The sequence below is a fragment of the Mesoplodon bidens genome (assembly GCF_964165515.1).
Source record: "Mesoplodon bidens genome assembly, chromosome: 5".
NCBI classification, from domain to species: domain Eukaryota; kingdom Metazoa; phylum Chordata; class Mammalia; order Artiodactyla; family Ziphiidae; genus Mesoplodon; species Mesoplodon bidens.
In genome coordinates this window covers 71062128-72060312 of record NC_138161.1, presented here as the reverse complement: position 1 = coordinate 72060312, position 998185 = coordinate 71062128, and the positions used below count along the sequence as shown (strand labels likewise).

At 40.4% G+C, this 998185-nt stretch overlaps 2 protein-coding genes across 2 annotated transcripts in view; both read right to left on the bottom strand.

The window, feature by feature from the left end:
* The window catches only part of MRPL3 (mitochondrial ribosomal protein L3), a 43225-nt gene extending 40279 nt beyond the window's left edge, over window positions 1-2946 (bottom strand). Inside the window, exons 1-3 of the mRNA XM_081234394.1 lie at window positions 2696-2946; window positions 1499-1683; window positions 385-476 (exon numbers count right to left, since the gene is read on the bottom strand). Coding sequence (XP_081090520.1) covers window positions 385-476; window positions 1499-1683; window positions 2696-2787 — 369 coding nt within the window. The 5' untranslated portion in view covers window positions 2788-2946. The remainder of the gene's footprint in view (window positions 1-384; window positions 477-1498; window positions 1684-2695) is intronic.
* Window positions 2947-23612: 20666 nt separating this feature from the next.
* CPNE4 (copine 4) lies at window positions 23613-636465 on the bottom strand (the record flags this gene model as incomplete). Its single annotated transcript, XM_081235787.1, has 16 exons — window positions 636128-636465; window positions 465210-465390; window positions 238110-238289; window positions 201760-201831; window positions 193035-193109; window positions 183259-183342; window positions 179946-180035; window positions 64585-64683; window positions 60341-60427; window positions 57524-57583; window positions 45123-45256; window positions 37703-37757; window positions 34650-34701; window positions 31960-32093; window positions 28416-28652; window positions 23613-23747 (listed from the first exon to the last, which is right to left on the bottom strand). Exons 2-16 carry the CDS (start codon window positions 465387-465389, stop codon window positions 23613-23615), a joined length of 1674 nt encoding a protein of 557 aa, XP_081091913.1. The 5' UTR covers window position 465390; window positions 636128-636465.
* Window positions 636466-998185: the final 361720 nt, after the last annotated feature.

The following is a 998185-nucleotide window of genomic DNA, read 5'->3' as shown; positions in this document are numbered from 1 at the left end:
ATTTCTGAGTTAGTAAAGAGAATCAAAAATTACAATTTTTGCAATTGAAAGAACTCCATAAATGAAAATAAGATGGGACTGAGATTTTTTCTGATTATGAATTAAACTAGTAGATCTGTAAGAAGCTAGGTTACAATTTTTTTAAAAAATTAATTGCCCCAGTTATCCCAATGCCAGTATAAAGAAAGCCACCACGCAGGCATGAGAGAGGAACATTCACTGACACCATCAGAAGTAAAGCTCTCTTTTACAGTATCTATGCTCGACTTTACCTCTTCTCCTCACCACACAGTCAAATGTTTCAGGATACAAATATTGCCCATTTAGGTTTGCACAAATAGATCTCAGCACACACATAGATTTGTTACATCTTCTGTTTCTTACCTGAAGTAATGTGACCACATGCTTCTGACCATCTTTGGTCCATAAGGGCATCATGCCTAACTTCAGTGCAATAAGGCCTACTCTAGAGGAACCTGGCAATTAAAAACAAATCAATATTCACACAGACTTTTCAACATTTGTCAACATGATACAACGGTATTTCCTAAATTTTGCTTTCATATAAGGAGCAAGCAGATAAGAAACATGCTGATATATTCATACAGTAAAATACAACTGTTCCTTACAGATATAAATGCCTTCAGCCATGCCTGACATAATATACTGGTACTCAATAAATCTCTGTAAAATAAAAAATATAAGAAAACCATACAAAATAAAGAAAATAGTTACACTGATATATTCTGGTATTTAAAATAGTGGTATTAATAGAGGGCATGATAAATTCATCATTATGCTTTGCTTTCCTAATATCAATTCATATCCAACCTCATTAATTAGGAAACAAGTACTACTCAAATTCTAAGAAGTTAGCTGGAGTTACTGAGATGACACAAGTGGTCATGTTGCTAAAATATGTCAGCATCCACCATGACACTTATGGTTGCATAAATTGATAAAGTTGCTCCACTAAGATAGCCATTAAACAATTCAACAGCCACAATAACCCCCAACCAACGACAACTCCATGAACAGGAAAGGCCTTATGCTTTTTGGTCTGGCCGCACATGGATTTAGCACTCTACCAGGCACATAGAGGGGTTATGCTTGGCAGGCGTGGAGTGGCAGAATACCCCAGCTACAAACGTCTGTATGATACATTACAGTTTAGATCACACTATTCCAGCTTTTCTTCCCTGATTTATTTTATATTATTTTTCATCTGAAGAAAACAAGAAAACGTTTGCAGAACAATTCTCTTTTCACCTACAAAGCAGTTTCTTGAGGAAGTCTTGATGATCATCAGACATCTACTAACAGTAGACTAGGATGCTGGAAATATACTTGCAAAGCAAACCACAATGAAACAGACACACTTAAGACATGAAAAATAAATTAAAGAGATGATAAATTGATTCAGAAGTCACTACGATTTTAAACGTGCCAGCCAGACAGTAATTAGGCGATGAGAACACAACATATACAAAATAACCACCTGGTTCCCAAGGATGTATAGGCCACGGCTCATCTTTCAGAGGACAGAGTTTACTTGCTAATTGGGCTTTATTTTCATCAGAGACCAACTGCTTAACAAAGGGAACATTTTCTTCAGAAAGATGCTCATCCCACCAAGTACCACTTTTGCCATGGAGACTTCTAACCAAAAGCCAGATGTCTGTTCTGTAAAAATAAAAATTAGAAAACAAAGCACAATTCAAAAGGTTCCCCACTTAATGTACAGAAGGGAGGTCACATGAGTTGGAAAGTGTAGTCAGGGCCTTTGGAAAGGGTCTGGATTCTGTTCTAGTTTTTTCCCTGACATTCCTCATGATAATAATGGGGCTCATATTTCAACTGTTAATAGTTACCCTGGAGGAAAAGTTCTTCCTCTTCTCCTCTGGGATAAACAGATTTCTAACAGAGTAGTCCTATGTAGACAAAAGAAGCCGCAGGTCCACTAGAACACGTACGTTAACAGTTTACATCCAGTAGAGGTGACAACATGTGGTGTTACTGATCTTTCTCTGATAAACCCCTGTAATGACATGGCCTTGGCTCTGAGTGGTGAAGAAACTGGGTGTGCAAATTCTAAAATCCATAAAAGACATGACCTGTGACTAGCTGAACACACCAAGATAGACCTTACGGGATGGAGGTCAGGAAAGAGATGTGTAATTCTTGCCAGGAGGGTCAGAAAAGAAGTAAATCTTCCTGCGATCTATCTCTTTTGTAGGCAGGTAGATACATCCAGGCTAGAGTCCCAATTTTTCACTTATTAGTTAAGTGACCTTGGGCAAATCACTTTTCTCTAAGCTTCCCTTTTACCTGCAAAACGGAATAATGATAGGACGGGAAAATGATGGTATCTGTAAAACGGATGATAGCAGCTCTAACGTGAGGCTACATGACCTAAGGAGCCTAATGTTCCTAAAAGAACATTTATTACAGAGTAAACGCTCACTAATTGGCAGATGATATTATTGCTATTGGTAATGCTTGTTTTAATGCTCATCACCATTAAAAGGCAAAAAACCCCACCCCTCCAATCCTTCAAAGGGCACGTCCTTAGAGCAATGACTCTTACTCTTCAGGCCTGGACGGAACCCCCTCCTACCCCGCGCCGGGCCAGGCCACAGCCCGAGGCCACAGGTGCAGGGACCACCCCGCACCCTCGTCTCTCCTCCGCACCCACCTGTTCTCCGAGCCCCGGGCAGCGCCCAGGCCGCCCGCGCCGCGGTCCAGCACCCGGGCGCCGGTCCAAGCCAGCAGCCTCCAACCGGGCATGACTAGGCCGGGAAGGCGCAACCCCTTCACCTCCGGGCGCCCCGCCGCTCCGCTATCAGGGCGTCCCAGCGGCGGCGACCCAGTCCGCCGAGCCCTCCCGAACCGTCCAGCCGGCCGCCCCCCACTACCCTTCCGGACGAAGAAGAGTTGGAGTAGCCACTTCCGGTCCGCTCGCAAAGCGCGCCGGTGCCGAGGTGAGCCCCGAGAACTAGAGTTCCGCCTCCTGAATAGTCCTACGTCGGGATCGAGTCGGCTACGGAGGGTGGGGTCTGACTGACTCGGCTCTCCAGGAGTGGAAAAAAAAAGGATGCTCGGAGTTTAAACTTTAGGAGAATGAGGCGAACTAGGGACAGGGTTCCAAAGGAAACGAAATCACTTCTAAGTAATGCCTGTTGTGAGGCAGCTCATTGTACTAAGCAGCGCTTGATAATCTTATATTGACTTACGTTCAAAACAGCCCTGAAGGGAGGTTGTTATTTTTATATTATAAATGAGGGCACACAGACTTAGAGTTTTGGTGCTGGTCCAAAATAGCACATCCGGCAGATGGGCAGAGTCAGCACTGAAACAGGGTTGGCATGTACTAGTAGAATATGGCCAAGTTAATGATGTGTGACTTCCAGGGGTGGATCATAAAAGATATTGCTACTGTGTCTTGGGCTCTTGGACGGCTCCCTATGGGGAAAGCCAGCGGTCATGTCCTGCAGACACTCAAACAGCCCTGTGGAGAGGCCCATGTGAAAAGGAACCAATTTTCCAGCTAGGAGTGAACCACCTAGGAAGGGGATCCTCTGGTCCCAGGCAACCTTTCAGATGATTGCAATTCATGAAAGACTTTGAGCCTGAACCACCCAGCCAAGGAACTCATGGGTTCCTGACCAGAAGAAACTGCCACAGAGAATAAATGATTACTCTCATTTTGAGGCACTAAATAGATACCTAATACACCTTAGGTGCAAATAAACCTAATCACCATGGATGTATCTTGGGCATTCATTCTATTACTCCAAAAGTTTGTTTCCTTCTTTGTCAAATGTGTGTTTGTAGAAATTCAGAAATAAAAACTTAAAAGTTTAGCTATTTCAAGACCCTCTTTTATTCAAGATCTGGCTACCCTAGCTTAAAAAGTCCAGGCAATGGTCAATTCCTGGTAACTACTTGGACTGTTCTCTAAAAATAAAAATTAGAAAACAAAGCACAGTCTCTAAATGTTTGCTTTGTTTTCTCATCTTAGCCTGGCTTCCCAGTTATTTGAGAATAGCCCTTTATTGAACAAGCATGTCTTGAGGTGTGCTGTATGCAAGAAGCTGGGAATAAAAAGACATGCCTACTACTGCCAGTGGCTAGCATTTCTTGTGCATATAGTATGCTCTTATATGTGCTGAGTATTGTGGAAGCCCATTAGTCAGAGACCACCAGGGGCACGCCCAAACTCAAACAAGGTTAAGTTTAGTTAGCTTGCTGCAGCAAGAGAGAGCATACACCTGAGGATGTCTCTATACAAACGAGTTATAAGATTTGGACTTATGCTGGGTGGCATCAGGAAAACAGGGACTTGTTTTGGAATGGATGCTATCAAGGACAATTGAGCATTTGGGCATCTCAATAATTTTGTTCTGGAGGAACGAAGGTCAAAGTGAGACTAGGGATGATGATGATGAGGGAGCAGAAATCACTCAGATGAAGGAACAGTTAGTCATTTTGTAGCTGGGGTGTGACCTTGGGTGTGTTCTGTTAGAAGTATTGTGTTGACATTCCATTATAAATTAAACACCAAAGTATGATTCCTAACGGGATTCATGTTCACTCTTTCAGTGTATTTCCTCACTTGATCTTTATGATAACCCCATGTGATAATACTATAATTATCTCCATTTTACAATTGAGAAAATAAACACAGAGAGTTTACACAACACAAGTTCACTCAACTAGTAAGGGCCAAGATTTAAATCTCAGCAGTGTGCCCACAGAGCCTGTGCTCTCAGCCATTCTGTTTCTTTGATTCTGTAAGACAAATGTGTTATTACTCTTCTGCTGGAATTCCTCTATCGCTAAGAGGAAAATTGGTAAGTGATCCTATCACACACTGTGGTCTGTGAGGCCTGAGGAGTCAGCCATTCAGTCTAACTTTGCCCCTAGTGCCAAAACTCTCCTGGTCCATAATGGCAACCTTGAGTCAATGAAATCCTTAGCAGACGCTACTGCTGAACCGAATCAAAGCAAAACATGCTTTGTCTGCTGTCACACAGCACACATCTCCTGATTGCCAGCTGGGTCTGGGAGGTATCATCTTACTTGATTTAGTCACTACGGAGTGCTGCTAATTCACAAGGACCAGTCCAGTTCTCAAGCGACCCAGCCAGGTCTCCTTCAGGGAGCTGAGCTCAAGCTTCCCAGCATTTCTAATGTCATCCTTCAGAGACCACCCTGGACCCTGGGACCCTGATATCAGCCTCTCTGGGACTTCCGTTTCTCACTGGAGCAAAGATAGCCCCCATTATCTCCCTTTAGTGCTACCATTCTGTAATCCTTGCTCCTCTAATTCAGACCAAAGCTGATGTAATAAATGTTCACTTCTGAATTTCTAAAGCCACGGCCAACAAAAGAGAACCATCTTAGAAGGAGTAGGTTTCAAACCAAGGATTTATTGGAAAGTATCTTTTTCATGTGTTCCTGCCTTTAGGCCCTTCAATTAGTTCTTACACTGTTTGTGATATGTCCTGTTTGGTTGGCTGCTTGCAGAATGATACATTTTTCATTGCTGATTAGTTTATATTTTACATTCCTTTATGCTATCTCTTAGCTCATAACATGCCTTATATTTGAAATTAAAAATTGTTTTGAGTTTAAACTTCTAATTAAATTATCCTTGGCTTTCTTCCATTTTTCTAAAGTTGTGAGAATTTAGCATATTTTAAAATTGGTAGAGATTTTATGAAAGTTCATTGAGCATTAGATGGGGAATAGATTAAATGAACTTTAGGAAATTTTGAACTTTGAAATCCCATTGCTAATTAGAATAAAAAATTTAAATGGCCATATTGCAGAATCAGTAAGAAGACGAATTCTGCCTCAATGTCCTCCAGTAAGACTAAATTACAATTTTCAATTTCAGTATAAAGCTTTTAAAAACACAGTTTTTTATTTATAAATCCTAATTCTTCCACAGATTTTAGGGTTTCAAGAACTGATCAGCATGGAAGCACATTTGTCTTGAAACCTAAAAAGGAAGAAGAAAAAGAGGAGGAGGAGGAGGGGGAAGAAGAAGCAGCACCAGCATCAGTGTGACCATGTGGTGATGTGGGTTACAGTTTCCCAGCAGTCTGTCCTTATACTCAGAATGGTTCTGAAACTTAATGTAATTAAACCCATATACATTTCTTTACAGTTCTCTGATGGCTGAACAAAAATGTTGGTGGCAGACAGTGGAGCATCACACACCCAAGGACCAGATGCTTTCAGTCAAGGGCGTCTCCTTCCCCCTGGTCTTCTCCAGATGCTGTGTAGTTCTGATGGCTGAAATGTAGCTCTAGACCAATGAATACTCTTGTTATCTGGAGCCATGGTCATGGTCCTGTCTGAGCCCAGAAGATACAGAGTCTTGAGAAATTCTAGAGAATGAGTTCATTTGGGAGTTTGATTATAGTTGGAAAGGGTCCCATAAGAATGAGACATAACCAACACTTAAATTGTGCTAAGTGGAAAGCACTGCTCTAAGTGCTTTTCAACTCACTCCTCACCTATGAAGTATGTACTACTATTCTCATCCTCATTTACAGATATGGAAATTGAGGCACAGGGAGAATAAGCAGCTCATCCAAGGTCACAAACCATAAGTTTATCAAGTAAGTCATGGAGCCAGGAGTTGAACCCAGGCAGGCTGACTCCAGAGTCCAGTGCTTTACTGCTCTGTTGCACTGTCTCTCACCCAAGAGAAGAAAAATGTGCATCTGAAGGGTAACAGTTGAATTATTCCTTGAGGGGAGGGTAAGAGTCCCCAGGAGCAGAATAGAGAAAGGACAGCCTAGGAAGAAAATGTAGTTCCAGTTACTGTTGCTGGGTAATAAATCACCACAAACTTTTTGGCATAGAACAACCACTATTTAATTTTTTGTATGCCTCCTGTTGGTTGAGAATTCAGAAAGGGCACTGTGGGGACAGCTTGTTTCTGCTTCATGTTCCATGAGATGTCTCAAAGACCAGGTGTGATGTCAGCTGTGGGGCTGAAATCATTTGAAGGTGCCTTCACTTCATGTCTGGTGTTTGATACTGCCTGTCAGTCAGGACCTCAACTAGGCTGTTCTCTGGAACACCTATATGTGGTCCCTCCATGTGGCTGCTTGGGGTTCCTCACAACATGAGGGTTGGATCCCAAGAGCAAGCATCCCAAGAGAACCAGATATAAGCTGTGTTACCTTTTATGACCTAACCTCAGAAATCACATGTCATTACTTCGCTTCAGACACAGCTGGCCCAGGTTCAAGGAATAGAAACCCATGCCTCAATGTGAGCATTGAGTCACATTGTCACATGGGATGGGAGACATGGTTACCACCATCTTTAGAAAGTATAGTCTGCCACAAACACCATGAGTGTGTCCATGTGAAAGGATAGAATTGCATCTAGGCAGTTGCAGGGATTGATCAATTGCTGATTGACCAATACTGTGACAGGTCTCCCTTGTGAAAATGTTTCAGATTATGTCTGGCTGGAAAGGAAATAAGATTTATTCCAGATTTTATTCTGCTTCCTAGTACAACTTTTTGGTAAATATCTAGTATTTCCTCTATTCAGAGAGACAAAGGCCAGGCTTGAAGGACTGTGGGTGTCCAGGAAGAGTTGAATATGACCCAGCATGAACAGCACATTCTGGGACAGAAGAGGAGATTGACCATCAAACGGTTGAGCCACTGACCCTAAATGCCCTTCAAGTGGTGCCTGTGCCCCCTAGTTGCAAGGACTGGGCAGCTGAGGTGGGTCCAGGAGGGGTGGCCGGCTGCAGGGGCAGGGAGGGCACTGCCAAGCTGCTCAGGGGTCAGGTAGTGACAGTGGTTCCTCCCTCTGTGGTATTTAGACTCCAACCAGACCTAGCAGGATTGTCATGGCAACTCGCCTGTCTGCACCGCTGAGCTGAAACAGGATTCCCTTAGTAACCAAGGAGCCCAGAAGATGATGCTTAAAATAATCTTTTATGCCCAGGCAGAAATGCCTTTGCAGTTTTAACCATGAAACATCATGAGGCATGACTTTCACTTCCACTTTATTTCAAAATGGAACAAAATGGCTTTTAAAAGCAGGAATTTCCACCATGGGCCAAATGCTGTCTTTGCTCCGCAAAGCATGCATCCTGCTGAAACCAATGAGCATCACACCCAAGTTACTGAGAGGAGACACTGGTCACTATTATATAAATTACCTTCAAATAGGGCAGGCCATCTCTGGCTGAAATCACTGGGCTTCATCTGATCTGTTTTGTATTTCCTATTGAAGTCCCAACAAGTCTCTCAGTAGGGCAAATAGTTATGTTTGGCAAGAGTTTAACACTTGGGCTGTTTAGCCTGACAGCTTCTTGCATCTGATGCCCTCCCAACGCACACCACCTCTCCAATTTTTCCTCATCTCCAAGGCCTACCTCCCCACTGAGGACTCCCTCATCATCACTAGACCTGCCTGTTAATTCCTCTCTCTTAGCATTTACTGCATATATTACATTCTTGTATGGTATTATTCTCTTTTATTATAAGTAGTGAGGAGCCTTAAGTTTATAAACCATGTGTTCCTGACAAGACTGCAAACTCTTTCAAGGCAGGGTAATATTAATGTATTTCTTCAGTTCTCCCAGAAATCCTACATTTATAATAAGAGCTCCAGGGGAATTCCCTGGTGGTCCAGTGGTTAGGACTCCACACTTCCACTGCCAAGGGTGTGGGTTCAATCCCTGGTCAGGGAACTAAGGATCCTGCAAACCATGTGTTACCCACCCCCACGAAAAAAAAATATTATATATATATATATATATAATAAGAGCTCCAGAAATACTTGAAAATTTTAGTGGTGATGGTGGCACAACTTTGTGAATATACTAAAAACCACTGAGATGTACATTTTGAAAGGGAGGATTTGAGGTAAGTGAATTATACTTCAGTAAAAAATATACGAATCTGATGTGAAATATCAAGAGTAGTCAGAATTATCACACCAACAGGAGTCAAGGCAACCCCAGAACCATAGCTTGGGTGAAAGGGCCTGAACTTGGGTTACCAAATGACTAACGAGAACAAAAGACTCTGTTTTGCTCACCAACATGCTCCTTTTGCCTCATCCACCAACATCAGGAACAAATGACTTGATCTACTCATATAATAGCTAGGAGCAGAATTTTTTTAGAAGTGGGAAAGTCTAGGTTCAGATCCTGTGTCTGCTACTATTTCCATGCACCTGGGGGAAATCACTTAGTTTCTCTGAGCTTCCTCATCTACAAAAGTCATTAAAATAAACCCTCTTAAGGCAACAGTACAGAGGAAATGAAATGATGCATACAAAGTGCTTAACACAGTAGTTGGCACATAGTAAGAACTAAAAAAAGTGTCGACTACTATCACTATTAATAATATTTACATTCACTTTCTGTTAGATATTGCAGTAATTGTGAAAAATCTTGACTTATCCTTTTCTAACTTTCTCACTGGTATTTTGTACATGAACAAGTTCATCTTGATGCACTCATGCAAGTTTCCTAACAGGTGTTAGGACATCTGTTTGTCATTGTTTTGCCTCTAGTGTCCTTTATCTCCATGTCTTCTGATCTCCTTCCAATACTACAGAAATACAGAATATGAAAGAATAGTGTTTTCATTGTTTAAGAACATCACCATTATCATCACCATCATCATCATCGTCACCATCATTTTATCATCACCAGCACCACCATCATCATCATCAGCTTTATCACCATCACCACCACCTTCATCATCAGCTTTATCATCACCATCACCATCATCACCATCATCATCTTTATCATCATCATCATCACACTAACATCAAGGAGACTGGGCTCCTTTCTGGACAAGGTATAATATGCTAAGCCTACTCTTCTCTCTTCCTTCTGTTTCTTTCTTTACCCTTGGAATCCACACTCTCCAGTCCAGGAGCAGTGCAGAGAATGCCAGGTGTGGGTAGGCAAACTTTGCCTTAAAGTTTCCTTCAAGTGAATAGTCATTATGGGAACAGTAATTTGTCTGAGAGAATATGAGTTTTCTGGAAAAAGAACCGCTGCTATATCATAGCAGTAGCAATAGTAGTAATGAAAAGACTCATAATAATTTTTTGAGCCACTTATATAGTGTTGGGTGTAATGGTAAATGTTTTGCAAATATTATTATTTAATCCCCACAACAATCTATGAGGAAAGTATTGTGGCTGGAGAGGTTAGATAAATTTTACAAGATGGATATTTAGTAAACATCCGTAGGAAAGCCATGTACCTAGTCCAGCCTGCTTTAGAACCCAGGTCTCCTAATTCCCGTTCTATTTTTCCACTTTACATGATGCTGAGCCCTTGGGTTTGCTGTTTTGGGTGACTGAAAGTAGAAGTTATTTATAAAACAGCTCCTTGCTTAAGTTATGACCAGTAGAAAAGGTGGGGAATGATCTTTAAAGTGAAATATCAGCTAGATTGGAACTGTCTAAATGTAAAATGTCATTCTGAGGCAAGGCCTTCTGCGAAAGGGAGTTTGGGACTTGGTCAAACAACAAAATAAAATATATCAGAAATTGATTCTTGGGGAAATTGACTTTGCCACTGAAATCTGGCTCTTCCTCCCATAAACACAGGGAAGCATCCCAGGACTGGAAATTGGAGGTCTCAGGCAGCAGAAAGATGCTGGTCCTGATAGATGCTTTCTTGGACTCTAAAGCAGAGTCCAAGGAGGAAAAAGACACTAGCCCATGGACAAGGAGCCATTCTCCCTGAAACTTCTCTCAGTTTTTCCCCTTAAACTTCTAGCAAGTTTGGAGAACACCTTAATTAGAATGTCCTTCCTGCTTCCAAGAATGTGAGAAAGATTTGATTTTAATCTCTCCTTTGTTTCTGAATTATTCCAAATCCTGAAATGAAAAATGTAATGGGTCATCATATGGGAAATAGTAAGAAGTGGTAGATATAGAATATCAAGAAGGAATAGGGTGGGTTTCCCTCAGGCAGAAGAGAGGAGAACTTTCCTTTTGCCCTTTACCTGCAATGGCAACTCATATGATTTGATCCATTCCAGAAATAAATTGCCTGTATCTCCTCTGTCTCTTTTCCATCTCACACAAGGAAAAATTGGTGAATGGGCAACATGTTTGTTTCATTCAATGAATATGCAAAGACTTTCTACGTTCCAAATCCCACCTGCTATCTCTACCCTAAATCCTACAGGGAAATCAAAGATGAGCCTGTTCTCCAAAGTCTTAATGTGGAAGACTTACAACCAAATATTAATAGATGAGTAATTTATATTAATTTAGATAGTTCTCAGCCCCACAAGGGTTCAGTAACCAGAAAGAAGTGAGGGGAATGGGTTCCCTTCATAGCTGGTGAGAGAAGGAACAGCCATGCAGCACCACCTCTCTCCACCCCTGCCCTGCCATCTTTCTTCTCTGCCCAAGGTCAAGCTACATTAGTCAAAAATCTCTGGCTGTGAGCAACAGAAGTCCAACTTCAACTGGATTAAGTGAAAGGATAACTACAGGCTTTGGTGGTGGTGAATTCCAGGGGTGAGGCTGGATCCAGAGCCTGGCTAAGGTCATCAGGATGCTGCCTTCCCTTTTCCCTTTTTACCTCTTCATTCTGCACTGGCCTCATTCCCATGAGGTGCCAGCGAAGTCTTCCCCCACCTGCAGGTTCATGTCCTCACAGGGCAGCAATGTCAGGGCACAGTTACTCTCTCCTGGGAGCTCCAGCCAAAGTCCTGAGTTTGGATTTTCTGGCCTGGCTGAGGTCACATGTTTATCTGTGAGCCAGCCACTGTGACAAGGGTCATCAAATGCTACAGTTTTGTGCATTTTTCATTTTACTTATTATTTTTTTAGCCATCTTTTTTTTTCTTCCAGGCTATACACCTTGCCCATTATGCTACAAATAAAGACTTAGAGACTGCTTATTATATGCCACACAATTAAGCTCAACATTTTAATGATATTATCTCCTGAAGTCCTCACAAGGACTCTAAGAGGCAGATAGTATCATTTCCATTTTGCAGATGAGAAATCTGAGGGTCAGAGAAGGTAACTAAATTTATGTTCTCTAGGAAACATATTTGTGCCTGACACCAAAACTCTTGCTTATAACCATGTTGAGTCAGCCTTCTTCAAGAGTGTAGGACCAGCTTGTTAACTACTCTCACTAGAATGGATAAATGCACATTCTAGAATGAACTGAGACGTGCAGGATGGCAGCTCAGCTAAGTTCATTCTGATCCTGAGGCTATTAAATAAAAAGACACAAACAGAACATGATGGTAATTTCTCGACTGTGGCTATATTTAATGGTATTTTTAATCACTTTCAATTCATATTTAACTCTAAATGAATTAGATTATGAAATTATTTTCTTAGCCTAATCCAGTCCCTGTGGGTGTACATATTTTTCATATCCCACACTCCAGTCCACCTGGGTTTGACATTTGGTGCTCTGATCGTTTTCCATAATGCAGGGATTGTGGTCCCAGCGGATCCCAGCTGGTTGCCAACGATTTACCTGTGGATTGTTAATGAAGGCAGGTGGTACTCCTTAGCATTTTGTGTCACTTAGAAAAATCATTCAATATGCAAGAGGGAAGAAAAGATCTTTCTTTTGAAATACACTATGCCTTTTAATCACCTGTGAAAGAAATTCCTTTCTTAGAAATCTCACCTGGTCATCAGGATGGGGCAATAATGAGGGAAATCCTGTCTGTTCACCTTAGAGGGAACCCTGCCAACCTTCAGCTCTGCTTTCAATTTTACAAAGTGAAAGCTAATGAATATATGTGCATATATGTACATAGATGTATAAAAGAACAGGGCACTCCATATACTATAAGAAACCAATGTATGTTTGAATCTATTTTATTTTTCTTTCAGAAGTTTCTGGGCAAGACTAGAGAAATGATTCATGATGCCAGAACTTGAAGCTGTGTTTATGTTCTGGAGAAAAGTATTCTTTGTTCCATTAGCAAGGCTGCAGTTTTAGGATCCTTTTATGTTCTCAGGAGCCACAGAAACATGCAGGAATGGAATGGCCGACTGGTGTTCCTTTGTGAATCCACACTGGCTTTTAAAATTAGAAACCACTGTAAGTTTCATCAAATTGGAAACACATACAAAACCTCAGTGTTCTTGGGTAAATGTCAGAATTATATTATCTGCCCTAAAAATCCCAAAAGGTCAAGGTCCCAAGCAGTTACAAATCCCATCATTTATATGTGATGCTCTGCTTATGTGTAAATGGTAGAAGCACGTTTAAAGTCACAACATGAAGAAGGCTTAGATGAATTTTGACTCTAAAGAAGAAAGAAGAATGGGATTTGGGGGATAAATGTGTGCTTTATTGGCAAATGTGAAATTCTTGTAAATATTTTATGGTGTTTCTTTTTCTCTTAGGGGTTATGATATGAATGGTGCATCTTATAATCCACAAGTTCTTAGAGCAAATACGGCATCCCCTTTTACATGCATCTCCATCACATTAAAAATGTTCTTTGTTCAGTTCAAACATTCAGGAAAGCTTTGTTGAGCTCTACTGTCTGTTCTTGGCTGTACTTTGGGGAATTAAGCATGGGGACTGTGTCCATGGTGGTGGTGGTGATGGATGGGGGGAGGTGGGGTGGAGTATGATTGAGAGAAGATGCAGCAGCCCAGAAATGTGCTAATGTGGAAGGAGGGTGATTAGCAGAAGAACCTGGAGCCACATCCAAGGTGAGAAGTGAGGGTGGGTCCGGGAGGAAACCTGGTGAATGACTGGACTGTCTGCTCATCAAATAAGCTGGGGTATGTATTTTTTTTTCTAAAATTGAGGTGAAATTCATGTAAGATAACATACATAAGATAAAATTAGTCATTTTGAAGTGAGCAATTCAATGACAGTTCATACATTCACAGTGTTTTGAACCTCTGTTTCTAGTTCCCAAACATTTTCATCCCTCTATTCTGTTGGTGTTTTTAATGAAAGGCAGGAGAAGTTTTGGAAACATCTGGATTATGTAATTGTATCACATCAACCTTAAGATACTGGTCACATTCTCTTATAAGTTTGTTATACTTCATCCTGTTGGTCTGGAAATCTTTGTGTTAAACAGTGACTTGTGGTGGAATGGAAGTTAATGCACCAGAATCTGATTTGTGTGTGGCAGCTGCATTTCTCAGAAGACTGTGGGGAGGTCTGTCACTGACCAGAAGGGCACCTCCTCTTACTGGTTTAGCCCTGCATGCTCTGATATTGTATCTGTGCTGATTGTACAATAGGACCTGAGGACTCTGCTCTCTGGGAGAAACTCAGGTCCTAGTTGGAAGGACTTCTGACATAAGTATGCCCAGATGAAAAGGGAAATGATAAGAAGAATACCAATACTTGGCCATGTCTTGGTTTGGGGGGGTGGGGGCTTCTGAGAGCAGTTACCACCTGAGCTGAGACCTCAAAGATAAGCAGAAACCAACAGAGTGAAGAGGTGGGTTGGGGGAAACTTCAACAAATGCAGTGTGAAGAGGTTGTCAAATAGCAGTGGGGTGGCCGGGGTGGGGGGCGGTGAAAGTGGGCAAGGATCAGATGGGAAAGTCAGGTATATGTTATGTTCAAGGTCACTTTAAAGTGAACTTTTTTTTATTCTGAAGTTTGTGGGGAGCCACTGGAGGATTTTAAGCAGGGCAGTGAGAGGCTTAGATTTTAACCATCACTCTGGCAATGGTATGGAGAACAGATCTGAGGAAGACAATGTAGATTAGGAAAATAGGAAAACCAGTTAGGAGGCTCTTTTATATCCCAGACAAGAGATGATGAAGACTTAAACTAAGTCAGGGCAGTGGCTATAAAAAGAAGGATAAAAATGATGCTGACAATTATAATAGAAAGTGTTACAATGTGTTAAGTACTTGCCATATGCCAGGTGTCATGCATGTTGTGCTGTGAAATCCAGATCTCCCCTTCAGGACTGAAGGACTTATTCACTCCAAACCACCCCTCTTTTTTTTTTTTTAACATCCTTATTGGAGTATAATTGCTTTACAATGGTGTGTTAAGTTTCTGCTTTATAACAAAGTAAATGAGTTATACATATACATATGTTCCCATATCTCTTCCCTCTTGCATCTCCCTCCCTCCCATCCTCCCTATCCCACCCCTTTAGGTGGTCACAAAGCACCGAGCTGATATCCCTGTGCTATGTGGCTGCTTCCCACTAGTTATTTTGCATTTGGTAGTGTATATATGTCCATGCCACTCTCTCACTTTGTCACAGCTTACACTTCCCCCTCCCCATATCCTCAAGTCCATTCTCTAGTAGGTCTGTGTCTTTATTCCCGTCTTACCCCTAGGTTCTTCATGACCTTTTTTTTTTTTCTTAGATTCCATATATATGTGTTAGCATACGGTATTTATTTTTCTCTTTCTGACTTACTTCACTCTGTATGACAGACTCTAGGTCCATCCACCTCACTACAAATAACTCAATTTCGTTTCTTTTGATGGCTGAGTAATATTCCATTGTATATATGTGCCACATCTTCTTTATCCATTCATCCGATGATGGACACTTAGGTTGCTTCCATGTCCTGGCTATTGTAAATAGAGCTGCAATGAACATTTTGGTACATGACTCTTTTTCAATTATGGTTTTCTCAGGGTATATGCCCAGTAGTCACCCCTCTTCTTGAGGCAGCTTACATCACTGGCTGGTCTATGAGGGAGTATAAAGGCATGGCCACCTTGCCCCAACTCGGGGTAACTTGGAAGGATTATGCTGCAACCCAACATCTCCTCTGCCCAGTAGTACCTCCTTCCCTCTCCTTCCACAGCTCATAATCCCAAGAATATTCCCTTAATAATGTTCTCTTAATAATCTACCTGCACAATAATCTCAGTCTTAGAGTTTGCTTCTTGGGAAACCCAACCTGCAACCCTAGACAGGGTTACGCATATTATCTCACATCCTCAAGGAAACCTGTCAAAGTAGAAATTATTCTCCCCATTCCACAGATGGGAAAGTTGAGGATCAGGGATATCATACAACTCTGAAGTAGCAAAGATTGGATTTGTATCCAGGTTGTTCTGGCTGAAAAATACTAGGTATTTCCACTGAACTGTGCTCAGTAGGAGGGCAGAGTGTCTAGATGTATTGAGAAAGTAGAATTTTTTCAGGACTGATTTGAAGGTCAGTCTCATGTAGGGGGCAGCAAGGAGGAGGATGAGAATGGTTGGCAGGCTTGCTGTTTCTTCTCACGTGTCCCTACCTCTTTCCCTGCACCACGCTTCTTTCAATATTTAAGAGCATCTTCATGAGAAAGTCCTTAAATCTTGTGTGTCTTAATGTTAAGGCATGCATGGTATGTCTAACAGGATTCCAAAGTCCTAGAATCAGAGAGCAGCTCTGGGCTCGGAGCTCCTCTGGACTCAGAGACCATGTGTCCTCTGCTTCCTTCACTCCTAACTCCCCCCTACATCCTCATCCCCACCCTCAAGCTTAGTGCAGGTTGGTATTTAGCAAGTGATGGAAAGACTGAAGAAACAAGATATTCAAACAGATTTAGAGGATGCTTTCCTGGGCAGCGATTTGGAATCAGCAGGTATTTTTACCATCACTCCTTGGCCTTGTTTGTATTCTCCTTCTGTCTCCGTGGGCAACCTTTTTACACTTCTTGAATACTCCATGTTTCCTTTTAGAATCATCTGGCAATATCCTGCATTCCCTCTGGGGTAGGCAGAATGGCCACTCAAACATGTCCAAGCCCTAATCCCTGGAAGCTATAAACATGTTATATTCCATGACATCAGGGATGTTGCAGATGTCATTAAGGTTACAGATCTTTGGATAGTAAGTCCTGGATCACCTGGGTGGTTCAGTGTGGTCACATGAACCTTGAAGGCAGAGAACTTTCTCTTGCTGGAGTCAGAGAGATGCTGCAGAAGAAGTAAGGGAGAGTCAATGTCTGAGAGGTGCTTGACCCAGCAGTGCTGGAGGGGCCATATGGAAAGCAGGGAAGGGAGGCTGGAGGCCTCTAGGAGTAAAGACCACTCCCTCCCGACCTCCCAGCTGACAGCCAATGAGGAAACAGGACCTCAGCCTGAAGGAGCGGGGAAGCAGATTCTTTCCCAGGGCATTCCTCAAGGAATGCAGTCCCAATGACATCTTGATTTCAGCCTTATGAGGCTGAGAGGACCCAGCTGAGTCTCCCTAGACTTCTGACTTCAGGGAACTGTGCAGTAATAAATGTGTGCTGTTTTAAGCCACGGAGCTTGTGGTAATTTATTACGGAGAAATAACGAAACAATAGACCTATTGTCAGGAGGTCTAGAGTAAGCAGTTCTCAAAGTGTGGTTCCCGAAGGTCCCTCAGACCCTTTCAGGAAGACTGTGAGGTGAAAACTTTTTTTTTACAATAACACTAAGATGTTATTTGCCTTTTCCACGTTGTCGACATTTGCACCAATAGTGCAAAAACATCAGTGGGGAAAATTGTTTGTGTCTTGGCTCATGTCAAGGTGGCATCACTTTACCAGTGGTCATTCTATTTTCACCAGCACAACCTTGCAGGAAAGAACATGCAGTTTCACTTAAAGATGGTCTTAAGGAGAGAAAAATTATTAGTTTTATTAAATCTCAACCCTTGAGCCCATGTCTTTTTCATACGCTGGGTGATCAAATCAAAGCACCAGAAAGCCCTTCTACCTCGAAGAAAAGCACGTGTGCCCTTTCCCCTCATGGAACACCATTTTTACTCAACAAAAGGCTGATACAGAAATTGGAGTTATTCACACATGGGTATTTGGGAGATATTTTCTTGAAAATGAATGAAGTGAGCCTGCCACTTCAAGAAAAACAACTGACAGTACATGTTTCCAATGATAGCATTTGAGCTTTCTAGCAAAGAATAGAATTTTGGAAAACATGAGTCTGCCACTGGAATTTGACAGATTCTCAATACTTAGACTGTCTGATGAGATCAGCTGTGATATTATACATCAGAAGAATATGATTTTATTTATGCTGTAAACTGTGGAAGTATTTGGAACATGTGAATAACTGAGTGGGTCATCATTTTCTGAATGACCAATGCATGATGTTGTAGAATCATGCATGGGTAAAGGAACTATGGAAAATGCCAGGAAGCATTTATTGATATGCTTCCATATTCCAAATTGCAACTAACCTTCAAGAAACTACCATTGGTTGAATTTTGTCGTGGTAAAAAGAAGAATTAGCACAATTATCTTAAAAATATTCCTCCCCTTACCAATTACATAGCCACGTAAGACTAGATTTTCTTCATTGTACTTCAACCAAGACACCATTTCACAACAGGTTGAATGCAGAAGCAGATATAAGAATCCAGCTGGCTTTTGTTAAGCAAGGCACAATGCAGCTTGTCTCACTGACTGTTTTATGGTTTTGAAAATATAGGTTTTTCTAAAAATATTCTTATGTTAATATGTAATTTGACATAAATGAATTAATAAATATATTATAGCTTCAGTTTCAATTTAAAATACAGCAAATATCAATAGATGTAAACCACAGAAATAATCTCTCTTTGGGGTCCTCAGGAATTATCTACTGAGGTCTGTTGGAGGGCAGGCCACACATGCATATAACTCAGTGGTTCCGAATTTGCACTCCAGCACCAACGGGAACCCAGAAGTATTTTTCATTTGATGCAGGCACTTTAGGCCTTTTAGTGTTTAAAACAATTGTTGAATTTTGAATGAGTTTTTTCTATTTACAAACTGGCAGGTTTTATGTGAAATATCATATTTTTCAATGGTCTTGAAAAACTGAACGGCCTGGCTGCACTGGGGCCATGGTCCTGCCTGACCCCTGGAGCTGGGCAGAGCAGCCCTCCTCTGCACACTTGCCTTCCAGTTTTCCTCCATCCTCACCACACCCCTTACTTTACATCCCTCCCTTTAAACCTGTTCCTCCTCAGTTGTTCATATGGTGTCTCGGCTCCTGGAAGCATCTGTGTTTGAAATGCCTCATCTACATGATCTCCTTGGTAGCAAGAAGCTGGGAAGACCTGGGTGTGTCTCGAGACTCTTCCGCTGCTCCCAGCGGGATATTATACATCACGAGATGCCAAAAGCCCACGAAAAGAAGACGAGATCACCAGATGTGACAGAGATTTCTGAAACAGAGGCAAAGGCCATATTTTAAGGCTCATTCTCTCAAATATCTTAATAATCTGCTGCTGAATATGGCAAGTAGATGGGTAAGGTGCCAGGAGGGTAGCTGAAATGGGAATAAAATGAGTTTGTGCTCAAGAGCTAGAGTATCTGGTTCAAATCCTGGCTATGTCTTTTAATAGCTGTCTGACCTTGGGTTAGTCACCCAAACTCTGTGTGTTTAAGTTCCTTATCTGCAAAATGAGACTCATAATACTATCTAACTTCTGGGGCTGTTGGGAGAATTAAATGAGGTAGCCTGTGACAAGCATTTAGAACAGTGGCTGGTACAATGACTGTTAGTTATTATTTTTATTATTCTTTTGAGCTGGACTCTGTCCTTAGCACCCTATCATCCAGACCCCAGGCATCCTGGCATGAATGTAGTGGATCCCAACAGATATTTGAGAATGACATGGTGTCTCATTTTGATTGACAGCTACAGCCATTCAATCCACACCTGTTAAATCTACAATCGATTTGGCAGGAGACCTAAATAGACATTTCTCCAAGGAAGACACGCAGATCCCCAACAGGCACATGAAAAAATGTACAACATCACTAATCATTAGAGAAATGCAAATCAAAACTACAATGAGGTATCACCTCACTCTGGTCAGAATGGCCATCACCAAAAAGTCTACAAACAATAAATGCTGGAGAGGGTGTGGAGAAAACACGAACCCTCCTACACTGTTGGTGGGAATGGAAATTGGTGCAGCCACTATGGAGAACAGTGTGGAGGTTCCTCAATAAACTAAAAACAGAATTACCATATGATCCAACAATCCCACTCCTGGGCATATATCCAGAGAAAACCATTAAAACCATTAAAAGATACATACACACGAATTTCATTGCAGCACTATTTACGATAGCCAAGTCATGGAAGCAACCTAAGTGTCCATCAACAGACGAATGCATAAAGAAGATGTGGTGCATATATACACAATGGAATATTACTCAGCCATAGAAAGGAATGAAATAATGCCATTTGCAGCAACATGGATGCACCTAGAGATTATCATACTAAGTAAAGTAAGCCAGACAAAGAGAAATATCATATGATATCGCTTATATGTGGAATCTAAAATATGATACAAATGAACTTATTTACAAAACACAAATGGACTCACAGACATAGAAAGAAAATTTCTGGTCACCAAAGGGGAAAGGGGGGCATGGAGGGATAAATTAGGAGGTTGGGATTAGCAGATACACACTATTATATATAAAATAACCATGTTCTTGGATTGGAAGAATCAACACTGTGAAAATGACTCTACTACCCAAAGCAATCTACAGATTCAATGCAATCCCTATCAAACTACCACTGGCATTTTTCACAGAACTAGAACAAAAAATTTCACAATTTGTATGGAAACACAGAAGACCCTGAATAGCCAAAGCAATCTTGAGAATGAAAAATGGAGCTGGAGGAATCAGGTTCCCTGACTTCAGACTATACTACAAAGCTACAGTAATCAAGACAGTATGGTACTGGCACAAAGACAGAATCATAGATCAATGGAACAGGATAGAAAGCCCAGAGATAAACCCATGCACATATGGTCACCTTATCTTTGATAAAGGAGGCAGGAATGTACAGTGGAGAAAGAACAGCCTCTTCAATAAGTGGTGTTGGGAAAACTGGACAGGGACATGTAAAAGTATGAGATCAGAACACCCCCTAAAACCATACAAAAAATAAGCTCAAAATGGATTAAAGACCTAAATGTAAGGCCAGAAACTATCAAACTCTTAGAGGAAAACATAGGCAGAACACTCTATGACATAAATCACAGCAAGATCCTTTTGGACCCACCTCCTAGAGAAATGGAAATAAAAACAAAAATAAACAAATGGGACCTAATGAAACTTAAAAGCTTTTGCACAGCAAAGGAAACCACAAACAACACCAAAAGACAACCCTCAGAATGGGAGAAAATATTTGCAAATGAAGCAACTGACAAAGGATTAATCTCCAAAATTTACAAGCAGCTCATGCAGCTCAATAACAAAAAAACAAACAACCCAATCCAAAAATGGGCAGAAGACCTAAATAGACATTTCTCCAAAGAAGATAAACAGATTGCCAGCGAACACATGAAAGAATGCTCAACATCATTAATCATTAGAGAAATGCAAATCAAAACTACAATGAGATATCATCTCACACCAGTCAGAATGGCCATCATCAAAAAATCTAGAAACAATAAATGCTGGAGAGGGTGTAGAGAAAAGGGAACCCTCTTGCACTGCTGGTGGGAATGTGAATTGGTACAGCCACTATGGAGAACAGTATGGAGGTTCCTTAAAAAACTACAAATAGAACTACCATATGACCACTACTGGGCATATACTCTGAGAAAACCATAATTGAAAAAGAGTCACGTACCAAAATGTTCATTGCAGCTCTATTTACAATAGCCAGGACATGGAAGCAACCTAAGTGTCCATCATCGGATGAATGGATAAAGAAGATGTGGCACATATATACAATGGAATATTACTCAGCCATCAAAAGAAACGAAATTGAGTTATTTGTAGTGAGGTGGATGGACCTAGAGTCTGTCATACAGAGTGAAGTAAGTCAGAAAGAGAAAGACAAATACTGTATGCTAACACATATATATGGAATCTAAGGGAAAAAAATGTCATGAAGAACCTAGGGGTAAGACGGGAATAAAGACACAGACCTACTAGAGAATGGACTTGAGGATATGGGGAGGTGGAAGGGTAAGCTGTGACAAAGTGAGAGAGTGGCATGGACATATATACACTACCAAATGCAAAATAGCTAGTGGGAAGCAGCCACATAGCACAGGGATATCAGCTCGGTGCTTTGTGACCACCTAGAGGGGTGGGATAGAGAGGATGGGAAGGAGGGAGATGCAAGAGGAAAGAGATATGGGAACATATGTATATGTATAACTGAGTCACTTTGTTATAAAACAGAAACTAACATACCATTGTAAAGCAATTATACTCCAATAAATATGTAAAAAAATAAAATAGATAAACAACAAGTACCTACTGTACAGCACAGGGGACCATATTCAATTTCCTGTAATAAACCATAATGGAAAAGAACATGAAAAAGGATATGTGTGTGTGTATATATATATATATATATAGCTCACACACTTTGTTGTACACCTAATAGTACAACATTGTAAATCAACTATACTTCAATAAAAATGTACAAAAAAATATCTACAGTGGATTTGATGTTGATCATGAAGCCCATTAAGAAGTCCATTCATTCATTCTTTCATGCATTCACTCATTTGAGTAGTATTCCATTTATTCATTAACTATCTATCTATTGAATAGTTATCTATTCATTACACATATTGCTTACTATGGCCCTGGCACATAGACATTGAAGCTCATGTCCTTGTTTTGGGTTAGAAAAAACCACCAGCTATTTCTGGTGAAGAGGGTCTAAGTATTTTAATTCCTTGTCTGTTAAAAACCATGATCCACATGTTTCTATGGGACTGTGAAAGAGCTATTCCTAACCTGAAGCCAAGTCACTTACATGAACACTGTTCAGAAATTGCCTTGAAAAGAGAAATAAGAGTCTAAGTCTTAGAAAAAATCCCATTAAATACCAAATTTATTCATAAAATACATGGTTATTTGCTGTGGACAAGTTTCCACTGTCATGGGTCTATTGAAGACTCTTTGTGGTCATTCCTAGGGAGTGACATAAACATGGGGCCTGAAGTGGCATCATCTGGGACTCAGAGCTGTCGGATCTTGGGCCCATGCAGACCTATTGCATCACAGTAAAAATTTAAACAAGATTCTCTGGTGATTTGTATACACAGGGAAGTCTGAGAGGTGTTGGATTGGGTGCCCCAGACCCGCTTCAGGAAGACCACCTCTAGGTGGATAAGTCCCTTTTTCAGTGGAGGGACCATTCTCAGCAGGGAGGAATTATGGATGACAACTGCAAAAACAACATGGTTTTTTTTTTTTATTTTAAACATGCAAAATACAGTCCATGCATCTGCCATTTTAAAAAGTCTCTCATCCTGTAGCAGATAAAACCAAATATGTTTTGGCTATCAACATTCAAGAAATGTTTCAAAATGCTTTACAGTGTAAAGATAATAAGAAATTTAGCAAAATTTCAACAAACCTGTATAAAAAACAGATACAGATAACATTTTATATCAAGGCGACATGCTGTAATGTAAAGAGTAAGTTATAATTATCTGTGTTTCTTTGTAAAAAGTCTTTAACAATACAAGGGCTTAGCAGATCCAGGCCTCAGGGCTACACATGCAAAAAAAATTGTTAGTTAAAAATCACCAAAACGTGCTATTTTTAAATGTGTACCTTTGTGTCTTTTTAGGTACAGGATAATAGAAGTATTAAGTATCAGCAGGAATAGTATTTGAGGACTCTGTAAAAGTGTGTAGACTTCATGGAGCCAGTGTCCGGGAAGAGTCATACATTTCTGATGAACATTTTGGCTTAATCCCTTTGCCATTGTAATAGTCCACGACTTGGTTTGGGACTTCAGCCAACACGCTCTTTGCCAGGGCAGCTGGAGATGCCTACAGGGAAGAAGAAATCACAGTGACTTTGGCCAAGGGAATCTGACCCAAATCAGCCCAAAAGACTTGAGTCCTGCTCTAAGCAGCTGGTCCCATTCATTCATTCATTCATTCATTCATTCATCATTCATTCTGTACTTGTCAGCGTCTACTCCAAGCAAGAGTTGTCAGATTGTTGGAAAATGAACCTTTAATTTCATAATTACATTTTTTCATGTCTGTCTCAAAATATAAAACTATTCACACCTGAGGATGGGTGAACACTGGATGGCAGAGAGAATTGCCTTGCAGTTTTGTGTCTGATTTACATTCAAATCCATACACCTATTTATGTTCCAGGTACTATGCTAGCGTTTATAGGGTCTATGATTCTTGCCATTAGGAAGTTATAGTCATGTGAGGGGAGCCTGGTGGGGCCGAAATTAACCCTCCTATGAGGCAGAACATGATACATCCCACAGACCAGCAGATCACATCAATGGGAGCTTGTTAGAAATGTAAAATCTTAGACCTATCCCAGAGCTAATGAATCAGAATCTGTATTTTAACTTGATGCCTAGGTGATTCCTGTGCATATTGAAATTTGAGAAACACTGCTTTAGGGAGTCACAGACACTGTGTGACCAGAGCACAAAAAACCAAGACTAAGCCATCTTGGAGGAAATCACAGCAGGCTTCCAAGAAGAGATGGCATTTACATTGGGCATATTTTAAAACAGGGAGAAGGAGAGGATTGGCATTTGATCATTCTAGGGACAGTGATTCATCTGATGGGGCTCTAAAGGAAGTGCGTGTGTGTGTGTGTGTGTGTGTGTGTGTGTGTGTTGGGGATGCAGGATTGGTGGGGCATTCAGTTGGAAAATGAGCTTGTGGCCAGGTGACGGAGAGTCTTGAATACTGTGCTAATTTATGTAGCCTTTCTTGTATCAGCATTATGGACTCACTGCGGGCCTTGGGGCAGAGGAAGGTAGAGGTTGATATTCTGCATGGACTCTGGACTCATGCAGAGCTGGGCCTGACCTGTGACCCTGGCACTCACTACTAACTCCCCAGCCACTGGGCAAGTAAGATTGCCTGAACCTCATTGTTAGCAATTACTGAAGAGGTTGAAAATTTGAAGCAGAGAGAAATGTTTGAGGTCCCTCTGGAGAAGTCCTGAAGGAAAGGGGGCTGGTCTACATGCCAGATGACCAGGTTTCTAACTCTTTCTTTCCTATGTGGCTTGTCACTCAGCCATTCAACTTTGCTAAGCCCCGATATTCTGAGACAAGAAAGGAAAGAACAGGAATTCATTCTATCTCAGAGTTTTTTGGAGGCTCAAAATGTAAGAGACACGTACCTTAAAAACAATCTGAAAACACTGTGAGGAGTGTTTCTAAAGCGACTGCTCACATTTTGAAGGTGCCATAGTATGTTGGACATTGGTATCCATGAATGCTCTTTTAATTTATAAATAACTGTTCAGGGTCATGTGTTAGATCACGGTCCACTTTTACACTGGGGAAGACACAATAGTCATTTCCTCCCTTTTCTCTCTGGTCATTGCTCACACACAGTTTAGAAAGATAAAGACTTGACTTCCCAGTCTCCCTGGCATCTAGGGATGGCCATGTGATCCAATTTCATTGTATGAGACCCAAGTGAGAGTTTCCTGAGGGGTGTTTCTTGGAGCTCTTTAACGGACATCACTGGCTCTGTTTCTCTTTCTTCTTCTTTTTTTTCCTTTAACTAGAATATGATTCCTAGGGCTATGGCAACCATTTTATCATTGTGAGGGAATAACAAAAAGAATCTCTAAGTGCTGGTCCTGACACTATTGAATCATTGAAAAAACTAATGTCAGCAGCCACCAGCCCCTAACATCTAGCTACACGAGAAAAGTATATTTGTACTTATATAATCCAGGGTTTCTCAATTTTGGCACTATTGCTATTTTGATATATTGGATATATTTGATAATTCTTTGTGTGGGGACTGCCCTCTGCATCATAGGATGCTTACTAGCATCCCTGGCCTTTACCCACTGGATGCAAGTAGCCATCAAAAATGTCTCTAGGGCTTCCCTGGTGGCGCAGTGGTTGAGAGTCTGCCTGCCAATGCAGGGGACACGGGTTCGAGCCCTGGTCTGGGAGGATCCCCCATGCCGTGGAGCGGCTGGGCCCGTGGGCCACAACTGCTGAGCCTGCACGTCTGGAGCCTGTGCTCCGCAACGGGAGAGGCCGCGACAGTGAGAGGCCTGTGCACCGCGATGAAGAGTGGTCCCCACTTGCCACAACTAGAGAAAGCCCTCGCACAGAAACGAAGACCCAACACAGCTAAAAATAAATAAATTAATTTAAAAAAATGTCTCTAGACATTGCCAAATGTCCCCTGGGGAGAAAAATCATCCTTGGTTAAGAACCACTCATGTAATCCACTGTGAGATGGATTTGCTGTTATTCGAAGACAAAAATATTCCTGAACAGTATGTCAAGCAGAACTTGCTCGGATGATAAAAGTATTCTGTATTTACACTGTCCAATGTGGTAGTCACCAGACACTTGCTGTCACTGAGCCCTTGCAATGTGGTTAGTGTGACAAAAAACTGATTTTTAAATTTAATTTTAATGAATTTAAATTTAAATAACAACATGTGGCTCTTTGTTACTGTGTTGGACAGCACAGTTCCCAATGATGCTCCCGCCCTTTGCATATCTGTGCTGGTGGTTCTGGGGAGCAGAGAGGGCCTGGAGTTCCATTAACTTGGAATAAGGCAGAAAAAATATGAAAGTAGCTGGCAAGAACAGTAATAAAGGTCACATTTATTAACTACCTACATGTCCCAGGCGCTGTGCTGAGCGTTATATAAGCCCCACCTCTAATCTTCCAATGTGTGTGTTATTTGCCCCGTTTTACAGATGAAAGTCTGTGACACAGAGAGGTTAAGTAACTTGCCCCAAGCCACACAGTTCAGAGCCTCTGCCCTGTCCGAAGCTCTGAGTTACCATGCAGAGCAGAAAAAGAGAGGCGATTCCTGGGTTCCTGGCTGTATGAAATGATATCAGTGCCTCACCTTGAGTTTTGTTTATGGTTTATTGAATTCAGAATAGATTAGTTTGGAGAATGAAACGGTTCTCAGTATCTAATTTGAGGTTCAGGAAGCTGAGGCGGGTGCTAAACCACAGGGAGCCGGGAGCCTAGAGCAGAGAGGCAGTGAGTGCGCCCCCTTCCTCGCCCTGATCAGGCACTTCTTTGTTGCGGGTGCCCCTCACCTCCCTGCCCACACCCCAAGGTCTGTCCTCCTCATGTCCCAGCTCCAGCCGCTTCTCTGAAGTTTTGTAGCCACAGGGTGGCCTACCTCAGTCGCCCACAGATCGCTTGGTGTGAGAGTTTTCTGCGGACACCTGTGTCCCAACCGGGCAGTTCTCCAGTAAATTCCTGGAGGCTGGGCCCCATGGCTCCTCCTCTCACTGTGGTGCAAGTGCTAGCACACAGCAGGCACTCTGGGTGTGTGAGGGGGAGCAGGGGCTGGGTGGAGGCTGCAACAGTGCATGGCCCCATGGCACGTGTGTGTGTGTGTGTGTGTAGGGGGCGGGGAGAGGGTGGTTTGGAGAAGCTCTTGGACCCCTCTTCACTCAGGCAATGCTGTGGGTGGTGGTCAGTCCTGTGGTACTTCTGTCCAGCTGACAAGACGGGGCGCGACATCACAGTCTGGAAGAACACCCTCCCCCCACCTTGGGCACCATGTGAGCAAGTGGTTTCACTGATGAACACAACTGTGGGCGATTCAGCTCCAGAGCACCCCAACTTGAAGAGGATGCCCCACCTTGCTGTCCTGTGCAGACAACTTGGGGGCTTGGAAACCTCTCCTTGGACAAGTTGAAGATGGGTTATGGTAGCAGAGTTGCCTGCTGTGAGTCACCCAGGCTCACTGCCCACACACTTGTGGGAGCTTTCACTGGGGCATGGAATGAAAGAATACAGGAGGCTGTCTGTGACACAGTGGGGGAGGCTCTGCAGGGCTCTTCAGGGCCACCACCAACCCAGAGGGAAACTTTGTATGAATCAGAAAAGATTTTTTTTTTTAAACCCTGTGGGTCATGAACCAGTTTTGATTCTGCCTTAGCAAACTTATTCCAGCATTTTCTCCTACTGACCACAAACAACTGTTTAAAATCATCCTTTAAACTAACTTTGTTATCTTGCTGGTTCCCTCATTAATGAATTGAATAAATCTTTGATGCTACTTACTGTACATTTATACAGGATTTAAGTCCCTATAATTTTGAAAATATACTTTGCCAAGGCAAACACAGACCTCTGCCAGGGCACATGGCTTGACAAGGAGAACGAAGGACGAATTTCAGCTCCTCTTTGCTACTTCAGCCAGGCAACCTTGAGCAGGGAACAACCTGCCCAACTGTACATGGCAGTCCTGGGTACACTGGAGACCCTAAATTCTGTGGATGAGGCCAAGCTCCAATGAAATGTTGGCTACATAGTTAGCATGACTCCTCATCAATGACTCAGGTTATACTTCTTTCTCCAGCAAGTCAAGCTCTACATGTCCTGGGTGGGAGTCGGCCTGGCCCAGGCAGGGACAGCTGGCATTGCTTCACTATGAACACTGGTGGAAAAATGGGGGGGGGGCTTCTGCTCTCCCAGGGGAAGCCCTCGAGATATACGTACGTGTTTGAAGTTCCTGAAGGGCACGAACTGGACGATGTCGCGAAGGACGGGCTCTCCCTTGGGCGACCTCAGAATCCCGTCGTCGCCGTCCAGCATCTGCATGTCACTGAAGTCTGCGTTGCCCACTCCCACGATGATGACCGACATGGGGAGGTGGGAGGCATGGACGATGGCCTCCCTCGTGTCGGCCATGTCTGTGATGACCCCGTCAGTCAGGATCAGCAGGATGAAGTATTGCTGCCATCGGTGGGATACCAGCAGACGATGGGGATGGAGAGGTGGGAGAGACAAGGACAAAGCCAGTTACACACTCCGGCAGTTCCGGTGCATAATGACCACAGCAAGTGACAACTGACTTTTCCTGAGTGCCCGTGTTGACAACCCTGAACACTGAAGACTTAGGTTGAATGGAGCTTAAACGCAGGCACAGTAATTGCAGGTTAATTCTAATAATCACCTTAGTGATGGTTACAAGGCACAGGGTGTAGACAGAGCAGCAGAAGAGTCAGGGGGGCTGGCTTTGAAGGCTCTTGCTCTGAGATGCTGGGCATTTTTTTTTTTTTTTTTTTTTTTTTTGCGGTACATGGGCCTCTCACTGCTGTGGCCTCTTCCGTTGCGGAGCACAGGCTTCGGACGTGCAGGCTCAGCGGCCATGGCCCACAGGCCCAGCCGCTCTGCGGCATGTGGGATCTTCCCGGACCGGGGCACGAACCCGTGTCCCCTGCATCGGCAGGCGGACTCTCAACCACTGCGCCACCAGGGAAGCCCTGAATGTCATATAATTTTTGTGTGCTATGAAATATTATTCTCCTTTTGATTTTTTCCAACCATTTAAAAATGAAAAAGCCATTCTCACCTAGCAAGCCACTGAGAAACAGGTTGCAGAATGTGGCTGGCTTTTCATTTAGAGCAGGGGTTCTTAACCTAGGCTTGTGGACTGTTGCGTTGAAAGAATTCAGGCAGTCTGTGCAGCTAGGGTAAATTAAAGTTTTATTTTCACTAACCTCTATCTAAAACTTATCATTTTTTTCAATTCTAAACATAATCAACAAATAAAATTAGTTTTAACTGTACTTGTGACTGTGTCACTAATAGAAATCACAGAATACTTTCTTGTTATCTTACAGTGTTTGCAAATATCTCAATGTGTCATTTACATTCAACACTGCTTAGAAATTACAGAATTATTAGGCCAGCCACAAATTCTCATAATTTAATTTTATTACTATATTTATGATGCTTCTATGTCATATTTAAAGATATTTTGCTAACTGCATTTCAATATAATTGGTTTATTTTATAACATATATTTTATTTTGTGCATTTAAAGGTCCTTCTGAGGAGGTGTCCATGGGCTTCACCAGCTGCTAATGGTGTCCATGGAACAAAAATGGTTAAGAAGCTCTGGTCTGAAGAGACTGTCAAGATTCTAGAACCTGATCCTTCCAGGTTTAATCTAGCTAAAGGTAATAGGCTTCAGACTGTTGGATCAAAACCCTGATGGAAATTTCCAATAAAGGCCGCAGTAACAGTTGCTTCCAAAGTCAGGCTAGGAAAGTGCTCATGGGTGAAATATTATAGTCTTTGAATGTACTTGAGGTCCTGCTTACATAAGGAGAGGACTTTTTTTCTTTCTAGAAGAGTTCCACAAAACTGAGGAGAAAATCCTACAGCCACAGACTTCCTGGCACCACTTGCGTTCAAGGTTCAAGGTTAGGACCCTTAGCAATCAGTGATAACAAGGGGCCCTGGACCACACACTGTTCAAAAGATAATGGAAACTGCTGGGGGAAAGCATCAGTGCTCCTGGCCTATAGGAGTGAGTTTATTTGGGGAGATGTGGATTAGATGCTTCCGGTACTGTTTCCTGACCTGTCCTTTCAGAGCAGACCCATCTGTCCCTGGAGGAGTGAGTAATAGCCAAAACTTCATGCTGGTTTGTATTACTCCAGAACTCAGACCTATGTCAGATTCTCTTTACTCCTATGAGTCCTGGTACCCCAGATGATTCAAATTGGGCTCCGGGGAGCCCTAGGGATGTCTTGGATGCTCTTGGGGATAAAGGGAGTCAAGGAGAATAGACAAGTTTGGACCCCATCCTTCAGCCCATATTTAGCAAAAATAGTCTGTTTTCTTAAAATCTATTTTATGCCTTTGGTTTCTGAGCAAGGTATTATTTGAAGTATTTGAACTTGAAGCCCTGGTGATGAAAAAAAAAAAGGTTAAAAATAAAATGAAATACTGATCCTGTCCAACCCTATGCCTAAATCTTGCATCTGAGAGGATTCAGATTTGCTTCAAGGCCTCTGTGGGTTTGGCAAGATGGAGATGCTATTGACTTTTACAGATGTGGTCTTCACAGGGGTGTTGGGGAGCAAAGTTTGGGTGGTACAGGTGGAAGGGCCAATGGGAGGAGAGATGGAGGCAGTGAATATGGGCAGTTCTTTCAATGAATTTTGCTGTAAAAGAGAGTAAAATAAGGGACAGTACCTAAAGGGTAAAGTGGTGTTGAGAGAGAGTTTTGAACCTAAACAAGAGATATTGTAACATGCTTTATTTGCTAATAGGAATGAGTCTTCAGTAGAAAGGGAAAAATAGGTGATGAGGAGAGAAAGGGAATATAAGTATGAGGTCAGTGTCCCTAATAGTTGGGAGGTGTGTGCTGCAGTGCACAGAGCAGAGGTTGCCATGAGACAGGAGTGTGGTCCAGCCCATCCTAACGTGAGAGAAGCTGAGAACACAGGCACAGGGCAAGGGGGTCAGATGAGATCACATAAGAAGGTGAGGGAGCAGCATATCATGTTCTTCATGCAAATTCAGTGCCTTGGAACCCAGGATAAAGTCACAGAGAAAATTTCAGACATAGCAATATTCTGCTAAATCTGAGAAAAGGTCATAAAGCTAAAAAAGGATATAGGACAAAATGACGGTATTGAAAAATGATGCATAGAAAATCTATTACAGCAATATATTTAAGTCTAATATATTAGGGGAAAAAAACAAACTCTATTTGGCCTTGTAACCTTGGTTTGCATTTTTCTTAAGAAAACCACTAATAGGACCTGAAATAAACCTTCACTGTGATGTTGTGTGTTACTTCACTTGACCACCAGGCGGAAGAATAACCCATTGTTTTACTTCACTTCCATCTGTAGTCTGGGTACACTGGAAAGCAAGCTTAGTTTTGGACAGTTGTTTTTTTTTTCCTTCCTAGGAACTGAAGGAGAGTATGAGTATTATGAGGATGACCTACACTCCAGTGAATATAGTGGCTTTCCCTGTTGAAAGCCTTCTGTGTTCAGGTAACATTGCAGACATTTGAGTTGTGTCATCTCTAAACCTCATATTAATCCAGCAGAGATAGGCATGATTATCCCCATTTTTCAGGTGAGGAGACTGAGGACAGGGGGAAGGTTAAGTCACTTCTTCAAACTCACACTGGTAGAAATGCAAATTTATTGTCAGATTGGGATGGGTGCTATAGCCAGTATCCAGGTGAGGATAGGTAAATGCCCATTAGCAGGCAGACCACCCCTCTCCTTACCGATGCCTCCTTAGTGTTGGTCTCCTCTGATGCTGACTTGGCGACCTTCTGGATGATGGGAGCGATGTTGGTGGGGCCATAGAGCTGGAGTTTGGGAAGGCAGCTCTGGTAGGCTTCCACAACTCCTTGAATCCCTGAGGAATTGACAAAGATCAATAGCTAAATAGTCCCCCTAAATATATTTATAATCAAACACACACACACAAATGAAGCATTAACTTCCCCCAAATAGTCCTTATCAATAGCACATTTATGTTCTTAAGATAAAAAAGAAAATACCACATCTGGGCTGGTATTTCTGCCTCCACTCCCACTAAAATCATTTTCTTTATTCATTTTACTTATTTTTTTTTTTGAAATTGACTTGGGAAGAATTTATTAATGAATAATTGTGTTTGCGACAGGATACAAACAAGCTTTTTATGACAAAGAGAATATTCTAGACCCATTAAAAAATGTCAGTTACAAACCTGTGTATTCCCAAATCTTCTTCTACACTTTCAAAAATAAGGGATTCATATTGGGAATATTTTGCAACCCTACAACTTAAAACTCAGAGAGAAATCATTTTGCTCTAAAATCATTTTCTTTAAAGGTTCAAATCAAAAGCGATCATTTCCACCAATGTCTCCCTTATGTCTCACCTTACACAATAGATTTCATTAGATCCTCCTATTGTAATGAAGCCAACATTGTACCCATTTTACAGTTAAGAAACTGAGACCCAGAGAGGTTTGCTGCAGACTCAGGATTCACACCCAGGTGTGTCTGGCTCTAAGGGCCATGCTCACAGCTTTAACATCCCTCTCATTTTCACACCATTTCACACCATCCTATTGACTCCAGTATAACCACCCCGGGCCACCTATGTGAGTGATGTGTACCCACAACCGTCTCTCCAGATGTTAAAGTCCTTGTGGGTAGGAATTGTGACTTTCTTTCTCATGAGCTCGAGGCAGGTCGGGCACATGGTAGCTGCTCCCCAAATGTGTGATGAATGAGCAAAATGACAGTCACAGTCATCTGACGGGGACTGTAGTACAAGTGAGTGACGCCCATCACCACGGGCACCCCTCATTTAAGGGGGACTTCCATCCAAGAGATCATGACGGGTGGGCTCTGCTGGAAGAGGCAGCCCTGCTAGTGTAGCTCCTCCCAGCATAAGTCTTGGCTGCACACTGAATGTTCTAACTGTGATCCCACAGAGACAGTCCCATTACCAATGATTTTTGTTCAAATGGTCCCCTCTGTGTCTGTGCCTGTGTTACCTCTCTCTTCCCGTTTCATCTCATCCTCCTGCACCCCTTTCTACCCTGAAACAGCACACTGGTCCTGTTTTAAGCCAGAGAGACCCACAAAGCCCCTCCTGTGATTGTTTTCCTGTCACATCCGGCCAACCAGATTTTGGGCATCTTGGATGAGCAAGTTGTGTTCTGTTCTGCCTTTATACACATGCATGTAACAAAATGTGTATGAAAGTGACTGAAAATGCTTCATTCTCTTTGTCCTGCCCCAAAGTCTGCCATTCTAAAGACAGGTGCCAAAAATCATTACATAGCCTGGTTTTGAAGTTAAGTGATGTGGAACAGAAGCTCTTTATCTGTTTTGGTTTTTGAGGTTTTGCCTAAGATAAGCAAGTCTGAGTTCTCTTCCAAAAATACCAGGCAGGTGAATTCTAAGATGTGAAATGGGTTAACACTGGATATGTCCTTCATTCTGCTTTGATGGAAAACCATTCTTACAGTTGAAGAGTGGGAATGGTTTGAGATGAGGGAAGCCTAAACTGTAATAAACTTGGCGTGAGGGATGGTGAGAGGGAATAAGGGCAGAATGGAGATCTGGTCTCATAGGTTGTTGCGTGCAGACCCGGGGATATTGATGTCATGTTCCTGGACAGTTAGTGCCAAATTTGTGAAAGAAACTGCGGGATGTGCTACATCACCCACAGGATCTGAATTAACCCTGTTCAGCCCCTTCCTCCTCTACAGGAAGGAGGAGAGACACAGACATTTCCACCAGCCCACTGCAAAAATGTCTTACCATTTTCATAGCAACAGGTGTACTTGGCTCTATTTATTATTTAGAAATCAGGAAAAATGATTCTAAGATACAATTTATCATCATAGTCATCATCATTATTTTGTGGAATGTCTTGGGGAATTTCTAGCTGGAAATAACATAATACAGACCAAAGCCTTTGAGAAGGCGCTTTCTGGTACAATACCATTAAGTGACTTGTTTGAAGTTGCTGCGGGCATATCCTTTGCCAACATGCTGAAAGTGTCACATGATCTCCACGCTTCCCCCTTTCCTTATTACTTCACAGAGAGGAAGTTGTGCAAAATAAATATTTGATGACAACTTGGAAAGCAGAAAGAGGGGTACCTCATCACTGCCCATCAGGTGACCCTTCCCTCAAATTTTTTTTTTTTTGGCCAGAAGAATCCAGAATTGGAATCAATATTCTTGCTCTAAGCTCAAGGTCTCTTCTGCATTCTGTCTTTTCCAGCTCTTACATCTCTGCTCTGTTGTGGCCTTCAGAGTAGTGTGTTTATTTGGGTCCAGCCAGCCTACTTCTCCTCTGTGGACAATCATCACTGACATACTGCATCAGGAGAGAGAAACTAAAATGGGAAAAGTACGAAGGGAAGGGCTGTGAAACACTGACTTCCTTTCACGTTGTGATTTACCTGCACATTCTGGGTTGTCTTCATTAAAGTTGATTGCGAAGTCGTGAGATACCTGGACACCAATTAAAATTTACAAAAGGAAAAAAGGAGAATGAGAACATTAATCCAGTAAGGAGGCACTGGGGCTTAGAGTTTGCCAACAGATGCTCATTACATTCATTATGTGTCAAGCAGCAGGAACCATTTTAAGCCTTTACACAATCACTCTGAGATGGAGGGTGGATTCTAAGCTCCCTGTGGAGCTTAGACAGGGAGATTTTTCTAGAATCAGATAAATGCTGGCAGGAGGGGGAGAATAAGGCATATGAAAAAAAAATCCAAGAAAATATTTCATAAAAATGTAACTCCAAATAGCTTCCTGATAGAAGTGGCCACAGACCAGAGACTTAGATTTGGTTGAGTTCTATTTGGACCCAGTGATTAAAAAATGATAACTCAATAACCTAAGCTGTCTGCTTGACATGGCCATGGTTACAAAGGCTCCAGCAAAGCTGTTGACATTTAAGACTCATTCTAACATAATATACAGAGCTGCCAGGCAGGAGGATTTTCACATACATACAGGTAAAAATAGACTCTTGCTTTTGGAAAAGTAATAATTACAACACAAATTCCTCTACCTGGCAGGACATATGTACAAGGTCAAATAATATGTGGTTTATTTTTTTCTTTCTAAAACCTGATAAAATAAGAGGGGTGTCCTGGCATCTAGACATTTTTATTGGGTCACTTGGAATTTTACTGAGACTTCCATTTCAAACACTGTTTCCCACAGGACTGACTCTCTGGGGCCTAGAAAATAGGTCATTGTGTTAAAAGACCCCTCTTTTCTCAGTGGGGGTCAGAGCTGATGCTGTTGGTGCCTCGCTCACACTCCCTTGCCCTTGGCTTTTCCAGGCAACTCAACTGACTGCCAACCATCCTGCGTGCTTTATTTACCTTAAGTTTTTCTTGGGCTTCCAGAGCCTGCTTTGCCTGCCCAAGTGACAGGCTAAACATGGTGGGGAATTAATGTCCCCTGGGAGTAATGTCCCCAGGGAGTAGCTCTTCATCATGGGCTGATGGGAGGTGGTGTGTCAATATCCCAGGTCTCTTACCCCTTGGGGTCTGTGTGTGCTCTGCATTGTCTCCCGGGATACAGCTCTGGCTGTCCATGCTGGTAATGGCTTGTTAGTAAACCCTATGTTGACTTCTCTCCATTTCCCCACTCCCTACTGAGGTTTCCTCCACCTCTCAAATAAACTGCTTGCCTCCAAATCCTTGTCGCAAGGTCCCAGGAGAGCACAAACTAAGGCGGAGGTGCTTGTGGCTCAGTTTCAATGCAAACTGAGATTTTATCCTCAAGAAGTAAGTCATGGTAATTTTGTAAACACTCTAGGGGGCACCTGAGTTGCTGAGACCATCAGGGCCTGTCTAGGGCAGAGGGGAGATGAGGCGTGGAAAAGGGTATTTGAATGGCTTTGGGGGAGCAGAGTGAGAATACGTAAGGGGTGACTGTTAGGGCAGCAGTAATAAGTTAGCTGCCAGTCAGAGTGGAGCCAGGGGATCAGGACTTTAGCAAACAGCAAGAAGAAGAAGTTGCTTCAGGAGGGTGACCAGGCAGATGTCAGGCATGAGGACAGGAAGGCCTGGAGCCAGGTATGCTGCACACCTTTGTCCTCAGCCCCACTGGGTCAAGCTGAGACCGGAAGGCTGTCTGGGGGGATGTGAGGAGGACACTCAAGCATCTCAGGGCAGCTGGACTGGTGGTTGTCCAGGTGCATTCCAGGCTCGAGACTCAGCACCTCTGTGAGGAAGGTGGGCACCCACTCGCCCACATTCTGGAACTGATATCCCATCTGAAGGGGACTGAATCTCCTGAGCTCTGGCTAATACTTTTATGTGTAATCTTTTAATTATAGTGTTATCAGGCCTTTCAGTTTTTCCAGAGAAGCCAGAAATCTGACATTTTGTATGAAATTGTCTAATTCTTAAAAAAAAAAAAAACTGTGTGTCAAATAGAATGTGGCCTGACTAATGTCTACAGGCAACCAGTCGACAGCTCTTGCTCTATATTCTTCCCCCACAATGTACTCATTTCTGACAAATGCTTCTAGAATTCTGTAGCATGGTCGGCAGGAAGGCCAGTGTGGGCTGCAAAGCAAACAAGGAGGAGGACAGGTCAGGGAGACAGGCTACTCCATCATCTCTCACTCCAGCAGGAAAAGGGAGGTGAACTCCCTCTTTCACTGAAGGCCCTTGGTCTGATGGCTCTGGGGTGGAAGCAAAAGTTGGCACCTGCCTCCTGCTGTGCAGCTCAGACAAGGTCAGTAAAAGAGAAATTGATGACTGGGTGGTATTGCTTGCACTTAGCTGGGACCTCAGAAGCTTCCTGAGGCTGCAGCAGGAGCCCTGCTCCTCTCCAAGGTTCTCCCACCTGGGAGGCTGAGTCCCCTGTGGAGAGTGTCCCACAGGGCCATCTGGTATACCATGGGAGAATGCCTCAGTTCCACTGCAGCACAAATCTCTCCACGTACAGTCTCTGCCTTCTTTGTGAGAAATCGGCATCGAGACCAAATAGGATTCCAGTGTATTTACATGAGCCTTTCAGCTCCAGATTCTCTGAGCTCGAGCAGTGCTTTCTTCAGGATTTTTCTCTGTCTCCCACAAAAGACTGGTGCTTAGGGACTTGGGATGAAAGAGTCTGTAGACCTCACTGTCATGGACTTTCACTGTCAACATGGTCAATAGGGTCTTTCTCCAGGGGAGATCTGAATACATGGGTTCTGAGCCACTGGAGGTCAACTTCTAAGTGTTTCCACAGTCTCTGACTATGTTTATAAGAAGCTAAACAATGGAACACTTCATTTGGAAATGACTCTGAGAAGGCCAATACAGAATACCAGGAGATTGGCTGTCATCAAAACAGAGGCTCCGAGGAGCTAATCTCACTGGTTCTGAAGACCACTTCTGCCTCTTTGGGCCCTTACATAATTATTTCAAAGGTCGAAAGAGTGAGACTCCTGTGAGGGAAACCCAACTCATCCTTTGTTTATAGCAAAACACTCACTCACCGTGTACTCTGGGGGTATCCTGGCACCGAACCCAAAGGCTGGGAACATTTTGTCACTGAAATTAAAAAAAAGAAGTTGCTACATTTGTCCATTTAATGAGGAAGAAAAACACGAACTTGCATTACCTTGCTAGAATAGGTCATTTTGCCAAATAATGACTCGTGCTTCTTGATTACCTGTGGTAACAGGGGATAGCAATAGTGTGAGCAACTAAAATCAAGAAATAATCCCCAAAGTTCATCATTTTACTGCTTTCCTATACTATAGGTGAGACGATGGGCAGGAGAAGAATAAACACTGATTGGCACTACAATATGCCAGATATGATGCTAGGCCATATACATACTTAGTTAATTTTCACACAATGTTTGAAGGTCCACCTACTTATTATTCTTGTTTTACTGATGAATAAACTGAGTCTCAGAAAGGCTAAGAAAATGACCTAAGATGTTTACCAGCAAGCACTGTGTGATTCCAAAGCCCATGCCTTTTCTATTATACCATCATAACTTACTGATTATGTACAGCATTAAATGTGATTTCCTCTTGCACGTCCCATAACTGGGCCTCTTGACCAGATCACAAATAAGACTCTTCTTAAGCAAAATTTGTGCTGTCAGGGGATTGTTGCAGTGGGGCTCTGGAGTACTGCTATTGGAAGAAGACATGCCCCCCTCAGGCTATCTACCTTTTACTTTCTCTCCCATTAAAAACACAACTGAGATTTGTTCTTGGAACAGTTCCTCCATTTCGCAGTTCTTGCAGAGCCAGCCAAGGAGAAAAGGAAACTCAGATAAGGGCTCACTGTCCCAGAATGTCTCTGGATGCAAAAGGGGAGCCCCAAGCTGAGAAGTCAAAGGATCAAAGCCAGACCGTCACCCAACACTATCTAACTGATTTAGAGGTCATCAGTAGCCAATGATGGCTTTGATAGAACTTCACCAAAATACAGCCCATTTGACCAAATTTGGGGTAGGGGTTGAGAGGTACAGGGAAACCAGAATTCTCTGAAATCAATGTCTAAATTTGCCAGAAAATCACCAGTTCCCTCTTTCCCTTTCTGTTGTGTGAATATGGGCTTCGTGGGGCATTGCATCTAGCAGGTATTAGAAAAGGTATTAATGATGATAACTAAGAAATCATAAAATCTTACAAAGGATTAGCCACAGCTCTGAGAAAAAAAAATACTTCTGGTCCTTGGAAATATTGAAATACTTTGTCTCAGAAATTCCTTCTTAGCCAAGACAAAGGTGAGCAAATGTGGGGAGGAATCAGCAAGGGAGATTTTAGAGGTACTTTCTAGTTAAGTCTGGAAGAAAACTGTTCTGGGTGGAGGATGGGTCTTGCTTCTTCCAACTTGGATGGCTCAGAAGTCAAAGCAGAGAAACCTAGAAGGCTCTACACTTTTTAATTTCTTTGATAAGTTTAGGAGGGGTGAGATTTAATATTCCACCCATTTCTAATCACAAAACCAGTGTTCCAGACATAATGATATTCCTTTTAACCCTTCAAGCCACCCTTGCGAATTTAAGCTTGCTGAGCATGATGCACTGTTATATAACTGAGTTTCAAGAGTAGGGAGGTAGGGAAAATGCTTCACCTACAAGGGGAAAAATTAATGAGTCAGGAGAGCATCAGTTCTCTGTAGTCACAAAGACTCTAATAAACATACTAAAGAAAAATATTCAAGCCTAAGCACAATAGATTTAAGCATTCATTTTCCCTGATTAGAAATAAAACTAGGAAGAGAGGAGTCTTATTATGCAAGAGTCAAGGGAATGCAAGCTGAGCACACAAGCAAGCATTAGCATGCCAAAACATCAGGGAACTTAAGATAGGATCCAGCAGCACTGAGTAAAGGGGTCATTTAGCAATTATTGAGGACTTGATTGGTAGAAACTTCCAACCTGGAAAGTTCAGGGCAGATCACCACATTGCTGAAGGCAGTATTTCTTACTATTGGAATAAAATAATATAAAATACTATCTAAGAGCCCAGGGTCTTCAGTGGCAATGAGCTTGCTGTCTTGAACTTCTTAGGGAAAGACCTTGATCAGATGATCTGCAGATGGAAGATGCATTTTTACCCTCCCTGGTAAGGAAAAGTGGGCTAAAGCAAGAGATTAATAAAAGAAAAGACAAACGACTGCATCCATAAGGAAATGGAGATGAATTCAGAGCAAAATAGCATTTCAGAACAACTAGACATTTAATAAAGGCTGTTCTCTAAAGCAGTGGTCTTAAAGCTAGGGTACATGGAAATGCAAAGCTCTTCGAGGGATATGAGAGCATGGCTTCTTTGTTTTTAAAAGAAATCAGTATTCAGTTCCTCTACCTCCCCACTGAAATTACTGAAATTCATCTTCTGGGAACATCTCTGATGGAAATACCTGCTCCTCATTCACACCTCCCCTCTCCCAATTAACCTCCGCTCACCCACTAGGAATTTCAGCCACCATGGTGCGTTGCTCCCGAGTGGAAAAGCTCCACAGAAGAAAATAAAGAGATACTTCCTGATGTGAATGACTCACTAGCAAATAAATCCTTTTGTAAGTCAGGTACTTGCTCATTTTTGCTTTAAAAAAATTGTAGAAAGTGCTGGTGTCAGGCGGTAGATCATTAAAAATACCTTTTGATGATAGATATGTAATTTTTTGGTATAAAACTTAGAATTGAAAGAATTACATAATGCTCATAGGCAAAATCTTTCCATTACCATGGACTTATAAAAACAAGCTTTCTTAGTATTTACATTGATAAAAACAAAAAATTGGATTAGAATTGATGCTAGATTTTCCCATTCTGGTCATAGGTAGCAGTCATCCACAGATATGTAAACTAATTGGGAAAATAACCTACTATCTGTTTCATTAAGATTTTTTCATTTCTATTTTTTATAGACAATAATCAGGTGTTGAAATTTCACAAATATTTATGATCAATTACACACTAATAAGGATTATAATAAAAACTAAACCAGAAGATATTTTTTAAATACTTTGAATCTTTTCATTACAGTGAATTTTAGAGATTGGAAACTTAAAAATTTATATTCATATTTTAATTAGAGACATGTGTGATACAGTGATCAATAAAGGAATTTCAAACCAAATTTTTAAAGATACATTGGAATGAAGTTCTATGGGGGAAGGGAATGTAAATATGAGTTCAAGAAAAAGAAGAAACAAAATTCTCAGCTCAAACTGATGAAAGTGTTCGCGCATTTTTTAAATGGACGATGGTGGGTATCAAATAGCTATGGCATTTAGATTCTGCTGGATGCATTTGCAAGAGTTAGGTAAGAGTTTTATTTTTAAATGTCCATATTTACATTACACTAGAATTTTCATTCTTTGTCACTATTTAAACTCTTGATGGAACATGTTAGATTGCAATGCAAAAGTGTGTGAGGGCTATATGTTTTAACACTATTTTTAGGAGTATGTCAGCCAAAACATTTTAAAGGTCATTGGTCCAAAATAACTTTTAAGTCTGACACTATGGTCCTTTTCCCTTTTGTGTAAGAGTATTAAAGAAAATAGCCTCTATCACTTATCAAGTATGTACAAAAGGCAAAACTTTTGTATCTGATCCTTACAACCACTCTGCAGGGGAAGTTAGATAAATCTCTCATTTGCAGTCAAGGAAACCAAAGCCCAGTATAACCTCAGGAGAATAAAGGGAGCTGAGCTGGGATCTGAACCCCAGCCCTCCTGTCACCAGGACCCTGTTGACTCTGCCCTTCATAGGAGGTTGGTCTGGTCTAATGATTCAGAATAGTGTGCTAATAACAACAAAGAAGAGAATTAGCAGAACTCACCACCCCCAGGAGGCCCTCCTCGACTGTCAATCTCTCTTCCCACAAAGGATAGAGTTAATCCTTCCTTCCTCATGCATCCCCATCCTTACCTAGGCCATGTAGGGCTGTGATTCATTTATGTGCCTTTCTCTCCCATGAGACTGTGAGCCACTTGAGGGGAAACCGTACTTATTAATCTCTCTGTGCCTTTACAGCACTGCGTGAAGGGCCTGGCACCCAGTAGGTCCTCAGCTGCTCCATCTCACCTATCTCTCCCAATTTGACTCTGGGTCTCAACCCTGGATGCCCACTGGAATTAAAAAACTCTGATCCTCAGGATGTGCACCAGACTAATTAAATCAGGGTGTCTGGGGGTAGGGCCCAGGTACCAGCTTGTTTTAAGGCTTCCTGAGTGGTTCCAATGTGGAGCCAAGGTTGAGAACAATGGACTGGTGTCAGCAGAGTGGAAAAGGTAGCACTGTGATGTGACCCTGCCTTCCGACTTCTAACCCAACCCTCTGCACTCGAACTGCACTGTGTCAGTTCTAACCTTGCCTCTGCACTGCTCTGAGCACACCTCAGAGGAGATGCCTGCCTCAGTGGTTTCCAGTACCCCTGCCTTATTCTGGGGTGGCCAAGCCTATCAAACGTCAGTATGTATTTGCGAGAAATGTACCGTATTTATACTCTCTTGGTAGCAGCTAGACCAGCCTTTCTGTGAGGGACATGGCAGCTGGTCAGAGACTCACATCTCTGCTGAGCCCAAGGAATGGATACCATCTTGGCCTTGAGCAGCCTAAAGAGACCAGGTTGTTCGTAGGAGCTGGGGAAGGGCTATAACCAACCGGGAACAGATGAGTTCGTTTGTGAGCGCACGTTCTTGGGGAGCTGGAGGGGAGAGAGGGCAGGGGTCTCTCTCTCAGAGGTGCAGAGAAAATTAGCTGGTAGGGCTGCCTTCCGGGCTCAGGACCTGAGTCTGGCCTCCCCTCAAGGCCACCCTGAGAACTCCGAGCTTCACGCGTCTCTCAAGCTGTTCAGCTTCACGGATCAGCTCATCATGTCCCGTGAATAGTGACTGTACAAGGCAGGAAGAAAACCCTTGGCTGTCAGAGGCTGGGAGGAATTTCCAAGCCTCCTGGGGATTAAAAACCTCCGTGTCGCTGCAGGAGGGGGAAAGGCGCCTTCTGTCAGTTTTTACTGAAGTGTTTCTTTTTGAGCAACAACCTCACTGACTTTGATGCAAGAATAAATTAATTCCAAAACCCCGACTTGAAACGTCCTGAATTCCTGTCTATTGTCTTTCCACCCACACAGAGGAGAAGCGGTGGAACCTTGTCAGTTTTCAAGAAGCGATTAGTGTGCCCATTTCAATGCTGAGGTGCCTTCTTTATATGAAAAATAAAAAAGCTCCACTGAGCTGAAGAAACCTGATTTTCTTGGCCAGTTGGGGCTGACAACTTTGGTATTTTATTTTTAAATTTTTAAAAGAATCATTTGCAATGATTCTTCATGTAACCCCAAAAGTGTCATCTCTTACTTTTAGAATGAATCGGTATTTTTGAGGGAATACAAAATCCTCCCCAGGCTTTGTCTGGCTCACGATATAAAGGGATAACAGCTCTAAAAGATGTGCAGGTCCCTCTGACTGTTGTATCTGCATCTTTCATGCAAGGTAATCAGGAAACAGAAGTTCTGCCGCTTGTCCAGTAAATCTGCTGCAGAACCGCAGCAAGGACTCTGGGTGTTAGCATCTTAATTTCTGGCCAGGCCACCAAATCTCCTCTTTGGAATTCATTATACACTGCCTTGTGCCTTGCAGAGTCGGTCAGAGTCAACTTTATTACTAAGCAGCTATTGTGTTGTATTAAGTGCTTTTACCTACTTTATCTCTTTTATGAGAATTTCAACATTTAAAAGTTATTAAGAATCCAGATGTTCCCTCTCTTCCTTCTTCTCTCATATGGACACACTTGTGTGTGTGTGTGTGTGTGTGTGTGTGTGTGTGAGTGTATGTGAGAGTGAGAGAGAGAGAAAGGAGAGAATTACTGTGTTGTTGTTTTGGGGATGTTTGGAGAAGTTTCTGACAGTGAGGATGCAATATATGTCCATCTTTTCCCTCCTTGGTAGAAATCTCCATATGACACGAGCCTCTCTAAGAACCTCCCTGAATTGGGGCCTAAAGAAATCAGAGCTGAGATTCAAGTTGTCTTCACAGACAATATTTCAAGGTTAAGTACAAGTATCATTTCAACAAGGTAATTAAAAATGTTATTATTGCCCTCTGTTCCAAACATGGAAAAGAGGAAGCGTTAGCAGGGGTCTTGTGTTTAGAAATGTCAGATTTGACTGTACGTGTTCATTCATCCCCAACTGGCTTCACACCCATCTGAATTATTGGTGATGAACAATATGAATCCAGAGACTCGCCAGTGGGAAGTCCACTGCTGGAAGCTTTCCTATTACCTGTCCTTTTCGTTTCTCTGCCCTTTCTGGTCACTAGGTTGTGTCACTCCCTGTGGTGTCTGGGTATCAGGTTATCATGGTTTATAACCAATTATGAGACTAGAAAGAACAGAAATCAGGCTATTCCATGAAATCTCCCTGAAACCGGAGGACAGAGTCACTTTCTTTATTTTCCTGGTTTAATAGGTCAATTAGTTGCTGCTCATTACTAACTAGTCCTATATTACAATCAGACCAGGCTGTCAACTGAGATTTACCCATATTTATATTTACACTGGTTCTACTTCAAAGAGCCTTCTTGATCAAACATGTGAACAACTTCACCTCAATCTGGAAATAATAGAAAGGCAGAATAAATTCAGTTCAATGTAATTTATGTAAATCACGTCTTACAGGGAATTCTCTTGGTGGGCAAGGTCAATATTTATTATCAAGTAAAAATAAATGTAATACTGATCTGATCTCAAAATCGTGTTTTCTATACAGACTTACAAACACATACACACATTGTCGTGGGCACACACACACCTTCTGTTAAAGTTACCAACAGCTTTTGAGGTCCATGAAACCCCACTCTTACGAGCTTATGCTGTGGAATGAGCTGGATCTGGGTTTAACTCCTGCCCCTGGGCGTGGAGCAGAGCACAGGTCACTTCACCTCCCTGCACAGTTTTCCTCTTCTGTTAAACAACACCCGTGACAGGATGTTTAATGTGAGGATCAGATAGAACAGTGCCCAATAAACCAGTGCTTCTCAAACTCCAAAGTGCACACGAATCCTCTGGGAATCTTGTTACAATGCAGATGCTGATTCAGATTCTCAAGTGGGACTTGATGAAGTTCCTAGGTGACGCTATGCTGCTGGTCCATGAACCAAACTTTCAGTAGCAAGGCACATACTGAAATTACAAAAGGGAAACCAAAATTGCTATCCAGTGGTCCTGCCAGCCAAGTAAGAGAAGAAAGCTAAGAAAGGATTGTTTTGGTGGTCAATGTGAGCTTGGCATGAACTCAGTTTCTCTAGGTGTGGAGAGGATAACACATTTGGGACAAAGCTTTATTCTGTCCCCTCATGAGCCTCAGCATAACTTCATTTCCATTCTTTGGCCCAGGGTCAGGCAAGGGCCACAGGAACCCACAGAGATGAGGAGTCTCATACCTGTCATAGTCTTGGCAAATCTCCCCCACAGCCACCAAGGCCTTCAGGTACTCATTGGGCTGGTAGGGGTGGATGTAGTGCAGGGAACAGCTGTTCCTGGGGTCCCCATTCGAGGCCGTGAAATCTATAGCTACCTGGAAGAGAAGATAGGCAAATGGGTGGATTTAAAATGAACACATTTCGTAGGAATTGTGATTAGCCCTGAGAGAGACACAGCCAGAGGGTGGGGTGGGGGGGGGAAAGCAGTATGTTACACACCTGCCAATAAGCAGAGTTAGAGAAGAAATTCATCAGCTTTAAAAACTAGTTATTCAAATAATGGAGAGGATGTGGAGAAAAGGGAACCCTCCTGCACTGTTGGTGGGAATGTAAATTGGTGCAGCCAGTATGGAAAACAGTATGGAGGTTCCTCAAAAAACTAAAAATTGAATTACCATATAACCTAGCAGTCCCACTTTTGGACATATATCCAGACAAACTCTATTCTAAAAAGATACATGCACCCCTATGTTCATAGCAGCACTATTCATCATAGCCAAGACGTGGAAACAACCTAAATGTCCATCCACAGATGAATGGATAAAGAAGATGTGGTATATTTATACAATGGAATACTATTCAGCCATAAAAATGAATGAAATAATGCCATTTGCAGCAACATGGATGCAACTAGAGATGATCATACTAAGTGAAGTAAGTCAGAAAGAGAAACACAAATACCATAGGATATCACTTACATGTGGAATCTAAAATATGACACAAATGAACTTATCTACGAAACAGACTCACAGACATAGAGAACAGACCTGTGGTTGCCAAGGGTGAAGGGGTATTGGGGAGGGATGGAGTGGGAGTTTGGGATTAGCAGATGTAAACTATTATTTATAGGATGGATCAACAACAAGGTCCTACTGTATAGCACAGGGAACTATATTTAATATCTTGTGATAAATCATAATGGAAAAGAATATAAAAAATAATGTATATATATGTATAACTCAGTCACTTTGCTGTACAGCAGAAATTAACACAACATTGTGAATCAATTATACTTCAGTAAAAAAACTAGTTATTAATTTGGTTGAGGCCATTTCTATAGTCTTCAACCTCCCTCTCCCCTATGCCCTCTCTTCTCCTTGTCCAAAACGGAACTTGAGATTAAAGTTCAGGTCAGAAAACCCAGCATCTGATCCATGACGTCACCAGACAGCAAGTGTAAGGGTGGAATATTGCAATTCACTAAAAAGAGTCCTTAGTGCTCTCTGGGCAGGATGATTCCATCTCTGAGGCCTAGCTAAACTCCCTCAAAACTAAATTCTGTGTTAAAGATGTGGTCTGTATAACAAAGCCACTGTTATTTTCATGAGTGACCAGTTGCAGAGAGAGATGCTGAAGTGGTTATAATAAAATTTCTGCCAGAAGCAGCTCTGTGTAATGCTCATTCATGTAAAAACTCCCACCCACAACAGAGAAGATGCCTGAAGTCTACAGCATTGTCAGTGGCAAGTGGAGAAGAGAAACCTCTGTCTGGCTACCTAGTTGGCATTATCTTTGAACTTAAGTTTTTTCTGACACCCTACATCATCATCATCATCTAAATAAAAGTTGACTCACAGGACATTTTTTTTTTTTAACTTTGGCTGTGTTGGGTCTTCATTGCAGTGCATGGGCTTCTCTCTAGTTGTGGCGTGTGGGCTCCAGAGCGCGTGAGCTAGTAGTTGTGGTGCGCAGGCTTGGTTGCCCAGAGGCATGTGGGATCTTAGCTCCCCATCAGGGATGGAACCTGTATCCCCTGCATTGGAAGGTGGATTCTTAACCACTGGACCACCAGGGAAGTCCCACACAGGACACTTCTTAACAACAACAACAACAAAATTATTTAACCTGGGGTGGTGCTAAAACGGGAAGGTGTTCTGATTTCTAATATCTGATTTCTGATTTCTAATATCATCACCAATTCAATGAAAGTTAACCTAGCAAACACCTCTCCAAAGAAATGCTTAATCTTGGAGGTGGAGAGTGGGGAGAGAGGGATTAAAATGAAAGGAGTTGTAGGGAAATAAAGGAATGTTCATGGTGCATCCAGCTCAGCAGAATCCATTCACTGGCTGACTGATGATAGAAAGGCTCTATTTTCTCTTATGATCTTGTGAAAGACAAATGCTATTTGCATAATATTTGGCAAAATTGCATTATAACAAACCACTGGAATATCTCATTGGATTTAAGGTGGGATGTCAGTTCTGGAAGAACAGAGGAAAGAGGCTATGTGCTCTGTGTCTGCTTCTGAAAGACCAGACTCAGAGTAACATTGATGGAAAAAAATGTCACCTCCTCGTATATTGTAAGCCTGCAATCAAATCAAAGTAACTAGAAGAGAAAAAGCATTGACTAACAGTAATTCACTAAAAACCTCTCTCATTTTCCTTTATAAAGTTATTCTTTCATCACTGAATTTTCCCCTTTTCTTCCTCACCCCTCCACAGGACTATGTTGAAAATAAATTTAAGCAGGATTCAAATTCTATTTTCAGAACCTCCAGATGTTTTCAATAAGGGAGTACAAACTGTTAAAACACTAATATAATACTAAGTATTTCAAAAGAAAAGTCATATGAGTATTCCCCCAACGCTTAGATGCCCTTACTTTGGACAACAAAGGGAAGAAGGGAGGGGTAACCTCTGTTGAAACCCTACTATGTGTCAGACACCTACACTGGCAGCTTTACAGGCATTGTGTTATTTCATTCTCAAAAAAAACTCTGGGAGGCAGAGATTATTATTCCTTTTTATTGATGAATCTGATGCCTAAAGGTGATGAAGGTCACAAAGTCATAGGGGATGGAGCTGGGTTTAAACCCAAAGACTCTGCTCCTTCATCATATCATTATATACCCAAGAGAATGAGTAAGTCTGTGACCCGCATGTGCAGACATCTCGTGGGCATGTTTTATTCTTACGAAGGATGAGGAGGTTTGGCCTGGAGGTAGGGATACTAACCAGGAGGCAACTACATTAATGTAGAAGAGAAGAAATACCTTGAATGAACAACACTTTATGACCAAAGCAACTGTAAAAGGTAGGAAAACGGCAACTAAAGTGTGTGTATGTGTGTGTGTGTGTGTGTGCGTGTATGAAGAACAGTGGGAGTTAATTTCTTCTGTACAGCAAAGTGACTCAGTTATACATATATATATTTTTTCATATATTTTCCATTATGGTTTGTCACAGGATATTGAAAATATAGTTCTCTGTGCTATACAGTAGGACCTTGTTATTTATCCATTCTATATACAATAATAGTTTGCCTCTGCTAATCCCAGACTCCCATTCCTCCCCTCCCTTACCCCCCCACCTATGTCTGTGAGTTTTTGTTTTGCAGATATGTTGATTTGTATCGTATTTTAGATTCCACATATAAGTGATATCATACAGTATAATCAAGTATACTTCAATAAAATAAAAAAACAGAATGGATAAACAACAAAGTCCTACTGTAGAGCACAGGGAACTATATTCAATATCCTGTGATAAACCATAATGGAAAAAAGTACGAAAAAGAAAGTATGTATAACTGAATCACTCTGCTATACAGCAAAAATTAATACAACATTGCAAATCAACTACACTTCACTAAAAACATTAAAAAAATTTAAAAAGAAAAAACAAAACAAAACAGTGGGAGAATGGGTTACTGAGGACAACTGGGGGTGGCCTAAAAGGACCAGTGAAATCCAGTATCTTCTGAGATTTCATCCTGAAGGTGAAACCCAAGCCACTGAAGAAAAGAGAGGAAGACAACACGAACTGTGGTGAAAAGCTAGTTGAAGCAGCAGGAGTGGTGTTGGGGAGCCTACATGCATTTTGTGAACGAGAAGGAGGTGTAAAGCATTCCAGGTCTCACCCATGGGGCCCCAACCAGACAGAGGTCCAGATACATGCAGACAATCCCTGGAAAACTTCTCCAAGGAGGACACTCGAGAGGTACCTGAGAGACAGTGTCTGGAGAAATCAAACATCTCAGGGACTCTTGGATGTACTAAGCTCCAACACACTCACCATTCTCTGCCTTTTTGTCCTGATGAAACACACTTAAGAGACCATGGAACCTCACATGTGTACATAGTGTTTAGAAGGTAAAAATAGTGCTGGGAAGGCTAGAAGTAAAGCCACCTCCTTCTCTTCTACTGAGGAAAGCACTTTAGAGCTGTAGAAAATTCTAGAGGATCCAAGGATGTTATTATGGAGACAACCTTGATTCTGCTCTGATTTATTAATATCATTGCAAGTATTGCAAATCACTGGCAGGTTTGATATTTTATTATTAATAATGAGTACCTGTGGCTCCCCTCACTTGTGTTTATGATGCCCCTCTTCATGGAGCATCCCAATCTACCTGTGTTTCTTTTTTTTTTTTTGCGGTATGCGGGCCTTTCACTGTTGTGGCCTATCCCATTGTGGAGCACAGGCTCCGGACGCGCAGGCCCCGGATGCGCAGGCCCAGCGGCCATGGCTCACGGGCCCAGCTGCTCCGCGGCATGTGGGATCCTCCCGGACTGGGGCACGAACCTGTCTCCCCTGCATCGGCAGGCAGACTTTCAACAACTGCGCCACCAGGGAAGCCCTACCTGTGTTTCTTAATACTGCAACTGACAACCTGTACCATGTGTTGATTACCTGATTGTCAAGGGTATCCTGTGATGGCAAAAAATACGCTGGTGTCTTGATGTAAAACCAGAGAATGAAATCAGATAATATAAAGAACAGAGGGAAAAATCTCCATAAAGAAAAATGGCAACTCAAGAAACATAATTGAACATCTTATCTTCCCAGGCATAGGCAAGATCCTCCAAGCATGCAGGCACCAAGTGGCAGCATCTGAGCCCAGGTGTATCACCTGGATGAGTACCTGTAGTATGGGGAGAAGTGGACGTAACATCTGGATGAGCTTAACAGAGTTTGGCAACAATCTATACTAAAATTAAAAAAAAAATCATAGGGCTGGGATTAGGGTAAAATAAGAGAGGTGACTAGGGCATAAGCTCAGGAAGGCACTCATCTGAGCTGACCCTACACTTGCCTGATCTGAGAGTGATGCCTCCTTAAATTCTGCATCCTAGGTGCCTCTCTTTCTTTACTCTGGTCCCAGTGCTGCTATATCTTTTCATTTCTATCAACTCTTCATCCTCAGGCTTGGAATAATTCCCCTACACTTAACAAACTAGGGTGGGGCAGAGATGGTGGTGAGAAGAGGATTGTGATTGAAGATATTAAGCATAGAAAACAAATAGGATTCGGTGACTGAATGTGAAGTTGGATGCCAGTTAGGGAAAGGGAGCGGCCAGATCTCCTTGGGGATGGAGGAGATTATGTAGTGGGGCAACCTGAATTTCAAGGTTAGAAGGAGGTATTGTGCTGCCTGTTCCTGGTGGTCCTGTAGGGACATACAAACATGCCCAATGGAAACTGCTTTTTTTCTGCAGGCAGGCCTCTAGGGTTTCCACTCTTCCCATGGGGATGGCTCCCATGTTTGTGACAACCACAGAGGCTATTCCAGCTCAGGAGATGCTGATGTAACTCTGGGGAAGGGTGTGAACTTAAAAATTACCTGATGAAAAAGGAAATAAACCAATGACCTTTATCACCTACTACTTTCTGTAATTCCCACAGCTCATAAAAATATTTTATCGTTTGACTAGACAGTAAATGGACAGTCTCAGGTACAAGGCAGCTAAAAGATTTTTTTTTTTCCTGGCAACTGATGGTTTCTGGTCTCCTTGATGAGGCTGGAGATAAAATCTCTGTCTTCAGGAGGTGGCCTTCTACCAAGAATTCTCTGCGCTCTTTAAGTTAGCATGAGTGCAAAGAGAACAGAGAGAAAGGTTAAGTTTATTTTAAAAAGCAACAGGGAGGCTGTGAAAGATGGAATTAAGTTGAGAAATAAAAGCAGGAAAATGACCGAAAAATGCCAGTTTGCGGAGGAGGCTCCCGGCTCCTGGCTTCCTTAATGTGGCGGGCTTGCAGAGCTGCCGTTTTCATCTTCTGCTATGAAGCATTCAGGAAAGCCTGCGGTTCCGATGTGCGCTCCCATCTTCCCAGCGGGCAGCCCAGGAACAGGCCTCCTTTGTTTCCCCTTCTGCCCAGGAGGTCTCGCTCTTCATTAAGCAGAGCCATGGAGCAGTTTTGCAAAACCTTGTAAAGTAAGAAAGCAAAATCCTTGCTTCCTCCACGCTGCCAAATCCCCAGTGTGGGGAACTGCTTCCAGAAAAGGCTGGACGCTAAAGGTGAGTATCCTTCCTTGGACATTTTTAGCTTCTTACCTGAAACGAGCCCAGGCCTCATATCCCTTCCCTGACGGTGAAAACATGCGCCCTTTGAGAACCTCCCAGATGTTTTCTGGGGAAAGCTGCTGTGAACCCATCTCTGGTTAGCTGCCTGATCTCTCTGCAACCTTTGTGATATCACCTGCTATAGGGCAGCTTTGTTTGTTTGTTTGTTTGTTTGTTTTTTAGATTTGTATACAATTTGGACCTATAAAACGAGACTTGTAGGTGGAGATACTCTTTAGTCTGGACTATTTCTTAAGTAATAGGTTTAATTATTGTGCTTTTCTGTTTCCTCAAAACCCTATAGCAGGCAAAGAAAGGAGAACCTAGGCCAGATGGGAAAACCCCCAGAGGTTGACTGGTTCATTTCCTGGAAAGTGAGAAGCATTCTCCTCTTCATCCCAGGATTCATCCTCATTTCTCAGGGTTCTACGCCAGAATCCGTCAGTGTTTAGTCTGGGATATAAATCAGGATTTAAAACTTAAACTGAGACACAGCTTGGGCATAGGATGTCTCAAGTTCGTTAGGGTCAGAAAAGATGACATGAGAGGACCTTTAAGAGGTGCTCTTTTCTTAGGCTTCAAGGTTAATCTGGGAGAAGCCACATTCAGCTTATTATATCATATTATATTATTAAAATGTAGACTATAAAATCAGAGATAAAGGAAAGCAATACCCTCTAAATTTTTTAAAATTTATTTATTTACTTATTTATTTGGGGCTGTGTTTGGTCTTTGTTGCTGTGTGTGGGCTTTCTCTAATTGCCGCGAGCAGGGGCTAATCTTCCTTGCGGTGTGCGGGCTTCTCGTTGCGGTGGTCTCTCTTGCTGCAGAGCACAGGCTCCAGGCGCGCGGGCTTCAGCAGTTGTGGCATGAGGGCTCAGCAGCTCTGGCTTGTGGGGTCTAGAGTGCAGGCTCAGTAGTTGTGGTGCACGGGCCCAGTTGCTCCTCGGCATGTGGGATCTTCCTGGACCAGGGCTCGAACCCGTGTCCCCTGCATTGGCAGGTGGATTCCCAACCACTGCACCACCAGGGAAGCCCAATACCCTCTTTAATTTAAAAAAAATTACAGATAATAAAAAGGGCCGTCTGAATATAATAAGAAAGAAATGACGACTCAGGATTCTGCTAGTCTGATAAATCATATTTTTTCTTTTTAGTTATATACAATATATATATATCCAAAATATTTTTAAAATTTATATATAAAACATACAATATAGTTATATATAAACATTTAACATAGTTGTAATCATAGGGTAGCTTCGCTTTATGTTCTTTTTTTCTTCACTTAACACTATGACATAAACATATCCTCATGTTATTACCAATCATTATAATTACCACTTAAAATGGCTTTATCATAGTCCACCTAAATGAGGAACTGCGATTTATATAGCTATTACCTTATTGTTGGACATTTGTGTTGCTTACAACCTGTCTCTGTGAAAATTCATTTTACAATGAATATTTTTTTGCATCTGGAAAGGCAATAACTTTCAAAAGAAACGTTGAATTCTACCATTTTCTCTTCAAATGTCTTATGGAGTGGGCCTCGTCTATGTTGTCTGGAGTTGTGTACTTTGTATATGAAATTCTGGTATCTGGTTTTCCTTTCAGCTGCTGTGCCATGTGCCAAACACATGGAACCCAATCTCTCTCCCTCAAGTCTCTGCTTCACCTCTGCTCAGGTCCTCCAAGACCACAACACGACTGTTGCCCCGGAGTCCTTACGACTCAAAGATTCACACAAGGAAAAAAAGTTGTCCTCAGGGGTGCCCTTGACATCCTGAAATGGTGTGCAGAATTGGGTGTGTGCACTTTCCAGTGAGAGGATATAGATCTTGTATCAGATTTCAAATGGTCCATGTAACCAAAAAAGAGGAAGAATCATCGACTGGGTATTTTTTGAGCATCCTTTATGTCCTTCCCTCCCCGGGGCCTTCTCTGCTTATTTCATAGCCTAAAACTCCCCTCTTCTCATCCTCAGGTTGCCACTCTCCTTTCCACCTCTTGTCTTCCCTTCACTGTCGGCCTTCTTGAACGAGTAGTTACACCCACTGTGTTCACCTCCTCACCGTATGTTACACCCCACCTCCTGGGTCTCCTGTCTCATTCTGCTGACGTTGCTCTTCTGAAGATGATTTGTGCCTACTCATCACGTGGCCCAGTCACCGTTTTTCATTCTTCACCTTCTATCTTCTCTTTAGCATATGAGATTATTGCCCCTGATCCTGTAACACTTCCTCCTGATCATCTGAGTTACTGTCTCCTCTGGGACCTCCCCCTCTGGCATCTCTTTACTGTTTGCCCCTCTTTCCCCTGCTGACAAATGCAGATCTTCCACAATATTCTGTCACCAGGCCCCCTGTCTTTCTGTATTTTTCTCTTTAGCCATCTCCTCCAGACACATGTATGTGCAGTTTCCACCTCTCTCCTGAAACTGAGGTCCGTACTTATAAATGCTATCTCCATTGGGATACTTGAAAATACTTCCACCGCATCCATGAGGAAGTTCATCTTGTTGTCTGGCAGCTCCTCTTGATTTCCATATTTCTGTGAATGGGACTGCTATGCTTTGTCTTCAGGCACAAAAGATTTGATTCATCCTGGACTCATCATTCTCCTGTGCCTTCCGTCTCCTCCTGTATCATAAGTCAAGGCTAGTAGACTCTCTTTCCACAGTGCCCCTTCCTACTGCTGCCCCTCTAGTTACCTCTTACTACCCATCACCAGGACGGCTACAGTGGGTTTTAATGTCTTCTTTCAGAGTCCCTTTCATGAAGCCCTCCCAGATTTACTTCCCTAAAGCCTGTGCCTGATTGCTCCCGAGTCCTGCCCAAGAGTCTTCTGGACATTCCCACATCCACCTAATTACCTCAAACTTCAAAGCCCTTCAAATTCTCAATCTAAACCATTTCCCCAACAATCCCCTAAATATATCCTGCATATTCACATTAACCCATGTAAGCTTTCAGTATTTATCATCAGAATATATGGATGCATAAATATTTAAGTTCACAGGGGTGCTTTTTAAAGCAAAAACATAGTATCACATTTATTTATCCAATTTCTTCTTTTCCCTAAACCTTATCTCTTCTTGAAGATTTACGCTTTGATCCACCACCATTCAACAGAAGTATTCTGAGCAACTTATATCAGCCTACTGCCTGAAGGGAAAGATGCTCTGCTCTTGATATTCTTAAGGTGGAACCAGGAGGTCCAGGCGTCAGTGGAAGGTGCAAAAGCTTTCTTCTCACCACTGTTTGTAGTGTGTATTGGTCAGAGTCTTGACAGGAAGAAAATGGTCCACTCAAAAGGGATGATTGAGAAGAATTTAATAAAAGGACACTTCTAAAATATTAAGGGAGGCTGAGTAGAAAGGGTCAAGAGGGGCAGCTAGTAGAACCGAGTAAGAGTAGTGTTTGCAGGGCAGGCCACCTGAAGGGAACTGTGTCCTTCTGTAGAGGAACGTGGTCACTGCCAAACAGCAGCCTGGTGGGTAGAGAGTGGGGAAGAAGTGCCCCAACTTCATTCTCCTCCTATTGTTTGACCTCTGGCTGCTGCCTACCATTGGTCAAATCCAACCAAAATCCATGAGCAGGGGAGTCCGGCCGATGCACCCGAAGAGGAAGTCCTCCTGGGCACAGGGGCAGGGCCGAGAAGCCTGAGGAGGGGAGGAAACATGCAGAACTGTATTCCACTGCTGGCTCCTGAAGGTCTGTCTCCAGGGAGATGGAGGCTTATCCTGGATGAAGCTCCGGGGCCTGCTTAGGAATCTCGGGCCATCCTCTGCACCAGTGGGAGATTTCAACTCTGGAGAGCTCAGGGGTGGGGTGACTGCAACGGAACCTCGTTCCTCCCTCCCTCTGCTCTGCCTGTCTCTACGCCAGGAAGCCCTCTTCTCATTTCTCATCCCTCTGCCACATTCCCTTCATTTTTCCAGATGGCCTCAATAAAATGATTGAGCATATAATAAATACCAAATTTATTAAGACATGTTAATTATTAATAGTTTGTATTACAGCTTACCATTTACATTAGATGGCACTGCTTGAGTAATAAGAAATTAATAATGGGAAAGCTGACTTAATTTTAGAGGAACATGACAATGAGGTGGCTGGTATGTTTTCTTTAATAGAAAGCTCATAATAGAACACCTAGCAACCTTCTCCTGCGTCCTCGGCCTGGAGCCCTCCAGGAGGAAGGGCTTTGTTGCAGGCACTGCTGATGGTCTGGTCTCCTCGGCATTTATCTGCACATGCTCCCCCTGTTCACGTGCCTTACTCCAGACTTGCTCCAGACCTCCCGCAGGTCGGTCCATGGACCCTGGATGGCTGAGAAGCTGGGGCTGGGAAAGTGGTAGTGAGAACCACTGAGGTGGTCCCTTCCAGCTGGGGAGCGTCAGCAAAAGTGAGAAGGAGGGGAAAACAAAGCCAGGAGAGCAATAGTCCTGTCAGGTGAGCCACACGATCTCCCCTCCCCTCCCCTTCATGAGTCAGGGTGTAGAGCTGGAAACATTCTGGGGTCAAACTTCAGTTTTCCCTGGGGCCAATTCTTTGTAGCCCAACTCCAAGGGCAAAGCAAGTCCCTGAAGGTTGAATAAAGAGTTGTTCAAAAGCATGGGATCTATAGAATCTAAAACAGACCCAAATTGATAGAGCTTTCCCTTGAAGAATCTATAAATAGTTTTCTGCATCATTCCTTTGCCTAAGATCATGGGACACTTTCTCCTCTGTGACACTGCTGGCTCCTCCACCTCCATTTGCCCCGGACAGCTGGAGGCAGGGGTGTGTGCCCACAATGCACATGTTTGCTACCTTCTAAACATGCCAGTGTGTATATGGTGGGGGGGGGGGAGGAAGGGGTGGGTGCTGTGTGGGTGTTGTGTGGGTGTGTCTTTAGAGAAACTTAGACTTCAAAGAAATGACCAAAATCTATAATTAACTCCTGTAAGTATTCAGGGGCAAATGAACAATGGCCTGAGCTTAGGCAGGACATAGATAGACTCCTCTGAGGTTATAGCAGAGGACAAGCCTCTATCTAGGGAGATGCCTTATCTCAACCCCTCGGGGAACCCCCTTCTAGTCCTTTGGGTACCACTATCCCTAGTCTCAGGAATACATTGCTCCTGTCTACTTTCTTGGGCTCAAATCAATTTCCTTGCCTTCCTCACATGACTGAGCCTGTCTAGGGAGTTAAACAGGGCTGAATTTCACGAGTACACTTTTGCAAGATGAGGAAAAAGTGCTGCACAAATTGGGCTCCTCTTGTTTACATCCACGTTGATTTTCCATAGGTTTTAGCAGATCTATTCCTTGTCATCTGGGTATTCTCTTTCTGCAGGTCATGTCTGCCTAAACCTAGTAGGATTTTGAATATGAAGCCACTGAAAGCAAATTGTTCCAGGGCAGGATGGACTCACAACCTTGGCCCACCCAGGCACTTAAGAAAGACCCAGTCCACCCCGACCCGCCAATATGTATTAGGAGTGTGCAAATCCCATGGGCTTACAGATTCCATGTAGGAGATGATCCTCAATCCACTCACTCATTCTATTTTTCAACCTTGCGAGACTGGTTCCCCAATCTTTTGGAATTCGCTTTCTTATTGACCGATGAACCATTTGGATGGTTTACTCTTGGCACTAACCATTGGGCATGACATGGATGCTGGTGGTCTGGCCACACGAAAACAACCAAGACGTCTGCAGTTGTCCAGTGGGATGAGCAAGCGTGGCTCACTTCCCCCACCCTTTTCAAGCATTGATGGGAACTGGCAACCCACCCACTGCCTCCTGCCTCACATAGTCATGGAAAGAACGGAAAGCATTAGGCTGGTTGCCCGAACCACTTGAGGTTGAATGGCAGGAATTTCCTGACATGACGCTGAAAACCATACTCACTGAGGAAAACAGAAGTATGACCTCCTTGTATGTTACTGTATGATATTTCAGTGGTGAGACGTGAGCAAAGCTGACCCAGGGTCTTAACAGACTTTTGTTTCCTTGTGCCCCACACCCAGCACCACTCCCCAACCTTATTCCTGAACAAGGACAAATATGGAAACAACTCACTGTAAACTGGATTTGGCAGCCACCCATGATGTAGTCCAAGAAAGAATGCATCTTGTGGATCTGCACGGGAGGAAGAGAGGAAACTGTATTAGAAACAGTATGATCTGTGTACCTATAGATTAGAGGCCTAGACTTTGGGGTTATGCTGATGTGGAGGAAAAAGCAGAGAAAGATCTGTGGGAAAAAGATGGGTCAGCTGATCTTGTTCCATGAAAGGAGAGAAAGAAAGTAATGCTGAATTTAGATGGGCCTGTAAGGGCTGCAGCCATCCATCCCCTGCTACCCTCTCTTTTCGTTTACACATGATTTTAATCAGCCTCTGCCTCTGAGGTGAGACTAATACTGTGTTTTCAAGGGTCACCACTGGTTTGAAATGAATGAAGTCTCACACTTGGCTTCAGTCTTGCTGCCCATGTCTAAGTCCCAGTTCTGGTAACATTCCTAACACCACAGTAATCAAGATGGGCAGCTTCAAGATCACAATTACCTGAGAAGGTCTTTACTGTTAGCTGCCAGCTAGTGAGATTCCTTCCATGCCATGAGCAACAAGGATTAACATTTATTGAGCACGTACTGTATGCCAAGCACTTAACATACATTACCTCATTTAATTCTTAGAACAAGCCTGTGAATGTGATGCTATTGTTATTATTGTGCCCATTTTATAGATGAGGAAACTGAGGCTAAAATGATGGAGGTGGAACTCAAATGATGGCGGTCTTGACTGCACAGTCCATCCTTTCAAAATCTAGGCTGGAAGTCAGCAGGGTCCCTGCTTTTTTCCCAACCCCTGGCATCTGTGTTCTCACACACCTTACTGATTTCTAGTCTTAATTTCTGCTTCATTATGATTCTGATGCTTGAGTCTTGGTGACATTCATCTACTTATTTATTCAACAAGGATTTATTAAGCCCCCACCATGCACTGGATGCTAGGGATACAGGGATGTGAGAAACAGGCATGGTACCTGCAGCCACTGAGCTCACAATCTGGATACTTTTACCAGGACAACTACTAGCTGATTTTTGACCCTCACTTCTCAGACTCCATTTGACGCTCAGGGCAGCTTCTCAGAGACTGAGCCATAAAACCCCACGGTAGTGTTTCCAGGCACCACCTCCAGGTGGCACACATCTATTGGCAGACTTGTCTCAGGGCTGATATTTACTGGGCTCCCAGAATAGTGCCTGCTCCTGGCTTCCTTATGGCGATGCTTTGCCTGATAGCTGGGATACCCTATTACTGTCTGTACACCAAAAAAATGAGTTCAATCACCATGGCCTCTGAGTGCCAGACTCTTAGATCAAAACAGATATGTACACAATCACCTTACAGAGATGGACAGTTGACCTGGCTCATCTAGATCTTCTTTTCTCCTGCTGCTATGGGCACGGAGATGGTCACAGGTCTATTCTGAATGTACCAGGATTTGGTCTGTACAGGTAGGTAAGATGACCAGAGACAACTGCCTTTGAAAGAAGAGCTTATTACTCACAGCTCCCCAAGGGACAGGAGGCATGTCCTGCCACACAAGGGGGCCACACGGGGAAGCACTAGGGTCAGTCAGGAGGCAAGAGGAATGAGGAGAAATCACAGGCAAATTCTTTATCATGGTTTTTGTGGGAAGGAATGCATGAAGCAAGGTAAGCAGTTAAGCAGGTTTAGGATTCAAAAGTTTGAGTAACTTACGAGGCTCTGGGTGATATGGGATGGTCTCTGATTGTCTGAAACCTGGCTCTGGGGTGATACAGGGCAGGCAGAATATTGGCTTGGTGTGTGAGAGTTCAGGAAAGGGGGTGGCTGGGGGTATAGGCTCTGGATGGATTGGTCTGCATGTCAAAGACAGGCTCACAGGCAAGTTGATTGCTACCTTTAGGAATTAGGTAACCCTGGGAGGGGCAGTTCCTCCCTAGTATGCAAGGCCCCAAGATGTCAAAGCATCATAAAATACAGAAAAAAAGCCATTATTAAAACAGTGACCCCAGACGGCCAATCATAAGCCTTATCTCCTAGTTCCAGTGATTGTTTCAAGGGGTGGGCATGTGACCTAAGCCAGACCCATCAGTCTTTTCCTTTACTCTCTTGTTATGTAAGGATGAGCTCCTGCAGCTCCTGGCAGCCAGGAAAGGCCAACTCTAAGTGAAGGAACCTGATATATATAGAGAGAAACTGGATGGCACATAAGTCTTATGTTACGGAGTCAGACAAAACGGAGACTAAAATCTCAGCTCTTAAACTTACCATGTGTGTGACGAACTGGTTACACAATCTCATTTGAAAGTAGAAATCTCAGGGTTGTGGTAAGAGTAAACAGAACGTATTATAGTTATTTTCACATAGTAAGTACTCAACCAGTGGCAAAATTATTCCCAGATGGGATTTTCTGCGAAGTTAGACCCCTCTGGGAGGAATTTTTAGGCCCTTTAACCTTCCCCCACTGTCTTATTTTCATGGTACCCTCTCAGCATGGGGGAGGTGCCACATATAAAGCACCAAACTCTGGGATAGGCACAGAGTAGGTGCTTTAGAAATGTTGGTGACCCGCTCTGGGGACCTCCCTCTGGTGCTGCCCTGGGCAGACCAGGACTCTCCTATCTTTGGGGGCAGGACTGTCCTTGTGGAGGGGATGGTGACATTGGCCTACCACAGCTCCAAGACAATCCATGCTTACAGTGTATGTCCATTAATACCTTGACCTTCTGATTTTTGTTTAAAAAAGATCATATCTCTTTGACACTCTCTCCTTCTGTCCACACAACCTTCCTCCCAGACAGCCTTAGCTTCATACCCCTGGAAGACAAGGACTATGTATATACCTTACACTGATTCAAAATCACAATGCCCGAGTTCTTATAATTCTTCTTCTTGGCTTTGTACTTGGGGTTGATGCACTCCCACTGCACCTGAAACAAGAAAGGTTATAGCATGATTGCCAGCTCAGGAAGAAGTGGAGTCATTTGTGACGAGGCCCCTGAGGACTGTTGCAGATGGACTTGAGGGCTGACCCATGGTCTCTAGCTGATCCCCTCACATCTGGAGGGGCAGTAAGGAGGAGTGGTGCAGTGGGAGACTCTGACATTACTCTGCCTGGTTTGAATCCCAGCTCCTCCATTTTCCAGCTGTGTGATTTTGGGCAAATTACTTGATTCCTCTATCCCTTGCATGTCTCCTCTGTAAAATGGAGCTTATAATTGTAGTTATCTCATAGGGTTACTGTGAGGATTGAATGATTAACCCCTGTAATACATTTAGAACAGTGCCTGACACTTATAAATGCTTGCTATTAATGGGATCAAACTAAGCAGCAGAAGGAAGGAGAGATCTGGGGACACACAGCTGAGTAACCCAAATGCTGAGTCTTAGTGTCTGGGAATTGACTTAAGAGGTAGGAAAACTGAGGGACATTGAATACTGGCTACAGGAAGCTGGTGGGGATGATGATAAGTTTGCTTAACTTCACAGAGAACTAAAATAATGGATTGACACAGTCACAACGGTGGCACATTAGATTGCCAGAGAGGCTTCTGTGAGGGGTAGAATCAGAACTGAGGAGGTAGCTGGGAGCTAAAGGGTGAACAGATCTCAACCCTTCTAGCCTACAGAAGGTTTCAGGGGACAAAGCCAACTGCATCTTGACCACTGACAAAGTCAAACATCCAAGAGTCATGGAATGCTCCTGCCCACTATCCTATGGGAGTAGATCCTTGGATTTCTACTCAGAAGACAAATTTTCACTCTCTGACAATTGGAAGTATCTGAAAATGAAGCAATTTCTGAGGCAGATGTGAGTGGGTAGACTGATAGAGCATTGGTGCCAATGACCCATTCCTCCCAGTGCACAATGACTCTGAGCTTAGGTGACTTGTTTTGACTGATGGGACGTTAGCAAAAGTGATATGAGCAGAGACTTGACAAGCCCCTGTGCACTGGGGCTTGCCCTCCTCTTGCTGCTGGGACATTTTCACCATGTATTAGCTTAAGCTTGTGTCCTGGAGGATGAAAGAGCACGTGGAGAAACATCTCAGCTACCTCAGATGTGTAGGCACAAGTGCAAGAGTGAGTCCCATTTGGAACAGAGAGAAGTTTCCCAGGGGAACTCAGCCCAGATTGCCGACCTCCTGTCCTGCCTATGGTAGTAGCCTCCTAACAGATCTCCCTGCCTCACTCTCTTGTCTCTCTCTGTAATTGATTATCTACACAGTAGCCAGAGTAATCTTTAAAAAATTAATGTCATTCTCCAGCCTAGACCCCTTTGCAGCACTGCCCAATAGAACTTTCTACAATGATGGGAATATTTCATGTCTGCACCGATCAATGTGGAAGACACTAGCCACACGAGCACTTGGGGCATGTGTGTGTGTGTGTGTGTGTGTGAGAGAGAGAGAGAGAGAGAGAGAGAGAAAGAGGTGGAGGAATTGAAATTTTAACTTAATTTAACTTAAACTTACTAAAATTGAAATTGAAATAGGTGTATGTAGCCAGTAGCTACTAAATTGGAGACTGTGGATTCAGTGTGCTCTCAGCACATTTATAGGAAAATTGAAACTCTTTTCTCCGAGCTATCAGAATCTGCTTTTCCTGGCCTCAGCCTCTGTCCTTGACCACATCTCATGCATGGCTCCCTCACCTTCTCTGATCCAGATACACTGGTCTCTTTCCAGATCCTTAATCACACCAAGGTCTTTCCTGACTCAGTACTTTGCAATGTTGTTCCCTCAGCCTGAAATACTGTTCCCTTGCTTGTTACATGGTTGGCTTCACTTCATCTTTAAGGGCCCTCAAGTTAAATGTCACTTTTTCAGCTGATCTCTTCTATGTTATACCTTTATAACTAAACTGTTTCAGTTTTTTTATAGCATTTGTCACAATGTATAATTACATACTTTGTTTACTTGATTCATATTTATATTTTACTCTGATGCGCACTCATGTCACACCTAGAGCCTGACACTTAGCAGGTGCTCCTCAGTAAATGTTAGTAGAGTCAATAAATAATAGAACAGTTCCCTGGGTGCAAACGTGCCAGAATAGGGACTGAGTGGTTGTACCAAAATCTTTCTGGTGTCTCAGTGATACAGAAAAGTACAGTAACATATCATCCATTTCCTCAGAGGGACTTCAAGATTCACTTCTGTTTGTTTGAAAGCATCAGACTTCAGCATGCTTCAATTGTGATGTATGCTATAATATCCTCCTAGGATTCTAAAGATGAAGTGTTTCCCATGTTTATTGGTTTGGCTATTTCTATTTGTAAAGCAGAACAAGGCAAAACTTCATAAAACTCTTTAGAACTCTACTGGGTGGTATGGATAACTGTCATTGGTTTATTAGCTCAACAGAGCCTGGTCTTGTACTTTCAAAGAAGCAACAACATCTCTGGATAAATTCCTAGTTATTTGGGTAGTGACTTTATTTATAGTTTAGTGTTCGTTTTCATTGTACCCCTGAAACTCTGCAAGCCTGCTCGTGGGTGAAGGTCTCTGTGTGTCTGACAAGTTTCCTGAAATGCTGGGTATGTAACAGTGTATATAGCAGGTTGTGGGAGCTATGCAGAAAGCTGCCCTTGACTTTTCAGGCCAAAGGGAGGTATTCAACAAATGGTCTGATTCAGATTAAGCCTCTGGTTCTAAAGAATATTAGTTTATTTCCATCCAGTCTGGCTACATCTTGACTTCATGTGAAAGGAGAAACTTGAACAGTGAGTTGGGACAATCTTCCCCAAACAGCACTTCTGAGCAGGCCAGGCACAGGGTCTTTAGGGGAAAAAGTCTTTCTCTGCTGTCACTCCTTTTTGTTCTATGGGGACAGTGGCTCCCAGAGTAAGGATGGCAGGTAGCTTGGTTTGACTTCCTCCAGAAGCTAAAGCCGAGGCAAGGATTTAAGTCCAAGTAATTCATCTTAGAGGTAATACCAGGAAGGAACAATAAAAGAGTGGGGAATTGAAATAGGGAAGCAGCCAAAAAGGGGTACGTGATCCATTCAGGTAACCCTATGGGCAACCAGGGCTGCTTCCTGCTGGGGAACTCTGGGCAACTTCACAGAGCATGCCTCAGAGTTTTGCCGCCGAAGGGCAAGAGAGCTGGGGTATTTATATCCCATCTCCCACTAGCAGTTTGTTGAGGGCTGGTCCCTGAAATGTGTATGAATCCCCCGACATGTCCAGCCTGCAGTAGGCGTGGGTAGAGCAGGCTCCAGCAGCCACAGAAATCCCTCGGCCAAAGAGATTCAGGTTCTGCAGCTGACACTGGGTGGGTGAATCCTGAACAGATCAGAGAAGAAGTTACATGATCAGGGTCCAGACGACAGCAACTGACCAATAGATGTATGTATGTATCCATCAGAGTATGGGTGTCTGAGAGATACACAGAGGAGGTGTAGGCTTCTGTGTGATGCAATGAAATCCCTTATGTACCCCTGTGGTATGTGGTAGTGTTTGGGTTTATGTCTTGGTATCAAGAGTGTAAGAGTGAAATGGTGAGACTAGATGAAAATCTGGTGCCCAAAATAAAAATTTGGAGTAATCAAATAATTTGCCCAAAGCATTAAATGTGTAATTAATGCCACAAGGTCATGGAAATGTAGATCTAGAAAGAATACTGTAACATGATAATAACACCAGCACATATTTTGGAAGTTCCAGACACCCTGCCAAGTGCGTATCATGAATTATCTCATTTACTCTTCACTGAATGCTACTGGGTAGGTACCATTATCACCTTCATTTTTTTTTAGGTGAGAAAGCTGAGGCACACAGAGATTAAGTCACTTGTCCAAGGCTACACAGCTAAAGGAAATTAGAAACTTTCTCATCTGACTTCTCCATTTTGCCAGTGGAGAAACTGTACCACCTTGGAGCAGGGTCCTGTCCAAAGTCACAACCAATTGCTATGAGCTGGGTTGGCAGTAGAACCCAGATTTCAGTTCCCACCATGCTCCCTCCTGGCCACATTTAATCATGTATTAATGTCTCACCTCTAGCTGCTCGGTGTATAGCTGGGTGCTAAGGAGGCATTGTGAGAGGCGAGTCTGGGGGAACTGCCATGAAGGGCTTACCACGTACCTGTTTTCCTTCCATTACTCCTCTCATCTCCTTGAATGTTGAGGTAAATTCTCCAATGAAGTCATGTTTGCCATTGGAGTCCCAGTCCCATACTATGCACTGCAAGAGAAAATAAGTATTTTTTTTTAAACTTAAGAATTCATCCACAGCAGCTGAAGGCAATGCAAACTTTATGAGGAAGACTTGATGAACGACAGTTGGTCTGGATCAAAATTCTAGGATGACAGCATGTGGGAAGAGGTATCCCTTTGGTTTATATTGGTTTTACTTAGACTTTTTGTCATAATCTTCAAGCAGCCCTGTGATGCAGCAGTGACTAATAATTTGCCCATTTTTCGGGTAAGGCCAGTAAGACCAAAAGGAGATAAGTCACTTGACAAAGGGATCATCCAGTGAATGAAAAACCTGGGATTTGAAGGCAGGTATCCTGACTCTAATTCCAGTGCTGTTTCTCCCGCAGCAGAGAGCCTCTGTGGTTTACAGCTGGAATCAGGTGCCTGAGTCCATGCCTGTAGCTTCCACAGTGGCAGCTTATGTTTAATGATTTGATCATATGAATCACATTTTCTTTTCTTTTTTTCTGAAGGCAAAAGAGCGATGCTAAGAAAAACAAGTAAGAGAGCAAAAAGTGAGATCTTTAATTGTACCCACAGGAAAAATCGGCGAAGAACAGTGAGAGGTGGGTTACACTGGTAAAAAGCAGGTGTCCATCACACGTAAGATACGACCTTCCAACAAGAGGGCTCCATCTAACACCGCTAAGGCTAACTTCTGGGCTTGCAAGTAACACTTTGCAGTGTGATGCAGATTAAATCAGTAGCCATCCCTCTGCTTGGTCACACGTCTTTAGATGAAGAGGGAGTCCCCATTTTTTCTAGGGTGGAGGTTAGACTAGGGTTTCAAGCACTTCAGATATCACTTCTACATCTAAAACCAGGGATCTGCAGCCAGGAACCCCAGAAGTCAGATAAGATCGAAGCAGCAAGGAGACATTTACTCAGAGGTTTTCCCTAGAATATTGGGGTTCAAGGGGCAGTCTAGTTCTTTCTTGGGATGAAGACCCCACTGGCCAGTCCGGCCTGGAAAACCTGGTTTGTAAATCTATTTTCTGACCTGTGGGATACCACACAGACCTAAAATGAAATATGCCCCAAATGAAACATAATCCACCCCCCCCCAAACTTATTCCTACTCATTTATTTTCTGTCACAGTGGATTGTATCAACATCCACCCAGTGGGAAACATCACTCAGGATGTGCACTGTGAACATCACACTGTCAAACACTTGTCTACTGATCTCAGTTACTCACAACAGGGGTTTTTCTCTCTATTTGTCAGCCTCTCCTTACTGACCCTGACACTCACACAGTCATTACCTGGAGCCAGAAGCAAAAGAAAGCTTGCCCGGCCTGGGCACAGAAAGAGAAGGAAGTGTGTTTCTGGGACCTTGCCTCTCAGGCTCTTAACTGTGCCCAGTAGTGAACACAGCCCTGGGACATCTGAGTCTGACACTTAGATACTCAGTCTTCTATCTTGGGGGGAAGCAGATAAAAAGGCAAAGGGGCCAAAACAGTCTTTTCAACACTCCCTTGTGTTTCTTTTAATCTCTTCATTAGAATATAGGAAAAGCTAGAGGGAATGTATGTAGTACTTTGGTTTGTCACCAAATCTCAAGCAAAACCACCTGTCATCTCTGCCTTCTCTTAGATTTCCCATCATGCTTCGGTTAGTTACTGCCCTCCTTCCACCTGCCACCATAACACTCAGGACGTTTGTTCTCTCTGGGGCAGAATCCCCCTGGGCTGGATGATGAGGCAGGCCCAACAGGGCTCCAGGCCTGGCCTCCTGGGGGGCAGGCACCGCTGTTTACACGGGCCCTGCTTCTTAAATCGGTGGCATTTCTCATCATGGCAGTTGCAGAATTCTGTTTGGACCTTTCTCAGAAGGGTCCCAGAGGAAAGAAGACACGGTGAGGCAGAAAAATAAAACCACGGTCTTTCTCTCCCTGCCATGAAGCTGGCTTATGATAGCTCTGATACAGCTGACAGAGGAACATGTCATGGTGAAAAGTAAACAGATCAACTGCCCTGCAGAAAAGCTGAGACCGAGGCAGGTTCTTGGTGTGAATCAATAAGGAAACTTTGACAGATTGGTGACAGAGCGGCAGCTCAAAACCGTCTACAAGTCAGGAGGCCTTCCACATTCCCACAGCTCACAGTGTAGTTTAGGTATATCATCTTAAAATGTCTGAGCTCGACAGATGGTCTTGTCAACTCCCTCATTTTACAGAGAAGGAAATTAATGGAAGAGAAAGGAAGTGACTCCTGCAAGTTCACCCAGTGCAGACGAAAGTCCAGGTTTCCTGCCTACTTAATTCCCTCTGCCAACCACAAAACAGCAAATTATAATAATTACAACATATATAGTGCTTACTATGTACCAGAAACTGTTCTGAACACCTTACATATGTAAATTCACTTAATACCCAGAACAATTTTTCATTATGCTCATTTTACAGATGAGGAAACTGAGACACAGAGAGGTGAAGTAAGTTTTCCAACATCACACAGTTAACAATAGGTAATCTTTGAACTAAAAGAAGTTAAATTTTGGAGCTTGTCCTAAATGATCATCTCTTATGAACCCAGGCCATTTGTGTTTATGGTCTCTAATCCTGTATGATAACCCTGAAATGACAATATTATTATTGCCATTCATAGGTATCAGTCACAGGCTTAGAGAGGTCAAGTGACTTGACTAGACATCTAGAAAGTGACAAAGATGGAGTTTATTTCTTTTTCTTGTCTAATTGCTCTGACTAGGACTTTCAGCACTATGTTGAAAAGAAGTGGCAAGAGAGGGCATTCTTGTCTTATTCTTAATCTTAGAGAAAAAGCTTTAACAGTTTTACCATTGAGTAATATATTAGCTGTGGACTTGTCATATATGGCCTTTATTATGTTGAGGTAATTCCTAGTTTGTTGAGCATTTTTATCATGAAAAAGTGTTGAATTTTGTCAACACAGAATTGCTAAAGCAATCTTGAGAAAAAGAACAAAGCTGAAGACATCACTTCAAAATATATTACAAAGCCATAGGAATTAAAACATCATGGTACTCCCATAAAGACAGATCTATAGGCCAATGGAACAGAATAGATAGCCCAGAAATAACCACACATATATGGTCAATTGATACTTGACAAGGGTGCCAAGAATACATCATGGGGAAAAGGGAGTCTCTTCAACAAATGATGTTGGGAAAATTGAATATCCACAAGCAAAAAAATGAAATTGGATCCCTACCTTACACCATACACAAAAATCAACTCAAAATGGATAGAAGACTTAAACATAAGACTTGAAACTGTAAAACTGTTAGAAAAAAAAACACAGAGGAAAATATTCTTGACATTCACCTTGGCAATGATTTCTTGGATATGATACTAAAAGCACAAGCAACAAAAGCAAAAATAGACAAGTGGGACTATATCAGACTCCTACAGGAGCTATAAAAATCTGCTGCACAGCAAAGGAAACCATCAATAAAATGAAAAGGCATCCTACAGAATGGGAGAAAATATTTGCAAACTGTATATCTGATAAGGGATTAATTTCCAAAATGTATAAGGAACTCTTACAACTCAATAGAAAAAAAACCCCCAATAACCTGATTAAAAAATGGTAAAAGGACTTGAACAGATGTCTCTCCAAAAAAGATATACAAATGGCAAACAGGTATATGAAAAGATACTCAACATCATTAATTATCAGGAAATGCAAATCAAAATGACAATGAGATATCATCTCATATCTATTAGGATGACAATTATTAAAAAAACCCACAAAAGATAAAAATTGTTGGCAAAGATATGGAGAAATTGGAGCCCTTGTAACCGTTGGTGGGAATATAAAACAGTGCAGCAGCTATGGAAAACAGTATAGTGCTTTCTCAAAAAATTAAAAATAGAACTACTATATGATCCAGCAATCTCATTTTTGAGTATACATCCAAAGAACTGAAGCCAGGATATCGAAGAGATATCTTCATTCCCATGTTAACTTCAGCAGCATTATTCACGATAGCCAAGATATGAAAATAACCCAAGTGTATGACTAAAAAACATGTGGTATATACATACAATAGAATATTATTGAGCCTTAAAGAAGAAAATCTTGCCATTTGTGACTTGGATGGACATTATGCTAACTGAAATAAGCCAGTCACTGACGGACAACTAGTGCCTGATTCCACTTTTATGAGGCATCTATAACAGTCAAACTCATAGAGGCAGAGAATATAATAGAGGTTGCTGAGGGGTGGGGCCATTGGGGTCTTTTTGTTCAATGGGTGTAAGGTTTCAGTCATGCAAGATGTGTAAGTTCTAGAGACCTGCTGTACAACATTGTGCCTATAGTTTGTAATATGGTGTTGTGCACTTCAAAACTTGTTAAGAGTGTAGATCTCAAGTTATGTGTTTTTATCACAAAACAAGTCAAAAGGACATAAGAAAATGTTGGGACATGTGGGATCTGTCTGTTACTTTGATTCTGGTGACAGTTTCACAGGTGCAAACTCATATGCATATGAGTTTGCATATGTCCAAACTCATCAAATTATATGCATTAAATACGTACAGTTCTTTATGTAATCAATTAAATAAAGCTGTTAAGAAATCTCAAAGTAAAGGAGATTTCCTTAATAATCTGAGTAGGTCTGATACAATCCACTGAAAGCCTTAAGAGCAGAATGAGGCTTCCCTGAGGAAGGAGAAATTTTGCCTTTGGACCATAACTTAACTTCAGTTAGCCTGAGAGTTCCAGCCTGCCTTTCCTGAGGGTATGCTCTAGGGATTTCAGACTTGTCCAGCAAGCCCGCACACTAGCATAAGCCAATTCCTTGCAACAAATCTCTTAATGTCTATCTTCCACTGGTTCTGTTTCTCTGGTTAACCCTGGCTGACGCACCTTCCCTCATCTTCTCCCTTGGCATTCATACCTTCATATTAAGAAGTGAGTTTTCAGTGACAATCGGTCTTCTCATACTGATATGCCAAAGTTTATTGAACATTTACTTTGTCCCGGGCATTGTTCTAAGCCCTTGACATGCTCTGATAGTTAATCTTCACAGCAACCCCATCAGTGGGACACTATTATTGTCATCTCCACTTCACAGATGAGGAAACTGAGACACAGAGAAGTGAATGATCTCCTGCTATTATGGAATATTTTGGGTTTTAAAGTACAATTGGCTTTAACATCAGAGTTCTCGGGATCTGAATGTGATCCAGGTCCTGGAAGGCCAGGGTGAGCTACCCAAACTGTGGTTATAAAATTACATAACTGCAGCTCATCACTGCAGAATTCTCATGTTTAAAGGAAATCTGTTCTTCCCTTGACTTTTAAATTTTTATATATGTTTTAACATTGTAACCTGTCATTTGTCCAGGTGAAGTAGGGTTCACTGTCCACTTTCTCTTGGCTCCTTGGTAACCAAGGTTACACCTTGGTTTGGGGGTGTAACACCACCCCCAAAGTTTCCATTGCAATCTGTTTACATCTGCTTTAACATGTCTCCAGCTATGTGGTCACCACTGGTCTCTATCAACTACTTGAAGGAAACTTCTGAGTACTCAGCTTTCTAACGGGTTTAGCACAGTTCTTGGGCACAAGTAAGAACTCAGACAAATCTGTGATGAGTTCATGAAAAAGGTCTTTCTCCTTGAGTTGAGTGGATGGCAGTCCTCAGATTGGCCCTGTTTCCACACTGCAAAGGGAAGGTACTGCAATCAACTGGTTAATTTTTATTAAAGGAGATGATCAAACTCGGTAATATGTTTGGTGGTGGTAGACATAGGCACAGGCAAAGGATTGTCTGCATGGGATTGTGGACACAGTTTAATTTTTGTAGACACAGGGGCCAGGGCCTGGGAAGCAGCAGGCCAAGTTCTGTCCTCGCTCTGCAGATAGCACTGTGAGACCTTAGGGTGTCTTCTCAGTATCTCTGTGTTTCAGTTTCCTTCTCTATGAAATGGGTGTCTGGGGAATGGGAGCTGGAGTGTGTTCTCTGAGGTCCTTTCAGATCCAGAATTCCCTAGTTACATGGCATTTCATCTTTATTCCTTTTTCAACTTTCTGTTCCAAAGTCTGAGATAATTATATTAAAGTCATAAAATTCTTAATTATTTATCAATAACTGATTAATATAACACTACTCCCTTTATTTTCTTTTTTTAAATTAATTTCTATTGGAGTATAGTTGCTTTACAATGTTGTGTTAGTTTCTACTGTACAGCAAAGTGAATCAGCTATACATATGCATGTATCTCCTCTCTTTTTGGATTTCCTTCCCATTTAGATCATCACAGAGCATTGAGTAGAGTTCCCTGAGTTATACATAGGTTCTAATTAGTTACTTATTTTATACATAGTATCAATAATGTATATATGTCAATCCCAATATCCCAATTCATCCCACCCACCCCTTCCCTCCTTGGTGTCCATACATTTGTTTTCTATGTCTGTGTCTCTATTTCTGCTTTGCCAATAAGATCACCTATACCATTTTCTAGATTCCACATATATGTGGTAATATATGATATTTGTTTTTCTCTTTCTGACTTACTTCACCCTGTATGACAGTCTCTAGGTCCATCCATGTCTCTACAAATGACCCAATTTCATTCCTTTTTATGGTTGAGTAATATTCCATTGTGTATATGTACCATATCCTCTTTATCCATTCCTCTGTTGATGGACATTTAGGTTGCTTCTATGTCCTGGCTATTGTAAATAGTGCTGCAATGAACATTGGGATGCATGTGTCTTTTTGAATTATGGTTTTCTCTGGGTATATGCCCAGTAGGGAGATTGTTGGGTCATATGGTAGTTGTATTTTTAGTTTTTTAAGGAACCTCCATACTGTTCTCCATAGTGGCTGTATCAATTTACATTCCCACCAACAGTGCAAGAGGGCTCCCTTTTCTCTACACCCTCTCCAGCATTTATTGTTTGTAGATTTTTTAATGATGGCCATTTTGACTGGTGTGAGGTGATACCTCATTGTAGTTTTGATTTGCATTTCTCTAATAATTAATGATGTTGTATTTCTATTCACTACTCTCCCTGTTAAAGGAGATAATGATAGTGATTTGCATTTCTCTAACAATTAGTGATGTTGTTTAATCTTTTCATGTGTTTGTTGGCCATCTGTATGTCTTCTTTGGAGAAATGTCTATTTAGGCCTTCTACCCATTTTTTGATTGGGTTGTTTGTTTTTTGATATGGAGCTGCATGAGCTGTTTGTATATTTTGGAGATTAATTCTTTGTCAGTTGCTTCATTTGCAATTATTTTCTCCCATTATGAGGGTTGTCTTTTCTATGGTCACCTAATCTATGACAAAGGAGGCAAGACTATACAATGGAGAAAAATAGCCTCTTCAATAAGTGGTGCTGGGAAACCTGTTCAGCTACATGTAAAAGAATGAAATTAGAACACTCCCTAACACTACACACAAAAAATAAACTCAAAATGGATTAAAGACCTGAATGTCAGGCCAGACACTATAAAACTCTTAGAAGAAATATAGGCAGAACATTCTTTGACATAAAACGCGAGATCTTTTTTGACCCACCTCCTAGAGTAACAAAAATAAAAGCAAATAAACAAATGGGACTTAATTAAGCTTAAAGGCTCTTGCACAGCAAAGGAAACCATGAACAAGACAAGAAGACAATTTCCTTTGTTTTCTTTCACTAGATATATTTATACCCCTTGGACAACTGAAAGTCAGTTGTTCATCTTCTCATGGTGATTCTCACAAGAGCACCATGAGATGGCAGGTCCCTTTTCATGGATGGTGATCTTAAAATTCAATAGAGCAACTGAAGGTGGCTTATTCCCAAGGAGCACAGAGATAGCAAGAGTTGAATTAGGCTGTGGACCTGGATTTATTTCTCCATACTCAGGACCCTTTTCATTATTCCACATAGCTTCATAACATACTCATGCCATGTGCCTTTTCAATGGTAGGCCTTTTTTCTTTTCCTTTTTTTTAACTAACCAACTAAATCATGGATATCTGACCTCTCTCAGGGAAGAATATACTTATATACATCTTTAATGTTCTTTTTGATAATAAGCACTCTAAGACTGCCCAGAATGATTAATCTAGGTGGGGCCTTACTGAGCTCATTTAAAGGTAGAATTTTAAATTGAGACCATCAAAATTAAATGCTAACAGAATAAGTAACATAGGAACCAAACTGTGTCCTCACATCACTTAGTCTAGACCAGTCTCCTAACTGCAGCTTTTGGGAAATCAGGCAATCTGATTTCTATCATTTTAAGGAGTTTTAGGCAAATACATAAAATTATATTTCAGGATGGCTATGATTAGGGATTTGGGACAATTTCATTCATAATTTAGTACTCGGAATGGCTTCTTTTTTGTTAAAATTTAATGACAACCCTTAACACAAATCGGTTTAATGGTTTACACAGGACTGTAAACATCTAAAAAAAAGTATTAAATGTATATTTGCTATTCTGGTGCTTGTGTGTGTCCATGGGAAGAGGGTCCACGTCCCTTTGATTATTTTCTCATCACTTGATTGCTTTTACTCACTGCAGACTTGGCAATAACCTTCGAACATCAACTCAGCTAGTTGGATGGGAATTTAAAGTAGCTCCCCGATTTGTAACATGAACACTCTGATTTGGACCTCTGAGGTTTGGCAGAGCAGGATGCCACAGGGAGCGAAGACAGAAATCTCCACAGTAGAGCAGGGATGAAGCTGGGTACAGCTCCAGAAATGGTGGGCAGGGCTGGGGCCTCAGCCATGTGCATCTCTGGCAGTCATCTTTGCTGGGCTGGTGGGCAGGACTAGCAGACGTCTGTCTGTATGAGAGCCTGAGTATCTTCTGGGGACTGAACCTAAGGTGAGGAGAGAGTGGGGCAACAAGATGGGCCCAAGAACAAAGAACCGCATCTTAGAGGAGTGGGGCAACGCTGAGTAGAGTCTGGTGACAGTCGCTCAGAATTTTCCACAGGTCTAACCCCTATGGATTCATGTCTGAGTTCTGGGGAGGGAGCTGTAAGTAGAAAAGTAGCTTGAAAGAAAAGTTTTCACAAAATAGCAGGGTCTATGTAGGTCAGGAGAACAGAGGGGTTAGATGCACTAAGAGGCCCAGATTTGAGCATCCTGAGGGCTCAGTGTTTCTCCATGCAGGGGAGGTGTTGCTGGGGGCTGAGGGCAGAAGGACGGCAGCGGTAGCAGCAGCATCAGCAGCAGCAGGCATGTCTGGCAGCCTCTTAGAGGGCGCAGCCTTGACATCCATACACTCAAGCACACATGTACCAAGGCAGCAGCAGCAATGGAGAGAAAATGGTGCTGAAATCTTTCGTATCTGTGGAAGGTGACTCCCCTTGGCCTGGGGGTTAATACTTCACATGAGCTTCTGATACAATGAGAGTGGGGAAGGGCCCTCAGTGAACTTCAGGGGAGGCAGAAACGGGAGGCGATGCACAGGAAGAGGATGGGGGCATGGCCCATGCCAGAGGTAGCTGAAATGACATGTGGGTGAGCATGTGCAAGAACCTGCTTGATATTTTCAAAGAAATAATTGAAAAGTGAACTTTAAAGCGGAGGGGAGGTCAGAGGCCCTGCTTTAGTTGATGGAGCAAGACCAAGTGAAATGTAGGCTCTACCACCAGTCTTTATTTTCAAATCCATACTAAACATTGGGTACAACAGCTTGCCTTAACTCCAGGTGCAGACCCCTACCTGAGTCTGTGCGTAGTCATCCACCACCTGTTTTCCCTGCCCGGCCTGCCCTCACTCACTGACTCCACCTCAAGAGGAAACACTGAGCATCTGGGACATGCAGTCCAGCGGCAGTGATGGGTGGGTGCTCTGTGCTCATCCTGGGGGTGCATCACCTTCATCATCAGCACCCTATGTCCAGACTGATGGGGCTCCTTCTAATCCTGAAACTCAAACCAGGTGCTCAGTGGGAGAAGCATCTCGAAGCACGAGTTCACCTTGCAGACTTGGGTCAGCGCCATTTACCTCACTCTGCTCCTTACATCTTTTTTTTTTTTCTAAATGATGGGGACTTTTTATTGTAAAAGGCAAACTGAAGTTTATTGAACGTTTGTTCCTATATGCCTAATAATATTTTTTTTTCATTTAATCAACTGTTGAAGTATAAATCATATACACAATAAAATTTCATGATGTTACCCACAAGCTTCTGGCTTGGGTGATGCAGTCAGTGTACCATTCACCTGGGTAGGAATCACAGGAAGAATAGGCTTGAGGCCCAAGGGATAGTTTAGTATTTGGTCATGTCAAATGTTGAATCCCACATTCTTGACCTCTAATAAACACCGTGAATCTCCAGATTCATGACAGGTAATCACTGTTTCTTCCAGAAGAATGCCTGTGTCTTTATTCCTAAATGAGCCATGCTGTTCGTGGTTTATTGATTGCTGTACTTTGATGCCTGGAGGCAACCTCCATTGGTCCCTGAGGAGGAAAAGGCGCTTGAAGACCAGAAAATAACAGATGACTCGATTCGTATGGCTTAATCAGTCTGAAAACCACAAACTGGCAATGTGGCGCTCGCGGCAGCCAGGAGGGAGCCCCGGTGCAGCCAGGCAGCTTGATTACAGTGTGTTTCCGACATAAGCTCATTTACTTGCTTCTCTTGTTTAATTATTGCCCATGGAACCATCATAGGTGTTCAAGACTTGGAGGTTTTAAAACAAGGGAACAAAACAGATCCTAAAAGCATGGAGAAACATGGAGCCATTCCTAACCAATCTCATGAAATGATTTATGGAAAACAGATTTGTTGCTGCCACGCCCAAGCCAATTCTGGGAGTTTAAACTGGACTAACCCTCTATCAATAGACAGTATAAAATAACTGAAGCATTCCAGTCACAAACATTTTTCTGGATCCTCCTGCCTCATCACCACCACAGACTGGTCCCTGCTCTGTTCCCGTGTTTACAACGTTTCTTTGGCTTGCTGGGGCATCCAGCTTATCCTTTGGGCACGAGGGGACCTTGCATGCTCATGCTCTTCAGGGCCTGGCTACTCCTTGGGACCCTCTCACCCATGTCTCTTGTGGGCTGACATCACTTCTGACCCTGGTCTGGATCCTGAGTCTTCATCCAGGAACTGGCTTCTGACTGAAGTCTTGTGTAGATTTACCCCAGCCACACTTGAAACCAAGCTTCCGGTAGTCCAATACTTTTTATTAATTTCATTTAGTTCCTTGTGATGGGGTCCCTCTGTCACTTAGCCTTTCTACATAGAACCAGCCCTTCCTGGTCAATCTATACCTCCCTGAGCTATGCTGCTTACTTAGTGAGTGTGAGGAAGAGTCTACACAGTTCCTACATGAAACAAGAAAACCCAACAATAGTACTAAGTTATTACCCTAAAATTGCTACTGGTGAAACTCTCCTTGTCAGAGAGAATCATTTCTCCTCTTCTAAACAATAATTATTATAGACAGACTTTTGAGTCGAACACTTTCGTGCGAGATAGGAGGGCTTGGTTCTGAGTCATCCAGGAAGATACCTTATTCTTTACATCCGGATGGAGTCAGACACACATTTGCAAGATGGACAAGCAGAGAGCTGAGATTTTGACAGTATAAAGCAGGGGCACTGACCTAGCTTATCAGACTTATTACCCAAGTAATTGAACCTTTCTTCTCATTCCATTTTTATCACTGTACAGAGCAATAGCTTTATTTGTCTCTGGGGAGATGACACAGATCTTCTTTACCCATGGATGGGTGGGTGTAAACCCATCCATTCACTGATAGGAAGGCCCTCCTAGTAACGGGCTCATCAATAACTATTTTAAAAGGCAGCAAAAGTAGTGGAAAAAAATTAAAAATTTCTTTCTGGCTTTCATAATAGTCAATGTATTTTCAATGGTGGTTTATGATAAATGGACCCAAGTTTCCATCTAAATTGCATTCTCCACATCAAGGTTATCATTTTAAAGGGCAGAAATCAAAATCCATATGGTAGCAAAGCATTTTAAAAGTTCATTTCATAGAGCACCAGGTTTATGGGAGGTTAATAGGGTATTAATAAAAAATAAAAAAGGGCTGAATTCTCAAATAAGCTTGGGTTACGCTGAGATAATAGAAGTTAAACAGTTTTCTCTATTGCAGACTTTGAAATGCCAACGTGAGGCCAACCAGCCATCAAGGGCACAAAATTTAAGGAGGCATTTGTTCTTAGGGCACCACAAGCACAGGGTTGCCACTTGCATAAAGCTGAGAGTGACAGCTTCCTTAAATTTTGTGCCAATACTCCTTTTGCCTTCCCCTACTCCAGGTCCTGCTAATGTGTATTGTGAATAATTTCCAAGATTAGGGCATAATAAACAGTATATAATACACAGCTTACTTGGTCAAGGAACTTGGCTGTGTATTTGTAGAGTGAGTGGAAAAGAAGGATGCCCTAGGCAGGTGGACAGTACATTCTGGAGAAGCTGTGCTTGGATGCAAATTCTTTCTCCTGAATCCATCTTATTTTTCTGTTTTGGCAAGTTTTATGGTGAGCTCACATTTTCCTTAAGCTCTGTGTCAGCGATACAAAAATCCCTGTTTCCTTATGATCAGCATTTATCAGGGGATTAAAAAAAACTACAAAACAAAATATGTTTGTTCCTCCTTTATTGATGGATTCATTGCCTGTATCAGTATGAATGATGCCTTGGCAAAAATGGGAGCAGAATAGCCCATTATGCTAAGGGATATAAATTATCTTTGATGGAGAAGATCCCTGTTCATCGATACTGATGTAGCTGTGCCATCAATTTAATAGCTGAACACTAAGGACCATTAAACCTAGCACTGTTTGCCATACCATTATTTATAATAGTGCCCAAGAGTAACATGTAATTAACTACATGACTGACTGACAAAGCAAACTGCAGGGTGATCAATCATATTGTGTAAACACTTGTCACCAGGCTACATGTGGGATGAGAAGGTTGACTTGTGATGTTTCAGTGCTACCCTGTCTAGACTGTTGCTCTGGGCTGGTGTGAGGCCCACCACTGATGGGGACTTTATTCTCAGATCCAGATTTAAAGTTGGTGGCTGTACCTTGATATTCAGTCTCATCTTGCCATCTAGCTTGATCTTTGGGAGGGTGACCAGTATGAAGAATCTGTCAGTTCCTCTTTATCTAGAATGGCTTCCTCTTTTTAGGTCCCCCCAGACTCATGATTTTTTCCTTTGCCTAGTCCCTGCTTTCACTAAGTTTTCCTACTGCCACTTGCCTTTAAAGCAATCAATTTCCCCTCTTCTTCAGGTTTCCCCTCACTACAGCTATTTTGTAACTTGTCTTCCTCTTTGAGCCGATCAGGGATGACTTCACCACAAGCAAGCAGAGATGAGGCACAGTCAGATTTTCCCTCTCATGCAGGGACTGTTTTGTAAAGTTTACTGTCACCCCACAGGGTTAGCCTTTTGCCTGTGACAGCTACTTGTAACTTCAGAAACTCCAGGTCCCGTGTGGCCAAAAGGAAGACTGAGACTGTTATGGAGATTCATTCCAGAGAGAAAAATGGCTGATGGAAAGATATGCTTCCCCCATCAGCATGAGTTTCTTCTGTGTGAATACTGAGGCTAATATGCAAGAGTCTAACACGGCTGCCTGTAGAAATTGGATGCTGTTCTTAGGTGGGGTCTTCCCTGAAATGGGGAGGCATTATTTCAAGTATTAATCATAGAGGAAGAGTAAGGTCCTTAGGGTAGAGAAAGAGAGAATTCTGTACCTCTGTCTTGGTATCTCTTTCTTAGGTCTAGACCAGGATGCCAAATACCTGGCACAGGCATAGTCATTTCCCCACTACTTCCTGTCCATCCTCTTATCCTTGTCCATTGCAGACATCACCAGTCAATCATACTTTCCTCACTTAGACTCCTCCTCAATCCAGCATCCCAGGCAGTCATTACTTATTGTTCAGAGTTGGAATATAAGATTAAAACCTGTTTCCTACTGTCAGTCTCAAGTCTGATGAGTCAGGATGCATGTTTGTAGGGTGAGTGCTAGGAGGAAAAGAACTACCTGAATGTCATTGCCTTACCCATTGGGGAAGGGAAGGGATATAAGCCCTGAAGGTGAGCATTATCTTATAAACCACATATTTTCACTTAAGACTACTCCCTGGGTTTACTTTCTATTTGCTCTTACCTGTCTGTTAGCAACATTTGGTTTGAGTAATTTGGCTTTGTCATAGCTAGACCTCACAGCACTCAGAGGAGAACCATATGCCCATGTTTGGGTCAGAGTTAAGTGGGAAGCGGGTTACCTTGAGACTGCTAATTAATAAACACTCCTAGGAAGCCTAGGTCCCATAGTTCAGCTGCCTTTTCTTACTCTGAGATTCTTCCTCCTACTGACAACTTTAGTGATCCTGAGTGCTCTATTTTACTTAAAACGGTAGCTTTCATTTTTGTCACCTTGCCAAGACTGTCAAGAATCATAATTAGGCAGCAAAAAATTATTTCATTCACAGAAATTACCATCCCATCCATTTTCTTCCCACCTCTCCTATTCACAAAGTCATGTGTTTTCCATGACGAGTCCTTCTAATTTTATGTCACTAAAGCCACATATTCAGGTAGCAAATCAGAAAGTTTCCTGATGACTCAAGCCCCAACATCCCATGATGATGATGATTTCCCTGGTATGAGTTTCTAAGAGAGCCACAGGAAACTTGTCTTCTTCTCCTTCTGTCCTTACTTAGAAGCTTAAATTTTCTTTTAAAGATCTTTATTGGAGTACAATTGCTTTACAATGTTGTGTTAGTTTCTGCTGTATAACAAAGTGAATCAGCTATACATATACATATACATATATATCCCCATATCCCCTCCCTCTTGTGTCTCCCTTCCACCCTCCCTATCCCACTCCTCTAGGTGGCCACAAAGCACCTAGCTGATCTCCCTGTGCTATGCAGCTGAGAAGCTTAACCTTTAAGATGCTCTCTGGAGCTTTGATCTATGAAGAGCTGAACAAATTGGCAAACATGGACTTTGTAATATCTTATTTTTCATATTGCCAACAGTTACCTTGGCAAGCAGGTATGTGCTCTATAAACCTAAGTACTGACTTGACATGTGGATCAAAAGAGAGTTTGTAAGCAACCTGCAGGCAGCTGCTCTTGGAGGATTCAGCTTGGCACGTAATCTAATTCAGCTGAAAGACGTGGACATATAACAACTACTACACAGACCATCATTCTCCTCTGTGTCTCTCTGGTCAGGTACAAATCATTCATTTGGCAGGTTCTTTGTAATTCCACTAATTAAGGGAAAACTATTGGTCTTTTTGGTCCTAAGTCAGGATTCTACAAAATTTTTCTTCAAAACCCAAACATCATCCCAACCAAAAGCAGGGGGTAGAATTAAGGTACAGATTTAAGATTTATTTTTAAACTTTTAATTGGCATTTGACCTGGTGGCTGGCCTGGCATTTGTTGTGATTCCCCTGGCCCAGCATGGAGAAACATGAATCCACTTTTTTTTCAAGCAAGTTGTCTTTGTGATTTTATTGGTTTCATAACCCAGGTAAGTGGGTAAGAGTGACTCAAAGGGCAGAGGAAGAAAAGACAGAGAGGCTTACCATGAAGGTACTGAATCCATTCTGTGCACATCTATACTACTGTTTCAACCATTACCTCATTCATTCAACCCAACAACATTCCCCCAACATCCTCTGCAGGCTGCCAGGAAACACGCAATATACAAAAGGAGTTTAAAAATGTGGTCACTGCCCTCAAGGAGCTTGCCATCTAGTAGGGAAGATAAACATATATTGGAAGTAACCTAAAACCAGAGCAAAGTTGTCTGGCAATTTATTAGGAACTGTAGAGAAAGGTTTGAGTGAAAGCAAAAAAGGAGCATCATCTGTTGTGTGTCCTCATTGCACGGGAGAACAGGGACAGAGTCTTATTTGTCTTTGTAACTTGTGCCAGGGAAAAAGTAGGTGTTCAATAAATGCTTGATGAATGCAGCTGAGAGAAAACATGGAAAATTCTTGGAAGAAGTCCCTTTTGAAGCAGAACTGGAAGGAAACATGGAGTTTAGGTTAACAAAGAGGAAGGAGGAGGAAATACTATGCAGGAAACAGAAGGAACTAAGACATGGTGAGGGACAGCCTGCTGGAGCAGAAGGGAAGGACAGAGAATAGAGAAAGAGAACAAATGTACATTGATGACATTCATCCTTAGTCTGGGCTTCCTCCCAGATCTGACCCCAGTCAGAAATACTTAGAGAAATAATACACGCTCTTGTTCCTAACCAAGTGATGGGGATACTGCATTGTTCTTATGGAAATAGAGTCTTCCTGGGGTCTTCTGAAGCTCACAAAAGTCTTAGTTCAGCATTCTTAAACTTTAGTATACACAAGATTCTTTTGGAAGGCTTGTTAAAATACAGATTTCTGGGCCCCATCAGCAAACTTTCTGATTCAGGAGATTTGGGGTAAGGCGTGAGGATTTGTACTTCTAACAAGTCCTCTGGTGATGCTGATATGCTAGTTCTGTGATCACAGTTTGAGAACCACTGTCTTAGATAAATATACAGTTACCTCCCCTCATATTTACACCATTTCCCAAGACATGGAGAGAATCAAATGCCATAAGATGGCTGTGATGATCAGAGATTTTAAAAATGTCTGCTGAAGGTGGCTGTTTCAAAGATGCTTGGTTTCAGGTGATATAAGATTTCTGCATTAATTTCCAATTTATAAATGACTATAACTCTGGAAGTTCTTACTGTTAACTGGATGTTGAGAACTCAGAACAACAAAGTTGTAAATAGTGTTTAGGTCTCCAGTTCACCACAAAAGCCCAGGTCACCTGAAATATATCTAATGCACTCAATTCTGCAATAGATAATCACAGAAAATAACACCACGGCCATACCACTAGTTAAATCAAACACAACCTTGAACATGTGTGCTTCACTCTGTCCAACAGATGATACTTAGAAGTTATATGACAACTGTATTTTGATAAGTTTATTTAGTACATTAGGAACTTCACTAATTGAATGATCTTTAACCAAAGAATAGCAGAGGAGCATGGAATAAAAATAATGAAATGGTGCATAAAGGAGTTCTTAAAACCTTTGTGCTTTTTAAGTTGGATTTTCTTTTAATATACCACAGTTACTTGTAGGAAAGAAGATCTGGTTCAGATAGGCATCACAGCCCATTATGGCCCTGACTTTGAATGTGTTACTGGAGGCTGGGCTTCAGAACATCTGCTCCTCGCACATCCCTCTTCTGAGGGTTTCTGTCCACACAAGCTGCCACAATGGTGACTTTTGCCTGTGCTCCCCTGAAGTGGGCACTTTGTCTAAGGACAGCCCACCTGTAGGTTGGCCAGGAGTCTATGAGATGACCTGGTGTGGAAGTTTTGTTCATCATGGACAACGGGAACTAATTAGACCAATCAGAACTTGAGACAGAGAGAAAGAATGAAGCAGCTGGTTTTGGGAAGAGTAGTTGAAGGACACAGGGAGACTAGCCAAGTTGCCACAATGGTAGAGCATGAGAATAGATATTTGTAAACTCCTGTTGCTTAGGAGGTTGACCAGATGACCCAGTCACTTGTGCTGCTCTGAATTCTGTATGATTTATTGAGTCGAACTACTTAGTAAGCTCTGTGAGACCTGGTGGTTTAGCAGTTCCCAGAATCCTGAGGCCGTAGCAAAACCCCCATATCTTCTTCCTTTTTTTCAGGTGAGTTCTTAATTAACTCACCCAAACTAAAGGCCATCAAAATTCCTTTTAACAAAAATAGCCTAACCAAAATAAACTCCTATGGAAATCCCCTAGCGACAGATTAGCTGAAGAATTGGGATGGTATTTCTCTCCTCTCCCTCCTGATCACTCCCAACTGATGGATTAGGAAGTTAAAATCCTCATAGCTTTGAATTCATTAGAACTGAAGGCACATCAAAATGCAAGGAATTAAGGAACAGACAGTACATAAAAGAGAAAGGAAGAATGGGAGTCAGCAGATCAGCCCTTCATTTGTGTTGACAAATGAAGGTGCAAAGTCTTTGATGAGCTGCATCTATAAATAATTAGCTCTGCCATTTTCTATGAGGCTTTGGCCAATTGGTACAGGCCCACTAGGGATAATAAGGGCTAGAAATGTTTCCAACAAGCTCAGCTATAACACGAGCCAGAGGACAATGTGCTTCAGATACTCACGCTGCACTCATGTGATGTAGATTTATAGGGTCTAAGCACTGTTCTGAGGAGTGCTGGTATTCTTAGATTCATTAAATGGGAACTTATTCACCATGCCTTGTCTCAAGCATGTCACTGACATCTTAATATCTTAGTTCAATAGTAATTTGGGGATCATTCCAGTAGGACTCTCTAATTTTAAGGATAAGAAAACTGAGGGCAAACTTCACAAAATTTATTCATGATACTATTGCTTTTAAAGTCTTGCTCTACTTGCTCTTAGCTCAGAGGCAGTAAAAACTTCATCTTACTGACCTATTCAGTCACTTATTTTGTGGAATCATTTATAATAGATCCCCAGACTCACTTTCCCACCCCAGCAGCTATGCCTGTAAGTTTTAAAATAGCCATCACATATCTTATCTCATTTGATCCTCTCAACAACCCTTTGAGATGGGCATATATGTATCATTTCCATTTTGCAAATGAAGAGGCTAAAGCTCAGAAAGGTTAGGCCACTTTTTGGAAACCCAAATTCTCTGATGTCTAATCCAGATGTCTTTCCAGTGAATAACATATTTGAAAACAATTTGTAAACTAAAATTTGAAATAGAAGCACTAGTCCTCATCATAACCCTCACCTTAATTTCCATGCCATATTCCCTGGAATATAGCAAAGGTCCATCCTTGAGGACAGTGTCTTCTTCGTACCTTTGGTTCTCTGAACACATTGCAATTGCAGCAATTTTCCCCAAATTAAATCAGAATCTCCACTGGATTATAAACAGGATCCTTTAGAATGCTGGTAACTTTAAAAAATTCCCCCCAAAAAACATTCTGACCATTTTCTTCAGAGGCTTCTGTTTGACCAACATTAATCTACCACCACCCAAACCATTAATTCATTCATTCACCATTTTTTGGGCAGCTACTATGTGCCAGACACTGTGTTAAAGGCTAAAGATATACAGATGAAAAGGCGGGTACCTGTTTTCCCAGGAGCTTATAATTTAGTGTGTGTAGGGAGGTGAGGTACTAGGCAGAGAAGGGGGAAATAGGAAAGACAGGCAAACGCACCAACAAATGACATATCTTTGTTATATTAGAGATGAGGACAGGATACTGTAAAACCACAGAAGAAGGTTCTAAGTCAGAAGGAGGGGTCAGGGAAGGCATTTTGGAGGAGATGATATGCATCTCAGGAACCCTCCCTCTGTAAGGACCACATGCCCTTCTGAATCTACAGGAGAGCTCTTGGTGCCAGTCAAGATGGCTACAGATGGAGATTGGTTCAAGATGGCAGAGTGGAAAGACGTGATCTCACTCCCTCTTGCGAGAACACCAGAATCACAACTAACTGCTGAACAATCATTGGCAGGAAGACACTGGAATTCACCAAAAAGATACTCCACATCCTTGGGCGTCCCTGGTGGTGCAGTGGTTGAGAGTCTGCCTGCCAATGCAGGGGACGCGGGTTCGTGCCCTGGTCTGGGAAGAACCCACATGCCGCGGAGCGGCTGGGCCTGTGAGCCATGGCCACTGAACCTGCGCGTCCAGAGCCCATGCTCCACAACAGGAGAGGCCACAACAGTGAGAGGCCTGTGTACCACAAAAAAAAAAAAAAAAGATACCCCACGTCCAAAGACAAAGGAGAAGCCACAATGAGACAGTAGGAGGGGCGTCATTACAAGAAAACCAAATCGCTTAACTGCTGGGTGGGTGACTCACAAACTGGAGAACACTTACACCACAGAAGTCCACCCACTGAAGTGAAGGTTCTGAGTCCAACATCAGGCTTCCCAATATGGGGACCTGGCAATGGGAGGACAAATTCCTAGAGAATCAGACTTTGAAGCCTAGCGGGATTTGATTGCAGGACTTCGACATGACTGGGGGAAACAGAGATTCCACTCTCGAGGGCACACACAAAGTAGTGTGTGCATCGGGACCCACGGGAAGGAGCAGTGACCCCATAGGAGACTGAAGCAGACGTACCTGCTAGTGTTGGAGGGTCTCCTGCAGAGACAGGTGGTGGGTGTGTCTCACCGTGAGGACAGAAACACTGGCAGCAGAAGTTCTGGGAAGTACTCCTTGGTGTGAGGCCTCATAGAGTCCACCATTAGCCCCAACAAAGAGCAAGGTAGGCTCCAGTGTTGGGTCACCACAGGCCAAACAAACAACAAGGAGGGAATTCAGCTCCACCAATCAGCAGTCAAGTGGATTAAAGTTTCACTGAGCTCTACCCACCAGAGCAACAGTCAGCTCTACACACCACCAGTCCCTACCATCAGGAAACTTGCACAAGTCTCTTAGATAGCCTCATAAACCAGAGGACAGAAAAGAGAAGCAAGAAGAACTATAATCCTGCAGCCTGTGGAACAAAATCCACATTCACGGAAAGTAAGCCAAATGAAAAGGGAGAGGGCTAAGTACCAGATGAAAGAACAAGATAAAACCCCAGAAAAACAACTAAATGAAGTGTAGGTAGGCAACCTTCCAGAAAAAGAATTCAGAATAATGATAGTGAAGATGATCAAGGACCTTGGAAAAAGAATGAAGGCAAAAATGGAGAAGATGTAAGAAATGTTTAACAAAGACCTAGAAGAATTAAAGAACAAACACCTAAAAGTATTAAAGAACAAAAAACAGAGATGAACAATACAATAACTGAAATGAAAAAGACACTAGAAGGAATCAATAGCAGAATACGGATAAGCGTATTCTGAGGCAGAAGAATGGATAACTGACCTGGAAGACAGAATGGTGGAATTCACTGCCATGGAACAGAATAAAGAGAAAATAATGAAAAGAAGTGAAGACAGCCTAAGAGACTTCTGGGACAACATTAAATGCAACAACATTCGCATTATAGGGGTCCCAGAAGGAGAAGATAGAGAGAAAGGACCCAAAAATATTTGAAGAGATTATAGTCAAAAACTTCCCTAACATGGGAATGGAAATAGCCACCCAAGTCCAGGAAGCGCAGAGAGTCCCAGGCAGGATAAACCCAAGGAGAAACACGTCAAGACACATAGTAATCAAATTGATAAAAATTAAAGACAAAGAAAAATTATTGAAAGCAACAAGGGAAAAACGACAAATAACATTAAAGGGAACTCCCATAAGGTTAACAGCTGATTTCACAGTGGAAATTCTACAAGCCAGAAGGGAGTGGCATGATATATTTAAAGTGATGAAAGAGAAGAACCTACAACCAAGATTACTCTACCAAGCAAGGATCTCTTTCAGATTCGATGGAGAAATCAAAAGCTTTACAGACAAGCAAAAGCTAAGAGAATTCAGCACCACCAAACCATCTCTACAACAAATGCTAAAGGAACTTCGCTAAGTGGGAAACACAAGAGAAGAAAAGACCTACAAAAAAAAAAACCCCATAGCAATTAAGAAAATGGTAATAGGAACATACATATTGATATTTACCTTAAATGTGAAAGAATTAAATGCTCCAACCAAAAGACACAGACTCGCTGAATAGATACAAAAACAAAACACATATATATGCTTTCTACAAGAGACCCACTTCAAACCTAGGGACACATACAGAATGGAAGTGAGGGGATGGAAAAAGATATTCCATGCAAATGGAAATCAAAAGAAAGCTGGAGTAGCAATACTCATACCAGATAAAATAGACTTTAAAATAAAGAATGTTACAAGAGACAAGGAAGGACACTACATAATGATGAAGGGATCAATCCAAGAAGAAGATTTAACAATTATAAATATATATGCACCTAACATAGGAACACCTCAACACATAAGGCAACTGCTAACAGCTATAAAACAGGAAATAGACAGTAACACAATAATAGTGGGGGACTTTAAAACCTCACTTACACCAATGAACTGATCACCGAAACAGAAACTTAATAAGGAAACAGAAGCTTTAAATGACACAATAGATCAGATAGATTTAATTGATATTTATAGGACGTTCCATCCAAAAACAGCAGATTACACTTTCTTCTCAAGTGTGCACGGAACATGCTCCAGGGTAGATCACTTTTTGGGTCAAAAATCAAGCCTCAGTAAATTTAAGAAAATTGAAATCATATCAGGCATCTTTTCTGAAGACAATGCTATGAGATTAGAAATCAATTACAGGGGAAAAAACGTAAAAAACACAAACACATGAAAGCTAAACAATACGTTACTAAATAACCAAGAGATCATTGAAGAAATCAAAGACGAAATAAAAAAATACCTAGAGACAAATGACAATGAAAACACCATGACACAAAAGCTATGGGATGCATCAAAAACAGTTCTAAGAAAGAAGTTTATCGCAATACAAGCCTACCTTAAGAAACAAGAAAAATCTCAAATAAACAATCTAACGTTACACCTAAAGGAACTAGAGAGAGAAGGACAAACAAAACCCAAAGTTGGTAGAAGGAAAGAAATCATAAAGATCGGAGCAGAAATAAATGAAATAGAAAAAAAGAAAACAATAGCAAAAATCAATAAAACTAAAAGCTGGTTCTTTGAGAAGATAAATGAAATTGATAAACAATTAGCCAGACTCATCAAGAAAAAGAAGGAGAGGACTCAAATCAATAAAATTAGAAATGATAAAGGAGAAGTTACAACAGACACCGCAGAAATACAAAGAATCAAAAGAGACTACTACAAGCAACTCTATGCCAATAAAATGGACAACCTGGAAGAAATGTTCAAATTCTTACAAAAGCATAATCTTCCAAGACTGAACCAGGAAGAAATAGAAAATATGAACAGACCAATCACAGGTAATGAATTTGAAACTGTGATTAAAAATCTTCCAACAAACAAAATCCCAGGACCAGTTGGTTTCCAGGTGAATTCTATCAAACTTTTAGAGAAGAGCTAACACCCATCCTTCTGAAACTCTTCCAAAAACTTGCAGAAGAAGGAACACTCTCAAACACATTCTATGAGGCCACCATCACCCTGATGCCAAAACCAGACAAAGATACTACAAAAAAAAGAAAATTACAAACAAATATCACTGATGAATACAGATGCATAAATCCTGAACAAAATACTAGCAAACAGAATCCAACAACACATTAAAAGGATCATACACCATGATCAAGTGGGATTTATCCCAGGGATGCAAGGATTCTTCAATACATGCAAATCAATCAATGTGATACACCCTACTAACAAATTGAAGAATAAAAACCATATGATCATCTCAACAGATGCAGAAAAAGTTTTTCACAATATTCAACACCAATTTATGATAAAACTCTCCAGAATGTGGGCATAGAGGGAACCTACCTGAACATAATAAAGGCCATATATGACAAACCCACAGCAAACATCATTCTCGATGGTGAAAAACTGAAAGCAATTCCTCTAAGATCAGGAACAAGACAAGGATATCCACTCTCACCACTATTTTTCAATGTAGTTTTGAAAGTCCTAACCATGGCAATCAGAGAAGAAAAAGAAATAAAAGGAATCCAAATTGGAAAAGAGGTAAAACTGTCACTGCTTGCAGATGACATGATACTCTACATAGAGAATCATAAAGATGCTGACAGAAAACTATTAGAGCTAATCAATGAATTTGGTAAAGTTCCAGGATACAAAATTAATGCACAGAAATCTCTTGCATTCCTATACACTAATGATGAAAACTCTGAAAGTGAAATTAAGGAAACACTCCCATTTACCACTGCAACAAAAAGAATAAAATACCTAGGAATAAACCTACATAGGGAGACAAAAGACTTGTATGCAAAAAACTATAAGACATTGATGAAAAGAATTAAAGATGATACCAACAGATGGAGAGATGTACCATGTTCTTGGATTGGAATTAACAATATTGTGAAAATGACTATATTACCCAAAGCAATCTACAGATTCAATGCAAGCCCTATCAAATTACCAATGGCATATTTTACAGAACTAGAACAAAAAATATTAAAATTTGTATGGAGACACAAAAGACTCCAAATAGCCAAAGCAGTCTTGAGGGAGAAAAACGGAGCTGGAGGAATCAGGCTCCCTGACTTCAGACTATACTACAAAGCTACAGTAATTAAGAGAGTATGATAGTGGCACAAAAACAGATATATAGATCAATGGATCAGGATAGAAAGCCTAGAGATAAGTCCGTGCACCTGTGGTGAACTAATATATGACAAAGGAGGCAAGGATATACAATGGAGAAAAGACAGTCTCTTCAATAAGAGGTGCTGGGAAAACGATAGCTACATGTAAAAGAATGAAATTAGAACACTCCCTTACACCATACACAAAAATAAACTCAAAATGGATTAAAGACCTAAATGTAAGACCAGACACTATAAAACTCTTAGAAGAAAACATAGGAAGAACACTCTTCCACATAAATCATAGCATGATTTTTACTGATCCACCTTCTAGAGAAATGGAAATAAAAACAAAAATAAACAAATGAGACATAATGAAACTTAAAAGCGTTTGTGAAGTAAAGAAAACTACAAACAAGATGAGAAGGCAACCCTCAGAATGGGAGAAAATATTTGCAAACGAATCATTGGACAAAGGATTAATCTCCAAAATATATAAACAGCTCATGGAGCTCAATATTAAAAAAATAAACAACCCAATCCAAAAATGGGCAGAAGACCTAAATAGACATTTCTCCAAAGAAGTCATAAAGATGGATAAGAAGAACACGAAAAGCTGCTCAACATCACTAATTATTAGAGAAATGCAAATCAAAACTACAATGAGGTATCACCTCACACCAGTGAGAATGGGCATCATCAGAAAATCTACAAACAACAAATGCTGGAGGGGGTGTGGCAACAAGGGAAGCCTCTTGCACTGTTGGTGGGAATGTAAATTGATAGAGCCACTATGGAGAACAGTATGGAGGTTTCTTAAAAAACTAAAAATAGAATTACCATATCACCTAGCAATCCCACTGCTGGGCATATACCCAGAGAAAACCATAATTCAAAAAGACACATGCAGGGAGGAGCTTCAAGATGTCGGAGGAGTAAGACGTAGAGATCACCTTCCTTCTCACAGATATATCAGAAATATATCTACATGTGGAACAACTCCTACAGAACACCTACTGAAAGCTGGCAGAAGACCTCAGACCTCCCAAAAGGCAAGAAACAACCCACGTACCTGGGTAGGGAAAAAGAAAAAAGAAAAAACAGAGACAAAAGAATAGGGACGGGACCTGCACCAGTGGGAGGTCGCTGTGAAGGAGGAAAGGTTTCCACACACTAGGAAGGCCCTTCATGGGTGAAGACTGCGGGTGGCAGAGGGGGGAAGCTTCAGAGCCATGGAGGAGAGTGCAGCAACAGGGGTACGGAGGGCAAAGCAGAGAGATTTCCGCATAGAGGATTGGTGCCTACCAGCACTCACCAGCTCGAGAGGCTTCTCTGCTCACCCTCCATGACGGGTGGGGGCTGGGAGTGAGGCTCGGGCTTTGGTCGGATCCCAGGGAGAGGACTGCGGTTGGCTGCGTGAACACAGCCTGAAGCGACTAGTGCATTACAGCTAGCCGGGAGGGAGTCTGGGAAAGTCTGGAGCTGCCGAAGAGGCAACAGACATTTTCTTGCCTCTTTGTTTCCTGGTGTTCGAGGAGAGGGGATTAAGGGCACCACTTAAAGGAGCTCCAGATATGGGTGTGAGCTGGGGCTATCAGCATGGTCCCCAGAGACAGGCACCAAGTAGCCTGTGTGCAAGCACAGGTGACTATCCACACCTCCCCTTCTGGGACCCTGTGCAGCCCGCTACTGCCAGGGTCTGGTGATCCAGGGACAATTTCCCTGGGAGAATGCAGGGAGCGCCTCAGGCTGGTGCAAAGTCATGCCGGCCTCTGTGGCCGCAGGTTTGCCCCTCATCAGTACTCCTTCCTTGCCCTGGCCTGAAAGAGCCAGAGCCCCTGAATCAGCTGCTCCTTTAACACCATCCTGTCTGAGTGTAGAACAGATGCCCTCAGGAGGCCTACACACAGAGGTGGGTCCAAATCCAAAGCTGAACCCCGGGAGCTGTGCAAACAAAGAAGGGAAAAGGAAATTTCTCCCAGCAGCCACAGGGGCAGTGGATTAAATCTCCGTATTCAACTTGGTGTACCCTGAATCTGTGGAATACCTGAATAGACAACGAATCACCCCAAACTGAGGAGGAGGATTTTGGGAGCAACGATATATATATATATATATTTTTCCCTTTTTCTCTTTTTGTGAGTGTGTAAGTGTATGCTTCTGTGTGTGATTTTGTCTGTATAGCTTTGCTTTTACCATTTGTCCTAGGGTTCTGTCTGTCCTTTTTTTTTTTTTACTTAAATTTTTTTTCCTTCATAATTTTTTTTTGTTTTTATAAATTTAATTTATATTATTTTATTTTACTTTATTATATTTTATTTTATCTTCTTCTTTCTTTGTTTTTCTCCCTTTTTTTTGTGAGCCATGTGGAGGACTGGCTCTTGGTGCTCCAGCAAGGCATCAGGGCTGGGCCACTGAGGTGGGAGAGCCAAGTTCAGGACACTGGTCCACAAGAGACCTCCCAACTCCATGTAATATCAAATGCGAAAATCTCCCAGAGATCTGAATCTCAATGCCAAAACCCAGCTCCACTCAATGAACAGCAAGCTACAGTGCAGGACACCCTATGCCAAACAACTAGCAAGACAGGGACACAAAAGCATTCATTAGCACAGAGGCTGCCTAAAATCATAATAAGGCCACAGACACCTCAAAACACACCACCAGATGTGGACCTTCCCAACAGAAAGACAAGATCCAGCCTCATCCACCAGAACACAGGCACTAGTCCCCTGCACCAGGAAGCCTACCAACCCACTGAACCAACCTTAGCCACTGGGGACAGACACCAAAAACAATGGAAACTACGAACTTGCAGCCTGCAAAAATGAGACCCCAAACACAGTAAGTTAAGCAAAATGAGAAGACAGAGAAACACATAGCAGATGAAGGAGCAAGATAAAAACTCACCAGACCTAAAAAATGAGGAGGAAATAGGCAGTCTACCTGAAAAAGAATTCAGAATAATGATAGTAAAGATGATTCAAAAACTTTGAAATAGAATGGAAAAAATACAAGAAATGTTTAACAAGGACCTAGAAGAACTAAAGAGCAAACAAACTATGATGAAGAACACAATAAAGGAAATTAAAAATTCTCTAGAAGGGACCAATAGCAGAATAACTGAGGCAGAAGAACGGAGAAGTGACGTGGAAGATAAAATAGTGGAAATAACTACTGCAGAGCAGAATAAAGAAAAAAGAATGAAAAGAATTGAGGACAGTCTCAGAGACCTCTGGGGCAACATTAAACACACCAACATTCAAATCATAGGGGTCCCAGAAGAAGGGAAAAAGAAAGGGACTGAGAAAATATTTGAAGAGGTTATAATAGAAAATTTCCTTAATATGGGAAAGGAAATAGTTAATGAAGTCCAGGAAGCACAGAGAGTCCCATACAGGATAAATCCAAGGAGAAACATGCCAAGACACATATTAATCAAACTATCAAAAATTAAATACAAAAAACAAATATTAAAAGCAGCAGGGGAAAAACAACAAATAATACATAAGCGAATCCCCATAAGGTTAACAGCTGAACTTTCAGCAGAAACTCTGCAAGTCAGAAGGGAGTGGCAGGACATATTTAAAGTGATGAAGGAGAAAAACATACAACGAAGATTACTCTACCCAGCAAGGATCTCATTCAGATTTGATGGAGAAATTAAAAGCTTTAGAGACAAGCAAAAGCTAGGAGAATTCAGCACCAGCAAACCAGCTTTACAACAAATGCTAAAGGAACTTCTATGGGCAGGAAACACAAGAGAAAGAAAAGACCTACAATAATAAACCCAAAACAATTAAGAAAATGGGAATAAGAATATACATTTCGATAATTACCTTAAACATGAATGGATTAAATGCTCCAACCAAGAGACTTAGACTGACTGAATGTATACAAAAACGAGACCGGTATATAGGCTGTCTACAAGAGGTGCACTTCAGACCTAGGGACATATACAGAGTGAAAGTGAGGGGATAGAAAAAGATATTCCATGCAAATGGAAATCAAAAGAAAGCTGGAATAGCAATTCTTATATCAGACAAAACACACATTAAAACAAGGATTATTACAAGAGACAAAGAAGGACACTACATAATGATCAAGGGATCAATCCAAGAAGAATATATAACAATTGTAAATATTTATGCACCCAACATAGGAGCACCCCAATACATAAGGCAAATACTAACAGCCATAAAAGGGGAAATCAAGAGTACCACAATCATAGTAGGTGACTTTAACACCCCACTTTCACCAATGGACAGATCATCCAAAATGAAAATAAATAAGGAAACACAAGTTTTAAATGATACATTAAACAAGATGGACTTAATTGATATGTATAGGATATTCCATCTGAAAACAACAGAATACACATTCTTCTCAAGTGCTCATGGAACATTCTCCAAGATAGCTCATATCTTGGGTCAAAAATCAAGCCTTGGTAAATTTAAGAAAGTTGAAATCGTATCAAGTATCTTTTCCGACCACAATGCTATGAGACTAGATATCAATTAAAGGAAAAAATCTGTAAGAAATACAAACACATGGAAGCTAAACAATACACTACTTAATAACAATGAGATCACTGAAGGAATCAAAGAGAAAATCAAAAAATACCTAGAAACAAATGACAATGAAAACACAATGACCCAAAACCTATGGGATGCAGCAAAAACAGTTCTAAAAGGGAAGTTTATAGCAATACAATTCTACCTTAAGAAAGAAGAAACATCTCAAATAAACAACCTAAACTTACACCTAAAGCAATTAGAGAAAGAAGAACAATAACAACAACAAAAACCCCCAAAGTTAGCAGAAGGAAAGAAATCGTAAAGATCAGATCAGAAATAAATGAAAAAGAAATGAAGGTAATGATAGCAAAGGTCAATAAAATGAAAAGCTGGTTCTTTGAGAAGATAAACAAAACTGATACACCATTAGCCAGACTTAGAAAAAAGGGAGAAAAAAAGGAAGAAGACTCAAATCAATAGAATTAGAAATGAAAAAGGAGAAGTAACAACTGACACTTCAAAAATACAAAGGATCATGAGAGATTACTACAAACAACTGTATGCCAATAAAATGGACAACCTGGAAGAAATGGACAAATTCTTAGAATGCACAACCTTCTGAAACTGAACCAAGAAGAAATATAATATATGAGCAGACCAATCACAAGCCCTGAAAATGAAAGTGTGATTTAAAATCTTCCAACAAACAAAAGCCCAGGACCAGATGGCTTCACAGGAGAATTCTCTCATTTAGAGAAGAGCTAACACCTATACTTCTCAAACTCTTACAAAGTATAGCAGAGGGAGGAACAATCCCAAACTCATTCTATGAGGCCACTGTCACTCTGATACCAAAACCAGACAAAGATGTCACAAAGACAGAAAACTACAGGCCAATATCACTGATGAACATAGATGCAAAAATCCTCAACAAAACACTAGCAAACAGAATCCAACAGCACATTAAATGGATCATACAGCATGATCAAGTGGGGCTTATCCAAGGAATGCAAGGATTCTTCAATATATGCAAATCAAGCAACGTGACACACCATATTAACAAACTGAAGGAGAAAAACCATATGATCATCTCAATAGATGCAGAGAAAGCTTGTGACAAAATTCAACACTCACTTATGATAAAAATCCACCAGAAAGTAGGCATAGAGGGAAATATCCTCCACATAATAAAGGCCACATATGACAAACCCACAGCCAACATCACCCTCAATGGTGAAAAACTGAAACTATTTCCACTAAGATCAGGAACAAGAAAAGGTTGTCCACTCATCACTATTATTCAACATAGTTTTGGAATTTTTAGCCATAGCAATCAGAGAAGAAAAAGAAATAAAAGGAATATAAATTGGAAAAGAAGAAGCAGAGCTGTCACTGTTTGCAGATGACATGATACTATACACAGAGAATCCAAAAGATGCTACCAGAAAACTACTAGAGCTAATCAATGAATCTGATAAAGAAGCAGGACACCAAATTAATGCACAGAAATCTCTTGTGTTCCTATAAATTAATGATGAAAAATCAGAAAGTGAAATTAAGAAAACACTTCCACTTACCATTGCAACAAAAAGAATAAAATATCTAGGAATAAACCTACCTAAGGAGACAAAAGACCTGTATGCAGAAAATTATAAGACACTGATGAAAGAAATTAAAGATGATACAGATAGTTGGAGAGATATACCATGTTCTTGGATTGGAAGAATCAACGCTGTGAAAATGACTCTACTACACAAAGCAATCTACAGAGTCAATGCAATCCCTATCAAACTATCACTGGCATTTTTCACAGAATTACAACAAAAAATTTCACAATTTGTATGGAAACACAAAAGACCCCAAATAGCCAAAGCAATCTTGGGAACGAAAAACGGAGCTGGAGGAATCAGGCTCCCTGACTTCAGATTATACTACAAAGCTACAGTAATCAAGACAGTATGGTACTGGCACAAAAACAGAAATATAGATCAATGGAACAGGATAGAAAGCCCAGAGATAAACCCACGCACATATGGTCAGCTTATCTTTGATAAAGGAGGCAAGAATATACAGTGGAGAAAAGACAGCCTCTTTAATAAATAGTGCTGAGAAAACTTGACAGCTACATGTAAAAGAATGAAATTAGAACACTCCCTAACACCATACACAAAAATAAACTCAAAACGAATTAAAGACCTAAATGTAAGGCCAGACACCATCAAACTCTTAGAGTAAAACATAGGCTGAACATTATATGACATAAATCACAGCAAGATCCTTTTGGACCCACCTCCTAGAGAAATGGAAATAAAAACAAAAATAAACAAATGGTACTTAATGAAACTTAAAAGCTTTTGCACAGCAATGGAAACCATAAACAAGACCAAAAGACAACTCTCAGAATGGGAGAAAATATTTGCAAATGAAGCAACTGACAAAGGATTAATCTCCAAAACATACAAGCAACTCATGCAGCTCAATATCCAAAAGCAAACAACCCAATCCAAAAATGGGCAGAAGACCTAAATAGACATTTCTCCAAAGAAGATATACAGATTGCCAACAAACACATGAAAGAATGCCCGATATCATTGATCATTAGAGAAATGCAAATCAAAACTACAATGAGATATCATCTCACACCGGTCAGAATGGCCATCATCAAAAAATCTACAAACATTAAGTGCTGGAGAGGGTGTGGATAAAAGGGAACCCTGTTGCACTGTTTGTGGGGATGTAAATTGATACAGCCACTATGGAGAACAGTATGGAGTTTCCTTAGACAACTAAAAATATAACTGCCATACGACCCAGCAATCCCACTACTGGGCATATATACTGAGAAAACCATAATTGAAAAAGAGTCATGTACCAAAATGTTCATTGTAGTTCTATTTTCAATAGCCAGGACATGGGAGCAACCTAAGTGTCCATCAACAGATGAATGGCTTAAGAAGATGTGGCACATATATACAATGGAATATTACTGAACCAGAAAAAAGAACAAAACTGAGTTATTTGTAGTGAGGTGGATGGACCTAGAGACTGTCATACAGAGAGAAGTAAGTCAGAAAGAGAAAAATAAATACCGTATGCTAACACATATATATGGAATCTAAAAAAAAGGAAATAAAATGGTCAGAAGAACCTAGGGGCAAGACGGGAATAAAGATTGAGACCTTCTAGAGAATGGACTTGAGGATACGGGGAGGGAGAAGGGTAAGCTGCGACAAAGTGAGAGAGTGGCATGGACATATATGCAGTACCAAACGTAAAATAGATAGCTAGTGGGAATCAGCCGTTTAGCACAGGGAGATTAGCTTGGTGCTCTGTGACCACCCAGAGGGTTGGGATAGGGAGGGTGGGAGGGAGGGAGATGCAAGATGGAAGAGATATGGGGACATATGTATATGTATAACTGTTTAACTTTGTTATAAAGCAGAAACTAACACACCATTGTAAAGCATTATACTCTAATAAAGATGCTAAAAAAAAAGACACATGCACCCCAATGTTCATTGCAGCACTATTTACAGTAGCCAGCTCATGCAAGCCACTTAAATGCCCATCGATAGACCAAGGGATAAAGAAGGTGTGGTACATATATACAGTGGAATATTACTCAGCCATCAAAAGGAACGAAATTGGGTCATTTGTAGAGACGTGGATGGATCTAGAGACTGTCGTACAGAGTGAGGTAAGTCAGAAAGAGAAAAACAAATATCGTATATTAACACATATATGTGAAACCTAGAGAAATAGTACAGATGAACTGGTTTGCAGGGCAGAAATAGACACAGATATAGAGAACAAACGTATTGACACCAAGGGGGGAAAGTGGTGGGGTGGTGGTGGTGGTGTGATGAATTGGGAGGTTGGGATTGACATATATACACTAACATGTATAAGATGGATAACTAATAAGAGCCTGCAGTATAAAAAATAAATAAAATAAAATTCTAAAATTCAAAAAAAAAAAGATGGCTACAGATTGCAGAGAATGCTTCTTTCTCTTTCTATATTCTGCTATCCCAAATCAGTGGAACTTCTATGGCAAAAAGGAAATATCACGAAGGAATAATAATGAAACCTTGCTAACATCTAAGCCTAAACCTATATTAAGCTAGGGCACAGCGTTTCTTAAAAGTATCTTACCCAAGGATCCACTTTATAAATAAGCAGAGACTCAGTGAAATTAAGTGAGTATTCCAAAGACAGGCAGTCATTGCTTGGGATAACTGAAACCCAAGTCTCCTGAGCACAGCTGCCCTCTCCCTCAATATGTTTCCCTTTAAATTAGAAATAGGCTCTTTTGTCTTTGTTTTCTGTGTGCACTGACAGGAATAAGGCTGGGCTTCGTACAGTCCTGAGCTGTTTAGTTTCACAATAATTTGAGAGGATAAGGATATTTATTGTCTTACATAAATATAGAGAAGGCCTGTCTAATAGGATTTGAAGGAGCATGCCCCAAAGATATCTCTGCCCCTAAAATATTTATCTCTCAGGGGCCAGAGTGTCCATCATAAGTGGGGCAAAGCTGGATGTCAGAGCCTTCTGGGAAGAAAGCACAGTCTATCATCGCAACCTTAGAGTTCATTACTTTATCAACTATGAGCAGCTTTGTCACCACAAATCTGTGAGGGAACTGAGACATCACTTTGGAGTTGGGTATAGTCTCAAGTCCCCGCAATGGCATACAGGACCCTACACAACGTGTCCCACCATCAATTCCTTAGTTAAATCTCCTAGCACCTTCCCCTTTGTTCATTCTGCCCCATATATGGTGTCCTCCTATCCCTCCTCAAATTTGTCTGGAATGTGCTTGTCTCATGGACTTTGTGCTCGTGTTTGCTTGCCCTAACACACATTTCTCACAGATTGTGACATGGTGTGTTCCCTTCCCTCCTGGTTTGTGTTAACCTGTCACCTCCTTTGAGGTCTTCTCTGACCATCCTAATGACAACAGTTTTCTTCTCTGCTCCTCATATTTCTCTTGCCTATTTAATTTTTCTCCGTAAGACTTATCACCGTCTGACATGCCATATATTCTGCCACGTATTATTTGTTTTCTGTCTATCTTCCTTACTAGAATTCAAAGACCATGAGGGCAGGATTTTTTGGTCTGTTAACTGCTGTATCCTCAGAGCTTATAAAAGTGCCTGGATTTAGTATGTGCCCAACAAAAAGATGTTGATGGAAGGAAGCAAGAAGGAGAGAAAGAAGGAAAGAAAAAGGAAGAAAGGCATGTTCACTTTCACGTGGTAAGAGAGTTTGATGAGGGAGACCTGCAGCACATTTTATGGAGCAATTGGTTTCCACCTGCCCTCTCTCCAAGACTCCTCAGTAAAAAGGAGCTCAGTTTGTTGATTTGCCCCCCCCCCCATTTCCTTTACTCATTTGTGGTAGTCATGTTAATGATGAGCAGAAAGTCTACAAGGGTGATGGAGAGCCAAGAGAAGGAGAAATGTGGAAAAGGAGGGAGAGCAAAGGGAAAGAACATGAGTCTTGTGAGAAGAGTATTGAATATAATTCATGGTTTCAAGAGGCATCTCCACCACTCACTAGCTGTGTGACTTTACATAAGTCACTTCCTTTCCCCGGGCCTCATGGTAAAACTTGTGCAGGGCACTTTGCTGCTACTTTCCATTTCAGCACCTGTCAGCTTTTACTCATTGAACTTGAACATGACCTCAGAATACCACTCAACATGACAGTCCAGGTCTCACAACTGAAATAACACCACTACCACATTTGGCTTAGACTATGTCTCAGGTGATTTCCAGTTTAGCTTATTATGCTTTAAATTTTGGAAAGGGGGCTGTGGAGAATGAGATAGTGGCTCCATGTTCATGGAGTGGGGGAAGAAAATCTGAGGGAAAAGAGAATTAAAATGAGGTCAGTTGGGATGGTGGGGAGGATTCCTAAGCATTCTATGGACAGCTTGGTGGTATTCCAAGCTACTAACAATTGAATTGTGAGTGTGCTTTCAGGAGATGGCTGATAGAGAGGAAGTTGCTATAGTGCGATGAACCTCAAAATAAAGTACATCTGAATCACCTAAGGCTTTTAAAGCACAGATCTCTGGACCTCTTTCTCAGAATTTCTGACTCAGCAGATCTGGGGTGGAGCCCAAGAATTTCCATTTCTTACAAGTGCTCAGGTGATGCTGCTGCTCTAGAGGTCTCACTTTGACACTTTGTTATAGTGTCAGTAGTGGGAAGTATAGAGAGAAAGAGATGTAAATGGTTTGGGCAAGAATTCCTCAAAAAACTAAAAACAGAACTACCATATGACCCAGCAATTCCACTCCTGGGTATATATTGAGAAAAAACAAAAACACTAATTCAAAAACATACATGCACCTCAATGTACAATAGCCAAGGTATGGAAGCAACCTAAGTGTCCATCAACAGATGAATGGATAAAGAAGATATGGTATATATATACAATGGAATCCTACTCAGCCATACAAAAGAATTAAATTTTGCCATTTGCAACAACATGGATGGACTTGGAGTGTATTATGTTAACTGAAACAAGTCAGACAGAGAAAGAGAAATACTGTATGATATCACTTATATGTGGAACCTATAAATACAACAAACTAGTGAATATAACAAAAAAGAAGCAGACTCACAGTTACAGAGAACAAACTAGTAGTTACCAGTGGGGAGAAGGGAGGGGCAACATAGGGGTAGGGGATTAATAGGTATAAACTACTATAAGAGCATGATCATCACTCTGCACCCACTGCCATCACCTTAAGAAGAAAAAGAGGATTGAGACTTGAGACAAGTGGTAAAGAGAGAGAATAAAATAGGGCATCAGTCATAATATACTCCCAAGATTCTTTGGAAAACTAAAATGTCAAGCCTAAAATTGCCGAAAATAAAATGGGGATGGTAATTAAAATCGAGCTGATTCCACAGCACATGCTAAACGTATATATCATAATAGCATGTAGCCTGTAGCATGTGACACATATTCCTGCTGCAGGGAGACATGAGACTTTGAGACTGGTGAAGAAACTCTCTAGCCAGCAGGGGCCCCTGTCTAGGGTAGTAAAACTGCCATGATTCTTTCTCTTGTATAATAAAAGTCAAGCACTTCCTGGAGGCACTTCCTAGAACTATGAAGTTGGTTGACACAGCTGTGGGGGAAGATTAGATTACTTTGGGTGCTGTGAAGAAAGGAGAACCTGTGTGGACAGTTCCTTGCATACGAGAGGAAGCTGTGTGGCAGGGAGGCCTCTGAAAGCCCATGTAATTACACAATAAAGTTGATGACTGGGTAGGTAAGGAAGGTCCTGGCAGAAAGATTAACCAAGTGTTGCTGGTTGTCATTTTATGGCATGTGCAGTCAGTCAGTACCCGCCAGGTATGAAAACCACAATACGGCAGGTACTATGGGGAGAGGCATGAAGGGCAGGGAGAGAAGATAATTCACAATCTGTGTACAGTGAAAAGTGCAGACAATCCTATTAAATTCTCCAAACAACCTATGAGCTCTTCATTGTACAGTTTCCGGGAAGCTAAGTAACTTGTCCAAGTTCACCAGCTCGAAAAATATTGAAGAAGTGTGAAAAAGTGTGCATGATTTCTCGGCCCGGCTTGGAAATATGTCTTGCCCATCCTTGCCAGATAATAGAATTGCTTGGCTCCTTCAAATTCCAAGGCCCCTGCAAGACTTAGAATCAGAATTTCTAAGTGGGGTGCCTGGGATGTTTTATACACATCCTAGGCGGTTAGTAGGATCAGGTCATTTTGGGGAAGTCTTGCAATGTAAATATCACCCTGTCTTGATGAGTAGCATGAGATTGGAGAGGAAGGGGGTGGTGTAGAGAGAGATTAAGAAGGTAGAATTGTCCGACTTGACAGTGACTACAGGAAAATAAAGTCTCCAGTCCCTGATCAGCACTTTCTGTCCAGAGTTCTGTGGCTCTAAACCCCTGCCTCACAATCACATCCTCCTCTAACCAGGACAAAAGCAGCGATTGGCCCTGTGGCCACATTCCCTTGGGTGTGAGCCCCCCAAGAGAGCTTCAGCCAGAGCATATCAATATGCAGCTCTACTCATCTGGAGATGATTTTCATAATACTCATATGTGGAAAGAAATGTAAAAGGGTTTCTGGGAGAGCAGCCAACTATCATGTCTCTGTTTTCAGAACACAAAAATTACTGTAATTGGTTGATTTAAAAAATAATGATGATGATGTATTGTAATGAGATGACTTAAAGAGAGAGTTTCTTGGAGCAAGAAGTTATGCTAGTTTTAAAAGGTTTTAAATTGACCAAATTGTACCAGGATAAATCCTTTTCTTTTTAGTATAGCAGGCCATTTTCCCTGAGCCCTTGGGTCCAGAGTTACCGGCTACCTGAAGGTCAGATTAACATTTGTTAATTTTTTGGCCTTCAGTGAAAATACCACCTATGATAGGCAAAATAATGGTTCTTCAAAGATGTCCACATCCTAATCTCTAGAACCTGTGAATATGTTACTTTATAAGGCAATAGGGACTTTGCAGATGTGATTAAAATAAGAATCTTGAGATAGGAAGATCACCCTGGATTATCCAGGTGGGACCAATGTAACCTAAAGGGTCCTTATAAAAGGGAGGCAACAAGGTCAGAACCAAAGAAGAAGTGGTGATGGAAGCAGAGGTCAGAGTGATTGATTGCTGGAAAGAGGTCATGAGTCAAGGAATGCAGGCAGCCTCCAGAAGCTTGAAAACACAAGGAAGTTGATTCTCCCCCTGAGCATCCGTAAGGAATGTAGCTCTCCTGACACTTATTTTAGGCTAGAGAGAGACTCATTTTGGATTTCAGATCCCCAGAACTGTAAGATAATAAATTTGTGTTGTGTTAAGCCACCAAGTTTGTAGTAATTTGTTACAGAAGAAATAGGAAATTAATACACCATCATTGAGTGACTTCTGTCTGTTATTTCCATGTTGACTAGGAAGGCTCTTGAAGCCAAGAGGGACACTTAGGAAAAGCCAGCATATGGAGTCAAATTAAGACCTAAGTTCAAAGTCTATGGTGTTGACTCTGACTTGGAACCACCATTGGGCAAAAAGCCCTAATTTCCTCCCTTGACTACAAGATCCATGGAGTATTTATTCTTTATGGATACTAGTAACAGGGCCCCATCTCAGTGTTTTTCCTATGGCCATCTGCTCTTACTTCTCCTGCTGCTGCCACTTCAGGTGTCCCCTAGGCCATTATCCCTTAGAATTGTAGTGCTCATGGCCAGCTTCAGAGAATCTTCCCCTTTGACCATTTCAGCCTGCAAATCTCATTCTGAGGAAATTAAAATAAATGTTTGCTAGAAACGAGGCCATTTGTTTCTGGGTATCTCATTCCAATGTGTCCTTTCCTAATTATAATCAACTGGCTCTCTTGGCTGAGACCTATGCTTCATGACTCTCTGTAACTCAGAGAAAGTTTCTTATATGTAGTCATCAGCCCTGATTTTGGTTTTTGTCTTCTGCCTGGTTTCACCCCTCTCAGGAACCTTCCTTTTTTAAAAAAATTTTATTTATTTATTTATGGCTGTGTTGGGTCTTCGTTTCTGTGCGAGGGCTTTCTCTAGTTGTGGCAAGTGGGGGCCACTCCTCATCGTGGTGAGCGGGCCTCTCACTATCGCGGCCTCTCTTGTTGTGGAGCACAGGCTCCAGACACGCAGGCTCAGTAATTGTGGCTCATGGGGCCAGCTGCTTCGTGGCATGTGGGATCTTCCCAGACCAGGGCTCGAACCCGTGTCCCCTGCATTGGCAGGCGGACTCTCAACCACTGCGCCACCAGGGAAGCCCCTCAGGAACCTTCTTTAACTTCACTTCCTTACTACAGTTTTGGTCTTAGGGTGTGCAGTTAATCCCCTACTGCAAAGGGGATGTCACATGCTATACTATACTAGGAAGAGCGGCAGCTTGATTTTGTTCAGCTTGTCAATAACTTAGAATATCTGAGTACCCCACACATGACCTTAAGATTGTTGTGCTATGACATGTATCACTGATTCTTGTCATAAAGTGTGCCTCATGTAGAAGTTTTGAAGATCACCTCCTACTCCAATGTGCATGAGGAGATGTCATCTGACAGCCATTAGCTGAGAGATACACACCAAAGCAGAGTAGAAAATCAGTATGAAACAGTCTAGGAGCTAACAATGCATCCTGGAGAACTTGTTTGATATATGGGTGCCTAGTTCCAGTAATGAAAATGGCAAAGCCTGCCCATGGGAAAAGGAGTATGTTGTCCTGTATGCATAAGCACAGCAGGAAACAGTCTTGTAATACAAAGGATGGAGGCATAATTGGCAGGAAAGGTGGGCACTTGATAGGGCATGTCACAAATGACTGTCCTCTGCACAGTGGTGAGAGGGGGGGAGATGCCCTGCAAGGCTCATACTGAAGCCAGAGTTGTGTGTCCACAGGGATTTACCTCTGTCCCCGGTGCTGAAGTTGCTGATCTCAGAACACAGAATGTCATTACGGTAAATGTGGGGTTGATTCTGCATCACTGCTTGGGACTGTTGCTTGGAAGCCATATCTAGGGTCATCTATAAGAGATGAAGGTATTTTCCAAGTTCTCTTTAAACCCAGACCACATACTATAGTTCATAGAGGACAATAGATACAAGGTAAAGGAGGGGTCAGTTAATGGGAGGCTACAAAGTGTTCATGTGATAATTATCTGTCTGCAATGTCTACAGTTTCCTATTTCTACCCTTTTGTGACACACAACTCTATTTTTATATCAGCTTTCTATGTCACTAAGCTCCACTGTAGTGATATACCCAAACTAAAAAAATAAGCCTGAAGTTTTATTTTTATTCAATAAGATAGATGGGGCATGCTGAAATGAAGTCCATCATTGGATGAGTTTTGTTCAGGTTATGAAAAATTGTAACGGCTCCGGTGGATAAACCATTTTACACATGTTGCTCTCCCCCAGTTCTGCATGTATAATTCTGGGCCACTGTGGTCTCCTCTTTCTGGGCACAGGGCTGTTGGCAGCCACTGTCCCAGGAAAGTTCCCCAAATCATTCTTCTCAAGAACTGTCATTTTGCCCAAGCTTGACTTCCTTACTCTTGAAAGATACTTTCCTTATTTCCACTCTCAGTCCTTCTTCTTGTAATAGATTTCTGCCTTAACAAAAAGCTAATACAAGATGCTGAGTTGAGTCAAGGCCCTTATTACTCAAATTAAGGGGTGAATCAGTGTATCTGTGGTAGTCACAGGTACGTTAGAAATGCACACTCTCAGGTCCCATCCCAGACCTACTGAACTAGAACCTGCATTTAAACAAGATCTCCGAGTGATTTGTATGCACATTAAAGTTTGAGAAGCATTGGTTTAGGTTATCCGTTGGCTGAATTAGAAGAGTCAGTTTTCAATATCCTAAATCTGTTTGCTGGGTTTATGTATTCATTCAATAGTTACTTTATATTAGGCATGTCCTTAGGTTCTGTGGATAAAAGGTAAAGAGGATACAGTTCCTTTTCTTTCTATTTGTCATGGCATTTGTTCACCACGTTGCCATGCCATTTAGCTCTGACAGGTCTTCCCCTTTCTCACCATTCTTCTTAACTTTGAATGCCTGACTTGGCTCTATTCTCTGCTACATGTGTTTTTCTAAACTTTTCCTGATAATTTGGCTGTTTTCTTTTGTGCTGCCATGAATCCATCTGGATTTTCTGATTATAATTTGAGACATCTTTCTGACCATCAATTTCTGGCTTATTTACCAAGTTTCCTGAGACTCTTTTCCCTGTGGCCATGTCCCCTTGTTACATCTGCCTTTGGAACATAGCTTTCTCATTTTAACTATGGAACACATACTATCCTAGCTGCTGCTGAGATCTGTGTACAGGTTCTAGGAAATTTGGCTGTCCCTAGAGACTTCCAGCAACATACCATAGGGAGAAGTAACCTGCCCTTGACAGGAAAACAAAAGGCCTTATTTTCCAACTACACAAGGTAGATACTTCCTCCAGAAGCTCCTTTTTGTCCCTTCCCCAATTTAAGTGTTTCTTTTCAATATCAGAGTAATGAGTAATATCAGAGTAATAAGCCACAGTCGGAATAGCAAATGGGTCTAGTTTTTAGACAGCCTGTTAACTTTCTGTCTTCTTTTCATCCCCTTTTATTGCTGACAGAACTTACTATACATTCAATTCAACCCCAAATACAAGTAGATTCAATTAAGTTGAGAGAGCTGGACTGGTACCTACAGATCTTAATTTGGAGTAATATTTTTAGGTGAGCATGATTTGTGCTTTTTACTCTCTTCAACGGAATAACATTTCACTGTAGATTGGCCCTATTTAAACATGCTCTTTCCTTCTACATTCATATAGCACTTTACTGGGTTTCTTTTATCTCATTTGATGATACAAAAACTCTGTGAGGTCTCATGGGGGTGTATCATATCCTATTTTCAGATAAGGATCTCATAGTTAGCAGGTTAAGTGAATTCACTGTACTTTTGGCAGAACTGACTCAAACACAAGTCGACCCAAGGCTGGTGCTCTCTGTCTACAGTGCCTAATTCGCCCCTAGGGGGGACAGAGGATGGCCATTTTGATGCCCAACAACCCAGAGGCCAAAAGTGGACTCTGCACAAATCCCAGCCTATGCCTTGGGCCCAATAGGCTTACGCCTTTCCAGAAATCCTCAAACGGGTTTCCCAGTTTTTGCATCTTCTGGATAAAATCTGAATGGATCAGACAGAAAGGAATATAAAAAATATTTCCTCTGCAATTTCAGTTTCAGTCTCAGGAATAACTAAATACTCTTCTTCCTTTATTTTTCTTCTTCTCTCATGATCTATCTCAATTCTCACCCTGTCCTCAACTGAAGTAAGGTCCCAGAAATGTTATTAATTAAAATCTTTCTAGCAATGAGCCACACATGTTCAAGCAGAAATGATGGTCATTTGCAGAGTTTCATAGTCACCCTCTTACCCCAAGTATCTTAAGCAGTCTCCAGTTAGACCCAGAAACCAACCTGTCTAGCTGCATCCCCATGGGGCATGGTCATGTTTCTTCCTTTCCTGCTCAGCCTCTTGCTTAGCCTCTTAAGGTTGCCTTATGACTGCAGCTGCCATTGGCATCCAGAATGATGCCTCCATCAAGGAAAGTGGCCCTCAAAGTTCTCAAAGCTCCAAGATGTGGGAGGCCCAGCACCCAGAGGGCTGGGTTTTACAGAAGTGAAGAGAGAGACCCTCTGCTTGCACCCTGCATCATTACCTGGACCCTAAACCTGCACTTCTTGTACACGGAAGCTCATAAAGATGCTCATTAAACAGTGTCTTTAGCTTTCAGTCTCCCACTGTGCAAACAGGGCTACATCTTAGCCATAAAAAGAAATGAAATTGAGTTATTTGTAGTGAGCTGGATGGACCTAAATTCTGTCATACAGAGTGAAGTAAGTCAGAAAGAGAAAAACAAATACTGTATGCTAACACATATATATGGAATCTAAAAAAAAAAGAAAAGAAAGAAAAAGGTTCTGAAGAACCTAGGGGCAAGACAGGAATAAAGACACAGACCTACTAGAGAATGGACTTGAGAATACAGAGAGGGGGAAGAGTAAGCTGGGACGAAGAGGGAGAGTGGCATGGCCTTATATATACTACCAAATGTAAAATAGATAGCTAGTGGGAAGCAGCCGCATAGCATAGGGAGATCAGCTCAGTGCTTTGTGACCACCTAGAGGGGTGGGATAGGGAGGGTGGGAGGGAGAAGCAAGAGGGAGGAGATATGGGGATATATGTATATGTATAGCTGATTCACTTTGTTATAAAGCAGAAACTAACACACCATTGTAAAGCAATTATACTCCAATAAAGATGTTAAAAAAAAAAAAAGAAGCCAGACCAGGGTGATGCTGTCCCACCCATCTTAGTTATTACTGGTTGAAGGAAGCATCATTATTTTTGGTTTCAATATGAAACTAAAAAACATCCATGAAGAGGAGATTAATAGGAAATTATTTCTGCATGTTGGAACTCAAGGGCCACCCTCTGAGAGTAAGAGCAGGTGAGGAAAAAAAAAGTCTACATGCAGGAAGGGATGGCAGGAAAATTTACATATCTCAATATTGACACTGGTTAAAGGGAGGAAAAGAAAAATCTCTTCTGAGAATTTGAGCCAAAGCTGGTATTCATTCAGGGCCATGATCTGAAATCACACTACCAGAGCAGTGCAAAAAAGCCTCAAACAGAGAATTTAAAGGAGTCTCAAGTTGATCATTCCTCAAGTGTGTGGAAGGAACAAATGAAAATACTTTCTGAAAGAATTCAACTGGTACTTGTGTTGTCCAATATGGTGGCCACTAGCCACATGTGGCTATTTAAATTTAAAACAATGAAAATTAAATAAAATTAAAAATTCAGTTATTCTATTGCATGAGCTGCATTTCAAGTGTTCAAAGCCATAGGTGGCTAGTGGAGACCATATTGGACAGAACATACCAACAGCATTTCAACATTTCCAACAAAACAAAGTGTTCTTTTGAATGGCACTTACCAACAGCAACAGTAACAAGCCATTGATTGTATGATGTGGTCTGATTTCTGAGATAAGAATTTGAGAAAAATGTGTGTCTTAAGACTCAGTGAAATATAGTAGATGCAGAAGTAGAGAGATGAATGAAAGCTTTGCTTTGAGGAATTGGAAGATGTGAAAATCAGGTTGCCTCAGAATCACTTGGAACTGAGTCATGACATGAAGTTCCAAATCATGGAGAATTCCTCTTCAGCCTTCTGAGTTTCTAGAGCAGTCAGGAGCCACTTGGGCTGAGAGCTCATAGTGTGTGACTGACGGGAATTAGCACAAAATCTCATTACTTGGATGACCTTCCAGGGCCCTTAGTTCTGTGAAAATTAGAATTGAATGCCAAATGACATATTTTCAGGTAGCTTTTCCCCCACAATATAGCTACCTTTGACCTTTTGAAACTCAATTAATTTTATAAAGTTACTGTGCAATCATTATAGTAATATAATCATTTTATAAGTCTCAAGAGAAGACATCAGTGGGAGACTCCAGAGTAAAAGGTTTTAAGGAGTGAATGTCCACCTCTCTAGATTTTTCCCAATCTCCATCCTTTGACATCCCTTTGAGGATTTTTGATTTTGATTGAGAGGTTGAAATAGAGGAGTTTTATGTGAAGAAAATATGTAGAGCTACAGTAGATCTAGTACATGGGACAACTATTTCAGGCTTGCACAATTCCAAAACTGTAGAAAGACTTCATACATAATGCAGCTTAACAAGAGATACTTAAATTAATGAGAAATTACTCTGTGATTCTGTATATTTTTAAATTGCTACCTGGTTCTCTCCCAGTACAATTTATCACCTCATACAGAAAAACTCAAGTTATTAACACATTTCTTTTTCTTCAGTTCATAATAAGGGATAATTCAAATATGGTTCCCATCTTAAAGTGTGTTTAAATGAAAGAACTGCCTCATCTGATACTAAATAGTACCTACAGTGTGATAAGGCACTGAAGCAGCAGGTTTGTATGTGAGTGTAGGGTGTGCAGGAGGAGAGAAGTTGGAAATGATGGAATAGTTGTGGAAGGAGATCTTACATTTATTGAGTGCCTACTACGTGCCTGTTCTGATCTGGTGCTCTACATACCTTGTTTTCATTATCTCATGCAACTCTATGATATAGGTTATTATCTTCATCTTATGAGTGAGGAAACTAAAACTCAGAGAGGCTAAGTAGCTTGCCTAAGGTCACTCAATGACCTTTTGCCAACACCACTCTGTTAAAACTGCTCTTGTCAAAGTGGGGGTCTTTTCAATGATTCCATGATGAAAAATCCAATGGTCAATTTTCAGTCCTCATATTTCTTGACCTATCTTCAGTATTTGACATAGCTGATCACTTCTGCTCCTTAATAGACTTTCTAGGCATGACTTCTAGTGTATGATACTCTCTTGGTTTCCTTCCAGTGTCACTGGACATACACCCTCCAATTCCTTACACCCTCCAATTCCTTTGATTGTTTATCACCTCCTTGAACTCCTAGGAAGGAGTGCCCAGAGCTGAGTCTCTGAGTAGCTTCTCTTCTCCAGCCTCTCTCATGCCCGCATGCCCCAGGGTCAGATTTTACCAACCTTGGCACTGTTGACATCTGGGCCAGATAATTCCTTGTTATGATGAGATAATCCTCTGCATTACAGGATGTTTAGCAGCATCTCTGACCTCTAATCATTACATGCCAGTAGCAACCACCCCAGTCACTCCCAGTTGAGAACAATTACCCTAGGTATTCTCATCTACTTTTATGGCTTTAAAAACCACCAGCAAGCCAAAAATACCCAAGTTTATGTCCCAAGTTTGTATCTTCAGTTCAGACTTTTCCTCTGCCTCCTTGACCTCTCCATTTGGGTGTCTAACACAAATTCTCCATTTGAGTCTTTGCCCCCAAGCCTGCTCCACCTATAGTCCCACCCATCTCAGCTGCTTAGGCAAGACTTCTCTCTCTCCTACATTCAATCCTTTAGGAAATCCTGTTGGTTTTACTTTGAAAATACATCCATAACCCAATTGTATCTCATCACTTCCACTACTACCTTCCTGATCCCAGGCACCATCTCTTGCCTAAATCGTCACAATAGCTTCCTAACTGGTCTCTTTGCCCCCACTCTTGCCCCTTTCTAATTCCATTCACCTCCCCACCCTCATTCCCACCCTGCCATAGGAGTCCCTTCCATGTAGAGGAAACATACTTTTCTCAAGCATACATGAAATCTTTAGGAAATTAACCTCTGGCTCAAAAAAGTCAAAGAATCAGTATAAGACAGACCATGTTCTGTGATTACTACTAAGTTAAAAATCGATTTTAAAACACAACTACATCTCCATATATCTAATTTTAAAAAAACACAATGGAATATTACTCAGCCATAAAAAGGGATGAAATTGGGTCATTTGTAGAGACATGGAGGGAACTAGAGACTGTCAAAAAGAGTGAACTAAGTCAGAAAGAGAAAAACAAACATTGTATATTAATGTATATATGTGGAATCTGAAAAAATTGGTATAGACGATCTCATTTACAAAGCAGAAACAGAGACACAGACATAGAGAACAAACGTATGGATACTAAGGGAGAAAGGGGTGGGTGGGATGAATTGGGAGATTTTGACTGACATATATACACTATTGATACTATGTATAAAATAGATAACTAATGAGAACCTACTGTATAGCACAGGGAACCCTACTCAGTGCTCTGTGGTGCCCTAAATGAGAAGGAAATCCAAAAAAGAGGGGATATATGTATATGCATAGCTGATTCACTTTGCTGTACAGTATAAACTAACACAATATTGTAAAGCAATGATACTCCAATAAAAAAATAACTCATGAAAAAAGAAGTAATAATGGAAACTGAAAATAACTTGAAACTAGATAACAGTGAAGATACAAAATATCAGGTTTTGTATAATGTGGTTAAAGTGATCCTTCAATTAAAATTTAAAGCCTTATATATTTACAATAGTGATGAAGAAAGGTTAAAAATTGATGAGCCAAATGTTCAAATTAAATAAATTAAAAAAGAACAGAATAAACCAAAAATCATTAGAAAGAAGGAAAAAAATTTGCAGATGATTTTAGCTCAAACTCTACCCCACCACATGTCATATTTTTTGGTAACATTATTTTTAAAGGATGCATAAAATTCTGTTATGCAGATTGTTCTATTGTAAATATTACCTTTCATCTTATGCTGAGCATTTCATTTTAAAATATAAAATCCATAATGATTTCCATAGAATAAGCTTTTAAAAATAGAACTGTGAGGCTAACAGATGTGTATATGCTTAACATACTACATATATTTGGAGATGTTATGGTTAGCCATATTCACCTCAATTAATGTTGGAGATTATACCACAACCTTGGTACATTTAATAACAACCTACTTCCCCTGTTATTAATCTTGCACCTTGTGTGATGTAACAATGCATCCCCAGAGGGCAGACAGCAGAAGTAAGAAGAACTACAACCCTGCAGCCTGTGGAACAAGAAAAAACACTCATAGAAAGATAGAGAAGATGAAAGGCAGATGGCTATGTACGGGAAGAAGGAAAAAGATAAAACACCAGAAAAAAAACTAAATGAAGTGGAGATAGGCAACCTTCAAGAAAAAGAATTCAGAATACTGATAGTGAAGATGATCCAAGACCTTGGAAAAAGAATGGAGGCAAAGATCAAGCAGATGCAAGAAATGTTTAACAAAGATCTAGAAGAATTAAAGAACAAACAAACAGAGATGAACAATACAATAACTGAAGTGAACAATACACTAGAAGGAATCAATAGCACAATAACTGAGGCAGAACAATGGATAAGTGACCTGGAAGACAGAATGGTGGGATTCACTGCTGTGGAACAGAATAAAGAGAAAATAATGGAAAGAAATAAAGACAGCCTAAGAGACCTCTGGAACAACATTAAAGGCAACAGAATTTGCATTATAGGGGTCCCAGAAGGAGAAGAGAGAAGTAAAGGACTCAAGAAAATATTTGAAGAGATTATAGTTGAAAACTTCCCTAACATGGGAAACGAAATAGCCACCCAAGTATAGGAAGTGCAGAGAGTCCCATACAGGATAAACCCAAGGAGAAACATGCTGAGACAGACAGTATTAAACTGGCAAAAATTAAAGACAAAGAAACATTATTGAAAGAAGTAAGGGAAAAACAACAAATAACATACAAGGGAACTCCAATAAGGTTAACAGCTGATTTCTTAGCAGAAACTCTACAAGCCAGAAGGGAGTGGCATGATATACTTAAAGTGATGAAAGGAAAGAACCAAGATTACTGTACCTGGCAAGGATCTCATTCAGATTCGATGGAGAAATCAAATGCTTTACAGACAAGCCAAACTAAGAGAATTCAACACCACCAAACCAGCTCTACAACAAATGCTAAAGGAATTTTCCTAAGAGGGAAACACAAGAGAAGAAAAGGACCTACAAAACAAACCCAAAACAATTAAGAAAATGGTAATAGGAACATTCATATTGATAATTACCTTAAATGTGAATGGATTAAATGCTCTAACCAAAAGACACAGGCTTGCTGAATGGATACAAAAACAAGACCCATATATACGCTCCCTAAAAGAGACCCACATCAGACCTAGGGACACATAAAGACTGAAAGTGAGGTGATGGATAAAGATATTCCATGCATATGGAAATCAAAAGAAAGCTCGAGTAGCAATACTGATATCAGATAAAATGGACATTAAAATAAAGAATGCTTAAGAGACAAGGAAGGACACTACATAATGATCAAGGGATCAATCCAAGAAGAAGATATAACAATTACAAATATATATGCACCCAACATAGGAGCACCTCAATACATAAGGCAGCTGCTAACAGCTATAAAAGGGGAAAATGACAGCAACACAATAATAGTGGGGGACTTTAACACCTCACTTACGCCAATGGACAGATTACTGAAACAGATACTTAATAAGGAAACACAAGCTTTAAATGACACAATAGACCAGATAGATTTAATTGATATTTATAGGACAGTCCATCCAAAAATAGCAGATTACACTTTCTTCTCAAGTGCGCACAGAACATTCTCCAGGATACATCACATCTTGGGTCACAAATCAAGCCTCAGCAAATTTAAGAAAATTGAAATCATATCAAGCATCTTTTCTGACAACAATGCTGAGACTAGAAAGCAATTACAGGGAAAAAAACGTAAAAAGCACAAACACATGGAGGCTAAACATTATGTTATTAAATAACCAAGAGTTCACTGAAGAAATCAAAGAGGAAATAAAAAAATACCTAGAGACAAATGACAATGAAAACACAACGATCCAAAACCTACGGGATATGGCAAAAGCAGTTCTAAGAGGGAAGATTATAGCTATACAACCCTACGTCAAGAAACAAGAAAAATCTCAAATAAACAATATAACCTTACACCTAAAGGAACTAGAGAAAGAAGAACAAACAAAACCCAAAGTTAGCATAAGGAAAGAAATAAAGATTAAAGCAAAAATAAATGAAATAGAAACAAAGAAAACAACAGCATAGAGCAATAAGACTAAAAGCTGGTTCTTTGAGAAAATAAACAAAATTGATAAACCATTAGCCAGACTCATCAAGAAAAATAGGGAGAGGACTCAAATCAATAAAATTAGAAATGAAAAAGGAGAAGTTACAAAGGACACCTCAGAAATACAAAGCATCCTAAGAGACTACTGCAAGCAACTGTATGCCAAAAAAATGGTCAAACTGGAAGAAATGGACAAATTCTTAGAAAGGTATAACCTTCCAAGACTGAACCAGGAAGAAATAGAAAATATGAACACACTGATCACAAGTAATGAAATTGAACCTGTGATTAAAAATCTTCCGACAAACAAAAGTCTAGGACCAGATGGCTTCACAGGTGAATTCTATCAATCATTTAGAGAAGAGCTAACACCGATCCTTCTCAAAATCTTCCTGAAAATTTCAGAGGAAGGAATACTCCCAAACTCATTCTATGAGGCTACCATCACCCTGATGCCAAAACCAGAGAAAGATACTACAAAAAAAGAAAATTACAGACCAATATCACTGATGAATATGGATGCAAAAATCCTCAACAAAATACTAGCAAACAGAATCCAACAACACATTAAAAGGATCATACACCATGATCAAGTGGGATTTATCCCAGGGATACAAGGATTCTTCAGTATACACAAATCAATCAATGTGATACACCATTTTAACAAATTGAAGAATAAAAACCATATGATCATCTCAACAGATGCAGAAAAAGCTCTTCACAAAATACAACACCGATTTATGATAAAAACTCTCCAGAAAGTGGGCATAGAGGGAAAAAACTACCTCAACACAATAAAGGACATATACGACAAAACCACAGCAAACATCATTCTCAATGGTGAAAAACTGAAAGCATTTCGTCTAAGATCAGGAACAAGACAAGGATATCCACTCTCGCCACTATTATTCAACATAGTTTTGGAAGTCCTAGCCATAGCAATCAGAGAAGAAAAAGAAATAAAAGGAATACAAATTAGAAAAGAAGACGTAAAACTGTCACTGTTTGCAGATGACATGATACTCTACATAGAGAATCCTAAAGATGCTTCCAGAAAACTACTAGAGCTAATCAGTGAATTTGGTAAAGTTGCAGGATACAAAATTAATGCACAGAAATCTCTTGCATTCCTATACACTAATCATGAAAAATATGAAAGAGAAATTAAGGAAACACTCCCATTTATGATTGGAACAAAAAGAATAAACTACCTAGGAATAAACCTACCTAAGGATACAAAGACCTGTATGCAGAAAACTATAAGACACTGAAGAAAGAAATTAAAGATGATACCAACAGATGGAGAGATGTACCATGTTCTAGGATTGGAAGAATCAATATTGTGAAAATGACCCTACTACCCAAAGCAATCTACAGATTCAATGCAATCCCTATCAAATTGCCAATGACATTTTTTGCGGAACTAGAACAAAAAATATTAAAATTTTTTTGGAAACACAGAAGACCCCGAATAGCCAAAGCTGTCCTGAGGGAAAAAAATGGAGTTGCAGGAATCAGACTCCCTGACTTCAGACTATACTACAAAGCCACAGTAATCAAGACAATATGGTACTGGCACAAAAACAGAAATATAGATCAATGGAGCAAGATAGAAAGCCCAGAGATAAACCCACACGCCTATGATCAACTAATCTGTGACAAAGGAGGCAAGGATATACAATGGAGAAAAGACAGTCTCTTCAATAAGAGGTGCTGGGAAAACTGGACAGTGGACAGCTACATGTAAAAGAATGAAATTAGAACACTCCCTAACACCATACACAAAAATAAACTCAAAATGGATTAAAGACCTAAATATAAGACCAGACACTATAAAGCTCTTAGAGGAAAATATAGGAAGAACACACTTTGACATAAATCACAGCAACATCTTTTTTGATCCACCTCCTAGAGTAATGGAAATAAAAATAAACAAATGGCACCTAATGAAACTTAAAAGCTTGTGCACAGCAAAGGAAACCATAAACAAGACGAAAATACAACCTTCAAAATGGGAGAAAATATTTGCTAACAAATCAAAGGACAAAAGATTAATCTCCAAAATATATAAACAGTTCATGCAGCTCAATATTAAAAAAAATAAACAACCCAATCCAAAAATGGGAAGAACTAAATAGACATTTCTTCAAAGAAGACACACAGATGGCCAAGAAGCACATGAAACTCAACATCACTAATTATTAGAGAAATGCAAATCAAAACTACAATGAGGTATCACCTCACACCAGTTAGAATGGGCATCATCAGAAAATCTACAAACAACAAGTGCTGGAGGGGGTGTGGAGAAAAGGGAACCCTCTTACACTGTTGGTGGGAATGTAATTTGATACAGCCACTATGGAGAACAGTATGGAGGTTCCTTCAAAAACTAAAAATAGAATTACCATATGACCCAGCAGTCCCACTACTGGGCATATACCCTGAGAAAACCATAATTCAAAAAGATACATGTACCCCAATGTTCATTGCAGCACTATTTACAATAGCCAGGTCATGGAAGCAACCTAAATGCTCATCGACAGATGATTGGATAAAGAAGTTGTGTTACATATATACAATGGAATATTATACAACCATAAAAAGGAATGAGGGGCTTCCCTAGTGGTGCAGTTGTTGAGAGTCCGCCTGCCGATGCGGGGGACACGGGTTTGTGCCCCTGTCTGGGAAGATCCCGCATGCCGCGAATCGGCTGGGCCTGTGAGCCATGACTGCTGAGCCTGCGCATCCGGAGCCTGTGCTCCGCAACGGGAGAGGCCACAACAGTGAAGAGGCCCGCGTACCACAAAAAAAAAAGGAACGAAATTGGGTCATTTGTAGAGACGTGGATGGCTCTACAGACTGTCATACAGAGTGAAGTAAGTCAGAAAGAGAAAAAGAAATATCGTATATAAATGTATATATGTGAAACCTAGAAAAATGGTACAGATGAACCTGTTTTCAGGGCAGAAATTGAGACACAGATGTAGAGAACAAATGTATGGACACCAAGAGGGGAAAGTGGTGGGGGTTGGGAGTGGTAACAAAAAAGAAAAAATAAACAAACAAACAAAAACCAATGCATCCTCCCTACCAACAGGTATGTTTATCCCTCAGATACTGGAAACACATCCAATAGTCTCCTGAACTTTACATACTCTGAACCTCCATTAACTCAATATGTTTAGAAGACATGAATGTCAAGGTTAGCAAATGTTTTGCCAAAGCCTTATCCGTAGGAAATGTAGATTAGAAAGAGTGATTCACTTTGGATCATTTCCCCAGGTAGAGCTGTCAGAACCAATGAAGAAAGTAAATAATCAAACTCACATATTATCACAATCCAATTTGGCTGAACTTCAGCCAGCAAAGCAATTCTAGGGACAATTAAACCTGGGTCTCCAATGAAGGGGCCAGGTCAATAATTATAGTCAATTATTTCATAGTCAGCCTTTTTTTGCTCATCTCCATTCTTGAGGTGAATGTTTCAGATTGGGTAAATATGATTACTTCTACCTGAAACCTACTCTGGCCTTCAGGATTGTTGTTCTTGAGCCTGACAATATGTTATAACTGGAAGGGAGATGAGAGGATAGGAAGATTATGTGGAAGCAATGTCCTTTCTGAACAGATGTGAGAAACTTAAGTTTAAAGAATCTCTAGCTATGTTTTAAGAGAGACTATTCCTTGGTTTTTTATCATTATTTTGTAAACTGAAATCATCCTAAGTGTAAAATGAAGGGAGCAGGCATTGTTCCTCTTGGCCAAGAAAATTACTGGACACTTAAAAACATCTGGCACCATCAACTTGACAATACATCAAATATTACTCAGATACAGTCACATATGAACTTCTAAACTTCAAATTCTTTTATTGAGAGCTTATTCTTTTGCAAAATCTGATAATCACAACCTTTTAATGGGTGACATCACTCAGGATAAAAAGTGAATTCACATTTTTGGAACAATTTTTGTATGGTTTCTGTTGAAGAACTGTTATTGCACATTCTATGATTTCTTTCAAAGTTGGATCCAGCAACCTTTTGTCATTTAAAATAGACATCAAATAAGTGAAGTTATAAAAAGTCTCAGAAAACCCACTGGTCCTAGAATTATTAAAACCCATCATGAATGGAAGGCTCCTAACTTTGTCTAACTATACTAATAAACGATTAGACATAATCACTTTTGGATTGACCCTAAAAGCTGTCCACTTATTTAAGAAAAGACTGTCTTAGATTATCAATTTGTCAGTTTTCTAAATAATCTAATTATACATGTCTACTCGCTACCCTACTGGACAACACTGATACTGAACACAGAATAGAACAGTCCAGAAAGTCCTACTGGACAGTGCTAGCTGAGACACATTTATCTGATATCCTGCATAAAGCGTAAATAGGAAAACCATAATTTGAAAAGATACATGTGTTCCAATGTTCATTGCAGCACTATTTACAATAGCCAAGACATGGAAGCAACCTAAATGTCCATTGACAGATGAATGGATAAAGAAGATATAATATAATGGAATATTACTCAGCCATAAAAAGAATGAAACAATGCCATTTGCAGCAACATGGATGGACCTAGAGATTATCATAATAAGTGAAGTAAGCCAGACAGAGAAAGAAAAATATCATATGATATTTTTTACATGTGGAATCTAAAAAAAATGATACAATGAACTTATTTCCAAAACAGAAAAAGATGCACAGACATGAAAACAAACTTATCGTTACCAAGGGGAAAAGTGGGTGGTGGGAGGGAAAAATTAGGAGGTTGGGATTAACATATACACACTACTATATATAAAATAGACAACCAACAAGGACCTACAGTGTAGCACAGGGAAATATACTCGATATTTTGTAATAACCTATAAGGGAAAAGAATCTGAAGAATATATACCTGTGTGTATGTAAAACTGAATCGCTGTGCTGTACATCTGACACTAACAGGATATTTAAAATCAACTATACTTCAATTTTTTAAAAAAAGAGTAAATAGCGCTTAGGCTGAGTAGTAAACTCAAATGTCTTCAGAGACCAGGAAGGTAAAATATGTGGGTAGAGCAACATAGTGTAAGACTAGAGAGAGATTTAATATCTCTGTTGAATTGGACAGTGCAGAGTACATGTTCTATTCAGAGAAATAACTGCTTGCATCTAGCAGTGTCTACCCTGGATCCTGATTTTTTTCAGCCACGTCTGTGATCCCACAGGGCCCTGAAAACACTTCCGCTAATTTCAGTAAAACTTTGGACCTTGAAATGTATTAGTTTATCTTGTCTTTCAGGTAAAATTACAGACTTGAAATTCAAACATACCTCTGAAATCCAAACACAATTTTCATGCATCAGTGGCCATTTAATGGCCTTATGTGATCAAGGTATATGATTTTGACACAGCCTGTACCATAGGTTCTCAAACTTTAGCATGCATCAGAATCACCTGCAGGGCCTGAATTTCTGCTTCTGTAGGTGTTGAGTGGAGCCTGAGATTCTGAATTTCTAACAAGTTCCCCCAGTGATGCTGGTGCTGCTGGTTAGAGGATCACACTTTGAGAAATACTAGTTTAAGTATTTGCTAATCATTCTTTTAAGCTTAGGCCATTTTCCACGTCCAGTTTGTAGCTCTGAGTCACATTTATGTTTATGGGAGAAGAGCTCATCCATATAGAAAGTAAAACAATTCTATAATGAAGAGTTAGGAGACCTTGCTTCTTGTCTCAGCCTGTGGATTGGATCTGCAACTTCAAGCAAGTCATACAACCCTCTGGGCCTTAGGAGAATGGGAAAGGTCTAAGGATGATATGGACTCCAGATAAAATTAGCAGGAATATAAGAGGGGCATAATCAAGGAAAGTCAAGAAAAGTTGGGCACAATTTAAAGTTTAAATGGCTTTCTAGTAGTGGACAGAAGCAAAAAAAACAGCAAACAATTTATTCTAGCTTTAGATAATCCAAGAGCAGCTCAATAAAAAAACAGGTTTCAGATAAGGAGGGAAGAGATGGAGAGTGATATTGCACTAACAATTCGCCTCTGATGAACCAGGACTGGGAATCTATTGCCAAGAGAGATGCTCGAGATACCAAACCATCATCACTGCCTGGAAGAGGAAACAGGTAAAAGCTGGAAGGCTGAAATCACCTTGGGGAAAAGTTCTCCAAACCAAAAGGACACAGATGTCTTAAATCACACTGCTGTGTTGCTATCCATCCACTGTCCATCTATGATGTCCAAACTAATACTGCACATACCTTGCGATGAAATGAGGCCTTCACCACTAAAACCTGGAGTTATCTACGCAGACACCCTCTTGGTTACCAATTACAGATAGTATCTCCACATCTTTCAGGTTTAGCCATTTTTTTCTGGAAATCCTGACACTGTATATCGTGGTGGCTGGTGTCTCAGGGAACACATGTACATTTGATTTCATTTGGTCCCTGGCCAATAAAACATCTCAATGAATGATCTATTATAGCCTCTAAGAAAGGTAACGTAGCCCATGCTTTCTGAGCACTTATTATATGCTGAACGAGTTGTTTGCACTTCTTCCTTTAATCCTAACAACAGCTCTATAAAGTAGGTACTAGTTATGCCCATGATGGAGGTCGAGCGAAGTATCTCACCTAATCATAAATTTAAAAAGTCCAAAGTTTCAAGTATAGAGTTTGGATAAAGTGAACTATGAGCTGGGTTTTCATTCTTTGAAGTCTCAGCATTCAAAGCCTTTGTGGCATCTGTCTGGTTGTCCTGACTGCTAAGAAGGCATTTCTAAAATAACAGGTCCTGTAGAGCAATCCAAGTGCTTTTCAGACATTCTCATTGACTCAAAACATGTCACTGGGAAGTGGGTGGGGGCAGACATTACCATCTTTATTTTGTAGGTGATGCAATTTAAAAACAAGAAGGTTATTTATCTGAAGTCAGTAAGGAGTGTTTCAGAATCATGAGTGGAACTCAGACCTTGAGCTTAGAGAGGAATCAGGAAGCTGAAGAACCAGCCCATAAAAGACCTCTCTTTTCAACAGCTGCAGAATATCCAACTTCTAACGTAGGAGGTTACTTTGTGCAGAAAGCAGTCAGAATCTCATTCTTTGTGATTGACTAAGAACACAAACTCTGCTGCAAAAAGGTGACGAAGTATACACAGATAGAAGGAAGATAACAGAAAATCGTTCATTGCATATCAGGCTAAGATACTGAAGAGTTCGGGTTATGTTTCTCTTAAAACATACAATGCCCCAAGAATTGAGTCAGGTCAAAGTGTTTTTCCCCCATCCACAGCAACATATTTCTTATTATAAAATGAAATGAAATTATCTAAATGCTTTAGATAATTTTATTGATAACTTTCACTGAAATCACCTCTTCTGTGAAACAAGGAAAATTCTTCCCCTACATATTATGATAGCAGAACTCACGAGGCAGAATTCTGTATTCAGGAAATCTCGTCATAAAACCTCTCCCAGGTCTCCAAGGCCCACAAATGTCACAGGGTAAATTCGGAGAGTGAGTCCTGCTGAGGACAGCTACAGTGTGTAGTATTAAGAAACCATCTCAACTCTGGGCTATTAGCATTCTTTGACATTTTCTTTGGCCATCTGGAGCAGCAGGAAATAGTCAAGTTGAAGAAGAAGAGAAATGCAAGCACATCAGGATGAGGAAAAGGGCTGGGGAGCCAGTGATGACAGCTAGGTATCATCTCTGGGCTCCACTGCTGCTAGGTAACATCTTTGCTACCTTGGAGATCATTACTGATACAGAACTTTGGTCCACAGATGGCACCATTCTGTCATCGGAACCACTAACCACCAGTCTTTGGGAGCAGAGCCTCAAGGAAAAGATGGGGGAAGAGGGGCTTTCTACTCTACCCCCAGCTGTCTTAAGACTGCTGTGCAGATCCAGAGGAAACTCTGAATGGTAAGATAGCTCCCCCCACTGTCAAGATACTGCTTTGGCCAGAAAGAAAGTTCTGCCTTGCAAATGACAGCTGGAATGAGGATGCAGCCTGAGAATGCTGGTAAGCAAACAGCAAATTAGAGTTTCCTGATCCTCATCTGTTAAACGATTCCCTTTTGGAGCACATTGGATATATCCCCAAACCTGGAGATGCTGTGAGAAATCCCAGAAAATGTGACTGCCAGGAGCCACTGCAGAGACTGCCTGTGCTAATTCCTATAGACAGGACCAGGTTATGAGGAGGGCCCTGAGCCCCTAGAACCATGCACCTGATGGTGGAGAAGAGAGGTGGGGAAGGGATGCAGATGATGGAAGAGAGAGAATACTGTTTAGCAGACTCACCCTTTTCCTGCCCTCCATCATCTCCAATCCTGCCGTACCCTTTCTTTTCCCTTGTCCCATCTAATGGTCCAGGAAACAGATTTTTGAATCTAAGAAGAGGGGTTTAGGACTTCCCTGGTGGCACAGTGGTTAAGAATCCGCCTGCCAATGCAGGGGACACGGGTTCAATCCCTGGTCCAGGAAGACCCCACATGCCGCAGAGCAACTAAGCCCGTGCACCACAGCTACCGAGCCTGCACTGTACAGGCCGTGTGCCACAACCACTGAAATCTGCGTGCCCTAGAGCCCGTGCACCACAACTACTAAGCCCATGGGCCACAACTATTGAAGCCTGTGTAGTCTAGGGCCCGTGTTATGTAACTACTGAGCCCGCGGGCTGCAACTACTGAAACCCGTGCACCTAGAGCCCATGCTCTGCAACAAGAGAAACCACCACAGTGAGAAGGCCGTGCACTGAAATGAAGAGTAGCCCCCGCTCACGGCAACTAGAGAAAGCCCGCACGCAGCATCAAAGACCCAATGCAGCCAAAAAGGAAAAAAAGAAAAAGAAAAAAAGAAGAGGGGTCCATAGAAAGACTAATATGAAGATCCTGGAGGGGGCTGGGTTTGTAGTAGAAAAGCATGGGCTTTGGAATCAGACTGTGGGTGTGAATCTTGGCCTTGACCTTACTAGCTACTTGATCTTGAGGCTCTGAGTAAAATGTCAATAACAATACCTACCCTGCAGGGCTGACCAGGGGAATTAAGATTACTTAAGCGAGAAATTGGAGAGGAATATTAATCCCCCGTTCCTTTCTCCTCTTCTCCATCTGATTTCTAGGCCATCACTATTTCCTGTAAAACGTACTGCCTAAATAGTCTCCGTACGACTCCTTTGCTCTCTTACACTCAATGTCACTGCACTTCAGGACATTATTATCTCTTGTCTGGACCACAGAAGCACCTTAATTGCTTTTTTTCTTGTTCAAGTTCAGGGAGTCAGATTAACTCTCAGAAATGCAAGTCTGACCATAGCTTTCATGTCTCATAGCCCAGGATGGGTGTCCTATAGATTTTTCTTTCCCTGGTATTTCTGCACTTTAAAAAATATCTGTCTGCTTACACATTGAGATCAGGTTTCCTCATCACACTTTGAATGTCCTGATGGTGGAGACATTCATCTCTGTACCTCCAGAAACTAGCATGGTGCTTCACAGACAGTAGGCCTTATATTTTTAATTGAAGTATAATTAATTTGCAATGTTGTGTTAGTTTCAGGTTTACAGCGAAGTGATTCAGTTATAGTACATATATATATTCTTTTTCAGATTATTTTCCATTATAGGTTATTACAAAATATTGAGTATAGTTCCCTGTGCTATACAGTTGGTCCTTGTTGGTTATCTATTTTATATATAGTAGTGTGTATATGTTAATCCCAAACCCCTAATTTATCCATCCCTCCACCCTTTCCCTTTGGTAACCATAAGTTTGTTTTCTGTGCCTCTGGGTCTATTTCTCTTTTGTATATAAGTTCATTTGTATCATTTTTTTTAAGATTCCACATATAAGTAATATCATATGATATTTGTCTTTATTAGGTTTACTACACTTATGATAATCTCTAGGTCCATCCATGTTGCTGAAAATGGCAATATTTCATTCCTTTTATGGCTGAGTAATATTCCATTGTGTGTGTGTGTGTGTGTGTGTGTGTGTGTGTGTGGTGTACATATACACCACACTTCTTTATAGGTCTTTTTTTTTTTGAAAGGGAGGAATTGCCCTTTATTTTATTTTATTTATTTTTTTACATATTTATTGGAGTATAATTGCTTCACAATGGTGTGTTAGTTGCTGCTTTATAACAAAATGAATCAGTTATACACACACATATGCTCCCATATCCCCTCCCTCTTGTGTCTCCCTCCCACCCTCCCTATCCCATCCCTTCAGGCGGTCACAAAGCACCGAGCTGATCTCCCTGTGCTATGCGGCTGCTTCCCACTAGCTATCTACCTTACGTTTGGTAGTGTATATATGTCCATGCCTCTCTTTCGCTTTGTCACAGCTTACCCTTCCCCCTCCCCATATCCTCAAGTCCATTCTCTAGTAGGTCTGTGTCTTTATTCCTGTCTTATCCCTAGGTTCCTCATGACACTTTTTTTCTTAAATTCCATATATATGTGTCAGCATACAGTATTTGTCTTTCTCTTTCTGACTTACTTCACTCTGTATGACAGACTCCAGGTCTATCCACCTCATTACAAATAGCTCAATTTTGTTTCTTTTTATGGCTGAGTAATATTCCATTGTATGTATGTGCCACATCTTCTTTATCCATTCATCCGATGATGGACACTTAGGTTGTTTCCATCTCCGGGCTATTGTAAATAGGCCTGCTATGAACATTTTGGTACATGACTCTTTTTGAATTATGGTTTTCTCAGGGTATATGCCCAGTAGTGGGATTGATGGGTCATATGGTAGTTCTATTTGTAGTTTTTTAAGGAACCTCCATACTGTTCTCCATAGTGGCTGTACCAATTCACATTCCCACCAGCAGTGCAAGAGGGTTCCCTTTTTTCCACACCCTCTCCAGCATTTATTGTTTCTAGATTTTTTGATGATGGCCATTCTGACTGGTGTGAGATGATATCTCATTGTGAGTAAAGATGAGTAAAGATGTTGAGCATCCTTTCATGTGTTTGTTGGCAGTCGGTATATCTTCTGTGGAGAAATGTCTATTTAGGTCATCTGCCCATTTTTGGATTCCGTTGTTTGTTTTTTTGTTATTGAGCTGCATGAGCTGCTTATAAATTTTGGAGATTAATCCTTTGTCAGTTGCTTCATTGGCAAATATTTTCTCCCATTCTGAGGGTTGTCTTTTGGTCTTGTTTATGGTTTCCTTTGCTGTGCAAAAGCTTTTAAGTTTCATTAGGTCCCATGTGTTTATTTTTGTCTTTATTTCCATTTCTCTAGGAGGTGGGTCAAAAAGGATCTTGCTGTGATTTATGTCATAGAGTGTTCTGCCTATGTTTTCCTCTAAGAGGTTGATAGTGTCTGGCCTTACATTTAGGTCTTTAATCCATTTTGAGCTTATTTTTGTGTGTGGTGTTAGGGAGTGATCTACTCTCATACTTTTACATGGACCTGTCCAGTTTCCCCAGCACCACTTATTGAAGAGACTGTCCTTTCTCCACTGTACATTCCTGCCTCCTTTATCAAAGATAAGGTGACCATATGTGCGTGGGTTTAACTCTGGGCTTTCTATCCTGTTCCATTGATCTATATTTCTGTTTTTGTGCCAGTACCATACTGTCTTGATTACTGTAGCTTTGTAGTATAGTCTGAAGTCAGGGAGCCTGATTCTTCCAGCTCCATTTGTCTTTATTAAGATTGCTTTGGCTATTCGGGGTCTTTTGTGTTCCCATACAAATTGTGAAATTTTTTGTTCTAGTTCTGTGAAAAATGCAAGTGGTAGTTTGATAGGGATTGCATTGAATCTGTAGATTGCTTTGGGTAGTAGAGTCATTTTCACAATGTTGATTCTTCCAATCCAAGAACATGGCCTACCACTTCATCTATTTGTATCATCTTTAATTTCTTTCATCAGTGTCTTATAATTTTCTGCATACAGGTCTTTTGTCTCCTTAGGTAGGTTTATTCCTAGATACTTTATTCTTTTTGTTGCAATGGTAAATGGGAGTGTTTTATTGATTTCACCTTCAGATTTTTCATCATTAGTATATAGGAATGCCAGAGATTTCTGTGCATTAATTTTGTATCCTGCTACTTTACCAAATTCATTGATTAGCTCTAGTAGTTTTCTGGTAGTGTCTCTAGGATTCTCTATGTATAGTATCATGTCATCTGCAAACAGTGACAGCTTTCCTTCTTCTTTTCCGATTTGGATTCTTTTTATTTCCTTCTCTTCTCTGATTGCTGTGGCTAAAACTTCCAAAACTATGTTGAATAAGAGTGGTGACAGTGGGCAACCTTGTCTTGTTCCTGATCTTAGTGGAAATGGTTTCAGTTTTTCACCATTGAGGACGATGCTGGCTGTGGGTTTGTCATATATGGCCTTTATTATGTTGAGGAAAGTTCCCTCTATGCCTACTTTCTGCAGGGTTTTTATCATAAATCGGTGTTGAATTTTGTCGAAAGCTTTCTCTGCATCTATTGAGATGATCATATGGTTTTTCTCCTTCAATTTGTTAATATGGTGTATCACGTTGATTGATTTGTGTATATTGAAGAATGCTTGCATTCCTGGAATAAACCCCACTTGATCATGGTGTATGATCCTTTTAATGTGCTGTTGGATTCTGTTTGCTAGTGTTTTGTTGAGGATTTTTGCATCTATGTTCATCAGTGATATTGGCCTGTCGTTTTCTTTCTTTGTGACATCCTTGTCTGGTTTTAGTATCAAGGTGATGGTGGCCTCGTAGAATGAGTTTGGGAGTGTTCCTCCCTCTGCTATATTTTGGAAGAGTTTGAGAAGGATAGGTGTTAGCGCTTCTCTAAATGCTTGATAGAATTCACCTGTGAAGCCATCTGGTCCTGGGCTTTTGTTTGTTGGAAGATTTTTTATCACAGTTTCAATTTCAGTGCTTGTGATTGGTCTGTTCATATTTTCTATTTCTTCCTGATTCAGTCTTGGCAGGTTGTGCATTTCTAAGAATTTGTCCATTTCTTCCAGGTTGTCCATTTTATTGGCATAGAGTTGCTTGTAGTAATCTCTCATGATCTTTTGTATTTCTGCAGTGTCCATTGTTACTTCTCCTTTTTCATTTCTAATTCTATTGATTTGAGTCTTCTCCCTTTTTTTCTTGATAAGTCTGGCTAATGGTTTATCAATTCTGTTTATCTTCTCAAAGAACCAGCTTTTAGTTTTATTGATCTTTGCTATCCTTCATTTCTTTTTCATTTATTTTTGATCTGATTTTTATGATTTCTTTCCTTCTGCTAACTTTGGGGTGTTTTTGTTCTTCTTTCTCTGATTGCTTTAGGTGCAAGGTTAGGTTGTTTATTCGAGATGTTTCCTGTTTCTTAAGGTGGGATTGTATTGCTATAAACTTCCCTCTTAGAACTGCTTTTGCTGCATCCCATAGGTTTTGGGTCGTCGTGTCTCCATTGTCATTTGTTTCTAGGTATTTTTTAATTTCCTCTTTGATTTCTTCAGTTATCACTTCGTTATTAAGTAGTGTATTGTTTAGCCTCCATGTGTTTGTATTTTTTACAGCTCTTTTCCTGTAATTGATATCTAGTCTCATAGCATTGTGGTCAGAAAAGATACTTGATACAATTTCAATTTTCTTAAATTTACCAAGGCTTGATTTGTGACCCAAGATATGATCTATCCTGGAGAATGTTCCATGAGCACTTGAGAAAAATGTGTATTCTGTTGTTTTTGGATGGAATGTCCTATAAATATCAATTAAGTCCATCTTGTTTAATGTATCATTTAAAGCTTGTGTTTCCTTATTTATTTTCATTTTGGATGATCTGTCCATTGGTGAAAGTGGGGTGTTAAAGTCCCCTACTATGATTGTGTTACTGTCGATTTCCCCTTTTATGACTGTTAGTATTTGCCTTATGTATTGAGGTGCTCCTATGTTGGGTGCATAAATATTTACAATTGTTATATCTTCTTCTTGGATTGATCCCTTGATCATTATGTCGTGTCCTTCTTCGTCTCTTCTAATAGTCTTTATTTTAAAGTCTATTTTGTCTGATATGAGAATTGCTACATCAGCTTTCTTTTGGTTTCCATTTGCATGGAATATCTTTTTCTGTCCCTTTACTTTCAGTCTGTATGTGTCTCTAGGTCTGAAGTGGGTCCCTTGTAGACAGCCTATATATGGGTCTTGTTTTTGTATCCATTCAGCCAATCTGTGTCTTTTGGTGGGAGCATGTAATCCATTTACATTTAAGGTAATTATTAATATGTATGTTCCTATTCCCATTTTCTTAATTGTTTTGGGTTAGTTATTGTAGGTGTTTTCCTTCTGTTGTGTTTCTTGCCTAGAGAAGTTCCTTTAGCATTTGTTGTAAAGCTGGTTTGGTAGTGCTGAACTCTCTCAGCTTTTGCTTGTCTGTAAACATTTTAATTTCTCTATCAAATCTGAATGAGATCCTTGCTGGTAGAGTAATCTTAGTTGCAGCTTTTTCTCCTTCATCACTTTAAATATGTCCTGCCAGTCCCTTCTGGCTTGCAGAGTTTCTGTTGAAAGATCAGCTGTTAACCTGATGGGGAGTCCCTTGTGTGTTATTTGTTGTTTTTGCCTTGCTGCTTTTAATATGTTTTCTTTGTGTTTAATTTTTGACAGTTTGATTAATATGTGTCTTGGCGTATTTCCACTTGGATTTATCTTGTATGGGACTCTTTGTGCCTCCTAGACTTGACTGACTATTTCCATTCCCATATTAGGGAAGTTTTCAACTATAATCTCTTCAAATATTTTCTCAGTCCCTTTCTTTTTCTCTTCTTCTTCTGGAACCCCTATAATTCGAATGTTGGTGCGTTTAATGTTGTCCCAGAGGTCTCTGAGACTGTCCTCAGTTCTTTTCATTCTTTTTTCTTTCTTCTGCTCTGCAGTAGTTATTTCCACTATTTTATCTTCCCGTCACTTATCCATTCTTCTGCCTCAGTTATTCTGCTATTGATCCCATCTAGAGAATTTTTCATTTCATTTATTTTGTTTTTAATCATTGCTTGATTCATCTTTAGTTCTTCTAGGTCCTTGTTAACTGTTTCTTGCATTTTGTCTATTCTATTTCAACGATTTTGGATCATCTTTATTATCATTATTCTGAATTCTTTTTCAGGTAGACTGCCTATTACCTCTTCATTTTTTAGGTCTGGTGGGTTTTTATCTTGCTCCTTCTCCTGCTGTGTGTTTTTCTGTCTTCTCATTTTGCTTATCTTACTGTGCTTGGGGTCTCCTTTTTGCAGGTTGCAGGTTTGTAGTTCCCGTTGTTTTTGGTGTCTGTCCCCAGTGGCTAAGCTTGGTTCAGTGGGTTGTGTAAGCTTCCTGGTGGAGGGGACTGGTGCCTGTGTTCTGGTGGATGAGGCTGGATCTTGTCTTTCTGGTGGGCAGGTCCACGTCTGGTGGTGTGTTTTGGGTTGTCTATGTCCTTATTATGATTTTAGGCAGCCTCTCTGCTAATGGGTGGTGTTGTGTTCCTGTCTTGCTAGTTGTTTGGCATAGGGTGTCCAGCACTGTAGCTTGCTGGTCGTTGAGTGAAGCTGGGTGCTGGTGTTGAGATGGAGATCTCTGAAAGATTTTCGCCATTTGATATTATGTGGAGCAGGGAGGTCTCTTGTGGACCAGTGTCCTGAAGTTGGCTCTCCCACCTCAGAGGCCCAGCACTGACTCCTGGCTCCTCAATTTGGGATGATTCGTTGTCTATTCATGTATTCCACAGATGCAGGGTACATCAAGTTGATTGTGGAGCTTTAATCCACTGCTTCTGAGGCTGCTGGGAGATATTTCCCTTTCTCTTCTTTGTTCTCACAGCTCCCGCGTCTCAGCTTTGGATTTGGCCCTGCCTCTCCATGTAGGTCGCTGGAGGGCGTCTGTTCTTTGCTCAGACAGGACAGGGTTAAAGGAGCAGTCGCTTTGGGGACTCTGGCTCACTCAGGCCGGGCGGGAGGGAGGGGCACGGAGTGCGGGGCCAGCCTGCAGCAGCAGAGGCCGGCGTGACGTTGCACCAGCCCGAGGCGCGCCGTGCGTTCTCCCAGGGAAGCTGTCCCTGGATCCTGGGACCCCGGCAGTGACGGGCTGCACAGGCTCCCGGAAGGGGGGCATGGACAGTGACCTGTGCTCGCTTAAAGACCTCGAGGCGGCGGCAGTAGCCCCAGCATCCCACGCCCGTCTCTGGGGTCTGCGCTTTCAGCCGCGGCTCGCGCCCATCTCTGGAGCTCCTTTAAGCAGTGCTCTTAATCCCCTCTCCTCGCACACCAGGAAACAAAGAGGGAAGAAAAAGTCTCTTGCCTTTTCGGCAGCTCCAGACGTTTTCCCGGACTCCCTCCCGGCTAGCTGTGGTGCATTAGCCCCTTCAGGCTGTGTTCACGCCACCAGCCCCAGTCCTCTCCCTGTGCTCCAACTGAAGCCCGAGCCTCAGCTCCCAGTGCCGCCTGCCCTGGCGGACGAGCAGACAAGCCTCTCGGGCTGCTGAGTGCCAGTTGGCACTGATCCTCTGTGCGGGAATCTCTCCGCTTTGCCCTACCCAGGTACGTGGGGAGTTTCTTGCCTTTTGGGAGGTCTGAGGTCTTCTGCCAGCATTCAGTAGGTGTTCTGTAGGAGTTGTTCCACATGTAGCTGTATTTCTGGTGTATCTGTGGGGAGGAAGGTTATCTCCGCGTCTTACTCTTCCGCCATCTTCCGAATTGCCCTGAACTGGAAGAAGCCGAAGGAGAGCTGGTGGGAGCAGGAGCCGCCATATTCACAGCTGAGGCTTGATTCCAGTGAAGTCAAAACCTCTTTATAGGTCTTGAATGGAGATTTATATATAATTGAGTGAATGATTACATATTTAATGTAATAAGGAAGCTGGCACTTAAAAGATATTCAGCAAATGATTATCAGTTTCAAGGAATAAATGGTTTAAATATTTGAAATTGAGATGGTTATGAAAATTCTCGTTTTATTACTTGATGACATGTTTTTTGGTGTGGATTGTTACGGCTGTCTTGGTATATAGTAGGTGATCCAAGATTTGTTGACCAAATGAATGAATGGATGAATGAATGAATCCTATAGAATAAGGCAGGTACTATTATCTCCATTTGACTAAGGAAGAAAATAAGGCTTAGAGAAGTTGCTACTAAGCTCTGGGACATGCCCAAGGAGGTCCAATCACCTGGAAGTAGGTGGCAGGGCCAGAAGTAAGGGCTGGTGGTTTGCCTGCCATATCGGTTCTGCAAAAGTCCTTCCTCACCAGAACACAATGCAACCAGCTGGGCAAGTGTGGAAACCAAGAATTTTTCCTACTTTGCTCTATTTTCTTAGGGTTGATTAGTGATGGATTTGCAAGGCTGGGAACATGGAAATGCAGGAACAGCAGCTGCTAGAATAGCTGTTGCCAGGTGAAAAGCTGATTTACAAAAAGCAGCAGTTGGGGACACATTGTTCTACTTTATTAGCACATCACAGTAGAATGAAAGGAAGGTCATATCAAATTGCTTCCAAGAGCTCCAAGCTCCACTGATACTGAATCATTCAACTGTTTGAACTCTCCAGCCCAATACACAATATATTTTTTGGCCCTGATAGATGGTTCTCACATAGACTACTTCTCATGTGTAACTACAGAACCCACTGTTGTCACTTAAGAGATACAGGCCATAAGATGCATCAGCGCTAAAGTAAATGCATTCAGGACAGTGTGAATAGCATAAATGGAAACTCAGTAGAAAGGCTAGTTAAGGGCTGACTTCCTTCCTATTATAGGAAGAACCAGAAGGAGAGGGGAGCATCAGGTTATCTACCTCTGCTCCCTCCCTGCCATGCTGAGGTTCTGGCAGTACTTGTGTTCCTTTGTCACCACAGCTCCTGGGGGAAAAAGATGGGTTCTACAGCTTTACTCTCTGGTAACATAATTCCTTGTCTTGTTCCTTTCGACATTGGTGGTAAAAGCTTCCTGCTATTGTTATTCCTGGGCTCTTAACCATCTCTCATTTTACATCTGTAAAACAGTCCTTCATTAAATGCCCTGCCAGGATCCTGACTGGTATAGAGGAGAAAATAATTTATCAACTTTCTCCTTAAGAGAGCAGGTTGTTAGCTGTCCTAGAAAAATGTGGGAAGAAAACACACTGCCAGAGACTTGGTATTAAAACATAGTGTGGACTAGATTCCCTTAAGCAGAGGATATTTGTTGTCATTCTCTTAGCCAAATTGCTTGCAAGAGTAGGGCAGCCTGATATGTGTTACTTTTTAAGACTTATCAGAATACATTGTACATAGTCAGTAAGCATTTCACGAGTACACAAAGGCATGGGGAATGTTTCCTGTTGTATTCTATAAGGTCATCTGGATCCAACAGAGGAAGTGAAGAAAGTAACTGGCTTTATTCTCAGCTCCAAGCTGAGGGTCAAGACCCTTGCCTTTCATTTCTGACTGTGGGGCCTGTAGAAAGTTGCTTAATCTTGCTGATCTCAGTTTTATTACCTCCAAATAGGTACAAAAATACCAACACCATAAAGTAGGGATGACTAAATGACATCTTACAGGTAAAGTGCTGAGCAGAGTGCCTAGTACTTAGTGCTCAGATTTTTGACTAGAAAATAAGGTCTGCAAAACCAAAGGGGTGCAGAGACCACCCTCTGGTGTATTCATTTTATTTTATTTATTTATAAATTTATTTATTTATTTTTGGCTGCATTGGGTCTTCTTTGCTGCACGAGGGTTTTCTTTTCTTTCTTTTTTTTTTATAGAACTCCGGGATGGGCATGCTTTTATTTTTTTAATTTTTTAATTTTTTAATTTTTATTTTTTTATTTTTTGCTTTATAACAAACTAAATCAGTTATACACATACATATGTTCCCAAATCCCCTCCCTTTTGCGTCTCCCTCCCACCCTCCCTATCCCACCCCTCCAGGCGGTCACAAAGCACCGAGCTGATCTCCCTGTGCTATGCGGCTGCTTCCCACTAGCTATCTACCTTACGTTTGGTAGTGTATATATGTCCATGCCGCTCTTTCACTTTGTCACAGCTTACCCTTCCCCCTCCCCATATCCTCAACTCCATTCTCTAGTAGGTCTGTGTCTTTATTCCTGTCTTATCCCTAGGTTCTTCATGACATTTTTTTTTCTTAAATTCCATATATATGTGTCAGCATACAGTATTTGTCTTTCTCTTTCTGACTTACTTCACTCTGTATGACAGACTCTAGGTCCATCCACCTCATTACAAATAGCTCAATTTCATTTCTTTTTATGGCTGAGTAATATTCCATTGTATATATGTGCCACATCTTCTTTACCCATTCATCCGATGATGGACACTTAGGTTGTTTCCAGCTCCGGGCTATTGTAAATAGGCCTGCTATGAACATTTGGGTACATGACTCTTTTTGAATTATGGTTTTCTCAGGGTATATGCCCAGTAGTGGGATTGCTGGGTCATATGGTAGTTCTATTTGTAGTTTTTTAAGGAACCTCCATACCGTTCTCCATAGTGGCTGTACCAATTCACATTCCCACCAACAGTGCAAGAGTGTTCCCTTTTTTCCACACCCTCTCCAGCATTTATTGTTTCTAGATTTTTTGATGATGGCCATTCTGACTGGTGTGAGATGATATCTCATTGTAGTTTTGATTTGCATTTCTCTAATGAGTAAAGATGTTGAGCATCCTTTCATGTGTTTGTTGGCAGTCTGTATATCTTCTGTGGAGAAATGTCTATTTAGGTCTTCTGCCCATTTTTGGATTGGGTTGTTTGTTTTTTTGTTATTGAGCTGCATGCGCTGCTTATAAATTTTGGAGATTAATCCTTTGTCAGTTGCTTCATTTGCAAATATTTTCTCCCATCCTGAGGGTTGTCTTTTGGTCTAGTTTATGGTTTCCTTTGCTGTGCAAGAGCTTTTAAGTTTCATTAGGTCCCATGTGTTTATTTTTGTCTTTATTTCCATTTCTCTAGGAGGTGGGTCAAAAAGGATCTTGCTGTGATTTATGTCATAGTGTTCTGCCTATGTTTTCCTCTAAGAGTTTTATAGTGTCTGGTCTTACATTTAGGTCTTTAATCCATTTTGAGCTTATTTTTGTGTATGGTGTTAGGGAGTGATCTAATCTCATACTTTTACATGTCCCTATCCAGTTTTCTCAGCACCACTTATTGAAGAGACTGTCCTTTCTCCACTGTACATTCCTGCCTCCTTTATCAAAGATAAGGTGACCATATGTCCGTGGGTTTATCTCTGGGCTTTCTATCCTGTTCCATTGATCTATCTTTCTGTTTTTGTGCCAGTACCATACTGTCTTGATTACTGTAGCTTTGTAGTATAGCCTGAAGTCAGGGAGCCTGATTCCTCCAGCTCCATTTTTCGTTCTCAAGATTGCTTTGGCTATTCGGGGTCTTTTGTGTTTCCATACAAATTGTGAAATTTTTTGCTCTAGTTCTGTGAAAAATGCCAGTGGTAGTTTGATAGGGATTGCATTGAATCTGTAGATTGCTTTGGGTAGTAGAGTCATTTTCACAATGTTGATTCTTCCAATCCAAGAACATGGTACATCTCTCCATCTATTTGTATCATCTTTAATTTCTTTCATCAGTGTCTTATAATTTTCTGCATACAGGTCTTTTGTCTCCTTAGGTAGGTTTATTCCTAGATTTTTTATTCTTTTTGTTGCAATGGTAAATGGGAGTGTTTTCTTGATTTCACTTTCAGATTTTTCATCATTAGTGTACAGGAATACCAGAGATTTCTGTGCATTAATTTTGCATCCTGCTACTTTACCAAATTCATTGATTAGATCTAGTAGTTTTCTGGCAGCATCTTTAGGATTTTCTATGTATAGTATCATGTCATCTGCAAACAGTGACAGCTTTACTTCTTCTTTTCTGATTTGGATTCCTTTTATTTCCTTTTCTTCTCTGATTGCTGTGGCTAAAGCTTCCAAAACTATGTTGAATAAGAGTGGTGAGAGTGGGCAGCCTTGTCTTGTTCCTGATCTTAGTGGCAATGGTTTCAGTTTTTCACCATTGAGGACGATGTTGGCTGTGGGTTTGTCATATATGGCCTTTATTATGTTGAGGAAAGTTCCCTCTATGCTTACTTTCTGCAGGGTTTTTATCATAAATCGGTGTTGAATTTTGTCGAAAGCTTTCTCTGCATCTATTGAGATGATCATATGGTTGTTCTCCTTCAATTTGTTAATATGGTGTATCACGTTGATTGATTTGCGTATATTGAAGAATCCTTGCATTCCTGGAATAAACCCCACTTGATCATGGTGTATGATCCTTTTAATGTGCTGTTGGATTCTGTTTGCTAGTATTTTGTTGAGGATTTTTGCATCTATGTTCATCAGTGATATTGGCCTGTCGTTTTCTTTCTTTGTGACATCCCTGTCTGGTTTTGGTATCAAGGTGATGGTGGTCTTGTAGAATGAGTTTGGGAGTGTTCCCCCCTCTGCTATATTTTGGAAGAGTTTGAGAAGGATAGGTGTTAGCGCTTCTCTAAATGCTTGATAGAATTCACCTGTGAAGCCATCTGGTCCTGGGCTTTTGTTTGTTGGAAGATTTTTTATCACAGTTTCAATTTCAGTGCTTGTGATTGGTCTGTTCATATTTTCTATTTCTTCCTGATTCAGTCTTGGCAGGTTGTGCATTTCTAAGAATTTGTCCATTTCTTCCAGGTTGTCCATTTTATTGGCATAGAGTTGCTTGTAGTAATCTCTCATGATCTTTTGTATTTCTGCAGTGTCAGTTGTTACTTCCCCTTTTTCATTTCTAATTCTATTGATTTCAGTCTTCTCCCTTTTTTCCTTGATGAGTCCGGCTAATGGTTTATCAATTTTGTTTATCTTCTCAAAGAACCAGCTTTTAGTTTTATTGATCTTTGCTATCGTTTCCTTCATTTCTTTTTCATCTATTTCTGATCTGATTTTTATGATTTCTTTCCTTCTGCTAACTTTGGGATGTTTTTGTTCTTCTTTCTCTAATTGCTTTAGGTGCAAGGTTAGGTTGTTTATTCGAGATGTTTCCTGTTTCTTAAGGTGGGATCGTATTGCTATAAACTTCCCTCTTAGAACTGCTTTTGCTGCATCCCATAGGTTTTGGGTCGTCGTGTCTCCATTGTCATTTGTTTCTAGGTATTTTTTAATTTCCTCTTTGATTTCTTCAGTTATCACTTCGTTATTAAGTAGTGTATTGTTTAGCCTCCATGTGTTTGTATTTTTTACAGCTCTTTTCCTGTAATCGATATCTAGTCTCATAGCATTGTGGTCAGAAAAGATACTTGATACAATTTCAATTTTCTTAAATTTACCAAGGCTTGATTTGTGACCCAAGATATGATCTATCCTGGAGAATGTTCCATGAGCACTTGAGAAAAATGTGTATTCTGTTGTTTTTGGATGGAATGTCCTATAAATATCAATTAAGTCCATCTTGTTTAATGTATCATTTAAAGCTTGTGTTTCCTTATTTATTTTCATTTTGGATGATCTGTCCATTGGTGAAAGTGGGGTATTAAAGTCCCCTACTATGATTGTGTTACTGTCGATTTCTCCTTTTATGGCTGTTAGTATTTGCCTTATGTATTGAGGTGCTCCTATGTTGGGTGCATAAATATTTACAATTGTTATATCTTCTTCTTGGATCGATCCCTTGATCATTATGTAGTGTCCTTCTTTGTCTCTTCTAGTAGTCTTTATTTTAAAGTCTATTTTGTCTGATATGAGAATTGCTACTCCAGCTTTCTTTTGGTTTCCATTTGCATGGAATATCTTTTTCCATCCCCTTACTTTCAGTCTGTATGTGTCTCCAGGTCTGAAGTGGGTCTCTTGTAGACAGCCTATATATGGGTCTTGTTTTTGTATCCATTCAGCCAATCTGTGTCTTTTGGTGGGAGCATTTAGTCCATTTACATTTAAGGTAATTATCGATATGTATGTTCCTATTCCCATTTTCTTAATTGTTTTGGGTTCGTTATTGTAGGTCTTTTCCTTCTGTTGTGTTTCTTGCCTAGAGAAGTTCCTTTAGCATTTGTTGTAAAGCTGGTTTGGTAGTGCTGAACTCTCTCAGCTTTTGCTTGTCTGTAAACGTTTTAATTTCTCCATCAAATCTGAATGAGATCCTTGCTGGGTAGAGTAATCTTGGTTGCAGGTTTTTCTCTTTCATCACTTTAATTATGTCCTGCCACTCCCTTCTGGCTTGTAGAGTTTCTGCTGAGAGATCAGCTGTTATCCTGATGGGGATTCCCTTGTGTGTTATTTGTTGTTTTTGCCTTGCTGCTTTTAATATGATTTCTTTGTGTTTAATTTTTGACAGTTTGATTAATATGTGTCTTGGCGTATTTCTCCTTGGATTTATTCTGTATGGGACTCTCTGTGCCTCCTGGACTTGATTAACTATTTCCTTTCCCATATTAGGGAAGTTTTCAACTATAATCTCTTCAAATATTTTCTCAGTCCCTTTCTTTTTCTCTTCTTCTTCTGGAACCCCTATAATTTGAATGTTGGTGCGTTTAATGTTGTCCCAGAGGTCTCTGAGACTGTCCTCTGTTCTTTTCATTCTTTTTTCTTTATTTTGCTCTGCAGCAGTTATTTCCACTATTTTATCTTCCACCTCACTTATCCGTTCTTTTGCCTCAGTTATTCTGCTATTGATCCCATCTAGAGTATTTTTTATTTCGTTTATTGTGTTTTTAATCGATGCTTGATTCATCTTTAGTTCTTCTAGGTCCTTGTTAACTGTTTCTTGCATTTTGTCTATTCTATTTCCAAGATTTTGGATCTGGGAAATAGAATCTTGGATCATCTTTACCATCATTATTCTGAATTCTTTTTCAGGTAGACTGCCTATTACCTCTTCATTTGTTAGGTCTGGTGGGTTTTTATCTTGCTCCTTCTCCTGCTGTGTGTTTTTCTGTCTTCTCATTTTGCTTATGTTACTGTGTTTGGGGTCTCCTTTTTGCAGGCTGCAGGTTCGTAGTTCCCGTTGTTTTTGGTGTCTGTCCCCAGTGGCTAAGGTTGGTTTAGTGGGTTGTGTAGGCTTCCTGGTGGAGGGTACTAGTGCCTGTGTTCTGGTGGATGAGGCTGGATCTTGTCTTTCCGGTGGGCAGGTCCACGTCTGGTGGTGTGTTTTGGGGTGTCTGCGGACTTTTTATGATTTTAGGCCACCTCTGTGCTAATGGGTGGCGTTGTGTTCCTGTCTTGCTAGTTGTTTGGCATAGGGTGTCCAGCACTGTAGCTTGCTGGTCGTTGAGTGAAGCTGGGTGTTGGTGTTGAGATGGAGATCTCTGGAAGATTTTCGCCGTTTGATATTATGTGGAGCTGGGAGGTCTCTTGTGGACCAGTGTCCTGAAGTTGGCTCTCCCACCTCAGAGGCCCAGCACTGACTCCTGGCTCCTCAATTTGGGATGATTTGTTGTCTATTCATGTATTCCACAGATGCAGGGTACATCAAGTTGATTGTGGAGCTTTAATCCGCTGCTTCTGAGGCTGCTGGGAGAGGTTTCCCTTTCTCTTCTTTGTTCTCACAGCTCCTGGGTCTCAGCTTTGGATTTGGCCCCGCCTCTGCGTGTAGGTCGCCGCAGGGCGTCTGTTCTTCGCTCAGACAGGACAGGGTTAAAGGAGCAGCCTCTTCGGGGACTCTGGCTCACTCAGGCCGGGCGGGAGGGAGGGGCACGGAGTGCGGGGCGAGCCTGCAGCGGCAGAGTTCGGCGTGACGTTGCACCAGCCCGAGGCGCGCCGTGCGTTCTCCCAGGGAAGCCGCCCCTGGATCCCGGGACCCCGGCAGTGGCGGGCTGCACAGGCTCCCGGAAGGGCGGTGTGGACAGTGACCTGCGCTCGCACACAGGCTTCTTGGCGGCGGCAGCAGCAGCCCCAGCGTCCCACGCCCGTCACTGGGCTCCGCGCTTTCAGTCGTGACTCGCGCCCGTCTGTGGAGCCCCTTTAAGCAGCGCTCTTAATCCCCTCTCCTCGCGCACCAGGAAACCAAGAGGGAAGAAAAACTCTCTTGCCTCTTCGGCAGCTCCAGAGTTTTCCCGGACTCCCTGCCGGCTAGCTGTGGCACATCAGCCCCCTTCAGGCTGAGTTCTCGCCGCCAGCCCCAGTCCTCTCCCTGCGCTCTGACCGAAGCCCGAGCTTCAGCTTCCAGTGCCGCCCGCCACGGCGGGCGAGCAGACAAGCCTCTCGGGCTGGTGAGTGCCACTCAGCACCGATCCTCTGTGCGGGAATCTCTCCGCTTTGCCCTACCCAGGTATGTGGGGAGTTTCTTGCCTTTTGGGAGGTCTGGGGTCTTCTGCCAGCATTCAGTAGGTGTTCTGTAGGAGTTGTTCCACGTGTAGCTGTATTTCTGGTGTATCCGTGGGGAGGAAGGTGATCTCCCCGTCTTACGCTTCCGCCATCTTACCTGGAAGTCTCTTGTTTCTTAATATAGGATTGTATTGCTGTAAAGTTCCCTCTTAGATCTGCTTTTGCTCCATCACGTAGGTTTTGGGTCATTATGTTTTCATTGCCATTTTTTTCTAGGTATTTTTTTATCTCCTCTTTGATTTCCTCAGTTATCTCTCGGTTATTAAGTAGTGTATTGTTTAGCCTCTCTGTGTTTGTATTTTTACAGATATTTTCCTGTAATTGATATCTAGTCTCATAGCATTGTGGTTGGAAAAGATACTTGATATGATTTCAATTTTCTTAAATTTACCAAGCCTGATTTGTGCCTGAAGATATGATCTATCCTAGAGAATGTTCCATGAGCACTTGAGAAAAATGTGTATTCTGTTGTTTTTGGATCAATGTCCTATAAATATCAATCAAGTCTATCTTGTCAATGTATCATTTAAAGCTCGTGTTTTCTTATTTTTTTTCAGTTTGGATGATCTGTCCATTGGTGAGAGTGGGGTATTAAAGTCCCTTACTATGGTTGTGTTACTGTCAATTTCCCCTTTTATGGCTGTTAGTATTTGCCTTATGTATTGAGGTGCTCCTCTGTTGGGTGCATAAATATTTACAATTGTTATATCCTCTTCTTGGATTGATCCCCTAATCATTATGTAGTGTCCTTCTTTGTCTCTTTTAATAGTCTTTGTTTTACAGTCTATTTTGTGTGATATGAGAATTAATACTCCAGCTTTATTTTTATTTCCATTTGCATGGAATAGCTTTTTCCATCCCCTCACTTTCAGTCTGTATGTGTCCCTAGGTCTGAAGTGGGTCTCTTGTAGCCAGCATATATACGGGTCTTGTTTTTGTATCCATTCAGCCAGTGTGTGTCTTTTGGTGGGAGCATTTAATCCATTTACATTTAAGGTAATTATCGATATGTATGTTCCTATTCCCATTTTCTTAATTGTTTTGCATTTGTTATTGTAGATCTTTTCCTTCTCTGGTGTTTCCTGCCTAGAGAAGTTCCTTTAGCATTTGTTGTAATGCTGGTTTGGTGGTGCTGAACTCTCTCAGCTTTTGCTTGTCTGTAAACGTTTTAATTCCTCCATCAAATCTGAATGAGATCCTTGCTGGGTAGAGTAATCTTGGTTGTAGGTTTTTCTCCATCATCACTTTAAATATGTCCTGCCATTCCCTTCTGGCTTGCAGAGCTTCTGCTGAAAAATGAGGTGTTAACCTTATGGGGAGTCCCCTGTATGTTATTTTTTGGTTTTCCCTTGCTGCTTTTTATATTTTTTCTTTGTATTTAATTTTTGACAGTTTGATTAAATGTATCTTGGCATATTTCTCCTTGGACTTGTTCTGTATGGGACTCTCTGCACTTCCTGGCCTTGATTAACTACTTAGGGAAGTTTTCAACTATAATCTCTTCACATATTTTCTCAGTCCATTTCTTTTTCTCTTCTTTTTCTTGGACCCCTATAATTCGAATGTTGGTGTGTTTAATGTTCTCCCAGAGGTCTCTGAGACTGTCCTCATTTGTTTTTATTCTTTTTTCTTTATTCAGCTCTGCAGCAGTTATTTCCACTATTTTATCTTGCAGGTCACTTATCCATTCTTCTGCTTCAGTTATTCTGCTATTGATTCCTTCTAGAGAATTTTAAATTTCATTTATTGTGTTTTCCATCACTGTTTGTTTCCTCTTTAGTTCTTCTAGGTCTTTGTTAAAGGTTTCTTGTATATTCTCTATTCTATTTCCAAGATTTTGGATCATCTTTCCTATCATTATCCTGAATTCTTTTTAGGTAGACTGCCTATTTCCTCTTCATTAGTTAGGTCTGGTGGGTTTTTACCTTGCTCCTTCATCTGTTGAATGTTTCTCTGTCTTCTCATTTAGCTTAACTTACTGTGTTTGGGGTCTCCTTCTCGTAGGCTGCATGTTCATAGTTCCCGTTGTTTTTGGTGTCTGCCTCCAGTGGTTAAGGTTGGTTCAGTGGGTTGTGTAGGCTTCCTGGTGGAGGGGACTAGTGCCTGTGTTCTGGTGCATGATGCTGGATCTTGTCTTTCTGGTGGGCAGGTCCACATCTGGTGTTGTGGTTTGTGGCATCTGTAACCTTATTATGATTTTAGGCAGTCTCTCTGCTAATGGATGGGGTTGTGTTCCTGTTTTTCTAATTCTTTGGCATAGGGTGTCCAGCACTGTACTTTGCTGGTCGTTGAGTGGAGCTGGGTCTTAGCATTGACATGGAGATATCTGGGAGATTTTCGCCGTTTGATATTACATGGAGCTGGGAGGTCTCTGGTGGACCAATATGCTGAACTTGGCTCTCCCACGTCAGAGGCACAGCCCTGACGCCCAGCTGGAGCACCAAGACCCTGTCATCCACATGGCTCAGAATAAAAGGGAGATAAAAAGAAAGAAAGAAAGAAAAATAAATAAATAAAATAAAATAAACTTATTAAAATAAAAAATAATTATTAAAATAAGATAAAATATTTAAAAAGTAATAAAAAATGAAAGAAGGAAAGAAAGAAAGCAGAGAGTAACCAAACCAAAAAACAAATCCACCCATTATAACAACCACTGAAAACTATCCTAAAAAAAAAAAAAAATGTGGACAAACAGAACCCTAGAACAAATGGTAAAAGCAAAGCTATACAGACAAAATCACACACTGAATCATCCACATACACATTCACAAAATGATAAAAAGGGAAAAATATATATGTATCGTTGATCCCAAAGTCCACTGCCTCAATTTGGGATGATTCCTTGTCTATTCAGGTATTCCACAGATGCAGGATACATCAAGTTGATTGTGGAGATTTAATCCGCTGTCCCTGAGGCTGCTGGGAGAGATTTCTCTTTCTCTACTTTGTTTGGACAGCTCCTGGCATTCAGCTTTGGATTTGGCCCCACCTCTGAGTGTAGGTCGCCTGAGGGCGTCCAGGCACGTGGGGAGTTTCTTGCCTTTTGGGAGGTCTGACGTCTTCTGCCAGCCTTCAGTAGGTGTTCTGTAGGGGTTGTGCCACATGTAGATGTATTTCTGATGTATTTGTGTGGAGGAAAGTGATCTTCGCTTCTCAGTCTCCCACCATCTTGAAGCTCCTCCACAAGTACTTTTTAAATTTATTTTATTGAAGTACAGTTGATTTACAATGTTCTGTTAATTTCTGGTGTACAGTGAAGTGATTCAGTTATACAAATATATACATTCTTTTTCATATTCTTTTCCACTATGGTTTATCACAGGATACTGAATATACTTCCCTGTGCTCTACAGTAGGACCTTGTTGTTTATCCATTCTATATACAGTAGTTTGCATCTGCTAACCCCAAGCTCCCAATCCACCCCTCCCCCACCCCCTCCCCTTTGGCAACCACAAGTCTGTTCTCTATGTCTGTAAGTCTGTTCCTGTTTCGTAGATAAGTCCATTTGTATTATATTTTAGATTCACATATAAGTGATATCATATGGTCTTTCTCTGTCTGACTTCACTTAGTATGATAATCTCTAGGTCCATTCATGTTGCTGCAAATGGCATTATTTCATTCTTTTCTATGGCTGAGTAATATTCTATCATATATATATATATATATATATATATATATATATATATATATATATATATATATATATATATAATATCACATCTTTTTCATCCATTCATCTGTTGATGGACATTTAGGTTGGTTCCATGTCTTGGCTATATTAAATAGTTCTGCTATGAACATAGGGGTGCATGTATTTTTTTTAACATCTTTATTGGAGTATAATTGCTTTACAATTGTGTGTTAGTTTCTGCTTTATAACAAAGTGATTCAGCTATACATATACATAAATCCCCATGTCTCCTCCCTCTTGTGTCTCCCTTCCACCCTCCCCATCCCACCCCTCTATGTGGTCACAAAGTCCAGAGCTGATCTTTTTGAATTATAGTTTTGTCTATATATATGCCCAGTAATGGGATTACTGGATCATATGGCAACTCTATTTTCAGTTTTTTGAGGGACCTGCATACGGTTTTACATAGTGGCTTCACCAATTTGATGCAAGTATTTGAAAGCTAGAAAGAAGCTTTGGAGTCATCTCATCTATCAATCAGGGGTTCTCAACTTTAACACTACTGACATTTGGAGCCAAATAAATCTTCACTGTAGGGGGCTGACCTGTGCATTGTATATTTAGCAGTATCCCTAGCCTGTATCAACTAGATGCCAGTAATATACTCCCCATTGTGACAACCAAAACCATCTCCAGACATTGCCAAATGTCCCCTGAGGGACAAAATTATCCCAGTTGAGAACCACTCCTCTAGTCAATTGTATCTTTACTCTCTTCCTCTCTGTTGGGGTTTAAGGGTGAAAATGCATTGCATCCCTTCCTGAGTTTGTTCCAATTGAGCAATTAGGACAGATTTCAGAAGGATGGAGATCAAAATATCACTTCATTGTTGCTAAAACTGACTCCTGCTAGAGAGGTTTGTAAGTAACAATAGGCAAGGAAGCCCATAGTTAAACTCAGGATGAGCAGAAAATAATTGTGTGGCTACACCAGGGGACACTGCAGTGGCATGACTAAGGCAGTGGTTCTCAACCTTGGATACATACTGGAATCACCTGGAGACCTTTAAAAAGAATTCATCCCACTTCAGACCAATTAAAAAATTTCTGGGTATGAGCCCAAAACATCAGAAGTTTTGAAAAGCTGCCAAAGTGATTCTAATGTGCACCCAAGGTGGAGAACCTCTACTTTAACCAAATAGACAAAGGAAAATTAGTCCTTGGTTGGATATTTCTTAAGGGTACTGAGGAGACAACAGTCTGATACAAGATCTCTCAGGAAGTTTTGTAAGTCTTTTTCAGTCAACTCCTCTTCAAAATTCTGCTGACATGTAACTTAAATTAATTATAAAGAATATAAAATATTTACAGCCTTCAGAGCAGGCTTCCTGTGAAAATAGAGCATCTAAGTGGAGATATGTAAAAAGGCCCAGAAGTTCATGATTAATAGGCCCAGTGCTGCAGGCTTTTAATGTGTTGGGGAAGAGGCCCCAGGGGTGGATTAGGGGTGGGTAAACAGAACCCTGTGGGCCACTTTAAGGAATTTGGATTTTTATCCTGAGAACAATGGGAGGCACTGGAGTTTCTATGCAGGAGAGTGACATGGTCATACTTGAATTTTTGGGATCAATACTCTGCCTATTTGTGGAAGTTGGATTGAAGGAGGGCAAGGCTTGAAGTGGGAGATATGATTAGAAGTCAGGGCAGTCATCCAGGTAAGGGTTACTTACCAGACAGGGATGATGAGACTTGTTACCAGATTGACTGTTGGATGGAGAGACAGGAAGAGAAATGCCTCAAGCATCAGTCCCTAACTCGTGACTTGGTCACATGGGTGGAAAATGGTACCATTCCTTAAGACCAGACCATCAAAGGGGCAGGAGTTTTGGGGCGAGAATGATGAGTTCAGTTTTGTACCTGCTAAGTTGAATGTGTGTGGGTCATCCAGTGGCAGTTGGCCCAGGGTTGTCTCAGTTTTAGCACAGAAAGTCCTGCATCCCAGGAAACCATCAGTCTTGGGCAAACCAGGACACTAGTCTGACTCTCAGAAGAGAGAGCTGGGCTGGAGCATGAATGTAAGCGTTGTCAATGAATAGATGGCATGTGTGTGTTTGTGTGTTTGAACATGTGTGCATGAGATTAGAAGGAAACACACCAAAATGATGTTAACAGTACACATTTCTCAGTGGCTAAGCAATAAAACTATTTTTTAAGAATTTAAAAAAATGTTCTACCTTAAGAATGTGTTACTTTTGCAAAAAGGAAAAAGAAAAGACCAGTTTAAAATACACATACAATTTTTAGTATCCATGCCAACAGTCTCTATTTGCTTAGTCCTTTTTAGTGCCTATTGAAAAAGTAAAAATTGAAGTAATTATTTTTTAAAGTCCCTGTGGGTTTTCCTGGTGATAGGCAAACATACCTTATTTTTGTATCCAAAAAAATTTTTGGATACAAAAATTATTTTTGGATACATACCTTATTTTGTTATAATTTTGTATACCTTATACAAAATTAGGAAATAGACTATAGATCAATTTGGCTTACCTCCTCTTAAATTCCAGTGTCTTAAAGGCTTAAAGTAACTTTAGGCTTAAAGTAACCTGGCAATAGAGTGATTGTCTGGTGATAACAAACTACACAAGTAGAAGTACTGTCCTATACTTATGTTAGTTTTCTGAAATGGATTTGTCTTTTACCCCATTTCTGCATTGTTCATTCTTGATCACAACCTATTATACACAGAGCTGTGTGTATATTTGAGACTGTAGCTGCAGCATCTAACTTCTTTACAAAACATGTGACCACAGATTTAATCAACTGTTCTTTAAAATCAGTGGGCTGAGAATGACGACACTGGAATGAGGAGGACAACATGGAGGACACTTCTGTGACTTGTCCCAGGTCCCGTGGGATCTTGTGCAGCAGTGCTGGGGTTTGAACCTAGGGGTCCTTAGAATCGTGGAATAGACACCCAGAGAGGAGAAAGGACTGGCTCTGGACCACATGGCTCATTAGAAACCAAATCATGACTTGAACCTGGACTTACAGAAGGGAAAAGAGCATTAAGCCCCTACTATTCACCTACGGTATGCCAGGTACTTTGCCATCTTCCGTCCCCTCTAATCCACACAGCAAAGTTGCAGGGCTAACAAAGAAGGAAACTGAAGCTTAGAGAGTTGAATAAACCCCTAAAAAATCACAGACCTCTTAAGGACAGAACCTGAGCCTAGGCCTGGTTGACTCCGAAGTCCATCTGATACCTCCTGAAGGTTTCTGGAGGCCCTTCTTTATATCTCGAAGTCTGATGCCTGGGGGAAATGGGAGAATGGGTTCAATTGCTGTCTCCAAGGTAGGAGAAAAAACAAAATAGCAGGTTTGTTTATCCATCATTGTCAATGATTGAAGGATGAGGGAAGAGGAGAAATACCAAGGACTTTCCTGAAACTTAATATCACCCATCACATTTCAGGTGAAGTGCCCTTAGCAGTGAACAGCCAGGAAATAAGAACCTCAAGCGTTATTGTAAGTTTGTAAAATCCCAGAGAGCCCTATAGTATTTTAAATCTCTTGGGAGGAGCTTGCATATATGTTGGAGAAATCAAGTATAGGCAGAAAGGAGATGGCACCTTGAACAATTCTCTATCACTTTTCTTAGTGTAAAATCAGAGATGATAATCTCTCCTTTGATTTTCTGCCTACTTTGTATGTATTGTGTCTATTTCCAAATGCTTCCCAACATTTTCTCTTTAGAACCTCATCTAGGAGGTAGACAGGGCAGGAATTATTATTCCCATTTTTGCAGATAAAAAAGCTGAGTCATAGATTAAATCATTTGCACAAGATATCACAGATAATTAGCAAAAGTGAGAAGAGAAAGTAGGGGAAAGAGCTGTTGCTTGAAATCACAATTTTTTATGATGCATTTCTATCAATAAAAGCACTTTCAACATATACATATTTTATGAATTATACACCTTTAATCTTGTACTAATACAGTATGTATATTTTAAATTTTATACAATAATAAAATTTTCAGGGCTGTGATAAAAATAAATATAAATGCAAGTGCTAATATTCCCCTTTCACCCCAGTTGTTCACACACCCAGGGTGTGGTGATTCCCACCCCCTAGTATCCATGTCTTTGTGTATTTTCCTCCCCTTTAGTGTGGGCAGGACCTGTGACCTTTTAACCAGTAGATACATGAAAAGTGGTGGCACATATTCTTGTGGTTATGTTACATTATATGGCAAAGGTGAAGAAGTCATTAAGAGCCCTAATCAGTTGACATTTAATTGCTCAAAGGGAGATTATCCTGGTGGACCTGACCTAACTATAGGCCCTTTAAGAGAGGACCTATGCCTTCCCTGAAGTCAGAGACTTCAAGGAGCAGAGACCCTGTCTCTCTGTTTCTGGCTTTCAAGAAAAAAGCTGCCATGAATTCTACAGCCACAAATTCTGCCAACAACCTGAGGGAGGTTGGAAGCAGATCCTTCCTTAATCCAGCAACCAGATGATAATTCAGCCCAGCCCACACCTAGATCTCAGCCTGTGAGAGCCTGAGCAAGGATGCAGCTAAGGTGTGTCTGAATTCCTGACTCATGGAAATTGTGAGATAACAAGTGTGTGTTCTTCTAAGCCACTCTGTTGTAGTAACTTTTTACACAACAACATAAAATGAATACACCAGAGCCTTCCCTGGTTGCACAGTGGTTAAGAACCCACCTGCCAATGCAGGGGACATGGGATTAAACCCTGGTCCTGGAAGATCCCACAGGCTGTGGAGCAAGTAAGCCCGTGTGCCACAACTACTGAATCTGTGCTCTAGAGCCCACGAGCCACAACTACTGAGCCCACATGCCACAACTATTGAAGCCTGCATGCCTAGAGCCCGTGCTCTGCAACAAGAGAAGCCACCACAATAAGCTTGCACACCACAATGAAGAGTAATCCCCACTCATCACAACTAGAGAAAACCCTCGGGACTTCCGGGTAAGATGGCGGAAGCGTAAGACGGGGAGATCACCTTCCTCCCCACGGATACACCAGAAATACAGCTACACGTGGAACAACTCCTACAGAACACCTACTGAATGCTGGCAGAAGACCCCAGACCTCCCAAAAGGCAAGAAACTCCCCACATACCTGGGTAGGGCAAAGCGGAGAGATTCCCGCACAGAGGATCGGTGCTGAGCGGCACTCACCAGCCCGAGAGGCTTGTCTGCTCGCCCGCCGTGGCGGGCGGCACTGGAAGCTGAAGCTCGGGCTTCGGTCAGAGCGCAGGGAGAGGACTGGGGCTGGCGGCGAGAACTCAGCCTGAAGGGGGCTGATGTGCCACAGCTAGCCGGCAGGGAGTCCGGGAAAACTCTGGAGCTGCCGAAGAGGCAAGAGAGTTTTTCTTCCCTCTTGGTTTCCTGGTGCGCGAGGAGAGGGGATTAAGAGCGCTGCTTAAAGGGGCTCCACAGACGGGCGCGAGTCACGACTGAAAGCGCGGAGCCCAGTGACGGGCGTGGGACGCTGGGGCTGCTGCTGCCGCCGCCAAGAAGCCTGTGTGCGAGCGCAGGTCACTGTCCACACCGCCCTTCCGGGAGCCTGTGCAGCCCGCCACTGCCGGGGTCCCGGGATCCAGGGGCGGCTTCCCTGGGAGAACGCACGGCGCGCCTCGGGCTGGTGCAACGTCACGCCGAACTCTGCCGCTGCAGGCTCGCCCCGCACTCCGTGCCCCTCCCTCCCGCCCGGCCTGAGTGAGCCAGAGTCCCCGAAGAGGCTGCTCCTTTAACCCTGTCCTGTCTGAGCGAAGAACAGACGCCCTGCAGCGACCTACACGCAGAGGCGGGGCCAAATCCAAAGCTGAGACCCAGGAGCTGTGAGAACAAAGAAGAGAAAGGGAAACCTCTCCCAGCAGCCTCAGAAGCAGCGGATTAAAGCTCCACAATCAACTTGATGTACCCTGCATCTGTGGAATACATGAATAGACAACAAATCATCCCAAATTGAGGAGCCAGGAGTCAGTGCTGGGCCTCTGAGGTGGGAGAGCCAACTTCAGGACACTGGTCCACAAGAGACCTCCCAGCTCCACATAATATCAAACGGCGAAAATCTTCCAGAGATCTCCATCTCAACACCAACACCCAGCTTCACTCAACGACCAGCAAGCTACAGTGCTGGACACCCTATGCCAAACAACTAGCAAGACAGGAACACAACGCCACCCATTAGCACAGAGGTGGCCTAAAATCATAAAAAGTCCGCAGACACCCCAAAACACACCACCAGACGTGGACCTGCCCACCGGAAAGACAAGATCCAGCCTCATCCACCAGAACACAGGCACTAGTACCCTCCACCAGGAAGCCTACACAACCCACTAAACCAACCTTAGCCACTGGGGACAGACACCAAAAACAACGGGAACTACGAACCTGCAGCCTGCAAAAAGGAGACCCCAAACACAGTAACATAAGCAAAATGAGAAGACAGAAAAACACACAGCAGGAGAAGGAGCAAGATAAAAACCCACCAGACCTAACAAATGAAGAGGTAATAGGCAGTCTACCTGAAAAAGAATTCAGAATAATGATGGTAAAGATGATCCAAGATTCTATTTCCCAGATCCAAAATCTTGGAAATAGAATAGACAAAATGCAAGAAACAGTTAACAAGGACCTAGAAGAACTAAAGATGAATCAAGCATCGATTAAAAACACAATAAACGAAATAAAAAATACTCTAGATGGGATCAATAGCAGAATAACTGAGGCAAAAGAACGGATAAGTGAGGTGGAAGATAAAATAGTGGAAATAACTGCTGCAGAGCAAAATAAAGAAAAAAGAATGAAAAGAACAGAGGACAGTCTCAGAGACCTCTGGGACAACATTAAACGCACCAACATTCAAATTATAGGGGTTCCAGAAGAAGAAGAGAAAAAGAAAGGGACTGAGAAAATATTTGAAGAGATTATAGTTGAAAACTTCCCTAATATGGGAAAGGAAATAGTTAATCAAGTCCAGGAGGCACAGAGAGTCCCATACAGAATAAATCCAAGGAGAAATACGCCAAGACACATATTAATCAAACTGTCAAAAATTAAACACAAAGAAATCATATTAAAAGCAGCAAGGCAAAAACAACAAATAACACACAAGGGAATCCCCATCAGGATAACAGCTGATCTCTCAGCAGAAACTCTACAAGCCAGAAGGGAGTGGCAGGACATAATTAAAGTGATGAAAGAGAAAAACCTGCAACCAAGATTACTCTACCTAGCAAGGATCTCATTCAGATTTGATGGAGAAATTAAAACGTTTACAGACAAGCAAAAGCTGAGAGAGTTCAGCACTACCAAACCAGCTTTACAACAAATGCTAAAGGAACTTCTCTAGGCAAGAAACACAACAGAAGGAAAAGACCTACAATAACGAACCCAAAACAATTAAGAAAATGGGAATAGGAACATACATATCGATAATTACCTTAAATGTAAATGGACTAAATGCTCCCACCAAAAGACACAGATTGGCTGAATGGATACAAAAACAAGACCCATATATAGGCTGTCTACAAGAGACCCACTTCAGACCTGGAGACACATACAGACTGAAAGTAAGGGGATGGAAAAAGATATTCCATGCAAATGGAAACCAAAAGAAAGCTGGAGTAGCAATTCTCATATCAGACAAAATAGACTTTAAAATAAAGACTACTAGAAGAGACAAAGAAGGACACTACATAATGATCAAGGGATCGATCCAAGAAGAAGATATAACAATTGTAAATATTTATGCACCCAACATAGGAGCACCTCAATACATAAGGCAAATACTAACAGCCATAAAAGGAGAAATCGACAGTAACACAATCATAGTAGGGGACTTTAATACCCCACTTTCACCAATGGACAGATCATCCAAAATGAAAATAAATAAGGAAACACAAGCTTTAAATGATACATTAAACAAGATGGACTTAATTGATATTTATAGGACATTCCATCCAAAAACAACAGAATACACATTTTTCTCAAGTGCTCATGGAACATTCTCCAGGATAGATCATATCTTGGGTCACAAATCAAGCCTTGGTAAATTTAAGAAAATTGAAATTGTATCAAGTATCTTTTCTGACCACAATGCTATGAGACTAGATATCGATTACAGGAAAAGAGCTGTAAAAAATACAAACACATGGAGGCTAAACAATACACTACTTAATAACGAAGTGATAACTGAAGAAATCAAAGAGGAAATTAAAAAATACCTAGAAACAAATGACAATGGAGACACGACGACCCAAAACCTATGGGATGCAGCAAAAGCAGTTCTAAGAGGGAAGTTTATAGCAATACGATCCCACCTTAAGAAACAGGAAACATCTCGAATAAACAACCTAACCTTGCACCTAAAGCAATTAGAGAAAGAAGAACAAAAACATCCCAAAGTTAGCAGAAGGAAAGAAATCATAAAAATCAGATCAGAAATAGATGAAAAAGAAATGAAGGAAACGATAGCAAAGATCAATAAAACTAAAAGCTGGTTCTTTGAGAAGATAAACAAAATTGATAAACCATTAGCCGGACTCATCAAGGAAAAAAGGGAGAAGACTGAAATCAATAGAATTAGAAATGAAAAAGGGGAAGTAACAACTGACACTGCAGAAATACAAAAGATCATGAGAGATTACTACAAGCAACTCTATGCCAATAAAATGGACAACCTGGAAGAAATGGACAAATTCTTAGAAATGCACAACCTGCCAAGACTGAATCAGGAAGAAATAGAAAATATGAACAGACCAATCACAAGCACTGAAATTGAAACTGTGATAAAAAATCTTCCAACAAACAAAAGCCCAGGACCAGATGGCTTCACAGGTGAATTCTATCAAGCATTTAGAGAAGCGCTAACACCTATCCTTCTCAAACTCTTCCAAAATATAGCAGAGGGGGGAACACTCCCAAACTCATTCTACAAGACCACCATCACCTTGATACCAAAACCAGACAGGGATGTCACAAAGAAAGAAAACGACAGGCCAATATCACTGATGAACATAGATGCAAAAATCCTCAACAAAATACTAGCAAACAGAATCCAACAGCACATTAAAAGGATCATACACCATGATCAAGTGGGGTTTATTCCAGGAATGCAAGGATTCTTCAATATACGCAAATCAATCAACGTGATACACCATATTAACAAATTGAAGGAGAACAACCATATGATCATCTCAATAGATGCAGAGAAAGCTTTCGACAAAATTCAACACCGATTTATGATAAAAACCCTGCAGAAAGTAAGCATAGAGGGAACTTTCCTCAACATAATAAAGGCCATATATGACAAACCCACAGCCAACATCGTCCTCAATGGTGAAAAACTGAAACCATTGCCACTAAGATCAGGAACAAGACAAGGCTGCCCACTCTCACCACTCTTATTCAACATAGTTTTGGAAGCTTTAGCCACAGCAATCAGAGAAGAAAAGGAAATAAAAGGAATCCAAATCAGAAAAGAAGAAGTAAAGCTGTCACTGTTTGCAGATGACATGATACTATACATAGAAAATCCTAAAGATGCTGCCAGAAAACTACTAGATCTAATCAATGAATTTGGTAAAGTAGCAGGATGCAAAATTAATGCACAGAAATCTCTGGTATTCCTGTACACTAATGATGAAAAATCTGAAAGTGAAATCAAGAAAACACTCCCATTTACCATTGCAACAAAAAGAATAAAAAATCTAGGAATAAACCTACCTAAGGAGACAAAAGACCTGTATGCAGAAAATTATAAGACACTGATGAAAGAAATTAAAGATGATACAAATAGATGGAGAGATGTACCATGTTCTTGGATTGGAAGAATCAACATTGTGAAAATGACTCTACTACCCAAAGCAATCTACAGATTCAATGCAATCCCTATCAAACTACCACTGGCATTTTTCACAGAACTAGAGCAAAAAATTTCACAATTTGTATGGAAACACAAAAGACCCCGAATAGCCAAAGCAATCTTGAGAACGAAAAATGGAGCTGGAGGAATCAGGCTCCCTGACTTCAGGCTATACTACAAAGCTACAGTAATCAAGACAGTATGGTACTGGCACAAAAACAGAAAGATAGATCAATGGAACAGGATAGAAAGCCCAGAGATAAACCCACGGACATATGGTCACCTTATCTTTGATAAAGGAGGCAGGAATGTACAGTGGAGAAAGGACAGTCTCTTCAATAAGTGGTGCTGAGAAAACTGGATAGGGACATGTAAAAGTATGAGATTAGATCACTCCCTAACACCATACACAAAAATAAGCTCAAAATGGATTAAAGACCTAAATGTAAGACCAGACACTATAAAACTCTTAGAGGAAAACATAGGCAGAACACTCTATGACATAAATCACAGCAAGATCCTTTTTGACCCACCTCCTAGAGAAATGGAAATAAAGACAAAAATAAACACATGGGACCTAATGAAACTTAAAAGCTCTTGCACAGCAAAGGAAACCATAAACTAGACCAAAAGACAACCCTCAGGATGGGAGAAAATATTTGCAAATGAAGCAACTGACAAAGGATTAATCTCCAAAATTTATAAGCAGCGCATGCAGCTCAATAACAAAAAAACAAACAACCCAATCCAAAAATGGGCAGAAGACCTAAATAGACATTTCTCCACAGAAGATATACAGACTGCCAACAAACACATGAAAGGATGCTCAACATCTTTACTCATTAGAGAAATGCAAATCAAAACTACAATGAGATATCATCTCACACCAGTCAGAATGGCCATCATCAAAAAATCTAGAAACAATAAATGCTGGAGAGGGTGTGGAAAAAAGGGAACACTCTTGCACTGTTGGTGGGAATGTGAATTGGTACAGCCACTATGGAGAACGGTATGGAGGTTCCTTAAAAAACTACAAATAGAACTACCATATGACCCAGCAATCCCACTACTGGGCATATACCCTGAGAAAACCATAATTCAAAAAGAGACATGTACCCAAATGTTCATAGCAGGCCTATTTACAATAGCCCGGAGCTGGAAACAACCTAAGTGTCCATCATCGGATGAATGGGTAAAGAAGATGTGGCACATATATACAATGGAATATTACTCAGCCATAAAAAGAAATGAAATTGAGCTATTTGTAATGAGGTGGATGGACCTAGAGTCTGTCATACAGAGTGAAGTAAGTCAGAAAGAGAAAGACAAATACTGTATGCTGACACATATATATGGAATTTAAGAAAAAAAAATGTCATGAAGAACCTAGGGATAAGACAGGAATAAAGACACAGACCTACTAGAGAATGGAGTTGAGGATATGGGGAGGGGGAAGGGTAAGCTGTGACAAAGTGAAAGAGCGGCATGGACATATATACACTACCAAACGTAAGGTAGATAGCTAGTGGGAAGCAGCCGCATAGCACAGGGAGATCAGCTCGGTGCTTTGTGACCGCCTGGAGGGGTGGGATAGGGAGGGTGGGAGGGAGACGCAAAAGGGAGCGGATTTGGGAACATATGTATGTGTATAACTGATTTAATTTGTTATAAAGCAAAAAAAAAAAAAAAAAGAATCTTTCGCCCTCCACCACCCGCAGTCTCCGCCCGCGAAGGGGCTTCTAGTGTGTGGAAACCTTTCCTCCTTCATGGCTCCCTCCCACTGCTGCAGGTCCCATCCCTATCCTTTTGTCTCTGTTTATTCTTTGTTCTTTTGCCCTACCCAGGTATGTGGGGAGTTTCTTGCCTTTTGGGGGGTCTGAGGTCTTCTGTCAGCGTTCAGTAGGTGTTTTGTAGGAGTTGCTCCACGTGTAGATCAATTTCTGATGTATTGCAATGCAGAACACCCGATCCTTACTGGAGCTCCCAGCCCACGGTACTTCCGGTGAAAGACGCAGTTGCACTTTCCCAAAGAGAGTGCCACTGATATCTTAAAGAGAACATTTACTGGCTATCTTGTGCCCTAGACCTTAGCCTACCACCACTTGGCCAGGTACTGCTCCTCAAGCCAAGAATTCTTCCTTTCCATTTAATCTCTCTTTTCCTAGTTCCTGAAACACCTATCCTCTTTGTCCAGATTGCTTCCTGGAAAAAAAATCCAAGTTCTTCTTTTTATATGCAAAGAAATCTAATTCTCAGTCCTCATCCCAGACTAGACTCTGGCTGGACCCATCTTGCCTTTCACATAAGGTTACTGTTGGGGAACTTTTCTAAACAAAAAAGCCATGCACCCCTGATCTACACCCTCAGTTAAGCAAAGAGACAGCATAAGAAATGTCATGATTTTCCCTTAATTGGAAATTTGTTGATAATATCTGGAAAGGAAGAAAATTCATATTCTTTGATGTGCTCAATTTTAACCAGTGCAAAATCTAGTAATTTTTTGTCTGTCTGTCACAGATATATTTTCCAAATGTTTTACAATGAGCATGTATTCTTAATAAAATAAAATACAGCAAATATTATAAAAATAAAAAATAAAAAAAAGAAACAAGAAACATCTCAAATAAACAGCCTAACCTTACACCTAAAGCAATTAGAGAAAGAAAAACAAAAAAAACCCTCAAAATTAGCAGATGGAAAGAAATCATAAAGATCACATCAGAAATAAATGAAAAAGAAATGAAGGAAGCCAGAGCAAAGATCAATAAAACTAAAAGCTGTTTCTTTGAGAAGATAAACAAAATTGATAAACCATTAGGCAGACTTACCATGAAAAACAGGGAGAAGACTCAAATCAATAGAATTAGAAATGAATAAGAAGTAACAACTGACACTGCAGAAATACAAAGGATCATGAAAGATTACTACATATAACTATATGCCAATAAAATGGACAACCTGGAAGAAAGTGACACATTCTTAGAAAAGCACAACCTTCTGAGACTGAACCAGAAAGAAATAGAAAATATAAACAGATGAATCATAAGCACTGCAATTAAAATTGTGATTAAAAATCTTCCAACAATCAAAAGCTCAGGACCAGATGGCTTCACAGGAGAATTATATCAAACATTTAGAGAAGAGCTAACAGCTATCCTTCTAAAATTCTTCCAAAATATAGCAGAGGGAGGAACACTCCCAAACTCATTCTACAAGATCACCATCACCCTGATACCAAAAGCAGACAAAGATGTTACAAAGAAAGAAAACTACAGGCCAATATCACTGATGAACATAGATGCAAAAATCCTCAACAAAATACTAGCAAAAAGAATCCAACAACACATTAAAAGGATCATACACTATGATCAAGTGGGGTTTATCCCAGGAATGCAAGGATTCTTCAATATACACTAATCAATCAATGTGATACACCATACTAGCAAATTGAAGAATAAAAACTATATGATCATTTCAATAGATGCAGAAAAAGCTTTCGAGAAATTCATCACCTATTTATGATAAAAACCCTCCAGAAACTAGGCATAGTGGGAACTTACCTCACCATAATAAAGGCCATATATGACAAACTCTCAGCCAACATTGCCCTCAATGGTGAAAAACTGAAACCCTTCCCACGAAGAACTGGAAGACGACAAGGTTGCCCACTCTCACCACTCTTATTCAACATTGTTTTGGAAGTTTTAGCCACAGCAATCAGAGAAGAAAAAGAGATAAAAGTAATCCAAATCAGAAAGAAGAAGTAAAGCTGTCACTGTTTGCAGATGACATGATACTATACATAGAGAATCCTAAAGATGCTACCAGAAAACCACTAGAGCTAATCAATGCATTTGGTAAAGTAGCAGGATACAAAATCAATGCACAAAAATCTCTTGCATTCCTATACACTCATGTTAAAAAATCTGAAAGTGAAATTAAGGAAACACTCCCATTTACCATTGCAACAAAAAGAATAAAATACCTAGGAATAAAACTACCTAAAGAGACAAAAGACCTGTATGCAGAAAAGTATAAGACACTGATGAAAGAAATTAAAGGTGATACAAATAGATGGAGAGATATACCATGTTTTTGGATTGGAAGAATCAATATTGTGAAAATGAGTATACTACCCAAAGCCATCTACAGATTCAATGCAATCCTTATCAAACTACCACTGGCATTTTTCAGAGAACTAGATCAAAATATTTCACAATTTGTTTGGAAACACAAAAGACCCGATTAGCCAAAGCAATCTTGAGAAAGAAAAACGGAGCTGGAGGAATCAAGCTCCCTGACTTCAGATTATACTACAAAGCTACAGTAATCAAGACAGTATGGTACTGTCACAAACACAGAAATATAGATCAATGGAGCAGGATAGAAAGCCCAGAGATAAACCCACGTACATATGGTCACCTTATCTTTGATAAAGGAGGCATGAATATACAATGGAGAAAAGACAGCCTCTTCAATAAGTGGTGCTGGGAAAACTGGACAGGTACCTGTAAAAGAATAAAATTAGAATACTCCCTCACACCCTACACGTAAGTAAACTCAAAATGGATTAAAGACCTAAATTTAAGGCCAGATAATATAAAACTTTTAGAGGAAAACATAGGCAGAACACTCTTTGACATAAATCACAGCAAGATCTTTTTTTTATCCACCTCCTGGAGTAATGGAAATAAAAACAAAAATTAAAAAATGGGACTTAATGAAACTTCGAAGCTTTTGTGCAGCACAGGAAACCATAAAGAAGATGAAAAGATAACCCTAAGAATGGGAGAAATTATTTGCAAATGAAGCAACTGACAAAGGATTAATCTCCAAAACCTAAACACAACTAATGCAGCTCAATATCAAAAAAACTAAGAACCCAATCCAAAAATGGGCAGAAGATCTAAATAGACATTTCTCCAAGAAGATATACAGATTGCCAACAAAGACATGAAAGAATGCTCAACGTCACTAATCATTAGAGAAATGCAAATCAAAACTACAATGAGATATCATCTCACACCGGTCAGAATGGCCATCAAAAAAATCTACAAAAAATAAATGCTGGAGAGGGTGTGGAGAAAAGGGAACTCTCTTGCACTTTCAGTGGGAATATAAATTGATACAGCCACTATGGAGAACAGTATGGCGGTTCCTTAAAAAACTAAAAATAGAACTACCATACCACCCAGCAATCCCACTACTGGGCATATATCCTGAGAAAACCATAATTCAAAAAGAATCATGTAGCACAATGTTCATTGCAGCTCTATTTTCAATAACCAGGACATGGAAGCAATCTAATGTCCATTGACAGATGAATGGAAAAAGAAGATGTGGCACATATATTCAATGGAATATTACTTAGCCATAAAAAATGAAATTGAGTTATTTTTATTGAGGTGGATGGACCTAGAGTCTGTCATACAGAGTGATGTAAGTCAGAAAGAAGAAAAACAAATACTGTATGCTAACACATATGTGGAATCTAAAAAAAAAAAATGGTCATGAAGAACCTAGGGGCAAGATGGGAATAAAGACGCAGACCTGCCATAGAATCGACTTGAGGACACAGGGAGGGAGAAGAGTAAGCTGGGACGAAGTGAGCGAGTGACATGCACATATATACACTACCAAACATAAAATAGATAGCTAGTGGGAAGCAGCTGCATAGCGCAGGGAGATCAGCTTGGTGCTTTGTGACCACCTAGAGGGGTGGGATAGGGAGGGTGGGAGGGAGGGAAGAGATATGGGGATATATGTATATGTATAGCTGATTCACTTTGTTATAAAGCAGAAACTAACACACCATTGTAAAGCAATTATACTCCAATAAAGATGTTAAAAAAAAAGTACTTGTATCAGTGACTAGCCATGGAAGAGTCTGAGTATTATAAGCAACTGGAGTGAATGAATGAGTTACTTAGTTTTGGCAAGAAGGAAACAATGTATGCAGATACTGAGATATTTTAAGGTGGAGATGGGTGAATTGAAGGAAAGATGTTGTTGAGGTCGTCTCTTGACTGCTTCTTCGGTATCAGTGATTCTCTGCATGTGAACTCTGGACCAGCAGCATCAGCATCCCATGGCAACTGTGAGAAATGGAAATTCTCCGGCTCTACCCTGTACCGACTGAATCAGAAACTCTGGGGTTAGAGCCCATATATGTGTGTTTTAACAATCCCTCCAGGAGATTCTGATGCATGCTCAAGTTTGACAACATTGTTCTAGATATGTTGACCTATCTATCACATATCACATATGTTGATATGTGAAAAGGTCTGTTGAGGTATGGTACGTTGTACACCTCCAAGAGTTGGTTTCATTATTGGGAGCAGCAGGGATAAGTGAATTTTAAGAGAGTGTAGGAAGAGGGCCAGCTGGTCTCCAGGGGAGATGAGCTGGAGGTAATACTTCCTGACAAGTCCATTTAGTGGTTTTACTCTTTCGTGAGATAGCTGTCATAACATATTTTAAATGAGAGTGCAACCAGGCATGCTGGATGGTCAACAGCAATAAAATTTGGGTAGATGTTTAATTGCCAAGGGAAAGACAAGAACAAAAAGACAAGGAAATTATAGAAAACGTTCTGAGGATCAGAATATAGAAAATAGTCCTTTCTTTTCTCACCCACTCTGGGACTTAATTGAATCCTGCTTGTCTTACTCACCCTACCTCCGTCTCCTGATTTTTTCCATTGAAAATCTCACAGCTTACAGGTGAGCTAGAATTTATCATTCTTAGTCCTAGCCTTGGTTCTAGCTATTTCAGAGATTGTCTGAAGGAGGTAAATACCTGACCAGGAAATATGCTGTGAAATGAGATCCCTGACATTTGGAAAATCCTTAAGGCTGCTTTCCTTCCCTTTTCTGAGAGGAATTTAGGCCCCTTTGGCCTCCAAAAAGTATGATGTGAGATCCAGGTGAGGCCAAGATCTTGTTTATTGTCTTTGTAGCTTTCATTCCAGGCCCTCATTCTGAAGAAGTGTCTTTCCCTATTGTTTTCTCCCTCATCCAGACTCCTCCCTTCCTTTCTTTCCTTCTTGCAACCCTACAGGGCTGGTGGAAGGAAAGATGTGCTTTAATTCGAGGGAGAAAACTATTAGGAGAGAGTATGATTGTAAATGGGCTGTAGTGGGGTGTTCTCCAAGACACTGACAATGAGGAAGGAACATTTCTATAAAGCATTTACCTTTGCCTTACATAAAGGTAGTACCCTAGGTCAAAAGTGATGAGGTGGCAATAATAAGTTAATCAGCAGTGTCAATATATGTGAGGGTAAGAATAAGTAGATGAGAGGAGTGTTTTTCTTGGAGACTTTAAAAGGGCAGACCAAATAGCAAAAATTTGGCAGGAAGTCTTCCAAAAGATGTCACTAATGTAACTAGGCATGCATACATACCATCCATCCATGCACCCATGCATGCATGCATGCATGCATCCATCCATGTACCCATGCATGCATCCATCCATTAGGCAGATATTTATCAAGCATTCACTATATGCCCAGCACTGTTTTAGGAGCTGAGGATATAGAGGTGAATTAGATAGGCTAATTCCTTTCCCCTGGACCTTGGTACTTGCATCTCAGTATAGCAGACAGACAATAAACATGTAAAGAAATAAACATGATGATGACAGATGATGGTAAGTGCCATCAGAGAGATTAATGGGGTGATGAGTTGGAGAGTACTTGGAGGAAGGTATGCATGAACCATGAGCTCTGGGAAGGCATCTCTGAGCAGCTGGGTTCTGAGCTGACATCTGAAATTTAACAATGTGCCAGCCATTCAGAGATGGAGAGGGAGCAAAGGAGGACAGATAGGAATTTCAGGCATGTATCACTTTCTAGAAATATGAACTAGGGGGCCAATGAGTTTAAGAAAAATTATCCATAACCTGGAAACAAGTCAAGCATGTGACTGCAAGTCCTTTCAATGGCATACTGAAGCTTTGGTTAACAGGCCCAAGGATGATTGATTTCCCTACAAGAATGTACCATTGCATGATTTTGCTCTTTATTATTTATTAATTAAGAGCTCAGACTCTGTGAAGTTATATATGTTAAAATTACATACGATGCAATGATTTCTATCTAGTAGCAAAGATAACCCTGAAGTTTATGATTTATTGCTGTGAAGGACACTGATCAATTTTGTGTTAGAAATCTTAGTCATGTTTAAAGAAAAAGACTGTGTAAAACCTATCCCTCTTGGAAAATAGTTTATCCTCGTATTGGTTTCCTCATTCATGAATGAGCTGATTAAAATCTTTGACACATGATCATTGATAGTTGGATGGGTTATGCTTTTAACTTTTTGGAAATTATATTTTGACAGGACTCACCATGGCTCATCCCAGGGCTCTGGAGTCCAGAGATCAGCCTTAATGAGTTCATGTATTCTGCCTTTTAAAAGGCAAATATCCTATTAACTTAATCAAACTCTCCAAAGGGTCTTTGTGTCTAACTGCTGACCACAGTACAGTCTCTCAAGACCCCTCGTATGCCCTGGCCTTGATTTTTCCATGCTCACCAAGCAATGTTCTGATGGCTAACTCTGCTTCACAAAAGTTTAGACATCAGGGAAGGAGTATGGTGGAGCATGCTTATAGTTTTTATTAAGTAAATAATAAATTGTATTAAAAATTTTATAAATTCATATATTGGCCTCCTGATGTATGCATCTGACTCTTACATGAGTCACTTTTTCCAGGACCCATCAAGTGTGAGTGGCTGTCTAAGCAAAGAAGCTGGAGACCACAGCTGGTGGACAGGGCCTGGGCTGGATCTGTCTAGCTGAGCGGCCACGCTAGGCAGCACAAGAAGGCATCTCACTTGTTTCTAACTCATTGGGCAGAGGCCAGGGTAATGATCATTCTAGCTTTCTTCTCCTTATTGGGATGGCTCAAAGGCATCTGTATCCTCTGTCGTGAGTTTAAGGTCACAGGAAGGAAGGTCCTCACATGCTCCCAGGGGACAAATACTTTATTTCTTATAATGTCAGTCAGTCTGTTCTCCTCTGACAGTGGTTTCATGTGGTCCCCAGAGACAAAATCTTGGCCTTTCCAAACCCATTTTGGAAGTCTGAGCACCTTATAGCAGCTGGGGTTTCATTAGCACCGTGGCCTCCTCCTGAGGAGGAGGGCCTGTGGGACTGTTCTGCCCAGCACCTAAGAAAGGGTCATTTCTCTTGGCCTCAAGAACTCTATAAAAGCTGTCCTTCTTCCTAAGAGAGAGCTCTCTTAATGCTTTATTTGAAAATTCTATTGAAAAGAAAGTCTATTGAAAAGACTTTCCACAAGAAATGCCCAGGATGGCTGCAGATTGCAATACTTTTTTCAAAAAACCTACATTCCTCTTTAATGTTTAAAATGTGGGAGAGTAGCTGAATTCCCTATAGAAACGGACTCAGTACAATGGCCTCTCGGGATGTCAACCCAATTTGTAAAAACCTTCCTATTGACAAGGCTACATTTCAAAACATTTCCAAAAGGGCAAAAATGAAAATTGAGATCTTGAGGCAACATTTGCAGCTTCAACATTAACAAAGTGGTGCAATGAATGATGAAAAGTGGCCTAAATAAACACAAACACACAAGCAAACAAGAGCAACCGGCATAAGAGAATGTCCATGTTGCCCACACACAGCATTATTCAGACGGGACAGGGAGCCTCATCGGGTTGAATTATGCCTCAAGGATGCACAGAGCATCCTCATACTTTCCTTAGAACATTCCCTCCCCATCATCATTCAGCAACTTGGTCCAGCTGCCTAGTTCTCCCCAAGCATCTTCCCAGAAGCTGGTTAGCTATCTTAATTTTCAGTGCACATGCAGGCATACAAGGGTTAAATAATGTGAGGCAATTGCTTCTCCTCACAGCAATAAATCACGATTTATTGGAATAGATGTTCTCTCTAGCAGGAAAATGTCCACCTTGGAAGACAACACGGCTCCCTCTTCACTTTACACGAGAGATCTCACCAGGACACGGATTAGTGTTTATTTGGTTCTCTTAGTTCAGAATTTCAAAGTATTTTCCAAAGGTAATTTCTTCAAAAATCTTTTTTGAGTTAATCAGACAGAGCTTGACCAGACAGAGAGTGACCGTTTTCTCCACAAAACAGTTGTACCAGATCATGCCAACTCTTCTATGCTTTTCACTCATAATGGTGCAATGAAGGACCTCCCCTGTACCACACAAGGGTTTCTGAGAGGGAGAGGGAGGAGTCTGGGCATCTGCAGAGCTGCCACACCCTCATCCCAGGCTGCAGTGAGAGCAGGAGCCATCCTAGGTGAGGTTTGCCAGGTACGAGCAGCACTCGAACGCTCCTTAGTACAGTAACGCCAAGCAGGTGTTCCACGAGGGGCAAGTTCAAAGTCACATCAACAGGAAGAAGATTCTTTTTTCACACACTTTTTTTTTTGTGTGGAAAAAGATACATAACATAAAATCTACTTTTAACAATTTTAAGTGCACAGCTCTGTGGTATTAAGTGCATTCACATTACTGTGCACACATCACCACCATCCATATCTGGAACTTTCTTATCTTCCCCACTGAAAATGTATACCCATCAAGCACTAACTTGCAAAGTTCTTTTTTTTTGTGTGTGTGTAAGACCCGATTATATAGTTTCCTGGGGAGAAAAAAAACATAGCACTTGCTTTGACAGGGTGTTCTCTCTTCTTAGGTACTGAGGAAATCAGACTTGATTCTCACTGATGAAAAGATTATCTCTGCATGGCAGTACCTACTTTTGACCTCATTTTCAGGACACCCATTCCTCCCCCTTTGGAACTTGGCAGAGGAGGGCTCCCATGAGCTGTGGAGGCTTGACACATGAAGGGGTGAAATTTTCTCCTGGGATGGTGTTTATTGGAGAAGAAGGAATGTGTTCCCAGCATGGGATGAATGAAAATAGGAAGGCTTCCTGAAGAGAAAGAGAGGAGAGTGTGGGCAAGGATGACTTTGGCCACATATGGGCAGTGGGTTACTCTCTTGAACATCACAGGTACAGAATATTCCACCAGCACAGAGAGTTTTACTGGATAGAGTCAGACAGACCTGAATCTGGTTATGTCACATGCAAGTTCCATGAATTTAGTCAAGTGATTTCAGTTTTCTCATCTGCAAAATGGGATATTAACAGTGTCTCCCCATGGAAAAGCCAGCTCAATAGTCACCAAAAACCACCCCAAATCCAACTAGACCACATTTCTCAGCTGCTCTTGCAGTTCAGTGTGGCTGTATGACTGAGTTCTAGTCGTTGTAATATAGGCAGCAATGTCAAGTGCTGTTTCCAGCTGAAACTTCTAGAGAGAACACTCTTCACATTCTTTTTTGACGTCTTTATTGGAGTATAATTATTTTACATTGTTGTGTTACTTGCCATTGTAAAACAAAGTGAATCAGCTACTCATATACATATATCCCCATATACCCTCCCTCTTGTGTCTCCCTCTCACTCTCCCTATCCCACTCCTCTCGGTGGTCACAAAGCACCGAGCTGACCTACCTGTGCTATGCGGCTGCTTCCCACTAGCTATTTTATATTTGGTAGTGTATATATGTCCATGCCACTCTCTCACTTCATCTCAGCTTATCCTTTCCCAACACCATGTCCTCCAGTCCATTCTCTAAGTCTGTGTCTTTATTCTTGCCCTGCCCCTAGATTCTTCAGAACCATTTTCTTTTAGATAGCATATACATGTGTTAGCATACACTATTTGTTTTTCTCTTTCTGACTTACTTCACTCTGTATGACAGACTCTAAGTCCATCCACCTCACTACAAAAACCTCAATTTTTGTTTCCTTTTATGGCTGAGTAATAATCCATTGTATATATGTGCCACATCTTCTTTATCTGTTCATCTGTTGGCGGACACTTAGGTTTTTCCATGTTCTAGCTATTGTAAACAGTGCTGCAAAGAACATTGTGGTACATGACTCTTTTTGAATTATGGTTTTCTCAGGGTATATGCCCAGTGGTGGGATTACTGGGTTGTATAGTAGTTCTATTTTTAGTTTCTTAAGGAATGTCCATACTGTCCTCCATAGTGGCTGTATCAATTTACAATCCCAAAAACAGTGCAAGAAGGTTCTGTTTTCTCCACACCTTCTCCAGCATTTATTGTTTGTAGATTTTTGGATGATGGACACTCTGACCAGTGTGAGGTGATACCACATTGTAGTTTTGATTTGCATTTCTCTAATGATTAGTGATGTTGAGCATCCTTTCATGTGTTTGTTGGCAATCTGTATATCTTCTTTGGAGAAATGTCTATTTAGATCTTCTGCCCATTTTTGGATTGGGTTGTCTGTTTTTTTGATATGGAGATGCATGAGCTCCTTGTATATTTTGGAGATTAATCCTTTGTCTGTTGATTAATTTGCAAATATTTTCTCCCATTCTGAGGGTTGTCTTTTTGTCTTGTTTATGGTTTCCTTTGCTGTGCAAAAGCTTTTAAGTTTCACTAGGTCCCATTTGTTTATTTTTATTTCCATTTCTCTATGAGGTGGGTCAAAAAGGATCTTGCTGTGATTTATGTCAAAGAGTGTTCTGCCTATGTTTTCCTCTAAGAGTTTTATAGTGTCTGACCTTACATTTAAGTCTTTAATCCATTTTGATTTTATTTTTGTGTATGGTGTTAGGGAGTGTTCTAATTTCATTCTTTTACATGTAGCTGCCCAGTTTTCCCAGCACCACTTATTGAAGAGACTGTCTTTTCTCCATTGTATATTCATGCCTCCTTTATCACAGATAAGCTGACCATATGTGTGTGGGTATATCTCTGGGCTTTCTATCCTGCTCCATTGATCTATATTTCTGTTTTTGTGCCAGTACCATACTGTCTTGATTACTGTAGCTTTGTACTATAGTCTGAAGTCCAGGAGCCTGATTCCTCCAGCTCCATTTTTCTTTCTCAAGATTGCTTTGGCTACTCGAGGTCTTTTGTGTTTCCATACAAACTGTGAAATTTTTTAATCTAGTTCTGTGAAAAATGCCATTGCTAATTTGATAGGGATTGCATTGAATCTGTAGATATCTTTGGGTAGTATACTCATTTTCACAATATTGATTCTTCCAGTCCAAGAACATGGTATATCTCTCCATCTGTTGGTATCATCTTTAATTCTTTCATTAGTGTCTTATAGTTTTCTGCATAGAAGTCTTTTGTCACCCTAAGTAGGTTTATTCCTAGGTATTTTATTGTTTTTGTTGCAATGGTAAATGGGAGTGTTTCCATAATTTCTCCTCCAAACTTTTCATCATTAGTCTATAGGAATGCAAGAGATTTCTGTGCATTAATTTTGTGTCCTGCAACTTTACCAAATTCATTGATTAGCTCTTGTAGTTTTCTGGTGGCATTTTAGGATCTCTATGTATAGTATCATGTCATCTGCAAACAGTGACAGTTTTACCGCTTCTTTTCCAAATTCTATTCCTTTTATTTCTTTTTCCTCTCTGATTGCCATGGCTAGGACTTCCAAAACTATGTTGAATAATAGTAGTGAGAGTGGACATCCTTGTCTCGTTCCTGATGTTTGAGGAAATGCTTTCAGTTTTCCACCTTTGAGAATGATGTTTCCTGTGGCTTTGTGTTACATGGCCTTTATTATGTTGAGGTAGGTTCACTCTATGCCCACTTTCTGGAGAGTTTTTATCATAAATGGGTGTTGAATTTTATCAAAAGCTTTTTGCTCCATCTATTGATATGATCATATGGTTTTATTCTTCAATTTGTTAATATGGTGTATCACATTGATTGATTTGCATATATTGAAGAATCCTTGCATCCCTGTGATAAATCCCTCTTGATCATGGTGTATGATCCTTTTAATGTGTTTAATGTGTGTTTAATGGATTCTGTTTGCTAGTATTTTTGCACCCATATTCATCAGTGATATTGGTTTGTAATTTTCTTTTTTTTGTAGTATCTTTGTCTGCTTTTGGTATCAGGGAGATTGTGGCCTCATAGAATGAGTTTGGGAGTGTTCCTTCCTCTGCAATTTTTTGGAAGTGTTTGAGTAGGATGGGTGTTAGCTCTTCTCTAAATGTTTGACAAAATTCACCTGTGAAGCCATCTGGTCCTGGACTTTTGTTTGTTGGAAGATTTTAAATCACAGTTTCAATTCCATTGCTTGTGATTGGTTTGTTCATATTTTCTGTTTCTTCTTGGTTCAGTCTTGTAAGGTTATACCTTTCTAAGAATTTGTCCATTTCTTCCACGTTGTTCATTTTATTGGCCTAGAGTTGCTTGTCATTGTCTCTTAGGATGCTTTGTATTTCTGCAGTGTCTGTTGTAACCTCTCCTTTTTCATTTCTAATTTAATTGATTTGAGTCCTCTCCCTATTTTTCTTGATGAGTCTGGCTAATGGTTTATCAATTTTGTTTATCTTCTCAAAGAACCAGCTTTTAGTTTTATTGATCTTTGCTATTGTTTTCTTTGTTTCTATTTCATTTATTTCTGCTCTGATCTTTATGATTTCTTTCCTTATACTAACTTTGGGTTTTGTTTGTTCTTCTTTCTCTAGGTCCTTTAGGTGTAAAGTTAGATTGTTTACTTGAGATTTTTCTTGTTTCTTGAGGTAGGCTTGTATAGCTATAAACCTCCCTCTTAGAACTGCTTTTGCTGTATCCCATAGGTTTTGGATCATCGTGTTTTCATTGTCATTTGTCTCTAGGTATTTTTTATTTCCTCTTTGATTTCTTCAGTGATCTCTTGCTTATTTAGCAACGTATTGTTTAGCTTCCATGTGTTTGTATTTTTTACATTTTTTCCCTGTAATTCATTTCTAACCTCATAGCATTGTGGTCAGAAAAGATGCTTGATATGATTTCAATTTTCTTAAATTTATCATGGCTTGATTTGTGACCCAAGGTGTGATGTATCCTGGAGAATGTTCTGTGCGTACTTTAGAAGAAAGTGTAATCTGCTGTTTTTGGATGGAATGTCCTATAAATATCAATTAAATTTATCTGGTCTATTGTGTCATTTAAAGCTTCTGTTTCCTCCTTTATTTTCATTTTGGATGATCTGTCCATTGTTGTAAGTGAGGTGTTAAAATCCCCCACTGTGTTACTGTCGATTTCCTCTTTTATAGCTGTTAGTAGTTGCCTTATGTATTGAGGTGCTCCTATGTTGGGTGCATATATATTTATAATTGTTATATCTTCTTCTTGGATTGATCCCTTTATCATTATGTAGTGTACTTCCTTGTCTCTTGTAACATTCTTTATTTTAAAGTCTATTTTATCTGATATGAGTATAGCTACTACAGCTTTCTTTTGATTTCCATTTGCATGGAATATCTTTTTCCATCCCCTCACTTTCAGTCTGTATGTGTCCCTACGTCTGAAGTGGGTCTCTTGTAGACAGCATATATATGGGTCTTGTTTTTGTATCCAGTCAGCAAGCCTTTGTCTTTTAGTTGGAGCACTTAATCCATTCACGTTTAATGTAATTATCAATATGTATGTTCCTATGACCATTTTCTTAATTGTTTTGGGTTTGTTTTTGTAGGTCCTTTTCTTTCTCTAAGTGTTTCTTACTTAGAGAAGTTCCTTTAGCATTTCTTGTAGAGCTGGTTGGTGGTGCTGAATTCTCTTAGCTTTTGCTTGTCTGTAAAGCTTTTGATTTTTCCATCGAATCTGAATGAGATCCTTGCTGGGTAGAGTAATCTTGGTTGTAGGTTGTTCCCTTTCGTCACTTTAATTATATCATGCCTCTCCCTTCTGGCTTGTAGAGTTTTTTCTGAGAAATCAGCTGTTAAATTATGGGAGTTCCCTTGTATGTTATCTGTCATTTTTCCCTTGTTGCTTTCAATAATTTTTCTTTGTCTTTAATTTTTGACAATTTGATTACTATGTGTCTCAGTGTGTTTCTCCTTGGGTTTATCCTGTATGGCACTCGCTACACTTCCTGGACTTGGGTGGCTATTTCCTTTCCCATATTAGGGAAGTTTTCGACTATAATCTCTTCAAATATTTTCTCTGGTCCTTTCTCTCTCTGTACTCCTTCTGGGACCCCTATAATGCGAATGTTGTTGCATTTAATGTTGTCCCATAGGTCTGTTAGGCTCTCTTCATTTCTTTTCATTCTTTTTTTCATTAGTCTGTTCTGCAGCAGTGAATTCCACCATTCTGTCTTCCAGGTCACTTATCCGTTTTTCTGCCTCGATTATTCTGCTATTGATTCCTTCTAGTGTAGTTTTCATTTCAGTTATTGTATTGTTCATCTCTGTTTGTGTCTTCTTTAATTCTTCTAGGTCTTTGTTAAGCATTTCTTGCATGTTCTCAATCTTTGCCTCCATTCTTTTTCCGAGGTCCTGGATCCTCTTCACTATCATTATTCTGAATTCTTTTTCTGGGAGGTTGCCTATCTCCATTTCATTTAGTTGTTTTTCTGGGGTTTCATCTTGTTCCTTCATCTGGTATATAGCCCTCTGCCTTTTCATTTTGTCTATCTTTCTGTGAATGTTGTTTGTGTTCCACAGGCTGCAGGATTGTAGTTCTTCTTGTTTCTGCTGTCTGCCCTCTGGTGGATGAGGGCATCTCTGTATTTAATTTTTGATAGTTAGACTTATATATGTTTTGGCATGTTTCTCCTTGGATTTATCCTGTATGGGATTCTCTGCACTTCTGGAGTTGATGGACTATTTCCTTTCCCATATTAGGGATGTGTTCAACTATAATCTCTTCAAATATTTTCTCAGTCCCTTTGTTTTTCTCTTCTTCTTCTGGGACCCCTATGATTCACATGTTAGTGCATTTAATGTTGTCCCAGAGGTCTCTGAGACTGCCCTCAATTATTTTCATTCTTTTTTTCTTTATTCTGCTCTGTGGTAGTTATTTCCAGTGTTTTATCCTCCAGGTCTCTTATCCTTTCTTCTACCTCAGTTATTGTGCTTCTAATTCCTTCTAGAGAATTTTTAATTTCATTTATTTTTTTCATCATTTTTTGTTTGCTGTTTAGCTCTTCTAGTTCCTTGCTAAACGTTTCTTGTACTTTCTCCATTCTATTTCCAAGATTTTGTATCATCTTTACTATCATTACTCTGAATTCTTTTCCAGGTAGACTGTCTATTTCCTCTTCATTTGTTTGGTCTGGTGGGTTTTTACTGTGCTCCTTCATCTGCTGCATATTTCTGTCTTCTCATTTTGCTTAACTTACTGTGTTTGAGGTCTCCTTTTTGCAGGCTGCAGGTTCATAGTTCCCATTGTTTTTTGTGTCTACCCCCAGTGGGTAAGGTTAGTTCAGTGGGTTGTGTAGGCTTCCTGGTTGAGGGGACTGGTGCCTGTGTTCTGGTCTCTGAGGCTGGATCTTGTCTTTGTGTGGGCAGGACCACATCTGGTGGTGTGTTTTGGGGTGTCTGTGAATTCAGTATGATTTTAGGCAGCCTCTCTGCTAATGGATGGGGTTGTGTTCCTGTCTTGCTAGTTATTTGGCATGGGGTTTCTAGCTCTGGAGCTTCCTGGTCGTTGAGTGGAGCTGGGTCTTCTTGTTTAGACGGAGATATCTCGGAGAGCTCTCACCGATTGGTATTATGTGGACAGGAGGTCTCTGGTGATCCAATGTCCTGAGCTCGGCTCTCCCACCTTAGAGGTTCAGGTCTGACACCCAGCTGGAGCAGTAAGACCCTGTCAGTCATATAGCTGCTAGTGTTGGAGGGTCTCCTGCAAAAGTGGGGGGTGGCCGTGACTCACCACAGGGATAAGGACACTGGCAGTGGAAGTCTGGGAAGGACTCCTTGGCCTGAGCCCTCCCAGAGTCTGCCATTAGCCTCACTCAAACCTCTATGTAATATTGGATGTCAGACAACGTTGAAAAAAATTCTACAGTTAAATCCATTGCCTTTTACCTGTAGAGCCTTCAGTAGATTTTCTTTGATTATACAGGGCCTCAGCAAATACACCTCTTATGTACCCTAGGTCGAGGCATCAAACGAGCCTTCTTAGAGAGGTAAGAACCAGGTGGAATCTTGAAGGACAAGCCGTGATTGGCCAGGTTGCAGCAAGCCAGAACTTGTGATGCAAAGTTTGCATCAGAGAAAGGCTTTATTCATGAGGCAGCCAAGTGAGGAGACGGGTGAGCAAATCTCAAATCCCTGTTAGCAAAGTTGAAGGGCTTGGGATGTTTATGGGATAAAGCTTGGGTGTGGGGAAAGTGGGGAAAGGTGATTGGAGATAAGAAAAAGCTGAGGCACTCCTAGTTCTGCACAGGCACAACTAAGCTACTGGCTTCTTCATGGGCCTCGCATCCCTCTCCACATTTTTTACCCTTCTTCCTGTGGATACAAATAACAGTGAGGCTCTAAGGTATGGAGGAGCCACAAGATAGAAGCAACTTGGGTTCTGAATCACTGCACGCAGGAGAGGCAGACACTGATTAGAAAGCTTTAGTTCTGATTGTTATGTGAGTGAGAAACTTATATTTCATGGGGGCACTTTGTTACCACAGCATTGTATAACCTAGGGTAATTATAGGGTTAAATGAAGTCACTTAAGCAGTGTCCAGTGAAGCAACTGGGAGCTGGTGGGTGAATGTTCGGTAAATGTTAGCTGTCCTTCAATAGTTAAGGACAAGAACGATGGAGCATGAGAGAGCTGGGTTTAAACTAAGGCTGCACTATTTCACTGTGTAATCTTCAGCAATTTCCTTAAACAAAGAGTTTTGAATTCCTCGTCTGTAAAAAGGGGGATAATATTAATGAAAAGGAAAAATATTATTAAAATTAAGAGAATATGTAGTTTTTCTCTCATTCAGAAGTTTCTCTATTCCTGCACGATTTAACAGTATTTAAGCTGGCTGTTGCTTTTCCTTGCTGCAGTACTGTATAGATTACAGATCTCAGTAGACGCAGCCTGCTGGGCTCAGGTGCCATTTACTTAAATGGCATTGAGAATTCCTGTGTCAGGGCTGATCTAACACAGAGACACCTTGGTGAGTCTGCAGTCCTCTGGTAATTGCAGGGCATCTAGGCTGAGTGGGCTATCGACAGGCATAAAACCAGCAACCCTCGAGTCCAGAGGCCATCAAGAAAGCACTTACATTTTAACAGATCTCAAGAAAGCTTCATAGGACCATGAGCCACCCCCAAATTTTCCCTTTCCATTACAAGGTAGGTAGAGAAGGAAGTAAACTTGCTTCCACACACCTGGGAATGTCAGATTCTTTACTACAGGTGTTTCCAGCCACACTGAACATAGCAATGAACCCCTAAATTCCAAATTCCCATGTTTTGTAGCAAGAATAGGGAAATGCTAGTGTAAGCCATGGGCTATCTAATGATTGAAGCCCCTTCTATGAATTTGGGGGAACTATGGGGCTGAATTGGGGCCGCTGTCAAGGATTGAGATCTGGGGGTTGGAACTAGGGTGGGGTTCCTTCCTTTCTAAGCAGTAAGAGCCAGAGGTTTGTTAGAGAAAATCAGCATGAAACAAGTATGGAACTAAGTCCAAAGGATCAGAGGCCAAATAAGAGGTACTTAGGGGTCCAGGATTTAGGAGTCATATGGGGTTGGGAATAAAGGGGGAATGTCCAGGGCAAATTCCAAGAACACACTCCAGGAGTCCAATCCGTTTGGCAGTTGTGAGCCAGTCTGGCTCAGAGAATAAGCAAAGACAGTGAATTTGTGGAGAAGATGGCTTGGTCACACCTGAGAAGGGAGGATGGGAATAGCTGGATAGAAGCCAAGGACGAACGAATGTTAGGATTTCATAGAGAAGGAAGAGCAAATATATACACACATTAGATTTGCAGTGAGGTGGCAGGAAAAACACTGAGCTACCTAAGAGAGGTGCCAAGAAGTCAGCTAGGTTTGCAGAATCAGTGGGAAGACACTGCTTCTCCATGTGCTCTTGGCAAATGGCCTGCACAAGAATTGTTTAGGAAAACCATTAAACTGAAGATTCCAGGACCACTGGGATTCTGATTCAACAGAGCACTTTTCTGACCTGCCAGGAATCCAACTTTGGGGTGTCAGGAGGGAGCTTGTGAACATGCTGTTTTAAATCACCCAGGCACTGCTACAGAGGAAGGGAGGGCATGAAGAATGAGCAAGATATTAGGTGGGTAAAAATGCCATTTATGGTTGCTTTAGACTTGTGTCCGGGCCTCCTCTCAACCCTCATGGCCTCCTGAGTTTCATCACCTCTGCTTTGATTTTGGGGACTTGCTTCTCCTTCTTTTCTGCTGCTTCCTTCTCCTGGTTCTGTCTTGCTTGTGTCCACCCCACTAAGACCTTAGTTAATAACCTGGGCCTCTCTCCAGAATAAGGCCTGGGGGCAGTTGATACAGAAACAACTGGTCCTCCTCACCCTAAAGCCCTCTTCAAAGCAAGTGGCTTCTATCAATTATCCTCAGAGGATGTCCGATAAACTCTAGGGGAAAGTCTCCAAGTTACCTGTGCAGTTTGAGCACCAGAGAGAGGGACAGGAAATGACCTCAGGGTGCTTACATGGTATTTGTCTCGATTGTTCTGGCATGACCTTTACCCCAGTACTAGGCACAGTTAGGGTGTTAATAATACTTGCTGGTGGTCCCTTCTCCTTCTCTTTCTAAGACCACCATCTGGAAGAATCTATTCTGAATATCAGCACTGTCTCCTAACAAATACATACTAGGTATTAATAATGTGTTGATAAAATCAAAGGAAATGATTAATATCATATTTCATAGAATCAAAGAGGCACATATTTATTTTCTTAACAACCACAAATTGATAGAAAAGCACTGTGTTATAGTTTCATTGAGAGTGTTTTTTCCCCTTTAGTGGTATGGTGAATAGTTGATAGTTTCTCAGACTTTATGAAATATGTTACATAGAGACAAGTCTTCTTTCTGTTAAATGTTTGAATGATGATAAGCATTTTAGTTGAGTGAGAGTAATGGGATAAATCATCCTTTATCAGGATGATTTATTTTCTAAGAATACAACAAAATAGAGGCAGCACAATTCAACAAAAAGCATGAAATTTGGCATTTGACTGCATGGCGTTTTGAGCCTCAGTTTCTTCATCTGTAAAATGAACACAATGGAATCTACCTCACAGTATGGCTAGAAGTAAATGAAGTTGTGATTTTGATAAGGACTCTAATATGCCATAGAAATCATGGATAATTTCATTCAATAGCTAAATATTAAATATATTTCATTAAGTAGCTAGTATTAAATATTAAATATATATTTCATTAAATAGCTAACAGTAAATATTAAATATATGTCATTAAACAGCTAGTATTAAATATTAAATACATATATTTCTTTAAATAGTTAATATTAAATGTAACCCTAAATCTACTTAGGAAGTAGTGCAATGTCTTTTACATAGTTCAGAAGACATTTCAGCTTGTCGCAGGGTTTTCTCTTGAGTTACTGAGAGAGAATCCTCTCTGAGTCCGACTGTAGGTATTTAAGGCTCAGTAGATGTGGCTGAGAAAACTCTAAGCCTCTGACACCTTCACAATTACTTTAAAAAATTAACCTCTGTCAGAATTAATGGGGAAACACCAGAGCATTTTCCACCATACTGGTGAATAAGACCAGAGGATGCCCTCCAACTCTGCTACTATTTAACATTGTGTTGGGAGCACTGGTACACACAAATAAAGAAAAGAAATAAGGAGAACGACTAGTTAAGTAAGGAGGGGCAAAACTGTCTCTATTTCCATATGATCTATATTTTAAAAACTCCACAGAAAATTAGTATAAACAACAATAAAACTTAATAAAATAGTTATTTAAGAAAACAATTCAATAGCTTTTATGTATACAAACAATAGTCACTTAGAAGGTGTAATGGAAGAGAAAGACAGAAACAAACTAGGCATAAACTTAAAAACAAACATTCCAAACCTCTAAGAGGAACAGTAAGTGCTCCTGCAAACACAAAAGGAGACTTGAATGAACTGAAAGACGAACCATGTTCTGGGCTGGGAAGACAACATTAGAAGAGATTTCCGCAAGAGGGAAGGGATATGGGAACATATGTATATGTATAACTGATTCACTTTGTTATAAAGCAGAAACTAACACACCATTGTAAAGCAATTATACTCCAATAAAGATGTTAAAAAAAAAGAGATTTCCTTTGCAATCTCAATAAAAATACTATCACTTTTTTTTTTATTCTGGTACTAGTTGCTTATAAAGCTTAATGGAAAGAACAAGCAAAATATCCAAGCAGACCTGAAGACCCTTAAAAATACAAAGAATACAGAAGTGAGAGAGGCTGGTTCTATCAGGTATTAAAATGTGCTACAAAATGATTACCTGTAAGGGAAGAGAGTAAAAACTAGAGAAACAGGAATGGGAGTTAAACTTTTCTGAATATACTTTGTTTTGTAGTTTTGATTTTAGAATCATGTAAACATTTTATATAATTATAAGACAAAATTAAACTTGAAAAAATAAATTCTAAATGCTGAAAGCAAAATGAAACAAAGGAACCCAACTGTTCTATGGGTTAAAGTTTCAACTATAGAGAGGAATTGTCTCTAGACTTTAAAATATGAGTTAGCATCTATAGAGAGATACATATCTTACAGAAAAAAATAATTTCAAAATTTCAAAATTCATGAATTAAAAAAATTCATACCAGAAAGCAAGGAAACTATTAAGAACTCAAGAGCCAACTTGAAGGGGTTTTAACTGGTTAAACAAGGGACGATACAAGATTTCAAAGGAATAATTATAACTGAAATAGATTGAAACACTGGGATATATTAAAAACTCCATGAATTCTTAATAATAGTGAGGGACCCCATTAGTCACCTATGAAGGATGCTAGAGAAGTAACTTGTTATACTGAAAATTGTTTGAAAAAAAGAAAGAATAAAGCATTTTCTGGCCTTTCTTGTACAAATCACACCTCAGGGAACCAAACAGCTGTTAAAGGGAGCTCTTCTTTATAGAAGAACTCTAAATAATAGATAAAGAAGGAGTAATAGAATTAGAAAATTACCATTTTGGAAATTCTAATGAAATAATGAATCTAGGCAATGCTCCTCAATAACTGTTAAGACCATAAAAGAACACCACCCCTTGTAAAACGTTCTTGCTACAAAACAGCCACTGAATCTGATCAAGTGCCAGCTAGCTGTTTATAGAGAACACAGAGTGGGGGAAATGTGACAGAACAAACCAGCCTGGTTTCTTCAAGTAAAAGAAGTTTCTTTAATTAAATTGCAAGAAAAAAAAAAAAAAAAAGAGGGAGAGAGAACTAACAGATTGAAAGAGACTTCAGAGACATTTCAGTCAAATGCAATGCTTGGACCTTGTTTAGATTCCAATTTGAAAAAAAAAACTATTAAATAAATTAGATGGTCACATATGAATAGTGGCAGAACACTTGCTGGTATTAAGGCAGCTTAGATAATATTCTAGGTATAAAAATAGGTTCGTGGTTATGTTTATAGAAAGATTCCTTGTCCTTTAGAGATACATATTGCAGTATTTTCAGATGAAATGGTATGGTGTTTGGGAGAGGACCCCATAGTGACTTACATTGACCCCAGGCCCTTTTGCCTTCATGGACCCCCTCTCACCATAATAGATTTTGGGGATCCTAAAAATGTTATTGTTTTCTGATGTGAGAAAAAAAACGGAAACAGTTTATTCAACCTTATAAGTTCATTTTTCCTTCTCACTTTAAAATAAATTAAAACGTTCTTGTAGGTTCTTAAAAGTATCATGTGTTCTGCCACTATGCTTGCTTTCCCTAATGAATGAGTGAGCCCTGGTCCGAGATTGGCTTCAAAACGATCTAGTGGTGGTTGGGGGCGGGGGGGGGGCGGGGTGACAGAAAATGAGTATTGGGAGTATGGATGAAATAAAATTGGCCACAAGTTAATAATGGTTGAGGCTGTGTAATGGGTGTGGGGAGAGGGGTGGGTTATCATAACCCACTACTTTTATGGATGTTTAAAATTTTTCATAATAAATAAATTAAAGTATCAATTTCCGAAAAATACTTATTTGAATGCTTTAAAAAATTTTTCCCATAGAGGAGGAAAAAAATAAATAAAACCAAAAGAAAAACCTGGTTTTATTTAAACTTGGTGTTAGTGTGGACCCTGAATAAATGAGATTTAAAGATATCAAGTCTCATTTGGGACAAAGACCTCATTATTAGAGTTTTGCCAAGACTGAGAATCTAAATGGACAGAGGGTTTTAAAATGTTTTCTTTTTTGGTCTTTTTTTTGATGTGGACCGTTTTTAAAGTCTTTATTGAATTTGTTACAATATTGTTTTTGTTTTATGTTTTGGTTTTTTGGCCGCGAGCCATGTGGGATCTTAGCTCCTTGAGCAGGGATCAAACCCATACCCCCTGCATTGGAAGGCAGATTCTTAACCACTGGACCACCAGGAAAGTCCCCAAAGTTTTTAATTTAAAAGTTCACTTTCTGGGTTTTTTTTTTTTTTGGTGGTGAGGAGATGCTACCTGCCAATATGGTACCATTTTATTTCAGAGAAAGCTGAATGGGAACAACATTATGAGCATTTCTCAGTGGCCTTTGTGATGAAATAATCAATACAAATAAAGGGCAATACAGGAAGTCTCTCCAGCTTTTCAGAAAAGCTGCATTTGGTGATTGTGAGCAGGTGAGTGATGATATTGGGTTTGTCACCTAGTGAGCTCAGCCCACCCCCCCCCACCCCACCAGTGACGCACTGCTGACCTCTTAGCACCTCCCTGCTCTTCTGTCCATTCACTCCAGAAACAGTTACTGAGCATCTGCTCTGTGCTGCGCGCTGGGCTGGATGCCTGGATACACAGGGGAAAAAACATGGTTCTCACCCTGAAGGGGCAAACTGGGAAGAAAGAGTCACCTGCTGGGGAAAGAGATGGAAACAGAAATGTTCCAAACAAGTGGAGAAGTATCTCTATGAGGTGGGTACAGAGGGCTAGAGGGCACCCATAGAAGCTAAAGAGATCAGGGAAGGTTTCTGGAAGTGGAGGGATATTGGAGAGACCCGGAGGAAAGTAGCAGATGATGATAATCTAAGAAAAGCAGAAGAATGAAGAAGGCATCAGGCAGAGAGAGGCATGTGCCAAGCCCTGAAGGCTTGGAGAGGGCAGGGTGGGTATGAGTGCTGGACAGAGAAAAGGTGGTGGAGGGGAGGTTGGGTGGTGGAAAGTGGTGGGGGGCACTGAGCCGCGGAAGGACTGTAATGAAGAAGCAAATGTCTGTACCAGGGGTTCTCAGTGTGGGCTGGGACCAGCAGCATTAGCGTCACTCAGGAATTGTAGAATGTAAATTCTCAGGCTCACTCCAGACCCACCGAATCAGAAACCCTGGGGATAACACCTAACAATCTGTGTTTTAACAAGCCTTCTAGGTGATTCCGATGCATTGGTCTAAATGATTTTACCCTCTAGGGAACATTTTATGTCTGAATACACTTTTGGCTGTAAGACTGATGGGGGTGAAGTATCACTACGAGTGTTTAGTAGCCTGGGATGCTGCTAAACATCCTGCAATGCACAGGACAGGCCCCCACAACAAAGTCCAAATGTCAATGGTGCAGCTGTTGAGAAATCCTTATCCTCCCTTTCTCTGTCTCTCTCTCCTTCCTTCCTTCATTCCTTTCCTTTTCCTTCCTCCCTCTCTCCCTCTCTCTCTGTCTCTCTCTCTCCTTTATTCCCACTTGTCCTCTACAGACAGCAGAGCACTCAAAAGGCCACAAAATGCTCCTTTTCTGCATTTTTATTTATTCAATTACAGATAACCCTCCCCTTTTATCTGATAACTCCCCATGACTTAAGTTGACCTATGGCTAATGTAGGCATTATGTTTTTTCTGCCCCAAAGGGTCCATTTATCTCCCTGGGAGTGGGATGGGGTGGCTCAGAGTATAGGTGACAATCCCCAACCCAGGCCTGAAGCTGTAGGTCTTGGCCATTGTGCATATGAGCTTATACACGAGACCCAAACAGCCAGAGTCCTGATTTTGGCATGAAAGACAATTCCAGTGGAAGTGGAGCCTCCCACAGGAGATATTAGGGACAACTCTGAGCAGCTCCTCCAGACCACAGAAGTAAGCATGTCCACAGATAGTACAAAGTCCAAACAAAATGGTTTTAAACAAAGATGTAAAGTCACGTTAAGAGTTTGGGACTAACCAATGGATAGGATTCTAAACTGATGGATGACATTGACAAATGCAAATAATTATATCCATTAGAAGAAGGTTTACAGGGCAAAAAGAGTGAGGAAAGTGTAAAGTTACAAAGACAAATATTGGCAGTGCCCATCTAATACTTTCCAGGGGAGTCAGTGCCCCCAACATGAATGTTTAGTCTGCCTAACAGACCTATAATCCCATTGGGGTGGTAGGTGTCCCAGGCTTTTAAAGTCTCAAGCTATTAACCACCTCCATTATCCAGCTTCCCTGGCTCTGCTTTTAGGCTGTCACACAACCTTCTGACAAGTGTCCTCCCCATGGTTTGCCCACATGGAGAAAATGCTCTGGTAAAGCTGATATGAATGTTGAGTTGGCTTGAGGGTCATGTTTCTCACTGAACATGAACCTGTCGGCCTTTTGATTTATAGCTCTGGCCTCTATTGAATTTACTCAGTTGTCCTGAGTTGGTAGAGTCACCTCTGGGACACTGACAACATGGAGCTTCTGGACTTCCAAGGTAGAGAGAGAGACAGACCAGGGACCATAAGGAATGACTCTGGGAGTCTGCTTCGGGCACTTAGCCTATTGTCCTCCTTTGGTTGTCCTGACTCTTATAATGAGTCTTTTCTTCCAACTTCTACATTCCCATGATACTCAAAACGCATGTGTGGTAGACTGAAAAAAGTGGCCACCATACTCTGCAGCTCCTCCTGCCAAGAGGTAGAGTCCATGTCCTATTTCCTCATCCCTGAATCTGGGATGGCTGTGTGACTGGCCAATAGAATGCAGAGGAAATGACCTCATGTGAGTCTGAGACTGGGCCTCGAGATGTGCATGTTTTGTCCTGGCTCTTTTGGACCCTAAGGTTGCTGAGTGTGTAAGTCAAGCTAGCCTGCTGATCGATGAGAGACAAATGGCCCCGCCACCCTGATCATTCCAGATGACAGACAGACAAACCCCAGAAGCAGAGGTGTCCTGCTCAGGTACAGCTGACAGCAAATACATAAGGAAGTCCATGCAAGACCAAGAAAAGAGCCTCCTAGATGAACTCAACTTGACAATGTACAGAATCATAAGCTAAATAAATGGCTATTGTTTTAAGTATTAAATTTTGGAGTAGTCTGTCATGCAGCAGTAGATAACTGATAACAACAGTATTTGTGTTTTTAATAACTCCCAAATATACCCTGAACTTATTGCCACAGTTTCTCTCCTAGAGGCCATGGGATTTGCCACTTAATGTAACATGATTGAGATTTATCTCATGTTATCTCAGGAGCCTCAATGGCTCCAGCAGAAAGGAGAGCCCTTGTTTCTTCCATCAAGATGCTAAGAGATTTGGGTAAATGATAAAGAAAATTTTGGGTTTGCCAACATTCACTTGAAGAGAAAGAGGAGGGGTAAATATGTAAAATTACATTTCTCAGACATAGACAGAGTTCTGACCTTCAGCCGGCGGTCGGGATCTCCACTGCATAGAGAATTTACTGATACTTTGAATGATTTCCAGGCTGGGCTTAAGTTATTCATCACAACCTGAGGAAAAAAAGAGAGGAGTGGTGGGTGGGAGAGGAAGTGCTTGACATTTTCACATTTCAACATAAAAACTGCTTGAGAAACACTGTGGTGCTTATGAAAAGGACAATTGTCTGGAACAGGTGCCTTAATGAAAACTTGGAGTAGTAAACCTTTCAAGGGTGCCCACTAGGTGGATCGTTATAGGCAGAACTCTTGCGGTCACTGGCCTGGCTGTTATTTCATGAATAATGACAATAATATTGTCCAGTATGTGGATGCTGGAGATGACCCCTTCTACATCAAAAGAGATTGGGATTAAGGAGATGGGCTACCTCTGCCTCTGATAAAGTATCCCCAGTTCTGTAGGACTGTCAGTCCTATGGCATAAATTCTCTTCTACTGAGGTCAGCATACGTAAAGCCTATTGGTGTGTGTGTGTGTATGTGGCAGGACAATTCTGCTGCTGAAGAACTGAGCGGTCTTTGGTGACTTGTGACCTTGGTTAGATCAGATTGCAAGTCAGAAGAAAAGTTTCTAGAAGAAAAATCCCAGGAATACATTTATACTAGGTATGCGCAGGAGGCATAAGAGGGCAGGTCTTCAGAACTTCAGGATCACAAACTAAGACTGCAATATCGTGAAACCCTTTTTTTTTTTTTTTTTTTTTTTTGCGGTATGCGGGCCTCTCACTGTTGTGGCCTCTCCCGTTGCGGAGCACAGGCTCCGGACGCGCAGGCCCAGCGGCCATGGCTCACGGGCCCAGCCGCTCCGCGGCATATGGGATCCTCCCAGACCGGGGCACGAACCCGTATCCCCTGCATCGGCAGGCGGACTCTCAACCACTGCGCCACCAGGGAGGCCCATGAAACCCTTTTAAAAGCAGTTTACTAATCATGAACTTGGCTAAATCCTGCCTGAGAGTCTATTCAAGTTAAGTCTTATTCTGCCCATCAGATGATTCAGTAATTCAATTTGGTTTAGCTTATGAGTATTTGCTCTGTGCCTAAGGTTGTACTGTGTACTCTAGGGCAGGGGCTCCCAAAGTGTGGTTCCTGGACCAGCAGGAACTTGTTAAAAATGCAAATGTCTAGATTCCACCGAGACCTACTGACAGAAACTCTTGAGGTGGGCCGCTATGTGATTCTGATGCATGATATTTGAGAACCACTGCTCTAGGGGACATACAAACGAAGTTAAATGGAGTTCTGTCATATTGACTTTTCTTTCTATGAAGGTTTTAGTTAGCAGAGCCTTAGAATTGTAAAAAAAAAAATTCTCTATCTACATAACAATTATTTTATAAGTGATTCCCTCTTCTCCTGAATTCCTTAATATAATGATGAATTATTGAGTATACTGTAGGCTCATTATTAAATTTCCTTTAATGCATTAAAAAGTAGAAAAATAATGTTCCTGTGTGACTGCTTTTTGCTCTCATTCCCTGAATGAGCAAAGTGATAGTGAGAAGAAAAGTTAGATAAAATTGTTTTGGTTAATTTAAATTTCTCACCTTTGTATAGAAATACTAAAAAGTGAATATGTTTCATTATAACAGCTTCATAAAACTCAATAGCAGATCAAAATTTCAACTAGAAATTTCCTCTGAAATTAAAATCTGTGTGTGTGTGTGTGTGTGTGTATGCACACACACATGTGCTTACCCAGAGAGAAAGGTATTGCCTGGTATTTATTTTGTATCTATTGAGTAAGAAAGAGGAAAAATCAATGCTATGTTGATTGACTCATTGGAAAACTTTACAATCACAATTCTTATGAGATTCCAGGAGCCCCTCGCAATGGGGTATGGGGAAGAGTTAGAGGAGAACAGGGAGATTTACCAAGAAGAGGGAGGGATGCCGTCAGGAGTGAATAAGAGCTCTAACAATATGCCACCCCTCTTCTTTCTACCTGCACATTCAAGTCTCTGTGCACTGGCTGGAGCAAAGGCATGAATGGGTACCACTTCTGATTCTCCCCAACATTTAGTTACTTCTCCTGAGAGAACTTTGTTCCACCAAAGGAATCTTTATGTGGGAAAAGTTCTATTTGGTGATGGTGATGGGGTGCCACTCAGGGAAACCATCGCAGTTGCATTTGAAACTATTCCCCAGGGAATAGTTTGTGACTGTCCAAAGAATCACATTATACTATCACAGGGAGTGGACATACTATCAATATTCAACTCCATTCATGTATTCATTCTTTAGTAGACACACTTTATTAAATGCTAACCATGTACCAGATGACATCCACAGAACTAGCCCGTCCAAGACTATTCGATTCTTGTTTACCTTAAATATGATGTGAAAAGTTCCCCTAATGCTACCTGCAACTCTGCTACTTCAGGAAAAAGGAAATGGATTTCCAGTGTGGGGTATGGGAACACAGCACCCCACTATCATCCTGAGAGAGTCATGAGAGTTCCTTCGTCCTTTACCCCACACTGGAAGCACATTTTTCTCCCAGCTCCAAGCCATTCCTCCTCATCAATGCACTTCTCACCCCCACACAGTCTCTCTTTAACTGGCTTGTATATAAAATAAAATTAAAAGTGGAGACTAGGGTTGATTGTTAAGTGGGTGTGTGGTGGTGGGTAGTGGGGGGTGGGATAGTGAAGGATACGGTTTGGAGTCACGTGGAGAGAATGTAGGAGGGTGAGAGGGAGATGCAGCCAGACCAAGTGCCTGCTGATACAGGACAGCCGTTCGTACGACAGATCTGACATCAGTCCCGTGTATGGACTTTCCCTGGGGAGGCAGTTGGCTTCTCAAATCGCAGCAAAACTCAGGGTCAAACTCAATTCAAACCTCAGCTCTACCTCTTGCTCACTGGGAAGGTGACTTGACCTCCTCAAAGTTCAGTTTCTTCAACTGTAAAATGGGGTAATAATAATCATGTCAATGCATAGTTGTCAGAAGTAAATAAAATGATGCATATGAGATCAGTCAGTCAAATGCTTGGTACCTAGTCATGTTTATTAAATATTAGCTAGTATTCATCTTTTTATTATTAATAAGTTGCTGGCTTTCTGCATTAAAGGTCAATAATGGAAAATCTGGGTGAGAAAGGTTCTCCTCTTATAACACCCACACTGAGAATAAAGAGCCCTCTTAAAGACTGGGAAGACTTCAGGAATTGAGGGATAGCTACAGACATTAAGAAAGGGAAGGGGTTTCTCAAAACAGGTCAGTGTTTCATCTTAAAGAGATGAGATGGCACAGCTGTAGACGGCTCTTCTCACCTCAGTTCGGTGCACAAGTTGCTGAGTTGCATCATCATTCATTCGAAAAATTTCCAGAAATGGGTCAGACTTACTGAAGAAATCCTACAATAAATAAGCAGAAATGAGTTGTTTCCCTGCCCCCTGCACAAACACATTTGATCCAGCCCTGGATAAAATACCCCTGAATTTGACCCTTCCTTGCTTTATTCTTCATCCCTGAGACCCACCTTTGGCTAGAATGAGCTGTATCTTAACGCCGAGTCCTTTGAGAAGTAAGGATTGGTTGACTGAAATCCCAAGTAGTCTTCAAAGATCCACCCAAATGCTGGTTCTCTAAGAAGCAGTCTTAACATCTGCTATCTTAAAATGTTAATTCTAGTTATTGTAAAGCCTATGTCTGATGACTACAGTATCTGGAACACTGTGGGTCTGTTTTTATTATCTGTTTCTACATTCTGCCTCTTGTTATGTTTTTTAATTGTTGATTAAATACTAGACACTGTGTAAAAAAAATTATAAAGGCTATAGATGAGTCTTCAGCTTCTGGCAAGCAATTAAAATGGGAGCAGTCACCTGAATCCAATTAGGATTGAGCTCTTTAGAGACTGGTTTCTTCAAAAGTCTTTAAAGGCCCAATCTATTTCTGATTCCTTTATTCCTTAGGTATAATCCTTAAAGGGCTCTCACTCAAAAACTCACTGTTTATGAGGGCTGTTCCTTCTTGACAAGCCTTCAAGGCTCATTTCTGTTTGTGAGATTCTGAAAGACTCTGTTTACTTCCATAATCTCTTGGTTCTATAGTTATTGGTTCAGTTTCTCTCTATGCTGCTATTTGCTAATTAGTGAATGCCTTGAGGGGATAAGTCACTCCAACGGTTGGGCTGATTCCCTTCTCTGAAGCCTCTACAAGTAACCTAAGCTTTCCCTGAAGTCCTGAACTCCAGTTTTACTTCCCCAATTCCATGAGGCTATTAATATCACTGCTCAGTTTCTCTGTTTCTTAGTAGCTATTTTCTGCTAGGCTTCCCAGCTTCTCTATCCCTGGGTTTTATGAATCAGCCTTATGGAATTGCCTTGAGTGGAAAATCTGCATAGAATGTCTGAATCACCTCAATGGATTTCTCTTCTCTCCAACTTCTCTGACCCTGAATCTTGACTGTCTTAAGACCCTCAAACAGATGTCTCTTGTATCTTGTCCAGTGTTTATAGTTGTTTTCAGTAGTAGAGTAATGTAAAACAAACAGGCACCTTAATACTGGAAGCAGACCTGTCCATATCCTTCTTTTAAACTTGGCTTTTACACTGATAGATTATAAACTCTCAGACAGGAGCAATTATGTCTTATTTTCCTTTATATTTCTACCATAGCATCTTCCATAGCACCTAGCTTTTAGTGGCACACAGTGTTTACTGAATGTATGAATGAATACATAAATGAATGAGCAAGTGACAAGAAAACCAGGTACAGAATAGGAGGTTGTCTGAGCAACAGCTTTGGTCATCACATTCTTACTATGTATTTCACTAGGTAATTCCCCGCCCCAGAAATCTAGACAGCAGCAAAGCAGAATAAAGCCTACAGCCATCCTAGTCTTTAGCTAGACAAAATACTCTCAGGGGATATGCTGATCATGGAGCCCTTGTGCTTGATATTAAGATACAAGGAAGGATAAAACCTTTTCTCATCCCTCCAAAGGGCCATAAACATAACAAAGGGCTGAGTATTAATGAATGAATGAATGAATGAATAACAGAGAAGAGGGAAAGTCAATGGATTTTGACTGCAAAATATGGTTGTGAGGAGGATGTTTCTAGGGAGGGAATGGAGTGAGTGAAGGTGTAAAAAAGTAAACATAGAAAGGACACACCAAGTAGCTGAATTACCCTGCAGCCTCAGGATGTGTAGGGGAGGAATCTGAGGCAGTACTGGTGGAGGTGGCTCCATGAGGTGAAGGGCCTTAAATGAACCAGAACCTCCCTCCCCAATTCCTAGTGTGGGCACTTTAGCTTGTTCTGCGTGCCCTTGGGGCCCTTCTCCAGGAGCCGCAGGCTTTGACCCCTGAGATAGATTGTTGGTCCCTCAGGGAATATATATGTCAATTGTACTTAAGAATTGCTCAACACACTGGAGGAACGCTATCAGTTATTTTTCTTTTTCCTTTTATTGATAATTTTAAATGTTTGCTATTGTTTTTTCAAAAAATAGAAAATATAGAAAGAAGGAAAAAATAGCCCATAATCCCACCCATAATACCACAACTATCAATAACATTTTGATAATTTTTTTCTAGAATCTAGACATAATTTTCTTTCTTTCTTTTAAAAAATATTTGTGGGGCTTCCCGGGTGGCGCAGTGGTTGAGAGTCCACCTGCCGATGCAGGCGACACGGGTTCGTGCCCCGGTCCAGGAAGATCCCACATGCTGCAGAGCGGCTAGGCCCATGAGCCATGGCCGCTGAGCCTGCACGTCTAGAGCCTGTGCTCTGCAACGGGAGAGGCCACAACAGTGAGAGACCTGCGTACCACAAAAAAAAAAAAAAAAATTGTAATAGTACACTATATACACTTTGGTACCCTATTTTTTTCTCTTGGAAGTATATTACAATGTTTTTTCTGCTTTATTTCACATGATTTTTAGGATTGGCATGGAGTTGTTGTCAGGAGGATGTATTGTAACAGGGAAGAGCAAAATCTGACTCCATGTTGGATCTGTTTCTTTGACTTTAACCTTTGCTTTTCATTGCTTTTGTTACTATAATCATACATAATGGTCTGCCTCAGGGAACCCTGCCCCTCTGCCTGAATGTTAAACTAATGGGCTTTTGTTCAGCTCACAGGGAGAAAATCTGACCCTGCCCACCTATGAATGGCTGTAGAAAGGAAGAAATTCTCACATACCCTCCTCGATGCTGGCCAAGCCAGGCAAAACTAACAGCCCTTTTACTTTACTTCCTCACCTCCTCCCCCTCTCTGTTCTATAAAAGAAACTGGCATCCAGACCCCGGTAAGATGGTTTTGGGGACACTAGTCTGCCATCTTCTTGGTCTTCCAGCTTTCTGAATAAAGTCGCTATTCCTTGCCTCAACATCTCATCTCCCAATTTATTGGTCTGTTGTGTGGTGAGCAGAGTAAGCTTGGACTTGGTAACAGTACTATAAATCAAAAAAAGAAAGATCATGATATAATCTTCATCTTCAAGTAAATAAAAAATCGAACATGTAGCACACTGGCTTTTAAATCCTGATTCCACCATATACAGTCTGGGTGATCTGGGACACGATATTTAATTTTTCCACGTCTCAGTTTCTTTATCCATAAATGGAGAGGGTATCACCCTTTTCTCATAGCAATGCAGAAGGATTATAGTTGCTGATACACCTAAGTGTTGAGTCCAGTGCCTGGCACATGGTCAGCACTCAGAAAGCACTACTGCTATTAAGTATTACCAATAAAAGAGAGAATGCTTGAGGACACTTAGTAAAGCACTATACAAATATCAGGGATGATTACTATTTTTTTTTAATGTTAGCAAGAGCTCTTTTTTTAAAATAAATTTATTTATTTTTGGCTGCATTGGGTCTTCATTGCTGCATGTGGGCTTTCTCTGGGGCTACTCAGAGAAAGCAGGGGCTACTCCTTGTTGTGGTGCACAGGCTTCTCATTGCAGTGGCTTCTCTTGTTGTGGAGCACAGGCTCTAGGCACGTGGGTTTCAGTAGTTGTGGCATGTGGGCTCAGTAGTTGTGGCCCGTGGGCTCTAGAGCACAGGCTCAGGAGTTGTGGTGCATGGGTTTATTTGGTCCACGGCATGGGGGATCTTCCTGGACCAGGGCTTGAATCTGTGTCCCCTGCATTGGCAAGTGGATTCTTAACCACTGTGCCACCAGGGAAGCCCCAGGGATGATTAATATTAAGAAGGCATCTGATTTCTGAAAATAAAACAACTCATAAGCAGCTCAAATACATCTAAAATGTACACTCAGAGATTCATAGTTAAAAACAACAAATCTGTGTCTAATTGTACGGTTACTTGACCACAATCTGGAATTTTCAGCTTCCTTTGCTTGACCATCAGCATTAAGATGGCCCTTGGGACAGTTCAGTACAATGAAAATTAATGATATAGGCATTTTACTGAAGTTTTGTTATGGTAAAATGTTTTAATAACTTGGAGGCTATGTCCCTGCTCTTTTAGTCCAATATGAAAGAAATTTAGTCAAGTGAGAGGTCAGTAAGCAATCAGCTGAGGTTTGAAAGAGAAAAGGAAGCAGTGCATAGCCATGACAGTGATCATGAAAACAGAATATTGGAACTAGAAAAGATTGTTTGAATGATATGGGGTCATATCCAGACTCTATAGCTTCCTCGCCTTGCGACTTTGGGCAAATTCTTTGACCTCACTATGCATCATCTGTAGACTGGAAATAATAAGACCCATTTTTAAGAATATGGTGAGTTTGTGGGGGTAATGTAGTTAGACACCTGATACCTGGTACATTGTAGATGCTCATGAATGATAATTTGCTTTCATTAATGCAGGCTGGATTAGTTTTCAGGCAGGCATACTTGAACATAGTAAAATCACAGCACAGCATGAGAGAGTTAATGTTGCTGTAGAACAGGGGTCAGCAAAGTATGGTAGGTGGCCCAAATTCAGCCCACTGCCTGTTCATTTCGGGTTTTTTTTTTAGTTTTTTTTCTTTTTTTAAAATTTATTTATTTACTTTTTGGCTGTGTTGGGTCTTTGTTGTTGCATGTGGGCTTTCTCTAGTTGCAGGGAGTGAGGGTTACTCTTTATTGCGGTGCATGGGCTTCTCATTGTGGTGGCTTCTCTTGTTGCAAAGCATGGGCCCTAGAGCATGCAGAGTTCAGTAGTTGCGGTGTGTGGGCTCAGTAGTTGTGGCTTGCAGGCTCTAGAGCGCAGGCTCGGTAGTTGTAGTGCATGGGTTTTGTTGCTCTGTGGCATGTGGGATCTTCCTGGACCAGGGCTTGAACCCATGTCCCCTGCATTAGCAGGCAGATTCTTAACCACTGCGCTAGCAGGGAAGTCCCCCACTGCCTGTTTTTGTGAATAGAGTTTTATTGGAACATTGCTATGCTCATTCATTTACATATTGTCTATGGCTGTTTTCATGCTGCAAAGGCAAAGATGCATAGTTGGGACAGAGACCATACAACCTGCAAGTCTAAACTATTCACCATCTGACCTTTATAGGAAATGTTTGCCAACCTCTCCTTCAGAGACAGATTCAACTGCTTATACAGCACCCCATCGAACTAGCATCATGGCAATATTAAAAAATACAGCTTATAATGATCATGATTACATATATGAAGAGCACCAGCGTGAGAATCAGTTCCAACACACCATCGTGAATACTTTCTCAGGAAAGGGAGGAGAAAGAACACTTTGTCAGCTTGAATGTTCCAAAGGGATTACATTCATATCTCTACTTGTTAGATTAATCACCAACTAGCTGCTAATGTAATAAATGTGATTTAGGAGTTAAAAAGCCTATCTTTCCGCAAAGTGAATTGCATTAACAGTAGACAAATAAGTTATTTCTTGCAAGCCTCGTCTATTTTATATGCGGCTCTCATGAAGCCTACTTCTCAGATTTCAAAGACTCTGGGTTTCCGTCCTGAATAGATAGCTGCTGGTTTCCTGGACAGCATTGGAAAGGGGAGTTTAAAATGACAGAAAATGACCAAAAAGGGACATTATCTGTCATTGTGGTTTGCAAAAGTACTATTATACTCCACAATAGCAGTTCTCAAACTTTTTGGTCTCAGGACACTTTTACACTTAAAAATTATTGAGGACACCAAGGAACTTTTGTTTATGTGGATTATATCTGTCAATATTTTACCATATTATAAATTAAAACTGAGAAATTTAAAAAATATTCATTTGCTATATCATTTTAAAAGTAGTAAAGATAAACCTATGACATCATAATAAAAATAACATTTTAATGGAAAATAATTATATTTTCAAAATGTATAAAATTGTCAGGAGAATGATATCATTTTACATCTTTATAAATCAGTTTAATGACTGAATCAATAGAAAGCAGCCGGATTCTCTTATCTCTTGTTGCATTCAATCTGTTGTGATACTAGGCATCATGTAGCTTCTGGAAAACCACTGTACACATGTGACAGAATGAGAGTGAAGAAAGAAAATAATGTCCTAGTATTACTATGAAAATGGTTTTGACCTCATGCATTCTTCTGAAAGGGTCTTGGGACCTGGGACCACACCTTGAGGACTGCTGCCTTGTAGCATATGCACCCTCACCTTCCTCTTCTCTGGCTCCCCACTTCCCCAAAATACATGGGAACATAACCAAGTTCTCCACAGCCCAAGACCAGTCCAACTTGTATTCATTAACCCTCTGCCCTGAAGAATATTTAGATTGTAGTTAGGCAACCTGATTGAGTCCCTCTCTGTTACTGATTATCTGTGAGTGTGTGTGTGTGTGTGTGTGTGTGTGTGTGTGTGTGTGGCCTTTGGTAAGTCATTTGACATCTCTGAACCTCGATGTTCTCATACGTAAAAGAAGGCAATTGTATTAGGCAGAGCTTTCTACCAGAGGTATGTGGATACCTGGAGGTTACCAGAGTTACTTCAAGGGGAGTGGGGTTCAAGATCTCCATAACTATTGTCTGAATTGGATATAGTGTATTTTCCCCACATATCCATACTGCAATTTTTCAAATGTATATAGAAATTAGTTGCTTTCATGATACTAATTGGCAAAATGTTTTAAATTAAGAGATTTTTTTATTTCAGTGGCTTTTAGTCATGGTCTATTTTCTCAATTAATATAAGATTAACTGTTAACATGCAGGTAGCTACATCCTCATTTAGTGCTAAAGGCTAGAAGGAGGTCCTCCTTGAGAACCTTTGGGAATGCTTTTTCCAGTTGTGACATGAAATAATTGTCCTCTATTATTCTGATTCTATCACAAAAATACTGTGGCAGGTTGACTTTCCACTACAATGTCCACTGTCCACACACTTTTCTACATTATGACTCCCCCATCAAGGCATGGAGTGGCTCTCCTCCCCTCGACTCTGGGCTGCCTTATGACTCACTTGCATGACTTTGAAGGCTAGGTCAGAAAAGGCCACACAGCTTTTCTCTGCTTCTCTTGGGATGTTCTCTTTGGGAAAAGCCAGCCACAATGTAGAAAGTGTGACAAACCTAAGACCACCATGAAGGCAGTCTAGCTGACCGAGCTGGTGGAGCCCAGCCTTCCAGCTATCCCATGTGCCAGGCATGTGAGTAAAGCTCCTCCACCAGCTGAGTATAACTGAAGAATTGCCCAGTTGAAACCTGCCTGAATTTCTAACCTCAAAATTATGACATATAATAAAGTAGTTGTTAGTATAATTTGCCCGGTTTTGAGGTGGTTTGTGATGCAGCAATAGATAACCGGGCAGCAGTGTCCTTGTGTAAGTCATCCGGCCTTACTGAGCCTCTGTTTCCCAAAGAGGTTGTGTGAGATGATCTTCATAGTACCATCTTGCTCCTCAGCTCTACAACTTTGCCCTCTCTCCACTTGAGACCATTCACCCCCCAGTCCACTGGTCTCAGCAATGAGCAATTGAGGACCCTGGGCAATCAGCACAGCCGAGGGTGGGAACGGCCATCGAGAACCATGGTAAGTGCTGCATGGGGCTCTTTCAGTTCTGTGAGCAAGCAATCACTCACTTGGATGAAGGGAAACTGCTCAAACATCTTAGAGCCAATGGACCCACTAACAAACCCCCATAGCCCCTTGCATTATAAAATAAGTCAGCTAGAGGACATGACTAAGTGGAAAGAAGCCATTATAAGCCATTAAGTGAGTAGCTTAAAACTGAAACACACTGACCCAATGGCTTATAACTGTCACCAGGAAAGATGCCACAAAGCAGTCTGGTGAGTTATTCTGAAACTTGAAGATGACGGGAGAGAAAGAGCACGATGATCACAGGAAGTGAGGGATAAGAGCTTACACCCCACAGACATCAACGCACTCTACAGCTCCCAGCACCTCGCTCACCTAATGTCAAAAGGTAGCAATTTGTGAAAGTGTCACACAATCCCCTCAGGACAAAAAAATCCAAATATAATTCTCTCTTAAGAGCAAAGTATTTCCTAATGTCCCCAGGCAGAATGGATTACCCTTTTCAGGATTCTCTGATTGTGTATCATCCTCTTATGGCTCTAGTATCATTATATCACTTGTTGTTTAAATCGATGTGTCACTTAGATGGTGAATTCCAGGTTGTGGGTGTAAGAGTTGTTCAAAGTGTGCCCTTTTCCTGCCAACTGATGCATAACAAGCATACAACAAAGGTTTGGTAAATGAATGATGAATGAGTGGATAAATGAACAAATAAGAGAGTGAATTAATGAATGCATAAATTGACTGAGTACTTTTTGTAGGTGAAAATGAACTATGCCAGGATATAAACTGCTGCTTAAGGCTATGGGGAATTGCTTGAGTGCTTTACCTTTTTCAGCCTAATGCCTGTAAGCAATTGTTTGAAAAAGCAGTCCCACATCCCCTTATCACCTCTTCCTTAGTTGTACGCTTGGAAAATGGAGTCCTTTGTGAATACATTTATGGATATGATGTGCTTTTTGACTCAAGGATATGATTGGAGGGAAATAATAAATATATGGTGAAGTTGGAGAGGAAACTTTTTTTTAAAGGGGTGGAGACTGTAGAACTTTTTCTGTATATACAAGACTAATAAGGCCCGTGATAGTGTGGAAGTTGTGAGATACAACAGAAAGAGTACAGATGGGAGTCAGATTGACATGGGACTAAGTCCTCAGCTTTACCACCAACTAGCAGGGTATGGTGGCCATGAGCACATGCTTGGCAGACCTCGCACTCCAGGGTGTGTAACCTACCATGGACCCCAGCTGCTGTGCTCCGAAATCCAGCCCTGCCCTCACTCCGAGGCCAGGCTGCCTGTGGGCTGCTCCCAGCCAGCGCTGTGTGTGTAGGGGATATAAAGGCACTCTTGGGAGACACAGGACTCTCTTGCTGGCTCATTTTTGCTCTAAGGCTCCTTGATGGCCTTGTGGAAACTTCCTTAGACTACATGGCGTTGCAGGAGCTGCCACTTCTCTCCTGCTCTCCTTTACTTATATTCAGACTTATATTGTGGTCTGTCAGCTCTCCCAGATTTCCTCCCAATGTTCCCTACACAGGCATTTCTTCTAATAAAATCCTTGCATTGTTAACCCTATCTTGTTGTCTCTTTCTTGGACTATCTGGATAACACATGGAGTGACCTTAGACAATTACTTCATCTTTGAATCTGTTTCTTCACCAAGGTCTAAACAGGGTTAATAATACCTGTTACATGGGTGCTATAAGAATGACTAACTGTGATCATACTTGAAAGGCCCTTAACCAGGTACCTGGCAAATATAGATGCTTAATAAATGTCACTTTTCTTCCCTTTCACATCTCCTCTTTTCCTTTGAAAAGTTCCTAGCACTGGGGTTAAATTGCATTTACTTATGCACATATGACCTGTGGCATTTGGGAAGAAATGAAGTCTTAGTGTAATAAAGTGGTCCTGTTTTAATTATAGTCCCTCCCACTTCTCATTAACTGCTTCTTAATTTGGGGGAAGCCTAACTTTGCAGACCTCTCTGAAATCTTTGATGTGTTTAATAATGTGAGTTGAAAGGGAAAAAATAGCTGTGAGGGAGAACCTTATTAAGCTTTGTGTGCTAGTTTTATTACTACCTTCAATAAAGCTGATGCCAAACACTTTACCTTGTCATCCAGTTTCCGTGCGTTGAAGGCAAGTTCAACGTAGTCATCATTGCCAGATAATTCCTCAGCAATCACCTAAAGGAAAAAGGACACATCAGGTGCAGTGGCAGTTGGACAACTAAGCCCAGGAATTCATGAACAATTTAGCTCACGTTTGATCCAAAAATCAACAAAGACTGACATTTGGCATGGAGTTTCCCACAACACAGTAAAGATGGCACAGCATCTCCAGGTGTACAGGGAACTCCCTAGAACAGACCACAGAAGATAACTAGATCTCATCTGTGCTGAGCATGAGAACATGAGATATGGGGGGAAAGCTAAGGGAAGAGGTTTTGGAGGAGCAATTAGGAAGAGCTTTTCCTTCAAAGGTCACACAGCACTGAATGGCACGTCCATATAATTATATACATTTTCTTCTTTGGGAAGTGACAAAAAAGGAGGAGCAAGCCAATATTTCTTCACTGTTTTGAATCACACCAATAAGGGGCGGGGAATAAACTGGTTTCTACATCCCTTCCAGACCAATGATTACCAGGTTATCAAATAAATGTTCTAATTCCAGTGTTTCAAAAAAGACTGTCCTTGGGCTTTGAGAGAGAGAGAGAGAGAGAGAGAGAGAGAGAGACAGAATAAGGAACTAAACATTTAAATCTCAAGAACAGAGAATTCCTGACAAAGACTTTGACAAAAGTGAAGAGATAATAACCTAAAACCCTTTTTCATAAAAGATCACTTCCCAATATTGAATACCAACTCTCAAAACCTTGGAACAGAAACTGGTGGAAAAGAAGTGAGGACACAGGCCTGAGGAGCAGGGGTGGGAGCATCAAGACTAAGGTGGCATGAGAGCCATGTGGAGGACAGGCTCCTTGGGCTCTAGCCAGGTGTCAGGGCTGTGCCACTGAGGTGGAAGAGCCAAGTTCAGGACACTGGCCCACAAGAAACCTACCAGCTTCATGTAATATCAAATGGCAAAAATCTCCCAGAGATCTCCATCTCAATGCCAAGACCCAGCTCCACTCAATGATCAGCAAGTTATAGTGCTGGACACCCTATGCCAAGAAACTAGCAAGACAGGAACACAACCCCTCCATTAACACAGAGACTGCCTAAAATTATAATAAGGCCAGAGATACCTCAAAACACACTACCACACGTGGACTTGCCCACTAGAAAGACAAGAACCGGCATCATCCACCAGAACACAGGCACTAGTTCCCTCCATGAGGAAGCCTACACAACCCACTGAACGAACTTTAGCCACTGAGAACAGACACCAAAAACAATGGAAACTACGAACCTGAAGCCTGCGAAAAGGAAATCCAAAAAACATTAGGTTAAGCAAAATGAGAAGACAGAGAAACACACAGCAGATGAAGGAGCAAGGCAAAAACCCACCAGACTTAACAAATGAAGAGGAAATAGGCAGTCTACCTGAAAAAGAATTCAGAATAATGATAGCAAAGGTGATCCAAAATCTTGGAAATAGAATAGAGAATATACAAGAAACCTTTAACAAGGACCCAGAAGAACTAAAGAGCAAACAAACAGTAATGAACAACACAATAAATGAAATTAAAAATTTTCTAGAAGGGATCAAGAGCAGAATAACTGAGGCAGAAGAACGGAAAAGTGACTTGGAAGATAGAATAGTGGAAATAACTACTGCAAAACAGAATAAAGAAAAAAGAATGAAAAGAATTGAGGACAGTCTCAGAGACCACTGGGACAACATTAAACACACCAACATTTGAAATATAGGGGTCCCAGAAGAAGAAGAGAAAAAAAAAAAGGGACTGAGAACATATTTGAAGAGAGTATAGTTGAAAACTTCCCTAATATGAGAAAGGAAATAGTTAATCAAGTCCAGGAAGCACAAAGAATCTCATACAGGATAAATCCAAGGAGAAACACACAAAGAAACATATTAATCAAACTATCAAAAATTAAATACAAAGAACACATATTAAAAGCAGCAAGGGAAAAACAATAAGTAACACATAAGGGAATCCCCATAAGGTTAACAGCTGATCTTTCAGCAGAAACTCTGCAAGCTAGAAGGGACTGGCAGGACATATTTAAAGTGATGAAGGAGAAAAACCTGCAACCAAGATTACTCTACCCAGCAAGGATCCCATTCAGATTTGATGGAGAAATTAAAACATTTACAGACAAGCAAAAGTAAGAGAATTCAGCACCACCAAAGCAGCTTTACAACAAATGCTAAAGGAACTTCTATAGGCAGGAAACACAAGAGAAAGAAAAGACCTATAATAACAAACCCCCCAAAATTAAGAAAATGGTAATGGGAACATACATATCAATAACTACCTTGAATGTAACTGGATTAAATGCTCCAACCAAAACACATAGACTGGCTGAGGGGATACAAAAACAAGACCCGTACATATGCTGCCTACAAGAGACCCATTTCAGACCTAGGGATACATACAGACTGAAAGTGAGGGGATGGAAAAAGATATTCCATGCAAATGGAAATCAAAACAAAGCTGGAGTAGCAATTCTCATATCACACAAAATAGACTTTAAAACAAAGACTAGTACAAGAGACAAAGAAGGACACTACATAATGATCAAGGGATCAATCCAAAAAGATAGAGCAATTGTAAATATTTATGCATCCAACATAGGAGCACCTCAATACATAAGGCAAATACTAACAGCCATAAAAGGGGAAATTGACAGTAACACAATCATTGTAGGGAACATTAACACCCCACTTTCACCAATGGACAGATCATCCAAAATGAAAATAAATAAGGAAACACAAGCTTTAAATGATACATTAAACAAGATGGACTTAATTGATATTTATAGGACATTGATCCAAAAACAACAGAGTACACATTCATTTCAAGTGCCCATGGAACATTCTCCAGGATAGATCATATCTTGGGTTACAAATCAAGCTTTGGTAAATTTAACAAAATTGAAATTGTATCAAGTATGTTTTACGACCGCAATGCGATGAGACTAGATATCAATTATAGGAAAAAATCTGTAAAAAATACAAGAACACGGAGGCTAAACAATATGTTTAAATAACCAAGAGATGACTGAAGAAATCAAAGAGGAAATCAAAAAATACCTAGAAACAAATGACAATGGAGACACGATGACCCAAAACCTATGGGATGCAGCAAAAGCAGTTCTAAGAGGGAAGTTTACAGCAATACAATCCTACCTTAAGAAACAAGAAACAACTCAAATAAACAATGTAACTTTACACCTAAAGCCATTAGAGAAAGAAGAACAAAAATACCCTAGAGTTCGCAGAAGGAAAGAAACCATAAAGATCAGATCAGAAATAAATGAAAAGGAAATGATGGAAATGATAGCAAAGATCAATAAAATGAAAAGCTGGTTCTTTGAGAAGATAAACAAAATGGATAAACCATTAGCCAGAGTCATCAAGAAAAAAGGAAGAACACTCAAATCAATAGAATTAGAAATGAAAAAGGAGAAGTAACAACTGACACTGCAGAAATACAAAGGATCATGAGAGATTACTACAAGCAACTGTATGCCAATAAAATGGACAGCTTGGAAGAAATCGACAAATTCTTAGAAATACACAACCTTCCGAGACTGAACCAAGGAGAAATAGAAAACCTAAACATACCAATCACAAGCACTGAAATTGAAACTGTGATTAAAAATCTTCCAACAAACAAAAGCCCAGGACCAGGTGGCTTCACAGGCCAATTCTATCAAACATTTAGCAAAGGGTTAACACCTGTCTTTCTCAAACTCTTCCAAAATATAGCAGAGGGAGAAACACTCCCAAACTCATTCTACGAGGTCACCATCACTCTGATACCAAAACCAAAGATATCAAAAAGAAAGAAAACTACAGGCCAATATCACTGATGAACATAGATACAAAAATCCTCAACAAAATACTAGCAAACAGAATCCAACAGCACATTACAAGGATCATACACTATGATCAAGTGGGGTTTATCCCAGGAATGCAAGCATTCTTCAGTATATGCAAATCAATCAACATGATATACCATACTAAAAAATTGAAGGAGAAAAACCATATGCTCATCTAAATAGATGCAGAGAAAGCTTTTGACAAAATTCAACACCAACTTATAATGAAAACCCACCAGAAAGTAGGCATAGAGGGAACTTTCCTCAACATAATAAAGGCCATATATGACAAACCCACAGCCAGCATCGTCCTCAATGGTGAAAAACCAAAATCATTTCCACTAAGATCAGGAACAAGACAAGGTTGCACACTCTCACCACTATTATTCAACATTGTTTTGGAAGTTTTAGCCACAGCAATCAGAGAAGAAAATGAAATAAAAGGAATCCAATTTGGAAAAGAAGAAGTAAAGCTGTCACTGTTTGCAGATGACATGATACTATACATACAGAATCCTGAAGGTGCTACCAGAAAACTACTAGAGCTAATCAATGAAGTTGATATAGTAGCAGGATACAAAATTAATGCACAGAAATCTGTTGCATTCATATACACTAATGATGAAAAATCTGAAATTGAATTAGGAAAACACTCTTATTTACCATTGCAACAAAAAGAATAAAATATCTAGGAATAAACCTACCTAAGAAGACAAAAGACCTATATGCAGAAAATTATAAGACACTGATGAAAGAAATTAAAGGTGATACAAATAGATGGAGAGATAGACCATATTCTTGGATTGGAAGAATCAGCATTGTGAAATAACTCTATTACCCAAAGCAATCTACAGATTCAATGCAATCCCTATCAAATTAGCAATGGCATTTTTCACAGAACTAGAACAAAAAATTTCACAGTTTGTATGGAAACACAAAAGACCCTGAATAGCCAAAGTAATCCTGAGAAAGAAAAACAGGGCTGGAGGAATCAGGCTCCCTGACTTCAGATTATATTACAAAGCCACAGTAATCAAGACAGTATGATAGTGGCACAAAGACAGAAACAGAGATCAATGGAACAGGATAGAAAGCCCAGAGATAAACCCACACACATATGGTCACCTTATCTTTGATAAAGGAGGCAAGAATATACAGTGGAGAAAAGACAGTCTCTTCAGTAAGTGGTGCTGGGAAAACTGAACAGCTACATGTAAAAGAATGAAATTCGAACACTCCCTAACACCATACACAAAAATAAACTCAAAATGGATTAAAGACCTAAATGTAAGGCCAGACACTATCAAACTCATATAGGAAAACATAGGCAGAACACTTTATGACATAAATCACAGCAAGATCCTTTTTGACCCACCTCCTAGAGAAATGGAAATAAAAACAAAAATATACAAATGGGACCTAATGAAAGTTAAAAGCTTTTGCACAGCAAAGGAAACCATAAACAAGACGAAAAGACAACTCTCAGAATGGGAGAAAGTATTTGCAAATGACGCAACTGACAAAGGATTAATCACCAAAACATACAAGTAACGTCTGCAGCTCAATATCAAAAAAAAACAAACAACCCAATCCAAAAATGGGCTGAAGACCTAAATAGACATTTCTCCAAAGAAGATATACAGATTGCCAACAAACACATGAAAGAACGCTCAACATCATTAATCATTAGAGAAATGAAAATCAAAATTACAATGCGATATCATCTCACACCAGTCAGAATGGCCATCATCAAAAAATCTACAAACAATAAATGCTGGAGTGGGTGTGGAGAAAAGGCAACCCTCTTGCACTGTTGCTGGGAAAGTAAATTGATACAGCCACTATGGAGAACAGTATGGAGATTCTTTAAAAAACTAAAAATAGAACTACCATACGACCCAGCAATCCCACTACTGGGCATATACCCCGAGAAAACCAGAATTCAAAAAGATTCATGTACCAAAATGTTCACTGCAGCTCTATTTACAATAGCCAGGACATGGAAGCAACATAAGTGTCCATCAACAGATGAATGGATAAAGAAGATGTGGCACATATATACAATGGAATATTACTCATCCTTAAAAAGGAACGAAACTGAGTTATTTGTAGTGAGGTGGATGGACCTGGAGACTGTCATACAGAGTGAAGTAAGTCAGAAAGAGAGAAACAAATACCATATGCTAACACATATATATGGAATCTAAAAAGAAAATGAAGAAAAATGGTCAGAAGAACCTAGGGGCCAGACGGGAATAAAGATGCAGACCTACTAGAGGATGGACTTGAGGATACGGGGAGGGGGAGGGATAAGTTGGGAAGGAGTGGGAGAGTTGCATGGACATATGTGCACTACCAAGCATATGATGGCTGGCTGGTGGGAAGCAGCTGCATAGCACAGAGAGATCAGCTTGGTGCTTTGTGACCACCTAGAGGGGTGGGATAGGGAAGGTGGGAGGGACAGATATGCAAGAGGGAGTAGATATGGGGATGTATATGTATGTATAGCTGATTCACTTTGTTATAGAGCAGAAACTGACACACCATTGTACAGCAATTATACTCCAATAAAGATGTTAAAAAAAAGTCAGTAGAAAAACAATAACAACAACAAAAATATAGGGACCAATGTAGCTGCATATAGGTTAAACCACTTCTAAATCATGTTAGGACTTCACCATGCATTTGGAGGCCATAATGTGTGGACACCCTTATCAAATTTGTTATGTGGAGACACTGAGCTTTAATTCAATTTCATCTCCATTCTATCTGAGATCAAATTTTCCATTATGAGTTGGGTTCATCTGTTCTGAGTACACATTGGTAGCCTCTGGAAATATTTATTTTATGCATAATATTAAAGCTAAAAGAGTTGTCTAAAGAAGGAAGGATCCCTCCAAACGTGTGAGCACCTGAAGAGTAGGGAACATGGGTCCAGATACATAGTGAAAACTGAAGAACTACTTGATAAACCAGAAATCATCATATTTACATTTTTCATTCAATTCTCTTTTGTCCCATGTCATCTTAATGCCTCTTACACTCCACTTGAGCTGTGGTCTTTAACTATTTTGTGGTTACAGACACCTTTGGAAAGATGATGAAAGTTATGACCTCCATTTGCAAAGCCTAGAAAATTTTGCACATACTTTCAAGTGTTTTCCAGAAGCTATGGAAGCCATTGTTCTGATCCAAGGACATAGGATTAAGAGGAGTATTTTTTTTTTTTTTTTTTTTTTTTTTTTTTTTTTTTGCGGTAGGCGGGCCTCTCACTGTTGTGGCCTCTCCCCTTGCAGAGCACAGGCTCCGGATGCGCAGGCTCAGCAGCCATGGCTCACGGGCCTAGCCGCTCTGCGGCATGTGGGATCTTCCCAGACCGGGGCACGAACCCGTGTCCCCTGCATCGGCAGGCGGACTCTCAACCACTGCGCCACCAGGGAAGCCCTAAGAGGAGTATTTAAATATTTAAAATTAGGAAGGAGGTTAAGTTTTTCTGGGCTGTGTAGAGAAAGGAAATTCCCAAGGAGTCTTAGAGAAAAGTGACAAGATGAGCTTTTGTTCACCTGGGAAAGAACCGTGGCAGATCTCACACCTGGGCTCACCCTCCCAAGTCTTATCTAGGATTGTGGGCTTTGGTAGGGAGCCCATGGGTCCATGGAATTTTAGAGTACCAATGGCTTCTTTAAAGACTGTTTGAACCATTTGTTCATGATTGAACCTGGCAGTCAAGAATAAACTCTGACATGACTGCGTCATTTTAATATTTAATATTCAAGCCAACAAACTCAGCTAAGTGCTTGTGAGAATGGTCCTAACTTTCACCAGTGGAAATAAAATATTTTTGAATTTTTCCTTTAAAAATGGCTTAAATTTTAAAAAATGAATCAGTCACTTTCAAGTTAAAAAGGCATGTTCAGAGGAACTTAGGAGGTTTTCCTCCCAAGACAATCTGCCTTGCAATCAATTCAGATTCTCCTGGTACTTTTTTCTACCTATTACTATTATTTTTTGTCCACACAGCTAAATGGTTAGACTATCTTTCTTAAGGGCACTAATACAAGATGCCAAAGTTTCAAATACTGGAGTTCTACTTGAACATTTAATATTTTATTTAGAAATACTTCCAGTATTGCCTTATAGAACATTCTGCAATGTTACAGAACAGAAATGTTCTGTAATCTGCACCGTTCAATATAGCAGTGGCCAGCCGCATGGAACTACTGAGCACTTGATACGTGGATAGTGGAAGGAATGACTCTTTGCTTTTATTTAATTTTAAATAATTTTAAGTTCAAATAGTCACATGGCTACCAAACAGAACAGTGTGGTTCCAAACTATTATATTAAAGAGGAGAGTTAAATGCTGGGCTCTCTCATCCTTAGGCAACAGACCAAACCTTGGACTAAATGCTATTAGAACATTTTTTTTTCTCAAGAAACTGAGAAACAGGGACAGGTAGCTTTTTTTGGTGGGGGGTGAGGGGGATAGGTAGCTCTGATGATTTGAAAACTCCAGGCAATTCTGTATTCTTACTGTGCTCAATAACTCCATCTTTGTCCCCTGCTAAAACCTACATTTAATTACAGAAGTGCTTATTTGAAGTGAATGGCCTCACTTTCAAATCCTTTTTCCTAGAATGGAAAGGTCAAAATTGTATTGTCAGGAAGGAGAAAGATGGAAAAAAGAAAGGGCGACTGGGACAGTTGAGCAGTTATGGGTTCAACTCCCAACATCCAGAGGGTCAGCTTCCCATGTGGCTGGGTCGGACCAGCCAGCTCCATTTTGGGCGCCTGGGCAGGTGGCTGCTTAGGGAGGGCTCACCGTGATGGAGGATTTCCCTGCCGTGTTCCCGTGCTTCAACAAGGATTTGGACAGCTTTCTCTGGGAAACAATCTGTACAAAAGGAAACACAAGGTGGACATATTAGTCATATACTTGCAGGTATACTCTTTAGTATTTCCCTTACAAAATTTTGCACTTACAGCTCTCCTTGAAATTATGACATCAATGTTCATTTATTTTCCAAGGTTCTTCCACAAACCTCTCCTAAATACAGGTCATTCCCTTCTTTCCTGTGTTGTAAGTGTGTGTGTGTAAGGGATTACAGACAATTCAGTACTAATGGAGGTGGCTTAATCGTTGCTGAGACATTTATATTAAAATTAGACAAAACATGTTGGATATGTACATTAACATAAAGGAGATGAAGTTTCAGAATGATCTCAAATTAGCACTAAAACCTCTGTGCAGAGTGGAGGATGGGGTGAAGGGAGGAAAGAAACTCAAGGTATAAATATACACTTCCTGTATCGATAACCTCTAGAGTTCTATTTTTAATATATTCAGTAGGAAGCAATAAAGTAAGTCATGAGGAGACTGATGCTCAGACAAGCCAAAAGGAGTAACTGGGGTCATCTCCACTGGGAGCTATTCTCAGCAGAACCTACCCCATCCTCTCTTGTTTTCTTTTCTGAAAGGGAAAGGTGGCAAGGCAGTGAGGCCCTGATGGGCCTGCACCCCATGATCCCCCAGGATTCCCAGAGGAGACAAGACTTAAAAGACTCGAGTGAAAGCCGTTCTCTGCTCTTGGCAGAGGGAGAGCATAGTCCTCTGCCGTGGGTGGCAGCTTCTATCTGGATGGCCCCAGTGATCCCCGCTTCCTGATATTCTTGCCATTGTGTAATTCCCTCCCCTTGAGTGTTGGGTGGATCCAGTGATTTGCTTCCAATGAACAGAATACTACAAAAGTGATGGGATATAACTTCAGGGATTAGGTTCCAAAATCACTGGCTTCCTTCTTGCTCATCATCTCTCATTGTCTCTCTTAGAGCCTTTGCTCTGGGGGAAGCAGGCTGCTAGGTTTTGAACAGTCCTGTAGGGGCAGCCCACATGGCCAGGAATTGATGTCCCCACTCAACAGCCAGTGAGAACCAGAGGCTATCCAGCAGCCACACAACAGCCTGGAGCAGGTCCTCGCACAAGGTGAGCCTTGAGATAACTGCACCTCAACAGCAGCCTTGTGAGAGACCCTGGTCCAGAAGACCCAGCCACACTGCCGCAACTCCTGACACACAGAAGTTGTGAGATAATAAGTGTTTTTAAGCTTTCAACTTTTGCAGTAATTTTTAATGCAGCAATCGGTAAAAGTACACATAAGAAAGGGAAGGAGATCACTGTGACGAGTGGGGACATAAACCCATTCTCTGAAATCCTTATATATTTTGTCTCTGTGTTAGAGCAATAAAAATATTAGGAGTGTGCTAATATCAAATGCAAAAAGTTCAGAGACCTTCCCTAGGCCAAGCAGATTAAAGATCCTAATGTTCAGTCTGCTGTCATCTGAAGGAGTGTTTCTATAAAGAATCACCAGGTGATGATGATGATGTTGATGACATCAGTGAGAGCAATGGGAACTCCCATGTAAGTATACAGATTATGTGGGAGATGCCTTATTCATTCCAAAAATAATTATCTAGTCCCCAAAATATGACAAACTTGGTGCTGGCACTAAGAATAGAGTGGTAAGCAAAGTCAGAAGCAATAGCTGACCTCATGGAGCTTACATTTTAGTGGGGGAGATAGTAATAAACCAAATGGTCAAACAAATATAACTCATCACAAAGGAGAGATGTGCTGGCCATGGTGGGGATGATGAAGGGGGTGACTGAGAGTGGACCACTTATGAATCTCTGGCAGCAGTACAGGTGAGAGGTAATAGTGGCTATGGAGATGGAGAGAAAAGACCAGATTTATGGGCCTCCCTGGTGGCGCAGTGGTTGAGAGTCCGCCTGCCGATGCAGGGGATACGGGTTCGTGCCCCGGTCTGGGAGGATCCCATATGCCGCGGAGCGGCTGGGCCCGTGGGCCATGGCCGCTGGGCCTGCGCGTCCGGAGCCTGTGCTCCGCGACGGGAGGGGCCGCAACAGTGAGAGGCCCGCATACCGCAAAAAGAAAAAAAAAAAAAAAAAAAAAAGACCAGATTTATGAGATAGTTAGGTGTAAAATAGTCAGAATTTGGAAATGGATTGAATACGAAGAGAGTGGGAGGCATCTTAAATGTATCACTGGATCAGAGAATTATGCCCTTCAGTGAGTTAAGAGTCACAAGAAGGAGACATTAAATTGGAAGGCAAAGAACAAAGTTTGGGGCAGAAAACAGACTGCAGTGGGTTGAAGAGGAGAGAAAGAGGAAGTAAATGGACAAGAAGAAAATTCTTTCAATGAGTTTGGCTATGTAGTGGGGAAGAGAGAATAGACCCTGAGGGGAAGGAGAAATTCAGTAAGGTTTTTGTCTTAGTGGTCATTTTGTTGCTAAATTTACAGCCCCACAAATTTGGTATTATTAATTTCCTTTTATAGAGGAGCAAAGTTGGACACAGAGAGTTTAAGTAACTTTCCTAAGGCCATAGAGCTAGAAGGGAGTATGGCTGGGATTTGAACATAGGCCTGACTCCAGAAACTGATCTCCAGTTACATTATGACTGGTAAGTGAACTCCTAAAACAGGTTCAGAAAATGTGCACAGCTGGATTTGTACTACATGTGTTTGCTTTTAAGCCCTAGATCTCATGTTAGTGCTTAAGCCTCAATGTGTAAGCATGGTAAATGATGGTAAAGAAATAATCAAGTTAAAGCTTAAGAATGAAGTAATCTGGAGACACTGGCTTTGGTTAAGTGCAGTGTAGCATAATGATTAAGAACATAGGTTTTTTATTTATAGTTGACTATCAATAAAATGACATGAAAAAATTCAGGTGATAAAGGAATTGGCTTTCCTTTCCATAGTTAATTCTGAATTCAAACTCACCTTTCCCACCCTACTCATTAAGAATGTTCCAGTGCTTTTAGTCCTATCGGCAAAATCATTATTCCCCCCCTCCCCCAATTCTCAGATTGTCACTTGTTCTAGAAAAGCTACCATTTCCTAGAATAATGTAGACATTATTTTTTAACTTGAGATAAACCAAAACACAGGAAACACAAACAAACACAGAAGACTTTGTGGTTTCTCTCCAAGGGTTTTTCAGTGGGAAGTGGAAGGGAAGACACATGAATAGATGACAAAACAAGGGTCACTGATAAGCAGTAGCCAGGTCAGTATCTCTCTAAAGAAAGGTAACAGATTTATTTGGGAACATTATACCCTGTTCCCAAATAAATCTGGTATCAGAAATACTTTGGTCCACTGTCACTGCGTTTCATCCACATTGGTTACCTACCCCAATAACTCCAAGTGACCCCAACAAACTTGTCAGCCCTGAGATGATCCATGCATTGGATTACCAGGTATTGGTAGACTGTCTTTACACACTGTGTCTTCCAAGATCCACATTCTCTTTCTTCAAGGAAGACCAAGGATGGTACCAGGTCTTTCTCACTCTTTTTTAGAAATGCCAACATTTCCATTTGTAGGGTCTGAAGAGAATGCTACCACTACCACCTCCTGCCTTTTACAAATGATAGGAAGACAAGCAATTTCCCAGGAAATATTCCTTCTTAAGAAATGGTCATATGGGTAAACAAGTGGCTAATCAAGCAGGGATTAAAACAAACTTTCTACAGCCCCAGGCCTCCAACTCAGCTCCAAAGAATGAGTAATAATTAAGGCTTCAAACCTTTAATTGTAATAATGATTGACAATGAGTTGCCATTGGCATTGCCATTCTTAGGACTTCGGGCAAAAATAGTAGGATGCCCAGCTGAAACAGCGATCTCTAGAGAAAAGTCTATTTGTTGCCAATTCCCTTTTCACTCAGGCTTTGTTGCAGCTGAAGCAACTGCATCATACTCAAAAACAGCCTTAGGTCATGTCAGAGGATGAGGGGTTTAGAGTGACAAGGACTTACACTTGTCCCAGCTGATACTGAGGCCAACAAATAGGCAGCATTTAGCACTGGGCTAAAGGGGATGCACTTGTCAGAAGTCCTCTAATTTGATTCTTCTCACCCTATAGTGGGGTCACAGTTGCAATCCTTAGACTTCAACGGAAGGACGAAATATAGGGGGAGGAAACACTCTTACTAGCAAAGTCGAATCAGAGGGACATTAGTACCATCAAGTCCCTGATCTGCATTCACACATGGATCTGGGGAGGAAGTTCTTCTCTCCCTGTGAAGTGGGAGGTATTCTAACAGCAGGGATCCTCATTTTCAGGGAAGACCACTGTTTCATTTAGATAAATGGGAACAAAACCAGGAGAATAAAAAACATTTTGGTCAATATTTCAACAAGTGTTTTTTCGTCTGGATTTGCTTACAAAGACTTTCAAAGCAGTCATTTTGGGAACTAGACAGTCGTGTTTCATGAGATCTCTTTTACTGAAAATATCTTCAGATTATTTCTGGAAATTGCTTTAAGACTCTATTGCAAAAACAAACATTTATTGAACATCTTTTCTGTGCCAGGCACTCTTCTGAGATAACAGTGGTGGACAGGTGAAAACATAATTACAATACTTGACATTCGTACCTCTGTTAGCCAGGATTGATAATTCCCAAAACATGTGTCAGAGAACTTTCATTTCTTAAAAGGTAAGTAAATATTGTATGAAAAAGTCTTTTGTAGATAAGTCTGGAAATCACATGATTAGAAAAAGTTTGACATCTTTAACTGCAGGATATTAACAGAGCTTTAGTTGTGAATGCTCCATGGAAGGAGCATTCTTTACACTTTTTTTTTTTTTTTTTTTTGCGGTACATGGGCCTCTCACTGTTGGTGGCCTCTCCTGTTGCGGAGCACAGGCTCTGGATGCACAGGCTCAGTGGCCGTGGCTCACGGGCCCAGCCGCTCCGCGGCATGTGGGATCTTCCTGGACCGGGGCACGAACCCACGTCCCCTGCATTGGCAGGCAGACTCTCAACCACTGCACCACCTGGGAAGCCCTCTTTACACTTTTTTGACCCCAGAACCTTTTGTCAAGGAGCATCCCTGGTGTTCTGCAAACTAGCAATTACTACTCCCATCACTACAGGGTACAACCAAGGGCTCCTGATGACTCCTGTAGCAACAGGGGGGGACCGGTGCAGGTCCTCTCAGGCCTGACTCTTGCAGAGCTGGCTGGGCTCCCAACAGCCAGCATTGGCATTTCTTTGCCTACAGGTTCTTCTGGAGTCTGTGCCCACTGTCCACAGGAACAGTAAACTGAAAGTGGGGGGGATTAACACCCTTGGGAGCGGAGTCAACCAACCGATGGGCTTTGGCACAGAAATCTCTCAGCTCCTTTGGCCCAGGGATGGGGGTAACTCTGCGGTGTTTGTTCTGCACAGAAGCTGAGTTTTCCCAGTGGATGGAGCTCCAGTTACTTCCAGTGGTGATTCCTTAGACATCACAGCCTTTGCTTTATTGGCCACTCCCCCTTTCCTGCCACTTCTCCACTCCCTTTCTAGTGTTTCCTTCACTTTCCAAATAATCTACTTTCCAGGAGACACTACCAAAATTCAACTCTGTGTCAGATAATGTATTGAGCATTTCACATATATTATCTCATTTACTGTCATTTAACGAGCAAAACTCTCTCTTGCCCCAAGCAACTGGGATGAGAGAAGCAAGGCTTTGAGAAATTGAGTTTATCCAAGGTCACATAGCATTATGGACTGAATTGTGAACCTTCCCACCCCTCCTCCCCTTCATATCTTGAAGCTCTGACCCACAATGTGACTGTATTTGGAGACAGGGTCTATAATGGAGATAACTGAAGTTAAATGAAGTCATAAGGGTGGGACCCTAATCCAACAGGACTAGTGTTCTTATAAAAAAAAGGAAGATCCATCAGAAGTCTCTCTCTCTCTCTCTCTCTCTCTGCATATGTACACCGAGGAAAGGGTATGTGAGGACACCATGAGAAGGTAGCTGTCTGCAAGCCAGCAGGAGAGGTCTCACCACAAACTAACCCCACTGTCACCTTGATCTTGGAATTCCAGCTTCCAGAACTATGATAAAATTGCCATTGTTTAAGACACTAGTGTGTGATATTTTGTTATGGCGGCCCTAACAGGTTAATACATATAGCTTATAAGAGTTGAAGCCAGGATTCATTCCTTCACTGAGTATCATATTTATTGAGCATCTATTATGTGCTGGGTATTGAGAATAAAATGATGGCACAAGACAGGCACACAATTGCCCTTTCAGAGGTAGCTACACAAAACCCATGTCAAATTCTAACTCTGCAAGGAGAAGTAATGTCTTGCCATGAGAGGGGGGCTCACCAGATCCAAGAGGTCAGGTAAGGCATTTCTGAAGAAACTGCCCCTGACCTGAAGGCTCATGGATGATAACTGAGTAGTCAAAGAGGAGAGGGAATAGTAGGTACCACGGGTATATATGAGTATGAGGAGCAGGCTGAATATGAGGGACAGAAAAGAAGACTTTTAATTTATCCCCAGATACCAGGTTCTTGGCCATGTTGTCCTCTGATTGACGCTAGGTACTTTAGCAACGTTGGCTATGGTAGGTAAAAAATGACTCCCTAAAGATATCCATACCCTAAATCACTTGAATCTGTGTGTATTACCTTATATGGCAAAAAGAAAAAAAAAGTCTTCACAGTATAATTAAGCTAAGGATCTTAAAATAGAGAATTTGTCCTGGATTATTTGGGTAGACCCTAAATGTAATCTCAAGTGTCCTTATAAGAGGGAATCAACCACTTAGAGGGGTGGGATAGGGAGGGTGGGAGGGAGGGAGATGCAAGAGGGAAGAGATATGGGAACATATGTATATGTATAGCTGATTCACTTTGTTATAAAGCAGAAGCTAACACACCATTGTAAAGCAATTATACTCCAATAAAGATGTAAAAAAAAAGAGGGAATCAGAGGGAGATATAATTTATGACATACACTCAGAAAGGATGAAAATATGAAGACAGAGCAGAGAAATACTTGAAGATGTTGGACATGGCAAGGAATGGATTCTTCCCTAGAGCCTCCAGAGGGAGCACAGCCCTGCTGACATCTTGATCTCAGACTTCTGCCCCCAGAACTATGAGAGAATAAATCTGTGTTGTTTCAAGCCACCAAGTTTGTGATAATTTGTAACAGTTAATACAGGAAACTAATAGACTGACTTAGCTCATGACCAGGTTCAAAATTCCAGGAAAAGATGTCATGATGGCTTCAGTGATGACTGATTTTAGGGAAATCCCTACCTTCCCATTTCCCTCCCAAGACTGCTGGGCAATATTACTTCACCTGATAGAAGTCAGACCCTCTCAAGATAAATATGCTTGAAGACCCCGGCCTTGACACTCTTCCTCCCTCTCCTGGTCATCTTGCTCCCACCACTGACCCAAAGGAGCCACAATCCTATCTGAGCACAGAATAACCGCTAGGAACCTTGGCATCTTGTGTGCACTACCAATAAATGGAAGCCTTAAAATGGTTTTAAACATCATTAAAAAATAGCCTTTAAGAGCTATGCTTTTTCTTATGCTGTTCCCTCTGCCTAGGATGACTCATACCTTCTCCCTTCAATTGGAAAATTTATTCATTTTTAAGACCTTCATTAGAAGTTTGGGATGGTTGCTGTGGTAGAAGGGATGTGAAGTCACCTGTGGGATGGAGAACTATTTCTTCTCCCCTCACGCGTGTCCTCCCCTTCTCATCCTAGCTGGTTCCCTTCAGCAGCAGCAGCAGCCGCAGCCGCAGCAGCAGCAGCATGGCCTGGGTTTCTAGAAATGCAGGCTTTCAGGGCCCGCTGCAGACCTGCTGAATCAGAATCTGCATTTTAATGAGGTCCCCAGGTGACCTGCATGTACATTAAAAGTGAGAAGCACTGAGCTAAAAAGAACTGTACATTGACAATTTCAGTACAATATGATCAGATTTAAAGGATTTCTAGAAAAGGGCTTTAAAATGAATCTGTTCTGCTGATTCAGACTTTCATTAAAGGTAAAGCTGTAGGAGCTAAGAAGCTTTCTCAGTCATTCGGGGGAGAGAACGGTGACACGCGTGTGTACGTATGTTTTATGTAAACTCAGTCTGGCCCTCAGATCCCCAGTGGAGACCTACAGAAGGACCAGCCTAGAGAGAATGATTCCAAGTGACAGGGGTGATGGGTAATCTGCTTGCTTGGGCTTCCTGTCTTGAGATTTCTATTAAGCAGGGTTCTAATTACTTCAAGTGTAATTACAGGCTTTTACCCTTTCTCTGACTTCATTAGTAAGGGAGGGAGAGTTTCGGAGAGAGATTTAAGGACTACTTGTGTATTAATTATGCACCTTTGCCTCCTCATCACAAATAACCTGGTCCAGAGACCACCTCCCCACCCTCACCTAAGCTGCACCACATGGCGATCAGGAGAAAGAGAAAGAGCTGCGTCTCCAAGCAGCTGCTGCCTAGGGTAGGGCACTGTGTCAGGTCAAGGGCACAAGGCAGCTTTTCAACCATTGCCTTGGCAGGCGGTGACTCGTCTTCAGTGAGGCTGGCAACCAAACACTTGTAGTCCACAGGACAAAGGAGGATGGGAGAAAGCCCTTGACCATTTTTAAGCCAAGTATGCAAATTCCAGCTTTCAGGTTGTTAGATTAGGTTAACTAGGTTGTTAACAGGTGAAGAGACCAGAAGCTCGAAGATAACTAAGGTAATAAAGCTACTGAAGAGTCATGATACTACTGCAGGAAGAGCACTTACTGTGTGCCAGCTACTGCTCTGAAGTGCCTTATGTGTACTGATTAATTTAATTCCCATGACAGCCCTATGGAGTAAGTATTATGCCCACTTACAGATAAGAGAACGAAGTATAGAGAGTGTATTGGTTTGCTAGGGCTGCCATAACAAATTACCACAAATTTACATAAAACAACAGAACCATATTCTTTCATGGCTGCAGAGGGCAGAGTTTGAAATCAAGGCATCTGTGGGGGTCGTGCTCCCTCTGGAGGCTCTAAGGGCGATTTCCATATCTAGTCTTTTCAGTGTCTGGTGCCTGCCACTGTCCCCTGGCCTGTGGCTGCATCACTCGGCCTCCTTCACAAGGCCCTCTCCTGTCTGCATCCCTCCTCTGTGGTTCCTTTATAAGGAGAGTTGTCGCTGGATTTACCCCACATGGATAATCCAGGATGAGCTCTTCATCTTGAGATCCTTAATTAGATCTGCAGAGACTTTTTGTCCAAATAAGGTCACATTCACAGATTGTGGGGCTGAGGATGTAGACATATTTTGTGGGGCCACCATTAGGTACACTACAGAGAGGCTAGGTGACTTGCTCAAGGTTCCACAGCCAGGAAGTAGCAGAGTTGAGATTTGAACCCAGTCAGTCCAGCCCAGAATCCATCCTCTCTCTGCTGCCTCCCATAAATGACAGAGGCTGGACTTCATCCTGTGCTAAACCCTGCCAGATGTGTGCAGTGATTCACACTCACTCCTCGCCCTGGGGGAGCTGACCTCAGAGGGTCATTCCCTCTCCCTCAGACCACTGCAGGGGCCACTTAACTGGTCCCCTAGATTCACTCTTGCTACATAATGTAGAGTAAGAGCCACACATGATGATAAAGAAGACGTGGTGTGTGTGTGTGTGTATAATGGAATATCACTCAGCCATGAAAAAAATGAAATAATGTAATTTGCAACAACATGGAGGGACCTAGAGATTATCATACTAACTGAAGCAAGTCAGACAGAGAAAGACAAATACCATATGACATCACTTATATGTGGAATCTTAAAAAATGATACAAATGAACTTATTTACAAAACAGAAATAGACTTACAGACATAAAAAAACAAACTAATGGGAGACATCCCTGGTGGTCCAGTGGTTAAGAATCTGCCTTCCAATGCAGGGGATGCAGATTTGATCCCTGGTTGGGAACTAAGATCCCACATGCCATGGGGCAACTAAGCCCACGTGCTCTGGAGCCTGCATGCCACAACTAGAGAGAAGCCCACGCACTGCAATGAAGAGCCCGCTCACCTCAATGAAAGATCTCACATGCCGCAATGAATATCCTGTGTGCTGCAACTAAGACCTGACACAGCCAAATAAATTAAAACAAAACAAAACAAAACAAAAAACTTACGGTTACCAAAGGGGAAAGGGAGGGCAGGGATAAATTAGGAGTTTGAGATTAACATATACACACTACTATATATAAAATAGATAACCAACAAGATCCTACTGTATAGCACAGGGAGCTATATTCAATATCTTGCAATAATCTATAAGGGAAAAGAATCTGAAAAAGAATAGATACATAATGTATCACTTTGCTGTATAACTGAAGCTAACACAACAGTCTTAATCAACTATATTTCAATTAAAAAATTAAAATAAATAAATTAATAGAAAGAAAAAGGTCATACATGAGGGTCCAAATGCTGAGCATGGTGTGGGACCAGGCAGGGTAACCTCTCCAAGCCTCAGTTTTGTCTTCTCTGAAATGGTGATGATACTATCCATCCCACTGGTTTATCATGTGCATAATGAGTAGCAACAAAATCCCAGTATCAGGCCCATAGAGATGCTTAGGAAATGCTCCTTCCTCTTCTCTTCTCTCTTGTCTAGTCAATTCCCACAAAGAGATGATCATAGTCATTGATTGGCTTGGACTGGGGTTCTGGCAGTGGAGTGGAAAGAGAGGTAGAGAGTAAAGATATTTAAGACACTGAGTTGATGGGGCTTTGGGAAAGGCTGATGGGTGGGCTGTGGGGCAGAGGGAGGGAGTGAGTGGTACAAGGGAAGGCTCCTCGGTTTTGGGTCTCTGCATCTGGGAGGACAGAGGTGTCATTCCCTGAATGGGGCAGATGGAGGCTGTGGGCAGGGAGAGCAAGAGGACACGGTGAGCTTGATGTGGGGCTGTTGAGTCTGAGGTGCCTGTGGTCATCTGAGTGGAGTCAGTATCTAGATACTGTTGGATACATGAATCTGGGGCATGGAGGAGAGGCCTGAGCTGGGAGCCTCCAACATGTGGATGATGAATGGAAAGGCAGGAGCTGAGGAGGAAATATATGAAGGAAAGAAAGGAGCGGTCTGAGAGTGAGGCAACCTTCCCAGACTGAGAACCACAGCAATGTCTTCTCACTACCTGCAGCCTCTGAACACACCCTGTAGGGGCCCAGCCTCCTCCATCCCATGGGTGAGGGCCTGAGGGATCACAGGCTGTGTCCTCCCTGCTCAGGCTGGGGCTATGCTCTGTGGGGGGCAGCCAATTCAGGGCAGGGGCTGTCTTCTTTTCTGTGTGCTGATGGAGGCTTCAAAAGGAAGAATATTAAAAGTGCAAAGCATACACTAACAGTGAAATATCAGAAAGAGAAATTAAGGAAACAATCCCATTTACCATTGCATAAAAAGAAGAAAATATCTAGGAATAAACTTATCTAATGGGGCAAAAGACCTGTAATCTGTAAATTATAAGATGCTGATGAAAGAAATTGAACAGGACACAGTTGGAAAGATATACCATGTTCTTGGATTGGAAGAATCAATATTGTTAAAATGACTATACTACCCAAGGCAATCTACAGATTCAATGCATTCCCTATCAAATTACCAATCACATTTTTTCCCAGATCTGGAAAAAAATTTAAATATTTATGGAAATACAAAAAAACACTGAATAACCAAAACAACCTTGAGAAAAAAGAATGGAGCTTGAGGAATCACTCTCTTTGACTTCAGACTATACTACAAAACTACAGTAATCAAAACACTATGGTACTGGCATGGAAACAGACACATAGATCAATGGAACAGGATAGAAAGCCCAGAGATAAACCCATGCACTTATGGTCAATTAATCTACAATCAGGGAGGTGAAAATATACAGTGGAGAAAAGATAGTCTCTTCAATAAGTGGTGCTGGGAAAACTGGACAGCTACATGTAAAAGAATGAAATTAGAACATTCTCTAACACCATATACAAAAATAAGCTCAAAGTGGACTAAAGATCTAAATGTAAGACAGGATACAATACAACTCCTAGAGGAAAACATAGGCAGGACACTTGACATAACTCGCAGCAATACTTTTTTGAATCCATCTCCCAGAGTAATGGAAACAAAAGTAAAAATAAACAAATGGGACCTAATTAAACTTAAAAACTTTTGCACAGCAAAAGAAACCATAAACAAGTGAAGTAAGTCAGAAAGAGAAAAAGAAATACCGTATGCTAACACATATATATGGAATCTAAAAAAAAAAAAAGGTTCTAAAGAACCTAGGGGCAGGACAGGAATAAAGACACAGAAGTAGAGAATGGACTTGAGGACATGGGGAGGGGAAGGGTAAGCTGGGATGAAGTGAGAGAGTGGCACGGACATATATACACCACCAAATGTAAAATAGATAGCTAGTGGGAAGCAGCCGCATAGCACAGGGAGATCAGCTCAGTGCTTTGTGACCACCTAGAGGGGTGGGATAGGTAGGATGGGAGGGAGACACAAGAGGGAGGGGATATGGGGATATATGTATATGTATAGCTGATTCACCTTGTTATAAAGCAGAAACTAACACATCATTGTAAAGCAATTATGCTCCAATAAAGAAGTTAAAAAAAAAAGAAACCATAAGCAAAATGAAAAGACAACCTATGGAATGGAAGAGAATATTTACATATGGTGCAAGCAACAAGAGATTAATTTCCAAAATATACAAACAGCTCATACTGCTCAATATCCAAAAACAAAATACAGCACTAAACAACCCAATAGAATAAATGGGCAGAAGACTTAAACAAATAGATATTTCTTCAAAGAAGACATACAGATGGCTAACAGGTACATGAAAAGATGCTCAACATCGCTAATTACTAGAGAAATGCAAATCAAAACTACAGTGAGGTATCACCTCACACCAGTCAGAATGGCAATCATTAAAAAGTCTACAAATAAATGTTGGAGAGGGTTGCATTAACATGGGAAGAAATATTTTTATGTGAAAAAAGCAAGTTACAAAAAGCATGTATAAGTCACCAGATGGTTGTTTTTTTAAAAAAGAACTGTATGTATATGCATACATCAAAAAAAAATCTAGAATAACATGCACTAGAATATTTAAAAGCTATCTGTCAATATTGGGATGTGGGCCTCATGGTCCTCCAGCAGAGCAGAGGGAGGGTCTGGGGGTCAAAGACCTCCAGCAGTTGTCACAGACCAATATCCGCTGAGTGGTCCCATTTCCACTGGGGCTGTTGTCTTGTTCTGCACATGTACTGTCTCAGAACCCACTCACCCGATTGTGGTGTGCTCCTTCCTATCCCACTTACTCCAGGCCTGGGCCCAGATCGAGGATCCCTGCTTGCCTGTGGCTTGATTGGTGAACTCTGGGACACAGAGATTTAAACTTCCCATCCTCATGGGCCCGTGAGGGTTCTTAACTTATTGATTATTAGTGCTCCAAGCCCTCTCAGGTCTCTTCTGTAATCAAAAATAATGTTACAAAATGTCAGAACCAGATGCAGAACAGGATGGGTGATGAAGGCTTTATAGAGGTCGTTTCCTAGTCGTCCTCTAAATCTTGTGTTGAAAGTGCTGGTGCTTGTTACCCACAGGCCAAGGCACAGAAGTGCACAGGAGCTGCAGTGGAGACATCATCTGGGAGTCGGGAGGCCTGGGTTTAACTCCCCGACTTGAAAATGGCTTGCACTTAAGCAAGTCACTTCAAGGTTCAGGTGCTTCGCAGGAAATGTGGAAATATGGTACTTTCCCCTCAGGGGTTCTGTGAGAATGAGGTGAGATGTTTGGTGCAGTTTTCAGCATAAGGTCTGGCAGTATATAAGAGCAGTCACTCTGCCCTCTGTCTAGACTGCTTTCCTGGATTTCTCTGCATGGCTCATGCCCACACTTTTTTTCTGGTCTCTGCTCAGAAAGGGCCTCCCAGACACTCCTATCTAAATGAGCACCTACTCGCTTCCTATCACTCTCTATCCCTTACCCCATTGGGATTTTCCTTCACAGGACTATCACTGTCATTATTTTATGTAGGAACAGGTAAGCTCCATGATAACAGGGCTTTGTCCCCTTTTTTCACAGCTGATGCCCCAGGGTCTAGAAGAGTGTCTGGCATACAGTAAGTGCTCAATAAATGAATGAGTACATACATATTTATTTGAATGAGTGAATAAATGTATATTAGCTTTTTATTATCATTGTTGGCATTGATGTGTTTTTCACTGAATGAATGAATAAATGAATGAGTACATGTCAGTTATTTTTATCTGATTGTTATCCTTAACTGGTACATAAGCAATAGGTCCGTGCCCATCGAAGGATGAGGCCTGAATACTGTAAGCTGTTCAGACTCTGTTGTCCAGGAGTATTGCAGATAAACATTCACAAATGAGTTGTCTATTTGAAGATGGCTGCCATAGGTCTTCCTGAGCTGGGAGAAAGATACAGAAGTCAATTTATCAACGTGTGGAAAAGGTCACTTCCTTCTTGACCTCATTGAGCAGTTTACAGTGATAGCACTTAGGGAGAATTACTCTCCAATTTTTCCAATCTGTAAAGAGTTGTAGAAGTGGGGGTGATACTGGCCTTGGGTAACTCAGCACCTGGGATACAAAAAGGCCCCCAAATATTAGTCTCCTCCCTTCAACTGAGCACTTATAAGAAAGTCAGTAGGGGGAGATTTGTAAACGGATATGGATCTTTTTCTTATTAGGTATATGAAACAGAGGTCCAGAGATAGTGCAGCTTGGAGGTGAGGGAGGAAGAGAAGTGTACTCTGACTCTGAATCCAAATGCCTGTTGTTGCATCTTGGCTCTGCCACTTAGGAGGCGTGGATCTTGGTCTGGTGTTGATGATTATGATAATTGTGATGATGATATTGATAGAACCAAGCTCACAAATGTCTGGCATATGATCAGCACTTGGTAAATGTCAGCTATGAAAATGATTTATTATCATAAAGGGACTGTAAAAAATATTGTCCTAATTGGGACACTTGAAAATGAAAGGGAACAGTGTTAATAATTAAACCATGACAACATGTGTGAACTGGGGCAAATGGAGTCTAGGTTACAGTATCTTTAGGAGGGTACCTCACATGCAAGGATGAATTCTCCCCCCTTGGAAGTATTTAAGCAGGGGCTGGGAGCACAGAAAGCTGACTCCTGCACTGTGCTGGCTGAACTCAGCTGGACTTTTGTCTTCCTCCCCATTTCAAGCTTTTCTGATTCCACTGGAACCCTGTCTGCAAGTTCACTGTAATATTAGTTTTCCTGGTTCGAGTCTCATTGTGGGGAGAGAGGTCTGGAGGAGTTCCATTCCTTTGTTGCTGATAACTGCATTGGGAGTGTGTGCTGACCTCAGCCCCCTGGTGGGCAGACACCAGGGAAGAGTGGGTGAGCACTATAATCAGCTCACTCTGGGCCTTGCCCGACCTGCCCAGGTGGACAGAGGAGCCTCAAAGGCTCACCTTCCATCCAAAACAAAGTTAATGAATTCACACTCGGCCTCATTTTGCCCTTGAATCTGAAACCAAGACTCTTGGGAATGATTTTGTAACCCAAGCAGTTATTGTTTTTTCTCCTTTTAAACTTCATTAGTTTAATTCAAAATAAAAATATTCTCTTTCTCAAATTAGACTTGAACTGGAGATTCTGGACTTTGGAGGAATGTCAGAACCTCTTTGCTGTTCCAGTGAAGTTTCCTTAACTTATTCGTATTAGTGCTCCAAGATCTCCAGGGTATCTTCTGTAATCAAAACAGTATAACAAAAGATCAGAATAGGATTACCCAAGGAAAACCTCCTTCCTGTGGGCAGTGAGGTGGGAATCAAGGCTTTACCTGCAGCATCTGCAAAGTTCTTTCTCAAAAACCTAACAGAAAGCACAGCCTCATCATCAAAAAGTTCACAAATAATAAATGCTGGAGAGGGTGTGGAGAAAAAGGAACCCTCTTACACTGTTGGTGGGAATGTAAATTGGTGCAGTCACTATGGAGAACTGTATGGAAGTCCCCTAAAAAACTAAAAATAGAATTACCATATGATCCTGCAATCACACTCCTGGGTATATATCTGGAGAAAACTCTAATTTGAAAAGATACACGCACTTAAATGTTCATAGCAGCACTATTTACAATAGCCAAGACATGGAAGCAACCTAAATGTCCATTGAGAGATGGATGGATAAAGAAGATGTGGTACATATATACAAATGGAATACTACTCAGCTGTAAAAAAGAATGAAATAATGCCATTTGCAGCAACATGGATGGACCTAAAGATTATCATACTAAGTGAAGTAAACCAGAGAAAGACAAATATCATATGATATTGCTTATATGTGGAATCTAAATTAAAAAGGTACAAATGAACTTAATTGCAAAACAGAAATAGAGGGCTTCCCTGGTGGTGCAGTGGTTAAGTATCCACCTGCCAATGCAGGGGACACAGGTTTGAGCCCTGGTCTGGGAAGATCACACATGCCGTGGAGCAACTAAGCCTGTGTGCCACAACTATTGAGCCTGTGCTCTAGAGCCCGTGAGCCACAACTACTGAAGCCCACGCACCTAGAGCCTGTGCTCCACAAGAAGAGAAGCCACCATGATGAGAAGCCTGTGCACCACAACGAAGAGTAGCTCCCACTCACTGTAACTAGAGAAAGCCCGCGGGCAGCAATGAAGACCCAACACAGCCAAAAATAAAAATAAACAAAATAAATAAATTTATATATATATAAAAACAGAAATAGACCCTCAGACATAGAAAACAAACTTATGGTTACCAAAGGGGAAAGGGGTGAGGGAAGGACAAATCAGGAGATTGGGATTAATATATACACACTACTATATATAAAATAGATAACCAACAAAGACCTATGCATAGCACAGGGCACTATACTCAATATTTTATAATAACTTATAAGGGAAAAGAATATGAAAAAGATTATATATATACGTGTGTGTGTATATACACTGAATCGTGCTATATACCTGAAGTTAACACAACATTGTAAACCAACTATACTTCAATAAAAAATATATATCTGTATATATCTACATATCTATATATAGATATATATAAAGAAAGCACAGCCACAGCAGATACCTCACTCAAAAGCATTTCTCACTAATTCCCCAAATTAGACATCTTTACATGTTTTAAAGTTCTTCAAAAGCTTAAGATCTGTACAATACTAGGTATCATACTCTTCTATGTGAATATGAGTTCTTCTAAGTCAGGATACAGGCCTGATTTTTTCAAAAAAAATATGATGTTTTTACTAACATTCATAGTAACTTTTTCCTGATTATAGAGGTGATATATATTCCTTTTAGAAAATATAGAAAAACATGGAGGTGACACAAAAAAATCACCCATAACCCCACACTCTACATGTCTTCATTCTTGTCATTTAAAAATATTTCCTCCTAGTCCTTTGGCCTACTAAGAAATGAATACTTGAAGAGCTAGTAATATTTTTTCCCCAACTTTGGGAGAGAAGACCAAGAAGAGGTTAGTTTCTGATGGTTACATTGATATTCAGAAAATTGTATGGTAATTGGTAACTAAATTTCATAAGTTGCCAAGCTAAAAAAATGCAGTAATCTTCTCAGGTTTTAAAATAATGGCAGTAAAACATAAATACATTTAAAAAATTATTTTTGGTAAGTAAAAATATTTGGTAGAGAATTAGTTTGGGGCTACTATATTATTTGGTGAATTGACTTTCTGGTCATTTGACTGCAGCAAATCGGCCATTTGACATAGTGAGGATTTGGTTCACGGTGTTGTAGTGTCTCATGCTTAAGGGCTGAGACAAGCCTAGGACATTTTTGTTTAAGGCACTCAGAATGCTGATAATTGAGAAGGTATAACCAGATGAGGCTGAGAATAGGCCAGGACCAGATGGTGGAGAGAGCCTTTGTGAACCCCAAGAAGACAGGATTAGGGTGGGTTTTTACAGCCAGTAGTTCTTTGTTGGGTGGAAGAGTGATTGGAATGAAGGCTGGCTGACAACAAGCAAAAGTGGTAGATCTGGTAGAGGTACCAGTAGCTGCCTTCAAACCCAGCTGGCACATGTGTCTCTCCATATGGGTAGACAGGTCCAGGGTGCCCTGGCCAGGTAGGCTGAAGGCTGAGTGCCTGCACCAGCCTGCCTTAAAGAGTTGACCAGGTCAAACACCTAGAGCTGTTTTTCAGTAGTGACATGTCAGTCCTTGCAAATTCTCACCCAGTTTCAGGTCACTTGCCCTCCTCCCTTGTACACATATGGAGCTAGGAGAGGTACCATATTCCTGTGAATGTATGTGGAACAGGGCCTGTAAAAACAGGCCCATTTTCACACGGGTTCGAGTCCTGGTCTGGGAAGATCCCACATGCCACGGAGCAGCTGGCCCCGTGAGCCACAATTACTGAGCCTGCGCGTCTGGAGCCTGTGCTCCGCAACAAGAGAGGCCGCAATAGTGAGAGGCCCGCGCACCGCGATGAGGAGTGGCCCCCACTTGCCACAACTAGAGAAAGCCCTCGCACAGAAATGAAGACCCAACACAGCCATAAATAGATAAAAATAAATAAATAAAAAAAAAAAAAAAAAAAAAAAACAGGCCCATTTTAATTGCCACTAAATATATCTTTTGAAAACTATCTTTGAAATTAAGTAGACATGAGGAGCTGCTTTCCCAGGGGGCACCTCAGGCGGGAGGTACAATCTGTGGCTGAATGACATTTATGATTGGTAGGCTCAGTCTTGGATAAGAAGAGAAGGGGTGGGGTGGGGGAGTTGAGGGGAGGTGGGCAGAGAACATCCTGCAAAGGGATGAGGATGAGGGGAGGGATGCTTTACTTTCAGAGACAAGGGGAAGGAAAGAGATGAGTGAGAATCATTGACTATTAGATTTGGAAGGAACTTGGAGATTAATCAATACAAAACCTTCCCTCTACAGATGAGGTCACTACATCACCAAGATCCCACAGGGACTTGGTGGCAGATCCAGGCCCCAGGGCTCTTGACGTCAGTCTAGGACACCATAGAGGAGAGTTAAAGGTACAAAAGGAGACTCTAGAGGAAGCAGAGGGGTTCCCCTAGTCCCCAAATGTAAGAAGATTACTTGCTGGACAAAGATAGCAAAGAAAAAGGCAATAATTAATTTTCTTCTCCTTGGAGAGTTGAGGTGTGCTCACCCACAATTGCCCTGTGTGAATCCCACCTGCCTATGAGCAGAACAGTCAACATGGAAGCAGCACTGCTTCCCAGGATTTCTCAGCCAGTCCATGGCAGCTGAGATGATGACATTTATTGATGACATCATTCATCACTCATGTGGCTTCTGCCTGCAGTAATTCTGCAAAGTTAGGGAAAGTTTTTCATGTGAGTAGCAGGAGGAAAATGAGTTGCTTGCTATAATGTGTAAATTTGACTCCCCTGGGCCATCAATTTTATCCATGAGGATACTGGACGTTATGCAACAAAAAACCAACCTTGGGAATCTCACTGTGGGCTTTTTATTGAGTTTGGATAGCACCCTCTGCACCATCAAAGCCCCAGTCCCCACTGATTGGGTCCATCCCAGCCTGAGACCGAATGCACATAGGTCACTGAAAGCTTGTGGTCAGCCATCCTTTCAGGGGTCACTGTGGCTTATCTAACACTAACATTCACCTGTGTCAGCAGAAGAACCAACAGTCTAGGTAATAGGTCCATTCAACTATATTGAGTGGATGGGAGAAACAAACTTTGGAAGTCAAGATCCTCACCGAGAATATAAACTCAAAGCCATGTGCGTGGTCCTTTGTGGGACTGTAAACTTTATGAAGCAATTTATATTTCCTGATCTCCAGATGTTTTTGTTGTCCTCCTTAATTTCTCTAGATAATTACCCCCAAACATTTGTTCTTTTGTTATTAAAACTAGTGATACACTGTCTAAGATTCATTGGCATTCCTCTCCTAAGACTCTGTGACAGTGGTTCTCAAAGTGTGTCCAGCAGCATCTCCATCACCTGGGAACTCAGAAATGCAAATTATCTGTGTTCTCACTAAATCTTCTGAATCAGAAACTCTGGGGGTGGGGTCTGTACTACATGTTTTAATAAGCCTCCACCTGGCTTTGTTAAGTTCAAGTTTGAGAACCTCTTCTCTGTGGGAAGATGGCACATGATTCTTCTCTCATGAATGAGAGTCAGAGCCCCCCAGAGAGCCTTGAAATCCTTTGAGGTGTTAAAGATTTCCCTGATCACTTATGATGACAGGAAGCAGGAGGTTCTTGGTTATAACACATATCTTCTGACTTTTGGGGGAAGAAATACATTGAAGAGCAGCCACATGACAGAGAGGAGAGGACTTCACACAGTGTAACAGTCCTCCAAGCCACGGAGGAGAGAAAATGCCTGCAAGAAAAGCAATGATGAAACCCAGGGTAACCATGAATTTGGATAATGGGTTTATGCAGCATGGTTTATGGTGAAAAGACCAGGAGAGAACACCTTCTGGATGGTGGATTTGTAAGGTTCTTGTTTGGGGAGGTTAACACACTATTTAAGAAGCTGTGTTATATTTCAAGTGAATTCAGTGTGCAAACCTTAAGGAGAGATAACCAAAGCTATTTTTTTCCCCAAGAGAATTCCTATGTTGCCTCTATCAGCTTTGTACAAGACAAACTTAAGAAAAAACCAACTAGCAAGGTAAACTACAACCCGGATTTGCATTAATAGCTGCTACATCATAATTTACACTAGTTAGTGATAAACTATTAGAGCAAAAGGAAAAGAGCATGAGAGGCTTAGGAGCCTAAGAGCTCTGTACTGAAGATCCAGCTCGACCCCTCACCAGCTACGTGACCTTGAGGAAGCTACCTAGCCTTATTCAGTCTCAGTTTTCTCAAAAGTAAGTAAAGATAATGGTAGTGCTTGGCTTGCAGGGATGCTGTGCTTATTAAATGAGTTGAGATCTAGTGAGTGTCCAGCCCAGTGGCTGGTAAATAAAAGTGCCTAGCGAAAAGTAGATGTTATATTTATTATTTTTATTATTTCGGACTCACTGTCCACTAGATTGGTGCATGAAGGAGTGGAAAAATATGGGGATGAATGAATGAGTTAATAAGCAGTGACAGAAAATGAAGGCATCACATTAAAGAAGGTCTGCTTGCTGTTCAAGATAGTAAGGGGTCGCATTTCTCCCTGGCATGCCCTCTGTTGGGTGCAGCAGGAATGGGGTTTAGTTCCTGGTCTTCTTTCAGCCAACAGAAACCCAAGGATGGTCTCCACAGTCACCGAGAAGGCTTACACAGCTTTCCGAGCACCCTGCATCTCTGTGATTCGCCCCCCTCATCCATCTGCCGAGAACACACAGTTCTGCCTTTAGTGCTCTTGGAGGATGTGAGCCTTCATCTGGCATCACCACTCAGTGGTAAGTCACTTGCTGTGCTGGTACCCAACGTCATGGGCAATGACAGTTTCTAGCATGCTGAGGGCTGCTATTTTCCCTTCCGAAAGGCCATGAGTCCTGCTGGTTCACATGGCAGAATGAGAATGTGACAAACTCAGATGGGTAGAGCAAGTACCTGTAGACAGCCTTGAGGAGAGAGGCTCTGAATGTGTGACTTTCTGGATGGGTTTTGGGAAGTCATTTTATCTTTCCCTTTGGGCTTCAGTTGTGGAAGATAAGAATCGGAACATCTGTCCCAAATTATTTCAGAGATCTTACTTGAAACTATTTTTACTAAAAATAGCCCCATAAGAGTAAATATTATACACAAACTGAATCTTTGACTGTATAAAGCATGCAAAAATCCTAAGGCAAAATTGTAAGTTCAGTTTTACTAATTGCCCAGGACATGGGTTCTATCATAAGGTTTTCACCCGTTTTCCTTCCACATTCACTTCTGAAACAATGTTGGTCCCTACAAGTGTCTGTAGTGGTATCTCCTCAACAACAGGTTCTAGACCCTGAGTGTTCTTTCTGTGCCAGAGACCTGCTAAGCACCTTGTAAGTATTTTCTCACTTGATCGTCACATTCTTTCTTTCTTTCTTTCTTTTTTTAACAAACATCTTTATTGGAGTATAATTGCTTTAAAATGGTGTGTTAGTTTCTGCTTTATAACAAAGTGAATAAGTTATACATACGTCCCCATATCTCTTCCCTCTTGCATCTCCCTCCCTACCACCGTCCCTATCCTACCCCTCGAGGTGGTCACAAAGCACTGAGCTGATCTCCCTGTACTATGCGGCTGCTTCCCACAATCTATTTTACATTTGGTAGTGTATATATGTCCATGCCACTCTCTCACTTTGTCCCAGCTTATCCTTCCCCCTCCCCATGTCCTCAAGCCCATTCCCTAGTAGATCTGCATCTTTATTCCCATCTTGCCCCTGGGTTCTTCTGACCATTTTTTTTTCTTTTTCTTTTTTTTTAGATTCCATATATTTGCATTAGCATACGGTATTTGTTTTTCACTTTCTGACTTACTTCACTCTGTATGACAGTCTCTAGGTCCATCCACCTCACTACAAATAATTCAGTTTTGTTCCTTTTTATGGCTAATATTCCATTGTATATATGTGCCACATCTTCTTTATCCATTCATCTGTTGACGGAAACTTACGTTGCTTCCATGTCCCGGCTATTGTAAATAGAGCTGCAGTGAACATTCAGGTACATGATTCTTTATGAATTATGGTTTTCTCAGGGTATATGCCCAGTAGTGGGATTGCTGGGTCATATGGTAGTTCTATTTGTAGTTTTTTAAGGAACATCCATACTCTTCTCCATAGTGGATGTATCAATTTACATTCCCACCAATAGTGCAAGAGGGTTGACTTTTCTCCACACCCTCTCCAGCATTTATTGTTTGTAGATTTTTTGATGATGGCCATTCTGACTGGTGTGAGATGATATCTCATTGTAGTTTTGATTTGCATTTCTCTAATGATTAATGGTGTTGAGCATTCTTTCATGTGTTTGTTGGCAATCTGTATATCTTCTTTGGAGAAATGTCTATTTAGGTCTTCGGCCCATTTTTGGATTAGGTTGTTTGTTTTTTTGATATTGAGCTGCATGTGTGGCTTGTATGATTTGGAGATTAATCCTTTGTCAGTTGCTTCATTTGCAAATATTTTCTCCCATTCTGAGGGTTGTCTTTTCATCTTATTTATGGTTTCCTTTGCTGTGCAAAAGCTTTTAAATTTCATTAGGTCCCATTTGTTTATTTTTGTTTTTATTTCCATTTCTCTAGGAGGTGGGTCAAAAGGGATCTTGCTGTGATTTATGCCATAGAGTGTTCTGCCTATGTTTTCCTCTAAGAGTTTGATGGTGTCTGGCCTTACATTTAGGTTGTTAATCCATTTTGAGTTTATTTTTGGGTATGGTGTTAGGGAGTGTTTTAAATTCATTCTTTTACATGTAGCTTTCCAGTTTTCTCAGCACCACTTATTGAGGAGGCTGTGGTTTCTCCACTGTATATTCTTGCCTTCTTTATCAAAAATAAGGTGACCATATGTGTGTGGGTTTATCTCTGGGCTTTCTATCCTGCTCCATTGATCTATATTTCTGTTTTTGTGCCAGTACCACACTGTCTTGATTACTGTAGCTTTGTAGTATAGTCTGAAGTCAGGGAGCCTGATTCCTCCAGCTCCATTTTTCCTTCTCAAGATTGCTTTGGCTATTAGGGGTCTTTTGTGTTTCCATATAAATTGTGAATTTTTTTTTCTAGTTCTGTGAAAACTGCCAGTGGTAGTTTGATAGGGATTGCATTGACTCTGTAGATTGCTTTGGGTAGCAGAGTCATTTTCACAATGTCTGTTCTTCCAATACAAAACATGGTATATCTCTCCATCTATTTGTATCATCTTTAATTTCTTTCATCAGTGTCTTCTAATTTTCTGCATACAGGTCTTTTGTCTCCTTAGGTAGCTTTATTCCTAGGTATTTTATTCTTTTTGTTGCAATGGTAAATGGGTCCGTTTTCTTAATTTCACTTTCAGATTTATCATCATTAGTGTATAGTAATGCAAGAGATTTCTGTGCATTAATTTTGTATCCTGCTACTATATCAAATTCATTGATTAGCTCTAGTAGTTTTCTGGTAGCACCTTCAGGATTCTGTATGTATAGTATCATGTCATCTGCAAACAGTGACAGCTTTACTTCTTCTTTTCCAAATTGGATTCCTTTTATTTCATTTTCTTCTCTGATTGCTGTAGCTAAAACTTGCAAGACTATGTTGAATAATAGTGGTTAGAATGGGCAACCTTGTCTTATTCCTGATCTTAGTGGAAATGGTTTCAGTTTTTCACCACTGAGGACGATGTTGGCTGGGGGTTTGTCATATATGACCTTTATTATGTTGAGTAACGTTCTTCTATGCCTACGTTCTGGAGGGTTTTTATCATAAATATGTGTTGAATTTTGTCAAAAGCTTTCTCTGCATCTATTTAGATGATCATATGGTTTTTCTCCTTCAATTTGTTAATATGGTGTATCACGTTGATTGATTTATGTATGCTGAAGAATCCTTGCATTCCTGGGATAAACCCCACTTCATCATAGTGTATGATCCTTTTAATGTGCTGTTGGATTCTGTTTGCTACTATTTGGTTGAGGAGTTTTGCATCTATGTTCATCAGTGATATTGGCCTGTAGTTTTCTTTCTTTGTGACACCTTTGTCTGGTTTTGGTATCAGGGTGATGGTGGCCTCGTAGAATGAGTTAGGGAGTTTTCTCCCTCTGCTCTGTTTTGGAATAGTTTGAGAAAGATAGGTGTTAGCTCTTCTCTAAATATTTGATAGAATTCACCTGTGAAGTCATCTGATCCTGAGCTTTTGTTTGTTAGATGATTTTTAATCACAGTTTCAATTTCAGTGCTTGTGATTGGTCTGTTCACTTTTTCTATTTCTTCCTGGTTCTGCCTTGGAAGGTTGTGTGTTTCTAAGAATTTGTCCATTTCTTCCAGGCTGTCCATTTTATTGGCATAGAATTGCTTGTAGTAATCTCTCATGAACCTTTGTATATCTGCAGTGTCAGTTGTTACTTTTCCTTTTTCATTTCTAATTCTATTGATTTGAGTCTTCTCCTCTTTTTTCTTGATAAGTCTGGCTAATGGCTTATTAATTTTGTTTATCTTCTCAAGAACCAGCTTTAAGTTTAATTGATATTTGCTATCATTTCCTTCCTTTCTTTTTCATTTATTTCTGATCTGATCTTTATGATTTCTTTCCTTCTGCTAACTTTGGGTTTTTCTTTCTCTAGTTGCTCTAGGTGTAAGGTTAGGTTGTTTATTTGAGATGTTTCTTGTTTCTTGGGTTTTTTTAAAATAAATTTATGTATTTATTTATTTATTTATTTTTGGCTGTGTTAGGTCTTCGTTTCTGTGCAAGGGCTTTCTCCAGTTGTGGCGAGTAGGGAGCAAGTCTTCATCACGTTGCACGGGCCTCTCACTGTCACAGCCTCTCCCGCTGTGGAGCACAGGCTCCAGATGCACAGGCTCAGTAGTTGTGGCTCATGGGCCTAGTGGCTCCACAGCATGTGGGACCTTCCTGGTCCCGGGCTAGAACCCGGTCCCCTTCATTGGCAGGCAGATTCTTAACCACTGCACCTCCAGGGAAGCCCCTCTTGTTTCTTGAGGTAGGATTGTATTGCTATAAACTTCCCTCTTAGAACTGCTTTTGCTGCATCCCATAGGATTTGGGTCATTGTGTTTTCATTGTCATTTGTTTCTAGGTATTTTTTTAAGTTCCTCTTTGATTTCTTCAGTCTTCTCTTCGTTATTAAATACTGTGTTGTTTAGCCTCCATGTGTTTCTATTTCTTACAGATCTTTTCCTGTAATTGATATGTAGTCTCATAGCGTTGTGGTCGGAAAAGATACTTGATACAATTTCAATTTTCTTAAATTTACCAAGGCTTGATTTGTGACCCAAGATAGGATCTATCCTGCAGAATGTTCCATGAGCACTTGAGAAGAATGTGTATTCTGTTGTTTTTGGATGGAATGTCCTATAAATATCAATTAAGTCCATATTGTTTAATGTATCATTTAAAGCTTGTGTTTCCTTATTTATTTACATTTTGGATGATCTGTCCATTGGTGAGAGTGGGGTGTTAAAGTCCCCTACTCTGATTGTGTTACTGTCAATTTCCCCTTTTATGGCTGTTAGTATTTGCCTTATGTATTGAGGTGCTCCTATGTTGGATGCATAAATATTTACAATTGTTATATCTTCTTCTTGGATCGATCCCTTGATCATTATGTAGTGTCCTTCTTTGTCTCTTGTACTAGTCTTTGTTTCAAAGTCCATTTTGGCTGATATGAGAATTGCTACTCCAGCTTTCTTTTGATTTCCATTTGCATGGAATATCTTTTTCCATCCCCTCACTTTCAGTCTGTATGTGTCTTTAGGTCTGAAGTGGGTCTCTTGTAGACAGCATATATACGGGTCTTGTTTTTGTACCCATTCAGCCAGTCTATGTCTTTTGGTTGGAGCATTTAGTCCATTTACATTTAAGGTAACTATCAATATGTATGTTCCTATTCCCATTTCCTTAATTGTTTTGGGTTCGTTATTGTACGTGTTTTCCTTCTGTTGTGTTTCTTGCCTAGAGAAGTTCCTTTAGAATTTGTTGTAAAGCTGGTTTGGTGGTGCTGAATTCTCCTAGCTTTTGCTTGTCTGTAAACTTTTAATTTTTCTGTGAAATGTGAATGAGATCCTTGCTGGGTAGAGTAATCTTTGTTGTAGGTTTTTATCCTTCATCACTTTAATTATGTCCTGCCACTCCCTTCTGGCTTGCAGAGTTTCTGCTGGAAGATCAGCTGTTAACCTTATGGGGATTGCCTTATGTGTTATTTTGTTTTACCCTCGCTGCTTTTAATATTTGTTCTTTGTATTTAATTTTTGATAGTTTGATTAATATGTGTCTTCGTGTGTTTCTCCTTGGATTTGTCCTGTATGGGACTCTCTCTGCTTCCTGGACTTGATTATCTATTTCCTTTCCCATATTAGCAAAGTTTTCAACTATAATCTCTTCAAATATTGTCTCAGTCCCTTTGTTTTTCTCTTCTTCTTCTCCAACCCCTATAATTCAAATGTTGGTGCATTTAATGTTGTCCCAGGGGTCTCTGAGACTGTCCTCAATTTTTTACATTCTTTTTTCTTTCTTCTGCTCTGCAGTAGTTATTTCCACTATTTTATCTTCCAGGTCACTTATCCGTTCTTCTGCATCAGTTATTCTGCTATTCATCCCCTCGAGAGAATTTTAAATTTCATTTCTTGTGTTGTTCATCATTGTTTGCTTGCTCTTTAGTTCTTCTAGGTCCTTGTTAAACATTTCTTGCATTTTCTCCATTCTATTTCCACGTTTTTGGATCATCTTTACTATCATTATTCTGAATTCTTTTTCAGTTAGACTGCCTGTTTCCCCTTCATTTTTTAGGTCTGGTGGGTTTTTGCCTTGCTCCTTCATCTGCTGTGTGTCTCTCTGTCTTCTCATTTTGCTTAACTTACTGTGTTTTGGGTCTCCTTTTTGCAGGCTGCCAGTTCATAGTTTCCGTTGTTTTTGGTGTCTGTCCCCAATGGCTAAGTTTGCTTCAGTGGGTTGTGTAGGCTTCCTGGTGGAGGGGACTAGTGTCAGTGGATGAGGCTCGATCTTGTCTTTCTGGTGGGCAGGTGCACGTCTGGTGGTGTGTTTTGAGGTGTCTGTGGCCTTATTATGATTTTAGGCAGCCTCTGTGCTAATGGATGGGGTTGTGTTCCTGTCTTGCTAGTTGTTTGGCATAGGGTGTCCAGCACTGTAGCTTTCTGGTCATTTAGTGGAGCTGGGTCTTGGCGTTGAGATGGAGATCTCTGGGAGATTTTCTCCATTTGATATTACGTGGAGCTGGGAGGTCTCTTGTGGACCAGTGTCCTGAACTTCGCTCTCCCACCTCAGTGGCACCATCCTGATGCCTGGCTGAAGCACCAAGAGACTCTCTTCCACACGGCTCATAATGAAAGGGAGAAAAGAAGAAAGAAAGAAAGAAGAAAGAAAGAATGAAAGAAAGAAAGAAAGAAAGAAAGAGAGAAAGAAGCTAAAATAAAATAAAATAAAGTAAAATAAAATAAAGTTATTAAAATAAAAGATAATTATTAAGAAAAAAATATTTTTAAGTAATACAAAAAACAAAAAACAAAAAATGGAGAGATAGGACCCTAGGACAAATGTTAAAAGCAAAGCTATACAGACAAAATCACACACAGAAGCATACACATACACACTCACAAAAAGAGAAAAAGGGGAAAAAATACATATTTTTGCTCCCAAAGTCCACCTCCTCAATTTGGGATGATTCTATGTCTATTCAGGTATTCCACAGATGCAGGGTACATGAAGTTGATTGTGGAGATTTAATCCGCTGCTCCGGAGGCTGCTGGGAGAAATTTCCCTTTCTTTTTTTTCTTCACACAGCTCCCGGGGTTCAGCTTTGGATTTGGACTCACTCTGCGTATAGGTCGCCTGAGGTCGTCTGTTCTCCGCTCAGACAGGAAAGGGTTAAAGGAGCAGCTGATTCGGGGGCTCTGACTCACTCAGGCCACGGGGGAGGGAGGGGTACGGATGCGGGGCGAGCCTGTGGCAGCAGAGACTGGCGTGATGTTGCACCAGCCTGAGGGGCGCCATGCGTTCTCCCGGGGAAGTTGTCCCTGGATCACGGGACCCTGGCAGTGGCCGGCTGCACAGGCTCCCAGGAGAGGAGGTGTGAACAGTGACCTGTGCTTGCACACAGGCTTCTTGGCGGCTGCAGCTGCAGCCTTAGATTCTCATGCTCATCTCTGGGGTCCATGCTGATAGCCACGGCTCGCGCCCGTCTCTGGAGCTCCTTTTAAGCAGCGCTCTTAATCCCCTCTCCTTGCGCACCAGGAAACAAAGAGGCAAGAAAAAGTCTCTTGTCTCTTTGGCAGCTCCAGACATTTTCCCGGACTCCCTCCCAGCTACCTGTGGTGCACTAACCCCTTCAGGCTGTGTTCACGCCACCAACCCCAGTCCTCTCCCTGCGCTCCGACCGAAGCCCGAGCCTCAGCTCCCAGCCCCGCCCGCCCCGGCAGGTGAGCAGACAAGCCTCTTGGGCTGGTGAGTGCCGGTCGGCTCTGATCATCTGTGCCGGAATCTCTCTGCTTTGCCCGCCGCACCCCCGTTGCTGCGCTTTCTTCCGTGGCTCCAAAGCTTCCCGCCTCCGGCACCCACAGTCTCCGCCCACGAAGGCCCTTCCTAGTGTGTGGAAACCTCTCCTCCTTCACGGCTCCCTCCCACTGGTGCAGGTCCCGTCCCTATTCTTTTGTCTCTGTTTTTTCTTTTTTTTTCCCTACCCAGGTACGTGGGGGAGTTTCTTGCCTTTTGGGAGGTCTAAGTTCTTCTGCCAGCGTTCAGTAGGTGTTCTGTAGGAGTTGTTTCACATGTAGATGTATTTCTGGGGAGGAAGGTCATCTCCGTGTCTTACTCTTCCGCCATCTTGAAGCTCCTCCCCCGTCACACTATTTCTTGAGTCCAGCATTATTATATCCATTTTGCAAATGAAGAGACTGAGGTTTAAGTAGCTGCAGGAATTTGCCTCCGGGCATATACCTGAGCACAGCTGAGCTGGGATATGACCCTAATCTACCCAGCTTCATGGTGTAGCATCATGAAACAGCGCCTCGGACCCGATCATGACATTCCTACAGCTCCCACGTCCACCATCCCCTGCCCAACTGAACAGTGCAAGGAAAAGGAATCTTCTTTCATTGCTGAAGTTAATGAAGAAGAAAAATGATTTTTTTTGCTTGATCATAGTAGAGAGAAAAATTTGAAAAAAACAAGAAAAACTTCCATCCTCGCCAAAGGGTAACAACTTGTCAAACTATGGAGTGAAGAAGTCTGCCCCCCTTCACAGAGCTCTCATGACAACCGCATTTGTCTGTGTGTTACTCTACACATAGAAAAGGATTTTGATTTCAAGGCATTAAGTTCACACTTTCACCTAAGAAAATGAAATGTTCTTACATACTCAGCGATTTTTAAAAAATACCCTTTATGAGTTGTTCATATGTGGCATGTTCAAAGAATTTTCTTCCAAAAGTAAAAATAAAACAGTCACTTTGAGAGATCTCATCACTTTCCTGCTACCAACTACCATCTATAGGGAGTCAGCTCCCGAATCTGTGTCATTGTCAGATCCACGTGGTCAAGCCACCAAGTGGCAATCTCCTCTGGGCTCTTCCCAGACATCCTGAGCTTAAGGCATCAGCATTACATCCTACTCCCCATCCCACACCCCAGTCCAATTCCCCTCAAGACAGCCAAGTCACTCCTCCAGTAACCTAAGCCAGATGCCAGTGGACCTCTCATCTCACACCCAGTCTCTAAGACTTGCTGGTTGTTCTCTTGAACAAACTTCCCTCTGCATCTCCTCTTCTCAACTTTCATCACCACTGCTCTCCTCAGCTGTTTTCTATTATTTTGACAACCTCCTAACTGGTTTCCCTGCCTCCACATCCGTCCTCACCCATCCACCATTTACAGGAATGCCCAAGTGATCTTTCTAATACACACATCCAGTCTTGGCCCTGCCCTTGTTAAAGCCCCTCAGGGCCTTCAGTGCATCAAGTCCGAGCTCTCCAAACCTTAGTGAAAGGCTCATAAAACCACATGGTCAGCTCCCCCTCTCCTGCCTAGCCTCATTTATCCCTTTCCCCACTCACTTGCCCATCCCTCCATGCTGGGTTACTTGGAGTTCTCTAACGTTCTCATGCTGCTGTGCCTTGGTGTGTACCAGTCATTTTGCTTGGAGAGTCATTTATTTTCTCTGCTTGTGAATCCCTATCCACTCTTTGAGATTCAGGTCCAGAGTGAGACACTTTTCTTATGAGACCTCCTCAATGCTTAACTCTAGGCAGAGGCAAGTCTTTCCACCATAGCCCTTGGAACACAACTCATTATAGCACATAGTAATATGCATTTTGATGATTTATTTACTGGTCTGTGTCTCTTGGCTAATTATAAGCTCTTCTGGTGCAGGGCTCCTTTCTTTTTCATCTTTGTGCCTCTAGCACCTAGCACAGTATTTGGTGTACCCAGGGCACTTGCTAAATGCTTGTTGAAAAAACGAATAAATGAAAGAATGAAACTTATAATGTCAAAATAAAAGTCCATACTGATCTGAAATTTTCAAAATTAACTAATCAATAAATTTGACTTGAGCATGTGTGATATATAAAGGATGACGTTGCCTTAGACACAAAGAAGTGCTGAATGTGGCCTCTGGTTTCAGAAACTTGTAATCTGGGAACCAGATAAATATAAAAATAAGCGCTAACTATAGAGAGAAATTATTTTAATGAACTGATAAAAAGGAACTTCTCAAGGCAATGTAGCTGCATGAATGAAATGGAGATGGGTTACAGGAGCTTGGAATTTAAAGAAGTCTCTATGGTCTGGAAAAGGGGTTCTATGGAGTATGATTCAGTCAGTTAGACTTCATGTTACAAGTAGCAAAAAGAATTAGCCTAAGGCTTCCCTGGTGGCGCAATGGTTGAGAGTCTGTCTGCCGATGCAGGGGACACAGGTTCATGTCCTGGTCTGGGAAGATCCCACATGCCATGGAGCAGCTGGGCCCATGAGCCATGGCCGCTAAGCCTGCACGTCTGGAGTCTGTGCTCCGCAACGGGAGAGGCCACAGAAGTGAGAGGCCCGTGTAACGAAAAAAAAAAATTAGCCTATAGTGGTTTAAACAACAAAAGGAAGCTATTTATAAAAATTAATTAATTTATTTATTTTTGGCTGTGTCATGTCTTAGTTGTGGCATGCGGGCTCAGTAGTTGTGGCACACAGGCTTAGTTGCCCCAAGGCATGTGGGATCTTAGTTCCCTGACCAGGGATCAAACTGGCATCCCCTATATTGCAAGACAGATTCTTAACCACTGGACCACCAGGGAAATCCAAAGGGAAGTTATTGGCTGAAATTTCCAGGACAGGCTGGCTTCAGACAAGAGTCTATCTAGAGTGTAAAGAACATCACTCAATTTCTCTCTTTTTCCCCAGTAGCTCCACATTCTTCTCTTGCAGGATCCATTTCCACCTCACAGCCCTAACCTTTCTTTCCCAGAAGGCTCCAGCAAACATATATTTACATCTCATTATACCTGAATAGTTACATACCTTCCTTGAATCAATCACTGTTGCCACAAAATTAAGACATCCTGATTGATTTAAGCCAATGAGTGGTGCCCCAAAGTGTGGGAAAGGTCAATGGCAGCAGTCACATGGCCTATACTATGAGAGGGTAGTTGTCTAAGTATATGCAGGATACCCAGTAATGCCAGCAAGTCACCCGGGGGTGAAGTAGTGTGGCTCGGGAAGCATTGCTGACTTGCTGCTCATGTCTTTACCCCCCCAAGCCACAATGTCAAAAAAATTTCTCACAACAGGGGGCCTCCCCACATTATCTTTTCCTAAATAATGGCAGAAGAAAGAGTTCTGAATTAAAGATCAAGAACTCTTGACTTCTGTCTTGGCTCTGTCAAGGCATTGAATCTTTCTGTTTCTCAGTTTTTTTTACTATGAAATGTGGATAATGACACCTGTCCTCCCAGTGTCATCAGGAAAGTCAAGTGAAATGGGAGTTTGCAATTAACAGGTGCAAACTAGCATATGTGAGATGGATAAACAACAAGGTCCTACTGTATATCACAGGGAACTATATTCAATATCCTGTGATAAACTATAATGGAAAAGAATATGAAAAAAATGTATATATGTATAACTGAGTCACTTTGCTGTACAGCAGAAATTAACACATTATAAATCAACTATACTTCAAAAAATAAATTAAAAAAAAAGCCAGGTGAAATGATCAGTTTGAAAGCCCTTTCAAAAGCATCAAAATATACTTAGGAAGGACTATTGGTAATTCACCCTCAGTGCTCACATCTACATATTCCTCATCTTGAGAGATTAAGACGATTATGCCAATGCACCCCTCAGTTTCTCTGTTCCCTCCACTCCAGGCCGTCTGGCCATCTCTCAGTTCCTCGTTACTCCATATCAACCCTGATGCTTCACACTTGAGTAATGGGAAACCTCACCCCAAAGGGCTTTGACAGCAGGACACCTTACTCCCTCCTAATGAGGAGTGCACAGGTAGGTGGGCTCCAGGTATGGGGTGTCAGGACTGTCCTGCCATATCTCTTGGCTCTGATCTCCCCAAGGGCTGCTCTCATCCACAGTCTCCTGCAAGACAACTGCGGTGGTTCCAGGAATCTTCATGTGTGTCTCTTTTTCTAAGGCTAGGAAACCTTTCCAAGAAAATTTCTTATGTCTTATTGGTTAAAACTGCTCACAAGCCCACCCCTAAACCAATGTCTGGCAAAGGGGGATGGGATTCATATGACTGGTGGAGATTCCTCAGGATTCACTTTTTGAGCTAGGGATAGAGCTATTTTCTACATGGCCACATGGTGGAAAATGGTCTGAAAATGATCAGGGTCTGGCAGCTGAAAGAGGGAGGAGATTGGCTACTGGGTGGGGGACAACCAGAGTCTATATAGCAGATGCTCTCAGTGACCTGCTCTTATCCCCAGGCCCTATGACCTGAGTGCACAGCACTGACTTCTGACCACTAGCACTTGTGTTTCTTTGCTTGAAAACTTCTTCTGGTCTTTCCCACCCATGCAATAAGCCAAAAATGCTAGGGGATTACTATTTCCATGCTGGGAACAGCCCTCAATGACTGTTGAGAGTATATACACTCCCACATGTATAAAAGCTCCAGTTCCCTCATCCCAAGGGTGGGATCACTCTGTGGTGTTTGCTCTGCACTGGCCTCCAGAATGTCGTAGCCCAGTTACATTCCAGCTACCCATGTCCAGTAGCTGGCTGGACAACACACCCTCCCAGGCTGCCCTCCTGTTCCTGCCTCACTTCTCCACTCCACATGGTGCTTCCTACACCTCCTTTGACTTCCTATCTCAGAGTCGGCTTCTTGGGAAGTCCAAATGAAGATACCATATGCCAAACTCCTTCCTGAATCCAGAGACTCTGTACACAGCATTCCCATCTGCTCAGAATGTGTTTCCTCTCCCTGCTCATGCTCACGCTCCCTTCCAGTTTCAGTGGAAATGTCACTTCCCTCTGGAAGCCTTGTTTGAGCCCTTGTCCACCTGAGGCCATCCTCTCATTGTTTGCGCTCCTCTTCTGTATTTCTCCTTAAGAATGGTTGTGATTTAATTAGTTGTTTGTTTAATTATTTTTTTTACATCTTTATCCCAAACTAGATTGTGAGCTGCTTGAGGGCAAGGACAATGCTTCTGGCCTCCCACTCTATCATTGGCTCCTGGCACACTGCCTGGCACAAAGTAGAGGGTCAAGGACTGGCTGAATATGGGAAGATGAACATTATGAAAGTTTGAGGGTCATTCACACAGAAAAAAATTATGAAAGCTTTAGATAAAAGATATTTTATTTACATGACTCTTAATGGATCTACATTTATTTCTTGGGACAGAATATAACTTTTATACATAGAACGGATGCCCATTGTCTAAGGGAGAATCTTAGAATGGTTCCTTTATATCTATAAAACTGCCATTTTAGTCACCTTTTAATTTTATTTATACATTGCAGAATTCCATCGCAAATCCACTACCCTTTCATTCATTCATTCATTCATTCAATGCTTACTTATAGGACACTGTACCTGGCAAGACTCTAGAACTATCTGCTCTTGACTCTTTCCAAAAGCCATGAGAGAGACATATAATGACCATCATATAATATATGAGGGAGAACATCCCAGGTTCTCTGTCTGCCTCCCCTCAGCTCTACTTCCGCAGTAGCCTTTTGGCTTTTACTGAAGGAGCAAGGAACAATCTTATGAAACCAATCACTATATTTGCCGGAAAAGGGTAACTGAGGGCTCGTCTATTTTGTCAGTGCTCACATGGGAGAAATTTCCTTTAGTGACAAGTGGCATGAGGCAGGGTGAAAACAGCAAACAAACATGCATCCTTGCCATCTCTCTGCCAGGCAGACTCTTTCTTACTAATCCCTAAACAAGACCCTTACCTCTGCGTGGGATTAATTCAGGTTTTGTGAGGTTTATATAATTTGGAATCCTTCTTTGTGAAAAAAGTACAAAACTACAAATAAAAATGTGACACAGAGCTTTGGAAGTGTCCACACAAGTGAGGGGCTCTGAATTTTAAGCTGCACTGGTTTCCTAGTAAATCAGCATCTGACCCTGATTAAGACTGGCTGGTCCTCCCGCCCCTTAGCCCTGCATGGTTACTCTGACCTCTATGCTTCATGTTGCTTTTTTGCCTGAAAGACTTCCCTCCTCCTTCTCCTTCAATCCCTTGACCATATTTTTTCAAAGTTTGGCTCCACAATGCTTTCTCTGATTCTCCCCAGCAGAAGGCTCTTCCTTCCCTGCAGGCCCACAACCCTATGTACAGAGCCCAGGATATGTTGTCTCATGATGGCTTAGAGGGCATCATGACTGGCTCTATCTGAGGGGCATATACTGTGCCTTCTCCAATTAGTCTTGGGCACAGGGACTATTTCTTCATTTAGATTTCTCCTCAGCACCTACTCAAGTTCTGGGTACAGCAGTAAGGGAAGGGAAAAAGGAAAGGTGTAATAAAGGCAAGATGATGGGGTGTGGAGTGAGGCTCACCTGGTTGTAACTCTGCCCTCGTTAGTGCAGGACCTCAGGCAAGTCGCTTACCTCTCTAAGTCTTCGTTTCTCACTGACAAATGGATATCATAATGATGTTTATTTACCATCATTGTTGTGAGGATTAAGTAAAGCATTTATTTATTCTTTCACCAAATATCTATTTAGCCCTCTCTTGGGCTATTTTTGGCACCAGAGGCTTGGAATACACGTGACTCAGGGATACTCCCTGTGTGGCTGTTCCCATAGTTGAGTTGGGAGATGGACGGTTATGATGTATCAGGATAAGGCTATAGCAGACACTCAACCGGAGCAGAGCAGGTGCTCCATAAATAGTTGTTAAATAAATGACTGACAGAATGAAGGTATTCAGAAAGCAAAAATGATTAACTTTACAAGATAAGTAACATGATATATTTGCAGCATCATCCAGATGTAAATATAATGTTGAAAATAATGGACACGGCAGTGCATGGAACATCACGAAATGCTGCATGTTAAAGAAAATAAAATCAACAGCAGAAAGAAAGCAAGGGTTGAATGAGAGGAGAGAGGACAAAAGGAGGGAGAAAGGCCCTCAGAAGGCAAAAAGGGAGGAAGGGCACCATGGCTCACCTGGCCAAGTGTGCACTCCATACCACCCAAGAAGTCAGCCTCCTTCAGCTCATCATGGTTGCTGCTGATGTCATGGACCTCAAACCGCAGGCGCTGCACCTCCTCAAAATAAAAGTCCACGGTAAACAGTTTTGAATACACTGGGTTGATGCAGGTGCGAATCACCTCTGTTCTGTCAACCTGCAGGAGAAAGAAAGAGGAAACCCATCAGTGATCAGAGCTTCGTATCATTATCCTTCACAAGGATTCATCTTACGGTGCTCTGTCTCCTTCCAAACTGTCAACGCCCTCCACCAAGCCAACAGGGTGAGCAGTTTGGATGTCTTCAAGGATGCATCTTCAGAGAATAAGCCATGTTTCAAGGAGGAAAATCAGAATAATCTGAGCTTTGTATTTAAGGGTTTAGAGCACCTTGTATTGTTAAGTAACAGGGCAACAAGATGGATTGATTATTAGGGGCTGCCTGGAGCCTCAGGATGAGAAAGAGTCTGAGGGCACATTTGGGTTCAGGAGAAAATAAATCTGTATTCAATTCCTGAAGTCTGAGGGGCACAGTCAGGGCAAATGACCATGTAGAAGCCCCATTTTAGCCAACCCTACTCTAGTATGAGTGTCATAGTTCATGAATCCCAGCATATTGAAGGGGAAAGGCATGAGAAGGGATATGAAGATAACTGCCTGTGGTCTCAAGTGTGCCTTTTGTTGGGTTTACACATGTTGACTCAGTCATTTCAGTCCCCAGGGCCTCAGTTTCCTCATCAACCAGTGAGGGTTAGAGGATTAGAGGATGAAAAGTCCCTTTGTGCTCTAATGTTCCAGGAGCGAAGATTTCCCAGGCCTTCTGTGGTAATAACTCTCCATTTCTCTCTCACTTTCTGCCACACTCTGTGCCCCTGGAGGCTGACTTTTATGGACTGACTTTCCTGGGCCCCCTTGACCTCTGGGTTCTGGGCAGAGGCAGCCAGAGGGGAGACTTGGCAGGAGATCAGAAGGACATGGGCAGTGTCTCCGCCCCTCTACACACACAAGTCTGCTAGGGACTCCCATCCAAGAGGGAGATGCCGCCAGGATCTGGTGACACAGTCCTGACCCTCAGACAGAGGGATGGTAATGGCTTTCTGCTGCTGCCACGCCGTTCTTTGTCAGCTCCCTTACGCCTGCCCAGGCACATGCAAAGAGTCCCTCTGTGAAGAATTTAGCTCTTTGAGTGAAACTTTGTGTATGCCATCTGCTTTCTGCTCGTACCCCCACCACTAAAGTTCTTCTCTTCCACGTCTGTCTCAAGTAAGAATACTCAACACCATTTATATTCTGTGAAGCCTTAGAGGACCAAGTTACAGATAACCCAAGGTCCTACAGTATCTCTCAATGGGAGATATCCATCACTCATATTTTATAAGTCAATTGGAGCATACATGAACTGTCAGGTTCCAGATAGATACATCATTTTGTGAATGAAAAATATTGCCTGCCATATCAGTAAACAAAGGATGCTGCAGTCACCAAGCCATCACATTATAGCCACCCTGATGGTGAGCCCTGAGGGAACTCAGGATGGAGACAAATGGACTGCCGGCTGTCAAGCCCTCAGCCACTGCAGCCACCCCCACGGGGCACCCTGAGGGGACTCAGGATGGAGAGAAGCAGGATACTGGCCCCAGGTAGCTGAGGTGCATATCAAAGGAATGATTTCAGTGAGCCCAGACTCTTGCATCTTCCCATACATAGAAAAGCGCTAAATTTCATTAACTTGAGATATATGGTTTTCTTTAATTAAGAGTAATCATTTGATGTTCCCACTACCTGGTCTTTGTTGCCCAAACTCCTATATATCCTGGCTCCCCACCTTGCTTCTTGGGAGCAGTCTCTCAGGGTTATTTGAGATGCTATCTCCCAGGCTTGAAGTGCTCAGAATGTCCTCTGAATAAAACATAATTCTCAACTTTTAGGCTGTGCAATTTTTTTCAGTCGACAGTTTATTGGATACTTCCCAAGAGTCATTCATTAGCACAAACTGTGAAAAACATCTCCCCACTTTCATTAGAGTACAAGGAAAATTTCTCAGTAAAATGAGGGAAACCATTTTTGACCATATCATGTGTGTACATGTTATCCAGCAAAGAAAATTGGATACACTCTTGAGCTCAGGGCTTGGTCCCTGTCCCTGTCCCTTCCTATGCAGGGCCCTGTGTGAGAGAAGGTTACCCTGTAAGGAACTCCATCTGCTATTCCTGGTGGGATGAATGATCCAGGTTGTGAGGAGGAGAGTATGGTACTTTTATGTCCCTGTGCAAGAGACAGAAAAACCAAACCCCAACCCACTGCTGATTAGCAGTTGACAACAAGCTACTGTACAGACCAATGGTTATTTGACTCTTCCAGTGAAGACTCAGCTTCTATTTGAGCTGAATTTTATATCCTTTAAAATGTTCATTCTTGGGGGGGGCAGGATTGCATATGTTATTGGTTAACTGTGTGGGTACAAGGATTTACTGTATTGGCATAGTTTTTTTCAGTTTATTAAGAGGTTTTGAGTAATAGTAAAAATCAGAGGTCACAAACTGGTAGTCTGCAGTTCACACTGACCAAGAGGTGTTTTATTCGTCCTACTTAAATGTAGTGTTCTCTTAATTTGCCAACGGAAAAGAGGCACTATTTCTATTTCCCTCCCTTTGGAAAAAAATCAGATTATCTGGCAACCTGGGGCTACATTCATACATGGCAACCATTGGGGGCTGCACCATTCAGATGGGCATTCATTCTCCATTCTCCAAGCTCTTCACCCTCAATGAATTCCCCCGCCTGATGTCTAGAGGCATTTTTGCAACACTTGGTCCAAATTCATAACATCATGAGCCATATGATAAGAGATTTAATGATATTCATGTGGTGCCTTTTGGTAGAAGATTTTGAAGTAATCCCCAAGAAGTAACTTATAGGTGGATTCTCAAGACACAGAAAAGGTTCTTTCCTCAGGGCTAGAAGAACAGAGTCCTAGCCAGGTTTAGATGATAAGAGACAGAAGATGGAAACCCTAGCCTTTGTTTCTCTGCTTTAACCACCCTAAAGGCGCAAATAGCTGATGTGCATCAATCCTGCTGATTTTCTTCTCACTTCTTGATTTTCAAATGCTCATCCCACATAGACATCACACCACACCTCAGGTGGACCATCCAAGGCAAAATTGAATGACTTGGTTTTGTGAGGGAGAGGATTGGCTTGGAAAGAAGTTAAGTAACAAACATTTGCATTACCAAGATAGATAATTCCAAGGATAATCTCAGGGCCATTGAGACCCTTGAGTATGGATGCTCAGGACTAGGAGGAGAATGGTGATGGGGAAATGCTCATAACACTCACAGATGTTTCAAAACATTCTGCATTCCCAGTCAGTATGGAAGATGCATTCTTTTCTGGAGACTGAAGACAGGTTTAACCTGAGCAATAGAGCCTAGGATGGCTGGTGTTTCTCACTGAAAGGTGTCAAGGTCAAGGCAGTTGTTTCCAAAGGACCAGCCATTGACTGGTGCTGCTGGTTGCATCAGAATCATGGGCAACAGTAATATTCCACTGTATATATGTACCACATCTTCTTTATCCATTCATCTGTTGATGGGCATTTAGGTTGCTTCCATGACTTGGCTACTGTAAATAGTGCTATTATGAAGATTGGGGTGCATGTGTTTTTTTGAATTATGGTTTTCTCTGGGTATATGTTCAGTAGTGGGATTGTTGGCTCACAGCCATAAAAAGGAATGAAATTGGGTCATTTGTAGAGACATGGATGGACCTAGAGAGTGTCATACAGAGTGAAGTAAGTCAGAAACAGAAAATCAAATATAGTTTAATAACGCATATATGTGGAATCTAGAAAATGGTATAGGTGATCTTATTTGCAAAGCAGAAATAGAGACACAGATGTAGACAGCAAATGTATGGATACCAAGGCAGAAAGGGGTGGGGTGTGAAGAATTGGGAGACTAGGATTGACACATGTACATTCTTTCTTTCTTTCTTTCTTTGTGTAGCCATTTTTTTAATTCTTTTTTTTTTGCATTTTTTAAAAACATCTTTATTGGAGTATAATTGCTTTACAATGGTGTGTTAGTTTCTGCTTTATAACAAAGTGAATCAGTTGTACATACACATATGTTCCCATATCTCTTCCCTCTTGCGTCTCCCTCGCTCCCACCCTCCCTATGCCACCCCTCTAGGTGGTCACAAAGCACCGAGCTGATCTCCCTGTGCTATGCGGCTGCTTCTCACTAGCTATCTATTTTACATTTGGTAGTATATATAAGTCCATGCCACTCTCTCACTTCGTCCCAGCTTACCCTTCCCTCTCCCTATGTCCTCAAGCCCATTCTCTACGTCTGCGTCTTTATTCCTGTCCTGCCCCTAGGTTCTTCAGAACCTTTTTTTTTTTTTTTAGATTCCATATATATGTATGTGTTAGCATACGGTATTTGTTTTTCTCTTTCTGACTGACTTCACTCTGTATGACAGACTGTAGGTCCATCCACCTCACTACAAATAACTCAATTTCATTTCTTTTTATGGCTCAGTAATATTCCACTGACACGTATACATTATTGATACTATGTATAAAATAGACAACTGATGGGAACATACTGTAGAGCACAGGGTACTCTATTTAATGCATTGGGGTAACCTAAATGGGAGGGAAGTCTAAAAGAGAGGGGATTATCTGTATGTGTATGGCTGATTCATTTTGTTGTGCAGTGGAGGCTAACACAACATTGTAAAGCAACCATACTCCAATAAAAATTAATAATAATAAAAAAGAATCAATGGGGCAGCTTTCCTTAACACTGATATTCCTGATCCCTATACTCCAGGTCCTGATTCAATAGGAGTAAGGGAATCCCCAAAATCTGTATTTTTAAAGGTGTTCTAGGCAATTTGAATGTGGGAATATCAGAGTAAAGGAACTGAAGAGATGGAGGGTCTAGCTCTTGCTCTTGTGTGAGGTTTTTTTTTTTTTTTTTGTCAAGGTTTTAAAAAATCTTGCTTTCTTTCTGTTACCCAGTCTGCAAAACTGTCAACACTTCTCTCCTCTGCAGTTGTAATGACTGATACCCCAGTGTTGCTTATGGTTTACAGAACATACTCACACACATTTTTTTATTTGGTTCTTATAGCAATCATGTGGTGTAGCTTTATACTATTTTATATATGAGTAAAATCAAGGTCAGATGTCAGTACAAAGTACTGGATGACAGAGTGGGCAGTGAGCTCAGGCTTTTTGACCTCAAAGTCTGGACTATTTTTCTTAATTCATATTTCTTCATGAGCACCCCTAGACAGAAGGAAAAAATGCATCTGGGTTATGATATGATGATGATAGAATCAATCATTGAATATTGCTTTGGATGAGATGCTCTTTTAAAGAATTTCACCTAAAACATTTTTCAGTAGAACAGTAAAGTTTATAATAGTTAATGCTTATGGAAGGCCTGGTGTGTCACAGGCACTCACTTTTAAAAATGCATTATTGAAGTATAATTTACATAAAATAAACCACATCTATTTAAAATGTACCATTCAGTAAGTTTTGGTATGTGTATAGACTTGTGAAACCATCCCCACAGTCAAGTAAAGGCACACATTACCGCCTACGGTTTCCTTATGCCCCCTTTTAATTCTTCCTCTCACCCCTTCCTGCCCTTGTTCCCAAGCAGCTACTGGCCTGTTCTCTGTCACCATAATCAGTTTGTATCCTCTATAATGACATATAAATTAATTGTACACACTATGTAGTCTTTTTGTCTTTATTCTTTCATTCAGTGTAATTATTTTGAGATTTATTCATTGTTTGTGCATTAACAGCTTATCTTTTTTATTTCTGAGTAATATTTCATCGATGGACTGTTTCCAGTTTGGCTGTTACACATAAAGCTGCCATGAATATTCATGTACAAGCATTTGTATGGACATATATTTCTTCTCTCCAGGAGTGAAACAGGTATATGTTTAACTTTTAAAATTCTAATAGGTGTGTAGTGGTATCTCATTGTGGTTTTAATTTGTGTTTTCCTAATAACTAATGATGTAGAGCATCTTTTTATGTGCTTATTTGTCACCTGTCTCCTTTGGTGAAGTGTATGGGCAAATCTGACAGGCACTCTCTTTTCATCCTTATGACAACACTGTGAGGTAAGTACTGTTATTATTCCCTTTACTGGGAGGTAGAGAGACCCTATAACTTTCCCAATATCATACAGCTTGCAAGAGGTAGGATTTTTCATCTTTATGTTATATAGTCATGCAAATTTGAAGCTTTTTCACTTAAATCCTCTTGCTCAAAGTAATGCACAAACCAGACAACAGGCATAAGATATGGAACTGTTGGGGAAAGTCAGTAGTTGTGTCTGTAGTTGTGTCTCTGGAGATCTGGTTTGCTCAAAGTAATGCACAAACCAGACAACAGGCATAAGATATGGAACTGTTGGGGAAAGTCAGTAGTTGTGGCTGTAGTTGTGTCTCTGGAGATCTGGTTTGTCCACTGGGCATACCGGAGATACAATGGGGGCCTTGAACACTGCCCACGGAGATTGAACTGTGCAGGGGACAAGGTCAGTGTGTCATCAAAAAGAGTTCAAGACTATGCACAGAATGGCCACCTGTTCCCAGAGGCTCCCAAGGGCTGGGACTGACATAGGCAAAGGAGGTGAGGTGATTGGGAGGTGAGCGCTAAACAATGTGATGGAGAAGTGGGGAGAAGGTAAAGTCAGGAGCCAAAACTGATGTCAGTCACTGAATGGTCTAAGGTTTCCTAGAGAAGTACAGGCCCCTATCCCAAGGATAACAGGGCTGGCGAAGAGTGACATCATGTGCCAGAGAGAGACGTGAAGGCCCCCAGGGTGGGTGTATAATTAGATATTATTTCAAACTGATATTCTTTAAATATTTCCTCAATATTTATTTAGTGAGGGTGAGGAGAAACTAATTTTCTCTGAATAAATAATGGATAATGTTATGATGAAAAATAAAGGATTGATTACAGACAATTTTTCAAACCATGTAACTTCCAAAGGGACATATTAAACCACATAAAATTTACATAATAAGTCACTGAATCACCAGAATTAGCATTATTCAATTTCAGCTGCTTGTGACTGCTGATTTCAAGTGCCTGGCCATGGGGTTGGCAGGTTTGCCCTACAGCTGCAACAAACAAGTTGCTGGTCTTAAAATCACTCAACAGGGGTAGAGAGGTTGGTGCTAGTGAAATATGGCTTTTATTTTCATAGTAAGTGGATTCTCTACTTGAATAGGACTAACACTGTAACATTTTGCTGGTTATGTAAAAAGAAGTGACCTGTGGGAACCTGAGTTTCCTGATGCCATTTTTGTGCTATGTCTTCATGCTTGCATCATTTCTGGCTGCCTGACTAGTGTGACTCACAGTCGGTTCCTGCTCACCAGGTCCTAAGAGTGAAAATATGCCTGAGTATTCAGCAACCTTTGCTTCTCCTTCTCTTATCATAACATCCTGGGCTGAAGCTGATCTCTCACCTGGACACATGTGGTCCTCAATGGGGGCAATACTCACTTTCCCAGGGGATATGTGGAAATGTGTAGGGGTGTCTGGGTTTGTCACAACAATGAGGTGACATCCCTAGATGCTAAATATCCTACAATGTGGAGGTTAGTCCTAATCAACACAGAACTGAACACTCTTCAAAGCTAGTGGTGTCTCCTATTTGTCTAATCCACATTCAATCCCAGCTAAAAAAGAGAGAAACTTCTCCAAGGGTCTTTGGGTCTTAGACCATGCATATGAGTGGACTTACTAGCCAAGATATGAATAAAGAGTGGGAGCCTTAAGAGAGAAACTCCAAAAGACATCCCTACTTGAAGCAATCATAATAGTTGTGTTATGAATAACACACTTCACAGAACTCACCTCCTTAGGAATTTTTACCCTTGCCTAGTAAATTATTTAAATTTCTCCTGGAAAGGGGTGAGAGGAAAAATGATGTACCTTTATCATTCACCTTCTTACATTCCTGTAGAAGGTATTTTACATGTTATTTTCAGTCCTTATCTTCATTAACTTTAAAACAAACTTTCTTTCACAATGTAACATTTTAAAAATTGGGATGCATGTTATAATCGATGACATGCCATTGTTTAACTGAAAGTATATTTTTGTTAACTGGTGATACATAAAATAGTACTTCAATTTACCAATGACTTATATTTTACTAATAAGTCTATTAAATATACCATCCTTATTTTGCAGATGATAAAATAAAACTGCATCAGAAAAGCAGTGGCAAAAGAAAGGATCAAACTCAGTCTCTCCAATTTCAAAATATATGCTCTTTCTACTTTATGATTTATTATGGGTTGAATTATGTCCCTCAAAGTTCATATGTTGAGTATATCAGAATGTGATATTATTTGGAGATACAGCTGTTACAGAAGTTAGAAGTAAGGATGAAGTCATACTAGAGTGAGGTGGATCCCTGATCTGATATGACCAGTGTCCTGGAAATAGGGGATATTGGACACAGACATGCACCCAGGGAGATGCCATTTGGACATGAAGGAAGAGATTGGGGTGATGCACTTACAACCCATGAGACACCAAAGATGACGAGAAAACCACCAGAAGCCAGAAGAGAGGTGTGGAACAGATTCTCCCTAGTGCCCTCAGAAGGAGCAAAACCTGGCAACACCTTGATCTTGGACTTCTAGCCTCCAGAACTGTGAGACAATAAATTTCTGTCATCTAATCCACCAGTCTGTGGTAGTTTCTTACGGCAGTCCTAGTAAACTACACATCATTCTACCTCTCTCAAGAAACATCCAGATTCATCTCTCAAAAGGCACTCCTCACCCACCCCATAGAAAAATCTTCAAATGCTCTATAGACTAAATTGAACGAGTGATCCAGGGTTACAAAAGTCAATCCATTGACCACCCCCCACCCCCCCGCCTTATCTTTCTGCTATACACTTCAACTGGCTGTCAAGGAACAGGGCCTCTTGTGAGAGCTGGGTTCTGTTTACGGAGCCCTGGGGATTAACCTGCTGGAGGACCTGGAGTGAGACAGTCCTTTAACCACTGGACTCATCCCGGGCTTGTGCTGTTCAGAGTCAACAGCAGAGCCACATCACCTTGCCCAAGAGTGGGGCTCAGAAGTGTATGAAATGAGCACCACCTAGAGGTACCTTCAGAGTTCTCAAGGGCCACAGGGATGGGTCCTGGGTCTTCTTCCTTTGTTGCCCTCCTCAGCCCCTGTTGGCATGGGTCTCAAGTATGCACCTCTGCATCCTCCTCAGGTGTTCCTCTTCCCCAACATGACTGTCCATGTGTGGCTTAGTTCCCATGGTCCAGAATTCTTATGTTGAAACCTAAGCCCCAGTGTGATGGTATTAGGAGGTGGGGCTTTGGGAAGGTGATTAAGTCATGAGGGTCGAGTGCTCATGAATGAGATTAGTGCCCTTATAAAAGAGACCCCAGAGAGCCCTCTTGCCCCTTCTGCCATGTGAGGACACAGCAAGAAGACGGCTAAGTGTTTATTAACCAGGAAGCAGGCTCTCACCAGACATTGAATCTGCTGATGCCTTGATCTTGGACTTCCAGCCTCCAGAACTGTGAGGAATACATTTCTTCTGTTTATAAACCACCCAGTCTATAGTATTTTGTTATAGCAGCCTTAACAGACTAAGATTTTTAAACTATGTGGTTTAGAAATCTTAATGAATGCACAGTTCAGTTTGAGGACCAATAATATTATATTACCAGCTGCTATGGCTCAGCCCCAAGGTGCATGGCGACCAGAAGGACCATGTGATCTACTCTGAGCACCCCCACCTCCTGGTCAGACTGTGTGTTGGAAAGTTTCTTCTTCCTTGGTAGCTGCCATTTTGACTGCTGCTCATCTTGTTACAGGATAGGAAGACTAAAGGAAATAACGAAGTTGTGAGCTGATTTACTTGATGGATTATCCAACCGAGCACTCCATTAACTGCCACATTCCCAATATGTGAAATGAGAGTTAGTGAATGTGGTGATTAGTCTCTTTTGCATCTGCAGATCTTTCTGTTCTGCTCTGTTCCCCAGGAGACTGGCTGCATGAATTGCTTTATTAGGGTTTCTTTGCCAACTTGCCTCTTCAGCCAATAGGAGGCATCAGTAGGAGATCAGAAAGTGGGAAGAAAGAGAGCTCAGTATGTTTTGCTTGCCCCCTTCCTGCCCCATGCTGCAGTTTTAGGTAGTGACTATGTCCCCTCACCCCCACAGTCCCCTCCTAGTAACCCTTCCTGCAAGCCTCCAGCTCTCACTGGGCTCCAGTAACACTGCCATCTCTACCTTTCCATCAAGTCCAGTGGTACCTTCCCACTGTTGCTACTCCCAGAGCATCTCATCATCCCTTGCTGATCCCTTGAATTTTGCCCACACATCATTACGTGTGTCATTAACATTTCTTCAGGAAGAGACTTCAGAATCCCAAGGGCAGGCAAAATTGTGTCCAGTCTGGTGGCTCCTGATGAATGAATTATATGGTCTTTTAAGCGTCTGAAAACTGGTGATCCATATATTATTCATGTGGTAACTTCCTCTTAGCCTCTATTCATCAACCATGTTCAGTAATAGATCATAAGGAACATTTATTGAACACTTAAAATGCCCCAGGCATTGTTCTAACCACTTCACATGTACTGTCCCACTCAATCATCCCAACAAACCATCCCATTATCACTATTTTATACATGAGAAAACATAGGGTCAAGGGGGTTAATGTGCCCAAGGTCACTCAGCTGTAGTGATGGGGCCACTTGGGATTGCCCTTAAAGCTCTTTCCTGGGACATGACCATCTCTCTTGAAGAGGACACATCTCTTCAGGTACCTTCTGAATATAATGGTTTCAAGCAGAGCCCTTCTCAACACTCAAGACTCCAAATGTTCTTTGACAGGAAACAATCTTTAACGTCTTCAGCTGGGTGACAGATCCTGAAAAGGCTTTTTGATGTGACTGTGAGGGTCCAGCATGCCTCTCCCTGTCTTCACACCTTCTTTCACCCCTCCTTTATATTTTTCTCTTCAAATTTCTTCCAGTTAGCTCGTTCCCTTTTGGGATAGATCAGGAGAAATATGGATGCTCTAAGCAGAGAGGACATAAGAAGAGTCTAAAACATAAACGGTGTTTTCAATACTAAATCAACTTCCTTCTACCAGACTCCAGCTGTAAGCTGGCACATGAACATCAAATGATCAGAAACTGCCTGACAAAACTCATGCCTATCTGCTGAAGGAAGTCAGAGCCTGCCAAGGTGGGGGTGGGAAGGGACTGAATGACAGGTCACTCCGAGTTGTAGCTCCTGTCAGATCCTCCTCATGAGGGAGCTTGGAGGCTAATCCCACACAAGTGTAAAGCAGTTTGCACTTCACTCAGATTCTGGTTATTAACAGGATGGTCCCACCACCTCATCTCTCTGTCACAGTTGTAGAGTCCTCGGAAAAGGTAGTCCAAGACTGGAGAGCCTTGACAATTTCACTCCCTCTTGTGAGAGCACTGGAAGCACAACTAACTGCTGAATAATCATCGACAGGAAGACACTGGAACTCACCAAAAAAAGATGCCACACATTCAAAGACAACAGAGAAGCTGCAATGAGAGAGTAGGATGGGCACAAACACAATAAAATCAAATACCATAAAGGCTGCGTGGGTGACTCACAAACTGGAGAACACATATACCACAGAAGACCACCCACTGGAGTGAAGGTTCTGAGCCCCATGTCAGTCTTCACAACCAGGGGGTCTGGCAACGGGAGGAGGAATTCCTAAAGAATCAGACTTTGCAGGCTATCAGGATTTGATTGCAGGAATTCGACAGGACTGGGGGAAACAGAGACACCACTCTTGGAGGGCACACACAAAGTAGTGTGCACAGGACTCAGGGGAAAGGAGCAGTAACCCCATAGGAGACTGAACCAGACATACCAGCTAGTGTTGGAGGGTGTCCTGCAAAGGAAGGGGTGGCTGTGGTTCACTGCAGGGGCAAGGACACTAGCAGCAGAAGTTCTGGGAAGTACTCCTTGGCATGAGCCCTCCAGAAGTCCACCATTAGCCCCACCAAAGAGCCTGTAGCCTCCAGTGTTGGGTTGCCTCAGGCCAAACAACCAACAGGGAGGGAACCCAGCCACACCCATCAGCAGACAAGCAGATTAAAGTTTAACTGAGCTCTGCCCACCAGAGGAACACCCAGCTCTACCCACTACCAGTTCCTCCCATCAGGAAGCTTACACAAGCCTCTTAGATAGCCTCATCCACCAGAGGACAGAAAACAGAAGCAAGAAGAACTACAATCCTGCAGCCTGTGGAACAAAAACCACATTCACAGAAAGATAGACAAAATGAAAAGGCATAGGACTATGTACTAGATGAAGGAACAGAATAAAACCCCAGAAAAACAATTAAATGAAGTGGAGATAGGCAACCTTCCAGAAAAATAATTTGGAATAATGATAGTGAAGATGATCCAGAACCATGGAAAAAGAATGGAGGCAAAGATCAAGAAGATGCAAGAAATGTTTAACAAAGACCTAGAAGAATTAAAGAACAAACACCTAGACAAATTAAAGAACAAACAAACAGAGATGAATACAATAATGGAAATCAAAAATACACTAGAAGGAATCAATACCAGAAAAACTGAGGCAGAAGAACGGATAAGTGACCTGGAAGACAGAATGCTGGAATTCACTGTCGCAGAGCAGAATAAAGAGAAAAGAATGAAAAGAAATGAAGACAGCCTAAGAGACCTCTGGGACAACATTAAACACACCAACATTCACATTATAGGACTTCCAGAGGAGAAGAGAGAGAGAAAGGACCCAAGAAAATATTTGAAGAGATTATAGTTGAAAACTTCCCTAATATGGGAAAGGAAATAGCCACCCAAGTCTAGGAAGCACAGAGAGTTCCAAGCAGGATAAACCCAAGGAGAAACATGCCAAGACACAGACTAATCAAATCGAAAAAAATTAAAGACAAAGAAAATTTACTAAAAGCAACAAGGGAATAATGACAAATAACATATAAGGGAATTCCCATAAGGTTAACAGCTGATTTCTCAGCAGAAACTCTACAAGCCAGAAGGGAGTGGCACAATATATCTAAAGTGATGAAAGGGAAGAACCTACAACCAAGATTACTCTACCAAGCAAGGATCTCATTCAGACTCAATTGAGAAGTCAAAAGATTTACAGACAAGCAAAAGCTAAGAGAAATCAGCACTATCAAACCAGCTCTACAACAAATGAAAAAGGCACTTCACTAAGTGGGAAATACAAGAGGACCTATAAAAATAAACCCAAAACAATTAAGAAAATGGTAATAGGAGCATACATATCAAGAATTACCTTAAACGTGAAAGTATTAAATGCTCCAACCAAAAGACACAGGCTCGCTGAATGGATATAGAAACAAGACCATATATATGCTATCTACAAGAGACCCACTTCAGACCTAGGGACACATACAGACTGAGAGTGACGGGATGGAAAAATATATTTCATGCAAATGGAAATCAAAGCTGGAGCAGCAATACACATATAAGGTAAAATAGACTTCAAAATAAAGAATGTTACAAGAGACAAGGAAAGGCACTACATAATGATCAAGGGATCAATCCAAGAAGAAGATATAACAATCATAAATATATATGCACCCAACATACGAGCACCTCAATACATAAGGCAAATGCTAACAGCCATAAAAGAGGAAGATGACAGTAACACAATAATAGTAGGGGAATTTAACACCTAACTTATACCAATGAGCAGATCATCCAGACAGAAAATTAATAAGGAAACACAAGATTTAAATGACACAATAGACCAGATAGATTTAATTGATATTTATAGGACATTCCATCCAAAAACAGAAGATTACACTTTCTTCTCAAGTGCACATGGAACATTCTCCAGGGTAGATCACATCTTGGGTCACAAATCAAGCCATGGTAAATTTAAGAAAGTTGAAATCATATCAAGCATCTTATCTGACCACAATACTATGAGATTAGAAATCAATTACAGGGGAAAAAAACGTAAAAATTACAAACACATGGAGGCTAAACAATATGTTACTAAATAACCAAGAGATCATTGAAGAAACGAAAGAGGAAATCAAAAAATACATAGAGAAAATTGACAATGAAAACACCACAATCCAAAAGCTATGGGATTCAGCAAAATCAGTTCTAAGAGGGAAGTTTATAGCAATACAATCATACCTCAAGAAACAAGAAAAATCTCAATCTCAAATAAACAATTTAACCTTACACCTAAAAGAAATAGAGAAAGAAGAACAAACAAAACCCAAAGTTAGTAGAAGGAAAGACATCATAAAGATCAGAGCAGAAATAAATGAAATAGAAACAAAGAAAATAATAGCAGAGATCAATAAAACTAAAAGCTGGTTCTTTGAGAAGATAAACAAAATTGATAAACCGTTAGCCAGACTCACCAAGAAAAAGAGGGAGAGGACTGAAATCAATAAAATTAGAAGTGAAAAAGGAGAAGTTACAACAGGTACCGCAGAAACACAAAGAGACGACTACAAGCAACTCTATGCCAGTAAAATGGACAACCTGGAAGAAATGGACAAATTCTTAGAAAGGTATAACCTTCCAAGACTGAACTAGGAAGAAATAGAAATTATGAACAGACCAATCACAAGTACTGAAATTGAAACTGTGATAAAAATCTTCCAACAAACAAAAGTCCAGGATCAGATGGCTTCACAGGTGAATTCTATCAAATATTTAGAGAAGAGCTAACACTCATCCTTCTCTAACTCTTCCAAAAATTTGCAGAGGAAGGAACACTCCCAAAGTAATTCTATGAGACCACCATCACCCTGATACCAAAACCAGACAAAGATACTACAAAAAAAATTACAGACCAATATCACTGATGAATATAGATGCAAAAGTCCTCAACAAAATACTAGCAATCCGAATCCAACAACACATTAAAAGGATCATGCACCATGATCAAGTGGGATTTATTCCAGGGATGCAAGGATTCTTCAATATACACAAATCAATCAATGTGATACACCCTATTAACAAATTGAAGAACAAAAACCATATGATCATCTCAATAGATGCAGAAATAGCTTTTGACAAAATTCAACACTCATTGATGATAAAAACTCTTCAGAAACTAGGCATAGAGGGAACCTACTTCAACATAATAAAGGCCATATACAACAAACCCACAGCAAATATCATTCTCAATGGTGAAAAACTGAAAGCATTTCCTCTAAGATCAGGAACAAGACAAGGTTGCCCACTCTCACCACTATTATTCAACATAGTTTTGGAAGTCCTAGCCACAGCAATCAGAGAAGAAAAAGAAATAAAAGGAATCCAAAAGAAGAAGTAAAACTCTCAATGTTCACAGATGACATAGATAATGCTAATGATGCCACCAGAAAACTACTAGAGCTAATAATTAATGAATTTGGTAAAGTTGCAGGATACAAAATTAATGCAAAGAAATTTCTTGCATCCCCATACACTAACAACAAAAGATCAGAAAGAGAAATTAAGGAAACAATCCCATTCACCATTGCAATAAAAAGAATTAAACACCTAGGAATAAACCTACCTAAGGACGTAAAAGACCTGTACTCAGAAAACTATGACAATTATGAAAGAAATCAAAGATGACACAAACAGATGGAGAGATATACCATGTTCTTGGAAGAATCAATATTGTAAAATGACTATTCTACCCAAAGCAATCTACAGATTCAATGTAATCCCTATCAAATTACCAATGGCATTTTTTACAGTACTAGAACAAAAAATTTCACAATTTGTATGGAAACACAATAGACCCCAAATAGCCAAAGCAATCTTAAGGGGAAAAAACGGAGATAGAGGAATCATACTTCCTGACTTCAGACTATACTACAAAGCTACAGTAATCAAGAAAATATGGTACTGGTACAAAAACAGAAATATAGATCAATGGAGTGGGATAGAAAGCCCAGAGGTAAACCCAAGCACCTATTGTCAACTAATTTATGACAAAGGAGGCAAGGATATACAATGGAGAAAAGACAGTGTCTTTAATAAATGGTGCTGGGAAAACTGGACAGCTCTATGTAAAAGAATGAAATTAGAACACTCCCTAACACCATACACAAAAATAAACTTAAAATGGATTAAAGACCTAAATGTAAGACTGGACAGTATAAAAGTATTAGAGGAAAGCATAGGAAGAAAACTCTTTGACATAAAGCACAGCAAGATCTTCTTTGACCCACCTCCTAGAGTAATGGATATAAAAACAAAAATGAACAAACGGAACCTAATGAAACTTAAAAGCTTTTGCACAGCAAAGGAAACTATAAAGATGAAAAGACAACCCTCAGAATGGGACAAAATATTTGCAAAAGAATCAATGGACAAAGGATTAATCTCCACAATATATAAACAGCTCATGCAGCTCAATATTAAAAAAAATCAAAAAATGGGCAGAAGATCTAAATAGACATTTCTCCAAAGAAGACATACAGGTGGCCAACAGGCACATGAAAAGCTGCTCAACATCACTAATAATTAGAGAAATGCAAATCAAAAATACAATGAGGTATCACCTCACACTGGTTAGAATGAGCATCATCAGAAAATCTACAAACAACAAATGCTGGTGAGGGTGAAAAGGGAACCCTCTTGCACCGTTGGTGGGAATGTAAATTGATACAGCTACTATGGAGAACAGTATGGATGTTCCTTAGAAGACTAAAAATACAACTACCATATGACCCAGAAATCCCACTACTGGGCATATACTGAGAGAAAAGCATAATTCAAAAAGACACATGTACCCCAATATCCATTGCAACACTATTTACAATAGCTAGGTCATAAATGCTATGTTACAATAGCAACATAAATGCCCATCGACAGACCAATGGATAAAGATGTGGTACATATATACAATGGATTATTACTCAGCCATAAAAAGGAACGAAACTGGGTCATTTGTAGAGATGTGGATGGACCCAGAGACTGTCATACAGAGTGAAGCAAGCCAGAAAGAGAAAAACAAATATTGGACATTAATGCATATATGTGGAATCTAGAAAAATGGTACAGACGAACTGGTTTACAAGGCAGAAATAGAGACACAGATGTAGAGAACAAAAGTATGGACACCAAGGGGGGAATGTGGTGGTGGTGGTGGTGGTGGGATGAATTGGGAGATTGGGATTGACATATATACACTAATATGTTTAAAACAGATAACTAATAAGAACCTGCTGTATAAAAAAAATAAGTAAAATAAAATTAAAAAGAAAAAGACTGGAGAATCTTAGTTTTCTTATTAGTTGATGTTTGAAATAGTGAAAAGAAACTCATCTGCAGGATGCTCCATACACATCCCAAGTCCAACCCAACGAACCAGCCTGCTGAGTGTGAAGGTGGGCTCGCGAGGCTGCCTCACCCTCCTCACAACAGGTGCCCACGTGCATGGATGAAGCCATGGGGATGGTCCCGTAGCTTGGGGTCAACCTCCCAGCTTCCAGTTCCCCCTCCCCTGACTCCTTTAGAATAACCAACATCCAGACTGCTTATAAGTCAATTCGCAACTGCCCAGATTGTGAATTAGTCACATGATCCAAGTGGATCTTCTCCAAATGCCATTGGACAGGGAGGAGCACAACAGCCTATGCCTGGGGCTCTTCCCCACAGTGCTCCCTCATTCAGTGGGGGTGCTCACCTCTCCTTGACACTTGGCTTTTCCCAGAAAGTAGATGTTGTTTATGGCGATAAGCTCAGATCTTAGCGTTCAGCCAGTCTGGGAATGGCGGCAGCCTCCATGCTGCCTCTTGGTTAAGAGTGGTTGGTGGGAACAGAGTATTGCAAAGGTGCCTGACGCCATCTCTGTATTATGGGGAAAATGACCACTTAGCAATGTCTGCCCTGGGTGTAGGAGGGGTAGGACTGGCTCAGGTGTCACTTGTGTCATTCTTCTTCTCCTCTGGTGATTCAACTCGTAACAGAGGAAACTGAGACCCATTGATATTAAAATAGCATTCTCAAACTCCTGAAGCTACAGACTGACAGTAGAGATGTGGATAAGCTAGGTTCTCTGCCTTCTGGTTTAGTGCTCGGACTCCCCACACCAAACTGCTTATTCCACAACCGCCTACACAGCTACACAGGTGCTTACAGGACCCAGGGCCCAGCATTTCAGCTTCAAAGTTCAAAACAAACATCCACATATTCAGCCTTTTTTTGTGTGTGTGTGTGTGGTTTTGTTAATGAGGGCTAATCCCGCACAACACTGGAAACAAAATTCTAAAAACCAAGTTCCCTAAAGGGGGCAATACTTTGGAATCAGGCCATTCCAGGAAATGGGACCTTAGGAAATGGGCTAGCCCACATGCCTCTTAACACAAGCATCAGTCAGAGGGGACCTCACAGCCAGGCAGATCAGGATGCTCGGCTAACAGAGCAGTGCACAGTCAGGCATCCTGCCTGTCCCCCGAAAGGGATGATCAGCGCTTTACAGCAGCATCCCTGAAGCACGCTCTGCAACATGCTAGCTCAACAAGCAGCTCCTGGAAATAAAGCATATGCAGTCAAAGGCGTTTTGGAAGCCCTGCCCACTGTACCCTTTTCTTAGAAAGCTGTCATGCATAGTATAGTACATTACAGACCTCTGAGGGGTTCTGCAACAATAAGTGTGTTAGCTTGTCTAAAATTTTCCAAATGTATTTAAGTCTCCTTTTCCCCCCTCACAAAATACATATATTAATATCCAACAAAACACACTTGAAGGAGTTTGCACTAAAGTGTTAAGAAAATAGATATCTTTTATTTTCTCTAAGAGCAAAGAAGTTAAAACACAAGTGGGATGCGTTGATTTACGTACTCCACACCTGGCACAGTGCCAAACACAAACTGCTTGTTCAGTGTTTATTTACTAAATTAATGACACATGATACGCCTCTGAGTGTGTTCAATGTTTTGCACAATTTCCATGGGCCCTCCCTCTCATCTTCCCTGACTTTTCTCTTGACCAGCTTTTCTCCCTGATCTCCTCATTAAAATGTTGAGCTTCTACCTGAAGCCAAACCCAAGTTACCATAAATTCTTATCACCATGAAACTCTAGCTCAGAAGCTAGAAGACAGTGGGAGAGAGAGAGAGAGAGCTGAGTTTCTTCTCAGCCTGGGGCGGATCAAGACATGTGCCACAGGCCCCCTGCCTTCTTGCCACAGTCAATTTAGACCAAGCAGCTTTGTTTAGCCACAGACCACAGGCCTCGCCTGGTGACAAGTCTGGGGGATGCCTGTCTGTCAGTCCAGCCACACACCTGGGTTCTCCTTCCACTGGGGGCCAACAACCAGCACCCTTTACTTTTGCCCCATGTCCACATATTTCACTTTTCATTTTACCACTCCCTGAAAGACTTCCTTTAGAAACCAAGGAATTGAAAACTTTTCACTATATTTGCTAATTAAAAAGTTGAAGCTGCTTACACAGGGCTGAGAGAGAACACAGTGGATGGACACTCCGAGTGTAGGAAGCCCATTCTCCTCACCGGGCCCTGATTGTCTAGGCCCAAGTCTAGCCCGCAGCAGGCTGAGCTCTGGAATGTTCTAGGCTACTATAGATGATGGCCACTCTGGCATCACCCCAAAAGTTTCCAGCTACTCCACATACCAAAAAGCTCTCCAAATGTATATACATTTCCCCCCCACCATTCCTCTTTATTTCCTTGTAAACAACAGAGACAGTTTCTGATAAGTGAGAAGGACTAGTAATCAGAAAAGTAATCTCAACAGATTTTTCAATTTACTTCCAACCACTTGGGAAGATGGATTCTTTATGGCAATTACCCAAAGACTGTCACAAGATAACGCCTTTATTAGAAGAGGTAAAAATCCTTCTCTGTCTTTCTTTTTATCTTTCCTATTCTCAAACTTCTACTTCCTTTGTCTTTTTTTTTTTTTTAGGGATTTTTTTTTTTTTTTACATCTTTATTGGAGTATAATTGCTTTACAATGGTGTGTTAGTTTCTGCTTTATAACACAGTGAATCAGCTATACATATACATATGTCCCCATATCTCTTCCCTCTTGTGTCTCCCTCCCTCCCACCCTCCCTATCCCACCTCTCTAGGTGGTCACAAAGCACTGAGCTGATCTCCCTGTGCTATGCGGCTGCTTCCCACTAGCTATCTATTTTACATTTGGTAGTGTATATATGTCCATGCCACTCTCTCACTTTGTCCCAGCTTACCCTTCCCCCTCCCCGTGTCCTCACTTCTTCTGACTTTAAATAAGCATGTACATACAGCACACAAGGCTTCTTTACGAAGCTTATGTCTCTTTTAGAGGCATCTCCCACTGGTGCTGTGATGCTCCTCTTACTCATTTGTCAGTAATTCTGTTGACACTGAAGAGCTTACATTGCTGGGTCCTTCATTAGGTACAAACATTATTAGAACTGGGGCCATATTTCTAAATGGCGAAATTTCCCACCACACTCTCATCATCATCAGCATCATTCAAATGATCATCAGTGATTACAATTTATTGAAGGCCTACTTATACGCATAGGGTTAGATACTCTCATAATTACAGTTGGCCCTTGAACAACACAGGTTTGAACTGCATGGGTCCACTTATATGTGGATTTTTTCAAAAAATATGTTGGAAAATGTCTTGGAGATCTGTGACAATTTGAAAAACTTGCAAACTGTATAGCCTAGAAATATCGACAAATATAAGTAAAAGTTGGGTATGTCATTAATGCATAAAATATATGTAGATTCTAGTCTATTTTATCATTTACCACCATAAAACATACACAAATCTAGTCTAAAAAGTTAAAATTTATCAAAACAAGCACATAAACACTTACAGACCATACATGGTGCCATTTGCAGTTGAGAGAAATGTAAACAACTGTAAAGATGCAGTATTAAATCACACCTGCAGAAAATTAACTGTAGTACATACTGTACTACTGTAATAATTTGTAGTAATCTCCTGTTGCTATTGTGATGAGCTCAAGTGTTGTGAGTATCCCCTTAAGATGCCATGTTATGCTAATCATCTCTAAGTGATCAGTTTCTTTCAAGTAAATAGCATATGGCAGTAAACAGTGATCTCTTGCAGTTCTTGAGTATTTTTCATCACGTTTAAGTTCAATGCCATAAACCTTGGCACCTATGGGACCCACACGAAGTGCTACTGGTGATGCTTGCAGTGCTCCCAAGAAGCAGAGAAAGTCATGATGTTACAAGAAAAAGTTCAGTTGCTTGATATGTACCCTAGATTGAGTTCTGCAGCTGTGGTTACCACCACTTCAAGATGAAAGAATCCAGCATAAGGACTATTGTAAAAAAAGAAAAGGAAATTTGTGAAGCCATCGCTTCAGCTATACCAGCAGCTGCAAAAACCTTGCACTTTTTGTGAAATGCCTTTTATTTTGACTTGGAAAAGCAGCTTTTGTGTTGGTGCAGGACTGCTTTAAGAAAGACATATCTATAGACTCTAATATGATTTGAGATAAAGAAAAATCATTATATGACAACTTAAAGCAAAAGGAAGGTGAAGGATTTACAGCTGGAGAATTTAAAGCCAGCAAACGATGGTTTGATAATTTTAGAAAGAGGCTTGGCTTAAAAAATGTCAACATGACAGGAGGAGATTCTGCCGACCAAGAAGCAGCAGATGAGTTCCCAGACACCACTAAGAAAATCACTGAGGAGAAAGATATCTGAAGATGCCATCATTGTTATTAAAAAGCCATGAAAGCCATCAGGCCCAAAACAGTAAATTCCTTCTGGAGAAAACCGTGTCCAGATGTTGTGCATGACTTCAAAAGATTTATGACAGAGCCAATCAAAGGAAATCATGAAAGAGAATGTGGATATGGCAAAAAAAGAGGGGGGGGGAGTGAAGGGTTTCAAGTTACAGATCTTCAAGGGCTAATGGACACCACACCAGAGGGATCAACAGAAGACAACTTGTTGGAGATGAGTGCTTCCAAGCCAGGGCCAGAGGATGAGGAAGACATAGAAGAAACAGTGCCAGGAAACAAGATGACATCAGACTATCCAGCAGAAGGGTTCCAATCATTCAAGAATGCTTTTGATTACCTTTACAACATGCATCCTTCTATAATACGGGTGCTGAAACTGAAGCACATGATGGAAGGATTATGGTATACAAACATTTTCAGAGAAATGAAAAAGTAGAAAAGTCAGAAACTATGATGTATTTCCATAAGTTTACACTCAGTGTGACTACTTCTCCTGCCTCCCCTCCACCTCTGCCACCCAAGAAAGCAAGACCAATCCTCCTCCTCTTCCTCAGTTCACTCAGTGTGGAGACATGAGTTGAAGAGCTTTATGATGATCCACTTCCACTTAATGAATACTAAATAATCATCATGCCATACGGTTAATAAACTTATCTTCTGGGAGTAGGTATGTGTATTCGTGTGAAAATCTAATAACTGTACAGTAAGAACTGTGTAAACATTTTTGTATCATCATCATTGCCTAAGTGTTTACTGTGTAGAACATTGTGTGTAAGACTTGTATTGAAGTGGATAGTCTATCCTTACGTAGGCATAAGGTGAGTAATACGGAATATAAAGTTAATAATGTATTGGGTTTTTTTTACTGTTTTATAACTTTGCTTTCAAAGAATTACATTACTGTGCAGTATGCCTGTCTCTCTCTCTCTTCCTCTCTCATAGTTGGAGAAACTGCATATCATCACAGGTAGGCAATTTTTAAAAAAGTAATAATGTTTCCAGGACTGTATTATGAATATGACTGCAATACTTTATGCCACAGACATTTTACAACAATTCATTCCTTAGTGTATAGGCTAGGTTACCATGAAGCAATCATACTGCTGCTTCTCTGTTACCAATGAATGATTCGTTATACCTGTAAAAAAATATGAATTTCTTTTTCACATTATCTTTTAATTTTTGGTGTCTAGTGTTAGTAATACATACAACAGCTACAGTCTTATATTGTATAAGACAATATAGATATAGGTACTGACAGATGATTCATCTTGCAAACAGATGACATAAGCTTACAGTATTGATAAATACAGTACTTTAAATGTATTTTCTCTTCTTTATAATTTTCTTAATAACATTTTCTTTTCTCTAGCTTGCTTTATTATAACAATACAGTATATAATACAATACAAACAGTGTTAATTGACTGTTTATATTATTGGTAAGGCTTTTGGTCAACAGTAGGCTATTAGCAGTTAAGTTTTGGTCAAAAGTTATATGTGAATTTTTGACTGCATGAGGGGGTCGGCACACCTAACCCCCAATTTGTTCAAGGGTCAACTGTATAAAGAAGCAGCAAATCAACAATAGCTGGAGTGCTTTGACTGCTCATCATGAGTTCTGTGCTAAGTTCCTAATGCTCATTTCTCTTTAAAGCTACACAACACCCTTCTATGTCGGCCCCTTGCTCAACAGGTGAGAAAACCTAATTCAGAATATATTGTTTTCTTGTAACAGCATCAGTGATTTCAGTGCCTAACCTTGGTCCCCTGGAGGACTGCTTGTTTCTTCTACTGGCAACCCAAACCTTCTTTTCTTGTGTCTTACTTATTTGCAGACGCTTCCACTTAGCACTTCGTATTCATTTCCATACATCCTCTCATTCACTCCGTGAAGATTTAATGAGTGCCTGTGATTTTTTCAGCACGGAGCTAGGCCCTAGGGATTCAGCATTAAACGAGTTACATACCATACCTCCCAAAGTCAAGACTTCAATTTATAATACAGATGTCCTACTCATAGCCCCATCCATTCTGTGGGAAGGACATTTTGTGTGGCAGTGGCTATTGGCAACACTCTGGGGTGCCCTGAAGTGGAGGCTTTCCTACCCCAGCTAGGAGAAAGAGACAGAAAACAAATTCTCATAAGTGACATCTTTAAATGTGCAATAGGTGTGACAAATACAAGTGTCTCTTTGTCAGTTCTGTAGGCCCATTTTACATAGTTTATCTGATCTGGCAGTTATTCTGGGAGCTTGGCTGAGTGTTTTTTGTATTTGTACATTAAGACAGAAGGCTTTCAGGAATTAACAGGCCAAGGACAAAATGAAGCAGATCTTGGCTCCATAAAGAAAGGACATTTACTTACAATCAGAAAAAGCTGAAGAAGGAGTAAGACGCCACCTTAGCAGGAATAAGGAAGAGATTTAAGCAACAGATGTGAGGGGTGGGGGGGAGGAATAGACTAATTCTGAAGGTTTCTTCCAGCTCTGTAGTTCTTTTTTGTTTTTTAATAAATTTATTTATTTATGGCTGCATTGGGACTTTGTTGCTGTGCATGGGCTTTCTCTAGTTGTGGCGAGTGGGGGATACTCTTCGTTGCAGTGCGTGGGCTACTCATTGCCGTGGTTTCGCTTGTTGCAGAGCACGGGCTCTAGGTGTGCGGGCTTCTGTAGTTGTGGCACGCAGGCTCAGTAATTGTGGCTCGTGGGCTCTGGAGTGCAGGCTCAGTAGCTGTGGCGCATGGGCTTAGTTGCTCCGTGGCATGTGGGATCTTCCCGGACCAGGGCTCGAACCCGTGTCCCCTGCCTTGGCAGATGGATTCTCAACTACTGTGCCACCAGGGAAGCCCCCAGTTCTGGAATTCTAAGTCTATCCCTGAATCCCAATATGGATTTTTTTAAAACTGGCTTTGATAGCCAGAGAATGGATAGTTTTAATTACCTAGTGGATAATTTAGTGGTTATGGGTTCTCCATGGCTCATTTCCAGCTCCCTGATTTTGCTTGATCCAATGTGAGCCCTCTTTTTCTTGGTCTAGCAAATATGCACAAACATAAAACAGAATGTGTGTATTAATCATGACTTTTTGTTTTCTATATATTTTATGCTTTGACATCTTGGTCCTTGCTGACCCTGGAGGGACCCCTCCTTGTCAGGGCTGGCCAGTTCTGAGAGAGTAAGAAACCTGGAGGGTTCCCTTTCATATGCAAACCAACCAAGCCAGAGCCTACCCCCCTACCCCCATCACCTCCTTTAGCCAGCTCTTTCACTCTCTACCATGACTCTCCTGCCCTGATCATCCCAGAGCCAGGTATCAGACAACTAGGGACATCCCTTATTCACTGGAGCTCACTGAAATTATCCAAACCAGCCAATCTTAAACCTGCTTACCCTGCCTAGCCCATTCTTTCCCATGAAAACCACAATAAAGGCTGCCACCCGTGTTTCCTTTGCTCCCTCTGCCTCCTGACTGACCCCTGTGCTGCCCCGTGTGCCCCTGTGTGTCACAGGGTGTCTCCTGTTTCTAGGAAAATGTGAGCACCGACTCTCTCCTTTATAGCAATCATTTTGTATCTGCATGTCTTACCATGCATGATTGAAATAATTCCTTAAAGTACCCTTCAGGTACCCTTAAAACAATGTGGCTATAGGAAGGTAGACAGTTTGATAAAGAAGGAACAACTAAAATAGAAATTTAGAGATTACTTCATGGATTTAAGTAGCTTTTCTCTGGCCTCTGTGTTCAATAAAGGAAACAAGCTGACATTTATTGAGCACCTACTGCATGTTACTGTACTTACATTATATTACTTAGGTCTCAGAATATGATATCATTGCAAGGAAGAGAAGATGAATATTGGGGAAACTGACACCTGAGGAAGTTAAGTAACTTGCCCATGGTGGTCTTACCCTTAGTTCCTGTCCATGATGAGTGTGAAACCAGGCTTTCTGCTCCAGATTTTACTTATTTATTTTTATCATATTCCAGTTACCTTTTTCTACACCAAATATGAATGTCACAGCAGCCTTCCCTGATTCTTTTCAAGGTCGCAGACACAGAATGGGAAAGGATTCTGCTCATCTCCCACCTGTAGAGCCAGTTGGATTTTGAGACAACAGCTTATGCTAGACTTGGTGGATGGAAAAACATGTTTATAACCAAGTGATATGGGTACAGGATGAGACATACAAGGTATGAAACTCAGTCTGTCCCCTGTGGCTTGAGATGGAGCTGGCCTGTGACTGATGGACCAAGTGTTTCCTGGCCCTGGTCTCAGGCAGAAACTCCTCATCTATTCATAGCTAAATGCCTTAGCTCAGCCCTACAAGTGGCTTAAGTCTTTGATTGCTTTTATTTTCCCTCTACGTAGGTCTCTAGATCATCTAATCTAACCTCATGGTTTTAAATAAAATTGATAGACTGATGACTCCCAAATTGGTATCTCAAGCCTAGATGTCCTTCTTCCCTGACCATCACACATTGAATTGCGTTGTCCCCAGTCTGCCTCGGCACAGTGGCACAGAGGTTCTGCCCAAGTGAGGAAGCAAGCCTTAAGGAAGAGAGCTCTGCCTGAGGGGGCTGACTTTACTGGAAACAAAGCCTGGAGAGGTTCTGTCTAAATGCCTTGATGGCAAAAACCATAGAGATCTTGGTAGAGAGCAATTACGAGAGGGCTAGTAGTCACACTAGTAGCAACAAGCTACCTGGCAGAACAGCCATAAATTTAACAGCGAGAACCAGGGAAAAGGACAGACAAGAAAAATCCTTCTGGGAGTCAGGAAGGCTATGGGCATTCCCTAGGTTGCACCTACTCAGGAACAGTCAGAGCAGAACACAGGGCAGACTCTAAAGCATCTCCCCAGCCACACCTGATCCATCAGCAAAACACAGGGCCCTTAGTAGCTCCAGGGATTAAGCACAAATTTAGACCAACGTTAGCTGAATGTTAAGCTCCTCTGACCCAGGATGACTCTGAGGAAGCCAGGCTTTCAAAATAAAATCACATTTACCCCTGGTGGTCTGAGAAACTGTGTATACCCAAGGCTGAGCCCTCTCAGGACACACTGGAGAGATGGCCTCAGAGCTACTACCCTGTGGTTGAATAGGAGGCAAAACTGAAGCTTCTTGAACTCTATGGACAGTCTCCAAGGCCCACTTAACATTTCGCAGGCATCTCAAACTTTGCATGTCAAAACTGAGTTCCTGATAACAACTCCTGATTTTTCTAAGAAAAATAAAAAATTTTTATTTTAAAAAATTTTTGGTATTTTGGTAAAAACAATTTTACCAAATTGATGAGGGGAAAAGAATAGCAACCTTATCATAAAATGTGAGCAAAAATAAGGAAAGTGAACAAAAGGAAATAAAAATGTAAAACAAATAATAAACAAAATAAGGTGGGAGAAACAAAATACAGCACAATAGTCAATGAATAAATGTAAATAGACTGATTTCTCCCATTAAAATACAAAGACCATCTTACTGGCTTAAAAAGAAACCCAGTTGAATGCAGTTTACAAGAAGCACAGCTAGAGAAAATAATAAAGATTAAACACAAGGAATGAATTCAGTAAAATAAAAATCTAAAGAAAGCAGGATTGGTGCTATTAATAACAAACAAGATGGACAGGGTAAACAGGTGCTGTGTAATTATAAGTTGCACAATTTGTGAAAAATGTGTCATAAACCTGAATGCACACGCACACATAAAGATCATCTATATATGAAACAAAACCTATGCAAGAGAATGCTTCAAAAATGTAATTACTATTGGACATTTCAATACACATATCTCAGAAAGACTGCCTTATTAGATAAACAATAAATAAGGCCATAGAGGTATTGGTTGGTACAATAAAACAGACACTTGGTACTCATCTTAAGAAACTAGAAGAACAATAAAATAAATCGGAAGAAACTAGGAGAAGGAATTAATAAAGATAGGAGCTTATAACAACAAAATAAAAGATAAGGAAATACAGATATTAGAAAGGATAAACAAATTTGGGAGGTGGTTCTTTGAAAAATAATGTAAAATAAAACAGACCAACACCTAGCAGTCTGATTATAGATAAAAAAGAAAGAACAATCACAGATGCAAGAAGGACTACAAGAATATTTAATATTAAATATTTCCAAGAGGAAATTATTTTACAGCAAAATATAAATTACCCAAACCTATCCAAGAAGATATGGAAAACTTGAATAGACCAACTGTAGACAAGCTCAAGAGGGTGATTAGAGATCTGACATTGAAAAGGGCGCTAGGACCAGATGGGTTCACAGCTGAGATTTAGCTAATTTTACAGAATAATTACGATGTTACTTCAATTTTTCCAGGCCATAGAAAAAGCTAGACAGCTCCCCAATTAATTTCATGGAACAAGCATAAATTTCATGCCAAATCCTGGTAAGGAATAGTAGAAAAATAGAAAAGTATATACCAACCTCATTTGGAATATAGATATGAAAATTCTAAATAAAACATTGGCAGAAGAATCCAGCAGTGTATACAAAAATACATTATGACCATATAGTTTATTCCTGTGATGCAAATGAAGTATCGAGAATTTTATCAATATAATCAATTATATCAATACATTAAAGGGGGAAACCATGTTATCAGATCTATAGACGCTGAAAACAATGCTACTAAGTGAAACAGGAATGTCTGGAAACTACTTAAAAAACCAGAAGCAAATCGAATCTAGATAGAATAAATAATAAAAGCTATTTAGCAACATCTATTTTTTAAAAAATTTAATTTGAATATGCTCTTCAGCACAGCAATTCTATACCTGAGAATGTAACCCTTAGAAATAAAACCACAGGGTATGTGAGAAAATATGAATAGAATTGTGGATTGTAGAGCTGTTTTGGGGCCGGATAAACTGGAAACATGATGAATGCCCATTAACAAGAGCATGGGTGGATAAACTGTGGTTCATCCACACCATGGGATATCATGCAGCCATTTGAAAGAATGAATTGTCAACTGACTTGGTACTTTTTATTTAAAAATGCAAGACACAAGAAACAATATATAATGTGTCTCCATCAGGTAAATCGATGACTCACCCATATCAGTGTGTTTATCAATATGGCGTTTAAGATTACATGAACAAAGAGAAAAAACTAAAAGGTTATATTTTAAGTTGTTTATATTAGCGTGAGAATATACATTGAAAGACTGAAGAAGATGATGGTGAAATCAAGGAAAAAAGTACAAGAAAAAGAGAGACTGCTCTTAAAAGGTGAAGATAGGCTCATGTATTTATATAAAATTATATATACATTTTTGTGTATGAGTATTCTGTATTTGAAAAAAGTTTAGAAATTTTAAAAATACCTAAATCACCTGCAAAATACAGATGTAATATCTTTCAGTATGTCCAAAACGATTAACTTTTCTGCCTATGTTGGAATAGATTCTGATTCTTTGTATGAGGGTAAGTCGTATTAGTTGACTTACATTTGCAGGCCATGTTGTGTTAAAAATATGGAACTTTGGGACTTCCCTGGTGGTGCAGTGGTTGGGACTCCGTGCTCCCAGTGCCGGGGGCCCAGGTTCAATCCCTGGTCAGGGTACTGGATCCCATATGCACGCTGCAACTGAGAGTTTGCTGGCGAGCTGCAACTGAGGAGCCTGCCAGCCACAGCTTATACCTGGCACAACCAAATAAATAATAAAATAAATAAAATTTAAAAAATATGGAACTTTGAACACAAGAATAGCTTTTAGCAGCAAGAGAGTGTACAGTAGTCCCCTCTTATATGTGGCTTTGCTTTCCACAATTTCAGTTACCCACTGTCAACTGTGGTCCAAAAATATTAAATGGAAAATTCCAGAAATAAACAATTCATAAGTTTTAAGTTGCATACTTTATGCCATTCTGAGCAGGGTGATGAAATCTCATGCCATCCTGCTCCATCCCACTTGGGATCCCCAATCATTGACATTATCTGCTCCTGACATCCAGCCATCAACTCACGGCTCCATAATGTAGGATCACCCTAAGCTTGTGATTCTCCTTGTGACATACTGGCAGAATTTCAATAGTAGTCTAAAGCTATGTCAGAATGCCTATGTCATTCACCTTACTTCAGCTCATGAAGTAGGCATTTTATCATCTCACATCATCACAAGAGGAAGGGTGAGTACAGTACAGTAAGATATTTTGAGAAAGAGAAAGAACACATTCATATAACTGATTACAGTATATTGTTATAACCTCTATTTTATTATCAGTTACTGTTGTTAATCTTTTAAATCTCTATAAATCTCTAATTTATAAATTAAATTTTATCATAGGTATGTATGTATAGGAAAAAAATAGTATATATTGGGTTCAGTACTATCTGTGGTTTCAGACATCCACTGGGGGTCCTGGAACATATGCCCCATGGATAAGAGGGGGGCTACTATAGTTGAATTTGTATAAGCTAGGCTCCTGTGACATGAAGCCATGAGCTCTGGCTATAAACTGTGTACACCATGTCACCCAGGGCATTACAGTGAGCTCATGGGCAACACTGGATATTTTCAAGAGAAGTACAGGGATATTTGATATCTGTTGGATATCTTGCACACTTGAAGTAGTTTACATTTTCAACATTAGATCATGATATCCTTGTGAAACCAGGTTTTTGGCAGTTGCCAAAATGTGGAACAGGAAATTAGAGTGGCTTGGTCCAATAGCATTTCAAGTTCTGAAAATATGTGCAGTGTGCAACAGGTACATATATTCCATTATCGAGTAACTATGATTACTAAAGGGTACAATTTTGAATATTTTTTCTTTCGATTCATGTGTATTATTTTTCAAATGCCTTGTTCTGTTGTTTGGACCTAACTACTTAATAAATGGAACTGGTATTTCTTTCAGCCTACATACACTGTAAGAAAATTACTGAGCCACTAAAAGAGCTGTTGAGAGCATCACCTGCTACAGGATGATACAGATGAAGCTACGGCAACTAAAACTGCCACAGGGAGGGGATAATGGTTGCAACTACTACGGAAATCACTCTATGGGCCTGGGACGGATGACCATTACATGAATGCAATAAAGCCTTTCCTCCTTTTGTAAGTTTGCAAAAAAAAAATTTTAATGCTAAATGTGCTGCCACTGACTTTACTCATATTTACCCCAAAGAGTTAATTGCTATTCCACCCACTGCCTCCATCACAACCTGCAGGGAGGAAAGAATACAAAACAATTACAAATTGATTACTGTTACATTGGGTTTTCACAGCCATAAATCTGAGCACTGCCTTGCTAGGAGACACAGTAAGTTTGACAAGTTTCTTAATATTCAGAAACCAGGTGTCAGATCTCTTCTGAGTTTGCACATTCTAGTGTTTGATTACTTCCCTTGTGTGTTTTGTAATGGGATTTGTTAAATACAAAGGCTGCATGTCTACCTTATTATATATCATTATTAAATAAATCATACTAGGATCATCTGTCCCCTTACATTAGGCATTCTTACTTTGGAGATTGTCAGCTTGTTAGTATTGTGAAGCATTTTCTGAGAGACTCTGCAAACCAATTTCGAAAAGCAAAACTTCCCTGGCACGGCCCAAAGGAATCTTGACAGTGTGCTTCCATAAATTCTCTATTCCCTCCTGAGAGAAGCTGAGTAAACTCATCTAAGTCCTCCTGATTCAGTAATCATCCTACCACCAAGAACACATCCAAGGACCAAGTATGTGCCAAGTGTCATGCTAGGGTTTTCTGTCATGCTAAGGCTTTCTCTCTTTATAGAGACAGTGGCCAAAAAATGTCAAGAAGCTTTGGTGTCCAAAACATTTTGATATCTCTTTGGCCAAACACAAGAAGTGTTGCCACATATTGGTAATCAGACTCTCATATATCCATTAGTGCTAAAGTTAAAATGACCTCATAAAATTAACAGCTGTATATTTCCCCTGCTTGGTCTTCCCTTATCAGATGCTGGAAAAAAGCTAGGTTTTTCTCAAGGGTATTTCTTCTTAGCTAAGGCTTCAATTTTCACCTCATAAATTCTAAACCTTCATGTCCACCAGACCCACACAGGAGCCCAGGATGAATATTTCACTATCCAGAGCCAAACAAACACTGGGAGTACCATTATAGGGCAGAGCTTATGCTACTGTGCTGCTACCCTGTTATCCCAAAGTGCCTTCACCTAGAAGGTTAAATTCCATTATCATCCATCCATGCTGTGCCTTGGGGTGGAAATGATGAGTGGAGGATGGCAGCTGGCCGGCTCACCTTTGACCAGGAGGTGGCAGGAGTGGGTCATCTTAGGGAAAAGGCAGATCCGTAAGGGGCCCCTTTTGGGACTGGGCCATCAGTTACAGTTTTGGGGGATTTAGCAATTTAATAGAAAGGGCTTAAGTTGGAGGCCCAGAATTGAGGGCTGAAGTGTGTCTGACTCAGAGAGAGAACCAAGTAGGTTGGGACACCAGTGGGATTGTAGTCAGATGACAGGAACAGCAGAAAGTGGATGGAGCCAAACAAGAAGGAAGGAACAAGTCTGGAAACAGAGTCAGTGCAGGTCACTGGGCGGTAAGCAACAGCTCAGATGGATGTTAAAAACTGCTGAGCTTGGCAGGGCATGGAGTTGGCTTTGGAGCCACAGGCTGAGGCTCCCATTTCTAGATCAGGGAAGGTGTGACATCCCATATTCCTCTGTCAGGGTGGGCTCTCACCAGAATCCTCGCTAGAAAGACAGCTGACTTAAGGGAGCTTGTCACCAAAAGCCAAGAAATCTGAGTTCTTGAAAACTTCTTCCATTATCTTATTTACTGTGGCCAAGCCAAGGTTTACCAATTCCTTCTCTTTCCCCAAAGCTCAACCTCTAATTTATAAAGTGAGGGTCCTAATATTTATCTAATGGTAGCACCAACCTGCCATTCAAACTAGTGATTGGACAGAGGGCTACTGGCCCAAGTGAGAAAGAAACTGGATTCGAATGCAAAGAAGTCATCTTACAAGAAAAAAATAAGAGAGGTGGGGGAGAAAAATACAGAGCTATGATCAGGTACTGACAAGCTATGTTAGCTGTTTCATCATTGCTAAAATAAAGGATAGAAGATTGCATAAGAGCTTAAGGAATGTTTATAGGTTTTTAAAGACATCTGCAGGGCTTTTCTTTAAGGAATGATTAGCATTAGTGAGAAATGAGAAAACTTTGGCACCATCCCTCCGACAAATGGGAATAAATCTATAAGGCACCTTGCTAGGTATTCTGAAGGCTGCACTCTAATGTACCTTAGCTGCTGTGGCTTGCAGATAGTTGTCAATATTACGGCTTTGTCAGGTGTCCATTTTACAGGAACGACCTCAAGCAGTTTTGCCACTTCTGAAATAGTACTTCCTTCATTACAAAGAACACGCCCTGGTCACTGTGACCTGCTACAATACCCATGAATGAAATGTATGACAATGAAGCCCATCTAAGTTATGACTGTAGGATTTTGTCTGACTTAAGGGAGGAAATTATGAGCCTGACATTTTTTCAGACATTTTTGTGTGTTTATAGAACTTAATCTTCATAACTTCCCTGTAAAGTGGGAATCCTCTCCACTATTGTACAAATGAGGGAAAAGAGGCTCAGGGAGGGTTTATAACTGGCTCAAGGATGCCTAGCTGTTAAGTTGCAGATTTGAATCTAACCCTTTCTTAAAGTGAATTGTTTGGTAAAAAACACAAACAAAACCCAAAAAACTGCTGTCTATTCCTTTTCACTAATCAAACCCAGGTTCCCATGTGATATCATATATAAAATTTTATGATATATAAAATTTCACTTTAGGTGGCCTAAATCTAGCCCCAAATGTAGCAGAAAGCCCACACTTTTCCCCATTTCCATCCCCCAAATCACCGAGTCACCCTTGAGGTGCAGGGTGCATGCCCATTTGCATATTTCATGGGATGGGACAAATCCTTTTGCCCTTGAGGATGACTTACCAACCAAAGCTTTGAAAGCTCACATTTATACTCCATGAGCAACCAGATATTTCACTCCCAGGGAACTTTAACTCTGTGAGAATTTTTATTTTAAAAAGGGCAATTTGGAAATGTAGTTAACAGCAGCCCTTCTTCATCAAGCGAGGCTACCAGTCCTGTCCATTCTCATGTTCTTGGGTGGTGACCGGGCCAAAGGGACAGCAAATCATATGGGGGTACAAGCTTCGTCAAAGCAAAAGAAGGAGATTCAGGGTGACTACTTAATTTTCTTGGAAGTTAGCCAAGACTCCCTGTGGGAAGAGATACACTTTCCTTGTTGAATAGGTGCCCAGGTAAGTCCATTTTGGGGTAGAATCTGAGCCTTCAGGACCAGAATGAGGATAAAACTGTTTAGTCTGAGACTTGGGGTAGGATTGGCTTTTTCCTCCAAAGAGGGAAGAGCCAGTAAGGGAGAGGGAGACAGGGAAAAGGGTGTAGGGCCAAGAAAACGAGGCAGGGACTCATTTTCCACATCATTTCCCAGCCTCATTTCTAATCAGGTTACCAAAGTCACAAAACACTTGAAAAAAAGGAATAAAAAATCATGAAATGCCTGGGCATATTGTCTCTAGTGACAGATTGGTGCTACAGGAAAAAACTGGTGGTCATGGAGGCAGAGTCCACGAAGAAGTAGGCTTCTGAGAGGATTATCCACTGGTGGCGGCAGTAGGTGGCTTCCACAGGCCATGAAAATCTCAGGTCAAGTTCAACCAGATGCCCAAGGCAGCTAACAGCTGCATTAGCACCTGTACAACTCTGTGTTCTTACTTTCTCATTCCATTTGCGTCTCTGAGGACCCTGGGACTCTCACCACCCCACAATGATGTCTTGAGTTAACTTTAGTCACTCTGAAGAAGAGGGAGCAAAAAGAGATGTAGAAATGGAAGCAGGTAGGATGTCTGGACATTTCTCAAAAAACAAAACAAAGCAAAAAAACAAACGAAAAAAACAAAAAGACAAAACCCACCAAACCATGATTCTCCAGCTGAGAGGAGATGAAACTCTGCATTAGCATTGCTTTAATGCTCAAATGAACAAATTAGGAGGCCTTTTTTGAGTGGAAATAAATGACTGAATTACTATTTATAGACAATCAATTAGGGAGAAAATGATAGCACTCAAATGAGGTTTCCCTCCTCTGTGAAATATACATAGTGACCCATCCTAATGCCAATTTTGTTAAGGGTCTTTCTAGCAACTTTGATGTTCGCTTCAAAAGGAGCCCCATTTTTAAAATAAATGACTCCTGTCCCTTCCATTAAATCCTCACTTTCCCTTTGTGGTTAAGCTCAATTATCAGAGCGAAGCTTTCGGTTGGCTTGAAGTTGCCTGTTTCTTCCATATGTCAGAAGATTAAGTGGTGCCCAAGAAGACAGTGTCTAAATCTATTTTATGGTCTTTCTGAAATCTATTTAAGTGTACCCAGTGGTCACTCAAATTAATATCTACTAATTATTCACCAGGCTCTCTACTAAATACTTTATATACCTGAACTCATTTAATCCTTAAAAGAGCTCCAGAATGAAGGTAGTGTTATTCCCATTTTGTAGATGAGGAAACCTAGGGTCACAGTAGTTAACTTACCTCAGGTTTATCCTCCTCCCTCCCCCCACCTATTTCCTTCTTCCTTCCCTCCTTCCTTCCTTCCTTCCTTCCTTCCTCCCTCCCTTCCTTCCTTTCTATAACTATTTATAGAGCCCCTACTATGTGTCACACACTATTCTAGTTGATGAAGGTACAACAGGAAGCACAACAGGAAACACAACAGAAAAAGTCCTTGGACACATGGAATTTATACACAAGTCAGGGTTACAGACAACAAGTTAAATACATGATATAAAATATATTAAGTGATTATGCTGTCATAGAGAAAAATAAAGCAAGAATGGGTGTAGAAAGCATTGGGGGATTGCAGTTTTAAATAAGATACACTGAGAAGAACTTACTGAGATGTGGTGGTTAAAGAGGGCACGGATTCTTTGCTGCTCCTCTTATTTTATTTATTTATTTATTTATTTATTTATTTATTTATTTATTTATTTATTTGTGGTACATGGGCCTCTCACTGCTGTGGCCTCTCCCGTTGCGGAGCACAGGCTCCGGACGCACAGGCTCAGCGGCCATGGCTCACGGGCCCAGCCGCTCCGCGGCATGTGGGATCTTCCCGGACTGGGGCACGAACCCGTGTCCCCTGCATCGGCAGGTGGACTCTCAACCACTGTGCCACCAGGGACGCCCGCTGCTCCTCTTATTAAAAGAAGGAAGCTATGCTATTTACAACCTTCCTCTAGAATCTGGGCTGTTCAGTGTCTACTTTAACAGCATTTGGTAGAAGTTATGCTGTGCCTAGTTGCTGGATCAGCTTCAAGAGGACTGGCAACCTCCACTTTGGTCCCTTTCTTGCTCTGAGCTGCTATGCAAGATCTTCTACTACTTTAAGGGTGCCATGCTGTGAGGAAGCCCAAGCTATGCACAGCAAGAAACATGTCGTGGGGGAGAGACAGTGAGAAGAGAGAGAGCCAACCATCCCCAAGCTGTTCCTATCTTCTCCTGTACAAGTCATCCCACCTGAGACCTCAGACTCTGGGGTTCAGAAACAAGTTTCCTCTCTGTGTTCTGTTTTGGTTCCTGACCCACAGAATCGTAATATGTAACAGTAATTAATCCTTGTTATTTAAACCACTAATTTGGGGGGATGTTTCTTACATGTGATTGATAACCAGAACGAAGTGACTTTTGGGTAATGACACAAAGAGGGTAAGAGAGCACGGTCTTTTAGAAAGAGCATTCTAGGCAGAGGGAACAGACTTTCAAAGGCCCTGAGTGGACCTGGAGGGCTCAACAAATGGCAAGGAGGCCACTGTGGCTGCAGCAGACTGAGTGAAGGGGAGAGTAAAATTACATCAAGTTAGAGAGATGTATGACTCTGCAGGCCAGTCACTGTAAACACTTTGACTCTGAGTGAGATGGGCAGAGACATTGGAGGGTTGGAATGGGGCAAAGATATATATATACACACACACACATATATATATATACACATGCTTAACTATTATTCCTTAATAGTCTGGAAGCCAAAAGTGGGTATACACTATTGAGCAAAACCAACATAGACACTGTCCTCGTTGACTTAAAAATCCCAGCAGTCAAGTGACAGAGCCAGATATGATAAGTGCTGCATGTCTCAACCAAAGGCTGTATCTTTCATCACTGTACCATGTCTGGTCAAATCAAAGACTGATAAGCTTCTCCACCATATTTCATTCTCAGCTAAGTTTCAGTATCTTAGGATTTTTTGCTTAGGACAAACAAGGAATGACTTACTTTTGTTACTCAAGTTGAGAATTAATATTGAATAATATTAATATGTAGGAAAACGAAATCAGAGGAGAAACTATTTATCAGCTAGTGTTCAACCAGTTTTTACCACCATGTGAGGCATCATTGTTAAAGCTACGACTGCTCAAGGTTAAGATTTGTAATGGCTGGGGCTGAGTGCCAATTCTACCTCAAAATCTCTGTGTGAGCTTGAGAGAGTTGCTTACCTACTCTGGGTCTCTCATATCTCACCAGTACAATGAGAAGTATTTTCCAAATGTGCTTTATGAAACATTAGCTGAAAAGATATTTTTAAAAAGAAATTCTGCCTGTTTGTGTGTTATCTGTGTGTATGTGTGTGTGGGTGGGAGGGTGTGCCAAGTCAGCTGGAAAATTTTGTATATTATATCCCCTTCTTGAAGATCCACAATACTAACTAACCAGCAAATTGAAGACCCTGATAAGTTCTGCAGTATAGCTGGGGACTGACTGCAATTAACTAAATCAACTGTGGCCTTTATGGACCTGGATGATGCATTTCACATCTGCCAGGCTAGGATATGTACCTACCTTATCTCACTGCTGTGGGCTGAGGTTAAATCATTCATCATGTATTAGCATGTCTAGTCTGTAATTGATGTTCGATGTATGTCAGTTACAGTCTTGTCTCATCCCTTCTCTTTCTGATCTTATTTAAAACACACAATTTTCTAGGTCTTTGCTTCTTGAATACAAACAAGAGTGAATAATACATGCTCTGAACACTGTAAATGACAGGCACTCATTAACAGTCACTCTATCTGTGTGGTTTGGGGGAAGAAGTGTGTCAAGTATGGAGATTAGTCAATCACCTCATATGCCCAAGAGCTTCAACCCCCCTCTTCAAACTTCTTTCCAGAGCAACTTAAGAAGGACAGTATGACGACATGCATGTTCTAACTTTTTTTCTCATGGATTAAGTTAATAGTCAGGCATGTGACCTGAAACGGGTAAGCAGAAATGAAGAGAGCTGACATCCAAACAATTTTAAACAAGAACTAGATAACCACTCCTTGGAATACAAAATGTGATAAGCATAGTTTAATTCCTTTTGGTGGGAAAACTCAAGTAATAACATAAAAAATATCAACTGTTTTCCCCCTATTTTAGGTATACATTATTTTTTTCCTTGACCAAGTTACAGTGGGAAAAAGCTTATGGTCTTTTTGATATTACAATTCAACTTGTACATGTTAAGACAGGAAAAAAAGTCACACACAGAAGTGACTGGACAAGTCTCATTGAAATTCCAATGGAGAAGGAGGTAAGGCAAGAAAGAATGTATACACCACAAAATGTTTTTTTGTTGTTGTTGTTGTTGTTTTTTTGTTTTTTTTTTTCAGAAAATAAAACTATCTTTTCTACCCAGGACATGACCATCTAGAATCTCCTTAAATTCAATAATGTATGCTCCCTAAAGAAATTCTCAGTTGTGCATGTGTCCTTAATTATGATAAAGCAGCCAGTGTTTGATCCTCTTGCACAATGAGTTTTTCCTCTTTAATCTGGACAAGTAATAAAGTATCATGGTAAACTTGATTTAACAACTGACTTAATACCTGAGATAACACAAACCACAGCTGCCATGTCAAGCAGGCTTTGTCGGACTCAGCGAATCTGAAGCCCACGCTCTGAAGTCCCCATTGTGATAAGCCTGCCCAGTGCTCACTGTGGGCGTACGGAGATGTAATAAATTGGGTTGTTATTCCTCCAATTCTTCCACTTATTTCTGGAGCTGTCTCTTTGTAATTTAGCTCAAGTTAACGATAATCCTAAATGCAATATCACCAGTTATCATTTCTCACTTTAAAACAGCACCTAAATGGTGAATGTTCCCTGCTTTAGATAGAGTCCTAGGCCAGCTAATGAGGAGATTATCATGGGCAGAACAGAGAGGCCACAGGAGACTGTGCCCCTGGCTCTCTGGTCAGCTCATGTTTACCTTCCATATTTCACCTGTCTCAGGCAGGCAAAGAATCTAAAGGACATTGGTTGCTAACATCAGAGAAGAAATCACACTCTCCTATACTGTTCATGGGATATACTTTTTGGAGGAAAAGTTAGCAATACATAACAAAAGCCTTAACTAGGTATGTGTTCTTCGATCAAGTAATGTAATATTCAGGAGTTTATCTTAAGAAATGTTCATCACAGCATTTTCTGTATCAGAAGAAAAAAGAAAACAACTGAAATGTCCAATGATATAGTTTGGTGAATTAATTATGGCACACCCAACATTGTTTCCAGCAAACAAACACATAGTGTGCCAGACTCTTTAAGTATTACGTTTTAATTTATTTAATTTCTAAAACAACCCTATAAGGCAGTAGTATCATGATCTCTTTTTCACAAGTGAGTAAAATGACTCACAAGGATGTAAATAACCTACCCAATGTTACATGGATCCTAAGTGGCTAACCTGGCACTGGAACCCAGCATCTAGGCACCATGGTCTACATCCTTAATCTCCATTTACACTGCCTCACAACAATGAGATAATGTTCCATCAGCACAACTGGTGTTACGGAGAAATTATTTCATGGAAAAGTGTTAGATTATGTGAGTGAGTGAAAAAAAAAAAACAGGTTACAAAATATGTTGAACAGTGTGACCCAGTTTTCACAGAAAAAAAGAAGAGTATATTTATAGAAAGAAAGAAACCTAAAGGTCTTTTATTGACAGTGGTTACTTTGGTGTGGCATCTTTAGATGCTTCTGAAATTTTCCTTTTGCCTATCTCTTAGTTCTAATCATTGTTACACAGACCATGTATTTAAATGTTAAGCCTCCTTAGAAATTGAAATGTAAGTACAAGAAATAATAGTATAATTAAATTATAGTATATATATTTTGAATCATAAAACAATTTCAGCCATATTGTGGTGAAAAGAGCACAGTCATATTGCTGTTCGCAATATAAATTGTTACAACCTCTATAGAAAGTAAGCCGGCAATGAAAATCAAGAGCCATGAAAATGTTCATTTCCTGTTAACCCTGTGGTCCCATTTGTGGAAATTATCTTATGATCACAATTCAGAAGAAGAAAACTGCCATATGTACATAGTAAGAAATACAAAACTGAAATATTTGATTTATAAGTCCACTGATAGAACCCTGCGAGGCTGGCAGGCTACCAGGGTTCCTATTTGCACATCTTCCCAGTGGGCTTATGAGGGAGGACATTGACCAGACATATTGAAGGGCTCTGTGTGGTTGAACAAAATCTCCTGTCAAAAAGTTCTGGTGGGGCTTCCTTGGTGGCACAGTGGTTGAGAGTCCGCCTGCCGATGCAGGGGACACGGGTTCGTGCCCCGGTCCGGGAGGATCCCATGTGCCGCGAAGTGGCTGGGCCCGTGAGCCACGGCCGCTGAGCCTGCGCGTCCGGAGCCTGTGCTCCGCAACGGGGATGGAAAAAGCACAGACTAGACTTAAATCCAGGAATGCCACTGGGTTGTGGGAGAGACGGCCTTTGGAGTATGGTGCCCTGTGCTATCACCAGTCTGGGTTTCAGGGACACGGTCAGGCTTCTGCCAGGAGGGCCCATTTGGGATCCCAAAAGCACTGATGCAGAAAGGGTCTCTTCTGCTTGAGAACTAAGATATCACACTTTTCTCTCTCTGATAAACAATACTGGGAGCAAGTGTTTTTCCTTTTTCTGTGCTAAACACAGTACTGGGAACCCACACAAGTGACTTGGTTAATTGATGTAGGAAGTACTTGCATTAGGAAGATGACAACATGAACAATACGAGAGCTTGTTGCTGAAGATTAGCAGCTGGCTTATTCGGAGTTGTTTTAGGTGATCCCCTGACTGTGCCCACCAACCAGAAGCCCATGAAGTCTCTCCAACCCTGACCAGTTCCCCGTCTTTCAGGACCTGCCTTGAATCAGGGAGCTGAGACCCTGAAACCTTTTAAACCTCCTCCCCTCACCTCCCCCAACCTGAGAAACTCCTAAGACTATCCAGGTGGCCTTGTCCTTCACTGCAGGAAGTCTAACAAACTCCGCTTTCCTGACCAGCAGGTTTTCAGGGTTGTTTGCAGACTCCTCTCAGGTCCACTCAGGTCAAGGAACAGGAGGAGAAACTGGAAGCAAGAGGGATGGATGAGATGGGGGCAAACCCTGGAGCCCTGAGAAGGATGAGCTACAGCATCAGGAAGGCAGAAAAAGAAGAGGAACAACGCGGAAAAGCATTGAAGACCCTAGGATGGAGAACCTGCATCAACTCACAGACTGCTGGAACCAAATGGTGCAAGGAAGAGAGAAGAGAACGGAGCAGACCTGGCACCAGCAGCTTCGGGGCAGCCACAGACAGTGTGAACCCTTGTGTGGGCTTGTGACAGGGGAGGGAGGGACCTGGCAGGCTTGGGCTTCAGAGTTAGTTTGTTGGGGATCAGAGTTAGACTCCCAGGAATGCTACTGATCTCACTGTGGTTTGGGGGGTGACCTCTGGCTCCAGACTGCCTGCATCCGGACCCTGGCCCTGCCACTTGCCAGTTGTGTGATGTTGGGTTAGTTGCTTGACTGTCATCCAATTGTTCTAAGCCTCAATCTTCTCATCTGTAAAGTGAAATGACAAATAATACCTAACTTGATGGGGTTGCTTTGAGGATAAGTAAGGGGGCTGGCACAGTATTTTATTTGGTAAGCACTGGAGAAGTGTTAGCATTTACTTATTAGTACTTCATTATCATTATCCCCTTAGTGAAATTCTTCCAAATTCGGAATAAGAAAAAATTGGGACACTTAGTCAATCGTTAAGGTATTATATATAATAGGAACAATTTTAGAAATAAGTAATGGGGTGCTGGTAAATTGGCCATATCTGCCAATTTTCATGGTGTTAAGATTCCCACCATGGCCAATTCCAAGCCACCAATTTGAAGTGTCTGAACCCAGGGTAGAGATGAGATATGCAGAATGGGCCCCCAAGGGCTGGCTCAAGCACACCTCACCACTGGAGAGAGACTTAAACATCTGCCAAAGAAGAATGGTCAGAAGGATGTCCCTTGATAACATAATATAATGCTGTAAAAATTAGAATTATGATGCCTAGATACAGCCCTACAAAATGCTTATTATAAAAAGTCTAGATTCAAAATCATATCTGTAATGAAATGGTACCTCACAGGCTTCCTTGATTCTAAGATGCACAGTTTTCAGAGTTTTGCTGATTTTCTGTGCTCACGACACATCTTACAATCCCCATTTAATGTTGTTTCATCTATTTGGTGTTGTTCTGAAATGCAGTTAATACATCAGTGATGCACTTTATAAGCTATGTTGCTCTAGAATCAACAGTAAATGGCAGATAAATTGATGCCAACATTGGGATGGGGACAGGAAATGAGTAAAGCAAAGTGAACACGGTTTGATTTGTTGTTGAAGCAATGCTATAAGGGAATTTTTCCTTTCATTTGGATGAGTGTTAATATTGTATACATAATAAATCATAACAAAACTTTAAAATAGAGTCTGAACCTGGGCATAAACACATGTGTGCAAGAAAGGGGAAAAGCCCATCTTCCCTCCCTCCCTCCCTCCCTTCCTTCCTTCCTCCCTTCTTTCCTTCCTTCCTTCCTTCCTTCCTTCCTTCCTTTCTTCCTCCCATCTTTGGTCTGTAGCTTATCTAAGACATCTGATTATGGGATAATAAAGGCACAAAATGTGGAAAGTGCTAGGTGTGTATGTGTGTGTGTGTGTGTGTGTGGTGTGCATGTGTATTGTATTTAGATGTTTATTAAAAAACCTCCATCACTTCTCAGCATGGTTTACCCTCTACCCAGGAGTGATAAACCACATTGAGACATATATTTAGAGCTGGCTCTTTAAAGAAAGTTGAAGAAAACCGGTTCAGATTGTTTAAAAAAAACAAAACAAAACAAAACAGGACTCAGTAATGAAGGGCTGGACCCATCTGAGTCCAGTGAGTGGCTTTTTTTTTTTTTTTTTTTTTTTTTAACAAAGAGCCCAGTTGGCTCCCTTCAGCTTGGCTGGGGCACTAATGGGGGCTGAGGAGTATCCATGACCCCTTTCTCCTTTAGGCAAGAAGAGAACACTGTTCATACTCTGCCAGTCTTGAGAGGAAAAAAAAAAAATCACAGCTACAATTTTTCCCTCTGCTACTTCAGTGAATATTTCTTCAGAACAAGAGCTTCAGATCCAATCTGCCTATCAAAAGGATAACTTTGAGCTAGAAGGATTTCTTTTCAATTACCCAAATCCCCTCTCTCGAACACCCACACTCAGATTTCACAGGTTTTAGGAGAAACATGTTTTGAGTGTTTGTATCCAGAAAGTCACGTACGCTTATCAAACCGAGCCTACACCCTATTATTTTATTTGGAAACCAAGTCTCCAGTTTGTGGATGTTTTGGGTCTTAGGCTTTTCTGTTCTCTTGCTTCATTTGTCCTCCCAGGTCTGCTTAAGGGAAAGACAGGGAAAGAAAGGTTGTTCACTACAGCTATTGGCCAGGATATCTAGAATTCCAAAGCTCGGTGGAAGAGGAGGCTATGACTTGTGATTGTCATTAAGCTTAAGCCAGTTTGCATGTATTGGAAATTTCAGTGTTTCTGCAGAAAACCAAAGGCTGGCTTTGAGGATGTTTGTACCCACTTATTCTAGAACCCAATCCTGTCTTCTGGTGGCTTGTACAGGTCACTAAGGATGCCCAGAAAGAGAGATTCGTAAGAACCCAGGAGTTTCAATTCCTAGTTTTGCAAGGAGAGGTGGAAATGAAGACAGACCACTAGATATGCTAAGCTGGATTCAGGAGAGAGTTGAAAAAAAAAATACTACCACATATGTAATATCCTGAGCCCAGAATGAGTCCATCTATCGGGATAGAAATCGACTCAGAAATCTTCCTTTGTGTAAATGCCCTTTGTGGTGATCTGTAGTTTCCACTCAGTGCTGTGGAATCTCTCAGTAGAATCTCTCAATTTTAAGAAACTGAAGCACTTTTAGGACCTTGAACTGGCTGAGACTCAGCTAACATTATGTGCAAAACCCACTTTAATCAGAAGGGTCCAGAGGGAAGTTAGCTGAACAACTTCGTCTTATGCAGAGTGGGGAATAGCTCTCTCTGATCAGCTGTTGAAAGGCCTGGGAAAAAGAGAGTTGCTTTCCTTCTGCTGTCGAGGATGATTTTGCCTTGTTTTTTATCCTCTGCATCATGAATTCAATGTCACACTTCCCTGTAGTGTAGCCAGATTGGACATGAATACTGAATGAATCTCCTGGAAAGAAACTAGAGCCCCAAACTAGACCAGTAAGAAAAAAAGTTTACCTGTACCCCTCTCAAAGCAATTTGCTTATTCGAGGGAAATTCTAAGTTCCTTATAGCTTGAATATGCTACCAAAAGACATTCTGAATATTTCATAGCCCAGAGGACTGGCACAGCAAATCGTTATTATATTTAGGTATATGCTGGTGTGAGTGTGTGGATTTTCATCAAATACCTACAAAGCTTGACCTCACCCAATCTGTGTTCACCCATTGGTGTTGGTAGAGATTCCCACATTCTGTTGCCCATGGAATTTTCCAGTGCTCATGGAATCCCTAGAGTTAGATGAGGTGAAGTTTGGCTCAGTGACCCTCTTCTGGAAGGCAGCAAACTGAGGGATAGGTTTCGGGGTGCTCTACAATCAATTTGCTACACAGTGAAAACAGAGAAATATGACTGGTGGGTGTCTCCCTCAGGGTTGTGGGAAGATGTGAAGAAAACTTAAGTGCCAGGTTCCCTTTGTCTGACAAACCACAAGACGTGGGTGTCTGTAGATGAGGATGCACACTTGTGTGAAGAATATATATATATTAAATCTAACATTTACTTTTGTAGATGACAGTTGATTGGTCTGTGCTGAAAAAGAAACATTCAAGTTTTTCTTACAATAAATTAGTAAGAAGCCTAGATGTGAATTATGTCCAGGAAGAAATGGGTTACCTGAGACCACCAGCCCCCCCCCTCCCAGCCTCCCCAAGCCACAGTGATGATGACCCCTGTTTGGGAGTGGGTGATAATAGCCTGCTGTCAACAAGTGGCTATGAGACAGCTGGCAGGAAACACAGGGCAGACAAGTCTGTTTAAGAAGCCTTTTTCTTCATTCTTATCTGCTCCCTTCCTCCTGCTGTTCCTTCCTCAATGACCAGTCTGGCTTGTCTAGGATTTAGAGTCAGCAGGGGCCATCAATTGGTCACAAATAATGGGAGGAAGGGAGTTCTCCCCCTTCTCTAGTAACTGAACTATGAATAATGATTTTTGTTCCTTATCTTTTAAACAGACCTCTGTAAAAGTTGAATAATTAAAACTGAATTATGAGGTGAGCTTTGCTTATTTCCCCTTACCTACATTTTTTTTTTTCCAAATAGGGCCAAAGATAACCTTCAATTTATTCTCAGAGGTTAATTATTCTTGGCCTGGGCCCCAAAACAATCAGTTTGCATAGTTCATGATGCATTTACTCTTAACAACAAAGCATGAACCTCAAGCCTTTGAATGATTTCAAGATACTCATTTCTAAAGATGTTAAAAAAAAAAGATACTTCATTTCTAAATGTATGTGGGTTTTTTTGTTTATTTATTTTCATAGCATAAAACATGTTCTGAGCACTGACCCAGCTACCATGTGGATTCGCAAGCTGTTGTTGGGTTTTAGGTTTGTGTTAGTGTATTACACATATGAAGGGATTTTAAATGGGGCTTCTCCTGTTACCCTGGAATTACTTTCATCTAAGGACACAAATGTCAAATACCTCATAGTTTAAAGTGAGGAATAAATTGAAGGCCAAACACCCCTCTGAGATGACCAAACCCATAACCATCAGTGCCTCCAATCGAAGCTTATGATTAGAGAGGAAGGAAGGGAGGGCCAAGAAGGGTTGGATTTGTTCTGATTGGCTGATGGGGTGTGTGATGACTGCCCTCTTCCACCTCAAGAGGAGGTAAAGCTTCATTCTGCAAATTCATGGGAGCAGAGTCCTTGCAGGAGAGCTCTCCTCAGAGACTGGTAGGGCTGGCAAGAAGGGGATCATTGGTTGGGCACCTGCTTATGCAGTGGGCTTGCTAATATTTCCTTGGTGTCTACCTGAGCAGTAAAAGAAGAGAGTTGGCAAGGAAGGCAAGACCATTAATGAATCTACCATTTGGTGTGGCAAAGATGGGTGATCTTTCTGTTGGTCAAGTGACCATCCTGGAAGGCAGGCCACATTGAGCTGTCTTGCATGTATCCCACTCTTGAGGGCCAACACTTGGAGGAGGCTCCAGGAGTCCCAGAAAACTATGGGATAACACTCTAGATGCAAGAGTGAAGAGAGATGGGGTCCTCTGCCCAGTGCTGTGACCACCTGCTGGTATTTAGGCCTAGAAGAGCAATTTATGAAGCTGATATCCTGAGATTTCTGCCACCTTGGAACCAGCTTAGGCTGTGTCCCTTTTGCCAAAGTTCTCACTTTGGAAAACCTCCCTGACCTACTTATCTGAGTTATATGTCATGATCGGACCCCTGAATCTAAACTGCTGAAGACTTCACACCACTCACAAGCCAGTTACTGGAGTTGTATGCTCGCAAAATATGGAGAAATCACATATTTTTTTCAGAAATGGGATATTTCATTTTATTCACCAAATCGGAACACATGAAAATCTATTTATGAAGGTAATGGCTAACCCACACACCTATGGTCAATTAATCTTCAACAAAAGAGGCAAGAATGGGAAAAACACAGTCTCTTCAGCAAGTGCTGCTGGGAAAGTTGGACAGCTTCATGTAAATCAGTGAAGTTAGAACACACCCTCACACCATGCACAAAAGTAAACTCAAAATGGCTTAAAGACTTAAACATCAGACATGATGTCGTGAAACTCCTAGAAGAGAGCATAGGCAAAACATTCTCTGACATAAATCGTACCAATGTTTTCTTAGGTGAGTCTCCTAAGGCAATAGAAATAAAAACAAAAATAAACAAACGGGACCGAATCAAACTTACAAGCTTTTGCACAGCAAAGGAAACCATAAAAAATGAAAACAACTATGGAATGGGAGAAAATATTTGCAAATGATATGACAGACAAAGGCTTAATCTCTGAAATATACAAACAGCTCATTCAACTCAACAACAAAAAAACAAACAACCCAATCAAGTAAATGGACAGAAGACCTTAATAGACATTTCTCCAAAGAAGACATACAGATGGCCAGTAGGCACATGAAAAGATGCTCAACATCACTAATTATTAGAGAAATGCAAATCAAAACTACAATGAGGTATCACCTCATACTGGTCAGAATGGCCATCATTAAAATGTCTACAAATAAAAATCCTGTAGAGGGTGTGGAGAAAAGGGAGCCCTCCTACACTGCTGGTAGGAATGTAAGTTAGTAGAGCCACTGTGAAAAACAGTATGGAGGTTCTTCAGAAAACTAAAAATACAATATGATCCAGCAATCCCATTCCAGAGCATATACCCAGACAAAACTATAATTCAAAAAGATACATGCACCCCTATGTTCAGAGCAGCACTGTTCAAAATAGCCAAAACGTGGGAACAACTGAAATGTCCAATGATAGATGAATGGATAAAGAAGATGTAGTATATATATACAATGGAATACTCCTCAGCCATAATAAAGAATGAAATGATGCTATTTGCAGCAACATGGATGCAACTAGAGATTATCATACTAAGTGAAGTAAGTCCGAAAGAGAAAGACAAATACCATATGATATCACTTACATGTGGAATCTAAAATATGGCACAAATGAACTATCTACAAAACAGAAACAGACATAGAGAACAGACTTGTGGTCATCACAGGAGAGGGATGGACTGGGAGTTTGGTGTTGGTAGATGCAAACTATTACATTTAAAATGGATAAACAACAAGGTCCTAATGTAGAGCACAGGGAACTATACTCAATATCCTGTGATAAACCATAACAGAAAAGAATATAAAAAAGAATGTCTGTCTGTGTATAACTGAGTCACTTTGCTATACAGCAGAGATTGGCACAACACTGTAAATCAATTCAAAAAAAAAAAAGGTGAAAGTAATGCCTAAATGTAATGTCTGGTGACCATCATAGTCTTCATCTTGACTACAATTCCTTATTTCTATATGTTTTTTTGTTAAAGTTTTGCCCCTACCAAGTTTTAAGCCCCATGAAAACAAGAAGCGTTTCTGATCCTTTAATGCTATGTCCTCAGTGTCTAGTGCAGAACCTGCCACATAATAGATGTTCAATAAATATTTGTTGAAGAAACAATAGACTTTTAAAATGCCACAAATGAACATATCCAAGTTATAAGGCATTTATTTATTTATTTATACCATAAAGACTTCTGGGTTTGGAATCCATATTGATTTTTCAAAATTCCCATTCTGAAGAGGTTGATGCTATCTGAAAATGGTTTCATGTGCTCCTGACTCCATCTCAGATGCCTGCTGCACAGTTTGGGGTTAGCGTCAGGTTTAACTTTTTTTCCAGCACACACATTTCCAGATACAGTCATTCCTGCCCCTGAGTCTACATTTAGTTCAACTAGTTTTAAGGGTGTTATGATCCTTTCCTGAACTGTCATCAGCATCCCTCACAATCAGTAAGCAAATGACTGAAAAACAGAAGGAGTGAGACCACAAGGAAGCTCCTGAAAGGAGGTGTCCCAGGAGTTTAGCACGTTTCTTGTCCCAGAGCAGGCTCCTCATTCTACCACAGGAGTTGGGCCACGAGGGGTGGCGACATCACAGGACTGGTGGAACCATCTTTGCTGTAATGTAGAGGAAGGGATTGATGGAGAAAACAAGGCTGGGTAGCCCGTACCTACATCACACTAAGAACAGTGCCCGGTGCAGAGCAGGTACCCAACAAAGGTATGTTACATGAACAGATGGGGTAAGTGCTAATTGGCATTTGCAAGGAACTACAGAGTGAGACCTCAAGAGTTTTGCCACACTCCCACTACTAGGTATATATCCTGACAAAACTCTACATGCACCCCTATGTTCATAGCAGCACTATTCACAATAGCCAAGACCACTCATACTAAGTGGAGTAAGTCAGAAAGAGAAAGACAAATATCATATAATATCACTTATATGTAGAATCTAAAATATGACACAAATGAACTTATTTACAAAACAGAAACAGACTCACAGACATAGAAAATAGACTTATGTTTACCAATGGGGAAAGGGGAGGAGGAATAAATTAGCAGTTTGGGATTAGCAGATATAAACTGTTATATATAGAATGGATAAACAACAAAGTCCTATTGTATAGCACAGGGAACTATATTCAACATTTGGAGTAATGGAAAAGAATCTAAAAAATAACATATATATGTATAACTGAATCACTTTGCTGTACAGCAGAAACTAACATAACATTGTAAATCAACTATACTTCAATTAAAACAAAATTTCTTAAAAAAAGAAAAAAAACGAGTCTTACCACTAAGTGTGGTTACAGAAGCTCTGTTGGAGAGTGTCCACAGGATGTGTGAGCTATGAGGTGGCATCACCATGCTAGTCACATGCAAGGGAATTCCCTGACAGCATCAGAATCACTACATGCATCTCCTCCCCTATCAGGCTTATCAGACAGTCGCAGATGCAAGAAGCCATAATTTTTCCTTTGAAACAAATTATTGATGTGAAGTCACCTAGTCTTTCTATTCAGATTTGTGAAACAGATGGCTTGGTAACGCCCTGTCAGTGGAAAGGAATGAGCTCAGTGGGAAGGGATGCTGAACAACCCTAGACCTTACTACGTGTGATTCAATGTCAGCACAGTTCTTCCACTGTATTCCTGTGGAATTTTGCTCCTTTTGAGAACATGTGATTTGTAGGCTCATTGTGAATATGTTTGGGGGCACCAGTGAGCTCTGTCTACTGAAGGCCGGCCGCCCCTCGCCTGTGCTATCTTATACACCACTAACAGACACACCTGGGAGACAGACGGCCACCCTGAGGTGGAACATGATTGGTCAAAACCCCAAATGGTAACTTCATTTTCTTTGATCAGTGATTAATCTAGAGGTGAGTCTCTATCTAGTTTCAGCCAAAAATACAGCAAGAGAAGTCTGCTGAGTAGCCTCTGCTCTATGTTTTTACCCCTAAAAAAAGAGAAAGAAGCAGAGAGAAAGAACCTCTTTTCTTCTTGTGGACACAGAAGAGTGAGGGCATAATGTCTGAGCTATGGCCACCATCTTACCATCATGCAGAACCAGCCTGAATGTGAACCCAACATGTTCTGCATGGAGCAGAAAAAGAAGGAAAGATCCTGGGTTTGTAGGACATTAATTATTAATAATAATTAATAAATAGCTGAGTATTCTGTTGTAGTCAAAGAGTATTCTAGCTGGAAGAGTGACAGAGATGAGATTTAAATTCAGGCCGGACTCACTGAGCACAAAGCTCAAAATCACTGAGGAGTGGGATCTGGAGGCCCCTGGGAATGCTTCTCCTTGTGCCTCAGGGGCTGCTGGCAAGAATGAGGGGGGCTACACTAGAGAGAACCCCCGCTGCTCCTCCTCCCACCTCACCCTTTAACACCTAGAGGTTCAGAGTTAGACATTGTTCTTAAAAGTTTCTCCTGATTAAAAATAATGGAAAACCACGGCACCACCCTATGCGGCCTCTTTGAAGACGGATTTTTTTCTTTAAGCCAACTCTAAACTGGTGGGTTTCTTTTGATTAAGAGGACTGCTCTTAAAATCACAGTCTAAAGTTTGCTTCAGTGATTTTGGCTGAGAAGGGATGGGGCAGAAAGGAAGGAAAGATGAAATCCAAAGGCAATTCAGAAATCACCCCTTAACTGAATTGGTCTAACTTCTTTCTTATCTAGATCTCTCTTCCTCTGGGCTATTTAATAGCTAAATTTAGCTTGTTTTCTATTCTAGCTGTCCCCCCTTTTTCTTTTCCCATTTTTATTTTTCACCTGTTAGGGAATGCCCTGATGAGGAGTGAAAAGGCCATGGGTCCTACAGGAGAGAGAAGAGAGAGGGGAAGATACTCAGGGTCGTGGGGCAGTAAATTCTTTCTGTACTGTGGAAACAGCTCAGAGCACGAGTTCTTTACAACCTCTGATTGCTCCTGAGACAGATTTTAGTGATCATTTTCTTTTGTTCCAGAAGGTTAACCATCTTTGGTGGGGGAGAATTTTAGTTCATACACAATAAATATCTAAAGAATGCTAGAGAAAGAGATGGGTGGGGGGAGGGGCAAAGTGAGGCAGTGTTCCAATCACCTCTTCCATCAGTTCAAATGCCACTGGATACACCCTTCTTTGGAAGGCTCGAACCTGAATTCTCTAGGTTTGGGCCTAGATGCAGGTACAAGTGAGAGATGGGCATGGTGCCTAAAGCCCTGACCCTCCAGGTTCTGTTTTCTCTGGATCAGGGTTCCTGATGGCAACTTGCACAGGGCCAGAGAGCAGTTTGGAAAAAAATCTAAAAATGTTCCAGGTGGAAAACAATGAGAGTTCAGGGCTCTCCATTTTCTTTTTCTTCTTTATCTGTCTCAATCCATAATCTCAGATTTCAGAACTATAAGGTAAGAGAAACAGTGCAAATGTCATGGCTTCACTGTGCTTGGGAGAAGATCAGAATGTGCCGATGAGGGGCCTTTGTGGGCACCCTGCATCGTGAAAGTAAGTGTGTAATAAATGCAGCAGCCCAGACCGGCTGCGGGGCTCCCTCGTCCTCCACACACAATGTGACCCAGGAGTAGATAACTGTGAGGCAGCAGACAAATGCTGGCCACACTTCTCGGCTCTGGTCCCAGCAGCCTCCTACAGGGTGGAGTATCCCTCTTCCTGCTTGACCTTTCTCTCCTCCTTAGCTTACTCTGGAGCATTTCTGACCTGGTCGCTGCCTCAGTCCCAACCCAACTTCTCACTAGCTTTGCAATAAGCTTCCCAAACCAACCAAGCATCTTAGGTGATCAGATGTCAGCCTCTTCATGTATTTGTCATGGCCAGATACCAATGTAGGTGATTCCACCTCCTCCAATAAAACTCTTTCCCTTCTCATGAGTCAGGAAGGCAAGGCCCAGAGATTTTAAGACATTTTCCTATTTTCACTTATAGCAAGTGGCAGGCCAGTATTCCAACTGGGGGACTCAGTTCTTTTCACTGCCTCAGGACCTTCCAAAGCACTGGTCAGAGGATTCCAGAAACCAGAGCCTGCAAAAGGAGAGGGAGGAGGCTGATAGCTCATGGCTGAACATTTTTCAACTTAGCATCCTGCTGCCTTCCACCAGAGACGAGGAGAGAGTGTAATGCTGGGAACTTTCTTTCAGACAAAACCATTCCAGTCAGCTTCAAATTGAGGCAACTGAAGCCAAGCAAGGGAGATAGCCCCAGAGATAAAGCAGATGCCAATTTAGGGAAAGCACTGCACAAAAGCACTCAGACTGGAAGCAATCAGCATCTCCAAAAGCCAACTCAGTTTACACAAAACTCTGAAAATGGGGCCACCTCGCCTAACACACTGCTTTATCGCATCTTGCCGGACAATGGCCTTTCATTTATCAGGAGCTGACAGCTGATTAAAGGACTATCTTTAGGGAGAAAGCAACTCCCCTCCTCATCCTCCACCTGCTACACACAGATTTAAGGAGAAGTACATTGTACTTAATAGAAGTACATTGAAGTAAGTGCATAGATTTAATTAAAGAGTGACAGGGTAATTCTTTGAGTTTTATATCAGTTACTGATACACCTGTCCCCTGGCACACAGGAACATTGGTCAGAGGCTGCTGAGTTTTTATACTTTCTAGCTGGAAAGGTCATGTTCCCCCATCCTCAGAGCACAGCCACTGGACCACACCTCGCCTGCAGACTTGCCCCGTCCAACATGTGTTCTAAAATATATACATTAATCTTCCTGAAAGAGGTACTCATACAATAAACGTGTCTCTTTAATGAGGAAGTGCTTCTTTTTATCCCCTGGGAGGTTGTGTGGTTAGGTGCTTTCCCTTGCAAGAATTTGAGCCCGACCTCTCTCAGTACTCACAAAGCAGGAGGAGCTTTCAGCATACCCTGCTCTCGGGTACATCCAAAACTGTAGAAATGAAGACAGAAGAAAATATGAGGCGTGTTCACCCTTGAGTTTGTAACCACAGTTTGGACCAGAGATGACAGCACTTCAAGATTTTTTATTTTTTAGTTTTTAGTTTCAAGAGCCCAATAATTTCAAATAACAAAAGCAAATCTCATTATAAATAGTAGAATTGGAAGAAACAGCTGAAGAGCAGAAAGACCTCCCCAGAGGGTAGATGAGGACTGTTTCATGGGAGGATGGATCACGCTGGAGACAGAGGTCGAGAGGGACGCAGGAGCAGACTCCTGGGCTCACTGCTCATCAGGAGGCACGGGGACTGCCCTACCTGGCTGTCTTACTGAGAGTAGCCATCAAGACTCAATATGCACCCCAGGACTTTATGCAATCCCATTGGTCCCACCCTTTATGGGCAATACTCTTCCACATTCCGGGAGAATCTTAAGCTCCCCCAAGACCAAGAGTGGTGGATGGGCATGTAGAGAGGAGGTGAGGGTATAGAATGGAAAGCACCTGGCATCCATCCTTGGGCAAGATTGAAGGAACCATGCAGAGACCTTCTCCTGAGCAGGCCTGGAGGCAAAATGCACCCCTTTATTAAGGCTGCTATGTAATGACAATGTGTTGGGGGAATTTCATAGCTCTGCCTTCAGGAAGGGGATTCACACTGGTTCTCTATGACTCTGCCCCAGTGTCAAAACCAAGTCTCCCAGCAGGACTGGGTTTTGCTCTCCAGTGACTGCGTTCCTTCATGCACAGGGTCCTGCCTTGCCCTCCGGATTAGAGTGTGGCTGACCTCCAACATCAGGCTTATCCTGGGGACCAAAGACAGATCTCACAAGGCTCCCTCTACTCCTACACCCTTCCTTTAGGGAAGATGCACTGCTTTGTGCTAGAGCTCCCTGGGGACAGCTGCTTGCCTGATGTACTGCCTGAACACCCACTGCCCCACTCCCCATCACACACCCCTCCCGGAGGCACATGTCTAGTTCAGATCTTGTGAGATGCAGCCTGTTCTATACAGAGTATGGGTTTGGAGTAAGGCTCAAATCCTGTCACTTACAACAATGTGATATTAGGCAAGTCATATAACCTCCTTGAAACTCAGTTTCCTTACCTGGAAAGTGGGGATTATAATCACTGCCACCAGGAAGTACATATAAAGTGCAGTTTGCGGGCGTAATAGAGAATACAGAATAGAGGATACATAAATGGCAGATATACCTTCTCCCTCCACAGTCAGCCTCCCTGTTCCAGTTGCAAGTGTGATGGATCAGAAGGCACCTGTGACACAGCATGCTGGGAAAATCCTCAGCATGGCCAGACCCTATGGATAGCAACTACAGATAGTTTCCCTACCTGTCTTATCACCCCTCTTGGGAGTTGGGGAGGATGGGCTGGCAGCTTATTGACCTGGAGGGGCATACAAAACCAGGGCCCAGGGATGAGCACCAAGGAGAGAAGATAAGCCTGCCATCAGGTCAAAGGGGGGTGTGTGAACCCGGATTGAGAGGCACAACCTGAGGTCAAACAGATGAACGGAGGCTGGGAGAGTGGGAGAGGAGAGGCCATGACTTTTGCCATGGTGAGAACCAGTTTGCTCAGGGACCCCCTGACAGTTGCATGAGTGAGACCAACTGAATGTTTCTCTGCGGTAGGGGACAGGAGGGAACAAATATCCCTCTGAATCAATCTGTCCTTGCCTGTTGGTAAACTCAGGTGGGGATAAAATGAAATTGGGTCTAACTTTGGCCCCACTCCTACCAAGAAGTCAAACAAAGTTCCTGAGTAAGCAGAAAAGACAAGGAACATTTCCCCCAGTTGTTACATCAATTGCCTGGATAAGGCTGGAAGCAGACAATTTTCAGGAACAAATAGGCTAAAAGAGCAGAAAACCTGTTGGAAGAGACATTTCTGTCCTACCTTCCATAAAGATGAGACATCATAAATCTGGACCCCATCTTTTGTTTATTGGAGTTAAAGCTTCCAGCTGTATCCTAGTCATCTGAATATCTAAAATGAAGAAAGCAATGCATAATAAATATGCAGGGGCCATTCAGAATCTTAATGGCAGAGCAAAGTACAGTGTCCTTCTAAATAAAAGACTGAAAAATTAAATTTAAAATGTATGTAGCTAAGATATGCAGAGGAGTACAAAGTCAAGTTGAAGTCAAAAAGAACACTTCCTGAAGTGAGGACACACAAGTGGAAATTCATGCATGTTCTCTTCTAATATTTCCCCACTGGGTCACAACTGGCTCAAAAATCAACTTTCTAGGTCTATATGCCAAGTGAAACTGATATTAAATGCACCATCTTAAAAAAATGTCCAGGCTTCCTACTTAAGCCAGGAGACCTGGTTAAAAATTGAGCCCTTTCAAACGTTAACAACCTGTTCCATTGGGTAAATGGCTTCATCTTTTTAGTCTCATTCTCTCATCACACAGAAGGACCTGACCATGCATGCCAGAACACAGATCCCAGAGTTTTGTGAAGCAGAGATAGGGTTTTCTTTTTTTTAAATTAATTTTTATTGGAGTATAGTTGCTTTACAACGTTGTGTTAGTTTCTACTGTACAGCAAAATGAATCAGCTATACATATATTCCAACATTTTTGGATTTCCCTCCCATTTAGGTTACCACAGAGCATTGAGTAGAGTTCCCTGTGCTATACAGTATGTTCTAATTTGTTTTCTATTTTATACAGTGTCAATAGTGTATGTGTCAATCCCAATATCCCAATTCCCCCCTCCCCCAGCTTAGTATCCATATGTTTGTTCTCTACATCTGTGTCTCTATTTCTGCTTTGCAAAGAAGATCATCTATATCATTTTCTAGATTCCACATATATGCGTTAATATACAATATTTGTTTTTCTCTTTCTGACTCACTTAACTCTGTATAACAGACTCTAGGTTCATCCACCTCACTAAAAATAACTCAGTTTCATTTCTTTTTATGGCTGAGTAATATTCCATTGTATATATGTGCCACATTTTCTTCATCCATTCATCTGTCAATGGACATTTAGGTTGCTTCCATGACCTGGCTATAGTAAATAGTGCTGCAATGAACATTGGGGTACATGTGTCTTTTGGAATTATGGTTTTCTCAGGGTATATGCCCAGTAGTGGGATTGCAGGGTCATAGGGTAGTTCTGTTTAAAAATTTTTAAGGAACCTCCATACTGTTCTCCATAGTGGCTGTATCAATTTACATTCCTACCAACAGTGCAGGAGGGTTCCTTTTTCACCAAACCCTCTCCAGCATTTATTGTTTCTAGATTTTTTGACAATGGCCATTCAGACCAGTGTGAGGTACTACCTCATCGTATTTTTTTTTTTTTTGGCTCTTAACTATGTTTATTTCAAGCCAAGTAACAACAATAGCAGCATGAATAAAAACAGCTAAAGCTTACTAAGTGCCAGGCCATTTAATTAATTAATTTTATTTTTGGCTGAGTTGGGTCTTCATTCCTGTGTGCAACCTTTCTCTAGTTGTGGCAAGCAGGGGCTACTCTTCGTTGCAGTGCGTGGGCTTCTCACTGTGGTGGCTTCTCTTATTGCAGAGCATGGGCTCTAGGTGCGTGGGCTTCAGTAGTTGTGGCAAGTGGGCTCAGTAGTTATGTCTCGTGGGCTCTACTTATCATAGTTTTGATTTGCATTTCTCTAATAATTAGTGATGTTGAGCAGCCTTTCATGTGCCTGTTGGCCATATGTATGTCTTCTTTGGAGGAATGTCTATTTAGGTCTTCCGTCCATTTTTTGATTGGTTTGTTTTTTTGATATTGAGCTGCATGAGCTGCTTGTATATTTTGGAGATTAATCCTTTGGCAGTTGCTTCATTTGCAAATATTTTCTCCCATTCTGAGGGTTGTCTTTTTGTCTTCTTTATGGTTTCCTTGGCTGTGAAAAATCTTTTAAGTTTAATTAAGTCCCATTTGTTTATTTTTGTTTTTATTTTGATTAGGAGGTGTGTCAAAGAAGGTCTTGCTGCAATTTATGTCAAAGAGTGTTCTGCCTATGTTTTCCTCTAAGAGTGTTATAGTGTCTGGCCTGACATTCAGGTCTTTAATTCATTTTGAGTTTATTTTTGTGTATGGTGCTAGGGAGTGCTCTTAGTTTCATTCTTTTATGGGTAGCTGTCCAGTTTTCCCAACACCACTTATTAAAGAGACTGTTTTTCCTCCATTGTATTGATATATTCCTGCCTCCTTTGTCAAAGATTAGGTGACCATAGGCATATGGGTTTATCTCTGGGCTTTCCATCCTATTCCATTGATCTATATTTGTATTTTTGAGCCAGGGCTATACTGTCAATTACTGTAGTTTTGTAGTATAGTGTGAAGTCAGGGAGCCTGACTCCTCCAGCTCCGTTTTTCTTTCTCAAGATTGCTTTGGCTATTCGGGGTCTTTTGTGTTTCTATACAAATTGTAAATTTTTTTTGTTCTAATTCTGTGAAAAAATGCCATTGGTAATTTGATAGGGATTGCACTGAATCTGTAGATTGCTTTGAGTAGTACAGTCATTTTCACAATGTTGATTCTTCCAATCCAAGAACATGGTACATTTTTCCATGTTTGTATTGTCTTTGATGTCTTTCATCAGTATCTTATACGTTTCTGCATACAGGTCTTTTGCCTCCTTAGGTAGGTTTATTCCTAGGCATTTTATGTTTTCTCTTGCAATGATAAATAGGATTGTTTCCTTAATTTCTCTTTCTGATCTTTTGTTGTTAGTGTATAGGAATGCAAGAGATTTCTGTGTATTAATTTTGTATCCTGCAACTATACTAAATTCACTGATTCACTCTAGTAGTTTTCTGGTAGCATCATTAGGGCTTTCTATGTATAGTATCATGTCATCTGCAAACAGTGACAGTTTTACTCCTTCTTTTCCGATTTGGATTCCTTTTATTTCTTTTTCTTCTCTGACTGCCATGGCAAGGACTTCCAAAACTATGTTTAATAGTAGTGGCAAGAGTGGGCAACCTTGTCTTATTCTTGATCTTAGAGGAAATGCTTTCAGTTTTTCACCATTGAGAATAATGTTTGCTGTGGATTTGTCATATATGGTCTTTATTATGTTGAAGTAGGTTCCCTCTATGCCCACTTTCTGGAGAGTGTTGAATAAATGGGTGTTGAATTTTGTTGAAAGCTTTTCCTTCATCTATTTTGTCGAAAGCTTTTTCTGCACCTATTGAGATGATCGTATGATTTTTATTCTTCAATTTGTTAATATGGTGTATCATATTGACTTGTGCATGTTGAAGAATCCTTGCATCCCTGGGATAAATCCCACTTAATCATGGTGTATGATCCTTTTAATGTGTTGTTGGATTCTGTTTGTTAGTATTTTGTTGAGGATTTTTGCATCTATGTTCATCAGTGATATTGGCCTGTAATTTTCTTTTTTGTGATGGCTTTGTCTGATTTTGGTGTCAGGGTGATGGTGGCTTCATAGAATGAGTTTGGAAGTGTTCCACCCTCTGCAACATTTTGGAAGAGTTTGAGAAGGATAGGTATTAGCACTTCTCTAAATGTTTGATAGAATTCGCCTGTGAAGCCATCTGGTCCTGGACTTTTGTTGGAAGATATTTAATCATAGTTTCAATTTCATTATTTGTGATTGGTCTGTTCATATTTTCCATTTATTCCTGGTTCAGTCTTGGAAGGTTGTACTTTTCTAAGATATTGTCCATTTCTTCGTGGTTGTCCATTTTATTGGCATACAGTTGCTTGTCGTAGTCTCTTATGATCCTTTGTATTTCTGTGGTGTCAGTTGTAGCTTCTCCTCTTTCGTTTCTAATTTTATTGAGTCCTCTTCCTTTTTTTCTTGATGAGTCTGGCTAAAGGTTTATCAATTTTATTTACCTTCTCAGAGAACCAGATTTTAGTTTCATTGATCTTTACTATTGTTCTCTTCATTTCTATTTCATTTATTCTTGCTCTGATCTTTATGATTTATTTCCTTCTACTAAATTTGAGTTTTGTTTATTCTTCTTTCTCTAGTTACTTTAGGTGTAAGGTTAGGTTGTTTGAGATTCTTCTTGTTTCTTGAGGTAGGATTGTATTGCTATAAACTTCCCTCTTAGAACTGCTTTTGCTGAATCCCAAAGGTTTGTGTCATTGTGTTTTTGTTGTCAGTTGTTTCTAGGTATTTTTTGATTTCCTCTTTAATTTCTTCAGTGATCTCATGGTTATTTAGTAGCATATTGTTTAGCCTTCATGTGTTTGTATTTTTTACAGTTTTTTTCCCTGTAATTGATTTCTAATCTCATAGTGTTGTGGTTGGAAAAAATGCTTGATACGATTTTAATTTTCTTAAATTTACTCAGGCTTGATTTGTGATACAAGATGAGATCCATCCTGGAGAATGTTCTATGAGCACTGGAGAAAAAATGTATTCTGCCACTTTGGGGTGGAATGTCCTATAAATATCAAATAAGTCTATTTGGTCTATGGTGTCATTTTAAGCTTGCATTTCCTTATTTATTTTCTGTCTGGATAATCTGTTCCTTGGTGAAAGTGGGTTGTTAAAAGTCCCCCACTACTCTGCGACAAGAGAGGACATGATAGTGAGAGGCCCGCACACTATGATGAAGAGTGGCCCCTGCTTGCCACAACTAGAGAAAGCCCATGCACAGAAATGAAGACCCAACACAGCAAAAATAAATAAATAAATAAATAAACTCCTACCCCCAACATTTTCTTAAAAAAAAAAAAAGTCTCCCACTATTATAATGTTACTGTCAATTTCCCCTTTTATGGCTGTTAGCATTTGACTTACGTATTGAGGTGCTCCTATGTTGGGTGCATAAATATTTATAATTGTTATATCTTCTTCTTGGATTGATCCCTTGATCATTATGTAGTGTCCTTCCTTTCTCTTGTAATAGTCTTTATTTTAAAGTCTATCTTGTCTGATATGAGTATTGCTACTCCAGGTTTCTTTTGATTTCCATTTGCATGGAATATCTTTTTACATCCCCTCAATTTCAGTCTGTATATGTCCCTAGGTCTGAAGTGGGTCTCTTGTAGACAGTATATATGGATCTTCTTTTTGTATCCATTCAGCTAGTCTGTGTCTTTTGATTGGAGCATTTAATCCATTTATATTTAAGGTAATTATCAATATGTATGTTCCTATTACCATTTTCTTAATTGTTTTGCGTTTGTTCTTGTAGGTCTTTTCCTTCTCTTGTGTTTCATGCCTATAGAAGTTCCTTTAGCATTTGTTGTAAAGCTGTTTTGGTGGTGCTGAATTCTCTTAGCTTTTGCTTGTCTGTAAAGCTTTCGATTTCTCCATTGAATCTGAATGAGATCCTTGCTGTGTAGAGTAATCTTGGTTTTATGGTTTTCCCTTTCATCACTTTAAATATATCCTGCCACTCCCTTCTGGCCTCAGAGTTTCTGCTGAAGAATCAGCTGATAACCTTATGAGAGTTCCCTTGTACGTTATTTGTTGCTTTTCCCTTGCTGCTTTTAATAGTTTTTCTATGTATTTACTTTTTGTTAGTTTGATTAATATGTGTCTTGGTGTGTTTCTCCTTGGGTTTATCCTGTATGGGACTCTCTGTGCTTCCTGGACTTGATTGATTGACTATTTCCTTTCCCATGTTAGGGAATCTTTCAACTATAATCTCTTCAAATATTTTCTCAGGCCCTTTCCCTTTCTCTTCTTCTTCTGGGACCCGTATAATTTGAAAGTTGGTGCATTTAATGTTGTCCCAGAGGTCTCTGAGACCGTCCTCATTTCTTTTCATTCTTTTTTCTTTATGTCCAACAGTCTATCTTCCAGGTCACTTATCTATTCTTCTGCTATTGATTCCTTCTAGTGTATTTTTCATTTTGGTTATTGTGTTGGTCCTTACTGATTGTTCATTCTTTTGTTCTTCTAGGTCCTTGTTAAATATTCTTGTATCTTCTCAATCCCTGCCTCCATTCTATTTCTGAGATCTTGGATCATCTTTATTATCATTATTCTGAATTCTTTGTGAGGTAGCTTGTCTATTTCCTCTTCATGTATTTGGTCTTGTGGGATTTTACCTTTTTCTGCAACATATTTCTCTGTTGTATCATTTTGTCTATCCTACTGTGTTTATGGTCTCCTTTCCACAGGCTGCAGGGTCGTAGTTCCTCTTGCTTCCGTTGTCTACCCCCTGGTGAATGAGGTTGGTCCAGGGGCTTGTGCAGGCTTCCTAGTGGGAGGGACTGGTGCCTGCACTCTGGTGGGTGAAGTTGAGTCTTTTCCCTCTGAAGGGCAGGGCCATGTCAGATGGTGTGTTTTGGGGTGTCTGTGAGTTTAGTATGACTCTAGGCAGCCTGTCTGCTGATGGGTGGGGCTGTGTTCCTGTCTTGCTGCTAGTTTGGCATGAGGTGTACAGCACTGGGGCCTGCAGGCAGTTGTGTGGGGCCCAGTCTTGGTGATATGGATACTTCCGGGAATATGCATGCCAATTAATATTCCCTGGGCCAGGGAATTCTCTGGTGGTCCAGCATCCTGGACTTGGCACGCCCACCCTGGAGGCCCAGGCCTGATCCCTGGTCAGGGAACCAAGTGCCCACAAGTCACACAGTGTACCAGAGAATAAAGAAAGAAAAGGAACAGACAAACAAAACCCAAGACAAATAGTAAAAGCCAGAGCGAACAAACAGCAGCAACAACAACACAACACACACACACAAAGGGAAAAATAAAACAAGAGAATAAACAAAATAATTAAAAAAATAAGAACAGTCAATAAGGACTAAACTAACAGAAACAAAAAAATGAAAAATAAAAGAAAAACAGAAAACAAACAACAAAAAATGCAAAGAAACATAAAATATACATAAAAACAATCACAAAAAAGAAAATAAAAAACAAAGAACAAAAACAAGAAAAAAACACAAAACAAAAACATAAAGTAAAAATAAAAAGATAAAAATATATATTAAAAAAATTTAAAAATTAAAATTAAAAATAAAAGATAAAAGCAACAACACCAACAACTGAACAAAATGAAACAAAGAAAGAACAACAGTAATAAGAATATTTTTCTGTGGTCTCCTCTGTCACAGTGTCCTTGCCCCCACAGTGAGCCAGAGCCAATCCCTGACTCCCCAGGAAGCCCTCCAATACCTCTAGTTAGGCCTCTGGACCTGCTGCAGGCACTGTGGGAGCAGCTCAGACTCTGATCTGGCCCAACTCTTGTACACACTTGCCCCCAAAGTCTACTGCTGCAAAGTCTAGACTGGTCTCAATTGTGGGAACATTTATTACCTATTCAGGTATCCCACAGATGCAGGGTTTACCAAGCTGATCTTGGAGATTTAACCCACAGCTTATGCAGCTGCAAGGAAAGATTTCCATTCCTTTTCCATAGTCGCACTGTCCCTGGGGCTCAGCTTTGGTTTTGACTCCATCTGTGTGTGTGTATCACCCTCAGGCATCTGTTCCTTGCCCAGGCAAGAGGGAGTGAAAGCAGCAGCTGCTTGGGGCACACTTACTCATACAGGCCGGGGGGTGGTAGGGCGGCCACAACTGGGGTGTGTGCAAGTTGCCTGTGGTGGTGGGACTGGAAGGCAGCTGGAATGGACTGTGATGCGCTTGCTTTGGTGGGCTTCCCTCCCAGTGCCCACAGAGGCAGGAGTTGGCATGTGGGGGCAGTGGCGGCCCCACCCGCTGTGTGCCTCTCAACAATGGTGCTTCGCTTTCCAGGCGGACCACACTTCCTCTAGGGGCATTCCCAGCCATGCATCCCCTCACTCCCATCCCCTCTGCTGTATCTGCACAGCCAACCGTGCTTGTCTCCCCTGATCTGTTCTCCGAACCACACGTTTTAGCACTCAGCCGCTGCCAGCATTGGTGGGCTCTTGTCCCAGTCAGGGGCACCCAGCGCTGATTCTCAAGGAGGTTTTGGGATGGGCGGTGCCCTGGAGCCCATGTGGGCAGAGGAGACCCCAGCCCAAGGGGTGGGTGGGCCCACTCAGATGGGAGCCCCTCTCAGTGCCTGCAGAGGCTGAAGAAGCTGGAGGTTGGAGAAAGGGGTTCTAATGGCAGCTCCACCCCTTGCACACCACTCAACAATGACACCTTGCTTCTTATGGTGTCCAGGGCTTTTTCTGTAGACCTTCCTGGTTGTGGAGCTCCTTACTCCTGTCCCTTCAGGTTGTCTTTTCACAGCCAACAATTGTCCCCTCCCTGGGTCCGTGTTCCAAACCCCACTTTCCAGCACCCAACCCCCCTTTGCAACAGGCGACTCACAACTCAGGCTGGAATGCACAGGGCTGTGATGTAGACCATGCAAACAGTTCTTACATTGTCTTGCCTTCCACAGACCACGTGTTGCATTCTCCTTTGATTCTCCAAAGGTCCTTTTCTGTCCCAGTTGATTTCCCCCTTGTGAGGGAGTTTTTCTGAGTGCAGGGACCTCCCCTCACCTTCAGCTTCCTGCCAGCGTTGCTGGTCTTTTTTTTGACTCCTCTTTTCTTTTTTTCTTCTTTCTTTTGTCCTACCCGGTTGTGAAGGGATTTTTCTTGTCCTTTTAGGTGTCCGAAGTCTTCTGCTAATTTTTAGCAGGTGCTCTAGGAGAATTCTTCCATTTGTAGATGTATTCTTGATGTACTTGTGAGGAGTGATGAATTCCGCATCCTCCTATTCCACCATCTTGACTCCTCCCACAAGCAATTTCAGAGAAGGTTTTTTGAATCTTTACCTCCAAGTGCCTGCCACTGATACTGGCACAGAGAGGGTGTCAGTAGTTACTGTCTGTTAAATGACTGAGTAAATGAATAAATGAGGATATGAGATAATTGATATGGAAATACTTTGAAATAGTTAAATGAATTAAAAATACCCTGTTTCTCTCTGGGATAGGGACAGTGGGAGGGAGATGCAAGAGAGAGGGGATATGGGGATATAAGTATGCATATAGCTGATTCACTTTGTTACACAGCAGAAACTAACACACCATTTTAAAGCAATTATACTCCAATAAAGATGTTAAAAAAAGGACACTGTTTCTGCAATTCTTCATTTCTCCCCTTCAGTAATCAGGCCTCCTCTGATTACTCTATTTATGATGCTCTTAAGCATCTTCAAAATCGTTAATAGATGAGTACATCAAACCAAGAAGATCAAACTTTGTAGTACGTAAAGGGAAGTATCAATTAGGTCAATTCTGAAGATAACAGTTTCTAAAATTCATAATAAAAATATAATATTTTAGTGAAAAGAGACATCCAACACAAAAGATTTTCATACACTATTACTGTCTCACTCTTTTCAAACAGATTTAATGTTCCCTAACATGTCATATCTTGCAAATACTTTATAATTATATTGAAACATTTAATAATTTAATCTACACCCTCCCAACATTTGATGCACTTTGAACACATCTGAATAATTTCAGTTTGGTTTATCTCATTTAGTTAAAATACACACATACACGCACACACACAGTTCATGGTTCCTAGTTATTTTGAAAAGATTAATTTTACTCCAAAAAGGCCATACATGGTTTTTGAAATTAGGCAACTAGATTTAAGATATTTCAAAAGAGCATATGATATATTGTGAAAGAGCTGGCAGCTGGGGAACCAGAGATTCTAAGTCTCCTTGGTAGGGAATGATGAGTGGAAATGTAGATCTCTTAGTATTTCATGCACTGCTGACATTTCCTCTAGAAAGAAAGAGTAAAGCCTCTGGATTTTATCTGAAGCCGTGTGGGCCCACCTGAAGGAAGTCTGGAGATGTGGTGAGTTATCGCTCCCTAGGGTGACTTTAACCAACCTCCCACCCTTTGGAGGGACAATTCTGAGGTGCATGCTACACAATTCCTCAAAAAATCCTTAGTATGAATGGGCCCCAGCTGCTCATCCTAGAAGCACCTTTATTGTCTTTTATTTCTTCCCTGTCTCCTTCTCCCCATTCCTTCATGCCTGCTTCCTGGCATCTCTTTCCAAATAAAATATCTATGTTCGAATCTCTGTCTTAGGCTTTATTTTGGGGGGGAACCCACACTAAGACGGAATTAATTACTGATGTATCTGGTCCAGGGTAATAAAAACATGAAACTATAGTTACTAATCACCTACTCTATACCCATCACTGCATTTGGCCATTCCACATGAAGATTATGTAAAGAGCTTGGGCTTTGGAGACAAAATGACCTGTGTGTAAATCCTGGTTGTATCTCTCACGTCTTTGCGCTCTCTTGCAGTCTGAGTGCTTGCATGTGTAAAATGGAGATAATAAGAGGCTTCTTTGAGGATTAAATAGCGGATATAAAGGATCTAAAGTGGCCTTGTTCCATAAACCCGGCTCCTTTGCTTAAGTTATTTAAACTTTCCAACTCTGGGAAGTAGATATTCCTCATTTTACAGTAGAGTAAACTGAGGCTCAGGTAGATTAACTAACTTAACTCTCCCCCTCAGACACTCCCTTCCAGGTCTACACACCTCTTTGCTGGCCTTAGACATACCAGCTGCAGTTCTGTCTCCAAGGCTTTCTTTGTTCTCACAACCTAGAACTTCTTTTCTCTGATACTGCTTGGCTAACTCCCTCACCTCTTTTATGTCTCTGATTACTTTTCACCATCCCCACTCCCAGGCCTCCCTAGTTACACTATTTATCACAGTCCTCCTGCCCATAGCTCCTTCAGTCTCCAGGGCTTTTGTTTCCACTCTTATTTTTGCCTTATTTCTTCTCTCCTTTTAGCTCCCTGCATATCTTAAAACTACTTTTAAAGTTTCTTTCAGACTACGCTATTATCTCCAGTTCTTTGAGTACAGAATTGACAGCTTGTTACATCTGCCAACTCTCTCTCATGGTGGTTTATTTCCTTGCATGTGATTTGTAATTTTTATTGTGAGCTCATCTTCCCAGGAGTGTGTTCCTTGAGAGTCTGGGTCCTCTGTGTTTAGAGTTGTCCTTAAGGGTTGGATTTTATGCTTGCATCTGCCAAGACCCTAAGAGAGCCACAAGGTAGAGACTCCTTGTGCACTGATGGATTTTTACATATTCAGAACTGTGGTAATACTCCCAGGTGATTCTATGTCTATCTGTAACTTAAGGTAAAGGACAAGCTTTCTTGATGCTTCTCCAAGTTTCTTTTATCCATTCTCCAATCTGAGTAATTCCCATGTCTATACAGGGGCTTAGGAGCAAGGCCCCAGGGCACATATGGGAGATTAAACACCAGCTCTCCAGGACTTAGGGCTGATGGTCAGGTCTTACAGCTTTATGAGCAGGTCATCAACAATTGTGCCAAATGCTCTGGTTTTGTTCCCCTTCCTTTCTACCACCTGGGATTGCCTTGTCTTACTTTCAAGCTTAGATGTGTTTATTTTAAACTTCTGTAATTTCGCCTAGTATTTCTTTGTGTTTCTATGTCAGGTCAGTTTGCCAGGGTGACCAGAAGTCTTCCCATATGTAGTCCCTTATCAAAAATAAAACATCCTTCAGACAATGTGGAAATTCATGTCAGAAACCTAGAAGATAACAACACTGATAGTAAAAACTTACATGTGTAAAGTTTTTACTTTGTGACATACAATGCCTGGGACTTTATACTGCAGTACCTCATTGAGTCATCCAAACAACTCTATGAGATAAACACCATTATGCCCATTTTAGAGAAGGAGAAACTGAGGTTAGAGTAACTTTCCAAGAATATCACACAGCTCATTAGTGGCTGACATGCCTACAACAAAGTAGTGCTTAGGCTGCTCAGGTTCCTGCACTGAGTCCACCGCTTAAAATGTGCATGACTTTGGGCAGGTACTTACACTTTCTAAGGAAAATGAGGGTGATAATAATGTTTGATGTGAAGATTAAGTGAGCCTATCCTTAGAAATTGCCTATTGCACTGCCTGGCACATGGGATACTCTGTAAATGTTAGTGCTATCACACAGCGCCCATTTAGAAATCATATTTGTATTGTGCAGGGAAAGTGAATATCCTCTCTGTGGACATGAGGTGATGATGCTATGCTTCTTTCATCAGATCCTAAGAAGTTAGCACAAGCACACGCTTCTGATTGCCAGGTGGTTCCCTGTACACCTTCTGTGAACACATCAGTTATTACCAGCTCAAACTTCTGCCTCTCTCTTTGTATCTTCATACATTTTAAGTTTATATTACTTGCTAACTGATGCACTAATTTCCTGGCACACTGAATTCATTTGTAAGGTTTCTCCTGCATCTCCAGAACTAAGTTTCTGTGGGTGCCTTGGAAGGGTTGATTAGCCCCCCTTGGTCCAGGGCAATACTCGAGGGAAGGAGGGTGCAGCTCAGGTTAGGTTCTCCAGAAGCAGATGTTGAAGTGGGTTTGGGGGTACAAGAGGTTTATTAGGGATTAATACCTGTGAGTGGAAAGGGAGAAAGCAGGATTTGGCAGAGGGAGAAGATGAATGGCAATGCAGGGCTGATAAAGCCTTGACCAACACGTGGGGAGCCTTGGAGCAAATACTCCTTGTCAGCATCTCCCTGCATTAGGCCCACATGGTGAGGCATTTACACCCGGCCTCACTCAGGCACCAGATGCCTTGGAAAGGTCATGTCCTTGGATGAGGTGTTCTTCTGCACCCAGGCGACCCTGAAGGCTTTGACAGTTGGAGGTTCTCTGATGACCATCCGTCCCCACCACTGGGCATGAAGCTTCCTTGAAGGGGATGTGGGTGGTGAATCTCTGCATCTTCCACAGGGGATATTGAAACTAGACCTGAGATTTCACCAATATCCTAAAGAAAACCTTGAGGCCTTGACCAAAATGGTCACCCATATTCTTCCTTCTGTCTTGTGCAGGAGTTAATTCAACAGCTTGAACTTCCCCACTTAGTTACAAGTTCCTGGAGAGCAGAAGCTGGGAATTTTGCATTTGAAGACCCCACAGTGCATAGACTCCCCCTTTTATATAATGAGGGGAGAGCAGATGTTGTTAAATAAAAAACTAGGGGAGGATTGTACCAAGGACCACCAGAAACAGGACTGCTCAGTAGATCACTTTTGAACAATTGTTTAATTGAGAAAAAGAAAAGATTAATTAACACCTACATCATACCATGTACTCAAATGAATGGCAAATGTATTAAAGTCTTAACTATAAAAACTGAAACCATAAGTGTAAGAAAACATAGATAAATATGAATCTGATTTTGAGGTATTCAAATTTTAGAAGCAAAGAAATCACAAAGTAAATTCAGAGTTTGCTTATATAATTTTTAAACTTCCATATGTAAAAAAAAGCAAAAACATTTTAAAGACAAATTAACAGGACTTCCCTGGTGGTGCAGTGGTTAAGAATCTGCCTGCCAATGCAGGGGACACGGGTTCGAGCACTGGTCTGGGAAGATCCCACATGCCACAGAGCAACTAAGCCCGTGTGCCACAACTACTGAGCCTGCATGCAACAACTACTGAAGGCTGCACGCCTAGAGCCTGTGCTCAGTAACAAGAGAAGCCACCGCAATGAGAAGCCCGCACACCACAACGAAGAGTAACCCCCGCTCTCTGCAACTAGAGAAAGCCCACACACAGCAACAAAGACACAACACAGCTAAAAATAAATAAATAAATAAATAAAGACAAATTAACAATTTGGAAAATATCTGTAACAGATGAAGCCTTCTTTTTAGTAAGTAAATAGTTCAGACAAGTTGATTAGAATATTAAATATATCCTAATGGAAAAAGCAAATGATATGAAAGTACTTTTCCAAAAAGAAGAAAAACAAATGACCAAGAAATATATAGAAAACATCTAGCCACTTTAATAATCAAATGATTGCAATTTTAAAACTGAAGAGAAAGTTTTTCATCTATCCAACTGACAAATTTTGGAAAGATAATACTGTAGACAAAGATTGGGGAGATGAGATTTACATATAGATTTGGAGGAAGAATAAATTTATACCACCTTTGTTGAGGACATTTTCTCCATGTGCATAAAAATCTGTGATCCAAACATTCTATTTTTAAGAATTTTCTGTAAAATTATCTAAGATGTAAACACTGATAAATATCGAACAATAGAGGAATCAGGATTAAATAAATTATGGTTTATCCACTTACTGCGAAGTTATTAAAAAGCACATAATTGAAGAATATTTAATGAAATTAGAAAGTGCTTAGGTTATAATGTTAAGCTGAAAACAGTCACAGACAACAATGTGGGTCTAAATTTCCTTATAAATATATTTATTTATACACATACACATACATACTAGATGCACAGAAATTAGCATTGATTATGTCAGGAAGGTAGATTGATGATGATGATTTCTTATTCGTTTTTTCCTCTGTTTTCAAAATTTTTACACGGTGCACATTTCAGAGAACTCAACCAAATGCACACACGCACACACATACTTTTAAATAAGAAGCTAATAACAGAGGAAGTTCGGTCTGCTTCTGCCCTTTCACCAGCCACCCATCTTCAGCTAGTCACCCTACATTCTTGAAGAAATAAAACCTTAACTCTCTCAGCATCCTCAGTCAAAACACTTGAGATGATTGTCCAGTTCTGAGAGTGTGCAAATTGCTGTGGAGTGTAATAGACATGAGCTTTGGAGTTGCACATGTTTGAATCTGAATCTCAGGCCAGCCAATTACCAGCTGTGTGTCTTGGGCAACTCCCTTATACTCTCTGAGACTTACTTACCTTCTTTGCAAAACTGGGTTACATGGTTATAAATATCCACCCAATATTAATGTGGCAAGAACAGGATGGAAATAATGGTTCAAAGTGCAAACCCAGGAGTCAGACTGCCTTGCTTCAAATCCCAGCTCTGTTACCTGCTAGCTGTGGGACCAGGCCAAGTTATTTAACCTTTATGAGATGTGTGACTGCCTATTTAATGGGAGATAATGAGTGTCCACTTTACAGGGTTTTAGGAGAAGAATATGGGTTAGAGCCTTCCTGGTACATGGCGCACACTAAGCCAGTGCTTTCCACAATTATTCAATGAGGCGTCGAACATAAAACTCCATTAAAGATATGCAATTCACTTAATTCAGAAATTGAGTATCTACTATGTGCCAAGTCCTTCTAAGGAATCTATGATATCAGAATATATAATCTTTGCTTTTGGGAAAATCATGATTTTGAGAAGGAGGCATGTACAGAAAGAAAAAAAAATTCCCAATAGAATAAATTAAATTGGTCTGTCATACAGAGTGAGGTTAAGTCAGAAAGAGAAAAACAAATACTGTATATTAACACATATATATGGAATCTAGAAAAATGGTACTGATGAACCTAGTGGTAGGGCAGGAATAGAGACACAGGTGTAGAGAATGGACTTGTGGACGTGGGGGGAAGGGGAGACTGGGATAAACTGAGGGAGTAGCACTGACATATATACACTACCATGTGTACAGTAGATAGCTAGTGGGAAGCTGCTGTATAGCACAGGGAGAACAGCTTGGTGCTTTGTGATGACCTGGGTTGGGGAGGGTGGGAGGGACGCTCAAGAGGGAGGGGATATGGGGATATATGTATACATGTAACTGATTCACTTTGTTGTACAGCAGAAACTAACACATTGTAAAACAATTATAATCCGACAAAAATGTAAAAAAAAACAAACCCAAAGTAAATCAGGTTGGAGTTCTGAATAGGGCACCCTAGGAGCACAAAAAGGGGCCTTTCATCTGTCTAGTCCAGGAGTTCAAAGAAGGAGGTGATACTGAGCTGAAGCTTGATGCACACAGTAGACACCCAACTCATGTCCATTTCTTCCTCTATTCCATTCTCCTTCTAATCACCTCCCCTTGTCAAATCCTTAAGGGGAGACTGGGTGACAAGAAACAGGAGAGGGAATAAGGGAGAGCCATGCTTGCTTTTCTTCCAGCTTAGTTTCCTATGCCCATGCCCACTGCAGGCAGCCAGCAGTACACTATGAAATTGCACTCATGTCTGACATGCTTTTGCCATTTCCAGGTCCTTTCTCCTACCCTTGTCAGATGTGGGAGTTCTGTACTTCCCTTCCATGGGTTGGTTTGACCTTCAGTGAAAGGCTATGCTAACCCCTCTGCTCACAAAACAGTAAATACCCATGTCTTGCTGTCACAGAGTTTTAAGAACCCAGGACATCTGAAAATTAACTAAGCCTCTTAGCTAACACCCACCCTCCCCAGGGGTACTTCTTTGTTCTGCAGGTCAAATGGTACCTGTCTGGATAACCCCTACCCCAACACAGCTGATTTTGTTTGCCAGTCACTCCATGCTTTCTTCTAATTGGCACCTTTCTTAGGAATCTAATTTAGAAGTTCAAATCTCTCCAATGCAGGTCACGAATGGGCCAAGTCTCGGGAGAGCTAGTTGGGAAGACCAGCTGCTACATCTGGCTAGAAATTCTGTCCTTCTTCTCTCCACCTTGCTGATTCCTGCTTGTCTTCTGGGGCTCAGCTATGGCATCACCCCTTCTGAAACCTATTCTCTGACTCTGCTTCTGGCTCAGTTAGGTGCCGTCAGCAACAGCACCAACCCCACCAGTAACATTTAGAATAATTCTCTTTCCCACTTTAAACCATGTATTGTTCTGAGGGTTATTATACATTTTACCTATAGCCCAGTGCCAGCATGGTGGTGACCTGGCATATAATAGGTGTCCAATCAATATTTGATGAGTGAATAATGAATGAGTGAATGAAAAAATGAACTTCCCAGACAAATCATGTATATAACTTAATGTAAAGATAATAGAGCAAATCCTGGGCAGAAATACATCCTTTCAGACCCCCTCTTGGACTGTGTCTCCCAGGGCTTCACAGAGGACCACTTTAGTCATGTAAAGCTGAGCATACAGCTCACTGCCTTCAGTAAAAGACTCCCAAACTCTCTTCTTGTTTCATATTTCTACCACATAAGGAATACATAATTGTCACAGGTTTTTAAATGCAGATAAATAAAGAGCCCAGCCACTGACAATATTTTTTAAATGAAATTCTTTCCGAGATCAGAATGCTAGGAGGTATTTCTCGTGGGACTTATATGGCAGCACAGAGGAAACAAAATTCTCAATCAGAATTATACAGAAAATAAGGTACAATTGTTCACATGCCTAGTTCTCTCTCAGCAAACACCAATAAAATACAACTCACTGATGGTAAAATTTGAGGTGCTAGAGGTTTTTTAAAATACATATTTTCATGGTGGTGATGGACACACAAGTGTGAATGTACTTAATGTCACAGAATCGTACACTTGAAGACAGTTGAAATGTAAATTTTACGTTATGTACATCTATCTATCTAACTATCTACCTACCTAGCTATCTATCTATATCCTCCCAATGGTCACTTTGAAATTATCCTGAACTAAGACTGCAACACCAGGGCTCAATGGCCCGAGAGTGGCCATTTAGAATGAGGATTTGTGTCCTTGGCCTAAGAGGAACCTAAACAGCCCATAAGAAGATCCATCACACACTCTAAAAGTCATCTTCTAGCGTTGTGCTTAGATGCCCCCTGAAAGAATTTTGAAAAGCTGTGAATCCATTTAAACACTTCTAAGCTGGCATCTGAAATATTTCATCCCTGGCTTTAATAGCACATAACATTCAGCATATTTTAATTCTGCCATCTTAGAACTGCTTGAACTCTAAAGAGTGGAAATTTGATGCCATAGTGATTTAATGCTATTATCTATCAAAAAAATACTTAGACAAACTCTTCATTAATAAATTTTAGAAACTTCCTTTTCTCCCTTCAAACTGGATTTCCATTTTATTTTCCTCATAGAGTTTTATCCCAAAGGAATATAATTTTATACTTTAAAATGTTTTATTCATTGGTCTCTCATACCTCTTCGTGACAAAAATATGTCTATAAATGTAAATCTTTTTTAAAAGTTTTCTGTAATGCTGTTAAAGATTTTAATTTGGATTGAGTTATCATTACAGTTATGAGTATAGGATTGATCAAAACAATGAAATATTCTCTAAATTTTGATAATTATTAGAGTTAAAATTATAATTCAAAATGTATCTCTTAATGAGATAAATGGCTATTTTTCCTATAATTACTTCATGTATTAATGAATAAATATAATCAATCTCTAGAAAAATCAGACTCAGCTTCCATTGCATTCCTATTTTTCATTTTTATAAATGCTTAGAACTGAGAAACTTTTTCTTGTAAATAAATAGACATTAATGGAAGTTTTGTAATAGAGGTGCCATTCAATTTTTGTACCTCTTCCAAGTTGTATGTCAAAATCGTAGTGATTTATCATCAAAGTTATTTTTAATGATCTAGCAACTGACATGTCAATTAGTCCACCTTCAATTTTGTAGAAAGCAAAGAATCGGAAAACCTGACTTGCAGAAAGATTTGTTGATTACCCAGTCAGGACGGTCATCCGTTTTCTCAATACCTACACTAATATTCAAATGGCCCCTTGTTTAGAATGTAGGAGGCTTTTGTAAACCACAGGGCAATGTACCATAGACAGAGACCAGCAGCAATTTTCTTTATTTGATAGAGTAGGAGAAGGGTGAGTTCCTAGGCAGTTCAGTTCTTAAGAAACAGTACAGATGGAACTGGAGGATCTGTAATTAAGCCCTTATACTCTTTGGAAAATCTTCATGTTTCCCTTAGGGGGTGTGCCTCTCCAGGTATGAAGAATGTTGCTCTAAGTCAACCAATCAACAGACCATACAAGATTGGGAAAGGAGGCGAGTTACTGATGTGCTTGTGGAATGGAGAAATTCATCAAGAGTGTCTGGGAAGGTACCATGCCCCATCCCCCATGGCCACTGGGTGCTCTGGAACCATGATGGAGGCAGGTTTCACCCCTCCAGGGCTGCCTGCCATCACCAAGCCAAGTTTCCCCAGTGATTTCAGTTGTTTTCTCTAACAAAAGGACTGATTGTCACCATTAAGTGAACCACTTCACTGGTGTTAAGGTTGTCATAAGGCATCATTAAGTTATTTAAGATATTGCACTATAGTCACAAAACTGGCAGCTTTCTTCTTGAATCAGAATTAAAGGGAACTAGGAACTGAAAGTACCCCCCTCTCTTGGCAGGAGAACCAGCCTGGGATGAGGGGCAGGATAGGAACAGGACACAGTGATTCATATTCAGAGTTGCCTCTGGACCAAGGTTGTTGTCACTGCAAAGTTTATTCCTGCCCGCACCCTCATACCATCTCATATGAGATTAGAAACACCATCGATATACCATACAAACTCATAATTTTCTATGCATGGCCTGTATCTCACCCCTAAATTCCTGTTGTGAATAAACGGCTGCTAACCAGACATCTATACTTGGAAATCAACATGTAGCCTCAACACAACTTGCCAGGATGGAAGTTTTTATTCCACTCCCTCATCCTCAAAAAAAAAAAAAAAAAAAAAAGCTTCTCCTCAGGGTGCCCTATTTCTATAAATGACACCACAATACACTGAATTCCTCAAATAAAAAATCTGTCGGTCATTCATCTTTTCCCATGCCCCCAAATCCAATCCATCAGAAAATAAATACTTTAGGAAATGTGCAGGATTACAGCTCCACGCTTCCCCTCTCCATCCACTTTTCCCTCCAGTAGACCAAGGCTCCACGGATATTGGCCATGGACTTCCGAGAGTTTCCCTCATACTTACCCCTTTTTAATTCATTCTCTACACAGGAGCAAGACTGACAGTTAAACATGGAAATCATATCATATCATTTCCCTGCTTTAAATCCTTTGTGGTTTTTTACTGTTCTTAAAATAAAATCCAAATTTCTAGAAGACCCTATAAGGCTCCACATCAGAGACTTTTCACCTCTGACTGGAACCACCTGGAGACCTAAAATAACAACAGGAGCAGCAACAGCCACAACAATGACAACAAAAATCAAACACCAATGCCCCACCCTAGACTAACTGAATACGAATTGCTGCAGGCAGAGCACCTGCATTTTTTTTTTTTTTTTTCTTTTTTTTTTTTTTTTTCTTTTTGCGGTATGCGGGCCTCTCACTGTTGTGGCCTCTCCCGTTGCGGAGCACAGGCTCCGGATGCGCAGGCCCAGCGGCCATGGCTCACGGGCCCAGCCGCTCCGCGGCATATGGGATCCTCCCAGACCGGGGCACGAACCCGTATCCCCTGCATCGGCAGGCGGACTCTCAACCACTGCGCCACCAGGGAGGCCCAAGCACCTGCATTTTTGATACGTGGTAGGAGTTGACAACAATTGCCCAACATGATATGACTTCTGTCTACTGCTCTGACCATTTCTTCCATTGTGATCTCCCTCACTCACTAAAATCTGAACATACCGATCTAGTTCTCTTTTTGAACACATCAAATTTGTGCCTGCCCCAGGATCTTTGCACTTGCTGTTTCCTCTCTCTGGAAGGCTTTACTCCAAGATTTTCACATTGGCTGGCTCCCTCTCACCATTCAGAAATCTGCTCAAATATCACCTCTTCAAAAGGAGAGAGTCACAGAGAACTGGGCAACAGATTGTATACCTCCGTGTCTGTGTACCTGAGATCAAAGCCTTCATATCAGGAGTTACCACCATGCATTCCCCCGTCACTCCCATATCGTGTGTCCTGTTTCTATGAGCTCATTGCCACTGGCTGCCCTCCCGTTTCCTTGCCTGTGGTGCACAGCCACCCTGAGATGGCTGTCAACATGCCAAGGATTATCAGGCTCTCAACATGCCAAGCAAGCAGGGGCCACCTCTGATTGCCTCTGAGGAATGACACTTCTCACCGGGAATGTATCCTGACACACAGACCCTTATAATCATCCTTTAGTGACCTTTCCCAAGAAAATACTTATGGAAAGTCCAGTTCAATTTCGGAAACTACTTTTTCAGAGATGCAGCTGACTTGGGTGTAAAGCTCTCAGGAGTAGAATGAGTTTCAACTTAGATTCCCAAGCACAATTTGGCTATAAAGGGATCTCTCTGTAGTCCACCAATTTCAGTATCTTAATAGGACTTACACTGATAAAGAGCACGACATCTTTCAAAGAACTTATACAGATGTTCTTCCTTATGGTATCACAAAAACCTTAGAGTAAGTCTGGTACCAGAGTTTCTGCATCCAAATGTGTAGTCTGCACTCTGCTAAGGCATGCATGGTCAAGGGGGTGAATAGGGAATGAAATCCAGCCCCTCTCCAAGCCCATCCTGGAAAGTCCGTGCAGGGGAAAGGGTGTTTTTCTCAAATTCAACCACCGGGGGCAGGGGGCATCTTTCTCATATCTGCAAAGGTGCCATACGTGGCAGAAGTAGACCTGGCAGTACTATTATTTTTGCTTGCTGCTTATTATTTTATTTTGCATATGGCAACTCTATTATTCAGCGGTGAAGTACCCTGTCCCAGTGTTAATTCAGTGAATCAAAAATCTGCTAGTGAGTTGCCAAAAAGTCTAGAGCTCTTTCCAGGATCACTTGGAAATGTGTTTACTATTACTTTGGGAGGGTCCCTGGTTTGTAGCCAATGCCTAAAGGGAAGCAGCAGGGTCCAAGTTTCCAGAGTGAGAGGCATAATCATCAAAGCTCAAAGCAGTACACTGATGATAGCCTCCAATTCCACGGGAATCATTTAAATTCTCAGGGTTCCTTCTCCTCCCTAGGAGATTGAGGGGGCGAACTCAGTACCAAATTAAGTTCATTTGGGCTCTCACAACTTTGGCTTGAGGAAGCAGCAGAGCTTTTTCTATCTAGAGAATTTTCTTTATTCTTGCACCACAGCTGTCCAAGGTTACTTGAATCAAAGCCATTTTGTGAGAAAATTTCTGCCACATTAAGCCATTTTGGAATCATCTTCAGCCTCATTAACTATTTAAGGGGGGTAGTTTGGTCACCTTCAATCTCCCTGTTTATCAAACTTGTTTAATTGAATCCCTAACTCGGATGAAGTCAGGTGTCCCATCCCTGACTATTCAGACACATTCATCTATTCTGGATCTGCTCCCTCAGGTCAAGAGTACAAACCACCCTATAGCTTTCTGCTGAGACACATGTTTCCCAAGCTTCGTCCCTGCAGTCTTTGAAGGAAGGATGCAAAATACATTTTCTCTAAGTCAGTTCAAACTAGAGTAACTCATTGCCACACATCTATCCGCCCCTTCCTCCCCCGCTCCCCCACCCTTCTCTCCAGACACTCCATCAGTACATGGATTTAACCTCATTTGCTGCTCTCTAGGGAGAATGCATTCATCCACAAGCTTCCCAAGGTGCTTCCTGGCACAAAAAGCTGAATGTCATCGCATTTGCAAATGAACAGAAACCTCCCACTCAAAGAGCATCAGTGCCACTGCAGTTCACAGAAGCAGACCACAGGAGCCTTCCTCTCCATGCCACTGCTTTGTTGTTAGAATAATACACATATATTCTTTTCCTCTAATGGTGATGGGCAAGTTTTACTTTCTTTGTGAATGTAACAGCTCTGTTCTTCCAACCAGAAGACTCACCAGTCTTTCTTTGGAACGGGGCCGAATGGTTCCTATTCACTCCAGATGGCACTGGTCAGCTCTAGCCTCTGACAGGTATTTATTTAAGCTTCATTCACTCCACACTGTATGATCACACTCTGCAGGTCACAGTGGCTCTGGTTTTCTTAAGCTACAGAAATCTGAATTCTGGATTGAAACGCTGCCTACATCAATGCCATCTTCTCATCATTCTCATTTGTCAAGGAGAGTTGGGCTGAAAACAGGACACTTTATAGCCCTCATCATTTGCAATGACCTGTTTTCTTGGATTTAGTATTTCCTGAGCAAGTGTCCCCAAACTGGCAAGGGGAGGGTTCTGAGGAAGGCAGCACAGAACACATCCAACTCACTGGGGATCTATCTGTCCATGATTTCCTGAGCATGAATGAATCATGATGTGGCTGGCTTCATGCCAGTGGCTAATCAAAACTACTGGTTTATTCCGTCACAGAGATTCCTCCCAAAGTGCAGCCAAAGGTTAGACTGTATTACAAACTTGGCAAATGATCACCCTAGAAGGGTCCAACTCTCAGGACAATTATTATGTTTTTGTTCTATTCTGTAGGAACCAGGAACATGGAAACGAGTGGGCTCTATTACAAACCTTATTAATACCTCAGAGTCAATGGCTATAGAAAGTGGGGTAAGTATTTTACTTGCATTAGGAATGGCAATACTTGTGTCAGTGATGTTCTGAGATAGATTGAATGCCCTGTTCAGATACAGCACATCAATGCCTCTTACATGAAAACTCCCTAAATGAGCCATGTCAAGGCTTACCCAGAAGTGCACTGGTTGAGCAAAACTGCCCAGTGAATGGACATGAGACCTCAGATGTTCTGCCATTGAACCAATGACATAATTATGAGAAGAGTGCTCCTCGAAGGCCTCAGTCACAGGCTTCTGCCAACTAAGATGGATCTATGGACATGTACACAATAATTCACTGAATCACCACCAAAGACCTACTCTGTTCCATGAATTGTGTAAGAAATTGGGATGATAACTAGGGTACAGTTTCCACCCTCAGGAACTTCACAATGTAAGAGAATTAGACACATAAACAGATACTTAATAAATACAGTAAACAGATACAGATTAAATAGTCTAAGTATGAAGTTAAGGATATCCACAGAGTGATATAAAAATTCACACCTAATAGCATCATCTAACATGACCTATGAAGGGTGGTAGGAAGATCCCTCCTAGAAGAGATGACCCTTGAGCTGAGTGTGAGGTGGGAGTTTTGTGAGGTAGTTGGGAGTCCAAGGAAGAAGTTTTTTAACCTTCCAATTTTCTTTCAACTAGGCAAGAGTTTGGAAGAAAGAAAGCAGTTACCTCTTACTCTCTTCTCAGCCTGATCAAATAATTAGCTGAATTGGGACATTTATTTACTTTTTATTTTTTTAAAGATTTATTTATTTATTTATTTATTTAGGCTGTGCTGGGTCTTAGTTGTGGCATGCGGGATCTTCGCTGCAGCTTGCAGGATCTTTTATTTGCGGCCCGTGGACTTCTTAGTTGTTGCACGAAGGCTTCCTGGTCGTGGCATGCAAACTCATAGTTGCAGTGTGCATGTAGGATCTAGTTCCCTGAGCAGAGATAAAATCTGGGTACTCTGCATTGAGAGCATGTAGTCCTACCCACTGGACCACCAGGGAAATCCCAGAATTGGGACATGTAAATATGCATTAGATGGTAGAAAACTGGTAATACTTTGTTAATATGGCATTAATACTACTGACATCATAGCTTGACTTTCACAAAAGAAAAGTGATTGCTTGGAAGTTTTTATTTCTTCTTCTTCTTTTTTAACTAAAAACCCAAAGAAAATCAATAAGATAAAATTGTGCAAAGTTTAAATCCATCACACTTTAGAATTTATTTATATTTATCTTTATTTTTATAAACTTATTTATTTATTTATTTATTTATGGCTGTGTTGGGTCTTCATTGCTGTGTGTGGGCTTTCTCTAGTTGCAGAGAGCAGGGGCTACTCTTCGTTGAGGTGCACAGGCTCCTCTTTGCAGTAGCTTCTCTTGTGGAGCACGGCCTCTAGGCATGACGGCTTCAGTAGCTGTAGCACACAGGCTCAGTAGTTGTGGCTCATGGACTTAGTTTCTCCACAGCATGTGGGATCTTCCCTGACCAGGGTTCGAACCCATGTCCCCTGCATTGGCAGGCAAATTCTTAACCATTGTGCCACCAGGGAAGCCCACACTTTGGAATTTAAATTGAACTTGTATGCCCCATAGTCAGTTAAAAACACTTTTCTCCAAAATCTCCTGACAAGACATTTCCAAAGAGCTTAAGATGCATTTATTCACTTTGTGGAGTTTTAAAACCTGGCTCTGAAAGAGAAAAAATATTATGAACACTACTGTGGATATGTTTCTAACTTTTAGAGTTATCCCATGAGAGACTGGGCATAATTGAGTTAGAAAAGACACAGACAGCTGGGCCAGGACTTGCTCCTGAGGTAAACGTAAACTCATTAAAGGTTAAAAACTCTGTGCAGTGTGTTTAAGACCAAGGCATGAAGTGGAGCTGCAATACCACATGGGACCATCATAATAATCTCATCTGAGGTGCTGAGCTGGGCTCAGAATTCTCACACAAGAGCCTTCAGGGGTATATTCAGACCCACCATCTCACTGAATCCACTCTACAGGCAAGAGTGAGTCACAGAATTGTTATGTATCCTGAAAATAGATCATTATTTTCTATCTGCTCTCGGGTTTTGTTTTGGTTTTGTTTTTATTTTCTGATATTTTGCTGCGACTCCTCAGTCTCCAAATTGAGTTATGAAGAAAATTGGAATAATCTTCTTCCACAATCCCCTCCCTTTTCCCCATCTCTCAGTTCCTATGAATGATGCTCCAGCACTGACACAAGGGTCACATACAATCACCATTTTCAGTGGCAGACTAGACCCCCTTTCCCTAATGTAACCACTGGTGAAACACACCAGAATAATAACTCAGTGGCCTGCAGATCATCCTAGGGTTAGTGAAAAAGTGGTCAGTGCTAACAGCTGGGGTTACTGCCTTCTCTCTATTCTTGAAGAACAAATGTGAAGTCTAGGAATGGAGCAGGCTTTAGTCTCCAAGAGCCTTAGACTTCAGGTCTCAGTCTTCATATGGATTGTTCATTTTGTGTGTGTGTGTTTGTGTTTGTGTGTGTGTGTGCGTGTGTATTTCAAACATCTCCTTCCAGAAGCCTTTCCTAACCTCCCCAGGAGTTTGTGCTCCCTCTGTAACCATTAAGAGTGCTTTTGCAGCTCTCATAACACCTAATAATACAGCTCTGCTTACAGGTCTCTACCACTATTACATGGCAAGCTGCTTGAAGACAGGGTCCATTTATCTTAAAAATTATATTCTCAACTCCTGGCAAGTGTCGAGCACCTAGTGGTTACTATATGGGTAGATAAATGGTGGAATGGCTTTGGGGTTGTAGCCTCATGATAAAAATGACAGAAGAAATGGTTTTGCACAAATCTTGCTAGTTTGGTCACATTCCATCGATCCATTACTGGCAAAAAATATTTAGGAGTTTGATCCTAAATGTACCAATATTTTAATTTTATGGACACTTAAAATGTCAGGGTTAGAATGGATGAGATGTTATTTGCTGAAATATTTGATGGGTAAGAAAAGGAGGGCTTCTTTCAATTCTGTTGAGGCCCTCCCACCACGTGCCTCTCACTAGTGTGGCCCATGTGTGAGTTGGGAAGGCCTGGGTGAAGATAATCCAAAAAAGAAATACTGGCGTTACAGTTGGTGAGACTTTGGATGTTAGCCTAAGGGTGGGGCCTTAATTTCATGATAAAGGTTCTGAAGAAATGAGAGGCATGATTGGATGTATGTTTGGAATAAGTGACACAATTGATATATATTAGGGAAACCACTCTGACAACAGGAGAAGGCCAAGCACAAAGATGGACATACCTAGCAGGCAGCTAGCCCATCTTCTACGAGAGAAGTGAAGAAGGCATCCGTGAGGGTGGAAGAAAAGGAGTGGGAATTGAGAGCTACTTTAGGGGTGAACTCACAATATCACCACAGAAAGGGATCATCTAGAAAGATTTCCAAGGGGCTCACACTGATTATAAAGAAGGAAGTAGAGATAAGAAAAAGGACAGAGAGGCTTATATATCAAGTGGAGTCAGTAACCAGATATCACAGTGTGGTGCATGGACATGTGTTTCCCCAGTGGTACCTGCAGGGAGCCTCCATCATTTGTCCTGGGGGCTTGAGAGAAGTGACCTGCTTCTATCAGCAATGCCCACAGCAGGCCAATCAGTCAGTATGCAGGTGGTGTCTGGAGTTTTCTAAAGAGCTCATGCTGCTTTCCTGATTGAAATGGGGTCAGGTTTATTTTTGTACTTTACTGCATTTCACAATAACTTCCTGTCCAATCACCCCAAACCATGTATACCACTGCAAAAGAGATAAATCTATACAATTCAGGCAAAAAAAAGTTGCCTTGTGACCCTAAACAGAGACAGAAGTGGAATAAAACCCAGATGCTCCATCTGCTCAGGTGCCTGCCAAAGTTATATGCCAACAGAGGACAAACGAGGGAGACTAGGCTATTACTTCTTACCAAAGACAGGACTCAACCATGGGCTCTGTCTTCAAATAGAGGGCATCACTGTGCAAAAAAATTCTGGGGTATAAAATGTAGTATACTTCATGAGTGTTTTCTCAGGCTTGGGAGGGCTGATAGGAGCTTAGTAAATGTTCAGTGTCAGGACCTAGTCTGGGTACATTGACTAGTGGCCCCGAGCTCAAGCCATGCTAGGATTCAAAAGAAACCAAACCAAAAGCCAACAGGACTGCAGAGAAAGTGAAAGAGCCCCATTGCTAGGATCCCCAGATGAGACAGCAACAGTCAGTTGGGCCTACCTGCCAGGTCAAGGAATAGGGAGGGTAAGTTCCAGGAAATCATAGAAGGAGGGTCACTTTCACGCCAAGTCAGACTATGCATCCAAAGTGAGAAAGGAAAAGAGTAACATAGAAAATGTTCCAGAGGACTTGGGTGAGAATCAGATTCCACCCACCCAGTCTAAGTAGAGTGCAAATCTTCCTTTCCAACAGGTAACAGAGACTCAGGGCCATGGAAACATCAAGTCCCAGGGCAGAGAACAACCAAGAATATTAAGGATTATTATTCAAGTGCCTCAGACCTCTAGTCTCAGGTGTAGAACAGGAGACTATTACAAACTCTTCTGGTGTGCACAGCAAAAAATGTTGACAAACTGCCCAGCTGCTCCTTCTGGGTTCCAGAATTGAAGTCGGGAGAGGCAGTGAGTAGATGCACTGAATGTAGCTGGGATGTGGCCAGGACAGTGCTGACAGCACTAGTAAACAGAGACACCTAAATCACACTGCACTGATCTTACAGCAAGCCTGCGAATGATGTCAAAGGACAGACATTTAACAGAGACTCATAGCAGGGTCTCCAAAGATCAGTGTTCACAGAGGGAAACCCTGGAATCTCCCCCAAACCTGCTAATGTATCTGAAACCTCAGAACTAAACCAACAGTCAAGACAGAATATTCGGCTTTATAGACACTGAAAAAGATGTTCCTGCTTTGCCCCTGATGATCTGCAAAGAGACCAGGTTATGATAACACAGACCCACAGCAGAACAGGTCAGCAACCCACAGAGAAAACCATCCCTGAAAGAGTACTTCAAGCCTTGGGTCTTAGCATCCTGGCCTCAGCCTGAAAACTTCAATGAACACAGGACTGAAATTAGAAGTTTCTGAGATTGACTTGGAGCATTTTCTACCTTATATATCAAACTTGGTTTCCAGAGGGGTAGTGAAAGGTAAAATTCGACAGTATTTTTAAGTCAGACAAATTTGAATTCAAATCCTGGTTCTGCTGTTAGCCAACTGGGTGGCCTTGGAATTTGGCAAGTTGCATAATCTCCTAGAGGTTTGGATATGGGTATGACTTTACCCATGTCTTGGGTGTCGTGAAGATAACCTGAGATGATGCAGCACCATGCTTAGCACAGTGCCTGGCATGTGGCAGGTGACAGGAAACATAAATTCTCTCCCCTGATCTCTGTCCACTCAGCCCCACTCAAATTTAGTCTCTTTTTTCCAGAAAACAAAAGTACAAGGAGGTTTGGCTGATAATTGCTTCTATAAAGATTTTCAACGAAAGAAAAACTGTGCATGTGATTTGTTCTTCTCCTAAAAGGAAATATTTGGATAAGAACACTTTGAAAGCACAGGCATCTGATAATCTTTCCCAAATAAAGAATTTAAAATGTGAGGAAAGATATTAAAAAAATATATTGTTAGGTACCTATTTTGTGCCAGGCACTGTTCTAGCCACTGAAGGCACAAAGATGAACACCTCTCAGGCCTCCTGACACATACACAAGTTGGGGAGAACATACTCTGCTCAGAAATGTTTATTGCAGCACTATTTGTAATGATAAGAAACTAGACACAATATAAATGTTTAACAACAGGGAAATGGCTAAGTAAATTATGTACTTCTAATTGCTGGAGCATTATGCAGTGATCAAATGATAGTTGTGAAAAGAATGGACAACTATGAATAAGAACCATCTTCTTACTGAATAAGAAATTCAGGTTCTTCAAACGTATGGACACCAAAGGGGAAAGTGGCGGCAGGGGTGGCGGTGGTATGAACTGGGAGATTGGGATTGACATGTATACACTAATATGTATAAAATGGATAACTAATAAGAACATGCTGTATAAGAAAATAAATAAAATAAAATTCAAATATTCAAAAAAATAAGAAAAGAAATTCAGGTTCTGATTAAGGTTGGACTCCATCTCTGAGCATCTGAGTTTGTAAGATAGACTTCCTGACACAATACACCTTAGTTCCTTTTTCTTACCTTGTTTTATCTTTTGAAGTACCTAGAGTCAACGTCTATCTCTGTCTCTCTGTCTGTCTGTCTGTCTCTCTCTCTCTCACACACACACACACCATTATTAATTAATCTATCCAAACAGGGTTGAAGATGTTGGTTGAAATTTCCTCCTAGCACTGACAGTTTGAGACTCTTGTGATTCAACCATCAGGTAGAAGTTCTGAGAGTTGTTATTACTTCTGCTTTCCCTATCCATTCACATTTTATCATCATCAGTATTTACACCTCTGTGGAACCCAGTTGTTAGCCCTAAGAAGAAGCCACATGATTTAGCCAAATGCAATCAGGTGAATGTTAATGTCAGGGAGTGGGCAAATATTACCAAAACACAAATTGTAAATATCTGTTAAATATGTGATTTGAAAACTCCTTTCAAACAGGGAGGTATATCTTTCCTGAGTATGACTGCAGCCTTGGGAATAAATGGCTAGCAACTGGCCCTTTTTAATCTTTAGACTTCCCTCCATACCCTGATCCATAGAACTATCACAAAGGTTTGTACTACTGGTTAACCAAGGCCAGGACTCAGTGAACGTGAAATTGATTTTTTTTACCCCTCCCCGTGTCCCACATCCTTTACAATGTGACTTTTCAACTCTCTCTCAAAATATACAGTGTATTTCCCCACCACTGCATCTGGCCTGGCCTTGTGACTTGCTTTAGAAATGTGGCAGAAGTGGCTGTGTGCCAATTCTAAGGCAAGGCTGTAAGAAGCTTGCATGCTTCTGCTCTTTCTCTTGGGGCTATACCACTGCCATGTGACTGACCCCAGGCTATGCTGCGGAAGAGCAAGGGAACATGTGGCCCAACCACCCCCATTACCCTTGCCATTAGCCAGGTCTTACTGCAGTTGAAGACAGACATATGAGAAAGTTCATCTGAGACCAGAAGAATGCTCAGCTAAGCACAGCACAAACTGCTGCCCACAGACTGAGTTAAATAAATGGTGGTTGTTTTAAATCACTATATTTTGGACGGTTTGTTACTTAAGGAAAATAGAAGCAAACTAGATTCCAAAATGAGCAGAATTCTGAGCACTTCCCATATTCATGTGCCTTGAGTCCCGCCAGAATTCTAGTTGCCCATTTGTGGGCAACTCTCTCCTCATTCCCATCTCATCAGCCCATGAATGAATCACACAGTACCTGCTGCAAAACTGAGAGATATGCATTCTCTTACTTTCCTTGTCCCTTGGGGAGATACATTATTCTGGATACAGGATCTGAAGAATAGTTTTTCAGAGATGTATATGACAGGGCACACTCATGCTTTCCAAGTATTTATGGTAAGATAAAGAGCTGAACGGAAGATTAGCATCTAGAACTACAGTGAAACCACAAGCGGGTGATTCCAGCAACTTTGACACCTTTTGTTCAGGCTGTTTTTGTCCCTGGGCCAGTGTGCTGTTCTAGTTTCCTGTGACTATCTGAAAAAAAAAACAACCTAAATTTAATAGTATAGGGAAAAAAATCATCATTTATTATTGTTATCTCTCACAGTTCTGGGTTCAACTATGTGATTCTCACTCAGGATCTCTCATGAAGGTGCAGCCCAATTATAAGTGAAGATGAAGTCACCTTGAAGATTCTTTACTCGCCTGGCTGGTGGTTGGTGCCAGCTGTCAGCTGGACCACTTACAACTGTTCTCTTTACATGGCTTGGAATTCTTCACAGCAGGATGACTGGGTACCAAGAACAAGTGTCCTGAGGAGAGTTCGGCAGGAGTTGCAGCTCCTTTAATGCCTAAGGAGTCACAGAGAGTCACTTCCACTGTAAAATTGACTATATGATCTGTTCCACTGTACTCAGTCAAAAAAGGTATGCTGGAGGAGACCTTCAAGCTGGCAGAGGAGTAAGAAGTGGAGATCACCTTCCTCCTCACAAATACATCAGAAATACATCTACATGTGGAACAACTCCTATAGAGCACCTACTGAACGCTGGCAGAAGACCTCAGACTTCCTTCCCAAAAGGCAAGAAACTCCCCAAGTACCTGGGTAGGGCAACAGAAAAAAGAAAAAACAGAGACAAAAGAACAGGGATGGGACCTGCTCCTTGGGGAGGGAGCATGATGGAAGAAAAGTTTCAAAACAGTACAGAGTCCCTTCACTGGTGGAGATGGGGGGTGGGAGGGGGAAGCTTCAGAGCCATGGAGGAGAGCACAGCAACAGGGGTGCAGAGGGCAAAGCGGAGAGATTCCCACACAGAGGATTGGTGCTGACCAGGACTCACCATCCAGAGAGGCTTGTCTGCTCAACCGCTGGGGTAGGTGGGCACTGGGAGCTGAGGCTTGGGCTTTGGAGGTCAGATCCCAGGGAGAGGATGGGGATTGTCTGCATGAACACAGCCTGAAGGGGGCTAGTGTACCACAACTAGCCAGGAGGGAGTCCAGGAAATAGTCTGGACCTGCCTAAGAGTCAAGAGACCATTGTTTCAGATGCACGAAGACAGGGGTTTCAGAGCACCACCTAAATGAGCTCCAGAGATGGATGTGAGCCACGGCTATCAGGGCAGACCCCAGAGACAGACATGAAACTCTAAGGCTGCTGCTGCAGCCACCAAGAAGCCTGTGTGCAAGCACAGGTCACTATCCACACCTCCCTTCCCGGGAGCATGTGCAGCCCGCCACTGTCAGGGTCCTGTGATTCAGGGACAACTTCCCCGAAAGAACACACAATGCACCTCAGGCTGGTGCAACATCACGCTGGCCTCTGCCGCTGAAGGCTCACCCCACATTCCGTAACCCTCCCTCCCCGCAGCCTGAGTGAGCCAGAGACCCCTAATCAGATGCTACTTTAACCCCGCCCTGTCTCAGCAAAGAACAGACACCCACAGGAGACCTACACACAAAGGCGAGGCCAAATCCAAAGCTGAACCCCAGGAGCTGTGCAAACAAAGAAAAGAAAGGGAAATCTCTCCCACTAGTCTCAGGAGCAGCGGATTAAGTCTCCACAATCAACTTGATGTACCCTGAATCTGTGGAAAACCTGAATAGACAATAAATCATCCCACATCGAGGCAGTGGATTTTGGGAGCAATTATATATATATATATATTTTTTCCTTTTTTCTCTTTTCGTGAGTGTGTATGTGTATGCTTCTCTGTGTGATTTTGTCTGTATAGCTTTGCTTTTAATGTTTGTCCTAGGGTTCTGTCTGTCCTATTTTTTTTTTTTTTACTTTAGTTTTTAGCACTTGTTATCATTGGTAGATTTGTATTTTGGTTTGGTTGCTCTCTTCTTTCCTTCCATTTTTTATTACTTTTTAATTTTTAAAAAAATTATTAATAATTTTTTTATTTTAATAACATTATTTTATTGATGATTGATTGATTGATTGATTTATCTTTTTCTCCCTTTTTTTCTGAGCCGTGTGGCTAACAGGGTCTTGGTGCTCTGACCGGGTGTCAGGCCTGTGCCTCTGAGGTGGGAGAGCTGAGTTCAGGACATTGGTCGACCAGAGACTTCCCAGGTCCATGTAATATCAAACAGCGAAAGCTCTGTTAGAGATATGCATCTCAACGCTAATTCTCAGCTCCACTCAATGACCAGCAAGCTACAGTGCTGGACACCCTATGTAAAACAACTAGCAAGACAGGAACACAACCACACCCATTAGCAGAGAGGCTGCCTAAAATCATACTAACGTCACAGATACACAAAAACACACCACCGGACGTGGTCCTGCCCACCAGAAAGACAAGATTCAGCCTCATCCACCAGAACACAGCACTAGTCTCCTCCACCAGGAAGTCTACACAACCCACTGAACCAACCTTAGCCACTGGGAACAGACACCAAAAACAATGGGAACTACGAACCTGCAGCCCATGAAAAGGAGACCCCAAACACAGTAAGTCAAGCAAAATGAGAAGACAGAGAAACACACAGCAGATGAAGGAGAAAGGTTAAAACACATCAGACCAAATGAATGAAGAGGAAATAGGCAATCTACCTGATAAAGAATTCAGAGTAATGATAGCAAAGATGATCCAAAATCTTGGAAATAAAATGGAGAAAATACGAGAAACATTTAACAAGAACCCAGAAGAACTAAAGAGCAAACAAACAATGAAAAACAACACAATAAATGAAATTAAAAATTCTCTAGAAGGAATCAATAGCTGAATAACTGAGGCAGAAGAATGGATAAGTGACCTGGAAGATAAAATAGTGGAAATAATTACTGCAGAGCAGAATTAAAATAAAAGAAAGAAAAGAATTGAGGACAGTCTCAGAGACTTCTGGGAAAATATTAAACGAACCAACATTTCAATCATAAATATCCCAGATGAAGAAGACAAATAGAAAGGGACTGAGAAAATATTTGAAGAGATTATAGTTGAAAACTTCCCTAATATAGGAAATGAAATAGTTTAGGGCTGAGAAAATATTTGAAGAGATTATAGTTGAAAACTTCCTTGATATAGGAAATGAAATAGTTAAGTCAAGGAACCGTGCAGAGAGTCCCATACAGGATAAATCTAAGGAGAAACACGCCAAGACACATATTAATTAAACTACCAGAATTCAGTGCAAAGACAAAATATTAAAAGTAGCAGGGGGGCAGGGTAAGATGGCGGAAGAGTAAGACGCGGAGATCACCTTCCTCCCCACGGATACACCAGAAATACAGCTACACGTGGAACAACTCCTACAGAACACCTACTGAACGCTGGCAGAAGACCCCAGACCTCCCAAAAGGAAAGAAACTACCCACATACCTGGGTAGGGCAAAGCGGAGAGATTCCCGCACAGAGGATCGGTGCCGAGCGGCACTCACCAGCCTGAGAGGCTTGTCTGCTCGCCCGCCGGGGCAGGCGGCGCTGGAAGCTGAGGCTTGGGCTTCGTTCAGAGCGCAGGGAGAGGACTGGGGCTGGCGGCGAGAACTCAGCCTGAAAGGGGCTAATGTGCCACAGCTAGCCGGCAGGGAGTCCGGGAAAACTCTGGAGCTGCCGAAGAGGCAAGAGACTTTTTCTTCCCTCTTGGTTTCCTGGTGCGCGAGGAGAGGGGATTAAGAGCGCTGCTTAAAGGGGCTCCACAGACGGGCGTGAGTCACGACTGAAAGCGCGGAGCCCAGTGACGGGCGTGGGACGCTGGGGCTGCAGCTGCCGCCGCCAAGAAGCCTAAGTGCGAGCGCAGGTCACTGTCCACACCGCCCTTCCGGGAGCCCGTGCAGCCCGCCACTGCCGGGGTCCCGGGATCCAGGGGCGGCTTCCCTGGGAGAACGCACGGCCTGCCTCAGGCTGGTGCAACGTCACGCCGACCTCTGCCGCTGCAGGCTCCCCCCACCTCCGTGGCCCTCCCTCCCGCCCGGCCTGAGTGAGCCAGAGTCCCCGAAGAGGCTGCTCCTTTAACCCTGTCCTCTCTGAGCGAAGAACAGACGCCCACCGGCGACCTACACGCAGAGGCGGGGCCAAATCCAAAGCTGAGACCCAGGAGCTGTGAGAACAAAGAAAAGAAAGGGAAACCTCTCCCAGCAGCCTCAGAAGCAGCGGATTAAAGCTCCACAATCAACTTGATGTACCCTGCATCTGTGGAATACATGAATAGACAACAAATCATCCCAAATTGAGGAGCCAGGAGTCAGTGCTGGGCCTCTGAGGTGGGAGAGCCAACTTCAGGACACTGGTCCACAAGAGACCTCCCAGCTCCACATAATATCAAACGGCGAAAATCTTCCAGAGATCTCCATCTCAACACCAACACCCAGCTTCACTCAACGACCAGCAAGCTACAGTGCTGGACACCCTATGCCAAACAACTAGCAAGACAGGAACACAACGCCACCCATTAGCACAGAGGTGGCCTAAAATCATAAAAAGTCCGCAGACACCCCAAAACACACCACCAGACGTGGACCTGCCCACCGGAAAGACAAGATCCAGCCTCATCCACCAGAACACAGGCACTAGTCCCCTCCACCAGGAAGCCCACACAACCCACTAAACCAACCTTAGCCACTGGGGACAGACACCAAAAACAACGGGAACTACGAACCTGCAGCCTGCAAAAAGGAGACCCCAAACACAGTAACATAAGCAAAATGAGAAGACAGAAAAACACACAGCAGGAGAGAAAAACACACAGCAGGAGAAGGAGCAAGATAAAAACCCACCAGACCTAACAAATGAAGAGGTAATAGGCAGTCTACCTGAAAAAGAATTCAGAATAATGATGGTAAAGATGATCCAAGATTCTATTTCCCAGATCCAAAATCTTGGAAATAGAATAGACAAAATGCAAGAAACAGTTAACAAGGACCTAGAAGAACTAAAGATGAATCAAGCATCGATTAAAAACACAATAAATGAAATAAAAAATACTCTAGATGGGATCAATAGCAGAATAACTGAGGCAGAAGAACGGATAAGTGAGGTGGAAGATAAAATAGTGGAAATAACTGCTGCAGAGCAAAATAAAGAAAAAAGAATGAAAAGAACAGAGGACAGTCTCAGAGACCTCTGGGACAACATTAAACGCACCAACATTCGAATTATAGGGGTTCCAGAAGAAGAAGAGAAAAAGAAAGGGACTGAGAAAATATTTGAAGAGATTATAGTTGAAAACTTCCCTAATATGGGAAAGGAAATAGTTAATCAAGTCCAAGAGGCACAGAGAGTCCCATACAGAATAAATCCAAGGAGAAATACGCCAAGACACATATTAATCAAACTGTCAAAAATTAAACACAAAGAAATCATATTAAGAGCAGCAAGGCAAAAACAACAAATAACACACAAGGGAATCCCCATCAGGATAACAGCTGATCTCTCAGCAGAAACTCTACAAGCCAGAAGGGAGTGGCAGGACATAATTAAAGTGATGAAGGAGAGAAACCTGCAACCAAGATTACTCTACCCAGCAAGGATCTCATTCAGATTTGATGGAGAAATTAAAACCTTTACAGACAAGCAAAAGCTGAGAGAGTTCAGCACCACCAAACCAGCTTTACAGCAAATGCTAAAGGAACTTCTCTAGGCAAGAAACACAACAGAAGGAAAAGACCTACAATAACGAACCCAAAACAATTAAGAAAATGGGAAGAGGAACATACATATCGATAATTACCTTAAATGTAAATGGACTAAATGCTCCCACCAAAAGACACAGCTTGGCTGAATGGATACAAAAACAAGACCCATATATAGGCTGTCTACAAGAGACCCACTTCAGACCTAGAGACACATACAGACTGAAAGTAAGGGGATGGAAAAAGATATTCCATGCAAATGGAAACCAAAAGAAAGCTGGAGTAGCAATTCTCATATCAGACAAAATAGTCTTTAAAATAAAGACTACTAGAAGAGACAAAGAAGGACACTACATAATGATCAAGGGATCGATCCAAGAAGAAGATATGACAATTGTAAATATTTATGCACCCAACATAGGAGCACCTCAATACATAAGGCAAATACTAACAGCCATAAAAGGGGAAATCGACAGTAACACAATCATAGTAGGGGACTATAACACCCCACTTTCACCAATGGACAGATCATCAAAAATGAAAATAAATAAGGAAACACAAGCTTTAAATGATACATTAAACGAGATGGACTTAATTGATATTTATAGGACATTCCATCCAAAAACAACAGAATACACATTTTTCTCAAGTGCTCATGGAACATTCTCCAGGATAGATCATATCTTGGGCCACAAATCAAGCTTTGGTAAATTTAAGAAAATTGAAATTGTATCAAGTATCTTTTCCGACCACAATGCTATGAGACTAGATATCAATTACAGGAAAAGATCTGTAAAAAATACAAACACATGGAGGCTAAACAATACACTACTTAATAACGAAGTGATTGCTGAAGAAATCAAAGAGGAAATTTAAAAATACCTAGAAACAAATGATAATGGAGACACAACGACCCAAAACCTATGGGATGCAGCAAAGCAGTTCTAAGAGGGAAGTTTATAGCAATACAATCCCACCTTAAGGAACAGGAAACATCTCGAATAAACAACCTAACCTTGCACCTAAAGCAATTAGAGAAAGAAGAAAAAAACACCCCAAAGTTAGCAGAAGGAAAGAAATCATAAAGATCAGATCAGAAATAAATGAAAAAGAAAAGAAGGAAACGATAGCAAAGATCAATAAAACTAAAAGCTGGTTCTTTGAGAAGATAAACAAAATTGATAAACCATTAGCCAGACTCATCAAGAAAAAAAGGGAGAAGACTCAAATCAATAGAAGTAGAAATGAAAAAGGAGAAGTAACAACTGACACTGCAGAAATACAAAAGATCATGAGAGATTACTACAAGCAACTCTATGCCAATAAAATGGACAACCTGGAAGAAATGGACAAATTCTTAGAAATGCACAACTGCCAAGACTGAATCAGGAAGAAATAGAAAATATGAACAGACCAATCACAAGCACTGAAATGGAAACTGTGATAAAAAATCTTCCAACAAACAAAAGCCCAGGACCAGATGGCTTCACAGGTGAATTCTATCAAGCATTTAGAGAAGAGCTAACACCTATCCTTCTGAAACTCTTCCAAAATATAGCAGATGGAGGAACACTCCCAAACTCATTCTACGAGGCCACCATCACCTTGATACCAAAACCAGACAAGGATGTCACAAAGAAAGAAAATGACAGACCAATATCACCGATGAACATAGATGCAAAAATCCTCAACAAAATACTAACAAACAGAATCCAACAGCACATTAAAAGGATTATACACCATGATCAAGTGGGGTTTATTCCAGGAATGCAAGGATTCTTCAATATACGCAAATCAATCAACGTGATACACCATATTAAAAAATTGAAGGAGAAAAACCATATGATCATCTCAATAGATGCAGAGAAAGCTTTCGACAAAATTCAACACCCATTTATGATAAAAACCCTGCAGAAAGTAGGCATAGAGGGAACTTTCCTCAACATAATAAAGGCCATATATGACAAACCCACAGCCAGCATCGTCCTCAATGGTGAAAAACTGAAACCATTTCCACTAAGATCAGGAAGAAGACAAGGTTGCCCACTCTCACCACTCTTATTCAACATAGTTTTGGAAGTTTTAGCCACAGCAATCAGAGAAGAAAAGGAAATAAAAGGAATCCAAATTGGAAAAGAAGAAGTAAAGCTGTCACTGTTTGCAGATGACATGATACTATACAAGAGAATCCTAAAGATGCTCCCAGAAAACTAGTAGAGCTAATCAATGAATTTGGTAAAGTTGCAGGATACAAAATTAATGCACAGAAATCTCTGGCATTCCTATATACTAATGATGAAAAATCTGAAAGTGAAATCAAGGAAATACTCCCATTTACCACTGCAACAAAAAGAATAAAATATCTAGGAATAAACCTACCTAAGGAGACAAAAGACCTGTATGCAGAAAATTATAAGACACTGATGAAAGAAATTAAAGATGATACAAATAGATGGAGAGATGTACCATGTTCTTGGATTGGAAGAATCAACATTGTGAAAATGACTCTACTACCCAAAGCAATCTACAGATTCAATGCAATCCCTATCAAACTACCACTGGCATTTTTCACAGAACTAGAACAAAAAATTTCACAATTTGTATGGAAACACAAAAGACTCCGAATAGCCAAAGCAATCTTGTGAATGAAAAATAGAGCTGGAGGAATCAGGCTCCCTGACTTCAGACTATACTACAAAGCTACAGTAATCAAGACAGTATGGTACTGGCACAAAAACAGAAAGATAGATCAATGGAACAGGATAGAAAGCCCAGAGATAAACCCACGGACATATGGTCACCTTATCTTTGATAAAGGAGGCAGGAATGTACAGTGGAGAAAGGACAGTCTCTTCAATAAGTGGTGCTGGGAAAACTGGATAGGGACATGTAAAAATATGAGATTAGATCACTCCCTAACACCATACACAAAAATAAGCTCAAAATGGATTAAAGACCTAAATGTAAGGCCAGAAACTATCAGACTCTTAGAGGAAAACATAGGCAGAACACTCTATGACATAAATCACAGCAAGATCCTTTTTGACCCACCTCCTAGAGAAACGGAAATAAAGACAAAAATAAACACATGGGACCTAATGAAACTTAAAAGCTTTTGCACAGCAAAGGAAACCATAAACAAGACCAAAAGACAACCCTCAGAATGGGAGAAAATATTTGCCAATGAAGCAACTGACAAAGGATTAATCTCCAAAATTTATAAGAAGCTCATGCAGCTCAATAACAAAAAAACAAACAACCCAATCCAAAAATGGGCAGAAGACCTAAATAGACATTTCTCCACAGAAGATATACAGACTGCCAACAAACACATGAAAGGATGCTCAACATCTTTAATCATTAGAGCAATGCAAATCAAAACTACAATGAGATATCATCTCACACCAGTCAGAATGGCCATCATCAAAAAATCTAGAAACAATAAATGCTGGAGAGGGTGTGGAAAAAAGGGAACACTCTTGCACTGCTGGTGGGAATGTGAATTGGTACAGCCACTATGGAGAACGGTATGGAGGTTCCTTAAAAAACTACAAATAGAACTACCATATGACCCAGCAATCCCACTACTGGGCATATACCCTGAGAAAACCATAATTCAAAAAGAGACATGTACCCAAATGTTCATAGCAGGCCTATTTACAATAGCCCGGAGCTGGAAACAACCTAAGTGTCCATCATCGGATGAATGGGTAAAGAAGATGTGGCACATATATACAATGGAATATTACTCAGCCATAAAAAGAAATGAAATTGAGCTATTTGTAATGAGGTGGATGGACCTAGAGTCTGTCATACAGAGTGAAGTAAGTCAGAAAGAGAAAGACAAATACTGTATGCTGACACATATATATGGAATTTAAGAAAAAAAAATGTCATGAAGAACATAGGGGTAAGACGGGAATAAAGACACATACCTACTAGAGAATGGACTTGAGGATATGGGGAGCGGGAAGGGTAAGATGTGACAAAGTGAAAGAGCGGCATGGACATATATACACTACCAAACGTAAGGTAGATAGCTAGTGGGAAGCAGCCGCATAGCACAGGGAGATCAGCTCGGTGCTTTGTGACCGCCTGGAGGGGTGGGATAGGGAGGGTGGGAGGGAGACGCAAAAGGGAGGGGATATGGGAATATATGTATATGTATAACTGATTAAATTTGTTATAAAGCAAAAAATAAAAAAATAAAAAATAAAAAAATAAAAGTAGCAGGGGGAAAACAACAAATAACAAACAAGGGAATCCCCATATGGTTAAGAGCTGTTCTTTCAGCAGAAACTCTGCAAGTCAGAAGGGAGAGGCAGGATTTATTAAAAGTGATGAAAGGGAAAAAGCTACAACCAAGATTACTCTATCCAGCAAGGTTTTCATTCAGATCTGACAGAGAAATTAAAACCTTTACAGACAAGCAAAAACTAAGAGAATTCAGCACCACCAAACCAGCTCTACTACAAATGCTAAAGGAACTTCTCTAGAAAGGAAGCACAAGAGAAGGAAAACACATACAATAACAAACCCAAAACAATTAAGAAAATGGTAATAGGAATATATGTATTGATAATTACCTTAAAGGTAAATGGATTAAATGCTCCAACCAGAAGACAAAGACTGGCTGAATGGTTACAAAAACAAGACGCATATATATGCTGTCTACAAGAGACCCACTTCAGACCTAGGGACACATACAGACTGAAAGTGAGGGAATGTAAAAAGATATTCCATGCAAATGGAAATCAAAAGAAAGCTGAAGTAACAATTCTCATATCAGACAAAATAGACTTTAAAATAAAGACTTTTAGAAGAGACAAAGAGGGACACTACATAATGATCAAGGGATCAATCCAAGAAGGAGATACAATAATTGTAAATATTTATGCACCGAACAAAGGAGCACCTCAATACATAAGGCAAATGCTAACAGCCATAAAAGGGGAAACTAACAGTAACACAATCATAGTGGGGACTTTAACATCCCACTTTCACCAATGGACAGATCATCCAAAATGAAAATAAATAAGGAAACACAAGCTTTAAATGATACATTAAACAAGATGGACTTAATTGATATTTATAGGACATTCCATCCAAAAACAACAGAATACACATTTTTCTCAAGTGCTCATGGAACATTCTCCAGGATAGATCATATCTTGGGCCACAAATCAAGCTTTGGTAAATTTAAGAAAATTGAAATTGTATCAAGTATCTTTTCCGACCACAATGCTATGAGACTAGATATCAATTACAGGAAAAAATTTGTAAAAAAAAAAAAACACATTGAGGCTAAACAATACACTACTTAATAACCAAGACATCACTGAAGAAATGAAAGAGGAACTCAAAAATATCTAGAAACAAATAACAATGAAAACATGATGATCCAAAATCTATGGGATGCAGCAAAAGCAGTCCTAAGAGGGAAGTTTATAGCAATGCAATCCTACTGCAAGAAACAAGAAACATCTCAAATAAAAAACTAAACTTTAAACCTAAAGCAATTAGAGAAAAAAGAACAACAACAACAACAACAACAAAAACCAACGTTAGCAGAAGAAAAGAAATCATAAAGATCAGATCAGAAATAAATGAAAAAGCAATGAAGGAACCGATAACAAAGATCAATAAAACTAAAACATGGTTCTTTGAGAAGATAAGGAAAATTGATAAAACATTAGCTCAATCCATCAAGAAAAAAAAGGGAGAAGACTCAAATCAAAAGAATTAGAAATGAAAAAGAAGTAAAAACTGACACTGCAGAAATACAAAGGATTATGAGAGATTACTAAAAGCAACTATATGCCAATAAAATGGACAACCTGGAAGAAATGGACAAATTCTTAGAAAAGCACAACCTTCCAAGACTGCACCAGGAAGAAATAGAAAACATAAACAGACAAATTACAAGCAATGAAATTGAAACTGTGATTAAAATCTTCCAACGAACAAAGCCCAGGACCAGATGGCTTCACAGGCGAATTCTATCAAACATTTAGAGAAGAGCTAACACCTATCCTTCTTAAACTCTTCCAAAATATAGCAGAGGGAGGAACACTCCCAAACTCCTTCTTCGAGACCACCATCTCCCTGATACCAAAAGCAGAGAAAGATGTCACAAAGAAAGAAAACTACTAGTCAATATCAGTGATGAACATAGATGCAAAAATCCTCAACAATATACTAGCAAGCAGATTCCAACAGCACCTTAAATGGATCATACACCAGTATCAAATGGGGTTTATCCCAGGAATGCAAGGATTCTTCAATATACACAAATCAATAAATGTGATACACCATATTAGCAAATTGAAGGATAAAAACAATATGATCATCTTGGGCTTCCCTGGTGGTGCAGTGGTTGGGAGTCTGCCTGCCGATGCGGGGGGCATGCGTTCATGCCCCGGTCCGGGAGGATCCCATGTACCACGGAGCAGCTGGGCCCATGGGCCGTGGCCACTGGGCCTGTGCATCCGGAGCCTGTGCTTCACAGTGGGAGGGTCCGCAGTGGTGAGAGGCCCGCGTACGGCAAAGAAAAAAAAACCCAACAACAATGGGATCATCTCAATAGATGCAGAAAAAAACATTCAACAAAAATCAACAGCAATTTATGATAAAAAACCCTCCAGAAAGTAGGCATAGAGGGAATTTACCTCAACATAATAAAGGCCATATATGACAAACCCACAGCCAGCATCGTTCTCAATGGTGAAAAATTGAAACCATTTCCCCTTAGATCAGGAACAAGACAAGGTTGCCCACTCTCAGCACTACTATTCAACATAGTTTTGGAAGTTTTAGCCACAGCAATCAGAGAAGAAAAAGAAATAAAAGGATTTCAAATTGGAAAAGAAGAAGTAAAACTGTCACTGTTTGCAGATGACATGATACTATACATAGAGAATCAAAAAGACTCTACCAGAAAACTACTAGAGCTAATCAATGAATTTGGTAAAGTAGCAGGATACAAAATTAATGCACAGAAATCACTTGCATTCCTATACACTAATGATGAAAAATCTGAAAGAGCAATTAAGGAAACACTCCCATTTACCACTGCAAAAATAAGAATAAAATGCCTAGGACTAAACCTACCTAACAAGACAGAAGACCTGTATGCAGAAAACTATAAGACACTGATGAAAGTAATTAAAGGGGATGCAAACAGATGGAGAGATATACCATGTTCTTGAATGGAAAGAATCAACATTGTGCAAATGACTATACTACCCAATGCAATCTACAGATTCAATGCAATCCCTATCAAACTACCAACGGCATTTTTAACAGAATTAGAATAAAAATTTTCACAATTTATATGGAAACACAAAAGACCCCACATAGCCAAAGCAATCTTGAGAAAGAAAAATAGAGCTGGAGGAATCAGACTCCCTGACTTCAAACTATACTACAAAGCTATAGTAATCAAGACAGTATGGTACTGGCACAAAAACAGAAATATAGATCAATGGAACAGGACAGAAAGCCCAGAGATAAACCCACACACTTACGGTCACCTTATTTTTGATAAAGGAAGCAAGAATATACAATGGGGAGAGACAGCCTCTTCAGTAAGTGGCGCTGGGAAAACTGGACAGCTACATGTAAAAGAATGAAATTAGAACACTCCCTAATACCATGCACAAAAATAAACTCAAAGTGGTTTAAAGACCTAAATGTAAGGCCAGACACTATAAAACTCTTAGAGGAAAACTTAGGCAGAACACTCTATGGTATAAATTACAGCAAGATCCTTTTAACCTACCTCCTAGAGTAATGGAAGTAAAATAAATAAATAAATAAACAAATGGCACCTAATGAAACTTAAAAGCTTTTGCACAGCAAAGGAAACCATAAACAAGATGAAAATACAACCCTCAGAATGGGGGAAAATATTTGCAAATGAAGCAACTGACAAGGGATTAATTTCCAAAATTTACAGGCAGCCCATGCAGCTCAATATCAAAAAACCAAACAACCCAATCCAAAAATGGGCAGAAGATCTGAATAGACATTTCTCCAAAGAAGATATATAGATTGCTAACAAACACATGAAAGAATGCTCAACATCACTAATCATTAGAGAAATGCCAATCAAAACTACAATGAGTTATCACCTCACACCAGTCAGAATGGCCATCATTAAAAAATCTACAAACAATAAATGCTGGAGAGGGTGTGGAGAAAAGGGAACCTTCTTGCACTGTTGGTGGTAATGCAAATTGATACAGCCATTATGGAGAACAGTATGGAATTTCCTTAAAAAACTAAAAATAGTACTACCATAGGACCCAACAATCCCACTACTGGATATATACCCTGAAAAAAGGTATGCTTAGATGCAAGAAAAAGGGACATAGATTCTACCTCTAATACCCATGGATTTGGAAGGGTCACATTTAAAGAAAAGCATGTAGGGTGGAAGATATTATTACAGCCTTTGATGGAAAATAAAACTTCCCAGATGTGTGGATAAATAATAGGAAATCAGGAAATTCCTGAGTCACTTTTCTTTGCCCCAAGCCAGACATTTTGTTAACAGGCAGTTAGAATCATACTAACTAATGACTTAGACATTAAATACTATGTGGCCATATTCAGCCAGATCTTGATTAGCACTTGAAACTTTCCCTGTCTGAGTCTTCCTAAAAGCATCTTGAAAGTTAATGAAAACCTTTCTGTTGGCTGGATACTATCCTTCCACGTACAACTAAATGATATTTAATTTAAAATATGAACTTCGCTTTAAAGTATTAATTTCAGAACACAGTAATTTTACAGTTGTCAGCCTCTGTGTGGAGCAAAACAGAAACAAAAGGAAAACCAAAAAAACCCTAGAAATCGAACCACAGCCAACTTTGTCAGCTGATGTTAAGTCCCAGGTGCTGGGAAAAGGTGAAAATTCAAAAAAAAATCTCTTAGACACTTTATGAAGCTACAAACTACAACAGTTATTCCTGCATTTTCTTGCTCTGGTTTCTTGTAGGTGGTCTACTCCAGGTCCCCTACCTCTGAAGGAGGATGTGGTCAGGGTAAAGGAGAGTGAATGGTTTTTCAAGTCTTCCTGGATTTGTTTTCAAAACCTAATGTCTATCCAGGGGAATGGATAAGGAGGGAGGAAGTTTGCAGTTTTCACAGAAATTCTTAAATGAAGCAGGAGGTGAAGGGGCTCTCCTTACAATCACGGATTTCCCAAGGTTAGGAGGAAAAGAGAAGAGAAAAAGAAAGGTATGCATAACAGGAGAGCATAGGGACATGCATCCTGGCAGGGCCATGGACTGTCAGCAAATTCAGAGAGGTGTAGGGAAGCTTAGAGATCAGGAATATGTCATCTAAGCTGCCAGTGCTTTTGGGGTGCTGGAGGGAGAGGGGCACACAAATCCATAGAGGAGAAATGGCTATGGTAGGCATAGGTAGGGGGAGGTCCCCTTTCCCCACACCAGACATGGAAGACTCATACAATCACAAGACCTCAAGGACATGAGGCAAAGGACATTTCAGGGACCTTTCTCGGTCATATGGTCCCTGTTCCTTGCCCAACTCTGACACCATATGGAAAGGGAATAAGGAGGGTTCAGGAGCCACAGAAAAGATAGATGTTAAAGCTTCCTATTAGCTTCCTATGGTCATAAATATTAACTTGTATTACAGAAAATAAAGCAAGTTATATATCTTACTCAGCAACTTGTAGACTTAGCTTCATAACCATTGCATTGCTTCCAGAGAAATAAATATTTTTGAGTCATTATTTTCTTAAGTTCAAGAAAATTAATTTCACATTAGTGGATCAAAAATTAGAGAAATAAGGAGGAAATAGTTTTCATCCCAGTTTAGCGGAAAGAATACCTGGAGACAGGTAGTCTGAGGTTCAAATCCTGATGATACTACTGACTGGGTGTGTAATTATGAGCATTTCATTTATCCTCAATTTTGTCATCCATGATATGAAACAAATTATACTTATGTACAGGATTCTTGAATAGCTTAAATATGACAAACATGTGCAAAGCCTGCTGTGAAGTAGCGGACATGATTCCAGATGTGTTAGTCTTCACCTCCTATCTCTGCATATTATAGGCAATCATGAAATAGTTGATTTGAATATAATTAACTTGAAGTAAAAATAATGGAAAAATCCCATTCTTATTTACTGAACTTGTCATTAAAAAGTGATGGAATTAGAAATCATTTTCATTGTCTGGACTAGTTTGCCCATCACTTGCTTTAGAAATGTGGTTAAAAAGCACTGGGTTGGAACATAACCCTGTGACAGTCGACATCCAAGATAGTTTCCAGTGATTCCCAGATCCTGTACAGCTCCCTCCCACACTGAAGAGGGCCAACCTTTACAATCAATAGGAAGTGTGGCTTCTGAGGCTAGGTCATAAAGGATGTTGCAGATTCCACCTTGCTCTCACTTGGGTCACTTGCTCTAGAGGAAACCACCTGCTAAGCATGAGGCAACCAGATATTCCTATGGGAAGGTCCCTGTGGTGAGAAACTGAGGTCTCCTGCCTACAACCAGCACCAACTCACCATCCACATAAATGGACCATCTTAGAAGCAATTGCTTCAAACCTGGTCAAGCTTCCAGAAGGCTGCAGCTCTGGCCAATATCTGACTGTAATCCCATGAGAGACCTTGAGCCAGAACCACCTAGCAACACCGCTCTCAAATTCCTGACGTACTGAAACAGTACGAGACCAAAAACCCTTATTGTTTTATGCCACTAAGTTTTGGGATAAGCTGCTAAAATAAAGCTCCATGAAACCATTTGTCCACCTCACAGCCCATATTATATTTTTCTCAGTCATTTCCCTTCAGCCATAACATTTCCTGCTAGAGCTTAAGTTGTACTCATGTATCGCGGCTCCGTGGCACATTTGCTTACTTGAGTATTAAGGTTAGAAATACAAGTTCAAGTTTGCTTTCACTTTTGTCTTTTAATAGGCTTGTATAACTCCAGATTTGGAAAAGAACTTCAAGTTATGTGGTATAATTATCTATCTGCTCCATTTAGAAATTCATGTGGACATCCAGTTTCTTAGTGAATATCTGAATAGTGGGTTTATGAGGAACTCCTCCTCCTCCTCCCAGCATTATTAAAATTTATCTGTTATGTCTCTAAGTAGTTATTTCAACTATTCATCACTCATCATCATTTAACAAGCTTGGGTTTTTAAAAATTGTTTCTTAAAAGGTATATTACATATATCATTTCATACCTTTTAAAAAATATTTTGTCTGGGAGATACTTAGGTCACTACCTATAGATCTACCCTATAGTATCTGTTTCCATATTATTTCATGGTATGGACACAAAATAGAATACATTCTCTTATTGACAGATATTTATTTTCTTCCCCAATTTTTCTCTATAACAATGTGGCAGTGAATGCCCTTATGACAATGTCTTTGTGAACAAGTTCATGTATCACCCTAGGGTAGATAAAAAGAAATCCCTGGGTCATAGGGGATGCATTTTTTTTAAGGTATATAATTTAAGTCTTGACTACTTATCTTCTAAAGTGGATATAGTAATTTATATCTTAATCTGCAAAATATGAAATGACTTGTTTCCCCACATTTTCACTTATATATATTATTTTACAAATATTTTAAAATTTATGATGAATTTTAACAGCAAAAGAAATAGTAGAAAATGTCCAAATGTATCCTCCATGAAAGCAAGAACACTGTCTGTCTTTAATTTTATATATGTAGAAATTAGGACATGATAGAAGACATGGGGATTTCTGCCTACAATGTTGAAAGCTGGAAAGAGCATTACTTCTATTCTAACAATCAGAAAAAGCCAAATAATCTAAATATTCACAACTTTTCTTAAACCAATCAGAGAATTGAGGCCACAGGGTACAAGCCAGCCTGAAATCTAAGGAAAGTGTCTGTGAGGGGAAATGGTGTACAGAGCATGGGAGGAAGACAAGGCCACCATAAATGTGGGTAAAAAGAATTCATCTAGCATGGTATGAGTGTAAAAAACAGATCAATGGAACAGAACCAAGAGCACAGAAATAAATTGACACATATATGGCTAATTGATTTACGACAAAGAAGCCAAGAATGTACAATGGGGAAAGGACCATCTCATCAATAAATGGTTCTGGAAAATTGGACAGCCACATGCAAAAGAATGAGATTAGACCACTATCTTACACTATACACAAAAATTAACGGAAAATGAATTAAAGACTTAAATGTAAGACCTGAAACCATAAAATTCTTAGAAGGTAACATAGGTGATAAGCTCCTTGACATCAGTCTTGGCAATAATTTTTTGGATCTGACTCCAAAAGCAAAGGCAGCAAAAGCAAAAATAAACAAATGGGACTAAATCAAACTAAAAAGTTTCTGCACAGCTAAGGAAATCAGCAACAAAATAAAAAGGCAACCTACCAAACGGAAGAAAATATTTTCAAATCATATATCTGAAAAGGGGCTAATATCCAAAATATATAAAGAACCCATGCAATGGATAACAAAAAACCAAACAGGCCAATTAAGAAATGGGCAGAGAATCTGAATAGCCATTTTTCCAAAAGAAGACACATGCATGACCAACAGGTACATGAAAAGTTGCTCAAAATCATTAATCATCAGGAAAATTCAAATTAAAACAATGAGATATCACCTCATACATGTTAGAAAGGCTGTTAACAAAATAAAAACAAAAAATAACAAGTGTTGGTGAGTATGTGGAGACAAAAATAGGCAGATTACCCTGGAGTATTCTGGTGGGCCCAATGTAATCACAAGGGTCTTTAAAAGCAGAAGAGGGAGGCCAAACAGCAGGTCAGAGTGATGCAATATGAGAATAATTCAACCTGTCATTACCAGTTTGAAGATGGAGGAAGGAGCCACAAGTCATTAAATGCAGGTGGCCTCTAGAAGCCGAAGAAGAAAGGAAATGGAATCTCCTTTAAGGCCTCCAGAAGGGAACACAGCTCTCCCCTCATCTTGGTTTTTTTTTTTTTTTTTTTTTTTTTCTCTTTTCCTTCTGCGGTAGGCGGGCCTCTCACTGCTGTGGCCTCTCCCCCTGCAGAGCACAGGCTCCGGACGCGCAGGCTCAGCAGCCATGGCTCACGGGCCCAGCCGCTCTGCGGCATGTGGGATCCTCCCAGACCGGGGCACGAACCCGTGTCCCCTGCATCGGCAGGCGGACTCTCAACCACTGCGCCACCAGGGAAGCCCCCTCATCTTGGTTTTAATCATTAAGATTCATGTCAGACTTATATAGACTGTAAGATAATAAATTTGTGTTGTTTCAAGCCACAAAGTTTGGAGTAATTTGTTACAATAGCAAATGAATATTCACACTCCCCTCATCCACAAAGCTTCAATAAATACCTAGGAAAATGTGCAGGGTCAGCCCATAACTGTGTGGTAATAAAAGTCGGATAAGATTGACAATAAATATGCCAAGGTTAATGAGAAACCAGTGGAACGTGTGCAAACAAGTAACCAAATGTGGACAAACGCATCATAAGCTACAGCATTCACTTATAAGAGCGTGAATAGGTCATAATTATCTGATAGATTTTTGTAGAAATTTGCAAATTTAATACAAAGAGGGAGTAAATATCTTCAAGTAGACTATAAAATGTAAGCAGTGCTTCTTAAGAGTCATTGAATATCTTTGGCTGGTTCAAGTAAGCAGGTGACATCCCTGCATGGGGATAAATGAGAGGAAAAACAATGAAAAGGAGTCAAAGGAAGAGGAGGAAAAGGGGAAGGAGGAGAAGAAAGAAGTAGAAGAGACATAAAAGTATAAAGACGTTAATCTTGGAAATAACCTAAATATGTGTTGGAACTGGAGCCTGGAGAGAGAAATGATGGAAAGACAGTTTGGTGACTGGCTTTTACAACCAGGAGGACAGTTGCCTGGTACGAAGTGGAGTCTCTGCTGTACATTCAAAGCCCCCTCATGAGAGTCCACCCCTCCATGTTTCTTTTCTGCCCCGCCCTTGCCTCTAATTCTTTCTCTGAGAATGTTATTCAAATGAACCCTTATATAAAAGTTCTTAGTCTGCTGAGTGTCCCAGACTGTAACATGCTGCTTGGTGTGACACAGACCCCTGTATATGTGGAGCACCTCAGGGCATCTATTAGAGTTGTATTAGTCAGCAGAGGCTAGGTTATTCTACAGTGACAAATAGCCCTCCCACCTCAGAGACTTAAAACAACAAAAGTGTACTCTTTGTTCTCATTGCATGGACAGCGTAGCTTGGCAGGGGGGTCTCAGCTCATTGTAGTAACTCAAGGGATCAGGCTAGCAGAGCAGCCACTATTTTTTTTTTAATCGAAGCATAGTTGATTTACAATATTGTGTTAATTGCTGCTGTACAGCAAATTGATTCATTTATACACAATATACATGCTTTTTCATATTCTTTTCCATTATGGTTTATCACAGGATATTGAATATAGTTTGCTGTGCTACACAGTAGGACCTTATTGCTTATCCAGTCTATATATAATGGTTTTCATTGAGCAGCCACTATCCTGAACATTGGCAGCCACTGTTCCTGAGAGAAAAAAGCACTCGAGGGTCTCACTGGTCTGGAAGTGTTTCGTTACTCATAATTCACTTGCAGAATTGGTCACAAGTTTCTACCAACGACAAGGGCCTAGGAAGTGCAGTCCTACTGTATGTTCAGAAGGCAGAGAACTGGACAAACGTTGATAATGACTGCTACAAGAATCCTCCTTTCTCCACTGTTTATTTATTATTATTTTTTTATTTTTATTTTTTTTAGAGAAAGAAGTATTTATTACTTGCAGTAAGTAAGGAGAACACTTGCTTTCCCAAAGCAGTGTCTCCACTGTTTATTTTTCACGGAGGCGGGAGATGCTGAGATGTGCCTTCACACACCGTGTCTGAGAGAAAGTCTGTGGGGTCACAGGGCAGCTACAATCAGGAGGTGGTCTCAAAACGAACAAAACGATTTTAAGAGACTGGTGGGTCTGGTGGATAAAGGAAGATTAGAAGAATTAAATATGTATAGTTTGACTGAACAGCCTCAGTGGGGAGCAACAGTGGGTGGTGGAGGTGGACGGGTAAAAATCTAAAAATATCCACCAGATGTAAAGGACCAGAGGGAGAATTACTGAGCATGGAAATCAGAAAGTATCACTAGACATTCTGGAGAGATATATAAAGAAATAGGCTCTGGGATCATGAAAGTGGACAATGCTAACAGTATAAATAAAGTGAAAGAGACAGAAGCATCTTGAATACTTTTTCCTTGAGAAGACAGGAAAAAGAAAATTCAATGGATAAGAACTGAAGAGGGTGAGAGCCATCCAGGATGAAGATGGAGGGCCCCTGGGGTAAGCTGACCTCCCCAATTCATGTGAGAGGTTCCTGACTGCTAGCCAGATTCCAGCTTGAGGGGGCGGGAGGGAAGCAGATACATTCTCTTGGTAACACTTCTGAGAGTTCAACTGAGGTTTAAGTAAACTACGATGCACAAAGAACCCTCCCTCTACTCCAGTATGTGAAGATTCCAGAACCTGCCTATATATAATACTTGGAGCATATTTGGAAAAAAGTCCTAATATCCACTTTAATTATAGTTACTTAAGATGCATCTATAAGTATTTTAATACTTTTCCAAGTCTAGAGGCATAGTTTTTAATATGCCCAGGACTAACATTGATACTCAGGTTCTGATAGTTTTTTTCAAACCTCCATGTTGTAACGGCAGGTGTTTCAGAAGTGGCAGAATTTAGATTTATATCTTCCCTTTACTTCCTTGCATCCTCACATCAGAGATTTGTCTGATTCATTTTGAAAAGTTGAAAACTGAAATTGGGCTGAGGAGGAGGAGTGGACACTTCTAGATATCTGAGTGTGTACATTCTAGGAGTTTGCTAGCTGTTTTCCTGTTCGTTGTTTCCTATATTTACATGAGAAGAGTTCAAGGAAAGATGAGGGGGTTTGTTTGTTTCTGGTTTTGTTTATCCAAATGAAAACAATGTTTTCAGAGTGAAGAGATTCTAATCCACACCCCTTTATAGGATTGAAATAGGGATCAACTCACTTTAGAAAACCATAAAACTAAACCAACCCGAAATTTTCTAATCTTTGCGTTTCTGAGAGTCACTCTGCAAATGAAAGAAGAGCCAGCAGGGACAACGTGAATCATTAACACCGAATATTTGCTCTCATCGTTCAAAGCCAGAGGGAGTGACTCCCAGGATACAAATCTGTACTGATTTCTTTATCCACATTATTTCCGAGGAAGAAATTTACCTTCCTAAATGCCAACTACTACCTCACCCTATAATATCAGCCCACCTCACACCCGCCCCATGCACCCAGAGGAACAGTTACATCCTCTGTTATTTAAATCAATTTTATTGAGGTATGATTCAGTTTCAGTAAACTATACCCATTTAAACTGTACAGTTGGATGAGCTTTGACAAATGTGTACACCTGTGTAGCCACCACCAAAATCAGATACATAACAGCCTGAACTTCTCCTTAGGAAAAATTATTTCTGTTGTTTCTGAAGACTTAGATTTGCCTTCTGTGGGAGGAAAGGAATTTTCAATCCAAATCAGTAATATTGGGAGGAGGAGAGGCAGTGAGGAATGCTTTCTACTAGAACTGTAGTTCATTGCATAGGATCAGAAGGTTATAAGGCCTATGGAAAAAGGAAAAAGTAGGGCAGGGTGAGGGGGATCAGGAATGGTGGAGTGGGGGTGGCCTGGATTTGCAGTTTGTAATCTAAAGGAGTAGTGGGGCAAGGCTTCATTGAGAAGGTAAGCCTTGAAGGAGGGGAGAGAGTTAACTGGGCTACTCTCAGGGGGAAAAGGGTTCCGGGCAAAGGGGGCAGCTATGGCACAGGACTTAATGTTGGAATATACCTCGTACAGTCAGAGAACACCAAGGAGGCCGACATGGCTGGAGTGTGAGAAATGAGGAGTGATTAGGAGGATAGACGGTCAGAGAGGTTGTGGAGGCATCAAAACACATTGGCTCCAGGTGGCCACTGGAGGACTCTGGTTATTACTGTCATTTTACCATGTGGTATGGTGGTGTGGAAGGGCAGCCTGGGGCCAGCAGGGTCATCAGCCAAGGGAATAGTGGTACGTATGTTTTAGTCTTGGTCCAAGATCCAAAAGGATGGAGCAACAAAGGCCAGCAAGGTATGCGTGATTCAAAAGGGCAGGCCAGAAAGACACAGAAATTCTAGGAAGTAAGTCAGGAAGCATGCAGAAAAGTCCTTTCCCAATCTTCCCAAATAAGAAGCATTTTACCACCTCCCCTAAATGAAGAGTATAAATAAAAGAAACGCCGCCTACCCACATCTGAAAGGTTGCCAACTCCTGTTTTGTAAGAATCCAAGGATCTTTTCAGCAAGGGGCTGCCTTCAAATCTTAATATGCTTGGTGCTGTGTTGCACAATCTCAACCACTTAGGTCCCCTAAGCCTTTGAGCCACAATCCCATTTTCAAATGAACACCCCAAATCCAATTTAAAAAACTAGTTATCTGATGAGCCAATTGAAAGGAGTAAATTTCTAAACATCTTACTGTCAGTGTCAAGAAACTGGTTTCTTTTCAGCAAAATACAAAATTGCTTTATTAGGTGAGTACATAAGAACGCCACAGGATTTATGTTCTTTCCTCCACACATACCTGGGTAACTCCCATTAGTAGCAGTAGGAGTTGCAACAGCCCGCACAAGGGAAAAATAGGAGCTGCGCAGGGGAAGGCAACACGTGGCAGAGACACTCCATGGCGTCCTCTTGGTGACAGTGCATGATCTGCTTGCTCGTGCCTCTGTTTCTCCATCTGGCCAGTGGGTGTGAATTTTGTGCTTTTCTATCCAAAATGTGTAGGGTAACAAATTAAGGGTTTGTACTAATAGCTACAAATGCACTGACTTCATGTACGTTCTTACTACTCACAGTGTGGTCCATGGACCAGAAGCATCGGCATCAAATGGAAGCTAGTTAGAAACACAGAAGCTCGGGCCCCAGGCCTAACCAGCTGAATCGGAATCTGCATTTTAACAAGAGCTCCCTCTTGCACATTAAAGTTTGAGAAGTATGGTGCTAAGTTTGTTTAAAACGTAATTTAATCTTTGCAACAGCTCCAAGTGGTAGATAAAATCGTTTCCATTTTATCAATTAAGGAGTTGAAGTTTACTCCTGACATGACTTGGCTCCAAGTTAATTAAGTTACAAAACCAGGATTCAGACTCAGGTATATCTGATCCTAACAGATGGCATGCTGTCTCCTGTGATACTTCACCACCTCATGATACATGTGTCCAAGAGAACAAGACTGGGGGAGGAAATGAGAGGAAATCTTCATGCTTTACCTCACCATGATGTTTAAAACAAAAGAAAAAGCCCACCATTTGCATGTAGGAAAATCCATTCAGATGTGTAAGAGAGAAATATGATCTCAATACAGGTCAGATCTAGTAGGAAAAACTGTAATTAAGAAGGAAGAGAAGTCTTCTAGAAGACCACAAACCAAGACCCTTTCCCCATGTACCTTGTAGGGTAAAAGGACACACACACACACACACACACACACACACACCCCACACCACACCACAGTTTCCTTAAGAAAACCAAATCTTGCTTGGCATGAATATGTATAATTAGATGTTCCCTGCAAGTGAGAAGTAGTAATTAATTCAGTGTTAAACATCACAATCTATTACTTGAACTCCATAGCAACTGTGGTTGCCAACAGAGAGAAAACAAAATTTCAGAGCCTATTTTTAAACGATGACATTGAAATTTTTGAAAATGTGTAGAAGCTGACACTTGCTAGTTTTAGGCTAAAACAATAATCATTAACTCAGTGAATAAAGAAGGATGCAAATGGATAAAGGCAAAAGGAAAGGGAATCTCATCAGAACCAACCTAGACAGTTATGTGGACAGAATGATTCTGACCAAGCACTGAGCCCAGCTGCTCACTCCGGGAGAGAAAGTTGTTCTTTCAGTCCAAGAAAAGATACGTTAATAATTTCTCGAAACACAGTTCTTGGAATCAAACTGAACTAGATTTGAATACCAGCTTTGTCACATAACGTGTTTCCTGAGACAAGCTGCTGAGTTCACCGAGCTTCAATTCCTTTATCTGCTACAGTGGGAAAATTAAAGATGTTTCATGAGGTTTCTTGCAAGAATTCAGTGTAAAATGCCCAACACAGGATGTTGTACATTGAGTTCCTTCAGAAGCAGGTTCTGAGTTTAGCTTCCAGTCTGTGTGTTAGGGAATGCCCTTGGGGCCATAACATCTGTGGAAGGAAAGGGAAGGGAGCAGAATGGGCAGAAGGAGATGCTGCAATGAACCCCAATAACAGACTTGGCTCATGAGAGCTCTGGAGCTTACATGGCCTGACAGAGCTGTCTGACAGTGGGCTGAAATGGCCAGACATTTTCCCCACACCCATCAGTCAGTCAATAGAGCTGGGCAGCTCAGGGAAGGACATGACCTTGGGTGAGGGGGTTCTTTGCAGCTGAGTCAGTCCCTGAAGGGGCAGACAGCATTTTTGGCAGCTGGCAACAAATCCTTTAATGGGGGATCTGGGTGCTACATCTTTGCATCCAACACATACTATGCAAGTCATGTTTGCTTCACTTCCTTTGCTTATGTAATCCTTATAAACATCTCTTACTAATAGAGACTCTGGTGTCCAGAAAGACCCTATTATGATTAACATCCTATCAATTTCTGTTTTCTGTTTTAAAAATAGCTTTTAGTACTTTGTTATGTCCTGGGATTTGGCACTCTGAAGCCCACACTCATCTCATTTAAACTTCTCAATAACTCTATGAGATAATGTTTATCTCCATCTTACAGTTGAATAAACAAGTGCAGACAGTGAGTAGAAATAATTCTGACGAGTGGCTCAGAGTGAAATGACATGATATTGGACAGGTTTTTAATGGCACTTCTTGCTACACCACTGATGTGCCTGCCCAACATCAACTCAACCCATCAACAACTGAACAACAGAGATGTCAAGGGAGCTGTGTTCCCTTTCTTCCCATTTGTTGAGAAATGTGACTCATGTATCTTGCGAACTCACTTAACCTTTATGCCATAATGTTCCCATATTGTAAAGGGTAATCAGCCTATGTCTCAGCTCTCCACCGCCCCTGAAGACGGTGGTTGGATTACAGGACCTCTAGAGCCCCTTTCAACTTGAGAATTCTCCACTGATAAGCCAGCATATTAATTGGTGGAGTGTAATGTAGTTTGAGACAAGTTTAGAATACAGGTCTAGATCAGTTATGGTTCCTTGGTTGCACGCTATAAAAACTAGATTTGGCTAATTTACCCAAAAGAACATTTTTTTGGAGAATACTAGGAGTTTAGGGAGTCAGTGGAATTGGCAGGACTACACAGCCCCTGGGGGTTTAACAACTAGGAAGCCAGCTGTCTCCTCATTGTAAGAAGACTGGACAGATGCTGTCCATGGTGCTGGTGTAGCCACTGTGATGAATGACTCCCAAGCACTGCTTCCACCCTTTATCACTCACCCAAGATGGAAGGTCTGGAGAGAAACCATCTGCTTGGCTGCCCCATGGCTATATCAGGAGAGGACAGAGAGGGCGCGAGCCCTTTGGTTTCCATAGTAGGTGAGGACACATGGAATTTTTCTCCCACCAAGGCTTTATGAACTGGGGGAGATTTCACTTCACAAAAGAAAACCAGGGTATATTTGGAAGGGGGAATGTAGCCGTGCACTGCAATACAAATCCCCACACTTAGTACAAGTTTGCTCACTCAGCCTTATGTCCAGGAAGCAAATCAACTTTTTCTTTGTATTCTGATGCTGTCCAAATCCTTTCAGGATCCTGCCCCCCAGGCCCCTAGGTCACTCCAGGGGTTCTTATGCCTTCCATTTATATCTGATAGACTCCTTTGGAAAATAAGAAAACTTGACATATCAACCCTGAGTAGTTCTTCAAGGGACTGCTTATTCTCTCATTACCAAGATAAATGTAATGTTAAATAACATTTCCAGAAGTAAGAAGGACTTGGTAAACATACCAATTATCTGGGGAAATTGCTATTTTATATATACTCCTGATAACTGAGGTAGAATGAAGCCATTTAATTCCCAAATTCTGTAAATTCAGTGAAATTGGATTTACAAAAAAAAGTAAAAGCCAATGGAGCTCACGAACCAGCTGATTATGTGAATAGAACTTTTTTTTTTCCAGGTTGTAAGTGAACTACTTAAAATTTTAACCTCCAGTCAGCCTACAACAAAACATGGTTGGTCATACCTCTGTAGGAATATGTGGAATTCAGTTCTTTGTCCTGAAATCTCAAAGAGGGATTTTTATGTGTTCCATATACTGGCTGCCCTGATCCTTAGACCAGCACAGACCAATGACTGTAATTCCAGCCTTAGCACAAATGGATCATTTTCCGAAAGAATGAACTAACAAGGGTTAGAAAATAATCAATGTATTCTTTTTCTCCTTAAATATCCACCCTACTCCTATATCCCCATGTAATTCAGGATTCACTAAATTAACATGTGGCGAGAATTTGGCCATGAGTTTGTTGTTCAGCCATCAAAGTCAATGCACTTGTTTGCCTTGGGGAGTGAACTGGCTTTTCTATCTGCACTGGGAACCAAACGCCTGCCCAGACATAGTCTTACAGAGTCAGGAAATACCTTGTTCATATAAATATAACACATATCCAGGTCATCGCCTCACTCCTGCAGCCCCAGAACAATCTATCAACCTAAACGATCATTTGGGAAGTATTCCTGTTTCATATGCTTTAACTTGTTATTTTCATCCAGTATTGGATCTCTAAAATAATTTCCCCACTTCTCAGCAAGGAGGCAGAAATAAGTGGCAACTCACACATCATCGCGAGTCTTGTGTGTATGTGTGTGCGTGTGTGCGTGCGTGCACCTGCGCACAGGAAAAAAGAGGAAAGGAAACTAACATTTATTGAAAGCTTTCTACATGCCAGGCATTGTTAGATGCCTCTCATATCACTCCGTCGTCACCACAACCCTGCAGGATGCTGGGTTACATTCACCGAATGGACATTTGGAAATATTAGCAACTTGTTCAAGGTCCCACAGCCCGTAACTGGCAGGTCTGCATTTGACTCTAACACCAGCGCTTGTGAGCTTTCCACTATGGCACTGCCAGCAAGACATAAGAGTGATGGTGCCACAGTTCAGAAACCATCCTCTTGGAGACTGTCACGTCAGTACAGACACCACCACGAGTGAGTTGTTGGAACTGAAATGTACCACGTGCTCTGAATATAGGGTCTAGACTTTCACTTTCACTGAGCACATGGCAATTAAATACCTTCCTGAAAGCAAATGGAGGGTGAGCTTTGGAGCACCACTGAAGCACTTTCTAGTGAATGCGAAAATAACCAGAGTTGCAAAATCATGTTGCAATCACACCCTCCATAAAAGTTAGGCATGAAGGCCAAGTTACTTTCATCAGCCACATTGCATATTATATAAGGATAAGTACATGTTGTGGGATTTAACTAAAACCATACATCAAATCTATATTTTGTTTCCAGTCTGATATCAAAGGTAGCAAGCCAGATATTTCTTCTCTTCAATAATTTAAATGAAAAAAGAAATAGAGGCACTGGTGTACATACTGGAACTTAGAACGAGATCGTAAGATATATAGGAATTGTTCCATGATTCTTAGGAACGCTTTTATTACCTAGCACAGAGAGGATCTACAACAAAGTCTTGTTGAATGAATGAATGAATAAATGAATGAGAGTCTGGTTCCTTATTCTTAAGACTAAGAATCTTTAATATGCTGAACTCTCAGAGAATTAAAAACACTAGTCTGGAAGACAGAAAACCTGACTTCTACAGCTAACTACTTGGGTAAGTCATTTAAAAACTCTCTTTAGTACTTTGTCAAATGAGACATTTGAAAGGCCCCAGCTAACACTGTGACTCTATGATTCTATAAATCAAAACCCAGTTATTCATATCATACATACTCTGATATCTTTCTGGTTATCCAGTAACATAGGAATTTGACATAAATGTGGCTTAGAAAGAAATGTAGAACTCAGAGTTTAGAAAAAGAACTACCCATCTCTCAGGAGGCAGCTTACTCTGAGGGTTCCTGAGTATGCTGTCAAAAGATATTGGATGCCAGCAACCTCTGTAAATGCAATGTGACCTAGTACCCAGCCTTATCCTTTAGTTGGGATGGTGGGGAAGAGGGCAGAACTGCTGAAGTTAATAATACCGGTCAGGGGTCTGCTCAGGTCTTTCAATGTCCCTGGGTCCCAGTTTTATCAGTACTTAAATAGGTAAGCCTGTGTAAACTTCTCCCACTGGAAAAAAAACAACAGCTTGTTTGAGTGAAAGCAGATTAAGCATAGGGACCTCCTCAGAAGGAAAACATTCCCCAGTTTTTTGGTGTGTCTGCCTCCTTCTCCTTTGGAGCAGAACAAGAGAAGAGATAACTAGAGATGGAGACAACGTGTCCTTGCTCTCATTTCTAGGGCACCTTGGATTTGAAGAGCATCTTTGGTGAGGGGCCTGGAGAGGACAGCACATTAGGGAGCAGGAAGTAAGACAGGCTGATATTCCTGAAAATTCTTCATAGCAGCACAGAACCTTGCAGTCTTAGAGGGACCACACAAGTGGACCTTTAGCCTTCTTCTCATGGGATGTGACCTGAACTTCCACCGTCAATGGAATAGTTGAAGCAGTACCCTGTGAGGGACCCAAGAGTTTCAGGAACCACAGGGATCTGTCATGAGATTCCTTGGCAGCTTTTGGTGTCATAGTAATGATTTATTTCAAATGTAATTTCTACTGAGAAATAGGAACCATGTGAGTGGTTCTTGTAGCATATACTTAAAAGTAATCCTCAGAAATGGCAGTTAAAATTTGGCAAAACCATTTTCACTGTTTTGAGGCCCAATCAACAAATAAAAATGTGGTTATTTTTCTGAGTAGTCATTTCTAAGATAGAGTTGTGTCCTAAGAAGGATGTCAGAATGAAGAAACATACAAGAAGTCATTCTTTTCCTACCAGTGTCAGCTGCTTCTTGGTCATGTCCTGATGCACCCTGAATATAGTAAATTGGGTATTTGCACAAAGTTCAGGTAGGCAAGAATACATCTACTCTGTGCAGGTTTAGATTGAGAGTGGTCATAAAATCCTTCCCCAGGCTGATGACTGTGATTGAGGTCACTAGAAAGAGGTCCAACCAAGGTCCCTAGGCTTCATAAAGCCTAGAACACATGATGAACTCTCGGTCATCTCATTCAGCATTGCTGTCTCCAACAGCATATCCAATGGCACAGGCCATCTGTTCCTAGCATGGCCGTTGATAACCAAAGCATGACCCAGAGCCCAGACCCTATGCCCTGGTCTTAGATGGTCATTGTGTGAAGCCAGAAATAAACAAAATAAAAGAGAAAAGGGCACAGAAAAGCTTGTGATAAAAACAGAGAACTCTAGAAAAGTTTTGGTGGAATCTATATTGGATTATTTTCACCCCTGAAGGAAAAAAAAAAAACCTGAATTAATATTTTTGTAGACACTAGGGGCATCTCAAATCCTAGTATTCTAGACAACCATATAGTAAGCGTTCAATAACGTTCTGGATTTGCATGAATAAGTTAGTGAAATTAGTGAGTATTTTCAGGATTTGGAGCAAGATAGACGGGAGATTATGCTTCCTGGAGTCCAGCCCTGACTTACATAAGCTAAATCTTGGGTAAATTGTTTAATTGCTGTACATCTCCATTCCCTCACCCACCCAAAAATGGGGTAAATAATGCCTATTTAACAGGGTTGTGTGTGAGGAAAAGGTAAAATTGTGTGTATGTGTGTGTGTATGTGTGTGTACATGTGTGTGCACACACGTGCCTGGTAGAGTGGCCTATAGTACACAGTCAAAAAGTATATTCGGGATCTTCATGGTCTAAGGGTATTCTCATGGATCTAGGGATCTTCTGATTAAGAGTAACGCAAATGGTTAAAGAATGCAAACTAAACCACATGAGGACAGTTGGGTGGATTGGAAAAGAGAAGGTTTAAGGATCATTTCATACCTGAGAATGGTTTGAGCCAGAGGCACAGAAAGTCAGAGTGGACTAAAAGGAAATTTAGAGAATCCTTATTTTTTCTATTACAGATAAGGGCTTGGGGACTAAGACGTACTTGCCCAAGACCCTGTGGGATTGAGTCCAGTTCTTCTGACTCTGTTCTGTGGCTTTTACCACCTTAAGTGGCCTCCCCACTGAAGAGCTTTACAAAGGCCACTCTTCATACAATCTCTTACACCATAAAGGTCAGAACAAAAGGAAAACAGCAAGATGGACCTGAGAGGAGAAAAATAATTTCTCAGGGAAAATTCCCATCCATGTTTTGTGTTCAATGTATCTTGGTTCTTCTAGCTCCCCTGTGGGATGGGCTCCCTTGTACCCGGTCACTCAGACTGAGGGAGGCAAAGTAAATGGACAAATTTATGTCACTCAGTCTATAAGCTAACATCCTTCCCTAAACCTCATCCTAAACACTGCTTTTATTCAGCAGGGCCATCCACTGAGGTCTGCACAGCCACCCTACCCTGTGAATGTAAACACACAGATGTACTATACACTCTACCACATTAGGTGTCTTTTTCTTAGTCACCAAAATCCAATGAGCTCTGTGTCTCCATAGAGACAATTGAAGTTACAAAGTACATTATATCTCACTTTCAAAGGGAAGAATTTGAATTATCTTGAGGAATTCTTATGGGATTCAAAAAAGATGCATCTAAAACTTTAGCCTCAAAGATATGTATTTGGGAGGAAAAGGAAAGTGTCTCAGGATCACCACTTAAGAAAAAAATACCATCAAGCCTGGTCAACCCAGTTCCCAATTGCTTCTATGCCCAACCACAGATACTGAATTACTTAAAATGTGTTCTAGGAAGAAATCAAACTTTGCATTGTGAAAATGATCTATTTATTCCAAGGCTTCTTAGCTTTGCCAGTAATGGAAACCTGCTTTACTACACACATGACTTTAATGTGCATATACTCAAGGGTGAAGCAAGACACAGTAATTTGTGACTGCTGTGACAGTCTTATGGGCTCATCACAGCAGCAGCCTCTAGCCTTATTATATTTGTAGGAAACAGAAGCAATGGACAAATAGGATACAACTGATAGCATAGCAAGACATAAAACATTTTATGATTTAAACAAAATAGCCATAAATTAAAAAATGTAAAATAAAGAAGAGTGAATCAAATCTACTAGTGTATTCCCACATTTTTGCCAGAATAAATGTCATGTTTTAGAGTATTTAATTTCAGATTTTACCCTTATTTAATTATATCATAAGGAAGAGTGTTGAGTTGGGACTGAAGTGTAGGAGAGTGGTAGCTCTTTAGGTTGTATTTGTAGTAGAAACAAACAGGAAGTTAATGAGATAAAACGAGAGGATTAAACGTGGAGCTGATCTGGATGAGGCAAAGCACAAGTACATAGTAGTTTTACCAGAACAAACCCTGGTATCTTGTATGGTTTTCCTCGGCTGAGAACATGAAAGATTCCAAGAAAATACTTTGTGACATGCATCATGCTCTCTATCACAATAAATTAGAGACTAATGACCTCATAGTTCAATGAGGGAGAAAGAAGTAGAAGCCACAGTTAAAATAGCCCAGTATAGTAAGTCATATGTATGGTGACAGTATCCCTGTAAGTCTAGGACAAGCCAATATAACACTGTATTGCTCAGATTCTAAATTTGCGTGATATAATTTTTTAATTGTTTCATGTTCAAATTTTATCCCCCCTAGTCTTTTTTTTTATTGGGGTATAATTTGCCAGCATTAAAACACACAGATTTTAAGAGCACAGCTCAATGAGTTTTGGCAACTGTGTATACTAATGTAACCAGTACCATAGTCAAGATATTTCCATAATCCAATCTTCCTGTACTGATTTCTATCATCCTAGCTAATATTTGCTTATTTTCGGTTCATATATATGGAATCATACAGTATGCACTCTTTTACATTTGGTTGCCTTCAGTATAAAAAAAGTCTGTGAGACTTATCCATGTTATCATAGGCATTGCAGTTTTTTCTTTTTATTGTTGAGTAGTGTTCCATTATATGGCTATATCACAATTTATTTATTCATTCTCAGATTGAAGGAAATTTGACTATTATAACTAAAGCTGCTATGAACATTTTTTTTTTTTTTTTTTTTTTTTTTTGCGGTACGCAGGCCTCTCACTGTTGTGGCCTCTCCCGTTGCAGAGCACAGGCTCCGGACGCGCAGGCTCAGCGGCCACGGATCACGGGCCCAGCCGCTCCGCGGCATCTGGAATCTTCCCAGACCGGGGCACGAACCCGTGTCCCCTGCATCGGCAGGAGGACTCTCAACCACTGCTCCACCAGAGAAGCCCCTGGACATTCTTATATAAGTCTTTGCATGTATATACCTTTCTTCTTGGGTGAATACGAAGGTGGTAGTGGGGATCACTGAATTCACACATTTTATTCTTGCACTTTTGTTTTGATTAATCTCTTTGTAATCTGGATCACATATTTGAATGCTTTTTGCTTAAAAGTTTGGTAAGCATTATGTTTCTTAAGAAATGGTGTATTTCTTGAGAACTTATATAAAATATCTTTGTTTTTTATGTACATAGATGACACACTTTTGAAATCCATCTCCTCTCTCATCTACTACCAATGTCATTGCTCTAAACCAGGCCTTATCATCATCCACCTGAGGTAGGGACAGTACTTTTCATCATTATGATCCCAGTGCCTGGCACATGGCCAGAAGTTAGTATTTTTCACATGAAATGCATGCTTCTTTTGAGTCACTCAAACTTAATTTCACTGGTACAGTTTAGTTATGCCCTCTTCTCCACAACCCAACCTCATCAGCACAAGGTGAAAAGTTACAAGAGCAAGAAATTAACATTCAAATCCCAGATGGAGCTGATGACGCAGTATATACAAAAAGGGTGCCCAGAACATTAACCAAATGATCCTATAAAACAATACTGTAACTACACTATAAAAAATAACAAATTAAGGAATAAAGAGCCCAAATGAAACATTGCTTGACAAATGTTGAAGATGCTAAGCTTGACTAAATCAGAAGTGACACTGCTTCACAAGAGGATAGGGAGAAATTGGTTGGATTTATATGTCATCTGTTGCTGAAATAAATATTCACATTACTTCCACCAGGACTGTGCACAAGTAGAACATGATGTTGCATTTCAGTCAAGCCACTAGGTGATAGTTTTTAGGTGGAAATTAGCAAGATCTTATGTGCATGCAAACACATCTCTAAAAGTCAACACTGGAAGATTCTGGCAACAAGTGGTGGTCATCATTTAGATTTACATAGCTATACAGGCAAAACCCAAGTATTTTATGGATCTCTTCTCTTAAATTAACTAAAGGTTTGGAGCTTATAAAATTCCATTACAATCTGGCTGCTCAAAGACCATATTCTCCTCCAAATATATGCCTTTGTTACAGAGATTCCTTCCCAGATATTCCATCCCGTGCTGCCCTGTTGTTGACAAGTTCTTTCACACTCTACATCTAACTCCATCTACCTTCAACATATATCCAGAATATGATTAGTTTTCTCCACCTCTGCCCTGGTCCAAGTTACCATAATCTCTCACCTGCATGACTACAATATTCTTCTGTCTGGGTCCCTGATTTCATTCTTGTTCTTCAACAGATTATTCTCAACCCAGCTGACAGCGTGATTCTTCTAAAAGATAAACCAGGTCATTGTTACTCTGTTTCCCTCCATACTGTTCACCTCCTTTCATTCCACTTCTTTACATCCCCCACTATTGCTACTCAGGCATCCTTAATATTCCTTAAACATTCCTGGGATGTACTTGTTCTCTATAACTGTGATGGTATTTCCTCCTCCTTACTCTTATTTACCACCTTCAAGTCTTTGCTCAAATGTCCACTAAAGCCTGCTCAGATCCCTCTAAACAAATTCCAACACTGTGCTGCCTTCCCAATCCTTACACCATAGCACTTACCACATTCTTTTTATATACTCACTTATTATATATGTTATCTATTGTCTCTCTTCCCTATCTTCACAAAGGTAGGATCCACAAATTCTTACCTATTTTATTCACTGATATATCCCAGGTATATGCTTAGTGCACAGTAGGTATTCAATAAACATTTGTTGAACAAATGAAAAACTTTGCATTAGATGCCTCTGGTAATGAAGATCTCCCTTGAAGTTGACTTCACTATGGAAAATTTAGAAAATATATTGAAAGATACTGTTAGAATCATTGTTGTAGGTCAAATTTTTTTAAATAAATTTATTTATTTTTTTATTTTTGGCTGAGTTGGGTCTTCATTGCTGCACGTGGGCTTTCTCTAGTTGCAGCTAGCAGGGGCTACTCTTCATTGCAGTGCGCAGGCTTCTCATTGTCGTGGCTTCTCTTGTTGCAGAGCACGGGGTCTAGGCACACAGGCTTCAGTAGTTGTGGCACATGGGCTCAGTAGTTGTGGCTTGCAGGCTCTAGAGCTCAGGCTCAGTAGTTTTGGCACACAGGCTTAGTTACTCTGTGGCATGTGGGATCTGCCCAGATCAGGGCTCGAACCTGTGTCCCTTGCATTGGCAGGCAGATTCTTAACCACTGCGCCACCAGGGAAGCCCTGTTGTAGGTCAAATTTTAAATTATATGTAGAATCTCAGGTAAAAGTTATTCTACCTAGAACTAGAGGGTAGAATCTATAGGAAGAAAAATCTATAGTTTTCTATGCAGTTCGTCTAGTATATAACATTGTTAGAAATTTCTCAAAGTTGAGAATAAGTTCTTCTTTACCCTGCAAGAAAAATGCTGCCATGTTCTGATACTGATATATCTCATATCCAGTGGTCCATGGCACATGAGATAACTGTGGCCCCTAGGGGAAGGGAGCATACATCATATTGTTCAAGCACTGAAATTGTTCTAAGAATTTATAGCTTCATATCTAAAACAAAATATGTGCTTCTCACATATGCCTTTCGTATACTACTAATAACTGCATTTAGATACTAATTTTTCTTTAAATCGACACATTAAAAAGTGAAGTATATCTAGCTAAACAACTGAAGCTTTACATCACTATCATAAATGGAAAATTAGTATAACTTGCCATAAATAGAGACATAAAAATATACATAATGAAAACAAATAAATAAATAAATTCTAGGTAGATACTTTTGCTGGCCCTATACTTTGAGTCTGAAATCTTTGTCCTCTTTATTGAAAATGGACGACATAAAATATTAAAAAGATATGAAAGTATACAACACCAAAACAAAACTTTCTTTTTGCCATCATCATCAGAATAGAAAGAGAATTTAGAAGGTCTAACTGCCTCACTGTGTGATTCAAGATTACTTAACTCTGTGTCCAGATTTCTCCTAAAATAATCTGTGTCCCTAGAGCCTTAGAGTGATTAGCATGGACTCTGGAGTTCAAAATCCAGATTTAAATGCCAGCTCCATCACTTACCAAGTCTGAAGCCTTGAGCTAGAGACATAATCTCTCCAAGTTTCATTTTCCCTCATCTGTGAAATGGGATCAATAGTGCCTGTTTTGAAGACTGAGGTGACAATTAGATGGGAGAATGTTTGAAACCACCGAGCAGGTGCTTTTACTTTTTTTTCCCATTCTTATCAGTTACAATTTATTTACAGTCACTGTTTCAGGCACAGCACTTCACATATATCTCCCTTAATCTACCAACAATCCTGAGGGGGAGGTATTATTAAACCCATTTATAAATGAGGAAACTGAGGCTTATTTAAATTAAACTATTTAAATTAATTAGGAAGTAATAGATCAGGACTTGAACTCAAGCCTGTTTTCAAACCTATACTCTCTTAACCACTGGATTTGCTGCCTTGGTATCAAGTGTGAAGAGAGTTACAGGGAAACGACTATACCCAAAATATGAGCAGGTGCTTTTAAATATTAGTTCTCTTCTGGTCAAAAAAAGATTCTGGGCCTTTAATTTCAATGACTAAAATCCTTTCTGTTCAGGTCACCCTGAGTCCTCACTGCCAAGGGCTCAAGGTTCTATTTTATCGGTATATTTTATATTGTATAATTGACATTTATATCAATATGTTGGTGGTTTGAGTGGAGAGTGACAGTAAATTCTAGGTCAAGTGAGGCTGCTTTGGGAACAAAGATGATCTCTCAGCCCCTACAGTTAAAAATTCTATCTGTGCCAGAAGAGTATCAAGATATAAAACTTGGCTGGGCTGACTTGCTCAAGAATAATTCATTGAAATTGGAAAAATTTGCAAAGGTTACCACTGACTCATCAAGAATATCCACCATTTCCTTTCCTTTACCCTACATTTCATCATGATTCCTCCCTCTACTGAGTCACATACATACCAGCAAGAGGAAACTGGCATTTAGGGTATATTTTCCCCATCTGTATAAAAGTGGAGGCAATTGAGGTCTGTGGTATATCTTTAAATTCATATAGCTATTAAAATGGCCAATTAAAATTATTTGAATAATCCAAAGAATTAAGCATTAAGCAGGAAAAGCATAAATGTCTGCGAACTAAGATACAATTATTTTACTTCTCTATGAAACACTAATTTTAATTCCACATTTTGAAAGATAAGATGACAATAAATATTCATATGTTTTTCATTTTTTAAAAGACAAAAGCTAGGGAGAAAAGTGCAGACTACAGTGAAAGCCTGTGGCTTAAATTCCCTTTTTAGATTTTATAATAACCTTTATCTTCTGCATTTTCTCCCTTTATTAGTTTCATAGGACAGCCAAATTTAATTATCTCCTTTTAAATTTCTCTTATTTCTTTGTTTGGCTCATTTACTTTTTTATCCCTTTAGATGTGGACTGACGAGTGGGGAGTAGAAAAGTGAAGACAAGGAGATTTTTTGTCACCTTTTATGATAGAAGTTAGATTTTATTTTCTTATTTTGATTCAAAGAGAGTGTTTGTTGGGCTTGAAGGTGTGGGTGGCAAAGAAATTCTTCTTTGAAGGAAAAAGGGCTTATTCATTCAATAATTATATCTGTTAGTAGAGAAAGAAAGGATCACTACATAAACAAAGATGCTGAGACAATTAACTATTTGGAAGAAAAAAGATCAAGTTACATCACTTCTCACAAAAGAATAAAAATAAATTCGTTGGTGATCAAGATGGTGGAGTAGCAAGACGTGAAGCTCACCTCCTCCCACAAATACATCAAAAATACATCTACATGTGGAACGATTCTCAAAGAATATCTACTGAACACTGGCAGAAGACCTCAGACTTCTGAAAAGGCAAGAAAATCTCCATGTAACTGGTAGGACAAAAGAAAATAAAAGAAGGAAGTGAGAAGGTAATCAGTACTAGACCTGTGCCCCTGGGAAGGAGCTGTGAAAGAGGAAAGGTTTCCAAACCCTGGGAAGTCCCCTCACCAGCGGGGAGATCAGCTGGGACAGAGAGGAGCTTCAGAACCTCAGAGGAGAAAACAGCAACTAGTTTGTGGCAGCCAGAATGGAAAGTGAACTGCACAGATGGTTAGTGGCACCACCCCACACTCTCCAGCCTGAGATGTGCATCCACTGGGGCAGGTAGGGGCTGGGGGCACTCAGGCTTCGGAGATCAGACCTGGGGGAGAGGACTGGGGTTGGCTGTGCAGAAAGAGACTGAAGGGGCTGGAGTGTGGTGTGATAGCAACTGAGGGTGTACGTGGAGGAAGCCTGGGCCTCCTTAGAAGCCAGGCGCCATTGTCTGGCAGGTGTGTCAGGGGAGATCCGGGACCTGCCACTGCAGACTTTTTCCTGATGTGTGCTCTCAGGTGGCAGGACACCACCTATAGGAGCTCCAGGAGTGGTCACAAGCTGCTGCTGCCATCCTCCTGGAATTCAGAAGTGGTCAAGAGCTGCTTCTGCTCCCATTGTGTGCTTCAGGGGTGCATGTGAGCTGCCACCACCACTGAGAACTCCAGGACCGGGCACCAGACACCACATCTGCACATCCCCTATCAAGGGGATAATGGCCAGCACACGCTGAGGAAAGAGGAAACAGACAGCCATACTAAAAATGGCCCTTCCACCAAAAATATTAAAACCGAAGAAGCTACACAGGGATATTCTCACATATAAATAGCCCTCCAAGACCACAGTAGATAATTGTTTCTCCTAAACTCTCAGAGTAAGGAAAATATATGTAAAATGAAGAAGCAGAGGAACTAATCCCAGTTAAAAGACCAAAAGAATTCCTCTGAAAGAATAAACAACGAAATAGATCTCTTCAGTCTAATGACACCAATTTGAAAAAGGAGATAATGAAAATACTGAAGGAATTAAGAAAGGCTATTGACAGAAATGCAGAATACTGTAAAAGGAACTAGAACTATACAGGGGAACCAAGAAAAATGAGAAAACTCATTTGCTGAGACAAAAGCTGAGCTAAAGGCAATGAACAGCAGAATGAATAACTCAGAAGAACAAATAAGTGACCTGGTAGATAGAATAATGAAATCACCCAATCAGAACAGCAGACAGAAAGCCAAATTAAAAACATGAAAGCAATATAAGAGACCTATGGGATAATATAAAGTGTGCCAATCTACACATAATAAGGATTCTAGGAGGGGAAGAAAGAGAAAAGGGGATTCAAAATGTATTTGAAGAAATTATGCAGAAAACTTCCTAAACCTAAAGAAAAAAATAGATATCCAGGTACAGGAAGCATAGAGGGTCCCAAACAAGATAAACACAAACAGACCTACACCAAGACATATTATAGTAAAAATAGCAAAACTTAAAGATGAACAGAGGATACTAAAGGCAGAAAGAGAAAAACAAGGAGTTAATTACAAGGGAACCCCTATAAGGCTATCAGCTGATTTCTCTACCTAAGCACCGTAGGCCAGAAGGGAGTGGCAAAATAAATTCAAAGTCCTGAAAGGGAAAAATCTGCAACGTAGGATACTCTACCCAGCAAGAGTATCCTTTAGATACCATATGACCCAGAAATCCCACTACTGGGCATATATCCTGAGAAAACCATAATTCAAAAAGAGTCATGTACCACAATGTTCATTGAAGCTCTATTTACAATAGTGAGGACATGGAAGCAACCTAAGTGTCCATCGACAGATGAATGGATAAAAAAGATGTGGCACATATATACAATGGAATATTACTTAGCCATAAAAAGAAACAAAATCGAGTTATTTGTAGTGATGTGGATGGACCTAGAGTCTGTCATACAGAGTGAAGTAAGTCAGAAAGAGAAAAACAAATACAGTATGCTAACACATATATATGGAATCTAAAAAAAAAAAAAAGGTTCTGAAGAACCTACGGGCAGGATGGGAATAAAGATGCAGACACAGAGAATGGACTTGAGGACACAGGGAGGTGGAAGGGTAAGCTGGGACGAAGTGAGAGAGTGACATGTACTTATAAATACTACCAAATGTAAAATAGATAGCTAGTGGGAAGCAGCCGCATAGCACAGGGAGATCAGCTTGGTGCTTTGTGACCACCTAGAGGGGTGGGATAGGGAGGATGGGAGGGAGACAAAAGAGGGAGGAGATATGGAGATATATGTATATATATCTGCTTCACTTTGTTATAAAGCAGAAACTCACACACCATTGTAAAGCAATTATACTCCAATAAAGATGTTAGAAAAAAAATGAGTGATGTTTTAAGATGTTAATGTTGCAGTTATGTGTAAAACAAACAAACAAACAAAAGATTATCCTTTAGAATAGAAGAAGAAAGAATTTCTCAGACAAGCAAAAACTAAAAGAATACAGCAATACTAAACCTATCCTAAAGGAAATATTGAAAGGTATTCTCTAAATAGAAAAGAAGTAAGAATCTGTAGGAAAGAGAAAATCACAGTTGGAAAGTTATCACTTAAATAAGCCAGTACACAGATTAAAAAAATAATAATATTCAAAGAATATCTGTGAAAGTGATGATAACCAGAATGAACAGCAAAAGGATGAACATGAAGACATAAAAGAGGACATCAAAATCATGAAATGTGGGGGGAGGAGAGTAGTAAGAAAATGTAGATATTTTTTTTCCCTAGAATGTGTTTGGGCATATATGATTACCTGTCTAAGGCAATTAGATATAAGTATGGGTTAACATACTGGAAAAACAGGGTAAGTGCAAATCAAAAACATACAATAGAACCACAAAAGCCAAAAAAGAAGAGAACATAAGTATAATTCAAAAAAAAAATAATCAAAGCACAAAAGGAAAAACAAAAAGAAAAAGAAAGGGACAAAGAAGAAATATAAAATCAATGGGAAAACAAGGTTTAAAATGCCAATAAATACATATCTATCAATAATTACCTTACATGTCAATGGGATAAATGCTCCAATCAAAAGACACAGAGTGGAAGATTGGATTAAAAAGAAAAAAAACAAGAGCCTACAATATGCTGCCTACAAGAGATCCACGGTGGGGCAAAGGATACACATAGATTGAAAATGAGGGGATGGAAAAAGATATCTCATTCAAACAGAAATGACATGAAAGCAGGGGTCAAAATACTCATATCACAGTATGACTTCAAAACAGAGGCCATAAAGAAAGATAAAAAAGGATATAATGATAATAGGATCAATACAAGAAGAGGATTTTATACTCATCAACATATATGCACCTAATATAGGAACACCCAAATACATAAAACAAATACTAACAGACATAAAGGGAGGAATTCACAGAAATACAATAATAGTAGGAGATTTTAAAACACCCCACTCACATCAATGGACAGATCTTTGAGACAGAAAATCAATAAGCAACAGAGATCCTAAATGATACAATTGAGCAGTTAGACCTAATTGATATTTTCAGTCCCCTACACACAAACATTCAAGTTGTGAAATTTCAAAGTTGCGAATGGGCAGGATTTCCGGAAACAAGAGAAAGGACAAAGAGAGACAAGAGGTTGAAGAAGAAACTGAAAAGAACCAAAGAGATTCACGATGCAGGAAATGGCAAGGGGATTTTCTTTATTTGAGGAGGCACAATTAGTTTTTGAGGCACAGGACCCGAATGTACAATGGTACTTGATGGTTGCAGCAGCCATTCAGAATGCAATACAGTGCTACCGTGTCATCTATGATGAGAAAAAAAGAGCTACTACCCAGACATCACAGGATTGTTTTTTCAAGAGGGTAGATAGAATTGAATCCAGCAAGGAACCAGAACCTGTACCATCAACGTCAGGCGTGAGTGAAATTGCAGCTTGCCCTCCATCTCTTATTGCTGATGATCCTTCAGCTCTACCATCTCCCATCTCCTCTCCCTCCTCCAGTCAGTAACTCTTCTTGCCTGTTCACTCAATGCCAGACCCTGTATGCCAGCTGTTGTACTGTACTACTGTACTTTTCAAGGTACTGTACTGTAAGATTAAAAATGTTTTCTTTATTTTTTGTGTTTGTTTATATGTATTATTTGTGTGAAAAGTGTTCTAAACCTATTACAGTACAGTACTATATAGTTGATTGTGTGAGTTGTGTACCTAGGCTAACTTTGTTGGACTTATGAACAAACTGGACTTACAAATGCACTCTTGGAACAGAACTCATTTGTATGTAGGGGACTTACTGTACATCCAAAAAAAAATCCCCAGAATACACATTCTTTTCAAGTGCACATAATGGAACATTCTCTAGGCTTGACCACATACTAGAGCACAAAACAAGCCTCAGCAAATTTAAAAGTATAGAAATTATCTCAAGCATCTTTTCTGACCACAACAGCATGAAAGTAGAAATCAACCACAGAAAAAGAAATGAGAAAAAAACAATTACATGGAGACTAAACAACATGCTGCTAAAAAACAAATTGTTCAACAATGAAATCAAAGAGAAAATTTTAAAAAATACCTGGAGGCAAATGACAATGAAAACACAACCATATAAAAGCTATGGAATGCAGCAAAAGCAGTTCTTGGAAGTTCATAGAGATACAGGCCTTTCTCAAAAAACAAGAAAAATCTCAAATAAACAACCTAACCTACCACCTAAAAGAATTAGAAAAAGAAGAACAAACAAAACCTAAAATCAGCATAAGGATGGAAATAATAACGATCAGAGAGGAAATAAATAAAATAGAGATTTAAAAAACAATAGAAAAAAATCAATAAAACCAAGAGCTGGTTCTTTGACAAACCTCTGGCCAGGTTCCCCAAGAAGAAAAGAGAGAGAACCCAAATAAACAAAATAAGAAATAAAAAAGGAGACATAACAACTGATACCACAGAAATACAAAAAATCATAAGGGAATACTATGAACAACTGTATGCCAACAAATTCAAATACCTAGAAGAAACGGACAAGATTCTAGAAACATACAGCCCAGCAAAATTCAATCAAGAAGAATAGATAATTAGAACAGATCAATCACTTGAAGTGAAATAGAATCTGTGATTTAATAACTCCCTACAAAAAAAAGTCCTGGACCAGCTGGCTTCACAGGTGAATTCTACCAAATATACAAAGAAGAACGTAAACTGATCCTTCTCAAACTCTTCCAAAAAATTGAAAGAAGGGTAGAGTCCCAAAGAGATTCTATGAAGCCAACATCACCCTGATACCAAAACCAGATAAAGACACCCCCCAAAAAGAAAATTATACGCCAATATCTTTGATGAATACAGATGCAAAAATTATCAACCAAGTATTAGCAAACCAAATCCAACAACCCATAAAAAAGATCATACACCATGACCAAGTGGGATTCATTCCAAGTTCACAGGGATGGTTCAACATATGCAAATCGATCAATGTGATATACCACATAAACAAAAGAAGAGACAAAACTACATGCAGAAAAAGCATTTGACAAAGTTCAACATCCATTCATGATAAAAACTCTTACCAAAATGGGTATAGAGGGAACATATCTCAACATGATAAAAGCTATTTATGACAAACCCATAGCCAATATAATACTCGATGGTGAAAAGTTGGAAGACTTCCTGCTAAAATCTGGAACAAGACAAGGATGCCCACTCTCAACTCTTCTATTCAACATAGTACTGGAAGTCCCAGCCACAGCAATCAGACCAATTTGGAAAGGAAGAGGTAAAAGTGTCATTATATGCAGATGCCATAATACTATATATAGAAAATCCTAAAGACTCCACACAAAAACTACTAGAACTGATAAACAAATTCAGCAAGGTAGCAGGATATAAGACTAACATACAGAAATAAGTTGCATTTCTTTAGGCTAACAATGAAATATCATAAGGGAATGTAAAAAAAAAATGCCTTTTAAAATCACATTCCCCAAAATAAAATACTAAGGAATAAACCTGACCAAAGAGGTGAAAGGCTTTTACACTGAGAACTATAAAACATTAATAAAGGAAATTGAAGATGTTTCAAAAAAAGGGAAAGATATCCCATGGTCTTGGGTTGGAAGAATTAATATTGTTAAAATGGCCATACTACCCAAAGCAATCTACAGATTGAGATCCCTATCAAATTACCAATGACATTTTTCACAGAACTAGAACAAATAGTCCTAAAATTTATATGAAACCATAAAAGACCCGAATTGCCAAAGCAATCCTGAAGAAAAAGAACAAAGTAGGAGGCATAACCCTCCCAGACTTCAGTCAATACTACAAAGCAACAGTAATCAAAACAGTGTGGTATTGGCACAAAAACGGACATACGGATCAATGGAACAGAACAGAGAGCCCAGAAATAACCCATACACCTACTGTCAGTTTATTTTCAACAAAGGAGGCAAGCATATACAATGGGAAAAAGACAGTTTTTTCAGCAAGTGGTGTTGGGAAAGTTGGACAGCCTCATATAAATCAATGAAGTTAGAACACACCCTCTCACCATACACACACATAAAAACCTGAAAATGGCTTAAAGACTTAAACATAAGACATGACACCATAAAACTCCTAAAAGAGGTCACAGGAAAAACATTCTTTGACATAAATCGTACCAATATTTTCTTGGATCAGTCTCCCAAGGCAAGAGAAATACAAACAAAAATAAACAAATGGGATCTAATCAAACTTACAAGCTTTTGCACAGCAAAAGAAGCCATAAACAAAACAAAAAGACAACCTAAAGACTGGGAGAAAACATTTGCACATGATGTGATGAACAAAGGCTTAACTTCCAAAATATACAAACAGCTCATACAACTCAACAACAAAAAAACAAATAACCCATACTACTCAGCCATGAAAAGAATAGAATAAGGTTATTTGCAGCAACATGGATGCAACTAGAGATTATCATACTAAGTGAAGTCAGAAAGAAAAAGACAAATATCATATGATATCACTTATGTAGAATCTAAAATATAGGTTCACAAATGAACCTATCTATGAAACAGAAACAGACTCAGGGACATAGAGAATAGACTTATGGTTGCCAAAGGGGAGGGGGATGGAGAAGGGATGGAGTGGGAGGTTGGGGTTAGCAGATGTAAGCTATTATATAGAATGGATAAACAACAAGGTCCTACTATATAGCACAGAGAACTATATTCAATATCATATGATAAACCATGATGGAAAAGAATATTAAAAAAGAATGTATATATGTATAACTGAATCACTTTTCTGTACAGCAGAAATTAACACAACATTGTAAATCAACTATACTTAAATAAAAAATTTTAAATAAAAAGGCTTAAAAGACAAAAAAATAATGATGGACTATTTAAATGTGAAAATAAATGAAACAAGAAAATATTACTGCTGTTTATCTGATCTTAGAATGTAAAAAGAAGAAATCACAATGGAAAAAATCTATAGATTTGTCAAAAATAATACATATAAAAAGGCAAAAAAAATTGGAGAAATTTTATAGCAAATAAAATTATTATAAACAAGTAACACATATAAAGTATTCATATTAAATAATTAGAAAAACATTTAAATCTCATTTGAAATTGGCCAAGAAATGAACAAGTAATTCAAAGAAGGATAAATAAAAATTAATAATAAATTTAGAAAACAAATTCAATCTCACTACCAATGAAAATAAAATGATAGCTTCTGGTTCTGGTCAAGATGGAATAAATACATTTCACCCTACTTCTGTTAATTATAACCAAAACCCTGGACCCGCACAAAGCAAGTATCAGAAGATTTTAAAGGGTGAAATTAAGAGGATGATCAGGCTACGAAAGAAGGAAGACTTGGCAGTGAGTTCCCTGAGCTTTATTTATTTATTTTTCATATATATCTTAGTCTGGGTGCTAGAGCTGCCTGCAACTCAGAACCACCACAGGGCACAATAAAAATAAATTATTCCCAGGAAAAGCCTGCTCCTTCTATCCAGAGGACTGAAAGGAGGAAGCCCTTTAGACTGGATCCCTGTTACCCCACCCTGCCCTACTAACACCACAGAAGTGGCAGCTCTGGGCAGAGTCCCTTTCTTGGCCTCTCCTTAAAAAGTCTTGGAGTGGAGCCCCATCAATTCACTCCTTCCTACACTGAGCAAATGAGAGCAAAGAGGTGGTGACATGAACCCCTTCCCCGACCCCGACCCCGCCTGGCATTAATGCTGCATATACAGTGGAGTGGAGCTCTAAAGGGCTACCCACACCTTTTACTAAGCAAATGCAGGAGAGTCAGCATTCCCCGTAACTAGAGAGTGGGGATCGCTGAGAAGACAAGCCAGAGAAAGGTACCCTTTACATCTGTGTCTGCAGTCCCAGGCTCACCCTGAAGAGGCCCATGCATAAAACTAATAAAGAATGAACACAGCAAATGCTTTGAGAACTGAATTACGATATAAAATATCACCCAGGTTTCAGGTTGGCCTCTGGGTAGTACACAACAAGTGGGGCAGACCAGAATAGCACTTCAAAGGCTCTAAAATATAATTGGCATTTGAACCACAGCTCTCCTCTTCATAGATACAAAAAATTTTAACAAAATATTAGTAAATATGTAAAAGGAATAATACATCATGACCAAGTGGATACAAAGTTGGTTCAAAACTCAAAAATGAATTCATGTAACCTTCCATGTTTACAGTCTAAAGGAGAAAACACACATGATCATATTGATTGAAGCATAAAAGTCTTTTGATAAAATTTAACAACCACTCATGCTAAAAACTTTCAGCAAAGTAGGAATAGAAGGAAACTTCAACATGATAAAAAGCATCTACAAAACAACCAATAGCTCACATTCAATAGCTCATATTCAATGTAGCAGACTGAATGCTTCTCCATAAGATTAAGGCAAGTGTGTCTACTTTCACCAGTCTTATACTACACAAGGTGTTCCAGTTTGTACAATTGGTCAAGCAAAAGAAATAGAGTTTGGAAAAGAAAATACATAATTTCCCTTCATGACCAGGGGTTAGGCAAAGAGTTCTTAGATATGACGTCAAAAGCATAATCCATTATAGGGCTGATCAATTAGACTTTATAAAAACAAACCATAAAAAACAAAACAAAACAAAACCACTCTTGCTAGGCTAAAGGCACTCTTAAGAGAATGAAAAGACATGCTATAAAGTGGAAGAAAAATTTGTATATCACTTGTCTAACAAAGGACTGGTATCTGGAATATATAAAAAACTCTCTAAACTCAACAGTAAGAAATTAAGCAATCCAGTTTAAAAATGGATAATATATTTGAATATACAACTTCACCACAGATATACTGATGGCAAGCAAATAAATGAAAAGATGTTCAACATCACTAGGCATTAGGAATATGCAAATTAAAGCCATAATGAGATACCACTACACACCTACTAAAATGGCTAAAATAACAAAATGCTGGAAGTAACAGGCGTTCACTGGAGGACAGAGCAACTGGATCACTCATACATTGCTGGTGGGAATATAAAATGGTGCCACCATTCTAGGAAACAGTTTGGTAGTTTCCTGAGTATTTACCCTACAGAATGAAAACTTAAATTTACACAAACACTTGTACAAAATGTTCAGAGCCTAAAATTGGAAACAACACAAATGTCCTGCATGAGGTGAATGGATAAACAAACTGTTGGTTATTCATACCATGAAATACTACACAGCACTAAAGAAGGACACACTATAGGTACACACAACAACTTGGATGGCTTTCAAGAGCATTATCCTGAGGGAAAAAGGTAAATCTTAAATGATTATATAGTGTGTGATTTTACTTAATATAAAATTGCCAAATGACAAGATCATAGTGATGGAGAGCAGATTAGTGATTGCCATTGGGTTATGGATGAGGAGGGAGTGACTTGAAGGGACAGCACAATGCAGTGTTTGTGGGAGGTGATGGAACAGCTCTGTATTCTAACTGCAGCAGTGGTGATACAAATCTACATGTGTAATAAAATTAATAGAACTCTCTGTACCCCCCAAAAAAATAATAAAGGGAAAGTTCATTAAAAAAACTGATGAAACCCACATAATACCTGTCATTTAGGTAATACTGTTGTATCAGTGTAAAACCTCTGGTCTTGACAATTGCACTAAGGTTATTTATACATTATGTTATCTTTGAAGGAAGTTGGGTAAAAGGTACATGAGAACCCTGTACTATGTTTTTAAGAGGGTCTTTTAAAAGAAATGTAATTTTATATATATTTTATTGAGTTATAATTGATATATAACATTATATTAGTTTCAGGTGTATAATGTGTTGATTTGATATTTAAGAGTTTTTTGAGGTATCATATACACACCATAAAATTCACTCATTTTAAGTATACAATTGAATGTTTTTTAGCAAATCTATGGAGTTGTAAAACCATCACCACTAACTATTTTTAGAACATTTTCATCACCCTAAAATAAACCTCACGCTTATCTCCACTCACTCCCTGCCCTGGCTCCAGGCTACTTTCTGTCTCCATGGACATGACTTTTCTGGTCTACATGCTAGTTTTGCAACACATGTGTTAGTCTAAAATTATTTCAAAATAAAATGTTAAAAACAATTTGAAAACCCTATGACCTTCAGATTTGTTTTCCTGAAATTCTGGCAAAATTATCAGATTTTCATATTAAATCTCTCTAGGCACATGGATTTTTAATGATTTCATATACACTAAGTCCTCTACATACGAACGAGTTCCATTTTGAGAGTGCGTTCGTAAGTCCAATTTGTTCGTTAGTCCAACAAAGTGAGCCTAGGTACCCAACTAACACAATCGGCCATATAGTATTTTATTGCAATAGGTTTATAATACTTTTCACACAAATAATACATTAAAAATAAACATAAAAAATAAAGAAAACATTTTTAATCTTATAGTACAGTACCTAGAAAAGTACCATAGTACAGTACAACAGCTGGCATACAGGGGCTGGCATCAAGAGAACAGGCAAGAAGAGTTACTGGCTAGATAGAGGAGGGAGAGGAAGTGGGAGATGGTAGAGCTGAAGGATCGTCAGCGATAGGAGATACCAGCTACATCAGCACTGATACATCTTAAGCAGTACCAGCTATATCTTTGCTGCTTTTACGTTTGCTTCCAGACATCTGGTCTTGAAATAAAGATACTGTACTACTGTACCTGTATACAGTGCTGTACAGTAAAGTACATAAAAGCACTACCACTTGTAAAGGATGCACACACATGACAATGTATGCCAGACACATGAACTTACATGATTGGACATGTGAATGCACGTTCACAGCTTTAAAAGTCTGCAACTCGAAGGTTCATATGTAGGGGACTTACTGTAGTATAATGTAAGTCAGAAAAAATACAAATGACAACATTATGGTGTAGTTCTGTTATCCATGTTTAGAGGCAGTAGCCTCATTAGCATACCTAAGATAATTCCACATAGGACAGGGAAAATTCAGCTATTATTGGAGACAAACTCATTCCACAGGGACCAGTAAAAAGTAAACAGGTCTTGTAAGGCTTTAACAAACTTATTTCTGTAGGTGATATAATATGACATTTAAAAATACCTCCTATGAGTTTTGAAAAGTCAATGGTGAATTAAAGAAACATTACAATTTTAGATTAAAATTATAAGAATAAGCATGTTGATGAACATTAAAGTATTTCTTAAAGTCTTTTACCAAAATAACATTTTCATCAGAGAAAAAAACAATATAAGAATTTCATAGAACAGAAAAAATAAACTCAAGTGACAGGATATTACTATGAAAGTATACTTCAAAATTTTCTGTAAATTCTAAAATTACTATATATATGTTTAAATGTATGCATATGTGTACATATAAGTATAATATACATAAACATATGTCTTTGTATATATTTAGTAAATATATATGATTTGCAGTGACAATGAACGTGATTCAAAATATCAAAATTCTGAGTTATTATTTTACTTAGACCAAATAAATACAAAATATTCTTAGTTTTCAGGTAATAAAAAATAATGCCTTTTAAAATAAAGCAATTTTAACTTAGTACCTTAATCAAGAAAGTCAAATAATGATACACCACTATGTATTGGTACAATTTTTTTAGAAAACAGCCTTGTAACATTTATCATAAGCCTTAAAATAGTTCATTACTTAGTTTCACAAATTACCCTTGTGAAGAAATGTGAGGTGTGGACAAAATAATGTGCAGAGATGACCTCCATATCTTTCCATTTTAACGGTGAAAGATTTTTTGAAAGAAAATATTTGCATTGTAATGGTGAAAAATTTTTAAAATTTCTAAATCTACATTATAGAAGATGAATTAAATAATAATAGGATTTTAAAGGTAGTCTTTAAAGAACATATTTATGGAGACAATATAATACCATGGCAAGATGCTTATAATATAATGTAAAATTAATTTAAAAATCAGGGTAACATAATAAAGGCCATATATGAGAAACCCACAGCCAACATCATCCTCAATGGTGAAAAACTGAAGACATTTCCACTAAGATCAGGAAGAAGACAAGGTTGCCCATTCTCACTACTATTATTCAACACAGTTTTGGAAGTTTTAGCCATAGCAATCAGAGAAGAAAAATGAATAAAAGGAATCTAGATCAGAAAAGAAGAAGTAAAGCTGTCACTGTTTACAGATGACATGATATTATACATAGAGAATCCTAAAGGTGCTACCAGAAAACTACTAGAGCTAATCAATGAATTTGGTAAAGTAGCAGGATACAAAATTAATGCACAGAAATCTCTGGCATTCCTCTACACTAATGATGAAAAATCTGAAAGTGAAATTAAGAAAACACTCCCATTTACCATTGCAACAAAAAGAATACAATATCTAGGAATAAATCTACCAAAGGAGACAAAAGACCTGTATGCAGAAAATCATAAGACACTGATGAAAGAAAATAAAGATGATTCAAATAGATGGAGAGATATACCATGTTCTTGGATTGGAAGAATCAACACTGTGAAAATGACTCTACTACCCAAAGAAATCTACAGGTTCAGTGCAATCCCTATCAAACTACCAATGGCATTTTTCACAGAATTAGAACAAAAAATTTCACAATTTGTATGGAAACACAAAAGACCCCACATAGCCAAAGCAATCTTGAGAATGAAAAATGGAGCTGGAAGAAACAGGCTCCCTGACTTCAGACTATACTACAAAGCTACAGGAATCAAGACAGTATGGTACTGGCACAGAAACAGAAAGATAGATCAATGGAACAGGATAGAAAGCCCAGAGATAAACCCACGCACGTATGGTCACCTTATCTTTGATAAAGGAGGCAAGAATATACAGTGGAGAAAAGACAGGCTCTTCAGTAAGTGGTGCTGGGAAAACTGAACAGCTACATGTAAAAGAATGAAATTGGAACACTCCCTAACACCATACACAAAAATAAACTCAAAATGGATTAAAGACCTAAATGTAAGGCCAGACACTATCAAACTCATAGATGAAAACATAGGCTGAACACGCTATGACATAAATCACAGCAAGATCCTTATGACCCACCTCCTAGAGAAATGGAAATAAAGACAAAAATAAACACATGGGACCTAATGGAACTTCAAAGCTTTTGCACAGCAAAGGAAACCATAAACAAGACCAAAAGACAACACTCAGAATGGGAGAAAATATTTGCAAATGAAGCAACTGACAAAGGATTTATCTCCAAAACATACAAGCAACTCATGCAGCTCAATATCAAAAAGCAAAAAACCCAATCCAAAAATGGGCAGAAGACCCAAATAGACATTTCTCCAAAGCAGATATACAGATTGCCAACAAACACATGAAAGAATGCTCAACATCATTAATCATTAGAGAAATGCAAATCAAAACTACAATGAGATATCATCTCACACCGGTCAGAATGGCCATCATCAAAAAATCTAGAAACAATAAATGCTGGAGAGGGTGTGGAGAAAAGGGAACACTCTTGCACTGCTGGTGGGAACGTGAATTGGTACAGCCACTATGGAGAACAGTATGGAGGTTCCTTAAAAAGCTAAAAATAGAACTACCATACGACCCAGCAATCCCACTACTGGGCATATACTCTGAGAAAACCATAATTCGAAAAGAGTCAGGTACAAAAATGTTCATTGCAGCTCTGTTTACAATAGCCAGGACATGGAAGCAACCTAAGTGTCCACTGACAGATGAATGGATAAAGAAGATGTGTACATATATAGAATAGAATATTACTCAGCCATAAAAAGAACTGAAATTGAGTTATTTGTAATGAGGTGGATGGACCTAGAGTCTGTCATACAGAGTGAAGTACATCAGAAAGAGAATAACAAGTACCGTATGCTAACACATATATATGGAATCTAAAAAAAAAAAAAAATGGTCATGAAGAACTTAGGGGCAAGATGGGAATAAAGACGCAGACCTACAAGAGAATGGACTTGAGGACACGGGGAAGGAGAAGGGGAAGCTGGGATGAAGTGAGAGAGTGGCATGGACATATATATACTACCAAACATAAAGTAGATAGCTAGTGGGAAGCAGCCGCATAGCACAGGGTGATCAGCTCAGTGCTTTGTGACCATCTAGCGGGGTGGGATAGGGAGAGTTGGAGGAGTGAGACACAAGAGGGAAGAGATATGGGGACATATGTATATGTATAACTGATTCACTTTGTTATAAAGCAGAAACTAACACACCATTGTAAAGCAATTATACTCCAAAAAAGATGTTAAAAACATTTTTTTAATAAAATAAAATAAAAATCAGGGTATAAAATTATATATATATAAATGCATAGATATATTCATATTTTAATTTGCTATTTAATATATATTTAATAAAATGTTGATAAACATACATTTACTCAATTTACATATAGATTATATATTATCTTATACATTTTATTTTGTCAATATATTGTCTATTTTATACATTTATATATTTATTTATACATATATTTAATATGATATTGATAGTCACTATTCTGAGTGGTGGGGTTTATTTTGTACTTTATATTTTTCTCACATATGGAAATGGAAGCATGCTTTTGTGCCACATATGTAAACATGTAATAATATTATAATCAGAAAAATACATGACTTGAGGGTGAGGAGACCTGGTGTCTAGTTGCTGTGTTGCCACTAACCAGGTAACCACAGGCAGGTTGTTAAAACATCCCAGTCCTGTTTAAGGAGGAGTGAGTATGTCATCTCAGAGTTCCTGGCAGCTCTATTATTTTACAGCTCAATTACCTAGAATATATGAGGCACTACACAAAGTAATGCAAGATGGAAAAGGTGAACGGAACCTCAAAGACCTTAATATCTAGTTAGGGGAAACAATCATGTACACGTATAAATCCATCCATCATGAGGGAGAATTTGCTGGGAGCCATGAGAGGTTAGCAGAGGAGAAGCCACACATGGCCGGGTGAGCAGAAATATTTTCATGAAGGAGTTCGCAAAATCAGCCTTATCCCTTCCTCTCCCAGATCAGCTGATGTTCGCCTCTATAAGTTTCTCAATTGGTTTCCAATTTTATTCCATTAGTTTTTATTTCAATTTCCTCTGCAGTGAACCCCAAAGAGCCAACGAGTGACACACAACTAGTGAATTGGATTCCAAAAGAACAAATCAAAGCTCAGTTAACAAATATGTTGGCCAAATGACAGGCTCACTAGGAAAGAGTCAGCCAAAATACTTATCAACAGGATTTTCATTCTAGAGTTTGATTTAAATTTCTGCTCAGTTGAGTGTGTGGTATATATAGCTGGTTCACTCTAGAATTCTAATCAAAGGACTTTCAAAGCAGCAAGACAAATATTTGTGTGAGCATCTCGCTGCCAACCTCAGACGGTATGGCTTTTAACACATTCAGACACCACTCTGAGTCCTAGGCAACCTTTTAAGAAGTCCTTTAGGGTGTTCATTATCTGGCTTTTTACGTCGTGCCAGCTGAATGTCCCCACATCACCAGAGTGGGCTTGTAGAACACAGATTCTGGCTTGTCAATGACCTGACCTTGGTAGGAAACGCTCTTGGAGTAGTTTTTCCAGTAGTAATGATACAAACAGGCATTCACACCATAGGGGGTGAGAGCCTGGGTATGACCATTCATCTGGGTGAGGCCACCTACTGTGTTATCCCCTTGGGGGAACTTCTCCAGGAGTGAGGTGGCTTCCTTTCAACCTTTCTGCTGTCTCCCTCCTGCCTGCACTCAGTCTCTGCTTCTGAATAGAGTTCTTTCCCAACCCATTACCACCTCCAAAGGAGGAGAAATGCCGTCCTTCCAGTTCCCGAAAGTGCAGCGCCTCCAACACAGTAAGCCTGGAATGGCTAAAAAGGAACCATTGAGCTTCTGCAGCCAGAGGAGAAATTAAATGGTGTTACATAAGGAAGTACAAGGGGAGAAGAGAGTACAGGAAATCAACTTTTGGTTCATATTCCCATTAGAATGTGACTAGGCCTCCCAAAGGAGCATAAACTGCTCTTCCTTTCACTGCCATGAGGCAAAGATATTCCTACATGAGAAAAGAACTTTAGGTATTCAGATGAGCACAGAAAGAAAGGCAACATTACATCACTTAGCAAGCAGAGAAGTCACCATCAATGTGACGGAGGTGGAGATGCACCACCCAGATCCTCCTCCATGGGAGGAGTTGCTGCCCCAGCCTCAGTACCAGCTTCCTTGGGGATCACCTCAGCTGCGCAGCCAGCTATCGTGCAGTACAGGACATCATGATATAAACTTGAAGGTGGTTTCCTGCTACACTGGGAGGAAATAAAAACTCTCCCTGTGTTAGAGAAACCTAGAGGGAGATTGAGAGATAGAAATAGAGACAGAGACAGAGATGTGGGTAGTAAGCAATGGAGATTGAGAGGGTGTGGGGGAAGAGAGAGAGAGAGGAGCCTGCTCCCTGCCCCTCCCTTCAGGAATAGATAGGATGAAACCCTAGATGGGCTTGGGTCACCCTCTGTCCTGGTTTCCCCAGCCCTGTATTGTTCAGTAAGACTGGGAGGAAGTTTTGCCATGTAGCCTTTACAATAGCATGGGCTCTCTTTCCCTGACCTGGTCTGAGTATGGCCTTAACACACGCACAGATAAATGTCCCTTGAATAGAGCAGTGGGAAGACATGCAAAGCAAGGAGAAGGGAGCAGCAAGGATGCAATATAGAAATGTAGGCAGAAAATTAATTAAAATTAAGTTTATCTTTGGTTACCATCTCTGGCTCCAGGCTGTGTTCTAGTTACAACATATACAAATGTCTGCTCGCACCCTAAGATCTCTGTTTTTAACTTGAGTCTCTTAGATAAAAGCAGCCCTTTCATCAATAAATGATCCCAAGAATTTCTGTATGTTCCGTATAAGCTATGTTTTCATTACTTATTTTAAATCCATTGTAGCCACCAAACTGTTGCTCCTTGAAGTTGTTATTGTAACAAAAATAATTATTAACATGTTATTATTGTTTATTCTATGTCAGGCAAATACTTTTAATAGATATGATTTCATGAAATATTCACAACAGTGATTGGTTTAGGTACTAACAATTATTATCCTCTTTTTACCAATAACTCAGGGGAGGCTCGAGGAAGATAGTGGATTGAAGGTCAGAGATCCATGAAACAATATAATGGGTATTTGCATCCAGGCTGTCAGCTTAGGAGGCAAGCTCTTGGGAACTAAGTTGTGATGTCCACACCTCACGGCTCTTCTACACCAGAATCCCTCATGACGCCTGGCATAGAAGAGATGCTCAATTCATGTTTGTGGTCTGATTTCAACCTTGGGATTGTGGAACAAGATAGAATGCGGAAAATACATCACTTCCTCTCCCATTTTTAAGTTTTTGATTGAAGAACTTACATAAATAACCATGTTGCATTTTCTCTGGCCACAAACTTGCTCTTTCTATTTTAAAGTTCTTCAGAATGGCTCTCACATGACACTAATGCATATTCTGTACACTATACAAACCACCACACTTGGCAAAGTTAAATTACTATGAGCTATAAGTTTTATTGCATCTGCTACTCCCAGTTTATACCTTCATTATTTAGGAAAAATCACTTTTCTTATTAGTTCTTTCATACTACATTTCAACATAAAGTGAGATAAGAAGATGATTTGGGGTAACAGCTAACAGAAAAAGAGACTCATTCAATGTTTTGATTCCATTTATGTATTTTTACTGGATTTGAGACTTGCTGCTGGGACTTCCCTGGTGGCACAGTGGTTAAGAATCCGCCTACCAATGCAGGGGACACGGGTTGGATCCCTGGTCTGGGAAGATCCCACATGCTGCGAAGCAACAAATCCCATGCGCCACAACTGCTGAGCCTGAACTCTAGAGTCCATGAAGCACAACTACTGAGCCCGTGTGCCACAACTACTGAAGCCTATGTGCCTAGAGCCCATGCTCTGCAACAAGGGAAAACACCTCAATGGGAAGCCCGCATAATGCAACAAAGAGTAGCCCCTGCTTGATGCAAATAGAGAAAGCCCACATGCAGCAACGAAGACCCAACGCAGCCAAAACTAAATAAATAAATAAAATTGGGGAAAAATGCTGCCTATTTACAATAGCTAAGGCATGGAAGCAACCTAAGCGTCCATTGACAGATAAATGGATAAAGAAGATGTTGTATGTATGTGTGTGTGTGTATGATGCATATATATATATATGCATCATGTATATATATATATGCATATATATATATGTGTATATATATATATATGCTTCACTTTGCTGTACACCTGAACCTAATACAACATTGTAAATCAACTTATTTCAGTTTAAAAAATCTCAAAAAAAGACTTGTTGAAAAGCTTTAGCAGATTGACTTAAATACTGACTCCTCACTGTATACAAATATGACATCCTCATAACCATCACCATCATCATTAACTTATATTGAATATTAATTCTATGCCAAGTACCAGGCTCAACCATTGAAATATATTACCCCACTTAATTTTCACAACCCTATGACATATTAACTCCATTTCACAATGAGGAAACTGAGGTTTAAAAGAGATAATTATCTTACTTGAGGTCACATCCAAGTAGCAGACACAGCACTCAAACCCAGCATTCTCTGACATCACCATTTTTGCTGTTTACCATGCAATCTGCCTTCCAAGGTTATACTGCCTACCCACTTAACTGTAGTTAAGTCTACTGAAAGCTAAAGTTAACTGTAACACGATTCCATTAATCTACTTAACTTTGTCACAAGAAACATGCTATACCTTTAAGAATCCATGCAACAAGAGGTACAAAGATGGAACATAGGTCATGTGTAGTTAAAATATGTCTAAGAATATTTTTCTGCTACTTTCATGTAATCCCTTTAATATAATACATGCTGAATAAGTATGTTGATTGAATGAATAAATGAATGAAGAATGATTGATGAAATAGTAACTAGGCATGAAATTGTTGGTCCATATCTTTCCTGCTCAATGACTATGTAGATATTATTAGGTTTTTCTTCTGGTATTTAATGCAGCAGAAATTGGAAACTAGCTTGATTTGGGTTCCCTTTGGGATATTTAAAAAATTCCTGGATGTTTATAGGCTTTGTATTTTTGCTCTGTGAGAAAATTTAGCCACAGTGAGTTGAGAGCTGAGTCTTTTTTAAAAATTTTTATTTTATATCGGGCTATAGTTGATTTACAATGTTGTATTAGTTTCAGGTGTACAGCAAAGTGATTGAGTTATATATATATATATATATATATATATATATATATATATATATATATATATATATTCTTTTTCAAATTATTTTCCCATTTAGGTTATTATAGAATATTGAGCACAGGACTGAGTCTTCCTCCATTATTTTTTATTGAAATGGGATAAACCTTTTCAGTTTGCATCCTTGATTCTATTCTCAGTTCTGGAAAGTTAACTGGGATTAAATCAAGCATTTGAAGCCTGATAGCATAGAGGTCAACAGCACAGGGATTAGAGCCAGACTGCCTAAATTTTCATTTTCACAAGCCATGCAATTTTGGGCAAGGCACTTAACCTTTTTGTGCCCATTTCCTACATGTAAAATGGGGTAAATAATATACTTAACTAATGGAGTTATTATGAGTTAACACATGTAAATCACTTAGAAGTGCTTGCCATTAAGTAAGTATATATTCTTCAAGAACATCTAATATAATTTCCAGGATCCAAGGGGCATTTGTTTAGCACAGATCCTCTGGAATGAGCTGATGTCTTCCCTCCTTACTGCCTAGACTTCCAACTCTCTTGATGGAATAAAATAACAAAAATTCACTCCTCATGTCCAGCTACCTGAGTTCTTCTTTTACCTTCTAGTTACTATGTTTTATTGTCAGAACTCTACCTCTAAAAGTCCTTTGTGTCACTCTCCAGTTTCCCCAGCACAGCCCACTTCCCCTTACCTGTATTCTTTGTTGACAGGGAAAACCTGTCTAAGAATAGATGTAGTAAAAGAGGTCTAAGGGCTTGGCCTTATTCAGGAGGTGGGTAGAAGTAATGAATCAGATTGGAATTTACTAGGTACATTTATAGAAGGTGTGGCAAGGACAGAATAAACTGGCTGCTTCCTGAACTCACCCACACAGTAAAAAGTTGTTCAGTTTTCTGCCTGGTTCAGACTCTGGTAAGGAAGTGAGAAAGTATTATATTTCCTTGCTTCTTTCACACAAGGGAATGGCTTCAGATGGTAGGCTGCCTATTGAGATTCTCAGTTCGGCTCCAAGAGATTTGAAGTGTGTGAAAACTCCAGCAGCAATATTCCTTCTCCATATTTGGAGGTGCTGTAGATTTTCTTCTGTGTTTTTAGTGACACTGCAGCATAGAGTTACTACAAACTAAATGTGTTTTTATTTTAGATGACTTACTTTGCTTTTACCCTTCTTTAGCAACTTGCTTCTAGCCTTTGGGGTCCAGCCTTACCTCTGTACCAAATCCCAAGATTGTGACCCATTTATGTTCACATCTCCCCTACTCTAGTTACTATGCTGTGTAACAAACATCCCAAACCCAGTGGTGTAGAGCAACCACTTCAACATGCTCATGGATTGTGTGAGTTCCTCACAGCATGGCAGTTGGGTTTCAAGAGCAAGTGTTGCCCCAAACCAGGCAGAAGTTGTATTTCCTCCTATGATCCAGCCTCAGAGTTATACCAAATTTGCAGTAGTCACAAGTCTACCCAGATCTCACACTTTGAAGGGAGGATGCCAAAGTCTTATTTGGAAGAGCACGAGGAAGGGTCCTATTGCTGTGGCCACCTTTGGAAGACACAATCTGCTAACCAGCCCTCCCTCCCTGCCCGCCAAGACTCTAGCCAATATGGTATAGTGTTTCCTCTCAGGCATGATGTCATCTCATCACTGGCCCCTCACAGGTGTGTTCCTGCCACTCCTCTTCTGGACCCTGGTACTTCCCCTCATGGCTGTGCCCTATCTAGGTCCTGGTGCCCACCTGGGCTTGGTTTTGCTCATCACCACTATATCCACTCAGGGTCAATTTTGTCTGATGTAAACTTTATGTATATGCCCTTCACCTCTCTGTCTCTCTTCTAACAAAGAAGCAAATTCCATTTATTTCATCATTAGTCATAACTAGTATTATTAGTTCCAGAAACCAACGTTCTTAATGATTAATTTTCTCACAATCCTGAGTGTATAGGATTAAGTACAACTGAATGCATTGCTGACCTTGTATATTCAGAGAGAAAATCTGGTTATTTTCTGTCTTGGGGCAGAACTGGAATAGAATCATAGATGAGCTGAGATTGAATTCAAGCCTACTGTTAATTGTGTTAAAATGCCACAGCAATAGGATTTCACTCAAATCCCACATACTGGGGTTTGTCCAGGGGAGTACAGTGAGTGTTAAGAGCCAGAACAGAAATATGGAGATTACACATCCACTTTCAGGACCCAATTGTTTAAAAAATCCACTATTTCAATTGTGTACCAAAAATTCAAATGGAGAAAACAGAAGTTAACTGCAGCAGATGGCCTATTAGATAAGTGGTAAGGGAGAAAATGATAACTATAATTTTAAATGTTTTTACTTGATTATTGAAGACTATGTGGAATAGACAATAGAGAAAAAAAATTAAAACCTCCTATTCGTTCATAACTCAGAGATAAAAGTATGTACATTTTGGTGAATTTTTTTCCTTGTCATTTTGTGTATATGATAACACATATTCTTTCATAATTTTAAAAGATATGGGATCTTATTACCCATATATATAATTATCCTTCTTTTTAAAGTGTTATTTCATTATCTACATCATTAGATATTGCTTCAAAATCTCATTTTTTTTAACATCTTTACTGGAGTATAATTGTTTAACAATGGTGTGTTCGTTTCTGCTTTATAACAAAATGAATCAGTTATACATATACATATGTTCCCATATCCCCTCCCTCTTGCGTCTCCCTCCCATCCTCCCTATCCCACCCCTCCAGGCGGTCACAAAGCACCGAGCTGATCTCCCTGTGCTATGCGGCTGCTTCCCACTAGCTATCTACTTTACGTTTGGTAGTGTATATATGTCCATGCCTCTCTTTTGCTTTGTCACAGCTTACCCTTCCCCCTCCCCATATCCTCAAGCCCATTCTCTAGTAGGTCTGTGTCTTTATTCTTGTCTTACCCCTATGTTCTTCAAGACATTCTTTTTCCTTAAATTCCATATATGTGTCAGCATACAGTATTTGTCTTTTTCTTTCTGACTTACTTCACTCTGTATGACAGACTCTAGGTCCATCTACCTCATTACAAATAGCTCAATTTCGTTTCTTTTTATGGCTGAGTAATATTCCATTGTATATATGTGCCACATCTTCTTTACCCATTCATCCGATGATGGACACTTAGGTTGTTTCCAGCTCTGGGCTATTGTAAATAGGGCTGTATGAACATTTTGGTACATGACTCTCTTTTTGAATTATGGTTTTCTCAGGGTATATGCCCAGTAGTGGGATTGCTGGGTCATATGGTAGTTCTATTTGTAGTTTTTTAAGGAGCCTCCATACTGTTCTCCATAGTGGCTGTACCAATTCACATTCCCACCAGCAGTGCAAGAGTGTTCCCTTTTTTCTACACCCTCTCCAGCATTTATTGTTTCTAGATTTTTTGATGATGGCCATTCTGACTGGTGTGAGATGATATCTCATTGTAGTTTTGATTTGCATTTCTCTAATGAGTAAAGATGTTGAGCATCCTTTCATGTGTTTGTTGGCAGTCCGTATATCTTCTGTAGAGAAATGTCTATTTAGGTCTTCTGCCCGTTTTTGGATCGGGTTGTTTGTTTTTTTGTTATTGAGCTGCATGAGCTGCTTATAAATTTTGGAGATTAATCCTTTGTCAGTTGCTTCATTTGCAAATATTTTCTCCCATTCTGAGGGTTGTCTTTTGGTCTTGTTTATGGTTTCCTTTGCTGTGCAAAAGCTTTGAAGTTTCATTAGGTCCCATGTGTTTATTTTTGTCTTTATTTCCATTTCTCTAGGAGGATCTTGCTGTGATTTATGTCATAGTGTTCTGCCTATGTTTTCCTCTAAGAGTTTGATAGTGTCTGGCCTTACATTTAGGTGTTTAATCCATTTTGAGCTTATTTTTGTGTCAAAATCTCATTGTTAATAGCGGAACACTATTGACTTATATTAACATAATATATGTAATCACTTTCCTATTTTTGCACATATAAGCTGTTTTCATGTTTCCACTATTATAACCACCACTGTGAGGAGAAACCTTCTCTATACATAAGGTTTACATATTTATTAGATTCTATTTCCACCAGCAATCATAGGGGGTTTAGAATATCTCCCCCGTACCCTCAACAATGCTGGATATTACCATTTTAAAAAACCTAAGGAATTATAATAATTGAAAAATTGTATCTTATTTTATATTCACACTTATTTGATTATTAACAGAGTAGAATATTTTTATATGTTTATTAGCTATTTAAGAGTCTGCTTTAAGAATTCTGCCCATAGTCTATGCACATGTCTATTGGGAGAGAGAGAGAGAGAGAAGAAGGAGAGGAAGGAAAGAAAGAATGAAGGCAGGCAGGTAGGAAGGAAAGAAGAAAAAAGGCTATGTTAAAAGGATTTGAGGTAGTTCATAGTGTCTTTAGGAAAGCTTGAAAACTAACCTTAAGGCTAAGCAGCCAGGAAATATGACTAACACCTCCCTTTTCAACTGATTCTGGAGAAGAAACTACTGTCCCTATGCAAAGCCCACCAGAGAGAGAGAACTCCTTGTCCCTTGTGTCTCATTTCACTAGCTTTTGAGTCGAAGTCTGGCAATGGGCATGGCCAATTTACTGAGCCTGAGACTCCACAGGAGGGAGAAGGTTTGCATGCGCTACCCACACTCCTGAGATGGAGATTTCCCAAATGTAGAAAGAGGTGGTAGGTGGGCAGCTGAAAGAAATGTGAAGCATCTGTTATACTTTATAGTGGGGGCCTCTTCTCTCTTTGTCCTTGGCCTGACCTGCAGTGTTAAGACGAAAGAGAAAACAGTGATGACATGAGCACACCCGGGGATCACCCTAAGATAAAATCACTTCTCAATGACATGTTCAAAGAGGATGTCAGTTATGCCTCCTTATAGCTCATTAACTGATGAGAAGCACCTTGTGGGCAGCTCTCCCTGCCGGTATTCCCCACAGTGCCTAGGATGGTGCCTTGCATGCACTCCTTGCACCATGTGTGAAGACTCCCAAGTCCAAAGGAAGACACGACATCTGAACACTTCCTTTAGAAAGGGTATTAACTTTTTTGGTCATGCAGCCAGCTGGCCTGGCTAAGTGAGTCAGCAGGAGGGCAGATGTGAAAGGCTGGGAGCATCTAGTGAGGCAGGAGACCCACTGGAAACAAAAGCCTATAGCGTGATCAATCAACCACATGGTTTTCTTGCCCTCTCCTTCCCTCACAGTTGCCTCTACCACCCAAAAGCCTTTCTGCTACTATACTGATGGGTTTTCCAGGATTTTATCACCTTAAATTAAGCTTTTCACAACTCTGATATTAATTGAACTGACATTTCCTGGACACCTTCCATGTATGTATCCACTTGAGCTACACCAAGGATTTCAAAATCCAGGTCATTGCTGAACGTGCTATGTTCTACCTAGAATTTATGTCACTTAGATAGTCCTCTCCTGATCCACTCTCTACCTTTCTCCACCCTGCTCTCTGCTCCGAAGGCTAACCTTGCCCTCTGGCTTCTGGCTGGGTTTGGGTAATGGGAGCACCAGCAGGAGACTAAAGGGAGAGAGGAGGGTGGCTATTCTCCCAGGCCTCCAGCCCCTGCATTTCGCCTGTTAGGCAGCCCCCTCCACACAGCTCTGTCCCTAGTTCTAGTGAGTGCCCTCTTTACCTGCCCCTCCAGGCCCCAGGGTGGCATTGGTGCCCCACTGCCCCAGGATGGCACCATTCCCATCTTTGTGAACAGTCCTCAAATTGCCCAATTTGACATGCCATCTCTTTCCTGTCATGAACCCCAGATATGTCAACTAATAATACTAAGACTATTACACTGCTCAAAGAGATTAAAACATTTTTTTTTTCATTTTAAAATCCTATCACTATGTCTGCAATGTACTTTGGAGTTCATTAAAAAAAGATGCAGTGATGGACAGAAATGTGATAAAGCAAATATAGTAAAATGTTAGCGGTAGAATCTTGGTGGTGAGTGTATGGGTGCTCATTGCATACTCTTTCCAACATTTCTGAATGTTTGAAAAGTTTCACAAGAAAATGTTGGGGGAAATCCTATCACCACAGACATGGAGAAGACAAGAAACTATAAAGGAGTGTGATAAGTTTGATGAAATGGACTATTGGTGAGAAAATCTGAACTACCAAGATCGACACAAGAAAAAACAATTGGAATTGTCTAATAACTATAAAAGAAATTGGAAAAGTTCTTTCCGCCTAAAGCATGCTAGGTCATTATGGTCTTACAGGTAAGTTCTATAAAGTATTCAAGGAATTAATAAATCCCATACTATCTAATCAGTGCAGTTTTTGTCTGCATTTTTCATTCTTTCTTTCTTTTATTTATTTATTTTTTTTGTGGTACACGGGCATCTCACTGTTGTGGCCTCTCCCATTGCAGAGCACAGGCTCCGGACATGCAGGTCAGCGGCCATGGCTCATGGGCCCAGCCGCTCCGTGGCATGTGGGATCTTCCCGGACCAGGGCATGAACCCGTGTCCCCTGCATCGGCAGGCGAACTCTCAACCACTGCGCCACCAGGAAAGCCCCTCATTACTTCTTTAGGAAAGATTCCCAAAAATGGAATGACTAGTTCAAAAAGTATGAAAATGTTTATGCATCTTGGCTCTCTTGACTGATTTATAGTGAGGATAACTAGCACTGTAGTTTCATTTGCACAGCTTATCCCTGTCCTGTGGCCAATCTGTTTTTATGTCTTACATAGCCTCTCGGTTCACAGGCAGTGCCATGCCATCCCCTCTCAATGTCCTTTTGCAAAGCAAGACAATCACATATATTTTGACATCTGTTGTGACATCCATTGCTAATCTGAGAGAAAAGTGGAAAGTGGACAGTAAAAAAGGATAACTCATGAAGAGTCAGAATGCAGGTAGCAGTATGACCTTGCAAAACAGTGGTACAGGACTGCTTTGTAGAGCAGCTTCCTAAAATAAAGAGATTTTGAGAGAAACAACAACAAAGCTGCCTCTTGATTTGTCTGTTCTTCTTTAAAACTTCTGACTTTACAGACTGAGGAAGCAGCATTTTCAAATTAACCCAGGTCTCATCACTCTAGGGGGGCTTCATAATAATTGTACACAATATTTTACTGAATCCCTGAATCCTTAGATTTTAATTTAATTTTAATTCTGTGTGAGATTCTGGGAAAGAAGTGGGGCAGGGGCAAGTATGTTCAGGGATTAAGTGACCCAGTGAGCGGGGAAGTTCTACAGCTTTCCTGTAATAGCAGAACTTGCCAGACCACTGCCGTCATAAAGGACAGCAACAACAGTCCAGCAGGGATTTGGAGCTCCTGGCGCTTAGAAAGAACACGCCCTACCAAAGTTAATATCAGCTAACACGAGGGTGGCTACCTGGCTGAGGCACCATGGCCATTTTCCAGAATGTAAACGGGAGGCCCTGGTGCAGGAACTATGACAGATGTTGGGCCACACTGTGTGTGTCCAGGGTGATCTGCATGGACACTGGGATACACGCGTCTCTCCTCTTCATGGCTGAGGACCACTAAGAAAGGTCCAGGCAGACCACAGGACTCAGCCCAGGGGAGTACATGTGACAGCAAATGCTAGTGTTCGTGCTAATGCCCAGAGAGAAATAGTCACCATGCGACTACAAAAGGAGCAAGCAAAGGGAGAGAAAATACAAATGCAGAACCTAGAAGGAGGGTGGAATAGGGAAGGGTCTTATGATGCAAGCAGACATTTGGGAGAGTGTCAAATATAGAATGTGAGATCACATAAACTCTGGATTTAAGTGTGGGTTGGGGTCCCAATGTTGTCACTGATTGGCCATGTTACATTGGGCAAGTTATCTATAAGCCAGCCTTTCTGAGCCTCTGGTTTCCCATCTGTAAACCGGAATACCACTACCTAAATCACAGGCTTTTCTGTAAAAGTTATTTTAAATAGCATATTAAGTATCAAGACAATGCCTGGCACATAAAAGATGCTCATATACTTGACACTTACTGTCACTCGGATATCAGCTGGGGTCTCAGTGCCCATGAAGACTGAAGGCTCCAACTTCATATACTGTGGAACAATTAAAGACCCCTCCATACCTTTTAAAACTCTCAGGAATGTGCATGCTACACTTGTGTGTGCGTTTTTGTATGTGTGTTTGTGTGTCTGTGTTTTGGGGTAAATGGGCAGGGAGGAGATTTAACTCAACATGTCAGATTATGAAAATGTAGCTTCCTCTATTTTCTATTAATTCATCTCATCTTTTTCTCAATTTTGGAAGAAAATATGCACATACGAATTAAAAGTAACACTCTTCACATTAAAATATATTTCTAGTTATTTCCACTTCTTTGGGTAAGTACTCTGTCAATTTAAGTGTCAAATTCCCCATCATCAAGGGTGTTCCTCTCTTTTCTTAAAGGATCTCCCCAACCCTCCCACCTTTCTATAAGTCTACCTGGGAGCAGGGGAGGGGGTGTCTGGTCCTGTGTTTTCCTTCCTTGTAGCCCCTGATAAACTCAAGGCTGAGGACAGCTCACCTCACCCAGGATTTAGGCAGCGGCCTCTGTCCTCAGTGTAACCACTGCTCTCTATAGCTGGGGTCTCCTCCCACCTTCAGCAGCTCTTGCAGGCTCAGCAAATCTCCTAAGCTCTGACCATGACTCCAATTTAATTGCCAGCTTGGCCAGCCCTCCTTGAAGCCCTTGGCCACAGTGTCACTTTGTCCAGAGCTTGCCAAAGTGCCCTTCAGATATATACCATATTTTCACTGGGCATGGAGGTACAGTCTGGTCCTTTCCTTGTTATCCACAGTCTATGGGAACAGTGTGGTGGGTGTTAGGGAGAAATAGTGTCGAGTCCTCACTCTATGTTTTACAATGCCATGTCAATCCTGTTGTGGTTACCATATGTCACCATGAGGCACTGCAGCCACGTCTCTTCCCAGAGTCATAAAGAGGAGGAAGGTATAAGCCCTCTCACTTTTGGCTTTTTCTTCAACCTAACTAGAGTTTCTTACATCTCAGCTCCCTCAAGCAAAGCCAATGCAATGGAGAAACTGTATTCCTGTGGAGGCCAGAGTCCCCACCTGAGACGCATTTCCTAAACCCTTTCTTTCCTCGCCCTGCAGAAGAACTTCCATGTCCACTTCTTGTCACATGGTCCCTTCAGGATCATAGTCTGGATCTTCTCTACACTAGAGTTTAGAATAAAATGCTATGATTAGAGTCAAATAAGTCTGAGTCTTGATATATAATGGGGAGCACCTGTAATTTAGGAAATTCTTGGAGCCTTTAAGACACCCAGAAGTTGCATACTGACCCTCTCTGATTGCCCTGCAGCTTTAATAATCCCAACATTCCTTGAGGCAAAGGTTTCCTTTAGTTGAATGTGGAGGTCACAAGCAAATGCAAAAGGGGAAAATAGATTAAATTCTAAAACATTCTTATCATATCAACATCACCTTCGTGGTCTCTTATCCCAGACTCCCAATTCCAATAGATCCACTCAGGTCCTGAATCACTCTGCCTCATTGCACCTGCTGGCTCTAGTCCTTCCCACCTAGACTCAGGTAGAAACTCAGATAGTCCTGGGATTTATATACATGCAGAAGCAGAAAGCAGACACCGCCACAAGCTGTTAGGACACATAGAACAGAATTATTAAAGGATAGGAAGGATACAGATGAAGGATTTATATTTCAGAAAAGCAAAGTACTAAAATTGGACAATTTTGTTCTTAAAAGTCCATTGGCCTGCTCACCACTGGTGATTTTTCACTGGCAGCTTCTTACTCCTTAGCCCAAACCATTTCCTTCCTACCTCCCTTTCCTCCTCCTGTCTTCCCTCTTAACCTGTTCCACTCTTGCTGTTCTAAGGCAGTTCTTCTCCAGCTCCAATACAAAACACGTGGGGATCTTGGTGCAGTGTAGATTCTGATCCAATAGGTTGGTTGGGCCCAAGATTCTCCATTTCTAAGAAGCTCCTGGGTGTGGTCCATCATGGTCCCAGGACTATACTTTGAGTAGAAGGCTTTGGGGAATTCCACATTTTTCTTTTTTTTTTTTTTTTTTTTTTTTTTTGCGGTACGCGGGCCTCTCACTGCTGTGGCCTCTCCCGTTGCGGAGCACAGGCTCGGGGCACGCAGGCTCAGCAGTCATGGCCCACAGGCCCAGCCGCTCCGCGGCACGTGGGATCCTCCCAGACCGGGGCACGAACCCGCGTCCCCTGCATCGGCAGGCGGAGTCTCAACCATTGAGCCACCAGGGAAGCCCACACATTTTTCTTTTATACAAATCAATTCTGCTCTTCCAGGCTCCCATTGCCACGCTACATTTCCACACCCACCATTTTGCCTTTCCAAACCCAATGTTTTGCACAACAAATGGAACTAGTATCTGGTACAGCCCACCCTCTTTGGAAGACAGCTTCCTTTTAAAAACTCAGATGTTGTTGTTTCCTCTGCACCATAGCCGTAATCTCTAGGTTATCTGTCTATCATTAAGCAGATATCACCAGTGGCTAATCTTGTTTGTGGCTCCCACCTCATTCACACCCCCACTCTTCTCTGCTTACTTCATCTCACCCCACTTTTCCCTATCTCAGAATAATCTCATTTAAGAGAGCAATACTTTTAAGCTGACTTCCTTCAAGCCTGCACCATGTGGGCAAAACTGATAAACACAGAGAGAGGCAAGGACTTCTTGTTGATAAAAATAAAAAAAGGAAAGGGGAGAAAATACCAAGCCAATGAAGTAGAGTTTGCCAGGAAGGCTTCTAAATTTGTTCTGTTGTGAATTCAAACTGGAACACTGGGAACTTCATATCTTCACTACTTTATTAGGTGATTAGTAATTAAAAGTGTCTCAAAAAAATAGCACTGAAGAAGATTTGCATCCAACATGTATTTGGCTCATCTGAACACAGAAGCACTTGAGAAATGTAAAATTCTTTAATCACTCTGAATTGCCCAAGCATAAACCAGGCCAAGAGCATCAGTTGCTTCTAAAATAAGATACAGGTGTTCTGAAAAATCTAAAGCAGCCTGTTCATTTAAAATTACTCTTCACTCCATATGCCCACAGGGGAGGGAGGATTGAAGACGGCATTTTCCATCACTAGTGGAATGACAGTGGTGATTCAAAAAAAAAGAAAAGAAAAGGAACAAACCTCCTCTTTCTGTCTTAGCTGCCCAACCAAGGCAGGAGCAAATACATAGCCTCAAGGGGACTTTTTGACTAATCCTCATGGTAAATTGCATCACCAGTCTCAATTTTTCACTCTGCCTGAATCCATGCCCTTTGCCAAGTGATTTTGAAGTTCCTCCCCCTAAAGGTGCAGAGTATGTTTCTCCACACCTCGACTTTGGTTTGTCCATGTTACTTTCTCTGGCCATAGAATGAAGCAGCAGGAACAGTGTGTTAGCTCTGAGCCCAGGACTTAAGAGGCCTTGTGTGATGCTTCTTGCTCTTTGGGACTTTTACCATCACCACAATAGAACATTCCTTGTCTAACCCTCTGGTCCCAGGAGGAGGATGAAAAATTCATGGAACAGAGGTGTCCCAAACAAAAAGAATGTGAAGGAGCCCAGCCCAAACCATCTGGCTCTCAGCCAAGCCACAGACACACCTAAGTCATTTCTGTGCCACTGAGTTTCTGTGGTTATTTGTTCCACAGAATGATCATAGCAATAGAAGACTAGTATAGTACTATCAGGTAGCACTGAGAGCTAGGAGTACCCTATTCTTGGTCTGGTGCTGTAAATTTATCTTTCAGTGTGAGTACAATATTCATGACTGGCATCTCCTTAATATTGAGAGTATCTCTTGGTTGCAGCAGTATGCACAATTCATCACTTCCATTTTTCTGAATTTTAAAACACTTTTTAGTTTTTGGCTAAGGTGCAGAGCTCCTCTGGAGCTTAATGTTAACTATATCTTAAAACAGGGTCTGCTTTTGAAAAAAATGCTTTCTAAGGGTTCTTGGTATAGGGTTATAACACTTCCAGGAAAAGTGTACCTTCCCCCAATGGGGCTGTGACTGTAGGAACTGAAGGCATCCCACTGTTTGTCCTGGAAGGATACTCATTAGATAAGGAAGCAGACAATAATGAATTTGAATTCAAAATTGTTGGCTGTGTGGCCTTGAACAAGTTACTTAATCTCTCTGAGCCTCAATTATTTGATCTATAAAATGAAATCTCATGGGGCATTAAATTAGGTAAGAAATGTAGAACACCCAGCCTGACACCTGACATATGCCAGTAGCAGAATAAGTATTCACTTCTTTCTCACTCTGACTCCCCTCTCATCTTATGCAAGGAGCTACTATGGCTACATGAAAAAAAATAGCCATTTTGGTGTTGAACTACGATTGTTCAATAGGATTTCCTGAGTTCCTAATATGTGCGAAATACAGTGCTTTACTGAGGATACCACATGAGTAAGACATGGTCCCCAGCTTTAGTGAACTAGAGTGTAGCTGACGACACTCTGGGGTGGGTACTATTTTCTCTATTATCTCATTTAATTGCCTTAACAATCCTGTGAGATCTTATCCCCTTTTTGCAGAGCAGCCTCAAATCATACAGCTAGGAAGCAGCAGAGCAGGGACTCAAACCTGGGTAGTCTGGGTCCAGGGCCCATGCTCGTAACCCCTCTGCTATGATGGTATCAATTAAAGTTAAATATGCACAAGCTCCATGACACAGAAATCCTTCTTTCCGCCAGCTCTCCTTGCACCTGTGTGCAAGACAATGTATATAAGAACCTTCACTGTCGAACCATTTACAATATTGATAAACTGAAACAACACAATGAGGGAAGGTACTGGAAAATGGGTCTTGCATGATGCCATTTATGTTACAATTTTAGATTTTTTAGGTACATGTACGTATGCATGTAAATATATGAGAAAAGTCACCACATGGATAACCTCTTGGGAAGTGACCAGGAAAGAAAGTGGGTGGTTTTAAAATGAGACAGTATTTGCATATTACTCTTTCAATTAAAAATTAATATTTTTAATCCCTCCTTAACAAAAAACTCACTGAGAAACTCCAAAGGCTGACTGGAAGAGTATTCTATGAGCTTAGCACCAGCTGTGTAACAGTTGGATGCAGGAAATATAACAAGCTGAAAAAAATTAGAACTAGAATATCATAAAACGTAGATAGGATCATTACTCCCCAAATGAATCATACATACAGAAAGGCTCCAAGGTACTGAGGGATTAACATGGCAGTGAGTAAGGGTTTGAGGACTCTTTCAATATCTTATAATTTTATTTGCCAATTATACCTCAATAAAGCTGAAAAAATAAGGGTTTGACTACTGCCCTCATATTAATAGAGAGTGGGCATAAAAAAATTTTACACAGTCATTTCCTGGGAATCGGTGACGGAAGAGAGAAGAGTAACCATTCCGTGTGCTGAAATTTTTTAGTATAAGCCTTCAAACAAACAGCATGAAACAGTAAGTATTAGAAGAGGAAGATAGAATATTCCAGTGGAGAAGACAGCTGGCTTGGCCTGAGGAGACCTGGATCCTATTCCTGGTCTTCTTGTAATTCAATTGCTATCTCCAGACACAGGACATTTTACACCCAGAGGAGGTCTTAGAGACCTTAGATCCTTCTCACTTTACAGATGAGGAACTGAAGACAAAGGCAGGAGGTGAGTTGCTTAAACTCTCCTGGTAGCAGTGGAGCCCAGGCTGGAAACCCAGCAGAACCCTCCCCTATCACCATACGCTCATGGTTGAGCCTCCACTCACAGGTGAGAACAGAGCCACTGCTATGCCTGTCCGCACCATGGACAGCTACAGCGTTCAAATATGTATGAGGCACTCGGACCTGTGCAAAGGAGAAGGTGTTAAGCACGAGATTTCTTTTTTCCTTCCCATTTTATTGAGATATAATTGATGTACAACACTGTATGATACAGTAAGGGACACTTTCACAGATTAGAAATAAATTCCCTTCTCAAGAATTAAATCTAGTAGGAGAGTATGATGACTGTGTGTCCCCTGCAATATTTAGCAATATATAAACAATATATAAAATCCAGCAATGTATAAGAAGATCATGTGGGATTCATCCCAGGAATATAAGGTTGGTTTAACATTTGAAAGTGAATCATTATAATTCACCACATTAACAGAAAAAAAGAGAAAAAAACATATCATAACAAGAGATGCAGAAAAAGTATTTGACAAAATTCAGAAGCCTATTGATGTTAAAACCTCTCAGAAAACTAGAAATAGGATGGCGTTTTCCTGAGTGTGATAAAGGGCACCTATGAAAAACCTACAGCTAACATATTTAATGGTGAAATACTAAACATTTTTACCCAAGATTAGGAATAAGGCAAAGATTTCCACTTTCCCTACATGTATTCAACAGTGTACTAGAAGTTCTAGACAGTTCTAGACAAGAAGAAAAAAGATTAAAAAGGAGAATGAACATTACTCACAGACAATATTATTGTGTACTCAGAAAGTCCTATGGAATCTAAAAAATAAATGAATAAAACTAATAAACAAATTAGGAAAGTCACAGGATACAAAGTCATGTACAAAAATCAACTGTATTTCCATTTACTAATAATAAGTAATTAGAAATAAAAAAAAGATAATATAATTTAAAATAGCATGAAAATAAAGTACATAGAAATAAAATGAGCAAAACATGTACAGACCTATACAGTAAAAATTATTAAAGTTTTTTGAGAATTTTTTTTTTAAATTTAAAGAGAGACATATCATGTTAAGATATACATGTTGGGATGTCAATTATCACCAAATTGATGTAAAATTCAAAGCAATCTCAACCAAATACAAGCAAAATCTTTTGAGTAAATTGTCAAGCTGATCTTAAATTCTTCTGAAAATGCACATGATCTAGAATAGCCAAAACAATCTTGAAAACTAAGAATTCTAGAGGACTCCCAGTATCTGAATTCAAGATATACTATAAAGATATACTAACCAAGAAAGTCTGATACTGTTGTAAGGATAGAAAAGTGGTAAACAGAACAGAGTCTAGAAATGAACCTACACAAACACTTTCAACTGATTTTCTTTTTCTTTTTTTCAACAAACGTAATTCAGTGTGGAACAAAAAAAGTTTAAAAAATCTTAACAAGTGGCACAGAAACAACTGGATATCTGTATAAAATATAGTTTCAAATCCTCTGTCAGTCTATAAACAAAAATTAATCTGAGATGGGTGCATAAATATTTACAATTGTTATATCTTCTTCTTGGATTGATCCCTTGATCATTATGTAGTGTCCTTCCTTTCTCTTGTAATAGTCTTTATTTTAAAGTCTATCTTGTCTGATATGAGAATTGCTACTCCAGCTTTCTTTTGATTCCCATTTGCATGGAATATCTTTTTCCATCCCCTCACTGTCAGTCTGTATATGTCCCTAGGTCTAAGGTGGGTCTCTTGTAGACAGCATATATACAGGTCTTGTTTTTGTATCCATTCAGCCAGTCTGTGTCTTTTGGTTGGAGCATTTAATCCATTACATTTAAGGTAGTTATCGATATGTATGTTCCTATTACCATATTCTTAATTGTTTTGGGTCTGTTTTTGTAGGTCTTTTCCTTCTCTTGTGTTTCCTGCCAGAGAAGTTCCTTTAGCATTTGCTGTAAAGCTCATTTGGTGGTGCTGAATTCTCTTAACTTTTGCTTGTCTGTAAAGGGGATCTCAAAAGCCATGACTATAAAACTTCTAGAAGAAAATACAGTGGGATATTTCCGTGGCTTTGAAAAAGCCAAATATTACTTAGTTAAGACACAAAATGCAATAAGTATAAAAGAAAAAAAGGATTGGATTTTATTAAATTTTTTAAAAAATACTTAAAAAATACACCAGTAGAAAATGAAAAGGCAGGTCATAGAGGATGATATTTGCAATGTGACTATTTGGAGTATACAAAGAAGTCCTATAAATCAACAATAAAAATACAAACAACTAATTTATAAAAATATGGGTAAAGATATGTACAGACACTTCACAAAAGAAAATACACAATGGCCAATATGCACATGAAAAGATGCCCCACATAATTTAGTCATTAGGGAATACAACTTAAAGATAATATTTCATGATCACTGGAATGGCTAAAATAACAAAGACCTACAATATCAAATGTTGCCATGGATGTGGAGTGATTGGAACTTTCATCAGTCCTCTCTAGGAGTGTAAAATGGTGTGACCACTTTGAAGGACAGTTCAGAGTTCCATATAAAGTTAAACAAAAACATATGTCCACTAAAACACTGTATAAGAATCTTCATAGAAGTTTTATTCATAATAGCTGAAAACTGAAACTAGTCCAAATGTCCATAAAAAGGGGAATGAATAAAAAAATATTTTGGTATATTTAAATAATGGATAAACTACTGATACATAAAACAACACAGATGAATCTCCAAAACATTATGTTGAAACAGAAAAGCCAGACACAAAAGAGTACATTTATACAGACTAAAACAAATCTATGGGAATAGAAATCTGAATAGTGGCTGTCTTCTTGGGAGGCAAGAGCTTGTGAGGGGAGGGGCATGAGATGACTTTCTACATTCTACACATTGTGTGGAATATGGCTGGTTGTTACATAAGTGTATTTGATCATCAAAATGATATGCACTTAAATGGAACTGAATAGACCTGGGAATTTTATTCACAATTTTATACTTCAATTTTAAGAAAAAGGGCAAAAAATGGTTCCCCAAATCCCACTGGGGAAAGATATTTGTGTATTCCATTTCAGGATGAAGAACTAACCTCTACACTCCAATCCAAGCTAAAACATCAATATTTTCCATTCCAATACCAAAATAAGAAACATTCAACACCATTAAAGAGAGACTCTGTGTGTTTCTTTCTTTTCTTCTTCTCTCTCTATTCCTCTCTCCCTCCTACTCTCCCTCCCTCTCTTGCTCCTTCTGGATCTCCTCCTCCCCCTCTTGGTTTTCTTCTTCTTCTTTTGAGGGTCCCTAGAAAACTGGGAAAAGATTTATACACAGAATATAATTTCACTCAACCCAAGAATTTAAATTTTGTGAGCCCAAAGCCTGACCAACATACACAAATGCTGTCTCTCAAGCTTTCTCCACAGGTCTGGACAAGCCAACTACAAGGGCCAGGTATTCCTACTGTTCCCTTAGATCAGGAATCCAAGGAAAGGGCAGGTTCAAGAGATTTTGTTTTATGTCAGTGTATTTCTTATAAACCTCTTTCTGAGTTGAATTTCCAATGTTCAAGAGGGGTCTTTTGTGGGCCTGACCTCACCTTGATTTTTTTTCAGTGGTGCCTTTTTCTTCCCTGGTCCCTAAGATACAAACTCCTGTGTTTTTGGACAAGGTCTCATGGTTTCCTAGCTGGGCAGAGATTGACCTGTATGAAGACAAGGAGACATGGTCCTGGAACTGGTCCTCTATCTCCACAGCAGTAATGGGTTTGTGTCCACTGAGGCTGGACCCAATGAGCTGACATAAAGAGGATAAACACCAAAGACTCCCCATCTGCAGCTTCTAGGCACAAGCAGATATTTTTGACTCTTAACTTGCCAGTAATTGCATCATCTTTGATAGCTCTCTGATTGTAAAGTTGATTCTGCCTCCATTTCAGGAAGGTTTCTTCAGGTCTGTGAAAAGGATCTTCTCCCTCCTGCAGCTCTATGTCCTTTTTCAAGGCTTAGATTGGTTTCAAAATCATCAGTTTCACTGTCCATCTTACAACTGTCAGTAGCATAATTAGGTAAAGCATTAGTTCCTGAGTATCTGTTTCGATCTGAGTAGTCATTTGTTTTCCCATTTGTGCCAAGACAGAGAGAGAAAGAGAGAAATAGGGAGAGAATGTGTGTGACAAATAATGAAACCATTTAGTATTGAAGAATTTCTTTGGGCCTCTGTTTATAAAGTCCTCCACTTACAGACTCTGCTTAGTTGAATCTATCATCATATATCTAGCAATATTTGTCATCATTATCCCTGCAGCCAATCCTGATCCTTTCTAATACACAAATATTGAGTTCATGTAAAATAAAATTTATCGTATGTTTCTTCCTGCACTTGATCTCATATATCTGCCCTTCTCTGAGTCTTCCTCTGGTTGAAAAGCCACTGAAACCAGAAATATGTTTGAGATTCAAGCCAAGAGATAATTTGTTGAGACTAGTCCTTCTATTTGCCAACACAGTGTGCTTTCCTCCAACATAGGCCAGGGAACTTGGATAACATAATCTGACATAGAGAAAAGGAAAATGACCAACCATGTGGTTCTATCTATAAAGTGTATTCAAGTCAGTAAATATCTCTGGGGCACTCACTATATGCAGAATCTTGGAAGACATAAATAGTACCCTTTACACTGTTTCCATATAATTTTATCTCTCATGATGATCAGGCACCCATTCTAACCAGGTTAAGATGTTTTACGAAAGGCAAACTATTCCAAAATGCTATTAAAATGAGCCAGGAAATCAAAGTCTTTATACATTCTAAACATTCTATGGAGTTTTATCAGCTCTAACACTCTATAGTTGTAGAGAATATGACAAATCCAGGCAATAGCAAGATGGGATGTTCACATGTAGTTTCTGCACTAAGGTACTGGAAGAGGAAAATAACACAGATGTGAATGAGAAACATGGGGGGTGGAAAGGAAAACCTACTGAGAAATGATGGACCCTTGGAGAAGTTGTCCACAAAAGAATTTCCTGGCATTATTTTTCTTGGCTAATAACAACATTTTTAATATTAATTTTAATAATTAATAACAACAATGCTTATATGTGTCAGGTAATGTTCTAAAGCTTTACATGCCTTAAAACATTTCACCTTCCCATGAGGTAGATGTTATTGTCCCCATTTTAGAGATGAGCAAAATAAAGCACAGAAAACGTCCACAATTTCACACAGCTAATAAATGGTAAAGTTGGGATTTAAACACAGTCAGGTTCCAGAGCCCATACTCTCCCTCACAATGGTACCTGATTTCATTCACTCAGTGGAATAAGAGGGTATGCTTTTTGTCAATTATTTCTGTTTACAAGACATGGTGGCTTCACCTAACTTAGGTCATGTGTACATTCTACCTGGAAGCATATGTCAAACCTTTGCCTCAAGGATTATATAATGAAAAAAACAAAGTTCACAAGTCATTTTCCTTCATTTTTGTGTCCCTTACATACTCCTTATTTTGTTTTTTGGTTTGTTTTTATTTTTTAAAAGAAAGAAGTATAGCTGATGTACAATGTTGTGATAGTTTCAAATATACTGAAAAGTGATTCATTTATACATACGTATATAAAATATTCTTTTTCAAACTCTTTTCCATTATAGGTTATTACAAGATGTTGAATACAGTCCCCTGTACTATACAGTCAGACCTTTCTGTTTATCTATTTTATATATAGTAGTTTTAATCTGCTAATCCCAAACTTCTGAGTTATCCCTCCCCACCCTTTCCCCTTTGGTAACCATAAATTTGTTTTCTATGTCTCCAAGTCTATTTCTGCTTTGTAAATAAATTCATTTGTATCATATTTTAGATTACACACATAAGTGATATCATATGGTACATATGGTATTTGTCTTTCTCTGTCTGACGTACTTCACTTAATATGGTCATCTCTAGGTCCATTCATGTTGCTGCAAATGGTACTATTTCATTCTTTTTTTGGATTAGTAATATTCCATTGTATGTATGTGTGTGTGTGTGTGTGTGTGTGTGTGTGTGTATATATATATATATATATATATATATATATATATATATATTCTTTGTCCATTCTGTTGATGGACATTTAGGTTGCTTCCATGTCCTGGCTATTGTAAATAGTGCTGCTATGAACACTAGGGCACGTGTATCTTTTCAAGTTACAGTATTCTCCATATATATGCCCTGGAATGGAATCGCTGCATCATATGGTAATTCTATTTTTAGTTTTTTAAAGGAAACTCCATACTGTTAATCCATAGCGGCTGCACCAATTTACATTCCCACCAATAGTGTAGGAGGGTTCCCTTTTCACCACACCCTCTCAGCATTTATCATTTGTAGACCTTTTTATGATGGCCATTCTGACCTGTGTGAGATGACACCTCATTGTATTGTAGTTCCAATTTGCATTTCTCTAATAATTAGTGATGTCGAACAACTTTTCATGTGTCTGTTGGTCATCTGTATATCTTCTTCCTTCCATACTCTTTCAACAAGAAGTTACTAAAAAATATTTTGTTTCAATCTCAGTGCCAGATTATAGTGTTTCAAAACTGTATTCAAAGAACCTACCCTTTAGGCCCATGGGTATTTTATATATATAGTAGCAAAACTGACTGGTTTCTTTTCCTCCCCTAAAAATCTGACATAGAACTTGCAACACAAATCAGGTTAAAGTGAGGAACAGGACTTCCAGCTGCAGTCAATCACTCCCTGTTTGACAGGAAGTGTTCCCTTGTTTGCAGAGTTCCCAAAACAAGCAGGGAAACTCTAGGTTTGGTGAACATCTGGCTGGACTTTTCACTGGATGCAGTGAAAAGAACAGTGAACTAGGAACTAGAAAAGTAAATTAGCTTGACTTTTGGAACATTTCTGTTTCCCTGAACCTTACTTTCTTCATTTTCCAGAAAAGAGTTGGGTGACTAGAAATTCTCTAAGGCCTTTAGATATAACATTCTACAGTTGTATAGATTTGGGGCTGTTTGGCTTCAGGACAGAATGTTCTTTCTGGTCCTTACTTTCTGGGGAAAGGGTAAGTGGAAAAAATCCTCTCTGGGCTGGCAGAGGGAACCCTGTTGCAGCCCTCGATGCCTCTCCATCTCCCAAACTCTCTGCTGCTCAATCAGTTACACTCCTGAACTAATTATGTTGCAGAATCCACTGAGGAATCTGATACAGCCTTCATTTCTCCTAAAGACACAGCAATTTCAAGCAGGTTCTAGGTGGTTAAAAAAAGGGAAGAATGAAAAAACTCACACCAGATGTAGTCCATACAAATATTACCACGCAGGTGTTTGGAGGGGAATAAGTTCTTCCACATAAATACTACCACGCAGGTGTTTCGTGGAGAATAAGTTCTCCAAATTTTGCAAATAAGTCTCTTTTCTTGACAACTCAACTTTTTAAAACAGCTATACAAATTTCTTCAGGGATTTTTAAATTAATTTTAAAATAACAACTGTTCACATTTGTGAGTTAATTCACACAATTATTAATATATCTTCACACATAATTTCTTAAAGCCAAGAGAATTAAAGGTTTGACCATGATTTTTCCTCCAAGAACAAAAGGAGTGAAAAAGGATGAATTAATTTCATCACACAGTGTAAGAGCATCATTTCAACCCTAGCTTCAGACTCTTCTCATTCAATCCTATCACCAGATCCATTAATGACAATAACAGGTGAGTCTGGTTTCTCCTTCTTTATGATGTTCTCACATCTTTTTTAATTGGGGTATAATTGCTAAACAATGGTGTGTTAGTTTCTGCTTTATAACAAAATGAATCAGTTATACATATACATATGTTCCCATATGCCCTCCCTCTTGCGTCTCCCTCACACCCTCCCTATGCCACCCCTCCAGGCGGTCACAAAGCACTGAGCTGATCTCCTTGTGCCATGCGGCTGCTTCCCACTAGCTATCTACCTTATGTTTGGAAGTGTATATATGTCCATGCCTCTCTTTCGCTTTGTCACAGCTTACCCTTCCCCCTCCCCATATCCTCAAGTCCATTCTCTAGTAGGTCTGTGTCTTTATTCTTGTCTTACCCCTATGTTCTTCAGGATATTTTTTTCCCTTAAATTCCATATATGTGTCAGCATACAGTATTTGTCTTTCTCTTTCTAACTTACTTCACTCTGTATGACAGACTCTAGGTCCATCCACCTCATTACAAATAGCTCAATTTCATTTCTTTTTATGGCTGAGTAATATTCCATTTTATATATGTGCCACATCATCTTTATCCATTCATCCGATGATGGACATTTAGGTTGTTTCCATCTCCGGGCTACTGTAAATAGGGCTGTATGAACATTTTGGTATATGACTCTTTTTGAATTATGGTTTTCTCAGGGTATATGCCCAGTAGTGGGATTGCTGGGTCATATGGTAGTTCTATTTGTAGTTTTTTAAGGAACCTCCATACTGTTCTTCATAGTGGCTGTACCAATTCACATTCCCACCAGCAGTGCAAGAGTGTTCCCTTTTCTCCACACCCTCTCCAGCATTTATTGTTTCTAGATTTCTTGATGATGGCCATTCTGACTGGTGTGAGATGATATCTCATTGTAGATTTGATTTGCATTTCTCTAATGATTAAAGATGTTGAGCATCCTTTCATGTGTTTATTGGCACTCTGTATATCTTCTGTAGATAAATGTCTATTTAGATCTTGTCCATTTCTTCCAGGTTGTCCATTTTATTGGCATCGAGTTTCTTGTAGTAATCTCTCATGATCTTTTGTATTTCTGCAGTGTCAGTTGTTACTTCTCCTTTTTCATTTCTAATTCTATTGATTTGAGTCTTCTCCCTTTTTTTCTTGATGAGTCTGGCTAATGGTTTATCAATTTTGTTTATCTTCTTAAAGAACCAGCTTTTAGTTTTATTGATCTTTGCTATCGTTTCCTTCATTTCTTTTCCATTTATTTCTGATCTGATCTTTATGATTTCTTTCCTTCTGCTAACTTTGGGGTGTTTTTCCTCTTCTTTCTCTAATTGCTTAAGGTGGAAAGTTAGGTTGTTTATTCGAGATGTTCCTGTTCCTTAAGGTGGGATTGTATTGCTATACATTTCCCTCTTAGAACTGCTTTTGCTGCATCCCATAGGTTTTGGGTCGTCGTGTCTCCATTGTCATTTGTTTCTAGCTATTTTAAAATTTCCTCTTTGATTTCTTCAGTGATCACTTCGTTATTGAGTAGTGTATTGTTTAGCCTCCATGTGTTTGTATTTTTTACAGCTCTTTTCCTGTAATTGATATCTAGTCTCATAGCATTGTGGTCAGAAAAGATATTTGATACAATTTCAATTTTCTTAAATTTACCAAGGCTTGATTTGTGACCCAAGATATGACCTATCCTGGAGAATGTTCCATGAGAAAATGTGTATTCTGTTGTTTTTGGATGGAATGTCCTATAAATATCAATTAAGTCCATCTTGTTTAATGTATCATTTAAAGCTTGTGTTTCCTTATTTATTTTCATTTTGGATGATCTGTCCATTGGTGAAAGTGGGGTGTTAAAGTCCCCTACTAGGAGTGCGTTACTGTCGATTTCCCCTTTTATGGCTGTTAGTATTTGCCTTATGAATTGAGGTGCTCCTATGTTGGGTGCATAAATATTTACAATTGTCATATCTTCTTCTTGGATCGATCCCTTGATCATTATGTAGTGTCCTTCTTTGTCTCTTCTAGTAGTCTTTACTTTAAAGTCTATTTTGTCTGATATGAGAATTGCTACTCCAGCTTTCTTTTGGTTTCCATTTGCATGGAATATCTTTTTCCATCCCCTTACTTTCAGTCTGTATGTGTCTCCAGGTCTGAAGTGGGTCTCTTGTAGACAGTATATATATGGGTCTTGTTTTTGTATCCATTCAGCCAATCTGTGTCTTTTGGTGGGAGCATTTAGTCCATTTACATTTAAGGTAATTATCGGTATGTATGTTCCTATTCCCATTTTCTTAATTGTTTTGTGTTCGTTATTGTAGGTATTTTGCTTCTGTTGTGTTTCTTGCCTAGAGAAGTTCCTTTAGCATTTGTTGTAAAGCTGGTTTGGTGGTGCTGAACTCTCTCAGATTTTGCTTGTCTGTAAACGTTTTAATTTCTCCATCAAATCTGAATGAGATCCTTGCTGGGCAGAGTAATCTTGGTTGCAGGTTTTTCTCCTTCAGCACTTTAAATATGTCCTGCCAGTCCCTTCTGGCTTGCAGAGTTTCTGCTGAAAGATCAGCTGTTAACCTTATGGGGATTCCCTTGTGTGTTATTTGTTGTTTTTCCCTTGCTGCTTTTAATATGTTTTCTTTGTATTTAAATTTTGGTAGTTTGATTAATATGTGTCTTGGCGTATTTCTCCTTGGATTTATCATATATGGGTCTCTCTGTGCCTCCTGGACTTGACTGACTATTTCCTTTCCCATATTAGGATAGTTTTCCACTATAATCTCTTCAAATATTTTCTCAGTTCCTTTCTTTTTCTCTTCTTCTTCTGGAACCCCTATAATTCGAATGTTGGTGTGTTTAATGTTGTCCCAGAGGTCTCTGAGACTGTCCTCTGTTCTTTTCATTCTTTTTTCTTTCTTCTGCTCTGCAGTAGTTATTTCCACTATTTTATCTTCCACCTCACTTATCCGTTCTTCTTTTTTTTTTTTTTAATTTTTTTAATTAGTTTCTGCTTTATAACAAAGTGAATCAGTCATACATATACATCTGTTCCCACATCCCTTCCCTCATGCATCTCCCTCCCTCCCACCCTCCCCATCCCACCCCTCCAGGCGGTCATAAAGCACCGAGCTGATCTCCCTGTGCTCTGTGGCTGCTTCCCACTATCTATCTACCTTACGTTTGGTAGTGTATATATGTCCATGCCTCTCTTTCGCTTTGTCACAGCTTACCCTTCCCCCTCCCCATATCCTCAAGTCCATTCTCAAGTAGGTCTGTGTCTTTATTCCTGTTTTGCCCCTAGGTCCTTCATGACTTTTTTTTTTTTAAATTCCGTATATATGTGTTAGCATACGGTATTTGTCTTTCTCTTTCTGACTTACTTCACTCTGTATGACAGACTCTAGGTCTATCCACCTCATTACAAATAGCTCAGTTTCGTTTCTTTTTATGGCTGAGTAATATTCCATTGTATATATGTGCCACATCTTCTTTATCCATTCATCCGATGATGGACACTTAGGTTGTTTCCAGCTCCGGGCTATTGTGAATAGAGCTGCAATGAACATTTTGGTACATGTCTCTTTTGGAATTATGGTTTTCTCAGGGTATATGCCTAGTAGTGGGATTGCTGGGTCATATGGTAGTTCTATTTGTAGTTTTTTAAGGAACCTCCATACTGTTCTCCATAGTGGCTGTACCAATTCACATTCCCACCAGCAGTGCAAGAGTGTTCCCTTTTATCCACACCCTCTCCAGCATTTATTGTTTCTAGATTTCTTGATGATGGCCATTCTGACTGGTGTGAGATGATATCTCATTGTAGTTTTGATTTGCATTTCTCTAATGATTAATGATGTTGAGCATTCTTTCATGTGTTTGTTGGCAGTCTGTATATCTTCTTTGGAGAAATGCCTATTTAAGTCTTCTGCCCATTTTTGGATTGGGTTGTTTGTTTTTTTGTTATTGAGCTGCATGAGCTGTTTATAAATTTTGGAGATTAATCCTTTGTCAGTTGCTTCATTTGCAAATATTTTCTCCCATTCTGAGGGTTGTCTTTTGGTCTTGTTTATGGTTTCCTTTGCTGTGCAAAAGCTTTGAAGTTTCATTAGGTCCCATTTGTTTATCTTTGTTTTTATTTCCATTTCTCTAGGAGGTGGGTCCAAAAGGATCTTGCTGTGATTTATGTCATAGAGTGTTCTACCTATGTTTTCCTCTAAGAGTTTGATAGTTTCTGGCCTTACATTTAAGTCTTTAATCCATTTTGAGCTTATATTTGTGTATGGTGTTAGGGAATGATCTAATCTCAAACTTTTACATGTCCCTGTCCAGTTTTCCCAGCACCACTTATTGAAGAGGCTGTCCTTTCTCCACTGTACATTCCTGCCTCCTTTATCAAAGATAAGTTGGTCATATGTGCGTGGGTTTAACTCTGGGCTTTCTATCCTGATCCACTGATCTATCTTTCTGTTTTTATGCCAGTACCACACTGTCTTGATTACTGTAGCTTTGTAGTATAGTCTGAAGTCAGGGAGCCTGATTCCTCCAGCTCCGTTTTTCGTTCTCAAGATTGCTTTGGCTATTCGGCGTCTTTTGTTTTTCCAAACAAATTTTGAAATTTTTTGTTCTAGTTCTGTGAAAAATGCCAGTGGTAGTTTGATAGGGATTGCATTGAATCTGTAGATTGCTTTGGGTAGTAGAGTCATTTTCACAATATTGATTCTTCCAATCCGGGAGCATGGTATATCTCTCCATCTATTTGTATCATCTTTAATTTCTTTCATCAGTGTCTTATAATTTTCTGCATACAGGTCTTTTGTCTCCTTAGGTAGGTTTATTCCTAGATATTTTATTCTTTTTGTTGCAGTGGTAAATGGGAGTGTTTTCTTGATTTCATTTTCAGATTTTTCATCATTAGTGTACAGGAATGCCAGAGATTTCTGTACATTAATTTTGTATCCTGCTACTTTACCAAATTCATTGATTAGCTCTAGTAGTTTTTCGGTAGCATCTTTAGGATTCTCTATGTATAGTATCATGTCATCTGCAAACAGTGACAGCTTTACTTCTTCTTTTCCAATTTGGATTCCTTTTATTTCCTTTTCTTCTCTGATTGCTGTGGCTAAAACTTCCAAAACTAGGTTGAATAAGAGTGGTGAGAGTGGGCAGCCTTGTCTTGTTCCTGATCTTAGTGGAAATGGTTTCAGTTTTTCACCATTGAGGACAATGTTGGCTGTGGGTTTGTCATATATGGCCTTTATGATGTTGAGGAAAGTTCCCTCTATGCCTACTTTCTGCAGGGTTTTTATCATAAATGGGTGTTGAATTTTGTCGAAAGCTTTCTCTTCATCTATTGAGATGATCATATGGTTTTTCTCCTTCAACTTGTTAATATGGTGTATCACATTGATTGATTTGCGTATATTGAAGAATCCTTGCATTCCTGGAATACACCCCACTTGATCATGGTGTATGATCCTTTTAATGTGCTGTTGGATTCTGTTTGCTAGTATTTTGTTGAGGATTTTTGCATCTATGTTCATCAGTGATATTGGCCTGTAGTTTTCTTTCTTTGTGACATCCTTGCCTGGTTTTGGTATCAAGGTGATGGTGGCCTCGTAGAATGAGTTTGGGAGTGTTCCTTCCTCTGATATTGTTTGGAAGAGTTTGAGAAGGATGGGTGTTAGCTCTTCTCTAAATGTTTGATAGAATTCGCCTGTGAAGCCATCTGGTCCTGGGCTTTTGTTTGATGGAAGATTTTTAATCACAGTTTCAATTTCAGTGCTTGTGATTGGTCTATTCATATTTTCTATTTCTTCCTGAGTCAGTCTTGGCAGGTTGTGCATTTCTAAGAATTTGTCCATCTCTTCCAGGTTGTCCATTTTATGGGCATAGAGTTGCTTGTAGTAATCTCTCATGATCTTTTGTATTTCTGCAGTGTCAGTTGTTACTTCTCCTTTTTCATTTCTAATTCTATTGATTTGAGTCTTCTCCCTTCTTTTCTTGATGAGTCTGGCTAATGGTTTATCAATTTTGTTTATCTTCTCAAAGAACCAGCTTTTAGTTTTATTGATCTTTGCTATCGTTTCCTTCATTTCTTTTTCATTTATTTCTGATCTGATTTTTATGATTTCTTTCCTTCTGCTAACTTTGGGGTGTTTTTGTTCTTCTTTCTCTAATTGCTTTAGGTGCAAGGTTAGGTTGTTTATTCGAGATGTTTCCTCTTTCTTAAGGTGGGATTGTATTGCTATAAACTTCCCTCTTAGAACTGCTTTTGCTGCATCCCATAGGTTTTGGGTCGTCGTGTCTCCATTGTCATTTGTTTCTAGGTATTTTTTAATTTCCTCTTTGATTTCTTCAGTGATCACTTCATTATTAAGTAGTGTATTGTTTAGCCTCCATGTGTTTGTATTTTTTACAGCTCTTTTCCTGTAATTGATATCTAGTCTCATAGCATTGTGGTCAGAAAAGACACTTGATACAATTTCAATTTTCTTAAATTTACCAAGGCTTGATTTGTGACCCAAGATATGATCTATCCTGGAGAATGTTCCATGAGCACTTGAGAAAAATGTGTATTCTGTTGTTTTTGGATGGAATGTCCTATAAATATCAATTAAGTCCATCTTGTTTAATGTATCATTTAAAGCTTGTGTTTCCTTATTTATTTTCATTTTGGAAGATCTGTCCATTGGTGAAAGTGGGGTGTTAAAGTCCCCTACTATGATTGTGTTACTGTCGATTTCTCCTTTTATGGCTGTTAGTATTTTCCTTATGTATTGAGGTGCTCCTATGTTTGGTGCATAAATATTTACAATTGTTATATCTTCTTCTTGGATTGATCCCTTGATCATTATGTAGTGTCCTTCTTTGTCTCTTCTAGTAGTCTTTATTTTAAAGTCTATTTTGTCTGATATGAGAATTGCTACTCCAGCTTTCTTTTGGTTTCCATTTGCATGGAATATCTTTTTCCATCCCCTTACTTTCAGTCTGTATGTGTCTCTAGGTCTGAAGTGGGTCTCTTGTAGACAGCATATATATGGGTCTTGTTTTTGTATCCATTCAGCCAATCTGTGTCTTTTGGTGGGAGCATTTAGTCCATTTACATTTAAGGTAATTATCGATATGTATGTTCCTATTCCCATTTCCTTAATTGTTTTGGGTTCGTTATTGTAGGTCTTTTCCTTCTGTTGTGTTTCTTGCCTAGAGAAGTTCCTTTAGCATTTGTTGTAAAGCTGGTTTGGTGGTGCTGAACTCTCTCAGCTTTTGCTTGTCTGTAATCGTTTTAATTTCTCCATCAAATCTGAATGAGATCCTTGCTGGGTAGAGTAATCTTGGTTGCAGGTTTTTCTCCTTCATCACTTTAATTATGTCCTGCCACTCCCTTCTGGCTTGTAGAGTTTCTGCTGAGAGATCAGCTGTTATCCTGATGGGGATACCCTTGTGTGTTATTTGTTGTTTTTGCCTTGCTGCTTTTAATATGATTTCTTTGTGTTTAATTTTTGACAGTTTGATTAATATGTGTCTTGGCGTATTTCTCCTTGGATTTATTCTGTATGGGACTCTCTGTGCTTCCTGGACTTGATTAACTATTTCCTTTCCCATATTAGGGAAGTTTTCAACTATAATCTCTTCAAATATTTTCTCAGTCCCTTTCTTTTTCTCTTCTTCTTCTGGAACCCCTATAATTCGAATGTTGGTGCGTTTAATGTTGTCCCAGAGGTCTCTGAGACTGTCCTCTGTTCTTTTCATTCTTTTTTCTTTATTTTGCTCTGCAGCAGTTATTTCCACTATTTTATCTTCCACCTCACTTATCCGTTCTTCTGCCTCAGTTATTCTGCTATTGATCCCATCTAGAGTATTTTTTATTTCATTTATTGTGTTTTTAATCGATGCTTGATTCATCTTTAGTTCTTCTAGGTCCTTGTTAACTGTTTCTTGCATTTTGTCTATTCTATTTCCAAGATTTTGGATCTGGGAAATAGAATCTTGGATCATCTTTACCATCATTATTCTGAATTCTTTTTCAGGTAGACTGCCTATTACGTCTTCATTTGTTAGGTCTGGTGGGTTTTTATCTTGTTCCTTCTCCTGCTGTGTGTTTTTCTGTCTTCTCATTTTGCTTATGTTACTGTGTTTGGGGTCTCCTTTTTGCAGGCTGCAGGTTCGTAGTTCCCGTTGTTTTTGGTGTCTGTCCCCAGTGGCTAAGGTTGGTTTAGTGGGTTGTGTAGGCTTCCTGGTGGAAGGTACTAGTGCCTGTGTTCTGGTGAATGAGGCTGGATCTTGTCTTTCTGGTGAGCAGGTCCACGTCTGGTGGTGTGTTTTGGGGTGTCTGCGTACTTTTTATGATTTTAGGCCACCTCTCTGCTAATGGGTGGCGTTGTGTTCCTGTCTTGCTAGTTGTTTGGCATAGGGTGTCCAGCACTGTAGCTTGCTGGTCGTTGAGTGAAGCTGGGTGCTGGTGTTGAGATGGAGATCTCTGGAAGATTTTCGCCGTTTGATATTATGTGGAGCTGGGAGGTCTCTTGTGGACCAGTGTCCTCAAGTTGGCTCTCCCACCTCAGAGGCACAGCACTGACTCCTGGCTCCTCAATTTGGGATGATTTGTTGTCTATTCATGTATTCCACAGATGCAGGGTACATCAAGTTGATTGTGGAGCTTTAATCCGCTGCTTCTGAGGCTGCTGGGAGAGGTTTCCCTTTCTCTTCTTTGTTCTCACAGCTCCTGGGTCTCAGCTTTGGATTTGGCCCCGCCTCTGCGTGTAGGTCGCCGGAGGGCGTCTGTTCTTCGCTCAGACAGGACAGGGTTAAAGAGCAGCCTCTTCGGGGACTCTGGCTCACTCAGGCCGGGCGGGAGGGAGGGGCACGGAGTGCGGGGCGAGCCTGCAGTGGCAGAGTTCGGCGTGACGTTGCACCAGCCCGAGGCGCGCCGTGCGTTCTCCCAGGGAAGCCGCCCCTGGATCCCGGGACCCCGGCAGTGGCGGGCTGCACAGGCTCCCGGAAGGGCGGTGTGGACAGTGACCTGCGCTCGCACACAGGCTTCTTGGCGGCGGCAGCAGCAGCCCCAGCGTCCCACGCCCGTCACTGGGCTCCGCGCTTTCAGTCGTGACTCGCGCCCGTCTGTGGAGCCCCTTTAAGCAGCGCTCTTAATCCCCTCTCCTCGCGCACCAGGAAACCAAGAGGGAAGAAAAAGTCTCTTGCCTCTTCGGCAGCTCCAGAGTTTTCCCGGACTCCCTGCCGGCTAGCTGTGGCACATTAGCCCCCTTCAGGCTGAGTTCTCGCCGCCAGCCCCAGTCCTTTCCCTGCGCTCTGACCGAAGCCCGAGCCTCAGCTTCCAGCGCCGCCCGCCCTGGCAGGCGAGCAGACAAGCCTCTCGGGCGGGTGAGTGCCGCTCGGCACCGATCCTCTGTGCGTGAGTCTCTCCGCTTTGCCCTACCCAGGTATGTAGGGAGTTTCTTGCCTTTTGGGAGGTCTGGGGCGTTTCTTGCCTTTTGGGAGGTCTGGGGTCTTCTGCCAGCATTCAGTAGGTGTTCTGTAGGAGTTGTTCCACGTGTAGCTGTATTTCTGGTGTATCCGTGGGGAGGAAGGTGATCTCCGCGTCTTACTCTTCCGCCATCTTACCCGGAAGTCTTATCCGTTCTTCTGCCTCAGTTTTTCTGCTATTGATCACATCTAGAGTGTTTTTCATTTCATTTATTGTGTTTTTAATCATTGCTTGATTCATCTTTAGTTCTTCTAGGTCCTTGTTAACTGTTTCTTGCATTTTGTCTATTCTATTTCCAAGATTTTGGATTATCTTTACTATCATTATTCTGAATTCTTTTTCAGGTAGACTGCCTATTTCCTCTTCATTTGTTATGTCTGCTGGGTTTTTATCTTGCTCCTTCTCCTGCTGTGTGTTTTTCTATCTTCTCATTTTGCTTATCTTACTGTGTTTGGGTTCTCCTTTTTGCAGGCTGCAGGTTCGTAGTTCCCATTGTTTTTGGTGTCTGTCCCCAGTGGCTAAGGTTGATTCAGTGGGTTGTGTAGGCTTCCTGGTGAAGGGGACTAGTGCCTGTGTTCTGGTGGATGAGGCTGGATCTTGTCTTTCTGGTGGGCAGGTCCACGTCTGGTGGTGTGTTTTGAGGTGTCTGTGGACTTTTTATGATTTTAGGCAGCCTCTCTGCTAATGGGTGGCGTTGTGTTCCTGTCTTGCTAGTTGTTTGGCATAGGGTGTCCAGCACTGTAGCTTGCTGGTCCTTGAGTGAAGCTGGATGCTGGTGTTGAGATGGAGATCTCTGGAAGATTTTCGCCGCTTGATAGTATGTGGAGCTGGGAGGTCTCTTGTGGACCAGTGTCCTGAAGTTGGCTCTCCCACCTCAGAGGCACAGCAGTGACTTCTGGCTCCTCAATTTGGGATGATTTGTTGTCTATTCATGTATTCCACAGATGCAGGGTACATCAAGTTGATTGAGGAGCTTTAATCCGCTGCTTCTGAGGCTGCTGGGAGAGATTTCCCTTTCTCTTCTTTGTTCTCACAGCTCCTGGGGTACAGCTTTGGATTTGGCCCCACCTCTCCATGTATGTCACCGTAGGGCGTCTGTTTTTCGCTCAGACAGGACAGGGTTACAGGAGCAGCCACTTCGGGGACTCTGGCTCACTCATGCTGGGGGGGGGGAGGGAGGGGCATGGTGTGCGGGGCGACCCTACAGTGGCAGAGACCGGCGTGATGTTGCACCAGCCCGAGGCATGCCGTGCGTTCTCCCAGGGAAACCGTCCCTGGATCCTGGGACCCCAGCAGTGACGGGCTGCACAGGCTCTCCAGAAGGGGGGCATGGACAGTGACCTGCGCTCACACATAGGCTTCTTGGCAGCGGCAGCAGCCCCAGCGTCCCACACCCGTCTCTGGGGTCCGCGCTTTCAGCCTCGGCTTGCGCCCGTTTCTGGAGCTTCTTTAAGCAGTGCTCTTAATCCCCTCTCCTCGCGCACCAGGAAATAAAGAGGGAAGGAAAAGTCTGTTGCCTCTTCGGCATGTCCAGACTTTTTCCCAGACTCCCTCCCAGCTAGCTGTGGTGCATTAGCCCCTTCAGGCTGTGTTCACGCTGCCAGCCCCAGTCCTCTCTCTGCGCTCTGACTGAAGTCCGAGCCTCAGCTTCCAGCGCCGCCCTCCCCAGCGGGCGAGCAGACAAGCCTCTCGGGCTGGTGAGTGCCGGTTGGCACCGATCCTCTCTGTGGGAATCTCTCCGCTTTGCCGTACCCAGGTACGTGGGGAGTTTCTTGCCTTTTAGGAGGTCTGAGGTCTTCTGCCAGCGTTCAGTAGGTGTTCTGTAGGAGTTGTTCCACGTGTAGCTGTACTTCTGGTGTATCTGTGGGGAGGAAGGTGATCTCTGCATCTTACTCTTCCGCCATCTTCCCCGGAAGTCGGCCAAGGCTCTTGTGTTCTCACCTTTGATGGACTCTAATGAGCTACTGATCAAGAAATGAGCAGCCCAATGGTAAGCGATAAGAGAAGAGAGAAGCACTGATTTTCTACACAGAGCCTTAGATAGCAGAGTTGGCTATGTTCATAAAGAGGCAGTATTTCATATTTGCTGAAAACACAATGAGAGATGGTTTTATTCCCTTTACTTGTCATCCAGAGACCTTTTTACAAGTGGGCATCCTAGGGTAATATCATGATATTCTAAAAGTTTTATGAAAGGAATTTTAAACATATTATCCTTTGAATGCCATCACAACAGTGAAACATTTGGAAAAAAATCACTTGCAAAGTCTTCACAAGCCCACAGCAACTTGAAGACCATGAGTCCCAAAACCACCACATAATGCTCTCATAATTTCAAAAGCAAATGAGACAAATCACATCTAGGATGGGTAGCTATAGAGCAACAAAAATCATTACACAAACTACCACAATCAAGCTTTATAACAGTGCCAGTTGTCACCAGCCAGCCCTCCACAAATGAATGCAAACATTTTGAGGTTGAGAAACCCCTTCCTTCTTAAGCAGTGCTTCTCAACCACAGCAACAAATTAGAATCACTTAGAAAGCTTTAAAAGAATAATAGTAATGTCTGGACTCTACCCACCAAAATACGAATTCCTTAAGGATGGGGAACAGGTATTAGCATTTGTTTTCTGAAGTCATAGGTGACTCTCATGTGCAGCTCAGGTTGAAAAACACTGTCTAAAGAAGCTGGTGGAGCTGTGGGGATGATACCATCAAAGATCAAAAGCATTAACCACTTTCAACTGTACTTATAAAGGAGAAGTTTATACTGCTCACATGATCTTAGCATCAGAAGTCACAAATGAGACACACGCTAGGTGTGACCATACATCCCAATTTGCCCAAGATAATCTTGCTGGTTTATGCCTATTGTTTCAGTATAATAATTAATGTCACTCCTTTTCATTTTCAAAAATGTGTGGTTTGGATGATAATTTATCTGTTAACCTATCTCTGAAGAACTCCAAGTAAGCCAGTCACAAATCTCAGCTTGTCTCCTTACCTTGTCTGCCCATCACTGGCTGGCACCTCAGTGGTCTTCAACACGCTCTTCTCTACCTAACACCCATAACTGGAAACCACTTGCAGTTGACCTCTTTTTGGGTAATTTTGCAACTCAAGACCATCTTTGCTTTTGACCCTCTTCCATACTATTTTCCCCCAAATTTAGCATTGATCTTAGTGGTTCTCAACCTCTATCTGAGTGGCTCTCAAGCTGCATTTAGATTAAATTTTCAAACACCCAGGCCATATCCCAGGCATATAAAAGTAGAATCTCTGAGGGTTAAACTCAGGCATCAGTATTTTTTAAAGGTGATTTGAATATGTAGCCAAGACTGAGACCCAGTACTGTCTAAGTGATTACAATAAGGAGATGGTGTTGCCAACTAGTGAACTCTGTGCAATTCAGATTACTCTCTGTGATTCTGCTGATGCCCAAACTTCTTTTGTTTCTAAAGAGCCTTGCATAGAATGGCAAAACTTGTGTCAGATGGGAAAAGATGCACAGAGAAGCACTGGTACTGCTAAAAGAAATTATAATGATTGTGATTCAACAGAATCTAAGCTATAAACTAACTAAAATAGAAAACATCAGTGCAAATCTATCCACAGAATGACCCACCATTTCATACTTTCTCACTCAGCAATTATTTCCTCATTCCTTTCCTTTCTCAAACAAGTCACCTTTTCCTGGGTTCCAACTCTCACATACACAAAATTATAACAACCCCAAAGTCATTATTTAGACAAGCTAAGGTACTTGGGTCTTTAACTGTTTGTTATCAGTCATCCTTTGTCTATATAGTTATGTTGTCACATCATCCAAAAAAGCATGACAACAAATGCCTCAGAAGTTATGTTTGGGAGATAAAGATAGCCATAATAAAGACCCAGTCCACCAGAGTTAGATGTTTCTAAGGTTAAAGACTTACAAAAGTAAAGATGTTACTAAGTTACAATGATAACATTTGAAAGCAGATTAGATATTAACTGAGGATTACTGGGTGTACAGAACAGAAGGAGAGGAGGGCTAAGATATAAAATAGTCAAAAATGGACTGAGTTCATTTAAATGACTGCTATAAAACACTAAAAGAAATGGCAGAATATATAATGGGAAACAGTCGAGACAAAGTCTGCACATCCCCCAGCAGTTCCTGTCCCTGGGATGGATGATAGACTAAGGTAATAAAGACATCTGAAAATTGTGTTTACTTCCCTTTATTGAGGCTCTGCATACATTTTTAATGAAGGATTTAATGGAAACAGTGTGGACATGTTTTAAAGAGTATAGGAATTTGAGTCAGTTAGACCTAAGTGTGAATCTGAGATCTAGATTGTAATGACTAATTCAGTCAAACTCAGAGTCTTGGTTCCCTCATTTGTAAATGGAGGTTATACTGCTTATGTCACAGAAGATGTTGAAAGGATAAAATAAGGTAACTTGTATATTCTGTGTGCTAAGCAATGCAAAACAACAACAAAAATAAACCACAGTGCTTAGCACACAGAATATACTCACAAGTGACAGGTGAGTCTGTCTTTGAATGAATAACACCTGTTTCATGAGTATGTCTTTAATAACTGAGGAAAAAGTACCCCGTATGATTTCTGGACATCAGTGCAAATGTTACTTTCCTAAGCAGTTAGTTTCAGTATATGACTCCCATGTCCAGTATGTCCGGCTGCCTCTGTCATCACTGACTTAGAATTTCTACTTATCTGCTATTAACTGAATGTTTGTGTCCACCCCCACCCCCACCCCCACCCCAGCCCCCGCCAAGTCCTTATATTGAAACCTAATCCCCAGTGTGAATGTATCAGGAGGTGAGGGCTTTCAGACGTGATTAGATCATGAGGGTGGAGGCCCCATGAATGGGATTAATGCCTTTATCAAGGAGACCCCAAAGAACTACTATGTCCCTTCTGCTGTGTAAGGACACAGAGAGAAGACAGCTATCTATGAACTGGGAAGCAAACCCTCACCAGACACCAAATCTGCTGGTGCCTTAACCTTGGACTTCCCAGCCTCCAGGACTGTGAGAAACACATTTATGTTGTTTGTAACGCATCCAGTCTATGATATTGTTATGTCAGCCCGAAGAGACTCAGGCACCATCTCTATAAAAGTGTGTTTGGGTGTCATTGTTGAGTACAGTCATAAATATATTGACATTGGTGTGGCCAAGATGGTAGAGTAGGAAAACACTGAGCTTACCTGCTCCCACAGACACACTAAAACTACAACTATTTACAGAGCAACTATCTATGGGAATGACCTGGAGACCAGCAGAAAAGATTTTCTACAACTAAAGATATAAAGAAGAAGCTGCAGTGAGATGATTAGGAGGGGCAGAGACACAGTACAGTCAGAACTCACAATTCTGGGTGGGCAAGCTACAAACAGAAAGATAATCAGAGAGGTTCTCCCCAAGCAGTGAGGGGTCCAAGCTCCACATGAGACTCTGCAGCCCAAGGGTCCTTCACCAGGAAGATGAGCCCCCAGAACATTTAGCTTTGAAGGGCAGCAGGACACCCCTATGGGAGAGCCAGAGGGCTGAAGGAAACAGAGACTCTGCTCTTAAAGGACACACAAAAAATCTTACATACTCCCAGTCCCAACACAGAGGCAGTAGTTTGAAAGGACACTGGGTAAGACCACCTGCTGATCTTGGAAAGCCTCCTGGAAAGGCAAGAGGCAACTGGGACTCCCCCAGGGACATACATACTGGTGGTGGACATTTGGGGGAGTTCATTCTACCATGAGGACACTATGCTGGCATGCACCATTTTGGAGTCCTTCCCCCAGCCTATTAGAAGCAGGGGCTTATCTGCCCACCAGTTGGCAAGCATCAGCACCAGGCCCCAGGGCTGCACAGCCAGCAGTTCAGTGACTCAGCCTCACCCAACAGTAGGCTGGCACCAACCTGGGACTCCAGAGCTAAGCAGCCAGCCATGTGAAGACCCAGCCATACCCAAAAGCAGGCTGACAGCTGCCACATGAGGCAGGGCCTGGCAACCAACCAGGCTAGGGGCCAGCCCTGCTTACCAACACACCTACAGTAATCAGTCCCATCACAAGAGAAGGGCCTGGGCAGCCTACATAGGGGGCACCACTAGAGCATATAGCTCATGTGACCAGAGGTGAGTGTGTTGCTGGGCCCCAGAGGACGTCTCCTACATAAGACCACTTCTCCAGATTGGGAAACATAACAGACCTATCTAATACATAGGAGAAAAAAACACAGAGAGAAATTAGGTAAAATGAGGAGACAGAGGAGTATGTTCCAAATGAAGAAACAAGAAAAACCCCAGGAGAAGAACTTAGTGAAGGGGAGATAAGCAATCTACTCAATAAAGAGTTCAAAGATGCTCAACAACTCAGGGAAAGAATGGATAAACACAGTGAGGAGCTTAAAAAGGAGCTAAGAAAATATAAAGCAGAAACAGCAAAATAATACAATAATGGAAATTAAAAATACACTACAAAGAATCAATACTAGGTTAGATGATACAGATGAATGACTCAGTGAAGTAGAAGACAAAGGAGTGGAAATCACCCCAGCTGAAAAGAAAAAAGAATTTTTAAGAATGAGGATAGTTTTCTTAAACTATTGACTTCTGGGACAATGCCAAGCATACTAGCATCTGCATTAGAGGGATCCAAGAAGAAGAATAAAGAAGGGGGTAGAGAATTTATTTGAAGAAATAATAGCTGAAAAGTTCCCTAAACTGGGGAAGAAAACAGAAATCTAGGTCCAGGAATCACAGAGAGTCCCAAACAAGATGAACCCAAAGAGGTCCACACCAAGACACACTGCAAATAAAATAGCAAAAATTAAAGATAGAAGATCTTAAAGGCAGCAAGAAAAAAGCAAGCAGTTACATACAAGGAAACTCCCATAAGGTTATCACCTGAATTTTCAGCAGAAACTTTGCAGGCCAGAAGAGAATGGCATGATATATTCAAAGTGATGAAAGAAAAAAAGCCTACAACTGAGAATGTTCTACCTAGTAAGGTTATTATTCAAATCTGAAGGAGAGATCAAGAGTTTTACAAACAAGTAAAAGATAAAATAATTCAGCACCATTAAATAGGTCTTGCAAGAAATGTTAAAGGAATTTCTCTAAGCAGAAAGGTCACAAGTAGAAATATGAAAATTATGAAAGAAAAAATCTCACTGGTAAAGGCAAACAAGGTGTAAAGGTGGTGGATCAATTACTTATAAAGCTAGTTAGAAAGACAAAAAGATAACAGTAGTAAAATCATCTATATCCACAGTAAGTAGTTAAGGGATACACAAAACAAAAAGGTATATAACACAAAATCAAAAACATTAAACGTGGGTGAGGGGAGTAAAAATATAGGGTTGTTAGAATGTATTTTAACTAAAGAGACTATCAATTTTAAATAATCATATATACATGCAAACAAACATTGTTATATATAAACCCCATGGTAACGACAAACCAAAAACCCATAATAGATACACACAAAAAAAGAGAAAGATATCCAAACACAGCACTAAAGACAGGCATCAAATCACAAGGGAAGAGAGGAAAACAAGGAGAAAGGAACAAAAAAGAACCACAAAAACAACCAGAAAACAACAAAAATGGAAATAAGTATATATGCATCAATAATTACTTTAAATGTAAATGGACTAAATGCTCCAATCAAAAAACATAGAATGGTAAATGCATTAAAAAAAAATAAGACCCATATATATGCTGTCAACAAGAGACCCACTTCAGATCTAGAGACACATAAAGACTGAAAATGATGGGCTGGAAAAAGGTATTCAATTCAAATGGAAATGAAAAGAAAACTGGGGTAATAATACTTATATCAGACAGAAAGCTGGGGCAGCAATACTTATATCAGACAAAATAGACTTTAAAAGAAAGACAAAGAAGGACATTACATAATGAGATCAATCCAATAAGAAAATATAGCAATTGTAAATATATATGCAGCCTAAATATGATTGGGTGTATAAATACATAAAGCAAATATTAACAAACATAAAGAAAGAAATTGACAGTAACACAATAATATTAGATGACTTTAACACCCCACTTATATCAATGGACATATATCCAAACATAAAATAAAAAAGAAAACACTTGCCTTAAAAGACACTTTTTTATTAAGTACATTTATTAAGATGTACTTAATAAATATATAGAGAACAGCCATCCAAAAACAGCAGAATACACATTCTTTTCAAGTGCATATGGAACATTCTCCAGGATAGATCACATCCTGGGCCACAAAACAAGTCTCAATAAAATTAAGAAGACTGAAATCATATCAAGCATCTTTTCTGACTGCAATATTATGATACTAGAAGTAAACTATAAGAAAAAAAAAACAGCAAAAAATACAAATACATGGAGGCTAAACAATACATTACTAAATAACCAATTGTCACTGAAGATATAAAAGAGCAAATCAAAAAATACCTTGAAACAAATGAAAATGGAAATAAAATGATCCAAAATCTCTGAGATGCAGTAAAACAAGTTCTAAGAGGAAAGTGTACAGTGACACAAGCCTACACCAGGAAATAAGTAAAATCTCAATCTAACCTTACACCTAGAGGAACTAGAAAAAAGAAAAACAAAGAAAACTCAAAGTTAGTAGAAAGAAAGAAGTCATAAATATCAGACCAGAAATAAATGAAATAGAAACTAAAATATAAATAAATAAAAAGATCAATGAAACTAAGCTGGTTCTTTGAAAACATAAACAAAATTGTTAAACCTTTAGTCAGACTCAACAGGAAAAAGGGGAAAGGGCCCAAATAAATAGAATCAGAAATGAAAGAGAAGTTACATCTGACACCAAAGAAATACAAAGGATCATAAGAGATTACTATGAACAATTATACACCAATAAAATGTATAACCTAGAAGAAATGGATAAATCCCTAGAAATATACAATCTGCCAAGACTGAATCAGAAAGAAATAGAAAATATGAACAGACTGATTACCAGTATGAAATTGAATCAGTAATTAAACAAAACAAAACAAAATAACAACAACAAAAAAAAACTCCACCAAACAAAAGTCCAGGACCAGACAGCTTCACAGGTGAATTCTACCAAACAATTAAGGAAGAATTAATATCTATCCTTCTCAAACTATGCCAAAAAATTTAAGAGGAAGGAGTACTTCTGAACTCCTTCCACAAGGTCAGCATCACCCTGACACCACAAAACCAAAGACACCATAAAAAAAGAAAGTTACAGGCCAATATTACTGATGAACATAGATTAAAAAATCCTCAACAAAATATTAGCAAACTGAATTCAACAATACACTAAAAGGATAATACACCATGATTTATCCCAGGGATGAAAGAATGGTTTAATATCTGCAAATTAATCAATGTGATGGACCACATTAACAAATGAAGAATCAAAATTATATAATCATCTCAACAGATGCAGAAAAAACTTTTGACAAAATTCAGCATCCATTTATGATAAAAACCTCTTCAGAAAGTGGGTATAGAAGAAACATAACTCAACAAAGTAAAGGCCACATATGACAAACCTGGAGCCAACATCATAGTCAACAGTGAAAAGCTGAAAGCATTTCTTCTAAGATCAGGAACAAGACGTGGATGCACAGGAGAGGACATTCAAGATGGCGGAGGTGTAAGATCAAAATTACATCTACATGTGGAACAACTCCTACAGAACACCTACTGAATGCTGGCAGAAGACCTCAAACTTCCCAAAAGGCAAGAAACTCCCCATGTACCTGGGTAGGGCCAAAGAAAAAAGAAAAAACAGAGACAGAAGATTAGGGACGGGACCTGCACCTCTGAGAAGGAGCTGTGAAGGAGGAAAAGTTTCCACACACTAGGAAACTCCTTCACTGGCAGAGACGGGGGTGGGGTGGGGGAGTGGGGGAAGCTTCAGAGTCATGGAGGAGAGTGCAGCAACAGGGGTGCAGAGGGCAAAAGGAGAAATTCCTGCACAGAAGATCACTGCTAACCAGCACTCACCAGCCTGAGAGGCTTGTCTGCTCACCCCCTGGGGCGGGTGGGAACTGGGAGCTCAGGCTTTGGAGGTCAGATCCCAGGGAGAGGATGGGGGTTGGCTGCGTGAAGACAGCCTGAAGGGGGCTAGTGTCCCACAGCTAGCTGGGAGGGAACCTGGGAAAAAGTCTGGACATGCCTAAGAGTTAAGAGACCATTGTTTTGGGGTGCACGAAGAGAGGAGATTCAGAGCACTGCCTAAACGAGCTCCAGAGATGGGTACAAGCTGCAGCCATCAGCGCGGAGCCCAGAGATAGGCATGAAACTTTAAGGCTGCTGCTACAGCCAACAAGAATCCTCTGTGCAAGCACAGGTCACTATTCACACCTTCCCTCCCCGGAGCCAGTACAGCCTGCCACTGCAAGCGTCCCGTGATCCAGGAACAACTTCCCCAGGAGAACACACGGCATGCCTCAGGCTGTTGCAATGTCACGTCGGTCTCTGCCGCCGCAGGCTCACCCCACATTCCGTACCCCTCTCTCCCCACAGCCTGAGTGAGCCAGAGCCATCTAATCAGCCGCTTCTTTAATCCCTTCCTGTCTGGGTGAAGAACAACGTCAGAGGGCGACCTACATGTAGAGGGGGGGGGCAAAACCAAAGCTGAACCCCAGGAGCTGTGTGGACAAAGAAGAGAAAGGGAAATTTCTCCATACAGCCTTAGAAGCAGCGTATTAAATCTCCATAATCAACTTGATGTACCCTGCATTCATGGAATGCCTGAATAGACAACGAATCATCCCAAAATTGAGGTGTTGGACTTTGGGAGCAACTGCAGACTTGGGGGTTGCTGTAATTGACTGACTAGATTCAGATTTATATGTCTGTCTTAGTTTAGTTTTTAGCACTTGCTACTATTGGTGGATTTGGTTATTGGTTTGGTTTCTCTTTTCTTTTTTTTATTACTTTTCTTTTTTTAAGTTTTAATAATATTTTTATTTTAATAACTTTATATTATTTTCTTTCTTTCTTTTTTCCTCTCCATTTTCTTCTCAGCCTTGTGGCTGACAAGGCTATTGGTGTTCCAGCCAGATGTCAAGTCTGAGCCTCTGAGGTGGGAGAGCCGAGTTCAGGACACTGGACTACCAGAGACCTCATGGCCCCATGTAATATCAATCGGCAAGAGCTCTCCCAGAGATCTCTGTCTCAACGCTAAGACCCAGCTCCACTCAAGGACCAGCAAGCTACAGTACTGGACACCCCATCCCAAACAACTAGCAAGACAGGAACATACCCCACCCATTAGCAGAGAGGCTGCTCAAAATCACAATAAGTTCACAGACACCCCAAAATGCATGACTGGACATGGTCTTGCTCACCAAGAAGAAAAGATCCAGCCTCATCCACCAGAAAACAGGCACCAGTCCCCTTCACTGGGAAGCCTACAAAACCCACTGAACCAACTTTACCCACTGGGGGCAGACACCAAAATAAATGGGAACTATGAACTTGCAGCCTGCGAAAAGGAGGCCCCAAACACAGTAAGTTAAGCAAAATGAGAAGACAGGGCAATTCTCAGCAGTTGAAGGAGCAAGGTAAAACCCCACCAGACCAAACAAATGAAGAGGATATAGGCAGCCTACCTGAAAAAGAATTCAATGATAGTAAAGATGATCCAAAATCTTGGAAACAGAATGGAGAAAATACAAGAAACACTTAACAAAGACCTAGAAGAATGAAAATTAAAGATGATACAAACAGATAGAGAGATATACCATGTTCTTGGATTGGAAGAATCAACATTGTGAAAATGAATATGCTACTGAAAGCAATCTACATATTCAGTGCAATCCCAATCAAACTACCAATGGCATTTTTCACAGAACTAGAACAAAAAAGTTCACAATTTGTATGGAAACACAGAAGACCCCAAATAGCCAAAGCAATCTTGAGAAAGAAAAATGGAGCTGGAGGAATCAGGCTCCCTGACTTCAGACTATATTACAAAGCTATAGTAATCAAGATAGTATGGTATTGGCACAAAAACAGAGATATAGATCAATGGAACAGGATAGAAAGCCCAGAGATAAACCCACGCACATATGGTCACCTTATCTTTGATAAAGGAGGCAAGAGTATACAATGGAGAAAAGACAGCCTCTTTAATAAGTGGTGTTGGGAAAACTGGACAGCTACATGTAAAAGAATGAAATTAGAACACTCCCTAACACCATACACAAAAATAAACTCAAAATGGATTAAAGACCTAAATATAAGGCCAGACACCATCAAACTCTTAGAGGAAAACATAGGCAGAACACTCTATGACATAAATCACAGCAAGATCCTTTTTGACCCACTTCCTAGGAAAATGGAAATAAAAACAAAAATAAACAAATGGGACTTAAGGAAACTTAAAAGCTTTTGTACAGCAAAGGAAAACATAAACAAGATGAAAAGACAACCCTCAGAATTGGAGAAAATATTTGCAAATGAAGCAACTGACAAAGGATTAATCTCCAAAATTTACAAGCAACACATGCAGCTCAATATCAAAAAAAACAAACAAACAACCCAATCCAAAAATGGGCAGAAGAACTAAATAGACATTTCTCCAAAGAAGATATACAGATTGCCAACAAACACATGAAAGGATGCTCAACATCACTAATCATTAGAGAAAGGAAAATCAAAACTACAATGAGGTATCACCTCTCACCACTGAAATTGGCCATCATGAAAAATTCTACAAACAATAAATGCTGGAGAAGGTGTGGAGAAAAGGGAACCCTCTTGAACTGTTGGTGGTAATGTAAATTGATACAGCCCCTATGGAAAATAGTATGGAGGTTCTTTAAAAAACTAAAAATAGAACTACCATACTTCCCAGCAATCTCACTACTGGGCATATACCCTGAGGAAACCATAATTCAAAAAGAGTCATGTACCACAATGTTCACTGCATCTCTATTTACAATAGCCAGGACATGGAAGCAACCTAAGTGTCCATCAACAGATAAATGGATAAAGAAGATATAGCACATATATACAATGGAATATTACTCAGCTATAAACAGAAACGAAATTGAGTTATTTGTAGTGAGGTGGATGGAAATAGAGTCTGTCTTACCGAGTGAAGTAAGTCAGAAACAGAAAAGCAAATACCTTATGCTAACACATATATATGGAATCTAAAAAAAAAAAAAAAAAAAAGGTTCTGAAGAACCTAAGGGCAGGACAGGAATAAAGACACAGACATAGAGAATGGACTTGAGGACATGGGGAAGAGAAAGTGTAAGCTGGGACGAAGTGAGAGAGTGTCATTGACATATATACGCTACCAAATGTAAAATAGATAGCTAGTGGGAAGCAGCCACATAGCATAGGGGAATCAGCTTGGTGCTTTGTGACCACCTAGAGGGGTGGGATAGGGAAGGTAGGAGGGAGACACAAGAGGGAGTGGATATGGGGATATATGTACACGTATAGCTGATTCACTTTGTTACACAGCAGCAACTAACATAACAATGTAAAGCAATTATTCTCCCAATAAAGATGTTAAAAAAATAAAAAGACACTGATGCCCAGTCTTACCACTTTTATTCATTATAGTATTGGATGTCCTAGCCACAGCAATCAAAGAAGAAAAATTAAATAAATAAAAAGAATTCAAATTGTAAAGGAAAACATAAAAGTGTCATTGTTTGCAGATGACATAATACTACATATAGAAAATCTTAAGGACACTATGAAAAAATTGTTAGAACTAATAAATGAATCCAGTAAGTTGCAGGATACAAAAGTAACATACAGAAATCTGTTGTGTTTCTATACACTAACAATAAACTATCAGAAAAGAAATTAAGAAAACAACCCATTTACAACTGTATCAAAAAGAATAAAATACCTAAGAATAAATCTAAGTAAGGAGATAAAAGCTCTGTTCTAGGAAAACTATATATATATATATATATATATATATATATATATATATATATATATATATATATATATATATGAAAGAAATTGAAGACAACAGAAACAAATGGAAGGACATACGATGCTCATGGATTGCAATAATTAATATTGTTAAAATGACTGTATTTCCCAAGGCAATCTATAGAAATTCAGTGCAATCCCTATGAAATTACCAGTAGCATTTTAAACAGAACTAGAACAAATAAATCAAGATTTGTATGGAAACACAAAAGATCCCACATAGCCAAAACAGTCTTGAGAAAGAATAACAAAGAGTGAAGTATCATGCTCCCTGATTTCAAATTATAACAAAACTATAGTAATCAAACCAGATTGGTTCTAACACAAAAACCGACACATAAATCCATAGAATGGAATAGAGAGCCCAGGAATAAACCCATGTTTATATGGTCAATTAATCTACAACAAGGATACAAGAATATACAATGGAGAAAAGACAGCCTCCTCAATAAGTAGTGCTGGGAAAACTGGGCAGCTACACACAAAGGAATCAAACTGTACTACTTTCTCACACTGTATATGAAAATAAGCTCCAAATGTATTAAAGACTTAATTATACAACCTGAAACTATAAAACTTCTAGAAGAAAACATACACAGTATGCTCTTTCACATCAGTCTTAGCAAATTTTTTTTTGGATATGTCTCCTTAGGGAGGAGAAACAATAGCAAAGACAAACTGGTAGTACTTCATCAAACTTAAAAGTGTTTGCACAGCAAAGGAAACTATCAACAAAATGAAAAGTCATCCTATTGAATGGGAGAAGATATTTGCAAATGATATATCTGATAAGGGGTTACTAGATAAAATATACAAAGAACTCATACAACACAACATCAAAAAAACAACCCAATTAAAAGATAGGCAGGGGACCTGAATAGACATTTTTTCAAAGAAGACATACAGATGGCCAACAGACAAATGAAAAGGTGCTTAACATCACTAAGCATTAGGGAAATGCAAGTCAAAACCACAATGAGACATTACCTCAGACCTGTCAGAATGGCTATTATCAAAAAGACACCAAATAACAAGTGTTGATGAGGATGTGGAGAAAAGAACCCTTATGCACTATTGGGAATATAAATTGGTGCAGCCACTATGGGAAATAGTATGAAGGTTCTCCCCAAAATTAGGCAGAACTACCATAGGATCCAGAAATTACACTTCTGGGTATTTTTCCAAAGAAAACAAAAACACTAATTTGGAAAGATATAAGCATCCCTACATTCACTGTAGCTTTATTCACAGTAGCCAAGATATTACTCAGCTATAAAAAAGAGTGAAATCTTGCCATTTGTGACAACATAGATGAACCTCGAGGTATTATGCTAAGTGAAATAAGTCATAGAAAGACAAATACCCTATGATTTCACTTAAATGTGATCTCTAAAGCGCAAAACAAATGAACAAACAGAACAAAACAGAAAGGCTCATAGATACAAGGAAAAAAACTAGTGGTTGCCAGAGGAAGGGTGGGGAGGGGTATAAGTGTAAAAAGGTGAGGGAGATTAAATGGTATAAACTTCCAGTTATAAAACAAGCCATGAGGATGTAATGTATAGCATAGGGAACATAGTCTATAATAATGTAATATCAATAATTTTGTATGTTGTTAGATGGGAACTAGACTCATCATGGTGATCACTTTGTACATTTACCTCTATTTTAGTCTTTCTGAAACCAGACATATATTTCCATCTTTGCAGAAAACTTTTCATTTGGAGTCAGGTAATGACTGTAAAATATCACTTATTGGAAAGATTCTGAAAGACTTGGCTCAGTTCCATTTGACTCAGTTCAACACAGAGTTAATGTTTATTCCCTACCAAGCCTTTCAAAAACAAACAAGACAGTTCTTGTTTTCAAAGACTTTAGAATAAGTGCTCAGGACTGAGTTTGATTTCACTACAGAACATTCTCCTGATTGAATGATGCAGTATTTCACACTGCAAGATTCTCCCTGCTTTCTGTGAAAGCCAGTCATCTTATAATTCTGGGTTTGGGATATCCCATCTTGTAAAAAGGGATGTAAGAAGATGTTAGAACTGAGAAGAATGATACTTTCCCTTCAGAATGATAAAGAGGGACTTCTCTGGTGGTCCAGTGGTTAAGACTCTCTGCTTCCAATGCAGGGGGCCTGGATTCGATCCCTCATCAGGTAACTAAGATCCTACATGCCACACGGTGTGGCCAAAAAATTTTTTAAAAAAATGTATGTTAACAGAATGATAAAGAGAGTTCAAGGGCAGTGAAAATGGGCAAGATTTGGCCAATGAGTACACAAAGGGATAAAAAGCCTTAGCAGTAACCTAGAGTTTTCTAGAACAGTGAAAGGAGTTATACTGCAGGTTAATGAGGGGAAGTGGGGACACAAATGTTTAGTCATCATCACTCTGCTCAGGATTCAGCAGTACTTATTCAGGTCATACTAGACAAAACAGCTGTTTCCCAGGGGCTCTGTTCTTTGCAATTTTTTCTTTTATTCTACATCCTCTTTTTGAACAATATCACTCAAATGTATGGCTTCAAGTAACACAAATATTTCGGTGTATTAGAAAACTATATTTGCTACCCAGGGAAGGTTCTGTGTGCTAGAAATCTATTTCAAGTTGTTTTTCTAGATATCTTCGAGACCTCAAGTCTCTTATAATCTCTCTTCTGGCTCTTGAGAGCACCATGACTACATCTCATTAGCCAAAATTCTGTCATCTTTGACTTGCTTACTACCTGCTTCAATTTAGACTCCAAGCCCTCTTAATTCCTCCACCAAAATTTCCTAAATCTATCACACCCTCTCCGTACCCACAGTCCCTGTCTTAGTTCAGTCTCCCATCATCTGTTGCCTGGATACCCTACCAAAGAGCACTTACTGGTTTGCTTACCTCTCATCTCTTCCTACTTAATCTGCCTTTCACATGGCCAATACTTGGTCTTTCGTTAACCCTCAAATTTTCATATAACTTTGACTCTGATACAAACGAATACCAATGAATTCCCAAAGACTTATATGATGTCTTCCACTATCTGGCTTCAATTCACCTGTCTCCCCACCTGCCAGAAAATCATTTTTCTTTTTCAATCACATCATGCCCTTTAAAGCTCTTGCATTTTTAATGGATACTATTCGCTTTTTGATGCCCTTTACCTCCACTTTATATGGTAACACCTCCATATCCTTCAAGTCTCCTCTCAAACCTCACATTCTCTGTGAGGCCTTCTCTGGCTTTCAGGCAGTTGTTCAATCTGTCCCATATATTCCCATATAATCATCCTATAATTGGACTCATTGCCCCAAATGAAAAGCATTCGTTTACATATCTGACTCCTTAACTAGACTAGGGCTACTTCTGAATAAGGACTGTATCTTACTCATCTTTGTGTTCCTGACCCACCACCCCCACCCCTCACCACCAAGTAAGGCATAACACAGAGCGTGGTACTGGGTAGGATGCCAATACACATCTGTAGACTGAAAATCAATTGTAGGTATCACAGGTTGGGTCCTCCCAGTGGTCCCCAACCTTTTTGGCACCAGGGACCAGTTTCATAGAAGACAATTTTTCCACAGACGGTGGGGTGTGGGGGATGGTTCAGGTGGTAATGTGAGTGATGGGGAGCAGCAGATGAAGCTTCACTTGCTCGCCCACCACTCACCTCCTGCTGTGTATCCCTGTTCCTAACAGACCGCTACTGGTCCACGGGTTGGGAGTTGGGGACCCTCGCTCTAAGCAACAGACCCAGAGACAGAGCCTAGCACAGAGGTATGCATTAGGAGCACTCTTGGGACCAGTACCCGTGAAAGGAAGGGAAGGAAAGCAGGGGTGAACAGAGGGAGAAGTCAAAGTCATGTGGACTCAATGGCAGCTACTGACACCCCTACAGGAGCTCTAAATGGCCCTGTGGAATTGTCCCAAGTTGGATCAAATGGCCAGGACTTTATGTGCCCAACTGATCATTTATTGAATGTGAGCCACTCCAGAAAGGGAGTAACATTGGATGTAGAGGTTGCCTGAAACTGAATAATCCCCCAAAAGGGCTGAAAGCACTGACAGTGACCAGGCAACAAGTTCTTCCTTGCATGGGATCTGGGTGGCACATCACAGTGTTCACCAGAGACTCAATCTATTGGTTATAAATGGCTCACTTAGAAACTGCATTTAGCGGAGAGAAAAGAGTCCCCCACAGCAGTGATATCAACCCAGCAGAGGCTTTATTTTTCTTTTAACAAAAACTCTGGAGGTAGGAACTACTGACTTTTGTTTAGTGGTGCAGAGTACTAGAGCTGAGGTTGCCTCAACCCTCTGGGCCTGTCTCTCACAGTCGAGGGAATGGCTGTGGCAGCCATGTACATGCAGGAAGCAGGAATGAAAACGGATAAAGAAGAAAGAGGTGGCATCGATGGGGAGCCAAGCTTTCTCAGAATCTCCAGCTAGACTTCTATTAATATTTTATTTGTGGGAACACTATCATATGGCCCCTCTTGGATGAAAGGGAGGCTGGAAATTATATTTTTTCATCATATTTGTATTTATTAATCTTTTCCTATTTTTACTACCATATTGGTCACTACACAATGGACACTGCATGTAAGACATTACATTTAAGAGTATAATGAGATTTATAAGTAAGGGACATACTTCCTGGGTTTAGAGTCTTGGTGAGGAAGCAAAACACTGACACATAATAATAATTTCAGAACAAAAGAAATGTAAGCTAATGTAAATTGTATCTTTTACTGAGGTAAAAAATGTGTAACATGGAAATCATAATTTTTATACTTGGGAGAAATTGTCCCTTTCTCACACACCCCCAAAGCAGCGTTCTTTGAGTGATAAAAGAATCATGGATATTAGGCAAATAAGAATTTCTGCCATATAGACTCGGATTTAAAAACCCAGGTTCAAAGGAGAAACAAGTGACATGTAATAAGATTGGATAACATGGAGAGAGGGTAGATTCATAAGGTAATTGTTGTTTTGTAAAGTGACTGTTTCCCACTTAGCATACAAAATTATATGAATTAATTAAGCCTGCCAGAGGAGATTAGGGGAAGAGTGGCATCCAGCTCCTGACACAGCAGATAACAGATGGCTGGGACAGAGAATCAAAGTCATCTTCAATGAGAGAGGGCAAAGAAGAGAATACAAAGAAAAGGGCAAAACAGGAACAAAACACCACCAAGCATTAAAACAAAACAGCAAGCATAAAACACAAAGCACAGACATCTCAGCAACTAGTCAGCAACACTCCTTAGAAAGTCAGGTGAGAATTCAGAGAGGCAGCTGGTGCTGCTGGGGGAGTGGTAAGAGTTTGTTGCCAGTGTTCATACAAGAAGCTAAAGGTCACCTTTTGAGATAGAAATAGGTTTCCCCGATGTGAGGAAAGAGATGGAAAAAGGGCTGTGATGCTCAGGAGGAACTGACACCCTCTGCCCCCCAGAGCCCTTGGGGAATGGCTGCTGGAGGATTGGGTAAAAAAAAAGCTGTAAAGACAAAAAAGCATCAGGAGCTGATAAACTGAGAATCCTTGAACTCAGAATGTAGGAACTAAAGGACAAGCAAAACATTAAACGAATTTCAAGAAGGAGAAAAGAATGGACCCTGTAGTGTAGCCATAGGGGGGCCAAAATCAACTCTGCAACTAAGAAACAAAAGGACACAGAGACAATGTTGAATGAGCCACTCTGAATTTTAACTCCAATTACAAGGAAAGCCTGGGGCTGAGGTCACCTGAAGAGGTGCCCTCAGCCAGCCTCTGTGGAAATGCAGGTCCCTGCCAGTCTCAGAAAATTCTAGCAACTCCTCACAACTTCCCTTGACAGCTTAATCAACCCTCATTTTACAGTTGATTGTCAATTTGGGAAGGTAGGAACGTTCAGTGGATAAGATATTAAATATTCTTCCAGGGATCTTGGGTTTTAATTCTGGCTCTACCACTAACTTCTAGCTTTGTAACCTTGGAAAAATAACATCTCCTCTCTGGACGTCGTTTCTTCATCTGTAAAATGAAAGAGATACACCATCTAGCTTCCAGTTCCCTCTATCATCTATGTAGCTGGGTAATGAATGATAAGTGTTTTCCTTATAATAATCCTTCAAAAACAGATCTCAATAATCACTGTCCAGAATAAAATTTTACTTAGCAATTGCCCGTTTAAGAACTTCCTTTAACTTCTCTTTAGTTTTCTGAATTCCTACCCATAAGAATAGCCTAATATCTTAAAAATAAAATCTGTCAAGGATACAGTATTTAACAGTTTATGAAATGCATTTGTATCACCTTATCCTTACAATATTCAGGTGAGGAGGAGGTGGAAAAGGCTTGTAATTGCCCCCCATATCCATTCTTCTTGTCTTCAGAGGAATCAGCTCCTCATTTTTGTTGTAAACCATGACCACATGGAATTCCTTTCCCAGCCTCCCCACAAAGCTAGGCATGATACCCTTCTAAGTTCTGGCAGAAGCAGCATTATAATTTCCAGAAAACATCCTTAAAAAGAGGTGCCCATGTTCTTCTTTCCCCCTGTCTCCTTCTAGTTGGCTGAGATGCAGACTGATGGGTAGAATTCAAGCAACATCTTGGACCACAAGGTAGAAGCTCCAGGTGGAAGATGGCAAAGCAACAGGATAAAATGCCTTGATTCCTAATGACCCCATGAATTTGCTTTAGCAGGCTTTGTATGTCTTTAATGCATGAGCAAAATAAACTTGTGCTTTATGTAAATAACTATACCTCTATTTACTTCACTTGCAGCCCAAATAATTCCTAACTGATACAAGTACAGGAATTATTAGTTTTATTTTACAGATTTAATAAGTTACTGAAAATTTCAATAGGGTTAACATTTGAATACAGGACAATTTTGACACCTAAGCCCAGTGAACTTCCTACTTCTCTCTAAATAGATACAAGCAACCATTATTAGATGTAAGCTGAAATACACTCTTTAAAAATGGAATTCATCCAAGACCAGAGCATCTTAGAAGAAACTCATGTTGCCCTCAACGTGGAAAACTTTCCCATGAGAAGTTAAGGGGGACAATCACCTCTCTAAAATTGAGGAAACGTTGGATACCCCCTCTATGAAGGACTCTGACTCTTGACAAAGTATCCAAGTGAGGAATAGGATATCATTCCAGAGCAGATTATATTATGACTATTAATTTTTGTCATTTTTTAAGATAAAATCCACCATGTTTCTTGCAGAAATCACATTCTCCTCTAAGACGTAGATGGATGGCACCTCTGATGCTCACAGCAGCTGGAACATCCTGTTCACAAGGAGCAGAAGAGATGCCAAAGATCACTGTGAGCTCAGCTTTTCAATTTAAGGAAAACTTGTGGGTCATGTATCCTCCACTTCTGCATATTTTATAGTAATGGAATATGTTTAGACAAAAGCATAAATAAAAGACGTTGCTGTTTCTTTGTACAAGGCGTTGTATATATCTTATTGTGGTTTTATTTTTTCCATAGCACAATTTTAGCTATATAGATGGTACAGTTCTATATTGGGAGAAGGAAAGGGGAGAGAACATTATTCCAAGACCCCCAAAAGGGTCCTGATTTTATTAATCATTCCTACATACTTGTATTCTTATTCATCAAGAGCCTGCAGTATGCCAGACACTCTCTTTGGTGTCGGGAATATGGTGAATAAAAAATACATATGTATCTTTGTCTTGTGGGGCACACAGTTTGAAGGTGAATGTAGATAATTAATAGGCAAACAGTAAAATATGCATTTCCTATAACATGAAAAGTATAAGGAAGAATATACAGGAATCCCTCACTTGGTAAGGAAGGAAGGGGGAGTGAAGTTTGGCAGGAGGGTGTTAGGGAAGGTTTTGTAAGGAAATGACAGCTAAGCTAAGATCTGCCCACGATGAGTAGGAGATGACCTGGACGACGAGAAGAGTGTCCTCAGCAGAATGAACAGCACGGGCAACTGTCCAGGAGTATCTCAGTGGGATCAGGACAAGATACTATCCTAGGTCCCATTTGGCTGTCTTACCCAAAGTGGGCAAAATAACACTTATTACTAGTAATTTGTTCATTTAGTCATTAAATATTCAACTATGTGTCACACATTGTGCTATAATTACAGACTTTAGAGGGACACATAAGACATGGTCACTACCTTTGAGGAGAAACCAGCTTTGTCAACAGAGGCAGTCTGGGCTTAAATTGATGGTATGAGGGCTGCATCTGCTAATAATCAATCAGACATGAACAGGACACAGTGTGATCTTTAAAAGACAAGTAGTCATAATTCTGAGGGGAGAGGACAAGAAGGCAGTGGGTGAAAGGATCAAAGGACAAAAAAGGGAAGGCAAGAAGAGGGATGTTTGATAAACTCTGCATAAGCAGTTAACCAGCAAGGGCTGAACTTACTTATTTATTTTTTAATGTAGCCAATTTCCAAGTTTCATTAGTTTTGCTGGGAGCACATTGTTCTCCCAACTAATTTCTTTTAAATGTTCTGAGAATGGATGCTAATTAATGATGGTGCCAGAAACCAGAAGGTTTCTATTTAGAAATCATTTGACTCAGCAGCCGACATCACACTGAGCCATGTTAGAGATGCACAGGGGAGCATCTCTGGGGACATGGAGTCATCCAGCCTGAAGGAGAGAAGGTGGAGGGGCAATTCAATAAATGCTGCCTAGGAAAAACCAGCCAAGCTTAACGACCTCTGTGAAGAGGTTCTAGTGATGCTAAGTGTGGTTGGGAGTGGGAAAAGACAAGAAGTTGGGAGACCAATTATTAAACCACTTCAATAGTCCAGGAAGAAAATTCTAAATGTCTAGAGTGAGGGCAAAGGAGATGTAAAGGAACGAAAGAAGAAAGAAATATTGCAGAGATTGAAACTGGTCCCTGGATAAAGTAAGGAGGATAAGGGGGAAAGAACCAGTAACATGAAGATATTTGTAAGGGGCACTTTCAAGCTGATGGTGGCTAACTGCTGTATAACTTTGCCGAGTTAAGACACAACAGGAGGGTGTGCTCCCAGGAGGTGATCTTGGTTAGAAAATAAGGAAAAGTTGGGATATTTCCTAATCAGAAGAGTTGAGGGGATTGCAATAAGATATACTAATAAGGACTGAAGAGATCTTCAGAAGAGGACTATATTCTTGGTTGTCAGCATCAAGAACATTCTTCAGAATGCTGCAAACGTCCAGGTGAGCAGGTCTGGAGCAGGGCTGCTGATATACTAACATTTCCTTTCCTACCATTTCACTCTCAGACCCTGGAAACATGTGCGGTCCTGTGGCAATAGGAAACTGACTACCCAGAGCATCTTAACAATTTCTGTGGGTCCAGACAGAGAAAAAGTGAGGAGGAGAATTGGGAGACTAGCCTCACAATGCCAGACTGCATTCCTCTCAGGAGTAACATCATCAGCCTGACAGTTGAAACCACGTCTTTCTTCTGAGAGAGAAAGACTTGGTAAGCTCAGGCCCTACCATTCAAAGAAAACTAAACACAATGAACTACAGGTAATTTTCTAGACATAAATTTACCTCATACCTCTGGAACTTTACCTTTTATCTGAAATAACCATCTTCTCTTCTTCATTGGCAAAATCCCTCTGGGCCTTCAGAATCCAGCAGGAATTCCATCACCTCTAAGAATGTTTTCTGACTACCTTGTATTCTAACCATGGGCTGAGTTAGATCTGTGGGAGATGATATTTTCCAAAGATGACTGCACTGATATATATCCTGCCCCACATGCCCTTCGTTATATCATGACATTGACATTTCTCCATAGAGAGGTGAGAAATTGGTTCCCCTACCTTGACCTGGGGAGACCTTTGTAATACCTCAGAAAAAACATTGTGATGGAAGTGCATGGCACGTGAGACTAGGTCATAAAAGGCAATGTAGTGTCTGTCTGGCTCTCTCTTGGGATAATTACCTTGGGAACCCAGACACCATGTTTTGAGGAAGCTCAGACCATATGTAGAGTACACATGTAGATGTTCTGAGCAACAGCCCTAGATAGGTCCCCAACCAACCCGTGTGAGTGAAAGAGGTTTCAAATGATTTCAGCCCTTAGCCTTCAAATTTTCTAAGCAAAGACTCCAAACATTGTGGAGTAGGGACAAACTACCCCTGAGGTGCCCTGCCTTAATCCTTTACCCACAGAAAATGTGAGAGATAATAAATTATTTTTGTTGCTTTAAGCCACTAAGGCTTAGGGTAAAGTCTTGCACAGCAATAAAAAATGAATAGAGATGCCATCTTTCATGACTCTACGGTACTCAGTTTAATGAAATCATTGCTCTTATCACACTATGGTATAATTCGTTTACTTTATCTGTCACAAGATTGGGAACTCTCAGATGTCTGGAACTATGTCTTTTCACTTGTACGTCTCCAAGACCTAGAGCAGGGCAATAAATAAATATTTGTTGGGCAGATGAATTTTCAGAAGACCCATCTCATTTTGTTCTATCCATCCCTGAAAACTACCTAGGACCACTAGGATGAAACTTGATTAGGTATTAGCAGTGGCCAGTGTAGGAACTTAGCTGTCTTGTGGAATAATTGCAGACATTCATACTCTGTGACTGACAGCTTGGGGAAGGTAGGTGGGTTTGCCGATTATTAAACTCTTGCCTCCCAGATTCAAACACACCCTTCTACATGACTTTGTGATGTTGAAGCTGGGAACTCTGAAAACCACCGTCTGCTTTGGCAGCTGGATCTCTGTTAATCTCTGCCAAACGGGGTCCCTAAAGGTAACAAGGAGGCTGGAGGAGGAAGAGGAAGGGACTGGCTCCCACAACCCAGGAGCATCAGTAATCTTCCCCGACCAACACTTCTCACTCCAACAAAGGCACTTCTTCCCTTGGGAGCTGCTGAATCTGCTTTGCAGTTTTTCCAACACACACAGAACCAGCTTGTCACACCCTTCAGGGACATGACACCATCTCCTCAGAGATCTGGGTTTTAGTCCATTTTTCCTCTCCATTCTCCCAACCCTAAAGGCGAAGTCTGCTTCCTTCAGTTGCTATCGCTTTGATGCGTAGTGTCTCCTATTTGCCCTTTCATATCTTCAATTCCTACTAAACCATTCCTTATATTAAATTCTATCTCTTAAAATAACATGTAGTTTCTTTCTTCTGAGTGGACCCTGATTGACACAATGGGGGATGAAAATAATGACTCTGGCAAAGCTGAGTTCTGAGATTTGGCCAGAGAAACCTGCCTTTACAACACACTAATACTTCTACCCCTCTTCTTGATACCCTGATCTTGTAGATCAAGCTCTACTTCCCTGACTATGTAACTAGACCTTTAGACCACTCTGAGGCACCTGGTAGTCAAGGAACTTCACTTACACAGGATAAAAATTTTTTTGCAGAGAAACGTTTCTTTTAGTACATTGGTGTGCCTCATTTGTGTTCACAAATATCTATTAAACACTGACTTTTAAAACATCATGTTGTAAAACCTAAATATACACAGTTCTTATTTGTTAATCAGACCTTAATAAAGCTGGGGGCGAAAAGCAACACTGACTTTTGCAGCAGTGCTGGGAATTTAGTAATGGCAAATGCCCAATCTCTGTCCCTGAGGAGCTCACACTCTAGAAGGGGGACTACCCCTAAATGGACCTCTCAATTCAGCAAGTGGGAGCTATGGGTAAGGTATGTATTGGACACTGGGGGCAGGTGGAAGGTAGGGGGAGAGCTCTGTACCTTCTCTCTGACTCCTCAGCTTCCTTGTTTGTTGCTTGTCTCTCGCTTCCCCCTCCTCTCCCCCACCAAGGCCACCTTGAGGAAATAGCTGGCCCATAAGACTATGGAAAGAGTGGGGAATGATGCTCATCCCCATAATCTCTGTCTAGCTAGGCCTTGACCTCCATAGGACAGTAGCTGTCCAGTGTAGAATACACCATTTGACCACTTCACCTTAATTTTAAAACTACTTTAGTTTTAAAACCATTTATTCATTCCATTGTTCATTTGATGAATGTTTGTTGAGCACCTACAGCATTCCAGGCACTGGCCCAAACACTGAGGAATGGGAATGGACAAAGTCCCAGGCCTCAAGATATTATGGTACATTTATAAATGGATTATTTTGAGAAATTCCACTTCCTTTCCTCTCCTAAATTCTTAAAGTGCTCAGAGGCTGCTGCAGAGTTGGACGTAAGAAGCCCCCTTGTGTTGGCTGTGTGACCTTGGCAAAATCACAAGGTCTCTGAGTTTTGATTTCTTCAGTTACAAATTAACATAACACCACTGACTTGGCAGAGTTGTTGTAGAAATTAAATGTACTGATATATATGAAAGTACTATATACATATTGGATTTAATCTAAAAGGAAATGATACTACTTCCTTTTCTTGTTATATTTAATATGTTCATTTCATTTGCAAAGATGTTTCATTGAAAACAGTTAACTACAACTTTATGGTAAAGAATTAAACTTAAAAATTCACATCTGTAGTTCCTTGTAACAATGGGGAAAGTTGGAAAGATTCAGCTTAAACCAAATCAAGCAAAAAAGGGAAATAACATATATACTATTGATGAATATTTCCCACATACCTATCTCTAGTGTCAGACCCAAACTCTCTACAGAATATAAGATCCTGTATTTCTATATACTAAAAACAAACTATCCAAAAAGGAAATTAAGAAAAAAAATCCCATTTACAATAGCATCAAAATGAAAAAAATACTTAGGAAAAATTTAACCCAGGAGGTGAAAGACCAGTAAACTAAAAACTATAAGACATTTAAGAAAGAAATTGAGGAAGACACAAATAAATAGAAAAAGATCTCATGTTAATGGATTGGAAGAATTAATATTGTTAAAATGCCCATACTATCCAAAGCAATCTACAGATTCAATGTAATGCCTAACAAAATTCCAATGGCATTTTTCACAAAAACAGAAAATAATCCTAAATTTTGCGTGGAACCACAGAAGACACCAAGTAGCTAAAGCAATCTTGAGGAGGAAGAACAAAGCTGGAGACATACTTACTGATTTCAAATTGATACAAAGCTATAATAGTGAAAACAGTACGATATCACCTCACACCTGTTAGAATGGCTATTATCAAAAAGACAGGAAATAGTAAGTGTTGGCAAGGAAGTGGAGAAAAAGGAACCCTGATGCATATTGGTAGGAATGTAAACTTGTACAGCCACTATGGAAAACAGTATGGAGGTTTCTCAAAAAATTAAAAATAGAACTACTATATACGGTCATGCGAGTCCGCTTCTGGGTATACATCCAGAAGAATGAAATCAGTATCTTGAAGAGATATCTGCACTCTTATGTTTACTGCAGCATTATTCACAGTATCCAAGATATGGAAGCAACCTAAGTCTCTATAAATGAATGAATGAATGATTAAAGAAGATTGATATATATGTCACTGTGTGTATGTATGTATGTGTATATATACATATATATGAACATTTATATACGCATATATATGTGGACTCACACACACGAGTCATGGAAAAGAAGGAAATCCTGCTATTATTACAACATGGATAAACCAGGAGGACATTATGCTCAGTGAAATAAGCCAGACACAGAAAAATAAATACTATATGATCTCACTTATATGTGGAATCTAAAAGAGTCAAACTCATAGAACCAGAGAGTAGACCAACAGTGGACATATTGGTCAATGGGTGCAAACTTTCAGTTATAAGATGAATAATTTCTGGGGATCTAATGTACAGCATGGTGATCATAGTTAATAATACTTTATTGTATACTTGAAATTTGCTAAAAGAATATATCTTAAGTGTTCTCACCAAACACATGCATTAAAGTAACTACATGAGGTGATGGATGTGTTAATTGACTTGATTGTGGTATCATTTCACAATGTATATATACATGTATTAAATCATCATATTGTACACTTTAAAAAATTACATTGTACAATATAAATATATATAACTTTTATTTGTCAATCATACCTCAATAAAGGTGGAAAATAATTTAAAAATAGTAACCATTTTGCCTCATCATGAGAAATTTCACTGTGCTTTTAAAAACTTTAAACAGCCTGTTGGATTTTTGTTGGTTGGTATTTTCATTTTATTTTCTCACTAATACAGTTTAAAAAAAATGATCTACTTTTCCACAGACAAACAAGGTCCCATATTTACCAGTAAAAGGCAAAAGCAAATAATATTTATCTAATTTATACAAAATTCCAACTACCACCAAGTGGAAGGCAAGACTTTCATTTTTTTGTGAGAGCTGTTTACTGCTATGAGGTGTTCTTTTCCCCCTTTTCATAGAAAGTGTGTGTCTGTGTTCTATCATCAATTTTATTAATGGTTAATCTGTGTGGTAACTGGCAGAAGGTGGCAGAGTCTACTGAACCATGTGTGGGACATCACTAATCAGAAGGAACAGCTAGGTACAACATGGCAAGTGCTCCCTAAATCAAGCTCTGAGCACCAGGTATAAAGTGCACGAGCATCAGCAAAGGACATTATCTACCTTGTTAAAAGCCATTCTAGTGATATTTTCTTCAAGGCTAAAGAGGAGTTGATCGTATCAACTCCTCTTTAGCCTCTGTATGTGCCTTCTTTTTTCTAACAGTCTACAGCAGACACTGTATTTTGTTTCCTTGACACCAAACCAACACACTTCTCTCTTGCCTTCTGCTTTACGGGCTACAAAGCCAACCACTAATCTCCCAGCTTCCCTTGCATCTAGTAGTAACAAGTGACATCGTTACCATCAAGTGATCCCTAAAATGTATGCAGATCAGGATTCTGGGGACAAAATTCTGCCCACTAGAAAAGGGTTTTAGACGTGGATGGGATAGCCTTCTGTCCACCCCCATTTTTCCTGTCTAGAATGTAGGCATCATATTTGGCAATTCAACAACTGTCTTGTGTGCAGGAGGCAACAACTACAGGAAAGAATACCCAATAAACTTACTAAGAGTGGCACAAAGAAAATACAGAAAAATCTCAACCCCTGACAGTGATGTGGAGTAGCTGTCCCAACACCAAAAACTTCTTATTATATGAGAAAAATGAACCCCTATTTGTTCAAAACCCTCTAGCCTCCTTTTCTCACAGCTGAAAGCATTCTTAGCTGGTACAGAGATGTAATGTGGTTTACTATAAAGCCTAATGATGTAATATGGCTGATGATTACAACAATTATGAATCAGGAATAGCATTTTGAATAGAAAGATATATCAATAATATAAATAGTAATCAATAATATAAGCAATAATTTTAAGAGTGTGAAGCTCCACAATAAGAGTGATGGCAAAAATGACTGTGATAGCTAAGAATTACCCTGTTTATTATTGTAACAACTACTGTAGGAGTGAAATAAAAATAGGTTGAAAAGAGAGTGACTCTTGGGTCTGGGAATGTATTTGCACAATAGAGATACAACTAAAAAAACCAAACCTTTAAATAAAATGTTTATGCCCAACAAATATATGAAAGTGCTCATCTTCTTATTCATTTAATCTTATTCAATTAAAATCCCACTGATCTAGGACTACACATTACCTGAATAGCTAAGATGAAAAAGATAAGAAATAATATCAAATGCTGAAGAAGATGTGGAGCAATTAGAACTCTCATACACTAATGATGGGAGCGTACTTTTGTACAACCATTTTGCAAAATTGTTTGGAAATATCTACTAAAGCTAATCGTTTACTCACCTTATGACCCAGTAATCATACTCCTAGGTATTTATCCAAAAGCAACACATCAATATACTCATCAAAAATCATCCCTAAGAATGTTCACAGCAACATTATTCATAAGAGCCCTAAACTGGAAATAACCCAAATGTCTATCAGCAGCTGAATGGATAAATCGATTGGGGTATATCCATACAACAGAACGGTATACAGCAATGAGAATGAACCAGACTACATGCAATATCAAGAATCTCACCAATATAATGCTCAATGGAAGAAGCTCGACACTAAAAAATATACAATGCACCCTCTATTTGTATAAAAGTTGAAGATCGGCAAAAGCTATCAGTGCTGTTAGAAGTCAGCATAGTGGTTACTCCTGACACAGGTGGAGGGATAGTAAATAGAAGAAGGCACAAGAGGGGCTCTGGGGTTCTGCTGGTGTTCTGTTTATTAATCTAAGTGCTGGTTCTACAGTTGGATTCATTTTCTGAAAATATCTTGATCTGTACACTTATGACTTGTAAAATTAAAAGTTTACCTAAAATAATTATCAGAGGCTGTTCCCCCCAAAACAGACTGAAACAAAATTTCACACCAGCTAGATGATTCAAACAACTCAACCCATATGCTATCAAGAAATAAGATATTCCCATTAAGAACAAACATGCCACAACTAGATAGGGTACACTGATCTCTACAGAAGAACTTCTAAATGATCAAATTCAGCAGTGATGAAACACCAACAATCTCTACAAACAAGAGGAAATCTCATTCAACTATACATTCAAACATCCATTTAGTGCCTACTAAGTACCAGACATTATTTTAGGAGCTGGAAATTCAGTGATGAGTAAGATAGATCAAAGTCTCGCCCTTATGGATCTTACCTTGCCTCACCCTAGGTTCCAGAATAAAGAACACCTAGAAAATTCATTTGTTTATTCTGGAAGATTCCATGAAAAGTACGACCAAGACTGTCTCCTACTGTTTGACTTTTTGGCTCAGTTTCATTTGGTAATAAGCTCACTAACAAGAGTTAACTATGAATTGGGTCTAAAAGTGTGTAAGGGTATGTGTGTGTGTTTGTAAAAAACACAGACAGACTCAGAGAGTTTGAGTTTGTCAGTGAGTGCAAACCACACAAAGTATGTGAGATTGTCTAAGAGACAAAAATATGATTAAGTGAAGTGAAGGAAGGGAGTGTGGAACACTATAGGAGAATACATGAATAAGAGTGCGTGTAACTCAGGCTGAAATCTTGTGACTAACAGAAATCTACTTCCATTAATGAGTTTTTTTCTTAAGCTCCCCCATCGTTCCCCAGGATCTCATGATGTAAAAGAAGTTAGCTGTTTCATCTGACATTACCATATCCAGTCTCCTGTGTTATATACATGGGAAAATCCTGGCACATAAGCAATCTAAACTCCAGCTCACGGCTGCATCAGGGTTATTCTCTGTTCAAAGTATTAAACCCTCAAAACTAGTCCCTGATCCCTCCTGGAGCATCCCTTCCTCCCCCCCACTGAGAGCTGTTGAATACCATCTGTGCTAATAAGGTTCTGTGACTCAAAGCCATGGACCTCCCAGGGTGACTGTGGACTCCCTTCTCAAAAGGCCTTTAAAAATAGAAGAGATATTCTCTTCTTGGAGTATGGCTTAGGAAGAGCTCTAGCCAAGAAGATGATGGTCCTTTCATAAAGTCCTATCAAGGATGATTTATCAGAATTATCCAGGGTTGGTGATTGGTAGGGGTTGCCTGATCCTATTGAAGTCAGTCTTTTGCACATAGCATAGTTCTTCCCTTTTTAAGTAATGTTATTCCTTATTTTATCTACCTGGCAGACTCATCACCTAAGATCTAGCTAAGTCACATCTCCTTTATAAAACCCTCCCTGGCTCCTTTTCCCAATCTAGAGTCAAATATACTTTCCTCTGACTCTTCTAAGCTTTGAAAGAATATTTTGGTTCACACATTTTCCTGTCCTTTGAGAAATATGAGTTTTATGAAGACAGGGACCATAATTGTCAATTCTGCTATCCAGTGGCAAGGAGGGTGCATGGCACATGGCAGATATTCATTAGCCATTTGTTGAATGAATGTCAGTGACCAGGTGATGTTTATAAAGTGGAGCTTTTGGAAAATAACATTCCCCCTAGAGCTGGCTTAATAAATGGGACAGAAATTAAGCCATCTATCTCATGTTCAAAAAATAATAATTCTCCTACCCAGATCTCTTGTGAAATTGCATGCCTTGTGTGATGGACTTAGGATATTTCTTAAAGAGATTTCTATAGAAAGGATGAGCAGAAACTTCAATGTTTTCAAAAGAGCTCCTGGGAATTTTACCTCTAATAAGGGAAATAGAGAAAAATATATATAAGGGAGATTTGGGGTTAAATTGAAGAAGTAAAATTAACTTATAAAATCTACATACATTGGACATGATTCTTTGGATAATAATCATTATCATTCTTAATTATCATTTAAGAATTATAAATATCCTAATTATCATTATTTGGATAATAAGGACAGCTGAGAAATAAAAGGTCGTTTTGTTTGGATTCAAGACATGTTATGATTGATACTTTGCTTAGTCAACAAGTTGGTCCATCGTTAAGAATATATTTTTTAAATAGAACAGCTTAACTCCTGGGTTTCACTCTGAGCCAGAGGAAAGCATGCCCTGACATCTGGGAGCTGGCTTGGTGAGCAGACTTGGTGCTATCAGCTTGACCTTGGTGTTGCTAGGAGCTGGCCTGGCACGTACAGATAGACTTTAGTATCCTGTGGAACAAAACACTTTCACAGAACACCAATATAACACAAGGCCATGATGGAGCAAGACAAAAACTAGACTGCTCTATAATCATGCTGGAGCCAGACAAAAACATAAACACTGTCCAAACCACAAAAATGACCAAACATCTCCCATCCTGGTTAAATGATCGACTGATGCTTCTTTATCAATGATAGGTTCAGCCTTGCTCTATTCTTCCCTCCTAGATAAGATCTATTAGGGTACTCAATTACAGAATTGTCCTGGCTTCCATCCAATCCAGAGTAAAGTTGTCCTTCCTTAAATTCTCCCCAAATCACCTAATGATAGCCCAAATTCAATAAGTCCTTTCTTAAACTCTCTTACTAAGAGGCCTCTGATTTCCCCAAGGACAGTGTTCTCCCTTGTGACAAAGAGCAACAAACCCAACTTATTCAACTATAGGTGTCTTCCTGGTAGCTGGAAGGTATTATTCCCGCACATATATCTGTTCACTAACATACAAACTGACTTCTCCCAAATGACAGAGTTTACACTAAGATATTAATTTCTCTTGATTAAATTTTACAATTTTATCCTATTGTTATCATAATTTGTTGTTATTCTGTACCACCTCAGTTAAATAGAATATTTTAGAAACCCCAGAGGAAATGATGATGGAATAAATTATTTTAAGGAATTAGAAAAAGAGAAGGAACAATCGAAGTTTCTATTTTCTTATTCCCTTTACATAAGAGAAGGGAATAGTCTTCTATAATGTAAAGCTCTGTGGTGTAGTGGTCACATTTATTCCATGGAAGCTGTATATTTTCCTAAGATCCTCAATTCACCACCATAATTTCTACCAGTTTTCTCTGCACAAAGATTCCTCCATGGAGCTGTCACAATATTTTTCTTCCCACTAAGAATACCAGAGTGCTTTTTCTTCCCTAGTTTTCTTCTTGTGTCGTATAATGTGACAGGTTATTAAATCAATTTCTCTCTCTCTCTTTAAATAAAGCACAGCATCAAGCACAGTGATCGTTCAGAATTAGAGATGACAACCTAGAGATGTTTGGATTCAGTCTCCAGTCCTAACACACACACACAACCCACATCTCCCTTGTTCAACCTCTCATTCTCACAAACCCACACACACACACACACTGTTTAATAGTAAAAACATATTAACAGTTATGTTTCAATTTATTAGTATTTTATTATTATATCAGACATATTATATTAACAATTAATACACATATTAATATAAAGATAATTTGGGGAGAAGAAGGACAGAGCGTGAATAGAATCCCTTAAGTGACTTTGAGTCATGCCAAACCAAAGAAAGCCTCCCTCTGTGACTGGGGCAGGAGGCGACAACAAAGGTCTGGGGAGTCTATATATTAAATGCTAAATATCTAAAACATTTTTGTTGAATAATTGCTTCCTTTTTATTTCACAGTTTGCTGGTAGGAACATATGGGTATGATCATTCCAGATAGGGAATTAGGTAATTTAAAAAGCTTTACATGTGTGTGTATCATTTGATCCAACGCTTCCCCTAAGAAAACAATCTAAGTGTTAACAGAATTATGTTTATAATGACACTGATGGCTGGCAGTTAAGTGCTAGGTACTGCTGTGTATTAAATCCTCCAAACAACCCTACAATGTAGGTAATTTTATCATCTCCATTATACAGGTAAGAAAATGGAAGTAACTGACTTGGGTAAGACCTTACAGCTGATAAATAATAGAGCTGGGATTCGAACATAGATGGTCCTTAGCCACACTGTCCCTGCCTCTCACTGCTAGAAGCATGTTCACTATAGAATTATTATCACGCCCGCTCTTCCCCGAGTATTGTCATCATTGACTTAGGTGCTTAGACCTCTGGAATCAGGCTTGATTCTTCCCTTTTTCTCATACCCTACATCAGCAAATTTTATAGTCTATTTTTTAAATACAGCTCATTTCCAACCACTTCTCCTCTTCTCCATGGTTACCACCTGCTCCAACCTATCATATCTCTCCCTTGGACAAACGTAGTCTCTGTACACGGTCTGGCACAACAACAAACAGTGTTATCTCTTAAAATGCCAATCACTTCCCTGCTCCAAGAATTCCATTGCCCTCCACATTTGGAATAAAATCTAGAAGCCCCCAGGATTTCTATTGCGGCCTGTAAGTCCCTACACAACCTGGCCCCTAGCTGCCTCCCCACATCATTTCCTCTCACCCATACCTTTCAACCCCACTGTTTTCTATCCATCCTGCTTCCCTGCTATTCCTTAAATAGGCCAGCAAACCTGTGTCATTGTGTCATGGCCTCTGCTCATCCTTCTTTAGAACACTCTTTCCCTGTAACCAGATGGCTCACTCCGTTACTGGCTCAATTTTCTGTGCAAATGTTGATAGCTCAGAGAAGCCTTCCCTAACCATAATTTTAAAACTGGTGCCCTCAGCATTCTCCACCCTCTTCCCTGCTTCATTCTTCTTCAAAGCACTCACCACTACCTGACAATAGCTTATACATTCATTGTTCATTTTCTATTCTGTTCACTTGCACAAAAGTAACCATGTGTTACTCCTTGACATTCTCCCAGCCCATGGAAGGCACAGTGCCTTGCACATAGTAGGAACTCAATAAGTGTTTGCTAAATGAACCACTTACATGTGCACCATTAGTGGGCTGGTAGGTGAATCATGGCTCACCCATGGAATAAACTCACCTATGGGTCTCTTGACAGCAAATTATTGTGGAAAATACTTATTAGGATTGGCAAATGTGGTTGGGCAAATTTCAAGGCAGGAGGTAGGGAGTGGGCAAGAAAGGGATCAAGTAGCAAAGGGATAGAGAGAGTTGTGTGTGGGCTCAAGTGGTTCCCACAGCCATGGGTATACTTGTTTCTCAGAAAGGGGCAGTGTTAGAATCATGAACATCAGTGGGAGAGGATTCATGATGCAACCAAAGGATCCCAAACTTGGAAGTCAGAGAATTTTAGAGAGCAAGTACCACATATATTGACTATATGACCTTGGAAATGTTATTATGACATCCCTGAATCTCAGGTTCTCATCTGCAGATTGGCAGTAAAAATAATAGTACTGACTTTCATAAGTTGTTGTGAGGAAGCCATGAAAAGAACTGTGGAAGGGCTATGCAGATACAAGTTGCTCTTATTTATTCCTTTTCTTCTTCTTCTTATCTAGTTGTGGTAGCATTTATGCATTATTCTTAAAACGGTGTCTAGAACCAGAAGAGCGACTTCAACTTTTATCGTCCATGGCTTAACTGGATGGCAAACATTTGACACTCTTCTTATTGCCCTGAGACCACCATGCATGGAAGGCCACATGCAGATGCTCTAGTCGGAAGTCCCAGCCTGACATGAGAGTGAAGGACCTTCAGATGATTTGAACCCCAGCCTCAAATCCTGCCAGCCCTCTAGTCTAGCTGAGGCCCTGGACCCTGTGAATCAGGGGTAAGCCATACCCACTGTCTGAGGTCACAGAGTACATGAGATTAATAAAGTGGTTGTTTTAAGCTGCTAAATTTTAGGGTGATTGTTATGCAATGGTAGTAACTGGAGCTGGAAAAGCAAATCTTCAAGATGGACAGGCTTACATAGGCTATCCTACCAAAAATCCCAGTTCCTCAGAAGTTGTTCTGAAAAGGTTGGAATTCAAAGGGGGTGTTTAAAAGGTAACAAATTTTCTTGCTTCCACACACAGTTCCCAAACTGTAATCTTTTAACAAGAAGAACTAGTCTTCACACTCAAGAAGAAAATATCTAAAACTGAATTCTCAGATGGGAAGAAGTTCTTGAAATATCAAGTATTTGAAAACAGACTAGCCAAGATAGGCAGTTGAACTTTTCTGAGCTTGAATCAAGATAAAATATTTAATTAGCCTATAAACTGACCCCAAGAACATCTGGAGTTTCCAGAAGGAAGAATTTTCTTGTCACTTCACTTAAGACTGCCAAACAGTGCTGGGTGATGTTGGTACAGAAGCAAAGATGGAAAGGCAAGGTTATCAGCACGGCCTCTCTGATTCCCATCAACAGATTAGAGAACATGGACAAGTGAAATGAAATTGCTCCAAGCCTATTCGTCTTCTTCAAAATGCAGGGAGTGCAGGGGAGGAAGAGGCTTGGATAATTCCCTACCAGGAGAGCCAAAACAGATCAATCAAAGTAGCTAGTCAGAGGCTTGGGGGAAACTTAGAGACCTGCCAAAATTTTTGACTGAAAGTTCTCTTATTTTAACACAGACAAATGGGACCAAGAATACTTGGGCTGGGCAGCAGACCAAAAGCTTATTGCTGGCATTAAACACACCTCATGTAGGTATTACCTGATAACATCTTCTGCATACGGGGTCCTAGGTAATATGCTAACCACATTAGTGTTGCACACATTATATCCTTTAAGCATAATAACATTTAATGTCTATTAAGCACTCACTATGCCCCAGGTACTCTGTTAAGGAATTCTTAGGTATCATCTCATTTTATCCTTATAGTAAATCCATGGAGCAGGTTTCATTGATACCCCCATGTAGCAGATGGAGAGAATGCAGGGCCAGGGAAGGTGAGGCTTCTGTGTAAGGTCATAGATGACCCAAGTGGTCCAACTCCAGAGTCTATAGCATCAGCATGCTCACTATCCTGCTAGCCAATCATTCAATCCTAATGACAACCGTTTAGAAAGGAGGTGGTGTGAGAGGCTTGGAGGGGTTAGGAGGCTTTCCGAGGTCACACCATTGACGTGTGGTGCACCTCATGACTGTCCTAACCACTATACCTGAGCTGATTCATTTAATCTCATAATCATCCCCATATGAAAGGTACCAATATGATACCCATCTTATAGATGAGGAAACTGAGGCACAGAAAGGGCTGGGTAATTTGCCTAATAGCACAGCTAATAATGACTGGGTTAGGACTTAAATCTGGGCAGTCTGGCTCCACAGTCTGAGATCTGAACCACTCTGCCACCATCATGAACCACTAGGAGGTCAGGCTGAAACCATATAAACTGGGGTTGAGGTGGATGTTTTAAGTATTACCCCCCAAACAAATTTAATTTCTATTAAAAATAAATGCAATCAGTTTTAAATGAATTCTTGCCTTTTCTAAGGAGGAAAAACATGTTCATTTAAAAGACTAGTGGCGTTATGGGTGTTACTCTACCTCCATGGGCACTGGAGACATGAAGATCTGAGTTCAAGTCCCAATACCACTTCTTACTAATCTTGTGAGCTTCAACATGTACCTTTCCTATGTGAGTGTCAGTTTTCTCACCTATAAAATGGGTAATCACAGTTCCTATCTGCTAACACTATCATGAGAATTCTATGAATATGCATGTAAAAACTCAGCACACGGCACACAGCACTCAGGGACTGGGACACATTATTCTCAGAGACGGGCAGTGATGGATCCTGGCAGCACCATCTGCAGTCAGACAGACTGGGTTCAATTTGTCACAGCTCTTTCACTTACGACTGACTTGTGTGACCCTTGAGCAAGTTGCTTAATTCTTCTGTGCTTCTTTATAAAATATCTACATAGGACAATTTTTAGGGCTGTTTTGATAATTACATATGATGACACACGTAAAGTGCTTAAGGAGTGCCTGATACACTGCATGCCTACTCTCAATATATTTAAGGTATCATTATTAATAAACCACAACACACTTAATAAAAAAAGATAAAATTGATTGAAATTACAAAGGAAAGGTAATTTTAAGATGATGATTATCAATAGTAACTAGAAAAACATGAAAAAGTGGGGCCCAGAAAAGGTGTTGAAAATATCTCCTTTGAAATGTTGCACGTGGTTTGAGCTAGAGGCAGAGGGCTCTAAATCATAGATGCCTCCTAACGTTCTTTCCTTGGCCTGTATTCCATCTTCCAAACACTCAGCATGGGACTCAAGACACATTACAAAAACCCATGGCAACCACTGTTGAGTCTGAGTGTCCAGAGTGTGTCTTGCCAGTTCTTCAAGCTAAGGAGGCAGTGAAGCCCACATCACAGTGCTCTCCTCTTTGTAGGAGGCCTGACATTATCCTTCCAGCTGATAAATCATCTTCTGGGCCCCCAAGAGAATAAGTAGTGAAAACAGGATTTCAGTTCAAATTGTTTCTTTTTCTCATTTGTAGCCCCAAATTTCCCATCTTGTGTGATTCTGCTCTCAGACATTGTAACAATGACAACTTGGAGATTTCAATAATAAGAAAGCTACTTAGTCACATATTACACAATCCAGTAATATTTCCTTTCATCCAAGTGCATCATTTTTGGAGTGAGCATCATAGCACCACAGTCTCTGGTCACAGGGATGTAACTTCCAGCAGCAGGAAGAAAACATTTTCTGGTTCTAATATTTCATTTTGTTTTCTTTTCTATTCAGTGCTCAGGATAAGATTTCTAATATCACCAAAATCAACTTCCTTTTTTTTTCTTTAAGAAAAGAAATCATTCTCATTAGGACATGTTATGGGGGAGGTGGAAAGCAACATCAAAGTTTTCCCAAATGGGAGTTTGATGTGAAACCACAGTGGAAACGTTGTGAACAACTGAAGAAAACTGTTGTTTTTTATCATCCGTCATTCTTGGTGTTAGTCACTCAAACACTGCCAGTCAGCAAAGTGTGAACAGAAAATCTTTCGAGAAAGGAGCTTGTTTGTGATATCCAGAGGGAATGCTTTAATTGACTTATTTTTCATTTTTCAGCTCTTGTCTGAGTCCACAACTGAGAGGTTAGCTATGTTTCAGAGGTCCAGCCCAGGGACTGCAGGAGCGTGATCTGAACTCAAACACCTCCAGGGGCCTTTGGAGCCATCCCAGTGAGTGAAGGAGGCTGCCTAGGAGTGAGCACAAGGACACCCTTGGATTCTGGGTAGGGGCAGCTGCTGACCATCACTGTACAAGAACTAAAGGCTCCATGTTGCCAGATTTCCTGGCAAAAGAAAAAATCTGGAGTTTTAAGAAAAATCCCCTGATCTTTAAGTTTTGTCAACCAGTACAAAACTTGTTTAAACACATGAAGCCCAGATAAACTATGTCTGGAGATTAGATAGAGGCCTTTAGCTTTAAATTCGTGACCTCTGGTAAAATAGAGATAATATGGGTTAATCAACCAGATTCCAGCTTTACTATTGACTAGTTGTATGACCTGGTGATTTATTAATTCTGCCCAAGCCTCAGTTTCCTTACCTGGTTAATAAAGTCTGCATTGCAGGGTAATTGTGAGGATTAGAAGGAAAATATGTAAAATGATGAATACATAGCTGGTATCAACAATTAGAGATGATTATTTTGTTATCACCTAAATGTTCATATTGTCTGAACAATTTTCATAAAATTCTAGCATTTTGGAACAATAGGAAATTGAAAATCTCAGGTATAGGTGAAACTGCTATTTTGGACTCTATCCTCCTGGCTCCATACACAAAAGGATGCTGGCTCACTATTTACCAAAGCATGAAAGAAACTTGTTCCACAGAACTCCTCCATGAGCCCGCTAGTCAACAAAGAATTGCTGAAAAAAGTTCATAGCCCACTTATTTGGGAGTGGGCAAGGCCACAACCATGGACCCATATTTCTCCTCTGTACTGCTAGTAGGGATGCTGGATCAGATGGTATTCAGACCCCACATCTGGGTAGATGGGGAGTGGGGACAGAAGATGGGGAATAGTGGAGGGATGGAGGAATGATTGATTTTTAGTTCCACCCCATATATAGGTAGCCAAGGCACACTTGAAATGGTCTATCCACCACACATTGAAGGAAAGGAAAAGGTTTAAGTTAGGACCTTGTTTTGAGCCCCCTTTCTCAAGTTCACATGACAATCTATGGCTCCAGGCCTCTGGCTCTGAGATGGGCTGCGTTCTACTAGACTCTGAAGTCTTTGAGGACACAAAAGATGTCTTTTTCATAGTACTCAGTATGTGCTAGGGTTAATTTCAATGTCTGTGCCACCTTTTTATAGGGCTATTATGAGAAGTAAATGAAATAATTTAAGTAGATGGGCTTTGTGAATGTAAAGTATTATATGGATACATTATTATTATAAACAATAATAATCTTGCATTAACATCCACTGATAATTAATGTGTTAGATATAACCACACTAATTATTACTAACAATTATTATTACCAACAATCCACCAAAGCATGTGATTCATCATAACATGTTTTCATATGGAATTGATCCAAGGGTAATTGATCCTGAGAATTACTTAGAGCTTCCTATGGAGGAACTCAATAACTATGTATTAAGATTAAATGGAAAACTGGAATTAAAGGTGTTTGGCAACATCCTAGCAGTGTGGGCAATCATTTGGCTTTTTCCAATGAGAACAATTACTCTGCCATCTACAAGATCTCTTCCAAGGGCCACAGTATCAGGAGTGTAGCTCTGCTTCATGGAGAGCATCCAGGTGCTCAGGGAACTGAATAAAAGGCTCCAGTTCATAAGGGTTCTTGCCTAGTTAATCCCTGAGAAGTGTTAATTTATTCCACTTGCATATGAAGTTTAGTGCCTGGAAGTGAATATCAGCACTCACTGGAAGCCAGGGGGAAATATTTCCAGGCTTCACTGGAAGACAAAATGTGTTTTAAATTATCAGCACACTGAACTGTATCACATAATGTCACCATTAAATGGCCAGGAGCAGGTACAGGGGATTTTAAAAATGGGTATGAATTAAATTAGGGAAATTAAATGACAGGTCTGAAATTCTCCACTGGGAATGTATTTCCAAGCTACAAGTTTTCCTTTCCTTCCTTTTTGACAGTTACAATCATGGTCATTAAAGATTTACCAGAAGGTTTACCATCTCATCTTTATACTCTGAGAGGAAACAAAAAGCATCCTCTCCATCTCCTCAGCCCTCAAACATACACTCCAAACCCTGCTGGTCTGCAAAGAGCAACAATCTGTTCTACATTCCGGAACAACTGATTCCCAGTATTTCAGAGACACAGATTTATCCTCATCGACTCTTTTTTTGAAGTACAGTTGATTTACAATATTAGATTAGTTTCAGGGTTATAGTAAAGAGATTGAGTATTTTGATAGGTTATACTCCATTTAAAGTTACTAAAAAATAATAACTATAACTCCCTGTGCTGTACATATATCCTTAATGGATAAAAAAGATGTGGTGTATATATATACAAAGAAATACTACCCTACCATAGAAAACAATGAAATTCTGCCATTTACAATAACATGGATGGACCTAGAGAGAATTATGCTTAGTGAAATAAGTCAGAGAAAGACAAATACTGTATGTTATCATTTACATGTGGAGTCTAAAAAATAAAACAAAGGAATGTATATACCAAAACAAAAACAGACTCACAGATACAGAGAACAAGCTAGTGGTTACCAGAGGGGAGATGGAAGGTGGGAGGGGAAACATAAGGGAAGGGGATTAAGAGACACAAACTACTATGTATTCTTATTGACTCTTAATACCATTAACAGCACAGAAGGTCGGATTGTAGGTCCTTTTGAGTCTAACTATCAGGCTTACATTTTTATGATACACTTTAGGAATAAAATATTCTCTTCCACAGCAAACAGGCTACAACTCATTTAAAAGAGCAAGCAGTGCCCCTGCATATGAGCTGGGCATCAGAAGGTAGTTACAATTATTGCAGTAGTAACCTGAGCTGTAAACTAGGGCATAACAGGGGCATAATGCTATTACAAAAAGCACAGGGGGACCTTCAAGATGGCAGAAGTAAGACATGGAGATCACCTTCCCCCTCAAAAATACATCAGAAATACATGTACATATGGAACAACTCCTACAGAACACACAGTGAATACTGGCAGAAGACCTCAGACTTCCCAAAAGGGCTGTACTGGAACTTCTCTGCTGGACTCCTGGACTTCCACAAAGATTGCTTTGGCAGGGACCTTCAAGATGGTGGAGGAGTAAGATGTGGAGATCACCTTCCTTCCAACAAATACATCAAAAATACATCTACAGGTGGAACAACTCCTACAGAACACATACTGAACGCTACCAGAAGGCCTCAGACTTCCCAGAAGAGGCTTGGTTCTCCTGCTGGGTGTCAGGCCTGAGCCTCTGAGATGGGAGAGTCGAGTTCAGGACATTGGTCCATGAGAGACCCCCTGGCCCCACGTAATAGCAAACAACGAAAGCTCTCACAGAGATCTCCATCTCAACACTAAGACCTAGCTCCACTCAACAACCAGCAAGTACAGTGCTGGACACCCTTTGCCAATAACTACCAAGACAGGAACACAAGCCCACCCATTAGCAGAGAGGCTGCCTAAAATCATAATAAGCTCACAGACATCCCAAAACACACCACCGAATGCGGTCCTGCCCAACAGAAAGACAAGATCCAGTTTCAACCACCACAACACAGGCACAAGTCCCCTCCACCAGGAAGCCTACAAACACACTAAACCAACCTTAGCCACTCGGGGCAGACACCAAAAACAATGGGAACTAAGAACCTGCAGCCTGCGAAAAGCAGACCCCAAACACAGTAAGTTTAAGCAAAATGAGGACACAGAGAAATACACAGCAGATGAAGGAGCAAGGTAAAAACACACCAGACAAAACAAATGAAGAGGGAATTCAGAGTAATGATAGTAAACATGATCCAAAATCTTGGAAACAGAATGGAGAAAATAGAAGATATGTTTAACAAGGATCTAGAAGAACTAAAGAGCAAACAAGCAATGATGAACAATACAATAAATGAAATTAAAAATTCCCTAGAAGGAGTCAATAGCAGAATAACTGAGGCAGAAGAACGGATAAGTGGCCTGGAAGATAAAATAGTAGAAATAACTACCACAGAGCAGAACAAAGAAAAAAGAATGAAAAGAATTTAGGACACTCTCAGAGATCTCTGGGACAACATTAAACATACCAACGTTCGAATTATAAGGGTCCCAGAACAAGAAGAGAAAAAAAAAAGGGGAGACTGAAAAAATATTTGAAGAGATTATAGTTGAAAACTTCCCTAACATGGGAAAGGAAATAGCCACCCAAGTCCAGGAAGTACAGAGAGTCCCACACAGGATAAATCCAAAGAAACACGCCAACACACATATTAAAAAACTATCAAAAAAGAAATACAAAGGAAAAATATTAAAAGCAGCAAGGGAAAAGCAACAAATAACATACAAGGGAATCCCTATAAGGTTAACAGCTGATCTTTCAGCAGAAACTCTGCAAGCCAGAAGTGAGTGGCAGGACATATTTAAAGTGATGAAAAGGAAAAATCTACAACCAAGATTACTCTACCCAGCAAGGATCTCATTCAGATTCAATGGAGAAATTAAAACCTTTACAGACAAGCAAAAGCAAGAGAATTCAGCACCAAAAAACCAGCTCTACAACAAATGCTAAAAGAACTTGTCTAGGCAGGAAACTCAAGAGAAGGAAAAGACATGCAATAACAAACCCAAAACAATTAAGAAAACGGTAATAGGAACATACATATCAATAACTACCTTAAATGTAAAGGGATTAAATGCTCCAACCAAAAGACATAGTTGAATGGATACAAAAACATAGTTGAATGGATACAAAAACAAGACCTGTATATATGCTGTCTACAAGAGACCCACTTCAGACCTAGGGACACAAAGAGACTGAAAGTGAGGCGATGGAAAAAGATATTACATGCAAATGGAAATCAAAAGAAAGCTGGAGTAACAATTCCCATATCAGACAAAATAGACTTTAAAATAAAGACCATTACAACAAAGAAGGACACTACATAATGATCAACGGATCACTCCAAGAAGAAGATATAATAATTGTAAATATTTATGCACACAACATAGGAGCACCTCAATACATAAGGCAAATGCTAACGACCATAAAAGGGGAAATCAACAGTAACACAATCATAGTAGGGGACTTTAACACCTCACTATCACCAATGGACAGATCATCCAAAATGAAAATAAAAAAGGAAACACAAGCTTTAAATGATACATTAAACAAGGTGGACTTAATTAATATTTATAGGACATTGCATCCAAAAACAACAGAATATACTTTTTTCACAAGTGCTCATGGAATATTTTCCAGCATAGATCATATCTTGGGTCACAAACCAAGCCTTGGTAAATTTAAGAAAATTGAAATCATATCAAGTATCTTTTCTGACCACAATGCTATCAGACTAGACATCAATTATGGGAAAAAATCTGTAAAAAAACCAAACACATGGAGGCTAAACAATACACTACTTAATAACCAACCAAGAGATCACTGAAGAAATCAAAGAGGAAACCAAAAAATACCTAGAAACAAATGACAATGAAAACACGATGACCCAGAACCTATGGGATGCAGCAAAGCAGTTCTAAGAGGGAAGTTTATAGCAATAAAATCCTACCTCAATAAACAACAAATATCTCAAATAAACAATCTAACTTTAAACCTAAAGCAATTAGAGAAAAAAGAACAACAACAACAACAAAAAAAAAACAACATTAGCAGAAGAAAAGAAGTCATAAAGATCAGATCAGAAATAACTGAAAAAGCAATGAAGGAAACGATAACAAAGATCAATAAAACTAAAACCTGGTTCTTTGAGAAGATAAGCAAAATTGATATAACATCAGCCCGATCCATCAAGAAAAAAAGGGAGAAGACGCAAATCAAAAGAATTAGAATGAAAAAGGAGAAGTAACAGCTGACACTGCAGAAATACAAAGGATTACGACAGATTACTAAAAGCAACTATATGCCAATAAAATGGACAACCTGGAAGAAATGGACAAATTCTTAGAAAAGCACAACCTTCCAAGACTGCACCAGGAATAAATAGAAAACATAAACAGACAAATTACAAGCAATGAAATTGAAACTGTGATTAAAATCTTCCAACAAACAAAGTCCAGGACCAGATTGCTTCACAGGCGAATTCTATCAAACATTTAGAGAAGAGCTAACACCCATCCTTCTTAAACTCTTCCAAAATATAGCAGAGGGAGGAACACTCCCAAACTAATTCTACGAGGCCATCACCCTTATACCAAAACCAGACCAAAATGGCACAAGAAAAGCAAACTACAGGCCAATATCAGTGATGAACATAGATGCAAAAATCCTCAACTAAATACTAGCAAACAGAATCCAACAGCACATTAAAGGGATCATACACCAGTATCAAGTGGGGTTTATCCCAGGAATGCAAGGATTCTTCAATATATGCAAATCAATCAATGTGCTATACCATATTAACAATCTGAAGGATAAAAACCATATGATTACCTCAATAGATGCAGAAAAATACTTGACAAAGTTCAACACCCATTTATGATAAAAACCCTCCAGAAAGTAAGCATAGAGGGAACTTACCTCAACATAATAAAGGTCAGATATGACAAACCCACACCCACCATCATTCACAAGGTGAAAACCTGAAACCATTTCCTCTAAGAGCAGGAACAAGACAAGCTTGCCCACTCTCACCACTATTATTCAACATAGTTTTGGAAGTTTTAGCCACAGCAATCAGAGAAGGAAAAGAAATAAAAGGAATCCAAATTGGAAAAGAAGATGTAAAACTGCATCACTGCTTGCAGACAACATGATACAATGCATAGAGAATCCTAAAGATGCTACCAGAAAACTACTAGAACTAAGCAATGAATTTGGTAAAGTAGCAGGATACAAAATTAATGTATAGAAATCTCTTGCATTCCTATACACTAATGATGAAAAATCTAAAGGAGATATTAAGGGAACACTCTCATTTACCATTGCAACAAAAATAATAAAATACCTAGGAACAAACCTACCTAAGGAGACAAAAGACCTGTATGCAGAAAACTATAAGACACTGATGAAAGAAATTAAAGATGATACAAACAGATGGAGAGTTATACCATGTTCATACATTAGAAGAATCAACAACATGCAAATGACTATACTCTCCAAAGCAATCTACAGATTCAATGCAATCCCTATCAAACTACCAATGGCATTTTCCACAGAACTAGAACAAAAAAGTTCACAATTTGTATGGAAACACAGAAGACCTCAAAGAGCCAAAGCAATCTTGAGAAAGAAAAACAAAGCTGGAGGAATCAGGCTCCCTGACTTCAGACTATACTACAAAGCTACAGTAATCAAGACAGTATGGTACTGGCACAAAAACAGAAATATAGATCAATGGAACAACATAGAAAGCCCAGAAATAAGCCCATGTACATATGGTCACCTTATCTTTGATGAAGGAGGGAAGAATATACAATGGAGAAAATGACAGCCTCTTCAACAAGTGGTGTTGGGAAAACTGGACAGCTACATGTAAAAGAATGAAATTAGAACACTCCTTAACACCATACACAAAAATAAATTCAAAATGGATTAAAGACCTAAATGTAAGGCCAGACACTATAAAACTCATAGTGGAAAACATAGGCAGAACACTCTATGACATAAATCACAGCAAGATCCTTTTTGACCCACCTCCTAGAGGAATGGAAATAAAAACAAAAATAAACAAATAGGACCTAATGAAACTTAAAAGCTTTTGCACAGCAAAGGAAACATAAACAAGACGAAAAGACAACCCTCAGAATGGGAGAAAATATTTACAAATGAAGCAACTAACAGATGATTAATCTCCAAAATATACAAGCAGCTCATGAAGCTCAATATCAAAAAAACAAACAACCCAATCCAAAAATGGGCAGAAGACCTAAACCGACATTTCTCCAAAGAAGATATACAGATTGCCAACAAACACATGAAAGCATGCTCAGTATCTCTAATCATTAGAGACATGCAAATCAAAACTACCATGAGGTATCACTTCACACCAGTCAGATTGGCCATCATGAAAAATTATACAAACAATAAATGCTGGAGAAGGTGTGGAGAAAAGGGAACCCTCTTGCACTGTTGGTGGGAATGTACATTGATACAGTGCCTATGGAGAACAGTATGGAGGTTCTTTAAAAAACTAAAAATAGAACTAACATATGACCCAGCAATCCCACTACTGGGCATATACCCTGAGAAAACCATAATTCAAAAATTGTCATGTACCACAATGTTCATTGCAGCTCTATTTACAATAGCCAGGACACGGAAGCAACCTAAGTGTCCATCGACAGATGAATGGATAAAGAAGAGGTGGCACATATATACAATGGAATATTACTCAGCCTTAAAAGAAAATGAAATTGAGTTATTTACAGTGAGGTGGATGGACTTAGAGACTGTCATACAGAGTGAAGTTAATCAGAAAGAGTAAAACAAATACCGTATCCTAACGCATGTATATGGAATCTAAAAAAAAAAAAGTTTCTGAAGAACCTAGGGCCAGGACAGGAATAAAGACTCCAATGTAGAGAATGGACTTGAGGACATGGGGTGGGGGAAGGGTAAGCTGGGACGAAGTGAGAGAGTAGCATTGACATATATACACTACCAAATGTAAAATAGCTAGCTAGTGGGAAGCAGCTGCATAGCACAGGGAGATTAGCTCAATGCTTTGTGACCACTTAGAGGGGTGGGATAGGGATGGTGGGAGGGAGACGCAAGAGGGAGGGGATATGGGGACATAGGTATACATATAGCTGATTCACTTTGTTATACAGCAGAAACGAACACACCATTGTAAAGCTATTATACCCGTAAAGATGTTAAAAAAAGATGAAACAGATAAAAACGAACAAAAAAACAAACAACAAGAACAACAACAAAAATAAAATGCACAGGCCAGAAATCACAAGTAATAACAAAGAAATATCAATCTCTAGGTATGTCTTCCCCAAAAGAGGTTCAGCTTTAAAAAAAAACAGCCTATGGTAGTAATGTGTTAACAAACTCCCTTTCCTCTTCTCCCCACCCAGCCAAATTCTCTACCACCCAAGGAGACTCCGAAATCACACCAGCTACTTATTTACCCTCTAATTAATTAAAATTAAATAATTAAACTTTTCCATTCCTCAGTTATACAGTCCACCTTTCAACTGCTCAGTGGCCACCTGTGGCTGTTGACTACCTACTGGCCAGCACAGGCAGAGAACATGCCCATCACTGTAGGGAGTTCTAGTGGACAGTGCTGATCTCCAGAGAGGCTCTTTTGCCAAACTTCAAAACTCTGAAAAAGAAGCTCACATTGTTTTTCTCTCTCATCCTTACACCCCCCAACAATCTCTTTATTATGCAAATCAGTTTAGCCTCTCAGGTTTTTCTTTTTTCTTCACTTAGTCATTTACCAGATTTCACATAACAAAGACACTCAGGAACAGACACAGCAGGCATGAATCCTCTTCTGCATTGCTTTCTCTGAATTCTGTAATTCTGCACACAGAAATCTCTCTGTAATTCCAGACATGTTCTAAGGGACAGATACAGGAAAATGTGCATCAGTTATGTCCCAGGGCAATGGTCATGTTTGCCAGCTTTCACTAAACATAGAAGGTAGTAGGTGTGTGGTTTAAATAGACTGTCAGGTGCTTCTCACTTTGAGCACAAGACCACGCAATGAACTTGCACCAAAAAGTAGGTGTTAGCACTAAATAAATATGCACTACTTCATGACTGAGTACATGATTCTCCCAGTTACTGTGAGTTGTCAGAAGGTCTATGTGCTAGTCAGTTACCTCTGTGCTTTCAAGTGTGTTCTGGACTCTTCCCTGGAACCTTGCCAACTGGCTTCCACCAGGGGTGTGGTCACTGGAAGGCATGGATGGGAGACCTGAGATAACACCCTTTCCTCATCTCCCTTTCAGGCAACATTTCCAGCATTACCTGCATCTCCTTTACCTTGCTGGCTACCATTAGATAGGCCCTCCTTCCTCAGATCCAGCTTCTGCTCGATGGTCCAGCTGGTACTAACACCTCCTTTTGTCCCTCTCTCCCAGTGGTGTGCTGGTAAATGCTTAGCAACCTGTTCTCTTGGTGGGGAGAAAGTTCTGATTTGAAATGTTTGCCAATGTCTGTGGTGTAAATACTTGTACCCAGGCTAGCAAAATTCCTGAAGATTTAACAATTGACTCTCTCAAGCCTCTACAAGCTAGCTTCAGTACATCACTTCTCTACCCTAAGTCAAGTAGCAGCTTCCCGTTGTTAATCTCTGGGTTTCCTCACAGTTCCTACTTAGTTTCTCAAGATTCCCAACTCCTTTGTTATTAGTTATTGAATTAAATCTTTTCTATTAGCTACATGGTGTGGGCTCTGTTTTCCCAACTATATCCTAAATATATATTCTTAAGACTAAAATTTATTAGAGAGGTGCTTCTCAAAGTTCCACAGAATAAATCAGTCATATCACTAAGCATGCTGGAAGTTCAGCTGACACTACTTTTAAAGAGTAAGACTTTCTAGATGAAGGAAGCAGTGAATCAGTTTACAATGTGGCACAAGCTTCTTATCTCATTGTGTACTGGTAACAAAATGTTTGCAGGCTGGTAGCTGTGGGCAAACACACTTTATGTAACTCTGTAGAAAAGCACTTTGGAAAAGCAATTTGGCAAATGTATCAAAAGCCCCCAAAGTGTCCTATCCTTTGTTCCACTAGTTCCACTTTGACAGACTATCTCCTAGGAACTCATCCAAAAAGAAGTGAAAAGCCTTATGCTCAAAGATGTTTACTGCAGCATTATTTACAATAGGGTAGTTGTTTTTTGTTTTTTGTTTTTTGCGGTACGCAGGCCTCTCACTGTTGTGGCCTCTCCTGTTGCAGAGCACAGGCTCCGGACACGCAGACTTAGTGGCCATGGCTCACAGGCCCAGCCGCTCCACGGCATGTGGGATCTTCCTGGACCGGGGCACTAACCCGTGTCCCCTGCATCGGCAGGTGGACTCTCAACCACTGCGCCACCAGGGAAGCCCAAAATAGGGTAGTTTTGAAAGCAACTTCAAAGTGAAAAAAATAGGGAAATGATTAAATAAATCTACTTGGTGGGATATTATGCAGTCTTAAAATTATAATTATGAATATTATAACAATATGTAAAAAACATAAACTACTAAGTAATAAAATCAGGAAAGAAAAATTTATGTGCATGATAAGTATCATGTAAGAATATGAATGCCAGAAGGAAATGACTGAAAAAAAATATATACAAACAATAAATAAATTATGTAAGGGGGGGTCCTCAGGAGACGAAGTCTTTTCCTCTAATTATCCGAGAGGGTCCTAATATCCTAATGTAGATATTCCATTTAGTTTTGTTAAACAAAAAATAAAAGACAGTAAAGCCCACCAACAAAGTCATGGAGAATATTTAGAAGGGAAAAAAAAAAGACATTACACATTAAGAAGTCTGTGAATGCTGTTTTATATTTATAATATAAGACCTGGATGAGCTGGAAGTTAAATGAAGATTCCCTATCTGCCATCTGTCTTTCATCCCTTCATGCGTGTTATGTTGCCTTCTCACCTGAATTTCATCTGCTTACCAACTTCTATCAAACCACCCTTTCAAAGAAGTGGCTTTTATCACATACATACAGGTAAGTAAACATGCTACCTGTGAGGTCTTCTGAGCCTTCTTCCTGCTGTAGAGTGAAGACCTTGGCCCCTAGAGGAGCACCTGTCAGCTCCTTGCAAACAGATGGAAGAAGGACTGAAGTCTGTCCTCAGGGATCCAAACAAGGTATTTGTCTACACTTGATCTACTCAGTATGGATTCAAACCCCTCACCCAAATTCCACTGGGCATATGGTTCCCTTAGAGACAATAACAACTGCTTCCTTGGCTGCACCGCCTGTTCCTCCCTCTCCTGCCTTCTACCTGAGACCAGATCTTTAAAAACATTGCTAACTTAGACCACGTACCAAGAACAAAAATTAAAAACAATAACAACACAACAACAAAAAAACCCAAAACTTAAAAACAGTCCTCATCCAATTTGTTTCAACTTTTAAATAAACAAACAAAACCCAACTGCAGAATTCAACATGCAATATTGCCACACAAACCACCAAAGACTACACCAATGGCCACCGTAAGTATAAAATAGCAATAAAGAGCTCAGGCCCTGGAGCTTGACTGGGAGATATTAGATTTTCCACTTACCTAATCTTTCTGTTTCCTCACCTGTCTGTTTCCTCATAGGATTGTTGTATGGACAAAATTAGTTATTTTACATAAAGCACTTAGAACAGCACTGACACTTGATAAGCACCCAATAAAGTTCAGCTAATATTAAGTTCTCACTCCAAAAAATAAATGTGTGATGTGGCCCCTGTGAGGCAGTCCCTGTTGCCCATCCCCAGGGGCTACTATGTCTAAAATGAGCACACAAATTATGGGTAGATGTCAAAATATCCACAATATTAAAACATCACGATATGGATGTCGATGTCCATCGACAGATGATTGGATAAAGAAGATGTGGTACATATATACAATGGAATATTACTCAGCCATTAAAAAGAATCAATTAATGCCATTTGCAGCAATGTGGATGGACCTGGAGATTATTATACTAAGTGAAGTAAGTCAGACAGAGAAAGAGAAATATCACATGATATCACTCATATGTGGAATCAAAAAGAAATTATATAAATTAACTTACTTACAGACAGAAACAGACTCATAGACTTAGAGAATAAACTTATGATTACCATGGGAGAAAGGTACGGGGGCAGGATAGACTGGTAGTTTGAGATTGATATGTACACACTGCTATATTTAAAACAGATAACCAACAAGGACCTACTGTATAGCACAGGGACCTCTGCTCAATATTCTGTAATAACATAAATGGGAAAAGAATTTGGAAAAGAATAGATACATGTATATGTATAACTGAATCACTTTGCTGTACACCTGAAACTATCACAACATTGTTAATCAACTATACTCCAATATAAAACATTTTTAAAATAAATAAAAATCATGCTATAAGCAGAAATGTGATTATATTCATTTCTAGAATTTTCCATCTCACTGAAATAAACGACCTGAAGACAGGAAATGCCAGAATATTTTCAAATCACTCCTCCCGCCATGCTTCTGTCCATTTCACTGGACATGCCTACCTCAAACCACTGCCCATGGGACTGCATCTTGAGGATGACACAGGGGTCTGGTTTGGAAAGGGCATCTCTGTCGGAAATGCCTTTGCATGCCACACGCAGCTCAACTTTGGTCAGGCAGGGGCTGTTAAAGATTCCCAGTGTATTGGCAGCTGACTCATAAATGTTGCTCATCTTCTTCATTCTGTTTTAGGCAAGAAAAAGAGGAAAAAATACATGCCAATCACCACAGTATTTGTCAAAGGAGAAAGCGTCCCAGTCACCCTTCAGGAAAATGTTCAACACACACTATCGAGTATTGAATATATTAATTATCTAGCTTTCCACAGCAGGGTCAGAGTTCCAGTGAAACAAACAAACAAACAAAAAAACCAAAAGAAAAAACAACCAAAATACCCAATAGGTGCTAATGCACTTGGCTAAGAACACTATTTTCTTATATGATTTGCATATATTTGCATAGTAAAATTTTTAGTCTGTGAAATAATATTAACGAATTAGTGCAACAGACTGCAAACTGTAATCCAGTTCTATATTAAGTGCATGGCTTGTGTGAAATCTTACAGAGTTGTTGGTTAATCAGTTTAGTCACATTCCAAGTTGTTCAGATTCCTCCCAAATCCAGCTCTTCTTTTCCTTCTGTGTGATGGCACAGAGAAGGACATTGTCTGACCTGAAGAAACAGTCCAAATTTCCCTTCCCCAAAACCTGGCTCCCTTTCTCAAGATGCCTTCAGTAAACCAAGTCCAAGAGAGACCCAGCATCTGATCTCCTGCCTCAAGTGCATTAGTCCATTCTCTCCTTTCCCTTCCCTGCTCCTGCTACCATGTCAGAAATGTGACTGTGACCATTTGAAGGAGAGCACAAAGCCTAACCCATGGAAACAGCAGCCACAAGTAAGTACTGCAGGCCTCCTTCCTGTCCTCACATGGTCACCTTTCAATGACACTTTGCATCACCAAGGCCCAGGGCTACAGGGAACCCCCAGAACCCTCCAACACTCTCCTTCTCAGAGGAGGGCTGGGCCTGTAAGGACATCGACAGAGCCTCTCAGGGGCGAAATCAATATCCTTCTCATGAAATTCTGTTTCCCTGTAGATTCCCTATGAGAAACGGCATTGGTGTCCCACAGTGGAATTTCTTCATCTATAAAATGAGGATAATCCATCCTTCTTCTTTCCCTTCTTCCACAAATATTCAGTGAGTCCCCTTGGTACCTGGCACCATGCTAGGTTTGAGTACACCATAACCTCTTACACACACACACACACACACACACACACACCAGCTGGTGTCTCCAAACTTAGCAGCTAGCTCCATGCCAAAGCCAACATTTTCCAACCTGACAATGCCCCCCCCCCACAGGGCAGATGTCACTGGAATTTTCTCTCCCAATGCTCTATCACAAGGCTCTCTGCCCTCCCTCCCTTCCACATGCCAACTCTCTAGTTCCCTATTTATCTAATTATTATGAACACATGTTTTTCCCTATATATGTTGAAGGGAAGTTGCACTGAATGCCAGAAAGTTATGTCCTAGAACAGAAGTGGACAAACTATGGCCTGTATGCCCAATCTGGCTTGCCACCTGCTTTGATACATAAAGTTTTGTTGGAACGCAGGCCTGGTCATGCATTTACATATCGTGTGTGGTTGCCTTAATAGACTGCAGCTCAGCGTATTTGCAACAGAGGCTGAATGGCCTGCAAAACCTGAAATACCTACTCTCTGGCCTCTTCAGAAAATGTTTCCCAGTCTCTGCTCTAAAATATCAGGTAAGGGGAGTTTGCAGTTGGAAGGAGTTGGGATTCTCTTTCAATATGTGCTGTGGGATTAGTCTGAGGGTGAGAGTTGCTCTATCCTCTATCATACTGAATATTAATAGGGATTTTGGGACAGTTGTTTTTTTACATACAAGAAAATCCAAGCTCAGAGGGGGTTGGAACCTTGCCCGTGTCACACAGTTATTCTAATGGAAGAGCTAATACTGAAATGCCAGTTTTCTATCTTTTAGCCCATGCTAATTTTTACCATATGTAACGTTGGCTGGAGAATTGTTTGAATCTACAAAGTAACAGCGGATATGACAATATCCTTGATTTATTTCAACCTCCATACAGAATCATTCTTTCTATTTTTAAACAAATTTTATTCATACATAGAAAATGCACAAATCGTAAGTGTACAGCTTAATAAATGATGGTTCCTCTATTTTTACATACTGTGAGCAGACCAATCATTAGAGCAACATAGAAGGCAGAGCATATGTGAACTTCAGTTTATAAAAAGTGCACAGAGAGGATGGTTTTGTATCAGGCAGTGCTGGAAAAAATGTTGTGAACTCTCTATCAACTTTTTTCTTTTTTTTTTTTTTCGGTACGCGGGCCTCTCACTGTTGTGGCCTCTCCCGTTGTGGAGCACAGGCTCCGGACGCGCAGGCTCAGCGGCCATGGCTCACGGGCCCAGCCACTCCGCGGCATGTGGGATCTTCCTGGACTGGGGCACGAACCCGTGTCCCCTGTATTGGCAGGCGAACTCTCAACCACTGAGCCACCAGGGAAGCCCCTCTATCAACTTTTTGATAAGAACAACTTATCCTTCCTGAGTTCTGTTTTCCCAAAGCATTAGCTGGCTCCTTGGATCCACACTGCTCTTCTGAGTTCTGAGTGGCCTCTCCTACCTCTGGGAGGCATTGCTACCCCTTCTAACTGGCACTATACTTACAGGCTCATGGCCATGTACATCCCCTTTCTCTCTCTCTCTTTTTCTTAAGGACTATTTTCTATTTTAGGTTCATAGCAAAATTCAGAAGAATGTTCAGAGATATCCCATGTGCTACCTTCCTCCTCCATTACCTTCGTTACAATTGGTGAACTTCCACTGACTCATCATAATCACCCAAAGTCCATAGTTCACATCAGGGTTCACTCTTGGGGTTGTACATTCCATGTGTTTGGACAAATGTGTAATAACGTGTACCCCCCATTACAGTACCATACAGAGTAGTTTCACCATCCTAACAATCCTCTATGCTCCACTTAATCATCCCTCCCTAACTCCTGGCAACCACTGATCTTTTTACTGTCTGCATAGCCTTTTCCAGAACGTCACAGAGATGGGAGGCTTTTCAGGCTTGCTCCTTCCATCCAGGGCCCACTGACTCCTTTCTATATAACACAAGCTTGCCTACAGAATGGAACACCTGCTCTAATGCCAAGTATTAATTGTGAGATGTGATGGAAAAAAGACTGTCAAGGAGACACACAGTTCCTTCCAGGGTCAAATCCTGGCTCCTTCACTCCTATGTAACCTTGAGCAGGGTTCTTAACCTCTCTTGTAGTAATACCTACCTTGAAGAGGTGCTATGAAGAACAGATGAAATAATACATGTAAAGTGATTAGCACAATGCCAGGTACACAGTAGATGCTTCAAAGGTAGAGCTATTATTATTGTAATCTGACTGCTCTCAAGATTAAATCACTCATTCTCCCACTGCCAACTGGAACTCTCTTAGATTTTCTTGCTATTACTCCAGGATTAAGATTCTACTGTACCCCTTAAATACATTCTCTCTTTGCAGCCCACACAGTCTGGGCATAACACTGTGCACCTAAGAGCACACAACCACCTCTCAAATCAGTAGTTTTTCTGAGGATTCATACACATTAGCCGATCAGAAGGCAGATAGTAAAATATAAGTGACAATCTGATCACATAGGCCAAAAGCTGTCTAAAATAATTTAAAACTATTAGGAAAGCTTCTCTAAATATGGATTTATGCCATATCCATGAATGATATATCCTAAACTGTAAGTGTACATAGTACTCTGAGATATTAGTTGGTAGTATATTTAAATCGTTTATAAATGAATAAACAAATGAAATTGGGGCACATGTTCAGAGACTTTTTTTTAACCAGTGGGGTATATGATCTAAAAAATTTTATGAATCATTCTTTTAGGCAAACACTTGGAGGATTTAGAGCTGGGAAAATAGACATGATGAAATAATCATCTGATAAAAATTAATCTAGTGCCAATACGATGGTTGGACTAGAGGAGAGAAGAAAGTTTATGATTGTCAAAGGGTGGTCATTATTTATTCCTCCTTTTTTCATTAATTTCACCCCCCCTTCTTCTTCTGCTCAAGGACCTAAGAGGCTGACCTCCACTGAATGACAGCTCACTGTTGGCTAGCCTCCTGTTGCTATGGTCTGAATGTCTGTGTCCCCCCACAAAATTCATATGTTGAAATCTTAACCCCTGAAAGTGGTGAGATTAGGAGGTGGAGACTTAGGGAAGCGATTAGGTCTGAGGGTGGAACCCTCACGAATGGCATTAGTGCTCTTACAAGAGAGAACACAGAGCTCCCCAGGCCCTTCTGCCATGTGAGAACACAGTGAGAAGAGAGCCCTCACCCAACCATGCTGTCACTCTGATTGGGATGTCCAGCCTCCAGAACTGTGAGCCAAACCCCTATATGACCCAGGTCCTGAAAGGCAACTCCATCTCCAAGGTTCTCACTGCACTTTTCTAGTACTGTTTCTTCCTTTGGCTCCTTCAGGCTTACACTCATTCTAGGGTTGGGCAGGCATAAGCCCTTAGGTTTGGTCCCTGCCACCCACTGGCTGAGAGCAATCAGTCAAGTCTCCAGAAAAAGGGCAGCTGTGAAACATTCACAGCCAACACTCACATCCACTGGGCACTGGGGGATGGATACACTAACTTGATAAAGCGGAACTGGGCAGAGCATCAACAAGGTCTATTTCACCACAGTGGTTAGTCTCCTTTAGATCAGGGACTACTTCTTATACTTTACCCCAATAGTGTTCACCTTGATAATATTTGTAGACTGGTGATGAAACCACTACAAATCCTCACTTTTGTGGGGACAGGATATAGGTCATGTCCATGCACAAATGAAAGGCACACCTAGATGGACATATTGGAGATCATGAGTTCCTCTGGCTGGCCATGGGTAGAAGCAGTCCTGACCTTGACTTTGGAGGTGGTATATAGGCCAGTGAATTCAGACTGTTTGGCCTTGGCCCAGCTGAAGCTCACTGCTGAAAGGTGATCACAAACTACGGCTCTGTCAACTAGTGATCAGCTACCTCCGGCCCCAAATAAGTGGAGTAAACAAGTAATTTCACACTCTGTTAGAGGACAGGATTAATATGACCAGATTATCAATACATTTTCCATGGCCTATTTAAATCCTTTTGTTGCCTTTCATACAGTAACCTGGTTTTACAGAGACTAATGTCTGCTGAGAATTATTTTGATGAAAGCTGATTTTTGGCCAATTTTAGAAGCAAATTATAATTGTCCTTTCATTTGGATAATTTAAGTTATAAAAAAACACTCCTTTAGCATATCCACACTCTCTAACAGGACAAACTGATCCTGAAACTTAATTAGTTTCTGAATGAGTTGAAAACAATGCCAAGACAATAGAGAGCTCAAGAGGAAAGAGAATCAGCTCTGGGTTCATAGGGGACCAGCTTGTCTTAAAGCTATGTTAAGAATAAGCGCATACAGGGAGAGCAGCTCGGTGCCTTGTGACCACCTAGAAGGGTGGGAGAGGGAGGGGATGTGGGGATATGTGTGTGCATAAGGCTGATTCGCTTTGTTGTGCAGCGGAAGCTGGCGTGACAGTGTGAAGCGACTGTACTTCAATAAAGATGTAAAAAAAGAATAACTGCATAATCTCTGTTCTGCTTGCTCCGTTATTATTTGGCCTTTTTAAACATCACTGCACATCCGGGAAGGCTGCTATGCTGGATGTCTCTATCACACATTTCCATATCAATGCAAGAAATATGACAGGGCATCTGCTATGTGCCTGGTGCTGCAGTGGATCCAGAGGCCCCGAGCATCATTCACTCAGCTGAGGAGAAACCAGGTATTGTTCCCTTGACTTCTGAATTTGTTTCCTATTCAACGTTTCCTGATCTACTGTTAGATCAAAAGTAAATTTATTCTTAGGCGGCAAGTGCGGCGCTGGACACTGACGAGACAGCCCATCTCCTACATGTTCACATCCTGGAGCAGCTTCTCGGGCTGTGCACGATCATGGATCACACGGGGAGCTTGTTAAGAGTTCCTGTTACAAGAGTCTGGAGTGGAGCCTGAGACTCTGCTCCCAGGTGTCACTGATCCTGCCGCCTATGGACCACACTTTGAGAGGCAAGGTTGTTGAGTACAAACCAAGCATTTATAAAACAAGGCAAACTGCCCTAGAAGTTGTTCTTCTGAAGACCAGATGCTCACATATGGGGTGTAGTTGGTATAGAAGACAAGAGTATGGATCCAGAATCAGAATATTTGATGCTAACCCAAACTCTGCTACTCCCTGTGTATGAGTTTGGGCGAGTTACTTGACTCCTCTGTGCCTCAGTTTTATCACGTGTGAAATGGGAATAATAATAGCTCCTGCCTTGTAGAGTTTTCCTGAGAATTAAATGAATTAAGCCTCATAATGTCTTCAGAAGAATAATGAAAACGATTATTGTCCTTTTTAAAAAGGATACCACTGAGTTCATGTAATATTTATCAAGCTCTTACGTATCTGCCAAGCACTCAACATGAAGTCATGAGATCCCAGGAGAATCGTTTCACAGGAAGGAAACTGCAGCTTAGAGAAGTAAAACAACTATTCAGCCAAGTGTGATGAATAAGGATTTGAACCTAGAACAGCAGGTCCAGAATTTAGGCTCTTAACCACTCTGCTCCACTCTCCTCCCTGTGGGATAGCTACTTAAGAAGACTCTCAATAGAAAAGGGAACCTTCTACATTGTTGGTGGGAATGTAAATTGGTGCAGCCATTATGAAGAACAGTATGGAGGTTCCTCAAAAAACTAAAAATAGAGCTGCTATACGATCCAGCAGTCCCACTCCTGGGCATGTATCTGGACAAACCGATAATTCAAAAATATACATGCACCCCAATGTTCATAGCAGCACTATTCACAATAGCCAAGATGTGGAAATCCATCAGCAGATGAATGGATAAAGAAGATGTGATGTGTGTGTGTGTGTGTGTGTTCACACACACACAATGGAATACTACTCAGCCATAAAAAAGAATGAAATAATGCCATTTGCAGCAAAATGGGTGGACCTAGAGATTATCATACTAAGTGAAGTAAGTCAGAATGTGAAAGACAAATACCATATGATATCACTTATATGTAGAATCTAAAGTATAACACAAATGAACTTACTTACAAAAGAGAAACAGACTCACAGACACAGAGAACCGACTTGTGGTTGCCAAGGGGGAGGGCTGGGGGAGAGATGGATTGGGAGTTTGGGATTAGCAGATGCAAGCTCTTATATATAGGATGGATAGACAACAAGGTCCTACTATATATAGCACAAGGAACTGTATTCAATATCCTGTGATAAACCATTATGGAAAAGGATATGAAAAAGTATACATGTATAACTGAATCACTCTGCTGTATAGCAGAAATTAAGACAACATTGTAAATCAACTATACTTCAATTTTAAAACTTTTTTTAAAAAAGAAGACTCAATAAAAGGGGCAACTGGGGACTTACACCACACAACACTTACCCAAATGTTCCTGACTTACCTGGCTCCCCTGAGAGTCACACTGTACTGCCCCTCCCTCTTTCTGTCTATCCCCCCAAAATTCCAGCGCCCTTCTCTTTCAGTCCTTGAAACTTTTAGATTCCTTATTATTTTTTCCTTCATAGAGAACCATTTATTTTATAAATTAACCTGCCCTCTAAGTTCCCTTCCTCTCACAGCTTTAATCATGATGCATCCTGCTCAGGCCCCCTTGGCTCCCGGTTTGGCAGCACAAACACTGAATCTTCCCACGAGGGCCGAAAAGGGAGAAAAGCCTATAATGCTCTATAAATCTCTTTTTAAAATAGCTTGTTTTCCTAGCCACTAATACTAACGACACCAATAACAAACTGCACAGACAGTGTTTCACTGAATTCTTGAGACAGTCTCCTGAGATAAGTGTTGCCAGTCCCACTTCATAGATGTAAAAGTAAGATTCATGGTGGTTAAATCACAGCTGCTAAGTAACAGAGTCAGGAATCAAGCCTGGGTCTAATGGGCTCCACAATCTGTGTTTGTGACCATTTCTTATAAAATGATTTACACTCTTAATTAGATTAACAATTATTTTCCTTCTAGATCATGCAAAGGCAAACTTAAAACCCATTCCAATCTTAATAAAATCTCTAAGGTGTACTATGTACATTAATGAGATTGTGCTCTAGTAGCCTTTAAAAATTCACTTTTCTGTCTTCCCCGTACTCTCAAAGCAGCCCAAGTCACTTTTGGAACTCTTTGTAACGGTAGCCTCACCAACAAGTTGAGGGGTCTGGGAACTCAGTGCCCCTACCCGGATGATTTCATCAGTGAGCATCAATGAGTTATCATTGGTGGGGCTACACCACCAGAAAACCCAGAAATAAAACCACATGAACCGCAAAAGGCCATGGTGCTAATGAATAAGATTCAAAATTGACAATATGTGGACTTGAATGTTTTTCTTGAAATATATTATGCCAAATCACTCAAGTGCAGTAAATTATTATTTCAGTCATTTCCTGACTTTCTAATTTGAGACAACCGAGAGGCCAAAAGAAAAAAATCCAGCAGAGATCCTATTTACTGAAAAAGAGCTTTCTTGGGAAAATGTACATAAGGAATCAGATATATCGATGTTCTAGGAACTTCCGGGCTCACATTTGTGTCTCTGACAATGAGTCATAAACATGAGATTTTTCTAGAAAGAATTATGCCCATTGCATCACATTCCTATTAATTTTATAGCACTCAAATGTCACCCATTTTTAGGAGAAGAACTGGATATACAAATTTAACTGGACGATTACAAAGGCTGACAAAACTTTAAAAGCGAAACATGAACAAAATGTCAAAGAAAATTGTATGAATAACTGTCTCCTCCCTGTAACAGCCACTCCTTTTCCTACCACACCAAAGGCAACTAAAGATCCTGAGAGAGAAAAAGCAAATTCAGATGACGTTTTATTATTTTGGCACTGAAATAATTTCCTCCTGTTTCTCGGGCAACTAAATTTACCCAGTAAAAGATCAAATCCCAGTCTTCTTTTGTTCAGTTATTTTCCCTTTTTAATATAATCACAGGGTGGATTCTTCCATTAATGTCATGCTAACAGGAAGCTGGGGGCTCATAAAGTGGATTTCGTGCTTCTGGTCTCATATATGTGGCTAAATTTAAAAGCAAACAGGAGCAACGTTATTTTTATGTTCAACAGGAGAAACTATAGACAGTATATGAAGCCAGAAGCCAATTTCCTTGAAAAAGCATGGTAATGGATCTACTGATGGGTCTTGGTCTTCTCCTACACCTCGTTTAAGACTTGCTTCTGCTTTGAACGACATCCTAGCATTAACAGGCTTTCGTTTAGTTGGCATAGGACAGAATCGTGTGTTTTGGGAAAGAAGAGGGGGGTTAAGTAAATGACAAAGTGAAAAGGAACTACCTCTTAGGATACAGAACACAACATCTAGTTCAGTGCTGCCAAGTAGAAATACGTGTGTTGATGGACATTTTCTTTACCTACGCTGTCCAATACAGTGGCCAAAAGCACTTGAGCTGGGGCTAGTGCAATTGAGGAAATGAATGTTTAACTTTATTTAGTTTTAACTTAAATTTAAATAGCCACCTGTGGCTGGTGGCTACCATAACTGACATGTGCTGGACATATTGTATTAAACTACTGTTCATAACGTTCTTTTATTTTCCTTTGTTTCTCCTGAAGACTAAAACTGAATGCTGTTGCTCAAAAGAACCTTCCAACATGAATGTGATATCAAGGACCTCATCTCAAAGCAAGTCATGGAAACAGGACTCTATTTTTATTTTTATTTATTTATTTCTTTATAATAAATTTATTTATTTCTTTATAATAAATTTATTTATTTTTGGCTCTGTTAGGTCTTTGTTGCTGTGCGCAGGCTTTCTCTAGTTGCAATGAGCTGGGGCTACTCTTCGTTGAGCGAAGTGAGCGGGCTTCTCATTGTCATGGCTTCTCTTGTTGCGGAGCACAGGCTCTAGGCGTGCAGGCCTCTGTAGCTGTGGCACGTGGGCTCAGTAGTTGTGGCTTGCGGGCTCTAGAGCTCAGGCTCAGTAGTTGTGGAGCACGAGCTTTGTTGCTCCGCGGCATGTGGGATCTTCCCCAGCCAGGGCTCAATTCTGTGTCCCCTGCCTTGGCAGGCAGATTCCTAACCACTGCACCACCAGGGAAGCCCAGGACTCTTTTATAAGAGAAATCTATTTCCCACTCTTTAGTGGAGACTTGACACAGAGGTGCTAAAAGGACTTAGCAAGTCCAGGTTTGGCCCATAGGCTTTTCCTCGTTTGCCAGGGCCAGTTGCTCAGTGGTGAATGCTTGCAGTACTGCACAGAGACAGACTGCACAAGAAAGAGTGTGATTAATTAACAATGTCTGCCATCCACATGCTTGGGGTGGGGGAACGTGGCAGCCTAAGGAAGATACTGGAGTGAGGCTCTCCTTAGAACATTTTTTTTTAACTTTTTAATTTTGTATTGGAGTATAGTTGATTAACAATGTTGTGTTAGTATCACGTGTACAACAAAGTGATTCATTTATACATATACATGCATTTATTCTTTTTCAAATCCTTTTCCCAATTAGGTTGTCACATAATGTTAAGCAGAGTTCCCTGTCATATACAGTAGGTCCTTGTTCGTTATTTTAAATATAGCTGTGTGTACATGTCAATCCTAAACTCCCTAATGATCCCTCCCCCCACCCTTCCCCCCATAACCATAACTTCATTCTCTAAGTCTGTGAGTCTGTTTCTGTTTTGTAAATAAGTTCATTTCTATCATTTTTTTTGATCCTACATATAAGCGATATCATACCATATTTCTCTTTCTCTGTCTGATTTACTTCACTCAGTATGACAATATCTAGGTCCATCCATGTTGCTGCAAATGGCATTATTTCATTCTTTTTAATGGCTGAATAATATTCCATTGTATTTATGTACCACATCTTCTTTATCCATTCTTCTGTTGATGGACATTTAGGTTGCGTCCATGTCTTGGCTACTGTAAATAGTGCTGCAGTGAACACTGGGCTGCATGTATCTTTGGAATTAAGGTTTTCTTCAGATATAAGCCCAGGAGTGGGATTGCTGGATCATATGATAGTTCTACTTTTAGTTTTTTAAGGAACCTCCATACTCTTTCCAGAGTGGCTGTACCAATTTACATTCCCACCAACAGTGTAGGAGGGTTTCCTTTTCTCCACACCCACTCTAGCATTTATTGTTTCTAGATTTTTTGATGATGGCCATTCTGACTGGTGTTGAGGTGGATACTGCATTGTAGTTTTGATTTGCATTTCTCTAATAATTAGTGATGTTGAGCATATTTCCATGTACTTTTTAGCCATCTGTGTGTCTTCTTTGAAGAAATGTCTATTTAGGTCTCCTGCCCATTTTTCAATTGGGTTGTTTGGTTTTTGATATTGAGCTGCATGAGCTGTTTGTATATTTTGGAGATTAATCCCTTGTCTGTCACTTCATTTGCAAATATTTTCTCCATACTGTGTGTAGTCTTTTTGCTTTGTTTATGGTTTCCTTTGCTATGCAAATGCTTTAAAGTTTAATTAGGTCCCATTTCTTTCTTTTTGTTTTTATTTTCATTACTCTAGGAGGTGGGGATCAAAAAAGATCTTGCTGTGATATATGACAGAGAGTATTCTGCCAATGTTTTCCTCTAAGAGTTTTACAGTATCCAGTCTTACATTTAGGTCTTTAATCCATTTTGGGTTTATTTTTGTGTATGAGTTAGGGAGTGTTCTAATTTCATTCTTTTAAATGTAGCTGTCCAGCTTTCCCAGCACCACTTATTGAAGAGGCTGCCTTTTCTCCATTGTATATTCTTGCCTCCCTTGTCATAGATTAGGTGACCATAGGTGCGTGGCACTATGGACTTCCTATCCTAGTCCATTTATCTATTTCTGTTTTTATGCCAGTACCATACTGTTTTGATTACTGTAGCTTTGTAGTATAATCTGAAGCCAGGGAACCTGATTCCTCCAGACCATTTGTCTTTCTCAAGATTGCTTTTGCTATTTGGGGTCTTTTGTGTTTCCAAACAAATTGTAAAATTTTTTGCTCTAATTCTGTGAAAAATGCTATTGGTAATTTGATAGGGGATTGCACTGAATCTGTAGATTGCTTTGGGTAGTAGAGTCATTTTGACAATATTTATTCTTCCAAACCAAGAACATGGTATATCTCTCCATCTGTTTGTGTCACCTTTGATTTGTTTCATCAGTATCTTATAGTTTTCTGAGTAGAGGTCTTTTGTCTTCTTAGGTAGGTTTATTCCTAGGTATTTTACTCTTTTTGATGTGATGGTAAATGGAATTGTTTCCTTAATTTCTCTTTCTGATCTTTCATTCTTTCTTATTATCACTGGGATAAGGCCCACTTGATCATGGTGTATGATCCTTTTAATGTGATGTTGGATTTTCTTTGCTAGTAACTTGTTGAGGACTTTTGTGTCTATGGTCATCAGTGATATTGCCCTGTAATTTTCATTTATTGTGGTATCTTTGGTTTTGGTATCAAGGTGATGGTAGCTTTATAGAATGAGCTTGGCAGTATTCCTTCCTCTGCAATTTTTTGGAATAGTTTGAGAAGCTTAAGTGTTAACTCTTCCCTAAATGTTTGATAGAATTCACCCGTGAAGCCATCTGGTCAGACTTTTGTTTGTTTTGGAAGTTTTAAAATCACAGTTTCAATTTTAGTACTTGTGATTAGACTGTTCATATTTTCTATTTCTTCCTGGTTCAGTCTTGGAAGATTGTAGCTTTAGAAGAATTTGTCCATTTCTTCTAGGTTGTCCATTTTTTTGGCATATAGTTGCTTTTAGTAGTCTCTTATGATCTGTGATGTCAGCTGTAACTTCTCCTTTTTCATTTCTAATTTTATTGATTTGAGTAATCACCCTCTTTTTCTTGATGAGTCTGGCTAAAGGTTTATCAATTTTGTTATGTTCTCAAAGAACCAGCTCTTAGTTTCATTGATCCTTGCTATTTTCTTCATTTCCATTTCATTTATCTCTGCTCTGATTTTTATGATTTCTTTCCTTCTACTAACTTTGGGGGTTTTTGGTTCTTCTTTCTCTAGTTGCTTTAGCTGTAAGCTTAGACAGTTTATTTGAGATTTTTCTTGTTTCCTGAGTTAGGACTGAATTGCTATAAACTTCCCTCTTAGAACTGCTTTTGCTGCATCCCATAGGTTTCAGATTGTCATGTTTTTGTTGTCATTTGTCTCTGGGTATTTTTTGATTTCTTCAGTGATCCATTGGTTGTTTAGTAACATATTGTTTAGCCTCCATGTGTTTGTATCTTTTACAGTTTTTTTTTTCCTGTACTTGATTTCTAATCTTATAGCATTGTGGTTAAAAAGATGCTTGATATGATTTCAATTTTCCTAGATTTACTGAGGCTTGATTTGTGGCCCAAGATGTGATCTGTCCTGGAGAATGTTCCATGTGCACTTGAGAAGAAAGTGTATTCTGCTGCTTTTGGATAGAATGTCCTATAGATATCATTTAAGTCTATCTGGTCTAATATTTCATTTATTAATTTTCTGTCTGGATGATCTGTCCATTGTTGTAATTGGGGTGTTAAAGTCTCCCACTATTATTGTGTTACTGACACTTTCCCCTTTTATGACTATTAGTATTTGCCTTATATATTGAGGTGCTCCTATGTTGGGTGCACATATATTTACAATTGTTATAGCTTTTTCTTGGATTGATCCCTTGATCATTATGTAGTGTCCTTCTTTGTACCTTGTAACAGTCTTTATTTTAAAGTCTATTCTGTCTGATATGAGTATTGCTACTTCAGCTTTCTTTTGATTTCCATTTGCATGGAATATCTTTTTCTATCCCCTCACTTTCAGTCTCTATGTTTCCCTAGGTCCGAAGTGAGTCTCTTGTAGACAGCATGTATACAGGTCTTGTTTTTGTATCCATTCAACCACTCTATGTCTTTTGGCTGCAGCATTTAATACATTTGCATTTAAGGTACTTAACAATATGTATGTTCCTATTGCCACTGTCTCAATTGTTTTGGGTTTGTTTTTGTAGGTATTTTTTCTTCCCTTACTCTTTTCTTCTCTTCTCTTGTGGTTTGATGACCATCTTTAGTGTTGTTTTTGGTTGGTTTTTCTTTTTTGTGTGTGTATCTATTGTAGATTTTTGGCTTGTGGTTACCATTAGGTTTCAATATAGCAGGCTTTATATGTATAAGGTTGTTTTAAATTGCTGCTCTGTTTCCCACCTACAGAAGCTCCATTTGTTTTAAAGCTGGCTTGGTGGTGATAAATTCTCTTAGCTTTTGCTTGTCTGTAAAGCTTTTGATTTCTCTGTTGAATCTGAATGAGAGCTTTGCTGGGTAGAGTATTCTTGGTTGTAGGTTTTTCCCTTTCATCACTTTAAACATGTCATGCCACTCCCTTCTGGCCTGCAGAGTTTCTGCTGAAAAATTGGCTGATAACCTCATGGGGATTCTCTTGTATGTTACTTGTTGCTTTACCATTGTTGCTTTTAATGTTTTTTCTTTGTCTTCAATTTTTGTCAGTTTGATTAATATGTGTCTTGGCATGTTCCTCCTTGGTACATGGGACTCTGCACTTCCTGGACTTGAGTAAGTGTTTCCTTTCTTATGTTAGCAAGTTTTTTGCTATAATATCTTCAAATATTTTCTCAGGCCCTTTCTATTTCTCTTCTCCTTCTGGGACCAATATAATGTGAATATTGGTATGTTTAATATTGTCCAAGAGGTCCCTGAGACTGTCCTAATTTCTTTTTTCTTTTTTCTTTATGTTTTGTGACAGCAATATCCACCACTCTGTCTTCTAGCTCACTTATTCGTTCTTCTTTCTCAGTTATTCTTCTCTTGAGTCCTCTTAGTGTTTTTTTCATTGCAGTTATTGTATTGTTCACCTCTGTTTGTTCTTTAAATCATCTAGTTCCTTGTTAAACATTTCTTGTATCTTCTCGATCTGTGCCTCCATTCTTTTTCAAGATTTTGGATCATCTGTACTATCATTACTCTGAATTCTTTTTTCAAAAGATTACCTATCTCTTCTTCATTTAGTTGTTCTTGTAGGTTTTTATCTCATTGCTTCATCTCTAACATATTCCTCTGTTGTCTCATTTTGTTCTGGTTTTGTGGTCTCCTTTCTGAAGCCTGCAGGACTGTAGTTCCTGCATGTGAGACCTTGTGTGCACCCTCCAAGAGTGGAGTCTCTGTTTCCCCCAGCCCTGTGGAGCTCCTGCACTCACTCAAGCTTCACTGGACTTCAAGGCTAAATTCTCTCAGGGTTCTTCCTCCAGATACCAAACCCTCAGACTGTCTTGGAGGGCTATTTTTATATGGGAACATCCCTGTGTAACGTGCATGGGTTTAATAATTTTTGGTGTGAGCGTTGTTTTTAATATAGATGTCTGCCACCTCTTTCTTCAGTGTATGCTGCTCATTATCCCCTTGATAAGAGGTGTGACTGATGTTGTGGTGACCAGAGTCTGCACTGGATACCGAATGCGGCTCCCCCTTTGCTCTGTGGTTGTCACTGCCCTGTCAGAGTTGGGGTCTACTCCCTAGTTGTTGGAGTAGAGGTCTCCAAAGCTGTTTCTTAGCTGTGTTTCTGATTTGTGGTACAAGGTAGGTGGGATTGGAGCATTTCCACTGGGAGAGAAGCCACTGAGTATTCCTCCACTGGAGCTGTTCACCTGTGGGTGTGCTCTGTTGTGTCACCTTTCACCTGTTGTGTGAGCTCTCAGATTACAACATTCTTGGCACTGTTCTTGGCCCCATCTTAACTATAGGTATGCTGGCAATTGGCCCTGGTGGTTCTCTGAAATTTTCACCAGGCCACCAGCATAGATCCACTGAAGTCAGGTCCCAAGATTGCAGTAATTATGGATCTGGACCCACTGTGGGCACTATGGGGGCAGCTCAAACTCTGGCCTGGTCCAACACCCACATGTATGTGCCCACAAAGTCTACAGCTGCTAAATATAGACCCATATTGGCTGCAGGAGGACTTGCTGTCTGTTTAGATGTTCTGCAGGAGCTGAGTTTACAAAGCTGGTCATAGGGGTGTCAATCCACAGTCTGTGCAGCTGGAAGGAGAGACTTCAGCTTTTCTTCCTTAGTTGCATGGCCTCTGGGGTTCGGCTGTGGTTTCAGCCCCACTTCTGAATGTGGGCCACCCACAGTTGTCTGCTCCTGAGATTGCTCTGGAGCACACAAGAGTGCTCCAGCAAAGAGGGGGCATAGAGGTAGCAGTGGCCAGGGTCACAAGAGTGCCCATCGCAGTAGGGATGGGGTGCAGAGGAAGAGGCGGCAGCCACTGGGGTTGCAGGAGTCCCGGCCCTGGTGGGAGCCCTTCCTACTTTCCAGGGAGGCAGGAGTCAGCGTGTGAGGAGAGAGGCCACAATGGTGGCCCCACCCCTTGTGCATCACTCAACAATGCCACTTCACTTCAATGGCAGTCCAGGTTTCTGCCACAAGCATTATGGTTGCGTATTTCCTCATTTCCATCACCTCAGGCTGTCTCCTCACAGCAATAGCAGTCCTCTCCCCAGATCTGCTCTCTAAACCCCACGTTCCAGCACCCAGCCCCTGTCCACACTGGCAGACACACATCTCAGGCTGGGGCATACAGCGTTGTGGCATGGACCATCTGTGTAAGTCTCGCCCTGTCCTGCCTGCCACACCAGTTGCTGCACTCTCCTCCAATAAGCTGCACTCTCCTCCGATAACCCCTAAAGCCCCCTTTCTCTACCAACTGATCTTCCCGCTGGTGAGGGGGCTTCCCGGATGCAGGAACCCCTCCTCTCCTTCAGCTCCCCTCCAGGGGCACAGATCTCTCCCGCTTCCTTTCCTCTTCCTTCTCCCTTATTTCTTTCATCCTGCTCGGTTATGCAAGGATATTTCTTGTCATTTAGGTGTCCAAGGTCCTCTGCTAGTGTTCAGCAGGTGCTCTGTGAGAATCGTTCCATTTGTAGATTTGTGGGGAGAGATGAACTCCACATCCTTCTACTCCTCCACCACATTGACTCTCACAGAGAAGTATTTATAATAGATTAATTTTGCCTGTTATTCCTTCTGCCACATTTGCATTAAAATAGCCATGGAGAACCTCAGAAACTAGCAATAGCACTAAAAGGAAAAAACATCCAAGTGGAAATCCCACTGACTGTTTTCTACATAGCAATGTGCTATGGAACCATTGTTCTATTTTGTGAGGTACTAACAGATACTCTCAAAAGTAGAAAATGGTAGATTTTATAACATAAAGCAGGTTCCTTTACAGTAGAGAGTTTCTGCTGTATGTGAATATTCTCTGTAAACCAAAAAGGAGATATGGAATATAAAGTTTTCTAAACTTATTTACTCACAGAAAAATTTCATGGCTGCACCAACTTACATTCCCACCAACAGTGTAGGAGGGTTCCCTTTTCTTCACACCCTCTCCAGAATTTATTATTTGTAGATTTTTTGATGATAGCCATTCTGACTGGTGTAAGGTGATACCCCATTGTAGTTTTGATTTGCATTTCTCTAATAGTTAGCGATGTTGAATATCTTTCCATATGCATGTTGGCCATCTGTATGTTGGTGCAGCCACTATGGAAAACAGTATGGTTATTCCTTAAAAAACTAAAAATATAGGTACCATATGACCCAGGAATCCACTCCTGGGCATATATCTGGAAAAGATTAAAACTCTAATTTGAAAAAATACATGCATTCCTATGTTCAATGCAGCACTATTTATAATAGCCAAGACATGGAAACAACCCAAGTGCCCATCAACAGACATTTGGTTTAAGAAGATGTGAAAAAAGTGAGACAGAGTAAGATAAATATCATATGATATCACTTATATGTGGAATCTAAAAAATAATACAAATGAATCTATATGTAAAACAGAAACAGATTTATAAACATAGAAAACAAACTTGTGGTTACCAAAGAAGAAAGTGTGTGTGTGTGTGTGGGGGGACAGGCGTATGGGATTAACAGATACAAACTACTATACATAAAATAAATAAACAACAAGGAGTTACTGTATAGCACAAAAAACTATATTCAATACCTTATATAACCTATACTGGAAAAGAATCTGAAGAAATATATACGTATATAACTGAATCACTTTGCTGTACACCTGAAATTATCACAATACCATAAATAGACTATACTTCAATAAAAAAATGTCATGGGACACAACAGAAGATAAATGATTAGCAAAAAGGAAAAGCAAAAACAAACTCTGGGAAAATGGCGGAGTTTGGACACCAAGCAGAAGCATACTGCAGTTGGGAATATTTTGTTTTCCTTTGAAAATACTGTAATTGGGGGCTGAGACAGGACTACACTAGGAAGCAGTGCGGTGTGGGAAGCACTGTCTCTCAGGTATCACACGGCATAGAGGAATGTGTTCAGAGCTTCTGACTGAGTCGGAGCTCCAGTCACAGTTTGGCCAAACTACTCTAGATGAATACATGTGGGCCTTACCAGTTTGGGCCAGGTACTAGATGCCTTGGTGACCCTCAAACACTCAGTTGAGAGGCTTGAGAAGCTAGCATCCAGAGGACAGTGGGGAAGATTAACGACACTCCACTTAGCCTGTACACTGGTAAATGCCAGGCTGAATAGAGTCTTCCCATCCTTGAATGAGTAAATAGAAAATAACAACAAGAGCTGTAACACGTGACCTAAGAAATGGACGGGGATAACGACAGTGTTATCTAGTCACATGATAGATGTCATACAACAATGAGCATAAAGGGCCTCCTGATACACACACAAGCATGAATAAACCTCCTAGACATGGAGGTTCTTTTATATCTGAACCATGCCAGATATAAAAGAGTACTTGTCATGTGATTCCAATTATATCAAGTTCAAAAACAAGCCAAAATTAACTATAATGATGGAAGTCAGAATAATGATAACCTTTTGTGGAGGCAATGATGGGAGGGATACAAAAGAGGCTTTGGAGTGCAGGAATATTCTATATCTTGATTTGGAGTGTTTGTTTCATAAAAATTTGTGAAGCTATACACTTATGATGTAAACTCTTCTGTATGTTTGTTGCACTTGGATAAAATTTTACTTAAAAATAAATAAGATGGCATAAATAAGACCAACATATCTAATTTATTAGTAATCATAAAAATGTTAAAATTCCCCCCCAAAGGACCAAGAACCTTAGGTCTTTAAAATCTAACTATCGGATACTTACAAAGCAAACTGTAATAAGTAAATAAATGGATGAGCCAATGAATGAGTGAATATCTGGATAAATAAAAAGAGACTCCAATTAAAAAAAAGTTTAATTTTAATTAAAATTAAATTAAAAGAAAGTTTAAATTAAAAGAAAGTTTAAATTAAAAGAAAGTTTAATTTTAAACTTTTAAATTAAAAGAAAGTTTAATTTTTAATTCTTAAAAGAGATGATAATAGTAATATGAGGCAAAGTAGAATCTCAGGAAACAAACTTTAAATGAGACAAAGAGAATCATTTCTCTCGTTTCCCCCAACTTGGATCCATTATAAATTATTCCTCATTGCAATCAGTAGGTACAAGGTGCTCAAGGGGTGTTTGCCAAATTTTTCAACTCAAATTTTATCAGGTCACTCCCTGCCCCACGGCCTTCTGTGGTACCTAAATTCTACAGGCCAAAGTCCACACTTCCCAGGCTAGAATCACTAGCTAACTTTTCCGACCTTTGTCCACTGAGCATACTAGTCTCCAGCCATTTACTTTTTATTTATTTATTTATGCATTTATTTATTTATTTAGCTAGTTAGTTACTTAGTTAAATTGAAGTATAATTGATTCACAATGTTGTATTAATTTTAGGTGTACAGCAACGTGATTCAATTATACATACATATCTATCTTTTTCTTCAGATTCTTTTCCCTCATTGGTTATTACAAAATATTGAGCATATTTCTCTCTGCTATACAGTAGGTCCAGCCACTTTAAACTGCTTCATTCGTATTACTCTTTTTCTCACTTTCAAGTCTTTGTTGTCCCTCCACTGGAATTCCCATGGAATTATATAATTTTTTTTCACATGAAAAGTTCCTCCGCATTTATGCATCCTTCATGACCCCATTTTAATACACTGAACAAGTTTCCATGACCACCCCATACCCATTAGTCACTCCTTAGTTTGTGTTCCTATGGTCCCCTGACGTCAATGATCACACACATGTTATAACTATCAGCTTCCATGTCTACAAAATCCTGGTGGGTAGGGACCAGGGACTGTTCAACAAAGTTTCAAAGCAGGACAGACTGGGCATGGAGCCTCCTAAACTGCAGGATGACAGGTCAGAACCCCATGGTGTGGGGTCCTGGAAAAATCTGTGGCTCTAACTGCTGATACAAAATAGATCTCCAGGGCTTCCCTGGTGGCGCAGTGGTTGAGAGTCCGCCTGCCGATGCAGGGGACACGGGTTCGTGCCCCTATCCCGGAAGATCCCACATGCCGCGGAGCGGCTGGGCCCGCGAGCCATGGCCGCGGAGCCTGTGTGTCCGGAGCCTGTGCTCCGCAACGGGAGAGGCCACAGCAGTGAGAGGTCCGCGTACAGCAAAAAAAAAAAAAAAAAAAATAGATCTCCAGAACCAGAAACAGGGACTGGGGTGGCCAGCCAGACCCTCAAAATGCCAGGTGACCTAGAAATATGACGATTATGATCTATGCCATCACCTTAGAACCAAACACTACATCAGTGTGAGACTCCAAGCATTCTATCCCAGAGAGCATTTCTCTCCAATCTTCTTCCTTCCCTTTCCCTGCATTAAGCTTCAAACTGATACTGCCTCAAACACAGATTATTTCCATGGTAAATGGCTAAAGGAAAAGAACAGGGTCTGGAATTCTCACTGTGGGGATGGATAACCAGGAGTTAACACAACAGTCAGAACACAGGCTTCCTGCTCACCCCTGTTGGGCTGACAGCACTGCTCCCACCCACTTGGCACTGACTGGCTGAAACAAAGGGCAATGATTTGCCTCTGTGTCTCAGAAATCCAATTCTCCCAGAAGAAATTATGTTACTTATGGGTATAGAGCACCAATTCATTCCTATCTCTGCCACTAGCTGGTGTAGAACATTTGGCCATATTCCTTAACCCTCAAGTCCCTCTGACTCTGTGTCTGTCTATTTCACTGGAGGCTAAAATTCTACGAAGCAAACATGGCTAATTCTCATAATCACAGACCACTGGCAAGAGATGCTCATGGTCAAGGATACTTTCCTTTCACGCCTAAGATCCCTAAAATTCAACTTGACAAATGATTATTGAGCAACTACCCAGTGCCTAATACTCTATCACATGCTAGGAGGGGCACCAAAATATTAAGTTGTGGTCACTGCCTTTCAAGGACTTTCAGTGGGATGAAGTAGATGAAATATTTTATTCATAGAAGGCAATATAGCATTATAGTTAAATGTATACGCTTTTGAGTCAGATAGCCAGGTTCACACCCTGGATCCATAATTTACTGTCATAACTGTAGGCAAGATGTACTTTGGTTTCCTCACCTGCAAAAGGAACTAACAGTAGGATCTAACTTAGCATTGTTGTGAGGATTCAGGGAGTAACGAGGCAGATATAGAGCATAGAGTAAGTGCCAAATAATCGCTATGTTAACCAGTGCTCATGTGAAAATGATATCTGCAAGAAGGTATATGATGAATTGCTAAAGTAATTAACAAAGACAAGCTAAGTAATGATAAAGCCCAGAAAAGATAAAGATACTTTGGTCCAAAGTGAAGGGAAAAGATGAATTGGAAGAATTAATATTGTTAAAATGTCCATACTCCCCAAAGCAGATTCAATGCAATCCCTTTCAAAATACTAGTGACATTCTTCACAGACTAGAAAAGCAATGCTAAAATTTGTATGGAAACACAAAAGACCCCACATAGCAAAAGCAATCTTGATAAAAAGAACAAAGCTGGAGGGATCATGCATCCTGATTTCAAACTATACTACAAAGCTACAGTAATAAAAACAGTATGGTACAAAAAGCAAAGAGATCAATGGAACAGAATAGAGAGCCAAGAAATAAACCCACACTCTAAGATCAACTAATCTATGACAAAGGACTAAAGAATACACAATGGGGAAAAGACAGCCTCTTAAATAAATGGTGTTGGAAAAACTGGACAGATACATGAAAAGAATCAAACTGAACCACTTTCTCATACCATATACAAAAATAAACTCTAAATGTATTCAGGACTTAAATGTAAAACCTGAAACAATAAAAGTCCTTGGAGAAAACATTGGCAGTACATTCTTTAACATCAGTCTTAGCAATATCATTTTGGGTATGTCTCCTCAGGCAAGGGCAACTAAAGCAAAAATAAACAAATGGAAATACATCAAATTAAAAAGCTTTTTCAAAGTGAAAAAAAAATCCCAAAATGAAAAGGCAACCTATTGAGTGGGAAAATATATTTGCAAATGATATATCTGATAACTGGTTGATATCCAACATATACAAAGAACTCCTACAACCCCATATCCAAAAAATAAGCAATCCAATTTAAAAATGGGCAGAGACATTTTTCCAAAAAAGACATACAGATGACAATATACACATGAAAAGATGCTCAACTTCACTAATTATTAAGGAAATGCAAATCAAAAGCACATAGAGATACCATCTCACACACATCAGAATGGCTGTTATCAAAAAGATAACCAATAACAAATATTGGTGAGGTTGTGGAGGAAAAGGAACACTTGTGCACCATTCTTGGGAGTGTAAATTGGTGCAGTCACTATGGAAAACATAAAATTAATAATAAAACTACCATATGCTCCAGCAATTCCACTTCTGGATATCTATCTGAAGTAAACTAAAACACTAATTCAAAGAAATATGTGCACCCCTATGTTCATTGCAGCACTATTTACAATAGCTAAGATGTGGAAGCAAGCTAAGTGTCCATTAATAGATTAATGGAATATATATATATGTTAGAATATTAGCCATAAAAAAGAATACAATCTTCCCAGTTGTGACAGCAGGGATGAACCTAGAGCAAATTATGTTAAGTGAAGTAAGTCAGAGAAAGACAAATACTATATGATTTCATTTATATGTGTAATTTAAGAAAAAAAACAAATGAACAAACAAAACAGAAACAGACTCATAGATACAGAGAACAAACTGGTGGCTGGCAGAGGGGAGGGGAGTGGGGAAATGGATGAAATAGGTGAAGGGGATTAAGAGGTACAAACTTCCAGTCATAAAATAAGTAGGTCATGGGGATGTAATGTACAGCATAGGGAATACTAGATTTATCATGGTGATCATTTTGTAATATTACATAACTTTCAAACCACTATGTTGTACAAATGAAACTAATAGAATATTGTGTGTCAACTATATTTCAATATAAAATAACTGATTTTTTAAAAGAAATTTCAAAATTAGTATCATGAATTTAAAAAATGAAAGCAATGGTAATTTTTGGAGAAAAAACTGAAGTGTAGTGAAGAGAGAAGAAATGCAATATTTGTCACAAAGACTTCTTTATGCTAGAATTGGTATTAGGTGCTTTAAAATGAACCATTGCTATATTATTTGTAAAATGGAAGAGAAAGGTTTTAAGCTAAGCTCACAACACTGGTCTGAATGGAAGAGACTAGGAAAAGAAGAAAGGATATGCCAATCTGTATGTCCCATCATCAAAAAAAGGCAAAAACACAGAGGCAGCATTCTGTTTCTGGAGGTCATGAGATGCTTGGATGGATGAGAGTATCACCCAGGTGGTGCATGACAGAGGCAAAAGTGTGTTGGAGACACAAGGACTTGAATTCGTGTCCTGACTCTGACATTTCCTAGTTGTGACATAACTTACAGAAGTTAGAGAACACAGAGAGCCTTAGTGGTCTCATTCTGAAAAAAAAAAAAAAAAAAAAAAAGCTATCTTCCAGGGCTATTGTGAGGATTAGAGAGATCACAGACATAAAAGAACCAAACATAATAATCAATACAATAGAGTCTCCAAAAAATGTTATTTCTATTTCTCCTGTCCTATGGTCTATAATATAGCAAATGCCCAAATGTTCCCACACTTAAATTTCAGATCATTTGAGAGAACTCTGATTTAAAGATAAATCATTATTAAATAACAAGGCTCCAAATTAAAAATCAATTCATGTTAGGTTATTCATATATTTTGGTTTGGATCAACAATTTTAGAACAAATATGTTCAATTATAATTTAGACTGGTTCATTGGACACATGGAATTTTGGGGCTAGTTCTGTAAAGAAATTAGCTTTTGGGTGGGTTTAAAAACTTAGTTAACTTCATTCTTACTGGAAAGTCAGAGTTTAGTTCAATTTTGCACAGCAAAAGAAACCATAAACAAGACCAAAAGACAACCCTCAGAATGGGAGAAAATATTTGCAAATGAAGCAACTGACAAAGGATTAATCTCCAAAATTTATAAGCAGCTCATGCAGCTCAATAACAAAAAAACAAACAACCGAATCCAAAAATGGGCAGAAGACCTAAATAGACATTTCTCCAAAGAAGATATACAGACTGCCAACAAACACATGAAAGAATGCTCAACATCATTAATCATTAGCGAAATGCAAACCAAAACTACAATGAGATACCATCTCACACCAGTCAGAATGGCCATCATCAAAAAAATCTAGAAACAATAAATGCTGGAGACGGTGTGGAGAAAAGGGAACACTCTTGCACTGCTGGTGGGAATGTGAATTGGTACAGCCACTATGGGGAACAGTATGGAGGTTCCTTAAAAAACTACAAATAGAACTACCATATGACCCAGCAATCCCACTACTGGGCATATACCCTGAGAAAATCATAATTCCAAAAGAGTCATGTACCAAAATGATCATTGCAGCTGTATTTACAGTGGCCCAGAGATGGAAACAACCTAAGTGTCCATCATCGGATGAATGGATAAAGAAGATGTGGCACATATATACAATGGAATATTACTCAGCCATAAAAAGAAACGAAATTGAGCTATTTGTAATGAGGTGGATGGACCTAGAGTCTGTCATACAGAGTGAAGTAAGTCAGAAAGAGAAAGACAAGTACCATATGCTAACACACATATATGGAATTTAAGAAAAAAAAATGTCATGAAGAACCTAGGGGTAAGACAGGAATAAAGACACAGACCTACTAGAGAATGGACTTGATTATATGGGGAGGGGGAAGGGTAAGCTGTGACAAAGCAAGAGAGTGGCATGGACATATATACACGACCAAACGTAAAATAGATAGCTAGTGGGAAGCAGCCGCATAGCACAGGGAGATCAGCTCGGTGCTTTGTGACCACCCAGAGGGGTGGGATAGGGAGGGTGGGAGGAAGGGAGATGCAAGAGGGAAGAGATATGGGAACATATGTATATGTATAACTGATTCACTTTGTTATAAAGCAGAAACTAACACACCATTATAAAGCAATTATACTCCAATAAAGATGTAAAAAAAAAAAAGCTTGCTATAAATAACTTTTGCTTTATCATTTTCCTCTTTCATGCCAATAGTAGGACCAAAGATGCAGAGGTAAAATTGTGTGTGTGTGTGTGTGAAATCTTCTCAGCAAACATTGTCTGTTCCCCTAGCACTCCTGCAGTTAGGCAGTATTTCTTTGGTTTCTTCAGAGATCTATACATTATTTAGTAGCATATTGTTTAGCCTCCACATATTTGTGTTTTTTTCAGCTTTTTTTATTTTCTTGTAGTTGATTTCTAATCTCATAGGTTGTGGTCAAAAAAGATGCTTCGTATGATTTCAATTTTCTTAAATTTACTGAGTTTTGCTTTGTGGCTCAGCATGTGGTCAATCCTGGAAAATGTTCCATGTGCACTTGAGAAGGATATTTATCCTGCTGCTTTTGGATGGAATGCTCTATAAATATCACGTAATCTGGTCTAATGTGTCATTTAAGACCTGTTTTTCCTTATTGATTTTCTGTCTGAATATCTTTCCGTTGATGAAAATGGAGTGTTAAAGTCCCCCACTATTATTGCGTTACTGTTGACTTCTCCCTTCATGGGTGTTAGTATTTAGTATTTGCCTTATATATTGAGGTGCTCCTATGTTGGATACATATATATTTACAATTGTTATATCTTCTTCTTGGATTGATCCCTTGATCATTGTGTAGTGTCTTCTTTGTCTCTTGCAACAGTCTTTATTTTAAAGTCTATTTTTTCTGATGTGAGTATTGCTACTCCAGCTTCCTTTTGATTTCCATTTGCATGGAATATCTTTTTCCATCCCCTCACTTTCAATCTGTATGTGTCCGTAGATCTGAAATGGGTCTCTTGTAGACAACATATATAAGGGTCTTGTTTTTGTATCCATTCAGTCAATGTCTTTTGGTTGGAGCATTTAATCTGTTTCAATTTAAGGTAATTGTCGATATGCATGTTCTAACTGCCATTTTGTTAATTGTGTTGGATTTGTTTTTGTAGGTGTTTTTTTCTTCCCTTCCTCTTTTGTTGTCTCCTCTTGTGATTTGATGACTAACCTTAGTGTTGTGTTTAGATTCCTTTTCTTTTTTTGTGTGTATCTTTTGTAGATTTTCAGTTTATGGTTAACATGAGGTTTTGATATAGCAGTCTACATATAAACAATATTGTTGTAAGTTGCTGGTCTTTTAATTTCAAATGTATTTCCAGTAGGCTGCATTTGTACCCTCCTCTTCCCATGATTGCTGGTTTTGATATCATATTTGTGTACAGATGATTTCCTACCTTTATTGTATGTTTACCTTTACCAGTGAGCTTTCCATTTGTAATTTTCTTCTTTCAGTTTAGGCTTTTCTTTTTGCCTAGAGAAGTTCCTTTAGCATTTGTTGCAAAGCTCGTCTGGTGGTGCTGAATTCTCTTAGCTTTTGCTTGTCTGTAAAGCTTTTGATTCCTCTGTCAAACCTGAATGAGAGCCTTGCTGTGTATTCTTGTTTGTAGGTTCTTCCCTTTCATTACTTTAAATATATTGTGCCTCTCCATTGTGGCTTGCAGAGTTTTTGCTGAGAAAAAAACTTATGGGAGTTCCCTTGTACGTTATACGTTGCTTTTCCCTGTTGTTTTTAATAATTTTTCTTTTTCTTTAATTTTTGTCAATTTGATTACTATGTATCTCAGTATGTTCCGCATTGCGTTATCCTGCCTGGGATTCTCTGCACTTCCTGGACTTACGTGGCTGTTTCCTTTCCCATGATAGGGCATTTTTCAGCTATTATCTCTTCAAATATTTTCCCAGGTCCTTTCTCTTTCTCTTCTCCTTCTGGGATCACTATAATGTGAATGTTGGTGTGTTTAATGTTGTCCCAGAGGTCTCTTAGACTGTCCTCATTTCTTTTCATTGTTTTCTTTTTTTTTTATTCTGTTCTGTTGCATGATAGCTATCATTCTGTCTTTCAGCTCACTTATCCATTCTTCTGCCTCAGTTATTCTGCTATTGCTTCCTTCTAGTATATTTTTCATTTCAGTTACTGTATAATCTCTCTTTGTTTGTTCTTTAGTTCTTCAAGGTCTTTTTGAACATTTCTTGTATCTTTACCTGTGCCTCCATTCTTTTTCTGAGATCTTGAAAATCATCTTTACTATCATTACTCTGAATTCTTTTTCAGGTAGATTATCTATCTCTACTTCACTTAGTTGTTCTTCTGGGGTTTTTTCTTGTTCCTTCAGCTGGGACATATTCCTCTGCTGTCTCATTTGTCTAACCTTTTGTGATTGCAGTTTCTGTTCTGCAGGCTGCAGTGTTGAATTTCTTCTTGCTTCTGCTCTCTGCTCTCTTTTGGGTGAGACTATCTAAGAGCTTGTGCAGGCTTCCTGGTGGGAGGGACTAATGCCTGCACACTGGTGGGTGTATGTGTGTCTTGTCCCTCTGGTGGGCAGGGCCATGTCAGGGGGTGTGTTTATCAAACAGCTGTGTGCTGAGGAAGACTTTAAGCAACCTGTCTGCTGATGGGTGAGGCTGTGTTCCTGCCACATTGGTTGTTTGGTCTGAGGAGACCCAGCACTGGAGCCTACTGGCTGTTGGGTTGGGCCAGGTCTCAGTGAGAAAATGGGGGTCTCCAGGAGAGCTCACACAGATGAGTTCTCCACAGAATTACTGCCACCAGTGTCCTTGTCCCCACAGTGAGCCACAGCTTTCCCCAGCCTCCACAGGAGACCCTCCAATACCAGCAGATGGGTCTGACCCAACCTCTTATGAGGTCACCACTTTTTTCTCTGTGTCCTGCTGTACACGAGACCTTGTGTGCCCCCTCCAAGAGTGGAGTTTCTGTTTCCCCCAGTCCTGTGGGATTCCTCAAATCAAATTCCACTGGCCTTCAAAGCCACATTCTCTGGGGGCTCCTCCTCCCATTTCCAGGCCCCCATGCTGGGGAGTCTGACATGGGGCTCAGAACTTTCACTCCTGTGGGTCAACTTCTGTGGTAAAATTATTTTCCAGTTTGTGGGTCACCCATCCAGTGTGTATGGAATTTGATTTTATCACGATTGTGTCCCTCTTACTGTCTGATTGTGGTTTCTTCTTTGTCTTTGGATATAGGGTATCTCTTTTTATAGGTTCCAGAGGGTTTTTGTCAATGGTTGTTCAGCAGTTAGTTGTAATTTTGGTGTTTCCATAAGAAGAGGTGAGGTCACCTCCTTCTACTCTGCCATATTGTCTCCTGTCTCACAACAACCTTACAGGCCATTTTTATTCCCATTTTACAGATGGGCAGACTGAGTCTTGGAGAATCTTGTTTGTTCGTTTTCTTGTGTTTCAGTTGTTTTGTTTTGTTTGCTTTTCAGAGAATCATAGAGCTGTCTGATGTCAAAATCTTGTTTGTTTCCCAATGTGATGGCCAAAATACAAAAGTGATAATTTAACTCTCCTCTCTACAGTCCTTCAGTGGACTCCAGGTGTTTTCACAATTAAGAACAAACTGCCCAGTATGTACACAGAGCCCTTCTCCCACCCCATCTCCTCAAGTACCTTTCCCAATCCACTGCAAATGGCTTGTTATTTTCTATACATTCAAAACTCAAGCATTTCATTGTCATTGCTGAATTATTCATCTGGACCCACCCCAGCCTGGGTGCTCTCAGAGGTCAAGGCTGTGTCCTATTTGTATTTTTACTCTATTGCCAAGTACAATGCCTGGTTCAAAATGAGGGCTCAATCAAAGTTGAATGGATGAATGAATGAGTCAGTCAATCAAATCATTTTTGGTTCCTATGTAAAACAATTCTCCAAATACATTCTGCAGGATAGTTTACCCTCTGCTTTGGATATTAACCAGAGTTTCATTTTTCTCTGCCTGTCCTCACACTCCACCTCCTGACCATGGTTTTCTGCCTTTGTCTTTGTAGCAGGAGGTACAGGGGGCTGGGTTATGTTTGAAAGAATACTCATTCAAAGACAATCTTGCAAAGAGGCAAGAAAAGCAATTCTGCTTTCTTTTCTGTCTGCATTCTTGATGCAAGCATTACGTGTAAAAATCATTCAAAAACATATTAGATGCATGTGTAGGAAGAAAATACCCTACAATGTTAATATTAATTTATTTCAGAGTCACAGGATTATAGGTGATTTAAATTTTCAGTGTTGTACATTTTGGTATTTTCTAAATTGTAGGTAATAAACATGCATATATTACTTTTGTAACAGAAATACAATAAGAATTATGTTTTAAAGCATTAAGCAAATTCTGTAGATGTATTAATTATACATATCAGTGAATTAAAGTATAAATAATTCAAAGTTTAAAAGTCTGCTTTTCTTAAAAAAATAGTTTGCACATAAAGTCAGGATTGTATTTAACACAAAAGCTTTGTAATTCATGCTTTAAATCTAGCTGGCTATGAAATCCTAAGGGAATTTCGTTGTGAAAACAACCCAAACCTATCCAAAGGAATAAGCCTTTCAAGCCGGTGGCCCCCACTGACCCTTCTCCTTTGCCACTCAGCAACAGAAGGTGACCATCTGTTACAGAGAGGGGTCCAAGAGGGCAACACTACCCTGGCAGTGATTGCTTACAGCCTGTCCCAAAGCCCACCTCAAGACTTGAAGCTGTGTCCAACTGGTCATGCCTGAGGTGTGATCACCACAAGGAAACAGAGCCTGTGTCCTTTCACACCTGCACCTGGCCACGCTTGTTAAGGCAACATCCTGGAGGGACCACCTGCTGTCCACACTCCCTCCAGGCCTGATCGGAATGGATGGAAGAGTGTCAGGCCTCCCAGACCTAAGCCGGAGGAGGCTGTCCTGTGAGAAGTTGTGTTTCTTGACACCTTTGTCAAGATACAGAAAAACTGAAGGAAACTTTCAGCAGCTAGCTGCTACTGCATCGAAGCCTAGCTTCTGGTATTGACAGTGAGTGACGAGGCTCTGGACACAGTCCAGTGGAGAGGATGGAGAGGACACAGTCCCAGGATCAGCTGAGGTGAAGCAGAGCTGAAGCATCTTCCAAACAATGGCTGCAGTGATGATCACTCTGATTTCTAGTGTCCATCAAATAAGCCTTTGCCTCTGGATGGTTAAGATTTTTAAGTTCAGCCAGATTTATATGTCACACATTCTGCCACCTTCTTCTTTCTTCACCAATCACCAGTCCCCAACTTGTCCCCACAAAGAAAGACATGCTGTGTTTGGATGATACCATTGAGTTGAAAGGCTGCATTTACTTGCTGCGTATTCATTTGTGCCAGAAAAGAAGCCCAGATATCACCTTATTATAAACACCAAGCCTACAGGGACCAGAGACCCCCAGGAAGGACCAAGATTCAAATGATCTTTGGTACCATTTGGGTCTCTTGAGTTTCTCAGTCCACAGACACTGACTGAGAAGTGAGTAAAAGAGATAAATTTTCTGCCTTCATGGAGTTTTAAAGCACCTTGTTCAATGGCTGCCAGGGAGATGTGTTCAATAAACCCTTATTGAATTAATCAGTAAAGTAACTTGGACCACAAGAATGTTGTTCAGTGCATAACACAGGCAGACCTCAGAGATATTTTGGGTTCGATACAGACCACCGCAATAAAGTGGGTATCATAATACAGTGATTCACATGAAGCTTTTGGTTTCCCAGTACATATAAAAGCTATGTTTACACTATACTGTAGTTCATTAAACATGCAATAGCATTATGTATTAAAAAAAAGTACACACTTTAACTTAAAAGTACTTTATTGCTAAAAAAGGCTAATAATCATCTGAGTCTTCAGCAAATCGTAATCTTTTTGCTGGTGGAGGGTCTGACCTTGATGTTGATGGCTGCTGACTGACCAGGGTGGAGTTGCTGTGGCAATTTTTAAAGTAAGACAATGAAGTTTGCTACATTAATTGCCTCTTCCTTTCAGGAATGATTTATCTGTAGCATGAAATGCTGTTTGGTAGCATTTTACCCACAGCAGAACTTCCTTCAAAGGAGAGTCAATCCTCTCAAATCCTGTGACTGCTTTATCAACTACGTTTAATTTTCTAAACCCTTTGTCATTTCAACAATCTTCACAGCACCTTCACCAAGAGAAAGAAACCACTTTGCCTCATCCATAAGAAGCAATTCCTCATCCATTAAAGTTCTATCATGAAAGTACAGCAATTCAGTCCCATCTTCAGGCTCCACTTCTAATTCTAGTTTTCTTGCTATTTCTGCATCTGCACTTACTTCCTCAACTGAAATCTTGAACCCCTCAAATTCAACCATGGGGTTGGAATCAACTTCTTCCAAATTCCTGATAATGTTGATATTCTGACCTCTTCTCATGAGTCACATTTGTGAATACTTCCCAGAAGGTTTTTAATTTATTTTTCCAAGATCCATCAGAGGAATCATCATCTATGACAGCTATGGCCTTATGAAATTTCTTAAGTAATAAGACTTGAAAGTCAAAATGATTCCTGGACCCATGGTCTGCAGAATGGATGTTGTGTTAGCAGGCATGAAAACAACATTAATCTTATTGTACATCTTCACCAGAGCTCTTGGGTGCCAGGTGCATTGTCAATGAGCAGTCATATTTCAAAAGGAATCTTTTTTTTTTTTTTTTTGAGCAATAGGTCTCAACAGTGGGCTTAAAATATGCAGTAAACCATGTTGTAAATAGATGTGCTGTCATCCGGGCTTTGTTTTTCCACTTACAGAGCACAGGCAGAGGAGATTTAGCATAATTCTTATGGGCCCTAGGATTTTAGAAATGATAAATGAGCACTGGCTTCAACTTAGTCACCAGATGTGTTAGACCCTAACAAGAGTCAGCCTGTACTCTGAAGCTTGGAAGACAGGCACTGACTTCTCCTCTCCAGCTATGAAAGTCCTAGATGGCATCTTCTTCCAATAGAAGGCTGTTTCTTCTACATTGAAAATCTGTTGTTTAATGTGGCTGCCTTCATTAATGATCTTAGCTAGAGCTTCTGGATAACTTGCTGCAGCTTCTTCATCAGCACTTGCTGCTTCACCTTGCACTTTTATGTATGGAGACAGCTTCTTTCCTTAAACCTCATGAATCAACCTTTGCTAAGCTTCAAACGTTTCTTCTGGAGCTTCCTCATCTCTCTCAGTCTTCATAGACTTGAAGAGAGATAGCTCCTTGCTCTAGATCAGGCTTTAGCTTAAGGGAATGTGATGGCTGGATTGATATTCTATCCAGACCACTCAGACTTTCTCCATATCCTCAGTAAGTCTCTTTCACTTTCTTATCATTGGTGGGTTCACTGGGGCAGCACTTTTAATTTCCTTCAAGAACTTTTCCTTTGCATTCACAACTTGGCTAACTGTTTACAGCAAGAGGCATAGCTTTCAGCCTATCTGGGCTTTCAACATGACTTGCTCACTAAGCTTAATCATTTCTAGCTTTTGATTTAAAGTGGAAGACATGCAACTCTTTCTTTCACTTGAACACTTAGAGGCCATTTTAGAATTGTTAATTGGTATACTTTCAATATTCTTGTGTCTCAGGGAAGAAGGAGGCCCGAGGAAAGGGAGAAAGAGTGATCAGAACACACAACATTTATTAAGTTCACCATTTATATAGGCACAATTTGTGATGCCTCCAAACAATTACAATAGTAACATCAAATATGTTAATCACAGATCACCATAACAAGTATAATAATAATATAAAAGTTTGAAATATTGTGAGAATTACCAAAATGTGACACAGAGACACCAAGTAAACAAATGCTGTTGGAAAAATGATGCCAATAGACTTGCTTGCCATGGGGTTGCCACAAACCCTCAGTTTGTAAAAAATGCACCATCTGTGGAGCTTAATAAACTGAAGCCTAATAAAACAAGGTCTGCCTGTATCTGTTTTCTTCAACTAAGGGTTTAGTCAGCATGAGTGGGAAGCCAACTTGGACACAATTCCAAGCCAACTTAAATTGCCCACCCCCTTCTCCTGTCTTCCTTCTCCATACACTTAACATGTTGCCTCTATCCCTAACACAGCACATGCGCTCCTGTATGTAATAATCTCTTCTCCAAGCTCTCCTTCACTCTCAGTTGAGCTGCATGAGAGACTATGAACGTTCTCCATTGTGGAGCCAATCCCTCATTCGGTGTCTGGCATGTTGTAGACACCCAAGAAATATTTTTTGAATGGGTGAATGAATCACAAATGGGATCCAAAAGGTGGTTCTGAGTTACACAACATGGACTAATTCCAGCCAAACTCAAGTTGGGAAGGTTTTTCTGGCAACCTCTCACCAACTGTTAATAGTCCTCCTTCCTTCCCTTTATGCATAACAGTAACAGTAACTATGATGGCTAACATAGCATGAGCCCTTAGTGTGTGCCAGGAATTGTGCTAAGCACTTTAATTCTCACAGCAAACCTGAAAGGTATATAGTAGTAATAGCAGCAGCAGTAGCAGTAGCAGTACTAGTAATACATGTGGCATTTTGAAAGGCGTTATTACCATAAAATTGCTGGTTCAGTTACCAGGTCACTGTATAGAACCCTGACAGAAACCTGGCTATCTGATATATGACAGATCAGACCGTCAAATACCTCTGTCTCAAAGCAAAGCCTAGCCCAGATTCCCTTTCAATCATTGGGTAAATAAATATCTATTGAGCTCCTGCTTTGTTTCATGTTCTGGGTTGGGTGCTAGTGATTAAATGGAGAATGAGATTGATGTGGACCCCACCCTCATGGAAGAGACAGACATTAAACAAATAACTGTACAAATATATACATACACAATTGGATAAAGGCCATGAAGAAAGAGCAAACAGTGTGATGAGATATGAAAGGGGTACCTTTTGGGGTCAGAGAAGGATTTTCTGAGGAAGGGACATTTAATTTTGTGACTGGTGCATGAGTAAGACTTGGCCAAGTAAAGAGTTGATGGAAGAACATTCCAGCATATGCAAAGTCTCCGAGTTTGCCCAAATTTAAAGTCAGTCCTCTGGCTGAGACATTGAGGGTAGGAGGAAACTGAGGGTTGAGAGGCAGTTAAGGGTTAGCTCATGCTTTATAGATGGCACTGAAGATTTCAGATTTTAAATGCAGTGGTGAGTGACATGACACTTGTAAGCTCCTTAAGGACCACTCTGGAGCAATGTGAAGAATGGACTGGGGAAGATCAAGAACAAAAGGGAGTAGAGTAGTGAGATGGTCATTACGGCCATGAAGTCAGGAAAGGATGGAGGCTCGGACTCAAGCAGTAATAGAGGAGACAGAAAGAAACAGACAGATTTGAGGAGCATCTTGGGAGAAAAAGTGACAGGCCCTATGCAAAGTGAATATGTAAATGGAAGATGAAGGGAATGACAAAATGACAGCTGTCCATATTCATGGTGTGAACAACTGATATATAGAGGTCTTACCATTTCCTGAGAAGAGAGACACCAGAAAGGAAGAAATATAGGGGCCAGAGATGGAAATTGAGTCATGTTTTCATAGCACTATGTTAAATGCTGTTTTAAATGTGAAGTCACTGAAAATAAGAACTTAAAGTGATCCTTGGATTTAGGAAGACCATTGTTGGCTTTAACAGGTGGAGAATCCAGATTGGGATGAATCAAAAAATGAATGAAAGAAAAGGAAGAGAAAGCAGCATGTGTACAAAGGTTTTTCAAGAAGTTTATTGTAAAATGTCATAGAGAGAGATGCAATATCTAGTGAAAGTGTTTTAAAGATGAACTATGTACCATGACATAGATGCAGGCTGCTGGGGAAAATCCAGTTAGAGAGCAGATAGTAAGGTTTTAGCCACTAGAGGGGATACCCAGTAATGTAAGTCCTGTGAGAAAGTGAGAAGGGATGTGGTCTAGAATATCTGTGCTTCTTCTATTGAACAGAAAGGAGGGAAATGCAGGTAAGTCTGTGGGGATGGTGGGGGGACAAGAAAGAGTTCCCATTTCATGGCTTCTATATTTTTTCCGTGAACAGAAATATGTCATTTAATTAAGGTTGTGGGAAAGGACTTTAGAGTTACAAGAGGTATGGAGGAGATGTAAAATGAGTTTAATGATGAAGAAAAAACTCAATAAGGAAATGTAAATAAGCTATTTTGGCATTACTGAGGGCCCAGTTGGAGGTTGATGATCATGGATTTCCAATGATACCAGCCTTTCCCAATGTGTGATAGTCTCAAGAGGCCTTGAGCTAGCTCTTTGGGTGTTGGCAGATAGTTTGGTTTACGTGGACTGAGATCAAGCAGTTATAATGATGGAGAGGTCAAGGAAGTTGAGAGTATTTTCAAAAGAGACATTAAATGAAAGCCAATAAAATATAATCTGGATAGGATGGAAATGAAACAGGAAGAGGTCAACAGAAAAATTGGATACATCAATAGACTGGACATCTTGATGAGGTCATAAAATCATCGTGCAGAGATAATTGAACAAATAAGCTGGAAAGTGGGATGGTTGAATTAGCAATACTGGAGGTGGGGCACTGTGAATTAATGCCCAAAGTCAAAAGCATAAAGGACAGATGGGATAAATGGAGTAGAGGAGAGCAAACGATCATTGGAGATAGAAAGAAATCAAGGAAATGAGAGGTCTGAGTCCTTTGGGGGATGTTCAGGCAGATGTCAATTTTCTAGCATAATAGCAGAAGGCAAGCAGCTCAGGAAGATTGAGCTAAGCCTTCAGTGATAGAATGGGCATGACAAGGTAGGAGGAGATGACAGCATGGCTTTCAAGAATAGACTTTGCTTGAAAAGGCCACAGAAAAAGTGGTGTCCTAGGGTTCAAACATATATGAACCTAGGCAAAGTAGAGGATGGAGGGTCTGCATTGAAAGTTTAAAATTTAGAGAACTTCATTATTTGGAGAATTCTAGGAAACACCAACTAGAAGTGGGTTTGGGAGAGGAGGGGTAGTGTTTGGGGTCTGTATGGATTGGTGGAGGGGTATGAATTTCCTTTTATACATTAAGAAAACCCAGGATAAATTAAAGGCTGGGACAGCCAACATACAGTCCAGGATTATGGACCTCCTACTGTGTTTTATATTTCTTTTGTTTTGGCAGAAACATTATTCAGGACTTCTGGTATGATAATAGGTATTAACTCAACACTTACACTTTTCCTCATGAAAATCATATAAAAGTGATAAACAGGGTTTCCCTGGTGGCGCAGTGGTTGAGAGTCTGCCTGCCGATGCAGGGGACACGGGTTCGTGCCCCAGTCCGGGAAGACCCCACGTGCTGCGGAGCGGCTGGGCCCGTGAGCCATGACTGCTGAGCCTGCACGTCCGGAGCCTGTGCTCCGCAATGGGAGAGGCCACAACAGTGAGAGGCCTGTGTACCGCAAAAAAAAAAAAAAAAAAAAAAAGTGATAAACAATAAAAATAAAACTTTCAAACTCCATTTTTAGTGAGATCAAGAGATAGATTTAATCCACAGAGACTCAAAACACATTAAAGGGCTGCAAGAAGCATCTGAGAAGAAGCAGAAACATTCTGGGAGGTGAAAAATGAATAAACAGAAGAGAGAACTCAGCTTTGAAAGGATAAGCAACATTCACTTGAAGGTGAGGGCTTCACCTGAAGTGTACAAGTTGTGTCTTGGTTCTGCAATAATCAATGTGGGTTAGGTGAGTAGGGCTGATAGTAGAAGCCCTACTATCTGGTTCAGAGAAAATAAGAGGATATTACACAAGAAACACTAGGATGGGTCTGTGTAGCAGCAGAAAAGGAGAGAATCTTTGGGCTGGGATGCTTATAAATTTACCCTGGACCCTTACTACCTCAAAGAGAAACTTCCTACATATAAATAGTTCATAAAAATCCAACCTGCTCACTGAAGAGCAATGAAAGGTTAACTGGGCCAAAGCACTCTTGAGAAAAAAGAAGAAAGCTGGAGGTATCAGGCTCTCTGCCTTCAGATTATACTACAAACCTACAGTAATCAAAACAGCATGGTACTGGCACAAAAACAGACACATAGATCAATGTAACAGAGTAGAGAGCCCAGAAATAAATCCACTCATTTATGGTCAAATAATCTATGACAAAGGAGGCAAGAATATACAAATGGAGAAATGACAGTCCCTTCAGTAAGTAGTGCTGGGAAAACTGGACAGTTACATGTAAAGAATGAAATTAGAACAGTTCCTCACACCATATACAAAAATAAACTCAAAATAGATTAAAGACTTAATGTAAGACTAGAAGCCATAAAACTCCTAGAAGAGAACACAGAACACTCTTTGACATAAATCACAGCAATATATTTTTTTGGATCTGTCTCCTAAGACAAAAGAAGTAAAAGCAAAAATAGACAAATGGGACCTAATTAAATTTAAAAGCTTTTACACAGCAAAAGAAACCATAAACAAAATGAAAAGACAACCTACAGAATGGGAGAAAATATTTGCAAATGTGACTAACAAGGGGTTAATATATAAATAGCTCATACAATTCAATATTAAAAAAAACCACATTTTAAAAATGGGCAGAAGACCTAAATACATATTTTTCCAAAGAAGATATACAGATGGCCAACAGGCATATGAAAAAAAATGCTTATCACTAATTATCAGAGAAAAACAAATCAAAAACACAATGAGATATCACCTCACATCTCTCAAAATGGCTATCATCAAAAAGACCACAACAAACAAATGTTGGTAAAGATGTGGAGAAAAGGGAACCCTAGTACACTATTGGTGGGAATGTAAATTGGTGCAGCCACCATGGAGAACAGTATGGAGGTTCCTCAAAAAAATTAAAAATAGAACTACCATATGATCCAGTAATTCCACTGCTGGATATATATCCAGAGAAAATGAAAACACAAATGTGAAAAGATTACATGTACTCCAATGTTCATAGGAGCATTATTTACAATAGCCAAGAAAGGGAAGTAACCTAAGTGTCCATCAACAGATGAATGGATAAAGATTGCATAAATATACAATGGAATACTATTCAGCCATAAAAAGAATGAAATTTTGCCATTTGCAACAACATGGATGAACCTAGAGCTTAATGAAATAAGTCACACAAAGAAACAAATACTGTATAGTATTACTTATATGTGGAATCTAAAAAATAAAACAAAAGAATGTATATAGCAAAACAGAAACAGACTCCAAAGATATAGAGAATAAACTAGTGGTTACCAGAGGGGGAAAGTAAGGAGGGAGGAGCAAGATAGGGTTAGAGGATTAAGAGACACAAACTACTATTTATAAAATAAATGAAAAATGGGGATATATTGTAGAGCACAGGGAAATATAGTCATCATTCTGCAATAACTTTAAATGGAGTATAATCTATAAAAATACTGAATCACTATGTTGTATATTTGAAACTAACACAATATTGTAAATCAACTATACTTCATTTTTTTAAAAGTGAATTGGCACAGACATGATGCAAAGAAAATATAAGAAAATGTGGAGAAGAGCAGAAAAAACTTACTCTTAGAGAACAGACATTAGAAAATGACAAGAGCACATGAAAATTGTGATTAAAATATTTTACTACAAATTATACAAATTTAATGAAATAATCCCCTCTATGAAGGAATAGCACAGAATAGAAACATAAGAACTCAGAAAAGAGATGGAAAAACAAGAAGAGAAGAAATGAGTTGGCAGAACCTAGGAAATAAGCAGAAGAAAAAATAGTCACAGACATAAAGATGAAATCTGAAAGGACATGAGAAAAGCAGACATCGCAGATAGCACATTAAGGGAACAGACACCAGAAACAAGAAAACAAGGATCAAAAAAGAAAAAAAAAAGACAGAGAAATAAGTTAGGGATTAGACAGACAATGAAAGTTATGTGAAAAGCAAAAAAGAACCAACTGTGAATATTCAGTTCCCCATTTATAAAACTAAATGAAAACTAAACAAAACAATGAAATAGAAAAACTAATTAAAATATGATCAAGAAGACTTACCTGAAGTAAAAGGTTTGAATATATTATTAAAAGGGTATTACATGCACCAGGAAATTTATACAAAAATAGATAATACTAAGACATATCCCAGTAAATTTATCACACTTTGAATAACTATTTGGACAACTATGCAAAACCACGGAGGATAAATCAAACTGGCATAAGATTTCTCTACAGAGAAATTCTACACCAAACACAATGCAGTAGCACTTACAAGGTTTTCAAAGAATGAAATGTTAAGCCAAGGATTTCAAATACAGACAAACTATACTTCAGATATAAAGGCCATTGACTAGCATTTTTGAACTTATAGGTTTTAAGGGTATGCTGTACTTATGAGACTTTCTTGAGAAAATACTAGAAGACAAACTTAAACAAATTACAAAATGACTAAGGAAACTATGACAAAGAAAGTGCACTGAATGTATTTAACTCTACAACTAAGACAAAAGCAATGTGAAAATTAAGATGCCAACACAAAATGTATATATTAACATCTTGACCACATGGATGTAGGCAAATAACAGAAATATGAGGGAAAAAAAGGAAAGAAATTGGGAGATAAAGAAAAAGTGGTGTCCACTCTATGGAGCATCTGACAGAAATAAACATATCGTTTAAAACCAATATAACAAATAATAAAAATAAGTGCATAATTAATAGTAAAAAGTTAATCAATAATAAAGATAATATTATTGTTTAAAATTAAGGGATAAAAGAGAGAAGCCAGAAAGAGGGAAAAGAGTCAATATGTTTACTCATCACTACTAATTGCTTCTGGTAAAGGAAATGAAGGACTGACCAAGATGGTGACCTAGGAGCCTCCTGACTTACCCTGCTCCCACAGATGCACTAAACATACAGCTATGCATGGATCAATTCCCTCTGAGAAAAATCCAGAAATTAGTTGAGTGACTCCTGTACATCAGGCAACTGAGAAAATGCCCATATCAAAATGAATAGGAAAGGCTGAGACACATTCTCACCATGATCCCTGCCCTAACCACAGCACCTTACACTTCAGAGGGAACCCCTAGCTGCCAGCTTCTCCCTGAGGACCAAAGGGTTTGGGCCACACATGTAGTGTCCTAACTTTTAAAGCTGTCACTTGAGGAACGGACCACCAAATCACCTAGTTCTGAAAGCCAGTGAGGTTTGAATTCAAAAGTCTCACAGGACTATAGTGAGCAAAGAAGCAGCTCTTAAATGGGTTCACAAGCACTCCCTGTGGAAATCCCCTCCAGACTCAGTGCAGAAGTAGCAAACAAAAAACCCATCTCCCAGTTTTTTTTCTTGGAAGGGATTTAATTGCAGTACTCTCTCAGCTGCTGTCTGTAGGTTCAGTTTCTAATCAGCCTGAATTTTAGGGCTGACTTGGATTCTCCTGAGAGCCTGAAAGAGTTAGTGAGCACTTCCTCCACCTTCTACCTCCACCTAGTTTCAACAGCAAAACCAAATCTCCAAGGAGCTTGTCTATACTTTTGCAACTGCCACACAAGAGATGGACCTTCAAATCATCTGGCTCTGATAACCAATGAGCTCGGCATTCATGAGTCCCATAGAAACATATTAAACAGAGAAAACAGCCACCTAGTTTTCAAACAGCTGAACAAGCACTTCCTGAAGCTACCCCCTCCAGGTTCACTGCAGAGGGAGAAAGCAAAAATACCCATCTTCCAGTCTCTCGCTGGAATGGATTTACTGCATGCTTTCCCAGCTGCTGCCAGAGGTTCCGCTTCTAATCAGTCTGAATGTGGGAACAGACTGGATCCTCCCAGGAGCCTGAAAGAGCTCTTGGGCACAACTCCCACTAACTCTCCTGGTTCACGGCAACTAAAATCATCTTGAGCTTCTCCCTGGAAGGAGCCTGTCCATACTTCTAGCACCCCAACTGTTATGGTTGCCTCTGAGGGACTGGCTCCCAAATCACCTAGCTCTGGGAGCTGATAGGCCTCAGAATTCATGAGCTACTCACCACATAAAACAAGGAGGGAATTCTGTTGGGGTACACAAGCACTCTCAGTGACTGTTTTCCCTGGCTCAACACAGAGAGAGTAGGCAAAACACTCAGCTTTCAGTTTCTCCCTGAAAGGGGCTAGACTGCATATATAACATCCTGGCTTTCCCAGCTGCTGCCTGAACGTCAGGCTTTCAATTAACCTGAATCAGGGGCTCAAGAGGCAGGTAATTAATAGCTCTCCAGGAGCCTGAAGAGGGGTATGGACATTTCCTACACCTTTAGGACACTGATAGGTCTTGCCACACCATCATTTATTGGGAGCCACTAAAAAAAAAAAAAGTCCACAGCTTAAACAATCACAAGGTTTAAGAGGAAGCCAGGAGCTCAGACTGGGCTGATTGACAAAGTTCATCTCCTGCACAAGGGCAGGTTGTCGAGATTGGAAAAGGTGGCTGTTTTATCTAATGAACAGAAACCAACTCAGAGTGTTAAGAAAAATGAAGAAACAGGGAATATGTCCCAAACAAAAGAACAAGATAAATCTCCAGAAACCAATCTTAATGAAGTGGAAATAAGTGATTTACCTGATAGGTCAAATTAACTGTCATAAAGATGCCCACCAAGTCTAGGAGAGCAATTCATGAACAAAGTAAAAACTTCAACAAAGAGGTAGAAAATATTTAAAAGTACCAAACAGAAATCGCAGAGCTGAAGAATACAATAACTGAACTGAAAATCCAATGGAGGGTTTCAACATCAGATGAAATCAAGCAGAAGAAAGGATCAATGAACTCGAAAACAGGGCAGGGGAAATCATTCAATCAGAGGAGCAAAAAGAAAAAAGGAATGAAAAAGAGTGAAGATAGCTTAAGGGATTTATGGAACATCATCAGAAGAACCAGTACATGCATTATAGAAGTCCCAGAAGAAGAAGAGAGAAAGAGAGAGAAAGGGGCAGGAAGTTTATTTGAAATCCTAGCTGAAAACTTCCCTAACCTGGGGAAAGAAACAGATATACAGATCCAGGAAGTGTAAAGAAAATATCAAATAATATGAATCCAGAAAGACCCCCAGGGAGACACATCATAATCAAATTATCAAAAGTTAAGGACAAAGAGTGACTCTTAAAAGCAACAAGAGAAAAGCAACTTGTTACATAAAAGGGAACCCCTGTAAACCTGTAAGCAGATTTTTCAGCAGAAATCTTGCATGACAGAAGGGAGTGGGGTGATACAGTCAAAGGGCTGAAAGGAAAAAAACTACTATCAACAAAGAATACTGTACAGAGCAAAGCTGTCCTTCAGAATTGAAGGAGAGATAGAGTTTCCAAGACAAACAAAAGCCAAAGAAGGTAATCATTACTACTAGACTGGCCTTACAAGAAATAAAATGAGAGTTCTTCAAGCTGAAATAAAAGTACATAATTAGTAATAGAAAAACATATGAAAGTATAAAGTTGCTGGCAAAATACTCAATATTGTAATAGTCATGGGTAAATCACTTATAACTCTAGTATTAAGGTTAAAAGGTAAAAATAATTAAAAAATAATGGTAACTACAATAATTTGTCAATGGCTACACAATATAAAAATATGTAAATTGTGACATCAAAAATATAAAAGGAGGGGGCTTCCCTGGTGGCGCAGTGGTTGAGAGTCCGCCTGCCGATGCAGGGGACGCGGGTTCGTGCCTCGGTCTGGGAGGATCCCACATGCCGCAGAGTGGCTGGGCCCGTGATCCATGGCCATTGAGCCTGCACGTACAGAGCCTGTGCTCCACAACGGGGGAGGCCACAACAGTGAGAGGCCCACGTACCACAAAAAAAAAAAAAAAAATATATATATATATATATATATATATATATATATATATATATATATATATAAATATATAGGAGGGAGTGTAAAAATGTAGAGCTTTTGTATGTATCTGAAGTTGTTATCAGCTTAAAATAGACTGTTATTACTAAAAGATGTTAATGTAAGTTTCATGGTAACTAAGAAACAAAAACCTATAGTATACACAAAAGATAAAGAGAAATGAATCAAAGTATACAACTACAGAAAATCATCAAGAAACCAAAAGAGGAAGAAAGGAACTACAAAACAGCCAGAAAACAATGAACAAAATGGCAATAGTAGGGCCACACCTATCAATAATTACTTTAAATGTAAATGGACTAAGTTCTCCAATCAAAGGACACAGAGTGGCTGAATGGATGAAGAAACAACTGAACTCTATGTTGCCTACAAGAGACTTCCTTCAGCTTTAATGATACATATAGACTGAATGTAAAGAGATGGAAAAAGATATTCCATGCAAGTGGAAACCAAAAGAAAGCTGGGATAGATATACTTATTTCAGACAAAATAGACTTTAAGCCAAAAACTCTAATAAGAGACAAAGATGGCTATTATATAATGATAAAGAGGTCAATTCATCAAGAGAATCTAACTCTAAATATTTATGCACCCAACACTGGAGTACTTAAGTATATAAACCAAATACTAACAGACTTGAAGAGAGAAATAGATAGCAATACAATAACCGTAAGGGACTTCAATACCCTACTTTGAACAACAGGTAGATTATCCAGACAGAAATCAGTAAAGAAACATTGGATTTAACTACATGTTATAACAAATGGACCTAACAGATATTTATAGACCATTCTATCCAACAGCAGAAGAATACACATTCTTCTCAAAAGGACATATTCTCAAGGACAGATCATATGTCAGACCACAAGTCTTAACTAAATTTAGAAGGATAAAATCATGACAAATATCTTTTCAGACCACAGTGATATGAAACTAGAAATCAATTACAAGAAGAAAACTCAAAAAATTCACCAATATGTGGAATTTAAACAACATGCTTGTGAACAAGCAATGGATCAAAAAGAAATCAAAAAGGAAATGAAAAACTCTTGAGACAATGAAAATGGAAACACAATACACCAAAACTTATATGATGCAACAAAAGCAGTACTAAGACGGAAGTTTACAATGATAAATGCCTACATTATGAAAAAAGAAAGATCTCAAATAAACAACCTAATTTTACACTCAAGAAACTAGAGAAAGAAGAAAAAACTAAGCTTAAAGTTACTAAAAGAAAGAAAATAACAGAAATCAGAATGAAAATAAATGAAACAGATTAGAAAGACAGAAGAAAAGGTCAATAAAACTAAGAACTGTTTTAAAAGATAAACAAAATTGACAAACCTTTAGATAGACTGACTAAGAAAAGTAGAAGACTCAAAGATTCAAATAAATATAATCAGAAATGAAAGAGAAGACATTACCATTGATAACAGAAATACTAAGGAACACAAGAAACCACTATGAAAAACTAAACACAAATAAATTAGATAACCTAGAAGAAATGGATTTCCAGAAACATACAACTTACCAAGACTGAATCATGAAATAGAAAATCTCAATATATTAATTACTAGTAAGGAGATTTCATCAGTAGTAACAAACTTCCCAATAAAGAAAAGTCTAGGACCAGATGGCTTCATTGTTGAATTCTACCAAACATTTAAAGAAGAATTAATACAAATCCTTCTCCAAATCTTCCCCAAAAGTGAAGAGGAAACACTTCCAAACTCATTTTACAAGGCCATTATCCTACTACCAAAGCCAAACCAGGGGACTACAAGAAAAAAAAAAAATTAAAGGCCAATATCCCTGAGGAACATAGAGGCAAAAATCCTCAACAAAATATTAGCAAAGTGAGTTCAACAGTACATTAAAAGAATCATACATCATGATCAAGCGGGATCTATTCCTGAGATGTAAGGATGGTTCAACAACAGCAAATCAATGTGATACACCATGTTAACAAAGTGAAGGATAGAATCATATGATCATCTCAAATTTGATGAAATCTGATATCCTTTTATTAAAAAAAACTCTCAACAATAGAAATAGGAGGAATGTACCACAATATAATAAACGCCATATATGAAAAGCCCACAGCTAGCATCATACTCAACAATGAAAAGCTGAAAGCTTTTCCTCTAGGACCAGGAATAAGACAAGGCTGTCTACTCTCAAAACTTCTATTCCACATACTACTAGAATTCCTAGCCAGAGCAATTAGTCCAGAAAAACAAATAAAAGCCATCTAAGTCAGAAAGGAACAAGGAAAACTGTCTATTTTCAGATGACATAATCTTATATATAAAAGTCCCTAGAGACTCCACCAAAAAAACCTGTTAGAACTAATAAACAAATTCAGTAAAGTTGCAAAATAAAAAAAAATACAAAACTCAGTTGTGTTTCTAGACACTAAAAATGAACTGTCAGAAAGAAATTAAGAAAACAACCCATCTACAATAGGATCAAAAAAGAAATAAAATAAATTATTAGGAATTTATAAATAAATAAATTTTAGGAATAAATTTAACCAAGGAGGTGAAAGACCTGTATACTGAAAAACTGTAAGACACTGCAGAAAGAAATTGAAGACAGAAATGAAAGATATTCAGTGTTCATTGAATGGAAAAATCATTATTGTTTACGTGACCACACTACTCAACACATCTACAGATTCAATGCAATCCCTATCAAAATTCCAATGACATTTTTCACAGAAATAGAAAAAAACAATCCTGAAATTAGCATGGAACTGCAAAAGACCCCAGAGAGAAAAAGCAATCTTGAGAGAGAAGAGCAAAGCTAGAAGCATCACACTTACTGATTTCAAACTATTTTACAAAGCTATGGTAATCAAAACAGTATGGTATTGTCATAAAGACACACATAAATCAATGGACAAAAATAGAGATCCCAGCTATAAACCCATGCATTTATGGTCAATTAATTTTCGACAAAGATGCCAAGAATACAAGGATAGTCTCTTCAATAAATTTTGTTGAGAACACTGGATTTCCACATGTGAAAATTAAAACTGGACTATCTTACACCATACATAAAAATCAACTCAAAATGGATTAAACACTTGAACACCATAAACTCCTAAAAGAAAACACAGGAGGTAAGCTCCTTGACATTGGTCTTCGCAATGTTTTTTCAGAATTAACACCAAAAGTACAGGCAATGAAAGCAAAAATAAACATGTGGAACTACATCAAACTGAAAAACTTCTGCACAGCAAGAAAACCATCAACAAAATTAAAAGGCAACCTATGGGGCAGGAGAAAATATTTGCAAGCCACACATCTGATGAGGGGTTAATATTAAAAAAATATATAAGAAACTCATACAATAGAAAAAAAATAATCCAGTTTTAAAATGGGCAAAGGACCTGGATAGACAGTTTTCCAAAGAAGACATACAAATGGCCTACAGGTACATGAAAGGGTGTTCAACATCAGGGAAATGCACATCAAAACCACAGGGAGATATCACCTCATACCTGCTTGGATATCTATTATCATAAAGACAAGAGATAACAAATGCTGGTAAGGATGTGAAGAAAAGGGAACACTTCTACACTGTTGGTGGGAATGGAAGCTGGAAAATCACTACGGAAAACAATTTGGAGGTTCCTCCACACTAAAAATTGAAAATAGAACTAATATATGATCCAGCAATCCTACTTCTTGATATATATCCAAGGGAAATAAAATAACTATCTTGAAGAGATATCTGTACTCCCATGTTCATTGCAGAATAATTCACAAGAGCCAAGGTATGGAAACAACCTAAGAGTGTGTTGACAGATGAGTGTTGATGGAATGATATATTTATAGCACCACATCCCATATATATATATAGATATATAGATAGATAGATAGATAGATAGATAGATAGATAGATAGATCATGGATCATTATTCAACTTTTAAAAAGACAGAAATCCTGCCATTTACAACAGCATGAATAAACTTGGAAGGCGTTATGCTAAGTGGAGTAAGCCATATAGAAAAAGGTAAATACTGCATGATTTCACTTATATGTGGAATCAAAAAAAAAAAAAAAGGAAAGGAAAAGAAGAAATGAAGGACTGAGCATAATACATAAATTTATAATTACCAAGGTAATATTAGAATAGAAACACAGATCTTCCTAAATACCAAACTATAGGAAAAGAAAGGAAAATGTGACATTGTAAAAGATTTTTAAAAACTTGATAAAGCATGATATAAGTATGTGGATACTTAACATTAAAAAAATTCAACTCAAAAGACAGAATTAGGTTTAATGGGCAAGCTCAAAAGGCATCTCACTGAAGTCTGGAATAAGACAGGGATATTCATTATCATGACTACTGCTCAGCATATTACTAAATTCAAACTACACTAAAATACCTATCAAATTGCCAAAGGCAAAAATGAAAGGTTACCACTATACTCTGCAGTCAACACCTTGGGGAAATGGGTGCTTTCATACAGTAATGCAAATTGGTACACAGCTTATCCTGGGAGACTTAACAATACTGTTCAAAATTATAAAGTCATACGTCCTTTGACCCAGCCACTACACTTTTCCATACTTATATACAAAGTTATTTATTGCAGCATTATTTGAAATAGCTAAATATTGTAAATAATCTAAAAGTTCAACAATAGAGAATTGGTTAAATAAGTTGTTGGTATATCCAAACAATGGAATACCATATAGCTGTTTAAAAAAAAATAGGAATGGCTTTTTTTGTGGATACAGAGTGATCTCAGGATATATTATTTTTAGGTGAAAAATGAAGCTGCAAACAGTGTGTAGAAAATGCTGTCTTTTGTGTAAAAAGGAGGAAAATAAGAAAAATTATATATGTACATTTGCTTGTATATTACAAAGAAACTCTAGAAGAATTTTAGAGAAACTATTAACAGTGTATAAGTTTAGGTAAGGATTTGAGAGAGCTGGGTGGATATGACTTCGTTTGCCTAGGATTGTCCCAATTTGCCTCAGACAGTCCTGGTTTACACCTATTGTTCCAGTCTAATTATTACTAATGCACGCTTTCACTCTCAAAACTGTCTCAACCTAGATGGTAAGTTATAGGTTAATCATTAATGCACACTGGCAGTAAACATTCATGTGGCACTTCCTGTACCAGGCACAGGTCTAAACACTTTATATACTTAGGTAGACTTAAGTATACTTAATATACTTAATTCCACAGCCTATCCTCTGCCCACTGCTACCATAGTCAGTGGCTCATTCTATCCTAGTCTCTAGCTGGCAGGGCTGGGCCAGTCAGTAATGACAATAGCAGTAGCTGTCTTTCATACAGACTTACTGAATCCTAAGTAAGCACTTTATATGTACCACCTCATCATCAAATCTGGTTAATATCCCTTCCAGGTAGGTATTAACATTGCTCCCATTTTACATGGGAAGAAACTGAGTAATCTGCCTAAAGTCACACAGCAAGACAGTAACACGGCTGGAGTTTTCACCCAGGTTTGCCTGTTCCCTAAGACATGTATGTATATGTTATACTTGTGTGCCTGTGTGTGTGTGTTTGTGGGTATGTGTTCTAACCCCATCCTTGAAGTTTAACATAAGTAATCATATTGTTTTGATTGGCAAGCTTAATTCCTCATAACTGAATCATGAAATTAAGGCATTATGATGGTTTACAGATGAAAGGAAAACAGGTAAGTTTATGTTTTTAATGAAACTGTTTCCAACAATGCTCATACATAATGTATGAATCTTCTAGATTCATACATCAAAAAGTATCCATGCTAAATACTAAACTTCATATACTGTATGATCCCAATTATGTAACTTACACAAACAAAAAAATAAGGAAAAAATAAGAAATCCACTAAAAGATAATAGTGGCTCTCTCTGAGTTGTAGAACTATGAGTAATTTTGTTTTCATCTTTTTATATTTCTCAGTATTATTTCATGGTTTTTACACTGAGCATGGTTAATCTTTATATTTTGAAAGCACAATAAAATTTATATTTCCTTTATAAGGAAAATATACGGGCTCAGATACACGTGGATTTCTAATCATGTGACTTAGTTGAAAATAAATAAAACAAAAAATGACTATATCAGAATCAGTGGGGTGTATATTTTTCCAATATACAGTGGAAACATCTCCCAGAACTCTCATCTGAAGTTAAATAAAGCCACAGATTTGATTCTCTAATGAGATAATGTTCTTTTCTTGGTCAGCTCTAGGATAAGAAAGCATGAGGAACTACTGATCCAGGGAAAGGGGGCAGTGAATTCCAGGCGTGCAGAACAAGTGTTTGCAAGGAGAGATGAAGACACCAAGGCCCTATTTCCTCATATTCAAGCTGACCCTTCTCACAAGACTGAGAGCAAGTGAATCGTGCTCACCAAGTTTTCCTGAGTATTCTGAATAATTCATCAAGCTAATTTGTCTTTGAAGATGGTATTAAAACTAGAGATGTCATGGACTCTGAGGAGGAGGATGGGGCTTAATAAAACACAAGAGAACAGAGAAGAAAATGGAGATTTATGGAGGAACTATTAGGCAGTTTTAAAATTTATGATTTCCTTTTAATCTTCATAACACCTAGTGAGTGGTATGCTGGAGCTGGCTTGCACTGGCTTCAAGAGTCAAATGTCGGGGCTTCCCTGGTGGCGCAGTGGTTGAGAGTCCGCCTGCCGATGCAGGGGACACGGGTTCGTGCCCCAGTCCGGGAGGATCCCATCATGCGGCGGAGCGGCTGGGCCCATGAGCCATGCCCGCTGAGCCTGCGCGTCCGGAGCCTGTGCTCCGCAACGGGAGAGACCACAACAGTGAGAGGCACGCATACCGCAAAAAAAAAAAAAAAGAGTCAACTGTTAAATTTTCAGGAATTTTTGCAAGCTGGCTGTCAAACATAGCCATTTTAGACATTACATTATATAAACTTTAAATTATACTTAAAACAAAGGTAATAAATACTCAAAACTCATCACTTCCTAATTATTTTTAGCACATTTTACTATTTTCTATGCTCTTAAGGTGGTTTACACCTATTATCTATGTAGTAGTAAGGAAGGAAATACTGTATAATGGTGCTTTGATGTTACTATAGTGGCCTGAAATCAGATGTGATTGGAATATTTACACCACAGTAATTAGGAAACACGACAAATCCGAGATTTATCCCCCTTTTCTTTCTTGTTTTTGAAGGCTGTTTGTTAAACATTTATCAGCACATCACTAGCCACACCTCTATGAAACAGATCTTGTTTATCCCCATTGACAGATAAGAAAACTAAGGCCCAAAGAGAGGCTATTTTTGAAAATAATCATGCATTATATCTGATGCTATTTTCTGTTCCTTTATGGCAAAATATTATAAAGGCAAGTTGACAAAACCTTAAAGAAAGTTAAAACTCCTGGTTCAGAAGATACACATTTTAAAACACAGGATGGGGACTACCTTTCTTAGACTCTCTTGATCTTGGCACAAATCAGGTGCTCAATAAAAAATGGCCTCCTGTGGTTTACCAACATTTCATTGTTTATTCCTAATATGTATAAAATATCATAATAATACCTTGTTTGACAGGAAAGACCGTCCTCTTATTACAACTTAGTATTAGTAAAATTAGGTTTTATTAAGCTTCAAAAGACTGCCTAAATTGTCTAATGTTACTGGAATGTTTATCACATTAGGTATTGCTTTATTTTTTTACCAAACAATTCATTATGACCTCAAAATCTTTTTATTCCTTAAAAAATTTGTTATTGTAATTAAGTGGACTTGGATAGTTTTTTTTAAAAAAAATTGAGAAACATCACTTATATGTGGACTCTAAAAAATACAATAAGTTAGCGAATATAACAAAAAAAGAAGTAGATTCATAGATATAGAGAACATACTAGTGGTTACCAGTGGGGAGAGGGGAGGGGGAGAGGGACAATATAGGGGCAGGGGATAAAGAGGTACAAAATATTAGGTATAAAATAAGCTACAAGGTTATATTGTACAACACGGGGAATATAGCTAATATTTTATAACAACTATAAATGGAGAATAACCTTTAAAAATTGTGAATCACTATATCGTACACCTGTAACATATAATATTGTACAGCAATACATTAGTTCAATTTAAGAGAAAGAAAACATTTTGTAAAACATGAATAATAATTAATAAAATTTCTACTTTAAACTTTTCAGTATTCAGCAAGTGGGATAAGAAAGTAATCTGTTGAGTGAACATATCAGCAAATAGTTACTGAATGCCTCTTATTTATAAGGCACTTATTGCTTTAACTCTCCCCAAAATAAGTCATTTGTCACAAAGAAATTAAAAGCCAATTTTCTAACTATAAAAGTAAATTGTGACAGTTGTGAAAAACTTGGAAAGCTTTAAGAATCAAACCCAAAATATCTATAATCTTGACAAAGATTCACCATTGTTTTCCTTCAATCTGGAGCCCATGATATTAGGCAGCTATTATCTTTCACCTCCACCTGATGAATCTTCCCAAACTGGCAACCAGTCCCCATCCCCAGAAACCTCCTTCATCACCCTGGAGTCCTTTTTTCTGTCCAAAAGATTCATTTGAGTAACCCTGGTAAGGAAATGCTTCCATTCTTCTAAGCCCTAGAAAGCAAGATATTACCATTCACAGAAGCTAGTTGAAAAGAAACATAGGTTGCCTCATCTGTAAAATGATCTTTTCCTGCCAACCTAAGCAGACAGTGTAGCAACAGGTTTCAGAGTGCAGGCTCTGGAGTCCAGAGAAGCTGGGTTCCCATCCCAGCTCTGCCACCACCTAGTTGCATACTTCTGGGCAAATTACTTAACCTCCCTGTGCCTCTGTTTCCACAGCTAAAATATAGGTAGGCCCACAGTCCCTTATCTGAAACCCTTGGGGAAAGGTTGAAGGGTATAAAGTGGTTGTGAAGTATAATTTGTAACACAGGCAGAGGGCATTACACCATCTATAGTCTAATTGGTAATGTCCCCAGAAGGGTCTGGGGCCCATGCTCCATAATCAAACACATTTATAGTCCTGCAGCAAAACGTGTGGGTGTCCACACTAAATAAATAAAACCTGTAAGTAGCCTGCCATCATTTCCAGTCAAATTTTCCACCAAGCGAGTTCAAAAGTCTACTGAAGTTTTACTGCAAATGAATCTGGAAAAACTTTTTGATTGAAGGATTTTAGGAATTTTAGAATCCTGGATAAGGGATGATAGCCTTTTAATATCTCATAGGGTTGTTGTAAATGAAGAGAGTGCTTATCTATCATAGGGCCTGGTGCAGAGATGAATATTTATTAAGTGTTATTACAGCAACAACTAATTGTTATTACTACTATTGTTACTGCGTTTACCTTTATTAATTCTTATTCAGAATAAGAATATTCTCTCACGTCCACCCCCTTCTCTCCACTGCCTCTTCCATTTGCATAAATTCTGATCTTCACCCTTTCTCACCTGGACTCCTCTATCAGCCTCCTAACTGATCTCCCAGCCTCCAGTCTCTCCCAGTACATCCACTGTCCCCTGTACACACCAATGTGACCTCATATCTCCCCGATTTACTCTCCTCTCTGGCTTCCTGTCACTGACTCCGTTAGGTCTAATTGTTTAGTAGGATCTATAAGACCTAGTCTTGTTCTGACCCACACCCCTGGTTCCTGCTTTCACCTCTCACCACACCCCCGGTTTCTGCTTTGACTATCTTTTTCAACTCCAAATTTCTAGTACCTAGCCACGGTGAGCACTAAAAATGTCCACAGAACTGAATCCTGGATCTGACACTGTATTATAAGGTTAACCAGGCATCAAATATTTATCTCTTAAACAGCAAAGCCAAACCCCTTTCTCTCTTTTTGCCAGCAAATAATCTGTGCAGGGAAAGCCCAGAAGATACCATTTGGTGTCATCCCTTCTGCAATGAAAGCTGACAAATGACTTTACGATGGGGGCAATTTGAGGTGGGGAGGGGCTGCTATGCTCTTGAATAATGTCCATAAAAGTATGTGAAGTGAGAGACAGCAGGGCTGCGTGTGTCTGCCCTGCCCACAGGCTGCTTCTGGCTGTTAGTGTTGTCAATATTCCACTTTTCACAGCAGCAGTAGCAGCAGGGGAAATGCAATGGCCGGGGCTCACCTCAGGCCCTCAGCTGGCCACCTCCCATGACTCCAGAGCTCCAGAGGAGGAGCCGCTGTTATCGTCCACTTCTCAACAGATGACAGGAGAAGCCACAGCCAGGCCAGCCTGTGTCAACTTGGTGTTGTGTGGTGGAAGTGGTGAGATTTAAATGAAACCAATTTACATCTTAATTTTTTTATCCTAAGATAGTGTTTATCAAAGATGAATATTTCAGTGCTGGAAATATTATCATCTTTCCAAAAGCTCCAAATGTCAATACACAACTAATGATAAGAGAAGAAGATACTTGGCACTTCTCTGTGATGTGCCAATGGAAAATAAGGCACAAGGAAATTAAGTAAAAGTACATGTTGCACACGTAGAGCTGGCAGATGTGTCTCCACAGACAAGTTTACAGAACACAGAGAGTGTTCATGAAGTCCCCAGTTCCAGATACTGGGAAGAAAATCTCAGATAAGTATGTGACTAAATGGAATACGTGTAGGACATGAAGTTAGGCTGGGTTTTAAACTTGCATCTGCTACTTACTAGCTATATGGCCTTCAGGAATGTCGTTTTCTCTCTCTGAGCCACAGTTTGCTTACATGTATGCTGGGAAAAAGAATAATGGTCAATCACTTATATTCATTCCAGATACCATGCCTGGTACTTTTACTTATCTAATTTTGTCTTCCTATAACCACTTGATGGAGATGACATGAACTCCATTTTGCAAATAAATTTCAGACAGATTACAGGACTTGCCCAGTATCACACTGTTGGTGGAGGTTGAGATGCTGTGCTCAGATCTTTCAAGAGAACCTGCTGCAAGAAGGCTGGTTGGTGGACATCCTCCAGGTGCCATATACTCAAGTCCTCAGCAGCATCCATCCCTGAGGCCACACCCTTCCAGGGCTGTTCCTGGCCAATGAGAGGGTATGATTCAGGTACAAGAGATGGGCCATTCCAGCCCAAAGGAGGACTCCTCTGATGGGCAATCTGATCTGGCGATCTCATTGCCTGGATAAGCTTTTCTCAGGGCTGCACTGAAGTCTGAGGCTTTTCCTCCCCAAGCCTCCTTCCTTCTCGTTCCCCTTTCACAGGTATCAGACTTGCATCACACTCTGAAAGCCTTTCCCACCAAATGTTTTATTCCCCCTTTATTCTTTGCAGTTATTTTCCACAAATAATTCTCTTCCATATCTAATTCCATCTTGGCATCTTCTTATTAGAGGACCAAAACTGACACACATATAGTGAATATGACCCACAGAGTCAGGACCTAGGATGGTTAAATGAGGACAGGAATGGGAGAATGAGATAATGCTGTGAAAGTTCCCAAGACACTGATGGCATGGAGGTCAACAGTTCACAACCCTTGGTACACATCTGAACCATTACTGTTATCTTTTCAAAACAGACAGAGTTGGTACTCATCTGAGACCTACTGGAATCTCCAAGATTGGTCATAATATTTTGAAAGTAATTTATTGGGGTGAAAGTCACATTCAATGAAATTAACCATTTTAAAGAGAATAATTTAGTGTCATTTAGTATCTTCAGAGTATTGTTGAAATCACCTTCTCTATCTAGCTCCAAAACATTTCCATCACTTATAAGTAAAACCTCTTATCCATTAAATGGTTTCTCCCTAACCCCAACTCTCCCCAGCCCCTGGCAACCACCAATCTGCATTCTATCTCTATAGATTTCTCAATTCTAAATATTTCATATTAATGGAATCATACAATATTTGTCATTTTGTGTCTGCTTTCTTGCACTCAGCTTGATGTTTTGGAGGTTCATCCATTTTGTAGCATGTTTCAGTACTTCATTCCTTTTTTTGACTGAATAATATTCCACTGCATGAATATACCATAATTTGGTTATCCATTTATCTCTTGATAGACCTTTGAGCTCTTTCCACCTTTTGGCTATTATAAATAGTGCAGCTGTGAAAATGTGTGTACACATACTTGTTTGAGTGACTGTTTTCAATTATTCTGGATATATACTTAGAAATAGAATTGAAGGGTCATATGGTAATTCAATTTTTAACTTTTTGAGGAACTGCCAAACTTCTTCCATGGTGGCTGAACCATTTTACATTCCCACCAGCAATATACAAACTCTCTAATTTCTCCATAGTCTCATCAAAACCTATTTTCCATTTTTTTAATTATAGCCATCCTACTGGGCATGAAGTGGTACCTCATTGTGGCTTTGATTTGCATTTTCTTAATGACTAATGATGTTGAGCACCTTTTTGTGTGCTTATTGACTCTTTGTATATAATCTTTGGAGAAATACATATTCAAGTCCTTTGTACATTTTAAAATTTGGTGATTTATATTTTTGTTGTTGAGTTGTAAGAGTTCTTTACATATTCTGACCTTTACCAGATAAATGATTTACAAATATTTTCTTCCATTCTGTAGGTTCTTTTTCACTTTCTTGATAATGTCCTATGATAAACAAAAGTTTTTAATTTTGATAAAGCCTAATTTTTTTTAAGTTGGTCAGCTTTTGGTATCATGTCTAAGAATCCATGGCCAAAGTCATGAAGACTTACCCTTATGTTCTCTCCTAAGAGTTTTAAGGCTTTAGCTCTTATAATTAGGTATTTGATCCATTTTAAGTTAATGTTTGCATATGATGTGAGGTAGGGGTCCAACTTCACTGTTTTGCATATAGATATCCAGTTGTCTCAGTACCATTTGTTGAAAAGATTATTCTTTCCCCTGTTGAAAGGTCTTGGCATCCTTATCAAAAATCAACTGGCCATAGATGTATATATGTATATATCTGAACTCTCAATTCTATTCCACTGGCCTACAAGTTTATCTTTGTGCCAGTACCACACCGTTTTAATTACTGAAGCTTTTGTAGTAAATTTTGAAACCAAGAAGTTATTCATCTTTTTCAAGGTTTTGGGGGCTATTCGAGGGACATTACAATTCCATGTGAATTTGAGGATCAGCTTTTCCATTTCTGCAAAAATGACCATTGGAGTTTTGATAGGGACTACACTGAATCTGTAGATTACTGTGAACAGTATTGACATATTAATAAGTCTTCCAATCCATAAACATAGGATGTCTTTCCATTTATATAGATGTTCTTTAATTACTTTCAGCAATGTTTTGTAGTGCACAAGTCCTTAACATTTTTGGTTAAATTTATTCCTGGGTATTTTACTCTTTTGGGTGAAATTTAAATGAAGTTGTTTTCTTAATTTTCTTTTCAAATTGTTCATTGTTAGTATTTAAAAATGCCACTGATTTTTGTGTGTTGATCTTATATACTGCAACTTTGCTGAATTTGTTTATTAGCTATAATAGCATTTTTATAGATTCTTTGAGATTCTCCATATACAGGATTATGGCATCTGCAAATGGAGACAATTTTACTTCTTCCTTTCCAATTTCAATGCCTTTTATTTTTATTTTTCTTGCCTAATTTTCCTGGCTAGAACTTCCAGTACAACGTTAGATATCAGTGGTAAAAGTAGACCTACTTGTTCTTTTCTTGACCTTAAGGGGAAAACTTTCTAGCTGTGGGTTTTTTATAAATGCCTTTTATCATGTTGAGAAGGTCATATTTTCTGTAAAGTATTGAAAGGAACCAATGTAGGAACTCAATAAGTGTTTATTAAATTGAAAACCAGAAGTGGTTTTTCCCTATGTGCTGATATGCTTTGGCATGATTATGTTGAGTATAAAATGCAATGGAGGAAAAAGCAAACAAAAATACATAGACAGAACACACTGATTATGATTCTGGGAACTAGCACCAGTATGTGAAGAAAAGAGCACAGGTTTTGGTGTCAGACCAACTAGGTTGGAATGCGAACTAGGTTGGAATGAGAAATTTGAAACTATTTTCTTTTCTGTAAAGTAGAGATAATATCAGCCTTGCTGGGTTTTGTAATGATTACATGCAAAGGACTGAACTCCGCACTCTGTACCTAGAGCATAATCGTTGCTGAACAAACACTAGTTCCCTTGGCTAAGCCCATCCCTACCATTTGCAGGGCCAATGGCAAAAGAAGAAAAAGAGGACTACTTACCAAATATATGATTATTTGAAAATTACAAATCAAGGTAAACATTGTATTTCCTTCCCCTTCTCAGTTTCTTCATTAATTCACTTAAAAACATTGATTGAGTGATAATTCATGACAGGCTCAGTGCTTCACCTATATTAAAATGTCAATCATGGAACTCCAGCTCACAATGGAGGAAGGCCAGGAAAATCTAAAACACTCCTTCCAATCTTCCAAATGAAATAATAAAACACAAAAAAATATGCAAATTTCCTAGAGCACTGAAATGTGGATGTATTGGACATTAGCCAAAATCATATTTACAGGTGAAACATCAGAGGCATTCATTATGTAAACATTTATTCATCCCCCACTATTTGCTAGATTCTGAGTCAGGAATTTTAAAAAATTTCCTATTACAATTATTATTTAATAAATTCTAGAAGTTCTACCTTATGAAATAAGAAGAGAATATCAAATTTTAATTATTTACACCTTTGCAGGGAGGCATTCTTTGGCCACATTATTTAAAATTTAAAAGCACCCTACAGGGCAGAGTCAAGATGACAGAGTAGGAAGATGCAGAGTTCGCATCTCCTCACAACTAGGGCACCTACCAGGCACTGATGGGGGACTTCAGACACCTAAAGGGATGGGAGGAATCCCCAAGCAACTGTGTAGGACGAGAGTGGGAAGGACACTGTGGGGGAAGGATGAGGGGAGGAAAAGAGGTGGGATGAGACTGACACCCCTGATGGGTGGCTGGGGGAGGCAAGAGGTTCGCATGATCAGAGGGGCCCACCCACTGAGCAGGGATCAGCAAGGATGGGGAAAGACCTTGGAGGGATGGGGGGAGGATCAGAGGGGAATATGGCTAGCGTCTCCCCCAACAACTCGGGTCCCAGGGAGCCTGCTGGGGTCCTGGGCCTAAAGCTCAGCTCTTCAGGGACCCCTATGGCCGAGCAGGAACTGGAAGCATGGAAAAGAGGGAGGGGGAAGGTAAAGGGGAGGTGGGAGGGCACTGGCACCCGTCTGGGGCAGGGGGGTTAGGAAAGAGGTTCCCACACTTGGAGGGGCCCACCCGCAGAGCAGAGATCAGCAGCAATGGGAAGAGGCTTCTAGGTATCATGGGATTGGAGGGAAACAAGGCTAGTGTCTTCCCTGCCCGCTCAACCTCCAGTGAGTCTGCTGGGGTCCCAGGCCTCCGGGGCCCCCAGCATCTGCGCTGAGCCTAAGCCCCACCCCCCATAGCCTTGCCATGCCTCCCCCAGGGCCTTTTCTGGACAAGCGGGTCCTAACACAAGGCCCAGCCCCCAACTAATCCCCACCCTGCCTGAGCCCACACCCCCAAGGCCTTTGCCCCGCTTTATTTTTGCTGTTGTGTTTCTGTTTTACCTTGTTGTTTCATTTATATTTTTATTTTTTCTAATATATTTTTTATTTTTCTAATTTTATCTTATTTTTTATTCTTTGTTATTGTTCTGCTTTTTTTTTTTTTTTAACCACATGCTCAGCTTGCAGGATCTTGATTCCCAGGTCACGGGCTGGGTCTGAGCTCCTGTGGTGGGAGCACCAAGTGCAAACCACTGGACTAACAGAGAACCTTAGACCCCAGGGAATATTAATTGGTGTGAGGTCTACTGGAGGTCCTCTTCTCGGCACCAAGATGGCTCCACCCAACTGCCTGCAAACTCCAGTACTTGATATCTCAGGCCAAACGACCAGTAAGACAGGACAACAGGCCCATCCATCAAAAATAAAAAGGAGATGACAGAAAAATATGGTACAAATGAAGGAGCAAAGTAAAAACATATAAGACCAAAAAAATGGAGAGGAAATAGGCAACCAACCTGAAAAAGAATTCAGAATAATGATAGTAAAGATGACCCAAAATTGCAGAAATAGAATGGAGGCAGGGATCAAGAAAATAAAAGAAATGTTTAACAAGGAACTAGAAGAACTAAAGAACAAACAAATAGTGATGGATAACACAATATATGAAATGAAAAATACACTAGGAGGAATCATCAATAGCAGAATAATTGAATCAAAAGAGCGAATAATTGAACTGGAAGACAGAATGGTGGAAATAACTGCCAAGGGGCAGAATAAAGAAAAAAGAAGGAAAAGAAATGAGGACAGCTTCAGAGACCTCTGGGACATTAAATGCACCAACACTCACATTATAGAGGTCCCAGAAGAAGAAAAGAAAGAGAAAGTGTCTGGGAACATATTTGAAGAGATCACAGTTGAAAACGTGGGAAAGGAAATAGCCACCTAAGTCCAAGAAATGCAGAGAGTCCCATACAGGATAAACTCAAGGAGAAACATTCCAAGACACATATTAATCAAACTAACAAAAATTAAATTCAAAGAGAAAATATTAAAAGCAGCAAGGGAAAAGCAACAAATAACATACAAGTGAATCACCAAAAGGTTATCAACTGATTTTTCAGAAACTCTGCAAGCCAGAAGGGAGTGGCAGGATATATTTAAAGTGATAAAAGGGAAAAACCTACAACCAACATTACGCTACCCAGCAAGGATCTCATTCAGATTCGATGGAGAAATCAAAAGCTTTACAGACAAGCAAAAGCTAAGAGAATTCAGCAACAGGAGACCAGCTTTACAGCAAATTGTAAAGCAACTTCTCTAGGAGGGAAACACAGGGGAAGAAAAAGTCCCACAAAAACAAACCCAAAACAATTAAGAAAATCATAATAGGAACATACATATCAATCATTACCTTGAATGTAAATGAATTAAATGTTCCAACCAAAAGACACAGACTGGCTGAATGGAAACAAAAACAAGCCCCATATATATGCTGTCTACAAGAGACCCACTTGAGACCTACGGACACATACAGACTGAAAGTGAAGGGATGGAAAAAGATATTCCATGCAAACGGAAATCAAAAGAAAGCTAGGGTAGCAATACTCATATCAGATAAAATAGACTTTAAAATAAAGACTGTTACAAGAGATAAGGAATGATCAAGTGATCAATTCAAGAAGAAGATATAACAATTTATAAATATTTATGCACCCAACATAGGAGGACTTCAATACATAAGACAAATGCTAACAGCCATAAAAGGGGAAATCGACATCACACAATAATAGTGGGGGACTTTAACACCCCACTTACACCAATCGACAGATCATCCAGACAGAAAATAAAAAAGGAAACACAAGCTTTAAATGACACAACAGAACAGATAGATTTAATTCATATTTATAGGACATTCCATCCGAAAGCAGCAGAATACACTTTCTTCTCAAGTGCACATAGAACACTCCAAGATAGATCACATCTTGGGTCACAAATCAAGGCTTGAAAAATTTAAGAAATCTGAAATTGCATCAAGCATCTTTTCTGACAACAATGCTATGAGATTAGAAATCAATTACAAATATTAGTTGTCCCTAGTGTGTAACTCCCTTAGTATGACATTTGGAGGCCAGTCCAATCTCAAAAAAAAAAAAAAAAAAAAAAGAAAAAGAAATCAATTACAAGAAAAAAAAGTGTAAAAAACACAAACACATGGAAGCTAAACATACACTACTAAATAACCAAGAAATCACTGAAAAATCAAAGAAGAAATTTTAAAAATACATAGAAACAAATGACAATGAAAACATGACAACCCAAAACCTATGGGATGCAGCAAAAGCAGTTCCAAGAGGGAAGTTAAAAGCAATTCAATCTCACCTCAGGAAACAAGAAAAAATCTCAAATAAACAACGTAACCTTACACCTCAAACAACTAGAGAAAAGAAAAAGAACAGCAACAACAACAACAACAAAAAACAAAAAACAAAGTTACTAGAAAGAAATCATAAAGATCAGAGCAGAAATAAATGAAATAGAAATGAAGAAAACAATAGTAAAGATCAATAAAACTAAAAGTTGGTTCCTCGTGAAGACAAACAAAATTAATAATCCTTTAGCCAGACTCAAGAAAAATAAGGAAGAGCATTAAAATCAATAAAATTAGAAATGAAAAAGATGAAGTTACAAGTGACACCACAGAAATACAAAGGATCATAAGAACTACTTAACTACTACTATAGTTACTATGGTTACTATAGCTACTAAAAGAAACTATATGCCAATAAAATGGACAACCTGGAAGAAATGGACAAATTCTTGGAAAGGTACAACTTCCCAAGACCGAAACAGGAAGAATTAGAAACTATAAAGAGACCAATTGGAAGTAACGAAATTGAAACTGTAATTAAAACTCTTCCAGCAAGTAAAGGTCCATAATCAGATAGCTTCACAGGCGAATTCTATCAAACATTTAGAAAACAGCTAACACCTATCCTTCTCAAACTCTATCAAAAAATTGCAGATGGAGGAACACTCCCAAACACATTCTACGGGGTCACCATTACCCTGATACCAAAATCAGACAAAGATACAAGAAAAAAATTACAGGCCAATATCACTTATGAATATAGAAGCAAAAATTCTCAACAAAATTCTAGCAAACAGAATCCAACAACACATTAAAAGGATCATACACCATAATCAAGTAGGATTTATCCCAGGTATGCAAGGATTCTTCAACATATGCAAATCAATCAATGTGATACGCCCTAAATCAAGATGGCAGAGCAGAAGGACATGCTCTCACTCCCTCTTGTGAGAACACCAAAATTACAACTAGCTGCTGGGCAATCATCAAAAAGGAAGACACTGGAACTCACCAAAAAAGATACCCCACATCCAAAGACAGAGGAGAAGCCACAATGAGACAGTAGGAGGGTCACAATGACAGTAAAATCAAATCCCATAACTGATGGGTGGGTGACTCACAGACTGGAGAACACTTATACCACAGAAGTCCACCCACTGGAGTGAAAGTTCTGAGCCCCACGTCAGGCTTCCCAACTTGGGGGTCCGGCAACTGGAGGAGGAATTCATAGACAATCAGATTTTGAAGTCTAGTGGGATTTGATGGCAGGACTTCAACAGGACTGGGGGAAACAGAGACTCCACTCATGGAGGGCACACACAAAGTAGTGTGCACATCGGGATCCAGGGGAAGGAGCAGTGACCCCAGGGGAGACTGAGCCACACCTACCTGCTAGTGTTGGAGGGTCTCCTGAAGAGGCAGGGGGTGGTTGTGGCTCACCATGGGGTCAAGGACACTGGCAGCAGAAGTTCTGGGAAGTACACCTTGGGATGAGCCCTCCCAGAGTCTGCCATTAGCCCCACCAAAGAGCCCAGGTATGCTTCAGTGTTGGGTTGCCTCGGGCCAAACAACCAACAGGGAGGGAAACCCAGCCACACCCATCAGCAGTCAAGCAGATTAAAGTTTCACTGAGCTCTGCCCACCAGAGCAACAGTCAGCTCTACCCTCCAAAGTCCCCCCCATCAGGAAACTTGCACAGGCCTCTTAGATAGCCTCATCCACCAGAGGACAGAGAGCAGAAGCAAGAAGGACTACAATCCTGCAACCTGTGGAACAACCTGTGGAAGGAACAAGATAAAACCATAGAAAAACAACTAAATGAAGTGGATAGACAATCTTCCAGAAAAAGAATTGAGAATGATAGTGAAGATGATCCAGGACCTCGGAAAATGAATGGAGGCAAAGATCAAGAAGATGCAAGAAATGTTTAACAAAGACCTAGAAGAATTAAAGAACAAAAAAACAGAGATTAACAATACAATAACTGAAATGAAAAATACCCAAGAAGGAATCAATAGCAGAATAACTGAGGCAGAAAAACGGATAAGTGACCTGGAAGACAGAATGGTGGAATTCACTGCTGCAGAACAGAATAAAGAAAAAAAGAATGAAAAGAAATGAAAACAGCCTAAGGGACCTCTGGGACAACATTAAATGCAACAACATTCACACTATAGGGGTCCAAGAAGGAGGAGAGAGAGAGAAAGGACAGGAGAAAATATTTGAAGAGATTATAGTTGAAAACCCCCCTAGCATGGGAAAGGAAATAGCCACCCAAGTCCAGGAAGCAAAGAGAGTCTCATGCAGGATAAACCCAAGGAGAAACATGCCGAGACACATAGTATTCAAATTGGCAAAAATTAAAGACAAAAAAAATTATTGAATGTAGCAAGGGAAAAATGACAAATAACATACAACGGAACTCCCATAAGGTTAACAGCTGATTTCTCAGCAGAAACTCTACAAGCCACAAGGGAGTGGCATGATACACTTAAAGTGATGAAACGTAAGAACCGACAACCAAGATTCCACTAGCTGGCAAGGATCTCATTCAGATTCGATGGAGAAATCAAAAGCTTTGGGTTTCCCTGGTGGCACAGTGGTTGAGAGTCTGCCTGCAGATGCAGGGGACATGGGTTCATGCCCCGGTCTGGGAAGATCCCACATGCAGCAGAGCGGCTAGGCCAGTGATCCATGGCCACTGAGCCTGCGCATCCCGAGCCTGTGCTCTGCAACGGGAGAGGCCACAACAGTGAGAGGCCCGCCTACCACCAAAAAAAAAAAAAAAGCTTTATGGACAAGCAAAAGCTAAGAGAATTCAGCAACACCACACCAGCTCTACAACAGATGCTAAAGAAACTTCTCTAAGTGGGAAACACAAGAGAAGAAAAGGACCTACAAAAACAAATCCAAAACCCTTAAGAAAATGGTCATAGGAACATACATATCAATAATTACCTTAAACGTGAATGGACTAAATGCTCCAACCAAGAGACACAGGTTGATGAATGGATACAAAAACAAGACGCATATATATGCTGTCTACAAGAGACCCACTTCAGACCTAGGGAAACAAACAGACTGAAAGTGAGGGGATGGAAAAACATATTCCATACAAATGGAAATCAAAAGAAAGCTGGAGTAGCAATACTCGTATCAGATAAAATAGACTTTAAAATAAAGAATGTTACAAAAGACAAGGAAGGACACCACATAATGATCAAGGGATCAATCCAAGAAGATAAAACAATTATAAATATATATGCACCCAACATAGGAGCACCTCAATACATAAGACAACTGCTAACAGCTATAAAAGAGGAAATCGACAGTAACAAAATAATAGTGGGGGACTTTAACACCTCAATTACACCAATGGACACATCATCCAAAATGAAAATAAATAAGGAGACAGAAGCTTTAAATGACACAATACACCAGAGAGATTTAATTGATATTTATCGGAAATTGCATTAAAAAACAGCAGACTACACATTCTTCTCGAGTGCGGATGAAACATTTGGCAGGATAGATCACATCTGTGTCACAAATCAAGTCTCAGTAAATTTAAGAAAACTGAAATCATATCAAGAATCTTTTCTGACCACAATGCTATGAGATTAGAAATGAATTACAGGGGAAAAAAAAGTAAAAAACACAAACACGTGGAGGCTAAACAATACGTTACTAAATAAGCAAGAGATCACTGAAGAAATAAAAAAATACCTATAGACAAATGACAATGAAAACACGATGATTCAAAACCTACAGAATGCAGCAAAAGGAGTTCTAAGAGAGAAGTTTGTATCTATATAAGCCTACGTGAAGAAACAAGAAAAATCTCAAATAAACAAGCTAACCTTACACCTAAAGGAACTAGAGAAAGAAGAATAAACAGAACCCAAAGTTAGCAGAAGGAAAGAAATCATAAAGATCAGAGCAGAAATAAATGAAATAGAAACAAAGAAAACAATAGCAAAGGTCAACAAAACTAAAAGCTGGTTCTTTGAGAAGATAAACAAAATTGATAAACCATCAGGCAGACTCATCAACAAACAGAGGGAGAGGACTCAAATCAATAAAATTAGAAATGAAAAAGAAGAAGTTACAACAGACACCGCAGAAACACCAAGCATACTAGGAGACTACTACAAGCAACTCTATGCCAATAAAATGGACAACCACAAAGAAAGGGACAAATTCTTAGAAAGGTATAAACTTCCAAGACTGAACCAGGAAGAAACAGAAAATATGAACAGACCAATCACAAGTAATGAAATTGAAACGGTGATTAAAAATCTTCCAACAAACAAAAGTCCAGGACCAGATGGCTTCACAGGTGAATTCTCTCAAACATTTAGAGAAGAGCTAACACCCATCCTTCTCAAACTCTTCCAAAAAATTGCAGAGGAAGGAACACTCCCAAACTCATTCTATGAGGCCACCATCACCCTGATACCAAAACCAGACAAAGACACTACAAAAAAGAAAATTACAGACCAATATCACTGATGAATATAGATGCAAAACTCCTCAACAAAATTCTAGCAAACAGAATCCAAAAATCACATTAAAAGTATCATACACCATGATCAAGTGGGATTTATCCCAGGGATGCAAGGATTCTTCAATATATGCAAATCAATGAATGTGATACACCATATAAACAAACAGAAGAATAAAGACCATATCATCTCAATAGATGCAGAAAAAAACTTTTGACAAAATTCAACACCGATTTATGATAAAAGCAATACAGAAAGTGTGTATAGAGGGAACATACCTTAACATAATAAAGGCCATATACGACAAACCCACAGCAAACATCATTCTCAATGGTGAAAACCTGAAAGCATTTCCTCTAAGATCAGGAACAAGAAAAGGATGTCCACTCTCAACACTATTATTCAACATAATTTTGGAAGTCCTAGCCATGGCAATCAGAGAAGAAAAAGAAATAAAAGGAATACAAATTGGAAAAGAAGTAAAACGGTCACTGTTTGCAGATGACATGATACTATACATAGAGAATTCTAAAGATGCCACCAGAATACTACTAGAGCTAATCAATGAATTTGGTAAATTTGCAGGGTACAAAATTAATGCACAGTAATTTCTTGCATTCCTATACACTAATGATGAAAAAATCTGAAAGAGAATTTAAGGAAACACTCCCATTTACCATTGCAACATAAAGAAAAAAATACCTAGGAATAAACCTACCAAGGGAGACAAAAGACCTGTATGCAGAAAACTATAAGACACTGATGAAATAAATTAGAAATGATACAAACAGATGGAGAGATATACCATGTTCTTGTATTGGAAGAATCAACATTGTGAAAATGACTATACTACCCAAAGCAATCTACTGATTCATGCAATCCCTATTAAATTACCAATGGCATTTTTTACAGAACTACAACAAAAAATCTTAAAATTTATATGGAGACACAAAAGACCCCAAATAGCCAAAGCAGTCTTGATGGAGAAAAACGGAGCTGCAGGAATCAGACTCCCTGACTTCAAACTATACTACAAAGCTACAGAAATCAAGACAATATGGTACTGGCACAAAAACAGAAGCATAGATCAATGGAACAACATAGAAAGCCCAGAGGTAAACCCACACACCTCTGGTCAACTAGTCTATGACAATGGAGGCAAGGATATCCAATGGAGAAAAGACAGCCTCTTCAATAAGTGGTGCTGGGAAAACTGGACAGCTACATGTAAAAGAATGAAATTAGAACACTCCCTAACACCATACACAAAAATAAACTCAAAATGGATCAAAGACCTAAATGCCAGACCGGACACTATAAAACTCTTAGAGGAAAGATTAGGAAAAACACTTTTGACATAAATCACAGCAAGATCTTCTCTGACCCACCTCCTAGAGTAATGAAAATAAGAACAATAATAAACAAATGGGACTTAATGAAACTTAAAACGTTTTGCACAGCAAAGGAAACCATAAACAAGATGAAAAGACAACCCTCAGAATGGGAGAAAATATTTGCAAATGAAGCAATGGACAAATGATTAATCTCCAAAATATACATGAGCTCATGCTGTTCAATATCAAAAAAAATTTTAAAAATGGGCAGAAAACCTAAATAGACATTTCTCTAAAGAAGACATACGGTTGGCCAAGAGGCATATGAAAAGCTACTCAACAGCACTAATTATTAGAGAAATACAAATCAAAACTACAATGAGGTATCATCTCACACTAGTCAGCATGGCCATCATCAAAAAATCTAGAAACAATAATGCTGGAGAGGGTGCAGAGAAAAGAAAACCCTCTTGCATTGTTGGTGAGTATGTAAATTGATACAGCCACTATGGAAAACACTATGGACGTTCATTAAAAAACTAAAAGTAAAACTACCATACGACCCAGCATTCCCACTACTAGGCATATACCCAGAGAAAACCATAATTCTAAAAGAAACCTGCACCCAAATATTCATTGCCACACTATTTACAATAGCTAGGACATGGAAACAACCTAAATGTCCATCAACAGAAGAACGGATAAAGACAATGTGGTACATATATACAATGGAATATTACTCAGCTATAAAAAGGAATGAAATTGAGTAATCTGTAAAGATTTGGATGGACCTAGAGTCTGTCATACAGAGTGAAGTAAGTCAGAAAGAGAAAAACAAATATATTAATGTATATATGTGGAATCTAGAAAAATGGTACAGATGAACCTATTTGCAGGGCAGGAATAGAGACACAGGCATAGAGAATGGATATGTGGACATGAGGTGGGGAAGGGGAGGGTGGGATGAAATGGGAGATTAGGATTGACATATATACACTACCATGTGTAAAACAGATAGCTAGTGGAAACCTGCTGTATAGAACAGGGAGCTCAGCTTGGTGCTGTGATGACCTAGATGGGTGGGATGGTGGGTGGGAGTGGAAGGGAGGCCCAGGAGGAAGGGGATATATGCATACATATAGCTGATCCACTTTGTTGTGCAGCAGAAAACAACACAACATTGTAAAGCAGCTGTACTCGAATAAAAAAAAAAAAAAAACACCCCACACCCCAGGACTTGATATTACCCTCCTCTACTTAATTTTCCTCCAGAGCACTCACTACCTTTTTGCATATTATATACTTTACTTAGTTATTTTGCTTATTGTACCAGTCTCAACCAAAATGCTAGCACTATGAAAGTGTTCCCTTGTATGGATATAACACATTACAAACACATTACAAACAGTGAACACTATGTCTTTTTGTGAACATGTGCAAGTTTCTCTGTGGTTTATATTTGATTTTTGTTATTTGCAGTAGTCGTATTTTATATCACTGTGAACACTGAATTAGCAGATACTGTACCATTGTTCCTAGAGGAAACACAGGGTTAGGTCCCTGCAAGCCTCTGGTCACAATATTTTGGTCAACCAATCAATTAATAACCTTGTTTTATGTGTGTTTCTGCTTAAGGGCACCTTATTTAATATATATGTTGTTGATTCACTAACATTGAACTCACAGCCAACAGTACTATGACTCATGCCTGAACAAAGTGTATCTAACATACACTTTCTCCATAAGGCATATCACAGCCTTCTTGAATTTAGGAACAGAAGACAGCACTTCAGCATATACTTGGGGGCCATTTTAAACAATGAAATCAGCAACAAAAAGCACAAAATGCAAATTGAACAAAATGGCACTAAATTGACCATGAAAAGGACGCTTGTTTGCAAATAAAACAAGAAGGCAGAGTGTCACCTTGTTTGACCTCAGCTAGGACTGTGCACATCAAGGGATGCAAACTTTTGCCACTCTCTGTCTACAAGTGACTGTGAAAGCACTGTGGATACTGATTTGAGGATTACATATAAATTTTAGCAAGTAGGCAAATTTGCAAATATGGGATCTGTGAGTAGTGAGGATCAACTACACTTAAAAGTAGTATTCCTAGATATTAACTTATAGCCATCTTCAGATTTATTAGGTGTTGGCATATTATTGCTCAAAATGGTTGTACCTATTTCACTTCATTCCTAAATTTCACTCCATCAAATGTCCCCACATCATTTCCAACCCTTGGTATTGTTACTATTTTTAACTTCTGTCAATCCAAGGCACATAAAAGGGCAATTTGTGGTTGGTTACTTCAATTTGGATTTATCAGATTACTAGTGAGACTGAGAACCCCTTTGTATGTTTTGTCCTTTATGAACTGCCCAGATGCTCTTTTCCCATTTTCCTATTGTTTGCCAATTGGTTGGTTTTGGCTATCCTTGGGTACCTATCTCAACATATAAATTTTAGAATAAGTTTGCCCAGTTTTATAAAAAATTCTGTCGGAAAATTTATTAGAATGGCATCGATTTTTTAGGTCAATTTGAGGAGAATTAACATGATTAAAAGATTTAATACTATATTCTTTTATGTGTTTCAGAGATGTTTTGTGATTTTTCTCTGTTAGAATATTGTATATTTGGGGATTAAATTTATTTCTACTCATTATGTGGTTTTTGTTATTATAATTTACATATCTATCCATACAATTTTCTAATTGATTACTGTTGCTATAGGGCTCATTACTGAAAATTTTTCCAGTTTTATTGAGATATAATTGACATATTGTATTCATTTAAAGTGTACAACATAATGATTCGATATATGTATATACTGCCAAATGATTACTACAATAAATTTAGTTAATATTCATCACTTCACATAGTTATAATTTTTTCTTGTGATGAGAACTTTTAAGATCTACTCTCTTAGCAACTTTCAAATATACTATTAGTATTGTTAACTATAGTCACCATGCTGTACATTACATCCCAGAACTTATTTATCTTATAACTGGAAGTCTGTAACTTTTGACCACTTTCACTGGTTCCCCCACCCCACCCCCAACCCCCACCTCTGGAAATCTGTTCTCTGCTTCTAAGAGTTTTTTTTTAAGACTCCACATATAACTGAGATTATACAGTATCTTTCTCAGTTCACTTGGCATAATGCCCTCAGGGTACATCCATATTATCATACATGCAGGATTTCCTTCTTTTTTTGTGGCTGAATAATAGTCCATTATATATATATATATATATATATATATATGTATATATATATATATATAATATATCACATTTTCTTTATCCAATCATCTGCTGATGGACACAGACCATGGTTTGTTTTCAACGTCTTAGCTACTGTAAATAATTCTACAATGAACATGGGGGGGTGCAGATATCTCAAGATAATGATTTTGTTTCCTTTGGATATGTAATGTACCCAGAAGTGGAATTGCTGGACTATATAGTAGCTTTAACTTTAATTTATTGAGGAACCTCCATACTGTTTTTCATGACTGCACCAATTTACATTCCCATACTACTAAAGTTTTTATGTTAATGTTTATCTGGAAACATTGAGCTCTCTTTTTTATTTTTGATTATTGTCTGTAGGTACTGTTGGGTTTTTTCCCACATAGATGTGGCAGAAATGACTAATTATGCTCCCAGCACCCATTCACCATATTTTCATTATGGTAAAAGACCTTTCCCCAGTACACACATCTGTTTTAGCTAAGCACATGGCCAGCAGCTAGAAATTAAATATTTTAGTTTCCCTTGCAAGTATGTGATTAAGTTCTGGGTTTTCTGTTTTTGTTTTTGATTTTGGTTTTTTAAGTGGTAAGTCTAGAATACCCAGTAAAAAGTGGAATAGTAGCAGAAAAGTGGGCATCCTTGTTTTGTATCTGACTTAGTGGAACTATCTCTGAACTTTTAAAATATGAAATTTACCAGAGTTTTTGGATAGATATGTTGACCATGTTGATTATGAGATTTTCCTTTTGTTTTATTTATTTTTATCATAAGTGTTACATCACATCCAGTGCTTTTTCTGAATTGTATTGCATCTAAATTTTTGTGTGCCTCCTGTTTCCCTCAGCTACCTCCTTCTTTTCTCTCTTGGTTGGTGCTCCAACCAACTGAATCTCCTCTCTGCTTCTGGACTTGGATGAAATGCCACATGATGGGGCTTAGAATTGACTTCTTTAGCAGTCACCATCTTACCAGGTGTACAAAAGTATCAGGTCTCTGTGGGATAGACCATGACCAATACGAAACAAAAGTGAAGAGGGAAACAGGCAGATAAACTTACCCTCCTTTTGCCCCTCTATAGAACTACTCAACAGGGCACTTTTCTCTTGTAAACTTTTTGTGTAAATCCCCATAAGCTGAGGTAACATGCTTGATGCCTTTGTAATGTATTTGGAAGTTGTGGCTAATAGGACAACACAACTGCTTCACATCTTCCTTGCCTGATATTACCTATTTTCCTCACTCTCCTTGCTGACATCTGTACCTCTCAAAGTGTCAACTTTGTAATCTGCACCCCAGGCTCTGCTTTCTAGCAGATCCAGCCTAGGGTACTCAGGCTAAAAGTTATCACATTTACTAAAACAATGGTAACATTTTTCTCTTTTAATCTCTGGTATTAATACAGTGATATATACTGATTATAGACTGATATCGACCCATCCTTCACCCTCAGGATAAATTCTTCTTGGACGTGATATATTTTTAAAATACTGGATTTCATATGTTAGTATTTCATTCAGGAATTATTCATTTATGATTCTAAGTGAGATTAGTCTATAGTAGCCTTTTCTTTAAACTCTGAGTATTGGTTGTGGTATCAAGGTAATATAGCCAAAAATAGTCTATAGCTTTTCTTTCTTTTTGTGTTCTCTGAAATATGCATAAGACAGGGATTACCAGTTCATTGATGTTTGATGAAACTTGTGTTCAAATTTTATTGGCCTGATGTATTTCTTATACTTGAGAGGTACAGAATTGATGGAGGCATATTTTTAACTACCAAGTCTATTTCTTTAATGGATATTGGCTCACTGTGGTTTACTATGTCACCTTCAGCCAATAAAATCTTAAGTATTAAAATGGCTTGCATAAAAACTGCAGTTTGAAATCTACAGACCAGCAAAGCAGATCCATGCCCTATGATCCAGTAAAATTCCACTTCAATGTAGTTTTTTGACTGAAATTATCATAAATATACACAAAATTTATACATAGGGATGGAAGTTCAATAGAGCATTTATTATAATACCAATAATTTTGGAAACAATATAAATATTAAAAAACTGAGATTGGGGCTTCCCTGGTGGCGCAGTGGTTGAGAGTCCGCCTGCCGATGCAGGGGATACGGGTTTGTGCCCCGGTCTGGGAGGATACCACATGCTGCAGAGTGGCTGGGCCCGTAAGCCATGGCCACTGAACCTGCGCATCCGGAGCCTGTGATCCGCAACGGGAGAGGCCACAACAGTGAGAGGCCTGCGTACCACACACAAAAAAAACCAAAAAAAACTGAGATTGTTTTTAGCAAGGTATTTATATCCACTCAGTTGAATACCATATAGCCAAGAAAAGTTATATTCTTGAAGAATATTTAGAGAGTGTAAGAAAATACTGTGGGTTGGAAGGTGAGAAAAAATTATATATTCTATCACTTAATTTTGTTTGCAAATGGTAAGAGAGAGGGAGGGAGGAAGGAAGGGGGAGAGAGAGAGAGAAAAAGACCCATAGTATGTATACCAAAGTTTTAACCTTGCTATATTTTTCATTAAAATTTTACATATATATTTTATCATGAACATGATGATACTTTTGTCATCAGGAAGAAAACATGTTATAAAATATTTTTTTAAAGTTCATTCCTGTTTTCTATAGCCACACTGATCTAGGATGGGGTGTTAGCTCATCCTGCATGAAAGGCATTCTCTCCTAGTTCAATGCCATATCCTACTTACTGAGTTGGGATACAAAATAATCCAACACTGGAACTCGGTGAGAAAACTGCTGACACTTATAATTGTTAGCAGAGTACATCCTCACTAGAGCCTTAATCTTGTCAGGATACATCTAGGGCATCCTCTAAACTGAAACAAAACAAACCTTACCAAAGGAAAATGATCTTGTCAGAATACATCTAGGGCATCCTCTAAACTGAAACAAAACAAACCTTACCAAAGGAAAATGATGTCCCCATGCCTGTCAGCTTGATCCTGAGACAAATATAATAGCTTCTTGAATTGAATCATGGGGATTTTGAAAAAGAAAAGTCACCACAGTGGTCACTAGCGTGTCCTGGCTTCCATTCAGCACCAGGTACACAAGAAGACTCTTATAGTAAAATAAGCTAAGAGGAGCATGCACAGAGCCTTTGGTTATCAGCATTATTATCAAACTACTGAACAGAAAATCATTTGACCTGGTAGGTATGCAGCTGTAATAGAAAAGGCATGTATTTAAATTTTTTAAAATTCTAATTCAAGCCTTTCATTGAGGAAAGCAAAACTTATAATGGGAAAATAATTCGCCCCAGGTAGCAAAGCTCTTTTTGACTTCATGCCTTCCAACTCCCTCACTTAGTTATTCACTCACCAGATATTTGTTAGGGCCCTGCTAATGGTGGGAGACATTGCAGAGGATCAAAGATTTGTTGCACACAACCCCTGTTCTCCAGGAGCTTATTCTAGCAGAAGAGTTCTGAAATCAAGTGATTCTACTGTATATTCTGTGTCTCCTCCTCAGACCCGCTGATTAAGAACTGGGGCTATGGTCCAGGACGCTATTTTTAGCAAGCCCTTCAGGGGTTCTGACACATGTGATGCTTAAGAACCACTGCTCTATCCTAAACTCTTTGAAGTCAGATATTTGGAATGAAATTCTAGGTCTCCTATGTGCCAGCTGTGTGACCTTTGAAAATCTACGTACCTTCCTAAGCTTCAATTCTTCTGTATAAAAAATAGAGTTAATAATAAGTATTCCTGCATTCCCCAATCCTGGTGGGTTTTATAATGAATGAAATGAGATAAATGCAAGTATCTAGAGCAGTGAGGCTCCATAAATGATACCTGGATGCAAACTGGCCATAAGCTGTGAATCAGGCAACAGTTCTCTGACCTAAACCAATGAGTTAGCAAAGAAGACTGGAGAGACTGGGGTTAACACATCCATAGGTCCATAGGAGCTAGTCATCCCTGGGCACCAAAGATCAAAAACATCCAACAATAGGGAAATTATTCAGTGCAATATTTCAACGTCTAGGCAGCAGGGGGACCAGAAGGGTGAGAGAGAAAAACGCAGGCTGTTTCTAATCAAAACCCATGAAAGAAAAATCACAAACTCAAACACTGCCCTTTCAGAACAGACTACCAGTCACAGCCAGCAGCTTCCTAAACATTTCCAACTACAAACTGGCACTTGCCATCTACCTCATCTGCAGCTCATTATTTCAACACCCCCTGAAAGGAGTTCAAGGTGGAGATCAGGAATGAGGCACTCTGTGCTCTAGGAAAAACTGGCAGAACAGGTCTTCAGATAGTTAGATATTCTCAGGAGATTTTATGAGCCCAATTCTTGCATCTCCTCGTATCTAGAAAAGCACTGAAAGAATTAACAGTGACACCTGCTCCTCATGACTAGCAGCAAGCCTCTGCCAAAATGTGTGTTCCACTGCACGTCCCCCTTCACTAAAATCATATATAACACTGATCTTCCCCCCACCTCTCTGGAGCAGTTTCTCAGAGATATCTGAAATGCTGTCTCCCACGCTATAGTCCTCATTTTGCCCCAGATAAAACTTAACTCACAATTCTCATGTTGTGCCTTTTTTTTTTCGGTCGACAACATTCTCATCCAAGGACCACTATGAAAGGGGGAAAGTGAAATTCCCAATTAAAAAAAAAGTCTCTCCTCTACCCAGTCTAACTTGCTTGTGTAACTGCCTGTAACACCGAAGTGTGATGGCGCCCCTCAAAAACAGTGGAAGGCGCAAAGAATGTTTTCCACTCTCAGATGCAATTTAGGGCAAAATCCTTTTGCGCCCCTTCATCGCCCCACCTACTCTCGTATAAAACCACCTAAATTAAAATGTCATACAGTGCCCTGAATTACAGTGACAGTGAGCTATGAATATAAATGCCTAAAAGAAACTTCTTCTTTTGAATGACTAACTCCATTATTTTAAGAAATATATCTTCTGAATACTAAAACCCAATAGCAAATTCAAGTAATATGTCAAACTATGTGGTGCTTCTAAAGATTCAGGTCATTCAAATGATTCTTTTCTTGAAAAGAAAAGAATTGTGAGTCTGACTATATACTGTGTGAGAAGAGAGAGAGAGAGAGAGAGAGAGAGAGAGAGAGAGAGAGAGAGAGAGAGAGAGAGAGATGGAGGGAGAGAACACACTATTGTTAGGGGAAACACTGACTGAAACCGCCCACCCTGGCCAGGCAAGATAGTAGCCACTTACACGGGTTATCTTACAACAGGAGGTCCTGGTAAGGAACTTGGAACTAATAAGCTACCACCAACTGGAAGAATTCGGGAAAGGTCAAACGGAGAGAAGAGACTCCAGTCCATGTGTCCTACCAGCCTCCCAGAATCTTTTTTTGCTGGAATCCATCTCGGCTTAGTGATGCTCGCGCCATCAGGAATGACCCTGAGTCAGAATGATTGGCCAGAGACAACCCGGAAACTAACCCCACTACCGTAAAACCCAAGACTGTGAGCTACAAGGCAGAGCAGTTCTCCTGGGTTCCTTTACCCTGCTGCTCTCTACCCACATGCCCCTTCCCAATAATGTCTCTTGCTTTGTTTGCACGTGTGTCTCCTCAGACAATTCATTTCCGAGTGTTAGACAAGAGCCTACTCTCGGGCCCTGGAAGGGGTCCCCCTTACTGCAACACTCACTGTCCATGCTAAATAGCACAATATATAATCATATTAGTTTAGAAAACATTATTGCTTTGAAAAAATGCTGATAATATCTTCTGACAATGTTTTCATGTGATATTGGGTTTACCTTGAAATCAACTCTGTGGATTGGAAATATCCATTACCATAATTTTTATCAGAACAAGAAATGTTGATTATAGCTAGTCAAAACTTTAGAGATGAACAAGACAAACTCAGAGATCTCACAAGACACAAAGGCCCAGAAATGTTCAATGGCTGCTCTAAGGCCACAGGGGTGGGTGGTTAGAAGCAGAGCTAGGACTAATATCTTGATCACCTGGATCTTCATCAGGGACACTTTGTTCCAAGTGAACACGCTTTTGCAGAGAGAGAGAACTACAAAAAAAAACTCTTTAGAGTAATTATGACTCATAGAATGATTATTTTCCTTAAGGAATCATTTCACAGTACTGTATTATAACCTGAACATACTTATATCCTAAAGGATTGAGTTTCAGTAGCTCCTCTGTGACTCTAGGCAGGTAACTTCATCACTCTGAGCCTTAGTTTCATCACTGGTGAAAAATCAGTAATTCTGGTTAACTCCCAGTGTTGCTGCGAGGAACAAACATGTGTGATATTGCCTGACCCAGGAATCCATCCAAAGTAGCACTCAGCCAATATGCATTATCATAAGGCCAAAAGAAATGAAGTTGGGCCACTTACACACTGAGTGGGCTAAGTTATAGCCTTTCCAATGACCTGAGTGGTCAGCTAGGACCTCTGGCTGAAAGGAAACAGTCTTTGGAATATGCATTCACTGCATTACCCCATTACAAGCAAACAGGTCATGCTTCTCCAAAAGTATCCTCCTCTCCTTTCTCTGTTGTCTATTCCTGACTCTCAAGATCCAAACCTAGTAGACTGAAGGCAGATAATGTAGGACTGAAGGGAGCTTATGGTCCCTAATCACAATCCACAAAACATGGCCTTAAAGAAAGGCCAAAAAAAAAAAAAAGAAAAGAAAAGAAAAGAAAAAGAATATGTATGTGTGTACAACTGAATCACTTTGCTGTACACCAGAAACTGTAACTGAGCAGGACCCTATGGAGCCTTCCTGGGATGGACCTCTCCCTCATATCCTCTGCTTTAACTCCTCTCTGAAGTACCTAGATAATGGTATCTGCTGCATATTTCCTGAGTTTTTCAGATGCTGAAAACTACCACCAAATGGAAGAAATAAACTACTAGATGATCACGAGCACATAGCCCCCAAACCTTCTGGTGTCTTAAGGATTGATCACCATCAGCCAATCCGAGAATTGTGCACGAGCTGATCCCATATCCCTGCCCCCCGCCTCCTCATCTGGCCCTTAAAAATGTTTTGCAGAAACCATTCAGGGAGCTCAGTTTGGGGGACATGAGCCTCCTATCTACTTGCTAGCCCCTGCAATAAACCTTTCTCTGCTCCAAACTCTGACGTTTTGGTAGTGTTTGGCCTTACTGTGCTTCTGGCATGTGAACTTGAGTTAAATAGCAAAACTAACACACCACTGTAAATCAACTATACTTCAATTAAAAACAAAAGAAAGAAAGAAAGAAAAACCAGGAGGTGAAGGAGTAGCGTCACCAATAGTCACACAGACTAAATATCTCAAAACAATTTTCCATTTCTCTTTCTGCCTTCTCCCTTTTCCCTTCCCAAACCCATGTCTGCCACGGCACACACCTCTCCAAGCACACACCTCACCAAGTCCTGCTACACACTCTACTTCCAAAATGTTTCTTACTCCATTAACCTATCTCATCCAACTGGCCAAATATAGATTCTCATTCATTAGCTATTCATTCATTTGCCCAGCAAATACATTTCTTACATGCTAAGCATGGTAGGGGGTATTAACCTGGGGGGAGATAGTTCATTAAAGAAGGTCCTCGACCCCTGGGGACAACCTCACTTTGATCACCACCACCTAACAGGTCTCCTGGCTTCCCTTCTCACCACTTTAAACCATCTTCTATGAAAGATTGTTATCTTCCTACTCAAATAATAATACAAAAAAGCACTGGATTCTTGAAGTTCTCAGAATTCCATGCATATGCAAATATCCATGCCTTTGCTGTTCTTCCTTGATTAGACTCCCCTTCTAACCTAGAAAACTTGAGATTTAAAAAAAATAGATAGATGATAGATAGATAGATAGATAGATAGATAGATAGATAGATAGATTTGGTCATTCAGATGACCAAAGTATATTTCTCATATATGTTTGGTCTTCCTCCAAGTTTTCAGTGTCACAGCTCCCCAAACCCTTGGAACACCCTCAGTGTTAAGAGTGATAAAGGTATTTTTTATGTTAATGAGTTGAATTTTGGGAAGCACCTAAGGGTGGGGGCTGGTTGCCAGTAGAGTCAACCCTGTGATTAGAGGTTTGGAACTCTCAGTTCCACCTGGGATTTCCAGGGAGGGGAGAGGGGCTGGAGTGGAGTTTAGTCACCAACGGTCAATGGTTTAATCAATCATGTCTATGTAATGAAGTCTCCATAAAACCCCAAAAGGACAGGGTTTGGAGAGTTTCTGGGCTGGTGAACATGAGGATATCTATGGGAGAGTGGCCTCGAGCACTTTTGCTATACCTTGCCCAATGCATCTCTTCCATGTGGCTGTTCCTGAGTTATATCCTTTCATAATAAACTGGTGATCCAGTAAGTAACATTTTTCTCTGAGTTCTGTGAGCTGCTCTAGCAAATTAATGAAACTCAAGGAAGGAGGGGGTCATGGAAACCTCTGATTTACAGCCAGGCAGCTAAAAGTACAGGTAAACAACCTGGACTTGTGTCTGGCATCTGAAGTCCAAGGAGGGGGTTGTTGGAACCTCCAGTCTATACTGGAGAAGCACAGGTGATAACCTGGGCTTGCGAGTGGTATCTGAAGTGGGGAGAGGGGGCAGTCTTGTAGAATTGAGCCCTCAACCTCTGGAATTTGATGTCATCTCCAGGCAGAGAGTGTCAAAATTGAGTTGAATTATCAGACACCAGCCAGGTGTCCTTGTTGGTATGGGGAAGGCCCCTGCCCCGCCCCATCCCCCCTCCACTGCCACACACACACACATGGGAACTGGACCCAGGAACACCATTTACTTCAAGTCACTCCTCAAGGCCCTGCCTTAGTCTTAGCTCCCATAGCAAGTTGTTCACGCTTCCATTATGACTGTTCTCACAATTCATTGCGGGTATTTATTTCCTTCTGTTTCATCCATTAGACTAAGGGTCTCTCAAGATCAGAATTTGACCTTTAATTTTATTTCCCCAGTGCCCATCCAACAAGTGCTTGGTGCCTAGCAGATGCTCAGTCAAGGGTAGATGATGAGATATATTTCCCTTTCCCTCAGAATTTGTTACATGTTTCAACAACTACTCTAACAGCCAACTCTCTGAGCGTTACAATCAATCCATTGCTTTATTTTCCATTCAGTATTTGATCTTCGCTCAGTTCTTCGGGGCCCAATTCTTATGCTATGAACAACAACAACAAAAATGTGCTAAGACGCCCCAGAGCAAAATACAGACCATCCTTCTGAGTGACAGCCACATAAGGATGAACATATATTAGAACTACATCCCAAATAGTCCCTCCTTCTCTTTCCATTCATTCACTTTGCTGTACACCTGAAACACTGTAAGTCAATTATACTTCAATTTAAAAAAACAATATTTATTGAGCACGTAATATGGGGAAAGTACAGTTCTAGTGTGTAAATACACTTTCCTAGGAGAGAGAATAGCTTTCAGTAGATTCAAAAAATTTAAGAACCACTATTCTAAAATCTGCTTGGAACAATATATACGTATATCTGAACAAATTCCAAGACTTTGCTATTTGTATGTAAAAAGAATGCTTATTCTTTTAAAGATGTTTCCTTTTACTAGAGTATAATAAACTCTACAAGGATACTGTGTTCTGATTTTTTTCTTTCTCCTACAGACCAAGAACAGTGCCCTGAACACGATGAGGCCTCCATAACTTACCATTCATATCAATGCACTTCAGAGCACAGGTCAAAAGAGAAGCAAAGTACCTTATTAAGATGAAAGTTGCTGCAAAATACAAATAGTTATCAAATTCTCCTCACTTCCTTTTGTCTGTTCTTGTTACTCAATGATATGAATATGCTTGGTAAGCACCGTGTCAAAAAGAGTCTGCCCTTTGGAATCTGACCCAAGGACCTGGGTCCTAGGTCCTCCTCTACAAGTAACAGCTGTCACCATGGGCAACTTACTTCACCTCCATAGGCCTGTTTTCAACCTATAAAATGGATTTTTGTTAGATTTCAGTGAGACATGCCTGGCAGAGTGCCTGCCCCAAAACACATGCTTGTGGTCATAACCAGTGCTCCTCAGCAAGGGTTACCCATTCTTCTTTCTCCCAGGAGGACTCCCTGCCCTCTTCAAACTTGGTGTGGCCACATAACTTGCTTTGGCTAGTGAAGTGGGAATGGAAGGCCTCTCTTTCACACTGAATGAGGCTTTAAGAACCAGATGTGAGCTGCCATTTCTCTTTCCTGAAGCTCTGGAGATGGTGGGAGCACAAGCTGTGTAAAGCCCCAGCTATTGTGTGTCTCTGAGTAACTTCAGTGAGTGGAGACACCCCACACATACATAGAATAGCAGGAGAAAAAGTTTTTGCTATGTGAAGTCACTGAGATTTGGGGTTTGCTACAGCTGCATAATCCAGTGTATTCTGACCAGTACTATGTTTACTAATATTTGTTCCTTTTCTGATTGTCTCATTACCTGCACTTTTCCTTGCTACATTTTTTTTCCTTAGAAATTAGTGTAATCATTCTGACATGAATAAAATGTTTATGTTTGTTTTCCTAATGGAACATCTGGGCAAGGAGCATATAATTTACTATACTTTCTTTAAATTAAATTTTTATTTAAAAACAACTTGAGGTGATGAAGATGATCATGTTTCCCCAGGCTGAACCTTCCCCAAGCTTCACCTTGCCCCAGGCTACACTGTCCCCAAGCTGCACCTTTCCCCAGACTGCATCTTTCCCCAGGCTGCACAGGTTAACTGGTGATGCTGCTCTTTACTGCTTTCTCCATTTCCAGAATTCAAAATTCATCCAGAATCAACCGTTTCACATTAGATTCAATTATCTGGCTAGATCACTTAGAACAGAACTGTAAATTTAAAGTGGTATGTGTTAGTATATGTGTGTATGGTGTTTGATGGAGGGTTGTTGCTACCTCCCATTAGTAATGTGGACATAGATGGTAAGGGTATTTCCTAAATATCTATTCCAGCTTAACAAACTGCCTCAAAACTCAGTGGGTTAAAACAATAACCATTTCATTGTATACCACTGGTTTTGTGAGTTGGAAATTTGGGAAGGGCTCTGCTCGGTGATTCTTCTGTTCCACGTGGCATAGATGAGACCACTCACTGGTGTTTATCTGGTGAAGAAGCTGATCTAGAGAGTCCAAGGTGACTTCCCTTACATGTCTGGCACCTTGGTAGGGATGGCTGGAAGAGGGAGGCTCATCTGGATATGTTAAATGCAGGGCCTAGTCCCATATGGTCATATCAAGGTAGCTGGACTTCTTAGGTGGTGAATCAAAGTTCTCAGAGCATTACAAGGCAGAATCTGCAAGGCTTCTTAGGACCTAGCCTTAGGAGTCCCAGAACTTCACTTCTGCTGAGATTTACTGGTGAAAAAAGACCATGTCCAGATGATATGGAATTAGATTCTGTGACTCAGTGGAAGGACAAACAAAGCATTTGTAATTATACTTATTATACCATGAAACAGCAACCTCTTGACGGTTTCTCTGATTCCCTAAGATATCATTAGATTCAAAACCCCCAGTAACGACATTAAGCTTTGATGAGCAAATAGTAATTTCCTTATATGAGTTTAAATGCTTTCCTTTTGGCCCCAGAGGGTCATCTGGATTCACTTACAAAAGTCCTACTATGCTAGATTTGTCCTTGTCCCTGAAGATGCATCTCCATGCTTTACACGCTGCCATTTTTCCTGGGAGTCTGACCTGTGTGGGCTACATGAGCAGCTCCCTGGCCCTCTGGTTTCACATCAGATACAGTCAACAGGAGACACTGGCAGGGGAGAGGGAGCAAGGGTGTTATTCCTAGCTTCCTCCCTTCTGGAGCATTGCGGTTGGTCCTGTTCTCTAGCTGAGCTAAAGTCATAGCTCCTATAAGCGTCCCCTCTAGAATGACAGGTAGTTTCTCTAGTCCCAATACCCCCCACCCCATTCCTCATCCCTTCAGGCCTCAGAGTGACAACAGCTTCAAGATCATTAAAAATATATGCAACTCAAAACTAAGTCTATTTGAGGTCTCTTTGGGGTAGTATTGAGTAAAAAGTATATTCTTAGATTAATCTTTTTAATTGAACGTTAAAATATTTCTAATGAAATATCAATGAGATAATTACTGTTGAATTTGCTTCTTGAATTGACCCTATGTCCCAAAGCAATGGCAACAAAAAGTTGAACGACAGACTAGAAGATTGGAAATATTTTCTCACTTGGACTAGATGATACGAAATATTCCCTCAGATGACAGACCTGAAATATCTTGCCAAGTAATCCCAAATTTCAGTTTTGACTGTTGGAATCAATTTAACTTACCAAATATTTATGAAGCAGTATTTTCTGAGCACACAATGGAATCACTTACTTGCCTGTCTCCCACTAGCCTGTGGACTCCTCATGGCCCAGGATGGGCTCTTGTTTGTCTTAGTGCCCCCTTCATTCAGCTCCATGCCTGCCACTCTGTAGATGTTTAATGAATATTGTGGAGTGAATGGACAGATGTTTGTGGAGTGAAAGGGATGAGAGGTCAGCAAAACACATTTACTTAAGAGAAGAAAATGCACATGACAACCAAAGTCAGAATTGGGAGTAATAAAGTTTCTTATTTTTCTATCCTAGGGAGATAAAAAATGAAAGTACAAAAAGAAATGCCTATCCTATCAGAGGACAGTAAACACTGTTCTCAGAGACTCTGAAGTCAATAAAAAGACTAAGGGCCATACATCAACACTCCCATAGCAAACAAATGTCTTGCTGCCACTAACAAGTACACACTCCAGTAGGATAGAAAAGTCTACAGCTCTCTGCCTGGTGAATCCCCCAAGTTCAGCTAGTCCACTCAGAACCTCATCAGAGCATTCAGAACCACAGTTTCTTTGTCTGAGGTCAAGTAAGTGCACAGAGCTAGAATAGATGCCAGTCCCCAGTGACATCTGATTCCCTTTTAAATAAATAGATGGCATTACTGGGGACAAAGAAGACTAGGCTTCCCTGTGGGAATTCCACAAGAGAAGCACTGCACCCCACAGGAGGCTGCTGCCATCATGGAACAAAGGATGTCCCAGGCCTCTGAGAAGAATTCTCTAACAGTGTCAAAGGACCAGGATGTAGAAGAGGTGACAGTGAGGAGGAGTCCAGATGGTACTGAGGACTCAAACCATTAACAGTCCTACTTCTGAAGGTAGCTCTGGATTCAGCCAGTGGTGCTCTGGGTTCTCGCCCTGCCTCTGTCCCTCCCTGCCCAGGCCATCATTTCTAGGGTTCCACTTCCTCCTCCATAAAGGGGAGTGTGGAAGCAAATATTCCCAATGGACTTGTTCCAGCTCTGCCATTACTAGATCACAGGTTCCAAAGAAAGCCTGGCAAAAAGCACTAATAAAATGAATTTTACTCTTAAACTTTCCCTGAACTCAGCTTTCTAATATATTTTATTTTTTTTCTCATATACTTTTAAAAAGGGGGGAGTTAGAAAATAACAAACATCCACAACTCAACTCAGGTTTGGTCCCATCTTCTCCCTCTCACGTGTACATACCCTCCTTGACTCATCTCCTGGCTCCAAAACCCCAGCTAGTTGTAGTAGCAGAGTGTGACTGAGCACAAACTCTCAGCACATCCAGTGGCTTGGAGAAAAGCCACTTCATGTAACTGATTAGTGGTATGATGGCCACTTCAAAAGCTACCAAAAGCTGAATTTAGGAGAAGCAAGAAAGGCTGGAAGTTCTCAAATGTGTTCAGGAAGATTTTCAGGTTATCTCAAAGAATTCCTGTGACTTCAAGCTTCCACTCAGACTCTGTTCTATGGACTTTATTATCTTTTTTCTTCTCCCCAGAGCCCATCTAAATGTAGGATGGAAAAAAATGTCAATTCTTCCCAATAAGAATTAAATGTAATAACAGAAATATGATGATGATGATGATGATGGTGGTGGTGGTGATGCGGTGGCAATGACATCTGACATTTATGTAGCCCTTAGTATGGACCAGGCACAATTCTGAGTGCTGTACATATATCAATAAATTTCTTCTTCAGTACAACCCTAGATGGTAGAGACTATTATCATCCCAAATGGCAGATAAGAAAGCTGAGGATCAAAAAGTTTAAGCAATTTTCTCAAGGTCTCCCAGCCAGTAAGTGGCAGAGCTGGGATTCAAACCCAGGTAATTGGACACCAGAGTCAATGCTTGCAACCCAACAAACTACTTCTCCCCACATGGGAATCTAGTCTAGAGAAATCTAGAAGGTGTGTGTTTTGAACAGTTATCACCGTGGAGGAATGAGTGTGACTGTTTATTTCTAAGGTCAATTTAATCTGCAGATCTATTTAACAATTACCTGGGGAGAGTAGACATGTCACAAGCACTTATCTTGTCAAAAGAAATTGGTTGACAGAGCACAGCACTGATTTTTTTCTTTTTACCCTAAGAATTCAGCACAGATTAGCAGGGTGCCAGGCCACAAATGTGCATTCTCTGGGCTCTTTACCCTGCCTATTTGAAATATATTATCCTAAACTACAGGGCCAGACCAGTTGCTTTGAATTACCATGGCAACCAGTGTCAGTGGAGATGTCCCCATGTAAACAGACAGAAGAAGGATAAATACTGCTTGTGATAGAAAGTGGGTAGTTGGAGATAATCTGTCCTGTGGGAGATCTTCACTTTAGGAAGAAAAACATCCTTGCTTTTGTCAGAACTTTCTGTTCTCAACATCATTAATCATTAGAGAAATGCAAATCAAAACTACAATGAGATATCATCTCACACCAGTCAGAATGGCCATCATCAAAAAATCTAGAAACAATAAACGCTGGAGAGGGTGTGGAGAAAAGGGAACACTCTTGCACTGCTGGTGGGAATGTGAATTGGTACAGCCACTATGGAGAACAGTATGGAGGTTCCTTAAAAAACTACAAATAGAACTACTATATGACCCAGGAATCCCACTACTGGGCATATACCCTGAGAAAACCATAATTCAAAAAGAGTCATGTTCTCAAATCTTCTTAATATAGTTGTTTCTTTTTTTCCTGCATGAAAGAGGTTTGAGAGAGTGCTTATCTTCTGCTTCCCTTCACAACCATACATTGTAAAATCTATGTGTGTGCATATATAGGTGTGTATATTCCCCCATTTGTACACACATATACATATATGTACATGGTGTGCATATACATATACAGTAAATGCATATGTATATACATTCATAACATGCACATTCAAGTGCAGACGCATATAGCATGACTTCCCACCTTCCTTTCACCACAGCACTCTCAGCTCATGATTCTGACAGATGCCTGTCCACCTGGAGGCAGACTCAGCTGAGAAAGGACACCAAGCAGCATTTTCTCTTCCCTGACCACCATGAGAGAAGGACCACGTGGATGTGATCTGATTCATTAAGGTCACCACTGGCTCTTCCCCTCCCCCACACTATGTCAATAGGACCAGGCCTGGCTGCCCACTATTCCCCTATCACCTAAGCATCTTCAAAAGCAATACAGGAGAGAGAAAGACAGAGAACCATCGTTTTTCCCCCAAAGTTATATCATTATTTTTTAGCAATGATTTTGAAATCATCATCAAATTGAGATGTGGGCCTCAGAGAAGCTGGCAAAAATCTCTCCTGCAAGACAGAACTGCCTGCCAAATTTTAACTAGGTTCCAGAGGTTGAGTGGGATGGTGTTTAAATGCCCCTTTCAACTGGGTCAAGAGAACCCAGTCAAGGTCATGAAGAGAAATAATAAACAATAGGAGAGTCAGCCTACAAGAAACAGAGAGACAAACATGGGCGTTTCCATGGGGTAGTAGAAAAAGCCCTGGGTGGTGAGCTGGGAGGTGCTGCCCCTCACTGGATAAGTGACTCAGGCATGAGACTGACTTTGCCTGGATGTCCAGTCCCTCCACACAGAGAATGAGGGCTTGGGCTCCATTGCCCCATCGTCTCACCCACGGCCAAAAGCCCAGGCTTCTAAACTATAACAAGCCTGCCTGCCGCTGGCTCCAACCTCTTCATTCCATTTGTCTCACATCCAGGGGCATCTACTCACACTATTTCTGTGGGCCCTGAATGTCTTCACTGTAGAAATAACACCCTGACATCTACATCTATGAAGGGAAAGGCAAGGAAAACTGAAGAATGAGACGGCTCTGTACCTGTCGCCATCCCAAATTACTTTGCAAAGTGAGGAAATCAGGGTGGTAGAGAGCTGTATTTCTTAATGATTCTGTTTGAATATACAAATAGTTATACACATATCTGCATGCGAAGACATTTATGTCTAGTATGCATAGAATTTTATCTGACAAGTATATACATGGTTATAAGGCATACAAATAGGGACAATCACTACAGCATGACTTTAACAGTCAAAATGAATGAATGAATGAAATAACTGAAATGGCCACTGACAAAAGACAGGCAAAGTAAATTACAGGGACTTCCCTAGTGGCCCAGTGGCTAAGGCTCTGTGCTCCCAATGCAGGGGACTCAGGTTCAACCCCTGGTCAGGGAACTAGATCTTACATGCCACAACCAAAAGATCCCGCAGGTGACAACGAAGACACTGCATGCCAAAACTAAGACCCGACGCAGACAAATTAATTAATTAATTAATTAATTAATTAAAAAAATTAAAAATAGATTATAACTTATCCATACTATGCATCTGTGACAAAGGATAAAGTAGACTTATGGATGTTGATATAGAAAGACCTCTAAAATATATTGTTGGGTGGAAAAAGCTTAATAAGCTGTCACTATTAGTCTTTTTAAAAAAGAGAATGCTCTCTCTTCCTTTCACTCTTCCCTTTCCCTTTCCTATGTAACATTCAATCTTTGAAGTATCTGTAGAAGGATCACAAGTAATCCTAATTTGTGTGGGGGGACTCTTAAAAGTTCAAAATATGCAGTAAATTCTTGCTAAGTCTACCACCTAAATATTTACGTAGTTACAATTTGTTCGGTAAGTGAAAAACAATACCCTGTATACATGTAGAATTTAATTCATAAAGTGGTGGACATGTTGAGGGCAAAGAAGCTTCCATCCAAATCCAACATGATCATTCCTCGGAGTTGAAAACAAGGAAGAAAAAAGTTAATTAAGTATTTGCCCTGGATTCTTCTCCTTCATGTCTGATGAGCCAAGGAAATATTCCAGTATGTCTGAGAGACTGATATCAACACTGTCTTCCAGGAGGAAACTGAACAAAGTAGTTGCAGCCACACTCTCCACTGAAGCCAAGAGCTGCACAGAATCGTCGGAACTGGCTGATTTACATCAACGTGTCTTACGTGTCGCCCGAGAGTAACCATGTATTCAGGACACAAATCACTGAATTTGGAAAATCACTGATTTGGAAGATGAAACCAATGATGCAGTTAAAGATATTACAGAATAACTGTTTCATCTTTCTGTCCTTGTTTGTTGAAATCAGCATATCTATCACTTCAACAGAAGCATCTGGGGTCAGGAGTCTGGGTTGGAAGGGAGATTTACCGTTATAGGGTTTAATTTTTTTATACTATGACTATGGTTACTTTTCCAATTAAAAAAACAATCAAACAAATGAAAACCCAACATTGACAACAAAAACTTTGATAAAGTTCACCTAAGCTATTTTTATTTTTAGAGATCAGCCTACGTGTGGCCATTGGGGTCTGAGACACTTTAAGAAAAAGAATTTTTTTGGTTCTTTGTTTTTTTGTTTTGTTTTGTTTTTTGTTTTGTTTTTTAAAGAAAGTGCAGGAGGAGAGTAGGAGAAGAAAAAAGAAAAAAGAAACCTGTCCCCCTGAAGTAGTCTCCTGAAATGAACATCACAATTGTATCCAGCATCCCAGGCTGTACAATATCCAAGAGAAAGAGTAATTAAGGGAAGCTCAAGGGGGAAAAAAGTCATATAAATGATCAAGGAAATTATTTCTGAGTTAGAGCCAAAGGAAATGACCTGGTTGTGTAATGGCTGGTGAAGGATTTGGCAATTGGCTTCTAAATGTCTGAAAGGAATAAACATCCAACACTAAAAAATTAATAGGTAATAAAGGAAAAACATTATCATTTCTGATAAACCTACTTTAGGTGAAACTTACTTCGTTCTTTTCCACAAAAGTCTTTGTAAAGTTAAAAATCAGCTATGAACTAATTCTATCCAGTATTCAAGGATCCGGGATTTCAAGTGAAGGAACCACAGTGAGAGGAGTATAGAGACAACAGTCTCCTGTTACTTACAAGAGCATGACAGCAGCAGAGACTCCACTGATAAGCTCCACTGTTCCCAGAATTTTAGCTTAATTGTTTAATAAGTTGATAAGTCCCGGGAAGTAATCTTCACCACATGGGCTGATGATTAATTCAAGCAAGATACCATTTTGTTGTAACAGCAATAACTAGACAGAGTAATAATTAGCTACAACAACACCTTCTCCTTTCAGGGCTGTGAAAAGTAGCACAAGTTAAGAGAAGCTCACACCTCAGTGAGGACCTGCAATTAAGGTGACATCCTGTGCTGAATAGCCAGTCAATCCATATTTAGCAATAAATCACCCAAGGAAGAAAACTTTTACCTCCTCCCTGATCTGCCACACGGAAACCACAGAGATGCCATTTAATTTCAGGCATCTCCTCTAGGTGGTTCTTTAAAATGTCCATCGTTTGATCATTGAAAGCCCTAGAAACTTTCTACATAAACATCCCTATGCTTCATTTACCAATGGAACTTATGAGATAAATTCTCTTATCACTAAGACATCCATTCAGATCTCTTAACAATTAGCCATTTTAAACGAGTGAAAAGTCTTACATATATAACGTGATTTAATAAAAACACTTGCAAAGATATAAATAAAGTGTCACAGAGATAAGAGTGAAAATACCAGAATTCAAAAGGGTCCAATCAGAAAAGGGAACCTTCCTACATTGTTGGTGGGAATGTAAATTGGTGCAGCCACAATGGAAAACATTATGGAGGTTCCTTAAAAAACTAAAAATAGAGTTGCCATATGGTCCAACAATCCCACTCCTGGGCATGTACCCAGAGAAAACTCTAATTCAAAAAGATATATGCACTTCATGTTCATAGCAGCACTATTTACAATAGCCAAGACACAGAAGCAACCTAACCGTCCATAAATAAAGAAGATGTGGTATATATATAGAGAGATATATATAGATATAGATATAGATATACACACACACACACACACACACATACACACACACACCCTGGAATATTACTCAGCCATAAAAAAGAATGAAATAATGTCATTTGCAGCAACATGGATGGACCTAGAGATTATCATACTAAGTGAAGTCAGACAGAGTAAGACAAATATCATATGATATCACTTGTAACTGGAATCTGAAAAAAATGATACAAATGAACTTATATACAAAACAGAAACAGACTGACAGACATAGAAAACAAATTTATAGTTACCAAAGGGGAAAGCGGGGGTAAGGATAAATTAGGAGTTGGGGATTAGCAAATACAAACTACTATACTACTATACATAAAACAGATAAACAACAAGGTCCTACTGTATAGCACAAGATATTTAATATCTTATAATAACATTATGGAAAATTATCTGAAAAAGAATATATATATGTAAAGCAATTATACTCCAATAAAGATGTTAAAAAAAGAATATATATATATATATATATATATGTGTGTCTAAATCACTGTGCTGTACACCAAAGCCTAACACAACAATGTAAATCAACTATACTTCAATATCTTTAAAATGCTAAAAAAGTCAAAGGAGTCCAATCAATCTGCAGTTACTCATTGCACATATTCTATGTACTGGATGCAAACATATGCAGGTCCTTCTACTCAGAAAAATCAAGTGTCAGGTTTAGAAAGTGAAGTCACATAAAAGGAGTAATTAGTTTATCAAATATAATTATTACAATTATTATAAATAACTTTTTATCCCCTTTGCCATGATTAGAGTTTATGGTTAAAGGAAGATTGTAACTTCCACTTTGTGTACTTTGTTGCCAGGATCATTGGTGGTCTATTATTAGTATTTGCTCATGTGAGTTGTTTGTTTGCTTTGTTTATGTATAAAAAATTCTATTGATAGAAAAAAGAGGAAAGACCCAGATTTATTTTCATATATATATATGCAATATTCAGTAAACTTCAAATTGGCTTATAATAAAACTATTATATATGTACTATATATGAAACTATCTAGAAATATTCTGCATACATTATCTTTATGGATACTCTTTGAAATTTATGCTTATGCTAAAGTTATAGATAATGCTGATTTGAGCAAACCATCTTAAAAAAGAAAAAGATGATATAATTATTTCCTAGTATCTTTAATTTGTGTCATCATTTTTGCTTTCTAAAGAATCTCACCAAAATTTTTTTTAAATTGAAACTAAAAATATTGTAACCACATTAATATTGAATAATATTTTTGGTGAGCATTAGATTTTCTAATTAAAAACCACTAACCTATAAATATCTAAATTTTCAGGTACTTAAGTTGAGAGTCTTGGGAATTAACTCTAGTTAACTCTAGCTTACTCCAAATTTGTCTAAATTTATTTTTTTTAAAATAAAGAGATATAGTATTTTTTTCTCTAACAGTTAAGTCCATCCTTAAAATGTATATAGTTTTGCACTGCAATTCAAAACACAGAATCTGATGTGATTACATTTATATCATACTGAGATTGTTTAATTGTTAGAATGCCACACTGCATCTTTAAAATATATACATATTATAAGTTCCTTGCTCCTATGTGGAGCTGCAAGAAAAAATTTACATTGGACAACTGAATTTATAGAAAAGGAGCTCTTTAAAGTTCAAAGCATGTAGTAAGTTCTTGCAATTCCAAAGTCTTCCATCTAAATATTTACCTGGTTGAAATTTGTTCAGTAATTGAAAACCAATACCTTATATACCTGTAGAACTTAATTCGTAAAGTGATGGACATGTTGAGGGCAAAGAAGATTCCATCCAAATCCAAAATGATCATTCTTTGGATTTGAGAACAAAGGGGAATAAAGTTATATAAGCATTTGCCCTGGTTTCTTCTCCTTCATGTTTGAGGAGCCAAGGAAATATTCCAGGATGTCAGAGAGACAGATATCAACACTGTTTTCTAGGAGAAATTGAACAAAGCAGTTGCAGCCACATTTTTCACTGAAGACAAGAACTGCACAGAATCCTTGGAACCATCTGATTTACATCAATGTGTCTAACGTGCCTCCAGAGAGTCACTATGTCTTCAGGTCACAAACTACTGCAATGCTGTGGATACAGGAAAAATACAAGGTAACTCCAAAGCCCTACAGGGAATTCAGGAATCCTGCCAAAAGAAACCAGAAGCACCTTGCTCTGGTGGTTGATGGAAACTTGGCCCCTCCAATACAGAGACCTCAGCATCTGAGACAACCCCTTTTCAAAGCACTATTCCCTGTGCTCCTCACCACAAGGAATTAACTAGGCAGGTAATTCTTCCCCTTCAGCAGAGACTCAGGGAAATTTTGCTCCTTTCAAGGCTACAAAAATAGTTTAAGTGACTGAGTCAAGACTCCACAAAAGTCTCCTAACTCCTCATCCTATGGTCTTTCTACTGAGCTATGCTGCCCCTAGACAAATCTATGCTTCAGCATATTAGAGCTGAACGGCTATATAGTACTGTTTCCCATCACTACAGGATGAAAAGTAAAACTGTAAAAGGGTTTTCTGTGTGTATGTGTATGTGAGTGTGATTTTAATTCACACCAGCAGTAATGTTTGTGCCTACAAAAAGAAATTAAGCCATGAGACTATTTGTGACTAATACAGCTAAAACAAACCTTAGGAGATGAACCAATGCTTCTCTGACTATACTATCCTGCCTTTCTCAGAGTAATGGATCAGAAAAACAACCTTCTGGTATAGGAAGCTTTCCCATACACAGCTACTACTATTGGATTGATGGATTAATACCACAGCTTCCTCTACCTTCTAATGGGACAAACCTGAGTTATATCTTCTACATTGTTTCTCAGATTCCCCAGTAAAATTAAGTTCCAATTGCTAACACGTAAATTTGCTTGACAAATGCACCCTTTATTGGTTTCCACCTCTTCCCTGTCTCCCTTTCCCACTCCTCACCCACCAATATTTCCCAAGATCACCTCTCAAACTACTTCCAGCCAAATCCTTGTCTCGGGGTCCGTTCCTGGGGACCCAGCCTATGACAATGAGTAAAGTTTGACTATGTGTCAGGTTTGAAGCCTAGTGCATTGCCTGTTTTTCCTTAATTAGTCCTCACAACAATTCCACAAAGGATTTTTCATTCATTTTACAGATGAAGAACACGAAACTTAGAGATGTTATAACTGGCCCACAGTCACCCAGTTAGGAGTAGAAGAGCCATGATTAAAGCACAGATCTATCTGACTTAAAAAGTCTTGTTTTTAACCACTAAGAATCATAAATCCTTTATCAGTGTTACCCCACAGGTTTACTTACAAAATGTCTGCAAAATATCTTGAATCACTTTGTAATCAGTGGCATTCAATGATCAATAGAAACCAGATAAGTCAAATGCTGGACAACCCTAAGAGAATACTAGATGCAATGAAAAACCTTAAGTGAGGTACAGTAATGAATGTTCTCACTGACCTCTGCTCTGTTATTCATGTACTGATGGCCTAAATAAGACCAGACAGTAGTGACCCTGGAAGCATGCATCTAAGGATTTCCAACTAAGCTGGATGGAAGAAACACGATAATCATGCCCATCTTCTTATACTCCCAAAGCAGTGGATGCACTGCCAATATTACTTAAACATATGATTAATTGCCAAATGGTAATTTAGGTGTTGGCAGAAGTGAAAGCTTGAGTGGATGATGGTAACCACTTCCTAACTACTTTGCCTATATTAAGGGAATATGTGATACAAACCAACTCTCCAGGAGGAGACTGGGGAGGAAACAGAAACTGACTGGTAGTGTTTGCCCATTTCTGTGGTGTAAAGACTCCCATCATGGCCAATTTCAAATTACCAACATGTCATCCTTGAGTGCATAATTGGAAAGAGAAGCACAAAGTCTGCCTTCACAAGCCAGTATGAGCCAGCTCCAGCATACTACCGCTCCCGTGGGATGATGAAAAAACAAGCCAAAGGCCTAAGTGTGTCTTCTCTAGGTTCTAGAGAAGCTGGGAGATGAGAAAAGCAGTTAACTGAGAAAGCAGACAAAATCTGCTCTGGGTGAGATCTGCTTCATTCTGAGAGGTAAAGACTGTTCTTTCCCAGCATGGATTAAAGAGGCAGGGAGCTCTGGTTGATATAGGATTTAAGGACATACAGAGAAGTGTTCAATTTTGGCTGCAAGTTAGAATCCCTTGAGGGTTTTTTAAAAAATTCTGCTGCCTAGGCCTCACCCAAGGCCAATTAAATCAGCATCCGTGGGGGTGGTACCCAGGCACCAGTGGACATCAATGTGCCATCAGGGGTGAGAACAAAGGCTCCCTAGAAATGCTTCTCAAACTTGAACATGCAAGTTTTGTGGATGGGTGTTTTGTGAAAATGCAGATTCTGAAAATGTTAAGTGAAAAAGAGTGGTACTTTACAAGTCCAAGAATGTAAAAAGCTAATAAGCTAATTAATAGAAAGAAGTAAGACTAGTGGTTACTTCTGAGAGAGTACTGACTGAAAACAGGAAGAAAGAAACCCTCTTGGGTGCTGGGAATGTTCTACCTCTGATCAGAAGTGGTAACACAGTTAATACATTAGGTTGTGCAGTTAAGTTTAGTACACTTTACATATTTTACTGTATATATGCTATACCTCAACAATTAAACAGTGGGCCTGGGGGGGGGGGGGAAATGCAGAACCTGATTTAGTAAGTCTGGGTGAGTCTTGAGATTCTAGATCTAATAAGCTCCCAAGCAATGTTGATGCTACTTGTCTGACTCTCAAGGCTCTCAGCTAGAGTCAGAGTGACTTAAAGTCAATGTGCTACAAATGTTTACCCAGTGCCCATGTGTGCCAGGCATAGAGCTGGGCCCAGTTGTTATGAACGACAGGCCCATGGATGTCTCTCCGGCATATGCTGTCCTTGAAGACATCACAGTCTACTGAGGTCCAACAATTCATACAAAAAATTCACTCACTGAAAAAAATATCTCAGTGAGTCTCTGCCATATGCTATAAGCAGATACCTGTTCCCCCTCCCCAGAGTTTACAGATATTAGACCAGAAAATGCTCATCCTAAATATTTACTCATCCTAACTGGCAAAAGTGTTATAAGACCAGGGTGAAACTGAGTTGCAGAAAGAAGGCCAGTGCGGTTGTAGAGTGAGGAGTGATGGTCAGCAGTAAGCAATGGGTTTGCTGACGCAAGCAGAGGCCAGAGAAAACAGGGCTTGTGAGCCACAAGGATTCTGGTCTTTATCTGAGGAGCAACGGGAAGCCTTTGAAAGGTTTTAAGCTGGGGGATGGCATAATCAGATTTGCATTTTTAAAAAGATCACTCTAACTCCAGTGTGGAGAACCGTTAGAGGGGAGCCAGAGAGAAGGCTAGTCTAGTAGACCAAAGGAGAGGTGATTTTAACTTGGACAAGGGTGACAGCTGTTGAAACAGAGATGGTTTACAGATATTTATGTTGGAACATGAGTAGGTCTTCATGATAGATTGACTTATGAGGGTGTCAAAGATGAGTCTGAGTCTTCTCGCTTGCACAACTCTTAAAAATTGGGGTGTCATTTGAAAAGGTGGGGAACACTGTCCCTATTATTTTCATATATTCAAGGCTTTCCAGGATAATCCCAAATTCATGCAAATTTATTCTTTTCCAGTAAACATAGTTTACCAATATAAGACTTTTCCTAGAAATAAGTCCACAAAATTAAAAAAGAGCTTGACAACAATGGCATCTCTTTTCCATTGGTCAGCATAGCTCTTTCCCTATGTGACTGGCCTCACACAATCATGGATCACTGTAATGCCAGGTCCACTTATGTTTCATTGTGAATATAAAGCCCCCAAAACTTAAAAACTTTATCCAAATAATCCTTCTCTTTGTGTCTCTCTTCCTTCTTCTCTTTAGCACTCATAAACCAATAGCTGACTACTGTATATGGAGACACATGCTTAGGAAATTGTTTATAATTGTGTGCTCTGCTGGCTTGCAATGTGTTAAATTTACTTCCCAGAGTAATGTATTTTTTTACATGTAAAACAGTGCAGTTTTTCTCCAGCTTCATTGAGGTACACATGACAAATAAAAATTGTACATATTTAAAGCATACAGCATGCATTTTTAAAGTACATTCGGAGCCCACTTCCTGGATGACAGCAGGTACCTTGCAAAGGTCATAATGACCATGACTTCTAGGAGACAAGCTGCAGACCTGAGTACATTACTGTGCACCCACTTTTGGTGACTATTGAGATCAGATTCAACACAAAAACATGGGAGTTTAGAGTTGACTGTGGTCCCTATAGGTCAACTAAATGGCCCTAAAAGCACACAGGCTTGTTTCAGGCACAAAATACTGCTCTGGAATATAAAATGTTGTTTCCATCAATCATTGTGGGTGCAGCACCAGAGGCTTTGGCTACAAATATACTTATCTTAAAAATACTTCTTGAGCACCAACAATGGCCAAAACACAGTGCAAATTTGGGGACCCATAAACCAAGAGTCCTATCCTCATTGGAAATATAATTTGCCAGGTAGACAGACACGGTAAGAAGAACAGATAATCCAAACAGAATGAAATTAGTGCTAAGAAGAGAGGGAGGCAATTTTTGTGAAAGACAGAGGAATGATACATTTTCTCTTATAGGAAAAGTATTATGAAGACAATGAAATTTGACGTAGTGGTGGCTGAGAAACAAAACTTCAACAGGCAGAGAAAGCCTGTCCAGCCTAAGATAATACCATGTCAAAAGCATCGAGAAGCAAAACTGCACTTAGATTTTGGGAAACAGGTGGTAGTCTGTTGTGAAGTTCGGTTGCCCTGGAGCGGGTAGGATTAGACTAAGCATGGAAGGTGCAGAATCCTGGGCAAAAGAGGCTGACATGTAATGCATGGGGCTCTAGGAAGACATTGAAGGTTCTGGAGCACAAGGGCTGTTGGATAATGGGAATAACACAAATATTGAATTATTGTGAATTTTTAGTCAAAGTCCATATTCTCTCCAGTTGAACTGTGATGCTCATGGTTTCACTGATAACTTTGTATACGAAAGAGACATTTAAAAATCACACATCTTCATTTATCATTTTCTGCTTATCATCAAGCCTCTAGAGACATATGACTACATCTCCAAGAGAAAAAAATTATCTATATTCAGGTTTCTTAAAGAAAAGACAAGCATCCATAGATTTTATTTTGTAAAAGAAGAATTTCAATATCTAAATTGCAATTGTACATGCCATAGAAAGGTTTTTTTTTTCTGTTTTGGGTTTTTTTTCCCTAAATACTTCTCAGTTTGAGGGCTAAGGTGAGTTTTGAGTTTTACCCAATTTTTTAGTGACAAAGTCCAAATCGCCATTATTGAACAGAGGGAGAATAAATGTTATACATGTGGAGCAAATGTTTTTTTAAGTTCTTTTTCCCTTTAAAATCCCCCAGCAAATACAGTAAAAATTATTCAAAGCTTTTCAAAGACATATCCAATGAAATATGTAACAGAAATGTTACTTGACTTTATAACATGATGCCAATACAGAATGAAATATGAAAAGAGTTGAGCTTCTTATTTTCTTTGATCTCTTATAATAAATATCTGATTTGGAAACTTATATTTCAAAAATGGATTCAAAAAATCACTAGTGACCCTTTCTCTTTTGCTCCTAGTGTAATTTATTTGTCTGGGCTATTCATTGATAAAAGATAGAAAAGGAGTATATGGGAGGCTGAAAAGCTGATGGAGGATAAAGCACATGGCAGGGCTGGAAAAAGTTCCCGACAATGGCTCTGCAGAGCTGTAAGGGACTGCACGGCCGTGTATTAAGAGGTGGTGTGTCCACACAAAAATGTCTGCTCTCTTCCACCTCAGTGATGTGAAAGTATCACAGGTGGTGCTACAGTTCTGAAGGGGGAATACATTTGCTGTTTCCTTTGTTATGTGAAGCTAAGTAGATTGACACACAACACCCAGGTTCAGTACCTTTTTAAAATTAGGGCCCAGGAAACCTGTGATTTTTATTTCATGTTCAGCAACCTTTTGAAAAGGCAAAAGACAGTCACAAGAAATGCTGTTAATTAGAGCTATTCAAGCATGGGTTGCCTGGGCAGAAGACACCCCTGTTTTGTGGCAGGAATGGTAAGAGACAGCGTAGTTCAGAGAGTGGTGAGCCAGAGGTCTGGCCGTCATTGGCATGACTTTGTCTGAAGTGGGGGTGCCTGGGTAGATGCTGACATCTCAAGTACCTCAGAAGCAGAAACAAAACCCTTTGGGTAGAGGATGAGCCCTAGAAAGTTTCTAATCCACAGAGGAGAGTCTCTTTTTTGCAGTAACTGAAAAAAATCACCTGAAGATATGTTAATAGGCAATGCGCCCTCAATTTAAGACACCACTCTTAGATCTGCTTTAATTATTGCTTGAAATAACATTCCTAGCTTTAAAAGAACCAGTAAGGCACTCTTATTCAACAATCATACTAGCGACCTTTGCTAGTGCAAAAATTCCAGAAAGGAGAAATAAAAGGCATACAGATTAGAATGAAAGAAATAATGCTGTCTCTATCCTTGGGCAAAGTGACTATCTACGTAGGAAATCCCAAATGTCTGCAAAAACGCTATTGGTACTAATAGTGAGCTTAGCAAATTGCAGATACAAAGACAATATACAAAAAACAATAGCATGTCTATATACTAGCCATGGAATGGAAGATTAACATTTTTTAAAAAGTACTATTTACAGTGGCACCAAAAACATGAAATTTAAATCTAACTCCTTGCTTCTCAAAGTGTAGTTTCAGACCAGCAGCAGTGGCACTATCTGGTAGCCCTGTCCAACCAGAACCTGCATTAACAACACGTGCTGGCAATTCAATCCACGTACACACTAAAGTTTAAGAAGCACTGCGTTTGTGTGACTTTCACCTTCAGTGCTTCCCCAAACAAATCACCCTTATCCAAAGTCTTTTCCCTTATTTAGCAGCAAAGTGCATGCAAAGGAAACAATTAAATTATTTCAAGGATGTGTTTATTTCTTTGGGAGAGCCCTGTGTAATGGGCCCTAAAGCCATCTCTAAGGTCTGAATAAACTAAAGCAAGTTAATTAGCTTAATTAACACCTACTCCTCCCAAAGGACCTAAACTTTGAGAGAGTAGCATATGGGAGCGGGGAGATAAACAGATGAAAACATTTTTTCTATAATGAAACTCATTTTAGAGAAAAGCAGCTAATCAATGTTAAAAGAGAAGAAGGGATTTAACCAAAAACACATGCTGCCAAATGATTTTTTTAATAAAAATGTAAGTCTACTGCCCTCCTTGCTGTTCAGCTTTTAAGATGCCACTCACCCTTCCCTCCTACCTCACTGAGTAATTTCCTCTAAGGTAGTTTTTAATTTTTTATCTGTTCTCAAAGCAGAATTTACACACACACACACACACACACACACACACACAGCTGTTCTTTTGAGGGAGTTCCAACACATGACTATTTTCCAGGTTGAGCCAGGTCTGAGATATTTCTGTAAAATTACCAATAGTTTCCTTAGGTTTGTGTGTGTGTTTTATTTGTAAATCCAGTACCAAGGCCTTTTCTCCTCACGGGTCTCTGAATGATACCTCTCCCTTCAAGGTTCTGTAGAGGCCCTTGGCCTCCCATAAAAGGCTCTGTAGACTTCATCCAGGTTGAAAATGCTCCTTGACTTTCCTTCAGAAAGTCTATTTACAAAGCAGCAGAGCAGGGTGTGGCATAATGGATCCTGATGCCCACGCTTTCTTGACGACATCAGCAAGATGTTTCAGGGTAAGAGAAGATACCATAAAATTAGACCATTCTGGAAGGAGCCCAAGTCTCTGGAAAGCTGAAGAGAACTTGTACAATGAGGGGAGCCAGTGAGAACCATTCAGCTCAGCGACTGCCAACCTCCTTTGTGGACCCATTCCTGAGACATCAACTGAGCTTTCTGAGCACTTACTATTAAATAGTCCCACAAGCCATCACCTCAACAATATCTCTAAGAGAATCGCAATTCCCCACTTCACCATATTTAATAAGCAAGGACTCAAAATTTGTGCTATTTGATAATGTAAATGAAATATTACAGAGAAACACTCTACGAACCACTGGTCAGTAAACTCTGTCACTTCCACATGTGTTATAGTTGGGACTCCAGGGCTCATGCCGCTGAATGTGGGAGAAGTGTCGTTCCCGTCCAACATCTGACATTCATTAGCATGCTCCATTTTTTAATACACTGTTGACCAAATCAAACAGCTTTCTCCCCACTGAAAGAAACTGACTGTTACTCATCCATTTGTACAGGACACCACAAAGTGCTCTCTGTGTTTTGAAGGAATTAAGTGCCTGATTTAATCCACGTGTCTTCCTCTGGAGTTTTAATTATTCATTTCTCCATGAGAGCAAAAGGTTGGACGCCTCGGGTTATTTATAGCTGGGCGACTGTGGAAGAACACAGAGTAGGAGGAGAGAGAAGAGAACCAGAGGAGAAATTCCATTAAAAATAAAGTGAACTCAGGCAGGAACGCAGGAGGGCTTGAGACGAGAAAGTCAACAAGCAGGAGGGAAGGGAATTGGTGCACGAGGTGAAGGCAGAAGAAGATGAACTAGAAGGCTTCAGTCATCACCTCTCAGCTCAGCCAGCACCTGCCTGCAGAGCCCAGGTGTGATCTGATCAGATCTGTCAGGTGGGTTATGTAATGAAAGAAGATCTCATCAGTTCATAATGACTGGGGCATCCCCAGCCTCCTGGGAGTTCACTCTCACAGCTGTACAAGGTGTGATCTGGTTTCTGAGTTAGAAGGCGGGATAACGAAGCCAAGGCCACATCTCTTCGGAAAAGTGTCTTCTTGTCCAGAAATGGAACAGCCTGAATTTCAGGAGACCTGGAGAGTTTGCACTAGCATTCTTGAAATATTCTAAAATGTACAAAGCACCTGCTTCAAGAATGATGGGGACCTACATGTTGGTGATGAGATTGACTGGGTTACACCAAGAACTCTTAAATGGAAATAATAATACAGGGAGAACTCTGGGGTAAGGGGGGTCACCATCAGTGTAGACACTGGCATTATGACCGGAAACGCCTGCAACTCAAGTATGGTTAAGAGTCCCTCTCTCCACCCTGGTTCCAATGCAACCTATTTTCACATCAAGGTCTCTGGATTCTAGCATGCCTCCAACTATCTAATTTGCCTGCCTGAAAAAAATTTCCCTGGATATTAAGTCTGTTTTTAACCAACAGTGGAAAGGGCAGGACACTCAGGAATAAAATTTTCAGAAATTCTAACAGCTACTGTTAGCCTAAAGACTGAAACAAATTTTACAGATCAGATTCTGCCCAAACAGTTCCCCTCCCCGACCCAGTCTCCAATGCACAAAGGGGTCTTCACATCTGAATATGCTTAAGGCTACAAGCAGGAGCCAGCAGGGGACTCATGAGAAACGGTCCACTTGAGGGTGTAGCGTCTCATATTCATTTAGTCTTCCCTTATCTGGAAGCGATGTGACCTTGATAAAGTCCCTAAAATTCTCTGTGCCTTATTTTTCTTTATTTATATGAATAAAAATGAAAGATCTGGCCTAGAAGAGAGAAAATGTGCATATTTATAGATAAAAATAACCAAAGCTTCAAGGACCCATAGCCAGGATTAGTGGAACTAACATACAGCCCGATATCTTTGATTTTAAGCACAGAGCCAGAGCTTATTTTTTTAATTGAAGTATAGTTGCTGTACAATATTAGCCAGAGCTTCTTTTATTACATGCAATATGGAGAACATTTCTACAGATAGGGAAGTCCTTTCTAGGTGGAATGTCCAGTATGGTCACAGGTATGAATATAAAAAAAAAATTAGGTTAATGACAATAAAGTGGTGAGACTTGACAGGAACTTGAATGCTAAGCCAGGGTGTTAACATACATGATCTTTCAAGCAGCAGAGAAGGGCAGAAGGTTCTGAGGAAGAGAGTGACTTAATGAGAATGTGTTTCATGAAAAGCAATTTAAATTTCTAGAATAACAGTGATATCAGTGACAGAAGTAGGAACATTAAGAAAACAGCCATTTTTGAAATGACATTTTGAATTTCATTTGTTGCCTTTTGAATCTGAAAAATGAGTAAGCCCTACAGAGGGAAACTTCTTTTTGGAAATTTGAGATATTGAAAATAGAGGAAAAGGTCATGCCTAGAAATATCAATTTAGTAATCACATGAGTATATGTCATTATTGAAACTGAGAGAATAGCTAGACTTTTCATCAGTTCGGGACCTTCAGTTGCAAGCAACAGGAACCCATTCAAGGCTATTTAAGAAAGAAATGTATTACAAGGATATGAAATAGATCACAGAAGTAAAGGACTTCCTCTCCTCAACTAAACTGGAAGGATGATTAGACTGGAAACCAGACCTGTGTTCTTGTCCTGACTTTTGCACTCATTCCCTATGAAGCCTTGGTTAACTTTCTTGATACTCCTTAGTTTCCTGGTCTCTGTAAAGTAGTAGGTAGGACCGGATGATACAGAAGAGCCATTTTCAGTATGGAATTCTCAAATATTTCTATTTTCAAGAATTGTCTTCAGTGATACTGGGAAAGAATTTCCCAGGAAGGAATGGTAAGGTTTGGGAGAAAATGCAATCAAAAGACTTTTTCTATAGTGAGAATATCAGTGGGAGTGCCCACTAGTCTTCTGACTCAATAGATCAGTTAGCATTTCTATATCATGTAGTCTCAAACTAGGAATAATCTCTTTTCAGAGAATTCAACATCAGATATAAAAATCCAGATTTTCCATAGATGTTATTTCTACCATGTTCTAGATTCTAGAGTTGCAAATGACAAGTCTGATGCTAGTCTTGTTGTTTGAAACGTTTTGATTTTAGAAATCCAGATATGTTTCTTTTTTAATTAATCCTGCTCAGAACTCAGTGAGGGCCTTCAATTTATAGACTCGTTTTTTTTCAAAGTAAGGAAATTTTCTTTTATCATTTTTAAAAATAACTGCCTTTCTACCACCTGTTCTTTTGTGGACCTTCTGGAATGCCTAGTGAGGATCTCAGACCTCTGGGTCTTTTGGCATCCCTCCTTATTTTCATATTTGTATATCCTTACCCTCTACGTTGAAATATTTCTTCTCAATCATCTTCCAAGCCACTCTTTTAGTTCTTAACAGCAATTATTCACACTTTCAGTTGAACTACTACATTTTTAATTAAAAAATAATAATTTTAAACCCAATAACTTTTTTATGCAGTAAGAAAATCTTCTTAAATACTCTTATTATTATCATTATCATTGGTCAGCTTGTATCTCTAGTGGCTCAGTTTCACTAGGCAACATCTGCTGTCCCCCTCCCTATGGTTGCACTATTATTTCCTCTGGCAAATCATGACTTACAATCTTTCCACATTCCTTCCACCTTCCAGCAATCAAGTAAGCGTCACCCTAGGTGGTAGGAGACTTGCAAATAGTGGGAAGTGCAGCTGTCACTGGGGGCCAGTGAAACACTGGTCCATTTTCTATTCCTTCTCCCTGAGGAAGCCTCTGCATACAGACCTCCTGAGTTGCAAGACTTGGTTGTCTCCTCGACTTGAGGATTTGAGGATTTCATCCCATCCAATTAACTCCCTGGCAGTTACTCAGGGTCCAGGAAGATCCATCAGGCCCATTATCAAAGACTACACTTGGACTCCCTCCTTAAGGAGATCCTGTCATCTCTCTTATGCCCATCCCTAACCACTTTTTTCCCCTGGCCTCTCAGCCTCTGTATTTCCTAGAACCTATCTGGCCCAAAGGGGAATAAAGTCCAGAGCTTGCTCTCTTATCCAGAAGTCCCAGGAAAAGTGGCCTCAATAATACCTCCAGTGTCAATCCCATCTGCAACTTGGCACAGTAGTAGATAATTTGGAGTCAAGAGGGATTGACATGAAGGATACACCTTCAGGCTGCATCTTCCCAGAATCCCTTACCTCAAAGTGTCCCTTGAACTCAAATGCTGTTTAAGTGCAACTAAAAAGATCAAAGTCCAAGTTTCTAAAGCATATAACATAGGGCGTTATATTTTCTGTATTTTCATATTACAGAAAAACTCAGTTTTGCAAAATGTTACATTACAGAGTAGCTAGCACCTCCTTAGAATTACAATAGCTTGATGTTTTAAAAAAAAATAACCTGATGAATGCTTGGTCTTTCGTGGTTATGCCTAGTGCAGAAAGAGAAGCCCACATATGATTCCCCTCTTCCTTCATCAAGCTGCTCTAGATTGTCTTGATGCTATCATTTTCCTTTCCCTCAAACCAAGGAATTTACCAGAAATGGTTAGGTTCAATTTGGGCACTGAGCAAGGCCTTAATATATGGATCCAGTTCTTTCTGAGAGAGGAATAAACAGTGAAAGGCACAGTGGAAGTTGGCTGCTTGAGTTTGGTCTCCAAATAAGCAGATTCTTTGCTGGGCACTGTGATAGGGCCAGGGCTGAGGGGGTGGCATTGTTGTGTGGACTATGCACAACTTCAACCACAACTTCCGCCTCACCTCTTTTCATACCTCTGCCTATACTACTCAGGACACAAGTACATCAGTGGCCAAGGCAGAGAGAAGCTGATGCTGGGAGGATTCTCCTCCAATGTCCGCACTTGTTGTCCATTTCTTTTGGAAGATACGAGGACCCCTTCTCAACTCACAGGATGGGCAGGTCCTTTGCTTCCAGATAGTACAAGGTCAGCTGACCTGAGAAAGGAAGAACCTGGAGGTAGATGTCATCAGGAATTCTTCCTTTCTTGTCCCTCTCTACCACTCCAGGACTCTAAGAGCATAAAATGCTGACTTTTCCTTCCTTTGAAATTCAAAGATCTATTTCTGTGGCTGCAGGTATCCAAGATGACAATTCCTGAGCCAGACAAGAAATCCATGTCCAGTTGCCAACCCCACCCGACTAACTGCCCTGGTAAGGTAAGTGCTTCCTCTTTCACCCTTACCCCCTGAATCAGGATAACTGCTAGTAACTAAATTTGGAGAAATACATTTTAGCACCATTAAACACCAGGTTAATGAGCCAATCTGTTCACAACAGTTTACAAGTGTGTTTTCCATTTTGCCACCAGCAACTTCCCCCTGAATATCAAGGCAGAGGGCAGATGCCTCACATTTGCAGCTGTGACACATTTTTACCCAGGTTTTGAACACGTTTAAGGAATTGAATTAACTGCCTTCATATGACAAGGCAGGAAAGAAGACATTTTCCAGAGTGGCATTTTCTTAAGAGTTTCTGATCTACCAAAGAACTGTTATCATCTGCTCATCCCTCAAATAGATAGTGTGCACTTGTTATATGTTGAGTACCGAGGATAAAACAATGAGTAAGCTGGATGGGCCTAGAAGTTAGGAATTTAACGTATTCATTCCTGTATTCACTTCTTCATCAAATGTTTATTGACTATCTACTACATACAATGCCATTTCTAACTGCAGAATTATCTAAAACTATCAAAGATTAAACTGTCATTGAGCACTTTATAGAATGAAAAAAGTAAAGCAGAGAGACCCTATCTGTAGCTTACATTAGGCGAAAACAAAATTATCAGAGGACAAGAAATTCTATGCAGATTATTATGAAAGAGTCATGTGCTGAAGAGGGACTAGGTGATTACTTTAGAACAGGAGGTCAGGGAAGGCTATGATTTGAGTGATACAAAAGAGGCAGTTACATATAATAAGGGGCAAAAGTATTTCATACACAGAGAACAGCATTCCAAACACAGGAAAGAGCTGGTGCCAGGCCATAAGGCAGGGAAAAGTTTGTTATGTCTGAGGACGAAAAAGGACTTCTATGACCCAGAAATCTCATCCGAGGTGTCTGTCCAAGGTGAAGAAGATAGCTTTGTACACAAACATACGTGGATAGCAGCCACATATGTCACAACATCCAGCAGCTAGGGCAAGACAAAGTGTGGAATTCTACTCAGCCATGAAAAGGAATGAGTTTGTAAGAACACGGATAAACCTTAGGAACACTGTGTTTAGTGAGCAAGCCTTATGCAAAAGACAGTACATGCAGCATTCCATTTATATGATGAACTCTAGTTCAATACATTTTGAGTAATTAGGTAGAAATGTACTGATGTCTTCATTTTATTTATTTATTTATTTTTTTGGCTGCCATGCAGCTTGTGGGATCTTAGTTCCCCGGGCCCTCGGCAGCGAAAGCATGGAGTTCTAACCATTGGACCACCACGGAGTTCCCTATCACTGTTTTATTTATTTACTTATTTATTTAGCCATGCTGCATGGCATGCAGGATCTTAGTTCCCCAACCAGGGATCAAACCCATGCCCCTGCAGTGGAAGCACGGAGTCTTAACCACTGGACCACCAGGGAAGTCCCTTCATTTTACTTTTAAATGCACCAAAATATAAGATGGATTAACAGAAGAGTGAACAAATGAATAGATTATGTGATAATGCAATTAAACTAAATGTTTTAACAGTAGAACCAAATTGGTGGGTACACAGGTATTTACTGTAAAATTCTTTCAACTTTGCTGATATTTACAATTTTTCATAATAAAAGCTTGGGAGAGAAAAGAAGGCTAGTGCAGCTAGAGTACCCTAATGTGATGGAGACAAGTATTGATCAAATAATTCACACAAATAAATGTATTTCACTAACGTGATTTTTGCTTGAAAATGATACTTCTCTCCCTCTATTCAATTGGTTTCATGGTTTCTAGTTAGTAAACAATAAATTCTGTAGTCACATATCATTTGCTCAATGCAGATTGATACAGAAACAATATACAGTGAACACTCACTACACCTTGGGCACTATGCTGAAGGAAATAGGGCAGAAGTATGAGTTATTTATTCCCAACAAGAAATTTGTAGAGATAGTTGGGATGGTTGGACAAACTCATATGAAATAATCAGAGAACAAGGTAGGGCAGATAAAAAGATAATGCTACCGTAAAAAAATAGGATTTAAAGAAGAAGGCAGCTGGCGAGAGGGGGTAGCTGAGTGGACCCAGAAAGAAAGATGATGAAATTTGGTTCAGCTGTAGAATCTAGATAATCAGTGGAGATAAGGCAGTGTGAGGTGTCCTGGTCACAATGTGATGTTTATTAAGTACCCACTATGCTTACAGCATAGTACATTACATTAATTTAACAAATATTTACTTTATCCTCAAGTGCTAGAAGTAAAACAGGGCACAATTTTTTCTTGACTTAATAGATCTTACATTCTAATGGGTTGGGAAAGAAGGAGTGACAGTCAATAGACAAGATAAATATATGTCCAGTTTAATGGCAGTGATAAGAGCTAAGACAAAGAATAAACAGGAAAGAAGGATGCAAAGTGTTAAGGGGAGCAGTAACATTTTAGATATGATAAACTCATTGAGAAGGGAATTCTTGAGTAAAAACATAAAAGAATTAGAGAGCTGATGATTAGGGTTTTGGGAGGAAAACAAGTCCAGGCAGACAGAACACACAAGGGCAAAAGCCCTAAGGTAGGAGCATTTCAAATATCTTATACAAATGTCAGAAAAAGGAGAAGACATTATTATCTCACTTAGTCCCACAGCCATCAACCCTATGAGCTAGTTGTGTTCTATAATCATCCACATTTGACAGATGAGAAAACTAAGGCACAGAAATGTTAAGATAGCCTCAATCCACTCAAAACAAACTCTCAGTAGAATTAGTCATGACCATGTCAGAACAAAGTTGCTTTACACAACTAACTGAGGAACAACCATTGATAGGAAGATGCTGGAACCCACAAAAAAAATACTGCACATCCAAAGACAAAGGAGAAGGCACAATGAGATGGTAACAGGGATGCAATCACAATAAAATCAAATCCCATACCCACCGGGTGGGTGACCCACAAACTGGAGAACAATTATACCACAGAAGTTCTCTCACTGTAGTAAAGGTTCTGAGCCCCACCTCAGGCTTCCCAGCCTGGGGGTCTGGCAATGGGACTAGGAATCCCCAGGGAATCTGAATTTGAAGGCCAGTGGGGTTTGATTGCAGGACTTCCACAGGACTGGGGAACACAGAGATTCCATTCTTGGAGGGCACACACAAAGTCTTGTCTGCACCAGGACTGGAGAAAAGGAGCCGTGACCTCATAGAAGACTGAACCAAACCTACTTGCTAGTGTAGAGGGTCTTCTGCAGAGGTGGGGGGGGGGGTGGCTGTGGCTCACTGCAGGGACAAAGGCACTGGCAGCAGCAGCTCTGGGAAGTACCCATTGGAGTGAGCCCTCCTGGAGGCCACCACTAAGCCCCACCCATATAGACTGTAGACTCCAGTGGTGGGTCACCTCAGGCCAAACAACTAACAGGGAGGGAACACAACCCCACCCATCAGCAGACAGGCAGATTAAAGTTTTACTGAGCACAGCCCAGCAACCAGAGCAATATCTAGTTCTACCCACCACCAGTCCCTCCAATCAGGAAGCTTGCCCAGCAACCAGAGCAATATCTAGTTCTACCCACCACCAGTCCCTCCCATCAGGAAGCTTGCACAAGCCTCTTGGATAGTCTCATCCACCAGAGGGCAGACAGCAGAAGCAAGAAGAACTACAATCCTGCAGCCTGCAGAAAGAAAACCACAATCACAGAAAGTTAGATAAAATGAAAAGGTAAAGGATTATGTCCCAGATGAAGGAACAAGATAAAACCCCAGAAAGACAACTAAATGAAGTGGAGATAGTCAACCTTCCAGAAAAATAATTCAGAACAATGATAATGAAGATGATCCAGGACCTCAGAAAAAGAATAGAGGCAAAGATTGAGAAGATGTAAGAAATGTTACCAAAGACCCAGAAGAACTAAAGAACAAACAAACAGAGATGAATGATAAAATAACTGAAATGAAAAATACACTAGAAGGAATCAATAGCAGAATAATGAGGCAGAAGAATGGATAAGTGACCTGGAAGACAGAATGGTGGAAATCACTGCCATGGAACAGAATAAAGAAAAAAGAATGAAGAGAAATGAAGACAGCCTAAGAGATCTTTGGGACAACACTAAATGCACCAACATTTGCATTATAGGGGTCCCAGAAAGAGAGGAGAAAGTGTAAGGACCTGAGAAAATATTTGAAGGGACAATAGCTGAAAAATTCCCTAACATGGGAAAGGAAACAGTCAACTGAGTCCAGGAAGCACAGAGAGTCCCAGGCAGGATAAACCCAAGGAGGAACACACCAAGACACATAGTAATCAAACTGACAAAAATTAAAGACAAAGAAAAAATATTAAAAGCAACAAGAGAAAAATGACAAATAACATACAAGGGAACTCCAATAAGGTTATCAGCTGATTTCTCAGCAGGAACTCTGCAAGCCAGAAGGGAGTGGCACAATATATTTAAAGTGATGAAAGGGAAGAACATACAAACAAGAATACTCTAACCAGCAAGGATCTCATTCAGATTTGATGGAGAGATCAAAAGCTTTATAGACAAGCAAAAGCTAAGAGAATTCAGCACCACCAGAGCAGCTTTGCACCAAATGCTAAAGGAATTCCTCTAGGCAGGAATGAGACTAGCAACTTAAATGCACACACACACACACACACACACAGAACTTATACATACATAGACTGTTATATCAAAACCTCATGGGAACAGCAAACCCAAAAAATACAATAGATACACAAAAAGAAAAAGCAACCCAAACACAAAACTAAAGATGTTCATCAAACCACAAGAGAAGAAAACAAAAGAGGAAGGGAAGAAAAAAGACCTATAAAACAAACCCAAAACAATTAAGAAAATGGCAATAGGAATACAGATATTGATAATTACCTTAAATGTAAATGGATTAAATGTGCCAACCAAAATACAGAGACTGGCTGAGTGAATACAAAAACAAGATTGGTATATATGCTGTCTGCAAGAGACCCACCTCAGACCTAGGGACACATACAGACTGAAAGTGAGGGGAAGGAAGAAGGTATTCCATGGAAATGGGAATCAAAAGAAAGCTGGAGTAGCAATACACACATCAGAGAAAATAGACTTTAAAATAAAGACAGTTGCAAGAGACAAAGAAGGACACTACACAATGAACAAGGGATCAATCCAAAAAGAAGATATAACAATTGTAAATATATATGCACAAACAAAGGATCACCTCAATATATAAGGCAAGTACTATCAGCCATAAAGGGAGAAATTGACAGTAACACAATAATACCGGCAAATTTTAACACCCCACTTTCATCAGTGGACAGATAATCCAGACAGAAAATCAATAAGGAAACACAGGCCTTAAATGACACATTAGATCAGATAGAATTAATTGATATTTATAGAACATTCCATCCAAAAGCAGGAGAATACACATTCTTCTCAGGGGCACACGGAACATTCTCCAGGATTGATACATGCTGGGACACAAGGCAAGCCTCAGTAAATTTAAGAAAACTAAAACCATATCAAGCAACTTTCCAATCATAATGCTATGATACTGGAAATAAACTAGAAGGAAAAAACTATAAAAACCACAAACATGTGGAGGTTAAATGATAGGCTACTAAACAACCAATGGATTGCTGAAGAAATTAGAGAGGAAATCAAAAAATACCTAGAGACAAATGAAAATGAAAGCACAATGACCCAAAACCTGTGGGAAGCTGCAAAACCAGTTCTAAGGGAGAAGTTTATAGCAATACAATCTTACCTCAGGAAGAAAGAAAAATCTCAAATAAACAACCTAACCTTACGCCTCAATCAACTAGAGAAAAAAGAACAAACATGGGGAGGGTGGGAGGGAGGGAGATGCATGAGGGAAGGGATGTGGGAACAGATGTATATGTATGACTGATTCACTTTGTTATAAAGCAGAAACTAATTAAAAAATTTAAAAAAAAAAAAAAAAAAAAAAAAAAAAAAAGAACAAACAAAACCTAAAGTTAGTAGAAGGAAAGAAATCATAAAGATCGGAGCAGAAATAAATTAAATAGAGACAAAGAAAACAATAGCAAAGGTCAATGAAACTAAAAGCTGGTTCTTTGAAGAGGTAAACAAAATTGATAAACCTTTATCCAGAATCATCAAGAAAAAGAGGGAAGGTCTCATATCACTAAAATTAGAAATGAAAAAGGAGAAGTTACAAATGACATTACAGAAATACAAAGGATCATAACAGACTACTACAAGCAACCCTATGCCAATAAAATGGACAACCTGGAAGAAATGGACAAATTCTTAGAAAGGTACAGTCTCCCACGACTGAACCAGGAAGAAATAGAAAATATGGACTGACCAATCACAAGCACTGAAATTGAAAATGTGATTTTAAAACTCCCAACAAACAAAAGTCCAGGACCTGATGGATTCACACATTGATTGTGATTCACACAGTTGATTGATTCACATCAAACATTTAAAGAACAGCTAACACCTGTCCTTCTGAAACTGTTCCTAAAAATTGCAGAGGAAGGAAAACTCCCAAATTCATTTTATGAGGTCACTATAACCCTGATACAAAAACCAGACAAAGATACCACACACAAAAAAGAAAATTATAGGTCAATATCACTGATGAACATAGATGCAAAATTCCTCAACAAAATACCAGCAATCCGAATCCAACAATACATTAAAAGGATCATACACCATGATCAAGTGGGATTTATTCCAGGGACGCAAGGATTTTTCAGTATCCGCAAATCAATCAGTGTGATACACCACATCAACAAATTGAAGGATAAAACCAATATGATCATCCAATAGATGCCAAAAAACTTTTTTGACAAAATTCAGCACCCATTTATGGTAAAAACTCTCCAGAAAGTGGGCATAGAGGGAACATACCTCAACATAATAAATGTCGTATACAACAAACCTATGGCTAACATCATACTCAATGATGAAAAGCTACAAGCATTTCTTCTAAGATCAGGAACAAGACAGGGATGTCCACTCTCACCAGTTTTATTCAACATAGTTTTGGAAGTCCTAGCTATGGCAATCAGAGAAGAAAAAGAAATAAAAGGAATCCAAATTGGAAAAGAAGAAGTTAAACTGTCACTGTTTGCAGATGACATGATACTATACATAGAAGATCCTAAAGATGTTACCAGAAAACTACTAGAGCTCATCAATGAATTTGGTAATGCCGCATGTTACAAAATTAATACACAGAAATCTGTTGCATTTCTATACACTAACAATGAAAGATCAGAAAGAGAAATTTGAGAAAAAATTCCATTTACCATTGCATCAAAAAGAATAAAATACCTAGTAATAAACCTACCTAAGGAGACAAAAGACCTGTACTCTGAAAACTATAAGACGCTGATGAAAGAAATCAAAGAAGACACTAACAGATGGAAAGATATACCATGTTCATGGATTGGAAGAATCAATATTTTCAAAATGACTATACTATCCAAGGCAATCTACAGATTGAATGCAATCCCCGTCAAATTACCAATGGCATTTTTCACAGAACTAGAACAAAAAAATCTTAAAATTTGTATGGAGACACAAAAGACCCCAAATAGTCAAAGCAAACTTGAGAAAGAAAAATGGTGCTGGAGGAATCAGACTCCCCAACTTCAGACTATACTACAAAGCTATAGTCATCAAAACAGTATGGTACTGGCACAAAAAATAAATATATATCAATGCAACAGTATAGAAAGCCCAAAAATAAAACCAGGCACCTATGGTCAATTAATCTACAACAAAAGAGGCAAGACTACATAATGGTGGAGGTAGTCTCTTCAACAAATAGTGCTGGGAAAACTGGACAGCTACATGTAAGAAAGTGAAATTAAATCATTCTTTAGCGCCATACACAAAAATAGGCTCAAAATGGATTAGAGACCTAAATGTGAAACTGGACACTATAAAACTCCTAGAGGAAAACATAGGCAGAACGCTCTCTGATATAAATCACAGCAATATCTTTTTCAATGCATCTCCGAGAATAATGGAAATAAAAACAAAAATAAACAAATGGGACCTAATTAAACTCAAAAGCTTTTGTGCAGCAAAGGAAACCATAAACAAAACAAAAAGACAACCCACAGATTGGGAGAAAATATTTGCAAATGATGTGATCAACAAGGGATTAGTCTCCAAAATTTACGAACAGCTCATGAGGTTTAATATCATCAAAACAAACAACCCAATCAAAAAAGGGCAGAAGACCAAAGTAGACATTTCTCAAAGAAGACATACAGATGGCCAAGAGGCACCTGAAAAGATGTTTAACATCGCTAATTATTAGATAAATGCAAATCTACAATGAGATATTACTTCCAGTCAGAATGGCCATCATCAAAAAATCCACAAACAATAAATGCTGGAGTGGGTGTGGAGAGAAGGGAACCCTCCAACACTGTTGGTGGGAATGTAAATTGGTGCAGCCACTATGAAGAACAGTATGGAGGTCCCTTAAAAAACTAAAAATAGAGCTACTATACAACCCTGCAATCTCAATCCTGGGCATATATCTGGAGAAAAACATGATCTGAAAGGATACATGCACTCCAATGTTCATTGCAGCACTGTTTACAATAGCCAAGACATAGAAGCAACCTAAATGTCCACTGACAGAGGAATGGATAAAGAAGATGTGGTATATGTATACAATTGAATATTACTCAGCCATTTAAAAGAATGAAATAATGTCATTTGCAGCAACACAGATGGACCTAGAGATTGTCATACTGAGTGAAGTCAGTCAGGCAGAGAAAGAGAAATTTCATATGATATCCCTTATATGCCGACTCTAAAAAGAAATGATACAAATGATCTTATTTACAAAACAGAAACAGACTCACAGACTTAGAGAAGGAACTTATGGTTACCGGGGGGGGGGAAGGATGGGGGGAAGGGAGAGTTTGGGATCGACATGTACACACTGGTATATATTAAATGGATAATAAAAAAGGACCTACGATATAGCACAGAAAACTCTGCTCAATGTTATGTGGCAGGCTGGATGGGATGGGAGTTTGGGGGAGAATTGATATATGTATATGTAGGGCTGAGTCCCTTTGCTGTGCACCTGAAACTAGAACAACATTGTTAATCAGCTATACTCCAACATAAAATAAAAAGTTAAAAAAAAAAGAACAAAGTTGCTTTCATGTACAATTACAGAATCTGTTCTTCACTTTGTAGATGCAAGCGTTACAGGGAGAAAAAAGTCTAAGCTTCCAAATATTATAACCTGATCAAGAAAGCAAAGCAAATTCAACTAAATACTGATACCAAATGATTTATTTTGCTGGCTAGAGAACAAGACAGTTAACTAAGTCGACCAAAAGATTACTCAATTTGACCAGATGAAGATTTTGATTGCTCTTGATTCAGAAAAAGCAGCATAAGACACTTCCATGAAGGGGCAGAGGGGGAATCGCACCCAAGTACTGTGAATAGATAATGTCAGCAATGTGGTTGGTTGCTTTAATCAACAGACCACAGATGACATGATAAAGGCAACCTGTCTGCAAATAAAAACTATAAATACATCACAAATACAATGGAGCAACTGTTAACAAACAGAAATTCCAAGCCTGCTGGCCTGGACCATATGAAATACCTGGTGCCCTGTAGTTCTCAGCATTTAGAAAAAATTCCATCCATACTGAGTATGGACACAAAGCAACAATTCCTAAAAACAGTTCCACACCTGGATGAAGTGGATGGAAGACCAGTTCACACCTTCCTCCTTCCATGCACTCCACAAATGAGGCAGTCATCCAGAGACTTGGGGGCTACATCAAGGCTAAAACCCATATCCATCAGTCACACCACTGCCCTCCAAGTCACAGACATTATTTAAGGCTTGCCCAGTGCAAGAAATTATTGTATGTTAACTCTGGTAACCCATGTGCAACTGAATTCATTCTTCTAACTTCCCTAGGTCAGCCTCTGCTGAATAGTTTTTCTCATGTGTGATCCTTTCCAAACACTTTTATTTTCTTTAAACAGGTTATGTTTTTTCCAGTGAGTCCTGGGCTCCTTTCAAAAGGAATGATATCACTGCAGACACGGCAGCACCAGCTAATAAAACCCGTTAGGCTGCCAATCTCGTCATCACCTCTGCCACCCACCCCCCCCCGTGGCAACAGCCTCCCAGAGCTGCTTTCTCAACTTCCTTTATGTGCCCCATTCATCACCTCAATAACACACCATGGTGTTCAGAACAGAATCTGAACGGGCCAAAGACCAATTGCTGTAGAGATGGGGATATTAAATTAAACCCACACCTCAGCAGAAAATCTCAGAGGGACGCAGGAAGAAGAGGTTAGTGACAGGGACCAAAGATCTCATTAATATGTAGCTGACTTGTCACTTTCATGGGGGAGTCTTGCAAGGAGTTGGACTCTGATTTAAGCAGGAAGATAAGGTATGACATTCCAGATAAACTGCTTCAATTTTTCTTGCCACATTTAACTCAAATGCCTAAGCCTTTTTTATTCTTTTAATTTTTTGCCAAGTTAGATCACATCATACACTGTACGTAGACTATTGCAAGAAAATCTTTATTAAGCACCAGTCTTCATGAAGTATTGGCCTTTGTCCTGCAGAAGCTTACAACTTAGGAAATTAGGGCTGCAGCATTTAGGTGAGGATGTGTGTTTCTGATAAGCCTGCAGAAAATGAGCCCACAGTGCCCATTTGGGCACTTCTGTTCCTGACTTAAACAAAGAAACAGAAAGAAACTCAACCATGAATCAATCTCTTTGTTATTTGTACATCAAAGGCTATATTAAAAAAAATCATCCTTTGCAGTAGATAAAAATTTAAATATCAATAGAAGAATGTATCAAGAAGCCAAGCTTTGTCAATATCCTTCTTTTTTTTTCCAATATCCTTTTGATAGCCTGATGACCCCAGTGAAGACAACTCAAAAGTGAGGTCCTGCAATCTGCAGTCTCAGCATCTACTGAAAACTTGCTGAAATGCAGACTCTCAGGCCCCACTCCAGACCTACCAAGACAGAATCTGCATTTTTTCAAGATTCCCAGGTGATCTGTATGCACTATGGGGTCCAAGAAGCTCTGAGTTCAATGAGAGAGTTCTTGGGTTTTTAGTGGAACTCATCATCACCAACTCGCCCTGCTGGTCTGCCCAGCACTTGTAAACACGCACACCTCGCTGTAAGCCACACAGCCACACAGGTTGTGCAGATGACATCACAGGTGCCCCTTGAGGGACTCCATGCAGTTAAGAAGATAAAGGAGGACGGGGTGGGGGGCAGCTGTCACAGAGAGCAACTCCTCAGTCTACTTGTGATGACTGTCTCTGGTCAGAAGGCTTTGAGCTGTCAGTCTGATCAGCCTCTTCAGGAAGCCCTCATCAGTCAGCTCATCCTCTGCTGACCCCGCACCTTGCCTAGGTCATTTGTTCCTGGGGTTCAAGCAAGTGGAGCCCAGATCTCCTTCCTTTCATGACTCAGACAGCTGGGATTATGATGACCTTGACAGACATGGGCTCCCTTTCTCTCCTGCTTCCAAGGGAAGCCATCCTCAGCTCCTGCTCCCAGGTGGCAGGCCTTCTGCTCACCCTCAGCACTCTGTACCCAGGTGATGAGTCAGTAGGAATCAGACACCAGCAGGTGTATTACCCTGTCCTTGTGTGAACCATCCTTTTTAGCACATTTCCCGAGAGGCAAGTGATTAAATTAAAATTCAACTAATGTCTCTCTTTTCCATCCAAATTCACTGGGATCTGGGAAAGTAAAAAGTTACTTTAATAAAAAGAGCCATAGAGGTCCTGATTAAAAAGACAAGGCTGCTGACAGCTAGGGGCCATGGCAGCTGAGATGCTGAAACTCACCAGCACCAGCATTTTAACTGCAAGATGACATTCATCAGAAGATACCAAATTAACTATGCAGGAAGAGCAGACGGGGACAGTGATACAGGGACTGGCTGACCCTAATTAAACTGGATTTCACAATGGAAATGATGGTTCCCTCATCTCTGGATGGAATCTCTCTCCATTCCTGCTCTCCAAACCCTCTTCTCAACATTGCCTCCAAGTTCTAAATGACTTGAAAAAGGAAACAGAGGGAATAATCTATAATAAGCACCATTTAATTCTGTGCTGTGAGACAGAATTACAAGAAACACATAAGCACTTTTAAATATGCATCCTATATTTATATCTACATCAAAAATGTATTTTTTCTGATTATAATATATCTGAGCAAAAAATTATGTTAATCTTTAAAAAGATAGTTTGGTAAAAAATTTTTTTGTAAAATTCAAAAAAGTATAGAGAAGAAAAATCAAAATAATCATTAGGCTCAGAGACTATGGCTGTTAATATTTTGATGTATTGATTTGCAATATGGAGTGTGTGTCTGTGTGTGTGTGTGAGTGTGTGTGTGTGTGTGTGTGTAGAACAGAGACAGGGTGACACAGACAGCAATTATCAGAGAGACAGAGAAATTTGGAATAATAATATATATAGTTTTATATTTTGTTAGGTTCACTTAGCATTGTTTTGTGAAGGATTTTAACAATCTGTTGGAAAATATTTTTACACTGACATTTAAAAAAATTGAGAACTCCAGTTAAGGCATCCTTTGAGACAGTATCAAGAAAATAGAACAATTTCCTGAGCTAAAGCATCCTTGATGGTTTAGAAGAAATACTTTATCCTTTAAAAAAAAATGCAGTTACTGGTATAGCCAACATATAGAAACTTAAAATAGCCAGAGTTGGACATGAGTCACTGTGGTTAAACATATGGAATTGAAATCAGTATAATTTGCCAAATGGAATTGCAAGTCCATGAAAGTGTTCTGAAGAAATATCATAGTATTATAACTGTTACCTTTAACCTTTTCTGTGACTCAGTAGACGAAGTAAAACAAAGGACCACCAGTGGACTAGAGTCTTCAAGATCAATTACATCTAAATTTTCTCTTCTATGCACAGGGCAGAATTCCTCTTCTCCACATTCTTTGCTGTCTGGGAGCATATGACTAATTCCAGCTGGTAGGGTGTGACCAGTATGATGTGTGTCTCTTCAATGACCAGGGCAGGACAGTCCCAGCACCCAGATGCCCCCACTGTGGTGACTATTAAAGGACCTTGTATTGAAATGGCAGAGCCAAAGGTCAAGGCATTTCTTGCACCACTGGTAATGGGGGACAGCGGCCCTAGAGAGCTGCTTGGAGGTTCAAAGCCATTGGGTTATTTGTCAAGTTAGCACAACCTGTATTATCCTGACTAATACAGTCACCAAAACAAAACAATAAAATGAATGAATGTTCCATTCCTATCATATATACATAACAGCTTTAGGCCTCTATGCTTCACAGAAGGAAGGAAACACTCTGCTAACACACCCTTTCCCCCATCTGCCCACTTGTTAGAACAGTCAGAATGTGTGATGAGATCAGAGAGGACAGACTCCAGGATCAGTTACATTCTCTGACATTCGAATATCTAGTAGGCACTTGCTATGGGAAACCACTTTGCAGGGGCTTCTAGGAAGAAAGAAATTGATTAGGGACAGTCCCTGCCTTCTAGAAGTTTAAAGCCTAACAGAGAAGAAAGCCATGAGTACAAAGATAGAGCACTTATAACAGCTGTGTGACTCTGGAGAATCATTTGCCTCTAAGCCTCAGCTCCATCATCTGTCAAATGGGCAGAAGACAGTGCCTTCCTCACCAGAGCGCTAAGAGAACAGAACACCTAGCACAGCGCTTAACACAGTAATCACTCATTAAATACTTATTATTGTTGTTTTTATTTATCTGTAGGAGATATTATTTAACACAGAATTTTTCCTCCTTCTATTTAAGAAAAGTTGTCCCTCCCTGAGTGTCAAAATATATGTTATTAAACACAGAGTGTGGGCTACACAGCAGTCCAGAGGTGAAAAGATTGAACAAATACCCTGGGTCCTGGGACTTCTGAAGACCTCAGTTTCATCAACAATAAAATTGAGATAATAATATCTTATTTTCAGGACCCTTGGAAGGAATTAAGGAAATCAAGCACATAACTCATAAATATAATTCTCTTCCTCACCCCTCCCCTTCTTTCTTTAAGATAACCAGAACAAAAGATGTAAAGCCTGTTTACAACTGTAAGTAGATAATCTCTAAGACTCCAACAGGCTCTGGAATTCAGAGAGAAGTACAGCATAAGAAGCGGGATGTTTCCAAAGCAGGAAGACTGTATTCCCCTTCCAAAGCCATACAACTCGTAATCCTTCCAAAGCCATACAATTTGTAATCCTCAGTTTCCTGAAACTTTAAGATTGTATTCACTGTTAGCCACAATTCTTTTTAACCTGACATAAAGTTTTCTTTCACCTTTTGTAGTTCTCTAGATTGACCTGTTATATTAAAAACTTGATTGAGAAATAAACTGCCTCAGATTGGCTGAACGGATACAAAAACAAGACCCATATATATGCTGTCTACAAGAAACCCACTTCAGACCTAGAGACACATACAAATTGAAAGTAAGGGGATGGAAAAAGATATTCCATGCAAATGGAAATCAAAAGAAAGCTGGAGTACCAATTCTCATATCAGACAAAATAGACTTTAAAATAAAGACTATTAGAAGAGACAAAAAAGGACACTACATAATGATAAAGGGATCGATCCAAGAAGAAGATATAACAAATGTAAATATTTATGCACCCAACATAGGAGCACCTCAATACATAAGGCAAATACTAACAGCCATAAAAGGGGAAATCGACAGTAACACACTCATAGTAGGGGACTTTAACACCCCACTTTCACCAATGGACAGATCATCCAAAATAAAAATAAATAAGGAAACACAAGCTTTAAATGATACATTAAATAAGATGGACTTAATTGATATTTATAGGACATTCCATCCAAAAACAACAGAATACACATTTTTCTCAAGTGCTCATGGAACATTCTCCAGGATAGATCATATCTCGGGTCACAAATCAAGCCTTGGTAAATTTAAGAAAATTGAAATTGTATCAAGTATTTTTTTCCGACCACAATGCTATGAGACTAGATATCAATTACAGGAAAAGATCTCTAAAAAATACAAACACACGGAGGCTAAATAATACACTACTTAATAACGAAGTGATCACTGAAGAAGTGAAAGAGGAAATAAAAACATACCTAGAAACAAATGACAATGGAGACACGACGACCCAAAACCTATGGAATGCAGCAAAAGCAGTTCTAAGGGGGAAGTTTATAGCAATACAATCCCACCTTAAGAAACAGGAAACATCTCGAATAAACAACCTGACCCTGCAACTAAAGCAATCAGAGAAAGAAGAACAAAAAACCCCCAAAGTTAGCAGAAGGAAAGAAATCATAAAGATCAGATCAGAAATAAATGAAAAAGAAATGAAGGAAACGATAGCAAAGATCAATAAAACTAAAAGCTGGTTCTCTGAGAAGATAAACAAAATTGATAAACCATTAGCCAGACTCATCAAGAAAAAAAGGGAGAAGACTCAAAATCAATAGAATTAGAAATGAAAAAGAAGTAACAACTGACACTGCAGAAATACAAAAGATCATAAGAGATTACTACAAGCAACTCTATGCCAATAAAATGGACAACCTGGAAGAAATGGACAAATTCTTAGAAATGCACAACCTGCCAAGACTGAATCAGGAAGAAATAGAAAATATGAATAGACCAATCACAAGCACTGAAATGGAAACTGTGATTAAAAATTTTCCAACAAAACAAAAGCCCAGGACCAGACGGCTTCACAGGCGAATTCTATCAAACATTTAGAGAAGAGCTAACACCTATCCTTCTCAAACTCTTCCAAAATATAGCAGATGGAGGAGCACTCCCAAACTCATTCTACGAGGCCACCATCACCTTGATACCAAAACCAGGCAAGGATGTCACAAAGAAAGAAAACTACAGGCCAATATCACTGATGAACATAGATGCAAAAATCCTCAACAAAATACTAGCAAACAGAATCCAACAGCACATTAAAAGGATCATACACCATGATCAAGTGGGGTTTATTCCAGGAATGCAAGGATTCTTCAATATATGCAAATCAATCAATGTGATACACCATATTAACAAATTGAAGGAGAAAAACCATACGATCACCTCAATAGATGCAGAGAAAGCTTTTGACAAAATTCAACACCCATTTATGATAAAAACCCTGCAGAAAGTAGGCATAGAGGGAACTTTCCTCAACATAATAAAGGCCATATATGACAAACCCACAGCCAACATCATCCTCAATGGTGAAAAACTGAAACCATTTCCACTAAGATCAGGAACAAGACAAGGTTGGCCACTGTCACCACTCTTTTCAACATAGTTTTGGAAGTTTTAGCCACAGCAATCAGAGAAGAAAAGGAAATAAAAGGAATCCAAATTGGAAAAGAAGAAGTAAAGCTGTCACTGTTTGCAGATGACATGATACTATACATAGAGAATCCTAAAGATGCTACCAGGAAACTACTAGAGCTAATCAATGAATTCGGTAAAGTAGCAGGATACAAAATTAATGCACAGAAATCTCTGGCATTCCTCTACACTAATGATGAAAAATCTGAAAGTGAAATCAAGAAAACACTCCCATTTACCATTGCAACGAAAAGAATAAAATATCTAGGAATAAACCTACCTAAAGAGACAAAAGACCTGTATGCAGAAAATTATAAGACACTGATGAAAGAAATTAAAGATGATACAAATAGATGGAGAGATATACCATGCTCTTGGATTGGAAGAATCAACATTGTGAAAATGACTCTACTACCCAAAGCAATCTACAGATTCAATGCAATCCCTATTAAACCACCACTGGCATTTTTCACAGAACTAGAACAAAAAATTTCAAAATTTGTTTGGAAAAACAAAAGGCCCCGAATAGCCAAAGCAATCTTGAGAACGAAAAACGGAGCTGGAGGAATCAGGCTCCCTGACTTCAGACTATACTACAAAGCTACAGTAATCAAGACAGTATGGTACTGGCACAAAAACAGAAAGATAGATCAATGGAACAGGATAGAAAGCCCAGAGATAAACCCATGCACATATGGTCACCTTATCTTTGATAAAGGAGGCAGGAATGTACAGTGGAGAAAGGACAGCCTCTTCAATAAGTGGTGCTGGGAAAACTGGACAGGGACATGTAGAAGTATGAGATTAGATCACTCCCTAACACCATACACAAAAATAAGCTCAAAATGGATTAAAGACCTAAATGTAAGGCCAGAAACTATCAAACTCTTAGAGGAAAACATAGGCAGAGCACTCTATGACATAAATCACAGCAAGAGCCTTTTGGACCCATCTCCTAGAGAAATGGAAATAAAAACAAAGATAAACAAATGGGACCTAATGAAACTTCAAAGCTTTTGCACAGCAAAGGAAACCATAAACAAGACCAAAAGACAACACTCAGAGTGGGAGAAAATATTTGCAAATGAAGCAACTGACAAAGGATTAATCTCCAAAATTTATAAGCAGCTCATGCAGCTCAATAGCAAAAAAAACAAACAACCCAATCCAAAAATGGGCAGAAGACCTAAATAGACATTTCTCCAAAGAAGATATACAGACTGCCAACAAACACATGAAAGAATGCTCAACATCATTAATCATTAGAGAAATGCAAATCAAAACTACAGTGAGGGCTTCCCTGGTGGCGCAGTGGTTGAGAGTCCCCCTGCCAATGCAGGGGACACGGGTTCGTGCCCCAGTCTGGGAAGATCCCATATGCCGCGGAGCGGCTGTGCCCGTGAGCCATGGCCACTGAGCCTGCGCGTCCTGAGCCTGTGCTTCGCAACGGGAGAGGCCACAACAGTGAGAGGCCCGTGTACAGCACAAAAAAAAAAAAAAAAAAAAAAAAAACTACAATGACATATCATCTCACACCAGTCAGAAAGGCCATCATCAAAAAATCTAGAAACAATAAATGCTGGAGAGGGTGTGGAGAAAAGGGAACACTCTTGCACTGCTGGTGGGAATGTGAATTGGTACAGCCACTATGGAGAACAGTATGGAGGTTCCTTAAAAAACTACAAATAGAACTACCATATGACCCAGCAATCCCACTACTAGGCATATACCCTGAGAAAACCATAATTCAAAAAGAGACATGCACCAAAATGTTCATTGCAGCTCTATTCACAATAGCCCGGAGATGGAAACAACCTAAGTGTCCATCATCCGCTGAATGGATAAAGAAGATGTGGCACATATATACAATGGAATATTACTCAGCCATAAAAAGAAACGAAATTGAGCTATTTGTAATGAGGTGGATAGACCTAGAGTCTGTCATACAGAGTGAAGTAAGTCAGAAAGAGAAAGACAAATACCGTATGCTAACACATATATATGGAATTTAAGAAAAAAAATGTCATGAAGAACCTAGGGGTAAAACAGGAATAAAGACACAGACCTACTTGAGAATGGATATGAGGATATGGGGAGGGGGAAGAGTAAGCTGTGACAAAGCGAGAGAGAGGCATGGACATATATACACTACCAAACGTAAGGTAGATAGATAGTGGGAAGCAGCCACATAGCACAGGTAGATCAGCTTGGTGCTTTGTGACCGCCGGGAGGGGTGGGATAGGGAGGGTGGGAGGGAGGGAGACGCAAGAGGGAAGGGATATGGGAACAGATGTATATGTATAACTGATTCACTTTGTTATAAAGCAGAAACTAATAAAAAATAAATAAATACATCCTAACAAGCAAAAAAAAAATTACAACAACAACAACAACAAAAAAGAAATAAACTGCCTTTAAGAGCAACCAGCAATCAGGAGCAGTCAGTCGACCCCCTCTCCTGCTGATTTCCTGGATCACACAGGAGTGCGAAGTGCCAAGACTTCAGGGGGCAGTGTGCGGAAGGCCCTGTTAGTTCACAGTCCTGACATGACACCAACATGGCATTGCATTATCCAGCTAATTCCTGGGTCAGGAATGGAGAGAGATTAAACTTAGTTATAAAAGAAACAGCACATCTGAGCTGGATGTCATCTCCCGGCCAAGAGGCTGACTGTCTGTTACAATAACAGTTCCTCACTCCACTGCTGTTTTCTTTTCTTGTTATTAATTTTGTAAATAATACATATGGTGTATTCACCACCTCTACCAGATGGGTTTTTCTGGTATCTTGGATCCAAGCTTCTCTTGAGGAGAATGGAGAGCTAAGAGTGTGACGTGTGACAGGGCAAGGGTCTCACCGAGCATGTGACTTGAAGCTCAAAATCTGGAAAAGCAATCATTTCAGCATCTCCATTTCTCCTTTTGACCCCAGAGACCTAAGCATTTGGTTCAAAGAAAAGAGAAGACATCAACCATCAAGTTTCATTTCAAGCTACTGTTTTCTTCTATTCTCCAAGCAGGAACTCTGGAGTCAGAGGGGTCTGCATTCCAATTGTGAGTCCCCTCCACTTCCACTGACTCCCTCTGTGAACCTGGGCAGGTAATAACCTCACTGAGTCCCCAAGTCCACGTCTGCATAATGGAGAAAACACCACTTAAATGGTGGAGTGTTGGGAGGATTGAATGAGGTTACATGTGAAATTCTTGGCACATGAGCACAGAGGCTGAACATCATTGCCACAGTTTGAATGGCATGCCTTGGAGTGCAGTACGAAACCTGCACAACTGTACATGGCAGACCCTCCGTTCATGCAACAATTCATCCATTCAAACATTCATATACTATGTTCCAGGCACTATGCTCTCAACTTCCCTTAATAAGCCTTAATGAATTATTCATCCATAAATTTATTCTAAATCAATTCTTGGATTTCCATGACACTTGTCATGGTTTTGTATTTTCTGTCTCAGTCAATTGCTCATGCGTCAGTTACCCAACAAACCCATCACGTTGCCATATTTCACTGTTTCTTTTCATCACTACATGCTGCTCCCCTAATCACACAACACAGAGCGTGACACGAAGTCAGTTCACAGTGGGTATCTCTGCCACAGGATGGAACATCTTTCCCAGAGGCAAGGCTGCAGCAGACTTGGCATGTAGACAATCAGCAAGCAGCTTCGTCTGTTTTCATTGCTGGATCCCCAGCCCTTGGATCTGTGTCTGGCACACAGTACATGCTTCATAAATGTTTATAGGAGTGAATGGAAAACAGGAGCCCTTATGTGAAAATAATTAGATTCCTGAAAGATCACGTATTATTCCTTATTGAGTGAGGATTAAGAGAGAGTATATTGAAATGGAAAACATCCACATCCAGTCCCAAGAGTGAAATGGAGGAAGTATGAGGTATAACAACCAAATTATTGAAGAATAATCTAAGAAAATCAGCTCTATCCCAGATTTGGTATCTTTTTGTAACTATTCACAAGAGAATATTGTGATAATAACAACAACATCACTTATCAAGTGTCTTCTATTCTTTGTAACTTCAAACACATTATCTCTGACCTTCACAACAATGCCATGGATGTCAGTATGATTATTCCTATTTTAAGGATAAGGAAACAGGCTCAGAGATCATAAGTAAGTCATCCATGCTGTACATGCAGGAAGTGACTTGACCTGGAATTTGAAACAGGCTCACCTGGCTTTAAGCCCCTCACCCTTCACCTGGAGACAAGAGTATGCCTGAATGTGTGTACATGGGCATAATGGTATAGGCACGTCTACACCCTACACCGTCAGCCATGGTTCAGGATGTACCCATATACCCTGTGGACTAAACTTCTAAAGAATTTTCCTGACGATTTTATTTAGCTCCAAAAATTTATGTTCTGAAAAAAGGAGACTATTTTAAAACCCACTGTCAGATCCCATAATGACATCACCCAGGAGGCAGGATGATGAAATCTCACAGGCATCATTTTCCAGCACACTAAGCCCCTGACCTCGTTAAGCTTTTACACCTGGCTATATTAAACTGGGTGACTGAGCAGCTCAGAACCCCTGCTCTGAGACCAATACTCCAGGCTGTTTATTGGCCTAGAAGTCTCCAAGTGATGTCCTGCCCTCTGGAGGCTGTGTGGGCAGAAAGCAGCGGGTCCCTGCTGAGATGCCCAGACCCCTCACCTACTAGACGCCTGCCTGGAACCAGAAGTGAGGGCTGGCGCTGGGCCACTGGGCTGCTCTAGGCCTTTCTCTGTGGCAGATGTCAAGGTCTGCAGGGTGTTTAATTAAAGGAGCAAAATGCAATGGCTTCAAGGCCTGCAAAGCCTTGGCCTGTGTGGAGTTTCAAGATCCCCGAGGAACCCCAGCCCAGCTGCTCCCGGGGGAGGGGAGGTCCCATCCAAAAACTTCTGGAGCTCATACAGCCTGCTCCCTTCCCTCCATGCTTGCTGGATGCCCTGCGTGGTTTTTAGAGGCCCTGTTGATGCCATATGCTCACACCACTGAAGCATTTTACTGCCAGAGCAGAGGCACTTAGCACAAGGAAGAACACATTGTTTTCATAGCTGGTTGGTTCTTAATACTTCCCCCAGGAGGCTCCAGGCTCAAAGAGAGAGTGTCTGGGACGTGTGGAAAGACGCCAGCAAGGTAAAGCGTTCCCAGTGACACAGTTCAGGATGTGAGCCAGGCAGGAAGGAGGGCTCAAGCCTTTAATAGCAGAATTTTGGTGCAAAAGAAAGAAAAGTAGACAATAAAGAAATTACATGTGCAGAGATTTTTTTTTTCTTTTTTGTCAAATTAACACTAGTTCATGTCAGTGATTCTCACTTGACCAAAGTCAATTTTGTCTCCCAGGGGATATTTAGCAAAGTCTGGAGTTGTCACAACTGGGCAGAGATAAAGAACTTACTGGCATCGAGTGGGTAGAGACCAGGGATGATGCTAAACATCCTACAATACACAGGAAGTTCCCCCCAACAAAGAATTCTCTGGCTCCAATGTCAGTAGTGCCAAGGCTGAGAAATCCTGAGTTGTGTTGTCTGCACAGGTAAGAAAGCTCCCCCTGCCCCTGCAACCTCATTGCACTAGCAACACCATTAGCCACGTTTGAGGCAGCATGGACAGGCCCTGGGACATAGCATGTAAAGGCAGTATCATCTGGGTGTAGGGTCTGGGTTAGAATTTTAGCTGCAGAACTTTCTAGCTCTGTGTCTTTGAGCAGGTGATCTAACTCCAGCGAGCCTTGGTTTTCTCTTCTGCCAAATGTAAAGAGAACTGGCCACAGCTAGCCTTGTGACGTTTAAATTACATGAGGTGATACGAAAGCGTTCAGCACCATGTCCACACCCAGCATTATCAAGGCCCAACAAAGTGGGGGCAAAACAGAACAAAACAAGGTTTTTAAGAGAAATACACCAAGAATTTTAGTAACCTGAGGGAACTGGAGTGTGGGTTTGACAAGATCTCAAGGAAGCTCACAAGGTGCCTCTTCCCTAGAGGGTCCATGGCCCCAACGAGCCTGTGTACGCACACCCACAGTGTTCCTCATTTTCCTCCCTATTACTATCCCTTGGCTCAGCCCAGGCATCTGGTCACTCCGGTGTCCAGGTCTCTACTGTAAGAGGCCAAGCATGACCCCAGCAATGGTCTGGTCAGGGAGAGAAGATACATGGGTGCACGTCGCTGTTCTCCCTTTGCATGGAGCCAGAGGGACTCCGGCTTCTCTCTACTGCTCTGATGCTGAGAAAATCAGGCCAGACTTGGCGACACCTGCCTTTGGTCTGACACCCCGCCCCCCTGCCATGGCCTCTCAGAATCGATACTTGCCTCGACACTGTCAAGTCCAGTCTTCAGAGCCCTGTCCTCAGAGCAACCGAGGAGCCCTTCTCTTCTCATGCCCTTGGATTTACTGGCACACAGCTTTCCCCACTGGCTTCAAAGGCACTCCAGGCAGGGAAGCAGCACAGAGCACGAAGGGGACTTAGCCAGCCACGCAGATTGCCTCAAAAGGCCTTCAAATCAAAGAGCTAAGAGATGCCTTAGAAACTATCTAGCTCAGTTTCCCCGAGCAGGCAAGACTGAAGCTCAGACAGGAAGGGACAGGACTGCTGCCATCCCACAGGGCACCTTTGTGCAAGTTAGAAATGGTGTCCTTCTGGATGGAGGCAGTGCTGGGCCAGGGTGAACAGCCAGCAAGCAGCCAGATCTCAGGCCAGCAGACAGCCCTGTGCAGAAGCTCTGGGAAGGGGTTGTCACAGAGCAGAGATCAGACTGACGACCTCTTAGAGACGGAGTCATTTATACATGGAAAATACTGGCTCCTGAGCTATTTGCTGTCCTTGCAAAGCAAGATATGCTGGGCAACAAGCCTGGATTTTGCACTCTGTCTTCCTTGTGTCCCCTTTAATGACAGAAAGGGGAAAGGCAGACACTTGGACTGGTGTGGGTACCTCGGGGATACTTCACACATAGCTAGTGGCCCAGAAAAACTCAGTAATTTCAAAGGAGTGAGGGGGCTCTGGTGGCTGAAAAATGGGAACCGCGTTACCCAGCTCAGGGTCAACACAGAAATGTAAGGTCAAACATCAAAGGACAGTTTTGTTTGGAAGTTGTAACAAGCCATCGCGGCAGAGCTGTGGGAGGACAGGGTAGCATTTCACAGAATCCATGACATTTTCCATCACTGGAGGATTTCACATGACTCCTGTGATGAGGAAAACACAGCATATGATTAGGGGCAACTTCCATTGGAATTAGACAAGTTGTTATACACTACAGCCTAGGCAACAGCAGGAGCCTGTATCCAAACAGTTCAGCTACTACTTCATCCCCTTGGTTCTACAGGCAACTTTCTTACTCTCATCTTATCCTTTCTTGTCCTGAATTTCCCTACCTGTAGAACAGTTGTGATCTCTGGCTCCCTATGTGGCCTTGGGAGGACTCCCTCTCTCTACGTCTAACCTTTAGGTCAAGGATCAGCAGAATTTTTCTATTATGGGCTGAACAGAACATTTTCTAGGTTTTGTGGACCATATGGTCTCTCACAAATACTACTCAACTCTGCATCTGCAGCACAAAAGCAGCGATAGGCAATATGTCAATTCATGGGTGTTGATGCATCCCAATAAAGTTTTATTTATAAAGACTGGTGGCAGGCTAGATTGGGCTCCTTGTCTACAGTTTGCTGACCTCTGCTTGAGGTGGTGCTGGGCATGAAGTGGGCAGAACCTGAGCCCCAGTTCATTGACATGAGCCATGCAAGCCACCAAGAGTTGACACTCCTAGACAAATAGAAGTTAGTAGCCAAGATGGCAATGGTGCAAAATCCTTCCTTCCATCTTACTTTTGATTGTCATCAGGTTGGGGAGAGGGTTAAACTGAGAAGACTGGCATCACACAGTAAGAGGAGGGACTTACTCAGAGCATGGAGGCTTCATTCTAAGAGATGCATCTTCCTGGGCATGATGAGATTGATAAATTCATATAAGATTCTGAAAATCAGACTGGTCTCTCCTCTGCATTTTCCCAGGATACCAAAGGGACACAACCAAAAAGTTAGCCTCGAGAGTATTTGCATATTTAAGAATTCATGTGTATTCTATTTCTTTATACAATTACATGTAGTTATGCCTATGTAACCAGGAGCTTTTTTTTTTTTTTTAAGAGTGAATGAAACCCAGACAGGACTTCTCAGAAGCCTAAGATGTGGAAAAACTAACATTACTAGAGGGCTTAGCTCTTCTTGGTAAACAAGGAGGCTCTGCTCCATCCATGCTAGATGGCAGGGGGAGGGATGATGATCCATCTTCAGACATAACAACTGATCCTTTGCTAGATGCACAAGATCACAAGACCAACTTCCAATGCACCAATATTCGAATTATAGGGGTCCCAGAAGAAGAAGAGAAAAAGAAAGCATCTGAGAAAATATTTGAAGGGATTATAGTCCAAAACTTCCCTAACATGGGAAAGGAAATAGTCACCCACATCCAGGAAGCACAAAGAGTCCCATACAGGATAAACCCAAGGAGAAACACACTGAGACACATATTAACCAGACTAACAGAAATTAAATACAAAGAAAAAATATTAAAAGCAGTAAGGGAAAATCAACAAATATCCTACAAGGGAATCCCCATAAGGTTATCAGCTGATTTTTCAGCAGAAACTCTGCAGGCCAGAAGGGAGTGTCAAGATATATTTAAAGTGGTGAAAGGGAAAAACCTACAACTAAGAATACTCTACCCAGCAAGGGTCTCATTCAGATTCGATGGAGAAATCAAAAGCTTTACAGTCAAGCAAAATCTCAGAGAATTCAACATCACCAAACCAGCTTTACAAAACCAACTCCCTTCTTCATGACTGAAGCTTCCCAGATTACAGCATAATCCCTCTGGGGCAGGTACAGTAATTTTACACCCTTACCCAGTGTCCCTACAGGTTAAAGTAATAATCATTGCTAACATTTGAGGAATCATTATTCTGTGCCAGGAACTATCAAAGTGTTTTAAGGCCCTTCTCATGTAACAACCTCACAACCCATGCCTTGGGACCCATTATCATTATTATTCCATTGACAGACAATGGAATTGGGGCACCAAGAGATTGAAAAACTTGCCCAAAATCATGCAGCTACAAGTGTGGAGTCCCTATTTGGACCCAGGTATCCCAGCTCCAGAGGCAGTGCTCTTCACTTCTATTTATACCATAGCTTCTAATAATGCAACCAATATAGGTGATCAGTAAATGTTTGGGGTGGATGACAGTAGTGACTCAGAGGTGGAGGGCAAAGGAGGAGATCTGGGTTGAAGCTAAGCCAAACTGTGTACGACTGCCAGTGAGCTCTCTCTGCACATTCTCCTGAGTGGGGAACACAGAACCTACTTGAGGGTTCCGCACTGGAGCTCGGCTCTAAGAGGGCGGCTGCTACTGGAGGAGCTGCAAGAAGGCATGTCTGCAGCTCGTAAAGAAGGTCCTTCTCCAACCGCCTCCCTGCTCTGGAAATGTGCCTACAGCTGAGAACAATGCTCTCTCTGATCCTCCCAGAGCCTTCCCTAAGGGGACAGGGTAGAGAAAATGGCCCCAGGGCAGCCCCTAACCCCTCTCTACATCTCCCCAAGATCCTGACTCTGGTGAGTGCAGGGGTCAGGCATTCCAAATTTCTCAGTGACTGGGGTAAGGACGAGCGGCATCTGAGAAGGAGGAGGAAGAGGAGGCACTATCAAGCTGGGGCTTGAAATGTTAACTTTGTTCATTAGACCACTTGGTTTTTCCTTCCTCGATGACACCCAGATTATTTTGATTTTTCTTTCCTTTTTCTTTCTTTTTTTTTCTTAAAATGTTTTTGATTCAGAAACTATTCTAATCTTTTTTTTTCTTGTCTTACACTGGCATTTGGGAGTAGGAAATGTAGTCTAATTACAGTTTTGATTGCATCCCATGGTATATGGAGAAGACTGCACTTCCATTGTCTTTTAATATATTGTGTACTTGGCTTCTGTCTTTCACAAAAGAGTTATTTAATAGTTTTCAAGCAACTGAGTAGCTTTTAATTAGCTTAGTATTCTACACTTCCAAAGTCATTGTACTGTGTTATGAGAATGTCGTGGGCAATAAGTCTGATTGCTTTTTGTACTGAGAATATTTTTCGAACAAACCCTATATATCTTTGTAAAAGATCTCTGTATTCTTGAAATATATTTTATCATCCATTTTAAATTTTTTTCTTAAAAATTCTGTCAAACCACTCTTAATGAAAAGTGGAACAAAGCTGTTTCCTTTATTCTGCTGATCAAATATTTATTTTTCATTGCTTTCTTTGCCTAACATATTTTGATAACAGGGTGCAAAGATTCCAGACATGTAATTATTTCCCAGAGTCAGAGAACCTGTACTCAGATCCTGGTTTATCTTTAATCTATTGCATCACTTTGGCCCAAATCACTTCACATCTCTGGACCTAGGTTTCCCTTTTTTATAACATGGGAAGCTGAATTAAAACTTTCAAAATTGTCCTTTGACAATATCATTCTAGGACAGCTTTCGGTGAGGCTTACGTTTACCACCAGAGCCATCATCCCCCTTCCTTTCTGCTCCAAGATAACCCTTTTAACCCAATTTCATCTGATGAAAGAAGGGAAGATCAACTATATCCTGAGAATCATCACAATGTCCTTGGAAGGAAAAGGAATTATTTTTACACACATACACACACGCACACACATACACACACACACACGACATATACGATGCCTGAATGTGAACTTTTCAATAATCAAGTGTAACATACCAGTGAGAAAATTTCTATTCTGAGCAACCAGCAAGTATTCAGTAAAGAGATTATTTCTTTTACTTAAGGGCAAATATCAAAAGTCCACAAGCCTAGGGGTACCCCAGTAACCCTGTATCTCCCTAGCAATGTTGCTGAAGAGGCTAAGCCTTGGAAAGGATCCAATGGAACAATCGCAGAGAAATGCCAGCCTCATAGGGAAAAAACTTAGAATCTTCAACTTCCATAGCCCAGCTGTCACCACAGTATGTCGGTCATATTTGACTCAAGTCACTGCCAGGAAAGACCCAGACACCTGGCTAGGATCAAGGCTCATCAGGTATCTGAAAATCAACGATTTCTTCATGGACTGAGGATACTGGAAACAAATAATATGGATTGGCTTCAGCTTATAACACCCATCTACTATGAAAACATCCAAGAACAATAGCTAAATGTACATATAATGTGCAAGAAAAATGGGAGTGTTTCCTGAATTGGACTCAGTCACACTGGACCAGCCACATCAGGAATTCCAGCCCAAAACCTTGACTTCAGTCACTCTGAGACCTCCAGCATGTCAGACCATGAGCCCTAAAAGCAGTGCTCTGGCTCACCCAAGGGCTGACAAAAATTATTGTTGGAATTTCAGCCACGAAGCTGGAAATGATATTTCAAAGCCCTCTCTTCAGTTTAAACATCCCATCTGAGGAGCTCTTTATGTGCAACAGAAAGTGACCAGTCTGCTGATCGTGGCAGGGGGTGAGAGAAACTGGGTGTTTCCCTTGAGCCCATCAACAGCTGAATTTAAAATGTGGGGAAAGATAAAGACCTGGAGATGAGATGGCCATGACCAGGAGAGGAAGAGAGGTTCCCTGGACTGGAACTTTCCCTTGGAAAATGTAGGCGACAAAAGAAAAAGACCAACACTACTGAGCTTTTACCCACATCATTCCCCTTTCCTGGACTGAAATTTTCTCTCTTTTCCAAATATGAAAATCCTATTTGGAACCCCAGTTTATGCTCCTTCTCTATAAGACTCTCCCAAACTCATCCACCCCATAAAAACTGCTCCATTCTCTAAACTCAAACATGTCTCAATTCACTCATCTAACAATAATGTTCAGGCTGGGTCGGAGCGCAGGGAGAGGACTGGGGCTGGCGGCAGGAAGAGAGCCTGAAGGGGTTAGTGCACCACGGCTAGCCCGGAGGGAGTCCGGGGAAAGGGTCTGGAGCTGCCAAAGAGGCAAGAGACTTTTTTCCCTTCTGTTTCCTGGTGCGCGAGGAGAGGGCATTAAGAGGGCTGCTTGGGGAAGAGCCGGAGACAGGCGTGAGCCGCGGCTAAAGGCGCGGACCTCGGAGACGGGCGTGGGACGCTGGGGCTGCTGCTGCCGCCGCCGCCGCGGGGCCTGTGTGCGAGCGCAGGTCACTGTCCGCCCCGCCTTCCGGGGGGCCTGTGCACCCCGCCACTGCCGGGGTACCGGGACCCGGGGACGGCTTTCCCGGGAAAGCGCACGGAGCGCCTTGGGCTGCTGCAACGTCACGCCGGCCTCTGCCGCCACAGGCCCGCCCCACACTGCGCGCCCCTCCCTCCCCTCTGCCTGAGTGAGCCAGAGCCCCCGCATCAGCGGCTCCTTTAAACCCGTCCTGTCTGAGCGGAGAACGGACGCCCTCCGGCGACCTACGGGCAGAGGCGGGGCCAGGTCCAAGGCTGAGACCCGGGAGCTGTGAGAGCAGAGAAGAGACAGGGAATCTCTCTGTGCAGCCTCAGAGGCAGCAGATTAAAGCTCCACAGTCCATTTGATGTGCCCTGCGTCTGTGGCGTGCATGAATGGACAGCGAATCATCCCAAATTGAGGAAGTGGACTTTGAGGACAAGATTTAAGACTTTCCCCCCTTTTCCTCTTTTTACAACAAATTATCCCAAATTAAGGAGGTGGACTTAGAGAGCAAGATTTCAGACTTCTCGCCCTTTTGCTCTTTTTACAACGAATTATCCCAAATTGAGGAGGTGGACTTGGAGAGCAAGATTTTTGATTTTTCCCCCTGCTCTCTTTTTGTGAATGTGTATGTGTAATCTTCTGTGTAAGATTCTCTCTGTATAGCTTTGCTTCCACCATATGTCCCAGGGTTCTATCTGTCCGTTTTTTTTTCAATAATTACTTTTTAATTTTAATAACGCTACTATATTTCATACTTTATTCTATTTTACTTTAGCTGCTCTTTCTTTTTTTCCTACCTTCCCTTCCTCCCTCCCTCCCTCCGCTCCTCCTTTCCTTCTTTCTTTTTCTTTCCTCCCTCCCTCCCTCCCACCCTTCCTCTTTCCACTTTCTTTTTCTTTCCTTCCTCCCTCCCTCCCTCCTGTCTTTCTTTCTTTCTTTCCTTCCTCCCTCCCTCCCTTCTTCCATTCACTCTTCCTTTTGCTTTCATTCCTCCCTCCCTCCATCCTTCCTTCCTTCCTTTCTTCCCTTCTTCCTTTCTTTCCCTCTCTCTTTCTTTCTTCTACTAATTCTTTCTTTCTACTTTTTCTCCCTGTTATTCTGAGCCGGGTGGATGAAAGGCTCTTGGTGCTGCAGCCAAGAGTCAGTGCTGTGCCTCTGAAGTGGGAGAGCCAACTTCAGGACATGGGTCCACAAGAGACCTCCCAGCTCCACATAATATCAAGCAGCGAAAATCTCCCAGAGATCTCCATCTCAACACCAGCACCCAGCTTCAGTCAACGACCAGCAAGCTACAGTGCTGGTCACCCTATGCCAAGCAACTAGCAAGGCAGGAACACAACCGACCCATTAGCAGAGAGGCTACCTAAAAATATAATAAGGCCACAGGCACCCCAAAACACACCACCAGACGTGGACCTGTCCACCAGAAAGACAAGATCGAGCCTCAACCACCAGAACACAGGCATTAGTCCCCCCCACCAGGAAGCCTACACAACCTACTGAAACAACCTTAGCCACTGGGGACAGACACCAAAAACAACGGGAACTACGAATCTGCAGCCTGCAAAAAGGAGACCCCAAACACAGTAAGATAAGCAAAATGAGAAGACAGAAAAACACACAGCAGGTGAAGGAGCAAGATAAAAACCTACCAAACCTAACAAATGAAGAGGTAATAGGCAGTCTACCTGAAAAAGAATTCAGAATAATGATAGTAAAGATGATCCAAGATTCTATTTCCAAGATCCAAAATCTTGGAAATAGAATAGACAAAATGCAAGAAACAGTTAACAAGGACCTAGAAGAACGAAAGATGAATCAAGCATCGATTAAAAACACAATAAATGAAATGAAAAATACTCTAGATGGGGTCAATAGCAGAATAACTGAGGCAGAAGAACGGATAAGTGAGGTGGAAGATAAAATAGTGGAAATAACTGCTGCAGAGCAAAATAAAGAAAAAAGAATGAAAAGAACAGAGGACAGTCTCAGAGACCTCTGGGACAACATTAAATGCACCAACATTCGAATTATAGGGGTTCCAGAAGAAGAAGAGAAAAAGAAAGGGACTGAGAAAATATTTGAAGAGATTATAGTTGAAAACTTCCCTAATATGGGAAAGGAAATAGTTAATCAAGTCCAGGAGGCACAGAGAGTCCCATACAGAATAAATCCAAGGAGAAATACGCCAAGACACATGTTAATCAAACTGTCAAAAATTAAACACAAAGAAATCATATTAAAAGCAGCAAGGGAAAAACAACAAATAACACACAAGGGAATCCCCATCAGGTTAACAGCTGATCTCTCAGCAGAAACTCTACAAGCCAGAAGGGAGTGGCAGGACATAATTAAAATGATGAAGGAGAGAAACCTGCAACCAAGATTACTCTACCCAGCAAGGATCTCATTCAGATTTGATGGAGAAATTAAAATGTTTACAGACAAGCAAAAGCTGAGAGAGTTCAGCACCACCAAACCAGCTTTACAACAAATGCTAAAGGAACTTCTCTAGGCAAGGAACACAACAGAAGCAAAATACCTACAATAACGAACCCAAAACAATTAAGAAAATGGGAATAGGAACATACATATCAATAATTACCTTAAATGTAAATGGATTACATGCTCCCACCAAAAGACACAGAGTGGCTGAATGGATACAAAAACAAGACCCATATATATGCTGTCTACAAGAGACCCACTTCAGACCTAGAGACACATACAGATTGAAAGTAAGGGGATGGAAAAAGATATTTCAAGCAAATGGAAATCAAAAGAAAGCTGGAGTAGCAATTCTCATATCAGACAAAATAGACTTTAAAATAAAGACTACTAGAAGAGACAAAGAAGGACACTACATAATGATAAAGGGATCGATCCAAGAAGAAGATATAACAATTGTAAATATTTATGCACCCAACATAGGAGCACCTCAATACATAAGGCAAATACTAACAGCCATAAAAGGGGAAATTGACAGTAACACACTCATAGTAGGGGACTTTAACACCCCACTTTCACCAATGGACAGATCATCCAAAATGAAAATAAATAAGGAAACACAAGCTTTAAATGATACATTAAACAAGATGGACTTAATGGATATTTATAGGACATTCCATCCAAAAACAACAGACTACACATTTTTCTCAAGTGCTCATGGAACATTCTCCAGGATAGATCATATCTTGGGTCACAAATCAAGCCTTGGTAAATTTAAGAAAATTGAAATTGTATCAAGTATCTTTTCTGACCACAATGCTATGAGACTAGACATCAATTACAGGAAAAGATCTGTAAAAAATACAAACACATGGAGGCTAAACAATACACTACTCAATAACGAAGTGATCACTGAAGAAATCAAAGAGGAAATTAAAAAATACCTAGGAACAAATGACAATGGAGACACGACGACCCAAAACCTATGGGACGCAGCAAAAGCAGTTCTAAGGGGGAAGTTTATAGCAATACAATCCCGCCTTAAGAAACAGGAAACATCTCGAGTAAACAACCTGACCCTGCACCTAAAGCAATTAGAGAAAGAAGAACAAAAAACCCCCAAAGTTAGCAGAAGGAAAGAAATCATAAAGATCAGATCAGAAATAAATGAAAAAGAAATGAAGGAAACGATAGCAAAGATCAACCAAAATAAAAGCTGGTTCTTTGAGAAGATAAACAAAATTGACAAACCATTAGCCAGACTCATCAAGAAAAGAAGGGAGAAGACTCAAATCAATAGAATTAGAAATGAAAAGGGAGAAGTAACAACTGACACTGCAGAAATACAAAAGATCATGAGAGATTACTACAAGCAACTCTATGCCAATAAAATGGACAACCTGGAAGAAATGGACAAATTCTTAGAAATGCACAACCTGCCAAGACTGAATCAGGAAGAAATAGAAAATATGAATAGACCAATCACAAGCACTGAAATGGAAACTGTGATTAAAAATCTTCCAACACACAAAAGCCCAGGACCAGATGGCTTCACAGGCGAATTCTATCAAACATTTAGAGAAGAGCTAACACCCATCCTTCTCAAACTCTTCCAAACAATATCAGAGGAAGGAACGCTCCCAAACTCATTCTACGAGGCCACCATCACCTTGATACCAAAACCAGGCAAGGATATCACAAAGAAAGAAAACTACAGGCCAATATCACTGATGAACATAGATGCAAAAATCCTCAACAAAATACTAGCAAACAGAATCCAACAGCACATTAAAAGGATCATACACCATGATCAAGTGGGGTTTATTCCAGGAATGCAAGGATTCTTCAATATACGCAAATCAATCAATGTGATACACCATATTAACAAACTGAAGAAGAAAAACCATATGATCATCTCAATAGATGCAGAGAAAGCTTTCGACAAAATTCAACACCCATTTATGATAAAAACCCTGCAGAAAGTAGGCATAGAGGGAACTTACCTCAACATAATAAAGGCCATATATGACAAACCCACAGCCAACATCGTCCTCAATGGTGAAAAACTGAAACCATTTCCACTAAGATCAGGAACAAGACAAGGCTGCCCACTCTCACCACTCTTATTCAACCTAGTTTTGGAAGTTTTAGCCACAGCAATCAGAGAAGAAAAGGAAATAAAAGGAATCCAAATTGGAAAAGAAGAAGTAAAGCTGTCACTGTTTGCAGATGACATGATACTATACATAGAGAATCCTAAAGATGCTACCAGAAAACTACTAGAGCTAAGCAATGAATTTGGTAAAGTAGCAGGGTGCAAAATTAATGCACAGAAATCTCTGGCATTCCTGTACACTAATGATGAAAAATCTGAAAATGAAATCAAGAAAACACTCCCATTTACCATTGCAACCAAAAGAATAAAATATCTAGGAATAAACCTACCTAAGGAGACAAAAGACCTGTATGCAGAAAATTATAAGACACTGATGAAAGAAATTAAAGATGATACAAATAGATGGAGAGATATACCATGCTCCTGGATTGGAAGAATCAATATTGTGAAAATGACTCTACTACCCAAAGCAATCTACAGATTCAATGCAATCCCTATCAAACTACCACTGGCATCTTTCACAGAACTAGAACAAAACATTTCAAAATTGGTTTGGAAAAACAAAAGACCCTGAATAGCCAAAGCAATCTTGAGAACGAAAAACGGAGCTGGAGGAATCAGGCTCCCTGACTTCAGACTATACTACAAAGCTACAGTAATCAAGACAGTGTGGTACTGGCATAAAAACAGAAAGATAGATCAATGGAACAGGATAGAAAGCCCAGAGATAAACCCACGCACATATGGTCAACTTATCTTTGATAAAGGAGGCAGGAATGTACAGTGGAGAAAGGACAGCCTCTTCAATAAGTGGTGCTGGGAAAACTGGACAGGGACATGTAAAAGTATGAGATTAGATCATTCCCTAACAGCATACACAAAAATAAGCTCAAAATGGATTAAAGACCTAAATGTAAGGCCAGAAACTATCAAACTCTTAGAGGAAAACATAGGCAGAACACTCTATGACATAAATCACAGCAAGATCCTTTTGGACCCACCTCCTAGAGAAATGGAAATAAAAACAAAGATAAACAAATGGGACCTAATGAAACTTCAAAGCTTTTGCACAGCAAAGGAAACCATAAACAAGACCAAAAGACAACCCTCAGAATGGGAGAAAATATTTGCAAATGAAGCAACTGACAAAGGATTAATCTTCAAAATTTATAAACAGCTCATGCAGCTCAATAGCAAAAAAACAAACAACCCAATCCAAAAATGGGCAGAAGACTTAAATAGGCATTTCTCCAAAGCAGATATACAGACTGCCAACAAACACATGAAAGAATGCTCAACATCATTAATCATTAGAGAAATGCAAATCAAAACTACAATGAGATATCATCTCACACCAGTCAGAATGGCCATCATCAAGAAATCTAGAAACAATAAATGCTGGAGAGGGTGTGGAGAAAAGGGAACACTCTTGCACTGCTGGTGGGAATGTGAATTGGTACAGCCACTATGGAGAACAGTATGGAGGTTCCTTAAAAAACTACAAATAGAACTACCATATGACCCAGCAATCCCACTACTAGGCATATACCCTGAGAAAACCATAATTCAAAAAGAGACATGTACCAAAATGTTCATTGCAGCTCTATTCACAATAGCCCGGAGCTGGAAACAACCTAAGTGTCCATCATCGGATGAATGGATAAAGAAGATGTGGCACATATATACAATGGAATATTACTCAGCCATAAAAAGAAACGAAACTGAGCTATTTGTAATGAGGTGGATAGACCTAGAGTCTGTCTTACAGAGTGCAGTTAAGTCAGAAAGAGAAAGACAAATACTGTATGCTAACACATATATATGGAATTTAAAAAAAAAATGTCATGAAGAACCTAGGGGTAAAACGGGAATAAAGACACAGAGCTACTTGAGAATGGACTTGAGGATATGGGGAGGGGGAAGGGTAAGCTGTGACAAAGCGAAAGAGAGGCATGGACATATATACACTACCAAACGTAAGGTAGATAGATAGTGGGAAGCAGCCGCAGAGCACAGGGAGATCAGCTTGGTGCTTTGTGACCGCCTGGAGGGGTGGGATGGGGAGGGTGGGAGAAAAAAAAAAAATGTTCAGGCTGTCTTCCGGCATCTCACCTTCTTGTTTCAAGACATCATGTAATTATTCCACTATTATTTGGCTTTTCACATACTTGTACCTTGATTCCTAAATTTGATTTTAACCTTCCTTCCTGAAAGTGAAGTCCATTATCATTTTAGCTTTTTTCTCTAAGGCAGCTGTTTGATATATGCTAGCTGATGAAGGAAGGAAGGAGCAGAGGAAGTTAACAAAGTACAAAAATGTTCCCTGGTAGCATGAGGGTGGACCCGTCATGACATAAAGGGCACCAAAATTCCACACCAGCTAAGAACCAACAGCACCCAGCAGACACCTGAACTCGTCTGTTGAATGGAAGGAAGGTTAGGAAAGGAAGAAAAGATTAAAGGAAATGATAAAGGGAAGAAAGTGAGGAGTGGAGAGAAAAATAGGGAAGGATGAAGGAAAAAAGGAGGGAAGGAGGAGAGAAGAATGGAAGAAAGGAAGGAAAGAAAGATGGATGGAGGAAGGAGCAGGAGGAAGGGGAGGGAGGGTGAAAAAAGAGGGAAAGAAAGGGATGGAGGACAAGTCTTACCCTTGACCTTCCGGGTCTTCCATGTTTATTCTTGTTACCTCTCTATTTCCAAAATATCTCTTGGGACCTTACAGAGCACCAAGCACCGAGTTCCAGGTTGCCTGATGCACCTGCATAAACGTGTGTGTGAACCACTTCCAAGACCAATTTGCTTTACTGGTCAGCACCCACCATCTCCTGTGAGCACACAACCCTAGTCCAGAGAAGCCAGCCCAAGAAAGGCTGTGTCTCATGGCCCAGGGCTTGGAGCTCTGGAGGACTTCTGGGCAAAAGCCTGAGCACTACTGGCCCTCCACCAGGAGTGCGACAGGAGGCCTTCTCCTCTTATTTGTGCCAAGGCATCACATGACACACCCTGCCCACCAGCTTCCTGGGCAGCCCATCAGGGAATCGGGGCTCCTGGGCTCCACAGGGTGGGGGTGGGAAGTGCCCCTGAGGACACTCACTGGCATGCAGCCATGCCTCCCACACTGCCAACCCCCAGGCACTACCCTCGCCCCTCCTGCACTCCCTTCCTCTAAGCACCCCCAAGGAGCCAGACACTCAATTCAGAGCGTCCCCCAGACAGCACAAGGCACAGCTCCTTATGGTAACAAAATATCCCCAGCTCTACTGCTCCCTTTCCCTCTAATAGAAATGCTACCATGTCATGAGTCTAATGTAGGTATTTTTTTAAAGAAATTTACCATCGAGAACACATCCATTGAAGAAACAATGAAGGGGTTCTTGATGGGAAAAGGAGAAGGTCTCTGCTTCAGGGAGGTCCATAAATTCCTGAAGTTTGTTGCAGACTTCTGTGTACAAATAGGTGTGTTCAATTTTCAGGTGAGAGAATCCATAGCTTTCAGTACATTCTCCAAGGGAACTGTGATCCAAACGAGAGGAAAACTACCACCTATACAAGGCAAGTGATCAGGGGCTTCTCAATCAGAGAAAATGGGCTTGGTTATTTGCCAAAGACAACAGAATTTCATGAAGATGCATTTCCTAGAATTAACCGATCTCGCTAAGATGACAACTCAATTTTGAAACAGGAGCTTTCTTCCCCTTCCACCCCCTCATCTCAGAGGCAATCGGTCTTTGGGCCTGTCTGTCTGTCTGTCCCCACCAGGCCTGCAGTGGATCTGCTGGGGATGGCAGGGGAAGACCATCGAAACGTGTGATACTTCAATAAGCACATGCCCACTCTCATCATTGCTCTAAATTAAACCAATTCCAAATGAGCAAGCCTCAGAAATACTCTGCCCTCTGTCCATCCAATTGCAGTCTCCAGAAATAAGAAGTGTAGGTTATGGTTTTAATATACCATATCATTGTCTTGAAACTTAAAATATCACCGGAAGAATAACCAGGGAGCTGTGTGAAATAGTTAAGTAAGCCCCAACACAGCCCTGCTGGGGCATGAGCAATGATTCAATTTCTACAGAATAAAATGAAGCCTAGAAAACTCAGGGCATGCACTTGAGCAAGCACCAAAACACAAAATATCAATAATAGGAAAATCTGCTTTATCACTTTGTTTTTAAAAAGCCGTTAGCAGACTCTGCAGCTGTTAATCACTGCTCACATATGGCATAGCTGTCACCTTTATGAATCATGTTTTATCTTGAAAATATTGTCCTTTATTACCTTTCCTTTTGCACATGCCTTAGGAGTTGTGAAATAAGAAAATAGGAAAAGCTTTGAGATTCTCAGTGCCAGGATCAACATTTACAAATAAAGCAAGCAGAAAAGTACGTTACAGTTTTAAATTATGTCCAATTCTGTGAAGTCAAGTATTAACATCTTCATTTCTAAGATTGCAGAAAGGGTGTCCTCTCTTACTGAAAGGAACTTCTACTGTAAGACTTTGCCTTGATTGCACATGAAATCTTCTAAGCCCTAGGTAGTGAGTAGCAGAAATACTCAGATAGCTGCTGTTTTAGATGAAGGACTTAAATAAATACTTGATTCAAAGTAATAGGCATGGCATTGCATCAGTCTGTAATACGATACATCTGAAAAATAAGTTTGATGAATAAAGGTAAATATACATTCAATGGGACATATGAAGATACACATATAAAGGAATAAGGAAAGTTTGTGATCAGATGCATATGATTTATCCACTTATTTTTAAAAACGAACGATAGAGGCAACCAATATAAGATGTCCAGGAAAATGTGCTTTAATGCCCTCAACTTCACGTAATGATGCACTTTACTGAACTGCAACATTAGCCACGTTTCAGCAGATCAAAAAGCATCCCTCTACCTCCAGTCCTAAGACTAAGGCCTTCAGAAGTTCTAAGAACTAGGAGCTCTCAGACACAAAATGTCTAGAAAGGAACAAATTCTGCTTCTCTAGCAGGACAGGCAGTCTGTCCCTGCAACATGCCTTCTAGCCATGGAGCTTAAAGGTACAAGAGTCAGAACACAGCACAAACTGCATCACGCCACTCGGCCCCATCCTGGTCCTGTCCTTTCTGTACTTCTCTTCCCAAAGGGGAGAGGGTGGCCTGGATCCTGCACATAGAAGCCAAGAGTTAGTGAACAGGCCTCGCCTTCCTTAGTCCCGGGCTGCTCACATCCTGCTTGGCCTTAGCCTTCCGACCTGCCACGGTCAGTCACTTACCAGGATGTGAGGAGGCAGGGCTGCTCAGCTGAACCCCAGCACTCTGGGGGCTGGAATTCCTGAAAGGAAAGTCTGGGTGAAGCCTGGGATGCAAATGCAGAGTCTGAGGCTCTGCTTACATCTCAGCAGAGGCAGTGTGTCACCCTCCCAAATGAATGAATAAATAATAACCCCATGTCAAATCTGTGGAGTTGAGCAGATGGAAACCCTAGCTATCTCCTCGGGAAAGGTGACCATGAGAACTCCAGGTCCTAAAGGGAGGTACAGCATAAGCTTTGAATCAGTAGTTGGCTACCAAATCACACCACAGAGCACGAGTCTTCCTTCACAATGGCACAGCTCATATTCCTCCCTGGGTGGAAGACAGTAATGCCATCACCTCTCCTTCCCTCAGTCCCCAACGACATCATCCATCTACTGCTCACCACCCCCTGGACTGTGATTTGGGACCTCAGGCACATCTAGCCTTGGTGTGTCCAAGATCACACCACGAACAACAAACGTCCCACAAAGCAACTCAGAACAGGCATTAAGCATAATTTAGATGCTCTCAACTCTTAACCCTCCTTGTTTCTCTCCATGTAAGACACACAATACACAGTAGCAGTGGATAGTCATGCTTTTTGACCCTGCCTAATAACTCCAGCTGATGCTAAATGAATACGAATGATGGGAACTCAAGAGGCTTGGCAGACTGTGATACAAGGCATGAACGTTCAGTCGTCCAAGAAAGATTCTCAGAGATCACACGAGATACTTTGATTTTATACATGGGGGAATGTAACCCAGGCCATAAATCACTCATCTAGAAATACACAATGATTCATCCCACAAGCACCTACTATGTACAAGATCCTCACAAGGCATAGCAACAAAATTCTATCATTTATGGCTCAGAGTCCATATACCAGAATAATATTCCCTTAGATTTTTCTGAAATCTATGTATGTTTCCTATCAGGAGATGGCCAAAGAGAAATATGTCCCCAAGTGTAGGAGTCGGCAAACTTCTTCCACAAAGAGCAAGACAGCAGACTTTGAGGGCCACAGCTACCCATCCCTGCCATTGTCATGTGAGAACAGCATAGGTAACAACAGGTGTGACTGGTTTCCAACTAAGCTTCATTTACAAAAAATATGCATGCTGGAGTGGGCCCATGGGCTCTATTTGGCTGACCCCTGCCTTAGCGGATCTCAATTTCACACTGACCTTTTTGACCTGCAGATCTCAAGCTGGCCTTGATCATGTCTTATTTCACCTCAAACCTCCCTTAAATGTTAAAATACATACCTATAAAAGGAAAATCACAGAACAAGATGCTTAGAGAGTAAACTTATATAAGTACTCATAAAACACAGGGAAGGAATGGAAATCTTAAATAGAACGTTTGCTGCCCACCCAAGCAAAGAGGGACAGGGTTTCCACCTAAGTAACCACATTGTACCTCCCTAATTGAATGTTGTCTTTTCTCCCCAGCTTAGGGAAGACGATGTCCCCATGACGTCAGGCAGATTCCCATCATCCCATCCCTGTGAAAAATAACTCCCATCCCTTTCTTCCAGAGGCAAGTCTAAGCTGGGCTAAAGCTGAGGTTGACTGTTGGCAAGGCAGACACAGGGCAGACACGAAGGGTCAGTGAGCAGGTCTGGTCTTCCCTGAGCCCCATCCCTGGACAGGGAGGGTGGGCGAGGAGCAGGGGCCTAGCTACCTTCCATGTTTGTGCCTGCTTTATTTATTTATTTTTTTAAATTTTTTTGGCCACGTGTCTTGCAGGATCTTAGTTCCCTAACCAGGGATCGAAACCGCGCCCTCAGCAGTGAAAGTGCAGAGTCCTAACCACTGGACTGCCAGGGCATTCCCTGTGCCTGCTTTAGAAAAACAGGTTCTTGAAAGCAGCCATAGCAATCTGCAAAACCAACAGGGTTCATCACTGAGAGTTGCTCATATGAGCCCATGGAATCAGAAAATGAGAATTCTGGGCAAGAAGCTCATGACTTGACATACAAACAGCACAAGAAACTTGGCTTAAAAGGATTCCCAGGAGATGGCCCCTCAGGGCATGTATCACAGTTTCCCATTTGATGTGACAGTGAAAAGGAGATTCAACTTGCCAGTATAATTCCTTATGCCTTAGACCTTCATACAAGTGTTTATTTCCAGAAAAAACCATGTCTCTAAAATGTTATAATCACCTGGCAAAATGTGCCCTGTGCAGAGATGCTGTGTGAAGGACTCCGTGCTGCCTCAGGTCAACCAACAGAGATGCTTGGTGTCAAAATTCAGCTCGTAAGGAAGATGACAAATGATCATCTCTCATCACACATTTCTGATTTGTTTGTTTTGGCTATGGGATATGCATATGTGAATGAAACATCTGGATAAACATTTTAAAAGTTTCCCCATGGAGATCAGCTCAGTGCTTTGTGACCACCTAGAGGAGTGGGATAAGGAGGGTGGGAGGGAGACACAAGAGGGAGGGGATATGGGAATATAAGTATACGTATAGCTGATTCACTTTGTTATAGAGCAGAAACTAACACAATACTGTAAAGCAATTATACTCCAATAAAGATGTTTAAAAAAAAAGTTTCCCCATGAACCAGTGACCCAGATGTTTGGTGTCAAGAAGACCACACTGTCAGATAACTGGAGGCTTCTCTCTTTCCTACTTCTCATCCAAGGGTCTGCTACATCTAAATAACTGCTCAAACCTTGCTGCAGCACACACACCCCCACCCAGTTCACTGGTAATCACATTAAGTTATGGCAACTCTCATTTGGTGACTTTACTCAGTAAAACTTAATGAGGCCATAAAGCGTTCAGAGTCAGCCAGAGCATCCATGTCTGAACAACCATGGACCATTACACACCAGGAAAGTATCTACTGGGCTGTCTCATGCTCATTAGGTAATGAATACAAATGATAGGAAAGGGCAGTATGTCGGTTGTTAGCCCACGATTAAGCATGATTCAGCTGCCAACATTACATAAAAACCGCCTGACTTGAGTCCTGTCATCCATCTACTTCTCTTACTGTTAACAAGACAGCAAGAGGGATCCCTCGGCTTCCCTAGCCATGGCGTTTGCCCTAAGGAGCCCTGAAGACAATGCACATCACTAACTTTTGTGAACTGTATCTTTTTAAATGCCTTCGGCTGGGTTAGAGACACTTCAGTGAATAATAAAGTTACCATATCTTAGTTTGTTCTGCAATTGGCCGTCTAATTGGCTTTGCCTTATCATAAACACACACACACACACACACATATTTAAAAGGGTGATTCCAAAGCAGGTCAGCCTTGTCTTTAGGAAGCCATCAGCACTAGAAATATAGGCTAAGGATCAAAAGAGGCCCTCATGTTTAAAAAAAAAATAGTTTAGGAGAAGTTTCTCATCTTTGATGGCTTACAGAAGTCATTAAAACGAGTCAGGGGGGCTTCCCTGGTGGTGCAATGTTAAGAATCTGCTTGCCGGGCTTCCCTGGTGGCACAGTGGTTGAGAGTCTGCCTGCCAATGCAGGGGACATGGGTTCGTGCCCCGGTCCAGGAGGATCCCACATGTCGCAGAGCGGCTGGGCCCATGAGCCATGGCTGCTGAGCCTGCACATCCGAAGCCTGTGCTCCTCCACGGGAGAGGCCACAGCAGTGAGAGGCCCGCATACCGCAAAAAAAAAAAAAAAAAAAAATCTGCTTGCCAATGCAGGGGACACAGGTTCAAGCCCTGGTCCAGGAAGATCCCATATGCCGTGGAGCAACCAAGCCTGTGTGCCACAACTACTGAGCCTGTGCTCTAAAACTCGCATGCCACAACTACTGAGCCTAAGTGCCACAACTACTGAGCCTGCGTGCCGCAACTACTGAAGCCCGTGCACCTAGAGCCTGTGCTCTGCAAGAAGAGAAGCCACCGCAATGAGAAACCCAAGCACCGCAACTGAGAGTAGACCATGCTCGCTGCAACTAGAGAAAGCCTGCTCTCAGCAACGAAGACCCAACACAGCCAAAAACAAAATAAAAAAAATTAATTTAAAAAAAGTCCGGGTTCAGAACCTAAGAAATATGGTACTATTTGCAGCCTGGTTTAGTGCAGCAGTTCTCAAACTGTGAACTACTTTGTTTTATTTTCTAATACAGTAAATGTTGATAGATTTAACCCAAATAAACAAAAAATCTTTGAGGTCTTTAATAATTTTTGAGAGTGTAAAGACACCCTGAGACCAAAAATCTAAGAACCTCTGCTTTAGTGGAAGGATGGTACATTTTGGAGTAAAATGGTTTTTAAGTTTGTTTTGTCCCCTTTGTCTTCCACTAGCTGTGTAACCTTAGCCCAGTTACTTAACCTCTCTGGTCTTCTATTTTCTATGGATCACACTAATCGCCCTTATAATTATCTGCTCAAGCATGTTTCCCTGATTATGTCTGTGGTGTTGGTTCCACATCCCAAGAACCTAGCACAGCACATGGCATGATACACGACAGGGTCTCCATAAATAATTATGAATTGATTGGTGGGGCAGTTGTGAGGATTAAATAGGATAATACGTGTAAAGTGCTGCTGAGGTAACTGGCACACGGCAAATGTCACATGTGCTCAGTAAATGTCAGGTCCCTTTCCTCACCACCAATGCTGTTCTCAGTCATACCCCACAGGAGAGAAAATGGACAGTTTGTCTAAATAAAGTGAGTATCTAAGGCATTAGTTCTCAAAGTGTGGTTCCCAAACCAGCAGCATCAACATCACCTGGGAAGCTGTCAAAGATACATATTATTTGACTCTAACACTAGACCAACCGAATCAGAAACTCTGGTTGTGAGGGCCATTGATCTGTGCTGTAACAAAAGACCTCCAGGAGATTTCTGATTTGTGCTCCAGTGTGAGAACCATGGCTTTACAATATGAATGGGGGTCTCCCTGAAAAAAAGAATATTTTGTGCTAGTAGCATTTTGGACTTTGACAGTAGAATGTACCCAATATGTTGTCTATTGCTGGCTACCCAGAATCTTTTTCGGACAAAGATAGGAGATATATAAATACAATAAATGTCTGTTGCTCCACTTGCAGAGCAGAGTGATTGATTTTGTATTCTGGCTGTGTATCTGGGGGCCAGTGCTAAACATACTTTGCATCTGAAATAAATCTGGAATCAGCAGGAACAGAGGAAATTTTATCTTAGAGAAACCCCAGCATAACCCTTGAGTCATCTTTGCAACTAGGCATAAAATTTGTGGGTGGGAACAGGGGAGAGGGGGAAGGACGGTAAATGATTTATTGCTAGTCTTTATCATACCTTCATAAACACACTCCTTCTAGTTTTCACAACTCCCTTGCAACACAGCAAACTACTACCATTAAGGTAATTACTCCTAAGCGCTAACCTTTGAGGGATGCCACCAGCCAACAACAGTGACAACCTGAGGACTTTCCATGTGCCCACAATACGATGGGCACTTAGGGTGCATGTATCTTCTGAGGCTCACAGCCTTCCCCAGGCAGAGGCTCTCAAGTTATTCTCATTTTACATCTGTGGAAATTGAGCTTCAAGAGATTAAGCAGAGCTGGTATTCAGACCCAGGAACGCCTGACTCAAAATGTATGCCTCTCACTAATAATTCTACCTAACCACACACAATACAAAGCATGGCCTTACAATTATAATGTAGCACATTATAGGTAAGGGCTATGATTCAAAGTTAATGCATAGAGTAAAACTCACACATAGTCAAAATGATCTTTGAAAAAAATCCCATAAATTGTTCGCCAAGTGCAATACATATTACATTACATATACAACATTGTACAGTAATATATCTGTACATCACGCATTAATTTAGATTATATAATAGAAAGCAAACCAACCAAATGTAATATGAGTATTTTTAACAAGTGATCAAGGGTGCAGAGTTGATTTTGAGGAACTTAAATGTACACTGTAGTCACCCACAAACCTGACTCAGATGCAGGATGTAAGATAAGGGGACGGGTACACACACGGGGGACAAAAGGAGCACCCTATGTACCAGAAAGTTCTAATCACTCTGGGGTTACAGCAAGCAGAGTATCATACAGCCACTACCTGGAAAAACTTGTGATCCACTGGGGAATCAGGAACACCCATGCACACCAATTGTACACAGCAGGAGCTAAAGCACAGTCAGCCAGGAGGGTGTGAAAACGGAGGATCTGAGCCTTCTTGAGAGAGGCAGACACGGAAGGATGGATGAGAAACAAAGACCATATGAAACACGGATTTTAAAAAAACGCCCAGGCTGAACCCTCCTACACTGTTGGTGGGAATGTAAATTGGTTCAGCCACTATGGAGAGCAGTATGGAGATTCCTTAAAAAACTAAAAATAGAGTTGACATATGATCCAGCAATCCCACTCCTGGGTATATATCCAGAGAAAACTCTAATTTGAAAAGATACATGCACCCCAATGTTCATAGCAGCACTATTCACAATAGTCAAGACATGGAAACAACCTAAATGTCCATCAACAGATGAATGAATAAAGGAGATGTGAAAAAGATAGAAATAATGCCATTTGCAGCAACATGAATGGACCTAGAGATTATCATATGAAGTGAAGTAAGAAAGACAAATATCATATGATATCACTTATATGTGGAATCTGAAATACGATACAAGTGAGCTTATCTATGAGACAGAAACAGACTCACATAGAGAACAGACTTGTGGTTGCCAAGGGGGAGGGCGTGTGGAAGGATAGATTGAGAGTTTGGGATTAGCAGATGGAAACAATTATATATAGGATGGATAGACAACAAGGTCCTACTGTATAGCACAGGGTAATATATTCAATATCCTATGATAAACCATAATGAAAAAGAATATTATAAAAAGAAAATAAATTCCGTGGTCTTGAAACTGGGGTGGGAGCACCCTAGGTTTGAGTCCTCTTCCTATCCAGTTGCCAGTACTTTGGCATGCTCAATTATTTATAAAGTGGAACTAATAATATCTAACCCATAAAATATGTATTTGTAGTGATTTCATGTGTTTACATTTCTATAGTGGAATAATCTTTTCTGCAGGATGTGTATTATCTGAAATAAATTAAACCCCCTATTTAAAAAGTAATATACCCCCTTTAACATCTTCTCTAGGAAGAACGGAGAGCAGAAGTGGAAGAGTGAGAAAGACCAACACTTAATACAGGCTCTCTGCGGTCTTATAGTTTTTTTTTTTCAACATCTTTGTTGGAGTATAATTGATTTACAAAACAATTTCAGTGCTTGTGTTAGTTTGTGCTTTAAACAAAATGAATCAGCTATACATACACATATATCTCCATATCTCCTCCCTCTTGCGTCTCCCTCCCACTCTCCCTATCCCATCCCTCTAGGTGGTCACAAAGCACCGAGCTGATCTCCCTGTGCTATGTGGCTGCTTCCCACTATTTTAAATTTGGTAGTGTATATATGTAAATGCCACTCTCTCACTTCATCCCAGCTTACCCTTCCTGCTCCCCGGGTCCTAAAGTCCATTCTCTATGTCTGCGTCTTTATTCCTGTCCTGCCCCTAGGTTGTTCAGAACTTTTTTTTTTCTTTTTAGACTCCATATATATGTGTTAGCATATGGTATTTGTTTTTCTCTTTCTGACTTACTTCACTCTGTATGACAGTCTCTAAGTCCATCCACCTCACTACAAATAATTCAATTTCATTTCTTTTTATAGCTGAGTAATATTCCATTGTATATATGTGCCACATCTTCTTTATCCATTCATCTGTCAATGGACACTTAGGTTGATTCCATGTCCTGGAATAGTGCTGCAATGAACATTGTGGTACATGACTCTTTTTGAATTATGGTTTTCTCCAGGTATGCTGAGCAGTGAGGTTGCAGGGTTGTATGGCAGTTCTATTTTTAGTTTTTTAAGAAACCTCCATACTGTTCTCCATAGTGGCTGTATCAATTTACATTTGCACTAACAGTGTAAGGTGACCATACGTGCATGGGTTTATCTATGGGCTTTCTATCCTGTTCCATTGACCTATATTTCTGTTTTTGTACCAGTACCATACTGCCTTGATTACTGTAGCTTTGTAATATAGTCTGAAGTCTGGGAGGCTGATTCCACAGTGCAGTTTTTCTTTCTCAAGACTGCTTGGCTATATGGGGTCCTTTGTATTTCAATAAAAATTTTTTGTTCTAGTTCTATGAAAAATGCTAGTGGTAGTTTGATAGGGACTGCACTGAATCTGTAGATTGCTTTGGGTAATATAGTCATTTTCACAATGTTGATTCTTCCAATCCAAGAACATGGTATATCTCTCCATCTGTTTGCATCATCTTCAGTTTCTTTCATCAGTGTCTTATAGTTTTCTGCATACAGGTCTTTTGTCTACTTAGGTAGTTTATTTCTAGGTATTTTGTTCCTTTTGTTGCAGTGGTAAATAGGAGTGTTTCCTTAATTTCTCTTTCAGATTTTTCATAATTAGTGTATAAGAATGAAAGACATTTCTGTGCATTAAATTTTTATCCTGCTACTTTACCAAGCTCATTGATTAGCTCTAGTAGTTTTCTGGTAGCATGTTTAGGATTCTCTATGCATATTATCATGTCATCTGCAAACAGTGACTGCTTTACTTCTTGTTTTCCAATTTCTATTCCTTTTATTTCTTTTTCTTCTCTGATTGCTGTGGCTAAAGCTTCCAAAACTATGTTGAATAATAGTGGTGAGATTGGGCAAACTTGTCTTCTTCCTGATTGTTCAGGAAATGATTTGTTTTTCACCATTGAGGATGATGCTGGCTGTGGGCTTCTCATATATGGCCTTTATTATGTTGAGGTAAGTTTCCTCTATGCCTACTTTCTGGAGGATTTTTATCAAAAATCTGTGTTGAATTTTGTTGAAAGCTTTTTCTGCATCTATTCATCTACTGAGATGATCATATGGTTTTCTCCTTCAATTTGGTAATATGGTTTCCCACATTAATTGATTTGCATATATTGAAGAATCCTTGCATTCCAGGGATAAGCCCCACTTGATCATGGTGTATGATCCTTTCAATGTGCTGTTCGATTCTGTTTGCTAGTATTTTGTTGAGGATTTTTGCGTCTATGTTCATCAGTGATATTGGTCTGTAGTTTTCTTTCTTTGTGACATTTTTGTCTGGTTTTGGTGTCAGGGTGATTGTGGCCTCATAGAATGAATTTGGGAGTGTGCCTCCCTCTGCTACATTTTGGAAGAGTTTGAGAAGGACAGATGTTAGCTCTTCTCTAAATGTTTGATAGAATTCACCTGTGAAGCCATCAGGTCCTGGGCTTTTGTTTGTTGGAAGATTTTTAATCACAGTTTCAATTTCAGTGCTTGTGATTGGTCTGCTTATATTTTCTATTTCTTCCTTGTTCAGTCTCAGAAGGTTGTGCTTTTCTAAGAATTTGTCCATTTCTTCCAGGTTGTCCATTTTATTGGCATAGAGTTGCTTGTAGTAATCTCTCATGATCCTTTGTATTTCTGCAGTGTCAGTTGTTACTTCTCCTTTTTCATTTCTAATTCTACTGATTTGAGTCTTCTCCCTTTTTTTGTTGATGACTCTGGTTATAATGGTTTATCAATTTTGTTTATCTTCTCAAAGAACCAGCTTTTAGTTTTATTGATCTTTGCTATCACTTCCTTCATTTCTTTTTCATTTATTTCTGGTCTGATCTTTATGATTACTTTCCTTCTGCTAACTTTGGGGGTTGTTTGTTCTTCTTTCTCTAACTGTTTTAAGTGTAAGGTTAGGTTGTTTATTTGAGATGTTTCTTGTTTCTTGAGGTAGGATTGCATTGTTATAAACTTTCCCCTTAGAACTGCTTTTGCTGCATCCCATGGGATTTGGGTTGTCATGTTATCATTGTCATTTGTTTCTAGGTGTTTTTTGGTTCCCTCCTTGATTTCTTCAGTGATCTCTTGGTTATTAAGTAGTGTTTTGTTTAGCCTCCATGTGCTCGTACTTTTTACAGATTTCTTCCTGTAATTGATATCTAGTCTCATAGCATTGTGCTCTGAAAAGATGCTTGATATGATTTCAATTTTCTTAAATTTACCAAGGCTTGATTTGTGACCCAAGATAGGATCTATCCTGGAGAATGTTCCATGAGCACTTGAGAAGAAAGTGTATTCTGTTTTTTCTGGATGGAATGTCCTATAAATATCAATTAAGTCTATCTTGTTTAATGTATCATTTAAAGCTTGTGTTTCCTTATTTATATTCATTTTGGATGATCTGTCCATTGGTGAAAGTGAGGTGTTAAAGTCCCCTGCTATTATTGTGTTACTGTCAATTTCCCTTTTTATGGCTGTTACCATTTGCCTTATGTATTGAGGTGCTCCTATGCTGGGTGCATAAATATTTACAATTGTTATATCTTCTTGGATTGATCCCATGATCATTATGTACTGTCCTTGTCTCTTTTAATAGTCTTCATTTTAAAGTCTATTTTGTCTGATGTGAGAATTGCTACTCCAGCTTTCTTTGGATTTCCATTTTCCTGGAATATCTTTTTCCATCCTCTCGCTTTCAGTCTGTATGTGTCCCTAGGTCTGAAGTGGGTCTCTTGTAGACAGCATATATACGAGGCTTCTTTTTGTATCTACTCAGCCAGTCTATGTCTTTTGGTTGGAGCATTTAATCCAGTTACATTCAAGGTAGTTATTGATATGTATGTTCCTATTACCATTTTCTTAATTTGGGAGGGTTTGTTATTATAGGTCTTTTCCTTCTCTTGTGTTTCCTGCCTAGAGAAGTTCCTTTAGCATTTGTTGTAAAGCTGGTTTGGTGGTGCTAAATTCTTTTGGCTTCTGCTTGTCTGTAAAGATTTTAATTTCTCCGTCGAATCTGAATGAGATCCTTGCTGGGTAATCTTGGTTGTATCCTTTAAATATTTAAATCACTTTAAATATAACCTGCTACTCCCTTCTGGCTTGCAGAGTTTCTGCTGAAAGATCAGATGTTAACCTTATGGGGATTCCCTTATATGTTATTTGTTGTTTTGCCCTTGCTGCTTTTAATAATTTTCTTTGTATTTAATTTTTGGTAGTTTGATTAATATGTGTCTTGGCATGTTTCTCCTGCGATTTATCCTGTATGGGACTCTCTGCACCTCCTGGGACTTGATTGACTATTTCCTTTCCCATATTAAGGAAGTTTTCCACTATAGTGTTCAACTATAATCTCTTCAAATATTTTCTCAGTCTCTTTCTTTTACTCTTCTTCTTCTGGGACCCCCATAATTTGAATATTGCTGCATTTGATGTTTCCCCAGAGGTCTCTGAGACTGTCCTCAATTCTTTTCATTCTTTTTTCTTTATTCTGCCCTGAGGTAATTATTTCTACTATTTTATCGTCCATGTCACTTATCCGTTCTTCTGCCTCAGTTATTCTGCTATTGATTCCTTGTAGGGAATTTTTAATTTCATTTATTGTGTTGTTCATCACTGTTTGTTTACTCTTTAGTTCTTCTAGGTCCTTAAGTTAAGTGTTTCTTGTATTTTCTCCATTCTATTTCCAAGATTTTGCATCATGTTTACAATCATTACTCTGAATTGTTTTTCAGGTAGACTGCCTAGTTCCTCTTCATTTCTTTGGTCTGGTGGGTTTTTGCCTTGCTCCATCACCTGCTGTGTGTTTCTCTGTCTTCTCAGTTTGCTTAATTTACTGTGTTTGGGGTCTCCTTTTTGCAAGCTGCAGCTTCGTAGTACCAATTATTTTTGCTGTCTGCCCACAGGCTAAGGCTGTGAAGGTTTCCGGGTGGAGGAGACTGGTGCCTGTGTTCTGGTGGATGAGGTTGGATCTTGTCTTTCTGGTGGGCAGGACCGTGTCCAGTGGTGTGTTTTGGGGTGTCTTTGAACTCAGTATGATTTTAGGCAGCCTCTCTGGTAATGGATGGGTTTGTGTTCCTGTCTTGCTAGTTGTTTGGCATAGGGTGTCCAGCACTCCAACTTGCTGGTCATTGAGTGGAGCTGGGTCTTCACGTTGAGATGGAGATCTCTGGGAGAGCTTTCCCTGTTTGATATTACATGGAGCCAGGAGGTCTCTGGTGGACCAATGTCATGAACTCGGCTCTCCCACCTCAGAAGCACAGGCCTGACACCCGGCCGGAGCACCAAAACCCTGTCAGCCACACAGCTCAGAAGAAAAGGGAGGAAAAAAAAGAAAGACAGAATAAAATAAAATTATTAAAATAAAAAATAATTATTAAAAATAAAAAAGAATTAAAAAGTAATAAAAAAGAAAGAAAGAAGAGAGCAACCAAACCAAAAAACAAATCCACCAATGATAACAAGACCTAAAAACTATACTAAAAACAAACAAAAAAAAGGACAGACTGCACTGTAGGACAAATGGTGAAAGCAAAGCTATACAGACAAAATCACACAAAGAAACATACACATACACACTCGCAAAAAGTTAAAATATATATATATATATTTTAAAAAAGGAAGAGAGTAATCAAATCAATAAACAAATCTACCAATGACAATAAACTCTAAATACTAAACTGAGATAAACACAGAACCAGAAACAAATTAGATGCAGAAAGCATCTAAACCCCAAGTCTACAGTTGCTCCCAAAGTCCACCGTCTCAATTTTGCGATGATTCATTGTCTATTCAGGTATTCCACAGATGCAGGGTACATCAAGTTGGTTGTGGAGATTTAATCCACTGCTCCTGAGGCTGCTGGGAGAAATGTCCCTTTCTCTTCTTTGTTCTTACAGCTCCTAGGGTTCACCTTTGGATTTGGCCTTGCCTCTGCGTGTAGGTCACCTGAGGGCATCTCTTCTTTGTTCAGACAGGACGGGGTTAAAGAAGCAGCTGATTAGGGGGCTCTGGCTCACTCAGGCAGGGGGTACAGAGGGGTAAGGAATGCAGGGTTATTCTTCTGTGGCAGAGGCCAGCGTGATGTTGCAACAGCCTGAGGCATGCCGTGTGTTCTCCCAGGGAAGTTGTCCCTGGATCACGGGACCCTGGCAGTGGTGGGCTGCATAGGCTTCTTGGAGGGGATAATGACCTGTACTTAACAACAGGCTTCTTGGTGGCTGCAGCAGCAGCCTTAGCATTTCATGCCCATCTCTGGTGTCTGTGCTGATAGCCACGGCTCACACCCATCTCTGGAGCTCGTTTAGGCAGTGCTCTGAATCCGTTCTCCTCCTGCACCCTGAAACAATGGTCTCTTGCCTCTTAGGCAGTTCCAGACTTTTTCCCAGACTCCCTCCTTGTTAGCTGTGGTGCACTAGCCCCCTTCAGGCTGTGTTCATGCAGCCAGCCCCAGTCCTCTCCCTGGGATCTGACCTCCGAAGCCAGAGCCCCAGCTCACAGCCCCCACCAATCCCAGTGGGTGGGCAGACAAGCCTCTTGGGCTGGTGAGTGCTGGTCGGCACCGATCCTCTGCGTGGGAATCTCTCCGCTTTGCCCTCTGCGCCCCTGTTGTTGCACTTTCCTCCGTGGCTCCAAAGCTTCCCCCTCGTCCACACCCCGTCTCTGCTAGTGAAGGGGCTTCCTAGTGTGTGGCAACTTTTCCTCCTTCACAGCTCCCTCCCAGAGGTGCAGGTCCTGTCCCTATTCTTTTGTCTCTGTTTTTTCTTTTTTCTTTTGCCCTACCCAGGTACGTGGGGAGTTTCTTGCCTTTTGAGAAGTCTGAGGTCCTCTGCCAGTGCTCAGTAGGTGTTCTGTAGGAGTTGTTCCACATGTAGATATATTTCTGATGTATTTGGGGGGAGGAATGTGATCTCCACGTCTTACTCCTCCACCATCTTGAAGGTATCCGCCTTATACAGTTTTATCCCCATTTTTACAAACGAAGAAATAAAACTCAGAGAGTTTCAGTAATTTTCCCAAAGCCAAACAGCTATTGAGTGGCAGAACCAGGATGTAATCCTAGTCTGTTTACCTTCAAAGGCTAAGCCCTTATCATAACAAAACTCAAAAAATACTTACCTTTATCAAATTATATTGCAGCCTAGGTGGTTTATTGGCACAATCCTGAGTAAGAGTGAGAAAGAAAGAAATAGCATTGTTCATGGAGTCAACCAAAATTTCTGGAGCAGCTGCCAGATGCCTGGCCCTGTTTGGGGTTCAGCAGTGAACAAGACGGGAAGAGTCCTGCTCTTGTAAAGCACGTAGTGGGGAGTGGAGATGGGTGCAGCTTGGGTGAGGGATTTCAGCTTGCTGGGCCTCTGTTTCCTCATCTGGAAAATGGGAAGGGGTGTTCCTAATTTTATGGGATTGTTCAGCCCTCACATTATCTGATTCCATAGGAAGCATTTGTTTTCCTATCTCTTTAAAATTCAATCAGGCCATGAGCTGTGATGAATGTTGTTAGCTCCTCCCCAAATCAACTGTTTCCACCCTTTTCTTCTGTTCAGGCCTTTCCCCCAACATGATTCACAATCAATCAAGTCACAGAACCTAAGGGGGTACCCAGCAGAAGAATTACAACATTGGCTCCTCAGGAGCTCTGCGGTCTACCTGGCCAGGTAAACTTAACTCACTTGGCCCAGGGTGGCCATCTCAGGCACTAACCTCCTTGTGTTTCCACTTTGTCTTTAAGTTACTTGTTGAAATAACTGCACAAATATAACAAAGACATCAAATTAGGCATCCTCTGCCCCCAGTGCCTACTAATAAATTAAGCACTGGACGGAGGAAGATGGCAGAAGAGTAAGACGCGGAGATCACCTTCCTCCCCACAGATACATCAGAAATTCATCTACACGTGGAACAACTCCTACAGAACACCTACTGAACGCTGACAGAAGACCTCAGACCCCCCAAAAGGCAAGAAACTCCCCACATACCTGGGTAGGGCAAAAGAACAAAGAATAAACAGAGACAAAAGGATAGGGACGGGACCTGCACCAGTGGGAGGGAGCCGTGAAGGAGGAAAGGTTTCCACACACTAGAAGCCCCTTCGCAGGCAGAGACTGCGGGTGGCGGAGGGGGAAGCTTCGGAGTAGCGGAGGAGAGCACAGCAACAGGGGTGTGGAGGGCAAAGCGGAGAGATTCCCGCACAGAGAATCTGTGCCATCAGGCACACACCAGCCCGAGAAGCTTGTCTGCTCGGCCGCCGGGGCGGGCGGGGCTGGGAGCTGAGGCTCGGGTATCGGGTATCGGGTTTCAGTCGGAGCACAGGGAGGACTGGGGCTGGCGGCAGGAAGAGAGCCTGAAGGGGTTAGTGCACCACGGCTAGCCCGGAGGGAGTCCGGGGAAAAAGTCGAGCTGCCGAAGAGGCAGGAGATTTTTTCTTCCCTTTTGTTTCCTGGTGCGGGAGGAGAGGGCATTAAGAGCGCTGATTAAAGAAGCTCCAGAGACGGGCGCCAGCCGCGGCTAAAGGCACGGACCCCGGAAACGGGTATGGGACGCTGGGGCTGCTGCTGCCGCCGCCACGAGGGCTGTGTGCGAGTGCAGGTCACTGTCCACCCCCCCCTTCCGGGGAGCCTGTGCAGCCCGCCACTGCCGGGGTCCCGGGACCCAGGGACAGCTTCCCCGGGAAAGCGCACGGAGCGCCTCAGGCTGGTGCAACGTCACGCCGGCCTCTGCCACCGCAGGCCCGCCCCACACTGCGTGCCCCTCCCTCCCCTCGGCCTGAGTGAGCCAGAGCCCCCGAATCAGCGGCTCCTTTAAACCCGTCCTGTCTGAGCGAAGAACGGACGCCCTCCGGCGACCTACGCGCAGAGGCGGGGCCAGGTCCAAGTCTGAGACCCGGGAGCTGTGAGAGCAGAGAAGACAGGAAAATCTCTCTGTGCAGCCTCGGAGGCAGCGGATTAAAGCTCCACGGTCCGCTTGATGTGCCCTGTGTCTGTGGAGTGCATGAATGGACAGCAAATCATCCCAAATTGAGGAGGTGGACTTTGAGGACAAGATTTAAGATTTTTTCCCCTTTTCCTCTTTTTACAACGAATTATTCCAAATTAAGGAGGTGGGCTTTGAGAGCAAGATTTCAGACGTTTTCCCCTTTTCCTCTTTTTATAATGAATTATCCCAAATTGAGGAGGTGGACTTTGAGAGCAAGATTTTCGATTTTTTCCCCCTGTTCTATTTTTGTGAATGTGTATGTGTATGCTTCTGTGTGAGATTTTCTCTGTATAGCTTTGCTTCCACCATAGGTCCCAGGGTTCTATCCATCTGTTTTTTTTCAATAATTACTTTTTTATTTTTAATAACGCTACTATATTTTATACTTTATTCTATTTTACTTTATATTCTCTCTTTCTTTTTTCCTACCTTCCCTTCCTCCCTCCCTCCCTCCACCCCTTTCTTTCTTTCTCTCTTTCTTTCCTTCCTCCCTCCCTCCTGTCTTTCTTTCTTTCTTTCTTTCTTTCTTTCTGTCCTTCCTCCCTACCTCCCTCCTTCCTTTCTTCCTTTCTTTCTTTCCGTCCTTCCTCCCTCCCTCCCTCTCTCCTTTCTATCTTTCTTCCTTCCTTCCTTTCTTTCCTTCTTCCTTTCTTTCCCTCTCTCTTTCTTTCTTCTACTAATTCTTTCTTTCTATGTTTTCTCCCTTTTATTCTGAGTCGGGTAGATGAAAGGATCTTGGTGCTGCAGCCAGGAGTCAGTGCTGTGCCTCTGAAGTAGGAGAGCCAATTTCAGGACACGGGTCCACAAGAGACCTCCCAGCTCCACATAATATCAAGCAGCGAAAATCTCCCGGAGATCTCCATCTCAACACCAGCACCCAGCTTCAGTCAACAACCAGCAAGCTACAGTACTGGTCACCCTATGCCAAGCAACTAGCAGGACAGGAACACAACCCCACCCATTAGCAGAGAGGCTGCCTAAAATCATAATAAGTCCACAGACACCCCAAAACACACCACCAGACGTGGACCTGTCCACCAGAAAGACAAGATCGAGCCTCAACCACCAGAACACAGGCATTAGTCCCCCCCACCAGGAAGCCTACACAACCTACTGAAACAACCCTAGCCACTGGGGACAGACACCAAAAACAACGGGAACTATGAATCTGCAGCCTGCAAAAAGGAGACCCCAAACACAGTAAGATAAGCAAAATGAGAAGACAGAAAAACACACAGCAGGTGAAGGAGCAAGATAAAAACCTACCAGACCTAACAAATGAAGAGGTAATAGGCAGTCTACCTGAAAAAGAATTCAGAATAATGATAGTAAAGATGATCCAAGATTCTATTTCCAAGATCCAAAATCTTGGAAATAGAATAGACAAAATGCAAGAAACAGTTAACAAGGACCTAGAAGAACGAAAGATGAATCAAGCATCGATTAAAAACACAATAAATGAAATGAAAAATACTCTAGATGGGGTCAATAGCAGAATAACTGAGGCAGAAGAACGGATAAGTGAGGTGGAAGATAAAATAGTGGAAATAACTGCTGCAGAGCAAAATAAAGAAAAAAGAATGAAAAGAACAGAGGACAGTCTCAGAGAACTCTGGGACAACATTAAATGCACCAACATTCGAATTATAGGGGTTCCAGAAGAAGAAGAGAAAAAGAAAGGGACTGAGAAAATATTTGAAGAGATTACAGTTGAAAGCTTCCCTAATATAGGAAAGGAAACAGTTAACTAAGTCCAGGAGGCACAGAGAGTCCCATACAGAATAAATCCAAGGAGAAATACGCCAAGACACATATTAATCAAACTGTCAAAAATTAAACACAAAGAAATCATATTAAAAGCAGCAAGGGAAAAACAACAAATGACACACAAGGGAATCCCCATCAGGTTAACAGCTGATCTCTCAGCAGAAACTCTACAAGCCAGAAGGGAGTGGCAGGACATAATTAAAGTGATGAAGGAGAAAAACCTGCAACCAAGATTACTCTACCCAGCAAGGATCTCATTCAGATTTGATGGAGAAATTAAAACGTTTACAGACAAGCAAAAGCTGAGAGAGTTCAGCACCACCAAACCAGCTTTACAACAAATGCTAAAGGAACTTCTCTAGGCAAGGAACACAACAGAAGGAATATACCTACAATAACGAACCTGAAACAATTAAGGAAATGGGAATAAGAACATACATATCAATAATTACCTTAAATGTAAATGGACTAAATGCTCCCACCAAAAGACACAGATTGGCTGAATGGATACAAAAACAAGACCCATATATATACTGTCTACAAGAGACCCACTTCAGACCTAGAGATACATACAGACTGAAAGTAAGGGGATGGAAAAAGATATTCCATGCAAATGGAAACCAAAAGAAAGCTGGAGTAGCAATTCTCATATCAGACAAAATAGACTTTAAAATAAAGACTACTAGAAGAGACAAAGAAGGACACTACATAATGATAAAGGGATCCATCCAAGAAGAAGATATAACAATTGTAAATATTTATGCACCCAACATAGGAGCACCTCAATACATAAGGCAAATACTAACAGCCATAAAAGGGGAAATTGACAGTAACACACTCATAGTAGGGGACTTTAACACCCCACTTTCACCAATGGACAGATCATCCAAAATGAAAATAAATAAGGAAACACAAGCTTTAAATGATACATTAAACGAGATGGACTTAATTGATATTTATAGGACATTCCATCCAAAAACAACAGAATACACATTTTTCTCAAGTGCTCATGGAACATTCTCCAGGATAGATCATATCTTGGGTCACAAATCAAGCCTTGGTAAATTTAAGAAAATTGAAGTTGTATCAAGTATCTTTTCCGACCACAATGCTATGAGACTAGATATCAATTACAGGAAAAGATCTGTAAAAAATACAAACACATGGAGGGTAAATAATACACTACTCAATAACGAAGTGATCACTGAAGAAATCAAAGAGGAAATAAAAACATACGCTAGAAACAAATGACAATGGAGACACGACGACCCACAACCTATGGGATGCATCAAAAGCAGTTCTAAGGGGGAGGTTTATAGCAATACAATCCCACCTTAAGAAACAGGAAACATCTCGAGTAAACAACTTGACCTTGCACCTAAAGCAGTCAGAGAAAGAAGAACAAAAAACCCCCAAAGTTAGCAGAAGTTAAGAAATCATAAAGATCAGATCAGAAATAAATGAAAAAGAAATGAAGGAAACGATAGCAAAGATCAATAAAACTAAAAGCTGGTTCTTTGAGAAGATAAACAAAATTGATAAACCATTAGCCAGACTCATCAAGAAAAAAAGGGAGAAGACTCAAATCAATAGAATTAGAAATGAAAAAGGAGAAGTAACAACTGACACTGCAGAAATACAAAAGGTCATGAGAGATTACTACAAGAAACTCTATGCCAATAAAATGGACAACCTGGAAGAAATGGACAAATTCTTAGAAATGCACAACCTGCCAAGACTGAATCAGGAAGAAATAGAAAATATGAATAGACCAATCACAAGCACTGAAATGGAAACTGTGATTAAAAATCTTCCAACAAACAAAAGCCCAGGACCAGAGGGCTTCACAGGCGAATTCTATCAAACATTTAGAGAAGAGCTAACACCTATCCTTCTCAAACTCTGCCAAAATATAGCAGAGGGAGGAGCACTCCCAAACTCATTCTACGAGGCCACCATCACCTTGATACCAAAACCAGGCAAGGATGTCACAAAGAAAGAAAACTACAGGCCAATATCACTGATGAACATAGATGCAAAAATCCTCAACAAAATACTAGCAAACAGAATCCAACAGCACATTAAAAGGATCATACACCATGATCAAGTGGGGTTTATTCCAGGAATGCAAGGATTCTTCAATATATGCAAATCAATCAATGTGATACACCATATTAACAAACTGAAGAAGAAAAACCGTATGATCATCTCAATAGATGCAGAGAAAGCTTTCGACAAAATTCAACACCCATTTATGATAAAAACCCTGCAGAAAGTAGGCATAGAGGGAAGCTTCCTCAACATAATAAAGGCCATATATGACAAACCCACAGCCAACATCGTCCTCAATGGTGAAAAACTGAAACCGTTTCCAAAAAGATCAGGAACAAGACAAGGCTGCCCACTCTCACCACTCTTATTCAACCTAGTTTTGGAAGTTTTAGCCACAGCAATCAGAGAAGAAAAGGAAATAAAAGGAATCCAAATTGGAAAAGAAGAAGTAAAGCTGTCACTGTTTGCAGATGACATGATACTATACATAGAGAATCCTAAAGATGCTACCAGAAAACTACTATAGCTAATCAATGAATTTGGTAAAGTAGCAGGGTACAAAATTAATGCACAGAAATCTCTGGCATTCCTGTACACTAATGATGAAAAATCTGAAAGTGAAATCTAGAAAACACTCCCATTTACCATTGCAACCAAAAGAATAAAATATCTAGGAATAAACCTACCTAAGGAGACAAAAGACCTGTATGCAGAAAATTATAAGACACTCATGAAAGAAATTAAAGATGATACAAATAGATGGAGAGATATACCATGCTCCTGGATTGGAAGAATCAATATTGTGAAAATGACTCTACTACCCAAAGCAATCTACAGATTCAATGCAATCGCTATCAAATTACCACTGGCATTTTTCACAGAACTAGAACAAAAAATTTCAAAATTGGTTTGGAAAAACAGAAGACCCCGAATAGCCAAAGCAATCTTGAGAAAGAAAAACGGAGCTGGAGGAATCAGGCTCCCTGACTTCAGACTATACTACAAAGCTACAGTAATCAAGACAGTGTGGTACTGGCACAAAAACAGAAAGATAGATCAATGGAACAGGATAGAAAGCCCAGAGATAAACCCACGCACATATGGTCAACTTATCTTTGATAAAGGAGGCAGGAATGTACAGTGGAGAAAGGACAGCCTCTTCAATAAGTGGTGCTGGGAAAACTGGACAGGGACATGTAAAAGTATGAGATTAGATCATTCCCTAACAGCATACACAAAAATAAGCTCAAAATGGATTAAAGACCTAAATGTAAGGCCAGAAACTATCAAACTCTTAGAGGAAAACATAGGCAGAACACTCTATGACATAAATCACAGCAAGATCCTTTTGGACCCACCTCCTAGAGAAATGGAAATAAAAACAAAGATAAACAAATGGGACCTAGTGAAACTTCAAAGCTTTTGCACAGCAAAGGAAACCATAAACAAGACCAAAAGACAACCTTCAGAATGGGAGAAGATATTTGCAAATGAAGCAACTGACAAAGGATTAATCTCCAAAATTTATAAACAGCTCATGCAGCTCAACAGCAAAAAAACAAACAACCCAATCCAAAAATGGGCAGAAGACTTAAATAGGCATTTCTCCGAAGCAGATATACAGACTGCCAACAAACACATGAAAGAATGCTCAACATCATTAATCATTAGAGAAATGCAAATCAAAACTACAATGAGATATCATCTGACACCAGTCAGAATGGCCATCATCAAGAAATCTAGAAACAATAAATGCTGGAGAGGGTGTGGAGAAAAGGGAACACTCTTGCACTGCTGGTGGGAATGTGAATTGGTACAGCCACTATGGAGAACGGTATGGAGGTTCCTTAAAAAACTACAAATAGAACTACCATATGACCCAGCAATCCCATTAGTAGGCATATACCCTGAGAAAACCATAATTCAAAAAGAGACATGTACCAAAATGTTCATTGCAGCTCTATTCACAATAGCCCAGAGATGGAAACAACCTAAGTGTCCATCATCGGATGAATGGATAAAGAAGATGTGACACATATATACATGGAATATTACTCAGCCGTAAAAAGAAACGAAACTGAGCTATTTGTAATGAGGTGGATAGACCTAGAGTCTGTCATACAGAGTGAAGTAAGTCAGAAAGAGAAAGACAAATACCGTATGCTAACACATATATATGGAATATAAGAAAAAAAATGTCATGAAGAACCTAGGGGTAAAACAGGAATAAAGACACAGACCTACTTGAGAATGGACTTGAGGATATGGGGAGGGGGAAGGGTAAGCTGTGACAAAGCGAAAGAGAGGCATGGACATATATACACTACCAAACGTAAGGTAGATAGATAGTGGGAAGCAGCCGCAGAGCACAGGGAGATCAGCTCAGTGCTTTGTGACCGCCTGGAGGGGTGGGATAGGGACGGTGGGAGACGCAAGAGGGGAGGGATGTGGGAACAGATGTATATGTATGACTGATTCACTTTGTTATAAAGCAGAAACTAAAAAATAAATAAATAAAAATAAATAAATTAAGCACTTTTTTGCCACTTTATTGATAAAGATAAAGCATTTCTTTTAACCATTCTGCTGCCCTTATTATTTTTCATTTTTGTTGATATTTGTATTGACTACATCTTTCAATATTTTAAAAACAGACTCTTGATTTAGGTTCTTCCAGACCCAACCTTTAGAGGTAAGGGTTTTGTTGTTATATTTCTATTATGTTTCCTTTAAAAATCATTTTCCTGTTAAAATGGAATTAAGTCAACTATATAGGCATTTATCTTATGATATTGATGAAATTAACACATAGAGGGCAGTAGTACAAGTTGATTGGACTTCAGAACCTCCAATAGCACAGTTAAATATACATATAAGCCAAAGTACATGCTGAGTGAGACCCCTCCCCTTTTTCCTCCCTCCACAGACCCGATTCCTTGAAATACAGGGTGATGAAAAAATTGAGTCTAAAAAACTTGAGAGATCATTTCCCAGGGTCTCTTAGACAAAGCCAGTATCTCGGTATCTCTTAACCCACATGGTTTGTTCATCTCTCTCTCATATTCTCCATCTGCCCCTCAAGCTGCAACTTTGAAACATGAGAACTCCACATTGATCCCAGTGCCTAACTCAGCTTTGGGCATAAAGGCTGTGATCAGTGATTGTTCAACAAATGGATAAGTGAGGCCCTTCTGCTGAGGGGAAGGGTGTGGGGCCAGGAGGAAGAGGCTCAAATGGGAAGGGAAGAAGGAAGTTTAGGTAGAACTCTTGAGAGAAGGGGCACAGGGATAAGCACAGCCTGCCCACCAAAATACCACTTTTACACTCCCCCCATTCACCACCTCAAGCCTCGTCTTCCAGAGGCCAACACTCACACAGGCCTGCACCTTTCAAACTGCAAGCCCAAGATTCAAGCCAGGTATTTCTGGGTCCAGAGTCCTGCCTCCGGAGAATCAAAGGGCTGTGAGACTGCAGACAGCATGTCAGGTGTCCAGTCACGGGGCCACCCGACAAGGTTGGAAGTGCCCCATCCGATGCTGAAGGCGGATCTCTGTCCCCTCTCTGAAGCAAGGCAGTTTGAGTCAGAGGCGCTCGGTAACCAGCCCCTCCTCTCTGGGCACCTCCTTGGGGTTCTGCCAACCCCAGCTCCAAGCCTGGAGGACTGGCCTGGGAGCTGCACGAGGACTCCGCTGGTGCTCCGGCGCCCTCTAGCGGCTGTCCGCTCTAACGCCAACTCTCAGCCCTTCCTGCCTCCCTACCCAGTTCGGGGAGGTGGGGCGGGGGGCTGCACTTGCCTTGGGCACCCGCCAGCCTGATTTTGTTCCTCCTTTAAGTGCCCTACAGAGGTTTAGGATCTCCCGCATAAGTAACGTCTTTTAGTCAATACACCTTAAACCTGATAAGGCTGCTTCTAGAATTAACCTGAAATACTGTATTTCTCTCCTGATGTTTCCAAGGAGAAGCAGTTCTAGTTTTCAAAGTCAGAAGAAAGTTATCAATATGATATTTTGAGCCAGAGATGGAAAAGAAACATTTTAGAAAGTTTGTGCTTTTTGAATGGACCCTTAATTTAAGACAGAATAAAGGAATTCCCTTGTGGATTCCTTAACTGGATACACATAAAATCTGTTTACTTTATTGACTCAATTGTGACATTTAAAATAGAAAGCTAGGACTGTGCATGAGTTCTTCTTCACAAAACATGCACATTAACAGGGATGGCTGCAGACAATGACTTTGTACAAATTTAATCACATCTATCGGGTAAATATTGCACTGGCTCCGAGAGAGCAAAATAATTAGACTCAAGCCTGCTCCTCCCAGTGAAGGTGGGAGCCCCCCTCCTCACCATCATCCCCAACTCACTCACGATCATCAGTGCCCATGGTGCCACCACAGTAATTATCTCCAGAGAACCTGAGTTTCTTAGTGAGAGGAGTAATCAAGAGGGCTGTGGTTCTGAGCGTCTAAGAGTCAAAGTGATAAAATTGTTGTTCACAGTTTAGACATGAGCCCATCACAGCCCAGCTTAGATGGGTTCCCCCACACCTAGGAGTGCACCAAAATCATAGGACAAGGATAAACCTTCCCAAATAAGTCATCCTTATCGCCTTCCACTGTCCAAGACTTGCCTTCAGGCCTTCAATGTTTACTGAGTTAAAAGCTAGTGGTTCTCAGGATGCTTTCCCAAGAATACAGCAGCCAAAGAAAGGACTTCCCAGCATTTGCTAACTTAGGGAAAACATATACTATATATCATATATATTGACTATTTAGTAGTTCATAGACTAAACAGAAAGCTCCCACATAAATGAGATTTCTAGTACAGAAAAGACTGAAAGTGTATATAGGCATTACTATGTTTTTACACTGCAGTCACAAGTTTTAGTAGACTGGCTGAATTTAATGCCGATTGAGGTTCTACTCTATATTGTCCATTTCAAATAGCATAGAAAAGACAGCACATCTTGCCTGGCTCATTGATTGAGCTTGATTCTGGACTTATCGCCAACCTCCACAAGAACACCTCACTCAAAGAAAGGATGTGTCACTCCAACACCCTTGATTTTAATAACATGCTTCCCTCAAAAGAAAAACCATTCTAGAATTTTTAGGACATCCTAAAACTAAAGTTCTGTAATCTGTCTTTACCATCTACATTCAATCAAGAGAAAGGCAAAGTTAAAGGGAACTTTATTATCATATGCTGGCAGGTCAGTTCTCATGTACTATAGGATGGTCTTGAACCATCTGACATTTTATTTTAAGTGCATTTAAAATTTTCTGGCTTGATATTTTGTGATTCCAGGGTACTAGCTCCTGTTGCCAAGGAAATATGACTCTCAGTTACTGCAGGGATCCAAAGGGGCGTTTGTTTGCTTGTTTTTTAAAATATTAACATGACCAAAAAAAGTAAATATAGAGAATAAATTCAGCCCCTTCAAAATGCATGAAATACAGATTCTCTGGTCACATCTCTGATGAAAAAATACAAAGATTCATGAAGTGACTTTCCCAACTGGTATAGAGACTTTCTCCCAATCACTGGGTCTGGTACCATCAGAGTACTCTTCTCCTTCTTTGTTCTGGGTTGAGACCCCTCTGACGGTGGGAGCCGTTGATTATACACAATACTAACTACTCATCTCCAACATGTTTACCCTCCATGGAAAAATCCTTTCTTTACGTGAATAAGGGTGGCCATAGAGGTCCAGGCCTTTATCATATTTCAGAAAATTTGTAAAGAGAAGACAGATAAATGCATGGTACAAACCATATAAATACATTCAGCTGGGTTCCAAAAGATTCAAATGCAGATGAGAATAAAGATTCCACCATTAACCCATTTTTTCCCTTTGTGATTATTCCTTCTGGTTAGTATAATCTAAAGGTTTTCAGTCATGATGGTGGACTCAAATCATCTGATGAAGTGAAGAATCAAAGCCTTTATTTTTTGGAATACTACATAAAACTTCTCTGGAAACAGATAACATCTTTGCTTCCTACTAACTGAAATGCAGTATTTTAAAATCAGAAGTCCACGTGCAGATCAAGAAACCCTGTAGTACAAGGCACTTTTTAATCAAAACCTCCAAAAGCAGGGTCTCCTTAAGACAAACCATGGATTCAAGCAAAATGCCATGCTGCTACCAGAGACCTGAAGATAAACAGAAGTCTTCTAAGTACAATTAAAAAAACAACTCACAAATCTCAGAGCAACTATTTTTAAAGAAATATTCAGAAGCTGTAGCAAAGTGCTTGTCTCATGCTGGGAAGGTCACTGCTCCCAATAAATTATGCTGGGATGAGCACTCACAGGAATGGTATAGGTTTGATGTCCATGAGCATTTTCACACGGTAACACGTTAGGAGACCTTTGGTTCTATCATAGGCAAGCTCTTCTCACTGAACCATTAAAAACAGCCCAGGATTCAACAGCCACTCCTACTATGGAGAGATACTTCCTTTTATGTAACACTCAGGGGAAATCACCTAGTTTTGATGTGGTTTGAGTTTGATCCTGTGAAACCATCAGAACTTCCCACCAGAGATAAACGAGAAGATTCTGGCCTTCATTAGTACACAGGATTAACACAGGTGTCCTGGCTGTACTCGCCAACCCTCCTTCTATTTTTATCCACCTCCCTACGTGTGAGTACTTTTGACCTACTCTGAGCTCAGACCCCTGATCTGTTAGAGTGACTTTGTCAGTCTTTCTTTAAAAATGGACCGGCAATAAAATGAATTTAACCTAGAAGCAGGAGCTCAGTAAGGGAAATGAAAACATCAGAAGTTATCTAATCACAGCCACAGCCATCCAGAGCTCTGTCTTATCTGCTGGGTAATAAAAATGGGACCTTCCTAAACTTGAAGGGCATCAAATGAAGTAAGTGAAGTTGTTGCTTGTCTCTGGCTTTTGGGGGGATTGCTATGCAGCTTAACCAGTGCATACTAACTACAGAACATTGGCATGGATTTGAAACACCTGTGTATTAGGAAAATTTTTGGGGGGAGGGGACTGCATTTTGACATAAAGCAAAAAATAAAACACAAACGCCTTTGAGAACAGGGATTGTTAAGAGGGCAGTAGAAGGAAGGAATGGGGAGAAAAGAATATCTCCTCTGAAGTGAAAGCAGCTTTTCCAAAAGAGTAGTGTTCAGTAGCAGTTTAAGGAGAGCACTTTTAAATACTTGGAAAGCTCAAAACTGCTGTTTAGGGAACCTAAAACCAAGTGAGCCAAGAACAACCACAGTAGTGCTTTAAAAGTCCTGGCAAAGCAGCCAGAGGAAGAGTTGGTTTTGCATAGTTTTGAACACAGGAGTAAAGAAGCAGAGGCAGCTCCTCCCAAAGGCACTGAAATCCTATGGCATCAGTGGGTCAGTTGCAGGGGGCAGGGAGTGGGGATGGAGGGTGTTTCTCACTCAAAATCTCCCTACCCCACCCCACTACTCCATTCACCCTTCCTCTCTCCACCTCCGGAGCCCCAGGGGCAGCTCGTCTTAAGCTCGAGCCCCCAGGGACCATCTCTGCAGCCAGGATTCTTCCCAGAGCCTGGCAAGTTCTGGGACTGGAAGCCAGGATTGCAAGGCCGCCGGAGGCGCGGTGGGACCTGCGGGGGGGGGGGCGGGAGGGCAGGGGGGACCGGAGCCTTAAAGCCCACCCACGTCCTTCAAGGCGAAGGATAAACGGATCTTCCTAACAGTACCTCTCAGGGGTCAGCTTGCTCCCCACCCGACGGTGGTCAATACTCACTAGACGCCGCAAGGACCACCTCCTAACTGTCCCCCTCAATTCCACCCTAAGGGTCCTTGGGCATCTGTGATAGCGCGGTCCTGACCACTTTAGTCGGCTGTGGCCAGCGCTTCAGGGGTCCCTCCAGTCCCATCCCCGTCCCCTCCCCGTGGTACTTTATCTAATAGAGGAAGGAGCGCAGAGGGACTTGGCTGAATCAAGGAACCTACGAGCCTATGGATGAGTTTTAAGCTAGACAGCCCAAGATGCAGTTAAATAGTATTGGAACCTATTGAGGGGGGAGGGGGGAGGGGGGAGGGGAGGCTAGGAAGCTGAGAGGTTGAGTCTCACCGCGGCGGTCCAGCCCCGGGACCCCGCACAGCTCCCGCTCCCTCCTCGCTTCCCCGCCGTCAGGAGGAGGGATGCTGCGACCCCAGCCGGGACTCTGCGCCTCCCCTCCCCATTCAGCTCAGGACTGGCAGGTCGGCCCCCTCTCCACCCCCGCCAGCCCGAGCTAGCCGGGCGGAGGGCAGGGGCGAGAGGAGGGAACAAAGTTCCCCTGGACTAAGACGCTGCGCGCAGCTCTTCCTAAACAGCAGCGCCGGGTGGGAGCGAGCCCCTGCACCTCAAAAGTTGGTCTTCGGCCGCAGCCCGGGAACGCGGAGCAGGGTCTGGACCAACTTACCTGGCGCGGGGACCTGAGGGCGGACTGGGCTTCGGCCGTCGGGGTCCAACCAGAGCGCAGCGGCGGTGCGGCCGTGGGCGGGGCCGCGGTCGGCCTAGGGGGTCGTGCCGACCTCCGCACGGGCTCCGGGGCAGCTCAGCGACCGTGGAGGGAAGAGACGCCGAGCGGGGAGTGAAGGCTGCGCGGAGACCCGGACTCCATGCCGGGTGGTGAGGGCGGGGTCGCTCGTCCCTCAGTCACTCGGGGAGAGAAGTGGGGGCGCCGGAGAGAGGGGCGGAGCGGGAGGGAGGAAACGGGGCGCGACCGGGCAGCTGAAGACCGCGGCTCCGCCGAGAGCCTCCACCTTCTGACGAAACCCGCGCGCCCTGCCGACCGCGCGCTGCCGGCTCCGAGGCCTGGGCGCGAGCGCCCCCTGGGGGCCCCGGTGGAGGAGGCGGCGGGGAGCGGAGCGCGCCGCCCCGCCCCGCCGGGAGGGAGTCCTGGACAGGGGTGAGTCCCGGATGCGGGGTCCCGCGGGCGGCGGCCTCAGCCCAGGCTCCCCGCCCGGCCCGGTCGCTCACCCCGGGCTCCTGGGGATACGTCACCTGGGGACCTCCTCTTCAGGGGAAAGCGAGAATATCTGGAATGGGGTGGGAGTGATGCTACTTTTTGCACACATTCCAGGAAACTTATTGGATCTGTGCTCAACTGCCACCAAAAAACGGTGACGAGATTGCTCATCTCTGCATCCTCTGTGTCTACAAAAGAGCCTGTCATAAGGAGCCTGGTAATTATTTTTTTAGTAAATAAGTGCATGAATAAATGAATGGACACTGTGGCTTTTTTCATCCCATAATGTCTTCCCGAATACATCCACTTCACAAATAAATATAAGATAAAGAAATGCTTGGGGAGCATCAATGTTTAAAAATAAATACAAACACACTGTCTTATGTAAGGGGTAACCACGGCCCCATGTTATGAAGCACTTTAGAAAGGAAGTGTGGCTTTACTCTACCAAACTTATTAAAAGTCGAATTCAAACAAATGAGCGCTGTAGGTGTGTACTGTGAATTGCTCCTGATTGCTTCTCCAACAGTAGATAAACTAGGCAGCTGCATTCTCTCAGCATAGAACCACACATTTGTCAGAACCACAAATTGGACTTCAGAATTCATAAGGTTCAGAAAAGACAGTCTCTGACATTGGAATGACATGGAGGATATTACCTACAGTGTGGACAGGGAGACAGGGACATAGGCGGGTCTTCCTCCCCATCTTCTTAAGGCACATCTAACAAGACCTCTCTTCGTCTAAAGAGGTTATCAGCCAAGGGCTTTTCTCCAACCAGAGTTCTCAATTTCAAAGGCCAGAGAAGAAGTAATAGGATGAGGAACAGGTACACCACTAATGGTTCTGTAGAGGCAATTAGGAAGATCTTTGAGAGGCAGAGGAAGAGCCTTCAGAAAGAAAAAAAAATACTTACTAACACTTTTCTGCCCCCAGCTTTCCTCTCAAGACCTTCTGAAGTAGGATAACATGAAATGTGGACCCTAGAGAGAATCTTAGGCAGCTTAGGCAGTGAAGCTCCTTTGATTCACTTTGATTGGAGAAATTTGGGTCACGTGGTTAAGCACAAGCCAATCATTGTAGCCTTAGGATGCAGGATTCCCCTAATGCTCCAGGCCTTCCACAGAGTTTGGGAGCATTCACTGTGCTCTGCAGCACTTCTGGAGCCCAAGTGGAGGCCCACCTGATCCAGAGCAACTGAGCGTGAGACACAGGATGTTCCCCCAAAGGAAATTCAGTGTCTTCCTACAAGAAAAGAGGAGATAGATGCTGGGCAGGCAAAGTCAGCATATGTTTACTGAATATGGACATATTAAGTCAGAAAATGTTCCTTTCTAGTTTAATTAAGAAGTAGCCTTGGAGATGAACTTGAAGTTTGAGCTGGATGGAACTTGCAAAGATGAAGGGAAGAAAAAGGAAAATGATCGTGAATTTCTTTGCATGTTGATTGTGTCCTCTGAAATGTAGGTCCCATGAAGGCAGGTGGTAGTCTGTTTTTTTGTCTTGTGATTTTAACCCTTATGCCATTGCAGTGTCACTTAGCAGGCAGTCAATAAACATTTATTAAATTTTCAAAAATACCTTAGAGCTTATTGAACGCAAGCCTCTTATTTTATGGGTGAGAGAAAAAGAATTAAGGTATGCTGATCATGTACTATTTCCAGACAATCTGTAAGCTCTTCTGTTGACCACCAACAACTGCCAACATAGGTTTTATTATCTCTACAAAAAGCCCAGGGTTTGGGTCGTCAGAATACCCAGACCAGGGAACATAGTTAATGGGAGGACAGGAGTGTTGATGGAAGCAGGCTCTGAAAGCACAATTAAAATGACATAACCAGGAACCACAGAGCAGATAATGGAGTCAGAACCACAGGGAGAGTCCAATACAACCATCGTTAGCTCCCTGTGTTAAAGACACAGACACACAGGGCTTCCCTGGTGGCGTAGTGGTTGAGAGTCCGCCTGCCGATGCAGGGGACACGGGTTCGTGCCCCGGTCCGGGAGGATCACACGTGCCGTGGAGCGGCTGGGCCCGTAAGCCATGGCCGCTGAGCCTGCACGTCCGGAGCCTGTGCTCCACAACGGGAGAGGCCACAACAGTGAGAGGCCCGCGTACCGCAAAAAAAAAAAAAAAAAAAAAGACACAGACACACAAACTGAAGACAGCACCACAACTTGTGACAAATATGGTTTCCTCTGCCAGCAGGCTTCCGCTCCCTAATTAGAAACAAACAGTCGCCTGCAAGCCAGTGTGCAGAACACACGTGCAGCCTTATGCCAGAAACTTGGAATTTTTTTCTTCAAGGTATGACACTGAAGGTAAATTCAAAGATGCTCTCCGCCAGGCACAGAAAGCAGAATTTCCTCCCACCTCTCCCATGGAACCAACAGCCCATCTCTACAAATGAAGATCTATAACCAGCTCATGAACTCTGGTAGCAGATGCTGCCCCCACAGCAAGTTGCTCACCAGCCAGAGTCCTTTTAACAACTGTGACCTCAGAACCCCCTGATCTGTATCACCTACCTCCTTCCAACTCTCCTCTTCATGGATTCTGAGCCGCTGGGCTCTACAGCCATGGTCAAAATGATCTAAAGCCAAGCTACAGGGTCACGGCACCACTGGCATTCCCAAGCCGCAAAGGAGCCTCCAGCTCTGGGCAGATCCACTTGCCGGGTGTCTGTTTGATAACATAAGGGGAGGCATCCGCTCACTGTCCTATGCCAATATGAAAGGCACCCCTCCCATCAGTGTGACAAGTGCAATACTGGAATGGAGCCAGGGAACGAAAGGGAAGAAATGTGGATTCTTACCAATGCAGTTGATACCATTTTTTAAGGGTGACAGATGATGAAAGGGAAAAACAGGCAGAGAATCAGTGCCCTGCATTGAAAACCTTGGATCCTTCCCTGAATGAGTCAGGGTGAGCATTTTGTTTTGTAATTGAATTTCTGTTTTCCTTTTTTTTTTTTTTTCTCCTTTTGGGCTTTTTTTTTTTTTTCCTTTTGGGCTGTAGGATGGTTACATCCTCAACTACTCGAGGGGACTGCTGTAAATAACAGAACTTATTTTTGAGGCTTCAGATGTAAAAAGAACCTTGCATTTCCCTCCCCCCCAACACACTTATTTATAGATTAAAATGTGTTCTTTTTTTTTTTTCTGTTTCATGTGATTTTGAGAATTGACTGATACATCTCCTCTGCTGTTTCTATATATGCCTGAGATGAGTTGTATTACTGGAAAGCAGAGAGGAATGCTCTGAGAAAGCCCTTCTAAGATGCTAAGAGTCAAGAGAGAGCTGATACACACATTCTAACCTGATGTAGGGATGTCATCTTCTACTGTCTGTCATTCTTCTATGTGAAGACCCTGTGTGACCTCTGGCACCTCTAACGTCACAAGCCAGCCATGAAGGGGTGCCCTATTCTTTTGTCTACCAATAGGTGGCATCAAAATCTCTTTAGCTCTTCATCGCATTTAAAAAACCATTGGCAGAGAACATTTTCTTTCTGAGATTTTATATTTTACCATGGGTGATGCTTTAAAAAACACTAAATCATCTCTCTATTATTTCAGAGCAGATTATCCCATTTACCTCTTTTTAAAAAATTTATTTTATTGAAGTTTAGTTGATTTACAATGTTATGTTAGTTTCTGCTGTACAGCAAAGTGATTCATATATATATGTTCTTTTTCATATTCTTTTCCATTTGGTTTATCACAGGATATTGACTTTAGTTCCCTGTGCTATACAGTAAGACCTTGTTGTTTATCCATTCTATATATGATACTTTGCATTTGCCATTTACCTCTTAATTAGGCCTCTCAGTCACCCCTCAGTTTCTTCATTGTGAAAAGAAGATATTTGAATTGAACTTCAGGTCTGGGATTCTGTTTTTCAGGTACATCATGTCTGCTCTGCTACACCATTCCTCATGTTTGTGATGAACCAATCAAGACTCCATTCCTTTGGGTTTAAGGAGTGTCAGCATGCAACTATCACTGTTGTAGAGACAGCTATTTGCCTAACCTGTAATTGTTTTTATTTGTTTGTTTTTCCTTATTAAGAAAAGCACAATTTGAGGGAGGTGGCCATGTGTCAGCCCCAAACCCACATTTCCCAGCCTTTCTTACAGATGGAATAGTCATGTGCCAAAGGTCTAGCCCTGCACTGTCAAATATGATAGCCACTAGCACATTTAGCTGCTTAAATTCAAATTTATTAAAATTAAGTAAAATTAAAAATTCAGGGGCTTCCCTGGTGGCACAGTGGTTGAGAGTCCACCTGCCCATGCAGGGGACACGGGTTCATGCCCCAGTCTGGGAAGATCCCACATGCCACAGAGTGGCTGGACCCTGAGCCTGCGCGTCCAGAGCCTGTGCTCCACAACGGGAGAGGCCACAACAGTGAGAGGCCTGCGTACCGCAAAAAAAAACAAAATAAATAAATAAATAAATAAATTCATTTCCTCAGTTACAGGAGCCACATTTTAAATGCTAATAGTCACAGTAGCTAGTAGCTACCATCTTGGGCAGTTCAGATACAGAACATTTCCATCATTGCAGATAGTTTTGCTTTGCAATGCTGGTCTAGCTGTTGAGATGTCAGTGGAAGCTACAGAGCAGTTTCTGTGATAGTCTTAAAAAGGAGGGAGATACCTTTGGGTACTAGCCTGTACCTTTATCTCCTAACCCCTATAGCCATCACTTTTTCTACCTGAAGTTGAAGGTGAATCAGCCATCATGTGACTAGAAAGAAGCAAGCATTTGCCAAGGCAGGCTAAGCAGAAAGATAAAAGGAAACTGGGTCTTGGATATCATGAAAGCAACCACATTGTCACCAATTTTATTATGAGAAAAATAAAACCACTGGTTGATACAAGCCACTATTTTCAGCTTTTTATTACTAACAACCAAATAGTATTTCTAACTGATATACCCTCAGAAAGTTACCTGGACAATTTTCTATTAATAGCTTTGGATAAGTAAGCTTCTTTCCAGTTTTCTTTACTTCAGACAGAGTTGAGAACAAGATCCTGGCTAAAAGAAACAAAACAATGTATATACCCACAAAGAGATAATTATTAATCATTCCTTTCAATATGACAAATGGGCCAAAATGGGGGAGATGGGGCATTAATGGTGCCCCAAATAATTATCCCTTATTTTATAGTTTGGCTGAAGAGTACCTTTGCATTATCCTAGAGGAAACGTTGGTGTGTAGGGAGAGAAAAGGAAAATAATATTTGAGCCTATTCTATCTGCTAGAAACTTGGCTGAATGATTTTACAACATAATCATAATTAAGTCTCATGACAATCCAATAAGGTAATATGTATAGCTCTCCATTTTTTGTGGATAACAAATTGAGGCTGAGAGATATTAAGTATCTTGTCAAAATCCACATAGCTAGTTAATTATAGAATGAGTTTTGAATCCAGGTCTGCTTGGCTTGACACAACTGCATAATGAAATTCCCCTAGTGAGTGAGTGCCATCAAATTCTTCTCCATACATGCTTACTTCAAGACTCTCCTTCCATCCTCTGGACCACTTTTTTGATGGCCTTGATTCTTTTCTACCATAGAAAAGATGATAACATTTATCTTCATCTTCATAAGCTGTAGAAATTGACCAGGCGGTTTAGAGCAAAAAGCTTTCCAAACAAGAAAACAACATAAAAAAAGGCTCCAAGTCAAGTGCAGGCATGGCCAACAAGGCCTCTCTAGGGAAGAAGCTTATGAGCTGAGGACTGAAGGTCAGAAGGAGCTGGAACGCAGCGACCAGGGGGAAAAGCATTCCAGGCATGGGGAACAGCAAGTATGAAGGCCCAGAGGTGGGAAAAGTTCTTTGAGTTCCTAATGGTCAGTTTAAAGAGTTTTCACAAGAGAGGATGAGGCAGTTAGATCACACTAAACTTCCTAAAGGGGAAAAGAGGAAAGAAGGTGAAAAAGATGTGAGGAGGCTTCAATATTACAGAAGACTTGTCTTGCTAGTTTTATTAATTAAACACATTTTGAGCATCTAGTCTGTACCAAACACCATCTGAGGCACTGGGGTTGACAAAACATTGCCCTTGTTCTTCAGAACTGTATAGTAAAGTGCAAAGCATAGAACAGAAAAGGAACCCCAGAAGGGTCATCCACAGGACCCCCTGGTCGGGAGTTTACTTCCACTTCCTGGACTAATGACATCATCAACCCCCATTGACACCAGTGGAAAGGAAGGCCTCTGGGCTGTGGGCTCAGGCAACCAACATACAGAGGGTTCTTTCTGAAAAAATGAGTCCATGTGTCCCCAAAAGAGATTTAAAGGAAGAACAGGAATTGCCTTGGCAGAATTCCCTCCCCCATACGACCCGCTCTTCCCATGGCCAACATCCATAATTACCTTTTGGGTCAAATACTTTCATACATGTTACATTGTTTACTCTTTGCAATAAATCTAGGAGACATCATTAGCCCCATCATGTAGTTCATACCTTTGAAAAACACCTACTCCTTCTGGTGGAAGATGTCTTTCTGCTTCCCAGGTCACAGTATCAACCTCCGTGTGGCCAGGGACACTGGCTCCTGGGGAGGAAAGTACACTGCTATTATAGTCATGGGCAGACCTCAGGGCCCTCAAGGGCATATTCTGGTTTGACAGTGTCTTCCCTGTAAGGTTGTTGTGAGGCAGTGTGCAGAGTTTTTAAAACACATATATATAAAGATATTTTTTAATTACTAAATGAAATCTTACTGTATCTCCTGCTTTGCAACCTGCTTTTTATGTCTAAAAATATTAACCTACATCATAATTTATAAGAACTATGAGATATCCTTATATATGGACATGACAAAAGATAATAACTGAATTCCCTGTTTTGAGCATTTTTTTTCCAGTTTCTCACTATTGTACACAATGCTTCCACAGCATGCTTTTATATCACGTACCCCTGAGAGGATGTGACAGGAATACCAAGACGGTCACCTCTGTGGTATTCTTTCCAAAAATTCATAACCCCAGTCTAATCATGAGAAAAACATTGAACCAACACAATGGAGGGAAGTTCTATAAAATATTTCACCAGTACAGCTCAAAACTATCAATATCATAAAAAAGGGGAAAAAAAGGAAAGACTGAGAAACTGTCACAGACCAAAAGATATTGAGACAACAATAAGTGCAATATGGAATCCTAGACTGGAACCTGGGACAGAAAGAGGACACTAATGGAAAAGCTGGTGAAATCCAAATAAACCTGGAGTCTACTTAATAGTAATACACCAATGTTGATTGCTTAGTTATGACAAATGTCCCATGGGAATATACGTAATCTCTTAACATTAGGGGAAAATGGATGAGAAGTATATGGAAATTCTCTGAACTGTCTTTATAAATTTTCCATAAATCTAAAATTAACCCCAATTAAAGTCTATTTGTAAAAAATATACAACTCAGAATCCAACAGCACATTAAAAGGATCATACACCATGACCAAGTGGGGTTTATCCCAGGAATGCAAGGATTCTTCAATATATGCAAATCAATCAATGTGATACACCATATTAACAACTGAAGGAGAAAAACCATATGATCATCTCAGTAGTTGCAGAGAAAGCTTTTGACAAAATTCAACACATATTTATGATAAAAACCCTCCACAGAGTAGGCATAGAGGGAACTTACCTCAACATAATAAAGGCCATATATGACAAACCCACAGCCAACATCGTCCTCAGTGGTGAAAAATTGAAACCATTTCCACTAAGACAAGGAACAAGACAAGGTTGCCCACTCTCACAACTATTATTCAAGATAGTTTTGGAAGTTTTAACCACAGCAATCAAAGAAGAAAAAGAAATAAAAGGAATCCAAATCGGAGAAGAAGAAGTAAAGCTGTCACTGTTTGCAGATGACATGATGCTATATATATGGAATCCTAAAGACGCTACCAGAAAACTACTAGAGCTAATCAATGATTTTGGTAAAGTAGTAGGATACAAAATTAATGCAAAGAAATCTCTTGCATTCCTATACACTAATGATGAAAAATCTGAAAGAGAAATTAAGAAAACACTCCCATTTACCATTGCAACAAAAAGAATAAAATATCTAGGAATAAACCTACCTAAGGAGACAACAGACCTGTATGCAGAAAATTATAAGACACTGATGAAAGAAATTAAAGATGATACAAACAGATGAAGAGATATACCATGTTCTTGGATAGGAAGAATAAACATTGTGAAAATGACTCTACTACCGATAGCAATCTACAGATTCAATGAAATCGCTATCAAATTACCACTGGCATTTTTCACAGAAATACAACCAAAAATTTCACAATTTGCATGGAAACACAAAAGACCCCGAATAGCCAAAGCAATCTTAGAAAGAAAAACGGAGCTGGAGGAATCAGGCCCCCAGACCTCAGACTATACTATAAAGCTACAGTAATCAAGACAGTATGGTACTGGCACAAAAACAGAAAGATAGATCAATGGAACAGGATCCAAAGCCCAGAGATACACCCATGCACCTATGGTCAACTTATTTTTGATAAAGGAGGCAAGAATATACAATAGAGAAATGACAGCCTCATCAATAAGTGGTGCTGGGAAAACTGGACAGCTACATGTAAAGGAATGAAATTAGAACACTCCCTAACACCATATACAAAAATAAACTCAAAATGGATTAAAGACCTAAATGTAAGGCCAGGCACTATAAAACTCTTAGAGGAAAACATAGGCAGAACACTCTATGACATAAATCACAGCAAGATCCTTTTTGACCCATCTCCTAGAGAAATGGAAATGAAAACAAAGATAAACAAATGGGACCTAATGAAACTTCAAAGCTTTTGCACAGCAAAGGAAACCATAAACAAGATGAAAAGACAACCCTCAGAATGGGAGAAAATATTTGCAAATGAAGCAACTGACAAAGGATAAGTCTCCAAAATTTACAAGCAGCTCATGCAACTCAATATCATAAAAACAAACAACCCAATCCAAAAATGGGCAGAAGACCTAAATAGACATTTCTCCAAAGCAGATATACAGATTGCCAACAAACACATGAAAGAATGCCCAACATCATTAATCAATGGAGAAATGTAAATCAAAACTACAATGAGATATCATCTCACACTGGTCAGAATGGCCATCATTAAAAAATCTACAAACAATAAATGCTGGAGAGGGTGTGGAGAAAAGGGAACCCTCCTGTACTGTTGGTGGTCATGTAAATTGATACAGCCACTATGGAGAACAGTATGGAGGTTCCTTAAAAAACTACAAATAGAACTACCATACGACCCAGCTATCCCACTACTGGGCGTATACCCTGAGAAAACCATAATTCATAAAGAGTCATGTACCACAATGTTCATTGCAGCTCTATTTATAATAGCCAGGTCTGGAAGCAACCTAAGTGTCCATCGACAGATGAATGGATAAAGAAGATGTGGCACATATATACAAAGGAATATTACTCAGCCATAAAAAGAAACGAAAACGAGTTATTTGTAGTGAGGTGGATGGACCTAGAGACTGTCACACAGAGTGAAGTAAGTCAGAAAGAGAAAAACAAATACTGTATGCTGACACATATATATGGAATCTAAAGCAAAACAAAACAAAATGATCATGAAGAACCTAGGGGAAAGACGGGAATAAAGACACAGACCACTAGAGAATGGACTTGAGGATATGGGCAGGGGCAAGTGTAAGGTGGCACAAAGTGAGAGAGTGGCATGGACATATATACACTACCAAACGTAAAGTAGATAGCTAGTGGGAAGCAGCTGCATAGCACAGGGAGATCAGCTCGGTGCTTTGTGACCACCTAGAGCAATGGGATGGAGAGTGTGGGAGGGAGGGAGATGCAAGAGAGAAGAGATATGGAGATATATGTGTATGTATAACTGATTCACTTTGTTATAAAGCAGAAACTAACACACCATTATAAAGTAATTATACTCCAATAAAGATGTTTAAAAAATAATAAAATAAATAAATAAATAACACACAACTTTTCCACTTGTTTCCTTAAGATAAAGTAATACTAGTTGAAATGAAGCCTCTGCAAAATTTTCAGGCTCTGGGTACATTTCGTGAAATTAATAGTAATTTAACTTAACGCATCATTTTTGACTATTTTGTCAGCAAAAGCCTCATTTTATGTGCTTGACATCTTTAAATCAAATGTCTCCTGGGCAAATTCCACAGGAAGACATTCCCCAGTTAACTCCACAGAAGTCAGAGACAATATTGATGTGAACAGCCAAAGAATTAGGACCCAGCCCACATTTCCCAGCCTGATTGGTTATCATAGGGCAAAGGAATTAAGAAAAAACCAAAAAACTCCTGTGAAACAAGGGCAGAAAGTCAGAGGATGCCATTTGTACATAGTCATTTTTCTGATTGCAAGGCTGCTTTCTGCATTTTTCCAGCAGTGCTGCTTTTAAAGTGAATCACTGGTGATCAAAGGCAGACCAAAATAACACATTGTTCCTCCAGAGAAGAGAAGATAAAGTCCTATCGTTCTGTGGGTATTCTTGGGGGGAAAAGGAAAGATGAGCCAGAGAAAGACCACATTGCCTCCTTTTTCTAAAAGTAAAACCTGTAATTTTGCTCTTTTAAAAATCTTTTTTAAAAACACTTGCCTATTGTCAAAGGCATAAGTAATGCTGAGGCATGTATAAAAAGTTTATCTGTTTTGCTTCTGTCACCTCCTCCTGCAGCACCGTGCAGGGGGTGATCTCCATTTTGTCTGATCTTGCTGTTGGTATTTATAGGAAGGAAGACATTAACAGGTACTGAGCATCTGTGTACCAGGCGCTGTACTAGGCCTCTTCAGGTGTGTTCTCATTGATTTTTCCCAACAGTGTAGGGTAAGAGTGTGGGAAATTCCAAAAAATTGATCACTATTCTTCTCCTTCATATATATATGAAAATATATATATGGATATATGTGGATATATCCCTTGCTGTGTGCCTCTACAACTCCTCCCATGGAGTAGAGGAATCTGTTTGTCCATCCTCTTAAGTCTAGGCCAGCCTTGTGGCTTGCTTTGGCCAATAGAAAGCAGCAAAAGTTTGTGCCAGCTCTGAGCCTAGACTTCTAAGAGGACTGGCACATTTTCACCCAGTCACCAGGAGAAGTCCAGGCCATCCTGTTGGAAGGTGAGTAAGAGATGAGTGGAAATGAGCTGCTGCAGTTGAAACCCAGATATGTGAGACAACCTGAGCAAGATTAGCATACCAGCCCCCAGCCAGCCCTCTATTGGCCATAGACACGTGAATGAGCTATGCCCAAAACAGCCAAGCCTGCACAAAAGTATGCGCTCATAAATGCTTCACACTTTAAGCTGCTGAGTTTTGGAGGTGGTTCGTTATATATCAAAAGCGAATTGATACAAGTAGATAGTCATATTTCTTTTTAAGATATAAGAAAACTGAGGCATAGAGAGATTGAATAAGGTCCCAAGGTCACACAGTTAGTAAGTGGAGAGAGTCAGGAGTCAACCCGAAGACTAAATAAATCCAAGGCCTCTACTGCTTCCACTGAACCCCTGCCCATAGCATGAAAAAAAGAATAAAACCAACACAACCGAGTGTCACAGTTACTTAAATGTGGTAAAACTAGAGTTCCTTTCCTAGCTGTCTCCCAGGTAGTGAGCAGCGTGGGTGCATGTATGTACCTTTGTAGAAAATGACCTATTCAGTGGAGAGAATGGTGAGAAACAGCTATTTTTTTAACTTCAATGACATAGTCTAAAACAAATGCATTCACCTTGGTGTAAATGTGTAATCACCTCAGGTTGACAAATGACTTGCTTTTGACAAACTGACTTGTTTCTCCCTTAAAAGCAAGGCCACTCTGGGCATAACCATTCAGCACTCCTTTTCTTCCTCCCTGTGGGGCTCTGCCCGCTCTTCCATCCCTCCTTGTGCTGAAACCATGTACAAGCCTCTGTGTCCTTGTGTTTTGAAGTAAAATGCTGACTCAAGAATTAATGATTGGGAAACATGAAGATGGAGAAACAGAATAACTGTTTGGTTGGGAAACTAGTAACAATTTAGACTGTAATTCTGCCACATCACAGAAGCATTGAACTCTCAGTTCTCTGAAAGATACAGATAAATGCCCGACACACATTTCTAAGTTGTTTTTTCAAGAAGTAGACCCCCACCAGATGAAAACTGCTGACCACAAGAACATAGACCCTAGACTGATTGAAACCAGAAGGTTAATTATGCTTAAAACTTCACCTTAATGTCAACCAATCCAAGAATTGTCCACGAACTGATCATGCCCTGCTCCTTAAGCACTATAAAACTCCTCACTACCCCCTCAAGGATGGGCACAGTTTCTGAGGTACTAGCCTGCTGAGTTCCCTCTTTGCCTGGCAAAGAAATAAAGTTACTCTTTCTCTTTCCTCCAAAACTCTGTCTCTGTATTTCTTTTTGACATCATTGCACAGAGGGCCAATACTTTGGCAACAGTGCCATGTCTCTCTCCAAACCTTTCTCCTTTTGTCTCCTGTGCATATCCTCTAACTTTCTGTGTCACAACCTGTATAAAAGTGGTTTAATTAATCCTTAATAGCCCCACTCCCCTAACTCCTGCATTTTTGACAACTTCCTTGTCTGGCCTTGAATGTGTCACTCCTCTAGTTCATTATTTCTTTCTTTGGATCCACAAGACAGTGAATTAGATCATGACATTCCTCTGTTTAACACCCTGCAGCCCTTTTCTATTGCTCTCAGGAGAGTCTGAACTCCTTAACATGGCCAAGTAGTTCCTACATGGCCCAGTTTTTTCTACTTTTCTGGCTTGTCTCACACTATGACCCTGTCCAGCTCCTGGCGTTGTGCTTTAGCCAAACTGAATTTCTTTCACTTTTCGCTCCTATTTCTGAGCCCTCCCACATGCTATTTTCTCTGCTTGGAATGCCCTTGAGGTGCATGAGCACATATGCATGCACGCATGTACAAGCGCACACACACACACACACACGTTTTAGAAAAAATTTCCCTCCTCCTGAGAATCCTGCCCTGAATGTCCTAAACCAGATAACATGGTCTTATTATGTGCCCACAAGTAGCCTGTACTTACCCTACTATAACATTTACCACTCAATACTGTATTTGCTGGTTTAACTACCTGTATCCCTTAACATACTGTCTATTCATCTGCCATTGTATACTCAAGACTGTCATGGAGCTTTTTACATAGTAGATTCTCAGTAAATATTTATTGAATACACGAATCATATGTTGTTATTCTTTCTTATGTATGGTTTAGCCTCAAAAGAATTTTCATAGTTTTTAAGACTCAGTACACAAGGAAACAAAGTTGGAATATTTTTGGTAATAAGTAACAGAAAAATGAACATAAACTCGGGTAAATAGTCATGAATTGATTGGCTCATGTATTTGGAAGACTCCAGAAGCAGGATAATAATCAGGTGGGTTTTATCCAGAAATTCTGGCTATGTCTTACTGCTGTAAGACACAATAAGGTAGTTGTAGCTGCTCAGACTACACATTCACAGATCCGGAGGATGGGAGAAAACACTTTTGTCCAGAAACCCTAAGCAAAATTTACAAGGTTTGTTCTGATTGGATCACTTAGGCCATATGGCCATCAAAGAGTCAATACTGGGGCCAGGGTAATGTGACATGATGATGGCTTAAGCTTCCCACTCCCCAAATAAGTGGGTTGTGTGGGGAAGTAGTGGCCAATTAAATGAACATCGGGATACCATTGAGAAGAGAGTCATGTGCTCACAGACATAGAGAACAGACTTGTGGTAAAAAGGGGGAGCGGTGTAGGGGGCAGATGGATTGGGAATTGGAGATCTGCAGGTGCAAACTATTATATATAGAATGGATAAACAACAAGGTCCTACTGTATAGTGCAAGGAACTGTATTCAATATCCTGTGATAAACCATGATGGAAAAGAATATGAAAATAAATTTAGATACATGTATAACTGAATCACTTTGCTGTACAGCAGAAATTAACACAACACTGTAAATCAAGTATACTCAATAAAATAAATTGTTTAAAAAAGAAAGTCTTCACTTAGAACAAGTCTTAAAAAAAAAGAGAGAGTTATGGGTACCAGCTACAGCTAACAATGACTCTGCATTTGTCACCACATCATTTTCCATGATGGAATTCATGATGATTCACAGGAGGACATACGTTCTCTGTGTGGTCTGCTCTCAATATGTAGTCTTCTCACATTATACAGATTCTGATGAGCCTCTTCTCAACATCATTCTGTGATGGAACAGCCCTCAGAGTAGGGCTACTTTAACATGACTGACAGAAACTTTGCAGCCTTTTGATGAATAATCACTCAAAGTTAACATTTTAAATGCAGAGCCTTCATCAACTATTTCTAAAGAGCAGTTCTTCAAACGTGTTCTACCAGTTCCAGCTGCTGGTTGCTCCTGGCCTTGGGGATGGCTTCTCTCTCTTTGGTCTTGTTTTTCGTTTCTGTATTATTCTCACTGGAAACCTCTGTATTTCACTTATTCTGCATCAGTGGAAAAGCATTTGATATTCTGCTCTTTGGGGACAAAAAGAGTAGCTTTCAGATGAGGTCCAAACTGAAAACCTCAAGCAGAAACATAATTTTTTTCTGTACTGAAACAAAACATTCTTTCTGGATTTAGCATGTCAGAGATTTTACTGTTCAGCTCCGTTCTGCCAATATTAACCAGTTTTACAATGAAAATCAGTGCAAGTAGGATAAAGAAAGATGTCAGTCAGATCATTTAAGGGGGTGATTCAGGCCATCAAATTTGTAGAAAGTGATTCAACCCATCATCATATCTCTGCTTTTTATAGATATCAAGTCAACTAGACTTCAAACCCACCTTTATTTTGTAAATATTTTCCCACCCATCAGAAATGAGAACAAGGATGGCACAGACACTACGTTTCACAGCCTCTTATTAGAGTCCCCACAAGAGCATGGTGATCTATTCATGATTCATTTTTTTTTTCTGAATCCTTCCTTCAGGGAATACAGAAGCACAGAATCAAAGGCAAGTGTTAATCGTCATTCATTCATTCAATATTTGCTGAGCACTTGCTATATGCCAGGTACTCTTCCTGTCACTGGAGAGATAAGGGGGGAAGAAAATAGGCTTGATATTGTAAGGGTGTGATGGTCAAGGTCAGATTGCTCTAATAAAGCATGGTGAGATTATGAAAGAGAATTTGCAGGGTTGTATGGAAGCATCAGGCTGGGGGAGTTAACATGGTCTAAAGAAACAGAAATGGAAAAGTTTCCTGAAGAGGTAATATTTAGGCTCAGACTTGAAGGGTCAGTACACGTTGGCCAGGAAAATGGAAGTGAGGGAGGAGGAAAAGGCAGAGAAATGGTTGTATCAGGAGATAAAAGTGACTGGGAGAGTTGGAAGAGAGAGACAGAGGGCAGGGTGAGGGAGGGGCAAGAGGTGGAAAAAAGAGATGGCATAGGGTTCAGTGAGAATCAAGAGGGGGAAGGGGCTGATAATGGAAGATCTTATAAAGCCATTGAAGAGTGGACTGTAAGGAATCATTGAAAAAATTTTAAAAGAGGACTAGCATGATTTTATTTCTATCTTAGAAAGCTCCTTCTAGGAGTTGGGTCGAGAACTGATTAAAGGTGAGGAGACAGGAAGTAGGGAGACTATTTACTTACAATGGTGGCAGTGATCTCGGTGAAAGATAATGGTGATCTAAACACAGGTGGTGACAGTGAGGATGGAAGGGCTGTGTGATTCCAGAGATATCCATAAGACAAAAATTCATGTGACTTGGGTCAATTTAGTGTGGATCCACAATACCTCTGCTCACATCTGAGATCATCTGCAGACAGTTCATACACACAGAGGGCTGCCTGCATTTATGTCTGGGATACTCCAGCCACTGGCATGGGGTGGCCAGAATATAAGTAAGTCAATGCTCCAAGAGTGACTCTCTACCAAAGAGGGATGGAAATTTGTAGATAAATATCACAGTTTCCTTATCTTTGTGTGAGATGATTCTTGGTATCTTCTCCATTGTCTCTTAGGGGGCCTCACTGAAACTGAGCCCCAGTGGCCCACAGTGGTGACCCTTAATAAATGCATCTTTATCGGCTTTCTGACTCTCTAAATCTACTGCCCTCACTTCTGCTTCCTAGGATCACCTCCCAAATAAACTGCATGCACCAAAATCCTTGCCTCAGGGCTAGCTCTTGGGGAAACTCAAATTAAGCGTTACATTGCTGTTAGATTTATTAACTGAAAGAGACTTTTAAAAAGCTCATCTGTACTTCTTCGAGCCTTTCAAATTATCCTTCTCACGCAACAGAGGAAAATGGCCAGATCCCACTCAGGACGACTCCTCTGGAGGGCAGATGAGTAGAATATTAGATTCTAATCAAGTCACATTCCTGCCTTCCTTGCCAGGGCCTCTATCAGCCAGTTCTCTGCCTGAGATTCCCTTTTCTAAACCAGTGACTAGGGGCAAGCAGAGAGGATTATGCCCACTGCAAATCATCTAAAATCAAATACCTCGGCCTTTTGCACCTATGTTATATTAATATGTATTAAACAGTGATGGAGCCTTGTCAAGAGCCGGGAGAACAAGTAGTTTATTATATAATCACATTTTTAATGACTTTCTGGATTTTACACAAATTGAATTTTAAAGGAAAATATACATACTATCTAAGGATAGATCGGAAAGCAAATACCTTCCCACCTGCACACAACTTGATCTCACCTCATACTCTTTATGTTAAATGAGATCATGATATAAGGCAAGAAAATCATCTCCCTGTCAGGCTCCCTGTCTTCCCTCCTCATTTCCTGTTGGCCGTGTCTGCAGATCAGAAAGAATAGAGGAGGGCAGCAGGGACAGGGGAGAAGCGGGAACCACATTTCCCAGCACCAGGGTTGTGTCGGGTGCAGACCCAATGCTTTGAAAGTGCCATCCCCTTGAATCCTCCCCATAAGTCTACACAACAAGGGACATTATTCCCATTTAAAAATGAAGAATCTGAAGTTAAGGTAGTTAAATGTCACATACGTGTGTGTGGTAAAGCTGGATTTAACCTAAGCTTGTTTGGCTTCAGAGCTCATATTTCTTCACTACACCATTTGACTTCAAGCCATTTTTACTGTTTCATGTGGATATTCCCCAAAGGCAGAGAAAGTTTTCCTGGTGGAGCCTTCAGTAAGAGTATTTCCTAGCATCTTGGCAATGCCACATGGGACTATTTCAAGTGCACTAGTGTTAATCCCTTGAATTTCTCCAACCTCAGACTTATGCAATGTATCAATAAATGATCACTGTTGCTGTAAACAGCCAGCTCGGTGCACCTCTAAGTTTAATAAAATCCTAATAATCTATAATTAAAAAGTGCTCTGGCAGATGAAGATAGCAGGTAATAGAATCTCCCTCCCCCCAATACATAACAATAATTATAACAACAATGACACATTATTCAAAAAGTAAAAAGAACCACCACAACCAACATTATGATATGAACTTATAAAAAAGGCAGCTGAGACAGAGGTATCAGGGAGAAGATTCTGGTGCAGCTTGGCAGAACCAGAGCTGGATAAAGAAAATGAATCAGTGGATCTGGGAATAATCACTAACAAATTGGTACAGTCAGCAGTTGGGGGAGGTTGTAAAAACTCTCCCAACCCTTATGCTTATCACCACAGGAACTCCCAGGAATGGAGGAATTCCTAGCAATTCATTTGGGCATCCCCTGGCTGAGAGAAATAAGAAGGAAGGGAAAATGGTAAGGATTACCCAGATGTAACCATCTCTACCAACAACAGAGAATTAACAGAAGAAGACAAAAAGTGTGCTCTTAGGATGCAGAAAGGGTGCTCTGAGAGCCCCTGATGAAGACTCAATTCTCTGCTCAGAACTATGAAGGAGGACCCAAATCTCAAGAAGATTTGTTTTTTATTATAAATTTATTTTATTGATGTATAATTGATTTACAATGTTGTGTTAATTTCTGCTGTACAGCAAAGTGATTCAGTTACATATATACATACTCTTTTTTCATATTCTTTTCCATTACGGTTTATCATAGGATATTGAATATAGTTCCTTGTGCTATATATGCAGTAGGACCTTGTTGTTTATCCATCCTATATATACTAGTTTCCTTCTGCCAATCTCAAACTCCCAATCTTTCCTCCCCCACCCCTCCTGCCCCTTGGCAACCACACGTCTGCTCTCTATGTCTGTTAGACTCTTGCTGCTTTGTACATAAGTTCACTTGTATCATATTTCAGATTTCACATAAAAGTGATATCATCTGGCATTCATCAAGAGACTTGACGTTTTGTATTTCTTCTTCTATTGGCAGGAATGGAAATAAATATTGAGAAAAGAAGGTGAGTGGAAATAGAGATGTGAAACAACCAAGATGATCTCTCTGATGTAAGCAGTGGTCCAAATAGACTTGGAGGAAAGACCAAAGAAAGATGCCATACATGTCCTCTCTCCCCTCCACACAAATAAACACTAACCCCAACCAGGTGCAAAGAGTCCTGAAACAGGACAATTGACAAAGTTTTGGAAGGAAGAAAAGTCCCAGATCCTCTGAAGGCTGCACACAAGCTTCTTTCTCCAATATCCCGCTCAATGCTCCAGGTTATTTTTGAAAATGGGAAGCACTCACAAGGTGCAGACTTCAAAGTAGCTCAGAAGAGGAAGACAAACAAGCCACTGATAGAGTGAGAAAAGGGTCAAGGAGCATATATCCACATTATTAGAACCAATAGAAAGTCTAGGTAAGGTTGTCAACATCAAGAACTGAAGGGGAAAAGAAATGGTGTGACCTTAAGAGACTGCACTACAGGCAGATGACAGAGCAAGGGGGGAGGGGGAGGGAGAAGGAGAGAGAGAGAGAGAGAGAGAGAGAGAGAGAGAGAGAGAGAGAGAGAGACGAGACAGAATATGCCAAAACTGTTCCCAAAGCTAACATGGGAGAAATTCTCTAGCAGTACTTCGTGCTACTACACTCTTTCTGTGGGTTTTATAGAAAATGAAATCAATAAAATAAGACCACAAACCAAAGATAATAAAACAACAGGATGACATGAAAATTGAGACTGTAAAGACACGGAAACAAGGCAAAACCAAAACAAAACATTATGGAACAAGGAATATAATAGATGCAGCTGAAAACAATTACTAACATGTAAGGAAGACTTAATCACAGTGAACATAGAGAGGAAATAACAAGAACAACAAAAAACAAAACAAAGTGACAAGCCTCATAGATAGCCTCATCCACCAGAGGGCAGACAGCAGAAGCTAGAAGAACTACAATCCTGCAGTCTGTGGAACAAAAACCACATTCACAGAAAGATAGACAAGATGAAAAGGCAGAGGGCTATGTACCAGATGAAGGAACAAGATAAAACCCGAGAAAAACAACTAAATGAAGTGGAGATAGGCAACATTCCAGAAAAAGAATTCAGAATAATGATAGTGAAGATGATCCAGGACCTCGGAAAAAAAAATGGAGGCAAAGATCAAGAAGATGCAAGAAATGTTTAACAAAGACCTAGAAGAATTAAAGAACAAACAAACAGAGATGAACAATAAAATAACTGAAATGAAAACTACACTAGAAGGAATCAATAGCACAATAAATGAGGCAGAAGAACGGATAAGTGACCTGGAAGACAGAATGGTACAATTCACTGCTGCAGAACAGACTAAAGAAAAGAAAATGAAACGAAATGAAGACAGCCTAAGAGAACTCTGGAACAACATTAAATGCAATAACATTCGCATTATAGGGGTCCCAGAAGGAGAAGAGAGAGAGAAAGGGCCTGAGAAAACATTTAAAGAGATTACAGTCGAAAACTTCCTTAACATGGGAAAGGAAATAGCCACCCAAGTCAAGGAAGTGCAGAGAGTCCCATACAGGATAAACCCAAAGAGAAACAAGCCAAGACACATAGTAATCAAATTGGCAAAAATTAAAGACAAAGAAAAATTATTGAAAACAGCAAAGGAAAAATGATTAAAATACAAGGGAACTCCCATAAGGAAAACAGCTGATTTCTCAGCAGAAACTCTACAAGCCAGAAGGGAGTGGCATGATATATCTAAAGTGATGAAAGGGAAGATCCTACACCAAGATTACTCTACCCAGCAAGGATCTCATTCAGATTCAATGGAGAAATCAAAAGCTTTACAGACAAGCAAGAGCTAAGAGAATTCAGCACAACCAAACCAGCTCTACAACAAATGCTAAAGGAACTTCTCTAAGTGGGAAACACAAGAGAAGAAAAGGACCTACAAAAACAAACCCAAAACAATTAAGAAAATGGTCATAGGAACATAAGTATTGATAATTACCTTAAACGTGAATAAATTAAATGCTCCAACTAAAAGACACAGGCTTGCTGAATGGATACAAAAACAAGACCCATCTATATGCTGTCTATAAGAGACCCACGTCAGACCTAGGGAAACATACAGACTGAAAGTGGGAGATGGAAAAAGATATTCCATGCCAATGGAAATCAAAAGAAAGCTGGAGTAGCAATACTTATATCAGATAAAATAGATGTTAAAATAAAGAATGTTACAAGAGACAAGGAAAGACACTGCATAATGATCAAAGGATCAATCCAAGAAGAAGATATAACAATTATAAATATATATGCACCCAACATAGGAGCACCTCAACAAATAAGGCAACTGCTAACAGCTATAAAACAGGAAATCGATAGTAACACAATAATTGTGGGGGACATTAACATCTCACTTACAACAATGGACAAATCATCCAAAATGAAAATAAATAAGGAAACAGAAGCTTTAAATGACACAATAGACCAGACAGATTTACCTGATATTTATAGGACATTCCATATAGAAACCGCAGATTACACTTTCTTCTCAAGTGCACATGGAACTTTCTCCAGGATAGATCATATCTTGGGTCACAAATCAAGCCTTGGTAAATTTAAGAAAACTGAAATCATATCAAGCATCTTTTTCTGACCACAATGCTATGAGATTAGAAATGAATTATGGGGAAAAAAAGGTAAAAAACACAAACACATGAAGGCTAAAAAATATGTTACTAAATAACCAAGAGATCACTGAACAAATGAAGGAGGAAATAAAAAAATACCAAGAGAAAAGTGACAATGAAAACATGATGATCCAAAACCTATGGGATGCAGCAAAAGCAGTTCTAAGAGGGAAGTTTATAGCTATACAAGCCTACTTCAAGAAACAAGAAAAGTCCCAAGTAAACAATCTAACCTTACACCTAAAGGAACTAGAGAAGGAAGAACAAACAAAACCCAAAGTTAGCAGAAGCAAAGAAATCATAAAGATCAGAGCAGAAATAAATTAAATAGAAACAAGGAAAACAATAGCAAGGATCAATAAAACTAAAAACTGGGTCTTTGAGAAGATAAACAAAATTGATAAACTATTAGCCAGACTCATCAAGAAAAAGAGGGTGAGGACTCAAATCAATAAAATTAGAAATGAAAAAGAACTTACAACAGACACTGCAGAAAAACAAAGCATCCTAAGAGACTACTACAAACAACTCTATGCCAATAAAATGGACAACCTGGAAGAAATGGACAAATTCTTAGAATGATATAACCTTCTAAGACTGAAACAGGAAGAAATAAAAAGTATGAACAGACCAATCACAAGTAATGAAATCGAAACTGTCATTAAAAATCTTCCAACAAATAAAAGTCCAAGACCTGATGGCTTCACAGGTGAATTCTATCAAACATTTAGAGAAGAGCTAACACCCAACCTTCTCAAACTCTTCCAAAATATTGCAGAAGAAGGAACACTCACAAACTCGTTCTATGAGGCCATCATCACCCTGATACCAAAAACAGAAAAAGATACTACAAAAAAAGAAAATTATGGACCAATACCACTGATGAATATAAATGCAAAAGTCCTCAACAGAATACTGGCAAACAGAATCCAACAACACATTAAAAGGATCATACACCATGATTAAGTGGGGTTTATCCCAGGGATGCAAGGATTCTTCAATATACGCAAATCAATCAATGTGATACACCATATTAACAAATTGAAGAAAAAAAACCTATGATCATCTCAATAGATGCAGAAAAAGCCTTTGACAAAATTCAACACCGATTTATGATAAAAAAAACTCTCCAGGGCTTCCCTGGTGGCGCAGTGGTTGAGAGTCCGCCTGCCGATGCAGGGGACACGGGTTCGTGCCCCTATCCTGGAAGATCCCACATGCCGCGCAGCGGTTGGGCCCGTGAGCCATGGCCGCGGAGCCTGTGTGTCCAGAGCCTGTGCTCCGCAACGGGAGAGGCCACAGCAGTGAGAGGCCCGCGTACAGAAAAAAAAAAAAAAAAAAAAAAAAAAAACTCTCCAAAAAATGGGCATAGAGGGAACCTAACTCAAAATAATAAAGGCCATATATGAAAAACCCACAGCAAACATCATTCTCAATGGTGAAAATCTGAAAGCATTTCCTCTAAATCAGGAACAAGACGAGGATGTCCACTCTCACCACTATTATTCAACATAGTTGTGGAAGTCCTATCCATGGCAATCAGAGAAGAAAAAGAAAGAAAAGGAATCCAAATTGGAAAAGAAGAAGTAAAACTGTCACTGTTTGAAGATTACATGATACTATACATAGAGAGTCCTAAAGATGCAACCAGAAAACTACTAGGACTAATCAATGAATTTGGTAAAGTTGCAGGATACAAAATTAATGCGCAGAAATCTCTGGCATTCCTCTACACTAATGATGAAAAATCTGAAAGAGAAATTAAGGAAACACTCCCATTTACCACTGCAACAAAAAGAATAAAATACCTAGGAATAAACTTACCTAAGGAGACAAGAGACCTGTATGCACAAAAATATAAGACACTAATGAAAGAAATTAAAGATGATACCAACAGATAGAGAGATATACCATGTTCTTGGATTGGAAAAATCAATAATGTGAAAATGACTATACTACCCAAAGCAATCTACAGATTCAATGCAATCCCTATCAAATTACCAATGGCATTTTTTGTGGAACTAGAACAAAAATTCTTAAAATTTGTATGGAGACACAAAAGACTCCGAATAGCCAAAGCAGTCTTGAGGGAAAAAAACTGGAGCTGGAGGAATCAGACTCCCTGACTTCAGACTATACTACAAAGCTACAGTAGTCAAGACAATATGGTACTGGCACAAAAACAGAAACATAGATCAATGGAACAAGATAGAAAGCTCAGAGATAAACCCATGCACCTATGGTCAACTAATCTATGACAAAGGAGGCAAGGATATGCAATGGAGAAAAGGCAGTCTCTTCAATAAGTGGGGCTGGGAAAAATGGACAGCTACATGTACAAGAATGAAATTAGGACCCTCCCTAACACCATACACTAAAATAAACTCAAAATGGATTAGAGACCTAAATTTAAGACTGAACACTATAAATCTCTTACAGGAAAACATAGGAAGAAGCTCTTTGACATAAATTACAGAAAGATCTTTTTTTGATCCACCTCCTAGAGTAATGGAAATAAAAACGAAAATAAACAAATCAGACCTAATGAAACTTCAAAGCTTTTGCACAGCAAAGGAAACCATAAACAAGACAAAAAAACAACCCTCAGAAAGGGAGAAAATATTTGCAAATGAATCAATGGACAAAGGATTAATCTCCAAAATATATAAACAGCTCATGCAGCTCAATATTAAAAAAACATACAACCCAATCCAAAAATGGGCAGAGACCTAAATAGACATTTCTCAAAGAAGACATACAGATGGCCAAGAAACACATGAAAAGCTGCTCAACATCACCAATTATTAGAGAAATGCAAATCAAAACTACAATGAGATATCATCTCACACCAGTTAGAGTGAACATCATCAGAAAATCTACAAACAACAAATGCTGGAGAGGGTGTAGAGAAAAGGGAACCCTCTTGCACTACTGGTAGGAATGTAATTTGACATAGCCACTATGGAGAACAGTATAGAGGTTCCTTAAAAAACTAAAAATTGAATTACCATATGATCTAGCAATCCCACTGGGCATATACCCAGAGAAAACCATAAGTCAAAAAGACACATGTACCCCAATGTTCATCGTAGCACTATTTACAATAGCCAAGTCATGGACGCAACCTACATGCCCATCAACAGATGAATGGATAAAGAAGATGTGGTACATATATACAATGGAATATTACTCAGCCATAAAAAGGAATGAAATTGGGTCATTTGTTGAGATGTGGATGGATCCAGGCACTGTCACACAGAGTGAAGTCAGAAAGAGAAAATCAAATATCATATATTAACGCATATATGTGAAACCTAGAAAAATGGTACAGATGAACCGGTTTGCAGGGCAGAAATTGAGACACAGATATAGGGAACAAATGTATGGACATCCAAGTGGGAAAGGGGTGTGTGTGTGGGGGGGGGTTGATGAACTGGGCAATTGGGATTGACATGCATACACTGACGTGTATAAAATTGATGACTAATAAGGACCTGCTGTATAAAAAAATAAATAAAATAAAAGAAAACAAAGCAGAAAACCCAAGAACCTAAGACAATAAGAAAAAAGATAATAGATGCAGAAAACAGAGAGGGGGAAAAAAAAAAACATTGCCTCCCAAAAGACATAATACTGTTCCAGAAATAGAAAGTTCAAATAAAAGGGACAAAAATATATTTAAAAGTTATTGAACAGATTTTCCTTGAAATTAGGTTAAAATTAATCTATAGACTGAAAGGACACAAAATGTTCCAGGAAAAATTAATGATTGTGAGAGGATTACTGAAATCCTCATTAAGTTATTGAACTCTAAGTCTAAAAGAAAATTCTTCAGGTATTTAGTAGAAAAAAAAAACAAGTCACAAGGAGAAAATGTAGAGTCTGACATTAGAATCTCCACAGCAAAATTTAATGACAGAAGTCAATGACCAATGGCTACAAAGTTCTGAGTTCAAGAAATTCTGACCCAAAACTATCTTGAAAAATCAAGATATCTTTCTAATATAGAGGAAACAAAAAATTGCTTTTACCATGAAAGAGTTAAGGGATTAAAATGCCTGAGAAAACTTGGGGAAAAAAGAAAACTCCCAGATGGTTAAATCAAACCAACAAAGAGGTAAACTGAAATACAAAATCCAAGAATACAGAAACTGTATAAAAGTGACTATTTTTTTCAATAAAATAGGATTAAACAATTATGGGAATTGTACAAAGTAGAAGTAAAGGTTATAGATCTTGACAAGTTAAAAGTAAAATATAGCTAAAGGAAATTAGGATATAAGGGAAAGGAAAATGGGATAAAATGTAAATGTTCAAGTTTTTCATTTTTCATAATAGAGAAACAATCAGTATTTCACAAACATGGAACAAAGTTTAAAAACATATGGGGAGGGGAGACCTTCAAGATGACAGAAGAGTAAGACATGGAGATCACCTTCTTCCCCACTAATACATCAGAAATACATCTACATGTGGAACAACTCCTACAGAAGACTTGCTGAACGATGGCAAAAGACTTCAGACTTCCCCAAAGGGTCTTGGTGCTCTGGCCAGGTGTCAGGCCTGTGCCTCTGATGTGAGAGAGCCAAGTTCAGGATATTGGTCCACCAGAGACCTCCCAGCTCCAAGTAATATCAAATGGCAAAAATCTCCCAGAGATCTCTATCTCAATGCCGAGATGCAGCTCCACTCAATGACCAGCAAGTTACAGTTCTGGACACCCCAAACCAAACAGCTAGCAAAACAGAAACACAAGCCCACCCACTGGCAGAAAGGCTGCCTGAAATCATAAAAAGATCAGCAGACACCCCAAAACACACCACCGGACGCAGACCTGCCCACCAGAAAGACAAGATCCAGCCTCATCGACCAGAAAACAGGCACTACTCCCCTCCACCAGGAAGCCTACACAACCAAATAAACCAACGTTAGCCAAGGGGGCATGCATCAAAAACAACAGGAACTATGAACCTGCAGCCTGCAAAATGGAGAACACAAACACAGTAAGTTAAGCAAAATGAGAAGACAGAGAAACACACAGCAGATGAAGGAGCAAGGCAAAAACCCACCAGACCAAACAAATGAAAAGGAAATAGGCAGTCTACTGAAAAAGAATTCAGAGTAATGATAGTAAAGATGATCAAAAACCTTGGAAATAGAATGGAGAAAATACAAGAAACGTTTAACAAGGACCTAGAAGAACTAAAGAGTAAAGAAACAATGATGAGCAACAGAATAAATGAAGTTAAAAATTCTCTAGAAGGAATCAATAGCAGAATAACTGAAGAAAAACGGAGAAGTGACCTGGAAAATAAAATAGTGGAAATAATGACTGTAGAGCAGAATAGGGAAAAAAGAATGAAGAGGATTTAGGACAGCCTCGGAGACCTCTGGGACAACATTAAACACACCAACATTCGAATTATAGGGGTCCCGAAGAAGAAGAGAAAAAGAAAGGGACTGAAAAAAATATTTGAGGAGATTATAGTTGAAAAGTTCCTTAATATGGTAAAGAAAATAGTCAATCAACTCCAGGAAATGCAGAGAGTCCCATACAGGATAAATCCAAGGAGAAACACACCAAGACACATAATCAAACTATCAAAATTAAATACAAAGAAAAAATATTAAAAGCAGCAAGGGGAAAACAACAAATAACATACAAGCAAATCCCCATAAGGTTAACAGCTCATCTCTCAGCAGAAACTCTGCAAGCCAGAAGGGAGTGGCAGGACATATTTAAAGTGATGAAAGGGAAAAACCTACAATGAAGATTACTCTACCCACCAAAGATCACATTCAGATTCAACAGAGAAATTAAAACCTTTACAGAAAAGCAACAGCTAAGAGAATTCAGTACCACCAAACCAGCATTACAACAAATGCTAAAGGAATTTCTCTAGGCATGAAACACAAGAAAAGGAAAAGACCTACCATAACAAACTCAGAACAATTAAAAAAATGGTAATAGGAACATACATATTGATAATTACCTTAAATGTAAATGGATTAAATGCTTCAACCAAAAGACATAGACAGGCTGAATGGATAGAGAAACAAGACCCATATATACACTGTCTACAAGAGATGCACTTCAGACCTAGGGACACATACATACTGAAAGTAAGGGGATGGAAAAAGATAGTCCATGCAAATGGAAATCAAAAGAAAGTTGGAATAACAATGACCTTATTAGATAAAATAGACTTTAAAATAAACTATTACAAGTGATAAAGAAGGACACTACATAATGATCAAGGGATCAATCCAAGAAGAAGATATAGCAATTGTAAATATTTATGCACCCAACATAGGAGCAACACAATACGTAAGGCAAATGCTAAGAGCCATAAAAGGGGAAATCGACAGTAATACAATCATAGTAGTGGATTTTGGCACTCCACTTTCACCAATGGACAGATCATCCAAAATGAAAATAAATAAGGAGACACAAGCTTCAAATGATACATTAAGTAAGATGGAATTAATTGACATTTATAGGACATTCCATCCAAAAACAAAAGAATAAACTTTCTTCTCAAATGCTCATGGAACATTCGCCAGGATAGATCTTATCTTGGGTCACAAATCAAGCCTTGGTAAATTTAAGAAAATTGAAGTCATATCAAGTATCCTTTCTGACCACAATGCTGTGAGACTAGATATAAATTACAGGAAAAATCTGTAAAAAAATACAATAAATGGAGGCTAAACAATACACTACTTAATAACCAAGAGATCACTGAAGAAATCAAAAAGGAAATTGAAAAATACCTAGAAACAAATGACAATGAAAACACAATGACCCAAAACCTATGGGATGCAGCAAATGCAGTTCTAAGACGGAAGTTTACAGCAATACAATCCTACCTTAAGAAACAAGGAACATCTGAAACAAACAACCTAATCTCACACCTAAAGCAATTAGAGAAAGAAGAATAAAAAAACCCAAAATTCACTGAAGGAAAGAAATCAGATTAGGAATAAATGAAAAACAAATGAAGAAAACAATATTAAAGGTCAATAAAACTAAAAGCTGGTTCTCTGAGCAGATAAACAAAACTGATAAACCATTAGCCAGACTCATCAAGAAAAAAATGGAGAAGACTCCAAACAATAGAATTAGAAATGAAAAAGGAGAATTAACAACTGACACTACAGAAAAACAAGGATCATGAGAGATTACTACAAGCAACCGTATGCCAATAAAATGGACAAACTGGAAGAAATGGACAAATTCTTAGAAAAGCACAACCTTGTGAGAGTGAACAAGGAAGAAATAGAAAATATAAACAGACCAATCACAAGCACTGAAATTGAAACTGTGATTAAAAATCTTCCAACAAACAAAAGCCCAGGACCAGATGGCCTCACAGGTGAAGTCTATCAAACATTTAGAGAAGAGCTAACACCCAACCTTCTCAAACTCTTCCAAAATGTAGCAGAGGGAGGAACACTCCCAAACTCATTGTAAGAGACCCCCATCACCCTGATAGCAAAACCAGACAAAGATGTCATGAAAAAAAGAGAACTACAGGCCAATATCACTGATGAACCTAGATGCAAAAATCCTCAACTAAATATTAGCAAACAGAATGCAACAGCACATTAAAAAGATCATACACCATGATTAAGTGGGTTTTATCCCAGGAATTCAAGGATTCTTCAATATACAGAAATCAGTCAATGTGATACACCATATATTAACAACCTGAAGGAGAAAAAGCATATGATCATCTCAATAGATGCAGAAAAAGCTTTCAAGAATATTCAACACCATTTATGATAAAAACCCTGCAGAAAGTAGGCATAGAGGGAACTTACCTCAATGTAATAAAGGCCATAAATGACAAATCCACAGCCAATATCATACTCAATGGTGAAAAACTGAAACCATTTCCACTAAAATCAGGAACAAGACAAGGTTGCCCACTCTCACCATTATTATTCAACATAGTTTTGTAAATTTAGCCACATCAATTAGAGAAGAAAAAGAAATAAAAGGAATCCAAATGGGAAAGGAGAATTAAAGCTGTCACTGCTTACAGATGACATGATACTATACATAGAGAGTCCTAAAGATGTTACCAGAAAACTACTAGAGCTAATCAATGAATTTGTTAAAGTAGTAGGATACAAAATTAATGCACAGAAATCTCTTACATTCCCCTACACTAATGATGAAAAATCTGAAAGAGAAGTTAAGGAAACAGTCCCATTTACCATTGCAACAAAAAGAATAAACTACCTAGGAATAAACTTACCTAAGGAGACAAAGACCTATATGCAGAAAACTCTAAGACACTGATGCAAGAAATTAATGATGATACAAACAGATGGAGAGATATACCATGTTCTTGGATTGGAAGAATCAACATTGTGAAAATGACTATATTACCCAAAGCAATCTACAGATTCAATGCAATCACTATCAAACTACCACTGGCATTTTTCACAGAAATACAACAAAAATTTCATAATTTGTATGGAAACACAAAGGACCCCAAATAGCCAAAGCAATCTTGAGAAATAAAAACGGAGCTGGAGGAATCAGGCTCCCAGACTTCAAATTATACTACAGAGCTACAGTAAACAAGACAGTATGGTGCTGGCACATAAAACAGGAATATAGATCAATGGAAGAGGATAGAAAGCCCAGAGATAAACCCATGAACCTACGGTCAACTTATTTTTGATAAAGGAGGCAAGAATATACAATAGAGAAATGACAGCCTCATCAATAAGTGGTGCTGGGAAAACTGGACAGCTACATGTAAAAGAATGAAATTAGAACACTCCCTAACACCATACACAAAAATAAACTCAAAATGGAGTAAAGACCTAAATGTAAGGTCAGACACTATAAAAATCTTAGAGGAAAACATAGGCAGAACACTCTATGACATAAATTACAGCAAGATCCTTTTTGACCCACCTCCTAGAGGAATGGAAATAAAAACAAAAATTAACAAATGGGACCTAATGAAACTTAAAATCTTTTGCAAAGCAAAGGAAACCATAAACAAGATGAAAAAACAACCCTCAGAATGGAGGAAAATATTTGCAAATGAAGCAACTGACAAAGGATTAATCTCCAAAATTTACATGCAGCTCAATATCAAAACAAAACAAACAACCCAATCCAAATATGGGCAGAAGACCTAAATAGACATTTCTCCAAAGAAGATATACAGATTGCCAACAAACACATGAAAGAATGCTGAACATCACTAATCATTAGAGAACTGCAAATCAAAATTACAATGAGGTATCACATCCGACTGGTCAGAATGGCCATCATCAAAAAATCCACAAACAGTAAATGCTGGAGAGGTGTAGAGAAAAGGGAACCCTCTTGGCCTGTTGGTGGAATGTAAATTGATAAAGCCACTATGGAGAACAGTATGGAGGTTCCTTAAAAAACTAAAAATAGAACTACCATACAACCCAGCAATCCCACTGCTGGGCATATACCCTAAGAAAAAGATAATTTAAAAAGAGTCATGTACCGCAATGTTCACTGCAGCTCTGTTTGCAATAGCAAGAACATGGAAGCAACCTAAGTGTCCATCGACAGATGAATGGATACAAAAGATGTGGCACATATATACAATGGAATATTATTCAGTATAAAAAGAAACGAATTTGAGTTATTTGTAATGAGGTGGATGGACCTAGAGTCTTTCATACAGAGTGAAGTCAGTCAGAAAGAGAAAAACAAATTCCGTATGCTAACACATATATATATGGAATCTAAAAAAAAAAAAGTTATGAAGAACCTAGGGGCAGGATGGTAATAAAGACGCAGACCTACTAGAGAATGGACTTGAGGATACGGGGAGGGGGAAGGGTAAGCTGGGATGAAGTGAGAGAGTGGCATGGACATATATACACTACAAAATGTAAAATAGCTAGCTAGTAAGCAGCTGCATAGCACAGGGAGATCAGCTCGGTGCTTTGTGACCACCTAGAGCAATGGGATGGAGAGTGTGGGAGGGAGGGAGATGCAAGAGGGAAGAGATATGGGGATATATGTATATGTATAGCTGATTCACTTTGTTAAAAAGCAAAACTAACACACCATTGTAAAGCAATTATACTCCAATAAAGATGTTAAAAATATGTTTGTAGGACTTGTTCTTGTTAATGTTTCTACCAACTGTTTTCTCATCAGTAGAACAGTGGTCTCAAATCTTAACCATGCACAAAATCACCTGGAGGGTTTGTTACAATACAGCTTACTGGGCCCACACACATGATCTTCCGGTTCAGCAGGTGTCAGCTGAAGCCTAAGAAGCTATATTTCTAACAAGTTCTCAGGGGATTGCTGATGCTGCCATTCCAGAGACCACTGCTTTCAGTAGGAGACTTTAGGAAATAGATTCTCTTGGGAAATCATTATTTTAGTTTAAATTTAAGGGGATTTAATAATTTTTTAAACTGACATATATATAGTGTGATCTTTTAATGTAATCATTATTTCCATCTAAACCACCCACTTTTCTTTTTTTTATTTTTATTTTTTAACATCTTTATTGGCGTATAATCGCTTTACAATGATGTGTTAGTTTCTGCTTTATAAAAAAGTGAATCAGCTATACATATACATAGATTCCCTTATCTCCTCCCTCTTGTGTCTCCCTCCCATCCTTCCTATCCCACTCCTCTAGATGGTCACAAAGCACCAAGCTGATCTCCTTGTGCTGTGCGGCTGCTTCCCACTAGCTAGCTATTTTACATTTGGTAGTGTATATATGTCCATGTCACTCTCTCACTTTGTCCCAGCTTACCCTTCCCTCTCCTAGTGTCCTAAAGTCCATTTTCTACATCTGAGTCTTTATTCCTGTTCACTTTTCTATTTTTGTATATATCTGGAGAGAAAGAGGGAAGAAGAGGAGAGAGGGATGTTTAGAATAATGTTCACTTGATGTTAATGGTAGTTATTTGTACTTTTTATATTCTTTGAATCTCTTCAGTTGAGCCTATGAAACATTTTTACAACATAGTAAGGTCATTAATAATGACAATAAACTTCATGTTTAGAAGCACAATTCATTTGACCTAGAATTCAGTTTTTCAGAGTGACCCCAAGAAATGTGTTTTGAAGGTCATGATGGTCTCCAATGGTATCAGCCATATGAGGTTAACGATTCTGCTCAGACAAACACCTCTCATTTCCACTAATTACTTTGAATGGAGCTTTCACCCTGCATATATCTATATCCTTGCAGAGAAACAGCATTTTCAGCTCTGCTACGTTTTGTTACAAATCTTATATGTCTGATGTCTGCTGCATTAAATCATACCTTTCTTTAGGGATCCTAGAACTGGCTCTTCCAATTTCTTAGGGATTTTTTTGAACAAACTCATGTTAAGACTTTCCATAACCTTTGATATTTTACAATCTCCCTTCTCATCCTGATCCAGTGTCACAAAAGATGATTCATGTTTTTTTTCACTCCTTGTCCTGAGACCACAAATTCTCCCTGACCCATATTAACTCACCTTCTTTAGATATGTTTTACAAACACCTAACTTATATTGTTGGGCACACTTAGCTGTTAAATAAAGAGAAGTCTTTTCCCACTTGGTTGATGAGTTCCAGAGTTGGAAATGAGAAAGAAACAAAAATATTACCAATTATGAGCTGCCAAATTGTATCTCAACTTCAGAATAACTTCCCATCAGTGAAGGAAACACAGGTGATATATCCACCACTGAAGTGAGAGTAAGGAAAAGCATCTACTGCAGTGAGTCCAGCCTCAGTGGTTAGAGATTACAATAGAGTCTGAGGACTGGGATGGAACTCCTTTGAGTATGTGTGAGGGAAAAGAAGAGAGAGAAATGGATAAGTGAATGGATGAGCCACTGGCGTTATTAAGTAAGGATTAATAAAGCCAATGTCCCATTAGAGCAGCTAAAAAATGACTTATAATTTGATCATGAGATGGTTCCAGTTTGACCCCTCAGGTGTGAATCCGAATTGGCTGTGACCCCATCATCAATATCCATGATACCAATCCATATTTTGTGGATCTTCCCAACTCGGGTGTTTTCTGGGTGTTTGATTCTACAAACACTCCCTCCCTCTCCCTGGAAAACAGGGTGTCAGAGGACATTCTGTACCAGGAGCTGCAACTAGTCTGCTTGGCCACGTCCATCACCCAGCCTCCTCACCTCAAGCTGCTCTCTCCTGGGCACAAGTTCCAGCCAAGGAACGGAAAGAGGAGACAACTATATCTGAGAATGAAGAATGCTTTTGTAGTACGTTTTACTGAAGGGTGATATGGTATTTCTTATATTCAGTTTTCTCCCAGCCCTGGACTTTCTGAACTTCACAAGGCAGCCAATCTTCCAAAATCATCTTTAACTTTTCCTTATGCTACTCTGAGCAGGAAGAGTTGACTTTGTTTTTGCATGTACCTCCAGCATCTCAGCCTCACCCATTGACCCTTCCTCCTATTCTTGTTTGATTCTGGAAGCTTCACCATGGCTTTTCCTATCTGATCTGTTTATCTGATACCTGGGTCAAGTTTGGTCTGCTACCCTCAGACAAGTTACAAATGGAGGCCTGAGTAAATGCAGCCTGTAATTCCCAACTCTCTTCTTTGAAATCTTGGTAATGTCACCATTTTGTAGTTTTCCTTTCTAAGTTCATTTTCTACAAAATCTGCCAACCTTGATGAATGAAAGGATGTATAAAGAGTGTTTCTATATGGTATACCCAGATGTTCTAAGTCAAAGCAGCAAGATACATACTGTGTTTGTAACTGGAAGGCCTGGACCCCAGTACTGTTTTCCAACTCTAACTAGTTGTATAACCTTAGGAATACAGGTACAGCCTAGTTACAGCCTGAGCTGAGCACTAGGCTCTGTGTCTTAAATCTAGGCTGGAAAGCATCATCCAAGTGGGTAAATACTAGCAGCAATGCTCAGTGGCCATCCAAATGAGCATCCAGTGAGTCACCTAAAATGTAGGCAGCCCAGGAGCAAACCATAAACTCCAAATGCATAAAGGTGAAAAGCCAAGGAAGGTTCTGAAGGATGTAAGCTTGTCTGAAGGGTGTTATGATGTGGAGGGAGAGAAGCAAGAATGAAGCATTCACTGTCAGGCTGACTCCATATGGGCTCTCTTGGGGATGTCAAGAAGCAGATCCTGGGGAAGCAGAAAGAAAAAGTTTGTTTATAAAATCTCTTTGCATGGATGATAACATGAACACCCAGAGGAAGATGAACAAAACCCACAGGAGCCTAAGTTGAAGACACAGCATTATAGAGTGTAAATACAGTTGAATTATCAAATGTTAAGGATGGAAGGGATGTAAAAAGTGCATTCAAGTTGCCCAACTCTGTATTTTATAGATGAGAAAACAAAATGTAAATCTGAAGTGACCTGTCCAATAGAGAACAGACTTATGGTTGCCAAGGGAGAGGAGGTTGGGGGAGGGATGGAATGAGAGTTTGGGTTTAGCAGATTTAAGCTATTATATATAGAATGAATAAACAACAAGTTCCTACTGTATAGCACAGAGAACTATATTCAGTATCTTATGATTGCTCGGTGCTTTGTGACCACCTAGAGGGGTGGGACAGGGAGGGTGGGAAGGATATGCAAGAGAGAGGGGATATGGGGATATATGTATACATATAGCTGACTCACTTTGTTATACAGCAGAAACGAACACAACATTGTAAAGAAACTATGCTCCAATAAAGATGTTTTAAAGAAATCTAAATATATACATACATATATATATATCCTATGATAAACCCTAATGGAAAAGAATGCAAAAATGTATATTTGTGTATAACTGAATCACTTTGCTGTACAGCAGAAATTAACACAATATTGTAAGTCAGCTATACTTCAATTAAAAATTTAATAAAAAAATGAATGGATAAACAACAAGGTCCTACTATATAGCACAGGGAACTATATTCAATATCCTGTAATAAACCATAATGGAAAAGAATATGAAAAAGAATATATATATGTATAACTGAATCACTTTGCTGTACAGCAGAAACTAACACAACATTGTAAATCAACTATAATTCAATAAAATAAATTTAAAAAATATGAAGTGACCTGTCCACAGTCTCACATTTAGTTAGTAGCAGAGTTGGAAGCATCAACAAATAAAGCCACCATTTTTACTGAGTGCCTGGTCTGTGCCAGACCCTTCATTTCTGATTCCCACAAGTTATCCCATCCTAACTGAGAATCCGTAGCTCAGAGAAATTAACTTACCTTGACTCACAGAGCCAGTAGTCAGAGATTTCAGTATTGGTTTGGCTTCCCCCAAATATCTGTATTTATTTTGCTGCACTCTGCTGTTTTATGTCTCTCCAAAGGTTAGAAGATGCAAAAGCTCACAGGGCCCCAAATTGTCCAACTCAGTACTTGAAACACAGCCTGCACCTTTCCAGATGCTGAATTTACTTACATGGGCTATTTTTTATCCTAGTCTCAGTCATACTTTATTCTCTAGAATGTATCATCAAACCAGGTAAAAACTCCTCACAATTTTCCACAGTAACAGTAGTTGAGACACAGCTCCATTTGACTCAAATTCCTGTCAAAAGACAGGAAGACATAACTTTTTTTTTACAACTTTATTGGAGTATAATTGCTTCACAATGGTGTATTAGTTTCTGCTTTATAACCAAGTGAATCAGTTATACATATACATCTGTTCCCATATCCCTTCCCCCTGCGTCTCCCTCCCTCCCACCCTCCCTATCCCACCCCTCCAGGTGGTCACAAGGCACCGAGCTGATCTCCCTCTGCTATGAGGCTGCTTCCCACTAGCTATCTGCCTTAAGTTTGGTAGTGTATATATGTCCATGCCTCTCTCTCGCTTTGTCACAGCTTACCCTTCCCCCTCCCCATATCCTCAAGTCCATTCTCAAGGAAGACATAACTTCTGATGAGCAAAGCTTCCTCCACCGGCATACTACAATTACATATTGAAATGGAAATGATCTCTTTTTGGATATTTTCTTTTCTGTACATATGGAAATTTGATTAATTAAAATAATAAAAACACTCCATCACTTGCATAATGCCACGAATGCACATCAGTTTTATCAAGGCAATGGGAAAATAAATTTTAGAAGCAGCAATGAAGAAGAAATATTGGCAACTTAATATATTCCTACTACTTTGGGTTAGGAGAGAACTTAAAGGTTCCTGGTTTGATGGACACTAGTGAGTCAGCAAACATAGAGCTGAAGTCACTCTGAGCACTGAAAGAGGAGGCAGAAGAATTACAGACAGGGACTGTGGACTCCTGAATATGAGCACCTGTGGTGGGAGGGAGACAGGGCAACAGTTAACTACAGGACACAGCAATAGACTTGTGGGTGAAAAAAAGTGTGGCACAGTGTGGAGAAAGTTAGGTAAGTTTCTAAGTTGATAATAACATTCATTCATTCATCAGATACTTTCAGCTCACTGGGTCTGGCATTGCTGTGACTGGGGAAAATCATGAAGTAAAAGACAATCAAAACCAAAAATCTTAAAAATTGCCTCATTGGAAGTCATGTTCTAGTGATTGGAAATGGGGGGAATGTATATACACATACTCACATATATATATGTCAGGTGGTGGTGAATGATATGCAGGGGAGATGGAGGGGAGGGAGTTCGAGATTAAACAGGGTGTCAAAGAAGTGCCATTTGAACAAAGGCCTGAAGTTTTTATGCAATCCAGACATGTCATAGCCTAGGGGTGGAGCATTCCCAGCAGAGGGTAAAATGTGTTTGAGGGCCCTGAGGCACAGATGTTTGAGACAGCTAGGAGAGCTTCTGTCTGGGATGGAGCAGGCAGCAGGGAAAGCAGTGAGAGACAAGGAGGGAGCAGATCCCAGTGCCATTCAACAGAACTTTCTGTGATGATAAAAGTGTTCCATATCTGGGCTGTCCAGTATGATAGCCACCAGTCATGTGTGGCTACTGAGCACTTGAAATGGGGCTAGTGTGACTGAAAAACTCAATTCTTAATTTTATTTAATTATCATAAATTTAAAGAACCACATGTGGCCGCCATATTGGACAGTGAAGGTGAGCCTTTGTCAAGATTTTGGCTTTTACTCTGAATAAGAGGATAAGAAACTGGGTCAGAGCAGATGAGTGACTTGATGTGACTTGGGTTTTAAAGGATTGCTCTAGATAATCCAGTGAAAACAGACATAGGGTCAAGAGTAAGCTTGGAGAAAGCTGACTTAATCCAGGTGAGAGGTGACAGTGGACTCTGCATGAGACTTCAGATTGGGGGGTGAGGGGGTAGGCAGTAGTGGAGATGATGAGAAGTGGTCAAATTTTAGATATAATTTGAAGGTGGAACCCATGGGATTTGCTGCCAGTTGAATGTGGGATGATATGAATGCCTCATAGGTTGTCAGAGGGTTTACAGGAAAATATTCTGAGCACTGCTGTCCTTGGCAGCATTTCTTCTGTCCTTGGCAGCCTGGAAAATTCTAGGTTCATTGGAGATTATGCCTGTATTGCAATGCCATCTGAGATTAACTGAGATCACATACACGAAATGTGTAGCATGAGGCTCAGCACATAGTAAGTCCTGGTACGTTCATTTTCTTCTTCAAGAAGCCAGAGCATAGACCCTTCTGACAAGAAGGGCTCTATTGACTAGCAACAGTCAGCACTTTTCCTGTAAAGAGCCAGATATGTAGTAAATATTTTTGGCTTTGTAGGCCATATGGTCTATGTCATGACTACTCAACTCTGTCATAGCAAAAGCAGCCAGAGACACAAAACATAAATACATAGGCACTGCTATGTTCCAATAAAACTTTATTTACAAAGACAGATGGCTGGTTGTATTTGGCCTATGGGTCATAGGTTGCTAATCCTTGGATTAGAGGAAATATTCATCTATCCTACAGGGTTATTTAGAGATATATAGAGAGTGACCCATATGTCTTGTTTATCAGCAGCAATCCCAATATACATCTACTGTCCCAGCATAATTATTAATACTAATTATTTCACTGTCAAGAGTGCACCAGTTTGACAGACTCACAGATATACAGAACATACTTCTGATTGCCAAGGGTGGGGGGTGTGGGGAAGAGATGGATTCAGAGTTTGGCATTAGCAGATGCAAACTATTATTCATAGAATGGATAAACAACAAGATCCTACTCTATAGCATGGGGCACTATATTCAATAAATATCCTGTGATAAATCATGAAAAAAAAGAATTTAAAAAAATATTTTTTTAAAGGCAACTTTCAAGATGACGGAGGAGTAAGATGTGGAGATCAACTTCCTTCCCACAAACACATCAAAAATACATCTACATGTGGAACAGCTCCTACAGAACACCTACTGAATGCTGGAAGAAGACCTCAGACTTCCCAAAAAGCAAGAAAATCCCCATGTACCTGGGTAGCGCAAAAGAAAAAAGAAAAAAACAGAGACAAAAGAATAGGGATGGGATCTGCCCCTCTGGGAGGGAGCTGTGAAGGAGGAAAAGTTTCCACACACTATGAAGCCCCTCACAGATGGGGACAGGGGGCTGGGTGTGGGGGGGGAGTTTCAGAGGCAAGGAGGAGAGTGCAGCAAAAGGGGTGAAGAGGGCAAAGTGGAGAGATTCAGACAAAGAGGATTGGTACTGACCAGGACTAATCAGCCCGAGAGGCTTGTCTGCTCACATGTTGGGGTGGATGGGGGCTGGGACATGAAGATTGGGCCTCAGAGGTCAGACCCCAGGGAGAGGACTGGGGTTTGCTGCATGAACACAGCCTGAAGGGGCTAGTGTGCCACAGCTAGCAGGGAGGGAGTCTGGGAAAAAGTCTAGACCTGCTGAAGAGGCAAGAGTCTACTGTTTTGTGGTGTGTGAGGAGAGGGGATTCCTTCCCTATCTGCCCACAGAAGGCAGAGGTCTACCGAGACGAGCTCCAGAGATGGGAATGAGGCATGGCTATCAGCTCAGAACACAGAGACAGGCATGAAACACTAACACTGTGGCTGCAGCCACCAAAAATACTGTGAGCAAGTGCAGGTCACTATCCACAAACCCCCTGCCCTGGGGACCATTGTCAGGGTCCCGTGATCCAGGGACAACAAAGGCCTAGACGAACTAAAGAGCAAAGAAACAGTGATGAACAATACAATAAATGAAATTTAAAATTCTCTAGAAGGAATCAATAGCAGAATAACTGAGGCAGAAGAATAGATAAGAGACCTGGAAGATAAAATAGAGGGAATAAGTACCGCAGAACACAATAAAGAAAAAAGAATGAAAACAACTGAGGAAAGTCTCAGGGACTTCTGGGACAACATTAAATGCACCAACATGCAAATTCTAGGGGTCCCAGAAGAAGAAGAGAAAAAGAAAGGGACTGAGAAAATATTTGAAAAGATTATAGTTGAAAATTTCCCTATATGGGAAAGCAAATAGTCAATCAAGTCCAGGAACTGCACAGAGTCCAACACAGGATAAATCCAAGGAGAAATATGCCAAGACACATATTAATCAAACTAATAAAAATTAAATACAAAGGAAAAATATTAAAAGCAGAAGGGAAAAGCAACAAATACGGTACAAGGGAATCCCCATAAGGTTAACAGCTGATCTTTCAGCAGGACCTCTGCAAGCCAGAAGGGAGTGGCAGGACATATTTAAAGTGATAAAAAGGAAAAACCTACAACCAAAGTTACTCTACCCAGCAAGAATCTCATTCAGATTCTAGAGAGAAAATAAAAACTTTAAAGGCAAAAGTTAAGAGAATTCAGCACCACCAAACTAGTTTTACAACAAATGCTAAAAGAATTTCTTTATGCAGGAAACACAAGAGAAGGAAAAGACCTACAAAAAAAAAAAAAAAAAAAAAAAACCCGGGCTTCCCTGGAGGCACAGTGGTTGAGAGTCCGCCTGCCGATGCAGCGGACATGGGTTCGTGCCCCGGTACTGGAGGATCCCACATGCCGCTTAGTGGCTGGACCTGTGAGCCATGGCCACTGAGCCTGTGTGTCCGGAGCCTGTGTTCTGCAATGGGAGAGGCCACAACAGTGAGAGGTCCACGTGCCGCAAAAAAAAAAAAAAAAAAAAAAAAAATTACGAAAATGGTAATAGTAACATACATATCAATAATTACCATAAATGTAAATGGATTAAATGCTCCAACCAAAAGACACAGACTGGCTGAAAGGATACAAAAATGAGACCCGTATATATGCTGACTATAAGAGACCCACTTCAGATCTAGGGACACATACAGACTGAAAATGAGGGAATGGAAAAAGATATTCCATGCAAAAGGAAATCAAAAGAAAGTTGGAGTAGCAATACTCATATCAGATAACAGGATATAAAGAAGGACACTACACAATGATCAAGGGATCAATCCAAGAAGAAGATATAACCATTGTAAATATTTATGCACCAAACATAGGAGCAGTTCAATATATAAGGCAAATGTTAACAGCCATAAAAAGGGAAATTGACAGTAGCACAAAAAGAGTAGGGGCTTTAACACCCCACTTTCACCAATGGACAAATCATCCAAAATGAAAATAAATGAGGAACCACAAGCTTCAAATGACACATCAGATAAGATGGAATTAACTGATATATATAGGTCATTCCATCCAAAAACAATAGAATATACTTTCTTCTCAAATGCTCATGGAACATTATCCAGGATAGATCATATCTTGGGTCACAAATCAAGCCTTGGTAAATTTAAGAAAATTGAAATAGTAACAAGTATCTTTTCTGACAACAACACTATGAGACTAGATATCAATTAGAGGAAAAAATATGTAAAAGATACAAGCACATGGAGGGTAAAAAATACACTACTAAATAACCAAGAGATCACTGAATACATCAAAGAGGAAATAAAAAAATAGCTAGAGAAAAAGGAAATGAAAACATGACAACCCAAAACCTATGGGATGCAGCAAAAGCAGTTCTAAGAGGGAAGTTTATAGCAATAGAACACTATCTCAAGAAACAGGAAAAATCTCAAATAAACAACCTAATCTTACACCTAAAGCAATTAGAGAAAGCAAAACAAAAACACCCCAGAGTTAGCAGAAGGAAAGAAATCATAAAGATAAGAGCAGAAATAATGAAATAGAAACAAAGGAAACAACAGCAAAGATCAATAAAATTAAAGCTGGTTCTTTGAGAAGATAAACAAAATTGATAAACCATTAGCCAGCCTCATCATCAAGAAAAAAGGGTGAAGACTCAAATAAACAGAGTTAGAAACGAAAAAGAAGTAACAACTGACACTTCAGAAATAGAAAGGATCATGAGAGATTACTACAAGCTATTACATGACACTAAAATGGACAACCTGGAAGAAATGGACAAATTCTTAGAAAAGCACAACCTTCCAAGACTGAACCAGGAAGAAATAGAAAATATAACCAGACCAATCACAAGCACTGAAATGGAAACTGTGATTAAAAATCTTCCAACACACAAAAGCCAAGGACCAGATGGCTTCACAGGAGAATTCTATACCATTTAGAGAAGAGTTAAAACCTATCCTTCTCAAACTCTTCCAAAATATAGCAGAGGGAGGCAAACTCACAAACTCATTCTATGAGACCACCATCACCCTGATACCAAAACCAGAAAAAGATGTCAGAAAAAAAAGAAAACTACAGGCCAATAACACTGATGAGCATAGTTGCAAAAATCCTCAACAAAATACTAGCAAACAGAATCCAACAGCATATTAAAAGGACCATACACCATGATTAAATGGGGTTTATCCCAGGAATGCAGATTCTTCAATATATGCAAATCAATCCATGTGATACACCATCTTAACAAACTGAAAGATAAAAACCATATGATCTTCTCCATAGATGCAGAAAAAGCTTTCAACAAAATTCAACACTGATTTATGATAAAAACTCTCCAGAAAGTAGGCATAGAGGGAACCTAACTCAACATAATAAAGGCCATGTTGGCTGTGGGTTTGTGAGACCAACCCACAGCCAATGTCATTCTCAATGATGAAAAACTGAAAGCATTTCCTCTAAGATAAAGAAAAAGACAAGGTTGCCCACTCTCACCACTATTATTCAACATAGTTTTGGAAGTTTTAGCCACAGCAATCAGAGAAGAAGAAGAAATAAAAGGAATCCAAATTGGAAAAGAAGAAGTAAAACTGTCACTGTTTGCAGATGACATGATACAATACATAGAGAATCCTACAGATGTTACCAAAAACTGCTACAGCTAATCAATGAATTTGGTAAAGTACCAGGATACAAAATTAATGCACAGAAATCTCTTGCATTCCTATACATTAATGATGAAAAATCTGAAAGAGAAACTTACGAACACTCCCATTTACCAATGCAACAAAAAGAATAAAATACCTAGGAATAAACCTGCCTTAGGAGACCAAAGACCTGTATTCAGAAAACTATAAGACAGTGATGAAAGAAATTAAAGATGACACAAACAGATGGAGAGATATACCATGTTCTTGAAATGGAAAAATCAATATTGTGAAAATTACTATACTACCCAAAGCAATCTACAGATTCAATGCAATCTCTATCAAACTACCACTGGCATTTTTCACAGAAGTAGAACAAAAAATTTCACAATTTCTTTGGAAACAGAAAAGACCCTGAATAGCCAAAGCAATCTTCAGAAAGAAAATCGGAGCTGGAGGAATCAGGCTCCCTGACTTCACACTATACCATAAAGCTACAGTAATCAAAACAGTATGGTACTGGCACAAAAACAGAAATATAGATCAATGGAACAGGATCCAAAGCCCAGAGATAAACCCACACACATATGGTCACCTTATCTTTGATAAAGGAGGCAAGAATATACAATGGAGAAAAGACAGCCTCTTCAATAAGTGGTACTGGGAAAACTGGACAGATCCATGTAAAAGAATGAAATTAGAACATTCCTTAACATCATACACAAAAATAAACTGAAAATGGATTAAAGACCTAAATGTAAGACCAGAAACTATCAAACTCTTAGAGGAAAACATAGGCAGAACACTCTATGACATAAATCACGGCAAGATCCTTTTTTACCCACCTCCTAGAGAAATGGAAATTAAAAGAAAAATAAACAAATAGTACCTAATGAAACTTAAAATGTTTTGCACAGCAAAGGAAACCATAAACAAGACGAAAATACAACCCTCAGAATGGGCAAAAATATTTGCAAATGAAGCAACTGACAAAGAATTAATCTCCAAAATTTACATGCAGCTCATGCAGCTCAATATCTAAAAAAGCAAACAACCCAATCCAAAAATGGGCAGAACACCTAAATAGACATTTCTCCATCGAAGATATACAGATTGCCAAGAAACCCATGAGAGGATGCTCAACATCACTAATCATTGGAGAAATACAAAACAAAACTACAATGAGGTATCACCTCACAGCAGTCAGAATGGCCATCATCAAAAGAATCTACAGGTCTTCCCTGGTGCCGCAGTGGTTAAGAATCCTCCTGCCAATGCAGGGGACACGGGTTAAGCCTACTCCTGGTAGATCCCAACTAAGCCCATGCGCCACAATGACTGAGCCTGTGCTCTAGAGCTTGCAAGCTACAACTACTGAAGCCCTCTTGCCTAGAGCCCATGCTCTGCACAAGAGAAGCCACCACAATGAGAGGCCCACACACTTCAATGAAGAGTAGCTCCTGCTCACTGCAACTAGGGAAAACCTGCACACAGCAACAAAGACCCAATGCAGCCAAAAATTTTTTTTAAAAATAAAGTAAAATAATAAATAAATCTATAATCAGTAAATGCTGCAAAGGGTGTGGAGAAAAGGGAACCATCTTGCACTGTTGGTGGGAATGTAAATTGATACAGCCACTATGGAGAACAGTATGGTAGTTCCTTAAAATCTAAAAATAGAACTACCATATGACCCAACAATCCCACTGCTGGGCATATACTCTGAGAAAACCATAATTCAAAAAATTCATGTGCCATAATGTTAATTGCAGCACTATTTACAATAGCCAGGACATGGAAGCAACTTAAGTGTCCATCGACAGATGAATGGGTAAAGAAGAAGTGGCACATATATGACTATTACTCAGCCATAAAAAGAAACGAAACTGAGTTATTTGTAGTGAGGTGGATGGACCTAGAGTCTGTCTTTTAGAGGGAAGTAAGTCAGAATGATAAAAACAAATCCCGTATGCTAACATGTATATATGGAATCTAAAAAAATAAAATAAAATAAAATAAAATAAAAAACGTTCTGAAGAACCTAGGGGCAGGACAGGAGTAAAGATGCAGACGTAGAAATGCACTTGAGGACACGGGGAGGGAGAAGGGTAAGCTGGGACGAAGTGAGAGAGTGGCATGGACATATATACACTACCAAATGTAAAATAGATAGTTAGTGGGAAGCAGCCACACAGGGAGATCAGCTTGGTGCTTTGTGACCACCTAGAGGGGTGGGATAGGGAGGGTGGGAGGGAGACACACGAGGGAGGAGATATGGGGATATATGTATATGTATAGCTGATTCACTTTGTTATAAAGCAGAAACTAACACTCCATTGTAAAGCAATTATACTTCAATAAAGATGTTAAAAGAAAATTTTTATAAGAGTGTACCCATTTGAATAATGAACCATATGGTTGTGGATATACACCTTCTTGTCTTATACAGAGAGAAGTTGGGTAGTGTGAGAATTCCAGCATTCCTTTCATAGTAATACATTTTGTTTTAATTTATGAAACAAAGCAAAGTTTTATTGAGTACCTATTCTGTTCAATGTTATAAGAAAGACCTAGAGCCCCACTCTTTCATATCCACAGCAGTCACCACTAATGGCTTGTAGCTGTCCCATCCTGAACCAGCTTGAATACAGCCCCATCATCTTTTCAACACACTGCTCAAGGCAGTTACTACCAATCATACCAAAATGCAATCTCCTTGTTATCCCAAACTTAGAGTGCAAGCATGGCTTCTTTCCACCAAAACTCATACCCCAGCTGGGAAGGTCAAGTTGCAATATATAAAATTCTAACGTCTGACTATGATAAGCCATGCAAGCCAAAGATATGATGAGTCCTTATTGGAAATTTTCATTTTCCAAGTCTCCCATGAAACAATGGTTTTATTTCTCTTAAGAAAACACAAGAATTTGTCAAGTGGATACATTGTGTAATATTTCATGGTCTCTTTTTTTAGAAGTTGAGAAGATTGAAACATGTCACCTCAGAGAGGACAAAATGATTGAGTTTAAAGATTTGGCCCATCAATAAGAATAGTCTTAAGGCACATTGTACAAAGAACTATTGAACTAAGAATTACAAAAAGACACAAAAGACGAAAAATAAAAAGAATGATGACAATGAACTCATGTTTTTTTACCTTCAAGCCTCTGGGCCCCACTAGCTGATAGACACACAACTCAAGATGAGTGAAGGCTGGTGTTAGCTTCCCCCTCCCACTTAGGCCAGGTGCATTTTTGTCATACAGAAAAAGCACCTGTCTACACAGCAGCCCTGCCAAGGAAACTATAGCACAGTTGTAGGATGAAAAGGCATGATGTAATTTACCCTCTTTTATTAAAAGGATACTAAGTTTATGTATAAAATGAGTTTACCCCTGATCTGACCTATCTGTGTAGCTCACCTAGATTGCCTGTGGTGCGCCAAGGTGGGATAGTTTGCTGCCAAGAACAAGAACCACATATCAAAGCTTTCAGGCTCCTTTTTTTAGCCCCATGATTTACACAAAGTAGCTTTCTCAGGTACCAAGTGATGTCTGTAAAAGATATCAGCATTTGTTAATTGCCTTACCCAAGGATTTCCCCATCCCCACCACATACACACAAATCAGCTGCCTCTGGGGGACCCCCATCTTCAAGGTTTCAGGGAATCGCCTGCCCTTTAATTTTCCAAGAGAACTGCTAGAGTGCCTCTGCTACCTTTAGAAAGTCCAGCACCCACACTCTTCCCTTCTCACCGCCCCCACCCCCTTCAATGTTTCTGTGGATTCCCATAGGGCTTAACCTGTCCCTTGGTCTTCTCATCTTATAGCCAGTGTCTTGCTTCTGCATCCCTCCTCCTGCAACTGCTCTGTCCTTCCTGTACATCATAAGCCTCTTGGGAATCCATGCTGGTCCTTCATTCCACATAAAGCACTGAAGACCTAGTGCAGGTCGGTATAACCAAGCATCATTCAAGATCTAAAGTAACGGAATGGGGACTACAATAATTTAAAACATTGTCTTAAAATGGAAAAGTACAGCATTTTACTCCAAAATGCATCCTTCCCTCTCACAATCTCTTCCTGGCTGTGTTTCTTCCTTTAGGTTTCCTGCCAACTTAGGGACCTCTGGTTGCCTGAACGTTCTTTTGCCTGTCCCCCCCTCTCCTAGTTCCCTTGCCTCTCACATAGCTTATCCCTTCCTGGGTGGCCCTTACAAATCCAAAATCCCCCACTCCAGATTTATTAGGTTTGTTGTGCAGAGCAATCCTGCTATCCCCCTCTCCCTTAAGTTGATGCCTTTAGAGGAAGTGCTCTCAAGTGTCACCCTCAAAGAAACAATCAAGGTAGATTCTTAATTCTCCACCTCTTTTGATGTAAAATAAAACCCTCCTCAGCAGAAGTGGCTACTTTCAATTTTTCTGCTGTTTAAAATGGTAATTTTTCTTTTTGTTTCATGGTTAATAGGGTACCTGCCATTCTCTACACATTGAGATTTAGAGAAGCATTTTTTTTTTAAATCCTGTAGTCCAGTGGACCAGTTCTATACATACCTGAAAATAGCTGCACTTTTCTGATGCCACAAATATGCATTTCTAGGTAGGAATCTTTTTATACCTTTCTTTATCAGTGTTGTTATGTATTCTATTAAGATTAGAAAAAACTGAATCCCAGGGCCTCCCTGGTGGCGCAGTGGTTGAGAGTCCGCCTGCCGATGCAGGGGATACGGGTTCGTGCCCCGGTCTGGGAGGATCCCATATGCCGCGGAGCGGCTGGGCCCGTGAGCCATGGCCGCTGGGCCTGCGCGTCCGGAGCCTGTGCTCCGCAACGGGAGAGGCCACAACAGTGAGAGGCCCGCATACCGCAAAAAGAAAAAAAAAAAAAAAAAAAAAAAAAAAAAAAAAAAAAACTGAATCCCAATAATGTCAGTATCTAAAGAAAGCAGGGTTTTTGAGAAATTGGCACCCAGAAGCTAAAATTTGGAACTAGGTGCCATCCCTAGATTGTTGTAGGTATGTTGGGGGAGGTGGATTTGGCTTTGCATGGTGATCTGAAGCTAGAACCAGAAAAGGATAAAATTAAGAAGTGTTTCCTCCATTGTAAAATGGAGGATTTCCAGACCCTGCCATCTCACCCTCACTCTGCAAGTCTGGCAAAACAGAAAAAAGCCCTGCACAGAATTTTTGGGAACATTTCATTGTCCACTCTTTGGGAATGATCTCAAAAACTCCAGTTGCAATAACCAAACAATGAAGGTGTACAGTAAAAATAGAACAGAGACAAGGCTGTAGTTAATTTGAGAATTTTCTTTAGTGTCAGGTCACTGGAAATAGGTACAATATTTTGAGGACTTCCCAATTCAAACTCAAGATTATTGACGTGTGGAGATGTCACTAAGGGAACAATTAAAGAGGGGGTTGACTGGGGGCTCAAGGACTGTCTTTTCCCCTCTTCCCCCCTCATCAGAAGGATAATACATTTTGCTAATCTGTATCTACCTACTATTTGCCAAGCTCAGTGCTTTTATTTGTAATATATCATTTATCCTTTAAACGGACCTATGAGATAGGTACTCTTAGGTCCTTTTATTATCTCTATTAGCTTGAAAACAATTGGACAAATAACCAAATGAGTTTTAAACAATCTAAATCTAAAGAGCTGTTGTGGGTGGAGGGAGTTGTCCACGGGAAACCCAACAAGGGGTCCTGAAGTAGGAAGGGGGTCCTGGAGGAGGACTAACATTTAGTGAGTATCTACTCCAAATCCGGCAACAGTTGTGTGATTTTATTATTATCCACATTTTACAAAACTGCCTGCAGAGAGCTTAACCTTCTTCCCATGGCCTCAAAGCTAGTTAGTGGGATTTGAACCCAAGTCTGTTTAATTCCATTGTACCAAATAACTAGGAAAAGCCGAAGGGCAACCATAATTCAACAGCTAGTTTTTCAAAGTACTATTTTGGACAAAGAAGGAAGATTTGCCTGATGAAAACTGAAAGAATTATGCAGCTACTCCAGATGCACATACCTGGTTTAAACTACAAAGATCTAGAATAACGAATAAATATCCTGGTCATGACTTTGTAACTCAGAGTAACCTGACTCCAATATCCTTGATCACCAGAGCCTGTCCTGCTCTCTGGTTCCATCCTAAGATCTCAGTGGATGGGGCAGGCCTCACCCTCTTCCCAACCATCCCCATGAGATAACAGCAGGAGGTCCCAGAGGTGCAGATGGAGCTAAGGGCCAAATCCCTAGAAAGTCTATGCCAGGATGACAACAGAGCCTTGGCATTTTGAGTTATAACCCTGGTTTCTGATCCCAAGGTGACCCTTCCTGTGGGGGTGTCCTGTTTCTCCCCCACTCCAGACCTCACAGTCACCATGAATTCCCAACCCGGCATGGAGGCTCCAGCTCAAAACGCACTGATGCTGCTTTCCCTGCTGGCATTATAAATAGCTGTAGGAGAAACAATCAGATTTTTTTTCATCACATGATTTAAAGAAATTATAGCTCTGAGATTCGGGGGGAAGTGGTGTCTGTGTGTATGTGTGTGTGTGTGGGGGGTGGGTATGCATGCTCATCTATGTGTATGTGTACTTTAGTCCCTTGAATTTCTGCTCCCTTTTGAACAGATCTCTGGATTCATTTAGCAGATGGTCTGCCCAGAGGTTGATAGAGCCTAACCTCCCACGTTAAATGTTTATGGAACTGCCCATCAGGGGTGGGAGGAGGGGTAATAAAGATAACTCAGGAAGCCCCAGAAAACAATCAAGCCCTTTTATTTAAAATACCAAATCAGAATATTTCTTTGTAGTTTACAAAATGCCTTCACACTCACCATCACATTTGACCATCTCAACCACCCTTTGATGTATATGTTGATTTCAATTTTTATACATAAGGCAAATGAGACTCAGAAAGGAGAAAGGATGGGTCCGAGGCCACACAGTAACTTCACAGGTTCACTTCACAACCTGGTGGCTTTATGCTCCCTGTCCTTTTACCATCTCACTACACTGCCTAGCCCCATCCTCCAAGAGGCACAAGGAGAAAGATGAAAAGGACACAGAGTCATCCCAGATAGGACTCCTCATCCTCCAAAGCTTTCAATACACACTTTAAAAAATTAGAATCAGATGGTGTTCTTCCCAGGAAGCAACATTTTTTTCCCCTCTCAAACTGATTTTTAAATACAAAGGACTCCTAGTCTAATAGGACGAATCCATAGAGGCAGAAAAGTACAGAACATGCTCATTTGTCAAAGATTATAGGAAAACCATCTCTCCCCAATCAGGGTACAGCAGGAAGTTAATTATTTGTGGGTGAGAAGCTCTAAGGCAGTTCTTCTACCAATGCATGAAACTTTATTTTTTTTAACATTTTTATTGGAATATAATTGCTTTAAAATGGTGTGTTACTTTCTACTGTATAACAAAGTGAATCAGCTATACATATACATATACATATACATATACATATACATATATCCCCACATCTCCTCCCTGTTGCTTCTCCCTCCCACCCTCCCTATCTCATCCCTCTAGGTGGACACAAAGCACCAAGCTGATCTCCCCGTATTATGCGGCTGCTTCTCACTAGCTAACTATTTTACATTAGGTAGTGTATATATGTCCATGCCACTCTCTCACTTCGTGCCAGCTTACCCTTACCCTTCCCGTGTCCTCAAGTCCATTCTCTACATCTGTGTCTTTATTCCTATCCTACCCCTACGTTATTCAGAACCATTTTTTCTTTTTTTTAGATTCTATATATATGTGCTAGCATACGGTATTTATTTTTCTCTTTCTGCCTTACTTCACTCTGTATGACAGTCTCTAGGTCCATCCACCTCACTACAAAAAACTCAGTTTTGTTTCTTTTTATGGCTGAGTAATATTCCATTGTATACATGTGCCACATCTTCTTTATCCATTCATCTGTCAATGGACACTTAGGTTGCTTCCATGTCCTGGCTATTGTAAATAGAGCTGCAATGAACATTGTGATACATGACTCTTTTTGAATTACGGTTTTCTCAGGGTATATGCCCAGCAGTGGGGTTGCAGGGTCATACAGTAGTTCTATTTTTAGTTTCTTAAGGAACCACCATACTGTTCTCCATAGTGGCTGTACCAATTCACATTCCCACCAGCAGCAAGAGGGTTCCTTTTCCTCCTCACCCTCTCCAACATTTATTGTTTGTAGATTTTTTGATGGTGGCTATTCTGACGGGTGTGAGGTGATACCTCCTTGTAGTTTTGATTTGCATTTCTCGAATGATTAGTGATGTTCAGCATTCTTTCATGTGTTTGCTGGCTATCTGTATATCTTCTTTGGATAAATGTCTCTTTAGTTCTTCTGCCCATTTGTGGATTGGGTTTTTTGTTTTTTTGATATTGAGCTGCATGAACTGCTTATAAATTTTGAAGATTAATCTGTTGTCAGTTGCTTCATTTGCAAATATTTTCTCCCATTCTGAGGGTTGTCTTTTGGTCTTGTTTCTCTTTTCCTTTGTTGTGTAAAAGCTTTTAAGTTTCCTTATGTCCCATTTGTTTATTTTTGTTTTTATTTCCATTTGTCTAGGAAGTGGGTCAAAAAGGATCTTGCTGTGATTTATGTGTTTTAGAGTGTTCTGCCTATGTTTTCCTCTAAGAATTTTATAGTGTCTGGCCTTACACTTAGGTCGTTAATCCATTTTGAGTTTATTTTTGTGTATGGTGTTAGGGAGTGTTCTAATTTCATTCTTTTACATGGAGCTGTCCAGTCTTCCCAGTACCACTTATTGAAGAGGCTGTGCTTTCTCCATTGTATATACTTGCCTCGTTTATCAAAGATAAGGTGACCATATGTGTGTGGGTTTATCTCTGGGCTTTCTATCCTGTTCCATTGATCTGTATTTCTGTTTTTGTGCCAGTACCATACTGTCTTGATTACTGTAGCTTTGTAATATGGTCCGAAGTCAGGGAGTCTGATTCCTCCAGCTCCATTTTTCTTTCTCAAGATTTCTTTGGCTATTTGGGGTCCTTTGTGTTTCCATACAAATTGTGAAATTTTTTGCTCTACTTCTGTGAAAAATGCCATTGGTAGTTTGATAGGGATTGCATTGAATCTGTAGATTGCTTTGGGTAGTATAATCATTTTCACAATATTAATTTTTCCAATCCAATAACATGGTATATCTCTCCATCTGTTTGTATCATTTAATTTCTTTTATCAGTGTCTTATAGCTTTCTGCATACAGGGTTTTGTCTACTTTCTACTTAGGTAGGTTTACCCGTGGGTTTTTTTTTTTTTTTTTTGGTTGCAATGGTAAATGGGAGTGTTTCCTTAATTTCTCTTTCAGAGTTTTCATCATTAGTGCATAGGAATGCAAAAGATTTCTGTGCATTAATTTTGTATCCTGCTACTTTACCAGATTCATTGATTAGCTTTAGTAGTTTTCTGGCAACATCTTTAGGAACTCTATGTGTAGTATCATGTCATCAGCAAACAGTGACAGTTTTACTTCTTTTCCAATTTGCATTCCTTTTATTTCTTTTCTTTGATTGCTCTGGCTAAAACTTCCAAAACTATGTTGCATAATAGTGGTGAGAGTAGGCAACCTTGTCTTCTTCCTGATCTTAGAGGAAGTGGTTTCAGTTTTTCACCATTGAGAATGATGTTGGCTGTGGGTATGCCATATATGACCTTTATTATGTTGAGGTAGGTTTCCTCTATGCGTCCTTTCTGGAGAGTTTTTATCATAAATCAGTGTTGAATTTGTCAAAACTTTTTCTGCACCTATTGAGATGATCATATAGTTTTTATCCTTCAGTTTGCTAATGTCATGTATCACATGGATTGATTTGCATATATTGAAGAATCTTTGCATTCCTGGGATAAACTCCACTTGATCATGGTGTATGGTCCTTGTAATGTGCCATTAGATTCTGTTTGCTAGTATTATGTTGATGATTTTTGCATCTATGTTCATCAGTGATATTGGCCTGAAGATTTCTTTTTTTGTGACATCTTTGTCTGGTTTTGGTGTCAGGGTGATGGTGGCCTCATAGAATGAGTTTGGGAGTGTGATTCCCTCTGCTATATTTTGGAAGGGTTTGAGAAGGATAGGTGTTAGCTCTTCTGTAAATGTTTGTTAGAATTCACCTGTGAAGCCATCTGGTCCTGGGCTTTTGTTTTGGGGAAGACTTTTAATCACAGTCTTAATTTCAGTGCTTGTCATTGGTCAGTTTATATTTTCTGTTTTTCCTGGTTCAGCCTCGGAAGGTTGTGCTTTTCTAAGAATTTGTCCATTTCTTCCACGTTGCCCATTTTTTTGGCATACAGTTGCTTGTAGTAATCTCTCATGATCCTTTGTATTTCTGCAGTGTCAGTTCTTACTTCTCTTTCATTTCTAATTCTGTTGATTTGAGTCTTCTCCCTTTTTTTCTTGATGAGTCTGACTAATGATTTACAATTTTATGTATCTTCTCAAAGAAAAAGCTTTTAGTTTTATTGATCTTGCTATTGTTTCCTTCATTTCTTTTTCATTTATTTCTTATCTTTATAATTTCTTTCCTTCTGCTAACTTTGGGTTTTTCTTCTTTCTCTAATTGCTTTAGGTGTAAGATTAGGTTGTTTATTTGAGATTTTTCTTGTTTCTTGAGGGAGTATTATATTGCTATAAACTTCCCTCTTAGAACTGCTTTTGCTGCATTCTGTAGGTTTGGGGTCATTGTGTTTTCATTGTCATTTTTTTCTAGGTATTTTATTGATTTCCTCTTTGATTTCTTCAGTGATCTCTTGGTTACTTAGTAGTGTGTTGTTTAGCCTCCATGTGTTTGTATATTCTACAGATTTTTTCTTGTAATTGATATCTAGTCAAATAGTGTTGTGGTCGGAAAAGATACTTGATATGATTTCAATTTTCTTATTTACCAAGGCTTGATTTGTAACCCATGATAGGATCTATCCTGGAGGATGTTCCATGAACACTTGAGAAGAAAGTATATTCTGTTGTTTTTGAATGGAATGTTCTATAAATATCAATTAAGTGCATCTTATTTTATGTATCATTTAATGCTTGCATTTCCTTATTTACTTTCATTTTGGATGATCTGTCCTTTGGTGAAAGTGGGGTGTTAAAGTCCCCTACTATTTTTTTTATTACTGTTGAACTCCCCTTTTTTAGCTGTTAGCATTTGCCTTATGATTGAGTTGCTAATTTGTTGGGTGCATAAATATTTACAATTGTTATATCTTCTCCTTGGATTGATCCCTTGATCATTATGTAGTGTCATTCTTTGTCTCTTGTAATAGTCTTTATTTTAAAGTCTATTTTCTCTGATATGAGAATTGCTACTCCAGCTTTCTTTTGATTTCCATTTGCATGGAATATCTTTTTCCATCCCCTCACTTTCAGGTGTGAAGTGGGTCTCTTGTAGACAACATATATACGGGTCTTGTTTTTGTATCCATTCAGCCAGTCTATGTCTTTTGGTTGGAGCATTTAATTCATTTACATTTAAGGTAGTTATCGATATGTATGTTCCTATCACCATTTCTTAATTGGTTTGTGTTTGTTATTGTAAGTCTTTTCCTTCTCTTGTGTTTCCTGCCTAGAGGCGTTCATTTAGCATTTGTTGTAAATCTGGTTTGATGGTGCTGGATTCTCTTAGCTTTGCTTGTCTGTAAAGGTTTTAAGTTCTCCATTGAATCTGAATTATATCCTTGCTGGGTAGAGTAATCTTGGTTGTAGGTTTTTCCTTTTCATCACTTTAAATATGTCCTACCACTCCCTTCTGGTTTGCAGAATTTCTGCTGGAAGATCTGCTGTTAACCTGATGGGGATTCCCTTGTATGTTACTTGTTTCTTTTCCCTTGCTTCTAATATTTTTTCTTTGTATTTAATTTTTTGATAGTTTGATTAATATGTGTCTTGGCCTGTTTCTCTTCAGATTTATCCTGTATGGGACTCTCTGTTCTCCCTGCACTTGCTTGAGTATTTCCTTTCCCATATTAAGGAAGTTTTCAACTATAATCTCTTCAAATATTTTCTCAGTCCCTTTTTTTTTCTCTTCTTCTTCTTGGACACCTATAATTTGAATGTGGGTGCATTTAATGTTGTCCCAGAGGTCTCTGAGAATGTCTTCAATTCTTTTCATCTTTTTTCTTTATTCTGCTCTGCAGTAGTCATTTCCTCTATTTTATCTTCCAGGTCACTTATCTGTTCTTCTGCCTCAGTTATTCTGTTATTGATTCCTTCTAGAGAATTTTAAATTTCATTTATTGTTTTGTTCATCATTGTTTGTTTGCTCTTTAGTTCTTCTATGTCCTTGTTAAACATTTCTTGTATTTTCTCCATTCTATTTCTGAGATTTTGGATCATCTTTACTATCATTACTTTGAATTATTTTTCAGGTATACTGTCCACTTCCTCTTCATTTGTTTGGTCTGGTGGGTTTTTACCTTGCGCCTTCATCTGCTGTGTATTTCTCTGTCTTGTCATTTTGGTTAACTTACTGTGTTTGGAGTCTCCTTTTCACAGGCTGCAGGTTCCTATTTCCCATAGTTCCATGGGGTAAGGTTGGTTCAGTGGGTTGTGTAGGCTTCGTGGTGGAGGTGACTGGTGCTTGTGTTCTGGTGGATAAGCTTGGATCTTTTCTTTCTGGCTGCAGGACCACATCCAGTGATATGATTTAGTGTGTCCGTGGCCTCAGTATGATTTTAGGCAGCCTCTCTGCTAATATGGGTCAGGTTGTGTTCCTGTCTTGCTAGTTGTTTGGCATAGGGTGTCCAGCACTGTTGCTTGCTGGTCGTTGAGTGGAGCTGGGTCTTAGCTTTGAGATGGAGATCTCTGTGAGACCTTTCACCATTTGATATTATGTGGAGCCAGGAGGTCTCTTGTGGACCAATGTCCTGAACTTGGCTCTCTGTCTGAAATGTTCCAGTCTGACACCTGGCTGGATTACCAAGACCCTGTCAGCCAAACAGTAGTTCTCTGATCTTGGACCAGGTAGTTAACTTCTCTGTGCCTCAGATTTACTTTCGTGCAGCACCTCCTCACCCTAGAGGCCTAGTCAGGTGCAAGGGAAGTGCTGCTGCTCACAGGTTGTGCAGGGAGGAAGCTTGTGAGGCTAGCGCAGGATACTGGCCGAAATTTTATTCTGACGCTTTCATGTGAGCAATGAAGTTCGGGAAACTGTGTGGATGTGCAGAGTGTATTATTGGGTCTATAGTGTCTGTGAATGAACTTCAGCTGTACGGTTCTCAACCCATGTAGTGAAAGGAGGGAGAGACAGGAGCCTCAGAATTCCTGTGGCCTTTGAGTGGCCATTCCCAGAAGAGAATGAAGAATCTACATGAGGGTCACATATTCAATAGACCCAGATGGAAACTGCAATATGGTTGATTAGACAGTGCCTCAAGTCTCTCTCAGGATAGCTAGAGGACCCTAATAACCTCAGTGCTAATGAGGCCCATAGAAGTAATAGTAAACTGAGACAGATCAGGACCTGAGAGTTGTGGTTCTGGGAGGGAGATGTCGGGGAGGAGACAAAAGCAGAGAAAGGCCAAGGGAAAAGGGAATCAGCATGACCAAATTGATCAATATCAGTTTTTTTTGGACACAAAATTCCCTACTGGGTCACTGAGTCATGAACAGGTTACACCTATCTTTGTGTCCATGAAAACAAACACTCTGAATGGAATAACGAGCAGGTAATTCCTGTTGGAGGGCTTCAGCTCATCTGTATGGAAGGTATTTGAGACAACACAAAAGGTCAGATTGTCAACAAAAGCACCTGCAGTGTTGTGCAGTGGATAGAGCATGAACTTAGGGGTCAAATAGACCTTAAATCACCAGTTATTAGCTGAAACTGATCCTCAGTTTCCTCATTTATAAACCATTCTCTTCTTTGCCTGCCTTCTAGGATTTTTTGGCATTTCAGTGCAAAACAATCAAACTTTTCTAATAATTTCAAAGATACAGGTAACCACAAGGTACATACAAAGCAAGGAGAGGCCTGGGGACTTCTAACACTCACCTCCCATCCACCTCACTCTTGGCGCAGACTAACCTATGAGTCTCTGAGTGACGTGTACAATTTACATCACTTAGAACAGTGAGGAACAGCTTACCTCCCATTTTTCCAGGAGCCATGACCTATAAACCCATAGATTCAGGTTGGTTTAGGATAAGATCCTCGAATCCCTCCAAAAGCATTCTATAGACAAGGACTGATATTATTTTCTAGGAAGTCTGTCACTAGCTTGTTGATTGGAAAATTTGACTGCATCTCTTGCCTTCTTTCTTTTCCAAGAATATCACCCCCAATAAAGAGAGAGTGGACAGCAGGCCTCCTCCTGCTGACCCTTCCCTTCCTGGGATAGGACTGTGTGTAGGATGGCCCTGTGTGGTCCTGCAGGCTGACCTTAGCTCTGCTGATTTGGAAGCTGAAAACACTGCCCTACTTGTCTCCAGGTTCTGGTCAGGGTTAGAATGGGAGGTGAAGAGACAACTTGGAGGACAGATTATTCATTATTTCAATTGTTCTTTTCACTTAGTAACTGTAATTTTTATTTGTATAGCACTTTTCACTATGCAGAGCATTTCTTCCAACTGAAATGCAAAATAATCCTAGAAGGCAGTCAAAGAAGAGAATGGTTTATAAATGAGGAAACTGAGGATCAGTTTCAGCTAATAAGTGGTGTTTTAAGGTTTATTTGACCCCTAAGTTCATGCTCTATCCACCGTATGACACTGCAGGTGCTTTGAAGAGTAGACAGATGGTTTGACTCAGGTGGGGAGAAAAATAACAGTATCCATGTTCCCCTTAAACTCAGAGCATTTTCCTCCAAATTCTGCTTGTACAAAACTTTTCTAACTTTGTCACGGTCATGGTAAGGGCTAAGTGTCCTATGATGGAGGACTGCTCTGGCCCCATGAATCACTATTTTAAGAACACTCCAGTGAGAAAAGATGGATGTGCTATCCCCACAGCTCTCATCTACCTTCTGACAGGTGCAATATTGGCAAGGGGCTTCTTCTCAGGCCTCTCTTTTCATCCTCTTCAACAGGACATTGATGATTGGCTTCTGGCAGATAAATGAGAAAAGGGAAGATAAGAGGGATGGATGTAAAACTGTCTTCATAATCCATCTATACATTCAAAAGAGAGGACACTGTGCAGATGCCAAGCAGGTGTGTTTGGTATGAAATGTATTATCCGTGCTGTATTCTGGTCAGAGTCAGGCCCGCCTGGCTCTCAATCCCAGCACAACTGCTTCACCCTGGCAACAGGGCCCTCATAATCCTCCAATGGCAGCCTGTACTAAGGCCAAGCCAGTTTCAGGCTGAGAGGTTATCGAAAGCTCTTGCCCAACACTCCACCATTCAGCTTTGCACCTGGATTGTGAAGTGGCTCTGGCCTTAAACTCTGTTCAGGGTTTAGAACTCCTTTTTTTCTAAATCAAGTTGATAACATTATGCCCTAGTCTGGTTACCTGGCCTTCTGCCTGGGATCCCAATCTCTGCAGGTCCTTCAACCATCTTACTCTTCCTGGTAGATGGGAACTAGTGTCCAGGCCCTATATTCATAATGTCCAGACACAGACAATCTTCTGAAAGTCTTCCTGGAAATGCTGACCACAGTGGCTGAATCAACAGCTATCTATTTTCACACTGTGTTGCACCCACCTCTTGGGACATTCTCATTACTTCCTGTTGAAACCCACCTCTTGTATCACCCATTACCATATTATCTAGTGTTTGTTACCATATTATTTAGATACCATTTTATATACCTAGGCTACATTTTTTTCCAGCTTCCACAGTTAGCTCTGTTCCCTAAACTGTTAGTTGATCCCAGTAAGCTGGTAATCACAACTATGGTCTCATCCCAGTCAAACTTACCTCATTGTTTTCAGGAAAAAAACAACAATGACAAAAAACCCCTCAAAAACAAACAAACAAACAAAAAACACCACATGCCTGCCTGTGTAAAAATATCTCACACATAAGAAGGTCCTTTGCTGTTAGGAAAGTGTTTGCCAATCTTCAGGGAGCTGAGAAACCCTACGCTATTGGTTTGGTTTTACTATATTTTCTTTTCCTCCTAAAAAGTTTTTTTTTGAGTTAATTTTCAGATTAAATATATTTAATTACCTTTGGGAAAAAGAGATCTTGGGGGCAATCCTGGGTAAAACTGAAAACATTTGGAGGTATTACAAAACCAAAACTAAGACTGTGTCCTTGAAGTAAAATTTTAAGTCAGGGTCAAAATGCTGAGTGGGTAAAAAGGTCTTAATAACCTTTCCTTTCTCAGATCCCAATCAGCAGCTCCAAGTTATATCATACCCCAAGTACATTCTGGCTTCTTTATCAGCCAGAATGAGAGACATCATCATATCATTGAGACAAGTTTTCTGAGGGGGAGGGGGTGAAGAAGAACATGAACCATTTACAATGTATCTTGGCAGCAGGATGAAGGCACATCAGAGAACGCAGAAAGTAATGATGGCTTTCTGGACTTCTGTCCACTTTCTTCATCCTTCTCAGGGAAAGAGTCAGAAAAGGGTAATAAACACTGAATATAACAAAAGATCCTTTTTAGCCTTCAACAGACAATTCAACAACGAATTCCATCATAGAAGAAATTTTTAAATAATACACAATATTAGAGAGAGTGTAGTGTTTCAATCACTCATACATTGCTGATGGGATGCATATGGGGACTTTCAGTCTGAAGAAAAGAAAGCCTTACTTTTGAGCCTTTCTAAAGGCTCAAAAGCCTTTAGAAGTTAAAATCCCTAAACTCAGTACTTCTAAGAATCTATCTAAAAGAATAATTAGAGATGCAGACAAAAAACATTCATAAAAGCACTATTTATAATAAAGAAAAATCAATAATATGGTTAAATAAATTAAGACACACTCAAATAATGGATGTATGTCGCCATTATATCCTAATGTAAATTGTGGCAGCCACTATGGAGAACAGTATGGAGGTTCCTTTAAAAACTAAAAATAAAACTACCATATGATCCTGCAATCCCACCCATAGGCACATACCTGGACAGAACCATAATTCAAAAAGATATGTGCATTCCAATGTTCACAGCAGCACTATTTAATAGCCAGGACATGGAAGCAACTTAAATGTCCATAGACAGATGAATGGATAAAGAAGATGTGGTATGTATAGACAATGGAATATTACTCAGGGAACTGAGTATTACTCATCCATAAAAAAGAATGAAATAATGCAATTTGCAGCAAAATGGATAGACCTAGAAATTATCATACTAAGTGAAGTTAGTCAGAAAGAGAAAGACAAATACCATATGATATCACTTATATGTGGAATCTAAAATAGGACAAAAATGAACTTATCTACAAAACAAAAACAGACTCACAGACATAGAGAACAGACTTGTAGTTGCCCAGAGAGAGGGGCTGAAGGAGTGGTGAATTGGGAGTTTGGGATTAGCAAATGCAAACTACTATATATAGAATGGATAAACAACATGGTCCTAATGTACAGCACAGGGAACTATATTCAATATCCTGTAAAAAACTATAATGAAAAAGAATATAAAGAAGAATGTATATATATATTTGTAATTGAAGCACTTTTTTGTACAGTAGAAATTAACACAACATTGTAAATGTTCAATACTTCAATACTACAATACAACAATACTTCAATAAAATAAATTTTAAAAATTATATCCTAAAAATATTTAATGATGTGGGAATTTTTCAAGACATAATGTTAGTGGTAAAAGCCTGATAGAAGCAGCATATATCTTGTAATCTTATTTGTACACAAGATTGTGTCTGGAAGGTTAAGGTTATAGACAATAAAAATTCTTATGTAGACGTTTCTCTGTTTTCTGTATCCAGAGAGCTACTCATGCACTGGCCAAGTCCAGAATTAGAGTCCATGCTCCGTAACTGTCTTGTCCATTCAGCAGGGCACTCCTTCCACACGGACTCTACAGCAAAGGGTTTTTGCTCCTTTCATAGGAGCTCAGATTGCACCATACAGCTGGCTGTTGTGAAAAGAAAGCAAATGCAATTGTCCTGGTAATTTCCTAGTCACAGCACAGCTTGAAAATGGAGCCCTCCTGTTCACACCCTTGGTCTCACATCTGGCCAAGTTTACAATGCTTATTTTTGGAAATCCAGTGGCCAAAGTATTTCATGGAAGCAGAAGAGATTTGTTGTTAGGCTGGGTTCCGGGTACATGGCAGATACTTAATAAATGTGTGATAAACAAGAGAATGAATGGCCAAACCAAGCCATCAATCAATGTATCAACAATGCTGGATTCTTCTCATATACTTCAGTTATTCAGGGCACCAGGATAAACCTGACACTTGCCAGATTCCTCTCCTTTATCCTGTTGAAGTCTCCAGTGACAGACGAGAATACACCAGCCATCAAGAACCTCAGGATCCTGACTTCATCTCAATTCTGCCCCCTGCCTTCCATCCCAGCCCTTTCAGACATGGACTCACATACAGACTACTCAGTGGGTGACTTAAGCCCACCAGAGCACATGTTGAAAAATGTACTTTGGGAGGATGCCTGAATGCTCCCACTTCTTCTTGCAAGGGACAATGAATGGCCCAGATGCTAGCCAGGGACCTTCAGCCAGCATGATGAACAGTAGGGGTATTACAACAAATTCTGAAGGGGAAAGTTAAGTTTTAAACCCTAGATAGCCCTGCTATGGAGCCCTAGATCTGAAGACCAGAAATGAGGACAAGTTCATGGTTGGAGATGAACTGGGAGATCAGAGGATGAGGATCAGAGATTAGACAAGACCAGGAATAGACAAATGGTCAGGGGAAGGGGTGGGAAGAAGTTCCAGGTGGTGGCTACAAGCACACACAGTTGTTTTATTCTGCTTTTTAAGTATTTGGGGAAACTGGCCTGGTGTAAAGGGCAAGAGGCAGAGAGAACCATACACAATGGGGGAGGAGGTGATCAGGTCCTAATAACTCCCTGCTGTGGTCCTGGATACAGTGTATAGTTCCATGTGATTAGGAACCCCATTCCTTCCTTCCTTCCTTCATTCATTCATTCTCATTGGCCAGGCAAAGCCCTGAAGTGAAGAGCCAGCTGCGAAGAAGTGAGAAAATATGCAGATAGAAACTCTGAAGAATGACCCAAGTTTATCTCTGTGGCCACGATGGCTTCCTTGGTTTGTGTGCACAATGCCTGGCTCATAGGCAACACTCAGGAGAGGCTTGCTGGGGATTGTGTGTGTTTTCATGATATGATGATGTTAACTAGGAACTCGGAGAACAGCCCAAATGATTCATCTTTGAATGAGTGTACACAAGGTTGAGGATTAGGTGAAGATACATTTGACTTGAAAATGCAGGATTGACAGGACTTTGGGCAGCTATGGAGACTGGGTATGTACCCTCCAATTCTCATGAGCTGTATTCTCCCTCTCCCCTCCCTCTTCCTCTCTCACTTTCTCTCTCTCTCTCTGTTCCTTCCCTTTCTCTCCCTATTTCACTTTCCCTCTCCCTCTCTCTTTCCTGATTCCTAGGAACAAGGATGGGTCCAGCTCATCTTTGAAGTCAAGGCCATATTACATACAGGTCTCTGGCAAACCTATGGTTCAGCTGAAAAAGGAACAAACTAGTATCTACTTTATAGGATAATTGTAAGGATTTAAACAAGGTGAAAATGAATAAATGTACCTAGCATACACACACACACACACACACACGTTGGGCATATAGACACTCAAAAAGATGCTATATATTCCCTTTTCCTATTTCTATAGTCAGCCAAATTAAATTTTAAGTCTTTGAATTTTCCTCAGAGCATAATTCCCTAGCTATTTAGTGTTGTTTATAACTGCCTGTATAATTTCTCCCACACCACTTTTTAAAACTGCCCTTCTAAACGCCCATGACATCCCCCTCCCCATTTTCATATCTGTTCAGAATATTAGTATCTGTTCCTTTTACAGATGAGGAAATTTAGACACAGAGAGGTTAGATGAATGTTTCCACGCAGTCAGTAAGTGGCAAAAGTGGGATCCAACTAAGCCAAGATCTTTGCTATTTTAATTGTACCATGAAAAATTGTCTCAAACTGTGGTGAAAGGCTAATATTAGAGAGAAATTTCATTTATCCTGGCACAAAAGAGCCAAGCCAAAATAACCAGAATCCCTTGTTAATAGGTGTTTAAACTTTGTATATAGGGATAGCTTCAGACAGGATGACTGCAGATCCTGAAGCACACAAGGAGAAAATATAAAATCATGGGTGTGATATCAGAAACTGGTCCAAACTGTTAGTGAGGCTTGTTAAATCATAACTAGCTCAGCTTGTGGAATTCCTAAGCTTACAAAGCATTAGTTTTTGAGGGACAGAGTGGTTTAGAGAAGGGATGAAATAATTTATAAGAAAAGTATTTGACTTAATAAGGTTCAAATGTACTATTTTACTTATTATTATGAAGGTAGATAAAACCTTAGAGAACAATCAAATTAATCATTGCCTCACAATTGTTCCATCAAATTAATATAGATAATTATTGATTCAGCTTCTTTCTTCCCTTTTTGAGGTTTTTCCTATAACAGGAAGAACATTGCCATGCTAATTTTTGATTATCTGTAATCTTCTCTAAGTTAGTTTTTAAAAATTATTACAATTTAAGATTATCTTGATCTAATAATCTGATCATTGTGGCTAGAAAAAGCAGGCTACTGTGGCCCAATAGATCTTTAGATCTATTGAAAGAAAGGTGTCCAGAGAAAGAAATGCTCAGTGTGCCAATGGCCTTTCAGTTGTACCCGTTGGCCCAAGTCTCTGGAGCTTAAGCAAAGATAATGTAAGTACATCCACGGACCCTCTGACACTACTGCCTCAGAAGTCAGGCCTGCAATGCTACAGACTGAATTTACAAGAAGAAGGCTTCAACAAAACAAAAGATGACCCTTGTCATTCAGAAGAAAAGACAGATGTAGCATATGCCTAGTAAATCTGATGACTCTCAGGAGTGCAGAGTTTATTGCTAGCAAACAGGACATTATCCTAGCTAAGTGATGTAAGAGGAAATCCTGGCCATTCCATATTTTCACCTATTTAGTGTTTATCCAATGTTTGAACTTGAAGGACTCAGAAGCCATGCATTGTTATCATATTGAAACTGTGATGTAATTTACAAGAAAGCTGTAAACAGATATAAGTAAAGAAAATAATTTGTGGTGGGGGAGGGGATGACCACTAATTGAGGCCTTCTGGGTAACGCATATCACATAAGAGGCTTTACAACAGAGTTCCTCAACCTCAGCATCATTATTATTTTTTTAAAAAACATCTTTATTGGAGTATAATTGCTTTACAATGGTCTGTTAGTTTCTGCTGTAAAACAAAGTGAATCAGCTATACGTATACATATATCCCCATATCTCCTCCCTCTTGCATCTCCCTCCCACCCTCCCTATCCCACCCCTCTAGGTGGACACAAAGCACTGAGCTGATCTCCCTTTGCTATGTGGCTACTTCCCACTAGCTATCTATTTTATATTTGGTAGTGTATATATGTCCATTCTACTCTCTCACTTGGTCCCAGCTTACCCTTCCCCCTCCCGGTGTCCTCAAGTCCATCCTCTAGTAGGTCTGCATCTTTATTCTTGTCCTGCCCCTAGGTTCTTCAGAACCCTTTTTTTTTTTTTAGATTCTCTCTCTATATATATATATATATGTTAGCATAAGGTATTTGTTTTTCTCTTTCTGCCTTACTTCTCTCTGTATGACAGACTCTAGGTCCACCCACCTCATTACAAATAACTCAATTTTGTTTCTTTTTATGGAATCTCAGCATTATTTATTGACATTTTGGGTCAGATAATTCTTTGCTATAGGGAGCTGTCCTGTACACTGCAGTATGTTAACAGGGTCCCTGGCCTCGACCCAATAGATGCAGTAGCACCATTCCTCTTTCCCAGCTGAAACAACCAAAAATATCTCTAGACATTGCCAAATGTCCCCTGAATAGGGAGGTTTCCACTAGTTGAAAACTGCTGATTTAACAGTAATACTAATGGCTAACATTTACTGAAGGTGTACTGCAGATTAAGTATTGGTTTAAACTCTTATTTTCATACTTTTTATGGTCAAATATATTATCCACACATAGTAGTGCACAAAACAAAAATGTATAGTATAATAGTTTAACAAATAGGAAATATCCAGCCAGGTTAGGAAAAAAAGAAGAAGATTACCATATTTAGAAGCTTTCATTGGACCTCTTCTCAATCTCTACCACTGCTTTCCCCCCAAGGTAACAATTATCCTAAACTTTCTTGTCCTACCTTATAGTTTTACTACCTAAACATGTATCTCTAAAGTTATAGTTGAGTTTTCATGCAACACTTCTCAGTATTTTCTGGTGGATATGTGCTATTTTTTAAAAAAGTAAACCAAAAAGAAAAAAATCTGGGTTCAGGAAACAGGGAAAACAACACCAGAATCCCCAAGATGATAGGGAAGGGTAATCTCAGAAGAGCAGCTGCTGCCCAGGTTAGAAAGCAATTGGTCCATATTGGAGCAAGTAAGACAGTTCCAGAATGAATTTCTTCAATAAAATGAAATCAATACAATGCCTGATATATGAATATATATTGAGAGGTGAATTGGATAGCCTGTGAAACTTTGAACTGAATTTAGGGAAAGGTACATAGAAAGCAAGCAAGCAAAGGAGAATTTCACACTGGAAAACAAAAAGCAGTGCAAAATAGTACACTACCATTATTCAGACGTAAACACTTTATACTGCCATAGTGTAAACCCTGAGTATTGATCTAATTTATATTATGATATAACTATAGTATGACAGGAGAATGGGAAGTGTAAGGGTGGGGTTTACAGGGATTGAGAGAGAGTTAAATCCTCATTCAGAAGTCAATAGATAATACCTAATAGAAAAATGTTATTTTAAAATATGGTGGTAAATATCAAAACAATTCACTAAAGTAATGAAATGGCTCCCTCTTAAGAGGGAGAAATGGGGGTAGATAAATGTTACTGTTTTTCATATCAAACCTTATAACCCAGTTTGACTCATTAAATCATGTGCATGTAAACCTTTGATGAAAATGAATAGTTTAAAAACTGATCTAAAAAAAGTTACTTATGATGCAGATGAATCTGTAAGCAGTGCTTGAAGGAAAATGAATAGGAAATAGGTTGGCATGTTTATAAACCCAGATCGAATGCAAATTTTCCTGAATGACCACTTGCAAATAAGTAATGAGTGCTCTGAGATGCTCCAGGGATGAAATGAAATGGCAGTCAACTCATGTCATTCCATTCAAGTAAATATTTTATAAGGGATGTGTCTTCAAGATCCAGAGCACTGAAGTACAGGGAAATTAAATTGCTCGAGAAGAAAGTTCTTCCCAGTGAGATATTCACTCACTTTCTGTATTTTAATATAACCCTTGCTTTCTAGGTCAGGCCAATCAGAAGGAGAACCATCAAGAACTTGGTAATTATTTCAGTTATCTCAACCCTGAGAATTCCTGGCACTCCAAACCCAGAAATCCTTTATTTTCTCAAGGAGGTGTCTGAGATTCCCCAGTGGCCACTGAAAGTTTCCTAAGAAGGACACACGTTGCAGCAGAGTGAACACAGACTTTTGGATCAGCTCTACTTTGGTTTGACTCTCACTTCTGCTCTTAATAAGTGTGTTCTTGGTACAATCACTTAATCTTTCTTAATCACAGCTTTGACATCTAAAAATACAAGAATAAGAGTGCCTACTTTGCTCGATGGTTTTCAAGATCAGAGATTATTTTTCTAAAACCCTTGACACATAGATGGTTCTCTAGTAAATTTAGCTAATGTATAATTATTGTCACTGTTATAATTATAACAATAATAACCATTATTATTACTGCTGCTGTTGCCAATGGTGTTATATCCAATCCACTGCACAGTGACTTTACACAGCAGCTGCTGCTTCCTTTGGCTCCTTCTCCATGAACTCTGACCTTGCTGAGGCCATCAGGGTTATGCATGTCATTTCTGCCAGCTGCGGTCAGGGTCTGTAACCACAGTCACCAGCAGTTTTATAATGCTTCTTGTAAAGTCACATGCTTCTTAGTTTTTTTGGTCCCCTGTCTTCATGAACTTGGAAAAACTGTTCTTGAGGGTTGGGTCAGATGGAATTTAAATGAAACCATTCTTTTATACAATAAATATTTATTGAGCAACTAATATGAATCCAACACTCTTCTCTGTGCAAAATATCCAAAAACAGATAGCCATGGTCTATGATGTTCAGAGGCTCAGCTCTGGTGGAGGTTAGTCATGACCTACACCAGCATTCAGAAGCATCCCTTTCTTTTTTTTTTTTAAAGGTTCAACTTTTTAATAGATTAAGTTCATCCAAATGAGTTTCATTTAATCTGAGGCCACTTGACACTGGAAGTGACCAAGTGTCCCTCTCAACTCCATTGAAATGAACCTCCAAAGAAACATGAGCTCAGATATGAAATGCTACATTCTTTATACATCTGAACTATGCTATGCTTACATTGCAATCATCTACATATAAGCATCTTTACATGTACACATAGAAGTAAATACACAAGCAGCAATCTACAAGGATTCATACATAGCACACTGAAAACATTCACCACGTACAGGAAAGTGAATGAAGAGTAGTGCTGATTCTATTGAAATGCATACATGCATTCTTTATATGTTTCAGAAAAAAATAAATGAAAACCTTAAAAGTTTACAACTAATATTAAGCATCTACTATGTGCTGGCACACTGCTAGGTACTGAGCAACGAGCAAAGTTTTGCAGGGAGAATCTTTCAGCTCAACTCATTTTCTCAAAGGCTGATAGGTTTGTCATCACGGAAGAAATTTATCTGTGGACTCTTTGATGATGCTTTAAGTGATCGGATCGTGCAAAGTTCCTGTTGCATTTAGTACACAGGTAGGGCCGCTCCCTGGTGTGCTTCCTCATGTGTCTGTTGAGCTCATCTGAACGGGAGAATGCCCATGTGCATCCCTTCACGTTGCATTTGTAGGGCTTCTCTCCAGTGTGTAGGCACTCATGGATTCGCAGGTGGGAAGATTTTGAATATGATTTCCCACAGTCCTGGTATGTACAGATGTAGGGTTTCAAAATGTTAGAATTCTGCAACGGACATCTCTGAATCTTGAGATTCCACTTCTGCTTTTCTAGGGGTTGTCCTTGGATCAAATGGGAACTAGAAATGTACAGAAATCTAGGATATAGCAATGATGATGAGGAATGTGGCACTATATGGACTTCATGGGGAGTGTTCTCATCATTGAGTATCTTCATCGGACACCTATAGAGGGTTTGATCCCCACTGAAGCTCATCTGGCCTCCATTGTGGGTCTGGTATACATGGATGGTTTTCATGTGACTTCCAGAGACAGCCTGGTCCCCAGGGAAGGTCATCTGGGCTCCACTGAGAATCTGGCTTTCACTGGGGCTCTTCATCTGACCCACATAGAGGGTCTGGTCCCCAGCGAAGGTCATCTGGTCTCCACTGAGGCTCTGGTCTTCATCGAGGATCTTCATCTGGCTACCCTTATTGGGGATTGTCATCTTGTTTGCATTAAAGGTTGTCACTTTACAATCAGTGATGAACGCCTTTGTGGTGTCAGTGACATCCATCAACTGGGATGCTGCTGCAGGGTTTCTCTCATCAAAGGAGGTCAACTGGTTCTGCATTGACTCCTTTTGGCCGTCCTCATCATGGGCGGTCAGAGGTACATAGAGCTCTGACTCTGGTGCAGCTGGGGTTCCTGCCTCATGTATCTCATTGATGTCCTGGAGAAACTCATCAATGTCCTCAAGTGTCAGAAAGAAAGAAGTCATGGAAGCCTCTTTGCTGTTGCCTGATAACTGAACTAGATCTTCAGCTGTGGGATTCTGGTTCTGGATTGACTCCTTTTGGCTGTCCTCATTATGGGCAGTCAGAGGCACATAGAGCTCTGGCTCTGGTGCAGCTGGGCATCTTGCCTCATGTATCTCATTGATGTCCTGGAGAAATGCCTCAATTTCTTCAATTGTCTGAAGGTAAGAGTCCCTCGACACCCCTTTGCTGTTGCCTGATAACTGAATTAGATCTTCAGTTGGGGGATTCTGGTTCTGGATTGACTTCTTTTGGCTGTTCTCATCATGGTCAGTCAGAGGTACATAGAGCTCTGGCTCTGGTGCAGCTGGAGTTCCTGCCTTATATTTCTCATTGAGGTATTGATAAAATGCCTCAATTTCTTCAATTGCTTGAAGGTAAGAGTCCCCTGAAGCCTCTTTGCCACTGCCTGATAACGGAACTTGGTCTTCATTTGTGAGATCCATAGGTGGATCCATTGTGTGGCCGGGGACCTCAGCGTCGTGGGCCAAGAGTTGCCAAGACTGTCAGAAGCATCCCTTTCTAACATTGTCCATGGTTTTTAAGTTTCCAAGTGGGGCAGTTTATTTTTGCCAAGATGACCACAAGAAGCTCTCTCATCCTACAAGGTCTTCTTACAACACGACATTGACATTCCTGCCATAGGAGTTTGGGTCTGTGTTCCCTTCTCAGGTGGGTCTGTAAGTTTAGTGAAAGTGTTTCTGTATGACTTCCAAAGCCAACTTGTAAAGGTGACATGCCTTCTATATGTAAACACACACACACACCTCACTAGTTTAAAACAAAACTAATCATTTTGCACATGCATCTACAATGTGAACAGGGTTCAATGGAACAACACACCTTGACTCCAAGAGGAATGGCATCAGACGGGGAGGCGAGGCTGGGTTGGAGGATCCACTTCCAAGCTGGCTCACTCACATGGCTGTCAGTTGGATACTGGCTGCCAGTTCCTCTCCACATTGACCTTTTAATGGGGAAAATAGGCTTCCTCACAGCACTCTGGTCTCAGAGGTTTTACATGGCCATTCAAGACTCCAAAGGCAATCACACAAGAGAACAAGGCAGAATATGCATTGTCTTTCCTTGTCAGCTAGGCTTCCCAACATTATTCCTGCTGCATTTTACCTGCAGCAGCAGTAGCAGGGACATGTGCATGTTCAAGGGAAAGAACTGTAGTCCCATCTCTCAATGGGAACACTGTCACAGTTATACTGTGAGGAGAGCATGTGGAATGGAAGAGAGTGTTGTGCCATTTCTGGAAAATTCAATCTGGCACACTCACAAGATCTCATACATTTGTCCATTTGTCAGAGAGCTCCCCTCAGGCTGCAGGAAATAATTTCGCCTATGTTCCTGGAGAGACCTCCCAGTGCCTGGAAACGACATTCCCCCATAGCCCTTAACCAATTACTGACAGGTGCAGGGGCACATATATTCCACCTGGCTTGCCTCCTAATTGGGGGAACTTTGAACTTCACTGTCTCTGGATTTCCTCTACGGGTAAAGCCAAAGATCTCTTTGGGAGACTTTCCTCAACACAAACCTCTTTCTTGGACACTTCCTACCTGATCCCAGTTCCCCACTACTCCAATGACTCTTCCTCAAAATACTTCCACATAAATCCTCATCCCAAAATCTCCTTCTTGGAAGACCCTAGGAAAAGCCTACGTAAGACACATACCACTCCATCTTAAGATATTTTGGAGGTTTTTCAAAAGAAGCCTTTAAGGAAATTTCACACCATAATAGTGGTCATTATTTTCTTCAAGTGTAAAGAGAAGTTACACATACAGATGTTAACAAAAATACACATGGCACAATGATTAGCATATTATTTTACTGTTGTCTCTGAATTTTTACCTCCTCTCCTATTTCTATTTCAAGAAAGTAGCCAAGCTCTTTGTAATTCCTTGTAAATGGTGGGGGGGTAGAGGGTTTATAGGGCAGAAAGCTGAAGTTTCTGGTGATGCATATTATGACCCATATTCCTGTCACTGTGAAAGCCCAAACTCCTTGAAGTTAAGTTATATGTCTCAGAGGAGAAGGAAGAAAGAAGAGAGAGAATTCCCTTGAAGGCCCTGAAAGAAAGAGTTTGTCTCAGGTGAGAAGGGGGTGGAGGATGTCAAGACCCCAAAATGCAGGACACTAGAACTATTCTCAGGGAAGGCCTTGAGGGATCAGCTGTGCCAGGGAGAGGCAAGCATCTGCCAGAGTTGGATCAGTAACGAGAGGTGGCTCTGCCAGAGAACCCCTAGAAAGATCTGATTCTCCTGTGTTTTTCTCTTGAACATTGCCAAAAGTCAAAATTAACCTAGTTTAACATTCCCTCTTTGAAAAGGGAACCTTCTTACACTGTGGGTAGGAATGTAAATTGGTGCAGCCACTATGGAAAATAGTATGAAGGTTCTTTAAAAAACAAAAATAGAGCTACCATATGATCCTGCAATGCTAATCCTGGGCATATATCTGGACAAAACTCTAATTCAAAAAGGTATTTGCACCCAGTTCATTGCAGCACTATTTACAATAGCTAAGACATGGAAGCAACCTAAATGCTCATCTACCGATGAAAAAGATGTGGTGAATATATATATATATATATACACATACAATAGACTATTACTCAGCTGTAAAAAAGAATGAAATAATGCCATTTGCAGCAACATGGATGGATCTAGAGATTATCATTCTAAGTGGAGTAAGTCAGAAAGAGAAAGACAAATACCATATGACATCACTTATATATAGAATCTAAAATAGGACACAAATGAGCTTATCTACAAAACAAAAACAGACTCACAGACATAGAGGACAGACTTGTGGTTGCCCAGTCGGAGGGGCTGAGGGAGGGGTGGATTGGAAGTTTAGGATTAGCAAATGCAAACTACTATATACAGAATGGATAAACAACAAGGTCCTACTGTATAGAACAGGGAACTCTATTCAATATCCTATGATAAACCATAATGGAAAAGAATATGAAAAAGAATGTATATATATGTATAACTGAATCACTTTGCTGTACAGCAGAAATTAACACAACTTTGTAAATCAACTATACTTCATTAAAATAATATTTTAAAAATCTCCCTCTCTGAACTTTTCAGTAAAGGGCAGCATCCTCATGCCACTTGGAGTAGAATATGTTGGGGATAGCGTAATTGGGGATGGGCAGGAATGATATGTTGCCTGTCCCACATCCACCCTTCGGATGGACCCACAGTGAGGAAGCCTTGTCCCTCCAAGAGGACTGTCCCAGGGAGTACTACGAGTGACCAACAGCAAAGCAAGAGAGGACTCACCAGTTAATCATGATGCTGTGTCAGATGGGTGGCTAGAATGTGGAGGAACCCAGACTTGAAATCAGTACAGATTTAACAGTGAACATAACCACAAGCCACTCTATGATTTTTGTCAAATGAGGTGATGATGCCATGGCATCATCTCTATTGTAGATATGATCTTAGCTCATTAAAATAAAAAATTATCTCCCCTAGAAATACAAGTACTTCCCAGACAATATGGAGAAAAGTGTGGAGGTTCCTTGAAAAACTAAAAGTAGAGCTACCATATGATCCAACAGCCCCACTTCTGGGCATACATCTGGAGAAAATTCTAATTCAAAATATACATGCACCCCAATGTTCATAGCAGCAATATTCACAATAGCCAAGACATGGAAGCAACCTAAATGTCCATTGACAGATGAATGGATAAAGAAGATGTGGTAAATATATAACATGGAATACTACTCAGCCATAAAAAAGAATGAAATAATGCCATTTGCAGCAAAACAGATGGACCTAGAGATGATCCTACTAAGTGAAGTAAGCCAGACAAAGAAAGACCAATATCATATATTGCTTACAAGTGAAATCTAAAAAAAAATGATATAAATGAACTTATACACAAAACAGAAATAGACCCACAGACATAGAAAACAAAGTTATGGTTACCAAAGAGGAAAGGGAGGGATGGATAAATTAGGATTTGAGGGATTAACATATACACACTACTATATATAAAATAGATAACCAACAAGGACCTACTATCCTCAATATTCTGTAATAACCTATAAGGGAAAATAATCTGAAAAAGAATTATGTATATTCTTATATAAGAATATATATAACTGAATCACTTTTCTGTACACCTGAAACTAACACAACATTGTAAATAAACTATACTTCAATTTAAAAAAATACATTGTAATTGAAATGTGGGGGGAAAAATGAAAGAAATACAATCACTTCCTAATCGAACCTCTAAAATGCATTTCTAGTTAGAACCATGAATCATGTCAGTCAAACTTAACTATCCTGACCAACTTCAGACCACTCAGTCATTGGAAGTATGTTAACACACTAACAGAAGAGACAAGGCAGAGGCCAACAGAATGAAAATAAGAGTCAAACTGATGTGCCGGGAAAGCTTAAAAACAACCAAGCTCGTATTGTTGGAAATAACTTTCAGAATTTTGAGAAAGGAGAAAAGCTATTTAGAATGGAATGCCTAGCCTTCTGTTTTCCTATGAAGACTTTAACTTCCTACTTGAAATTCAAACAATCTATAAATACTATATTGTTCTGTCATAGGTCCCAATGAATAAAGACAATGTCCAATCCCTTACAGGCTCCAAGCACCCATCAGATGTTGAGAATCCTTATGGTCCTTGAAAAAGAAATATTGACCAATAATCTTAGCTGATTCAAATGATGGATTTCCTTGGCTTGGATATATTCTGAAGACACTACATTATAACAAAATGTTTTTCATTTAGCTCTGAGAAATAACCCAAATCAAATTTCTAGTCAACTGACTTATGAGAACAGCCTCCTTCAAAAATGAAATTTGAAAACCTGTGTGTGGGAGGGAGGCAAACTTAGTTTCACTGCTGGAGTTTGGATTTCCACTCTCTTGTAAAACTCAGCTGGCATTTTGACTGCCCATTTCTAACCATCCATTGTTGCCTGCCAGGAACAGCTCTGAAGACTGTAGGATGGGCCTGACACCTGGCTATTTCATTTATGATACTGACTTGGAACAGGGCTGCCTCTCCGTCTAGAATTCACTGAGAAAAATGTTTGTCTCTCCGCTTACAAATATCCAGAATATCCAGTGTTTGGTGTGTTATAGACACAAAAGAGAAAGCTGGCTTAAAGGAAGGAAGGAAACAAGGAAGGAAGGGAGGGAGGAAGGGGAGAAAGCAGGAAGGGGGAGAAAGGAGGGAAGGAGAAAGAGATTGTGCTCTACTTTTCTAGTCCATTCACTTCCTACTCTTTGAAAGGACTTTATCACACATCCTCTCCTCAAACCCCCAAGACCCCTCCCACATTCTTACTCTTAACCAATTCTCACTTGCTTCTTCCTGGAGAAATTTGAAAAAATAGAAGTTGGGCAAACTCTGCCACCATTTCTACCCATCTACCATCTCCAAGGCCACATTACCCATCTTCTCATCTGCTAACATGTGAACTAACCACATTCCCGTCTAAAAACCCTCCTCAGGACTTCCCTGGTGGTGCAGTGGTTGGGAACCCCCCTGCCAGTGCAGGGGAGGTGGGTTCGATCCCTGGTCCTGGAAGGTGCCACATGCTGTGGAGCAATTAAACCCGTGCACCACAACTACTGAGCCTGCACTCTAGAGCCCACATGTCACAACTACTGAGCCTGCATGCCACAGCTACTGAAGCCCATGTACCTAGAGCCCATGTTCCACAACAAGAGAAGCCACCGCAATGAGAAGCCCACGCACCAAAACGAAGAGTAGCTCCCGCTCTCCGCAACCAGAGAAATCCTGTGAGCAGCGACGAAGACCCAACACAGCCAAAAATAAATAAATAAAGTTATTTATTTATTTGTTTGTTTATTTATTTATTTATTAAAAAAAAACAAACCCTCCTCTCTGCACTTGGTCACATCCCCTCTTATACTGAAAGATATTTTCCTAGCAATTCACCATCATCTCTCCTACATCAGCAAATTTTCACCTTCTATGAAATCATCTATGTCAGCTTACAAACATTTTATTTCTTCCATCTTACAAAATGCTCTCTGGATAGACCTAGAGATTATCAAAAGTGAAGTAATGGGCTTCCCTGGTGGCGCACTGGTTGAGAGTACGCCTGCAGATGCAGGGGATACGGGTTCGTGCCCCGATCCGGGAAAATCCCATATGCCGCGGAGCGGCCGGTCCTGTGAGCCATGGACGCTGAGCCTGCGCGTCCGGAGCCTGTGCTCCACAACGGGAGAGGCCGCAACAGTGAGAGGTCCGCGTACCGCAAAACAAAACAAACAAACAAAAAGTGAAGTCAGAAAGAGAAAGACAAATACCATATGATATCACGTATATGTGGAATATAAAATAGGACACAAATGAACTTATCTACAAAAGAGAAACAGACTCACAGACACAGAGAAAAGACTTGTGGTTGCCAAAGGGTAGGGGATGGATTGGGAGTTTGGAATTAGCAGATGCAAACAATTATATATAGAATGGATAGACAACAAGGTCCTACTGTATAGCACTGAGAACTATATTCAATATCCTGTGATAAAACATGATGGAAAAGTATATGAAAAAGAATATATATATATGAATCACTTTGCTGTACAGCAGAAAGCAGAAATTAACACAACACTGTACATCAACTATACTTCAATAAAAAAATCCTGTCCACTAGTTCCCACTTTCCCTCTAGCTGCCTTTCCTTGCACCAAAACCCTTTGAAAGTGTTGTTCATACACAGTATCCAAAATTCTTCTATTTTCACTTAAATCCACTCCAACTTCACTGTTTCTATGGCTACTCCACCAGGACTGCTCTCATGAAGGTGTCCTCTGTGTCCAAGTCCAACTGGCAGTGTCCAGTCCTCATCTTTCTTGATCTATCAGCAGCATTTAACACGGTTCCTCACTCCCTCCTTCTTAATTACATTTTCTTCACTAGGATCCCAGGACACCACATGCTCCTGGTTTTCATTCTACCTCCCTGGCTGCACCTTCTTAGTCTCCTGGTTTCTCTTTTCTCTGACTTCTTAATGTTGAGGTGCCTCGAGGTTGAGTCCTTGGTCATCTCTTCTTCTCTCTATATACACACTATCCTGACAATTTCATCTAATTGTTTAATACCACATATACAGTGGCTACTTCCAAATGCTCATCTTCAGTCCAGAGCTTTCATCTAAATTCTAATGTCTAGCCACCATCTAACAACAACGCTTGGATTCTAATAGGCTTTTCAGATTCAACATGTCCAAAACTAAACTCCTGACTTTCCTTCTCAAACTTGCTCCACCTGAGACTTAATCATCTCAATTGATGGCTTCTGCATCTTTCTCATCATTCAGGTCAAAACTCTGGAGTTAACCATGACTTTCTTTCTCTTACACCACTTTTCAATCCAACAGCAAACACTGTTAGCTCTACTTGAAAAATATACCCATAATATCTCATCATCTCTTTGTCTGAACAAAGAGCCCTAACTGGGTTCCCTGCTTCTCCCCTGGCCTTCTTCCAGTCTATACTAAACAACAGACAGAATTATCCTTTGTAAATAGAAATCAAATCATGTGACTTCTCTGTTTTAAAATCTTCCAACGATTTCTTCTCCTATTCAGAATTAAAAGCCAAAGTCCTTTATAATCATTTACAAAATAATTATAAACCTGCCAGCTCTTCTGATCTCATTTCCTACTATCGAGTCTTCATTTACTCCACTCCAGTCTCTCTGGACCCTGTGTCATTCCTTGAGCACACCAGACATAGTCCTGCATTGGGGATTTGCAGGTAGAGAATATTCTAGAGGATACTCTAGAATACTCGCCCGCCCCCCAATATCCACACAGCAGACTCTCACTGTCTTTAAGCCTTTGCTCATCACCTTCTCAACAAATTCTGTTCTGACCATTCTATTTGAAACTGCATTTCCCCTCTTCCCACCCCCAGTAATCCTGCCGTAGTTTTTTTTTCATTGTTCTTATATTGTGTAACTTACTTATTATGTATGTTATTAAATGTATGTCTCCTCAATAGCAAGTAGGACATATGAAAAAGGAGATTCATGGGCTTCCCTGGTGGCGCAGTGGTTGGGAGTCCGCCTGCCGATGTGGGGGGCGCGGGTTCGTGCCCTGGTCCGGGAGGATCCCGCGTGCCGTGGAGCGGCTGGGCCCGTGGGCCATGGCTGCTGGGCCTGCACGTCCAGAGCCTGTGCTCCGCAACGGGAGAAGCCACAACAATGAGAGGCCTGCATACCTCAAAAAAAAAAAAAGAAAGAAAGAAAGAAAAAGGAGATTCTTTACTGTTTTGTTCACTGACATGTCAAAACTGCCTAGAAGAGGACCTGGAACATAGTGTGTGTTTAATACATATTTAAGAAAGGAAGGTAGAAAGGGAGGAAGGGAAGGAGGGAAGGAGAGAGCAGGATTTGGGCCTTTCCTGGGCAATTCAGTTCAGCTGCCCTCTATAGCCTTCAGCTTTCATCTTGAAATAAAACAAAGGAGCTGAAGCAGGTGAACTATAAGACACCTTCCATTTCTATATCCAACTAGCCAATAATTCTATGATCTCTGTGCATCCAAGGGGTTTCACAAAAGATATAAAGAGCATTTAGACCTTGTTATGATGCAGAATCTCAGGACAAGCAGGAGGACTGGGCTGAGCCTCCTTTCCTCTTATTCCCAGGCTGCCACGAGGCTTCCCTGGCTGAGTCACTTCAGCCTTCCTCCAGATGATACTGATTCTGGAGAAGCTGGGATGTCTAACCCACGCCACCCCTGGTGTACAGGCTATACAACCAAAGCCTTCTTTATGAGATCCCAACATGTCTCTGTCAAATTTCAGTCACCAGAAATTATCACTTGATGTTAGATTAGACATCAAGATTGTGAAAGCTACACTTCTGCCTTTGACTGGTCCCTGTTACCCCTTGGTTTGTAGCAGCACGTCAGAGATGCTGTGAGCAAAGTCCCTGCCCTCTCCATGGACCATAGACTGCTCCAGGGCCTCCATCAGCAAAGGGCCCTATGAATCCTCCTGCTCTAGAGCACAGAGCTCCTGGAATAGAAGCTGCCACACTTGCTTTTCACCCACAGGATAAATGTTGTTTCCTAACAGAAGGATAAAGCCTGAGCTGTAGGAAACGTGGGATCCTGGCCCTGTGGGACACTGGCTGATGCAGAAAGACAAGATCAGCAACTGCTGTCTGATTCCATTCCCACTGCAGGGGTCAGTGGAGAACTGGCAGGGAGAGCCCACTCCAAGGAGAAGTCAGCAAGATACTGGGTCATGGTGTGACAGCCAGATGGATTAGGGAGGCTTCTTAGTGTCACTCCAGAGTCACCCTGAGAAAGAAATCTTTCACCAACAGTAAGGCTGGGGGTTGGGTCTCAGCTCTCTTCTCAAACCTGAACCCCCAGAGTCCATGTGGTTTGCCAAGCCAGGCCAGAGCATCAAGAACTCAGGGATTCTCTACCCAAAGAAGAGGAAGCATCTTTTTCCTGAGAACAATTGGCTTATTCACAAAAGACCCATGAAGCCAACCCAGAAAATGGCCTGTTCCTAAAGGCTTGTCAATGGTCAAACTTGCAGTGGACAATGAAGATGCGATAATGCATCTTCTTATAAAGTCACCACCACTAACTCCTATAAGAGGTGGGCTGATCCTTCTCCCTGAAATGTCTTCCACCTGCTTCTCCATCTAGAAAACGCCTACTCATCCTTCCAGATGCAAATGATATGTCCTCCTGAAAACTTTGCCAATTCTTCCCCATCCCAAACACACACACATACACACACACACACACACAATAAATCACTGTCTTTGTAGTATCTCAACACTTTGTTTATAATTTGGTTAGCCAATCCACAAACACCTTGAAGAAATAAGCCTATACCAAAAATGCTTAATTGTGACACCCTCTCATTTCATTAATTGGATATATATTATATATTTTAATGCTATTATCCAATGATGAACTATAGTAATAAGAGTAATAAAAACATATTTCAGAGCAAGCAATAGCTAATATACATACACATGGCTATTTCTCTTTGATCCTCAAAATCAGCAATTCTCTTTTTCTTTCATGTAAGAATTTTTGGTCCCTTCCACAAGAAACAACCAAGAAAAAAAATGCAGTGTAATGTAAAGTGACACAGCCTCACAATCTTCTTTCTATTTTACCTGATGAAGATTACTTTCCTGCTTAACCTCAAACAGAAGCTGCCCACACTTGCTAGGAATGTAGGTATCAGTGCTAGAGATGACAGTTCCATCCATGGTGAATTCTTATTCAAAGTCAGTTTTCCAGCTTGAAATCCCATCTTATGTCGCTGCCATTTTGAAGATTGGAGAGAAAAAAAGTGCAGGAAGGTTCATCCCAGCTGGTTGGCGGGTAATGAGACAGCTAGTTCCTGTAGCAAACTGACATTTTGTGGAGATCTATCAATAGACCTTCATTAGACACTATGGGTTCAGCCTATGCTTAAGTGAATTTTCTCTAGCCTGATCCTCCCAGAATGTGGAACAGACTCCTCTTGAAACCGAGCAGGACCCTGTGGGGCTCCTGGGTACAAATCCTTTCTGTGTCTCCCATTTCTCATTTGCAGGACATAGGCTTCATTCAGCCTCCTTGACCTTTTCTGAGTTCCAAAGGGCAGATTCAAACAGTTGCTAATCAGGGAAGGGAGGGGGATGCAGAAACAGGGGAGGAGCAGTCAAGAAACAATAATGCAGCCTTGGGTCAGTGTCCTGGTTCCCCCTCAAGGAATATACATAACAATAACTTTGAATTCTTCTGCAGGAAATAAAACCCCCACCCGGGTGGAAGATGGCAACTTCAGGCTGAGCATAAGATCCCTGGAAAACCACCCTGGTACCTCACCACCAACCAATCAGAAGAAAGTGACACACCCTGCAACCCTCACCCCAAATTTTGCCTATGAAAAGTTTTCCCCCCAAACCATCAGGGAGTTCGAAGTGTTTTAGCATGAACCACACATTCTCCTTTCTTGGCCCTTCAGTAAACTTTTCTTTGCTCCAAACTCTGACCTTACAATTTATTTGGCCTCATTGTGCATTGGACACACAACTTTGGTAACACTGTCATGAAAGACACGTCTACAGATAAGGGAATTGGATTATGACTGGGACCCAGGGCAACCATGGGAATGGGCAAAACCCAACTGGGGAGTGTTCCTCTCAGCCAAGGGCTAGCAAACTCTTCTGCCAAGAGCCGTATACTAAATATTTTCAGTTTTTCAAGACATGTGTTCTCTGTAGCAAGTACTCAACTCTGCCATTGTAGCACAACAGCTGCCATAGAAAATACAAAACTGTGTTCCAATAAAACTTTATTTTCACAAGCAGGCAACTAGCCAAAGGTTTTTGACCCCTGCTCTAGACCAGTATTTCCCAAAGTATTGTATACATACCACTGTGGAACATGGGTATACTGAGTGATTTTAGGTAGCTCTCAAAGAAATATTTTAAATTTTACATTATGTTTGTGATTTACGGTTTACTAGAAACAAATACATAATTATCAAACTCTCAATTTCAAGGATATTATTGCTTAGGATAAGGCTAAATGTATTTTTAAGTTTAAAAAAACACTTGATTAGTGAAAAGTCCCAGGACCACTTTTCATGGGAGCAGTTCAAGCTGGACGTCAAGTGCATGAGCAGGAGCACCCTGGCGCTGCTGGCCTGCGTGCTCGAGGTGAAGGTGGCGGGCACCCAGCGAGCACTCTTCAGTGGGCCTCTAGTACAAAAGGTTAGCGTCCTGGTGGGTTTAGCCACTGAGCCGCAGTTCCTGGGTCACACAGCGGCTGTGAGCACCGAGGGCAAGGAGGTTCAGACTGCCATCCTGGGCAGTGTCATGAGTGTGGTGTTGGCCTGCGTACTCCTAACCCAGTGCCTCAGGGATCTGGCTCAGCACCCTGCTGAGGACTCCAAGATGTGGGACCACAGGGAGACGCTGAGGAACTTGGGCTGTGCAATGTCTGAAGCCTGCATCCTGCTATATCAGACCTTAAGGGAGAGGTCCTCACCAGGACCTTACTACCAGTGAATTCCAATTCTGTGAATTAGCATTCCCCACCTCCCCCTCCATCTCCTTCTTCCACTCCCAGGCTAAAAGAAGATGCTTATTATCTTTCCCTCTCCATTTATACCAAAGAAATCAAAGGTGAAACTCCCCCCCACCCCCCAACCCATGTTAAGTGCTCGAGAGAAATCTTCCAGAAGGCAGGACAATGCATACCATTTACACACACACTCAGAGGGCCCCCAGTGCCCACCAGCCCATACACAGTAGGGACAGGAGATAGAAGATGTGTCATCTGCTGGTTGACCCCAGCTCCTTTTTTGGAATTCCTCAACTAAATTTTATTATTACTTGGGCAGGAAGGAGGTCATGGGTTCATTTCTTTTTTGGTCTTTATTTTTCCAATTAAAAGAAAGGTTACCTCACTTTCCACTCCTTAGACATGGTTATGAGGCAGAAGGTAGATGGTACCCAGGCTGAACAGCTGAAGTTTCTTCCCTGTGGACAGAAACTCCATAACAATAGGAGTGAGAGAGGAGGCTGGGCTCTGCCCACATAAGAGATAAAAAACCACATATTCCTCACACTCGAAGTCAAGGAGACCCTCCCGACTACATAGAAAGGCTCCTTGGAGGTCAAAAAGGGAGGGGGCACCACCCCACAGTAAGTGATATCAACTACCCTTAGGCCTCTTCACTAGAATCCATCTTGGCTAAGAGATGTGCACGCACACAGGGGAGGACCCTTAGATATACCAGGTATACCAAATACGGACTCAGAACCAGGCAAAGCAAGATGATTGGTCAAAGGAAACCTGGAAGAAATGTCCCATAAAAGTGATTCAAACTACCAAAAGGGCACGACTCTCTCTCTGAGTCGGCCTGTGTGTCTACCCACAAGTACTTTTTCCCTCCTAATAAACACTTTACTTTCTTCACTACTTTCCATCTCTATGTGGAAATTCACTTCTACACAGCTGATGGGCCAAGGCCTTGTCACTGGCCACTGGTCCCTGATGGTCTAGTGGCTAGGATTCAGAGCTCTCACTGCTGCGGCCTGACCTCAATCTCTGGCCGGGAACCGAAACTCTGCTTCAAGCCACTGCAGGCTTAGGCCACCCAAGATCAGATGTAGCTACCTTTTTTGTATGTTGTTATTTTTTTAAGCAGTCATGATAGATTAGGCATATACTTGGTTTGGAAAGAGTATGACTTTGCCATGTGATTTGCAAATAGGGGGAAAAGCTACTGTGAGGGTATGTTTTATTTTTTAATTTACACTATAGAGTGATTCCACCACCACCACCCTCAATGTAAAGTTTTTACCTTGCATGTACTGGAAGATTTATTTCATCTATTAAAATGGTATGCTTCTCAAAAAAAAAAAGTTAATTAAAAAAAATAATACATTAGTAACAGGAGGATACTGAAATTGAAAAAATCTTGGAGGTGATCTATGAATGGCCAAAGCCTTCAAACACTGCTTTAAGCTTCACCTCCCCACTGGGACACTATGATCTCACTTCATCTGTATGATCACTATTATTATTATAATGGGTCCATGGAAGGTCCCCTAAGAGGCCACTTCAGACTTCTGGACTGGATTTCTCCTCTGGGAAATGAATACTACTCACAGATTTGTTCACAGAGGTGAATTATGGTTTGTCTTAAAGTCTTTCAACTATTGTATGACCATACCTATAATTTTCTTTGGAATAAATTTTTGATGTTTTTAAAGTTAAAGAAAAATAGACATTCATTCTTTTTGTAATTTGAAAAGAAAAAAATATTCACTTTATTAATAAAAGAACCTTTGCTGAAAGGGAAATCAGAGATTATTATGTAATCTACTGAGGGATTTGTGGGGATGGGGTGGGGATTCAGGAATAACTTTTTGTTTATATTTTTAGCTCCTATGAAAATCATGTTTCAGAACATTATATGTCTCAAACTATAGAGAATAAAAATTAAAAGGGCAAAGAATGTAAGATTTTTCTCACTTCTCTTCTGATAGTGAAGCCTTTTGACACAATTTACTCACAAGTCCCCTTTGACTTCTGAATAGAGACTTAATTCCCAGGTGAGATGAGTCACCTTCTTCCTAGAAGAGAAAATCAGCTAAGCATAGGTATTAATCCCACTGTGTCTTCTCATCAGCCTTTATTTTGTGGAACAGGAATAAGCAGAACAGAAGTCTAGACACAGGAAAAAGACACAGATGAATTCAAGCCCAGCTTGGCCATTTTTCATCCTACTTTGTAGAATTGTGATAAATATTCAAGATAACTATGTAAAGTCTTTAAAATGGTTTCTGACTAGGCTTGCTAGATTTAGCAAATAAATATAGAGGCCATCTGTATTTTATCTGGCAAGTCTAATCTGGCACAGCGTACACTTGCAATACATTTTAGAAATTATCTTTATTGAAAACATGTGACCTTCTGTCTCTTCATGGTGTCAGTTTAGGAAAAATAAGAACATGTCTTGCAGTGGGCATGTAATTAACTTATTTCTTTTCTCAGAAACAGAAACTTTGTTTTAGATATAGAAAGAGGAGGGAAAGGCCAACTCTGTGTTAAACAAAATGGATTTTGGAAAAGAGCAAGTAAACTGAGAAGAAAAAGTCTTATTAGAAAAGTAGCCTCAGGGAATGAAATATAGCTATATCTCCTGATTGCAATTTCCTTGAAATTTTGCATTGAGTCCACACTTGAATCCAGTTCTTGATAGACTTCTGTGGCTTATTTAAGATGAGGCAGAGTTATTTTAGTATAAGAGGGATGAGATTAAAGTCTGGGAGGCATATGAAATATCCCATCCATTTTCAGGCTGACACCCATGCTCATCTCTTAGTGAAGCTATGACCATGGACGTCATAAGTGCTTCTAACTATGGGACAGCATGGGTCAGTGAAGTTGGTGCTTTACAGCATGTTTTTCTTTTTCTCAAGATGACTGAGCAAAAATTATTGTTCTCCGGCTTCCCTGGTGGCGCAGTGGTTGAGAGTCTGCCTGCCGATTCAGGGGACACGGGTTCGTGCCCCAGTCTGGGAAGATCCCACATGCCATGGAGCAGCTAGGCCCTTGAGCCATGGCGGCTGAGCCTGCACGTCCAGAGCCTGTGCTCCAGAACGGGAGAGGCCACAACAGTGAGAGGCCTGCATACCGCAAAAAAAAAAAAGAAAAAGAAAAAAAATTATTTTTCTCCATCCCAAGGGAGTCTAAAGAACCAGTGATACTCTGAATTGGCTTGCTTTCTAAGATGTTTCTTTTACAGGTTTTCTGAAGATGAATGGCTAAATGTGTGTCTACACTCAGTTGTCAAAACAAGATGGCTTTGAAAAAGAGGGGGGAAAGGCTGCTCTAGAACCTACTTGGATTGTGATCCTGAAATAGTGAGTTTCTTGTCTTAACCATAACAAAAATATTCAGAGTGGTTTATGTGACCATTTTCAGGCACAGTATTAAAAAAAAAAGGAATAAAATAGATCCATGCCTCCTGGAGTATGGATAATAAATATTCTGAAAAATACACTCATTAACATATAACTAGATTTTGCATGAATTACAAAATCAATCTTTTCAAAGTAGTTCTGAGCTTGCAAGAAAGTAAGAAATAAGTCATGTTAGGTGGAGGGAGGGTGGCAAAAGAGACAATAATTATAATTAAAAAAATGAACAATGAGGAAGTGCAAAACTCAGAGTTTCCTTGAATGCAAACACTAAAACCAGCATTAGAAAAGGGATACTAGACATAGGGCAAAGTGGGAACCTAAGCTAAATCCTCTGTATGTGGCTTAAATTCCTTTGGAGGAAGTTAAAGTGGTCCCAGACTAGTAGCCCAACAGGCTCCCAGTAGAAACAAACAAATCTTCTTTGGTGACAGCAACTCCAACTTAGGCTCTTAGTAATCTCATAGAATAAGAGCAATTAAATATGATTTCACAAACAAAATTATCAATACACAGGGAAACAAATCACCATGAATAAAAGTTACAGAAAAATACACTGCATTATCAGATGTAGAATATAAAATATGAATGAAATGTTTAAAAGAAAGTTAAAACTAAAAATGAGTTTTAAAAAAAGAGCATATCAAAACGACCTAGTGGAATTTAAAATAAGCAAATAGAAGTTTTAGGAATGAAAAATATAATAGCTGAAAATGGAAACTCAATGGAGGTGTTAAAGAGAAAATTGCTTACTATAACTGAAGAGATATTAGTGAACTGAACAATATATGATGTTGGAAAAATTGGATATTCATATTAAAAAAGAAAAGAACCTTGACCCATATCTCACATATCATACAAAAATTAACTCAAAATGGATAATTCCTAAAGGTAAAACCTAACCTTACAAAACTTCTAGAAAAAAATATAAAAGAAACAATTTTGTGGCATTGAGTTAGGCAAAGGTTTCTTAAATACAACACCAAAAGATAAGAGAAAAAATGACAAATTGGACTTCATCAAAATTTATAGCTTCTGCTCTATCTTTTGAAAGACTCTGTTAAAAGAATGAAAAGATAAGCCATACATTTGGAAAAAATGTTTGCAATTTACATTTCTGATATAAGAATTATATTTCAAATACATAAATAATTCTCAAAACACAATAATAAGAACACAAACAACCTTCTCCCCCCAAAATGACCAAAAGACCTGAACTTACTTCACCAAAGAAGATATAGATAGTCATTAGAAATCATTAGTCTAAGTTGTTAGCCATTATAAAATAGACAAAAGTACAATGAAATACTACTTTACACACAGTAAAATGGATAAAATAAAAAATATTAGCAATACCAAGTGCGGATGATAATGCAGAGCAATTAGAAGAATCAGACATTGTTTATGGGAATTCAACATGATACAACCATTTTGGGAAACTGTTTAGCAGTCTCTTACAAAGCTAAACATACACTTACCACATGATCCAACAACCCCACTCCTAGGTATTTACCTAAAGAAATGAAAATTTACATTTACACAAAGCCAAAACATAACTGTTTATACAGATCTATTTATTACCATCAAAAACAACCCAGATGTCCTTCAGGTGATAACTGAATAAATAAAATGTGGTACATCCATTCAATGGAATAATAGTCAAAAATATAAAAGAAAGAACTAGTGAGTACACAACAGTGTGGGTGGATTCCAAATGCATTATGCACCATTTATTTAAAAGACTATACTTTCTCCATTGAAATTTTCTCGCACCTTTGTCAAAAATAAATTGGCCCAGCATCCAGACAGAAAGACTTATGGAAACATCAAACTTTACGTGATAAACCAGATGGACTTTAGCAGACTTACAGACCATCCCTTTCAAACAGCAGCAGAATACACATTTTTCTGAAGCACACATGGAACATTCTTCAGGATAGGTCATATGTTGGGCCATAAAACAAGCCTTAATAAATTTAAGAGGATTAAAATCATATCAGGCATCTTTTCTGACCACAATGCTATGAAACTATAAATGAATTACAAGAAGAAAAATGGAAAATTCACAAATATGTGGGGATTAACCAACATGCTACTGAAAAACCAATGAATCAAAGAAGAAACATTTTTGAGACAAAAGAAAATGGAAATACAACATATCAAAACTGATGAGATGCAGCAAAAGCAATTCTGAAGTGGAAGTTTATGTGATAAATGCCTACATTAAGAGACAAGAAAGATCTCCAATAAACAGCCTAATTTTACACCTCAAGGAACTAGAAAGCAAGAACAAACTAAGCCCAAGTTAACTGAAGGAAAGAAAAAACAAGATCACAGGGGAAATAAATGAAATAGAGACTAAAAAATTAATAGTAAAGATCAATGAAACTAAGAGCTGTTTTTTTGAAAACAAACAAGAGAAACCTCTAGCTAGACTTACTGAGAGAGAGAGAGAGAGGAGTCAAATAAAATTACAAGTGAAAGAAGAGACATTACAACCGATACCACACAAATACAAAGGATCATAAGAGACTTCTATGAACAATTATATACTGACAAATTGGACAACCTAAAAGAAGCTTATAAATTTCTAGTAACACAACCTACCAAGATTGAATCATGAAGAAATAAACAATAGACCAATTACTAGTAAGGAGACTGAATCAAAAACTTCCCAAAACACAAAAGTCAGGGACCAGATGGCTTCACTGGTGAATTCTACCAAACATTTAAAGAAGAATTAATACAAATCCTCAAATCTTCCAAAACACAGAAGCAGACAGAACACTTCCAAATTCATTTTATGAGACCAGCATTATCCTGATACCAAAACCAAACAAGGATACTATCAAAAAAGAAAATTGCAGGCCAGTATCACTGAAGAACATAGATGCAAAAATCCTCAATGAAATATTAGCCAAAAAATTCAACAGTATGTAGAAATAGTCATAAACCATGATCAAGTTGTATTTATTCCAGGGGTGCAAGAGTGGTTCAACATCTGCAAATCAATCAATGTGACACACCACATTAACAAAATGAAGAATAAAAATTATATAATCATGGCATTAGATGCAGAAAAAGCATCTGACAGAATTCAATGTCTTTTAATTATAAAATCTCTCCACAAACTGCAACTAGAGGGAATTTACCTCAACATAATAAAGGCCACATATGACAAACCCACAGGTGATATCATAACAGTGAAAAGCTGAAAGCTTTTCCTCTAACATCAGGAAAGAAAAGAATGTCCACTCTCACAGCTTTTATTCAACATAGTACTGGAAGTTCTAGCCAGAGCTATTAGGCAAGAAAAACAAATTTTCTGAAAAGAAGAAGAAAACTTCTATTTGCAGATGACATATATATATATAATATATATAAAAACTGTTAGAACTAATAAATTCAGTAAAGTTGCAGGATACAAAATCTATATACAAAAATTAGTTACATTTCTCTACATTAATAACAAACTATCAGAAAGAACAATTAAGAAAATAATCACATATACAATTACATCAAAAAGAATAAAATACCTAGGAATAAATTTAACCAAGAAGGTGAATGTACACTGAAAAGTTTAAGACTTTGATGAAATCAGTTGAAGAAGACACAAATAAATGGAAAGATATACCACGCTCATGGATTGGAAGAATTAATAGTTAAAATGCCCATACAACCCAAAGCAATCTGCAGGTTTAATGCAATCTCTATCAAAATTCCAATGACTTCTTTCACAGAAACTGAACAAATAATCCTAAAATTTGTATGGATTCACAAAGACCCTGAATAGCCAAACCAATCTTGAGAAAGAAGAACTAAGCTGGAGGCATCACACTTCCTGATTTCAACTATATATCAAAGCTATAGTGATCAAAACAATATGGTAATTGGAAAAGAAGAAGTAAAGCTGTCACTGTTTGCAGATGACATGACACTATACATAGAGAATCCTAAAGATGCTACCGAAAAACTACTAGAGCTAATCAATGAATTTGGTAAAGTAGCAGGATACAAAATTAATGCACAGAAATCTCTTGCATTCCTTTACACTAATGATGAAAAATCTGAAGATGAAATCAAGAAAACACTCCCATTTACCACTGCAACAAAAAGAATAAAATATCTAGGAAAAAACCTACCTAAGGAGACAAAAGACCTGTATGAAGAAAATTATAAGACACTGATGAAAGAAATTAAAGATGATACAAATAGATGGAGAGATATACCATGCTCCTGGATTGGAAGAATCAATATTGTGAAAATGACTCTACTACCCAAAGCAATCTACAGATTCAGTGCAATCCCTATTAAACTACCACTGGCATCTTTCACAGAACTAGAACAAAACATTTCAAAATTGGTTTGGAAAAACAAAAGACACCGAATAGCCAAAGCAATCTTGAGAACGAAAAACGGAGCTGGAGGAATCAGGCTCCCTGACTTCAGACTATACTACAAAGCTACAGTAATTAAGACAGTGTGGTACTGGCATAAAAACAGAAAGATAGATCAGTGGATCAGGATAGAAAACCCAGAGATAAACCCACACACATATGGTCAACTTATCTTTGATAAAGGAGGCAGGAATGTACAGTGGAGAAAGGACAGCCTCTTCAATAAGTGGTGCTGGGAAAACTGGACAGGGACATGTAAAAGTTTGAGATTAGATCATTCCCTAACACCATACACAAAAATAAGCTCAAAATGGATTAAAGACTTAAATGTAAGACCAGAAACTATCAAACTCTTAGAGGAAAACATAGGTAGAACACTCTATGACATAAATCACAGCAGGATCCTTTTGGACCCACCTCCTAGAGAAATGGAAATAAAAACAAAGATAAACAAATGGGACCTAATGAAACTTCAAAGCTTTTGCACAGCAAAGGAAACCATAAACAAGACCAAAAGACAACCCTCAGAATGGGAGAAAATATTTGCAAATGAAGCAACTGACAAAGGATTAATCTCCAAAATTTATAAACAGCTCATGCAGCTCAATAGCAAAAAAACAGACAACCCAATCCAAAAATGGGCAGAAGACTTAAATAGGCATTTCTCCAAAGAAGATATACAGACTGCCAACAAACACATGAAAGAATGCTCAACATCATTAATCATTAGAGAAATGCAAATCAAAACTACAATGAGATATCATCTCACACCAGTCAGAATGGCCATCATCAAGAAATCTAGAAACAATAAATGCTGGAGAGGGTGTGGAGAAAAGGGAACACTCTTGCACTGCTTGTGGGAATGTGAATTGGTACAGCCACTATGGAGAACAGTATGGAGGTTCCTTAAAAAACTACAAATAGAACTACCATATGACCCAGCAATCCCACTACTGGGCATATACCCTGAGAAAACCATAATTCCAAAAGAGACATGTACCAAAATGTTCATTGCAGCTCTATTCACAATAGCCCGGAGCTGGAAACAACCTAAGTGTCCATCATCGGATGAATGGATAAAGAAGATGTGGCACATATATGCAATGGAATATTACTCAGCCATAAAAAGAAACGAAACTGAGCTATTTGTAATGAGGTGGATAGACCTAGAGTCTGTCATACAGAGTGAAGTAAGTCAGAAAGAGAAAGACAAATACCGTATGCTAACACATATATACGGAATTAAAAAAAAAACTGTCATGAAGAACCTAGGGGTAAAACGGGAATAAAGACACAGACCTACTTGAGAATGGACTTGAGGATATGGGGAGGGGGAAAGGTAAGCTGTGACAAAGCGAAAGAGAGGCATGGACATATATACACGACCAAACGTAAGGTAGATAGATAGTGGGAAGCAGCCGCAGAGCACAGGGAGATCAGCTCGGTGCTTTGTGACCGCCTGGAGGGGTGGGATGGGGAGGGTGGGAGGGAGGGAGATGCATGAGGGAAGGGATGTGGGAACAGATGTATATGTATGACTGATTCACTTTGTTATAAAGCAGAAACTAATAAAAAAAAACAATATGGTATTGGCAGCAAAACACACAAAAACCAAATAAACAGAATAGAGAGCCTAGAAATAAATCTATGCATATAGATTAATTTGCCACAAAAGAGACAAGAATACACAGTAGAGAAAGGATAGTCTCTTTGATAAATGGTGTTGGGAAAATTGGATAAACACATGTAAAAGAATGAAACTGGACCCCTATCTTACACCATACACAAAAATCAACTCAAAATGACTAAAGACCTAAATGTAAGACCTGAAACCATAAATTTCACAGAAGAAAACATAGGGAGTGAGCAACTTGACATTGGTTTTGGCAATGATATTTTGGATTTAACACCAAAAACAAAGGCAACAAAAACAAAAATAAACAAGTGGGACTACACCAAACTTAAAAGCATCTGCATAGCAAAGGAAATCATCAACCAAATGAAAAGGCCACCTATGTAAGAGAGAAAGTATTTGCAAATCATATATTGATAAACAGTTAATATAAAAAATATACAAGGAACACATAGAACCAAATAGCAAAAAAGCGAACAATCCAATTTAAAAATGAGCAGAGGAACTGAATAGACAGTTTTACAAAGAAGGCATACAAATGGCCATCAGGTACATAAAATGAGCTCAACATCACTAATCATCAGGGAAATGAAAATTAAAACCACAATGAGATATCACCTCACAGCTATTAGAATGGCTATCATCAAAAAGACAAGAGGCAAGAAGTAATGGTGAGGATGAGGAGAAAAAGGAATCCTCTGTTGATGAGAATGTAAATTGGTACAGCCACTAAGGAAAACAGTATGGAAGTTCCTCAAAAAATTAAAAATAGTGTTACCATATGATCCTGCAATCCCACTTCTGGGTATTTATCCAAAGGAAATGTAAATAGGATCTTGAAGAGATATCCTCACTGCCATGTTTATTATTGCCAAGATATGGAAACAACCTAACGTCCAACAATTAATGGATAAAGAAAATATATATAATGTAATTATATATAATTACATTATATATATAATGTAATATTATTCAGCCATAAAAAATAAGGAAATTCTACCATCTGCAATAACATGAATGAAACTTGAGGGAATTAGTCTAAGTGAAATAAGTCAGACAAAGACAAACGTTGTATGATCTCACTTGTATGTGAAATCTAAAATTCTAAACTCATAGAAACAGAACAAATTGGTGGTTACCAGAGATGGGCCAAGTGGGGATGGAAAAAATGGGTAAATTGTTCCAAAGTTACAAATTTTCAGTTATAAGTTGTGAGGATATAGTATACAGCATGGTGATTATAGTTAACAATATTTTATCATATATATGAAAGTTGCTAAAGAGTAACTTAATAGTTCTTTTTTTTTTTTTTTTTTCTTTTCAGTACGCGGGCCTCTCACTGTTGTGGCCTCTCCCATTGTGGAGCACAGGCTCCGGACGCGCAGGCTCAGTGGCCATGGCTCACGGGCCCAGCTGCTCCATGGCATGTGGGATCTTCCCAGACCGGGGCACGAACCCGTGTCCCCTGCATCGGCAGGCGGACTCTCAACCACTGCGCCACCAGGGAAGCCCCTTAATAGTTCTCATGACACAAAAAATTGTAAACATTTTAGGTGATGGGTGTCAACTAAACATTGGGATAATCATTTCACAATATATACAAATATTAAATCATCATGCCATACACCTTAAACTAATACAATTATATGTCAATTATATCTCAATAACAATGGAGGGGAAGCAATTCAATGGAGGAAGAATAGCTTTTCAACTAATGGTCCTGGAGCAATTGGACATGAGTAAGCAAAAAATGAACCTTGACCTAAACCACACCTCCTACAAAAAATTAACTCAAATGGATCATGGACTTAACTGTGAAATGTAAAACTGTACAACTTTTTTAGAAATAGGGGAAAATATTCAGGTCTAAGGGCTAAGTGAAGTGTTTTAGACATGACATCACAAGCATAGTCCATGAAATGGAAATTTGATAAAATGTAACTCATCAATATTAAAAACTTTGGCTTTGTGAAATACTGTGAAGATGAAAATACAAGCTCTAGGTTGGGAGAAGATATTTGTAAACCATTTGTATACAACATTATTGAAACAACAAAGTTATAGACCTAGGAAACAGATTAGTGGTAACTGGTGGGGTGGGGAGGGGAAGGCAAGAAGGAAGGTAGTTACCGTCATAAAAGGGTAGCTTTGATGGAATCTTAGCTTCATTGTGGTGGTAACATGAGCACACACACAACACACACACACACACACACACGAGGGCTTGTGAAATTCGTACATCTAATTAAGGTCAGCGGGTTATATTAATGCCAATATCCTGCTTGTGATATACTCTACCTTTGCATGATCACCATTGGGAGAATGTACCTAAGGGAATGTGGTGGGATCTTGCTGTATTATTCTTTACAACTGCATGTAAATCTACAATTATCTCAAAAGAAAAAGGTTTTAAAATATATTTTAAAACATTTTTACTCCTGGGCCATACAAAAATGGTCTGGGGTCCAGATTTGACCCATAAGCTATAATTACATTTAATGTAATTATTGTTATGTTAGGATTTGTCTGACATTTTGTTGTTTTCTGTTTGTCTCTGTTTTCCATTAATGTTTCCCCTTTCCTGTCTTCCTGTGGCAGGAGGAACATTTTTAATATTCCACTTGTAATGTATTTTTGTAATTTGGGGTATATGTATGTGTGTCTGGTATATTAAATTTACTGATTGCTATAGGGATTACAATATCTATTTTTTTTTCCTGGTAGATTTGCATTACATTTTAAAAAAATTTAGTTTATTCAAGTATAGTGGATTTACAATGTTGTGTTAATTTCTACTGTACAACAAAGTGATTCAGGTATATACATATGTACTTTTTCATATTCTTTTCCATTATGGTTTATCACAGGATATTGAACATAATTCCTTGTGCTATATAGTAGGACCTTGTTGTTTATCCATTCTGTATATAATAGTTTGCATCTGCTAATCCCAAACTCCCAGTCCTTCCCTCCTTCTTGGCAACTACAAGTCTGTTCTCTATGTCTGTGAGTCCTTTTCTGTTTGGTAGATAAGTTCATTTGTGTCATACTTTAGATTCCACATATAAGTGATGTCATATGGTATTTGTCTTTCATGTTCTGACTTAGTATGATAATATCTAGGTCCATCCATGTTGCTGCAAATGGCATTATTTCATTCTTTTTTATGGCTGAATATTATCCTATTGTATATATGTACCATATCTTCTTTCATTCATCTGTCGATGGACATTTAGGTTGTGTCCTTGTCTTGGCTATTGTAAATAGTGCTGCCATGAACATAGGGGTGCATGTACCTTTTTGAATTAAAGTTTTGTCTAGATATATGCCCAGGAGTGGGATTGCTGGATCATATGGCAGCTCTATTTTTAGTTTTTTGAGAAACTTCTATACTGTTCTTCATAGTGGCTGCACCAATTTACATTCCTACCAACAGTGTAGGATGGTTCCTTTTTTTTCTGCACTCTCTCCAGCATTTACTATTTGTAGACTTTTTAATGATGGCCATTCTGACCAGTGTTAGGTGGTTAGAATGTTTTGATTTGCATTTGCATTTCTCTATACAATATCTATTCTTAATTTATCAGTCTACTAATATGAACATTTTATCACTCCCTGTGGAATCTAGAAACTTTACACCTTTATGTCCCTTTATCCTCCTTCCATTATGATGCAGCTGCCTTATGTATTACTTCTATATACATTGAAAACTGCTTCAGAAAATGTTTTCATTTTACTTTCAGCCATCAAACATCGTTTTTATACGTCAAGAAGAGAAGAATAATCCATTATATTCACGCTTTACATTGCTCTTACTTCATCCTGATGTTCCAGGTTTCCTTCTGTTAGCACTACTTTCTACCTGAAGAACTCCCTTTAGCAATTCATTCAGAGCAGTCCTGCTACAGACAGATTCACTTAATCTCATCAATTACCTTCATTCCTGGAGGATACTTAACACTGGATAAAGTATTCTGGGTTTACATTTCTTTTCTTTCAGTTCTTGAAAAATGCTGGTTCGCTTTTGACTGGCCTCCATAGTTTCTGAAGAGAAATCTATTATCCGTTAAATCATTGATTCCTTATAACTGTTGTATCATTTTCTCTGACTGCTTTTAAGAATTTTTTCCTTGTCTTTAGTTTTGAGAAATTTGATTATGATGTGTCTGGACATGGATTTCTTTAGGTTCATTTTGTTTGGAGTTTGCTTACCTTTTTTAATCTCTGGGTTTACATCTTCTGCAAAATTTTGGAAGATTTCAGCATTATTTCTTCAAATAACTTTTCAGCCCTGAACTCTTTCACCTTTCCCTTTGGAACACTTATGACAAAAGTGGAGTATCTTTTGTTATTGTCTCAGAGGTCCTCAAGGCTCTGTTTAATTTTTTTCAATTCAATTTCTATCTGATGTGCATATTTGAACCTTTATGTTGATCTGTCTTTAAAAAAATTTAATTTTATATTAGAGTATAGATGATTAACAAAGTTGTGTTAATTTCATGTGTACAGCAAAGTGATTCACTTATACATATACATGTATCTGTTCTTTTACAAATTCTTTTCCCATTTAGGTTGTTACATAATATTGAGCAGAGTTCCCTCTGCTATACAGTAGTTCCCTGTTGGTTAGTCATTTTAAATATAGCAGTTTGTACAAGTCAATGCCAGACTCTTTAACTATCCCTTCCCCCACCTCCTGCCTTGGGAACCATGAGTTCATTCCGTAAGTCTGTGAGTCTGTTTCTGTTTTGTAAATAAGTTCATTTGTATGTTTTTTTAAGATTCTGCATATAAGCAATGACATTGATATTTCTCTTTCTCTGTCTGACTTACTTCACTCAGTATGAAAATTTCTAGGTCCATTCATGTTGCTGCAAATGGCATTATTTCATTCTTTTTAATGGCCGAGTAATATTCCATTGTATATATGTACCATCCTCATCCATTCCTCTATTGATGGAATGCTTCTATGTCTTGGCTATTGTAAACAGTGCTGCAATGAACATTGGGGAGCATGTATGCTTTCAGACCATGTTTTTCTCCTGATATATGCACAGCAGTGGGGTTGCTGGATCATATGGTAGTTCTTTTTTTAAGTTTTTTAACAAAACTCCATACTGTTCTCCATAGTGGCTGTACCATTTTACCTTCCCACTAACAGTGTAAAAGAGTTCCCTTCTCCCCACAGCCTCTCCAGCATTTATTTTTCGTGGATTTTTTAAAAGATAGCCATTCTGACTGGTGTGAAGTGATATCTCATTGTAGTTTTGATTTGCATTTATCTAATAATTAGTGATGTTGAACATCTTTTCATGTGTCTTTTGGCCATCCGTATGTCTTCTTTAGAGAAATGCCTATTTAGTCTTCTGCCCATTTTTTGATTGGGTTGTTTGTTTTGATGATATTAAGCCATGTGAGTTGTTTGTAAATTTTGGAGACTAATCCCTTGTTGGTCACATCATTTGCAAATATTTTCTCCCATTCTGTGGGTTGTCTTTTCATTTTGTTTATGGTTTCCTTTGCTGTGCAAAACTTTTGAGTTTAGTTAGGTCCCACTGTTTATTTTTGTTTTTATTTCCATTACTGTGGGAGATAGATTGAAAAAGATATTGCTGCAATTTATGTCAGAGAGTTTTCTGCCTAAGTTTTCCTCTAAGAGTTTTATAGTGCCTCGTTTTACATTCAGGTCTTTAATCCATTTTGAGTTTATTTTTGTGTATGGTGTTAGGGAGTGTTCTAGTTTCATTCTTTTAAATGTACCTGTCCTGTTTTCCCAGCACCACTTATTGAAGAGACTCTCTTTTCTCCATTGTATATTCTTGCCTCTTTTATCAAAAATAAGGTGACCATATGTGCATGGGTTTACCTCTGGGCTTTATATCGTGTTCCATTGATCTATTTTTCTGGTTTTGTGCCAGTACCATACTGTCTTGATTACTGTAGCTTCCTAGTATAGTATGAAGTCAGGGAGCCTGATTTCTCCAACTCCATTTTTCTTTCTTAAGATTGGCTATTCAGGGTCTTTTGTTGTTTCTATACAAATTGTAAATTTTTTTCTTTTAATTCTGTAAAATATGCCTTTGGTAGTTTGATAGGGATTGCAATGAATCTGTAAATTGCTTTGGGTAGTATAATCATTTTGACAATATTGATTCTTCCAATCCAAGAACATGGTATATGTTTCCATCTCTTTGTGTTGGCTTTGATTTCTTCCATCCGTATCTTATAGTTTTCTGAGTCCAGGTCTTTTGCCTCCTTAGGTAGGCTTATTCCTTGGTATTTTATTCTTTTTGTTGTCATGGTAAATGGGAGTGTTTCCTGAAGTTCTCTTTCTGATCTTTTATTTTTAGTGTATAGGAATGGAAGAGATTTCTGTGAATTAATTTTGTAATCTGCAAATTTACCAAATCCATTGATTAGCTCTTGTAGTTTTTTGGTGGTACCTTTAGGATTTTCTATGTATAGTATATTTCTAGGTATTTTTTCATTTCCTCATTGATTTCCTCAGTGATCCATTGATTGTTTAATAGCATGTTGTTTATCCTCCATGTGTTTGTGACTTTTACATTTTTTTTTCTTGTGGTTTATTTCTAATCTCATAGTGTTGTGGTCAGAAAAAAAAGCTTGATATGATTTCAATTATCTTAAATTTACTGTGGTTCACTTTGTGGCCCAGCTTGTGATCAATCCTGGGGAATGTTCCACGTGCACATGAGAAGAATGTGTATCCTGCTGCTTTTGGATGGAATGTTCTGTAAATATCAATTATGTCCATCTGGTCTAATGTGCCATTTAAGGCCTGTATTTCCTTATTGATTTTCTGTCTGGATGATCTGTCCATTGATGAAAGTGGGGTGTTAAATTCCCCCTCTGCTGATCTATCTTTAAGTCCACTGATTCTTTCCTCATCACCTCTTTTCTGTTAGTGAGCCCATCTAGCTTCTTAAAAATTCCAGTTATTATATTTTTCATTTCTAAATTTCAGTTTGGTTCTTCTTTACATCTTCTATTTCTGTTCTCAGACTTTCAATTTTTCCATGTGTTTCAAGAACACTTGTACTTTCAAATGTAATTTTTTGATAAGTGCTTTAACTTCTTATCCAATTATTCTAACATCTATGTCAACTCAGTGTTGGCACCTGTTGACTGTTTTTTCTAATCCAAGTTGATATTTTCTTGCATGTTGTTTGACTACTAATTTTGGACCATATCCTGAACCTTTGAGTATTACGTTAGAAAACTCTTGTCCATGTTTACATCTTCTATTTAGCAGTTGAATTTAGAATGCAATTCTAGCCTTTTTTTGTGAGCTGTAACTTGTGTATCCATTTAGATTTAAAGCCTTCGCAGTGGTAATCTGGCCTGTCTTTTTTGTGTGATACCCAGAGGTCAATTTGAAACCTGAGAGTACTCTATGCCACAGTTCAGATTCTCAATGTTCTTGCTGAGTAGACTGTGATCAGTTCCACACATGGGTCACTCAGCAGTGTGCCCAGGACTTCATAACAGATTTAAAGAGTCCCTTTCTCCTGCTTCCTCCTGTCTTTACTCTTTCCCCCACTCTAATTGAGAAGAAAAGGAGTGTCACCTCTTTGCTGTCATTTGCTTAATATAGAGCAATGATGGTCAGCAGGAATCCAGCTCCCCTTCTCCACAGCACCTGATTTTGTGTAGGGGGTGGGTGGGGAGCCAGGAATGCCTCTTTTCTTCAGAATTGCATTGGTCATAATAGCAAACACTGGAAACAAACAAAATATTCTTGACTAGGAAAATGGATAAATTTTCAGGTGGAACTGCCTAATAGAACATTATACAGTATTAAAACCAAATGAACTATGGTTATGCACATACACACACATATACACATTGTTGAGTGAAAAAAAGCAATTCACAAAACCTACATAGAGCAGAACCCATTTTTATGAAGCACAAAGCTAAACTATGTATCATTTATAAAAACATATATGTATATTAGAAAACTATTTTGTGAAAAGGGAGGGAAATCATAAAATTTAGGATAGTAATTCTCTCTATTTAGGATAAATACAGGGGGATGCAATGAAGGAGGGCCACAGAGGACACTTCATGGTACTGGTAATATTTTATTTCTCAACTTTGGTGGTAGATTCACCAAATTTTTTACTATGCTCACTAATTACATATATGTTCCATGTTTTTATTTATCTAATATTATGTAAATATCTTAATTAGATAGATTCTATATATCTGATATGAAAATATCTGTAAGGAATAGTATATAAAAGTGTAGGCTTAAAAAAATGCACAATGTGAGAGTTGTGAGTTAAATTTTATTTGGGGACAAAATGAGGACTGCAGCCCAGGAGACAGCATTTTTGATAGCTCTGAGAAACTGCTCCAAAGAGGCAGGGGGGAAGGTCAGTATATATGTGATTTCAGTGAAGGGGGCATACATGAAATCAAGCTCATATTTTTCACAGAAGGTTTCCGCTAGTCTCGTGCAGGTTACTGCTAGTCACGGGGAGCAGACGTCACCATGAAGGATTTTAGTGCTTTTCTAGATATGAGGAGATCTAAGAATTGGGCTCATAAAATTGGTTCTTGAAAATATATAACTATTTGAAGACTTGTTCTGCCAGTTTTTCTCAGAGCACAGAGTGCCTCATTTCAGCTCTCCACCCTGATCTCCTTTCAGGGGGGTGTTGAAAGTCAGCAGCGGCAGCATCACATGATTTAATCCTTGTAGAGGTAGATGGCAAGTGTCAATTGAAAACTCCAATTTGTAGTTGACAGGGCCCCCTCGACCATGCTTTGGGAGGCATTTCATAACAACTCCGTCCCATGGTTCTAGGAAGTCTTACTCCTAGGTCTGGCAAAGATTTCACTGATAGGCCATTCAATGTGTTATTACTGGACTAGGTCTTAAAAACAACAATTAAAGGTAGCTGTGGATCACCTGTCTTACTAATCTGTTATGGTCCAGGAAAAATTCCCTCTTGTTGTATCTTCCCATATCCAGAGTTACACTATTACAATCATAGATCTCATATAAAACTATGTATTTGATCAATTGCTTCAAGTTGCCTAGTCATCACTATTTTTGTTGGCAGCTCAGTCACACATCTGGTAATACAAGAAACAATAATCTTGTAAAACAGGCAAAATATAAATAATATAGCTAATAACATCAATAGAGTTATAAGTAAATATTTAAGCCAAAACTTCCATTAGGTACCATCCCATATATCCCCATGTTATCTTAGTCTGTTCTGTACCAATCCTTATCTTTCAGGGAAAGGGTATATTGGCATTGTCCATAAGGCTCCCGGCCCAACTTCCTAGTTACTAGGTTGGTTATCCTTAGTATAATTTAACTGTTCCTAAGATAAAGGGGTGTCTTAAAACTTAAATGACCATAGCCTGGTGTTGTGGGAGGTTTTATTCCTTGGCTGAAATTTTGCTTGTTGCTCTGATTAAGCTTGAGTAACTTTATTTCTTTTATGTTTATATGTCATTTCATTCTTATGCCAGAGATATGAGATAGTTATTATGAAATAGTTAGGCAATAGCATTTCGTTGAATAGATGAGGAAACTGAGAGGTTGTGTACCTTGCTTAAGGTCATTTGGACAGAAAATGGTAGAACCAGAACTGTAACCCAGACCTTCTGCCCAGATTCTGTGCTTGTTCCAGTGTACCCTCCACTGCCTTTCAGGAGCCTGCTCCACTTTAGAGGAAAATTCATTTTTTATGGCTAAGGCCAGAGCAGGTATTATCAATTGGCTAGGTGAGGGGATCCCCTGAACAGGACTATAATTTCTTTCTTCTAAAATAAATTTCTTAAGGGCTATCTAATTAAAGCCTTGGAGTGGAGAAATCCACCAAGGTAATCCAGAAGTACTAGACACAGGTAACTGGCCACAAACCCAACAATTGGATTGATTTTTTAAACTAGCATAGGATCATGTCCATAATAGGAAAACATTTGACTGATATGAAAAGGTCCAAGAAGTCAAGAAAACATTAGAAAGGATCATACAAGTCAGGTCCAGCATCTTGGGTCAGCTGTCTACTTGTGATGTCATCTTCTTCTCATCCTGGTGTGAGTGTAGTTTCCTCTGTTTGAGTGTCATTTTAAGGTGAGTTTGAGCTCAGCAGTCCTCTCTATAGACCAGTATGGTGCAGGGGCCCTTTTTAATTGGGAAATATGAATCCAAGGGTGAATTCCCTTTAGTTTTGCTACACATGAGCTAGTTAAGAGTACCTGCTGTGGGCCTTCCCATCTGGGTTGTAGTGAATCCTTTAAATGATATCTTTTCCAATATACATAGTCCCCTGGTTACAGGTCGTGGGGCATCTGATCTTCATCCAAAGATAGATTATTGAGATAAGCTTCGAGAACAAACTTAGAGTGTCCTTTTAATAATTCAACTTAACTTGACATTAATATAATGTAGCAGCAAGGAACTACCTAGGAAATTAGTAAATACAGACCTCCATTAACAAAACATTCATTGAAGCATCTTTTTCTCTCTAAATTTACCCTGATTTCTACCAAGTATAACCAAATTAAGACTAATTTGTTTGCAAAATAAGTCTGGCCTCAATAAACTTGGCCTGATTATTTATATAACTATAATTGATCATATAGGCTTCTTGCTTGCTGAAACTTTTATAAGGAGCCTCAGACTGGACTTTTAAAAGACCTCTCAGGGCTAGGAAAGTCAAACAAAGGGCTTATCACAGATTTCACTTAACAGATCTAAGTGAATTCTTCCATTTTCAGGGTTCCCAAAATACCTTGAGATTTCTGTACCTGTTAGTGAGTGGCCTTCTTAATTTATCTGATAAATCTTTTGGGAATCAAAGAGTTTCCAGTCTCTTGGGGGAGCAGAAAGAGAGAAAAGACAAATGTTTCAATCCTGCTTACAAAGGTATAATTTACCAAATTACTGTAAGTAATAATTAGTTTGAGGGGAAGGTTTTCCTTAAACCTGGAAAACACAGATTTAAACCAGTAATTTTTCAGGTAGAAACCATAAAATGTATAACCATATTCACCAGTTCACTCAGTCTTATGTAACTAACTCTTTTTGTTAACAGTTTATGAAGCCATCAGCTTTCTCATTAGGATTCTTTAATTTCTTACCCAATTCAGCATTATGGTCTGAAAGTCAGAAACCTGCCTTTATCCAAAAATGCTTTTTATAAATCTTCTTGAAGAGGAAGCATTTTTGCAAAGACATTAGAATGAAACCGTGTCTATAATGACAAAAACTTAAGAAGGCACATTCAAAGTCTTATTACAGTGCAATCAACAAAGAAGTTTGGTTACTGCTGTGACATACAACACTTTAAGATAATAACTAGAATTATGACTGATAACATTTTACCAGGACATATCAGAATTTTAGGAACTCCATATAATTTCTAGAATATTTATACTAATAACATTTACCATACACTAAAACCTAAGAAGATTTATTACTCATTTGACAATACTTCCCATGTAACTTAATGTACTAAATGAACCTAGTTTATATCTCTCTTTGGGATATTTCAGGGACCCTTTGAAGGATGAAGCATCCCAAAGTTAGCTAGAGGTCAAAAGGACTTCATTAGAATTTGATTTAGGAAGTTTTGTCAAAAAATATCAAAAGGGTTTAGAACAGTCAGTCAGATAGGATCACAGGTTACTGTGAAACAACAGTTATTCATTTAGCCAAAGTAACAATAAAATATTTCAAAGGTGAATACAGAACAGATCACTTAAAAGGTAAAGAAACTTGAAATCTGTTATCAAAGGCAATTCAACGTTTTAAGACATCTTGTCCTCTTGAGAGAGAGAAGCCAAATTCAAATTTTGCACCAGCTTACTTTTGAAATTTATTTACTCAACTAAATTTATTCTAAACTTAGTCAATCCTAACCATGCACAAAACTTTTTTCTCAGGGTCCACTTTCCACACAGCTTTTTATCACTTTCTTTATCCATTACTTTATTTTCCCATCCAGAAGCAGCCAGCTATAAGTCAGACCTACTTCCTTTTCTCTTAATAAAATGTAATTCCGTTCCTCATGCTTTTTTACTGAAAACATACATCCTATTTTCCTACTGTATACTGAAATGTTTCCTTTACTATTTCTATTAGCTTTAGTTACGTGTTTGTTAAAATCCTCAGCTCTTAAAACCTTATTTTTTTTCTGTGGAAACTAAAAAATAAGCAATTATGAACTGCCCTTCATATTAGCATTCTGTAGATTGCTGACCATAAATATCAGATATATTTTTTTAAAACATTTGCTTTGTTTAGAGAATGTGGCACCAAACATATTCATTAATAGCCTAAATACCTTTTGTTTCTCTGTAAAAGGAAGCCGATGTTCAGTAATTAACGTTTCAGTATCTTATTTTATTTGGGAATGACTTAGCTATTCAACAAGCTTCCATTACTTAGCTTAATTTAGCACCACTCTAGAATCTCAAGTTACCAGAATCTGGAGAGACTATTTTAGATAGACATTCCTAGAGCATACTTTTTCTTAATAGAATTTATCTGAAAGCTCTTATCTCATTTACATTTTCTCTCCTTAAAAGTTTCTTCACGTCAAGTTACTTTCCTTGTTGACAAATTTGTAGCAGATATAAAAAGATTTTATGTAGCTTATATTAAACCTAGGAACAATAAAGTATTATACTTAATGTTGATGACTCTAAAGACATGTCTATATTAATAAGATCAACAAACTTAAACATTAATACCAGATATTAATTTAATATTGAATATTTCCCAGTTCACATGAACTTGAACTTTATTTAGCTTAATTGCTCTTGTATTTAGAATTGTTTAATTTGTAAGTGCTTACTTTTCTTTAAGCCAATTAAATAGAGCTCATTTATAAATTAACCACAGCAATATTATCGAAAGACAAAGACACATACTGAGACATACATATATCCAGAGACACAACAAGAGATCTAGCTGCATTTTCTAAACTTAGTCATGAATCAGATATCATAATATAAACTCACTAGTTTATAAATAACAGTTGGAATAAGAAGCAATTTTAAAAGTCTTTTTCCAGTTTTTTTAAATTCTTAATCTCAGAAATTAGAGGTGGTCTAGATAAGATAAGTGTTACTGAGAGCTCTAATCTCAAACTCTTTTCTCAAGGAGAGAAAAATCAGGTTCTCCTAGTAGGACTTATTCCTTTAGGGCCAGAATTCTGAAGAGAATTTTTTTCCCTTCAAGCTAGGTTTCTCTACTGGTTGGGAATTGAATGGCAGTTGGTTAACCTTCGACTGGCATTGTGTACTTAATTGGTGCAATTGAAGTTTTATAATTTTTATAGATACCGTCTTTTCTTTCTTTTTAATTGTTTTGAAAAGTTGGTCTGATAGAGTTTCAAGTAGTTAATTATTGGTTTCCTGCAAATAAGTTACTCTATCATTTCTTCTTTTAGAAGCTTCTAGATACCAATCAAAGTAAGCATTCTATTCAGTCTGTCTTTTTTCTAACTGTGCTTGCAAAAATATTAATTTTGGAATATCAAAAGGACCCCAATTTGGTCATTTTAGGTTGAGATCTCCTTTAGTATGAGTTCCCCAATTAAGTAGATAGTTGCAAGTATGAGTTTTTGTACATACATAAATCTGGCTGGAGTATTAGTCAGAGGTTAGCTTTCTGACGCCCCTTGTTTCTGTGTGTGAGAGGTTCTATTTCCCATTCTAAAGTTGAATTTTTCAGGGATATAAAACACTAATGAAATTGTATGGTGGCCAGTGTGCTGCCTGTGAGCTTAACTCCTCTAGGAATCACCCTGGAGTCCTTTCAGCCCTCTTACTTGTCTCATTTTCTCCCTTCGGCAGTCTAAGACCACCGCTGGTGCTTGGATCTCTGAATGGCCAATTCTTATCCGTGACCCCTGGATAAACAAGTGTTTTAATTAATGAGTGGGCTTCCCTATGGGACCACTGCGCAGTATGAGGACTCTGCCTCCACCACTCCTGTAAATTTCTCAGTCGCCTGAGAAAGCTGTTAACCAGCCAGAAGCAGTCTTGTCCCTTTTCTTCAGAGCAAAGCTCTCATGTAATATCTTCACTTTTATTCACAAATTCTACTAATGCAGCTGAATTGAGGAAAAGCGTCCTATCAGGCTCTTTCCTAATCACTCAATGCAGACCACTCAGTCTCCTCAACTGAGCAAACCCTGGTATCTTTCAACCGAGCCCCACCCAGTGTCTTTCCACTGGGTGGGTATTTCTCTGGTATCTTTCAACCAGGTGCTCCCCCCACCCCCAGTATCTTTCAACTGGAAGGAGGCAGGTACTTGCTACACCACGAAATAAAACTCAGGATCATCAACAAATACGGGAGATCTGAGAACCAGGAGAGACTTATCCAAATTTGTCTGGACTCTCCGAGGAGATGGATGGGTGCAAGGGGCCTCTGCTGGTACCAAAGCTCCAGTTCCTCACAGAGTTTGGGAGAAAGAGAGAAGTCCACTCTGGGTCCCTTATTCCTGGTCTCCATAACTGTCGAATTTAAAAAATGCACAATGTGAGAGTTGCAAGTTAAATTTTATTTGGGGACAAAATGAGGACTGCAGCCCAGGAGACAGCATTTTTGATAGCTCTGAGAAACTGCTCCAAAGAGGCAGGGGGGAAGGTCAGTATATATGTAATTTTGGTGATGGGGGAACACATGCAATCAAGCACATATTTTTTACAGAAGGTTTTTGTTAGTCTCGTGCAGGTTACTGCTAGTCACGGGGAGCAGACGTCACCATGAAGGATTTTAGTGCTTTTCTAGATATGAGGAGATCTAAGAATTGGGCTCATAAAATTGGTTCTTGAAAATATATAACTATTTGAAGACTTGTTCTGCCAGTTTTTCCCAGAGCACAGAGTGCCTCATTTCAGCTCTCCACCCTGAACTCCTTTCAGGGGATGTTGAAAGTCAGCAGCGGCAGCGGCATATGATTTAATCCTTGTAGAGGTAGATGGCAAGTCCGGCAGCGGCATATGATTTAATCCTTGTAGAGGTAGATGGCAAGTCCCGATGGAAAGTGCCAATTTGTAGCCGACAAATGCAAAACAAGGGACAGACAATTACATATAACATAGTCCTACATTTAACATATACAATAAATATTTACATTTATATAGTTAACAGAGAAAAGCATAGAGGAAGTTTGGAAGGATCTATTATAGTATTCAGAGTAGCTAAGTTTAGGGAGTGGGACAAGGTGGAGGTCGACTCTCCCTAATAATTTTATGTACCACTTTATTTTTAGTTTTGTAATTATATGTTAATGTTTTTATTTAACTTTTTTAAACGGAAGGAGAGGAATGTCACGTCATCCCCTGTCACAAAAGTCTCTTTATTACATCATGTGAGCTCAAGATGTTAAAAGGTGACATCAATTCATTTCATCCACATGGTTTTCCTTTCATTGGAAATATTTCAACATTACTTCCCAGCCTGGGAGTAGCTGCAGGAGGTCTAACTACTAAAGCCAAGACTGAAACGCATATCCTCTCAGCCTAGGCCCGCTTCTAGCCTCCTGAACTATGGTGGTCCTGGAGGATCACTTGCCTTTTCAGAAGACCAACAAGTGGGTTAAGCAGAGGGTGATACCTGGCAGCATGCAGCAGAGCCAGCCCGCAGATTCTGTTTCATAAACAGTAAGAACATGCCTGGTATTTTTCTCTTAATTTGTTATTAACATTAAAAATTAATCATCTTCACATAAAAACCTTCATTTCCTACATCTCTTTAAAAATATCAAAATATGACAACACTGGGCCTAACTTCTCACCTGGCAGAGATCTACTCTGGGCATGTAGCAGCTGCCCCTAAAGGCAGGGCATGACGTTTTAGTTACTCACCATTCCTCCCCTTTCCTTTCATCTCCTTTACCCTGAGACTGAGCAACAGTTTCCATTTATCACCATACCTGTGCTGCCATTTTTATTAGAGAAGTTAAATGTAAGATCAAATTTGTCTTCACATGTCTAAAATAAGTTGGAAGAGAAAAAAACAAAACAAAACAAAAACAAAAAAAACCTAGAAGGCCATGCCTTTTAAGAGATTAAGAGAAAACTTATTTCTGTGTTAGAGTCGTTTCTCTCCCTCTGGGTTCAATATTTTAAAAATAATAAAAGTGAATCTGAGTTAAATAAATGTAAGTTAAGGTGGTCTAATGAAACAAATCATAACAAGGATTCATATCTGAACAACTTCAGATATTTGAGTTTGTGACTCTGGATTAAAGGAATATTTGAACACTTTCCCCTATTATTATATCTATAATAGTTTTCAACTCTCTTTACTAATGATTTCTGTATTTGCCTAATCCAGAACTCCCTGCTCTCTCATCCCTACTATGACTCGTTTTATGACTGGGGTAAGACAACAGGTAATTTATCTAATAAGTACCAAACATTCTTAGTCTTCCACTCAGATACATAAGTCCCACATGTTTAGGTTAAGAGAAAATGAAAATGAATGACAATTACCTATTTCCTCAAGATTTTATGCCCTGGTCTGGATCTCTTAAGACTCTGGATGGATAACAAAGGCTAATGTATTGGTCGTATATGCTGTAACTGAAAAATATTTGAGAGTTTTAGATGGGAAGATTCCCGTGAAATACTTTCTTGAGTGTTCAAAAGTTTTTTTTATTAAACTAGCTAAAATTATGTCCTTTCAGAAGACTTTTAGAATAGACGTTTATTTCCCTTAATTCTGCTTGTGAGATTATGGTCACTACAAAAATAATCCATGATTTGATTATTTTCCTAGAAGATTTCAAATGGAAGAGAAAAAGAACAAGGGAATAGGAAATGAATTTTGGAAAAATACCAGACACTAGCATACAGCAACAGTTAACTCTTACAGCAACCTAGAAAATACTTTTTGTCCTACTTATGGGTGAGGAAACCAAGGCTTAGACAGATGAAATAACTTGCCCAAAGTCACATAAACAGTAAATGACAGAGTCAACATTTGAACTCCTATCTGTGTGCAAAACCTCGGCTCACTCCACTGTCAAGTTCTGGAAGTGTGAGCCTCACACCATCAGTATCAGCATTACCTGGGAACTTGTCACAAATGCAAATTTGGAGGCCTCATCCCAGACCTTCTGAAAAGCAACTCTGGGAGTGGGACATACAATTTATATTTTAATAGGTTTCTGGGTAAATCTGATGCATACTCAAATTTGAGAACCCCTGCCCTGTGCCAGACTGATTCACAGCAAGGGAGGACACAGGCCTACTGTGTAAAATGAAAAAGGTGTTGAGTGGGGCAGACTCTTCATAAAAAGAGTGCAGATCCTGGATGGCCTCTAGCTCAGACCCCGGTTCCTACTTCTATTGATATATACATTTTGATCATGAAACTTAGAGGAATAAGCAGGAATAGCTAACGCCATAAAGGGAGATAAACTCATTTAGCTCTTCCTTTGTTAGCATTTTAAAGCTGGAAACATACTGATAAGTAGTCCATTTATAAGACTCAGAAAGGTGAACCGATTTCCTCCAAGTCACACAACTAGTTGGTTAGCACAGAGCCTGCAATTAACAGGTTCCCCAATATCTAGTTTTGCTCATTCTATTGGCCTCGAATTCCTTTCCTGCACTTCACATGAACCATTAGATATAGAACTGCTGTCTTCTTCCAAGCCAAGATGAGGAATCTGAGATGATTTTAACTTCCAGATTCTGAAAAGAATTTCAATTTTTTGTTCAACCCTTCTACTTCCTGGCTCTGGGCCAAGGAAGCTGGCCACCAGTTCTTAATCCATTTTTATCAGCTGGAGAATAACTGAGGGAGAAATGCCAGCAGTAACTTCATCCAGAAATGGGGCACAGGGCCCCCTGCTAAGGAAGCTGAAGTTGGCAAGGAAATTGTGGGGACAGCTGGAAAGCAGAGATGTAATCAAGAATGAAGACACAGCAAATGCCTGCTGTCATCTAGAACTTTTTTCCTTCCTAGGTTTCCCACTGTGCTGTAAGTGCGCTTTGTTGGAAGATGCACAATGGGGAAATTGAAGGTTAGATATGAAGCACCAGGAACACTGTTGCCAGTGACAAGAAAATAGAGGTCAGGGATAGAAAATAGGTTCAAGGTAGCAGGAAAGAATTTACTAAAACCCTGGTTGGGTAAGCCCCTGGCAGAGGAGGGTGGAAGAACAGAATTCAAATTGCTACACAGGTTTTCCAGATAAGAAAGATATGGAGAACAGGGAACAGAATCCATGCAAATCCTGAGAACTACAAGGTGGATGTGAAAAGGGGAGAAAACTGTTTGGGCCACTGCCAAGTAAAAGTAAGAGAATGATTAGACTTCCTGATCTGGGGTTGAGAGAGGTGCTGCAGGGGGACCAGTGATAAGCAGAACGTAGAATGCAATGCCAGTCTGGGGTGCAGTGGTTGAGAATCCGCCTGCCAATGCAGGGGACACGGGTTCAAGCCCAGGTCCAAGAGGATCCCACATGCCACGGAGCAGCTAAGCCCATGCGCCACAACTACTGAGCCTGCACTATAAAGCCCACGAGACACAACTACTGAAACCCGCACGTCTAAAGCCCGTGCTCCACAACAAGAGAAGCCACTGCAATGAGAAGCCCTTGCACAGCAACGAAGACCCAATGCAGCCATAAATAAATAAATAATAAAGAAAACTTAAAAAAAAATGCAATGCCAGTCTGAAAAGCTAGTGCTTGTTATAGATAATTAAAAGTTTGAAGAGCAGTATTATTCTGGTTATGGTTTTATTCCACACAACTGCATTGTGACTTGTAAGATGGTATAAAGATGAGTTTGCAAGTTGATACAAAGGACCCAGCATGGTTTGCTCCCCCATAAGGGGTGGCCCAAGGAGGCCTTGGCTCACTAAGACAAGGACTGGGGGCACATCAAACTAGCAACTGTGTTGGAACCCAGGTTCAAGATCAAGAAGAGAATTGAAGATGTACAGAAATCAAGTTAAGAAGATGTACAGAGTCAAAAATAGAGATTCAGGAAGAAAGGATAATAAAGCAGAAGGTGAGGATCAAATCATCAAAAATGTCAGCTAGCATTTTTGGCTTTTTAAATTAAGCAAGGGCTGGTTCCATAAGTGAGCTCCTGGTTCAGTGGGGTGAGGGTCAGAAGTTGGGCAAGTACCAGTTAGGTGGATTTAACTAAGTTCTCTTTCAGCCTCAGTCTGCTTATCTACAAAGAGAATGATTGAGAGTTTTTCCTTTCCTACTACCATACCCCAACTCATACCAAGTGATTGTGAAAATCTAATTAAAAGTGATGTATACAGAAAAGGCTATGAAATGCAAGGGGCTCTTTAAATGCAAATGATGTCATCATTTCTCTAAGGGACTCTGGCTTCTTGGTTCAGAGAGAGGGGTGGTCTGTTTGTGAGCTGTTAGGCTGCAGGGAGAAAAACTCAAGAATGATACTCTTAAGACAGAAGGTAAGTCCAAGCAAACAGTGCAGTGGAAGTTCCTTTATCTGGTGGGGATTTACACTCCCATTTAAAAAACCCCCCAGCTGTTAGACTAGTGCTTCTCTTTATTGTTTCCCACTGCAATAATAGGAGGGTTGATTTTTTCACTTGCCAGGTGTAGTGTGCACTCCAATTACTGTCTCTGAAACTTACTACAAAATGAGTGACTATCTCATACTCAGGGACTCTATTATTCTTTAATACATATAAAAGCAATCCAGAGAGTCTAGCTTACCTCCAGGACCCTCTGCTGAACCTATCCACTGCCTTATCCATGTCTGTATGAGCACAAAGTAGGGCAGTCTCCAGGGTTTGCATAAGCCAGAATAGAGAACCTATCACCAAAACCATGTGACCGGTGAATTATTGGCACAGACACTGCTAATTATCTATCCAATGGCCATTCCCCCCTCACATCACCCACTCCTTCCATCTTCCCCCTCAACTCACACACATGCTTCCTCCTCACTAACCTGATTTGTTCAGGGTAGCAATGTGGCCATCTAAAATTTGTAACTTCCCAGCCTTCTTTGTAGGTAATAGTAATCCTATGGCATGTGTCTGACCAATGAAATATAGGCAAACATCTCTGAATAAAATAGCTAAGCCTTGCTAAAAAGACACCCCTCCACCATTCACTTTACTTCCTTCAGTCGTGAGGCCTGGAGACATAGCTGCCTCGCCATCTTCAACCAGGAGGTGACAAGCAGGAGGATGGAGGCTGACCCAGGAAGGGTGGAGACATAGCGTGAATCCCCAGGGCCATCTCTGGGACTGGGCAGCTGTACCACTGCCTTGGTGCTTTTTATTAAGTGAGAAAAACAAATCCTTTGTTTAAACTTCTCTCAGCTGGTCTTTCTTTTATTTTCAGATGAACATATTCCTAATTAAAAAGAGAAGCTTTCTGAGGGATATTGGGACTATGTGCCACATCACTTCATCTGAGCCATTTAATGGGAAGATAGTGAAGGCAAGTAAGAATGATAAGGAAATTCTGGAGAGATGACACACAGGGACCAGGGTTTACTGATACATCATCATTTTGACATAAGTAGAAAAAAATAACAGCATTTTAAAGGCAGCAAACTGTGGACATGGCTCTTGCAGTGTTACTCAATCTATTAACCTATGAAAATTTACTGATCTCTGTTCTGCACACAACATCTTCTTCAAGAGAATCCTATCAAACCATGCTCCCCTCTATCCTCACTTCAAAATTACTGACAAACCAAAGCACTATGTCCCAGAGGCAAGGAAACTTAAACAAGCAAGACATCCCAGCCATTGGGCTATAAAAATAAAAGCATTGTCTCTGTAATGTTATGTGTCCAGGACTCTTCTAAGTGCTTTAATACATTCCCTCATTTAATATTCACAAAACAATGCCATGAGGCAGATACTATTATTATACTCATCTTACAGGGGAGGAGTAGTGGAAGGGAAGTGAAGAGAGGTTAAGTACGTTAGGATATAGTATGTGATAGTATAGGACAAGTACATTATAGTATAGAATAAGGACATTATAGTATAACATATAGTACATTATAGTATAGGAAAAGGATATTATAGTATAGGACAAGTGTGTTATAGTATAACATAATGTATTATAGTATAGGATAAGGACATTATAGTATAGAATGTAATACATACTTTTCTTTTTCTTCCACAGTGACATATTGTTTATGAAAACTTTTATTTTGAAATGCATTTTTTAATTAAACATACCACTTTTACAAAAATCTACGATTTGAATTTTGGTGAGGAATTCCTGAAAACTCTACATGATGTTCATATACCTGCACACCCTCTTTTTTCTTTTTTTTAAACCATCTTTAATGGAGTATAATTGTTTACAAAGGTGTGTTAGTTTCTGCTTTATGACAAAGTGAATCAGCTATACATAAACATATATCCCCATATCTCTTCCCTCTTGCGTCTTCCTCCCACACTGCCTATCCCACCCCTCTAGGTGGTCACAAAGCACTGAGCTGATCTCCCTGTGCTATGCGGCTGCTTCCCACTAGCTATCTATTTTACATTTGGTAGTGTATATATGTCCATGACACTCTCTCACTTCATCCCAGCATACACTTCCCCCTCCCCATGTCCTCAAGTCCACTGTCTACATCTGCATCTTTATTCCTCTGTTGCCCCTAGGTTTTTCAGAACCATTTTTTTTAAGATTCCATACATATGTGTTAGAATACAGTATTTGTTTTTTGCTTCCTGCCTTACTTCACTGTGTATGACAGACTCTAGGTCCATCCACCTCCATACAAATAAGTCATTTGCATTTCTTTGTATGGCTGAGTAATATTCCATTGTATATATGTGCCACATCTTCTTATCCATTCATCTGCTGATGGACATTTATGTTGATTTCAAGTCCTGGCTATTGTAAATAGAGCTGCAATGAACACTGTGGTACATGACTCTTTTTGAATTATGGTTTTCTCAGGGTACATGCCCAGTAGTGAAATTGCTGGGTCGTATGGTAGTTCTATTTTCAGTTTTTTAAGGAACCACCATACTGTTCTCCATAGTGGTTGTATCAATTTACATTCACACCAACAGTGAAAGAGGGATCCCTTTTCTCCACACCCGCTCCAGCATTTACTGTTTGTAGACTTTTGATGATGGCCATTCTGAATGATGTGAGGTGATACCTCATTGTAGTTTTGATGTGCATTTCTCTAATGATTAATGATGTTGAGCATCCTTTCATTTGTTTGTTGGCAATCTGTATATGTTCTTTGGAGAAATATCTCTTTAGTTCTTCTGCCCATTTTTGGATTGGTTTGTTTGTTTTTTTGTTAATGAGCTGCATGAGCTGCTTGTAAGTTTTGGAGATTAATCTTTTGTCAGTTACTTTATTTGCAAATATTTTCTCCCATTCTGAGAGTTGTCTTTTTGTCTTGTTTATGTTTTCCTTTTCTGTGCAAAAGCTTATAAGTTTCCTTAGGTCCCATTTGTTTATTTTTGTTTTTATTTCCATTTCTCTAGGAGTGGGTCAAAAAAGATCTTACTGTGATTTATGTCTTACAGTGTTCTGCCTATGTTTTCCTCTAAGAGTTTTATAGTGTCTGGTCTTACGTTTAGGTCTTTAATCCATTTTGAGTTTTTTTTTTTTTTTGTATGGTGTACGGGAGTGTTTTAATTTCATTCTTTTACATGTAGCTGTCCAGTATTCCCAGCACCACTTATTGAAGAGGCTGTCATTTTTTCATTGTATATTCTTGCCTCGTTTATCAAAAATAAGGTGACCATATGTGTGTGGGTTTATCTCTGGGCTTTCTATCCTGTTCCATTAATCTATGTTTCTGATTTTGTACCAGTACCATATTGTCTTGATTAATGTAGCTTAGTAGTATAGTCTGAAGTCTGGGAGCCTGATTCCTTAAACTCCATTTTTCTTTCTCAAGATTGCTTTAGCTATTCAGGGGCATCTGTGTTTCCATACAAATTGTGATAATTATTTGTTCTAGTTCTGTGAAAAATGCCATTGGTAGTTTGATAGGGATTGCATTGAATCTGTAAATTGCTTGAGTAGTATAGTCATTTCCACAATGCTGACTCTTCCAATCCAAGAACATGGTATATCTCTCCATCTATTTGTATCATCTTTAATTTCTTTCATCAGTGTCTTATAGTTTTCTGCATACAGGTCTTTTGTGTCCCTAGGTAGGTTTATTCCTAAGTATTTTATCCTTTTTGTTGCAATGGTAAATAGGAGTGTTTCCTTAATTTCTCTTTCAGATTTTTCATCATTAGTGTAAAGGAATGCAAGAGATTTCTGTGCATTAATTTTGTATCCTGCTACATTACCAAATTCATTGATTAGCTCTCGTAGTTTTCTGGTAGCATCTTTAGGATTCTCTATGTATAGTACCATCTTATCTGCAAACAGTGACAGCTTTACTTCTTCTTTTCTAGTTTGGATTCCTTTCATTTCTTTTTCTTCTCTGATTGCTGTGGCCAAGACTTCCAAAACTATGTTAAATAATAGTGGTGAGAGTGGACACCCTTGTCTTCTTCCTGATCTTAGAGGAAATGATTTCAGTTTTTCACCATTGAGAATGATGTTGGCTGTGGATTTGTCATATATGGCTTTTATTATGTTGAGGTTAAGTTCTTTCTATGCCTACATTCTGGAGGGTTTTTATCGTAAATTGGTGTTGAATTTTGTTGAAAGCTTTCTCTGCATCTATTGAGATGATCATATGGTTTTTATCCTTCAATTTGTTAATATGGTGTATCACATTGATTGATTTGCATATATTGAAGAATCCTTGCATTCTTGGGGTAAACCCCACTTGATCATGGTGTGTGGTCCTTTTAATGTGCTGTTGGATTCTGTTTGCTAGTATTTTGTTGAGGATTTTTGCATCTATGTTCATCAGTGATATTGGCTGGTAGTTTTCTTTTTTTGTGACATCTTTTTCTGGTTTTGGTATCAGGGTGACTGTGGCCTCGTAGAATGAGTTTGGAAGTGTTCCTCCCTCTGCTATATTTTGGAAGAGCTTGAGAAGGATAGGTGTTAGCTCTTGTCTAAATGTTTGATAGAATTCGCCTGTGAAGCCATCTGGTCCTGGCTTTTGTTTTGTTGGAAGATTTTTAATCACAGTTTCAATTTCAGTGCTTGTGATTGGTCTGTTCATATTTTCTATTTCTTCCTGGTTCAGTTTCAGAAGGCTGTGCTTTTCTAAGAATTTGTCCATTTCTTCCAGGTTGTCCATTTTACTGGCATACAGTTGCTTGTAGTAATCTCTCATGATCCTTTGTATTTCTGCAGTGTCAGTTATTACTTCTCCTTTTTCATTTCTAGTTCTATTGATTTGAGTCTTCACCCTTTTTTTCTTGATGATGAGGCTGGCTAATGTTTTATCAATTATGTTTATCTTCTCAAAGAACCAGCTTTTAGTTTTATTGATCTTTACTATTGTTTCCTTCATTTCTTTTTCATTTATTTCTGATCTGATCTTTATGATTTCTTTCCTTCTGCTAACTTTGGTTTTTGTCCTTCTTTCTCTAATAACTTTAGGTATAAGTTTAGTTTTTTATTTGAGGTTTTTCTTGTTTCTTGAGGAAGGATTGCATTGCTATAAACTTCCCTCTTAGAACTGCTTTTGCTGCATCCTGTAGGTTTTGGATTGTCGTCTTTTCATTGTCATTTGTTTCCAGGTACTGTTTTATTTCCTCTTTGATTTCTTCAGTGATCTATTTGTTATTTAGTAGTGTATTGTTTAGCCTCCATGTGTTTGTATTTTTCCCTCTAATTGATATCTAGTCTACTGGGTTGTGGTTGGAAAAGATACCTGATATGATTTCAATTTTCTTAAATTTACCAAGGCTTGATTTGTGACCCATGATATCATCTATCCTGGACAATGTTCCATGAGCACCTGAGAAGAATGGGTATTTTGTTGTTTTTAATGGAATGTCCTATAAATATCAATTAAGTCCATCTTGTTTACTGTATCATCTAAAGCTTGTGTTTCCATATTTGTTTTCCTTTTGGATGATCTGTCCATTGGTGAAAGTGGGGTGTTAAAGTTCCCTACTATAATTGTGTTACTGTCGATATCCCATTTTATGGTTTGTAGCATTTGCCTTATGTGTTGATGTGCTCCTATGTTGGGTGCATAAATATTTACAATTGTTGTATCTTCTTCTTGGGTTGATCCCTTGCTCATTATGTAGTGTCTTTTTCTCTTGTAATAGTCTTTATTTTAAAATCTATTTTGTCTGATATAAGAATTGCTACTCCAGCTGTCTTTTGATTTTCATTTGCATGGACTATCTTTTTTCCATCCCCTCACTTTCAGTCTGTATGTGTCCCTAAGTCTGAAGTGGGTCTCTTGTAAACAGCATATATACAGGTCTTGTTTTTGTATCCATTCAGCCAGTCTGAGTCTTTTGGTTGGAGCATTTAATCCATTTATATTTAAGGTAGTTATCATTATGTATGATCCTATTACCATTTTCTTAATTGTTTGGGGGTTGTTATTGTAGGTCTTTTCCTTCTGTTGTGTTTCGTGCCTAGAGAAGTTCCTTTAGCATTTGTTGTAAAGCTGGTTTGGTGGTGCTGAATTCTCTTATCTTTTGCTTGTCTGTAAAGTCTTTATTTTCTCTGTCATATCTGAATGAGATCCTTGCTGGGTAGAGTAACCTTGGTTGTAGGTTTTTCCTTTTCCACACTTTAAATATGTCCTGCCACTCCCTTCTGGCTTGCAGAGTTTCTGCTAAAAGATCAGCTGTTAATCTTATGGGGATTGCCTTGTATGTTATTTGTTGTTTTTCCCTTGCTGCTTTTAATGTTTTTTCTTTGTATTTAATTTTTGATAGTTTGATTAATATGTGTCTTGGCGTGTTTCTCCTTGGATTTTTCCTATATGGGACTCTGCACTTCCTGGATTTGATTAACTATTTCCTTTCCTATATTAGGGAAGTTTTCAACTATAATCTCTTAAAATATTTTACCTGTCCCTTTCTGTATCTCTTCCTCTTCTGTGACCCCTATAATTCGTATGTTGGTGCATTTAATGTTGTCCCAGAGGTTTCTGAGGCTGTCCTCAATCATTTTCATTGTTTTTTCTTTATTCTGCTCTGCGGTAGTTATTTCCACTCTTTTATCTTCCATTTATCCATTCTTCTGTCTCAGTTATTCTGCTATTGATTCCTTCTATAGAATTTTTTTTTTTTTTTTTTTTTTTTTTTACGGTACATGGGCCTCTTCCGTTGCAGAGCATAGGCTCCGGATGCACAGGCTCAGTGGCCATGGCTCACGGGCCTAGCCGCTCCACGGCATGTGGGATCTTCCCAGACTGGGACACGAACCCGTGTCCCCTGCATCGGCAGGCAGACTCTCAACCACTGCACCACCAGGGAAGCCTCCTTTCTATAGAATTTTAAATTTCATTTATTTTGTTGTTCATCATTGGTTGTTTGCACTTTAGTTCTTCTAGGTTTTTGATAAACGTTTCTTGTATTTTCTGCATTCTATTTCCAAGATTTTGGATCATTTTTACTGTCATTACTCTGAATTCTTTTTCAGGTAGGCTTCCTATTTCCTCTTCATTTGTTTGGTCTGGTGGGTTTTTGCCTTGATCCTTCAACTGCAGTGTGTTTCTCTGTCTTCTCATTTTGCTTATCTTACTGTCTTTGGGGTCTCCTTTCTGCAGACTGCAGTTTCATAGTTCCTGTTGTTTTTGGTGTCTGCCCACAGTGGCTAAGGTTGCTTCAGTGGGTTGTGTAGTCTTCCTATTGGAGGGGACTGGTGCCTGTGTTCTGGTGTATGAGGCTGGATATTGTCTTTTTGGTTGGCAGGACCACGTCCAGTGGTGTGTTTTGGCGTGTCTGTGACCTTATTATGATTTTAGGCAGCCTCTCTTCTAATGGGTGGTGTTGTGTCTTGCTAGTTGTTTGGCATAGGGTGTCCAGCACTGTAGCTTGCTGGTCATTGAGTGGAGCTGGATCTTCACATTGAAATGGCAATCTCTTGGAGACCTTTCACCGTTTGAGATTATGTGGAGCCGGGAGGTCTCTTGTGGACCAATGTCCTGAACTTGGTTCTCCCACCTCAGCAACACAGGCCTGACACTCTGCCAGAGCACCAAGACCCTGTCATCCTCATGGGTCAGAAGGGAGAAAAAAAGAAAGAAAGAAAGAAGAAACAAAATAAAATTTAAAAGTTATTAAAATAAAAAAAATTTATATAAAAATAAATTTAAAATAATTTTAAAAGAAAGAAAGAGGAGAGCAACCAACCAAAAACCAAATCCACCAAAGATAACAAGTGCTAAAAACTATACAAAAAAACAAACAAACAACAACAAAAAACAGACAGACCAAACCCTAGGACAAAAGGTAAAAGGAAAGCTATACAGACAAAATCACACAAAGAAGCATGCACATACACACTCACAGAAAGAGAAAAAGGATATATATATATATATATATAAACAAAAAAAGGAAGAGAGCAACCAAATCAATAAACAAATCTACTAATGATAATAAACTCTAAATACTAGACTAAGGTAAACATAAAACCAGAAACAAATTAGATGCAGAAGGTAAACCCCAAGCCTACAGTTGCTCCCAAAGTCCACTGCCTCAATTTTGGGATGATTCACTGTCTATTCAGGTATTCCAGAGATGCAGCGTGCATCAAGTTGATTGTGGAGATTTAATCCACTGTTCCTGAGGCTGCTGGGAGAAATTTCCCTTTCTCCTCTTTGTTCGCTCAGCTCCTGGGCTTCAGCTTTGTATTTGGCCAGCTTCTGTGTGTAGGTCACCTGAGGTCATCTCTTCCTCCCCCCCATAAAGGACAGGGTTAATATAGATGCTGATTAGGGGGGTCTGGCTTACTCAGGCCGGGGGGAGGGGTCGTACCAAATGCGGGGCGAGCCTGCAGTGGTGGAGGCTAGCGTGACATTGCAACAGCCTGAGGCATGCCGTGTGTTCTCCCAGGGAAGTTGTCCCTGGATCAAGGGACACTGGCAGTGGCGGACTGCACAGGCTCCCTAGAGGGGAGGTATGGTTACTGACCTGTGATTGCACACAGGCTTCTTGGTAGCTACAGCAGCAGCCTTAGCATTTCATGCCTGTCTCTGGGGTCTGCACTGATAGCCGTGGCTCGTGACTGTCTCTGGAGCTCGTTTAGGCATTGCTCTGAATCCCCTCCCCTCGTGCACCCCAAAACAATGGTCTCTTACCTCTTAGGCAGTTCCAGAATTTTTCCTGGACTCTTTCCCGGCTAGCTGTAGCACACTAGCCCCCTTCAGGCTGTGTTCACACAGCCAACCCCAGTCCTCTCCCTGGGATCTGACCTCCGAAGCCCCAGCCTCAGCTCCCAGGCCCCTCCAGTCATGGAGGGTGAGCAGAAAAACCTCGCAGGCTGGTGAGTGCTGGTCGGCACCGATCCTTTGTGTGGGAATCTCTCTGCTTTGCCCTCCGCACCCCTGTTGCTGCACTTTCCTCCGTGGCCCTGAATCTTCCCCCCTCTGCCACCTGCAGTCTCCGCCAGTGAAGGAGTTTCCTAGTGTGTGGAAACTTTTCCTCCTTCACAGCTGCCTCCCAGAGGTGCAGTTCCTGTCCCTATTCTTTTGTCTCTGTTTTTTTGTTTGTTTTTTTTCTTTTGCCCTTTCCATGTATGTGGGGAGCTTCTTGCCTTTGAGGAAGTCTGTGGTCTTTTGCCAGTGTTCAGTAGGGGTTCTGCAGGAGTTATTCCACATGTGGATGTATTTCTGATGTATTTGTGGGGAGAAAGGTGATCTTTATGTCTTACTTCTTCACCATCTTGAAGGTCTCTCTAGAATATAGTACATTCTAAGACATGACAAGGACATTATGGTAGAGGACAAATAAAATATGTTATAATATAGGATACTATACTATAATATAGTACATGATAGTATAGGATAAGGAAGTGATAGGATAAGTATGTTATAGTATAGGACAAGTGGCAGAGGCATGGATTGAACATAGGCAGTCTGGCTCCAGAATCTGGGCTCCTAAATGCTTTGCTCTACACTCTCCCTCCAAGGGCATGGTAGGAACCCTGTTGGACCTCAGATTGAGGACTTTACTGGTTATCCTCTATCTCCCCTCAACCTCTGATCCAGTTTGCACCCTTCTCTGCCTTCCTCTGTGTCCTGCAAACTGAACCCTGCCTGCATTACCCAGGCTCCTTCGGCCTCTGCCTTCCACTTGTATTTGGCCAGTGTGAAGGGCTGACAGGAGATGAGAGGAAGGGAAGAGAATATTTATTCCCCATTCCACTCCTCCCCTCTTCCTCTTCACAGTGTCAGCCAAGGCTACTTCCTCAGCAGCTCCTGCTGGGCAGCAACTCTGGTCATTATGTCCACTCCCTCCCCTCTCTAGACCCGGGGTAGTTCACAGCCCTTCTTTGTTGCCAATCTCTGGGTGTTTCCCCATCTTTCCAGGTTTGCCTTATCTCTGTCCACATTTGTTAACCTCTCTTCAACTAAAATTTTCAATCATGTCATCCATTTTACTCCATGACCTGACCTATACAAAGTTTCCTATGACAGAGGCCCCTTCTTGGTCTCGGGATGGTATGCACTTGTGTGACACTTGGCTCCATATCCCTAGGATCATCTCAGTTTTTCAAAATAGGTTAATAGACAAAGAGTTTTTTTAAATAATAAAAGGGTCAATATGTCAGGAAGATACAGCAATTATAAATGTTACACATCTAATAGCAAAAGTTCAAACTGTATGAAACAAAAAATTGACAAAACTAAAGAGATATATAGATAAAGCCCATTCTAACCAAAGATTTTAACATACCTCTCTCAAAAATGGTAGGATAACTAGATAAAATATCAATAAAAACATAGAAAATCTGAACAATTGCCCCTGTCTTCACACCATTACCAACAATATCTGTATCAGGGGACACATCCTTTATTGGTATTTAGAGATAAAATATAATAATTTTAAATATTAGCACTCTGGTGATTCTGTCAATAAAGCTAAGTGCCAATGAACTATAGAATCCCTTAACAAGGAGGATATGAAAAGCAAAGGGCTCTTGAAACTTGAAAAGGCATATAAAGGGGGAACTTATGAAAAGCCACATAAAGGAGTGTCTGGAGGCTCAAAAGACAGAATGTGGCTATGATTCAATCCATTTATGTATAGTGCTAAATTTCCTCCATGATGTTAGAAGTCAAGATAATGGTTACTCTTGGGACATAGTAACTGGAGGATGATATAAAGTGGACTCCCAAAATACTGATTAGATTTTGTCAATTGATCTACAAGCCGGTTACACTGCTGTGTTTAATTTGTAAAACCTCCTTAAGCTATACCCTCATGATATGTACACTATTCATCTTTTTTTTTTAGTTTTGTTAAATATTTTTTAATTTAATTTAATTTATTTATTTTTTATAGAGCAGGTTCTTATTAGTTATCTATTTTATACATATTAGTGTATATATGTGAATCCCTATCTCCCAATTCATCCCATCACCACCACCCCCTCCACCACAATCCCCCCTTGGTGTCCATATGCTTGCTCTCTACATCTCTGTCTCTATTTCTGCCTTGTAAACCAGTTCACCTGTACCATTTTTCCTAGATTCCACACATATCCATTAATATACGATATTTGTTTTTCTCTTTCTGACTTACTTCGCTCTGTATGACAGTCTCTAGATCCATCCATGTCTCTACAAATGACCCAATTTCGTTTCTTTTTATGGCTGAGTAATATTCCATTGTATATAAGTACCACATCTTCTTTGTCCAGTCATCTGTCAATGGGCATTTAGGGTGCTTCCATGACCTGGCTATTGTAAATAGAGCTGCAATGAACATTGGGGTGCATGTGTGTTTTTGAATTATGGTTTTCTCTGGGTATATGCCCAGTAGTGGGATTGCTGGGTCATATGGTGATTCTATTTTTAGTTTTCTAAGGAAGCTCCATAGTGTCTATATCAATTTACATTCCCACCAACAGTGCAAGTGGGTTCTCTTTTCTCCACACCCTCTCCAGCATTTGTTGTTTGTAGATTTTCTGATGATGCCCATTCTAACCAGTGTGAGGTGATAACTCATTGTAGTTTTGATTTGCATTTCTCTAATAATTAGTGATATTGAGCAGCTTTTCATGTGCTTCTTGGCCATCTATATATCTTCTTTGGAGAGATGTCTATTTAGGTCTTCTGCCCAGTTTTTGATTGGATTGTTTGTTTTTTTTGAGCTACATGAGCTGTTTATAAATTTTGGAGATTAATCCTTTGTCTATTGATTCATTTGCAAATATTTTCTCCCATTCTGAGGGTTGTCTTTTTGTCTTGTTTGTAGTTTCCTTTGCTGTGCAAAAGCTTTTAGGTTTCATTAGGTTCCATTAGTTAATTTTTGTTTTTATTTCCATTACTTTAGGAGGTAGGTCAAAAAAGAGCTTGCTGTGATTTATGTCAAAGAGAGTTCTTCCTATGTTTTCCTCTAAGAGTTTTATAGTGTCTGGCCTTATATTTAGGTCTTAATTTTATTTATTTTTGGCTGTGTTGGTCTCTGTTGCTGAGTGTGGGCTTTGTCTAGTTGTGATGTGCTGGGGTTGCTCTTCGTTGTGGTGTGCGGGCTTCTCATTGCGGTGGCTTCTCTTGTTGTAGATCACAGGCTCGAGTCACATGTACTTCAGTAGTTGCAGCACGCAGGCTCTAGGGCACATGGGCTTTAGTAGTTTTGGCACATGGGCTTTGTTGCTCTGTGGCACGTGGGATTTTCCCAGACCAGTGATTGAACCCCTGTCCCCTGCATTGATAGTCAGATTCTTTACCACTGTACTACCAGTGAAGTCCCAGGAATGTATATTAATCTTGAACAACAAAACATTTTAAAAAGAAAAACTCTAGGAACTTCACACTTTAATTTCAGTTCTTGATTTATCTTCATGAATGTAAGTTGGAACAGAGAAATAACACATATACTGCATATACCACTGTAGCTGGCATGTGTGTGTTTGAGGGAAACATTAGCCCTCAATGCAGTACCACAAATCACAAAGTGATCTGCAAAGTAAATAGAAGCTCTTCCTGTTAATTCCTGGTTGGGATTGCTGGCCCCAATTCATCACTCTTCCCTGTATCCATGCACTATGTTATGAGCTTTTGAAAAAAGAAATTTCCTCCTGTCTCCATTGATGGTGTACATTTCTTTAACCTTTGCCTTTGGGTTTGATCATGTGATTTTCTTTAGTCAATTATAAATGGGCAGGAGTACCAGTTCCAAGGCTCAACCTTCAGAGGCCTCATGTATTTCTATTTCCTCTTTTGTGTCTCTGCCATTGCCTTGAAAAATTGCTGTCCCTCTATCCTGAACCTCAGAATGAAACACATGCATCAAACCTGAGATAGCTGGAGCCTCAACTTGCAGCAGCCCAACAAACCAGCAGACATGTGAGCTAAGTAAATGCTTATCATAAGCAACTGAGATATTTGTAGTTGTTTGTTACACAGCAGTAACTAACCACTATACTAGCCAAGAGCCAGAAATATGTGATTGAAGCATGTTGTAAAATTCTGTCTGATTCCTTGAAGCCATAAGACCTACTCACACACAACATAGCCTGTACCAAATCTTGAAATGTTATCATTATTGTTGTTGTGGTAGTGGTGATAATGATGATGATGATGATGTCAGGCTTCTGACATTCATTCATATTTTACAGTTTTAGAGTAGCCAAGGGCAAGCCCAGGTCAAAGCTAGAGAACAGTGTTGGATGTCAGGTAAGAGATGAAAAAGCAATTTGTAAATAGACCATAGAGTTCCTGACTTTCTTAGCTTCTGGCTTTGTGGTCTATTTACAAATTTCTGCCTTCTGCTGTCCTGAGTAAAGACTTCTACTGTCTAGTGAAGCCTTATGGACCATATTGCTTGAAATGGGCTTCACATTCCTCATCTTCACCTTTGAGTCATGTCCTTGCTGTGGATACTCTGGCTTGGCAAGAGCCCTTCCCTACTAGCAAAGGAGGCCACTTTTCCGCATCATGCCTAATGAGAGAGTTAGAACCTTCCTCACCCCAAATTGCTATTTATTAGCAATCAAAACTATGTGCTCCCATCACATGGTACTGGAACCCCAGCTCAGGTCTCCATCCCAGAGCCTGTATGTCCCTGAGCCTCTCACCAGTCCTTATCTCCAGCCATTCCTCTCAAGATGCAGCGAGAAAGAGTGAGTCCTGTCTTGGCAAGCCCTTGAAGTTCATTGGTTTTAAAATTTTAAAAGGCACTCCTGAGAGCTTGATCAGTGAAGGCAAAAGAGAGCACATCAATAGTCTTTGGCAGAAGTGTTGTCTTCCTGACATTCAGCAGCTCATGAGGAGGCTTCATTTGCATACTCAGCAGGTCGCAGAATGAGACTAAATCCAGCCTCTGTCAGAATAAGAATGGCGTTTAGAGCACCTGGTAGGGATCTGAGAAAGAGGCCCAATATGGAATCAGACATGAGGTAGCAGGGAGCATGCCTTTCCACTCACAAAGCAACCGACTTTTTCTTGTGACTAAGTAAATCAGAAAGGAAGTAAAATTTACTAAAGACCTACAATAGGCCTGGTAAAGTGCTTAGGCTTTGCATGCATTATCTTACTTAATCCTCATAACAACCCTGAAAGGTCTGTTTTTTCCTTTTGTACATGAAAAAATTGGGGCTCAAAGAGATTAGGCTCATTCAAGTCATGTGGCTGGTAAAAATGAGAATGGAAATTGGAACCTGGCTCTATTCCACTGTGTTCTTAGAACCCAAATGATAAATGTGGCCACAGAAGAACTTCAATAATAAAACTACCAATAACAAGTATTTTTTGAAAGTCTACAACTGCCTTATCTGAATGACAGGATAGATATCTGCCCCTAGAATCCAAGCAGGACTTTCAGTCTCCATCAGCCATTGTCAGAGAATGTTGTATTGGATGAACTCACTTCAGGTAGACACAGAGAGTCCTCTCTCTGGTAGGTTTCTGGACACCCTAAGATCACTCTATAACAACCCAAACTTAGTACTATTGCTACCTCATAGCAGATGGCACTGTCAGGATACTTTGAGGGTAAACAGGACAGAACCGTTTCCATCACAGAAAAAGGATGGCAAATGGAGAGTCTCACCAAGACACATCTGAACACCAAGAACAACATTTTGAGATATTCATCTGCCTCGGTACATTTCAGAACTTAGACAAGGGCTAAGCTATGAAGCTCATTATGATTTTGACACAAATTCAGATTCCAATGTAAGTAATATTTGCAAGTATTAATTATGTGCCCATCACTGTGCTAGGACTTTCACCTGGGTTGTTTTGTCTATCTTCCTCACCAGCCCTGTGAGTGAGGAAACTCTATTGCCTGAGAAAACTGAGATCCACTCATGTTACGTACATACCATGCACAGTGCCTCACAACTAAGAGCAATAAATCTTCATGTCAACTCAGCTCTCTTGAAGAGTAGTTCAGAACTCCTAGGTACAAACAGTGGTGGCCTGTTTGTAATCACTTGGTTTTTTCAATAATTATAAAACAGTAAGAATCCCACAATATTTGAACAAGTATAGCATCACTGGAAAAAAAGATGCTACCTCCAAAGGTGGAAACTTGAATGATAACTAGACTGTACATGAGGGCAGAATTCACATCTGACTCTTAATAAATATTCTTAAATGAATGCTTCTTGAAAGAAACCCAAACCAGGGCTTACACATCTGATTCTAACAGCATCACTTACTTTATAGGCACCCAGTGTGGATTTATAATGGCTTTCCTTTATGGAGCAATACCACTTCACTGATTAGTCAAATGGTCAGCCCTAAAGATCCCTAAATCCAGAAAAAAAAAATACTCTAGGTTTTAGGAAGATTTTGTTTTAATTCCTTTTAAGGAGTTAGATCCAGGATTACCAGATGGGTTTCTAGGAGATTCCTAGGAGTCCTCAGAGGTGTGTCATCAACATTCTATCCACAAGCATTCAAAAAGGTTAGTGGAAATGCTTTGTTTATACTAGCATATGGCCTTATAGACCAACAGATAAACCAGGCTTATTTTAGCTGGAATTATATCAATTCATTGATTAAAAGTGCTGGTAGGAAGTCATGGTCAGCAGATGAAAAGATAGGTAGAGATGTAAGCACAATGAAATCGGAGAATGATTCATTATTACTCATTAATTTCCAACAACTATAAAATTTCCAACAAAATACAGTTTGAAATAAAAGATGAAAATACTAATAAAAACAAAACTTGAGCAAAAAAATAAGAGTAGATAATTCACAGAAAGAGAAACCCCTAAAGCTAACATTACTAATCATCAAAGAAATGCAAATCAAAATAAGATGCTACTTTTTGCTCATCACATTAGTAAAAGTAAGAAAGTTAGGGACTTCCCTCATGGCTCAGTGGTTAGGAATTTGCCTGCCAGTGCAGAGGACACGGGTTCAATCCCCGGTCTGGGAGGATCCCACATGTCACGGAGCAACTAAGCCTGTGTGCCACAACTACTGAGCCTGTGTGCCACAACTGCTGAAGCCCGCACACTGTAGGACCCATGTGGTGCAACTGCTGAGCCTGCATGCTGCAACTGCTGAGGCCTGCATGCCCAGAGCCCCTGCTCCACAACAAGAGAGAACCACTGCAATGAGAGGCCCACGTGCCGCAACGAAGAGTAGCCCCCACTCCCTCACAATTAGAGAAAGCCTGTGCACAGCAAAGAAGACTCAACGCAGCCAAAAAAAAAAAAAAAGTTAGATGATACCAACTGTTGGCAAGAACATGAAGAAATGGGAAACTTCATACACTGCTACTGGAATTATAAGCCTGTGCAGCCATTTTGGAAATATTAATAATCTGGTTGTAGATTGTGAAAGAGGCAGGGGGGAAGGTCAGTATATATGTAATTTTGGTGATGGGGGAACACATGCAATCAAGCACATATTTTTTACAGAAGGTTTTTGTTAGTCTCGTGCAGGTTACTGCTAGTCACGGGGAGCAGACGTCACCATGAAGGATTTTAGTGCTTTTCTAGATATGAGGAGATCTAAGAATTGGGCTCATAAAATTGGTTCTTGAAAATATATAACTATTTGAAGACTTGTTCTGCCAGTTTTTCCCAGAGCACAGAGTGCCTCATTTCAGCTCTCCACCCTGAACTCCTTTCAGGGGATGTTGAAAGTCAGCAGCGGCAGCGGCATATGATTTAATCCTTGTAGAGGTAGATGGCAAGTCCGGCAGCGGCATATGATTTAATCCTTGTAGAGGTAGATGGCAAGTCCCGATGGAAAGTGCCAATTTGTAGCCGACAAATGCAAAACAAGGGACAGACAATTACATATAACATAGTCCTACATTTAACATATACAATAAATATTTACATTTATATAGTTAACAGAGAAAAGCATAGAGGAAGTTTGGAAGGATCTATTATAGTATTCAGAGTAGCTAAGTTTAGGGAGTGGGACAAGGTGGAGGTCGACTCTCCCTAATAATTTTATGTACCACTTTATTTTTAGTTTTGTAATTATATGTTAATGTTTTTATTTAACTTTTTTAAACGGAAGGAGAGGAATGTCACGTCATCCCCTGTCACAAAAGTCTCTTTATTACATCATGTGAGCTCAAGATGTTAAAAGGTGACATCAATTCATTTCATCCACATGGTTTTCCTTTCATTGGAAATATTTCAACATTACTTCCCAGCCTGGGAGTAGCTGCAGGAGGTCTAACTACTAAAGCCAAGACTGAAACGCATATCCTCTCAGCCTAGGCCCGCTTCTAGCCTCCTGAACTATGGTGGTCCTGGAGGATCACTTGCCTTTTCAGAAGACCAACAAGTGGGTTAAGCAGAGGGTGATACCTGGCAGCATGCAGCAGAGCCAGCCCGCAGATTCTGTTTCATAAACAGTAAGAACATGCCTGGTATTTTTCTCTTAATTTGTTATTAACATTAAAAATTAATCATCTTCACATAAAAACCTTCATTTCCTACATCTCTTTAAAAATATCAAAATATGACAACACTGGGCCTAACTTCTCACCTGGCAGAGATCTACTCTGGGCATGTAGCAGCTGCCCCTAAAGGCAGGGCATGACGTTTTAGTTACTCACCATTCCTCCCCTTTCCTTTCATCTCCTTTACCCTGAGACTGAGCAACAGTTTCCATTTATCACCATACCTGTGCTGCCATTTTTATTAGAGAAGTTAAATGTAAGATCAAATTTGTCTTCACATGTCTAAAATAAGTTGGAAGAGAAAAAAACAAAACAAAACAAAAACAAAAAAAACCTAGAAGGCCATGCCTTTTAAGAGATTAAGAGAAAACTTATTTCTGTGTTAGAGTCGTTTCTCTCCCTCTGGGTTCAATATTTTAAAAATAATAAAAGTGAATCTGAGTTAAATAAATGTAAGTTAAGGTGGTCTAATGAAACAAATCATAACAAGGATTCATATCTGAACAACTTCAGATATTTGAGTTTGTGACTCTGGATTAAAGGAATATTTGAACACTTTCCCCTATTATTATATCTATAATAGTTTTCAACTCTCTTTACTAATGATTTCTGTATTTGCCTAATCCAGAACTCCCTGCTCTCTCATCCCTACTATGACTCGTTTTATGACTGGGGTAAGACAACAGGTAATTTATCTAATAAGTACCAAACATTCTTAGTCTTCCACTCAGATACATAAGTCCCACATGTTTAGGTTAAGAGAAAATGAAAATGAATGACAATTACCTATTTCCTCAAGATTTTATGCCCTGGTCTGGATCTCTTAAGACTCTGGATGGATAACAAAGGCTAATGTATTGGTCGTATATGCTGTAACTGAAAAATATTTGAGAGTTTTAGATGGGAAGATTCCCGTGAAATACTTTCTTGAGTGTTCAAAAGTTTTTTTTATTAAACTAGCTAAAATTATGTCCTTTCAGAAGACTTTTAGAATAGACGTTTATTTCCCTTAATTCTGCTTGTGAGATTATGGTCACTACAAAAATAATCCATGATTTGATTATTTTCCTAGAAGATTTCAAATGGAAGAGAAAAAGAACAAGGGAATAGGAAATGAATTTTGGAAAAATACCAGACACTAGCATACAGCAACAGTTAACTCTTACAGCAACCTAGAAAATACTTTTTGTCCTACTTATGGGTGAGGAAACCAAGGCTTAGACAGATGAAATAACTTGCCCAAAGTCACATAAACAGTAAATGACAGAGTCAACATTTGAACTCCTATCTGTGTGCAAAACCTCGGCTCACTCCACTGTCAAGTTCTGGAAGTGTGAGCCTCACACCATCAGTATCAGCATTACCTGGGAACTTGTCACAAATGCAAATTTGGAGGCCTCATCCCAGACCTTCTGAAAAGCAACTCTGGGAGTGGGACATACAATTTATATTTTAATAGGTTTCTGGGTAAATCTGATGCATACTCAAATTTGAGAACCCCTGCCCTGTGCCAGACTGATTCACAGCAAGGGAGGACACAGGCCTACTGTGTAAAATGAAAAAGGTGTTGAGTGGGGCAGACTCTTCATAAAAAGAGTGCAGATCCTGGATGGCCTCTAGCTCAGACCCCGGTTCCTACTTCTATTGATATATACATTTTGATCATGAAACTTAGAGGAATAAGCAGGAATAGCTAACGCCATAAAGGGAGATAAACTCATTTAGCTCTTCCTTTGTTAGCATTTTAAAGCTGGAAACATACTGATAAGTAGTCCATTTATAAGACTCAGAAAGGTGAACCGATTTCCTCCAAGTCACACAACTAGTTGGTTAGCACAGAGCCTGCAATTAACAGGTTCCCCAATATCTAGTTTTGCTCATTCTATTGGCCTCGAATTCCTTTCCTGCACTTCACATGAACCATTAGATATAGAACTGCTGTCTTCTTCCAAGCCAAGATGAGGAATCTGAGATGATTTTAACTTCCAGATTCTGAAAAGAATTTCAATTTTTTGTTCAACCCTTCTACTTCCTGGCTCTGGGCCAAGGAAGCTGGCCACCAGTTCTTAATCCATTTTTATCAGCTGGAGAATAACTGAGGGAGAAATGCCAGCAGTAACTTCATCCAGAAATGGGGCACAGGGCCCCCTGCTAAGGAAGCTGAAGTTGGCAAGGAAATTGTGGGGACAGCTGGAAAGCAGAGATGTAATCAAGAATGAAGACACAGCAAATGCCTGCTGTCATCTAGAACTTTTTTCCTTCCTAGGTTTCCCACTGTGCTGTAAGTGCGCTTTGTTGGAAGATGCACAATGGGGAAATTGAAGGTTAGATATGAAGCACCAGGAACACTGTTGCCAGTGACAAGAAAATAGAGGTCAGGGATAGAAAATAGGTTCAAGGTAGCAGGAAAGAATTTACTAAAACCCTGGTTGGGTAAGCCCCTGGCAGAGGAGGGTGGAAGAACAGAATTCAAATTGCTACACAGGTTTTCCAGATAAGAAAGATATGGAGAACAGGGAACAGAATCCATGCAAATCCTGAGAACTACAAGGTGGATGTGAAAAGGGGAGAAAACTGTTTGGGCCACTGCCAAGTAAAAGTAAGAGAATGATTAGACTTCCTGATCTGGGGTTGAGAGAGGTGCTGCAGGGGGACCAGTGATAAGCAGAACGTAGAATGCAATGCCAGTCTGGGGTGCAGTGGTTGAGAATCCGCCTGCCAATGCAGGGGACACGGGTTCAAGCCCAGGTCCAAGAGGATCCCACATGCCACGGAGCAGCTAAGCCCATGCGCCACAACTACTGAGCCTGCACTATAAAGCCCACGAGACACAACTACTGAAACCCGCACGTCTAAAGCCCGTGCTCCACAACAAGAGAAGCCACTGCAATGAGAAGCCCTTGCACAGCAACGAAGACCCAATGCAGCCATAAATAAATAAATAATAAAGAAAACTTAAAAAAAAATGCAATGCCAGTCTGAAAAGCTAGTGCTTGTTATAGATAATTAAAAGTTTGAAGAGCAGTATTATTCTGGTTATGGTTTTATTCCACACAACTGCATTGTGACTTGTAAGATGGTATAAAGATGAGTTTGCAAGTTGATACAAAGGACCCAGCATGGTTTGCTCCCCCATAAGGGGTGGCCCAAGGAGGCCTTGGCTCACTAAGACAAGGACTGGGGGCACATCAAACTAGCAACTGTGTTGGAACCCAGGTTCAAGATCAAGAAGAGAATTGAAGATGTACAGAAATCAAGTTAAGAAGATGTACAGAGTCAAAAATAGAGATTCAGGAAGAAAGGATAATAAAGCAGAAGGTGAGGATCAAATCATCAAAAATGTCAGCTAGCATTTTTGGCTTTTTAAATTAAGCAAGGGCTGGTTCCATAAGTGAGCTCCTGGTTCAGTGGGGTGAGGGTCAGAAGTTGGGCAAGTACCAGTTAGGTGGATTTAACTAAGTTCTCTTTCAGCCTCAGTCTGCTTATCTACAAAGAGAATGATTGAGAGTTTTTCCTTTCCTACTACCATACCCCAACTCATACCAAGTGATTGTGAAAATCTAATTAAAAGTGATGTATACAGAAAAGGCTATGAAATGCAAGGGGCTCTTTAAATGCAAATGATGTCATCATTTCTCTAAGGGACTCTGGCTTCTTGGTTCAGAGAGAGGGGTGGTCTGTTTGTGAGCTGTTAGGCTGCAGGGAGAAAAACTCAAGAATGATACTCTTAAGACAGAAGGTAAGTCCAAGCAAACAGTGCAGTGGAAGTTCCTTTATCTGGTGGGGATTTACACTCCCATTTAAAAAACCCCCCAGCTGTTAGACTAGTGCTTCTCTTTATTGTTTCCCACTGCAATAATAGGAGGGTTGATTTTTTCACTTGCCAGGTGTAGTGTGCACTCCAATTACTGTCTCTGAAACTTACTACAAAATGAGTGACTATCTCATACTCAGGGACTCTATTATTCTTTAATACATATAAAAGCAATCCAGAGAGTCTAGCTTACCTCCAGGACCCTCTGCTGAACCTATCCACTGCCTTATCCATGTCTGTATGAGCACAAAGTAGGGCAGTCTCCAGGGTTTGCATAAGCCAGAATAGAGAACCTATCACCAAAACCATGTGACCGGTGAATTATTGGCACAGACACTGCTAATTATCTATCCAATGGCCATTCCCCCCTCACATCACCCACTCCTTCCATCTTCCCCCTCAACTCACACACATGCTTCCTCCTCACTAACCTGATTTGTTCAGGGTAGCAATGTGGCCATCTAAAATTTGTAACTTCCCAGCCTTCTTTGTAGGTAATAGTAATCCTATGGCATGTGTCTGACCAATGAAATATAGGCAAACATCTCTGAATAAAATAGCTAAGCCTTGCTAAAAAGACACCCCTCCACCATTCACTTTACTTCCTTCAGTCGTGAGGCCTGGAGACATAGCTGCCTCGCCATCTTCAACCAGGAGGTGACAAGCAGGAGGATGGAGGCTGACCCAGGAAGGGTGGAGACATAGCGTGAATCCCCAGGGCCATCTCTGGGACTGGGCAGCTGTACCACTGCCTTGGTGCTTTTTATTAAGTGAGAAAAACAAATCCTTTGTTTAAACTTCTCTCAGCTGGTCTTTCTTTTATTTTCAGATGAACATATTCCTAATTAAAAAGAGAAGCTTTCTGAGGGATATTGGGACTATGTGCCACATCACTTCATCTGAGCCATTTAATGGGAAGATAGTGAAGGCAAGTAAGAATGATAAGGAAATTCTGGAGAGATGACACACAGGGACCAGGGTTTACTGATACATCATCATTTTGACATAAGTAGAAAAAAATAACAGCATTTTAAAGGCAGCAAACTGTGGACATGGCTCTTGCAGTGTTACTCAATCTATTAACCTATGAAAATTTACTGATCTCTGTTCTGCACACAACATCTTCTTCAAGAGAATCCTATCAAACCATGCTCCCCTCTATCCTCACTTCAAAATTACTGACAAACCAAAGCACTATGTCCCAGAGGCAAGGAAACTTAAACAAGCAAGACATCCCAGCCATTGGGCTATAAAAATAAAAGCATTGTCTCTGTAATGTTATGTGTCCAGGACTCTTCTAAGTGCTTTAATACATTCCCTCATTTAATATTCACAAAACAATGCCATGAGGCAGATACTATTATTATACTCATCTTACAGGGGAGGAGTAGTGGAAGGGAAGTGAAGAGAGGTTAAGTACGTTAGGATATAGTATGTGATAGTATAGGACAAGTACATTATAGTATAGAATAAGGACATTATAGTATAACATATAGTACATTATAGTATAGGAAAAGGATATTATAGTATAGGACAAGTGTGTTATAGTATAACATAATGTATTATAGTATAGGATAAGGACATTATAGTATAGAATGTAATACATACTTTTCTTTTTCTTCCACAGTGACATATTGTTTATGAAAACTTTTATTTTGAAATGCATTTTTTAATTAAACATACCACTTTTACAAAAATCTACGATTTGAATTTTGGTGAGGAATTCCTGAAAACTCTACATGATGTTCATATACCTGCACACCCTCTTTTTTCTTTTTTTTAAACCATCTTTAATGGAGTATAATTGTTTACAAAGGTGTGTTAGTTTCTGCTTTATGACAAAGTGAATCAGCTATACATAAACATATATCCCCATATCTCTTCCCTCTTGCGTCTTCCTCCCACACTGCCTATCCCACCCCTCTAGGTGGTCACAAAGCACTGAGCTGATCTCCCTGTGCTATGCGGCTGCTTCCCACTAGCTATCTATTTTACATTTGGTAGTGTATATATGTCCATGACACTCTCTCACTTCATCCCAGCATACACTTCCCCCTCCCCATGTCCTCAAGTCCACTGTCTACATCTGCATCTTTATTCCTCTGTTGCCCCTAGGTTTTTCAGAACCATTTTTTTTAAGATTCCATACATATGTGTTAGAATACAGTATTTGTTTTTTGCTTCCTGCCTTACTTCACTGTGTATGACAGACTCTAGGTCCATCCACCTCCATACAAATAAGTCATTTGCATTTCTTTGTATGGCTGAGTAATATTCCATTGTATATATGTGCCACATCTTCTTATCCATTCATCTGCTGATGGACATTTATGTTGATTTCAAGTCCTGGCTATTGTAAATAGAGCTGCAATGAACACTGTGGTACATGACTCTTTTTGAATTATGGTTTTCTCAGGGTACATGCCCAGTAGTGAAATTGCTGGGTCGTATGGTAGTTCTATTTTCAGTTTTTTAAGGAACCACCATACTGTTCTCCATAGTGGTTGTATCAATTTACATTCACACCAACAGTGAAAGAGGGATCCCTTTTCTCCACACCCGCTCCAGCATTTACTGTTTGTAGACTTTTGATGATGGCCATTCTGAATGATGTGAGGTGATACCTCATTGTAGTTTTGATGTGCATTTCTCTAATGATTAATGATGTTGAGCATCCTTTCATTTGTTTGTTGGCAATCTGTATATGTTCTTTGGAGAAATATCTCTTTAGTTCTTCTGCCCATTTTTGGATTGGTTTGTTTGTTTTTTTGTTAATGAGCTGCATGAGCTGCTTGTAAGTTTTGGAGATTAATCTTTTGTCAGTTACTTTATTTGCAAATATTTTCTCCCATTCTGAGAGTTGTCTTTTTGTCTTGTTTATGTTTTCCTTTTCTGTGCAAAAGCTTATAAGTTTCCTTAGGTCCCATTTGTTTATTTTTGTTTTTATTTCCATTTCTCTAGGAGTGGGTCAAAAAAGATCTTACTGTGATTTATGTCTTACAGTGTTCTGCCTATGTTTTCCTCTAAGAGTTTTATAGTGTCTGGTCTTACGTTTAGGTCTTTAATCCATTTTGAGTTTTTTTTTTTTTTTGTATGGTGTACGGGAGTGTTTTAATTTCATTCTTTTACATGTAGCTGTCCAGTATTCCCAGCACCACTTATTGAAGAGGCTGTCATTTTTTCATTGTATATTCTTGCCTCGTTTATCAAAAATAAGGTGACCATATGTGTGTGGGTTTATCTCTGGGCTTTCTATCCTGTTCCATTAATCTATGTTTCTGATTTTGTACCAGTACCATATTGTCTTGATTAATGTAGCTTAGTAGTATAGTCTGAAGTCTGGGAGCCTGATTCCTTAAACTCCATTTTTCTTTCTCAAGATTGCTTTAGCTATTCAGGGGCATCTGTGTTTCCATACAAATTGTGATAATTATTTGTTCTAGTTCTGTGAAAAATGCCATTGGTAGTTTGATAGGGATTGCATTGAATCTGTAAATTGCTTGAGTAGTATAGTCATTTCCACAATGCTGACTCTTCCAATCCAAGAACATGGTATATCTCTCCATCTATTTGTATCATCTTTAATTTCTTTCATCAGTGTCTTATAGTTTTCTGCATACAGGTCTTTTGTGTCCCTAGGTAGGTTTATTCCTAAGTATTTTATCCTTTTTGTTGCAATGGTAAATAGGAGTGTTTCCTTAATTTCTCTTTCAGATTTTTCATCATTAGTGTAAAGGAATGCAAGAGATTTCTGTGCATTAATTTTGTATCCTGCTACATTACCAAATTCATTGATTAGCTCTCGTAGTTTTCTGGTAGCATCTTTAGGATTCTCTATGTATAGTACCATCTTATCTGCAAACAGTGACAGCTTTACTTCTTCTTTTCTAGTTTGGATTCCTTTCATTTCTTTTTCTTCTCTGATTGCTGTGGCCAAGACTTCCAAAACTATGTTAAATAATAGTGGTGAGAGTGGACACCCTTGTCTTCTTCCTGATCTTAGAGGAAATGATTTCAGTTTTTCACCATTGAGAATGATGTTGGCTGTGGATTTGTCATATATGGCTTTTATTATGTTGAGGTTAAGTTCTTTCTATGCCTACATTCTGGAGGGTTTTTATCGTAAATTGGTGTTGAATTTTGTTGAAAGCTTTCTCTGCATCTATTGAGATGATCATATGGTTTTTATCCTTCAATTTGTTAATATGGTGTATCACATTGATTGATTTGCATATATTGAAGAATCCTTGCATTCTTGGGGTAAACCCCACTTGATCATGGTGTGTGGTCCTTTTAATGTGCTGTTGGATTCTGTTTGCTAGTATTTTGTTGAGGATTTTTGCATCTATGTTCATCAGTGATATTGGCTGGTAGTTTTCTTTTTTTGTGACATCTTTTTCTGGTTTTGGTATCAGGGTGACTGTGGCCTCGTAGAATGAGTTTGGAAGTGTTCCTCCCTCTGCTATATTTTGGAAGAGCTTGAGAAGGATAGGTGTTAGCTCTTGTCTAAATGTTTGATAGAATTCGCCTGTGAAGCCATCTGGTCCTGGCTTTTGTTTTGTTGGAAGATTTTTAATCACAGTTTCAATTTCAGTGCTTGTGATTGGTCTGTTCATATTTTCTATTTCTTCCTGGTTCAGTTTCAGAAGGCTGTGCTTTTCTAAGAATTTGTCCATTTCTTCCAGGTTGTCCATTTTACTGGCATACAGTTGCTTGTAGTAATCTCTCATGATCCTTTGTATTTCTGCAGTGTCAGTTATTACTTCTCCTTTTTCATTTCTAGTTCTATTGATTTGAGTCTTCACCCTTTTTTTCTTGATGATGAGGCTGGCTAATGTTTTATCAATTATGTTTATCTTCTCAAAGAACCAGCTTTTAGTTTTATTGATCTTTACTATTGTTTCCTTCATTTCTTTTTCATTTATTTCTGATCTGATCTTTATGATTTCTTTCCTTCTGCTAACTTTGGTTTTTGTCCTTCTTTCTCTAATAACTTTAGGTATAAGTTTAGTTTTTTATTTGAGGTTTTTCTTGTTTCTTGAGGAAGGATTGCATTGCTATAAACTTCCCTCTTAGAACTGCTTTTGCTGCATCCTGTAGGTTTTGGATTGTCGTCTTTTCATTGTCATTTGTTTCCAGGTACTGTTTTATTTCCTCTTTGATTTCTTCAGTGATCTATTTGTTATTTAGTAGTGTATTGTTTAGCCTCCATGTGTTTGTATTTTTCCCTCTAATTGATATCTAGTCTACTGGGTTGTGGTTGGAAAAGATACCTGATATGATTTCAATTTTCTTAAATTTACCAAGGCTTGATTTGTGACCCATGATATCATCTATCCTGGACAATGTTCCATGAGCACCTGAGAAGAATGGGTATTTTGTTGTTTTTAATGGAATGTCCTATAAATATCAATTAAGTCCATCTTGTTTACTGTATCATCTAAAGCTTGTGTTTCCATATTTGTTTTCCTTTTGGATGATCTGTCCATTGGTGAAAGTGGGGTGTTAAAGTTCCCTACTATAATTGTGTTACTGTCGATATCCCATTTTATGGTTTGTAGCATTTGCCTTATGTGTTGATGTGCTCCTATGTTGGGTGCATAAATATTTACAATTGTTGTATCTTCTTCTTGGGTTGATCCCTTGCTCATTATGTAGTGTCTTTTTCTCTTGTAATAGTCTTTATTTTAAAATCTATTTTGTCTGATATAAGAATTGCTACTCCAGCTGTCTTTTGATTTTCATTTGCATGGACTATCTTTTTTCCATCCCCTCACTTTCAGTCTGTATGTGTCCCTAAGTCTGAAGTGGGTCTCTTGTAAACAGCATATATACAGGTCTTGTTTTTGTATCCATTCAGCCAGTCTGAGTCTTTTGGTTGGAGCATTTAATCCATTTATATTTAAGGTAGTTATCATTATGTATGATCCTATTACCATTTTCTTAATTGTTTGGGGGTTGTTATTGTAGGTCTTTTCCTTCTGTTGTGTTTCGTGCCTAGAGAAGTTCCTTTAGCATTTGTTGTAAAGCTGGTTTGGTGGTGCTGAATTCTCTTATCTTTTGCTTGTCTGTAAAGTCTTTATTTTCTCTGTCATATCTGAATGAGATCCTTGCTGGGTAGAGTAACCTTGGTTGTAGGTTTTTCCTTTTCCACACTTTAAATATGTCCTGCCACTCCCTTCTGGCTTGCAGAGTTTCTGCTAAAAGATCAGCTGTTAATCTTATGGGGATTGCCTTGTATGTTATTTGTTGTTTTTCCCTTGCTGCTTTTAATGTTTTTTCTTTGTATTTAATTTTTGATAGTTTGATTAATATGTGTCTTGGCGTGTTTCTCCTTGGATTTTTCCTATATGGGACTCTGCACTTCCTGGATTTGATTAACTATTTCCTTTCCTATATTAGGGAAGTTTTCAACTATAATCTCTTAAAATATTTTACCTGTCCCTTTCTGTATCTCTTCCTCTTCTGTGACCCCTATAATTCGTATGTTGGTGCATTTAATGTTGTCCCAGAGGTTTCTGAGGCTGTCCTCAATCATTTTCATTGTTTTTTCTTTATTCTGCTCTGCGGTAGTTATTTCCACTCTTTTATCTTCCATTTATCCATTCTTCTGTCTCAGTTATTCTGCTATTGATTCCTTCTATAGAATTTTTTTTTTTTTTTTTTTTTTTTTTTACGGTACATGGGCCTCTTCCGTTGCAGAGCATAGGCTCCGGATGCACAGGCTCAGTGGCCATGGCTCACGGGCCTAGCCGCTCCACGGCATGTGGGATCTTCCCAGACTGGGACACGAACCCGTGTCCCCTGCATCGGCAGGCAGACTCTCAACCACTGCACCACCAGGGAAGCCTCCTTTCTATAGAATTTTAAATTTCATTTATTTTGTTGTTCATCATTGGTTGTTTGCACTTTAGTTCTTCTAGGTTTTTGATAAACGTTTCTTGTATTTTCTGCATTCTATTTCCAAGATTTTGGATCATTTTTACTGTCATTACTCTGAATTCTTTTTCAGGTAGGCTTCCTATTTCCTCTTCATTTGTTTGGTCTGGTGGGTTTTTGCCTTGATCCTTCAACTGCAGTGTGTTTCTCTGTCTTCTCATTTTGCTTATCTTACTGTCTTTGGGGTCTCCTTTCTGCAGACTGCAGTTTCATAGTTCCTGTTGTTTTTGGTGTCTGCCCACAGTGGCTAAGGTTGCTTCAGTGGGTTGTGTAGTCTTCCTATTGGAGGGGACTGGTGCCTGTGTTCTGGTGTATGAGGCTGGATATTGTCTTTTTGGTTGGCAGGACCACGTCCAGTGGTGTGTTTTGGCGTGTCTGTGACCTTATTATGATTTTAGGCAGCCTCTCTTCTAATGGGTGGTGTTGTGTCTTGCTAGTTGTTTGGCATAGGGTGTCCAGCACTGTAGCTTGCTGGTCATTGAGTGGAGCTGGATCTTCACATTGAAATGGCAATCTCTTGGAGACCTTTCACCGTTTGAGATTATGTGGAGCCGGGAGGTCTCTTGTGGACCAATGTCCTGAACTTGGTTCTCCCACCTCAGCAACACAGGCCTGACACTCTGCCAGAGCACCAAGACCCTGTCATCCTCATGGGTCAGAAGGGAGAAAAAAAGAAAGAAAGAAAGAAGAAACAAAATAAAATTTAAAAGTTATTAAAATAAAAAAAATTTATATAAAAATAAATTTAAAATAATTTTAAAAGAAAGAAAGAGGAGAGCAACCAACCAAAAACCAAATCCACCAAAGATAACAAGTGCTAAAAACTATACAAAAAAACAAACAAACAACAACAAAAAACAGACAGACCAAACCCTAGGACAAAAGGTAAAAGGAAAGCTATACAGACAAAATCACACAAAGAAGCATGCACATACACACTCACAGAAAGAGAAAAAGGATATATATATATATATATATAAACAAAAAAAGGAAGAGAGCAACCAAATCAATAAACAAATCTACTAATGATAATAAACTCTAAATACTAGACTAAGGTAAACATAAAACCAGAAACAAATTAGATGCAGAAGGTAAACCCCAAGCCTACAGTTGCTCCCAAAGTCCACTGCCTCAATTTTGGGATGATTCACTGTCTATTCAGGTATTCCAGAGATGCAGCGTGCATCAAGTTGATTGTGGAGATTTAATCCACTGTTCCTGAGGCTGCTGGGAGAAATTTCCCTTTCTCCTCTTTGTTCGCTCAGCTCCTGGGCTTCAGCTTTGTATTTGGCCAGCTTCTGTGTGTAGGTCACCTGAGGTCATCTCTTCCTCCCCCCCATAAAGGACAGGGTTAATATAGATGCTGATTAGGGGGGTCTGGCTTACTCAGGCCGGGGGGAGGGGTCGTACCAAATGCGGGGCGAGCCTGCAGTGGTGGAGGCTAGCGTGACATTGCAACAGCCTGAGGCATGCCGTGTGTTCTCCCAGGGAAGTTGTCCCTGGATCAAGGGACACTGGCAGTGGCGGACTGCACAGGCTCCCTAGAGGGGAGGTATGGTTACTGACCTGTGATTGCACACAGGCTTCTTGGTAGCTACAGCAGCAGCCTTAGCATTTCATGCCTGTCTCTGGGGTCTGCACTGATAGCCGTGGCTCGTGACTGTCTCTGGAGCTCGTTTAGGCATTGCTCTGAATCCCCTCCCCTCGTGCACCCCAAAACAATGGTCTCTTACCTCTTAGGCAGTTCCAGAATTTTTCCTGGACTCTTTCCCGGCTAGCTGTAGCACACTAGCCCCCTTCAGGCTGTGTTCACACAGCCAACCCCAGTCCTCTCCCTGGGATCTGACCTCCGAAGCCCCAGCCTCAGCTCCCAGGCCCCTCCAGTCATGGAGGGTGAGCAGAAAAACCTCGCAGGCTGGTGAGTGCTGGTCGGCACCGATCCTTTGTGTGGGAATCTCTCTGCTTTGCCCTCCGCACCCCTGTTGCTGCACTTTCCTCCGTGGCCCTGAATCTTCCCCCCTCTGCCACCTGCAGTCTCCGCCAGTGAAGGAGTTTCCTAGTGTGTGGAAACTTTTCCTCCTTCACAGCTGCCTCCCAGAGGTGCAGTTCCTGTCCCTATTCTTTTGTCTCTGTTTTTTTGTTTGTTTTTTTTCTTTTGCCCTTTCCATGTATGTGGGGAGCTTCTTGCCTTTGAGGAAGTCTGTGGTCTTTTGCCAGTGTTCAGTAGGGGTTCTGCAGGAGTTATTCCACATGTGGATGTATTTCTGATGTATTTGTGGGGAGAAAGGTGATCTTTATGTCTTACTTCTTCACCATCTTGAAGGTCTCTCTAGAATATAGTACATTCTAAGACATGACAAGGACATTATGGTAGAGGACAAATAAAATATGTTATAATATAGGATACTATACTATAATATAGTACATGATAGTATAGGATAAGGAAGTGATAGGATAAGTATGTTATAGTATAGGACAAGTGGCAGAGGCATGGATTGAACATAGGCAGTCTGGCTCCAGAATCTGGGCTCCTAAATGCTTTGCTCTACACTCTCCCTCCAAGGGCATGGTAGGAACCCTGTTGGACCTCAGATTGAGGACTTTACTGGTTATCCTCTATCTCCCCTCAACCTCTGATCCAGTTTGCACCCTTCTCTGCCTTCCTCTGTGTCCTGCAAACTGAACCCTGCCTGCATTACCCAGGCTCCTTCGGCCTCTGCCTTCCACTTGTATTTGGCCAGTGTGAAGGGCTGACAGGAGATGAGAGGAAGGGAAGAGAATATTTATTCCCCATTCCACTCCTCCCCTCTTCCTCTTCACAGTGTCAGCCAAGGCTACTTCCTCAGCAGCTCCTGCTGGGCAGCAACTCTGGTCATTATGTCCACTCCCTCCCCTCTCTAGACCCGGGGTAGTTCACAGCCCTTCTTTGTTGCCAATCTCTGGGTGTTTCCCCATCTTTCCAGGTTTGCCTTATCTCTGTCCACATTTGTTAACCTCTCTTCAACTAAAATTTTCAATCATGTCATCCATTTTACTCCATGACCTGACCTATACAAAGTTTCCTATGACAGAGGCCCCTTCTTGGTCTCGGGATGGTATGCACTTGTGTGACACTTGGCTCCATATCCCTAGGATCATCTCAGTTTTTCAAAATAGGTTAATAGACAAAGAGTTTTTTTAAATAATAAAAGGGTCAATATGTCAGGAAGATACAGCAATTATAAATGTTACACATCTAATAGCAAAAGTTCAAACTGTATGAAACAAAAAATTGACAAAACTAAAGAGATATATAGATAAAGCCCATTCTAACCAAAGATTTTAACATACCTCTCTCAAAAATGGTAGGATAACTAGATAAAATATCAATAAAAACATAGAAAATCTGAACAATTGCCCCTGTCTTCACACCATTACCAACAATATCTGTATCAGGGGACACATCCTTTATTGGTATTTAGAGATAAAATATAATAATTTTAAATATTAGCACTCTGGTGATTCTGTCAATAAAGCTAAGTGCCAATGAACTATAGAATCCCTTAACAAGGAGGATATGAAAAGCAAAGGGCTCTTGAAACTTGAAAAGGCATATAAAGGGGGAACTTATGAAAAGCCACATAAAGGAGTGTCTGGAGGCTCAAAAGACAGAATGTGGCTATGATTCAATCCATTTATGTATAGTGCTAAATTTCCTCCATGATGTTAGAAGTCAAGATAATGGTTACTCTTGGGACATAGTAACTGGAGGATGATATAAAGTGGACTCCCAAAATACTGATTAGATTTTGTCAATTGATCTACAAGCCGGTTACACTGCTGTGTTTAATTTGTAAAACCTCCTTAAGCTATACCCTCATGATATGTACACTATTCATCTTTTTTTTTTAGTTTTGTTAAATATTTTTTAATTTAATTTAATTTATTTATTTTTTATAGAGCAGGTTCTTATTAGTTATCTATTTTATACATATTAGTGTATATATGTGAATCCCTATCTCCCAATTCATCCCATCACCACCACCCCCTCCACCACAATCCCCCCTTGGTGTCCATATGCTTGCTCTCTACATCTCTGTCTCTATTTCTGCCTTGTAAACCAGTTCACCTGTACCATTTTTCCTAGATTCCACACATATCCATTAATATACGATATTTGTTTTTCTCTTTCTGACTTACTTCGCTCTGTATGACAGTCTCTAGATCCATCCATGTCTCTACAAATGACCCAATTTCGTTTCTTTTTATGGCTGAGTAATATTCCATTGTATATAAGTACCACATCTTCTTTGTCCAGTCATCTGTCAATGGGCATTTAGGGTGCTTCCATGACCTGGCTATTGTAAATAGAGCTGCAATGAACATTGGGGTGCATGTGTGTTTTTGAATTATGGTTTTCTCTGGGTATATGCCCAGTAGTGGGATTGCTGGGTCATATGGTGATTCTATTTTTAGTTTTCTAAGGAAGCTCCATAGTGTCTATATCAATTTACATTCCCACCAACAGTGCAAGTGGGTTCTCTTTTCTCCACACCCTCTCCAGCATTTGTTGTTTGTAGATTTTCTGATGATGCCCATTCTAACCAGTGTGAGGTGATAACTCATTGTAGTTTTGATTTGCATTTCTCTAATAATTAGTGATATTGAGCAGCTTTTCATGTGCTTCTTGGCCATCTATATATCTTCTTTGGAGAGATGTCTATTTAGGTCTTCTGCCCAGTTTTTGATTGGATTGTTTGTTTTTTTTGAGCTACATGAGCTGTTTATAAATTTTGGAGATTAATCCTTTGTCTATTGATTCATTTGCAAATATTTTCTCCCATTCTGAGGGTTGTCTTTTTGTCTTGTTTGTAGTTTCCTTTGCTGTGCAAAAGCTTTTAGGTTTCATTAGGTTCCATTAGTTAATTTTTGTTTTTATTTCCATTACTTTAGGAGGTAGGTCAAAAAAGAGCTTGCTGTGATTTATGTCAAAGAGAGTTCTTCCTATGTTTTCCTCTAAGAGTTTTATAGTGTCTGGCCTTATATTTAGGTCTTAATTTTATTTATTTTTGGCTGTGTTGGTCTCTGTTGCTGAGTGTGGGCTTTGTCTAGTTGTGATGTGCTGGGGTTGCTCTTCGTTGTGGTGTGCGGGCTTCTCATTGCGGTGGCTTCTCTTGTTGTAGATCACAGGCTCGAGTCACATGTACTTCAGTAGTTGCAGCACGCAGGCTCTAGGGCACATGGGCTTTAGTAGTTTTGGCACATGGGCTTTGTTGCTCTGTGGCACGTGGGATTTTCCCAGACCAGTGATTGAACCCCTGTCCCCTGCATTGATAGTCAGATTCTTTACCACTGTACTACCAGTGAAGTCCCAGGAATGTATATTAATCTTGAACAACAAAACATTTTAAAAAGAAAAACTCTAGGAACTTCACACTTTAATTTCAGTTCTTGATTTATCTTCATGAATGTAAGTTGGAACAGAGAAATAACACATATACTGCATATACCACTGTAGCTGGCATGTGTGTGTTTGAGGGAAACATTAGCCCTCAATGCAGTACCACAAATCACAAAGTGATCTGCAAAGTAAATAGAAGCTCTTCCTGTTAATTCCTGGTTGGGATTGCTGGCCCCAATTCATCACTCTTCCCTGTATCCATGCACTATGTTATGAGCTTTTGAAAAAAGAAATTTCCTCCTGTCTCCATTGATGGTGTACATTTCTTTAACCTTTGCCTTTGGGTTTGATCATGTGATTTTCTTTAGTCAATTATAAATGGGCAGGAGTACCAGTTCCAAGGCTCAACCTTCAGAGGCCTCATGTATTTCTATTTCCTCTTTTGTGTCTCTGCCATTGCCTTGAAAAATTGCTGTCCCTCTATCCTGAACCTCAGAATGAAACACATGCATCAAACCTGAGATAGCTGGAGCCTCAACTTGCAGCAGCCCAACAAACCAGCAGACATGTGAGCTAAGTAAATGCTTATCATAAGCAACTGAGATATTTGTAGTTGTTTGTTACACAGCAGTAACTAACCACTATACTAGCCAAGAGCCAGAAATATGTGATTGAAGCATGTTGTAAAATTCTGTCTGATTCCTTGAAGCCATAAGACCTACTCACACACAACATAGCCTGTACCAAATCTTGAAATGTTATCATTATTGTTGTTGTGGTAGTGGTGATAATGATGATGATGATGATGTCAGGCTTCTGACATTCATTCATATTTTACAGTTTTAGAGTAGCCAAGGGCAAGCCCAGGTCAAAGCTAGAGAACAGTGTTGGATGTCAGGTAAGAGATGAAAAAGCAATTTGTAAATAGACCATAGAGTTCCTGACTTTCTTAGCTTCTGGCTTTGTGGTCTATTTACAAATTTCTGCCTTCTGCTGTCCTGAGTAAAGACTTCTACTGTCTAGTGAAGCCTTATGGACCATATTGCTTGAAATGGGCTTCACATTCCTCATCTTCACCTTTGAGTCATGTCCTTGCTGTGGATACTCTGGCTTGGCAAGAGCCCTTCCCTACTAGCAAAGGAGGCCACTTTTCCGCATCATGCCTAATGAGAGAGTTAGAACCTTCCTCACCCCAAATTGCTATTTATTAGCAATCAAAACTATGTGCTCCCATCACATGGTACTGGAACCCCAGCTCAGGTCTCCATCCCAGAGCCTGTATGTCCCTGAGCCTCTCACCAGTCCTTATCTCCAGCCATTCCTCTCAAGATGCAGCGAGAAAGAGTGAGTCCTGTCTTGGCAAGCCCTTGAAGTTCATTGGTTTTAAAATTTTAAAAGGCACTCCTGAGAGCTTGATCAGTGAAGGCAAAAGAGAGCACATCAATAGTCTTTGGCAGAAGTGTTGTCTTCCTGACATTCAGCAGCTCATGAGGAGGCTTCATTTGCATACTCAGCAGGTCGCAGAATGAGACTAAATCCAGCCTCTGTCAGAATAAGAATGGCGTTTAGAGCACCTGGTAGGGATCTGAGAAAGAGGCCCAATATGGAATCAGACATGAGGTAGCAGGGAGCATGCCTTTCCACTCACAAAGCAACCGACTTTTTCTTGTGACTAAGTAAATCAGAAAGGAAGTAAAATTTACTAAAGACCTACAATAGGCCTGGTAAAGTGCTTAGGCTTTGCATGCATTATCTTACTTAATCCTCATAACAACCCTGAAAGGTCTGTTTTTTCCTTTTGTACATGAAAAAATTGGGGCTCAAAGAGATTAGGCTCATTCAAGTCATGTGGCTGGTAAAAATGAGAATGGAAATTGGAACCTGGCTCTATTCCACTGTGTTCTTAGAACCCAAATGATAAATGTGGCCACAGAAGAACTTCAATAATAAAACTACCAATAACAAGTATTTTTTGAAAGTCTACAACTGCCTTATCTGAATGACAGGATAGATATCTGCCCCTAGAATCCAAGCAGGACTTTCAGTCTCCATCAGCCATTGTCAGAGAATGTTGTATTGGATGAACTCACTTCAGGTAGACACAGAGAGTCCTCTCTCTGGTAGGTTTCTGGACACCCTAAGATCACTCTATAACAACCCAAACTTAGTACTATTGCTACCTCATAGCAGATGGCACTGTCAGGATACTTTGAGGGTAAACAGGACAGAACCGTTTCCATCACAGAAAAAGGATGGCAAATGGAGAGTCTCACCAAGACACATCTGAACACCAAGAACAACATTTTGAGATATTCATCTGCCTCGGTACATTTCAGAACTTAGACAAGGGCTAAGCTATGAAGCTCATTATGATTTTGACACAAATTCAGATTCCAATGTAAGTAATATTTGCAAGTATTAATTATGTGCCCATCACTGTGCTAGGACTTTCACCTGGGTTGTTTTGTCTATCTTCCTCACCAGCCCTGTGAGTGAGGAAACTCTATTGCCTGAGAAAACTGAGATCCACTCATGTTACGTACATACCATGCACAGTGCCTCACAACTAAGAGCAATAAATCTTCATGTCAACTCAGCTCTCTTGAAGAGTAGTTCAGAACTCCTAGGTACAAACAGTGGTGGCCTGTTTGTAATCACTTGGTTTTTTCAATAATTATAAAACAGTAAGAATCCCACAATATTTGAACAAGTATAGCATCACTGGAAAAAAAGATGCTACCTCCAAAGGTGGAAACTTGAATGATAACTAGACTGTACATGAGGGCAGAATTCACATCTGACTCTTAATAAATATTCTTAAATGAATGCTTCTTGAAAGAAACCCAAACCAGGGCTTACACATCTGATTCTAACAGCATCACTTACTTTATAGGCACCCAGTGTGGATTTATAATGGCTTTCCTTTATGGAGCAATACCACTTCACTGATTAGTCAAATGGTCAGCCCTAAAGATCCCTAAATCCAGAAAAAAAAAATACTCTAGGTTTTAGGAAGATTTTGTTTTAATTCCTTTTAAGGAGTTAGATCCAGGATTACCAGATGGGTTTCTAGGAGATTCCTAGGAGTCCTCAGAGGTGTGTCATCAACATTCTATCCACAAGCATTCAAAAAGGTTAGTGGAAATGCTTTGTTTATACTAGCATATGGCCTTATAGACCAACAGATAAACCAGGCTTATTTTAGCTGGAATTATATCAATTCATTGATTAAAAGTGCTGGTAGGAAGTCATGGTCAGCAGATGAAAAGATAGGTAGAGATGTAAGCACAATGAAATCGGAGAATGATTCATTATTACTCATTAATTTCCAACAACTATAAAATTTCCAACAAAATACAGTTTGAAATAAAAGATGAAAATACTAATAAAAACAAAACTTGAGCAAAAAAATAAGAGTAGATAATTCACAGAAAGAGAAACCCCTAAAGCTAACATTACTAATCATCAAAGAAATGCAAATCAAAATAAGATGCTACTTTTTGCTCATCACATTAGTAAAAGTAAGAAAGTTAGGGACTTCCCTCATGGCTCAGTGGTTAGGAATTTGCCTGCCAGTGCAGAGGACACGGGTTCAATCCCCGGTCTGGGAGGATCCCACATGTCACGGAGCAACTAAGCCTGTGTGCCACAACTACTGAGCCTGTGTGCCACAACTGCTGAAGCCCGCACACTGTAGGACCCATGTGGTGCAACTGCTGAGCCTGCATGCTGCAACTGCTGAGGCCTGCATGCCCAGAGCCCCTGCTCCACAACAAGAGAGAACCACTGCAATGAGAGGCCCACGTGCCGCAACGAAGAGTAGCCCCCACTCCCTCACAATTAGAGAAAGCCTGTGCACAGCAAAGAAGACTCAACGCAGCCAAAAAAAAAAAAAAAGTTAGATGATACCAACTGTTGGCAAGAACATGAAGAAATGGGAAACTTCATACACTGCTACTGGAATTATAAGCCTGTGCAGCCATTTTGGAAATATTAATAATCTGGTTGTAGATTGTGAAGATAAGTATGTGTGTCCTTGAAATCCCAGCACCCCCAATTCAAGGCATATTCCCTAAAGAAATGCTTGTCTAAGTCCAAAAGGAGTCAAGGATGTTCATTTGAGTCCTGTTTGTGGAAGCAGGAAATTGGAGGTTGCTTGGTTTATTCATTAGGGAAATGAAGACCCAAACTGTGGAGTACTCTGTTGGAATTAGAAGAAACTAACTAGATGCTCAACATGATAAAACAACATGACTTGGGACTTCCCTGGTGGTCCAGTGGGTAAGACTTCATGTTCCCAAGGCTGGGGGCCCAGGTTCAATCCCTGGTAGGGGAACTAGATCCCGCATGCATGCTGCAACTTAGAAATTCGCATGCTGCAACTAAGAAGTCTGCAAGCCGCCACTAAGAAGTCCACAACTAAACATACCACAACGAAGAGCCCACATGCTGCAACTAAGAGGCAGCGTGCCAAAATACATAAATAAATAAATAAATATTAAAACCAACAGCAAAGCAAACAAAAAAATGACTAAGTCTCAGAAACTTAGTGTCAAGTGACAAAAATAAAACTCAGAACAAAGTCTACAGCGTAATACCATCCAAAAGCACACACACATTATATTTTCTAAGAATCCACATATACTTAAGGATATGCATCTGACACATTAAAGAAGGTGCCTAGTGAACAGCAGGCCATGAATAAAGAATGGAGGGAAGCTAAGGCATAAAAGAGAAAATAAAAGGAGAGCGGGAACTCTGGTAATAGTGTGCCATGAACTGAAAAGAATGCCAATCTTAAGTCCATGCATCTGAGGTCCAAACAAAGTATGGACTGCATGAAGAGGGGCAGTGAGCATAGTAAATAGGGTAATGGGAAAACACTGGGATTGATAATGATTGTCAGGCTTTTTCAGTCGAGATTCTGCCATTAATCATTGGATGAAATCCTCAGGGTCACAGGGAAGATTGACAGTTTCTATCATTCAGTTACAATTATTCCTCTGTGATTCTGAAGAGCTCTAAGGCACACAAGCTGTCCAGTAAAAGCCCAGCCCCATCTCTAGCTCCCAGGAGGAAAGATCAATACAAATATCTGTTGTGGGTACATCTGAGCTAGCTTAGTATAACATAAACGGCTTTGCCATAGACAGAAAGGAGAAAGGTAAACAGTAGCTTGGGAGAAAAACACAGCATCTCTCATTGGCCACCAATGCTAACCCATTCTTCTACCTTTGTTACCAAAGTTGAAACCTGTTTAGCAATGGCTCTGCTGTGACTTCCCAGTTATCCCTCATTAGGTGAAGAAATTCCGGGAAATGCCAAATCAGGAAAAGATAGTTGGCGGTCCTCAGAAAGATAATTGGAGACAATTAACTTCCTAAATTGCCATCTAGACTGCAGGCTCCCTTGCTCTTAATAAACAAGCAAATAAAGCAAATAAGCTGTTACATTTGCTGCCAGGGAGCAATAAGGAAAAAAAAATAGCCTCAACAAGTAAGCAATATTTTCTAGAGCATGCAGCACAAGGCAAAACAAAAATGGAAGGAACTCTGTTGAGGTCAGCAAACAGTTGGTTAAATATGAATCAGTGGAAGAGTCTGTCATATCGAGTATAGAGAGTACAAGGAAGTTAAAAAATATATTCTGGGGGCTTCCCTGGTGGCGCAGTGGTTGAGAGTCTGCCTGCCAATGCAGGGGACACGGTTTCGTGCCCCGGTCTGGGAAGATCCCACATGCTGCAGAGCGGCTGGGCCTGTGAGCCATGGCCGCTGAGCCTGCGCATCCGGAGCCTGTGCTCCACAACGGGAGAGGCCACAACAGTGAGAGGCCTGCGTACCGCAAAAACGAACAAACAAACAAAAAAACACATTCCAACAACAACTTCACAGATTGAATAATTACTAGCATCCAAGTTTATGCTTAAGATAAAGTCCCAGACATTCATCTAGTTAATGCATACAGTCATATGTTAACGAAAAGAAAATCAAATTGCTGTGGATAGAACATTTGCAAATATCACGTGAAAAGTCATTTTTCAGGAAACATATTATACATTCTTAAATATTTTTTAAAAGTGAGGACTGGAGTTACACAAAATTGAATCAAACGAAAATTCAAGATCTGTTTTTAAAGTTGTCAAATGTTAAACAATTCTAGGGAAATTTCGAGATTTATGGGATTAAGGGGATGGGGAAAGAAATAATTTCTAAATAATTTAGAAGTTTAGGGGACACTTTATTCCATATGTGACTTCATGAAATACATTTTTTAATAACTGGAAATCTTGTTCTTAAACAATTCTTATTCCCAAACACCATCATCTGATCCCATTTAATCATATTAAAAATTTGGGGGGGGGGGCTTCCCTGGTGGCACAGTGGTTCAGAGTCCGCCTGCTGATGCAGGGGACACGGGTTCGTGCCCTGGTCCAGGAGGATCCCGCATGCCGCGGAGCGGCTGGGCCCGTGAGCCATGGCCGCTGGGCCGGCGCGTCCGGAGCCTGTGCTCCGCAACGGGAGAGGCCACAACAGTGAGAGGCCCGTGTACCGCAAGAAAAAAAAAATTTAGGGAGGCTTCCCTGGTGGCGCAGTGGCTGAGAATCCACCTGCCAATGCAGGGGACACAGGTCCGAGTCCTGGTCCGGGAAGATCACACATGCCACGGAGCAACTAAGCCCGTGTGCCACAACTACTGAGCCCATGCTCTGGAGCCTGCGAGCCACAACTACTGAAGCCCGTGCCACAGTGAGAAGACCACACACTGCAACGAAGAGTAGCCCCTGCTCGCAGCAACTAGAGAAAGCCCATGACCCAACACAGCCAAAAATAAATAAATAAATAAATAAATTTATTTATTTAAAAAATAAAATAAAATAAAAATAAAAATTTAGAGGTATTTTATATTCTTTTCCAATGAACTTTCATCCTTCAGATGGCAATGGCCCCTAACACTTTTTCTTTGGCCACACCGAGGGGCTTGCCAGATCTTAGTTCCCTAACCAGGAATTGAACCCCAGTCCTGGCAGTGAAAGCCAAGTCCTAAACACTGGACTGCCAGGGAATTCCCCCCTAACACTTTTCAATCAGTCTTCTCTAGCCCCCTTCTAGAAAAATTTCAATCCATATATGGTCCTTATATCTTTTCAATTCTCAAGGTGAACTAGAATTAAAATGAAATCTAAGTGAATTTTTTACTACTGAAAGGGAAAAAAATCATTCCTGTATCTTCAGGTAGCTTAGAAACTAATGGGGAAGATATAAAAGTAGAGGGATAAAAGCATACAGTGTGATAAATAATATGGTAGCAATAATTACAGGATTTTATGGGGGAATATAAACCGTACTTGGGAAGGGGAAAAAGAAGATCAGAGCTAGATGCCCAGAGGATGTGATGACCAAGCAAAAACCAGCAAAACAGATCAGAGGAGTGAGGAAAGAACAATACAGACTGAGTCATCATCTCAGCTTTCTATTTCCACATGCTTTAATAGCTTAGAATGTTTAAGATCAACATGGAATATAAATGGAACTTTATAACAACAGGCCAATAACTTAAAAGTGCTAATGTTGAATGTCTATTTAACTAATACCAGGATAGCTCTACACAGTTTATTTTATAACACATCAAGTGATGCCATGTGGGGCATCACTGATTTTTAGAGTCATCATTCTGGAAATCTTACCCATCTTTGGTTTGCTCTAAGAAGCTGTTGTGGTTCCTTGAACCCTGGGTCAACATCCTCTTTTCCCTTCTGGAATCTAGAAAAGATAATGTAGGCAATCAATAGAAATTATAGTATTTTTCTCTACCCACATCTTTGACATAGCCTTATTGCATAAAAAGAAGTACACCTGGATAGAAATATTCAAAACCTGAGTTGTGATGGTAGTTGCACAATTCCATAAATTTACTAAAACCATTGTATTTACCCTTACAATCAGTAATTTTTAAAGAGTGTAAGTTATAACTCAGTAAAGCCCCCTAAATGTCAAACTTTTAGAATTTATATATTAATTAATGCATCTTTCAATGCATTTTTTATGAATTTCTACATGCATTATTTATGTTATAACAGCATCAGCCTTACTTCTGCATCCTGGTTCCCACCTGAACCAGCTCTGTGAACTCAGCAAGCAGTAAACCCCTCTGGAACTCAATTTTCTCACATTAAGTGTGAATTTTAGTATTATTTACACACCTGTCTCATAGAACATGATGGGGAATAAATGAGAAATTACAAGGTCAGTGCCAATCAGTGTTCTAATAATTAATAGAAGCTTCATAAATATTAGTTTTCTTCCTTCTCTTTCTTGAAGTATAACACTTGGTAACTAATTTGCACATTGCAACTCTGACACCCCTTCTACCAGGGGATTTGTATCCCTGCCAAAGAAGCTATTAGGATTCCACAGCAGTGACTTTTCCCCACAGTTTCTTCAGAATGCATGCCTCCACCTCTCCAGTCTATAACCTGCCTACCCTTTGGCTCCCAACTCTGGGAAAGTGCCAAGTCTTGCCAGCTTTCCCCCTTGCCAGTGGCCTTCTGAAAGTGATAACTTCTTGGTTTGCACCTTTCATTTAAGATACTAAAGCTTATACCAAGCAACAGCAGGCTTTCAAAAGAGCTTCCAGGATTCTTAACAGTGAGGTCACGAGAGAGAGAGAATTGCCACCCAGAAAAGAAAGAATCAGTTAATGTGCTACTCCTCTGCTGGCACGCAGAGTTCACCGGCTCCCTTGGGCTGCATAGTTAATGCCTCACCAGGGAACAAGGGGGAATTAAGACATCTTGAATGAGAAGCAGCTGAGAATGGGAAACTTTGGCCCTGATGCCACTTGCAGCTTAGATCTGACATGCCAATGTGTGTTTCTCTTCTCCCATGACTCATTTGGGGCAAATGCTAACGAGTACCAGTCACTCTCTTCATCTCTACAGCATTTGGTGAAGGCCTGGGATCCTCTCTGCAGCCCTCAGCTCTGTGAGCAGCTCAAAGCCACGCTCCCTGGGGGCGGGGGAGGGGGGTTAAATTAAGGCAAGGCCACTACTTTCAGGATAAATTTCGGGTTTCTTCTGTTTTACCTTCTAGGTCTGCAGTCCCCTTGCCCTCTTGGTCTGTTAGGTTTCTTCCAGCGAACTTCCGAACACCTGGGTCAACCTCATGTGCAAGAGAAAGAATGATGTGCTTTTCAGAAAAACTCACATCTCACATCAATTATCCCCCCACCAACCAGCTACTAACACCCGGAATTCCACTGAAAATTGTCATTCCTTTAGCCAAGGCTTTCATTCTCAAAATATTAGTGTCCACATTTAATAATATATGTTAATAGTCTTTTAAATGTTTATATCCTTCAATTTATCAACCCCAGTATAGGAATTTAGTCAGACAAAACAGAGACATGAAGCAAGATTTCTGCAAGGGATGTTTATCACGGGATTGCTTACTACAGTCAGCTCTCTGTATCTGCATTCAGGGATTCAACCAACAGCAGATCAAAAATATGTGGAAAGGGATTTCCCTTGTGGTGCAGTTGTTGGGAATCTGCCTGCCAATGCAGGGGACATGAGTTTGATCCCTGGTCCAGGAAGATCTCACATACCATGGAGCAACTAAACTCCACAACTACTGACCCTGAACTGTAGAGCCTGAGAGCCACAACTACTGAGCCCTCATGGCTAGAGCCCACACTCTGCAACAAGAGAAGCCTCTGTAATGAGAAGCCCGTGCACCCCAACAAAGAGTAGCCCCCACTCGTCACAACTACAGAAAGCCCGTGCACAGCAACGAAGATCCAATGCAGCCAAAAAAACAAATAAACGAAATTAAAAAAAAAAATATGTGGAGAAAAATCCAGAAATTTCCAAAAAGCAAAACTTGAATCTGCCATGCTGGCAACAATTTACATAATATTTACATTGTATTTACAACTATTTACATAACATTTACATTACACTAGGTATCATAAGTTATCTAGAGATGATTAAAAGTGCGTGGGAGGATGTATATGCAAATACTACACTACTTTATATAAGGGACTTGAGTATCTGCAGATTTGGGGGGGGGGTTCCTGGAGCCAATTCCCCATGGTTACTGAAGAACAACTGTATATTTAAAAAAATGAAACCAAAGCAAATGCCTTCAAATAAAAATATGAAACAAATTTGGCATAGCCATATGATAGGGTATCAAGAAAACATTAAAAATCATGATTGCAATGTATTTACTAACAGTTAATAAAAATAACAAGACAAAAAGTATAGAGTGAGTCTGATCAAAACAATACACATCACACACATCACACACTATATTATGCATAGAGAAAATTCTGATAGAAAAGGCTTAAAAATATTGACAGTGTTTTCCTTCAGGTGGTGAGATTCTAGGCGACTCTTTTTCAATTTCTACAGTTCTATTTCTCATTTAGTGAGCATATGTTACTTTTCTGATGAAAATAAAGACTTTAAAAAACAAACTGGTGAAAATTCTGCAATCTTCTAGAGAAGATAGAACTTTGATATCTTGTTTTTGCATAGGGTCTCTGGGAATGTCATCAATCATTATACTCCAAGGACTGTCAGTTTCAAATCTTCTAGGGGAGCAAGTGTTGACTGGGAGGAGGGAAGACTTACAGCACTGAGTGTTGAGTGTAGGGAGGAAAGTAGGAGTTGGCCTGAAGTGAAGTGAAGTGAAGTGTGTGTGGGGGGAATCATAACACATCACTTCCTGCCCTCACTCATATTGCTCCTTCTCAGAAACCTGTAAACCTGGAGACAGTATTGAGAAGACTGCTTATAAGCAGGTAGTGTGGTGTACTGAAATCACTGAATTAGAAGTACCAAGACTTTTCAGAAAGAAAAAAAGCAGCTGCTCACAGCTGCCATGTGCTAGCTGGCCGGCACTCACAAGAAGAGCCTGGTATTCTCCAGTTAACAATTTCACAAGACATTAACACTCTACAAGATGACTCTTGTCAAAGACAAAAATAAAATGTCTCTAGAATAGTGTGCAAACCACAAAGATATCCTGATATAGTGGCTAAAATGAGTGACTGCTGCCTCTTTATCAATTACAGTTTTATCCCTACTCCACTACTCTCACCTCCTGAACAAAAGTTATTAGGATATCCAGTTGTAGCTATCAAAAATTTCTTCCTAACAACACTCAGTCCAGAATAAAGCCATGCTTCCTTGAAGCCTCCACCAATGCTCCTAATCCAAGCTTAATTCTATAACAAGCTTCTCATACAGAAATGCTCCTTGTTCCCCAGGGTGTATGCTCTCCCTTGCTGAAATGAATACCAGTAAGCCCAACTTGTTCCATCACACACACGTTTATTCCTTCTGCTTTTTGGCTTGTGAACATCAACATCTCATTTCCTCTCTTGGTTCTGCCACTTACTGGACATGTGTCCTGGGGCAGGTCAATTGCCTTTATTGCACACACTTTTCCTCATTTTTAAAATGGTTACAATAAACCCTATACCTCTTACCTCTCAGGGTTTTTGCATTTTGGTGCCAATAACAGCAACTGATAAAACAAAAACGCCAAGTTTGGTTGAAAGCAAATTCAAAAACAATGAACAGTGAGATGTAGCTTGGAAAGATCTAATTCAGTGCAGCTGAAGTAGCATTCTGGCTCTTCCATGTGCTTACTGTGTGATATGGGCAAATTGACTAAACTCTCTGAGTGTTATCTATAGGAAAACAATGATCATATAGTATACCCACCTCAGAGGGTCCTTGTGAAGCATAAATGAGAGAATTATGTAAGAAACAGTTAAATACCTGTGCATAGTAAATACAATGAATATGGCAAAAAAAGACATATAGAAGCTAGGTCTAAAGTTTATTCTTCTTGATTTTCCAGTGCCTGACACTTAGTAAACATCTAAAAACTATTTTTAAATGAATAAATGTGAGCAAATTACATTTGGAATTATTTTATTCACTGAACAAAACTTTGTGAGCAGTTTCTACATGGCATGCCATATTTTACAACCCGAGAGCATAGTGATAAACCAGCTACCATCCTTTTCAGTCTAGTGAAGGAGATAGATATTAAACAAACATACAAAATAAACTATATTTACAAGTAGTGATATTGATGGAGGAGGGTTTCCAAATGTTGGCAACATTGACCTTTATAATGGGATAATTTTTTAAGGAACCGTCTTGGGCATTGGAGGATGTTTAGAAGCATCTCTTGCCTCTACCCACTAGAAGCCAGGAGCACCCCATCCGCTTAAGCTGTGACAACCAAAGACATCTCTAGACATTGCCAAATGTCTCCGGGGGGGTGGAATTCCCCCTCTCCACTCCACATTGAGAGCCTCTGCTATAAAGGAAAAGGAAAACAAAGAATAGGATTCTCTGAGACAGCTGGATAAGGGGACAAAATTTTGGTCACAAATTAAGAAAAAGCCTGTTTGGGGAGAGAGTCCTGAACCTGAGACCCCAAAGTGGTCAGTATGTACCTTGGCAATAAGGGAGGAGGAGTGTTAAGGCCAGTCAGAGCCCATGTAATAGCCCTGAGCTTGGAGTTAATAGGAAACAGAAGTCCAGTGTGGCTGGAGCACAGTGTAGGAATGAGGTGGGAGAAGAAAGCCCATTCCTAGGGTCTGTAAAAGAGGAGAACTGTTAAGACACCTGGGTTCTACTCTGTGACATAAACCACAACAAGGTCCTTTTTGACCCACCTCCTAGAGAAATGGAAAACAAACCAAAACCAAACAAAAAACAAAACCCAAATGTGACCTAAGGAAACGTACTTTTGCACAGCAAAGGAAAACATAAACAAGACAAAAAGGCAACCCTCAGAATGGGAGAAAACACTTGCACATGAAGCAACAGACAAAGGAGTAATTTCCAAAATATACAACAGCTCATGCAGCTCAAAATCAAAAACAAAAACAAAAAAAACAAACAAAAAAAACAATACAAAAATGGGCAGAAGACCTAAATAGACATTTCTCCAAAGAAGATATACAGATTGACAACAAACACCTGAAAAGATACTCAACATCACTAATCATTGGAGAAATGCAAATCAAAACTACAATGAGGTATCACCTCACACCAGTCAGAATGACCATCATCAAAAAAATCTACAACTCTTATTCAACCTAGTTTTGGAAGTCTTAGCCACAGCAATCAGAGAAGAAAAAGAAATAAAAGGAATCCAAATCAGAAAAGAAGAAGGAAAGCTGTCACTGTTTGCAGATGACATGATACTATACATAGAGAATCCTAAAGATGCTACCAGAAAACTACTAGAGCTAATCAATGAATTTGGTAAAGTAGCAGGATACAAAATTAATGCACAGAAATCTCTGGCATTCCTCTACACTAATGATGAAAAATCTGAAAGTGAAATCAAGAAAACACTCTCATTTACCATTGGAACAAAAAGAATAAAATATCTAGGAATAAACCTACCTAAGGAGACAAAAGACCTGTATGCAGAAAATTATAAGACACTGATGAAAGAAATTAAAGATGATACAAATAGATGGAGAGATATACCATGTTCCTGGATTGGAAGAATCAATATTGTGAAAATGACTCTACTACCCAAAGCAATCTACAGATTCAATGCAATCCCTATCAAACTACCACTGGCATTTTTCACAGAACTTGAACAAAAAATTTCAAAATTTGTTTGGAAAAACAAAAGACCCCGAATAGCCAAAGCAATCTTGAGAACGAAAAACGGAGCTGGAGGAATCAGGCTCCCTGACTTCAGACTATACTACAAAGCTACAGTAATCAAGACAGTGTGGTACTGGCACAAAAACAGAAAGATAGATCAATGGAACAGGATAGAAAGCCCAGAGATAAACCCACGCACGTATGGTCAACTTATCTTTGATAAAGGAGGCAGGAATGTACAGTGGAGAAAGGACAGTCTCTTCAATAAGTGTTGCTGGGAAAACTGGACAGATACATGTAAAAGTATGAGATTAGATCATTCCCTAACACCATACACAAAAATAAGCTCAAAATGGATCAAAGACCTAAATGTAAGACCAGAAAACATAGGTAGAACACTCTATGACATAAATCACATCAAGATCCTTTTGGACCCACCTCCTAGAGAAATGGAAATAAAAACAAAGATAAACAAATGGGACCTAATGAAACTTCAAAGCTTTTGCACAGCAAAGGAAACCATAAACAAGACCAAAAGACAACCCTCAGAATGGGAGAAAATATTTGCAAATGAAGCGACTGACAAAGGATTAATCTCCAAAATTTATAAACAGCTCATGCAGCTCAATAGCAAAAAAACAAACAACCCAATCCAAAAATGGGCAGAAGACTTAAATAGGCATTTCTCCAAAGAATATATACAGACTGCCAACAAACACATGAAAGAATGCTCAACATCATTAATCATTAGAGAAATGCAAATCAAAACTACAATGAGATATCATCTCACACCAGTCAGAATGGCCATCATCAAGAAATCTAGAAACAATAAATGCTGGAGAGGGTGTGGAGAAAAGGGAACACTCTTGCACTGCTGGTGGGAATGTGAATTGGTACAGCCACTATGGAGAACAGTATGGAGGTTCCTTTAAAAACTACAAATAGAACTACCATATGACCCAGCAATCCCACTACTAGGCATATACCCTGAGAAAACTATAATTCAAAAAGAGACATGTACCAAAATGTTCATTGCAGCTCTATTCACAATAGCCCAGAGATGGAAACAACCTAAGTGTCCATCATCGGATGAATGGATAAAGAAGATGTGGCACATATATGCAATGGAATATTACTCAGCCATAAAAAGAAACGAAACTGAGCTATTTGTAATGAGGTGGATAGACCTAGAGTCTGTCATACAGAGTGAAGTAAGTCAGAAAGAGAAAGACAAATACCGTATGCTAACACATATATATGGAATTTTTAAAAAATGTCATGAAGAACCTAGGGGTAAAACGGGAATAAAGACACAGACCTACTTGAGAATGGACTTGAGGATATGGGGAATGGAAAGGGTAAGCTGTGAAAAAGCGAAAGAGAGGCATGGACATATATACACTACCAAACTTAAGGTAGGTAGATAGTGGGAAGCAGCCGCAGAGCACAGGGAGATCAGCTCGGTGCTTTGTGACCACCTGGAGGGGTGGAATGGGGAGGGTGGGAGGGAGGGAGATGCATTAGGGAAGGGATGTGGGAACAGATGTATATGTATGACTGATTCACTTTGTTATAAAGCAGAAACTAATAAAAAAAATCTACAAACAATAAATGCTGGAGAGGGTGTGGTGAAAAGGGAACCCTCTTGTACTCTTGGTGGTAATGTAAATTGATACAGCCACTATGGAGAACAGTATAGCGGTTCCTCAAAAAATTAAAAATAGAACTACCATATGACCAAGCAATCCCACTACTGGGCATATACCCTGAGAAAACCATAATTCAAAAAGAGTCATGTATCACACTGTTCATTGCAGCTCTATTTACAATAGCCAGGACATGGAAGCAACCTAAGTGTCCATCTACAGATGAATGGATAAAGAAGATGTGACACATATATACAACGGAATATTACTCAGCCATAAAAAGAAATGAAATTGAGTTATTTGTAGTGAGGTGTATGGACCTAGAGTCTGTCATACAGAGTGAAGCAAGTCAGAAAGAGAAAAATAAATACCGTATGTAATGCATATATATGGAATCTAAAAAAAAAAAAAAAAAGTTCTGATGAACCTAAGGGCAAGACAGGAATAAAGAAGACACAGACGTAGAGAACGAACTTGAGGACATGGGGAGGGGGAAGGGTAAGCTGGGACGAAGTGAGGGAGTAACACTGACATATATACACTACCAAATGTAAAATAGATAGCTAGTGGGAAGAAGCTGCACAGTACAGGGAGATTAGCTCAGTGCTTTGCTACCTAGAGGGGTGGGATAAGGAGGGTGGGAGGGAGACACAAGAGGAAGGTGCTATGGGGATATACGTATGCATATAGCTGATTCACTTTGTTATACAGCAGGAACTAACACAACATTGTAAAGCAATTATACTCCAATAAAGATGTTAAAGGAAAAAAAAGGCACCTTGGGTTCTGCTGTGGCTCCACCCACTTGCCATCTGCAAACATCCATTCTCATCTTTGCTTAGCCTCTGTTCTTCACCATCTCAACAGCAAGGAATTACGGAGTATGAAGCTGAAGGGGCAGTGTCCACATCCACATCCAAGTCCTCTTCTTCCTGAGCAAACAGCCAAACTAAACGTACCTGTGTCCTAGTCGATTTGAGCTGCTATAACAAAATACCATAGACTGGGTGGCTTATAAACAACAGAAATTTTTGTCTCTCACTTTTGGAGGCTGGAAGTCCAAGATCAAGGCCCTAGCATACCACGTATCTGGTGAGAGGTTGTGTCCTTTTTCACAGAGATGGCTCTCTTTTTCTTGTAACCTCACATGGCAGGAGAGGTGAAAGAGCTCTTTGGGGCTTCTTTTATGAGGGAACTAATTCCAAAGACCCCACCTCCTAATACCATCACCTTGGAGGTTAGGATTTCAACATGAGTTTTGGGGGTACACAAACATTCAGACCATAGCAGCCAGCCTCCCCAGCAGTAGGTATGCCCATACAGCTGAGCTCTGGCCAATGGGATGTGAGTAGAAGTGGTGGGTGCTACTTCTAAGTCCTGCCTATAAGATACCACCATGCATGATCTTCCTTGCCTATCTCTCTCCTCTGGGTGAGTTGTCAGTGTCAAGGGTGATTATGGGAAGAACATACTGAAGACGGCAGCTCCTCTATTGGTCTAAGTCCTTCAGTGTTTGCAGGAACTGCATGAAGCAGACAGCCATTCACCCACTAGCCTTCCTGTCAGGAACAGCCACAATGGACTGTTACAGAGCACACAAGTAAACTTCTATTGTGTTAAGCCCTGAAATTTGGAAGTATGTTACAGAAGTTTGCATTATCCTAAAAAATAGAAGCAACATCTTGGGAAACAGCTGTCTCTCAATAGAGAAGACACATTTCCCCTGGCCAACCATATAGTGCAAAAAAGTAAAACATTCTCCAGCCTGATTAGGCAGCTGTGGAATATTCAGGGAACAGCAAACTCCTGGACAACTCAGAATCATAAAAGGGATAGTTTTAGCCTTAAACTTTTGATGTGGAGAATATACTGAAAATGAGCAGGAAAGCTCTCTCTCTTTTCAAAATATCATGTAGAGAATTTATTTTGTGAACATTTTAACACTGTAACCAATCAAAGAAGAAAATCCCAGAACAACAAAGATTTCTGAAAACGAATGTGGTATAGTTAAGAAACTCCAAAACTTCTGGAAAACTACCACCACTACTACCAAATTGAACATTAACTGGTTACAAATCAATTGAAGGGCACAAAACATTATTTGAAAAGTGCATAAAATCACCTACATTCCTGCCCTAAGGTATTTTATGTCACGTGCATCCTCAGTTTTTCTTACCAAACTTTTCCATCTAAGCTTATGAATCCAAATGTCAATAGCTAGCAATGACTTACACTTTTCAGCAATCACACATTTAGCAATCAACCAAGCAAAATGAACAATCTCCTGTATATTTATTCAAATGCACAACTCCAAATCCATGCATAATGTAAGAAATGGGTTGTAAAGGGGTTATCCTAGGGGAGAACTGTTGAAGTATAAGCCAGACAGACATGCTATCAGCTGCAAGAAACAGAAAACGCAACTTTCAATGGGCTGAAAATATCAAGGAGGATATTTTTGTCACTTGATTAGAAATCTTGTATTAAGTGATAATAGATGCATTTAGCATTGCAATACTGTGTATATGTATGTGTGTATATACACACATGCATATGGTTATGTGTATATATTCTGAAGTAAAATTTTAATGAAATAAAACATACATGCAATGTACTCTGATACCTTCTATTCTGTTTTATTTAGTTTTATTTAGTTGTTTGTCACTGATAGCTTGTCACAAAGCTATCATGACAAACAACTCAATTTAAAAAATAGGCGAAATATTTGAACAGACACTTTACAACAGAAGATACACAGATGGCCAATAAGCACATGAAAAGATACTCTTCAGAAGATAGTCATCAGAGAAATGCAAATAAAATCAGCAGTAAGACACCACGAACACACACCAGAATGCCTAAAATTTAAAAGACTGACAATGTTAAGAGTTGGAGAAAAGGTGAAGTAATTGGGACTCATGATCATGTTGCTAATGAGGATGTAAAATAGTACACTTTGGAAAACAGTTTTTCAGCTTTTCCTTAAGTTAAATAATCACTTACAATAAGACCCAACAATTCATAGCATACATCCAAGAGAAATAAAAACACATTTTCTCACAAAGACTTGCACATGAATATTTATAGCAACTTTATTCATAATGCCCCTCAAAAAAGGAAACAATAATCACCAGCAACAAATAAATGGGTAAACAAATTGTGGTATATCCTGACAAAGGAATACTACTCCACAACAAAAAGAACAGTTGATACACACAATGTGGATGAACCTCACAGACTATTCTGAGTGAAGGAAATAATATATATTGTATGAGGAGAGGGGGAAGATGGCGGAAGAGTAAGACGTGGAGATCACCTTCCTCCCCACAGATACACCAGAAATACATCTACACGTGGAACAACTCCTACAGAACACCCACTGAAGGCTGGCAGAAGACCTCAGACCTCCCAAAAGGCAAGAAACTCCCCACGTACCTGGGTAGGGCAAAAGAAAAAAGAAAAACAGAGACAAAAGAATAGGGACGGGACCTGTACCAGTGGGAGGGACCTGTGAAGGAGGAAAGGTTTCCACACACTAGGATGCCCCTTAGCGGGCGGAGACTGCGGGTGGTGGAGGGGGGGAAGCTTCGGAGCCATGGAGGAGAGCGCAGCAACAGGGGTGCGGAGGGCAAAGCGGAGAGATTCCCGCACAGAAGATCGGTGCCGATCAGCACTCACCAACACGAGGGGCTTGTCTGCTCACCCACTAGGGCAGGTCGGGGCTGGGAGCTGAGGCTCGGGCTTCTGTGGGATCACAGGGAGAGGACTGGCGGTTTGAACACAGCCTGCAGGGGGTTAGTGCACCACGCCTGGGCGGGAGGGAGTCCAGGAAAATGTCTGGACCTGCCGAAGAGGCAAGAGACGTTTTCTTCCCAATTTGTTTCCTGGTGCGCGAGGAGAGGGGATTAAGAGCGCTGCTTAAAGGAGCTCCAGAGTAGGGCGCGAGCCGAGGCTATCAGTGCAGACCACAGAGACGGGCATGAGACGCTAAGGCTGCTGCTGCTGCCACCAAGAAGTCTGTGTGCGAGCACAGGTCACTGTCCACACCTACCCTCCCGGGAGCCTGTGCAGCCTGCCACTGCCAGGGTCCCGTGATCCAGGAACAACTTCCCCATGAGAACACACGGCGCGACTCAGGCTGGTGCAACGTCCTGCTGGCCTCTGCCGCCGCAGGCTCGCCCCACATTCCGTGCCCCTCCCTCCCCCAGGCCTGAGTGAGACAGAGCCCCAGAACCAGCTGCTCCTTTAATCCCGTCCTGTCTGAGCGAGAATCAGATGCCCTCCGGCGACCTACATGCAGAGGCGGGGCCAAATCCAAAGCTGAGCCCCGGGAGCTGTGCGAACGAAGAAGAGAAAGGGAAATCTCTCCCAGCAGCCTCCGGAGCAGCGGACTAAATCTCCACAATCAACTTAATGTACCCTGCATTGGTGGAAAACCCAAATAGACAATGAATCATCCCAAATTGAGGAGGTGGACTTTGAGGGCAAGATTTATTATTTTTTCCCCTTTTCCTCTTTTTGTGAGTGTGTATGTGTATGCTACTGTGTGAGATTTTGTCTGTATAGCTTTGCTTTCACCATTTATCCAAGGGTTCTGTCTGCCCATATATTTTTTTTACTTAAAAATTTTTTTTTCTTAATAATTATCTTTTATTTTAATAACTTTATCTTACTTTATTTTATTTTATTTTATTAATCCTCTTTCTTTCTTTCTTTCTACTTTTCTCCCTTTTATTCTGAGCCGTGTGGATGAAAGGCTCTTGGTGCTGCAGCCACGGGTCAGTGCTGTGCCTCTGAGGTGGGAGAGCCAAATTCAGGACACTGGTCCACAAGAGACCTCCCAGTTCCACGTAATATCAAATGGTGAAAATCTCCCAGAGATCTCTATCTCAACACAAACACCCAGCTTCACTCAACGACCAGCAAGCTACAGTGCTGGACACCCTATGCCAAAAAACTAGCAAGACAGGAACACAAACCCACCCATTAGCAGAGAGGCTGCCTAATATCATAATAAGGCCACAGACACCCCAAAACTCACCACCAGACGTGGACCTGTCCACCAGAAAGACAAGATCCAGCCTCATCCACCAGAACACAGGCACTAGTCCCCTCCACCAGGAAGCCTACACAACCCACTGAACCAACATTAGCCACTGGGGACAGACACCAAAAACAACGGTAACTATGAACCTGAAGCCTGCGAAAAGGAGACTCCAAACGCAGTAAGATAAGCTAAATGAGAAGACAGAAAGATACACAGAAGACGAAGGAGCAAGATAAAAACCTGCCAGACCTATCAAATGAAGAGGAAATAGGCAGTCTACCTGAAAAAGAATTCAGAATAATAATAGTAAAGATGATCCAAAATCTTGGAAATAGAATAGAGAAAATGCAAGAAGCATTTAACAAGCACTTAGAAGAACTAAAGAGGAAACAAGCAATGATGAACAACACAATAAATGAAATTAAAAAAACTCTAGAAGGGATCAAAAGAAGAATAACTGAGGCAGAAGAACGGATAAGTGACCTGGAAGATAAAATACAGGAAATAACTACTGCAGAGCAGAATAAAGAAAAAAGAATGAAAAGAATTGAGGACAGTCTCAGAGACATCTGGGACAACACTAAACGTACCAACATTCAAATTATAGGGGTTCCAGAAAAGAAGAGAAAAAGAAAGGGACTGAGAAAATATTTGAAGATACTATAGTTGAAAACTTCCCTAATATGGGAAAGGAAATAGTGAATCAAGTCCAGGAAGCACAGAGTCCCATACAGGATAAATCCAAGGAGAAACACGCCAAGACACATATTAATCAAACTGTCAAAAATTAAATACAAAGAAAACATATTAAAAGCAGCAAGGGAAAAACAACAAATAACACACAAGGGAATCCTCATAAGATTAATAGCTGATCTTTCAGCAGAAACTCTGCAAGCCAGAAGGGACTGGCAGGACATATTTAAAGTGATGAAAGTGAAAAACCTGCAACCAAGATTACTCTACCCAACAAGGATCTCATTCAGATTTGATGGAGAAATTAAAAGCTTTACAGACAAGCAAAAGCTGAGAGAGTTCAGCACCACCAAACCAGCTTTACAACAAATGGTAAAGGAACTTCTCTAGGGAAGAAACACAAGAGAAGGGAAAGGCCTACAATAACAAACCCAAAACAATTAAGAAAATGGGAATAGGAACATACATATTGATAATTACCTTAAATGTAAATGGATTAAATGCTCTCACGAAAAGACACAGACTGGCTGAATGGATACAAAAACAAGACCCATATATATGCTGTCTACAAGAGACCCACTTCAGACCTAGGGACACATACAGACTGAAAGGAAGGGAATGGAAAAAGATATTCCATGCAAATGGAAATCAAAAGAAAGCTGGAGTAGCAATTCTCATATCAGACGAAATAGACTTTAAAATGAAGACTATTACAAGAGAAAAAAAAGGACACTACATAACGATCAAGAGATTGATCCAAGAAGATGATATAACAATTGTAAATATTTATGCACCCAACGTAGGAGCACCTCAATACATAAGGCAAATACTAACAGCCATAAATGGGGAAATCGACATTAACACATTCATAGTAGGGGACTTTAACACCCCACTTTCACTAATGGACAGATCATCCAAAATGAAAATAAATAAGGAAACACAAGCTTTAAATGATACATTAAATAAGATGGACTTAATTGATATTTATAGGACATTCCATCCCAAAATAACAGAATACACATTTTTCTCAAATGCTCATGGAACATTCTCCAGGATAGATCATATCTTGGGTCAAAAATCAAGCTTTGGTAAATTTAAGAAAATTGAAATTGTATCAAGTATCTTTTCCGACCACAACACTATGGGACTAGATAACTATTACAGGAAAAGATCTGTAAAAAATACAAACATGGGCTTCCCTGGTGGCGCAGTGGTTGAGAGTCTGCCTGCCGATGCAGGGGACACGGGTTCGTGCCCCAGTCCGGGAAGATCCCACATGCCGCTGAGCGGCTGGGCCCGTGAGCCATGGCCGCTGAGCCTGCGCATCTGGAGCCTATGCTCCACAACGAGAGTCCACGACAGTGAGAGGCCCGCATACAGCAAAAAAACAAAACAAAACAACAAAAAAATACAAACACATGGAGGCTAAACAATACACTACTTAATAACGAAGTGATCACTGAAGAAATCAAAGAGGAAATCAAAAAATACCTACAAACAAATGACACTGGAGGCATGACCTCCCAAAACCTATGGGATGTAGCAAAAGCAGTTCTAAAAGGGAAGTTTATAGCAATACAATCCTACCTTAAGAAACAGGAAACATCTCGAATAAACAACCTAATATTGCACCTAAAGCAATTAGAGAAAGAAGAAGGAAAAAAAAAACCCAATGTTAGCAGAAATAAAGAAATCATAAAGATCAGTTCAGAAATAATGAAAAAGAAATGGAGGAAATGATAGCAAAGATCAATAAAACTAAAAGCTGGTTCTTTGAGAAGTTAAACAAAATTGATAAACCATTAGCCAGACCCATCAAGGAAAAAGGGGAGAAGACTCAAATCAGTAGAATTAGAAATGAAAAAGGAGAAGTAACAACTGACACTGCAGAAATACAAAAGATCATGAGAGATAACTACAAGCAACTCTATGCCAATAAAATGGACAACCTGGAAGAAATGGGCAAATTCTTGGAAATGCACAACCTGCCAAGACTGAACCAGAAAGAAATAGAAAATATGAATAGACCAATCACAAGCACTGAAATTGAAACTGTGATTAAAAATCTTCCAACAGGGCTTCCCTGGTGGCGCAGTGGTTGAGAGTCCGCCTGCCGCTGCAGGGGACACGGGTTCGTGCCCCGGTCTGGGAAGATCCCACATGCCGCGGAGCGCCTAGGCCCGTGAGCCATGGCCGCTGAGCCTGCGCGTCCAGAGCCTGTGCTCCACAACGGGAGAGGCCACAACAGTGAGAGGCCCATGTACCACAAAAAAAAAAAAAAAAAAAAAAAAAAATCTTCCAACAAACAAAAGCCCAGGACCAGATGGCTTCACAGGCGAATTCTATCAAGCATTTAGAGAAGAGCTAACACCTATCCTTCTCAAACTCTTCCAAAATATAGCAGAGGGAGGAGTACTCCCAAACTCATTCTACGAGGCCACCATCACCCTGATACCAAAACCAGACAAGGATGTCACAAAGAAAGAAATGTACAGGCCAATATCACTGATGAATCTAGATGCAAAAATCCTCAACAAAATACTAGCAAACAGAATCCAACAGTACATTAAAAGGATCATACAACATGATCAAGTGGGGTTTATTCCAGGAATGCAAGGATATTTCAATATACGCAAAACAATGTATGTGATACACCATATTAACAAATTGAAGGAAAAAATCATATGATCATTTCAATACATGCAGAGAAATCTTTTGACAAAATTCAACACCCATTTATGATAAAAACCCTGCAGAAAGTAGGCATAGAGGGAACTTTCCTCAACATAATAAAGGCCATATATGACAAACCCACAGCCAATATCATCCTCAATGGTGAAAAACTGAAACCATTTCCACTAAGATCAGGAACAAGACAAGGCTGCCCACTCTCACCACTCTTATTCAACATAGTTTTGGAAGTTTTAGCCACAGCAATCAGAGAAGAAAAGGAAATAAAAGGAATCCAAATCGGAAAAGAAGAAGTACAGCTGTCACTGTTTGCAGATGACATGATCCTATACATAGAGAATCCTAAAGATGCTACCAGAAAACTATTAGAGCTAATCAATGAATTTGGAAAAGTATCAGGATGCAAAATTAATGCACAGAAATCTCTGGCATTACTATACACTACTGATGGAAAATCTGAAAGTGAAATAAAGAAAACACTCCCATTTACCACTGCAACAAAAAGAATAAAATATCTAGGAATAAACCTACCTAAGGAGACAAAAGACCTGTATGCAGATAAATTAGGACACTGATGAAAGAAATTAAAAATAATATAAATAGATGGAGAGATATACCATGTTCTTGGATTGGAAGAATCAACATTTTGAAAATGACTCTACTACCTAAAGCAATCTACAGATTCAATGCAATCCATATCAAACTACAACTGGCATTTTTCACAGAACTTGAACAAAAAATTTCACAATTTGTATGGAAACACAAAAGACCCTGAATAGCCAAATCAGTCTTGAGAACGAAACATGGAGCTGGAGAAATCAGGCTCCCTGACTTCAGACTATACTACAAAGCTACAGTAATCAAGACAGTATGGTACTGGCACAAACGCAGAAATATAGATCAATGGCAAAGGATAGAACGCCTAGATATAAACCCACAAACATATGGTCACCTTATCTTTGATAAAGAAAGCAGGAATGTACAGTGGAGAAAGGACAGCCTCTTCAATAAGTGGTTCTGGGGAAACTGAACAGGTACATGTAAAAGTATGAGAATAGATCACTCCCTAACACCATACACAAAAATAGGCTCAAAATGGATTAAAGACCTAAATGTAAGGCCAGAAACTATCAAACTCTTAGAGGAAAACATAGACAGAACACTCTATGACATAAATCACGGCAAGATCCTTTTTGACTCACCTCCTAGAGAAATGGAAATACAAACAAAAATAAACAAATGGGACCTAATGAAACTTCAAAGGTTTTGTACAGCAAAGGAAACCATAAACAAGACTAAAAGACAACCCTCAGATTGGGAGAAAATATTTGCAAATGAAGCAACTGACAAAGGATTAATCTCCAAAATTTACAAGCAGCTCATGCAGTTCAATAACAAAAAAAACAAACAACCCAATCCAAAAATGGACAGAAGTCGTAAATAGACATTTATCCAAAGAAGATATACAGTTGGGCAACAAACACATGAAAGAATGCTCAACATCATTAATCATTAGAGAAATGCAAATCAAAAGTACAATGAGATATCATCTCACACCGGTCAGAATGGCCCTCATCAAAAAATCTACAAACAATAAATGATGGAGAAAAGGGAACACTCTTGCACTGCTGGTGGGAATGTGAATTGGTAGAGCCATTATGGAGAACAATATGGAGGTTCCTTAGAAAAGTACAAATAGAGCTACCATACGACCCAGCAATCCCACTACTGGGCATATACCCTGAGAAAATCATAATTCAAAAAGAGTCATGTACCAAAATATTCATTTCAGCTCTATTTACAATAGCCAGGAGATGGAAGCAACCTAAGTGTCCATCATCGGATGAATGGATAAAGAAGATGAAGCACATATATACAATGGAATATTACTCAGCCATAAAAAGAAACGAAATTGAGTTATTTGTAGTGAGGTGGATGGACCTAGAGTCTGTCATACAGAGTGAAGTAAGTCAGAAAGTGAAAGACAAATACCTTATGCTAACACATTTTTATGGAATCCAAGAAAAAATAAATGTCATGAAGAACCTAGGGGTAAGACAGGAATAGAGACACAGACCTACTAGAGAATGGACTTGAGGATATGGGGAGGGGGAATTGTAAGCTGTGACAAAGTGAGAGAGTGGAATGGACATATATACACTACCAAATGTAAAATAGATAGCTAGTGGAAAGCAGCCACATAGCACAAGGAGATCAGCTCGGTGCTTTGTGACCAATTAGAGGGGCGGGATAGGGAGGGTGGGAGGGAGGGATATGCAAGAGGTTAGAGATATGGGAACATATGTATATGTATAACTGATTCACTTTGTTATAAAGCAGAAACTAACACACCATTGTAAAGCAATTATACTCCAATACAGATGTAAAAATAAATTTCAAAAACAAAACAAAAATATATATATATACTGTATTATTCTGTTTATGTAAAATTCTATATAATTCTGTTCTTAATGACAAATATATATATATATATATATATATATATATATATATATATATATATATATATATATATATATATATATATATTTATATATATATACCAGTGGTGTCTGGGATCTAGAGAAGACTGACCACCAAGGGGCACAAGGGAATTTCAGGGGATGATGGAAATATTCTATAGCTTGTTCATGGTGGTGGTTACATGGGCATCTACATTTGTCAAAACTTATGGAACTGTACATTCAAAATGAGTAAGTTAATTTTGGAATATCACACCTTTATTACTGAAATTTTTTAGACTCAAATAATATCAAAATACTTTCTAGAATCCAAATGATTGGTAAAATAATCCAGGAGGCTGTCATGCTACTCATGATTAGATTAAACATGGTGTACAATTAAGCATAAGACCTGGTACTCAATAATTCCAATTAGTACAGGCCTTTAGAAGTCTGCTTTCATGCTTATATTAAAATCAATGAAGTTCTTTAGTAAAGATCACTTTACTCTTTGAAGAGAACTTTCACTTACATTTTATCTGACCTGAGTAATAGTTCAATAAAGCATATATTTTTATTCATCTTTTACAGTACAGGAACTAAGGTTTAGAGTCACAGAGCTAGTAAATGGACTAAAATCCACTTGTATCTGTATCTATTGTTTTCCCATTACATCACAGATGGCTTTAAGAGCATGAGTAATGGGCTCTTGACTTTTGGTTTTAATTTCCTTGTTAGCAAGCACTAGAAGACATATTTGGTACAAGTTATTTGCTTTCAAAAAATAAAGTTTAGTTCTGTTGATATCATTCCAACCCACAGATCTATACTTTATGAGTTCTATAAGATCAAATGGAAGTCACCTTTTAAGAGCTTTAAAAAAAGGATGTCCTTTCCTAAATACTTCCATTTTTCTTCCTCCAAAGAGTTGAATGCTTTTTCCTCAACAGATTTAGCTAGTTAATAAAAAAAGAAGATACCAAAGAGGGAAATCTATGACCTCTTTGTCAAGAGAAATCAGATTATTCAATGCCAAGAAAGGCTATTTTTATTTTCATCTGATGGTCTGCAGGATTTTTAAAGGTCAGCACTATGGAAGCAAAAGGAGAAACTGTTTTGAAAGAGCTCTCACAAATCTCTCTCCTCCTAATAGCCTCAAGCCTGACCTTGTCTTATCAGTAGCCAGTTACCTTGGTAGTTAGAGTGTGGTGATATAAAGAGGACGAGGTACTAGTTCCATCCCTGAGGAGGCCACCTAAACCACTGTTGACACCAGTAGTCACAGTAAAGTCCAGAAAGGTAGAGCTCCCTTAACTCCTGCTGCTTCTGGAAACACATGTCAGTAGCATCTTTTGAGCAGCTAAAAGAAAGTAGTGCATTGATTGTTCACTCAGTTCTTAGAGCATGACTATGAGAGCCAGGTCTCAGGAGATAAGAAAGTTGGCATGCATTTAGTTCACATAACACAATCCCTACAAGCTGCAGCAAAAGAAATCTTGCAAAAGCCACTCATTAACTCTGTGATCATAGGCAAACCATTTTGTTTCTCTGAGCTTCAGTTTCTTGATCTAGAAAATGAGAACAATCAATCCCTACATCACCAAGTTGAGGTGAAGTTTAAATGAGACAAATGTGAAAGAGCTGTGGAAATTGGGAAAAGCAGTATAGATGTTCAGTCATTCTCTCCTAGCTATATACTCTTTATTAGAGGAAATTATTTTTTGCTCAAGATCTTTGTTGATTCATTTAATAAATATTTGTTGAGTGCCTGATATGTACCAGACAATGGGCTCTGTGTTGGAAATACAGAAGAAATAGAAGGAGATCCTGATTCTCAAAGACTATATAGTCTGTGGGGTGGGGTGGGGAGCGTGGGGGTGAGGAGACAACAGGAAAAGGAGGTTAAGCATAGTAGATTTGTGATGTGGCACCCAGATCCCCCTTTGGTGTCAAAAGACCTATCCCCCAGCTGCCAGAAGTACGGGCAGCCCTTTAGAGGGAACGCCAAGACCAAAGAGAATCCCCTCGTCCAATGTCATGCCCTCTTCCTGAGAGTTCACAACCAATATGATCAGCTTAAATATCTAAAGTCACAGTCCCCTCGCTCCAAACTGTGTCACTTCTGAAGGGTCGCTCCTCTTCGGATTTTCCCATGGGTTGGCTGACATTTGGACTGTATTACAGCTCACCTCCTTCCTCTGACCAATCCTGCTTCCTTCCCTTCCTTTCCACAAGTATTGATCCCAGAGAGTTCCTTAATAAAACCTCCTGCACTCTGATTGATCAGGCTCTACTTCTGTGGCAATTGGTTGTCTGTGTCAACTTGGCTAGGTTAATGGCACCAGCTTTTGCTCAAACACAGATGAAATGTTGCTATGAAGGTATTTTTGAGATGTGCTTAACAAAATCAGTAGACTTTGAGTCTTCCATAATATGGGTTGGCCTCATCTAATCATTTGAAGACCTTAAGACTGAGGTCTCCCAAGGAAGAAGGAATTCTGCTTCCAGACTGCCTTAAGACTCAAGTTGCAACATCAACTCTTCCTGGGTCCCTAGCAGATAGATAGACAGATAGGTAGGTAGGCAAATGATAGATAGATAGATAGATAGATAGATAGATAAATACATACATACATAGATACATAGATATATAGATAGATAGATAGATAGATTCTGTTTCTCTGGAGAACCCTTCCTGGAACTCTACTACAATATCAGGCATTTATGATACAATGATTAATGATCATTAGCATTAGAGCTGTCTTCACAAGCGGATGACCTGTGCAGCCACACAGGGCCTCACGCTCAGAAGAATTAAGCTCTACTAACACCATCTTGAAAATCTTGGTAGATTTATCTTCAAATTTGTATTTTGTAAGTGAAATTTTGTGGAACAATAGAGCATGTATAAGCAGAAGGAGACGTGTAATATGCATGTTCACTGCTCCTTGCCGCCTCATTCACATACAGCATCCACTCTGTATATGTACTCATTCATATACAGCATATACTCTGACCCACTAATCCCAGTGGACTCACAATGTATGGGAGTTCAGTGAGACTCAGAATGAGTGCAGGATAAGGTTGTTACGTCTTTGATTACATGAGTAGGTGAGGAAGGACAGCTGACAGCTCCAAGAGGCCACACTTACACTTCTAACCAAAAGTCACAGCAAACGACAGAAAGAAGGCAGTGGCATTCTAACAAACATGTATGGCCAAGAAACACTATTATATTCTTTTTTATCCATATTACTTCCGTGTATCAGCCAACCATTTATCCTTAGTCCTTTCTTATTCATCAGTAGCTGAAAGTAGAGAGTGCTGATAAATGTGTGTTTATCGATAAATGTGTGTTTATCAATAAATGAAATTTAAACTGTTGAGTTAGTTTTGTGCATATTTTCCACTGTCTGATAGGAACAAAATATGTATGTATGTACACGCTGAAACATGTATTCTGTGATTTTGGTGATCCTACATATGAGGTAAAAGTTCTTATATAAAACTGGCATTGCACACTATAGAGATGAATGATAAAATTCATGTTAATTAACACTGTAAAATTTAAATTTCCTTTACTTAGAATGACATTAAATAGCACATCAATAGCAAATAGCAAACAAATAGAAAGAGACTGTGAAAGAAAAGAAAAAGCTTTATATTGTCATACTTTTAATGGCCTCTACGTTTTTAACAAGGGACCCCATATTTTTGTTTTCTACTAGGCTCTGCAAATCATGTAACCAGCACTGATTAGCAACATCACTTATAGGTGCATAGAGTTGGGGTTTGAGGAAAGCTCAAAAGCTGAATCCTCAAAGACTATTGGAAATAGTTGGGGAAAGAGAGTCGAGGGAAAATGAGGAAGAGGTTCCAGGCAGAAGGAATAGGATGTACTAAGTCCTATAGTGTAGAGAGAGCTTGGCTTCTGCAGAAAACTGGAAACCGTTTGGTTTATCTGAATCTTGAGTTGGGACAGTAGGTTTGCAAGATCTGGCAAGAAGTGAATCAGGCCAGATGATGAGGGTGCTGGTATGTAGGTGATGGGAAGCCAATGGAGGGTCCTTAAACAGTGTTACAAGAGGAGATTCATTTAGAAAGATCTTTAGGACCACGTTTGATTCTAAGGGTCTGATGCACAGAGCACTGTGCTGTTGTTCCCCTGTGAGTTCTACACTGTGTAACCTCCTGGCATTGACTTTCCTTTCACCCAAACATTACAGTCCTAGTTGTCAAGCACAGTACCATGTACCAGTTCTCAATCCCAAGGGAACAGAATGCGAGGCACTAGTTACCAGTCCCAGGGGAGGACTCTAAGCTATGGCATTTTGGTATCAGAGTTGCCAAGGAAAACACAACACAGTCAAGCACTGGGTGGAACAACACCTTCCTTACATAGATAAGAGACAAAGCAAGATCAGCCTCAGTAGTGGGTGTCATTTCTTCATGGCCAACGGGTCTCTCCTAGCAGCCAGTACAGGACAGTTTGCCCCTCTTGTGCTGCATTGGAAGGAAACCTATCCTTCCTCATGGAGGACAGATATAACAGTAGGTCTGGCCAGGTGTCATGTGACTCACATTTTAGGCAGAGACAAGACTATTCATTGCACCTGAAACCTGGAAAGATAAGGGGATAAGCCCAGCAAAGGCTGTGTGGGCTCTTTTAACCCTTGCAAAGGCCCAAGGCTCATTCTTATGGGTCTGAGTGGGAGTTGAAAGGACTGTCTTCCTCAAAGCTATCTATCCTTCAAAATCCAGATCAAATGCCATCTCCTCCTTGACTCTTCCAGGATCATTTTAACAAGTGCAAAGGCAATTTACTGGAGAAATGATAGTCTTGCCAACAAATGGTACCAGAATTATTGGATATGCAAAGAAAATAAACTTTGATCCAATCTTTCATCATACATAAAAATTAATTGAAATGGATCACAGACTTAAATATAAAACTTGAAGCTAAAAATTCTAAAAGAAGACATAGGAGAAAATCGTTGTGATCTTGAATTAGGCAAAGATGTCTTAGGATACTGAAAGCATGATCCATAAAAAAAACAATTGATAAATTAGATTTTACTAAAATTAAAAATGTTTGCTCTTCTAAAACCACTGTTAAGAGAATGAAAAGACAAACCACAGATTGGGAGAAACATTTGCAAAGTATATATGTGATAAAGAACATAAATCCAAGTATATAAAGACTTACAAAAATTAAATACCAAGAAGAAAAACCACCCAACTTGAGGGTGAGGTTTGAATATACAACTCATCAAGGAAGATATGTAGATGTCAAATAAACACATAAAAAGATGCTCAACATAATTACATTTCAATTAGAAAATTAAAAAATAAAATCTCAATCAGATACCACTAATATCTATTAGAGTGGCTGAAACTTTTAAAACTGACCATAGCAAATGTTGGAAAGGAAATAGAGGAATATTTTTGTAGTGCAAGTGGGAATGCAAAATGCAACAAATATTTTGGAAGATAGTTTGGCAATTTCTTAACAGGTTAAACATGCACCTAAGATATGATCTAGTCATTTTTCTCCAGGATTTACTCAAAAGAAAAGAAAACCTATGTCCCCACCGAGGTTTGTACACAAATGTTCACCATTATTTGTAATAGCCAAAAGGTAGAAATAATGCAAATGTTCGTCAACAGGTGAATAGATAAACAAACTTTGGTGTATATGTTACAGCAGGCAGATAGCTAGGTACAAGCAGAGAAATGGGCCAGGGGCCAGTTGGCAAGAAATCATGCATCTTGTAAACAGCGGGGGTCCATGAGCAGACAAAGAAAAGCAGGAACCTCCAGACTGACAGGAAACCACACATTTTGGGTGATATGTGTCCTGGAAGCAGACAAAGAAATGTGGGGGAAGGTGGGAATCTCCTCCATCCAAATGTAACCTATTGCTCATTATGCTCTCATTACAATAAAATTAGCCTTACAGATAAGATGTTCCCATCATGCACTGATGCCATGACACTTCTGATTTAAGCTAAATAAGACAAAAATCCTTCCTCCCCTTGGGAAGATGGAGCTGGGATGAAAATCAGGGAATACGACCCCCAAACTCCTCCTTCCCCAGTGAATATTCTGCCCCTTCATTTATATGTCCCTCATAACTGGCTTGCCAAAGAAACCCAGGGCAGCAGCTCCTCACCTGTCTGCCTGCTCTCCCTCTGAGAGCATATTCTTGCTTAAATTCTTACTTTACTTTCTTAGCCTCCTTGCTTCATTTCCGAATTCTTTCGTGATGAAGAAAGAACCTTAAATTCACCAGGAACATAGCCATACAGGGAATACTACTCATCAATGAAAAAGGAATGAACCATTGAGACACACAGCATAGATGAATCTCAAAATAATTATGCTGAGTCAAAGAAATTAGACGCTAAAAAGAGTACATAATGAATGTATTTATATAAACCTCTAGAAAACGTAAGCAAATTTATAGTGATGGAAAGCAGACAGTGGCTGCCTGTGGACAGGGAAAAGAGAGATAGGGAAGAAATTGTGGGGAGTTGCCACAGGGAGAGATTACAAAGAGACTTGAGAAAACTTGGGGGGGGGATGTTAAAAATATGTTCATTACCTTGGATTGTGTTGATGGGTTCACAACTCTGTGTATTATATCAAAACTTTTCAAATTGTACACCTAAAATATATGCAAGTTATTTTATGCTAATTACGTCAATAAAGCTTTTTAAAAAAACCTTTGTTGTCTGGAGATCCATTTCACTATTTGTATATGTTTAAAATAGTCCAGAATAAAAATTTTAAAAGAAGCACCTTTGTCTTTTTGGTACAACATAGTGAAAGTCACAGAACTAGAAGTGGCCTTGAAATGACAGCATATCGATTCCCCTCCCCCTCTGGGAGGCCAACAAGTGCTTTCAGTGCTTATGCATGTTATAGCCTCAGTTATGTAGCTAGAGTTTTCAGAAACATGCTGGGCTTGCACAAATTTAGTTTGACCCCTAAATGAGCCTCATTTATTCCCCCCTACCCTCACTGCCCCTGCATCAGGGTAATAACGAAACATCTGTCATTTCGAGCAGTAAAGATTTCCCTACAGAGCCTGACTCCCAGGAAACAGAGGAGCAGAGAAAAGCGATGTAGAATAGTCAGTCTGCGGCTCTCTCTCTCCTAGGTAGCTCTGGCTCATTTAAAGTCAGACAGGTGCTGAAATAACAATCAGACGTGGTTTTTCAATGCCACCACCACTGATAATAATCCACAACCTTGGACAAGTCACTTCCCCTCTCTGCACTCGGTTCCCTCCAATGTGAGAGGTTTGGTGTCTAGACTGTCTCCAAGGTCTCTTCCAGGACTGATACTTACAAATGTTCTCCTTCTCTGTTCTATATCTTCACCGAATAATAAACTGCAGGGTAAGACCCACCCAAGGTGTGAATGGTGAGAGCTGGGAAGGAAGAGTGTCTGAAATGGATGGATCTCATCTGGGTTATACTGTCAAGTTCGTTACACTGAAGTTGGAATATGCATCTTGGTCAGGCACAGTTTGTTGAAAAGAATAGAATCCCATTTGTACTTCTCAAGCAAATGGGTAATTTCCTAGAAACTGCAGTGATTTCTTAGAACTGAAATGGATAAAGCACAGCTAGATATTATGAGAGATTGAAACCAGGGCCCATAAAACCACAAACAGTGTTACTCACCCCATCACTCCCTCTCTCTCTCTTCTGACTCTGCCTCCACAAAATATTGCTTTCTGCAAAACAATATTCTGTGCTTCAGTGGCCTATGGTGGGAAATGGCTAATAACAGTTCAGCATGACTTCTTACTCCAATGCCCAGCACCACCTAACTAGTCTTGGGAATTCCAGATTTCCAAGAGGGGAACTCCAGTGGAGCCAACTTAAGGGAGGTGGTTCCCAGGTACAAACTGCTGACCTGGTTGGGGGTGTGGAGCTGGGTCATGTCTTTGGGATAGGGCAAGGTTCTTTTAAAAGGAGGTATGAGATAATTGGTATAAAAACCACCTTTGATGAGGTTTGAGAATTCAACTTAATGCCCAGGGAGCAAGTTTCCTTCCCTAATAAGAACAGAGTTCTTAATTTCTTAGACCTCTTGAACTTTACAGATGAGGGGCCAAGATCCAGCTAGTCATGGCAGAGCTGGATCTGGAATTCTGACCACTTGATTTCCAACCGAAGGTGCTCTTTTAGGATTAGTTCTTTCAGAAGCTCTCCTCATGTCCAGGATGGTGCTGATGTATTAAGTGTCAGGAAGGATGTTGGTTATGACAAGCACTGTCATTAAATCATAAAAAGGGAATGGGCATTTGAGAAGGACTGTGTTTTCCAAAAATGACCACAACATTCTCCCTTAACCTTCATGCCTTTCTTACGCTGGCCTTGATACTCCTCCAGTGAGTGGTGAGGTCTGTGTTCCCTTGGCTTAAACTCTGGCAAATCCTTATGGCTTCCTCAACCAATAGGGCAGGAGGATGCTATGCAGCTCCTGAGGCTACATTATAAAAATGACATTCACATTTACCATGCTATTCTGGGACACTTCTCTTGGAATCTAGGCACCATATATAGGGAAGCCCAAACTAGACCACATGGAGAGGCCACATGTAGGTGTTCAAGCTGAGAGCCCAGCTGAAGTTCCAGCTAACAGCCAGGATCGACTGTCACCATGGAGTCAAGAAGCCTCCAGGTGATTCAAGCCCCCCAGGCCATTGAGAGACCCGAGTTTGAATCTGAGGACCCAGACCTCAAGGAGCATCAGACAATGCTGTGCCCTGTTTGTATTCCTGACCCACAGAATCTGTGAGTATGAGAAGAAAGTTATTTTATGCCATTGAGTCTTGGGCTGGTTTGTTATGATAACTGGAATCACACTGGTAAAACATCTACTAGCAAAACTTCAGGTCTTACAGACAATTTTTCCTGGGTATTTTTATACTTTCCATCATTTTTAGAAGAAAGTTTTCCATTGTGCTACTACTGGTTGCTTAATTTAAAAATAAGACACACAAATTAAACCCAAGTCTGGAGTCTGTGGACACTTGTTCCATCCCCTGCTGCAGTAACTGATTAGTGCCGGGTGCCTGTCGGTTTGTGACAAGACAGGATTCCCTCATGACCCACAGAAGCAGTCCAAAGTTAGTCTCGATTTCCTGTATTTCATTCTACTCTTAGAATATTCTTTTTTCCATTATTACTGACTGTTCCCCCCCAGCTGTGGCAAAGCTGATGTTTCCTTCTCTTGGGCCATGAGAGAAGCTTTGGTATTGGTTCTAACAACTACAGGGGGCTTTAGTGTCCAATTCCATTGGGTGGAGAGAGCTGGACTCCAGTAGCTTCCCTCCTCACTGAGGCCTGGCCCCCTTCTGCAGCTGTGGACTCCTGGCTCTGGCTTTCATTTCTATTTTCCCATGGTCCTCACCATGCCTCACATTCATGTCTGTTCCCCAACACTTCAATTGTGCTCTGACCATTACACATCAACGGAGCCCTCATGTTATTATTTGCAGAACAATACATGATTATACCTCTAGGAACTGTGTTGAGCAGTGGGATACGAAGGTGAAGGTGATGCAGGGAAGGTCTTCAAGAAGCTCACAATCATCACCACAGAACTTGGCAACTCCTCCCTGACCAGTGCCTACAAAACTCTGTTGCCAACCCCATGCTATTCCACAGCCTTCAGTAAATAACAGCAGAGTTGCCACTAACTAACTGTGAGACTTGGGCATATTTCTTAATAATCCCAAGTCTCCATTTCATCTGCAAAATAGGGGTGATACAACTTGGTACACGGGTTGTGGGAAAGGTGAAATACATCAGCAGATGCAGAGTTCAAAGTCTAGCATATCAGAAGAACTTAATAAATGCTGTTTTTCTCTTCTGCTTTCTCTAACTCTATGCTACTGTTTCACAAATCTATTTTGTTTTACAATTTGAGTGCTTTTTAGACCCCATTCCTGTGACTGCCCCCCTCTCTTATTTGGGGGGAATCTGTGAAAAGGAGAAATGGTAGAGTGAATCAACATGGGCCATTCTGGCAACATGTGAAGAGTCATCCAGCCATACCCCCTCATTTTGCAAAGATAACTTCATCTCCTTTTCCCTTTCATTGATATATCTAAGAGTCCTCCTCCCACTCACAGTAAATCCAGCATCTGTGTTGCTTTTTTAGTCAAGTGAAGAATTTCTCTTCTCTGAAATCTCTCCAACTTCGGAGCCCTTCTCATTTGGGATGTATAGGTGGATGATGCGTCAAGGGAGGGAGGGTAGTAGGAGGTGAAGCAGTTATAAATAAAGGGAGAATGCAGGTATAGTGTAATTTTTAAATTTTATAATAAAAGACGATATTTTGGAAAAATGTAAGGTGTGTTTAGTTGTTGTTGTTGTTGTTTTTATTCCTGTGGTACATTTCTTGCAAAATTGGCCATAATTCTTCATGTTTCCCTGCATCTGCATCTTTTGCAATGTGGCTTTGCAGCTCCTTCCATCAAGAGGTGGAGTTTATTTTCTCACTCCTTGAATCTGGACTGTTTTGATGTTTTTCCAGTTCCAGGTCCAGGTCAAGAGGCTTTGCACACTTCTTTCCATTCTCTTGGAATGTTGTCACCACCATATGAACGAGCCTGGGCTACCCTGCTGGAGGACAAGAGCCCACCCAGAGGAGCAGGGCTCAGCTGTCTCAGATGAGGCCAACATAGACCAGCCCATAACCAGCCACCACCCAGACATCTGAGCAAACCTAGTTTTGATCAAAGTGGCCACCCACAGCTGAACACAGATGCATGTGTGAGTCCTGCTGAAACACCAACCAGCCCATAGACCTGTGAGCAAAAATAAATGCTGTTACTTGAAGCCACTGAGTATTGAGGTGTTTGTTTTGCTACAATGCCCCTGATACAAAAACTACAGAAAATAAAACTGAACAAATCTTATCCGTGGAGTTTCTCAAAGCAGTGGATGAGGTAAGAGTGTCTGCATCTCTTCTGGCTGGAGGAATGAGGTTTTGACATTCTATTTTCTTTCCAAGGGGACACCAACTAAAACAGGCTGAGAAACACTGATCTCAAGTTATGAAGCCTCATGCGGCCTAAACGCTGTTCAAAGAGCCTGATTAACACTGAACATTCATCCACCTTTAAGCTGACTGTCTGTTGGAAATAATTAGAAAAAGAAGCTGGGACTAGGGAAAAGTGTGTGGAGGGTTTAATGTAGGCAACTATTTGCATCACCTTCTCAACCCCATTCCTACTTCTAGGATGTGTTCCTTTGGATCAGGTAGTTGCCAGCTTTCTATCTTGCCTCCTTGGCATCACTGGTTGATCCAGAAATAGACACACAACCCTAGCAGGCCCCATAGAATGCTTCCTTGAAATTTTTAAAAATTATTTGTTTATTTATTTATTTTGGCTCTGTCGGGTCTTAGTTGCGGCCTGTGGGATCTTTAGTTGCGGCATGTTGGCTCTTTGTTGTGGCATGCAGACTCTCAGTTGCGGCATGCATGCGGGATCTAGTTCCCTGACCAGAGATCAAACCTGGGCCCCCTGCATTGGGAACACGGAGTCTTACCCACTGGACCACAGGGAAGTCCCCTTTATTGAGATTTTTAAAACTAGAACCAAGAGGAATAGACCCTTCCTCTCTGTTGGCAGGAATGAGAATGGAGAATGCCAGGCAGCTATATTTTCTAGCACTTTCAAAGAAAAACTCACTATACTAAGAGAAGTTGAGATAAGAGGCAGTGACCACCTTGGGAGCATCTGAGTTTCTGGTTTCAGGCATTTGTGGCTTTGCCATGGTTTGATGACATGAGCAATAAACTCCCTTTTCACCTATGCAAGTTCAAGTTGCTCTTAAACACTTGCAACCAAGAGCCTGATGATAAAATCAACAGCAGAGAACATCTTGATTTTGCAATGCCGCTTTGAAGAATTTTTTTTTTTAATGGAGAAAGATAAGTTACTTGTGTCAGACACAGAGAAGCACTACTCAGATCCTCCTTCAAGATAGAACTCACGGCCCATCTGGAAAGATTATGATGGGCTGACACCTTCCAGCTGTAAGCACTCTCATGGGCTACCTACACTTTCAAGCCAAGGACATACTATTCTGGGGACAGTCCCCAGCCAATGACTGACTAAAGCAATGGTAGTGGAGGTCTTGCTATCCTGGGGGTAGCCCCCAGCTAGTAACTAAGAAAGACACGTGGTATAAGAACTAGCCATTTCCAACCAATGCAGGACTTCTCTAGTGGACTATTTCCACCACACCCCAAACTCCCCATTGGGCTAGCAGACACTGCCAATTCAGCATCACAGTCTAAACTCTCTTTGCCCAATCCCACTCTCTCCTTTTCCCTTTTAGAGATGTTACTCCTTAATAAACTTTCTGTATTTCTAAACTCAGTGTCTCAACATTTTAGGAAGCCATCAATTTGGTGCTTAACGGCCTTCTGCCAGCAAATTTAAGGTAATACAACCAAGACATGAATATTTTCATAGACATCTTCTCTAGAATAGGCAGAAAGAAAGGGTCCTTTCTCAGAACCATAAGCAGATGGAGATGATAAATACCTCCTTCTTCTCCCTTTAGACCAAACTCTGATTCCTTGATTCTGGTTCCTATTTCTTCCCATCCTTCCAGGGACCACACTGCAATGGTGGAGCTAAATCAATGCCACAAGTCAGGAAAGCCTTCCTGATCAATGTGTTATACTTGGGGCATCAGTGGACTTGCCTCTAAGCCTCTGCACCACCCTACTGTCAACAGCCCCTTCATCTGTCTCACCTCCTAATCCATCTCTGGAGCACGACATTAATTAATGAGCTGTCACTCTGAATGATGTAAACTTGCACACATCTGAATCACTTATTTTGAATTCTTTCCATCATATCTAACCTTGAAGCTCCCAAATACATGATAGATAGCTGGAAAAGAGCCTGAACCTGTGTCTTCATTTTATTTTCTACTGGTATATTTAGACAGTGTTAGAAGGTGAAGAAATTACTGCTTGTTCACACTTTGGCTTACAGAGTCACTGGTCAGGTGACTGACCTTCAAGCTGAGAGAATTCCTAGCAAAACTACATATTTCTCCAGCTTGATCAGCACAAAGCACATTCACTTCATAATCAAGAATCCAACACTTTAAGTTCCACTAGTTTATTGGAAGTTTTGCAGATACCATTTCTTCAACTTTGTTCAAGCTCAAAGAAACAAATATTGTTTTGATAGTACAATAACTATGTAAATAGCCTCTAAATATGGCCACCAAAAATTTCTGAGTTCTTTTGCCCTTGAACCTGGGCTGGCCCATGAGTGCTTTGACCGATGTAAGGGAAATGATGCTCAGGACTTCAGAGCCCAGGCCTTAAGAGAACTGGCAGCTTCTGCTTCCTTTCCAGAAATCCAGCTGCTTTTCTATGAGATGTCCAAGCCACACGGAGAAGACAAAAAACATCAGCCATAAGAATGAGCCATCTCAGACATTCTAGGGCAGCTGAGTCCCCAGATAACTGCAGCCCCTGCCTGTGACATAGGCAGCAGCAGAACTGCCCAAAGGAATTCAGTAAAGGTACAGAGTCATGAGAAATAATAAAATGGCTGTTGTTTCAAGCTACTAAGTTTGGGGGTGGTTTGTTACATAGCAATAGATAAATTAAACAATGATTTTTAGATATTCTTACTTAAGAAATAATAGGAAGATATGAGGAATGGACACTCTCACATAACTGCTGGTGGGAATATGAATTCAGTTTATACTGAATGCAAAAGCAAAAAAGTACACAAATACTTTACACAAAAACAGTTAATTTGGAGGGCAATTTAGCAATATTTATTAACATTTATTAACACAGGCACTATAACTCAGGATCTATTCTAAAAAATCACCCACATGTACTGCAAGGAACAAATATAGTTATTTCAATATTGTTTGAGAACAAAATGAGTGAAAAATAGAATATCCATCAATGTAGGAAAGGCTATATGTCTAATACAAATATTTTGTATCTGCTGAAAGAATAAGGTAGAACATTACGAAACAACTTAAAACATATCTCCAATATATTATTGAGTGAAAAATAAGTTGCACTACAACAAATACAGTAAGACAACATTTATGACAAAAATACGCAAGGTAAATACTATTTATTTGTAATTGCCTATATATCAAAATGCATAGAAAGCCTGAAGGAGTTAACTGTACTCTTAGTCAGGATAAGATAGGCTAGTCTGTGATAATAAATAACTCCAAGATTAAAGTGGCCCTCCTATGTGGTTCTCCTCCAAATGGTGACTTGGAAATCAGAGCTGCTTCCATCATGTAGTTACATAATCTTGTACATGTGGCCTTCAGGGTGTCTGTACCAGGGGAAGGGAGGGAGCAGGGAGGCACACTGGCTCTTAACCACCATGGCCTAGAACTGACAACTAGTTTCATTGGCTGGAAGTAGTCATATGGCCTTAACCTTACTGCAGTCCCACTTTTGAGACTTTTGAATTTATATTATTTTTATCGTTATGGATAGATAACACCATCCTGCATGTGCATGTGATAAGCTGAAAATCCCTTTCAACTTAGACATCACTTTACAGTTTCAAACACATTTCACATCCGTTATCTCAGTCTAACTTACATGAAAACCCCACATGATAAGAGAGTGAGGTACAATGCCCCTCATTTTCCAAGAGGAAAATTGAGACCTCGAGAATGTTGACCAAGGTCTCGTGGCTGTAATGAAAGGATGAACTCTGTGAGTTCATCATTTCATTAGAGACACGACAATCAGCGTCCGCCCTACATCATCTCTTTTAAGATGGCCTCAGGATGGATGAATAAAAGGAACTTAGCCAGAGAATAAATAAGGATTCTAAGGAAATGAAAGAAATAGCTGTTTCAGGAATCTGGGTCAGAGTGATTCTGAAAAATCTTTGTTTGCACATCTATCTTCTTGACTAGAGTGTGACTTTCTAAACGGGATTGGGCCACATCCACCTCTACAGTCACAATGTCTGGCACAGGTCTTGATGCATCATGAGCGCCAGACAAATATTTATTGAAGGAATGAATGAATGGTGACAAAGATACACCTTCTATATCCCCTACCATAAAATCATAGCATTTTCAACCTTGAAGAAACCTAGACCCTGGTTCCTCAAATGCAGTCCCTGAAACAGCAACATCAGGATGCTGGGAACTTGTTAGAAACAAGGAATCTGAGACCCCACTCCAGATGTACTGAAACAGAACTTTCATGCTAACAACATCTCAAGATGAATCATAAATACTTTAAAGTTTGAGTTAACTCAAACTTGTTCTTGCCAAGGGGGAGGACTGGTGGGGAAGGGAAAGTTTGGGAGTTTGGGGTTAGCAGATGCAAACTATTATATATAGAATGGATAAACAACAAGCTCCTACTGTAAAGCACAGGGAACTATATTCAATATCCTGGGATAAGCCATAATGGAAAAGAATATGAAAAACAGTGTATATATATGTATAACTGAATCATTTTGCTGTACAGCAGAAATTGACACAACATGGTCAATCAACTCTACTTCAATAAAATAAATTGAAATAAACAAACAAAAAAACAAAGTTTGAGTTAACTCAAATGCACTGGACTTGAGTAAGCATTTCTGTTGTTTAGATAGAGAAATTCTGCAGGTCCCCAAACCTCAGGCATAAAGCCAAGCTGGAAGTACAGTCTCACCCCTCTGACCTCACTGATTTGATGCTTTTAACACTATACACTCTTCTCAAAATAAATGCACGATAAACAGAGTTTGTTTAAATTCAATACATTTAGTGCCTAGGCGGGGTTGCCGGAGGTAAGGTGATCTTTAATAATATGATTATTTTTTTCTTATACATCTTTATTGGAGTATAATTGCTTCACAGTGCTGTGTTAGTTTCTGTTGTACAACAAAGTCAATCAGCCATATGGATACATATATCCCCATATCCCCTCCCTCTTGAGAATCCCTCCCTCCCTCCCTCCCTATCCCACCCCTCTAGATCATCACAAAGCACTGAGATAATCTCCCTGTGCTATGCAGCTGCTTCCCACTGGCTATCTATTTTACGTATGTAAGTGCTAGTCTCACATCCTCCCAGCTTCCCCTTCCCCTTACCCCCCCACCCCGTGTCCTCAAGTCCATTTTCTATGTCTGTGTCTTTATTCCTGTCCTGCCCCTAGGTTCTTCAGAACTATCTTTTTTTTTTAGATTCCATATATATATATGTGTTAGCATATGGTATTTGTTTTTCTCTTTCTGACTTACTTCATTCTGTATAACAGGCTCTAGGTCCATCCATCTCATTACAAATAATGCAATTTCGTTTCTTTTTATGCCTGAGGACTATTCCATTGTATATATGTACCACATCTTCTTTATCTATTCATCTGTCTATGCACATTTAGGTTGTTTCCATGTCCAGGCTATTGTAAATAGTGTTGCAGTGAACATTGGGGTACATGTCTCTTTTTGAATTATGGTTTTCTCAGGGTATAGGCCCAGTAGTAGGATTTCTGGGTAATAGGGTAGTTCTATTTTTAGTTTTTTAAGGAACCTCCATACTGTTCTCCATAGTTGCTGTATCAATATACATTCCCACCAACATTGCAGGAGGGTTCCATTTTGACAGCACCCTCTCCGACATTTATTGTTTCTAGAGTTTTTGGTAATGGCCATTCTGATCAGTGTGAGGTGATACCTCATTGTAGTTTTAATTTGCATTTCTCTAATAATTAGTGATGTTGAGCATCATTTCATGTGCCCCTTGGCCATCTGTATGTCTTCTTTTGTGAAATGCCTATTTAAGTCTTCTGCCCATTTTTTAATGGGGTTGTTTGTTTTTTTTGAAATTGAGCTCCATGAGCTGTTTGTATATTTTAGAGATTAATTTTTTGTCTGTTGTTTCATTTGCAAATATTTTCTCCCATTTTGAGGGCTGTCTTTTCATTTTGTTTATGGTTTCCCTTGCTGTGCAAAAGCTTTTAAGTTTCATTAGTTCCCATTTGTTTATTTTTGTTTTTATTTCCATTACTCTAGGACGTGTGTAAAAAAGATCTTGCTGTGGTTTATGTCAAAGAGTGTTTTTCCTATGTTTTCCTCTAAGAGTTTCATAGTGTCTGGTCTTACATTGAGGTCTTACGTTGAGGTCTTTAATACATTTGGACTTTATTTTTCTGTATGGTGTTTAGTAGTGTTCTGATTTCATTCTTTTACATGTAGCTGTCCAGTGTTCCCAGCACCACTTATTGAAGAGACTTTTTCTCAATTGTATATTCTTGCCTCCTTCATCATAGATTAAGTAACCATAGTTGCATGGGTTTATCCCTAGGCTCTCTATGCTCTACAATTGATCTATATTTCTGTTTTTGTGCCAGTACCATACTGTCTTGATTGCTGTAGCTTTGTAGGATAGTCTGAAGTTGGGGAGCCTGATTTCTCCAGCTCTGTTTTTCTTTCTCAAGATTGTTTTGGCTATTCGGGGTCTTTTGTGTTTCCATACCAATTGTAAATTTTTTTGTTCTAATTCTGTGAAGAATGTCATTGGTAGTTTGATAGGGATTGCACTGAAGCTGTAGATTGCTTTGGGTAGTATAGTCATTTTCACAATATTGAGTTTTCCAATCCAAGAACATGGTATATTTCTCCATCTGTTTATGTCATATTTGATTTCTTTCATCAGTGTTTTACACTTTTCTGAGTACAATTCTTTTGTCTCTTTAGGTAGGTTTATTCCTAGGTATTTTATTCTTTTTGTTGTGATGGTAAGTGGGATTGTTTCCTTAAATTCTCATTCTGATTTTTCATTGTTAGTGTATAGGAATGCCAGATATTTCTATGCATTAATTTTGTACCCTGCTCTAGTAGTTTTCTGTTGGCATCTGTAGGATTTTGTATGTATAGTATCATGTCATCTGCAAACAGTGACAGTTTTACATCTTTTCCAGTTTGTATTCCTTTTATTTCTTTTTCTTCTCTGATTGCCATGGCTAACACTTCCAAAACTATGTTTAGTAAGAGTAGCAAGATTGGACATCCTTGTTCTTGATCTTAGTGAAATGCTTTCAGTTTTTCACCATTGAGTATGATGTTTGCTGTGGGTTTGTCATATATGGTCTTTATTATATTGAGGTAGGTTCCCTCTGCCCATTTTCTGGAGAGTTTTTTTCATAAATGGGTGTTGAATTTTGTCAAAAGCTTTTTCTGCATCTATTGAGATGATCATATGGTTTTTATTCCTTAATTTTTTAATATGGTGTATCACACTGATTGATTTGCATATATTGAAGAATCCTTGTATTCCTGGCATAAATCCCACTTCATCATGGTGTATGATACTTTTAATATGTTGTTGGATTCTGTTTGCTAGTATTTTGTTCAGGATTTTTACATCTATGTTCATCCTTGATATTGGTCTATAATTCTGTATTTTGTGCTATCTTTTTCTGGTTTTGGTATCAGGGTGATGGTGGCTTTGTGGAACAAATTTGAGAGTGTTCTTCTCTTGCAATTTTTTGGAAGAGTTTGCGAAGGATTTTTATTATCTCTTCCCTAAATATTTGATAGAATTCACCTGTGAGGTCATCTGGTCCTGGACTTTTGTTTGTTGGAAGATTTTTTTTTTAATTAATCTATTTATTTATTTATTTATGGTTGTGTTGTGCGAGGGCTTTCTCTAGTTGCGGCGAGCGGGGGCCACTCTTCATCGCAGTGCACGGGCCTCTCACTGTCACAGCCTCTCTTGTTGTGGAGCACAGGCTCCAGATGCGCAGGCTAAGTAGTTGTGGCTCACAGGCCTAGTTGCTCCGTGGTATGTGGGATCTTCCCAGACCAGGGCTCGAACCTGTGTCCCCTGCATTGGCAGGCAGACTCTCAACCACTGCGCCACCAGGAAAGCCCTGTTGGAAGATTTTAAATTACAGTTTCAATTTCATTACTTGTGATTGGTCTGTTTATACTTTCTATTTCTTCTTGGCTCAATCTTGGAAAATTGTACCTTTCCAAGAACTTGTCCATTTATTCGTGGCTGTACATTTAAGGTAATTATCGATATGTATGTCCTATTACCATTTCCTTAATTGTTTTGGGTTTGTTATTGTAGGTGTTTTCCTTCTCTCGTGTTTCCTGCCTAGAGAATTCTCTTTAGCATTTGTTGTAAAGCTGGTTTGGTGGTGGTGAATTCTCTTAACTTTTGCTTGTCTGTAAAGTTTTTAATTTCTCCATCAAATCTGAATGAGATCCTTGCTGAATAGAGTCATCTTAGTTGTAGGTTTTTCTCTTTCATCACCTTAAGTATATCCTGCCACTCCCTTCTGGCCTGCAGAGTTTCTGCTAAAAAAATCAGCTGATAACCTTATGGAGATTCCTTTGTATGTTAATTTTTGCTTTTCCCTTGCTGCTTTTAATTTTCTTTTCTTTGTATTTAATTTTTCATAGTTTGATTAATATATGGCTTGGTGTGTTTCTCCTTGGGTTTATCCTGTATGGGACTCTCTGCTCTTCCTAGACTTGGGTGACTACTTCCTTTCCCATGTTAGGGAAGTTTTCCACTATAATCTTTTCAAATACTTTCTCAGACCCTTTTTTTACCTCTTCTTCTTCTGGGACCCCATAATTCAAATGTTGGTGCATTTAGTGTCCCAGAGGTCTGTGAGACTGTCTTCAATTCTTTTCATTCTTTTTCTTTATTCTGCTCCTCAGCAATTATTTCCATGATTCTGTCTTCCAGCTCACTTATTTGTTCTTCTGTGTCTGTTATTCTGTTATTGATTCCTTCTAGTGTATTTTTCATTTCAGTTACTGTGTTGTTATCTCTGTTTTTTCTTTAATTCTTCTAGATCTTTGTTAAGCATTTCTTGTATTTTCTCAATCCGTGCCTCCATTCTATTTCCAAGAGTCTGGATCATATTTACTATCATTACTCTGAATTATTTTTCAGGTAGATTGCCTGTTTCCTCTTCATTTATTTGGTCTTGTAGGTTTTTTGCCTTTCTCCTTCGTGTGTGACATATTTTTTTGCCATCTCTTTTTTTTTTTTTTTTATGAATGGGATTGTGTTCCTGTCCTACTGGTTGTTTCATCTGAGGCTTCCAACACTGGAGTTTGTAGGCTGTGGGGTAGAGCTGTGTCTTGGTGCAGAGATGAAGACCTCTGGGAGACCTCACTCTGATGAATATTCCCAGGGGTCTGAGGTTCTCTGTTAGTCCAGTGGTTCGGACTCAGAGCTCCCACCACAGGAGCTTCAGCCCAACCCCTGGCTTGTGAACCAAAATCCCACAAGCCATGCAGGGTGGCAAAAAAAAAAAAAAAAAAAAAAAGAAAAAGAAAAGAAAAAAGAAAAGAAAGGAGAACATTAACAAAGATTAAAAAATAAAATTAGGGCTTCCCTGGTGGCACAGTGGTTGAGAGTCCACCTGCTGATGCAGGGGACACAAGTTTGTGCCTCAGTCTGGGAGGATCCCACATGCCATGGAGTGGCTGGGCCCGTGAGCCATGGCCACTGAGCCTGCATGTCCAGAGCCTGTGCTCCGCAGAGGGATAGGCCACAACAGTGAGAGGCCCGCGTACCACAAAAAATAAATTAATTAATAAATTAAATAAAATTAGACTAGGAAATTAAGAGATATGTTAGAAAGAATACAAAAATAAAAACATAGATGAAACAAGAACCAGAAGGTAAAACAGAACCACAATTGCAAAAACGAGGTGGGAAAAAAAAAGTGGTAAAGGCCTTGGCTGTGGGAGCGGAGCTTAGGCAAAGGCAGGGCTTAGGCTGTGAGTGGGGCCTATGCTTAGGACTAGAAAATCCCCTGGGGGGTTTGAGGGTGGTGCTTAGGCTCAACATAACAGAAAGGGCCCAGGCATGCCTCTGGTCTTGGAGGGTGGGGGATCTGGCCTGGGAGCTCAGCAGGCTTTCTGGGCCCAAGTGGGTTGGGAAAATGCCAACTGCTCCTCTCCTGCTCCTCTGGTCCTGGAGGGACCCTCCTTCCTGCCTGCCCTGTTCTCCCCCAACCTCACTCCTAAGCCCCTAGGACCCACACAGCCCAGAGGGGGACTCTGAGGGCGTAGGACCTGGTCTGAGAGCTGGCAGGCTTCCCAAGCTGATTGGGCAGGGGAAACACTAGGCATGCTCACTCTCCCCCTGATCAGAGCCCCCAAGGGTCCCTCCAAGCATGGTAACCCCTCCCCCCTCCCCTCCCAGCCACCCCTCAGGTCCTTTCTGGCCTCCACTTCTCCCCGTCCCTCAGTCCCCCCACGTCCTACTCCATCACTTGGGGCTTCCTCTTGTCTCCTTGTGTGTCGAGGTCCCCTACCAGCATCCAGCAGGCACCCTAGTTGTGGGGAGACACGAACTCTGCCTTTTCCCACACCACCATCTTGACGCCACCCCCTAATAATATGATTCTAACACCAGTTCCAATATGTGGATTTTTTCCCCCCTCACCAAGCAATTCTCCAACATTGGCTGGGTGTCCTACAATTCAACTCAATTCTGGAACCGTCTACACAGAGATGCATCAGATATCACAGGTAAGGTCTCAGTCCCACAAGACTGCCCCCACTTCACATGCCAATCTCAAGTCCAGGTTGTTACCTGTGCTTCTGACTGACTGGCTACAAATCAGAGGTTCCCATGACCCCCTCCTTGGGTTTGGTTAATTGCTAGAGCAGCTCATAGTACTTGGGAAACTAGTTTACTCACTAGATTGCCAGTTTATTACAAAGGATATTAAAGGACACCAAGCAACAGCCAGATGAAGAGATACATGGGGCAAGATCCTGAACAAAGGAGTTTTATGCCCATGGAGTTTGGAGCCCAGCACAGCAGCATGTGGATGAGTTCTGGTTCACCAACCTGGGAGCTCTCCACACCCCCTCTTGAGTTTTTACAGGGGCTTCATTACATAGTCATGATTGATCAAATCATTGGCCATTGGTGACTGAACTCAGTCTCCAACCCTCTCTCCTTCTGGAGGTTGGGGAGGGGCAGGGACTGAAAGTTTCAACCCTTTAAGGGGTTGGTTCCCAAGGCAACCAGTCCCCCTCTTCAGATGTCTTCCAAATGCAGCTTCATTAACATAATAAAAGACACATTTATTGCCCTCCTCACAGGAAAAATTCCAAGGGTTTTAGGAGTTCTGTGAAAGAAATGAACAAAACCCAAACATATATTTATTATAAATCACAATATCACAAATGATACAACCACAGTTGACCCTTGAACAGCATGGGTTTGAACTACACGGCTTCACTTATACAAGGATACTTTTCACTAAATACAGTACTACAATCCATGGCTGGTTGAATTTGTGGGTGTGGAACCATGTTTACTGAAGGCTGACTGTAAAGTTATATGCAGACTTTCAACTGTTCGGGGATTGGCACCCCAACCCCTGCGTTGCTCAAGGTCAACTGTAGTACATTATACTTGTAGAAAATTTAGAAAACAGAGGAGATTGAGTGGCATGCAGGAAGCAGTGCTGCAGTGTTCAGGTGAATCTTCCTTTCTCCCAGCTCTAGTGTCCCCTTTCATCCTCCGAGATGTCCGTCCCAAGTCTGGCCCTAGTTCTCACATCTCACCTTCACTGCATGAAATTATCAGGGCAGAGCATGCTAAGGACAGCCCAGGAGTGTACTCCACAGGAGAAGAAAATCAACACTGACTCTCCTAGAATTCTCACAGAGGTGATCTCTATTAACCTAAATTTTACCCAGTAAAGCTGATATTACATGCATTTCACAGAGAGGGGAAACTAAGCTCAAAGAAGGTAAGTAACTTGCTTCAGTGACTCTATAAACACAGAACCTTTGGTCACAGAGTCTAAGGTGGCCTGAGATCAACCTGAGGCAGGAGATAGATGGGCTCCAGGTTAGGCATTTACAAACTCGTGTTTGCACTTTGAAATAGAAATAACAATAAAAACAGGGTAAATAACCAGGCTTTGTTTCCTGAGGGCACTTTAAGATAACTGTCACGGCAGGAACAGAGAGGGGCTAAACCCTGTTGGAGTAAAGGATCAAGAGGTCACATATTTCCCATCCTTGGGGAAGAGAGACACTACACATGTGCAGAAAGTGTGACCCCCATGGGGTCAAAAAGGAGGGGGCACCACCCCAGAATAGGTAATTCCAAGCACCCCCATAGGCCTCTGGGCTGGAATCCATCTTGGAAAAAAGTTGCACAAGCATGTTGTGTAGGGTCCTAACGCAGGTCGCCTGCAGAAAAAGAAAACAGATAATTGACCAAAGGTAAACAAAGACCGGAAGAATAGACCTATATAAATGATTCAACCACCTCTTTACTGTGTTCCTCCTCATTAAGGAGGATGCCCACACCCTTTCTCTCTCCGGGTGTGTATTTCTGCCTTCCTTCTATCTTAATAGTTTCTCTGTGTGCTCTCCGCTTGTTGTGCTGTGTCTCTAATAATAAACTTTGTACCTGTTTTTACAGTTTTTGCCTCTTGAGAAATGCATTTTTCAACAGGGGCAAGGGCCAGGGGGATTTCACTTCTAACCTCTAGCCCCTGGTGGACTAGCGGCTAGGATTCCTGGTTTTTATCCAGGCTACCCTGGTTCAATTCCTGGGCAGGGAACTAAGATCTCACTTCAAGCCACCGCTCAATGCTGTCTCTCCGAGATCAAACCCTCCTTGGCTGGCTCGGTTGGGGAATAGTCAGTGAGGCCAGCAATCTCCATTTCTGCAATTTAGGGTAATGGTGTTGGGACAGAGGTCCATTGTCTGAGCATCTTTGAAAATGCTGGCAGGAGTTACTGGAGAACTACAAAGTTCTAAGCCTCCTGGACAGATTTCAGCCAAGTTCAGAGTCCTGGGGTCTTGAAAGTCTGGACTCAAGACTGCAGATATCTTTCCCCTGCATGGAGATATGGCTGCCCTTACAACACCAACTCAGATGGCTATACAAAGTGAGTTTTATCACTGTTTCAATGTGGTCAGCACAAGGTGGGTAGGGTGTGAGGAAGTTAGAGCCTCTAACAGTGCTTTGTGATCATATTTGATCAAACAAGAGCTTCCAAACATTGGATCCCCAACATTTTTGCCCCTTGATACACCAATCTGGGAAATGATTTCAAGTGAGAACCCATGAAGATCAAGGAACTTTGTTCCTCTGAGTAGAACTGACTCATGATTTGATAAGAAGCATGATTTGGTAAGTGATCATCATTTAAATCAGAAGCTAAAAGTCATAGATTTTAAAAATTTAACACAAGAAAACTGAGGACCAAAGATGTAAAAGGGCCAAGGCTACATGGCTGAGAAGAATTAGAATCTGGATCTAATTCATATGTTTCCCATTCTGTGAGCATATCTTTGCAATGTTTATACCTAATTGGTAGCCATCTCTTTTCTATCAGTATTTTACCCCTAAGAGATCTCTTTCATTCCCATGGCTATAGCAAGCATCCATATGACACGACTCTAAAATTCTTATTTCCAATTCTGATATCACTGAAATTTTGATAGCACATCAAGAGTATACATCTAATAGCTGATCTGACATCTCCATTTGGATACCTAACAGTCATCTTAATTTTCCCAAAACAAAACTTTTCATCCACATCTCTACCCAAATTTGTTCCACCTTTTTAGTCTTCTCCAGGTAGATAAAAATACCACCCTTCCCTTAGTTACTCTATCCAAACACTTAACTTACCTCGAATCCTCATTTTCCCTCATACCCACATCCAATCATCTATTAGCGTGTCCCACTGGCCATAATTCCAGAAGGTGTCCCAGATCAATCCACTTCTCATCACTATTGCCTCCATCCTCTCTTGCTTAGATTTCCCCCAATCAGTCTCCTGGCTTCCACTCTTGTCCCCTCCAATCCATTTCCTAACACCCAGAATGATCTCTGAACACACATGTCAGTTCAGGTCCCCACTCTGATTCAAAGCGTCCAAAAGTACCCCAGGGTTTTTGAACAAATCCAATGACTAAGCACAGCCTAGGAGGCCCCACTAACCCAGCCCCTGACTGCTATTTGACTTCATCTCCTATTACTCCTTTTCTCTGCACCTTGAACATGCCAACCTAGTTCCAGATAAGGCCTTTGCTTGTGCCCTTCCCTCGCTCAGGACTCTTCCCCAGATCTCCTTATTCCCCCTCCATCACTCACATCTGATCATGTGGATCCCCCTCAGGAAGGCCTCCCCTGCCTGTTCTCCAACACATCTCTCTACTTTATCTGCTTGGTAACAGCAGTATATTTTTTATCTTTTCACTTGCTTAGGGTCTCTTTCCAGTACCACGCTCCTCCCCACAATGTTAACTCTTTAAGCTCATGAGCCCTGTATCATCATTGAGAACAGGCCCCATCCTCTTCCTTCAAAAGGCTTTGCAGGTCAAAGAGTCTCTGTTGCAACTACTCAGATCTGCCACAGTAGCACAAAAGCAGCCAGAGATGATAATGTTAACAGACAAGCATGGCTGTGTTCCAGTAAAACTTCATTTACAAAAACTGGTGGTGGACTGGATTTCGCCCAAGGACCGTAGTGTGCCGACTTCTTAAGTAGATGAGCACTTGGCATGTAGATGATGTTCACTCAATATTTATCAGATACATAAATGAATGAGAGATCTAAACAGAACACTCTCTGGGAGGAAACGCTAAACAAAGAGAAAATAACACTAAGCAGGATGATTCTGTATACATCTGGCAATAACATATTAAGTACTATTATTTTTTTTAATTTTATTGAAGTATAGTTGATTTACACTGTTGTGTTAGTTTCAGGTGTACAGCACAGTGATTCAGTTATACATATATGTTCTTTTTCAGGTTTTTTTTCCCTTATAGGTTATTATAAAATATTGAGTGGGGGCTTCCCTGGTGGCACAGTGGTTGAGGGTCAGCCTGCCGATGCAGGGGACACGGGTTCATGCCCCGGTCCGGGAGGATCCCACATGCCGTGGAGCGGCTGGTCCCATGAGCCATGGCCGCCGGGTCTGCGCGTCTGGAGCCTGCGCTCTGCGGCAGGAGAGGCCACAACAGTGGGAGGCCCGTATACCGCATATCTATCTATCTATCTATCTATCTATCTATCTATCTAGTGTATCTCCCTGTGCTATATATTAGGTCCTTATTGGTTATCTCTTTTACATATAGTAGTGTGTATATGTCAATCCCAAACTTCTAATTCCCTCCTGCTTCCTCTTTGGTAAACATAAATTTGTTTTCTATGTCTATGGGTCTATTTCTGTTTTGTATATAAGTTCATTTGTACCTTTTTTTTTTTTTTAGATTCCACATACAGTAAGTCTCCTACATACGAATAAGTTCAGTTCCAAGAGCACCTTCATAAGTCCAATTTGTTCATAAGTCTAACAATATTAGCTTAGGTACCCAACTAACAGATTCGGCTATATAGTACTGTACTGTAATAGGTTTATAATACTTTTCATACAAATAATACATTAAAAAACACCAAAAAAAATGAAGAAAACATTTAAAATCTTACAGTACAGTACTTTGAAAAGTACAGTAGTACAGTACAACAGCTGGCATACAGGGGCTGGCATTGAGTGACGAGGTAAGAATAGTTACTGACTGGAGGAGGGAGAGGAGGTGGGAGATGGTAGAGCTGAAGTGTCATCAGCAATAGGAGACAGAGGGCAAGGTGCAATTTCACTCACACCTGATTTTGATGGAACACACCTTCGCATCTTTGAACGTTTGCACCTTGAAGGTTTGTATGTGAAGGACTTACTTTATAAGCCATACCATGTGATATTTGTCTTTGTCTGGCCTACTTCACTTAGTATGATAATCTCTAGGTCCATCTATGTTGCTGCAAATAGCATTATTTCATTTGTTTTATGGCTAATATTCCACTGTATATATGTACCATATCTTCCTTATCCATTCATCTGTTGATGGACAGTTAGGTTGTTTTCACGTCTTGGCTATTGTAAATAGTGCTGCAATGAACACTGGGGTGCATGTCTCTTTTTGAATTATAGTTTTGTCCCAGGAGTGGGATTGTTGGATCATATGGTGGCTCTATGTTTAGTTTTTTGAGGAACCTCCACACTGTTCTCCATAGTGGCTGCACCAATTTACATTCCCACCAACAGTGCAGGAGTGTTCCCTTTTCTCCACACCCTCTCCAGTATTTATTATTTGTAGACTTTTTGATGATGGCCATTCTGACCGGAGTGAGATGATACCTCATTGTAGTTTTGATTTGCATTTCTCAAATAATTAACAATGTTGAGCATACAATAGCATATTATTAACAGAGCCTTATTGTCTCATGTACTTAACACTAAAATTTAATATTTCTGTCCCTCTGAGACTTAGCAAAGAGCTGAGAATATACTTTGTATTAAGAGCAGACTGATCAGCTGGACCATAAAATCTTGTGAAACACTTAATACTCAACCTATGGACCCCATCTCTTCTCAGACCAGACAGGGCCTGAATATAGAAGGAAGTGGTGTCCCATTAGCAATGATAAAAGTGACCACAGTTTCTAAAAGGAGATTTTTAGTGAATTACTCACCATCAAAGTTTTCCTTTGATTCTGCTACACCCTGAACTGCATTTTAAACATTTTCTACTTCAATTTTTTCCTCAGCTATCCTTTATAATGGATTAATGTATTGTGGGGAAGTACCTGCCAAAGACAGAATTATTCAGTTACTGAAAACAATTGGAGACTTGATTTTGAGGGAAAAGCATCTTCTGGTTGGAAGAATAATAGATTCCCACAGCCCCGGATGCTGAAGAAGCTCAGGTCTGCCCCTAAAAGGGGAACTGCCCATCTTTGCCCATTTAAGATTAACAGAACAATGTAAGAGCTCCTGAGGTTCCCCTCTGTAATCTCAGATAAAAAATCAGCAAACCACTGGTGCCAGAAGAACTCTTTCAGCCCCTGAGGCTCCACTCAATGGAAAGTATTTCAGAATCCATTTTCAAAAACAATGGGACACACACTGCCTAGATTTTATTGAAATCATAATGAGACTCTGACCTCCGGGCACAAGAAAGTTGAGAAGGCATTTATAAGCACCTCACCACCATTTCTAAAAATACCTGTTTCAAGAAGAAGGACACTTTGAGTTGTAAGCAAATGATCTCTAAAATAAAAACCTCTGGGGTGAGTTCTCTGGCAGTCCAGTGATTAGGACTTGGTGCTTTCACTGCTGTGGCTTGGGGTTCAACCCCTGGTTAGGGAACTAAGATCCCACAAGCTGCATGGTGGTACCAAAAGACAAACAAACAAAACAAAAAACAAACAAACAAAAAATTCTCTGGGGCTGGGTCTTGAGATTATCATACTAAGAAAGAGAAAGGCAAATACCATATGATACCACTTATATGTGGAACCTAAAGTATGACACAAATGAACTTATCTACAAAATAGAAACAGACTCACAGGCGTAGAGAACAGACATGTGGTTGCCAAGGGAGAGGGGAGACATGGGGGAGGGATAGATAGGGAGTTTGGGGTTAGCAGATGCAAACTAGTACATATAGGATAGATAAACAACAAGGTCCTATTGTATAGCACAAGGAACTATATTCAACATCCTGTGATAAAACGTAATGGAAAAGAATAAGAAAAAGAATAGATAGATAGATAGATAGATTATTGAGTTGCTTTGCTGTACAGCCTAAATTAACACAGTACGGTAAATCAACTATACTTCAATAAAATAAATTAAAAAAACAAAAAACACAAAACCAAATGTCTGGGGCACAATGTGTTCAGAGAGGGGAGCAGGAACATTCAGATCCTCTAAGCGGGAAAGAAGACAAAATGGGAATAGATGGAGAAGTATCATTCTCTAATAGTTTTTATATTTATTTTTTCCTCTGAGCCATGGAAGATATTGAAGTTAACAAAAATTTCATAAACTAAAGAAATTAACTTAATAAACTAAGGGCAACATTCCCTACTGCCCTTTGAATTCTGATATCTGAAAGAACAGACTGTGAATCAGGAAATGAGGGAAAATGTATCTTTTACAAAGCTCTAGTCCTGCAAAAGATTCTAAACTTAGATAAAACCTTTTTGCAGTACTTTTGTAAAAAGTTCACTGTGCTTTTGCTGAAAAGTTGCTGATGAGCGCAATCTACTGGGAATTTTCCAAACTGTTGTGAAAAAATTTCAATGCACTTTCAGGACTCACTTTGCACAAGACCCTCTTGGCATATAAAAGAAAACTCGTGGGAACCCAGACGGCCTTCTGGGTTCACTTGGAAATCTTGTGTTGGACCTTTGCCTATGCTGTGGGATAGAGTGAGGGGTTAATTCCCGGGGTGGGGGGAGATGCAAAATGAGCCCTTAGGAAATAAAGGCCCCAGAACATCTCTATAAGGGGGCTAGTGTTTAAAGCTAGAATCTAACAGGGAGGGGAAACTGGCCAAGCAACCCAACCCCACCTCTCACTGCCCTCAGGTGTCTAGAAAGAAAAATTCAGTCCTCTGAATATCAGATTGCCCTTGAAATTCTTTTCTCCTCTGTTGACAATACAGGATCAGAATATGAAGTCTGAATTAGGTCCTTCACTTGCCAATGACTATCACTGTCTGGCTAATAAAATAATACACACGTGTGTATGGGAAACCACAATGGCTGAACTCTCAAATACTTAATCAATTACATTCTGTTTGGATCTGCTGACTAAACACGCCACAGTCCTGTGAAATAAACAAAATTCCATCTCTGGGTTTCCAGAACGAGAGCATCTTCTGTCTGTGTGGTACCTAAGAGTTTGCACTATCACTTCTGTTTTCCTCATAAAACCTTTATAATGTGATTGATCCCTGGGGTGTTCTTCTGTAGTAAGTAGACAATTTGGCTCCAATAAAAAAAGTTTTCATATAAAAGGGCAGCAATAGAGTCACCCTAGCAAGGACAGTAGATGGTGGAGGATGAGTTTCAATAAGAATAATGGGACAGTAATACAGTAGAAGGAACTTGGATTTGAATTCCTTGTTTACCAGCTGGATGACTTGGATTAAATCTTAACCTCAATCTTGGCTTCTCACTCTGTAACATGGGGCTATACTACTTCATAAAACTGCAATGAGAATTAAAATGAGATCATGTTTTCTAAGTTGCCTGACATATATTATCAAATGATTTTTCTTTCTTATTTTCCTTTTTATAGGGCCTTTGTAGATTGTAGTTGTGAGAGCTCTTTCCAGGATGTCTCATCAGAATTCAGAGCAGCTACCTTTCCTTTTCATTCCAAGAAGATCTGCAGTGGATTCTTGCAGAGTCAGCTCATAAAGTATGCATGAACTCTCTCCAAATGGGTGTTTTTAACCAAGAAATAAACTGCTTCACGATAGGTGCCCATAAATTAAAAGGGAAGCTTTCTAATCACATTTTTGCATGTGTCAAAGGTACATATCTGCATTTCTCTAGGGAATTGCTGAAGAAATATTTAGAGAAAAACTCACCTATGCAGTTAAGTCAAAAATCCCCAAATGCCACCCTAACTCAATCAATTTATATGAAACTGACAAATGTTAAAAGAAAGATTTTTGTCCTACCACACCATTCCTTTCCTTGATTCATGAATTGCAGCCCCAAAGAACTTTATCTCAAACCATCAAATACACAAAAAGTGCTATTGTCATATAGATTGGTAGTTTGGTTAGATAAACTTTTGCAAGTTATATTAGCTTTTAATATCAAAATGTTGAAATTACAATAGCAATGAAATACTTTCCATTGTTCATTCACTTATTAATTTGTAAAATACTTCTCGAATACCTAACGTGACCCAGGCAATGTTCCAGTTGCTGGGGATGAAACACTAAGCTACACAAAAGTCTCATATCCCTTGGTATTTTCCTCCCACCCAACACAAAGCTGGTATTTGGTAGATGTCCTATAAATGCCTGTGTTAAATGATAAGGCTGATTATCTTGACCTGGCTTTTTACCTGGTGCTAGAAAGAGTAACAAAAATAATGTTGGAATGGGTGAAACAATGATAGTGAATAGAAAAATTATAAGTGGACTTGGAATTGTATATTTATGGGTTCAAATCCTACACTAACTGCTGAAAGATCTTGGGAAAAATGCTCAACTTCTCTGAGCCCAGATTTTCTCATTTGTAAACTAGGAATAATATCCACTTCACTGGAGAGACATGAAATTTACTAGCAATAGTAAATTGGGAATGCCTTGTGATAGTACATGCTCAATACACATTCATTCTCTTCTTCCCCAACTCCACTTGAAAGTCAATACCATGGTATTTGTATCAAAGCAAATTTTGTAGAGCAAAGCTGATTTACAAATTTAGTACTCAAGGCCCACACCCATGTAAAGTAACTGATTATGGTCCCATAACATTTGCTTATTGCTGCTTTGAAGAGAATCAGGTGTGCATTCTATTACTAACTTACCTGATGATTTTGGGAAATCCCTTGACCATCCGTGGGCCTCTGTGAAATGTAAGACTGAAGCAGATGTTCCCCCTACTCTGTCATATTCTGATCAATTACCCTGGTGAAAGTTCTGAGGGAGTGACCTTGCCTCCCAAGGCATGTTTGGCCAAAGCCTTGAAGCTGAGATGTTTGGGTGATGAGACCCAAATTAATCAAAAAGACAAGTGAAACCCTTGTTCATTAGCCTTGGCCAACAAAGAACCTCACTCCTTTTTCTCCAATCCCATTATTCCAGGAACTAAAGTGCCAGAAGGGTTATCTCATCTTCATTATATCTTTAATATTTTTGAAAGCAACTGACATCAGAGGGAAGACTCTAGAACTAGATTTAATGAAGTCATATGTATGCACTTCTCTGCTTTTGGGGTTTTTTTTTCTTGTCACACAATAATGTTATAACACTTTATTTCTAAAAATATCTTTGAGATGAAAAGAAATCTATAAAAGTACTAGTATTTGAAACACTTGAAAAAAATGTAAGGAAGATGCTTAAAGGTTTCTATCTATTCTGGTATTCATTACCTCCATGCCTTCCTCACCCGAGTTTGAGATTTTTATTGGCTTTTTAAAATTTCTCTGCTTGTTCTTTTTTGTTTTTTTGTTTTTACAATTAGGCATGATAAAAATTAAAACTCCAGCAGGAAATCCCTCTGACACAAGAGAATTACGACTGCTGTGAGAGGCTTAGGCTGAAAAAGGAACGTATGCATCTCCTCCAAAGGTGTATCTTTCAGGGAGATGGTTTTTCAACGCAGGCTTTGAAATTAGCAGAGATTATTTCTTAAAAGGTCAGATGCTTTATCCGAACAGAATGTTTTCTCATGTCTTTCAGAGGAGACCAGTTACTTATAGATATGTCAACAAAAGTGCTCCTTCCCTCGGACCCAGGCAAAATGAAGAATTTCTTTTTAGCCTTATTTACCCTGTGCTTTAGCCGGTTTCACTGTTTACACCCTTATCCTGAAGTTTTCAGGACTCTGAATGCTGAGAAAATAGAGCAAAGACCTAAGAACCAGGTAATGGTGACACAGGGTGTAATTTCAGAGAGCTCGTGACAGCCACAGATCATAACATGCTGAACAGATTGAATTACATGTACCAAAGGTACTAAATCCTACACATTACACATGTTTCCCATGGATCTATGGAGCCGACAAAGGAGCACGTGCTGCTTACCCTCAAAATTGGCCCCCTTAGTATCATCTCTGCTCTTGCCTGGCCAAAGGCACCCATAATTACCTCCATAAACTGAACCAGCAACCCCATCACCCTCCACACACCCCCACTGTAGAAAATTGTATTGGCAATTAATTTGGCAGGAAAATGCTAGGGAATGTGAACACTGGTAATTTTATACCATAGATATTCAAATTAAACCTCGAGCCTGAGTGTTTTTAGTGTCAAATTGTAGAATAGTCACAGAGGAATAGAGAAACACAAGCTTCTTCCTGTTATCTCATGAGGAGGGGCAGAAAAGGAGGTTCCAAGTGGATGTAATAACCTTGGCTCCATCTTGTAGACTTGGGAACATTAAGACAAAAACACACTAATTATGGGTGATGCTCCTGTGTTCCTCTCCAAGTGAAAGGAGATGGAGTAGTTGTTTGTTCTGTATCATTCCTCAAGTGGCGAGAATATTTTTAATGAAAAACAATAGTGTCAGATACGTGTAACTTGCAGGAGCCCACTTCAATTCTGCTCCTTATTTTCCCAGGATTACTGTGGTTTATAGACTTGTGGTCAACTGACAGGCACAAAATAAGCACAGGACAATACAGCATCAGTATAGCACCAAGTGGAAAGTCCCTTAAACTGTCTCCTGTAGAGAAGGACAGCTTCTGGGTCATTCAAGCTGAATCTAAGGGAAAAGCATAAAGCCTCAGATTCTCCTGTGGCTATGTCCTAAAGAGTCACTTCATTAATTCTTATGAAGAGAGAAAGAAAACCAATGTTAATTGTCCATTTCAGGCCAAGAAGTGTACATACATTACATAGTTCAATCTTTACATTAAACCCATTAGGAATATATTAACCATCATTATTTTACAGATGAGGAAACTGAGGCTTATGGGTAAAGTCTCTACATAACTAAGGCAGTGTGTGTCCTTTGTGGAGTTCAAACTCAAGTACCCTGGTCTTCTCCATATCCCAAATGACTCAAGCTTCTGTGTCAAGGAACACAGAATGGGGGACATATGGGTTAGCGATGGAATTCTTTCACAGGGTTTCCTAATCTGTTGTATGTAGATTAAATAAACAGTATCTTCATGCACCCCAATTTTCATAGGAGCACTATTCACAGTAGCCAAGACATGGAAGCAACCTAAATAACGATCTACAGATGAAATGGATAAAGAAGATCTGGTGTATATATATATATATATATAATGTATATATATAATGTATATATATTATATATATGGTGGAATATTACTCAGCCATATAAAAAGAAGGAAATAATTCCATTTGCAGAAAAATGGACAAAGCTAGAGATGATCATACTAAGTGAAGTAAGGCAGACAGAGAAAGACAAATACCATGGTATCACTTATACGTGGAAGACAAAGTATGACACAAATGAACATGTGTACAAAAGAGACAGACTCACCGACATAGAGAACAAATTTGTGGTTGCCAAGGGGGAGGGGAGTGGGGAGAGATGGACTGTGAGTTTGGGATTAGCAAATGCAAACTACTATATACAGAATGGATAAACAACAAAGTCCTACTGTATAGCACAGGTAACTATATTCAATATCCTGTGATAAACCATAATGGAAAATAATATGAAAAAGTATATATATGTATATATATATATATATATATATATATATATATATATGTATATATATATATATATATATATATATATATATATGTATAACTGAATCACGTTGCTGTACAGAAGAAATTATCACAACACGATAAAGCAACTATACTTCAATAAAATAAAATAAATAAATAAACCATATCTTTCACACATATGCAACTGATACTTTTTTTTTAGAAGATAAACTCTACAAAATATTTTATTGCTTGGATGTGAGAGATAAATTTAAGAGGCAGAAGTATAAATACTGGCTCTCAAATTTCTTTGTTAGTGATACACAGAATACAAAAGGAATAGTTTGACAAGTTACAATCAGTTCAGTTTGGGATACATTGTTTGAGTATGGGTCTGAAACTCCAAGAAGAGTCCCAGATATAGAATTAAGTTGATTTTTTTCATACAAAATTATCTAGCACAGTATATTGATTAATCAATATAATGCCAATTTATAATAACACCAAGTTCTCATTATATGTGGGTCATTTCTTGAGTACTCTGAACATATTGAAATATTGAAATACAGTACTTGCCCACTCCCATGCCAACATTACACTAGTTTTATTTTAAAAGTCTTGTTATTGCATAAATAAGTCTCCACACCTTATCACTCTCACATCTTCTTCCTCTTCAAAATTGTCTTGGCTGTTTTTTTTTTTTTTTTTTTAATATACAGCAGGTTCTTATTAGTCATCAATTTTATACACATCAGTGTATACATGTCAATCCCAATCGCCCAATTCATCACACCACCACCACCACCACCCCGCGGCTTTCCCCCTTTGGTGTCAATACGTTTGTTCTCTACATCTGTGTCTCAATTTCTGCCCTGCAAACCAGTTCATCTGTCCATTTTTCTAGATCCTACATACATGCGTTAATATACGATATTTTTCTCTTTCTGACTTACTTCACTCTGTATGACAGTCTCTAGATCCATACACGTCTCAATAAATGACCCAATTTTGTTCCTTTTTATGGCTGAGTATTATTCCATTGTATATATGTACCACAACTTCTTTATCCATTCATCTGTCGAGGGGCATTTAGGTTGCTTCCATGACCGGGATATTCTAAACAGTTCTGTAATGAACACTGGGGTGCATGTGTCTTCTTGAATTATGGTTTTCTCTGGGTATATGCCCAGTAGTGGGATTGCTGGATCATATGGTAATTCAATTTTTAGTTTTTTAAGGAACCTCCATACTGTTCTCCATAGTGGCTGTATCAATTTACATTCCCACCAGTAGTGCAAGAGGGTTCCCTTTCCTCCACACCCTCTCCAGCATTTGTTGTTTGTAGATATTCTGACGATGCCCATTCTAACTGTTATGAGGTGATACCTCACTGTAGTTTTGGCTTGAATTTTTCTAATAATCAGTGATTTTGAGCAGATTTTCATGTGCTTCTTGGTCATCTGTATGTCTTCTTTGGAGAAATGTCTATTTAGGTCTTCTGTCCATTTTTGGATTGGGTTGTTTGTTTTTTTAATATTGAGCTGCATGAGCTGTTTATATATTTTAGAGATTAAACCTTTGTCCATTGATTTGTTTGCAAATATTTTCTCCCCTTCTGAGGGTTGTCTTTTTGTCTTGTTTATGGTTTCCTTTGTTGTGCAAAAGCTTTTAAGTTTCATTAGGTCCCATCTGTTTATTTTTGTTTTTATTTCCATTACTCTATGAAGTGGATCAAAAAAGATCTTGCTGTGATTTGTGTCAAAGTGTGTTCTTCCTATGTTTTCCTCTAAGAGTTTTATAGTGTCCGGTCTTACATTTAGGTCTGTAATCCATTTTGAGTTTATTTTTGTGTATGGTGTTAGGGAGTGTTCTAATTTTATCCTTTTACATGTACCTGTCCAGTTTGCCCAGCACCACTTATTGAAGAGGCTGTCTTTCCTTCATTGTATATCCTTGCCTCTGTCATAGATTAGTTGACCATAGGTGTGTGGGTTTATCTCTGGGTTTTCTATCTTGTTCCATTGATCTATGTTTCTGTTTTTGTGTCAGTACCATATTATCTTGATTACTGTAGCTTTGTAGTATAGTCTGAAGTCAGGGAGTCTGATTCCTCCAGCTCCGTTTTTTTTCCTCCAGAGCACTTTGTATATTCGGGGTCTTTTGTGTCTCCATACAAATTTTAAGATTTTTTATTCTAGTCCGTAAAAAATGCCATTGGATGTGCATAGATGCAGGTGATGAAATATAAATGCCATTAAAAATGTTAATGAGCTCATAGCATCTTCTTATTATTGCATATGTTTTCCATCAGTAGATACTAAAAGTACAATATTATCACATGGATATATGAGTATTTTTGTCATTCAGGGTTTTCATACTCAAGAACTACTCTGTTCTCCATATAGCTTCTGGAATTTATTCTTCAAGATATGATGTAAACTGGGCACCACAGACTTAAATGATGGTACCATGTGGCTCATTGACATGAAAAATGGGAAACATCAATATCCAGTTTTAAACTCAGGAAAGAACTCCTTCACTATACAATAGACAACTTTTTAGCAAACTGTGATCTAAGGACTATCTGCGACTTGATAAAAACCATATTCTTCAGACCTGTTAAGCCAGACTCTGGAGATGGGGGCCAAGAAATTGCATTGTGTGCAAACTCCCTATGAAATTCTGTTAACCATAAAGTCTGAGAACCACTAGTAAAAACTGATATCATGAAATAAATTCTGTTCCAGCTGTACAATACTGCATGTAAATGAGATGCAAAGGATTAACATTAAAGAACAGAGGATGTAAGGCCTTGGATGTGGTGGTTCTTGTCCCTGGAGAACATCATACACAATAGGCTCTACTGTCCATTAGTTTATACTAAAGGCAGAGAAAAAGCCTTCAGTGTTCAAGTCAGCAGCACAGAATTGTTAAATATCATCAGCCAAAGGGATTTCCCCCCTATTTGGAGATGTGAGTATACTTTGCCAAACCAGATTTGGAATCTTTTTTTTTTAATTCTCTATTGCTCCTAGTTAATATAGCACAAATCAAATGTTATTCACTTATATTGATATATATAGCCTCTGTCTTTACTGTTGCTGTTCATTTCATTTATTTTCACATTCAGACATTCTTTCCTTGATGTATGCCAAAGATTGGGAATGTGAGTTTATCTTGGTGAGTCAGTTGAGACCCCTGTTGTCATGAGCAACTAACCAGCTTTAGGAGCTGTTAGGGAAATGGAAATTCCAGCGTGATGAGAGAGGCAGAACCTTGAACTCTCACAGTCTGGGATGGCAAGAAGATTCTATCTTGAAAGCCAACTTCAGTTAATTGGTAGTGGTCTCCTGGGCACTGTGTAGTGAGAGATTCTGAGACCACACTCTGGCTCAAGAGGAAAGGATAGTGTAATTGATTTGGGGCAATGTGGCAACCGTGCCAGGCACTTGCCATTCTTGCCTTTAATGATTCAGTATTTCCACTGTAAATGCCTGCCAGGTTTACAATACCCAAAGTCAGAGAATTCTGGAAACTTCTCCTCTTTCAAATTTGCATTTAATGTAAGAGAATCAGTATTCAGAAAGGATGAATGTCCTGAAGCTAAATATCTACTTGAGACAGGACCAAAGTTAGACCTCAGTTTTCTTTTCTGCCCATCCAATTCTCTTTATTACCCTCAACGATGTTTCACAATGAAACGTCTTTAATCTTAGCCATATCTGTTACATGGCTTCTAGAAAGAAAGCTGAGAAAATCTCCACTACGTCAGGTCAGTGGGCAGTTGTCCCAAGCAGTGGGTGTTGACCTTTTGTCACCAATATCAAATTGGCCTACAAACCACCAAGAAATAATCAGGAATAGTCCAACCCTAGAAGAACCAAACCAGATAATGACTGGTTCTGCTCTCCTAAGCAGGAATACATTCCCAGGGGAGTTGGGGACAAAGCGATTCAAAGGGATGAAGTTGGCTCCTGAAACAGGACAGAACTGATCACATGCTTCATGTTGTGATGTGTTCTCCTCCCTGGAGCCCATTGGGTGGAGACATGGAGTCTACCCTTGCAGGGGCTAGATTCTCCTTCCTGAATGCACTCTGAAATGCATCATGAGAGTCAATAATCGGAGGGCTGAGTTCCTCCTGATGGACTCACACAGAGAGATGCTCACAGCTTTATGGATCGCTTACAGTTAAATGTGACTCCACAGTCCCGAGGATTGGACCTAAAAGGAAAAGTAGCATCACAAGCATTTGGACACCTTCCTTCTCTTGGAACCATTAAATATTTCCCTTTCGTTTCTTTGTATTTTCTTTTTGATGGTTTTATTTATTTTTTTAATTGAAGTATAGGTGATTTACAATGTTGTGTTAGTTTCAGGTGTACAATGAAGGGATTCAGTTATATGTATGTGTGTATCTATCTACCTATCTATCTATCATCTATCTATATTCTTTTTCAGATTTTTTTCCATTATAAGTTATTACAAAATATTGAGTAGAGCTCCCTGTGCTATACAGTAGGTCCTTGTTGGTTATCTATTTTATATATGGTAGTGTGTGTGTGTTAATCCCAAACTCCTAATTTATCCCAACCCCCTCTTTCCCCTTTGGTAATTATAAGTTTGTTTTCTATGTCTGTAAGTCTATTTCTGTTTTATATATAAGTTCATTTGTATCATTATATTTCCACATATAAGTGATATCATACAATATTTGTCTTTCTTAGTATGATAATCTCTAGGTCCATCCATGTTGCTGCAAATGACATTCTTTCTTATTGATGGTTTTAAAAAGCTTTCTCTTAAAAACAATTCTGCATAGAATGTTCCAACATCTCCAGGGCCATGTTCCACTGGTACCCATACTGATGTTCCATATAAGGACCCTTAATCAGACTTGTGATAGAACACGTGTTATCTACAGATGAATTATAGGAGGTGAGGGAATGAGACAAGAGTGCCAGGATCAAGGCAGGGCTAGGCAGGTTCCATGCTGTGCTACCCTGTGACACATGGTAACAGGAAATCGTCCTAAGGAAATATGTCTCATTCTCCAAGCATGAGGCTTTTCCTATTTATTACATCTTCTTTATACCTGGCCAAGTACAATTAATTACCAGTATAAGAGGAAGAGGAGAGAGACAGGAAACCACAACTAGAAGCTCCTGCTAGACATGCAGACAGACCCCACTGACAGCCCAGATCCTCGCTTGTTTGAGGGCCTTGTACAAACTAGAAAAAAGGCACCCCCTTGCTCAAAACGCTTTACTGCCATCTGCTGGAATGTTGTCAAAATAACTTTATATCTAGGGTGAATGAATGTTGTCCCCTGGAGGTGTGCCCTGCCACTGCACAACCCAAACAACTAAAGTGAGGTGGACTTTGGAGGAAATCTAGTCTGGTAGTGGAACAGGAAATCTCAAGACATGTAAGCATGGTTATGGGCCAGAAATCAGTCTACACCAAGACACCACAGCATGTAAACCAAAGGAAAGCATAATCCAAGACAAAGCACTCCAAAGGGAGACTGGGCTTAGAAAGCCAGGAGGGCCGTTGACTTTAATCATGCAGAGGATGATGGAGGCAGAGGGAGCCTGACAAGCCCAAGACAGGTCCCAGCACCAACCAGACTGAGGAAGCAGGGCAGACTCCAACTCAGAGGGTCAGACACAAGTCTTCATAACGTGATTCAAAGTCTCAAAGCCTGAGGGAGAAGCTGAGGCTGCAGGCAGAACCAGCCAGCCACAGCTGTAAGGACAGAAGGGCTGCAAAGCCTGGGGTTGTGGCAGGGTTCAGTAGTCATTCAACAAACATTTATTGAGTGCCTACTATGTGCTAAGTTTTATGCTAGGTAAAGAGACTACAGAGATGAATGCCATGATTCCTATCTTTAAAGAGCTCCCAAAACAAATTTTTAGTGAATTTAACAATTCATCAATAAAAGCAGTAAATATATGATGAGTGTCTATGATATGCCTGGCCCTGTACTAAGCACAGGACATATAACTGTAACCTAGAAACAGTCCTTGCCTAGAGAGTGTGGAGAAAAGGGAACCTTCCTACACTGTTGGTGGGAATGTAAATTGCTGCAGCCACTATGGAGAACAGTGTGGAGGTCCCTCAAAAAACTAAAAATAGAGCTACCATATGATCCAGCAATCCCACTCCTGGGCATATATCTGGATGAAACTGTAATTCAGATAGATACATGCACCCTTATATTCATAGCAGCACTATTTACAATAGCCAGGTCATGGAAGCAACCTAAATGTCCACCAACAGATGAATGGATAAAGAAGATGTGGTACAAATATACAATGGAATATTACTTAGTCTAAAAGAAAAAAGAAATAATGCCATTTACAGCAACATGCATGGGCCTAGAGATGATCATACTAAGAGAAGTAAGTCAGAAAGACAAATACTGTATGATATCACTTATATATGGAATCTAAAGTATGACACAAATGTACTTACCTATGAAATATAAACAGACTCACAGACATAGAGAACAGGCTTGTGGTTGCAAAGGGGGAGGGGGTGGGAGAGGGATGGATTGGGAGTTTGGGACTAGCAGATGCAAACTATTGTATACACAATGGATAAGCAACAAGGTTCTATTGTATAGCACAGTATTCGATATCCTGTAGTAAACCATGATGGAAAAGAATTTTAAAAAGGAGTCTTGAATATTAAAAGAAAGATAGGAAGGAAGAAAGAAAGAGAGAGAGAGAGAAAGAAAAAGGAAAAAAAGAAAGGAGGAAGGAAAGAAAAAAAGAAAGAAACAGTCCTTGCCTATAAGGAACCTACAGACAGTTAAATAACTAATTGCAATGCAGGAGGCAAGCACTGCCTGAGAAGTTAGTGCAGAGGGCTGTAGGAGCACAAAGAGAGGCATTTAACCCAGTCTTGGGGGACCTGAGAAGGGTTCCAGGAAAAAACAACAACTAAGGGGTGATCTTCATAGAGCACAGTTCCTGCCTTCAAGAAGTTTTAAGCCTGGTCCTGAGCTATCCAATAGAGTAATCACACATGGCTACTTGAGCACTTGAAATGTGGCCAGTGCAATAAACTAATTTTAACTAATTTCAATTTTAAAACTGAAGCAATGCAAAATATTTTTTTCTGTTCAACACACTGTATTGTTTTGGTAGGATTACATTTCACTCTAACCATTGCAATTTATAGGATATTATTGTACTGTAATCTGCATGTGCTTTCTCCTTTCAGAAAATTTTGAATTGCAAATGGGGCTCTTGTTATATTTCTATTGGGTAGTACTTGGCCGAGATGAAAAAGAGTTATACAATCAGAAAAATAAAGCAAAGTATTCATTATATTGCTGGGATAGGTTTACTTACTACCTGCCGTTGCCTGGAAATATTAAGAAAAATGCTGAGAAGATCCTAGATGGCAGAGAAAAGAATACAGATTAAATGCAAATTAATGCAAGCTGAATTTATAAAGAAATGTGTGGCACATACTTAGACAGAGGGGAAATAAAGCAACATGTTTTAGAGGAGCACCTTATAATCTGGGCAGAGACAAGGTCCCTGCAAGGGGGTAGAGTCCCTGACTGCTACAGATGGGGAAATACAATACTCACTGTACTCCATCTGTCATTGGCATTAGATTGCAAGTAATGAAAAGTCTCACAGTGGCTTAAACTTTCAAGATATTTGCAGTTTACTTTATACACCCAGCGGTGAGGAGCGCATGGTTGGTTCAGAAGCTCAAAAGTGTCCTCAAAGATTCAGCAACTGCTATGCTTTCCTCCATCCCCCTAGGTATTTGGTTCTTAACCTTAGGCTTGTCACCTCAAAGTCTCAAGGCAACAAGTGATGGGAATGGAAGCAGCCTCATTAAATAACCTTCCCTTTAGCTTACTGACACTCAAAATCCTACCCTTAGATTCCAAGGAGGCAGAGAAAGGAATTATCTGGCAAAGGAGAGCCAGAAAGCCATGATACACTTACACTAATCACAAGGGTCCTGTCGAGGCCAGAAATTAAATTGACGTTCTGTTAACCCTCCTGCACTGTTGGTGGGAATGTAGATTGGTGCAGCCTCTATGGAAAACAGTATGGAAGTTCCTCAAAAAACTAAAAATAGAGCTACCATATGATCCAGCAATCCCACTCCTGGGCATATATCTGGGCAAAACAATAATAGGAAAAGACAGATACACCCCTGTGTTCATGGCAACACTATTTACAATAGTCAAGACATGGAAACAACCTAATTGTCCACCAACAGATGAATGGATAAAGATGTGGTATATGTCTACTATGGAATACTACTCAGCCATAAAAAAGAAAGAAATAATGCTATTTGCAGCAACATGGCTGGACCTAGAGATGATCATACTAAGAGAAGTAAGTCAGAAAGGCAAATACCATATGATATCACTTATATGTGGAATCTAAAATAGGACACAAATGAACTTATCTACAAAACATAAACAGACTCACAGACATAAAGGACAGACTTGTGGTTGCCAAGGGGGAGGGGGATTAAGAAAGGTATGGATTGTGAGTTTGGGATTAGCAGATGCTAAGTATTATATACAGAATGGATAAACAACAAGGTCCTACTGTATAGCACAGAGGGACTATTCAATATCCTGTGATAAACCATAATGGAAAAGAATATGAAAAAGAATGTATATATTTAAAAAATTGGGGTTCTGTTAGCCGGGACTAAGGGAAAGTAACTCATAGTGTCTCCCACATATACCAATAATGATACTTGTCTGATGATATGTAAGTACCCCATAGTCTAATTCTTAGCAGCTAATTTTCTAAAAGATACTCCTTTAATTGAAAACACAGGAAATTTTTATCACCGTATGTGAGGGAATAGAGCTATGAAAGCTCCGGGCAAAACAAAGCTGTCAGAACCCGATGGGAACCTGCCTACAATTCCCTTATTCTCATTTAGGAAAAGTAGCGCCATCTCAGACCATTATCTTCAGTGAGAAGGACAAGTATGGGCTTCACAACAACTGAGAAATTGTGCTTACTGAGAAAATTAATTGTTTTTAGCACTGCTCTAAAGAGATGAGAAAACTGCAAAGTGTCCAGCCTTCCTGAGCTTAGAACAAGTCATTTTTCAAATTTCCCCAAGTAATGAAGGTTGTAAATTGGACCTCAGTAACTGTTAAGACAAAGATAAACTTTAATAGAAGAGATATGAAAAAGAATATATATATATATATATATATATATATATATATATATATGAATCACTTTTCTGTACAGCAGAGGTTAACACATTATAAATCAACTATACTTCAGTAAAATAAAAAAATAAAAAATTTAAAATTTAAAAAGAAGGAATACATGTGGGCCTATCATTTCAAAAGGGATTTATTATGTTTGTATCCAGTTTTGGACACTGAGGTAAGTCCTGGCAATACAGAAACAAAGAGCACCAGGCTCTACCTTCAGTCAGTTGAGAGCCTAGTGGAGACAAATGGGAAAAGTGATAAAGGCTGTTCCTTAGAATAACAGGTCTTTTTCAACAAAGAAGAGAAGTTCAAGGAGTACCTCACGGAGGAGGTGATGCTTTATCTGAGTTCTAAAGATGAGTAGACAATTTCCAGGGGGGTCAGAAGCTAAAGAAGATTCCTGAAGGAGAAACAAAGGCAGCGATTGGAGAAGCAGAATGGTCTTCAGAGACTAGGCACACAGTTCCCCACAAATGTAACAGAGCAGGTTAGGATGACTCTGGAGGAGTAGCAAGAAAAAAGGCTGGGAGTGGAGTAGCAAGCATACAGTTTTGAGGCTGAAAAGACCTGTCTTTTGTCCCAGCCCCTTCACCACCAGTTTCCTGATTTGAATAAGATGTTTCCATATTCGGAGGCTCCTTCTCCTCCTTATCTGTAAAATGGGATAATAAATACATCCCAGGATTCGTGTGTGGAGGAAATATAATGATTATAATAAGTACTCAGTGAACTGCAAAGCAGTACACTGACATCCATGATTATTTTTACCATTATGCACGTATTATTATTAAGCTGGATATAAACACAGAGCAACCTGCATTTATATGCCATCCAGAAAAAAAATGTTGCTACTGTTTCCCAGCGAATGAGTGGAGGCAAAAGGTGAAGTAAACTAGCTTAAGTTGTGAAAACTCACCTGAGAGCCAGAATAATGCTACTTCATTTAACTGCACTGTGACTATATGGCTGAGAGCTGTTAAACAGAGCACTGAACACTTATTAGTGGGCTAATCAATGTAATTCAGTGGTGATCTTATAGGAAACTTCATGAAGCTATTTCATTTCCATTGGAAACCTGTTTGCTGCTGGGCATGCCCTAGTCCTCTCCCCGGGCACAGCGGGGCAGACTTGTTATTGGAAACAATGATGAAGTATAATGGCTACAGCTTCACCACCATCGTAATTGTGTCTGGTTACCATGGAACCTAGTTACCATGGCAACTGTTCACACATCCTCCAGAAGGACCCTTCTAAGGCAGCGATCCCCAACCTTTTTGGCACCAGGGACCAGTTTCATGGAAGACAAATTTTCTACAGACGGGAGGAGAGGGGATGGTTTAGGCAGTAATGCGAGCAATGGGGAATGATGGGGAGCGGCAGATGAAGCTTCGCTCGCTCGCCGCTGCTCACCTCCTGCTGTGCTGCCCGGTTCCTAACAGGCCCTGGACAGGTACTGGTCCGAAGCCTGGGGGTTGGGGACCCCTGTTCTAAGGGACTCTGCTGGGATATGAGGTAGTTACCAAAGCCAGGGCTGGCCCAGATACGTAAATCTGAGCTCTGGCCTCAGCTATGTCATTAAATATTCAATATTCCTAAACATTGAGAAGTGACCTCAGTTTTTCAGGCTCTGATTGCTCTGCACACAGAGAACGAAGGTTAGTCTGCTCTATTCCACCTTTGTAAGGCTATGTGAGCTCACTCATTGAAATGAACACTTACTGAAGGCCTGCTTCATGCCAGGGACTTTACTAAATGCTCTACCAGGGGTCCACAGGGCTGTGAGTTTTGGTTCTCCAAGGTGTTTGTAATGGTTTCCTTCAGTCTCTTGTCTCTCTTCTCAGCTATCCAAGTAGGTTTCTCAACCAAAATTAAGGCTTTTTAGAAAGATGCAGTTACTCTCTCAAAACTTTGCATCTTTATAAATAAATGGCAATCTTTTCGTAATATTTCTGAAAGAGTGAATCTGGCTGTCAAAGTTGTGTCAGACTTTCCAAGGAGCTCTGGTACAGAAACTCATGAAACCAAGCCCCCAGGGCTAATGTGCCAATAAATATAAAGACCCCAACATCATGTATTAGTGCACTTAAAGTGGGGAAAAGATGGACTTTGCAGGACGGTCTAGGTTTAAAGTTCTAATTATTTTATTCATCATACATACAACCTTGGATAAGTCGCTTAATTTCTTGTCTGCAATTGTCGCAATATCTGAAAATATTAAAGCTACCTCTCAAGGTTGTTGTGAAACTCAAGATGAGTACATTAAATATTCTTTTTTAAAGAGCTATATGTTGTTATTTTATCATATATCCTTCTTCTAATTCTAAAATGTAAGCATGACCAACACCTGGCTAAGGTGTGAGGGACAGGACTAGTTCAACAGCCAAAAACAGAGGAGGAAAAGTAGAAGAAAATAAAAGTGATCACTCTGAAAAATTGAATTAGGCCATGGATGAGGCAACTGCTTTCTTCAAACTCTTGAAAGACTACACGATGAAAGCAGGAAGAGGTTTGTGAAGGAAAGCAGGAAGAGAATGTGAAGTTCAGAATGCAGAATTACCTAATTGCAAAACACTATAGCAATGTGCTTAGTAGTTTAGGCTTTGGAATTTGACTAAACTTGAGTCAAATTCCAGTCCTGCCATTCTTTATGGATGACCTTTGGCAGGTTATTTAACTTCTCTAAGGTTTAGTTCTTTCATCAGTATAGATGGAATTAATAATACTACCTGAACAACAAGGTCCTACTGTATAGCACTGTATATATATATATATATATATATATATATATATATATATATATATATATATATATATATATATATATATATATATATGCATGCATAACTGAATCACTTTGCTGTACAGCAGAAATTAACACAACATTGTAAATCAGCAAAAAAAAAAAAAAAATACCACCTGTCTCATAGGGCAATTGTGAGAATTAAAGATAAGGGGTGTAAAACACTTAGCAGAGCCAATGGCTTATGGAATTTTTCTATAAATATTAGCTATTTTTATTAAATGATGAAGAGGTGGAAAAGGAGGAAGAGAAAGATAGACTAATGGGTGGAAACTTCTAGGAGACAGAGTCAATTCCCTAAGAGGGAAGATTTCCCCTGGAAAAACGTCTCCAGCAATGGAACTGCTACTGTCCTAGTTCCCCTGTCCAAGCAGGACGAGATCTGGATTGTGCCTTAAGCCAGTGGTCTTTACCTACAAAAGTCATTCGAGGGTGAAGCTGAGCCTTTTCTTTGTTTGAGAGCTGGGATGTGTGAAGCTGAGGGAGAAACTAAGGAGGCAGTGCTGCCTGGGAAAGTATTTATTCAAAATCCCAGAAGACATGCAAATACATCACCAAACCAACCAGAGCTTGACAAAGAGGAAGGACCCCAGAAAGAGGCCAACAGTGGAGCCAACAAGGAAGAGGGAGAGAATTAGAACGTGGAGTCACTCTCACCAATAAGGCAGTTGCTGGAACTTGTGGGTGTGTGTGTCCAAGGCTATGCAGTAGGGATCCTTGGAGCAAATAAAGACCCCGCAAGGGGCAGACACCCTCTTGAGGCACTAGGTTCTCAGTCACCAAACATTTTCCTAAAGATGGAGGAGCCCTCCACCAGGAATCCCAAGAGGGTGTTCTGTCCCTAGCAGAGAACTGGGTCTATGTATATGACTTCTCATCCCTTCCAGCTCTAACGGTTGTGCAGGTCTATAGATGATAAGATCCCCCTCGATCATCCTGTAGAGCTATCCTCTTTGCTTACCTTCTTCCACACATTCAGTCAACATACATTTATTAAGCACCTGCTGTATAGCAGACACTACTATTTATGAGGAAACATGGCTTCCATCCTCAAGGGGCTTACAGTCTGGCAATGCTGCCCAGCAGATGTATATTGTGAGCCATGCATGTCCTGTTACATTTTCTAGTAGCCACAGTAACAGAAGCAAAACATAGAGGGTGAACTTCATGTTGATAATATATTCTATTAAACCAAACATTTCAACATGTAGTCAATATTTTTAAAATTACTAATGAGATATCTTATATATTTTTCATATTAAATCTTGAAAGTCTAGTGTATATTTTACACTTACAGGACATCTCACTTCAAACTAGTCACACTTCGGGACTTCCCTGGTGGTCCAGGGGTTAAGACTCCATGCTCCCAATGCAGGGGGCCTGGGCTCGATCCCTGGTCAGGGAACTAGATCCTGCATGCCACAGCTAAGAGCTCACATACCACAACTAAAAAATACCGCATGCCACAACTAAAGATCCCGTACACTGCAACTAAAGATCCTGCACATGGCAATGAAGATCCTGCATGTGGCAACTAAGACCCAGCACAGCCAAATAAATAAATAAAAATATTAAAAAAAAAAAACTAGCCACACTTCAAGTGCTCAGTAAACACACATGCCTAGTGCTTCCATGCTAGACAATGCAGGTGTAGTAGAGAAAACAGTTATTTTAGAAAATAATGACTATATGAATTGACAGAGGAGAGAAGCCGTGTCTTGTAGGGTTAGCAATGGTATACTGGTAATTGTTTAATAACTGATTAGGGAGAGGTGGACAATTTGTAATATTTTCTGAGTTCCATGGTGTTTTAAATGAAATTTTGGGCCAAATGGGAATGATACCTTCTTCTGGGACCATGAATTTTTTCTTCAAGTGCTAATGAAATAAACTTTCCTCTCCTAGAAGGTGACCACAAAAGGAAGTCAGATAGAATGTACCCTCATCAATGGTCAGGTGACCTGGATTCTAATCCTAGAAATTTAACTACCTTAAGGAAGCCCTAGTACTTGTTCATCTGTGAAATGGGGATTACAGCGATTGCTATGAAAGAACAAAGGGATAAAATGCATGAAGGAGTCTTTCAAGAATCCCTACAAATGTCAAGTTTTATTATTGATTTTGCAAACTTCAATGAGTTTTTATTAATAATTCTAGCTTCCCCACTAAGTCAGGAGAGACTGTTACTAAGGGAAGGAAGGCAGGTGGCCACTAAAAGGCCCTAAGGAAGCTCCAGACCATTGTGTTCATTCTGGAAAAATGAGGAGCAGCTGCCATCACTGAGCCTGCCGAGTCCCCAAACACATTCCAGCTGCCTGGGAAAAGGAGCTTCCTAGAGAGATCATTAAAAATTACCATTGCAATTTCTACATGTCCTTGTGGCTCTAATTACTAATGCAAAGGAGGGGAGGAAGCATGATTTACTCATGGTTCTGTAATTATCACAGAGTAATGCAGCTTCTCAAATAAATATTGTCAACAAATTGCCATCAATCCTACTCCCCAAAACCCCAGCTGTTATTGACAGGCATTTCCATCAAGACTCCTCACACAGTGGAGCTAGAGCAGATGGTTCCAGGTGATCAGCAAATCCAGTGATATGGGGACAAATATCAATAACCACCATTATTTATCAAATATTTTGGGGGGCTAGCTTCAGCCACAAAGGCAGGTATATCCTGAGCTGCCTATTTAAGGATGATGGATTAGGATAATGTTCAAGGTCTGAGCCAGGCAGAAACCCTCCATCCAGCATCTCCTCGCTGATTAAACAGAGCAGCCCTGTTATAACCCACACTCCAGACTTTAGTATTAGGAGATTTTGCTTTCTTGTCTTGATGTATGAACTCTGTAATTCAGGGTAACTGCTGATCTTCTGACACAGACATGGGAGACAATCACATCACCAAGATATCTGGTAAAACGTCAAGGGTAGAAAGCCCTATGGTGCCAGGATCTCAAGAGAAGAGGTAGAAGGGTTAGGATTGGCAGACACAATACAGGATGCCCGTGCAACATTTGGGGACTACTTACATTAACAAATTATTTGTTGTTTAATTGAAATGTAAACTTCACTTGGTGTCCTGTATTTTTCTTTTCTACATCTGGCAACCCTAAGAGCACCTCCCAGAGAAAAGGGGCAGAAATTAGCTAATTTGTCCCACCTCAACTAGTGATGTCTCCCTTCTGTCATCCTTTGCACAAGGAAGAGAGATTTCTTGTTATAAATATTAATATTCTTATTATTGAATGTTAATTTCAGGACAAAATTTTACACTTTGAGACAAGCCTGAGGTATCTCATTTTGTCTTTCCTTTGAATTCACAAAAATATTAAAAATCTCCCTTGTTACTATAAGCCAAAATAATCTTTGTCTTCTTTCAAGTTATTTCAAGACCCAAGGTCCATGATGACTACAGATTGGTCTTGGCACTATAATGTTCACTATGGGCCACATTCTCTATTAAAAACCTTATAAATACCAATTCATGCTCATAAGCAGCTCATAAAAAATAATAAGTGTTGGAGAGGATGTGAAGAAAAAGGAACCCTCCTACACTGTTTGTGGGAATGTAAATTGGTACAGCCACTGTGGAGAACAGTATGGAGGTTCCATAAAAAACTAAAAGCAGAGCTACCATATGATCCTGCAACCCCACTCCTGGGCATATATCTGGAAAAAACCTTAATTCTAAAAGATACATGCACTCCTATGTTCATTGCAGCACAATTTACAATAGCCAAGGCATGGAAGCAACCTAAATGTCCATCGACAGATGAATGGATAAAGAAGATGTGAGATATATATATATATATACATATATATATATATATACATATACATATATATATGTATATATATATATGGTGGAATATTACTCAGCCATAAAAAAGAATGAAATAATGCTATTTCCAGCAACATGGGTACACTTAGAGATTATCATAGTAAGTGAGTAAGTGAAGTAAGCCAGACAGAGAAAGACAAATGTCTTATGATATCACTTATATGTGGAATCTAAAAAAAAAAAAAGATACAAATGAACTTACTTATAAAACAGAAATGGACCCACGGACATAGAAAACAAACTTATGGTTACCAAGGGGGAAAGGGGCGTAGGGATAAATTAGGAGTTTGGGATTAACATAAAACACTACTATATATAAAATATATAGCACAGAGAACTATACTCAATATTTTGTAATAACCTGTAAGGGAAAGAATCTGAAAAACAAACAAAACAAAACACCAAAAAAAAAAATATATATATGTGTGTGTGTGTGTGTGTGTGTGTGTGTGTGTGTGTGTATGTATGTATGTAACTGAATCATTTTGCTGTATACCTGAAACTAACAAAACATTGTAGATTAACTATACTTTAATTTTTTTAAATAAGGAAATTAACTTTAAAGGAAGTTATTTTTATCCTTATTTTTAAAGATGAATAAATAAAATTTCATAAAACTTAAGCATCTTGCCCAGGTCATACAGCTAATCAAATGTCAGAGATATGATTCAAACCCACAGGTGACTTCAGGACCCATGTCTGGTGTAACACCAACCCACGGAGTAGTTTGGCAGCCTTTCTGTTAGCAAACTGTAAGGATCTTCTGGAAATAGGAACTAAATCGCCTTCTTTGTAAGGTGCTTCCCACTTCAAATAAAAAGATCTGCTTGATTTTTTTAATTATTGGATTTCATTAGTGGTAGCCAGTCTGAGAATTGTCCCAAGCTGTGTTTGCCATGGGATTTGGGCTGCTGGGGCATCTGAAGTGTGCTATGACCTAGGAGAGAGAGGCCAGGAGGAGGGGTAGTGTTGTTCAAGGGCAGGGCTCAGGCTGTGAGCAGTGGAGGTGTTCCACTCCTGAGAAGAGCAAGTCATTCCTGGGATTGTTCCAGAACCTCTGTAGACTCATATCTGAATAATGGGAGGGAGGGCTGCAATAAACAAGTAAGTGCAGATTTTTTTGTTTGTGGTCTCCTTGGGTCATTAAGAGGACATGAGTAGCAGCAGTTTCTGTGGTGACAGGACACACTGAGTTAGTGTCAGTGGCTTTGGATGGGGATTGGCACCACTGAGGCAGCAATAGCTCCTGGGGAGAAGGGCAGGGCTTGGAGGCAATCACCACACCAGATCAGAGCAGGAGAGGGAAAGGCTAAAGGCAGATTTGGTGGGGGGCCTGAGATCACGTGTGAGACCTGAGCCAGAGATTTCAAGAACACTTGAGAGGAAACCAGCATCCCACCAGACAGGTGGGGGCAGAGGTGAGAGAGAACAAACTGATTTGGGGTTATTTTTATAAAATATTCTTCACCCCTGGCTGATTCTCCCTGGAGTAATTAGGGTACATTACAAACAATGGGAACCTCACTCTTTTTATATGGCTTTCAAGTTCAAACACAGTCTTCTAAATTCTAACAAGATAATGAGAAAGAAAATGTAAGGAATAATGAGTGTGAATTGTCTCAAAATGTACATCCTAGAATGTCTATCAACATACGATAAATCTGTGCTTATATAGACATGTTAAGTTTTCCTTGTCATTAAAAATCCTTAATATCACAGCAGGGCTAAGGTCAGCTTCCACTAAGGGGATTCTGTTATCTAACCCTGCTAAGAATTTCATAACATTTTGTAGCAATCATTTAGTCAAAATAGTTTCATGCATGTCTTCTATTTTTTCTCATACTTCTTTGAAAATCATGCATGCAGCTATTCCCAGGAATTTTTCCCCTTGCATTTGTTTCATGCCTTGCAGATTACCAAGAGCCCACAGAATTATTATCTGTTTTGATTTCATACAAATTCTGTGGGTTTGTGCAGGGTAACATGAATTAGTAGTAGTGGTAAATTATCATCGACTGAGTCTCCATTAAGTGTCAGGCATCATAAAAGCAACGAATAATAATGGTTAACATTTGCTGAGGGTTTTTACATCCCAGACATTGATAAAAGCTTTTCCTATGAATTAATTTACTTGAAGAAACTTCCTATAAACACTGTAAAGCCAGACATAGCCATGAGGTATCCTGCTTATTGGGTTGAGAAACTCTTAAAGATGGGGCATTTTCCTGGAAAAGGCTAAACTTAGCCATGTGTTGCACAGCCCTCTGGTACCCCACCCCTTGACCTGGTGCGACTAGACAGATCCTGGCTGGAAACTGACCCAGAACCAGTTGTCACATGTTCTAATGGAGTCTGTATGGCTGTTGATTGACTTAAGTATAACCAGAGGCATGATGGAGTAGAACCTAGCCCCCATGTCTCTTGGGTGGCTAAATCATTTCTTAACCCATAGAAGTGATAAAGAGAGACAGCATCCAAGTTGGACCAGGTCTGTCCCCTGAGGCCCAAGCCAAGAAGAGGCAGGAGTAGCTCTAGAATTTTGGGCTTCATCTCATTAGGCTCCTCCAGGGGCAGTTCACACACACATTCCAAGGCAAAACTGAAGTGAGGTAGCAAGCCAGGATGAAAGGGATGTCTTGTAAACCAGGGACTGAAGTGTGGGGCTGGGAACAGAAAACACAGATTGTACTAATCATGTTCCCTCCTCTTCTATTTCTTTGAATAGTTTGCAAAAAATTAGTATTAATTTAAATGTTCAGTAGAATTCACCAGTAAAGCCATATGGACCTGAGATTTTTCTTTGTATTTTTTTAAACTACTAATTCCATCTCTTTACTTATTATAGGCCTATTCAGACATTCTACTTCTTGACTTAGTTTTGATAATTTGTGTCTTTCTAGAGTTTTCTGCGGTATGCGGGCCTCTCACTGTTGTGGCCTCTCCTGTTGCGGAGCACAGGCTCCAGATGCGCAGGCTCAGCGGCCATGGCTCACGGGCCCAGCCGCTCCATGGCATGTGGGATCTTCCCACACTGGGGCACGAACCCATGTCCCTTGCATCGATAGGCAGACTCTCAACCACTGCACCACCAGGGAAGCCCATCCATTAACATTTTTTAAAAAAATTTCTGTAAGGTTGGTAGTAAAAGATGAATGTTGTGTCCCACCAAAATTCGTGTTGAAATCCAATCCTCAGTGTGATGGTATTTGGAAGTAGGGTCTTTGGTAATTAGGTGAGGAGGGTAGCACTCTCATGAATAGGATTAGTGTCCTTATAAGAAAGGCCAGAGCGCTAGCACACTCTCTTTCCATCATGTGAGGATATAAGAAGTCAGCTGTCTGCAGACCAGAAGAGAGCTCTCAGCAGAACCTGGTTACACTGGTCCCTGACCTCAGACTTTCCAGCCTCTAGAACAGTGAAAAATAAATTATGATTTTTGATAAGCCACCCAGTGCATGGAATTTTGTTATTATAGCAGCCTAAGTGGACTAAGAAAGTCAGTAATAATGTCCCCTCTTTCATTTCTGATATTAGTATTAATTTGAGTCTTCCCCTTTTTTTCTTGGTCAATCTAGTTAATGGGTTGTCAATTTTGTTGATATTTTCAAAAAAAATAACTTTTGGTTTTGTCTATTTTTCTCTACTGTATTTCAGTTTTTCATTTCATTAATTTCCACTCTAATAATTATTACTCTCTTTCTTCTGCTTGTTTAGGTTTAGTTTGCTCTTTTTTTCTCAGTGCCTTAAAATGAAAAGTTAAACTGTTGAATTTAGATCTTTATTCTTTTCTAATACAGGCATTTTTACAGCTATACATTTCCCTCTAAGTACTACTTTAGCTGCATCTCAATTTTTGGTATTTACATCTTCATTTTCATTCATCTCAAACTTTTAAAAAATTTTCCCTGTGACTTCTTCTTTGACTCATTGGTTACTTAGGTACACTGCTCAATTTCCACATGTTTGTGAGCTTCCCATACTTCTTTCTGTTATTATTTCCAATTTAATTCCATTGTGATCAAGAACATATTTTGTACAAAATTAATTTTAATTTTGTATTTTACAAAAGTTGACTGCTTTCCTACATATCAATAATGAACAAGAGGAATTTGAAATTAAAAACACAATATCATTAGCACCCCCCAAAATGAAGTAGGTATAAGTCTAACATGTACAAGATCCGTATGAAGAAAACTACAAAACTCTGATGAAAAGAATCAAAGAAAAGCTATAACTGGGGATGTGTTCTATGTTCATGAGTAGAAAGATAACATTATCAACATGTCAGTTTTCCCAACTTGATCTGTAGATTCAATGCAATCCTGATCAAAATCCTACCAAGTTATTTTATGCACATCAACAAACTAATTTCAAAGTTTATATAGAGAGGCAAAGACTCAGAATAGCCAACATAATATTGAAGGAGAGAACAAAGTTGGATGACTGACACTATCCAACTTCAAAACTTACTATAAAGATACAGCAATCAAGTCAGTGTGGTATTGGCAAAAGAATAGACAAATAGATTAATGAACAGAATAAAGAGCCCAGAGATAGACTCCCATAAATACAGTCAACTGATCTTTGACAATGGAGCAAATGCAATACAATAGAGTAAAGGTAGTCTCTTTATAAATGGTGCTGAAACAACTGGACATCTACATACAAAAAAATGGATTTACACAAGATCTTAGATCCTTCATAAAAAGCAACTAAAAGTGGATCTCAAACCTGAATGTAAAATTCAAAACTATAAAACTCCTAGAAAATAACATAGGAGAAAATCTAGATGTTCTTGGGTATGGTAAAACCATTTTTAGATACAATACCAAAGAGACAATCCCTGAAAGAAATCATTGTTAATCTGGACTTCATTAAAATTAAAAACTTCTGCTCTGTGAAAGACAATATCAAGAGAATTGGAATTTTATCCCACAGACCGGGATAAAATATTTGCAAAAGACATATCTGATAAAAGACTGTTATCCAAAATGTACAAAGAATACTTAAAATTCAACAATAAGAAAACAAACAACCCAACTATAAAAGGGGTCAAAGACCATAACAGACACCTCACCACAGAAGATATACAGATGGCAAATAAGCATATGAAAAGATGTTTCACTTCAAATGTCATCAGGGAAATGCAACTTAAAATGACAATGAGATACCACTATATACCTATTAGAATGGCCAAAATCCAGATGAATAGGCAAAGCTCAGAGGATTTTTAGGGCAGTGAAAATAGTCTGCATGATGCTAAAATGATGGATACAGGTCATTATATATTTGTCCAAACCCACAGAATGTACAACACCAAGAGTGAATTCTAAGGAAATCTATGGACTTTGGGGGATTATGATGTGTCAATGTAGGTCTTCCTTTGTAAATTAGATAGATAGATAGATAGATAGATAGACAGATAGATAGATAGATAGATAGATATGGGTTCCTGCTAATATTTAGTCTTTTACCCCAGTTCCTGACACAGAGCTCCTGAATCCCTTGTACTTTCCTGGGTGGTAGGAACATCTTGCATTCTAATAAGGCAACTCTTGATGGGTTCCTGAGTAGGGGCTGGTCACCAGAAAGACCAAGCCATAATTAGAAGCTTGGAACTTTCAGCCCTACCTGCCATTTTCCAGGAAGAGAAGAACTGGAAATTGAATTAATAATCAGTCATGCCCTATATGATAAAGTCTTTGTAAAAATCTCTAGACTATATGGTTTGGAGAACTTCTGGGTTGGAGAATACATTCACATGCCAGGAGGGTGACTCACCCTATTGCCACAGAAGTATTTGTGCTCAGGACCCTTCCAGACCTTGACCTGTGTATCTCCTCATTGGGTTATTGATCTGTATCCCTTATTGTATCATTTACTATATAATAAACCAAGATATGTAAGTGTTTCCTTGAGTCCTGGGAACTGATCTAGCAAAGGGTTGGGGGAACACTGATATATGCTGCTTGGTCAGAAGAACAGGTGGCAACTTGGGACTTGTGATTTGCATCTGAGGTGGGGGCAATCTTGTGGGACTTCACCCTTAACTTGTGAAATCTAATACTAACTTCAGGAAGAGTGTCAGAACTGAATTGAATTATAGGACACTCAGAGGATTGGTCAGTGTGGGAAAACCCCACACATCTGGTATCAGAAGTGTTGTGAGTGTGGGTGGAAAAATAACAGAAGAGTTTTTCCCTTTCCATATATGTAATTACTTGGAAGCATCCTCATGTCCACACTTTCTAAGCTACATTCAGGGGAAATCATGTTATAAAAAGATTCAACCCCCAAATCAAATCTCGAGTGGTGTTACATCTACAGTAACAGTGGTACATCTACATCATTCAATGGATGAATTTGTCTATTTACTTTATGCTGCCATAACTATTCCCACTCCAATCCCACCTGACAACCACCAAATACCACAAGAGCAGGGCTGGGTTATATCAGACACAAGGGAGTTCTAGGGATGAAATGGGGTACCCCAAGGCAGACTCCAAACAGCATTTATCCAGCTGACCCCCATCCCTTCCATAACATCATAGGAGGAAATTCATGGAATTATAGAATCCTGCTGACCCCGGCCAAAGACCCCAATCATCCTTTAATTGTATTGATAGTATGACTTTCAACCACATTAACTCCTGGAATTTCATGATGCTCAACTGTAAAATGGAGATAAAAACACCTTCATTATAGGCTTGTTGTGAGCACTGAATGAGATATGGGTACAAACAAGCTTCGATAACAGTAAAGTGATGTGTTAATGTTAATAGCTGTTGTCTTATGCCTCACAGATCTCCTACCTTGACCTCAGCCAGTGAGGAGAGCCTACACTCCACTTGAGACTAAACAATAATTCACAAAGAGTGAGAAGAAAAGGTTTTCCAATCAACTCTACTTCTATGGGGAAAAAAAATAAATCAAACCTGTCCCAAGATTCTAACTTCTTATCATGTTCGAAAAGTAAAAAGTATGCTTCAGAAGGCCCTGAACCAAGATGGTGGAGTAGAAGGACGTGCTCTCACTCCCTCTTGTGAGAACACCAGAATCACAACTAGCTGCTGGACAATCATTGACAGGAAGACACTGGAACTCACAAAAAAGATACCCCACATCCAAAGGCAAAGGAGAAGCCACAATGAGATGGTAGGAGGGGCGTCATCACAATAAAATCAAATCCCATAACTACTGGGAGGGTGACTCACAAACTGGAGAACACTTATACCACAGAAGTCCACCAACTAGAGTGAAGGTTCTGAGCCCCACATCAGGCTTCCCAACCTGGGGACCCGGCAATGGGAGGAGAAATTCCTAGAGAATCAGACTATGAAGGCTAGCGAGATTTGATTGCAGGACTTAGACAGGACTGGGGGAAACAGAGACTCCACCCTTGGAGGACACACACAAAGTACTGTGTGCATCGGGACCCACGGGAAAGAGCAGTGACCCCAAAGGAGATTGAACCAGACGTACCTGCTAGTGTTGGAGGGTCTCCTGCAGAGGCAGGGGGTGGCTGTGGCTCACCGTGGGGAAAAGGAAACTGGCAGCAGAACTTCTGGGAAGTACTCCTTGGTGTGAGCCTTCCCAGAGTCTGCCATTACCTCCACCAAAGAGCACAGGTAGGCTGCAGTGTTGGGTTGCCTAAGGCCAAACAACCAACAGAGAGGTAACCCAGCCCCACCCAGCAGCAGTCAAGCAGATTAAAGTTTTACTGAGCCCTGCCCACCAGAGCAACAGTCAGCTCTGCCCTCCACCAGTACCTGTCATCAGGAAACTTGCACAAGCCTCTTAGATAGCCTCATACACCAGAGGGCAGACAGCAGAAACAAGAATAACTACAATCCTGCAGCCTGTAGAACAAAAATCACATTCACAGAAAGATAGATAGGATGAAAAGGCAGAGAGCTATGTACCAGATGAAAAAAACGAGATAAAACCCCCCAAAAAACAACCAAATGAAGTGGAGATGGCAACCTTCCAGAAAGAGAATTGAGAATAATGATAGTGAAGATGATCCAGGACCTTGGAAAAAGAATGGAGGTAAAGACCGAGAAGATGCAAGAAATGTTTAACAAAGACCTAGAAGAATTAAAGAACAAACAAACAGAGATGAACAATACAATAACTGAAATGAAAACTACACTAGAAGGAATCAATAGCAGAAAAACTGAGTCAGAAGAATGGATAACTGACCTGGAAGACAGAATGGTGGAATTCACTGTTGCAGAACAGAATAAAGAAAAAAAAATGAAAAGAAATGAAAACAGCCTAAGAGACCACTAGGACAACATTAAACACAATAACATTAGCATTACAGAGGTCCCAGAAGGAGAAGAGAGAGAGAAAAGACCGCAGAAAATATTTGAAGAGATTATAGTTGAAAACTTCCCTAACATGGGACAGGAACTAGCCACCCAAGTCCAGGAAGCGCAGCAAGGCCCATACAGGATAAACCCAAGGACAAACATGCTGAGACACATAGTAATCAAATTGGCAAAATTAAAGAAAAAGAAAAATTATTGAAAGCAGCAAGGGAAAAATGACAAATAATATACAAGGGAACTCCCAAAAGGTTAAGAGCTGATTTCTCAGCAGAAATTCTACGAGCCAGAAGGGAGTGGCATGATATACTTAAAGTGATGAAAGGGAAGAACCTACAGCCAAGATTACTCTACCCAGCAAGGACCTCATTCAGATTTGATGGAGAAATCGAAAGCTTTACAGACAAGCAAAAGCTAAGAGAATTCAGCACCACCAAACCAGCTCAACAACAAGTGCTAAAAGTACTTCTGTAAGTGGGAAACACAAGAGAAGAAAAGAACCTACAAAAACAAACTCAAAACAATTAAGAAAATTGACATAGGAACATACATATCGATAATTACCTTAAACGTGAATGGATAAAATGCTCCAACCAAAAGACACAGCCTTGCTGAATGGATACAAGAACAAGACCCATATATATGCTGTCTACAAGAGACTCACGTCAGACCTAGGGACAAATACAGACTGAAAGTGAGGGGATGGAAAAAGATATTCCATGCAAATGGAAATCAAAAGAAAGCTGGAGTAACAATACTCATATCAGATAAAATAGACTTTAAAATAAAGAATGTTACAAGAGACAAGGAAGAACACTACATAATGATCAAGGGATCAATCCAAGAAGATATAACATTTATAAATATATCTGCACCCAACATAGGAGCACCTCAATACATAAGGCAACTGCTAACAGCTACAAAAGAGGAAATCGACAGCAACACAAAAATAGCGGGGGACTATAACATCTCACTTACACCAATGGACAGAAAATCCAAACAGAAAATTAATAAGGAAAAACAAGCTTTAAATGACACAATAGACCAGATAGATTTAATTGATATTTATAGGACATTCCATCCCCAAAGAGCAGATTACACTTTCTTCTCAAGTGTGCACAGAACACTCTCTAGGATAGATCACACCTTGGGTCACAAATCAAGCCTCATTAAATTTAAGAAAATTGAAATCATATCAAGCAACTTTCCTGACCACAATGTTATGAGATTAGAAATGAATTACAGGGAAAAAAAGGTAAAAAACACAAACACGTGGAGGCTAAACAATACGTTACTAAATAACAAAGAGATCACTGAAGAAATAAAGGAGGAAATCAAAAAATACCTAGAGACAAACGACAGTGAAACACAATGATCCAAAACCTATGAGATGCAGCAAAAGCAGTTGTAAGAGGGAAGTTGATAGCTATACAAGCCTACCTCAAGAAACAAGAAAAATCTCAAATAAACAATCTAACCTTACATCTAAAGGGAATAAAGAAATAAGAACAAACAAAACCCAAAGTTAGCAGAAGAAAAGAAATCATAAAGGTCAGAGCAGAAATAAATGAAATAGAAACAAAGAAAACAATAACAAAGGTCAATAAAACTAAAAGCTGGTTCTTTGAGAAGATGAATAAAATTGATAAACCGTTAGCCAGACTCATCAAGAAAAAAAGGGAGAGGACTCAAATCAATAAAATTAGAAATGAAAAACGAGAAGTTACAACAGACAACACAGAAATACAAATCATCCTAAGAGACTACTACAAGCAACTCTATGCCAATAAAATGGACAACCTGGAAGAAATGAACAAATTCTTAGAAAGATAAAACCTTCCAAGACTGAACCAGGAAGAAATAGAAAATATGAACAGACCAATCACAAGTAATGAAATTGAAACTGTGATTAAAAATCTTCCAACAAACAGAAGTCCAGGACCAAATGCCTTCACAGGTGAATTCTATCAAACATTTAGAGTAGAGTTAACACTCATCCTTCTCAAACTCTTCCAAAAAATTGCAGAGGAAAGAACAATCCCAAACTCATTCTATGAGGCCACCATCACCCTGATACTGAAACCAGACAATGATACTACAAAATAAGAAAATTACAAACCAATATCAGTGATGTATATAGATGCAAAAATCCTCAACAAAATACTAACAAACAGAATCCAAAAACACATTAAAAGGATCATACACTATGATCAAGTGGGATTTATCCCAGCAATGCAAGGATTCTTCAGTATATGCAAATCAATCAGTGTAATACACCATATTGACAAAATGAAGAAGAAAACCCATATATCATCTCAATAGATGCAGAAAAAGATTTTGACAAAATTCAGCACCGATTTATGACAAAAACTCTCCAGAAAGTGGGCATAAAGGGAACCTACCTCAACAAAATAAAGGCCATACACCACAAACACACAGCAAACATCATTCTCAATGGTGAAAAACTGAAAGCATTTCCTCTAAAATCAGGAACAAGACAAGGATGTCCACTCTCACCACTATCATTCAACATAATTTTGGAAGTCCTACCCATGGCAATCAGAGAAGAAAATGAAATAAGAGGAATACAAATTGGAAAAGAAGAAGTAAAACTGTCACTGTTTGCAGATGACATGATACTATACACAGAGGATCCTAAAGATGCTACCAGAAAACTACTAGAGCTAAACAATGAATTTGGTAAAGTTGCAGGATACAAAATTAATGCACAGACATCTCTTGCATTTCTGTACACTAATGATGAAAATCCTGAAAGAGAAATTAAGGGAACACTCCCATTTACCATTGCAACAAAAAGAATAAAATACCTAGGAATAAACCTACCTAGGGAGACAAAAGACCTGTATGCAGAAAAGTATAAGACACTGATGAAAGAAATTAAAGATGACACCAACAAATGGAGAGATATACCATGTTCTTGGATTGGAAAAATCAATAATGTGAAAATGACTATACTACCCAAAGCAATCTACAGATTTAATGCAATCCCTATCAAATAAACAATGGCATTTTTTACAGAACTAGAACAAAAAATCTTAAAATTTGTATGGAGACACAAAAGACCCTGAATAGCCAAAGCGGTCTTGAGGGAAAAAGAAATGGAGCTGGAGGAATCAGTCTCCCTGACTTCAGACTATACTACAAAGCCACAGTAATCAAGACAATATGGTACTGGCACAAAAACAGAAACATAGATCAATGGAACAAGATAGAAAGCCCAGAGATAAACCCATGCACCTATGGTCAACTAATCTATGACAAAGGAGGCAAGGATATACAATGGAGAAAAGACAGCCTCTTCAATAAGTGATGCTGGGAAAACTGGACAGCTATATGTAAAAGAATGAAATTAGAACACCCCCTAATACCATACACAAAATAAACTCAAAATGGATTACAGACCTAAATGTAAGACCAGACACTATAAAGCTCTTAGAGGAAAATATAGGAAGAACACTCTTTGATATAAATCACAGCAAATCCTTTTTGATCCACCTTCTAGAGTAATGGAAATAAAAAACATAAATAAACAAATGGGACCTAATGAAACTTCAAAGCTTTTGCACAGCAAAGGAAACCATAAACAAGATGAAAAGACAACCCTCAGAATGGGAGAAAATATTTTCAAACAAATCAACGGACAAAGGATTAATCTCCAAAATATATAATAGCTCATGCAGCTCAACATTAACAAAACAAACAACCCAATCCAAAAATGGGGAGAATAGCTAAATAGACATTTCTCCAAAGAAGACATACAGATGGCCAAGAAGCACATGAAAAGCTGCCCAACATCACTAATTATTAGATAAATGCAAATCAAAACTACAATGAGGTATCACCTCACACCAGTTAGAATGGGCATCATCAGAAAATCTACGAACAACAAATGCTGGAGAGGGTGTGGAGAAAAGAGAATCCACTTGCACTGTTGGTGGGAATGTAAATTGATACAGCCACTATGGAGAACAGTATGGAGGTTCCTTAAAAAACTAAAAATTGAATTACCATATGATCCAGCAATCCCACTACTGGGCATATACCCAGAGAAAACCATAATTCAAGAAGACACATGCACCCCAGTGTTCATTACAGAACTGTTTAGAATATCCCGGTCATGGAAGCAACCTAAATGCCCCTCGACAGATGAATGGATAAAGAAGTTGTGGTACATATATACAATGGAATATTACTCAGCCATAAAAAGGAACAAAATTGGGTCATTTGTTGAGACGTGGATGGATCTAGAGACTGTCATACAGAGTGAAGTAAGTCAGAAAGAGAAAAACAAATACCGTATATTAATGCATGTATGTGGAACCTAGAAAAATGGTACAGATGAACCAGTTTGCAGGGCAGAAGTTGAGACACTGATGTAGAGAACAAACATATGGACACCAAGGGGTTAAAGCAGCAGACGGGTGTGGATGGTCTTGTGATGAATTGGGCAATTGGGATTGACATGTATACACTGATGTGTATAAAATTGATGACTAATAAGAACCTGCTGTATAAATAAATAAATTTAATTTAATTTAAAAATTTTTTTAAAAAGTATGCTTCCAAGCATACCCCTCCCATTTCAGAATGAACCATGTTACTAATCACAAATAGTAAAATCAAATTCAAAGGGCGGATTGCTTGGTAATTTTTTTCAGCATTTGAAAGATGAAGCATTTAATTATGCATTCTGTATTAGTTTGTAATTCTTACAAAAGGCACATGAGGAATGTTAATGGTGGGTGAGTGCTGTGTGGAGATGGTGCAGCATATTTGATATTCAAGAGCCATTCCATGGAAGCGGTTCACTGCATACATTGGAACTGTCACCAGCTTTGTTCAACTACAAAGAAGTCCTAAAGGCAGCTCCCATTGGCACAGTGAGGGTGGAGAAGGAACGAACGTTTCTTTACAGAGTAAGGTTGGCCAAGGTCATCACCTAGGGAGTTTACTGCTTCATTATACCAGTTTTGTGGTACTGTTGGTCATCTCCTGAGATGGAGATCAGGGATTGTGTTAAGATGACATTTTTGTGTTGGACATTCCCAGAAGTCATGGGTCTCGATTGCCACTTTTGTATTGTTCATTTCTGCTAATGTTATGCATTCCTCGCAGAACTGGTTCCCTTGGGTAGAAAGCCATTATCAAAAGCATTTCAAATTCAAAGAAATACAGAGTATGTTGAAGGTAATCAGGACCAAGAAGCCTGCTCCATAGACCAAAGACCAAGCCATGGGGGTGTCATCGCTGTGCTGCCACTGATTCACTCAGTGGGTGCCTGGACAGACCTTGCTCTCAAGAAGAGGGGCTGGTTTTCTGTGCAAACTATAAAGTGTGACTTAAATTCAAATATGGTAGGCTCTGCCTGCTCACAGAAGGATATTGGGTAGATTGTTTGCAAATGTGTCCCCAGTTATTCCCCTCCCTGCATCCACATCTGTTTGCAAGGTGATTTTGCAGTTCTTCCCATCAATTATCTATTTCGTAACCTTTTGAGTCTGAGCTGGACTTGTACTTGTTTCGGCCAAGGATACACAGAAGAATTGACATTGTGCCAGTTTTGAGCTTACGTCTCAGTTGACCTTACACACGTTTTTGTGAAACCCTGCCAAGCCACCAAGTGAACAAACTCAGGCCAGCCTTCTGGATAATGAGAGACCCATGGCCCAGCCAACAGCCAGCAAACCCCAGAAGCAGAGCATCCTAGTTGACCAGCAACTGATCACAGGCACACACGTGAGCCTGACTGTACCCATCCAACCCATAGAATTGCAAGCTAAATAAATAGTGGCTCTTTTAAACACAAAATTTCAGGGTAGTTTGCTGTACAACAAAAGCTCCATAGTGAAATGTATTCCATACATAGCCCATCCTGGTGGCAATTGCTCTGGGCAAGATGATGCCAGAGAAACAAAAGCAGATGGTTTCTGAGGGACAGGTGCAAATGCTAGTCAAGTGTCAGTTCTAGAATGAGATTCCACATCTGAGCCATCTATGGAGCCCCACCCCCTGTCACAAGGCTTGGTCTACCCACCTGGGTGTGTGTAAGCACCAGCCTCTGGGTGCTGCTCTGCATGTCCTGAAATAGCCCAGCTCCAGCTGTGACCCACCACTCCTCGTGCTCAATTTCCCTCTTTCTTTGACCAAATTTTTCTCCCTACCTCAGTCCCCACCACACACCTTCTCCCATTTATCCTGATAACCTGATTGAGCTCAGTATGATTCTTCTGCTCCTCCCTCATTCACAATTTCTGGCTTCTGTCCACACCACTAGACAGGAACTGCTCATCCCAATGTCATTAATGGCCTCCTAATGGCTTTGTCTCCATTTCCTTCTTATTCAACATCACTGCAGTAATTGACCTTGTTCTCTGTGACCTCCTTTCAAGAGAGCTGACTTAGGATAGTTTCCAAAAACATTGTGTTAAAGAATCCTTTCATTCAAGAAAGGCTTAAGGCTTGAACATGATGATAGTGAGAGACTCACCTAGTCAGAATCCTTTCCAAATGATAGCAGTATTTCTGACTCCAAAGGGAAGACTGTGACATTAAAAAGGTGGTACAGGTATAAATAACAGACTTGTAGTTGCCAAGGTGGAGGGGGCTGGAGGAGGGACGGATTGGGAGTTTGGGATTAGCAGATGCAAACTCTTATTTGTAGAATGGGTAAACAACAAGTTCCTATTATATAGCACAGGGAACTATAGTCAATATCCTGTGATAAACCATAATGGAAAACAATATGAAAAAGTATATATATGTATATGTATAACTGAATCACTTTGCTGTACAGCAGAAATGAATGCAACACTGTAAATCAGCTATACTTTGCTAAAGTAAATTTTAAAAAAATAAATAAATAATTTAAAGGGTGGTAAAGACACATGCTGTGTGACTCTTCATGTTCTTAGCATGTTTCAAGCCAAGTCTAATTTTTTAAAGGGCATGATTACATCTAAAAGGATAGAAGGTAGAATCAAAAGAACACTAAAGTAGGATTCAGGGGTTCAGAAATGAGTCTCAGTTCTGCACTTAGCATAAGTCCATCTTTGTAAGTTGCTTAATATCTTTGAATGACATCTATATTATCAGATCGTGCACTCCTTGAGGGTAAGGATTCTTTTTATACTTCTTGGTACCCACAGAGCCTAGCACAATGCCTGCAACATAGTAGATGGTCAATACATGTTTAAATGTTTACTGACTGAATTTTGAAAGAAAGAATGAAAGACCTGTAGTTTATATACATAAAATTATAAACTCTAATGGTATCATCACCACATCCCTAAATGCCCAAACTGCCAGCATACAAGTCCCCCATTGTGATCTTATCTTGATCTTATCTTATCTGGTCTTGATTCCCCCTGAATGTGGGAGACAGCAACGGTGCAAACAATGAACCAAAGTCAGAGTCACCTGAAAAGCTTATTTTTCAAAGTCCATATTCCAGGGTTCCGTGCTCATAGAATCTGATTTGGAAATATTAGTTGGGGCCCAGGAGACTTTTTTTAATAGATCTTTATTGGAGTATAATTGCTTCACAATACTGTGTCAGTTTCTGTTGCACAGCAAAGCAAATCAGCCATATGCATACATATGTCCCCATATCCCCTCCCTCTTGAGCCTCCCTCCCACCCTCCCTCTCCCACCCCTCTAGGTCATCACAAAGCACCAAGCCAATCTCCCTGTGCTATGCTGTTGCTTCCCACCAGCCAACTATTTTACATTCGGTCGTGTATATATGTCGATGTTACTCTCACTTCGCCCCAGCTTTGCCCTCCCACCTCATGTCATCAAGTCCATTCTCTGTGTCTCTCTCTTTATTAGGAGACTTTTTTTTTAAATCAAGCTCTCCAAGTGATCCTGATGCCAATGGTCTTTTGTCACAATTTGAGAAACACTGCCCTCACCCTTCAAAAGCTTACATTTCATCCTGAACCTTCCCTCATACCTGCCCTGCTGAAGGATGTCATCCACACACTGAGGGCCTTGCATTTTTAACCCTCTCAGCTCAGACCCAAGACTTCAAATGCATCTAACTCTCTGCCACACAGAGAGAAATGGGTATCTGTCCTCTGCAGGTAGCTGGGTTCTGCCGCCAAACAGTAATTCAGAGCTCATGGCTACGACTTACTTAGACAGGCTCAGTCCCCTAGGAAGTTATGAGTCAGAACATCCTTTTCTGTCTTGAAAGTGATTAGCAAAGCAGAACAGAGTTTTCGAAACATTGTTTTCCTCCATAACAAAGAGATGAACATGCATCTAGTTAAATTAGGACCGTTGTTATAGAAACTACCTATTTTAAGTGAATGATAAAGAACACACTCCATTGAAATGAACAAGCTCTTACTAGAGCTTGGGAGGCCTTATTTGTTCTAAATGCACATCTTGGCTGACTGACCGGATATTCAGATGTGTTCGTGGTTCCTCTGGAGTTCTCCCCTCCCTTCAAACAAAGGCCATAGGGCTCCAGAATACCCCAGATCTTTTTAAATCCCAGACCCTACTTAAACACAAGAGAGATTGATTTGACCACCCTCTTTTCCTGTAGCAAATGAGTTTTAAAATATAAAATATATAATTCTCTGGTGAATTTCAACATCACCTTGGTGAAAACAATTGTGGACCTCCTTCTTTGACCCCATCGTGTAAAGGAGAGAGAAAACCTTGAACCAGGCTGCAGGTCAGCTCAGTGGGATCCTAGGGAGGTTACCTCCTTGTACCTAAATGGCCTTAGGCAAATTTTTAAATGAGGCCTCCTGCCTAAGCCAGAAGGTTCCCCCTCTGCTGTCTTCCCCTCCTTCCACCCTGCCCCCTACTATCCCAGTACTTGGAAAGTGTCACAAAGACCTTCTGTTGAAGAAGACACTTTGAACTGGGCTGCTTCCACCTCAGTATTTGCATCAAACTCCTTCTGAAAGGGCCAGATAGAAAATATTTTAGGCAGAACTCTTCAACTCTGCCATTGCAGCAGGGAACCAGCCATAGACAATATGTAGGTGAATGAGCACAGCTGTGTTCCTATAAAAGCTTATTTACTAAAACACGTGGCAGGCTGCATTTGGCCCATGGGCCACAGATTGCCAAGCCCAGATGTAGTAGATGCTGTCGTGTGCTGCCTGCATTGCCCCCTCCAGGACTAAAGTACTCACAGTTCTAGATGTTGGGAATTGTAGCAGCTGAAAGTCCCCAGCTGAGTCCCTGCATGCGACCTGTTCTCACCTTACAAAAGGTACAGTCTGTCTCCTCAGGAGCGGCCCACATCCCATGGTTGGTGATGGGGAATGCAGAGGTGGCATCCACATGGCCCAATCCAAGTCACAGCTCTGAAAGGCCCTCCCAGCTCCAGAGTGCCTGTAGCATTGACTGAGGCCCTTTGTGTGAATGCATCGCAGTTCAGCTTCTGTCTCTCCCCAATCTTGTTTACCTCACTCCCAATAGGAGTCAGCCCTGAGAGCACCACCCAATAAACTTTATGCTCTCAAATCTCCAAAGCAGAGTCAGCCTCCCAGAAAACCCAACTGGATACAAGCACTGGGCCTCTCCTTCTGTCCTCACTCTCCATCCCTAGCCCACACTGGTGGGCTTACGTACCTCCTGACTGACCACATCATGCTGACTGTGCTCCTGTGCACACCGTTGACCGAGAGAACTTTGGGAACACATCTCATCCCTCTGCTCAGGCCACCACCACCGCCACCCACTCAGGACAGCTGCTCACAAGTGAGTCTCAAACTGTGCCTTGTAGAATGCAAATTACAGATCCCCACACCTGGATAATGTTACAGTAGATCTGAGGTGGAGCTTAGGAATCTATATACTTAACCAGCATAAACAAAGCACCACAGGTGATTCTAAACTTTGTGGTTTATGAACCATTCACTAAAACTATACTATACTTGTGCATAGTAGCTGCTTCACAAATATTGATTCAAGACACATTTCTAAGCACCTCCTGTGCTGAGAGTTATAATCCAAGACATATTGTACATATGTACAGGATATGCAAACAACAGGCTAAGAACAACCAAATGAATATATTCACAATCAGAATTGCATATAGAACTTCAAAAGCATATCTTCCTTATAAGTCGGACAGAAAAAGACAAATATCATATGATATTGTTTATATATGGAATCTAGCAAAAACAAACAAAAAAGATACAAATGAATTTATTTACAAAACAGAAATAGACCCACAGACATAGAAAACAAACTTATGGTTACCAAAGAGGAAAGGGGGGGGGAGGGATAAATTAGGAGTTTAGTATTAACAAATATACACTACTATATATAAAATAGATAACCAAGAAGGACCTATGCTGTATAGTACAGGGAATTCTACTTAATATTTTATAATAACCTTATAAGGGAAAAGAATCTGAAAAAGAATAAAAAGAATATATATTTATATATATATGTGTGTGTATATGTATAACTGATTCACTGTGCTGTAACCTGAAACTAACACAACATTGTAAATCAACTATACTTCGTTAAAAAAGCATATCTTCCTTGAGAATAAGAGACACTCATTATATATAATTGAGATGAGAGCAGAGTTAGAAGGGTTGAACTTGGGAAGAGGTTCCAAACTCAAATAGGAATACTGGACAGGCAGGAAAGCTAAGGCCATGATAGAGCTGGAAGCAGTATAATAGGGATGCTAGGGACTGTGGCATACCCTCTCCAATAGTTGTGAAATGTGAAAATGGGGAAATGTTGTTGCCAGATCATCTAATTTTTTTAAAGAATAGTCTAGAACTACATACTGCTGACATAAAACCTACAGGTTTTTAAATACAGGCTCATAATGACTTTTTCTTGTCTGTAAATTCAGTTAGGCCCTCAGGACCTCAGTACTAGCTGAAATCTTCTCAGAGTAACAAATAGGGTATTTGCTCTATTTCTGAAAAAGAAATATTCCTATGTTCCCAAGGAGCATAGTCAGAGGAGTCCCAGGGACCATCTGAGTAGAAAAACACCACAGATGTTCTTTAATGAGGCAGAAGGGACCAGAAATTGAGGTTATGAGATACACAGAGTCCAGGCCACATGTAAAAAGTCCCAGGAAGAGAGTTCAGTGAGGGGCAGATGGAATGGGCGACTGGAGATACACTTAGCATCAACCCTGGGGAGGAGCAGTGGCTCAGCCATGTGGGGAAGAAGCCTGCCTGAACAGAGTCTGGCTCCAGGAGAGACAGGATGGGGCTCTGTCCCCAGATCACAGAGGTTGGGCAGGTTAGAACTCATGCAGGAATTGGGGTCAAAGTCAAGTTATCTCATGATGATGGGTAGGATGCACCCACTTACCAGGTAACAGAGGCCCAGGCCCACCACAAAGCCACAGGGGATGTTATAGTTTCAACTCAGATTGAGAAGCCAAGAACATGTTACAACAACTCTTATTTTTCTTTGTTTGTTTGTTTTAGTTGGTAAGCCAGTTGTGGTTTTATTTTAGAGGACAAAAGAACTGACATCAGAACTGGCATATTTGAATGAGAATAAATTCAAAAGATTAAGCAAGTTTCTTGAATGTGTCTTATCTTGGATATAGTTCTTAATTTAAAGGCAGGAAAGGAAAGAGACCCAGATGCTAGACATAATTCTACCACCAGTGGACTCGGTGCCAAGTCAGTGCCCCACCTCCCTGGTTTATGTGTTCTAGAAATAAGGTGTGGAGAGCATCATCCCTCAGTCCCTTTCAGCATAAATGGTGGTCATCTCGATCTAAATATTTAGGCCTTGTTGGCTTACAAGTAACAGAAAACATAACCCAAAGAGGCTTAAGCAAGAAAAGATTTATTATCTTATACAATTGAAAAATCCATAGGGAAATCAGACGTGAATTGATCAGGGCTCCAGTGATGTTCCCAGAAGTCTTTCTTCCTCTTTATTTCTTGGCTCTATTGTCTAGATGTTGAACCCATGATTAGCACTCACATGAGAGCAACATGGCTACAACAGCACAGAAAACTACATTGTTTTTTTGTTCTAATCCAGTGGAAAGAACATTTGCCCCTATCCTATATGCCTCAGCAAGCATCTAAAGATGTCTCATGGGCTTAATAATGAAACTCTGACCCAGGTAAAACTTATCTTCATTGCCAGAAGGCATGCAATGATTTGATTGGCTTAGGTAACATGGAGTTGGGTAACTTTGGAGTTGGAGAGTGGAATTTTACCAGTGAAAAGAGGAAGGTGGACCCCCCCTCCAAGGATTCAGTAGTAAAACTGAGATAGACAGACTATGGATGTCAAAACAAAGGCAAACGTAATCTGACCTTGTGATTTCATTACATGTCATCTGCGTTACTCAAACTGTCTTTTCAAATGCATCCCTTCTAATAGGCTCATTGGGTCATGCTCATAAAAATGCAAGAGAAGAAGTAATTATAATAATCTTCTTTGTGCTGGTGTTTTGGTCATTTCCAAAGCTTTTAGCATGCTGGACAGACTACCAGACTACATCTTGGTTTTTCAGATTTTTTTTTAATTGCTGTTGTTTTTGTTGTTGTTTATCAGAAGGCATCCCTGTCTTAGGTACTGAAAGCAAGAACTAGTCCAAAGCAAATATAACCCAGGCTACTGTTTTTTTGTTTTGTTTTTGTTTTTAAAACATCTTTATTGGAGTATAATTGCTTTACAATGGTGTGTTAGTTTCTGCTTTATAACAAAGTGAATCAGCTATACATATACATATGGATATGGATACATATACATATATCCCCATATCTCCTCCTTCTTTTGTCTCCCTCCTACCCCTCTAGGTGGTTATAAAGCACCGAGCTTATCTCCCTGTGCTGTGTGGCTTCTTCCCACTAGCTATCTGTTTTACATTTGGTAGTATATATAAGTCCATTCTACTCTTTCACTTCGTCCCACCTTCCCCTTCCCCCTCCCTGTGTCCTCAAGTCCATTCTCTACATCTGCATCTTTATTCCTGTGCTGCCCCTAGGTACTGTTTTTGGTTCTTTTAGAAGAAAGTTACTCACATTCTCCTAACTGGAACTGTTACCTGCAATTTTTCACCCTGGTGATGGCTTTGTAGACCTCAAGAATACCAGCTGATAAGCATGAGCCCAATCCCACTCATTAGGCATCAAAATGAGAAGATACAAAGGCACATAAGGTTTGGGGAGAATATCAGATGGAAAATAGTCTAATTAGATTTTACAGAGTTCAGGACAGCCAATAGGACAGAATTTAAGATAGAGATTTATAAATTAACAGCTAGAATTCTCTGCTTGCATTCTCTGTACTCCTAGAGTGTCTAATGAATCTGCCCTCTATGAAACTAAGGGAAGGTAAGACCCATTTGCCTTTGCAGCCTGAAGATGAATTCATTGGCCTCCAAATGCAGCTACATGCTGGCAACCATTAAATCTCTCTCCTTGATTTTGGCTCTGTTTCTTTGGAAAAGTTTTGGGGTGACATGATGGGTGATCTAGTAATTAAGTGGATCACAAACAGCAGGAAACACTGCTTATGGAACTCTATTCCAGCTGGCTTAAATGAACTACCTGCAGGTATTCTGTAAGACATAGTGATGGTACAAAACTTAGGCAATTCATAAAAGGGAAGAAATCTAGGTCATGTGTGTCACTAAAGTTTCAAGTACACAGAAATGCAGGAAAGCTACCGTGCAGATAGTATGGGTTCTCATTAGTGTGGAGCTGAATTCACAGTTATCTCTACTGACTTACCACAATGCTAAATGTGCCAACCACCCTTCTAACCCACAAGAAATACACAAGAGCCTTATGTCTCATGATGGCTATCTTGTAAATTTCACTTGCCTCTTTGCAAATAATCAAGTTGTAAAATTTAATTTGCTGTAATTTATTTTGCTGTTGAGCTTTTTTTCCCAGCCTAGGCTTTCTCAAGGCAGGAGCCTCCTCCCAATGAAGGCACAGCTGCAATCAGCCCTCACAAGAGAATAGGATGCACTAGAAAAACTTGGGAAGGAAACCTACTCCCAGTGAACTAGAGGGTGTAGGTAACTAGTTGGATTCTTTTACTGCCACACCTCATATTTCCCTTCTTAATTCCTCATAGCTGGCTATCTTCCTTCCCTCAAACAGAGGACGTATTTTCCCCTTTTCATATTCTCTTTTGTATCCATCTCCCAAAGCATGAATATTTGCTATAGATATATTAGCAGCTGTGTACCTAAAGATAAGGTATGGAGCAATCTCAAAAATTTCTCCTTTGCCCTCTGCACACCCAAAACTGTTCTTCATAAACCATGAACCAATAACTATGTGTCTGTAACTCATCATATTAGCAATCCTTCTTATGGGTGTGGACTTCTGTGTGTGTGTTGTGCCAGGGGGTAGAGAAGAGGAGGGTTCATTATCCTCTCCCTAGAGGTCAGCTCTGGTCTCTACCTGCCTTGGTATCATAAGTTGTTCTGAAAAACAAAGGTCCAGTGGAAAATGCCACTCATTCTATGGCTGTCTTAAAAACATAATAGTGCCACAATAGTCCTGCATAACAAAAACCCCCAAAACCCTGGCTTACAGCAAACAATTATTCTGACACTCACAAGTCGGCAGGTTGACAATAACTTGGCTGATCTATGTTGGGCTCAGTTGGGTACCTCTGCTTCAGGCTGAAGATTGGCTGGTGTGGTTCTGGGCAATACTGTTGGGTTCAGACCAGCCTCTGGAGTGCTCACTCTGAGACCCAGACTGAAGGAGCAGTAGCTGCCTAGGGGACACCCTTGCACAAGCATATTTCAAGCTTCTGCTCATATCAGGTCTGCAAACATCCCATTGGCCAAAGCAAGACACATGGACAAACGCAAGTCAAGGGGAGCCAACTATAAGGCCACAGCTTGAGCATGGGTGTGCAATTCTACTACTTCCTACACTCCATTAGCTTTCTGGAGTTCCTTCCACCCTGTTCTCACCCCACCAACCTTTCAGCTACCATCCCAGAAGTTCCCAACTTTGTTTTGAGCACAGAAATCTCTTCAGACTCATATCTACCAAAATTAGTTCCATGGAGGACATTTAATGCTAATCTATACACAGTTGACTAGATGCATGACCACAGAACGTGGCTTGATTTTCAAGCACAGTGCACACCAGTGAGAGGAGAGGCTCTTGGAAACCCCATTCTTTATAAACACGCATGTGCTGTATCTACACAAAGTTACTAGAAAGAATCTGAAACTGCAAGGCTAGCCTCACACAGAATTTTAAAATTTTCTAAGACTATGCAAGGAAATGACACAAAAATCCTTTACAAATTATGTGTCTTCCCGTTGGGTTCGCAAAGCCATGTATTTGCCTCTTGCAGCTGTTGTCAGGTGATCAGTGCTGACTCTTTGAGTAGATTTACTGCAGTAATTGTCTAGCTCTCCTCCACATCAGCAAGAGTCTTGGGAATCTGGCCCAGGAGTCTGAGCTGGGATGTGAGAGGTCAACGTCAGCTTCTTTAGCATCTGCTTTGTTCTCAATTTCAGGAAGATCTAAGGGGTATAACATCTGAGGGAAAACTGAATTGAGAGGCAAGTAGACAATACGTGGTGCCAACTGAATTGGCTGATTAGAAAGGCTGAAAACAAGGACTAGAAAAAAAACAGGCATCTGGAGCAGAGCAGCTGGGTCCAGGAAAGAGGGGACAGGGGCACTGCTGAGAGAATCCTGTAGATTCTGGGACCCTTGACCTTGCTGGTGAGTGAAAAGAATCTGCCTCAGTTTGGACCCATTATGAGTCACCAGGTGGAGCTTTGGGACACCAAAAATTAGATTTAGCAATCATTGCATATTTAATATAAAGGGTTTGTTTTAGATTAGAAGAGTCTAAAACGTGGTGCAGAGAACACAAATTTTGTGGTTTGCTAATGGATATTACATGAAACAGAGTTCTGTGGACAACTGTGTTTTAGAAATCTCCATTAGATAAAGTCAGAGGGATTTCTTGGCAGGACTTTGCAGCACCTTTATAATAATAATGTTTATCGGAAGTCTCAAGAAGAATATATATATAGTTCATAGTATTTGACAAACTGATTGATTATGAAACCCACCTTTTTAGAGTATTTTGTCAAAACACATTTTAGGAAGCATGGATATAGTGATGAATTAAATTTGTGTTCTACCTACAAACTGCATACTACCAGAGTAAGGTTATAAGAGAAAAACTTAAGTATAACAAATTATATTGTCACCAACTTAACTGCTTTACTCACCTCATCTCTCATGATTTTCTTTTCTTTTTTCAAAATCTATAAAGGCTAATATTTTAATTTGATTAAATAGCTTTCTCTTCTGCATTTCCTCATACTGAAGTTCCCATATCAGAAACATCTATTTCCCTTGAGTAGGTTAGTGATCAGTATACACTTGTGCTTCTCAAACCTTACTGTGCACATAAGTCACCAGGGAATCTTGTTAAAAATGCAGAATCTGAGCTATTAGGTCTGAGTGGGGTGTAAGATTCTGCATTTTAATAAGCTCCTTGTGATGCTGCTGCAGTTCCATGGACTACAACACACCCTCCACCACAGGGAGGAGACTCTGTGCATGTCTGATGGCCACCATGAGGCTTTCTGCCCTCAGGGAGAAAGAAGACAAGGTGTAGAGGAAGTAGGAAGCCCAAAGATCTCCTTTCCAACCTGAGGGACGGTGGAAGGAACACAGGAGGCAGAGGAAGGTAAGATGTACCTTAATCTACCCTATTTGTACCCGAGTCCCAGAGAACAGAGGTATATTAGGAAGGGGTTAAGGTAATTTCCCAAAAGGAAAAGATTCCTTTCCATCTTGTAGTTTCCAATTCTGACATGAAAATATCCAAGTGTGGGCCCCCTGTCTCAAGCAAAATTTCATGATGAGAAGTGACTAAACAGAGGAAAGACCTCAGTTAACTCTTCAAAGCTGCCTTCTGGTCCCCTGGATGGTACCCTAAACTCCCCAAAGCCCCTGAGAATTAGTCTGGGGAGTTTCACAGAGGTAATCACAATAGGGAGTCCCAGCCAGACTTCTGGGGTACCCACAGCACAGTAAAAACCAGAGCAAGGGCTAAGTTAACAGGGAAACCAGGTGCAATGAGAGAGGCCAGACCATTGGGATTCCTCAGCAGACATCAACTGAACACCCCTCTGATGATGCTGGCTGACCTTGGGGTTTTCCAAGCCCGGGAGAAGCCCAATTCAGCCTTTACCACAGAGATCAGAGCAGAGCCAGAAAACAATATGGTCAAGAATCCCATGCCCTATAATCTGGACAAAACTCTAATTCAGAAATATACATGCATCCCTATGTTCACAATAGGCAGGACATGGAAGCAACCTAAATGTCCACACAAGAATAGATAAAGACAATGTGATATATATATATATATATATATATATATATATATATATAGATAGATAGATAGATATAGATATAGATATATCACAATGGAATATTATTCAGCCATAAAAAAGAATGAGATAATGCCGTTTGCAGCAACATGGATGGACCTAGAGATTATCATACTAAGTGAAGTAAGTCAGAAAGAGAAATACAAATACCATATGACATCACTTACATGTGGTCTCTAAAATAGGACACAAATCAGTTTATCTTCAAAACAGAAACAGACTCACAGACCGAGAGAACAGACTTGTGGTTGCCAAACGGGAGGGATGGATTGGGAGTTTGGGATTAGCAAATGCAAACTATTATATATACAATGGATAAAAAACAAGGTCCTACTGTATAGCACAGGGAACAATATTCAATATCCTGAGATAAACCATAATGGAAAAGAATACGAAAAAGGATGTATAACTGAATCACTTTGCTGTACAGCAACAATTAACACAACACTGTAAATCAACTATACTTCAATTAAAAAAAGAAGAAAAAAAAAAAAAGAAGCCCATGCCAACCCCACCACCCAGTCACATAAGCCACAACCCTAACGTCCCCATTATGACTTTGAAGAGGCACAAAGAGTAGAGATAGGAAGAGGGTGTTTATGGAAAGAAAATAAGCATAAACTCATAGAGATGGCTTACATTACTCGGTTGGACTAAAATAATTCCATTGGACTAAACTTTAGGATCCAGAAGGGTGGATCAGATCAGTGAATTAGGAAATAAAGTACACATTCTCCGCACATATAGTCCCAGCTATAGACATAGGCAACTCTAGTCTGTTTTCATATGGCCTGGATACACTAAATCTGAGTTCAACTGTGATTTCAGATTTGTTAGTTATTTCTAAAAACTCTCAATCACTGAGAGGTATTAAATGCCTCCAAGTGGCTAATTTTCTCTCATCTAAAGCATCTTTCTTAAAAAGGAATGCTTCTACACTGTTGGTGGGAATGTAAATTTGTGTAGCCACTATGGGGAACAGTATAGAGACTCCTTAAGAAACTAAAACTAGAACTACCATATGATCCTGCAATCTCACTCCTGGGCATATATCTGGAGAAAACCATAATTCGAAAAGGCACATGCACCCCACTGTTCATAGCAGCACTATTCACAATAGCCAAGGCGTGGAAGCAACTTGTGTCTATCGACAGATGAATAGATAAAGAAGATATGGTACATATATACACAATGGAATATTGCTCAGCCATAAAAAAGAATGAAAAATGCCATTTGCAGCAACATGGATAGACCTAGAGATTATCATCCTAAGCGAAGTAAGCCAGGCAGTAAAAGACAAATATCATATGATATTGCTTATATGTAGAATCTAAAAAAAATGATACAAATGAACTTATTTACAAAACAGAAATAGACCCACAGACATAGAAAACAAACTTATCATTACCAAAGGGGAAAGGGGAGGAGGGATAAATTAGGAGTTTGGGATTAACACGTATACACAACTATATATAAAATAGATAACCGACAAGGACCTACTGTATAGTACAGGGAACTCTACTTAATATTCTGTAATAACCTATAAAGAATCTGAAAAAAATAAAGCATCCTTCTTGTTATGTGGAACGTCAAACAAATGACCTCAACTTTATCTCTTTTCCTCAAATAATTTTTTTTATGAATTGCTTGACACCTTGAGGGATGTCCTAAAGGGAAATGCCTTCTTGAAAGAATGCTTCTCCTGACATTGGGCAGTAAATGATTAAATAGTACTGTCTCTGAGCTCCCTCTAAACTTACACTGCCAGGGAGAAATGCAGAGGTGCTGTCCAAGAACCGTTCCAGCATCCTTGGTGCTGCCCAATGAGGATGTTCTTTCCTTCGGATCCTGAGTAGGGAGTGATTTGACCCACCAAAGGGATTCACCCAAAGAACTTAAGTGCCCCTCCCAAACCAACAGCAGATGGAGAACACTGATTTCTGCACACATACACACACAACCCACAGTGCCCCGATCTTGAAGCTATAACAATGCCCCTTAGTTAAAAGCCCTGCAGGGGGTGAAGAAGAGGATTTCTCAGGATCTCTGTGATGTTCCTCTTGGTGATGGGGGACATGTTTTCTATTTCACCCCTAACCCATCTCCATTCCCATAAGAATCACTGCCCAAGCGAGTTACTGTAACTGATGGGAAAGTGTTTTATCTTCCAACTTGCTCAGATATATAAATAAAAAGAAGTTGAGAAACAACAATCTGTATCAGAGAAACAAGAGCTGCTGTGTCAACAGTTCAAATACAGAGTAGTCCTTTCCAGAATGTGTTGGAGGGACAAGAAGCCCTGTAGAAAAATTAATTGAAAAGGAGAGAGTATTTTAAATGTGTATAAGCAAAGACATAAAGACCTGTCAGTGATTAGTAATAAAAAGAAAGACACTAACATCCCAGGAGAGAGGGGACATACAAAGAAAGTGTACCCAATTACACTGGTAGGGGACTAGTGCCTGAGTTCTGGTGGAGGAGGCTGGATCTTGTCTTTCTGGTGGGCAGGTCCACATATGGTGGTGTGTTTTGGGGGGTCTGTGGCCCTATTATGATTTTAGGCACCCTCTCTGCTAATGGATGGGGTTGTGTTCCTGTCTTGCTAGTTGTTTGGCATAGGGTGTCCAGCACTGTAGCTTTCTGGTCGTTGAGTGGAGCTGGGTCTTGGCGTTGAGATGGAGATCTCTGGGAGATTTTCACTGTTTGATATTATGTGGAGCTGGGTGGTCTCCCATGGACCAGTGTCCTGAACTTGGCTCTCCCACTTCAGAGGCACAGCCCTGACGCCTGGCTGGAGCACCAAGAGCCTATCATCCACACGGCTCAGGATAAAAGGAAGAAAAAAAAGAAAGAAAGAAAAAAGAAGATAAAATAAAACAAAATAAAATAAAGTTATTAAAATAAAAAATAATTATTAAAAAAATTTTAAGTAATAAAATAAAAAAGAAAGAAGAACGCAACCAAAGCAAAAAACAAATCTACCAATGATAAGTGCTAAAAACTATACTAAAAACAAAAACAAAAGTGAACAGACAAAACCCTAGGACAAATGGTAAAAGCAAAGCTATACAGACAAAATCACACACAGAAGCATACACATACACACTCACACAGAGAGAAAAAAGGAAAAATATGTATAGATCGTTGCTCCCAAAGTCCACCTCCTGAATTTGGGATGATTCGTTGTCTATTCATGTATTCCACAGATGCAGGGTACATCAAGTTGATTGTGGAGATTTAATCCGCTGCTCCTGAGGCTGCTGGGAGAAATTTAACTTTCTCTTCTTTGTTCCCACAGCTCCTGGGGTTCAGCTTTGGATTTGGCCCCGCCTCTGCATGTAGGTCGCCTGAGGGCGTCTGTTCTTTGCTCAGACAGGACGGGGTTAAAGGAGCAGCTCATTCGGGGGCTCTGGCTCCCTCAGGCCCTGGGGAGGGAGGGGTACAGAGTGCGGGGCGAGCCTGCGGTGGCAGAGGCTGGTGTGATGTTGCACCAACCTGAAGTGCACCACAACTCCCGGGGAAGTTGTCCCTGGATCATGGGACCCTGGCAGTGGTGGGGTGCATACCCAATTACATTGTAACTACTGTCTGGACTACGACTGTAAGGTGTAATTACCAGCCTGTTAGCGGGTGAAAGATGGACCTCTGCGTCCCTTACTGTGTAAGTGTATAGTTAACTGTACCTGGTTCTCAGCACAGAATATGGAATTCTCAGTAAAACCTTTTACCATCTTTATAAAATTCTGGGCATAATCTTCTATATCCAGACATGTACTGAGCATATCCTACCTATTCACAGAGTCGTGATCGTGGTGCCCCAACTGGGAGAAATCAGGCAGCATGTCCTCCTGAGCAAACTCTCATCATGAGCTCCCTGTTTCAGATACCCGTGGCATCAATGTTTATTTCCTCTTGGTAAATGATACACTCCCATTGCTTAAAGAAGCTGGACCCTATTCTTTCAGAACATACTGGACACCATTAAACAAAACGAAGTTTAACAAAGATCAAACAGGCGTCTTTATGCCCCAGCACATTGCGAGCTCCAGGGACCCTGATACAGACGGGTGGCCTCCCCCAGGTCTGCGAACAGACTGAAGTTTTCTCCCTTGGCTTATCTTCTAAATACATTAAGGCTCAGATCAACTTTTACTTCCTTAACGAAGCTTCCTTGGCCACTCAAACCTTCACTGATTTCCCCTTTCACTGAAGCTTCTTGAGCAAGAATTGATTGTACCATACTTGCAGTATTTATCTTATCTTATTTGTCTTATATTCCTTAAGTCTTTTCAAATATAGGGCATTTTCCAAAAAAAGAATTTGATGATCTCACTACCAAAGGGTTTCCTGAAGAAGAGATTAGGTTCCAGGTTTTTTTAGCAATCTGGTTAGGAGATGTTTTCCATCGGGAGCCCTTTTGTTTCCGGATCTTACTAGGGCAGTGGCCCCTAAAATACTGGGAATCCGGATAACTACCTCAGGACAAGCTGGGGCTTCCTGACCATCTCACTGTGACACACCCACCACTCACCCCACTCCTGACTCAGCCCCACTTGCCTTTCTGACTTCATCTCCACTCCTCCACCCAGTAGCCTGGGCATTGTCTCTTCATGAGAGGTAACTGCTCCGCTTGGACTCGGATCTCTTTGTTAGGAGCGAAGCTTCAGCCTGTCCAGACTAGATGCATCCTCGGCAGACTCTGCTGGAGGAGCCAGCTTTGGGCTGCTGTGCTAACAACTTCCTCTGGTTAACATTGGTTCACATGGCCTCTACAGGCCCTCCAGCAGCTCTCTGCTGCTCCCTTCCGGCAGTTAGTGGCATTATGTCAGGTCTTTCAAGGAACTCAGCCAGGTGCTTAACTTTTTAAATTCTAGTAAAATCCTACGGATTGGGCAGGCCTGATTACAAACGGTCACATCACATGAGAGATGTTCTTAATTTAACTACTGTTTCCTAGCACTTAGTTGCCTACCTCTTATGCAGCCACTCAAAATCAGCTAGCCCAGCCTTTATTAGATACTATGGAGCTAAAAGTCTATCCTAAAAAGCCAGTTATCAGGTTTTCTTCTGAAAAAAAAAATATATATTCATAAATATATATATATTTTTTGTATATTTATATATATTCATATATATTCATTTCCATTGTAAAAATAATCATATATATACATGGAAATGAAAAATGTTATTATGTGGGACAGTGAAATTTTAGGCAAATTATGATATTGCTCTCTTTTTCTGACCCCTCTCCATACAATAACAGGGTTAGTCTGATGGGAAACAATGGTAATTCTCAATTATTAGTTTATGTAAGAATTGCCTGTCCAGCTTGTTATAAATTTAAATATCTGAATATCACCACTGGAGACTCTAATTTTCCAGGAGGTGCCTGAAGACCTGTATTTTTAAATAGCACCCAATAATTTTAATGCAAGTGGTCCATGAGAAACACTAGTCTACAAGTCATTTTCTATTTCTATCTCTATTTTCTATTTATTCCTTATTTAGGAAAAATTACACATTCTGAGGCTTAGATAGAGTACCAGCCCAACAAGGACCTAAGGTAAAATCAGGCTTCTGTGAATAAGCATTTTTATAAACACAAAAATCATGATACATCATGCTGTGTGATAATTGCAGTGCCCAGAATATACCTAACACCAGCATCTGATATAAGAGTGTTGTAATTTGGCCACCATCACCCTGATACCAAAACCAGACAAAGATGTCACAAAGAAAGAAAACGACAGGCCAATATCACTGATGAACATAGATGCAAAAATCCTCAACAAAATACTAGCAAACAGAATCCAACAGTATATTAAAAGGATCATAAACCATGATCAAGTGGGGTTTATCCCAGAATGCAAGGATTCTTCAATATATGCAAATCAATCAATGTGATACACCATATTAACAAATTGAAGAATAAAATCCATATGATCATCTCAGTAGATGCAGAAAAAGCTTTTGACAAAATTAAACACCAATTTATGATAAAAACCCTCCAGAAAGTAAGCATAGAGGGAACTTACCTCAACATAATGAAGACCATATATGACAAACTCACAGCCAACATCGTCCTCAATAGTGAAAAACTGAAACCATTTCCACCAAGATCAGGAAGAAGACAAGGTTTCACACTCTCAGCACTATTATTCAACATTGTTTTGGAAGTTTTAGCCACAGCAATCAGAGAAGAAAAAGAAACAAAAGGAGTCCAAATCAGAAAAGAAGAAGTAAAGCTGTCACTGTTTGAAGATGACATGATACTCTACATAGAGAATCCTAAAGATGCTACCAGAAAACTACTAGAGCTAATCAATGAATTTGGTAAAGTTGCAGGATACAAAATTAATGCACAGAAGTCTCTTGCATTCCTATATACTAATAATGAAAAATCTGAAAGAGAAACTTAGGAACACTCCCATTTACCATTGCAACAAAAAGAAGAAAATACCTAGGAATAAACCTACCTTAGGAAACCAAAGGCCTGTATTCAGAAAAATATGACACTGATGAAAGAAATTAAAGATGATACAAATAGATGGAGAGATATACCATGTTCTTGGATTGGAAGAGTCAATATTGTGAAAATGACTCTACTACTCAAAGCAATCTACAGATTCAATGCAATCCCTATCAAACTGCCACTGGCATTTTTCACAGAACTAGAACAAAAAATTTCACAATTCGTGTGGAAACACAAAAGACCCTGAATAGCCAAAGCAATCTTGAGAACAAAAAACAGAGCTGGAGGAATCAGGCTCCCTGACTATACTACAAAGCTACATTAAACAAGACAGTATGGTACTGGCACAAATACAGAAGTATAGATCAATGGAACAGGATAGAAAGCACAGAGATAAACCCACACACATATGATCACCTCATCTTTGATAAAGGAGGCAGGAATGTACAGTGGAGAAAGGACAGCCTCTTCAATAAGTGGTGCTGGGAAAACTGGACAGATACATGTAAAAGTATGAGATTAGATCACTCCCTAACACCATACACAAAAATAAGCTCAAAATGGAGTAAAGACCTAAATGTAAGGCCAGAAACTATCAAACTCTTAGAGGAACACATAGGCAGAACACTCTATGACATAAATCACAGCAAGATCCTTTTTGACCCACCTCCTAGAGAAGTGGAAATAAAAACAAAGATAAACAAATGGGACCTAATGAAACTTCAAAGCTTTTGCACAGCAAAGGAAACCATAAACAAGACCAAAAGACAACCCTCAGAATGGGAGAAAATATTTGCAAATGAAGCAACTGACAAAGGATTAATCTCCAAAATTTACAAGCAGCTCATGCAGCTCAATAACAATAAACCAAACAACCCAATCCAAAAATGGGCAGAAGACCTAAATAGACATTTCTCCAAAGAAGATATACAGACTGCCAACAAACACATGAAAGAATGCTCAACATCATTAATCATTAGAGAAATGCAAATCAAAAATACAATGAGATATCATCTCACACCAGTCAGAATGGCCATCATCAAAAAATCTAGAAACAATAAATGCTGGAGAAAAGGGAACACTCTTGCACTGCTGGTGGGAATGTGAATTCGTACAACCACTATGGAGAACACTATGGAGGTTCCTTAAAAAACTGCAAATAGAACTACCATATGACCCAGCAATCCCACTACTGGGCATATATCCTGAGAAAACCATAATTCAAAAAGAGTCATGTACCAAAATGTTCATTGCAGCTCTATTTTCAATAGCCAGGAGATGGAAACAACCTAAGTGTCCATCATCGGATGAATGGATAAAGAAGATGTGGCACATTTATACAATGGAATATTACTCAGCCATAAAAAGAAACGAAATTGAGCTATTTGTAATGAGGTGGATGGACCTAGAGTCTGTCATACAGAGTGAAGTAAGTCAGAAACAGAAAGACAAATACTGTATGCTAACACATATATATGGAATTTAAGGAAAAAATGTCATGAAGAACCTAGGGGTAAGACAGGAATAAAGATGCAGACCTACTAGAGAATGGACTTGAGGATATGGGGAGAGGGAAGGGTAAGCTGTGACAAAGTGAGAGAGTGGCATGGACATATATACACTACCAAACGCAAAATAGATAGCTAGTGGGAAGCAACCGCATAACACAGGGAGATCAGCTCGGTGCTTTTTGACCACCTAGAGGAGTGGGATAGGGAGGGTGGGAGGGAGGGAGATGCAAGAGGGAAGAGATATGGACACATATGTATATGCATAACTGATTCACTTTGTTATAAAGCAGAAACTAACACACCACTGTAAAGCAATTATACTCCAATAAAGATGTAAAAAAAGAAAAAGAAAAAGAAAAATGGAGCTGGAGGAATCAGTCTCCTAGATTCAAACTATACTACAGAGCGACAGTAATCAGCACAGTATGGAGGGGGAGCTTCTAGTTGTCAGAAGAGTAAGACATGGAGATCACCTTCCTCCCCACAAACACATCAGAAATGTAGCTACATGTGGAACAACTCCTACAGAACACCTACTGAACACTGGCAGAAGACCTCAGACCTCCCAAAAGGCAAAAAACCCCACGTACCTGGGTAGGGCTAAAGAAATAAACCAAGAGAAAATAATAGGGACAGGACCTGCACCAGTGGGAGAGAGCTGTGAAGGAGGAAATGTTTCCACACACTAGGAAGACCCTTCACGGGCAGAGACTGTGGGTGGGGGAGGGGGGAAGCATCAGAGCCACGGAGGAGAGCACAGCAACAGGGGTGTGGAGGGCAAAGCAGAGAGATTTCCACACAGAGGATCAGTGCCGACCAGCATTCATCAGCCCGAGAGGCTTGTCTGCTCACCCACCAGGGCAGGTTGGGGCTGGGAACTGAGGCTCGGGCTTCGTTTGGATCCCAGAGAGAGGACTGGTGTTGGGTGCGTGAACATAGCCTGAAGGGAGTTAGTGCACCACAACTAGCCATGAGGGAGTCCGCGAAAAAGCCTGGAACTGCCAAAGAGGCAAGAGGCTTTTTCTTGCTCTTTGTTTCCTGGTGCACAAGGAGAGGGGATTAAGAGTGCCGTTTAAGGGAGCTCCAGAGACTGGCAAGAGCCGCGGCTATCAGCGGAGACCCCAGAGCAGGGCATGAGACACTAAGGCTACTTCAGCAGCCACCAAGAAGCCTGTGTGCAAGCACAGGTCACTATCCACACCTGCCCTCCCAGGAGCTGGTGCAGCCCATAACTGTTAGGGTCCTGTGATCCAGGGACAACTTCCCCGGGAGAACACATGGTGTGCTCCAGGCTGGTGCAACGTCACACTGGCCTCTGACACCACAGGCTCACCCCACACTACATACCCCTCCCTCCCCAAGGCCTGAGGGAGCCAGAGCCCCCGAATGAGCTGATCCTTTAACCCCATCCTGTCTGAGCAAACAACAGATGCCCTCAGGTGGCCTACACGCAGAGGCGGGGCCAAACCCAAAGCTGAACCCCAGGGGTTGTGTGAATAAAGAAGAGAAAGGGAAATTTCTCCCAGCAGCCTCAGGAGCAGTGGATCAAATTTCCACAATCAACTTGATGTACCCTGCATCTGTGTAATACCTGAATAGACAACGTATCATCCCAAATTGAGGAGGTAGACTTTGGGAGCAACAATATATATATATTTTCCCTTTTTTCTCTTTTTGTGAGTGTGTATGTGAATGCTTCTATGTGAGATTTTGTCAGTATAGCTTTGCTTTTACCATTTGTCCTAGGGTTCTGTCTGTCTGTTTTTCTTTTGTTGTTGTTTGTTAGTTTGTTTTTCATATAATTTTTCACACTTGTTATTTTGGTGGATTTGTTTTTCGGCTTTGTTGCTCTCTTCTTTTTTTCTTTCTTTATTTTATTACTTTAAAATGTTTTAATAATTATTTTTTATTTTAGTATCTTATTTTATTTTATCTTCTTCTTTATTTCTTTTTTCTCCCTTTTATTCTGAGCCATGTGGATGGCAGGCTCTTGGTACTACAGGCAGGTGTCAGAACTGTGCCTCTGAGGTGGAAGAGCCAAGTTCAGGACATTGGTCCAGAGGAGACCTCCCAGCTCCACATAATATCAAATGACGAAAATCGCCCGGAGATCTCCATCTCAACACCAAGACCCAGCTCCACTCAACAACCAGCAAGCTACAGTGCTAGACACCCTATGCCCAGCAACTAGCAAGACAGGAACAAAACACCACCCATTAGCAGAGAGGCTGCCTAAAATCATAATAAGGCCACAGACACCCCAAAACACACCACCAGATGTGGACCTGCCCACCAGAAAGACAAGATCCAGCCACATCCACCAGAACACAGGTACTAGTCTCCTCCAACAGGAAGCCTACACAACCCACTGAACCAACCTTAGTCACTGGGGGTAGACACCAAAAACAATGAGGACTAGGAACATGTAGCCTGCAAAAAGGAGACCCCAAACACAGTAAGTTCATCTAAATGAGAAGACAGGGAAACACACAGAAGATGAGGGAGCAAGGTAAAAACCCACCAAGCCTAACAAATGAAGAGGAAATAGGCAGTCTACCTGAAAATCAATTCAGAATAATGACAGTAAGATCATCCAAAATATTAGAAATACAATGGAGAAAATACAAGAAACACTTAACAAGGACCTAGAAGAACTAAAGAGCAAACAAAACAGTGATGAACAACACAATAAATGAAATTGAAAATTCTCTAGAAGGGATCAATAGCAGAATAACTGAGGCAGAAGAACGGATAAGTGATCTGGAAGATAAAATAGTGGAAATAACTACTGCAGAGCAGAATAAAGAGAAAAGAATGAAAAGAATTGAGAACAGTCTCAGAGACCTCTGAGACAACATTAAACACACATATATTTGAATTATAAGGGTCCCAGAAGAAGAAGAGAAAAAGAAAGAGACTGAGAAAATATTTTAAGAGATTACAGTTGAAAACTTCCCTAATATGGGAAAGGAAATAACTAATCAAGTCCAGGAAGCACAGAGAGTGCCATACAGGTTAAATCCAAGAAGAAACAAGCCAGGACACATATTAATCAAACTATCAAAAATTAAATACAAAGAAAAAATATTAAAAGCAGCAAGGGAAAAATAACAAATAACACACAAGGGAATCCCCATAAGGTTAAGAGCTGATCTTTCAGCAGAAACTCTGCAAGCCAGAAGGGAGGGGCAGGGCATATTTAAAGTGATGAAGCGGAAAAACCTACAACACAGATTACTTTACTCAGCATGGATCTCATTCAGATTTGATGGAGAAATTAAAACCTCTAGAGACAAGCAAAAGCTAAGAATATTCAGCACCACCAAACCAGCTTTACAACAAATGCTAAAGGAACTACTCTAGGCAGGAAACACAAGAGAAGGAAAAGACCTACAATAACACACCCAAAACAATTAAGAGAATGGTAATAGGAACATACATAATGATAATTACCTTAAATGTAAATGGATTAAATGCTCCAACCAAAGGACATAGACTGGCTGAATGGATACAAAAACAAAATCTGTATATATGCTGTCTACAAGAGACCCGCTTCAGACCTAGGGACACATACAGACTGAAAGTGAGGGGATGGAAAAAGATATTCCATCCTTTGGAAATCAAAAGAAAGCTGGAGTAGCAATTCTCATATCAGACAAAATAAACTTTAAAACAAAGACTATTACAAGAGACAAAGAAGGACATTACATGATGATCAAGGGATCGATCCAAGAAGAAGATATAACAATTATAAATATTTATGCACCCAACATAGGAGCACCTCAATATATAAGGCAAATACTAACAGCCATAAAGGGGAAATCAACAATAACACAGTCATAGTAGGGGACTTTAACACCCCACTTTCTCCAAAGGACAGATCATCCAAAATGAAAATAAATAAGGAAACACAAGTTTTAAATGATACATTAAACAAGATGGACTTAATTGATATTTATAGGACATTCCATCCAAAAACAACAGAATACACTTTCTTCTCAATTGTTCATGGAACATTCTCCAGGATAGATCGTATCTTGGGTCACAAATTAAGCTTTGGTAAATTTAAGAAAATTGAAATCTTATCAATTATCTTTTCCGACCACAACACTATGAGACTAGATATCAGTTACAGGAAAAAATCTGTAAAAAAAACAAACACATGGAGACTAAACAATACACTACTTAACAACCAAGAGTTCACTGAAGAAGTCAAAGATTAAATTAAAAAAAATACGTAGAAACAAATGGCAATGAAAACACGACAACCCAAAACCTATGGGATGCAGCAAAAGCAGTTGTAAGTGGGAAGTCTATAGCAATACAATCTTATCTTAAGAAACAAGAAACATCTCAAATAAACAACCTAACCTTACACCTAAAGCAATTAGAGAAAGAAGAACAAAAAATCTCCAAAGTTAGCAGAAGGATAGAAATCATAAAAATCAGATCAGAAATAAATGAAAAAGAAATGAAGGAAACGATAGCAAAGATCAATAAAACTAAAAGCTCTTTCTTTGAGAAGATAAATAAAATTGATAAACCATTAGCCAGACTCATCAAGGAAAAATGGGAGAAGACTCAAATCAATATAATTAGAAATGAAAACGGAGAAGTAACAACTGACACTGCAGAAATACAAACGATCATGAGAGATTACTACAAGCAACTATACGCCAATAAATTGAACAACCTGGAAGAAATGGACAAATTCTTGGAAATGCACAATGTTCTGAGACTGAACCAGGGAGAAATAGAAAATATGAACAGACCAATCACAAGCAATGAAATTGAAACTGTGATTACAAATCTTCCAACAAACAAAAGTCCAGGACCATGTGGCTTCACAGGCAAATTCTAACAAACATTTAAAGAAGAGCTAACACCTATCCTTCTCAAACTCTTCCAAAATATAGCAGAGGGAGGAACACTCACAAACTCATTCTATGAGGCCACCATCACCCTGATACCAAAACCAGACAAAGATGTCACAAAGAAAGAAAATTACAGGCCAATACCACTAATGAACATAGATGCAAAAATCCTCAACAAAACTAGTAAACAGAATCCAGCAGCACATTAAAAGGATCATACACCATGATCCAGTGGGGTTTATCCCAGCAATGCAAGGCTTCTTCAATATACGCAAATCAATCAATGTGATACACCATATTAACCAATTGGATGATAAAAACCAAATGATCATCTCAATAGATGAAGAGAAAGCTTTCAACGAAATTCAACACACATTTATGATAAAGTCCCTCCAGAAAGTAGGCATAGAGGGAACTAACCTCAACTTAATGAAGGCCATATATGACAAACCCACAGCCAACATCATCCTCAATGGTGAAAAACTGAAACAATTTCCACTAAAATCAGGAACAAAACAAGGTGGCCCACTCTCACCATTATTATTCAAAATGGTTTTGGAAGTTTTATCCACAGCAATCAGAAAAGAAAAAGAAATAAAAGGAATCCAACTCAGAAAAGAAGAAGTAAACCTGTTACTGTTTGCAAATGATATGATACTATACATAGAACCCTAAAGATGCTACCAGAAAACTACTAGAGCTAATCAATGAATTTGGTAAAGGAGCAGGATACAAAATAAATGCACAGAAATCTCTAGGATTCCTATACACTAATGATGAAAAATTTGAAAGTGTTATTAAGAAAACCCTCCCTTTTACAATTGCAAAAAAAAAGAATAAAATATCTAGGAATGAGCCTACCTAAGGAGACAAAGACCTGTATGCAGGAAATTATAAGACACTGATGAAAGAAATTAAAGATGATACAAACAGATGGAGAGATATACCATGTTCTTAGATTGGAAGAATCAACATTGTGAAAAGGACTCTTCTCCCCAAAGCATTCTAGAGATTCAATGCAATCCCTATCAAACTACCACTGGCATTTTTCAAAGAACTAGAACACAAAATCTCACAATTTGTATGGAAACATAAAAGACCCCGAATAACCAAAGCAATCCCCAAAAAAGAAAAACGGAGCTGGAGGAAACAGGCTCCCTGATTTCAGACTATACTACAAACCTACAGTAATCAACACAGTATGGTACTGGCACAAAAACAGAAATAGAGATCAATGGAACAGGATGGAAAGCCCAGAGATAAACCCATGCACATATGGTCACCTTATCTTTGATAAAGGAGGCAAGGATATACAATGGAAAAAAGACAGCCTCTTCAACAAGTGGTGCTGGGAAAACTGGACAGCTACATGTAAAAGAATGAAATTAGAACACTCCCTAACACCATACACAAAAATAAACTCAAAGTCAATTAAAGACCTTAATGTAAGGCCAGAAACTATCAAACTCTTAGAGGAAAACATAGGCAGAACACTCTATGACATAAATCACAGCAAGATCCTTTTTGACCCATCTCCTAGAGAAAAGGAAAGGAAAACAAAGATAAACAAATGGAACCTAATGAAACTTAAAAGCTTTTGCACAGCAAAGGAAACCATAAACAAGACCAAAAGACAACCCTCAGAATGGGAGAAAATATTTGCAAATGAAGCAACTGACAAAGGATTAATCTCCAAATTATACAAGCAGCTCATGCAGCTCAATATTAAAAAAACAAACAACCCAATCCAAAAATGGGCAGAAGACCTAAATAGACATTTCTCCAAAGAAGATATACAGATTGCCAACAAACACATGAAAGAATGTTCAACATCATTAATCATTAGAGAAATGCAAATCAAAACTACAATGAGATATCATCTCACACCGGTCAGAATGGCCATCATTAAAAAATCTAGAAACAATAAATGCTGGAGAGGGTGTGGAGAAAAGGGAACCCTCTTGCACCACTGGTGGGAATTTAAATTGATACAGCCAATATGGAGAACAGCATGGAGGTCCCTTAAAAAAACTAAAAATACAACTACCATACGACCCAGCAATCCCAGTAGTAGGCATATACCCTGAGAAAACCATAATTCAAAGAGTCATGTACCACAATGTTCATTGCAGCTCTATTTACAATAGCCAGGACATGGGAGCAACCTAAGTGTCCATCAACAGATGAATGGCTAAATAAGTTGTGGCACATATACACAATGGAATACTACTCAGCCATAAAAAGAAATGAAACTGAGTTATTTGTAGTGAGGTGGATGGACCTAGAGTCTGTTATACAGAGTGAAGTAAGTCAGAAAGAGAAAAACAAATACCTTATGCTAACACATATACATGGAACCTATAAAACAAACAAACAAAAAATGGTCATGAAGAACCTAGGAGCAAGACTGGAATAAAGACGCAGACTTACTACAGAATGGACTTGAGGATACGGGGAGGGGTAAGGGTAAGCTGGGACAAAGTGAGAGCGGCATGGACATATATACACTACCAAATGTAAAATAGATAGCTAGTGGGAAGCAGTCGCATAGCACATGGAGAGTTCGGTGTTTTGTGACCACCTAGAGGGGTGGGATAGGGAGGGTGGGAGGAAGGCAGATGCAAGAGGGAAGATATATGGGGATATATGTATATGTATAACTGATTCACTTGGTTATAAAGCAGAAACTAACACACCATTGTAAAGCAATTATACTCCAATGAAGATGTTTAAAAAAACGTGTTGTAATTTAATAACTCTCTTCCATAATTTATCACCCTTGACCTGGAGCATGCAGAGATGGTAAATAACTAAGTCAACAAATATTTTAGCCTCCAGGACACAAGTGACTGCTATTTAGAATGCATTGTGGTGTCCTTCCTTAGGCTTGGAGACACGAACTTGAGAGAGTTTTTTTTAATTGTTGTTATTTGATTACTCAGATGAAGGCTCATCAGACTAACTGGGCTTCCTCATACTGTGAAAACAAACACCAAAGAGAAAGATATCTCTTCCAGCTTCCACAGCAGCTGAAAATGTAGTTTTACTGCATTTTAAGTTCCATGGTTGGTAGTAGTTTCTCACTGACCATACCCTGCATTGGAATCACTTGGGCTCTTGTTAAAATGCAGATGCTGATTCAGCAGGTCTAGGGTAGAGCCTGAAATTCTGCATTTTAAAAAAGTTCCTGGGTTATTCTAATGCTACTGGTCCTCAGACCACACAGAGTAGCAAGGCTTTCGTTAGGGTTCTTTTCTGAAGGCAGGCTGCCTGCCTAGTAATCCTGGTGTTACCACTCACTAACTGTGCATCTCTGGGCAAGTTGAACTTGGAGTCTAGTTTTTTCATGTGTAAAACAGGACAAAGGTTTAGTATGAATTAAAGCGGGAATACCTGTTAACACCTGGCACATGGAAACCTTCCAAGAAATGTTTATCATCATCACTGCAGGACCAGGCAACTTCATGCAACACCTGTGGCAGGTTGTAATCACAGCTTTCAGACCTTGTTCCCATCCTTCCTGGATCATCCTTCACCCTGCAGTCTTCCTGTCAACCTCATACTATATTCAGTTGATCCACAAGGAAAACAAGAAGATGATGTGTCGGAGCAGAGTGGTTTGAAAACACTACGCTGCTGGATTTGAAATTGGGAAGGGGCCATGAGCCAATAAAAGCAGGTCTAGAAGTTGGAAATTCCAAGGAGGCAGATTTCTCCCCTAGAGCCTTCAGAGAGGGCACGGCCCTGCCAGCAACTTACCTTTCGCCCAGTGAAACCGAATCTGAACTTCTGGCCTTCAGAACTGTGAGAGAATAATACAAATTAGTTTGGGGTTGACTCATCACTGTAGTTTTCCTATTTCATTAGGGCCCCACCAAGATTGTTCCCTTTCACTCATCCCACTAGAATGCACATTCCCTAAGGACATGATCCCATCTAACTGTATCTCTAGCAACTGGAACAGTGACTGGCACAGGGTGGGTGCTCGATAAATATTTCCTAAATGAATGAATGTGTTATAGCCATCGCCTCATCACTGTCTCTCTGCAGGAGCCTGGGTACAATCCCCTGAGCTCAGCATCATTCTTGTTTACCCACAGCTCTCCACTTGAGATGCACTTGGATTCTGAGAGGTGAATACAGGCCAAGCCTCCTCCAATCTGCAACTGACAAAACAACATGAAGGAAAGTGAGCTCTTGCTCTTAAAAAGCAGCAAGTCACTATTGGAAAAAGAAAAGAAATGAACATTTGTTGATTACAGATGAGGAAAGTAAACCTGAGAGACTAAGTAACTTGCCCAAGGTCACAGGGTAAGGATTCTTCTTCAGGTTTATTTAACCAAACTTCAGATATAGTATAATTTCAGGTTTTACTATACAAGTGGTTCTCACCATGCTCGCAGGGCTACCAGCAGCTCATTCTCTGGGAACTTGAATAAATACACATTCTCAGGCCCCACCCCAGACCTACTGAAGCATAGGTGGGGCCCAGGACCTGTGCTTGAACAAGCCCTCGGGGTGGGGGGAGGTCTGTGCACATGGAAGTTTGAGAACAATTGTCCTCTGCCATGCTGCCCTCAGCATCTTCCAACCCACTCCTATCCTAGACACATTAAAAAAAAGAAAACCCACTCCTAGGAATATTTAAATGTTAAATCAGAGGATCCAACAGTTATGCTTAAAAGTATAGACTTGCATGGTGCATAAAGCTAGGAGTAAAGAGAGAAAAGATTAGTATTTCTCATAGGAAGGATGTTTGAGAGAAAGATGATCATTCCAATCCCACCCTCACCCCAGCCCTCCTCCCACTCCCCACAGTCCAAGGACCCCTCAGCACAGAGTGGAACAGATCCCTTGAGCCCTGAACAGGCTACAGAGTTAAGGGAAAGTCATGAACTATAAGGGTGCTTTGAGGGAGAAAACAAAGGAATATCATCTTGTGAAGGGAGAGACATTATTTCATATTTGCTATTTTATATGAAGGGAGACAGGTGAAAAGTGGGATCTTGGTCATATTAAACCAATTAGATATACTTAAGGACAGGAAAGGAAACATTTTTTTAAAAAACGTAGTATTTAAGGATGATATTTAATATTTATTTATCTATTTGGCTGCATTGTTGCTGTGGGATCCTTTTTTAGTTGTGGCATGTGGGATCTTTAGTTGCAGCATAGGGAATCTAGTTCCCTGACTACGGATCAAACCCAGGCCCCCTGCATTGGGAGCGCAGAGTCTTAGCCACTGGACCACCAGGGAAGTCCCAGATTGGGATGTCTTAAAAAACACTCAGGCAAAATACAAGGAGTGGAAGAGAATAGATGAAAGAAGATTGACAGTATCAATAAGTCTTCAAATAGGGACATGGAAGTTCATGACGATTCTCTCCACGTTTGTATTGGAAGAATTTCCAAAATAAAAAGGTTTTGTCATAGTGCTCAGAGGAGAGGTATGAAAGAATATGTGAATATTTCAGGCTGCTGAAGCATCTGTTGAAACAAGGAAGAGGCCAGAAGTTCCAGGAACTTAAAGTACAGCTCCTCCATAGTTTCGTCTCAAGGTATGAGCTGGAGTCAGTGTCACCTGTAGGACCCAGCTGCCACAAGATAACACATTCACCTTAGAAAAGAAAAATCTCCATATTCTTACATTTAAGGATGACCACGCAATATTTAAATGTGACATAATTATACTAAAAAAATCTTACTTATCTAAAATTCAAATTCAACCAAGTGTCCTATATTTCTATTTGCTAAATCTGGCAAACCTACCAATATTCTACTATCTAACCAAAATTTGACACCATGATCAAAGTTTGATCCAAGTATATTTTCTACCTCAATCCATGTTGCCTTCCTCTGCTTTCTGCTCATCCTCTGTCTTTCCTCCTCCTTCCCAATATTTTTCAGGTGCCTTCTCTTTCCCAGTCTGTATCATGTGGTTAATTTCCTCCTTATTAAATCTATTTTACTAACACAAATCAATGCAAAATGAGACCAGTTGAAGATAAACCTAGATTTAAAACAAAGTCAAGTTAAAATCTCATTGGCTGTGCCTGGGTTATGACTCCATTCCTTAACATGTTACTCTAGAGAGAGAAATGTAATTGTCTGATAGGCTTAGGACCCCAAACCAAGAATGGGCCACCCCAAACATATGACCTGAAACAGGATAACCTCCTCAAGTGACTATTTCCTGCCTTTTTTTTTTAACATCTTTATTGGAGTATAATTGCTTTACAATGGTGTGTGAGTTTCTGCTTTATAACAAAGTGAATCAGCTATACCTATAAGGTATATAGGTATACCTATATACCCATATCTCCTCCCTCTTTCGTCTACCTCCCACCCTCTCTATCCCTCCCCTCTAGGTGGTCGCAAAGCACCAAGCTGATCTTCCTGTGCTATGTGGTTGCTTCCCACTAGTTATCTATTTTACATTTGGTAGCGTATATATGTCCATGCCCCTCTCTCACTTCGTCCCAGCTTACCCTTCCCCCACCCCGTGTCCTCAAGTCCATTCTCTATGTCTGAGTCTTTATTCCTGTCCTGCCCCTAGGTTCTTCAGAACCGTTTTTTTTTTTTTATTCCATATATCTGCATTAGCATAAGGTATTTGTTTTTCTCTTTCTGACTTAATTCACTCTGTAAGACAGTATCTAGGTCCATCCACCTCACTAAAAATAACTCAATTTTGTTTCTTTTTATGGCTAATATTCCATTGTATATATTTGCCACATCTTCTTTACCATTCATCTGTCAATGGACATTTAGGTTGCTTCCATGTCCTGGCTATTGTCAATAGAGCTGCAATGAACATTGTGGTACATGACTCTTTTTGAATTATGGTTTTCTCAGAGTATGTGCCCAGTAGTGGCTGGGTCATATGGTAGTTCTATTTGTAGTTTTTTAAGGAACCTCCATACTGTTCTCCATAGTGGCTGTATCAATTTACATTCCCACCAACAGTGCAACAGGGCTCCCGTTTCTCCACACCCTCTGCAGCATTTACAGTTTGTAGATTTATTTATTTATCTATCTATCTATCTATCTATCTATCTATCTATTTATTTATTTATTTAATTTTTGGCTGCGTTAGGTATTCATTGCTGTGCACGAGTTTTCTCTAGTTGCAGCGAGCAGGAGCTACCCTTCATTACAGTGTGCAGGTCTCTCATTGCGGAGGATTCTCTTGTGCTGAGCATGGGTTCTAGGCAAGAAGGCTTCAGTAGCTGTGGCTTGTGAGCTCTAGTGTGCAGGCTCAGTAGTTGTTGTGCATGGGCTTAGTTTCTCCACGGCATGTGGGATCTTCTGGGACCAGGGCTCAAACCCGTGTCCCCTGCAATGGCAGGCAGATTCTTAACCACTGCACCAACAGGGAAACCATGCAGATTTTTCTGATGATAGCCATTCTGACCAGTGTGAGGTGATACCTCATTGTAGTTTTGATGTGCTTTTCTCCAATGATTAGTGATGTTGAGCATGCTTTCATGTGTTTTGGCAATCTGTATATCTTCTTTGGAGAAATGTCTACTTAGGTCTTCTGCCCATTTTTGGATTGGGTTATATGTTTCTTTTTGATATTGAGCTGCAAGAGCTGCTCGTATATTTTGAAGATTAATCTTTTGTCAGTAGCTTCGTTTGCAAGTATTTTCTCCCATTCTGAGGGTTGTATTTTTGTCTTGTTTATGGTTTCCTTTGCTGTGCAAAAGCTTTTAAGTTTCATTAGGTCACATTTTGTTTGTTTGTTTCTTTTTCCATTTCTCTAGGAGATAGGTCAAAAAGGATCTTGCTGTGATTTACGTCATAGAACGTTCTGCCTATGTTTTCCTCTAAGAGTTTGATAGTGTCTGGCCTTACATTTATGTCTTTAATCCATTTTGAGTTTATTTTTGTATATGGTGTTAGGGAGTGTTCTAATTTCATTCTTTTACATGTAGCTGTCCAGTTTCTGAGCACCACTTATTGAACAGGCTGTCTTTTCTCCATTGTATATTCTTGCCTCCTCTGTCAAAACTAAAGTGTCCATGTGTGTGTGGGTTTATCTCTGGGCTTTCTATCCTGTTCTATTGACCTTTATTTCTGTTTTTCTGCCTGTACCATGCTGTCTTGATTACTGTAGCTTTGTAGTATAGTCTGAAATCAGGGAGGCTGATTCCTCCAGCCCCATTTTTCTTTCTCAAGATTGCTTTGGTTATTCGGGGCCTTTGTGTTTCCATACAAATTGTGAAATCTTTTGTTCTAGTTCTGTGAAGAATTGCATTGGTAGTTTAATAGGGATTGCATTGAATCTGTAAATTGCTTTGGGTAATAGAGTCATTTTCACAATGTTCATTCTTCCAATCCAAGAACATAGTATATCTCTCCATCGGTTCATATCATCTTTTATTTATTTCATCAGTGTCTTATAGTTTTGTGCATACAGGTCTTTTGTCTCTTTGGGTAGGTTAATTCCTAGGTATTTTATTCTTTCTGTTGCAATGGTAAAAGGGAGTGTTTCCTTAATTTCTCTTTTAGATTTTCCATCATTAGTGTATAGGAATGCAAGAGATTTCTGTGCATTAATTTTGTATCCTGCTACTTTACCAAATTCACTGATTAGCTCTAGTAGTTTTCTGGTAGCATCTTTAGGATTCTCTATATATAGTATCATGTCATCTGCAAATGGTGACAGCTTTACTTCTTCTTTTCTGATTTGGATTCCTTTTATTTCTATTTCTTCTCTGATTTCTGTAGCTAAAACTTCCAAAACTATGTTGAATAATAGTGGTGAGAGTGGACAAACTTGTCTTTTTCCTCATCTTAGTGGAGATGGGTTCATTTTTTCACCATTGAGAATGATGTTGGCTGTGGGTTTGTTTTTATTTATTATATTATTTATTATGTTGAGGTAGTTTCCTGTATGCCACTTTCTGGAGAGCTTTTATCATAAACAGGTGTTGAATTTTGTGGAAAGCTTTTTCTGCATCTATTGAGACGATCATATGGTTTTTATCCTCCAGTTTGTTAATATGGTTTATCAAATTAAATGATTTGCATATATTGAAGAATCCTTGCATTGCTGGGATAAACCCCACTTGATCATGGTGTATGATCCTTTTAATGTGCTGTTTAATTCTGTTTGCTAGTATTTTGTTGAGGATTTTTGCATCTGTGCTCATCAGTTATATTGGCCTGTAGTTTTCTTTCTTTGTGACATCTTTGCCTGTTTTGGTATCAGGGTGATGGTGGCCTCGTAGAATGAGTTTGGGAGTGTCCCTTTCTCTGCTATGTTTTGGAAGAGTTTGAGAAGGATAGGTGTTAGCTCTTCTCTAAATGTTTGATAGAATTCTCCTGTGAAGCCATCTTGTCCTGGGCTTTTGTATGTTGGAAGATTTTAAATCACAGTCTTAATTTCAGTGCTTGTGATTGGTCTGTGTATATTTTCTATTTCTTCCTGGTTCAGTCTCAAAAGATTGTGCTTTTCTAAGAACTTGTCCATTTCTTCCAGGTTATCCATTTGATTGACATATAGTTGCTTGTAGTAATCTCTCATGATCCCTTGTATTTCTGCAGTGTCAGTTGTTACTTCTCCTTTTTCATTTCTAATTCTGTTGATTAGAGTCTTCTCCCTTTTTTTCTTGATGAGTCTGGCTAATCGTTTACCAATTTTGTTTATCTTCCCAAAGAACCAGGTTTTAGTTTTATTGATCTTTGCTATCGTTTCCTTCATTTCTTTCTGACCTGATCTTTATGATTTCTTTCCTTCTGCTAACTTTGGAGGTTTTTTTAAATCTTCTTTCTCTAATTGCTTTAGGTGTAAGGTTAGGTTGTTTATTTGAGATGTTTCTTGTTTCTTGAGGTAGGATTGTATTGCTATAAACTTCCCACTTAGAGCTGCTTTTGCTGCATCCCATAGGTTTTGGGTCGTCATGTTTTCATTGTCATTTGTTTCTAGGTATTTTTTGATTTCCTCTGATTTCTTCAGTGATTCTTTGGTTATTTAGTACTGTATTATTTAGCCTCCATGTGTTTATATTTTTTACAGATTTTTTTCCTGTAATTGACATCTAGTCTCATAGCGTTGTGGTCAGAAAAGATAGTTGATATGATTTCAATTTTCTTAAATTTACCAAGGCTTGATTTGTTACCCAAGATATGATCTGTCCTGGAGAATGTTCCATGAGCACTGGAGAAGAACGTGTATTCTGTTGTTTTTGGATGGAATGTCCTATAAATATCAATTAAGTCCGTCTTTTTTAATGTATCATTTAAAGCTCGTATTTCCTTATTTATTTGCATTTTGGATGCTGTGTCCATTGGTGAAAGTGGGGTGTTAAACTCCCTTACTATGATTGCGTTACTGTTGATTCCCCCTTTTATGGCTGTTAGCATTTGCCTTATGTATTGAGGTGCTCCTATATTGAGTGCAAAAATATTTACAATTGTTATAACTTCTTGGATTGATCCCTTGATCATTATGTGGTGTCCTTCTTTGTCTCTTGTAATAGTCTTTATTTTAAAGTTTATTTTGTGTGATATGAGAATTGCTACTCCAGCTTTCTTTTGATTTCCACTTTCATGGAATATCTTTTTCCATCCCCTCACTTTCAGTCGGTATGTGTCCCTAAGTCTGAAGTGGGTCTGTTGTAGACAGCATATATATGGGTCTTGTTTTTTTATCCATTCAGTCAGTCTATGTCTTTTGGTGGGAGCATTTAATCCATTTACATTAAGGTAGTTATCATTATGTATGTTCCTATTACCATTTTGGGTTTGTTACTGTAGGTCTTTTCCTTCTCTTGTGTTTCTTACCTAGAGAAGTTCCTTTAGCATTTGTTGTAAAGCTGATTTGGTGGTGCTGAATTTTCTTAGTTTTTGCTTGTCTGTAAATGTTTTAATTTCTCCATCAGATCTGAATGAGATTCTTGCCGGGTAGAATAATGTTGATTGTAGGTTCTTCCCTTTCATCACTTTAAATATGTCCTGCCCCTCCCTTCTGGCTTACAGAGTTTCTGCTGAAAGATCAGCTGTTAACCTTATGGGGATTCCCTTCTATGTTATTTGTTGTTTTTCCCTTGCTGCTTTTCATATTTTTTCTTTGTATTTAATTTTTGATAGTTTGATTAATATGTGTCTTGGCATGTTTCTCCTTGGATTTATCCTGTATGGGACTCTCTGCACTTCCTAGACTTGGAGGACTACTTCCTTTCCCATGTTAGGGAATTTTTAAACTATAATCTCTTCAATTTTTTTCTCAGTCCCTTTCTTTTTCTCTTCTTCTTCTGGGACCCCTATAACTGTAATGTTGGTGCATTTAATATTGTCCCAGAGGTCTCTGAGACTGTCCTTAATTCTTTTCATTCTTTTTTGTTATTCTGCTCTGCAGTAGTTATTTCCACTATTTTATCTTCCAGGTCACTTATCTGTTCTTTTGCCTCAGTTATTCTGCTATTGATTCCTTCCAGAGAATTCTTAATTTCATTTATTGTGTTGTTCATCATTGTTTGATTGGTTTGTATTTCTTCTAGGTCCTTGTTAAATATTTCTTGTATTTTCTCCTTTCTATTTCTAAGATCTTGGATCATCTTTACTAACAGTACTCTGAATTTTTTTCAGGGAGACTGCCTATTTCCTCTTCATTTCTTTGGTCTGGTGGGTTTTTACCTGCTCCTTTATCTGTTGTGTGTTTTTCTGTCTTCTAATTTGGCTTAACTTACTGTGTTGGGGGTCTCCTTTTTGCAGCTGCAGGTTTGTGAATATCAGCTCCTGCTCCTCAGAGTACAAGCTCAGAAGTGAGACAGCATGAGAGCAAGAAAGGAAAAGGCTGGTGACATCAAGGAACCTGGTGCAAGAACTGAATGGGAAATGAAATGGAATGAGATAAGATGCAGAAGCAATGTGAGAGAGCCATTTACACTGCTGACACGAGTAGGCCACACTGAGCTGTGAGAGGGAGCCTGCAGGGAACCTGTGGCCACCACAGGGTAATTGGCAAAACCCAAGCTTCGGTTTCATCACCTTCTCAGCCGCCTTCTGCTGCTCCACCCCGTGATGACACTTTGGTGAATGGATGCAGCTGCAATGCCCTGTTCTCAATCTACCCTCCCTTTTCTGATAAAGGCATCTAACTTTTTCTTTAGATAACCACCCACTCCCAATCTTAATGTGGTCTGAATGGGCAGAACAAACTCCCCAGCTCTGGAAATAGGCAAAGAATGAAGACACAGTGAAATCACAAAATTCCATGGCCATCACTACATGACTGGTTCAGAAACAGGCCAGTGAGACTTAATCACAGGACTTGTGCTGGAAGAATCCAGAAGACAAATTTCCTTTTGTCCTTGGATGGCTAAGAGGAAAGGAGTTCAACTTGGTCAACTGGCCACAACTTGGAGAGAATCTTCCTGAGAATAATGTAAACACAGAGAAAAGCAGATCCAAGAAAGGGAGAGAAACAGATTCCTGGTAACATGACTTGAGTACAGCCATGTTTGAAGTCAAATATGAAACCTAGATTTTTCACTTAAATTCGTGTTTTGCAAACACCAATTTGAGTTGGGCTTCTGTTGTGTGCAACAAAAAGAGACCCAACCAGGGCCACTCCTAGCTCATACACACCTTTGTGAGAATTAGAAAAGATATCCACACTGGATGGGCACAGCCCTGCGGTTTAATGCTCAGCAAATTAATGGCACATTCATGCACATTAGAAGAAGACTCCCTTCAAACTGTTCTACACTATTGGTGGGAATGTAAATTGGTGCAGCTACTATGGAAAACAGTATGGAGGTTCCTCAAAAAACTAAAAATATAATTACCATATGATCCAGCAATCCCACGGTGGGCATATATCCAGATGAAACTATAATTCAAAAAGATACATGCATCTCTATGTTCACAGTGGCACTATTTACAATACCCAAGACATGGAATCAAGGTAATTGTCCATTGACAGATGAATGGATAAAGAAGATGTAAGATAAATATATATAGATGGAATATTACTCAGCCATAAAAAAGAAAAATAATGCCATTTGCAGAAACATGGATGGACCTAGATATGATCATACTAAGTGAAGTAAGTCAGAAAAAGACAAATACCATATGATAGCACTTATATGTGGTATCTAAAATAGGACACAAATGAACTTATCTACAAAACAGACTCACAGGCATAGAGAACAGACTTGTGGTTGCCAAGGGGGAGGGGGATGAGAGAGGGATGGAGTGGGAGGTTGGGGTTAGCTGATGTAAGCTTTTATATATAGAATGGATAAACAACAAAGTCTTACTGTATAGTACAGGGAAATATATTCAAAATCCTTTGATAAAACATAATGGAAAATAATATGTAAAAGAATGTATATTTATATATAAGTGAATCATCTTTCTATACAGCAGAAATTAACACAACATTGTAAATCAACTATACTTCAATAAAATACATTTAAAAATAAATAAATAAAAACAAAGAAAATGTCTCCCTTCCCTGTAGGCACATGCAGCCCAGACTAGCTCGGCTAATGGAGTGTGGCCTGGATTTCAGCTACTACTCCCCTGCTCAGATGGGCAGCTTTGCATGATGTTCTAACTGCATATATTTATGTGGCAGCCCTGAGCCTGGTTAACAAACAAAATAATTATTAACTCAATCTCTTATTGACAAAGGCTTTGATTGTGTTAGGACATGTCTGATGCACCAAGCTAGAAAAAGACAACAATAAACCAGTTATCAATTCACACACAGGTGCTCAATTATGACTGAATCTTATCATTATAAAGAGATAAGACCCCTTGGATATCAATACCAACCTGGGTTGAATACCGAAAATAGGTAAGAGGGGCTCTCTGTCTGGTGGGAGGTGCAGTTACCTGGCCCAAAATAAAAGTCAGTGTCTAGAATCTGCCAGAATAGGCCAGCAGAGCAGAGCATCTTAAAAATTGGGTGGTATGTGGAAGGAAGTTTTTCCCCAAAGACTGACTCCAGTGGTTTTAAAATAAGCCCACAGATTTTTTGACACTTCTCTTTTCAGAAAGTACAGACTCATTCTCCTCCCCTGAATGTGGAGTGCCCTTAATGACTGGCTTCTAACAAATAAAATATGACAGACATGTTGGTTTATGCAGGGGAAGGTAGCTGACACATCCTAAGAATATTCAGGCACTCCTGTGGAGAAGTCTGGATGGCAAAGAACTTAGGCCTCTTGCCAACAGCCAGCATTAGTTTGCTGACTGTGTGAGTGAGTGAGCCCCTTAGAAAGCAGCACGGCCAGTGACAGCCAAGACTTCCTTCATGAATAGATTGATGGCAACCTCATGAACGACCCTGAGCCACAATCACCTAGCAAAGCTGCCTCTGAATTCTTGCCCCACAGAAACTGTGTAAGGTAACAAATGTTCATCATTGTTTTAAGTCAGTAAGTGATGGGGTAAATTTTTATGCAGCAGTAGGTAACTAATATACTGAGAGCAATAAGACTCCAGCCACTAAGACTAATGAGAGGGAAGCAGGGCCCCAGCCCAAAAGGAAAGGGGACACTGAGCTGGGAACGAAGACAGGGACTCAGGTGGAAATTGGGGGCAGTCAAAGCAAGAGGAGCCACATGTTGGACTGAGCCCTGGAGACAGGGCTATGAATCCAGAGGTTCTTTTATTTCCCTGATGTGGTGTCCCCTTGCTGCAGAGCCTCGGACAGGACTGAGCTTGGAAGTTGGGCTAGTAATGGACCAGTCCTCCCACAGGGGCCAAAACCTGGTAGAAATATTGGCTTCCTGGTCTGGCTCCAGGCAGACTGAGGTCCCAGTGGCTAAATGGCCGAAGGATGAATTGTCTGGAGTCACCAGATACAGGGACCAACAAACAAGTAGAAATCACATCCTATGGCAGATCAAAGGTCTTAGTACAACTCAAAAGTTGAGGAGTCAAAATTAGAGCTGGAAAGGAATACATAATTGAGACAGAGAAAATAGTAACATCTCAGGATGAAGGCTGTAAGAGGGGGGACCTGAATCAGGCAGGAACCCCAGGGCAGGCCAGATACAAAGGCCCAAGCCCTTAACATTCATCAGCAGGTTTTTAAACAGAGATTGCTGTCCTCCCCCAGAGATTCTGAGCCTAAAAATCAAAGGGGAGCCTGGCAATCTGCATTTCTAATCAGTTCCCAGGTGTTGCTGATGCTCCTGGGGCACTTTGAGAAGCACTGAGCAAGGTAAGAAGGCTGGGATTATGCAGGGCTATGGGACCTGGTCTGTCACAGCAGGAAGAATCTGTACAGAAGATCGCTTTGAGCAGAGAACCGTTCATGTTCCCTGAATCTAATTAGACATCTGCATGTCCCACCCTTATGCCCCTTCATATTTCTTAAGCCCCAACCTCTGTTCTACACTATTCCCTTCACCATTGAAAAGGAAGTAACTGGAAAATAATTACTCTCATTTATTGAGCAGTTACTATGTACTCTATTGACATTATATTATACAATTCTGACATCAAACTTAGTAAGGGGAATATTATTATTATCCCCAATGTACAAAGGAAAAGAATCCAGAGCTTACAGTGGGTGGTTAACTGGCCCCAAATCATTCAGGAAACCAGAATAAACCATTAGAACTTATCCTATCTGTAAAACAGTGACAGAGATATGTGTCCCTTTGGAAGAAGGGAGCCAAAGTTTCCCCACAGAAAAACAAAATCCCTCAGGTAGCAAAGTACCACATGATCAGCTTTTAGCTGTCATTTCTTTTCAAAGAGAAATGAGAGAGAGATGGTACCTTGTTTGATGAAAGTTTGGATGTAACTCATTTCCTTTTAAGGTATTATAGAATATAATTGAGGTTCCTTTGATTTTTCTCTAAAGAACCCCTGTTATATGGCAACCTTCACAAAGCGACAAATAGAAGTCAGGGGAAATCTCTACGTTGATTATTTCTTTCCCATCACATGCACAAATGACCTGTCTGTGGCTTGTGTATTTGTAACTCTGCCCTAGAGACAAAGCCTGTCCAGCTCCATTTAGTGCTGGTTAATTACAGTTGTATAGGAAACTTGGAAACAACTGAAATGCCCAACATATTATTTGTGTAATCCATATGTTAAACACCATGTGACACTTAAAACTCATATATTTTAGAAAAGTTTTAGAATATCTAACATCATGTACAGGATATATTATTAAATGGAAAAAATCAGTTATATCAACTTAACAAAATATGTCTTAGGGACTTCCCTGGTGGTCCAGTGGTTAAGAATCTGCCTTCCAATGCAGGGGATGCAGGTTCGGTCCCTGGTTGGGGAACTAAGATCCCACATGCTGCAGGACAACTAAGCCTGTGTGCCATGCTGCAACTACGGAGCCCACATGCTCTGGAGCCCATGTGCCACAACTTGAGAGAAGCCTGCACACAGCAACTAGAGAAGCCTGCATGACACAACTAAGAGGAAGATTCCACATACCACAACAAAGATCCCACATGCTGCAACTAAGACCTGATGCAGCCAAATTAATTAATTAATTAAAAAATATATCTTAGGCTGATATTTTGGTTTGGGCTCCCACAGCAGCAGACTCTTGAGTCAAGAATTCAAGTTCTAGTAACTTATTTGAGAGATGACCACAGGGCACACTGGTGAGGAGAGGGGGAGTGGAACAGGAAAGGGAAAGCCTGTAAAGACTGTACTGTCATGCAAGTTACCACCGTGGACAACCCAACTCAATTCCACTGGGAACTCTGGAGCCCAGGCAGAAGGCATCATGGCTCAGAGTGATCTTGTGGAAGGTGTAAGAAATCAGGGTTATTTAAACAACAGCTTCTGTCAGTCATTGTTTGAGGGCTGTTCCCAAGGGCCATTAATTCTCTGGCACTTCTAACTTACCATGAACATATGCAAAGTAGGCTCTTGGTAAAAAAAAAAAAAAAAAAACCAGGAGAAGAGATGCAGATGCTGGCAGTTGGAATCAGGCCAGGGTGAACTGTATGGGAAGGGCTGAAGGGAAAATTGGCAAAGCATCCACAGTGTCTGCTGTACCCATGTACCCCAGAACCTTGAGCTTGAGAAAAGCTTGTGTGCTATTAGTTTTTCAGAAAGTGTCATCCCAGGGAGCAGGAGTGAGGGAAAAGGAAGGGAGGAAGAGAAAGAAGCTTCAATAAGTTCAAAGGTGAATTTCCAAGCTGGCCTCCACGTGGTAACAAATGCACTAGTTGTTTGTTCTTATAAAACTCTCTCTTGAGAGGATGTGTGAACAACTGCATCCCCAAACAATCTGTCCTAAGAAATGAGGAGAAGATTTTAGCCTCAGTTTCTGCATCTCATTGGTGAAAGGTTTCCCCGTGGTGCATGAGATCCTTAACACTTCCAGGTTCTGTATGTGGGGGCACCAACTGGGCCTGTGACCTCTCACACCTCAAAAGCATGAAGGAAGCAAAGAGTTGGAGGCCGGGGCATCCAGCGTGGACAGGAGGGAAGGCTGCAGGGCATGCCTGGGTGGAGCTGACAGGTCCTTACATACTCAGTTACCCCTGTGGCAGCCAGGGCAGAAAAGGTGGTCAAGGGCCTCAGAAATGGTCAAGGCCAAGAGGATCTGAGATGCTGCCTAAGATATGCTTGATGCATTTTTGCTTAATAAATATTTACATACATTCACACAAAAAAACACACACATGTACAAACACAATCACATATAAAAAAGACAACAGTTTTAAAGACGGTGGTGAAGAGCCAACCAATTTTTATTCCCTCCTATATTCTTTGATATATGTTTAAAATTTTATATAATAAAGGTGCTTTGATTTTACAATGGCTGAAGTTCACGTGGACACTTTTAGAAAGGGAGGCAGAATAGGAAACATTTCTCAGAGTAAAACAAACTGTTAAAAACAATTATTATTCTGTATTTTACATAATGGGCACAGACAACATTGTCTTCTTCAATAAAATGTTGACTCTTTTAAGAAATTGTTTAGAAAAGCAGCAATAAGTAGTTTTTTAATGTGAGAAGTATAACTCTTGCCTTATAATAAAATTAGTTTCCGAATAATTTAGAAATATAATTTCTTTGTATATCTTGCTTCATTTATTTATTCATTCACTGAATTAGCCAGTAGCTCTTATTCACCAATTACTTTCTGAGCCCCTACTGTGTGCAAGGACCTTGCCAGTCACTTGACAAGAAGTATCAGAAAGAATTGTCACCAACTAAGTATCCATATTGGAATGGGTAAGATGGGTTATGGCAAAGAAAATTCATACTCACAAAGTACCCAAATGCTTTCTTACCTTTCTTAACCTCCAGTGCATGAAGTTGGGGCCATATGACTAGTTCTTTCCTGCAAACTGTAAGCAGAAGTGATGTATGTCACTCCTGGGCTAAGGTAGCTATGAACTGGAACGGTGACCCTAGGGCCACATTTTGCTAGATGACATAGCTACAAGAGGGACAGAAGCCACCATACCTGCATCAGACCTTGCAGGAAAAGGATACCAATCTTTACTGTTCACCACAGCCTGTGTGCAGACCCTTTTCTTGCCTTGGGATCCACACACAAAAAAACTGACAATCTTATGGGTTATTGTTATCTAGTAAACATACCAGAGAAACACATTACCACCAAAACCCAAAGAGGCTCACTGAGTGATGTGCCTTGTTCTGTATTGTGTCTCTCACTGTAGAAGGCATATCCTGATGTGCCTCAGACACTGGACGCCTAAACATTTTACCAATGTAGCAGTAAATTGCTACTGTGTTTTTCTTATGCCCCTAATAAGATGTGACTAAAAAGGACACAGCACATTTGTGATCTTCTTCCACAAAGTACATAATCCCAGGCTAATCATGAGAAAACACCAGACAAACCCAAAGTGAGGAGTGTTCTACAAAATACCTGACCCAGAGTTTTAAAAAGTGTTAAGTATACAAAAAAAATAAAAATAAAAAACCACAAAGAGAGAAAAGGGAACACTCTTATATTGTTGGTGAGAATGTAAGCTGGTGCAGCCACTATGGAAAACGCTAGAGATGTTCCTCAAAAAGCTAAAAATAGAATTATTGTGAAGAGTATACACATGTTCACCAAAAGACATGAATCAAAATATACACAGCAAAAACACTGATAATCATCCAAAACTTAGAACAACCCTACAGAAGCATGGAAACATAAATTGTAATATAGGCAATGAAAATACTCAATTCAGCTATGAAAATGAAAAAAACTACAACTACACACATAACATATTGACTCACACAAAAAATTTTGAGTGAAAGAAGCTAGGTACAAAAGAGCACAGTCAGACTGTATGATTCCAAATACATATTATTCAAAAATGAGCAGAACTACTCTATGCTGTTAGAAGTCAAGACAGTAATTATTCTTAGGAGACATACTGATTTTAAAGGAGGAAGAAAGGATCTTCTGAGGTGCTAGTTGTCTCAGCCATCCCATGATCACCCGCTAGATTTGGGATTCACTGGAAGGTCTAACATGGCCCAACGTAGTTTTAGTCATGGCTAAGATTTATTACTGCAAAGGATACAGGGCAGAAATAATAGAAAAAAATATATATACAGGCAAATGTTAGAGAGGTCAAAAGCAGGCTTTCTTGTCCTCCCTATGCAGGGAATGCATCTTCTTCTCCAGCTGGGAAGTACAAGAATATGTGTGAGATGACCATGCTCAGGAAAGTTGGCTTGAGTCTTGGGGTCCTAAGTTCCTAAATGGAATTGATCACTTCCTAGCCATGGGTGTGAACCCCAAACCAGGCCCTGGGTACACATCATGAAACTTGATGTTTACTTTAACATGCTTGCTCATCTTGACTCACTACTTTGGGCATATAGACTAATACCTTTACCCAGCCACTATGTGAACATTCCAGTAGTTTAGTTCTCAGAGTTGACCAAGGGTCATTACGATGGCTATAGATTTAAACAAGAACTGAGTAAAACATATCTGCTTCATCAACTCCCTCTGCTCACTAGTAATGTTATCATTCTTGCTCTGGGGACTGATTAGATGGGTAGGTTTTGTTTGTGCTTATGTATGCATATTATATATACTTCAAACATTTTTAAAAATTAGTCAGGTAGAAATCCAGACCCATTATTTAGAGCCCCACATTCTTGTAAGTCTACTGAAACCCTGGGAAGTTATCAAAATAATATTAGGAAACCATTAGGGAATATAAAAAGCAGGGGTAACTCTAAATCTAAGTAGATGTCAAGAGAACAAGAAAGTGAATTAAATTCATGATGATGAGTTTCAGAGTATGTTAAGTAGGCAGGTAACAGTGAATTTTGTTTAAAAAATTGTATTTGGATGTTTTGTCTATTCTTTAATGTGTCTGAAGTGATCAAAAACCAAATTATGAACAAATTTGTAATTCAGATATAATTTTATGGGAATTTAATTGATTGTACAATCTGTTAAAAGTTACCAAAAACAGGTTTTCAAAAGTTTATTTCTTATATTTTTAATTTTAAAATTGAGCATTAAAATATATGTGCAATAAAAAAAAAAGAATTACCTATGATCCAGCAGTCTCACTCCTGGACATATATCCAGACAAAACTCTAATTCAAAAAGGTACATGCACCCCTCTGTTCACAGCAGCACTATTCACAATAGCCAAGACATGGAAACAACCTAAATATCCATCGACAGATGAATGGATAAAGAGGATGTAGTACATATATATAATGGAATAAAAAGAACAAAATAATGCAGCAACATGGATGGAACTAGACATAAGTGAAGTAAGCCAAAGACAAATATCGTATGATATCATTTATATGTGGAATCTAAAATATGACACAAATGAACTTATCTACAAAACAGAAACAGATTTACAGATATAGAGAACAGACTTGTGGTTGCCAAGCCCCCTTGGGTTAGGAGAATGATGCACTGGGAGTTTGGGGTTAGCAAATGCAAACTATTATATAGAATAGATATATAGAATAGATATATATATAGAGAGAGAATGGATAAACAGCAAGGTCCTACTATATAGCACAGGGAACTATATTCAATATCCTGAGATAAACCATAATAGAAAAGAATATATGGGCTTCCCTGGTGGCGCAGTGGTTGAGAGTCCGCCTGCCGATACAGGGGACACAGGTTCGTGCCCCAGTCCGGAAAGATCACACGTGCCACGGAGCAGCTAGGCCCGTGAGCCATGGCAGCTGAGCCTGCGCGTCCAGAGCCTGTGCTCCACAACGGGAGAGGCCACAACAGTGAGAGGCCCGCATACAGCAAAAAAAAAAAAAAAAAAAAAGAATATGAAAAATAATTATACATGTATGTATAACTGAATCACTTTGATATACATCAGAAATTAACACAACATTGTAAATCAACTGCATTTCAATTTTTTAAAACCCACAAGGAAAGGCTGAGCAACTGTCAGAAGTTGATGGACACTAAGAAGACATTACGACTAAATGCAACATGGTACCCTGTATTGAATCCTGGAACAGAAAAAAGACACTGGTGGAAAAACTGGTGAAATCTGAATGAAGTCTTTGGTTTGGTTAATAGTGCTGCACTGATGTTTCATAGTTTTGAGGAATATGCCACAGTTATGTAAGCTTGTCAACATTAGGGGAAGCTGAGTGAAAGTTATAGGGGACCTCTCTGTACTATCATTACAACACTTCTGTAACTCTAAAATTACTAAAAGATAAAAAGTTTGTAGAAAGGAAGCTGGAAATTTCTGGTTGATAGACCTGAATATACAGGACCAGAGAAATAAAGGTACATGTGAGAAAGTGCATGTGTGTGTGTATTTTTGTCTATTAGTGTGTCTGTGTGTGACTGTGTATGGATCTGTGTGTCTGTGTGGTTGGGGGACATCTGGTGTGGGGGTGTCTTTGGGTGTCTCTGGGTGTGTAGCTGTGTTTGTGTGTGGCTGTGTTTGTGTGTGTCTGGTGCAGGCAGGGTGGGTTTACATGAGCACATAGTTCTACTGTGAGGGAATTAATAAGCCAAGGCACCTCCATGAACCTAAGAGTGAGCGCCTCCTTAAATTCTGAGCCCTAGGCACCTTGCTTACCTCACCCTAGATCCAATCTTTTAATGAAGCTGCCAGGAAGAACAAAAGAAAAAAAACAGGGGGCACCTGGATTTGAATCAGGGACCTCTTGATCTGCAGTCAAATGTTCTACTACTGAGCTATACCCCCTGATGTTATTATGCCCCCTATAAGCACTTATTCCATTTTATGAGTTTCATCATACTTCATAAATATCTGTGTGGCTGAGATTCTTCCTAGATTTAATTTCATCCCTGATTCCCTTCTAGCCACATTACCTCCTACTTTTCCCAGAGCATGTATGTTCATTCTCTTCTCAGAACTTAAAGCTCAGTGCTTTATTCTCAGTCTAACTCTCCAGTGTTTAAAATACTCAGCAACTGCCCATAAATCTCCAGGCACAGAAGTGAATGTTGTAAATATCATGGGCTGCCATCAAGTATTGGACATGGAAGGGGTCTTAACTGGGAATCCACAACTGGACTACAGAGGTTCATGTTCAACTCTGAATTACAGGCAAATACTGTATGTGTGCATGGATTGTTTATTGTACATGATCTCATCAGATTTTCAAGGGGATCTCATCCAGGTGAACTGTCTCATTTTAAAGCTGGGGAAAAAAAAAACAGTTAAGAAGGTCAAAATTCACCTTTGAACACCACAGATCCCTAGTTCCTTGAGTTCCAGTCTGAGAACTTTCAATCTTATGTATCTCCAAGATGGAGAAGAAAGGTCAAGGGAATCTCTGTCACTGCAGTAAGTTCTCCCTGATGAAGCCTGGCAGCTGCTGTGAAGCTAAGGAGCCCACAGCCCCCAGAGCTCCAGCTCACAGCTCTCTGATGGCTGTAGATGACCCTTCCCAGCCGCTCCACTCTGAGGTTCTACAGAAACTTCAGATTGCAAACCCAGTGTGCCCCAAACTACACTTGCTGTCTTCCTGCTCAAACCAGCATCTCCTCTTATTTTGCTTTGTTCTAATAATAATAGTCCATATTTACTAAACATTTGCTATGTGCCAGGCTCAGTACTAAAAGTTCTAGCCATAACTTCCTCCTGAATCATCACCAAAAAATCCCACAGGACAGGTATTATAGTTAGCATACTGATTTTGCAAGTAAGCAAACTGAGGCACAGAGTGGCCATGCAGCTGGGAGGTGGTGGGACCAGGATTTCATTGTGGGCTCAGAGCTGGGTGCCAGGCCTGCCTATTTAACCATCTGATCAGCCTCGTCCCTGTCCTGGTTGGTGACACCACTGTGTACTCAGTCATTTGGCCAAAACATGTAACATAACTCTGGGCTTCTTCCAACCTCTCCTCCCCAGTGCAAGTTAATCACTGGGTACTGCTGATTTTAGCTTTGACATCATTTAAGCCCACTCCCACCCCTACACCACAGTGCCACCACCTCCTAAATGGCCTCCCAGACTCCACTTCTGACATCCATCCCTTACTGCTCCCACAGCAGTCATTTTAAAACCAAGTGCATCTAGGTCACTCCTCTTAAAAGCCTTCATGATTACTTTGGCTATTCGGGGTCTTTTATGTTTCCATACAAATTGTGAAATTTTTTGTGTTAGTTCTGTGAAAGATGCCAGTGGTAGTTTGAAAGGGATTGCATTGAATCTGTAGATTGCTTCGGGTATAGAGTCATTTTCACAATGTTGATTCTTCCAATCCATCTATTTGGATCATCTTTAATTTCTTTCATCAGTGTCTTATAATTTTCTGCATACAGGTCTTTTGTCTCCTGAGGTAGGTTTATTCCTAGGTATTTTATTCTTTTTGTTGCAATGGTAAATGGGAGTGTTTTCTTGATTTCACCTTCAGATTTTTCATCATTAGTGTAGAGGAATGCCAGAGATTTCTGTGCATTAATTTTGTATCCTGCTACTTTACCAAATTCATTGATTAGCTCTAGTAGTTTGCTGGTAGCGTCTTTAGGATTCTCTATGTATAGTATCATGTCATCTGCAAACAGTGGCAGCTTTACTTCTTCTTTTCCAATTTGGATTCCTTTCATTTCCTTTTCTTCTCTGATTGCTGTGGCTAAAACTTCCAAAACTATGTTGAATAAGAGTGGTGAGAGTGGACAAATGGAGGTGGAGGAATCAGGCTCCCTGACTTCAGACTATACTACAAACCTACAGTAATCAAGACGGTATGGTACTGGCACAAAAACAGAAAGACAGACCAACGGAACAGGATAGAAAGCCCAAAGATAAACCCACGCACATATGGTCACCTTACCTTTGATAAAAGAGGCAGGAATGTACAGTGGAGAAAGAACAGCCCCCTCAATAAGTGGTGCTGGGAAAACTGGACAGGTATATGTAAAAGTATGAGATTAGATCACTCCCTAACACCATACACAAAAATAAACTCAAAATGGATTAAAGACCTAAATGTAAGGCCAGAAACTATCAAACTCTTAGAGGAAAACATAGGCAGAACACTCTATGACATAAATCACAGCAAGATCCTTTTGGACCCACCTCTTAGAGAAATGGAAATAAAAACAAAAATAAACAAATGAGACCTAATGAAACTTAAAAGCTTTTGCACAGCAAAGGAAACCATAAACAAGACCAAAAGACAACCCTCAGAATGAGAGGAAATATTTGCAAATGAAGCAACTGACAAAGGAATAATCTCCAAAATTTATAAGCAGCTCATGCAGCTCAATAACAAAAAACCAAACAACCCAATCCAAAAATGGGCAGAAGACCTAAATAGACATTTCTCCAAAGAAGATATACAGACTGCCAACAAACACATGAAAGAATGCTCAACATCATTAATCATTAGAGAAATGTAAATCAAAAATACAATGAGATATCATCTCACGCTAGCCAGAATGGCCATCATCAAAAAATCTAGAAACAATAAATGCTGGAGAGGGTGTGGGGGAAAAAAAGGGAACACTCTTGCACTGCTGCTGGGAACGTGAATTGGTACAGCCACTAAGGAGACCAGTATGGAGGTTCCTTAAAAAACTACAAATAGAACTACCATATGACCCAGCAATCCCACTACTGGGCATATACCCTGAGAAAACCATAATTCAAAAAGAGTCATGTACCAAAATGTTCATTGCAGCTTTATTTACAATAGCTGGGAGATGGAAACAACCAAAATGTTCATCATTGGATGAATGGCTAAAGAAGATGTGGCACATATATACAATGGAATATTACTCAGCCATAAAAAGAAACGAAATTGAGCTATTTGTAATGAGGTGGATGGACCTAGAGTCTGTCATACAGAGTGAAGTAAGTCAGAAACAGAAAGACAAATACCATATGCTAACACATATATATGGAATTTAAGAAAAAAAATGTCATGAAGAACCTAGGGGTAAGACAGGAATAAAGACACAGACCTACTAGAGAATGGACTTGAGGATATGGGGAGGGGGAAGTGTAAGCTGTGACGAAGTGAGAGAGCGGCATGAACATATATACACTACCAAACATAAAATAGATAGCTAGTGGGAAGCAGCCGCATAGCACAGGGAGATCAGCTCGGTGCTTTGTGACCACCTAGAGGGGTGGGATAGGGAGGGTGGGAGGGAGGGAGATGCAAGAGGGAAGAGATATAGGCACATATGTAATATGTATAACTGATTCACTTTGTTATAAAGCAGAAACTAACAAACACACCATTGTAAAGCAATTATACTCCAATAAAGATGTAAAATATATATATATATATATATATATATATATATATATACATAATAGTTTGTAAAAAAAAAAAGCCATCATGATAAACTGCAAGCCTTTCAGCACAACAAGAGTTCTTACATTTTGATCCCTGTCTGTCTCCTCAGCTTCAGCCTCCGCTGCTGACACTCCCCATAGCACATTTTGTGCTCCAGCTGCTTCCAACTGCATCCATCTGGCTCCAGCCTCTGTCCATGCAGTTCTCTCTGCCTGGGACCCAACCCTCACTCACCGCACCTCTGCCTCTCCTCCACCCTCCCTCTGGTGCGATACTGTTTTTCTGTGAGACCCTGACTTGCCATCAGCTCCCCTTGGAAGCCTCCTGTAACCTCCCTCCTCTCGACAGAGGTAATAGCTGCCTCCTCAGAGGCATTCCTGAAGCTGGCCCAGCTCGGTCCAGCTCACAGCTGTCTGACTTCTTATTTTACAGGCCCTGCTTCTTGGCTGAGAGCACACTGAGTCCAGGGGCTGTGTCTTATTCACTTCTGGGTTCACACTTTGCACAATTCTGGCATGTAGTAGGGGCTCAGTGTATGTCATTCAAGCTGATTTTAAAATGCGGCAGTGCCTGAGCTGCAGGCAGGAGTTAAGCCTAGACTAAGGTCTGACCTCTGGCCCCAGCCTGGGTTCAGAATGCAGGCACCCAAGGTGGGGTTCTCGCTGCAGGCAATGAACTGGGGGTGGAAAGGTAATAGAAAGTCCTCAAGCTTTAGAGCAGTAAAGGAGTGCAGTTCCCTAAACTTTAGGCCAGTTCATGTTTATCCACAGCAGTGTTCTGTGAACAAGGACTCTATTCCCTGACTTCCCCCAGGACACTGTAAAGTGTGGGCACCATCACTAAGTTACTGGGTTTGCCCTGCAGCCAAATGTTCTAAAACTCTATGGACAGTTCTAGCACCTTGGGAGCATTGCTAAGTGGAATTTTGTGACAAAGATTTTAACAGAAGGAAAACAGAATGAGTAGTATAATGAAGTCATTGAGAACCATGCTCTGAGTTCAAATCCTGGACCTGAGCTTTGTAGCATCTCCAAGTCTCAGACTCCTCATGCAAAATGGAGATAATGTGTCTTGTAAAATTTTGATGAGAAATGAAGGAGGTAATTAACATAAAGAACATAGTCTGCCACCTGGCATATACAAAAGGAAAATTAGTGATTATTCAAAGAGCCATGAGCCACAGAAGATAAAAGTCAAAATCAATATGTATTTTTCTAAAGCATGAAGAATATGCAGGGGGCACCTGGATTTGAACCAGGGACCTCTTGATCTGCAGTCAAATGCTCTACCCCTAAGCTATACCCCCACTGACAAGGACTTGTTTTCATAATCTCTCTCTCTCTCTCAACATTATGGTTCTAAACACCTGCAGTAACTCAGGGGAACTATAATTAGAGACAATGCTGCCTGGAAGAAGTCTGGGCATAACAAGTCTTAGAATTTCATTATGAAAAAAGACCTGACTCCTGAGAATTAAGTTCTCTGAGCCTAGAAACTTAGACTTTCCATACCCAAAGCCTCTGCTGTCTGCCATATCTCATACAAAGTGAACCTTGGTTCCAGATAAAAATCCTCAGGTTTTCCACAAATAGCATCATCAGTATAATGTGATGATTGGATTCCTGTCATGGTTCCTTAGCCACGGCTCCCAGCAACTGAGATCCTCATTGCTCTCCTGACTTCACAGAACTGAGCTCATAACTGGCACTCAATAGACATTTGTTACATTAAACTGATTCTGGAAAAAATTTGTATAAATAATGATTTGTGTGAGATAGCTTTTCCAAGACATAACTGTAAGATGATTTTATACAAAGTCAGATGGTCAAGGAGATACACTCTTATGAAACATAACTTGCCTGAAACTTGGAATACTGCCAACTCCAAAAGGTCATTTGATGAAGAGAAATAAGGCTCCAAACAAGAGCCTCTTAACTGATTAAATAACCTATCCTGTTCCTACCACCAAAGATTCCTTTTCACTTCCAAAGACAACCACTGTTGGAGCACCCTGTATCTCTGAGCATCATAAACATCTCTTCTCCCCCGATGAACTCTTCAGGTGCTTCTCATGCAAAGTTACTTGCTTAAACCTGTAAGGAAGGCTCTCTTCTGCCAATTTCCTGACAACGTGCATTACTGAGATCTTTTCAAAGGATCCTAGTGTGTCATGGTGGTGGTTGGTTGGGACCCCAGGAGAGGGGAGAGTCTCAATTACATTCATTTTCTCCCCTACCTCAGGCTGGAATTGAGAGCTAAGAAAAGAATCACATGCATTATTTGCTCATTGTTCTTTTCTCACCCTGGACATTAGTGGGAGTAGAGATTTTAGCAGTAACAGATGTCCTGTGTGCTTCATATTGAAGAACGCCAGTGTTGGAAGGGATTTAGAGATCATTTATTCCAACCACTTCCTTTGCAGACTAAGAAACAGATGGAGTGAAAATGAAGAGCTCTGCTTAAAGTTAGACATAATAGTAGCAAGAGCAGAACCAAGGGTCCATTCCACTGCCAACTCCTTAGAGGCTCTTTGGAAGCCCCCAGTGCCTGGAACGATGCAGGTGCTCAATAAATGTTTGTGGGATAAATACCAAACTGTAGTTATAATTGTACTGCACATCAAAGCAAATACAGAGCTTTGGGTATCTGTTAAAATTGCATTTAGCACATGTTACACTTACAACTTGCCATGCACCCTTCTAAGTGTTTTACAAATACTGATTCATTTAATCCTTAAGACAACTCAATGAGAGAGGAATAATTATCATCTTTACTTTATGATGAGGAAACTGAGGCACAGAGAGGTTAAATAACTTGTCTAAGGTCACACAGCTGTTAAATTTGTCCACGGTCCCCAAAGTCATCTTGGAAACACTCAGTGATAACCACAGTGTGATGATTAATTTTATGTGTCCATCTGAATGAGCCACAGGGTGTCCAGACATTTGGCATCATTATTCAGGATGTGTCTATGTGGGTGTTACTGGATGAGATCAACATGTGAATTGGTAAAGGAGTAAAGCAGATGGATCCTCTCTTTTTAGGTGGACCTCTTCCAATCCACTGAAGAACTGAATAGAAAGATCAAGTAAAAAAAAAAAAAAAGACCGCAAATAACAAGTGTTAGAAATGATGTGGAGGAAAGGGAACCCTTATGCACCGTTGGTGGTGATGTAAATTTGTGGAAGAGTATGGAGCTTCCTCAAAAAACTAAAAATAGAACTACCATGTGATCCTGCAATCCCACTCCTGGGCATATATCTGGACAAAACTATAATTCAAAAAGATACATGCACCCCTATGTTCATAGCAGCACTATTCACAATAGCCAAGACATGGAAACAACCTAAGTGTCAATCAACAGATGAATGGATAAAGAAGATATGATACACACACACACATGTGCGTGTGCACAATGGAATACTACTCAGCCATAAAAAAGAATGAAATTATGCCATTTGTAATAACATGGATGACCTGGAAGGTATTATGCTAAGTAAAATAAGTCAGACAAAGACAAAAGCTATAAGTTATCACTTATAAGTGGAATCTAAAAAGTAAAACAAATGAAGGAATATAACAAAACAGAAACTGACTCAGATACAGAGAACAAACCAGTGGTTACCAATGGGGAGAGGGAAGGGGGAGGGGCAAGAGAGAGGAAGAGGATAAAGAGGCACAAATTACTACTACTAAATAAGCTACAAAGATATAATGTACAGCACAAGGAATATAGACAATATTTTATAATAACTTTAAATGGAATATAATCTATAAAAATTTTGAATCACTATGTTGTACACCAGAAAAAAATGTAACATTGTAAATCAACTATACTTCAATAATAATAAATAAAAAAGAACAAGAGGGACCTCCTCCTGCCTGACTACTTTGAGCTGAGACATCACTCTTTTCCTGCCTTTAGAATCAAACTGAAACATCAGCTCATCTGGATCTCCAGCTTGCTGACTACAGATCTTGGGACTTTTCATCCTCCATAATCATGTGAGTCAATTACTTATCATAGGTATTTTTATATACATATATACATCTTATTGGTTCTTTTTCTCAGGAGACCCCTAATACACAGGACATGCTCTGGGAAGAATTGTTGGGCCTGTACTGGCCTTGAGGTTCCTGTCCATATTGTTGAGATTTCATGAGGCCCAGAACAGCACCTGCCACAAGATGGGGGTACAGTAACGATGGTTAAGCTGACCTGCTGTTGTATTCCTAACTACCTGCTCCCCTCACACACATGTGAATTTGCTCTCATTGTCAAAACATAAACAAAAGTAAAAGTTCATATGTTTTTAAACTATAAGTTACAGGAGCCAAATAATCTGGCTTGAGTTCCAAAGATTTACGTTGCAAGAAAAAAGTTCTACACATCCGTTACACAACAATATGATTATACTTAACACTAATGAACTGTATACTTAAAAATGATTACCATGATAAATATAATGTTATGTACTTTTTACCAAAAAAAAAAAATCTGTGCTCTCGTATTAGAAAGAACTAGAGTAATAAAGCACCTCACCTCAAAAAACCAAACACATGTGCACTGCAGAAACGGCAGGAATACGTAAGCACTTGTCTCACTGGATTGTAAGCTCCTAGTCTGTTAGCGAACAGACTTTGACTGATTCACAGACCGAGACAAACTCTTCCTCAAAATTTATAGCAAATCCAATGCCTCTCACTGCTCCCAACAGGGCACAGCACCATGTGACACTAGTCATTCCCTACATGGTCGCTGTGTCATTGATTTTAGCCCCTTTTTGTTGTACTCACTTAACAACAAAGCAAAATAAAGCTAATATTATCCTCTATTTTTCTGCTCTTGGAGATGCAGGCTCTGGATTGAGCCCTGTGTGCAAACCTGAAAATACATCTGTCCTGTGTCCAGGTTTCCTCTTCTGTTGGCATGTGGTCCAGGAAAGCCTTGCAAGTTCTGTTAAGCCTGCAGACAGATAAGAAAGTTGGGGAGTGTGCATGTAGTTTTATTAAAGGGGAGGGAGAAAGAACGTCCCAATCAAAGTGCACCCAAATGAATTGTCAAGGGGAAGATTGGCCAAAAGATATGTTTAATAATTGCCTTGTAGTTTATATCTCAAGATGTAATAAGGAAGAACAAATTTGACTTGATATTAGATGCGTTTCTTTTACTTTAACCTTGGTATTCTATTACTTTTGCTTCAAGTTAAGAATGTTGCCTATAGCCTGAAATATACAGGATAGCCCATTCTCAAGGCTCTGACATTTAAGGGTATAACACTTTTCTACTCATATAGAGGTAAAAAGTTGCAGAATAGAGAATAACATTTGTCTTATTGGAGATTTACAGGAACATGGTGACCTGACCTATGTGGACAGCTGCAAGAACAAAGGATTCCTACACCAAAAAGTTTGCAACAACCAACCACATCCCTCCCTCACCTTGCCTTTAAAAATGGTTTTCTGTCTACAACTAACAAATGATGGAGAAGGTGTGGAGAAAAGGGAATCCTCCTACTCTGTTGGTGAGAATGTAAGTTGGTGCAGCCACTGTGGAAAACAGTATGGAGGTTCCTCAAAAAAATAAAAATAGAACTACCATATGATCCAGCAATCCCACTGCTGGGCATATATCCAGATGCAATGAAATTATAACACTCCCTAACACCATACACAAAATAAACTCAAAATGGACTAAATACCTAAATGTAAGACTGGACACTATAAAACTCTTAGAGGAAAACATAGGAAAAGCACTCTTTGACATAAACCACAGCAAGATCTTTTTTGACCCACCTTCTAGAGTAATGAAAATAAAAATAAACAAATGGGACCTAATTAAACGTACAAGCTTTTGCACAGTAAAGGAAACCATAAACAAACGTAAAAGACAACCCTCAGAATGGGAGAAAATATTTCCAAATGAAGCAACAGACAAAGGATTAACCTGCAAAAATATACAAACAGCACATGGAGCTCAATATCAAAAAAGCAAACAAGCCAATCAATAAATGGGCAGAAGACCTAAATAGACATTTCTCCAAGGAGGACATACAGATGGCCAAGGGGCACATGAAAGGATGCTCAACATCACTAATTATTAGAGAAATGCAAATCTAATCTACAATGAGGTATCACCTCACACCGGTAAGAATAGCCATCATCAAAAAATTTACAAACAATAAATGCTGGAGAGGATGTGGAGAAAAGGGAACCCTCTTACTTACACTGTTGGTGGGAATGTAAATTGATACAGCCACTGTGGAGAACAGTATGGAGGTTCCTTAAAAAACTAAAAATAGAACTGCCATATGACCCAGCAATCCCACTACTGGGCATATACCCAGAGAAAACCATAATTCAAAAGGACACATGAACCCCTATATTCATTGCAGCACTATTTACAATAACCAGGACATGGAAACAACCTAAATGTCCAAAGACAGATGAATGGACAAACAAGATGAGGTACATATATACAATGAAATGTAACTCAGCCATAAAAAGGAACGAAATTTGGTCATTTGTAGAGATGTGGATGGACCTAGTGTCTGTCATGCACAGTGAAGTAAGCCAGAAAAACAGCATATATTAACACATATATGTGGAATCTAGAAAAATGGTACAGACAAACCTATTAACAGGACAGGAATAGAGATGTAGCTATAGAGAATGGACATGTGGACACAGAAGGGGAAGGAGAGGATGGGACAAATTGGGAGATTAGGATTGACATATATATACTACTTGTGTAAAATAGATGGCTAGTGGGAACATGCTATAAAGAACAGGAAGCTCAGCTCGGTGCTCTGTGATGACCTAGATGGGTGTGATGGGGGATAGGGTGGGAGGGAAGTCCAAGAGGGTGGGGATATAGGTATACATATAGCTGATTCACTTCATTGTACAGCAGAAACTAACACAACATTGTAAAGCAATTATACTCCAATAAAAAAAGATACATGTACCCCTATGTTCAAAACAATAGTATTCACAATAGCCAAGACATGGAAACAACCTAAATGTCCATTGACAGATGAATGGATAAAGAAGATGTGGTACAAATATACAATGGGATACTACTCAGCCATAAAAAGGAATGAAATAATGCCATTTGCAGCAACATGAATGCAACTAGAGATTATCACACTAAGTGAAGTTAAGTCAGAACGAGAAAGACAAATACCATATGATATCACTTATATGTGGAATCTGAAATAGGACACAAATGAACATATCTATGAAACAGAAACAGAATCACAGACATCGATGGTGGTTGCCAAGAGGGAGGGCATTGTGGGAGGCGTGGAGTGGGAGGTTGGTGTTAGCAGATGTAAGCTTTCATATATAAAATCGATACACAACAAGGTCCTATGGTATAGCACAGGGAACTATATTCAATCTCCTATGATAAACCATAATGGGAGAGAATATTTTTAAAAATGTATAACTGAATCACTTTGTTTTACGGCAGTAATTAACACAACATTGTAAACAAATTATACTTCAATAAAAAAAATGTTTTGCTGAAGCCCTTCAGGGAGTTTGGGGTTTTGGGGGCACAAGCCACCTGTTCTTCTTGCATGGCCCGGCAATAAACATTTCTCTGCTCCAAACCCCAATGTTTCGGTTTGTTTGGCCTCGTTGTGCATTGGGCACATGAACTTGCATTCCATACCAAAGAAACTTCAAGGGAAAACCATCTGCTTTATTTTGCCCTGAGGTCATGATGACTGCTGTTTTTTGTTTTTTGGTTTGTTTGTTTGTTTTTTTTTTTTTGCGGTACGCGGGCCTCTCACTGTTGTGGCCTCTCCCTCTGCGGAGCACAGGCTCCAAGCGCGCAGGCTCAGCAGCCATGGCTCACGGGCCCAGCCGCTCCGCGGCATGTAGGATCTTCGCGGACTGGGGCACAAACCCACGTCCCCTGCATCGGCAGGCGGACTCTCAACCACTGCGCCACCAGGGAAGCCCCATGACTGCTGTTTTTTAATCTCAAACTCACTCTCTCTTTCTCTCTGTCTCTCTTCTCTTTCCTCTTTCTGTCTCTCAAATAAATCAAGGTTCTCCCAGGGTTCAATTTGTTCTCTAAATGAAACAAAAGCTCTTTTACAAAGTGCATTCAAGCTATTCTGACTGCACTGTTCTAGTTTAGAAGTTATAATTTCAGGTAAAGATGTGCCTCATTTATGGAAAAGTTTGTTCCTTAAAAGTTACTGTGTATGGGCTTCCCTGGTGGCGCAGTGGTTGAGAGTCCGCCTGCCGATGCAGGGGACACGGGTTCGTGCCCCGATCCGGGAAGATCCCACATGCTGCGGAGCGGCTGGGCCTGTGAGCCATGGCCGCTGAGCCTGAGCGTCTGGAGCCTGTGCTCCGCAACGGGAGAGGCCACAACAGTGAGAGGCCCGAGTACCGCAAAAAAAAAAAAAAAAAAAAAAAAGTTACTGTGTAACGCCCTCATCAGTGTGCCCTTCCATGAATGCCTCTGCTAATTTGCTTCATAAAATATTGTCCTTCCTGACATACACACCTCCTTTCTAAGCTTTCCTAAAAATCTCCAAAAAAACATCTAACCCGCCAACCCCTTGGCTAGCACACTGAATATGTGGTTATTGGGAGGAAAAGGAGAATAATTTAATTCATAGATGTGGCAGTGGGTATGAAGTGTCTTTAGCTAAAATGGAACTACATTTCCCAGAATTCCTTTCCCTGAATGGTTCTGGGTTAGGGCTGCACCCACAGGAAAGTGTGCAGGAGACATGAGTGTGGAAGTGATGTGTTTCAGGGAAGGTGCAGCTGCAGTCCATTCACACTCACCAATCTCATGGCCCACCTTGGCTTTGGGCAGCTTCAGGCTCACAGCTCTGTCCACTTCCCACTGGACCTCCTCCTTAGCTCTCTGAATCCTCGGCCAGGTTCATGAGCAGCGTTGGAGTGAAGTGTGCCAGCAGGTCATCCATATCGTTGAGGTTGGAAGTTTGGAGGCATTGAGAGAGTGTTGTAGGTTCCAGTCTGTCCTTGTGGTTCTATTTTGTCCTGTCTTGCCCCTGCTTCACATTCATCTTCCCTTCTGGACTGCTGACCTAAGTGACCTCAGGCCCAGCACAGACACAGGGTAGCAAACTCACATACACTGCTCAACCAGCTCCCAAAATTGCATGACGTCTCATCCCTGTAATAAATCCTTTATACCGCTTACATGGTCCTACTTTTCTGCTTGAATCTTAACTAGTTACTGGAGGAGGTAAGCCAGCAAACAACATGTTGAGGCTGAAATTCTTTGATCTGCTCAAATCCTGCTTTGTAAAGCCCTTCACCTCAATGGAGGGTAGTGACATCCAGACTTAATCTCTCATTTTCTCTGGAGCCTCCCTGTAAGGCAGCGACCGGAAGAACGACTTCTGGCTTCATTGGCGTCTCTGTCTACAATCTCACCCTTATCTCTCTCTCTCTATTCTGCTTCCTCAGTCCCCTGGTACTCACCACTGTCCAGCCATGCTGGTTCATGTCTTTTTAGAGTCCCTTTATATCTGAAATAAGACCAGTGTATATCAAATCATAATTCCTTATTTCAAATATTTATAGTTTTTTATTTTCACTAAGATTTAGTTAGCAATAACTCTGAAAACTTAAGACCTGAGAATCTCTCCTTTATGGTATAAGCAGAATATGGGGCTAGCAGTCAACCCTAGCTCTGCTCAATCCGTCTGACCTTTGAGCAAACCCCTGAATCTCTTTAAATCCTCCAACCTTCATCTGCATAAAAAAAGAACTGGAATTAATGACCTCTCAAGACCCCTCCAACTTCAAACATTCCATTCAAAATAAACTTCTAAACAATGCTCTAAATACACGAAGAGAAGCTTCATCTTTAAAGAAGCTGGAAGTAAATATTTCCAGAAGCAAATACTTAGACTTTTGTACACTGTCGAAGATATGTCGAACACACAAAGCTGCATGAAAGCTTTTTGTGGAATGAAGTTCAGAGCAAATTTAATACCAATTACTGTTACTAAAGTAACCTCATTTTTAGCATACTATTTACACAGTTTTTGATCATTTATTTTTATGTTGATAGTCTTTTTTTTTTTTTTAACGTATACTGCCTCAATCCAATTTGGAAGTACATGACATATAAACTGTAAGGAGATAATTAAAATGTCCTAGTAGCTCTGAAGGAAAACTAATTCAGGTTAAATTACTTTACTGTGCCACCTGGAAACAGCACGTTAGTACATTATTTTAATAATTGCTGTGAAGAATACAGCTCTCAAATGGCTCTGATTGATTTCCAGGAAGTGAATTAAGCTTGGGGAAAAAAACAAGCATGAAGTTTTTGCTGATTTGACCAACTTCACAGGGAGTGAAATAGCTTCACTCTTTGTATATAATAAAATTCCCTCATCTATCTGGATCCTCCACTCTACCTCACTTTGTGTGAGGGATATTGGACACTAATTTCTGTCTAGTCCCCTCAACAAGGACCAGGGCCGTATGTCTCACTGTATCACCAGTCTCTATGCCCGGGAACGGCCAGATCTCTGCTCCAAAACCAAACCCAGGGGTCAAAGCTCTGCTCCTTATGGACAGGTAGCCCAGTTGTTGCCTGCCTCCCTTCCCCAAACTCCTTGCATTACCTGTGAGTCTATTTCTTGTGGACACGGAAGAGTAACTCTGAGCATAAAACTAAGATCCTGGAGAGCAGAGTCAAGAGCCATGGAATTAATATTCCCAGATAGTAGCACTGAGCCCTAATAAAAAATTAGTCACATATGCCTTGCTGGATTTCAGAATTGTGAAGGCTCAGTGGCTGCTGTGTGCATCCTGTTTTCCATCTTTTTGAATGGGACTGTCTGTTGCAGTTACCCCATGCCTGTCCCACCACAGTGGGACAGATAATCTCTTCTGTTCACAGGTCTGCAGATTGAGAAAAATGGTACCCAAGGACCCGGATTTGAGGAACCCAGGGAGCCTCATTTGCACCTAGACATTGAGGCTGAACCTGATTTCATAATGGAGTGAGACTTTTGTAGGGGCTGGCAGGGATTAAATGTTTTTTGCATATGGGAGGAATGCAAACAATTGTGGTCAGAGGATAGATTTTGTTTCAAAACATGACCCCAAATTTCTTTATCACTTCTCCCATTGAAAAGTGGTGTCTATGTCCCCTTCACTTGATTCTAATCAGGGGCTTGGACTTCTACAACTAGGAGAGTATGGCAGAGGTAATGCTGTGTTACACCCAAGGTTAGGTCAGAAAGAGATATGTAGTTTCCACCTGCTTCTCTTGGGATTCTTGCACTTGGATCCCAGCCACCATGCAAGGAGGAAGCCCAAGCTGCCATATTGAAAGGTCATGTGTAGGAATTCAGGCCAGCAGCCGGAGCTAAAGTCCAACAAGATAGGTGAGCGAACAAATATTTATGTCATTCTAGCCCTAGCTGTCAAGTCATCTTCAGCCTTCAAATCCTCTCAGCTGAGACCCCAGACAATGTGGACCAGAGACAAGCCATCTCACACAGAATTCATGAGCATAATAATAGCTTTTGTTTTACACCATTAACTTTGGGATGGTTTATTTTTCTGTAGTACATAACTGGAACCACCTATCTATATTCACCATCACTGTTGTAGCTGCTGGGGCATTCCACCACTTCATGCTTCAACCAGGACTGGAGTTTGCAGTGCCCTTGGGTCTTGTTCCTTTCCTGTCTTACTTACTATCTCCAACCACCATCACAACATAAGCTAAGATCCAGACCCTGTCCCTCCCCTTACTGGCTCTGATTTGACATGTTAAACTGCACTGCCTTATGGATGAAACCCAAGATAGCACAAACACAGTGGTGAGTAACATGATTATGAGTAGGCAGTAAATAAGGCAAAGGGAGACACAGTCTAATAGTTGACATTTGGCAATACGTTATGATGGGCTGAGCCTGAGACTTCTGAATTTTTTGTTTTGTTTTCATTTGCCATGGCACCTATATCTAGAAAGTTACACTACATCTCCAGTTTCCATTTCATCCAGGACAAGGACCAGTGGCCAGTAGATGATGAGCTTCTGGCAAATCTCCAGCTTCACTTGGCAGAATTCCATGCCAGATACCATTGCCTCAGACTCCTCTAGACAAGCCGGGATTCCCCATGAGGGAAAGAGTGCAGCTAGTAGCAATACTTTCTCATGCTTTCAAATTTCCTGGTCAGCCCCCACCACCCCTTCTACACACTCAGTCTCAGTCTCCTTTGGGTCTGAGATCTCAAGGCTTCAAGGAAAGTGAGATGTTCTCCTTCTCCCAAAATGGAATCTGGCACACAGCCCTGTGTCTCATTATGCTAGTCTATTACTGAATCAGCTCTTCTTACTGAAAAACCATGTGTCACACGTGTACTACAGTAGTCCTCAAATTAATAACAACAATGCCAAACAGAAGACCTAAGGTTGGGGGAAAGCTGTGGATTAATGAAATAACCACTAGATTCACTAGATTGCCAGCTGATAAGGCATGTGGCGCAACTCCTTCCCACTGGCCTGACATCTTGGACATCGTATACTAGAAGGCATCTGTGGCAGGCAATGTGGCAACCCAGACAGAGAGTAATGAGACCAGGGGGGGAAAAGTGGAAATGGCAAGATAGTGGATCCTGCAGCCGAGAGCTGACTCTTCAGGTTGACATGGTTGGCATAGAGATTTTAAATGAAACTTGGTAAAGGCCAGGTTATTTGACCATAGACTGAGCCCTTGGCCTCCACACGGTCTTGGGTTTTTGTTTCTTTGCTCTCACTAATGTTCCCTTACTTCCCAAGAACTTCAAAAGAAGCTTAGGCAGTTGGGGGAGGAAGAGAGTGGGAGATCAAGGAGAATTTAAGTCCTAGATCTAAACTTTGAAACCCTAAAATATTGTCCGTTATAAAAAGATGTCCCACTTCCAAGAACCCAGTTCTGTAAATAGTTTTCAGAAGTCAGGAGACTCACAGAGATTGAACTTGGCTGACAAAAGTTTCACTTGCCTCTTCCATATTTCATAGTGCCACCCTCTATGGTTTTCAATCTGTAAAATTCTAAATTAATGTGGACATCTGCTTCTAGCAAATATAGTCAGAGCTGTTCTGACACCAACAATGTGCAATCATAAAACCAAAGAAAGAAAAGGAAGGAGTAAACAAGAACAACTCAGCACAGCTTCCAGGAACCAGAACCTTTCCCAACTAACCGTCTTGCATCAGCCCCATCCTGCCTCCTCCCACTGTGTCTCAATCTAATGTCATAATTAAACTGCAAATATACTTAATAGGAAACATCAGTCCCAATCCTATTTGTTCTGTAATCACTCAAAAACCACAGAGGTTTGGTCAGTATAGAAAAGAAAAACAATGAAAACTTTGTGAACACACACTACACTCAAGGATTCTGTACACCCCCAACCATTTCAGCCACACAAGCTTCTAATGAGGAGAATCTAACTCCTTCTGTGCAGGCTGGCACCTGGCTCCTGGCCTGATGGTCATCAGGTCTCCCTGACTTGGCTTCCACTCTAAGCCAGAGTTGTCCATTGGAAATGTAATGCAGGCTGCAAATGCAAGCAAAATTTTTAATTTCTAGTAGCCACATTTAAAAAGTAAAAAGAAACAGGTGAAATTAATTTTCATAATACATTTTAATCTGATATATGAAGATATTATCATTTCAATGTGTAATTAGTATGTAGCAACACGTGGCTGGTATACAGATAAGCTTGTCCTTATTTTTATGACTAACTATGCTCCTTTCTAAGAGAAATTGCCTGTCCTGGGTTAGGCTGCTGAAACGGGAACTGAAAATGGAAGTTCCCTGGAAGTGAGCTTGCCATGTAAAATACAAGACACTTAGTTAAATTTGAATTTCAGATAAACAACAACTAATTTTTTAGTATAACTGCATCCCAAATATTGCATAGGACATACTTTTTTTTTTTAATTGTGGTATAGTTGCTTTACAATGTTGTACTAGCTCCTGCTGCACAGCGAAGTGAACCAGCCATATGTATACACATATCCCCTCCCATTTGCATTGACCTCCCATCCAGGTCACCACAGAGTACCACAGAGTAGATTTCCCCATGCTATACAGCAGGGCATAGGACATACTTATCTGCATTTCTATTTGGTAAATCTAGCAACCTGTAAAGCATTATTAGAATTGAGTCCTTCTTTAGCTAAAAGGGAGTATGTACGTGTTGAAAAAACATAGCTCTCTCCCATCAAGGCCACAATTAAGGTAATAGAAGGGGCATATGTCGTCAGGTGGCCAGTAGAAGTAGGAAGGGCCAAGATGTGTTCTACCTTGGCCCAGCATAGACAGGAATGTACTGGCAATCTCACAAAAGAAAGAAGGAGGAAATGGAGGCACAGGGAGAAAATATGGCTGGTACTTGAGGCAGCAGAAGGTGAAGATGCCCCAGGTAGTCAGAGCAGGCCTGCTGGGGGATCATTGCTTTCAGGGTGAGAAACACCCTTTTCAAGGATGAGTAATGAGGGCACCTGCAGGAAGGTGCACAGGCTGAGCAGCAGGGGTCACCGATGTCTCTGCAGCCCACTCCTCTCCACCCTGCTTTCTTCTCCCCTTTCCATGAATTTTACAAAATATCTGTATATCCCATAAGAATAAGCATTTTGCAAGATCTTGATCTTAATGTGGCATCTGCAGCTTTCCAATTTGCTATGGATTTCCTTTACTAATAAAGTTGTCTTTTTATTTTATGTGCTAAGAGTACTCACAATGGGTGAGGAGAGAGAAGCATTGAGTTTTTTTTCAATTTATTAGATATTCCTTTGTGTGTTCCAAGTGAGAAGGATGAAACATGCCCCCCAATTTTTAAAATTCCTAACAATTCCAAAGCAGTAACCTGGTTAAAACTAAGGGACATGGGGATTACAGAACTTTGGGGGAGATGTGTTTTCAGTTGGCTACGTGTTGAAGAGCTGTAAGGCTCAAAGGTAAGATCCAGCGTGTCTGATACAGTAGGTCAGGGTGGGACTTGAGAATCTGCATTTTTAACCATTGCCCAGGTGATGCTAACACTGCTGGTCCAGAGACCACACTTTGAGAACCACTGCCTTAGACAATGAGAGAGTTCCCATGGAGATTTAAACAGCCCCTGTTGAGACTTTGTATTCTGTTCTATAGTTACAGTTTCCTCAAATTGGAAACCCAGAGAATGTAAACTGCATCAGCAGTGGTCCTACAGAGCCAGTGGCCTCTGTTAACGGTGCTATTGAATGATGTGTGTTTTCACATCATGAGTGAGATAGTTTATTTGGAGCTCTGGAGGTTGGAGGAGGAAGTGTCTCAAAGGTCATTCTTTGAGAACAGATATCCCGAGCTAGACATTTGTCACTTCTTGCTTCAATACTGCCCCTTCCACTCTCCATCATCCATTGTGCTTCCTTCTAATCAGCCCTTAAATTCCCTAATCTGTCCCTCTGCCTCAGCTTACACCCAATCCTAGTCTGTGTCACAGAAGGGGTATTTTCCCTAGCCTTCCTCTAAATAATTGGCATCCAAAAATTCACATTCAGATGTAGGAAGCCTTTCATGCTCTTTCCTGAGCATGGTGGTGGGGAGACCCACTTGGTAGTGATATCTTCTGTTCCCTGGGCTAAGTAGTTACATTCCTGTCCAGAAGGAAAGAGCATCACTCATATCCACCCCAGACAATTGAGGAAGATGGAACTCTGCATAAGGGCAATAACAGTAAGGCTGGGTGAGATTTTTCAGCACTGAAAAAAGGCATTTCCGTTTTCTAACCTCTCCTGAGGATATACCTTTTTCTCCATCAGCTTATCCACATCCACCCAGCAGGCTTCTGGGAGGCCAGCCTGTGCTCCATTCTTCTCCAGCAACTTCATCCCCTCAGAACTCTCTCCAAGATGTCCTGTCTACCCAGGTCCCCCTTGCCCTTCCTCCCAAAAGGAACGAGCACTTTTCATTTAAGAACTTAATAACTAAATTAAATGAAGTTATAAGGGATGTCCAGGATCAAACAAAAAGAAGACACAGAGGTTCAAAACACCTCACCACACTCTCCCAGTCTTTGTTCCTGTTCTGTTCCAAGGAACAAAGGTACCCTCTCTGATCTTTTAATCCCCAGGGACACAGAACATCAAACCACACCAGCCATGTCATGCCCTTCCCTTGTCTAGAGGAGCCAGTCTTCCATGAAAATCACTTGATGCAGAGCCCTTCATTTTGATCAGAAAGGAAGCCTAGAGCAGACCAATAATGGTGAACTACAGTGACAGTGAGCTTCCTTCTTATCTCAAGTGGGAACATTCCTCAGGGGAACCTAAAAGGGGTCTTTGAGAGCCATGGAGAGCAGCTTCCACAGAGGTCTTAATTTCCACTCAGTCTCTGCTTGGCGTTTTGCCCAAAGCTGTGGCTAGACAAACCCTATACTTGTGCCCAATTATAGAACTAAAAAAAAATTGCTAATAAATATGTGTTGCAATAAAAAAAATCTTAAAGTGCAAGCAGTTATTTTCCTCTCAGCCAGTATTCTTCATGATGTCAGCCCATTTCCACATGTAATGACTAATTTCTGGAATCCTTTTGCCATTCGCTTTAGATATAATTTTCTCTGGATATAGAAAATCAAAACTAATATCTTTGCATATCCTTTTTCTTCTTTTGAAAGGGAAATACTTTGTGAGCTGACCTCTTCTTCCTCTATTTCACTGTTCTGATAAACTAGTACATATTTCTCAAACTGTGGTCAATGGGATCACCTGCATCAGAAATAAGTGGGATGAAAAAAATAATAATAACTGGGACTTTCAGTAAAAATGCAAACTCTTTACCTCATGCCAAACCTACAGGGATGGGGAAGGGACTTGCCCAGGGAATCTTTATTTCTAATAAGCTTCTTAGAAGATTCTTCTGCTTGCTGAATTTTGAGATCCACCACAATAGGTACAGATTATATTTATCCTGCAGTTATTTAATAGGCACCAATGTACATGGACGGCAGCTGGGGGGCAGGGGATGTGTGACAAAACTACCTGACCTCTGGGGCTCCACTTCCTCTGCTGGTGTAATTATGGTGAAAAGCACAACTTTATCTAGATTGGATTCAACGATGGGTCAGAGAAGACCCTTTTGTATTTCCCCAATACAGTTTACCCTGTCCTCCCTCTTCCCCACTTCCCTAGCTTAGTGTGCCATTATCCCCAATTCATTCAACATCTCATTCTCTTTCACGCCTGGATTCAGTAGTCATGTTACTATTTTCTTGTTACCAAACTTACATCTTCTCTAAACGATTCCTTCCCAGTTAATACACAGAGTCTGTGACATTAACTCAGCTGATGTTCCTAATCCCACCAACCTAACCCATCTTCCAGTTTAGCAATAGCAAAGCTTGAATTATTGATACTTAGGGACACAGCTCACCATTTGCCCTTTAGACCAGAAACCAGTTTGTTTATTCCTTTTTACAATGGCCTGGGATGATCTGAAAATCATCCTAGATCTTTATTTCTCCAATTAGATTAACATATTGCCTGTTCCCTCACGTACTTCAAATACCAATTTTCTCCCACCTTCAAGGTACAGATAGTTTATTAAACCTTCCTTTGTGCTGACTTTATACTTCAAACACACTTCAATGGTAACACATATCATACTGCAATATAATATTTGTTTACCTGTATGTTTCCCCTTTTAGAAGATGAAGTCCTAGGCAGGAATCTGATTCATGACTTTGCTATCTCTAGTGCTTAACACAGTTCTGACACATAGTGGGCACTCAGTAATGTTTACATGGAACTCAACTAGTCTCAAACTTTTATAGGTAGAGACATATCTCATTTAATGCTTCCCCATAAAATGCTGATTTGTTATGCCACAGTTCATTTCAGAAATATTATATATATATATATATATATAATATGTATGAATAGTATGCAGTTAATTTCTGTTTTCATTTGGTCAGACAGCTGCTGGAGTCTAGAGCAAAACTGTCTAGTAGGAGTTTCTATAATGATGGAAATATTCTATGTCTATATTGTCCTGGATTCCAGATTCCTAGAACACTACCCTGTTGCCTCACTACCAACCAATCAGAAGAAAGTCACACACCCTGTAGCCCTCACTGTAAAAGTTGCTTTTAAAAATTCTTCCCTGATTAGTGTACACATTTGAGTCCCAATCTCCCAATTCAACACACCCCCACCCTCACCCCCCACCGCTTTCCCCCCTTGGTGTCCATACGTTTGTTCTCTACATCTGTGTCTAAATTTCTGCCCTGTAAACCAGTTCATCTGTACCATTTTTCTAGGTTCCACATATATGCGTTAATATACAATATTTGTTTTTCTCTTTCTGACTTACTTCACTCTGTATGACAGTCTCTACATCCATCCACATCTCTACAAACAACTCAGTTTCATTCCTTTTTATGGCTGAGTAATAATCCATTGTATATATGTATCACACCTTCTTCATCCAGTCATCTGTCGACGTGCATGTGGGTTGCTTCCATGACCTGGCTATTGTAAATAGTGCTGAACACTGGGGTGAACACTGGGGTGCATGTGTCTTTTTGAATTATGGTTTTCTCTGGGTATATGCCCAGTAGTGGGATTGCTGGATCATATGGTAATTCAATTTTTAGTTTTTTTTTTTTTTTTTTTTTTTTTTTTTTGCGTTATGCGGGCCTCTCACTGTTGTGGCCTCTCCCCTTGCGGAGCGCAGGCTCCGGACGCACAGGCTCAGCGGCCATGGCTCACGGGCCTAGCCGCTCTGCGGCATGTGGGATCTTCCCAGACCGGGGCACGAACCCGTGTCCCCTGCATCGGCAGGCGGACTCTCAACCACTGCGCCACCAGGGAAGCCCTAATTTTTAGTTTTTTAAGGAACCTCCATACTGTTCTCCATAGTGGCTGTATCAATTTACATTCTCACCAACAGTGCAAGAGGGTTCCCTTTTCTCCACACCCTCTCCAGCATTTGTTGTTTGTAGATTTTCTGATGATGCCCATTCTAACTGGTGCGAGGTGATACCTCATTGTAGTTTTGACTTGCATTTCTCTAATAATTAGTGATGTTGAGCAGCTTTTCATGTGCTTCTTGGCCATCTGTATGTCTTCTTTGGAGAAATGTCTATTTAGGTCTTCTGCTCATTTTTGGATTGGGTTGTTTGTTTTTTTAATATTGAGCTGCATGAACTGTTTATATATTTTGGAGATTAATCCTTTGTCCATTGATTCGTTTGCAAATATTTTCTCCCATTCTGATGGTTGTCTTTTCGTCTTGTTTATGGTTTCCTTTGCCGTGCAAAAGCTTTTAAGTTTCATTAGGTCCCATTCGTTTATTTTTGTTTTTATTTCCATTACTCTAGGAGGTGGATCAAAAAAGATCTTGCTGTGATTTATGTTGAGTGTTCTTCCTATGTTTTCCCCTAAGAGTTTTATAATGTCCAGTCTTACGTTTAGGTCTCTAATCCATTTTGAGTTTATTTTTGTGTACGGTGTTAGGGAGTGTTCTAATTTCATTCTTTTACATGTACCTGTCCAGTTTTCCCAACACCACTTATTGAAGAGACTGTCTTTTTTCCATTGTATATTCTTGCCTCCTTTATCAAAATTAAGGTGACCATATGTGTGTGGGTTTACCTCTGGGCTTTCTATTCTGTTCCATTGATCTATATTTCTGTTTTTGCACCAGTACTATACTGTCTTGATTACTGTAGCTTTGTAGTATAGTCTGAAGTCAGGGAATCTGATTCCTCCAGCTCCACTTTTATTTCTCAAGATTGCTTTGGCTAATAAGAACCTGTTGTATAAAAAAATAAATAAAATAAAATTCAAAAATTCAAAAAATATAATTCCCTGAAAATCATCAGGGACTTCAGGTATTTTGAGCATGAGCCTCCTGTTTGCTTTGCTTGGTCCTTCCATAGACCTTTCTCTGATCCAAACTCCAATGTTTTGGTTTGTTTGGCCTCACTGTGCTTTGGGCGCATGAACTTGAGTTTAATGACACAGCCACTAGCTACAGTGTGTGTGCATGCATGTGTGTGTATGCACATGTCATACACACAGTACATGTTTGTAAGTATGTGTATGTCTATACACATTGAAAAGAAGAGAAATAGAATGGTACAGAAAGTGATTAGAAAGTAGCAGTGGGCTTCTCTGGTGGCGCAGTGGTTGAGAGTCCACCTGCTGATGCAGGAGACATGGGTTTGTGCCCCGGTCTGGGAAGATCCTACATGCCACAGAGCGGCTGGGCCTGTGAGCCATGGACACTGAGCCTGCGCATCCAGGACCTGTGCTCCACAACAGGAGAGGCCACAGTACCACACACACACAAAAAAGTAATAAGTAGCAGTGATTATGTCCATATGTAAACTCACAGGTAGTGTTATTCACCAATTCTATAAGAACTTTAAGCAAATAAATTTTCCACAAAAATCACACACTAAATAAGAAAAATCATTGTTTTTAAATGTCAGCATATTCCTAGCCTTCAAGTATTGGGTACATCTTGTAGGGTATGAACTACAAGATAGGTATGTACTTATTACCATCTTGTTAATTACTTTCTGGATGCTTTCATAGTTCTTCCCTGTTCCTTTCTTCATCTCTTGGTTTCTCCCCATGTGGTCTGATGATTTTCTTTAGTGTTATTTTTAGGTTCCTTTCTCTTTATTTTTTTTGTATCTATTATATATTTTGATTTGTGGTTACCATGAGGTTCATTTATAACAACCTATTCATATAGCATTCTATTTTAAGTTTATGGTCAGTTAAATTTGAATGCATTCTAAAAACACTACATTTTTACCATGCCACCTCACTCCCTGTTTCACTTTTTTGACATCATATTTTAAAACTTTTAATTTTGTGTATCTCTTAACTACTTATTGTGGTTATAGTTGATCTGACTCCTTATGTGAGGACACAGCATGGAGGCATCCATCTGCACCCCAATGAGAGAGGCCTCAGAAGAAACTAACTCTGCAGACAAGTTGATCTTGGACTTCCAGCCTCCAGGCCTGTGAGGAAATAAATGTCTGTTGGTTAAGCCACCCAGTCTGTGGTATTGGTCTGGCAAACTAATACAAATACCAATATGACAGTGTGTTTGTGAGGACTGAATGAGAAAAGTAAAGAGACAGGAAAAAATAGATATCTAAATGGTTGTCTTCCCATTCCTTTCCTGATTAGAAATGTTGCTTAACCTGCAAGTAGGCTATTTGGGCAGAAGAGAATCAATTCAATTAGAGGAAAGTATACACACTGAACTATGGAAAAATATTGCTGTTACAAATCTTGAATAACCTAAGAAAGATTAAGAAAAAGTAGTGTGGAGATGATTTCAGAAAAATTACTTTCTAATGTCAAAATTATTTATAATAGAATTTGTGTGACCCTCCAATCTGTTGATTTGCTACGGTCTGTCAAAAAAGGAAAGAAGGAAGGAGGGAAGGAGGAAGGGAGGGAAGAAAGAAAGACAAGAAAAGAAAATGTGCAAGTATGCTATTTTTTTTCCTGCAGATGAAGAAATCATAACTTTCAAATTAACTGGTGTGTCTGAATCAACAGTCTGGACCCCCAATCCCATGAATTTCTCAATATGACCCATTCCATTTCTGCAAAAATTGCTTTGTTGTCAATAAATGAATCACACATTCATTTATCCATGAACATTCAGTGAGTACTAACAGCTGACCAGTTCTTGTGTTAAGTTCTGTACCTGTGATTTAGGCATGGAAAGTTTATATTTCATTCTCTTCCCAACGCTCTGACTACAAAATTAGAAGCAGGCTAATCAGCTTCCCACTGCTTAGTTCTTTGAAGTAACTGAGTGGACAAGTGTTTCATTTCTTAAGTCACTGTAGATTTTAGCCTTTCCGGTTTTCCTTCCCTATAGGACAGTTTCCATGGATCACCCATAGATGGCACTAGCTGGCTATGGTGAAACAGTTTCTTAAAAATTAAAAACTTTTTACCATGGAATTTGTTAAACACACACAAAAGTAGAGATGATATAATGAACTCCCATGTACCCATCACCCAATGTCAACAATTCAACAAGTGGCCAATCTTATTTACCTACCTCATCCATTTACCCCACCTACTGGATGATTCAGAATGAAATCTCAGACATATAATTTCATCTATAAATGTTTTAGTATGTATCAATAAAAGGTAAAGGTGAGATGAGCACCTTGACTGCAATCTATCAGGATTTTGTTTTTGTTTTTTAAACCTCTAAAGTTTAATTCACAAAGAGTTTTTTTTTTTTAATGCAGTCAGACTACTGCTCCATTTCAGAGGCTCGCAGCTCATTGCTTTCTCTTCCTCACTGCACGCTGCCCCCCCCCTTTTCTCTCACTTCTACACATGTGTTCACTCTCTGACCATAAAGTAAAAACTGACTGCTTCTGTTAGGCTTCTTTCGGTTTTGTTACAGTTTTATCACATCAAGTTTGTTAACACAAGGAGGAGCACTAAGGAGCAGGTCAGTAATACAGTTGCATTTCAGACTAAAACTCTAGGTTTTGTTTATGGGAAGTTTTACATTCTAAGGGACTTACCATGTACTCTTCCTAATTAATTGGGTCCTGACTCAATTTCATGCTCCCCCTGACCACACCTTCAGCCTAGAGAAGCAGCAGAGGCTGGAAAACAGCAGATTTCTAAGAGAAGCAGTGGTGGAGAGAATCCAGACTTGGAGACACATGGGTCCCAGCCTTGATCTTGTCACTTGTCCTTGGGACCTTGAGCAAGTCACTCAGCCTCTCTGTGCCTCAGTTTCCTCCTCTGTAGCAGGAGAGTCATAGGACCTTGTACCCTGCCCCTCACCATCACAGCAGCAATTAGGAGATGAAAGGGAAAAAGTATTTCCACTCACAAAACACTGTATGCACACGCAGTTAGGCAGCATGCATAGTGGTTCAGAGCAGGGGTTCTGGTGTCAGACAGATCTGGGTGTGAGTCCGAGTTATGTGTGACTTAGAGCAGGTGGCTTTACCTTTCTGATCCTCAGTTTCAACATCTACAAAATAAAGATAATTACAAACCCACATCATAAGGTGATTTAACAGCTTAAAAGGCAGTGAGTATAAAGCACTTAGCTGGGTGCTTGACACATAGTAGGCAGTCAATCTATGGCAGTTTTCCTACACTTATCACTTCATTTCTAAGCTGAAGGACCCTAGAATTGCAGAAACCAAGTGGCCTCCAGAGAATCCTTCCTAAGAGAAACATTTAGGGGTGTCCACACAAGCTTACATCTCTTTCCTGGACCAAATTCACCCCAGAGATTCCCTAAACCTCTCAGCTGGCCCCTTGAATCCTGGCTTTCCCAGGGTCCTTTAGACCAAGCCTCATCTCCTCAGAGGGATATACGGTCAGAACCATAATTCTGGACCTAAAACAAAGGAAAACTGAGCTCCCAGGCTGAAGGCCAGGGAATTCACATTTTTTTCCTCAGCCTTCTTTTTATCCCATGGATCATGTCAAGCAATCATGTCCAGATATTGCTTAAGGGGAGTGAGTATTTCTGGTGTGTCACAGATGGTGATGAGTTGATGTCAATATGCAATGATTCCCTTGTTCCCTAATTGTACTCACCAAAATGTTGATCTTCCATCTCCAAGAAGACTATAGTTGCCTGACTGGGGGTTTCCCCAAGCAACTCATCTCATTACGCTTAAGTGGGAGGAATGTAAGAAGTAGCAGATGCTATAGAATGTCTGCTCTCATTTCTCACAAAACCTGTGACATTAGCCTAAAGGGAAGTAATAGCAATCAAACTTTATTCTCTCATCTGTCATTTTAAAATCAACCACCCGGGCCTCCCTGGTGGCGCAGTGGTTGAGAGTCCGCCTGCGGATGCAGGGGATACGGGTTCGTGCCCCGGTCTGGGAGGATCCCATATGCAGCGGAGCGGCTGGGCCCGTGAGCCATGGCCGCTGGGCCTGCGCGTCCGGAGCCTGTGCTCCGCAACGGGAGAGGCCACAACAGTGAGAGGCCCGCATACCGCAAAAATAAAAAAATAAAAAAATAAAAAAAAAAATCAACCACCCACTCAGGAGTAAAATTTTATACTGTTGTTGCTCTTAAAATTGGGATCTTAACAAAGAAAAGCCTGCAACAGATGCATGACTACCATGCACATCATCGCTGAGACACATAAAGACCCAGAAAAGATCTTGTGTGTTGGGCTCACACTTTCTAAGAAAAGTGGAGTGAAGGAGGCTTTCTTTACAAATTTCCTGTGATGTTCCTTGTAAACAAACTTATACCAATAAATACAAACACCATCTCTAATGACAGCAGCCGAAACTATGAACCACAGCCAGGTGTTTGCCATTCATAGAAAACTTAAATGTGACAGGTCTAAGCACTGATGAAATGTAAATGGGAAGAGGGAGCCCTATTATAAGGAGAAGAAAGACAGAAAGGAAGTCACCAGGGAGAGCATCTCTCTCCCACACATGGAATCAACCCAGGCCAGAATTTACCAAACCTATCTGATCAAATGATACAGTACATTAGTAAATTATTATGCAAAATTAAGGGATTCCTTGGTTAAAATAATTTCAAGAAATACTGAATTCAAAAAAATGATTGGTCACATCACCCCAAGATTTCTCAGGGTCTTTAACATGTCCCTGTGGCTTGTAACTCTAAGAGGGTGAAGAGTGTCTACAGCATTTCCCAAACGTATTTTACCATGAAATCTTTTATTCATACATTATATAAGAAATTGGGAAAAACTTCCCTAGATCTATATTTCATTTTTATTTTATTTTATTTTTTAAAGATTTTTTTGATGTGGACCGTTTTTGAAGTCTTTATTATTACAATATTGCAATATTGTTACAATATTGCTTCTGTTTTATGTTTTGTTTATTTTGGCTGCGAGGAATGTGGGATCCTAGCTCCCTGACCAGGGTTTGAATCTGCACCCACTGCATTGTAAGGCAAAGTCTTAACCATTGGACCACCAGGGAAGTCCTTATATTTCATTTTTAAATCCCATGTGTTCCAAGTGTTATCCCACAAAAGCAAAAATAAATATCCAGGGCTTCCCTGGTGGCACAGTGGTTGAGAGTCCGCCTGCCGATGCAGGGGACACAGGTTCGTGCCCTGGTCCGGGAGGATCCCACATGCCGCAGAGCGGCTGGGCCCGTGAGCCATGGCCGCTGAGTCTGCGTGTACGGAGCCTGTGCTCCGCAATGGGAGAGGCCACAGCAGTGAGAGGCCTGCGTACCGCAAAAATAAATAAATATCCAGATATAAAAAGAAGCACACCTCTTTTAGGTGGAAGAGTTTGTATTCTGGACCTACCTCTTGCTCACTGGGTCTCTCCCTACTCTGTTCCTTTAAAACATATTCCCTATATATATATACATACATACATCACGAACTTGCTATACCTCTCAGCCTCAAACTCCATTGTCCAGGAAAGGAAGTAGCCTATAAGCATGTGTTATGGGTTGAATTGCGTCCCCACTCCACACCAAGTTCACGTGTTGGAATCCTAATCCCAAACACCTCAGAATGTGGCTTTATTTGGAGATAGGGTCTTTCAGAGGTAATCAAGTTGAAATGAAGTCATTAGGGGAGCCCATGACCAATGTTCTTATAAAAAGGGGAAATTGGGACATAGATATATGCATGGAGGAAAGACCATGTGAAGAGACATACAGAGAAGATGACCATCTACAAGCCAAGGAGTGAGGCCTGAAACAGAACCTTCCCTCACAGCCCTCAAAGGAACCAACCCTGCTGACACCATGACCTTGGACTTACAGCCTCCAGAACTGTGAGGGAATAAATGTCTATTGTTTAAGCCACCTGGTTTGTGGTACTTTGTTACAGCAGCCTTAACAAACAATTACACTACTTTTACAATCAGCTTTCACTCCACATACTTATTCATCACATTCTTAGTGAGAACTTACTGATTTCCAAAACTGTTGTAGGTGCTGGAAACACATGGTGAACAAAGGCAGACACCATTCCTGCCATCATAGACCTTACAGTCTACTGAGGGACACAGGTGTGAAATCAAATAGTCAAATATAGAATTACAAACCATGAAAATAACTGAACAGAGACAAAGAAGATGCTAAATTCTTCACATAAACAGAAGGCTGACCTAGTCTGGTGTGTGGAGAAAGTTTTCTTGAGGAAATGACAGAAAAGCTGAGACTTGAAGGATGTGCAGGAAAGGTGAAAGGAGGATATAAAAGCTGTTCCCACCAGAGGGAGCAACACATACAAAACAGACTTTTAGACAAAAAGGAACAACAGATGATGAAGATGGTCAGTACATATTACAAAGAGTGGGATTGTCCAGGAAGAAATAATGAGTCTAAATTCTATCTTTCTAATATAATGTTTTTCAAATGTATTAAAACTGACAGAAAGAAAAGAGAAATAGGAAAAAATCTACCATAATAATGACAGATTTTAATACACTGCTCTCAGTAATTGATAGACCAAGGAGACAAAAATCAGTAAGGACATAAAAGATTTCAATAAAAAAGACACTTGATCTAATGAGGACTAATAGGCATACAGTTGTCCCTTGGTATCTGTGGGGGATTGGTTCCAGGACCCTCAAGCATACCAAAATCCATGAATGTGTTATCGAGTCCAAGCCCACTCTGCTCGCCACACAGCAGGCCAATAAATCAGGAGATGAGGTATTGAGGCAAGGAATAATGACTATTTGGAAAACCAGCAGACTGAGAAGAAGGCACACTAGGGTCCCCCAAAACCCATCTTATTGGGGTCTGGATGCCAGTTTCTTTTATAGAATCAGAGAGGGAAGTAAAGTAAAAAGGCAGAATAGAGAAGGAGAGGTGAGGAGGAAATAAAGTAAAAAAGGGCCATCAGTCTTGCAAAACATCTGGAATGGTCAGCCTTGGGGAGGGGATGTGTTAATTTCTTCTTTCTTGTAGCCATTCACAGGAGTGTAGGGTTCCCTGAGGCAGGTCATTATGTATGATTATAATAACAAAAGCAATGAAAAGCAAAGGCTAAAATCAAAGAAGAAGATCAAACATGGAGTCAAAATTTGCTCTTCCCTGTTACAGATCCATCGGTTGCCCTTCTCTTCCTTATTCTGTGCCCCCAAGAGGCTCATCCTTAAGGATGAGAGAGATCAGGTTATTTATTCTCTGCTCCCTCCTTACTGAACCATGGTTTTGGCAGAAGCTACATTGCTCTGCCTAAGGTCATAGCTCTCTTTGGGCAGCCCCTCTCCCAAGACTACAGGTTTCATCAGGGGGTCTGAAAGCACTCCATCTTCCCCTCAGGCTGAGGAGTAATACTGGCTTCCTACTGCTGTGAATTCTGGCTGCTTCATCTCTAGTTGGTTTCCTTATCATTGTCAAATCTATGTACTCTCTCCACTGAACTTTCTTCAATTAACTCTTTCTTTGAGTATGCCATCTATTCCCTGTCAGGACCCTGGCTGACAGAGCATCCAACAAGAAGTTAACAAAAAAGTAACAGAATAAATCCAAAGAAAGTAGATGGAAGGAAAAATAAAGATAAGTTAGAAATTAATGCAACATAAAACAAATATAGAGGACAAAAACAAAAGTTGACAAACATTAGCATGATTGATCAAGAAAAAAAGCCCCCAACATACCATTAAGAATAAAAAATACATAGTTAAATATAAGGTAGAGATTTAAAAGATACCCAGAGAATATTATGAGCAATTTTAAGCCAAGATACTTGAAAATAGATGAAATGGACAAATTTCTAGAAAAAGTATAATGCAATTCCAACAAAAATCCCAAAAGATAATAGCCCTATAAATGAGTGTCCTGGAGTCATCTCACACTTAAATCCAGGAGCCAATTATTAAGTATTAAGGAATTTTGTGAGGTGATTGTTAACTGTTGATAACTTGATAACAGCCACAGTGGGAGAATTTACACAGCCAAAATCAGTGAACATTATAATTGTTAGATAATTTAAGTCATTAATTAAAAATCTACAAAAACCAAAAACCAAAAACCCAGGCTTCAATGGCTTAACCATCGAGCTTATCAAACACCCAAGAAACAAATAATTCTAGTCTTATAGAACCTCTTTTAGGGAATAGAGAATTATTTAATGAATTTAGCAAAATCTGGATGTCCAGGGCTTCCCTCGTGGCGCAGTGGTTGAGAGTCCGCCTGCCGATGCAGGGGACGCGGGTTCGTGCCCCGGTCTGGGAAGAGGCCCGTGAGCCATGGCCGCCTGAGCCTGTGCATCCGGAGCCTGTGCTCCGCAACGGGAGAGGCCACAACAGTGAGAGGTCCGCATACCGCAAAAAAAAAAAAAAAAAAAAAAAAAAAATCTGGATGTCCAACTGACAAAGTACAAATAAGAAGTCACAGGACAATCTCACTAATTACTATATAAAAATAGTATTTTTGTAAAAATGGTAAACAAAATTCTAGCAAAGCAAATCCAGTGATGTATAATAAAGATAATATATGCAAAATTGATTTTTCCCAGGAATGCAAGAGTAGTTTAACATTAGAAAATCCTTTAATGTAATTTTCCACCTTAATAAACTTAATGAGAAAAGTGTGTCACCTCTCAATAGATAAAAAAGAACTTTTGATGAACATCAATAATATTCATAATTTTAAGAAAAGAAAAATTCCTAACTCATCAAGAATAGAAGGAAATTTCTTTAACCTAATAAAGAAATTTCCTCCTCCCCACCAGAAATAAGAGGAAATGTGGTAACACATTGAAATAATTTCTTATAAAGTCAGGAAAAACTCAAGGGTGATCAATCATTTTTACCACTTCTATGCAACATTGTACTGGGACTCCTTGCTAGCGCTTTAAGGCATGGGAAAGAACTAACCTGCGTGGAATAACAAGGCTTGTTGTGGTACAGAGCGTGGGAGTAGGTAGCTGGTGTGGCTCTCGAGGAGGAGGTTTAAAGTCGGTATCTATCACAACAAGCCATGAAGATGGGGAGAGAAGAGTTAAAGGGAAGAGCCAAGAAGCTAGGAAAACAGTTTCCCCCCTTGCTCTTACGAAACAATTTAGCTGACCAGTGAAACCACCACTACCAGGCACTGATTATGGATCCCTGGCATCTCCCTACCCTCCCAGGGACCACGGTTTCGGGAAGCACAATGAGCAGGAAAGTAGCGTCCCATTACAGCCCACTCCAGCCTACAGCAGCCAGCACAAGCCCAGGTGAAGCAATCACTCCTTCCCTCCCAGGACACTGAATCCACTCACTGCCAATCCCGCATGGTCGGTGGTTCCAGATTTCTGAATCCTCTAGTAAACAAACAAACCTGGTCCTTCACCTGGGACACTTTTTAAATTCTCATTGCTCAGGCTACACCCTACATCTATTAAACCAGAATCTCATGGGTGGTGCCAGACATAAGTTTTTGTGTTTTTTTTTAAACCCAGGTTGTTCCAGTGTGGAGGCAAGTTGGAGTTTTCTCCCCAAAGTGTGTCTATGGACTGGTGGCATTGGAATCACTGGGGAACTCTTTAGAACTGCAGAAACTTGGACTCCACTCAGAACCACTGAATCAGAATTAGCATTTCAATGCGCTTTGCATGCCCATTCAAGCCTGAAAAGGTTAAAATTAGAGATACAGACCACAGGAAGAAACCCCTGTGAATTTTCCAGGACATGGAGATTTCTCTGGAGGGGCAGAGTGAACTGGGTGTAAATCACCAGCACCAATGGTAGCACAAAACCTCCCTCCTCCCATCTACCTTTCCCATGGCTGCCAGAGTGACCTTTCCTAAGCTCAGATCTCATACTGCTCTCCTGTTGTTACTGAGTCCTGCTCACCGCACAATAGGCCAATAAATCAGGATATGACATTTTGAGTCAAGATAGTGACTTTATTTGGAAAGCTGGCAGACCGAGAAGATGGCAGACTAGTGTCTCAAAGGAAGCATCTTATCGGGGGCTGGATGCCAGTTTCTTTTATAGAACAAAGAGGGGGAGGATTTGAGGAAATAAAGTAAAAAGGCCATTAGTTTTGCCTGGCTTGGCCAGCATTGGGGAGGGGATGTGTTAATTTCTTCTTTTCTGCAGCCACTCACAGGTGGGCAGGGTTAGATTTTCTCCCAGTGAGCTGAACAAAGGCACTTTAGTTTAACATTTTGGCAGAGGGGCAGGTTTCCCTGAGGCAGACCATTATGTATGATTATAACAAAAGTTACAAAAAGCAAAGGTTAAAGTCAAAGAAACAGATCCAGCATGGAGTCAGAATTGGCTCTTCCCTGTTACACTATGGCCTACAGTGCAAGGTCCAAACCCCTGATCATGGGGTCCACTCACCAGTCCTCCCCATTCCCAACATTCTATCCTCCCTTGTCTGCCATGATTACAGGGTGGGAATTGTTTACCTGTCTGTCTTGCTCATGTGTTAGTGCTCTCAAGGGCAGAGACCATGGCTTCTCACATCCATGCTGTTGCTGAAGGAACTTTGAGTTTTGCAAGGACCATTGGCCCGAAGTCTGTCTCTCTATCCCTCCTGACAGTTCCTTCACTGGCTCATGGGGTTTCCCCTTAAGACTCACAATCAATTAACCCTATGCAGGAAACAGTAAATGCTGCCTTGGATCAGGCCAGAGGGAGGGCTTAGGGTGTCTGCCCACCCCTTGGTGGTGCTGTGTGCAGGGATCATATGCAAAGATGCAGACATACACACCGCCTTTCAGAAAATTTCCCTCTGCAGCACTTACTATTCCATCCTCCATTCCCACCCAGCTAGTATAATACTTTGAAACTCACAATCCAGAGAGAAGGTAAAGTGATGGCACTCTTTACATGTTCAGAAAAGCTAGCAAGAGTCAAGAGTTAGATTAAACATAAGCCACACTCCTGAGGTGATATTCTAAATCCAGTTGATTCTCATGCTTACAGCAGTCATGTTGTATACATTTACCACAAACACTGAATTACTGAATCCTGAACCACTGCTTCTAGGAGAAACATAGGGTTAGGTTCCTGGGAGCCGATGATCACAACATTTTCATCACCTGGTCAATACATAACCTTGTTTTGAGACAGGCTGAGACCTAGGACCTAGGACCCTTTGCTGCAGTGCTTGCAGCTGGACAAGTGTCTTCTTGAGCAACAGATACAAAGAAGCTATAAGGGACTAAAAATAACTGTGCATGCACAGTTAAGGCAACGTATGATACAAAAAGGGCAAAAACCCAACTGCTACTTCTCAGGTGCCAGAGCAAAAGCAGGATACCACGCATGATCCCTGCACAGCACCAGCAAGAGTTGAGCAGATCACCTAAGCCACCTCAGGCCCAACCCACTGACCTGCCCACCTTCACCCCATTTAAGGAACCAGCTTGCTCCCCACCCTTGGGGAGCAAGCCAGGGTACGTGTTACTCGTTCTTGCTCCCTCATGCTGCAGCATTAGCCACTATAAAGCCTTGCCTGAATTTGTCCTCATCAATTTCTATCGATTAAAGAGTCCAAGAACCCAGACTGGTAACAATATGGGCCCTGACCCCAGGAACTTTATCATTAGAGTGATATCTTTCATGGGAATCTTAAGCTCTTTGCCAGCATGATGAAAGGCTAGTAATATTATGTCTATAAAAAAGCTGGAGGAAAAAAGATTCAAGAGTCTGACTTGCTTAGTCTAGACCAGTAATTCTCGAAGTGTGATCTCCAGATTAGCAACATTATTGTCATTTAGGAACTTGTTAAAAAGGCAAAAATTTAAGCCCTCATCCCAGGCTGCTGAGTCTGAAACTCTGAGGGTGAGGGTGGGGCACCAATACAAGTTTTAACAGACTCTTTATGTTATTCTGATGCATGCTCAGGTGTGATTGAGAATCACTGCTCCAGGACAGACCCTTGATATTCAGTGTGCTTCATGGACCAGCAGCATCAGCGTCCCTTGGGACTTATTTGACATGTAGAGTGTTGGGCTCCACTTAAGACCTATTGAATCTGGATTGACAATTTAGCAAGATTCTCAGGTGATCTGCATGCAAATAACATTTGTGAAGCACTGTCAAGACAGATTGTACCTTGGAGGGCTTGGAGCCAGGGCCAGGCTATGACTCCTTTCATCTCTGACAACAAATCTCTGAAGCACCCTGAAGGGCTGCTCCTTTCCACTGCCCTATGCACTTGTGTGATACTCTTATGAACTGGCATTTTGCAAATTGAACAGTACTAAGATTCCTTGCAAAGCAGGCTCAGCTCCTGGCCACAAAGATTGAGGGTGGTGCCACTTTAAACATAATCATTTTTCCAGTAGCCAACAGATTGTTATTAAAATTGTTTGGCAGGAGATTTCCCCCTTCTTCAAATATCAATACAATTAAGTTCTTTTATCTGAAGCAAGGGTAGTAAAATTTCCAGTGTAGGTGGGTCAAACTGACTTACAAAATAGTGAGTAATGGGGAAAATTTGGGATTTCTCAGCCTGGTATTACCCCGGTATCAGGAAGGGCCAGAACAGCCAAACATTAGTAAGATACTGGAATTCTTCTGTAAAAGGTTAGTAAGTGGCTGTTGTCCCCATGTCATCCCTGGCCTCCCAGCTCTTCCTTTGGGCTCTCCCTACACTCCATGATCCAACCCAACAATCCAAGTATTCCTTCCTGGCACATCCAGAGCTCCCAGGGCCTTAAATGATGTGATTTGAATCTCTTCTGATTTGTTAGTGCTCCTACCTTACCAGTTGTTAGATACACTCAAACGTCACTGTTCAAAGAGTCTACATTTGTTAATATGTTTACTTGCTAAAGTATATTTGTAACCCCACATCAATACTCATGGTGCTTTAGCAGTTATTGGTGGATGTGTGCAAAGTCGTGGAAATACAACCTTCTGGGCATGTGGATTACCTGATGATGTTGACCAAAATCATGCTCTACCTTCTTATTTCAGCTCTCATATTATAAACTGTCCTTTTCACAGTTTATTTAGTGGCACATCTTTTGCATTTTTAAATGCTTTTTGTTGGTGTCTCCACTCTTTAAAATGGCCCCAAGTGCTGAAGTGCTATCTAGGGCTCCTAAGTGCAGAGGCAGTGATGTGCCTTAAAGAGAAAATACTGTGTTAGATAAGTTTCCTTCAGGAAACAATTATAATGTTATTGGCCACGAATTCAAGTTAATCAACAATGTATATTAAATAAGGTGTCTTCAATCAGAAACACATATGAAATTTTTAACTATCTGGGTTCTTGGACTCTTTAATCATTAGAAATTGATAAGAGGCAAACAGAAATTCAGGCAAAGCTTTATGAAGACTTGTGCTGCAGCATTAGCGAGCAAGAACAAGTAACAGGTGCCCTTGCTCGCTCCCCAAGGGTGGAGAGCAAGCTGGTTCCTTAAATGGGGTGAAGGTGGGCAGGTCAGTGGGTTGGGCCTGAGGTGGCTTACGTGATCTGCCCAACTCCTGGTGGTGCTGTGTGCAGCGATCATGCGTGGTATCCTGCTTTTGCTCTGGCACCTGAGAAGTAGCAGTTGGGTTTTTGCCTTTTTGTATCTTCTTGTTCATACTTTGCCCCTACCTGTGCATCACACAGTTATTTTTAATCCCTTATAGCTTCTTTGTTTCTGTTGCTCAAGGAGGCATTTGTCCAGGTGCAAGCACCACAGTAAAGAGTCCCAGGTCCCAGCCTATCTCAATACTGTATATTCATTTGATACAATATGAAGATAGTAAGGATGAATTAATACAATCTGCATTTATGGAAATTAAATAATGAATTTACTACCTGAGGGGAACTTTCACCATTCTAAATACTTTCCTTTCAACAGGCACAAAACTAATCACCAGCTGCCAACTCTTCCCCTCAACTGATTTTTACAAATTACACATTATAACTTTTACAAATTTCTTCTAGAAAGAAAAGCACTGGGGGTAGGGGCTGTGGCTTTGTATCCCCTATGCCTAAAACAGGACCTGTCAAAATGTAAGTGTTCAATAAATATTTGAGGAAGGAAGGGAGGGAGGGAAGGGGGGAGAGAAGGGAAGGGGAGGGGAGGGGGGAGAAGGAGAAACCTATACCCTTAGTTCAAAGTGTAATTGGCTGTTGGCTTGCCTTCCAAATGACTTAACTGAATACCTTTCTAAAGGCAGAATTTTATGTTTATTTTTAGTTGAGTCTTTATTCTGAATAAAGTCCTTCTGGCAATAAACATTCAAATGATTTTTCAATAATAAAAATGATAATAAATTTTAAAAGTTGGTGTGTTAAAATGCCTATCATTCTTAATTCCCTCTGCTTCAATCCACAACACAATATGAAGATTTGCAGAAACTCTTCTGGGAGAACTTTATTTAAATTTCAGAGGAAAATGTCCTCCTGGCTAATATGACTGAAACTCTCTGCCAATTTGTGAGTGGAAATTCATAGGCTTTGGAATAACAATGACCTGGGTTTCAAGTTCTGGTTCTGCTGCTTACTATCCTTGTGATCTTGGACAAACTGCTTAACCTCTCTGAGCCTTCTTTCCTCATTTGTAAAATGAGGATATAAACCCCATCTCTTGGGATTACTGTCAGGATTCAATGAGACACATAAACAAAGTACCTAAAACATGAAAGGAACTTAACAATATTAACTTAAAATCCGAAAGACCCATGATAAAAAGAAATAAAAAATGTCTGCCTATTATACATCATTACCTACTGTTTGGAAGTTGTTTTTATGCAGCACATTTTTATCACCTCTAAGATGTGGTTCAGTCTTGGCAACTACTTGCCATGTAAAATGGAGATCTCTGTCATCCACCACATAACTCAGCTGATTTATTACACAAGTTCTGGGCTCCCAAGCTTGTCAGAGACCTCTGTAGTGAGTGACAGCTACACTAACACCAGGAGAGTTGAGATCAAATTTCCCCTGTTCTGTGGTCACTCAAACCAGTCAGCTCATCAACAAGTCATGTGAAACAAGTCCACCTGACATACAATCTAAAACCACAGCTGTACTCAAAGAAATAAAGTTCAGCAGGAAACATAAAATGGAAGAATCAAATATTTCCCTCTCTTCTCTTGATCATCTCCCCTCCACAACTACTCACAAGCCACGCTCAGGAGCTCAGCTTCTGCTCTCAGAAGCCACATGTTCACTCCCTTACTTTATTCAGTCTCTGCTCAGTGTCACCTCTTCAAAGAGACCTCCCTCATGTTTTCATCTGATAGCATCTCCTGTTTCTTTCCCTTTATCCTGCTTAATTTTTTTTCATAGAACTTATTACTATCTGAAGTCATGTCATAGGTTAATGTTTATCTGAGTACTATCTGCTTCTTCCACTCCCATGTAAGCTCGAGGAAGACCAGGTCTTTCTCTCCTTGTTATTATAATTCACCGCTGTATCCCTAACACTTAAAACTTATCTGATTTGCAGCAACATGGATGGACCTAGAGATTATCCAACTAAGTGAAGTAAGTCAGAAAGAGAAAAACAAATACCATAAGACATCGTTTATATGTGGAATCTAAAACATGACACAAATGAACTTATCTATGAAACAGAAACAGACTCACAGACATAGAGAACAGACTTGTGGTTGCCAAGGGGGATGGGAGTGGGAGAGGGATGGATTGGGAGTTTGCAATTAGCAGATGCAAACTATTATATATAGAAAAGATAAACAACAAGGTCCTATTGTGTAGCACAGATAACTATATTCAATATCATATGATAAGCCATAATAGAACATAATATGAAAAAGAATGTATATATATGTATAACTGAATCACTTTGCTGTACAGCAGAAATTAACACAACATTGTAAATCAGCTATATACTTCAATAAAATAAATTTAAAAAACCTATCTGGGCACATAGCAGATGCTAAATAAATATTTGTTAACTGAATGTCAAAAGATCTGTTGCTAAGATAATACTACATACTATTTACATTATTTATTGTCAGGTCCCCCCAAATTCTATTAGTTAAGCACTATTATTATTATCCCCATTTTGTAGGGGAAGAAACTAAGTTTTAACAAGCTCAAGGAGCTTGAGGAGACACACAGATTGCTTGTGGAGTCAAATCTACACCTATGTCTTTAATTCCTACACCTCATGGCTCTCTGGAGAGTTGGAGAGTGGACAAGTGATTAGATTAATGGACCTTTAAATTCAGTCCCAAGTCTGTGACAATGGGAAAACACTCAGAAGTCTATACAGTGTTGTCAAAAAGTAAAACATTTAACTACTAGGAAGTAAATGTGTCCATCCCTCTCAGTAGGAACTGGATATGTAACTCAAGTAAGTCAAGTAGTGGGAGAAGCAAAGAACATATTCTACAAAGGACAGTGTTCTTTAACTGTACTATTGGAACCAGCACAGATTGACCTTATAAAGGTCCTTTTGGGAACACAAGAAATGTCCTCTACTCCAAACCACCTGTTCTGTTCCTGTTCAAAGACACACAGCAGGAAAGTAGTTGGTATTGAGAACAGAGGGAATGGGGAGCAAACAATCATCCAAGTGAATATAAGAAGCACATAGCTGGGGCCATACAAAACCTTGTGGCCACTGGAAGAAGGCAACTCCAAGTTCTTGTGTAGGTTTGCTTAAGAATGACCATGGATTTTTAGAGAATAAGGGAAAATTGTTGCACACACAGGGAGTTAATTCCTCTCTTTTCTGAGCACTTCGTACACACCACGTGTTAGTTATTCGTTTTGTGGACTGAAAAAAAAAAAGCACAACGTGAGAGTTGTGAGTTGAGTTTTATTTGGGGCAAAATGAGGACTGTAGCCCAGGAGACAGCATTTCAGATAACTCTGAGAAACTGCTCCAAACAGGTAAGAGGAGAGGTCAGTGTTATATATGATTTTATGTAAGGCAGGTACGTGCAGTCAAGCACACTTTTTGGCAGAGGCTTGCTGCTAGTCACGAGGAGCAAATGTCACAGTTAATGATTTTAGTGCTTTTCTAGATATGGGGAGAGGCAAGAGCTGGGCTCATAAAATCTTCTCAAAATATCTAACTATCTGAAGACCTATTCTGCCAGTTTTTCCCAGAGCACAGAGTGCCTCATTCCTGATCTCCACCCTGAACTCCTTTCAGGGAGTGTTGAAGGTCAGCAGCTGCTGTGGCTCCTGGTTTAATCTTTGTAGAGGTAGATCATAAGTGCCAATTTTGTAGTTGGCAGGGTCCCCTCATGGTCATAAATTTGACCATTGTTTGGGAGGCATTTCATGACCATTTCGTCTCATGGTGTTAGGAATGCTCATTCCCAGGTTTGGCAAAGATTTTATTGATAAGTCACTCAATGTGCTATTACTGGACTAGGCCTTATTAAGACTAGCCAAAAGCCTCTGGACCACCTGTGTTACTCGTCTGTTATGGTCCAGGAAAAATTCTTTCGTTGCTTCTTCCCATATCTAGAGTTATACTATTACAATCATTGATCTCATATAGAACTATATATTTTTGTCAAAGGCTCAGTAACACATTTAGTAATGCAAGAAACAGCAATCTTATAAAATAAGCAAAATACAAATAACATAGCTAGCTGTATTAGTAAAGTCATAAGTAAGAATTTAAGCTAAGAACTTCCATTAGGTGCAGCCCAGTGTATCCCCAGGTCATCTGACTTAGTCTGTTCTGTACCAGTCCTTATCTTTAAGGGAAATTATATATTGGCACTATCCATAAGTCTCCCAGCCCAATTTTCTAGTGTTACTAAGCTGGTTATGTTAGTATAATTTGTTTCCAACATAAGGGGTGTCTTAAAACTTAAATGATCATAGCTTGGTGTTAACCACATAAATCCATCCCATAATTGTGGGACGTTTTATTCCTTGGCTGAAATTTTGCTGTTGCTCAGATTGAGCTTGAGTAAATTTAGAGGAAAATTTATATTTATGGCCAGGGTCAGAACATGTATTATTAATTGGTTAGGTGAGGGGATCCCACCTAGTAATATCAATAGTGGCCTGAACAGGACTATAATATCTTTCTTCTAGAATAAATTTCCTAAGGGCCTTGGAGTGGAGAAATCCACCAAGGTAACCTAGAAGTACTAAACACAGGTAGGTGGCCACAAACTCAACAATTGGATTGATTTTTAAAACTAGCATAGGATTGTGCCTATGATAGAAAAACATTTGGTTCATATGCAAAGGTCCTGGAAGTAAAGAAAACATTATACATGATTGTGCGGATCAGGTCAAGGATCTTGGTCCAGCTGTCTGCTTCTGATGTTGTCTTCTTGTCCTGGTATGAGTGTAGTTTCTCCTTTGTTTGAGTGTTGTTTTAAGGTGAGTTTGAGGTCAGCAGTACTCCCTATAGACCAGTCTGGTGCAGGGGCCCTTTGCAAGTGGAGATTAATCCAAGAGTCAATTCCCTTCAGTTTCACTGTGCATAAGCTAGTTAAGAGTACCTGACAAGGGTCCTTTCTCCTAGGTTGGAGATAGTCCTTTAAATTACATTTTTTCCAGTATGCATAATCCCCTGGTTGCAGGTCATGGGGCAGCTGATCTCCATCCTAAGACAGCTTACTGAGATAAGCTTAAGAAACAAACTTCAAGTGTTCTTTTAATAAGTCAATTAAACTTTACATTAATATAACATAGCAACAAGGAACTATCTGGGAAGTGAGTCTTAGTAAATACAGAACTCAGCTAACAAAACTGAAATTTAATATTCATTGAAACATAATCTTTTTATCTCTAAAATTACCCTCATGTCTACCAAATATAGCCAAATTAAAACTAATTTGTTTGCAAAATAAGTCTGGTCTCAATAAACTTGGCCTGATGGCTTATATAAGTGTAATTGATAATATACGATTTTCTTTTTGGTTTTGCTAAAACTTTTATGAGTCTCAGGCTGAACTTTTAAAAGACCTCTCAGGGCTAGGAAAGTCACACCAATGGCTTGTCACAGATTTGGCCTAACAGATTTAAGTGAATTTCTCCCTTTTCAAAGTCCCCCAAGTACCTTGAGATTCCTCTATCTGTTAAGAGTTGGCCTTCCTAATTTATCTGATAAACTTTCTGGGAACCTAAGGGCTTCCAATCTCTGAAGGGATCAGATAAAGAAAAAAGATAAATGTTTCAATTCTGTTTACAAATGTATAATTTAGCAAATTACTGTAAGTCATAATTATCTTGAGAAGAAGGGTTACTTTATACCTGGAAAACACAGATTAAAAGACAGTAATATTTCAGATAGAAGCCAGAAAATTATAATCATATTCACCAGTTCACTCAGTCCTATGTAACTAATCCATTTTGGTAACAGTTTATGAAGCCATCAGATTTCCCATTAGAATTCTTTGATTTCTTACCCAGTTCAGCATTATGATCTGAAAGTCAGAAACATATTTATCCAAAAGTTCTTTGTATAAATCTTCTTGAAGAGGAAGCATCTTTGCAAAGGCATCAGAGTAAAACCATAACCGTCTATTATGACAAAAAACTTAAGAAGGCATGGTTTAAAAAACCTGATTAAACACAATTGACAAAGAAACTTCATTACTGCTGTGACATACAACACTTTAAGATAATAACTAGAATTATGACTGATAACATTTTCCCAGGATATATCAGAATTTTAGGAATTCCATATAATTTCTAGAATATCTAATTAATAACATTTACCATACAATATAACCTAAGAAGATTTATTACTCATTTGATGATACTTCCCATGTAATTTAACATACCAAATGAACCTAGTTAGTCTAATATCTCTCTTTGGGGTGTATCAGGGGCCCTTTGAAGCACCCCAAAGTTAGCTAGAGGTCAAAGAAATATCATTACAATTTAATTTGATTTGGGAAATTTTGTCAACAAAATATCAAAAAGCATTTAAAACAGTCAGATAGGATCACAGGTCACTGTGAAACAGTAGTTATTCACTTAGCCAAAGTGACAATAAAAAATTTCAAAGACAAATACAGAACAGATCACTTAAAATGTAAATAAACTTAAAAACTGTTAACAAAGGCAGTTCAACATTTTAAGAAAACTTGTCCTCTTTAACAGAGAGAAAAGTCCAATTCAATCTTTGCACCAGCTTACTTTTAAATTTTATTTACTCAATTAAATTTATTCTAAACTTAGTCCTGACCACAATCTCTTTTCTCAGTGTCCACTTCCCGCAAGACTTCCATCACTTTCTGTATCCATGTGAGTTTCTCCCTTATTTTTTTTCCATCCAGAAACAACCAGCTCTAAGACAACTTACTTTCTTTTCCCTTAATAAGATGCAATTCCATTCCTCATACCTTCTTTACTGAAAACATACATCTTACTTTCCTACTGGATAGTGAAATATTTCCCTTACTATTTCAAGTAGCTTTAATTACATATTTAAATTAGAATCCTCAATTCTTAAAAACCTTAATTTCTAGTGAAAACTAAGAAGTAAGCAATTATGAACTGTCTTTTACATTAGCATTCTGTAGATTGGTGAACATAAATACCAGTAATAATTTCTTTTAAAATGGGCTTTTTTATAGAAAATATCTCAGTGTGGCACCAAACATATATATTAATAGTTCTAAATCTTTACTTTCTCTGTAAAAGGAAGCCAATGTCAGGGCTTCCCTGGTGGCACAGTGGTTGGGAGCCCGCCTGCCAATGCGGGAGGCACGGGTTCATGCCCCGGTCCGGGGGGATCCTGTGTGCCACAGAGAGGCTGGGCCCGTGGGCTGTGGCTGCTGGGCCTGCACATCTGGAGCCTGTGCTCCATGGCATGAGAGGCCGTGGCAGTGAGAGGCCCGTGTACCACACAAAAAAAAAAAAAGGAAGCCAATGTCAGTAATTAATGTTTCAGTAGCGTATTTTATTTGGAAATGACCTAGATATTCAATAAACCTTCATCATGTAACTTCATTTAACAAAACTCTAAAATTTCAAGTTACCAAATATATAGACAGATTATTTTTAAGTAGGTATTCCTAAAACAATTATTCCTAAAGTGTTCACCCAAAGCTCTCATCTCATTTACATTTAACTTACTTATAAAAAGTTTCATCATACCATGGTATTTATTTATTCATTTATTTGCTGACAAATTTGCAACAGATAGAAGAGGATCATAGGTCACTGTGAAACAACAGTTATTCACTTAGCCAAAGTAACTATACTGTAAAAGATTTCAAAGGCTAACACAGAACAGATGACTTAAAGTTACATAAGATCTTATTTGACTTCAATTAAACCCAGCTACAATAAAGGTATTATACTTAATGTTGATGACTCTAAGATATATCTATATGTTTCTTTTTAATTTAATTTTATTTATTCTTTTATACAGCAGGTTCTCATTAGTTATCCATGTTATATATATTAGTGTATATAGGTCAACCCCAATCTCCCAATTCATCACACCACCACCACCACCCACCACCACTTTCCCCCCTTGGTGTCCATATGTTCGTTCTCTACATCTGTGTCTCAATTTCTTCCCAGCAAACCAGTTCATCTGTACCATTTTTCTAGGTTCTACATATATGCATTAATATACAATATTGGTTTTTCCCTTTCTGACTTACTTCCCTCTGTATGACAGTCTCTAGATCCATCCACATCTCTACAAACGACCCAATTTAGTTCCTTTTTATGGCTGAGCAATATTCCATTGTATATATGTACCACTTCTTCTTTATCCATTCATCTGTCAGTAGGCATTAGGTTGCTATTGTAAATAGTGCAGCAATGAACATTGGGGTGCATGTGTCTTTTTGAATTACGGTTTTCTCTGGGTATAGGCCTAGCAGTGGAATTGTGGGGTCATATGGTAATTCTATTTTTAGATTTTTTTTTTTTTTTTTGCTACGCAGGCCTCTCACTGTTGTGGCCTCTTCCATTGTGAAGCACAGGCTCCAGACGCGCAAGCTCAGCGGCCATGGCTCATTGGCCCAGCCACTCCATGGCATGTGGGATCTTCCCAGACCGGAGCACAAACCCATGTCCCCTGCATCGGCAGGCGGCCTCTCAACCACTGCGCCACAAGGGAAGCCCTTATTTTTAGTTTTTTAAGGAAACTCCATACTGTTCTCCATAGTGGCTGTAACAATTTACATTCTCACAACCAGTACAAGAGGGTTCCCTTTTCTCCACACCCCCTCCAGCATTTGTTGTTTGTAGATTTTCTGATGATGCTCAATCTAACTAGTGTGAGGTGATACTTCATTGTAGTTTTGATTTGCATTTCTCTAATGATTAGTGATGTTAAGTTTTTCGTGTGCTTCTTGGCCATCTGTATGTCTTCTTTGCAGAAATGTCTATTTAAGTCTTCTGCCCATTTTTGGATTGGGTTGTTTGTTTTTTTAATATTGAGCTGCATGAGCTGTTTATATATTTTGCCCATTGTCCATTGATTCATCTGCAAAGATTTTCTCCCATTTTGAGTGTTGTCTTTTCATCTTGTTTCCTTTGCTGTGCAAAAGCTTTTAAGTTTCATTAGGTCCCACTCATTTATTTTTGTTTTTATTTCCATTACTCTAGGAGGTAGATCAAAAAAAGATCTTGCTGTGATTTAGGTCAAAGAGTGTTCATCCTATGTTTTCCTCTAAGAGTTTTATACTGTCCGGTCTTACATTTAGGTCTTTAATACATTTTGAGTTTATTTTTGTGTATGGTGTTAGGGAGTGTTCTAATTTCATTCTTTTACATGTAGCTGTCCAGTTTTCCCAGCACCACATATCGAAGAGACTGTCTTTCTCCATTGTATATCCTTGCCTCCTTTGTCATAGACTAGTTGACCATAGGTGAGTAGGTTTATCTCTGGGCTTTCTATTCTGTTCCATTGATCTGTATTTCTGTTTTTGTTCCTGTACCATATTATATTGATTACTGTAACTTTGCAGTATAGTCTAAAGTCAGGGAGTCTGATTCCTCCAGCTCCGTTTTTTTCCCCGAAGATCACTTTGGCTATTTGGGGTCTTTGTGTCTCCATACAAATTTTAAGATTTTTTGTTCTAGTTCTGTAAAAAATGCTATTGGTAATTTGATTGGGATTGCATTGAATCTGTAGATTGCTCTGGGTAGTAGAGTCATTTTCACAATGTTGATTCTTCCAATCCAAGAACATGGTATATCTCTCCATCTTTTTGTATAATCTTTAATTTCTTTCAGGAGTGTTTTATAGTTTTCTGCATACAGGTTTTTGTCTCCCTAGGTAGGTTTATTCCTAGGTATTTTATTCTTTTTGTTGCAGTGGTAAATGGGAGTGTTTCCTTAATTTCTCTTTCAGATTTTTCATCATTAGTGTATAGGAATGCAAGAGATTTCTGTGCATTAACTTTGTTTCCTGCAAATTTACCAAATTCGTTGATTAGCTCTAGTAGTTTTCTGGTGGTATCTTTAGGGTACTCTATGTATAGTATCATGTCATCTGCAAACAGTGATAGTTTTCCTTCTTCCTTTCCAATTTGTATTCCTTTTATTTCTTTTTGTTCTCTGATTGCCATGGCTAAGACTTCCAAAACTATGTTGAATAATAGTGGTGAGAGTGGACATCCTTGTCTTTTTCCTGATCTTAGAGGAAATGCATTCAGTTTTTCACCATTGAGAATGATATTTGCTGTGGGTTTGTCATATATGGCCTTTATTATGTTGAGGTAGGTTCACTCTATGCCCAATTTCTGGAGAGTTTTTATCATAAATTGGTGTTGAAGTTTGTCAAAAGCTTTTTCTGCATCTATAGAGATGATCATATTGTTTTTCCTCTTCAATTTATTAATGTGGTGTATCACATTGATTGATTTGCATATATTAAAGAATCCTTACATCCGTGGGATAAACCCCACTTGATCATGGTGTAAGATCCTTTTAATATGTCGTTGCATTCTGCTTGCTAGTGTTTTGTTGAGGATTTTTGCATCTACATTCACGAGTGATATTGGTCTGTAATTTTTTTTTTGTAGTATCTTTGTCTAGTTTTGGTATCAGGGTGATGGTGGCCTCATAGAATGAGTTTGGGAGTGTTACTCCCTCTGCAACTTTAGGGAAGAGTTTGAGAAGGATGGGTGTTAGCTCTTCTCTAAATGTTTGATAGAATTCAACTGTGGAACCATCTGGTCCTGGACTTTTGTTTGTTGGAAGATTTTTAATCACAGTTTCAATTTCATTACTTGTGATTGGTCTGTTCATACTTTCTATTTCTCTTGGTTCATTTGTGGAAGGTTATACCTTTCTGAGAATTTGTCCATTTCTTCCAGGTTGTCCATTTTATTGGCAAGAGTTGCTTGTAGTAGTCTCTTAGGATGATTTGTATTTCTGCATTGTCTGTTGTAACTTCTCGTTTTTCATTTCTAATTTTGTTGATTTGAGTCCCCTCCCTCTTTTTCTTGATGAGTCTGGCTAATGGTTTATCAATTTTGTTTATCTTCTCAAAAAATCAGCTTTTAGTTTTATTGATCTTTGCTATTGTTTTCTTTGTTTCTATTTCATTTATTTCTGCTCTGATCGTTATGATCTTTCCTTCTGCTAACTTTGATTTCTGTTTGTTCTTCTTTCTCTAGTTCCTTTAGGTGTAAGGTTAGATTGTTTATTTGAGATTTTGCTTGTTTCTTGAGGTACTCTTTTATAGCTATAAACTTCCCTCAGAACTGCTTTTGCTGCATCCCATAGGCTTTGGATTATCGTGTTTTCATTGTCATTTGTCTCTAGGTATTTTTTGATTTCCTCTTTGAATATCTTCAGTGATCTCTTGGTTATTTAGCAACATATTGTTTAGTCTCCATGTGTTTGTGTTTTTAACGTTTTTTCCCCTGTAATTCATTTCTAATCTCATAGCATGTGGTCAGAAAAGATGCTTGATTTGATTTCAATTTTCTTAAATTTACTTAGGCTTCATTTGTTACCCAAGGTGTGATCTATCCTGGAGAATGTTCCTTGCACACTTGAGAAGAAAGTGTAATATGCTGTTTTTGGTTGGAATGTCCTATAAATATAAGTTAAATCTATCTGGTATCATTTAAAGATTGTGTTTCCTTATTAATTTTCTGTTTGGATGATCTGTTCCTTGGTGTCAGTGAGGTGTTAAAGTCCCACACTATTATTGTGTTACTGTCAAATTCCTCTTTTATAGCTGTTAGCAGTTGCCTTATGTATTGAGGTGCTCCTATGTTGGGTGCAGATATATTTATAATTGTTATATCTTCTTCTTGGATTGATCCCATGTTCATTATGTAGTGTCCTTCCTTGTCTCTTGTAACATTCTTTATTTTAAAGTCTATTTTATCTGATATGAGTATTGCTACTCCAACTTTATTTTTATTTCCTTTTGCATAGAATATCTTTTTCCATCCTCTCACCCTTAGTTTGTATGTGTCCCCAGGTCTGAAGTGGGTCTCTTGTAGACAGCCTATATACAGGTCTTGTTTTTGTATCCATACAGTGAGCCTGTGCCTTTTGGTTGGAGCATTTAATCCATTCACATTTAAGATAATTATTGATATTTATGTTCCTATTACCATCTTCTTAATTGTTTTGGGTTTGTTTTTTGTAGGTCGTTTTCTTCTCTTGTGTTTCCCACTTAGAGGAGTTCCTTTAGCATTTGTTGTAGAGCTGGTTTGGTGGTGCTGAGTTCTCTTAGCTTTTGCTTGTCTGTAAAGCTTTTGATTTCTCCATCAAATCTGAATGAGATCTTTGCTGTGTAGGGTAACCTTGGGTGTAGGTTCTTCCCTTTCATCACTTTAAATATGTCTTGCCACTCCCTTCTGGCTTGTAGAGTTTCTGCTGAGAAGTCAGCTGTTAACATTATGGGATTTCCCTTGTATGTTATTTGTCGTTTTTCCCTTGCTGCTTTCAATAATTTTTCTTTGTCTTTATTTTTTGGCAGTTTGATTACTATGTGTCTCAGCATGTTTCTCCATGGGTTTATCCTGTATTGGACTCTCTGCGCTTCCTGGACTTGGGTGGCTATTTCCTTTCCCATGTTAGGGAAGTTTTTAACTATAATCTCTTCAAATATTTTCTCAGGTCTTTTCTCTCTCTCTTCTCCATCTGGGACCCCTATAACGTGAATGTTCTTGCATTTAATGTTGTCCCACTGGTCTCTTAGGATGTCTTCATTTCTTTCCATTCTTTTTTCTTCATTCTGTTCCACAGCAGTGAATTCCACCATTCTTTCTTCCAGGTAAGGTATCCGTTCTTCTGCCTCAGTTATTCTGCTATTGATTCCTTCTAGTGTAGTTTTCATTTCAGATATTGTATTGTCCATCTCTGTTTCTTTGTTCTTTAACTCTTCTAGGTCTTTGTTAAACATTTCTTGCATCTTCTCAATCTTTGCCTCCATTCTTTTTCCAAGGTCCTGGATCATCTTCACTATCATCATTCTGAATTCTTTTTCTGAAAGTTTGCCTATCTCCACTTCATTTAGTTGTTTTTCTGGGCTTTTATCTTGTTCCTTTATCTGGTGCATAGCCCTCTGCCTTTTCATCACGTCTATCTTTCTGTGAATGTGGTTTTAGTTCCACAGGCTGTAGGATTGTAGTTCTTCTTGCTTCTGCTGTCTGCACTCTGGTGGATGAGGCTATCTAAGAGGCTTGGTGTAAGTTTCTTGATGAGAGGGACTGGTGGTGGGTAGAGATGACTGTTGCTCTGGTAGGCAGAGCTCAGTGAAACTTTAATCCACTTGTCTGCTGATCTGTAGGGTTGTGTTCCCTCTCTGTTGGTTGTTTGGCCTGAGGTGACCCAACACTGGAGCCTACATGGCTTCATTGGTGAGGCTAATGACAGACTCTGGGAGGGATCATGCCAAAGAGTGCTTCCCAGAACTTCTGCTGCCAGTGTCCTTGTCCTCACGGTGAGACACAGCCACCCCCTGCCTCTGCAGGAGACCCTCCAACACTAGCTGGTAGGTCTGATTCAGTCTCCTATGGGGTCACTGCTCCTTCCCCTGGATCCCGATGTACACACTAGTTTCTGTGTGCCCTCCAAGAGTGGAGTCTCTGTTTCCCCCAGTCCTGTAATCAAATCCCACTAGCCTTCAAAGTCTGATTCTCTAGGAATTCCTCCTCCCATTGCTGGACCCCCAGGATGGGAAGCCTGATGTGGGGCTCAGAACCTTCACTCCAGTGGGTGGACTTCTGTGGTATAATTGTTCTGCAGTCTGTGAGTCACCCACCCAGCTGTTATGGGATTTGATTTTATTGTGATGACACCCCTCCTACCATCTCATTGTGGCTTCTCCTTTGTCTTTGGATGTGGGGTATGTTTTTTGGTGAGTTCCAGTGTCCTCCTGTCAATGATTGTTCAGCAGTTAGTTGTGATTCCGGTGCTCTCACAAGAGGGAGTGAGGGAACGTCCTTCTACTCCACCTTCTTGAACCCATGCCAAGTCATATCTATATTAATTAGATTGACAAACAAACATTGACACCAGGTATTAAGTTAATACTGAATATTTCTAGTTCACATGAACCTGAAATTAATTCTGGCCAGTTACCTTCTGTATTTCTGAGAATTTATATAAGTGCTTAATTTCCTTTAAACCAATTAAGTAGAAATCACTTACAAATTAATTTTTATAATACTATCCAAATGTAAAGATGTGAATACATATAGATGGACACAAACAGAACTTTCATAGCTCTGTTTTCTAAACTTAGTCATGAATCAGGTATTACAATATAAAACTCAGTAATTTATGAATAACCATTGTAAGAAGTTAAATTTAAAATGGCTTCTTTCCTTGATTTTTCTCCACCTCAAACTCAGGAATTAGAGATGACCTAAATAAGATAAGTGGCCCTGAGAGCCTGATCTCAAGGCACAGGGAGAAAATCAAATTTTCCTAGTATGACTTATTCCCTCAGGGTCAGAATTCTGAAAATATTGTTTCTCTCTCTCAGGCTAGCTTTCTCTAAAAACTGCATACACAATAAAAGAGTCCATTTTTGGCTATTTTTTTAGAGCAAAATTTCCTTTAATTTGTAATTAAGTAGGTACTTGCAAGTATAAGTATTAGATGTTTATATACCTGGCAGGGGTGTTAGTTGGAGGCTAGCTTCCCAATGCCCATTGTTTCTGTGTTTCAGAGGCTCGGTTTCCCATTTTAAAGTTGAATTTGTCAGGGATAAAATTTACTAGTGAATTTGTGTGGTGGGCCAGAGTTGTTTCAACTCTTTTTACATAGCTTGGTTTCTCTCTTCGGTGGTCTAAGATCACCGTGGGTGCTCAGATCACTGAATGGTCAGTTCTTATGTGAGTAAGCCTTTTAATTAATTAGTGGGTTTCCCTATGAGACCATTGCACTGTATGAGGACTCTGCCTCCACTATTTCCATAAATTTCTCAGTTGCCTGAGAAAGCTGCAACAGACCAGGAAGGGTTGTTCCTTTTCTTTTGAGCAAATGCTCTCATGTAATATCCTCACTTTTATCACCATAAACCCTATTAAGACAGCTGAATTGAGGAAAAGCATCAGATAAACCTCTTACCTAATCACTCAGCCCAGACTATGCAGCCTTTTTCAACTGAGCCGACCCCAGCACCTTTCAGCAAGCTCTCACCTAGTATCTTTCACTTGGGTGGGTATTTCCCTGATATCTTTCAACCAGCCCACCCTCCCCAGTATCTTTCAACTGTGGGGGGGGCAGGGGGCTGTTACAAACCACCAAATAATACTAAGGGTCATCAGCCAATACAGGAGATCTGAGAACCAGGAGAAACCCACCCAAATTCCTCTGGACACTCTGAGGAAGTGGATGGGCTTAAGAGTCCTCTACTGGTACCAAGCCTCTGGTTCCTCATAGATTTCAGGTGAAGGAGAGAAGTGTGTTTATGGTCTTTTTTTTTTTTTTTTTTTTGTAATACGCGGGCCTCTCACTGTTGTGCCCTCTCCCGTTGCAGAGCACAGGTGGGCTCTTCTTGGAACAGGGCACGAACCCGTGTCCACTGCATCGGCAGGTGGACTCTCAACCACTCTTTTCGCTGCCCACCTAGATGGCCAAGAGTTCCAAAGTCCTCCCGGACACCGGCCTAGCAGCTCCTAGGTGTAATGCAGACGGTCCCCACTGCTGTACAACTGCTACAATGAGAAAACACTGTGTTTACGGCTCGTACTGGGAACACTTACCTGCCGTGTCTCTCTGCCGAGCAGAAGGTCGACTTCAGAGGCAGCCTAACAAACGTACAATTTGCCCCTAAACCCTAAGGCTGTTTTGTAAGACACAAGTACAATTCGACCTATCCTCGGGAATTATATCATTGAAGCCATTCAGCCCACGCAGGAGCACCTGGGTGAAAAAGTTTTCAAATGGAAGAGCAAGGTTGCTGCTTGGTTTTTTCTCTTGGTCAGAAACTACAGGGACATGTGCTGTGGTCCATTTTGATATTGGTTACAAAAAGTCAAGAGCATTATTTTCCCATTAGGAGAGCTGAAAGTGCGGCCACAAAGTGTGCTGAGAAACAGTGAGGTTGCTCGTGTACTCTTCACCAGTAGAACGGCTATGCAAAGGGAAAGGCAGTGTGACTACAGAAACATTCTCATTTCTCCTCCATGCAGGAGGCCTCCCGGCGCCCAATGTCGATAAAGGGAACACTCTAGTGTTCCAAAAGGACCAAAGTAAGGGTCAGGGATTCCATGCACGAATGGACTCGTGCCGAGGTTGACCAGGACACCTTAGGCAAGTAGTGCATGAAAGTTACGATGCTTTTCGTGAGGCTGCCGCTGCCTCGGCATGTGCCTTGGAAGACCACTGGGTGGCGAAACACTTCTTGGGCCCCTGCACACCTGCCCGCTACGAAAGTCCCCCGGATCATCTCTGTGCATGCAGAGTGAGCCGCAACAACCTCTTCACTTTGCCAGATAACTAGACGGCCAAGACATTCAAAAGTGCCCCTGAGCAGATGTGTAAAAGTTCGTACGTGGATCATCAGGGCACTCAGTGCTGAAGCTAAGGAGCAATAGGAAACACGGTGTGCAGTGTGCCTTCTGGGTGTTCTTAACATATCGGCACTATCTGGGAAGCCATGATTCGACTTTAGAGGCAGTCTTTAAAATGGACAGTTTCCCCCTGAACACTGCTAGGCTTCAGGCAGGTACAGGGCACACCACACAGATCACGAAGTACAAACAACCAAGGTCCACGAATAGCATCCACAATGCTTGCCGGCAGGCAGCCTTTGTCCAGAAGCCTCAGTCAAAGCAGTGGCTTCACGCGAGTGTGCTGTTCAGGACCCCTAGGACTCCTGGGGTCTCCCAGTATGAACGGTTAACACAGTGTTTTCTCATCCAAGCAGTGGTTCAGCAGTGGAGACCGTCCGCATCACACCTAGGAGCTGCTAAGACTGTGTCCAGGAGGACTTTGGAACGCTTGGGCAATATGAGGGGACAGTGAAGAGATCAGAGTGTTGCCTTTCATCCTTCTTGCAGGGAACCAGTCCCAAGTGCCTAAGGTATCTGTTTTTGGTGAGGTAGCCCAAGAAGACACATTGGGTACACAGTGTTTTGAAATGCTACGGTGGTGAGCCCCAGAAGACCTAGGAGTCCTGAACACCACACTCGTGACAAGCCACTGCTTTCACTGAGGCTTCTGGGAAAAGGCTGCCTGCCGGCAAGCATTGTGGATGCTACTCCTGGACCTTGGTTGTTTGTACATCCTGATCAGTGTGCTGTGCCCAGAAACTGCCAGACATGTAGCACTATTCAGGGGGAAACTGTCCATTTTCAAGACTGCCTCTGAAGTCGAGTCATGGCTTGCCAGAAAGTGCCAATAGGTTAAGAACACCCAGAAGGGACACTGCACACCGTGTTTCCTATTGCTCTTCCGCTTCAGCACTGAGAGCCCTGATGGTCCACGTACGGACTTTTACACCTCTGCTCAGGGGCGCTTTTGAATGTCTTGGCCATCTAGGTATCCGGCAAAGAGAAGAGGTTGTTGCGGCTCACTCTGCATTCACAGAGATGATCTGGGGGCCTTTCGTAGCGGCCAGGTGCGCAGGGGCCCAAGAAGACTTTCGCCACCCAGTGGTCTTCCAAGGCACATGCTGAGGCAACGGCAGCCTCACGAAAGGCATGCAAACTCTCATGCACTACATGCTTAAGGAGTCCTGGCCAAACTCTGCACGAGTCCATTCATGGATGGAATCCCTGCCCCTTCCTTTGGTCCTTGTGGAACAGTAGAGTGTTCCCTTTATGGACATGGGGTGCCGGGAGGCTTACTGCACGGAGGAGAAAAGAGAGTGTTTCTCCAGTCACACTGCCTTGCCCTTCCATAGCCATTCTAATGCTGAAGAGAGCACGAGCAACCGCACTGTTTCTCAGCACACTTGGAGGCCGCACTTTCAGCTCTCCCACCGGGAAAACAATGCTCCTGGCTTTAGGTAACCAATATCAACGTGGAACCCAGCACATGTCTCTATAGTTTTTGAATAAGAGAAAGAGACGCAAGCAGCACCCTGGCGCTTCAAGAGAAAAGTTTGGCACCCAGGTACCGCTGCAAGGGCTGAATGGCTTCAAGATATAATTTCTGGTGATAGACAACATGGTTCTTCTGTCTTACAAGACACGCGGTAATGATTAGGGGCAAACTGTACGTTTGTCAGGCAGCCTCTGAAGTCGAACTTCTGCTCCCACAGAGACATGGCAGGTAAGGGTTCCCAGTATGAACCGTAAACACAGTGTTTCCTCATCGCAGCAGTGGTTCAGCAGTGGGGACCGTCTGCATTACACCTAGGAGCTGCTAGGCCGGAGTCCGGGAGGACTTTGGAACGCTTGGCCAAATAGGTGGGCAGCGAAGAGAAGCAGAGTGTTGCCTTTCATCCTTCATGAAGGGAACCAGTCCCAATTGCCTAAGATATCTCTTTTTGGTGAGGTCGCCCAAGAAGATACATTGGGTACACAGTGCTTTGCCATGCGACGTGGTGAGCCCCCAGGAGTCCTAGGAGTCCTGAACAGCACACTCGCGTCAAGCCACCTCTTGGCCCGAGGCTTCAGGGCAAAGGCAGCCGGCCGGCAAGCATTGTGGATGCTATTCATGGACCTTGGTTGTTTGTATTTTGTGATCAGTGTGCGGTGCCCTGAACCTGCCGGAAGCCTAGCAGTGTTCAGGGGCAAACTGTCCATTGGCAAGACTGCCTCTAAAGTCGAGTCATGGCTTGCCAGAAAGTGCCGATAGGTTAAGAACACCCAGAAGGGACATTGCGCACCATGTTTCCTATTACTCCTCAGCTTCAACACTAAGAGCCCTGACGTCAGGTCCACGTACGAACTTTTACAGCTCTGTTCAGGGGCACTTTGGAATGTTTTGGCCATGTAGATATCCGGCAAAGAGAACAGGCTGTTGTGGCTCACTCTGCCTTCTCAGAGAGGAACAGGGGCACTTTTATAGTGGACAGATGCGCAGGGCCCTAAGAAAACTTTCGCCACCCAGTGTTCTTCCAAGGCGCATGCTGAGGCAGCAGCAGCCTCCAGAAAGGCATGCTAACTTTCATGCACTACATGCTTAAGGTGTCCTGGCCAAACTCTGCACGAGTCCATTCATGGATGGAATCCCTGACCCTTCCTTTGTTCCTTGTGGAACAGTAGAGTGTTCCCTTTAGGGACATAGGGCGCCAGGAAAGCCTCCTGCACGAAGGAGAAAAGAGAGGGTTTCTCCAGTCACACTGCCTTGCCCTTCGCACAGCCGTTCTAATGGTGAAGAGAGCACGAGCAACCGCACTGTTTCTCAGCACACTTGGAGGCCGCACTTTCAGCTCTCCCACCGGGAAAATAATGCTCCTGGCTTTAGGTAACCAATATCGACGTGGAACCCAGCACATGTCTCTGTACTTTTTGACCACGAGAAAGAGACGCAACCAGCACCCTGGTGCTTCCCGGAGGATATTTTGGTACCGAGGTGCTCCTGCGTGGGCTGAATGGCTTCAAGGATAAAATTTCTGGGGTTAGGCACCATTGTCCGTGTGTCTTACCAAACCACAGGTAGCGTTTAAAGGCAATTTGTACGTTTGTCTGGCTGCCTCTCAAGTCGACCTTCGGCTCCCTCAGAGACACGGCAGGTAACGGTTCCCAGTATGAACCGTGAACACAGTGTTTCCTCATCGCACCAGTGGCTCAACAGTGGGGACTGTCTGCATTACACCTAGGAGCTGCTAGGCTGGAGTCCGGGAGGACTTTGGAACGCTTGTCCAAATAGGTGGGCAGCGAAGAGAGCAGAGGGTTGCCTTTCATCCTTCCTGCAGGGAAGCAGTCCCAATTGCCTAAGGCATCTCTTTTTGGTGAGGTCGCCCAAGAAGATACATTGGGTACACAGTGCTTTGCCATGCGACGTGGTGAGCCGCCAGGAGTGCTAGGAGTCCTGAACAGCACACTCGCGTCAAGCCACCGCCTGGCCTGAGGCTTCTGGGCAAATGCTGCCTGCCGGCAAGCATTGTGGATGCTACTCCTGGACCTTGGCTGTTTGTAATTCGTGATCAGTGTGCGGTGCCCTGAACCTGCCAGAAGCCTAGCAGTGTTCAGGGGCAAACTGTCCATTGGCAAGACTGCCTCTAAAGTCGAGTCATGGCTTGCCAGAAAGTGCCGATAGGTTAAGAACACCCAGAATGGACACTCCGCACCATGTTTCCTATTGCTCCTCAGCTTCAGCACTGAGAGCCCTGACATCAGCTCCACGTACCAACATTTACAGCTCTGCTCAGGGGCACTTTTGAATGTTTTGGCCATGTAGTTATCCGGCAAAGAGAAAAGGCTGTTGCGGCTCACTCTGCATTCACAGAGATGAACCAGGGCACTTTTATAGTGCACAGATGCGCAGGGCCCCAAGAACACTTTCGCAACCCAGTGTTCTTCCAAGGCGCATGCTGAGGCAGCAGCAGCCTCCAGAAAGGCATGCTAACTTTCATGCACTACATGCTTAAGGTGTCCTGGCCAAACTCTGCACGAGTCCATTCATGGATGGAATCCCTGACCCTTCCTTTATCCCTTGGGGAACAGTAGAGTGTTCCCTTTAGGGACATGGGGCGCCAGGAAATCCTCCTGCACGGAGGAGAAAAGAGAGGGTTTCTCCAGTCACACTGCCTTGCCCTTCGCACAGCCGTTCTAATGGTGAGGAGAGCACGAGCAACCGCACTGTTTCTCAGCACACTTGGAGGCCGCGATTTCCGCTCTCCCACCAGGAAAATAATGCTCCTGGCTTTAGGTAACCAATATCAACGTGGAACCCAGCACATGTCTCTGTAGTTTTTGACCACGAGAAAGAGATGCAACCAGCACCCTGGCGCTTCCCGGAGAAAATTTTGGCACCCAGGAGCTCCTGCGTGGGCTGAAAGGCTTCAAGGATATAATTTCTGGGGATAGGCACCATTGTCCGTGTGTCTTACCAAACCACAGGTAGCGTTTAAGGGCAAATTGTACGTTTGTCTGGCTGCCTCTGAAGTCAACCTTCTGCTGCCACAGAGACACGGCAGGTTAAGGGTTCCCAGTATGAACCGTAAACACAGTGTTTCCTCATCGCAGCAGTGGTTCAGCAGTGGGGACCGTCTGCATTACACCTAGGAGCTGCTAGGCCAGAGTCCGGGAGGACTTTGGAACGCTTGGCCAAATAGGTGGGCAGCGAAGACAGCAGAGTGTTGCCTTTCATCCTTCATGCAGGGAACCAGTCCCAATTGCCTAAGGCATCTCTTTTTGGTGAGGTCGCCCAAGAAGACACATTGGGTACACAGTGTTGTGCCATGCGACGTGGTGAGCCGCCAGGAGTCCTAGGAGTCCTGAATAGCACCCTCGCGTCAAGCCACCGCTTGGCCTGAGGCTTCTGGGCAAAGGCTGCCTGCCTGCAAGCATTGTGGATGCTATTCCTGGACCTTGGTTGATTGTACTTCGTGATCAGTGTGCGGTGCCCTGAAACTGCGGGAAGCCTAGCAGTGTTCAGGGGCAAACTGTCCATTGGCAAGACTGCCTCTAAAGTCGAGTCATGGCTTGCCAGAAAGTGCCGATAGGTTAAGAACACCCAGAAGGGACACTGCGTACCATGTTTCCTATTGCTCCTCAGCTTCAGCACTGAGAGCCCTGACGTCAGGTCCACGTACGAACTTTTACAGCTCTGCTCAGGGGCACTTTTGAAGTTTTGGCCATGTAGTTATCCGGCAAAGAGAACAGGCTGTTGCGGCTCACTCTGCATTCACAGAGATGAACCGGGGCCCTTTTACAGTGCACAGATGCGCAGGGCCCCAAGAACACTTTCGCCACCCAGTGTTCTTCCAAGGCGTATGCTGAGGCAGCAGCAGCCTCCAGAAAGGCATGCTAACTTTCATGCACTACATGCTTAAGGTGTCCTGGCCAAACTCTGCACGAGTCCATTCATGGATGGAATCCCTGCCCCTTCCTTTGGTCCTTGAAAACAGTCGACTGTTCCCTTTTGGGACATGAGGCGCCAGGAAAGCCTCCTGCACGGAGGAGAAAAGAGAGGGTTTCTCCAGTCACACTGCCTTGCCCTTCACACAGCCGTTCGAAAGGTGAAGAGAGCAACCGCACTGTTTCTCAGCACACTTGGAGGCCGCACTTCCAGCTCTCCCACCGGGAAAATAATGCTCCTGGCTTTAGGGAACCAATATCAACGTGGCACCCAGCACATGTCTCTATAGATTTTTACCACGAGAAAGAGACGCAACCAGCACCCTGGCGCTTCCCGGAGAACATTTTGGCACCCAGGTGTTCCTGCATGGGCTGAATGAATTCAAGGATATAATTTCTGGGGATAGGCAACATTGTCCGTGTATCTTACCAAACCACAGGTAGCGTTTAAAGGGAAATTTGTACGTTTGTCTGGCAGCATCTGAAGTCGACTTTCTGCTCCCTCAGAGACACGGCAGGTAAGGGTTCCCGGTATGAACCGTAAACACAGTGTTTCCTCGTCGTAGCAGTGGTTCAGCAGTGGGGACCGTCTGCATTACACCTAGGAGCTGCTAGGCCGGAGACCGGGAGGACTTTGGAACGCTTGGCCAAATAGGTGGGCAGCGAAGAGAGCAGAGTGTTGCCTTTCATCCTTCATTCAGGGAACCAGTCCAAATTGCCTAAGGCATCTCTTTTTGGTGAGGTCGCCCAAGAAGACACATTGGGTACACAGTGTTTTGCCATGCGACGTTGTGACACCCCAGGAGTCCTAGGAGTCCTGAACAGCACACTCGCGTCAAGCCTCTGCTCTGCCTGAGGCTTCTGGGCAAAGGCTGCCTGCCAGCAAGCATTGTGGATGCTATTCCTGGACCTTGGTTGTTTGTACTTCGTGATCAGTGTGCGGTGCCCTGAAACTGCCGGAAGCCTATCCGTGTTCAGGGGCAAACTGTCCATTGGCAAGACTGCCTCTTAAGTCGAGTCCTGGCTTGCCAGAAAGTTGCCGATAGGTTAAGAACACCCAGAAGGGACCCTGCGCACCATGTTTCCTATTGCTCCTCAGCTTCAGCACTGAGAGCCCTGACGTCAGGTCCACGTACGAACTTTTACAGCTCTGCTCAGGGGCACTTTTGAATGTTTTGGCCATGTAGTTATCCGGCAAAGTGAACAGGCTGTTGCGGCTCACTCTGCATTCACAGAGATGAACCGGGGCCCATTTACAGTGCACAGATGCGCAGGGCCCCAAGAACACTTTCGCCACCCAGTGTTCTTCCAAGGCGTATGCTGAGGCAGCAGCAGCCTCCAGAAAGGCATGCTAACTTTCATGCTCTACATGCTTAAGGTGTCCTGGCCAAACTCTGCACGAGTCCATTCATGGACGGAATCCATGCCCCTTCCTTTGCTCCTTGTGGAACAGTCGAGTGTTCCCTTTTGGGACATGGGGCGCCAGGATAGCCTCCTGCACGGAGGAGAAAAGAGAGGGTTTCTCCAGTCACACTGCCTTGCCCTTCGCACAGCCGTTCTAAAGGTGAAGAGAGCACGAGCAACCGCACTGTTTCTCAGCACACTTGGAGGCCGCACTTTTAGCTCTCCCACCGGGAAAATAATGCTCCTGGCTTTAGGGAACCAATATCAACGTGGAACCCAGCACATGTCTCTATAGTTTTTGACCACGAGAAAGAGACGCAACCAGCACCCTGGCGCTTCCCGGAGAACATTTTGGCACCCAGGTGCTCCTGCATGGGCTGAATGGCTTCAAGGATATAATTTCTGGGGATGGGCAAAATTGTCTGTGTGTCTTACCAAACCACAGGTAGCATTTAAAGGGAAATTTGTACGTTTGTCTGGCTGCCTCTGAAGTCGACTTTCTGCTCCCTCAGAGACACGGCAGGTAAGGGTTCCCGGTATGAACCGTAAACACAGTGTTTCCTCGTCGCAGCAGTGGTTCAGCAGTGGGGACCGTCTGCATTACACCTAGGAGATGCTAGGCCGGAGTCCGGGAGGACTTTGGAACGATTGGCCAAATAGGTGGGCAGCGAAGACAGCTGAGTGTTGCCTTTCATCCTTCATGCAGGGAACCAGTCCCTATTGCCTAAGGCATCTCTTTTTGGTGAGGTCGCCCAAGAAGACACATTGGGTACACAGTGATTTGCCATGCGACGTGGTGAACCCCCAGGAGTCCTAGGAGTCCTGAACAGCACACTCGCATCAAGCCTCTGCTCTGCCTGAGGCTTCTGGGCAAAGGCTGCCTGCCGGCAAGCATTGTGGATGCTATTCCTGGACCTTGGTTGTTTGTACTTCGTGATCAGTGTGCGGTGCCCTGAAACTGCCGGAAGCCTATCCGTGTTCAGGGGCAAACTGTCCATTGGCAAGACTGCCTCTAAAGTCGAGTCATGGCTTGCCAGAAAGTGCCGACAGGTTAAGAACACCCAGAAGGGACCCTGCGCACCATGTTTCCTATTGCTCCTCAGCTTCAGCACTGAGAGCCCTGACGTCAGGTCCACGTACGAACTTTTACAGCTCTGCTCAGGGGCACCTTCGAATGTTTTAGCCATGTAGTTATCCGGCAAAGAGAACAGGCTGTTGTGGCTCACTCTGCATTCACAGAGATGAACCGGGGCCCTTTTACAGTGCACAGATGCGCAGGGCCCCAAGAACACTTTCGCCACCCAGTGTTCTTCCAAGGCGTATGCTGAGGAAGCAGCAGCCTCATGAAAGGCATGCTAACTTTCATGCTCTACATGCTTAAGGTGTCCTGGCCAAACTCTGCACGAGTCCATTCATGGATGGAATCCATGCCCCTTCCTTTGCTCCTTGTGGAACAGTCGAGTGTTCCCTTTTGGGACATGAGGCGCCAGGAAAGCCTCCTGCACGGAGGAGAAAAGAGAGGGTTTCTCCAGTCACACTGCCTTGCCCTTCGCACAGCCGTTCTAAAGGTGAAGAGAGCACGAGCAACCGCACTGTTTCTCAGCACACTTGGAGGCCGCAAATTTAGCTCTCCCACCGGGAAAATAATGCTCCTGGCTTTAGGGAACCAATATCAACATGGAACCCAGCACATGTCTCTATAGTTTTTGACCACGAGAAAGAGACGCAACCAGCACCCTGGCGCTTCCCGGAGAACATTTTGGAACCCAGGTGCTCCTGCATGGGCTGAATGGCTTCAAGGATATAATTTCTGGGAATAGGCAACATTGTCCGTGTGTCTTACCAAACCACAGGTAGCGTTTAAAGGGAAATTTGTACGTTTGTCTGGCTGCCTCTGAAGTCGACTTTCTGCTCCCTCAGAGACACGGCAGGTAAGGGTTCCCGGTATGAACCGTAAACACAGTGTTTCCTCGTCGCAGCAGTGGTTCAGCAGTGGGGACCGTCTGCATTACACCTAGGAGCTGCTAGGCCGGGGTCCGGGAGGACTTTGGAACGCTTGGCCAAATAGGTGGGCAGCGAAGACTGCTGAGTGTTGCCTTTCATCCTTCATGCAGGGAACCAGTCCCTATTTCCTAAGGCATCTCTTTTTGGTGAGGTCGCCCAAGAAGACACATTTGGTACACAGTGTTTTGCCATGCGACGTGGTGAACCCCCAGGAGTCCTAGGAGTCCTGAACAGCACACTCGCGTCAAGCCTCTGCTCAGCCTGAGGCTTCTGGGCCAAGGCTGCCTGCCGGCAAGCATTGTGGATGCTATTCCTGGACCTTGGTTGTTTGTCCTTCGTGATCAGCGTGCGTTGCCCTGAACCTGCCGGAAGCCTAGCCGTGTTCAGGGGCAAACGGTCCATTGGCAAGACTGCCTCTAAACTCGAGTCCTGGCTTGCCAGAAAGTGCCGACAGGTTAGGAACACCCAGAGGGACCCTGCGCACCATGTTTCCTATTGCTCCTCAGCTTCAGCACTGAGAGCCCTGACGTCAGGTCCACGTAAGAACTTTTACAGCTCTGCTCAGGGGCACATTTGAAATTTTTGGCCATGTAGTTATCCGGCAAAGAGAACAGGCTGTTGTGGCTCACTCTGCATTCACAGAGATGAACCGGGGCCCTTTTAGAGTGCACAGATGCGCAAGGCCCCAAGAACACTTTCGCCACCCAGTGTTCTTCCAAGGCGTATGCTGAGGAAGCAGCAGCCTGCAGAAAGGCATGCTAACTTTCATGCTCTACATGCTTAAGGTGTCCTGGCCAAACTCTGCACGAGTCCATTCATGGATGGAATCCCTGCCCCTTCCTTTGCTCCTTGTGGAACAGTCGAGTGTTCCCTTTTGGGACATGGGGCGCCAGGAAAGCCTCCTGCACGGAGGAGAAAAGAGAGGGTTTCTCCAGTCACACTGCCTTGCCCTTCGCACAGCCGTTCAAAAGGTGAAGAGAGCACGAGCAACCGCACTGTTTCTCAGCACACTTGGAGGCCGCACTTTTAGCTCTCCCACCGGGAAAATAATGCTCCTGGCTTTAGGGAACCAATATCAACGTGGAACCCAGCACATGTCTCTATAGTTTTTGACCACGAGAAAGAGACGCAACCAGCACCCTGGCGCTTCCCGGAGAACATTTTGGCACCCAGGTGCTCCTGCATGGGCTGAATGGTTTCAAGGATATAATTTCTGGGGATAGGCAACATTGTCCGTGTGTCTTACCAAACCACAGGTAGCGTTTAAAGGGAAATTTGTACGTTTGTCTGGCTGCCTCTGACGTCGACTTTCTGCTCCCTCAGAGACACGGCAGGTAAGGGTTCCCGGTATGAACCGTAAACACAGTGTTTCCTCGTCGCAGCAGTGGTTCAGCAGTGGGGACCGTCTGCATTACACCTAGGAGCTGCTAGGCCGGAGTCCGGGAGGACTTTGGAACGCTTGGCCAAATAGGTGGGCAGCGAAGACAGCTGAGTGTTGCCTTTCATCCTTCATGCAGGGAACCAGTCCCTATCGCCTAAGGCATCTCTTTTTGGTGAGGTCGCCCAAGAAGACACATTGGGTACACAGTGTTTCGCCATGCGACGTGGTGAACCCCCAGGAATCCTAGGAGTCCTGAACAGCACACTCGCGTCAAGCCTCTTCTCTGCCTGAGGCTTCTGGGCAAAGGCTGCCTGCCGGCAAGCATTGTGGATGCTATTCCTGGACCTTGGTTGTTTGTCCTTCGTGATCAGCGTGCGGTGCCCTGAACCTGCCGGAAGCCTAGCCGTGTTCAGGGGCAAACTGTCCATTGGCAAGACTGCCTCTAAAGTCGAGTCATGGCTTGCCAGAAAGTGCTGATAGGTTAAGAACACCCAGAAGGGACCCTGCGCACCATGATTCCTATTGCTCCTCAGCTTCAGCACTGAGAGCCCTGACGTCAGATCCACGTACGAACTTATACAGCTCTGCTCTGGGCACTTTTGAATGTTTTGGCCATGTAGTTATCCGGCAAAGAGAACAGGCTGTTGCGGCTCACTCTGCATTCACAGAGATGAACCGGGGCCCTTTTACAGTGCACAGATGCGCAGGGCCCCAAGAACACTTTCGCCACCCAGTGTTCTTCCAAGGCGTATGCTGAGGCAGCAGCAGCCTCCAGAAAGGCATGCTAACTTTCATGCACTACATGCTTAAGGTGTCCTGGCCAAACTCTGCACGAGTCCATTCATGGACGGAATCCCTGCCCCTTCCTTTGGTCCTCAAAAACAGTCGAGTATTCCCTTTAGGGACATGAGGCGCCAGGAAAGCCTCCTGCACGGAGGAGAAAAGAGAGGGTTTCTCCAGTCACACTGCCTTGCCCTTCGCACAGCCGTTCTAAAGGTGAAGAGAGCACGAGCAACCGCACTGTTTCTCAGCACACTTGGAGGCCGCACTTTTAGCTCTCCCACCAGGAAAATAATGCTCCTGGCTTTAGGGAACCAATATCAACGTGGAATCCAGCACATGTCTCTATAGTTTTTGACCATGAGAAAGAGACGCAACCAGCACCCTGGCGCTTCCCGGAGAACATTTTGGAACCCAGGTGCTCCTGCATGGGCTGAATGGCTTCAAGGATATAATTTCTGGGGATAGGCAACATTGTCCGTGTGTCTTACCAAACCACAGGTAGCCTTTAAAGGGAAATTTGTACGTTTGTCTGGCTGCCTGAAGTGGACTTTCTGCTCCCTCAGAGACACGTCAGGTAAGGGTTCCCGGTATGAACCGTAAACACAGAGTTTCCTCGTCGCAGCAGTGGTTCAGCAGTGGGGACCGTCTGCATTACACCTAGGAGCTGCTAGGCCGGAGTCCGGGAGGACTTTGGAACGCTTGGCCAAATAGGTGGGCAGCGAAGACAGCTGAGTGTTGCCTTTCATCCTTCATGCAGGGAACCAGTCCCTATTGCCTAAGGCATCTCTTTTTGGTGAGGTCGCCCAAGAAGACACATTGGGTACACAGTGTTTTGCCATGCGAAGTGGTGAACCCCCAGGAGTCCTAGGAGTCCTGAACAGCACACTCGCGTCAAGCGTCTGCTCTGCCTGAGGCTTCTGGGCAAAGGCTGCCTGCCGGCAAGCATTGTGGATGCTATTCCTGGAACTTGGTTGTTTGTACTTCGTGATCAGTGTGCGGTGCCCTGAAACTGCCGGAAGCCTATCCGTGTTCAGGGGCAAACTGTCCATTGGCAAGACTGCCTCTAAAGTCGAGTCATGGCTTGCCAGAATGTGCCGTCAGGTTAAGAACACCCAGAAGGGACCCTGCGCACCATGTTTCCTATTGCTCCTCAGCTTCAGCACTGAGAGCACTGACGTCAGGTCCACGTACGAACATTTACAGCTCTGCTCAGGGGCACTTTCGAATGTTTTGGCCATGTAGTTATCGGCAAAGAGAACAGGCTGTTGTGGCTCACTCTGCATTCACAGAGATGAACCGGGGCCCTTTTACAGTGCACAGATGCGCAGGGCCCCAAGAACACTTTCGCCACCCAGTGTTCTTCCAAGGTGTATGCTGAGGCAGCAGCAGCCTCCAGAAAGGCATGCTAACTTTCATGCTCTACATGCTTAAGTTGTCCTTGCCAAACTCTGCACGAGTCCATTCATGGATGGAATCCCTGCCCCTTCCTTTGCTCCTTGTGGAACAGTCGAGTGTTCCCTTTTGGGACATGGGGCGCCAGGAAAGCCTCCTGCACGGAGGAGAAAAGAGAGGGTTTCTCCAGTCACACTGCCTTGCCCTTCGCACAGCCGTTCTAAAGGTGAAGAGAGCACGAGCAACCGCACTGTTTCTCAGCACACTTGGAGGCCGCACATTCAGCTCTCCCACCAGGAAAATAATGCTCCTCGCTTTAGAGAACCAATATCAACGTGGAATCCAGCACATGTCTCTGTAGTTTTTGACCACGAGAAAGAGACGCAACCAGCACCCTGGCGCTTCCCGGAGAACATTTTGGCACCCAGGTGTTCCTGCATGGGCTGAATGGCTTCAAGGATATAATTTCTGGGGATAGGCACCATTGTCCGTGTGGCTTACCAAACCACAGGTAGCGTTTAAAGGGCAAATTGTACGTTTGTCTGGCTGCCTCGGAAGTCGACCTTCTGCTCCCACAGAGACACGGCAGGTAAGGGTTCCCAGTATGAACCGTAAACACAGAGTTTCCTCATCGCAGCATTGGTTCAGCAGTGGGGACCGTCTGCATTACACCTAGGAGCTGCTAGGCCGGAGACCGGGAGGACTTTGGAACGCTTGGCCAAATAGGTGGGCAGCGAAGAGAGCAGAGTGTTGCCTTTCATCCTTCATTCAGGGAACCAGTCCCAATTGCCTAAGGCATCTCTTTTTGGTGAGGTCGCCCAAGAAGACACATTGGGTACACAGTGTTTTGCCATGCGACGTTGTGACACCCCAGGAGTCCTAGGAGTCCTGAACAGCACACTCTCGTCAAGCCTCTGCTCTGCCTGAGGCTTCTGGGCAAAGGCTGCCTGCCAGCAAGCATTGTGGATGCTATTCCTGGACCTTGGTTGTTTGTACTTCGTGATCAGTGTGCGGTGCCCTGAAACTGCCGGAAGCCTATCCGTGTTCAGGGGCAAACTGTCCATTGGCAAGACTGCCTCTTAAGTCGAGTCCTGGCTTGCCAGAAAGTTGCCGATAGGTTAAGAACACCCAGAAGGGACCCTGCGCACCATGTTTCCTATTGCTCCTCAGCTTCAGCACTGAGAGCCCTGACGTCAGGTCCACGTACGAACTTTTACAGCTCTGCTCAGGGGCACTTTTGAATGTTTTGGCCATGTAGTTATCCGGCAAAGTGAACAGGCTGTTGCGGCTCACTCTGCATTCACAGAGATGAACCGGGGCCCATTTACAGTGCACAGATGCGCAGGGCCCCAAGAACACTTTCGCCACCCAGTGTTCTTCCAAGGCGTATGCTGAGGAAGCACCAGCCTCCAGAAAGGCATGCTAACTTTCATGCTCTACATGCTTAAGGTGTCCTGGCCAAACTCTGCACGAGTCCATTCATGGATGGAATCCCTCCCCCTTCCTTTGCTCCTTGTGGAACAGTCGAGTGTTCCCTTTTGGGACATGGGGCGCCAGGATAGCCTCCTGCACGGAGGAGAAAAGAGAGGGTTTCTCCAGTCACACTGCCTTGCCCTTCGCACAGCCGTTCTAAAGGTGAAGAGAGCACGAGCAACCGCACTGTTTCTCAGCACACTTGGAGGCCGCACTTTTAGCTCTCCCACCGGGAAAATAATGCTCCTGGCTTTAGGGAACCAATATCAACGTGGAACCCAGCACATGTCTCTATAGTTTTTGACCACGAGAAAGAGACGCAACCAGCACCCTGGCGCTTCCCGGAGAACATTTTGGCACCCAGGTGCTCCTGCATGGGCTGAATGGCTTCAAGGATATAATTTCTGGGGATGGGCAAAATTGTCTGTGTGTCTTACCAAACCACAGGTAGCATTTAAAGGGAAATTTGTACGTTTGTCTGGCTGCCTCTGAAGTCGACTTTCTGCTCCCTCAGAGACACGGCAGGTAAGGGTTCCCGGTATGAACCGTAAACACAGTGTTTCCTCGTCGCAGCAGTGGTTCAGCAGTGGGGACCGTCTGCATTACACCTAGGAGCTGCTAGGCCGGAGTCCGGGAGGACTTTGGAACGCTTGGCCAAATAGGTGGGCAGCGAAGACAGCTGAGTGTTGCCTTTCATCCTTCATGCAGGGAACCAGTCCCTATTGCCTAAGGCATCTCTTTTTGGTGAGGTCGCCCAAGAAGACACATTGGGTACACAGTGATTTGCCATGCGACGTGGTGAACCCCCAGGAGTCCTAGGAGTCCTGAACAGCACACTCGCATCAAGCCTCTGCTCTGCCTGAGGCTTCTGGGCAAAGGCTGCCTGCCGGCAAGCATTGTGGATGCTATTCCTGGACCTTGGTTGTTTGTACTTCGTGATCAGTGTGCGGTGCCCTGAAACTGCCGGAAGCCTATCCGTGTTCAGGGGCAAACTGTCCATTGGCAAGACTGCCTCTAAAGTCGAGTCATGGCTTGCCAGAAAGTGCCGACAGGTTAAGAACACCCAGAAGGGACCCTGCGCACCATGTTTCCTATTGCTCCTCAGCTTCAGCACTGAGAGCCCTGACGACAGGTCCACGTACGAACTTTTACAGCTCTGCTCAGGGGCACCTTCGAATGTTTTAGCCATGTAGTTATCCGGCAAAGAGAACAGGCTGTTGTGGCTCACTCTGCATTCACAGAGATGAACCGGGGCCCTTTTACAGTGCACAGATGCGCAGGGCCCCAAGAACACTTTCGCCACCCAGTGTTCTTCCAAGGCGTATGCTGAGGCAGCAGCAGCCTCCAGAAAGGCATGCTAACTTTCATGCTCTACATGCTTAAGGTGTCCTGGCCAAACTCTGCACGAGTCCATTCATGGATGGAATCCCTGCCCCTTCCTTTGCTCCTTGTGGAACAGTCGAGTGTTCCCTTTTGGGACATGAGGCGCCAGGAAAGCCTCCTGCACGGAGGAGAAAAGAGAGGGTTTCTCCAGTCACACTGCCTTGCCCTTCGCACAGCCGTTCAAAAGGTGAAGAGAGCACGAGCAACCGCACTGTTTCTCAGCACACTTGGAGGCCGCACTTTTAGCTCTCCCACCGGGAAAATAATGCTCCTGGCTTTAGGGAACCAATATCAACGTGGAACCCAGCACATGTCTCTATAGTTTTTGACCACGAGAAAGAGACGCAACCAGCACCCTGGCGCTTCCCGGAGAACATTTTGGCACCCAGGTGCTCCTGCATGGGCTGAATGGTTTCAAGGATATAATTTCTGGGGATAGGCAACATTGTCCGTGTGTCTTACCAAACCACAGGTAGCGTTTAAAGGGAAATTTGTACGTTTGTCTGGCTGCCTCTGACGTCGACTTTCTGCTCCCTCAGAGACACGGCAGGTAAGGGTTCCCGGTATGAACCGTAAACACAGTGTTTCCTCGTCGCAGCAGTGGTTCAGCAGTGGGGACCGTCTGCATTACACCTAGGAGCTGCTAGGCCGGAGTCCGGGAGGACTTTGGAACGCTTGGCCAAATAGGTGGGCAGCGAAGACAGCTGAGTGTTGCCTTTCATCCTTCATGCAGGGAACCAGTCCCTATCGCCTAAGGCATCTCTTTTTGGTGAGGTCGCCCAAGAAGACACATTGGGTACACAGTGTTTCGCCATGCGACGTGGTGAACCCCCAGGAATCCTAGGAGTCCTGAACAGCACACTCGCGTCAAGCCTCTTCTCTGCCTGAGGCTTCTGGGCAAAGGCTGCCTGCCGGCAAGCATTGTGGATGCTATTCCTGGACCTTGGTTGTTTGTCCTTCGTGATCAGCGTGCGGTGCCCTGAACCTGCCGGAAGCCTAGCCGTGTTCAGGGGCAAACTGTCCATTGGCAAGACTGCCTCTAAAGTCGAGTCATGGCTTGCCAGAAAGTGCTGATAGGTTAAGAACACCCAGAAGGGACCCTGCGCACCATGATTCCTATTGCTCCTCAGCTTCAGCACTGAGAGCCCTGACGTCAGGTCCACGTACGAACTTATACAGCTCTGCTCTGGGCACTTTTGAATGTTTTGGCCATGTAGTTATCCGGCAAAGAGAACAGGCTGTTGCGGCTCACTCTGCATTCACAGAGATGAACCGGGGCCCTTTTACAGTGCACAGATGCGCAGGGCCCCAAGAACACTTTCGCCACCCAGTTTTCTTCCAACGCGTATTCTGAGGCAGCAGCAGCCTCCAGAAAGGCATGCTAACTTTCATGCACTACATGCTTAAGGTGTCCTGGCCAAACTCTGCACGAGTCCATTCATGGACGGAATCCCTGCCCCTTCCTTTGGTCCTCAAAAACAGTCGAGTATTCCCTTTAGGGACATGAGGCGCCAGGAAAGCCTCCTGCACGGAGGAGAAAAGAGAGGGTTTCTCCAGTCACACTGCCTTGCCCTTCGCACAGCCGTTCTAAAGGTGAAGAGAGCACGAGCAACCGCACTGTTTCTCAGCACACTTGGAGGCCGCACTTTTAGCTCTCCCACCGGGAAAATAATGCTCCTGGCTTTAGGGAACCAATATCAACATGGAACCCAGCACATGTCTCTATAGTTTTTGACCACGAGAAAGAGACGCAACCAGCACCCTGGCGCTTCCCGGAGAACATTTTGGAACCCAGGTGCTCCTGCATGGGCTGAATGGCTTCAAGGATATAATTTCTGGGGATAGGCAACATTGTCCGTGTGTCTTACCAAACCACAGGTAGCCTTTAAAGGGAAATTTGTACGTTTGTCTGGCTGCCTCTGAAGTCGACTTTCTGCTCCCTGAGAGACACGGCAGGTAAGGGTTCCCGGTATGAACCGTAAACACAATGTTTCCTCGTCGCAGCAGTGGTTCAGCAGTGGGGACCGTCTGCATTACACCTAGGAGCTGCTAGGCCGGAGTCCGGGAGGACTTTGGAACGCTTGGCCAAATAGGTGGGCAGCGAAGACAGCTGAGTGTTGCCTTTCATCCTTCATGCAGGGAACCAGTCCCTATTGCCTAAGGCATCTCTTTTTGGTGAGGTCGCCCAAGAAGACACATTGGGTACACAGTGTTTTGCCATGCGACGTGGTGAACATCCAGGAGTCCTAGGAGTCCTGAACAGAACACTCGCGTCAAGCCTCTGCTCTGCCTGAGGCTTCTAGGCAAAGGCTGCCTGCCGGCAAGCATTGTGGATGCTATTCCTGGACCTTGGTTGTTTGTACTTCGTGATCAGTGTGCGGTGCCCTGAAACTGCCGGAAGCCTATCCGTGTTCAGGGGCAAACTGTCCATTGGCAAGACTGCCTCTAAACTCGAGTCCTGGCTTGCCAGAAAGTGCCGACAGGTTAAGAACACCAAGAAGGGACCCTGCGCACCATGTTTCCTATTGCTCCTCAGCTTCAGCACAGAGAGCCCTGACGTCAGGTCCACGTACGAACTTTTACAGCTCTGCTCAGGGGCACTTTTGAATGTTTTGGCCATGTAGTTATCCGGCAAAGAGAACAGGCTGTTGCGGCTCACTCTGCTTTCACAGAGAGGAACCGGGGCCCTTGTAGAGTGCACAGATGCGCAGGGCCCCAAGAACACTTTCGCCACCCAGTGTTCTTCCAAGGCGTATGCTGAGGCAGCAGCAGCCTCCAGAAAGGCATGCTAACTTTCATGCACTACATGCTTAAGGTGTCCTGGCCATACTCTGCACGAGTCCATTCATGGATGGAATCCCTGCCCCTTCCTTTGCTCCTTGGGGAACAGTCGAGTGTTCCCTTTAGGGACATGAGGCGCCAGGAAAGCTGCCTGCACGGAGGAGAAAAGAGAGGGTTTCTCCAGTCACACTGCCTTGCCCTTCGCACAGCCGTTCTAAAGGTGAAGAGAGCACGAGCAACCGCACTGTTTCTCAGCACACTTGGAGGCCGCACATTCAGCTCTCCCACCAGGAAAATAATGCTCCTGGCTTTAGAGTACCAATATCAACGTGGAATCCAGCACATGTCTCTGTAGTTTTTGACCACGAGAAAGAGACTCAACCAGCACCCTGGCGCTTCCCGGAGAACATTTTGGCACCCAGGTGTTCCTGCATGGGCTGAATGGCTTCAAGGATATAATTTCTGGGGATAGGCACCATTGTCCGTGTGTCTTACCAAACCACAGGTAGCGTTTAAAGGGCAAATTGTACGTTTGTCTGGATGCCTCGGAAGTCGACCTTCTGCTCCCACAGAGACACGGCAGGTAAGGGTTCCCAGTATGAACCGTAAACACAGAGTTTCCTCATCGCAGCAGTGGTTCAGCAGTGGGGACCGTCTGCATTACACCTAGGAGCTGCTAGGCCGGAGACCGGGAGGACTTTGGAACGCTTGGCCAAATAGGTGGGCAGCGAAGACAGCTGAGTGTTGCCTTTCATCCTTCATGCAGGGAACCAGTCCCTATTGCCTAAGGCATCTCTTTTTGGTGAGGTCGCCCAAGAAGACACATTGGGTACACAGTGTTTTGCCATGCGACGTGGTGAACCCCCAGGTGTCCTAGGAGTCCTGAACAGCACACTCGCGTCAAGCCTCTGCTCTGCCTGAGGCTTCTGGGAAAAGGCTGCCTGCCGGCAAGCATTGTGGATGCTATTCCTGGACCTTGGTTGTTTGTACTTCGTGATCAGTGTGCGGTGCCATTAAACTGCCGGAAGCCTGGCCGTGTTCAGGGGCATACTGTCCATTGGCAAGACTGCCTCTAAAGTCGAGTCCTGGCTTGCCAGAAAGTGCCGACAGGTTAAGAACACCCAGAAGGGACCCTGCGCACCATGTTTCCTATTGCTCCTCAGCTTCAGCACTGAGAGCACTGACGTCAGGTCCACGTACGAACTTATACAGCTCTGCTCTGGGGCACTTTTGAATGTTTTGGCCGTGTAGTTATCCGGCAAAGAGAACAGGCTGTTGCGGCTCACTCTGCATTCACAGAGATGAACCGGGGCCCTTTTAGAGTGCACAGATGCGCAGGGCCCCAAGAACACTTTCGCCACCCAGTTTTCTTCCAACGCGTATTCTGAGGCAGCAGCAGCCTCCAGAAAGGCATGCTAACTTTCATGCACTACATGCTTAAGGTGTCCTGGCCAAACTCTGCACGAGTCCATTCATGGACGGAATCCCTGCCCCTTCCTTTGGTCCTCAAAAACAGTCGAGTATTCCCTTTAGGGACATGAGGCGCCAGGAAAGCCTCCTGCACGGAGGAGAAAAGAGAGGGTTTCTCCAGTCACACTGCCTTGCCCTTCGCACAGCCGTTCTAAAGGTGAAGAGAGCACGAGCAACCGCACTGTTTCTCAGCACACTTGGAGGCCGCACTTTTAGCTCTCCCACCAGGAAAATAATGCTCCTGGCTTTAGGGAACCAATATCAACGTGGAATCCAGCACATGTCTCTATAGTTTTTGACCATGAGAAAGAGACGCAACCAGCACCCTGGCGCTTCCCGGAGAACATTTTGGCACCCAGGTGCTCCTGCATGCGCTGAATGGCTTCAAGGATATAATTTCTGGGGATAGGCAACATTGTCCGTGTGTCTTACCAAACCACAGGTAGCGTTTAAAGGGAAATTTGTACGTTTGTCTGGCTGCCTGAAGTGGACTTTCTGCTCCCTCAGAGACACGTCAGGTAAGGGTTCCCGGTATGAACCGTAAACACAGTGTTTCCTCGTCGCAGCAGTGGTTCAGCAGTGGGGACCGTCTGCATTACACCTAGGAGCTGCTAGGCCGGAGTCCGGGAGGACTTTGGAACGCTTGGCCAAATAGGTGGGCAGCGAAGACAGCTGAGTGTTGCCTTTCATCCTTCATGCAGGGAACCAGTCCCTATTGCCTAAGGCATCTCTTTTTGGTGAGGTCGCCCAAGAAGACACATTGGGTACACAGTGTTTTGCCATGCGAAGTGGTGAACCCCCAGGAGTCCTAGGAGTCCTGAACAGCACACTCGCGTCAAGCGTCTGCTCTGCCTGAGGCTTCTGGGCAAAGGCTGCCTGCCGGCAAGCATTGTGGATGCTATTCCTGGAACTTGGTTGTTTGTACTTCGTGATCAGTGTGCGGTGCCCTGAAACTGCCGGAAGCCTATCCGTGTTCAGGGGCAAACTGTCCATTGGCAAGACTGCCTCTAAAGTCGAGTCATGGCTTGCCAGAATGTGCCGTCAGGTTAAGAACACCCAGAAGGGACCCTGCGCACCATGTTTCCTATTGCTCCTCAGCTTCAGCACTGAGAGCACTGACGTCAGGTCCACGTACGAACATTTACAGCTCTGCTCAGGGGCACTTTCGAATGTTTTGGCCATGTAGTTATCGGCAAAGAGAACAGGCTGTTGTGGCTCACTCTGCATTCACAGAGATGAACCGGGGCCCTTTTACAGTGCACAGATGCGCAGGGCCCCAAGAACACTTTCGCCACCCAGTGTTCTTCCAAGGTGTATGCTGAGGCAGCAGCAGCCTCCAGAAAGGCATGCTAACTTTCATGCTCTACATGCTTAAGTTGTCCTTGCCAAACTCTGCACGAGTCCATTCATGGATGGAATCCCTGCCCCTTCCTTTGCTCCTTGTGGAACAGTCGAGTGTTCCCTTTTGGGACATGGGGCGCCAGGAAAGCCTCCTGCACGGAGGAGAAAAGAGAGGGTTTCTCCAGTCACACTGCCTTGCCCTTCGCACAGCCGTTCTAAAGGTGAAGAGAGCACGAGCAACCGCACTGTTTCTCAGCACACTTGGAGGCCGCACATTCAGCTCTCCAACCAGGAAAATAATGCTCCTGGCTTTAGAGAACCAATATCAACGTGGAATCCAGCACATGTCTCTGTAGTTTTTGACCACGAGAAAGAGACGCAACCAGCACCCTGGCGCTTCCCGGAGAACATTTTGGCACCCAGGTGTTCCTGAATGGGCTGAATGGCTTCAAGGATATAATTTCTGGGGATAGGCACCATTTTCCGTGTGGCTTACCAAACCACAGGTAGCGTTTAAAGGGCAAATTGTACGTTTGTCTGGCTGCCTCGGAAGTCGACCTTCTGCTCCCACAGAGACACGGCAGGTAAGGGTTCCCAGTATGAACCGTAAACACAGAGTTTCCTCATCGCAGCATTGGTTCAGCAGTGGGGACCGTCTGCATTACACCTAGGAGCTGCTAGGCCGGAGACCGGGAGGACTTTGGAACGCTTGGCCAAATAGGTGGGCAGCGAAGAGAGCAGAGTGTTGCCTTTCATCCTTCATTCAGGGAACCAGTCCCAATTGCCTAAGGCATCTCTTTTTGGTGAGGTCGCCCAAGAAGACACATTGGGTACACAGTGTTTTGCCATGCGACGTTGTGACACCCCAGGAGTCCTAGGAGTCCTGAACAGCACACTCGCGTCAAGCCTCTGCTCTGCCTGAGGCTTCTGGGCAAAGGCTGCCTGCCAACAAGCATTGTGGATGCTATTCCTGGACCTTGGTTGTTTGTACTTCGTGATCAGTGTGCGGTGCCCTGAAACTGCCGGAAGCCTATCCGTGTTCAGGGGCAAACTGTCCATTGGCAAGACTGCCTCTTAAGTCGAGTCATGGCTTGCCAGAAAGTTGTCGATTGGTTAAGAACACCCAGAAGGGACCCTGCGCACCATGTTTCCTATTGCTCCTCAGCTTCAGCACTGAGAGCCCTGACGTCAGGTCCACGTACGAACTTTTACAGCTCTGCTCAGGGGCACTTTTGAATGTTTTGGCCATGTAGTTATCCGGCAAAGAGAACAGGCTGTTGTGGCTCACTCTGTATTCACAGAGATGAACCGGGGCCCTTTTAGAGTGCACAGATGCGCAGGGCCCCAAGAACACTTTCGCCACACAGTGTTCTTCCAAGGCGTATGCTGAGGAAGCAGCAGCCTCATGAAAGGCATGCTAACTTTCATGCTCTACATGCTTAAGGTGTCCTGGCCAAACTCTGCACGAGTCCATTCATGGATGGAATCCATGCCCCTTCCTTTGCTCCTTGTGGAACAGTCGAGTGTTCCCTTTTGGGACATGAGGCGCCAGGAAAGCCGCCTGCACGGAGGAGAAAAGAGAGGGTTTCTCCAGTCACACTGCCTTGCCCTTCGCACAGCCGTTCTAAAGGTGAAGAGAGCACGAGCAACCGCACTGTTTCTCAGCACACTTGGAGGCCGCACTTTTAGCTCTCCCACCGGGAAAATAATGCTCCTGGCTTTAGGGAACCAATATCAACATGGAACCCAGCACATGTCTCTATAGTTTTTGACCACGAGAAAGAGACGCAACCAGCACCCTGGCGCTTCCCGGAGAACATTTTGGAACCCAGGTGCTCCTGCATGGGCTGAATGGCTTCAAGGATATAATTTCTGGGGATAGGCAACATTGTCCGTGTGTCTTACCAAACCACAGGTAGCCTTTAAAGGGAAATTTGTACGTTTGTCTGGCTGCCTCTGAAGTCGACTTTCTGCTCCCTCAGAGACACGGCAGGTAAGGGTTCCCGGTATGAACCGTAAACACAATGTTTCCTCGTCGCAGCAGTGGTTCAGCAGTGGGGACCGTCTGCATTACACCTAGGAGCTGCTAGGCCGGAGTCCGGGAGGACTTTGGAACGCTTGGCCAAATAGGTGGGCAGCGAAGACAGCTGAGTGTTGCCTTTCATCCTTCATGCAGGGAACCAGTCCCTATTGCCTAAGGCATCTCTTTTTGGTGAGGTCGCCCAAGAAGACACATTGGGTACACAGTGTTTTGCCATGCGACGTGGTGAACCCCCAGGAGTCCTAGGAGTCCTGAACAGCACACTCGCGTCAAGCCTCTGCTCTGCCTGAGGCTTCTGGGCAAAGGCTGCCTGCTGGCAAGCATTGTGGATGCTATACCTGGACCTTAGTTGTTTGTACTTCGTGATCAGTGTGCGGTGCCATTAAACTGCCGGAAGCCTAGCCGTGTTCAGGGGCAAACGGTCCATTGGCAAGACTGCCTCTAAACTCGAGTCCTGGCTTGCCAGAAAGTGCCGACAGGTTAAGAACACCCAGAGGGACCCTGCGCACCATGTTTCCTATTGCTCCTCAGCTTCAGCACTGAGAGCCCTGACGTCAGGTCCACGTAAGAACTTTTACAGCTCTGCTCAGGGGCACATTTGAAATTTTTGGCCATGTAGTTATCCGGCAAAGAGAACAGGCTGTTGTGGCTCACTCTGCATTCACAGAGATGAACCGGGGCCCTTTTAGAGTGCACAGATGCGCAGGGCCCCAAGAACACTTTCGCCACCCAGTGTTCTTCCAAGGCGTATGCTGAGGAAGCAGCAGCCTGCAGAAAGGCATGCTAACTTTCATGCTCTACATGCTTAAGGTGTCCTGGCCAAACTCTGCACGAGTCCATTCATGGATGGAATCCCTGCCCCTTCCTTTGCTCCTTGTGGAACAGTCGAGTGTTCCCTTTTGTGACATGGGGCGCCAGGAAAGCCTCCTGCACGGAGGAGAAAAGAGAGGGTTTCTCCAGTCACACTGCCTTGCCCTTCGCACAGCCGTTCAAAAGGTGAAGAGAGCACGAGCAACCGCACTGTTTCTCAGCACACTTGGAGGCCGCACTTTTAGCTCTCCCACCGGGAAAATAATGCTCCTGGCTTTAGGGAACCAATATCAACGTGGAACCCAGCACATGTCTCTATAGTTTTTGACCACGAGAAAGAGACGCAACCAGCACCCTGGCGCTTCCCGGAGAACATTTTGGCACCCAGGTGCTCCTGCATGGGCTGAATGGTTTCAAGGATATAATTTCTGGGGATAGGCAACATTGTCCGTGTGTCTTACCAAACCACAGGTAGCGTTTAAAGGGAAATTTGTACGTTTGTCTGGCTGCCTCTGAAGTCGACTTTCTGCTCCCTCAGAGACACGGCAGGTAAGGGTTCCCGGTAGGAACCGTAAACACAGTGTTTCCTCGTCGCAGCAGTGGTTCAGCAGAGGGGACCGTCTGCATTACACCTAGGAGCTGCTAGGCCGGAGTCCGGGAGGACTTTGGAACGCTTGGCCAAATAGGTGGGCAGCGAAGACAGCTGAGTGTTGCCTTTCATCCTTCATGCAGGGAACCAGTCCCTATCGCCTAAGGCATCTCTTTTTGGTGAGGTCGCCCAAGAAGACACATTGGGTACACAGTGTTTTGCCATGCGACGTGGTGACACCTCAGGAGTCCTAGGAGTCCTAACAGCACACTCGCGTCAAGCCTCTTCTCTGCCTGAGGCTTCTGGGCAAAGGCTGCCTGCCGGCAAGCATTGTGGATGCTACTCCTGGACCTTGGTTGTTTGTCCTTCGTGATCAGCGTGCGGTGCCCTGAACCTGCCGGAAGCCTAGCCGTGTTCAGGGGCATACTGTCCATTGGCAAGACTGCCTCTAAACTCGAGTCCTGGCTTGCCAGAAAGTGCCGACAGGTTAAGAACACCCAGAAGGGACCCTGCGCACCATGATTCCTATTGCTCCTCAGCTTCAGCACTGAGAGTCCTGACGTCAGGTCAACGTACGAACTTTTACAGCTCTGCTCAGGGGCACTTTTGAATGTTTTGGCCATGTAGTTATCCGGCAAAGAGAACAGGCTGTTGCGGCTCACTCTGCTTTCACAGAGAGGAACCGGGGCCCTTTTACAGTGCACAGATGCGCAGGGCCCCAAGAACACTTTCGCCACCCAGTGTTCTTCCAAGGCGTATGCTGAGGCAGCAGCAGCCTCCAGAAAGGCATGCTAACTTTCATGCACTACATGCTTAAGGTGTCCTGGCCAAACTTTGCACGAGTCCATTCATGGATGGAATCCCTGCCCCTTCCTTTGCTCCTTGGGGAACAGTCGAGTGTTCCCTTTAGGGACATGAGGCGCCAGGAAAGCCGCCTGCACGGAGGAGAAAACAGAGGATTTCTCCAGTCACACTGCCTTGCCCTTCGCACAGCCGTTCTAAAGGTGAAGAGAGCACGAGCAACCGCACTGTTTCTCAGCACACTTGGAGGCCGCACATCCAGCTCTCGCACCAGGAAATTAATGCTCCTGGCTTTAGAGAACCAATATCAACGTGGAACCCTGCACATGTCTCTGTAGTTTTTGACCACGAGAAAGAGACGCAACCAGCACCCTGGCGCTTCCCGGAGAACATTTTGGCACCCAGGTGTTCCTGCATGGGCTGAATGGCTTCAAGGATATAATTTCTGGGGATAGGCACCATTGTCCGTGTATCTTACCAAACCACAGGTAGCGTTTAAAGGGCAAATTGTACGTTTGTCTGGCTGCCTCGGAAGTCGACCTTCTGCTCCCACAGAGACACGGCAGGTAAGGGTTCCCAGTATGAACCGTAAACACAGAGTTTCCTCATCGCAGCAGTGGTTCAGCAGTGGGGACCGTCTGCATTACACCTAGGAGCTGCTAGGCCGGAGACCGGGAGGACTTTGGAACGCTTGGCCAAGTAGGTGGGCAGCGAGAGAGCAGAGTGTTGCCTTTCATCCTTCATTCAGGGAACCAGTCCCAATTGCCTAAGGCATCTCTTTTTGGTGAGGTCGCCCAAGAAGACACATTGGGTACACAGTGTTTTGCCATGCGACGTTGTGACACCCCAGGAGTCCTAGGAGTCCTGAACAGCACACTCGCGTCAAGCCTCTGCTCTGCCTGTGGCTTCTGGGAAAAGGCTGCCTGCCGGCAAGCATTGTGGATGCTATTCCTGGACCTTGGTTGTTTGTACTTCGTGATCAGTGTGCGGTGCCATTAAACTGCCGGAAGCCTGGCCGTGTTCAGGGGCATACTGTCCATTGGCAAGACTGCCTCTAAAGTCGAGTCCTGGCTTGCCAGAAAGTGCCGACAGGTTAAGAACACCCAGAAGGGACCCTGCGCACCATGTTTCCTATTGCTCCTCAGCTTCAGCACTGAGTGCCCTGACGTCAGGTCCACGTACGAACTTATACAGCTCTGCTCTGGGGCACTTTTGAATGTTTTGGCCATGTAGTTATCCGGCAAAGAGAACAGGCTGTTGCGGCTCACTCTGCATTCACAGAGATGAACCGGGGCCCTTTTAGAGTGCACAGATGCGCAGGGCCCCAAGAACACTTTCGCCACCCAGTTTTCTTCCAACGCGTATTCTGAGGCAGCAGCAGCCTCCAGAAAGGTATGCTAACTTTCATGCACTACATGCTTAAGGTGTCCTGGCCAAACTCTGCACGAGTCCATTCATGGACGGAATCCCTGCCCCTTCCTTTGGTCCTCAAAAACAGTCGAGTATTCCCTTTAGGGACATGAGGCGCCAGGAAAGCCTCCTGCACGGAGGAGAAAAGAGAGGGTTTCTCCAGTCACACTGCCTTGCCCTTCGCACAGCCGTTCTAAAGGTGAAGAGAGCACGAGCAACCGCACTGTTTCTCAGCACACTTGGAGGCCGCACTTTTAGCTCTCCCACCAGGAAAATAATGCTCCTGGCTTTAGGGAACCAATATCAACGTGGAATCCAGCACATGTCTCTATAGTTTTTGACCATGAGAAAGAGACGCAACCAGCACCCTGGCGCTTCCCGGAGAACATTTTGGAACCCAGGTGCTCCTGCATGGGCTGAATGGCTTCAAGGATATAATTTCTGGGGATAGGCAACATTGTCCGTGTGTCTTACCAAACCACAGGTAGCCTTTAAAGGGAAATTTGTACGTTTGTCTGGCTGCCTGAAGTGGACTTTCTGCTCCCTCAGAGACACGTCAGGTAAGGGTTCCCGGTATGAACCGTAAACACAGAGTTTCCTCGTCGCAGCAGTGGTTCAGCAGTGGGGACCCTCTGCATTACACCTAGGAGCTGCTAGGCCGGAGTCCGGGAGGACTTTGGAACGCTTGGCCAAATAGGTGGGCAGCGAAGACAGCTGAGTGTTGCCTTTCATCCTTCATGCAGGGAACCAGTCCCTATTGCCTAAGGCATCTCTTTTTGGTGAGGTCGCCCAAGAAGACACATTGGGTACACAGTGTTTTGCCATGCGAAGTGGTGAACCCCCAGGAGTCCTAGGAGTCCTGAACAGCACACTCGCGTCAAGCGTCTGCTCTGCCTGAGGCTTCTGGGCAAAGGCTGCCTGCCGGCAAGCATTGTGGATGCTATTCCTGGAACTTGGTTGTTTGTACTTCGTGATCAGTGTGCGGTGCCCTGAAACTGCCGGAAGCCTATCCGTGTTCAGGGGCAAACTGTCCATTGGCAAGACTGCCTCTAAAGTCGAGTCATGGCTTGCCAGAATGTGCCGTCAGGTTAAGAACACCCAGAAGGGACCCTGCGCACCATGTTTCCTATTGCTCCTCAGCTTCAGCACTGAGAGCACTGACGTCAGGTCCACGTACGAACATTTACAGCTCTGCTCAGGGGCACTTTCGAATGTTTTGGCCATGTAGTTATCGGCAAAGAGAACAGGCTGTTGTGGCTCACTCTGCATTCACAGAGATGAACCGGGGCCCTTTTACAGTGCACAGATGCGCAGGGCCCCAAGAACACTTTCGCCACCCAGTGTTCTTCCAAGGTGTATGCTGAGGCAGCAGCAGCCTCCAGAAAGGCATGCTAACTTTCATGCTCTACATGCTTAAGTTGTCCTTGCCAAACTCTGCACGAGTCCATTCATGGATGGAATCCCTGCCCCTTCCTTTGCTCCTTGTGGAACAGTCGAGTGTTCCCTTTTGGGACATGGGGCGCCAGGAAAGCCTCCTGCACGGAGGAGAAAAGAGAGGGTTTCTCCAGTCACACTGCCTTGCCCTTCGCACAGCCGTTCTAAAGGTGAAGAGAGCACGAGCAACCGCACTGTTTCTCAGCACACTTGGAGGCCGCACATTCAGCTCTCCCACCAGGAAAATAATACTCCTGGCTTTAGAGAACCAATATCAACGTGGAATCCAGCACATGTCTCTGTAGTTTTTGACCACGAG